This window comes from Columba livia, unplaced genomic scaffold (assembly GCF_036013475.1).
Source record: "Columba livia isolate bColLiv1 breed racing homer unplaced genomic scaffold, bColLiv1.pat.W.v2 Scaffold_102, whole genome shotgun sequence".
NCBI classification, from domain to species: domain Eukaryota; kingdom Metazoa; phylum Chordata; class Aves; order Columbiformes; family Columbidae; genus Columba; species Columba livia.
In genome coordinates this window covers 2,537,333-3,679,400 of record NW_027043007.1, presented here as the reverse complement: position 1 = coordinate 3,679,400, position 1,142,068 = coordinate 2,537,333, and positions in this window count along the sequence as shown.

Here is a 1,142,068-nt window from a genome sequence, read left to right as displayed (position 1 = left end):
ATCAGCTGGGTGTGGCAGCCAGACGCCCCCTAGGGGATGGGGAGCCTGTCAGCCCCAGGCCTGTCACTGCCTGGTGTCCCTGCTGCCACCAGCCAGGCCTCTGAAAACTTGTCAAACCATGCCCAGACTTGGGGCCAGTTAGGCCCAAAGTCTGCAAGAGACAAGTCGCGAAGAAAGATATGGGACAGAGGGAGAAAGCGAAGGGAGCAGGAGAAAGGGAAAGAAGAATAAAAAGTAGTGTTGGGCTGCAGGAGTGAGATGGAGGAATTGCAAGAAGAGGCAGGAAAAAGGAGAGTGAGAGAAAAGGAAAGAAGAGACATGCAGCCAGACGAGGGCTTAGTGAGAGAGGATGGGACAGAGAACAGGATGAGAAGGACATAAGGCAAGGCTAGGACAGGCAAGGACAGGCAAAGCAAGGCTAGGCTGCAGGACATATTTTTGCTTTATAGTTTCTAGCACATTCGTCTTCAGACTAGGAGGAAAGCCATAAGACCGTATGGATTAGGCCCAAGCAAAAACCCCAGCTACTTGAGACACTTAGACTAAGCCTAAAATACCAAGATCTCTCCATAAGGATGCTTTTTATACTGTACTTCCACAATCTGCTGGCAGTACAAAAAAATAAGCTGCAGATCTCCTTAGGCTGAGTCATGGTGCTTTGGGGCAGGGACCATGCATATCATGGGAATATTTCACAGTTTCTGCTCTGTTTTCAGTGTATGACACCAAAACACCCACCTGATGACATCCTTTCAAGAGCAAAGGCAGCAATTTGCAGAATTCCGCTTCTTAGGGGAAGTGAGAAATTGCTGAGCTGACTCCAAGTCCTGCAGTGTCCCTGTCACCTGCAGAGCCACCGCATCCTCGCCACGGTAGCGGGCATTGTGACAAAGGTTCTATGTCAGCTGGGTGTGGCAGCCAGGCGCCCCCTAGGGGATGGGGAGCCTGTCAGCCCCGTGCCTGTCACTGCCTGTTGTCCCTGCTGCCACCAGCCAGGCCTCTGAAAACTTGTCAAAACATGCCCTGACTTGGGGCCAGTTTGGCCCAAAGTCTGCAAGAGACAAGTTGGGAAGAAAGATATGGGACAGAGGGAGAAAGCAAAGGGAGCAGGAGAAAGGGAAGGAAGAATAAAAAGTAGTGTTGGGCTGCAGGAGTGAGATGGAGGAATTGCAAGAAAAGAGGCAGGAAGCAGGAGAGTGAGAGAAAAGGAAAGAAGAGACATGCAGCCAGACGAGGCGTTAGTGAGAGAGGATGGGACAGAGAACAGGATGAGAAGGACATAAGGCAAGGCTAGGACAGGCAAGGACAGGCAAGGCAAGGCTAGGCTGCAGGACATGTTTTCGCTTTATAGTTTCTAGCACATTCGTCTTCAGACTAGGAGGAAAGCCATAAGACCGTATGGATTAGGCCCAAGCAAAAACCCCAGCTACTTGAGACTCTTAGACTAAGCCTAAAATACCAAGATCTCTCCATAAGGATGGTTTTTATACTGTACTTCCACAATCTGCTGGCAGTACAAAAAAATAAGCTACAGATCTCCTTAGGCTGAGTCATGGTGCTTTGGGGCATGGACCGTGCATATCATGGGAGTATTTCACAGTTTCTGCTCTGTTTTCAGTGTATGACACCAAAACACCCACCTGATGACATACTTTCAAGAGCAAAGGCAGCAATTTGCAGAATTCCGCTTCTTAGGGGAAGTGAGAAATTGCTGAGCTGACACCAAGTCCTGCAGTGTCCCTGTCACCTGCAGAGCCACCGCATCCTCGCCACGGTAGCGGGCATTGTGACAAAGGTTCTATGTCAGCTGGGTGTGGCAGCCAGGTGCCCCCTAGGGGATGGGGAGCCTGTCAGCCCCGGGCCTGTCACTGCCTGGTGTCCCTGCTGCCACCAGCCAGGCCTCTGAAAACTTGTCAAACCATGCCCAGACTTGGGGCCAGATATGCCCAAAGTCTGCAAGAGACAAGTCGGGAAGAAAGATATGGGACAGAGGGAGAAAGCGAAGGGAGCAGGAGAAAGGGAAGGAAGAATAAGAAGTAGTGTTGGGCTGCAGGAGTGAGATGGAGGAATTGCAAGAAAAGAGGCAGGAAGCAGGAGAGTGAGAGAAAAGGAAAGAAGAGACATGCAGCCAGACGAGGGGTTAGTGAGAGAGGATGGGACAGAGAACAGGATGAGAAGGAAAGAAGGCAAGGCTAGGACAGGCAAGGACAGGCAAGGCAAGGCTAGGCTGCAGGACATTTTTTTGCTTTATAGTTTCTATCACATTCGTCTTCAGACTAGGAGGAAAGCCATAAGACCGTATGGATTAGGCCCAAGCAAAAACCCCAGCTACTTGAGACTCTTAGACTAAGCCTAAAATACCAAGATCTCTCCATAAGGATGGTTTTTATACTGTACTTCCACAATCTGCTGGCAGTACAAAAAAATAAGCTACAGATCTCCTTAGGCTGAGTCATGGTGCTTTGGGGCATGGACCGTGCATATCATGGGAGTATTTCACAGTTTCTGCTCTGTTTTCAGTGTATGACACCAAAACACCCACCTGATGACATCCTTTCAAGAGCAAAGGCAGCAATTTGCAGAATTCCGCTTCTTAGGGGAAGTGAGAAATTGCTGAGCTGACACCAAGTCCTGCAGTGTCCCTGTCACCTGCAGAGCCACCGCATCCTCGCCACGGTAGCGGGCATTGTGACAAAGTTTCTATATCAGCTGGGTGTGGCAGCCAGACGCCCCCTAGGGGATGGGGAGCCTGTCAGCCCCGGGCCTGTCACTGCCTGGTGTCCCTGCTGCCACCAGCCAGGCCTCTGAAAACTTGTCAAAACATGCCCAGACTTTGGGCCAGATATGCCCAAAGTCTCCAAGAGACAAGTCGGGAAGAAAGATATGGGACAGAGGGAGAAAGCGAAGGGAGCAGGAGAAAGGGAAGGAAGAATAAAAAGTAGTGTTGTGCTGCAGGAGTGAGATGGAGGAATTGCAAGAAAAGAGGCAGGAAGCAGGAGAGTGAGAGAAAAGGAAAGAAGAGACATGCAGCCAGACGAGGTGTTAGTGAGAGAGGATGGGACAGAGAACTGGATGAGAAGGAAAGAAGGCAAGGCTAGGACAGGCAAGGACAGGCAAGGCAAGGCTAGGCTGCAGGACATGTTTTTGCTTTATAGTTTCTAGCACATTCCTCTTCAGACTAGGAGGAAAGCCATAAGTCCGTATGGATTAGGCCCAAGCAAAAACCCCAGCTACTTGAGACACTTAGACTAAGCCTAAAATACCAAGATCTCTCCATAAGGATGGTTTTTATACTGTACTTCCACAATCTGCTGGCAGTACAAAAAAATAAGCTGCAGATCTCCTTAGGCTGAGTCATGGTGCTTTGGGGCAGGGACCATGCATATCATGGGAATATTTCACAGTTTCTGCTCTGTTTTCAGTGTATGACACCAAAACACCCACCTGATGACATCCTTTCAAGAGCAAAGGCAGCAATTTGCAGACTTCCGCTTCTTAGGGGAAGTGAGAAATTGCTGAGCTGACACCAAGTCCTGCAGTGTCCCTGTCACCTGCAGAGCCACCGCATCCTCGCCACGGTAGCGGGCATTGTGACAAAGGTTCTATGTCAGCTGGGTGTGGCAGCCAGGCGCCCCCTAGGGGATGGGGAGCCTGTCAGCCCCGGGCCTGTCACTGCCTGGTGTCCCTGCTGCCACCAGCCAGGCCTCTGAAAACTTGTCAAAACATGCCCAGACTTGGGGCCAGTTTGGCCCAAAGTCTGCAAGAGACAAGTCGGGAAGAAAGATATGGGACAGAGGGAGAAAGCGAAGGGAGCAGGAGAAAGGGAAGGAAGAATAAAAAGTAGTGTTGGGCTGCAGGAGTGAGATGGAGGAATGGCAAGAAAAGAGGCAGGAAGCAGGAGAGTGAGAGAAAAGGAAAGAAGAGACATGCAGCCAGACGAGGGCTTAGTGAGAGAGGATGGGACAGAGAACAGGATGAGAAGGACATAAGGCAAGGCTAGGACAGGCAAGGACAGGCAAGGCAAGGCTAGGCTGCAGGACATGTTTTTGCTTTATAGTTTCTAGCACATTCGTCTTCAGACTAGGAGGAAAGCCATAAGACCGTATGGATTAGGCCCAAGCAAAAACCCCAGCTACTTGAGACTCTTAGACTAAGCCTAAAATACCAAGATCTCTCCATAAGGATGGTTTTTATACTGTACTTCCACAATCTGCTGGCAGTACAAAAAAATAAGCTGCAGATCTCCTTAGGCTGAGTCATGGTGCTTTGGGGCATGGACCATGCATATCATGGGAATATTTCACAGTTTCTGCTCTGTTTTCAGTGTATGACACCAAAACACCCACCTGATGACATCCTTTCAAGAGCAAAGGCAGCAATTTGCAGAATTCCGCTTCTTAGGGGAAGTGAGAAATTGCTGAGCTGACTCCAAGTCCTGCAGTGTCCCTGTCACCTGCAGAGCCACCGCATCCTCGCCACGGTAGCGGGCATTGTGACAAAGGTTCTATGTCAGCTGGGTGTGGCAGCCAGGCGCCCCCTAGGGGATGGGGAGCCTGTCAGCCCCGTGCCTGTCACTGCCTGTTGTCCCTGCTGCCACCAGCCAGGCCTCTGAAAACTTGTCAAAACATGCCCAGACTTGGGGCCAGTTTGGCCCAAAGTCTCCAAGAGACAAGTCGGGAAGAAAGATATGGGACAGAGGGAGAAAGCAAAGGGAGCAGGAGAAAGGGAAGGAAGAATAAAAAGTAGTGTTGGGCTGCAGGAGTGAGATGGAGGAATTGCAAGAAAAGAGGCAGGAAGCAGGAGAGTGAGAGAAAAGGAAAGAAGAGACATGCAGCCAGACGAGGGCTTAGTGAGAGAGGATGGGACAGAGAACAGGATGAGAAGGATATAAGGCAAGGCTAGGACAGGCAAGGACAGGCAAGGCAAGGCTAGGCTGCAGGACATGTTTTCGCTTTATAGTTTCTAGCACATTCGTCTTCAGACTAGGAGGAAAGCCATAAGACCGTATGGATTAGGCCCAAGCAAAAACCCCAGCTACTTGAGACTCTTAGACTAAGCCTAAAATACCAAGATCTCTCCATAAGGATGGTTTTTATACTGTACTTCCACAATCTGCTGGCAGTACAAAAAAATAAGCTACAGATCTCCTTAGGCTGAGTCATGGTGCTTTGGGGCATGGACCGTGCATATCATGGGAGTATTTCACAGTTTCTGCTCTGTTTTCAGTGTATGACACCAAAACACCCACCTGATGACATCCTTTCAAGAGCAAAGGCAGCAATTTGCAGAATTCCGCTTCTTAGGGGAAGTGAGAAATTGCTGAGCTGACACCAAGTCCTGCAGTGTCCCTGTCACCTGCAGAGCCACCGCATCCTCGCCACGGTAGCGGGCATTGTGACAAAGGTTCTATGTCAGCTGGGTGTGGCAGCCAGGTGCCCCCTAGGGGATGGGGAGCCTGTCAGCCCCGGGCCTGTCACTGCCTGGTGTCCCTGCTGCCACCAGCCAGGCCTCTGAAAACTTGTCAAACCATGCCCAGACTTGGGGCCAGATATGCCCAAAGTCTCCAAGAGACAAGTCGGGAAGAAAGATATGGGACAGAGGGAGAAAGCGAAGGGAGCAGGAGAAAGGGAAGGAAGAATAAGAAGTAGTGTTGGGCTGCAGGAGTGAGATGGAGGAATTGCAAGAAAAGAGGCAGGAAGCAGGAGAGTGAGAGAAAAGGAAAGAAGAGACATGCAGCCAGACGAGGGCTTAGTGAGAGAGGATGGGACAGAGAACAGGATGAGAAGGAAAGAAGGCAAGGCTAGGACAGGCAAGGACAGGCAAGGCAAGGCTAGGCTGCAGGACATGTTTTTGCTTTATAGTTTCTAGCACATTCATCTTCAGACCAGGAGGAAAGCCATAAGACCGTATGGATTAGGCCCAAGCAAAAACCCCAGCTACTTGAGACTCTTAGACTAAGCCTAAAATACCAAGATCTCTCCATAAGGATGTTTTTTATACTGTACTTCCACGATCTGCTGGCAGTACAAAAAAATAAGCTACAGATCTCCTTAGGCTGAGTCATGGTGCTTTGGGGCATGGACCGTGCATATCATGGGAGTATTTCACAGTTTCTGCTCTGTTTTCAGTGTATGACACCAAAACACCCACCTGATGACATCCTTTCAAGAGCAAAGGCAGCAATTTGCAGAATTCCGCTTCTTAGGGGAAGTGAGAAATTGCTGAGCTGACACCAAGTCCTGCAGTGTCCCTGTCACCTGCAGAGCCACCGCATCCTCGCCACGGTAGCGGGCATTGTGACAAAGTTTCTATATCAGCTGGGTGTGGCAGCCAGACGCCCCCTAGGGGATGGGGAGCCTGTCAGCCCCAGGCCTGTCACTGCCTGGTGTCCCTGCTGCCACCAGCCAGGCCTCTGAAAACTTGTCAAAACATGCCCAGACTTTGGGCCAGATATGCCCAAAGTCTCCAAGAGACAAGTCGGGAAGAAAGATATGGGACAGAGGGAGAAAGCGAAGGGAGCAGGAGAAAGGGAAGGAAGAATAAGAAGTAGTGTTGGGCTGCAGGAGTGAGATGGAGGAATTGCAAGAAAAGAGGCAGGAAGCAGGAGAGTGAGAGAAAAGGAAAGAAGAGACATGCAGCCAGACGAGGGCTTAGTGAGAGAGGATGGGACAGAGAACAGGATGAGAAGGACAGAAGGCAAGGCTAGGACAGGCAAGGACAGGCAAGGCAAGGCTAGGCTGCAGGACATGTTTTTGCTTTATAGTTTCTAGCACATTTGTCTTCAGACTAGGAGGAAAGCCATAAGTCCGTATGGATTAGGCCCAAGGAAAAACCCCAGCTACTTGAGACTCTTAGACTAAGCCTAAAATACCAAGATCTCTCCATAAGGATGGTTTTTATACTGTACTTCCACAATCTGCTGGCAGTACAAAAAAATAAGCTGCAGATCTCCTTAGGCTGAGTCATGGTGCTTTGGGGCAGGGACCATGCATATCATGGGAATATTTCACAGTTTCTGCTCTGTTTTCAGTGTATGACACCAAAACACCCACCTGATGACATCCTTTCAAGAGCAAAGGCAGCAATTTGCAGACTTCCGCTTCTTAGGGGAAGTGAGAAATTGCTGAGCTGACACCAAGTCCTGCAGTGTCCCTGTCAACTGCAGAGCCACCGCATCCTCGCCACGGTAGCGGGCATTGTGACAAAGGTTCTATGTCAGCTGGGTGTGGCAGCCAGGAGCCCCCTAGGGGATGGGGAGCCTGTCAGCCCCGTGCCTGTCACTGCCTGGTGTCCCTGCTGCCACCAGCCAGGCCTCTGAAAACTTGTCAAAACATGCCCAGACTTGGGGCCAGTTTGGCCAAAGTCTCCAAGAGACAAGTCGGGAAGAAAGATATGGGACAGAGGGAGAAAGCAAAGGGAGCAGGAGAAAGGGAAGGAAGAATAAAAAGTAGTGTTGGGCTGCAGGAGTGAGATGGAGGAATTGCAAGAAAAGAGGCAGGAAGCAGGAGAGTGAGAGAAAAGGAAAGAAGAGACATGCAGCCAGACGAGGGCTTAGTGAGAGAGGATGGGACAGAGAACAGGATGAGAAGGACATAAGGCAAGGCTAGGACAGGCAAGGACAGGCAAGGCAAGGCTAGGCTGCAGGACATGTTTTTGCTTTATAGTTTCTAGCACATTTGTCTTCAGACTAGGAGGAAAGCCATAAGTCCGTATGGATTAGGCCCAAGGAAAAACCCCAGCTACTTGAGACTCTTAGACTAAGCCTAAAATACCAAGATCTCTCCATAAGGATGGTTTTTATACTGTACTTCCACAATCTGCTGGCAGTACAAAAAAATAAGCTGCAGATCTCCTTAGGCTGAGTCATGGTGCTTTGGGGCAGGGACCATGCATATCATGGGAATATTTCACAGTTTCTGTTCTGTTTTCAGTGTATGACACCAAAACACCCACCTGATGACATCCTTTCAAGAGCAAAGGCAGCAATTTGCAGACTTCCGCTTCTTAGGGGAAGTGAGAAATTGCTGAGCTGACACCAAGTCCTGCAGTGTCCCTGTCACCTGCAGAGCCACCGCATCCTCGCCACGGTAGCGGGCATTGTGACAAAGTTTCTATATCAGCTGGGTGTGGCAGCCAGACGCCCCCTAGGGGATGGGGAGCCTGTCAGCCCCGGGCCTGTCACTGCCTGGTGTCCCTGCTGCCACCAGCCAGGCCTCTGAAAACTTGTCAAAACATGCCCAGACTTTGGGCCAGATATGCCCAAAGTCTCCAAGAGACAAGTCGGGAAGAAAGATATGGGACAGAGGGAGAAAGCGAAGGGAGCAGGAGAAAGGGAAGGAAGAATAAAAAGTAGTGTTGGGCTGCAGGAGTGAGATGGAGGAATTGCAAGAAAAGAGGCAGGAAGCAGGAGAGTGAGAGAAAAGGAAAGAAGAGACATGCAGCCAGACGAGGGGTTAGTGAGAGAGGATGGGACAGAGAACAGGATGAGAAGGACAGAAGGCAAGGCTAGGACAGGCAAGGACAGGCAAGGCAAGGCTAGGCTGCAGGACATGTTTTTGCTTTATAGTTTCTAGCACATTTGTCTTCAGACTAGGAGGAAAGCCATAAGTCCGTATGGATTAGGCCCAAGGAAAAACCCCAGCTACTTGAGACTCTTAGACTAAGCCTAAAATACCAAGATCTCTCCATAAGGATGGTTTTTATACTGTACTTCCACAATCTGCTGGCAGTACAAAAAAATAAGCTGCAGATCTCCTTAGGCTGAGTCATGGTGCTTTGGGGCAGGGACCATGCATATCATGGGAATATTTCAGTTTCTGCTCTGTTTTCAGTGTATGACACCAAAACACCCACCTGATGACATCCTTTCAAGAGCAAAGGCAGCAATTTGCAGACTTCCGCTTCTTAGGGGAAGTGAGAAATTGCTGAGCTGACACCAAGTCCTGCAGTGTCCCTGTCACCTGCAGAGCCACCGCATCCTCGCCACGGTAGCGGGCATTGTGACAAAGGTTCTATGTCAGCTGGGTGTGGCAGCCAGGAGCCCCCTAGGGGATGGGGAGCCTGTCAGCCCCGGGCCTGTCACTGCCTGGTGTCCCTGCTGCCACCAGCCAGGCCTCTGAAAACTTGTCAAAACATGCCCAGACTTGGGGCCAGTTTGGCCAAAGTCTCCAAGAGACAAGTCGGGAAGAAAGATATGGGACAGAGGGAGAAAGCGAAGGGAGCAGGAGAAAGGGAAGGAAGAATAAAAAGTAGTGTTGGGCTGCAGGAGTGAGATGGAGGAATTGCAAGAAAAGAGGCAGGAAGCAGGAGAGTGAGAGAAAAGGAAAGAAGAGACATTCAGCCAGACTAGGGCTTAGTGAGAGAGGATGGGACAGAGAACAGGATGAGAAGGACATAAGGCAAGGCTAGGACAGGCAAGGACAGGCAAGGCAAGGCTAGGCTGCAGGACATGTTTTTGCTTTATAGTTTCTAGCACATTCGTCTTCAGACTAGGAGGAAAGCCATAAGACCGTATGGATTAGGCCCAAGCAAAAACCCCAGCTACTTGAGACTCTTAGACTAAGCCTAAAATACCAAGATCTCTCCATAAGGATGGTTTTTATACTGTACTTCCACAATCTGCTGGCAGTACAAAAAAATAAGCTGCAGATCTCCTTAGGCTGAGTCATGGTGCTTTGGGGCAGGGACCATGCATATCATCGGAATATTTCACAGTTTCTGCTCTGTTTTCAGTGTATGACACCAAAACACCCACCTGATGACATCCTTTCAAGAGCAAAGGCAGCAATTTGCAGAATTCCGCTTCTTAGGGGAAGTGAGAAATTGCTGAGCTGACTCCAAGTCCTGCAGTATCCCTGTCACCTGCAGAGCCACCGCATCCTCGCCACGGTAGCGGGCATTGTGACAAAGGTTCTATGTCAGCTGGGTGTGGCAGCCAGGCGCCCCCTAGGGGATGGGGAGCCTGTCAGCCCCGTGCCTGTCACTGCCTGTTGTCCCTGCTGCCACCAGCCAGGCCTCTGAAAACTTGTCAAAACATGCCCAGACTTTGGGCCAGATATGCCCAAAGTCTCCAAGAGACAAGTCGGGAAGAAAGATATGGGACAGAGGGAGAAAGCGAAGGGAGCAGGAGAAAGGGAAGGAAGAATAAGAAGTAGTGTTGGGCTGCAGGAGTGAGATGGAGGAATTGCAAGAAAAGAGGCAGGAAGCAGGAGAGTGAGAGAAAAGGAAAGAAGAGACATGCAGCCAGACGAGGGCTTAGTGAGAGAGGATGGGACAGAGAACAGGATGAGAAGGACATAAGGCAAGGCTAGGACAGGCAAGGACAGGCAAGGCAAGGCTAGGCTGCAGGACATGTTTTCGCTTTATAGTTTCTAGCACATTTGTCTTCAGACTAGGAGGAAAGCCATAAGTCCGTATGGATTAGGCCCAAGGAAAAACCCCAGCTACTTGAGACTCTTAGACTAAGCCTAAAATACCAAGATCTCTCCATAAGGATGGTTTTTATACTGTACTTCCACAATCTGCTGGCAGTACAAAAAAATAAGCTGCAGATCTCCTTAGGCTGAGTCATGGTGCTTTGGGGCAGGGACCATGCATATCATGGGAATATTTCACAGTTTCTGTTCTGTTTTCAGTGTATGACACCAAAACACCCACCTGATGACATCCTTTCAAGAGTAAAGGCAGCAATTTGCAGACTTCCGCTTCTTAGGGGAAGTGAGAAATTGCTGAGCTGACACCAAGTCCTGCAGTGTCCCTGTCACCTGCAGAGCCACCGCATCCTCGCCACGGTAGCGGGCATTGTGACAAAGGTTCTATGTCAGCTGGGTGTGGCAGCCAGGCGCCCCCTAGGGGATGGGGAGCCTGTCAGCCCCGTGCCTGTCACTGCCTGTTGTCCCTGCTGCCACCAGCCAGGCCTCTGAAAACTTGTCAAAACATGCCCAGACTTGGGGCCAGTTTGGCCCAAAGTCTCCAAGAGACAAGTCGGGAAGAAAGATATGGGACAGAGGGAGAAAGCGAAGGGAGCAGGAGAAAGGGAAGGAAGAATAAGAAGTAGTGTTGGGCTGCAGGAGTGAGATGGAGGAATTGCAAGAAAAGAGGCAGGAAGCAGGAGAGTGAGAGAAAAGGAAAGAAGAGACATGCAGCCAGACGAGGGGTTAGTGAGAGAGGATGGGACAGAGAAGAGGATGAGAAGGAAAGAAGGCAAGGCTAGGACAGGCAAGGACAGGCAAGGCAAGGCTAGGCTGCAGGACATTTTTTTGCTTTATAGTTTCTAGCACATTCGTCTTCAGACCAGGACGAAAGCCATAAGACCGTATGGATTAGGCCCAAGCAAAAACCCCAGATACTTGAGACTCTTAGACTAAGCCTAAAATACCAAGATCTCTCCATAAGGATGTTTTTTATACTGTACTTCCACGATCTGCTGGCAGTACAAAAAAATAAGCTACAGATCTCCTTAGGCTGAGTCATGGTGCTTTGGGGCATGGACCGTGCATATCATGGGAGTATTTCACAGTTTCTGCTCTGTTTTCAGTGTATGACACCAAAACACCCACCTGATGACATCCTTTCAAGAGCAAAGGCAGCAATTTGCAGAATTCCGCTTCTTAGGGGAAGTGAGAAATTGCTGAGCTGACACCAAGTCCTGCAGTGTCCCTGTCACCTGCAGAGCCACCGCATCCTCGCCACGGTAGCGGGCATTGTGACAAAGTTTCTATATCAGCTGGGTGTGGCAGCCAGACGCCCCCTAGGGGATGGGGAGCCTGTCAGCCCCGGGCCTGTCACTGCCTGGTGTCCCTGCTGCCACCAGCCAGGCCTCTGAAAACTTGTCAAAACATGCCCAGACTGGAGCCAGATATGCCCAAAGTCTCCAAGAGACAAGTCGGGAAGAAAGATATGGGACAGAGGGAGAAAGCGAAGGGAGCAGGAGAAAGGGAAGGAAGAATAAAAAGTAGTGTTGGGCTGCAGGAGTGAGATGGAGGAATTGCAAGAAAAGAGGCAGGAAGCAGGAGAGTGAGAGAAAAGGAAAGAAGAGACATGCAGCCAGACGAGGGGTTAGTGAGAGAGGATGGGACAGAGAACAGGATGAGAAGGACAGAAGGCAAGGCTAGGACAGGCAAGGACAGGCAAGGCAAGGCTAGGCTGCAGGACATGTTTTTGCTTTATAGTTTCTAGCACATTTGTCTTCAGACTAGGAGGAAAGCCATAAGTCCGTATGGATTAGGCCCAAGGAAAAACCCCAGCTACTTGAGACTCTTAGACTAAGCCTAAAATACCAAGATCTCTCCATAAGGATGGTTTTTATACTGTACTTCCACAATCTGCTGGCAGTACAAAAAAATAAGCTGCAGATCTCCTTAGGCTGAGTCATGGTGCTTTGGGGCAGGGACCATGCATATCATGGGAATATTTCAGTTTCTGCTCTGTTTTCAGTGTATGACACCAAAACACCCACCTGATGACATCCTTTCAAGAGCAAAGGCAGCAATTTGCAGACTTCCGCTTCTTAGGGGAAGTGAGAAATTGCTGAGCTGACACCAAGTCCTGCAGTGTCCCTGTCACCTGCAGAGCCACCGCATCCTCGCCACGGTAGCGGGCATTGTGACAAAGGTTCTATGTCAGCTGGGTGTGGCAGCCAGGTGCCCCCTAGGGGATGGGGAGCCTGTCAGCCCCGGGCCTGTCACTGCCTGGTGTCCCTGCTGCCACCAGCCAGGCCTCTGAAAACTTGTCAAAACATGCCCAGACTTGGGGCCAGTTTGGCCAAAGTCTCCAAGAGACAAGTCGGGAAGAAAGATATGGGACAGAGGGAGAAAGCGAAGGGAGCAGGAGAAAGGGAAGGAAGAATAAAAAGTAGTGTTGGGCTGCAGGAGTGAGATGGAGGAATTGCAAGAAAAGAGGCAGGAAGCAGGAGAGTGAGAGAAAAGGAAAGAAGAGACATGCAGCCAGACGAGGGCTTAGTGAGAGAGGATGGGACAGAGAACAGGATGAGAAGGACATAAGGCAAGGCTAGGACAGGCAAGGACAGGCAAGGCAAGGCTAGGCTGCAGGACATGTTTTTGCTTTATAGTTTCTAGCACATTCGTCTTCAGACTAGGAGGAAAGCCATAAGACCGTATGGATTAGGCCCAAGCAAAAACCCCAGCTACTTGAGACTCTTAGACTAAGCCTAAAATACCAAGATCTCTCCATAAGGATGGTTTTTATACTGTACTTCCACAATCTGCTGGCAGTACAAAAAAATAAGCTGCAGATCTCCTTAGGCTGAGTCATGGTGCTTTGGGGCAGGGACCATGCATATCATGGGAATATTTCACAGTTTCTGCTCTGTTTTCAGTGTATGACACCAAAACACCCACCTGATGACATCCTTTCAAGAGCAAAGGCAGCAATTTGCAGAATTCCGCTTCTTAGGGGAAGTGAGAAATTGCTGAGCTGACTCCAAGTCCTGCAGTATCCCTGTCACCTGCAGAGCCACCGCATCCTCGCCACGGTAGCGGGCATTGTGACAAAGGTTCTATGTCAGCTGGGTGTGGCAGCCAGGCGCCCCCTAGGGGATGGGGAGCCTGTCAGCCCCGTGCCTGTCACTGCCTGTTGTCCCTGCTGCCACCAGCCAGGCCTCTGAAAACTTGTCAAAACATGCCCAGACTTGGGGCCAGATATGCCCAAAGTCTCCAAGAGACAAGTCGGGAAGAAAGATATGGGACAGAGGGAGAAAGCAAAGGGAGCAGGAGAAAGGGAAGGAAGAATAAAAAGTAGTGTTGGGCTGCAGGAGTGAGATGGAGGAATTGCAAGAAAAGAGGCAGGAAGCAGGAGAGTGAGAGAAAAGGAAAGAAGAGACATGCAGCCAGACGAGGGGTTAGTGAGAGAGGATGGGACAGAGAACAGGATGAGAAGGACAGAAGGCAAGGCTAGGACAGGCAAGGACAGGCAAGGCAAGGCTAGGCTGCAGGACATGTTTTTGCTTTATAGTTTCTAGCACAATCGTCTTCAGACCAGGAGGAAAGCCATAAGACCGTATGGATTAGGCCCAAGCAAAAACCCCAGCTACTTGAGACTCTTAGACTAAGCCTAAAATACCAAGATCTCTCCATAAGGATGTTTTTTATACTGTACTTCCACGATCTGCTGGCAGTACAAAAAAATAAGCTACAGATCTCCTTAGGCTGAGTCATGGTGCTTTGGGGCATGGACCGTGCATATCATGGGAGTATTTCACAGTTTCTGCTCTGTTTTCAGTGTATGACACCAAAACACCCACCTGATGACATCCTTTCAAGAGCAAAGGCAGCAATTTGCAGAATTCCGCTTCTTAGGGGAAGTGAGAAATTGCTGAGCTGACACCAAGTCCTGCAGTGTCCCTGTCACCTGCAGAGCCACCGCATCCTCGCCACGGTAGCGGGCATTGTGACAAAGTTTCTATATCAGCTGGGTGTGGCAGCCAGACGCCCCCTAGGGGATGGGGAGCCTGTCAGCCCCGGGCCTGTCACTGCCTGGTGTCCCTGCTGCCACCAGCCAGGCCTCTGAAAACTTGTCAAAACATGCCCAGACTTTGGGCCACATATGCCCAAAGTCTCCAAGAGACAAGTCGGGAAGAAAGATATGGGACAGAGGGAGAAAGCGAAGGGAGCAGGAGAAAGGGAAGGAAGAATAAGAAGTAGTGTTGGGCTGCAGGAGTGAGATGGAGGAATTGCAAGAAAAGAGGCAGGAAGCAGGAGAGTGAGAGAAAAGGAAAGAAGAGACATGCAGCCAGACGAGGGCTTAGTGAGAGAGGATGGGACAGAGAACAGGATGAGAAGGAAAGAAGGCAAGGCTAGGACAGGCAAGGACAGGCAAGGCAAGGCTAGGCTGCAGGACATGTTTTTGCTTTATAGTTTCTAGCACATTCCTCTTCAGACTAGGAGGAAAGCCATAAGTCCGTATGGATTAGGCCCAAGGAAAAACCCCAGCTACTTGAGACTCTTAGACTAAGCCTAAAATACCAAGATCTCTCCATAAGGATGGTTTTTATACTGTACTTCCACAATCTGCTGGCAGTACAAAAAAATAAGCTGCAGATCTCCTTAGGCTGAGTCATGGTGCTTTGGGGCAGGGACCATGCATATCATGGGAATATTTCACAGTTTCTGTTCTGTTTTCAGTGTATGACACCAAAACACCCACCTGATGACATCCTTTCAAGAGCAAAGGCAGCAATTTGCAGACTTCCGCTTCTTAGGGGAAGTGAGAAATTGCTGAGCTGACACCAAGTCCTGCAGTGTCCCTGTCACCTGCAGAGCCACCGCATCCTCGCCACGGTAGCGGGCATTGTGACAAAGGTTCTATGTCAGCTGGGTGTGGCAGCCAGGCGCCCCCTAGGGGATGGGGAGCCTGTCAGCCCCGTGCCTGTCACTGCCTGTTGTCCCTGCTGCCACCAGCCAGGCCTCTGAAAACTTGTCAAAACATGCCCAGACTTGGGGCCAGTTTGGCCCAAAGTCTCCAAGAGACAAGTCGGGAAGAAAGATATGGGACAGAGGGAGAAAGCGAAGGGAGCAGGAGAAAGGGAAGGAAGAATAAGAAGTAGTGTTGGGCTGCAGGAGTGAGATGGAGGAATTGCAAGAAAAGAGGCAGGAAGCAGGAGAGTGAGAGAAAAGGAAAGAAGAGACATGCAGCCAGACGAGGGGTTAGTGAGAGAGGATGGGACAGAGAAGAGGATGAGAAGGAAAGAAGGCAAGGCTAGGACAGGCAAGGACAGGCAAGGCAAGGCTAGGCTGCAGGACATTTTTTTGCTTTATAGTTTCTAGCACATTCGTCTTCAGACCAGGAGGAAAGCCATAAGACCGTATGGATTAGGCCCAAGCAAAAACCCCAGCTACTTGAGACTCTTAGACTAAGCCTAAAATACCAAGATCTCTCCATAAGGATGTTTTTTATACTGTACTTCCACGATCTGCTGGCAGTACAAAAAAATAAGCTACAGATCTCCTTAGGCTGAGTCATGGTGCTTTGGGGCATGGACCGTGCATATCATGGGAGTATTTCACAGTTTCTGCTCTGTTTTCAGTGTATGACACCAAAACACCCACCTGATGACATCCTTTCAAGAGCAAAGGCAGCAATTTGCAGAATTCCGCTTCTTAGGGGAAGTGAGAAATTGCTGAGCTGACACCAAGTCCTGCAGTGTCCCTGTCACCTGCAGAGCCACCGCATCCTCGCCACGGTAGCGGGCATTGTGACAAAGTTTCTATATCAGCTGGGTGTGGCAGCCAGACGCCCCCTAGGGGATGGGGAGCCTGTCAGCCCCGGGCCTGTCACTGCCTGGTGTCCCTGCTGCCACCAGCCAGGCCTCTGAAAACTTGTCAAAACATGCCCAGACTGGAGCCAGATATGCCCAAAGTCTCCAAGAGACAAGTCGGGAAGAAAGATATGGGACAGAGGGAGAAAGCGAAGGGAGCAGGAGAAAGGGAAGGAAGAATAAAAAGTAGTGTTGGGCTGCAGGAGTGAGATGGAGGAATTGCAAGAAAAGAGGCAGGAAGCAGGAGAGTGAGAGAAAAGGAAAGAAGAGACATGCAGCCAGACGAGGGGTTAGTGAGAGAGGATGGGACAGAGAACAGGATGAGAAGGACAGAAGGCAAGGCTAGGACAGGCAAGGACAGGCAAGGAAAGGCTAGGCTGCAGGACATGTTTTTGCTTTATAGTTTCTAGCACATTTGTCTTCAGACTAGGAGGAAAGCCATAAGTCCGTATGGATTAGGCCCAAGTAAAAACACCAGCTACTTGAGACTCTTAGACTAAGCCTAAAATACCAAGATCTCTCCATAAGGATGGTTTTTATACTGTACTTCCACAATCTGCTGGCAGTACAAAAAAATAAGCTGCAGATCTCCTTAGGCTGAGTCATGGTGCTTTGGCGCAGGGACCATGCATATCATGGGAATATTTCACAGTTTCTGTTCTGTTTTCAGTGTATGATACCAAAACACCCACCTGATGACATCCTTTCAAGAGCAAAGGCAGCAATTTGCAGAATTCCGCTTCTTAGGGGAAGTGAGAAATTGCTGAGCTGACACCAAGTCCTGCAGTGTCCCTGTCACCTGCAGAGCCACCGTATCCTCGCCACGGTAGCGGGCATTGTGACAAAGGTTCTATGTCAGCTGGGTGTGGCAGCCAGGCGCCCCCTAGGGGATGGGGAGCCTGTCAGCCCCGGGCCTGTCACTGCCTGGTGTCCCTGCTGCCACCAGCCAGGCCTCTGAAAACTTGTCAAACCATGCCCAGACTTGGGGCCAGTTTGGCCCAAAGTCTGCAAGAGACAAGTCGGGAAGAAAGATATGGGAAAGAGGGAGAAAGCGAAGGGAGCAGGAGAAAGGGAAGGAAGAATAAAAAGTAGTGTTGGGCTGCAGGAGTGAGATGGAGGAATTGCAAGAAAAGAGGCAGGAAGCAGGAGAGTGAGAGAAAAGGAAAGAAGAGACATGCAGCCAATCGAGGGCTTAGTGAGAGAGGATGGGACAGAGAACAGGATGAGAAGGACATAAGGCAAGGCTAGGACAGGCAAGGACAGGCAAGGCAAGGCTAGGCTGCAGGACATGTTTTTGCTTTATAGTTTCTATCACATTCGTCTTCAGACTAGGAGGAAAGCCATAAGACCGTATGGATTAGGCCCAAGCAAAAACCCCAGCTACTTGAGACTCTTAGACTAAGCCTAAAATACCAAGATCTCTCCATAAGGATGGTTTTTATACTGTACTTCCACAACCTACTGGCAGTACAAAAAAATAAGCTGCAGATCTCCTTAGGCTGGGTCATGGTGCTTTGGGGCAGGGACTATGCATATCATGGGAATATTTCACAGTTTCTGCTCTGTTTTCAGTGTATGACACCAAAACACCCACCTGATGACATCCTTTCAAGAGCAAAGGCAGCAATTTGCAGAATTCCGCTTCTTAGGGGAAGTGAGAAATTGCTGAGCTGACACCAAGTCCTGCAGTGTCCCTGTCACCTGCAGAGCCACCGCATCCTCGCCACGGTAACGGGCATTGTGACAAAGGTTCTATGTCAGCTGGGTGTGGCAGCCAGGCGCCCCCTAGGGAATGGGGAGCCTGTCAGCCCCGGGCCTGTCACTGCCTGCTGTCCCTTCTGTCACCAGCCAGGCCTCTGAAAACTTGTCAAACCATGCCCAGACTTGGGGCCAGTTTGGCCCAAAGTCTCCAAGAGACAAGTCGGGAAGAAAGATATGGGACAGAGGGAGAAAGAGAAGAGAGCAGGAGAAAGGGAAGGAAGAATAAAAAGTAGTGTTGGGCTGCAGGAGTGAGATGGAGGAATTGCAAGAAAAGAGGCAGGAAGCAGGAGAGTGAGAGAAAAGGAAAGAAGAGACATGCAGCTAGACGAGGGGTTAGTGAGAGAGGATTGGACAGAGAACAGGATGAGAAGGACAGAAGGCAAGGCTAGGACAGGCAAGGACAGGCAAGGCAAGGCTAGGCTGCAGGACATGTTTTTGCTTTATAGTTTCTAGCACATTCGTCTTCAGACTAGGAGGAAAGCCATAAGACCGTATGGATTAGGCCCAAGCAAAAACCCCAGCTACTTGAGACTCTTAGACTAAGCCTAAAATACCAAGATCTCTCCATAAGGATGGTTTTTATACTGTACTTCCACAATCTGCTGGCAGTACAAAAAAAGAAGCTGCAGATCTCCTTAGGCTGAGTCATGGTGCTTTGGGGCAGGGACCATGCATATCATGGGAATATTTCACAGTTTCTGCTCTGTTTTCAGTGTATGACACCAAAACACCCACCTGATGACATCCTTTCAAGAGCAAAGGCAGCAATTTGCAGAATTCCGCTTCTTAGGGGAAGTGAGAAATTGCTGAGCTGACACCAAGTCCTGCAGTGTCCCTGTCACCTGCAGAGCAACCGCATCCTCGCCACGGTAGCAGGCATTGTGACAAAGGTTCTACGTCAGCTGGGTGTGGCAGCCAGGTGCCCCCTAGGCGATGGGGAGCCTGTCAGCCCCGGGCCTGTCACTGCCTGGTGTCCCTGCTGCCACCAGCCAGGCCTCTGAAAACTTGTCAAACCATGCCCAGACTTGGGGCCAGTTTGGCCCAAAGTCTCCAAGAGACAAGTCGGGAAGAAAGATATGGGACAGAGGGAGAAAGCGAAGGGAGCAGGAGAAAGGGAAGGAAGAATAAAAAGTAGTGTTGGGCTGCAGGAGTGAGATGGAGGAATTGCAAGAAAAGAGGCAGGAAGCAGGAGAGTGAGAGAAAAGGAAAGAAGAGACATGCAGCCAGACGAGGGGTTAGTGAGAGAGGATGGGACAGAGAACAGGATGAGAAGGACATAAGGCAAGGCTAGGACAGGCAAGGACAGGCAAGGCAAGGCTAGGCTGCAGGACATGTTTTTGCTTTATAGTTTCTAGCACATTCGTCTTCAGACTAGGAGGAAAGCCATAAGACCGTATGGATTAGGCCCAAGCAAAAACCCCAACTACTTGAGACTCTTAGACTAAGCCTAAAATACCAAGATCTCTCCATAAGGATGGTTTTTATACTGTACTTCCACAATCTGCTGGCAGTACAAAAAAATAAGCTGCAGATCTCCTTAGGCTGAGTCATGGTGCTTTGGGGCAGGGACCATGCATATCATGGGAATATTTCACAGTTTCTGCTCTGTTTTCAGTGTATGACACCAAAACACCCACCTGATGACATACTTTCAAGAGCAAAGGCAGCAATTTGCAGACTTCCGCTTCTTAGGGGAAGTGAGAAATTGCTGAGCTGACACCAAGTCCTGCAGTGTCCCTGTCACCTGCAGAGCCACCGCATCCTCGCCACGGTAGCGGGCATTGTGACAAAGGTTCTATGTCAGCTGGGTGTGGCAGCCAGGTGCCCCCTAGGCGATGGGGAGCCTGTCAGCCCCGGGCCTGTCACTGCCTGGTGTCCCTGCTGCCACCAGCCAGGCCTCTGAAAACTTGTCAAACCATGCCCAGACTTGGGGCCAGTTTGGCCCAAAGTCTCCAAGAGACAAGTCGGGAAGAAAGATATGGGACAGAGGGAGAAAGCGAAGGGAGCAGGAGAAAGGGAAGGAAGAATAAAAAGTAGTGTTGGGCTGCAGGAGTGAGATGGAGGAATTGCAAGAAAAGAGGCAGGAAGCAGGAGAGTGAGAGAAAAGGAAAGAAGAGACATGCAGCCAGACGAGGGGTTAGTGAGAGAGGATGGGACAGAGAACAGGATGAGAAGGACATAAGGCAAGGCTAGGACAGGCAAGGACAGGCAAGGCAAGGCTAGGCTGCAGGACATGTTTTTGCTTTATAGTTTCTAGCACATTCGTCTTCAGACTAGGAGGAAAGCCATAAGACCGTATGGATTAGGCCCAAGCAAAAACCCCAACTACTTGAGACTCTTAGACTAAGCCTAAAATACCAAGATCTCTCCATAAGGATGGTTTTTATACTGTACTTCCACAATCTGCTGGCAGTACAAAAAAATAAGCTGCAGATCTCCTTAGGCTGAGTCATGGTGCTTTGGGGCAGGGACCATGCATATCATGGGAATATTTCACAGTTTCTGCTCTGTTTTCAGTGTATGACACCAAAACACCCACCTGATGACATACTTTCAAGAGCAAAGGCAGCAATTTGCAGACTTCCGCTTCTTAGGGGAAGTGAGAAATTGCTGAGCTGACACCAAGTCCTGCAGTGTCCCTGTCACCTGCAGAGCCACCGCATCCTCGCCACGGTAGCGGGCATTGTGACAAAGGTTCTATGTCAGCTGGGTGTGGCAGCCAGGCGCCTCCTAGGGGATGGGGAGCCTGTCAGCCCCGGGCCTGTCACTGCCTGGTGTCCCTGCTGCCACCAGCCAGGCCTCTGAAAACTTGTCAAACCATGCCCAGACTTGGGTCCAGTTTGGCCCAAAGTCTCCAAGAGACAAGTCGGGAAGAAAGATATGGGACAGAGGGAGAAAGCGAAGGGAGCAGGAGAAAGGGAAGGAAGAATAAGAAGTAGTGTTGGGCTGCAGGAGTGAGATGGAGGAATTGCAAGAAAAGAGGCAGGAAGCAGGAGAGTGAGAGAAAAGGAAAGAAGAGACATGCAGCCAGACGAGGGGTTAGTGAGAGAGGATGGGACAGAGAAGAGGATGAGAAGGAAAGAAGGCAAGGCTAGGACAGGCAAGGACAGGCAAGGCAAGGCTAGGCTGCAGGACATTTTTTTGCTTTATAGTTTCTAGCACATTCGTCTTCAGACCAGGAGGAAAGCCATAAGACCGTATGGATTAGGCCCAAGCAAAAACCCCAGCTACTTGAGACTCTTAGACTAAGCCTAAAATACCAAGATCTCTCCATAAGGATGTTTTTTATACTGTACTTCCACGATCTGCTGGCAGTACAAAAAAATAAGCTACAGATCTCCTTAGGCTGAGTCATGGTGCTTTGGGGCATGGACCGTGCATATCATGGGAGTATTTCACAGTTTCTGCTCTGTTTTCAGTGTATGACACCAAAACACCCACCTGATGACATCCTTTCAAGAGCAAAGGCAGCAATTTGCAGAATTCCGCTTCTTAGGGGAAGTGAGAAATTGCTGAGCTGACACCAAGTCCTGCAGTGTCCCTGTCACCTGCAGAGCCACCGCATCCTCGCCACGGTAGCGGGCATTGTGACAAAGTTTCTATATCAGCTGGGTGTGGCAGCCAGACGCCCCCTAGGGGATGGGGAGCCTGTCAGCCCCGGGCCTGTCACTGCCTGGTGTCCCTGCTGCCACCAGCCAGGCCTCTGAAAACTTGTCAAAACATGCCCAGACTGGAGCCAGATATGCCCAAAGTCTCCAAGAGACAAGTCGGGAAGAAAGATATGGGACAGAGGGAGAAAGCGAAGGGAGCAGGAGAAAGGGAAGGAAGAATAAAAAGTAGTGTTGGGCTGCAGGAGTGAGATGGAGGAATTGCAAGAAAAGAGGCAGGAAGCAGGAGAGTGAGAGAAAAGGAAAGAAGAGACATGCAGCCAGACGAGGGCTTAGTGAGAGAGGATGGGACAGAGAACAGGATGAGAAGGACAGAAGGCAAGGCTAGGACAGGCAAGGACAGGCAAGGCAAGGCTAGGCTGCAGGACATGTTTTTGCTTTATAGTTTCTAGCACATTTGTCTTCAGACTAGGAGGAAAGCCATAAGTCCGTATGGATTAGGCCCAAGTAAAAACCCCAGCTACTTGAGACTCTTAGACTAAGCCTAAAATACCAAGATCTCTCCATAAGGATGGTTTTTATACTGTACTTCCACAATCTGCTGGCAGTACAAAAAAATAAGCTGCAGATCTCCTTAGGCTGAGTCATGGTGCTTTGGCGCAGGGACCATGCATATCATGGGAATATTTCACAGTTTCTGTTCTGTTTTCAGTGTATGATACCAAAACACCCACCTGATGACATCCTTTCAAGAGCAAAGGCAGCAATTTGCAGAATTCCGCTTCTTAGGGGAAGTGAGAAATTGCTGAGCTGACACCAAGTCCTGCAGTGTCCCTGTCACCTGCAGAGCCACCGTATCCTCGCCACGGTAGCGGGCATTGTGACAAAGGTTCTATGTCAGCTGGGTGTGGCAGCCAGGCGCCCCCTAGGGGATGGGGAGCCTGTCAGCCCCGGGCCTGTCACTGCCTGGTGTCCCTGCTGCCACCAGCCAGGCCTCTGAAAACTTGTCAAACCATGCCCAGACTTGGGGCCAGTTTGGCCCAAAGTCTGCAAGAGACAAGTCGGGAAGAAAGATATGGGAAAGAGGGAGAAAGCGAAGGGAGCAGGAGAAAGGGAAGGAAGAATAAAAAGTAGTGTTGGGCTGCAGGAGTGAGATGGAGGAATTGCAAGAAAAGAGGCAGGAAGCAGGAGAGTGAGAGAAAAGGAAAGAAGAGACATGCAGCCAGACGAGGGCTTAGTGAGAGAGGATGGGACAGAGAACAGGATGAGAAGGACATAAGGCAAGGCTAGGACAGGCAAGGACAGGCAAGGCAAGGCTAGGCTGCAGGACATGTTTTTGCTTTATAGTTTCTATCACATTCGTCTTCAGACTAGGAGGAAAGCCATAAGACCGTATGGATTAGGCCCAAGCAAAAACCCCAGCTACTTGAGACTCTTAGACTAAGCCTAAAATACCAAGATCTCTCCATAAGGATGGTTTTTATACTGTACTTCCACAATCTGCTGGCAGTACAAAAAAAGAAGCTGCAGATCTCCTTAGGCTGAGTCATGGTGCTTTGGGGCAGGGACCATGCATATCATGGGAATATTTCACAGTTTCTGCTCTGTTTTCAGTGTATGACACCAAAACACCCACCTGATGACATCCTTTCAAGAGCAAAGGCAGCAATTTGCAGAATTCCGCTTCTTAGGGGAAGTGAGAAATTGCTGAGCTGACACCAAGTCCTGCAGTGTCCCTGTCACCTGCAGAGCAACCGCATCCTCGCCACGGTAGCAGGCATTGTGACAAAGGTTCTACGTCAGCTGGGTGTGGCAGCCAGGTGCCCCCTAGGCGATGGGGAGCCTGTCAGCCCCGGGCCTGTCACTGCCTGGTGTCCCTGCTGCCACCAGCCAGGCCTCTGAAAACTTGTCAAACCATGCCCAGACTTGGGGCCAGTTTGGCCCAAAGTCTCCAAGAGACAAGTCGGGAAGAAAGATATGGGACAGAGGGAGAAAGCGAAGGGAGCAGGAGAAAGGGAAGGAAGAATAAAAAGTAGTGTTGGGCTGCAGGAGTGAGATGGAGGAATTGCAAGAAAAGAGGCAGGAAGCAGGAGAGTGAGAGAAAAGGAAAGAAGAGACATGCAGCCAGACGAGGGGTTAGTGAGACAGGATGGGACAGAGAACAGGATGAGAAGCACATAAGGCAAAACTAGGACAGGCAAGGACAGTCAAGGCAAGGCTAGGCTGCAGGACATGTATTTGCTTTATAGTTTCTAGCACATTCGTCTTCAGACTAGGAGGAAAGCCATAAGACCGTATGGATTAGGCCCAAGCAAAAACCCCAACTACTTGAGACTCTTAGACTAAGCCTAAAATACCAAGATCTCTCCATAAGGATGGTTTTTATACTGTACTTCCACAATCTGCTGGCAGTACAAAAAAATAAGCTGCAGATCTCCTTAGGCTGAGTCATGGTGCTTTGGGGCAGGGACCATGCATATCATGGGAATATTTCACAGTTTCTGCTCTGTTTTCAGTGTATGACACCAAAACACCCACCTGATGACATACTTTCAAGAGCAAAGGCAGCAATTTGCAGACTTCCGCTTCTTAGGGGAAGTGAGAAATTGCTGAGCTGACACCAAGTCCTGCAGTGTCCCTGTCACCTGCAGAGCCACCGCATCCTCGCCACGGTAGCGGGCATTGTGACAAAGGTTCTATGTCAGCTGGGTGTGGCAGCCAGGCGCCTCCTAGGGGATGGGGAGCCTGTCAGCCCCGGGCCTGTCACTGCCTGGTGTCCCTGCTGCCACCAGCCAGGCCTCTGAAAACTTGTCAAACCATGCCCAGACTTGGGTCCAGTTTGGCCCAAAGTCTCCAAGAGACAAGTCGGGAAGAAAGATATGGGACAGAGGGAGAAAGCGAAGGGAGCAGGAGAAAGGGAAGGAAGAATAAAAAGTAGTGTTGGGCTGCAGGAGTGAGATGGAGGAATTGCAAGAAAAGAGGCAGGAAGCAGGAGAGTGAGAGAAAAGGAAAGAAGAGACATGCAGCCAGACGAGGGGTTAGTGAGAGAGGATGGGACAGAGAACGGGATGAGAAGGAAAGAAGGCAAGGTTAGGACAGGCAAGGACAGGCAAGGCAAGGCAAGGCAAGGACAGGCAAGGACAGGCAAGGCAAGGCTAGGCTGCAGGACATGTTTTTGCTTTATAGTTTCTAGCACATTCATCTTCAGACTAGGAGGAAAGCCATAAGACCGTATGGATTAGGCCCAAGCAAAAACCCCAGCTACTTGAGACTCTTAGACTAAGCCTAAAATACCAAGATCTCCCCATAAGGATGGTTTTTATACTGTACTTCCACAATCTGCTGGCAGTACAAAAAAAATAAGCTGCAGATCTCCTCAGGCTGAGTCATGGTGCTTTGGGGCAGGGACCATGCATATCATGGGAATATTTCACAGTTTCTGCTCTGTTTTCAGTGTATGACACCAAAACACCCACCTGATGACATCCTTTCAAGAGCAAAGGCAGCAATTTGCAGACTTCCGCTTCTTAGGGGAAGTGAGAATTTGCTGAGCTGACACCAAGTCCTGCAGTGTCCCTGTCACCTGCAGAGCCACCGCATCCTCGCCACGGTAGCGGGCATTGTGACAAAGGTTCTACGTCAGCTGGGTGTGGCAGCCAGGCGCCCCCTAGGGGATGGGGAGCCTGTCAGCCCCGGGCCTGTCACTGCCTGCTGGCCCTGCTGCCACCAGCCAGGCCTCTGAAAACTTGTCAAACCATGCCCAGACTTGGGGCCAGTTTGGCCCAATGTCTGCAAGAGACAAGTCGCGAAGAAAGATATGGGACAGAGGGAGAAAGCGAAGGGAGCAGGAGAAAGGGAAGGAAGAATAAAAAGTAGTGTTGGGCTGCAGGAGTGAGATGGAGGAATTGCAAGAAAAGAGGCAGGAAGCAGGAGAGTGAGAGAAAAGGAAAGAAGAGACATGCAGCCAGACGAGGGGTTAGTGAGAGAGGATGGGACAGAGAACAGGATGAGAAGGACATAAGGCAAGGCTAGGACAGGCAAGGACAGGCAAGGCAAGGCTAGGCTGCAGGACATGTTTTTGCTTTATAGTTTCTAGCACATTCGTCTTCAGACTAGGAGGAAAGCCATAAGACCGTATGGATTAGGCCCAAGCAAAAACCCCAACTACTTGAGACTCCTAGACTAAGCCTAAAATACCAAGATCTCTCCATAAGGATGCTTTTTATACTGTACTTCCACAATCTGCTGGCAGTACAAAAAAATAAGCTGCAGATCTCCTTAGGCTGAGTCATGGTGCTTTGGGGCAGGGACCATGCATATCATGGGAGTATTTCACAGCTTCTGCTCTGTTTTCAGTGTATGACACCAAAACACCCACCTGATGACATCCTTTCAAGAGCAAAGGCAGCAGTTTGCAGACTTCCGCTTCTTAGGGGAAGTGAGAAATTGCTGAGCTGACACCAAGTCCTGCAGTGTCCCTGTCACCTGCAGAGCCACCGCATCCTCGCCACGGTAGCGGGCATTGTCACAAAGGTTCTATGTCAGCTGGGTGTGGCAGCCAGGCGCCCCCTAGGGGATGGGGAGCCTGTCAGCCCCGGGCCTGTCACTGCCTGGTGTCCCTGCTGCCACCAGCCAGGCCTCTGAAAACTTGTCAAACCATGCCCAGACTTGGGGCCAGTTTGGCCCAAAGTCTCCAAGAGACAAGTCGGGAAGAAAGATATGGGACAGAGGGAGAAAGCGAAGGGAGCAGGAGAAAGGGAAGGAAGAATAAAAAGTAGTGTTGGGCTGCAGGAGTGAGATGGAGGAATTGCAAGAAAAGAGGCAGGAAGCAGGAGAGTGAGAGAAAAGGAAAGAAGAGACATGCAGCCAGACGAGGGGTTAGTGAGAGAGGATGGGACAGAGAACAGGATGAGAAGGAAAGAAGGCAAGGTTAGGACAGGCAAGGACAGGCAAGGCAAGGCAAGGCAAGGACAGGCAAGGACAGGCAAGGCAAGGCTAGGCTGCAGGACATGTTTTTGCTTTATAGTTTCTAGCACATTCGTCTTCAGACGAGGAGGAAAGCCATAAGACCGTATGGATTAGGCCCAAGCAAAAACCCCAGCTACTTGAGACACTTAGACTAAGCCTAAAATACCAAGATCTCTCCATAAGGATGGTTTTTATACTGTACTTCCACAATCTGCTGGCAGTACAAAAAAATAAGCTGCAGATCTCCTTAGGCTGAGTCATGGTGCTTTGGGGCAGGGACCATGCATATCATGGGAATATTTCACAGTTTCTGCTCTGTTTTCAGTGTATGACACCAAAACACCCACCTGATGACATCCTTTCAAGAGCAAAGGCAGCAATTTGCAGAATTCCGCTTCTTAGGGGAAGTGAGAAATTGCTGAGCTGACTCCAAGTCCTGCAGTGTCCCTGTCACCTGCAGAGCCACCGCATCCTCGCCACGGTAGCGGGCATTGTGACAAAGGTTCTATGTCAGCTGGGTGTGGCAGCCAGGTGCCCCCTAGGGGATGGGGAGCCTGTCAGCCCCGGGCCTGTCACTGCCTGGTGTCCCTGCTGCCACCAGCCAGGCCTCTGAAAACTTGTCAAACCATGCCCAGACTTGGGGCCAGTTTGGCCCAAAGTCTCCAAGAGACAAGTCGGGAAGAAAGATATGGGACAGAGGGAGAAAGCGAAGGGAGCAGGAGAAAGGGAAGGAAGAATAAAAAGTAGTGTTGGGCTGCAGGAGTGAGATGGAGGAATTGCAAGAAAAGAGGCAGGAAGCAGGAGAGTGAGAGAAAAGGAAAGAAGAGACATGCAGCCAGACGAGGGGTTAGTGAGAGAGGATGGGACAGAGAACAGGATGAGAAGGAAAGAAGGCAAGGCTAGGACAGGCAAGGACAGGCAAGGCAAGGCTAGGCTGCAGGACATGTTTTTGCTTTATAGTTTGTAGCACATTCGTCTTCAGACTAGGAGGAAAGCCATAAGACCGTATGGATTAGGCCCAAGCAAAAACCCCAGCTACTTGAGACACTTAGACTAAGCCTAAAATACCAAGATGTCTCCATAAGGATGGTTTTTATATTGTACTTGCACAATCTGCTGGCAGTACAAAAAAAGAAGCTGCAGATCTCCTTAGGCTGAGTCATGGTGCTTTGGGGCAGGAACCATTCATATCATGGGAATATTTCACAGTTTCTGCTCTGTTTTCAGTGTATGACACCAAAACACCCACCTGATGACATCCTTTCAAGAGCAAAGGCAGCAATTTGCAGAATTCCGCTTCTTAGGGGAAGTGAGAAATTGCTGAGCTGACACCAAGTCCTGCAGTGTCCCTGTCACCTGCAGAGCCACCGCATTCTCGCCACGGTAGCGGGCATTGTGACAAAGGTTCTATGTCAGCTGGGTGTGGCAGCCAGGCGCGCCCTAGGGGATGGGGAGCCTGTCAGCCCCGGGCCTGTCACTGCCTGCTGGCCCTGCTGCCACCAGCCAGGCTTCTGAAAACTTGTCAAACCATGCCCAGACTTGGGGCCAGTTTGGCCCAAAGTCTCCAAGAGACAAGTCGGGAAGAAAGATATGGGAAAGAGGGAGAAAGCGAAGGGAGCAGGAGAAAGGGAAGGAAGAATAAAAAGTAGTGTTGGGCTGCAGGAGTGAGATGGAGGAATTGCAAGAAAAGAGGCAGGAAGCAGGAGAGTGAGAGAAAAGGAAAGAAGAGACATGCAGCCAGACGAGGGGTTATTGAGAGAGGATGGGACAGAGAAGAGGATGAGAAGCACATAAGGCAAGGCTAGGACAGGCAAGGCAAGGCTAGGTTGCAGGACATGTTTTTGCTTTATAGTTTCTAGCACATTCGTCTTCAGACTAGGAGGAAAGCCATAAGACCGTATGGATTAGGCCCAAGCAAAAACCCCAGCTACTTGAGACACTTAGACTAAGCCTAAAATACCAAGATCTGTCCATAAGGATGGTTTTTACACTGTACATCTACAACCTGCTGGCAGTACAAAAAAATAAGCTGCAGATCTCCTTAGGATGAGTCATGGTGCTTTGGGGCAGGGACCATTCATATCACGGGAATATTTCACAGTTTCTGCTCTGTTTTCAGTGTATGACACCAAAACACCCACCTGATGACATCCTTTCAAGAGCAAAGGCAGCAGTTTGCAGACTTCCGCTTCTCAGGGGAAGTGAGAAATTGCTGAGCTGACACCAAGTCCTGCAGTGTCCCTGTCACCTGCAGAGCCACCGCATCCTCGCCACGGTAGCGGGCATTGTGACAAAGGTTCTATGTCAGCTGGGTGTGGCAGCCAGGCACCCCCTAGGGGATGGGGAGCCTGTCAGCCCCGGTCCTGTCACTGCCTGGTGTCCCTGCTGCCACCAGCCAGGCCTCTGAAAACTTGTCAAACCATGCCCAGACTTGGGTCCAGTTTGGCCCAAAGTCTCCAAGAGACAAGTCGGGAAGAAAGATATGGGACAGAGGGAGAAAGCGAAGGGAGCAGGAGAAAGGGAAGGAAGAATAAAAAGTAGTGTTGGGCTGCAGGAGTGAGATGGAGGAATTGCAAGAATAGAGGCAGGAAGCAGGAGAGTGAGAGAAAAGGAAAGAAGAGACATGCAGCCAGACGAGGGGTTAGTGAGAGAGGATGGGACAGAGAAAAGGATGATAAGGACATAAGGCAAGGCTAGGACAGGCAAGGACAGGCAAGGCAAGGCTAGGCTGCAGGACATGTTTTTGCTTTATAGTTTCTAGCACATTCGTCTTCAGACTAGGAGGAAAGCCATAAGACCGTATGGATTAGGCCCAAGCAAAAACCCCAACTACTTGAGACTCCTAGACTAAGCCTAAAATACCAAGATCTCTCCATAAGGATGGTTTTTATACTGTACTTCCACAATCTGCTGGCAGTACAAAAATATAAGCTACAGATCTCCTTAGGCTGAGTCATGGTGGTTTGTGGCAGGGACCATGCATATCATGGGAATATTTCACAGTTTCTGCTCTGTTTTCAGTGTATGACACCAAAACACCCACCTGATGACATCCTTTCAAGAGCAAAGGCAGCAATTTGCAGAATTCCGCTTCTTAGGGGAAGTGAGAAATTGCTGAGCTGACACCAAGTCCTGCAGTGTCCCTGTCACCTGCAGAGCCACCGCATCCTCGCCACGGTAGCGGGCATTGTGACAAAGGTTCTATGTCAGCTGGGTGTGGCAGCCAGGCGCGCCCTAGGGGATGGGGAGCCTGTCAGCCCCGGGCCTGTCACTGCCTGCTGGCCCTGCTGCCACCAGCCAGGCTTCTGAAAACTTGTCAAACCATGCCCAGACTTGGGGCCAGTTTGGCCCAAAGTCTCCAAGAGACAAGTCGGGAAGAAAGATATGGGAAAGAGGGAGAAAGCGAAGGGAGCAGGAGAAAGGGAAGGAAGAATAAAAAGTAGTGTTGGGCTGCAGGAGTGAGATGGAGGAATTGCAAGAAAAGAGGCAGGAAGCAGGAGAGTGAGAGAAAAGGAAAGAAGAGACATGCAGCCAGACGAGGGGTTATTGAGAGAGGATGGGACAGAGAAGAGGATGAGAAGCACATAAGGCAAGGCTAGGACAGGCAAGGCAAGGCTAGGTTGCAGGACATGTTTTTGCTTTATAGTTTCTAGCACATTCGTCTTCAGACTAGGAGGAAAGCCATAAGACCGTATGGATTAGGCCGAAGTAAAAACCCCAGCTACTTGAGACACTTAGACTAAGCCTAAAATACCAAGATCTGTCCATAAGGATGGTTTTTACACAGTACATCTACAACCTGCTGGCAGTACAAAAAAATAAGCTGCAGATCTCCTTAGGATGAGTCATGGTGCTTTGGGGCAGGGACCATTCATATCACGGGAATATTTCACAGTTTCTGCTCTGTTTTCAGTGTATGACACCAAAACACCCACCTGATGACATCCTTTCAAGAGCAAAGGCAGCAGTTTGCAGACTTCCGCTTCTCAGGGGAAGTGAGAAATTGCTGAGCTGACACCAAGTCCTGCAGTGTCCCTGTCACCTGCAGAGCCACCGCATCCTCGCCACGGTAGCGGGCATTGTGACAAAGGTTCTATGTCAGCTGGGTGTGGCAGCCAGGCACCCCCTAGGGGATGGGGAGCCTGTCAGCCCCGGTCCTGTCACTGCCTGGTGTCCCCGCTGCCACCAGCCAGGCCTCTGAAAACTTGTCAAACCATGCCCAGACTTGGGTCCAGTTTGGCCCAAAGTCTCCAAGAGACAAGTCGGGAAGAAAGATATGGGACAGAGGGAGAAAGCGAAGGGAGCAGGAGAAAGGGAAGGAAGAATAAAAAGTAGTGTTGGGCTGCAGGAGTGAGATGGAGGAGTTGCAAGAATAGAGGCAGGAAGCAGGAGAGTGAGAGAAAAGGAAAGAAGAGACATGCAGCCAGACGAGGGGTTAGTGAGAGAGGATGGGACAGAGAACAGGATGAGAAGGACATAAGGCAAGGCTAGGACAGGCAAGGACAGGCAAGGCAAGGCTAGGCTGCAGGACATGTTTTTGCTTTATAGTTTCTAGCACATTCGTCTTCAGACTAGGAGGAAAGCCATAAGACCGTATGGATTAGGCCCAAGCAAAAACCCCAACTACTTGAGACTTCTAGACTAAGCCTAAAATACCAAGATCTCTCCATAAGGATGGTTTTTATACTGTACTTCCACAATCTGCTGGCAGTACAAAAATATAAGCTACAGATCTCCTTAGGCTGAGTCATGGTGGTTTGTGGCAGGGACCATGCATATCATGGGAATATTTCACAGTTTCTGCTCTGTTTTCAGTGTATGACACCAAAACACCCACCTGATGACATCCTTTCAAGAGCAAAGGCAGCAATTTGCAGAATTCCGCTTCTTAGGGGAAGTGAGAAATTGCTGAGCTGACACCAAGTCCTGCAGTGTCCCTGTCACCTGCAGAGCCACCGCATCCTCGCCACGGTAGCGGGCATTGTGACAAAGGTTCTATGTCAGCTGGGTGTGGCAGCCAGGCGCGCCCTAGGGGATGGGGAGCCTGTCAGCCCCGGTCCTGTCACTGCCTGCTGGCCCTGCTGCCACCAGCCAGGCTTCTGAAAACTTGTCAAACCATGCCCAGACTTGGGGCCAGTTTGGCCCAAAGTCTCCAAGAGACAAGTCGGGAAGAAAGATATGGGAAAGAGGGAGAAAGCGAAGGGAGCAGGAGAAAGGGAAGGAAGAATAAAAAGTAGTGTTGGGCTGCAGGAGTGAGATGGAGGAATTGCAAGAAAAGAGGCAGGAAGCAGGAGAGTGAGAGAAAAGGAAAGAAGAGACATGCAGCCAGACGAGGGGTTATTGAGAGAGGATGGGACAGAGAAGAGGATGAGAAGCACATAAGGCAAGGCTAGGACAGGCAAGGCAAGGCTAGGTTGCAGGACATGTTTTTGCTTTATAGTTTCTAGCACATTCGTCTTCAGACTAGGAGGAAAGCCATAAGACCGTATGGATTAGGCCGAAGTAAAAACCCCAGCTACTTGAGACACTTAGACTAAGCCTAAAATACCAAGATCTGTCCATAAGGATGGTTTTTACACTGTACATCTACAACCTGCTGGCAGTACAAAAAAATAAGCTGCAGATCTCCTTAGGATGAGTCATGGTGCTTTGGGGCAGGGACCATTCATATCACGGGAATATTTCACAGTTTCTGCTCTGTTTTCAGTGTATGACACCAAAACACCCACCTGATGACATCCTTTCAAGAGCAAAGGCAGCAGTTTGCAGACTTCCGCTTCTCAGGGGAAGTGAGAAATTGCTGAGCTGACACCAAGTCCTGCAGTGTCCCTGTCACCTGCAGAGCCACCGCATCCTCGCCACGGTAGCGGGCATTGTGACAAAGGTTCTATGTCAGCTGGGTGTGGCAGCCAGGCACCCCCTAGGGGATGGGGAGCCTGTCAGCCCTGGTCCTGTCACTGCCTGGTGTCCCTGCTGCCACCAGCCAGGCCTCTGAGAACTTGTCAAACCATGCCCAGACTTGGGTCCAGTTTGGCCCAAAGTCTCCAAGAGACAAGTCGGGAAGAAAGATATGGGACAGAGGGAGAAAGCGAAGGGAGCAGGAGAAAGGGAAGGAAGAATAAAAAGTAGTGTTGGGCTGCAGGAGTGAGATGGAGGAGTTGCAAGAATAGAGGCAGGAAGCAGGAGAGTGAGAGAAAAGGAAAGAAGAGACATGCAGCCAGACGAGGGGTTAGTGAGAGAGGATGGGACAGAGAACAGGATGAGAAGGACATAAGGCAAGGCTAGGACAGGCAAGGACAGGCAAGGCAAGGCTAGGCTGCAGGACATGTTTTTGCTTTATAGTTTCTAGCACATTCGTCTTCAGACTAGGAGGAAAGCCATAAGACCGTATGGATTAGGCCCAAGCAAAAACCCCAACTACTTGAGACTCCTAGACTAAGCCTAAAATACCAAGATCTCTCCATAAGGATGGTTTTTATACTGTACTTCCACAATCTGCTGGCAGTACAAAAATATAAGCTACAGATCTCCTTAGGCTGAGTCATGGTGGTTTGTGGCAGGGACCATTCATATCACGGGAATATTTCACAGTTTCTGCTCTGTTTTCAGTGTATGACACCAAAACACCCACCTGATGACATCCTTTCAAGAGCAAAGGCAGCAGTTTGCAGACTTCCGCTTCTCAGGGGAAGTGAGAAATTGCTGAGCTGACACCAAGTCCTGCAGTGTCCCTGTCACCTGCAGAGCCACCGCATCCTCGCCACGGTAGCGGGCATTGTGACAAAGGTTCTATGTCAGCTGGGTGTGGCAGCCAGGCACCCCCTAGGGGATGGGGAGCCTGTCAGCCCCGGGCCTGTCACTGCCTGGTGTCCCTGCTGCCACCAGCCAGGCCTCTGAAAACTTGTCAAACCATGCCCAGACTTGGGTCCAGTTTGGCCCAAAGTCTCCAAGAGACAAGTCGGGAAGAAAGATATGGGACAGAGGGAGAAAGCGAAGGGAGCAGGAGAAAGGGAAGGAAGAATAAAAAGTAGTGTTGGGCTGCAGGAGTGAGATGGAGGAATTGCAAGAAAAGAGGCAGGAAGCAGGAGAGTGAGAGAAAAGGAAAGAAGAGACATGCAGCCAGACGAGGGGTTAGTGAGAGAGGATGGGACAGAGAACAGGATGAGAAGGACATAAGGCAAGGCTAGGACAGGCAAGGACAGGCAAGGCAAGGCTAGGCTGCAGGACATGTTTTTGCTTTATAGTTTCTATCACATTCGTCTTCAGACTAGGAGGAAAGCCATAAGACCGTATGGATTAGGCCCAAGCAAAAACCCCAACTACTTGAGACTCCTAGACTAAGCCTAAAATACCAAGATCTCTCCATAAGGATGGTTTTTATACTGTACTTCCACAATCTGCTGGCAGTACAAAAATATAAGCTACAGATCTCCTTAGGCTGAGTCATGGTGGTTTGTGGCAGGGACCATGCATATCATGGGAATATTTCACAGTTTCTGCTCTGTTTTCAGTGTATGACACCAAAACACCCACCTGATGACATCCTTTCAAGAGCAAAGGCAGCAATTTGCAGAATTCCGCTTCTTAGGGGAAGTGAGAAATTGCTGAGCTGACACCAAGTCCTGCAGTGTCCCTGTCACCTGCAGAGCCACCGCATCCTCGCCACGGTAGCGGGCATTGTGACAAAGGTTCTATGTCAGCTGGGTGTGGCAGCCAGGCGCCCCCTAGGGGATGGGGAGCCTGTCAGCCCCGGGCCTGTCACTGCCTGGTGTCCCTGCTGCCACCAGCCAGGCCTCTGAAAACTTGTCAAACCATGCCCAGACTTGGGTCCAGTTTGGCCCAAAGTCTCCAAGAGACAAGTCGGGAAGAAAGATATGGGACAGAGGGAGAAAGCGAAGGGAGCAGGAGAAAGGGAAGGAAGAATAAAAAGTAGTGTTGGGCTGCAGGAGTGAGATGGAGGAATTGCAAGAAAAGAGGCAGGAAGCAGGAGAGTGAGAGAAAAGGAAAGAAGAGACATGCAGCCAGACGAGGGGTTATTGAGAGAGGATGGGACAGAGAAGAGGATGAGAAGCACATAAGGCAAGGCTAGGACAGGCAAGGCAAGGCTAGGTTGCAGGACATGTTTTTGCTTTATAGTTTCTAGCACATTCGTCTTCAGACTAGGAGGAAAGCCATAAGACCGTATGGATTAGGCCGAAGTAAAAACCCCAGCTACTTGAGACACTTAGACTAAGCCTAAAATACCAAGATCTGTCCATAAGGATGGTTTTTACACTGTACATCTACAACCTGCTGGCAGTACAAAAAAATAAGCTGCAGATCTCCTTAGGATGAGTCATGGTGCTTTGGGGCAGGGACCATTCATATCACGGGAATATTTCACAGTTTCTGCTCTGTTTTCAGTGTATGACACCAAAACACCCACCTGATGACATCCTTTCAAGAGCAAAGGCAGCAGTTTGCAGACTTCCGCTTCTCAGGGGAAGTGAGAAATTGCTGAGCTGACACCAAGTCCTGCAGTGTCCCTGTCACCTGCAGAGCCACCGCATCCTCGCCACGGTAGCGGGCATTGTGACAAAGGTTCTATGTCAGCTGGGTGTGGCAGCCAGGCACCCCCTAGGGGATGGGGATCCTGTCAGCCCCGGGCCTGTCACTGCCTGGTGTCCCTGCTGCCACCAGCCAGGCCTCTGAAAACTTGTCAAACCATGCCCAGACTTGGGTCCAGTTTGGCCCAAAGTCTCCAAGAGACAAGTCGGGAAGAAAGATATGGGACAGAGGGAGAAAGCGAAGGGAGCAGGATAAAGGGAAGGAAGAATAAAAAGTAGTGTTGGGCTGCAGGAGTGAGATGGAGGAATTGCAAGAATAGAGGCAGGAAGCAGGAGAGTGAGAGAAAAGGAAAGAAGAGACATGCAGCCAGACGAGGGGTTAGTGAGAGAGGATGGGACAGAGAACAGGATGAGAAGGACATAGGGCAAGGCTAGGACAGGCAAGGACAGGCAAGGCAAGGCTAGGCTGCAGGACATGTTTTTGCTTTATAGTTTCTATCACATTCGTCTTCAGACTAGGAGGAAAGCCATAAGACCGTATGGATTAGGCCCAAGCAAAAACCCCAACTACTTGAGACTCCTAGACTAAGCCTAAAATACCAAGATCTCTCCATAAAGATGGTTTTTATACTGTACTTCCACAATCTGCTGGCAGTACAAAAATATAAGCTACAGATCTCCTTAGGCTGAGTCATGGTGGTTTGTGGCAGGGACCATGCATATCATGGGAATATTTCACAGCTTCTGCTCTGTTTTCAGTGTATGACACCAAAACACCCACCTGATGACATCCTTTCAAGAGCAAAGGCAGCAATTTGCAGACTTCCGCTTCTTAGGGGAAGTGAGAAATTGCTGAGCTGACACCAAGTCCTGCAGTGTCCCTGTCACCTGCAGAGCCACCGCATCCTCGCCACGGTAGCGGGCATTGTGACAAAGGTTCTATGTCAGCTGGGTGTGGCAGCCAGGCGCCCCCTAGGGGATGGGGAGCCTGTCAGCCCCGGGCCTGTCACTGCCTGGTGTCCCTGCTGCCACCAGCCAGGCCTCTGAAAACTTGTCAAACCATGCCCAGACTTGGGGCCAGTTTGGCCCAAAGTCTCCATGAGACAAGTCGGGAAGAAAGATATGGGACAGAGGGAGAAAGCGAAGGGAGCAGGAGAAAGGGAAGGAAGAATAAAAAGTAGTGTTGGGCTGCAGGAGTGAGATGGAGGAATTGCAAGAAAAGAGGCAGGAAGCAGGAGAGTGAGAGAAAAGGAAAGAAGAGACATGCAGCCAGACGAGGGGTTATTGAGAGAGGATGGGACAGAGAAGAGGATGAGAAGCACATAAGGCAAGGCTAGGACAGGCAAGGCAAGGCTTGGTTGCAGGACATGTTTTTGCTTTATAGTTTCTAGCACATTCGTCTTCAGACTAGGAGGAAAGCCATAAGACCGTATGGATTAGGCCGAAGTAAAAACCCCAGCTACTTGAGACACTTAAACTAAGCCTAAAATACCAAGATCTGTCCATAAGGATGGTTTTTACACTGTACATCTACAACCTGCTGGCAGTACAAAAAAATAAGCTGCAGATCTCCTTAGGATGAGTCATGGTGCTTTGGGGCAGGGACCATTCATATCACGGGAATATTTCACAGTTTCTGCTCTGTTTTCAGTGTATGACACCAAAACACCCACCTGATGACATCCTTTCAAGAGCAAAGGCAGCAGTTTGCAGACTTCCGCTTCTCAGGGGAAGTGAGAAATTGCTGAGCTGACACCAAGTCCTGCAGTGTCCCTGTCACCTGCAGAGCCACCGCATCCTCGCCACGGTAGCGGGCATTGTGACAAAGGTTCTATGTCAGCTGGGTGTGGCAGCCAGGCACCCCCTAGGGGATGGGGATCCTGTCAGGCCCGGGCCTGTCACTGCCTGGTGTCCCTGCTGCCACCAGCCAGGCCTCTGAAAACTTGTCAAACCATGCCCAGACTTGGGTCCAGTTTGGCCCAAAGTCTCCAAGAGACAAGTCGGGAAGAAAGATATGGGACAGAGGGAGAAAGCGAAGGGAGCAGGATAAAGGGAAGGAAGAATAAAAAGTAGTGTTGGGCTGCAGGAGTGAGATGGAGGAATTGCAAGAATAGAGGCAGGAAGCAGGAGAGTGAGAGAAAAGGAAAGAAGAGACATGCAGCCAGACGAGGGGTTAGTGAGAGAGGATGGGACAGAGAACAGGATGAGAAGGACATAGGGCAAGGCTAGGACAGGCAAGGACAGGCAAGGCAAGGCTAGGCTGCAGGACATGTTTTTGCTTTATAGTTTCTATCACATTCGTCTTCAGACTAGGAGGAAAGCCATAAGACCGTATGGATTAGGCCCAAGCAAAAACCCCAACTACTTGAGACTCCTAGACTAAGCCTAAAATACCAAGATCTCTCCATAAGGATGGTTTTTATACTGTACTTCCACAATCTGCTGGCAGTACAAAAATATAAGCTACAGATCTCCTTAGGCTGAGTCATGGTGGTTTGTGGCAGGGACCATGCATATCATGGGAATATTTCACAGTTTCTGCTCTGTTTTCAGTGTATGACACCAAAACACCTACCTCATGACATCCTTTCAAGAGCAAAGGCAGCAATTTGCAGACTTCCGCTTCTTAGGGGAAGTGAGAAATTGCTGAGCTGACACCAAGTCCTGCAGTGTCCCTGTCACCTGCAGAGGCACCGCATCCTCGCCACGGTAGCGGGCATTGTGACAAAGGTTCTATGTCAGCTGGGTGTGGCAGCCAGGCGCCCCCTAGGGGATGGGGAGCCTGTCAGCCCCGGGCCTGTCACTGCCTGGTGTCCCTGCTGCCACCAGCCAGGCCTCTGGAAACTTGTCAAACCATGCCCAGACTTGGGGCCAGTTTGGCCCAAAGTCTCCATGAGACAAGTCGGGAAGAAAGATATGGGACAGAGGGAGAAAGTGAAGGGAGCAGGAGAAAGGGAAGGAAGAATAAAAAGTAGTGTTGGGCTGCAGGAGTGAGATGGAGGAATTGCAAGAAAAGAGGCAGGAAGCAGGAGAGTGAGAGAAAAGGAAAGAAGAGACATGCAGCCAGACGAGGGGTTATTGAGAGAGGATGGGACAGAGAAGAGGATGAGAAGCACATAAGGCAAGGCTAGGACAGGCAAGGCAAGGCTAGGCTGCAGGACATGTTTTTGCTTTATAGTTTCTAGCACATTCGTCTTCAGACTAGGAGGAAAGCCATAATACCGTATGGATTAGGCCCAAGCAAAAACCCCAGCTACTTGAGACTCTTAGACTAAGCCTAAAATACCAAGATCTCTCCATAAGGATGGTTTTTATACTGTACTTCCACAATCTGCTGGCAGTACAAAAAAATAAGCTGCAGATCTCCTTAGGCTGAGTCATGGTGCTTTGGGGCAGGGACCATGCATATCATGGGAATATTTCACAGTTTCTGCTCTGTTTTCAGTGTATGACACCAAAACACCCACCTCATGACATCCTTTCAAGACCAAAGGCAGCAATTTGCAGAATTCCGCTTCTTAGGGGAAGTGAGAAATTGCTGAGCTGACTCCAAGTCCTGCAGTGTCCCTGTCACCTGCAGAGCCACTGCATCCTCGCCACGGTAGCGGGCATTGTGACAAAGGTTCTATGTCAGCTGGGTGTGGCAGCCAGGCGCCCCCTAGGGGATGGGGAGCCTGTCAGCCCCGGGCCTGTCACTGCCTGCTGGCCCTGCTGCCACCAGCCAGGCCTCTGAAAACTTGTCAAACCATGCCCAGACTTGGGGCCAGTTTGGCCCAAAGTCTCCAAGAGACAAGTCGGGAAGAAAGATATGGGACAGAGGGAGAAAGCGAAGGGAGCAGGAGAAAGGGAAGGAAGAATAAAAAGTAGTGTTGGGCTGCAGGAGTGAGATGGAGGAATTGCAAGAAAAGAGGCAGGAAGCAGGAGAGTGAGAGAAAAGGAAAGAAGAGACATGCAGCCAGACGAGGGGTTATTGAGAGAGGATGGGACAGAGAAGAGGATGAGAAGCACATAAGGCAAGGCTAGGACAGGCAAGGCAAGGCTTGGTTGCAGGACATGTTTTTGCTTTATAGTTTCTAGCACATTCGTCTTCAGACTAGGAGGAAAGCCATAAGACCGTATGGATTAGGCCGAAGTAAAAACCCCAGCTACTTGAGACACTTAAACTAAGCCTAAAATACCAAGATCTGTCCATAAGGATGGTTTTTACACTGTACATCTACAACCTGCTGGCAGTACAAAAAAATAAGCTGCAGATCTCCTTAGGATGAGTCATGGTGCTTTGGGGCAGGGACCATTCATATCACGGGAATATTTCACAGTTTCTGCTCTGTTTTCAGTGTATGACACCAAAACACCCACCTGATGACATCCTTTCAAGAGCAAAGGCAGCAGTTTGCAGACTTCCGCTTCTCAGGGGAAGTGAGAAATTGCTGAGCTGACACCAAGTCCTGCAGTGTCCCTGTCACCTGCAGAGCCACCGCATCCTCGCCACGGTAGCGGGCATTGTGACAAAGGTTCTATGTCAGCTGGGTGTGGCAGCCAGGCACCCCCTAGGGGATGGGGATCCTGTCAGCCCCGGGCCTGTCACTGCCTGGTGTCCCTGCTGCCACCAGCCAGGCCTCTGAAAACTTGTCAAACCATGCCCAGACTTGGGTCCAGTTTGGCCCAAAGTCTCCAAGAGACAAGTCGGGAAGAAAGATATGGGACAGAGGGAGAAAGCGAAGGGAGCAGGATAAAGGGAAGGAAGAATAAAAAGTAGTGTTGGGCTGCAGGAGTGAGATGGAGGAATTGCAAGAATAGAGGCAGGAAGCAGGAGAGTGAGAGAAAAGGAAAGAAGAGACATGCAGCCAGACGAGGGGTTAGTGAGAGAGGATGGGACAGAGAACAGGATGAGAAGGACATAGGGCAAGGCTAGGACAGGCAAGGACAGGCAAGGCAAGGCTAGGCTGCAGGACATGTTTTTGCTTTATAGTTTCTAGCACATTCGTCTTCAGACTAGGAGGAAAGCCATAAGACCGTATGGATTAGGCCCAAGCAAAAACCCCAACTACTTGAGACTCCTAGACTAAGCCTAAAATACCAAGATCTCTCCATAAGGATGGTTTTTATACTGTACTTCCACAATCTGCTGGCAGTACAAAAATATAAGCTACAGATCTCCTTAGGCTGAGTCATGGTGCTTTGGGGCAGGGACCATGCATATCATGGGAATATTTCACAGCTTCTGCTCTGTTTTCAGTGTATGACACCAAAACACCCACCTGATGACATCCTTTCAAGAGCAAAGGCAGCAATTTGCAGACTTCCGCTTCTTAGGGGAAGTGAGAAATTGCTGAGCTGACACCAAGTCCTGCAGTGTCCCTGTCACCTGCAGAGGCACCGCATCCTCGCCACGGTAGCGGGCATTGTGACAAAGGTTCTATGTCAGCTGGGTGTGGCAGCCAGGCGCCCCCTAGGGGATGGGGAGCCTGTCAGCCCCGGGCCTGTCACTGCCTGCTGGCCCTGCTGCCACCAGCCAGGCCTCTGAAAACTTGTCAAACCATGCCCAGACTTGGGGCCAGTTTGGCCCAAAGTCTCCATGAGACAAGTCGGGAAGAAAGATATGGGACAGAGGGAGAAAGCGAAGGGAGCAGGAGAAAGGGAAGGAAGAATAAAAAGTAGTGTTGGGCTGCAGGAGTGAGATGGAGGAATTGCAAGAAAAGAGGCAGGAAGCAGGAGAGTGAGAGAAAATTAAAGAAGAGACATGCAGCCAGACGAGGGGTTAGTGAGAGAGGATGGGACAGAGAACAGGATGAGAAGGAAATAAGGCAAGGCTAGGACAGGCAAGGACAGGCAAGGCAAGGCTAGGCTGCAGGACATGTTTTTGCTTTATAGTTTCTAGCACGTTCGTCTTCAGACTAGGAGAAAGCCATAAGACCGTATGGATTCGGCCCAAGCAAAAACCCCAGCTACTTGGGACACTTAGACTAAGCCTAAAATACAAAGATCTCTCCATAAGGATGGTTTTTATACTGTACTTCCGCGATCTGCTGGCAGTACAAAAAAAGAAGCTGCAGATCTCCTTAGGCTGAGTCATGGTGCTTTGGGGCAGGGACCATTCATATCACGGGAATATTTCACAGTTTCTGCTCTGTTTTCAGTGTATGACACCAAAACACCCACCTGATGACATCCTTTCAAGAGCAAAGGCAGCAATTTGCAGAATTCCGCTTCTTAGGGGAAGTGAGAAATTGCTGAGCTGACACCAAGTCCTGCAGTGTCCCTGTCACCTGCAGAGCCACCGCATTCTCGCCACGGTAGCGGGCATTGTGACAAAGGTTCTATGTCAGCTGGGTGTGGCAGCCAGGCGCCCCCTAGGGGATGGGGAGCCTGTCAGCCCCGGGCCTGTCACTGCCTGGTGTCCCTGCTGCCACCAGCCAGGCCTCTGAAAACTTGTCAAACCATGCCCAGACTTGGGGCCAGTTTGGCCCAAAGTCTCCAAGAGACAAGTCGGGAAGAAAGATATGGGACAGAGGGAGAAAGCGAAGGGAGCAGGAGAAAGGGAAGGAAGAATAAAAAGTAGTGTTGGGCTGCAGGAGTGAGATGGAGGAATTGCAAGAAAAGAGGCAGGAAGCAGGAGAGTGAGAGAAAAGGAAAGAAGAGACATGCAGCCAGACGAGGGGTTATTGAGAGAGGATGGGACAGAGAAGAGGATGAGAAGCACATAAGGCAAGGCTAGGACAGGCAAGGCAAGGCTAGGCTGCAGGACATGTTTTTGCTTTATAGTTTCTAGCACATTCGTCTTCAGACTAGGAGGAAAGCCATAAGACCGTATGGATTAGGCCCAAGCAAAAACCCCAGCTACTTGAGACTCTTAGACTAAGCCTAAAATACCAAGATCTCTCCATAAGGATGGTTTTTATACTGTACTTCCACAATCTGCTGGCAGTACAAAAAAATAAGCTGCAGATCTCCTTAGGCTGAGTCATGGTGCTTTGGGGCAGGGACCATGCATATCATGGGAATATTTCACAGTTTCTGCTCTGTTTTCAGTGTATGACACCAAAACACCCACCTGATGACATCCTTTCAAGAGCAAAGGCAGCAATTTGCAGAATTCCGCTTCTTAGGGGAAGTGAGAAATTGCTGAGCTGACACCAAGTCCTGCAGTGTCCCTGTCACCTGCAGAGCCACCGCATCCTCGCCACGGTAGCGGGCATTGTGACAAAGGTTCTATGTCAGCTGGGTGTGGCAGCCAGGCGCCCCCTAGGGAATGGGGAGCCTGTCAGCCCCGGGCCTGTCAATGCCTTGTGTCCCTGCTGCCACCAGCCAGGCCTCTGAAAACTTGTCAAACCATGCCCAGACTTGGGGCCAATTTGGCCCAAAGTCTGCAAGAGACAAGTCGGGAAGAAAGATATGGGACAGAGGGAGAAAGCGAAGGGAGCAGGAGAAAGGGAAGGAAGAATAAAAAGTAGTGTTGGGCTGCAGGAGTGAGATGGAGGAATTGCAAGAAAAGAGGCAGGAAGCAGGAGAGTGAGAGAAAAGGAAAGAAGAGACATGCAGCCAGACGAGGGGTTAGTGAGAGAGGATGGGACAGAGAACAGGATGAGAAGGACATAAGGCAAGGCTAGGACAGGCAAGGACAGGCAAGGCAAGGCTAGGCTGCAGGACATGTTTTTGCTTTATAGTTTCTATCACATTCGTCTTCAGACTAGGAGGAAAGCCATAAGACCGTATGGATTAGGCCCAAGCAAAAACCCCAACTACTTGAGACTCCTAGACTAAGCCTAAAATACCAAGATCTCTCCATAAGGATGGTTTTTATACTGTACTTCCACAATCTGCTGGCAGTACAAAAATATAAGCTACAGATCTCCTTAGGCTGAGTCATGGTGGTTTGTGGCAGGGACCATGCATATCATGGGAATATTTCACAGTTTCTGCTCTGTTTTCAGTGTATGACACCAAAACACCTACCTCATGACATCCTTTCAAGAGCAAAGGCAGCAATTTGCAGAATTCCGCTTCTTAGGGGAAGTGAGAAATTGCTGAGCTGACACCAAGTCCTGCAGTGTCCCTGTCACCTGCAGAGCCACCGCATCCTCGCCACGGTAGCGGGCATTGTGACAAAGGTTCTATGTCAGCTGGGTGTGGCAGCCAGGCGCCCCCTAGGGGATGGGGAGCCTGTCAGCCCCGGGCCTGTCACTGCCTGGTGTCCCTGCTGCCACCAGCCAGGCCTCTGAAAACTTGTCAAACCATGCCCAGACTTGGGGCCAGTTTGGCCCAAAGTCTCCATGAGACAAGTCGGGAAGAAAGATATGGGACAGAGGGAGAAAGTGAAGGGAGCAGGAGAAAGGGAAGGAAGAATAAAAAGTAGTGTTGGGCTGCAGGAGTGAGATGGAGGAATTGCAAGAAAAGAGGCAGGAAGCAGGAGAGTGAGAGAAAAGGAAAGAAGAGACATGCAGCCAGACGAGGGGTTATTGAGAGAGGATGGGACAGAGAAGAGGATGAGAAGCACATAAGGCAAGGCTAGGACAGGCAAGGCAAGGCTAGGCTGCAGGACATGTTTTTGCTTTATAGTTTCTAGCACATTCGTCTTCAGACTAGGAGGAAAGCCATAATACCGTATGGATTAGGCCCAAGCAAAAACCCCAGCTACTTGAGACTCTTAGACTAAGCCTAAAATACCAAGATCTCTCCATAAGGATGGTTTTTATACTGTACTTCCACAATCTGCTGGCAGTACAAAAAAATAAGCTGCAGATCTCCTTAGGCTGAGTCATGGTGCTTTGGGGCAGGGACCATGCATATCATGGGAATATTTCACAGTTTCTGCTCTGTTTTCAGTGTATGACACCAAAACACCCACCTCATGACATCCTTTCAAGACCAAAGGCAGCAATTTGCAGAATTCCGCTTCTTAGGGGAAGTGAGAAATTGCTGAGCTGACTCCAAGTCCTGCAGTGTCCCTGTCACCTGCAGAGCCACTGCATCCTCGCCACGGTAGCGGGCATTGTGACAAAGGTTCTATGTCAGCTGGGTGTGGCAGCCAGGCGCCCCCTAGGGGATGGGGAGCCTGTCAGCCCCGGGCCTGTCACTGCCTGGTGTCCCTGCTGCCACCAGCCAGGCCTCTGAAAACTTGTCAAACCATGCCCAGACTTGGGGCCAGTTTGGCCCAAAGTCTCCAAGAGACAAGTCGGGAAGAAAGATATGGGACAGAGGGAGAAAGCGAAGGGAGCAGGAGAAAGGGAAGGAAGAATAAAAAGTAGTGTTGGGCTGCAGGAGTGAGATGGAGGAATTGCAAGAAAAGAGGCAGGAAGCAGGAGAGTGAGAGAAAAGGAAAGAAGAGACATGCAGCCAGACGAGGGGTTAGTGAGAGAGGATGGGACAGAGAACAGGATGAGAAGGAAAGAAGGCAAGGCTAGGACAGGCAAGGACAGGCAAGGCAAGACAAGGCAAGGACAGGCAAGGACAGGCAAGGCAAGGCTAGGCTGCAGGACATGTTTTTGCTTTATAGTTTCTAGCACATTCGTCTTCAGACTAGGAGGAAAGCCATAAGACCGTATGGATTAGGCCCAAGCAAAAACCCCAGCTACTTGAGACTCTTAGACTAAGCCTAAAATACCAAGATCTCTCCATAAGGATGGTTTTTATACTGTACTTCCACAATCTGCTGGCAGTACAAAAAAATAAGCTGCAGATCTCCTTAGGCTGAGTCATGGTGCTTTGGGGCAGGGACCATGCATATCATGGGAATATTTCACAGTTTCTGCTCTGTTTTCAGTGTATGACACCAAAACACCCACCTGATGACATCCTTTCAAGAGCAAAGGCAGCAATTTGCAGAATTCCGCTTCTTAGGGGAAGTGAGAAATTGCTGAGCTGACACCAAGTCCTGCAGTGTCCCTGTCACCTGCAGAGCCACCGCATCCTCGCCACGGTAGCGGGCATTGTGACAAAGGTTCTATGTCAGCTGGGTGTGGCAGCCAGGCGCCCCCTAGGGAATGGGGAGCCCTTCAGCCCCGGGCCTGTCAATGCCTGGTGTCCCTGCTGCCACCAGCCAGGCCTCTGAAAACTTGTCAAACCATGCCCAGACTTGGGGCCAGTTTGGCCCAAAGTCTCCAAGAGACAAGTCGCGAAGAAAGATATGGGACAGAGGGAGAAAGCGAAGGGAGCAGGAGAAAGGGAAGGAAGAATATAAAGTAGTGTTGGGCTGCAGGAGTGAGATGGAGGAATTGCAAGAAAAGAGGCAGGAAGCAGGAGAGTGAGAGAAAAGGAAAGAAGAGACATGCAGCCAGACGAGGGGTTAGTGAGAGAGGATGGGACAGAGAACAGGATGAGAAGGACAGAAGGCAAGGCTAGGACAGGCAAGGACAGGCAAGGCAAGGCTAGGCTGCAGGACATGTTTTTGCTTTATAGTTTCTAGCACATTCGTCTTCAGACTAGGAGGAAAGCCATAAGACCGTATGGATTAGGCCCAAGCAAAAACCCCAGCTACTTGAGACACTTAGACTAAGCCTAAAATACCAAGATCTCCCCATAAGGATGGTTTTTATACTGTACTTCCACAATCTGCTGGCAGTACAAAAAAATAAGCTGCAGATCTCCTTAGGCTGAGTCATGGTGCTTTGGGGCAGGGACCATGCATATCATGGCAATATTTCACAGTTTCTGCTCTGTTTTCAGTGTATGACACCAAACCACCCACCTCATGACATTCTTTCAAGAACAAAGGCAGCAGTTTGCAGACTTCCTCTTCTCAGGGGAAGTGAGAAATTGCTGAGCTGACACCAAGTCCTGCAGTGTCCCTGTCACCTGCAGAGGCACCGCATCCTCGCCACAGTAGCGGGCATTGTGACAAAGGTTCTATGTCAGCTGGGTGTGGCAGCCAGGCGCGCCCTAGGGGATGGGGAGCCTGTCAGCCCCGGGCCTGTCACTGCCTGCTGGCCCTGCTGCCACCAGCCAGGCCTCTGAAAACTTGTCAAACCATGCCCAGACTTGGGGCCATTTTGGCCCAAAGTCTCCAAGAGACAAGTCGGGAAGAAAGATATGGGACAGAGGGAGAAAGCGAAGGGAGCAGGAGAAAGGGAAGGAAGAATAAAAAGTAGTGTTGGGCTGCAGGACTGAGATGGAGGAATTGCAAGAAAAGAGGCAGGAAGCAGGAGAGTGAGAGAAAAGGAAAGAAGAGACATGCAGCCAGACGAGGGGTTATTGAGAGAGGATGGGACAGAGAAGAGGATGAGAAGCACATAAGGCAAGGCTAGGACAGTCAAGGTGTCCTGGTTTTGTTAAAAACAAGTTTCTCTTTCAGTGAATTTTGTCTGTCAGCTAAAGCCTTCATATTAACTGCATTTTCCTGGAGCACCAGACACATGTTTTGGTAAACCTATCAATGGAATGCAAACTTAATGATAAGCACAGATGGACATCTCGCGAGAGGGGCGACGAGAAGAAAGAGACCAAGAAACTGACCAACTGGGTATAACATTCCATTCACGTGAATACTTCATATATAAGTGGGAGATCACGAGGATCTCGTGTTGCTTTTCCCTTTTCCCTGCTGCTTATGGCCGACCTTAGGAGAGGACCTTGCTAGTCATCCCTGCGAACTGAGGCCTAGTGACAGACTGAATCCAGCTCCGGTTGGCTGCAGAGTCTAATCCAGGACTTTGGGTGCCAGCTCTGCAGTTGCTGAGACTTTCAAGATTGGTTTTGTATATTTTGTATTATTTTCTCTATTCTTATTAGTAGCATTAGTAAAACATCTTTAATTTTTTCCAACTCTCTTCACTCTGTGCTTCTTTGCCTTCCAATCGCCTCTCCTTAGTTAAAAAGGGGGAGAGGGAGGGGGAAGTGTGTGGGGGGAGAGGGGGTTAACAATACATCTGCCAGGGTTTTATTGTCACCCCGCAATTTTAACCCTCTACAGATAATTGGCGCCCAACGTGGGGCAAGAGAAAGGGGTAAATTTGAAGATTTTTTGGCTTTTCCAGTGCTCTGACGTACCTTTCAGTTTTCTTGGCACGGTGCCAACTCATAGAGTTGTGATACTCGCGCGTCCGTTTGCTTTGGATATTATTTAGTTGTATTAAGGCAAAGTGAATTACACTGATTTAAAGATGTTATGGCATAAGTTGTATCAGTTATTTTCTACATTGTGCTCACTGATTCCATATCTGTGTTGGGCTTTCTTTTTAAATCGAAGTATTCATTATATAACAACAAGGAACTGGACAATGATCATGATGATACTGTGTGGTTTGTCACTGGTTTATTTCATTATACTGCAGCCGCTAATGAATTTCTACTCGCTTCTGCTTTACCTTGAAAAGCCTCCAGGAGAGATTAAAGAGCAGTACGGCTCTGTGTTTGCTAATTGGTCGAGCGAATCTTTAGAAAGGCTGACTAACAATACTTTCGTTTTTTCGCTAGGACAGTTTGCAAATGTTTTAGAGAATTTTGAATATCCTTGGAGTTTTGATAGAACTGTGATGGTGTTATCTGGTTTGCTGAATGTGTGTCAGTTTCTGCTTCTGTTAAGAGAAATGGCGTTCAACAGGAGGTTTGCGTCTCTTTGTTGTCCTGAGATTTGCGGTGCGTCATCGGAAGCTTTAGCAAAAAGCACTCCGAGCCGCTCGAGAAAGAGCAAAACAGCCAAAGCTGCCGCTGCAGCCACTGCCCCCACAACGGCGGCTTCGCAGGCTGAAGCTACAGCTCCTCCGCAGAGTTCCTCTGCCAAGGTCGCTGCAGATAACATTACTTCTCCAGCCTCAAAGGCTAACAAGGCAGCCCCCCCTTCTTCACACACTGGGCACTGTTGCTGCTGTAATCACTGTGACAGTCATTTAGACTCTGGAAATAAATCAAATGATGGTAAACCCATATCAGCATCAGTTGCTGGTTGTAAGAAAGTCACTAGAAAGACTACCCGTGCAGCAGATGATGGCACAGGGCCAACATCAACCCAAGGTGCACCATCAGGACAGGGAGGAGATGAAGTGACCACCACTCGGTCCTTTTCTCCAGGTGAGCTGAGAGATATGAGAAAAGACTTTAGTCGCCGTGAAGGCGAGAATATTTTAACCTGGCTGCTCCGATGCTGGGACAATGGGGCAGAAACAATTGAATTGGAAGGTGGTGAAGCCAGGCAGCTGGGATCTCTGTCAAGAGATTCCACCATTGATAGGGCAATTTCAAGAGAGTCTAATGCCACTAGTCTCTGGACCCGACTCCTGACAGCTATGAAAGTAAGATTTCCCTACAAGGAAGATTGTATATCCAAGTTAGGGAAATGGAATACTATGGAGAGAGGTATTCAGTTCCTGAGAGAATTAGCTGTGCGAGAGATCATCTATTTTGGATCAGACAACCAAGAGGGGACAGACCCAGATAAAATCAATTGTACACGATCTCTGTGGCGCAGATTTGTACAAAGTGCACCCCCTGCATATGCTAGGTCATTGGCAGGAATGGTCTGGTCAGCTGGAGGTCAACAAGAGATTAATGAAATGATTGAGCAGCTTCGGAACTTTGAGGACAGCCTTGCTGGTTCTCTACGGGCTTGTGTCTCTGCTGTAGAGAAACTGTGTGAAAAATCTGGTGACCGGTTTGAAAAGATATTGCAAGAAATCAAAGAACTCAGAGAAGACACGTACCATTCACGACCTGCACAAACCTATGTTTCAGCTATTAGGAAAAGGCGTTTCCAATCTCGAGAGAGAGGACAGAGGCAGCCCACAAAAAGAGGTTCACTGTGGTTCTTCCTACATGAGCAGGGAGAAAACATGAATAAGTGGCATGGAAGACCTACCTCAGAACTTCAGGAACGAGTACGTGAGCTAAAAGGAAAAACTCCTAGGAAGGTGGCTGCTCCAGTTTACAAAAGGAGCAGAAGAGATTCTGATGCTCTTGAAGGAACCTCTAATTCACACCCAGAGACTGTGCAAAACAGAAATTAGAGGTGCCCTGCCTCCAACCAGGTGGAGGAAAGGGATAACAGAGTTTATTGGACTGTCCAAATACGATGGCCTGGTACAACACACCCCCAGGAGTACAAAGCTTTAGTGGACACTGGTGCACAGTGCACGATAATTCCTTCTAATTATAAAGGAACGCAATCTATCAACATTGTTGGAGTGACTGGGGGATCCCAGGAACTGACTGTTGTAGAGGCTGAAATGAGCCTAACTGGAAAAAACTGGCAAAAGCATCCTATTGTGACTGGTCCAGATGCTCCGTGCATCCTTGGCATAGACTACCTCAGGAGAGGGTATTTTAAGGACCCAAAAGGGTATAGGTGGGCATTTGGTATAGCAGCTGTGGACACTGAGAAAATTGAACAGCTGTCTGATTTGCCTGGTCTCTCAGATGATCCTTCTGTTGTAGGACTGCTGATGGTTGACGATCAGCAGGTGCCAATTGCTACCACGACAGTGCATCGCCGGCAATATCGCACCAACCGAGACTCTTTGATTCCTATCCAGAAGTTGATCCTTCAATTGGAAAGCCAGGGTGTGATCAGTAAGACTCGTTCACCTTTTAACAGCCCAATCTGGCCAGTGCGTAAGTCTAGTGACGAGTGGAGACTAACTGTAGACTATCGTGGCCTGAATGAAGTTACACCACCACTGAGTGCTGCTGTGCCTGACATGCTAGAACTGCAATTTGAACTGGAGTCAAAGGCAGCTAAGTGGTATGCTACAATTGACATTGCTAATGCATTTTTCTCTATTCCTGTAGCAGCAGAGTGCAGGCCGCAGTTTGCTTTCACCTGGAGAGGCATCCAGTACACTTGGAATCGCTTGCCCCAGGGGTGGAAACACAGTCCTACCATCTGCCATGGACTGATCCAGACCACGCTGGAGCAAGGTAAAGCTCCAGAACACTTGCAGTATATTGATGACATCATCGTATGGGGCGACACAGCGAAAGAAGTCTTCGAGAAAGGTGAGAGAATAATTCAGATTCTTTTGGATGCTAGTTTTGCCATAAAACGAAGCAAGGTCAAGGGACCTGCACGAGAGATACAGTTTTTAGGAATAAAATGGCAAGATGGCCGTCGTCAGATCCCAATGGATGTGATCAACAAAATTGCAGCAATGTCTCCACCTACTAATAAAAAGGAGACACAGACTTTCTTGGGCATTGTAGGTTTTTGGAGAATGCATATTCCTGACTACAGCCAGATTGTGAGCCCTCTCTATCGAGTGACTCGTAAAAAGAACCAATTTGAGTGGGGCCCTGAACAACGACAAGCCTTTGAACAAATTAAGCGTGAGATAACTCATGCGGTGGCCCTTGGACCAGTTCGGACTGGACTAGATGTTAAAAATGTGCTCTACACTGCAGCCGGAGATAATGGACTTACCTGGAGCCTCTGGCAGAAAGCACCAGGAGAAACCCGAGGTCGACCCTTAGGTTTTTGGAGTCGAGGATACAAAGGATCTGAGGCCAACTATACTCCAACTGAAAAAGAGATACTAGCAGCATACGAAGGAGTTCGAGCTGCTTCAGAAGTGATCGGTACTGAAGCACAGCTCCTCCTGGCACCTCGACTGCCAGTGCTGAGTTGGATGTTCAAAGGGACGGTTCCCTCTCCACATCATGCAACCGAAGTTACGTGGAGTAAATGGATTGCATTGATCACGCAACGAGCTCGAATTGGAAATCCCAATCGCCCAGGGATCTTAGAAGTGATTACAGACTGGCCAGAAAGCAAAGACTTTGGGATGTCTCCAGATGAGGAGGAAGTAAAACGTGCTGAAGAAGCACCACCATATAATACTCTTTCAGAGACTGATAAGCAGTATGCACTGTTCACAGATGGATCCTGTCGTCTTGTAGGAAAACATCGAAGGTGGAAAGCTGCTGTGTGGAGTCCCACACGACAAGTTACAGAAGCCACTGAAGGACAAGGTGAATCTAGTCAATTTGCAGAAGTGAAAGCCATCCAGCTGGCTTTGGACATTGCTGAACGAGAGAAGTGGCCAATACTTTATCTCTATACTGACTCATGGATGGTAGCAAATGCCTTGTGGGGATGGCTACAGCAATGGAAGAAAAGCAACTGGCAGCGCAGAGGTAAACCCATTTGGGCTGCCACACTGTGGCAAGACATTGCTGCTCAGCTAGAGAGCCTGCCTGTGAAAGTTCGGCATGTAGATGCTCATGTGCCTAAAAGTCGAGCCACCGAGGAACATCTAAACAACCAACAAGCGGACCAAGCTGCTAAGATTAAAGTAGCTGAGGTGGACTTGGACTGGCAACATAAAGGTGAACTTTTCCTAGCTCGGTGGGCCCATGATGCTTCAGGGCATCAAGGTAGAGATGCAACATATAAATGGGCTCGCGATCGAGGGGTGGATTTAACTATGGACACTATTTCACAGGTTATTCATGAATGTGAGACTTGCGCCGAAATCAAACAAGCAAAACGGTTAAAGCCTATATGGTATGGGGGGCGATGGTTAAAGTATAAGTATGGAGAAGCTTGGCAGATTGATTATATTACACTTCCACAAACACGTCAAGGTAAGCGTTATGTACTTACAATGGTGGAAGCAACCACTGGATGGTTGGAAACATATGCCGTACCTCATGCTACAGCCCGAAATACTATCTTGGGCCTTGAAAAGCAAGTCCTTTGGCGACACGGTACGCCAGAAAGAATTGAATCAGACAATGGTACTCATTTCAAAAACAGTCTTATAGACAATTGGGCCAAAGAACATGGTATTGAGTGGGTATATCATATTCCATATCATGCACCAGCCTCTGGGAAAATTGAAAGGTACAATGGTTTGCTAAAAACAACACTAAAGGCACTTGGTGGTGGAACCTTTAAAAATTGGGACTCACATTTAGCAAAAGCCACTTGGTTGGTCAACACCAGGGGATCAACCAATCGAGCCGGGCCTGCCCAATCAGAAATTCTATGGACTGTAGAAGGAGATAAAGTCCCTGTAGTACACATGAAAAACATGTTAGGAAAGGCAGTCTGGGTTACTCCTGCCTCAGGCAAAGGCAAGCCCATTCGTGGGATTGTTTTTGCCCAGGGACCTGGCAGCACCTGGTGGGTGATGCTTAAGGATGGAGAAGTTAGGTGTGTACCTCAAGGGGATTTGAGTTTAGGTGAAAATATGCAATACTGAACTGCATAATGTGAATTGCCATGCTAACAGTGTTTAATAAGTGTTTTTCAGATCAAAACAGTGATGATGAAACCAGAGCTAGCTTCTTCGAGTGGCGCCTGACAACTTCTTCGAAGTTGATGTCTTTAACCCACAAACAGTGGTCATGAGATGTACTTGTACCATTTTTCCTGCCCTGGGAGACTGTCGTGACAAAATGAACTTAATGAACTTTTCAAAGGATGGTCCACTGATTAATTACTCCTGTGTATATATGTGCATATGTGTATATATATAGTAGTAGTGATTAATTAGATTATATTGATAGATTGTATTGATAAGGTTTAAGCATTCAGTGAATGGCATATTATAAGGGGTGGAATGTCCTGGTTTTGTTAAAAACAAGTTTCTCTTTCAGTGAATTTTGTCTGTCAGCTAAAGCCTTCATATTAACTGCATTTTCCTGGAGCACCAGACACATGTTTTGGTAAACCTATCAATGGAATGCAAACTTAATGATAAGCACAGATGGACATCTCGCGAGAGGGGCGACGAGAAGAAAGAGACCAAGAAACTGACCAACTGGGTATAACATTCCATTCACGTGAATACTTCATATATAAGTGGGAGATCACGAGGATCTCGTGTTGCTTTTCCCTTTTCCCTGCTGCTTATGGCCGACCTTAGGAGAGGACCTTGCTAGTCATCCCTGCGAACTGAGGCCTAGTGACAGACTGAATCCAGCTCCGGTTGGCTGCAGAGTCTAATCCAGGACTTTGGGTGCCAGCTCTGCAGTTGCTGAGACTTTCAAGATTGGTTTTGTATATTTTGTATTATTTTCTCTATTCTTATTAGTAGCATTAGTAAAACATCTTTAATTTTTTCCAACTCTCTTCACTCTGTGCTTCTTTGCATTCCAATCGCCTCTCCTTAGTTAAAAAGGGGGAGAGGGAGGGGGAAGTGTGGGGGGGGAGAGGGGGTTAACAATACATCTGCCAGGGTTTTATTTTCACCCCGCAATTTTAACCCTCTACACAAGGCAAGGCTAGGTTGCAGGACATGTTTTTGCTTTATAGTTTCTAGCACATTCGTCTTCAGACTAGGAGGAAAGCCATAAGACCGTATGGATTAGGCCGAAGTAAAAACCCCAGCTACTTGAGACACTTAGACTAAGCCTAAAATACCAAGATCTGTCCATAAGGATGGTTTTTATACTGTACTTCTACAACCTGCTGGCAGTACAAAAAAATAAGCTGCAGATCTCCTTAGGCTGAGTCATGGTGCTTTGGGGCAGGGACCATTCATATCACGGGAATATTTCACAGTTTCTGCTCTGTTTTCAGTGTATGACACCAAAACACCTACCTCATGACATCCTTTCAAGAGCAAAGGCAGCAATTTGCAGAATTCCGCTTCTTAGGGGAAGTGAGAAATTGCTGAGCTGACACCAAGTCCTGCAGTGTCCCTGTCACCTGCAGAGCCACCGCATCCTCGCCACGGTAGCGGGCATTGTGACAAAGGTTCTATGTCAGCTGGGTGTGGCAGCCAGGCGCCCCCTAGGGGATGGGGAGCCTGTCAGCCCCGGGCCTGTCACTGCCTGGTGTCCCTGCTGCCACCAGCCAGGCCTCTGAAAACTTGTCAAACCATGCCCAGACTTGGGGCCAGTTTGGCCCAAAGTCTCCATGAGACAAGTCGGGAAGAAAGATATGGGACAGAGGGAGAAAGTGAAGGGAGCAGGAGAAAGGGAAGGAAGAATAAAAAGTAGTGTTGGGCTGCAGGAGTGAGATGGAGGAATTGCAAGAAAAGAGGCAGGAAGCAGGAGAGTGAGAGAAAAGGAAAGAAGAGACATGCAGCCAGACGAGGGGTTATTGAGAGAGGATGGGACAGAGAAGAGGATGAGAAGCACATAAGGCAAGGCTAGGACAGGCAAGGCAAGGCTAGGCTGCAGGACATGTTTTTGCTTTATAGTTTCTAGCACATTCGTCTTCAGACTAGGAGGAAAGCCATAATACCGTATGGATTAGGCCCAAGCAAAAACCCCAGCTACTTGAGACTCTTAGACTAAGCCTAAAATACCAAGATCTGTCCATAAGGATGGTTTTTATACTGTACTTCCACAATCTGCTGGCAGTACAAAAAAATAAGCTGCAGATCTCCTTAGGCTGAGTCATGGTGCTTTGGGGCAGGGACCATGCATATCATGGGAATATTTCACAGTTTCTGCTCTGTTTTCAGTGTATGACACCAAAACACCCACCTCATGACATCCTTTCAAGACCAAAGGCAGCAATTTGCAGAATTCCGCTTCTTAGGGGAAGTGAGAAATTGCTGAGCTGACTCCAAGTCCTGCAGTGTCCCTGTCACCTGCAGAGCCACTGCATCCTCGCCACGGTAGCGGGCATTGTGACAAAGGTTCTATGTCAGCTGGGTGTGGCAGCCAGGCGCCCCCTAGGGGATGGGGAGCCTGTCAGCCCCGGGCCTGTCACTGCCTGGTGTCCCTGCTGCCACCAGCCAGGCCTCTGAAAACTTGTCAAACCATGCCCAGACTTGGGGCCAGTTTGGCCCAAAGTCTCCAAGAGACAAGTCGGGAAGAAAGATATGGGACAGAGGGAGAAAGCGAAGGGAGCAGGAGAAAGGGAAGGAAGAATAAAAAGTAGTGTTGGGCTGCAGGAGTGAGATGGAGGAATTGCAAGAAAAGAGGCAGGAAGCAGGAGAGTGAGAGAAAAGGAAAGAAGAGACATGCAGCCAGACGAGGGGTTAGTGAGAGAGGATGGGACAGAGAACAGGATGAGAAGGAAAGAAGGCAAGGCTAGGACAGGCAAGGACAGGCAAGGCAAGACAAGGCAAGGACAGGCAAGGACAGGCAAGGCAAGGCTAGGCTGCAGGACATGTTTTTGCTTTATAGTTTCTAGCACATTCGTCTTCAGACTAGGAGGAAAGCCATAAGACCGTATGGATTAGGCCCAAGCAAAAACCCCAGCTACTTGAGACTCTTAGACTAAGCCTAAAATACCAAGATCTCTCCATAAGGATGGTTTTTATACTGTACTTCCACAATCTGCTGGCAGTACAAAAAAATAAGCTGCAGATCTCCTTAGGCTGAGTCATGGTGCTTTGGGGCAGGGACCATGCATATCATGGGAATATTTCACAGTTTCTGCTCTGTTTTCAGTGTATGACACCAAAACACCCACCTGATGACATCCTTTCAAGAGCAAAGGCAGCAATTTGCAGAATTCCGCTTCTTAGGGGAAGTGAGAAATTGCTGAGCTGACACCAAGTCCTGCAGTGTCCCTGTCACCTGCAGAGCCACCGCATCCTCGCCACGGTAGCGGGCATTGTGACAAAGGTTCTATGTCAGCTGGGTGTGGCAGCCAGGCGCCCCCTAGGGAATGGGGAGCCCTTCAGCCCCGGGCCTGTCAATGCCTGGTGTCCCTGCTGCCACCAGCCAGGCCTCTGAAAACTTGTCAAACCATGCCCAGACTTGGGGCCAGTTTGGCCCAAAGTCTCCAAGAGACAAGTCGCGAAGAAAGATATGGGACAGAGGGAGAAAGCGAAGGGAGCAGGAGAAAGGGAAGGAAGAATATAAAGTAGTGTTGGGCTGCAGGAGTGAGATGGAGGAATTGCAAGAAAAGAGGCAGGAAGCAGGAGAGTGAGAGAAAAGGAAAGAAGAGACATGCAGCCAGACGAGGGGTTAGTGAGAGAGGATGGGACAGAGAACAGGATGAGAAGGACATAAGGCAAGGCTAGGACAGGCAAGGACAGGCAAGGCAAGGCTAGGCTGCAGGACATGTTTTTGCTTTATAGTTTCTAGCACATTCGTCTTCAGACTAGGAGGAAAGCCATAAGACCGTATGGATTAGGCCCAAGCAAAAACCCCAGCTACTTGAGACACTTAGACTAAGCCTAAAATACCAAGATCTCCCCATAAGGATGGTTTTTATACTGTACTTCCACAATCTGCTGGCAGTACAAAAAAATAAGCTGCAGATCTCCTTAGGCTGAGTCATGGTGCTTTGGGGCAGGGACCATGCATATCATGGCAATATTTCACAGTTTCTGCTCTGTTTTCAGTGTATGACACCAAACCACCCACCTCATGACATTCTTTCAAGAACAAAGGCAGCAGTTTGCAGACTTCCTCTTCTCAGGGGAAGTGAGAAATTGCTGAGCTGACACCAAGTCCTGCAGTGTCCCTGTCACCTGCAGAGGCACCGCATCCTCGCCACAGTAGCGGGCATTGTGACAAAGGTTCTATGTCAGCTGGGTGTGGCAGCCAGGCGCGCCCTAGGGGATGGGGAGCCTGTCAGCCCCGGGCCTGTCACTGCCTGCTGGCCCTGCTGCCACCAGCCAGGCCTCTGAAAACTTGTCAAACCATGCCCAGACTTGGGGCCATTTTGGCCCAAAGTCTCCAAGAGACAAGTCGGGAAGAAAGATATGGGACAGAGGGAGAAAGCGAAGGGAGCAGGAGAAAGGGAAGGAAGAATAAAAAGTAGTGTTGGGCTGCAGGACTGAGATGGAGGAATTGCAAGAAAAGAGGCAGGAAGCAGGAGAGTGAGAGAAAAGGAAAGAAGAGACATGCAGCCAGACGAGGGGTTATTGAGAGAGGATGGGACAGAGAAGAGGATGAGAAGCACATAAGGCAAGGCTAGGACAGGCAAGGTGTCCTGGTTTTGTTAAAAACAAGTTTCTCTTTCAGTGAATTTTGTCTGTCAGCTAAAGCCTTCATATTAACTGCATTTTCCTGGAGCACCAGACACATGTTTTGGTAAACCTATCAATGGAATGCAAACTTAATGATAAGCACAGATGGACATCTCGCGAGAGGGGCGACGAGAAGAAAGAGACCAAGAAACTGACCAACTGGGTATAACATTCCATTCACGTGAATACTTCATATATAAGTGGGAGATCACGAGGATCTCGTGTTGCTTTTCCCTTTTCCCTGCTGCTTATGGCCGACCTTAGGAGAGGACCTTGCTAGTCATCCCTGCGAACTGAGGCCTAGTGACAGACTGAATCCAGCTCCGGTTGGCTGCAGAGTCTAATCCAGGACTTTGGGTGCCAGCTCTGCAGTTGCTGAGACTTTCAAGATTGGTTTTGTATATTTTGTATTATTTTCTCTATTCTTATTAGTAGCATTAGTAAAACATCTTTAATTTTTTCCAACTCTCTTCACTCTGTGCTTCTTTGCCTTCCAATCGCCTCTCCTTAGTTAAAAAGGGGGAGAGGGAGGGGGAAGTGTGTGGGGGGAGAGGGGGTTAACAATACATCTGCCAGGGTTTTATTGTCACCCCGCAATTTTAACCCTCTACAGATAATTGGCGCCCAACGTGGGGCAAGAGAAAGGGGTAAATTTGAAGATTTTTTGGCTTTTCCAGTGCTCTGACGTACCTTTCAGTTTTCTTGGCACGGTGCCAACTCATAGAGTTGTGATACTCGCGCGTCCGTTTGCTTTGGATATTATTTAGTTGTATTAAGGCAAAGTGAATTACACTGATTTAAAGATGTTATGGCATAAGTTGTATCAGTTATTTTCTACATTGTGCTCACTGATTCCATATCTGTGTTGGGCTTTCTTTTTAAATCGAAGTATTCATTATATAACAACAAGGAACTGGACAATGATCATGATGATACTGTGTGGTTTGTCACTGGTTTATTTCATTATACTGCAGCCGCTAATGAATTTCTACTCGCTTCTGCTTTACCTTGAAAAGCCTCCAGGAGAGATTAAAGAGCAGTACGGCTCTGTGTTTGCTAATTGGTCGAGCGAATCTTTAGAAAGGCTGACTAACAATACTTTCGTTTTTTCGCTAGGACAGTTTGCAAATGTTTTAGAGAATTTTGAATATCCTTGGAGTTTTGATAGAACTGTGATGGTGTTATCTGGTTTGCTGAATGTGTGTCAGTTTCTGCTTCTGTTAAGAGAAATGGCGTTCAACAGGAGGTTTGCGTCTCTTTGTTGTCCTGAGATTTGCGGTGCGTCATCGGAAGCTTTAGCAAAAAGCACTCCGAGCCGCTCGAGAAAGAGCAAAACAGCCAAAGCTGCCGCTGCAGCCACTGCCCCCACAACGGCGGCTTCGCAGGCTGAAGCTACAGCTCCTCCGCAGAGTTCCTCTGCCAAGGTCGCTGCAGATAACATTACTTCTCCAGCCTCAAAGGCTAACAAGGCAGCCCCCCCTTCTTCACACACTGGGCACTGTTGCTGCTGTAATCACTGTGACAGTCATTTAGACTCTGGAAATAAATCAAATGATGGTAAACCCATATCAGCATCAGTTGCTGGTTGTAAGAAAGTCACTAGAAAGACTACCCGTGCAGCAGATGATGGCACAGGGCCAACATCAACCCAAGGTGCACCATCAGGACAGGGAGGAGATGAAGTGACCACCACTCGGTCCTTTTCTCCAGGTGAGCTGAGAGATATGAGAAAAGACTTTAGTCGCCGTGAAGGCGAGAATATTTTAACCTGGCTGCTCCGATGCTGGGACAATGGGGCAGAAACAATTGAATTGGAAGGTGGTGAAGCCAGGCAGCTGGGATCTCTGTCAAGAGATTCCACCATTGATAGGGCAATTTCAAGAGAGTCTAATGCCACTAGTCTCTGGACCCGACTCCTGACAGCTATGAAAGTAAGATTTCCCTACAAGGAAGATTGTATATCCAAGTTAGGGAAATGGAATACTATGGAGAGAGGTATTCAGTTCCTGAGAGAATTAGCTGTGCGAGAGATCATCTATTTTGGATCAGACAACCAAGAGGGGACAGACCCAGATAAAATCAATTGTACACGATCTCTGTGGCGCAGATTTGTACAAAGTGCACCCCCTGCATATGCTAGGTCATTGGCAGGAATGGTCTGGTCAGCTGGAGGTCAACAAGAGATTAATGAAATGATTGAGCAGCTTCGGAACTTTGAGGACAGCCTTGCTGGTTCTCTACGGGCTTGTGTCTCTGCTGTAGAGAAACTGTGTGAAAAATCTGGTGACCGGTTTGAAAAGATATTGCAAGAAATCAAAGAACTCAGAGAAGACACGTACCATTCACGACCTGCACAAACCTATGTTTCAGCTATTAGGAAAAGGCGTTTCCAATCTCGAGAGAGAGGACAGAGGCAGCCCACAAAAAGAGGTTCACTGTGGTTCTTCCTACATGAGCAGGGAGAAAACATGAATAAGTGGCATGGAAGACCTACCTCAGAACTTCAGGAACGAGTACGTGAGCTAAAAGGAAAAACTCCTAGGAAGGTGGCTGCTCCAGTTTACAAAAGGAGCAGAAGAGATTCTGATGCTCTTGAAGGAACCTCTAATTCACACCCAGAGACTGTGCAAAACAGAAATTAGAGGTGCCCTGCCTCCAACCAGGTGGAGGAAAGGGATAACAGAGTTTATTGGACTGTCCAAATACGATGGCCTGGTACAACACACCCCCAGGAGTACAAAGCTTTAGTGGACACTGGTGCACAGTGCACGATAATTCCTTCTAATTATAAAGGAACGCAATCTATCAACATTGTTGGAGTGACTGGGGGATCCCAGGAACTGACTGTTGTAGAGGCTGAAATGAGCCTAACTGGAAAAAACTGGCAAAAGCATCCTATTGTGACTGGTCCAGATGCTCCGTGCATCCTTGGCATAGACTACCTCAGGAGAGGGTATTTTAAGGACCCAAAAGGGTATAGGTGGGCATTTGGTATAGCAGCTGTGGACACTGAGAAAATTGAACAGCTGTCTGATTTGCCTGGTCTCTCAGATGATCCTTCTGTTGTAGGACTGCTGATGGTTGACGATCAGCAGGTGCCAATTGCTACCACGACAGTGCATCGCCGGCAATATCGCACCAACCGAGACTCTTTGATTCCTATCCAGAAGTTGATCCTTCAATTGGAAAGCCAGGGTGTGATCAGTAAGACTCGTTCACCTTTTAACAGCCCAATCTGGCCAGTGCGTAAGTCTAGTGACGAGTGGAGACTAACTGTAGACTATCGTGGCCTGAATGAAGTTACACCACCACTGAGTGCTGCTGTGCCTGACATGCTAGAACTGCAATTTGAACTGGAGTCAAAGGCAGCTAAGTGGTATGCTACAATTGACATTGCTAATGCATTTTTCTCTATTCCTGTAGCAGCAGAGTGCAGGCCGCAGTTTGCTTTCACCTGGAGAGGCATCCAGTACACTTGGAATCGCTTGCCCCAGGGGTGGAAACACAGTCCTACCATCTGCCATGGACTGATCCAGACCACGCTGGAGCAAGGTAAAGCTCCAGAACACTTGCAGTATATTGATGACATCATCGTATGGGGCGACACAGCGAAAGAAGTCTTCGAGAAAGGTGAGAGAATAATTCAGATTCTTTTGGATGCTAGTTTTGCCATAAAACGAAGCAAGGTCAAGGGACCTGCACGAGAGATACAGTTTTTAGGAATAAAATGGCAAGATGGCCGTCGTCAGATCCCAATGGATGTGATCAACAAAATTGCAGCAATGTCTCCACCTACTAATAAAAAGGAGACACAGACTTTCTTGGGCATTGTAGGTTTTTGGAGAATGCATATTCCTGACTACAGCCAGATTGTGAGCCCTCTCTATCGAGTGACTCGTAAAAAGAACCAATTTGAGTGGGGCCCTGAACAACGACAAGCCTTTGAACAAATTAAGCGTGAGATAACTCATGCGGTGGCCCTTGGACCAGTTCGGACTGGACTAGATGTTAAAAATGTGCTCTACACTGCAGCCGGAGATAATGGACTTACCTGGAGCCTCTGGCAGAAAGCACCAGGAGAAACCCGAGGTCGACCCTTAGGTTTTTGGAGTCGAGGATACAAAGGATCTGAGGCCAACTATACTCCAACTGAAAAAGAGATACTAGCAGCATACGAAGGAGTTCGAGCTGCTTCAGAAGTGATCGGTACTGAAGCACAGCTCCTCCTGGCACCTCGACTGCCAGTGCTGAGTTGGATGTTCAAAGGGACGGTTCCCTCTCCACATCATGCAACCGAAGTTACGTGGAGTAAATGGATTGCATTGATCACGCAACGAGCTCGAATTGGAAATCCCAATCGCCCAGGGATCTTAGAAGTGATTACAGACTGGCCAGAAAGCAAAGACTTTGGGATGTCTCCAGATGAGGAGGAAGTAAAACGTGCTGAAGAAGCACCACCATATAATACTCTTTCAGAGACTGATAAGCAGTATGCACTGTTCACAGATGGATCCTGTCGTCTTGTAGGAAAACATCGAAGGTGGAAAGCTGCTGTGTGGAGTCCCACACGACAAGTTACAGAAGCCACTGAAGGACAAGGTGAATCTAGTCAATTTGCAGAAGTGAAAGCCATCCAGCTGGCTTTGGACATTGCTGAACGAGAGAAGTGGCCAATACTTTATCTCTATACTGACTCATGGATGGTAGCAAATGCCTTGTGGGGATGGCTACAGCAATGGAAGAAAAGCAACTGGCAGCGCAGAGGTAAACCCATTTGGGCTGCCACACTGTGGCAAGACATTGCTGCTCAGCTAGAGAGCCTGCCTGTGAAAGTTCGGCATGTAGATGCTCATGTGCCTAAAAGTCGAGCCACCGAGGAACATCTAAACAACCAACAAGCGGACCAAGCTGCTAAGATTAAAGTAGCTGAGGTGGACTTGGACTGGCAACATAAAGGTGAACTTTTCCTAGCTCGGTGGGCCCATGATGCTTCAGGGCATCAAGGTAGAGATGCAACATATAAATGGGCTCGCGATCGAGGGGTGGATTTAACTATGGACACTATTTCACAGGTTATTCATGAATGTGAGACTTGCGCCGAAATCAAACAAGCAAAACGGTTAAAGCCTATATGGTATGGGGGGCGATGGTTAAAGTATAAGTATGGAGAAGCTTGGCAGATTGATTATATTACACTTCCACAAACACGTCAAGGTAAGCGTTATGTACTTACAATGGTGGAAGCAACCACTGGATGGTTGGAAACATATGCCGTACCTCATGCTACAGCCCGAAATACTATCTTGGGCCTTGAAAAGCAAGTCCTTTGGCGACACGGTACGCCAGAAAGAATTGAATCAGACAATGGTACTCATTTCAAAAACAGTCTTATAGACAATTGGGCCAAAGAACATGGTATTGAGTGGGTATATCATATTCCATATCATGCACCAGCCTCTGGGAAAATTGAAAGGTACAATGGTTTGCTAAAAACAACACTAAAGGCACTTGGTGGTGGAACCTTTAAAAATTGGGACTCACATTTAGCAAAAGCCACTTGGTTGGTCAACACCAGGGGATCAACCAATCGAGCCGGGCCTGCCCAATCAGAAATTCTATGGACTGTAGAAGGAGATAAAGTCCCTGTAGTACACATGAAAAACATGTTAGGAAAGGCAGTCTGGGTTACTCCTGCCTCAGGCAAAGGCAAGCCCATTCGTGGGATTGTTTTTGCCCAGGGACCTGGCAGCACCTGGTGGGTGATGCTTAAGGATGGAGAAGTTAGGTGTGTACCTCAAGGGGATTTGAGTTTAGGTGAAAATATGCAATACTGAACTGCATAATGTGAATTGCCATGCTAACAGTGTTTAATAAGTGTTTTTCAGATCAAAACAGTGATGATGAAACCAGAGCTAGCTTCTTCGAGTGGCGCCTGACAACTTCTTCGAAGTTGATGTCTTTAACCCACAAACAGTGGTCATGAGATGTACTTGTACCATTTTTCCTGCCCTGGGAGACTGTCGTGACAAAATGAACTTAATGAACTTTTCAAAGGATGGTCCACTGATTAATTACTCCTGTGTATATATGTGCATATGTGTATATATATAGTAGTAGTGATTAATTAGATTATATTGATAGATTGTATTGATAAGGTTTAAGCATTCAGTGAATGGCATATTATAAGGGGTGGAATGTCCTGGTTTTGTTAAAAACAAGTTTCTCTTTCAGTGAATTTTGTCTGTCAGCTAAAGCCTTCATATTAACTGCATTTTCCTGGAGCACCAGACACATGTTTTGGTAAACCTATCAATGGAATGCAAACTTAATGATAAGCACAGATGGACATCTCGCGAGAGGGGCGACGAGAAGAAAGAGACCAAGAAACTGACCAACTGGGTATAACATTCCATTCACGTGAATACTTCATATATAAGTGGGAGATCACGAGGATCTCGTGTTGCTTTTCCCTTTTCCCTGCTGCTTATGGCCGACCTTAGGAGAGGACCTTGCTAGTCATCCCTGCGAACTGAGGCCTAGTGACAGACTGAATCCAGCTCCGGTTGGCTGCAGAGTCTAATCCAGGACTTTGGGTGCCAGCTCTGCAGTTGCTGAGACTTTCAAGATTGGTTTTGTATATTTTGTATTATTTTCTCTATTCTTATTAGTAGCATTAGTAAAACATCTTTAATTTTTTCCAACTCTCTTCACTCTGTGCTTCTTTGCATTCCAATCGCCTCTCCTTAGTTAAAAAGGGGGAGAGGGAGGGGGAAGTGTGGGGGGGGAGAGGGGGTTAACAATACATCTGCCAGGGTTTTATTTTCACCCCGCAATTTTAACCCTCTACACAAGGCAAGGCTAGGTTGCAGGACATGTTTTTGCTTTATAGTTTCTAGCACATTCGTCTTCAGACTAGGAGGAAAGCCATAAGACCGTATGGATTAGGCCGAAGTAAAAACCCCAGCTACTTGAGACACTTAGACTAAGCCTAAAATACCAAGATCTGTCCATAAGGATGGTTTTTATACTGTACTTCTACAACCTGCTGGCAGTACAAAAAAATAAGCTGCAGATCTCCTTAGGCTGAGTCATGGTGCTTTGGGGCAGGGACCATTCATATCACGGGAATATTTCACAGTTTCTGCTCTGTTTTCAGTGTATGACACCAAAACACCTACCTCATGACATCCTTTCAAGAGCCAAGGCAGCAATTTGCAGAATTCCGCTTCTTAGGGGAAGTGAGAAATTGCTGAGCTGACACCAAGTCCTGCAGTGTCCCTGTCACCTGCAGAGCCACCACATCCTCGCCACGGTAGCGGGCATTGTGACAAAGGTTCTATGCCAGCTGGGTGTGGCAGCCAGGTGCCCCCTAGGGGATGGGGAGCCTGTCAGCCTCGGGCCTGTCAATGCCTGGTGTCCCTGCTGCCACCAGCCAGGCCTCTGAAAACTTGTCAAAGCATGCCCAGACTTGGGGCCAGTTTGGCCCAAAGTCTCCAAGAGACAAGTCGCGAAAAAAGATATGGGACAGAGGGAGAAAGCGAAGGGAGCAGGAGAAAGGGAAGGAAGAATAAAAAGTAGTGTTGGGCTGCAGGAGTGAGATGGAGGAATTGCAAGAAAAGAGGCAGGAAGCAGGAGAGTGAGAGAAAAGGAAAGAAGAGACATGCAGCCAGACGAGGGCTTAGTGAGAGAGGATGGGACAGAGAACAGGATGAGAAGGAAAGAAGGCAAGGCTAGGACAGGCAAGGACAGGCAAGGCAAGGCTAGGCTGCAGGACATGTTTTTGCTTTATAGTTTGTAGCACATTCGTCTTCAGACTAGGAGGAAAGCCATAAGACCGTATGGATTAGGCCAAAGCAAAAACCCCACCTACTTGAGACACTTAGACTAAGCCTACAATACGAAGATCTCTCCATAAGGATGGTTTTTATACTGTACTTCCACGATCTGCTGGCAGTACAAAAAAATAAGCTGCAGATCTCCTTAGGCTGAGTCATGGTGCTTTGGGGCAGGGGCCATGCATATCATGGGAATATTTCACAGTTTCTGCTCTGTTTTCAGTGTATGACACCAAAACACCCACCTGATGACATCCTTTCAAGAGCAAAGGCAGCAATTTGCAGAATTCCGCTTCTTAGGGGAAGTGAGAAATTGCTGAGCTGACACCAAGTCCTGCAGTGTCTTTGTCACCTGCAGAGTCACCGCATCCTCGCTACGGTAGCGGGGATTGTGACAAAGGTTCCATGTCAGCTGTGTGTGGCAGCCAGGCGCCCCCTAGGGAATGGGGAGCCTGTCAGCCCCGGGCCTGTTACTGCCTGCTGGCCCTGCTGTCAGCAGCCAGGCCTCTGAAAACTTGTCAAACCATGCCCAGACGTGGGGCCAATTTGGCCCAAAGTCTCCAAGAGACAAGTCGGGAGGAAAGACATGGGACATAGGGAGAAAGCGAAGGGAGCAGGAGAAAGGGAAGGAAGAATAAAAAGTAGTGTTGGGCTGCAGGAGTGAGATGGAGGAATTGCAAGAAAAGAGGCAGGAGGCAGGAGAGTGAGAGAAAAGGAAAGAAGAGACATGCAGGCAGACGAGGGCTTAGTGAGAGAGGATGGGACAGAGAACAGGATGAGAAGGAAAGAAGGCAAGGCTAGGACAGGCAAGGACAGGCAAGGCAAGGCTAGGCTGCAGGACATGTTTTTGCTTTATAGTTTCTAGCACATTCGTCTTCAGACGAGGAGGAAAGCCATAAGACCGTATGGATTAGGCCCAAGCAAAAACCCCAGCTACTTGAGACACTTAGACTAAGCCTAAAATACCAAGATCTCTCCATAAGGATGGTTTTTATTCTGTACTTCCACAATCTGCTGGCAGTACAAAAAAATAAGCTGCAGATCTCCTTAGGCTGAGTCATGGTGCTTTGGGGCAGGGACCATGCATATCATGGGAATATTTCACAGTTTCTGCTCTGTTTTCAGTGTATGACACCAAAACACCCACCTGATGACATCCTTTCAAGAGCAAAGGCAGCAATTTGCAGAATTCCGCTTCTTAGGGGAAGTGAGAAATTGCTGAGCTGACACCAAGTCCTGCAGTGTCCCTGTCACCTGCAGAGCCACCGCATCCTCGCCACGGTAGCGGGCATTGTGACAAAGGTTCTATGTCAGCTGGGTGTGGCAGCCAGGCGCCCCCTAGGGGATGGGGAGCCTGTCAGCCCCGGGCCTGTCACTGCCTGCTGGCCCTGCTGTCAGCAGCCAGGCCTCTGAAAACTTGTCAAACCATGCCCAGACGTGGGGCCAATTTGGCCCAAAGTCTCCAAGAGACAAGTCGGGAGGAAAGACATGGGACATAGGGAGAAAGCGAAGGGAGCAGGAGAAAGGGAAGGAAGAATAAAAAGTAGTGTTGGGCTGCAGGAGTGAGATGGAGGAATTGCAAGAAAAGAGGCAGGAGGCAGGAGAGTGAGAGAAAAGGAAAGAAGAGACATGCAGGCAGACGAGGGCTTAGTGAGAGAGGATGGGACAGAGAACAGGATGAGAAGGAAAGAAGGCAAGGCTAGGACAGGCAAGGACAGGCAAGGCAAGGCTAGGCTGCAGGACATGTTTTTGCTTTATAGTTTCTAGCACATTCGTCTTCAGACGAGGAGGAAAGCCATAAGACCGTATGGATTAGGCCCAAGCAAAAACCCCAGCTACTTGAGACACTTAGACTAAGCCTAAAATACCAAGATCTCTCCATAAGGATGGTTTTTATTCTGTACTTCCACAATCTGCTGGCAGTACAAAAAAATAAGCTGCAGATCTCCTTAGGCTGAGTCATGGTGCTTTGGGGCAGGGGCCATGCATATCATGGGAATATTTCACAGTTTCTGCTCTGTTTTCAGTGTATGACACCAAAACACCCACCTGATGACATCCTTTCAAGAGCAAAGGCAGCAATTTGCAGAATTCCGCTTCTTAGGGGAAGTGAGAAATTGCTGAGCTGACACCAAGTCCTGCAGTGTCTTTGTCACCTGCAGAGTCACCGCATCCTCGCTACGGTAGCGGGCATTGTGACAAAGGTTCCATGTCAGCTGTGTGTGGCAGCCAGGCGCCCCCTAGGGAATGGGGAGCCTGTCAGCCCCGGGCCTGTTACTGCCTGCTGGCCCTGCTGTCAGCAGCCAGGCCTCTGAAAACTTGTCAAACCATGCCCAGACGTGGGGCCAATTTGGCCCAAAGTCTCCAAGAGACAAGTCGGGAGGAAAGACATGGGACATAGGGAGAAAGCGAAGGGAGCAGGAGAAAGGGAAGGAAGAATAAAAAGTAGTGTTGGGCTGCAGGAGTGAGATGGAGGAATTGCAAGAAAAGAGGCAGGAGGCAGGAGAGTGAGAGAAAAGGAAAGAAGAGACATGCAGGCAGACGAGGGCTTAGTGAGAGAGGATGGGACAGAGAACAGGATGAGAAGGAAAGAAGGCAAGGCTAGGACAGGCAAGGACAGGCAAGGCAAGGCTAGGCTGCAGGACATGTTTTTGCTTTATAGTTTCTAGCACATTCGTCTTCAGACGAGGAGGAAAGCCATAAGACCGTATGGATTAGGCCCAAGCAAAAACCCCAGCTACTTGAGACACTTAGACTAAGCCTAAAATACCAAGATCTCTCCATAAGGATGGTTTTTATTCTGTACTTCCACAATCTGCTGGCAGTACAAAAAAATAAGCTGCAGATCTCCTTAGGCTGAGTCATGGTGCTTTGGGGCAGGGACCATGCATATCATGGGAATATTTCACAGATTCTGCTCTGTTTTCAGTGTATGACACCAATACACCCACCTGATGACATCCTTTCAAGAGCAAAGGCAGCAATTTGCAGAATTCCGCTTCTTAGGGGAAGTGAGAAATTGCTGAGCTGACACCAAGTCCTGCAGTGTCCCTGTCACCTGCAGAGTCACCGCATCCTCGCCACGGTAGCGGGGATTGTGACAAAGGTTCCATGTTAGCTGTGTGTGGCAGCCAGGCGCCCCCTAGGGAATGGGGAGCCTGTCAACCCCGGGCCTGTTACTGCCTGCTGGCCCTGCTGTCAGCAGCCAGGCCTCTGAAAACTTGTCAAACCATGCCCAGACATGGGGCCAATTTGGCCCAAAGTCTCCAAGAGACAAGTCGGGAGGAAAGAAATGGGACATAGGGAGAAAGCGAAGGGAGCAGGAGAAAGGGAAGGAAGAATAAAAAGTAGTGTTGGGCTGCAGGAGTGAGATGGAGGAATTGCAAGAAAAGAGGCAGGAGGCAGGAGAGTGAGAGAAAAGGAAGGAAGAGACATGCAGCCAGACGAGGGCTTAGTGAGAGAGGATGGGACAGAGAACAGGATGAGAAGGAAATAAGGCAAGGCAAGGACAGGCAAGGACAGGCAAGGCAAGGCTAGGCTGCAGGACATTTTTTTGCTTTACAGTTTCTAGCACATTCGTCTTCAGACGAGGAGGAAAGCCATAAGACCGTATGGATTAGGCCCAAGCAAAAACCCCAGCTACTTGAGACACTTAGACTAAGCCTAAAATATGAAGATCTCTCCATAAGGATGGTTTTTATACTGTACTTCCACAATCTGCTGGCAGTACAAAAAAGTAAGCTGCAGATCTCCTTAGGCTGAGTCATGGTGCTTTGAGGCAGGGACAATGCATATCATGGGAATATTTCACAGTTTCTGCTCTGTTTTCAGTGTATGACACCAAAAAACCCACCTGATGACATCCTTTCAAGAGCAAAGGCAGCAATTTGCAGAATTCCGCTTCTTAGGGGAAGTGAGAAATTGCTGATCTGACACCAAGTCCTGCAGTGTCCCTGTCACCTGCAGAGTCACCGCATCCTCGCCACGGTAGCGGGCATTGCGACAAAGGTTCTATGTCAGCTGGGTGTGGCGGCCAGGCGCCCCCTAGGGGACGGGATGCCTTTCAGCCTCGGGCCTGTCACTGCCTGCTGGCCCTGCTGTCACCAGGCAGGCCTCGGAAAACTTGTCAAACCATGCCCAGACGTGGGGCCAATTTGGTCCAAAGTCTGCAAGAGACAAGTCGGGAAGAAAGATATCAGACAGAGAGAGAAAGCGAAGGGAGCAGGAGAAAGGGAAGGAAGAATAAAAAGTAGTGTTGGGCTGCAGGAGTGAGATGGAGGAATTGCAAGAATAGAGGCAGGAAGCAGGAGAGTGAGAGAAAAGAAAAGAAGAGACATGCAGCCAGATGAGGGCTTAGTGAGAGAGGATGGGACAGAGAACAGGATGAGAAGGAAATAAGGCAAGGCAAGGACAGGCAAGGACAGGCAAGGCAAGGCTAGGCTGCAGGACATTTTTTTGCTTTATAGTTTCTAGCACATTCGTCTTCAGACCAGGAGGAAAGCCATAAGGCCAAATGGATTAGGCCCTAGCAAAAACCCCAGCACCTTGAGACACTTAGACTAAGCTTAAAATACGAAGATCTCTCCATAAGGATGGCTTTTATACTGTACTTCCACAATCTGCTGGCAGTACCAAAAAATAAGCTGCAGATCTCCTTAGGCTGAGTCAAGGTGCTTTGGGGCAGGGACCATGCATGTCATGGGAATATTTCACAGTTTCTGCTCTGTTTTCAGTGTATGACACCAAAACACCCACCTGATGACATCCTTTCAAGAGCAAAGGCAGCAATTTGCAGAATTCCGCTTCTTAGGGGAAGTGAGAAATTGCTGAGCTGACACCAAGTCCTGCAGTGTCCCTGTCACCTGCAGAGCCACCGCATCCTCGCCACGGTAGCGGGCATTGTGACAAAGGTTCTATGTCAGCTGGGTGTGGCAGCCAGGCGCCCCCTAGGGGATGGGGAGCCTGTCAGCCCCGGGCCTGTCACTGCCTGCTGGCCCTGCTGTCACCAGCCAGGCCTCTGAAAACTTGTCAAACCATGCCCAGACGTGGGGCCAATTTGGCCCAAAGTCTCCAAGAGACAAGTCGGGAAGAGAGATATGGGACAGAGGGAGAAAGCGAAGGGAGCACAAGAAAGAGAAGGAAGAATAAAAATAGTGTTGGGCTGCAGGAGTGAGATGCAGGAATTGTAAGAAAAAAGGCAGGAAGTAGGAGAGTGAGAGAAAGGGAAAGAAGAGACATGCAGCCAGATGAGGGCTTAGTGAGAGAGGATGGGACAGAGAACAGGATGAGAAGGAAATAAGGCAAGGCAAGGACAGGCAAGGACAGGCAAGGCAAGGCTAGGCTGCAGGACATTTTTTTGCTTTATAGTTTCTAGCACATTCGTCTTCAGACCAGGAGGAAAGTCATGACCGTATGGATTAGGCCCTAGCAAAAACCCCAGCTACTTGAGACACTTAGACTAAGCCTAAAATACCAAGATCTCTCCATAAGGATGGCTTTTATACTGTACTTCCACAATCTGCTGGCAGTACCAAAAAATAAGCTGCAGATCTCCTTAGGCTGAGTCAAGGTGCTTTGGGGCAGGGACCATGCATGTCATGGGAATATTTCACAGTTTCTGCTCTGTTTTCAGTGTATGACACCAAAACACCCACCTGATGACATCCTTTCAAGAGCAAAGGCAGCAATTTGCAGAATTCCGCTTCTTAGGGGAAGTGAGAAATTGCTGAGCTGACACCAAGTCCTGCAGTGTCCCTGTCACCTGCAGAGCCACCGCATCCTCGCCACGGTAGCGGGCATTGTGACAAAGGTTCTATGTCAGCTGGGTGTGGCAGCCAGGCGCCCCCTAGGGGATGGGGAGCCTGTCAGTCCCGGGCCTGTCACTGCCTGCTGGCCCTGCTGCCACCAGCCAGGCCTCTGAAAACTTGTCAAACGATGCCCAGACTTGGGGCCAGTTTGGCCCAAAGTCTGCAAGAGACAAGTCGGGAAGAAAGATATGGGACAGAGGGAGAAAGCGAAGGGAGAAGGAGAAAGGGAAGGAAGAATAAAAAGTAGTGTTGGGCTGCAGGAGTGAGATGGAGGAATTGCAAGAAAAGAGGCAGGAAGCAGGAGAGTGAGAGAAAAGGAAAGAAGAGACATGCAGCCAGACGAGGGGTTAGTGAGAGAGGATGGGACAGAGAACAGGATGAGAAGGACATAAGGCAAGGCTAGGACAGGCAAGGACAGGCAAGGCAAGGCTAGGCTGCAGGACATGTTTTTGCTTTATAGTTTCTAGCACATTCGTCTTCAGACTAGGAGGAAAGCCATAAGACCGTATGGATTAGGCCCAAGCAAAAACCCCAGCTACTTGAGACACTTAGACTAAGCCTAAAATACCAAGATCTCTCCATAAGGATGGTTTTTATACTGTACTTCCACAATCTGCTTGCAGTACAAAAAAATAAGCTGCAGATCTCCTTTAGGCTGAGTCATGGTGCTTTGGGGCAGGGACCATGCATATCATGGGAATATTTCACAGTTTCTGCTCTGTTTTCAGTGTATGACACCAAAACACCCACCTGATGACATCCTTTCAAGAGCAAAGGCAGCAATTTGCAGAATTCCGCTTCTTAGGGGAAGTGAGAAATTGCTGAGCTGACACCAAGTCCTGCAGTGTCCCTGTCACCTGCAGAGCCACCGCATCCTCGCCACGGTAGCGGGCATTGTGACAAAGGTTCTATGTCAGCTGGGTGTGGCAGCCAGGCGCCCCCTAGGGGATGGGGAGCCTGTCAGCCCCGGGCCTGTCACTGCCTGCTGGCCCTGCTGCCACCAGCCAGGCCTCTGAAAACTTGTCAAACCATGCCCAGACTTGGGGCCAGTTTGGCCCAAAGTCTGCAAGAGACAAGTCGGGAAGAAAGATATGGGACAGAGGGAGAAAGCGAAGGGAGCAGGAGAAAGGGAAGGAAGAATAAAAAGTACTGTTGGGCTGCAGGAGTGAGATGGAGGAATTGCAAGAAAAGAGGCAGGAAGCAGGAGAGTGAGAGAAAAGGAAAGAAGAGACATGCAGCCAGACGAGGGCTTAGTGAGAGAGGATGGGACAGAGAACAGGATGAGAAGGACATAAGGCAAGGCTAGGACAGGCAAGGACAGGCAAGGCAAGGCTAGGCTGCAGGACATGTTTTTGCTTTATAGTTTCTAGCACATTCGTCTTCAGACTAGGAGGAAAGCCATAAGACCGTATGGATTAGGCCCAAGCAAAAACCCCAGCTACTTGAGACACTTAGACTAAGCCTAAAATACCAAGATCTCTCCATAAGGATGCTTTTTATACTGTACTTCCACAATCTGCTGGCAGTACAAAAAAATAAGCTGCAGATCTCCTTAGGCTGAGTCATGGTGATTTGGGGCAGGGACCATGCATATCATGGGAATATTTCACAGTTTCTGCTCTGTTTTCAGTGTATGACACCAAAACACCCACCTGATGACATCCTTTCAAGAGCAAAGGCAGCAATTTGCAGAATTCCGCTTCTTAGGGGAAGTGAGAAATTGCTGAGCTGACACCAAGTCCTGCAGTGTCCCTGTCACCTGCAGAGCCACCGCATCCTCGCCACGGTAGCGGGCATTGTGACAAAGGTTCTATGTCAGCTGGGTGTGGCAGCCAGGCGTCCCCTAGGGGATGGGGAGCCTGTCAGCCCCGGGCCTGTCACTGCCTGCTGGCCCTGCTGCCACCAGCCAGGCCTCTGAAAACTTGTCAAACCATGCCCAGACTTGGGGCCAGTTTGGCCCAAAGTCTGCAAGAGACAAGTCGGGAAGAAAGATATGGGACAGAGGGAGAAAGCGAAGGGAGCAGGAGAAAGGGAAGGAAGAATAAAAAGTAGTGTTGGGCTGCAGGAGTGAGATGGAGGAATTGCAAGAAAAGAGGCAGGAAGCAGGAGAGTGAGAGAAAAGGAAAGAAGAGACATGCAGCCAGACGAGGGCTTAGTGAGAGAGGATGGGACAGAGAACAGGATGAGAAGGACATAAGGCAAGGCTAGGACAGGCAAGGACAGGCAAGGCAAGGCTAGGCTGCAGGACATGTTTTTGCTTTATAGTTTCTAGCACATTCGTCTTCAGACGAGGAGGAAAGCCATAAGACCGTATGGATTAGGCCCAAGCAAAAACCCCAGCTACTTGAGACACTTAGACTAAGCCTAAAATACCAAGATCTCTCCATAAGGATGGTTTTTATACTGTACTTCCACAATCTGCTGGCAGTACAAAAAAATAAGCTGCAGATCTCCTTTAGGCTGAGTCATGGTGCTTTGGGGCAGGGACCATGCATATCATGGGAATATTTCACAGTTTCTGCTCTGTTTTCAGTGTATGACACCAAAACACCCACCTGATGACATCCTTTCAAGAGCAAAGGCAGCAATTTGCAGAATTCCGCTTCTTAGGGGAAGTGAGAAATTGCTGAGCTGACACCAAGTCCTGCAGTGTCCCTGTCACCTGCAGAGCCACCGCATCCTCGCCACGGTAGCGGGCATTGTGACAAAGGTTCTATGTCAGCTGGGTGTGGCAGCCAGGCGCCCCCTAGGGGATGGGGAGCCTGTCAGCCCCGGGCCTGTCACTGCCTGCTGGCCCTGCTGCCACCAGCCAGGCCTCTGAAAACTTGTCAAACCATGCCCAGACTTGGGGCCAGTTTGGCCCAAAGTCTGCAAGAGACAAGTCGGGAAGAAAGATATGGGACAGAGGGAGAAAGCGAAGGGAGCAGGAGAAAGGGAAGGAAGAATAAAAAGTAGTGTTGGGCTGCAGGAGTGAGATGGAGGAATTGCAAGAAAAGAGGCAGGAAGCAGGAGAGTGAGAGAAAAGGAAAGAAGAGACATGCAGCCAGACGAGGGCTTAGTGAGAGAGGATGGGACAGAGAACAGGATGAGAAGGACATAAGGCAAGGCTAGGACAGGCAAGGACAGGCAAGGCAAGGCTAGGCTGCAGGACATGTTTTTGCTTTATAGTTTCTAGCACATTCGTCTTCAGACTAGGAGGAAAGCCATAAGACCGTATGGATTAGGCCCAAGCAAAAACCCCAGCTACTTGAGACACTTAGACTAAGCCTAAAATACCAAGATCTCTCCATAAGGATGCTTTTTATACTGTACTTCCACAATCTGCTGGCAGTACAAAAAAATAAGCTGCAGATCTCCTTAGGCTGAGTCATGGTGATTTGGGGCAGGGACCATGCATATCATGGGAATATTTCACAGTTTCTGCTCTGTTTTCAGTGTATGACACCAAAACACCCACCTGATGACATCCTTTCAAGAGCAAAGGCAGCAATTTGCAGAATTCCGCTTCTTAGGGGAAGTGAGAAATTGCTGAGCTGACACCAAGTCCTGCAGTGTCCCTGTCACCTGCAGAGCCACCGCATCCTCGCCACGGTAGCGGGCATTGTGACAAAGGTTCTATGTCAGCTGGGTGTGGCAGCCACGCGCCCCCTATGGGATGGGGAGCCTGTCAGCCCCGGGCCTGTCACTGCCTGGTGTCCCTGCTGCCACCAGCCAGGCCTCTGAAAACTTGTCAAACCATGCCCAGACTTGGGGCCAGTTTGGCCCAAAGTCTGCAAGAGACAAGTCGGGAAGAAAGATATGGGACAGAGGGAGAAAGCGAAGGGAGCAGGAGAAAGGGAAGGAAGAATAAAAAGTAGTGTTGGGCTGCAGGAGTGAGATGGAGGAATTGCAAGAAAAGAGGCAGGAAGCAGGAGAGTGAGAGAAAAGGAAAGAAGAGACATGCAGCCAGACGAGGGCTTAGTGAGAGAGGATGGGACAGAGAACAGGATGAGAAGGACATAAGGCAAGGCTAGGACAGGCAAGGACAGGCAAGGCAAGGCTAGGCTGCAGGACATGTTTTTGCTTTATAGTTTCTAGCACATTCGTCTTCAGACGAGGAGGAAAGCCATAAGACCGTATGGATTAGGCCCAAGCAAAAACCCCAGCTACTTGAGACACTTAGACTAAGCCTAAAATACCAAGATCTCTCCATAAGGATGGTTTTTATACTGTACTTCCACAATCTGCTGGCAGTACAAAAAAATAAGCTGCAGATCTCCTTAGGCTGAGTCATGGTGCTTTGGGGCAGGGACCATGCATATCATTTGAATACTTCACAGTTTCTGCTCTGTTTTCAGTGTATGACACCAAAACACCCACCTGATGACATCCTTTCAAGAGCAAAGGCAGCAATTTGCAGAATTCCGCTTCTTAGGGGAAGTGAGAAATTGCTGAGCTGACACCAAGTCCTGCAGTGTCCCTGTCACCTGCAGAGCCACCGCATCCTCGCCACGGTAGCGGGCATTGTGACAAAGGTTCTATGACAGCTGGGTGTGGCAGCCAGGCGCCCCCTAGGGGATGGGGAGCCTGTCAGTCCCAGGCCTGTCACTGCCTGCTGGCCCTGCTGCCACCAGCCAGGCCTCTGAAAACTTGTCAAACCATGCCCAGACTTGGGGCCAGTTTGGCCCAAAGTTTGCAAGAGACAAGTCGGGAAGAAAGATATGGGACAGAGGGAGAAAGCGAAGGGAGCAGGAGAAAGGGAAGGAAGAATAAAAAGTAGTGTTGGGCTGCAGGAGTGAGATGGAGGAATTGCAAGAAAAGAGGCAGGAAGCAGGAGAGTGAGAGAAAAGGAAAGAAGAGACATGCAGCCAGACGAGGGCTTAGTGAGAGAGGATGGGACAGAGAACAGGATGAGAAGGACATAAGGCAAGGCTAGGACAGGCAAGGACAGGCAAGGCAAGGTTAGGCTGCAGGACATGTTTTTGCTTTATAGTTTCTAGCACATTCGTCTTCAGACTAGGAGGAAAGCCATAAGACCGTATGGATTAGGCCCAAGCAAAAACCCCAGCTACTTGAGACACTTAGACTAAGCCTAAAATACCAAGATCTCTCCATAAGGATGCTTTTTATACTGTACTTCCACAATCTGCTGGCAGTTTAAAAAAATAAGCTGCAGATCTCCTTAGGCTGAGTCATGGTGCTTTGGGGCAGGGACCATGCATATCATGGGAATATTTCACAGTTTCTGCTCTGTTTTCAGTGTATGACACCAAAACACCCACCTGATGACATCCTTTCAAGAGCAAAGGCAGCAATTTGCAGAATTCCGCTTCTTAGGGGAAGTGAGAAATTGCTGAGCTGACACCAAGTCCTGCAGTGTCCCTGTCACCTGCAGAGCCACCGCATCCTCGCCACGGTAGCGGGCATTGTGACAAAGGTTCTATGTCAGCTGGGTGTGGCAGCCAGGCGCCCCCTAGGGGATGGGGAGCCTGTCAGCCCCGGGCCTGTCACTGCCTGGTGTCCCTGCTGCCACCAGCCAGGCCTCTGAAAACTTGTCAAACCATGCCCAGACTTGGGGCCAGTTTGGCCCAAAGTTTGCAAGAGACAAGTCGGGAAGTAAGATATGGGACAGAGGGAGAAAGCGAAGGGAGCAGGAGAAAGGGAAGGAAGAATAAAAAGTAGTGTTGGGCTGCAGGAGTGAGATGGAGGAATTGCAAGAAAAGAGGCAGGAAGCAGGAGAGTGAGAGAAAAGGAAAGAAGAGTCATGCAGCCAGACGAGGGGTTAGTGAGAGAGGATGGGACAGAGAACAGGATGAGAAGGACATAAGGCAAGGCTAGGACAGGCAAGGACAGGCTAGGCTGCAGGACATGTTTTTGCTTTATAGTTTCTAGCACATTCGTCTTCAGACTAGGAGGAAAGCCATAAGACCGTATGGATTAGGCCCAAGCAAAAACCCCAGCTACTTGAGACACTTAGACTAAGCCTAAAATACCAAGATCTCTCCATAAGGATGGCTTTTATACTGTACTTCCACAATCTGCTGGCAGTACAAGAAAATAAGCTGCAGATCTCCTTAGGCTGAGTCATGGTGCTTTGGGGCAGGGACCATGCATATCATGGGAATATTTCACAGTTTCTGCTCTGTTTTCAGTGTATGACACCAAAACACCCACCTGATGACATCCTTTCAAGAGCAAAGGCAGCAATTTGCAGAATTCCGCTTCTTAGGGGAAGTGAGAAATTGCTGAGCTGACACCAAGTCCTGCAGTGTCCCTGTCACCTGCAGAGCCACCGCATCCTCGCCACGGTAGCGGGCATTGTGACAAAGGTTCTATGTCAGCTGGGTGTGGCAGCCAGGCGCCCCCTAGGGGATGGGGAGCCTGTCAGCCCCGGGCCTGTCACTGCCTGCTGGCCCTGCTGCCACCAGCCAGGCCTCTGAAAACTTGTCAAACCATGCCCAGACTTGGGGCCAGTTTGGCCCAAAGTCTGCAAGAGACAAGTCGGGAAGAAAGATATGGGACAGAGGGAGAAAGCGAAGGGAGCAGGAGAAAGGGAAGGAAGAATAAAAAGTAGTGTTGGGCTGCAGGAGTGAGATGGAGGAATTGCAAGAAAAGAGGCAGGAAGCAGGAGAGTGAGAGAAAAGGAAAGAAGAGACATGCAGCCAGACGAGGGGTTAGTGAGAGAGGATGGGACAGAGAACAGGATGAGAAGGACATAAGGCAAGGCTAGGACAGGCAAGGACAGGCAAGGCAAGGCTAGGCTGCAGGACATGTTTTTGCTTTATAGTTTCTAGCACATTCGTCTTCAGACTAGGAGGAAAGCCATAAGACCGTATGGATTAGGCCCAAGCAAAAACCCCAGCTACTTGAGACACTTAGACTAAGCCTAAAATACCAAGATCTCTCCATAAGGATGCTTTTTATACTGTACTTCCACAATCTGCTGGCAGTACAAAAAAATAAGCTGCAGATCTCCTTAGGCTGAGTCATGGTGATTTGGGGCAGGGACCATGCATATCATGGGAATATTTCACAGTTTCTGCTCTGTTTTCAGTGTATGACACCAAAACACCCACCTGATGACATCCTTTCAAGAGCAAAGGCAGCAATTTGCAGAATTCCGCTTCTTAGGGGAAGTGAGAAATTGCTGAGCTGACACCAAGTCCTGCAGTGTCCCTGTCACCTGCAGAGCCACCGCATCCTCGCCACGGTAGCGGGCATTGTGACAAAGGTTCTATGTCAGCTGGGTGTGGCAGCCACGCGCCCCCTATGGGATGGGGAGCCTGTCAGCCCCGGGCCTGTCATTGCCTGGTGTCCCTGCTGCCACCAGCCAGGCCTCTGAAAACTTGTCAAACCATGCCCAGACTTGGGGCCAGTTTGGCCCAAAGTCTGCAAGAGACAAGTCGGGAAGAAAGATATGGGACAGAGGGAGAAAGCGAAGGGAGCAGGAGAAAGGGAAGGAAGAATAAAAAGTAGTGTTGGGCTGCAGGAGTGAGATGGAGGAATTGCAAGAAAAGAGGCAGGAAGCAGGAGAGTGAGATAAAAGGAAAGAAGAGACATGCAGCCAGACGAGGGGTTAGTGAGAGAGGATGGGACAGAGAACAGGATGAGAAGGACATAAGGCAAGGCTAGGACAGGCAAGGACAGGCAAGGCAAGGTTAGGCTGCAGGACATGTTTTTGCATTATAGTTTCTAGCACATTCGTCTTCAGACTAGGAGGAAAGCCATAAGACCGTATGGATTAGGCCCAAGCAAAAACCCCAGCTACTTGAGACACTTAGACTAAGCCTAAAATACCAAGATCTCTCCATAAAGATGGTTTTTATACTGTACTTCCACAATCTGCTGGCAGTACAAAAAAATAAGCTGCAGATCTCCTTAGGCTGAGTCATGGTGCTTTGGGGCAGGGACCATGCATATCACGGGAATATTTCACAGTTTCTGCTCTGTTTTCAGTGTATGACACCAAAACACCCACCTGATGACATCCTTTCAAGAGCAAAGGCAGCAATTTGCAGAATTCCGCTTCTTAGGGGAAGTGAGAAATTGCTGAGCTGACACCAAGTCCTGCCGTGTCCCTGTCACCTGCAGAGCCACCGCATCCTCGCCACGGTAGCGGGCATTGTGACAAAGGTTCTATGTCAGCTGGGTGTGGCAGCCAGGCGCCCCCTAGGGGATGGGGAGCCTGTCAGCCCCGGGCCTGTCACTGCCTGCTGGCCCTGCTGTCAGCAGCCAGGCCTCTGAAAACTTGTCAAACCATGCCCAGACTTGGGGCCAGTTTGGCCCAAAGTCTGCAAGAGACAAGTCGGGAAGAAAGATATGGGACAGAGGGAGAAAGCGAAGGGAGCAGGAGAAAGGGAAGGAAGAATAAAAAGTAGTGTTGGGCTGCAGGAGTGAGATGGAGGAATTGCAAGAAAAGAGGCAGGAAGCAGGAGAGTGAGAGAAAAGGAAAGAAGAGACATGCAGCCAGACGAGGGCTTAGTGAGAGAGGATGGGACAGAGAACAGGATGAGAAGGACATAAGGCAAGGCTAGGACAGGCAAGGACAGGCAAGGCAAGGTTAGGCTGCAGGACATGTTTTTGCTTTATAGTTTCTAGCACATTCGTCTTCAGACTAGGAGGAAAGCCATAAGACCGTGTGGATTAGGCCCAAGCAAAAACCCCAGCTACTTGAGACACTTAGACTAAGCCTAAAATACCAAGATCTCTCCATAAGGATGGTTTTTATACTGTACTTCCACAATCTGCTGGCAGTACAAAAAAATAAGCTGCAGATCTCCTTAGGCTGAGTCATGGTGCTTTGGGGCAAGGACCATGCATATCACGGGAATATTTCACAGTTTCTGCTCTGTTTTCAGTGTATGACACCAAAACACCCACCTGATGACATCCTTTCAAGAGCAAAGGCAGCAATTTGCAGAATTCCGCTTCTTAGGGGAAGTGAGAAATTGCTGAGCTGACACCAAGTCCTGCCGTGTCCCTGTCACCTGCAGAGCCACCGCATCCTCGCCACGGTAGCGGGCATTGTGACAAAGGTTCTATGTCAGCTGGGTGTGGCAGCCAGGCGCCCCCTAGGGGATGGGGAGCCTGTCAGCCCCGGGCCTGTCACTGCCTGCTGGCCCTGCTGCCACCAGCCAGGCCTCTGAAAACTTGTCAAACCATGCCCAGACTTGGGGCCAGTTTGGCCCAAAGTCTGCAAGAGACAAGTCGGGAAGAAAGATATGGGACAGAGGGAGAAAGCGAAGGGAGCAGGAGAAAGGGAAGGAAGAATAAAAAGTAGTGTTGGGCTGCAGGAGTGAGATGGAGGAATTGCAAGAAAAGAGGCAGGAAGCAGGAGAGTGAGAGAAAAGGAAAGAAGAGTCATGCAGCCAGACGAGGGGTTAGTGAGAGAGGATGGGACAGAGAACAGGATGAGAAGGACATAAGGCAAGGCTAGGACAGGCAAGGACAGGCTAGGCTGCAGGACATGTTTTTGCTTTATAGTTTCTAGCACATTCGTCTTCAGACTAGGAGGAAAGCCATAAGACCGTATGGATTAGGCCCAAGCAAAAACCCCAGCTACTTGAGACACTTAGACTAAGCCTAAAATACCAAGATCTCTCCATAAGGATGGCTTTTATACTGTACTTCCACAATCTGCTGGCAGTACAAGAAAATAAGCTGCAGATCTCCTTAGGCTGAGTCATGGTGCTTTGGGGCAGGGACCATGCATATCATGGGAATATTTCACAGTTTCTGCTCTGTTTTCAGTGTATGACACCAAAACACCCACCTGATGACATCCTTTCAAGAGCAAAGGCAGCAATTTGCAGAATTCCGCTTCTTAGGGGAAGTGAGAAATTGCTGAGCTGACACCAAGTCCTGCAGTGTCCCTGTCACCTGCAGAGCCACCGCATCCTCGCCACGGTAGCGGGCATTGTGACAAAGGTTCTATGTCAGCTGGGTGTGGCAGCCAGGCGCCCCCTAGGGGATGGGGAGCCTGTCAGCCCCGGGCCTGTCACTGCCTGGTGTCCCTTCTGCCAACAGCCAGGCCTCTGAAAACTTGTCAAACCATGCCCAGACTTGGGGCCAGTTTGGCCCAAAGTCTGCAAGAGACAAGTCGGGAAGAAAGATATGGGACAGAGGGAGAAAGCGAAGGGAGCAGGAGAAAGGGAAGGAAGAATAAAATGTAGTGTTGGGCAGCAGGAGTGAGATGGAGGAATTGCAAGAAAAGAGGCAGGAAGCAGGAGAGTGAGAGAAGAGGAAAGAAGAGTCATGCAGCCAGACGAGGGGTTAGTGAGAGAGGATGGGACAGAGAACAGGATGAGAAGGACATAAGGCAAGGCTAGGACAGGCAAGGACAGGCTAGGCTGCAGGACATGTTTTTGCTTTATAGTTTCTAGCACATTCGTCTTCAGACTAGGAGGAAAGCCATAAGACCGTATGGATTAGGCCCAAGCAAAAACCCCAGCTACTTGAGACACTTAGACTAAGCCTAAAATACCAAGATCTCTCCATAAGGATGGTTTTTATACTGTACTTCCACAATCTGCTGGCAGTACAAAAAAATAAGCTGCAGATGTCCTTAGGCTGAGTCATGGTGCTTTGGGGCAGGGACCATGCATATCATGGGAATATTTCACAGTTTCTGCTCTGTTTTCAGTGTATGACACCAAAACACCCACCTGATGACATCCTTTCAAGAGCAAAGGCAGCAATTTGCAGAATTCCGCTTCTTAGGGGAAGTGAGAAATTGCTGAGCTGACACCAAGTCCTGCCGTGTCCCTGTCACCTGCAGAGCCACCGCATCCTCGCCACGGTAGCGGGCATTGTGACAAAGGTTCTATGTCAGCTGGGTGTTGCAGCCAGGCGCCCCCTAGGGGATGGGGAGCCTGTCAGCCCCGGGCCTGTCACTGCCTGCTGGCCCTGCTGTCAGCAGCCAGGCCTCTGAAAACTTGTCAAACCATGCCCAGACTTGGGGCCAGTTTGGCCCAAAGTCTGCAAGAGACAAGTCGGGAAGAAAGATATGGGACAGAGGGAGAAAGCGAAGGGAGCAGGAGAAAGGGAAGGAAGAATAAAAAGTAGTGTTGGGCTGCAGGAGTGAGATGGAGGAATTGCAAGAAAAGAGGCAGGAAGCAGGAGAGTGAGAGAAAAGGAAAGAAGAGACATGCAGCCAGACGAGGGCTTAGTGAGAGAGGATGGGACAGAGAACAGGATGAGAAGGACATAAGGCAAGGCTAGGACAGGCAAGGACAGGCAAGGCAAGGTTAGGCTGCAGGACATGTTTTTGCTTTATAGTTTCTAGCACATTCGTCTTCAGACTAGGAGGAAAGCCATAAGACCGTGTGGATTAGGCCCAAGCAAAAACCCCAGCTACTTGAGACACTTAGACTAAGCCTAAAATACCAAGATCTCTCCATAAGGATGGTTTTTATACTGTACTTCCACAATCTGCTGGCAGTACAAAAAAATAAGCTGCAGATCTCCTTAGGCTGAGTCATGGTGCTTTGGGGCAAGGACCATGCATATCACGGGAATATTTCACAGTTTCTGCTCTGTTTTCAGTGTATGACACCAAAACACCCACCTGATGACATCCTTTCAAGAGCAAAGGCAGCAATTTGCAGAATTCCGCTTCTTAGGGGAAGTGAGAAATTGCTGAGCTGACACCAAGTCCTGCCGTGTCCCTGTCACCTGCAGAGCCACCGCATCCTCGCCACGGTAGCGGGCATTGTGACAAAGGTTCTATGTCAGCTGGGTGTGGCAGCCAGGCGCCCCCTAGGGGATGGGGAGCCTGTCAGCCCCGGGCCTGTCACTGCCTGCTGGCCCTGCTGCCACCAGCCAGGCCTCTGAAAACTTGTCAAACCATGCCCAGACTTGGGGCCAGTTTGGCCCAAAGTCTGCAAGAGACAAGTCGGGAAGAAAGATATGGGACAGAGGGAGAAAGCGAAGGGAGCAGGAGAAAGGGAAGGAAGAATAAAAAGTAGTGTTGGGCTGCAGGAGTGAGATGGAGGAATTGCAAGAAAAGAGGCAGGAAGCAGGAGAGTGAGAGAAAAGGAAAGAAGAGTCATGCAGCCAGACGAGGGGTTAGTGAGAGAGGATGGGACAGAGAACAGGATGAGAAGGACATAAGGCAAGGCTAGGACAGGCAAGGACAGGCTAGGCTGCAGGACATGTTTTTGCTTTATAGTTTCTAGCACATTCGTCTTCAGACTAGGAGGAAAGCCATAAGACCGTATGGATTAGGCCCAAGCAAAAACCCCAGCTACTTGAGACACTTAGACTAAGCCTAAAATACCAAGATCTCTCCATAAGGATGGCTTTTATACTGTACTTCCACAATCTGCTGGCAGTACAAGAAAATAAGCTGCAGATCTCCTTAGGCTGAGTCATGGTGCTTTGGGGCAGGGACCATGCATATCATGGGAATATTTCACAGTTTCTGCTCTGTTTTCAGTGTATGACACCAAAACACCCACCTGATGACATCCTTTCAAGAGCAAAGGCAGCAATTTGCAGAATTCCGCTTCTTAGGGGAAGTGAGAAATTGCTGAGCTGACACCAAGTCCTGCAGTGTCCCTGTCACCTGCAGAGCCACCGCATCCTCGCCACGGTAGCGGGCATTGTGACAAAGGTTCTATGTCAGCTGGGTGTGGCAGCCAGGCGCCCCCTAGGGGATGGGGAGCCTGTCAGCCCCGGGCCTGTCACTGCCTGGTGTCCCTTCTGCCAACAGCCAGGCCTCTGAAAACTTGTCAAACCATGCCCAGACTTGGGGCCAGTTTGGCCCAAAGTCTGCAAGAGACAAGTCGGGAAGAAAGATATGGGACAGAGGGAGAAAGCGAAGGGAGCAGGAGAAAGGGAAGGAAGAATAAAATGTAGTGTTGGGCAGCAGGAGTGAGATGGAGGAATTGCAAGAAAAGAGGCAGGAAGCAGGAGAGTGAGAGAAGAGGAAAGAAGAGTCATGCAGCCAGACGAGGGGTTAGTGAGAGAGGATGGGACAGAGAACAGGATGAGAAGGACATAAGGCAAGGCTAGGACAGGCAAGGACAGGCTAGGCTGCAGGACATGTTTTTGCTTTATAGTTTCTAGCACATTCGTCTTCAGACTAGGAGGAAAGCCATAAGACCGTATGGATTAGGCCCAAGCAAAAACCCCAGCTACTTGAGACACTTAGACTAAGCCTAAAATACCAAGATCTCTCCATAAGGATGGTTTTTATACTGTACTTCCACAATCTGCTGGCAGTACAAAAAAATAAGCTGCAGATGTCCTTAGGCTGAGTCATGGTGCTTTGGGGCAGGGACCATGCATATCATGGGAATATTTCACAGTTTCTGCTCTGTTTTCAGTGTATGACACCAAAACACCCACCTGATGACATCCTTTCAAGAGCAAAGGCAGCAATTTGCAGAATTCCGCTTCTTAGGGGAAGTGAGAAATTGCTGAGCTGACACCAAGTCCTGCAGTGTCCCTGTCACCTGCAGAGCCACCGCATCCTCGCCACGGTAGCGGGCATTGTGACAAAGGTTCTATGTCAGCTGGGTGTTGCAGCCAGGCGCCCCCTAGGGGATGGGGAGCCTGTCAGTCCCGGGCCTGTCACTGCCTGCTGGCCCTGCTGCCACCAGCCAGGCCTCTGAAAACTTGTCAAACGATGCCCAGACTTGGGGCCAGTTTGGCCCAAAGTCTGCAAGAGACAAGTCGGGAAGAAAGATATGGGACAGAGGGAGAAAGCGAAGGGAGCAGGAGAAAGGGAAGGAAGAATAAAAAGTAGTGTTGGGCTGCAGGAGTGAGATGGAGGAATTGCAAGAAAAGAGGCAGGAAGCAGGAGAGTGAGAGAAAAGGAAAGAAGAGACATGCAGCCAGACGAGGGCTTAGTGAGAGAGGATGGGACAGAGAACAGGATGAGAAGGACATAAGGCAAGGCTAGGACAGGCAAGGCAAGGCTAGGCTGCAGGACATGTTTTTGCTTTATAGTTTCTAGCACATTCGTCTTCAGACTAGGAGGAAAGCCATAAGACCGTATGGATTAGGCCCAAGCAAAAACCCCAGCTACTTGAGACACTTAGACTAAGCCTAAAATACCAAGATCTCTCCATAAGGATGGTTTTTATACTGTACTTCCACAATCTGCTGGCAGTACAAAAAAATAAGCTGCAGATGTCCTTAGGCTGAGTCATGGTGCTTTGGGGCAGGGACCATGCATATCATGGGAATATTTCACAGTTTCTGCTCTGTTTTCAGTGTATGACACCAAAACACCCACCTGATGACATCCTTTCAAGAGCAAAGGCAGCAATTTGCAGAATTCCGCTTCTTAGGGGAAGTGAGAAATTGCTGAGCTGACACCAAGTCCTGCAGTGTCCCTGTCACCTGCAGAGCCACCGCATCCTCGCCACGGTAGCGGGCATTGTGACAAAGGTTCTATGTCAGCTGGGTGTGGCAGCCAGGCGCCCCCTAGGGGATGGGGAGCCTGTCAGCCCCGGGCCTGTCACTGCCTGCTGGCCCTGCTGCCACCAGCCAGGCCTCTGAAAACTTGTCAAACCATGCCCAGACTTGGGGCCAGTTTGGCCCAAAGTCTGCAAGAGACAAGTCGGGAAGAAAGATATGGGACAGAGGGAGAAAGCGAAGGGAGCAGGAGAAAGGGAAGGAAGAATAAAAAGTAGTGTTGGGCTGCAGGAGTGAGATGGAGGAATTGCAAGAAAAGAGGCAGGAAGCAGGAGAGTGAGAGAAAAGGAAAGAAGAGACATGCAGCCAGACGAGGGCTTAGTGAGAGAGGATGGGACAGAGAACAGGATGAGAAGGACATAAGGCAAGGCTAGGACAGGCAAGGACAGGCAAGGCAAGGCTAGGCTGCAGGACATGTTTTTGCTTTATAGTTTCTAACACATTCGTCTTCAGACTAGGAGGAAAGCCATAAGACCGTATGGATTAGGCCCAAGCAAAAACCCCAGCTACTTGAGACACTTAGACTAAGCCTAAAATACCAAGATCTCTCCATAAGGATGGTTTTTATACTGTACTTCCACAATCTGCTGGCAGTACAAAAAAATAAGCTGCAGATCTCCTTAGGCTGAGTCATGGTGCTTTGGGGCAGGGACCAAGCATATCATGGGAATACTTCACAGTTTCTGCTCTGTTTTCAGTGTATGACACCAAAACACCCACCTGATGACATCCTTTCAAGAGCAAAGGCAGCAATTTGCAGAATTCCGCTTCTTAGGGGAAGTGAGAAATTGCTGAGCTGACACCAAGTCCTGCAGTGTCCCTGTCACCTGCAGAGCCACCGCATCCTCGCCACGGTAGCGGGCATTGTGACAAAGGTTCTATGACAGCTGGGTGTGGCAGCCAGGCGCCCCCTAGGGGATGGGGAGCCTGTCAGTCCCGGGCCTGTCACTGCCTGCTGGCCCTGCTGCCACCAGCCAGGCCTCTGAAAACTTGTCAAACCATGCCCAGACTTGGGGCCAGTTTGGCCCAAAGTTTGCAAGAGACAAGTCGGGAAGAAAGATATGGGACAGAGGGAGAAAGCGAAGGGAGCAGGAGAAAGGGAAGGAAGAATAAAAAGTAGTGTTGGGCTGCAGGAGTGAGATGGAGGAATTGCAAGAAAAGAGGCAGGAAGCAGGAGAGTGAGAGAAAAGGAAAGAAGAGACATGCAGCCAGACGAGGGCTTAGTGAGAGAGGATGGGACAGAGAACAGGATGAGAAGGACATAAGGCAAGGCTAGGACAGGCAAGGACAGGCAAGGCAAGGTTAGGCTGCAGGACATGTTTTTGCTTTATAGTTTCTAGCACATTCGTCTTCAGACTAGGAGGAAAGCCATAAGACCGTATGGATTAGGCCCAAGCAAAAACCCCAGCTACTTGAGACACTTAGACTAAGCCTAAAATACCAAGATCTCTCCATAAGGATGCTTTTTATACTGTACTTCCACAATCTGCTGGCAGTTTAAAAAAATAAGCTGCAGATCTCCTTAGGCTGAGTCATGGTGCTTTGGGGCAGGGACCATGCATATCATGGGAATATTTCACAGTTTCTGCTCTGTTTTCAGTGTATGACACCAAAACACCCACCTGATGACATCCTTTCAAGAGCAAAGGCAGCAATTTGCAGAATTCCGCTTCTTAGGGGAAGTGAGAAATTGCTGAGCTGACACCAAGTCCTGCAGTGTCCCTGTCACCTGCAGAGCCACCGCATCCTCGCCACGGTAGCGGGCATTGTGACAAAGGTTCTATGTCAGCTGGGTGTGGCAGCCAGGCGCCCCCTAGGGGATGGGGAGCCTGTCAGCCCCGGGCCTGTCACTGCCTGCTGGCCCTGCTGCCACCAGCCAGGCCTCTGAAAACTTGTCAAACCATGCCCAGACTTGGGGCCAGTTTGGCCCAAAGTCTGCAAGAGACAAGTCGGGAAGAAAGATATGGGACAGAGGGAGAAAGCGAAGGGAGCAGGAGAAAGGGAAGGAAGAATAAAAAGTACTGTTGGGCTGCAGGAGTGAGATGGAGGAATTGCAAGAAAAGAGGCAGGAAGCAGGAGAGTGAGAGAAAAGGAAAGAAGAGACATGCAGCCAGACGAGGGCTTAGTGAGAGAGGATGGGACAGAGAACAGGATGAGAAGGACATAAGGCAAGGCTAGGACAGGCAAGGACAGGCAAGGCAAGGCTAGGCTGCAGGACATGTTTTTGCTTTATAGTTTCTAACACATTCGTCTTCAGACTAGGAGGAAAGCCATAAGACCGTATGGATTAGGCCCAAGCAAAAACCCCAGCTACTTGAGACACTTAGACTAAGCCTAAAATACCAAGATCTCTCCAAAAGGATGGTTTTTATACTGTACTTCCACAATCTGCTGGCAGTACAAAAAAATAAGCTGCAGATCTCCTTAGGCTGAGTCATGGTGCTTTGGGGCAGGGACCATGCATATCATGGGAATACTTCACAGTTTCTGCTCTGTTTTCAGTGTATGACACCAAAACACCCACCTGATGACATCCTTTCAAGAGCAAAGGCAGCAATTTGCAGAATTCCGCTTCTTAGGGGAAGTGAGAAATTGCTGAGCTGACACCAAGTCCTGCAGTGTCCCTGTCACCTGCAGAGCCACCGCATCCTCGCCACGGTAGCGGGCATTGTGACAAAGGTTCTATGTCAGCTGGGTGTGGCAGCCAGGCGCCCCCTAGGGGATGGGGAGCCTGTCAGTCCCGGGCCTGTCACTGCCTGCTGGCCCTGCTGCCACCAGCCAGGCCTCTGAAAACTTGTCAAACCATGCCCAGACTTGGGGCCAGTTTGGCCCAAAGTCTGCAAGAGACAAGTCGGGAAGAAAGATATGGGACAGAGGGAGAAAGCGAAGGGAGCAGGAGAAAGGGAAGGAAGAATAAAAAGTAGTGTTGGGCTGCAGGAGTGAGATGGAGGAATTGCAAGAAAAGAGGCAGGAAGCAGGAGAGTGAGAGAAAAGGAAAGAAGAGACATGCAGCCAGACGAGGGCTTAGTGAGAGAGGATGGGACAGAGAACAGGATGAGAAGGACATAAGGCAAGGCTAGGACAGGCAAGGACAGGCAAGGCAAGGCTAGGCTGCAGGACATGTTTTTGCTTTATAGTTTCTAGCACATTCGTCTTCAGACTAGGAGGAAAGCCATAAGACCGTATGGATTAGGCCCAAGCAAAAACCCCAGCTACTTGAGACACTTAGACTAAGCCTAAAATACCAAGATCTCTCCATAAGGATGGTTTTTATACTGTACTTCCACAATCTGCTGGCAGTACAAAAAAATAAGCTGCAGATCTCCTTAGGCTGAGTCATGGTGCTTTGGGGCAGGGACCATGCATATCATGGGAATATTTCACAGTTTCTGCTCTGTTTTCAGTGTATGACACCAAAACACCCACCTGATGACATCCTTTCAAGAGCAAAGGCAGCAATTTGCAGAATTCCGCTTCTTAGGGGAAGTGAGAAATTGCTGAGCTGACACCAAGTCCTGCAGTGTCCCTGTCACCTGCAGAGCCACCGCATCCTCGCCACGGTAGCGGGCATTGTGACAAAGGTTCTATGTCAGCTGGGTGTGGCAGCCAGGCGCCCCCTAGGGGATGGGGAGCCTGTCAGCCCCGGGCCTGTCACTGCCTGCTGGCCCTGCTGCCACCAGCCAGGCCTCTGAAAACTTGTCAAACCATGCCCAGACTTGGGGCCAGTTTGGCCCAAAGTCTGCAAGAGACAAGTCGGGAAGAAAGATATGGGACAGAGGGAGAAAGCGAAGGGAGCAGGAGAAAGGGAAGGAAGAATAAAAAGTACTGTTGGGCTGCAGGAGTGAGATGGAGGAATTGCAAGAAAAGAGGCAGGAAGCAGGAGAGTGAGAGAAAAGGAAAGAAGAGACATGCAGCCAGACGAGGGCTTAGTGAGAGAGGATGGGACAGAGAACAGGATGAGAAGGACATAAGGCAAGGCTAGGACAGGCAAGGACAGGCAAGGCAAGGTTAGGCTGCAGGACATGTTTTTGCATTATAGTTTCTAGCACATTCGTCTTCAGACTAGGAGGAAAGCCATAAGACCGTATGGATTAGGCCCAAGCAAAAACCCCAGCTACTTGAGACACTTAGACTAAGCCTAAAATACCAAGATCTCTCCATAAAGATGGTTTTTATACTGTACTTCCACAATCTGCTGGCAGTACAAAAAAATAAGCTGCAGATCTCCTTAGGCTGAGTCATGGTGCTTTGGGGCAGGGACCATGCATATCATGGGAATATTTCACAGTTTCTGCTCTGTTTTCAGTGTATGAGACCAAAACACCCACCTGATGACATCCTTTCAAGAGCAAAGGCAGCAATTTGCAGAATTCCGCTTCTTAGGGGAAGTGAGAAATTGCTGAGCTGACACCAAGTCCTGCCGTGTCCCTGTCACCTGCAGAGCCACCGCATCCTCGCCACGGTAGCGGGCATTGTGACAAAGGTTCTATGTCAGCTGGGTGTGGCAGCCAGGCGCCCCCTAGGGGATGGGGAGCCTGTCAGCCCCGGGCCTGTCACTGCCTGCTGGCCCTGCTGCCACCAGCCAGGCCTCTGAAAACTTGTCAAACCATGCCCAGACTTGGGGCCAGTTTGGCCCAAAGTCTGCAAGAGACAAGTCGGGAAGAAAGATATGGGACAGAGGGAGAAAGCGAAGGGAGCAGGAGAAAGGGAAGGAAGAATAAAAAGTAGTGTTGGGCTGCAGGAGTGAGATGGAGGAATTGCAAGAAAAGAGGCAGGAAGCAGGAGAGTGAGAGAAAAGGAAAGAAGAGACATGCAGCCAGACGAGGGGTTAGTGAGAGAGGATGGGACAGAGAACAGGATGAGAAGGACATAAGGCAAGGCTAGGACAGGCAAGGACAGGCAAGGCAAGGTTAGGCTGCAGGACATGTTTTTGCTTTATAGTTTCTAGCACATTCGTCTTCAGACTAGGAGGAAAGCCATAAGACCGTATGGATTAGGCCCAAGCAAAAACCCCAGCTACTTGAGACACTTAGGCTAAGCCTAAAATACCAAGATCTCTCCATAAGGATGCTTTTTATACTGTACTTCCACAATCTGCTGGCAGTTTAAAAAAATAAGCTGCAGATCTCCTTAGGCTGAGTCATGGTGCTTTGGGGCAGGGACCATGCATATCATGGGAATATTTCACAGTTTCTGCTCTGTTTTCAGTGTATGACACCAAAACACCCACCTGATGACATCCTTTCAAGAGCAAAGGTAGCAATTTGCAGAATTCCGCTTCTTAGGGGAAGTGAGAAATTGCTGAGCTGACACCAAGTCCTGCAGTGTCCCTGTCACCTGCAGAGCCACCGCATCCTCGCCACGGTAGCGGGCATTGTGACAAAGGTTCTATGTCAGCTGGGTGTGGCAGCCAGGCGCCCCCTAGGGGATGGGGAGCCTGTCAGCCCCGGGCCTGTCACTGCCTGCTGGCCCTGCTGCCACCAGCCAGGCCTCTGAAAACTTGTCAAACCATGCCCAGACTTGGGGCCAGTTTGGCCCAAAGTTTGCAAGAGACAAGTCGGAAAGAAAGATATGGGACAGAGGGAGAAAGCGAAGGGAGCAGGAGAAAGGGAAGGAAGAATAAAAAGTAGTGTTGGGCTGCAGGAGTGAGATGGAGGAATTGCAAGAAAAGAGGCAGGAAGCAGGAGAGTGAGATAAAAGGAAAGAAGAGACATGCAGCCAGACGAGGGCTTAGTGAGAGAGGATGGGACAGAGAACAGGATGAGAAGGACATAAGGCAAGGCTAGGACAGGCAAGGACAGGCAAGGCAAGGTTAGGCTGCAGGACATGTTTTTGCATTATAGTTTCTAGCACATTCGTCTTCAGACTAGGAGGAAAGCCATAAGACCGTATGGATTAGGCCCAAGCTAAAACCCCAGCTACTTGAGACACTTAGACTAAGCCTAAAATACCAAGATCTCTCCATAAAGATGGTTTTTATACTGTACTTCCACAATCTGCTGGCAGTACAAAAAAATAAGCTGCAGATCTCCTTAGGCTGAGTCATGGTGCTTTGGGGCAGGGACCATGCATATCATGGGAATATTTCACAGTTTCTGCTCTGTTTTCAGTGTATGACACCAAAACACCCACCTGATGACATCCTTTCAAGAGCAAAGGCAGCAATTTGCAGAATTCCGCTTCTTAGGGGAAGTGAGAAATTGCTGAGCTGACACCAAGTCCTGCAGTGTCCCTGTCACCTGCAGAGCCACCGCATCCTCGCCACGGTAGCGGGCATTGTGACAAAGGTTCTATGTCAGCTGGGTGTGGCAGCCAGGCGCCCCCTAGGGGATGGGGAGCCTGTCAGCCCCGGGCCTGTCACTGCCTGCTGGCCCTGCTGTCAGCAGCCAGGCCTCTGAAAACTTGTCAAACCATGCCCAGACTTGGGGCCAGTTTGGCCCAAAGTCTGCAAGAGACAAGTCGGGAAGAAAGATATGGGACAGAGGGAGAAAGCGAAGGGAGCAGGAGAAAGGGAAGGAAGAATAAAAAGTAGTGTTGGGCTGCAGGAGTGAGATGGAGGAATTGCAAGAAAAGAGGCAGGAAGCAGGAGAGTGAGAGAAAAGGAAAGAAGAGACATGCAGCCAGACGAGGGCTTAGTGAGAGAGGATGGGACAGAGAACAGGATGAGAAGGACATAAGGCAAGGCTAGGACAGGCAAGGACAGGCAAGGCAAGGCTAGGCTGCAGGACATGTTTTTGCTTTATAGTTTCTAGCACATTCGTCTTCAGACTAGGAGGAAAGCCATAAGACCGTGTGGATTAGGCCCAAGCAAAAACCCCAGCTACTTGAGACACTTAGACTAAGCCTAAAATACCAAGATCTCTCCATAAGGATGGTTTTTATACTGTACTTCCACAATCTGCTGGCAGTACAAAAAAATAAGCTGCAGATCTCCTTAGGCTGAGTCATGGTGCTTTGGGGCAAGGACCATGCATATCACGGGAATATTTCACAGTTTCTGCTCTGTTTTCAGTGTATGACACCAAAACACCCACCTGATGACATCCTTTCAAGAGCAAAGGCAGCAATTTGCAGAATTCCGCTTCTTAGGGGAAGTGAGAAATTGCTGAGCTGACACCAAGTCCTGCCGTGTCCCTGTCACCTGCAGAGCCACCGCATCCTCGCCACGGTAGCGGGCATTGTGACAAAGGTTCTATGTCAGCTGGGTGTGGCAGCCAGGCGCCCCCTAGGGGATGGGGAGCCTGTCAGCCCCGGGCCTGTCACTGCCTGCTGGCCCTGCTGCCACCAGCCAGGCCTCTGAAAACTTGTCAAACCATGCCCAGACTTGGGGCCAGTTTGGCCCAAAGTCTGCAAGAGACAAGTCGGGAAGAAAGATATGGGACAGAGGGAGAAAGCGAAGGGAGCAGGAGAAAGGGAAGGAAGAATAAAAAGTAGTGTTGGGCTGCAGGAGTGAGATGGAGGAATTGCAAGAAAAGAGGCAGGAAGCAGGAGAGTGAGAGAAAAGGAAAGAAGAGTCATGCAGCCAGACGAGGGGTTAGTGAGAGAGGATGGGACAGAGAACAGGATGAGAAGGACATAAGGCAAGGCTAGGACAGGCAAGGACAGGCTAGGCTGCAGGACATGTTTTTGCTTTATAGTTTCTAGCACATTCGTCTTCAGACTAGGAGGAAAGCCATAAGACCGTATGGATTAGGCCCAAGCAAAAACCCCAGCTACTTGAGACACTTAGACTAAGCCTAAAATACCAAGATCTCTCCATAAGGATGGTTTTTATACTGTACTTCCACAATCTGCTGGCAGTACAAAAAAATAAGCTGCAGATCTCCTTAGGCTGAGTCATGGTGCTTTGGGGCAGGGACCATGCATATCATGGGAATATTTCACAGTTTCTGCTCTGTTTTCAGTGTATGACACCAAAACACCCACCTGATGACATCCTTTCAAGAGCAAAGGCAGCAATTTGCAGAATTCCGCTTCTTAGGGGAAGTGAGAAATTGCTGAGCTGACACCAAGTCCTGCAGTGTCCCTGTCACCTGCAGAGCCACCGCATCCTCGCCACGGTAGCGGGCATTGTGACAAAGGTTCTATGTCAGCTGGGTGTGGCAGCCAGGCGCCCCCTAGGGGATGGGGACCCTGTCAGTCCCGGGCCTGTCACTGCCTGCTGGCCCTGCTGCCACCAGCCAGGCCTCTGAAAACTTGTCAAACCATGCCCAGACTTGGGGCCAGTTTGGCCCAAAGTCTGCAAGAGACAAGTCGGGAAGAAAGATATGGGACAGAGGGAGAAAGCGAAGGGAGCAGGAGAAAGGGAAGGAAGAATAAAAAGTAGTGTTGGGCTGCAGGAGTGAGATGGAGGAATTGCAAGAAAAGAGGCAGGAAGCAGGAGAGTGAGAGAAAAGGAAAGAAGAGACATGCAGCCAGACGAGGGGTTAGTGAGAGAGGATGGGACAGAGAACAGGATGAGAAGGACATAAGGCAAGGCTAGGACAGGCAAGGACAGGCAAGGCAAGGCTAGGCTGCAGGACATGTTTTTGCTTTATAGTTTCTAGCACATTCGTCTTCAGACTAGGAGGAAAGCCATAAGACCGTATGGATTAGGCCCAAGCAAAAACCCCAGCTACTTGAGACACTTAGACTAAGCCTAAAATACCAAGATCTCTCCATAAGGATGGTTTTTATACTGTACTTCCACAATCTGCTGGCAGTACAAAAAAATAAGCTGCAGATCTCCTTTAGGCTGAGTCATGGTGCTTTGGGGCAGGGACCATGCATATCATGGGAATATTTCACAGTTTCTGCTCTGTTTTCAGTGTATGACACCAAAACACCCACCTGATGACATCCTTTCAAGAGCAAAGGCAGCAATTTGCAGAATTCCGCTTCTTAGGGGAAGTGAGAAATTGCTGAGCTGACACCAAGTCCTGCAGTGTCCCTGTCACCTGCAGAGCCACCGCATCCTCGCCACGGTAGCGGGCATTGTGACAAAGGTTCTATGTCAGCTGGGTGTGGCAGCCAGGCGCCCCCTAGGGGATGGGGAGCCTGTCAGCCCCGGGCCTGTCACTGCCTGCTGGCCCTGCTGCCACCAGCCAGGCCTCTGAAAACTTGTCAAACCATGCCCAGACTTGGGGCCAGTTTGGCCCAAAGTCTGCAAGAGACAAGTCGGGAAGAAAGATATGGGACAGAGGGAGAAAGCGAAGGGAGCAGGAGAAAGGGAAGGAAGAATAAAAAGTACTGTTGGGCTGCAGGAGTGAGATGGAGGAATTGCAAGAAAAGAGGCAGGAAGCAGGAGAGTGAGAGAAAAGGAAAGAAGAGACATGCAGCCAGACGAGGGCTTAGTGAGAGAGGATGGGACAGAGAACAGGATGAGAAGGACATAAGGCAAGGCTAGGACAGGCAAGGACAGGCAAGGCAAGGCTAGGCTGCAGGACATGTTTTTGCTTTATAGTTTCTAGCACATTCGTCTTCAGACTAGGAGGAAAGCCATAAGACCGTATGGATTAGGCCCAAGCAAAAACCCCAGCTACTTGAGACACTTAGACTAAGCCTAAAATACCAAGATCTCTCCATAAAGATGGTTTTTATACTGTACTTCCACAATCTGCTGGCAGTACAAAAAAATAAGCTGCAGATCTCCTTAGGCTGAGTCATGGTGCTTTGGGGCAGGGACCATGCATATCATGGGAATATTTCACAGTTTCTGCTCTGTTTTCAGTGTATGACACCAAAACACCCACCTGATGACATCCTTTCAAGAGCAAAGGCAGCAATTTGCAGAATTCCGCTTCTTAGGGGAAGTGAGAAATTGCTGAGCTGACACCAAGTCCTGCCGTGTCCCTGTCACCTGCAGAGCCACCGCATCCTCGCCACGGTAGCGGGCATTGTGACAAAGGTTCTATGTCAGCTGGGTGTGGCAGCCAGGCGCCCCCTAGGGGATGGGGAGCCTGTCAGTCCCGGGCCTGTCACTGCCTGCTGGCCCTGCTGCCACCAGCCAGGCCTCTGAAAACTTGTCAAACCCTGCCCAGACTTGGGGCCAGTTTGGCCCAAAGTTTGCAAGAGACAAGTCGGGAAGAAAGATATGGGACAGAGGGAGAAAGCGAAGGGAGCAGGAGAAAGGGAAGGAAGAATAAAAAGTAGTGTTGGGCTGCAGGAGTGAGATGGAGGAATTGCAAGAAAAGAGGCAGGAAGCAGGAGAGTGAGAGAAAAGGAAAGAAGAGACATGCAGCCAGACGAGGGGTTAGTGAGAGAGGATGGGACAGAGAACAGGATGAGAAGGACATAAGGCAAGGCTAGGACAGGCAAGGACAGGCAAGGCAAGGTTAGGCTGCAGGACATGTTTTTGCTTTATAGTTTCTAGCACATTCGTCTTCAGACTAGGAGGAAAGCCATAAGACCGTATGGATTAGGCCCAAGCAAAAACCCCAGCTACTTGAGACACTTAGACTAAGCCTAAAATACCAAGATCTCTCCATAAGGATGCTTTTTATACTGTACTTCCACAATCTGCTGGCAGTTTAAAAAAATAAGCTGCAGATCTCCTTAGGCTGAGTCATGGTGCTTTGGGGCAGGGACCATGCATGTCATGGGAATATTTCACAGTTTCTGCTCTGTTTTCAGTGTATGACACCAAAACACCCACCTGATGACATCCTTTCAAGAGCAAAGGCAGCAATTTGCAGAATTCCGCTTCTTAGGGGAAGTGAGAAATTGCTGAGCTGACACCAAGTCCTGCAGTGTCCCTGTCACCTGCAGAGCCACCGCATCCTCGCCACGGTAGCGGGCATTGTGACAAAGGTTCTATGACAGCTGGGTGTGGCAGCCAGGCGCCCCCTAGGGGATGGGGAGCCTGTCAGCCCCGGGCCTGTCACTGCCTGCTGGCCCTGCTGCCACCAGCCAGGCCTCTGAAAACTTGTCAAACCATGCCCAGACTTGGGGCCAGTTTGGCCCAAAGTTTGCAAGAGACAAGTCGGGAAGAAAGATATGGGACAGAGGGAGAAAGCGAAGGGAGCAGGAGAAAGGGAAGGAAGAATAAAAAGTAGTGTTGGGCTGCAGGAGTGAGATGGAGGAATTGCAAGAAAAGAGGCAGGAAGCAGGAGAGTGAGATAAAAGGAAAGAAGAGACATGCAGCCAGACGAGGGGTTAGTGAGAGAGGATGGGACAGAGAACAGGATGAGAAGGACATAAGGCAAGGCTAGGACAGGCAAGGACAGGCAAGGCAAGGTTAGGCTGCAGGACATGTTTTTGCATTATAGTTTCTAGCACATTCGTCTTCAGACTAGGAGGAAAGCCATAAGACCGTATGGATTAGGCCCAAGCAAAAACCCCAGCTACTTGAGACACTTAGACTAAGCCTAAAATACCAAGATCTCTCCATAAGGATGGTTTTTATACTGTACTTCCACAATCTGCTGGCAGTACAAAAAAATAAGCTGCAGATCTCCTTAGGCTGAGTCATGGTGCTTTGGGGCAGGGACCATGCATATCATGGGAATATTTCACAGTTTCTGCTCTGTTTTCAGTGTATGACACCAAAACACCCACCTGATGACATCCTTTCAAGAGCAAAGGCAGCAATTTGCAGAATTCCGCTTCTTAGGGGAAGTGAGAAATTGCTGAGCTGACACCAAGTCCTGCCGTGTCCCTGTCACCTGCAGAGCCACCGCATCCTCGCCACGGTAGCGGGCATTGTGACAAAGGTTCTATGTCAGCTGGGTGTGGCAGCCAGGCGCCCCCTAGGGGATGGGGAGCCTGTCAGCCCCGGGCCTGTCACTGCCTGCTGGCCCTGCTGCCACCAGCCAAGCCTCTGAAAACTTGTCAAACGATGCCCAGACTTGGGGCCAGTTTGGCCCAAAGTCTGCAAGAGACAAGTCGGGAAGAAAGATATGGGACAGAGGGAGAAAGCGAAGGGAGCAGGAGAAAGGGAAGGAAGAATAAAAAGTAGTGTTGGGCTGCAGGAGTGAGATGGAGGAATTGCAAGAAAAGAGGCAGGAAGCAGGAGAGTGAGATAAAAGGAAAGAAGAGACATGCAGCCAGACGAGGGCTTAGTGAGAGAGGATGGGACAGAGAACAGGATGAGAAGGACATAAGGCAAGGCTAGGACAGGCAAGGACAGGCAAGGCAAGGCTAGGCTGCAGGACATGTTTTTGCTTTATAGTTGCTAGCACATTCGTCTTCAGACTAGGAGGAAAGCCATAAGACCGTGTGGATTAGGCCCAAGCAAAAACCCCAGCTACTTGAGACACTTAGACTAAGCCTAAAATACCAAGATCTCTCCATAAGGATGGTTTTTATACTGTACTTCCACAATCTGCTGGCAGTACAAAAAAATAAGCTGCAGATCTCCTTAGGCTGAGTCATGGTGCTTTGGGGCAGGGACCATGCATATCATGGGAATATTTCACAGTTTCTGCTCTGTTTTCAGTGTATGACACCAAAACACCCACCTGATGACATCCTTTCAAGAGCAAAGGCAGCAATTTGCAGAATTCCGCTTCTTAGGGGAAGTGAGAAATTGCTGAGCTGACACCAAGTCCTGCAGTGTCCCTGTCACCTGCAGAGCCACCGCATCCTCGCCACGGTAGCGGGCATTGTGACAAAGGTTCTATGTCAGCTGGGTGTGGCAGCCAGGCGCCCCCTAGGGGATGGGGAGCCTGTCAGCCCCGGGCCTGTCACTGCCTGCTGGCCCTGCTGCCACCAGCCAGGCCTCTGAAAACTTGTCAAACGATGCCCAGACTTGGGGCCAGTTTGGCCCAAAGTCTGCAAGAGACAAGTCGGGAAGAAAGATATGGGACAGAGGGAGAAAGCGAAGGGAGAAGGAGAAAGGGAAGGAAGAATAAAAAGTAGTGTTGGGCTGCAGGAGTGAGATGGAGGAATTGCAAGAAAAGAGGCAGGAAGCAGGAGAGTGAGAGAAAAGGAAAGAAGAGACATGCAGCCAGACGAGGGCTTAGTGAGAGAGGATGGGACAGAGAACAGGATGAGAAGGACATAAGGCAAGGCTAGGACAGGCAAGGACAGGCAAGGCAAGGCTAGGCTGCAGGACATGTTTTTGCTTTATAGTTTCTAGCACATTCGTCTTCAAACTAGGAGGAAAGCCATAAGACCGTATGGATTAGGCCCAAGCAAAAACCCCAGCTACTTGAGACACTTAGACTAAGCCTAAAATACCAAGATCTCTCCATAAGGATGGTTTTTATACTGTACTTCCACAATCTGCTGGCAGTACAAAAAAATAAGCTGCAGATCTCCTTTAGGCTGAGTCATGGTGCTTTGGGGCAGGGACCATGCATATCATGGGAATATTTCACAGTTTCTGCTCTGTTTTCAGTGTATGACACCAAAACACCCACCTGATGACATCCTTTCAAGAGCAAAGGCAGCAATTTGCAGAATTCCGCTTCTTAGGGGAAGTGAGAAATTGCTGAGCTGACACCAAGTCCTGCCGTGTCCCTGTCACCTGCAGAGCCACCGCATCCTCGCCACGGTAGCGGGCATTGTGACAAAGGTTCTATGTCAGCTGGGTGTGGCAGCCAGGCGCCCCCTAGGGGATGGGGAGCCTGTCAGCCCCGGGCCTGTCACTGCCTGCTGGCCCTGCTGTCAGCAGCCAGGCCTCTGAAAACTTGTCAAACCATGCCCAGACTTGGGGCCAGTTTGGCCCAAAGTCTGCAAGAGACAAGTCGGGAAGAAAGATATGGGACAGAGGGAGAAAGCGAAGGGAGCAGGAGAAAGGGAAGGAAGAATAAAAAGTACTGTTGGGCTGCAGGAGTGAGATGGAGGAATTGCAAGAAAAGAGGCAGGAAGCAGGAGAGTGAGAGAAAAGGAAAGAAGAGACATGCAGCCAGACGAGGGGTTAGTGAGAGAGGATGGGACAGAGAACAGGATGAGAAGGACATAAGGCAAGGCTAGGACAGGCAAGGACAGGCAAGGCAAGGTTAGGCTGCAGGACATGTTTTTGCATTATAGTTTCTAGCACATTCGTCTTCAGACTAGGAGGAAAGCCATAAGACCGTATGGATTAGGCCCAAGCAAAAACCCCAGCTACTTGAGACACTTAGACTAAGCCTAAAATACCAAGATCTCTCCATAAGGATGGTTTTTATACTGTACTTCCACAATCTGCTGGCAGTACAAAAAAATAAGCTGCAGATCTCCTTAGGCTGAGTCATGGTGCTTTGGGGCAGGGACCATGCATATCACGGGAATATTTCACAGTTTCTGCTCTGTTTTCAGTGTATGACACCAAAACACCCACCTGATGACATCCTTTCAAGAGCAAAGGCAGCAATTTGCAGAATTCCGCTTCTTAGGGGAAGTGAGAAATTGCTGAGCTGACACCAAGTCCTGCAGTGTCCCTGTCACCTGCAGAGCCACCGCATCCTCGCCACGGTAGCGGGCATTGTGACAAAGGTTCTATGTCAGCTGGGTGTGGCAGCCAGGCGCCCCCTAGGGGATGGGGAGCCTGTCAGCCCCGGGCCTGTCACTGCCTGCTGGCCCTGCTGCCACCAGCCAGGCCTCTGAAAACTTGTCAAACCATGCCCAGACTTGGGGCCAGTTTGGCCCAAAGTCTGCAAGAGACAAGTCGGGAAGAAAGATATGGGACAGAGGGAGAAAGCGAAGGGAGCAGGAGAAAGGGAAGGAAGAATAAAAAGTAGTGTTGGGCTGCAGGAGTGAGATGGAGGAATTGCAAGAAAAGAGGCAGGAAGCAGGAGAGTGAGAGAAAAGGAAAGAAGAGTCATGCAGCCAGACGAGGGCTTAGTGAGAGAGGATGGGACAGAGAACAGGATGAGAAGGACATAAGGCAAGGCTAGGACAGGCAAGGACAGGCAAGGCAAGGCTAGGCTGCAGGACATGTTTTTGCTTTATAGTTTCTAGCACATTCGTCTTCAGACTAGGAGGAAAGCCATAAGACCGTATGGATTAGGCCCAAGCAAAAACCCCAGCTACTTGAGACACTTAGACTAAGCCTAAAATACCAAGATCTCTTCATAAGGATGGTTTTTATACTGTACTTCCACAAACTGCTGGCAGTACAAAAAAATAAGCTGCAGATCTCCTTAGGCTGAGTCATGGTGCTTTGGGGCAGGGACCATGCATATCACGGGAATATTTCACAGTTTCTGCTCTGTTTTCAGTGTATGACACCAAAACACCCACCTGATGACATCCTTTCAAGAGCAAAGGCAGCAATTTGCAGAATTCCGCTTCTTAGGGGAAGTGAGAAATTGCTGAGCTGACACCAAGTCCTGCCGTGTCCCTGTCACCTGCAGAGCCACCGCATCCTCGCCACGGTAGCGGGCATTGTGACAAAGGTTCTATGTCAGCTGGGTATGGCAGCCAGGCGCCCCCTATGGGATGGGGAGCCTGTCAGCCCCGGGCCTGTCACTGCCTGCTGGCCCTGCTGCCACCAGCCAGGCCTCTGAAAACTTGTCAAACCATGCCCAGACTTGGGGCCAGTTTGGCCCAAAGTCTGCAAGAGACAAGTCGGGAAGAAAGATATGGGACAGAGGGAGAAAGCGAAGGGAGCAGGAGAAAGGTAAGGAAGAATAAAAAGTAGTGTTGGGCTGCAGGAGTGAGATGGAGGAATTGCAAGAAAAGAGGCAGGAAGCAGGAGAGTGAGAGAAAAGGAAAGAAGAGACATGCAGCCAGACGAGGGGTTAGTGAGAGAGGATGGGACAGAGAACAGGATGAGAAGGACATAAGGCAAGGCTAGGACAGGCAAGGACAGGCAAGGCAAGGCTAGGCTGCAGGACATGTTTTTGCTTTATAGTTTCTAGCACATTCGTCTTCAGACTAGGAGGAAAGCCATAAGACCGTATGGATTAGGCCCAAGCAAAAACCCCAGCTACTTGAGACTCTTAGACTAAGCCTAAAATACCAAGATCTCTCCATAAGGATGGTTTTTATACTGTACTTCCACAATCTGCTGGCAGTACAAAAAAATAAGCTGCAGATCTTCTTAGGCTGAGTCATGGTGCTTTGGGGCAGGGACCATGCATATCATGGGAATATTTCACAGTTTCTGCTCTGTTTTCGGTGTATGACACCAAAACACCCACCTGATGACATCCTTTCAAGAGCAAAGGCAACAATTTGCAGAACTCCGCTTCTTAGGGGAAGTGAGAAATTGCTGAGCTGACACCAAGTCCTGCAGTGTCCCTGTCACCTGCAGAGCCACCACATCCTCGCCACGGTAGCGGGCATTGTGACAAAGGTTCTATGTCAGCTGGGTGTGGCAGCCACGCGCCCCCTAGGGAATGGGGAGCCTGTCAGCCCCGGGCCTGTCACTGCCTGCTGGCCCTGCTGCCACCAGCCAGGCCTCTGAAAACTTGTCAAACCCTGCCCAGACTTGGGGCCAGTTTGGCCCAAGGTCTGCAAGAGACAAGTCGGGAAGAAAGATATGGGACAGAGGGAGAAAGCGAAGGGAGCAGGAGAAAGGGAAGGAAGAATAAAAAGTAGTGTTGGGCTGCAGGAGTGAGATGGAGGAATTGCAAGAAAAGAGGCAGGAAGCAGGAGAGTGAGAGAAAAGGAAAGAAGAGACATGCAGCCAGACGAGGGGTTAGTGAGAGAGGATGGGACAGAGAACAGGATGAGAAGGACATAAGGCAAGGCTAGGACAGGCAAGGACAGGCAAGGCAAGGTTAGGCTGCAGGACATGTTTTTGCTTTATAGTTTCTAGCACATTCGTCTTCAGACTAGGAGGAAAGCCATAAGACCGTATGGATTAGGCCCAAGCAAAAACCCCAGCTACTTGAGACACTTAGACTAAGCCTAAAATACCAAGATCTCTCCATAAGGATGCTTTTTATACTGTACTTCCACAATCTGCTGGCAGTACAAAAAAATAAGCTGCAGATCTCCTTAGGCTGAGTCATGGTGCTTTGGGGCAGGGACCATGCATATCACGGGAATATTTCACAGTTTCTGCTCTGTTTTCAGTGTATGACACCAAAACACCCACCTGATGACATCCTTTCAAGAGCAAAGGCAGCAATTTGCAGAATTCCGCTTCTTAGGGGAAGTGAGAAATTGCTGAGCTGACACCAAGTCCTGCCGTGTCCCTGTCACCTGCAGAGCCACCGCATCCTCGCCACGGTAGCGGGCATTGTGACAAAGGTTCTATGTCAGCTGGGTATGGCAGCCAGGCGCCCCCTATGGGATGGGGAGCCTGTCAGCCCCGGGCCTGTCACTGCCTGCTGGCCCTGCTGCCACCAGCCAGGCCTCTGAAAACTTGTCAAACCATGCCCAGACTTGGGGCCAGTTTGGCCCAAAGTCTGCAAGAGACAAGTCGGGAAGAAAGATATGGGACAGAGGGAGAAAGCAAAGGGAGCAGGAGAAAGGTAAGGAAGAATAAAAAGTAGTGTTGGGCTGCAGGAGTGAGATGGAGGAATTGCAAGAAAAGAGGCAGGAAGCAGGAGAGTGAGAGAAAAGGAAAGAAGAGACATGCAGCCAGACGAGGGGTTAGTGAGAGAGGATGGGACAGAGAACAGGATGAGAAGGACATAAGGCAAGGCTAGGACAGGCAAGGACAGGCAAGGCAAGGCTAGGCTGCAGGACATGTTTTTGCTTTATAGTTTCTAGCACATTCGTCTTCAGACTAGGAGGAAAGCCATAAGACCGTATGGATTAGGCCCAAGCAAAAACCCCAGCTACTTGAGACTCTTAGACTAAGCCTAAAATACCAAGATCTCTCCATAAGGATGGTTTTTATACTGTACTTCCACAATCTGCTGGCAGTACAAAAAAATAAGCTGCAGATCTTCTTAGGCTGAGTCATGGTGCTTTGGGGCAGGGACCATGCATATCATGGGAATATTTCACAGTTTCTGCTCTGTTTTCGGTGTATGACACCAAAACACCCACCTGATGACATCCTTTCAAGAGCAAAGGCAACAATTTGCAGAACTCCGCTTCTTAGGGGAAGTGAGAAATTGCTGAGCTGACACCAAGTCCTGCAGTGTCCCTGTCACCTGCAGAGCCACCACATCCTCGCCACGGTAGCGGGCATTGTGACAAAGGTTCTATGTCAGCTGGGTGTGGCAGCCACGCGCCCCCTAGGGAATGGGGAGCCTGTCAGCCCCGGGCCTGTCACTGCCTGCTGGCCCTGCTGCCACCAGCCAGGCCTCTGAAAACTTGTCAAACCCTGCCCAGACTTGGGGCCAGTTTGGCCCAAGGTCTGCAAGAGACAAGTCGGGAAGAAAGATATGGGACAGAGGGAGAAAGCGAAGGGAGCAGGAGAAAGGGAAGGAAGAATAAAAAGTAGTGTTGGGCTGCAGGAGTGAGATGGAGGAATTGCAAGAAAAGAGGCAGGAAGCAGGAGAGTGAGAGAAAAGGAAAGAAGAGACATGCAGCCAGACGAGGGGTTAGTGAGAGAGGATGGGACAGAGAACAGGATGAGAAGGACATAAGGCAAGGCTAGGACAGGCAAGGACAGGCAAGGCAAGGTTAGGCTGCAGGACATGTTTTTGCTTTATAGTTTCTAGCACATTCGTCTTCAGACTAGGAGGAAAGCCATAAGACCGTATGGATTAGGCCCAAGCAAAAACCCCAGCTACTTGAGACACTTAGACTAAGCCTAAAATACCAAGATCTCTCCATAAGGATGCTTTTTATACTGTACTTCCACAATCTGCTGGCAGTACAAAAAAATAAGCTGCAGATCTCCTTAGGCTGAGTCATGGTGCTTTGGGGCAGGGACCATGCATATCACGGGAATATTTCACAGTTTCTGCTCTGTTTTCAGTGTATGACACCAAAACACCCACCTGATGACATCCTTTCAAGAGCAAAGGCAGCAATTTGCAGAATTCCGCTTCTTAGGGGAAGTGAGAAATTGCTGAGCTGACACCAAGTCCTGCAGTGTCCCTGTCACCTGCAGAGCCACCGCATCCTCGCCACGGTAGCGGGCATTGTGACAAAGGTTCTATGTCAGCTGGGTGTGGCAGCCAGGCGCCCCCTAGGGGATGGGGAGCCTGTCAGCCCCGGGCCTGTCACTGCCTGCTGGCCCTGCTGCCACCAGCCAGGCCTCTGAAAACTTGTCAAACCATGCCCAGACTTGGGGCCAGTTTGGCCCAAAGTCTGCAAGAGACAAGTCGGGAAGAAAGATATGGGACAGAGGGAGAAAGCGAAGGGAGCAGGAGAAAGGGAAGGAAGAATAAAAAGTAGTGTTGGGCTGCAGGAGTGAGATGGAGGAATTGCAAGAAAAGAGGCAGGAAGCAGGAGAGTGAGAGAAAAGGAAAGAAGAGACATGCAGCCAGACGAGGGCTTAGTGAGAGAGGATGGGACAGAGAACAGGATGAGAAGGACATAAGGCAAGGCTAGGACAGGCAAGGACAGGCAAGGCAAGGTTAGGCTGCAGGACATGTTTTTGCATTATAGTTTCTAGCACATTCGTCTTCAGACTAGGAGGAAAGCCATAAGACCGTATGGATTAGGCCCAAGCAAAAACCCCAGCTACTTGAGACACTTAGACTAAGCCTAAAATACCAAGATCTCTCCATAAAGATGGTTTTTATACTGTACTTCCACAATCTGCTGGCAGTACAAAAAAATAAGCTGCAGATCTCCTTAGGCTGAGTCATGGTGCTTTGGGGCAGGGACCATGCATATCATGGGAATATTTCACAGTTTCTGCTCTGTTTTCAGTGTATGACACCAAAACACCCACCTGATGACATCCTTTCAAGAGCAAAGGCAGCAATTTGCAGAATTCCGCTTCTTAGGGGAAGTGAGAAATTGCTGAGCTGACACCAAGTCCTGCCGTGTCCCTGTCACCTGCAGAGCCACCGCATCCTCGCCACGGTAGCGGGCATTGTGACAAAGGTTCTATGTCAGCTGGGTGTGGCAGCCAGGCGCCCCCTAGGGGATGGGGAGCCTGTCAGACCCGGGCCTGTCACTGCCTGCTGGCCCTGCTGTCAGCAGCCAGGCCTCTGAAAACTTGTCAAACCATGCCCAGACTTGGGGCCAGTTTGGCCCAAAGTCTGCAAGAGACAAGTCGGGAAGAAAGATATGGGACAGAGGGAGAAAGCGAAGGGAGCAGGAGAAAGGGAAGGAAGAATAAAAAGTAGTGTTGGGCTGCAGGAGTGAGATGGAGGAATTGCAAGAAAAGAGGCAGGAAGCAGGAGAGTGAGAGAAAAGGAAAGAAGAGACATGCAGCCAGACGAGGGCTTAGTGAGAGAGGATGGGACAGAGAACAGGATGAGAAGGACATAAGGCAAGTCTAGGACAGGCAAGGACAGGCAAGGCAAGGCTAGGCTGCAGGACATGTTTTTGCTTTATAGTTTCTAGCACATTCGTCTTCAGACTAGGAGGAAAGCCATAAGACCGTGTGGATTAGGCCCAAGCAAAAACCCCAGCTACTTGAGACACTTAGACTAAGCCTAAAATACCAAGATCTCTCCATAAGGATGGTTTTTATACTGTACTTCCACAATCTGCTGGCAGTACAAAAAAATAAGCTGCAGATCTCCTTAGGCTGAGTCATGGTGCTTTGGGGCAGGGACCATGCATATCACGGGAATATTTCACAGTTTCTGCTCTGTTTTCAGTGTATGACACCAAAACACCCACCTGATGACATCCTTTCAAGAGCAAAGGCAGCAATTTGCAGAATTCCGCTTCTTAGGGGAAGTGAGAAATTGCTGAGCTGACACCAAGTCCTGCAGTGTCCCTGTCACCTGCAGAGCCACCGCATCCTCGCCACGGTAGCGGGCATTGTGACAAAGGTTCTATGTCAGCTGGGTGTGGCAGCCAGGCGCCCCCTAGGGGATGGGGAGCCTGTCAGCCCCGGGCCTGTCACTGCCTGCTGGCCCTGCTGCCACCAGCCAGGCCTCTGAAAACTTGTCAAACCATGCCCAGACTTGGGGCCAGTTTGGCCCAAAGTCTGCAAGAGACAAGTCGGGAAGAAAGATATGGGACAGAGGGAGAAAGCGAAGGGAGCAGGAGAAAGGGAAGGAAGAATAAAAAGTAGTGTTGGGCTGCAGGAGTGAGATGGAGGAATTGCAAGAAAAGAGGCAGGAAGCAGGAGAGTGAGAGAAAAGGAAAGAAGAGACATGCAGCCAGACGAGGGCTTAGTGAGAGAGGATGGGACAGAGAACAGGATGAGAAGGACATAAGGCAAGGCTAGGACAGGCAAGGACAGGCAAGGCAAGGTTAGGCTGCAGGACATGTTTTTGCATTATAGTTTCTAGCACATTCGTCTTCAGACTAGGAGGAAAGCCATAAGACCGTATGGATTAGGCCCAAGCAAAAACCCCAGCTACTTGAGACACTTAGACTAAGCCTAAAATACCAAGATCTCTCCATAAAGATGGTTTTTATACTGTACTTCCACAATCTGCTGGCAGTACAAAAAAATAAGCTGCAGATCTCCTTAGGCTGAGTCATGGTGCTTTGGGGCAGGGACCATGCATATCATGGGAATATTTCACAGTTTCTGCTCTGTTTTCAGTGTATGACACCAAAACACCCACCTGATGACATCCTTTCAAGAGCAAAGGCAGCAATTTGCAGAATTCCGCTTCTTAGGGGAAGTGAGAAATTGCTGAGCTGACACCAAGTCCTGCCGTGTCCCTGTCACCTGCAGAGCCACCGCATCCTCGCCACGGTAGCGGGCATTGTGACAAAGGTTCTATGTCAGCTGGGTGTGGCAGCCAGGCGCCCCCTAGGGGATGGGGAGCCTGTCAGACCCGGGCCTGTCACTGCCTGCTGGCCCTGCTGTCAGCAGCCAGGCCTCTGAAAACTTGTCAAACCATGCCCAGACTTGGGGCCAGTTTGGCCCAAAGTCTGCAAGAGACAAGTCGGGAAGAAAGATATGGGACAGAGGGAGAAAGCGAAGGGAGCAGGAGAAAGGGAAGGAAGAATAAAAAGTAGTGTTGGGCTGCAGGAGTGAGATGGAGGAATTGCAAGAAAAGAGGCAGGAAGCAGGAGAGTGAGAGAAAAGGAAAGAAGAGACATGCAGCCAGACGAGGGCTTAGTGAGAGAGGATGGGACAGAGAACAGGATGAGAAGGACATAAGGCAAGTCTAGGACAGGCAAGGACAGGCAAGGCAAGGCTAGGCTGCAGGACATGTTTTTGCTTTATAGTTTCTAGCACATTCGTCTTCAGACTAGGAGGAAAGCCATAAGACCGTGTGGATTAGGCCCAAGCAAAAACCCCAGCTACTTGAGACACTTAGACTAAGCCTAAAATACCAAGATCTCTCCATAAGGATGGTTTTTATACTGTACTTCCACAATCTGCTGGCAGTACAAAAAAATAAGCTGCAGATCTCCTTAGGCTGAGTCATGGTGCTTTGGGGCAAGGACCATGCATATCACGGGAATATTTCACAGTTTCTGCTCTGTTTTCAGTGTATGACACCAAAACACCCACCTGATGACATCCTTTCAAGAGCAAAGGCAGCAATTTGCAGAATTCCGCTTCTTAGGGGAAGTGAGAAATTGCTGAGCTGACACCAAGTCCTGCCGTGTCCCTGTCACCTGCAGAGCCACCGCATCCTCGCCACGGTAGCGGGCATTGTGACAAAGGTTCTATGTCAGCTGGGTGTGGCAGCCAGGCGCCCCCTAGGGGATGGGGAGCCTGTCAGCCCCGGGCCTGTCACTGCCTGCTGGCCCTGCTGCCACCAGCCAGGCCTCTGAAAACTTGTCAAACCATGCCCAGACTTGGGGCCAGTTTGGCCCAAAGTCTGCAAGAGACAAGTCGGGAAGAAAGATATGGGACAGAGGGAGAAAGCGAAGGGAGCAGGAGAAAGGGAAGGAAGAATAAAAAGTAGTGTTGGGCTGCAGGAGTGAGATGGAGGAATTGCAAAAAAAGAGGCAGGAAGCAGGAGAGTGAGAGAAAAGGAAAGAAGAGTCATGCAGCCAGACGAGGGGTTAGTGAGAGAGGATGGGACAGAGAACAGGATGAGAAGGACATAAGGCAAGGCTAGGACAGGCAAGGACAGGCTAGGCTGCAGGACATGTTTTTGCTTTATAGTTTCTAGCACATTCGTCTTCAGACTAGGAGGAAAGCCATAAGACCGTATGGATTAGGCCCAAGCAAAAACCCCAGCTACTTGAGACACTTAGACTAAGCCTAAAATACCAAGATCTCTCCATAAGGATGGTTTTTATACTGTACTTCCACAATCTGCTGGCAGTACAAAAAAATAAGCTGCAGATATCCTTAGGCTGAGTCATGGTGCTTTGGGGCAGGGACCATGCATATCATGGGAATATTTCACAGTTTCTGCTCTGTTTTCAGTGTATGACACCAAAACACCCACCTGATGACATCCTTTCAAGAGCAAAGGCAGCAATTTGCAGAATTCCGCTTCTTAGGGGAAGTGAGAAATTGCTGAGCTGACACCAAGTCCTGCAGTGTCCCTGTCACCTGCAGAGCCACCGCATCCTCGCCACGGTAGCGGGCATTGTGACAAAGGTTCTATGTCAGCTGGGTGTGGCAGCCAGGCGCCCCCTAGGGGATGGGGACCCTGTCAGTCCCGGGCCTGTCACTGCCTGCTGGCCCTGCTGCCACCAGCCAGGCCTCTGAAAACTTGTCAAACGATGCCCAGACTTGGGGCCAGTTTGGCCCAAAGTCTGCAAGAGACAAGTCGGGAAGAAAGATATGGGACAGAGGGAGAAAGCGAAGGGAGAAGGAGAAAGGGAAGGAAGAATAAAAAGTAGTGTTGGGCTGCAGGAGTGAGATGGAGGAATTGCAAGAAAAGAGGCAGGAAGCAGGAGAGTGAGAGAAAAGGAAAGAAGAGACATGCAGCCAGACGAGGGCTTAGTGAGAGAGGATGGGACAGAGAACAGGATGAGAAGGACATAAGGCAAGGCTAGGACAGGCAAGGACAGGCAAGGCAAGGCTAGGCTGCAGGACATGTTTTTGCTTTATAGTTTCTAGCACATTCGTCTTCAAACTAGGAGGAAAGCCATAAGACCGTATGGATTAGGCCCAAGCAAAAACCCCAGCTACTTGAGACACTTAGACTAAGCCTAAAATACCAAGATCTCTCCATAAGGATGGTTTTTATACTGTACTTCCACAATCTGCTGGCAGTACAAAAAAATAAGCTGCAGATCTCCTTTAGGCTGAGTCATGGTGCTTTGGGGCAGGGACCATGCATATCATGGGAATATTTCACAGTTTCTGCTCTGTTTTCAGTGTATGACACCAAAACACCCACCTGATGACATCCTTTCAAGAGCAAAGGCAGCAATTTGCAGAATTCCGCTTCTTAGGGGAAGTGAGAAATTGCTGAGCTGACACCAAGTCCTGCAGTGTCCCTGTCACCTGCAGAGCCACCGCATCCTCGCCACGGTAGCGGGCATTGTGACAAAGGTTCTATGTCAGCTGGGTGTGGCAGCCAGGCGCCCCCTAGGGGATGGGGAGCCTGTCAGCCCCGGGCCTGTCACTGCCTGCTGGCCCTGCTGCCACCAGCCAGGCCTCTGAAAACTTGTCAAACCATGCCCAGACTTGGGGCCAGTTTGGCCCAAAGTCTGCAAGAGACAAGTCGGGAAGAAAGATATGGGACAGAGGGAGAAAGCGAAGGGAGCAGGAGAAAGGGAAGGAAGAATAAAAAGTAGTGTTGGGCTGCAGGAGTGAGATGGAGGAATTGCAAGAAAAGAGGCAGGAAGCAGGAGAGTGAGAGAAAAGGAAAGAAGAGTCATGCAGCCAGACGAGGGGTTAGTGAGAGAGGATGGGACAGAGAACAGGATGAGAAGGACATAAGGCAAGGCTAGGACAGGCAAGGACAGGCAAGGCAAGGCTAGGCTGCAGGACATGTTTTTGCTTTATAGTTTCTAGCACATTCGTCTTCAGACTAGGAGGAAAGCCATAAGACCGTATGGATTAGGCCCAAGCAAAAACCCCAGCTACTTGAGACACTTAGACTAAGCCTAAAATACCAAGATCTCTCCATAAGGATGGTTTTTATACTGTACTTCCACAATCTGCTGGCAGTACAAAAAAATAAGCTGCAGATCTCCTTAGGCTGAGTCATGGTGCTTTGGGGCAGGGACCATGCATATCATGGGAATATTTCACAGTTTCTGCTCTGTTTTCAGTGTATGACACCAAAACACCCACCTGATGACATCCTTTCAAGAGCAAAGGCAGCAATTTGCAGAATTCCGCTTCTTAGGGGAAGTGAGAAATTGCTGAGCTGACACCAAGTCCTGCCGTGTCCCTGTCACCTGCAGAGCCACCGCATCCTCGCCACGGTAGCGGGCATTGTGACAAAGGTTCTATGACAGCTGGGTGTGGCAGCCAGGCGCCCCCTAGGGGATGGGGAGCCTGTCAGTCCCGGGCCTGTCACTGCCTGCTGGCCCTGCTGCCACCAGCCAGGCCTCTGAAAACTTGTCAAACCATGCCCAGACTTGGGGCCAGTTTGGCCCAAAGTCTGCAAGAGACAAGTCGGGAAGAAAGATATGGGACAGAGGGAGAAAGCGAAGGGAGCAGGAGAAAGGGAAGGAAGAATAAAAAGTAGTGTTGGGCTGCAGGAGTGAGATGGAGGAATTGCAAGAAAAGAGGCAGGAAGCAGGAGAGTGAGAGAAAAGGAAAGAAGAGACATGCAGCCAGACGAGGGCTTAGTGAGAGAGGATGGGACAGAGAACAGGATGAGAAGGACATAAGGCAAGGCTAGGACAGGCAAGGACAGGCAAGGCAAGGTTAGGCTGCAGGACATGTTTTTGCTTTATAGTTTCTAGCACATTCGTCTTCAGACTAGGAGGAAAGCCATAAGACCGTATGGATTAGGCCCAAGCAAAAACCCCAGCTACTTGAGACACTTAGACTAAGCCTAAAATACCAAGATCTCTCCATAAGGATGCTTTTTATACTGTACTTCCACAATCTGCTGGCAGTTTAAAAAAATAAGCTGCAGATCTCCTTAGGCTGAGTCATGGTGCTTTGGGGCAGGGACCATGCATATCATGGGAATATTTCACAGTTTCTGCTCTGTTTTCAGTGTATGACACCAAAACACCCACCTGATGACATCCTTTCAAGAGCAAAGGCAGCAATTTGCAGAATTCCGCTTCTTAGGGGAAGTGAGAAATTGCTGAGCTGACACCAAGTCCTGCAGTGTCCCTGTCACCTGCAGAGCCACCGCATCCTCGCCACGGTAGCGGGCATTGTGACAAAGGTTCTATGACAGCTGGGTGTGGCAGCCAGGCGCCCCCTAGGGGATGGGGAGCCTGTCAGCCCCGGGCCTGTCACTGCCTGCTGGCCCTGCTGCCACCAGCCAGGCCTCTGAAAACTTGTCAAACCATGCCCAGACTTGGGGCCAGTTTGGCCCAAAGTTTGCAAGAGACAAGTCGGGAAGAAAGATATGGGACAGAGGGAGAAAGCGAAGGGAGCAGGAGAAAGGGAAGGAAGAATAAAAAGTAGTGTTGGGCTGCAGGAGTGAGATGGAGGAATTGCAAGAAAAGAGGCAGGAAGCAGGAGAGTGAGATAAAAGGAAAGAAGAGACATGCAGCCAGACGAGGGGTTAGTGAGAGAGGATGGGACAGAGAACAGGATGAGAAGGACATAAGGCAAGGCTAGGACAGGCAAGGACAGGCAAGGCAAGGTTAGGCTGCAGGACATGTTTTTGCATTATAGTTTCTAGCACATTCGTCTTCAGACTAGGAGGAAAGCCATAAGACCGTATGGATTAGGCCCAAGCAAAAACCCCAGCTACTTGAGACACTTAGACTAAGCCTAAAATACCAAGATCTCTCCATAAGGATGGTTTTTATACTGTACTTCCACAATCTGCTGGCAGTACAAAAAAATAAGCTGCAGATCTCCTTAGGCTGAGTCATGGTGCTTTGGGGCAGGGACCATGCATATCATGGGAATATTTCACAGTTTCTGCTCTGTTTTCAGTGTATGACACCAAAACACCCACCTGATGACATCCTTTCAAGAGCAAAGGCAGCAATTTGCAGAATTCCGCTTCTTAGGGGAAGTGAGAAATTGCTGAGCTGACACCACGTCCTGCCGTGTCCCTGTCACCTGCAGAGCCACCGCATCCTCGCCACGGTAGCGGGCATTGTGACAAAGGTTCTATGTCAGCTGGGTGTGGCAGCCAGGCGCCCCCTAGGGGATGGGGAGCCTGTCAGCCCCGGGCCTGTCACTGCCTGCTGGCCCTGCTGTCAGCAGCCAGGCCTCTGAAAACTTGTCAAACCATGCCCAGACTTGGGGCCAGTTTGGCCCAAAGTCTGCAAGAGACAAGTCGGGAAGAAAGATATGGGACAGAGGGAGAAAGCGAAGGGAGCAGGAGAAAGGGAAGGAAGAATAAAAAGTACTGTTGGGCTGCAGGAGTGAGATGGAGGAATTGCAAGAAAAGAGGCAGGAAGCAGGAGAGTGAGAGAAAAGGAAAGAAGAGACATGCAGCCAGACGAGGGCTTAGTGAGAGAGGATGGGACAGAGAACAGGATGAGAAGGACATAAGGCAAGGCTAGGACAGGCAAGGACAGGCAAGGCAAGGCTAGGCTGCAGGACATGTTTTTGCTTTATAGTTTCTAGGACATTCGTCTTCAGACTAGGAGGAAAGCCATAAGACCGTATGGATTAGGCCCAAGCAAAAACCCCAGCTACTTGAGACACTTAGACTAAGCCTAAAATACCAAGATCTCTCCATAAGGATGGTTTTTATACTGTACTTCCACAATCTGCTGGCAGTACAAAAAAATAAGCTGCAGATCTCCTTAGGCTGAGTCATGGTGCTTTGGGGCAGGGACCATGCATATCACGGGAATATTTCACAGTTTCTGCTCTGTTTTCAGTGTATGACACCAAAACACCCACCTGATGACATCCTTTCAAGAGCAAAGGCAGCAATTTGCAGAATTCCGCTTCTTAGGGGAAGTGAGAAATTGCTGAGCTGACACCAAGTCCTGCCGTGTCCCTGTCACCTGCAGAGCCACCGCATCCTCGCCACGGTAGCGGGCATTGTGACAAAGGTTCTATGTCAGCTGGGTATGGCAGCCACGCGCCCCCTATGGGATGGGGAGCCAGTCAGCCCCGGGCCTGTCACTGCCTGCTGGCCCTGCTGCCACCAGCCAGGCCTCTGAAAACTTGTCAAACCATGCCCAGACTTGGGGCCAGTTTGGCCCAAAGTCTGCAAGAGACAAGTCGGGAAGAAAGATATGGGACAGAGGGAGAAAGCAAAGGGAGCAGGAGAAAGGTAAGGAAGAATAAAAAGTAGTGTTGGGCTGCAGGAGTGAGATGGAGGAATTGCAAGAAAAGAGGCAGGAAGCAGGAGAGTGAGAGAAAAGGAAAGAAGAGACATGCAGCCAGACGAGGGGTTAGTGAGAGAGGATGGGACAGAGAACAGGATGAGAAGGACATAAGGCAAGGCTAGGACAGGCAAGGACAGGCAAGGCAAGGCTAGGCTGCAGGACATGTTTTTGCTTTATAGTTTCTAGCACATTCGTCTTCAGACTAGGAGGAAAGCCATAAGACCGTATGGATTAGGCCCAAGCAAAAACCCCAGCTACTTGAGACTCTTAGACTAAGCCTAAAATACCAAGATCTCTCCATAAGGATGGTTTTTATACTGTACTTCCACAATCTGCTGGCAGTACAAAAAAATAAGCTGCAGATCTCCTTAGGCTGAGTCATGGTGCTTTGGGGCAGGGACCATGCATATCATGGGAATATTTCACAGTTTCTGCTCTGTTTTCAGTGTATGACACCAAAACACCCACCTGATGACATCCTTTCAAGAGCAAAGGCAGCAATTTGCAGAATTCCGCTTCTTAGGGGAAGTGAGAAATTGCTGAGCTGACACCAAGTCCTGCAGTGTCCCTGTCACCTGCAGAGCCACCGCATCCTCGCCACGGTAGCGGGCATTGTGACAAAGGTTCTATGTCAGCTGGGTGTGGCAGCCAGGCGCCCCCTAGGGGATGGGGACCCTGTCAGTCCCGGGCCTGTCACTGCCTGCTGGCCCTGCTGCCACCAGCCAGGCCTCTGAAAACTTGTCAAACGATGCCCAGACTTGGGGCCAGTTTGGCCCAAAGTCTGCAAGAGACAAGTCGGGAAGAAAGATATGGGACAGAGGGAGAAAGCGAAGGGAGAAGGAGAAAGGGAAGGAAGAATAAAAAGTAGTGTTGGGCTGCAGGAGTGAGATGGAGGAATTGCAAGAAAAGAGGCAGGAAGCAGGAGAGTGAGAGAAAAGGAAAGAAGAGACATGCAGCCAGACGAGGGCTTAGTGAGAGAGGATGGGACAGAGAACAGGATGAGAAGGACATAAGGCAAGGCTAGGACAGGCAAGGACAGGCAAGGCAAGGCTAGGCTGCAGGACATGTTTTTGCTTTATAGTTTCTAGCACATTCGTCTTCAAACTAGGAGGAAAGCCATAAGACCGTATGGATTAGGCCCAAGCAAAAACCCCAGCTACTTGAGACACTTAGACTAAGCCTAAAATACCAAGATCTCTCCATAAGGATGGTTTTTATACTGTACTTCCACAATCTGCTGGCAGTACAAAAAAATAAGCTGCAGATCTCCTTTAGGCTGAGTCATGGTGCTTTGGGGCAGGGACCATGCATATCATGGGAATATTTCACAGTTTCTGCTCTGTTTTCAGTGTATGACACCAAAACACCCACCTGATGACATCCTTTCAAGAGCAAAGGCAGCAATTTGCAGAATTCCGCTTCTTAGGGGAAGTGAGAAATTGCTGAGCTGACACCAAGTCCTGCAGTGTCCCTGTCACCTGCAGAGCCACCGCATCCTCGCCACGGTAGCGGGCATTGTGACAAAGGTTCTATGTCAGCTGGGTGTGGCAGCCAGGCGCCCCCTAGGGGATGGGGAGCCTGTCAGCCCCGGGCCTGTCACTGCCTGCTGGCCCTGCTGCCACCAGCCAGGCCTCTGAAAACTTGTCAAACCATGCCCAGACTTGGGGCCAGTTTGGCCCAAAGTCTGCAAGAGACAAGTCGGGAAGAAAGATATGGGACAGAGGGAGAAAGCGAAGGGAGCAGGAGAAAGGGAAGGAAGAATAAAAAGTAGTGTTGGGCTGCAGGAGTGAGATGGAGGAATTGCAAGAAAAGAGGCAGGAAGCAGGAGAGTGAGAGAAAAGGAAAGAAGAGTCATGCAGCCAGACGAGGGGTTAGTGAGAGAGGATGGGACAGAGAACAGGATGAGAAGGACATAAGGCAAGGCTAGGACAGGCAAGGACAGGCAAGGCAAGGCTAGGCTGCAGGACATGTTTTTGCTTTATAGTTTCTAGCACATTCGTCTTCAGACTAGGAGGAAAGCCATAAGACCGTATGGATTAGGCCCAAGCAAAAACCCCAGCTACTTGAGACACTTAGACTAAGCCTAAAATACCAAGATCTCTCCATAAGGATGGTTTTTATACTGTACTTCCACAATCTGCTGGCAGTACAAAAAAATAAGCTGCAGATCTCCTTAGGCTGAGTCATGGTGCTTTGGGGCAGGGACCATGCATATCATGGGAATATTTCACAGTTTCTGCTCTGTTTTCAGTGTATGACACCAAAACACCCACCTGATGACATCCTTTCAAGAGCAAAGGCAGCAATTTGCAGAATTCCGCTTCTTAGGGGAAGTGAGAAATTGCTGAGCTGACACCACGTCCTGCCGTGTCCCTGTCACCTGCAGAGCCACCGCATCCTCGCCACGGTAGCGGGCATTGTGACAAAGGTTCTATGTCAGCTGGGTGTGGCAGCCAGGCGCCCCCTAGGGGATGGGGAGCCTGTCAGTCCCGGGCCTGTCACTGCCTGCTGGCCCTGCTGCCACCAGCCAGGCCTCTGAAAACTTGTCAAACCATGCCCAGACTTGGGGCCAGTTTGGCCCAAAGTTTGCAAGAGACAAGTCGGGAAGAAAGATATGGGACAGAGGGAGAAAGCGAAGGGAGCAGGAGAAAGGGAAGGAAGAATAAAAAGTAGTGTTGGGCTGCAGGAGTGAGATGGAGGAATTGCAAGAAAAGAGGCAGGAAGCAGGAGAGTGAGAGAAAAGGAAAGAAGAGACATGCAGCCAGACGAGGGCTTAGTGAGAGAGGATGGGACAGAGAACAGGATGAGAAGGACATAAGGCAAGGCTAGGACAGGCAAGGACAGGCAAGGCAAGGTTAGGCTGCAGGACATGTTTTTGCTTTATAGTTTCTAGCACATTCGTCTTCAGACTAGGAGGAAAGCCATAAGACCGTATGGATTAGGCCCAAGCAAAAACCCCAGCTACTTGAGACACTTAGACTAAGCCTAAAATACCAAGATCTCTCCATAAGGATGCTTTTTATACTGTACTTCCACAATCTGCTGGCAGTTTAAAAAAATAAGCTGCAGATCTCCTTAGGCTGAGTCATGGTGCTTTGGGGCAGGGACCATGCATATCATGGGAATATTTCACAGTTTCTGCTCTGTTTTCAGTGTATGACACCAAAACACCCACCTGATGACATCCTTTCAAGAGCAAAGGCAGCAATTTGCAGAATTCCGCTTCTTAGGGGAAGTGAGAAATTGCTGAGCTGACACCAAGTCCTGCCGTGTCCCTGTCACCTGCAGAGCCACCGCATCCTCGCCACGGTAGCGGGCATTGTGACAAAGGTTCTATGTCAGCTGGGTGTGGCAGCCAGGCGCCCCCTAGGGGATGGGGAGCCTGTCAGCCCCGGGCCTGTCACTGCCTGCTGGCCCTGCTGTCAGCAGCCAGGCCTCTGAAAACTTGTCAAACCATGCCCAGACTTGGGGCCAGTTTGGCCCAAAGTCTGCAAGAGACAAGTCGGGAAGAAAGATATGGGACAGAGGGAGAAAGCGAAGGGAGCAGGAGAAAGGGAAGGAAGAATAAAAAGTACTGTTGGGCTGCAGGAGTGAGATGGAGGAATTGCAAGAAAAGAGGCAGGAAGCAGGAGAGTGAGAGAAAAGGAAAGAAGAGACATGCAGCCAGACGAGGGCTTAGTGAGAGAGGATGGGACAGAGAACAGGATGAGAAGGACATAAGGCAAGGCTAGGACAGGCAAGGACAGGCAAGGCAAGGCTAGGCTGCAGGACATGTTTTTGCTTTATAGTTTCTAGGACATTCGTCTTCAGACTAGGAGGAAAGCCATAAGACCGTATGGATTAGGCCCAAGCAAAAACCCCAGCTACTTGAGACACTTAGACTAAGCCTAAAATACCAAGATCTCTCCATAAGGATGGTTTTTATACTGTACTTCCACAATCTGCTGGCAGTACAAAAAAATAAGCTGCAGATCTCCTTAGGCTGAGTCATGGTGCTTTGGGGCAGGGACCATGCATATCACGGGAATATTTCACAGTTTCTGCTCTGTTTTCAGTGTATGACACCAAAACACCCACCTGATGACATCCTTTCAAGAGCAAAGGCAGCAATTTGCAGAATTCCGCTTCTTAGGGGAAGTGAGAAATTGCTGAGCTGACACCAAGTCCTGCCGTGTCCCTGTCACCTGCAGAGCCACCGCATCCTCGCCACGGTAGCGGGCATTGTGACAAAGGTTCTATGTCAGCTGGGTATGGCAGCCACGCGCCCCCTATGGGATGTGGAGCCTGTCAGCCCCGGGCCTGTCACTGCCTGCTGGCCCTGCTGCCACCAGCCAGGCCTCTGAAAACTTGTCAAACCATGCCCAGACTTGGGGCCAGTTTGGCCCAAAGTCTGCAAGAGACAAGTCGGGAAGAAAGATATGGGACAGAGGGAGAAAGCAAAGGGAGCAGGAGAAAGGTAAGGAAGAATAAAAAGTAGTGTTGGGCTGCAGGAGTGAGATGGAGGAATTGCAAGAAAAGAGGCAGGAAGCAGGAGAGTGAGAGAAAAGGAAAGAAGAGACATGCAGCCAGACGAGGGGTTAGTGAGAGAGGATGGGACAGAGAACAGGATGAGAAGGACATAAGGCAAGGCTAGGACAGGCAAGGACAGGCAAGGCAAGGCTAGGCTGCAGGACATGTTTTTGCTTCATAGTTTCTAGCACATTCGTCTTCAGACTAGGAGGAAAGCCATAAGACTGTATGGATTAGGCCCAAGCAAAAACCCCAGCTACTTGAGACTCTTAGACTAAGCCTAAAATACCAAGATCTCTCCATAAGGATGGTTTTTATACTGTACTTCCACAATCTGCTGGCAGTACAAAAAAATAAGCTGCAGATCTCCTTAGGCTGAGTCATGGTGCTTTGGGGCAGGGACCATGCATATCATGGGAATATTTCACAGTTTCTGCTCTGTTTTCGGTGTATGACACCAAAACACCCACCTGATGACATCCTTTCAAGAGCAAAGGCAACAATTTTCAGAACTCCGCTTCTTAGGGGAAGTGAGAAATTGCTGAGCTGACACCAAGTCCTGCAGTGTCCCTGTCACCTGCAGAGCCACCACATCCTCGCCACGGTAGCGGGCATTGTGACAAAGGTTCTATGTCAGCTGGGTGTGGCAGCCACGCGCCCCCTAGGGAATGGGGAGCCTGTCAGCCCCGGGCCTGTCACTGCCTGCTGGCCCTGCTGCCACCAGCCAGGCCTCTGAAAACTTGTCAAACCCTGCCCAGACTTGGGGCCAGTTTGGCCCAAGGTCTGCAAGAGACAAGTCGGGAAGAAAGATATGGGACAGAGGGAGAAAGCGAAGGGAGCAGGAGAAAGGGAAGGAAGAATAAAAAGTAGTGTTGGGCTGCAGGAGTGAGATGGAGGAATTGCAAGAAAAGAGGCAGGAAGCAGGAGAGTGAGAGAAAAGGAAAGAAGAGACATGCAGCCAGACGAGGGGTTAGTGAGAGAGGATGGGACAGAGAACAGGATGAGAAGGACATAAGGCAAGGCTAGGACAGGCAAGGACAGGCAAGGCAAGGCTAGGCTGCAGGACATGTTTTTGCTTTATAGTTTCTAGCACATTCGTCTTCAGACTAGGAGGAAAGCCATAAGACCGTATGGATTAGGCCCAAGCAAAAACCCCAGCTACTTGAGACACTTAGACTAAGCCTAAAATACCAAGATCTCTCCATAAGGATGCTTTTTATACTGTACTTCCACAATCTGCTGGCAGTACAAAAAAATAAGCTGCAGATCTCCTTAGGCTGAGTCATGGTGCTTTGGGGCAGGGACCATGCATATCATGGGAATACTTCACAGTTTCTGCTCTGTTTTCAGTGTATGACACCAAAACACCCACCTGATGACATCCTTTCAAGAGCAAAGGCAGCAATTTGCAGAATTCCGCTTCTTAGGGGAAGTGAGAAATTGCTGAGCTGACACCAAGTCCTGCAGTGTCCCTGTCACCTGCAGAGCCACCGCATCCTCGCCACGGTAGCGGGCATTGTGACAAAGGTTCTATGACAGCTGGGTGTGGCAGCCAGGCGCCCCCTAGGGGATGGGGAGCCTGTCAGCCCCGGGCCTGTCACTGCCTGCTGGCCCTGCTGCCACCAGCCAGGCCTCTGAAAACTTGTCAAACCATGCCCAGACTTGGGGCCAGTTTGGCCCAAAGTTTGCAAGAGACAAGTCGGGAAGAAAGATATGGGACAGAGGGAGAAAGCGAAGGGAGCAGGAGAAAGGGAAGGAAGAATAAAAAGTAGTGTTGGGCTGCAGGAGTGAGATGGAGGAATTGCAAGAAAAGAGGCAGGAAGCAGGAGAGTGAGATAAAAGGAAAGAAGAGACATGCAGCCAGACGAGGGGTTAGTGAGAGAGGATGGGACAGAGAACAGGATGAGAAGGACATAAGGCAAGGCTAGGACAGGCAAGGACAGGCAAGGCAAGGTTAGGCTGCAGGACATGTTTTTGCATTATAGTTTCTAGCACATTCGTCTTCAGACTAGGAGGAAAGCCATAAGACCGTATGGATTAGGCCCAAGCAAAAACCCCAGCTACTTGAGACACTTAGACTAAGCCTAAAATACCAAGATCCCTCCATAAGGATGGTTTTTATACTGTACTTCCACAATCTGCTGGCAGTACAAAAAAATAAGCTGCAGATCTCCTTAGGCTGAGTCATGGTGCTTTGGGGCAGGGACCATGCATATCATGGGAATATTTCACAGTTTCTGCTCTGTTTTCAGTGTATGACACCAAAACACCCACCTGATGACATCCTTTCAAGAGCAAAGGCAGCAATTTGCAGAATTCCGCTTCTTAGGGGAAGTGAGAAATTGCTGAGCTGACACCAAGTCCTGCCGTGTCCCTGTCACCTGCAGAGCCACCGCATCCTCGCCACGGTAGCGGGCATTGTGACAAAGGTTCTATGTCAGCTGGGTGTGGCAGCCAGGCGCCCCCTAGGGGATGGGGAGCCTGTCAGCCCCGGGCCTGTCACTGCCTGCTGGCCCTGCTGTCAGCAGCCAGGCCTCTGAAAACTTGTCAAACCATGCCCAGACTTGGGGCCAGTTTGGCCCAAAGTCTGCAAGAGACAAGTCGGGAAGAAAGATATGGGACAGAGGGAGAAAGCGAAGGGAGCAGGAGAAAGGGAAGGAAGAATAAAAAGTAGTGTTGGGCTGCAGGAGTGAGATGGAGGAATTGCAAGAAAAGAGGCAGGAAGCAGGAGAGTGAGATAAAAGGAAAGAAGAGACATGCAGCCAGATGAGGGCTTAGTGAGAGAGGATGGGACAGAGAACAGGATGAGAAGGACATAAGGCAAGGCTAGGACAGGCAAGGACAGGCAAGGCAAGGCTAGGCTGCAGGACATGTTTTTGCTTTATAGTTTCTAGCACATTCGTCTTCAGACTAGGAGGAAAGCCATAAGACCGTGTGGATTAGGCCCAAGCAAAAACCCCAGCTACTTGAGACACTTAGACTAAGCCTAAAATACCAAGATCTCTCCATAAGGATGGTTTTTATACTGTACTTCCACAATCTGCTGGCAGTACAAAAAAATAAGCTGCAGATCTCCTTAGGCTGAGTCATGGTGCTTTGGGGCAGGGACCATGCATATCACGGGAATATTTCACAGTTTCTGCTCTGTTTTCAGTGTATGACACCAAAACACCCACCTGATGACATCCTTTCAAGAGCAAAGGCAGCAATTTGCAGAATTCCGCTTCTTAGGGGAAGTGAGAAATTGCTGAGCTGACACCAAGTCCTGCAGTGTCCCTGTCACGTGCAGAGCCACCGCATCCTCGCCACGGTAGCGGGCATTGTGACAAAGGTTCTATGTCAGCTGGGTGTGGCAGCCACGCGCCCCCTAGGGGATGGGGAGCCTGTCAGCCCCGGGCCTGTCACTGCCTGCTGGCCCTGCTGCCACCAGCCAGGCCTCTGAAAACTTGTCAAACCATGCCCAGACTTGGGGCCAGTTTGGCCCAAAGTCTGCAAGAGACAAGTCGGGAAGAAAGATATGGGACAGAGGGAGAAAGCGAAGAGAGCAGGAGAAAGGGAAGGAAGAATAAAAAGTAGTGTTGGGCTGCAGGAGTGAGATGGAGGAATTGCAAGAAAAGAGGCAGGAAGCAGGAGAGTGAGAGAAAAGGAAAGAAGAGTCATGCAGCCAGACGAGGGGTTAGTGAGAGAGGATGGGACAGAGAACAGGATGAGAAGGACATAAGGCAAGGCTAGGACAGGCAAGGACAGGCAAGGCAAGGCTAGGCTGCAGGACATGTTTTTGCTTTATAGTTTCTAGCACATTCGTCTTCAGACTAGGAGGAAAGCCATAAGACCGTATGGATTAGGCCCAAGCAAAAACCCCAGCTACTTGAGACACTTAGACTAAGCCTAAAATACCAAGATCTCTCCATAAGGATGGTTTTTATACTGTACTTCCACAATCTGCTGGCAGTACAAAAAAATAAGCTGCAGATCTCCTTAGGCTGAGTCATGGTGCTTTGGGGCAGGGACCATGCATATCACGGGAATATTTCACAGTTTCTGCTCTGTTTTCAGTGTATGACACCAAAACACCCACCTGATGACATCCTTTCAAGAGCAAAGGCAGCAATTTGCAGAATTCCGCTTCTTAGGGGAAGTGAGAAATTGCTGAGCTGACACCAAGTCCTGCAGTGTCCCTGTCACCTGCAGAGCCACCGCATCCTCGCCACGGTAGCGGGCATTGTGACAAAGGTTCTATGTCAGCTGGGTGTGGCAGCCACGCGCCCCCTAGGGAATGGGGAGCCTGTCAGCCCCGGGCCTGTCACTGCCTGCTGGCCCTGCTGCCACCAGCCAGGCCTCTGAAAACTTGTCAAACCCTGCCCAGACTTGGGGCCAGTTTGGCCCAAGGTCTGCAAGAGACAAGTCGGGAAGAAAGATATGGGACAGAGGGAGAAAGCGAAGGGAGCAGGAGAAAGGGAAGGAAGAATAAAAAGTAGTGTTGGGCTGCAGGAGTGAGATGGAGGAATTGCAAGAAAAGAGGCAGGAAGCAGGAGAGTGAGAGAAAAGGAAAGAAGAGACATGCAGCCAGACGAGGGGTTAGTGAGAGAGGATGGGACAGAGAACAGGATGAGAAGGACATAAGGCAAGGCTAGGACAGGCAAGGACAGGCAAGGCAAGGCTAGGCTGCAGGACATGTTTTTGCTTTATAGTTTCTAGCACATTCGTCTTCAGACTAGGAGGAAAGCCATAAGACCGTATGGATTAGGCCCAAGCAAAAACCCCAGCTACTTGAGACACTTAGACTAAGCCTAAAATACCAAGATCTCTCCATAAGGATGGTTTTTATACTGTACTTCCACAATCTGCTGGCAGTACAAAAAAATAAGCTGCAGATCTCCTTAGGCTGAGTCATGGTGCTTTGGGGCAGGGACCATGCATATCATGGGAATACTTCACAGTTTCTGCTCTGTTTTCAGTGTATGACACCAAAACACCCACCTGATGACATCCTTTCAAGAGCAAAGGCAGCAATTTTCAGAATTCCGCTTCTTAGGGGAAGTGAGAAATTGCTGAGCTGACACCAAGTCCTGCAGTGTCCCTGTCACCTGCAGAGCCACCGCATCCTCGCCACGGTAGCGGGCATTGTGACAAAGGTTCTATGTCAGCTGGGTGTGGCAGCCAGGTGCCCCCTAGGGGATGGGGAGCCTGTCAGCCCCGGGCCTGTCACTGCCTGCTGGCCCTGCTGCCACCAGCCAGGCCTCTGAAAACTTGTCAAACCATGCCAAGACTTGGGGCCAGTTTGGCCCAAAGTCTGCAAGAGACAAGTCGGGAAGAAAGATATGGGACAGAGGGAGAAAGCAAAGGGAGCAGGAGAAAGGTAAGGAAGAATAAAAAGTAGTGTTGGGCTGCAGGAGTGAGATGGAGGAATTGCAAGAAAAGAGGCAGGAAGCAGGAGAGTGAGATAAAAGGAAAGAAGAGACATGCAGCCAGACGAGGGGTTAGTGAGAGAGGATGGGACAGAGAACAGGATGAGAAGGACATAAGGCAAGGCTAGGACAGGCAAGGACAGGCAAGGCAAGGCTAGGCTGCAGGACATGTTTTTGCTTTATAGTTTCTAGCACATTCGTCTTCAGACTAGGAGGAAAGCCATAAGACCGTATGGATTAGGCCCAAGCAAAAACCCCAGCTACTTGAGACTCTTAGACTAAGCCTAAAATACCAAGATCTCTCCATAAGGATGGTTTTTATACTGTACTTCCACAATCTGCTGGCAGTACAAAAAAATAAGCTGCAGATCTCCTTAGGCTGAGTCATGGTGCTTTGGGGCAGGGACCATGCATATCATGGGAATATTTCACAGTTTCTGCTCTGTTTTCAGTGTATGACACCAAAACACCCACCTGATGACATCCTTTCAAGAGCAAAGGCAGCAATTTGCAGAATTCCGCTTCTTAGGGGAAGTGAGAAATTGCTGAGCTGACACCAAGTCCTGCAGTGTCCCTGTCACCTGCAGAGCCACCGCATCCTCGCCACGGTAGCGGGCATTGTGACAAAGGTTCTATGACAGCTGGGTGTGGCAGCCAGGCGCCCCCTAGAGGATGGGGAGCCTGTCAGTCCCGGGCCTGTCACTGCCTGCTGGCCCTGCTGTCAGCAGCCAGGCCTCTGAAAACTTGTCAAACCATGCCCAGACTTGGGGCCAGTTTGGCCCAAAGTTTGCAAGAGACAAGTCGGGATGAAAGATATGGGACAGAGGGAGAAAGCGAAGGGAGCAGGAGAAAGGGAAGGAAGAATAAAAAGTAGTGTTGGGCTGCAGGAGTGAGATGGAGGAATTGCAAGTAAAGAGGCAGGAAGCAGGAGAGTGAGATAAAAGGAAAGAAGAGACATGCAGCCAGACGAGGGGTTAGTGAGAGAGGATGGGACAGAGAACAGGATGAGAAGGACATAAGGCAAGGCTAGGACAGGCAAGGACAGGCAAGGCAAGGCTAGGCTGCAGGACATGTTTTTGCATTATAGTTTCTAGCACATTCGTCTTCAGACTAGGAGGAAAGCCATAAGACCGTATGGATTAGGCCCAAGCAAAAACCCCAGCTACTTGAGACTCTTAGACTAAGCCTAAAATACCAAGATCTCTCCATAAGGATGGTTTTTATACTGTACTTCCACAATCTGCTGGCAGTACAAAAAAATAAGCTGCAGATCTCCTTAGGCTGAGTCATGGTGCTTTGGGGCAGGGACCATGCATATCATGGGAATATTTCACAGTTTCTGCTCTGTTTTCAGTGTATGACACCAAAACACCCACCTGATGACATCCTTTCAAGAGCAAAGGCAGCAATTTGCAGAATTCCGCTTCTTAGGGGAAGTGAGAAATTGCTGAGCTGACACCAAGTCCTGCAGTGTCCCTGTCACCTGCAGAGCCACCGCATCCTCGCCACGGTAGCGGGCATTGTGACAAAGGTTCTATGACAGCTGGGTGTGGCAGCCAGGCGCCCCCTAGAGGATGGGGAGCCTGTCAGTCCCGGGCCTGTCACTGCCTGCTGGCCCTGCTGTCAGCAGCCAGGCCTCTGAAAACTTGTCAAACCATGCCCAGACTTGGGGCCAGTTTGGCCCAAAGTTTGCAAGAGACAAGTCGGGATGAAAGATATGGGACAGAGGGAGAAAGCGAAGGGAGCAGGAGAAAGGGAAGGAAGAATAAAAAGTAGTGTTGGGCTGCAGGAGTGAGATGGAGGAATTGCAAGTAAAGAGGCAGGAAGCAGGAGAGTGAGAGAAAAGGAAAGAAGAGACATGCAGCCAGACGAGGGCTTAGTGAGAGAGGATGGGACAGAGAACAGGATGAGAAGGACATAAGGCAAGGCTAGGACAGGCAAGGACAGGCAAGGCAAGGCTAGGCTGCAGGACATGTTTTTGCTTTATAGTTTCTAGCACATTCGTCTTCAAACTATGAGGAAAGCCATAAGACCGTATGGATTAGGCCCAAGCAAAAACCCCAGCTACTTGAGACACTTAGACTAAGCCTAAAATACCAAGATCTCTCCATAAGGATGGTTTTTATACTGTACTTCCACAATCTGCTGGCAGTACAAAAAAATAAGCTGCAGATCTCCTTAGGCTGAGTCATGGTGCTTTGGGGCAGGGACCATGCATATCATGGGAATATTTCACAGTTTCTGCTCTGTTCTCAGTGTATGACACCAAAACACCCACCTGATGACATCCTTTCAAGAGCAAAGGCAACAATTTGCAGAACTCCGCTTCTTAGGGGAAGTGAGAAATTGCTGAGCTGACACCAAGTCCTGCAGTGTCCCTGTCACCTACAGAGCCACCACATCCTCGCCACGGTAGCGGGCATTGTGACAAAGGTTCTATGTCAGCTGGGTGTGGCAGCCACGCGCCCCCTAGGGAATGGGGAGCCTGTCAGCCCCGGGCCTGTCACTGCCTGCTGGCCCTGCTGCCACCAGCCAGGCCTCTGAAAACTTGTCAAACCATGCCCAGACTTCGGGCCAGTTTGGCCCAAAGTCTGCAAGAGACAAGTCGGGAAGAAAGATATGGGACAGAGGGAGAAAGCGAAGGGAGCAGGAGAAAGGGAAGGAAGAATAAAAAGTAGTGTTGGGCTGCAGGAGTGAGATGGAGGAATTGCAAGAAAAGAGGCAGGAAGCAGGAGAGTGAGAGAAAAGGAAAGAAGAGACATGCAGCCAGACGAGGGCTTAGTGAGAGAGGATGGGACAGAGAACAGGATGAGAAGGACATAAGGCAAGGCTAGGACAGGCAAGGACAGGCAAGGCAAGGCTAGGCTGCAGGACATGTTTTTGCTTTATAGTTTCTAGCACATTCGTCTTCAGACTAGGAGGAAAGCCATAAGACCGTATGGATTAGGCCCAAGCAAAAACCCCAGCTACTTGAGACACTTAGACTAAGCCTAAAATACCAAGATCTCTCCATAAGGATGGTTTTTATACTGTACTTCCACAATCTGCTGGCAGTACAAAAAAATAAGCTGCAGATCTCCTTAGGCTGAGTCATGGTGCTTTGGGGCAGGGACCATGCATATCATGGGAATACTTCACAGTTTCTGCTCTGTTTTCAGTGTATGACACCAAAACACCCACCTGATGACATCCTTTCAAGAGCAAAGGAAACAATTTGCAGAACTCCGCTTCTTAGGGGAAGTGAGAAATTGCTGAGCTGACACCAAGTCCTGCAGTGTCCCTGTCACCTGCAGAGCCACCACATCCTCGCCACGGTAGCGGGCATTGTGACAAAGGTTCTATGTCAGCTGGGTGTGGCAGCCACGCGCCCCCTAGGGAATGGGGAGCCTGTCAGCCCCGGGCCTGTCACTGCCTGCTGGCCCTGCTGCCACCAGCCAGGCCTCTGAAAACTTGTCAAACCATGCCCAGACTTGGGGCCAGTTTGGCCCAAAGTCTGCAAGAGACAAGTCGGGAAGAAAGATATGGGACAGAGGGAGAAAGCGAAGGGAGCAGGAGAAAGGGAAGGAAGAATAAAAAGTAGTGTTGGGCTGCAGGAGTGAGATGGAGGAATTGCAAGAAAAGAGGCAGGAAGCAGGAGAGTGAGAGAAAAGGAAAGAAGAGACATGCAGCCAGACGAGGGCTTAGTGAGAGAGGATGGGACAGAGAACAGGATGAGAAGGACATAAGGCAAGGCTAGGACAGGCAAGGACAGGCAAGGCAAGGCTAGGCTGCAGGACATGTTTTTGCTTTATAGTTTCTAGCACATTTGTCTTCAGACTAGGAGGAAAGCCATAAGACCGTATGGATTAGGCCCAAGCAAAAACCCCAGCTACTTGAGACACTTAGACTAAGCCTAAAATACCAAGATCTCTCCATAAGGATGGTTTTTATACTGTACTTCCACAATCTGCTGGCAGTACAAAAAAATAAGCTGCAGATCTCCTTAGGCTGAGTCATGGTGCTTTGGGGCAGGGACCATGCATATCATGGGAATACTTCACAGTTTCTGCTCTGTTTTCAGTGTATGACACCAAAACACCCACCTGATGACATCCTTTCAAGAGCAAAGGAAACAATTTGCAGAACTCCGCTTCTTAGGGGAAGTGAGAAATTGCTGAGCTGACACCAAGTCCTGCAGTGTCCCTGTCACCTGCAGAGCCACCACATCCTCGCCACGGTAGCGGGCATTGTGACAAAGGTTCTATGTCAGCTGGGTGTGGCAGCCAGGCGCCCCCTAGGGAATGGGGAGCCTGTCAGCCCCGGGCCTGTCACTGCCTGCTGGCCCTGCTGCCACCAGCCAGGCCTCTGAAAACTTGTCAAACCATGCCAAGACTTGGGGCCAGTTTGGCCCAAAGTCTGCAAGAGACAAGTCGGGAAGAAAGATATGGGACAGAGGGAGAAAGCAAAGGGAGCAGGAGAAAGGTAAGGAAGAATAAAAAGTAGTGTTGGGCTGCAGGAGTGAGATGGAGGAATTGCAAGAAAAGAGGCAGGAAGCAGGAGAGTGAGATAAAAGGAAAGAAGAGACATGCAGCCAGACGAGGGGTTAGTGAGAGAGGATGGGACAGAGAACAGGATGAGAAGGACATAAGGCAAGGCTAGGACAGGCAAGGACAGGCAAGGCAAGGCTAGGCTGCAGGACATGTTTTTGCTTTATAGTTTCTAGCACATTCGTCTTCAGACTAGGAGGAAAGCCATAAGACCGTATGGATTAGGCCCAAGCAAAAACCCCAGCTACTTGAGACTCTTAGACTAAGCCTAAAATACCAAGATCTCTCCATAAGGATGGTTTTTATACTGTACTTCCACAATCTGCTGGCAGTACAAAAAAATAAGCTGCAGATCTCCTTAGGCTGAGTCATGGTGCTTTGGGGCAGGGACCATGCATATCATGGGAATATTTCACAGTTTCTGCTCTGTTTTCAGTGTATGACACCAAAACACCCACCTGATGACATCCTTTCTAGAGCAAAGGCAGCAATTTGCAGAATTCCGCTTCTTAGGGGAAGTGAGAAATTGCTGAGCTGACACCAAGTCCTGCAGTGTCCCTGTCACCTGCAGAGCCACCGCATCCTCGCCACGGTAGCGGGCATTGTGACAAAGGTTCTATGACAGCTGGGTGTGGCAGCCAGGCGCCCCCTAGAGGATGGGGAGCCTGTCAGTCCCGGGCCTGTCACTGCCTGCTGGCCCTGCTGTCAGCAGCCAGGCCTCTGAAAACTTGTCAAACCATGCCCAGACTTGGGGCCAGTTTGGCCCAAAGTTTGCAAGAGACAAGTCGGGATGAAAGATATGGGACAGAGGGAGAAAGCGAAGGGAGCAGGAGAAAGGGAAGGAAGAATAAAAAGTAGTGTTGGGCTGCAGGAGTGAGATGGAGGAATTGCAAGTAAAGAGGCAGGAAGCAGGAGAGTGAGAGAAAAGGAAAGAAGAGACATGCAGCCAGACGAGGGGTTAGTGAGAGAGGATGGGACAGAGAACAGGATGAGAAGGACATAAGGCAAGGCTAGGACAGGCAAGGACAGGCAAGGCAAGGCTAGGCTGCAGGACATGTTTTTGCTTTATAGTTTCTAGCACATTCGTCTTCAGACTAGGAGGAAAGCCATAAGACCGTATGGATTAGGCCCAAGCAAAAACCCCAGCTACTTGAGACTCTTAGACTAAGCCTAAAATACCAAGATCTCTCCATAAGGATGGTTTTTATACTGTACTTCCACAATCTGCTGGCAGTACAAAAAAATAAGCTGCAGATCTCCTTAGGCTGAGTCATGGTGCTTTGGGGCAGGGACCATGCATATCATGGGAATATTTCACAGTTTCTGCTCTGTTTTCAGTGTATGACACCAAAACACCCACCTGATGACATCCTTTCTAGAGCAAAGGCAGCAATTTGCAGAATTCCGCTTCTTAGGGGAAGTGAGAAATTGCTGAGCTGACACCAAGTCCTGCAGTGTCCCTGTCACCTGCAGAGCCACCGCATCCTCGCCACGGTAGCGGGCATTGTGACAAAGGTTCTATGACAGCTGGGTGTGGCAGCCAGGCGCCCCCTAGAGGATGGGGAGCCTGTCAGTCCCGGGCCTGTCACTGCCTGCTGGCCCTGCTGTCAGCAGCCAGGCCTCTGAAAACTTGTCAAACCATGCCCAGACTTGGGGCCAGTTTGGCCCAAAGTTTGCAAGAGACAAGTCGGGATGAAAGATATGGGACAGAGGGAGAAAGCGAAGGGAGCAGGAGAAAGGGAAGGAAGAATAAAAAGTAGTGTTGGGCTGCAGGAGTGAGATGGAGGAATTGCAAGAAAAGAGGCAGGAAGCAGGAGAGTGAGAGAAAAGGAAAGAAGAGACATGCAGCCAGACGAGGGCTTAGTGAGAGAGGATGGGACAGAGAACAGGATGAGAAGGACATAAGGCAAGGCTAGGACAGGCAAGGACAGGCAAGGCAAGGCTAGGCTGCAGGACATGTTTTTGCTTTATAGTTTCTAGCACATTCGTCTTCAAACTATGAGGAAAGCCATAAGACCGTATGGATTAGGCCCAAGCAAAAACCCCAGCTACTTGAGACACTTAGACTAAGCCTAAAATACCAAGATCTCTCCATAAGGATGGTTTTTATACTGTACTTCCACAATCTGCTGGCAGTACAAAAAAATAAGCTGCAGATCTCCTTAGGCTGAGTCATGGTGCTTTGGGGCAGGGACCATGCATATCATGGGAATATTTCACAGTTTCTGCTCTGTTCTCAGTGTATGACACCAAAACACCCACCTGATGACATCCTTTCAAGAGCAAAGGCAACAATTTGCAGAACTCCGCTTCTTAGGGGAAGTGAGAAATTGCTGAGCTGACACCAAGTCCTGCAGTGTCCCTGTCACCTACAGAGCCACCACATCCTCGCCACGGTAGCGGGCATTGTGACAAAGGTTCTATGTCAGCTGGGTGTGGCAGCCACGCGCCCCCTAGGGAATGGGGAGCCTGTCAGCCCCGGGCCTGTCACTGCCTGCTGGCCCTGCTGCCACCAGCCAGGCCTCTGAAAACTTGTCAAACCATGCCCAGACTTCGGGCCAGTTTGGCCCAAAGTCTGCAAGAGACAAGTCGGGAAGAAAGATATGGGACAGAGGGAGAAAGCGAAGGGAGCAGGAGAAAGGGAAGGAAGAATAAAAAGTAGTGTTGGGCTGCAGGAGTGAGATGGAGGAATTGCAAGAAAAGAGGCAGGAAGCAGGAGAGTGAGAGAAAAGGAAAGAAGAGACATGCAGCCAGACGAGGGCTTAGTGAGAGAGGATGGGACAGAGAACAGGATGAGAAGGACATAAGGCAAGGCTAGGACAGGCAAGGACAGGCAAGGCAAGGCTAGGCTGCAGGACATGTTTTTGCTTTATAGTTTCTAGCACATTCGTCTTCAGACTAGGAGGAAAGCCATAAGACCGTATGGATTAGGCCCAAGCAAAAACCCCAGCTACTTGAGACACTTAGACTAAGCCTAAAATACCAAGATCTCTCCATAAGGATGGTTTTTATACTGTACTTCCACAATCTGCTGGCAGTACAAAAAAATAAGCTGCAGATCTCCTTAGGCTGAGTCATGGTGCTTTGGGGCAGGGACCATGCATATCATGGGAATACTTCACAGTTTCTGCTCTGTTTTCAGTGTATGACACCAAAACACCCACCTGATGACATCCTTTCAAGAGCAAAGGAAACAATTTGCAGAACTCCGCTTCTTAGGGGAAGTGAGAAATTGCTGAGCTGACACCAAGTCCTGCAGTGTCCCTGTCACCTGCAGAGCCACCACATCCTCGCCACGGTAGCGGGCATTGTGACAAAGGTTCTATGTCAGCTGGGTGTGGCAGCCACGCGCCCCCTAGGGAATGGGGAGCCTGTCAGCCCCGGGCCTGTCACTGCCTGCTGGCCCTGCTGCCACCAGCCAGGCCTCTGAAAACTTGTCAAACCATGCCCAGACTTGGGGCCAGTTTGGCCCAAAGTCTGCAAGAGACAAGTCGGGAAGAAAGATATGGGACAGAGGGAGAAAGCGAAGGGAGCAGGAGAAAGGGAAGGAAGAATAAAAAGTAGTGTTGGGCTGCAGGAGTGAGATGGAGGAATTGCAAGAAAAGAGGCAGGAAGCAGGAGAGTGAGAGAAAAGGAAAGAAGAGACATGCAGCCAGACGAGGGGTTAGTGGGAGAGGATGGGACAGAGAACAGGATGTGAAGGACATAAGGCAAGGCTAGGACAGGCAAGGACAGGCAAGGCAAGGCTAGGCTGCAGGACATGTTTTTGCTTTATAGTTTCTAGCACATTCGTCTTCAGACTAGGAGGAAAGCCATAAGACCGTATGGATTAGGCCCAAGCAAAAACCCCAGCTACTTGAGACACTTAGACTAAGCCTAAAATACCAAGATCTCTCCATAAGGATGGCTTTTATACTGTACTTCCACAATCTGCTGGCAGTACAAAAAAATAAGCTGCAGATCTCCTTAGGCTGAGTCATGGTGCTTTGGGGCAGGGACCATGCATATCATGGCAATATTTCACAGTTTCTGCTCTGTTCTCAGTGTATGACACCAAAACACCCACCTGATGACATCCTTTCAAGAGCAAAGGCAGCAATTTGCAGAATTCCGCTTCTTAGGGGAAGTGAGAAATTGCTGAGCTGACACCAAGTCCTGCAGTGTCCCTGTCACCTGCAGAGCCACCGCATCCTCGCCACGGTAGCGGGCATTGTGACAAAGGTTCTATGTCAGCTGGGTGTGGCAGCCAGGCGACCCCTAGGGGATGGGGAGCCTGTCAGTCCCGGGCCTGTCACTGCCTGCTGGCCCTGCTGCCACCAGCCAGGCCTCTGAAAACTTGTCAAACCATGCCCAGACTTGGGGCCAGTTTGGCCCAAAGTCTGCAAGAGACAAGTTGGGAAGAAAGATATGGGACAGAGGGAGAAAGCGAAGGGAGCAGGAGAAAGGGAAGGAAGAATAAAAAGTAGTGTTGGGCTGCAGGAGTGAGATGGAGGAATTGCAAGAAAAGAGGCAGGAAGCAGGAGAGTGAGAGAAAAGGAAAGAAGAGACATGCAGCCAGACGATGGGTTAGTGAGAGAGGATGGGACAGAGAACAGGATGAGAAGGACATAAGGCAAGGCTAGGACAGGCAAGGACAGGCAAGGCAAGGCTAGGCTGCAGGACATGTTTTTGCTTTATAGTTTCTAGCACATTCGTCTTCAGACTAGGAGGAAAGCCATAAGACCGTATGGATTAGGCCCAAGCAAAAACCCCAGCTACTTGAGACACTTAGACTAAGCCTAAAATACCAAGATCTCTCCATAAGGATGGTTTTTATACTGTACTTCCACAATCTGCTGGCAGTACAAAAAAATAAGCTGCAGATCTCCTTAGGCTGAGTCATGGTGCTTTGGGGCAGGGACCATGCATATCACGGGAATATTTCACAGTTTCTGCTCTGTTTTCAGTGTATGACACCAAAACACCCACCTGATGACATCCTTTCAAGAGCAAAGGCAGCAATTTGCAGAATTCCGCTTCTTAGGGGAAGTGCGAAATTGCTGAGCTGACACCAAGTCCTGCAGTGTCCCTGTCACCTGCAGAGCCACCGCATCCTCGCCACGGTAGCGGGCATTGTGACAAAGGTTCTATGTCAGCTGGGTGTGGCAGCCAGGCGCCCCCTAGGGGATGGGGAGCCTGTCAGCCCCGGGCCTGTCACTGCCTGCTGGCCCTGCTGCCACCAGCCAGGCCTCTGAAAACTTGTCAAACCATGCCCAGACTTGGGGCCAGTTTGGCCCAAAGTCTGCAAGAGACAAGTCGGGAAGAAAGATATGGGACAGAGGGAGAAAGCGAAGGGAGCAGGAGAAAGGGAAGGAAGAATAAAAAGTAGTGTTGGGCTGCAGGAGTGAGATGGAGGAATTGCAAGAAAAGAGGCAGGAAGCAGGAGAGTGAGAGAAAAGGAAAGAAGAGACATGCAGCCAGACGAGGGCTTAGTGAGAGAGGATGGGACAGAGAACAGGATGAGAAGGACATAAGGCAAGGCTAGGACAGGCAAGGACAGGCAAGGCAAGGCTAGGCTGCAGGACATGTTTTTGCTTTATAGTTTCTAGCACATTCGTCTTCAGACTAGGAGGAAAGCCATAAGACCGTATGGATTAGGCCCAAGCAAAAACCCCAGCTACTTGAGACACTTAGACTAAGCCTAAAATACCAAGATCTCTCCATAAGGATGGTTTTTATACTGTACTTCCACAATCTGCTGGCAGTACAAAAAAATAAGCTGCAGATCTCCTTAGGCTGAGTCATGGTGCTTTGGGGCAGGGACCATGCATATCATGGGAATACTTCACAGTTTCTGCTCTGTTTTCAGTGTATGACACCAAAACACCCACCTGATGACATCCTTTCAAGAGCAAAGGCAACAATTTGCAGAACTCCGCTTCTTAGGGGAAGTGAGAAATTGCTGAGCTGACACCAAGTCCTGCAGTGTCCCTGTCACCTGCAGAGCCACCGCATCCTCGCCACGGTAGCGGGCATTGTGACAAAGGTTCTATGTCAGCTGGGTGTGGCAGCCAGGCGCCCCCTAGGGGATGGGGAGCCTGTCAGCCCCGGGCCTGTCACTGCCTGCTGGCCCTGCTGCCACCAGCCAGGCCTCTGAAAACTTGTCAAACCATGCCCAGACTTGGGGCCAGTTTGGCCCAAAGTCTGCAAGAGACAAGTCGGGAAGAAAGATATGGGACAGAGGGAGAAAGCGAAGGGAGCAGGAGAAAGGGAAGGAAGAATAAAAAGTAGTGTTGGGCTGCAGGAGTGAGATGGAGGAATTGCAAGTAAAGAGGCAGGAAGCAGGAGAGTGAGAGAAAAGGAAAGAAGAGACATGCAGCCAGACGAGGGCTTAGTGAGAGAGGATGGGACAGAGAACAGGATGAGAAGGACATAAGGCAAGGCTAGGACAGGCAAGGACAGGCAAGGCAAGGCTAGGCTGCAGGACATGTTTTTGCTTTATAGTTTCTAGCACATTCGTCTTCAGACTAGGAGGAAAGCCATAAGACCGTATGGATTAGGCCCAAGCAAAAACCCCAGCTACTTGAGACACTTAGACTAAGCCTAAAATACCAAGATCTCTCCATAAGGATGGTTTTTATACTGTACTTCCACAATCTGCTGGCAGTACAAAAAAATAAGCTGCAGATCTCCTTCGGCTGAGTCATGGTGCTTTGGGGCAGGGACCATGCATATCATGGGAATACTTCACAGTTTCTGCTCTGTTTTCAGTGTATGACACCAAAACACCCACCTGATGACATCCTTTCAAGAGCAAAGGAAACAATTTGCAGAACTCCGCTTCTTAGGGGAAGTGAGAAATTGCTGAGCTGACACCAAGTCCTGCAGTGTCCCTGTCACCTGCAGAGCCACCACATCCTCGCCACGGTAGCGGGCATTGTGACAAAGGTTCTATGTCAGCTGGGTGTGGCAGCCAGGCGCCCCCTAGGGGATGGGGAGCCTGTCAGCCCCGGGCCTGTCACTGCCTGGTGTCCCTGCTGCCACCAGCCAGGCCTCTGAAAACTTTTCAAACCATGCCCAGAATTGGGGCCAGTTTGGCCCAAAGTCTCGAAGAGACAAGTCAGGAAGAAAGATATGGGACAGAGGGAGAAAGCGAAGGGAGCAGGAGAAAGGGAAGGAAGAATAAAAAGTAGTGTTGGGCTGCAGGAGTGAGATGGAGGAATTGCAAGTAAAGAGGCAGGAAGGAGGAGAGTGAGAGAAAAGGAAAGAAGAGACATGCAGCCAGACGAGGGCTTAGTGAGAGAGGATGGGACAGAGAACAGGATGAGAAGGACATAAGGCAAGGCTAGGACAGGCAAGGACAGGCAAGGCAAGGCTAGGCTGCAGGACATGTTTTTGCTTTATAGTTTCTAGCACATTCGTCTTCAGACTAGGAGGAAAGCCATAAGACCGTATGAATTAGGCCCAAGCAAAAACCCCAGCTACTTGAGACACTTAGACTAAGCCTAAAATACCAAGATCTCTCCATAAGGATGCTTTTTATACTGTACTTCCACAATCTGCTGGCAGTACAAAAAAATAAGCTGCAGATCTCCTTAGGCTGAGTCATGGTGCTTTGGGGCAGGGACCATGCATATCATGGCAATATTTCACAGTTTCTGCTCTGTTTTCAGTGTATGACACCAAAACACCCACCTGATGACATCCTTTCAAGAGCAAAGGCAGCAATTTGCAGAATTCCGCTTCTTAGGGGAAGTGAGAAATTGCTGAGCTGACACCAAGTCCTGCCGTGTCCCTGTCACCTGCAGAGCCACCGCATCCTCGCCACGGTAGCGGGCATTGTGACAAAGGTTCTATGTCAGCTGGGTGTGGCAGCCAGGCGCCCCCTAGGGGATGGGGAGCCTGTCAGCCCCGGGCCTGTCACTGCCTGCTGGCCCTGCTGCCACCAGCCAGGCCTCTGAAAACTTGTCAAACCATGCCCAGACCTGGGGCCAGTTTGGCCCAAAGTCTGCAAGAGACAAGTCGGGAAGAAAGATATGGGACAGAGGGAGAAAGCGAAGGGAGCAGGAGAAAGGGAAGGAAGAATAAAAAGTAGTGTTGGGCTGCAGGAGTGAGATGGAGGAATTGCAAGAAAAGAGGCAGGAAGCAGGAGAGTGAGAGAAAAGGAAAGAAGAGACATGCAGCCAGACGAGGGGTTAGTGGGAGAGGATGGGACAGAGAACAGGATGAGAAGGACATAAGGCAAGGCTAGGACAGGCAAGGACAGGCAAGGCAAGGCTAGGCTGCAGGACATGTTTTTGCTTTATAGTTTCTAGCACATTCGTCTTCAAACTAGGAGGAAAGCCATAAGACCGTATGGATTAGGCCCAAGCAAAAACCCCAGCTACTTGAGACACTTAGACTAAGCCTAAAATACCAAGATCTCTCCATAAGGATGCTTTTTATACTGTACTTCCACAATCTGCTGGCAGTACAAAAAAATAAGCTGCAGATCTCCTTAGGCTGAGTCATGGTGCTTTGGGGCAGGGACCATGCATATCATGGGAATATTTCACAGTTTCTGCTCTGTTTTCAGTGTATGACACCAAAACACCCACCTGATGACATCCTTTCAAGAGCAAAGGCAGCAATTTGCAGAATTCCGCTTCTTAGGGGAAGTGAGAAATTGCTGAGCTGACACCAAGTCCTGCCGTGTCCCTGTCACCTGCAGAGCCACCGCATCCTCGCCACGGTAGCGGGCATTGTGACAAAGGTTCTATGTCAGCTGGGTGTGGCAGCCAGGCGCCCCCTAGGGGATGGGGAGCCTGTCAGCCCCGGGCCTGTCACTGCCTGCTGGCCCTGCTGCCACCAGCCAGGCCTCTGAAAACTTGTCAAACCATGCCCAGACTTGGGGCCAGTTTGGCCCAAAGTCTGCAAGAGACAAGTCGGGAAGAAAGATATGGGACAGAGGGAGAAAGCGAAGGGAGCAGGAGAAAGGGAAGGAAGAATAAAAAGTAGTGTTGGGCTGCAGGAGTGAGATGGAGGAATTGCAAGAAAAGAGGCAGGAAGCAGGAGAGTGAGAGAAAAGGAAAGAAGAGACATGCAGCCAGACGAGGGGTTAGTGAGAGAGGATGGGACAGAGAACAGGATGAGAAGGACATAAGGCAAGGCTAGGACAGGCAAGGACAGGCAAGGCAAGGCTAGGCTGCAGGACATGTTTTTGCTTTATAGTTTCTAGCACATTCGTCTTCAGACTAGGAGGAAAGCCATAAGACCGTATGGATGAGGCCCAAGCAAAAACCCCAGCTACTTGAGACACTTAGACTAAGCCTAAAATACCAAGATCTCTCCATAAGGATGGTTTTTATACTGTACTTCCACAATCTGCTGGCAGTACAAAAAAATAAGCTGCAGATCTCCTTAGGCTGAGTCATGGTGCTTTGGGGCAGGGACCATGCATATCATGGCAATATTTCACAGTTTCTGCTCTGTTCTCAGTGTATGACACCAAAACACCCACCTGATGACATCCTTTCAAGAGCAAATGCAGCAATTTGCAGAATTCCGCTTCTTAGGGGAAGTGAGAAATTGCTGAGCTGACACCAAGTCCTGCAGTGTCCCTGTCACCTGCAGAGCCACCGCATCCTCGCCACGGTAGCGGGCATTGTGACAAAGGTTCTATGTCAGCTGGGTGTGGCAGCCAGGCGACCCCTAGGGGATGGGGAGCCTGTCAGCCCCGGGCCTGTCACTGCCTGCTGGCCCTGCTGCCACCAGCCAGGCCTCTGAAAACTTGTCAAACCATGCCCAGACTTGGGGCCAGTTTGGCCCAAAGTCTGCAAGAGACAAGTCGGGAAGAAAGATATGGGACAGAGGGAGAAAGCGAAGGGAGCAGGAGAAAGGGAAGGAAGAATAAAAAGTAGTGTTGGGCTGCAGGAGTGAGATGGAGGAATTGCAAGAAAAGAGGCAGGAAGCAGGAGAGTGAGAGAAAAGGAAAGAAGAGACATGCAGCCAGACGAGGGGTTAGTGAGAGAGGATGGGACAGAGAACAGGATGAGAAGGACATAAGGCAAGGCTAGGACAGGCAAGGACAGGCAAGGCAAGGCTAGGCTGCAGGACATGTTTTTGCTTTATAGTTTCTAGCACATTCGTCTTCAGACTAGGAGGAAAGCCATAAGACCGTATGGATGAGGCCCAAGCAAAAACCCCAGCTACTTGAGACACTTAGACTAAGCCTAAAATACCAAGATCTCTCCATAAGGATGGTTTTTATACTGTACTTCCACAATCTGCTGGCAGTACAAAAAAATAAGCTGCAGATCTCCTTAGGCTGAGTCATGGTGCTTTGGGGCAGGGACCATGCATATCATGGCAATATTTCACAGTTTCTGCTCTGTTCTCAGTGTATGACACCAAAACACCCACCTGATGACATCCTTTCAAGAGCAAATGCAGCAATTTGCAGAATTCCGCTTCTTAGGGGAAGTGAGAAATTGCTGAGCTGACACCAAGTCCTGCAGTGTCCCTGTCACCTGCAGAGCCACCGCATCCTCGCCACGGTAGCGGGCATTGTGACAAAGGTTCTATGTCAGCTGGGTGTGGCAGCCAGGCGACCCCTAGGGGATGGGGAGCCTGTCAGCCCCGGGCCTGTCACTGCCTGCTGGCCCTGCTGCCACCAGCCAGGCCTCTGAAAACTTGTCAAACCATGCCCAGACTTGGGGCCAGTTTGGCCCAAAGTCTGCAAGAGACAAGTCGGGAAGAAAGATATGGGACAGAGGGAGAAAGCGAAGGGAGCAGGAGAAAGGGAAGGAAGAATAAAAAGTAGTGTTGGGCTGCAGGAGTGAGATGGAGGAATTGCAAGAAAAGAGGCAGGAAGCAGGAGAGTGAGAGAAAAGGAAAGAAGAGACATGCAGCCAGACGAGGGCTTAGTGAGAGAGGATGGGACAGAGAACAGGATGAGAAGGACATAAGGCAAGGCTAGGACAGGCAAGGACAGGCAAGGCAAGGCTAGGCTGCAGGACATGTTTTTGCTTTATAGTTTCTAGCACATTCGTCTTCAGACTAGGAGGAAAGCCATAAGACCGTATGGATTAGGCCCAAGCAAAAACCCCAGCTACTTGAGACACTTAGACTAAGCCTAAAATACCAAGATCTCTCCATAAGGATGGTTTTTATACTGTACTTCCACAATCTGCTGGCAGTACAAAAAAATAAGCTGCAGATCTCCTCAGGCTGAGTCATGGTGCTTTGGGGCAGGGACCATGCATATCACGGGAATATTTCACAGTTTCTGCTCTGTTTTCAGTGTATGACACCAAAACACCCACCTGATGACATCCTTTCAAGAGCAAAGGCAGCAATTTGCAGAATTCCGCTTCTTAGGGGAAGTGAGAAATTGCTGAGCTGACACCAAGTCCTGCCGTGTCCCTGTCACCTGCAGAGCCACCGCATCCTCGCCACGGTAGCGGGCATTGTGACAAAGGTTCTATGTCAGCTGGGTGGGGCAGCCAGGCGTCCCCTAGGGGATGGGGAGCCTGTCAGCCCCGGGCCTGTCACTGCCTGCTGGCCCTGCTGCCACCAGCCAGGCCTCTGAAAACTTGTCAAACCATGCCCAGACTTGGGGCCAGTTTGGCCCAAAGTCTGCAAGAGACAAGTCGGGAAGAAAGATATGGGACAGAGGGAGAAAGCGAAGGGAGCAGGAGAAAGGGAAGGAAGAATAAAAAGTAGTGTTGGGCTGCAGGAGTGAGATGGAGGAATTGCAAGAAAAGAGGCAGGAAGCAGGAGAGTGAGAGAAAAGGAAAGAAGAGACATGCAGCCAGACGAGGGCTTAGTGAGAGAGGATGGGACAGAGAACAGGATGAGAAGGACATAAGGCAAGGCTAGGACAGGCAAGGACAGGCAAGGCAAGGCTAGGCTGCAGGACATGTTTTTGCTTTATAGTTTCTAGCACATTCGTCTTCAGACTAGGAGGAAAGCCATAAGACCGTATGGATTAGGCCCAAGCAAAAACCCCAGCTACTTGAGACACTTAGACTAAGCCTAAAATACCAAGATCTCTCCATAAGGATGGTTTTTATACTGTACTTCCACAATCTGCTGGCAGTACAAAAAAATAAGCTGCAGATCTCCTTAGGCTGAGTCATGGTGCTTTGGGGCAGGGACCATGCATATCATGGGAATATTTCACAGTTTCTGCTCTGTTTTCAGTGTATGACACCAAAACACCCACCTGATGACATCCTTTCAAGAGCAAAGGCAGCAATTTGCAGAATTCCGCTTCTTAGGGGAAGTGAGAAATTGCTGAGCTGACACCAAGTCCTGCAGTGTCCCTGTCACCTGCAGAGCCACCGCATCCTCGCCACGGTAGCGGGCATTGTGACAAAGGTTCTATGTCAGCTGGGTGTGGCAGCCAGGCGCCCCCTAGGGGATGGGGAGCCTGTCAGCCCCGGGCCTGTCACTGCCTGCTGGCCCTGCTGCCACCAGCCAGGCCTCTGAAAACTTGTCAAACCATGCCCAGACTTGGGGCCAGTTTGGCCCAAAGTCTGCAAGAGACAAGTCGGGAAGAAAGATATGGGACAGAGGGAGAAAGCGAAGGGAGCAGGAGAAAGGGAAGGAAGAATAAAAAGTAGTGTTGGGCTGCAGGAGTGAGATGGAGGAATTGCAAGAAAAGAGGCAGGAAGCAGGAGAGTGAGAGAAAAGGAAAGAAGAGACATGCAGCCAGACGAGGGGTTAGTGAGAGAGGATGGGACAGAGAACAGGATGAGAAGGACATAAGGCAAGGCTAGGACAGGCAAGGACAGGCAAGGCAAGGCTAGGCTGCAGGACATGTTTTTGCTTTACAGTTTCTAGCCCATTCGTCTTCAAACTATGAGGAAAGCCATGAGACCGTATGGATTAGGCCCAAGCAAAAACCCCAGCTACTTGAGACACTTAGACTAAGCCTAAAATACCAAGATCTCTCCATAAGGATGGTTTTTATACTGTACTTCCACAATCTGCTGGCAGTACAAAAAAATAAGCTGCAGATCTCCTTAGGCTGAGTCATGGTGCTTTGGGGCAGGGACCATGCATATCATGGGAATATTTCACAGTTTCTGCTCTGTTTTCAGTGTATGACACCAAAACACCCACCTGATGACATCCTTTCAAGAGCAAAGGCAACAATTTGCAGAACTCCGCTTCTTAGGGGAAGTGAGAAATTGCTGAGCTGACACCAAGTCCTGCAGTGTCCCTGTCACCTGCAGAGCCACCGCATCCTCGCCACGGTAGCGGGCATTGTGACAAAGGTTCTATGTCAGCTGGGTGTGGCAGCCAGGCGTCCCCTAGGGGATGGGGAGCCTGTCAGCCCCGGGCCTGTCACTGCCTGCTGGCCCTGCTGCCACCAGCCAGGCCTCTGAAAACTTGTCAAACCATGCCCAGACTTGGGGCCAGTTTGGCCCAAAGTCTGCAAGAGACAAGTCGGGAAGAAAGATATGGGACAGAGGGAGAAAGCGAAGGGAGCAGGAGAAAGGGAAGGAAGAATAAAAAGTAGTGTTGGGCTGCAGGAGTGAGATGGAGGAATTGCAAGAAAAGAGGCAGGAAGCAGGAGAGTGAGAGAAAAGGAAAGAAGAGACATGCAGCCAGACGAGGGGTTAGTGAGAGAGGATGGGACAGAGAACAGGATGAGAAGGACATAAGGCAAGGCTAGGACAGGCAAGGACAGGCAAGGCAAGGCTAGGCTGCAGGACATGTTTTTGCTTTATAGTTTCTAGCACATTCGTCTTCAGACTAGGAGGAAAGCCATAAGACCGTATGGATTAGGCCCAAGCAAAAACCCCAGCTACTTGAGACACTTAGACTAAGCCTAAAATACCAAGATCTCTCCATAAGGATGGCTTTTATACTGTACTTCCACAATCTGCTGGCAGTACAAAAAAATAAGCTGCAGATCTCCTTAGGCTGAGTCATGGTGCTTTGGGGCAGGGACCATGCATATCATGGCAATATTTCACAGTTTCTGCTCTGTTCTCAGTGTATGACACCAAAACACCCACCTGATGACATCCTTTCAAGAGCAAATGCAGCAATTTGCAGAATTCCGCTTCTTAGGGGAAGTGAGAAATTGCTGAGCTGACACCAAGTCCTGCAGTGTCCCTGTCACCTGCAGAGCCACCGCATCCTCGCCACGGTAGCGGGCATTGTGACAAAGGTTCTATGTCAGCTGGGTGTGGCAGCCAGGCGACCCCTAGGGGATGGGGAGCCTGTCAGCCCCGGGCCTGTCACTGCCTGCTGGCCCTGCTGCCACCAGCCAGGCCTCTGAAAACTTGTCAAACCATGCCCAGACTTGGGGCCAGTTTGGCCCAAAGTCTGCAAGAGACAAGTCGGGAAGAAAGATATGGGACAGAGGGAGAAAGCGAAGGGAGCAGGAGAAAGGGAAGGAAGAATAAAAAGTAGTGTTGGGCTGCAGGAGTGAGATGGAGGAATTGCAAGAAAAGAGGCAGGAAGCAGGAGAGTGAGAGAAAAGGAAAGAAGAGACATGCAGCCAGACGAGGGGTTAGTGAGAGAGGATGGGACAGAGAACAGGATGAGAAGGACATAAGGCAAGGCTAGGACAGGCAAGGACAGGCAAGGCAAGGCTAGGCTGCAGGACATGTTTTTGCTTTATAGTTTCTAGCACATTCGTCTTCAGACTAGGAGGAAAGCCATAAGACCGTATGGATTAGGCCCAAGCAAAAACCCCAGCTACTTGAGACACTTAGACTAAGCCTAAAATACCAAGATCTCTCCATAAGGATGGTTTTTATACTGTACTTCCACAATCTGCTGGCAGTACAAAAAAATAAGCTGCAGATCTCCTTAGGCTGAGTCATGGTGCTTTGGGGCAGGGACCATGCATATCATGGGAATATTTCACAGTTTCTGCTCTGTTTTCAGTGTATGACACCAAAACACCCACCTGATGACATCCTTTCAAGAGCAAAGGCAGCAATTTGCAGAATTCCGCTTCTTAGGGGAAGTGAGAAATTGCTGAGCTGACACCAAGTCCTGCCGTGTCCCTGTCACCTGCAGAGCCACCGCATCCTCGCCACGGTAGCGGGCATTGTGACAAAGGTTCTATGTCAGCTGGGTGTGGCAGCCAGGCGCCCCCTAGGGGATGGGGAGCCTGTCAGCCCCGGGCCTGTCACTGCCTGCTGGCCCTGCTGCCACCAGCCAGGCCTCTGAAAACTTGTCAAACCATGCCCAGACTTGGGGCCAGTTTGGCCCAAAGTCTGCAAGAGACAAGTCGGGAAGAAAGATATGGGACAGAGGGAGAAAGCGAAGGGAGCAGGAGAAAGGGAAGGAAGAATAAAAAGTAGTGTTGGGCTGCAGGAGTGAGATGGAGGAATTGCAAGAAAAGAGGCAGGAAGCAGGAGAGTGAGAGAAAAGGAAAGAAGAGACATGCAGCCAGACGAGGGCTTAGTGAGAGAGGATGGGACAGAGAACAGGATGAGAAGGACATAAGGCAAGGCTAGGACAGGCAAGGACAGGCAAGGCAAGGCTAGGCTGCAGGACATGTTTTTGCTTTATAGTTTCTAGCACATTCGTCTTCAGACTAGGAGGAAAGCCATAAGACCGTATGGATTAGGCCCAAGCAAAAACCCCAGCTACTTGAGACACTTAGACTAAGCCTAAAATACCAAGATCTCTCCATAAGGATGGTTTTTATACTGTACTTCCACAATCTGCTGGCAGTACAAAAAAATAAGCTGCAGATCTCCTTAGGCTGAGTCATGGTGCTTTGGGGCAGGGACCATGCATATCACGGGAATATTTCACAGTTTCTGCTCTGTTTTCAGTGTATGACACCAAAACACCCACCTGATGACATCCTTTCAAGAGCAAAGGCAGCAATTTGCAGAATTCCGCTTCTTAGGGGAAGTGAGAAATTGCTGAGCTGACACCAAGTCCTGCAGTGTCCCTGTCACCTGCAGAGCCACCGCATCCTCGCCACGGTAGCGGGCATTGTGACAAAGGTTCTATGACAGCTGGGTGTGGCAGCCAGGCGCCCCCTAGGGGATGGGGAGCCTGTCAGCCCCGGGCCTGTCACTGCCTGGTGTCCCAGCTGCCACCAGCCAGGCCTCTGAAAACTTGTCAAACCATGCCCAGACTTGGGGCCAGTTTGGCCCAAAGTCTGCAAGAGACAAGTCGGGAAGAAAGATATGGGACAGAGGGAGAAAGCGAAGGGAGCAGGAGAAAGGGAAGGAAGAATAAAAAGTAGTGTTGGGCTGCAGGAGTGAGATGGAGGAATTGCAAGAAAAGAGGCAGGAAGCAGGAGAGTGAGAGAAAAGGAAAGAAGAGACATGCAGCCAGACGAGGGGTTAGTGAGAGAGGATGGGACAGAGAACAGGATGAGAAGGACATAAGGCAAGGCTAGGACAGGCAAGGACAGGCAAGGCAAGGCTAGGCTGCAGGACATGTTTTTGCTTTATAGTTTCTAGCACATTCGTCTTCAGACTAGGAGGAAAGCCATAAGACCGTATGGATTAGGCCCAAGCAAAAACCCCAGCTACTTGAGACACTTAGACTAAGCCTAAAATACCAAGATCTCTCCATAAGGATGGTTTTTATACTGTACTTCCACAATCTGCTGGCAGTACAAAAAAATAAGCTGCAGATCTCCTTAGGCTGAGTCATGGTGCTTTGGGGCAGGGACCATGCATATCATGGGAATATTTCACAGTTTCTGCTCTGTTTTCAGTGTATGACACCAAAACACCCACCTGATGACATCCTTTCAAGAGCAAAGGCAGCAATTTGCAGAATTCCGCTTCTTAGGGGAAGTGAGAAATTGCTGAGCTGACACCAAGTCCTGCCGTGTCCCTGTCACCTGCAGAGCCACCGCATCCTCGCCACGGTAGCGGGCATTGTGACAAAGGTTCTATGTCAGCTGGGTGTGGCAGCCAGGCGCCCCCTAGGGGATGGGGAGCCTGTCAGCCCCGGGCCTGTCACTGCCTGCTGGCCCTGCTGCCACCAGCCAGGCCTCTGAAAACTTGTCAAACCATGCCCAGACTTGGGGCCAGTTTGGCCCAAAGTCTGCAAGAGACAAGTCGGGAAGAAAGATATGGGACAGAGGGAGAAAGCGAAGGGAGCAGGAGAAAGGGAAGGAAGAATAAAAAGTAGTGTTGGGCTGCAGGAGTGAGATGGAGGAATTGCAAGAAAAGAGGCAGGAAGCAGGAGAGTGAGAGAAAAGGAAAGAAGAGACATGCAGCCAGACGAGGGCTTAGTGAGAGAGGATGGGACAGAGAACAGGATGAGAAGGACATAAGGCAAGGCTAGGACAGGCAAGGACAGGCAAGGCAAGGCTAGGCTGCAGGACATGTTTTTGCTTTATAGTTTCTAGCACATTCGTCTTCAGACTAGGAGGAAAGCCATAAGACCGTATGGATTAGGCCCAAGCAAAAACCCCAGCTACTTGAGACACTTAGACTAAGCCTAAAATACCAAGATCTCTCCATAAGGATGGTTTTTATACTGTACTTCCACAATCTGCTGGCAGTACAAAAAAATAAGCTGCAGATCTCCTTAGGCTGAGTCATGGTGCTTTGGGGCAGGGACCATGCATATCACGGGAATATTTCACAGTTTCTGCTCTGTTTTCAGTGTATGACACCAAAACACCCACCTGATGACATCCTTTCAAGAGCAAAGGCAGCAATTTGCAGAATTCCGCTTCTTAGGGGAAGTGAGAAATTGCTGAGCTGACACCAAGTCCTGCAGTGTCCCTGTCACCTGCAGAGCCACCGCATCCTCGCCACGGTAGCGGGCATTGTGACAAAGGTTCTATGACAGCTGGGTGTGGCAGCCAGGCGCCCCCTAGGGGATGGGGAGCCTGTCAGCCCCGGGCCTGTCACTGCCTGGTGTCCCAGCTGCCACCAGCCAGGCCTCTGAAAACTTGTCAAACCATGCCCAGACTTGGGGCCAGTTTGGCCCAAAGTCTGCAAGAGACAAGTCGGGAAGAAAGATATGGGACAGAGGGAGAAAGCGAAGGGAGCAGGAGAAAGGGAAGGAAGAATAAAAAGTAGTGTTGGGCTGCAGGAGTGAGATGGAGGAATTGCAAGAAAAGAGGCAGGAAGCAGGAGAGTGAGAGAAAAGGAAAGAAGAGACATGCAGCCAGACGAGGGCTTAGTGAGAGAGGATGGGACAGAGAACAGGATGAGAAGGACATAAGGCAAGGCTAGGACAGGCAAGGACAGGCAAGGCAAGGCTAGGCTGTAGGACATGTTTTTGCTTTATAGTTTCTAGCACATTCGTCTTCAGACTAGGAGGAAAGCCATAAGACCGTATGGATTAGGCCCAAGCAAAAACCCCAGCTACTTGAGACACTTAGACTAAGCCTAAAATACCAAGATCTCTCCATAAGGATGGTTTTTATACTGTACTTCCACAATCTGCTGGCAGTACAAAAAAATAAGCTGCAGATCTCCTTAGGCTGAGTCATGGTGCTTTGGGGCAGGGACCATGCATATCATGGGAATATTTCACAGTTTCTGCTCTGTTTTCAGTGTATGACACCAAAACACCCACCTGATGACATCCTTTCAAGAGCAAAGGCAGCAATTTGCAGAATTCCGCTTCTTAGGGGAAGTGAGAAATTGCTGAGCTGACACCAAGTCCTGCCGTGTCCCTGTCACCTGCAGAGCCACCGCATCCTCGCCACGGTAGCGGGCATTGTGACAAAGGTTCTATGTCAGCTGGGTGTGGCAGCCAGGCGCCCCCTAGGGGATGGGGAGCCTGTCAGCCCCAGGCCTGTCACTGCCTGCTGGCCCTGCTGCCACCAGCCAGGCCTCTGAAAACTTGTCAAACCATGCCCAGACTTGGGGCCAGTTTGGCCCAAAGTCTGCAAGAGACAAGTCGGGAAGAAAGATATGGGACAGAGGGAGAAAGCGAAGGGAGCAGGAGAAAGGGAAGGAAGAATAAAAAGTAGTGTTGGGCTGCAGGAGTGAGATGGAGGAATTGCAAGAAAAGAGGCAGGAAGCAGGAGAGTGAGAGAAAAGGAAAGAAGAGACATGCAGCCAGACGAGGGCTTAGTGAGAGAGGATGGGACAGAGAACAGGATGAGAAGGACATAAGGCAAGGCTAGGACAGGCAAGGACAGGCAAGGCAAGGCTAGGCTGTAGGACATGTTTTTGCTTTATAGTTTCTAGCACATTCGTCTTCAGACTAGGAGGAAAGCCATAAGACCGTATGGATTAGGCCCAAGCAAAAACCCCAGCTACTTGAGACACTTAGACTAAGCCTAAAATACCAAGATCTCTCCATAAGGATGGTTTTTATACTGTACTTCCACAATCTGCTGGCAGTACAAAAAAATAAGCTGCAGATCTCCTTAGGCTGAGTCATGGTGCTTTGGGGCAGGGACCATGCATATCATGGGAATATTTCACAGTTTCTGCTCTGTTTTCAGTGTATGACACCAAAACACCCACCTGATGACATCCTTTCAAGAGCAAAGGCAGCAATTTGCAGAATTCCGCTTCTTAGGGGAAGTGAGAAATTGCTGAGCTGACACCAAGTCCTGCCGTGTCCCTGTCACCTGCAGAGCCACCGCATCCTCGCCACGGTAGCGGGCATTGTGACAAAGGTTCTATGTCAGCTGGGTGTGGCAGCCAGGCGCCCCCTAGGGGATGGGGAGCCTGTCAGCCCCGGGCCTGTCACTGCCTGCTGGCCCTGCTGTCAGCAGCCAGGCCTCTGAAAACTTGTCAAACCATGCCCAGACTTGGGGCCAGTTTGGCCCAAAGTCTCCAAGAGACAAGTCGGGAAGAAAGATATGGGACAGAGGGAGAAAGCGAAGGGAGCAGGAGAAAGGGAAGGAAGAATAAAAAGTAGTGTTGGGCTGCAGGAGTGAGATGGAGGAATTGCAAGAAAAGAGGCAGGAAGCAGGAGAGTGAGAGAAAAGGAAAGAAGAGACATGCAGCCAGACGAGGGCTTAGTGAGAGAGGATGGGACAGAGAACAGGATGAGAAGGACATAAGGCAAGGCTAGGACAGGCAAGGACAGGCAAGGCAAGGCTAGGCTGCAGGACATGTTTTTGCTTTATAGTTTCTAGCACATTCGTCTTCAGACTAGGAGGAAAGCCATAAGACCGTATGGATTAGGCCCAAGCAAAAACCCCAGCTACTTGAGACACTTAGACTAAGCCTAAAATACCAAGATCTCTCCATAAGGATGGTTTTTATACTGTACTTCCACAATCTGCTGGCAGTACAAAAAAATAAGCTGCAGATCTCCTTAGGCTGAGTCATGGTGCTTTGGGGCAGGGACCATGCATATCACGGGAATATTTCACAGTTTCTGCTCTGTTTTCAGTGTATGACACCAAAACACCCACCTGATGACATCCTTTCAAGAGCAAAGGCAGCAATTTGCAGAATTCCGCTTCTTAGGGGAAGTGAGAAATTGCTGAGCTGACACCAAGTCCTGCAGTGTCCCTGTCACCTGCAGAGCCACCGCATCCTCGCCACGGTAGCGGGCATTGTGACAAAGGTTCTATGACAGCTGGGTGTGGCAGCCAGGCGCCCCCTAGGGGATGGGGAGCCTGTCAGCCCCGGGCCTGTCACTGCCTGGTGTCCCAGCTGCCACCAGCCAGGCCTCTGAAAACTTGTCAAACCATGCCCAGACTTGGGGCCAGTTTGGCCCAAAGTCTGCAAGAGACAAGTCGGGAAGAAAGATATGGGACAGAGGGAGAAAGCGAAGGGAGCAGGAGAAAGGGAAGGAAGAATAAAAAGTAGTGTTGGGCTGCAGGAGTGAGATGGAGGAATTGCAAGAAAAGAGGCAGGAAGCAGGAGAGTGAGAGAAAAGGAAAGAAGAGACATGCAGCCAGACGAGGGCTTAGTGAGAGAGGATGGGACAGAGAACAGGATGAGAAGGACATAAGGCAAGGCTAGGACAGGCAAGGACAGGCAAGGCAAGGCTAGGCTGTAGGACATGTTTTTGCTTTATAGTTTCTAGCACATTCGTCTTCAGACTAGGAGGAAAGCCATAAGACCGTATGGATTAGGCCCAAGCAAAAACCCCAGCTACTTGAGACACTTAGACTAAGCCTAAAATACCAAGATCTCTCCATAAGGATGGTTTTTATACTGTACTTCCACAATCTGCTGGCAGTACAAAAAAATAAGCTGCAGATCTCCTTAGGCTGAGTCATGGTGCTTTGGGGCAGGGACCATGCATATCATGGGAATATTTCACAGTTTCTGCTCTGTTTTCAGTGTATGACACCAAAACACCCACCTGATGACATCCTTTCAAGAGCAAAGGCAGCAATTTGCAGAATTCCGCTTCTTAGGGGAAGTGAGAAATTGCTGAGCTGACACCAAGTCCTGCCGTGTCCCTGTCGCCTGCAGAGCCACCGCATCCTCGCCACGGTAGCGGGCATTGTGACAAAGGTTCTATGTCAGCTGGGTGTGGCAGCCAGGCGCCCCCTAGGGGATGGGGAGCCTGTCAGCCCCGGGCCTGTCACTGCCTGCTGGCCCTGCTGTCAGCAGCCAGGCCTCTGAAAACTTGTCAAACCATGCCCAGACTTGGGGCCAGTTTGGCCCAAAGTCTGCAAGAGACAAGTCGGGAAGAAAGATATGGGACAGAGGGAGAAAGCGAAGGGAGCAGGAGAAAGGGAAGGAAGAATAAAAAGTAGTGTTGGGCTGCAGGAGTGAGATGGAGGAATTGCAAGAAAAGAGGCAGGAAGCAGGAGAGTGAGAGAAAAGGAAAGAAGAGACATGCAGCCAGACGAGGGCTTAGTGAGAGAGGATGGGACAGAGAACAGGATGAGAAGGACATAAGGCAAGGCTAGGACAGGCAAGGACAGGCAAGGCAAGGCTAGGCTGTAGGACATGTTTTTGCTTTATAGTTTCTAGCACATTCGTCTTCAGACTAGGAGGAAAGCCATAAGACCGTATGGATTAGGCCCAAGCAAAAACCCCAGCTACTTGAGACACTTAGACTAAGCCTAAAATACCAAGATCTCTCCATAAGGATGGTTTTTATACTGTACTTCCACAATCTGCTGGCAGTACAAAAAAATAAGCTGCAGATCTCCTTAGGCTGAGTCATGGTGCTTTGGGGCAGGGACCATGCATATCATGGGAATATTTCACAGTTTCTGCTCTGTTTTCAGTGTATGACACCAAAACACCCACCTGATGACATCCTTTCAAGAGCAAAGGCAGCAATTTGCAGAATTCCGCTTCTTAGGGGAAGTGAGAAATTGCTGAGCTGACACCAAGTCCTGCAGTGTCCCTGTCGCCTGCAGAGCCACCGCATCCTCGCCACGGTAGCGGGCATTGTGACAAAGGTTCTATGTCAGCTGGGTGTGGCAGCCAGGCGCCCCCTAGGGGATGGGGAGCCTGTCAGCCCCGGGCCTGTCACTCCCTGCTGGCCCTGCTGTCAGCAGCCAGGCCTCTGAAAACTTGTCAAACCATGCCCAGACTTGGGGCCAGTTTGGCCCAAAGTCTGCAAGAGACAAGTCGGGAAGAAAGATATGGGACAGAGGGAGAAAGCGAAGGGAGCAGGAGAAAGGGAAGGAAGAATAAAAAGTAGTGTTGGGCTGCAGGAGTGAGATGGAGGAATTGCAAGAAAAGAGGCAGGAAGCAGGAGAGTGAGAGAAAAGGAAAGAAGAGACATGCAGCCAGACGAGGGCTTAGTGAGAGAGGATGGGACAGAGAACAGGATGAGAAGGACATAAGGCAAGGCTAGGACAGGCAAGGACAGGCAAGGCAAGGCTAGGCTGTAGGACATGTTTTTGCTTTATAGTTTCTAGCACATTCGTCTTCAGACTAGGAGGAAAGCCATAAGACCGTATGGATTAGGCCCAAGCAAAAACCCCAGCTACTTGAGACACTTAGACTAAGCCTAAAATACCAAGATCTCTCCATAAGGATGCTTTTTATACTGTACTTCCACAATCTGCTGGCAGTACAAAAAAATAAGCTGCAGATCTCCTTAGGCTGAGTCATGGTGCTTTGGGGCAGGGACCATGCATATCATGGGAATATTTCACAGTTTCTGCTCTGTTTTCAGTGTATGACACCAAAACACCCACCTGATGACATCCTTTCAAGAGCAAAGGCAGCAATTTGCAGAATTCCGCTTCTTAGGGGAAGTGAGAAATTGCTGAGCTGACACCAAGTCCTGCCGTGTCCCTGTCGCCTGCAGAGCCACCGCATCCTCGCCACGGTAGCGGGCATTGTGACAAAGGTTCTATGTCAGCTGGGTGTGGCAGCCAGGCGCCCCCTAGGGGATGGGGAGCCTGTCAGCCCCGGGCCTGTCACTGCCTGCTGGCCCTGCTGTCAGCAGCCAGGCCTCTGAAAACTTGTCAAACCATGCCCAGACTTGGGGCCAGTTTGGCCCAAAGTCTGCAAGAGACAAGTCGGGAAGAAAGATATGGGACAGAGGGAGAAAGCGAAGGGAGCAGGAGAAAGGGAAGGAAGAATAAAAAGTAGTGTTGGGCTGCAGGAGTGAGATGGAGGAATTGCAAGAAAAGAGGCAGGAAGCAGGAGAGTGAGAGAAAAGGAAAGAAGAGACATGCAGCCAGACGAGGGCTTAGTGAGAGAGGATGGGACAGAGAACAGGATGAGAAGGACATAAGGCAAGGCTAGGACAGGCAAGGACAGGCAAGGCAAGGCTAGGCTGCAGGACATGTTTTTGCTTTATAGTTTCTAGCACATTCGTCTTCAGACTAGGAGGAAAGCCATAAGACCGTATGGATTAGGCCCAAGCAAAAACCCCAGCTACTTGAGACACTTAGACTAAGCCTAAAATACCAAGATCTCTCCATAAGGATGGTTTTTATACTGTACTTCCACAATCTGCTGGCAGTACAAAAAAATAAGCTGCAGATCTCCTTAGGCTGAGTCATGGTGCTTTGGGGCAGGGACCATGCCTATCATGGGAATATTTCACAGTTTCTGCTCTGTTTTCAGTGTATGACACCAAAACACCCACCTGATGACATCCTTTCAAGAGCAAAGGCAGCAATTTGCAGAATTCCGCTTCTTAGGGGAAGTGAGAAATTGCTGAGCTGACACCAAGTCCTGCAGTGTCCCTGTCACCTGCAGAGCCACCGCATCCTCGCCACGGTAGCGGGCATTGTGACAAAGGTTCTATGTCAGCTGGGTGTGGCAGCCAGGCGCCCCCTAGGGGATGGGGAGCCTGTCAGCCCCGGGCCTGTCACTGCCTGCTGGCCCTGCTGCCACCAGCCAGGCCTCTGAAAACTTGTCAAACCATGCCCAGACTTGGGGCCAGTTTGGCCCAAAGTCTGTAAGAGACAAGTCGGGAAGAAAGATATGGGACAGAGGGAGAAAGCGAAGGGAGCAGGAGAAAGGGAAGGAAGAATAAAAAGTAGTGTTGGGCTGCAGGAGTGAGATGGAGGAATTGCAAGAAAAGAGGCAGGAAGCAGGAGAGTGAGAGAAAAGGAAAGAAGAGACATGCAGCCAGACGAGGGCTTAGTGAGAGAGGATGGGACAGAGAACAGGATGAGAAGGACATAAGGCAAGGCTAGGACAGGCAAGGACAGGCAAGGCAAGGCTAGGCTGCAGGACATGTTTTTGCTTTATAGTTTCTAGCACATTCGTCTTCAGACTAGGAGGAAAGCCATAAGACCGTATGGATTAGGCCCAAGCAAAAACCCCAGCTACTTGAGACACTTAGACTAAGCCTAAAATACCAAGATCTCTCCATAAGGATGGTTTTTATACTGTACTTCCACAATCTGCTGGCAGTACAAAAAATAAGCTGCAGATCTCCTTAGGCTGAGTCATGGTGCTTTGGGGCAGGGACCATGCATATCACGGGAATATTTCACAGTTTCTGCTCTGTTTTCAGTGTATGACACCAAAACACCCACCTGATGACATCCTTTCAAGAGCAAAGGCAGCAATTTGCAGAATTCCGCTTCTTAGGGGAAGTGAGAAATTGCTGAGCTGACACCAAGTCCTGCAGTGTCCCTGTCACCTGCAGAGCCACCGCATCCTCGCCACGGTAGCGGGCATTGTGACAAAGGTTCTATGTCAGCTGGGTGTGGCAGCCAGGCGCCCCCTAGGGGATGGGGAGCCTGTCAGCCCCGGGCCTGTCACTGCCTGCTGGCCCTGCTGCCACCAGCCAGGCCTCTGAAAACTTGTCAAACCATGCCCAGACTTGGGGCCAGTTTGGCCCAAAGTCTGCAAGAGACAAGTCGGGAAGAAAGATATGGGACAGAGGGAGAAAGCGAAGGGAGCAGGAGAAAGGGAAGGAAGAATAAAAAGTAGTGTTGGGCTGCAGGAGTGAGATGGAGGAATTGCAAGAAAAGAGGCAGGAAGCAGGAGAGTGAGAGAAAAGGAAAGAAGAGACATGCAGCCAGACGAGGGCTTAGTGAGAGAGGATGGGACAGAGAACAGGATGAGAAGGACATAAGGCAAGGCTAGGACAGGCAAGGACAGGCAAGGCAAGGCTAGGCTGTAGGACATGTTTTTGCTTTATAGTTTCTAGCACATTCGTCTTCAGACTAGGAGGAAAGCCATAAGACCGTATGGATTAGGCCCAAGCAAAAACCCCAGCTACTTGAGACACTTAGACTAAGCCTAAAATACCAAGATCTCTCCATAAGGATGGTTTTTATACTGTACTTCCACAATCTGCTGGCAGTACAAAAAAATAAGCTGCAGATCTCCTTAGGCTGAGTCATGGTGCTTTGGGGCAGGGACCATGCATATCATGGGAATATTTCACAGTTTCTGCTCTGTTCTCAGTGTATGACACCAAAACACCCACCTGATGACATCCTTTCAAGAGCAAATGCAGCAATTTGCAGAATTCCGCTTCTTAGGGGAAGTGAGAAATTGCTGAGCTGACACCAAGTCCTGCAGTGTCCCTGTCACCTGCAGAGCCACCGCATCCTCGCCACGGTAGCGGGCATTGTGACAAAGGTTCTATGTCAGCTGGGTGTGGCAGCCAGGCGCCCCCTAGGGAATGGGGAGCCTGTCAGCCCCGGGCCTGTCACTGCCTGCTGGCCCTGCTGCCACCAGCCAGGCCTCTGAAAACTTGTCAAACCATGCCCAGACTTGGGGCCAGTTTGGCCCAAAGTCTGCAAGAGACAAGTCGGGAAGAAAGATATGGGACAGAGGGAGAAAGCGAAGGGAGCAGGAGAAAGGGAAGGAAGAATAAAAAGTAGTGTTGGGCTGCAGGAGTGAGATGGAGGAATTGCAAGAAAAGAGGCAGGAAGCAGGAGAGTGAGAGAAAAGGAAAGAAGAGACATGCAGCCAGACGAGGGGTTAGTGAGAGAGGATGGGACAGAGAACAGGATGAGAAGGACATAAGGCAAGGCTAGGACAGGCAAGGACAGGCAAGGCAAGGCTAGGCTGCAGGACATGTTTTTGCTTTATAGTTTCTAGCACATTCGTCTTCAGACTAGGAGGAAAGCCATAAGACCGTATGGATTAGGCCCAAGCAAAAACCCCAGCTACTTGAGACACTTAGACTAAGCCTAAAATACCAAGATCTCTCCATAAGGATGCTTTTTATACTGTACTTCCACAATCTGCTGGCAGTACAAAAAAATAAGCTGCAGATCTCCTTAGGCTGAGTCATGGTGCTTTGGGGCAGGGACCATGCATATCACGGGAATATTTCACAGTTTCTGCTCTGTTTTCAGTGTATGACACCAAAACACCCACCTGATGACATCCTTTCAAGAGCAAAGGCAGCAATTTGCAGAATTCCGCTTCTTAGGGGAAGTGAGAAATTGCTGAGCTGACACCAAGTCCTGCAGTGTCCCTGTCACCTGCAGAGCCACCGCATCCTCGCCACGGTAGCGGGCATTGTGACAAAGGTTCTATGTCAGCTGGGTGTGGCAGCCAGGCGCCCCCTAGGGGATGGGGAGCCTGTCAGCTCCGCGCCTGTCACTGCCTGCTGGCTCTGTTGCCACCAGCCAGGCCTCTGAAAACTTGTCAAACCATGCCCAGACTTGGGGCCAGTTTGGCCCAAAGTCTGCAAGAGACAAGTCGGGAAGAAAGATATGGGACAGAGGGAGAAAGCGAAGGGAGCAGGAGAAAGGGAAGGAAGAATAAAAAGTAGTGTTGGGCTGCAGGAGTGAGATGGAGGAATTGCAAGAAAAGAGGCAGGAAGCAGGAGAGTGAGAGAAAAGGAAAGAAGAGACATGCAGCCAGACGAGGGCTTAGTGAGAGAGGATGGGACAGAGAACAGGATGAGAAGGACATAAGGCAAGGCTAGGACAGGCAAGGACAGGCAAGGCAAGGCTAGGCTGTAGGACATGTTTTTGCTTTATAGTTTCTAGCACATTCGTCTTCAGACTAGGAGGAAAGCCATAAGACCGTATGGATTAGGCCCAAGCAAAAACCCCAGCTACTTGAGACACTTAGACTAAGCCTAAAATACCAAGATCTCTCCATAAGGATGGTTTTTATACTGTACTTCCACAATCTGCTGGCAGTACAAAAAAATAAGCTGCAGATCTCCTTAGGCTGAGTCATGGTGCTTTGGGGCAGGGACCATGCATATCATGGGAATATTTCACAGTTTCTGCTCTGTTCTCAGTGTATGACACCAAAACACCCACCTGATGACATCCTTTCAAGAGCAAATGCAGCAATTTGCAGAATTCCGCTTCTTAGGGGAAGTGAGAAATTGCTGAGCTGACACCAAGTCCTGCAGTGTCCCTGTCACCTGCAGAGCCACCGCATCCTCGCCACGGTAGCGGGCATTGTGACAAAGGTTCTATGTCAGCTGGGTGTGGCAGCCAGGCGCCCCCTAGGGAATGGGGAGCCTGTCAGCCCCGGGCCTGTCACTGCCTGCTGGCCCTGCTGCCACCAGCCAGGCCTCTGAAAACTTGTCAAACCATGCCCAGACTTGGGGCCAGTTTGGCCCAAAGTCTGCAAGAGACAAGTCGGGAAGAAAGATATGGGACAGAGGGAGAAAGCGAAGGGAGCAGGAGAAAGGGAAGGAAGAATAAAAAGTAGTGTTGGGCTGCAGGAGTGAGATGGAGGAATTGCAAGAAAAGAGGCAGGAAGCAGGAGAGTGAGAGAAAAGGAAAGAAGAGACATGCAGCCAGACGAGGGGTTAGTGAGAGAGGATGGGACAGAGAACAGGATGAGAAGGACATAAGGCAAGGCTAGGACAGGCAAGGACAGGCAAGGCAAGGCTAGGCTGCAGGACATGTTTTTGCTTTATAGTTTCTAGCACATTCGTCTTCAGACTAGGAGGAAAGCCATAAGACCGTATGGATTAGGCCCAAGCAAAAACCCCAGCTACTTGAGACACTTAGACTAAGCCTAAAATACCAAGATCTCTCCATAAGGATGCTTTTTATACTGTACTTCCACAATCTGCTGGCAGTACAAAAAAATAAGCTGCAGATCTCCTTAGGCTGAGTCATGGTGCTTTGGGGCAGGGACCATGCATATCACGGGAATATTTCACAGTTTCTGCTCTGTTTTCAGTGTATGACACCAAAACACCCACCTGATGACATCCTTTCAAGAGCAAAGGCAGCAATTTGCAGAATTCCGCTTCTTAGGGGAAGTGAGAAATTGCTGAGCTGACACCAAGTCCTGCAGTGTCCCTGTCACCTGCAGAGCCACCGCATCCTCGCCACGGTAGCGGGCATTGTGACAAAGGTTCTATGTCAGCTGGGTGTGGCAGCCAGGCGCCCCCTAGGGGATGGGGAGTCTGTCAGCCCCGGGCCTGTCACTGCCTGGTGTCCCAGCTGCCACCAGCCAGGCCTCTGAAAACTTGTCAAACCATGCCCAGACTTGGGGCCAGTTTGGCCCAAAGTCTGCAAGAGACAAGTCGGGAAGAAAGATATGGGACAGAGGGAGAAAGCGAAGGGAGCAGGAGAAAGGGAAGGAAGAATAAAAAGTAGTGTTGGGCTGCAGGAGTGAGATGGAGGAATTGCAAGAAAAGAGGCAGGAAGCAGGAGAGTGAGAGAAAAGGAAAGAAGAGACATGCAGCCAGACGAGGGCTTAGTGAGAGAGGATGGGACAGAGAACAGGATGAGAAGGACATAAGGCAAGGCTAGGACAGGCAAGGACAGGCAAGGCAAGGCTAGGCTGCAGGACATGTATTTGCTTTACAGTTTCTAGCACATTCGTCTTCAGACTAGGAGGAAAGCCATAAGACCGTATGGATTAGGCCCAAGCAAAAATCCCAGCTACTTGAGACACTTAGACTAAGCCTAAAATACCAAGATCTCTCCATAAGGATGCTTTTTATACTGTACTTCCACAATCTGCTGGCAGTACAAAAAAATAAGCTGCAGATCTCCTTAGGCTGAGTCATGGTGCTTTGGGGCAGGGACCATGCATATCATGGGTATATTTCACAGTTTCTGCTCTGTTTTCAGTGTATGACACCAAAACACCCACCTGATGACATCCTTTCAAGAGCAAAGGCAACAATTTGCAGAACTCCGCTTCTTAGGGGAAGTGAGAAATTGCTGAGCTGACACCAAGTCCTGCAGTGTCCCTGTCACCTGCAGAGCCACCGCATCCTCGCCACGGTAGCGGGCATTGTGACAAAGGTTCTATGTCAGCTGGGTGTGGCAGCCAGGCGCCCCCTAGGGGATGGGGAGCCTGTCAGCTCCGCGCCTGTCACTGCCTGCTGGCTCTGCTGCCACCAGCCAGGCCTCTGAAAACTTGTCAAACCATGCCCAGACTTGGGGCCAGTTTGGCCCAAAGTCTGCAAGAGACAAGTCGGGAAGAAAGATATGGGACAGAGGGAGAAAGCGAAGGGAGCAGGAGAAAGGGAAGGAAGAATAAAAAGTAGTGTTGGGCTGCAGGAGTGAGATGGAGGAATTGCAAGAAAAGAGGCAGGAAGCAGGAGAGTGAGAGAAAAGGAAAGAAGAGACATGCAGCCAGACGAGGGCTTAGTGAGAGAGGATGGGACAGAGAACAGGATGAGAAGGACATAAGGCAAGGCTAGGACAGGCAAGGACAGGCAAGGCAAGGCTAGGCTGCAGGACATGTTTTTGCTTTATAGTTTCTAGCACATTCGTCTTCAGACGAGGAGGAAAGCCATAAGACCGTATGGATTAGGCCCAAGCAAAAACCCCAGCTACTTGAGACACTTAGACTAAGCCTAAAATACCAAGATCTCTCCATAAGGATGCTTTTTATACTGTACTTCCACAATCTGCTGGCAGTACAAAAAAATAAGCTGCAGATCTCCTTAGGCTGAGTCATGGTGCTTTGGGGCAGGGACCATGCATATCATGGGAATATTTCACAGTTTCTGCTCTGTTTTCAGTGTATGACACCAAAACACCCACCTGATGACATCCTTTCAAGAGCAAAGGCAGCAATTTGCAGAATTCCGCTTCTTAGGGGAAGTGAGAAATCGCTAAGCTGACACCAAGTCCTGCAGTGTCCCTGTCACCTGCAGAGCCACCGCATCCTCGCCACGGTAGCAGGCATTGTGACAAAGGTTCTATGTCAGCTGGGTGTGGCAGCCAGGCGCCCCCTAGGGGATGGGGAGCCTGTCAGCTCCGCGCCTGTCACTGCCTGCTGGCTCTGCTGCCACCAGCCAGGCCTCTGAAAACTTGTCAAACCATGCCCAGACTTGGGGCCAGTTTGGCCCAAAGTCTGCAAGAGACAAGTCGGGAAGAAAGATATGGGACAGAGGGAGAAAGCGAAGGGAGCAGGAGAAAGGGAAGGAAGAATAAAAAGTAGTGTTGGGCTGCAGGAGTGAGATGGAGGAATTGCAAGAAAAGAGGCAGGAAGCAGGAGAGTGAGAGAAAAGGAAAGAAGAGACATGCAGCCAGACGAGGGCTTAGTGAGAGAGGATGGGACAGAGAACAGGATGAGAAGGACATAAGGCAAGGCTAGGACAGGCAAGGACAGGCAAGGCAAGGCTAGGCTGCAGGACATGTTTTTGCTTTATAGTTTCTAGCACATTCGTCTTCAGACTAGGAGGAAAGCCATAAGACCGTATGGATTAGGCCCAAGCAAAAACCCCAGCTACTTGAGACACTTAGACTAAGCCTAAAATACCAAGATCTCTCCATAAGGATGGTTTTTATACTGTACTTCCACAATCTGCTGGCAGTACAAAAAAATAAGCTGCAGATCTCCTTAGGCTGAGTCATGGTGCTTTGGGGCAGGGACCATGCATATCATGGGAATATTTCACAGTTTCTGCTCTGTTTTCAGTGTATGACACCAAAACACCCACCTGATGACATCCTTTCAAGAGCAAAGGCAGCAATTTGCAGAATTCCGCTTCTTAGGGGAAGTGAGAAATTGCTGAGCTGACACCAAGTCCTGCCGTGTCCCTGTCACCTGCAGAGCCACCGCATCCTCGCCACGGTAGCGGGCATTGTGACAAAGGTTCTATGTCAGCTGGGTGTGGCAGCCAGGCGCCCCCTAGGGGATGGGGAGCCTGTCAGCCCCGGGCCTGTCACTGCCTGCTGGCCCTGCTGCCACCAGCCAGGCCTCTGAAAACTTGTCAAAGCATGCCCAGACTTGGGGCCAGTTTGGCCCAAAGTCTGCAAGAGACAAGTCGGGAAGAAAGATATGGGACAGAGGGAGAAAGCGAAGGGAGCAGGAGAAAGGGAAGGAAGAATAAAAAGTAGTGTTGGGCTGCAGGAGTGAGATGGAGGAATTGCAAGAAAAGAGGCAGGAAGCAGGAGAGTGAGAGAAAAGGAAAGAAGAGACATGCAGCCAGACGAGGGCTTAGTGAGAGAGGATGGGACAGAGAACAGGATGAGAAGGACATAAGGCAAGGTTAGGACAGGCAAGGACAGGCAAGGCAAGGCTAGGCTGCAGGACATGTTTTTGCTTTACAGTTTCTAGCCCATTCGTCTTCAAACTAGGAGGAAAGCCATAAGACCGTATGGATTAGGCCCAAGCAAAAACCCCAGCTACTTGAGACACTTAGACTAAGCCTAAAATACCAAGATCTCTCCATAAGGATGGTTTTTATACTGTACTTCCACAATCTGCTGGCAGTACAAAAAAATAAGCTGCAGATCTCCTTAGGCTGAGTCATGGTGCTTTGGGGCAGGGACCATGCATATCATGGGAATATTTCACAGTTTCTGCTCTGTTTTCAGTGTATGACACCAAAACACCCACCTGATGACATCCTTTCAAGAGCAAAGGCAACAATTTGCAGAACTCCGCTTCTTAGGGGAAGTGAGAAATTGCTGAGCTGACACCAAGTCCTGCAGTGTCCCTGTCACCTGCAGAGCCACCGCATCCTCGCCACGGTAGCGGGCATTGTGACAAAGGTTCTATGTCAGCTGGGTGTGGCAGCCAGGCGTCCCCTAGGGGATGGGGAGCCTGTCAGCCCCGGGCCTGTCACTGCCTGGTGTCCCTGCTGCCACCAGCCAGGCCTCTGAAAACTTGTCAAACCATGCCCAGACTTGGGGCCAGTTTGGCCCAAAGTCTGCAAGAGACAAGTCGGGAAGAAAGATATGGGACAGAGGGAGAAAGCGAAGGGAGCAGGAGAAAGGGAAGGAAGAATAAAAAGTAGTGTTGGGCTGCAGGAGTGAGATGGAGGAATTGCAAGAAAAGAGGCAGGAAGCAGGAGAGTGAGAGAAAAGGAAAGAAGAGACATGCAGCCAGACGAGGGGTTAGTGGGAGAGGATGGGACAGAGAACAGGATGAGAAGGACATAAGGCAAGGCTAGGACAGGCAAGGACAGGCAAGGCAAGGCTAGGCTGCAGGACATGTTTTTGCTTTATAGTTTCTAGCACATTCGTCTTCAGACTAGGAGGAAAGCCATAAGACCGTATGGATTAGGCCCAAGCAAAAACCCCAGCTACTTGAGACACTTAGACTAAGCCTAAAATACCAAGATCTCTCCATAAGGATGGTTTTTATACTGTACTTCCACAATCTGCTGGCAGTACAAAAAAGTAAGCTGCAGATCTCCTTAGGCTGAGTCATGGTGCTTTGGGGCAGGGACCATGCATATCATGGCAATATTTCACAGTTTCTGCTCTGTTTTCAGTGTATGACACCAAAACACCCACCTGATGACACCCTTTCAAGAGCAAAGGCAGCAATTTGCAGAATTCCGCTTCTTAGGGGAAGTGAGAAATTGCTGAGCTGACACCAAGTCCTGCAGTGTCCCTGTCACCTGCAGAGCCACCGCATCCTCGCCACGGTAGCGGGCATTGTGACAAAGGTTCTATGTCAGCTGGGTGTGGCAGCCAGGCGCCCCCTAGGGGATGGGGAGCCTGTCAGCCCCGGGCCTGTCACTGCCTGCTGGCCCTGCTGCCACCAGCCAGGCCTCTGAAAACTTGTCAAACCATGCCCAGACTTGGGGCCAGTTTGGCCCAAAGTCTGCAAGAGACAAGTCGGGAAGAAAGATATGGGACAGAGGGAGAAAGCGAAGGGAGCAGGAGAAAGGGAAGGAAGAATAAAAAGTAGTGTTGGGCTGCAGGAGTGAGATGGAGGAATTGCAAGAAAAGAGGCAGGAAGCAGGAGAGTGAGAGAAAAGGAAAGAAGAGACATGCAGCCAGACGAGGGGTTAGTGAGAGAGGATGGGACAGAGAACAGGATGAGAAGGACATAAGGCAAGGCTAGGACAGGCAAGGACAGTCAAGGCAAGGCTAGGCTGCAGGACATGTATTTGCTTTACAGTTTCTAGCACATTCGTCTTCAGACTAGGAGGAAAGCCATAAGACCGTATGGATTAGGCCCAAGCAAAAACCCCAGCTACTTGAGACACTTAGACTAAGCCTAAAATACCAAGATCTCTCCATAAGGATGGTTTTTATACTGTACTTCCACAATCTGCTGGCAGTACAAAAAAATAAGCTGCAGATCTCCTTAGGCTGAGTCATGGTGCTTTGGGGCAGGGACCATGCATATCATGGGAATATTTCACAGTTTCTGCTCTGTTTTCAGTGTATGACACCAAAACACCCACCTGATGACATCCTTTCAAGAGCAAAGGCAGCAATTTGCAGAATTCCGCTTCTTAGGGGAAGTGAGAAATTGCTGAGCTGACACCAAGTCCTGCCGTGTCCCTGTCACCTGCAGAGCCACCGCATCCTCGCCACGGTAGCGGGCATTGTGACAAAGGTTCTATGTCAGCTGGGTGTGGCAGCCAGGCGCCCCCTAGGGGATGGGGAGCCTGTCAGCCCCGGGCCTGTCACTGCCTGGTGTCCCTGCTGCCACCAGCCAGGCCTCTGAAAACTTGTCAAACCATGCCCAGACTTGGGGCCAGTTTGGCCCAAAGTCTGCAAGAGACAAGTCGGGAAGAAAGATATGGGACAGAGGGAGAAAGCGAAGGGAGCAGGAGAAAGGGAAGGAAGAATAAAAAGTAGTGTTGGGCTGCAGGAGTGAGATGGAGGAATTGCAAGAAAAGAGGCAGGAAGCAGGAGAGTGAGAGAAAAGGAAAGAAGAGACATGCAGCCAGACGAGGGCTTAGTGAGAGAGGATGGGACAGAGAACAGGATGAGAAGGACATAAGGCAAGGCTAGGACAGGCAAGGACAGGCAAGGCAAGGCTAGGCTGCAGGACATGTTTTTGCTTTATAGTTTCCAGCACATTCGTCTTCAGACTAGGAGGAAAGCCATAAGACCGTATGGATTAGGCCCAAGCAAAAACCCCAGCTACTTGAGACACTTAGACTAAGCCTAAAATACCAAGATCTCTCCATAAGGATGCTTTTTATACTGTACTTCCACAATCTGCTGGCAGTACAAAAAAATAAGCTGCAGATCTCCTTAGGCTGAGTCATGGTGCTTTGGGGCAGGGACCATGCATATCATGGGAATATTTCACAGTTTCTGCTCTGTTTTCAGTGTATGACACCAAAACACCAACCTGATGACATCCTTTCAAGAGCAAAGGCAGCAATTTGCAGAATTCCGCTTCTTAGGGGAAGTGAGAAATTGCTGAGCTGACACCAAGTCCTGCAGTGTCCCTGTCACCTGCAGAGCCACCGCATCCTCGCCACGGTAGCGGGCATTGTGACAAAGGTTCTATGTCAGCTGGGTGTGGCAGCCAGGCGCCCCCTAGGGAATGGGGAGCCTGTCAGCCCCGGGCTTGTCACTGCCTGCTGGCCCTGCTGCCACCAGCCAGGCCTCTGAAAACTTGTCAAACCATGCCCAGACTTGGGGCCAGTTTGGCCCAAAGTCTGCAAGAGACAAGTCGGGAAGAAAGATATGGGACAGAGGGAGAAAGCGAAGGGAGCAGGAGAAAGGGAAGGAAGAATAAAAAGTAGTGTTGGGCTGCAGGAGTGAGATGGAGGAATTGCAAGAAAAGAGGCAGGAAGCAGGAGAGTGAGAGAAAAGGAAAGAAGAGACATGCAGCCAGACGAGGGCTTAGTGAGAGAGGATGGGACAGAGAACAGGATGAGAAGGACATAAGGCAAGGTTAGGACAGGCAAGGACAGGCAAGGCAAGGCTAGGCTGCAGGACATGTTTTTGCTTTACAGTTTCTAGCCCATTCGTCTTCAAACTAGGAGGAAAGCCATAAGACCGTATGGATTAGGCCCAAGCAAAAACCCCAGCTACTTGAGACACTTAGACTAAGCCTAAAATACCAAGATCTCTCCATAAGGATGCTTTTTATACTGTACTTCCACAATCTGCTGGCAGTACAAAAAAATAAGCTGCAGATCTCCTTAGGCTGAGTCATGGTGCTTTGGGGCAGGGACCATGCATATCATGGGAATATTTCACAGTTTCTGCTCTGTTTTCAGTGTATGACACCAAAACACCCACCTGATGACATCCTTTCAAGAGCAAAGGCAACAATTTGCAGAACTCCGCTTCTTAGGGGAAGTGAGAAATTGCTGAGCTGACACCAAGTCCTGCAGTGTCCCTGTCACCTGCAGAGCCACCGCATCCTCGCCACGGTAGCGGGCATTGTGACAAAGGTTCTATGTCAGCTGGGTGTGGCAGCCAGGCGTCCCCTAGGGGATGGGGAGCCTGTCAGCCCCGGGCCTGTCACTGCCTGCTGGCCCTGCTGCCACCAGCCAGGCCTCTGAAAACTTGTCAAACCATGCCCAGACTTGGGGCCAGTTTGGCCCAAAGTCTGCAAGAGACAAGTCGGGAAGAAAGATATGGGACAGAGGGAGAAAGCGAAGGGAGCAGGAGAAAGGGAAGGAAGAATAAAAAGTAGTGTTGGGCTGCAGGAGTGAGATGGAGGAATTGCAAGAAAAGAGGCAGGAAGCAGGAGAGTGAGAGAAAAGGAAAGAAGAGACATGCAGCCAGACGAGGGGTTAGTGGGAGAGGATGGGACAGAGAACAGGATGAGAAGGACATAAGGCAAGGCTAGGACAGGCAAGGACAGGCAAGGCAAGGCTAGGCTGCAGGACATGTTTTTGCTTTATAGTTTCTAGCACATTCGTCTTCAAACTAGGAGGAAAGCCATAAGACCGTATGGATTAGGCCCAAGCAAAAACCCCAGCTACTTGAGACACTTAGACTAAGCCTAAAATACCAAGATCTCTCCATAAGGATGGTTTTTATACTGTACTTCCACAATCTGCTGGCAGTACAAAAAAATAAGCTGCAGATCTCCTTAGGCTGAGTCATGGTGCTTTGGGGCAGGGACCATGCATATCATGGCAATATTTCACAGTTTCTCCTCTGTTTTCAGTGTATGACACCAAAACACCCACCTGATGACACCCTTTCAAGAGCAAAGGCAGCAATTTGCAGGATTCTGCTTCTTAGGGGAAGTGAGAAATTGCTGAGCTGACACCAAGTCCTGCAGTGTCCCTGTCACCTGCAGAGCCACCGCATCCTCGCCACGGTAGCGGGCATTGTGACAAAGGTTCTATGTCAGCTGGGTGTGGCAGCCAGGCGCCCCCTAGGGGATGGGGAGCCTGTCAGCCCCGGGCCTGTCACTGCCTGCTGGCCCTGCTGCCACCAGCCAGGCCTCTGAAAACTTGTCAAACCATGCCCAGACTTGGGGCCAGTTTGGCCCAAAGTCTGCAAGAGACAAGTCGGGAAGAAAGATATGGGACAGAGGGAGAAAGCGAAGGGAGCAGGAGAAAGGGAAGGAAGAATAAAAAGTAGTGTTGGGCTGCAGGAGTGAGATGGAGGAATTGCAAGAAAAGAGGCAGGAAGCAGGAGAGTGAGAGAAAAGGAAAGAAGAGACATGCAGCCAGACGAGGGGTTAGTGGGAGAGGATGGGACAGAGAACAGGATGAGAAGGACATAAGGCAAGGCTAGGACAGGCAAGGACAGGCAAGGCAAGGCTAGGCTGCAGGACATGTTTTTGCTTTATAGTTTCTAGCACATTCGTCTTCAGACTAGGAGGAAAGCCATAAGACCGTATGGATTAGGCCCAAGCAAAAACCCCAGCTACTTGAGACACTTAGACTAAGCCTAAAATACCAAGATCTCTCCATAAGGATGGTTTTTATACTGTACTTCCACAATCTGCTGGCAGTACAAAAAAATAAGCTGCAGATCTCCTTAGGCTGAGTCATGGTGCTTTGGGGCAGGGACCATGCATATCATGGGAATATTTCACAGTTTCTGCTCTGTTTTCAGTGTATGACACCAAAACACCCACCTGATGACATCCTTTCAAGAGCAAAGGCAACAATTTGCAGAACTCCGCTTCTTAGGGGAAGTGAGAAATTGCTGAGCTGACACCAAATCCTGCAGTGTCCCTGTCACCTGCAGAGCCACCGCATCCTCGCCACGGTAGCGGGCATTGTGACAAAGGTTCTATGTCAGCTGGGTGTGGCAGCCAGGCGCCCCCTAGGGGATGGGGAGCCTGTCAGCCCCGGGCCTGTCACTGCCTGGTGTCCCTGCTGCCACCAGCCAGGCCTCTGAAAACTTGTCAAACCATGCCCAGACTTGGGGCCAGTTTGGCCCAAAGTCTGCAAGAGACAAGTCGGGAAGAAAGATATGGGACAGAGGGAGAAAGCGAAGGGAGCAGGAGAAAGGGAAGGAAGAATAAAAAGTAGTGTTGGGCTGCAGGAGTGAGATGGAGGAATTGCAAGAAAAGAGGCAGGAAGCAGGAGAGTGAGAGAAAAGGAAAGAAGAGACATGCAGCCAGACGAGGGCTTAGTGAGAGAGGATGGGACAGAGAACAGGATGAGAAGGACATAAGGCAAGGCTAGGACAGGCAAGGACAGGCAAGGCAAGGCTAGGCTGCAGGACATGTTTTTGCTTTATAGTTTCTAGCACATTCGTCTTCAGACTAGGAGGAAAGCCATAAGACCGTATGGATTAGGCCCAAGCAAAAACCCCAGCTACTTGAGACACTTAGACTAAGCCTAAAATACCAAGATCTCTCCATAAGGATGGTTTTTATACTGTACTTCCACAATCTGCTGGCAGTACAAAAAAATAAGCTGCAGATCTCCTTAGGCTGAGTCATGGTGCTTTGGGGCAGGGACCATGCATATCACGGGAATATTTCACAGTTTCTGCTCTGTTTTCAGTGTATGACACCAAAACACCCACCTGATGACATCCTTTCAAGAGCAAAGGCAGCAATTTGCAGAATTCCGCTTCTTAGGGGAAGTGAGAAATTGCTGAGCTGACACCAAGTCCTGCAGTGTCCCTGTCACCTGCAGAGCCACCGCATCCTCGCCACGGTAGCGGGCATTGTGACAAAGGTTCTATGTCAGCTGGGTGTGGCAGCCAGGCGCCCCCTAGGGGATGGGGAGCCTGTCAGCCCCGGGCCTGTCACTGCCTGGTGTCCCTGCTGCCACCAGCCAGGCCTCTGAAAACTTGTCAAACCATGCACAGACTTGGGGCCAGTTTGGCCCAAAGTCTGCAAGAGACAAGTCGGGAAGAAAGATATGGGACAGAGGGAGAAAGCGAAGGGAGCAGGAGAAAGGGAAGGAAGAATAAAAAGTAGTGTTGGGCTGCAGGAGTGAGATGGAGGAATTGCAAGAAAAGAGGCAGGAAGCAGGAGAGTGAGAGAAAAGGAAAGAAGAGACATGCAGCCAGACGAGGGCTTAGTGAGAGAGGATGGGACAGAGAACAGGATGAGAAGGACATAAGGCAAGGCTAGGACAGGCAAGGACAGGCAAGGCAAGGCTAGGCTGCAGGACATGTTTTTGCTTTATAGTTTCTAGCACATTCGTCTTCAGACTAGGAGGAAAGCCATAAGACCGTATGGATTAGGCCCAAGCAAAAACCCCAGCTACTTGAGACACTTAGACTAAGCCTAAAATACCAAGATCTCTCCATAAGGATGCTTTTTATACTGTACTTCCACAATCTGCTGGCAGTACAAAAAAATAAGCTGCAGATCTCCTTAGGCTGAGTCATGGTGCTTTGGGGCAGGGACCATGCCTATCATGGGAATATTTCACAGTTTCTGCTCTGTTTTCAGTGTATGACACCAAAACACCCACCTGATGACATCCTTTCAAGAGCAAAGGCAGCAATTTGCAGAATTCCGCTTCTTAGGGGAAGTGAGAAATTGCTGAGCTGACACCAAGTCCTGCAGTGTCCCTGTCACCTGCAGAGCCACCGCATCCTCGCCACGGTAGCGGGCATTGTGACAAAGGTTCTATGTCAGCTGGGTGTGGCAGCCAGGCGCCCCCTAGGGGATGGGGAGCCTGTCAGCCCCGGGCCTGTCACTGCCTGCTGGCCCTGCTGCCACCAGCCAGGCCTCTGAAAACTTGTCAAACCATGCCCAGACTTGGGGCCAGTTTGGCCCAAAGTCTGCAAGAGACAAGTCGGGAAGAAAGATATGGGACAGAGGGAGAAAGCGAAGGGAGCAGGAGAAAGGGAAGGAAGAATAAAAAGTAGTGTTGGGCTGCAGGAGTGAGATGGAGGAATTGCAAGAAAAGAGGCAGGAAGCAGGAGAGTGAGAGAAAAGGAAAGAAGAGACATGCAGCCAGACGAGGGCTTAGTGAGAGAGGATGGGACAGAGAACAGGATGAGAAGGACATAAGGCAAGGCTAGGACAGGCAAGGACAGGCAAGGCAAGGCTAGGCTGCAGGACATGTTTTTGCTTTATAGTTTCTAGCACATTCGTCTTCAGACTAGGAGGAAAGCCATAAGACCGTATGGATTAGGCCCAAGCAAAAACCCCAGCTACTTGAGACACTTAGACTAAGCCTAAAATACCAAGATCTCTCCATAAGGATGCTTTTTATACTGTACTTCCACAATCTGCTGGCAGTACAAAAAAATAAGCTGCAGATCTCCTTAGGCTGAGTCATGGTGCTTTGGGGCAGGGACCATGCCTATCATGGGAATATTGCACAGTTTCTGCTCTGTTTTCAGTGTATGACACCAAAACACCCACCTGATGACATCCTTTCAAGAGCAAAGGCAGCAATTTGCAGAATTCCGCTTCTTAGGGGAAGTGAGAAATTGCTGAGCTGACACCAAGTCCTGCAGTGTCCCTGTCACCTGCAGAGCCACCGCATCCTCGCCACGGTAGCGGGCATTGTGACAAAGGTTCTATGTCAGCTGGGTGTGGCAGCCAGGCGCCCCCTAGGGGATGGGGAGCCTGTCAGCCCCGGGCCTGTCACTGCCTGCTGGCCCTGCTGCCACCAGCCAGGCCTCTGAAAACTTGTCAAACCATGCCCAGACTTGGGGCCAGTTTGGCCCAAAGTCTGCAAGAGACAAGTCGGGAAGAAAGATATGGGACAGAGGGAGAAAGCGAAGGGAGCAGGAGAAAGGGAAGGAAGAATAAAAAGTAGTGTTGGGCTGCAGGAGTGAGATGGAGGAATTGCAAGAAAAGAGGCAGGAAGCAGGAGAGTGAGAGAAAAGGAAAGAAGAGACATGCAGCCAGACGAGGGCTTAGTGAGAGAGGATGGGACAGAGAACAGGATGAGAAGGACATAAGGCAAGGCTAGGACAGGCAAGGACAGGCAAGGCAAGGCTAGGCTGCAGGACATGTTTTTGCTTTATAGTTTCTAGCACATTCATCTTCAGACTAGGAGGAAAGCCATAAGACCGTATGGATTAGGCCCAAGCAAAAACCCCAGCTACTTGAGACACTTAGACTAAGCCTAAAATACCAAGATCTCTCCATAAGGATGCTTTTTATACTGTACTTCCACAATCTGCTGGCAGTACAAAAAAATAAGCTGCAGATCTCCTTAGGCTGAGTCATGGTGCTTTGGGGCAGGGACCATGCATATCACGGGAATATTTCACAGTTTCTGCTCTGTTTTCAGTGTATGACACCAAAACACCCACCTGATGACATCCTTTCAAGAGCAAAGGCAGCAATTTGCAGAATTCCGCTTCTTAGGGGAAGTGAGAAATTGCTGAGCTGACACCAAGTCCTGCAGTGTCCCTGTCACCTGCAGAGCCACCGCATCCTCGCCACGGTAGCGGGCATTGTGACAAAGGTTCTATGTCAGCTGGGTGTGGCAGCCAGGCGCCCCCTAGGGGATGGGGAGCCTGTCAGCCCCGGGCCTGTCACTGCCTGCTGGCCCTGCTGCCACCAGCCAGGCCTCTGAAAACTTGTCAAACCATGCCCAGACTTGGGGCCAGTTTGGCCCAAAGTCTGCAAGAGACAAGTCGGGAAGAAAGATATGGGACAGAGGGAGAAAGCGAAGGGAGCAGGAGAAAGGGAAGGAAGAATAAAAAGTAGTGTTGGGCTGCAGGAGTGAGATGGAGGAATTGCAAGAAAAGAGGCAGGAAGCAGGAGAGTGAGAGAAAAGGAAAGAAGAGACATGCAGCCAGACGAGGGCTTAGTGAGAGAGGATGGGACAGAGAACAGGATGAGAAGGACATAAGGCAAGGCTAGGACAGGCAAGGACAGGCAAGGCAAGGCTAGGCTGCAGGACATGTTTTTGCTTTATAGTTTCTAGCACATTCGTCTTCAGACTAGGAGGAAAGCCATAAGACCGTATGGATTAGGCCCAAGCAAAAACCCCAGCTACTTGAGACACTTAGACTAAGCCTAAAATACCAAGATCTCTCCATAAGGATGCTTTTTATACTGTACTTCCACAATCTGCTGGCAGTACAAAAAAATAAGCTGCAGATCTCCTTAGGCTGAGTCATGGTGCTTTGGGGCAGGGACCATGCCTATCATGGGAATATTTCACAGTTTCTGCTCTGTTTTCAGTGTATGACACCAAAACACCCACCTGATGACATTCTTTCAAGAGCAAAGGCAGCAATTTGCAGAATTCCGCTTCTTAGGGGAAGTGAGAAATTGCTGAGCTGACACCAAGTCCTGCAGTGTCCCTGTCACCTGCAGAGCCACCGCATCCTCGCCACGGTAGCGGGCATTGTGACAAAGGTTCTATGTCAGCTGGGTGTGGCAGCCAGGCGCCCCCTAGGGGATGGGGAGCCTGTCAGCCCCGGGCCTGTCACTGCCTGCTGGCCCTGCTGCCACCAGCCAGGCTTCTGAAAACTTGTCAAACCATGCCCAGACTTGGGGCCAGTTTGGCCCAAAGTCTGCAAGAGACAAGTCGGGAAGAAAGATATGGGACAGAGGGAGAAAGCGAAGGGAGCAGGAGAAAGGGAAGGAAGAATAAAAAGTAGTGTTGGGCTGCAGGAGTGAGATGGAGGAATTGCAAGAAAAGAGGCAGGAAGCAGGAGAGTGAGAGAAAAGGAAAGAAGAGACATGCAGCCAGACGAGGGCTTAGTGAGAGAGGATGGGACAGAGAACAGGATGAGAAGGACATAAGGCAAGGCTAGGACAGGCAAGGACAGGCAAGGCAAGGCTAGGCTGCAGGACATGTTTTTGCTTTATAGTTTCTAGCACATTCATCTTCAGACTAGGAGGAAAGCCATAAGACCGTATGGATTAGGCCCAAGCAAAAACCCCAGCTACTTGAGACACTTAGACTAAGCCTAAAATACCAAGATCTCTCCATAAGGATGCTTTTTATACTGTACTTCCACAATCTGCTGGCAGTACAAAAAAATAAGCTGCAGATCTCCTTAGGCTGAGTCATGGTGCTTTGGGGCAGGGACCATGCATATCACGGGAATATTTCACAGTTTCTGCTCTGTTTTCAGTGTATGACACCAAAACACCCACCTGATGACATCCTTTCAAGAGCAAAGGCAGCAATTTGCAGAATTCCGCTTCTTAGGGGAAGTGAGAAATTGCTGAGCTGACACCAAGTCCTGCAGTGTCCCTGTCACCTGCAGAGCCACCGCATCCTCGCCACGGTAGCGGGCATTGTGACAAAGGTTCTATGTCAGCTGGGTGTGGCAGCCAGGCGCCCCCTAGGGGATGGGGAGCCTGTCAGCCCCGGGCCTGTCACTGCCTGCTGGCCCTGCTGCCACCAGCCAGGCCTCTGAAAACTTGTCAAACCATGCCCAGACTTGGGGCCAGTTTGGCCCAAAGTCTGCAAGAGACAAGTCGGGAAGAAAGATATGGGACAGAGGGAGAAAGCGAAGGGAGCAGGAGAAAGGGAAGGAAGAATAAAAAGTAGTGTTGGGCTGCAGGAGTGAGATGGAGGAATTGCAAGAAAAGAGGCAGGAAGCAGGAGAGTGAGAGAAAAGGAAAGAAGAGACATGCAGCCAGACGAGGGCTTAGTGAGAGAGGATGGGACAGAGAACAGGATGAGAAGGACATAAGGCAAGGCTAGGACAGGCAAGGACAGGCAAGGCAAGGCTAGGCTGCAGGACATGTTTTTGCTTTATAGTTTCTAGCACATTCGTCTTCAGACTAGGAGGAAAGCCATAAGACCGTATGGATTAGGCCCAAGCAAAAACCCCAGCTACTTGAGACACTTAGACTAAGCCTAAAATACCAAGATCTCTCCATAAGGATGCTTTTTATACTGTACTTCCACAATCTGCTGGCAGTACAAAAAAATAAGCTGCAGATCTCCTTAGGCTGAGTCATGGTGCTTTGGGGCAGGGACCATGCATATCACGGGAATATTTCACAGTTTCTGCTCTGTTTTCAGTGTATGACACCAAAACACCCACCTGATGACATCCTTTCAAGAGCAAAGGCAGCAATTTGCAGAATTCCGCTTCTTAGGGGAAGTGAGAAATTGCTGAGCTGACACCAAGTCCTGCAGTGTCCCTGTCACCTGCAGAGCCACCGCATCCTCGCCACGGTAGCGGGCATTGTGACAAAGGTTCTATGTCAGCTGGGTGTGGCAGCCAGGCGCCCCCTAGGGGATGGGGAGCCTGTCAGCCCCGGGCCTGTCACTGCCTGCTGGCCCTGCTGCCACCAGCCAGGCCTCTGAAAACTTGTCAAACCATGCCCAGACTTGGGGCCAGTTTGGCCCAAAGTCTGCAAGAGACAAGTCGGGAAGAAAGATATGGGACAGAGGGAGAAAGCGAAGGGAGCAGGAGAAAGGGAAGGAAGAATAAAAAGTAGTGTTGGGCTGCAGGAGTGAGATGGAGGAATTGCAAGAAAAGAGGCAGGAAGCAGGAGAGTGAGAGAAAAGGAAAGAAGAGACATGCAGCCAGACGAGGGCTTAGTGAGAGAGGATGGGACAGAGAACAGGATGAGAAGGACATAAGGCAAGGCTAGGACAGGCAAGGACAGGCAAGGCAAGGCTAGGCTGCAGGACATGTTTTTGCTTTATAGTTTCTAGCACATTCGTCTTCAGACTAGGAGGAAAGCCATAAGACCGTATGGATTAGGCCCAAGCAAAAACCCCAGCTACTTGAGACACTTAGACTAAGCCTAAAATACCAAGATCTCTCCATAAGGATGCTTTTTATACTGTACTTCCACAATCTGCTGGCAGTACAAAAAAATAAGCTGCAGATCTCCTTAGGCTGAGTCATGGTGCTTTGGGGCAGGGACCATGCCTATCATGGGAATATTTCACAGTTTCTGCTCTGTTTTCAGTGTATGACACCAAAACACCCACCTGATGACATCCTTTCAAGAGCAAAGGCAGCAATTTGCAGAATTCCGCTTCTTAGGGGAAGTGAGAAATTGCTGAGCTGACACCAAGTCCTGCAGTGTCCCTGTCACCTGCAGAGCCACCGCATCCTCGCCACGGTAGCGGGCATTGTGACAAAGGTTCTATGTCAGCTGGGTGTGGCAGCCAGGCGCCCCCTAGGGGATGGGGAGCCTGTCAGCCCCGGGCCTGTCACTGCCTGCTGGCCCTGCTGCCACCAGCCAGGCCTCTGAAAACTTGTCAAACCATGCCCAGACTTGGGGCCAGTTTGGCCCAAAGTCTGCAAGAGACAAGTCGGGAAGAAAGATATGGGACAGAGGGAGAAAGCGAAGGGAGCAGGAGAAAGGGAAGGAAGAATAAAAAGTAGTGTTGGGCTGCAGGAGTGAGATGGAGGAATTGCAAGAAAAGAGGCAGGAAGCAGGAGAGTGAGAGAAAAGGAAAGAAGAGACATGCAGCCAGACGAGGGCTTAGTGAGAGAGGATGGGACAGAGAACAGGATGAGAAGGACATAAGGCAAGGCTAGGACAGGCAAGGACAGGCAAGGCAAGGCTAGGCTGCAGGACATGTTTTTGCTTTATAGTTTCTAGCACATTCGTCTTCAGACTAGGAGGAAAGCCATAAGACCGTATGGATTAGGCCCAAGCAAAAACCCCAGCTACTTGAGACACTTAGACTAAGCCTAAAATACCAAGATCTCTCCATAAGGATGCTTTTTATACTGTACTTCCACAATCTGCTGGCAGTACAAAAAAATAAGCTGCAGATCTCCTTAGGCTGAGTCATGGTGCTTTGGGGCAGGGACCATGCCTATCATGGGAATATTTCACAGTTTCTGCTCTGTTTTCAGTGTATGACACCAAAACACCCACCTGATGACATCCTTTCAAGAGCAAAGGCAGCAATTTGCAGAATTCCGCTTCTTAGGGGAAGTGAGAAATTGCTGAGCTGACACCAAGTCCTGCAGTGTCCCTGTCACCTGCAGAGCCACCGCATCCTCGCCACGGTAGCGGGCATTGTGACAAAGGTTCTATGTCAGCTGGGTGTGGCAGCCAGGCGCCCCCTAGGGGATGGGGAGCCTGTCAGCCCCGGGCCTGTCACTGCCTGCTGGCCCTGCTGCCACCAGCCAGGCCTCTGAAAACTTGTCAAACCATGCCCAGACTTGGGGCCAGTTTGGCCCAAAGTCTGCAAGAGACAAGTCGGGAAGAAAGATATGGGACAGAGGGAGAAAGCGAAGGGAGCAGGAGAAAGGGAAGGAAGAATAAAAAGTAGTGTTGGGCTGCAGGAGTGAGATGGAGGAATTGCAAGAAAAGAGGCAGGAAGCAGGAGAGTGAGAGAAAAGGAAAGAAGAGACATGCAGCCAGACGAGGGCTTAGTGAGAGAGGATGGGACAGAGAACAGGATGAGAAGGACATAAGGCAAGGCTAGGACAGGCAAGGACAGGCAAGGCAAGGCTAGGCTGCAGGACATGTTTTTGCTTTATAGTTTCTAGCACATTCATCTTCAGACTAGGAGGAAAGCCATAAGACCGTATGGATTAGGCCCAAGCAAAAACCCCAGCTACTTGAGACACTTAGACTAAGCCTAAAATACCAAGATCTCTCCATAAGGATGCTTTTTATACTGTACTTCCACAATCTGCTGGCAGTACAAAAAAATAAGCTGCAGATCTCCTTAGGCTGAGTCATGGTGCTTTGGGGCAGGGACCATGCATATCACGGGAATATTTCACAGTTTCTGCTCTGTTTTCAGTGTATGACACCAAAACACCCACCTGATGACATCCTTTCAAGAGCAAAGGCAGCAATTTGCAGAATTCCGCTTCTTAGGGGAAGTGAGAAATTGCTGAGCTGACACCAAGTCCTGCAGTGTCCCTGTCACCTGCAGAGCCACCGCATCCTCGCCACGGTAGCGGGCATTGTGACAAAGGTTCTATGTCAGCTGGGTGTGGCAGCCAGGCGCCCCCTAGGGGATGGGGAGCCTGTCAGCCCCGGGCCTGTCACTGCCTGCTGGCCCTGCTGCCACCAGCCAGGCCTCTGAAAACTTGTCAAACCATGCCCAGACTTGGGGCCAGTTTGGCCCAAAGTCTGCAAGAGACAAGTCGGGAAGAAAGATATGGGACAGAGGGAGAAAGCGAAGGGAGCAGGAGAAAGGGAAGGAAGAATAAAAAGTAGTGTTGGGCTGCAGGAGTGAGATGGAGGAATTGCAAGAAAAGAGGCAGGAAGCAGGAGAGTGAGAGAAAAGGAAAGAAGAGACATGCAGCCAGACGAGGGCTTAGTGAGAGAGGATGGGACAGAGAACAGGATGAGAAGGACATAAGGCAAGGCTAGGACAGGCAAGGACAGGCAAGGCAAGGCTAGGCTGCAGGACATGTTTTTGCTTTATAGTTTCTAGCACATTCGTCTTCAGACTAGGAGGAAAGCCATAAGACCGTATGGATTAGGCCCAAGCAAAAACCCCAGCTACTTGAGACACTTAGACTAAGCCTAAAATACCAAGATCTCTCCATAAGGATGCTTTTTATACTGTACTTCCACAATCTGCTGGCAGTACAAAAAAATAAGCTGCAGATCTCCTTAGGCTGAGTCATGGTGCTTTGGGGCAGGGACCATGCCTATCATGGGAATATTTCACAGTTTCTGCTCTGTTTTCAGTGTATGACACCAAAACACCCACCTGATGACATCCTTTCAAGAGCAAAGGCAGCAATTTGCAGAATTCCGCTTCTTAGGGGAAGTGAGAAATTGCTGAGCTGACACCAAGTCCTGCAGTGTCCCTGTCACCTGCAGAGCCACCGCATCCTCGCCACGGTAGCGGGCATTGTGACAAAGGTTCTATGTCAGCTGGGTGTGGCAGCCAGGCGCCCCCTAGGGGATGGGGAGCCTGTCAGCCCCGGGCCTGTCACTGCCTGCTGGCCCTGCTGCCACCAGCCAGGCCTCTGAAAACTTGTCAAACCATGCCCAGACTTGGGGCCAGTTTGGCCCAAAGTCTGCAAGAGACAAGTCGGGAAGAAAGATATGGGACAGAGGGAGAAAGCGAAGGGAGCAGGAGAAAGGGAAGGAAGAATAAAAAGTAGTGTTGGGCTGCAGGAGTGAGATGGAGGAATTGCAAGAAAAGAGGCAGGAAGCAGGAGAGTGAGAGAAAAGGAAAGAAGAGACATGCAGCCAGACGAGGGCTTAGTGAGAGAGGATGGGACAGAGAACAGGATGAGAAGGACATAAGGCAAGGCTAGGACAGGCAAGGACAGGCAAGGCAAGGCTAGGCTGCAGGACATGTTTTTGCTTTATAGTTTCTAGCACATTCGTCTTCAGACTAGGAGGAAAGCCATAAGACCGTATGGATTAGGCCCAAGCAAAAACCCCAGCTACTTGAGACACTTAGACTAAGCCTAAAATACCAAGATCTCTCCATAAGGATGCTTTTTATACTGTACTTCCACAATCTGCTGGCAGTACAAAAAAATAAGCTGCAGATCTCCTTAGGCTGAGTCATGGTGCTTTGGGGCAGGGACCATGCCTATCATGGGAATATTGCACAGTTTCTGCTCTGTTTTCAGTGTATGACACCAAAACACCCACCTGATGACATCCTTTCAAGAGCAAAGGCAGCAATTTGCAGAATTCCGCTTCTTAGGGGAAGTGAGAAATTGCTGAGCTGACACCAAGTCCTGCAGTGTCCCTGTCACCTGCAGAGCCACCGCATCCTCGCCACGGTAGCGGGCATTGTGACAAAGGTTCTATGTCAGCTGGGTGTGGCAGCCAGGCGCCCCCTAGGGGATGGGGAGCCTGTCAGCCCCGGGCCTGTCACTGCCTGCTGGCCCTGCTGCCACCAGCCAGGCCTCTGAAAACTTGTCAAACCATGCCCAGACTTGGGGCCAGTTTGGCCCAAAGTCTGCAAGAGACAAGTCGGGAAGAAAGATATGGGACAGAGGGAGAAAGCGAAGGGAGCAGGAGAAAGGGAAGGAAGAATAAAAAGTAGTGTTGGGCTGCAGGAGTGAGATGGAGGAATTGCAAGAAAAGAGGCAGGAAGCAGGAGAGTGAGAGAAAAGGAAAGAAGAGACATGCAGCCAGACGAGGGCTTAGTGAGAGAGGATGGGACAGAGAACAGGATGAGAAGGACATAAGGCAAGGCTAGGACAGGCAAGGACAGGCAAGGCAAGGCTAGGCTGCAGGACATGTTTTTGCTTTATAGTTTCTAGCACATTCGTCTTCAGACTAGGAGGAAAGCCATAAGACCGTATGGATTAGGCCCAAGCAAAAACCCCAGCTACTTGAGACACTTAGACTAAGCCTAAAATACCAAGATCTCTCCATAAGGATGCTTTTTATACTGTACTTCCACAATCTGCTGGCAGTACAAAAAAATAAGCTGCAGATCTCCTTAGGCTGAGTCATGGTGCTTTGGGGCAGGGACCATGCCTATCATGGGAATATTTCACAGTTTCTGCTCTGTTTTCAGTGTATGACACCAAAACACCCACCTGATGACATCCTTTCAAGAGCAAAGGCAGCAATTTGCAGAATTCCGCTTCTTAGGGGAAGTGAGAAATTGCTGAGCTGACACCAAGTCCTGCAGTGTCCCTGTCACCTGCAGAGCCACCGCATCCTCGCCACGGTAGCGGGCATTGTGACAAAGGTTCTATGTCAGCTGGGTGTGGCAGCCAGGCGCCCCCTAGGGGATGGGGAGCCTGTCAGCCCCGGGCCTGTCACTGCCTGCTGGCCCTGCTGCCACCAGCCAGGCCTCTGAAAACTTGTCAAACCATGCCCAGACTTGGGGCCAGTTTGGCCCAAAGTCTGCAAGAGACAAGTCGGGAAGAAAGATATGGGACAGAGGGAGAAAGCGAAGGGAGCAGGAGAAAGGGAAGGAAGAATAAAAAGTAGTGTTGGGCTGCAGGAGTGAGATGGAGGAATTGCAAGAAAAGAGGCAGGAAGCAGGAGAGTGAGAGAAAAGGAAAGAAGAGACATGCAGCCAGACGAGGGCTTAGTGAGAGAGGATGGGACAGAGAACAGGATGAGAAGGACATAAGGCAAGGCTAGGACAGGCAAGGACAGGCAAGGCAAGGCTAGGCTGCAGGACATGTTTTTGCTTTATAGTTTCTAGCACATTCGTCTTCAGACTAGGAGGAAAGCCATAAGACCGTATGGATTAGGCCCAAGCAAAAACCCCAGCTACTTGAGACACTTAGACTAAGCCTAAAATACCAAGATCTCTCCATAAGGATGCTTTTTATACTGTACTTCCACAATCTGCTGGCAGTACAAAAAAATAAGCTGCAGATCTCCTTAGGCTGAGTCATGGTGCTTTGGGGCAGGGACCATGCCTATCATGGGAATATTTCACAGTTTCTGCTCTGTTTTCAGTGTATGACACCAAAACACCCACCTGATGACATCCTTTCAAGAGCAAAGGCAGCAATTTGCAGAATTCCGCTTCTTAGGGGAAGTGAGAAATTGCTGAGCTGACACCAAGTCCTGCAGTGTCCCTGTCACCTGCAGAGCCACCGCATCCTCGCCACGGTAGCGGGCATTGTGACAAAGGTTCTATGTCAGCTGGGTGTGGCAGCCAGGCGCCCCCTAGGGGATGGGGAGCCTGTCAGCCCCGGGCCTGTCACTGCCTGCTGGCCCTGCTGCCACCAGCCAGGCCTCTGAAAACTTGTCAAACCATGCCCAGACTTGGGGCCAGTTTGGCCCAAAGTCTGCAAGAGACAAGTCGGGAAGAAAGATATGGGACAGAGGGAGAAAGCGAAGGGAGCAGGAGAAAGGGAAGGAAGAATAAAAAGTAGTGTTGGGCTGCAGGAGTGAGATGGAGGAATTGCAAGAAAAGAGGCAGGAAGCAGGAGAGTGAGAGAAAAGGAAAGAAGAGACATGCAGCCAGACGAGGGCTTAGTGAGAGAGGATGGGACAGAGAACAGGATGAGAAGGACATAAGGCAAGGCTAGGACAGGCAAGGACAGGCAAGGCAAGGCTAGGCTGCAGGACATGTTTTTGCTTTATAGTTTCTAGCACATTCATCTTCAGACTAGGAGGAAAGCCATAAGACCGTATGGATTAGGCCCAAGCAAAAACCCCAGCTACTTGAGACACTTAGACTAAGCCTAAAATACCAAGATCTCTCCATAAGGATGGTTTTTATACTGTACTTCCACAATCTGCTGGCAGTACAAAAAAATAAGCTGCAGATCTCCTTAGGCTGAGTCATGGTGCTTTGGGGCAGGGACCATGCATATCATGGGAATATTTCACAGTTTCTGCTCTGTTTTCAGTGTATGACACCAAAACACCCACCTGATGACATCCTTTCAAGAGCAAAGGCAGCAATTTGCAGAATTCCGCTTCTTAGGGGAAGTGAGAAATTGCTGAGCTGACACCAAGTCCTGCAGTGTCCCTGTCACCTGCAGAGCCACCGCATCCTCGCCACGGTAGCGGGCATTGTGACAAAGGTTCTATGTCAGCTGGGTGTGGCAGCCAGGCGCCCCCTAGGGGATGGGGAGCCTGTCAGCCCCGGGCCTGTCACTGCCTGCTGGCCCTGCTGCCACCAGCCAGGCCTCTGAAAACTTGTCAAACCATGCCCAGACTTGGGGCCAGTTTGGCCCAAAGTCTGCAAGAGACAAGTCGGGAAGAAAGATATGGGACAGAGGGAGAAAGCGAAGGGAGCAGGAGAAAGGGAAGGAAGAATAAAAAGTAGTGTTGGGCTGCAGGAGTGAGATGGAGGAATTGCAAGAAAAGAGGCAGGAAGCAGGAGAGTGAGAGAAAAGGAAAGAAGAGACATGCAGCCAGACGAGGGCTTAGTGAGAGAGGATGGGACAGAGAACAGGATGAGAAGGACATAAGGCAAGGCTAGGACAGGCAAGGACAGGCAAGGCAAGGCTAGGCTGCAGGACATGTTTTTGCTTTATAGTTTCTAGCACATTCATCTTCAGACTAGGAGGAAAGCCATAAGACCGTATGGATTAGGCCCAAGCAAAAACCCCAGCTACTTGAGACACTTAGACTAAGCCTAAAATACCAAGATCTCTCCATAAGGATGCTTTTTATACTGTACTTCCACAATCTGCTGGCAGTACAAAAAAATAAGCTGCAGATCTCCTTAGGCTGAGTCATGGTGCTTTGGGGCAGGGACCATGCATATCATGGGAATATTTCACAGTTTCTGCTCTGTTTTCAGTGTATGACACCAAAACACCCACCTGATGACATCCTTTCAAGAGCAAAGGCAGCAATTTGCAGAATTCCGCTTCTTAGGGGAAGTGAGAAATTGCTGAGCTGACACCAAGTCCTGCAGTGTCCCTGTCACCTGCAGAGCCACCGCATCCTCGCCACGGTAGCGGGCATTGTGACAAAGGTTCTATGACAGCTGGGTGTGGCAGCCAGGCGCCCCCTAGGGGATGGGGAGCCTGTCAGCCCCGGGCCTGTCACTGCCTGCTGGCCCTGCTGCCACCAGCCAGGCCTCTGAAAACTTGTCAAACCATGCCCAGACTTGGGGCCAGTTTGGCCCAAAGTCTGCAAGAGACAAGTCGGGAAGAAAGATATGGGACAGAGGGAGAAAGCGAAGGGAGCAGGAGAAAGGGAAGGAAGAATAAAAAGTAGTGTTGGGCTGCAGGAGTGAGATGGAGGAATTGCAAGAAAAGAGGCAGGAAGCAGGAGAGTGAGAGAAAAGGAAAGAAGAGACATGCAGCCAGACGAGGGCTTAGTGAGAGAGGATGGGACAGAGAACAGGATGAGAAGGACATAAGGCAAGGCTAGGACAGGCAAGGACAGGCAAGGCAAGGCTAGGCTGCAGGACATGTTTTTGCTTTATAGTTTCTAGCACATTCGTCTTCAGACTAGGAGGAAAGCCATAAGACCGTATGGATTAGGCCCAAGCAAAAACCCCAGCTACTTGAGACACTTAGACTAAGCCTAAAATACCAAGATCTCTCCATAAGGATGCTTTTTATACTGTACTTCCACAATCTGCTGGCAGTACAAAAAAATAAGCTGCAGATCTCCTTAGGCTGAGTCATGGTGCTTTGGGGCAGGGACCATGCCTATCATGGGAATATTTCACAGTTTCTGCTCTGTTTTCAGTGTATGACACCAAAACACCCACCTGATGACATCCTTTCAAGAGCAAAGGCAGCAATTTGCAGAATTCCGCTTCTTAGGGGAAGTGAGAAATTGCTGAGCTGACACCAAGTCCTGCAGTGTCCCTGTCACCTGCAGAGCCACCGCATCCTCGCCACGGTAGCGGGCATTGTGACAAAGGTTCTATGTCAGCTGGGTGTGGCAGCCAGGCGCCCCCTAGGGGATGGGGAGCCTGTCAGCCCCGGGCCTGTCACTGCCTGCTGGCCCTGCTGCCACCAGCCAGGCCTCTGAAAACTTGTCAAACCATGCCCAGACTTGGGGCCAGTTTGGCCCAAAGTCTGCAAGAGACAAGTCGGGAAGAAAGATATGGGACAGAGGGAGAAAGCGAAGGGAGCAGGAGAAAGGGAAGGAAGAATAAAAAGTAGTGTTGGGCTGCAGGAGTGAGATGGAGGAATTGCAAGAAAAGAGGCAGGAAGCAGGAGAGTGAGAGAAAAGGAAAGAAGAGACATGCAGCCAGACGAGGGCTTAGTGAGAGAGGATGGGACAGAGAACAGGATGAGAAGGACATAAGGCAAGGCTAGGACAGGCAAGGACAGGCAAGGCAAGGCTAGGCTGCAGGACATGTTTTTGCTTTATAGTTTCTAGCACATTCATCTTCAGACTAGGAGGAAAGCCATAAGACCGTATGGATTAGGCCCAAGCAAAAACCCCAGCTACTTGAGACACTTAGACTAAGCCTAAAATACCAAGATCTCTCCATAAGGATGCTTTTTATACTGTACTTCCACAATCTGCTGGCAGTACAAAAAAATAAGCTGCAGATCTCCTTAGGCTGAGTCATGGTGCTTTGGGGCAGGGACCATGCATATCACGGGAATATTTCACAGTTTCTGCTCTGTTTTCAGTGTATGACACCAAAACACCCACCTGATGACATCCTTTCAAGAGCAAAGGCAGCAATTTGCAGAATTCCGCTTCTTAGGGGAAGTGAGAAATTGCTGAGCTGACACCAAGTCCTGCAGTGTCCCTGTCACCTGCAGAGCCACCGCATCCTCGCCACGGTAGCGGGCATTGTGACAAAGGTTCTATGTCAGCTGGGTGTGGCAGCCAGGCGCCCCCTAGGGGATGGGGAGCCTGTCAGCCCCGGGCCTGTCACTGCCTGCTGGCCCTGCTGCCACCAGCCAGGCCTCTGAAAACTTGTCAAACCATGCCCAGACTTGGGGCCAGTTTGGCCCAAAGTCTGCAAGAGACAAGTCGGGAAGAAAGATATGGGACAGAGGGAGAAAGCGAAGGGAGCAGGAGAAAGGGAAGGAAGAATAAAAAGTAGTGTTGGGCTGCAGGAGTGAGATGGAGGAATTGCAAGAAAAGAGGCAGGAAGCAGGAGAGTGAGAGAAAAGGAAAGAAGAGACATGCAGCCAGACGAGGGCTTAGTGAGAGAGGATGGGACAGAGAACAGGATGAGAAGGACATAAGGCAAGGCTAGGACAGGCAAGGACAGGCAAGGCAAGGCTAGGCTGCAGGACATGTTTTTGCTTTATAGTTTCTAGCACATTCGTCTTCAGACTAGGAGGAAAGCCATAAGACCGTATGGATTAGGCCCAAGCAAAAACCCCAGCTACTTGAGACACTTAGACTAAGCCTAAAATACCAAGATCTCTCCATAAGGATGCTTTTTATACTGTACTTCCACAATCTGCTGGCAGTACAAAAAAATAAGCTGCAGATCTCCTTAGGCTGAGTCATGGTGCTTTGGGGCAGGGACCATGCCTATCATGGGAATATTTCACAGTTTCTGCTCTGTTTTCAGTGTATGACACCAAAACACCCACCTGATGACATCCTTTCAAGAGCAAAGGCAGCAATTTGCAGAATTCCGCTTCTTAGGGGAAGTGAGAAATTGCTGAGCTGACACCAAGTCCTGCAGTGTCCCTGTCACCTGCAGAGCCACCGCATCCTCGCCACGGTAGCGGGCATTGTGACAAAGGTTCTATGTCAGCTGGGTGTGGCAGCCAGGCGCCCCCTAGGGGATGGGGAGCCTGTCAGCCCCGGGCCTGTCACTGCCTGCTGGCCCTGCTGCCACCAGCCAGGCCTCTGAAAACTTGTCAAACCATGCCCAGACTTGGGGCCAGTTTGGCCCAAAGTCTGCAAGAGACAAGTCGGGAAGAAAGATATGGGACAGAGGGAGAAAGCGAAGGGAGCAGGAGAAAGGGAAGGAAGAATAAAAAGTAGTGTTGGGCTGCAGGAGTGAGATGGAGGAATTGCAAGAAAAGAGGCAGGAAGCAGGAGAGTGAGAGAAAAGGAAAGAAGAGACATGCAGCCAGACGAGGGCTTAGTGAGAGAGGATGGGACAGAGAACAGGATGAGAAGGACATAAGGCAAGGCTAGGACAGGCAAGGACAGGCAAGGCAAGGCTAGGCTGCAGGACATGTTTTTGCTTTATAGTTTCTAGCACATTCGTCTTCAGACTAGGAGGAAAGCCATAAGACCGTATGGATTAGGCCCAAGCAAAAACCCCAGCTACTTGAGACACTTAGACTAAGCCTAAAATACCAAGATCTCTCCATAAGGATGCTTTTTATACTGTACTTCCACAATCTGCTGGCAGTACAAAAAAATAAGCTGCAGATCTCCTTAGGCTGAGTCATGGTGCTTTGGGGCAGGGACCATGCCTATCATGGGAATATTTCACAGTTTCTGCTCTGTTTTCAGTGTATGACACCAAAACACCCACCTGATGACATCCTTTCAAGAGCAAAGGCAGCAATTTGCAGAATTCCGCTTCTTAGGGGAAGTGAGAAATTGCTGAGCTGACACCAAGTCCTGCAGTGTCCCTGTCACCTGCAGAGCCACCGCATCCTCGCCACGGTAGCGGGCATTGTGACAAAGGTTCTATGTCAGCTGGGTGTGGCAGCCAGGCGCCCCCTAGGGGATGGGGAGCCTGTCAGCCCCGGGCCTGTCACTGCCTGCTGGCCCTGCTGCCACCAGCCAGGCCTCTGAAAACTTGTCAAACCATGCCCAGACTTGGGGCCAGTTTGGCCCAAAGTCTGCAAGAGACAAGTCGGGAAGAAAGATATGGGACAGAGGGAGAAAGCGAAGGGAGCAGGAGAAAGGGAAGGAAGAATAAAAAGTAGTGTTGGGCTGCAGGAGTGAGATGGAGGAATTGCAAGAAAAGAGGCAGGAAGCAGGAGAGTGAGAGAAAAGGAAAGAAGAGACATGCAGCCAGACGAGGGCTTAGTGAGAGAGGATGGGACAGAGAACAGGATGAGAAGGACATAAGGCAAGGCTAGGACAGGCAAGGACAGGCAAGGCAAGGCTAGGCTGCAGGACATGTTTTTGCTTTATAGTTTCTAGCACATTCATCTTCAGACTAGGAGGAAAGCCATAAGACCGTATGGATTAGGCCCAAGCAAAAACCCCAGCTACTTGAGACACTTAGACTAAGCCTAAAATACCAAGATCTCTCCATAAGGATGCTTTTTATACTGTACTTCCACAATCTGCTGGCAGTACAAAAAAATAAGCTGCAGATCTCCTTAGGCTGAGTCATGGTGCTTTGGGGCAGGGACCATGCATATCACGGGAATATTTCACAGTTTCTGCTCTGTTTTCAGTGTATGACACCAAAACACCCACCTGATGACATCCTTTCAAGAGCAAAGGCAGCAATTTGCAGAATTCCGCTTCTTAGGGGAAGTGAGAAATTGCTGAGCTGACACCAAGTCCTGCAGTGTCCCTGTCACCTGCAGAGCCACCGCATCCTCGCCACGGTAGCGGGCATTGTGACAAAGGTTCTATGTCAGCTGGGTGTGGCAGCCAGGCGCCCCCTAGGGGATGGGGAGCCTGTCAGCCCCGGGCCTGTCACTGCCTGCTGGCCCTGCTGCCACCAGCCAGGCCTCTGAAAACTTGTCAAACCATGCCCAGACTTGGGGCCAGTTTGGCCCAAAGTCTGCAAGAGACAAGTCGGGAAGAAAGATATGGGACAGAGGGAGAAAGCGAAGGGAGCAGGAGAAAGGGAAGGAAGAATAAAAAGTAGTGTTGGGCTGCAGGAGTGAGATGGAGGAATTGCAAGAAAAGAGGCAGGAAGCAGGAGAGTGAGAGAAAAGGAAAGAAGAGACATGCAGCCAGACGAGGGCTTAGTGAGAGAGGATGGGACAGAGAACAGGATGAGAAGGACATAAGGCAAGGCTAGGACAGGCAAGGACAGGCAAGGCAAGGCTAGGCTGCAGGACATGTTTTTGCTTTATAGTTTCTAGCACATTCGTCTTCAGACTAGGAGGAAAGCCATAAGACCGTATGGATTAGGCCCAAGCAAAAACCCCAGCTACTTGAGACACTTAGACTAAGCCTAAAATACCAAGATCTCTCCATAAGGATGCTTTTTATACTGTACTTCCACAATCTGCTGGCAGTACAAAAAAATAAGCTGCAGATCTCCTTAGGCTGAGTCATGGTGCTTTGGGGCAGGGACCATGCCTATCATGGGAATATTTCACAGTTTCTGCTCTGTTTTCAGTGTATGACACCAAAACACCCACCTGATGACATCCTTTCAAGAGCAAAGGCAGCAATTTGCAGAATTCCGCTTCTTAGGGGAAGTGAGAAATTGCTGAGCTGACACCAAGTCCTGCCGTGTCCCTGTCACCTGCAGAGCCACCGCATCCTCGCCACGGTAGCGGGCATTGTGACAAAGGTTCTATGTCAGCTGGGTGTGGCAGCCAGGCGCCCCCTAGGGGATGGGGAGCCTGTCAGCCCCGGGCCTGTCACTGCCTGCTGGCCCTGCTGCCACCAGCCAGGCCTCTGAAAACTTGTCAAACCATGCCCAGACTTGGGGCCAGTTTGGCCCAAAGTCTGCAAGAGACAAGTCGGGAAGAAAGATATGGGACAGAGGGAGAAAGCGAAGGGAGCAGGAGAAAGGGAAGGAAGAATAAAAAGTAGTGTTGGGCTGCAGGAGTGAGATGGAGGAATTGCAAGAAAAGAGGCAGGAAGCAGGAGAGTGAGAGAAAAGGAAAGAAGAGACATGCAGCCAGACGAGGGCTTAGTGAGAGAGGATGGGACAGAGAACAGGATGAGAAGGACATAAGGCAAGGCTAGGACAGGCAAGGACAGGCAAGGCAAGGCTAGGCTGCAGGACATGTTTTTGCTTTATAGTTTCTAGCACATTCGTCTTCAGACTAGGAGGAAAGCCATAAGACCGTATGGATTAGGCCCAAGCAAAAACCCCAGCTACTTGAGACACTTAGACTAAGCCTAAAATACCAAGATCTCTCCATAAGGATGCTTTTTATACTGTACTTCCACAATCTGCTGGCAGTACAAAAAAATAAGCTGCAGATCTCCTTAGGCTGAGTCATGGTGCTTTGGGGCAGGGACCATGCCTATCATGGGAATATTTCACAGTTTCTGCTCTGTTTTCAGTGTATGACACCAAAACACCCACCTGATGACATCCTTTCAAGAGCAAAGGCAGCAATTTGCAGAATTCCGCTTCTTAGGGGAAGTGAGAAATTGCTGAGCTGACACCAAGTCCTGCAGTGTCCCTGTCACCTGCAGAGCCACCGCATCCTCGCCACGGTAGCGGGCATTGTGACAAAGGTTCTATGTCAGCTGGGTGTGGCAGCCAGGCGCCCCCTAGGGGATGGGGAGCCTGTCAGCCCCGGGCCTGTCACTGCCTGCTGGCCCTGCTGCCACCAGCCAGGCCTCTGAAAACTTGTCAAACCATGCCCAGACTTGGGGCCAGTTTGGCCCAAAGTCTGCAAGAGACAAGTCGGGAAGAAAGATATGGGACAGAGGGAGAAAGCGAAGGGAGCAGGAGAAAGGGAAGGAAGAATAAAAAGTAGTGTTGGGCTGCAGGAGTGAGATGGAGGAATTGCAAGAAAAGAGGCAGGAAGCAGGAGAGTGAGAGAAAAGGAAAGAAGAGACATGCAGCCAGACGAGGGCTTAGTGAGAGAGGATGGGACAGAGAACAGGATGAGAAGGACATAAGGCAAGGCTAGGACAGGCAAGGACAGGCAAGGCAAGGCTAGGCTGCAGGACATGTTTTTGCTTTATAGTTTCTAGCACATTCGTCTTCAGACTAGGAGGAAAGCCATAAGACCGTATGGATTAGGCCCAAGCAAAAACCCCAGCTACTTGAGACACTTAGACTAAGCCTAAAATACCAAGATCTCTCCATAAGGATGCTTTTTATACTGTACTTCCACAATCTGCTGGCAGTACAAAAAAATAAGCTGCAGATCTCCTTAGGCTGAGTCATGGTGCTTTGGGGCAGGGACCATGCATATCATGGGAATATTTCACAGTTTCTGCTCTGTTTTCAGTGTATGACACCAAAACACCCACCTGATGACATCCTTTCAAGAGCAAAGGCAGCAATTTGCAGAATTCCGCTTCTTAGGGGAAGTGAGAAATTGCTGAGCTGACACCAAGTCCTGCAGTGTCCCTGTCACCTGCAGAGCCACCGCATCCTCGCCACGGTAGCGGGCATTGTGACAAAGGTTCTATGTCAGCTGGGTGTGGCAGCCAGGCGCCCCCTAGGGGATGGGGAGCCTGTCAGCCCCGGGCCTGTCACTGCCTGCTGGCCCTGCTGCCACCAGCCAGGCCTCTGAAAACTTGTCAAACCATGCCCAGACTTGGGGCCAGTTTGGCCCAAAGTCTGCAAGAGACAAGTCGGGAAGAAAGATATGGGACAGAGGGAGAAAGCGAAGGGAGCAGGAGAAAGGGAAGGAAGAATAAAAAGTAGTGTTGGGCTGCAGGAGTGAGATGGAGGAATTGCAAGAAAAGAGGCAGGAAGCAGGAGAGTGAGAGAAAAGGAAAGAAGAGACATGCAGCCAGACGAGGGCTTAGTGAGAGAGGATGGGACAGAGAACAGGATGAGAAGGACATAAGGCAAGGCTAGGACAGGCAAGGACAGGCAAGGCAAGGCTAGGCTGCAGGACATGTTTTTGCTTTATAGTTTCTAGCACATTCGTCTTCAGACTAGGAGGAAAGCCATAAGACCGTATGGATTAGGCCCAAGCAAAAACCCCAGCTACTTGAGACACTTAGACTAAGCCTAAAATACCAAGATCTCTCCATAAGGATGCTTTTTATACTGTACTTCCACAATCTGCTGGCAGTACAAAAAAATAAGCTGCAGATCTCCTTAGGCTGAGTCATGGTGCTTTGGGGCAGGGACCATGCCTATCATGGGAATATTTCACAGTTTCTGCTCTGTTTTCAGTGTATGACACCAAAACACCCACCTGATGACATCCTTTCAAGAGCAAAGGCAGCAATTTGCAGAATTCCGCTTCTTAGGGGAAGTGAGAAATTGCTGAGCTGACACCAAGTCCTGCAGTGTCCCTGTCACCTGCAGAGCCACCGCATCCTCGCCACGGTAGCGGGCATTGTGACAAAGGTTCTATGTCAGCTGGGTGTGGCAGCCAGGCGCCCCCTAGGGGATGGGGAGCCTGTCAGCCCCGGGCCTGTCACTGCCTGCTGGCCCTGCTGCCACCAGCCAGGCCTCTGAAAACTTGTCAAACCATGCCCAGACTTGGGGCCAGTTTGGCCCAAAGTCTGCAAGAGACAAGTCGGGAAGAAAGATATGGGACAGAGGGAGAAAGCGAAGGGAGCAGGAGAAAGGGAAGGAAGAATAAAAAGTAGTGTTGGGCTGCAGGAGTGAGATGGAGGAATTGCAAGAAAAGAGGCAGGAAGCAGGAGAGTGAGAGAAAAGGAAAGAAGAGACATGCAGCCAGACGAGGGCTTAGTGAGAGAGGATGGGACAGAGAACAGGATGAGAAGGACATAAGGCAAGGCTAGGACAGGCAAGGACAGGCAAGGCAAGGCTAGGCTGCAGGACATGTTTTTGCTTTATAGTTTCTAGCACATTCGTCTTCAGACTAGGAGGAAAGCCATAAGACCGTATGGATTAGGCCCAAGCAAAAACCCCAGCTACTTGAGACACTTAGACTAAGCCTAAAATACCAAGATCTCTCCATAAGGATGCTTTTTATACTGTACTTCCACAATCTGCTGGCAGTACAAAAAAATAAGCTGCAGATCTCCTTAGGCTGAGTCATGGTGCTTTGGGGCAGGGACCATGCCTATCATGGGAATATTTCACAGTTTCTGCTCTGTTTTCAGTGTATGACACCAAAACACCCACCTGATGACATCCTTTCAAGAGCAAAGGCAGCAATTTGCAGAATTCCGCTTCTTAGGGGAAGTGAGAAATTGCTGAGCTGACACCAAGTCCTGCAGTGTCCCTGTCACCTGCAGAGCCACCGCATCCTCACCACGGTAGCGGGCATTGTGACAAAGGTTCTATGTCAGCTGGGTGTGGCAGCCAGGCGCCCCCTAGGGGATGGGGAGCCTGTCAGCCCCGGGCCTGTCACTGCCTGCTGGCCCTGCTGCCACCAGCCAGGCCTCTGAAAACTTGTCAAACCATGCCCAGACTTGGGGCCAGTTTGGCCCAAAGTCTGCAAGAGACAAGTCGGGAAGAAAGATATGGGACAGAGGGAGAAAGCGAAGGGAGCAGGAGAAAGGGAAGGAAGAATAAAAAGTAGTGTTGGGCTGCAGGAGTGAGATGGAGGAATTGCAAGAAAAGAGGCAGGAAGCAGGAGAGTGAGAGAAAAGGAAAGAAGAGACATGCAGCCAGACGAGGGCTTAGTGAGAGAGGATGGGACAGAGAACAGGATGAGAAGGACATAAGGCAAGGCTAGGACAGGCAAGGACAGGCAAGGCAAGGCTAGGCTGTAGGACATGTTTTTGCTTTATAGTTTCTAGCACATTCGTCTTCAGACTAGGAGGAAAGCCATAAGACCGTATGGATTAGGCCCAAGCAAAAACCCCAGCTACTTGAGACACTTAGACTAAGCCTAAAATACCAAGATCTCTCCATAAGGATGGTTTTTATACTGTACTTCCACAATCTGCTGGCAGTACAAAAAAATAAGCTGCAGATCTCCTTAGGCTGAGTCATGGTGCTTTGGGGCAGGGACCATGCATATCATGGGAATATTTCACAGTTTCTGCTCTGTTTTCAGTGTATGACACCAAAACACCCACCTGATGACATCCTTTCAAGAGCAAAGGCAGCAATTTGCAGAATTCCGCTTCTTAGGGGAAGTGAGAAATTGCTGAGCTGACACCAAGTCCTGCCGTGTCCCTGTCACCTGCAGAGCCACCGCATCCTCGCCACGGTAGCGGGCATTGTGACAAAGGTTCTATGTCAGCTGGGTGTGGCAGCCAGGCGCCCCCTAGGGGATGGGGAGCCTGTCAGCCCCGGGCCTGTCACTGCCTGCTGGCCCTGCTGCCACCAGCCAGGCCTCTGAAAACTTGTCAAACCATGCCCAGACTTGGGGCCAGTTTGGCCCAAAGTCTGCAAGAGACAAGTCGGGAAGAAAGATATGGGACAGAGGGAGAAAGCGAAGGGAGCAGGAGAAAGGGAAGGAAGAATAAAAAGTAGTGTTGGGCTGCAGGAGTGAGATGGAGGAATTGCAAGAAAAGAGGCAGGAAGCAGGAGAGTGAGAGAAAAATAAAGAAGAGACATGCAGCCAGACGAGGGCTTAGTGAGAGAGGATGGGACAGAGAACAGGATGAGAAGGACATAAGGCAAGGCTAGGACAGGCAAGGACAGGCAAGGCAAGGCTAGGCTGCAGGACATGTTTTTGCTTTATAGTTTCTAGCACATTCGTCTTCAGACTAGGAGGAAAGCCATAAGACCGTATGGATTAGGCCCAAGCAAAAACCCCAGCTACTTGAGACACTTAGACTAAGCCTAAAATACCAAGATCTCTCCATAAGGATGCTTTTTATACTGTACTTCCACAATCTGCTGGCAGTACAAAAAAATAAGCTGCAGATCTCCTTAGGCTGAGTCATGGTGCTTTGGGGCAGGGACCATGCATATCATGGGAATATTTCACAGTTTCTGCTCTGTTTTCAGTGTATGACACCAAAACACCAACCTGATGACATCCTTTCAAGAGCAAAGGCAGCAATTTGCAGAATTCCGCTTCTTAGGGGAAGTGAGAAATTGCTGAGCTGACACCAAGTCCTGCAGTGTCCCTGTCACCTGCAGAGCCACCGCATCCTCGCCACGGTAGCGGGCATTGTGACAAAGGTTCTATGTCAGCTGGGTGTGGCAGCCAGGCGCCCCCTAGGGAATGGGGAGCCTGTCAGCCCCGGGCTTGTCACTGCCTGCTGGCCCTGCTGCCACCAGCCAGGCCTCTGAAAACTTGTCAAACCATGCCCAGACTTGGGGCCAGTTTGGCCCAAAGTCTGCAAGAGACAAGTCGGGAAGAAAGATATGGGACAGAGGGAGAAAGCGAAGGGAGCAGGAGAAAGGGAAGGAAGAATAAAAAGTAGTGTTGGGCTGCAGGAGTGAGATGGAGGAATTGCAAGAAAAGAGGCAGGAAGCAGGAGAGTGAGAGAAAAGGAAAGAAGAGACATGCAGCCAGACGAGGGCTTAGTGAGAGAGGATGGGACAGAGAACAGGATGAGAAGGACATAAGGCAAGGTTAGGACAGGCAAGGACAGGCAAGGCAAGGCTAGGCTGCAGGACATGTTTTTGCTTTACAGTTTCTAGCCCATTCGTCTTCAAACTAGGAGGAAAGCCATAAGACCGTATGGATTAGGCCCAAGCAAAAACCCCAGCTACTTGAGACACTTAGACTAAGCCTAAAATACCAAGATCTCTCCATAAGGATGGTTTTTATACTGTACTTCCACAATCTGCTGGCAGTACAAAAAAATAAGCTGCAGATCTCCTTAGGCTGAGTCATGGTGCTTTGGGGCAGGGACCATGCATATCATGGGAATATTTCACAGTTTCTGCTCTGTTTTCAGTGTATGACACCAAAACACCCACCTGATGACATCCTTTCAAGAGCAAAGGCAACAATTTGCAGAACTCCGCTTCTTAGGGGAAGTGAGAAATTGCTGAGCTGACACCAAGTCCTGCAGTGTCCCTGTCACCTGCAGAGCCACCGCATCCTCGCCACGGTAGCGGGCATTGTGACAAAGGTTCTATGTCAGCTGGGTGTGGCAGCCAGGCGTCCCCTAGGGGATGGGGAGCCTGTCAGCCCCGGGCCTGTCACTGCCTGCTGGCCCTGCTGCCACCAGCCAGGCCTCTGAAAACTTGTCAAACCATGCCCAGACTTGGGGCCAGTTTGGCCCAAAGTCTGCAAGAGACAAGTCGGGAAGAAAGATATGGGACAGAGGGAGAAAGCGAAGGGAGCAGGAGAAAGGGAAGGAAGAATAAAAAGTAGTGTTGGGCTGCAGGAGTGAGATGGAGGAATTGCAAGAAAAGAGGCAGGAAGCAGGAGAGTGAGAGAAAAGGAAAGAAGAGACATGCAGCCAGACGAGGGGTTAGTGGGAGAGGATGGGACAGAGAACAGGATGAGAAGGACATAAGGCAAGGCTAGGACAGGCAAGGACAGGCAAGGCAAGGCTAGGCTGCAGGACATGTTTTTGCTTTATAGTTTCTAGCACATTCGTCTTCAAACTAGGAGGAAAGCCATAAGACCGTATGGATTAGGCCCAAGCAAAAACCCCAGCTACTTGAGACACTTAGACTAAGCCTAAAATACCAAGATCTCTCCATAAGGATGGTTTTTATACTGTACTTCCACAATCTGCTGGCAGTACAAAAAAATAAGCTGCAGATCTCCTTAGGCTGAGTCATGGTGCTTTGGGGCAGGGACCATGCATATCATGGCAATATTTCACAGTTTCTGCTCTGTTTTCAGTGTATGACACCAAAACACCCACCTGATGACACCCTTTCAAGAGCAAAGGCAGCAATTTGCAGAATTCCGCTTCTTAGGGGAAGTGAGAAATTGCTGAGCTGACACCAAGTCCTGCAGTGTCCCTGTCACCTGCAGAGCCACCGCATCCTCGCCACGGTAGCGGGCATTGTGACAAAGGTTCTATGTCAGCTGGGTGTGGCAGCCAGGCGCCCCCTAGGGGATGGGGAGCCTGTCAGCCCCGGGCCTGTCACTGCCTGCTGGCCCTGCTGCCACCAGCCAGGCCTCTGAAAACTTGTCAAACCATGCCCAGACTTGGGGCCAGTTTGGCCCAAAGTCTGCAAGAGACAAGTCGGGAAGAAAGATATGGGACAGAGGGAGAAAGCGAAGGGAGCAGGAGAAAGGGAAGGAAGAATAAAAAGTAGTGTTGGGCTGCAGGAGTGAGATGGAGGAATTGCAAGAAAAGAGGCAGGAAGCAGGAGAGTGAGAGAAAAGGAAAGAAGAGACATGCAGCCAGACGAGGGGTTAGTGAGAGAGGATGGGACAGAGAACAGGATGAGAAGGACATAAGGCAAGGCTAGGACAGGCAAGGACAGGCAAGGCAAGGCTAGGCTGCAGGACATGTATTTGCTTTACAGTTTCTAGCACATTCGTCTTCAGACTAGGAGGAAAGCCATAAGACCGTATGGATTAGGCCCAAGCAAAAACCCCAGCTACTTGAGACACTTAGACTAAGCCTAAAATACCAAGATCTCTCCATAAGGATGGTTTTTATACTGTACTTCCACAATCTGCTGGCAGTACAAAAAAATAAGCTGCAGATCTCCTTAGGCTGAGTCATGGTGCTTTGGGGCAGGGACCATGCATATCATGGGAATATTTCACAGTTTCTGCTCTGTTTTCAGTGTATGACACCAAAACACCAACCTGATGACATCCTTTCAAGAGCAAAGGCAGCAATTTGCAGAATTCCGCTTCTTAGGGGAAGTGAGAAATTGCTGAGCTGACACCAAGTCCTGCAGTGTCCCTGTCACCTGCAGAGCCACCGCATCCTCGCCACGGTAGCGGGCATTGTGACAAAGGTTCTATGTCAGCTGGGTGTGGCAGCCAGGCGCCCCCTAGGGAATGGGGAGCCTGTCAGCCCCGGGCTTGTCACTGCCTGCTGGCCCTGCTGCCACCAGCCAGGCCTCTGAAAACTTGTCAAACCATGCCCAGACTTGGGGCCAGTTTGGCCCAAAGTCTGCAAGAGACAAGTCGGGAAGAAAGATATGGGACAGAGGGAGAAAGCGAAGGGAGCAGGAGAAAGGGAAGGAAGAATAAAAAGTAGTGTTGGGCTGCAGGAGTGAGATGGAGGAATTGCAAGAAAAGAGGCAGGAAGCAGGAGAGTGAGAGAAAAGGAAAGAAGAGACATGCAGCCAGACGAGGGCTTAGTGAGAGAGGATGGGACAGAGAACAGGATGAGAAGGACATAAGGCAAGGTTAGGACAGGCAAGGACAGGCAAGGCAAGGCTAGGCTGCAGGACATGTTTTTGCTTTACAGTTTCTAGCCCATTCGTCTTCAAACTAGGAGGAAAGCCATAAGACCGTATGGATTAGGCCCAAGCAAAAACCCCAGCTACTTGAGACACTTAGACTAAGCCTAAAATACCAAGATCTCTCCATAAGGATGGTTTTTATACTGTACTTCCACAATCTGCTGGCAGTACAAAAAAATAAGCTGCAGATCTCCTTAGGCTGAGTCATGGTGCTTTGGGGCAGGGACCATGCATATCATGGGAATATTTCACAGTTTCTGCTCTGTTTTCAGTGTATGACACCAAAACACCCACCTGATGACATCCTTTCAAGAGCAAAAGCAACAATTTGCAGAACTCCGCTTCTTAGGGGAAGTGAGAAATTGCTGAGCTGACACCAAGTCCTGCAGTGTCCCTGTCACCTGCAGAGCCACCGCATCCTCGCCACGGTAGCGGGCATTGTGACAAAGGTTCTATGTCAGCTGGGTGTGGCAGCCAGGCGTCCCCTAGGGGATGGGGAGCCTGTCAGCCCCGGGCCTGTCACTGCCTGCTGGCCCTGCTGCCACCAGCCAGGCCTCTGAAAACTTGTCAAACCATGCCCAGACTTGGGGCCAGTTTGGCCCAAAGTCTGCAAGAGACAAGTCGGGAAGAAAGATATGGGACAGAGGGAGAAAGCGAAGGGAGCAGGAGAAAGGGAAGGAAGAATAAAAAGTAGTGTTGGGCTGCAGGAGTGAGATGGAGGAATTGCAAGAAAAGAGGCAGGAAGCAGGAGAGTGAGAGAAAAGGAAAGAAGAGACATGCAGCCAGACGAGGGGTTAGTGGGAGAGGATGGGACAGAGAACAGGATGAGAAGGACATAAGGCAAGGCTAGGACAGGCAAGGACAGGCAAGGCAAGGCTAGGCTGCAGGACATGTTTTTGCTTTATAGTTTCTAGCACATTCGTCTTCAAACTAGGAGGAAAGCCATAAGACCGTATGGATTAGGCCCAAGCAAAAACCCCAGCTACTTGAGACACTTAGACTAAGCCTAAAATACCAAGATCTCTCCATAAGGATGGTTTTTATACTGTACTTCCACAATCTGCTGGCAGTACAAAAAAATAAGCTGCAGATCTCCTTAGGCTGAGTCATGGTGCTTTGGGGCAGGGACCATGCATATCATGGCAATATTTCACAGTTTCTCCTCTGTTTTCAGTGTATGACACCAAAACACCCACCTGATGACACCCTTTCAAGAGCAAAGGCAGCAATTTGCAGAATTCTGCTTCTTAGGGGAAGTGAGAAATTGCTGAGCTGACACCAAGTCCTGCAGTGTCCCTGTCACCTGCAGAGCCACCGCATCCTCGCCACGGTAGCGGGCATTGTGACAAAGGTTCTATGTCAGCTGGGTGTGGCAGCCAGGCGCCCCCTAGGGGATGGGGAGCCTGTCAGCCCCGGGCCTGTCACTGCCTGCTGGCCCTGCTGCCACCAGCCAGGCCTCTGAAAACTTGTCAAACCATGCCCAGACTTGGGGCCAGTTTGGCCCAAAGTCTGCAAGAGACAAGTCGGGAAGAAAGATATGGGACAGAGGGAGAAAGCGAAGGGAGCAGGAGAAAGGGAAGGAAGAATAAAAAGTAGTGTTGGGCTGCAGGAGTGAGATGGAGGAATTGCAAGAAAAGAGGCAGGAAGCAGGAGACTGAGAGAAAAGGAAAGAAGAGACATGCAGCCAGACGAGGGCTTAGTGAGAGAGGATGGGACAGAGAACAGGATGAGAAGGACATAAGGCAAGGCTAGGACAGGCAAGGACAGGCAAGGCAAGGCTAGGCTGCAGGACATGTATTTGCTTTACAGTTTCTAGCACATTCGTCTTCAGACTAGGAGGAAAGCCATAAGACCGTATGGATTAGGCCCAAGCAAAAACCCCAGCTACTTGAGACACTTAGACTAAGCCTAAAATACCAAGATCTCTCCATAAGGATGGTTTTTATACTGTACTTCCACAATCTGCTGGCAGTACAAAAAAATAAGCTGCAGATCTCCTTAGGCTGAGTCATGGTGCTTTGGGGAGGGACCATGCATATCATGGGAATATTTCACAGTTTCTGCTCTGTTTTCAGTGTATGACACCAAAACACCCACCTGATGACATCCTTTCAAGAGCAAAGGCAACAATTTGCAGAACTCCGCTTCTTAGGGGAAGTGAGAAATTGCTGAGCTGACACCAAATCCTGCAGTGTCCCTGTCACCTGCAGAGCCACCGCATCCTCGCCACGGTAGCGGGCATTGTGACAAAGGTTCTATGTCAGCTGGGTGTGGCAGCCAGGCGCCCCCTAGGGGATGGGGAGCCTGTCAGCCCCGGGCCTGTCACTGCCTGCTGGCCCTGCTGCCACCAGCCAGGCCTCTGAAAACTTGTCAAACCATGCCCAGACTTGGGGCCAGTTTGGCCCAAAGTCTGCAAGAGACAAGTCGGGAAGAAAGATATGGGACAGAGGGAGAAAGCGAAGGGAGCAGGAGAAAGGGAAGGAAGAATAAAAAGTAGTGTTGGGCTGCAGGAGTGAGATGGAGGAATTGCAAGAAAAGAGGCAGGAAGCAGGAGACTGAGAGAAAAGGAAAGAAGAGACATGCAGCCAGACGAGGGCTTAGTGAGAGAGGATGGGACAGAGAACAGGATGAGAAGGACATAAGGCAAGGCTAGGACAGGCAAGGACAGGCAAGGCAAGGCTAGGCTGCAGGACATGTATTTGCTTTACAGTTTCTAGCACATTCGTCTTCAGACTAGGAGGAAAGCCATAAGACCGTATGGATTAGGCCCAAGCAAAAACCCCAGCTACTTGAGACACTTAGACTAAGCCTAAAATACCAAGATCTCTCCATAAGGATGGTTTTTATACTGTACTTCCACAATCTGCTGGCAGTACAAAAAAATAAGCTGCAGATCTCCTTAGGCTGAGTCATGGTGCTTTGGGGAGGGACCATGCATATCATGGGAATATTTCACAGTTTCTGCTCTGTTTTCAGTGTATGACACCAAAACACCCACCTGATGACATCCTTTCAAGAGCAAAGGCAACAATTTGCAGAACTCCGCTTCTTAGGGGAAGTGAGAAATTGCTGAGCTGACACCAAATCCTGCAGTGTCCCTGTCACCTGCAGAGCCACCGCATCCTCGCCACGGTAGCGGGCATTGTGACAAAGGTTCTATGTCAGCTGGGTGTGGCAGCCAGGCGCCCCCTAGGGGATGGGGAGCCTGTCAGCCCCGGGCCTGTCACTGCCTGCTGGCCCTGCTGCCACCAGCCAGGCCTCTGAAAACTTGTCAAACCATGCCCAGACTTGGGGCCAGTTTGGCCCAAAGTCTGCAAGAGACAAGTCGGGAAGAAAGATATGGGACAGAGGGAGAAAGCGAAGGGAGCAGGAGAAAGGGAAGGAAGAATAAAAAGTAGTGTTGGGCTGCAGGAGTGAGATGGAGGAATTGCAAGAAAAGAGGCAGGAAGCAGGAGAGTGAGAGAAAAGGAAAGAAGAGACATGCAGCCAGACGAGGGCTTAGTGAGAGAGGATGGGACAGAGAACAGGATGAGAAGGACATAAGGCAAGGCTAGGACAGGCAAGGACAGGCAAGGCAAGGCTAGGCTGCAGGACATGTTTTTGCTTTATAGTTTCTAGCACATTCGTCTTCAGACTAGGAGGAAAGCCATAAGACCGTATGGATTAGGCCCAAGCAAAAACCCCAGCTACTTGAGACACTTAGACTAAGCCTAAAATACCAAGATCTCTCCATAAGGATGCTTTTTATACTGTACTTCCACAATCTGCTGGCAGTACAAAAAAATAAGCTGCAGATCTCCTTAGGCTGAGTCATGGTGCTTTGGGGCAGGGACCATGCATATCATGGGAATATTTCACAGTTTCTGCTCTGTTTTCAGTGTATGACACCAAAACACCCACCTGATGACATCCTTTCAAGAGCAAAGGCAGCAATTTGCAGAATTCCGCTTCTTAGGGGAAGTGAGAAATTGCTGAGCTGACACCAAGTCCTGCAGTGTCCCTGTCACCTGCAGAGCCACCGCATCCTCGCCACGGTAGCGGGCATTGTGACAAAGGTTCTATGTCAGCTGGGTGTGGCAGCCAGGCGCCCCCTAGGGGATGGGGAGCCTGTCAGCCCCGGGCCTGTCACTGCCTGGTGTCCCTGCTGCCACCAGCCAGGCCTCTGAAAACTTGTCAAACCATGCACAGACTTGGGGCCAGTTTGGCCCAAAGTCTGCAAGAGACAAGTCGGGAAGAAAGATATGGGACAGAGGGAGAAAGCGAAGGGAGCAGGAGAAAGGGAAGGAAGAATAAAAAGTAGTGTTGGGCTGCAGGAGTGAGATGGAGGAATTGCAAGAAAAGAGGCAGGAAGCAGGAGAGTGAGAGAAAAGGAAAGAAGAGACATGCAGCCAGACGAGGGGTTAGTGAGAGAGGATGGGACAGAGAACAGGATGAGAAGGACATAAGGCAAGGCTAGGACAGGCAAGGACAGGCAAGGCAAGGCTAGGCTGCAGGACATGTTTTTGCTTTATAGTTTCTAGCACATTCGTCTTCAGACTAGGAGGAAAGCCATAAGACCGTATGGATTAGGCCCAAGCAAAAACCCCAGCTACTTGAGACACTTAGACTAAGCCTAAAATACCAAGATCTCTCCATAAGGATGCTTTTTATACTGTACTTCCACAATCTGCTGGCAGTACAAAAAAATAAGCTGCAGATCTCCTTAGGCTGAGTCATGGTGCTTTGGGGCAGGGACCATGCATATCATGGGAATATTTCACAGTTTCTGCTCTGTTTTCAGTGTATGACACCAAAACACCCACCTGATGACATCCTTTCAAGAGCAAAGGCAGCAATTTGCAGAATTCCGCTTCTTAGGGGAAGTGAGAAATTGCTGAGCTGACACCAAGTCCTGCAGTGTCCCTGTCACCTGCAGAGCCACCGCATCCTCGCCACGGTAGCGGGCATTGTGACAAAGGTTCTATGTCAGCTGGGTGTGGCAGCCAGGCGCCCCCTAGGGGATGGGGAGCCTGTCAGCCCCGGGCCTGTCACTGCCTGGTGTCCCTGCTGCCACCAGCCAGGCCTCTGAAAACTTGTCAAACCATGCCCAGACTTGGGGCCAGTTTGGCCCAAAGTCTGCAAGAGACAAGTCGGGAAGAAAGATATGGGACAGAGGGAGAAAGCGAAGGGAGCAGGAGAAAGGGAAGGAAGAATAAAAAGTAGTGTTGGGCTGCAGGAGTGAGATGGAGGAATTGCAAGAAAAGAGGCAGGAAGCAGGAGAGTGAGAGAAAAGGAAAGAAGAGACATGCAGCCAGACAAGGGGTTAGTGAGAGAGGATGGGACAGAGAACAGGATGAGAAGGACATAAGGCAAGGCTAGGACAGGCAAGGACAGGCAAGGCAAGGCTAGGCTGCAGGACATGTTTTTGCTTTATAGTTTCTAGCACATTCGTCTTCAGACGAGGAGGAAAGCCATAAGACCGTATGGATTAGGCCCAAGCAAAAACCCCAGCTACTTGAGACACTTAGACTAAGCCTAAAATACCAAGATCTCTCCATAAGGATGCTTTTTATTCTGTACTTCCACAATCTGCTGGCAGTACAAAAAAATAAGCTGCAGATCTCCTTAGGCTGAGTCATGGTGCTTTGGGGCAGGGACCATGCATATCATGGGAATATTTCACAGTTTCTGCTCTGTTTTCAGTGTATGACACCAAAACACCCACCTGATGACATCCTTTCAAGAGCAAAGGCAGCAATTTGCAGAATTCCGCTTCTTAGGGGAAGTGAGAAATTGCTGAGCTGACACCAAGTCCTGCAGTGTCCCTGTCACCTGCAGAGCCACCGCATCCTCGCCACGGTAGCGGGCATTGTGACAAAGGTTCTATGTCAGCTGGGTGTGGCAGCCAGGCGCCCCCTAGGGGATGGGGAGCCTGTCAGCCCCGGGCCTGTCACTGCCTGCTGGCCCTGCTGCCACCAGCCAGGCCTCTGAAAACTTGTCAAACCATGCCCAGACTTGGGGCCAGTTTGGCCCAAAGTCTGCAAGAGACAAGTCGGGAAGAAAGATATGGGACAGAGGGAGAAAGCGAAGGGAGCAGGAGAAAGGGAAGGAAGAATAAAAAGTAGTGTTGGGCTGCAGGAGTGAGATGGAGGAATTGCAAGAAAAGAGGCAGGAAGCAGGAGAGTGAGAGAAAAGGAAAGAAGAGACATGCAGCCAGACGAGGGGTTAGTGAGACAGGATGGGACAGAGAACAGGATGAGAAGGACATAAGGCAAGGCTAGGACAAGCAAGGACAGGCAAGGCAAGGCTAGGCTGCAGGACATGTTTTTGCTTTATAGTTTCTAGCACATTCGTCTTCAGACTAGGAGGAAAGCCATAAGACCGTATGGATTAGGCCCAAGCAGAAACCCCAGCTACTTGAGACACTTAGACTAAGCCTAAAATACCAAGATCTCTCCATAAGGATGGTTTTTATACTGTACTTCCACAATCTGCTGGCAGTACAAAAAAATAAGCTGCAGATCTCCTTAGGCTGAGTCATGGTGCTTTGGGGCAGGGACCATGCATATCATGGGAATACTTCACAGTTTCTGCTCTGTTTTCAGTGTATGACACCAAAACACCCACCTGATGACATCCTTTCAAGAGCAAAGGCAGCAATTTGCAGAATTCCGCTTCTTAGGGGAAGTGAGAAATTGCTGAGCTGACACCAAGTCCTGCAGTGTCCCTGTCACCTGCAGAGCCACCGCATCCTCGCCACGGTAGCAGGCATTGTGACAAAGGTTCTATGTCAGCTGGGTGTGGTAGCCAGGCGCCCCCTAGGGGATGGGGAGCCTGTCAGCTCCGCGCCTGTCACTGCCTGCTGGCTCTGCTGCCACCAGCCAGGCCTCTGAAAACTTGTCAAACCATGCCCAGACTTGGGGCCAGTTTGGCCCAAAGTCTGCAAGAGACAAGTCGGGAAGAAAGATATGGGACAGAGGGAGAAAGCGAAGGGAGCAGGAGAAAGGGAAGGAAGAATAAAAAGTAGTGTTGGGCTGCAGGAGTGAGATGGAGGAATTGCAAGAAAAGAGGCAGGAAGCAGGAGAGTGAGAGAAAAGGAAAGAAGAGACATGCAGCCAGACAAGGGGTTAGTGAGAGAGGATGGGACAGAGAACAGGATGAGAAGGACATAAGGCAAGGCTAGGACAGGCAAGGACAGGCAAGGCAAGGCTAGGCTGCAGGACATGTTTTTGCTTTATAGTTTCTAGCACATTCGTCTTCAGACGAGGAGGAAAGCCATAAGACCGTATGGATTAGGCCCAAGCAAAAACCCCAGCTACTTGAGACACTTAGACTAAGCCTAAAATACCAAGATCTCTCCATAAGGATGCTTTTTATACTGTACTTCCACAATCTGCTGGCAGTACAAAAAAATAAGCTGCAGATCTCCTTAGGCTGAGTCATGGTGCTTTGGGGCAGGGACCATGCCTATCATGGGAATATTTCACAGTTTCTGCTCTGTTTTCAGTGTATGACACCAAAACACCCACCTGATGACATCCTTTCAAGAGCAAAGGCAACAATTTGCAGAACTCCGCTTCTTAGGGGAAGTGAGAAATTGCTGAGCTGACACCAAGTCCTGCAGTGTCCCTGTCACCTGCAGAGCCACCGCATCCTCGCCACGGTAGCGGGCATTGTGACAAAGGTTCTATGTCAGCTGGGTGTGGCAGCCAGGCGCCCCCTAGGGGATGGGGAGCCTGTCAGCCCCGGGCCTGTCACTGCCTGCTGGCCCTGCTGCCACCAGCCAGGCCTCTGAAAACTTGTCAAACCATGCCCAGAATTGAGGCCAGTTTGGCCCAAAGTCTGCAAGAGACAAGTCGGGAAGAAAGATATGGGACAGAGGGAGAAAGCGAAGGGAGCAGGAGAAAGGGAAGGAAGAATAAAAAGTAGTGTTGGGCTGCAGGAGTGAGATGGAGGAATTGCAAGAAAAGAGGCAGGAAGCAGGAGACTGAGAGAAAAGGAAAGAAGAGACATGCAGCCAGACGAGGGCTTAGTGAGAGAGGATGGGACAGAGAACAGGATGAGAAGGACATAAGGCAAGGCTAGGACAGGCAAGGACAGGCAAGGCAAGGCTAGGCTGCAGGACATGTTTTTGCTTTATAGTTTCTAGCACATTCGTCTTCAGACTAGGAGGAAAGCCATAAGACCGTATGGATTAGGCCCAAGCAAAAACCCCAGCTACTTGAGACACTTAGACTAAGCCTAAAATACCAAGATCTCTCCATAAGGATGCTTTTTATACTGTACTTCCACAATCTGCTGGCAGTACAAAAAAATAAGCTGCAGATCTCCTTAGGCTGAGTCATGGTGCTTTGGGGCAGGGACCATGCATATCATGGGAATATTTCACAGTTTCTGCTCTGTTTTCAGTGTATGACACCAAAACACCCACCTGATGACATCCTTTCAAGAGCAAAGGCAGCAATTTGCAGAATTCCGCTTCTTAGGGGAAGTGAGAAATTGCTGAGCTGACACCAAGTCCTGCAGTGTCCCTGTCACCTGCAGAGCCACCGCATCCTCGCCACGGTAGCGGGCATTGTGACAAAGGTTCTATGTCAGCTGGGTGTGGCAGCCAGGCGCCCCCTAGGGGATGGGGAGCCTGTCAGCCCCGGGCCTGTCACTGCCTGCTGGCCCTGCTGCCACCAGCCAGGCCTCTGAAAACTTGTCAAACCATGCCCAGACTTGGGGCCAGTTTGGCCCAAAGTCTGCAAGAGACAAGTCGGGAAGAAAGATATGGGACAGAGGGAGAAAGCGAAGGGAGCAGGAGAAAGGGAAGGAAGAATAAAAAGTAGTGTTGGGCTGCAGGAGTGAGATGGAGGAATTGCAAGAAAAGAGGCAGGAAGCAGGAGACTGAGAGAAAAGGAAAGAAGAGACATGCAGCCAGACGAGGGCTTAGTGAGAGAGGATGGGACAGAGAACAGGATGAGAAGGACATAAGGCAAGGCTAGGACAGGCAAGGACAGGCAAGGCAAGGCTAGGCTGCAGGACATGTTTTTGCTTTATAGTTTCTAGCACATTCGTCTTCAGACTAGGAGGAAAGCCATAAGACCGTATGGATTAGGCCCAAGCAAAAACCCCAGCTACTTGAGACACTTAGACTAAGCCTAAAATACCAAGATCTCTCCATAAGGATGCTTTTTATACTGTACTTCCACAATCTGCTGGCAGTACAAAAAAATAAGCTGCAGATCTCCTTAGGCTGAGTCATGGTGCTTTGGGGCAGGGACCATGCATATCATGGGAATATTTCACAGTTTCTGCTCTGTTTTCAGTGTATGACACCAAAACACCCACCTGATGACATCCTTTCAAGAGCAAAGGCAGCAATTTGCAGAATTCCGCTTCTTAGGGGAAGTGAGAAATTGCTGAGCTGACACCAAGTCCTGCAGTGTCCCTGTCACCTGCAGAGCCACCGCATCCTCGCCACGGTAGCGGGCATTGTGACAAAGGTTCTATGTCAGCTGGGTGTGGCAGCCAGGCGCCCCCTAGGGGATGGGGAGCCTGTCAGCCCCGGGCCTGTCACTGCCTGCTGGCCCTGCTGCCACCAGCCAGGCCTCTGAAAACTTGTCAAACCATGCCCAGACTTGGGGCCAGTTTGGCCCAAAGTCTGCAAGAGACAAGTCGGGAAGAAAGATATGGGACAGAGGGAGAAAGCGAAGGGAGCAGGAGAAAGGGAAGGAAGAATAAAAAGTAGTGTTGGGCTGCAGGAGTGAGATGGAGGAATTGCAAGAAAAGAGGCAGGAAGCAGGAGAGTGAGAGAAAAGGAAAGAAGAGACATGCAGCCAGACGAGGGCTTAGTGAGAGAGGATGGGACAGAGAACAGGATGAGAAGGACATAAGGCAAGGCTAGGACAGGCAAGGACAGGCAAGGCAAGGCTAGGCTGCAGGACATGTTTTTGCTTTATAGTTTCTAGCACATTCGTCTTCAGACTAGGAGGAAAGCCATAAGACCGTATGGATTAGGCCCAAGCAAAAACCCCAGCTACTTGAGACACTTAGACTAAGCCTAAAATACCAAGATCTCTCCATAAGGATGCTTTTTATACTGTACTTCCACAATCTGCTGGCAGTACAAAAAAATAAGCTGCAGATCTCCTTAGGCTGAGTCATGGTGCTTTGGGGCAGGGACCATGCCTATCATGGGAATATTTCACAGTTTCTGCTCTGTTTTCAGTGTATGACACCAAAACACCCACCTGATGACATCCTTTCAAGAGCAAAGGCAGCAATTTGCAGAATTCCGCTTCTTAGGGGAAGTGAGAAATTGCTGAGCTGACACCAAGTCCTGCCGTGTCCCTGTCACCTGCAGAGCCACCGCATCCTCGCCACGGTAGCGGGCATTGTGACAAAGGTTCTATGTCAGCTGGGTGTGGCAGCCAGGCGCCCCCTAGGGGATGGGGAGCCTGTCAGCCCCGGGCCTGTCACTGCCTGGTGTCCCTGCTGCCACCAGCCAGGCCTCTGAAAACTTGTCAAACCATGCCCAGACTTGGGGCCAGTTTGGCCCAAAGTCTGCAAGAGACAAGTCGGGAAGAAAGATATGGGACAGAGGGAGAAAGCGAAGGGAGCAGGAGAAAGGGAAGGAAGAATAAAAAGTAGTGTTGGGCTGCAGGAGTGAGATGGAGGAATTGCAAGAAAAGAGGCAGGAAGCAGGAGAGTGAGAGAAAAGGAAAGAAGAGACATGCAGCCAGACGAGGGCTTAGTGAGAGAGGATGGGACAGAGAACAGGATGAGAAGGACATAAGGCAAGGCTAGGACAGGCAAGGACAGGCAAGGCAAGGCTAGGCTGCAGGACATGTTTTTGCTTTATAGTTTCTAGCACATTCATCTTCAGACTAGGAGGAAAGCCATAAGACCGTATGGATTAGGCCCAAGCAAAAACCCCAGCTACTTGAGACACTTAGACTAAGCCTAAAATACCAAGATCTCTCCATAAGGATGGTTTTTATACTGTACTTCCACAATCTGCTGGCAGTACAAAAAAATAAGCTGCAGATCTCCTTAGGCTGAGTCATGGTGCTTTGGGGCAGGGACCATGCCTATCATGGGAATATTTCACAGTTTCTGCTCTGTTTTCAGTGTATGACACCAAAACACCCACCTGATGACATCCTTTCAAGAGCAAAGGCAGCAATTTGCAGAATTCCGCTTCTTAGGGGAAGTGAGAAATTGCTGAGCTGACACCAAGTCCTGCAGTGTCCCTGTCACCTGCAGAGCCACCGCATCCTCGCCACGGTAGCGGGCATTGTGACAAAGGTTCTATGTCAGCTGGGTGTGGCAGCCAGGCGCCCCCTAGGGGATGGGGAGCCTGTCAGCCCCGGGCCTGTCACTGCCTGCTGGCCCTGCTGCCACCAGCCAGGCCTCTGAAAACTTGTCAAACCATGCCCAGACTTGGGGCCAGTTTGGCCCAAAGTCTGCAAGAGACAAGTCGGGAAGAAAGATATGGGACAGAGGGAGAAAGCGAAGGGAGCAGGAGAAAGGGAAGGAAGAATAAAAAGTAGTGTTGGGCTGCAGGAGTGAGATGGAGGAATTGCAAGAAAAGAGGCAGGAAGCAGGAGAGTGAGAGAAAAGGAAAGAAGAGACATGCAGCCAGACGAGGGCTTAGTGAGAGAGGATGGGACAGAGAACAGGATGAGAAGGACATAAGGCAAGGCTAGGACAGGCAAGGACAGGCAAGGCAAGGCTAGGCTGCAGGACATGTTTTTGCTTTATAGTTTCTAGCACATTCGTCTTCAGACGAGGAGGAAAGCCATAAGACCGTATGGATTAGGCCCAAGCAAAAACCCCAGCTACTTGAGACACTTAGACTAAGCCTAAAATACCAAGATCTCTCCATAAGGATGCTTTTTATACTGTACTTCCACAATCTGCTGGCAGTACAAAAAAATAAGCTGCAGATCTCCTTAGGCTGAGTCATGGTGCTTTGGGGCAGGGACCATGCATATCATGGGAATATTTCACAGTTTCTGCTCTGTTTTCAGTGTATGACACCAAAACACCCACCTGATGACATCCTTTCAAGAGCAAAGGCAGCAATTTGCAGAATTCCGCTTCTTAGGGGAAGTGAGAAATTGCTGAGCTGACACCAAGTCCTGCAGTGTCCCTGTCACCTGCAGAGCCACCGCATCCTCGCCACGGTAGCGGGCATTGTGACAAAGGTTCTATGTCAGCTGGGTGTGGCAGCCAGGCGCCCCCTAGGGGATGGGGAGCCTGTCAGCCCCGGGCCTGTCACTGCCTGCTGGCCCTGCTGCCACCAGCCAGGCCTCTGAAAACTTGTCAAACCATGCCCAGACTTGGGGCCAGTTTGGCCCAAAGTCTGCAAGAGACAAGTCGGGAAGAAAGATATGGGACAGAGGGAGAAAGCGAAGGGAGCAGGAGAAAGGGAAGGAAGAATAAAAAGTAGTGTTGGGCTGCAGGAGTGAGATGGAGGAATTGCAAGAAAAGAGGCAGGAAGCAGGAGAGTGAGAGAAAAGGAAAGAAGAGACATGCAGCCAGACGAGGGCTTAGTGAGAGAGGATGGGACAGAGAACAGGATGAGAAGGACATAAGGCAAGGCTAGGACAGGCAAGGACAGGCAAGGCAAGGCTAGGCTGCAGGACATGTTTTTGCTTTATAGTTTCTAGCACATTCGTCTTCAGACTAGGAGGAAAGCCATAAGACCGTATGGATTAGGCCCAAGCAAAAACCCCAGCTACTTGAGACACTTAGACTAAGCCTAAAATACCAAGATCTCTCCATAAGGATGCTTTTTATACTGTACTTCCACAATCTGCTGGCAGTACAAAAAAATAAGCTGCAGATCTCCTTAGGCTGAGTCACGGTGCTTTGGGGCAGGGACCATGCATATCATGGGAATATTTCACAGTTTCTGCTCTGTTTTCAGTGTATGACACCAAAACACCCACCTGATGACATCCTTTCAAGAGCAAAGGCAGCAATTTGCAGAATTCCGCTTCTTAGGGGAAGTGAGAAATTGCTGAGCTGACACCAAGTCCTGCAGTGTCCCTGTCACCTGCAGAGCCACCGCATCCTCGCCACGGTAGCGGGCATTGTGACAAAGGTTCTATGTCAGCTGGGTGTGGCAGCCAGGCGCCCCCTAGGGGATGGGGAGCCTGTCAGCCCCGGGCCTGTCACTGCCTGCTGGCCCTGCTGCCACCAGCCAGGCCTCTGAAAACTTGTCAAACCATGCCCAGACTTGGGGCCAGTTTGGCCCAAAGTCTGCAAGAGACAAGTCGGGAAGAAAGATATGGGACAGAGGGAGAAAGCGAAGGGAGCAGGAGAAAGGGAAGGAAGAATAAAAAGTAGTGTTGGGCTGCAGGAGTGAGATGGAGGAATTGCAAGAAAAGAGGCAGGAAGCAGGAGAGTGAGAGAAAAGGAAAGAAGAGACATGCAGCCAGACGAGGGCTTAGTGAGAGAGGATGGGACAGAGAACAGGATGAGAAGGACATAAGGCAAGGCTAGGACAGGCAAGGACAGGCAAGGCAAGGCTAGGCTGCAGGACATGTTTTTGCTTTATAGTTTCTAGCACATTCGTCTTCAGACGAGGAGGAAAGCCATAAGATCGTATGGATTAGGCCCAAGCAAAAACCCCAGCTACTTGAGACACTTAGACTAAGCCTAAAATACCAAGATCTCTCCATAAGGATGCTTTTTATACTGTACTTCCACAATCTGCTGGCAGTACAAAAAAATAAGCTGCAGATCTCCTTAGGCTGAGTCATGGTGCTTTGGGGCAGGGACCATGCCTATCATGGGAATATTTCACAGTTTCTGCTCTGTTTTCAGTGTATGACACCAAAACACCACCTGATGACATCCTTTCAAGAGCAAAGGCAGCAATTTGCAGAATTCCGCTTCTTAGGGGAAGTGAGAAATTGCTGAGCTGACACCAAGTCCTGCAGTGTCCCTGTCACCTGCAGAGCCACCGCATCCTCGCCACGGTAGCGGGCATTGTGACAAAGGTTCTATGTCAGCTGGGTGTGGCAGCCAGGCGCCCCCTAGGGGATGGGGAGCCTGTCAGCCCCGGGCCTGTCACTGCCTGGTGTCCCTGCTGCCACCAGCCAGGCCTCTGAAAACTTGTCAAACCATGCCCAGACTTGGGGCCAGTTTGGCCCAAAGTCTGCAAGAGACAAGTCGGGAAGAAAGATATGGGACAGAGGGAGAAAGCGAAGGGAGCAGGAGAAAGGGAAGGAAGAATAAAAAGTAGTGTTGGGCTGCAGGAGTGAGATGGAGGAATTGCAAGAAAAGAGGCAGGAAGCAGGAGAGTGAGAGAAAAGGAAAGAAGAGACATGCAGCCAGACAAGGGGTTAGTGAGAGAGGATGGGACAGAGAACAGGATGAGAAGGACATAAGGCAAGGCTAGGACAGGCAAGGACAGGCAAGGCAAGGCTAGGCTGCAGGACATGTTTTTGCTTTATAGTTTCTAGCACATTCGTCTTCAGACGAGGAGGAAAGCCATAAGACCGTATGGATTAGGCCCAAGCAAAAACCCCAGCTACTTGAGACACTTAGACTAAGCCTAAAATACCAAGATCTCTCCATAAGGATGCTTTTTATACTGTACTTCCACAATCTGCTGGCAGTACAAAAAAATAAGCTGCAGATCTCCTTAGGCTGAGTCATGGTGCTTTGGGGCAGGGACCATGCATATCATGGGAATATTTCACAGTTTCTGCTCTGTTTTCAGTGTATGACACCAAAACACCCACCTTATGACATCCTTTCAAGAGCAAAGGCAACAATTTGCAGAACTCCGCTTCTTAGGGGAAGTGAGAAATTGCTGAGCTGACACCAAGTCCTGCAGTGTCCCTGTCACCTGCAGAGCCACCGCATCCTCGCCACGGTAGCGGGCATTGTGACAAAGGTTCTATGTCAGCTGGGTGTGGCAGCCAGGCGCCCCCTAGGGGATGGGGAGCCTGTCAGCCCCGGGCCTGTCACTGCCTGCTGGCCCTGCTGCCACCAGCCAGGCCTCTGAAAACTTGTCAAACCATGCCCAGAATTGAGGCCAGTTTGGCCCAAAGTCTGCAAGAGACAAGTCGGGAAGAAAGATATGGGACAGAGGGAGAAAGCGAAGGGAGCAGGAGAAAGGGAAGGAAGAATAAAAAGTAGTGTTGGGCTGCAGGATTGAGATGGAGGAATTGCAAGAAAAGAGGCAGGAAGCAGGAGACTGAGAGAAAAGGAAAGAAGAGACATGCAGCCAGACGAGGGCTTAGTGAGAGAGGATGGGACAGAGAACAGGATGAGAAGGACATAAGGCAAGGCTAGGACAGGCAAGGACAGGCAAGGCAAGGCTAGGCTGCAGGACATGTTTTTGCTTTATAGTTTCTAGCACATTCGTCTTCAGACTAGGAGGAAAGCCATAAGACCGTATGGATTAGGCCCAAGCAAAAACCCCAGCTACTTGAGACACTTAGACTAAGCCTAAAATACCAAGATCTCTCCATAAGGATGCTTTTTATACTGTACTTCCACAATCTGCTGGCAGTACAAAAAAATAAGCTGCAGATCTCCTTAGGCTGAGTCATGGTGCTTTGGGGCAGGGACCATGCATATCATGGGAATATTTCACAGTTTCTGCTCTGTTTTCAGTGTATGACACCAAAACACCCACCTGATGACATCCTTTCAAGAGCAAAGGCAGCAATTTGCAGAATTCCGCTTCTTAGGGGAAGTGAGAAATTGCTGAGCTGACACCAAGTCCTGCAGTGTCCCTGTCACCTGCAGAGCCACCGCATCCTCGCCACGGTAGCGGGCATTGTGACAAAGGTTCTATGTCAGCTGGGTGTGGCAGCCAGGCGCCCCCTAGGGGATGGGGAGCCTGTCAGCCCCGGGCCTGTCACTGCCTGCTGGCCCTGCTGCCACCAGCCAGGCCTCTGAAAACTTGTCAAACCATGCCCAGACTTGGGGCCAGTTTGGCCCAAAGTCTGCAAGAGACAAGTCGGGAAGAAAGATATGGGACAGAGGGAGAAAGCGAAGGGAGCAGGAGAAAGGGAAGGAAGAATAAAAAGTAGTGTTGGGCTGCAGGAGTGAGATGGAGGAATTGCAAGAAAAGAGGCAGGAAGCAGGAGAGTGAGAGAAAAGGAAAGAAGAGACATGCAGCCAGACGAGGGCTTAGTGAGAGAGGATGGGACAGAGAACAGGATGAGAAGGACATAAGGCAAGGCTAGGACAGGCAAGGACAGGCAAGGCAAGGCTAGGCTGCAGGACATGTTTTTGCTTTATAGTTTCTAGCACATTCGTCTTCAGACGAGGAGGAAAGCCATAAGATCGTATGGATTAGGCCCAAGCAAAAACCCCAGCTACTTGAGACACTTAGACTAAGCCTAAAATACCAAGATCTCTCCATAAGGATGCTTTTTATACTGTACTTCCACAATCTGCTGGCAGTACAAAAAAATAAGCTGCAGATCTCCTTAGGCTGAGTCATGGTGCTTTGGGGCAGGGACCATGCCTATCATGGGAATATTTCACAGTTTCTGCTCTGTTTTCAGTGTATGACACCAAAACACCACCTGATGACATCCTTTCAAGAGCAAAGGCAGCAATTTGCAGAATTCCGCTTCTTAGGGGAAGTGAGAAATTGCTGAGCTGACACCAAGTCCTGCAGTGTCCCTGTCACCTGCAGAGCCACCGCATCCTCGCCACGGTAGCGGGCATTGTGACAAAGGTTCTATGTCAGCTGGGTGTGGCAGCCAGGCGCCCCCTAGGGGATGGGGAGCCTGTCAGCCCCGGGCCTGTCACTGCCTGGTGTCCCTGCTGCCACCAGCCAGGCCTCTGAAAACTTGTCAAACCATGCCCAGACTTGGGGCCAGTTTGGCCCAAAGTCTGCAAGAGACAAGTCGGGAAGAAAGATATGGGACAGAGGGAGAAAGCGAAGGGAGCAGGAGAAAGGGAAGGAAGAATAAAAAGTAGTGTTGGGCTGCAGGAGTGAGATGGAGGAATTGCAAGAAAAGAGGCAGGAAGCAGGAGAGTGAGAGAAAAGGAAAGAAGAGACATGCAGCCAGACGAGGGCTTAGTGAGAGAGGATGGGACAGAGAACAGGATGAGAAGGACATAAGGCAAGGCTAGGACAGGCAAGGACAGGCAAGGCAAGGCTAGGCTGCAGGACATGTTTTTGCTTTATAGTTTCTAGCACATTCGTCTTCAGACTAGGAGGAAAGCCATAAGACCGTATGGATTAGGCCCAAGCAAAAACCCCAGCTACTTGAGACACTTAGACTAAGCCTAAAATACCAAGATCTCTCCATAAGGATGCTTTTTATACTGTACTTCCACAATCTGCTGGCAGTACAAAAAAATAAGCTGCAGATCTCCTTAGGCTGAGTCATGGTGCTTTGGGGCAGGGACCATGCCTATCATGGGAATATTTCACAGTTTCTGCTCTGTTTTCAGTGTATGACACCAAAACACCCACCTGATGACATCCTTTCAAGAGCAAAGGCAGCAATTTGCAGAATTCCGCTTCTTAGGGGAAGTGAGAAATTGCTGAGCTGACACCAAGTCCTGCAGTGTCCCTGTCACCTGCAGAGCCACCGCATCCTCGCCACGGTAGCGGGCATTGTGACAAAGGTTCTATGTCAGCTGGGTGTGGCAGCCAGGCGCCCCCTAGGGGATGGGGAGCCTGTCAGCCCCGGGCCTGTCACTGCCTGCTGGCCCTGCTGCCACCAGCCAGGCCTCTGAAAACTTGTCAAACCATGCCCAGACTTGGGGCCAGTTTGGCCCAAAGTCTGCAAGAGACAAGTCGGGAAGAAAGATATGGGACAGAGGGAGAAAGCGAAGGGAGCAGGAGAAAGGGAAGGAAGAATAAAAAGTAGTGTTGGGCTGCAGGAGTGAGATGGAGGAATTGCAAGAAAAGAGGCAGGAAGCAGGAGAGTGAGAGAAAAGGAAAGAAGAGACATGCAGCCAGACGAGGGCTTAGTGAGAGAGGATGGGACAGAGAACAGGATGAGAAGGACATAAGGCCAGGCTAGGACAGGCAAGGACAGGCAAGGCAAGGCTAGGCTGCAGGACATGTTTTTGCTTTATAGTTTCTAGCACATTCGTCTTCAGACTAGGAGGAAAGCCATAAGACCGTATGGATTAGGCCCAAGCAAAAACCCCAGCTACTTGAGACACTTAGACTAAGCCTAAAATACCAAGATCTCTCCATAAGGATGCTTTTTATACTGTACTTCCACAATCTGCTGGCAGTACAAAAAAATAAGCTGCAGATCTCCTTAGGCTGAGTCATGGTGCTTTGGGGCAGGGACCATGCCTATCATGGGAATATTTCACAGTTTCTGCTCTGTTTTCAGTGTATGACACCAAAACACCCACCTGATGACATCCTTTCAAGAGCAAAGGCAGCAATTTGCAGAATTCCGCTTCTTAGGGGAAGTGAGAAATTGCTGAGCTGACACCAAGTCCTGCAGTGTCCCTGTCACCTGCAGAGCCACCGCATCCTCGCCACGGTAGCGGGCATTGTGACAAAGGTTCTATGTCAGCTGGGTGTGGCAGCCAGGCGCCCCCTAGGGGATGGGGAGCCTGTCAGCCCCGGGCCTGTCACTGCCTGCTGGCCCTGCTGCCACCAGCCAGGCCTCTGAAAACTTGTCAAACCATGCCCAGACTTGGGGCCAGTTTGGCCCAAAGTCTGCAAGAGACAAGTCGGGAAGAAAGATATGGGACAGAGGGAGAAAGCGAAGGGAGCAGGAGAAAGGGAAGGAAGAATAAAAAGTAGTGTTGGGCTGCAGGAGTGAGATGGAGGAATTGCAAGAAAAGAGGCAGGAAGCAGGAGAGTGAGAGAAAAGGAAAGAAGAGACATGCAGCCAGACGAGGGCTTAGTGAGAGAGGATGGGACAGAGAACAGGATGAGAAGGACATAAGGCAAGGCTAGGACAGGCAAGGACAGGCAAGGCAAGGCTAGGCTGCAGGACATGTTTTTGCTTTATAGTTTCTAGCACATTCGTCTTCAGACTAGGAGGAAAGCCATAAGACCGTATGGATTAGGCCCAAGCAAAAACCCCAGCTACTTGAGACACTTAGACTAAGCCTAAAATACCAAGATCTCTCCATAAGGATGCTTTTTATACTGTACTTCCACAATCTGCTGGCAGTACAAAAAAATAAGCTGCAGATCTCCTTAGGCTGAGTCATGGTGCTTTGGGGCAGGGACCATGCCTATCATGGGAATATTTCACAGTTTCTGCTCTGTTTTCAGTGTATGACACCAAAACACCCACCTGATGACATCCTTTCAAGAGCAAAGGCAGCAATTTGCAGAATTCCGCTTCTTAGGGGAAGTGAGAAATTGCTGAGCTGACACCAAGTCCTGCCGTGTCCCTGTCACCTGCAGAGCCACCGCATCCTCGCCACGGTAGCGGGCATTGTGACAAAGGTTCTATGTCAGCTGGGTGTGGCAGCCAGGCGCCCCCTAGGGGATGGGGAGCCTGTCAGCCCCGGGCCTGTCACTGCCTGGTGTCCCTGCTGCCACCAGCCAGGCCTCTGAAAACTTGTCAAACCATGCCCAGACTTGGGGCCAGTTTGGCCCAAAGTCTGCAAGAGACAAGTCGGGAAGAAAGATATGGGACAGAGGGAGAAAGCGAAGGGAGCAGGAGAAAGGGAAGGAAGAATAAAAAGTAGTGTTGGGCTGCAGGAGTGAGATGGAGGAATTGCAAGAAAAGAGGCAGGAAGCAGGAGAGTGAGAGAAAAGGAAAGAAGAGACATGCAGCCAGACGAGGGCTTAGTGAGAGAGGATGGGACAGAGAACAGGATGAGAAGGACATAAGGCAAGGCTAGGACAGGCAAGGACAGGCAAGGCAAGGCTAGGCTGCAGGACATGTTTTTGCTTTATAGTTTCTAGCACATTCGTCTTCAGACTAGGAGGAAAGCCATAAGACCGTATGGATTAGGCCCAAGCAAAAACCCCAGCTACTTGAGACACTTAGACTAAGCCTAAAATACCAAGATCTCTCCATAAGGATGCTTTTTATACTGTACTTCCACAATCTGCTGGCAGTACAAAAAAATAAGCTGCAGATCTCCTTAGGCTGAGTCATGGTGCTTTGGGGCAGGGACCATGCCTATCATGGGAATATTTCACAGTTTCTGCTCTGTTTTCAGTGTATGACACCAAAACACCCACCTGATGACATCCTTTCAAGAGCAAAGGCAGCAATTTGCAGAATTCCGCTTCTTAGGGGAAGTGAGAAATTGCTGAGCTGACACCAAGTCCTGCAGTGTCCCTGTCACCTGCAGAGCCACCGCATCCTCGCCACGGTAGCGGGCATTGTGACAAAGGTTCTATGTCAGCTGGGTGTGGCAGCCAGGCGCCCCCTAGGGGATGGGGAGCCTGTCAGCCCCGGGCCTGTCACTGCCTGCTGGCCCTGCTGCCACCAGCCAGGCCTCTGAAAACTTGTCAAACCATGCCCAGACTTGGGGCCAGTTTGGCCCAAAGTCTGCAAGAGACAAGTCGGGAAGAAAGATATGGGACAGAGGGAGAAAGCGAAGGGAGCAGGAGAAAGGGAAGGAAGAATAAAAAGTAGTGTTGGGCTGCAGGAGTGAGATGGAGGAATTGCAAGAAAAGAGGCAGGAAGCAGGAGAGTGAGAGAAAAGGAAAGAAGAGACATGCAGCCAGACGAGGGCTTAGTGAGAGAGGATGGGACAGAGAACAGGATGAGAAGGACATAAGGCAAGGCTAGGACAGGCAAGGACAGGCAAGGCAAGGCTAGGCTGCAGGACATGTTTTTGCTTTATAGTTTCTAGCACATTCATCTTCAGACTAGGAGGAAAGCCATAAGACCGTATGGATTAGGCCCAAGCAAAAACCCCAGCTACTTGAGACACTTAGACTAAGCCTAAAATACCAAGATCTCTCCATAAGGATGCTTTTTATACTGTACTTCCACAATCTGCTGGCAGTACAAAAAAATAAGCTGCAGATCTCCTTAGGCTGAGTCATGGTGCTTTGGGGCAGGGACCATGCCTATCATGGGAATATTTCACAGTTTCTGCTCTGTTTTCAGTGTATGACACCAAAACACCCACCTGATGACATCCTTTCAAGAGCAAAGGCAGCAATTTGCAGAATTCCGCTTCTTAGGGGAAGTGAGAAATTGCTGAGCTGACACCAAGTCCTGCAGTGTCCCTGTCACCTGCAGAGCCACCGCATCCTCGCCACGGTTGCGGGCATTGTGACAAAGGTTCTATGTCAGCTGGGTGTGGCAGCCAGGCGCCCCCTAGGGGATGGGGAGCCTGTCAGCCCCGGGCCTGTCACTGCCTGCTGGCCCTGCTGCCACCAGCCAGGCCTCTGAAAACTTGTCAAACCATGCCCAGACTTGGGGCCAGTTTGGCCCAAAGTCTGCAAGAGACAAGTCGGGAAGAAAGATATGGGACAGAGGGAGAAAGCGAAGGGAGCAGGAGAAAGGGAAGGAAGAATAAAAAGTAGTGTTGGGCTGCAGGAGTGAGATGGAGGAATTGCAAGAAAAGAGGCAGGAAGCAGGAGAGTGAGAGAAAAGGAAAGAAGAGACATGCAGCCAGACGAGGGCTTAGTGAGAGAGGATGGGACAGAGAACAGGATGAGAAGGACATAAGGCAAGGCTAGGACAGGCAAGGACAGGCAAGGCAAGGCTAGGCTGCAGGACATGTTTTTGCTTTATAGTTTCTAGCACATTCGTCTTCAGACGAGGAGGAAAGCCATAAGACCGTATGGATTAGGCCCAAGCAAAAACCCCAGCTACTTGAGACACTTAGACTAAGCCTAAAATACCAAGATCTCTCCATAAGGATGCTTTTTATACTGTACTTCCACAATCTGCTGGCAGTACAAAAAAATAAGCTGCAGATCTCCTTAGGCTGAGTCATGGTGCTTTGGGGCAGGGACCATGCCTATCATGGGAATATTTCACAGTTTCTGCTCTGTTTTCAGTGTATGACACCAAAACACCCACCTGATGACATCCTTTCAAGAGCAAAGGCAGCAATTTGCAGAATTCCGCTTCTTAGGGGAAGTGAGAAATTGCTGAGCTGACACCAAGTCCTGCAGTGTCCCTGTCACCTGCAGAGCCACCGCATCCTCGCCACGGTAGCGGGCATTGTGACAAAGGTTCTATGTCAGCTGGGTGTGGCAGCCAGGCGCCCCCTAGGGGATGGGGAGCCTGTCAGCCCCGGGCCTGTCACTGCCTGCTGGCCCTGCTGCCACCAGCCAGGCCTCTGAAAACTTGTCAAACCATGCCCAGACTTGGGGCCAGTTTGGCCCAAAGTCTGCAAGAGACAAGTCGGGAAGAAAGATATGGGACAGAGGGAGAAAGCGAAGGGAGCAGGAGAAAGGGAAGGAAGAATAAAAAGTAGTGTTGGGCTGCAGGAGTGAGATGGAGGAATTGCAAGAAAAGAGGCAGGAAGCAGGAGAGTGAGAGAAAAGGAAAGAAGAGACATGCAGCCAGACGAGGGCTTAGTGAGAGAGGATGGGACAGAGAACAGGATGAGAAGGACATAAGGCAAGGCTAGGACAGGCAAGGACAGGCAAGGCAAGGCTAGGCTGCAGGACATGTTTTTGCTTTATAGTTTCTAGCACATTCATCTTCAGACTAGGAGGAAAGCCATAAGACCGTATGGATTAGGCCCAAGCAAAAACCCCAGCTACTTGAGACACTTAGACTAAGCCTAAAATACCAAGATCTCTCCATAAGGATGCTTTTTATACTGTACTTCCACAATCTGCTGGCAGTACAAAAAAATAAGCTGCAGATCTCCTTAGGCTGAGTCATGGTGCTTTGGGGCAGGGACCATGCATATCATGGGAATATTTCACAGTTTCTGCTCTGTTTTCAGTGTATGACACCAAAACACCCACCTGATGACATCCTTTCAAGAGCAAAGGCAGCAATTTGCAGAATTCCGCTTCTTAGGGGAAGTGAGAAATTGCTGAGCTGACACCAAGTCCTGCAGTGTCCCTGTCACCTGCAGAGCCACCGCATCCTCGCCACGGTAGCGGGCATTGTGACAAAGGTTCTATGTCAGCTGGGTGTGGCAGCCAGGCGCCCCCTAGGGGATGGGGAGCCTGTCAGCCCCGGGCCTGTCACTGCCTGCTGGCCCTGCTGCCACCAGCCAGGCCTCTGAAAACTTGTCAAACCATGCCCAGACTTGGGGCCAGTTTGGCCCAAAGTCTGCAAGAGACAAGTCGGGAAGAAAGATATGGGACAGAGGGAGAAAGCGAAGGGAGCAGGAGAAAGGGAAGGAAGAATAAAAAGTAGTGTTGGGCTGCAGGAGTGAGATGGAGGAATTGCAAGAAAAGAGGCAGGAAGCAGGAGAGTGAGAGAAAAGGAAAGAAGAGACATGCAGCCAGACGAGGGCTTAGTGAGAGAGGATGGGACAGAGAACAGGATGAGAAGGACATAAGGCAAGGCTAGGACAGGCAAGGACAGGCAAGGCAAGGCTAGGCTGCAGGACATGTTTTTGCTTTATAGTTTCTAGCACATTCATCTTCAGACTAGGAGGAAAGCCATAAGACCGTATGGATTAGGCCCAAGCAAAAACCCCAGCTACTTGAGACACTTAGACTAAGCCTAAAATACCAAGATCTCTCCATAAGGATGGTTTTTATACTGTACTTCCACAATCTGCTGGCAGTACAAAAAAATAAGCTGCAGATCTCCTTAGGCTGAGTCATGGTGCTTTGGGGCAGGGACCATGCATATCATGGGAATATTTCACAGTTTCTGCTCTGTTTTCAGTGTATGACACCAAAACACCCACCTGATGACATCCTTTCAAGAGCAAAGGCAGCAATTTGCAGAATTCCGCTTCTTAGGGGAAGTGAGAAATTGCTGAGCTGACACCAAGTCCTGCAGTGTCCCTGTCACCTGCAGAGCCACCGCATCCTCGCCACGGTAGCGGGCATTGTGACAAAGGTTCTATGTCAGCTGGGTGTGGCAGCCAGGCGCCCCCTAGGGGATGGGGAGCCTGTCAGCCCCGGGCCTGTCACTGCCTGCTGGCCCTGCTGCCACCAGCCAGGCCTCTGAAAACTTGTCAAACCATGCCCAGACTTGGGGCCAGTTTGGCCCAAAGTCTGCAAGAGACAAGTCGGGAAGAAAGATATGGGACAGAGGGAGAAAGCGAAGGGAGCAGGAGAAAGGGAAGGAAGAATAAAAAGTAGTGTTGGGCTGCAGGAGTGAGATGGAGGAATTGCAAGAAAAGAGGCAGGAAGCAGGAGAGTGAGAGAAAAGGAAAGAAGAGACATGCAGCCAGACGAGGGCTTAGTGAGAGAGGATGGGACAGAGAACAGGATGAGAAGGACATAAGGCAAGGCTAGGACAGGCAAGGACAGGCAAGGCAAGGCTAGGCTGCAGGACATGTTTTTGCTTTATAGTTTCTAGCACATTCATCTTCAGACTAGGAGGAAAGCCATAAGACCGTATGGATTAGGCCCAAGCAAAAACCCCAGCTACTTGAGACACTTAGACTAAGCCTAAAATACCAAGATCTCTCCATAAGGATGCTTTTTATACTGTACTTCCACAATCTGCTGGCAGTACAAAAAAATAAGCTGCAGATCTCCTTAGGCTGAGTCATGGTGCTTTGGGGCAGGGACCATGCATATCATGGGAATATTTCACAGTTTCTGCTCTGTTTTCAGTGTATGACACCAAAACACCCACCTGATGACATCCTTTCAAGAGCAAAGGCAGCAATTTGCAGAATTCCGCTTCTTAGGGGAAGTGAGAAATTGCTGAGCTGACACCAAGTCCTGCAGTGTCCCTGTCACCTGCAGAGCCACCGCATCCTCGCCACGGTAGCGGGCATTGTGACAAAGGTTCTATGTCAGCTGGGTGTGGCAGCCAGGCGCCCCCTAGGGGATGGGGAGCCTGTCAGCCCCGGGCCTGTCACTGCCTGCTGGCCCTGCTGCCACCAGACAGGCCTCTGAAAACTTGTCAAACCATGCCCAGACTTGGGGCCAGTTTGGCCCAAAGTCTGCAAGAGACAAGTCGGGAAGAAAGATATGGGACAGAGGGAGAAAGCGAAGGGAGCAGGAGAAAGGGAAGGAAGAATAAAAAGTAGTGTTGGGCTGCAGGAGTGAGATGGAGGAATTGCAAGAAAAGAGGCAGGAAGCAGGAGAGTGAGAGAAAAGGAAAGAAGAGACATGCAGCCAGACGAGGGCTTAGTGAGAGAGGATGGGACAGAGAACAGGATGAGAAGGACATAAGGCAAGGCTAGGACAGGCAAGGACAGGCAAGGCAAGGCTAGGCTGCAGGACATGTTTTTGCTTTATAGTTTCTAGCACATTCATCTTCAGACTAGGAGGAAAGCCATAAGACCGTATGGATTAGGCCCAAGCAAAAACCCCAGCTACTTGAGACACTTAGACTAAGCCTAAAATACCAAGATCTCTCCATAAGGATGGTTTTTATACTGTACTTCCACAATCTGCTGGCAGTACAAAAAAATAAGCTGCAGATCTCCTTAGGCTGAGTCATGGTGCTTTGGGGCAGGGACCATGCATATCATGGGAATATTTCACAGTTTCTGCTCTGTTTTCAGTGTATGACACCAAAACACCCACCTGATGACATCCTTTCAAGAGCAAAGGCAGCAATTTGCAGAATTCCGCTTCTTAGGGGAAGTGAGAAATTGCTGAGCTGACACCAAGTCCTGCAGTGTCCCTGTCACCTGCAGAGCCACCGCATCCTCGCCACGGTAGCGGGCATTGTGACAAAGGTTCTATGTCAGCTGGGTGTGGCAGCCAGGCGCCCCCTAGGGGATGGGGAGCCTGTCAGCCCCGGGCCTGTCACTGCCTGCTGGCCCTGCTGCCACCAGCCAGGCCTCTGAAAACTTGTCAAACCATGCCCAGACTTGGGGCCAGTTTGGCCCAAAGTCTGCAAGAGACAAGTCGGGAAGAAAGATATGGGACAGAGGGAGAAAGCGAAGGGAGCAGGAGAAAGGGAAGGAAGAATAAAAAGTAGTGTTGGGCTGCAGGAGTGAGATGGAGGAATTGCAAGAAAAGAGGCAGGAAGCAGGAGAGTGAGAGAAAAGGAAAGAAGAGACATGCAGCCAGACGAGGGCTTAGTGAGAGAGGATGGGACAGAGAACAGGATGAGAAGGACATAAGGCAAGGCTAGGACAGGCAAGGACAGGCAAGGCAAGGCTAGGCTGCAGGACATGTTTTTGCTTTATAGTTTCTAGCACATTCGTCTTCAGACGAGGAGGAAAGCCATAAGACCGTATGGATTAGGCCCAAGCAAAAACCCCAGCTACTTGAGACACTTAGACTAAGCCTAAAATACCAAGATCTCTCCATAAGGATGCTTTTTATACTGTACTTCCACAATCTGCTGGCAGTACAAAAAAATAAGCTGCAGATCTCCTTAGGCTGAGTCATGGTGCTTTGGGGCAGGGACCATGCATATCATGGGAATATTTCACAGTTTCTGCTCTGTTTTCAGTGTATGACACCAAAACACCCACCTGATGACATCCTTTCAAGAGCAAAGGCAGCAATTTGCAGAATTCCGCTTCTTAGGGGAAGTGAGAAATTGCTGAGCTGACACCAAGTCCTGCAGTGTCCCTGTCACCTGCAGAGCCACCGCATCCTCGCCACGGTAGCGGGCATTGTGACAAAGGTTCTATGTCAGCTGGGTGTGGCAGCCAGGCGCCCCCTAGGGGATGGGGAGCCTGTCAGCCCCGGGCCTGTCACTGCCTGCTGGCCCTGCTGCCACCAGCCAGGCCTCTGAAAACTTGTCAAACCATGCCCAGACTTGGGGCCAGTTTGGCCCAAAGTCTGCAAGAGACAAGTCGGGAAGAAAGATATGGGACAGAGGGAGAAAGCGAAGGGAGCAGGAGAAAGGGAAGGAAGAATAAAAAGTAGTGTTGGGCTGCAGGAGTGAGATGGAGGAATTGCAAGAAAAGAGGCAGGAAGCAGGAGAGTGAGAGAAAAGGAAAGAAGAGACATGCAGCCAGACGAGGGCTTAGTGAGAGAGGATGGGACAGAGAACAGGATGAGAAGGACATAAGGCAAGGCTAGGACAGGCAAGGACAGGCAAGGCAAGGCTAGGCTGCAGGACATGTTTTTGCTTTATAGTTTCTAGCACATTCATCTTCAGACTAGGAGGAAAGCCATAAGACCGTATGGATTAGGCCCAAGCAAAAACCCCAGCTACTTGAGACACTTAGACTAAGCCTAAAATACCAAGATCTCTCCATAAGGATGGTTTTTATACTGTACTTCCACAATCTGCTGGCAGTACAAAAAAATAAGCTGCAGATCTCCTTAGGCTGAGTCATGGTGCTTTGGGGCAGGGACCATGCATATCATGGGAATATTTCACAGTTTCTGCTCTGTTTTCAGTGTATGACACCAAAACACCCACCTGATGACATCCTTTCAAGAGCAAAGGCAGCAATTTGCAGAATTCCGCTTCTTAGGGGAAGTGAGAAATTGCTGAGCTGACACCAAGTCCTGCAGTGTCCCTGTCACCTGCAGAGCCACCGCATCCTCGCCACGGTAGCGGGCATTGTGACAAAGGTTCTATGTCAGCTGGGTGTGGCAGCCAGGCGCCCCCTAGGGGATGGGGAGCCTGTCAGCCCCGGGCCTGTCACTGCCTGCTGGCCCTGCTGCCACCAGCCAGGCCTCTGAAAACTTGTCAAACCATGCCCAGACTTGGGGCCAGTTTGGCCCAAAGTCTGCAAGAGACAAGTCGGGAAGAAAGATATGGGACAGAGGGAGAAAGCGAAGGGAGCAGGAGAAAGGGAAGGAAGAATAAAAAGTAGTGTTGGGCTGCAGGAGTGAGATGGAGGAATTGCAAGAAAAGAGGCAGGAAGCAGGAGAGTGAGAGAAAAGGAAAGAAGAGACATGCAGCCAGACGAGGGCTTAGTGAGAGAGGATGGGACAGAGAACAGGATGAGAAGGACATAAGGCAAGGCTAGGACAGGCAAGGACAGGCAAGGCAAGGCTAGGCTGCAGGACATGTTTTTGCTTTATAGTTTCTAGCACATTCGTCTTCAGACGAGGAGGAAAGCCATAAGACCGTATGGATTAGGCCCAAGCAAAAACCCCAGCTACTTGAGACACTTAGACTAAGCCTAAAATACCAAGATCTCTCCATAAGGATGCTTTTTATACTGTACTTCCACAATCTGCTGGCAGTACAAAAAAATAAGCTGCAGATCTCCTTAGGCTGAGTCATGGTGCTTTGGGGCAGGGACCATGCATATCATGGGAATATTTCACAGTTTCTGCTCTGTTTTCAGTGTATGACACCAAAACACCCACCTGATGACATCCTTTCAAGAGCAAAGGCAGCAATTTGCAGAATTCCGCTTCTTAGGGGAAGTGAGAAATTGCTGAGCTGACACCAAGTCCTGCCGTGTCCCTGTCACCTGCAGAGCCACCGCATCCTCGCCACGGTAGCGGGCATTGTGACAAAGGTTCTATGTCAGCTGGGTGTGGCAGCCAGGCGCCCCCTAGGGGATGGGGAGCCTGTCAGCCCCGGGCCTGTCACTGCCTGCTGGCCCTGCTGCCACCAGCCAGGCCTCTGAAAACTTGTCAAACCATGCCCAGACATGGGGCCAGTTTGGCCCAAAGTCTGCAAGAGACAAGTCGGGAAGAAAGATATGGGACAGAGGGAGAAAGCGAAGGGAGCAGGAGAAAGGGAAGGAAGAATAAAAAGTAGTGTTGGGCTGCAGGAGTGAGATGGAGGAATTGCAAGAAAAGAGGCAGGAAGCAGGAGAGTGAGAGAAAAGGAAAGAAGAGACATGCAGCCAGACGAGGGCTTAGTGAGAGAGGATGGGACAGAGAACAGGATGAGAAGGACATAAGGCAAGGCTAGGACAGGCAAGGACAGGCAAGGCAAGGCTAGGCTGCAGGACATGTTTTTGCTTTATAGTTTCTAGCACATTCATCTTCAGACTAGGAGGAAAGCCATAAGACCGTATGGATTAGGCCCAAGCAAAAACCCCAGCTACTTGAGACACTTAGACTAAGCCTAAAATACCAAGATCTCTCCATAAGGATGCTTTTTATACTGTACTTCCACAATCTGCTGGCAGTACAAAAAAATAAGCTGCAGATCTCCTTAGGCTGAGTCATGGTGCTTTGGGGCAGGGACCATGCATATCATGGGAATATTTCACAGTTTCTGCTCTGTTTTCAGTGTATGACACCAAAACACCCACCTGATGACATCCTTTCAAGAGCAAAGGCAGCAATTTGCAGAATTCCGCTTCTTAGGGGAAGTGAGAAATTGCTGAGCTGACACCAAGTCCTGCAGTGTCCCTGTCACCTGCAGAGCCACCGCATCCTCGCCACGGTAGCGGGCATTGTGACAAAGGTTCTATGTCAGCTGGGTGTGGCAGCCAGGCGCCCCCTAGGGGATGGGGAGCCTGTCAGCCCCGGGCCTGTCACTGCCTGCTGGCCCTGCTGCCACCAGCCAGGCCTCTGAAAACTTGTCAAACCATGCCCAGACTTGGGGCCAGTTTGGCCCAAAGTCTGCAAGAGACAAGTCGGGAAGAAAGATATGGGACAGAGGGAGAAAGCGAAGGGAGCAGGAGAAAGGGAAGGAAGAATAAAAAGTAGTGTTGGGCTGCAGGAGTGAGATGGAGGAATTGCAAGAAAAGAGGCAGGAAGCAGGAGAGTGAGAGAAAAGGAAAGAAGAGACATGCAGCCAGACGAGGGCTTAGTGAGAGAGGATGGGACAGAGAACAGGATGAGAAGGACATAAGGCAAGGCTAGGACAGGCAAGGACAGGCAAGGCAAGGCTAGGCTGCAGGACATGTTTTTGCTTTATAGTTTCTAGCACATTCATCTTCAGACTAGGAGGAAAGCCATAAGACCGTATGGATTAGGCCCAAGCAAAAACCCCAGCTACTTGAGACACTTAGACTAAGCCTAAAATACCAAGATCTCTCCATAAGGATGCTTTTTATACTGTACTTCCACAATCTGCTGGCAGTACAAAAAAATAAGCTGCAGATCTCCTTAGGCTGAGTCATGGTGCTTTGGGGCAGGGACCATGCATATCATGGGAATATTTCACAGTTTCTGCTCTGTTTTCACTGTATGACACCAAAACACCCACCTGATGACATCCTTTCAAGAGCAAAGGCAGCAATTTGCAGAATTCCGCTTCTTAGGGGAAGTGAGAAATTGCTGAGCTGACACCAAGTCCTGCAGTGTCCCTGTCACCTGCAGAGCCACCGCATCCTCGCCACGGTAGCGGGCATTGTGACAAAGGTTCTATGTCAGCTGGGTGTGGCAGCCAGGCGCCCCCTAGGGGATGGGGAGCCTGTCAGCCCCGGGCCTGTCACTGCCTGCTGGCCCTGCTGCCACCAGCCAGGCCTCTGAAAACTTGTCAAACCATGCCCAGACTTGGGGCCAGTTTGGCCCAAAGTCTGCAAGAGACAAGTCGGGAAGAAAGATATGGGACAGAGGGAGAAAGCGAAGGGAGCAGGAGAAAGGGAAGGAAGAATAAAAAGTAGTGTTGGGCTGCAGGAGTGAGATGGAGGAATTGCAAGAAAAGAGGCAGGAAGCAGGAGAGTGAGAGAAAAGGAAAGAAGAGACATGCAGCCAGACGAGGGCTTAGTGAGAGAGGATGGGACAGAGAACAGGATGAGAAGGACATAAGGCAAGGCTAGGACAGGCAAGGACAGGCAAGGCAAGGCTAGGCTGCAGGACATGTTTTTGCTTTATAGTTTCTAGCACATTCGTCTTCAGACGAGGAGGAAAGCCATAAGACCGTATGGATTAGGCCCAAGCAAAAACCCCAGCTACTTGAGACACTTAGACTAAGCCTAAAATACCAAGATCTCTCCATAAGGATGGTTTTTATACTGTACTTCCACAATCTGCTGGCAGTACAAAAAAATAAGCTGCAGATCTCCTTAGGCTGAGTCATGGTGCTTTGGGGCAGGGACCATGCATATCATGGGAATATTTCACAGTTTCTGCTCTGTTTTCAGTGTATGACACCAAAACACCCACCTGATGACATCCTTTCAAGAGCAAAGGCAGCAATTTGCAGAATTCCGCTTCTTAGGGGAAGTGAGAAATTGCTGAGCTGACACCAAGTCCTGCCGTGTCCCTGTCACCTGCAGAGCCACCGCATCCTCGCCACGGTAGCGGGCATTGTGACAAAGGTTCTATGTCAGCTGGGTGTGGCAGCCAGGCGCCCCCTAGGGGATGGGGAGCCTGTCAGCCCCGGGCCTGTCACTGCCTGCTGGCCCTGCTGCCACCAGCCAGGCCTCTGAAAACTTGTCAAACCATGCCCAGACATGGGGCCAGTTTGGCCCAAAGTCTGCAAGAGACAAGTCGGGAAGAAAGATATGGGACAGAGGGAGAAAGCGAAGGGAGCAGGAGAAAGGGAAGGAAGAATAAAAAGTAGTGTTGGGCTGCAGGAGTGAGATGGAGGAATTGCAAGAAAAGAGGCAGGAAGCAGGAGAGTGAGAGAAAAGGAAAGAAGAGACATGCAGCCAGACGAGGGCTTAGTGAGAGAGGATGGGACAGAGAACAGGATGAGAAGGACATAAGGCAAGGCTAGGACAGGCAAGGACAGGCAAGGCAAGGCTAGGCTGCAGGACATGTTTTTGCTTTATAGTTTCTAGCACATTCGTCTTCAGACTAGGAGGAAAGCCATAAGACCGTATGGATTAGGCCCAAGCAAAAACCCCAGCTACTTGAGACACTTAGACTAAGCCTAAAATACCAAGATCTCTCCATAAGGATGCTTTTTATACTGTACTTCCACAATCTGCTGGCAGTACAAAAAAATAAGCTGCAGATCTCCTTAGGCTGAGTCATGGTGCTTTGGGGCAGGGACCATGCCTATCATGGGAATATTTCACAGTTTCTGCTCTGTTTTCAGTGTATGACACCAAAACACCCACCTGATGACATCCTTTCAAGAGCAAAGGCAGCAATTTGCAGAATTCCGCTTCTTAGGGGAAGTGAGAAATTGCTGAGCTGACACCAAGTCCTGCAGTGTCCCTGTCACCTGCAGAGCCACCGCATCCTCGCCACGGTAGCGGGCATTGTGACAAAGGTTCTATGTCAGCTGGGTGTGGCAGCCAGGCGCCCCCTAGGGGATGGGGAGCCTGTCAGCCCCGGGCCTGTCACTGCCTGCTGGCCCTGCTGCCACCAGCCAGGCCTCTGAAAACTTGTCAAACCATGCCCAGACTTGGGGCCAGTTTGGCCCAAAGTCTGCAAGAGACAAGTCGGGAAGAAAGATATGGGACAGAGGGAGAAAGCGAAGGGAGCAGGAGAAAGGGAAGGAAGAATAAAAAGTAGTGTTGGGCTGCAGGAGTGAGATGGAGGAATTGCAAGAAAAGAGGCAGGAAGCAGGAGAGTGAGAGAAAAGGAAAGAAGAGACATGCAGCCAGACGAGGGCTTAGTGAGAGAGGATGGGACAGAGAACAGGATGAGAAGGACATAAGGCAAGGCTAGGACAGGCAAGGACAGGCAAGGCAAGGCTAGGCTGCAGGACATGTTTTTGCTTTATAGTTTCTAGCACATTCGTCTTCAGACTAGGAGGAAAGCCATAAGACCGTATGGATTAGGCCCAAGCAAAAACCCCAGCTACTTGAGACACTTAGACTAAGCCTAAAATACCAAGATCTCTCCATAAGGATGCTTTTTATACTGTACTTCCACAATCTGCTGGCAGTACAAAAAAATAAGCTGCAGATCTCCTTAGGCTGAGTCATGGTGCTTTGGGGCAGGGACCATGCCTATCATGGGAATATTTCACAGTTTCTGCTCTGTTTTCAGTGTATGACACCAAAACACCCACCTGATGACATCCTTTCAAGAGCAAAGGCAGCAATTTGCAGAATTCCGCTTCTTAGGGGAAGTGAGAAATTGCTGAGCTGACACCAAGTCCTGCAGTGTCCCTGTCACCTGCAGAGCCACCGCATCCTCGCCACGGTAGCGGGCATTGTGACAAAGGTTCTATGTCAGCTGGGTGTGGCAGCCAGGCGCCCCCTAGGGGATGGGGAGCCTGTCAGCCCCGGGCCTGTCACTGCCTGCTGGCCCTGCTGCCACCAGCCAGGCCTCTGAAAACTTGTCAAACCATGCCCAGACTTGGGGCCAGTTTGGCCCAAAGTCTGCAAGAGACAAGTCGGGAAGAAAGATATGGGACAGAGGGAGAAAGCGAAGGGAGCAGGAGAAAGGGAAGGAAGAATAAAAAGTAGTGTTGGGCTGCAGGAGTGAGATGGAGGAATTGCAAGAAAAGAGGCAGGAAGCAGGAGAGTGAGAGAAAAGGAAAGAAGAGACATGCAGCCAGACGAGGGCTTAGTGAGAGAGGATGGGACAGAGAACAGGATGAGAAGGACATAAGGCAAGGCTAGGACAGGCAAGGACAGGCAAGGCAAGGCTAGGCTGCAGGACATGTTTTTGCTTTATAGTTTCTAGCACATTCGTCTTCAGACTAGGAGGAAAGCCATAAGACCGTATGGATTAGGCCCAAGCAAAAACCCCAGCTACTTGAGACACTTAGACTAAGCCTAAAATACCAAGATCTCTCCATAAGGATGGTTTTTATACTGTACTTCCACAATCTGCTGGCAGTACAAAAAAATAAGCTGCAGATCTCCTTAGGCTGAGTCATGGTGCTTTGGGGCAGGGACCATGCCTATCATGGGAATATTTCACAGTTTCTGCTCTGTTTTCAGTGTATGACACCAAAACACCCACCTGATGACATCCTTTCAAGAGCAAAGGCAGCAATTTGCAGAATTCCGCTTCTTAGGGGAAGTGAGAAATTGCTGAGCTGACACCAAGTCCTGCAGTGTCCCTGTCACCTGCAGAGCCACCGCATCCTCGCCACGGTAGCGGGCATTGTGACAAAGGTTCTATGTCAGCTGGGTGTGGCAGCCAGGCGCCCCCTAGGGGATGGGGAGCCTGTCAGCCCCGGGCCTGTCACTGCCTGCTGGCCCTGCTGCCACCAGCCAGGCCTCTGAAAACTTGTCAAACCATGCCCAGACTTGGGGCCAGTTTGGCCCAAAGTCTGCAAGAGACAAGTCGGGAAGAAAGATATGGGACAGAGGGAGAAAGCGAAGGGAGCAGGAGAAAGGGAAGGAAGAATAAAAAGTAGTGTTGGGCTGCAGGAGTGAGATGGAGGAATTGCAAGAAAAGAGGCAGGAAGCAGGAGAGTGAGAGAAAAGGAAAGAAGAGACATGCAGCCAGACGAGGGCTTAGTGAGAGAGGATGGGACAGAGAACAGGATGAGAAGGACATAAGGCAAGGCTAGGACAGGCAAGGACAGGCAAGGCAAGGCTAGGCTGCAGGACATGTTTTTGCTTTATAGTTTCTAGCACATTCGTCTTCAGACTAGGAGGAAAGCCATAAGACCGTATGGATTAGGCCCAAGCAAAAACCCCAGCTACTTGAGACACTTAGACTAAGCCTAAAATACCAAGATCTCTCCATAAGGATGCTTTTTATACTGTACTTCCACAATCTGCTGGCAGTACAAAAAAATAAGCTGCAGATCTCCTTAGGCTGAGTCATGGTGCTTTGGGGCAGGGACCATGCATATCATGGGAATATTTCACAGTTTCTGCTCTGTTTTCAGTGTATGACACCAAAACACCCACCTGATGACATCCTTTCAAGAGCAAAGGCAGCAATTTGCAGAATTCCGCTTCTTAGGGGAAGTGAGAAATTGCTGAGCTGACACCAAGTCCTGCAGTGTCCCTGTCACCTGCAGAGCCACCGCATCCTCACCACGGTAGCGGGCATTGTGACAAAGGTTCTATGTCAGCTGGGTGTGGCAGCCAGGCGCCCCCTAGGGGATGGGGAGCCTGTCAGCCCCGGGCCTGTCACTGCCTGCTGGCCCTGCTGCCACCAGCCAGGCCTCTGAAAACTTGTCAAACCATGCCCAGACTTGGGGCCAGTTTGGCCCAAAGTCTGCAAGAGACAAGTCGGGAAGAAAGATATGGGACAGAGGGAGAAAGCGAAGGGAGCAGGAGAAAGGGAAGGAAGAATAAAAAGTAGTGTTGGGCTGCAGGAGTGAGATGGAGGAATTGCAAGAAAAGAGGCAGGAAGCAGGAGAGTGAGAGAAAAGGAAAGAAGAGACATGCAGCCAGACGAGGGCTTAGTGAGAGAGGATGGGACAGAGAACAGGATGAGAAGGACATAAGGCAAGGCTAGGACAGGCAAGGACAGGCAAGGCAAGGCGAGGCTGCAGGACATGTTTTTGCTTTATAGTTTCTAGCACATTCGTCTTCAGACTAGGAGGAAAGCCATAAGACCGTATGGATTAGGCCCAAGCAAAAACCCCAGCTACTTGAGACACTTAGACTAAACCTAAAATACCAAGATCTCTCCATAAGGATGCTTTTTATACTGTACTTCCACAATCTGCTGGCAGTACAAAAAAATAAGCTGCAGATCTCCTTAGGCTGAGTCATGGTGCTTTGGGGCAGGGACCATGCCTATCATGGGAATATTTCACAGTTTCTGCTATGTTTTCAGTGTATGACACCAAAACACCCACCTGATGACATCCTTTCAAGAGCAAAGGCAGCAATTTGCAGAATTCCGCTTCTTAGGGGAAGTGAGAAATTGCTGAGCTGACACCAAGTCCTGCAGTGTCCCTGTCACCTGCAGAGCCACCGCATCCTCGCCACGGTAGCGGGCATTGTGACAAAGGTTCTATGTCAGCTGGGTGTGGCAGCCAGGCGCCCCCTAGGGGATGGGGAGCCTGTCAGCCCCGGGCCTGTCACTGCCTGCTGGCCCTGCTGCCACCAGCCAGGCCTCTGAAAACTTGTCAAACCATGCCCAGACTTGGGGCCAGTTTGGCCCAAAGTCTGCAAGAGACAAGTCGGGAAGAAAGATATGGGACAGAGGGAGAAAGCGAAGGGAGCAGGAGAAAGGGAAGGAAGAATAAAAAGTAGTGTTGGGCTGCAGGAGTGAGATGGAGGAATTGCAAGAAAAGAGGCAGGAAGCAGGAGAGTGAGAGAAAAGGAAAGAAGAGACATGCAGCCAGACGAGGGCTTAGTGAGAGAGGATGGGACAGAGAACAGGATGAGAAGGACATAAGGCAAGGCTAGGACAGGCAAGGACAGGCAAGGCAAGGCTAGGCTGCAGGACATGTTTTTGCTTTATAGTTTCTAGCACATTCGTCTTCAGACTAGGAGGAAAGCCATAAGACCGTATGGATTAGGCCCAAGCAAAAACCCCAGCTACTTGAGACACTTAGACTAAGCCTAAAATACCAAGATCTCTCCATAAGGATGCTTTTTATACTGTACTTCCACAATCTGCTGGCAGTACAAAAAAATAAGCTGCAGATCTCCTTAGGCTGAGTCATGGTGCTTTGGGGCAGGGACCATGCATATCATGGGAATATTTCACAGTTTCTGCTCTGTTTTCAGTGTATGACACCAAAACACCCACCTGATGACATCCTTTCAAGAGCAAAGGCAGCAATTTGCAGAATTCCGCTTCATAGGGGAAGTGAGAAATTGCTGAGCTGACACCAAGTCCTGCAGTATCCCTGTCACCTGCAGAGCCACCGCATCCTCGCCACGGTAGCGGGCATTGTGACAAAGGTTCTATGTCAGCTGGGTGTGGCAGCCAGGCGCCCCCTAGGGGATGGGGAGCCTGTCAGCCCCGGGCCTGTCACTGCCTGCTGGCCCTGCTGCCACCAGCCAGGCCTCTGAAAACTTGTCAAACCATGCCCAGACTTGGGGCCAGTTTGGCCCAAAGTCTGCAAGAGACAAGTCGGGAAGAAAGATATGGGACAGAGGGAGAAAGCGAAGGGAGCAGGAGAAAGGGAAGGAAGAATAAAAAGTAGTGTTGGGCTGCAGGAGTGAGATGGAGGAATTGCAAGAAAAGAGGCAGGAAGCAGGAGAGTGAGAGAAAAGGAAAGAAGAGACATGCAGCCAGACGAGGGCTTAGTGAGAGAGGATGGGACAGAGAACAGGATGAGAAGGACATAAGGCAAGGCTAGGACAGGCAAGGACAGGCAAGGCAAGGCTAGGCTGCAGGACATGTTTTTGCTTTATAGTTTCTAGCACATTCGTCTTCAGACGAGGAGGAAAGCCATAAGACCGTATGGATTAGGCCCAAGCAAAAACCCCAGCTACTTGAGACACTTAGACTAAGCCTAAAATACCAAGATCTCTCCATAAGGATGCTTTTTATACTGTACTTCCACAATCTGCTGGCAGTACAAAAAAATAAGCTGCAGATCTCCTTAGGCTGAGTCATGGTGCTTTGGGGCAGGGACCATGCCTATCATGGGAATATTTCACAGTTTCTGCTCTGTTTTCAGTGTATGACACCAAAACACCCACCTGATGACATCCTTTCAAGAGCAAAGGCAGCAATTTGCAGAATTCCGCTTCTTAGGGGGAGTGAGAAATTGCTGAGCTGACACCAAGTCCTGCAGTGTCCCTGTCACCTGCAGAGCCACCGCATCCTCGCCACGGTAGCGGGCATTGTGACAAAGGTTCTATGTCAGCTGGGTGTGGCAGCCAGGCGCCCCCTAGGGGATGGGGAGCCTGTCAGCCCCGGGCCTGTCACTGCCTGCTGGCCCTGCTGCCACCAGCCAGGCCTCTGAAAACTTGTCAAACCATGCCCAGACTTGGGGCCAGTTTGGCCCAAAGTCTGCAAGAGACAAGTCGGGAAGAAAGATATGGGACAGAGGGAGAAAGCGAAGGGAGCAGGAGAAAGGGAAGGAAGAATAAAAAGTAGTGTTGGGCTGCAGGAGTGAGATGGAGGAATTGCAAGAAAAGAGGCAGGAAGCAGGAGAGTGAGAGAAAAGGAAAGAAGAGACATGCAGCCAGACGAGGGCTTAGTGAGAGAGGATGGGACAGAGAACAGGATGAGAAGGACATAAGGCAAGGCTAGGACAGGCAAGGACAGGCAAGGCAAGGCTAGGCTGCAGGACATGTTTTTGCTTTATAGTTTCTAGCACATTCGTCTTCAGACTAGGAGGAAAGCCATAAGACCGTATGGATTAGGCCCAAGCAAAAACCCCAGCTACTTGAGACACTTAGACTAAGCCTAAAATACCAAGATCTATCCATAAGGATGCTTTTTAAACTGTACTTCCACAATCTGCTGGCAGTACAAAAAAATAAGCTGCAGATCTCCTTAGGCTGAGTCATGGTGCTTTGGGGCAGGGACCATGCATATCATGGCAATATTTCACAGTTTCTGCTCTGTTTTCAGTGTATGACACCAAAACACCCACCTGATGACATCCTTTCAAGAGCAAAGGCAGCAATTTGCAGAATTCCGCTTCTTAGGGGAAGTGAGAAATTGCTGAGCTGACACCAAGTCCTGCAGTGTCCCTGTCACCTGCAGAGCCACCGCATCCTCGCCACGGTAGCGGGCATTGTGACAAAGGTTCTATGTCAGTTGGGTGTGGCAGCCAGGTGCCCCCTAGGGGATGGGGAGCCTGTCAGCCCCGGGCCTGTCACTGCCTGCTGGCCCTGCTGCCACCAGCCAGGCCTCTGAAAACTTGTCAAACCATGCCCAGACTTGGGGCCAGTTTGGCCCAAAGTCTGCAAGAGACAAGTCGGGAAGAAAGATATGGGACAGAGGGAGAAAGCGAAGGGAGCAGGAGAAAGGGAAGGAAGAATAAAAAGTAGTGTTGGGCTGCAGGAGTGAGATGGAGGAATTGCAAGAAAAGAGGCAGGAAGCAGGAGAGTGAGAGAAAAGGAAAGAAGAGACATGCAGCCAGACGAGGGCTTAGTGAGAGAGGATGGGACAGAGAACAGGATGAGAAGGACATAAGGCAAGGCTAGGACAGGCAAGGACAGGCAAGGCAAGGCTAGGCTGCAGGACATGTTTTTGCTTTATAGTTTGTAGCACATTCGTCTTCAGACTAGGAGGAAAGCCATAAGACCGTATGGATTAGGCCCAAGCAAAAACCCCAGCTACTTGAGACACTTAGACTAAGCCTAAAATACCAAGATCTCTCCATAAGGATGCTTTTTATACTGTACTTCCACAATCTGCTGGCAGTACAAAAAAATAAGCTGCAGATCTCCTTAGGCTGAGTCATGGTGCTTTGGGGCAGGGACCATGCCTATCATGGGAATATTTCACAGTTTCTGCTCTGTTTTCAGTGTATGACACCAAAACACCCACCTGATGACATCCTTTCAAGAGCAAAGGCAGCAATTTGCAGAATTCCGCTTCTTAGGGGGAGTGAGAAATTGCTGAGCTGACACCAAGTCCTGCAGTGTCCCTGTCACCTGCAGAGCCACCGCATCCTCGCCACGGTAGCGGGCATTGTGACAAAGGTTCTATGTCAGCTGGGTGTGGCAGCCAGGCGCCCCCTAGGGGATGGGGAGCCTGTCAGCCCCGGGCCTGTCACTGCCTGCTGGCCCTGCTGCCACCAGCCAGGCCTCTGAAAACTTGTCAAACCATGCCCAGACTTGGGGCCAGTTTGGCCCAAAGTCTGCAAGAGACAAGTCGGGAAGAAAGATATGGGACAGAGGGAGAAAGCGAAGGGAGCAGGAGAAAGGGAAGGAAGAATAAAAAGTAGTGTTGGGCTGCAGGAGTGAGATGGAGGAATTGCAAGAAAAGAGGCAGGAAGCAGGAGAGTGAGAGAAAAGGAAAGAAGAGACATGCAGCCAGACGAGGGCTTAGTGAGAGAGGATGGGACAGAGAACAGGATGAGAAGGACATAAGGCAAGGCTAGGACAGGCAAGGACAGGCAAGGCAAGGCTAGGCTGCAGGACATGTTTTTGCTTTATAGTTTCTAGCACATTCGTCTTCAGACTAGGAGGAAAGCCATAAGACCGTATGGATTAGGCCCAAGCAAAAACCCCAGCTACTTGAGACACTTAGACTAAGCCTAAAATACCAAGATCTATCCATAAGGATGCTTTTTAAACTGTACTTCCACAATCTGCTGGCAGTACAAAAAAATAAGCTGCAGATCTCCTTAGGCTGAGTCATGGTGCTTTGGGGCAGGGACCATGCCTATCATGGGAATATTTCACAGTTTCTGCTCTGTTTTCAGTGTATGACACCAAAACACCCACCTGATGACATCCTTTCAAGAGCAAAGGCAGCAATTTGCAGAATTCCGCTTCTTAGGGGAAGTGAGAAATTGCTGAGCTGACACCAAGTCCTGCAGTGTCCCTGTCACCTGCAGAGCCACCGCATCCTCGCCACGGTAGCGGGCATTGTGACAAAGGTTCTATGTCAGTTGGGTGTGGCAGCCAGGCGCCCCCTAGGGGATGGGGAGCCTGTCAGCCCCGGGCCTGTCACTGCCTGCTGGCCCTGCTGCCACCAGCCAGGCCTCTGAAAACTTGTCAAACCATGCCCAGACTTGGGGCCAGTTTGGCCCAAAGTCTGCAAGAGACAAGTCGGGAAGAAAGATATGGGACAGAGGGAGAAAGCGAAGGGAGCAGGAGAAAGGGAAGGAAGAATAAAAAGTAGTGTTGGGCTGCAGGAGTGAGATGGAGGAATTGCAAGAAAAGAGGCAGGAAGCAGGAGAGTGAGAGAAAAGGAAAGAAGAGACATGCAGCCAGACGAGGGCTTAGTGAGAGAGGATGGGACAGAGAACAGGATGAGAAGGACATAAGGCAAGGCTAGGACAGGCAAGGACAGGCAAGGCAAGGCTAGGCTGCAGGACATGTTTTTGCTTTATAGTTTCTAGCACATTCGTCTTCAGACGAGGAGGAAAGCCATAAGACCGTATGGATTAGGCCCAAGCAAAAACCCCAGCTACTTGAGACACTTAGACTAAGCCTAAAATACCAAGATCTCTCCATAAGGATGCTTTTTATACTGTACTTCCACAATCTGCTGGCAGTACAAAAAAATAAGCTGCAGATCTCCTTAGGCTGAGTCATGGTGCTTTGGGGCAGGGACCATGCCTATCATGGGAATATTTCACAGTTTCTGCTCTGTTTTCAGTGTATGACACCAAAACACCCACCTGATGACATCCTTTCAAGAGCAAAGGCAGCAATTTGCAGAATTCCGCTTCTTAGGGGGAGTGAGAAATTGCTGAGCTGACACCAAGTCCTGCAGTGTCCCTGTCACCTGCAGAGCCACCGCATCCTCGCCACGGTAGCGGGCATTGTGACAAAGGTTCTATGTCAGCTGGGTGTGGCAGCCAGGCGCCCCCTAGGGGATGGGGAGCCTGTCAGCCCCGGGCCTGTCACTGCCTGCTGGCCCTGCTGCCACCAGCCAGGCCTCTGAAAACTTGTCAAACCATGCCCAGACTTGGGGCCAGTTTGGCCCAAAGTCTGCAAGAGACAAGTCGGGAAGAAAGATATGGGACAGAGGGAGAAAGCGAAGGGAGCAGGAGAAAGGGAAGGAAGAATAAAAAGTAGTGTTGGGCTGCAGGAGTGAGATGGAGGAATTGCAAGAAAAGAGGCAGGAAGCAGGAGAGTGAGAGAAAAGGAAAGAAGAGACATGCAGCCAGACGAGGGCTTAGTGAGAGAGGATGGGACAGAGAACAGGATGAGAAGGACATAAGGCAAGGCTAGGACAGGCAAGGACAGGCAAGGCAAGGCTAGGCTGCAGGACATGTTTTTGCTTTATAGTTTCTAGCACATTCGTCTTCAGACTAGGAGGAAAGCCATAAGACCGTATGGATTAGGCCCAAGCAAAAACCCCAGCTACTTGAGACACTTAGACTAAGCCTAAAATACCAAGATCTCTCCATAAGGATGGTTTTTATACTGTACTTCCACAATCTGCTGGCAGTACAAAAAAATAAGCTGCAGATCTCCTTAGGCTGAGTCATGGTGCTTTGGGGCAGGGACCATGCATATCATGGGAATATTTCACAGTTTCTGCTCTGTTTTCAGTGTATGACACCAAAACACCCACCTGATGACATCCTTTCAAGAGCAAAGGCAGCAATTTGCAGAATTCCGCTTCTTAGGGAAAGTGAGAAATTGCTGAGCTGACACCAAGTCCTGCAGTGTCCCTGTCACCTGCAGAGCCACCGCATCCTCGCCACGGTAGCGGGCATTGTGACAAAGGTTCTATGTCAGCTGGGTGTGGCAGCCAGGCGCCCCCTAGGGGATGGGGAGCCTGTCAGCCCCGGGCCTGTCACTGCCTGCTGGCCCTGCTGCCACCAGCCAGGCCTCTGAAAACTTGTCAAACCATGCCCAGACTTGGGGCCAGTTTGGCCCAAAGTCTGCAAGAGACAAGTCGGGAAGAAAGATATGGGACAGAGGGAGAAAGCGAAGGGAGCAGGAGAAAGGGAAGAAGGAATAAAAAGTAGTGTTGGGCTGCAGGAGTGAGATGGAGGAATTGCAAGAAAAGAGGCAGGAAGCAGGAGAGTGAGAGAAAAGGAAAGAAGAGACATGCAGCCAGACGAGGGCTTAGTGAGAGAGGATGGGACAGAGAACAGGATGAGAAGGACATAAGGCAAGGCTAGGACAGGCAAGGACAGGCAAGGCAAGGCTAGGCTGCAGGACATGTTTTTGCTTTATAGTTTCTAGCACATTCATCTTCAGACTAGGAGGAAAGCCATAAGACCGTATGGATTAGGCCCAAGCAAAAACCCCAGCTACTTGAGACACTTAGACTAAGCCTAAAATACCAAGATCTCTCCATAAGGATGCTTTTTATACTGTACTTCCACAATCTGCTGGCAGTACAAAAAAATAAGCTGCAGATCTCCTTAGGCTGAGTCATGGTGCTTTGGGGCAGGGACCATGCATATCATGGGAATATTTCACAGTTTCTGCTCTGTTTTCAGTGTATGACACCAAAACACCCACCTGATGACATCCTTTCAAGAGCAAAGGCAGCAATTTGCAGAATTCCGCTTCTTAGGGGAAGTGAGAAATTGCTGAGCTGACACCAAGTCCTGCAGTGTCCCTGTCACCTGCAGAGCCACCGCATCCTCGCCACGGTAGCGGGCATTGTGACAAAGGTTCTATGTCAGCTGGGTGTGGCAGCCAGGCGCCCCCTAGGGGATGGGGAGCCTGTCAGCCCCGGGCCTGTCACTGCCTGCTGGCCCTGCTGCCACCAGCCAGGCCTCTGAAAACTTGTCAAACCATGCCCAGACTTGGGGCCAGTTTGGCCCAAAGTCTGCAAGAGACAAGTCGGGAAGAAAGATATGGGACAGAGGGAGAAAGCGAAGGGAGCAGGAGAAAGGGAAGGAAGAATAAAAAGTAGTGTTGGGCTGCAGGAGTGAGATGGAGGAATTGCAAGAAAAGAGGCAGGAAGCAGGAGAGTGAGAGAAAAGGAAAGAAGAGACATGCAGCCAGACGAGGGCTTAGTGAGAGAGGATGGGACAGAGAACAGGATGAGAAGGACATAAGGCAAGGCTAGGACAGGCAAGGACAGGCAAGGCAAGGCTAGGCTGCAGGACATGTTTTTGCTTTATAGTTTCTAGCACATTCGTCTTCAGACTAGGAGGAAAGCCATAAGACCGTATGGATTAGGCCCAAGCAAAAACCCCAGCTACTTGAGACACTTAGACTAAGCCTAAAATACCAAGATCTCTCCATAAGGATGGTTTTTATACTGTACTTCCACAATCTGCTGGCAGTACAAAAAAATAAGCTGCAGATCTCCTTAGGCTGAGTCATGGTGCTTTGGGGCAGGGACCATGCCTATCATGGGAATATTTCACAGTTTCTGCTCTGTTTTCAGTGTATGACACCAAAACACCCACCTGATGACATCCTTTCAAGAGCAAAGGCAGCAATTTGCAGAATTCCGCTTCTTAGGGGAAGTGAGAAATTGCTGAGCTGACACCAAGTCCTGCAGTGTCCCTGTCACCTGCAGAGCCACCGCATCCTCGCCACGGTAGCGGGCATTGTGACAAAGGTTCTATGTCAGCTGGGTGTGGCAGCCAGGCGCCCCCTAGGGGATGGGGAGCCTGTCAGCCCCGGGCCTGTCACTGCCTTCTGGCCCTGCTGCCACCAGCCAGGCCTCTGAAAACTTGTCAAACCATGCCCAGACTTGGGGCCAGTTTGGCCCAAAGTCTGCAAGAGACAAGTCGGGAAGAAAGATATGGGACAGAGGGAGAAAGCGAAGGGAGCAGGAGAAAGGGAAGGAAGAATAAAAAGTAGTGTTGGGCTGCAAGAGTGAGATGGAGGAATTGCAAGAAAAGAGGCAGGAAGCAGGAGAGTGAGAGAAAAGGAAAGAAGAGACATGCAGCCAGACGAGGGCTTAGTGAGAGAGGATGGGACAGAGAACAGGATGAGAAGGACATAAGGCAAGGCTAGGACAGGCAAGGACAGGCAAGGCAAGGCTAGGCTGCAGGACATGTTTTTGCTTTATAGTTTGTAGCACATTCGTCTTCAGACTAGGAGGAAAGCCATAAGACCGTATGGATTAGGCCCAAGCAAAAACCCCAGCTACTTGAGACACTTAGACTAAGCCTAAAATACCAAGATCTCTCCATAAGGATGCTTTTTATACTGTACTTCCACAATCTGCTGGCAGTACAAAAAAATAAGCTGCAGATCTCCTTAGGCTGAGTCATGGTGCTTTGGGGCAGGGACCATGCATATCATGGGAATATTTCACAGTTTCTGCTCTGTTTTCAGTGTATGACACCAAAACACCCACCTGATGACATCCTTTCAAGATCAAAGGCAGCAATTTGCAGAATTCCGCTTCTTAGGGGAAGTGAGAAATTGCTGAGCTGACACCAAGTCCTGCAGTGTCCCTGTCACCTGCAGAGCCACCGCATCCTCGCCACGGTAGCGGGCATTGTGACAAAGGTTCTATGTCAGCTGGGTGTGGCAGCCAGGCGCCCCCTAGGGGATGGGGAGCCTGTCAGCCCCGGGCCTGTCACTGCCTGCTGGCCCTGCTGCCACCAGCCAGGCCTCTGAAAACTTGTCAAACCATGCCCAGACATGGGGCCAGTTTGGCCCAAAGTCTGCAAGAGACAAGTCGGGAAGAAAGATATGGGACAGAGGGAGAAAGCGAAGGGAGCAGGAGAAAGGGAAGGAAGAATAAAAAGTAGTGTTGGGCTGCAGGAGTGAGATGGAGGAATTGCAAGAAAAGAGGCAGGAAGCAGGAGAGTGAGAGAAAAGGAAAGAAGAGACATGCAGCCAGACGAGGGCTTAGTGAGAGAGGATGGGACAGAGAACAGGATGAGAAGGACATAAGGCAAGGCTAGGACAGGCAAGGACAGGCAAGGCAAGGCTAGGCTGCAGGACATGTTTTTGCTTTATAGTTTGTAGCACATTCGTCTTCAGACTAGGAGGAAAGCCATAAGACCGTATGGATTAGGCCCAAGCAAAAACCCCAGCTACTTGAGACACTTAGACTAAGCCTAAAATACCAAGATCTCTCCATAAGGATGGTTTTTATACTGTACTTCCACAATCTGCTGGCAGTACAAAAAAATAAGCTGCAGATCTCCTTAGGCTGAGTCATGGTGCTTTGGGGCAGGGACCATGCCTATCATGGGAATATTTCACAGTTTCTGCTCTGTTTTCAGTGTATGACACCAAAACACCCACCTGATGACATCCTTTCAAGAGCAAAGGCAGCAATTTGCAGAATTCCGCTTCTTAGGGGAAGTGAGAAATTGCTGAGCTGACACCAAGTCCTGCAGTGTCCCTGTCACCTGCAGAGCCACCGCATCCTCGCCACGGTAGCGGGCATTGTGACAAAGGTTCTATGTCAGCTGGGTGTGGCAGCCAGGCGCCCCCTAGGGGATGGGAGCCTGTCAGCCCCGGGCCTGTCACTGCCTGCTGGCCCTGCTGCCACCAGCCAGGCCTCTGAAAACTTGTCAAACCATGCCCAGACTTGGGGCCAGTTTGGCCCAAAGTCTGCAAGAGACAAGTAGGGAAGAAAGATATGGGACAGAGGGAGAAAGCGAAGGGAGCAGGAGAAAGGGAAGGAAGAATAAAAAGTAGTGTTGGGCTGCAAGAGTGAGATGGAGGAATTGCAAGAAAAGAGGCAGGAAGCAGGAGAGTGAGAGAAAAGGAAAGAAGAGACATGCAGCCAGACGAGGGCTTAGTGAGAGAGGATGGGACAGAGAACAGGATGAGAAGGACATAAGGCAAGGCTAGGACAGGCAAGGACAGGCAAGGCAAGGCTAGGCTGCAGGACATGTTTTTGCTTTATAGTTTGTAGCACATTCGTCTTCAGACTAGGAGGAAAGCCATAAGACCGTATGGATTAGGCCCAAGCAAAAACCCCAGCTACTTGAGACACTTAGACTAAGCCTAAAATACCAAGATCTCTCCATAAGGATGCTTTTTATACTGTACTTCCACAATCTGCTGGCAGTACAAAAAAATAAGCTGCAGATCTCCTTAGGCTGAGTCATGGTGCTTTGGGGCAGGGACCATGCATATCATGGGAATATTTCACAGTTTCTGCTCTGTTTTCAGTGTATGACACCAAAACACCCACCTGATGACATCCTTTCAAGATCAAAGGCAGCAATTTGCAGAATTCCGCTTCTTAGGGGAAGTGAGAAATTGCTGAGCTGACACCAAGTCCTGCAGTGTCCCTGTCACCTGCAGAGCCACCGCATCCTCGCCACGGTAGCGGGCATTGTGACAAAGGTTCTATGTCAGCTGGGTGTGGCAGCCAGGCGCCCCCTAGGGGATGGGGAGCCTGTCAGCCCCGGGCCTGTCACTGCCTGCTGGCCCTGCTGCCACCAGCCAGGCCACTGAAAACTTGTCAAACCATGCCCAGACATGGGGCCAGTTTGGCCCAAAGTCTGCAAGAGACAAGTAGGGAAGAAAGATATGGGACAGAGGGAGAAAGCGAAGGGAGCATGAGAAAGGGAAGGAAGAATAAAAAGTAGTGTTGGGCTGCAGGAGTGAGATGGAGGAATTGCAAGAAAAGAGGCAGGAAGCAGGAGAGTGAGAGAAAAGGAAAGAAGAGACATGCAGCCAGACGAGGGCTTAGTGAGAGAGGATGGGACAGAGAACAGGATGAGAAGGACATAAGGCAAGGCTAGGACAGGCAAGGACAGGCAAGGCAAGGCTAGGCTGCAGGACATGTTTTTGCTTTATAGTTTCTAGCACATTCGTCTTCAGACTAGGAGGAAAGCCATAAGACCGTATGGATTAGGCCCAAGCAAAAACCCCAGCTACTTGAGACACTTAGACTAAGCCTAAAATACCAAGATCTCTCCATAAGGATGCTTTTTATACTGTACTTCCACAATCTGCTGGCAGTACAAAAAAATAAGCTGCAGATCTCCTTAGGCTGAGTCATGGTGCTTTGGGGCAGGGACCATGCCTATCATGGGAATATTTCACAGTTTCTGCTCTGTTTTCAGTGTATGACACCAAAACACCCACCTGATGACATCCTTTCAAGAGCAAAGGCAGCAATTTGCAGAATTCCGCTTCTTAGGGGAAGTGAGAAATTGCTGAGCTGACACCAAGTCCTGCAGTGTCCCTGTCACCTGCAGAGCCACCGCATCCTCGCCACGGTAGCGGGCATTGTGACAAAGGTTCTATGTCAGCTGGGTGTGGCAGCCAGGCGCCCCCTAGGGGATGGGGAGCCTGTCAGCCCCGGGCCTGTCACTGCCTGCTGGCCCTGCTGCCACCAGCCAGGCCTCTGAAAACTTGTCAAACCATGCCCAGACTTGGGGCCAGTTTGGCCCAAAGTCTGCAAGAGACAAGTCGGGAAGAAAGATATGGGACAGAGGGAGAAAGCGAAGGGAGCAGGAGAAAGGGAAGGAAGAATAAAAAGTAGTGTTGGGCTGCAGGAGTGAGATGGAGGAATTGCAAGAAAAGAGGCAGGAAGCAGGAGAGTGAGAGAAAAGGAAAGAAGAGACATGCAGCCAGACGAGGGCTTAGTGAGAGAGGATGGGACAGAGAACAGGATGAGAAGGACATAAGGCAAGGCTAGGACAGGCAAGGACAGGCAAGGCAAGGCTAGGCTGCAGGACATGTTTTTGCTTTATAGTTTCTAGCACATTCGTCTTCAGACGAGGAGGAAAGCCATAAGACCGTATGGATTAGGCCCAAGCAAAAACCCCAGCTACTTGAGACACTTAGACTAAGCCTAAAATACCAAGATCTCTCCATAAGGATGCTTTTTATACTGTACTTCCACAATCTGCTGGCAGTACAAAAAAATAAGCTGCAGATCTCCTTAGGCTGAGTCATGGTGCTTTGGGGCAGGGACCATGCCTATCATGGGAATATTTCACAGTTTCTGCTCTGTTTTCAGTGTATGACACCAAAACACCCACCTGATGACATCCTTTCAAGAGCAAAGGCAGCAATTTGCAGAATTCCGCTTCTTAGGGGAAGTGAGAAATTGCTGAGCTGACACCAAGTCCTGCAGTGTCCCTGTCACCTGCAGAGCCACCGCATCCTCGCCACGGTAGCGGGCATTGTGACAAAGGTTCTATGTCAGCTGGGTGTGGCAGCCAGGCGCCCCCTAGGGGATGGGGAGCCTGTCAGCCCCAGGCCTGTCACTGCCTGCTGGCCCTGCTGCCACCAGCCAGGCCTCTGAAAACTTGTCAAACCATGCCCAGACATGGGGCCAGTTTGGCCCAAAGTCTGCAAGAGACAAGTCGGGAAGAAAGATATGGGACAGAGGGAGAAAGCGAAGGGAGCAGGAGAAAGGGAAGGAAGAATAAAAAGTAGTGTTGGGCTGCAGGAGTGAGATGGAGGAATTGCAAGAAAAGAGGCAGGAAGCAGGAGAGTGAGAGAAAAGGAAAGAAGAGACATGCAGCCAGACGAGGGCTTAGTGAGAGAGGATGGGACAGAGAACAGGATGAGAAGGACATAAGGCAAGGCTAGGACAGGCAAGGACAGGCAAGGCAAGGCTAGGCTGCAGGACATGTTTTTGCTTTATAGTTTCTAGCACATTCGTCTTCAGACTAGGAGGAAAGCCATAAGACCGTATGGATTAGGCCCAAGCAAAAACCCCAGCTACTTGAGACACTTAGACTAAGCCTAAAATACCAAGATCTCTCCATAAGGATGCTTTTTATACTGTACTTCCACAATCTGCTGGCAGTACAAAAAAATAAGCTGCAGATCTCCTTAGGCTGAGTCATGGTGCTTTGGGGCAGGGACCATGCCTATCATGGGAATATTTCACAGTTTCTGCTCTGTTTTCAGTGTATGACACCAAAACACCCACCTGATGACATCCTTTCAAGAGCAAAGGCAGCAATTTGCAGAATTCCGCTTCTTAGGGGGAGTGAGAAATTGCTGAGCTGACACCAAGTCCTGCAGTGTCCCTGTCACCTGCAGAGCCACCGCATCCTCGCCACGGTAGCGGGCATTGTGACAAAGGTTCTATGTCAGCTGGGTGTGGCAGCCAGGCGCCCCCTAGGGGATGGGGAGCCTGTCAGCCCCGGGCCTGTCACTGCCTGCTGGCCCTGCTGCCACCAGCCAGGCCTCTGAAAACTTGTCAAACCATGCCCAGACTTGGGGCCAGTTTGGCCCAAAGTCTGCAAGAGACAAGTCGGGAAGAAAGATATGGGACAGAGGGAGAAAGCGAAGGGAGCAGGAGAAAGGGAAGGAAGAATAAAAAGTAGTGTTTGGCTGCAGGAGTGAGATGGAGGAATTGCAAGAAAAGAGGCAGGAAGCAGGAGAGTGAGAGAAAAGGAAAGAAGAGACATGCAGCCAGACGAGGGCTTAGTGAGAGAGGATGGGACAGAGAACAGGATGAGAAGGACATAAGGCAAGGCTAGGACAGGCAAGGACAGGCAAGGCAAGGCTAGGCTGCAGGACATGTTTTTGCTTTATAGTTTCTAGCACATTCGTCTTCAGACGAGGAGGAAAGCCATAAGACCGTATGGATTAGGCCCAAGCAAAAACCCCAGCTACTTGAGACACTTAGACTAAGCCTAAAATACCAAGATCTCTCCATAAGGATGCTTTTTATACTGTACTTCCACAATCTGCTGGCAGTACAAAAAAATAAGCTGCAGATCTCCTTAGGCTGAGTCATGGTGCTTTGGGGCAGGGACCATGCCTATCATGGGAATATTTCACAGTTTCTGCTCTGTTTTCAGTGTATGACACCAAAACACCCACCTGATGACATCCTTTCAAGAGCAAAGGCAGCAATTTGCAGAATTCCGCTTCTTAGGGGGAGTGAGAAATTGCTGAGCTGACACCAAGTCCTGCAGTGTCCCTGTCACCTGCAGAGCCACCGCATCCTCGCCACGGTAGCGGGCATTGTGACAAAGGTTCTATGTCAGCTGGGTGTGGCAGCCAGGCGCCCCCTAGGGGATGGGGAGCCTGTCAGCCCCGGGCCTGTCACTGCCTGCTGGCCCTGCTGCCACCAGCCAGGCCTCTGAAAACTTGTCAAACCATGCCCAGACTTGGGGCCAGTTTGGCCCAAAGTCTGCAAGAGACAAGTCGGGAAGAAAGATATGGGACAGAGGGAGAAAGCGAAGGGAGCAGGAGAAAGGGAAGGAAGAATAAAAAGTAGTGTTGGGCTGCAGGAGTGAGATGGAGGAATTGCAAGAAAAGAGGCAGGAAGCAGGAGAGTGAGAGAAAAGGAAAGAAGAGACATGCAGCCAGACGAGGGCTTAGTGAGAGAGGATGGGACAGAGAACAGGATGAGAAGGACATAAGGCAAGGCTAGGACAGGCAAGGACAGGCAAGGCAAGGCTAGGCTGCAGGACATGTTTTTGCTTTATAGTTTCTAGCACATTCGTCTTCAGACGAGGAGGAAAGCCATAAGACCGTATGGATTAGGCCCAAGCAAAAACCCCAGCTACTTGAGACACTTAGACTAAGCCTAAAATACCAAGATCTCTCCATAAGGATGCTTTTTATACTGTACTTCCACAATCTGCTGGCAGTACAAAAAAATAAGCTGCAGATCTCCTTAGGCTGAGTCATGGTGCTTTGGGGCAGGGACCATGCCTATCATGGGAATATTTCACAGTTTCTGCTCTGTTTTCAGTGTATGACACCAAAACACCCACCTGATGACATCCTTTCAAGAGCAAAGGCAGCAATTTGCAGAATTCCGCTTCTTAGGGGAAGTGAGAAATTGCTGAGCTGACACCAAGTCCTGCAGTGTCCCTGTCACCTGCAGAGCCACCGCATCCTCGCCACGGTAGCGGGCATTGTGACAAAGGTTCTATGTCAGCTGGGTGTGGCAGCCAGGCGCCCCCTAGGGGATGGGGAGCCTGTCAGCCCCGGGCCTGTCACTGCCTGCTGGCCCTGCTGCCACCAGCCAGGCCTCTGAAAACTTGTCAAACCATGCCCAGACTTGGGGCCAGTTTGGCCCAAAGTCTGCAAGAGACAAGTCGGGAAGAAAGATATGGGACAGAGGGAGAAAACGAAGGGAGCAGGAGAAAGGGAAGGAAGAATAAAAAGTAGTGTTGGGCTGCAGGAGTGAGATGGAGGAATTGCAAGAAAAGAGGCAGGAAGCAGGAGAGTGAGAGAAAAGGAAAGAAGAGACATGCAGCCAGACGAGGGCTTAGTGAGAGAGGATGGGACAGAGAACAGGATGAGAAGGACATAAGGCAAGGCTAGGACAGGCAAGGACAGGCAAGGCAAGGCTAGGCTGCAGGACATGTTTTTGCTTTATAGTTTCTAGCACATTCGTCTTCAGACTAGGAGGAAAGCCATAAGACCGTATGGATTAGGCCCAAGCAAAAACCCCAGCTACTTGAGACACTTAGACTAAGCCTAAAATACCAAGATCTCTCCATAAGGATGGTTTTTATACTGTACTTCCACAATCTGCTGGCAGTACAAAAAAATAAGCTGCAGATCTCCTTAGGCTGAGTCATGGTGCTTTGGGGCAGGGACCATGCATATCATGGGAATATTTCACAGTTTCTGCTCTGTTTTCAGTGTATGACACCAAAACACCCACCTGATGACATCCTTTCAAGAGCAAAGGCAGCAATTTGCAGAATTCCGCTTCTTAGGGAAAGTGAGAAATTGCTGAGCTGACACCAAGTCCTGCAGTGTCCCTGTCACCTGCAGAGCCACCGCATCCTCGCCACGGTAGCGGGCATTGTGACAAAGGTTCTATGTCAGCTGGGTGTGGCAGCCAGGCGCCCCCTAGGGGATGGGGAGCCTGTCAGCCCCGGGCCTGTCACTGCCTGCTGGCCCTGCTGCCACCAGCCAGGCCTCTGAAAACTTGTCAAACCATGCCCAGACTTGGGGCCAGTTTGGCCCAAAGTCTGCAAGAGACAAGTCGGGAAGAAAGATATGGGACAGAGGGAGAAAGCGAAGGGAGCAGGAGAAAGGGAAGAAGGAATAAAAAGTAGTGTTGGGCTGCAGGAGTGAGATGGAGGAATTGCAAGAAAAGAGGCAGGAAGCAGGAGAGTGAGAGAAAAGGAAAGAAGAGACATGCAGCCAGACGAGGGCTTAGTGAGAGAGGATGGGACAGAGAACAGGATGAGAAGGACATAAGGCAAGGCTAGGACAGGCAAGGACAGGCAAGGCAAGGCTAGGCTGCAGGACATGTTTTTGCTTTATAGTTTCTAGCACATTCGTCTTCAGACGAGGAGGAAAGCCATAAGACCGTATGGATTAGGCCCAAGCAAAAACCCCAGCTACTTGAGACACTTAGACTAAGCCTAAAATACCAAGATCTCTCCATAAGGATGCTTTTTATACTGTACTTCCACAATCTGCTGGCAGTACAAAAAAATAAGCTGCAGATCTCCTTAGGCTGAGTCATGGTGCTTTGGGGCAGGGACCATACATATCATGGGAATATTTCACAGTTTCTGCTCTGTTTTCAGTGTATGACACCAAAACACCCACCTGATGACATCCTTTCAAGAGCAAAGGCAGCAATTTGCAGAATTCCGCTTCTTAGGGGAAGTGAGAAATTGCTGAGCTGACACCAAGTCCTGCAGTGTCCCTGTCACCTGCAGAGCCACCGCATCCTCGCCACGGTAGCGGGCATTGTGACAAAGGTTCTATGTCAGCTGGGTGTGGCAGCCAGGCGCCCCCTAGGGGATGGGGAGCCTGTCAGCCCCGGGCCTGTCACTGCCTGCTGGCCCTGCTGCCACCAGCCAGGCCTCTGAAAACTTGTCAAACCATGCCCAGACTTGGGGCCAGTTTGGCCCAAAGTCTGCAAGAGACAAGTCGGGAAGAAAGATATGGGACAGAGGGAGAAAGCGAAGGGAGCAGGAGAAAGGGAAGGAAGAATAAAAAGTAGTGTTGGGCTGCAGGAGTGAGATGGAGGAATTGCAAGAAAAGAGGCAGGAAGCAGGAGAGTGAGAGAAAAGGAAAGAAGAGACATGCAGCCAGACGAGGGCTTAGTGAGAGAGGATGGGACAGAGAACAGGATGAGAAGGACATAAGGCAAGGCTAGGACAGGCAAGGACAGGCAAGGCAAGGCTAGGCTGCAGGACATGTTTTTGCTTTATAGTTTCTAGCACATTCGTCTTCAGACTAGGAGGAAAGCCATAAGACCGTATGGATTAGGCCCAAGCAAAAACCCCAGCTACTTGAGACACTTAGACTAAGCCTAAAATACCAAGATCTCTCCATAAGGATGGTTTTTATACTGTACTTCCACAATCTGCTGGCAGTACAAAAAAATAAGCTGCAGATCTCCTTAGGCTGAGTCATGGTGCTTTGGGGCAGGGACCATGCATATCATGGGAATATTTCACAGTTTCTGCTCTGTTTTCAGTGTATGACACCAAAACACCCACCTGATGACATCCTTTCAAGAGCAAAGGCAGCAATTTGCAGAATTCCGCTTCTTAGGGAAAGTGAGAAATTGCTGAGCTGACACCAAGTCCTGCAGTGTCCCTGTCACCTGCAGAGCCACCGCATCCTCGCCACGGTAGCGGGCATTGTGACAAAGGTTCTATGTCAGCTGGGTGTGGCAGCCAGGCGCCCCCTAGGGGATGGGGAGCCTGTCAGCCCCGGGCCTGTCACTGCCTGCTGGCCCTGCTGCCACCAGCCAGGCCTCTGAAAACTTGTCAAACCATGCCCAGACTTGGGGCCAGTTTGGCCCAAAGTCTGCAAGAGACAAGTCGGGAAGAAAGATATGGGACAGAGGGAGAAAGCGAAGGGAGCAGGAGAAAGGGAAGAAGGAATAAAAAGTAGTGTTGGGCTGCAGGAGTGAGATGGAGGAATTGCAAGAAAAGAGGCAGGAAGCAGGAGAGTGAGAGAAAAGGAAAGAAGAGACATGCAGCCAGACGAGGGCTTAGTGAGAGAGGATGGGACAGAGAACAGGATGAGAAGGACATAAGGCAAGGCTAGGACAGGCAAGGACAGGCAAGGCAAGGCTAGGCTGCAGGACATGTTTTTGCTTTATAGTTTCTAGCACATTCGTCTTCAGACGAGGAGGAAAGCCATAAGACCGTATGGATTAGGCCCAAGCAAAAACCCCAGCTACTTGAGACACTTAGACTAAGCCTAAAATACCAAGATCTCTCCATAAGGATGCTTTTTATACTGTACTTCCACAATCTGCTGGCAGTACAAAAAAATAAGCTGCAGATCTCCTTAGGCTGAGTCATGGTGCTTTGGGGCAGGGACCATACATATCATGGGAATATTTCACAGTTTCTGCTCTGTTTTCAGTGTATGACACCAAAACACCCACCTGATGACATCCTTTCAAGAGCAAAGGCAGCAATTTGCAGAATTCCGCTTCTTAGGGGAAGTGAGAAATTGCTGAGCTGACACCAAGTCCTGCAGTGTCCCTGTCACCTGCAGAGCCACCGCATCCTCGCCACGGTAGCGGGCATTGTGACAAAGGTTCTATGTCAGCTGGGTGTGGCAGCCAGGCGCCCCCTAGGGGATGGGGAGCCTGTCAGCCCCGGGCCTGTCACTGCCTGCTGGCCCTGCTGCCACCAGCCAGGCCTCTGAAAACTTGTCAAACCATGCCCAGACTTGGGGCCAGTTTGGCCCAAAGTCTGCAAGAGACAAGTCGGGAAGAAAGATATGGGACAGAGGGAGAAAGCGAAGGGAGCAGGAGAAAGGGAAGGAAGAATAAAAAGTAGTGTTGGGCTGCAGGAGTGAGATGGAGGAATTGCAAGAAAAGAGGCAGGAAGCAGGAGAGTGAGAGAAAAGGAAAGAAGAGACATGCAGCCAGACGAGGGCTTAGTGAGAGAGGATGGGACAGAGAACAGGATGAGAAGGACATAAGGCAAGGCTAGGACAGGCAAGGACAGGCAAGGCAAGGCTAGGCTGCAGGACATGTTTTTGCTTTATAGTTTGTAGCACATTCGTCTTCAGACTAGGAGGAAAGCCATAAGACCGTATGGATTAGGCCCAAGCAAAAACCCCAGCTACTTGAGACACTAAGACTAAGCCTAAAATACCAAGATCTCTCCATAAGGATGCTTTTTATACTGTACTTCCACAATCTGCTGGCAGTACAAAAAAATAAGCTGCAGATCTCCTTAGGCTGAGTCATGGTGCTTTGGGGCAGGGACCATGCATATCATGGGAATATTTCACAGTTTCTGCTCTGTTTTCAGTGTATGACACCAAAACACCCACCTGATGACATCCTTTCAAGAGCAAAGGCAGCAATTTGCAGAATTCCGCTTCTTAGGGGAAGTGAGAAATTGCTGAGCTGACACCAAGTCCTGCAGTGTCCCTGTCACCTGCAGAGCCACCGCATCCTCGCCACGGTAGCGGGCATTGTGACAAAGGTTCTATGTCAGCTGGGTGTGGCAGCCAGGCGCCCCCTAGGGGATGGGGAGCCTGTCAGCCCCGGGCCTGTCACTGCCTTCTGGCCCTGCTGCCACCAGCCAGGCCTCTGAAAACTTGTCAAACCATGCCCAGACTTGGGGCCAGTTTGGCCCAAAGTCTGCAAGAGACAAGTCGGGAAGAAAGATATGGGACAGAGGGAGAAAGCGAAGGGAGCAGGAGAAAGGGAAGGAAGAATAAAAAGTAGTGTTGGGCTGCAAGAGTGAGATGGAGGAATTGCAAGAAAAGAGGCAGGAAGCAGGAGAGTGAGAGAAAAGGAAAGAAGAGACATGCAGCCAGACGAGGGCTTAGTGAGAGAGGATGGGACAGAGAACAGGATGAGAAGGACATAAGGCAAGGCTAGGACAGGCAAGGACAGGCAAGGCAAGGCTAGGCTGCAGGACATGTTTTTGCTTTATAGTTTGTAGCACATTCGTCTTCAGACTAGGAGGAAAGCCATAAGACCGTATGGATTAGGCCCAAGCAAAAACCCCAGCTACTTGAGACACTTAGACTAAGCCTAAAATACCAAGATCTCTCCATAAGGATGCTTTTTATACTGTACTTCCACAATCTGCTGGCAGTACAAAAAAATAAGCTGCAGATCTCCTTAGGCTGAGTCATGGTGCTTTGGGGCAGGGACCATGCATATCATGGGAATATTTCACAGTTTCTGCTCTGTTTTCAGTGTATGACACCAAAACACCCACCTGATGACATCCTTTCAAGATCAAAGGCAGCAATTTGCAGAATTCCGCTTCTTAGGGGAAGTGAGAAATTGCTGAGCTGACACCAAGTCCTGCAGTGTCCCTGTCACCTGCAGAGCCACCGCATCCTCGCCACGGTAGCGGGCATTGTGACAAAGGTTCTATGTCAGCTGGGTGTGGCAGCCAGGCGCCCCCTAGGGGATGGGGAGCCTGTCAGCCCCGGGCCTGTCACTGCCTGCTGGCCCTGCTGCCACCAGCCAGGCCACTGAAAACTTGTCAAACCATGCCCAGACATGGGGCCAGTTTGGCCCAAAGTCTGCAAGAGACAAGTCGGGAAGAAAGATATGGGACAGAGGGAGAAAGCGAAGGGAGCAGGAGAAAGGGAAGGAAGAATAAAAAGTAGTGTTGGGCTGCAGGAGTGAGATGGAGGAATTGCAAGAAAAGAGGCAGGAAGCAGGAGAGTGAGAGAAAAGGAAAGAAGAGACATGCAGCCAGACGAGGGCTTAGTGAGAGAGGATGGGACAGAGAACAGGATGAGAAGGACATAAGGCAAGGCTAGGACAGGCAAGGACAGGCAAGGCAAGGCTAGGCTGCAGGACATGTTTTTGCTTTATAGTTTCTAGCACATTCGTCTTCAGACTAGGAGGAAAGCCATAAGACCGTATGGATTAGGCCCAAGCAAAAACCCCAGCTACTTGAGACACTTAGACTAAGCCTAAAATACCAAGATCTCTCCATAAGGATGGTTTTTATACTGTACTTCCACAATCTGCTGGCAGTACAAAAAAATAAGCTGCAGATCTCCTTAGGCTGAGTCATGGTGCTTTGGGGCAGGGACCATGCCTATCATGGGAATATTTCACAGTTTCTGCTCTGTTTTCAGTGTATGACACCAAAACACCCACCTGATGACATCCTTTCAAGAGCAAAGGCAGCAATTTGCAGAATTCCGCTTCTTAGGGGAAGTGAGAAATTGCTGAGCTGACACCAAGTCCTGCAGTGTCCCTGTCACCTGCAGAGCCACCGCATCCTCGCCACGGTAGCGGGCATTGTGACAAAGGTTCTATGTCAGCTGGGTGTGGCAGCCAGGCGCCCCCTAGGGGATGGGAGCCTGTCAGCCCCGGGCCTGTCACTGCCTGCTGGCCCTGCTGCCACCAGCCAGGCCTCTGAAAACTTGTCAAACCATGCCCAGACATGGGGCCAGTTTGGCCCAAAGTCTGCAAGAGACAAGTAGGGAAGAAAGATATGGGACAGAGGGAGAAAGCGAAGGGAGCATGAGAAAGGGAAGGAAGAATAAAAAGTAGTGTTGGGCTGCAGGAGTGAGATGGAGGAATTGCAAGAAAAGAGGCAGGAAGCAGGAGAGTGAGAGAAAAGGAAAGAAGAGACATGCAGCCAGACGAGGGCTTAGTGAGAGAGGATGGGACAGAGAACAGGATGAGAAGGACATAAGGCAAGGCTAGGACAGGCAAGGACAGGCAAGGCAAGGCTAGGCTGCAGGACATGTTTTTGCTTTATAGTTTCTAGCACATTCGTCTTCAGACTAGGAGGAAAGCCATAAGACCGTATGGATTAGGCCCAAGCAAAAACCCCAGCTACTTGAGACACTTAGACTAAGCCTAAAATACCAAGATCTCTCCATAAGGATGGTTTTTATACTGTACTTCCACAATCTGCTGGCAGTACAAAAAAATAAGCTGCAGATCTCCTTAGGCTGAGTCATGGTGCTTTGGGGCAGGGACCATGCCTATCATGGGAATATTTCACAGTTTCTGCTCTGTTTTCAGTGTATGACACCAAAACACCCACCTGATGACATCCTTTCAAGAGCAAAGGCAGCAATTTGCAGAATTCCGCTTCTTAGGGGAAGTGAGAAATTGCTGAGCTGACACCAAGTCCTGCAGTGTCCCTGTCACCTGCAGAGCCACCGCATCCTCGCCACGGTAGCGGGCATTGTGACAAAGGTTCTATGTCAGCTGGGTGTGGCAGCCAGGCGCCCCCTAGGGGATGGGAGCCTGTCAGCCCCGGGCCTGTCACTGCCTGCTGGCCCTGCTGCCACCAGCCAGGCCTCTGAAAACTTGTCAAACCATGCCCAGACATGGGGCCAGTTTGGCCCAAAGTCTGCAAGAGACAAGTAGGGAAGAAAGATATGGGACAGAGGGAGAAAGCGAAGGGAGCATGAGAAAGGGAAGGAAGAATAAAAAGTAGTGTTGGGCTGCAGGAGTGAGATGGAGGAATTGCAAGAAAAGAGGCAGGAAGCAGGAGAGTGAGAGAAAAGGAAAGAAGAGACATGCAGCCAGACGAGGGCTTAGTGAGAGAGGATGGGACAGAGAACAGGATGAGAAGGACATAAGGCAAGGCTAGGACAGGCAAGGACAGGCAAGGCAAGGCTAGGCTGCAGGACATGTTTTTGCTTTATAGTTTCTAGCACATTCGTCTTCAGACTAGGAGGAAAGCCATAAGACCGTATGGATTAGGCCCAAGCAAAAACCCCAGCTACTTGAGACACTTAGACTAAGCCTAAAATACCAAGATCTCTCCATAAGGATGCTTTTTATACTGTACTTCCACAATCTGCTGGCAGTACAAAAAAATAAGCTGCAGATCTCCTTAGGCTGAGTCATGGTGCTTTGGGGCAGGGACCATGCCTATCATGGGAATATTTCACAGTTTCTGCTCTGTTTTCAGTGTATGACACCAAAACACCCACCTGATGACATCCTTTCAAGAGCAAAGGCAGCAATTTGCAGAATTCCGCTTCTTAGGGGAAGTGAGAAATTGCTGAGCTGACACCAAGTCCTGCAGTGTCCCTGTCACCTGCAGAGCCACCGCATCCTCGCCACGGTAGCGGGCATTGTGACAAAGGTTCTATGTCAGCTGGGTGTGGCAGCCAGGCGCCCCCTAGGGGATGGGGAGCCTGTCAGCCCCGGGCCTGTCACTGCCTGCTGGCCCTGCTGCCACCAGCCAGGCCTCTGAAAACTTGTCAAACCATGCCCAGACTTGGGGCCAGTTTGGCCCAAAGTCTGCAAGAGACAAGTCGGGAAGAAAGATATGGGACAGAGGGAGAAAGCGAAGGGAGCAGGAGAAAGGGAAGGAAGAATAAAAAGTAGTGTTGGGCTGCAGGAGTGAGATGGAGGAATTGCAAGAAAAGAGGCAGGAAGCAGGAGAGTGAGAGAAAAGGAAAGAAGAGACATGCAGCCAGACGAGGGCTTAGTGAGAGAGGATGGGACAGAGAACAGGATGAGAAGGACATAAGGCAAGGCTAGGACAGGCAAGGACAGGCAAGGCAAGGCTAGGCTGCAGGACATGTTTTTGCTTTATAGTTTCTAGCACATTCGTCTTCAGACGAGGAGGAAAGCCATAAGACCGTATGGATTAGGCCCAAGCAAAAACCCCAGCTACTTGAGACACTTAGACTAAGCCTAAAATACCAAGATCTCTCCATAAGGATGCTTTTTATACTGTACTTCCACAATCTGCTGGCAGTACAAAAAAATAAGCTGCAGATCTCCTTAGGCTGAGTCATGGTGCTTTGGGGCAGGGACCATGCCTATCATGGGAATATTTCACAGTTTCTGCTCTGTTTTCAGTGTATGACACCAAAACACCCAATGATGACATCCTTTCAAGAGCAAAGGCAGCAATTTGCAGAATTCCGCTTCTTAGGGGAAGTGAGAAATTGCTGAGCTGACACCAAGTCCTGCAGTGTCCCTGTCACCTGCAGAGCCACCGCATCCTCGCCACGGTAGCGGGCATTGTGACAAAGGTTCTATGTCAGCTGGGTGTGGCAGCCAGGCGCCCCCTAGGGGATGGGGAGCCTGTCAGCCCCGGGCCTGTCACTGCCTGCTGGCCCTGCTGCCACCAGCCAGGCCTCTGAAAACTTGTCAAACCATGCCCAGACATGGGGCCAGTTTGGCCCAAAGTCTGCAAGAGACAAGTCGGGAAGAAAGATATGGGACAGAGGGAGAAAGCGAAGGGAGCATGAGAAAGGGAAGGAAGAATAAAAAGTAGTGTTGGGCTGCAGGAGTGAGATGGAGGAATTGCAAGAAAAGAGGCAGGAAGCAGGAGAGTGAGAGAAAAGGAAAGAAGAGACATGCAGCCAGACGAGGGCTTAGTGAGAGAGGATGGGACAGAGAACAGGATGAGAAGGACATAAGGCAAGGCTAGGACAGGCAAGGACAGGCAAGGCAAGGCTAGGCTGCAGGACATGTTTTTGCTTTATAGTTTCTAGCACATTCGTCTTCAGACTAGGAGGAAAGCCATAAGACCGTATGGATTAGGCCCAAGCAAAAACCCCAGCTACTTGAGACACTTAGACTAAGCCTAAAATACCAAGATCTCTCCATAAGGATGGTTTTTATACTGTACTTCCACAATCTGCTGGCAGTACAAAAAAATAAGCTGCAGATCTCCTTAGGCTGAGTCATGGTGCTTTGGGGCAGGGACCATGCCTATCATGGGAATATTTCACAGTTTCTGCTCTGTTTTCAGTGTATGACACCAAAACACCCACCTGATGACATCCTTTCAAGAGCAAAGGCAGCAATTTGCAGAATTCCGCTTCTTAGGGGAAGTGAGAAATTGCTGAGCTGACACCAAGTCCTGCAGTGTCCCTGTCACCTGCAGAGCCACCGCATCCTCGCCACGGTAGCGGGCATTGTGACAAAGGTTCTATGTCAGCTGGGTGTGGCAGCCAGGCGCCCCCTAGGGGATGGGGAGCCTGTCAGCCCCGGGCCTGTCACTGCCTGCTGGCCCTGCTGCCACCAGCCAGGCCTCTGAAAACTTGTCAAACCATGCCCAGACTTGGGGCCAGTTTGGCCCAAAGTCTGCAAGAGACAAGTCGGGAAGAAAGATATGGGACAGAGGGAGAAAGCGAAGGGAGCAGGAGAAAGGGAAGGAAGAATAAAAAGTAGTGTTGGGCTGCAGGAGTGAGATGGAGGAATTGCAAGAAAAGAGGCAGGAAGCAGGAGAGTGAGAGAAAAGGAAAGAAGAGACATGCAGCCAGACGAGGGCTTAGTGAGAGAGGATGGGACAGAGAACAGGATGAGAAGGACATAAGGCAAGGCTAGGATAGGCAAGGACAGGCAAGGCAAGGCTAGGCTGCAGGACATGTTTTTGCTTTATAGTTTCTAGCACATTCGTCTTCAGACTAGGAGGAAAGCCATAAGACCGTATGGATTAGGCCCAAGCAAAAACCCCAGCTACTTGAGACACTTAGACTAAGCCTAAAATACCAAGATCTCTCCATAAGGATGCTTTTTATACTGTACTTCCACAATCTGCTGGCAGTACAAAAAAATAAGCTGCAGATCTCCTTAGGCTGAGTCATGGTGCTTTGGGGCAGGGACCATGCCTATCACCGGAATATTTCACAGTTTCTGCTCTGTTTTCAGTGTATGACACCAAAACACCCACCTGATGACATCCTTTCAAGAGCAAAGGCAGCAATTTGCAGAATTCCGCTTCTTAGGGGAAGTGAGAAATTGCTGAGCTGACACCAAGTCCTGCAGTGTCCCTGTCACCTGCAGAGCCACTGCATCCTCGCCACGGTAGCGGGCATTGTGACAAAGGTTCTATGTCAGCTGGGTGTGGCAGCCAGGCGCCCCCTAGGGGATGGGGAGCCTGTCAGCCCCGGGCCTGTCACTGCCTGCTGGCCCTGCTGCCACCAGCCAGGCCTCTGAAAACTTGTCAAACCATGCCCAGACTTGGGGCCAGTTTGGCCCAAAGTCTGCAAGAGACAAGTCGGGAAGAAAGATATGGGACAGAGGGAGAAAGCGAAGGGAGCAGGAGAAAGGGAAGGAAGAATAAAAAGTAGTGTTGGGCTGCAGGAGTGAGATGGAGGAATTGCAAGAAAAGAGGCAGGAAGCAGGAGAGTGAGAGAAAAGGAAAGAAGAGACATGCAGCCAGACGAGGGCCTAGTGAGAGAGGATGGGACAGAGAACAGGATGAGAAGGACATAAGGCAAGGCTAGGACAGGCAAGGACAGGCAAGGCAAGGCTAGGCTGCAGGACATGTTTTTGCTTTATAGTTTGTAGCACATTCGTCTTCAGACAAGGAGGAAAGCCATAAGAACGTATGGATTAGGCCCAAGCAAAAACCCCAGCTACTTGAGACACTTAGACTAAGCCTAAAATACCAAGATCTCTCCGTAAGGATGCTTTTTATACTGTACTTCCACAATCTGCTGGCAGTACAAAAAAATAAGCTGCAGATCTCCTTAGGCTGAGTCATGGTGCTTTGGGGCAGGGACCATGCATATCATGGGAATATTTCACAGTTTCTGCTCTGTTTTCAGTGTATGACACCAAAACACCCACCTGATGACATCCTTTCAAGAGCAAAGGCAGCAATTTGCAGAATTCCGCTTCTTAGGGGAAGTGAGAAATTGCTGAGCTGACACCAAGTCCTGCAGTGTCCCTGTCACCTGCAGAGCCACCGCATCCTCGCCACGGTAGCGGGCATTGTGACAAAGGTTCTATGTCAGCTGGGTGTGGCAGCCAGGCGCCCCCTAGGGGATGGGGAGCCCGTCAGCCCCGGGCCTGTCACTGCCTGCTGGCCCTGCTGCCACCAGCCAGGCCTCTGAAAACTTGTCAAACCATGCCCAGACTTGGGGCCAGTTTGGCCCAAAGTCTGCAAGAGACAAGTCGGGAAGAAAGATATGGGACAGAGGGAGAAAGCGAAGGGAGCAGGAGAAAGGGAAGGAAGAATAAAAAGTAGTGTTGGGCTGCAGGAGTGAGATGGAGGAATTGCAAGAAAAGAGGCAGGAAGCAGGAGAGTGAGAGAAAAGGAAAGAAGAGACATGCAGCCAGACGAGGGCTTAGTGAGAGAGGATGGGACAGAGAACAGGATGAGAAGGACATAAGGCAAGGCTAGGACAGGCAAGGACAGGCAAGGCAAGGCTAGGCTGCAGGACATGTTTTTGCTTTATAGTTTCTAGCACATTCGTCTTCAGACTAGGAGGAAAGCCATAAGACCGTATGGATTAGGCCCAAGCAAAAACCCCAGCTACTTGAGACACTTAGACTAAGCCTAAAATACCAAGATCTCTCCGTAAGGATGCTTTTTATACTGTACTTCCACAATCTGCTGGCAGTACAAAAAAATAAGCTGCAGATCTCCTTAGGCTGAGTCATGGTGCTTTGGGGCAGGGACCATGCATATCACCGGAATATTTCACAGTTTCTGCTCTGTTTTCAGTGTATGACACCAAAACACCCACCTGATGACATCCTTTCAAGAGCAAAGGCAGCAATTTGCAGAATTCCGCTTCTTAGGGGAAGTGAGAAATTGCTGAGCTGACACCAAGTCCTGCAGTGTCCCTGTCACCTGCAGAGCCACCGCATCCTCGCCACGGTAGCGGGCATTGTGACAAAGGTTCTATGTCAGCTGGGTGTGGCAGCCAGGCGCCCCCTAGGGGATGGGGAGCCTGTCAGCCCCGGGCCTGTCACTGCCTGCTGGCCCTGCTGCCACCAGCCAGGCCTCTGAAAACTTGTCAAACCATGCCCAGACTTGGGGCCAGTTTGGCCCAAAGTCTGCAAGAGACAAGTCGGGAAGAAAGATATGGGACAGAGGGAGAAAGCGAAGGGAGCAGGAGAAAGGGAAGGAAGAATAAAAAGTAGTGTTGGGCTGCAGGAGTGAGATGGAGGAATTGCAAGAAAAGAGGCAGGAAGCAGGAGAGTGAGAGAAAAGGAAAGAAGAGACATGCAGCCAGACGAGGGCTTAGTGAGAGAGGATGGGACAGAGAACAGGATGAGAAGGACATAAGGCAAGGCTAGGACAGGCAAGGACAGGCAAGGCAAGGCTAGGCTGCAGGACATGTTTTTGCTTTATAGTTTCTAGCACATTCGTCTTCAGACGAGGAGGAAAGCCATAAGACCGTATGGATTAGGCCCAAGCAAAAACCCCAGCTACTTGAGACACTTAGACTAAGCCTAAAATACCAAGATCTCTCCATAAGGATGCTTTTTATACTGTACATCCACAATCTGCTGGCAGTACAAAAAAATAAGCTGCAGATCTCCTTAGGCTGAGTCATGGTGCTTTGGGGCAGGGACCATGCATATCATGGGAATATTTCACAGTTTCTGCTCTGTTTTCAGTGTATGACACCAAAACACCCACCTGATGACATCCTTTCAAGAGCAAAGGCAGCAATTTGCAGAATTCCGCTTCTTAGGGTGTCGGGGATTGGCTCAAGGAGCACGGACATGAGTCCATCAAGCAACTGTACGAGCAGAGCCCATTTTAGTTGACATAAGTAGGCCTTAGTTAGCTTGTCTATTAGGCCGTGGGAAAGGGGGGAACGGAAAAGTACTAACTAAGGCAGGGTCAGGATATTTTTGAAGAGATAAGAGTCAGAAGAATGTGGGATGCGCATAGCTAGCTAAACCCAAGTAGGTGGAGTAAGTAAATGTGCTTAGCCTATTAGATAGAGACAAGTATGCATAATTATGGTATTTGGTATAAATGCACGCCATCTCGGGCAATAAAGTTGAGGTATGCTTATCACTCATATTGGGTCGACCGCATTCCTTCCTCCGTCCGCTCGGGTCTGGAACTCTGATGGAATTTTTCTCTCGGCAATTGGCGCCCGAACCGGCGATCCGAAGCGGCGGATAGAAGCAAAAGGCACCGGGAGAGCAGCGACCGGCGGGCAAGATCGACCGAACACTTTGCTGCGGTGTGTCGTCTCCGAAGCCTGAACCGACTGAAGTTCGCCAGTGCTGGGCTACAGGAAACAAGGGCTGCAAGAGGTCTCTTAATTTAGCAAGAGGTACCGTACTATAATGATGAATAACGGAGAAATAGATTAAAAATGATGAATAACGGAGAAATAGATTAAAAATGATGAATAACGGAGAAATAGATAACAGAGAAACGGATTAAAAGTGATAGATAATAGAGAAATGGATTAAAAGTGATAGATAACAGAGAAACGGATTAAAAGTGATAAATAACAGAGAAACGGGTTAAAAGTGATAAATAACAGAGAAACGGGTTAAAAGTGATAAATAACGGAGAAACGGATTAAAAGTGATGAATAACGGAGAAACGGGTTAAAATGATGAATAACAGAGAAATGGATTTAGAAGTAGCCCTAGATTTATTACAAAGCTTTTTAGAAAAGCGAGGGGTTAATCATAGTTGCGTTAAACAGCTAGCTGGTCTAGTAGCAACGGGGAAAACTAAGGGGTGTTTTCAGGATCCTGATTTATTGTTTGATGAAGGAGAATGGAGAAAATTGGGGGATGTGTTGTGGGATATGATCATAGACGAGGATAAAACAGCTAAGAAACTGATGAAACCGTGGAGGGAAGTAATTAATAATATTAAGCGTCATAAAGTGAAAAAGAATTTAGCCGCGGTAGCTTCACAGAAACTCGGCAAAATGGAGCCTTCCGCTCCGCCGATGGAAACGGGCATATTTGCGTTATCAGCGAAGAACCTTAAAAGACTATTAACTTGGTGCAGAGGCAATAGGTATCCTGCTGACCTGTCAGAAGTTTTTCAAATAGAGACTTGGAAAAAGATGGGAACTGTGTTGTGGAAGGCAATTAGTCACCGCGAAAAATATATTCTCGGCCTTGTAACCATCTGGAAACTGATAAATACTACAGTGAAGCAATTAAAACCTGAAAAGACTGTTACGAGCATTAGTGACTCAAAACTTGAACTTTGGGTGAGAACAGCAAGTCCAGAGGATTGGTGTCAGACAACTTACTCAAAGAACCTGTGAAAGCTGAGAATGCTAAAGTCGTAAACACGTGTACTATCAGTTCTTTTACCAATTTTACCAATCTGCTTTTCCTGCATTTTAACCCTCTAACTTCCACGAGAGAACAGAAGAAGTCACTGAAAATAGAACTGGACAACAGAACTGTGTGACAGATTAGATCAGTTAACAGCAAGTGAATCTGACAGTCGGCAATGTGGTCATGATAATCGTGACGGGAAAGGGGGTGCTTCTGGGGACTCAGGGTATAAAACTTAGAAGTTAAGGAAGCACTGGTGTTGAAATTAGCAGTAGAGAATTCTAAAGTTTGCTATCAACATGTTATTTGCGAGTTTTACAGTGCATATTATGTGCTGCTGTTTATTGCCTCTCTGAAAGTCAAGCAGCTTGTCAGGAATGTGAGTTAATTGTTTTACTGGTTGTTGTTAGAATTGTTTCTTTGTGGTATAAGTGCACCGTAAAACTTTCTCTCCACTTTTCCCACTCACGCTGCAAGCAGCCCTGTGCTTTTCTGTGGGGTCAGAAATTACTGTTTTCAGTCGTGTTCATAAAAAATCGGTTTTGGGAGGTGTTTCAAAACATAGGGAAGCACTTGGAAATATGAGGAAAGAAGATCTTGTAAAATATTGTAATTAATGGTGGCTGCTGTATAAGTTAAATGATTGGGAAAAGTGTCCGGGGAATAGAATCTTGAAGTATAACACCTTATTGCAATTAATGTTGTTTTTAGGGTGAGAAGAGTAAGACAAAATAAATCCCTACAAGAGATCATTAAATCATTTCAGACAGCTGAGAGAGAGTTAACTGATAACACGCAGGTCACAGTAAACTTGCCGAAGTCTGCACAATGTTTTCCTTATTAGCCTGTTTTCTTTGTGGGTATCTGTTTAAGCACGTTGCAATTTTGGTAGGTCTTTGTTATATGGTACATTAAGTTCACAGACTGTTAAATCATGAGAATCGGTTGACTCAAAAGGTGCGTTTTGTGATAGTACAAAAAGATCATGAGTAATTTAGTTCCTTACTGCGTGAACGTGATGTTAAGATTTTATGTGTAGTAGCTGTTTTATTTTTTTTTTTTTTCTAGCGTACTAGCTTTATTCCAATATCCAGACTTGCGCAACTCTGTGACAGGCTGTCTCTCATCTCGGTGCACTAAATTTGGCCTTTTTGTATGCACATCAAGTGAAGAATCATGGTTTTAGAATAACAGTTGTAGCGCACCAGATGAGACACTATAAAAAAAAAAAAAAAAAAAAAAAAAAAGGCCTTGCCCAGTCCAGCTTGCTGCGGGGGGGGCGGATGCCAAATGGGGCTCCAGCGCACACTGACCCATTTTGTCAGGGAGACCCAGAGGTATCTCCACCTGGCTGAGCAGTGAGCAGTTCAAGGTGCAATGCAAAAAATTGAGATATTGTCTTAAATTGGTGTAAGTGTGATCCATCTGCTTATTTGAACTTGGTATATGGTTTTCGTATCTGAGCTCAGTATTTTAGTTTGCATATTCATATTCGGTACCCAAAGAATCTTGTTTGGGGAGATAATTACAAAACGGGAACCGGTTCCACTGCTAAAATTCCACCTTGCTCCCCCTTAGGATGCATCCTTACACATTAAAGTAATCGCTTATATTGTTAGAAAAGCATTTAAATTGTTAAAATACTATGATAGATGTGAACTTGGGGTATTGTATGAAGTTATGAAGTTGTATTTAAAGGTTGCTGGAATGTGAACTGATTTGGATCTAGGACAATAGAATAATGGATTTATGTTTATCATACTGGTTTATACTGTTTTTTGACATCTCTAAATTGTAAAAGGTAAATGGAGCTAAGGAATGTGACTATTGCTGAGCTACTTGAAATTGCATATAAAGTGTATTATGGCTGGAATGAAATGGGAAAACAAAAGAGCAAAATATCCCAGGCCTATGTGCAGCTCATTGTAACTGAGAAGTTTCCCAGAGCCTCCTACTTCGTACCAGCCAGTATGCCAGCTGCGTGACCTTGGTTATATCTACACTGCACAGAAAGAAAAAACAACTGGAAAAACCTGGCTGCCTGCTTTTAAAGCAGAGAAAGGGGGGTTCTCTCTCCCCCCACTGCAGCGATGTAACACTGAATGGAGCAGTCCGAGGGTGAAGTTTAAAGGCATCCTGAGCAGACCCGTAGTTCTAATGAAACTGGACAATTAAACCAAAAATTTGTTGATGGACTTATCCTATGGTAATTAATTGTACGAGACTTCTTAGTAAATTCACCATGCTAGAGACAACGAAAGAAAGGCCGTTTTTTGAGACAAACGGAATGCCAGATTTGGAACAAAGTTTTAATACATGAATTCTTGTATTTGCCCAAAAGTCCTATACCTCTCTTGGGTCAGGATTTGTTAAGTAAATTGTAAGCTCAAATAACGTTTTCTGAGAATTCTGTTTAGTTGCATATCCTACAAGAAGGTGCTTGGATGGTGCAGATCTGCTTGTGCATGTGAGAAATCTTCAAGGAACTTAGCAGCCAATGTTTTTGATAAAGCAAATACTACACTGAGAAATCTGAAACAGGACTTCAATCCGGTAAGGGAAAACAATATCCAATAAATATGACAGCCAAAATGGAGTTAGAAACTTTGAGGAATGAATTTATAACAGCTTTACAGGATGACTGCATTTGATTGGACTTACAGATTTGTCTATGAAACAACCTGTGGCTATTGTGGGACAGTATGATGAGAATGCTAACAGACTAATATACCAATTGTCACTCTGATCAAGAAAATGCAGGGAATGAATTTAAGGCCATGATCCTTTTGTCATATATGTACCATTTGCGAAATTTAAGGAGCCTCTGAATTTGATTTGCGATTTTGAGTATGTAGTCAAGATCCAACACACGTATCTGATTCTGAACTGTGTTTTTGTTTTGTTTTGTTTGTTTTGTTTTGTTTTTTAAACAAAAAGGGGAATTGTCAAAAGGATTGTATGTGATGAATCACTTGTATCTAAGTGGTACAGCCTAAATTTGCCCTGTGATGAAACACTTTGTAACTATGACCCAAAACCATGCTAAATCAGAAAGAACCTGCATTAGTTATGGTCAAATCACTAGTTAACGTTCAATGGAAAAGTCCATACCAATTGATAACCTGGGGGAGAGGTTATGCTTATGTTTTTACAGATCAAGAGCTGCAATGGTTGCCAGCACGAAACGTGAAACCTGTGTTATCTTCCTGACAATGATTGTTGCAGCTGCTGTGTTTTGGATGCCTGCGCAGACAGGGACTAGCATGTGGATTACTTTGGCCAACATGACTGACCATCTGTGTGCCTGGCTGCGATGTCTCTGGAAAAAACGTTCCACACATGCTTGGTTGGTGTCTTCCTTGATGACTACAGCAGCATCACACGACTGTTTCAAATAGTGGTTGATGCAGAGGCATTGCAACGAACTGTAATAATACTAACACGGCACTTTGGATTAATTGCCACCTGGAAGCAGACATCGAACCACAGGAACTGGAATTGATGGCATCTATGCCCATGGACACTTGTATCCAGCCGGTTTGTGAAAAGTGTCAGAACAGTATACAAGAACATGAATGGACAAAACTACAAAATGTTAATGCTACCCTTGGTGACTACAGAAATGAAACTCGACGGTGTAATGCTTCACAGAAGAATGCAAGGGATGTCATTGACAGCGACCCTAAAACCTCCTGTATGGTGTATTCTTGATCTGTGAAGATAGAGCCTGACCAGGAATTCCTTCTAATGCTGTTGGAGGACTGTGTATTTTGGGACTATTAACTCTCTTAACGCCAAATGTATCTATGATAATAGATCACAGAAGAGCAAGACGAGAAAAACACCTTTTGCGTGTATATGAGTCAAAATGTGATGATAATGTAGATTATTGAGGATCAGGGTTAAGGGTTTTAGGATCTCTTGTATCTAGTGTTGGCACAACTAAAGCTTTAAATACTTTAGAAAAATTAGGATGCTGGCTAGTTAAGCAAATAAACAGAACTTCTAAGGCTTTAAGTGGACTTTTGTTAGATGTAGATTCTGTAAGACATGCTACACTGCAGAATACAGTCACAGGAGACTTTTGTTATTAGCCCATGGCCATGGATGTGAGGAATTTGACGGAATGTGCTGTATGGATTTACAGAATAAGTCGAGATCCATCCACGAGGAGATTAAACAACTTACGGACCACTCACAGAAGATCAGAGAGGATGTAGGCCTCTTTGGCTTAGAGGGCCTCATGAACTGGTTTGGACTAGGAGGATGGGTAAAAGGGCTTTTGCAGAGTGCTCTGGCTCTCTTAATCATAGTAGTAGTTGCATTAATATGCTTGAGTTGTGCTATATCATGTATTAAGAAGATTTTAGAGCAGACACTTGGGCAGGCTCTGCTCATTAATAAAAGAAAAGGGGGGAGATGTCGGGGATTGGCTCAAGGAGCACGGACATGAGTCCATCAAGCAACTGTACGAGCAGAGCCCATTTTAGTTGACATAAGTAGGCCTTAGTTAGCTTGTCTATTAGGCCGTGGGAAAGGGGGGAACGGAAAAGTACTAACTAAGGCAGGGTCAGGATATTTTTGAAGAGATAAGAGTCAGAAGAATGTGGGATGCGCATAGCTAGCTAAACCCAAGTAGGTGGAGTAAGTAAATGTGCTTAGCCTATTAGATAGAGACAAGTATGCATAATTATGGTATTTGGTATAAATGCACGCCATCTCGGGCAATAAAGTTGAGGTATGCTTATCACTCATATTGGGTCGACCGCATTCCTTCCTCCGTCCGCTCGGGTCTGGAACTCTGATGGAATTTTTCTCTCGGCATTAGGGGAAGTGAGAAATTGCTGAGCTGACACCAAGTCCTGCAGTGTCCCTGTCACCTGCAGAGCCACCGCATCCTCGCCACGGTAGCGGGCATTGTGACAAAGGTTCTATGTCAGCTGGGTGTGGCAGCCAGGCGCCCCCTAGGGGATGGGGAGCCTGTCAGCCCCGGGCCTGTCACTGCCTGCTGGCCCTGCTGCCACCAGCCAGGCCTCTGAAAACTTGTCAAACCATGCCCAGACTTGGGGCCAGTTTGGCCCAAAGTCTGCAAGAGTCAAGTCGGGAAGAAAGATATGGGACAGAGGGAGAAAGCGAAGGGAGCAGGAGAAAGGGAAGGAAGAATAAAAAGTAGTGTTGGGCTGCAGGAGTGAGATGGAGGAATTGCAAGAAAAGAGGCAGGAAGCAGGAGAGTGAGAGAAAAGGAAAGAAGAGACATGCAGCCAGACGAGGGCTTAGTGAGAGAGGATGGGACAGAGAACAGGATGAGAAGGACATAAGGCAAGGCTAGGACAGGCAAGGACAGGCAAGGCAAGGCTAGGCTGCAGGACATGTTTTTGCTTTTTAGTTTCTAGCACATTCGTCTTCAGACGAGGAGGAAAGCCATAAGACCGTATGGATTAGGCCCAAGCAAAAACCCCAGCTACTTGAGACACTTAGACTAAGCCTAAAATACCAAGATCTCTCCATAAGGATGCTTTTTATACTATACTTCCACAATCTGCTGGCAGTACAAAAAAATAAGTTGCAGATCTCCTTAGGCTGAGTCATGGTGCTTTGGGGCAGGGACCATGCATATCACGGGAATATTTCACAGTTTCTGCTCTGTTTTCAGTGTATGACACCAAAACACCCACCTGATGACATCCTTTCAAGAGCAAAGGCAGCAATTTGCAGAATTCCGCTTCTTAGGGGAAGTGAGAAATTGCTGAGCTGACACCAAGTCCTGCAGTGTCCCTGTCACCTGCAGAGCCACCGCATCCTCGCCACGGTAGCGGGCATTGTGACAAAGGTTCTATGTCAGCTGGGTGTGGCAGCCAGGCGCCCCCTAGGGGATGGGGAGCCTGTCAGCCCCGGGCCTGTCACTGCCTGCTGGCCCTGCTGCCACCAGCCAGGCCTCTGAAAACTTGTCAAACCATGCCCAGACTTGGGGCCAGTTTGGCCCAAAGTCTGCAAGAGACAAGTCGGGAAGAAAGATATGGGACAGAGGGAGAAAGCGAAGGGAGCAGGAGAAAGGGAAGGAAGAATAAAAAGTAGTGTTGGGCTGCAGGAGTGAGATGGAGGAATTGCAAGAAAAGAGGCAGGAAGCAGGAGAGTGAGAGAAAAGGAAAGAAGAGACATGCAGCCAGACGAGGGCTTAGTGAGAGAGGATGGGACAGAGAACAGGATGAGAAGGACATAAGGCAAGGCTAGGACAGGCAAGGACAGGCAAGGCAAGGCTAGGCTGCAGGACATGTTTTTGCTTTATAGTTTCTAGCACATTCGTCTTCAGACGAGGAGGAAAGCCATAAGACCGTATGGATTAGGCCCAAGCAAAAACCCCAGCTACTTGAGACACTTAGACTAAGCCTAAAATACCAAGATCTCTCCGTAAGGATGCTTTTTATACTGTACTTCCACAATCTGCTGGCAGTACAAAAAAATAAGCTGCAGATCTCCTTAGGCTGAGTCATGGTGCTTTGGGGCAGGGACCATGCCTATCATGGGAATATTTCACAGTTTCTGCTCTGTTTTCAGTGTATGACACCAAAACACCCACCTGATGACATCCTTTCAAGAGCAAAGGCAGCAATTTGCAGAATTCCGCTTCTTAGGGGAAGTGAGAAATTGCTGAGCTGACACCAAGTCCTGCAGTGTCCCTGTCACCTGCAGAGCCACCGCATCCTCGCCACGGTAGCGGGCATTGTGACAAAGGTTCTATGTCAGCTGGGTGTGGCAGCCAGGCGCCCCCTAGGGGATGGGGAGCCTGTCAGCCCCGGGCCTGTCACTGCCTGCTGGCCCTGCTGCCACCAGCCAGGCCTCTGAAAACTTGTCAAACCATGCCCAGACTTGGGGCCAGTTTGGCCCAAAGTCTGCAAGAGACAAGTCGGGAAGAAAGATATGGGACAGAGGGAGAAAGCGAAGGGAGCAGGAGAAAGGGAAGGAAGAATAAAAAGTAGTGTTGGGCTGCAGGAGTGAGATGGAGGAATTGCAAGAAAAGAGGCAGGAAGCAGGAGAGTGAGAGAAAAGGAAAGAAGAGACATGCAGCCAGACGAGGGCCTAGTGAGAGAGGATGGGACAGAGAACAGGATGAGAAGGACATAAGGCAAGGCTAGGACAGGCAAGGACAGGCAAGGCAAGGCTAGGCTGCAGGACATGTTTTTGCTTTATAGTTTCTAGCACATTCGTCTTCAGACGAGGAGGAAAGCCATAAGACCGTATGGATTAGGCCCAAGCAAAAACCCCAGCTACTTGAGACACTTAGACTAAGCCTAAAATACCAAGATCTCTCCATAAGGATGCTTTTTATACTGTACTTCCACAATCTGCTGGCAGTACAAAAAAATAAGCTGCAGATCTCCTTAGGCTGAGTCATGGTGCTTTGGGGCAGGGACCATGCCTATCATGGGAATATTTCACAGTTTCTGCTCTGTTTTCAGTGTATGACACCAAAACACCCACCTGATGACATCCTTTCAAGAGCAAAGGCAGCAATTTGCAGAATTCCGCTTCTTAGGGGAAGTGAGAAATTGCTGAGCTGACACCAAGTCCTGCAGTGTCCCTGTCACCTGCAGAGCCACCGCATCCTCGCCACGGTAGCGGGCATTGTGACAAAGGTTCTATGTCAGCTGGGTGTGGCAGCCAGGCGCCCCCTAGGGGATGGGGAGCCTGTCAGCCCCGGGCCTGTCACTGCCTGCTGGCCCTGCTGCCACCAGCCAGGCCTCTGAAAACTTGTCAAACCATGCCCAGACTTGGGGCCAGTTTGGCCCAAAGTCTGCAAGAGACAAGTCGGGAAGAAAGATATGGGACAGAGGGAGAAAGCGAAGGGAGCAGGAGAAAGGGAAGGAAGAATAAAAAGTAGTGTTGGGCTGCAGGAGTGAGATGGAGGAATTGCAAGAAAAGAGGCAGGAAGCAGGAGAGTGAGAGAAAAGGAAAGAAGAGACATGCAGCCAGACGAGGGGTTAGTGAGAGAGGATGGGACAGAGAACAGGATGAGAAGGACATAAGGCAAGGCTAGGACAGGCAAGGACAGGCAAGGCAAGGCTAGGCTGCAGGACATGTTTTTGCTTTATAGTTTCTAGCACATTCGTCTTCAGACGAGGAGGAAAGCCATAAGACCGTATGGATTAGGCCCAAGCAAAAACCCCAGCTACTTGAGATACTTAGACTAAGCCTAAAATACCAAGATCTCTCCATAAGGATGCTTTTTATACTGTACTTCCACAATCTGCTGGCAGTACAAAAAAATAAGCTGCAGATCTCCTTAGGCTGAGTCATGGTGCTTTGGGGCAGGGACCATGCATATCATGGGAATATTTCACAGTTTCTGCTCTGTTTTCAGTGTATGACACCAAAACACCCACCTGATGACATCCTTTCAAGAGCAAAGGCAGCAATTTGCAGAATTCCGCTTCTTAGGGGAAGTGAGAAATTGCTGAGCTGACACCAAGTCCTGCAGTGTCCCTGTCACCTGCAGAGCCACCGCATCCTCGCCACGGTAGCGGGCATTGTGACAAAGGTTCTATGTCAGCTGGGTGTGGCAGCCAGGCGCCCCCTAGGGGATGGGGAGCCCGTCAGCCCCGGGCCTGTCACTGCCTGCTGGCCCTGCTGCCACCAGCCAGGCCTCTGAAAACTTGTCAAACCATGCCCAGACTTGGGGCCAGTTTGGCCCAAAGTCTCCAAGAGACAAGTCGGGAAGAAAGATATGGGACAGAGGGAGAAAGCGAAGGGAGCAGGAGAAAGGGAAGGAAGAATAAAAAGTAGTGTTGGGCTGCAGGAGTGAGATGGAGGAATTGCAAGAAAAGAGGCAGGAAGCAGGAGAGTGAGAGAAAAGGAAAGAAGAGACATGCAGCCAGACGAGGGCTTAGTGAGAGAGGATGGGACAGAGAACAGGATGAGAAGGACATAAGGCAAGGCTAGGACAGGCAAGGACAGGCAAGGCAAGGCTAGGCTGCAGGACATGTTTTTGCTTTATAGTTTCTAGCACATTCGTCTTCAGACTAGGAGGAAAGCCATAAGACCGTATGGATTAGGCCCAAGCAAAAACCCCAGCTACTTGAGACACTTAGACTAAGCCTAAAATACCAAGATCTCTCCGTAAGGATGCTTTTTATACTGTACTTCCACAATCTGCTGGCAGTACAAAAAAATAAGCTGCAGATCTCCTTAGGCTGAGTCATGGTGCTTTGGGGCAGGGACCATGCCTATCATGGGAATATTTCACAGTTTCTGCTCTGTTTTCAGTGTATGACACCAAAACACCCACCTGATGACATCCTTTCAAGAGCAAAGGCAGCAATTTGCAGAATTCCGCTTCTTAGGGGAAGTGAGAAATTGCTGAGCTGACACCAAGTCCTGCAGTGTCCCTGTCACCTGCAGAGCCACCGCATCCTCGCCACGGTAGCGGGCATTGTGACAAAGGTTCTATGTCAGCTGGGTGTGGCAGCCAGGCGCCCCCTAGGGGATGGGGAGCCTGTCAGCCCCGGGCCTGTCACTGCCTGCTGGCCCTGCTGCCACCAGCCAGGCCTCTGAAAACTTGTCAAACCATGCCCAGACTTGGGGCCAGTTTGGCCCAAAGTCTGCAAGAGACAAGTCGGGAAGAAAGATATGGGACAGAGGGAGAAAGCGAAGGGAGCAGGAGAAAGGGAAGGAAGAATAAAAAGTAGTGTTGGGCTGCAGGAGTGAGATGGAGGAATTGCAAGAAAAGAGGCAGGAAGCAGGAGAGTGAGAGAAAAGGAAAGAAGAGACATGCAGCCAGACGAGGGCTTAGTGAGAGAGGATGGGACAGAGAACAGGATGAGAAGGACATAAGGCAAGGCTAGGACAGGCAAGGACAGGCAAGGCAAGGCTAGGCTGCAGGACATGTTTTTGCTTTATAGTTTCTAGCACATTCGTCTTCAGACGAGGAGGAAAGCCATAAGACCGTATGGATTAGGCCCAAGCAAAAACCCCAGCTACTTGAGACACTTAGACTAAGCCTAAAATACCAAGATCTCTCCATAAGGATGCTTTTTATACTGTACTTCCACAATCTGCTGGCAGTACAAAAAAATAAGCTGCAGATCTCCTTAGGCTGAGTCATGGTGCTTTGGGGCAGGGACCATGCATATCATGGGAATATTTCACAGTTTCTGCTCTGTTTTCAGTGTATGACACCAAAACACCCACCTGATGACATCCTTTCAAGAGCAAAGGCAGCAATTTGCAGAATTCCGCTTCTTAGGGGAAGTGAGAAATTGCTGAGCTGACACCAAGTCCTGCAGTGTCCCTGTCACCTGCAGAGCCACCGCATCCTCGCCACGGTAGCGGGCATTGTGACAAAGGTTCTATGTCAGCTGGGTGTGGCAGCCAGGCGCCCCCTAGGGGATGGGGAGCCTGTCAGCCCCGGGCCTGTCACTGCCTGCTGGCCCTGCTGCCACCAGCCAGGCCTCTGAAAACTTGTCAAACCATGCCCAGACTTGGGGCCAGTTTGGCCCAAAGTCTGCAAGAGACAAGTCGGGAAGAAAGATATGGGACAGAGGGAGAAAGCGAAGGGAGCAGGAGAAAGGGAAGGAAGAATAAAAAGTAGTGTTGGGCTGCAGGAGTGAGATGGAGGAATTGCAAGAAAAGAGGCAGGAAGCAGGAGAGTGAGAGAAAAGGAAAGAAGAGACATGCAGCCAGACGAGGGCCTAGTGAGAGAGGATGGGACAGAGAACAGGATGAGAAGGACATAAGGCAAGGCTAGGACAGGCAGGGACAGGCAAGGCAAGGCTAGGCTGCAGGACATGTTTTTGCTTTATAGTTTCTAGCACATTCGTCTTCAGACAAGGAGGAAAGCCATAAGAACGTATGGATTAGGCCCAAGCAAAAACCCCAGCTACTTGAGACACTTAGACTAAGCCTAAAATACCAAGATCTCTCCGTAAGGATGCTTTTTATACTGTACTTCCACAATCTGCTGGCAGTACAAAAAAATAAGCTGCAGATCTCCTTAGGCTGAGTCATGGTGCTTTGGGGCAGGGACCATGCATATCATGGGAATATTTCACAGTTTCTGCTCTGTTTTCAGTGTATGACACCAAAACACCCACCTGATGACATCCTTTCAAGAGCAAAGGCAGCAATTTGCAGAATTCCGCTTCTTAGGGGAAGTGAGAAATTGCTGAGCTGACACCAAGTCCTGCAGTGTCCCTGTCACCTGCAGAGCCACCGCATCCTCGCCACGGTAGCGGGCATTGTGACAAAGGTTCTATGTCAGCTGGGTGTGGCAGCCAGGCGCCCCCTAGGGGATGGGGAGCCCGTCAGCCCCGGGCCTGTCACTGCCTGCTGGCCCTGCTGCCACCAGCCAGGCCTCTGAAAACTTGTCAAACCATGCCCAGACTTGGGGCCAGTTTGGCCCAAAGTCTGCAAGAGACAAGTCGGGAAGAAAGATATGGGACAGAGGGAGAAAGCGAAGGGAGCAGGAGAAAGGGAAGGAAGAATAAAAAGTAGTGTTGGGCTGCAGGAGTGAGATGGAGGAATTGCAAGAAAAGAGGCAGGAAGCAGGAGAGTGAGAGAAAAGGAAAGAAGAGACATGCAGCCAGACGAGGGCCTAGTGAGAGAGGATGGGACAGAGAACAGGATGAGAAGGACATAAGGCAAGGCTAGGACAGGCAAGGACAGGCAAGGCAAGGCTAGGCTGCAGGACATGTTTTTGCTTTATAGTTTGTAGCACATTCGTCTTCAGACTAGGAGGAAAGCCATAAGACCGTATGGATTAGGCCCAAGCAAAAACCCCAGCTACTTGAGACACTTAGACTAAGACTAAAATACCAAGATCTCTCCATAAGGATGCTTTTTATACTGTACTTCCACAATCTGCTGGCAGTACAAAAAAATAAGCTGCAGATCTCCTTAGGCTGAGTCATGGTGCTTTGGGGCAGGGACCATGCATATCACCGGAATATTTCACAGTTTCTGCTCTGTTTTCAGTGTATGACACCAAAACACCCACCTGATGACATCCTTTCAAGAGCAAAGGCAGCAATTTGCAGAATTCCGCTTCTTAGGGGAAGTGAGAAATTGCTGAGCTGACACCAAGTCCTGCAGTGTCCCTGTCACCTGCAGAGCCACCGCATCCTCGCCACGGTAGCGGGCATTGTGACAAAGGTTCTATGTCAGCTGGGTGTGGCAGCCAGGCGCCCCCTAGGGGATGGGGAGCCTGTCAGCCCCGGGCCTGTCACTGCCTGCTGGCCCTGCTGCCACCAGCCAGGCCTCTGAAAACTTGTCAAACCATGCCCAGACTTGGGGCCAGTTTGGCCCAAAGTCTGCAAGAGACAAGTCGGGAAGAAAGATATGGGACAGAGGGAGAAAGCGAAGGGAGCAGGAGAAAGGGAAGGAAGAATAAAAAGTAGTGTTGGGCTGCAGGAGTGAGATGGAGGAATTGCAAGAAAAGAGGCAGGAAGCAGGAGAGTGAGAGAAAAGGAAAGAAGAGACATGCAGCCAGACGAGGGGTTAGTGAGAGAGGATGGGACAGAGAACAGGATGAGAAGGACATAAGGCAAGGCTAGGACAGGCAAGGACAGGCAAGGCAAGGCTAGGCTGCAGGACATGTTTTTGCTTTATAGTTTCTAGCACATTCGTCTTCAGACGAGGAGGAAAGCCATAAGACCGTATGGATTAGGCCCAAGCAAAAACCCCAGCTACTTGAGACACTTAGACTAAGCCTAAAATACCAAGATCTCTCCATAAGGATGCTTTTTATACTGTACATCCACAATCTGCTGGCAGTACAAAAAAATAAGCTGCAGATCTCCTTAGGCTGAGTCATGGTGCTTTGGGGCAGGGACCATGCATATCATGGGAATATTTCACAGTTTCTGCTCTGTTTTCAGTGTATGACACCAAAACACCCACCTGATGACATCCTTTCAAGAGCAAAGGCAGCAATTTGCAGAATTCCGCTTCTTAGGGGAAGTGAGAAATTGCTGAGCTGACACCAAGTCCTGCAGTGTCCCTGTCACCTGCAGAGCCACCGCATCCTCGCCACGGTAGCGGGCATTGTGACAAAGGTTCTATGTCAGCTGGGTGTGGCAGCCAGGCGCCCCCTAGGGGATGGGGAGCCTGTCAGCCCCGGGCCTGTCACTGCCTGCTGGCCCTGCTGCCACCAGCCAGGCCTCTGAAAACTTGTCAAACCATGCCCAGACTTGGGGCCAGTTTGGCCCAAAGTCTGCAAGAGACAAGTCGGGAAGAAAGATAGGGGACAGAGGGAGAAAGCGAAGGGAGCAGGAGAAAGGGAAGGAAGAATAAAAAGTAGTGTTGGGCTGCAGGAGTGAGATGGAGGAATTGCAAGAAAAGAGGCAGGAAGCAGGAGAGTGAGAGAAAAGGAAAGAAGAGACATGCAGCCAGACGAGGGCTTAGTGAGAGAGGATGGGACAGAGAACAGGATGAGAAGGACATAAGGCAAGGCTAGGACAGGCAAGGACAGGCAAGGCAAGGCTAGGCTGCAGGACATGTTTTTGCTTTTTAGTTTCTAGCACATTCGTCTTCAGACGAGGAGGAAAGCCATAAGACCGTATGGATTAGGCCCAAGCAAAAACCCCAGCTACTTGAGACACTTAGACTAAGCCTAAAATACCAAGATCTCTCCATAAGGATGCTTTTTATACTATACTTCCACAATCTGCTGGCAGTACAAAAAAATAAGTTGCAGATCTCCTTAGGCTGAGTCATGGTGCTTTGGGGCAGGGACCATGCATATCACGGGAATATTTCACAGTTTCTGCTCTGTTTTCAGTGTATGACACCAAAACACCCACCTGATGACATCCTTTCAAGAGCAAAGGCAGCAATTTGCAGAATTCCGCTTCTTAGGGGAAGTGAGAAATTGCTGAGCTGACACCAAGTCCTGCAGTGTCCCTGTCACCTGCAGAGCCACCGCATCCTCGCCACGGTAGCGGGCATTGTGACAAAGGTTCTATGTCAGCTGGGTGTGGCAGCCAGGCGCCCCCTAGGGGATGGGGAGCCTGTCAGCCCCGGGCCTGTCACTGCCTGCTGGCCCTGCTGCCACCAGCCAGGCCTCTGAAAACTTGTCAAACCATGCCCAGACTTGGGGCCAGTTTGGCCCAAAGTCTGCAAGAGACAAGTCGGGAAGAAAGATATGGGACAGAGGGAGAAAGCGAAGGGAGCAGGAGAAAGGGAAGGAAGAATAAAAAGTAGTGTTGGGCTGCAGGAGTGAGATGGAGGAATTGCAAGAAAAGAGGCAGGAAGCAGGAGAGTGAGAGAAAAGGAAAGAAGAGACATGCAGCCAGACGAGGGCCTAGTGAGAGAGGATGGGACAGAGAACAGGATGAGAAGGACATAAGGCAAGGCTAGGACAGGCAAGGACAGGCAAGGCAAGGCTAGGCTGCAGGACATGTTTTTGCTTTATAGTTTCTAGCACATTCGTCTTCAGACGAGGAGGAAAGCCATAAGACCGTATGGATTAGGCCCAAGCAAAAACCCCAGCTACTTGAGACACTTAGACTAAGCCTAAAATACCAAGATCTCTCCATAAGGATGCTTTTTATACTATACTTCCACAATCTGCTGGCAGTACAAAAAAATAAGTTGCAGATCTCCTTAGGCTGAGTCATGGTGCTTTGGGGCAGGGACCATGCATATCACGGGAATATTTCACAGTTTCTGCTCTGTTTTCAGTGTATGACACCAAAACACCCACCTGATGACATCCTTTCAAGAGCAAAGGCAGCAATTTGCAGAATTCCGCTTCTTAGGGGAAGTGAGAAATTGCTGAGCTGACACCAAGTCCTGCAGTGTCCCTGTCACCTGCAGAGCCACCGCATCCTCGCCACGGTAGCGGGCATTGTGACAAAGGTTCTATGTCAGCTGGGTGTGGCAGCCAGGCGCCCCCTAGGGGATGGGGAGCCTGTCAGCCCCGGGCCTGTCACTGCCTGCTGGCCCTGCTGCCACCAGCCAGGCCTCTGAAAAGTTGTCAAACCATGCCCAGACTTGGGGCCAGTTTGGCCCAAAGTCTGCAAGAGACAAGTCGGGAAGAAAGATATGGGACAGAGGGAGAAAGCGAAGGGAGCAGGAGAAAGGGAAGGAAGAATAAAAAGTAGTGTTGGGCTGCAGGAGTGAGATGGAGGAATTGCAAGAAAAGAGGCAGGAAGCAGGAGAGTGAGAGAAAAGGAAAGAAGAGACATGCAGCCAGACGAGGGCCTAGTGAGAGAGGATGGGACAGAGAACAGGATGAGAAGGACATAAGGCAAGGCTAGGACAGGCAAGGACAGGCAAGGCAAGGCTAGGCTGCAGGACATGTTTTTGCTTTATAGTTTCTAGCACATTCGTCTTCAGACGAGGAGGAAAGCCATAAGACCGTATGGATTAGGCCCAAGCAAAAACCCCAGCTACTTGAGACACTTAGACTAAGCCTAAAATACCAAGATCTCTCCATAAGGATGCTTTATATACTGTACTTCCACAATCTGCTGGCAGTACAAAAAAATAAGCTGCAGATCTCCTTAGGCTGAGTCATGGTGCTTTGGGGCAGGGACCATGCATATCATGGGAATATTTCACAGTTTCTGCTCTGTTTTCAGTGTATGACACCAAAACACCCACCTGATGACATCCTTTCAAGAGCAAAGGCAGCAATTTGCAGAATTCCGCTTCTTAGGGGAAGTGAGAAATTGCTGAGCTGACACCAAGTCCTGCAGTGTCCCTGTCACCTGCAGAGCCACCGCATCCTCGCCACGGTAGCGGGCATTGTGACAAAGGTTCTATGTCAGCTGGGTGTGGCAGCCAGGCGCCCCCTAGGGGATGGGGAGCCCGTCAGCCCCGGGCCTGTCACTGCCTGCTGGCCCTGCTGCCACCAGCCAGGCCTCTGAAAACTTGTCAAACCATGCCCAGACTTGGGGCCAGTTTGGCCCAAAGTCTGCAAGAGACAAGTCGGGAAGAAAGATATGGGACAGAGGGAGAAAGCGAAGGGAGCAGGAGAAAGGGAAGGAAGAATAAAAAGTAGTGTTGGGCTGCAGGAGTGAGATGGAGGAATTGCAAGAAAAGAGGCAGGAAGCAGGAGAGTGAGAGAAAAGGAAAGAAGAGACATGCAGCCAGACGAGGGCCTAGTGAGAGAGGATGGGACAGAGAACAGGATGAGAAGGACATAAGGCAAGGCTAGGACAGGCAAGGACAGGCAAGGCAAGGCTAGGCTGCAGGACATGTTTTTGCTTTATAGTTTCTAGCACATTCGTCTTCAGACGAGGAGGAAAGCCATAAGACCGTATGGATTAGGCCCAAGCAAAAACCCCAGCTACTTGAGATACTTAGACTAAGCCTAAAATACCAAGATCTCTCCATAAGGATGCTTTTTATACTGTACTTCCACAATCTGCTGGCAGTACAAAAAAATAAGCTGCAGATCTCCTTAGGCTGAGTCATGGTGCTTTGGGGCAGGGACCATGCCTATCATGGGAATATTTCACAGTTTCTGCTCTGTTTTCAGTGTATGACACCAAAACACCCACCTGATGACATCCTTTCAAGAGCAAAGGCAGCAATTTGCAGAATTCCGCTTCTTAGGGGAAGTGAGAAATTGCTGAGCTGACACCAAGTCCTGCAGTGTCCCTGTCACCTGCAGAGCCACCGCATCCTCGCCACGGTAGCGGGCATTGTGACAAAGGTTCTATGTCAGCTGGGTGTGGCAGCCAGGCGCCCCCTAGGGGATGGGGAGCCTGTCAGCCCCGGGCCTGTCACTGCCTGCTGGCCCTGCTGCCACCAGCCAGGCCTCTGAAAACTTGTCAAACCATGCCCAGACTTGGGGCCAGTTTGGCCCAAAGTCTGCAAGAGACAAGTCGGGAAGAAAGATATGGGACAGAGGGAGAAAGCGAAGGGAGCAGGAGAAAGGGAAGGAAGAATAAAAAGTAGTGTTGGGCTGCAGGAGTGAGATGGAGGAATTGCAAGAAAAGAGGCAGGAAGCAGGAGAGTGAGAGAAAAGGAAAGAAGAGACATGCAGCCAGACGAGGGCCTAGTGAGAGAGGATGGGACAGAGAACAGGATGAGAAGGACATAAGGCAAGGCTAGGACAGGCAAGGACAGGCAAGGCAAGGCTAGGCTGCAGGACATGTTTTTGCTTTATAGTTTGTAGCACATTCGTCTTCAGACTAGGAGGAAAGCCATAAGACCGTATGGATTAGGCCCAAGCAAAAACCCCAGCTACTTGAGACACTTAGACTAAGCCTAAAATACCAAGATCTCTCCATAAGGATGCTTTTTATACTGTACTTCCACAATCTGCTGGCAGTACAAAATAATAAGCTGCAGATCTCCTTAGGCTGAGTCATGGTGCTTTGGGGCAGGGACCATGCATATCACCGGAATATTTCACAGTTTCTGCTCTGTTTTCAGTGTATGACACCAAAACACCCACCTGATGACATCCTTTCAAGAGCAAAGGCAGCAATTTGCAGAATTCCGCTTCTTAGGGGAAGTGAGAAATTGCTGAGCTGACACCAAGTCCTGCCGTGTCCCTGTCACCTGCAGAGCCACCGCATCCTCGCCACGGTAGCGGGCATTGTGACAAAGGTTCTATGTCAGCTGGGTGTGGCAGCCAGGCGCCCCCTAGGGAATGGGGAGCCTGTCAGCCCCAGGCCTGTCACTGCCTGGTGTCCCTGCTGCCACCAGCCAGGCCTCTGAAAACTTGTCAAACCATGCCCAGACTTGGGGCCAGTTTGGCCCAAAGTCTGCAAGAGACAAGTCGGGAAGAAAGATATGGGACAGAGGGAGAAAGCGAAGGGAGCAGGAGAAAGGGAAGGAAGAATAAAAAGTAGTGTTGGGCTGCAGGAGTGAGATGGAGGAATTGCAAGAAAAGAGGCAGGAAGCAGGAGAGTGAGAGAAAAGGAAAGAAGAGACATGCAGCCAGACGAGGGCCTAGTGAGAGAGGATGGGACAGAGAACAGGATGAGAAGGACATAAGGCAAGGCTAGGACAGGCAAGGACAGGCAAGGCAAGGCTAGGCTGCAGGACATGTTTTTGCTTTATAGTTTCTAGCACATTCGTCTTCAGACGAGGAGGAAAGCCATAAGACCGTATGGATTAGGCCCAAGCAAAAACCCCAGCTACTTGAGATACTTAGACTAAGCCTAAAATACCAAGATCTCTCCATAAGGATGCTTTTTATACTGTACTTCCACAATCTGCTGGCAGTACAAAAAAATAAGCTGCAGATCTCCTTAGGCTGAGTCATGGTGCTTTGGGGCAGGGACCATGCCTATCATGGGAATATTTCACAGTTTCTGCTCTGTTTTCAGTGTATGACACCAAAACACCCACCTGATGACATCCTTTCAAGAGCAAAGGCAGCAATTTGCAGAATTCCGCTTCTTAGGGGAAGTGAGAAATTGCTGAGCTGACACCAAGTCCTGCAGTGTCCCTGTCACCTGCAGAGCCACCGCATCCTCGCCACGGTAGCGGGCATTGTGACAAAGGTTCTATGTCAGCTGGGTGTGGCAGCCAGGCGCCCCCTAGGGGATGGGGAGCCTGTCAGCCCCGGGCCTGTCACTGCCTGCTGGCCCTGCTGCCACCAGCCAGGCCTCTGAAAACTTGTCAAACCATGCCCAGACTTGGGGCCAGTTTGGCCCAAAGTCTGCAAGAGACAAGTCGGGAAGAAAGATAGGGGACAGAGGGAGAAAGCGAAGGGAGCAGGAGAAAGGGAAGGAAGAATAAAAAGTAGTGTTGGGCTGCAGGAGTGAGATGGAGGAATTGCAAGAAAAGAGGCAGGAAGCAGGAGAGTGAGAGAAAAGGAAAGAAGAGACATGCAGCCAGACGAGGGCCTAGTGAGAGAGGATGGGACAGAGAACAGGATGAGAAGGACATAAGGCAAGGCTAGGACAGGCAAGGACAGGCAAGGCAAGGCTAGGCTGCAGGACATGTTTTTGCTTTATAGTTTCTAGCACATTCGTCTTCAGACTAGGAGGAAAGCCATAAGACCGTATGGATTAGGCCCAAGCAAAAACCCCAGCTACTTGAGACACTTAGACTAAGCCTAAAATACCAAGATCTCTCCATAAGGATGCTTTTTATACTGTACTTCCACAATCTGCTGGCAGTACAAAAAAATAAGCTGCAGATCTCCTTAGGCTGAGTCATGGTGCTTTGGGGCAGGGACCATGCATATCATGGGAATATTTCACAGTTTCTGCTCTGTTTTCAGTGTATGACACCAAAACACCCACCTGATGACATCCTTTCAAGAGCAAAGGCAGCAATTTGCAGAATTCCGCTTCTTAGGGGAAGTGAGAAATTGCTGAGCTGACACCAAGTCCTGCAGTGTCCCTGTCACCTGCAGAGCCACCGCATCCTCGCCACGGTAGCGGGCATTGTGACAAAGGTTCTATGTCAGCTGGGTGTGGCAGCCAGGCGCCCCCTAGGGGATGGGGAGCCTGTCAGCCCCGGGCCTGTCACTGCCTGCTGGCCCTGCTGCCACCAGCCAGGCCTCTGAAAACTTGTCAAACCATGCCCAGACTTGGGGCCAGTTTGGCCCAAAGTCTGCAAGAGACAAGTCGGGAAGAAAGATAGGGGACAGAGGGAGAAAGCGAAGGGAGCAGGAGAAAGGGAAGGAAGAATAAAAAGTAGTGTTGGGCTGCAGGAGTGAGATGGAGGAATTGCAAGAAAAGAGGCAGGAAGCAGGAGAGTGAGAGAGAAGGAAAGCAGAGACATGCAGCCAGACGAGGGCTTAGTGAGAGAGGATGGGACAGAGAACAGGATGAGAAGGACATAAGGCAAGGCTAGGACAGGCAAGGACAGGCAAGGCAAGGCTAGGCTGCAGGACATGTTTTTGCTTTATAGTTTCTAGCACATTCGTCTTCAGACTAGGAGGAAAGCCATAAGACCGTATGGATTAGGCCCAAGCAAAAACCCTGCTACTTGAGACACTTAGACTAAGCCTAAAATACCAAGATCTCTCCATAAGGATGCTTTTTATACTGTACTTCCACAATCTGCTGGCAGTACAAAAAAATAAGCTGCAGATCTCCTTAGGCTGAGTCATGGTGCTTTGGGGCAGGGACCATGCCTATCATGGGAATATTTCACAGTTTCTGCTCTGTTTTCAGTGTATGACACCAAAACACCCACCTGATGACATCCTTTCAAGAGCAAAGGCAGCAATTTGCAGAATTCCGCTTCTTAGGGGAAGTGAGAAATTGCTGAGCTGACACCAAGTCCTGCAGTGTCCCTGTCACCTGCAGAGCCACCGCATCCTCGCCACGGTAGCGGGCATTGTGACAAAGGTTCTATGTCAGCTGGGTGTGGCAGCCAGGCGCCCCCTAGGGGATGGGGAGCCTGTCAGCCCCGGGCCTGTCACTGCCTGCTGGCCCTGCTGCCACCAGCCAGGCCTCTGAAAACTTGTCAAACCATGCCCAGACTTGGGGCCAGTTTGGCCCAAAGTCTGCAAGAGACAAGTCGGGAAGAAAGATATGGGACAGAGGGAGAAAGCGAAGGGAGCAGGAGAAAGGGAAGGAAGAATAAAAAGTAGTGTTGGGCTGCAGGAGTGAGATGGAGGAATTGCAAGAAAAGAGGCAGGAAGCAGGAGAGTGAGAGAAAAGGAAAGAAGAGACATGCAGCCAGACGAGGGGTTAGTGAGAGAGGATTCGACAGAGAACAGGATGAGAAGGACATAAGGCAAGGCTAGGACAGGCAAGGACAGGCAAGGCAAGGCTAGGCTGCAGGACATGTTTTTGCTTTATAGTTTGTAGCACATTCGTCTTCAGACTAGGAGGAAAGCCATAAGACCGTATGGATTAGGCCCAAGCAAAAACCCCAGCTACTTGAGACACTTAGACTAAGCCTAAAATACCAAGATCTCTCCATAAGGATGCTTTTTATACTGTACTTCCACAATCTGCTGGCAGTACAAAATAATAAGCTGCAGATCTCCTTAGGCTGAGTCATGGTGCTTTGGGGCAGGGACCATGCATATCACCGGAATATTTCACAGTTTCTGCTCTGTTTTCAGTGTATGACACCAAAACACCCACCTGATGACATCCTTTCAAGAGCAAAGGCAGCAATTTGCAGAATTCCGCTTCTTAGGGGAAGTGAGAAATTGCTGAGCTGACACCAAGTCCTGCCGTGTCCCTGTCACCTGCAGAGCCACCGCATCCTCGCCACGGTAGCGGGCATTGTGACAAAGGTTCTATGTCAGCTGGGTGTGGCAGCCAGGCGCCCCCTAGGGAATGGGGAGCCTGTCAGCCCCAGGCCTGTCACTGCCTGGTGTCCCTGCTGCCACCAGCCAGGCCTCTGAAAACTTGTCAAACCATGCCCAGACTTGGGGCCAGTTTGGCCCAAAGTCTGCAAGAGACAAGTCGGGAAGAAAGATATGGGACAGAGGGAGAAAGCGAAGGGAGCAGGAGAAAGGGAAGGAAGAATAAAAAGTAGTGTTGGGCTGCAGGAGTGAGATGGAGGAATTGCAAGAAAAGAGGCAGGAAGCAGGAGAGTGAGAGAAAAGGAAAGAAGAGACATGCAGCCAGACGAGGGCCTAGTGAGAGAGGATGGGACAGAGAACAGGATGAGAAGGACATAAGGCAAGGCTAGGACAGGCAAGGACAGGCAAGGCAAGGCTAGGCTGCAGGACATGTTTTTGCTTTATAGTTTCTAGCACATTCGTCTTCAGACGAGGAGGAAAGCCATAAGACCGTATGGATTAGGCCCAAGCAAAAACCCCAGCTACTTGAGATACTTAGACTAAGCCTAAAATACCAAGATCTCTCCATAAGGATGCTTTTTATACTGTACTTCCACAATCTGCTGGCAGTACAAAAAAATAAGCTGCAGATCTCCTTAGGCTGAGTCATGGTGCTTTGGGGCAGGGACCATGCCTATCATGGGAATATTTCACAGTTTCTGCTCTGTTTTCAGTGTATGACACCAAAACACCCACCTGATGACATCCTTTCAAGAGCAAAGGCAGCAATTTGCAGAATTCCGCTTCTTAGGGGAAGTGAGAAATTGCTGAGCTGACACCAAGTCCTGCAGTGTCCCTGTCACCTGCAGAGCCACCGCATCCTCGCCACGGTAGCGGGCATTGTGACAAAGGTTCTATGTCAGCTGGGTGTGGCAGCCAGGCGCCCCCTAGGGGATGGGGAGCCTGTCAGCCCCGGGCCTGTCACTGCCTGCTGGCCCTGCTGCCACCAGCCAGGCCTCTGAAAACTTGTCAAACCATGCCCAGACTTGGGGCCAGTTTGGCCCAAAGTCTGCAAGAGACAAGTCGGGAAGAAAGATAGGGGACAGAGGGAGAAAGCGAAGGGAGCAGGAGAAAGGGAAGGAAGAATAAAAAGTAGTGTTGGGCTGCAGGAGTGAGATGGAGGAATTGCAAGAAAAGAGGCAGGAAGCAGGAGAGTGAGAGAAAAGGAAAGAAGAGACATGCAGCCAGACGAGGGCTTAGTGAGAGAGGATGGGACAGAGAACAGGATGAGAAGGACATAAGGCAAGGCTAGGACAGGCAAGGACAGGCAAGGCAAGGCTAGGCTGCAGGACACGTTTTTGCTTTATAGTTTCTAGCACATTCGTCTTCAGACTAGGAGGAAAGCCATAAGACCGTATGGATTAGGCCCAAGCAAAAACCCCAGCTACTTGAGACACTTAGACTAAGCCTAAAATACCAAGATCTCTCCATAAGGATGCTTTTTATACTGTACTTCCACAATCTGCTGGCAGTACAAAAAAATAAGCTGCAGATCTCCTTAGGCTGAGTCATGGTGCTTTGGGGCAGGGACCATGCATATCATGGGAATATTTCACAGTTTCTGCTCTGTTTTCAGTGTATGACACCAAAACACCCACCTGATGACATCCTTTCAAGAGCAAAGGCAGCAATTTGCAGAATTCCGCTTCTTAGGGGAAGTGAGAAATTGCTGAGCTGACACCAAGTCCTGCAGTGTCCCTGTCACCTGCAGAGCCACCGCATCCTCGCCACGGTAGCGGGCATTGTGACAAAGGTTCTATGTCAGCTGGGTGTGGCAGCCAGGCGCCCCCTAGGGGATGGGGAGCCTGTCAGCCCCGGGCCTGTCACTGCCTGCTGGCCCTGCTGCCACCAGCCAGGCCTCTGAAAACTTGTCAAACCATGCCCAGACTTGGGGCCAGTTTGGCCCAAAGTCTGCAAGAGACAAGTCGGGAAGAAAGATATGGGACAGAGGGAGAAAGCGAAGGGAGCAGGAGAAAGGGAAGGAAGAATAAAAAGTAGTGTTGGGCTGCAGGAGTGAGATGGAGGAATTGCAAGAAAAGAGGCAGGAAGCAGGAGAGTGAGAGAAAAGGAAAGAAGAGACATGCAGCCAGACGAGGGCCTAGTGAGAGAGGATGGGACAGAGAACAGGATGAGAAGGACATAAGGCAAGGCTAGGACAGGCAAGGACAGGCAAGGCAAGGCTAGGCTGCAGGACATGTTTTTGCTTTATAGTTTCTAGCACATTCGTCTTCAGACTAGGAGGAAAGCCATAAGACCGTATGGATTAGGCCCAAGCAAAAACCCCAGCTACTTGAGACACTTAGACTAAGCCTAAAATACCAAGATCTCTCCATAAGGATGCTTTTTATACTGTACTTCCACAATCTGCTGGCAGTACAAAAAAATAAGCTGCAGATCTCCTTAGGCTGAGTCATGGTGCTTTGGGGCAGGGACCATGCATATCATGGGAATATTTCACAGTTTCTGCTCTGTTTTCAGTGTATGACACCAAAACACCCACCTGATGACATCCTTTCAAGAGCAAAGGCAGCAATTTGCAGAATTCCGCTTCTTAGGGGAAGTGAGAAATTGCTGAGCTGACACCAAGTCCTGCAGTGTCCCTGTCACCTGCAGAGCCACCGCATCCTCGCCACGGTAGCGGGCATTGTGACAAAGGTTCTATGTCAGCTGGGTGTGGCAGCCAGGCGCCCCCTAGGGGATGGGGAGCCCGTCAGCCCCGGGCCTGTCACTGCCTGCTGGCCCTGCTGCCACCAGCCAGGCCTCTGAAAACTTGTCAAACCATGCCCAGACTTGGGGCCAGTTTGGCCCAAAGTCTGCAAGAGACAAGTCGGGAAGAAAGATATGGGACAGAGGGAGAAAGCGAAGGGAGCAGGAGAAAGGGAAGGAAGAATAAAAAGTAGTGTTGGGCTGCAGGAGTGAGATGGAGGAATTGCAAGAAAAGAGGCAGGAAGCAGGAGAGTGAGAGAGAAGGAAAGCAGAGACATGCAGCCAGACGAGGGCTTAGTGAGAGAGGATGGGACAGAGAACAGGATGAGAAGGACATAAGGCAAGGCTAGGACAGGCAAGGACAGGCAAGGCAAGGCTAGGCTGCAGGACATGTTTTTGCTTTATAGTTTCTAGCACATTCGTCTTCAGACTAGGAGGAAAGCCATAAGACCGTATGGATTAGGCCCAAGCAAAAACCCTGCTACTTGAGACACTTAGACTAAGCCTAAAATACCAAGATCTCTCCATAAGGATGCTTTTTATACTGTACTTCCACAATCTGCTGGCAGTACAAAAAAATAAGCTGCAGATCTCCTTAGGCTGAGTCATGGTGCTTTGGGGCAGGGACCATGCCTATCATGGGAATATTTCACAGTTTCTGCTCTGTTTTCAGTGTATGACACCAAAACACCCACCTGATGACATCCTTTCAAGAGCAAAGGCAGCAATTTGCAGAATTCCGCTTCTTAGGGGAAGTGAGAAATTGCTGAGCTGACACCAAGTCCTGCAGTGTCCCTGTCACCTGCAGAGCCACCGCATCCTCGCCACGGTAGCGGGCATTGTGACAAAGGTTCTATGTCAGCTGGGTGTGGCAGCCAGGCGCCCCCTAGGGGATGGGGAGCCTGTCAGCCCCGGGCCTGTCACTGCCTGCTGGCCCTGCTGCCACCAGCCAGGCCTCTGAAAACTTGTCAAACCATGCCCAGACTTGGGGCCAGTTTGGCCCAAAGTCTGCAAGAGACAAGTCGGGAAGAAAGATATGGGACAGAGGGAGAAAGCGAAGGGAGCAGGAGAAAGGGAAGGAAGAATAAAAAGTAGTGTTGGGCTGCAGGAGTGAGATGGAGGAATTGCAAGAAAAGAGGCAGGAAGCAGGAGAGTGAGAGAAAAGGAAAGAAGAGACATGCAGCCAGACGAGGGGTTAGTGAGAGAGGATTCGACAGAGAACAGGATGAGAAGGACATAAGGCAAGGCTAGGACAGGCAAGGACAGGCAAGGCAAGGCTAGGCTGCAGGACATGTTTTTGCTTTATAGTTTGTAGCACATTCGTCTTCAGACTAGGAGGAAAGCCATAAGACCGTATGGATTAGGCCCAAGCAAAAACCCCAGCTACTTGAGACACTTAGACTAAGCCTAAAATACCAAGATCTCTCCATAAGGATGCTTTTTATACTGTACTTCCACAATCTGCTGGCAGTACAAAATAATAAGCTGCAGATCTCCTTAGGCTGAGTCATGGTGCTTTGGGGCAGGGACCATGCATATCACCGGAATATTTCACAGTTTCTGCTCTGTTTTCAGTGTATGACACCAAAACACCCACCTGATGACATCCTTTCAAGAGCAAAGGCAGCAATTTGCAGAATTCCGCTTCTTAGGGGAAGTGAGAAATTGCTGAGCTGACACCAAGTCCTGCCGTGTCCCTGTCACCTGCAGAGCCACCGCATCCTCGCCACGGTAGCGGGCATTGTGACAAAGGTTCTATGTCAGCTGGGTGTGGCAGCCAGGCGCGCCCTAGGGAATGGGGAGCCTGTCAGCCCCAGGCCTGTCACTGCCTGGTGTCCCTGCTGCCACCAGCCAGGCCTCTGAAAACTTGTCAAACCATGCCCAGACTTGGGGCCAGTTTGGCCCAAAGTCTGCAAGAGACAAGTCGGGAAGAAAGATATGGGACAGAGGGAGAAAGCGAAGGGAGCAGGAGAAAGGGAAGGAAGAATAAAAAGTAGTGTTGGGCTGCAGGAGTGAGATGGAGGAATTGCAAGAAAAGAGGCAGGAAGCAGGAGAGTGAGAGAAAAGGAAAGAAGAGACATGCAGCCAGACGAGGGCCTAGTGAGAGAGGATGGGACAGAGAACAGGATGAGAAGGACATAAGGCAAGGCTAGGACAGGCAAGGACAGGCAAGGCAAGGCTAGGCTGCAGGACATGTTTTTGCTTTATAGTTTCTAGCACATTCGTCTTCAGACGAGGAGGAAAGCCATAAGACCGTATGGATTAGGCCCAAGCAAAAACCCCAGCTACTTGAGATACTTAGACTAAGCCTAAAATACCAAGATCTCTCCATAAGGATGCTTTTTATACTGTACTTCCACAATCTGCTGGCAGTACAAAAAAATAAGCTGCAGATCTCCTTAGGCTGAGTCATGGTGCTTTGGGGCAGGGACCATGCCTATCATGGGAATATTTCACAGTTTCTGCTCTGTTTTCAGTGTATGACACCAAAACACCCACCTGATGACATCCTTTCAAGAGCAAAGGCAGCAATTTGCAGAATTCCGCTTCTTAGGGGAAGTGAGAAATTGCTGAGCTGACACCAAGTCCTGCAGTGTCCCTGTCACCTGCAGAGCCACCGCATCCTCGCCACGGTAGCGGGCATTGTGACAAAGGTTCTATGTCAGCTGGGTGTGGCAGCCAGGCGCCCCCTAGGGGATGGGGAGCCTGTCAGCCCCGGGCCTGTCACTGCCTGCTGGCCCTGCTGCCACCAGCCAGGCCTCTGAAAACTTGTCAAACCATGCCCAGACTTGGGGCCAGTTTGGCCCAAAGTCTGCAAGAGACAAGTCGGGAAGAAAGATAGGGGACAGAGGGAGAAAGCGAAGGGAGCAGGAGAAAGGGAAGGAAGAATAAAAAGTAGTGTTGGGCTGCAGGAGTGAGATGGAGGAATTGCAAGAAAAGAGGCAGGAAGCAGGAGAGTGAGAGAAAAGGAAAGAAGAGACATGCAGCCAGACGAGGGCTTAGTGAGAGAGGATGGGACAGAGAACAGGATGAGAAGGACATAAGGCAAGGCTAGGACAGGCAAGGACAGGCAAGGCAAGGCTAGGCTGCAGGACACGTTTTTGCTTTATAGTTTCTAGCACATTCGTCTTCAGACTAGGAGGAAAGCCATAAGACCGTATGGATTAGGCCCAAGCAAAAACCCCAGCTACTTGAGACACTTAGACTAAGCCTAAAATACCAAGATCTCTCCATAAGGATGCTTTTTATACTGTACTTCCACAATCTGCTGGCAGTACAAAAAAATAAGCTGCAGATCTCCTTAGGCTGAGTCATGGTGCTTTGGGGCAGGGACCATGCATATCATGGGAATATTTCACAGTTTCTGCTCTGTTTTCAGTGTATGACACCAAAACACCCACCTGATGACATCCTTTCAAGAGCAAAGGCAGCAATTTGCAGAATTCCGCTTCTTAGGGGAAGTGAGAAATTGCTGAGCTGACACCAAGTCCTGCAGTGTCCCTGTCACCTGCAGAGCCACCGCATCCTCGCCACGGTAGCGGGCATTGTGACAAAGGTTCTATGTCAGCTGGGTGTGGCAGCCAGGCGCCCCCTAGGGGATGGGGAGCCTGTCAGCCCCGGGCCTGTCACTGCCTGGTGTCCCTGCTGCCACCAGCCAGGCCTCTGAAAACTTGTCAAACCATGCCCAGACTTGGGGCCAGTTTGGCCCAAAGTCTGCAAGAGACAAGTCGGGAAGAAAGATATGGGACAGAGGGAGAAAGCGAAGGGAGCAGGAGAAAGGGAAGGAAGAATAAAAAGTAGTGTTGGGCTGCAGGAGTGAGATGGAGGAATTGCAAGAAAAGAGGCAGGAAGCAGGAGAGTGAGAGAAAAGGAAAGAAGAGACATGCAGCCAGACGAGGGCCTAGTGAGAGAGGATGGGACAGAGAACAGGATGAGAAGGACATAAGGCAAGGCTAGGACAGGCAAGGACAGGCAAGGCAAGGCTAGGCTGCAGGACATGTTTTTGCTTTATAGTTTCTAGCACATTCGTCTTCAGACTAGGAGGAAAGCCATAAGACCGTATGGATTAGGCCCAAGCAAAAACCCCAGCTACTTGAGACACTTAGACTAAGCCTAAAATACCAAGATCTCTCCATAAGGATGCTTTTTATACTGTACTTCCACAATCTGCTGGCAGTACAAAAAAATAAGCTGCAGATCTCCTTAGGCTGAGTCATGGTGCTTTGGGGCAGGGACCATGCATATCATGGGAATATTTCACAGTTTCTGCTCTGTTTTCAGTGTATGACACCAAAACACCCACCTGATGACATCCTTTCAAGAGCAAAGGCAGCAATTTGCAGAATTCCGCTTCTTAGGGGAAGTGAGAAATTGCTGAGCTGACACCAAGTCCTGCAGTGTCCCTGTCACCTGCAGAGCCACCGCATCCTCGCCACGGTAGCGGGCATTGTGACAAAGGTTCTATGTCAGCTGGGTGTGGCAGCCAGGCGCCCCCTAGGGGATGGCGAGCCTGTCAGCCCCGGGCCTGTCACTGCCTGCTGGCCCTGCTGCCACCAGCCAGGCCTCTGAAAACTTGTCAAACCATGCCCAGACTTGGGGCCAGTTTGGCCCAAAGTCTGCAAGAGACAAGTCGGGAAGAAAGATAGGGGACAGAGGGAGAAAGCGAAGGGAGCAGGAGAAAGGGAAGGAAGAATAAAAAGTAGTGTTGGGCTGCAGGAGTGAGATGGAGGAATTGCAAGAAAAGAGGCAGGAAGCAGGAGAGTGAGAGAGAAGGAAAGCAGAGACATGCAGCCAGACGAGGGCTTAGTGAGAGAGGATGGGACAGAGAACAGGATGAGAAGGACATAAGGCAAGGCTAGGACAGGCAAGGACAGGCAAGGCAAGGCTAGGCTGCAGGACATGTTTTTGCTTTATAGTTTCTAGCACATTCGTCTTCAGACTAGGAGGAAAGCCATAAGACCGTATGGATTAGGCCCAAGCAAAAACCCTGCTACTTGAGACACTTAGACTAAGCCTAAAATACCAAGATCTCTCCATAAGGATGCTTTTTATACTGTACTTCCACAATCTGCTGGCAGTACAAAAAAATAAGCTGCAGATCTCCTTAGGCTGAGTCATGGTGCTTTGGGGCAGGGACCATGCCTATCATGGGAATATTTCACAGTTTCTGCTCTGTTTTCAGTGTATGACACCAAAACACCCACCTGATGACATCCTTTCAAGAGCAAAGGCAGCAATTTGCAGAATTCCGCTTCTTAGGGGAAGTGAGAAATTGCTGAGCTGACACCAAGTCCTGCAGTGTCCCTGTCACCTGCAGAGCCACCGCATCCTCGCCACGGTAGCGGGCATTGTGACAAAGGTTCTATGTCAGCTGGGTGTGGCAGCCAGGCGCCCCCTAGGGGATGGGGAGCCTGTCAGCCCCGGGCCTGTCACTGCCTGCTGGCCCTGCTGCCACCAGCCAGGCCTCTGAAAACTTGTCAAACCATGCCCAGACTTGGGGCCAGTTTGGCCCAAAGTCTGCAAGAGACAAGTCGGGAAGAAAGATATGGGACAGAGGGAGAAAGCGAAGGGAGCAGGAGAAAGGGAAGGAAGAATAAAAAGTAGTGTTGGGCTGCAGGAGTGAGATGGAGGAATTGCAAGAAAAGAGGCAGGAAGCAGGAGAGTGAGAGAAAAGGAAAGAAGAGACATGCAGCCAGACGAGGGGTTAGTGAGAGAGGATTCGACAGAGAACAGGATGAGAAGGACATAAGGCAAGGCTAGGACAGGCAAGGACAGGCAAGGCAAGGCTAGGCTGCAGGACATGTTTTTGCTTTATAGTTTGTAGCACATTCGTCTTCAGACTAGGAGGAAAGCCATAAGACCGTATGGATTAGGCCCAAGCAAAAACCCCAGCTACTTGAGACACTTAGACTAAGCCTAAAATACCAAGATCTCTCCATAAGGATGCTTTTTATACTGTACTTCCACAATCTGCTGGCAGTACAAAATAATAAGCTGCAGATCTCCTTAGGCTGAGTCATGGTGCTTTGGGGCAGGGACCATGCATATCACCGGAATATTTCACAGTTTCTGCTCTGTTTTCAGTGTATGACACCAAAACACCCACCTGATGACATCCTTTCAAGAGCAAAGGCAGCAATTTGCAGAATTCCGCTTCTTAGGGGAAGTGAGAAATTGCTGAGCTGACACCAAGTCCTGCCGTGTCCCTGTCACCTGCAGAGCCACCGCATCCTCGCCACGGTAGCGGGCATTGTGACAAAGGTTCTATGTCAGCTGGGTGTGGCAGCCAGGCGCCCCCTAGGGAATGGGGAGCCTGTCAGCCCCAGGCCTGTCACTGCCTGGTGTCCCTGCTGCCACCAGCCAGGCCTCTGAAAACTTGTCAAACCATGCCCAGACTTGGGGCCAGTTTGGCCCAAAGTCTGCAAGAGACAAGTCGGGAAGAAAGATATGGGACAGAGGGAGAAAGCGAAGGGAGCAGGAGAAAGGGAAGGAAGAATAAAAAGTAGTGTTGGGCTGCAGGAGTGAGATGGAGGAATTGCAAGAAAAGAGGCAGGAAGCAGGAGAGTGAGAGAAAAGGAAAGAAGAGACATGCAGCCAGACGAGGGCCTAGTGAGAGAGGATGGGACAGAGAACAGGATGAGAAGGACATAAGGCAAGGCTAGGACAGGCAAGGACAGGCAAGGCAAGGCTAGGCTGCAGGACATGTTTTTGCTTTATAGTTTCTAGCACATTCGTCTTCAGACGAGGAGGAAAGCCATAAGACCGTATGGATTAGGCCCAAGCAAAAACCCCAGCTACTTGAGATACTTAGACTAAGCCTAAAATACCAAGATCTCTCCATAAGGATGCTTTTTATACTGTACTTCCACAATCTGCTGGCAGTACAAAAAAATAAGCTGCAGATCTCCTTAGGCTGAGTCATGGTGCTTTGGGGCAGGGACCATGCCTATCATGGGAATATTTCACAGTTTCTGCTCTGTTTTCAGTGTATGACACCAAAACACCCACCTGATGACATCCTTTCAAGAGCAAAGGCAGCAATTTGCAGAATTCCGCTTCTTAGGGGAAGTGAGAAATTGCTGAGCTGACACCAAGTCCTGCAGTGTCCCTGTCACCTGCAGAGCCACCGCATCCTCGCCACGGTAGCGGGCATTGTGACAAAGGTTCTATGTCAGCTGGGTGTGGCAGCCAGGCGCCCCCTAGGGGATGGGGAGCCTGTCAGCCCCGGGCCTGTCACTGCCTGCTGGCCCTGCTGCCACCAGCCAGGCCTCTGAAAACTTGTCAAACCATGCCCAGACTTGGGGCCAGTTTGGCCCAAAGTCTGCAAGAGACAAGTCGGGAAGAAAGATAGGGGACAGAGGGAGAAAGCGAAGGGAGCAGGAGAAAGGGAAGGAAGAATAAAAAGTAGTGTTGGGCTGCAGGAGTGAGATGGAGGAATTGCAAGAAAAGAGGCAGGAAGCAGGAGAGTGAGAGAAAAGGAAAGAAGAGACATGCAGCCAGACGAGGGCTTAGTGAGAGAGGATGGGACAGAGAACAGGATGAGAAGGACATAAGGCAAGGCTAGGACAGGCAAGGACAGGCAAGGCAAGGCTAGGCTGCAGGACACGTTTTTGCTTTATAGTTTCTAGCACATTCGTCTTCAGACTAGGAGGAAAGCCATAAGACCGTATGGATTAGGCCCAAGCAAAAACCCCAGCTACTTGAGACACTTAGACTAAGCCTAAAATACCAAGATCTCTCCATAAGGATGCTTTTTATACTGTACTTCCACAATCTGCTGGCAGTACAAAAAAATAAGCTGCAGATCTCCTTAGGCTGAGTCATGGTGCTTTGGGGCAGGGACCATGCATATCATGGGAATATTTCACAGTTTCTGCTCTGTTTTCAGTGTATGACACCAAAACACCCACCTGATGACATCCTTTCAAGAGCAAAGGCAGCAATTTGCAGAATTCCGCTTCTTAGGGGAAGTGAGAAATTGCTGAGCTGACACCAAGTCCTGCAGTGTCCCTGTCACCTGCAGAGCCACCGCATCCTCGCCACGGTAGCGGGCATTGTGACAAAGGTTCTATGTCAGCTGGGTGTGGCAGCCAGGCGCCCCCTAGGGGATGGGGAGCCTGTCAGCCCCGGGCCTGTCACTGCCTGCTGGCCCTGCTGCCACCAGCCAGGCCTCTGAAAACTTGTCAAACCATGCCCAGACTTGGGGCCAGTTTGGCCCAAAGTCTGCAAGAGACAAGTCGGGAAGAAAGATATGGGACAGAGGGAGAAAGCGAAGGGAGCAGGAGAAAGGGAAGGAAGAATAAAAAGTAGTGTTGGGCTGCAGGAGTGAGATGGAGGAATTGCAAGAAAAGAGGCAGGAAGCAGGAGAGTGAGAGAAAAGGAAAGAAGAGACATGCAGCCAGACGAGGGCCTAGTGAGAGAGGATGGGACAGAGAACAGGATGAGAAGGACATAAGGCAAGGCTAGGACAGGCAAGGACAGGCAAGGCAAGGCTAGGCTGCAGGACATGTTTTTGCTTTATAGTTTCTAGCACATTCGTCTTCAGACTAGGAGGAAAGCCATAAGACCGTATGGATTAGGCCCAAGCAAAAACCCCAGCTACTTGAGACACTTAGACTAAGCCTAAAATACCAAGATCTCTCCATAAGGATGCTTTTTATACTGTACTTCCACAATCTGCTGGCAGTACAAAAAAATAAGCTGCAGATCTCCTTAGGCTGAGTCATGGTGCTTTGGGGCAGGGACCATGCATATCATGGGAATATTTCACAGTTTCTGCTCTGTTTTCAGTGTATGACACCAAAACACCCACCTGATGACATCCTTTCAAGAGCAAAGGCAGCAATTTGCAGAATTCCGCTTCTTAGGGGAAGTGAGAAATTGCTGAGCTGACACCAAGTCCTGCAGTGTCCCTGTCACCTGCAGAGCCACCGCATCCTCGCCACGGTAGCGGGCATTGTGACAAAGGTTCTATGTCAGCTGGGTGTGGCAGCCAGGCGCCCCCTAGGGGATGGGGAGCCTGTCAGCCCCAGGCCTGTCACTGCCTGGTGTCCCTGCTGCCACCAGCCAGGCCTCTGAAAAGTTGTCAAACCATGCCCAGACTTGGGGCCAGTTTGGCCCAAAGTCTGCAAGAGACAAGTCGGGAAGAAAGATATGGGACAGAGGGAGAAAGCGAAGGGAGCAGGAGAAAGGGAAGGAAGAATAAAAAGTAGTGTTGGGCTGCAGGAGTGAGATGGAGGAATTGCAAGAAAAGAGGCAGGAAGCAGGAGAGTGAGAGAAAAGGAAAGAAGAGACATGCAGCCAGACGAGGGCCTAGTGAGAGAGGATGGGACAGAGAACAGGATGAGAAGGACATAAGGCAAGGCTAGGACAGGCAAGGACAGGCAAGGCAAGGCTAGGCTGCAGGACATGTTTTTGCTTTATAGTTTCTAGCACATTCGTCTTCAGACGAGGAGGAAAGCCATAAGACCGTATGGATTAGGCCCAAGCAAAAACCCCAGCTACTTGAGACACTTAGACTAAGCCTAAAATACCAAGATCTCTCCATAAGGATGCTTTATATACTGTACTTCCACAATCTGCTGGCAGTACAAAAAAATAAGCTGCAGATCTCCTTAGGCTGAGTCATGGTGCTTTGGGGCAGGGACCATGCATATCATGGGAATATTTCACAGTTTCTGCTCTGTTTTCAGTGTATGACACCAAAACACCCACCTGATGACATCCTTTCAAGAGCAAAGGCAGCAATTTGCAGAATTCCGCTTCTTAGGGGAAGTGAGAAATTGCTGAGCTGACACCAAGTCCTGCAGTGTCCCTGTCACCTGCAGAGCCACCGCATCCTCGCCACGGTAGCGGGCATTGTGACAAAGGTTCTATGTCAGCTGGGTGTGGCAGCCAGGCGCCCCCTAGGGGATGGGGAGCCCGTCAGCCCCGGGCCTGTCACTGCCTGCTGGCCCTGCTGCCACCAGCCAGGCCTCTGAAAACTTGTCAAACCATGCCCAGACTTGGGGCCAGTTTGGCCCAAAGTCTGCAAGAGACAAGTCGGGAAGAAAGATATGGGACAGAGGGAGAAAGCGAAGGGAGCAGGAGAAAGGGAAGGAAGAATAAAAAGTAGTGTTGGGCTGCAGGAGTGAGATGGAGGAATTGCAAGAAAAGAGGCAGGAAGCAGGAGAGTGAGAGAGAAGGAAAGCAGAGACATGCAGCCAGACGAGGGCTTAGTGAGAGAGGATGGGACAGAGAACAGGATGAGAAGGACATAAGGCAAGGCTAGGACAGGCAAGGACAGGCAAGGCAAGGCTAGGCTGCAGGACATGTTTTTGCTTTATAGTTTCTAGCACATTCGTCTTCAGACTAGGAGGAAAGCCATAAGACCGTATGGATTAGGCCCAAGCAAAAACCCTGCTACTTGAGACACTTAGACTAAGCCTAAAATACCAAGATCTCTCCATAAGGATGCTTTTTATACTGTACTTCCACAATCTGCTGGCAGTACAAAAAAATAAGCTGCAGATCTCCTTAGGCTGAGTCATGGTGCTTTGGGGCAGGGACCATGCCTATCATGGGAATATTTCACAGTTTCTGCTCTGTTTTCAGTGTATGACACCAAAACACCCACCTGATGACATCCTTTCAAGAGCAAAGGCAGCAATTTGCAGAATTCCGCTTCTTAGGGGAAGTGAGAAATTGCTGAGCTGACACCAAGTCCTGCAGTGTCCCTGTCACCTGCAGAGCCACCGCATCCTCGCCACGGTAGCGGGCATTGTGACAAAGGTTCTATGTCAGCTGGGTGTGGCAGCCAGGCGCCCCCTAGGGGATGGGGAGCCTGTCAGCCCCGGGCCTGTCACTGCCTGCTGGCCCTGCTGCCACCAGCCAGGCCTCTGAAAACTTGTCAAACCATGCCCAGACTTGGGGCCAGTTTGGCCCAAAGTCTGCAAGAGACAAGTCGGGAAGAAAGATATGGGACAGAGGGAGAAAGCGAAGGGAGCAGGAGAAAGGGAAGGAAGAATAAAAAGTAGTGTTGGGCTGCAGGAGTGAGATGGAGGAATTGCAAGAAAAGAGGCAGGAAGCAGGAGAGTGAGAGAAAAGGAAAGAAGAGACATGCAGCCAGACGAGGGGTTAGTGAGAGAGGATGGGACAGAGAACAGGATGAGAAGGACATAAGGCAAGGCTAGGACAGGCAAGGACAGGCAAGGCAAGGCTAGGCTGCAGGACATGTTTTTGCTTTATAGTTTGTAGCACATTCGTCTTCAGACTAGGAGGAAAGCCATAAGACCGTATGGATTAGGCCCAAGCAAAAACCCCAGCTACTTGAGACACTTAGACTAAGCCTAAAATACCAAGATCTCTCCATAAGGATGCTTTTTATACTGTACTTCCACAATCTGCTGGCAGTACAAAATAATAAGCTGCAGATCTCCTTAGGCTGAGTCATGGTGCTTTGGGGCAGGGACCATGCATATCACCGGAATATTTCACAGTTTCTGCTCTGTTTTCAGTGTATGACACCAAAACACCCACCTGATGACATCCTTTCAAGAGCAAAGGCAGCAATTTGCAGAATTCCGCTTCTTAGGGGAAGTGAGAAATTGCTGAGCTGACACCAAGTCCTGCCGTGTCCCTGTCACCTGCAGAGCCACCGCATCCTCGCCACGGTAGCGGGCATTGTGACAAAGGTTCTATGTCAGCTGGGTGTGGCAGCCAGGCGCCCCCTAGGGAATGGGGAGCCTGTCAGCCCCAGGCCTGTCACTGCCTGGTGTCCCTGCTGCCACCAGCCAGGCCTCTGAAAACTTGTCAAACCATGCCCAGACTTGGGGCCAGTTTGGCCCAAAGTCTGCAAGAGACAAGTCGGGAAGAAAGATATGGGACAGAGGGAGAAAGCGAAGGGAGCAGGAGAAAGGGAAGGAAGAATAAAAAGTAGTGTTGGGCTGCAGGAGTGAGATGGAGGAATTGCAAGAAAAGAGGCAGGAAGCAGGAGAGTGAGAGAAAAGGAAAGAAGAGACATGCAGCCAGACGAGGGCCTAGTGAGAGAGGATGGGACAGAGAACAGGATGAGAAGGACATAAGGCAAGGCTAGGACAGGCAAGGACAGGCAAGGCAAGGCTAGGCTGCAGGACATGTTTTTGCTTTATAGTTTCTAGCACATTCGTCTTCAGACGAGGAGGAAAGCCATAAGACCGTATGGATTAGGCCCAAGCAAAAACCCCAGCTACTTGAGATACTTAGACTAAGCCTAAAATACCAAGATCTCTCCATAAGGATGCTTTTTATACTGTACTTCCACAATCTGCTGGCAGTACAAAAAAATAAGCTGCAGATCTCCTTAGGCTGAGTCATGGTGCTTTGGGGCAGGGACCATGCCTATCATGGGAATATTTCACAGTTTCTGCTCTGTTTTCAGTGTATGACACCAAAACACCCACCTGATGACATCCTTTCAAGAGCAAAGGCAGCAATTTGCAGAATTCCGCTTCTTAGGGGAAGTGAGAAATTGCTGAGCTGACACCAAGTCCTGCAGTGTCCCTGTCACCTGCAGAGCCACCGCATCCTCGCCACGGTAGCGGGCATTGTGACAAAGGTTCTATGTCAGCTGGGTGTGGCAGCCAGGCGCCCCCTAGGGGATGGGGAGCCTGTCAGCCCCGGGCCTGTCACTGCCTGCTGGCCCTGCTGCCACCAGCCAGGCCTCTGAAAACTTGTCAAACCATGCCCAGACTTGGGGCCAGTTTGGCCCAAAGTCTGCAAGAGACAAGTCGGGAAGAAAGATAGGGGACAGAGGGAGAAAGCGAAGGGAGCAGGAGAAAGGGAAGGAAGAATAAAAAGTAGTGTTGGGCTGCAGGAGTGAGATGGAGGAATTGCAAGAAAAGAGGCAGGAAGCAGGAGAGTGAGAGAAAAGGAAAGAAGAGACATGCAGCCAGACGAGGGCTTAGTGAGAGAGGATGGGACAGAGAACAGGATGAGAAGGACATAAGGCAAGGCTAGGACAGGCAAGGACAGGCAAGGCAAGGCTAGGCTGCAGGACACGTTTTTGCTTTATAGTTTCTAGCACATTCGTCTTCAGACTAGGAGGAAAGCCATAAGACCGTATGGATTAGGCCCAAGCAAAAACCCCAGCTACTTGAGACACTTAGACTAAGCCTAAAATACCAAGATCTCTCCATAAGGATGCTTTTTATACTGTACTTCCACAATCTGCTGGCAGTACAAAAAAATAAGCTGCAGATCTCCTTAGGCTGAGTCATGGTGCTTTGGGGCAGGGACCATGCATATCATGGGAATATTTCACAGTTTCTGCTCTGTTTTCAGTGTATGACACCAAAACACCCACCTGATGACATCCTTTCAAGAGCAAAGGCAGCAATTTGCAGAATTCCGCTTCTTAGGGGAAGTGAGAAATTGCTGAGCTGACACCAAGTCCTGCAGTGTCCCTGTCACCTGCAGAGCCACCGCATCCTCGCCACGGTAGCGGGCATTGTGACAAAGGTTCTATGTCAGCTGGGTGTGGCAGCCAGGCGCCCCCTAGGGGATGGGGAGCCTGTCAGCCCCGGGCCTGTCACTGCCTGCTGGCCCTGCTGCCACCAGCCAGGCCTCTGAAAACTTGTCAAACCATGCCCAGACTTGGGGCCAGTTTGGCCCAAAGTCTGCAAGAGACAAGTCGGGAAGAAAGATATGGGACAGAGGGAGAAAGCGAAGGGAGCAGGAGAAAGGGAAGGAAGAATAAAAAGTAGTGTTGGGCTGCAGGAGTGAGATGGAGGAATTGCAAGAAAAGAGGCAGGAAGCAGGAGAGTGAGAGAAAAGGAAAGAAGAGACATGCAGCCAGACGAGGGCCTAGTGAGAGAGGATGGGACAGAGAACAGGATGAGAAGGACATAAGGCAAGGCTAGGACAGGCAAGGACAGGCAAGGCAAGGCTAGGCTGCAGGACATGTTTTTGCTTTATAGTTTCTAGCACATTCGTCTTCAGACTAGGAGGAAAGCCATAAGACCGTATGGATTAGGCCCAAGCAAAAACCCCAGCTACTTGAGACACTTAGACTAAGCCTAAAATACCAAGATCTCTCCATAAGGATGCTTTTTATACTGTACTTCCACAATCTGCTGGCAGTACAAAATAATAAGCTGCAGATCTCCTTAGGCTGAGTCATGGTGCTTTGGGGCAGGGACCATGCATATCACCGGAATATTTCACAGTTTCTGCTCTGTTTTCAGTGTATGACACCAAAACACCCACCTGATGACATCCTTTCAAGAGCAAAGGCAGCAATTTGCAGAATTCCGCTTCTTAGGGGAAGTGAGAAATTGCTGAGCTGACACCAAGTCCTGCCGTGTCCCTGTCACCTGCAGAGCCACCGCATCCTCGCCACGGTAGCGGGCATTGTGACAAAGGTTCTATGTCAGCTGGGTGTGGCAGCCAGGCGCCCCCTAGGGAATGGGGAGCCTGTCAGCCCCAGGCCTGTCACTGCCTGGTGTCCCTGCTGCCACCAGCCAGGCCTCTGAAAACTTGTCAAACCATGCCCAGACTTGGGGCCAGTTTGGCCCAAAGTCTGCAAGAGACAAGTCGGGAAGAAAGATATGGGACAGAGGGAGAAAGCGAAGGGAGCAGGAGAAAGGGAAGGAAGAATAAAAAGTAGTGTTGGGCTGCAGGAGTGAGATGGAGGAATTGCAAGAAAAGAGGCAGGAAGCAGGAGAGTGAGAGAAAAGGAAAGAAGAGACATGCAGCCAGACGAGGGCCTAGTGAGAGAGGATGGGACAGAGAACAGGATGAGAAGGACATAAGGCAAGGCTAGGACAGGCAAGGACAGGCAAGGCAAGGCTAGGCTGCAGGACATGTTTTTGCTTTATAGTTTCTAGCACATTCGTCTTCAGACGAGGAGGAAAGCCATAAGACCGTATGGATTAGGCCCAAGCAAAAACCCCAGCTACTTGAGATACTTAGACTAAGCCTAAAATACCAAGATCTCTCCATAAGGATGCTTTTTATACTGTACTTCCACAATCTGCTGGCAGTACAAAAAAATAAGCTGCAGATCTCCTTAGGCTGAGTCATGGTGCTTTGGGGCAGGGACCATGCCTATCATGGGAATATTTCACAGTTTCTGCTCTGTTTTCAGTGTATGACACCAAAACACCCACCTGATGACATCCTTTCAAGAGCAAAGGCAGCAATTTGCAGAATTCCGCTTCTTAGGGGAAGTGAGAAATTGCTGAGCTGACACCAAGTCCTGCAGTGTCCCTGTCACCTGCAGAGCCACCGCATCCTCGCCACGGTAGCGGGCATTGTGACAAAGGTTCTATGTCAGCTGGGTGTGGCAGCCAGGCGCCCCCTAGGGGATGGGGAGCCTGTCAGCCCCGGGCCTGTCACTGCCTGCTGGCCCTGCTGCCACCAGCCAGGCCTCTGAAAACTTGTCAAACCATGCCCAGACTTGGGGCCAGTTTGGCCCAAAGTCTGCAAGAGACAAGTCGGGAAGAAAGATAGGGGACAGAGGGAGAAAGCGAAGGGAGCAGGAGAAAGGGAAGGAAGAATAAAAAGTAGTGTTGGGCTGCAGGAGTGAGATGGAGGAATTGCAAGAAAAGAGGCAGGAAGCAGGAGAGTGAGAGAAAAGGAAAGAAGAGACATGCAGCCAGACGAGGGCTTAGTGAGAGAGGATGGGACAGAGAACAGGATGAGAAGGACATAAGGCAAGGCTAGGACAGGCAAGGACAGGCAAGGCAAGGCTAGGCTGCAGGACATGTTTTTGCTTTATAGTTTCTAGCACATTCGTCTTCAGACTAGGAGGAAAGCCATAAGACCGTATGGATTAGGCCCAAGCAAAAACCCCAGCTACTTGAGACACTTAGACTAAGCCTAAAATACCAAGATCTCTCCATAAGGATGCTTTTTATACTGTACTTCCACAATCTGCTGGCAGTACAAAAAAATAAGCTGCAGATCTCCTTAGGCTGAGTCATGGTGCTTTGGGGCAGGGACCATGCATATCATGGGAATATTTCACAGTTTCTGCTCTGTTTTCAGTGTATGACACCAAAACACCCACCTGATGACATCCTTTCAAGAGCAAAGGCAGCAATTTGCAGAATTCCGCTTCTTAGGGGAAGTGAGAAATTGCTGAGCTGACACCAAGTCCTGCCGTGTCCCTGTCACCTGCAGAGCCACCGCATCCTCGCCACGGTAGCGGGCATTGTGACAAAGGTTCTATGTCAGCTGGGTGTGGCAGCCAGGCGCCCCCTAGGGGATGGGGAGCCTGTCAGCCCCAGGCCTGTCACTGCCTGGTGTCCCTGCTGCCACCAGCCAGGCCTCTGAAAACTTGTCAAACCATGCCCAGACTTGGGGCCAGTTTGGCCCAAAGTCTGCAAGAGACAAGTCGGGAAGAAAGATATGGGACAGAGGGAGAAAGCGAAGGGAGCAGGAGAAAGGGAAGGAAGAATAAAAAGTAGTGTTGGGCTGCAGGAGTGAGATGGAGGAATTGCAAGAAAAGAGGCAGGAAGCAGGAGAGTGAGAGAAAAGGAAAGAAGAGACATGCAGCCAGACGAGGGCCTAGTGAGAGAGGATGGGACAGAGAACAGGATGAGAAGGACATAAGGCAAGGCTAGGACAGGCAAGGACAGGCAAGGCAAGGCTAGGCTGCAGGACATGTTTTTGCTTTATAGTTTCTAGCACATTCGTCTTCAGACGAGGAGGAAAGCCATAAGACCGTATGGATTAGGCCCAAGCAAAAACCCCAGCTACTTGAGACACTTAGACTAAGCCTAAAATACCAAGATCTCTCCATAAGGATGCTTTTTATACTGTACTTCCACAATCTGCTGGCAGTACAAAAAAATAAGCTGCAGATCTCCTTAGGCTGAGTCATGGTGCTTTGGGGCAGGGACCATGCATATCATGGGAATATTTCACAGTTTCTGCTCTGTTTTCAGTGTATGACACCAAAACACCCACCTGATGACATCCTTTCAAGAGCAAAGGCAGCAATTTGCAGAATTCCGCTTCTTAGGGGAAGTGAGAAATTGCTGAGCTGACACCAAGTCCTGCAGTGTCCCTGTCACCTGCAGAGCCACCGCATCCTCGCCACGGTAGCGGGCATTGTGACAAAGGTTCTATGTCAGCTGGGTGTGGCAGCCAGGCGCCCCCTAGGGGATGGGGAGCCTGTCAGCCCCGGGCCTGTCACTGCCTGCTGGCCCTGCTGCCACCAGCCAGGCCTCTGAAAACTTGTCAAACCATGCCCAGACTTGGGGCCAGTTTGGCCCAAAGTCTGCAAGAGACAAGTCGGGAAGAAAGATAGGGGACAGAGGGAGAAAGCGAAGGGAGCAGGAGAAAGGGAAGGAAGAATAAAAAGTAGTGTTGGGCTGCAGGAGTGAGATGGAGGAATTGCAAGAAAAGAGGCAGGAAGCAGGAGAGTGAGAGAAAAGGAAAGAAGAGACATGCAGCCAGACGAGGGCTTAGTGAGAGAGGATGGGACAGAGAACAGGATGAGAAGGACATAAGGCAAGGCTAGGACAGGCAAGGACAGGCAAGGCAAGGCTAGGCTGCAGGACATGTTTTTGCTTTATAGTTTCTAGCACATTCGTCTTCAGACTAGGAGGAAAGCCATAAGACCGTATGGATTAGGCCCAAGCAAAAACCCCAGCTACTTGAGACACTTAGACTAAGCCTAAAATACCAAGATCTCTCCGTAAGGATGCTTTTTATACTGTACTTCCACAATCTGCTGGCAGTACAAAAAAATAAGCTGCAGATCTCCTTAGGCTGAGTCATGGTGCTTTGGGGCAGGGACCATGCCTATCATGGGAATATTTCACAGTTTCTGCTCTGTTTTCAGTGTATGACACCAAAACACCCACCTGATGACATCCTTTCAAGAGCAAAGGCAGCAATTTGCAGAATTCCGCTTCTTAGGGGAAGTGAGAAATTGCTGAGCTGACACCAAGTCCTGCAGTGTCCCTGTCACCTGCAGAGCCACCGCATCCTCGCCACGGTAGCGGGCATTGTGACAAAGGTTCTATGTCAGCTGGGTGTGGCAGCCAGGCGCCCCCTAGGGGATGGGGAGCCCGTCAGCCCCGGGCCTGTCACTGCCTGCTGGCCCTGCTGCCACCAGCCAGGCCTCTGAAAACTTGTCAAACCATGCCCAGACTTGGGGCCAGTTTGGCCCAAAGTCTGCAAGAGACAAGTCGGGAAGAAAGATATGGGACAGAGGGAGAAAGCGAAGGGAGCAGGAGAAAGGGAAGGAAGAATAAAAAGTAGTGTTGGGCTGCAGGAGTGAGATGGAGGAATTGCAAGAAAAGAGGCAGGAAGCAGGAGAGTGAGAGAGAAGGAAAGCAGAGACATGCAGCCAGACGAGGGCTTAGTGAGAGAGGATGGGACAGAGAACAGGATGAGAAGGACATAAGGCAAGGCTAGGACAGGCAAGGACAGGCAAGGCAAGGCTAGGCTGCAGGACATGTTTTTGCTTTATAGTTTCTAGCACATTCGTCTTCAGACTAGGAGGAAAGCCATAAGACCGTATTGATTAGGCCCAAGCAAAAACCCTGCTACTTGAGACACTTAGACTAAGCCTAAAATACCAAGATCTCTCCATAAGGATGCTTTTTATACTGTACTTCCACAATCTGCTGGCAGTACAAAAAAATAAGCTGCAGATCTCCTTAGGCTGAGTCATGGTGCTTTGGGGCAGGGACCATGCCTATCATGGGAATATTTCACAGTTTCTGCTCTGTTTTCAGTGTATGACACCAAAACACCCACCTGATGACATCCTTTCAAGAGCAAAGGCAGCAATTTGCAGAATTCCGCTTCTTAGGGGAAGTGAGAAATTGCTGAGCTGACACCAAGTCCTGCAGTGTCCCTGTCACCTGCAGAGCCACCGCATCCTCGCCACGGTAGCGGGCATTGTGACAAAGGTTCTATGTCAGCTGGGTGTGGCAGCCAGGCGCCCCCTAGGGGATGGGGAGCCTGTCAGCCCCGGGCCTGTCACTGCCTGCTGGCCCTGCTGCCACCAGCCAGGCCTCTGAAAACTTGTCAAACCATGCCCAGACTTGGGGCCAGTTTGGCCCAAAGTCTGCAAGAGACAAGTCGGGAAGAAAGATATGGGACAGAGGGAGAAAGCGAAGGGAGCAGGAGAAAGGGAAGGAAGAATAAAAAGTAGTGTTGGGCTGCAGGAGTGAGATGGAGGAATTGCAAGAAAAGAGGCAGGAAGCAGGAGAGTGAGAGAAAAGGAAAGAAGAGACATGCAGCCAGACGAGGGCCTAGTGAGAGAGGATGGGACAGAGAACAGGATGAGAAGGACATAAGGCAAGGCTAGGACAGGCAAGGACAGGCAAGGCAAGGCTAGGCTGCAGGACATGTTTTTGCTTTATAGTTTCTAGCACATTCGTCTTCAGACGAGGAGGAAAGCCATAAGACCGTATGGATTAGGCCCAAGCAAAAACCCCAGCTACTTGAGACACTTAGACTAAGCCTAAAATACCAAGATCTCTCCATAAGGATGCTTTATATACTGTACTTCCACAATCTGCTGGCAGTACAAAAAAATAAGCTGCAGATCTCCTTAGGCTGAGTCATGGTGCTTTGGGGCAGGGACCATGCCTATCATGGGAATATTTCACAGTTTCTGCTCTGTTTTCAGTGTATGACACCAAAACACCCACCTGATGACATCCTTTCAAGAGCAAAGGCAGCAATTTGCAGAATTCCGCTTCTTAGGGGAAGTGAGAAATTGCTGAGCTGACACCAAGTCCTGCAGTGTCCCTGTCACCTGCAGAGCCACCGCATCCTCGCCACGGTAGCGGGCATTGTGACAAAGGTTCTATGTCAGCTGGGTGTGGCAGCCAGGCGCCCCCTAGGGGATGGGGAGCCTGTCAGCCCCGGGCCTGTCACTGCCTGGTGTCCCTGCTGCCACCAGCCAGGCCTCTGAAAACTTGTCAAACCATGCCCAGACTTGGGGCCAGTTTGGCCCAAAGTCTGCAAGAGACAAGTCGGGAAGAAAGATATGGGACAGAGGGAGAAAGCGAAGGGAGCAGGAGAAAGGGAAGGAAGAATAAAAAGTAGTGTTGGGCTGCAGGAGTGAGATGGAGGAATTGCAAGAAAAGAGGCAGGAAGCAGGAGAGTGAGAGAAAAGGAAAGAAGAGACATGCAGCCAGACGAGGGCTTAGTGAGAGAGGATGGGACAGAGAACAGGATGAGAAGGACATAAGGCAAGGCTAGGACAGGCAAGGACAGGCAAGGCAAGGCTAGGCTGCAGGACATGTTTTTGCTTTATAGTTTCTAGCACATTCGTCTTCAGACGAGGAGGAAAGCCATAAGACCGTATGGATTAGGCCCAAGCAAAAACCCCAGCTACTTGAGACACTTAGACTAAGCCTAAAATACCAAGATCTCTCCATAAGGATGCTTTTTATACTGTACTTCCACAATCTGCTGGCAGTACAAAAAAATAAGCTGCAGATCTCCTTAGGCTGAGTCATGGTGCTTTGGGGCAGGGACCATGCCTATCATGGGAATATTTCACAGTTTCTGCTCTGTTTTCAGTGTATGACACCAAAACACCCACCTGATGACATCCTTTCAAGAGCAAAGGCAGCAATTTGCAGAATTCCGCTTCTTAGGGGAAGTGAGAAATTGCTGAGCTGACACCAAGTCCTGCAGTGTCCCTGTCACCTGCAGAGCCACCGCATCCTCGCCACGGTAGCGGGCATTGTGACAAAGGTTCTATGTCAGCTGGGTGTGGCAGCCAGGCGCCCCCTAGGGGATGGGGAGCCTGTCAGCCCCGGGCCTGTCACTGCCTGCTGGCCCTGCTGCCACCAGCCAGGCCTCTGAAAACTTGTCAAACCATGCCCAGACTTGGGGCCAGTTTGGCCCAAAGTCTCCAAGAGACAAGTCGGGAAGAAAGATATGGGACAGAGGGAGAAAGCGAAGGGAGCAGGAGAAAGGGAAGGAAGAATAAAAAGTAGTGTTGGGCTGCAGGAGTGAGATGGAGGAATTGCAAGAAAAGAGGCAGGAAGCAGGAGAGTGAGAGAAAAGGAAAGAAGAGACATGCAGCCAGACGAGGGCTTAGTGAGAGAGGATGGGACAGAGAACAGGATGAGAAGGACATAAGGCAAGGCTAGGACAGGCAAGGACAGGCAAGGCAAGGCTAGGCTGCAGGACATGTTTTTGCTTTATAGTTTCTAGCACATTCGTCTTCAGACGAGGAGGAAAGCCATAAGACCGTATGGATTAGGCCCAAGCAAAAACCCCAGCTACTTGAGACACTTAGACTAAGCCTAAAATACCAAGATCTCTCCATAAGGATGCTTTTTATACTGTACTTCCACAATCTGCTGGCAGTACAAAAAAATAAGTTGCAGATCTCCTTAGGCTGAGTCATGGTGCTTTGGGGCAGGGACCATGCCTATCATGGGAATATTTCACAGTTTCTGCTCTGTTTTCAGTGTATGACACCAAAACACCCACCTGATGACATCCTTTCAAGAGCAAAGGCAGCAATTTGCAGAATTCCGCTTCTTAGGGGAAGTGAGAAATTGCTGAGCTGACACCAAGTCCTGCAGTGTCCCTGTCACCTGCAGAGCCACCGCATCCTCGCCACGGTAGCGGGCATTGTGACAAAGGTTCTATGTCAGCTGGGTGTGGCAGCCAGGCGCCCCCTAGGGGATGGGGAGCCTGTCAGCCCCGGGCCTGTCACTGCCTGGTGTCCCTGCTGCCACCAGCCAGACCTCTGAAAACTTGTCAAACCATGCCCAGACTTGGGGCCAGTTTGGCCCAAAGTCTGCAAGAGACAAGTCGGGAAGAAAGATATGGGACAGAGGGAGAAAGCGAAGGGAGCAGGAGAAAGGGAAGGAAGAATAAAAAGTAGTGTTGGGCTGCAGGAGTGAGATGGAGGAATTGCAAGAAAAGAGGCAGGAAGCAGGAGAGTGAGAGAAAAGGAAAGAAGAGACATGCAGCCAGACGAGGGCCTAGTGAGAGAGGATGGGACAGAGAACAGGATGAGAAGGACATAAGGCAAGGCTAGGACAGGCAAGGACAGGCAAGGCAAGGCTAGGCTGCAGGACATGTTTTTGCTTTATAGTTTCTAGCACATTCGTCTTCAGACGAGGAGGAAAGCCATAAGACCGTATGGATTAGGCCCAAGCAAAAACCCCAGCTACTTGAGACACTTAGACTAAGCCTAAAATACCAAGATCTCTCCATAAGGATGGTTTTTATACTGTACTTCCACAATCTGCTGGCAGTACAAAAAAATAAGCTGCAGATCTCCTTAGGCTGAGTCATGGTGCTTTGGGGCAGGGACCATGCCTATCATGGGAATATTTCACAGTTTCTGCTCTGTTTTCAGTGTATGACACCAAAACACCCACCTGATGACATCCTTTCAAGAGCAAAGGCAGCAATTTGCAGAATTCCGCTTCTTAGGGGAAGTGAGAAATTGCTGAGCTGACACCAAGTCCTGCAGTGTCCCTGTCACCTGCAGAGCCACCGCATCCTCGCCACGGTAGCGGGCATTGTGACAAAGGTTCTATGTCAGCTGGGTGTGGCAGCCAGGCGCCCCCTAGGGGATGGGGAGCCTGTCAGCCCCGGGCCTGTCACTGCCTGCTGGCCCTGCTGCCACCAGCCAGACCTCTGAAAACTTGTCAAACCATGCCCAGACTTGGGGCCAGTTTGGCCCGAAGTCTGCAAGAGACAAGTCGGGAAGAAAGATATGGGACAGAGGGAGAAAGCGAAGGGAGCAGGAGAAAGGGAAGGAAGAATAAAAAGTAGTGTTGGGCTGCAGGAGTGAGATGGAGGAATTGCAAGAAAAGAGGCAGGAAGCAGGAGAGTGAGAGAAAAGGAAAGAAGAGACATGCAGCCAGACGAGGGCTTAGTGAGAGAGGATGGGACAGAGAACAGGATGAGAAGGACATAAGGCAAGGCTAGGACAGGCAAGGACAGGCAAGGCAAGGCTAGGCTGCAGGACATGTTTTTGCTTTATAGTTTCTAGCACATTCGTCTTCAGACGAGGAGGAAAGCCATAAGACCGTATGGATTAGGCCCAAGCAAAAACCCCAGCTACTTGAGACACTTAGACTAAGCCTAAAATACCAAGATCTCTCCATAAGGATGCTTTTTATACTGTACTTCCACAATCTGCTGGCAGTACAAAAAAATAAGCTGCAGATCTCCTTAGGCTGAGTCATGGTGCTTTGGGGCAGGGACCATGCCTATCATGGGAATATTTCACAGTTTCTGCTCTGTTTTCAGTGTATGACACCAAAACACCCACCTGATGACATCCTTTCAAGAGCAAAGGCAGCAATTTGCAGAATTCCGCTTCTTAGGGGAAGTGAGAAATTGCTGAGCTGACACCAAGTCCTGCAGTGTCCCTGTCACCTGCAGAGCCACCGCATCCTCGCCACGGTAGCGGGCATTGTGACAAAGGTTCTATGTCAGCTGGGTGTGGCAGCCAGGCGCCCCCTAGGGGATGGGGAGCCTGTCAGCCCCGGGCCTGTCACTGCCTGCTGGCCCTGCTGCCACCAGCCAGGCCTCTGAAAACTTGTCAAACCATGCCCAGACTTGGGGCCAGTTTGGCCCAAAGTCTCCAAGAGACAAGTCGGGAAGAAAGATATGGGACAGAGGGAGAAAGCGAAGGGAGCAGGAGAAAGGGAAGGAAGAATAAAAAGTAGTGTTGGGCTGCAGGAGTGAGATGGAGGAATTGCAAGAAAAGAGGCAGGAAGCAGGAGAGTGAGAGAAAAGGAAAGAAGAGACATGCAGCCAGACGAGGGCTTAGTGAGAGAGGATGGGACAGAGAACAGGATGAGAAGGACATAAGGCAAGGCTAGGACAGGCAAGGACAGGCAAGGCAAGGCTAGGCTGCAGGACATGTTTTTGCTTTATAGTTTCTAGCACATTCGTCTTCAGACGAGGAGGAAAGCCATAAGACCGTATGGATTAGGCCCAAGCAAAAACCCCAGCTACTTGAGACACTTAGACTAAGCCTAAAATACCAAGATCTCTCCATAAGGATGGTTTTTATACTGTACTTCCACAATCTGCTGGCAGTACAAAAAAATAAGCTGCAGATCTCCTTAGGCTGAGTCATGGTGCTTTGGGGCAGGGACCATGCCTATCATGGGAATATTTCACAGTTTCTGCTCTGTTTTCAGTGTATGACACCAAAACACCCACCTGATGACATCCTTTCAAGAGCAAAGGCAGCAATTTGCAGAATTCCGCTTCTTAGGGGAAGTGAGAAATTGCTGAGCTGACACCAAGTCCTGCAGTGTCCCTGTCACCTGCAGAGCCACCGCATCCTCGCCACGGTAGCGGGCATTGTGACAAAGGTTCTATGTCAGCTGGGTGTGGCAGCCAGGCGCCCCCTAGGGGATGGGGAGCCTGTCAGCCCCGGGCCTGTCACTGCCTGCTGGCCCTGCTGCCACCAGCCAGGCCTCTGAAAACTTGTCAAACCATGCCCAGACTTGGGGCCAGTTTGGCCCAAAGTCTGCAAGAGACAAGTCGGGAAGAAAGATATGGGACAGAGGGAGAAAGCGAAGGGAGCAGGAGAAAGGGAAGGAAGAATAAAAAGTAGTGTTGGGCTGCAGGAGTGAGATGGAGGAATGGCAAGAAAAGAGGCAGGAAGCAGGAGAGTGAGAGAAAAGGAAAGAAGAGACATGCAGCCAGACGAGGGCTTAGTGAGAGAGGATGGGACAGAGAACAGGATGAGAAGGACATAAGGCAAGGCTAGGACAGGCAAGGACAGGCAAGGCAAGGCTAGGCTGCAGGACATGTTTTTGCTTTATAGTTTCTAGCACATTCGTCTTCAGACTAGGAGGAAAGCCATAAGACCGTATGGATTAGGCCCAAGCAAAAACCCCAGCTACTTGAGACACTTAGACTAAGCCTAAAATACCAAGATCTCTCCATAAGGATGCTTTTTATACTGTACTTCCACAATCTGCTGGCAGTACAAAAAAATAAGCTGCAGATCTCCTTAGGCTGAGTCATGGTGCTTTGGGGCAGGGACCATGCATATCATGGGAATATTTCACAGTTTCTGCTCTGTTTTCAGTGTATGACACCAAAACACCCACCTGATGACATCCTTTCAAGAGCAAAGGCAGCAATTTGCAGAATTCCGCTTCTTAGGGGAAGTGAGAAATTGCTGAGCTGACACCAAGTCCTGCAGTGTCCCTGTCACCTGCAGAGCCACCGCATCCTCGCCACGGTAGCGGGCATTGTGACAAAGGTTCTATGTCAGCTGGGTGTGGCAGCCAGGCGCCCCCTAGGGGATGGGGAGCCTGTCAGCCCCGGGCCTGTCACTGCCTGCTGGCCCTGCTGCCACCAGCCAGGCCTCTGAAAACTTGTCAAACCATGCCCAGACTTGGGGCCAGTTTGGCCCAAAGTCTCCAAGAGACAAGTCGGGAAGAAAGATATGGGACAGAGGGAGAAAGCGAAGGGAGCAGGAGAAAGGGAAGGAAGAATAAAAAGTAGTGTTGGGCTGCAGGAGTGAGATGGAGGAATTGCAAGAAAAGAGGCAGGAAGCAGGAGAGTGAGAGAAAAGGAAAGAAGAGACATGCAGCCAGACGAGGGCCTAGTGAGAGAGGATGGGACAGAGAACAGGATGAGAAGGACATAAGGCAAGGCTAGGACAGGCAAGGACAGGCAAGGCAAGGCTAGGCTGCAGGACATGTTTTTGCTTTATAGTTTCTAGCACATTCGTCTTCAGACGAGGAGGAAAGCCATAAGACCGTATGGATTAGGCCCAAGCAAAAACCCCATCTACTTGAGATACTTAGACTAAGCCTAAAATACCAAGATCTCTCCATAAGGATGCTTTATATACTGTACTTCCACAATCTGCTGGCAGTACAAAAAAATAAGCTGCAGATCTCCTTAGGCTGAGTCATGGTGCTTTGGGGCAGGGACCATGCATATCATGGGAATATTTCACAGTTTCTGCTCTGTTTTCAGTGTATGACACCAAAACACCCACCTGATGACATCCTTTCAAGAGCAAAGGCAGCAATTTGCAGAATTCCGCTTCTTAGGGGAAGTGAGAAATTGCTGAGCTGACACCAAGTCCTGCAGTGTCCCTGTCACCTGCAGAGCCACCGCATCCTCGCCACGGTAGCGGGCATTGTGACAAAGGTTCTATGTCAGCTGGGTGTGGCAGCCAGGCGCCCCCTAGGGGATGGGGAGCCCGTCAGCCCCGGGCCTGTCACTGCCTGCTGGCCCTGCTGCCACCAGCCAGGCCTCTGAAAACTTGTCAAACCATGCCCAGACTTGGGGCCAGTTTGGCCCAAAGTCTGCAAGAGACAAGTCGGGAAGAAAGGTATGGGACAGAGGGAGAAAGCGAAGGGAGCAGGAGAAAGGGAAGGAAGAATAAAAAGTAGTGTTGGGCTGCAGGAATGAGATGGAGGAATGGCAAGAAAAGAGGCAGGAAGCAGGAGAGTGAGAGAAAAGGAAAGAAGAGACATGCAGCCAGACGAGGGCTTAGTGAGAGAGGATGGGACAGAGAACAGGATGAGAAGGACATAAGGCAAGGCTAGGACAGGCAAGGACAGGCAAGGCAAGGCTAGGCTGCAGGACATGTTTTTGCGTTATAGTTTCTAGCACATTCGTCTTCAGACGAGGAGGAAAGCCATAAGACCGTATGGATTAGGCCCAAGCAAAAACCCCAGCTACTTGAGACACTTAGACTAAGCCTAAAATACCAAGATCTCTCCATAAGGATGCTTTTTATACTGTACTTCCACAAGCTGCTGGCAGTACAAAAAAATGAGCTGCAGATCTCCTTAGGCTGAGTCATGGTGCTTTGGGGCAGGGACCATGCCTATCATGGGAATATTTCACAGTTTCTGCTCTGTTTTCAGTGTATGACACCAAAACACCCACCTGATGACATCCTTTCAAGAGCAAAGGCAGCAATTTGCAGAATTCCGCTTCTTAGGGGAAGTGAGAAATTGCTGAGCTGACACCAAGTCCTGCAGTGTCCCTGTCACCTGCAGAGCCACCGCATCCTCGCCACGGTAGCGGGCATTGTGACAAAGGTTCTATGTCAGCTGGGTGTGGCAGCCAGGCGCCCCCTAGGGGATGGGGAGCCCGTCAGCCCCGGGCCTGTCACTGCCTGCTGGCCCTGCTGCCACCAGCCAGGCCTCTGAAAACTTGTCAAACCATGCCCAGACTTGGGGCCAGTTTGGCCCAAAGTCTGCAAGAGACAAGTCGGGAAGAAAGATATGGGACAGAGGGAGAAAGCGAAGGGAGCAGGAGAAAGGGAAGGAAGAATAAAAAGTAGTGTTGGGCTGCAGGAATGAGATGGAGGAATGGCAAGAAAAGAGGCAGGAAGCAGGAGAGTGAGAGAAAAGGAAAGAAGAGACATGCAGCCAGACGAGGGCCTAGTGAGAGAGGATGGGACAGAGAACAGGATGAGAAGGACATAAGGCAAGGCTAGGACAGGCAAGGACAGGCAAGGCAAGGCTAGGCTGCAGGACATGTTTTTGCGTTATAGTTTCTAGCACATTCGTCTTCAGACGAGGAGGAAAGCCATAAGACCGTATGGATTAGGCCCAAGCAAAAACCCCAGCTACTTGAGACACTTAGACTAAGCCTAAAATACCAAGATCTCTCCATAAGGATGCTTTTTATACTGTACTTCCACAATCTGCTGGCAGTACAAAAAAATAAGCTGCAGATCTCCTTAGGCTGAGTCATGGTGCTTTGGGGCAGGGACCATGCCTATCATGGGAATATTTCACAGTTTCTGCTCTGTTTTCAGTGTATGACACCAAAACACCCACCTGATGACATCCTTTCAAGAGCAAAGGCAGCAATTTGCAGAATTCCGCTTCTTAGGGGAAGTGAGAAATTGCTGAGCTGACACCAAGTCCTGCAGTGTCCCTGTCACCTGCAGAGCCACCGCATCCTCGCCACGGTAGCGGGCATTGTGACAAAGGTTCTATGTCAGCTGGGTGTGGCAGCCAGGCGCCCCCTAGGGGATGGGGAGCCCGTCAGCCCCGGGCCTGTCACTGCCTGCTGGCCCTGCTGCCACCAGCCAGGCCTCTGAAAACTTGTCAAACCATGCCCAGACTTGGGGCCAGTTTGGCCCAAAGTCTGCAAGAGACAAGTCGGGAAGAAAGATATGGGACAGAGGGAGAAAGCGAAGGGAGCAGGAGAAAGGGAAGGAAGAATAAAAAGTAGTGTTGGGCTGCAGGAGTGAGATGGAGGAATTGCAAGAAAAGAGGCAGGAAGCAGGAGAGTGAGAGAAAAGGAAAGAAGAGACATGCAGCCAGACGAGGGCTTAGTGAGAGAGGATGGGACAGAGAACAGGATGAGAAGGACATAAGGCAAGGCTAGGACAGGCAAGGACAGGCAAGGCAAGGCTAGGCTGCAGGACATGTTTTTGCGTTATAGTTTCTAGCACATTCGTCTTCAGACTAGGAGGAAAGCCATAAGACCGTATGGATTAGGCCCAAGCAAAAACCCCAGCTACTTGAGACACTTAGACTAAGCCTAAAATACCAAGATCTCTCCATAAGGATGCTTTTTATACTGTACTTCCACAATCTGCTGGCAGTACAAAAAAATAAGCTGCAGATCTCCTTAGGCTGAGTCATGGTGCTTTGGGGCAGGGACCATGCCTATCATGGGAATATTTCACAGTTTCTGCTCTGTTTTCAGTGTATGACACCAAAACACCCACCTGATGACATCCTTTCAAGAGCAAAGGCAGCAATTTGCAGAATTCCGCTTCTTAGGGGAAGTGAGAAATTGCTGAGCTGACACCAAGTCCTGCAGTGTCCCTGTCACCTGCAGAGCCACCGCATCCTCGCCACGGTAGCGGGCATTGTGACACAGGTTCTATGTCAGCTGGGTGTGGCAGCCAGGCGCCCCCTAGGGGATGGGGAGCCCGTCAGCCCCGGGCCTGTCACTGCCTGCTGGCCCTGCTGCCACCAGCCAGGCCTCTGAAAACTTGTCAAACCATGCCCAGACTTGGGGCCAGTTTGGCCCAAAGTCTGCAAGAGACAAGTCGGGAAGAAAGATATGGGACAGAGGGAGAAAGCGAAGGGAGCAGGAGAAAGGGAAGGAAGAATAAAAAGTAGTGTTGGGCTGCAGGAGTGAGATGGAGGAATGGCAAGAAAAGAGGCAGGAAGCAGGAGAGTGAGAGAAAAGGAAAGAAGAGACATGCAGCCAGACGAGGGCTTAGTGAGAGAGGATGGGACAGAGAACAGGATGAGAAGGACATAAGGCAAGGCTAGGACAGGCAAGGACAGGCAAGGCAAGGCTAGGCTGCAGGACATGTTTTTGCTTTATAGTTTCTAGCACATTCATCTTCAGACGAGGAGGAAAGCCATAAGACCGTATGGATTAGGCCCAAGCAAAAACCCCAGCTACTTGAGACACTTAGACTAAGCCTAAAATACCAAGATCTCTCCATAAGGATGCTTTTTATACTGTACTTCCACAATCTGCTGGCAGTACAAAAAAATAAGCTGCAGATCTCCTTAGGCTGAGTCATGGTGCTTTGGGGCAGGGACCATGCTTATCATGGGAATATTTCACAGTTTCTGCTCTGTTTTCAGTGTATGACACCAAAACACCCACCTGATGACATCCTTTCAAGAGCAAAGGCAGCAATTTGCAGAATTCCGCTTCTTAGGGGAAGTGAGAAATTGCTGAGCTGACACCAAGTCCTGCAGTGTCCCTGTCACCTGCAGAGCCACCGCATCCTCGCCACGGTAGCGGGCATTGTGACAAAGGTTCTATGTCAGCTGGGTGTGGCAGCCAGGCGCCCCCTAGGGGATGAGGAGCCCATCAGCCCCGGGCCTGTCACTGCCTGCTGGCCCTGCTGCCACCAGCCAGGCCTCTGAAAACTTGTCAAACCATGCCCAGACTTGGGGCCAGTTTGGCCCAAAGTCTGCAAGAGACAAGTCGGGAAGAAAGATATGGGACAGAGGGAGAAAGCGAAGGGAGCAGGAGAAAGGGAAGGAAGAATAAAAAGTAGTGTTGGGCTGCAGGAATGAGATGGAGGAATGGCAAGAAAAGAGGCAGGAAGCAGGAGAGTGAGAGAAAAGGAAAGAAGAGACATGCAGCCAGACGAGGGCTTAGTGAGAGAGGATGGGACAGAGAACAGGATGAGAAGGACATAAGGCAAGGCTAGGACAGGCAAGGACAGGCAAGGCAAGGCTAGGCTGCAGGACATGTTTTTGCGTTATAGTTTCTAGCACATTCGTCTTCAGACGAGGAGGAAAGCCATAAGACCGTATGGATTAGGCCCAAGCAAAAACCCCAGCTACTTGAGACACTTAGACTAAGCCTAAAATACCAAGATCTCTCCATAAGGATGCTTTTTATACTGTACTTCCACAATCTGCTGGCAGTACAAAAAAATAAGCTGCAGATCTCCTTAGGCTGAGTCATTGTGCTTTGGGGCAGGGACCATGCCTATCATGGGAATATTTCACAGTTTCTGCTCTGTTTTCAGTGTATGACACCAAAACACCCACCTGATGACATCCTTTCAAGAGCAAAGGCAGCAATTTGCAGAATTCCGCTTCTTAGGGGAAGTGAGAAATTGCTGAGCTGACACCAAGTCCTGCAGTGTCCCTGTCACCTGCAGAGCCACCGCATCCTCGCCACGGTAGCGGGCATTGTGACAAAGGTTCTATGTCAGCTGGGTGTGGCAGCCAGGCGCCCCCTAGGGGATGGGGAGCCCGTCAGCCCCGGGCCTGTCACTGCCTGCTGGCCCTGCTGCCACCAGCCAGGCCTCTGAAAACTTGTCAAACCATGCCCAGACTTGGGGCCAGTTTGGCCCAAAGTCTGCAAGAGACAAGTCGGGAAGAAAGATATGGGACAGAGGGAGAAAGCGAAGGGAGCAGGAGAAAGGGAAGGAAGAATAAAAAGTAGTGTTGGGCTGCAGGAGTGAGATGGAGGAATTGCAAGAAAAGAGGCAGGAAGCAGGAGAGTGAGAGAAAAGGAAAGAAGAGACATGCAGCCAGACGAGGGCTTAGTGAGAGAGGATGGGACAGAGAACAGGATGAGAAGGACATAAGGCAAGGCTAGGACAGGCAAGGACAGGCAAGGCAAGGCTAGGCTGCAGGACATGTTTTTGCTTTATAGTTTCTAGCACATTCATCTTCAGACGAGGAGGAAAGCCATAAGACCGTATGGATTAGGCCCAAGCAAAAACCCCAGCTACTTGAGACACTTAGACTAAGCCTAAAATACCAAGATCTCTCCATAAGGATGCTTTTTATACTGTACTTCCACAATCTGCTGGCAGTACAAAAAAATAAGCTGCAGATCTCCTTAGGCTGAGTCATGGTGCTTTGGGGCAGGGACCATGCCTATCATGGGAATATTTCACAGTTTCTGCTCTGTTTTCAGTGTATGACACCAAAACACCCACCTGATGACATCCTTTCAAGAGCAAAGGCAGCAATTTGCAGAATTCCGCTTCTTAGGGGAAGTGAGAAATTGCTGAGCTGACACCAAGTCCTGCAGTGTCCCTGTCACCTGCAGAGCCACCGCATCCTCGCCACGGTAGCGGGCATTGTGACAAAGGTTCTATGTCAGCTGGGTGTGGCAGCCAGGCGCCCCCTAGGGGATGGGGAGCCTGTCAGCCCCGGGCCTGTCACTGCCTGCTGGCCCTGCTGCCACCAGCCAGGCCTCTGAAAACTTGTCAAACCATGCCCAGACTTGGGGCCAGTTTGGCCCAAAGTCTGCAAGAGACAAGTCGGGAAGAAAGATATGGGACAGAGGGAGAAAGCGAAGGGAGCAGGAGAAAGGGAAGGAAGAATAAAAAGTAGTGTTGGGCTGCAGGAGTGAGATGGAGGAATTGCAAGAAAAGAGGCAGGAAGCAGGAGAGTGAGAGAAAAGGAAAGAAGAGACATGCAGCCAGACGAGGGCTTAGTGAGAGAGGATGGGACAGAGAACAGGATGAGAAGGACATAAGGCAAGGCTAGGACAGGCAAGGACAGGCAAGGCAAGGCTAGGCTGCAGGACATGTTTTTGCTTTATAGTTTCTAGCACATTCGTCTTCAGACTAGGAGGAAAGCCATAAGACCGTATGGATTAGGCCCAAGCAAAAACCCCAGCTACTTGAGACACTTAGACTAAGCCTAAAATACCAAGATCTCTCCATAAGGATGCTTTTTATACTGTACTTCCACAATCTGCTGGCAGTACAAAAAAATAAGCTGCAGATCTCCTTAGGCTGAGTCATGGTGCTTTGGGGCAGGGACCATGCATATCACCGGAATATTTCACAGTTTCTGCTCTGTTTTCAGTGTATGACACCAAAACACCCACCTGATGACATCCTTTCAAGAGCAAAGGCAGCAATTTGCAGAATTCCGCTTCTTAGGGGAAGTGAGAAATTGCTGAGCTGACACCAAGTCCTGCAGTGTCCCTGTCACCTGCAGAGCCACCGCATCCTCGCCACGGTAGCGGGCATTGTGACAAAGGTTCTATGTCAGCTGGGTGTGGCAGCCAGGCGCCCCTTAGGGGATGGGGAGCCTGTCAGCCCCGGGCCTGTCACTGCCTGCTGGCCCTGCTGCCACCAGCCAGGCCTCTGAAAACTTGTCAAACCATGCCCAGACTTGGGGCCAGTTTGGCCCAAAGTCTGCAAGAGACAAGTCGGGAAGAAAGATATGGGACAGAGGGAGAAAGCGAAGGGAGCAGGAGAAAGGGAAGGAAGAATAAAAAGTAGTGTTGGGCTGCAGGAGTGAGATGGAGGAATTGCAAGAAAAGAGGCAGGAAGCAGGAGAGTGAGAGAAAAGGAAAGAAGAGACATGCAGCCAGACGAGGGCTTAGTGAGAGAGGATGGGACAGAGAACAGGATGAGAAGGACATAAGGCAAGGCTAGGACAGGCAAGGACAGGCAAGGCAAGGCTAGGCTGCAGGACATGTTTTTGCTTTATAGTTTCTAGCACATTCGTCTTCAGACTAGGAGGAAAGCCATAAGACCGTATGGATTAGGCCCAAGCAAAAACCCCAGCTACTTGAGACACTTAGACTAAGCCTAAAATACCAAGATCTCTCCATAAGGATGCTTTTTATACTGTACTTCCACAATCTGCTGGCAGTACAAAAAAATAAGCTGCAGATCTCCTTAGGCTGAGTCATGGTGCTTTGGGGCAGGGACCATGCATATCATGGGAATATTTCACAGTTTCTGCTCTGTTTTCAGTGTATGACACCAAAACACCCACCTGATGACATCCTTTCAAGAGCAAAGGCAGCAATTTGCAGAATTCCGCTTCTTAGGGGAAGTGAGAAATTGCTGAGCTGACACCAAGTCCTGCAGTGTCCCTGTCACCTGCAGAGCCACCACATCCTCGCCACGGTAGCGGGCATTGTGACAAAGGTTCTATGTCAGCTGGGTGTGGCAGCCAGGCGCCCCCTAGGGGATGGGGAGCCCGTCAGCCCCGGGCCTGTCACTGCCTGCTGGCCCTGCTGCCACCAGCCAGGCCTCTGAAAACTTGTCAAACCATGCCCAGACTTGGGGCCAGTTTGGCCCAAAGTCTGCAAGAGACAAGTCGGGAAGAAAGATATGGGACAGAGGGAGAAAGCGAAGGGAGCAGGAGAAAGGGAAGGAAGAATAAAAAGTAGTGTTGGGCTGCAGGAGTGAGATGGAGGAATGGCAAGAAAAGAGGCAGGAAGCAGGAGAGTGAGAGAAAAGGAAAGAAGAGACATGCAGCCAGACGAGGGCTTAGTGAGAGAGGATGGGACAGAGAACAGGATGAGAAGGACATAAGGCAAGGCTAGGACAGGCAAGGACAGGCAAGGCAAGGCTAGGCTGCAGGACATGTTTTTGCGTTATAGTTTCTAGCACATTCGTCTTCAGACTAGGAGGAAAGCCATAAGACCGTATGGATTAGGCCCAAGCAAAAACCCCAGCTACTTGAGACACTTAGACTAAGCCTAAAATACCAAGATCTCTCCATAAGGATGCTTTTTATACTGTACTTCCACAATCTGCTGGCAGTACCAAAAAATAAGCTGCAGATCTCCTTAGGCTGAGTCATGGTGCTTTGGGGCAGGGACCATGCATATCACCGGAATATTTCACAGTTTCTGCTCTGTTTTCAGTGTATGACACCAAAACACCCACCTGATGACATCCTTTCAAGAGCAAAGGCAGCAATTTGCAGAATTCCGCTTCTTAGGGGAAGTGAGAAATTGCTGAGCTGACACCAAGTCCTGCAGTGTCCCTGTCACCTGCAGAGCCACCGCATCCTCGCCACGGTAGCGGGCATTGTGACAAAGGTTCTATGTCAGCTGGGTGTGGCAGCCAGGCGCCCCCTAGGGGATGGGGAGCCTGTCAGCCCCGGGCCTGTCACTGCCTGCTGGCCCTGCTGCCACCAGCCAGGCCTCTGAAAACTTGTCAAACCATGCCCAGACTTGGGGCCAGTTTGGCCCAAAGTCTGCAAGAGACAAGTCGGGAAGAAAGATATGGGACAGAGGGAGAAAGCGAAGGGAGCAGGAGAAAGGGAAGGAAGAATAAAAAGTAGTGTTGGGCTGCAGGAGTGAGATGGAGGAATGGCAAGAAAAGAGGCAGGAAGCAGGAGAGTGAGAGAAAAGGAAAGAAGAGACATGCAGCCAGACGAGGGCTTAGTGAGAGAGGATGGGACAGAGAACAGGATGAGAAGGACATAAGGCAAGGCTAGGACAGGCAAGGACAGGCAAGGCAAGGCTAGGCTGCAGGACATGTTTTTGCGTTATAGTTTCTAGCACATTCGTCTTCAGACTAGGAGGAAAGCCATAAGACCGTATGGATTAGGCCCAAGCAAAAACCCCAGCTACTTGAGACACTTAGACTAAGCCTAAAATACCAAGATCTCTCCATAAGGATGCTTTTTATACTGTACTTCCACAATCTGCTGGCAGTACCAAAAAATAAGCTGCAGATCTCCTTAGGCTGAGTCATGGTGCTTTGGGGCAGGGACCATGCCTATCATGGGAATATTTCACAGTTTCTGCTCTGTTTTCAGTGTATGACACCAAAACACCCACCTGATGACATCCTTTCAAGAGCAAAGGCAGCAATTTGCAGAATTCCGCTTCTTAGGGGAAGTGAGAAATTGCTGAGCTGACACCAAGTCCTGCAGTGTCCCTGTCACCTGCAGAGCCACCGCATCCTCGCCACGGTAGCGGGCATTGTGACAAAGGTTCTATGTCAGCTGGGTGTGGCAGCCAGGCGCCCCCTAGGGGATGGGGAGCCTGTCAGCCCCGGGCCTGTCACTGCCTGCTGGCCCTGCTGCCACCAGCCAGGCCTCTGAAAACTTGTCAAACCATGCCCAGACTTGGGGCCAGTTTGGCCCAAAGTCTGCAAGAGACAAGTCGGGAAGAAAGATATGGGACAGAGGGAGAAAGCGAAGGGAGCAGGAGAAAGGGAAGGAAGAATAAAAAGTAGTGTTGGGCTGCAGGAGTGAGATGGAGGAATGGCAAGAAAAGAGGCAGGAAGCAGGAGAGTGAGAGAAAAGGAAAGAAGAGACATGCAGCCAGACGAGGGCTTAGTGAGAGAGGATGGGACAGAGAACAGGATGAGAAGGACATAAGGCAAGGCTAGGACAGGCAAGGACAGGCAAGGCAAGGCTAGGCTGCAGGACATGTTTTTGCGTTATAGTTTCTAGCACATTCGTCTTCAGACTAGGAGGAAAGCCATAAGACCGTATGGATTAGGCCCAAGCAAAAACCCCAGCTACTTGAGACACTTAGACTAAGCCTAAAATACCAAGATCTCTCCATAAGGATGCTTTTTATACTGTACTTCCACAATCTGCTGGCAGTACCAAAAAATAAGCTGCAGATCTCCTTAGGCTGAGTCATGGTGCTTTGGGGCAGGGACCATGCCTATCATGGGAATATTTCACAGTTTCTGCTCTGTTTTCAGTGTATGACACCAAAACACCCACCTGATGACATCCTTTCAAGAGCAAAGGCAGCAATTTGCAGAATTCCGCTTCTTAGGGGAAGTGAGAAATTGCTGAGCTGACACCAAGTCCTGCAGTGTCCCTGTCACCTGCAGAGCCACCGCATCCTCGCCACGGTAGCGGGCATTGTGACAAAGGTTCTATGTCAGCTGGGTGTGGCAGCCAGGCGCCCCCTAGGGGATGGGGAGCCTGTCAGCCCCGGGCCTGTCACTGCCTGCTGGCCCTGCTGCCACCAGCCAGGCCTCTGAAAACTTGTCAAACCATGCCCAGACTTGGGGCCAGTTTGGCCCAAAGTCTGCAAGAGACAAGTCGGGAAGAAAGATATGGGACAGAGGGAGAAAGCGAAGGGAGCAGGAGAAAGGGAAGGAAGAATAAAAAGTAGTGTTGGGCTGCAGGAGTGAGATGGAGGAATTGCAAGAAAAGAGGCAGGAAGCAGGAGAGTGAGAGAAAAGGAAAGAAGAGACATGCAGCCAGACGAGGGCTTAGTGAGAGAGGATGGGACAGAGAACAGGATGAGAAGGACATAAGGCAAGGCTAGGACAGGCAAGGACAGGCAAGGCAAGGCTAGGCTGCAGGACATGTTTTTGCTTTATAGTTTCTAGCACATTCGTCTTCAGACTAGGAGGAAAGCCATAAGACCGTATGGATTAGGCCCAAGCAAAAACCCCAGCTACTTGAGACACTTAGACTAAGCCTAAAATACCAAGATCTCTCCATAAGGATGCTTTTTATACTGTACTTCCACAATCTGCTGGCAGTACAAAAAAATAAGCTGCAGATCTCCTTAGGCTGAGTCATGGTGCTTTGGGGCAGGGACCATGCATATCATGGGAATATTTCACAGTTTCTGCTCTGTTTTCAGTGTATGACACCAAAACACCCACCTGATGACATCCTTTCAAGAGCAAAGGCAGCAATTTGCAGAATTCCGCTTCTTAGGGGAAGTGAGAAATTGCTGAGCTGACACCAAGTCCTGCAGTGTCCCTGTCACCTGCAGAGCCACCGCATCCTCGCCACGGTAGCGGGCATTGTGACAAAGGTTCTATGTCAGCTGGGTGTGGCAGCCAGGCGCCCCCTAGGGGATGGGGAGCCTGTCAGCCCCGGGCCTGTCACTGCCTGCTGGCCCTGCTGCCACCAGCCAGGCCTCTGAAAACTTGTCAAACCATGCCCAGACTTGGGGCCAGTTTGGCCCAAAGTCTGCAAGAGACAAGTCGGGAAGAAAGATATGGGACAGAGGGAGAAAGCGAAGGGAGCAGGAGAAAGGGAAGGAAGAATAAAAAGTAGTGTTGGGCTGCAGGAGTGAGATGGAGGAATTGCAAGAAAAGAGGCAGGAAGCAGGAGAGTGAGAGAAAAGGAAAGAAGAGACATGCAGCCAGACGAGGGCTTAGTGAGAGAGGATGGGACAGAGAACAGGATGAGAAGGACATAAGGCAAGGCTAGGACAGGCAAGGACAGGCAAGGCAAGGCTAGGCTGCAGGACATGTTTTTGCTTTATAGTTTCTAGCACATTCGTCTTCAGACGAGGAGGAAAGCCATAAGACCGTATGGATTAGGCCCAAGCAAAAACCCCAGCTACTTGAGACACTTAGACTAAGCCTAAAATACCAAGATCTCTCCATAAGGATGCTTTTTATACTGTACTTCCACAATCTGCTGGCAGTACAAAAAAATAAGCTGCAGATCTCCTTAGGCTGAGTCATGGTGCTTTGGGGCAGGGACCATGCCTATCATGGGAATATTTCACAGTTTCTGCTCTGTTTTCAGTGTATGACACCAAAACACCCACCTGATGACATCCTTTCAAGAGCAAAGGCAGCAATTTGCAGAATTCCGCTTCTTAGGGGAAGTGAGAAATTGCTGAGCTGACACCAAGTCCTGCAGTGTCCCTGTCACCTGCAGAGCCACCGCATCCTCGCCACGGTAGCGGGCATTGTGACAAAGGTTCTATGTCAGCTGGGTGTGGCAGCCAGGCGCCCCCTAGGGGATGGGGAGCCCGTCAGCCCCGGGCCTGTCACTGCCTGGTGTCCCTGCTGCCACCAGCCAGGCCTCTGAAAACTTGTCAAACCATGCCCAGACTTGGGGACATTTTGGCCCAAAGTCTGCAAGAGACAAGTCGGGAAGAAAGATATGGGACAGAGGGAGAAAGCGAAGGGAGCAGGAGAAAGGGAAGGAAGAATAAAAAGTAGTGTTTGGCTGCAGGAGTGAGATGGAGGAATGGCAAGAAAAGAGGCAGGAAGCAGGAGAGTGAGAGAAAAGGAAAGAAGAGACATGCAGCCAGACGAGGGCTTAGTGAGAGAGGATGGGACAGAGAACAGGATGAGAAGGACATAAGGCAAGGCTAGGACAGGCAAGGACAGGCAAGGCAAGGCTAGGCTGCAGGACATGTTTTTGCGTTATAGTTTCTAGCACATTCGTCTTCAGACGAGGAGGAAAGCCATAAGACCGTATGGATTAGGCCCAAGCAAAAACCCCAGCTACTTGAGACACTTAGACTAAGCCTAAAATACCAAGATCTCTCCATAAGGATGCTTTTTATACTGTACTTCCACAATCTGCTGGCAGTACAAAAAAATAAGCTGCAGATCTCCTTAGGCTGAGTCATGGTGCTTTGGGGCAGGGACCATGCTTATCATGGGAATAGTTCACAGTTTCTGCTCTGTTTTCAGTGTATGACACCAAAACACCCACCTGATGACATCCTTTCAAGAGCAAAGGCAGCAATTTGCAGAATTCCGCTTCTTAGGGGAAGTGAGAAATTGCTGAGCTGACACCAAGTCCTGCAGTGTCCCTGTCACCTGCAGAGCCACCGCATCCTCGCCACGGTAGCGGGCATTGTGACAAAGGTTCTATGTCAGCTGGGTGTGGCAGCCAGGCGCCCCCTAGGGGATGGGGAGCCTGTCAGCCCCGGGCCTGTCACTGCCTGCTGGCCCTGCTGCCACCAGCCAGGCCTCTGAAAACTTGTCAAACCATGCCCAGACTTGGGGCCAGTTTGGCCCAAAGTCTGCAAGAGACAAGTCGGGAAGAAAGATATGGGACAGAGGGAGAAAGCGAAGGGAGCAGGAGAAAGGGAAGGAAGAATAAAAAGTAGTGTTGGGCTGCAGGAGTGAGATGGAGGAATTGCAAGAAAAGAGGCAGGAAGCAGGAGAGTGAGAGAAAAGGAAAGAAGAGACATGCAGCCAGACGAGGGCTTAGTGAGAGAGGATGGGACAGAGAACAGGATGAGAAGGACATAAGGCAAGGCTAGGACAGGCAAGGACAGGCAAGGCAAGGCTAGGCTGCAGGACATGTTTTTGCTTTATAGTTTCTAGCACATTCGTCTTCAGACTAGGAGGAAAGCCATAAGACCGTATGGATTAGGCCCAAGCAAAAACCCCAGCTACTTGAGACACTTAGACTAAGCCTAAAATACCAAGGTCTCTCCATAAGGATGCTTTTTATACTGTACTTCCACAATCTGCTGGCAGTACCAAAAAATAAGCTGCAGATCTCCTTAGGCTGAGTCATGGTGCTTTGGGGCAGGGACCATGCCTATCATGGGAATATTTCACAGTTTCTGCTCTGTTTTCAGTGTATGACACCAAAACACCCACCTGATGACATCCTTTCAAGAGCAAAGGCAGGTATTTGCAGAATTCCGCTTCTTAGGGGAAGTGAGAAATTGCTGAGCTGACACCAAGTCCTGCAGTGTCCCTGTCACCTGCAGAGCCACCGCATCCTCGCCACGGTAGCGGGCATTGTGACAAAGGTTCTATGTCAGCTGGGTGTGGCAGCCAGGCGCCCCCTAGGGGATGGGGAGCCTGTCAGCCCCGGGCCTGTCACTGCCTGCTGGCCCTGCTGCCACCAGCCAGGCCTCTGAAAACTTGTCAAACCATGCCCAGACGTGGGGCCCGTTTGGCCCAAAGTCTGCAAGAGACAAGTCGGGAAGAAAGATATGGGACAGAGGGAGAAAGCGAAGGGAGCAGGAGAAAGGGAAGGAAGAATAAAAAGTAGTGTTGGGCTGCAGGAGTGAGATGGAGGAATTGCAAGAAAAGAGGCAGGAAGCAGGAGAGTGAGAGAAAAGGAAAGAAGAGACATGCAGCCAGACGAGGGCTTAGTGAGAGAGGATGGGACAGAGAACAGGATGAGAAGGACATAAGGCAAGGCTAGGACAGGCAAGGACAGGCAAGGCAAGGCTGGGCTGCAGGACATGTTTTTGCGTTACAGTTTCTAGCACATTCGTCTTCAGACGAGGAGGAAAGCCATAAGACCGTATGGATTAGGCCCAAGCAAAAACCCCAGCTACTTGAGACACTTAGACTAAGCCTAAAATACCAAGATCTCTCCATAAGGATGCTTTTTATACTGTACTTCCACAATCTGCTGGCAGTACAAAAAAATAAGCTGCAGATCTCCTTAGGCTGAGTCATGGTGCTTTGGGGCAGGGACCATGCATATCATGGGAATATTTCACAGTTTCTGCTCTGTTTTCAGTGTATGACACCAAAACACCCACCTGATGACATCCTTTCAAGAGCAAAGGCAGCAATTTGCAGAATTCCGCTTCTTAGGGGAAGTGAGAAATTGCTGAGCTGACACCAAGTCCTGCAGTGTCCCTGTCACCTGCAGAGCCACCGCATCCTCGCCACGGTAGCGGGCATTGTGACAAAGGTTCTATGTCAGCTGGGTGTGGCAGCCAGGCGCCCCCTAGGGGATGGGGAGCCTGTCAGCCCCGGGCCTGTCACTGCCTGGTGTCCCTGCTGCCACCAGCCAGGCCTCTGAAAACTTGTCAAACCATGCCCAGACTTGGGGCCAGTTTGGCCCAAAGTCTGCAAGAGACAAGTCGGGAAGAAAGATATGGGACAGAGGGAGAAAGCGAAGGGAGCAGGAGAAAGGGAAGGAAGAATAAAAAGTAGTTTTGGGCTGCAGGAGTGAGATGGAGGAATTGCAAGAAAAGAGGCAGGAAGCAGGAGAGTGAGAGAAAAGGAAAGAAGAGACATGCAGCCAGACGAGGGCTTAGTGAGAGAGGATGGGACAGAGAACAGGATGAGAAGGACATAAGGCAAGGCTAGGACAGGTAAGGACAGGCAAGGCAAGGCTAGGCTGCAGGACATGTTTTTGCGTTATAGTTTCTAGCACATTCGTCTTCAGACGAGGAGGAAAGCCATAAGACCGTATGGATTAGGCCCAAGCAAAAACCCCAGCTACTTGAGACACTTAGACTAAGCCTAAAATACCAAGATCTCTCCATAAGGATGCTTTTATACTGTACTTCCACAATCTGCTGGCAGTACAAAAAAATAAGCTGCAGATCTCCTTAGGCTGAGTCATGGTGCTTTGGGGCAGGGACCATGCATATCATGGGAATATTTCACAGTTTTTGCTCTGTTTTCAGTGTATGACACCAAAACACCCACCTGATGACATCCTTTCAAGAGCAAAGGCAGCAATTTGCAGAATTCCGCTTCTCAGGGGAAGTGAGAAATTGCTGAGCTGACACCAAGTCCTGCAGTGTCCCTGTCACCTGCAGAGCCACCGCATCCTCGCCACGGTAGCGGGCATTGTGACAAAGGTTCTATGTCAGCTGGGTGTGGCAGCCAGGCGCCCCCTAGGGGATGGGGAGCCTGTCAGCCCCGGGCCTGTCACTGCCTGCTGGCCCTGCTGCCACCAGCCAGGCCTCTGAAAACTTGTCAAACCATGCCCAGACTTGGGGCCAGTTTGGCCCAAAGTCTGCAAGAGAAAAGTCGGGAAGAAAGATATGGGACAGAGGGAGAAAGCGAAGGGAGCAGGAGAAAGGGAAGGAAGAATAAAAAGTAGTGTTGGGCTGCAGGAGTGAGATGGAGGAATTGCAAGAAAAGAGGCAGGAAGCAGGAGAGTGAGAGAAAAGGAAAGAAGAGACATGCAGCCAGACGAGGGCTTAGTGAGAGAGGATGGGACAGAGAACAGGATGAGAAGGACATAAGGCAAGGCTAGGACAGGCAAGGACAGGCAAGGCAAGGCTAGGCTGCAGGACATGTTTTTGCTTTATAGTTTCTAGCACATTCGTCTTCAGACGAGGAGGAAAGCCATAAGACCGTATGGATTAGGCCCAAGCAAAAACCCCAGCTACTTGAGACACTTAGACTAAGCCTAAAATACCAAGATCTCTCCATAAGGATGCTTTTTATACTGTACTTCCACAATCTGCTGGCAGTACAAAAAAATAAGCTGCAGATCTCCTTAGGCTGAGTCATGGTGCTTTGGGGCAGGGACCATGCCTATCATGGGAATATTTCACAGTTTCTGCTCTGTTTTCAGTGTATGACACCAAAACACCCACCTGATGACATCCTTTCAAGAGCAAAGGCAGCAATTTGCAGAATTCCGCTTCTTAGGGGAAGTGAGAAATTGCTGAGCTGACACCAAGTCCTGCAGTGTCCCTGTCACCTGCAGAGCCACCGCATCCTCGCCACGGTAGCGGGCATTGTGACAAAGGTTCTATGTCAGCTGGGTGTGGCAGCCAGGCGCCCCCTAGGGGATGGGGAGCCTGTCAGCCCCGGGCCTGTCACTGCCTGCTGGCCCTGCTGCCACCAGCCAGGCCTCTGAAAACTTGTCAAACCATGCCCAGACTTGGGGCCAGTTTGGCCCAAAGTCTGCAAGAGACAAGTCGGGAAGAAAGATATGGGACAGAGGGAGAAAGCGAAGGGAGCAGGAGAAAGGGAAGGAAGAATAAAAAGTAGTGTTGGGCTGCAGGAGTGAGATGGAGGAATTGCAAGAAAAGAGGCAGGAAGCAGGAGAGTGAGAGAAAAGGAAAGAAGAGACATGCAGCCAGACAAGGGGTTAGTGAGAGAGGATGGGACAGAGAACAGGATGAGAAGGACATAAGGCAAGGCTAGGACAGGCAAGGACAGGCAAGGCAAGGCGAGGCTGCAGGACATGTTTTTGCTTTATAGTTTCTAGCACATTCGTCTTCAGACTAGGAGGAAAGCCATAAGACCGTATGGATTAGGCCCAAGCAAAAACCCCAGCTACTTGAGACACTTAGACTAAGCCTAAAATACCAAGATCTCTCCATAAGGATGCTTTTTATACTGTACTTCCACAATCTGCTGGCAGTACAAAAAAATAAGCTGCAGATCTCCTTAGGCTGAGTCATGGTGCTTTGGGGCAGGGACCATGCATATCATGGGAATATTTCACAGTTTCTGCTCTGTTTTCAGTGTATGACACCAAAACACCAACCTGATGACATCCTTTCAAGAGCAAAGGCAGTAATTTGCAGAATTCCGCTTCTTAGGGGAAGTGAGAAATTGCTGAGCTGACACCAAGTCCTGCAGTGTCCCTGTCACCTGCAGAGCCACCGCATCCTCGCCACGGTAGCGGGCATTGTGACAAAGGTTCTATGTCAGCTGGGTGTGGCAGCCAGGCGCCCCCTAGGGGATGGGGAGCCTGTCAGCCCCGGGCCTGTCACTGCCTGGTGTCCCTGCTGCCACCAGCCAGGCCTCTGAAAACTTGTCAAACCATGCCCAGACGTGGGGCCAGTTTGGCCCAAAGTCTGCAAGAGACAAGTTGGGAAGAAAGATATGGGACAGAGGGAGAAAGCGAAGGGAGCAGGAGAAAGGGAAGGAAGAATAAAAAGTAGTGTTGGGCTGCAGGAGTGAGATGGAGGAATTGCAAGAAAAGAGGCAGGAAGCAGGAGAGTGAGAGAAAAGGAAAGAAGAGACATGCAGCCAGACGAGGGCTTAGTGAGAGAGGATGGGACAGAGAACAGGATGAGAAGGACATAAGGCAAGGCTAGGACAGGCAAGGACAGGCAAGGCAAGGCTAGGCTGCAGGACATGTTTTTGCTTTATAGTTTCTAGCACATTCGTCTTCAGACGAGGAGGAAAGCCATAAGACCGTATGGATTAGGCCCAAGCAAAAACCCCAGCTACTTGAGACACTTAGACTAAGCCTAAAATACCAAGATCTCTCCATAAGGATGCTTTTTATACTGTACTTCCACAATCTGCTGGCAGTACAAAAAAATAAGCTGCAGATCTCCTTAGGCTGAGTCATGGTGCTTTGGGGCAGGGACCATGCCTATCATGGGAATATTTCACAGTTTCTGCTCTGTTTTCAGTGTATGACACCAAAACACCCACCTGATGACATCCTTTCAAGAGCAAAGGCAGCAATTTGCAGAATTCCGCTTCTTAGGGGAAGTGAGAAATTGCTGAGCTGACACCAAGTCCTGCAGTGTCCCTGTCACCTGCAGAGCCACCGCATCCTCGCCACGGTAGCGGGCATTGTGACAAAGGTTCTATGTCAGCTGGGTGTGGCAGCCAGGCGCCCCCTAGGGGATGGGGAGCCTGTCAGCCCCGGGCCTGTCACTGCCTGCTGGCCCTGCTGCCACCAGCCAGGCCTCTGAAAACTTGTCAAACCATGCCCAGACTTGGGGCCAGTTTGGCCCAAAGTCTGCAAGAGACAAGTCGGGAAGAAAGATATGGGACAGAGGGAGAAAGCGAAGGGAGCAGGAGAAAGGGAAGGAAGAATAAAAAGTAGTGTTGGGCTGCAGGAGTGAGATGGAGGAATTGCAAGAAAAGAGGCAGGAAGCAGGAGAGTGAGAGAAAAGGAAAGAAGAGACATGCAGCCAGACAAGGGGTTAGTGAGAGAGGATGGGACAGAGAACAGGATGAGAAGGACATAAGGCAAGGCTAGGACAGGCAAGGACAGGCAAGGCAAGGCGAGGCTGCAGGACATATTTTTGCTTTATAGTTTCTAGCACATTCGTCTTCAGACTAGGAGGAAAGCCATAAGACCGTATGGATTAGGCCCAAGCAAAAACCCCAGCTACTTGAGACACTTAGACTAAGCCTAAAATACCAAGATCTCTCCATAAGGATGCTTTTTATACTGTACTTCCACAATCTGCTGGCAGTACCAAAAAATAAGCTGCAGATCTCCTTAGGCTGAGTCATGGTGCTTTGGGGCAGGGACCATGCATATCATGGGAATATTTCACAGTTTCTGCTCTGTTTTCAGTGTATGACACCAAAACACCAACCTGATGACATCCTTTCAAGAGCAAAGGCAGTAATTTGCAGAATTCCGCTTCTTAGGGGAAGTGAGAAATTGCTGAGCTGACACCAAGTCCTGCAGTGTCCCTGTCACCTGCAGAGCCACCGCATCCTCGCCACGGTAGCGGGCATTGTGACAAAGGTTCTATGTCAGCTGGGTGTGGCAGCCAGGCGCCCCCTAGGGGATGGGGAGCCTGTCAGCCCCGGGCCTGTCACTGCCTGGTGTCCCTGCTGCCACCAGCCAGGCCTCTGAAAACTTGTCAAACCATGCCCAGACGTGGGGCCAGTTTGGCCCAAAGTCTGCAAGAGACAAGTTGGGAAGAAAGATATGGGACAGAGGGAGAAAGCGAAGGGAGCAGGAGAAAGGGAAGGAAGAATAAAAAGTAGTGTTGGGCTGCAGGAGTGAGATGGAGGAATTGCAAGAAAAGAGGCAGGAAGCAGGAGAGTGAGAGAAAAGGAAAGAAGAGACATGCAGCCAGACAAGGGCTTAGTGAGAGAGGATGGGACAGAGAACAGGATGAGAAGGACATAAGGCAAGGCTAGGACAGGCAAGGACAGGCAAGGCAAGGCTAGGCTGCAAGACATGTTTTTGCTTTATAGTTTCTAGCACATTCGTCTTCAGACTAGGAGGAAAGCCATAAGACCGTATGGATTAGGCCCAAGCAAAAACCCCAGCTACTTGAGACACTTAGACTAAGCCTAAAATACCAAGATCTCTCCATAAGGATGCTTTTTATACTGTACTTCCACAATCTGCTGGCAGTACAAAAAAATAAGCTGCAGATCTCCTTAGGCTGAGTCATGGTGCTTTGGGGCAGGGACCATGCATATCATGGGAATATTTCACAGTTTCTGCTCTGTTTTCAGTGTATGACACCAAAACACCCACCTGATGACATCCTTTCAAGAGCAAAGGCAGCAATTTGCAGAATTCCGCTTCTTAGGGGAAGTGAGAAATTGCTGAGCTGACACCAAGTCCTGCAGTGTCCCTGTCACCTGCAGAGCCACCGCATCCTCGCCACGGTAGCGGGCATTGTGACAAAGGTTCTATGTCAGCTGGGTGTGGCAGCCAGGCGCCCCCTAGGGGATGGGGAGCCTGTCAGCCCCGGGCCTGTCACTGCCTGGTGTCCCTGCTGCCACCAGCCAGGCCTCTGAAAACTTGTCAAACCATGCCCAGACTTGGGGCCAGTTTGGCCCAAAGTCTGCAAGAGACAAGTCGGGAAGAAAGATATGGGACAGAGGGAGAAAGCGAAGGGAGCAGGAGAAAGGGAAGGAAGAATAAAAAGTAGTGTTGGGCTGCAGGAGTGAGATGGAGGAATTGCAAGAAAAGAGGCAGGAAGCAGGAGAGTGAGAGAAAAGGAAAGAAGAGACATGCAGCCAGACGAGGGCTTAGTGAGAGAGGATGGGACAGAGAACAGGATGAGAAGGACATAAGGCAAGGCTAGGACAGGCAAGGACAGGCAAGGCAAGGCTAGGCTGCAGGACATGTTTTTGCTTTATAGTTTCTAGCACATTCGTCTTCAGACGAGGAGGAAAGCCATAAGACCGTATGGATTAGGCCCAAGCAAAAACCCCAGCTACTTGAGACACTTAGACTAAGCCTAAAATACCACGATCTCTCCATAAGGATGCTTTTTATACTGTACTTCCACAATCTGCTGGCAGTACCAAAAAATAAGCTGCAGATCTCCTTAGGCTGAGTCATGGTGCTTTGGGGCAGGGACCATGCCTATCATGGGAATATTTCACAGTTTCTGCTCTGTTTTCAGTGTATGACACCAAAACACCCACCTGATGACATCCTTTCAAGAGCAAAGGCAGCAATTTGCAGAATTCCGCTTCTTAGGGGAAGTGAGAAATTGCTGAGCTGACACCAAGTCCTGCAGTGTCCCTGTCACCTGCAGAGCCACCGCATCCTCGCCACAGTAGCGGGCATTGTGACAAAGGTTCTATGTCAGCTGGGTGTGGCAGCCAGGCGCCCCCTAGGGGATGGGGAGCCTGTCAGCCCCGGGCCTGTCACTGCCTGCTGGCCCTGCTGCCACCAGCCAGGCCTCTGAAAACTTGTCAAACCATGCCCAGACTTGGGGCCAGTTTGGCCCAAAGTCTGCAAGAGACAAGTCGGGAAGAAAGATATGGGACAGAGGGAGAAAGCGAAGGGAGCAGGAGAAAGGGAAGGAAGAATAAAAAGTAGTGTTGGGCTGCAGGAGTGAGATGGAGGAATTGCAAGAAAAGAGGCAGGAAGCAGGAGAGTGAGAGAAAAGGAAAGAAGAGACATGCAGCCAGACGAGGGCTTAGTGAGAGAGGATGGGACAGAGAACAGGATGAGAAGGACATAAGGCAAGGCTAGGACAGGCAAGGACAGGCAAGGCAAGGCTAGGCTGCAGGACATGTTTTTGCTTTATAGTTTCTAGCTCATTCGTCTTCAGACGAGGAGGAAAGCCATAAGACCGTATGGATTAGGCCCAAGCAAAAACCCAAGCTACTTGAGACACTTAGACTAAGCCTAAAATACCAAGATCTCTCCATAAGGATGCTTTTTATACTGTACTTCCACAATCTGCTGGCAGTACCAAAAAATAAGCTGCAGATCTCCTTAGGCTGTGTCATGGTGCTTTGGGGCAGGGACCATTCCTATCATGGGAATATTTCACAGTTTCTGCTCTGTTTTCAGTGTATGACACCAAAACACCCACCTGATGACATCCTTTCAAGAGCAAAGGCAGCAATTTGCAGAATTCCGCTTCTTAGGGGAAGTGAGAAATTGCTGAGCTGACACCAAGTCCTGCAGTGTCCCTGTCACCTGCAGAGCCACCGCATCCTCGCCACGGTAGCGGGCATTGTGACAAAGGTTCTATGTCAGCTGGGTGTGGCAGCCAGGCGCCCCCTAGGGGATGGGGAGCCCGTCAGCCCCGGGACTGTCACTGCCTGCTGGCCCTGCTGCCACCAGCCAGGCCTCTGAAAACTTGTCAAACCATGCCCAGACTTGGGGCCAGTTTGGCCCAAAGTCTGCAAGAGACAAGTCGGGAAGAAAGATATGGGACAGAGGGAGAAAGCGAAGGGAGCAGGAGAAAGGGAAGGAAGAATAAAAAGTAGTGTTGGGCTGCAGGAATGAGATGGAGGAATGGCAAGAAAAGAGGCAGGAAGCAGGAGAGTGAGAGAAAAGGAAAGAAGAGACATGCAGCCAGACGAGGGCTTAGTGAGAGAGGATGGGACAGAGAACAGGATGAGAAGGACATAAGGCAAGGCTAGGACAGGCAAGGACAGGCAAGGCAAGGCTAGGCTGCAGGACATGTTTTTGCGTTATAGTTTCTAGCACATTCGTCTTCAGACGAGGAGGAAAGCCATAAGACCGTATGGATTAGGCCCAAGCAAAAACCCCAGCTACTTGAGACACTTAGACTAAGCCTAAAATACCAAGATCTCTCCATAAGGATGCTTTTTATACTGTACTTCCACAATCTGCTGGCAGTACAAAAAAATAAGCTGCAGATCTCCTTAGGCTGAGTCATGGTGCTTTGGGGCAGGGACCATGCCTATCATGGGAATATTTCACAGTTTCTGCTCTGTTTTCAGTGTATGACACCAAAACACCCACCTGATGACATCCTTTCAAGAGCAAAGGCAGCAATTTGCAGAATTCCGCTTCTTAGGGGAAGTGAGAAATTGCTGAGCTGACACCAAGTCCTGCAGTGTCCCTGTCACCTGCAGAGCCACCGCATCCTCGCCACGGTAGCGGGCATTGTGACAAAGGTTCTATGTCAGCTGGGTGTGGCAGCCAGGCGCCCCCTAGGGGATGGGGAGCCCGTCAGCCCCGGGCCTGTCACTGCCTGCTGGCCCTGCTGCCACCAGCCAGGCCTCTGAAAACTTGTCAAACCATGCCCAGACGTGGGGCCAGTTTGGCCCAAAGTCTGCAAGAGACAAGTCGGGAAGAAAGATATGGGACAGAGGGAGAAAGCGAAGGGAGCAGGAGAAAGGGAAGGAAGAATAAAAAGTAGTGTTGGGCTGCAGGAGTGAGATGGAGGAATTGCAAGAAAAGAGGCAGGAAGCAGGAGAGTGAGAGAAAAGGAAAGAAGAGACATGCAGCCAGACGAGGGCTTAGTGAGAGAGGATGGGACAGAGAACAGGATGAGAAGGACATAAGGCAAGGCTAGGACAGGCAAGGACAGGCAAGGCAAGGCTAGGCTGCAGGACATGTTTTTGCTTTATAGTTTCTAGCACATTCGTCTTCAGACGAGGAGGAAAGCCATAAGACCGTATGGATTAGGCCCAAGCAAAAACCCCAGCTACTTGAGACACTTAGACTAAGCCTAAAATACCAAGATCTCTCCATAAGGATGCTTTTTATACTGTACTTCCACAATCTGCTGGCAGTACAAAAAAATAAGCTGCAGATCTCCTTAGGCTGAGTCATGGTGCTTTGGGGCAGGGACCATGCCTATCATGGGAATATTTCACAGTTTCTGCTCTGTTTTCAGTGTATGACACCAAAACACCCACCTGATGACATCCTTTCAAGAGCAAAGGCAGCAATTTGCAGAATTCCGCTTCTTAGGGGAAGTGAGAAATTGCTGAGCTGACACCAAGTCCTGCCGTGTCCCTGTCACCTGCAGAGCCACCGCATCCTCGCCACGGTAGCGGGCATTGTGACAAAGGTTCTATGTCAGCTGGGTGTGGCAGCCAGGCGCCCCCTAGGGGATGGGGAGCCTGTCAGCCCCGGGCCTGTCACTGCCTGCTGGCCCTGCTGCCACCAGCCAGGCCTCTGAAAACTTGTCAAACCATGCCCAGACTTGGGGCCAGTTTGGCCCAAAGTCTGCAAGAGACAAGTCGGGAAGAAAGATATGGGACAGAGGGAGAAAGCGAAGGGAGCAGGAGAAAGGGAAGGAAGAATAAAAAGTAGTGTTGGGCTGCAGGAGTGAGATGGAGGAATTGCAAGAAAAGAGGCAGGAAGCAGGAGAGTGAGAGAAAAGGAAAGAAGAGACATGCAGCCAGACGAGGGCTTAGTGAGAGAGGATGGGACAGAGAACAGGATGAGAAGGACATAAGGCAAGGCTAGGACAGGCAAGGACAGGCAAGGCAAGGCTAGGCTGCAGGACATGTTTTTGCTTTATAGTTTCTAGCACATTCGTCTTCAGACTAGGAGGAAAGCCATAAGACCGTATGGATTAGGCCCAAGCAAAAACCCCAGCTACTTGAGACACTTAGACTAAGCCTAAAATACCAAGATCTCTCCATAAGGATGCTTTTTATACTGTACTTCCACAATCTGCTGGCAGTACAAAAAAATAAGCTGCAGATCTCCTTAGGCTGAGTCATGGTGCTTTGGGGCAGGGACCATGCCTATCATGGGAATATTTCACAGTTTCTGCTCTGTTTTCAGTGTATGACACCAAAACACCCACCTGATGACATCCTTTCAAGAGCAAAGGCAGCAATTTGCAGAATTCCGCTTCTTAGGGGAAGTGAGAAATTGCTGAGCTGACACCAAGTCCTGCAGTGTCCCTGTCACCTGCAGAGCCACCGCATCCTCGCCACGGTAGCGGGCATTGTGACAAAGGTTCTATGTCAGCTGGGTGTGGCAGCCAGGCGCCCCCTAGGGGATGGGGAGCCTGTCAGCCCCGGGCCTGTCACTGCCTGCTGGCCCTGCTGCCACCAGCCAGGCCTCTGAAAACTTGTCAAACCATGCCCAGACTTGGGGCCAGTTTGGCCCAAAGTCTGCAAGAGACAAGTCGGGAAGAAAGATATGGGACAGAGGGAGAAAGCGAAGGGAGCAGGAGAAAGGGAAGGAAGAATAAAAAGTAGTGTTGGGCTGCAGGAGTGAGATGGAGGAATTGCAAGAAAAGAGGCAGGAAGCAGGAGAGTGAGAGAAAAGGAAAGAAGAGACATGCAGCCAGACGAGGGCTTAGTGAGAGAGGATGGGACAGAGAACAGGATGAGAAGGACATAAGGCAAGGCTAGGACAGGCAAGGACAGGCAAGGCAAGGCTAGGCTGCAGGACATGTTTTTGCTTTATAGTTTCTAGCACATTCGTCTTCAGACTAGGAGGAAAGCCATAAGACCGTATGGATTAGGCCCAAGCAAAAACCCCAGCTACTTGAGACACTTAGACTAAGCCTAAAATACCAAGATCTCTCCATAAGGATGCTTTTTATACTGTACTTCCACAATCTGCTGGCAGTACAAAAAAATAAGCTGCAGATCTCCTTAGGCTGAGTCATGGTGCTTTGGGGCAGGGACCATGCCTATCATGGGAATATTTCACAGTTTCTGCTCTGTTTTCAGTGTATGACACCAAAACACCCACCTGATGACATCCTTTCAAGAGCAAAGGCAGCAATTTGCAGAATTCCGCTTCTTAGGGGAAGTGAGAAATTGCTGAGCTGACACCAAGTCCTGCAGTGTCCCTGTCACCTGCAGAGCCACCGCATCCTCGCCACGGTAGCGGGCATTGTGACAAAGGTTCTATGTCAGCTGGGTGTGGCAGCCAGGCGCCCCCTAGGGGATGGGGAGCCCGTCAGCCCCGGGCCTGTCACTGCCTGCTGGCCCTGCTGCCACCAGCCAGGCCTCTGAAAACTTGTCAAACCATGCCCAGACTTGGGGCCAGTTTGGCCCAAAGTCTGCAAGAGACAAGTCGGGAAGAAAGATATGGGACAGAGGGAGAAAGCGAAGGGAGCAGGAGAAAGGGAAGGAAGAATAAAAAGTAGTGTTGGGCTGCAGGAGTGAGATGGAGGAATGGCAAGAAAAGAGGCAGGAAGCAGGAGAGTGAGAGAAAAGGAAAGAAGAGACATGCAGCCAGACGAGGGCTTAGTGAGAGAGGATGGGACAGAGAACAGGATGAGAAGGACATAAGGCAAGGCTAGGACAGGCAAGGACAGGCAAGGCAAGGCTAGGCTGCAGGACATGTTTTTGCGTTATAGTTTCTAGCACATTCGTCTTCAGACTAGGAGGAAAGCCATAAGACCGTATGGATTAGGCCCAAGCAAAAACCCCAGCTACTTGAGACACTTAGACTAAGCCTAAAATACCAAGATCTCTCCATAAGGATGCTTTTTATACTGTACTTCCACAATCTGCTGGCAGTACCAAAAAATAAGCTGCAGATCTCCTTAGGCTGAGTCATGGTGCTTTGGGGCAGGGACCATGCCTATCATGGGAATATTTCACAGTTTCTGCTCTGTTTTCAGTGTATGACACCAAAACACCCACCTGATGACATCCTTTCAAGAGCAAAGGCAGCAATTTGCAGAATTCCGCTTCTTAGGGGAAGTGAGAAATTGCTGAGCTGACACCAAGTCCTGCAGTGTCCCTGTCACCTGCAGAGCCACCGCATCCTCGCCACGGTAGCGGGCATTGTGACAAAGGTTCTATGTCAGCTGGGTGTGGCAGCCAGGCGCCCCCTAGGGGATGGGGAGCCTGTCAGCCCCGGGCCTGTCACTGCCTGCTGGCCCTGCTGCCACCAGCCAGGCCTCTGAAAACTTGTCAAACCATGCCCAGACTTGGGGCCAGTTTGGCCCAAAGTCTGCAAGAGACAAGTCGGGAAGAAAGATATGGGACAGAGGGAGAAAGCGAAGGGAGCAGGAGAAAGGGAAGGAAGAATAAAAAGTAGTGTTGGGCTGCAGGAGTGAGATGGAGGAATTGCAAGAAAAGAGGCAGGAAGCAGGAGAGTGAGAGAAAAGGAAAGAAGAGACATGCAGCCAGACGAGGGCTTAGTGAGAGAGGATGGGACAGAGAACAGGATGAGAAGGACATAAGGCAAGGCTAGGACAGGCAAGGACAGGCAAGGCAAGGCTAGGCTGCAGGACATGTTTTTGCTTTATAGTTTCTAGCACATTCGTCTTCAGACTAGGAGGAAAGCCATAAGACCGTATGGATTAGGCCCAAGCAAAAACCCCAGCTACTTGAGACACTTAGACTAAGCCTAAAATACCAAGATCTCTCCATAAGGATGCTTTTTATACTGTACTTCCACAATCTGCTGGCAGTACCAAAAAATAAGCTGCAGATCTCCTTAGGCTGAGTCATGGTGCTTTGGGGCAGGGACCATGCCTATCATGGGAATATTTCACAGTTTCTGCTCTGTTTTCAGTGTATGACACCAAAACACCCACCTGATGACATCCTTTCAAGAGCAAAGGCAGCAATTTGCAGAATTCCGCTTCTTAGGGGAAGTGAGAAATTGCTGAGCTGACACCAAGTCCTGCAGTGTCCCTGTCACCTGCAGAGCCACCGCATCCTCGCCACGGTAGCGGGCATTGTGACAAAGGTTCTATGTCAGCTGGGTGTGGCAGCCAGGCGCCCCCTAGGGGATGGGGAGCCTGTCAGCCCCGGGCCTGTCACTGCCTGCTGGCCCTGCTGCCACCAGCCAGGCCTCTGAAAACTTGTCAAACCATGCCCAGACGTGGGGCCCGTTTGGCCCAAAGTCTGCAAGAGACAAGTCGGGAAGAAAGATATGGGACAGAGGGAGAAAGCGAAGGGAGCAGGAGAAAGGGAAGGAAGAATAAAAAGTAGTGTTGGGCTGCAGGAGTGAGATGGAGGAATTGCAAGAAAAGAGGCAGGAAGCAGGAGAGTGAGAGAAAAGGAAAGAAGAGACATGCAGCCAGACGAGGGCTTAGTGAGAGAGGATGGGACAGAGAACAGGATGAGAAGGACATAAGGCAAGGCTAGGACAGGCAAGGACAGGCAAGGCAAGGCTAGGCTGCAGGACATGTTTTTGCTTTATAGTTTCTAGCACATTCGTCTTCAGACGAGGAGGAAAGCCATAAGACCGTATGGATTAGGCCCAAGCAAAAACCCCAGCTACTTGAGACACTTAGACTAAGCCTAAAATACCAAGATCTCTCCATAAGGATGCTTTTTATACTGTACTTCCACAATCTGCTGGCAGTACCAAAAAATAAGCTGCAGATCTCCTTAGGCTGAGTCATGGTGCTTTGGGGCAGGGACCATGCCTATCATGGGAATATTTCACAGTTTCTGCTCTGTTTTCAGTGTATGACACCAAAACACCCACCTGATGACATCCTTTCAAGAGCAAAGGCAGCAATTTGCAGAATTCCGCTTCTTAGGGGAAGTGAGAAATTGCTGAGCTGACACCAAGTCCTGCAGTGTCCCTGTCACCTGCAGAGCCACCGCATCCTCGCCACGGTAGCGGGCATTGTGACAAAGGTTCTATGTCAGCTGGGTGTGGCAGCCAGGCGCCCCCTAGGGGATGGGGAGCCTGTCAGCCCCGGGCCTGTCACTGCCTGCTGGCCCTGCTGCCACCAGCCAGGCCTCTGAAAACTTGTCAAACCATGCCCAGACTTGGGGCCAGTTTGGCCCAAAGTCTGCAAGAGACAAGTCGGGAAGAAAGATATGGGACAGAGGGAGAAAGCGAAGGGAGCAGGAGAAAGGGAAGGAAGAATAAAAAGTAGTGTTGGGCTGCAGGAGTGAGATGGAGGAATTGCAAGAAAAGAGGCAGGAAGCAGGAGAGTGAGAGAAAAGGAAAGAAGAGACATGCAGCCAGACGAGGGGTTAGTGAGAGAGGATGGGACAGAGAACAGGATGAGAAGGACATAAGGCAAGGCTAGGACAGGCAAGGACAGGCAAGGCAAGGCGAGGCTGCAGGACATGTTTTTGCTTTATAGTTTCTAGCACATTCGTCTTCAGACTAGGAGGAAAGCCATAAGACCGTATGGATTAGGCCCAAGCAAAAACCCCAGCTACTTGAGACACTTAGACTAAGCCTAAAATACCAAGATCTCTCCATAAGGATGCTTTTTATACTGTACTTCCACAATCTGCTGGCAGTACCAAAAAATAAGCTGCAGATCTCCTTAGGCTGAGTCATGGTGCTTTGGGGCAGGGACCATGCCTATCATGGGAATATTTCACAGTTTCTGCTCTGTTTTCAGTGTATGACACCAAAACACCCACCTGATGACATCCTTTCAAGAGCAAAGGCAGCAATTTGCAGAATTCCGCTTCTTAGGGGAAGTGAGAAATTGCTGAGCTGACACCAAGTCCTGCAGTGTCCCTGTCACCTGCAGAGCCACCGCATCCTCGCCACGGTAGCGGGCATTGTGACAAAGGTTCTATGTCAGCTGGGTGTGGCAGCCAGGCGCCCCCTAGGAGATGGGGAGCCTGTCAGCCCCGGGCCTGTCACTGCCTGCTGGCCCTGCTGCCACCAGCCAGGCCTCTGAAAACTTGTCAAACCATGCCCAGACTTGGGGCCAGTTTGGCCCAAAGTCTGCAAGAGACAAGTCGGGAAGAAAGATATGGGACAGAGGGAGAAAGCGAAGGGAGCAGGAGAAAGGGAAGGAAGAATAAAAAGTAGTGTTGGGCTGCAGGAGTGAGATGGAGGAATTGCAAGAAAAGAGGCAGGAAGCAGGAGAGTGAGAGAAAAGGAAAGAAGAGACATGCAGCCAGACGAGGGCTTAGTGAGAGAGGATGGGACAGAGAACAGGATGAGAAGGACATAAGGCAAGGCTAGGACAGGCAAGGACAGGCAAGGCAAGGCTAGGCTGCAGGACATGTTTTTGCTTTATAGTTTCTAGCACATTCGTCTTCAGACTAGGAGGAAAGCCATAAGACCGTATGGATTAGGCCCAAGCAAAAACCCCAGCTACTTGAGACACTTAGACTAAGCCTAAAATACCAAGATCTCTCCATAAGGATGCTTTTTATACTGTACTTCCACAATCTGCTGGCAGTACCAAAAAATAAGCTGCAGATCTCCTTAGGCTGAGTCATGGTGCTTTGGGGCAGGGACCATGCCTATCATGGGAATATTTCACAGTTTCTGCTCTGTTTTCAGTGTATGACACCAAAACACCCACCTGATGACATCCTTTCAAGAGCAAAGGCAGCAATTTGCAGAATTCCGCTTCTTAGGGGAAGTGAGAAATTGCTGAGCTGACACCAAGTCCTGCAGTGTCCCTGTCACCTGCAGAGCCACCGCATCCTCGCCACGGTAGCGGGCATTGTGACAAAGGTTCTATGTCAGCTGGGTGTGGCAGCCAGGCGCCCCCTAGGGGATGGGGAGCCTGTCAGCCCCGGGCCTGTCACTGCCTGCTGGCCCTGCTGCCACCAGCCAGGCCTCTGAAAACTTGTCAAACCATGCCCAGACGTGGGGCCCGTTTGGCCCAAAGTCTGCAAGAGACAAGTCGGGAAGAAAGATATGGGACAGAGGGAGAAAGCGAAGGGAGCAGGAGAAAGGGAAGGAAGAATAAAAAGTAGTGTTGGGCTGCAGGAGTGAGATGGAGGAATTGCAAGAAAAGAGGCAGGAAGCAGGAGAGTGAGAGAAAAGGAAAGAAGAGACATGCAGCCAGACGAGGGCTTAGTGAGAGAGGATGGGACAGAGAACAGGATGAGAAGGACATAAGGCAAGGCTAGGACAGGCAAGGACAGGCAAGGCAAGGCTAGGCTGCAGGACATGTTTTTGCTTTATAGTTTCTAGCACATTCGTCTTCAGACGAGGAGGAAAGCCATAAGACCGTATGGATTAGGCCCAAGCAAAAACCCCAGCTACTTGAGACACTTAGACTAAGCCTAAAATACCAAGATCTCTCCATAAGGATGCTTTTTATACTGTACTTCCACAATCTGCTGGCAGTACAAAAAAATAAGCTGCAGATCTCCTTAGGCTGAGTCATGGTGCTTTGGGGCAGGGACCATGCATATCATGGGAATATTTCACAGTTTCTGCTCTGTTTTCAGTGTATGACACCAAAACACCCACCTGATGACATCCTTTCAAGAGCAAAGGCAGCAATTTGCAGAATTCCGCTTCTTAGGGGAAGTGAGAAATTGCTGAGCTGACACCAAGTCCTGCAGTGTCCCTGTCACCTGCAGAGCCACCGCATCCTCGCCACGGTAGCGGGCATTGTGACAAAGGTTCTATGTCAGCTGGGTGTGGCAGCCAGGCGCCCCCTAGGGGATGGGGAGCCTGTCAGCCCCGGGCCTGTCACTGCCTGCTGGCCCTGCTGCCACCAGCCAGGCCTCTGAAAACTTGTCAAACCATGCCCAGACTTGGGGCCAGTTTGGCCCAAAGTCTGCAAGAGACAAGTCGGGAAGAAAGATATGGGACAGAGGGAGAAAGCGAAGGGAGCAGGAGAAAGGGAAGGAAGAATAAAAAGTAGTGTTGGGCTGCAGGAGTGAGATGGAGGAATTGCAAGAAAAGAGGCAGGAAGCAGGAGAGTGAGAGAAAAGGAAAGAAGAGACATGCAGCCAGACGAGGGCTTAGTGAGAGAGGATGGGACAGAGAACAGGATGAGAAGGACATAAGGCAAGGCTAGGACAGGTAAGGACAGGCAAGGCAAGGCTAGGCTGCAGGACATGTTTTTGCGTTATAGTTTCTAGCACATTCGTCTTCAGATGAGGAGGAAAGCCATAAGACCGTATGGATTAGGCCCAAGCAAAAACCCCAGCTACTTGAGACACTTAGACTAAGCCTAAAATACCAAGATCTCTCCATAAGGATGCTTTTATACTGTACTTCCACAATCTGCTGGCAGTACAAAAAAATAAGCTGCAGATCTCCTTAGGCTGAGTCATGGTGCTTTGGGGCAGGGACCATGCATATCATGGGAATATTTCACAGTTTTTGCTCTGTTTTCAGTGTATGACACCAAAACACCCACCTGATGACATCCTTTCAAGAGCAAAGGCAGCAATTTGCAGAATTCCGCTTCTCAGGGGAAGTGAGAAATTGCTGAGCTGACACCAAGTCCTGCAGTGTCCCTGTCACCTGCAGAGCCACCGCATCCTCGCCACGGTAGCGGGCATTGTGACAAAGGTTCTATGTCAGCTGGGTGTGGCAGCCAGGCGCCCCCTAGGGGATGGGGAGCCTGTCAGCCCCGGGCCTGTCACTGCCTGCTGGCCCTGCTGCCACCAGCCAGGCCTCTGAAAACTTGTCAAACCATGCCCAGACTTGGGGCCAGTTTGGCCCAAAGTCTGCAAGAGACAAGTCGGGAAGAAAGATATGGGACAGAGGGAGAAAGCGAAGGGAGCAGGAGAAAGGGAAGGAAGAATAAAAAGTAGTGTTGGGCTGCAGGAGTGAGATGGAGGAATTGCAAGAAAAGAGGCAGGAAGCAGGAGAGTGAGAGAAAAGGAAAGAAGAGACATGCAGCCAGACGAGGGGTTAGTGAGAGAGGATGGGACAGAGAACAGGATGAGAAGGACATAAGGCAAGGCTAGGACAGGCAAGGACAGGCAAGGCAAGGCGAGGCTGCAGGACATGTTTTTGCTTTATAGTTTCTAGCACATTCGTCTTCAGACTAGGAGGAAAGCCATAAGACCGTATGGATTAGGCCCAAGCAAAAACCCCAGCTACTTGAGACACTTAGACTAAGCCTAAAATACCAAGATCTCTCCATAAGGATGCTTTTTATACTGTACTTCCACAATCTGCTGGCAGTACCAAAAAATAAGCTGCAGATCTCCTTAGGCTGAGTCATGGTGCTTTGGGGCAGGGACCATGCCTATCATGGGAATATTTCACAGTTTCTGCTCTGTTTTCAGTGTATGACACCAAAACACCCACCTGATGACATCCTTTCAAGAGCAAAGGCAGCAATTTGCAGAATTCCGCTTCTTAGGGGAAGTGAGAAATTGCTGAGCTGACACCAAGTCCTGCAGTGTCCCTGTCACCTGCAGAGCCACCGCATCCTCGCCACGGTAGCGGGCATTGTGACAAAGGTTCTATGTCAGCTGGGTGTGGCAGCCAGGCGCCCCCTAGGAGATGGGGAGCCTGTCAGCCCCGGGCCTGTCACTGCCTGCTGGCCCTGCTGCCACCAGCCAGGCCTCTGAAAACTTGTCAAACCATGCCCAGACTTGGGGCCAGTTTGGCCCAAAGTCTGCAAGAGACAAGTCGGGAAGAAAGATATGGGACAGAGGGAGAAAGCGAAGGGAGCAGGAGAAAGGGAAGGAAGAATAAAAAGTAGTGTTGGGCTGCAGGAGTGAGATGGAGGAATTGCAAGAAAAGAGGCAGGAAGCAGGAGAGTGAGAGAAAAGGAAAGAAGAGACATGCAGCCAGACGAGGGCTTAGTGAGAGAGGATGGGACAGAGAACAGGATGAGAAGGACATAAGGCAAGGCTAGGACAGGCAAGGACAGGCAAGGCAAGGCTAGGCTGCAGGACATGTTTTTGCTTTATAGTTTCTAGCACATTCGTCTTCAGACTAGGAGGAAAGCCATAAGACCGTATGGATTAGGCCCAAGCAAAAACCCCAGCTACTTGAGACACTTAGACTAAGCCTAAAATACCAAGATCTCTCCATAAGGATGCTTTTTATACTGTACTTCCACAATCTGCTGGCAGTACCAAAAAATAAGCTGCAGATCTCCTTAGGCTGAGTCATGGTGCTTTGGGGCAGGGACCATGCCTATCATGGGAATATTTCACAGTTTCTGCTCTGTTTTCAGTGTATGACACCAAAACACCCACCTGATGACATCCTTTCAAGAGCAAAGGCAGCAATTTGCAGAATTCCGCTTCTTAGGGGAAGTGAGAAATTGCTGAGCTGACACCAAGTCCTGCAGTGTCCCTGTCACCTGCAGAGCCACCGCATCCTCGCCACGGTAGCGGGCATTGTGACAAAGGTTCTATGTCAGCTGGGTGTGGCAGCCAGGCGCCCCCTAGGGGATGGGGAGCCTGTCAGCCCCGGGCCTGTCACTGCCTGCTGGCCCTGCTGCCACCAGCCAGGCCTCTGAAAACTTGTCAAACCATGCCCAGACGTGGGGCCCGTTTGGCCCAAAGTCTGCAAGAGACAAGTCGGGAAGAAAGATATGGGACAGAGGGAGAAAGCGAAGGGAGCAGGAGAAAGGGAAGGAAGAATAAAAAGTAGTGTTGGGCTGCAGGAGTGAGATGGAGGAATTGCAAGAAAAGAGGCAGGAAGCAGGAGAGTGAGAGAAAAGGAAAGAAGAGACATGCAGCCAGACGAGGGCTTAGTGAGAGAGGATGGGACAGAGAACAGGATGAGAAGGACATAAGGCAAGGCTAGGACAGGCAAGGACAGGCAAGGCAAGGCTAGGCTGCAGGACATGTTTTTGCTTTATAGTTTCTAGCACATTCGTCTTCAGACGAGGAGGAAAGCCATAAGACCGTATGGATTAGGCCCAAGCAAAAACCCCAGCTACTTGAGACACTTAGACTAAGCCTAAAATACCAAGATCTCTCCATAAGGATGCTTTTTATACTGTACTTCCACAATCTGCTGGCAGTACAAAAAAATAAGCTGCAGATCTCCTTAGGCTGAGTCATGGTGCTTTGGGGCAGGGACCATGCATATCATGGGAATATTTCACAGTTTCTGCTCTGTTTTCAGTGTATGACACCAAAACACCCACCTGATGACATCCTTTCAAGAGCAAAGGCAGCAATTTGCAGAATTCCGCTTCTTAGGGGAAGTGAGAAATTGCTGAGCTGACACCAAGTCCTGCAGTGTCCCTGTCACCTGCAGAGCCACCGCATCCTCGCCACGGTAGCGGGCATTGTGACAAAGGTTCTATGTCAGCTGGGTGTGGCAGCCAGGCGCCCCCTAGGGGATGGGGAGCCTGTCAGCCCCGGGCCTGTCACTGCCTGCTGGCCCTGCTGCCACCAGCCAGGCCTCTGAAAACTTGTCAAACCATGCCCAGACTTGGGGCCAGTTTGGCCCAAAGTCTGCAAGAGACAAGTCGGGAAGAAAGATATGGGACAGAGGGAGAAAGCGAAGGGAGCAGGAGAAAGGGAAGGAAGAATAAAAAGTAGTGTTGGGCTGCAGGAGTGAGATGGAGGAATTGCAAGAAAAGAGGCAGGAAGCAGGAGAGTGAGAGAAAAGGAAAGAAGAGACATGCAGCCAGACGAGGGCTTAGTGAGAGAGGATGGGACAGAGAACAGGATGAGAAGGACATAAGGCAAGGCTAGGACAGGTAAGGACAGGCAAGGCAAGGCTAGGCTGCAGGACATGTTTTTGCGTTATAGTTTCTAGCACATTCGTCTTCAGATGAGGAGGAAAGCCATAAGACCGTATGGATTAGGCCCAAGCAAAAACCCCAGCTACTTGAGACACTTAGACTAAGCCTAAAATACCAAGATCTCTCCATAAGGATGCTTTTATACTGTACTTCCACAATCTGCTGGCAGTACAAAAAAATAAGCTGCAGATCTCCTTAGGCTGAGTCATGGTGCTTTGGGGCAGGGACCATGCATATCATGGGAATATTTCACAGTTTTTGCTCTGTTTTCAGTGTATGACACCAAAACACCCACCTGATGACATCCTTTCAAGAGCAAAGGCAGCAATTTGCAGAATTCCGCTTCTCAGGGGAAGTGAGAAATTGCTGAGCTGACACCAAGTCCTGCAGTGTCCCTGTCACCTGCAGAGCCACCGCATCCTCGCCACGGTAGCGGGCATTGTGACAAAGGTTCTATGTCAGCTGGGTGTGGCAGCCAGGCGCCCCCTAGGGGATGGGGAGCCTGTCAGCCCCGGGCCTGTCACTGCCTGCTGGCCCTGCTGCCACCAGCCAGGCCTCTGAAAACTTGTCAAACCATGCCCAGACTTGGGGCCAGTTTGGCCCAAAGTCTGCAAGAGACAAGTCGGGAAGAAAGATATGGGACAGAGGGAGAAAGCGAAGGGAGCAGGAGAAAGGGAAGGAAGAATAAAAAGTAGTGTTGGGCTGCAGGAGTGAGATGGAGGAATTGCAAGAAAAGAGGCAGGAAGCAGGAGAGTGAGAGAAAAGGAAAGAAGAGACATGCAGCCAGACGAGGGCTTAGTGAGAGAGGATGGGACAGAGAACAGGATGAGAAGGACATAAGGCAAGGCTAGGACAGGCAAGGACAGGCAAGGCAAGGCTAGGCTGCAGGACATGTTTTTGCTTTATAGTTTCTAGCACATTCGTCTTCAGACGAGGAGGAAAGCCATAAGACCGTATGGATTAGGCCCAAGCAAAAACCCCAGCTACTTGAGACACTTAGACTAAGCCTAAAATACCAAGATCTCTCCATAAGGATGCTTTTTATACTGTACTTCCACAATCTGCTGGCAGTACCAAAAAATAAGCTGCAGATCTCCTTAGGCTGAGTCATGGTGCTTTGGGGCAGGGACCATGCCTATCATGGGAATATTTCACAGTTTCTGCTCTGTTTTCAGTGTATGACACCAAAACACCCACCTGATGACATCCTTTCAAGAGCAAAGGCAGCAATTTGCAGAATTCCGCTTCTTAGGGGAAGTGAGAAATTGCTGAGCTGACACCAAGTCCTGCAGTGTCCCTGTCACCTGCAGAGCCACCGCATCCTCGCCACGGTAGCGGGCATTGTGACAAAGGTTCTATGTCAGCTGGGTGTGGCAGCCAGGCGCCCCCTAGGGGATGGGGAGCCTGTCAGCCCCGGGCCTGTCACTGCCTGCTGGCCCTGCTGCCACCAGCCAGGCCTCTGAAAACTTGTCAAACCATGCCCAGACTTGGGGCCAGTTTGGCCCAAAGTCTGCAAGAGACAAGTCGGGAAGAAAGATATGGGACAGAGGGAGAAAGCGAAGGGAGCAGGAGAAAGGGAAGGAAGAATAAAAAGTAGTGTTGGGCTGCAGGAGTGAGATGGAGGAATTGCAAGAAAAGAGGCAGGAAGCAGGAGAGTGAGAGAAAAGGAAAGAAGAGACATGCAGCCAGACGAGGGGTTAGTGAGAGAGGATGGGACAGAGAACAGGATGAGAAGGACATAAGGCAAGGCTAGGACAGGCAAGGACAGGCAAGGCAAGGCGAGGCTGCAGGACATGTTTTTGCTTTATAGTTTCTAGCACATTCGTCTTCAGACTAGGAGGAAAGCCATAAGACCGTATGGATTAGGCCCAAGCAAAAACCCCAGCTACTTGAGACACTTAGACTAAGCCTAAAATACCAAGATCTCTCCATAAGGATGCTTTTTATACTGTACTTCCACAATCTGCTGGCAGTACAAAAAAATAAGCTGCAGATCTCCTTAGGCTGAGTCATGGTGCTTTGGGGCAGGGACCATGCCTATCATGGGAATATTTCACAGTTTCTGCTCTGTTTTCAGTGTATGACACCAAAACACCCACCTGATGACATCCTTTCAAGAGCAAAGGCAGCAATTTGCAGAATTCCGCTTCTTAGGGGAAGTGAGAAATTGCTGAGCTGACACCAAGTCCTGCAGTGTCCCTGTCACCTGCAGAGCCACCGCATCCTCGCCACGGTAGCGGGCATTGTGACAAAGGTTCTATGTCAGCTGGGTGTGGCAGCCAGGCGCCCCCTAGGGGATGGGGAGCCTGTCAGCCCCGGGCCTGTCACTGCCTGCTGGCCCTGCTGCCACCAGCCAGGCCTCTGAAAACTTGTCAAACCATGCCCAGACTTGGGGCCAGTTTGGCCCAAAGTCTGCAAGAGACAAGTCGGGAAGAAAGATATGGGACAGAGGGAGAAAGCGAAGGGAGCAGGAGAAAGGGAAGGAAGAATAAAAAGTAGTGTTGGGCTGCAGGAGTGAGATGGAGGAATTGCAAGAAAAGAGGCAGGAAGCAGGAGAGTGAGAGAAAAGGAAAGAAGAGACATGCAGCCAGACGAGGGCTTAGTGAGAGAGGATGGGACAGAGAACAGGATGAGAAGGACATAAGGCAAGGATAGGACAGGCAAGGACAGGCAAGGCAAGGCTAGGCTGCAGGACATGTTTTTGCTTTATAGTTTCTAGCACATTCGTCTTCAGACGAGGAGGAAAGCCATAAGACCGTATGGATTAGGCCCAAGCAAAAACCCCAGCTACTTGAGACACTTAGACTAAGCCTAAAATACCACGATCTCTCCATAAGGATGCTTTTTATACTGTACTTCCACAATCTGCTGGCAGTACCAAAAAATAAGCTGCAGATCTCCTTAGGCTGAGTCATGGTGCTTTGGGGCAGGGACCATGCCTATCATGGGAATATTTCACAGTTTCTGCTCTGTTTTCAGTGTATGACACCAAAACACCCACCTGATGACATCCTTTCAAGAGCAAAGGCAGCAATTTGCAGAATTCCGCTTCTTAGGGGAAGTGAGAAATTGCTGAGCTGACACCAAGTCCTGCAGTGTCCCTGTCACCTGCAGAGCCACCGCATCCTCGCCACGGTAGCGGGCATTGTGACAAAGGTTCTATGTCAGCTGGGTGTGGCAGCCAGGCGCCCCCTAGGGGATGGGGAGCCTGTCAGCCCCGGGCCTGTCACTGCCTGGTGTCCCTGCTGCCACCAGCCAGGCCTCTGAAAACTTGTCAAACCATGCCCAGACTTGGGGCCAGTTTGGCCCAAAGTCTGCAAGAGACAAGTCGGGAAGAAAGATATGGGACAGAGGGAGAAAGCGAAGGGAGCAGGAGAAAGGGAAGGAAGAATAAAAAGTAGTGTTGGGCTGCAGGAGTGAGATGGAGGAATTGCAAGAAAAGAGGCAGGAAGCAGGAGAGTGAGAGAAAAGGAAAGAAGAGACATGCAGCCAGACGAGGGCTTAGTGAGAGAGGATGGGACAGAGAACAGGATGAGAAGGACATAAGGAAAGGCTAGGACAGGCAAGGACAGGCAAGGCAAGGCTAGGCTGCAGGACATGTTTTTGCTTTATAGTTTCTAGCTCATTCGTCTTCAGACGAGGAGGAAAGCCATAAGACCGTATGGATTAGGCCCAAGCAAAAACCCCAGCTACTTGAGACACTTAGACTAAGCCTAAAATACCACGATCTCTCCATAAGGATGCTTTTTATACTGTACTTCCACAATCTGCTGGCAGTACAAAAAAATAAGCTGCAGATCTCCTTAGGCTGAGTCATGGTGCTTTGGGGCAGGGACCATGCCTATCATGGGAATATTTCACAGTTTCTGCTCTGTTTTCAGTGTATGACACCAAAACACCCACCTGATGACATCCTTTCAAGAGCAAAGGCAGCAATTTGCAGAATTCCGCTTCTTAGGGGAAGTGAGAAATTGCTGAGCTGACACCAAGTCCTGCAGTGTCCCTGTCACCTGCAGAGCCACCGCATCCTCGCCACGGTAGCGGGCATTGTGACAAAGGTTCTATGTCAGCTGGGTGTGGCAGCCAGGCGCCCCCTAGGGGATGGGGAGCCTGTCAGCCCCGGGCCTGTCACTGCCTGCTGGCCCTGCTGCCACCAGCCAGGCCTCTGAAAACTTGTCAAACCATGCCCAGACGTGGGGCCCGTTTGGCCCAAAGTCTGCAAGAGACAAGTCGGGAAGAAAGATATGGGACAGAGGGAGAAAGCGAAGGGAGCAGGAGAAAGGGAAGGAAGAATAAAAAGTAGTGTTGGGCTGCAGGAGTGAGATGGAGGAATTGCAAGAAAAGAGGCAGGAAGCAGGAGAGTGAGAGAAAAGGAAAGAAGAGACATGCAGCCAGACGAGGGCTTAGTGAGAGAGGATGGGACAGAGAACAGGATGAGAAGGACATAAGGCAAGGCTAGGACAGGCAAGGACAGGCAAGGCAAGGCTAGGCTGCAGGACATGTTTTTGCTTTATAGTTTCTAGCACATTCGTCTTCAGACGAGGAGGAAAGCCATAAGACCGTATGGATTAGGCCCAAGCAAAAACCCCAGCTACTTGAGACACTTAGACTAAGCCTAAAATACCAAGATCTCTCCATAAGGATGCTTTTTATACTGTACTTCCACAATCTGCTGGCAGTACAAAAAAATAAGCTGCAGATCTCCTTAGGCTGAGTCATGGTGCTTTGGGGCAGGGACCATGCATATCATGGGAATATTTCACAGTTTCTGCTCTGTTTTCAGTGTATGACACCAAAACACCCACCTGATGACATCCTTTCAAGAGCAAAGGCAGCAATTTGCAGAATTCCGCTTCTTAGGGGAAGTGAGAAATTGCTGAGCTGACACCAAGTCCTGCAGTGTCCCTGTCACCTGCAGAGCCACCGCATCCTCGCCACGGTAGCGGGCATTGTGACAAAGGTTCTATGTCAGCTGGGTGTGGCAGCCAGGCGCCCCCTAGGGGATGGGGAGCCTGTCAGCCCCGGGCCTGTCACTGCCTGCTGGCCCTGCTGCCACCAGCCAGGCCTCTGAAAACTTGTCAAACCATGCCCAGACTTGGGGCCAGTTTGGCCCAAAGTCTGCAAGAGACAAGTCGGGAAGAAAGATATGGGACAGAGGGAGAAAGCGAAGGGAGCAGGAGAAAGGGAAGGAAGAATAAAAAGTAGTGTTGGGCTGCAGGAGTGAGATGGAGGAATTGCAAGAAAAGAGGCAGGAAGCAGGAGAGTGAGAGAAAAGGAAAGAAGAGACATGCAGCCAGACGAGGGCTTAGTGAGAGAGGATGGGACAGAGAACAGGATGAGAAGGACATAAGGCAAGGCTAGGACAGGCAAGGACAGGCAAGGCAAGGCTAGGCTGCAGGACATGTTTTTGCTTTATAGTTTCTAGCACATTCGTCTTCAGACGAGGAGGAAAGCCATAAGACCGTATGGATTAGGCCCAAGCAAAAACCCCAGCTACTTGAGACACTTAGACTAAGCCTAAAATACCAAGATCTCTCCATAAGGATGCTTTTTATACTGTACTTCCACAATCTGCTGGCAGTACAAAAAAATAAGCTGCAGATCTCCTTAGGCTGAGTCATGGTGCTTTGGGGCAGGGACCATGCATATCATGGGAATATTTCACAGTTTCTGCTCTGTTTTCAGTGTATGACACCAAAACACCCACCTGATGACATCCTTTCAAGAGCAAAGGCAGCAATTTGCAGAATTCCGCTTCTTAGGGGAAGTGAGAAATTGCTGAGCTGACACCAAGTCCTGCAGTGTCCCTGTCACCTGCAGAGCCACCGCATCCTCGCCACGGTAGCGGGCATTGTGACAAAGGTTCTATGTCAGCTGGGTGTGGCAGCCAGGCGCCCCCTAGGGGATGGGGAGCCTGTCAGCCCCGGGCCTGTCACTGCCTGCTGGCCCTGCTGCCACCAGCCAGGCCTCTGAAAACTTGTCAAACCATGCCCAGACTTGGGGCCAGTTTGGCCCAAAGTCTGCAAGAGACAAGTCGGGAAGAAAGATATGGGACAGAGGGAGAAAGCGAAGGGAGCAGGAGAAAGGGAAGGAAGAATAAAAAGTAGTGTTGGGCTGCAGGAGTGAGATGGAGGAATTGCAAGAAAAGAGGCAGGAAGCAGGAGAGTGAGAGAAAAGGAAAGAAGAGACATGCAGCCAGACGAGGGCTTAGTGAGAGAGGATGGGACAGAGAACAGGATGAGAAGGACATAAGGCAAGGCTAGGACAGGCAAGGACAGGCAAGGCAAGGCTAGGCTGCAGGACATGTTTTTGCTTTATAGTTTCTAGCACATTCGTCTTCAGACGAGGAGGAAAGCCATAAGACCGTATGGATTAGGCCCAAGCAAAAACCCCAGCTACTTGAGACACTTAGACTAAGCCTAAAATACCACGATCTCTCCATAAGGATGCTTTTTATACTGTACTTCCACAATCTGCTGGCAGTACCAAAAAATAAGCTGCAGATCTCCTTAGGCTGAGTCATGGTGCTTTGGGGCAGGGACCATGCCTATCATGGGAATATTTCACAGTTTCTGCTCTGTTTTCAGTGTATGACACCAAAACACCCACCTGATGACATCCTTTCAAGAGCAAAGGCAGCAATTTGCAGAATTCCGCTTCTTAGGGGAAGTGAGAAATTGCTGAGCTGACACCAAGTCCTGCAGTGTCCCTGTCACCTGCAGAGCCACCGCATCCTCGCCACGGTAGCGGGCATTGTGACAAAGGTTCTATGTCAGCTGGGTGTGGCAGCCAGGCGCCCCCTAGGGGATGGGGAGCCTGTCAGCCCCGGGCCTGTCACTGCCTGCTGGCCCTGCTGCCACCAGCCAGGCCTCTGAAAACTTGTCAAACCATGCCCAGACTTGGGGCCAGTTTGGCCCAAAGTCTGCAAGAGACAAGTCGGGAAGAAAGATATGGGACAGAGGGAGAAAGCGAAGGGAGCAGGAGAAAGGGAAGGAAGAATAAAAAGTAGTGTTGGGCTGCAGGAGTGAGATGGAGGAATTGCAAGAAAAGAGGCAGGAAGCAGGAGAGTGAGAGAAAAGGAAAGAAGAGACATGCAGCCAGACGAGGGGTTAGTGAGAGAGGATGGGACAGAGAACAGGATGAGAAGGACATAAGGCAAGGCTAGGACAGGCAAGGACAGGCAAGGCAAGGCGAGGCTGCAGGACATGTTTTTGCTTTATAGTTTCTAGCACATTCGTCTTCAGACTAGGAGGAAAGCCATAAGACCGTATGGATTAGGCCCAAGCAAAAACCCCAGCTACTTGAGACACTTAGACTAAGCCTAAAATACCACGATCTCTCCATAAGGATGCTTTTTATACTGTACTTCCACAATCTGCTGGCAGTACAAAAAAATAAGCTGCAGATCTCCTTAGGCTGAGTCATGGTGCTTTGGGGCAGGGACCATGCCTATCATGGGAATATTTCACAGTTTCTGCTCTGTTTTCAGTGTATGACACCAAAACACCCACCTGATGACATCCTTTCAAGAGCAAAGGCAGCAATTTGCAGAATTCCGCTTCTTAGGGGAAGTGAGAAATTGCTGAGCTGACACCAAGTCCTGCAGTGTCCCTGTCACCTGCAGAGCCACCGCATCCTCGCCACGGTAGCGGGCATTGTGACAAAGGTTCTATGTCAGCTGGGTGTGGCAGCCAGGCGCCCCCTAGGGGATGGGGAGCCTGTCAGCCCCGGGCCTGTCACTGCCTGCTGGCCCTGCTGCCACCAGCCAGGCCTCTGAAAACTTGTCAAACCATGCCCAGACTTGGGGCCAGTTTGGCCCAAAGTCTGCAAGAGACAAGTCGGGAAGAAAGATATGGGACAGAGGGAGAAAGCGAAGGGAGCAGGAGAAAGGGAAGGAAGAATAAAAAGTAGTGTTGGGCTGCAGGAGTGAGATGGAGGAATTGCAAGAAAAGAGGCAGGAAGCAGGAGAGTGAGAGAAAAGGAAAGAAGAGACATGCAGCCAGACGAGGGCTTAGTGAGAGAGGATGGGACAGAGAACAGGATGAGAAGGACATAAGGCAAGGATAGGACAGGCAAGGACAGGCAAGGCAAGGCTAGGCTGCAGGACATGTTTTTGCTTTATAGTTTCTAGCACATTCGTCTTCAGACGAGGAGGAAAGCCATAAGACCGTATGGATTAGGCCCAAGCAAAAACCCCAGCTACTTGAGACACTTAGACTAAGCCTAAAATACCACGATCTCTCCATAAGGATGCTTTTTATACTGTACTTCCACAATCTGCTGGCAGTACCAAAAAATAAGCTGCAGATCTCCTTAGGCTGAGTCATGGTGCTTTGGGGCAGGGACCATGCCTATCATGGGAATATTTCACAGTTTCTGCTCTGTTTTCAGTGTATGACACCAAAACACCCACCTGATGACATCCTTTCAAGAGCAAAGGCAGCAATTTGCAGAATTCCGCTTCTTAGGGGAAGTGAGAAATTGCTGAGCTGACACCAAGTCCTGCAGTGTCCCTGTCACCTGCAGAGCCACCGCATCCTCGCCACGGTAGCGGGCATTGTGACAAAGGTTCTATGTCAGCTGGGTGTGGCAGCCAGGCGCCCCCTAGGGGATGGGGAGCCTGTCAGCCCCGGGCCTGTCACTGCCTGCTGGCCCTGCTGCCACCAGCCAGGCCTCTGAAAACTTGTCAAACCATGCCCAGACTTGGGGCCAGTTTGGCCCAAAGTCTGCAAGAGACAAGTCGGGAAGAAAGATATGGGACAGAGGGAGAAAGCGAAGGGAGCAGGAGAAAGGGAAGGAAGAATAAAAAGTAGTGTTGGGCTGCAGGAGTGAGATGGAGGAATTGCAAGAAAAGAGGCAGGAAGCAGGAGAGTGAGAGAAAAGGAAAGAAGAGACATGCAGCCAGACGAGGGCTTAGTGAGAGAGGATGGGACAGAGAACAGGATGAGAAGGACATAAGGAAAGGCTAGGACAGGCAAGGACAGGCAAGGCAAGGCTAGGCTGCAGGACATGTTTTTGCTTTATAGTTTCTAGCTCATTCGTCTTCAGACGAGGAGGAAAGCCATAAGACCGTATGGATTAGGCCCAAGCAAAAACCCAAGCTACTTGAGACACTTAGACTAAGCCTAAAATACCAAGATCTCTCCATAAGGATGCTTTTTATACTGTACTTCCACAATCTGCTGGCAGTACCAAAAAATAAGCTGCAGATCTCCTTAGGCTGTGTCATGGTGCTTTGGGGCAGGGACCATGCCTATCATGGGAATATTTCACAGTTTCTGCTCTGTTTTCAGTGTATGACACCAAAACACCCACCTGATGACATCCTTTCAAGAGCAAAGGCAGCAATTTGCAGAATTCCGCTTCTTAGGGGAAGTGAGAAATTGCTGAGCTGGCACCAAGTCCTGCAGTGTCCCTGTCACCTGCAGAGCCACCGCATCCTCGCCACGGTAGCGGGCATTGTGACAAAGGTTCTATGTCAGCTGGGTGTGGCAGCCAGGCGCCCCCTAGGGGATGGGGAGCCTGTCAGCCCCGGGCCTGTCACTGCCTGGTGTCCCTGCTGCCACCAGCCAGGCCTCTGAAAACTTGTCAAACCATGCCCAGACTTGGGGCCAGTTTGGCCCAAAGTCTGCAAGAGACAAGTCGGGAAGAAAGATATGGGACAGAGGGAGAAAGCGAAGGGAGCAGGAGAAAGGGAAGGAAGAATAAAAAGTAGTGTTGGGCTGCAGGAGTGAGATGGAGGAATTGCAAGAAAAGAGGCAGGAAGCAGGAGAGTGAGAGAAAAGGAAAGAAGAGACATGCAGCCAGACGAGGGCTTAGTGAGAGAGGATGGGACAGAGAACAGGATGAGAAGGACATAAGGCAAGGCTAGGACAGGCAAGGACAGGCAAGGCAAGGCTAGGCTGCAGGACATGTTTTTGCTTTATAGTTTCTAGCACATTCGTCTTCAGACGAGGAGGAAAGCCATAAGACCGTATGGATTAGGCCCAAGCAAAAACCCCAGCTACTTGAGACACTTAGACTAAGCCTAAAATACCAAGATCTCTCCATAAGGATGCTTTTTATACTGTACTTCCACAATCTGCTGGCAGTACAAAAAAATAAGCTGCAGATCTCCTTAGGCTGAGTCATGGTGCTTTGGGGCAGGGACCATGCATATCATGGGAATATTTCACAGTTTCTGCTCTGTTTTCAGTGTATGACACCAAAACACCCACCTGATGACATCCTTTCAAGAGCAAAGGCAGCAATTTGCAGAATTCCGCTTCTTAGGGGAAGTGAGAAATTGCTGAGCTGACACCAAGTCCTGCAGTGTCCCTGTCACCTGCAGAGCCACCGCATCCTCGCCACGGTAGCGGGCATTGTGACAAAGGTTCTATGTCAGCTGGGTGTGGCAGCCAGGCGCCCCCTAGGGGATGGGGAGCCTGTCAGCCCCGGGCCTGTCACTGCCTGCTGGCCCTGCTGCCACCAGCCAGGCCTCTGAAAACTTGTCAAACCATGCCCAGACTTGGGGCCAGTTTGGCCCAAAGTCTGCAAGAGACAAGTCGGGAAGAAAGATATGGGACAGAGGGAGAAAGCGAAGGGAGCAGGAGAAAGGGAAGGAAGAATAAAAAGTAGTGTTGGGCTGCAGGAGTGAGATGGAGGAATTGCAAGAAAAGAGGCAGGAAGCAGGAGAGTGAGAGAAAAGGAAAGAAGAGACATGCAGCCAGACGAGGGCTTAGTGAGAGAGGATGGGACAGAGAACAGGATGAGAAGGACATAAGGCAAGGCTAGGACAGGCAAGGACAGGCAAGGCAAGGCTAGGCTGCAGGACATGTTTTTGCTTTATAGTTTCTAGCACATTCGTCTTCAGACGAGGAGGAAAGCCATAAGACCGTATGGATTAGGCCCAAGCAAAAACCCCAGCTACTTGAGACACTTAGACTAAGCCTAAAATACCAAGATCTCTCCATAAGGATGCTTTTTATACTGTACTTCCACAATCTGCTGGCAGTACCAAAAAATAAGCTGCAGATCTCCTTAGGCTGAGTCATGGTGCTTTGGGGCAGGGACCATGCCTATCATGGGAATATTTCACAGTTTCTGCTCTGTTTTCAGTGTATGACACCAAAACACCCACCTGATGACATCCTTTCAAGAGCAAAGGCAGCAATTTGCAGAATTCCGCTTCTTAGGGGAAGTGAGAAATTGCTGAGCTGACACCAAGTCCTGCAGTGTCCCTGTCACCTGCAGAGCCACCGCATCCTCGCCACGGTAGCGGGCATTGTGACAAAGGTTCTATGTCAGCTGGGTGTGGCAGCCAGGCGCCCCCTAGGGGATGGGGAGCCTGTCAGCCCCGGGCCTGTCACTGCCTGCTGGCCCTGCTGCCACCAGCCAGGCCTCTGAAAACTTGTCAAACCATGCCCAGACTTGGGGCCAGTTTGGCCCAAAGTCTGCAAGAGACAAGTCGGGAAGAAAGATATGGGACAGAGGGAGAAAGCGAAGGGAGCAGGAGAAAGGGAAGGAAGAATAAAAAGTAGTGTTGGGCTGCAGGAGTGAGATGGAGGAATTGCAAGAAAAGAGGCAGGAAGCAGGAGAGTGAGAGAAAAGGAAAGAAGAGACATGCAGCCAGACGAGGGGTTAGTGAGAGAGGATGGGACAGAGAACAGGATGAGAAGGACATAAGGCAAGGCTAGGACAGGCAAGGACAGGCAAGGCAAGGCGAGGCTGCAGGACATGTTTTTGCTTTATAGTTTCTAGCACATTCGTCTTCAGACTAGGAGGAAAGCCATAAGACCGTATGGATTAGGCCCAAGCAAAAACCCCAGCTACTTGAGACACTTAGACTAAGCCTAAAATACCAAGATCTCTCCATAAGGATGCTTTTTATACTGTACTTCCACAATCTGCTGGCAGTACAAAAAAATAAGCTGCAGATCTCCTTAGGCTGAGTCATGGTGCTTTGGGGCAGGGACCATGCCTATCATGGGAATATTTCACAGTTTCTGCTCTGTTTTCAGTGTATGACACCAAAACACCCACCTGATGACATCCTTTCAAGAGCAAAGGCAGCAATTTGCAGAATTCCGCTTCTTAGGGGAAGTGAGAAATTGCTGAGCTGACACCAAGTCCTGCAGTGTCCCTGTCACCTGCAGAGCCACCGCATCCTCGCCACGGTAGCGGGCATTGTGACAAAGGTTCTATGTCAGCTGGGTGTGGCAGCCAGGCGCCCCCTAGGGGATGGGGAGCCTGTCAGCCCCGGGCCTGTCACTGCCTGCTGGCCCTGCTGCCACCAGCCAGGCCTCTGAAAACTTGTCAAACCATGCCCAGACTTGGGGCCAGTTTGGCCCAAAGTCTGCAAGAGACAAGTCGGGAAGAAAGATATGGGACAGAGGGAGAAAGCGAAGGGAGCAGGAGAAAGGGAAGGAAGAATAAAAAGTAGTGTTGGGCTGCAGGAGTGAGATGGAGGAATTGCAAGAAAAGAGGCAGGAAGCAGGAGAGTGAGAGAAAAGGAAAGAAGAGACATGCAGCCAGACGAGGGCTTAGTGAGAGAGGATGGGACAGAGAACAGGATGAGAAGGACATAAGGCAAGGATAGGACAGGCAAGGACAGGCAAGGCAAGGCTAGGCTGCAGGACATGTTTTTGCTTTATAGTTTCTAGCACATTCGTCTTCAGACGAGGAGGAAAGCCATAAGACCGTATGGATTAGGCCCAAGCAAAAACCCCAGCTACTTGAGTCACTTAGACTAAGCCTAAAATACCACGATCTCTCCATAAGGATGCTTTTTATACTGTACTTCCACAATCTGCTGGCAGTACCAAAAAATAAGCTGCAGATCTCCTTAGGCTGAGTCATGGTGCTTTGGGGCAGGGACCATGCCTATCATGGGAATATTTCACAGTTTCTGCTCTGTTTTCAGTGTATGACACCAAAACACCCACCTGATGACATCCTTTCAAGAGCAAAGGCAGCAATTTGCAGAATTCCGCTTCTTAGGGGAAGTGAGAAATTGCTGAGCTGACACCAAGTCCTGCAGTGTCCCTGTCACCTGCAGAGCCACCGCATCCTCGCCACGGTAGCGGGCATTGTGACAAAGGTTCTATGTCAGCTGGGTGTGGCAGCCAGGCGCCCCCTAGGGGATGGGGAGCCTGTCAGCCCCGGGCCTGTCACTGCCTGCTGGCCCTGCTGCCACCAGCCAGGCCTCTGAAAACTTGTCAAACCATGCCCAGACTTGGGGCCAGTTTGGCCCAAAGTCTGCAAGAGACAAGTCGGGAAGAAAGATATGGGACAGAGGGAGAAAGCGAAGGGAGCAGGAGAAAGGGAAGGAAGAATAAAAAGTAGTGTTGGGCTGCAGGAGTGAGATGGAGGAATTGCAAGAAAAGAGGCAGGAAGCAGGAGAGTGAGAGAAAAGGAAAGAAGAGACATGCAGCCAGACGAGGGCTTAGTGAGAGAGGATGGGACAGAGAACAGGATGAGAAGGACATAAGGAAAGGCTAGGACAGGCAAGGACAGGCAAGGCAAGGCTAGGCTGCAGGACATGTTTTTGCTTTATAGTTTCTAGCTCATTCGTCTTCAGACGAGGAGGAAAGCCATAAGACCGTATGGATTAGGCCCAAGCAAAAACCCAAGCTACTTGAGACACTTAGACTAAGCCTAAAATACCAAGATCTCTCCATAAGGATGCTTTTTATACTGTACTTCCACAATCTGCTGGCAGTACCAAAAAATAAGCTGCAGATCTCCTTAGGCTGTGTCATGGTGCTTTGGGGCAGGGACCATGCCTATCATGGGAATATTTCACAGTTTCTGCTCTGTTTTCAGTGTATGACACCAAAACACCCACCTGATGACATCCTTTCAAGAGCAAAGGCAGCAATTTGCAGAATTCCGCTTCTTAGGGGAAGTGAGAAATTGCTGAGCTGGCACCAAGTCCTGCAGTGTCCCTGTCACCTGCAGAGCCACCGCATCCTCGCCACGGTAGCGGGCATTGTGACAAAGGTTCTATGTCAGCTGGGTGTGGCAGCCAGGCGCCCCCTAGGGGATGGGGAGCCTGTCAGCCCCGGGCCTGTCACTGCCTGGTGTCCCTGCTGCCACCAGCCAGGCCTCTGAAAACTTGTCAAACCATGCCCAGACTTGGGGCCAGTTTGGCCCAAAGTCTGCAAGAGACAAGTCGGGAAGAAAGATATGGGACAGAGGGAGAAAGCGAAGGGAGCAGGAGAAAGGGAAGGAAGAATAAAAAGTAGTGTTGGGCTGCAGGAGTGAGATGGAGGAATTGCAAGAAAAGAGGCAGGAAGCAGGAGAGTGAGAGAAAAGGAAAGAAGAGACATGCAGCCAGACGAGGGCTTAGTGAGAGAGGATGGGACAGAGAACAGGATGAGAAGGACATAAGGCAAGGCTAGGACAGGCAAGGACAGGCAAGGCAAGGCTAGGCTGCAGGACATGTTTTTGCTTTATAGTTTCTAGCACATTCGTCTTCAGACGAGGAGGAAAGCCATAAGACCGTATGGATTAGGCCCAAGCAAAAACCCCAGCTACTTGAGACACTTAGACTAAGCCTAAAATACCACGATCTCTCCATAAGGATGCTTTTTATACTGTACTTCCACAATCTGCTGGCAGTACCAAAAAATAAGCTGCAGATCTCCTTAGGCTGAGTCATGGTGCTTTGGGGCAGGGACCATGCCTATCATGGGAATATTTCACAGTTTCTGCTCTGTTTTCAGTGTATGACACCAAAACACCCACCTGATGACATCCTTTCAAGAGCAAAGGCAGCAATTTGCAGAATTCCGCTTCTTAGGGGAAGTGAGAAATTGCTGAGCTGACACCAAGTCCTGCAGTGTCCCTGTCACCTGCAGAGCCACCGCATCCTCGCCACGGTAGCGGGCATTGTGACAAAGGTTCTATGTCAGCTGGGTGTGGCAGCCAGGCGCCCCCTAGGGGATGGGGAGCCTGTCAGCCCCGGGCCTGTCACTGCCTGGTGCCCCTGCTGCCACCAGCCAGGCCTCTGAAAACTTGTCAAACCATGCCCAGACTTGGGGCCAGTTTGGCCCAAAGTCTGCAAGAGACAAGTCGGGAAGAAAGATATGGGACAGAGGGAGAAAGCGAAGGGAGCAGGAGAAAGGGAAGGAAGAATAAAAAGTAGTGTTGGGCTGCAGGAGTGAGATGGAGGAATTGCAAGAAAAGAGGCAGGAAGCAGGAGAGTGAGAGAAAAGGAAAGAAGAGACATGCAGCCAGACGAGGGCTTAGTGAGAGAGGATGGGACAGAGAACAGGATGAGAAGGACATAAGGAAAGGCTAGGACAGGCAAGGACAGGCAAGGCAAGGCTAGGCTGCAGGACATGTTTTTGCTTTATAGTTTCTAGCTCATTCGTCTTCAGACGAGGAGGAAAGCCATAAGACCGTATGGATTAGGCCCAAGCAAAAACCCCAGCTACTTGAGACACTTAGACTAAGCCTAAAATACCAAGATCTCTCCATAAGGATGCTTTTTATACTGTACTTCCACAATCTGCTGGCAGTACCAAAAAATAAGCTGCAGATCTCCTTAGGCTGTGTCATGGTGCTTTGGGGCAGGGACCATGCCTATCATGGGAATATTTCACAGTTTCTGCTCTGTTTTCAGTGTATGACACCAAAACACCCACCTGATGACATCCTTTCAAGAGCAAAGGCAGCAATTTGCAGAATTCCGCTTCTTAGGGGAAGTGAGAAATTGCTGAGCTGACACCAAGTCCTGCAGTGTCCCTGTCACCTGCAGAGCCACCGCATCCTCGCCACGGTAGCGGGCATTGTGACAAAGGTTCTATGTCAGCTGGGTGTGGCAGCCAGGCGCCCCCTAGGGGATGGGGAGCCTGTCAGCCCCGGGCCTGTCACTGCCTGGTGTCCCTGCTGCCACCAGCCAGGCCTCTGAAAACTTGTCAAACCATGCCCAGACTTGGGGCCAGTTTGGCCCAAAGTCTGCAAGAGACAAGTCGGGAAGAAAGATATGGGACAGAGGGAGAAAGCGAAGGGAGCAGGAGAAAGGGAAGGAAGAATAAAAAGTAGTGTTGGGCTGCAGGAGTGAGATGGAGGAATTGCAAGAAAAGAGGCAGGAAGCAGGAGAGTGAGAGAAAAGGAAAGAAGAGACATGCAGCCAGACGAGGGCTTAGTGAGAGAGGATGGGACAGAGAACAGGATGAGAAGGACATAAGGCAAGGCTAGGACAGGCAAGGACAGGCAAGGCAAGGCTAGGCTGCAGGACAGGTTTTTGCTTTATAGTTTCTAGCACATTCATCTTCAGACGAGGAGGAAAGCCATAAGACCGTATGGATTAGGCCCAAGCAAAAACCCCAGCTACTTGAGACACTTAGACTAAGCCTAAAATACCAAGATCTCTCCATAAGGATGCTTTTTATACTGTACTTCCACAATCTGCTGGCAGTACAAAAAAATAAGCTGCAGATCTCCTTAGGCTGAGTCATGGTGCTTTGGGGCAGGGACCATGCTTATCATGGGAATATTTCACAGTTTCTGCTCTGTTTTCAGTGTATGACACCAAAACACCCACCTGATGACATCCTTTCAAGAGCAAAGGCAGCAATTTGCAGAATTCCGCTTCTTAGGGGAAGTGAGAAATTGCTGAGCTGACACCAAGTCCTGCAGTGTCCCTGTCACCTGCAGAGCCACCGCATCCTCGCCACGGTAGCGGGCATTGTGACAAAGGTTCTATGTCAGCTGGGTGTGGCAGCCAGGCACCCCCTAGGGGATGGGGAGCCTGTCAGCCCCGGGCCTGTCACTGCCTGCTGGCCCTGCTGCCACCAGCCAGGCCTCTGAAAACTTGTCAAACCATGCCCAGACTTGGGGCCAGTTTGGCCCAAAGTCTGCAAGAGACAAGTCGGGAAGAAAGATATGGGACAGAGGGAGAAAGCGAAGGGAGCAGGAGAAAGGGAAGGAAGAATAAAAAGTAGTGTTGGGCTGCAGGAGTGAGATGGAGGAATTGCAAGAAAAGAGGCAGGAAGCAGGAGAGTGAGAGAAAAGGAAAGAAGAGACATGCAGCCAGACGAGGGCTTAGTGAGAGAGGATGGGACAGAGAACAGGATGAGAAGGACATAAGGCAAGGCTAGGACAGGCAAGGACAGGCAAGGCAAGGCTAGGCTGCAGGACATGTTTTTGCTTTATAGTTTCTAGCACATTCGTCTTCAGACTAGGAGGAAAGCCATAAGACCGTATGGATTAGGCCCAAGCAAAAACCCCAGCTACTTGAGACACTTAGACTAAGCCTAAAATACCAAGATCTCTCCATAAGGATGGTTTTTATACTGTACTTCCACAATCTGCTGGCAGTACAAAAAAATAAGCTGCAGATCTCCTTAGGCTGAGTCATGGTGCTTTGGGGCAGGGACCATGCCTATCATGGGAATATTTCACAGTTTCTGCTCTGTTTTCAGTGTATGACACCAAAACACCCACCTGATGACATCCTTTCAAGAGCAAAGGCAGCAATTTGCAGAATTCCGCTTCTTAGGGGAAGTGAGAAATTGCTGAGCTGACACCAAGTCCTGCAGTGTCCCTGTCACCTGCAGAGCCACCGCATCCTCGCCACGGTAGCGGGCATTGTGACAAAGGTTCTATGTCAGCTGGGTGTGGCAGCCAGGCGCCCCCTAGGGGATGGGGAGCCTGTCAGCCCCGGGCCTGTCACTGCCTGCTGGCCCTGCTGCCACCAGCCAGGCCTCTGAAAACTTGTCAAACCATGCCCAGACTTGGGGCCAGTTTGGCCCAAAGTCTGCAAGAGACAAGTCGGGAAGAAAGATATGGGACAGAGGGAGAAAGCGAAGGGAGCAGGAGAAAGGGAAGGAAGAATAAAAAGTAGTGTTGGGCTGCAGGAGTGAGATGGAGGAATTGCAAGAAAAGAGGCAGGAAGCAGGAGAGTGAGAGAAAAGGAAAGAAGAGACATGCAGCCAGACGAGGGCTTAGTGAGAGAGGATGGGACAGAGAACAGGATGAGAAGGACATAAGGCAAGGCTAGGACAGGCAAGGACAGGCAAGGCAAGGCTAGGCTGCAGGACATGTTTTTGCTTTATAGTTTCTAGCACATTCGTCTTCAGACGAGGAGGAAAGCCATAAGACCGTATGGATTAGGCCCAAGCAAAAACCCCAGCTACTTGAGACACTTAGACTAAGCCTAAAATACCAAGATCTCTCCATAAGGATGCTTTTTATACTGTACTTCCACAATCTGCTGGCAGTACCAAAAAATAAGCTGCAGATCTCCTTAGGCTGAGTCATGGTGCTTTGGGGCAGGGACCATGCATATCATGGGAATATTTCACAGTTTCTGCTCTGTTTTCAGTGTATGACACCAAAACACCCACCTGATGACATCCTTTCAAGAGCAAAGGCAGCAATTTGCAGAATTCCGCTTCTTAGGGGAAGTGAGAAATTGCTGAGCTGACACCAAGTCCTGCAGTGTCCCTGTCACCTGCAGAGCCACCGCATCCTCGCCACGGTAGCGGGCATTGTGACAAAGGTTCTATGTCAGCTGGGTGTGGCAGCCAGGCGCCCCCTAGGGGATGGGGAGCCTGTCAGCCCCGGGCCTGTCACTGCCTGCTGGCCCTGCTGCCACCAGCCAGGCCTCTGAAAACTTGTCAAACCATGCCCAGACTTGGGGCCAGTTTGGCCCAAAGTGTGCAAGAGACAAGTCGGGAAGAAAGATATGGGACAGAGGGAGAAAGCGAAGGGAGCAGGAGAAAGGGAAGGAAGAATAAAAAGTAGTGTTGGGCTGCAGGAGTGAGATGGAGGAATTGCAAGAAAAGAGGCAGGAAGCAGGAGAGTGAGAGAAAAGGAAAGAAGAGACATGCAGCCAGACGAGGGCTTAGTGAGAGAGGATGGGACAGAGAACAGGATGAGAAGGACATAAGGCAAGGCTAGGACAGGCAAGGACAGGCAAGGCAAGGCTAGGCTGCAGGACATGTTTTTGCTTTATAGTTTCTAGCACATTCGTCTTCAGACTAGGAGGAAAGCCATAAGACCGTATGGATTAGGCCCAAGCAAAAACCCCAGCTACTTGAGACACTTAGACTAAGCCTAAAATACCAAGATCTCTCCATAAGGATGCTTTTTATACTGTACTTCCACAATCTGCTGGCAGTACAAAAAAATAAGCTGCAGATCTCCTTAGGCTGAGTCATGGTGCTTTGGGGCAGGGACCATGCCTATCATGGGAATATTTCACAGTTTCTGCTCTGTTTTCAGTGTATGACACCAAAACACCCACCTGATGACATCCTTTCAAGAGCAAAGGCAGCAATTTGCAGAATTCCGCTTCTTAGGGGAAGTGAGAAATTGCTGAGCTGACACCAAGTCCTGCAGTGTCCCTGTCACCTGCAGAGCCACCGCATCCTCGCCACGGTAGCGGGCATTGTGACAAAGGTTCTATGTCAGCTGGGTGTGGCAGCCAGGCGCCCCCTAGGGGATGGGGAGCCTGTCAGCCCCGGGCCTGTCACTGCCTGCTGGCTCTGCTGCCACCAGCCAGGCCTCTGAAAACTTGTCAAACCATGCCCAGACTTGGGGCCAGTTTGGCCCAAAGTCTGCAAGAGAAAAGTCGGGAAGAAAGATATGGGACAGAGGGAGAAAGCGAAGGGAGCAGGAGAAAGGGAAGGAAGAATAAAAAGTAGTGTTGGGCTGCAGGAGTGAGATGGAGGAATTGCAAGAAAAGAGGCAGGAAGCAGGAGAGTGAGAGAAAAGGAAAGAAGAGACATGCAGCCAGACGAGGGCTTAGTGAGAGAGGATGGGACAGAGAACAGGATGAGAAGGACATAAGGCAAGGCTAGGACAGGCAAGGACAGGCAAGGCAAGGCTAGGCTGCAGGACATGTTTTTGCTTTATAGTTTCTAGCACATTCGTCTTCAGACGAGGAGGAAAGCCATAAGACCGTATGGATTAGGCCCAAGCAAAAACCCCAGCTACTTGAGACACTTAGACTAAGCCTAAAATACCACGATCTCTCCATAAGGATGCTTTTTATACTGTACTTCCACAATCTGCTGGCAGTACCAAAAAATAAGCTGCAGATCTCCTTAGGCTGAGTCATGGTGCTTTGGGGCAGGGACCATGCCTATCATGGGAATATTTCACAGTTTCTGCTCTGTTTTCAGTGTATGACACCAAAACACCCACCTGATGACATCCTTTCAAGAGCAAAGGCAGCAATTTGCAGAATTCCGCTTCTTAGGGGAAGTGAGAAATTGCTGAGCTGACACCAAGTCCTGCAGTGTCCCTGTCACCTGCAGAGCCACCGCATCCTCGCCACGGTAGCGGGCATTGTGACAAAGGTTCTATGTCAGCTGGGTGTGGCAGCCAGGCGCCCCCTAGGGGATGGGGAGCCTGTCAGCCCCGGGCCTGTCACTGCCTGCTGGCCCTGCTGCCACCAGCCAGGCCTCTGAAAACTTGTCAAACCATGCCCAGACTTGGGGCCAGTTTGGCCCAAAGTCTGCAAGAGACAAGTCGGGAAGAAAGATATGGGACAGAGGGAGAAAGCGAAGGGAGCAGGAGAAAGGGAAGGAAGAATAAAAAGTAGTGTTGGGCTGCAGGAGTGAGATGGAGGAATTGCAAGAAAAGAGGCAGGAAGCAGGAGAGTGAGAGAAAAGGAAAGAAGAGACATGCAGCCAGACGAGGGCTTAGTGAGAGAGGATGGGACAGAGAACAGGATGAGAAGGACATAAGGAAAGGCTAGGACAGGCAAGGACAGGCAAGGCAAGGCTAGGCTGCAGGACATGTTTTTGCTTTATAGTTTCTAGCTCATTCGTCTTCAGACGAGGAGGAAAGCCATAAGACCGTATGGATTAGGCCCAAGCAAAAACCCAAGCTACTTGAGACACTTAGACTAAGCCTAAAATACCAAGATCTCTCCATAAGGATGCTTTTTATACTGTACTTCCACAATCTGCTGGCAGTACCAAAAAATAAGCTGCAGATCTCCTTAGGCTGTGTCATGGTGCTTTGGGGCAGGGACCATGCCTATCATGGGAATATTTCACAGTTTCTGCTCTGTTTTCAGTGTATGACACCAAAACACCCACCTGATGACATCCTTTCAAGAGCAAAGGCAGCAATTTGCAGAATTCCGCTTCTTAGGGGAAGTGAGAAATTGCTGAGCTGGCACCAAGTCCTGCAGTGTCCCTGTCACCTGCAGAGCCACCGCATCCTCGCCACGGTAGCGGGCATTGTGACAAAGGTTCTATGTCAGCTGGGTGTGGCAGCCAGGCGCCCCCTAGGGGATGGGGAGCCTGTCAGCCCCGGGCCTGTCACTGCCTGGTGTCCCTGCTGCCACCAGCCAGGCCTCTGAAAACTTGTCAAACCATGCCCAGACTTGGGGCCAGTTTGGCCCAAAGTCTGCAAGAGACAAGTCGGGAAGAAAGATATGGGACAGAGGGAGAAAGCGAAGGGAGCAGGAGAAAGGGAAGGAAGAATAAAAAGTAGTGTTGGGCTGCAGGAGTGAGATGGAGGAATTGCAAGAAAAGAGGCAGGAAGCAGGAGAGTGAGAGAAAAGGAAAGAAGAGACATGCAGCCAGACGAGGGCTTAGTGAGAGAGGATGGGACAGAGAACAGGATGAGAAGGACATAAGGCAAGGCTAGGACAGGCAAGGACAGGCAAGGCAAGGCTAGGCTGCAGGACATGTTTTTGCTTTATAGTTTCTAGCACATTCGTCTTCAGACGAGGAGGAAAGCCATAAGACCGTATGGATTAGGCCCAAGCAAAAACCCCAGCTACTTGAGACACTTAGACTAAGCCTAAAATACCACGATCTCTCCATAAGGATGCTTTTTATACTGTACTTCCACAATCTGCTGGCAGTACCAAAAAATAAGCTGCAGATCTCCTTAGGCTGAGTCATGGTGCTTTGGGGCAGGGACCATGCCTATCATGGGAATATTTCACAGTTTCTGCTCTGTTTTCAGTGTATGACACCAAAACACCCACCTGATGACATCCTTTCAAGAGCAAAGGCAGCAATTTGCAGAATTCCGCTTCTTAGGGGAAGTGAGAAATTGCTGAGCTGACACCAAGTCCTGCAGTGTCCCTGTCACCTGCAGAGCCACCGCATCCTCGCCACGGTAGCGGGCATTGTGACAAAGGTTCTATGTCAGCTGGGTGTGGCAGCCAGGCGCCCCCTAGGGGATGGGGAGCCTGTCAGCCCCGGGCCTGTCACTGCCTGGTGCCCCTGCTGCCACCAGCCAGGCCTCTGAAAACTTGTCAAACCATGCCCAGACTTGGGGCCAGTTTGGCCCAAAGTCTGCAAGAGACAAGTCGGGAAGAAAGATATGGGACAGAGGGAGAAAGCGAAGGGAGCAGGAGAAAGGGAAGGAAGAATAAAAAGTAGTGTCGGGCTGCAGGAGTGAGATGGAGGAATTGCAAGAAAAGAGGCAGGAAGCAGGAGAGTGAGAGAAAAGGAAAGAAGAGACATGCAGCCAGACGAGGGCTTAGTGAGAGAGGATGGGACAGAGAACATGATGAGAAGGACATAAGGAAAGGCTAGGACAGGCAAGGACAGGCAAGGCAAGGCTAGGCTGCAGGACATGTTTTTGCTTTATAGTTTCTAGCTCATTCGTCTTCAGACGAGGAGGAAAGCCATAAGACCGTATGGATTAGGCCCAAGCAAAAACCCCAGCTACTTGAGACACTTAGACTAAGCCTAAAATACCAAGATCTCTCCATAAGGATGCTTTTTATACTGTACTTCCACAATCTGCTGGCAGTACCAAAAAATAAGCTGCAGATCTCCTTAGGCTGTGTCATGGTGCTTTGGGGCAGGGACCATGCCTATCATGGGAATATTTCACAGTTTCTGCTCTGTTTTCAGTGTATGACACCAAAACACCCACCTGATGACATCCTTTCAAGAGCAAAGGCAGCAATTTGCAGAATTCCGCTTCTTAGGGGAAGTGAGAAATTGCTGAGCTGACACCAAGTCCTGCAGTGTCCCTGTCACCTGCAGAGCCACCGCATCCTCGCCACGGTAGCGGGCATTGTGACAAAGGTTCTATGTCAGCTGGGTGTGGCAGCCAGGCGCCCCCTAGGGGATGGGGAGCCTGTCAGCCCCGGGCCTGTCACTGCCTGGTGTCCCTGCTGCCACCAGCCAGGCCTCTGAAAACTTGTCAAACCATGCCCAGACTTGGGGCCAGTTTGGCCCAAAGTCTGCAAGAGACAAGTCGGGAAGAAAGATATGGGACAGAGGGAGAAAGCGAAGGGAGCAGGAGAAAGGGAAGGAAGAATAAAAAGTAGTGTTGGGCTGCAGGAGTGAGATGGAGGAATTGCAAGAAAAGAGGCAGGAAGCAGGAGAGTGAGAGAAAAGGAAAGAAGAGACATGCAGCCAGACGAGGGCTTAGTGAGAGAGGATGGGACAGAGAACAGGATGAGAAGGACATAAGGCAAGGCTAGGACAGGCAAGGACAGGCAAGGCAAGGCTAGGCTGCAGGACAGGTTTTTGCTTTATAGTTTCTAGCACATTCATCTTCAGACGAGGAGGAAAGCCATAAGACCGTATGGATTAGGCCCAAGCAAAAACCCCAGCTACTTGAGACACTTAGACTAAGCCTAAAATACCAAGATCTCTCCATAAGGATGCTTTTTATACTGTACTTCCACAATCTGCTGGCAGTACCAAAAAATAAGCTGCAGATCTCCTTAGGCTGAGTCATGGTGCTTTGGGGCAGGGACCATGCTTATCATGGGAATATTTCACAGTTTCTGCTCTGTTTTCAGTGTATGACACCAAAACACCCACCTGATGACATCCTTTCAAGAGCAAAGGCAGCAATTTGCAGAATTCCGCTTCTTAGGGGAAGTGAGAAATTGCTGAGCTGACACCAAGTCCTGCAGTGTCCCTGTCACCTGCAGAGCCACCGCATCCTCGCCACGGTAGCGGGCATTGTGACAAAGGTTCTATGTCAGCTGGGTGTGGCAGCCAGGCACCCCCTAGGGGATGGGGAGCCTGTCAGCCCCGGGCCTGTCACTGCCTGCTGGCCCTGCTGCCACCAGCCAGGCCTCTGAAAACTTGTCAAACCATGCCCAGACTTGGGGCCAGTTTGGCCCAAAGTCTGCAAGAGACAAGTCGGGAAGAAAGATATGGGACAGAGGGAGAAAGCGAAGGGAGCAGGAGAAAGGGAAGGAAGAATAAAAAGTAGTGTTGGGCTGCAGGAGTGAGATGGAGGAATTGCAAGAAAAGAGGCAGGAAGCAGGAGAGTGAGAGAAAAGGAAAGAAGAGACATGCAGCCAGACGAGGGCTTAGTGAGAGAGGATGGGACAGAGAACAGGATGAGAAGGACATAAGGCAAGGCTAGGACAGGCAAGGACAGGCAAGGCAAGGCTAGGCTGCAGGACATGTTTTTGCTTTATAGTTTCTAGCACATTCGTCTTCAGACTAGGAGGAAAGCCATAAGACCGTATGGATTAGGCCCAAGCAAAAACCCCAGCTACTTGAGACACTTAGACTAAGCCTAAAATACCAAGATCTCTCCATAAGGATGGTTTTTATACTGTACTTCCACAATCTGCTGGCAGTACAAAAAAATAAGCTGCAGATCTCCTTAGGCTGAGTCATGGTGCTTTGGGGCAGGGACCATGCCTATCATGGGAATATTTCACAGTTTCTGCTCTGTTTTCAGTGTATGACACCAAAACACCCACCTGATGACATCCTTTCAAGAGCAAAGGCAGCAATTTGCAGAATTCCGCTTCTTAGGGGAAGTGAGAAATTGCTGAGCTGACACCAAGTCCTGCAGTGTCCCTGTCACCTGCAGAGCCACCGCATCCTCGCCACGGTAGCGGGCATTGTGACAAAGGTTCTATGTCAGCTGGGTGTGGCAGCCAGGCGCCCCCTAGGGGATGGGGAGCCTGTCAGCCCCGGGCCTGTCACTGCCTGCTGGCCCTGCTGCCACCAGCCAGGCCTCTGAAAACTTGTCAAACCATGCCCAGACTTGGGGCCAGTTTGGCCCAAAGTCTGCAAGAGACAAGTCGGGAAGAAAGATATGGGACAGAGGGAGAAAGCGAAGGGAGCAGGAGAAAGGGAAGGAAGAATAAAAAGTAGTGTTGGGCTGCAGGAGTGAGATGGAGGAATTGCAAGAAAAGAGGCAGGAAGCAGGAGAGTGAGAGAAAAGGAAAGAAGAGACATGCAGCCAGACGAGGGCTTAGTGAGAGAGGATGGGACAGAGAACAGGATGAGAAGGACATAAGGCAAGGCTAGGACAGGCAAGGACAGGCAAGGCAAGGCTAGGCTGCAGGACATGTTTTTGCTTTATAGTTTCTAGCACATTCGTCTTCAGACGAGGAGGAAAGCCATAAGACCGTATGGATTAGGCCCAAGCAAAAACCACCCCAGCTACTTGAGACACTTAGACTAAGCCTAAAATACCAAGATCTCTCCATAAGGATGCTTTTTATACTGTACTTCCACAATCTGCTGGCAGTACCAAAAAATAAGCTGCAGATCTCCTTAGGCTGAGTCATGGTGCTTTGGGGCAGGGACCATGCATATCATGGGAATATTTCACAGTTTCTGCTCTGTTTTCAGTGTATGACACCAAAACACCCACCTGATGACATCCTTTCAAGAGCAAAGGCAGCAATTTGCAGAATTCCGCTTCTTAGGGGAAGTGAGAAATTGCTGAGCTGACACCAAGTCCTGCAGTGTCCCTGTCACCTGCAGAGCCACCGCATCCTCGCCACGGTAGCGGGCATTGTGACAAAGGTTCTATGTCAGCTGGGTGTGGCAGCCAGGCGCCCCCTAGGGGATGGGGAGCCTGTCAGCCCCGGGCCTGTCACTGCCTGCTGGCCCTGCTGCCACCAGCCAGGCCTCTGAAAACTTGTCAAACCATGCCCAGACTTGGGGCCAGTTTGGCCCAAAGTGTGCAAGAGACAAGTCGGGAAGAAAGATATGGGACAGAGGGAGAAAGCGAAGGGAGCAGGAGAAAGGGAAGGAAGAATAAAAAGTAGTGTTGGGCTGCAGGAGTGAGATGGAGGAATTGCAAGAAAAGAGGCAGGAAGCAGGAGAGTGAGAGAAAAGGAAAGAAGAGACATGCAGCCAGACGAGGGCTTAGTGAGAGAGGATGGGACAGAGAACAGGATGAGAAGGACATAAGGCAAGGCTAGGACAGGCAAGGACAGGCAAGGCAAGGCTAGGCTGCAGGACATGTTTTTGCTTTATAGTTTCTAGCACATTCGTCTTCAGACTAGGAGGAAAGCCATAAGACCGTATGGATTAGGCCCAAGCAAAAACCCCAGCTACTTGAGACACTTAGACTAAGCCTAAAATACCAAGATCTCTCCATAAGGATGCTTTTTATACTGTACTTCCACAATCTGCTGGCAGTACAAAAAAATAAGCTGCAGATCTCCTTAGGCTGAGTCATGGTGCTTTGGGGCAGGGACCATGCCTATCATGGGAATATTTCACAGTTTCTGCTCTGTTTTCAGTGTATGACACCAAAACACCCACCTGATGACATCCTTTCAAGAGCAAAGGCAGCAATTTGCAGAATTCCGCTTCTTAGGGGAAGTGAGAAATTGCTGAGCTGACACCAAGTCCTGCAGTGTCCCTGTCACCTGCAGAGCCACCGCATCCTCGCCACGGTAGCGGGCATTGTGACAAAGGTTCTATGTCAGCTGGGTGTGGCAGCCAGGCGCCCCCTAGGGGATGGGGAGCCTGTCAGCCCCGGGCCTGTCACTGCCTGCTGGCTCTGCTGCCACCAGCCAGGCCTCTGAAAACTTGTCAAACCATGCCCAGACTTGGGGCCAGTTTGGCCCAAAGTCTGCAAGAGAAAAGTCGGGAAGAAAGATATGGGACAGAGGGAGAAAGCGAAGGGAGCAGGAGAAAGGGAAGGAAGAATAAAAAGTAGTGTTGGGCTGCAGGAGTGAGATGGAGGAATTGCAAGAAAAGAGGCAGGAAGCAGGAGAGTGAGAGAAAAGGAAAGAAGAGACATGCAGCCAGACGAGGGCTTAGTGAGAGAGGATGGGACAGAGAACAGGATGAGAAGGACATAAGGCAAGGCTAGGACAGGCAAGGACAGGCAAGGCAAGGCTAGGCTGCAGGACATGTTTTTGCTTTATAGTTTCTAGCACATTCGTCTTCAGACGAGGAGGAAAGCCATAAGACCGTATGGATTAGGCCCAAGCAAAAACCCCAGCTACTTGAGACACTTAGACTAAGCCTAAAATACCAAGATCTCTCCATAAGGATGCTTTTTATACTGTACTTCCACAATCTGCTGGCAGTACCAAAAAATAAGCTGCAGATCTCCTTAGGCTGAGTCATGGTGCTTTGGGGCAGGGACCATGCCTATCATGGGAATATTTCACAGTTTCTGCTCTGTTTTCAGTGTATGACACCAAAACACCCACCTGATGACATCCTTTCAAGAGCAAAGGCAGCAATTTGCAGAATTCCGCTTCTTAGGGGAAGTGAGAAATTGCTGAGCTGACACCAAGTCCTGCAGTGTCCCTGTCACCTGCAGAGCCACCGCATCCTCGCCACGGTAGCGGGCATTGTGACAAAGGTTTTATGTCAGCTGGGTGTGGCAGCCAGGCGCCCCCTAGGGGATGGGGAGCCTGTCAGCCCCGGGCCTGTCACTGCCTGCTGGCCCTGCTGCCACCAGCCAGGCCTCTGAAAACTTGTCAAACCATGCCCAGACTTGGGGCCAGTTTGGCCCAAAGTCTGCAAGAGACAAGTCGGGAAGAAAGATATGGGACAGAGGGAGAAAGCGAAGGGAGCAGGAGAAAGGGAAGGAAGAATAAAAAGTAGTGTTGGGCTGCAGGAGTGAGATGGAGGAATTGCAAGAAAAGAGGCAGGAAGCAGGAGAGTGAGAGAAAAGGAAAGAAGAGACATGCAGCCAGACAAGGGGTTAGTGAGAGAGGATGGGACAGAGAACAGGATGAGAAGGACATAAGGCAAGGCTAGGACAGGCAAGGACAGGCAAGGCAAGGCGAGGCTGCAGGACATGTTTTTGCTTTATAGTTTCTAGCACATTCGTCTTCAGACTAGGAGGAAAGCCATAAGACCGTATGGATTAGGCCCAAGCAAAAACCCCAGCTACTTGAGACACTTAGACTAAGCCTAAAATACCAAGATCTCTCCATAAGGATGCTTTTTATACTGTACTTCCACAATCTGCTGGCAGTACAAAAAAATAAGCTGCAGATCTCCTTAGGCTGAGTCATGGTGCTTTGGGGCAGGGACCATGCATATCATGGGAATATTTCACAGTTTCTGCTCTGTTTTCAGTGTATGACACCAAAACACCAACCTGATGACATCCTTTCAAGAGCAAAGGCAGTAATTTGCAGAATTCCGCTTCTTAGGGGAAGTGAGAAATTGCTGAGCTGACACCAAGTCCTGCAGTGTCCCTGTCACCTGCAGAGCCACCGCATCCTCGCCACGGTAGCGGGCATTGTGACAAAGGTTCTATGTCAGCTGGGTGTGGCAGCCAGGCGCCCCCTAGGGGATGGGGAGCCTGTCAGCCCCGGGCCTGTCACTGCCTGCTGGCCCTGCTGCCACCAGCCAGGCCTCTGAAAACTTGTCAAACCATGCCCAGACGTGGGGCCAGTTTGGCCCAAAGTCTGCAAGAGACAAGTCGGGAAGAAAGATATGGGACAGAGGGAGAAAGCGAAGGGAGCAGGAGAAAGGGAAGGAAGAATAAAAAGTAGTGTTGGGCTGCAGGAGTGAGATGGAGGAATTGCAAGAAAAGAGGCAGGAAGCAGGAGAGTGAGAGAAAAGGAAAGAAGAGACATGCAGCCAGACAAGGGCTTAGTGAGAGAGGATGGGACAGAGAACAGGATGAGAAGGACATAAGGCAAGGCTAGGACAGGCAAGGACAGGCAAGGCAAGGCTAGGCTGCAGGACATGTTTTTGCTTTATAGTTTCTAGCACATTCGTCTTCAGACTAGGAGGAAAGCCATAAGACCGTATGGATTAGGCCCAAGCAAAAACCCCAGCTACTTGAGACACTTAGACTAAGCCTAAAATACCAAGATCTCTCCATAAGGATGCTTTTTATACTGTACTTCCACAATCTGCTGGCAGTACAAAAAAATAAGCTGCAGATCTCCTTAGGCTGAGTCATGGTGCTTTGGGGCAGGGACCATGCCTATCATGGGAATATTTCACAGTTTCTGCTCTGTTTTCAGTGTATGACACCAAAACACCCACCTGATGACATCCTTTCAAGAGCAAAGGCAGGTATTTGCAGAATTCCGCTTCTTAGGGGAAGTGAGAAATTGCTGAGCTGACACCAAGTCCTGCAGTGTCCCTGTCACCTGCAGAGCCACCGCATCCTCGCCACGGTAGCGGGCATTGTGACAAAGGTTCTATGTCAGCTGGGTGTGGCAGCCAGGCGCCCCCTAGGGGATGGGGAGCCTGTCAGCCCCGGGCCTGTCACTGCCTGCTGGCCCTGCTGCCACCAGCCAGGCCTCTGAAAACTTGTCAAACCATGCCCAGACTTGGGGCCAGTTTGGCCCAAAGTCTGCAAGAGACAAGTCGGGAAGAAAGATATGGGACAGAGGGAGAAAGCGAAGGGAGCAGGAGAAAGGGAAGGAAGAATAAAAAGTAGTGTTGGGCTGCAGGAGTGAGATGGAGGAATTGCAAGAAAAGAGGCAGGAAGCAGGAGAGTGAGAGAAAAGGAAAGAAGAGACATGCAGCCAGACGAGGGCTTAGTGAGAGAGGATGGGACAGAGAACAGGATGAGAAGGACATAAGGCAAGGCTAGGACAGGCAAGGACAGGCAAGGCAAGGCTAGGCTGCAGGACATGTTTTTGCTTTATAGTTTCTAGCACATTCGTCTTCAGACTAGGAGGAAAGCCATAAGACCGTATGGATTAGGCCCAAGCAAAAACCCCAGCTACTTGAGACACTTAGACTAAGCCTAAAATACCAAGATCTCTCCATAAGGATGCTTTTTATACTGTACTTCCACAATCTGCTGGCAGTACAAAAAAATAAGCTGCAGATCTCCTTAGGCTGAGTCATGGTGCTTTGGGGCAGGGACCATGCCTATCATGGGAATATTTCACAGTTTCTGCTCTGTTTTCAGTGTATGACACCAAAACACCCACCTGATGACATCCTTTCAAGAGCAAAGGCAGCAATTTGCAGAATTCCGCTTCTTAGGGGAAGTGAGAAATTGCTGAGCTGACACCAAGTCCTGCAGTGTCCCTGTCACCTGCAGAGCCACCGCATCCTCGCCACGGTAGCGGGCATTGTGACAAAGGTTCTATGTCAGCTGGGTGTGGCAGCCAGGCGCCCCCTAGGGGATGGGGAGCCTGTCAGCCCCGGGCCTGTCACTGCCTGCTGGCTCTGCTGCCACCAGCCAGGCCTCTGAAAACTTGTCAAACCATGCCCAGACGTGGGGCCAGTTTGGCCCAAAGTCTGCAAGAGAAAAGTCGGGAAGAAAGATATGGGACAGAGGGAGAAAGCGAAGGGAGCAGGAGAAAGGGAAGGAAGAATAAAAAGTAGTGTTGGGCTGCAGGAGTGAGATGGAGGAATTGCAAGAAAAGAGGCAGGAAGCAGGAGAGTGAGAGAAAAGGAAAGAAGAGACATGCAGCCAGACGAGGGCTTAGTGAGAGAGGATGGGACAGAGAAAGGATGAGAAGGACATAAGGCAAGGCTAGGACAGGCAAGGACAGGCAAGGCAAGGCTAGGCTGCAGGACATGTTTTTGCTTTATAGTTTCTAGCACATTCGTCTTCAGACGAGGAGGAAAGCCATAAGACCGTATGGATTAGGCCCAAGCAAAAACCCCAGCTACTTGAGACACTTAGACTAAGCCTAAAATACCAAGATCTCTCCATAAGGATGCTTTTTATACTGTACTTCCACAATCTGCTGGCAGTACCAAAAAATAAGCTGCAGATCTCCTTAGGCTGAGTCATGGTGCTTTGGGGCAGGCACCATGCCTATCATGGGAATATTTCACAGTTTCTGCTCTGTTTTCAGTGTATGACACCAAAACACCCACCTGATGACATCCTTTCAAGAGCAAAGGCAGCAATTTGCAGAATTCCGCTTCTTAGGGGAAGTGAGAAATTGCTGAGCTGACACCAAGTCCTGCAGTGTCCCTGTCACCTGCAGAGCCACCGCATCCTCGCCACGGTAGCGGGCATTGTGACAAAGGTTCTATGTCAGCTGGGTGTGGCAGCCAGGCGCCCCCTAGGGGATGGGGAGCCTGTCAGCCCCGGGCCTGTCACTGCCTGCTGGCCCTGCTGCCACCAGCCAGGCCTCTGAAAACTTGTCAAACCATGCCCAGACTTGGGGCCAGTTTGGCCCAAAGTCTGCAAGAGACAAGTCGGGAAGAAAGATATGGGACAGAGGGAGAAAGCGAAGGGAGCAGGAGAAAGGGAAGGAAGAATAAAAAGTAGTGTTGGGCTGCAGGAGTGAGATGGAGGAATTGCAAGAAAAGAGGCAGGAAGCAGGAGAGTGAGAGAAAAGGAAAGAAGAGACATGCAGCCAGACAAGGGGTTAGTGAGAGAGGATGGGACAGAGAACAGGATGAGAAGGACATAAGGCAAGGCTAGGACAGGCAAGGACAGGCAAGGCAAGGCGAGGCTGCAGGACATGTTTTTGCTTTATAGTTTCTAGCACATTCGTCTTCAGACTAGGAGGAAAGCCATAAGACCGTATGGATTAGGCCCAAGCAAAAACCCCAGCTACTTGAGACACTTAGACTAAGCCTAAAATACCAAGATCTCTCCATAAGGATGCTTTTTATACTGTACTTCCACAATCTGCTGGCAGTACCAAAAAATAAGCTGCAGATCTCCTTAGGCTGAGTCATGGTGCTTTGGGGCAGGGACCATGCCTATCATGGGAATATTTCACAGTTTCTGCTCTGTTTTCAGTGTATGACACCAAAACACCCACCTGATGACATCCTTTCAAGAGCAAAGGCAGCAATTTGCAGAATTCCGCTTCTTAGGGGAAGTGAGAAATTGCTGAGCTGACACCAAGTCCTGCAGTGTCCCTGTCACCTGCAGAGCCACCGCATCCTCGCCACGGTAGCGGGCATTGTGACAAAGGTTCTATGTCAGCTGGGTGTGGCAGCCAGGCGCCCCCTAGGGGATGGGGAGCCTGTCAGCCCCGGGCCTGTCACTGCCTGCTGGCCCTGCTGCCACCAGCCAGGCCTCTGAAAACTTGTCAAACCATGCCCAGACTTGGGGCCAGTTTGGCCCAAAGTCTGCAAGAGACAAGTCGGGAAGAAAGATATGGGACAGAGGGAGAAAGCGAAGGGAGCAGGAGAAAGGGAAGGAAGAATAAAAAGTAGTGTTGGGCTGCAGGAGTGAGATGGAGGAATTGCAAGAAAAGAGGCAGGAAGCAGGAGAGTGAGAGAAAAGGAAAGAAGAGACATGCAGCCAGACAAGGGGTTAGTGAGAGAGGATGGGACAGAGAACAGGATGAGAAGGACATAAGGCAAGGCTAGGACAGGCAAGGACAGGCAAGGCAAGGCGAGGCTGCAGGACATGTTTTTGCTTTATAGTTTCTAGCACATTCGTCTTCAGACTAGGAGGAAAGCCATAAGACCGTATGGATTAGGCCCAAGCAAAAACCCCAGCTACTTGAGACACTTAGACTAAGCCTAAAATACCAAGATCTCTCCATAAGGATGCTTTTTATACTGTACTTCCACAATCTGCTGGCAGTACAAAAAAATAAGCTGCAGATCTCCTTAGGCTGAGTCATGGTGCTTTGGGGCAGGGACCATGCATATCATGGGAATATTTCACAGTTTCTGCTCTGTTTTCAGTGTATGACACCAAAACACCAACCTGATGACATCCTTTCAAGAGCAAAGGCAGTAATTTGCAGAATTCCGCTTCTTAGGGGAAGTGAGAAATTGCTGAGCTGACACCAAGTCCTGCAGTGTCCCTGTCACCTGCAGAGCCACCGCATCCTCGCCACGGTAGCGGGCATTGTGACAAAGGTTCTATGTCAGCTGGGTGTGGCAGCCAGGCGCCCCCTAGGGGATGGGGAGCCTGTCAGCCCCGGGCCTGTCACTGCCTGCTGGCCCTGCTGCCACCAGCCAGGCCTCTGAAAACTTGTCAAACCATGCCCAGACGTGGGGCCAGTTTGGCCCAAAGTCTGCAAGAGACAAGTCGGGAAGAAAGATATGGGACAGAGGGAGAAAGCGAAGGGAGCAGGAGAAAGGGAAGGAAGAATAAAAAGTAGTGTTGGGCTGCAGGAGTGAGATGGAGGAATTGCAAGAAAAGAGGCAGGAAGCAGGAGAGTGAGAGAAAAGGAAAGAAGAGACATGCAGCCAGACAAGGGGTTAGTGAGAGAGGATGGGACAGAGAACAGGATGAGAAGGACATAAGGCAAGGCTAGGACAGGCAAGGACAGGCAAGGCAAGGCGAGGCTGCAGGACATGTTTTTGCTTTATAGTTTCTAGCACATTCGTCTTCAGACTAGGAGGAAAGCCATAAGACCGTATGGATTAGGCCCAAGCAAAAACCCCAGCTACTTGAGACACTTAGACTAAGCCTAAAATACCAAGATCTCTCCATAAGGATGCTTTTTATACTGTACTTCCACAATCTGCTGGCAGTACAAAAAAATAAGCTGCAGATCTCCTTAGGCTGAGTCATGGTGCTTTGGGGCAGGGACCATGCATATCATGGGAATATTTCACAGTTTCTGCTCTGTTTTCAGTGTATGACACCAAAACACCAACCTGATGACATCCTTTCAAGAGCAAAGGCAGTAATTTGCAGAATTCCGCTTCTTAGGGGAAGTGAGAAATTGCTGAGCTGACACCAAGTCCTGCAGTGTCCCTGTCACCTGCAGAGCCACCGCATCCTCGCCACGGTAGCGGGCATTGTGACAAAGGTTCTATGTCAGCTGGGTGTGGCAGCCAGGCGCCCCCTAGGGGATGGGGAGCCTGTCAGCCCCGGGCCTGTCACTGCCTGCTGGCCCTGCTGCCACCAGCCAGGCCTCTGAAAACTTGTCAAACCATGCCCAGACGTGGGGCCAGTTTGGCCCAAAGTCTGCAAGAGACAAGTCGGGAAGAAAGATATGGGACAGAGGGAGAAAGCGAAGGGAGCAGGAGAAAGGGAAGGAAGAATAAAAAGTAGTGTTGGGCTGCAGGAGTGAGATGGAGGAATTGCAAGAAAAGAGGCAGGAAGCAGGAGAGTGAGAGAAAAGGAAAGAAGAGACATGCAGCCAGACAAGGGCTTAGTGAGAGAGGATGGGACAGAGAACAGGATGAGAAGGACATAAGGCAAGGCTAGGACAGGCAAGGACAGGCAAGGCAAGGCTAGGCTGCAGGACATGTTTTTGCTTTATAGTTTCTAGCACATTCGTCTTCAGACTAGGAGGAAAGCCATAAGACCGTATGGATTAGGCCCAAGCAAAAACCCCAGCTACTTGAGACACTTAGACTAAGCCTAAAATACCAAGATCTCTCCATAAGGATGCTTTTTATACTGTACTTCCACAATCTGCTGGCAGTACAAAAAAATAAGCTGCAGATCTCCTTAGGCTGAGTCATGGTGCTTTGGGGCAGGGACCATGCCTATCATGGGAATATTTCACAGTTTCTGCTCTGTTTTCAGTGTATGACACCAAAACACCCACCTGATGACATCCTTTCAAGAGCAAAGGCAGCAATTTGCAGAATTCCGCTTCTTAGGGGAAGTGAGAAATTGCTGAGCTGACACCAAGTCCTGCAGTGTCCCTGTCACCTGCAGAGCCACCGCATCCTCGCCACGGTAGCGGGCATTGTGACAAAGGTTCTATGTCAGCTGGGTGTGGCAGCCAGGCGCCCCCTAGGGGATGGGGAGCCTGTCAGCCCCGGGCCTGTCACTGCCTGGTGTCCCTGCTGCCACCAGCCAGGCCTCTGAAAACTTGTCAAACCATGCCCAGACTTGGGGCCAGTTTGGCCCAAAGTCTGCAAGAGACAAGTCGGGAAGAAAGATATGGGACAGAGGGAGAAAGCGAAGGGAGCAGGAGAAAGGGAAGGAAGAATAAAAAGTAGTGTTGGGCTGCAGGAGTGAGATGGAGGAATTGCAAGAAAAGAGGCAGGAAGCAGGAGAGTGAGAGAAAAGGAAAGAAGAGACATGCAGCCAGACGAGGGCTTAGTGAGAGAGGATGGGACAGAGAACAGGATGAGAAGGACATAAGGCAAGGATAGGACAGGCAAGGACAGGCAAGGCAAGGCTAGGCTGCAGGACATGTTTTTGCTTTATAGTTTCTAGCACATTCGTCTTCAGACGAGGAGGAAAGCCATAAGACCGTATGGATTAGGCCCAAGCAAAAACCCCAGCTACTTGAGACACTTAGACTAAGCCTAAAATACCACGATCTCTCCATAAGGATGCTTTTTATACTGTACTTCCACAATCTGCTGGCAGTACCAAAAAATAAGCTGCAGATCTCCTTAGGCTGAGTCATGGTGCTTTGGGGCAGGGACCATGCCTATCATGGGAATATTTCACAGTTTCTGCTCTGTTTTCAGTGTATGACACCAAAACACCCACCTGATGACATCCTTTCAAGAGCAAAGGCAGCAATTTGCAGAATTCCGCTTCTTAGGGGAAGTGAGAAATTGCTGAGCTGACACCAAGTCCTGCAGTGTCCCTGTCACCTGCAGAGCCACCGCATCCTCGCCACGGTAGCGGGCATTGTGACAAAGGTTCTATGTCAGCTGGGTGTGGCAGCCAGGCGCCCCCTAGGGGATGGGGAGCCTGTCAGCCCCGGGCCTGTCACTGCCTGCTGGCCCTGCTGCCACCAGCCAGGCCTCTGAAAACTTGTCAAACCATGCCCAGACTTGGGGCCAGTTTGGCCCAAAGTCTGCAAGAGACAAGTCGGGAAGAAAGATATGGGACAGAGGGAGAAAGCGAAGGGAGCAGGAGAAAGGGAAGGAAGAATAAAAAGTAGTGTTGGGCTGCAGGAGTGAGATGGAGGAATTGCAAGAAAAGAGGCAGGAAGCAGGAGAGTGAGAGAAAAGGAAAGAAGAGACATGCAGCCAGACGAGGGCTTAGTGAGAGAGGATGGGACAGAGAACAGGATGAGAAGGACATAAGGCAAGGCTAGGACAGGCAAGGACAGGCAAGGCAAGGCTAGGCTGCAGGACATGTTTTTGCTTTATAGTTTCTAGCTCATTCGTCTTCAGACGAGGAGGAAAGCCATAAGACCGTATGGATTAGGCCCAAGCAAAAACCCAAGCTACTTGAGACACTTAGACTAAGCCTAAAATACCAAGATCTCTCCATAAGGATGCTTTTTATACTGTACTTCCACAATCTGCTGGCAGTACCAAAAAATAAGCTGCAGATCTCCTTAGGCTGTGTCATGGTGCTTTGGGGCAGGGACCATGCCTATCATGGGAATATTTCACAGTTTCTGCTCTGTTTTCAGTGTATGACACCAAAACACCCACCTGATGACATCCTTTCAAGAGCAAAGGCAGCAATTTGCAGAATTCCGCTTCTTAGGGGAAGTGAGAAATTGCTGAGCTGACACCAAGTCCTGCAGTGTCCCTGTCACCTGCAGAGCCACCGCATCCTCGCCACGGTAGCGGGCATTGTGACAAAGGTTCTATGTCAGCTGGGTGTGGCAGCCAGGCGCCCCCTAGGGGATGGGGAGCCTGTCAGCCCCGGGCCTGTCACTGCCTGGTGTCCCTGCTGCCACCAGCCAGGCCTCTGAAAACTTGTCAAACCATGCCCAGACTTGGGGCCAGTTTGGCCCAAAGTCTGCAAGAGACAAGTCGGGAAGAAAGATATGGGACAGAGGGAGAAAGCGAAGGGAGCAGGAGAAAGGGAAGGAAGAATAAAAAGTAGTGTTGGGCTGCAGGAGTGAGATGGAGGAATTGCAAGAAAAGAGGCAGGAAGCAGGAGAGTGAGAGAAAAGGAAAGAAGAGACATGCAGCCAGACGAGGGCTTAGTGAGAGAGGATGGGACAGAGAACAGGATGAGAAGGACATAAGGCAAGGCTAGGACAGGCAAGGACAGGCAAGGCAAGGCTAGGCTGCAGGACAGGTTTTTGCTTTATAGTTTCTAGCACATTCATCTTCAGACGAGGAGGAAAGCCATAAGACCGTATGGATTAGGCCCAAGCAAAAACCCCAGCTACTTGAGACACTTAGACTAAGCCTAAAATACCAAGATCTCTCCATAAGGATGCTTTTTATACTGTACTTCCACAATCTGCTGGCAGTACAAAAAAATAAGCTGCAGATCTCCTTAGGCTGAGTCATGGTGCTTTGGGGCAGGGACCATGCTTATCATGGGAATATTTCACAGTTTCTGCTCTGTTTTCAGTGTATGACACCAAAACACCCACCTGATGACATCCTTTCAAGAGCAAAGGCAGCAATTTGCAGAATTCCGCTTCTTAGGGGAAGTGAGAAATTGCTGAGCTGACACCAAGTCCTGCAGTGTCCCTGTCACCTGCAGAGCCACCGCATCCTCGCCACGGTAGCGGGCATTGTGACAAAGGTTCTATGTCAGCTGGGTGTGGCAGCCAGGCACCCCCTAGGGGATGGGGAGCCTGTCAGCCCCGGGCCTGTCACTGCCTGCTGGCCCTGCTGCCACCAGCCAGGCCTCTGAAAACTTGTCAAACCATGCCCAGACTTGGGGCCAGTTTGGCCCAAAGTCTGCAAGAGACAAGTCGGGAAGAAAGATATGGGACAGAGGGAGAAAGCGAAGGGAGCAGGAGAAAGGGAAGGAAGAATAAAAAGTAGTGTTGGGCTGCAGGAGTGAGATGGAGGAATTGCAAGAAAAGAGGCAGGAAGCAGGAGAGTGAGAGAAAAGGAAAGAAGAGACATGCAGCCAGACGAGGGCTTAGTGAGAGAGGATGGGACAGAGAACAGGATGAGAAGGACATAAGGCAAGGCTAGGACAGGCAAGGACAGGCAAGGCAAGGCGAGGCTGCAGGACATGTTTTTGCTTTATAGTTTCTAGCACATTCGTCTTCAGACTAGGAGGAAAGCCATAAGACCGTATGGATTAGGCCCAAGCAAAAACCCCAGCTACTTGAGACACTTAGACTAAGCCTAAAATACCAAGATCTCTCCATAAGGATGGTTTTTATACTGTACTTCCACAATCTGCTGGCAGTACAAAAAAATAAGCTGCAGATCTCCTTAGGCTGAGTCATGGTGCTTTGGGGCAGGGACCATGCCTATCATGGGAATATTTCACAGTTTCTGCTCTGTTTTCAGTGTATGACACCAAAACACCCACCTGATGACATCCTTTCAAGAGCAAAGGCAGCAATTTGCAGAATTCCGCTTCTTAGGGGAAGTGAGAAATTGCTGAGCTGACACCAAGTCCTGCAGTGTCCCTGTCACCTGCAGAGCCACCGCATCCTCGCCACGGTAGCGGGCATTGTGACAAAGGTTCTATGTCAGCTGGGTGTGGCAGCCAGGCGCCCCCTAGGGGATGGGGAGCCTGTCAGCCCCGGGCCTGTCACTGCCTGCTGGCCCTGCTGCCACCAGCCAGGCCTCTGAAAACTTGTCAAACCATGCCCAGACTTGGGGCCAGTTTGGCCCAAAGTCTGCAAGAGACAAGTCGGGAAGAAAGATATGGGACAGAGGGAGAAAGCGAAGGGAGCAGGAGAAAGGGAAGGAAGAATAAAAAGTAGTGTTGGGCTGCAGGAGTGAGATGGAGGAATTGCAAGAAAAGAGGCAGGAAGCAGGAGAGTGAGAGAAAAGGAAAGAAGAGACATGCAGCCAGACGAGGGCTTAGTGAGAGAGGATGGGACAGAGAACAGGATGAGAAGGACATAAGGCAAGGCTAGGACAGGCAAGGACAGGCAAGGCAAGGCTAGGCTGCAGGACATGTTTTTGCTTTATAGTTTCTAGCACATTCGTCTTCAGACGAGGAGGAAAGCCATAAGACCGTATGGATTAGGCCCAAGCAAAAACCCCAGCTACTTGAGACACTTAGACTAAGCCTAAAATACCAAGATCTCTCCATAAGGATGCTTTTTATACTGTACTTCCACAATCTGCTGGCAGTACAAAAAAATAAGCTGCAGATCTCCTTAGGCTGAGTCATGGTGCTTTGGGGCAGGGACCATGCCTATCATGGGAATATTTCACAGTTTCTGCTCTGTTTTCAGTGTATGACACCAAAACACCCACCTGATGACATCCTTTCAAGAGCAAAGGCAGCAATTTGCAGAATTCCGCTTCTTAGGGGAAGTGAGAAATTGCTGAGCTGACACCAAGTCCTGCAGTGTCCCTGTCACCTGCAGAGCCACCGCATCCTCGCCACGGTAGCGGGCATTGTGACAAAGGTTCTATGTCAGCTGGGTGTGGCAGCCAGGCGCCCCCTAGGGGATGGGGAGCCTGTCAGCCCCGGGCCTGTCACTGCCTGCTGGCCCTGCTGCCACCAGCCAGGCCTCTGAAAACTTGTCAAACCATGCCCAGACTTGGGGCCAGTTTGGCCCAAAGTCTGCAAGAGACAAGTCGGGAAGAAAGATATGGGACAGAGGGAGAAAGCGAAGGGAGCAGGAGAAAGGGAAGGAAGAATAAAAAGTAGTGTTGGGCTGCAGGAGTGAGATGGAGGAATTGCAAGAAAAGAGGCAGGAAGCAGGAGAGTGAGAGAAAAGGAAAGAAGAGACATGCAGCCAGACGAGGGCTTAGTGAGAGAGGATGGGACAGAGAACAGGATGAGAAGGACATAAGGCAAGGCTAGGACAGGCAAGGACAGGCAAGGCAAGGCTAGGCTGCAGGACATGTTTTTGCTTTATAGTTTCTAGCACATTCGTCTTCAGACGAGGAGGAAAGCCATAAGACCGTATGGATTAGGCCCAAGCAAAAACCCCAGCTACTTGAGACACTTAGACTAAGCCTAAAATACCAAGATCTCTCCATAAGGATGCTTTTTATACTGTACTTCCACAATCTGCTGGCAGTACAAAAAAATAAGCTGCAGATCTCCTTAGGCTGAGTCATGGTGCTTTGGGGCAGGGACCATGCATATCATGGGAATATTTCACAGTTTCTGCTCTGTTTTCAGTGTATGACACCAAAACACCCACCTGATGACATCCTTTCAAGAGCAAAGGCAGGTATTTGCAGAATTCCGCTTCTTAGGGGAAGTGAGAAATTGCTGAGCTGACACCAAGTCCTGCAGTGTCCCTGTCACCTGCAGAGCCACCGCATCCTCGCCACGGTAGCGGGCATTGTGACAAAGGTTCTATGTCAGCTGGGTGTGGCAGCCAGGCGCCCCCTAGGGGATGGGGAGCCTGTCAGCCCCGGGCCTGTCACTGCCTGCTGGCCCTGCTGCCACCAGCCAGGCCTCTGAAAACTTGTCAAACCATGCCCAGACTTGGGGCCAGTTTGGCCCAAAGTGTGCAAGAGACAAGTCGGGAAGAAAGATATGGGACAGAGGGAGAAAGCGAAGGGAGCAGGAGAAAGGGAAGGAAGAATAAAAAGTAGTGTTGGGCTGCAGGAGTGAGATGGAGGAATTGCAAGAAAAGAGGCAGGAAGCAGGAGAGTGAGAGAAAAGGAAAGAAGAGACATGCAGCCAGACGAGGGCTTAGTGAGAGAGGATGGGACAGAGAACAGGATGAGAAGGACATAAGGCAAGGCTAGGACAGGCAAGGACAGGCAAGGCAAGGCTAGGCTGCAGGACATGTTTTTGCTTTATAGTTTCTAGCACATTCGTCTTCAGACTAGGAGGAAAGCCATAAGACCGTATGGATTAGGCCCAAGCAAAAACCCCAGCTACTTGAGACACTTAGACTAAGCCTAAAATACCAAGATCTCTCCATAAGGATGCTTTTTATACTGTACTTCCACAATCTGCTGGCAGTACAAAAAAATAAGCTGCAGATCTCCTTAGGCTGAGTCATGGTGCTTTGGGGCAGGGACCATGCCTATCATGGGAATATTTCACAGTTTCTGCTCTGTTTTCAGTGTATGACACCAAAACACCCACCTGATGACATCCTTTCAAGAGCAAAGGCAGCAATTTGCAGAATTCCGCTTCTTAGGGGAAGTGAGAAATTGCTGAGCTGACACCAAGTCCTGCAGTGTCCCTGTCACCTGCAGAGCCACCGCATCCTCGCCACGGTAGCGGGCATTGTGACAAAGGTTCTATGTCAGCTGGGTGTGGCAGCCAGGCGCCCCCTAGGGGATGGGGAGCCTGTCAGCCCCGGGCCTGTCACTGCCTGCTGGCCCTGCTGCCACCAGCCAGGCCTCTGAAAACTTGTCAAACCATGCCCAGACTTGGGGCCAGTTTGGCCCAAAGTGTGCAAGAGACAAGTCGGGAAGAAAGATATGGGACAGAGGGAGAAAGCGAAGGGAGCAGGAGAAAGGGAAGGAAGAATAAAAAGTAGTGTTGGGCTGCAGGAGTGAGATGGAGGAATTGCAAGAAAAGAGGCAGGAAGCAGGAGAGTGAGAGAAAAGGAAAGAAGAGACATGCAGCCAGACGAGGGCTTAGTGAGAGAGGATGGGACAGAGAACAGGATGAGAAGAACATAAGGCAAGGCTAGGACAGGCAAGGACAGGCAAGGCAAGGCTAGGCTGCAGGACATGTTTTTGCTTTATAGTTTCTAGCACATTCGTCTTCAGACGAGGAGGAAAGCCATAAGACCGTATGGATTAGGCCCAAGCAAAAACCCCAGCTACTTGAGACACTTAGACTAAGCCTAAAATACCAAGATCTCTCCATAAGGATGGTTTTTATACTGTACTTCCACAATCTGCTGGCAGTACAAAAAAATAAGCTGCAGATCTCCTTAGGCTGAGTCATGGTGCTTTGGGGCAGGGACCATGCCTATCATGGGAATATTTCACAGTTTCTGCTCTGTTTTCAGTGTATGACACCAAAACACCCACCTGATGACATCCTTTCAAGAGCAAAGGCAGCAATTTGCAGAATTCCGCTTCTTAGGGGAAGTGAGAAATTGCTGAGCTGACACCAAGTCCTGCAGTGTCCCTGTCACCTGCAGAGCCACCGCATCCTCGCCACGGTAGCGGGCATTGTGACAAAGGTTCTATGTCAGCTGGGTGTGGCAGCCAGGCGCCCCCTAGGGGATGGGGAGCCTGTCAGCCCCGGGCCTGTCACTGCCTGCTGGCCCTGCTGCCACCAGCCAGGCCTCTGAAAACTTGTCAAACCATGCCCAGACTTGGGGCCAGTTTGGCCCAAAGTCTGCAAGAGACAAGTCGGGAAGAAAGATATGGGACAGAGGGAGAAAGCGAAGGGAGCAGGAGAAAGGGAAGGAAGAATAAAAAGTAGTGTTGGGCTGCAGGAGTGAGATGGAGGAATTGCAAGAAAAGAGGCAGGAAGCAGGAGAGTGAGAGAAAAGGAAAGAAGAGACATGCAGCCAGACGAGGGCTTAGTGAGAGAGGATGGGACAGAGAACAGGATGAGAAGGACATAAGGCAAGGCTAGGACAGGCAAGGACAGGCAAGGCAAGGCTAGGCTGCAGGACATGTTTTTGCTTTATAGTTTCTAGCACATTCGTCTTCAGACTAGGAGGAAAGCCATAAGACCGTATGGATTAGGCCCAAGCAAAAACCCCAGCTACTTGAGACACTTAGACTAAGCCTAAAATACCAAGATCTCTCCATAAGGATGCTTTTTATACTGTACTTCCACAATCTGCTGGCAGTACAAAAAAATAAGCTGCAGATCTCCTTAGGCTGAGTCATGGTGCTTTGGGGCAGGGACCATGCCTATCATGGGAATATTTCACAGTTTCTGCTCTGTTTTCAGTGTATGACACCAAAACACCCACCTGATGACATCCTTTCAAGAGCAAAGGCAGCAATTTGCAGAATTCCGCTTCTTAGGGGAAGTGAGAAATTGCTGAGCTGACACCAAGTCCTGCAGTGTCCCTGTCACCTGCAGAGCCACCGCATCCTCGCCACGGTAGCGGGCATTGTGACAAAGGTTCTATGTCAGCTGGGTGTGGCAGCCAGGCGCCCCCTAGGGGATGGGGAGCCTGTCAGCCCCGGGCCTGTCACTGCCTGCTGGCCCTGCTGCCACCAGCCAGGCCTCTGAAAACTTGTCAAACCATGCCCAGACTTGGGGCCAGTTTGGCCCAAAGTCTGCAAGAGACAAGTCGGGAAGAAAGATATGGGACAGAGGGAGAAAGCGAAGGGAGCAGGAGAAAGGGAAGGAAGAATAAAAAGTAGTGTTGGGCTGCAGGAGTGAGATGGAGGAATTGCAAGAAAAGAGGCAGGAAGCAGGAGAGTGAGAGAAAAGGAAAGAAGAGACATGCAGCCAGACGAGGGCTTAGTGAGAGAGGATGGGACAGAGAACAGGATGAGAAGGACATAAGGCAAGGCTAGGACAGGCAAGGACAGGCAAGGCAAGGCTAGGCTGCAGGACATGTTTTTGCTTTATAGTTTCTAGCACATTCGTCTTCAGACGAGGAGGAAAGCCATAAGACCGTATGGATTAGGCCCAAGCAAAAACCCCAGCTACTTGAGACACTTAGACTAAGCCTAAAATACCAAGATCTCTCCATAAGGATGCTTTTTATACTGTACTTCCACAATCTGCTGGCAGTACAAAAAAATAAGCTGCAGATCTCCTTAGGCTGAGTCATGGTGCTTTGGGGCAGGGACCATGCATATCATGGGAATATTTCACAGTTTCTGCTCTGTTTTCAGTGTATGACACCAAAACACCCACCTGATGACATCCTTTCAAGAGCAAAGGCAGGTATTTGCAGAATTCCGCTTCTTAGGGGAAGTGAGAAATTGCTGAGCTGACACCAAGTCCTGCAGTGTCCCTGTCACCTGCAGAGCCACCGCATCCTCGCCACGGTAGCGGGCATTGTGACAAAGGTTCTATGTCAGCTGGGTGTGGCAGCCAGGCGCCCCCTAGGGGATGGGGAGCCTGTCAGCCCCGGGCCTGTCACTGCCTGCTGGCCCTGCTGCCACCAGCCAGGCCTCTGAAAACTTGTCAAACCATGCCCAGACTTGGGGCCAGTTTGGCCCAAAGTGTGCAAGAGACAAGTCGGGAAGAAAGATATGGGACAGAGGGAGAAAGCGAAGGGAGCAGGAGAAAGGGAAGGAAGAATAAAAAGTAGTGTTGGGCTGCAGGAGTGAGATGGAGGAATTGCAAGAAAAGAGGCAGGAAGCAGGAGAGTGAGAGAAAAGGAAAGAAGAGACATGCAGCCAGACGAGGGCTTAGTGAGAGAGGATGGGACAGAGAACAGGATGAGAAGGACATAAGGCAAGGCTAGGACAGGCAAGGACAGGCAAGGCAAGGCTAGGCTGCAGGACATGTTTTTGCTTTATAGTTTCTAGCACATTCGTCTTCAGACTAGGAGGAAAGCCATAAGACCGTATGGATTAGGCCCAAGCAAAAACCCCAGCTACTTGAGACACTTAGACTAAGCCTAAAATACCAAGATCTCTCCATAAGGATGCTTTTTATACTGTACTTCCACAATCTGCTGGCAGTACAAAAAAATAAGCTGCAGATCTCCTTAGGCTGAGTCATGGTGCTTTGGGGCAGGGACCATGCCTATCATGGGAATATTTCACAGTTTCTGCTCTGTTTTCAGTGTATGACACCAAAACACCCACCTGATGACATCCTTTCAAGAGCAAAGGCAGCAATTTGCAGAATTCCGCTTCTTAGGGGAAGTGAGAAATTGCTGAGCTGACACCAAGTCCTGCAGTGTCCCTGTCACCTGCAGAGCCACCGCATCCTCGCCACGGTAGCGGGCATTGTGACAAAGGTTCTATGTCAGCTGGGTGTGGCAGCCAGGCGCCCCCTAGGGGATGGGGAGCCTGTCAGCCCCGGGCCTGTCACTGCCTGCTGGCCCTGCTGCCACCAGCCAGGCCTCTGAAAACTTGTCAAACCATGCCCAGACTTGGGGCCAGTTTGGCCCAAAGTGTGCAAGAGACAAGTCGGGAAGAAAGATATGGGACAGAGGGAGAAAGCGAAGGGAGCAGGAGAAAGGGAAGGAAGAATAAAAAGTAGTGTTGGGCTGCAGGAGTGAGATGGAGGAATTGCAAGAAAAGAGGCAGGAAGCAGGAGAGTGAGAGAAAAGGAAAGAAGAGACATGCAGCCAGACGAGGGCTTAGTGAGAGAGGATGGGACAGAGAACAGGATGAGAAGAACATAAGGCAAGGCTAGGACAGGCAAGGACAGGCAAGGCAAGGCTAGGCTGCAGGACATGTTTTTGCTTTATAGTTTCTAGCACATTCGTCTTCAGACGAGGAGGAAAGCCATAAGACCGTATGGATTAGGCCCAAGCAAAAACCCCAGCTACTTGAGACACTTAGACTAAGCCTAAAATACCAAGATCTCTCCATAAAGATGGTTTTTATACTGTACTTCCACAATCTGCTGGCAGTACAAAAAAATAAGCTGCAGATCTCCTTAGGCTGAGTCATGGTGCTTTGGGGCAGGGACCATGCCTATCATGGGAATATTTCACAGTTTCTGCTCTGTTTTCAGTGTATGACACCAAAACACCCACCTGATGACATCCTTTCAAGAGCAAAGGCAGCAATTTGCAGAATTCCGCTTCTTAGGGGAAGTGAGAAATTGCTGAGCTGACACCAAGTCCTGCAGTGTCCCTGTCACCTGCAGAGCCACCGCATCCTCGCCACGGTAGCGGGCATTGTGACAAAGGTTCTATGTCAGCTGGGTGTGGCAGCCAGGCGCCCCCTAGGGGATGGGGAGCCTGTCAGCCCCGGGCCTGTCACTGCCTGCTGGCCCTGCTGCCACCAGCCAGGCCTCTGAAAACTTGTCAAACCATGCCCAGACTTGGGGCCAGTTTGGCCCAAAGTCTGCAAGAGACAAGTCGGGAAGAAAGATATGGGACAGAGGGAGAAAGCGAAGGGAGCAGGAGAAAGGGAAGGAAGAATAAAAAGTAGTGTTGGGCTGCAGGAGTGAGATGGAGGAATTGCAAGAAAAGAGGCAGGAAGCAGGAGAGTGAGAGAAAAGGAAAGAAGAGACATGCAGCCAGACGAGGGCCTAGTGAGAGAGGATGGGACAGAGAACAGGATGAGAAGGACATAAGGCAAGGCTAGGACAGGCAGGGACAGGCAAGGCAAGGCGAGGCTGCAGGACATGTTTTTGCTTTATAGTTTCTAGCACATTCGTCTTCAGACTAGGAGGAAAGCCATAAGACCGTATGGATTAGGCCCAAGCAAAAACCCCAGCTACTTGAGACACTTAGACTAAGCCTAAAATACCAAGATCTCTCCATAAGGATGCTTTTTATACTGTACTTCCACAATCTGCTGGCAGTACAAAAAAATAAGCTGCAGATCTCCTTAGGCTGAGTCATGGTGCTTTGGGGCAGGGACCATGCATATCATGGGAATATTTCACAGTTTCTGCTCTGTTTTCAGTGTATGACACCAAAACACCCACCTGATGACATCCTTTCAAGAGCAAAGGCAGCAATTTGCAGAATTCCGCTTCTTAGGGGAAGTGAGAAATTGCTGAGCTGACACCAAGTCCTGCAGTGTCCCTGTCACCTGCAGAGCCACCGCATCCTCGCCACGGTAGCGGGCATTGTGACAAAGGTTCTATGTCAGCTGGGTGTGGCAGCCAGGCGCCCCCTAGGGGATGGGGAGCCTGTCAGCCCCGGGCCTGTCACTGCCTGCTGGCCCTGCTGCCACCAGCCAGGCCTCTGAAAACTTGTCAAACCATGCCCAGACTTGGGGCCAGTTTGGCCCAAAGTCTGCAAGAGACAAGTCGGGAAGAAAGATATGGGACAGAGGGAGAAAGCGAAGGGAGCAGGAGAAAGGGAAGGAAGAATAAAAAGTAGTGTTGGGCTGCAGGAGTGAGATGGAGGAATTGCAAGAAAAGAGGCAGGAAGCAGGAGAGTGAGAGAAAAGGAAAGAAGAGACATGCAGCCAGACGAGGGCTTAGTGAGAGAGGATGGGACAGAGAACAGGATGAGAAGGACATAAGGCAAGGCTAGGACAGGCAAGGACAGGCAAGGCAAGGCTAGGCTGCAGGACATGTTTTTGCTTTATAGTTTCTAGCACATTCGTCTTCAGACGAGGAGGAAAGCCATAAGACTGTATGGATTAGGCCCAAGCAAAAACCCCAGCTACTTGAGACACTTAGACTAAGCCTAAAATACCAAGATCTCTCCATAAGGATGCTTTTTATACTGTACTTCCACAATCTGCTGGCAGTACAAAAAAATAAGCTGCAGATCTCCTTAGGCTGAGTCATGGTGCTTTGGGGCAGGGACCATGCATATCATGGGAATATTTCACAGTTTCTGCTCTGTTTTCAGTGTATGACACCAAAACACCCACCTGATGACATCCTTTCAAGAGCAAAGGCAGGTATTTGCAGAATTCCGCTTCTTAGGGGAAGTGAGAAATTGCTGAGCTGACACCAAGTCCTGCAGTGTCCCTGTCACCTGCAGAGCCACCGCATCCTCGCCACGGTAGCGGGCATTGTGACAAAGGTTCTATGTCAGCTGGGTGTGGCAGCCAGGCGCCCCCTAGGGGATGGGGAGCCTGTCAGCCCCGGGCCTGTCACTGCCTGCTGGCCCTGCTGCCACCAGCCAGGCCTCTGAAAACTTGTCAAACCATGCCCAGACTTGGGGCCAGTTTGGCCCAAAGTGTGCAAGAGACAAGTCGGGAAGAAAGATATGGGACAGAGGGAGAAAGCGAAGGGAGCAGGAGAAAGGGAAGGAAGAATAAAAAGTAGTGTTGGGCTGCAGGAGTGAGATGGAGGAATTGCAAGAAAAGAGGCAGGAAGCAGGAGAGTGAGAGAAAAGGAAAGAAGAGACATGCAGCCAGACGAGGGCTTAGTGAGAGAGGATGGGACAGAGAACAGGATGAGAAGGACATAAGGCAAGGCTAGGACAGGCAAGGACAGGCAAGGCAAGGCTAGGCTGCAGGACATGTTTTTGCTTTATAGTTTCTAGCACATTCGTCTTCAGACGAGGAGGAAAGCCATAAGACCGTATGGATTAGGCCCAAGCAAAAACCCCAGCTACTTGAGACACTTAGACTAAGCCTAAAATACCAAGATCTCTCCATAAGGATGCTTTTTATACTGTACTTCCACAATCTGCTGGCAGTACAAAAAAATAAGCTGCAGATCTCCTTAGGCTGAGTCATGGTGCTTTGGGGCAGGGACCATGCATATCATGGGAATATTTCACAGTTTCTGCTCTGTTTTCAGTGTATGACACCAAAACACCCACCTGATGACATCCTTTCAAGAGCAAAGGCAGGTATTTGCAGAATTCCGCTTCTTAGGGGAAGTGAGAAATTGCTGAGCTGACACCAAGTCCTGCAGTGTCCCTGTCACCTGCAGAGCCACCGCATCCTCGCCACGGTAGCGGGCATTGTGACAAAGGTTCTATGTCAGCTGGGTGTGGCAGCCAGGCGCCCCCTAGGGGATGGGGAGCCTGTCAGCCCCGGGCCTGTCACTGCCTGCTGGCCCTGCTGCCACCAGCCAGGCCTCTGAAAACTTGTCAAACCATGCCCAGACTTGGGGCCAGTTTGGCCCAAAGTCTGCAAGAGACAAGTCGGGAAGAAAGATATGGGACAGAGGGAGAAAGCGAAGGGAGCAGGAGAAAGGGAAGGAAGAATAAAAAGTAGTGTTGGGCTGCAGGAGTGAGATGGAGGAATTGCAAGAAAAGAGGCAGGAAGCAGGAGAGTGAGAGAAAAGGAAAGAAGAGACATGCAGCCAGACGAGGGCTTAGTGAGAGAGGATGGGACAGAGAACAGGATGAGAAGGACATAAGGCAAGGCTAGGACAGGCAAGGACAGGCAAGGCAAGGCTAGGCTGCAGGACAGGTTTTTGCTTTATAGTTTCTAGCACATTCATCTTCAGACGAGGAGGAAAGCCATAAGACCGTATGGATTAGGCCCAAGCAAAAACCCCAGCTACTTGAGACACTTAGACTAAGCCTAAAATACCAAGATCTCTCCATAAGGATGCTTTTTATACTGTACTTCCACAATCTGCTGGCAGTACAAAAAAATAAGCTGCAGATCTCCTTAGGCTGAGTCATGGTGCTTTGGGGCAGGGACCATGCATATCATGGGAATATTTCACAGTTTCTGCTCTGTTTTCAGTGTATGACACCAAAACACCCACCTGATGACATCCTTTCAAGAGCAAAGGCAGGTATTTGCAGAATTCCGCTTCTTAGGGGAAGTGAGAAATTGCTGAGCTGACACCAAGTCCTGCAGTGTCCCTGTCACCTGCAGAGCCACCGCATCCTCGCCACGGTAGCGGGCATTGTGACAAAGGTTCTATGTCAGCTGGGTGTGGCAGCCAGGCGCCCCCTAGGGGATGGGGAGCCTGTCAGCCCCGGGCCTGTCACTGCCTGCTGGCCCTGCTGCCACCAGCCAGGCCTCTGAAAACTTGTCAAACCATGCCCAGACTTGGGGCCAGTTTGGCCCAAAGTCTGCAAGAGACAAGTCGGGAAGAAAGATATGGGACAGAGGGAGAAAGCGAAGGGAGCAGGAGAAAGGGAAGGAAGAATAAAAAGTAGTGTTGGGCTGCAGGAGTGAGATGGAGGAATTGCAAGAAAAGAGGCAGGAAGCAGGAGAGTGAGAGAAAAGGAAAGAAGAGACATGCAGCCAGACGAGGGCTTAGTGAGAGAGGATGGGACAGAGAACAGGATGAGAAGGACATAAGGCAAGGCTAGGACAGGCAAGGACAGGCAAGGCAAGGCTAGGCTGCAGGACATGTTTTTGCTTTATAGTTTCTAGCACATTCGTCTTCAGACGAGGAGGAAAGCCATAACACCGTATGGATTAGGCCCAAGCAAAAACCCCAGCTACTTGAGACACTTAGACTAAGCCTAAAATACCAAGATCTCTCCATAAGGATGCTTTTTATACTGTACTTCCACAATCTGCTGGCAGTACAAAAAAATAAACTGCAGATCTCCTTAGGCTGAGTCATGGTGCTTTGGGGCAGGGACCATGCTTATCATGGGAATATTTCACAGTTTCTGCTCTGTTTTCAGTGTATGACACCAAAACACCCACCTGATGACATCCTTTCAAGAGCAAAGGCAGCAATTTGCAGAATTCCGCTTCTTAGGGGAAGTGAGAAATTGCTGAGCTGACACCAAGTCCTGCAGTGTCCCTGTCACCTGCAGAGCCACCGCATCCTCGCCACGGTAGCGGGCATTGTGACAAAGGTTCTATGTCAGCTGGGTGTGGCAGCCAGGCGCCCCCTAGGGGATGGGGAGCCTGTCAGCCCCGGGCCTGTCACTGCCTGCTGGCCCTGCTGCCACCAGCCAGGCCTCTGAAAACTTGTCAAACCATGCCCAGACTTGGGGCCAGTTTGGCCCAAAGTCTGCAAGAGACAAGTCGGGAAGAAAGATATGGGACAGAGGGAGAAAGCGAAGGGAGCAGGAGAAAGGGAAGGAAGAATAAAAAGTAGTGTTGGGCTGCAGGAGTGAGATGGAGGAATTGCAAGAAAAGAGGCAGGAAGCAGGAGAGTGAGAGAAAAGGAAAGAAGAGACATGCAGCCAGACGAGGGCTTAGTGAGAGAGGATGGGACAGAGAACAGGATGAGAAGGACATAAGGCAAGGCTAGGACAGGCAAGGACAGGCAAGGCAAGGCTAGGCTGCAGGACATGTTTTTGCTTTTTAGTTTCTAGCACATTCGTCTTCAGACGAGGAGGAAAGCCATAAGACCGTATGGATTAGGCCCAAGCAAAAACCCCAGCTACTTGAGACACTTAGACTAAGCCTAAAATACCAAGATCTCTCCATAAGGATGCTTTTTATACTATACTTCCACAATCTGCTGGCAGTACAAAAAAATAAGTTGCAGATCTCCTTAGGCTGAGTCATGGTGCTTTGGGGCAGGGACCATGCATATCACGGGAATATTTCACAGTTTCTGCTCTGTTTTCAGTGTATGACACCAAAACACCCACCTGATGACATCCTTTCAAGAGCAAAGGCAGCAATTTGCAGAATTCCGCTTCTTAGGGGAAGTGAGAAATTGCTGAGCTGACACCAAGTCCTGCAGTGTCCCTGTCACCTGCAGAGCCACCGCATCCTCGCCACGGTAGCGGGCATTGTGACAAAGGTTCTATGTCAGCTGGGTGTGGCAGCCAGGCGCCCCCTAGGGGATGGGGAGCCTGTCAGCCTCGGGCCTGTCGCTGCCTGCTGGCCCTGCTGCCACCAGCCAGGCCTCTGAAAACTTGTCAAACCATGCCCAGACTTGGGGCCAGTTTGGCCCAAAGTCTGCAAGAGACAAGTCGGGAAGAAAGATATGGGACAGAGGGAGAAAGCGAAGGGAGCAGGAGAAAGGGAAGGAAGAATAAAAAGTAGTGTTGGGCTGCAGGAGTGAGATGGAGGAATTGCAAGAAAAGAGGCAGGAAGCAGGAGAGTGAGAGAAAAGGAAAGAAGAGACATGCAGCCAGACGAGGGCTTAGTGAGAGAGGATGGGACAGAGAACAGGATGAGAAGGACATAAGGCAAGGCTAGGACAGGCAAGGACAGGCAAGGCAAGGCTAGGCTGCAGGACATGTTTTTGCTTTATAGTTTCTAGCACATTCGTCTTCAGACGAGGAGGAAAGCCATAAGACCGTATGGATTAGGCCCAAGCAAAAACCCCAGCTACTTGAGACACTTAGACTAAGCCTAAAATACCAAGATCTCTCCATAAGGATGCTTTTTATACTGTACTTCCACAATCTGCTGGCAGTACAAAAAAATAAGCTGCAGATCTCCTTAGGCTGAGTCATGGTGCTTTGGGGCAGGGACCATGCTTATCATGGGAATATTTCACAGTTTCTGCTCTGTTTTCAGTGTATGACACCAAAACACCCACCTGATGACATCCTTTCAAGAGCAAAGGCAGGTATTTGCAGAATTCCGCTTCTTAGGGGAAGTGAGAAATTGCTGAGCTGACACCAAGTCCTGCAGTGTCCCTGTCACCTGCAGAGCCACCGCATCCTCGCCACGGTAGCGGGCATTGTGACAAAGGTTCTATGTCAGCTGGGTGTGGCAGCCAGGCGCCCCCTAGGGGATGGGGAGCCTGTCAGCCCCGGGCCTGTCACTGCCTGCTGGCCCTGCTGCCACCAGCCAGGCCTCTGAAAACTTGTCAAACCATGCCCAGACTTGGGGCCAGTTTGGCCCAAAGTCTGCAAGAGACAAGTCGGGAAGAAAGATATGGGACAGAGGGAGAAAGCGAAGGGAGCAGGAGAAAGGGAAGGAAGAATAAAAAGTAGTGTTGGGCTGCAGGAGTGAGATGGAGGAATTGCAAGAAAAGAGGCAGGAAGCAGGAGAGTGAGAGAAAAGGAAAGAAGAGACATGCAGCCAGACGAGGGCTTAGTGAGAGAGGATGGGACAGAGAACAGGATGAGAAGGACATAAGGCAAGGCTAGGACAGGCAAGGACAGGCAAGGCAAGGCTAGGCTGCAGGACATGTTTTTGCTTTATAGTTTCTAGCACATTCGTCTTCAGACGAGGAGGAAAGCCATAACACCGTATGGATTAGGCCCAAGCAAAAACCCCAGTTACTTGAGACACTTAGACTAAGCCTAAAATACCAAGATCTCTCCATAAGGATGGTTTTTATACTGTACTTCCACAATCTGCTGGCAGTACAAAAAAATAAGCTGCAGATCTCCTTAGGCTGAGTCATGGTGCTTTGGGGCAGGGACCATGCCTATCATGGGAATATTTCACAGTTTCTGCTCTGTTTTCAGTGTATGACACCAAAACACCCACCTGATGACATCCTTTCAAGAGCAAAGGCAGGTATTTGCAGAATTCCGCTTCTTAGGGGAAGTGAGAAATTGCTGAGCTGACACCAAGTCCTGCAGTGTCCCTGTCACCTGCAGAGCCACCGCATCCTCGCCACGGTAGCGGGCATTGTGACAAAGGTTCTATGTCAGCTGGGTGTGGCAGCCAGGCGCCCCCTAGGGGATGGGGAGCCTGTCAGCCCCGGGCCTGTCACTGCCTGCTGGCCCTGCTGCCACCAGCCAGGCCTCTGAAAACTTGTCAAACCATGCCCAGACTTGGGGCCAGTTTGGCCCAAAGTCTGCAAGAGACAAGTCGGGAAGAAAGATATGGGACAGAGGGAGAAAGCGAAGGGAGCAGGAGAAAGGGAAGGAAGAATAAAAAGTAGTGTTGGGCTGCAGGAGTGAGATGGAGGAATTGCAAGAAAAGAGGCAGGAAGCAGGAGAGTGAGAGAAAAGGAAAGAAGAGACATGCAGCCAGACGAGGGCTTAGTGAGAGAGGATGGGACAGAGAACAGGATGAGAAGGACATAAGGCAAGGCTAGGACAGGCAAGGACAGGCAAGGCAAGGCTAGGCTGCAGGACATGTTTTTGCTTTATAGTTTCTAGCACATTCGTCTTCAGACGAGGAGGAAAGCCATAAGACCGTATGGATTAGGCCCAAGCAAAAACCCCAGCTACTTGAGACACTTAGACTAAGCCTAAAATACCAAGATCTCTCCATAAGGATGCTTTTTATACTGTACTTCCACAATCTGCTGGCAGTACAAAAAAATAAGCTGCAGATCTCCTTAGGCTGAGTCATGGTGCTTTGGGGCAGGGACCATGCATATCATGGGAATATTTCACAGTTTCTGCTCTGTTTTCAGTGTATGACACCAAAACACCCACCTGATGACATCCTTTCAAGAGCAAAGGCAGCAATTTGCAGAATTCCGCTTCTTAGGGGAAGTGAGAAATTGCTGAGCTGACACCAAGTCCTGCAGTGTCCCTGTCACCTGCAGAGCCACCGCATCCTCGCCACGGTAGCGGGCATTGTGACAAAGGTTCTATGTCAGCTGGGTGTGGCAGCCAGGCGCCCCCTAGGGGATGGGGAGCCTGTCAGCCCCGGGCCTGTCACTGCCTGCTGGCCCTGCTGCCACCAGCCAGGCCTCTGAAAACTTGTCAAACCATGCCCAGACTTGGGGCCAGTTTGGCCCAAAGTCTGCAAGAGACAAGTCGGGAAGAAAGATATGGGACAGAGGGAGAAAGCGAAGGGAGCAGGAGAAAGGGAAGGAAGAATAAAAAGTAGTGTTGGGCTGCAGGAGTGAGATGGAGGAATTGCAAGAAAAGAGGCAGGAAGCAGGAGAGTGAGAGAAAAGGAAAGAAGAGACATGCAGCCAGACGAGGGCTTAGTGAGAGAGGATGGGACAGAGAACAGGATGAGAAGGACATAAGGCAAGGCTAGGACAGGCAAGGACAGGCAAGGCAAGGCTAGGCTGCAGGACATGTTTTTGCTTTATAGTTTCTAGCACATTCGTCTTCAGACGAGGAGGAAAGCCATAACACCGTATGGATTAGGCCCAAGCAAAAACCCCAGCTACTTGAGACACTTAGACTAAGCCTAAAATACCAAGATCTCTCCATAAGGATGCTTTTTATACTGTACTTCCACAATCTGCTGGCAGTACAAAAAAATAAGCTGCAGATCTCCTTAGGCTGAGTCATGGTGCTTTGGGGCAGGGACCATGCTTATCATGGGAATATTTCACAGTTTCTGCTCTGTTTTCAGTGTATGACACCAAAACACCCACCTGATGACATCCTTTCAAGAGCAAAGGCAGGTATTTGCAGAATTCCGCTTCTTAGGGGAAGTGAGAAATTGCTGAGCTGACACCAAGTCCTGCAGTGTCCCTGTCACCTGCAGAGCCACCGCATCCTCGCCACGGTAGCGGGCATTGTGACAAAGGTTCTATGTCAGCTGGGTGTGGCAGCCAGGCGCCCCCTAGGGGATGGGGAGCCTGTCAGCCTCGGGCCTGTCACTGCCTGGTGTCCCTGCTGACACCAGCCAGGCCTCTGAAAACTTGTCAAACCATGCCCAGACTTGGGGCCAGTTTGGCCCAAAGTCTGCAAGAGACAAGTCGGGAAGAAAGATATGGGACAGAGGGAGAAAGCGAAGGGAGCAGGAGAAAGGGAAGGAAGAATAAAAAGTAGTGTTGGGCTGCAGGAGTGAGATGGAGGAATTGCAAGAAAAGAGGCAGGAAGCAGGAGAGTGAGAGAAAAGGAAAGAAGAGACATGCAGCCAGACGAGGGCTTAGTGAGAGAGGATGGGACAGAGAACAGGATGAGAAGGACATAAGGCAAGGCTAGGACAGGCAAGGACAGGCAAGGCAAGGCGAGGCTGCAGGACATGTTTTTGCTTTATAGTTTCTAGCACATTCATCTTCAGACTAGGAGGAAAGCCATAAGACCGTATGGATTAGGCCCAAGCAAAAACCCCAGCTACTTGAGACACTTAGACTAAGCCTAAAATACCAAGATCTCTCCATAAGGATGCTTTTTGTACTGTACTTCCACAATCTGCTGGCAGTACCAAAAAATAAGCTGCAGATCTCCTTAGGCTGAGTCATGGTGCTTTGGGGCAGGGACCATGCCTATCATGGGAATATTTCACAGTTTCTGCTCTGTTTTCAGTGTATGACACCAAAACACCCACCTGATGACATCATTTCAAGAGCAAAGGCAGCAATTTGCAGAATTCCGCTTCTTAGGGGAAGTGAGAAATTGCTGAGCTGACACCAAGTCCTGCAGTGTCCCTGTCACCTGCAGAGCCACCGCATCCTCGCCACGGTAGCGGGCATTGTGACAAAGGTTCTATGTCAGCTGGGTGTGGCAGCCAGGCGCCCCCTAGGGGATGGGGAGCCTGTCAGCCCCGGGCCTGTCACTGCCTGCTGGCCCTGCTGCCACCAGCCAGGCCTCTGAAAACTTGTCAAACCATGCCCAGACTTGGGGCCAGTTTGGCCCAAAGTCTGCAAGAGACAAGTCGGGAAGAAAGATATGGGACAGAGGGAGAAAGCGAAGGGAGCAGGAGAAAGGGAAGGAAGAATAAAAAGTAGTGTTGGGCTGCAGGAGTGAGATGGAGGAATTGCAAGAAAAGAGGCAGGAAGCAGGAGAGTGAGAGAAAAGGAAAGAAGAGACATGCAGCCAGACGAGGGCCTAGTGAGAGAGGATGGGACAGAGAACAGGATGAGAAGGACATAAGGCAAGGCTAGGACAGGCAGGGACAGGCAAGGCAAGGCGAGGCTGCAGGACATGTTTTTGCTTTATAGTTTCTAGCACATTCGTCTTCAGACGAGGAGGAAAGCCATAAGACCGTATGGATTAGGCCCAAGCAAAAACCCCAGCTACTTGAGACACTTAGACTAAGCCTAAAATACCAAGATCTCTCCATAAGGATGCTTTTTATACTGTACTTCCACAATCTGCTGGCAGTACAAAAAAATAAGCTGCAGATCTCCTTAGGCTGAGTCATGGTGCTTTGGGGCAGGGACCATGCATATCATGGGAATATTTCACAGTTTCTGCTCTGTTTTCAGTGTATGACACCAAAACACCCACCTGATGACATCCTTTCAAGAGCAAAGGCAGCAATTTGCAGAATTCCGCTTCTTAGGGGAAGTGAGAAATTGCTGAGCTGACACCAAGTCCTGCAGTGTCCCTGTCACCTGCAGAGCCACCGCATCCTCGCCACGGTAGCGGGCATTGTGACAAAGGTTCTATGTCAGCTGGGTGTGGCAGCCAGGCGCCCCCTAGGGGATGGGGAGCCTGTCAGCCCCGGGCCTGTCACTGCCTGCTGGCCCTGCTGCCACCAGCCAGGCCTCTGAAAACTTGTCAAACCATGCCCAGACTTGGGGCCAGTTTGGCCCAAAGTCTGCAAGAGACAAGTCGGGAAGAAAGATATGGGACAAAGGGAGAAAGCGAAGGGAGCAGGAGAAAGGGAAGGAAGAATAAAAAGTAGTGTTGGGCTGCAGGAGTGAGATGGAGGAATTGCAAGAAAAGAGGCAGGAAGCAGGAGAGTGAGAGAAAAGGAAAGAAGAGACATGCAGCCAGACGAGGGCTTAGTGAGAGAGGATGGGACAGAGAACAGGATGTGGCAGGACATAAGGCAAGGCTAGGACAGGCAAGGACAGGCAAGGCAAGGCGAGGCTGCAGGACATGTTTTTGCTTTATAGTTTCTAGCACATTCGTCTTCAGACGAGGAGGAAAGCCGTAAGACCGTATGGATTAGGCCCAAGCAAAAACCCCAGCTACTTGAGACACTTAGACTAAGCCTAAAATACCAAGATCTCTCCATAAGGATGCTTTTTATACTGTACTTCCACAATCTGCTGGCAGTACAAAAAAATAAGCTGCAGATCTCCTTAGGCTGAGTCATGGTGCTTTGGGGCAGGGACCATGCCTATCATGGGAATATTTCACAGTTTCTGCTCTGTTTTCAGTGTATGACACCAAAACACCCACCTGATGACATCCTTTCAAGAGCAAAGGCAGCAATTTGCAGAATTCCGCTTCTTAGGGGAAGTGAGAAATTGCTGAGCTGACACCAAGTCCTGCAGTGTCCCTGTCACCTGCAGAGCCACCGCATCCTCGCCACGGTAGCGGGCATTGTGACAAAGGTTCTATGTCAGCTGGGTGTGGCAGCCAGGCGCCCCCTAGGGGATGGGGAGCCTGTCAGCCCCGGGCCTGTCACTGCCTGCTGGCCCTGCTGCCACCAGCCAGGCCTCTGAAAACTTGTCAAACCATGCCCAGACTTGGGGCCAGTTTGGCCCAAAGTCTGCAAGAGACAAGTCGGGAAGAAAGATATGGGACAGAGGGAGAAAGCGAAGGGAGCAGGAGAAAGGGAAGGAAGAATAAAAAGTAGTGTTGGGCTGCAGGAGTGAGATGGAGGAATTGCAAGAAAAGAGGCAGGAAGCAGGAGAGTGAGAGAAAAGGAAAGAAGAGACATGCAGCCAGACGAGGGCTTAGTGAGAGAGGATGGGACAGAGAACAGGATGAGAAGGACATAAGGCAAGGCTAGGACAGGCAGGGACAGGCAAGGCAAGGCGAGGCTGCAGGACATGTTTTTGCTTTATAGTTTCTAGCACATTCGTCTTCAGACGAGGAGGAAAGCCATAAGACCGTATGGATTAGGCCCAAGCAAAAACCCCAGCTACTTGAGACACTTAGACTAAGCCTAAAATACCAAGATCTCTCCATAAGGATGCTTTTTATACTGTACTTCCACAATCTGCTGGCAGTACAAAAAAATAAGCTGCAGATCTCCTTAGGCTGAGTCATGGTGCTTTGGGGCAGGGACCATGCTTATCATGGGAATATTTCACAGTTTCTGCTCTGTTTTCAGTGTATGACACCAAAACACCTACCTGATGACATCCTTTCAAGAGCAAAGGCAGCAATTTGCAAAATTCCGCTTCTTAGGGGAAGTGAGAAATTGCTGAGCTGACACCAAGTCCTGCAGTGTCCCTGTCACCTGCAGAGCCACCGCATCCTCGCCACGGTAGCGGGCATTGTGACAAAGGTTCTATGTCAGCTGGGTGTGGCAGCCAGGCGCCCCCTAGGGGATGGGGAGCCTGTCAGCCCCGGGCCTGTCACTGCCTGCTGGCCCTGCTGCCACCAGCCAGGCCTCTGAAAACTTGTCAAACCATGCCCAGACTTGGGGCCAGTTTGGCCCAAAGTCTGCAAGAGACAAGTCGGGAAGAAAGATATGGGACAGAGGGAGAAAGCGAAGGGAGCAGGAGAAAGGGAAGGAAGAATAAAAAGTAGTGTTGGGCTGCAGGAGTGAGATGGAGGAATTGCAAGAAAAGAGGCAGGAAGCAGGAGAGTGAGAGAAAAGGAAAGAAGAGACATGCAGCCAGACGAGGGCTTAGTGAGAGAGGATGGGACAGAGAACAGGATGAGAAGGACATAAGGCAAGGCTAGGACAGGCAAGGACAGGCAAGGCAAGGCGAGGCTGCAGGACATGTTTTTGCTTTATAGTTTCTAGCACATTCGTCTTCAGACGAGGAGGAAAGCCATAAGACCGTATGGATTAGGCCCAAGCAAAAACCCCAGCTACTTGAGACACTTAGACTAAGCCTAAAATACCAAGATCTCTCCATAAGGATGCTTTTTATACTGTACTTCCACAATCTGCTGGCAGTACCAAAAAATAAGCTGCAGATCTCCTTAGGCTGAGTCATGGTGCTTTGGGGCAGGGACCATGCCTATCATGGGAATATTTCACAGTTTCTGCTCTGTTTTCAGTGTATGACACCAAAACACCCACCTGATGACATCCTTTCAAGAGCAAAGGCAGCAATTTGCAGAATTCCGCTTCTTAGGGGAAGTGAGAAATTGCTGAGCTGACACCAAGTCCTGCAGTGTCCCTGTCACCTGCAGAGCCACCGCATCCTCGCCACGGTAGCGGGCATTGTGACAAAGGTTCTATGTCAGCTGGGTGTGGCAGCCAGGCACCCCCTAGGGGATGGGGAGCCTGTCAGCCCCGGGCCTGTCACTGCCTGCTGGCCCTGCTGCCACCAGCCAGGCCTCTGAAAACTTGTCAAACCATGCCCAGACTTGGGGCCAGTTTGGCCCAAAGTCTGCAAGAGACAAGTCGGGAAGAAAGATATGGGACAGAGGGAGAAAGCTAAGGGAGCAGGAGAAAGGGAAGGAAGAATAAAAAGTAGTGTTGGGCTGCAGGAGTGAGATGGAGGAATTGCAAGAAAAGAGGCAGGAAGCAGGAGAGTGAGAGAAAAGGAAAGAAGAGACATGCAGCCAGACGAGGGCCTAGTGAGAGAGGATGGGACAGAGAACAGGATGAGAAGGACATAAGGCAAGGCTAGGACAGGCAGGGACAGGCAAGGCAAGGCGAGGCTGCAGGACATGTTTTTGCTTTATAGTTTCTAGCACATTCGTCTTCAGACGAGGAGGAAAGCCATAAGACCGTATGGATTAGGCCCAAGCAAAAACCCCAGCTACTTGAGACACTTAGACTAAGCCTAAAATACCAAGATCTCTCCATAAGGATGCTTTTTATACTGTACTTCCACAATCTGCTGGCAGTACCAAAAAATAAGCTGCAGATCTCCTTAGGCTGAGTCATGGTGCTTTGGGGCAGGGACCATGCCTATCATGGGAATATTTCACAGTTTCTGCTCTGTTTTCAGTGTATGACACCAAAACACCCACCTGATGACATCCTTTCAAGAGCAAAGGCAGCAATTTGCAGAATTCCGCTTCTTAGGGGAAGTGAGAAATTGCTGAGCTGACACCAAGTCCTGCAGTGTCCCTGTCACCTGCAGAGCCACCGCATCCTCGCCACGGTAGCGGGCATTGTGACAAAGGTTCTATGTCAGCTGGGTGTGGCAGCCAGGCGCCCCCTAGGGGATGGGGAGCCTGTCAGCCCCGGGCCTGTCACTGCCTGCTGGCCCTGCTGCCACCAGCCAGGCCTCTGAAAACTTGTCAAACCATGCCCAGACTTGGGGCCAGTTTGGCCCAAAGTCTGCAAGAGACAAGTCGGGAAGAAAGATATGGGACAGAGGGAGAAAGCGAAGGGAGCAGGAGAAAGGGAAGGAAGAATAAAAAGTAGTGTTGGGCTGCAGGAGTGAGATGGAGGAATTGCAAGAAAAGAGGCAGGAAGCAGGAGAGTGAGAGAAAAGGAAAGAAGAGACATGCAGCCAGACGAGGGCTTAGTGAGAGAGGATGGGACAGAGAACAGGATGAGAAGGACATAAGGCAAGGCTAGGACAGGTAAGGACAGGCAAGGCAAGGCTAGGCTGCAGGACATGTTTTTGCTTTATAGTTTCTAGCACATTCGTCTTCAGACGAGGAGGAAAGCCATAAGACCGTATGGATTAGGCCCAAGCAAAAACCCCAGCTACTTGAGACACTTAGACTAAGCCTAAAATACCAAGATCTCTCCATAAGGATGCTTTTTATACTGTACTTCCACAATCTGCTGGCAGTACCAAAAAATAAGCTGCAGATCTCCTTAGGCTGAGTCATGGTGCTTTGGGGCAGGGACCATGCCTATCATGGGAATATTTCACAGTTTCTGCTCTGTTTTCAGTGTATGACACCAAAACACCCACCTGATGACATCCTTTCAAGAGCAAAGGCAGCAATTTGCAGAATTCCGCTTCTTAGGGGAAGTGAGAAATTGCTGAGCTGACACCAAGTCCTGCAGTGTCCCTGTCACCTGCAGAGCCACCGCATCCTCGCCACGGTAGCGGGCATTGTGACAAAGGTTCTATGTCAGCTGGGTGTGGCAGCCAGGCGCCCCCTAGGGGATGGGGAGCCTGTCAGCCCCGGGCCTGTCACTGCCTGCTGGCCCTGCTGCCACCAGCCAGGCCTCTGAAAACTTGTCAAACCATGCCCAGACTTGGGGCCAGTTTGGCCCAAAGTCTGCAAGAGACAAGTCGGGAAGAAAGATATGGGACAGAGGGAGAAAGCGAAGGGAGCAGGAGAAAGGGAAGGAAGAATAAAAAGTAGTGTTGGGCTGCAGGAGTGAGATGGAGGAATTGCAAGAAAAGAGGCAGGAAGCAGGAGAGTGAGAGAAAAGGAAAGAAGAGACATGCAGCCAGACGAGGGCTTAGTGAGAGAGGACGGGACAGAGAACAGGATGAGAAGGACATAAGGCAAGGCTAGGACAGGCAGGGACAGGCAAGGCAAGGCGAGGCTGCAGGACATGTTTTTGCATTATAGTTTCTAGCACATTCGTCTTCAGACTAGGAGGAAAGCCATAAGACCGTATGGATTAGGCCCAAGCAAAAACCCCAGCTACTTGAGACACTTAGACTAAGCCTAAAATACCAAGATCTCTCCTTAAGGATGGTTTTTATACTGTACTTCCACAATCTGCTGGCAGTACCAAAAAATAAGCTGCAGATCTCCTTAGGCTGAGTCATGGTGCTTTGGGGCAGGGACCATGCCTATCATGGGAATATTTCACAGTTTCTGCTCTGTTTTCAGTGTATGACACCAAAACACCCACCTGATGACATCCTTTCAAGAGCAAAGGCAGCAATTTGCAGAATTCCGCTTCTTAGGGGAAGTGAGAAATTGCTGAGCTGACACCAAGTCCTGCAGTGTCCCTGTCACCTGCAGAGCCACCGCATCCTCGCCACGGTAGCGGGCATTGTGACAAAGGTTCTATGTCAGCTGGGTGTGGCAGCCAGGCGCCCCCTAGGGGATGGGGAGCCTGTCAGCCCCGGGCCTGTCACTGCCTGCTGGCCCTGCTGCCACCAGCCAGGCCTCTGAAAACTTGTCAAACCATGCCCAGACTTGGGGCCAGTTTGGCCCAAAGTCTGCAAGAGACAAGTCGGGAAGAAAGATATGGGACAGAGGGAGAAAGCGAAGGGAGCAGGAGAAAGGGAAGGAAGAATAAAAAGTAGTGTTGGGCTGCAGGAGTGAGATGGAGGAATTGCAAGAAAAGAGGCAGGAAGCAGGAGAGTGAGAGAAAAGGAAAGAAGAGACATGCAGCCAGACGAGGGCTTAGTGAGAGAGGATGGGACAGAGAACAGGATGAGAAGGACATAAGGCAAGGCTAGGACAGGCAGGGACAGGCAAGGCAAGGCGAGGCTGCAGGACATGTTTTTGCTTTATAGTTTCTAGCACATTCGTCTTCAGACTAGGAGGAAAGCCATAAGACCGTATGGATTAGGCCCAAGCAAAAACCCCAGCTACTTGAGACACTTAGACTAAGCCTAAAATACCAAGATCTCTCCATAAGGATGCTTTTTATACTGTACTTCCACAATCTGCTGGCAGTACAAAAAAATAAGCTGCAGATCTCCTTAGGCTGAGTCATGGTGCTTTGGGGCAGGGACCATGCCTATCATGGGAATATTTCACAGTTTCTGCTCTGTTTTCAGTGTATGACACCAAAACACCCACCTGATGACATCCTTTCAAGAGCAAAGGCAGCAATTTGCAGAATTCCGCTTCTTAGGGGAAGTGAGAAATTGCTGAGCTGACACCAAGTCCTGCAGTGTCCCTGTCACCTGCAGAGCCACCGCATCCTCGCCACGGTAGCGGGCATTGTGACAAAGGTTCTATGTCAGCTGGGTGTGGCAGCCAGGCGCCCCCTAGGGGATGGGGAGCCTGTCAGCCCCGGGCCTGTCACTGCCTGCTGGCCCTGCTGCCACCAGCCAGGCCTCTGAAAACTTGTCAAACCATGCCCAGACTTGGGGCCAGTTTGGCCCAAAGTCTGCAAGAGACAAGTCGGGAAGAAAGATATGGGACAGAGGGAGAAAGCGAAGGGAGCAGGAGAAAGGGAAGGAAGAATAAAAAGTAGTGTTGGGCTGCAGGAGTGAGATGGAGGAATTGCAAGAAAAGAGGCAGGAAGCAGGAGAGTGAGAGAAAAGGAAAGAAGAGACATGCAGCCAGACGAGGGCCTAGTGAGAGAGGATGGGACAGAGAACAGGATGAGAAGGACATAAGGCAAGGCTAGGACAGGCAGGGACAGGCAAGGCAAGGCGAGGCTGCAGGACATGTTTTTGCTTTATAGTTTCTAGCACATTCGTCTTCAGACTAGGAGGAAAGCCATAAGACCGTATGGATTAGGCCCAAGCAAAAAACCCAGCTACTTGAGACACTTAGACTAAGCCTAAAATACCAAGATCTCTCCATAAGGATGCTTTTTATACTGTACTTCCACAATCTGCTGGCAGTACCAAAAAATAAGCTGCAGATCTCCTTAGGCTGAGTCATGGTGCTTTGGGGCAGGGACCATGCCTATCATGGGAATATTTCACAGTTTCTGCTCTGTTTTCAGTGTATGACACCAAAACACCCACCTGATGACATCCTTTCAAGAGCAAAGGCAGCAATTTGCAGAATTCCGCTTCTTAGGGGAAGTGAGAAATTGCTGAGCTGACACCAAGTCCTGCAGTGTCCCTGTCACCTGCAGAGCCACCGCATCCTCGCCACGGTAGCGGGCATTGTGACAAAGGTTCTATGTCAGCTGGGTGTGGCAGCCAGGCGCCCCCTAGGGGATGGGGAGCCTGTCAGCCCCGGGCCTGTCACTGCCTGCTGGCCCTGCTGCCACCAGCCAGGCCTCTGAAAACTTGTCAAACCATGCCCAGACTTGGGGCCAGTTTGGCCCAAAGTCTGCAAGAGACAAGTCGGGAAGAAAGATATGGGACAGAGGGAGAAAGCGAAGGGAGCAGGAGAAAGGGAAGGAAGAATAAAAAGTAGTGTTGGGCTGCAGGAGTGAGATGGAGGAATTGCAAGAAAAGAGGCAGGAAGCAGGAGAGTGAGAGAAAAGGAAAGAAGAGACATGCAGCCAGACGAGGGCTTAGTGAGAGAGGATGGGACAGAGAACAGGATGAGAAGAACATAAGGCAAGGCTAGGACAGGCAAGGACAGGCAAGGCAAGGCTAGGCTGCAGGACATGTTTTTGCTTTATAGTTTCTAGCACATTCGTCTTCAGACGAGGAGGAAAGCCATAACACCGTATGGATTAGGCCCAAGCAAAAACCCCAGCTACTTGAGACACTTAGACTAAGCCTAAAATACCAAGATCTCTCCATAAGGATGCTTTTTATACTGTACTTCCACAATCTGCTGGCAGTACCAAAAAATAAGCTGCAGATCTCCTTAGGCTGAGTCATGGTGCTTTGGGGCAGGGACCATGCCTATCATGGGAATATTTCACAGTTTCTGCTCTGTTTTCAGTGTATGACACCAAAACACCCACCTGATGACATCCTTTCAAGAGCAAAGGCAGCAATTTGCAGAATTCCGCTTCTTAGGGGAAGTGAGAAATTGCTGAGCTGACACCAAGTCCTGCAGTGTCCCTGTCACCTGCAGAGCCACCGCATCCTCGCCACGGTAGCGGGCATTGTGACAAAGGTTCTATGTCAGCTGGGTGTGGCAGCCAGGCGCCCCCTAGGGGATGGGGAGCCTGTCAGCCCCGGGCCTGTCACTGCCTGCTGGCCCTGCTGCCACCAGCCAGGCCTCTGAAAACTTGTCAAACCATGCCCAGACTTGGGGCCAGTTTGGCCCAAAGTCTGCAAGAGACAAGTCGGGAAGAAAGATATGGGACAGAGGGAGAAAGCGAAGGGAGCAGGAGAAAGGGAAGGAAGAATAAAAAGTAGTGTTGGGCTGCAGGAGTGAGATGGAGGAATTGCAAGAAAAGAGGCAGGAAGCAGGAGAGTGAGAGAAAAGGAAAGAAGAGACATGCAGCCAGACGAGGGCCTAGTGAGAGAGGATGGGACAGAGAACAGGATGAGAAGGACATAAGGCAAGGCTAGGACAGGCAGGGACAGGCAAGGCAAGGCGAGGCTGCAGGACATGTTTTTGCTTTATAGTTTCTAGCACATTCGTCTTCAGACGAGGAGGAAAGCCATAAGACCGTATGGATTAGGCCCAAGCAAAAACCCCAGCTACTTGAGACACTTAGACTAAGCCTAAAATACCAAGATCTCTCCATAAGGATGCTTTTTATACTGTACTTCCACAATCTGCTGGCAGTACCAAAAAATAAGCTGCAGATCTCCTTAGGCTGAGTCATGGTGCTTTGGGGCAGGGACCATGCCTATCATGGGAATATTTCACAGTTTCTGCTCTGTTTTCAGTGTATGACACCAAAACACCCACCTGATGACATCCTTTCAAGAGCAAAGGCAGCAATTTGCAGAATTCCGCTTCTTAGGGGAAGTGAGAAATTGCTGAGCTGACACCAAGTCCTGCAGTGTCCCTGTCACCTGCAGAGCCACCGCATCCTCGCCACGGTAGCGGGCATTGTGACAAAGGTTCTATGTCAGCTGGGTGTGGCAGCCAGGCGCCCCCTAGGGGATGGGGAGCCTGTCAGCCCCGGGCCTGTCACTGCCTGCTGGCCCTGCTGCCACCAGCCAGGCCTCTGAAAACTTGTCAAACCATGCCCAGACTTGGGGCCAGTTTGGCCCAAAGTCTGCAAGAGACAAGTCGGGAAGAAAGATATGGGACAGAGGGAGAAAGCAAAGGGAGCAGGAGAAAGGGAAGGAAGAATAAAAAGTAGTGTTGGGCTGCAGGAGTGAGATGGAGGAATTGCAAGAAAAGAGGCAGGAAGCAGGAGAGTGAGAGAAAAGGAAAGAAGAGACATGCAGCCAGACGAGGGCCTAGTGAGAGAGGATGGGACAGAGAACAGGATGAGAAGGACATAAGGCAAGGCTAGGACAGGCAGGGACAGGCAAGGCAAGGCGAGGCTGCAGGACATGTTTTTGCTTTATAGTTTCTAGCACATTCGTCTTCAGACTAGGAGGAAAGCCATAAGACCGTATGGATTAGGCCCAAGCAAAAACCCCAGCTACTTGAGACACTTAGACTAAGCCTAAAATACCAAGATCTCTCCATAAGGATGCTTTTTATACTGTACTTCCACAATCTGCTGGCAGTACCAAAAAATAAGCTGCAGATCTCCTTAGGCTGAGTCATGGTGCTTTGGGGCAGGGACCATGCATATCATGGGAATATTTCACAGTTTCTGCTCTGTTTTCAGTGTATGACACCAAAACACCCACCTGATGACATCCTTTCAAGAGCAAAGGCAGGTATTTGCAGAATTCCGCTTCTTAGGGGAAGTGAGAAATTGCTGAGCTGACACCAAGTCCTGCAGTGTCCCTGTCACCTGCAGAGCCACCGCATCCTCGCCACGGTAGCGGGCATTGTGACAAAGGTTCTATGTCAGCTGGGTGTGGCAGCCAGGCGCCCCCTAGGGGATGGGGAGCCTGTCAGCCCCGGGCCTGTCACTGCCTGCTGGCCCTGCTGCCACCAGCCAGGCCTCTGAAAACTTGTCAAACCATGCCCAGACTTGGGGCCAGTTTGGCCCAAAGTCTGCAAGAGACAAGTCGGGAAGAAAGATATGGGACAGAGGGAGAAAGCGAAGGGAGCAGGAGAAAGGGAAGGAAGAATAAAAAGTAGTGTTGGGCTGCAGGAGTGAGATGGAGGAATTGCAAGAAAAGAGGCAGGAAGCAGGAGAGTGAGAGAAAAGGAAAGAAGAGACATGCAGCCAGACGAGGGCTTAGTGAGAGAGGATGGGACAGAGAACAGGATGAGAAGGACATAAGGCAAGGCTAGGACAGGCAAGGACAGGCAAGGCAAGGCTAGGCTGCAGGACATGTTTTTGCTTTATAGTTTCTAGCACATTCGTCTTCAGACGAGGAGGAAAGCCATAAGACCGTATGGATTAGGCCCAAGCAAAAACCCCAGCTACTTGAGACACTTAGACTAAGCCTAAAATACCAAGATCTCTCCATAAGGATGCTTTTTATACTGTACTTCCACAATCTGCTGGCAGTACAAAAAAATAAGCTGCAGATCTCCTTAGGCTGAGTCATGGTGCTTTGGGGCAGGGACCATGCTTATCATGGGAATATTTCACAGTTTCTGCTCTGTTTTCAGTGTATGACACCAAAACACCCACCTGATGACATCCTTTCAAGAGCAAAGGCAGCAATTTGCAGAATTCCGCTTCTTAGGGGAAGTGAGAAATTGCTGAGCTGACACCAAGTCCTGCAGTGTCCCTGTCACCTGCAGAGCCACCGCATCCTCGCCACGGTAGCGGGCATTGTGACAAAGGTTCTATGTCAGCTGGGTGTGGCAGCCAGGCGCCCCCTAGGGGATGGGGAGCCTATCAGCCCCGGGCCTGTCACTGCCTGCTGGCCCTGCTGCCACCAGCCAGGCCTCTGAAAACTTGTCAAACCATGCCCAGACTTGGGGCCAGTTTGGCCCAAAGTCTGCAAGAGACAAGTCGGGAAGAAAGATATGGGACAGAGGGAGAAAGCGAAGGGAGCAGGAGAAAGGGAAGGAAGAATAAAAAGTAGTGTTGGGCTGCAGGAGTGAGATGGAGGAATTGCAAGAAAAGAGGCAGGAAGCAGGAGAGTGAGAGAAAAGGAAAGAAGAGACATGCAGCCAGACGAGGGCTTAGTGAGAGAGGATGGGACAGAGAACAGGATGAGAAGGACATAAGGCAAGGCTAGGACAGGCAAGGACAGGCAAGGCAAGGCTAGGCTGCAGGACATGTTTTTGCTTTATAGTTTCTAGCACATTCGTCTTCAGACGAGGAGGAAAGCCATAAGACCGTATGGATTAGGCCCAAGCAAAAACCCCAGCTACTTGAGACACTTAGACTAAGCCTAAAATACCAAGATCTCTCCATAAGGATGCTTTTTATACTGTACTTCCACAATCTGCTGGCAGTACCAAAAAATAAGCTGCAGATCTCCTTAGGCTGAGTCATGGTGCTTTGGGGCAGGGACCATGCCTATCATGGGAATATTTCACAGTTTCTGCTCTGTTTTCAGTGTATGACACCAAAACACCCACCTGATGACATCCTTTCAAGAGCAAAGGCAGCAATTTGCAGAATTCCGCTTCTTAGGGGAAGTGAGAAATTGCTGAGCTGACACCAAGTCCTGCAGTGTCCCTGTCACCTGCAGAGCCACCGCATCCTCGCCACGGTAGCGGGCATTGTGACAAAGGTTCTATGTCAGCTGGGTGTGGCAGCCAGGCGCCCCCTAGGGGATGGGGAGCCTGTCAGCCCCGGGCCTGTCACTGCCTGCTGGCCCTGCTGCCACCAGCCAGGCCTCTGAAAACTTGTCAAACCATGCCCAGACTTGGGGCCAGTTTGGCCCAAAGTCTGCAAGAGACAAGTCGGGAAGAAAGATATGGGACAGAGGGAGAAAGCGAAGGGAGCAGGAGAAAGGGAAGGAAGAATAAAAAGTAGTGTTGGGCTGCAGGAGTGAGATGGAGGAATTGCAAGAAAAGAGGCAGGAAGCAGGAGAGTGAGAGAAAAGGAAAGAAGAGACATGCAGCCAGACGAGGGCTTAGTGAGAGAGGATGGGACAGAGAACAGGATGAGAAGGACATAAGGCAAGGCTAGGACAGGCAAGGACAGGCAAGGCAAGGCTAGGCTGCAGGACATGTTTTTGCTTTATAGTTTCTAGCACATTCGTCTTCAGACGAGGAGGAAAGCCATAACACCGTATGGATTAGGCCCAAGCAAAAACCCCAGCTACTTGAGACACTTAGACTAAGCCTAAAATACCAAGATCTCTCCATAAGGATGCTTTTTATACTGTACTTCCACAATCTGCTGGCAGTACCAAAAAATAAGCTGCAGATCTCCTTAGGCTGAGTCATGGTGCTTTGGGGCAGGGACCATGCCTATCATGGGAATATTTCACAGTTTCTGCTCTGTTTTCAGTGTATGACACCAAAACACCCACCTGATGACATCCTTTCAAGAGCAAAGGCAGCAATTTGCAGAATTCCGCTTCTTAGGGGAAGTGAGAAATTGCTGAGCTGACACCAAGTCCTGCAGTGTCCCTGTCACCTGCAGAGCCACCGCATCCTCGCCACGGTAGCGGGCATTGTGACAAAGGTTCTATGTCAGCTGGGTGTGGCAGCCAGGCGCCCCCTAGGGGATGGGGAGCCTGTCAGCCCCGGGCCTGTCACTGCCTGGTGTCCCTGCTGCCACCAGCCAGGCCTCTGAAAACTTGTCAAACCATGCCCAGACTTGGGGCCAGTTTGGCCCAAAGTCTGCAAGAGACAAGTCGGGAAGAAAGATATGGGACAGAGGGAGAAAGCGAAGGGAGCAGGAGAAAGGAAAGGAAGAATAAAAAGTAGTGTTGGGCTGCAGGAGTGAGATGGAGGAATTGCAAGAAAAGAGGCAGGAAGCAGGAGAGTGAGAGAAAAGGAAAGAAGAGACATGCAGCCAGACGAGGGCTTAGTGAGAGAGGATGGGACAGAGAACAGGATGAGAAGGACATAAGGCAAGGCTAGGACAGGCAAGGACAGGCAAGGCAAGGCTAGGCTGCAGGACATGTTTTTGCTTTATAGTTTCTAGCACATTCGTCTTCAGACTAGGAGGAAAGCCATAAGACCGTATGGATTAGGCCCAAGCAAAAACCCCAGCTACTTGAGACACTTAGACTAAGCCTAAAATACCAAGATCTCTCCATAAGGATGCTTTTTATACTGTACTTCCACAATCTGCTGGCAGTACCAAAAAATAAGCTGCAGATCTCCTTAGGCTGAGTCATGGTGCTTTGGGGCAGGGACCATGCCTATCATGGGAATATTTCACAGTTTCTGCTCTGTTTTCAGTGTATGACACCAAAACACCCACCTGATGACATCCTTTCAAGAGCAAAGGCAGCAATTTGCAGAATTCCGCTTCTTAGGGGAAGTGAGAAATTGCTGAGCTGACACCAAGTCCTGCAGTGTCCCTGTCACCTGCAGAGCCACCGCATCCTCGCCACGGTAGCGGGCATTGTGACAAAGGTTCTATGTCAGCTGGGTGTGGCAGCCAGGCGCCCCCTAGGGGATGGGGAGCCTGTCAGCCTCGGGCCTGTCACTGCCTGGTGTCCCTGCTGCCACCAGCCAGGCCTCTGAAAACTTGTCAAACCATGCCCAGACTTGGGGCCAGTTTGGCCCAAAGTCTGCAAGAGACAAGTCGGGAAGAAAGATATGGGACAGAGGGAGAAAGCGAAGGGAGCAGGAGAAAGGGAAGGAAGAATAAAAAGTAGTGTTGGGCTGCAGGAGTGAGATGGAGGAATTGCAAGAAAAGAGGCAGGAAGCAGGAGAGTGAGAGAAAAGGAAAGAAGAGACATGCAGCCAGACGAGGGCTTAGTGAGAGAGGATGGGACAGAGAACAGGATGAGAAGGACATAAGGCAAGGCTAGGACAGGCAAGGACAGGCAAGGCAAGGCGAGGCTGCAGGACATGTTTTTGCTTTATAGTTTCTAGCACATTCGTCTTCAGACTAGGAGGAAAGCCATAAGACCGTATGGATTAGGCCCAAGCAAAAACCCCAGCTACTTGAGACACTTAGACTAAGCCTAAAATACCAAGATCTCTCCATAAGGATGCTTTTTATACTGTACTTCCACAATCTGCTGGCAGTACCAAAAAATAAGCTGCAGATCTCCTTAGGCTGAGTCATGGTGCTTTGGGGCAGGGACCATGCCTATCATGGGAATATTTCACAGTTTCTGCTCTGTTTTCAGTGTATGACACCAAAACACCCACCTGATGACATCCTTTCAAGAGCAAAGGCAGCAATTTGCAGAATTCCGCTTCTTAGGGGAAGTGAGAAATTGCTGAGCTGACACCAAGTCCTGCAGTGTCCCTGTCACCTGCAGAGCCACCGCATCCTCGCCACGGTAGCGGGCATTGTGACAAAGGTTCTATGTCAGCTGGGTGTGGCAGCCAGGCGCCCCCTAGGGGATGGGGAGCCTGTCAGCCCCGGGCCTGTCACTGCCTGCTGGCCCTGCTGCCACCAGCCAGGCCTCTGAAAACTTGTCAAACCATGCCCAGACTTGGGGCCAGTTTGGCCCAAAGTCTGCAAGAGACAAGTCGGGAAGAAAGATATGGGACAGAGGGAGAAAGCGAAGGGAGCAGGAGAAAGGGAAGGAAGAATAAAAAGTAGTGTTGGGCTGCAGGAGTGAGATGGAGGAATTGCAAGAAAAGAGGCAGGAAGCAGGAGAGTGAGAGAAAAGGAAAGAAGAGACATGCAGCCAGACGAGGGCTTAGTGAGAGAGGATGGGACAGAGAACAGGATGAGAAGGACATAAGGCAAGGCTAGGACAGGCAAGGACAGGCAAGGCAAGGCGAGGCTGCAGGACATGTTTTTGCTTTATAGTTTCTAGCACATTCGTCTTCAGACGAGGAGGAAAGCCATAACACCGTATGGATTAGGCCCAAGCAAAAACCCCAGCTACTTGAGACACTTAGACTAAGCCTAAAATACCAAGATCTCTCCATAAGGATGCTTTTTATACTGTACTTCCACAATCTGCTGGCAGTACCAAAAAATAAGCTGCAGATCTCCTTAGGCTGAGTCATGGTGCTTTGGGGCAGGGACCATGCCTATCATGGGAATATTTCACAGTTTCTGCTCTGTTTTCAGTGTATGACACCAAAACACCCACCTGATGACATCCTTTCAAGAGCAAAGGCAGGTATTTGCAGAATTCCGCTTCTTAGGGGAAGTGAGAAATTGCTGAGCTGACACCAAGTCCTGCAGTGTCCCTGTCACCTGCAGAGCCACCGCATCCTCGCCACGGTAGCGGGCATTGTGACAAAGGTTCTATGTCAGCTGGGTGTGGCAGCCAGGCGCCCCCTAGGGGATGGGGAGCCTGTCAGCCCCGGGCCTGTCACTGCCTGGTGTCCCTGCTGCCACCAGCCAGGCCTCTGAAAACTTGTCAAACCATGCCCAGACTTGGGGCCAGTTTGGCCCAAAGTCTGCAAGAGACAAGTCGGGAAGAAAGATATGGGACAGAGGGAGAAAGCTAAGGGAGCAGGAGAAAGGGAAGGAAGAATAAAAAGTAGTGTTGGGCTGCAGGAGTGAGATGGAGGAATTGCAAGAAAAGAGGCAGGAAGCAGGAGAGTGAGAGAAAAGGAAAGAAGAGACATGCAGCCAGACGAGGGCTTAGTGAGAGAGGATGGGACAGAGAACAGGATGAGAAGGACATAAGGCAAGGCTAGGACAGGCAAGGACAGGCAAGGCAAGGCTAGGCTGCAGGACATGTTTTTGCTTTATAGTTTCTAGCACATTCGTCTTCAGACTAGGAGGAAAGCCATAAGACCGTATGGATTAGGCCCAAGCAAAAACCCCAGCTACTTGAGACACTTAGACTAAGCCTAAAATACCAAGATCTCTCCATAAGGATGCTTTTTATACTGTACTTCCACAATCTGCTGGCAGTACCAAAAAATAAGCTGCAGATCTCCTTAGGCTGAGTCATGGTGCTTTGGGGCAGGGACCATGCCTATCATGGGAATATTTCACAGTTTCTGCTCTGTTTTCAGTGTATGACACCAAAACACCCACCTGATGACATCCTTTCAAGAGCAAAGGCAGCAATTTGCAGAATTCCGCTTCTTAGGGGAAGTGAGAAATTGCTGAGCTGACACCAAGTCCTGCAGTGTCCCTGTCACCTGCAGAGCCACCGCATCCTCGCCACGGTAGCGGGCATTGTGACAAAGGTTCTATGTCAGCTGGGTGTGGCAGCCAGGCGCCCCCTAGGGGATGGGGAGCCTGTCAGCCCCGGGCCTGTCACTGCCTGCTGGCCCTGCTGCCACCAGCCAGGCCTCTGAAAACTTGTCAAACCATGCCCAGACTTGGGGCCAGTTTGGCCCAAAGTCTGCAAGAGACAAGTCGGGAAGAAAGATATGGGACAGAGGGAGAAAGCTAAGGGAGCAGGAGAAAGGGAAGGAAGAATAAAAAGTAGTGTTGGGCTGCAGGAGTGAGATGGAGGAATTGCAAGAAAAGAGGCAGGAAGCAGGAGAGTGAGAGAAAAGGAAAGAAGAGACATGCAGCCAGACGAGGGCTTAGTGAGAGAGGATGGGACAGAGAACAGGATGAGAAGGACATAAGGCAAGGCTAGGACAGGCAAGGACAGGCAAGGCAAGGCGAGGCTGCAGGACATGTTTTTGCTTTATAGTTTCTAGCACATTCGTCTTCAGACTAGGAGGAAAGCCATAAGACCGTATGGATTAGGCCCAAGCAAAAACCCCAGCTACTTGAGACACTTAGACTAAGCCTAAAATACCAAGATCTCTCCATAAGGATGCTTTTTATACTGTACTTCCACAATCTGCTGGCAGTACCAAAAAATAAGCTGCAGATCTCCTTAGGCTGAGTCATGGTGCTTTGGGGCAGGGACCATGCATATCATGGGAATATTTCACAGTTTCTGCTCTGTTTTCAGTGTATGACACCAAAACACCCACCTGATGACATCCTTTCAAGAGCAAAGGCAGCAATTTGCAGAATTCCGCTTCTTAGGGGAAGTGAGAAATTGCTGAGCTGACACCAAGTCCTGCAGTGTCCCTGTCACCTGCAGAGCCACCGCATCCTCGCCACGGTAGCGGGCATTGTGACAAAGGTTCTATGTCAGCTGGGTGTGGCAGCCAGGCGCCCCCTAGGGGATGGGGAGCCTGTCAGCCCCGGGCCTGTCACTGCCTGCTGGCCCTGCTGCCACCAGCCAGGCCTCTGAAAACTTGTCAAACCATGCCCAGACTTGGGGCCAGTTTGGCCCAAAGTCTGCAAGAGACAAGTCGGGAAGAAAGATATGGGACAGAGGGAGAAAGCGAAGGGAGCAGGAGAAAGGGAAGGAAGAATAAAAAGTAGTGTTGGGCTGCAGGAGTGAGATGGAGGAATTGCAAGAAAAGAGGCAGGAAGCAGGAGAGTGAGAGAAAAGGAAAGAAGAGACATGCAGCCAGACGAGGGCTTAGTGAGAGAGGATGGGACAGAGAACAGGATGAGAAGGACATAAGGCAAGGCTAGGACAGGCAAGGACAGGCAAGGCAAGGCTAGGCTGCAGGACATGTTTTTGCTTTATAGTTTCTAGCACATTCGTCTTCAGACGAGGAGGAAAGCCATAACACCGTATGGATTAGGCCCAAGCAAAAACCCCAGCTACTTGAGACACTTAGACTAAGCCTAAAATACCAAGATCTCTCCATAAGGATGGTTTTTATACTGTACTTCCACAATCTGCTGGCAGTACCAAAAAATAAGCTGCAGATCTCCTTAGGCTGAGTCATGGTGCTTTGGGGCAGGGACCATGCCTATCATGGGAATATTTCACAGTTTCTGCTCTGTTTTCAGTGTATGACACCAAAACACCCACCTGATGACATCCTTTCAAGAGCAAAGGCAGCAATTTGCAGAATTCCGCTTCTTAGGGGAAGTGAGAAATTGCTGAGCTGACACCAAGTCCTGCAGTGTCCCTGTCACCTGCAGAGCCACCGCATCCTCGCCACGGTAGCGGGCATTGTGACAAAGGTTCTATGTCAGCTGGGTGTGGCAGCCAGGCGCCCCCTAGGGGATGGGGAGCCTGTCAGCCCCGGGCCTGTCACTGCCTGGTGTCCCTGCTGCCACCAGCCAGGCCTCTGAAAACTTGTCAAACCATGCCCAGACTTGGGGCCAGTTTGGCCCAAAGTCTGCAAGAGACAAGTCAGGAAGAAAGATATGGGACAGAGGGAGAAAGCGAAGGGAGCAGGAGAAAGGGAAGGAAGAATAAAAAGTAGTGTTGGGCTGCAGGAGTGAGATGGAGGAATTGCAAGAAAAGAGGCAGGAAGCAGGAGAGTGAGAGAAAAGGAAAGAAGAGACATGCAGCCAGACGAGGGCTTAGTGAGAGAGGATGGGACAGAGAACAGGATGAGAAGGACATAAGGCAAGGCTAGGACAGGCAAGGACAGGCAAGGCAAGGCTAGGCTGCAGGACATGTTTTTGCTTTATAGTTTCTAGCACATTCGTCTTCAGACGAGGAGGAAAGCCATAAGACCGTATGGATTAGGCCCAAGCAAAAACCCCAGCTACTTGAGACACTTAGACTAAGCCTAAAATACCAAGATCTCTCCATAAGGATGCTTTTTATACTGTACTTCCACAATCTGCTGGCAGTACCAAAAAATAAGCTGCAGATCTCCTTAGGCTGAGTCATGGTGCTTTGGGGCAGGGACCATGCCTATCATGGGAATATTTCACAGTTTCTGCTCTGTTTTCAGTGTATGACACCAAAACACCCACCTGATGACATCCTTTCAAGAGCAAAGGCAGCAATTTGCAGAATTCCGCTTCTTAGGGGAAGTGAGAAATTGCTGAGCTGACACCAAGTCCTGCAGTGTCCCTGTCACCTGCAGAGCCACCGCATCCTCGCCACGGTAGCGGGCATTGTGACAAAGGTTCTATGTCAGCTGGGTGTGGCAGCCAGGCGCCCCCTAGGGGATGGGGAGCCTGTCAGCCCCGGGCCTGTCACTGCCTGGTGTCCCTGCTGCCACCAGCCAGGCCTCTGAAAACTTGTCAAACCATGCCCAGACTTGGGGCCAGTTTGGCCCAAAGTCTGCAAGAGACAAGTCAGGAAGAAAGATATGGGACAGAGGGAGAAAGCGAAGGGAGCAGGAGAAAGGGAAGGAAGAATAAAAAGTAGTGTTGGGCTGCAGGAGTGAGATGGAGGAATTGCAAGAAAAGAGGCAGGAAGCAGGAGAGTGAGAGAAAAGGAAAGAAGAGACATGCAGCCAGACGAGGGCTTAGTGAGAGAGGATGGGACAGAGAACAGGATGAGAAGGACATAAGGCAAGGCTAGGACAGGCAAGGACAGGCAAGGCAAGGCTAGGCTGCAGGACATGTTTTTGCTTTATAGTTTCTAGCACATTCGTCTTCAGACGAGGAGGAAAGCCATAAGACCGTATGGATTAGGCCCAAGCAAAAACCCCAGCTACTTGAGACACTTAGACTAAGCCTAAAATACCAAGATCTCTCCATAAGGATGCTTTTTATACTGTACTTCCACAATCTGCTGGCAGTACCAAAAAATAAGCTGCAGATCTCCTTAGGCTGAGTCATGGTGCTTTGGGGCAGGGACCATGCCTATCATGGGAATATTTCACAGTTTCTGCTCTGTTTTCAGTGTATGACACCAAAACACCCACCTGATGACATCCTTTCAAGAGCAAAGGCAGGTATTTGCAGAATTCCGCTTCTTAGGGGAAGTGAGAAATTGCTGAGCTGACACCAAGTCCTGCAGTGTCCCTGTCACCTGCAGAGCCACCGCATCCTCGCCACGGTAGCGGGCATTGTGACAAAGGTTCTATGTCAGCTGGGTGTGGCAGCCAGGCGCCCCCTAGGGGATGGGGAGCCTGTCAGCCCCGGGCCTGTCACTGCCTGCTGGCCCTGCTGCCACCAGCCAGGCCTCTGAAAACTTGTCAAACCATGCCCAGACTTGGGGCCAGTTTGGCCCAAAGTCTGCAAGAGACAAGTCGGGAAGAAAGATATGGGACAGAGGGAGAAAGCGAAGGGAGCAGGAGAAAGGGAAGGAAGAATAAAAAGTAGTGTTGGGCTGCAGGAGTGAGATGGAGGAATTGCAAGAAAAGAGGCAGGAAGCAGGAGAGTGAGAGAAAAGGAAAGAAGAGACATGCAGCCAGACGAGGGCTTAGTGAGAGAGGATGGGACAGAGAACAGGATGAGAAGGACATAAGGCAAGGCTAGGACAGGCAAGGACAGGCAAGGCAAGGCTAGGCTGCAGGACATGTTTTTGCTTTATAGTTTCTAGCACATTCGTCTTCAGACGAGGAGGAAAGCCATAAGACCGTATGGATTAGGCCCAAGCAAAAACCCCAGCTACTTGAGACACTTAGACTAAGCCTAAAATACCAAGATCTCTCCATAAGGATGCTTTTTATACTGTACTTCCACAATCTGCTGGCAGTACAAAAAAATAAGCTGCAGATCTCCTTAGGCTGAGTCATGGTGCTTTGGGGCAGGGACCATGCTTATCATGGGAATATTTCACAGTTTCTGCTCTGTTTTCAGTGTATGACACCAAAACACCCACCTGATGACATCCTTTCAAGAGCAAAGGCAGCAATTTGCAGAATTCCGCTTCTTAGGGGAAGTGAGAAATTGCTGAGCTGACACCAAGTCCTGCAGTGTCCCTGTCACCTGCAGAGCCACCGCATCCTCGCCACGGTAGCGGGCATTGTGACAAAGGTTCTATGTCAGCTGGGTGTGGCAGCCAGGCGCCCCCTAGGGGATGGGGAGCCTATCAGCCCCGGGCCTGTCACTGCCTGCTGGCCCTGCTGCCACCAGCCAGGCCTCTGAAAACTTGTCAAACCATGCCCAGACTTGGGGCCAGTTTGGCCCAAAGTCTGCAAGAGACAAGTCGGGAAGAAAGATATGGGACAGAGGGAGAAAGCGAAGGGAGCAGGAGAAAGGGAAGGAAGAATAAAAAGTAGTGTTGGGCTGCAGGAGTGAGATGGAGGAATTGCAAGAAAAGAGGCAGGAAGCAGGAGAGTGAGAGAAAAGGAAAGAAGAGACATGCAGCCAGACGAGGGCTTAGTGAGAGAGGATGGGACAGAGAACAGGATGAGAAGGACATAAGGCAAGGCTAGGACAGGCAAGGACAGGCAAGGCAAGGCTAGGCTGCAGGACATGTTTTTGCTTTATAGTTTCTAGCACATTCGTCTTCAGACGAGGAGGAAAGCCATAAGACCGTATGGATTAGGCCCAAGCAAAAACCCCAGCTACTTGAGACACTTAGACTAAGCCTAAAATACCAAGATCTCTCCATAAGGATGCTTTTTATACTGTACTTCCACAATCTGCTGGCAGTACCAAAAAATAAGCTGCAGATCTCCTTAGGCTGAGTCATGGTGCTTTGGGGCAGGGACCATGCCTATCATGGGAATATTTCACAGTTTCTGCTCTGTTTTCAGTGTATGACACCAAAACACCCACCTGATGACATCCTTTCAAGAGCAAAGGCAGGTATTTGCAGAATTCCGCTTCTTAGGGGAAATGAGAAATTGCTGAGCTGACACCAAGTCCTGCAGTGTCCCTGTCACCTGCAGAGCCACCGCATCCTCGCCACGGTAGCGGGCATTGTGACAAAGGTTCTATGTCAGCTGGGTGTGGCAGCCAGGCGCCCCCTAGGGGATGGGGAGCCTGTCAGCCCCGGGCCTGTCACTGCCTGCTGGCCCTGCTGCCACCAGCCAGGCCTCTGAAAACTTGTCAAACCATGCCCAGACTTGGGGCCAGTTTGGCCCAAAGTCTGCAAGAGACAAGTCGGGAAGAAAGATATGGGACAGAGGGAGAAAGCGAAGGGAGCAGGAGAAAGGGAAGGAAGAATAAAAAGTAGTGTTGGGCTGCAGGAGTGAGATGGAGGAATTGCAAGAAAAGAGGCAGGAAGCAGGAGAGTGAGAGAAAAGGAAAGAAGAGACATGCAGCCAGACGAGGGCTTAGTGAGAGAGGATGGGACAGAGAACAGGATGAGAAGGACATAAGGCAAGGCTAGGACAGGCAAGGACAGGCAAGGCAAGGCTAGGCTGCAGGACATGTTTTTGCTTTATAGTTTCTAGCACATTCGTCTTCAGACGAGGAGGAAAGCCATAACACCGTATGGATTAGGCCCAAGCAAAAACCCCAGCTACTTGAGACACTTAGACTAAGCCTAAAATACCAAGATCTCTCCATAAGGATGCTTTTTATGCTGTACTTCCACAATCTGCTGGCAGTACCAAAAAATAAGCTGCAGATCTCCTTAGGCTGAGTCATGGTGCTTTGGGGCAGGGACCATGCCTATCATGGGAATATTTCACAGTTTCTGCTCTGTTTTCAGTGTATGACACCAAAACACCCACCTGATGACATCCTTTCAAGAGCAAAGGCAGCAATTTGCAGAATTCCGCTTCTTAGGGGAAGTGAGAAATTGCTGAGCTGACACCAAGTCCTGCAGTGTCCCTGTCACCTGCAGAGCCACCGCATCCTCGCCACGGTAGCGGGCATTGTGACAAAGGTTCTATGTCAGCTGGGTGTGGCAGCCAGGCGCCCCCTAGGGGATGGGGAGCCTGTCAGCCCCGGGCCTGTCACTGCCTGGTGTCCCTGCTGCCACCAGCCAGGCCTCTGAAAACTTGTCAAACCATGCCCAGACTTGGGGCCAGTTTGGCCCAAAGTCTGCAAGAGACAAGTCGGGAAGAAAGATATGGGACAGAGGGAGAAAGCGAAGGGAGCAGGAGAAAGGAAAGGAAGAATAAAAAGTAGTGTTGGGCTGCAGGAGTGAGATGGAGGAATTGCAAGAAAAGAGGCAGGAAGCAGGAGAGTGAGAGAAAAGGAAAGAAGAGACATGCAGCCAGACGAGGGCTTAGTGAGAGAGGATGGGACAGAGAACAGGATGAGAAGGACATAAGGCAAGGCTAGGACAGGCAAGGACAGGCAAGGCAAGGCTAGGCTGCAGGACATGTTTTTGCTTTATAGTTTCTAGCACATTCGTCTTCAGACTAGGAGGAAAGCCATAAGACCGTATGGATTAGGCCCAAGCAAAAACCCCAGCTACTTGAGACACTTAGACTAAGCCTAAAATACCAAGATCTCTCCATAAGGATGCTTTTTATACTGTACTTCCACAATCTGCTGGCAGTACCAAAAAATAAGCTGCAGATCTCCTTAGGCTGAGTCATGGTGCTTTGGGGCAGGGACCATGCCTATCATGGGAATATTTCACAGTTTCTGCTCTGTTTTCAGTGTATGACACCAAAACACCCACCTGATGACATCCTTTCAAGAGCAAAGGCAGCAATTTGCAGAATTCCGCTTCTTAGGGGAAGTGAGAAATTGCTGAGCTGACACCAAGTCCTGCAGTGTCCCTGTCACCTGCAGAGCCACCGCATCCTCGCCACGGTAGCGGGCATTGTGACAAAGGTTCTATGTCAGCTGGGTGTGGCAGCCAGGCGCCCCCTAGGGGATGGGGAGCCTGTCAGCCTCGGGCCTGTCACTGCCTGCTGGCCCTGCTGCCACCAGCCAGGCCTCTGAAAACTTGTCAAACCATGCCCAGACTTGGGGCCAGTTTGGCCCAAAGTCTGCAAGAGACAAGTCGGGAAGAAAGATATGGGACAGAGGGAGAAAGCGAAGGGAGCAGGAGAAAGGGAAGGAAGAATAAAAAGTAGTGTTGGGCTGCAGGAGTGAGATGGAGGAATTGCAAGAAAAGAGGCAGGAAGCAGGAGAGTGAGAGAAAAGGAAAGAAGAGACATGCAGCCAGACGAGGGCTTAGTGAGAGAGGATGGGACAGAGAACAGGATGAGAAGGACATAAGGCAAGGCTAGGACAGGCAAGGACAGGCAAGGCAAGGCGAGGCTGCAGGACATGTTTTTGCTTTATAGTTTCTAGCACATTCGTCTTCAGACTAGGAGGAAAGCCATAAGACCGTATGGATTAGGCCCAAGCAAAAACCCCAGCTACTTGAGACACTTAGACTAAGCCTAAAATACCAAGATCTCTCCGTAAGGATGCTTTTTATACTGTACTTCCACAATCTGCTGGCAGTACCAAAAAATAAGCTGCAGATCTCCTTAGGCTGAGTCATGGTGCTTTGGGGCAGGGACCATGCCTATCATGGGAATATTTCACAGTTTCTGCTCTGTTTTCAGTGTATGACACCAAAACACCCACCTGATGACATCCTTTCAAGAGCAAAGGCAGCAATTTGCAGAATTCCGCTTCTTAGGGGAAGTGAGAAATTGCTGAGCTGACACCAAGTCCTGCAGTGTCCCTGTCACCTGCAGAGCCACCGCATCCTCGCCACGGTAGCGGGCATTGTGACAAAGGTTCTATGTCAGCTGGGTGTGGCAGCCAGGCGCCCCCTAGGGGATGGGGAGCCTGTCAGCCCCGGGCCTGTCACTGCCTGCTGGCCCTGCTGCCACCAGCCAGGCCTCTGAAAACTTGTCAAACCATGCCCAGACTTGGGGCCAGTTTGGCCCAAAGTCTGCAAGAGACAAGGCGGGAAGAAAGATATGGGACAGAGGGAGAAAGCGAAGGGAGCAGGAGAAAGGGAAGGAAGAATAAAAAGTAGTGTTGGGCTGCAGGAGTGAGATGGAGGAATTGCAAGAAAAGAGGCAGGAAGCAGGAGAGTGAGAGAAAAGGAAAGAAGAGACATGCAGCCAGACGAGGGCCTAGTGAGAGAGGATGGGACAGAGAACAGGATGAGAAGGACATAAGGCAAGGCTAGGACAGGCAAGGACAGGCAAGGCAAGGCGAGGCTGCAGGACATGTTTTTGCTTTATAGTTTCTAGCACATTCGTCTTCAGACTAGGAGGAAAGCCATAAGACCGTATGGATTAGGCCCAAGCAAAAACCCCAGCTACTTGAGACACTTAGACTAAGCCTAAAATACCAAGATCTCTCCGTAAGGATGCTTTTTATACTGTACTTCCACAATCTGCTGGCAGTACCAAAAAATAAGCTGCAGATCTCCTTAGGCTGAGTCATGGTGCTTTGGGGCAGGGACCATGCCTATCATGGGAATATTTCACAGTTTCTGCTCTGTTTTCAGTGTATGACACCAAAACACCCACCTGATGACATCCTTTCAAGAGCAAAGGCAGCAATTTGCAGAATTCCGCTTCTTAGGGGAAGTGAGAAATTGCTGAGCTGACACCAAGTCCTGCAGTGTCCCTGTCACCTGCAGAGCCACCGCATCCTCGCCACGGTAGCGGGCATTGTGACAAAGGTTCTATGTCAGCTGGGTGTGGCAGCCAGGCGCCCCCTAGGGGATGGGGAGCCTGTCAGCCCCGGGCCTGTCACTGCCTGCTGGCCCTGCTGCCACCAGCCAGGCCTCTGAAAACTTGTCAAACCATGCCCAGACTTGGGGCCAGTTTGGCCCAAAGTCTGCAAGAGACAAGTCGGGAAGAAAGATATGGGACAGAGGGAGAAAGCGAAGGGAGCAGGAGAAAGGGAAGGAAGAATAAAAAGTAGTGTTGGGCTGCAGGAGTGAGATGGAGGAATTGCAAGAAAAGAGGCAGGAAGCAGGAGAGTGAGAGAAAAGGAAAGAAGAGACATGCAGCCAGACGAGGGCCTAGTGAGAGAGGATGGGACAGAGAACAGGATGAGAAGGACATAAGGCAAGGCTAGGACAGGCAAGGACAGGCAAGGCAAGGCGAGGCTGCAGGACATGTTTTTGCTTTATAGTTTCTAGCACATTCGTCTTCAGACTAGGAGGAAAGCCATAAGACCGTATGGATTAGGCCCAAGCAAAAACCCCAGCTACTTGAGACACTTAGACTAAGCCTAAAATACCAAGATCTCTCCGTAAGGATGCTTTTTATACTGTACTTCCACAATCTGCTGGCAGTACCAAAAAATAAGCTGCAGATCTCCTTAGGCTGAGTCATGGTGCTTTGGGGCAGGGACCATGCCTATCATGGGAATATTTCACAGTTTCTGCTCTGTTTTCAGTGTATGACACCAAAACACCCACCTGATGACATCCTTTCAAGAGCAAAGGCAGCAATTTGCAGAATTCCGCTTCTTAGGGGAAGTGAGAAATTGCTGAGCTGACACCAAGTCCTGCAGTGTCCCTGTCACCTGCAGAGCCACCGCATCCTCGCCACGGTAGCGGGCATTGTGACAAAGGTTCTATGTCAGCTGGGTGTGGCAGCCAGGCGCCCCCTAGGGGATGGGGAGCCTGTCAGCCCCGGGCCTGTCACTGCCTGCTGGCCCTGCTGCCACCAGCCAGGCCTCTGAAAACTTGTCAAACCATGCCCAGACTTGGGGCCAGTTTGGCCCAAAGTCTGCAAGAGACAAGGCGGGAAGAAAGATATGGGACAGAGGGAGAAAGCGAAGGGAGCAGGAGAAAGGGAAGGAAGAATAAAAAGTAGTGTTGGGCTGCAGGAGTGAGATGGAGGAATTGCAAGAAAAGAGGCAGGAAGCAGGAGAGTGAGAGAAAAGGAAAGAAGAGACATGCAGCCAGACGAGGGCCTAGTGAGAGAGGATGGGACAGAGAACAGGATGAGAAGGACATAAGGCAAGGCTAGGACAGGCAAGGACAGGCAAGGCAAGGCGAGGCTGCAGGACATGTTTTTGCTTTATAGTTTCTAGCACATTCGTCTTCAGACGAGGAGGAAAGCCATAACACCGTATGGATTAGGCCCAAGCAAAAACCCCAGCTACTTGAGACACTTAGACTAAGCCTAAAATACCAAGATCTCTCCATAAGGATGCTTTTTATACTGTACTTCCACAATCTGCTGGCAGTACAAAAAAATAAGCTGCAGATCTCCTTAGGCTGAGTCATGGTGCTTTGGGGCAGGGACCATGCCTATCATGGGAATATTTCACAGTTTCTGCTCTGTTTTCAGTGTATGACACCAAAACACCCACCTGATGACATCCTTTCAAGAGCAAAGGCAGCAATTTGCAGAATTCCGCTTCTTAGGGGAAGTGAGAAATTGCTGAGCTGACACCAAGTCCTGCAGTGTCCCTGTCACCTGCAGAGCCACCGCATCCTCGCCACGGTAGCGGGCATTGTGACAAAGGTTCTATGTCAGCTGGGTGTGGCAGCCAGGCGCCCCCTAGGGGATGGGGAGCCTGTCAGCCCCGGGCCTGTCACTGCCTGGTGTCCCTGCTGCCACCAGCCAGGCCTCTGAAAACTTGTCAAACCATGCCCAGACTTGGGGCCAGTTTGGCCCAAAGTCTGCAAGAGACAAGTCGGGAAGAAAGATATGGGACAGAGGGAGAAAGCGAAGGGAGCAGGAGAAAGGGAAGGAAGAATAAAAAGTAGTGTTGGGCTGCAGGAGTGAGATGGAGGAATTGCAAGAAAAGAGGCAGGAAGCAGGAGAGTGAGAGAAAAGGAAAGAAGAGACATGCAGCCAGACGAGGGCTTAGTGAGAGAGGATGGGACAGAGAACAGGATGAGAAGGACATAAGGCAAGGCTAGGACAGGCAAGGACAGGCAAGGCAAGGCTAGGCTGCAGGACATGTTTTTGCTTTATAGTTTCTAGCACATTCGTCTTCAGACTAGGAGGAAAGCCATAAGACCGTATGGATTAGGCCCAAGCAAAAACCCCAGCTACTTGAGACACTTAGACTAAGCCTAAAATACCAAGATCTCTCCATAAGGATGCTTTTTATACTGTACTTCCACAATCTGCTGGCAGTACCAAAAAATAAGCTGCAGATCTCCTTAGGCTGAGTCATGGTGCTTTGGGGCAGGGACCATGCCTATCATGGGAATATTTCACAGTTTCTGCTCTGTTTTCAGTGTATGACACCAAAACACCCACCTGATGACATCCTTTCAAGAGCAAAGGCAACAATTTGCAGAACTCCGCTTCTTAGGGGAAGTGAGAAATTGCTGAGCTGACACCAAGTCCTGCAGTGTCCCTGTCACCTGCAGAGCCACCGCATCCTCGCCACGGTAGCGGGCATTGTGACAAAGGTTCTATGTCAGCTGGGTGTGGCAGCCAGGCGCCCCGTAGGGGATGGGGAGCCTGTCAGCCCCGGGCCTGTCACTGCCTGCTGGCCCTGCTGCCACCAGCCAGGCCTCTGAAAACTTGTCAAACCATGCCCAGACTTGGGGCCAGTTTGGCCCAAAGTCTGCAAGAGACAAGTCGGGAAGAAAGATATGGGACAGAGGGAGAAAGCGAAGGGAGCAAGAGAAAGGGAAGGAAGAATAAAAAGTAGTGTTGGGCTGCAGGAGTGAGATGGAGGAATTGCAAGAAAAGAGGCAGGAAGCAGGAGAGTGAGAGAAAAGGAAAGAAGAGACATGCAGCCAGACGAGGGCTTAGTGAGAGAGGATGGGACAGAGAACAGGATGAGAAGGACATAAGGCAAGGCTAGGACAGGAAAGGACAGGCAAGGCAAGGCTAGGCTGCAGGACATGTTTTTGCTTTATAGTTTCTAGCACATTCGTCTTCAGACGAGGAGGAAAGCCATAAGACCGTATGGATTAGGCCCAAGCAAAAACCCCAGCTACTTGAGACGCTTAGACTAAGCCTAAAATACCAAGATCTCTCCATAAGGATGGTTTTTATACTGTACTTCCACAATCTGCTGGCAGTACAAAAAAATAAGCTGCAGATCTCCTTAGGCTGAGTCATGGTGCTTTGGGACAGGGACCATGCATATCATGGGAATATTTCACAGTTTCTGCTCTGTTTTCAGTGTATGACACCAAAACACCCACCTGATGACATCCTTTCAAGAGCAAAGGCAACAATTTGCAGAACTCCGCTTCTTAGGGGAAGTGAGAAATTGCTGAGCTGACACCAAGTCCTGCAGTGTCCCTGTCACCTGCAGAGCCACCGCATCCTCGCCACGGTAGCGGGCATTGTGCCAAAGGTTCTATGTCAGCTGGGTGTGGCAGCCAGGCGCCCCCTAGGGGATGGGGAGCCTGTCAGCCCCGGGCCTGTCACTGCCTGCTGGCCCTGCTGCCACCAGCCAGGCCTCTGAAAACTTGTCAAACCATGCCCAGACTTGGGGCCAGTTTGGCCCAAAGTCTGCAAGAGACAAGTCGGGAAGAAAGATATGGGACAGAGGGAGAAAGCGAAGGGAGCAGGAGAAAGGGAAGGAAGAATAAAAAGTAGTGTTGGGCTGCAGGAGTGAGATGGAGGAATTGCAAGAAAAGAGGCAGGAAGCAGGAGAGTGAGAGAAAAGGAAAGAAGAGACATGCAGCCAGACGAGGGCTTAGTGAGAGAGGATGGGACAGAGAACAGGATGAGAAGGACATAAGGCAAGGCTAGGACAGGCAAGGACAGGCAAGGCAAGGCTAGGCTGCAGGACATGTTTTTGCTTTATAGTTTCTAGCACATTCGTCTTCAGACGAGGAGGAAAGCCATAAGACCGTATGGATTAGGCCCAAGCAAAAACCCCAGCTACTTGAGACGCTTAGACTAAGCCTAAAATACCAAGATCTCTCCATAAGGATGGTTTTTATACTGTACTTCCACAATCTGCTGGCAGTACAAAAAAATAAGCTGCAGATCTCCTTAGGCTGAGTCATGGTGCTTTGGGGCAGGGACCATGCATATCATGGGAATATTTCACAGTTTCTGCTCTGTTTTCAGTGTATGACACCAAAACACCCACCTGATGACATCCTTTCAAGAGCAAAGGCAACAATTTGCAGAACTCCGCTTCTTAGGGGAAGTGAGAAATTGCTGAGCTGACACCAAGTCCTGCAGTGTCCCTGTCACCTGCAGAGCCACCGCATCCTCGCCACGGTAGCGGGCATTGTGACAAAGGTTCTATGTCAGCTGGGTGTGGCAGCCAGGCGCCCCCTAGGGGATGGGGAGCCTGTCAGCCCCGGGCCTGTCACTGCCTGCTGGCCCTGCTGCCACCAGCCAGGCCTCTGAAAACTTGTCAAACCATGCCCAGACTTGGGGCCAGTTTGGCCCAAAGTCTGCAAGAGACAAGTCGGGAAGAAAGATACGGGACAGAGGGAGAAAGCGAAGGGAGCAGGAGAAAGGGAAGGAAGAATAAAAAGTAGTGTTGGGCTGCAGGAGTGAGATGGAGGAATTGCAAGAAAAGAGGCAGGAAGCAGGAGAGTGAGAGAAAAGGAAAGAAGAGACATGCAGCCAGACGAGGGCTTAGTGAGAGAGGATGGGACAGAGAACAGGATGAGAAGGACATAAGGCAAGGCTAGGACAGGCAAGGACAGGCAAGGCAAGGCTAGGCTGCAGGACATGTTTTTGCTTTATAGTTTCTAGCACATTCGTCTTCAGACGAGGAGGAAAGCCATAAGACCGTATGGATTAGGCCCAAGCAAAAACCCCAGCTACTTGAGACACTTAGACTAAGCCTAAAATACCAAGATCTCTCCATAAGGATGCTTTTTATACTGTACTTCCACAATCTGCTGGCAGTACCAAAAAATAAGCTGCAGATCTCCTTAGGCTGAGTCATGGTGCTTTGGGGCAGGGACCATGCATATCATGGGAATATTTCACAGTTTCTGCTCTGTTTTCAGTGTATGACACCAAAACACCCACCTGATGACATCCTTTCAAGAGCAAAGGCAGCAATTTGCAGAACTCCGCTTCTTAGGGGAAGTGAGAAATTGCTGAGCTGACACCAAGTCCTGCAGTGTCCCTGTCACCTGCAGAGCCACCGCATCCTCGCCACGGTAGCGGGCATTGTGACAAAGGTTCTATGTCAGCTGGGTGTGGCAGCCAGGCGCCCCCTAGGGGATGGGGAGCCTGTCAGCCCCGGGCCTGTCACTGCCTGCTGGCCCTGCTGCCACCAGCCAGGCCTCTGAAAACTTGTCAAACCATGCCCAGACTTGGGGCCAGTTTGGCCCAAAGTCTGCAAGAGACAAGTCGGGAAGAAAGATATGGGACAGAGGGAGAAAGCGAAGGGAGCAGGAGAAAGGGAAGGAAGAATAAAAAGTAGTGTTGGGCTGCAGGAGTGAGATGGAGGAATGGCAAGAAAAGAGGCAGGAAGCAGGAGAGTGAGAGAAAAGGAAAGAAGAGACATGCAGCCAGACGAGGGCTTAGTGAGAGAGGATGGGACAGAGAACAGGATGAGAAGGACATAAGGCAAGGCTAGGACAGGCAAGGACAGGCAAGGCAAGGCTAGGCTGCAGGACATGTTTTTGCTTTATAGTTTCTAGCACATTCGTCTTCAGACGAGGAGGAAAGCCATAAGACCGTATGGATTAGGCCCAAGCAAAAACCCCAGCTACTTGAGACACTTAGACTAAGCCTAAAATACCAAGATCTCTCCATAAGGATGGTTTTTATACTGTACTTCCACAATCTGCTGGCAGTACAAAAACATAAGCTGCAGATCTCCTTAGGCTGAGTCATGGTGCTTTGGGGCAGGGACCATGCATATCATGGGAATATTTCACAGTTTCTGCTCTGTTTTCAGTGTATGACACCAAAACACCCACCTGATGACATCCTTTCAAGAGCAAAGGCAACAATTTGCAGAACTCCGCTTCTTAGGGGAAGTGAGAAATTGCTGAGCTGACACCAAGTCCTGCAGTGTCCCTGTCACCTGCAGAGCCACCGCATCCTCGCCACGGTAGCGGGCATTGTGACAAAGGTTCTATGTCAGCTGGGTGTGGCAGCCAGGCGCCCCCTAGGGGATGGGGAGCCTGTCAGCCCCGGGCCTGTCACTGCCTGCTGGCCCTGCTGCCACCAGCCAGGCCTCTGAAAACTTGTCAAACCATGCCCAGACTTGGGGCCAGTTTGGCCCAAAGTCTGCAAGAGACAAGTCGGGAAGAAAGATATGGGACAGAGGGAGAAAGCGAAGGGAGCAGGAGAAAGGGAAGGAAGAATAAAAAGTAGTGTTGGGCTGCAGGAGTGAGATGGAGGAATGGCAAGAAAAGAGGCAGGAAGCAGGAGAGTGAGAGAAAAGGAAAGAAGAGACATGCAGCCAGACGAGGGCTTAGTGAGAGAGGATGGGACAGAGAACAGGATGAGAAGGACATAAGGCAAGGCTAGGACAGGCAAGGACAGGCAAGGCAAGGCTAGGCTGCAGGACATGTTTTTGCTTTATAGTTTCTAGCACATTCGTCTTCAGACTAGGAGGAAAGCCATAAGACCGTATGGATTAGGCCCAAGCAAAAACCCCAGCTACTTGAGACACTTAGACTAAGCCTAAAATACCAAGATCTCTCCATAAGGATGGTTTTTATACTGTACTTCCACAATCTGCTGGCAGTACCAAAAAATAAGCTGCAGATCTCCTTAGGCTGAGTCATGGTGCTTTGGGGCAGGGACCATGCATATCATGGGAATATTTCACAGTTTCTGCTCTGTTTTCAGTGTATGACACCAAAACACCCACCTGATGACATCCTTTCAAGAGCAAAGGCAACAATTTGCAGAACTCCGCTTCTTAGGGGAAGTGAGAAATTGCTGAGCTGACACCAAGTCCTGCAGTGTCCCTGTCACCTGCAGAGCCACCGCATCCTCGCCACGGTAGCGGGCATTGTGACAAAGGTTCTATGTCAGCTGGGTGTGGCAGCCAGGCGCCCCCTAGGGGATGGGGAGCCTGTCAGCCCCGGGCCTGTCACTGCCTGCTGGCCCTGCTGCCACCAGCCAGGCCTCTGAAAACTTGTCAAACCATGCCCAGACTTGGGGCCAGTTTGGCCCAAAGTCTGCAAGAGACAAGGCGGGAAGAAAGATATGGGACAGAGGGAGAAAGCGAAGGGAGCAGGAGAAAGGGAAGGAAGAATAAAAAGTAGTGTTGGGCTGCAGGAGTGAGATGGAGGAATTGCAAGAAAAGAGGCAGGAAGCAGGAGAGTGAGAGAAAAGGAAAGAAGAGACATGCAGCCAGACGAGGGCCTAGTGAGAGAGGATGGGACAGAGAACAGGATGAGAAGGACATAAGGCAAGGCTAGGACAGGCAAGGACAGGCAAGGCAAGGCTAGGCTGCAGGACATGTTTTTGCTTTATAGTTTCTAGCACATTCGTCTTCAGACGAGGAGGAAAGCCATAACACCGTATGGATTAGGCCCAAGCAAAAACCCCAGCTACTTGAGACACTTAGACTAAGCCTAAAATACCAAGATCTCTCCATAAGGATGCTTTTTATACTGTACTTCCACAATCTGCTGGCAGTACCAAAAAATAAGCTGCAGATCTCCTTAGGCTGAGTCATGGTGCTTTGGGGCAGGGACCATGCCTATCATGGGAATATTTCACAGTTTCTGCTCTGTTTTCAGTGTATGACACCAAAACACCCACCTGATGACATCCTTTCAAGAGCAAAGGCAACAATTTGCAGAACTCCGCTTCTTAGGGGAAGTGAGAAATTGCTGAGCTGACACCAAGTCCTGCAGTGTCCCTGTCACCTGCAGAGCCACCGCATCCTCGCCACGGTAGCGGGCATTGTGACAAAGGTTCTATGTCAGCTGGGTGTGGCAGCCAGGCGCCCCCTAGGGAATGGGGAGCCTGTCAGCCCCGGGCCTGTCACTGCCTGGTGTCCCTGCTGCCACCAGCCAGGCCTCTGAAAACTTGTCAAACCATGCCCAGACTTGGGGCCAGTTTGGCCCAAAGTCTGCAAGAGACAAGTCGGGAAGAAAGATATGGGACAGAGGGAGAAAGCGAAGGGAGCAGGAGAAAGGGAAGGAAGAATAAAAAGTAGTGTTGGGCTGCAGGAGTGAGATGGAGGAATTGCAAGAAAAGAGGCAGGAAGCAGGAGAGTGAGAGAAAAGGAAAGAAGAGACATGCAGCCAGACGAGGGCTTAGTGAGAGAGGATGGGACAGAGAACAGGATGAGAAGGACATAAGGCAAGGCTAGGACAGGCAAGGACAGGCAAGGCAAGGCTAGGCTGCAGGACATGTTTTTGCTTTATAGTTTCTAGCACATTCGTCTTCAGACGAGGAGGAAAGCCATAAGACCGTATGGATTAGGCTCAAGCAAAAACCCCAGCTACTTGAGACACTTAGACTAAGCCTAAAATACCAAGATCTCTCCATAAGGATGGTTTTTATACTGTACTTCCACAATCTGCTGGCAGTACCAAAAAATAAGCTGCAGATCTCCTTAGGCTGAGTCATGGTGCTTTGGGGCAGGGACCATGCATATCATGGGAATATTTCACAGTTTCTGCTCTGTTTTCAGTGTATGACACCAAAACACCCACCTGATGACATCCTTTCAAGAGCAAAGGCAACAATTTGCAGAACTCCGCTTCTTAGGGGAAGTGAGAAATTGCTGAGTTGACACCAAGTCCTGCAGTGTCCCTGTCACCTGCAGAGCCACCGCATCCTCGCCACGGTAGCGGGCATTGTGACAAAGGTTCTATGTCAGCTGGGTGTGGCAGCCAGGCGCCCCCTAGGGGATGGGGAGCCTGTCAGCCCCGGGCCTGTCACTGCCTGGTGTCCCTGCTGCCACCAGCCAGGCCTCTGAAAACTTGTCAAACCATGCCCAGACTTGGGGCCAGTTTGGCCCAAAGTCTGCAAGAGACAAGTCGGGAAGAAAGATATGGGACAGAGGGAGAAAGCGAAGGGAGCAGGAGAAAGGGAAGGAAGAATAAAAAGTAGTGTTGGGCTGCAGGAGTGAGATGGAGGAATTGCAAGAAAAGAGGCAGGAAGCAGGAGAGTGAGAGAAAAGGAAAGAAGAGACATGCAGCCAGACGAGGGCTTAGTGAGAGAGGATGGGACAGAGAACAGGATGAGAAGGACATAAGGCAAGGCTAGGACAGGCAAGGACAGGCAAGGCAAGGCTAGGCTGCAGGACATGTTTTTGCTTTATAGTTTCTAGCACATTCGTCTTCAGACGAGGAGGAAAGCCATAAGACCGTATGGATTAGGCTCAAGCAAAAACCCCAGCTACTTGAGACACTTAGACTAAGCCTAAAATACCAAGATCTCTCCATAAGGATGGTTTTTATACTGTACTTCCACAATCTGCTGGCAGTACCAAAAAATAAGCTGCAGATCTCCTTAGGCTGAGTCATGGTGCTTTGGGGCAGGGACCATGCATATCATGGGAATATTTCACAGTTTCTGCTCTGTTTTCAGTGTATGACACCAAAACACCCACCTGATGACATCCTTTCAAGAGCAAAGGCAACAATTTGCAGAACTCCGCTTCTTAGGGGAAGTGAGAAATTGCTGAGTTGACACCAAGTCCTGCAGTGTCCCTGTCACCTGCAGAGCCACCGCATCCTCGCCACGGTAGCGGGCATTGTGACAAAGGTTCTATGTCAGCTGGGTGTGGCAGCCAGGCGCCCCCTAGGGGATGGGGAGCCTGTCAGCCCCGGGCCTGTCACTGCCTGGTGTCCCTGCTGCCACCAGCCAGGCCTCTGAAAACTTGTCAAACCATGCCCAGACTTGGGGCCAGTTTGGCCCAAAGTCTGCAAGAGACAAGTCGGGAAGAAAGATATGGGACAGAGGGAGAAAGCGAAGGGAGCAGGAGAAAGGGAAGGAAGAATAAAAAGTAGTGTTGGGCTGCAGGAGTGAGATGGAGGAATTGCAAGAAAAGAGGCAGGAAGCAGGAGAGTGAGAGAAAAGGAAAGAAGAGACATGCAGCCAGACGAGGGCTTAGTGAGAGAGGATGGGACAGAGAACAGGATGAGAAGGACATAAGGCAAGGCTAGGACAGGCAAGGACAGGCAAGGCAAGGCTAGGCTGCAGGACAGGTTTTTGCTTTATAGTTTCTAGCACATTCGTCTTCAGACGAGGAGGAAAGCCATAAGACCGTATGGATTAGGCCCAAGCAAAAACCCCAGCTACTTGAGACACTTAGACTAAGCCTAAAATACCAAGATCTCTCCATAAGGATGGTTTTTATACTGTACTTCCACAATCTTCTGGCAGTACAAAAATATAAGCTGCAGATCTCCTTAGGCTGAGTCATGGTGCTTTGGGGCAGGGACCATGCATATCATGGGAATATTTCACAGTTTCTGCTCTGTTTTCAGTGTATGACACCAAAACACCCACCTGATGACATCCTTTCAAGAGCAAAGGCAACAATTTGCAGAACTCCGCTTCTTAGGGGAAGTGAGAAATTGCTGAGCTGACACCAAGTCCTGCAGTGTCCCTGTCACCTGCAGAGCCACCGCATCCTCGCCACGGTAGCGGGCATTGTGACAAAGGTTCTATGTCAGCTGGGTGTGGCAGCCAGACGCCCCCTAGGGGATGGGGAGCCTGTTAGCCCCGGGCCTGTCACTGCCTGCTGGCCCTGCTGCCACCAGCCAGGCCTCTGAAAACTTGTCAAACCATGCCCAGACTTGGGGCCAGTTTGGCCCAAAGTCTGCAAGAGACAAGTCGGGAAGAAAGATATGGGACAGAGGGAGAAAGCGAAGGGAGCAGGAGAAAGGGAAGGAAGAATAAAAAGTAGTGTTGGGCTGCAGGAGTGAGATGGAGGAATTGCAAGAAAAGAGGCAGGAAGCAGGAGAGTGAGAGAAAAGGAAAGAAGAGACATGCAGCCAGAGGAGGGGTTAGTGAGAGAGGATGGGACAGAGAACAGGATGAGAAGGACATAAGGCAAGGCTAGGACAGGCAAGGACAGGCAAGGCAAGGCTAGGCTGCAGGACATGTTTTTGCTTTATAGTTTCTAGCACATTCGTCTTCAGACGAGGAGGAAAGCCATAACACCGTATGGATTAGGCCCAAGCAAAAACCCCAGCTACTTGAGACACTTAGACTAAGCCTAAAATACCAAGATCTCTCCATAAGGATGGCTTTTATACTGTACTTCCACGATCTGCTGGCAGTACAAAAAAATAAGCTGCAGATCTCCTTAGGCTGAGTCATGGTGCTTTGGGGCAGGGACCATGCATATCATGGGAATATTTCACAGTTTCTGCTCTGTTTTCAGTGTATGACACCAAAACACCCACCTGATGACATCCTTTCAAGAGCAAAGGCAACAATTTGCAGAACTCCGCTTCTTAGGGGAAGTGAGAAATTGCTGAGCTGACACCAAGTCCTGCAGTGTCCCTGTCACCTGCAGAGCCACCGCATCCTCGCCACGGTAGCGGGCATTGTGAGAAAGGTTCTATGTCAGCTGGGTGTGGCAGCCAGGCGCCCCCTAGGGGATGGGGAGCCTGTCAGCCCCGGGCCTGTCACTGCCTGCTGGCCCTGCTGCCACCAGCCAGGCCTCTGAAAACTTGTCAAACCATGCCCAGACTTGGGGCCAGTTTGGCCCAAAGTCTGCAAGAGACAAGTCGGGAAGAAAGATATGGGACAGAGGGAGAAAGCGAAGGGAGCAGGAGAAAGGGAAGGAAGAATAAAAAGTAGTGTTGGGCTGCAGGAGTGAGATGGAGGAATTGCAAGAAAAGAGGCAGGAAGCAGGAGAGTGAGAGAAAAGGAAAGAAGAGACATGCAGCCAGACGAGGGCTTAGTGAGAGAGGATGGGACAGAGAACAGGATGAGAAGGACATAAGGCAAGGCTAGGACAGGCAAGGACAGGCAAGGCAAGGCTAGGCTGCAGGACATGTTTTTGCTTTATAGTTTCTAGCACATTCGTCTTCAGACGAGGAGGAAAGCCATAAGACCGTATGGATTAGGCCCAAGCAAAAACCCCAGCTACTTGAGACACTTAGACTAAGCCTAAAATACCAAGATCTCTCCATAAGGATGCTTTTTATACTGTACTTCCACAATCTGCTGGCAGTACAAAAAAATAAGCTGCAGATCTCCTTAGGCTGAGTCATGGTGCTTTGGGGCAGGGACCATGCATATCATGGGAATATTTCACAGTTTCTGCTCTGTTTTCAGTGTATGACACCAAAACACCCACCTGATGACATCCTTTCAAGAGCAAAGGCAACAATTTGCAGAACTCCGCTTCTTAGGGGAAGTGAGAAATTGCTGAGCTGACACCAAGTCCTGCAGTGTCCCTGTCACCTGCAGAGCCACCGCATCCTCGCCACGGTAGCGGGCATTGTGACAAAGGTTCTATGTCAGCTGGGTGTGGCAGCCAGGCGCCCCGTAGGGGATGGGGAGCCTGTCAGCCCCGGGCCTGTCACTGCCTGCTGGCCCTGCTGCCACCAGCCAGGCCTCTGAAAACTTGTCAAACCATGCCCAGACTTGGGGCCAGTTTGGCCCAAAGTCTGCAAGAGACAAGTCGGGAAGAAAGATATGGGACAGAGGGAGAAAGCGAAGGGAGCAGGAGAAAGGGAAGGAAGAATAAAAAGTAGTGTTGGGCTGCAGGAGTGAGATGGAGGAATGGCAAGAAAAGAGGCAGGAAGCAGGAGAGTGAGAGAAAAGGAAAGAAGAGACATGCAGCCAGACGAGGGCTTAGTGAGAGAGGATGGGACAGAGAACAGGATGAGAAGGACATAAGGCAAGGCTAGGACAGGCAAGGACAGGCAAGGCAAGGCTAGGCTGCAGGACATGTTTTTGCTTTATAGTTTCTAGCACATTCGTCTTCAGACTAGGAGGAAAGCCGTAAGACCGTATGGATTAGGCCCAAGCAAAAACCCCAGCTACTTGAGACACTTAGACTAAGCCTAAAATACCAAGATCTCTCCATAAGGATGGTTTTTATACTGTACTTCCACAATCTGCTGGCAGTACAAAAAAATAAGCTGCAGATCTCCTTAGGCTGAGTCATGGTGCTTTGGGGCAGGGACCATGCATATCATGGGAATATTTCACAATTTCTGCTCTGTTTTCAGTGTATGACACCAAAACACCCACCTGATGACATCCTTTCAAGAGCAAAGGCAACAATTTCAAGAATTCCGCTTCTTAGGGGAAGTGAGAAATTGCTGAGCTGACACCAAGTCCTGCAGTGTCCCTGTCACCTGCAGAGCCACCGCATCCTCGCCACGGTAGCGGGCATTGTGACAAAGGTTCTATGTCAGCTGGGTGTGGCAGCCAGGCGCCCCCTAGGGGATGGGGAGCCTGTCAGCCCCGGGCCTGTCACTGCCTGCTGGCCCTGCTGCCACCAGCCAGGCCTCTGAAAACTTGTCAAACCATGCCCAGACTTGGGGCCAGTTTGGCCCAAAGTCTGCAAGAGACAAGTCGGGAAGAAAGATATGGGACAGAGGGAGAAAGCGAAGGGAGCAGGAGAAAGGGAAGGAAGAATAAAAAGTAGTGTTGGGCTGCAGGAGTGAGATGGAGGAATGGCAAGAAAAGAGGCAGGAAGCAGGAGAGTGAGAGAAAAGGAAAGAAGAGACATGCAGCCAGACGAGGGCTTAGTGAGAGAGGATGGGACAGAGAACAGGATGAGAAGGACATAAGGCAAGGCTAGGACAGGCAAGGACAGGCAAGGCAAGGCTAGGCTGCAGGACATGTTTTTGCTTTATAGTTTCTAGCACATTCGTCTTCAGACTAGGAGGAAATCCATAAGACCGTATGGATTAGGCCCAAGCAAAAACCCCAGCTACTTGAGACACTTAGACTAAGCCTAAAATACCAAGATCTCTCCATAAGGATGGTTTTTATACTGTACTTCCACAATCTGCTGGCAGTACAAAAAAATAAGCTGCAGATCTCCTTAGGCTGAGTCATGGTGCTTTGGGGCAGGGACCATGCATATCATGGGAATATTTCACAATTTCTGCTCTGTTTTCAGTGTATGACACCAAAACACCCACCTGATGACATCCTTTCAAGAGCAAAGGCAACAATTTCAAGAATTCCGCTTCTTAGGGGAAGTGAGAAATTGCTGAGCTGACACCAAGTCCTGCAGTGTCCCTGTCACCTGCAGAGCCACCGCATCCTCGCCACGGTAGCGGGCATTGTGACAAAGGTTCTATGTCAGCTGGGTGTGGCAGCCAGGCGCCCCCTAGGGGATGGGGAGCCTGTCAGCCCCGGGCCTGTCACTGCCTGCTGGCCCTGCTGCCACCAGCCAGGCCTCTGAAAACTTGTCAAACCATGCCCTGACTTGGGGCCAGTTTGGCCCAAAGTCTGCAAGAGACAAGTCGGGAAGAAAGATATGGGACAGAGGGAGAAAGCGAAGGGAGCAGGAGAAAGGGAAGGAAGAATAAAAAGTAGTGTTGGGCTGCAGGAGTGAGATGGAGGAATGGCAAGAAAAGAGGCAGGAAGCAGGAGAGTGAGAGAAAAGGAAAGAAGAGACATGCAGCCAGACGAGGGCTTAGTGAGAGAGGATGGGACAGAGAACAGGATGAGAAGGACATAAGGCAAGGCTAGGACAGGCAAGGACAGGCAAGGCAAGGCTAGGCTGCAGGACATGTTTTTGCTTTATAGTTTCTAGCACATTCGTCTTCAGACTAGGAGGAAATCCATAAGACCGTATGGATTAGGCCCAAGCAAAAACCCCAGCTACTTGAGACACTTAGACTAAGCCTAAAATACCAAGATCTCTCCATAAGGATGGTTTTTATACTGTACTTCCACAATCTGCTGGCAGTACAAAAAAATAAGCTGCAGATCTCCTTAGGCTGAGTCATGGTGCTTTGGGGCAGGGACCATGCATATCATGGGAATATTTCACAATTTCTGCTCTGTTTTCAGTGTATGACACCAAAACACCCACCTGATGACATCCTTTCAAGAGCAAAGGCAACAATTTCAAGAATTCCGCTTCTTAGGGGAAGTGAGAAATTGCTGAGCTGACACCAAGTCCTGCAGTGTCCCTGTCACCTGCAGAGCCACCGCATCCTCGCCACGGTAGCGGGCATTGTGACAAAGGTTCTATGTCAGCTGGGTGTGGCAGCCAGGCGCCCCCTAGGGGATGGGGAGCCTGTCAGCCCCGGGCCTGTCACTGCCTGCTGGCCCTGCTGCCACCAGCCAGGCCTCTGAAAACTTGTCAAACCATGCCCAGACTTGGGGCCAGTTTGGCCCAAAGTCTGCAAGAGACAAGTCGGGAAGAAAGATATGGGACAGAGGGAGAAAGCGAAGGGAGCAGGAGAAAGGGAAGGAAGAATAAAAAGTAGTGTTGGGCTGCAGGAGTGAGATGGAGGAATTGCAAGAAAAGAGGCAGGAAGCAGGAGAGTGAAAGAAAAGGAAAGAAGAGACATGCAGCCAGACGAGGGCTTAGTGAGAGAGGATGGGACAGAGAACAGGATGAGAAGGACATAAGGCAAGGCTAGGACAGGCAAGGACAGGCAAGGCAAGGCTAGGCTGCAGGACATGTTTTTGCTTTATAGTTTCTAGCACATTCGTCTTCAGACTAGGAGGAAAGCCATAAGACCGTATGGATTAGGCCCAAGCAAAAACCCCAGCTACTTGAGACACTTAGACTAAGCCTAAAATACCAAGATCTCTCCATAAGGATGCTTTTTATACTGTACTTCCACAATCTGCTGGCAGTACCAAAAAATAAGCTGCAGATCTCCTTAGGCTGAGTCATGGTGCTTTGGGGCAGGGACCATGCATATCATGGGAATATTTCACAGTTTCTGCTCTGTTTTCAGTGTATGACACCAAAACACCCACCTGATGACATCCTTTCAAGAGCAAAGGCAGCAATTTGCAGAATTCCGCTTCTTAGGGGAAGTGAGAAATTGCTGAGCTGACACCAAGTCCTGCAGTGTCCCTGTCACCTGCAGAGCCACCGCATCCTCGCCACGGTAGCGGGCATTGTGACAAAGGTTCTATGTCAGCTGGGTGTGGCAGCCAGGCGCCCCCTAGGGGATGGGGAGCCTGTCAGCCCCGGGCCTGTCACTGCCTGGTGTCCCTGCTGCCACCAGCCAGGCCTCTGAAAACTTGTCAAACCATGCCCAGACTTGGGGCCAGTTTGGCCCAAAGTCTGCAAGAGACAAGTCGGGAAGAAAGATATGGGACAGAGGGAGAAAGCGAAGGGAGCAGGAGAAAGGGAAGGAAGAATAAAAAGTAGTGTTGGGCTGCAGGAGTGAGATGGAGGAATTGCAAGAAAAGAGGCAGGAAGCAGGAGAGTGAGAGAAAAGGAAAGAAGAGACATGCAGCCAGACGAGGGCTTAGTGAGAGAGGATGGGACAGAGAACAGGATGAGAAGGACATAAGGCAAGGCTAGGACAGGCAAGGACAGGCAAGGCAAGGCTAGGCTGCAGGACATGTTTTTGCTTTATAGTTTCTAGCACATTCGTCTTCAGACGAGGAGGAAAGCCATAAGACCGTATGGATTAGGCCCAAGCAAAAACCCCAGCTACTTGAGACACTTAGACTAAGCCTAAAATACCAAGATCTCTCCATAAGGATGGTTTTTATACTGTACTTCCACAATCTGCTGGCAGTACAAAAAAATAAGCTGCAGATCTCCTTAGGCTGAGTCATGGTGCTTTGGGGCAGGGACCATGCATATCATGGGAATATTTCACAGTTTCTGCTCTGTTTTCAGTGTATGACACCAAAACACCCACCTGATGACATCCTTTCAAGAGCAAAGGCAGCAATTTGCAGAATTCCGCTTCTTAGGGGAAGTGAGAAATTGCTGAGCTGACACCAAGTCCTGCAGTGTCCCTGTCACCTGCAGAGCCACCGCATCCTCGCCACGGTAGCGGGCATTGTGACAAAGGTTCTATGTCAGCTGGGTGTGGCAGCCAGGCGCCCCCTAGGGGATGGGGAGCCTGTCAGCCCCGGGCCTGTCACTGCCTGCTGGCCCTGCTGCCACCAGCCAGGCCTCTGAAAACTTGTCAAACCATGCCCAGACTTATGGCCAGTTTGGCCCAAAGTCTGCAAGAGACAAGTCGGGAAGAAAGATATGGGACAGAGGGAGAAAGCGAAGGGAGCAGGAGAAAGGGAAGGAAGAATAAAAAGTAGTGTTGGGCTGCAGGAGTGAGATGGAGGAATTGCAAGAAAAGAGGCAGGAAGCAGGAGAGTGAGAGAAAAGGAAAGAAGAGACATGCAGCCAGACGAGGGCTTAGTGAGAGAGGATGGGACAGAGAACAGGATGAGAAGGACATAAGGCAAGGCTAGGACAGGCAAGGACAGGCAAGGCAAGGCTAGGCTGCAGGACATGTTTTTGCTTTATAGTTTCTAGCACATTCGTCTTCAGACGAGGAGGAAAGCCATAAGACCGTATGGATTAGGCCCTAGCAAAAACCCCAGCTACTTGAGACACTTAGACTAAGCCTAAAATACCAAGATCTCTCCATAAGGATGGCTTTTATACTGTACTTCCACAATCTGCTGGCAGTACAAAAAAATAAGCTGCAGATCTCCTTAGGCTGAGTCATGGTGCTTTGGGGCAGGGACCATGCATATCATGGGAATATTTCACAGTTTCTGCTCTGTTTTCAGTGTATGACACCAAAACACCCACCTGATGACATCCTTTCAAGAGCAAAGGCAGCAATTTGCAGAATTCCGCTTCTTAGGGGAAGTGAGAAATTGCTGAGCTGACACCAAGTCCTGCAGTGTCCCTGTCACCTGCAGAGCCACCGCATCCTCGCCACGGTAGCGGGCATTGTGACAAAGGTTCTATGTCAGCTGGGTGTGGCAGCCAGGCGCCCCCTAGGGGATGGGGAGCCTGTCAGCCCCGGGCCTGTCACTGCCTGCTGGCCCTGCTGCCACCAGCCAGGCCTCTGAAAACTTGTCAAACCATGCCCAGACTTGGGGCCAGTTTGGCCCAAAGTCTGCAAGAGACAAGTCGGGAAGAAAGATATGGGACAGAGGGAGAAAGCGAAGGGAGCAGGAGAAAGGGAAGGAAGAATAAAAAGTAGTGTTGGGCTGCAGGAGTGAGATGGAGGAATTGCAAGAAAAGAGGCAGGAAGCAGGAGAGTGAGAGAAAAGGAAAGAAGAGACATGCAGCCAGACGAGGGCTTAGTGAGAGAGGATGGGACAGAGAACAGGATGAGAAGGACATAAGGCAAGGCTAGGACAGGCAAGGACAGGCAAGGCAAGGCTAGGCTGCAGGACATGTTTTTGCTTTATAGTTTGTAGCACATTCGTCTTCAGACTAGGAGGAAAGCCATAAGACCGTATGGATTAGGCCCAAGCAAAAACCCCAGCTACTTGAGACACTTAGACTAAGCCTAAAATACCAAGATCTCTCCATAAGGATGCTTTTTATACTGTACTTCCACAATCTGCTGGCAGTACCAAAAAATAAGCTGCAGATCTCCTTAGGCTGAGTCATGGTGCTTTGGGGCAGGGACCATGCATATCATGGGAATATTTCACAGTTTCTGCTCTGTTTTCAGTGTATGACACCAAAACACCCACCTGATGACATCCTTTCAAGAGCAAAGGCAACAATTTGCAGAACTCCGCTTCTTAGGGGAAGTGAGAAATTGCTGAGCTGACACCAAGTCCTGCAGTGTCCCTGTCACCTGCAGAGCCACCGCATCCTCGCCACGGTAGCGGGCATTGTGACAAAGGTTCTATGTCAGCTGGGTGTGGCAGCCAGGCGCCCCCTAGGGGATGGGGAGCCTGTCAGCCCCGGGCCTGTCACTGCCTGCTGGCCCTGCTGCCACCAGCCAGGCCTCTGAAAACTTGTCAAACCATGCCCAGACTTGGGGCCAGTTTGGCCCAAAGTCTGCAAGAGACAAGTCGGGAAGAAAGATATGGGACAGAGGGAGAAAGCGAAGGGAGCAGGAGAAAGGGAAGGAAGAATAAAAAGTAGTGTTGGGCTGCAGGAGTGAGATGGAGGAATGGCAAGAAAAGAGGCAGGAAGCAGGAGAGTGAGAGAAAAGGAAAGAAGAGACATGCAGCCAGACGAGGGCTTAGTGAGAGAGGATGGGACAGAGAACAGGATGAGAAGGACATAAGGCAAGGCTAGGACAGGCAAGGACAGGCAAGGCAAGGCTAGGCTGCAGGACATGTTTTTGCTTTATAGTTTCTAGCACATTCGTCTTCAGACTAGGAGGAAAGCCATAAGACCGTATGGATTAGGCCCAAGCAAAAACCCCAGCTACTTGAGACACTTAGACTAAGCCTAAAATACCAAGATCTCTCCATAAGGATGGTTTTTATACTGTACTTCCACAATCTGCTGGCAGTACAAAAAAATAAGCTGCAGATCTCCTTAGGCTGAGTCATGGTGCTTTGGGGCAGGGACCATGCATATCATGGGAATATTTCACAGTTTCTGCTCTGTTTTCAGTGTATGACACCAAAACACCCACCTGATGACATCCTTTCAAGAGCAAAGGCAGCAATTTGCAGAATTCCGCTTCTTAGGGGAAGTGAGAAATTGCTGAGCTGACACCAAGTCCTGCAGTGTCCCTGTCACCTGCAGAGCCACCGCATCCTCGCCACGGTAGCGGGCATTGTGACAAAGGTTCTATGTCAGCTGGGTGTGGCAGCCAGGCGCCCCCTAGGGGATGGGGAGCCTGTCAGCCCCGGGCCTGTCACTGCCTGGTGTCCCTGCTGCCACCAGCCAGGCCTCTGAAAACTTGTCAAACCATGCCCAGACTTGGGGCCAGTTTGGCCCAAAGTCTGCAAGAGACAAGTCGGGAAGAAAGATATGGGACAGAGGGAGAAAGCGAAGGGAGCAGGAGAAAGGGAAGGAAGAATAAAAAGTAGTGTTGGGCTGCAGGAGTGAGATGGAGGAATTGCAAGAAAAGAGGCAGGAAGCAGGAGAGTGAGAGAAAAGGAAAGAAGAGACATGCAGCCAGACGAGGGCTTAGTGAGAGAGGATGGGACAGAGAACAGGATGAGAAGGACATAAGGCAAGGCTAGGACAGGCAAGGACAGGCAAGGCAAGGCTAGGCTGCAGGACATGTTTTTGCTTTATAGTTTCTAGCACATTCGTCTTCAGACGAGGAGGAAAGCCATAACACCGTATGGATTAGGCCCAAGCAAAAACCCCAGCTACTTGAGACACTTAGACTAAGCCTAAAATACCAAGATCTCTCCATAAGGATGGCTTTTATACTGTACTTCCACAATCTGCTGGCAGTACAAAAAAATAAGCTGCAGATCTCCTTAGGCTGAGTCATGGTGCTTTGGGGCAGGGACCATGCATATCATGGGAATATTTCACAGTTTCTGCTCTGTTTTCAGTGTATGACACCAAAACACCCACCTGATGACATCCTTTCAAGAGCAAAGGCAACAATTTGCAGAACTCCGCTTCTTAGGGGAAGTGAGAAATTGCTGAGCTGACACCAAGTCCTGCAGTGTCCCTGTCACCTGCAGAGCCACCGCATCCTCGCCACGGTAGCGGGCATTGTGACAAAGGTTCTATGTCAGCTGGGTGTGGCAGCCAGGCGCCCCCTAGGGGATGGGGAGCCTGTCAGCCCCGGGCCTGTCACTGCCTGCTGGCCCTGCTGCCACCAGCCAGGCCTCTGAAAACTTGTCAAACCATGCCCAGACTTGGGGCCAGTTTGGCCCAAAGTCTGCAAGAGACAAGTCGGGAAGAAAGATATGGGACAGAGGGAGAAAGCGAAGGGAGCAGGAGAAAGGGAAGGAAGAATAAAAAGTAGTGTTGGGCTGCAGGAGTGAGATGGAGGAATTGCAAGAAAAGAGGCAGGAAGCAGGAGAGTGAGAGAAAAGGAAAGAAGAGACATGCAGCCAGACGAGGGCTTAGTGAGAGAGGATGGGACAGAGAACAGGATGAGAAGGACATAAGGCAAGGCTAGGACAGGCAAGGACAGGCAAGGCAAGGCTAGGCTGCAGGACATGTTTTTGCTTTATAGTTTGTAGCACATTCGTCTTCAGACTAGGAGGAAAGCCATAAGACCGTATGGATTAGGCCCAAGCAAAAACCCCAGCTACTTGAGACACTTAGACTAAGCCTAAAATACCAAGATCTCTCCATAAGGATGCTTTTTATACTGTACTTCCACAATCTGCTGGCAGTACAAAAAAATAAGCTGCAGATCTCCTTAGGCTGAGTCATGGTGCTTTGGGGCAGGGACCATGCATATCATGGGAATATTTCACAGTTTCTGCTCTGTTTTCAGTGTATGACACCAAAACACCCACCTGATGACATCCTTTCAAGAGCAAAGGCAACAATTTGCAGAACTCCGCTTCTTAGGGGAAGTGAGAAATTGCTGAGCTGACACCAAGTCCTGCAGTGTCCCTGTCACCTGCAGAGCCACCGCATCCTCGCCACGGTAGCGGGCATTGTGACAAAGGTTCTATGTCAGCTGGGTGTGGCAGCCAGGCGCCCCCTAGGGGATGGGGAGCCTGTCAGCCCCGGGCCTGTCACTGCCTGCTGGCCCTGCTGCCACCAGCCAGGCCTCTGAAAACTTGTCAAACCATGCCCAGACTTGGGGCCAGTTTGGCCCAAAGTCTGCAAGAGACAAGTCGGGAAGAAAGATATGGGACAGAGGGAGAAAGCGAAGGGAGCAGGAGAAAGGGAAGGAAGAATAAAAAGTAGTGTTGGGCTGCAGGAGTGAGATGGAGGAATTGCAAGAAAAGAGGCAGGAAGCAGGAGAGTGAGAGAAAAGGAAAGAAGAGACATGCAGCCAGACGAGGGCTTAGTGAGAGAGGATGGGACAGAGAACAGGATGAGAAGGACATAAGGCAAGGCTAGGACAGGCAAGGACAGGCAAGGCAAGGCTACGCTGCAGGACATGTTTTTGCTTTATAGTTTCTAGCACATTCGTCTTCAGACGAGGAGGAAAGCCATAACACCGTATGGATTAGGCCCAAGCAAAAACCCCAGCTACTTGAGACACTTAGACTAAGCCTAAAATACCAAGATCTCTCCATAAGGATGGCTTTTATACTGTACTTCCACAATCTGCTGGCAGTACAAAAAAATAAGCTGCAGATCTCCTTAGGCTGAGTCATGGTGCTTTGGGGCAGGGACCATGCATATCATGGGAATATTTCACAGTTTCTGCTCTGTTTTCAGTGTATGACACCAAAACACCCACCTGATGACATCCTTTCAAGAGCAAAGGCAGCAATTTGCAGAATTCCGCTTCTTAGGGGAAGTGAGAAATTGCTGAGCTGACACCAAGTCCTGCAGTGTCCCTGTCACCTGCAGAGCCACCGCATCCTCGCCACGGTAGCGGGCATTGTGACAAAGGTTCTATGTCAGCTGGGTGTGGCAGCCAGGCGCCCCCTAGGGGATGGGGAGCCTGTCAGCCCCGGGCCTGTCACTGCCTGCTGGCCCTGCTGCCACCAGCCAGGCCTCTGAAAACTTGTCAAACCATGCCCAGACTTATGGCCAGTTTGGCCCAAAGTCTTCAAGAGACAAGTCGGGAAGAAAGATATGGGACAGAGGGAGAAAGCGAAGGGAGCAGGAGAAAGGGAAGGAAGAATAAAAAGTAGTGTTGGGCTGCAGGAGTGAGATGGAGGAATTGCAAGAAAAGAGGCAGGAAGCAGGAGAGTGAGAGAAAAGGAAAGAAGAGACATGCAGCCAGACGAGGGCTTAGTGAGAGAGGATGGGACAGAGAACAGGATGAGAAGGACATAAGGCAAGGCTAGGACAGGCAAGGACAGGCAAGGCAAGGCTAGGCTGCAGGACATGTTTTTGCTTTATAGTTTCTAGCACATTCGTCTTCAGACGAGGAGGAAAGCCATAAGACCGTATGGATTAGGCCCAAGCAAAAACCCCAGCTACTTGAGACACTTAGACTAAGCCTAAAATACCAAGATCTCTCCATAAGGATGGCTTTTATACTGTACTTCCACAATCTGCTGGCAGTACAAAAAAATAAGCTGCAGATCTCCTTAGGCTGAGTCATGGTGCTTTGGGGCAGGGACCATGCATATCATGGGAATATTTCACAGTTTCTGCTCTGTTTTCAGTGTATGACACCAAAACACCCACCTGATGACATCCTTTCAAGAGCAAAGGCAGCAATTTGCAGAATTCCGCTTCTTAGGGGAAGTGAGAAATTGCTGAGCTGACACCAAGTCCTGCAGTGTCCCTGTCACCTGCAGAGCCACCGCATCCTCGCCACGGTAGCGGGCATTGTGACAAAGGTTCTATGTCAGCTGGGTGTGGCAGCCAGGCGCCCCCTAGGGGATGGGGAGCCTGTCAGCCCCGGGCCTGTCACTGCCTGCTGGCCCTGCTGCCACCAGCCAGGCCTCTGAAAACTTGTCAAACCATGCCCAGACTTGGGGCCAGTTTGGCCCAAAGTCTGCAAGAGACAAGTCGGGAAGAAAGATATGGGACAGAGGGAGAAAGCGAAGGGAGCAGGAGAAAGGGAAGGAAGAATAAAAAGTAGTGTTGGGCTGCAGGAGTGAGATGGAGGAATGGCAAGAAAAGAGGCAGGAAGCAGGAGAGTGAGAGAAAAGGAAAGAAGAGACATGCAGCCAGACGAGGGCTTAGTGAGAGAGGATGGGACAGAGAACAGGATGAGAAGGACATAAGGCAAGGCTAGGACAGGCAAGGACAGGCAAGGCAAGGCTAGGCTGCAGGACATGTTTTTGCTTTATAGTTTCTAGCACATTCGTCTTCAGACTAGGAGGAAAGCCATAAGACCATATGGATTAGGCCCAAGCAAAAACCCCAGCTACTTGAGACACTTAGACTAAGCCTAAAATACCAAGATCTCTCCATAAGGATGCTTTTTATACTGTACTTCCACAATCTGCTGGCAGTACCAAAAAATAAGCTGCAGATCTCCTTAGGCTGAGTCATGGTGCTTTGGGGCAGGGACCATGCCTATCATGGGAATATTTCACAGTTTCTGCTCTGTTTTCAGTGTATGACACCAAAACACCCACCTGATGACATCCTTTCAAGAGCAAAGGCAACAATTTGCAGAACTCCGCTTCTTAGGGGAAGTGAGAAATTGCTGAGCTGACACCAAGTCCTGCAGTGTCCCTGTCACCTGCAGAGCCACCGCATCCTCGCCACGGTAGCGGGCATTGTGACAAAGGTTCTATGTCAGCTGGGTGTGGCAGCCAGGCGCCCCCTAGGGGATGGGGAGCCTGTCAGCCCCGGGCCTGTCACTGCCTGCTGGCCCTGCTGCCACCAGCCAGGCCTCTGAAAACTTGTCAAACCATGCCCAGACTTGGGGCCAGTTTGGCCCAAAGTCTGCAAGAGACAAGTCGGGAAGAAAGATATGGGACAGAGGGAGAAAGCGAAGGGAGCAGGAGAAAGGGAAGGAAGAATAAAAAGTAGTGTTGGGCTGCAGGAGTGAGATGGAGGAATTGCAAGAAAAGAGGCAGGAAGCAGGAGAGTGAGAGAAAAGGAAAGAAGAGACATGCAGCCAGACGAGGGCTTAGTGAGAGAGGATGGGACAGAGAACAGGATGAGAAGGACATAAGGCAAGGCTAGGACAGGCAAGGACAGGCAAGGCAAGGCTAGGCTGCAGGACATGTTTTTGCTTTATAGTTTGTAGCACATTCGTCTTCAGACTAGGAGGAAAGCCATAAGACCGTATGGATTAGGCCCAAGCAAAAACCCCAGCTACTTGAGACACTTAGACTAAGCCTAAAATACCAAGATCTCTCCATAAGGATGCTTTTTATACTGTACTTCCACAATCTGCTGGCAGTACAAAAAAATAAGCTGCAGATCTCCTTAGGCTGAGTCATGGTGCTTTGGGGCAGGGACCATGCATATCATGGGAATATTTCACAGTTTCTGCTCTGTTTTCAGTGTATGACACCAAAACACCCACCTGATGACATCCTTTCAAGAGCAAAGGCAACAATTTGCAGAACTCCGCTTCTTAGGGGAAGTGAGAAATTGCTGAGCTGACACCAAGTCCTGCAGTGTCCCTGTCACCTGCAGAGCCACCGCATCCTCGCCACGGTAGCGGGCATTGTGACAAAGGTTCTATGTCAGCTGGGTGTGGCAGCCAGGCGCCCCCTAGGGGATGGGGAGCCTGTCAGCCCCGGGCCTGTCACTGCCTGCTGGCCCTGCTGCCACCAGCCAGGCCTCTGAAAACTTGTCAAACCATGCCCAGACTTGGGGCCAGTTTGGCCCAAAGTCTGCAAGAGACAAGTCGGGAAGAAAGATATGGGACAGAGGGAGAAAGCGAAGGGAGCAGGAGAAAGGGAAGGAAGAATAAAAAGTAGTGTTGGGCTGCAGGAGTGAGATGGAGGAATTGCAAGAAAAGAGGCAGGAAGCAGGAGAGTGAGAGAAAAGGAAAGAAGAGACATGCAGCCAGACGAGGGCTTAGTGAGAGAGGATGGGACAGAGAACAGGATGAGAAGGACATAAGGCAAGGCTAGGACAGGCAAGGACAGGCAAGGCAAGGCTACGCTGCAGGACATGTTTTTGCTTTATAGTTTCTAGCACATTCGTCTTCAGACGAGGAGGAAAGCCATAACACCGTATGGATTAGGCCCAAGCAAAAACCCCAGCTACTTGAGACACTTAGACTAAGCCTAAAATACCAAGATCTCTCCATAAGGATGGCTTTTATACTGTACTTCCACAATCTGCTGGCAGTACAAAAAAATAAGCTGCAGATCTCCTTAGGCTGAGTCATGGTGCTTTGGGGCAGGGACCATGCATATCATGGGAATATTTCACAGTTTCTGCTCTGTTTTCAGTGTATGACACCAAAACACCCACCTGATGACATCCTTTCAAGAGCAAAGGCAGCAATTTGCAGAATTCCGCTTCTTAGGGGAAGTGAGAAATTGCTGAGCTGACACCAAGTCCTGCAGTGTCCCTGTCACCTGCAGAGCCACCGCATCCTCGCCACGGTAGCGGGCATTGTGACAAAGGTTCTATGTCAGCTGGGTGTGGCAGCCAGGCGCCCCCTAGGGGATGGGGAGCCTGTCAGCCCCGGGCCTGTCACTGCCTGCTGGCCCTGCTGCCACCAGCCAGGCCTCTGAAAACTTGTCAAACCATGCCCAGACTTATGGCCAGTTTGGCCCAAAGTCTTCAAGAGACAAGTCGGGAAGAAAGATATGGGACAGAGGGAGAAAGCGAAGGGAGCAGGAGAAAGGGAAGGAAGAATAAAAAGTAGTGTTGGGCTGCAGGAGTGAGATGGAGGAATTGCAAGAAAAGAGGCAGGAAGCAGGAGAGTGAGAGAAAAGGAAAGAAGAGACATGCAGCCAGACGAGGGCTTAGTGAGAGAGGATGGGACAGAGAACAGGATGAGAAGGACATAAGGCAAGGCTAGGACAGGCAAGGACAGGCAAGGCAAGGCGAGGCTGCAGGACATGTTTTTGCTTTATAGTTTCTAGCACATTCGTCTTCAGACGAGGAGGAAAGCCATAAGACCGTATGGATTAGGCCCAAGCAAAAACCCCAGCTACTTGAGACACTTAGACTAAGCCTAAAATACCAAGATCTCTCCATAAGGATGGCTTTTATACTGTACTTCCACAATCTGCTGGCAGTACAAAAAAATAAGCTGCAGATCTCCTTAGGCTGAGTCATGGTGCTTTGGGGCAGGGACCATGCATATCATGGGAATATTTCACAGTTTCTGCTCTGTTTTCAGTGTATGACACCAAAACACCCACCTGATGACATCCTTTCAAGAGCAAAGGCAGCAATTTGCAGAATTCCGCTTCTTAGGGGAAGTGAGAAATTGCTGAGCTGACACCAAGTCCTGCAGTGTCCCTGTCACCTGCAGAGCCACCGCATCCTCGCCACGGTAGCGGGCATTGTGACAAAGGTTCTATGTCAGCTGGGTGTGGCAGCCAGGCGCCCCCTAGGGGATGGGGAGCCTGTCAGCCCCGGGCCTGTCACTGCCTGCTGGCCCTGCTGCCACCAGCCAGGCCTCTGAAAACTTGTCAAACCATGCCCAGACTTGGGGCCAGTTTGGCCCAAAGTCTGCAAGAGACAAGTCGGGAAGAAAGATATGGGACAGAGGGAGAAAGCGAAGGGAGCAGGAGAAAGGGAAGGAAGAATAAAAAGTAGTGTTGGGCTGCAGGAGTGAGATGGAGGAATGGCAAGAAAAGAGGCAGGAAGCAGGAGAGTGAGAGAAAAGGAAAGAAGAGACATGCAGCCAGACGAGGGCTTAGTGAGAGAGGATGGGACAGAGAACAGGATGAGAAGGACATAAGGCAAGGCTAGGACAGGCAAGGACAGGCAAGGCAAGGCTAGGCTGCAGGACATGTTTTTGCTTTATAGTTTCTAGCACATTCGTCTTCAGACTAGGAGGAAAGCCATAAGACCATATGGATTAGGCCCAAGCAAAAACCCCAGCTACTTGAGACACTTAGACTAAGCCTAAAATACCAAGATCTCTCCATAAGGATGCTTTTTATACTGTACTTCCACAATCTGCTGGCAGTACCAAAAAATAAGCTGCAGATCTCCTTAGGCTGAGTCATGGTGCTTTGGGGCAGGGACCATGCATATCATGGGAATATTTCACAGTTTCTGCTCTGTTTTCAGTGTATGACACCAAAACACCCACCTGATGACATCCTTTCAAGAGCAAAGGCAACAATTTGCAGAACTCCGCTTCTTAGGGGAAGTGAGAAATTGCTGAGCTGACACCAAGTCCTGCAGTGTCCCTGTCACCTGCAGAGCCACCGCATCCTCGCCACGGTAGCGGGCATTGTGACAAAGGTTCTATGTCAGCTGGGTGTGGCAGCCAGGCGCCCCCTAGGGGATGGGGAGCCTGTCAGCCCCGGGCCTGTCACTGCCTGCTGGCCCTGCTGCCACCAGCCAGGCCTCTGAAAACTTGTCAAACCATGCCCAGACTTGGGGCCAGTTTGGCCCAAAGTCTGCAAGAGACAAGTCGGGAAGAAAGATATGGGACAGAGGGAGAAAGCGAAGGGAGCAGGAGAAAGGGAAGGAAGAATAAAAAGTAGTGTTGGGCTGCAGGAGTGAGATGGAGGAATTGCAAGAAAAGAGGCAGGAAGCAGGAGAGTGAGAGAAAAGGAAAGAAGAGACATGCAGCCAGACGAGGGGTTAGTGAGAGAGGATGGGACAGAGAACAGGATGAGAAGGACATAAGGCAAGGCTAGGACAGGCAAGGACAGGCAAGGCAAGGCTAGGCTGCAGGACATGTTTTTGCTTTATAGTTTCTAGCACATTCGTCTTCAGACGAGGAGGAAAGCCATAACACCGTATGGATTAGGCCCAAGCAAAAACCCCAGCTACTTGAGACACTTAGACTAAGCCTAAAATACCAAGATCTCTCCATAAGGATGGCTTTTATACTGTACTTCCACAATCTGCTGGCAGTACAAAAAAATAAGCTGCAGATCTCCTTAGGCTGAGTCATGGTGCTTTGGGGCAGGGACCATGCATATCATGGGAATATTTCACAGTTTCTGCTCTGTTTTCAGTGTATGACACCAAAACACCCACCTGATGACATCCTTTCAAGAGCAAAGGCAACAATTTGCAGAACTCCGCTTCTTAGGGGAAGTGAGAAATTGCTGAGCTGACACCAAGTCCTGCAGTGTCCCTGTCACCTGCAGAGCCACCGCATCCTCGCCACGGTAGCGGGCATTGTGACAAAGGTTCTATGTCAGCTGGGTGTGGCAGCCAGGCGCCCCCTAGGGGATGGGGAGCCTGTCAGCCCCGGGCCTGTCACTGCCTGCTGGCCCTGCTGCCACCAGCCAGGCCTCTGAAAACTTGTCAAACCATGCCCAGACTTGGGGCCAGTTTGGCCCAAAGTCTGCAAGAGACAAGTCGGGAAGAAAGATATGGGACAGAGGGAGAAAGCGAAGGGAGCAGGAGAAAGGGAAGGAAGAATAAAAAGTAGTGTTGGGCTGCAGGAGTGAGATGGAGGAATTGCAAGAAAAGAGGCAGGAAGCAGGAGAGTGAGAGAAAAGGAAAGAAGAGACATGCAGCCAGACGAGGGCTTAGTGAGAGAGGATGGGACAGAGAACAGGATGAGAAGGACATAAGGCAAGGCTAGGACAGGCAAGGACAGGCAAGGCAAGGCTAGGCTGCAGGACATGTTTTTGCTTTATAGTTTGTAGCACATTCGTCTTCAGACTAGGAGGAAAGCCATAAGACCGTATGGATTAGGCCCAAGCAAAAACCCCAGCTACTTGAGACACTTAGACTAAGCCTAAAATACCAAGATCTCTCCATAAGGATGCTTTTTATACTGTACTTCCACAATCTGCTGGCAGTACAAAAAAATAAGCTGCAGATCTCCTTAGGCTGAGTCATGGTGCTTTGGGGCAGGGACCATGCATATCATGGGAATATTTCACAGTTTCTGCTCTGTTTTCAGTGTATGACACCAAAACACCCACCTGATGACATCCTTTCAAGAGCAAAGGCAACAATTTGCAGAACTCCGCTTCTTAGGGGAAGTGAGAAATTGCTGAGCTGACACCAAGTCCTGCAGTGTCCCTGTCACCTGCAGAGCCACCGCATCCTCGCCACGGTAGCGGGCATTGTGACAAAGGTTCTATGTCAGCTGGGTGTGGCAGCCAGGCGCCCCCTAGGGGATGGGGAGCCTGTCAGCCCCGGGCCTGTCACTGCCTGCTGGCCCTGCTGCCACCAGCCAGGCCTCTGAAAACTTGTCAAACCATGCCCAGACTTGGGGCCAGTTTGGCCCAAAGTCTGCAAGAGACAAGTCGGGAAGAAAGATATGGGACAGAGGGAGAAAGCGAAGGGAGCAGGAGAAAGGGAAGGAAGAATAAAAAGTAGTGTTGGGCTGCAGGAGTGAGATGGAGGAATTGCAAGAAAAGAGGCAGGAAGCAGGAGAGTGAGAGAAAAGGAAAGAAGAGACATGCAGCCAGACGAGGGCTTAGTGAGAGAGGATGGGACAGAGAACAGGATGAGAAGGACATAAGGCAAGGCTAGGACAGGCAAGGACAGGCAAGGCAAGGCTACGCTGCAGGACATGTTTTTGCTTTATAGTTTCTAGCACATTCGTCTTCAGACGAGGAGGAAAGCCATAACACCGTATGGATTAGGCCCAAGCAAAAACCCCAGCTACTTGAGACACTTAGACTAAGCCTAAAATACCAAGATCTCTCCATAAGGATGGCTTTTATACTGTACTTCCACAATCTGCTGGCAGTACAAAAAAATAAGCTGCAGATCTCCTTAGGCTGAGTCATGGTGCTTTGGGGCAGGGACCATGCATATCATGGGAATATTTCACAGTTTCTGCTCTGTTTTCAGTGTATGACACCAAAACACCCACCTGATGACATCCTTTCAAGAGCAAAGGCAACAATTTGCAGAACTCCGCTTCTTAGGGGAAGTGAGAAATTGCTGAGCTGACACCAAGTCCTGCAGTGTCCCTGTCACCTGCAGAGCCACCGCATCCTCGCCACGGTAGCGGGCATTGTGACAAAGGTTCTATGTCAGCTGGGTGTGGCAGCCAGGCGCCCCCTAGGGGATGGGGAGCCTGTCAGCCCCGGGCCTGTCACTGCCTGCTGGCCCTGCTGCCACCAGCCAGGCCTCTGAAAACTTGTCAAACCATGCCCAGACTTGGGGCCAGTTTGGCCCAAAGTCTGCAAGAGACAAGTCGGGAAGAAAGATATGGGACAGAGGGAGAAAGCGAAGGGAGCAGGAGAAAGGGAAGGAAGAATATAAAGTAGTGTTGGGCTGCAGGAGTGAGATGGAGGAATTGCAAGAAAAGAGGCAGGAAGCAGGAGAGTGAGAGAAAAGGAAAGAAGAGACATGCAGCCAGACGAGGGCTTAGTGAGAGAGGATGGGACAGAGAACAGGATGAGAAGGACATAAGGCAAGGCTAGGACAGGCAAGGACAGGCAAGGCAAGGCTAGGCTGCAGGACATGTTTTTGCTTTATAGTTTCTAGCACATTCGTCTTCAGACGAGGAGGAAAGCCATAAGACCGTATGGATTAGGCCCAAGCAAAAACCCCAGCTACTTGAGACACTTAGACTAAGCCTAAAATACCAAGATCTCTCCATAAGGATGGTTTTTATACTGTACTTCCACAATCTGCTGGCAGTACAAAAAAATAAGCTGCAGATCTCCTTAGGCTGAGTCATGGTGCTTTGGGGCAGGGACCATGCATATCATGGGAATATTTCACAGTTTCTGCTCTGTTTTCAGTGTATGACACCAAAACACCCACCTGATGACATCCTTTCAAGAGCAAAGGCAGCAATTTGCAGAATTCCGCTTCTTAGGGGAAGTGAGAAATTGCTGAGCTGACACCAAGTCCTGCAGTGTCCCTGTCACCTGCAGAGCCACCGCATCCTCGCCACGGTAGCGGGCATTGTGACAAAGGTTCTATGTCAGCTGGGTGTGGCAGCCAGGCGCCCCCTAGGGGATGGGGAGCCTGTCAGCCCCGGGCCTGTCACTGCCTGCTGGCCCTGCTGCCACCAGCCAGGCCTCTGAAAACTTGTCAAACCATGCCCAGACTTGGGGCCAGTTTGGCCCAAAGTCTGCAAGAGACAAGTCGGGAAGAAAGATATGGGACAGAGGGAGAAAGCGAAGGGAGCAGGAGAAAGGGAAGGAAGAATAAAAAGTAGTGTTGGGCTGCAGGAGTGAGATGGAGGAATTGCAAGAAAAGAGGCAGGAAGCAGGAGAGTGAGAGAAAAGGAAAGAAGAGACATGCAGCCAGACGAGGGCTTAGTGAGAGAGGATGGGACAGAGAACAGGATGAGAAGGACATAAGGCAAGGCTAGGACAGGCAAGGACAGGCAAGGCAAGGCTAGGCTGCAGGACATGTTTTTGCTTTATAGTTTCTAGCACATTCGTCTTCAGACGAGGAGGAAAGCCATAAGACCGTATGGATTAGGCCCAAGCAAAAACCCCAGCTACTTGAGACACTTAGACTAAGCCTAAAATACCAAGATCTCTCCATAAGGATGGTTTTTATACTGTACTTCCACAATCTGCTGGCAGTACAAAAAAATAAGCTGCAGATCTCCTTAGGCTGAGTCATGGTGCTTTGGGGCAGGGACCATGCATATCATGGGAATATTTCACAGTTTCTGCTCTGTTTTCAGTGTATGACACCAAAACACCCACCTGATGACATCCTTTCAAGAGCAAAGGCAACAATTTGCAGAACTCCGCTTCTTAGGGGAAGTGAGAAATTGCTGAGCTGACACCAAGTCCTGCAGTGTCCCTGTCACCTGCAGAGCCACCGCATCCTCGCCACGGTAGCAGGCATTGTGACAAAGGTTCTATGTCAGCTGGGTGTGGCAGCCAGGCGCCCCCTAGGGGATGGGGAGCCTGTCAGCCCCGGGCCTGTCACTGCCTGCTGGCCCTGCTGCCACCAGCCAGGCCTCTGAAAACTTTTCAAACCATGCCCAGACTTGGGGCCAGTTTGGCCCAAAGTCTGCAAGAGACAAGTCGGGAAGAAAGATATGGGACAGAGGGAGAAAGCGAAGGGAGCAGGAGAAAGGGAAGGAAGAATAAAAAGTAGTGTTGGGCTGCAGGAGTGAGATGGAGGAATGGCAAGAAAAGAGGCAGGAAGCAGGAGAGTGAGAGAAAAGGAAAGAAGAGACATGCAGCCAGACGAGGGCTTAGTGAGAGAGGATGGGACAGAGAACAGGATGAGAAGGACATAAGGCAAGGCTAGGACAGGCAAGGACAGGCAAGGCAAGGCTAGGCTGCAGGACATGTTTTTGCTTTATAGTTTCTAGCACATTCGTCTTCAGACGAGGAGGAAAGCCATAAGACCGTATGGATTAGGCCCAAGCAAAAACCCCAGCTACTTGAGACACTTAGACTAAGCCTAAAATACCAAGATCTCTCCATAAGGATGGTTTTTATACTGTACTTCCACAATCTGCTGGCAGTACAAAAAAATAAGCTGCAGATCTCCTTAGGCTGAGTCATGGTGCTTTGGGGCAGGGACCATGCATATCATGGGAATATTTCACAGTTTCTGCTCTGTTTTCAGTGTATGACACCAAAACACCCACCTGATGACATCCTTTCAAGAGCAAAGGCAGCAATTTGCAGAATTCCGCTTCTTAGGGGAAGTGAGAAATTGCTGAGCTGACACCAAGTCCTGCAGTGTCCCTGTCACCTGCAGAGCCACCGCATCCTCGCCACGGTAGCGGGCATTGTGACAAAGGTTCTATGTCAGCTGGGTGTGGCAGCCAGGCGCCCCCTAGGGGATGGGGAGCCTGTCAGCCCCGGGCCTGTCACTGCCTGGTGTCCCTGCTGCCACCAGCCAGGCCTCTGAAAACTTGTCAAACCATGCCCAGACTTGGGGCCAGTTTGGCCCAAAGTCTGCAAGAGACAAGTCGGGAAGAAAGATATGGGACAGAGGGAGAAAGCGAAGGGAGCAGGAGAAAGGGAAGGAAGAATAAAAAGTAGTGTTGGGCTGCAGGAGTGAGATGGAGGAATTGCAAGAAAAGAGGCAGGAAGCAGGAGAGTGAGAGAAAAGGAAAGAAGAGACATGCAGCCAGACGAGGGCTTAGTGAGAGAGGATGGGACAGAGAACAGGATGAGAAGGACATAAGGCAAGGCTAGGACAGGCAAGGACAGGCAAGGCAAGGCTAGGCTGCAGGACATGTTTTTGCTTTATAGTTTCTAGCACATTCGTCTTCAGACGAGGAGGAAAGCCATAACACCGTATGGATTAGGCCCAAGCAAAAACCCCAGCTACTTGAGACACTTAGACTAAGCCTAAAATACCAAGATCTCTCCATAAGGATGGCTTTTATACTGTACTTCCACAATCTGCTGGCAGTACAAAAAAATAAGCTGCAGATCTCCTTAGGCTGAGTCATGGTGCTTTGGGGCAGGGACCATGCATATCATGGGAATATTTCACAGTTTCTGCTCTGTTTTCAGTGTATGACACCAAAACACCCACCTGATGACATCCTTTCAAGAGCAAAGGCAACAATTTGCAGAACTCCGCTTCTTAGGGGAAGTGAGAAATTGCTGAGCTGACACCAAGTCCTGCAGTGTCCCTGTCACCTGCAGAGCCACCGCATCCTCGCGACGGTAGCGGGCATTGTGACAAAGGTTCTATGTCAGCTGGGTGTGGCAGCCAGGCGCCCCCTAGGGGATGGGGAGCCTGTCAGCCCCGGGCCTGTCACTGCCTGCTGGCCCTGCTGCCACCAGCCAGGCCTCTGAAAACTTGTCAAACCATGCCCAGACTTGGGGCCAGTTTGGCCCAAAGTCTGCAAGAGACAAGTCGGGAAGAAAGATATGGGACAGAGGGAGAAAGCGAAGGGAGCAGGAGAAAGGGAAGGAAGAATAAAAAGTAGTGTTGGGCTGCAGGAGTGAGATGGAGGAATTGCAAGAAAAGAGGCAGGAAGCAGGAGAGTGAGAGAAAAGGAAAGAAGAGACATGCAGCCAGACGAGGGCTTAGTGAGAGAGGATGGGACAGAGAACAGGATGAGATGGACATAAGGCAAGGCTAGGACAGGCAAGGACAGGCAAGGCAAGGCTAGGCTGCAGGACATGTTTTTGCTTTATAGTTTCTAGCACATTCGTCTTCAGACGAGGAGGAAAGCCATAACACCGTATGGATTAGGCCCAAGCAAAAACCCCAGCTACTTGAGACACTTAGACTAAGCCTAAAATACCAAGATCTCTCCATAAGGATGGTTTTTATACTGTACTTCCACAATCTGCTGGCAGTACAAAAAAATAAGCTGCAGATCTCCTTAGGCTGAGTCATGGTGCTTTGGGGCAGGGACCATGCATATCATGGGAATATTTCACAGTTTCTGCTCTGTTTTCAGTGTATGACACCAAAACACCCACCTGATGACATCCTTTCAAGAGCAAAGGCAGCAATTTGCAGAATTCCGCTTCTTAGGGGAAGTGAGAAATTGCTGAGCTGACACCAAGTCCTGCAGTGTCCCTGTCACCTGCAGAGCCACCGCATCCTCGCCACGGTAGCGGGCATTGTGACAAAGGTTCTATGTCAGCTGGGTGTGGCAGCCAGGCGCCCCCTAGGGGATGGGGAGCCTGTCAGCCCCGGGCCTGTCACTGCCTGCTGGCCCTGCTGCCACCAGCCAGGCCTCTGAAAACTTGTCAAACCATGCCCAGACTTGGGGCCAGTTTGGCCCAAAGTCTGCAAGAGACAAGTCGGGAAGAAAGATATGGGACAGAGGGAGAAAGCGAAGGGAGCAGGAGAAAGGGAAGGAAGAATAAAAAGTAGTGTTGGGCTGCAGGAGTGAGATGGAGGAATTGCAAGAAAAGAGGCAGGAAGCAGGAGAGTGAGAGAAAAGGAAAGAAGAGACATGCAGCCAGACGAGGGCTTAGTGAGAGAGGATGGGACAGAGAACAGGATGAGAAGGACATAAGGCAAGGCTAGGACAGGCAAGGACAGGCAAGGCAAGGCTAGGCTGCAGGACATGTTTTTGCTTTATAGTTTCTAGCACATTCGTCTTCAGACTAGGAGGAAAGCCATAAGACCGTATGGATTAGGCCCAAGCAAAAACCCCAGCTACTTGAGACACTTAGACTAAGCCTAAAATACCAAGATCTCTCCATAAGGATGGTTTTTATACTGTACTTCCACAATCTGCTGGCAGTACAAAAAAATAAGCTGCAGATCTCCTTAGGCTGAGTCATGGTGCTTTGGGGCAGGGACCATGCATATCATGGGAATATTTCACAGTTTCTGCTCTGTTTTCAGTGTATGACACCAAAACACCCACCTGATGACATCCTTTCAAGAGCAAAGGCAGCAATTTGCAGAATTCCGCTTCTTAGGGGAAGTGAGAAATTGCTGAGCTGACACCAAGTCCTGCAGTGTCCCTGTCACCTGCAGAGCCACCGCATCCTCGCCACGGTAGCGGGCATTGTGACAAAGGTTCTATGTCAGCTGGGTGTGGCAGCCAGGCGCCCCCTAGGGGATGGGGAGCCTGTCAGCCCCGGGCCTGTCACTGCCTGCTGGCCCTGCTGCCACCAGACAGGCCTCTGAAAACTTGTCAAACCATGCCCAGACTTGGGGCCAGTTTGGCCCAAAGTCTGCAAGAGACAAGTCGGGAAGAAAGATATGGGACAGAGGGAGAAAGCGAAGGGAGCAGGAGAAAGGGAAGGAAGAATAAAAAGTAGTGTTGGGCTGCAGGAGTGAGATGGAGGAATTGCAAGAAAAGAGGCAGGAAGCAGGAGAGTGAGAGAAAAGGAAAGAAGAGACATGCAGCCAGACGAGGGCTTAGTGAGAGAGGATGGGACAGAGAACAGGATGAGAAGGACATAAGGCAAGGCTAGGACAGGCAAGGACAGGCAAGGCAAGGCTAGGCTGCAGGACATGTTTTTGCTTTATAGTTTCTAGCACATTCGTCTTCAGACGAGGAGGAAAGCCATAACACCGTATGGATTAGGCCCAAGCAAAAACCCCAGCTACTTGAGACACTTAGACTAAGCCTAAAATACCAAGATCTCTCCATAAGGATGGCTTTTATACTGTACTTCCACAATCTGCTGGCAGTACAAAAAAATAAGCTGCAGATCTCCTTAGGCTGAGTCATGGTGCTTTGGGGCAGGGACCATGCATATCATGGGAATATTTCACAGTTTCTGCTCTGTTTTCAGTGTATGACACCAAAACACCCACCTGATGACATCCTTTCAAGAGCAAAGGCAACAATTTGCAGAACTCCGCTTCTTAGGGGAAGTGAGAAATTGCTGAGCTGACACCAAGTCCTGCAGTGTCCCTGTCACCTGCAGAGCCACCGCATCCTCGCCACGGTAGCGGGCATTGTGACAAAGGTTCTATGTCAGCTGGGTGTGGCAGCCAGGCGCCCCCTAGGGGATGGGGAGCCTGTCAGCCCCGGGCCTGTCACTGCCTGCTGGCCCTGCTGCCACCAGCCAGGCCTCTGAAAACTTGTCAAACCATGCCCAGACTTGGGGCCAGTTTGGCCCAAAGTCTGCAAGAGACAAGTCGGGAAGAAAGATATGGGACAGAGGGAGAAAGCGAAGGGAGCAGGAGAAAGGGAAGGAAGAATAAAAAGTAGTGTTGGGCTGCAGGAGTGAGATGGAGGAATTGCAAGAAAAGAGGCAGGAAGCAGGAGAGTGAGAGAAAAGGAAAGAAGAGACATGCAGCCAGACGAGGGCTTAGTGAGAGAGGATGGGACAGAGAACAGGATGAGAAGGACATAAGGCAAGGCTAGGACAGGCAAGGACAGGCAAGGCAAGGCTAGGCTGCAGGACATGTTTTTGCTTTATAGTTTCTAGCACATTCGTCTTCAGACGAGGAGGAAAGCCATAACACCGTATGGATTAGGCCCAAGCAAAAACCCCAGCTACTTGAGACACTTAGACTAAGCCTAAAATACCAAGATCTCTCCATAAGGATGGTTTTTATACTGTACTTCCACAATCTGCTGGCAGTACAAAAAAATAAGCTGCAGATCTCCTTAGGCTGAGTCATGGTGCTTTGGGGCAGGGACCATGCATATCATGGGAATATTTCACAGTTTCTGCTCTGTTTTCAGTGTATGACACCAAAACACCCACCTGATGACATCCTTTCAAGAGCAAAGGCAACAATTTGCAGAACTCCGCTTCTTAGGGGAAGTGAGAAATTGCTGAGCTGACACCAAGTCCTGCAGTGTCCCTGTCACCTGCAGAGCCACCGCATCCTCGCCACGGTAGCGGGCATTGTGACAAAGGTTCTATGTCAGCTGGGTGTGGCAGCCAGGCGCCCCCTAGGGGATGGGGAGCCTGTCAGCCCCGGGCCTGTCACTGCCTGCTGGCCCTGCTGCCACCAGCCAGGCCTCTGAAAACTTGTCAAACCATGCCCAGACTTGGGGCCAGTTTGGCCCAAAGTCTGCAAGAGACAAGTCGGGAAGAAAGATATGGGACAGAGGGAGAAAGCGAAGGGAGCAGGAGAAAGGGAAGGAAGAATATAAAGTAGTGTTGGGCTGCAGGAGTGAGATGGAGGAATTGCAAGAAAAGAGGCAGGAAGCAGGAGAGTGAGAGAAAAGGAAAGAAGAGACATGCAGCCAGACGAGGGCTTAGTGAGAGAGGATGGGACAGAGAACAGGATGAGAAGGACATAAGGCAAGGCTAGGACAGGCAAGGACAGGCAAGGCAAGGCTAGGCTGCAGGACATGTTTTTGCTTTATAGTTTCTAGCACATTCGTCTTCAGACGAGGAGGAAAGCCATAAGACCGTATGGATTAGGCCCAAGCAAAAACCCCAGCTACTTGAGACACTTAGACTAAGCCTAAAATACCAAGATCTCTCCATAAGGATGGTTTTTATACTGTACTTCCACAATCTGCTGGCAGTACAAAAAAATAAGCTGCAGATCTCCTTAGGCTGAGTCATGGTGCTTTGGGGCAGGGACCATGCATATCATGGGAATATTTCACAGTTTCTGCTCTGTTTTCAGTGTATGACACCAAAACACCCACCTGATGACATCCTTTCAAGAGCAAAGGCAGCAATTTGCAGAATTCCGCTTCTTAGGGGAAGTGAGAAATTGCTGAGCTGACACCAAGTCCTGCAGTGTCCCTGTCACCTGCAGAGCCACCGCATCCTCGCCACGGTAGCGGGCATTGTGACAAAGGTTCTATGTCAGCTGGGTGTGGCAGCCAGGCGCCCCCTAGGGGATGGGGAGCCTGTCAGCCCCGGGCCTGTCACTGCCTGGTGTCCCTGCTGCCACCAGCCAGGCCTCTGAAAACTTGTCAAACCATGCCCAGACTTGGGGCCAGTTTGGCCCAAAGTCTGCAAGAGACAAGTCGGGAAGAAAGATATGGGACAGAGGGAGAAAGCGAAGGGAGCAGGAGAAAGGGAAGGAAGAATAAAAAGTAGTGTTGGGCTGCAGGAGTGAGATGGAGGAATTGCAAGAAAAGAGGCAGGAAGCAGGAGAGTGAGAGAAAAGGAAAGAAGAGACATGCAGCCAGACGAGGGCTTAGTGAGAGAGGATGGGACAGAGAACAGGATGAGAAGGACATAAGGCAAGGCTAGGACAGGCAAGGACAGGCAAGGCAAGGCTAGGCTGCAGGACATGTTTTGGCTTTATAGTTTCTAGCACATTCGTCTTCAGACGAGGAGGAAAGCCATAACACCGTATGGATTAGGCCCAAGCAAAAACCCCAGCTACTTGAGACACTTAGACTAAGCCTAAAATACCAAGATCTCTCCATAAGGATGGTTTTTATACTGTACTTCCACAATCTGCTGGCAGTACAAAAAAATAAGCTGCAGATCTCCTTAGGCTGAGTCATGGTGCTTTGGGGCAGGGACCATGCATATCATGGGAATATTTCACAGTTTCTGCTCTGTTTTCAGTGTATGACACCAAAACACCCACCTGATGACATCCTTTCAAGAGCAAAGGCAGCAATTTGCAGAATTCCGCTTCTTAGGGGAAGTGAGAAATTGCTGAGCTGACACCAAGTCCTGCAGTGTCCCTGTCACCTGCAGAGCCACCGCATCCTCGCCACGGTAGCGGGCATTGTGACAAAGGTTCTATGTCAGCTGGGTGTGGCAGCCAGGCGCCCCCTAGGGGATGGGGAGCCTGTCAGCCCCGGGCCTGTCACTGCCTGCTGGCCCTGCTGCCACCAGACAGGCCTCTGAAAACTTGTCAAACCATGCCCAGACTTGGGGCCAGTTTGGCCCAAAGTCTGCAAGAGACAAGTCGGGAAGAAAGATATGGGACAGAGGGAGAAAGCGAAGGGAGCAGGAGAAAGGGAAGGAAGAATAAAAAGTAGTGTTGGGCTGCAGGAGTGAGATGGAGGAATTGCAAGAAAAGAGGCAGGAAGCAGGAGAGTGAGAGAAAAGGAAAGAAGAGACATGCAGCCAGACGAGGGCTTAGTGAGAGAGGATGGGACAGAGAACAGGATGAGAAGGACATAAGGCAAGGCTAGGACAGGCAAGGACAGGCAAGGCAAGGCTAGGCTGCAGGACATGTTTTTGCTTTATAGTTTCTAGCACATTCGTCTTCAGACGAGGAGGAAAGCCATAAGACCGTATGGATTAGGCCCAAGCAAAAACCCCAGCTACTTGAGACACTTAGACTAAGCCTAAAATACCAAGATCTCTCCATAAGGATGGTTTTTATACTGTACTTCCACAATCTGCTGGCAGTACAAAAAAATAAGCTGCAGATCTCCTTAGGCTGAGTCATGGTGCTTTGGGGCAGGGACCATGCATATCATGGGAATATTTCACAGTTTCTGCTCTGTTTTCAGTGTATGACACCAAAACACCCACCTGATGACATCCTTTCAAGAGCAAAGGCAGCAATTTGCAGAATTCCGCTTCTTAGGGGAAGTGAGAAATTGCTGAGCTGACACCAAGTCCTGCAGTGTCCCTGTCACCTGCAGAGCCACCGCATCCTCGCCACGGTAGCGGGCATTGTGACAAAGGTTCTATGTCAGCTGGGTGTGGCAGCCAGGCGCCCCCTAGGGGATGGGGAGCCTGTCAGCCCCGGGCCTGTCACTGCCTGGTGTCCCTGCTGCCACCAGCCAGGCCTCTGAAAACTTGTCAAACCATGCCCAGACTTGGGGCCAGTTTGGCCCAAAGTCTGCAAGAGACAAGTCGGGAAGAAAGATATGGGACAGAGGGAGAAAGCGAAGGGAGCAGGAGAAAGGGAAGGAAGAATAAAAAGTAGTGTTGGGCTGCAGGAGTGAGATGGAGGAATTGCAAGAAAAGAGGCAGGAAGCAGGAGAGTGAGAGAAAAGGAAAGAAGAGACATGCAGCCAGACGAGGGCTTAGTGAGAGAGGATGGGACAGAGAACAGGATGAGAAGGACATAAGGCAAGGCTAGGACAGGCAAGGACAGGCAAGGCAAGGCTAGGCTGCAGGACATGTTTTGGCTTTATAGTTTCTAGCACATTCGTCTTCAGACGAGGAGGAAAGCCATAAGACCGTATGGATTAGGCCCAAGCAAAAACCCCAGCTACTTGAGACACTTAGACTAAGCCTAAAATACCAAGATCTCTCCATAAGGATGGTTTTTATACTGTACTTCCACAATCTGCTGGCAGTACAAAAAAATAAGCTGCAGATCTCCTTAGGCTGAGTCATGGTGCTTTGGGGCAGGGACCATGCATATCATGGGAATATTTCACAGTTTCTGCTCTGTTTTCAGTGTATGACACCAAAACACCCACCTGATGACATCCTTTCAAGAGCAAAGGCAACAATTTGCAGAACTCCGCTTCTTAGGGGAAGTGAGAAATTGCTGAGCTGACACCAAGTCCTGCAGTGTCCCTGTCACCTGCAGAGCCACTGCATCCTCGCCACGGTAGCGGGCATTGTGACAAAGGTTCTATGTCAGCTGGGTGTGGCAGCCAGGCGCCCCCTAGGGGATGGGGAGCCTGTCAGCCCCGGGCCTGTCACTGCCTGCTGGCCCTGCTGCCACCAGCCAGGCCTCTGGAAACTTGTCAAACCATGCCCAGACTTGGGGCCAGTTTGGCCCAAAGTCTGCAAGAGACAAGTCGGGAAGAAAGATATGGGACAGAGGGAGAAAGCGAAGGGAGCAGGAGAAAGGGAAGGAAGAATATAAAGTAGTGTTGGGCTGCAGGAGTGAGATGGAGGAATGGCAAGAAAAGAGGCAGGAAGCAGGAGAGTGAGAGAAAAGGAAAGAAGAGACATGCAGCCAGACGAGGGCTTAGTGAGAGAGGATGGGACAGAGAACAGGATGAGAAGGACATAAGGCAAGGCTAGGACAGGCAAGGACAGGCAAGGCAAGGCTAGGCTGCAGGACATGTTTTTGCTATATAGTTTCTAGCACATTCGTCTTCAGACGAGGAGGAAAGCCATAAGACCGTATGGATTAGGCCCAAGCAAAAACCCCAGCTACTTGAGACACTTAGACTAAGCCTAAAATACCAAGATCTCTCCATAAGGATGGTTTTTATACTGTACTTCCACAATCTGCTGGCAGTACAAAAAAATAAGCTGCAGATCTCCTTAGGCTGAGTCATGGTGCTTTGGGGCAGGGACCATGCATATCATGGGAATATTTCACAGTTTCTGCTCTGTTTTCAGTGTATGACACCAAAACACCCACCTGATGACATCCTTTCAAGAGCAAAGGCAGCAATTTGCAGAATTCCGCTTCTTAGGGGAAGTGAGAAATTGCTGAGCTGACACCAAGTCCTGCAGTGTCCCTGTCACCTGCAGAGCCACCGCATCCTCGCCACGGTAGCGGGCATTGTGACAAAGGTTCTATGTCAGCTGGGTGTGGCAGCCAGGCGCCCCCTAGGGGATGGGGAGCCTGTCAGCCCCGGGACTGTCACTGCCTGCTGGCCCTGCTGCCACCAGCCAGGCCTCTGAAAACTTGTCAAACCATGCCCAGACTTGGGGCCAGTTTGGCCCAAAGTCTGCAAGAGACAAGTCGGGAAGAAAGATATGGGACAGAGGGAGAAAGCGAAGGGAGCAGGAGAAAGGGAAGGAAGAATAAAAAGTAGTGTTGGGCTGCAGGAGTGAGATGGAGGAATTGCAAGAAAAGAGGCAGGAAGCAGGAGAGTGAGAGAAAAGGAAAGAAGAGACATGCAGCCAGACGAGGGCTTAGTGAGAGAGGATGGGACAGAGAACAGGATGAGAAGGACATAAGGCAAGGCTAGGACAGGCAAGGACAGGCAAGGCAAGGCTAGGCTGCAGGACATGTTTTTGCTTTATAGTTTCTAGCACATTCGTCTTCAGACGAGGAGGAAAGCCATAAGACCGTATGGATTAGGCCCAAGCAAAAACCCCAGCTACTTGAGACACTTAGACTAAGCCTAAAATACCAAGATCTCTCCATAAGGATGGTTTTTATACTGTACTTCCACAATCTGCTGGCAGTACAAAAAAATAAGCTGCAGATCTCCTTAGGCTGAGTCATGGTGCTTTGGGGCAGGGACCATGCATATCATGGGAATATTTCACAGTTTCTGCTCTGTTTTCAGTGTATGACACCAAAACACCCACCTGATGACATCCTTTCAAGAGCAAAGGCAGCAATTTGCAGAATTCCGCTTCTTAGGGGAAGTGAGAAATTGCTGAGCTGACACCAAGTCCTGCAGTGTCCCTGTCACCTGCAGAGCCACCGCATCCTCGCCACGGTAGCGGGCATTGTGACAAAGGTTCTATGTCAGCTGGGTGTGGCAGCCAGGCGCCCCCTAGGGGATGGGGAGCCTGTCAGCCCCGGGCCTGTCACTGCCTGGTGTCCCTGCTGCCACCAGCCAGGCCTCTGAAAACTTGTCAAACCATGCCCAGACTTGGGCCCAGTTTGGCCCAAAGTCTGCAAGAGACAAGTCGGGAAGAAAGATATGGGACAGAGGGAGAAAGCGAAGGGAGCAGGAGAAAGGGAAGGAAGAATAAAAAGTAGTGTTGGGCTGCAGGAGTGAGATGGAGGAATTGCAAGAAAAGAGGCAGGAAGCAGGAGAGTGAGAGAAAAGGAAAGAAGAGACATGCAGCCAGACGAGGGCTTAGTGAGAGAGGATGGGACAGAGAACAGGATGAGAAGGACATAAGGCAAGGCTAGGACAGGCAAGGACAGGCAAGGCAAGGCTAGGCTGCAGGACATGTTTTGGCTTTATAGTTTCTAGCACATTCGTCTTCAGACTAGGAGGAAAGCCATAAGACCGTATGGATTAGGCCCAAGCAAAAACCCCAGCTACTTGAGACACTTAGACTAAGCCTAAAATACCAAGATCTCTCCATAAGGATGGTTTTTATACTGTACTTCCACAATCTGCTGGCAGTACAAAAAAATAAGCTGCAGATCTCCTTAGGCTGAGTCATGGTGCTTTGGGGCAGGGACCATGCATATCATGGGAATATTTCACAGTTTCTGCTCTGTTTTCAGTGTATGACACCAAAACACCCACCTGATGACATCCTTTCAAGAGCAAAGGCAACAATTTGCAGAACTCCGCTTCTTAGGGGAAGTGAGAAATTGCTGAGCTGACACCAAGTCCTGCAGTGTCCCTGTCACCTGCAGAGCCACTGCATCCTCGCCACGGTAGCGGGCATTGTGACAAAGGTTCTATGTCAGCTGGGTGTGGCAGCCAGGCGCCCCCTAGGGGATGGGGAGCCTGTCAGCCCCGGGCCTGTCACTGCCTGCTGGCCCTGCTGCCACCAGCCAGGCCTCTGAAAACTTGTCAAACCATGCCCAGACTTGGGGCCAGTTTGGCCCAAAGTCTGCAAGAGACAAGTCGGGAAGAAAGATATGGGACAGAGGGAGAAAGCGAAGGGAGCAGGAGAAAGGGAAGGAAGAATATAAAGTAGTGTTGGGCTGCAGGAGTGAGATGGAGGAATTGCAAGAAAAGAGGCAGGAAGCAGGAGAGTGAGAGAAAAGGAAAGAAGAGACATGCAGCCAGACGAGGGCTTAGTGAGAGAGGATGGGACAGAGAACAGGATGAGAAGGACATAAGGCAAGGCTAGGACAGGCAAGGACAGGCAAGGCAAGGCTAGGCTGCAGGACATGTTTTTGCTATATAGTTTCTAGCACATTCGTCTTCAGACGAGGAGGAAAGCCATAAGACCGTATGGATTAGGCCCAAGCAAAAACCCCAGCTACTTGAGACACTTAGACTAAGCCTAAAATACCAAGATCTCTCCATAAGGATGGTTTTTATACTGTACTTCCACAATCTGCTGGCAGTACAAAAAAATAAGCTGCAGATCTCCTTAGGCTGAGTCATGGTGCTTTGGGGCAGGGACCATGCCTATCATGGGAATATTTCACAGTTTCTGCTCTGTTTTCAGTGTATGACACCAAAACACCCACCTGATGACATCCTTTCAAGAGCAAAGGCAGCAATTTGCAGAATTCCGCTTCTTAGGGGAAGTGAGAAATTGCTGAGCTGACACCAAGTCCTGCAGTGTCCCTGTCACCTGCAGAGCCACCGCATCCTCGCCACGGTAGCGGGCATTGTGACAAAGGTTCTATGTCAGCTGGGTGTGGCAGCCAGGCGCCCCCTAGGGGATGGGGAGCCTGTCAGCCCCGGGCCTGTCACTGCCTGCTGGCCCTGCTGCCACCAGCCAGGCCTCTGAAAACTTGTCAAACCATGCCCAGACTTGGGGCCAGTTTGGCCCAAAGTCTGCAAGAGACAAGTCGGCAAGAAAGATATGGGACAGAGGGAGAAAGCGAAGGGAGCAGGAGAAAGGGAAGGAAGAATAAAAAGTAGTGTTGGGCTGCAGGAGTGAGATGGAGGAATTGCAAGAAAAGAGGCAGGAAGCAGGAGAGTGAGAGAAAAGGAAAGAAGAGACATGCAGCTAGACGAGTGCTTAGTGAGAGAGGATGGGACAGAGAACAGGATGAGAAGGACATAAGGCAAGGCTAGGACAGGCAAGGACAGGCAAGGCAAGGCTAGGCTGCAGGACATGTTTTTGCTTTATAGTTTCTTACACATTCCTCTTCAGACTAGGAGGAAAGCCATAAGACCGTATGGATTAGGCCCAAGCAAAAACCCCCAGCTACTTGAGACACTTAGACTTAGCCTACAATACGAAGATCTCTCCATAAGGATGGTTTTTATACTGTACTTCCACAATCTGCTGGCAGTACAAAAAAATAAGCTGCAGATCTCCTTAGGCTGAGTCATGGTGCTTTGGGGCAGGGACCATGCATATCATGGGAATATTTCACAGTTTCTGCTCTGTTTTCAGTGTATGACACCAAAACACCCACCTGATGACATCCTTTCAAGAGCAAAGGCAGCAATTTGCAGAATTCTGCTTCTTAGGGGAAGTGAGAAATTGCTGAGCTGACACCAAGTCCTGCAGTGTCCCTGTCACCTGCAGAGCCACCGCATGCTCGCCACGGTAGCGGGCATTGTGACAAAGGTTCTATGTCAGCTGGGGGTGGCAGCCAGGCGCCCCCTAGGGGATGGGGAGCCTGTCAGCCCCGGGCCTGTCTCTGCCTGGTGTCCCAGCTGCCACCAGCCAGGCCTCTGAAAACTTGTCAAACCATGCCCAGACTTGGGGCCAGTTTGGCCCAAAGTCTCCAAGAGACAAGTCGGCAAGAAAGATATGGGACAGAGGGAGAAAGCGAAGGGAGTAGGAGAAAGGGAACGAAGAATAAAAAGTAGTGTTGGGCTACAGGAGTGAGATGGAGGAATTGCAAGAAAAGAGGCAGGAAGCAGGAGAGTGAGAGAAAAGGAAAGAAGAGACATGCAGCCAGATGAGGGCTTAGTGAGAGAGGATGGGACAGAGAACAGGATGAGAAGGACATAAGGCAAGGCTAGGACAGGCAAGGACAGGCAAGGCAAGGCTAGGCTGCAGGACATGTTTTTGCTTTACAGTTTCTAGCACATTCGTCTTCAGACTAGGAGGAAAGCCATAAGACCGTATGGATTAGGCCCAAGCAAAAACCCCAGCTACTTGAGACACTTAGACTAAGCCTAAAATACCGAGATCTCTCCATAAGGATGGTTTTTATACTGTACTTCCACAATCTGCTGGCAGTACAAAAAAATAAGCTGCAGATCTCCTTAGGCTGAGTCATGGTGCTTTGGGGCAGGGACCATGCATATCATGGGAATATTTCACAGTTTCTGCTCTGTTTTCAGTGTATGACACCAAAACACCCACCTGATGACATCCTTTCAGGAGCAAAGGCAGCAATTTGCAGAATTCCGCTTCTTAGGGGAAGTGAGAAATTGCTGAGCTGACACCAAGTCCTGCAGTGTCCCTGTCACCTGCAGAGCCACCGCATCCCCGCCACGGTAGCGGGCATTGTGACAAAGGTTCTATGTCAGCTGGGTGTGGCAGCCAGGCGCCCCCTAGGGGATGGGGAGCCTGTCAGCCCCGGGCCTGTCACTGCCTGGTGTCCCTGCTGCCACCAGCCAGGCCTCTGAAAACTTGTCAAACCATGCCCAGACTTGGGGCCAGTTTGGCCCAAAGTCTCCAAGAGACAAGTCGGGAAGAAAGATATGGGACAGAGGGAGAAAGCGAAGGGAGCAGGAGAAAGGGAAGGAAGAATAAAAAGTAGTGTTGGGCTGCAGGAGTGAGATGGAGGAATTGCAAGAAAAGAGGCAGGAAGCAGGAGAGTGAGAGAAAAGGAAAGAAGAGACATGCAGCTAGACGAGTGCTTAGTGAGAGAGGATGGGACAGAGAACAGGATGAGAAGGACATAAGGCAAGGCTAGGACAGGCAAGGACAGGCAAGGCAAGGCTAGGCTGCAGGACATGTTTTGGCTTTACAGTTTCTAGCACATTCGTCTTCAGACTAGGAGGAAAGCCATAAGACCGTATGGATTAGGCCCAAGCAAAAACCCCAGCTACTTGAGACACTTAGACTAAGCCTAAAATACCAAGATCTCTCCATAAGGATGGTTTTTATACTGTACTTCCACAATCTGCTGGCAGTACAAAAAAATAAGCTGCACATCTCCTTAGGCTGAGTCATGGTGCTTTGGGGCAGGGACCATGCATATCATGGGAATATTTCACAGTTTCTGCTCTGTTTTCAGTGTATGACACCAAAACACCCACCTGATGACATCCTTTCAAGAGCAAAGGCAGCAATTTGCAGAATTCCGCTTCTTAGGGGAAGTGAGAAATTGCTGAGCTGACACCAAGTCCTGCAGTGTCCCTGTCACCTGCAGAGCCACCGCATCCTCGCCACGGTAGCGGGCATTGTGACAAAGGTTCTATGTCAGCTGGGGGTGGCAGCCAGGCGCCCCCTAGGGGATGGGGAGCCTGTCAGCCCCGGGCCTGTCACTGCCTGGTGTCCCTGCTGCCACCAGCCAGGCCTCTGAAAACTTGTCAAACCATGCCCAGACTTGGGGCCCGTTTGGCCCAAAGTCTCCAAGAGACAAGTCGGGAAGAAAGATATGGGACAGAGGGAGAAAGCGAAGGGAGCAGGAGAAAGTGAATGAAGAATAAAAAGTAGTGTTGGGCTGCAGGAGTGAGATGGAGGAATTGCAAGAAAAGAGGCAGGAAGCAGGAGAGTGAGAGAAAAGGAAAGAAGAGACATGCAGCCAGACGAGGGCTTAGTGAGAGAGGATGGGACAGAGAACAGGATGAGAAGGACATAAGGCAAGGCTAGGACAGGCAAGGACAGGCAAGGCAAGGCTAGGCTGCAGGACATGTTTTGGCTTTACAGTTTCTAGCACATTCGTCTTCAGACTAGGAGGAAAGCCATAAGACCGTATGGATTAGGCCCAAGCAAAAACCCCAGCTACTTGAGACACTTAGACTAAGCCTAAAATACCAAGATCTCTCCATAAGGATGGTTTTTATACTGTACTTCCACAATCTGCTGGCAGTACAAAAAAATAAGCTGCACATCTCCTTAGGCTGAGTCATGGTGCTTTGGGGCAGGGACCATGCATATCATGGGAATATTTCACAGTTTCTGCTCTGTTTTCAGTGTATGACACCAAAACACCCACCTGATGACATCCTTTCAGGAGCAAAGGCAGCAATTTGCAGAATTCCGCTTCTTAGGGGAAGTGAGAAATTGCTGAGCTGACACCAAGTCCTGCAGTGTCCCTGTCACCTGCAGAGCCACCGCATCCTCGCCACGGTAGCGGGCATTGTGACAAAGGTTCTATGTCAGCTGGGGGTGGCAGCCAGGCGCCCCCTAGGGGATGGGGAGCCTGTCAGCCCCGGGCCTGTCACTGCCTGGTGTCCCTGCTGCCACCAGCCAGGCCTCTGAAAACTTGTCAAACCATGCCCAGACTTGGGGCCCGTTTGGCCCAAAGTCTCCAAGAGACAAGTCGGGAAGAAAGATATGGGACAGAGGGAGAAAGCGAAGGGAGCAGGAGAAAGTGAAGGAAGAATAAAAAGTAGTGTTGGGCTGCAGGAGTGAGATGGAGGAATTGCAAGAAAAGAGGCAGGAAGCAGGAGAGTGAGAGAAAAGGAAAGAAGAGACATGCAGCCAGACGAGGGCTTAGTGAGAGAGGATGGGACAGAGAACAGGATGAGAAGGACATAAGGCAAGGCTAGGACAGGCAAGGACAGGCAAGGCAAGGCTAGGCTGCAGGACATGTTTTTGCTTTACAGTTTCTAGCACATTCGTCTTCAGACTAGGAGGAAAGCCATAAGACCGTATGGATTAGGCCCAAGCAAAAACCCCAGCTACTTGAGACACTTAGACTAAGCCTAAAATACCAAGATCTCTCCATAAGGATGGTTTTTATACTGTACTTCCACAATCTGCTGGCAGTACAAAAAAATAAGCTGCAGATCTCCTTAGGCTGAGTCATGGTGCTTTGGGGCAGGGACCATGCATATCATGGGAATATTTCACAGTTTCTGCTCTGTTTTCAGTGTATGACACCAAAACACCCACCTGATGACATCCTTTCAGGAGCAAAGGCAGCAATTTGCAGAATTCCGCTTCTTAGGGGAAGTGAGAAATTGCTGAGCTGACACCAAGTCCTGCAGTGTCCCTGTCACCTGCAGAGCCACCGCATCCCCGCCACGGTAGCGGGCATTGTGACAAAGGTTCTATGTCAGCTGGGTGTGGCAGCCAGGCGCCCCCTAGGGGATGGGGAGCCTGTCAGCCCCGGGCCTGTCACTGCCTGGTGTCCCTGCTGCCACCAGCCAGGCCTCTGAAAACTTGTCAAAGCATGCCCAGACTTGGGGCCAGTTTGGCCCAAAGTCTCCAAGAGACAAGTCGGGAAGAAAGATATGGGACAGAGGGAGAAAGCGAAGGGAGCAGGAGAAAGGGAAGGAAGAATAAAAAGTAGTGTTGGGCTGCAGGAGTGAGATGGAGGAATTGCAAGAAAAGAGGCAGGAAGCAGGAGAGTGAGAGAAAAGGAAAGAAGAGACATGCAGCTAGACGAGTGCTTAGTGAGAGAGGATGGGACAGAGAACAGGATGAGAAGGACATAAGGCAAGGCTAGGACAGGCAAGGACAGGCAAGGCAAGGCTAGGCTGCAGGACATGTTTTTGCTTTATAGTTTCTTACACATTCCTCTTCAGACTAGGAGGAAAGCCATAAGACCGTATGGATTAGGCCCAAGCAAAAACCCCCAGCTACTTGAGACACTTAGACTTAGCCTACAATACGAAGATCTCTCCATAAGGATGGTTTTTATACTGTACTTCCACAATCTGCTGGCAGTACAAAAAAATAAGCTGCAGATCTCCTTAGGCTGAGTCATGGTGCTTTGGGGCAGGGACCATGCATATCATGGGAATGTTTCACAGTTTCTTCTCTGTTTTCAGTGTATGACACCAAAACACCCACCTGATGACATCCTTTCAAGAGCAAAGGCAGCAATTTGCAGAATTCCGCTTCTTAGGGGAAGTGAGAAATTGCTGAGCTGACACCAAGTCCTGCAGTGTCCCTGTCACCTGCAGAGCCACCGCATCCTCGCCGCGGTAGCGGGCATTGTGAGAAAGGTTCTATGTCAGCTGGGTGTGGCAGCCAGGCGCCCCCTAGGGGATGGGGAGCCTGTCAGCCCCGGGCCTGTCACTGCCTGGTGTCCCTGCTGCCACCAGCCAGGCCTCTGAAAACTTGTCAAACCATGCCCAGACTTGGGGCCAGTTTGGCCGAAAGTCTGCAAGAGACAAGTCGGGAAGAAAGATATGGGACAGAGGGAGAAAGCGAAGGGAGCAGGAGAAAGTGAAGGAAGAATAAAAAGTAGTGTTGGGCTGCAGGAGTGAGATGGTGGAATTGCAAGAAAAGAGGCAGGAAGCAGGAGAGTGAGAGAAAAGGAAAGAAGAGACATGCAGCCAGACGAGGGCTTAGTGAGAGAGGATGGGACAGAGAACAGGATGAGAAGGACATAAGGCAAGGCTAGGACAGGCAAGGACAGGCAAGGCAAGGCTAGGCTGCAGGACATGTTTTTGCTTTATAGTTTCTAGCACATTCCTCTTCAGACTAGGAGGAAAGCCATAAGACCGTATGGATTAGGCCCAAGCAAAAACCCCAGCTACTTGAGACACTTAGACTAAGCCTAAAATACCAAGATCTCTCCATAAGGATGGTTTTTATACTGTACTTCCACAATCTGCTGGCAGTACAAAAAAATAAGCTGCAGATCTCCTTAGGCTGAGTCATGGTGCTTTGGGGCAGGGACAATGCATATCATGGGAATGTTTCACAGTTTCTTCTCTGTTTTCAGTGTATGACACCAAAACACCCACCTGATGACATCCTTTCAAGAGCAAAGGCAGCAATTTGCACAATTCCGCTTCTTAGGGGAAGTGAGAAATTGCTGAGCTGACACCAAGTCCTGCAGTGTCCCTGTCACCTGCAGAGCCACCGCATCCTCGCCACGGTAGCGGGCATTGTGACAAAGGTTCTATGTCAGCTGGGTGTGGCAGCCAGGCGCCCCCTAGGGGATGGGGAGCCTGTCAGCCCCGGGCCTGTCACTGCCTGCTGGCCCTGCTGCCACCAGCCAGGCCTCTGAAAACTTGTCAAACCATGCCCAGACTTGGGGCCAGTTTGGCCCAAAGTCTGCAAGAGACAAGTCGGGAAGAAAGATATGGGACAGAGGGAGAAAGCGAAGGGAGCAGGAGAAAGGGAAGGAAGAATAAAAAGTAGTGTTGGGCTGCAGGAGTGAGATGGAGGAATTGCAAGAAAAGAGGCAGGAAGCAGGAGAATGAGAGAAAAGGAAAGAAGAGACATGCAGCCAGACGAGGGCTTAGTGAGAGAGGATGGGACAGAGAACAGGATGAGAAGGACATAAGGCAAGGCTAGGACAGGCAAGGACAGGCAAGGCAAGGCTAGGCTGCAGGACATGTTTTTGCTTTATAGTTTCTAGCACATTCCTCTTCAGACTAGGAGGAAAGCCATAAGACCGTATGGATTAGGCCCAAGCAAAAACCCCAGCTACTTGAGACACTTAGACTAAGCCTACAATACGAAGATCTCTCCATAAGGATGGTTTTTATACTGTACTTCCACAATCTGCTGGCAGTACAAAAAAATAAGCTGCAGATCTCCTTAGGCTGAGTCATGGTGCTTTGGGGCAGGGACAATGCATATCATGGGAATGTTTCACAGTTTCTTCTCTGTTTTCAGTGTATGACACCAAAACACCCACCTGATGACATCCTTTCAAGAGCAAAGGCAGCAATTTGCAGAATTCCGCTTCTTAGGGGAAGTGAGAAATTGCTGAGCTGACACCAAGTCCTGCACTGTCCCTGTCACCTGCAGAGCCACCGCATCCTCGCCACGGTAGCGGGCATTGTGACAAAGGTTCTATGTCAGCTGGGTGTGGCAGCCAGGCGCCACCTAGGGGATGGGGAGCCTGTCAGCCCTGGGCCTGTCACTGCCTGGTGTCCCTGCTGCCACCAGCCAGGCCTCTGAAAACTTGTCAAACCATGCCCAGACTTGGGGCCAGTTTGGCCCAAAGTCTCCAAGAGACAAGTCGGGAAGAAAGATATGGGACAGAGGGAGAAAGCGAAGGGAGCAGGAGAAAGGGAAGGAAGAATAAAAAGTAGTGTTGGGCTGCAGGAGTGAGATGGAGGAATTGCAAGAAAAGAGGCAGGACGCAGGAGAGTGAGAGAAAAGGAAAGAAGAGACATGCAGCCAGACGAGGGGTTAGTGAGAGAGGATGGGACAGAGAACAGGATGAGAAGGACATAAGGCAAGTCTAGGACAGGCAAGGACAGGCAAGGCAAGGCTAGGCTGCAGGATATGTTTTTGCTTTATAGTTTCTAGCACATTCCTCTTCAGACTAGGAGGAAAGCCATAAGACCGTATGGATTAGGCCCAAGCAAAAACCCCAGCTACTTGAGACACTTAGACTAAGCCTAAAATACCAAGATCTCTCCATAAGGATGGTTTTTATACTGTACTTCCACAATCTGCTGGCAGTACAAAAAAATAAGCTGCACATCTCCTTAGGCTGAGTCATGGTGCTTTGGGGCAGGGACAATGCATATCATGGGAACGTTTCACAGTTTCTGCTCTGTTTTCAGTGTATGACACCAAAACACCCACCTGATGACATCCTTTCAAGAGCAAAGGCAGCAATTTGCAGAATTCCGCTTCTTAGGGGAAGTGAGAAATTGCTGAGCTGGCACCAAGTCCTGCAGTATCCCTGTCACCTGCAGAGCCACTGCATCCTCGCCACGGTAGCGGGCATTGTGACAAAGGTTCTATGTCAGCTGGGTGTGGCAGCCAGGCGCCCCCTAGGGGATGGGGAGCCTGTCAGCCCCGGGCCTGCCACTGCCTGGTGTCCCTGCTGCCACCAGCCAGGCCTCTGAAAACTTGTCAAACCATGCCCAGACTTGGGGCCAGTTTGGCCCAAAGTCTGCAAGAGACAAGTCGGGAAGAAAGATATGGGACAGAGGGAGAAAGCGAAGGGAGCAGGAGAAAGTGAAGGAAGAATAAAAAGTAGTGTTGGGCTGCAGGAGTGAGATGGAGGAATTGCAAGAAAAGAGGCAGGAAGCAGGAGAGTGAGAGAAAAGGAAAGAAGAGACATGCAGCCAGACGAGGGCTTAGTGAGAGAGGATGGGACAGAGAACAGGATGAGAAGGACATAAGGCAAGGCTAGGACAGGCAAGGACAGGCAAGGCAAGGCTAGGCTGCAGGACATGATTTTGCTTTATAGTTTCTAGCACATTCCTCTTCAGACTAGGAGGAAAGCCATAAGACCGTATGGATTAGGCCCAAGCAAAAACCCCAGCTACTTGAGACACTTAGACTAAGCCTAAAATACCAAGATCTCTCCATAAGGATGGTTTTTATACTGTACTTCCACAATCTGCTGGCAGTACAAAAAAATAAGCCGCACATCTCCTTAGGCTGAGTCATGGTGCTTTGGGGCAGGGACCATGCATATCATGGGAACGTTTCACAGTTTCTGCTCTGTTTTCAGTGTATGACACCAAAACACCCACCTGATGACATCCTTTCAAGAGCAAAGGCAGCAATTTGCAGAATTCCGCTTCTCAGGGGAAGTGAGAAATTGCTGAGCTGACACCAAGTCCTGCAGTGTCCCTGTCACCTGCAGAGCCACCGCATCCTCGCCACGGTAGCGGGCATTGTGACAAAGGTTCTATGTCAGCTGGGTGTGGCAGCCAGGCGCCCCCTAGGGGATGGGGAGCCTGTCAGCCCCGGGCCTGTCACTGCCTGGTGTCCCTGCTGCCACCAGCCAGGCCTCTGAAAACTTGACAAACCATGCCCAGACTTGGGGCCAGTTTGGCCCAAAGTCTCCAAGAGACAAGTCGGGAAGAAAGATATGGGACAGAGGGAGAAACGAAGGGAGCAGGAGAAAGGGAAGGAAGAATAAAAAGTAGTGTTGGGCGCAGGAGTGAGATGGAGGAATTGCAAGAAAAGAGGCAGGAAGCAGGAGAGTGAGAGAAAAGGAAAGAAGAGACATGCAGCCAGACGAGGGGTTAGTGAGAGAGGATGGGACAGAGAACAGGATGAGAAGGACATAAGGCAAGGCTAGGACAGGCAAGGACAGGCAAGGCAAGGCTAGGCTGCAGGACATGTTTTTGCTTTATAGTTTCTAGCACATTCCTCTTCAGACTAGGAGGAAAGCCATAAGACCGTATGGATTAGGCCCAAGCAAAAACCCCAGCTACTTGAGACACTTAGACTAAGCCTAAAATACCAAGATCTCGCCATAAGGATGGTTTTTATACTGTACTTCCACAATCTGCTGGCAGTACAAAAAAAGAAGCTGCAGATCTCCTTAGGCTGAGTCATGGTGCTTTGGGGCAGGGACAATGCATATCATGGGAATGTTTCACAGTTTCTTCTCTGTTTTCAGTGTATGACACCAAAACACCCACCTGATGACATCCTTTCAAGAGCAAAGGCAGCAATTTGCAGAATTCCGCTTCTTAGGGGAAGTGAGAAATTGCTGAGCTGACACCAAGTCCTGCAGTGTCCCTGTCACCTGCAGAGCCACCGCATCCTCGCCACGGTAGCGGGCATTGTGACAAAGGTTCTATGTCAGCTGGGTGTGGCAGCCAGGCGCCACCTAGGGGATGGGGAGCCTGTCAGCCCTGGGCCTGTCACTGCCTGGTGTCCCTGCTGCCACCAGCCAGGCCTCTGAAAACTTGTCAAACCATGCCCAGACTTGGGGCCAGTTTGGCCCAAAGTCTCCAAGAGACAAGTCGGGAAGAAAGATATGGGACAGAGGGAGAAAGCGAAGGGAGCAGGAGAAAGGGAAGGAAGAATAAAAAGTAGTGTTGGGCTGCAGGAGTGAGATGGAGGAATTGCAAGAAAAGAGGCAGGACGCAGGAGAGTGAGAGAAAAGGAAAGAAGAGACATGCAGCCAGACGAGGGGTTAGTGAGAGAGGATGGGACAGAGAACAGGATGAGAAGGACATAAGGCAAGTCTAGGACAGGCAAGGACAGGCAAGGCAAGGCTAGGCTGCAGGACATGTTTTTGCTTTATAGTTTCTAGCACATTCCTCTTCAGACTAGGAGGAAAGCCATAAGACCGTATGGATTAGGCCCAAGCAAAAACCCCAGCTACTTGAGACACTTAGACTAAGCCTAAAATACCAAGATCTCTCCATAAGGATGGTTTTTATACTGTACTTCCTCAATCTGCTGGCAGTACAAAAAAATAAGCTGCACATCTCCTTAGGCTGAGTCATGGTGCTTTGGGGCAGGGACAATGCATATCATGGGAACGTTTCACAGTTTCTGCTCTGTTTTCAGTGTATGACACCAAAACACCCACCTGATGACATCCTTTCAAGAGCAAAGGCAGCAATTTGCAGAATTCCGCTTCTTAGGGGAAGTGAGAAATTGCTGAGCTGGCACCAAGTCCTGCAGTATCCCTGTCACCTGCAGAGCCACTGCATCCTCGCCACGGTAGCGGGCATTGTGACAAAGGTTCTATGTCAGCTGGGTGTGGCAGCCAGGCGCCCCCTAGGGGATGGGGAGCCTGTCAGCCCCGGGCCTGCCACTGCCTGGTGTCCCTGCTGCCACCAGCCAGGCCTCTGAAAACTTGTCAAACCATGCCCAGACTTGGGGCCAGTTTGGCCCAAAGTCTGCAAGAGACAAGTCGGGAAGAAAGATATGGGACAGAGGGAGAAAGCGAAGGGAGCAGGAGAAAGTGAAGGAAGAATAAAAAGTAGTGTTGGGCTGCAGGAGTGAGATGGAGGAATTGCAAGAAAAGAGGCAGGAAGCAGGAGAGTGAGAGAAAAGGAAAGAAGAGACATGCAGCCAGACGAGGGCTTAGTGAGAGAGGATGGGACAGAGAACAGGATGAGAAGGACATAAGGCAAGGCTAGGACAGGCAAGGACAGGCAAGGCAAGGCTAGGCTGCAGGACATGATTTTGCTTTATAGTTTCTAGCACATTCCTCTTCAGACTAGGAGGAAAGCCATAAGACCGTATGGATTAGGCCCAAGCAAAAACCCCAGCTACTTGAGACACTTAGACTAAGCCTAAAATACCAAGATCTCTCCATAAGGATGGTTTTTATACTGTACTTCCACAATCTGCTGGCAGTACAAAAAAATAAGCTGCACATCTCCTTAGGCTGAGTCATGGTGCTTTGGGGCAGGGACCATGCATATCATGGGAACGTTTCACAGTTTCTGCTCTGTTTTCAGTGTATGACACCAAAACACCCACCTGATGACATCCTTTCAAGAGCAAAGGCAGCAATTTGCAGAATTCCGCTTCTCAGGGGAAGTGAGAAATTGCTGAGCTGACACCAAGTCCTGCAGTGTCCCTGTCACCTGCAGAGCCACCGCATCCTCGCCACGGTAGCGGGCATTGTGACAAAGGTTCTATGTCAGCTGGGTGTGGCAGCCAGGCGCCCCCTAGGGGATGGGGAGCCTGTCAGCCCCGGGCCTGTCACTGCCTGGTGTCCCTGCTGCCACCAGCCAGGCCTCTGAAAACTTGACAAACCATGCCCAGACTTGGGGCCAGTTTGGCCCAAAGTCTCCAAGAGACAAGTCGGGAAGAAAGATATGGGACAGAGGGAGAAACGAAGGGAGCAGGAGAAAGGGAAGGAAGAATAAAAAGTAGTGTTGGGCGCAGGAGTGAGATGGAGGAATTGCAAGAAAAGAGGCAGGAAGCAGGAGAGTGAGAGAAAAGGAAAGAAGAGACATGCAGCCAGACGAGGGGTTAGTGAGAGAGGATGGGACAGAGAACAGGATGAGAAGGACATAAGGCAAGGCTAGGACAGGCAAGGACAGGCAAGGCAAGGCTAGGCTGCAGGACATGTTTTTGCTTTATAGTTTCTAGCACATTCCTCTTCAGACTAGGAGGAAAGCCATAAGACCGTATGGATTAGGCCCAAGCAAAAACCCCAGCTACTTGAGACACTTAGACTAAGCCTAAAATACCAAGATCTCGCCATAAGGATGGTTTTTATACTGTACTTCCACAATCTGCTGGCAGTACAAAAAAAGAAGCTGCAGATCTCCTTAGGCTGAGTCATGGTGCTTTGGGGCAGGGACAATGCATATCATGGGAACGTTTCACAGTTTCTGCTCTGTTTTCAGTGTATGACACCAAAACACCCACCTGATGACATCCTTTCAAGAGCAAAGGCAGCAATTTGCAGAATTCCGCTTCTTAGGGGAAGTGAGAAATTGCTGAGCTGGCACCAAGTCCTGCAGTATCCCTGTCACCTGCAGAGCCACTGCATCCTCGCCACGGTAGCGGGCATTGTGACAAAGGTTCTATGTCAGCTGGGTGTGGCAGCCAGGCGCCCCCTAGGGGATGGGGAGCCTGTCAGCCCCGGGCCTGCCACTGCCTGGTGTCCCTGCTGCCACCAGCCAGGCCTCTGAAAACTTGTCAAACCATGCCCAGACTTGGGGCCAGTTTGGCCCAAAGTCTGCAAGAGACAAGTCGGGAAGAAAGATATGGGACAGAGGGAGAAAGCGAAGGGAGCAGGAGAAAGGGAAGGAAGAATAAAAAGTAGTGTTGGGCTGCAGGAGTGAGATGGAGGAATTGCAAGAAAAGAGGCAGGAAGCAGGAGAGTGAGAGAAAAGGAAAGAAGAGACATGCAGCCAGACGAGGGGTTAGTGAGAGAGGATGGGACAGAGAACAGGATGAGAAGGACATAAGGCAAGTCTAGGACAGGCAAGAACAGGCAAGGCAAGGCTAGGCTGCAGGACATGTTTTTGCTTTATAGTTTCTAGCACATTCCTCTTCAGACTAGGAGGAAAGCCATAAGACCGTATGGATTAGGCCCAAGCAAAAACCCCAGCTACTTGAGACACTTAGACTAAGCCTAAAATACCAAGATCTCTCCATAAGGATGGTTTTTATACTGTACTTCCACAATCTGCTGGCAGTACAAAAAAATAAGCTGCACATCTCCTTAGGCTGAGTCATGGTGCTTTGGGGCAGGGACCATGCATATCATGGGAACGTTTCACAGTTTCTGCTCTGTTTTCAGTGTATGACACCAAAACACCCACCTGATGACATCCTTTCAAGAGCAAAGGCAGCAATTTGCAGAATTCCGCTTCTTAGGGGAAGTGAGAAATTGCTGAGCTGACACCAAGTCCTGCAGTGTCCCTGTCACCTGCAGAGCCACCGCATCCTCGCCACGGTAGCGGGCATTGTGACAAAGGTTCTATGTCAGCTGGGTGTGGCAGCCAGGCGCCCCCTAGGGGATGGGGAGCCTGTCAGCCCCGGGCCTGTCACTGCCTGGTGTCCCTGCTGCCACCAGCCAGGCCTCTGAAAACTTGACAAACCATGCCCAGACTTGGGGCCAGTTTGGCCCAAAGTCTCCAAGAGACAAGTCGGGAAGAAAGATATGGGACAGAGGGAGAAACGAAGGGAGCAGGAGAAAGGGAAGGAAGAATAAAAAGTAGTGTTGGGCGCAGGAGTGAGATGGAGGAATTGCAAGAAAAGAGGCAGGAAGCAGGAGAGTGAGAGAAAAGGAAAGAAGAGACATGCAGCCAGACGAGGGCTTAGTGAGAGAGGATGGGACAGAGAACAGGATGAGAAGGACATAAGGCAAGGCTAGGACAGGCAAGGACAGGCAAGGCAAGGCTAGGCTGCAGGACATGTTTTTGCTTTATAGTTTCTAGCACATTCCTCTTCAGACTAGGAGGAAAGCCATAAGACCGTATGGATTAGGCCCAAGCAAAAACCCCAGCTACTTGAGACACTTAGACTAAGCCTAAAATACCAAGATCTCTCCATAAGGATGGTTTTTATACTGTACTTCCACAATCTGCTGGCAGTACCAAAAAATAAGCTGCAGATCTCCTTAGGCTGAGTCATGGTGCTTTGGGGCAGGGACCATGCATATCATGGGAACGTTTCACAGTTTCTGCTCTGTTTTCAGTGTATGACACCAAAACACCCACCTGATGACATCCTTTCAAGAGCAAAGGCAGCAATTTGCAGAATTCCGCTTCTCAGGGGAAGTGAGAAATTGCTGAGCTGACACCAAGTCCTGCAGTGTCCCTGTCACCTGCAGAGCCACCGCATCCTCGCCACGGTAGCGGGCATTGTGACAAAGGTTCTATGTCAGCTGGGGGTGGCAGCCAGGCGCCCCCTAGGGGATGGGGAGCCTGTCAGCCCCGGGCCTGTCACTGCCTGGTGTCCCTGCTGCCACCAGCCAGGCATCTGAAAACTTGACAAACCATGCCCAGACTTGGGGCCAGTTTGGCCCAAAGTCTCCAAGAGACAAGTCGGGAAGAAAGATATGGGACAGAGGGAGAAACGAAGGGAGCAGGAGAAAGGGAAGGAAGAATAAAAAGTAGTGTTGGGCGCAGGAGTGAGATGGAGGAATTGCAAGAAAAGAGGCAGGAAGCAGGAGAGTGAGAGAAAAGGAAAGAAGAGACATGCAGCCAGACGAGGGGTTAGTGAGAGAGGATGGGACAGAGAACAGGATGAGAAGGACATAAGGCAAGGCTAGGACAGGCAAGGACAGGCAAGGCAAGGCTAGGCTGCAGGACATGTTTTTGCTTTATAGTTTCTAGCACATTCCTCTTCAGACTAGGAGGAAATCCATAAGACCGTATGGATTAGGCCCAAGCAAAAACCCCAGCTACTTGAGACACTTAGACTAAGCCTAAAATACCAAGATCTCTCCATAAGGATGGTTTTTATACTGTACTTCCACAATCTGCTGGCAGTACAAAAAAATAAGCTGCAGATCTCCTTAGGCTGAGTCATGGTGCTTTGGGGCAGGGACAATGCATATCATGGGAACGTTTCACAGTTTCTTCTCTGTTTTCAGTGTATGACACCAAAACACCCACCTGATGACATCCTTTCAAGAGCAAAGGCAGCAATTTGCAGAATTCCGCTTCTTAGGGGAAGTGAGAAATTGCTGAGCTGGCACCAAGTCCTGCAGTATCCCTGTCACCTGCAGAGCCACTGCATCCTCGCCACGGTAGCGGGCATTGTGACAAAGGTTCTATGTCAGCTGGGTGTGGCAGCCAGGCGCCCCCTAGGGGATGGGGAGCCTGTCAGCCCCGGGCCTGCCACTGCCTGGTGTCCCTGCTGCCACCAGCCAGGCCTCTGAAAACTTGTCAAACCATGCCCAGACTTGGGGCCAGTTTGGCCAAAAGTCTGCAAGAGACAAGTCGGGAAGAAAGATATGGGACAGAGGGAGAAAGCGAAGGGAGCAGGAGAAAGGGAAGGAACAATAAAAAGTAGTGTTGGGCTGCAGGAGTGAGATGGAGGAATTGCAAGAAAAGAGGCAGGACGCAGGAGAGTGAGAGAAAAGGAAAGAAGAGACATGCAGCCAGACGAGGGGTTAGTGAGAGAGGATGGGACAGAGAACAGGATGAGAAGGACATAAGGCAAGGCTAGGACAGGCAAGGACAGGCAAGGCAAGGCTAGGCTGCAGGACATGTTTTTGCTTTATAGTTTCCAGCACATTCGTCTTCAGACGAGGAGGAAAGCCATAAGACCGTATGGATTAGGCCCAAGCAAAAACCCCAGCTACTTGAGACACTTAGACTAAGCCTAAAATACCAAGATCTCTCCATTAGGATGGTTTTTATACTGTACTTCCACAATCTGCTGGCAGTACAAAAAAAGAAGCTGCAGATCTCCTTAGGCTGAGTCATGGTGCTTTGGGGCAAGGACAATGCATATCATGGGAATGTTTCACAGTTTCTTCTCTGTTTTCAGTGTATGACACCAAAACACCCACCTGATGACATCCTTTCAAGAGCAAAGGCAGCAATTTGCAGAATTCCGCTTCTTAGGGGAAGTGAGAAATTGCTGAGCTGACACCAAGTCCTGCAGTGTCCCTGTCACCTGCAGAGACACCGCATCCTCGCCACGGTAGCGGGCATTGTGACAAAGGTTCTATGTCAGCTGGGTGTGGCAGCCAGGCGCCCCCTAGGGGATGGGGAGCCTGTCAGCCCCGGGCCTGTCACTGCCTGGTGTCCCTGCTGCCACCAGCCAGGCCTCTGAAAACTTGTCAAACCATGCCCAGTCTTGGGGCCAGTTTGGCCCAAAGTCTCCAAGAGACAAGTCGGGAAGAAAGATATGGGACAGAGGGAGAAAGCGAAGGGAGCAGGAGAAAGGGAAGGAAGAATAAAAAGTAGTGTTGGGCTGCAGGAGTGAGATGGAGGAATTGTGCAGAGAAAAGTCCCATCAGAGTTCCAGACCCGAGCGGACGGAGGAAGAAATGCGGCCGACCCAATATGAGTGATAAAGCATACTTCAACTTTATTGCCCGAGATAGCGTGCATTTATACCAAATACCATAATTATGCATACTTGTCTCTATCTAATAGGCTAAGCACATTTACTTACTCCACCTACTTGGGTTTAGCTAGCTATGCGCATCCCACATTCTTCTGACTCTTATCTCTTCAAAAATATCCTGACCCTGCCTTAGTCAGTACTTTTCCGTTCCCCCCTTTCCCACGGCCTAATAGACAAGCTAACTAAGGCCTACTTATGTCAACTAAAATGGGCTCTGCTCATACAGTTGCTTGGTGGACTCATGTCTGTGCTCCTTGAGCCAATCCCCGACAGAATTGCAAGAAAAGAGGCAGGAAGCAGGAGAGTGAGAGAAAAGGAAAGAAGAGACATGCAGCCAGACGAGGGCTTAGTGAGAGAGGATGGGACAGAGAACAGGATGAGAAGGACATAAGGCAAGGCTAGGACAGGCAAGGACAGGCAAGGCAAGGCTAGGCTGCAGGACATGTTTTTGCTTTATAGTTTCTAGCACATTCCTCTTCAGACTAGGAGGAAAGCCATAAGACCGTATGGATTAGGCCCAAGCAAAAACCCCAGCTACTTGAGACACTTAGACTAAGCCTAAAATACCAAGATCTCTCCATAAGGATGGTTTTTATACTGTACTTCCACAATCTGCTGGCAGTACAAAAAAATAAGCTGCAGATCTCCTTAGGCTGAGTCATGGTGCTTTGGGGCAGGGACAATGCATATCATGGGAACGTTTCACAGTTTCTTCTCTGTTTTCAGTGTATGACACCAAAACACCCACCTGATGACATCCTTTCAAGAGCAAAGGCAGCAATTTGCAGAATTCCGCTTCTTAGGGGAAGTGAGAAATTGCTGAGCTGGCACCAAGTCCTGCAGTATCCCTGTCACCTGCAGAGCCACTGCATCCTCGCCACGGTAGCGGGCATTGTGACAAAGGTTCTATGTCAGCTGGGTGTGGCAGCCAGGCGCCCCCTAGGGGATGGGGAGCCTGTCAGCCCCGGGCCTGCCACTGCCTGGTGTCCCTGCTGCCACCAGCCAGGCCTCTGAAAACTTGTCAAACCATGCCCAGACTTGGGGCCAGTTTGGCCAAAAGTCTGCAAGAGACAAGTCGGGAAGAAAGATATGGGACAGAGGGAGAAAGCGAAGGGAGCAGGAGAAAGGGAAGGAAGAATAAAAAGTAGTGTTGGGCTGCAGGAGTGAGATGGAGGAATTGTGCAGAGAAAAGTCCCATCAGAGTTCCAGACCCGAGCGGACGGAGGAAGAAATGCGGCCGACCCAATATGAGTGATAAAGCATACTTCAACTTTATTGCCCGAGATAGCGTGCATCTATACCAAATACCATAATTATGCATACTTGTCTCTATCTAATAGGCTAAGCACATTTACTTACTCCACCTACTTGGGTTTAGCTAGCTATGCGCATCCCACATTCTTCTGACTCTTATCTCTTCAAAAATATCCTGACCCTGCCTTAGTCAGTACTTTTCCGTTCCCCCCTTTCCCACGGCCTAATAGACAAGCTAACTAAGGCCTACTTATGTCAACTAAAATGGGCTCTGCTCATACAGTTGCTTGGTGGACTCATGTCTGTGCTCCTTGAGCCAATCCCCGACAGAATTGCAAGAAAAGAGGCAGGAAGCAGGAGAGTGAGAGAAAAGGAAAGAAGAGACATGCAGCCAGACGAGGGGTTAGTGAGAGAGGATGGGACAGAGAACAGGATGAGAAGGACATAAGGCAAGGCTAGGACAGGCAAGGACAGGCAAGGCAAGGCTAGGCTGCAGGACATGTTTTTGCTTTATAGTTTCTAGCACATTCCTCTTCAGACTAGGAGGAAAGCCATAAGACCGTATGGATTAGGCCCAAGCAAAAACCCCAGCTACTTGAGACACTTAGACTAAGCCTAAAATACCAAGATCTCGCCATAAGGATGGTTTTTATACTGTACTTCCACAATCTGCTGGCAGTACAAAAAAATAAGCTGCAGATCTCCTTAGGCTGAGTCATGGTGCTTTGGGACAGGGACCATACATATCATGGGAATATTTCACAGTTTCTGCTCTGTTTTCAGTGTATGACACCAAAACACCCACCTGATGACATCCTTTCAAGAGCAAAGGCAGCAATTTGCACAATTCCGCTTCTTAGGGGAAGTGAGAAATTGCTGAGCTGACACCAAGTCCTGCAGTGTCCCTGTCACCTGCAGAGCCACCGCATCCTCGCCACGGTAGCGGGCATTGTGACAAAGGTTCTATGTCAGCTGGGTGTGGCAGCCAGGCGCCCCCTAGGGGATGGGGAGCCTGTCAGCCCCAGGCCTGTCACTGCCTGGTGTCCCTGCTGCCACCAGCCAGGCCTCTGAAAACTTGTCAAACCATGCCCAGACTTGGGGCCAGTTTGGCCCAAAGTCTCCAAGAGACAAGTCGGGAAGAAAGATACGGGACAGAGGGAGAAAGCGAAGGGAGCAGGAGAAAGGGAAGGAAGAATAAAAAGTAGTGTTGGGCTGCAGGAGTGAGATGGAGGAATTGCAAGAAAAGAGGCAGGAAGCAGGAGAGTGAGAGAAAAGGAAAGAAGAGACATGCAGCCAGACGAGGGGTTAGTGAGAGAGGATGGGACAGAGAACAGGATGAGAAGGACATAAGGCAAGGCTAGGACAGGCAAGGACAGGCAAGGCAAGGCTAGGCTGCAGGACATGTTTTTGTTTTATAGTTTCTAGCACATTCCTCTTCAGACTAGGAGGAAAGCCATAAGACCGTATGGATTAGGCCCAAGCAAAAACCCCAGCTACTTGAGACACTTAGACTAAGCCTAAAATACCAAGATCTCTCCATAAGGATGGTTTTTATACTGTACTTCCACAATCTGCTGGCAGTACAAAAAAAGAAGCTGCAGATCTCCTTAGGCTGAGTCATGGTGCTTTGGGGCAAGGACAATGCATATCATGGGAATGTTTCACATTTTCTTCTCTGTTTTCAGTGTATGACACCAAAACACCCACCTGATGACATCCTTTCAAGAGCAAAGGCAGCAATTTGCAGAATTCCGCTTCTTAGGGGAAGTGAGAAATTGCTGAGCTGACACCAAGTCCTGCAGTGTCCCTGTCACCTGCAGAGCCACCGCATCCTCGCCACGGTAGCGGGCATTGTGACAAAGGTTCTATGTCAGCTGGGTGTGGCAGCCAGGCGCCCCCTAGGGGATGGGGAGCCTGTCAGCCCCGGGCCTGTCACTGCCTGGTGTCCCTGCTGCCACCAGCCAGGCCTCTGAAAACTTGTCAAACCATGCCCAGACTTGGGGCCAGTTTGGCCCAAAGTCTCCAAGAGACAAGTCGGGAAGAAAGATATGGGACAGAGGGAGAAAGCGAAGGGAGCAGGAGAAAGGGAAGGAAGAATAAAAAGTAGTGTTGGGCGCAGGAGTGAGATGGAGGAATTGCAAGAAAAGAGGCAGGAAGCAGGAGAGTGAGAGAAAAGGAAAGAAGAGACATGCAGCCAGACGAGGGGTTAGTGAGAGAGGATGGGACAGAGAACAGGATGAGAAGGACATAAGGCAAGGCTAGGACAGGCAAGGACAGGCAAGGCAAGGCTAGGCTGCAGGACATGTTTTTGCTTTATAGTTTCTAGCACATTCCTCTTCAGACTAGGAGGAAAGCCATAAGACCGTATGGATTAGGCCCAAGCAAAAACCCCAGCTACTTGAGACACTTAGACTAAGCCTAAAATACCAAGATCTCTCCATAAGGATGGTTTTTATACTGTACTTCCACAATCTGCTGGCAGTACAAAAAAATAAGCTGCAGATCTCCTTAGGCTGAGTCATGGTGCTTTGGGGCAGGGACAATGCATATCATGGGAACGTTTCACAGTTTCTTCTCTGTTTTCAGTGTATGACACCAAAACACCCACCTGATGACATCCTTTCAAGAGCAAAGGCAGCAATTTGCAGAATTCCGCTTCTTAGGGGAAGTGAGAAATTGCTGAGCTGGCACCAAGTCCTGCAGTATCCCTGTCACCTGCAGAGCCACTGCATCCTCGCCACGGTAGCGGGCATTGTGACAAAGGTTCTATGTCAGCTGGGTGTGGCAGCCAGGCGCCCCCTAGGGGATGGGGAGCCTGTCAGCCCCGGGCCTGCCACTGCCTGGTGTCCCTGCTGCCACCAGCCAGGCCTCTGAAAACTTGTCAAACCATGCCCAGACTTGGGGCCAGTTTGGCCAAAAGTCTGCAAGAGACAAGTCGGGAAGAAAGATATGGGACAGAGGGAGAAAGCGAAGGGAGCAGGAGAAAGGGAAGGAAGAATAAAAAGTAGTGTTGGGCTGCAGGAGTGAGATGGAGGAATTGTGCAGAGAAAAGTCCCATCAGAGTTCCAGACCCGAGCGGACGGAGGAAGAAATGCGGCCGACCCAATATGAGTGATAAAGCATACTTCAACTTTATTGCCCGAGATAGCGTGCATCTATACCAAATACCATAATTATGCATACTTGTCTCTATCTAATAGGCTAAGCACATTTACTTACTCCACCTACTTGGGTTTAGCTAGCTATGCGCATCCCACATTCTTCTGACTCTTATCTCTTCAAAAATATCCTGACCCTGCCTTAGTCAGTACTTTTCCGTTCCCCCCTTTCCCACGGCCTAATAGACAAGCTAACTAAGGCCTACTTATGTCAACTAAAATGGGCTCTGCTCATACAGTTGCTTGGTGGACTCATGTCTGTGCTCCTTGAGCCAATCCCCGACAGAATTGCAAGAAAAGAGGCAGGAAGCAGGAGAGTGAGAGAAAAGGAAAGAAGAGACATGCAGCCAGACGAGGGGTTAGTGAGAGAGGATGGGACAGAGAACAGGATGAGAAGGACATAAGGCAAGGCTAGGACAGGCAAGGACAGGCAAGGCAAGGCTAGGCTGCAGGACATGTTTTTGCTTTATAGTTTCTAGCACATTCCTCTTCAGACTAGGAGGAAAGCCATAAGACCGTATGGATTAGGCCCAAGCAAAAACCCCAGCTACTTGAGACACTTAGACTAAGCCTAAAATACCAAGATCTCGCCATAAGGATGGTTTTTATACTGTACTTCCACAATCTGCTGGCAGTACAAAAAAATAAGCTGCAGATCTCCTTAGGCTGAGTCATGGTGCTTTGGGACAGGGACCATGCATATCATGGGAATATTTCACAGTTTCTGCTCTGTTTTCAGTGTATGACACCAAAACACCCACCTGATGACATCCTTTCAAGAGCAAAGGCAGCAATTTGCACAATTCCGCTTCTTAGGGGAAGTGAGAAATTGCTGAGCTGACACCAAGTCCTGCAGTGTCCCTGTCACCTGCAGAGCCACCGCATCCTCGCCACGGTAGCGGGCATTGTGACAAAGGTTCTATGTCAGCTGGGTGTGGCAGCCAGGCGCCCCCTAGGGGATGGGGAGCCTGTCAGCCCCAGGCCTGTCACTGCCTGGTGTCCCTGCTGCCACCAGCCAGGCCTCTGAAAACTTGTCAAACCATGCCCAGACTTGGGGCCAGTTTGGCCCAAAGTCTCCAAGAGACAAGTCGGGAAGAAAGATACGGGACAGAGGGAGAAAGCGAAGGGAGCAGGAGAAAGGGAAGGAAGAATAAAAAGTAGTGTTGGGCTGCAGGAGTGAGATGGAGGAATTGCAAGAAAAGAGGCAGGAAGCAGGAGAGTGAGAGAAAAGGAAAGAAGAGACATGCAGCCAGACGAGGGGTTAGTGAGAGAGGATGGGACAGAGAACAGGATGAGAAGGACATAAGGCAAGGCTAGGACAGGCAAGGACAGGCAAGGCAAGGCTAGGCTGCAGGACATGTTTTTGCTTTATAGTTTCTAGCACATTCCTCTTCAGACGAGGAGGAAAGCCATAAGACCGTATGGATTAGGCCCAAGCAAAAACCCCAGCTACTTGAGACACTTAGACTAAGCCTAAAATACCAAGATCTCTCCATAAGGATGGTTTTTATACTGTACTTCCACAATCTGCTGGCAGTACAAAAAAAGAAGCTGCAGATCTCCTTAGGCTGAGTCATGGTGCTTTGGGGCAAGGACAATGCATATCATGGGAATGTTTCACATTTTCTTCTCTGTTTTCAGTGTATGACACCAAAACACCCACCTGATGACATCCTTTCAAGAGCAAAGGCAGCAATTTGCAGAATTCCGCTTCTTAGGGGAAGTGAGAAATTGCTGAGCTGACACCAAGTCCTGCAGTGTCCCTGTCACCTGCAGAGCCACCGCATCCTCGCCACGGTAGCGGGCATTGTGACAAAGGTTCTATGTCAGCTGGGTGTGGCAGCCAGGCGCCCCCTAGGGGATGGGGAGCCTGTCAGCCCCGGGCCTGTCACTGCCTGGTGTCCCTGCTGCCACCAGCCAGGCCTCTGAAAACTTGTCAAACCATGCCCAGACTTGGGGCCAGTTTGGCCCAAAGTCTCCAAGAGACAAGTCGGGAAGAAAGATATGGGACAGAGGGAGAAAGCGAAGGGAGCAGGAGAAAGGGAAGGAAGAATAAAAAGTAGTGTTGGGCGCAGGAGTGAGATGGAGGAATTGCAAGAAAAGAGGCAGGAAGCAGGAGAGTGAGAGAAAAGGAAAGAAGAGACATGCAGCCAGACGAGGGGTTAGTGAGAGAGGATGGGACAGAGAACAGGATGAGAAGGACATAAGGCAAGGCTAGGACAGGCAAGGACAGGCAAGGCAAGGCTAGGCTGCAGGACATGTTTTTGCTTTATAGTTTCTAGCACATTCGTCTTCAGACTAGGAGGAAAGCCATAAGACCGTATGGATTAGGCCCAAGCAAAAACCCCAGCTACTTGAGACACTTAGACTAAGCCTAAAATACCAAGATCTCTCCATTAGGATGGTTTTTATACTGTACTTCCACAATCTGCTGGCAGTACAAAAAAAGAAGCTGCAGATCTCCTTAGGCTGAGTCATGGTGCTTTGGGGCAAGGACAATGCATATCATGGGAATGTTTCACAGTTTCTTCTCTGTTTTCAGTGTATGACACCAAAACACCCACCTGATGACATCCTTTCAAGAGCAAAGGCAGCAATTTGCAGAATTCCGCTTCTTAGGGGAAGTGAGAAATTGCTGAGCTGACACCAAGTCCTGCAGTGTCCCTGTCACCTGCAGAGCCACCGCATCCTCGCCACGGTAGCGGGCATTGTGACAAAGGTTCTATGTCAGCTGGGTGTGGCAGCCAGGCGCCCCCTAGGGGATGGGGAGCCTGTCAGCCCCGGGCCTGTCACTGCCTGGTGTCCCTGCTGCCACCAGCCAGGCCTCTGAAAACTTGTCAAACCATGCCCAGACTTGGGGCCAGTTTGGCCCAAAGTCTCCAAGAGACAAGTCGGGAAGAAAGATATGGGACAGAGGGAGAAAGCGAAGGGAGCAGGAGAAAGGGAAGGAAGAATAAAAAGTAGTGTTGGGCTGCAGGAGTGAGATGGAGGAATTGCAAGAAAAGAGGCAGGAAGCAGGAGAGTGAGAGAAAAGGAAAGAAGAGACATGCAGCCAGACGAGGGCTTAGTGAGAGAGGATGGGACAGAGAACAGGATGAGAAGGACATAAGGCAAGGCTAGGACAGGCAAGGACAGGCAAGGCAAGGCTAGGCTGCAGGACATGTTTTTGCTTTATAGTTTCTAGCACATTCCTCTTCAGACTAGGAGGAAAGCCATAAGACCGCATGGATTAGGCCCAAGCAAAAACCCCAGCTACTTGAGACACTTAGACTAAGCCTAAGATACCAAGATCTCTCCATAAGGATGGTTTTTATACTGTACTTCCACAATCTGCTGGCAGTACAAAAAAATAAGCTGCAGATCTCCTTAGGCTGAGTCATGGTGCTTTGGGACAGGGACCATGCATATCATGGGAATATTTCACAGTTTCTGCTCTGTTTTCAGTGTATGACACCAAAACACCCACCTGATGACATCCTTTCAAGAGCAAAGGCAGCAATTTGCAGAATTCCGCTTCTTAGGGGAAGTGAGAAATTGCTGAGCTGACACCAAGTCCTGCAGTGTCCCTGTCACCTGCAGAGCCACCGCATCCTCGCCACGGTAGCGGGTATTGTGACAAAGGTTCTATGTCAGCTGGGTGTGGCAGCCAGGCGCCCCCTAGGGGATGGGGAGCCTGGCAGCCCCGGGCCTGTCACTGCCTGGTGTCCCTGCTGCCACCAGCCAGGCCTCTGAAAACTTGTCAAACCATGCCCAGACTTGGGGCCAGTTTGGCCCAAAGTCTCCAAGAGACAAGTCGGGAAGAAAGATAGGGGACAGAGGGAGAAAGCGAAGGGAGCAGGAGAAAGGGAAGGAAGAATGAAAAGTAGTGTTGGGCTGCAGGAGTGAGATGGAGGAATTGCAAGAAAAGAGGCAGGACGCAGCAGAGTGAGAGAAAAGGAAAGAGACATGCAGCCAGACGAGGGGTTAGTTAGAGAGGATGGGACAGAGAACAGGATGAGAAGGACATAAGGCAAGGCTAGGACAGGCAAGGACAGGCAAGGCAAGGCTAGGCTGCAGGACATGTTTTTGCTTTATAGTTTCTAGCACATTCCTCTTCAGACTAGGAGGAAAGCCATAAGACCGTATGGATTAGGCCCAAGCAAAAACCCCAGCTACTTGAGACACTTAGACTAAGCCTAAAATACCAAGATCTCTCCATAAGGATTGTTTTTATACTGTACTTCCACAATCTTCTGGCAGATTACAAAAAAATAAGCTGCAGAACTCCTTAGCTGAGTCATGGTGCTTTGGGGCAGGGACCATGCATATCATGGGAATATTTCACAGTTTCTGCTCTGTTTTCAGTGTATGACACCAAAACACCCACCTGATGAAATCCTTTCAAGAGCAAAGGCAGCAATTTGCAGAATTCCGCTTCTTAGGGGAAGTGAGAAATTGCTGAGCTGACACCAAGTCCTGCAGTGTCTCTGTCACCTGCAGAGCCACCGCATCCTCGCCACGGTAGCGGGCATTGTGACAAAGGTTCTATGTCAGCTGGGTGTGGCAGCCAGGCGCCCCCTAGGGGATGGGGAGCCTGTCAGCCCCGGGCCTGTCACTACCTGGTGTCCCTGCTGCCACGAGCCAGGCCTCTGAAAACTTGTCAAACCATGCCCAGACTTGGGGCCAGTTTGGCCCAAAGTCTCCAAGAGACAAGTCGGGAAGAAAGATATGGGACAGAGGGAGAAAGCGAAGGGAGCAGGAGAAAGGGAAGGAAGAATAAAAAGTAGTGTTGGGCTGCAGGAGTGAGATGGAGGAATTGCAAGAAAAGAGGCAGGAAGCAGGAGATTGAGAGAAAAGGAAAGAAGAGACATGCAGCCAGACGAGGGGTTAGTGAGAGAGGATGGGACAGAGAACAGGATGAGAAGGACATAAGGCAAGGCTAGGACAGGCAAGGACAGGCAAGGCAAGGCTAGGCTGCAGGACATGTTTTTGCTTTATAGTTTCTAGCACATTCCTCTTCAGACTAGGAGGAAAGCCATAAGACCGTATGGATTAGGCCCAAGCAAAAACCCCAGCTACTTGAGACACTTAGACTAAGCCTAAGATACCAAGATCTCTCCATTAGGATGGTTTTTATACTGTACTTCCACAATCTGCTGGCAGTACAAAAAAATAAGCTGCAGATCTCCTTAGGCTGAGTCATGGTGCTTTGGGGCAGGGACCATGCATATCATGGGAATATTTCACAGTTTCTGCTCTGTTTTCAGTGTATGACACCAAAACACCCACCTGATGACATCCTTTCAACAGAAAAGGCAGCAATTTGCAGAATTCCGCTTCTTAGGGGAAGTGAGAAATTGCTGAGCTGACACCAAGTCCTGCAGTGTCCCTGTCACCTGCAGAGCCACCGCATCCTCGCCACGGTAGCGGGCATTGTGACAAAGATTCTATGTCAGCTGGGTGTGGCAGCCAGGCGCCCCCTAGGGGATGGGGAGCCTGTCAGCCCCGGGCCTGTCACTACCTGGTGTCCCTGCTGCCACCAGCCAGGCCTCTGAAAACTTGTCAAACCATGCCCAGACTTGGGGCCAGTTTGGCCCAAAGTCTCCAAGAGACAAGTCGGGAAGAAAGATAGGGGACAGAGGGAGAAAGCGAAGGGAGCAGGAGAAAGGGAAGGAAGAATAAAAAGTAGTGTTGGGCTGCAGGAGTGAGATGGAGGAATTGCAAGAAAAGAGGCAGGAAGCAGGAGAGTGAGAGAAAAGGAAAGAAGAGACATGCAGCCAGACGAGGGGTTAGTGAGAGAGGATGGGACAGAGAACAGGATGAGAAGGACATAAGGCAAGGCTAGGACAGGCAAGGACAGGCAAGGCAAGGCTAGGCTGCAGGACATGTTTTTGCTTTATAGTTTCTAGCACATTCGTCTTCAGACTAGGAGGAAAGCCATAAGACCGTATGGATTAGGCCCAAGCAAAAACCCCAGCTACTTGAGACACTTAGACTAAGCCTAAAATACCAAGATCTCTCCATAAGGATGGTTTTTATACTGTACTTCCACAATCTGCTGGCAGTACAAAAAAATAAGCTGCAGATCTCCTTAGGCTGAGTCATGGTGCTTTGGGGCAGGGACCATGCATATCATGGGAATGTTTCACAGTTTCTTCTCTGTTTTCAGTGTATGACACCAAAACACCCACCTGATGACCTCCTTTCAAGAGCAAAGGCAGCAATTTGCAGAATTCCGCTTCTTAGGGGAAGTGAGAAATTGCTGAGCTGACACCAAGTCCTGCAGTGTCCCTGTCACCTGCAGAGCCACCGCATCCTCGCCACGGTAGCGGGCATTGTGACAAAGGTTCTATGTCAGCTGGGTGTGGCAGCCAGGCGCCCCCTAGGGGATGGGGAGCCTGTCAGCCCCGGGCCTGTCACTGCCTGGTGTCCCTGCGGCCACCAGCCAGGCCTCTGAAAACTTGTCAAACCATGCCCAGACTTGGGGCCAGTTTGGCCCAAAGTCTCCAGGAGACAAGTCGGGAAGAAAGATAGGGGACAGAGGGAGAAAGCGAAGGGAGCAGGAGAAAGGGAAGGAAGAATAAAAAGTAGTGTTGGGCTGCAGGAGTGAGATGGAGGAATTGCAAGAAAAGAGGCAGGAAGCAGGAGAGTGAGAGAAAAGGAAAGAAGAGACATGCAGCCAGACGAGGGGTTAGTGAGAGAGGATGGGACAGAGAACAGGATGAGAAGGACATAAGGCAAGGCTAGGACAGGCAAGGACAGGCAAGGCAAGGCTAGGCTGCAGGACATGTTTTTGCTTTATAGTTTCTAGCACATTCGTCTTCAGACTAGGAGGAAAGCCATAACACCGTATGGATTAGGCCCAAGCAAAAACCCCAGCTACTTGAGACACTTAGACTAAGCCTAAAATACCAAGATCTCTCCATAAGGATGGTTTTTATACTGTACTTCCACAATCTGCTGGCAGTACAAAAAAATAAGCTGCAGATCTCCTTAGGCTGAGTCATGGTGCTTTGGGGCAGGGATCATGCATATCATGGGAATGTTTCACAGTTTCTTCTCTGTTTTCAGTGTATGACACCAAAACACCCACCTGATGACATCCTTTCAAGAGCAAAGGCAGCAATTTGCACAATTCCGCTTCTTAGGGGAAGTGAGAAATTGCTGAGCTGACACCAAGTCCTGCAGTGTCTCTGTCACCTGCAGAGCCACCGCATCCTCGCCACGGTAGCGGGCATTGTGACAAAGGTTCTATGTCAGCTGGGTGTGGCAGCCAGGCGCCCCCTAGGGGATGGGGAGCCTGTCAGCCCCGGGCCTGTCACTACCTGGTGTCCCTGCTGCCACCAGCCAGGCCTCTGAAAACTTGTCAAACCATGCCCAGACTTGGGGCCAGTTTGGCCCAAAGTCTCCAAGAGACAAGTCGGGAAGAAAGATATGGGACAGAGGGAGAAAGCGAAGGGAGCAGGAGAAAGGGAAGGAAGAATAAAAAGTAGTGTTGGGCTGCAGGACTGAGATGGAGGAATTGCAAGAAAAGAGGCAGGAAGCAGGAGAGTGAGAGAAAAGGAAAGAAGAGACATGCAGCCAGACGAGGGGTTAGTGAGAGAGGATGGGACAGAGAACAGGATGAGAAGGACATAAGGCAAGGCTAGGACAGGCAAGGACAGGCAAGGCAAGGCAGGCTGCAGGACATGTTTTTGCTTTATAGTTTCTAGCACATTCGTCTTCAGACTAGGAGGAAAGCCATAAGACCGTATGGATTAGGCCCAAGCAAAAACCCCAGCTACTTGAGACACTTAGACTAAGCCTAAAATACCAAGATCTCTCCATAAGGATGGTTTTTATACTGTACTTCCACAATCTGCTGGCAGTACAAAAAAAGAAGCTGCAGATCTCCTTAGGCTGAGTCATGGTGCTTTGGGGCAGGGACCATGCATATCATGGGAATGTTTCACAGTTTCTTCTCTGTTTTCAGTGTATGACACCAAAACACCCACCTGATGACATCCTTTCAAGAGCAAAGGCAGCAATTTGCACAATTCCGCTTCTTAGGGGAAGTGAGAAATTGCTGAGCTGACACCAAGTCCTGCAGTGTCTCTGTCACCTACAGAGCCACCGCATTCTCGCCACGGTAGCGGGCATTGTGACAAAGGTTCTATGTCAGCTGGGTGTGGCAGCCAGGCGCCCCCTAGGGGATGGGGAGCCTGTCAGCCCCGGGCCTGTCACTACCTGGTGTCCCTGCTGCCACCAGCCAGGCCTCTGAAAACTTGTCAAACCATGCCCAGACTTGGGGCCAGTTTGGCCCAAAGTCTCCAAGAGACAAGTCGGGAAGAAAGATATGGGACAGAGGGAGAAAGCGAAGGGAGCAGGAGAAAGGGAAGGAAGAATAAAAAGTAGTGTTGGGCTGCAGGAGTGAGATGGAGGAATTGCAAGAAAAGAGGCAGGACGCAGGAGAGTGAGAGAAAAGGAAAGAAGAGACATGCAGCCAGACGAGGGGTTAGTGAGAGAGGATGGGACAGAGAACAGGATGAGAAGGACATAAGGCAAGGCTAGGACAGGCAAGGACAGGCAAGGCAAGGCTAGGCTGCAGGACATGTTTTTGCTTTATAGTTTCTAGCACATTCCTCTTCAGACTAGGAGGAAAGCCATAAGACCGTATGGATTAGGCCCAAGCAAAAACCCCAGCTACTTGAGACACTTAGACTAAGCCTAAAATACCAAGATCTCTCCATAAGGATGGTTGTTATACTGTACTTCCACAATCTGCTGGCAGTACAAAAAAATAAGCTGCAGATCTCCTTAGGCTGAGTCATGGTGCTTTGGGGCAGGGACCATGCATATCATGGGAATGTTTCACAGTTTCTTCTCTGTTTTCAGTGTATGACACCAAAACACCCACCTGATGACCTCCTTTCAAGACCAAAGGCAGCAATTTGCAGAATTCCGCTTCTTAGGGGAAGTGAGAAATTGCTGAGCTGACACCAAGTCCTGCAGTGTCCCTGTCACCTGCAGAGCCACCGCATCCTCGCCACGGTAGCGGGCATTGTGACAAAGGTTCTATGTCAGCTGGGTGTGGCAGCCAGGCGCCCCCTAGGGGATGGGGAGCCTGTCAGCCCCGGGCCTGTCACTGCCTGGTGTCCCTGCTGCCACCAGCCAGGCCTCTGAAAACTTGTCAAACCATGCCCAGACTTGGGGCCAGTTTGGCCCAAAGTCTCCAAGAGACAAGTCGGGAAGAAAGATACGGGACAGAGGGAGAAAGCGAAGGGAGCAGGAGAAAGGGAAGGAAGAATAAAAAGTAGTGTTGGGCTGCAGGAGTGAGATGGAGGAATTGCAAGAAAAGAGGCAGGAAGCAGGAGAGTGAGAGAAAAGGAAAGAAGAGACATGCAGCCAGACGAGGGGTTAGTGAGAGAGGATGGGACAGAGAACAGGATGAGAAGGACATAAGGCAAGGCTAGGACAGGCAAGGACAGGCAAGGCAAGGCTAGGCTGCAGGACATGTTTTTGCTTTATAGTTTCTAGCACATTCGTCTTCAGACTAGGAGGAAAGCCATAAGACCGTATGGATTAGGCCCAAGCAAAAACCCCAGCTACTTGAGACACTTAGACTAAGCCTAAAATACCAAGATCTCTCCATTAGGATGGTTTTTATACTGTACTTCCACAATCTGCTGGCAGTACAAAAAAATAAGCTGCAGATCTCCTTAGGCTGAGTCATGGTGCTTTGGGACAGGGACCATGCATATCATGGGAATATTTCACAGTTTCTGCTCTGTTTTCAGTGTATGACACCAAAACACCCACCTCATGACACCCTTTCAAGAGCAAAGGCAGCAATTTGCAGAATTCCGCTTCTTAGGGGAAGTGAGAAATTGCTGAGCTGACACCAAGTCCTGCAGTGTCCCTGTCACCTGCAGAGCCACCGCATCCTCGCCACGGTAGCGGGCATTGTGACAAAGGTTCTATGTCAGCTGGATGTGGCAGCCAGGCGCCCCCTAGGGGATGGGGAGCCTGTCAGCCCCGGGCCTGTCACTGCCTGGTGTCCCTGCTGCCACCAGCCAGGCCTCTGAAAACTTGTCAAATCATGCCCAGACTTGGGGCCAGTTTGGCCCAAAGTCTCCAAGAGACAAGTCGGGAAGAAAGATATGGGACAGAGGGAGAAAGCGAAGGGAGCAGGAGAAAGGGAAGGAAGAATAAAAAGTAGTGTTGGGCTGCAGGAGTGAGATGGAGGAATTGCAAGAAAAGAGGCAGGAAGCAGGAGAGTGAGAGAAAAGGAAAGAAGAGACATGCAGCCAGACGAGGGGTTAGTGAGAGAGGATGGGACAGAGAACAGGATGAGAAGGACATAAGGCAAGGCTAGGACAGGAAAGGACAGGCAAGGCAAGGCTAGGCTGCAGGACATGTTTTTGCTTTATAGTTTCTAGCACATTCCTCTTCAGACAAGGAGGAAAGCCATAAGACCGTATGGATTAGGCCCAAGCAAAAACCCCAGCTACTTGAGACACTTAGACTAAGCCTAAGATACCAAGATCTCTCCATTAGGATGGTTTTTATACTGTACTTCCACAATCTGCTGGCAGTACAAAAAAATAAGCTGCAGATCTCCTTAGGCTGAGTCATGGTGCTTTGGGGCAGGGACCATGCATATCATGGGAATATTTCACAGTTTCTGCTCTGTTTTCAGTGTATGACACCAAAACACCCACCTGATGACATCCTTTCAAGAGCAAAGGCAGCAATTTGCAGAATTCCGCTTCTTAGGGGAAGTGAGAAATTGCTGAGCTGACACCAAGTCCTGCAGTGTCCCTGTCACCTGCAGAGCCACCGCATCCTCGCCACGGTAGCAGGCATTGTGACAAAGATTCTATGTCAGCTGGGTGTGGCAGCCAGGCGCCCCCTAGGGGATGGGGAGCCTGTCAGCCCCGGGCCTGTCACTGCCTGGTGTCCCTGCTGCCACCAGCCAGGCCTCTGAAAACTTGTCAAACCATGCCCAGACTTGGGGCCCTTTTGGCCCAAAGTCTGCAAGAGACAAGTCGGGAAGAAAGATATGGGACAGAGGGAGAAAGCGAAGGGAGCAGGAGAAAGGGAAGGAAGAATAAAAAGTAGTGTTGGGCTGCAGGAGTGAGATGGAGGAATTGCAAGAAAAGAGGCAGGACGCAGGAGAGTGAGAGAAAAGGAAAGAAGAGACATGCAGCCAGACCAGGGGTTAGAGAGAGAGGATGGGACAGAGAACAGGATGAGAAGGACATAAGGCAAGGCTAGGACAGGCAAGGACAAGCAAGGCAAGGCTAGGCTGCAGGACATGTTTTTGCTTTATAGTTTCTAGCACATTCCTCTTCAGACTAGGAGGAAAGCCATAAGACCGTATGGATTAGGCCCAAGCAAAAACCCCAGCTACTTGAGACACTTAGACTAAGCCTAAAATACCAAGATCTCTCCATAAGGATGGTTTTTATACTGTACTTCCACAATCTGCTGGCAGTACAAAAAAATAAGCTGCAGATCTCCTTAGGCTGAGTCATGGTGCTTTGGGGCAGGGACCATGCATATCATGGGAATGTTTCACAGTTTCTTCTCTGTTTTCAGTGTATGACACCAAAACACCCACCTGATGACCTCCTTTCAAGAGCAAAGGCAGCAATTTGCAGAATTCCGCTTCTTAGGGGAAGTGAGAAATTGCTGAGCTGACACCAAGTCCTGCAGTGTCCCTGTCACCTGCAGAGCCACCGCATCCTCGCCACGGTAGCGGGCATTGTGACAAAGGTTCTATGTCAGCTGGGTGTGGCAGCCAGGCGCCCCCTAGGGGACGGAGAGCCTGTCAGCCCCGGGCCTGTCACTGCCTGGTGTCCCTGCTGCCACCAGCCAGGCCTCTGAAAACTTGTCAAAGCATGCCCAGACTTGGGGCCAGTTTGGCCCAAAGTCTCCAAGAGACAAGTCGGGAAGAAAGATAGGGGACAGAGGGAGAAAGCGAAGGGAGCAGGAGAAAGGGAAGGAAGAATAAATAGTAGTGTTGGGCTGCAGGAGTGAGATGGAGGAATTGCAAGAAAAGAGGCAGGAAGCAGGAGAGTGAGAGAAAAGGAAAGAAGAGACATGCAGCCAGATGAGGGTTTAGTGAGAGAGGACAGGACAGAGAACAGGATGAGAAGGACATAAGGCAAGGCTAGGACAGGCAAGGACAGGCAAGGCAAGTCTAGGCTGGAGGACATGTTTTTGCTTTATAGTTCCTAGCACATTCCTCTTCAGACTAGGAGGAAAGCCATAAGACCGTATGGATTAGGCCCAAGCAAAAACCCCAGCTACTTGAGACACTTAGACTAAGCCTAAAATACCAAGATCTCTCCATAAGGATGGTTTTTATACTGTACTTCCACAATCTGCTGGCAGTACAAAAAAAGAAGCTGCAGATCTCCTTAGGCTGAGTCATGGTGCTTTGGGGCAGGGACCATGCATATCATGGGAATGTTTCACAGTTTCTGCTCTGTTTTCAGTGTATGACACCAAAACACCCACCTCATGACACCCTTTCAAGAGCAAAGGCAGCAATTTGCAGAATTCCGCTTCTTAGGGGAAGTGAGAAATTGCTGAGCTGACACCAAGTCCTGCAGTGTCCCTGTCACCTGCAGAGCCACCGCATCCTCGCCACGGTAGCGGGCATTGTGACAAAGGTTCTATGTCAGCTGGGTGTGGCAGCCAGGCGCCCCCTAGGGGATGGGGAGCCTGTCAGCCCCGGGCCTGTCACTGCCTGGTGTCCCTGCTGCCACCAGCCAGGCCTCTGAAAACTTGTCAAATCATGCCAAGACTTGGGGCCAGTTTGGCCCAAAGTCTCCAAGAGACAAGTCGGGAAGAAAGATATGGGACAGAGGGAGAAAGCGAAGGGAGCAGGAGAAAGGGAAGGAAGAATAAAAAGTAGTGTTGGGCTGCAGGACTGAGATGGAGGAATTGCAAGAAAAGAGGCAGGAAGCAGGAGAGTGAGAGAAAAGTAAAGAAGAGACATGCAGCCAGACGAGGGGTTAGTGAGAGAGGATGGGACAGAGAACAGGATGAGAAGGACTTAAGGCAAGGCTAGGACAGGCAAGGACAGGCAAGGCAAGGCAGGCTGCAGGACATGTTTTTGCTTTATAGTTTCTAGCACATTCGTCTTCAGACTAGGAGGAAAGCCATAACACCGTATGGATTAGGCCCAAGCAAAAACCCCAGCTACTTGAGACACTTAGACTAAGCCTAAAATACCAAGATCTCTCCATAAGGATGGTTTTTATACTGTACTTCCACAATCTGCTGGCAGTACAAAAAAATAAGCTGCAGATCTCCTTAGGCTGAGTCATGGTGCTTTGGGGCAGGGACCATGCATATCATGGGAATGTTTCACAGTTTCTTCTCTGTTTTCAGTGTATGACACCAAAACACCCACCTGATGACATCCTTTCAAGAGCAAAGGCAGCAATTTGCACAATTCCGCTTCTTAGGGGAAGTGAGAAATTGCTGAGCTGACACCAAGTCCTGCAGTGTCTCTGTCACCTGCAGAGCCACCGCATCCTCGCCACGGTAGCGGGCATTGTGACAAAGGTTCTATGTCAGCTGGGTGTGGCAGCCAGGCCCCCCTAGGGGATGGGGAGCCTGTCAGCCCCGGGCCTGTCACTACCTGGTGTCCCTGCTGCCACCAGCCAGGCCTCTGAAAACTTGTCAAACCATGCCCAGACTTGGGGCCAGTTTGGCCCAAAGTCTCCAAGAGACAAGTCGGGAAGAAAGATATGGGACAGAGGGAGAAAGCGAAGGGAGCAGGAGAAAGGGAAGGAAGAATAAAAAGTAGTGTTGGGCTGCAGGAGTGAGATGGAGGAATTGCAAGAAAAGAGGCAGGAAGCAGGAGAGTGAGAGAAAAGGAAAGAAGAGACATGCAGCCAGACGAGGGGTTAGTGAGAGAGGATGGGACAGAGAACAGGATGAGAAGGACATAAGGCAAGGCTAGGACAGGAAAGGACAGGCAAGGCAAGGCTAGGCTGCAGGACATGTTTTTGCTTTATAGTTTCTAGCACATTCCTCTTCAGACAAGGAGGAAAGCCATAAGACCGTATGGATTAGGCCCAAGCAAAAACCCCAGCTACTTGAGACACTTAGACTAAGCCTAAGATACCAAGATCTCTCCATTAGGATGGTTTTTATACTGTACTTCCACAATCTGCTGGCAGTACAAAAAAATAAGCTGCAGATCTCCTTAGGCTGAGTCATGGTGCTTTGGGGCAGGGACCATGCATATCATGGGAATATTTCACAGTTTCTGCTCTGTTTTCAGTGTATGACACCAAAACACCCACCTGATGACATCCTTTCAAGAGCAAAGGCAGCAATTTGCAGAATTCCGCTTCTTAGGGGAAGTGAGAAATTGCTGAGCTGACACCAAGTCCTGCAGTGTCCCTGTCACCTGCAGAGCCACCGCATCCTCGCCACGGTAGCAGGCATTGTGACAAAGATTCTATGTCAGCTGGGTGTGGCAGCCAGGCGCCCCCTAGGGGATGGGGAGCCTGTCAGCCCCGGGCCTGTCACTGCCTGGTGTCCCTGCTGCCACCAGCCAGGCCTCTGAAAACTTGTCAAACCATGCCCAGACTTGGGGCCCTTTTGGCCCAAAGTCTGCAAGAGACAAGTCGGGAAGAAAGATATGGGACAGAGGGAGAAAGCGAAGGGAGCAGGAGAAAGGGAAGGAAGAATAAAAAGTAGTGTTGGGCTGCAGGAGTGAGATGGAGGAATTGCAAGAAAAGAGGCAGGACGCAGGAGAGTGAGAGAAAAGGAAAGAAGAGACATGCAGCCAGACCAGGGGTTAGAGAGAGAGGATGGGACAGAGAACAGGATGAGAAGGACATAAGGCAAGGCTAGGACAGGCAAGGACAAGCAAGGCAAGGCTAGGCTGCAGGACATGTTTTTGCTTTATAGTTTCTAGCACATTCCTCTTCAGACTAGGAGGAAAGCCATAAGACCGTATGGATTAGGCCCAAGCAAAAACCCCAGCTACTTGAGACACTTAGACTAAGCCTAAAATACCAAGATCTCTCCATAAGGATGGTTTTTATACTGTACTTCCACAATCTGCTGGCAGTACAAAAAAATAAGCTGCAGATCTCCTTAGGCTGAGTCATGGTGCTTTGGGGCAGGGACCATGCATATCATGGGAATGTTTCACAGTTTCTTCTCTGTTTTCAGTGTATGACACCAAAACACCCACCTGATGACCTCCTTTCAAGAGCAAAGGCAGCAATTTGCAGAATTCCGCTTCTTAGGGGAAGTGAGAAATTGCTGAGCTGACACCAAGTCCTGCAGTGTCCCTGTCACCTGCAGAGCCACCGCATCCTCGCCACGGTAGCGGGCATTGTGACAAAGGTTCTATGTCAGCTGGGTGTGGCAGCCAGGCGCCCCCTAGGGGACGGAGAGCCTGTCAGCCCCGGGCCTGTCACTGCCTGGTGTCCCTGCTGCCACCAGCCAGGCCTCTGAAAACTTGTCAAAGCATGCCCAGACTTGGGGCCAGTTTGGCCCAAAGTCTCCAAGAGACAAGTCGGGAAGAAAGATAGGGGACAGAGGGAGAAAGCGAAGGGAGCAGGAGAAAGGGAAGGAAGAATAAATAGTAGTGTTGGGCTGCAGGAGTGAGATGGAGGAATTGCAAGAAAAGAGGCAGGAAGCAGGAGAGTGAGAGAAAAGGAAAGAAGAGACATGCAGCCAGATGAGGGTTTAGTGAGAGAGGACAGGACAGAGAACAGGATGAGAAGGACATAAGGCAAGGCTAGGACAGGCAAGGACAGGCAAGGCAAGTCTAGGCTGGAGGACATGTTTTTGCTTTATAGTTCCTAGCACATTCCTCTTCAGACTAGGAGGAAAGCCATAAGACCGTATGGATTAGGCCCAAGCAAAAACCCCAGCTACTTGAGACACTTAGACTAAGCCTAAAATACCAAGATCTCTCCATAAGGATGGTTTTTATACTGTACTTCCACAATCTGCTGGCAGTACAAAAAAAGAAGCTGCAGATCTCCTTAGGCTGAGTCATGGTGCTTTGGGGCAGGGACCATGCATATCATGGGAATGTTTCACAGTTTCTGCTCTGTTTTCAGTGTATGACACCAAAACACCCACCTCATGACACCCTTTCAAGAGCAAAGGCAGCAATTTGCAGAATTCCGCTTCTTAGGGGAAGTGAGAAATTGCTGAGCTGACACCAAGTCCTGCAGTGTCCCTGTCACCTGCAGAGCCACCGCATCCTCGCCACGGTAGCGGGCATTGTGACAAAGGTTCTATGTCAGCTGGGTGTGGCAGCCAGGCGCCCCCTAGGGGATGGGGAGCCTGTCAGCCCCGGGCCTGTCACTGCCTGGTGTCCCTGCTGCCACCAGCCAGGCCTCTGAAAACTTGTCAAATCATGCCAAGACTTGGGGCCAGTTTGGCCCAAAGTCTCCAAGAGACAAGTCGGGAAGAAAGATATGGGACAGAGGGAGAAAGCGAAGGGAGCAGGAGAAAGGGAAGGAAGAATAAAAAGTAGTGTTGGGCTGCAGGACTGAGATGGAGGAATTGCAAGAAAAGAGGCAGGAAGCAGGAGAGTGAGAGAAAAGTAAAGAAGAGACATGCAGCCAGACGAGGGGTTAGTGAGAGAGGATGGGACAGAGAACAGGATGAGAAGGACTTAAGGCAAGGCTAGGACAGGCAAGGACAGGCAAGGCAAGGCAGGCTGCAGGACATGTTTTTGCTTTATAGTTTCTAGCACATTCGTCTTCAGACTAGGAGGAAAGCCATAACACCGTATGGATTAGGCCCAAGCAAAAACCCCAGCTACTTGAGACACTTAGACTAAGCCTAAAATACCAAGATCTCTCCATAAGGATGGTTTTTATACTGTACTTCCACAATCTGCTGGCAGTACAAAAAAATAAGCTGCAGATCTCCTTAGGCTGAGTCATGGTGCTTTGGGGCAGGGACCATGCATATCATGGGAATGTTTCACAGTTTCTTCTCTGTTTTCAGTGTATGACACCAAAACACCCACCTGATGACATCCTTTCAAGAGCAAAGGCAGCAATTTGCACAATTCCGCTTCTTAGGGGAAGTGAGAAATTGCTGAGCTGACACCAAGTCCTGCAGTGTCTCTGTCACCTGCAGAGCCACCGCATCCTCGCCACGGTAGCGGGCATTGTGACAAAGGTTCTATGTCAGCTGGGTGTGGCAGCCAGGCCCCCCTAGGGGATGGGGAGCCTGTCAGCCCCGGGCCTGTCACTACCTGGTGTCCCTGCTGCCACCAGCCAGGCCTCTGAAAACTTGTCAAACCATGCCCAGACTTGGGGCCAGTTTGGCCCAAAGTCTCCAAGAGACAAGTCGGGAAGAAAGATAGGGGACAGAGGGAGAAAGCGAAGGGAGCAGGAGAAAGGGAAGGAAGAATAAAAAGTAGTGTTGGGCTGCAGGACTGAGATGGAGGAATTGCAAGAAAAGAGGCAGGAAGCAGGAGAGTGAGAGAAAAGGAAAGAAGAGACATGCAGCCAGACGAGGGGTTAGTGAGAGAGGATGGGACAGAGAACAGGATGAGAAGGACATAAGGCAAGGCTAGGACAGGCAAGGACAGGCAAGGCAAGGCTAGGCTGCAGGACATGTTTTTGCTTTATAGTTTCTAGCACATTCCTCTTCAGACTAGGAGGAAAGCCATAAGACCGTATGGATTAGGCCCAAGCAAAAACCCCAGCTACTTGAGACACTTAGACTAAGCCTAAAATACCAAGATCTCTCCATAAGGATGGTTTTTATACTGTACTTCCACAATCTTCTGGCAGATTACAAAAAAATAAGCTGCAGAACTCCTTAGCTGAGTCATGGTGCTTTGGGGCAGGGACCATGCATATCATGGGAATATTTCACAGTTTCTGCTCTGTTTTCAGTGTATGACACCAAAACACCCACCTGATGACATCCTTTCAAGAGCAAAGGCAGCAATTTGCAGTATTCCGCTTCTTAGGGGAAGTGAGAAATTGCTGAGCTGACACCAAGTCCTGCAGTGTCCCTGTCACCTGCAGAGCCACCGCATCCTCGCCACAGTAGCGGGCATTGTGACAAAGGTTCTATGTCAGCTGGGTGTGGCAGCCAGGCGCCCCCTAGGGGATGGGGAGCCTGTCAGCCCCGGGCCTGTCACTGCCTGGTGTCCCTGCTGCCACCAGCCAGGCCTCTGAAAACTAGTCAAACCATGCCCAGACTTGGGGCCAGTTTGGCCCAAAGTCTCCAAGAGACAAGTCGGGAAGAAAGATAGGGGACAGAGGGAGAAAGCGAAGGGAGCAGGAGAAAGGGAAGGAAGAATAAAAAGTAGTGTTGGGCTGCAGGAGTGAGATGGAGGAATTGCAAGAAAAGAGGCAGGAAGCAGGAGAGTGAGAGAAAAGGAAAGAAGAGACATGCAGCCAGACGAGGGGTTAGTGAGAGAGGATGGGACAGAGAACAGGATGAGAAGGACATAAGGCAAGGCTAGGACAGGCAAGGACAGGCAATGCAAGGCTAGGCTGCAGGACATGTTTTTGCTTTATAGTTTCTAGCACATTCGTCTTCAGACTAGGAGGAAAGCCATAAGACCGTATGGATTAGGCCCAAGCAAAAACCCCAGCTACTTGAGACACTTAGACTAAGCCTAAAATACCAAGATCTCTCCATAAGGATGGTTTTTATACTGTACTTCCACAATCTGCTGGCAGTACAAAAAAAGAAGCTGCAGATCTCCTTAGGCTGAGTCATGGTGCTTTGGGGCAGGGACCATGCATATCATGGGAATGTTTCACAGTTTCTGCTCTGTTTTCAGTGTATGACACCAAAACACCCACCTGATGACATCCTTTCAAGAGCAAAGGCAGCAATTTGCAGAATTCCGCTTCTTAGGGGAAGTGAGAAATTGCTGAGCTGACACCAAGTCCTGCAGTGTCCCTGTCACCTGCAGAGCCACCGCATCCTCGCCACGGTAGCGGGCATTGTGACAAAGGTTCTATGTCAGCTGGGTGTGGCAGCCAGGCGCCCCCTAGGGGATGGGGAGCCTGTCAGCCCCGGGCCTGTCACTGCCTGGTGTCCCTGCTGCCACCAGCCAGACCTCTGAAAACTTGTCAAACCATGCCCAGACTTGGGGCCAGTTTGGCCCAAAGTCTCCAAGAGACAAGTCGGGAAGAAAGATATGGGACAGAGGGAGAAAGCGAAGGGAGCAGGAGAAAGGGAAGGAAGAATAAAAAGTAGTGTTGGGCTGCAGGAGTGAGATGGAGGAATTGCAAGAAAAGAGGCAGGAAGCAGGAGAGTGAGAGAAAAGGAAAGAAGAGACATGCAGCCAGACGAGGGCTTAGTGAGAGAGGATGGGACAGAGAACAGGATGAGAAGGACATAAGGCAAGGCTAGGACAGGCAAGGACAGGCAAGGCAAGGCTAGGCTGCAGGACATGTTTTTGCTTTATAGTTTCTAGCACATTCCTCTTCAGACTAGGAGGAAAGCCATAAGACCGTATGGATTAGGCCCAAGCAAAAACCCCAGCTACTTGAGACACTTAGACTAAGCCTAAGATACCAAGATCTCTCCATTAGGATGGTTTTTATACTGTACTTCCACAATCTGCTGGCAGTACAAAAAAATAAGCTGCAGATCTCCTTAGGCTGAGTCATGGTGCTTTGGGGCAGGGACCATGCATACCATGGGAATATTTCACAGTTTCTGCTCTGTTTTCAGTGTATGACACCAAAACACCCACCTGATGACATCCTTTCAAGAGAAAAGGCAGCAATTTGCAGAATTCCGCTTCTTAGGGGAAGTGAGAAATTGCTGAGCTGACACCAAGTCCTGCAGTGTCCCTGTCACCTGCAGAGCCACCGCATCCTCGCCACGGTAGCAGGCATTGTGAAAAAGATTCTATGTCAGCTGGGTGTGGCAGCCAGGCGCCCCCTAGGGGATGGGGAGCCTGTCAGCCCCGGGCCTGTCACTGCCTGGTGTCCCTGCTGCCACCAGCCAGGCCCCTGAAAACTTGTCAAACCATGCCCAGACTTGGGGCCCGTTTGGCCCAAAGTCTGCAAGAGACAAGTCGGGAAGAAAGATATGGGACAGAGGGAGAAAGCGAAGGGAGCAGGAGAAAGGGAAGGAAGAATAAAAAGTAGTGTTGGGCTGCAGGACTGAGATGGAGGAATTGCAAGAAAAGAGGCAGGAAGCAGGAGAGTGAGAGAAAAGTAAAGAAGAGACATGCAGCCAGACGAGGGGTTAGTGAGAGAGGATGGGACAGAGAACAGGATGAGAAGGACTTAAGGCAAGGCTAGGACAGGCAAGGACAGGCAAGGCAAGGCAGGCTGCAGGACATGTTTTTGCTTTATAGTTTCTAGCACATTCGTCTTCAGACTAGGAGGAAAGCCATAACACCGTATGGATTAGGCCCAAGCAAAAACCCCAGCTACTTGAGACACTTAGACTAAGCCTAAAATACCAAGATCTCTCCATAAGGATGGTTTTTATACTGTACTTCCACAATCTGCTGGCAGTACAAAAAAATAAGCTGCAGATCTCCTTAGGCTGAGTCATGGTGCTTTGGGGCAGGGACCATGCATATCATGGGAATGTTTCACAGTTTCTTCTCTGTTTTCAGTGTATGACACCAAAACACCCACCTGATGACATCCTTTCAAGAGCAAAGGCAGCAATTTGCACAATTCCGCTTCTTAGGGGAAGTGAGAAATTGCTGAGCTGACACCAAGTCCTGCAGTGTCTCTGTCACCTGCAGAGCCACCGCATCCTCGCCACGGTAGCGGGCATTGTGACAAAGGTTCTATGTCAGCTGGGTGTGGCAGCCAGGCCCCCCTAGGGGATGGGGAGCCTGTCAGCCCCGGGCCTGTCACTACCTGGTGTCCCTGCTGCCACCAGCCAGGCCTCTGAAAACTTGTCAAACCATGCCCAGACTTGGGGCCAGTTTGGCCCAAAGTCTCCAAGAGACAAGTCGGGAAGAAAGATAGGGGACAGAGGGAGAAAGCGAAGGGAGCAGGAGAAAGGGAAGGAAGAATAAAAAGTAGTGTTGGGCTGCAGGACTGAGATGGAGGAATTGCAAGAAAAGAGGCAGGAAGCAGGAGAGTGAGAGAAAAGGAAAGAAGAGACATGCAGCCAGACGAGGGGTTAGTGAGAGAGGATGGGACAGAGAACAGGATGAGAAGGACATAAGGCAAGGCTAGGACAGGCAAGGACAGGCAAGGCAAGGCTAGGCTGCAGGACATGTTTTTGCTTTATAGTTTCTAGCACATTCCTCTTCAGACTAGGAGGAAAGCCATAAGACCGTATGGATTAGGCCCAAGCAAAAACCCCAGCTACTTGAGACACTTAGACTAAGCCTAAAATACCAAGATCTCTCCATAAGGATGGTTTTTATACTGTACTTCCACAATCTTCTGGCAGATTACAAAAAAATAAGCTGCAGAACTCCTTAGCTGAGTCATGGTGCTTTGGGGCAGGGACCATGCATATCATGGGAATATTTCACAGTTTCTGCTCTGTTTTCAGTGTATGACACCAAAACACCCACCTGATGACATCCTTTCAAGAGCAAAGGCAGCAATTTGCAGTATTCCGCTTCTTAGGGGAAGTGAGAAATTGCTGAGCTGACACCAAGTCCTGCAGTGTCCCTGTCACCTGCAGAGCCACCGCATCCTCGCCACAGTAGCGGGCATTGTGACAAAGGTTCTATGTCAGCTGGGTGTGGCAGCCAGGCGCCCCCTAGGGGATGGGGAGCCTGGCAGCCCCGGGCCTGTCACTGCCTGGTGTCCCTGCTGCCACCAGCCAGGCCTCTGAAAACTAGTCAAACCATGCCCAGACTTGGGGCCAGTTTGGCCCAAAGTCTCCAAGAGACAAGTCGGGAAGAAAGATAGGGGACAGAGGGAGAAAGCGAAGGGAGCAGGAGAAAGGGAAGGAAGAATAAAAAGTAGTGTTGGGCTGCAGGAGTGAGATGGAGGAATTGCAAGAAAAGAGGCAGGAAGCAGGAGAGTGAGAGAAAAGGAAAGAAGAGACATCCAGCCAGACGAGGGGTTAGTGAGAGAGGATGGGACAGAGAACAGGATGAGAAGGACATAAGGCAAGGCTAGGACAGGCAAGGACAGGCAATGCAAGGCTAGGCTGCAGGACATGTTTTTGCTTTATAGTTTCTAGCACATTCGTCTTCAGACTAGGAGGAAAGCCATAAGACCGTATGGATTAGGCCCAAGCAAAAACCCCAGCTACTTGAGACACTTAGACTAAGCCTAAAATACCAAGATCTCTCCATAAGGATGGTTTTTATACTGTACTTCCACAATCTGCTGGCAGTACAAAAAAAGAAGCTGCAGATCTCCTTAGGCTGAGTCATGGTGCTTTGGGGCAGGGACCATGCATATCATGGGAATGTTTCACAGTTTCTGCTCTGTTTTCAGTGTATGACACCAAAACACCCACCTGATGACATCCTTTCAAGAGCAAAGGCAGCAATTTGCAGAATTCCGCTTCTTAGGGGAAGTGAGAAATTGCTGAGCTGACACCAAGTCCTGCAGTGTCCCTGTCACCTGCAGAGCCACCGCATCCTCGCCACGGTAGCGGGCATTGTGACAAAGGTTCTATGTCAGCTGGGTGTGGCAGCCAGGCGCCCCCTAGGGGATGGGGAGCCTGTCAGCCCCGGGCCTGTCACTGCCTGGTGTCCCTGCTGCCACCAGCCAGACCTCTGAAAACTTGTCAAACCATGCCCAGACTTGGGGCCAGTTTGGCCCAAAGTCTCCAAGAGACAAGTCGGGAAGAAAGATATGGGACAGAGGGAGAAAGCGAAGGGAGCAGGAGAAAGGGAAGGAAGAATAAAAAGTAGTGTTGGGCTGCAGGAGTGAGATGGAGGAATTGCAAGAAAAGAGGCAGGAAGCAGGAGAGTGAGAGAAAAGGAAAGAAGAGACATGCAGCCAGACGAGGGCTTAGTGAGAGAGGATGGGACAGAGAACAGGATGAGAAGGACATAAGGCAAGGCTAGGACAGGCAAGGACAGGCAAGGCAAGGCTAGGCTGCAGGACATGTTTTTGCTTTATAGTTTCTAGCACATTCCTCTTCAGACTAGGAGGAAAGCCATAAGACCGTATGGATTAGGCCCAAGCAAAAACCCCAGCTACTTGAGACACTTAGACTAAGCCTAAAATACCAAGATCTCTCCATAAGGATGGTTTTTATACTGTACTTCCACAATCTGCTGGCAGTACAAAAAAAGAAGCTGCAGATCTCCTTAGGCTGAGTCATGGTGCTTTGGGACAGGGACCATGCATATCATGGGAATATTTCACAGTTTCTGCTCTGTTTTCAGTGTATGACACCAAAACACCCACCTGATGACATCCTTTCAAGAGCAAAGGCAGCAATTTGCAGAATTCCGCTTCTTAGGGGAAGTGAGAAATTGCTGAGCTGACACCAAGTCCTGCAGTGTCCCTGTCACCTGCAGAGCCACCGCATCCTCGCCACGGTAGCGGGTATTGTGACAAAGGTTCTATGTCAGCTGGGTGTGGCAGCCAGGCGCCCCCTAGGGGATGGGGAGCCTGGCAGCCCCGGGCCTGTCACTGCCTGGTGTCCCTGCTGCCACCAGCCAGGCCTCTGAAAACTTGTCAAACCATGCCCAGACTTGGGGCCAGTTTGGCCCAAAGTCTCCAAGAGACAAGTCGGGAAGAAAGATAGGGGACAGAGGGAGAAAGCGAAGGGAGCAGGAGAAAGGGAAGGAAGAATAAAAAGTAGTGTTGGGCTGCAGGAGTGAGATGGAGGAATTGCAAGAAAAGAGGCAGGACGCAGCAGAGTGAGAGAAAAGGAAAGAGACATGCAGCCAGACGAGGGCTTAGTGAGAGAGGATGGGACAGAGAACAGGATGAGAAGGACATAAGGCAAGGCTAGGACAGGCAAGGACAGGCAAGGCAAGGCTAGGCTGCAGGACATGTTTTTGCTTTATAGTTTCTAGCACATTCCTCTTCAGACTAGGAGGAAAGCCATAAGACCGTATGGATTAGGCCCAAGCAAAAACCCCAGCTACTTGAGACACTTAGACTAAGCCTAAAATACCAAGATCTCTCCATAAGGATGGTTTTTATACTGTACTTCCACAATCTTCTGGCAGATTACAAAAAAATAAGCTGCAGAACTCCTTAGCTGAGTCATGGTGCTTTGGGGCAGGGACCATGCATATCATGGGAATATTTCACAGTTTCTGCTCTGTTTTCAGTGTATGACACCAAAACACCCACCTGATGACATCCTTTCAAGAGCAAAGGCAGCAATTTGCAGTATTCCGCTTCTTAGGGGAAGTGAGAAATTGCTGAGCTGACACCAAGTCCTGCAGTGTCCCTGTCACCTGCAGAGGCACCGCATCCTCGCCACAGTAGCGGGCATTGTGACAAAGGTTCTATGTCAGCTGGGTGTGGCAGCCAGGCGCCCCCTAGGGGATGGGGAGCCTGGCAGCCCCGGGCCTGTCACTGCCTGGTGTCCCTGCTGCCACCAGCCAGGCCTCTGAAAACTTGTCAAACCATGCCCAGACTTGGGGCCAGTTTGGCCCAAAGTCTCCAAGAGACAAGTCGGGAAGAAAGATAGGGGACAGAGGGAGAAAGCGAAGGGAGCAGGAGAAAGGGAAGGAAGAATAAAAAGTAGTGTTGGGCTGCAGGAGTGAGATGGAGGAATTGCAAGAAAAGAGGCAGGACGCAGCAGAGTGAGAGAAAAGGAAAGAGACATGCAGCCAGACGAGGGGTTAGTGAGAGAGGATGGGACAGAGAACAGGATGAGAAGGACATAAGGCAAGGCTAGGACAGGCAAGGACAGGCAAGGCAAGGCTAGGCTGCAGGACATGTTTTTGCTTTATAGTTTCTAGCACATTCCTCTTCAGACTAGGAGGAAAGCCATAAGACCGTATGGATTAGGCCCAAGCAAAAACCCCAGCTACTTGAGACACTTAGACTAAGCCTAAAATACCAAGATCTCTCCATAAGGATGGTTTTTATACTGTACTTCCACAATCTTCTGGCAGATTACAAAAAAATAAGCTGCAGAACTCCTTAGCTGAGTCATGGTGCTTTGGGGCAGGGACCATGCATATCATGGGAATATTTCACAGTTTCTGCTCTGTTTTCAGTGTATGACACCAAAACACCCACCTGATGACATCCTTTCAAGAGCAAAGGCAGCAATTTGCAGTATTCCGCTTCTTAGGGGAAGTGAGAAATTGCTGAGCTGACACCAAGTCCTGCAGTGTCCCTGTCACCTGCAGAGGCACCGCATCCTCGCCACAGTAGCGGGCATTGTGACAAAGGTTCTATGTCAGCTGGGTGTGGCAGCCAGGCGCCCCCTAGGGGATGGGGAGCCTGGCAGCCCTGGACCTGTCACTGCCTGGTGTCCCTGCTGCCACCAGCCAGGCCTCTGAAAACTTGTCAAAGCATGCCCAGACTTGGGGCCAGTTTGGCCCAAAGTCTCCAAGTGACAAGTCGGGAAGAATGATATGGGACAGAGGGAGAAAGCGAAGGGAGCAGGAGAAAGGGAAGGAAGAATAAAAAGTAGTGTTGGGCTGCAGGAGTGAGATGGAGGAATTGCAAGAAAAGAGGCAGGAAGCAGGAGAGTGAGAGAAAAGGAAAGAAGAGACATGCAGCCAGACGAGGGCTTAGTGAGAGAGGATGGGACAGAGAACAGGATGAGAAGGACATAAGGCAAGGCTAGGACAGGCAAGGACAGGCAAGGCAAGGCTAGGCTGCAGGACATGTTTTTGCTTTATAGTTTCTAGCACATTCGTCTTCAGACTAGGAGGAAAGCCATAAGACCGTATGGATTAGGCCCAAGCAAAAACCCCAGCTACTTGAGACACTTAGACTAAGCCTAAAATACCAAGATCTCTCCATAAGGATGGTTTTTATACTGTACTTCCACAATCTGCTGGCAGTACAAAAAAATAAGCTGCAGATCTCCTTAGGCTGAGTCATGGTGCTTTGGGGCAGGGACCATGCATATCATGGGAATGTTTCACAGTTTCTTCTCTGTTTTCAGTGTATGACACCAAAACACCCACCTGATGACATCCTTTCAAGACCAAAGGCAGCAATTTGCACAATTCCGCTTCTTAGGGGAAGTGAGAAATTGCTGAGCTGACACCAAGTCCTGCAGTGTCTCTGTCACCTGCAGAGCCACCGCATCCTCGCCACGGTAGCGGGCATTGTGACAAAGGTTCTATGTCAGCTGGGTGTGGCAGCCAGGCGCCCCCTAGGGGATGGGGAGCCTGTCAGCCCCGGGCCTGTCACTACCTGGTGTCCCTGCTGCCACCAGCCAGGCCTCTGAAAACTTGTCAAAGCATGCCCAGACTTGGGGCCCGTTTGGCCCAAAGTCTGCAAGAGACAAGTCGGGAAGAAAGATATGGGACAGAGGGAGAAAGCGAAGGGAGCAGGAGAAAGGGAAGGAAGAATAAAAAGTAGTGTTGGGCTGCAGGAGTGAGATGGAGGAATTGCAAGAAAAGAGGCAGGAAGCAGGAGAGTGAGAGAAAAGGAAAGAAGAGACATGCAGCCAGACGAGGGGTTAGTGAGAGAGGATGGGACAGAGAACAGGATGAGAAGGACATAAGGCAAGGCTAGGACAGGCAAGGACAGGCAAGGCAAGGCAGGCTGCAGGACATGTTTTTGCTTTATAGTTTCTAGCACATTCGTCTTCAGACTAGGAGGAAAGCCATAAGACCGTATGGATTAGGCCCAAGCAAAAACCCCAGCTACTTGAGACACTTAGACTAAGCCTAAAATACCAAGATCTCTCCATAAGGATGGTTTTTATACTGTACTTCCACAATCTGCTGGCAGTACAAAAAAATAAGCTGCAGATCTCCTTAGGCTGAGTCATGGTGCTTTGGGGCATGGACCATGCATATCATGGGAATGTTTCACAGTTTCTTCTCTGTTTTCAGTGTATGACACCAAAACACCCACCTGATGACATCCTTTCAAGAGCAAAGGCAGCAATTTGCACAATTCCGCTTCTTAGGGGAAGTGAGAAATTGCTGAGCTGACACCAAGTCCTGCAGTGTCTCTGTCACCTGCAGAGCCACCGCATTCTCGCCACGGTAGCGGGCATTGTGACAAAGGTTCTATGTCAGCTGGGTGTGGCAGCCAGGCGCCCCCTAGGGGATGGGGAGCCTGTCAGCCCCGGGCCTGTCACTACCTGGTGTCCCTGCTGCCACCAGCCAGGCCTCTGAAAACTTGTCAAACCATGCCCAGACTTGGGGCCAGTTTGGCCCAAAGTCTCCAAGAGACAAGTCGGGAAGAAAGATATGGGACAGAGGGAGAAAGCGAAGGGAGCAGGAGAAAGGGAAGGAAGAATAAAAAGTAGTGTTGGGCTGCAGGAGTGAGATGGAGGAATTGCAAGAAAAGAGGCAGGACGCAGGAGAGTGAGAGAAAAGGAAAGAAGAGACATGCAGCCAGACGAGGGGTTAGTGAGAGAGGATGGGACAGAGAACAGGATGAGAAGGACATAAGGCAAGGCTAGGACAGGCAAGGACAGGCAAGGCAAGGCTAGGCTGCAGGACATGTTTTTGCTTTATAGTTTCTAGCACATTCCTCTTCAGACTAGGAGGAAAGCCATAAGACCGTATGGATTAGGCCCAAGCAAAAACCCCAGCTACTTGAGACACTTAGACTAAGCCTAACATACCAAGATCTCTCCATAAGGATTGTTTTTATACTGTACTTCCACAATCTGCTGGCAGTACAAAAAAATAAGCTGCAGATCTCCTTAGGCTGAGTCATGGTGCTTTGGGGCAGGGACCATGCATATCATGGGAATGTTTCACAGTTTCTTCTCTGTTTTCAGTGTATGACACCAAAACACCCACCTGATGACCTCCTTTCAAGACCAAAGGCAGCAATTTGCAGAATTCCGCTTCTTAGGGGAAGTGAGAAATTGCTGAGCTGACACCAAGTCCTGCAGTGTCCCTGTCACCTGCAGAGCCACCGCATCCTCGCCACGGTAGCGGGCATTGTGACAAAGGTTCTATGTCAGCTGGGTGTGGCAGCCAGGCGCCCCCTAGGGGATGGGGAGCCTGTCAGCCCCGGGCCTGTCACTGCCTGGTGTCCCTGCTGCCACCAGCCAGGCCTCTGAAAACTTGTCAAACCATGCCCAGACTTGGGGCCAGTTTGGCCCAAAGTCTCCAAGAGACAAGTCGGGAAGAAAGATACGGGACAGAGGGAGAAAGCGAAGGGAGCAGGAGAAAGGGAAGGAAGAATAAAAAGTAGTGTTGGGCTGCAGGAGTGAGATGGAGGAATTGCAAGAAAAGAGGCAGGAAGCAGGAGAGTGAGAGAAAAGGAAAGAAGAGACATGCAGCCAGACGAGGGCTTAGTGAGAGAGGATGGGACAGAGAACAGGATGAGAAGGACATAAGGCAAGGCTAGGACAGGCAAGGACAGGCAAGGCAAGGCTAGGCTGCAGGACATGTTTTTGCTTTATAGTTTCTAGCACATTCCTCTTCAGACTAGGAGGAAAGCCATAAGACCGTATGGATTAGGCCCAAGCAAAAACCCCAGCTACTTGAGACACTTAGACTAAGCCTAAAATACCAAGATCTCTCCATAAGGATGGTTTTTATACTGTACTTCCACAATCTGCTGGCAGTACAAAAAAATAAGCTGCAGATCTCCTTAGGCTGAGTCATGGTGCTTTGGGACAGGGACCATGCATATCATGGGAATGTTTCACAGTTTCTTCTCTGTTTTCAGTGTATGACACCAAAACACCCACCTGATGACCTCCTTTCAAGAGCAAAGGCAGCAATTTGCAGAATTCCGCTTCTTAGGGGAAGTGAGAAATTGCTGAGCTGACACCAAGTCCTGCAGTGTCCCTGTCACCTGCAGAGCCACCGCATCCTCGCCACGGTAGCGGGCATTGTGAGAAAGGTTCTATGTCAGCTGGGTGTGGCAGCCAGGCGCCCCCTAGGGGATGGGGAGCCTGTCAGCCCCGGGCCTGTCACTGCCTGGTGTCCCTGCTGCCACCAGCCAGGCCTCTGAAAACTTGTCAAACCATGCCCAGACTTGGGGCCAGTTTGGCCCAAAGTCTCCAAGAGACAAGTCGGGAAGAAAGATAGGGGACAGAGGGAGAAAGCGAAGGGAGCAGGAGAAAGGGAAGGAAGAATAAAAAGTAGTGTTGGGCTGCAGGAGTGAGATGGAGGAATTGCAAGAAAAGAGGCAGGAAGCAGGAGAGTGAGAGAAAAGGAAAGAAGAGACATGCAGCCAGACGAGGGGTTAGTGAGAGAGGATGGGACAGAGAACAGGATGAGAAGGACATAAGGCAAGGCTAGGACAGGAAAGGACAGGCAAGGCAAGGCTAGGCTGCAGGACATGTTTTTGCTTTATAGTTTCTAGCACATTCCTCTTCAGACTAGGAGGAAAGCCATAAGACCGTATGGATTAGGCCCAAGCAAAAACCCCAGCTACTTGAGACACTTAGACTAAGCCTAAAATACCAAGATCTCTCCATAAGGATGGTTTTTATACTGTACTTCCACAATCTGCTGGCAGTACAAAAAAATAAGCTGCAGATCTCCTTAGGCTGAGTCATGGTGCTTTGGGACAGGGACCATGCATATCATGGGAATATTTCACAGTTTCTGCTCTGTTTTCAGTGTATGACACCAAAACACCCACCTGATGACATCCTTTCAAGAGAAAAGGCAGCAATTTGCAGAATTCCGCTTCTTAGGGGAAGTGAGAAATTGCTGAGCTGACACCAAGTCCTGCAGTGTCCCTGTCACCTGCAGAGCCACCGCATCTTCGCCATGGTAGCGGGCATTGTGACAAAGGTTCTATGTCAGCTGGGTGTGGCAGCCAGGCGCCTCCTAGGGGATGGGGAGCCTGTCAGCCCCGGGCCTGTCACTGCCTGGTGTCCCTGCTGCCACCAGCCAGGCCTCTGAAAACTTGTCAAAGCATGCCCAGACTTGGGGCCCGTTTGGCCCAAAGTCTGCAAGAGACAAGTCGGGAAGAAAGATATGGGACAGAGGGAGAAAGCGAAGGGAGCAGGAGAAAGGGAAGGAAGAATAAAAAGTAGTGTTGGGCTGCAGGAGTGAGATGGAGGAATTGCAAGAAAAGAGGCAGGAAGCAGGAGAGTGAGAGAAAAGTAAAGAAGAGACATGCAGCCAGACGAGGGGTTAGTGAGAGAGGATGGGACAGAGAACAGGATGAGAAGGACATAAGGCAAGGCTAGGACAGGCAAGGACAGACAAGGCAAGGCAGGCTGCAGGACATGTTTTTGCTTTATAGTTTCTAGCACATTCGTCTTCAGACTAGGAGGAAAGCCATAAGACCGTATGGATTAGGCCCAAGCAAAAACCCCAGCTACTTGAGACACTTAGACTAAGCCTAAAATACCAAGATCTCTCCATAAGGATGGTTGTTATACTGTACTTCCACAATCTGCTGGCAGTACAAAAAAATAAGCTGCAGATCTCCTTAGGCTGAGTCATGGTGCTTTGGGGCAGGGACCATGCATATCATGGGAATGTTTCACAGTTTCTTCTCTGTTTTCAGTGTATGACACCAAAACACCCACCTGATGACATCCTTTCAAGAGCAAAGGCAGCAATTTGCACAATTCCGCTTCTTAGGGGAAGTGAGAAATTGCTGAGCTGACACCAAGTCCTGCAGTGTCTCTGTCACCTGCAGAGCCACCGCATCCTCGCCACGGTAGCGGGCATTGTGACAAAGGTTCTATGTCAGCTGGGTGTGGCAGCCAGGCGCCCCCTAGGGGATGGGGAGCCTGTCAGCCCCGGGCCTGTCACTACCTGGTGTCCCTGCTGCCACCAGCCAGGCCTCTGAAAACTTGTCAAACCATGCCCAGACTTGGGGCCAGTTTGGCCCAAAGTCTCCAAGAGACAAGTCGGGAAGAAAGATATGGGACAGAGGGAGAAAGCGAAGGGAGCAGGAGAAAGGGAAGGAAGAATAAAAAGTAGTGTTGGGCTGCAGGAGTGAGATGGAGGAATTGCAAGAAAAGAGGCAGGACGCAGGAGAGTGAGAGAAAAGGAAAGAAGAGACATGCAGCCAGACGAGGGGTTAGTGAGAGAGGATGGGACAGAGAACAGGATGAGAAGGACATAAGGCAAGGCTAGGACAGGCAAGGCAAGGCTAGGCTGCAGGACATGTTTTTGCTTTATAGTTTCTAGCACATTCCTCTTCAGACTAGGAGGAAAGCCATAAGACCGTATGGATTAGGCCCAAGCAAAAACCCCAGCTACTTGAGACACTTAGACTAAGCCTAAAATACCAAGATCTCTCCATAAGGATGGTTTTTATACTGTACTTCCACAATCTGCTGGCAGTACAAAAAAATAAGCTGCAGATCTCCTTAGGCTGAGTCATGGTGCTTTGGGGCAGGGACCATGCATATCATGGGAATGTTTCACAGTTTCTTCTCTGTTTTCAGTGTATGACACCAAAACACCCACCTGATGACCTCCTTTCAAGAGCAAAGGCAGCAATTTGCAGAATTCCGCTTCTTAGGGGAAGTGAGAAATTGCTGAGCTGACACCAAGTCCTGCAGTGTCCCTGTCACCTGCAGAGCCACCGCATCCTCGCCACGGTAGCGGGCATTGTGAGAAAGGTTCTATGTCAGCTGGGTGTGGCAGCCAGGCGCCCCCTAGGGGATGGGGAGCCTGTCAGCCCCGGGCCTGTCACTGCCTGGTGTCCCTGCTGCCACCAGCCAGGCCTCTGAAAACTTGTCAAACCATGCCCAGACTTGGGGCCAGTTTGGCCCAAAGTCTCCAAGAGACAAGTCGGGAAGAAAGATAGGGGACAGAGGGAGAAAGCGAAGGGAGCAGGAGAAAGGGAAGGAAGAATAAAAAGTAGTGTTGGGCTGCAGGAGTGAGATGGAGGAATTGCAAGAAAAGAGGCAGGAAGCAGGAGAGTGAGAGAAAAGGAAAGAAGAGACATGCAGCCAGACGAGGGCTTAGTGAGAGAGGATGGGACAGAGAACAGGATGAGAAGGACATAAGGCAAGGCTAGGACAGGCAAGGACAGGCAAGGCAAGGCTAGGCTGCAGGACATGTTTTTGCTTTATAGTTTCTAGCACATTCGTCTTCAGACTAGGAGGAAAGCCATAAGACCGTATGGATTAGGCCCAAGCAAAAACCCCAGCTACTTGAGACTCTTAGACTAAGCCTAAAATACCAAGATCTCTCCATAAGGATGGTTTTTATACTGTACTTCCACAATCTGCTGGCAGTACAAAAAAATAAGCTGCAGATCTCCTTAGGCTGAGTCATGGTGCTTTGGGGCAGGGACCATGCATATCATGGGAATATTTCACAGTTTCTGCTCTGTTTTCAGTGTATGACACCAAAACACCCACCTGATGACATCCTTTCAAGAGCAAAGGCAGCAATTTGCAGAATTCCGCTTCTTAGGGGAAGTGAGAAATTGCTGAGCTGACACCAAGTCCTGCAGTGTCCCTGTCACCTGCAGAGCCACCGCATCCTCGCCACGGTAGCGGGCATTGTGACAAAGGTTCTATGTCAGCTGGGTGTGGCAGCCAGGCGCCCCCTAGGGAATGGGGAGCCCTTCAGCCCCGGGCCTGTCAATGCCTGGTGTCCCTGCTGCCACCAGCCAGGCCTCTGAAAACTTGTCAAACCATGCCCAGACTTGGGGCCAGTTTGGCCCAAAGTCTCCAAGAGACAAGTCGGGAAGAAAGATAGGGGACAGAGGGAGAAAGCGAAGGGAGCAGGAGAAAGGGAAGGAAGAATAAAAAGTAGTGTTGGGCTGCAGGAGTGAGATGGAGGAATTGCAAGAAAAGAGGCAGGAAGCAGGAGAGTGAGAGAAAAGGAAAGAAGAGACATGCAGCCAGATGAGGGGTTAGTGAGAGAGGATGGGACAGAGAACAGGATGAGAAGGACATAAGGCAAGGCTAGGACAGGCAAGGACAGGCAAGGCAAGGCTAGGCTGCAGGACATGTTTTTGCTTTATAGTTTCTAGCACATTCGTCTTCAGACTAGGAGGAAAGCCATAAGACCGTATGGATTAGGCCCAAGCAAAAACCCCAGCTACTTGAGACACTTAGACTAAGCCTAAAATACCAAGATCTCTCCATAAGGATGGTTTTTATACTGTACTTCCACAATCTGCTGGCAGTACAAAAAAATAAGCTGCAGATCTCCTTAGGCTGAGTCATGGTGCTTTGGGGCAGGGACCATGCATATCATGGGAATGTTTCACAGTTTCTTCTCTGTTTTCAGTGTATGACACCAAAACACCCACCTGATGACCTCCTTTCAAGAGCAAAGGCAGCAATTTGCAGAATTCCGCTTCTTAGGGGAAGTGAGAAATTGCTGAGCTGACACCAAGTCCTGCAGTGTCCCTGTCACCTGCAGAGCCACCGCATCCTCGCCACGGTAGCGGGCATTGTGACAAAGGTTCTATGTCAGCTGGGTGTGGCAGCCAGGCGCCCCCTAGGGGATGGGGAGCCTGTCAGCCCCGGGCCTGTCACTGCCTGGTGTCCCTGCTGCCACCAGCCAGGCCTCTGAAAACTTGTCAAACCATGTCCAGACTTGGGGCCAGTTTGGCCCAAAGTCTCCAGGAGACAAGTCGGGAAGAAAGATAGGGGACAGAGGGAGAAAGCGAAGGGAGCAGGAGAAAGGGAAGGAAGAATAAAAAGTAGTGTTGGGCTGCAGGAGTGAGATGGAGGAATTGCAAGAAAAGAGGCAGGAAGCAGGAGAGTGAGAGAAAAGGAAAGAAGAGACATGCAGCCAGACGAGGGGTTAGTGAGAGAGGATGGGACAGAGAACAGGATGAGAAGGACATAAGGCAAGGCTAGGACAGGCAAGGACAGGCAAGGCAAGGCTAGGCTGCAGGACATGTTTTTGCTTTATAGTTTCTAGCACATTCGTCTTCAGACTAGGAGGAAAGCCATAACACCGTATGGATTAGGCCCAAGCAAAAACCCCAGCTACTTGAGACACTTAGACTAAGCCTAAAATACCAAGATCTCTCCATAAGGATGGTTTTTATACTGTACTTCCACAATCTGCTGGCAGTACAAAAAAATAAGCTGCAGATCTCCTTAGGCTGAGTCATGGTGCTTTGGGGCAGGGATCATGCATATCATGGGAATGTTTCACAGTTTCTTCTCTGTTTTCAGTGTATGACACCAAAACACCCACCTGATGACATCCTTTCAAGAACAAAGGCAGCAATTTGCACAATTCCGCTTCTTAGGGGAAGTGAGAAATTGCTGAGCTGACACCAAGTCCTGCAGTGTCTCTGTCACCTGCAGAGCCACCGCATCCTCGCCACGGTAGCGGGCATTGTGACAAAGGTTCTATGTCAGCTGGGTGTGGCAGCCAGGCGCCCCCTAGGGGATGGGGAGCCTGTCAGCCCCGGGCCTGTCACTGCCTGGTGTCCCTGCTGCCACCAGCCAGGCCTCTGAAAACTTGTCAAACCATGCCCAGACTTGGGGCCAGTTTGGCCCAAAGTCTCCAAGAGACAAGTCGGGAAGAAAGATAGGGGACAGAGGGAGAAAGCGAAGGGAGCAGGAGAAAGGGAAGGAAGAATAAAAAGTAGTGTTGGGCTGCAGGAGTGAGATGGAGGAATTGCAAGAAAAGAGGCAGGAAGCAGGAGAGTGAGAGAAAAGGAAAGAAGAGACATGCAGCCAGACGAGGGGTTAGTGAGAGAGGATGGGACAGAGAACAGGATGAGAAGGACATAAGGCAAGGCTAGGACAGGAAAGGACAGGCAAGGCAAGGCTAGGCTGCAGGACATGTTTTTGCTTTATAGTTTCTAGCACATTCGTCTTCAGACTAGGAGGAAAGCCATAAGACCGTATGGATTAGGCCCAAGCAAAAACCCCAGCTACTTGAGACACTTAGACTAAGCCTAAAATACCAAGATCTCTCCATAAGGATGGTTTTTATACTGTACTTCCACAATCTGCTGGCAGTACAAAAAAATAAGCTGCAGATCTCCTTAGGCTGAGTCATGGTGCTTTGGGGCAGGGACCATGCATATCATGGGAATGTTTCACAGTTTCTGCTCTGTTTTCAGTGTATGACACCAAAACACCCACCTGATGACATCCTTTCAAGAGCAAAGGCAGCAATTTGCAGAATTCCGCTTCTTAGGGGAAGTGAGAAATTGCTGAGCTGACACCAAGTCCTGCAGTGTCCCTGTCACCTGCAGAGCCACCGCATCCTCGCCACGGTAGCGGGCATTGTGACAAAGGTTCTATGTCAGCTGGGTGTGGCAGCCAGGCGCCCCCTAGGGGATGGGGAGCCTGTCAGCCCCGGGCCTGTCACTGCCTGGTGTCCCTGCTGCCACCAGCCAGACCTCTGAAAACTTGTCAAACCATGCCCAGACTTGGGGCCAGTTTGGCCCAAAGTCTCCAAGAGACAAGTCGGGAAGAAAGATATGGGACAGAGGGAGAAAGCGAAGGGAGCAGGAGAAAGGGAAGGAAGAATAAAAAGTAGTGTTGGGCTGCAGGAGTGAGATGGAGGAATTGCAAGAAAAGAGGCAGGAAGCAGGAGAGTGAGAGAAAAGGAAAGAAGAGACATGCAGCCAGACGAGGGCTTAGTGAGAGAGGATGGGACAGAGAACAGGATGAGAAGGACATAAGGCAAGGCTAGGACAGGAAAGGACAGGCAAGGCAAGGCTAGGCTGCAGGACATGTTTTTGCTTTATAGTTTCTAGCACATTCCTCTTCAGACTAGGAGGAAAGCCATAAGACCGTATGGATTAGGCCCAAGCAAAAACCCCAGCTACTTGAGACACTTAGACTAAGCCTAAAATACCAAGATCTCTCCATAAGGATGGTTTTTATACTGTACTTCCACAATCTGCTGGCAGTACAAAAAAATAAGCTGCAGATCTCCTTAGGCTGAGTCATGGTGCTTTGGGACAGGGACCATGCATATCATGGGAATATTTCACAGTTTCTGCTCTGTTTTCAGTGTATGACACCAAAACACCCACCTGATGACATCCTTTCAAGAGAAAAGGCAGCAATTTGCAGAATTCCGCTTCTTAGGGGAAGTGAGAAATTGCTGAGCTGACACCAAGTCCTGCAGTGTCCCTGTCACCTGCAGAGCCACCGCATCCTCGCCACGGTAGCGGGCATTGTGACAAAGGTTCTATGTCAGCTGGGTGTGGCAGCCAGGCGCCTCCTAGGGGATGGGGAGCCTGTCAGCCCCGGGCCTGTCACTGCCTGGTGTCCCTGCTGCCACCAGCCAGGCCTCTGAAAACTTGTCAAAGCATGCCCAGACTTGGGGCCAGTTTGGCCCAAAGTCTGCAAGAGACAAGTCGGGAAGAAAGATATGGGACAGAGGGAGAAAGCGAAGGGAGCAGGAGAAAGGGAAGGAAGAATGAAAAGTAGTGTTGGGCTGCAGGAGTGAGATGGAGGAATTGCAAGAAAAGAGGCAGGAAGCAGGAGAGTGAGAGAAAAGGAAAGAGACATGCAGCCAGACGAGGGGTTAGTGAGAGAGGATGGGACAGAGAACAGGATGAGAAGGACATAAGGCAAGGCTAGGACAGGCAAGGACAGGCAAGGCAAGGCTAGGCTGCAGGACATGTTTTTGCTTGATAGTTTCTAGCACATTCCTCTTCAGACTAGGAGGAAAGCCATAAGACCGTATGGATTAGGCCCAAGCAAAAACCCCAGCTACTTGAGACACTTAGACTAAGCCTAAAATACCAAGATCTCTCCATTAGGATGGTTTTTATACTGTACTTCCACAATCTGCTGGCAGTACAAAAAAATAAGCTGCAGATCTCCTTAGGCTGAGTCATGGTGCTTTGGGACAGGGACCATGCATATCATGGGAATATTTCACAGTTTCTGCTCTGTTTTCAGTGTATGACACCAAAACACCCACCTCATGACACCCTTTCAAGAGCAAAGGCAGCAATTTGCAGAATTCCGCTTCTTAGGGGAAGTGAGAAATTGCTGAGCTGACACCAAGTCCTGCAGTGTCCCTGTCACCTGCAGAGCCACCGCATCCTCGCCACGGTAGCAGGCATTGTGACAAAGATTCTATGTCAGCTGGGTGTGGCAGCCAGGCGCCCCCTAGGGGATGGGGAGCCTGTCAGCCCCGGGCCTGTCACTGCCTGGTGTCCCTGCTGCCACCAGCCAGGCCTCTGAAAACTTGTCAAACCATGCCCAGACTTGGGGCCCGTTTGGCCCAAAGTCTGCAAGAGACAAGTCGGGAAGAAAGATATGGGACAGAGGGAGAAAGCGAAGGGAGCAGGAGAAAGGGAAGGAAGAATAAAAAGTAGTGTTGGGCTGCAGGAGTGAGATGGAGGAATTGCAAGAAAAGAGGCAGGAAGCAGGAGAGTGAGAGAAAAGGAAAGAAGAGACATGCAGCCAGACGAGGGCTTAGTGAGAGAGGATGGGACAGAGAACAGGATGAGAAGGACATAAGGCAAGGCTAGGACAGGAAAGGACAGGCAAGGCAAGGCTAGGCTGCAGGACATGTTTTTGCTTTATAGTTTCTAGCACATTCCTCTTCAGACTAGGAGGAAAGCCATAAGACCGTATGGATTAGGCCCAAGCAAAAACCCCAGCTACTTGAGACACTTAGACTAAGCCTAAAATACCAAGATCTCTCCATAAGGATGGTTTTTATACTGTACTTCCACAATCTGCTGGCAGTACAAAAAAATAAGCTGCAGATCTCCTTAGGCTGAGTCATGGTGCTTTGGGACAGGGACCATGCATATCATGGGAATATTTCACAGTTTCTGCTCTGTTTTCAGTGTATGACACCAAAACACCCACCTGATGACATCCTTTCAAGAGAAAAGGCAGCAATTTGCAGAATTCCGCTTCTTAGGGGAAGTGAGAAATTGCTGAGCTGACACCAAGTCCTGCAGTGTCCCTGTCACCTGCAGAGCCACCGCATCCTCGCCACGGTAGCGGGCATTGTGACAAAGGTTCTATGTCAGCTGGGTGTGGCAGCCAGGCGCCCCCTAGGGGATGGGGAGCCTGTCAGCCCCGGGCCTGTCACTGCCTGGTGTCCCTGCTGCCACCAGCCAGGCCTCTGAAAACTTGTCAAACCATGCCCAGACTTGGGGCCAGTTTGGCCCAAAGTCTGCAAGAGACAAGTCGGGAAGAAAGATATGGGACAGAGGGAGAAAGCGAAGGGAGCAGGAGAAAGGGAAGGAAGAATGAAAAGTAGTGTTGGGCTGCAGGAGTGAGATGGAGGAATTGCAAGAAAAGAGGCAGGAAGCAGGAGAGTGAGAGAAAAGGAAAGAGACATGCAGCCAGACGAGGGGTTAGTGAGAGAGGATGGGACAGAGAACAGGATGAGAAGGACATAAGGCAAGGCTAGGACAGGCAAGGACAGGCAAGGCAAGGCTAGGCTGCAGGACATGTTTTTGCTTGATAGTTTCTAGCACATTCCTCTTCAGACTAGGAGGAAAGCCATAAGACCGTATGGATTAGGCCCAAGCAAAAACCCCAGCTACTTGAGACACTTAGACTAAGCCTAAAATACCAAGATCTCTCCATTAGGATGGTTTTTATACTGTACTTCCACAATCTGCTGGCAGTACAAAAAAATAAGCTGCAGATCTCCTTAGGCTGAGTCATGGTGCTTTGGGACAGGGACCATGCATATCATGGGAATATTTCACAGTTTCTGCTCTGTTTTCAGTGTATGACACCAAAACACCCACCTCATGACACCCTTTCAAGAGCAAAGGCAGCAATTTGCAGAATTCCGCTTCTTAGGGGAAGTGAGAAATTGCTGAGCTGACACCAAGTCCTGCAGTGTCCCTGTCACCTGCAGAGCCACCGCATCCTCGCCACGGTAGCAGGCATTGTGACAAAGATTCTATGTCAGCTGGGTGTGGCAGCCAGGCGCCCCCTAGGGGATGGGGAGCCTGTCAGCCCCGGGCCTGTCACTGCCTGGTGTCCCTGCTGCCACCAGCCAGGCCTCTGAAAACTTGTCAAACCATGCCCAGACTTGGGGCCCGTTTGGCCCAAAGTCTGCAAGAGACAAGTCGGGAAGAAAGATATGGGACAGAGGGAGAAAGCGAAGGGAGCAGGAGAAAGGGAAGGAAGAATAAAAAGTAGTGTTGGGCTGCAGGAGTGAGATGGAGGAATTGCAAGAAAAGAGGCAGGAAGCAGGAGAGTGAGAGAAAAGGAAAGAAGAGACATGCAGCCAGACGAGGGGTTAGTGAGAGAGGATGGGACAGAGAACAGGATGAGAAGGACATAAGGCAAGGCTAGGACAGGAAAGGACAGGCAAGGCAAGGCTAGGCTGCAGGACATGTTTTTGCTTTATAGTTTCTAGCACATTCCTCTTCAGACTAGGAGGAAAGCCATAAGACCGTATGGATTAGGCCCAAGCAAAAACCCCAGCTACTTGAGACACTTAGACTAAGCCTAAAATACCAAGATCTCTCCATAAGGATGGTTTTTATACTGTACTTCCACAATCTGCTGGCAGTACAAAAAAATAAGCTGCAGATCTCCTTAGGCTGAGTCATGGTGCTTTGGGACAGGGACCATGCATATCATGGGAATATTTCACAGTTTCTGCTCTGTTTTCAGTGTATGACACCAAAACACCCACCTGATGACATCCTTTCAAGAGCAAAGGCAGCAATTTGCAGAATTCCGCTTCTTAGGGGAAGTGAGAAATTGCTGAGCTGACACCAAGTCCTGCAGTGTCCCTGTCACCTGCAGAGCCACCGCATCCTCGCCACGGTAGCAGGCATTGTGACAAAGATTCTATGTCAGCTGGGTGTGGCAGCCAGGCGCCCCCTAGGGGATGGGGAGCCTGTCAGCCCCGGGCCTGTCACTGCCTGGTGTCCCTGCTGCCAGCAGCCAGGCCTCTGAAAACTTGTCAAAGCATGCCCAGACTTGGGGCCCGTTTGGCCCAAAGTCTGCAAGAGACAAGTCGGGAAGAAAGATATGGGACAGAGGGAGAAAGCGAAGGGAGCAGGAGAAAGGGAAGGAAGAATAAAAAGTAGTGTTGGGCTGCAGGACTGAGATGGAGGAATTGCAAGAAAAGAGGCAGGAAGCAGGAGAGTGAGAGAAAAGTAAAGAAGAGACATGCAGCCAGACGAGGGGTTAGTGAGAGAGGATGGGACAGAGAACAGGATGAGAAGGACATAAGGCAAGGCTAGGACAGGCAAGGACAGGCAAGGCAAGGCAGGCTGCAGGACATGTTTTTGCTTTATAGTTTCTAGCACATTCGTCTTCAGACTAGGAGGAAAGCCATAAGACCGTATGGATTAGGCCCAAGCAAAAACCCCAGCTACTTGAGACACTTAGACTAAGCCTAAAATACCAAGATCTCTCCATAAGGATGGTTGTTATACTGTACTTCCACAATCTGCTGGCAGTACAAAAAAATAAGCTGCAGATCTCCTTAGGCTGAGTCATGGTGCTTTGGGGCAGGGACCATGCATATCATGGGAATGTTTCACAGTTTCTTCTCTGTTTTCAGTGTATGACACCAAAACACCCACCTGATGACATCCTTTCAAGAGCAAAGGCAGCAATTTGCACAATTCCGCTTCTTAGGGGAAGTGAGAAATTGCTGAGCTGACACCAAGTCCTGCAGTGTCCCAGTCACCTGCAGAGCCACCGCATCCTCGCCACGGTAGCGGGCATTGTGACAAAGGTTCTATGTCAGCTGGGTGTGGCAGCCAGGCGCCCCCTAGGGGATGGGGAGCCTGTCAGCCCCGGGCCTGTCACTGCCTGGTGTCCCTGCTGCCACCAGCCAGGCCTCTGAAAACTTGTCAAACCATGCCCAGACTTGGGGCCAGTTTGGCCCAAAGTCTCCAAGAGACAAGTCGGGAAGAAAGATACGGGACAGAGGGAGAAAGCGAAGGGAGCAGGAGAAAGGGAAGGAAGAATAAAAAGTAGTGTTGGGCTGCAGGAGTGAGATGGAGGAATTGCAAGAAAAGAGGCAGGACGCAGGAGAGTGAGAGAAAAGGAAAGAAGAGACATGCAGCCAGACGAGGGGTTAGTGAGAGAGGATGGGACAGAGAACAGGATGAGAAGGACATAAGGCAAGGCTAGGACAGGCAAGGACAGGCAAGGCAAGGCTAGGCTGCAGGACATGTTTTTGCTTTATAGTTTCTAGCACATTCGTCTTCAGACTAGGAGGAAAGCCATAAGACCGTATGGATTAGGCCCAAGCAAAAACCCCAGCTACTTGAGACACTTAGACTAAGCCTAAAATACCAAGATCTCTCCATAAGGATGGTTTTTATACTGTACTTCCACAATCTGCTGGCAGTACAAAAAAATAAGCTGCAGATCTCCTTAGGCTGAGTCATGGTGCTTTGGGACAGGGACCATGCATATCATGGGAATATTTCACAGTTTCTGCTCTGTTTTCAGTGTATGACACCAAAACACCCACCTGATGACATCCTTTCAAGAGCAAAGGCAGCAATTTGCAGAATTCCGCTTCTTAGGGGAAGTGAGAAATTGCTGAGCTGACACCAAGTCCTGCAGTGTCCCTGTCACCTGCAGAGCCACCGCATCCTCGCCACGGTAGCAGGCATTGTGACAAAGATTCTATGTCAGCTGGGTGTGGCAGCCAGGCGCCCCCTAGGGGATGGGGAGCCTGTCAGCCCCGGGCCTGTCACTGCCTGGTGTCCCTGCTGCCAGCAGCCAGGCCTCTGAAAACTTGTCAAAGCATGCCCAGACTTGGGGCCCGTTTGGCCCAAAGTCTGCAAGAGACAAGTCGGGAAGAAAGATATGGGACAGAGGGAGAAAGCGAAGGGAGCAGGAGAAAGGGAAGGAAGAATAAAAAGTAGTGTTGGGCTGCAGGACTGAGATGGAGGAATTGCAAGAAAAGAGGCAGGAAGCAGGAGAGTGAGAGAAAAGTAAAGAAGAGACATGCAGCCAGACGAGGGGTTAGTGAGAGAGGATGGGACAGAGAACAGGATGAGAAGGACATAAGGCAAGGCTAGGACAGGCAAGGACAGGCAAGGCAAGGCAGGCTGCAGGACATGTTTTTGCTTTATAGTTTCTAGCACATTCGTCTTCAGACTAGGAGGAAAGCCATAAGACCGTATGGATTAGGCCCAAGCAAAAACCCCAGCTACTTGAGACACTTAGACTAAGCCTAAAATACCAAGATCTCTCCATAAGGATGGTTGTTATACTGTACTTCCACAATCTGCTGGCAGTACAAAAAAATAAGCTGCAGATCTCCTTAGGCTGAGTCATGGTGCTTTGGGGCAGGGACCATGCATATCATGGGAATGTTTCACAGTTTCTTCTCTGTTTTCAGTGTATGACACCAAAACACCCACCTGATGACATCCTTTCAAGAGCAAAGGCAGCAATTTGCACAATTCCGCTTCTTAGGGGAAGTGAGAAATTGCTGAGCTGACACCAAGTCCTGCAGTGTCCCTGTCACCTGCAGAGCCACCGCATCCTCGCCACGGTAGCGGGCATTGTGACAAAGGTTCTATGTCAGCTGGGTGTGGCAGCCAGGCGCCCCCTAGGGGATGGGGAGCCTGTCAGCCCCGGGCCTGTCACTACCTGGTGTCCCTGCTGCCACCAGCCAGGCCTCTGAAAACTTGTCAAACCATGCCCAGACTTGGGGCCAGTTTGGCCCAAAGTCTCCAAGAGACAAGTCGGGAAGAAAGATATGGGACAGAGGGAGAAAGCGAAGGGAGCAGGAGAAAGGGAAGGAAGAATAAAAAGTAGTGTTGGGCTGCAGGAGTGAGATGGAGGAATTGCAAGAAAAGAGGCAGGACGCAGGAGAGTGAGAGAAAAGGAAAGAAGAGACATGCAGCCAGACGAGGGGTTAGTGAGAGAGGATGGGACAGAGAACAGGATGAGAAGGACATAAGGCAAGGCTAGGACAGGCAAGGACAGGCAAGGCAAGGCTAGGCTGCAGGACATGTTTTTGCTTTATAGTTTCTAGCACATTCGTCTTCAGACTAGGAGGAAAGCCATAAGACTGTATGGATTAGGCCCAAGCAAAAACCCCAGCTACTTGAGACACTTAGACTAAGCCTAAAATACCAAGATCTCTCCATAAGGATGGTTTTTATACTGTACTTCCACAATCTGCTGGCAGTACAAAAAAAGAAGCTGCAGATCTCCTTAGGCTGAGTCATGGTGCTTTGGGGCAGGGACCATGCATATCATGGGAATGTTTCACAGTTTCTGCTCTGTTTTCAGTGTATGACACCAAAACACCCACCTGATGACATCCTTTCAAGAGCAAAGGCAGCAATTTGCAGAATTCCGCTTCTTAGGGGAAGTGAGAAATTGCTGAGCTGACACCAAGTCCTGCAGTGTCCCTGTCACCTGCAGAGCCACCGCATCCTCGCCACGGTAGCGGGCATTGTGACAAAGGTTCTATGTCAGCTGGGTGTGGCAGCCAGGCGCCCCCTAGGGGATGGGGAGCCTGTCAGCCCCGGGCCTGTCACTGCCTGGTGTCCCTGCTGCCACCAGCCAGGCCTCTGAAAACTTGTCAAACCATGCCCAGACTTGGGGCCAGTTTGGCCCAAAGTCTGCAAGAGACAAGTCGGGAAGAAAGATAGGGGACAGAGGGAGAAAGCGAAGGGAGCAGGAGAAAGGGAAGGAAGAATAAAAAGTAGTGTTGGGCTGCAGGAGTGAGATGGAGGAATTGCAAGAAAAGAGGCAGGAAGCAGGAGAGTGAGAGAAAAGGAAAGAAGAGACATGCAGCCAGACGAGGGCTTAGTGAGAGAGGATGGGACAGAGAACAGGATGAGAAGGACATAAGGCAAGGCTAGGACAGGAAAGGACAGGCAAGGCAAGGCTAGGCTGCAGGACATGTTTTTGCTTTATAGTTTCTAGCACATTCCTCTTCAGACTAGGAGGAAAGCCATAAGACCGTATGGATTAGGCCCAAGCAAAAACCCCAGCTACTTGAGACACTTAGACTAAGCCTAAAATACCAAGATCTCTCCATTAGGATGGTTTTTATACTGTACTTCCACAATCTGCTGGCAGTACAAAAAAATAAGCTGCAGATCTCCTTAGGCTGAGTCATGGTGCTTTGGGACAGGGACCATGCATATCATGGGAATATTTCACAGTTTCTGCTCTGTTTTCAGTGTATGACACCAAAACACCCACCTGATGACATCCTTTCAAGAGCAAAGGCAGCAATTTGCAGAATTCCGCTTCTTAGGGGAAGTGAGAAATTGCTGAGCTGACACCAAGTCCTGCAGTGTCCCTGTCACCTGCAGAGCCACCGCATCCTCGCCACGGTAGCGGGCATTGTGAGAAAGGTTCTATGTCAGCTGGGTGTGGCAGCCAGGCGCCCCCTAGGGGATGGGGAGCCTGGCAGCCCTGGACCTGTCACTGCCTGGTGTCCCTGCTGCCACCAGCCAGGCCTCTGAAAACTTGTCAAAGCATGCCCAGACTTGGGGCCAGTTTGGCCCAAAGTCTCCAAGTGACAAGTCGGGAAGAATGATATGGGACAGAGGGAGAAAGCGAAGGGAGCAGGAGAAAGGGAAGGAAGAATAAAAAGTAGTGTTGGGCTGCAGGAGTGAGATGGAGGAATTGCAAGAAAAGAGGCAGGAAGCAGGAGAGTGAGAGAAAAGGAAAGAGACATGCAGCCAGACGAGGGGTTAGTGAGAGAGGATGGGACAGAGAACAGGATGAGAAGGACATAAGGCAAGGCTAGGACAGGCAAGGACAGGCAAGGCAAGGCTAGGCTGCAGGACATGTTTTTGCTTTATAGTTTCTAGCACATTCCTCTTCAGACTAGGAGGAAAGCCATAAGACCGTATGGATTAGGCCCAAGCAAAAACCCCAGCTACTTGAGACACTTAGACTAAGCCTAAAATACCAAGATCTCTCCATAAGGATGGTTTTTATACTGTACTTCCACAATCTTCTGGCAGATTACAAAAAAATAAGCTGCAGAACTCCTTAGCTGAGTCATGGTGCTTTGGGGCAGGGACCATGCATATCATGGGAATATTTCACAGTTTCTGCTCTGTTTTCAGTGTATGACACCAAAACACCCACCTGATGACATCCTTTCAAGAGCAAAGGCAGCAATTTGCAGTATTCCGCTTCTTAGGGGAAGTGAGAAATTGCTGAGCTGACACCAAGTCCTGCAGTGTCCCTGTCACCTGCAGAGCCACCGCATCCTCGCCACAGTAGCGGGCATTGTGACAAAGGTTCTATGTCAGCTGGGTGTGGCAGCCAGGCGCCCCCTAGGGGATGGGGAGCCTGGCAGCCCTGGACCTGTCACTGCCTGGTGTCCCTGCTGCCACCAGCCAGGCCTCTGAAAACTTGTCAAAGCATGCCCAGACTTGGGGCCAGTTTGGCCCAAAGTCTCCAAGTGACAAGTCGGGAAGAATGATATGGGACAGAGGGAGAAAGCGAAGGGAGCAGGAGAAAGGGAAGGAAGAATAAAAAGTAGTGTTGGGCTGCAGGAGTGAGATGGAGGAATTGCAAGAAAAGAGGCAGGACGCAGGAGAGTGAGAGAAAAGGAAAGAAGAGACATGCAGCCAGACGAGGGGTTAGTGAGAGAGGATGGGACAGAGAACAGGATGAGAAGGACATAAGGCAAGGCTAGGACAGGCAAGGACAGGCAAGGCAAGGCAGGCTGCAGGACATGTTTTTGCTTTATAGTTTCTAGCACATTCCTCTTCAGACTAGGAGGAAAGCCATAAGACCGTATGGATTAGGCCCAAGCAAAAACCCCAGCTACTTGAGACACTTAGACTAAGCCTAAAATACCAAGATCTCTCCATTAGGATGGTTTTTATACTGTACTTCCACAATCTGCTGGCAGTACAAAAAAATAAGCTGCAGATCTCCTTAGGCTGAGTCATGGTGCTTTGGGACAGGGACCATGCATATCATGGGAATATTTCACAGTTTCTGCTCTGTTTTCAGTGTATGACACCAAAACACCCACCTCATGACACCCTTTCAAGAGCAAAGGCAGCAATTTGCAGAATTCCGCTTCTTAGGGGAAGTGAGAAATTGCTGAGCTGACACCAAGTCCTGCAGTGTCCCTGTCACCTGCAGAGCCACCGCATCCTCGCCACGGTAGCGGGCATTGTGACAAAGGTTCTATGTCAGCTGGGTGTGGCAGCCAGGCGCCCCCTAGGGGATGGGGAGTCTGTCAGCCCCGGGCCTGTCACTGCCTGGTGTCCCTGCTGCCACCAGCCAGGCCTCTGAAAACTTGTCAAATGATGCCCAGACTTGGGGCCAGTTTGGCCCAAAGTCTCCAAGAGACAATTCGGGAAGAAAGATATGGGACAGAGGGAGAAAGCGAAGGGAGCAGAAGAAAGGGAAGGAAGAATAAAAAGTAGTGTTGGGCTGCAGGAGTGAGATGGAGGAATTGCAAGAAAAGAGGCAGGAAGCAGGAGAGTGAGAGAAAAGGAAAGAGGAGACATGCAGCCAGACGAGGGGTTAGTGAGAGAGGATGGGACAGAGAACAGGATGAGAAGGACATAAGGCAAGGCTAGGACAGGAAAGGACAGGCAAGGCAAGGCTAGGCTGCAGGACATGTTTTTGCTTTATAGTTTCTAGCACATTCCTCTTCAGACTAGGAGGAAAGCCATAAGACCGTATGGATTAGGCCCAAGCAAAAACCCCAGCTACTTGAGACACTTAGACTAAGCCTAAAATACCAAGATCTCTCCATTAGGATGGTTTTTATACTGTACTTCCACAATCTGCTGGCAGTACAAAAAAATAAGCTGCAGATCTCCTTAGGCTGAGTCATGGTGCTTTGGGACAGGGACCATGCATATCATGGGAATATTTCACAGTTTCTGCTCTGTTTTCAGTGTATGACACCAAAACACCCACCTGATGACATCCTTTCAAGAGAAAAGGCAGCAATTTGCAGAATTCCGCTTCTTAGGGGAAGTGAGAAATTGCTGAGCTGACACCAAGTCCTGCAGTGTCCCTGTCACCTGCAGAGCCACCGCATCCTCGCCACGGTAGCGGGCATTGTGACAAAGGTTCTATGTCAGCTGGGTGTGGCAGCCAGGCGCCCCCTAGGGGATGGGGAGCCTGTCAGCCCCGGGCCTGTCACTGCCTGGTGTCCCTGCTGCCACCAGCCAGGCCTCTGAAAACTTGTCAAACCATGCCCAGACTTGGGGCCAGTTTGGCCCAAAGTCTGCAAGAGACAAGTCGGGAAGAAAGATATGGGACAGAGGGAGAAAGCGAAGGGAGCAGGAGAAAGGGAAGGAAGAATGAAAAGTAGTGTTGGGCTGCAGGAGTGAGATGGAGGAATTGCAAGAAAAGAGGCAGGAAGCAGGAGAGTGAGAGAAAAGGAAAGAGACATGCAGCCAGACGAGGGGTTAGTGAGAGAGGATGGGACAGAGAACAGGATGAGAAGGACATAAGGCAAGGCTAGGACAGGCAAGGACAGGCAAGGCAAGGCTAGGCTGCAGGACATGTTTTTGCTTTATAGTTTCTAGCAGATTCCTCTTCAGACTAGGAGGAAAGCCATAAGACCGTATGGATTAGGCCCAAGCAAAAACCCCAGCTACTTGAGACACTTAGACTAAGCCTAAAATACCAAGATCTCTCCATTAGGATGGTTTTTATACTGTACTTCCACAATCTGCTGGCAGTACAAAAAAATAAGCTGCAGATCTCCTTAGGCTGAGTCATGGTGCTTTGGGACAGGGACCATGCATATCATGGGAATATTTCACAGTTTCTGCTCTGTTTTCAGTGTATGACACCAAAACACCCACCTGATGACATCCTTTCAAGAGAAAAGGCAGCAATTTGCAGAATTCCGCTTCTTAGGGGAAGTGAGAAATTGCTGAGCTGACACCAAGTCCTGCAGTGTCCCTGTCACCTGCAGAGCCACCGCATCCTCGCCACGGTAGCGGGCATTGTGACAAAGGTTCTATGTCAGCTGGGTGTGGCAGCCAGGCGCCCCCTAGGGGATGGGGAGCCTGGCAGCCCTGGACCTGTCACTGCCTGGTGTCCCTGCTGCCACCAGCCAGGCCTCTGAAAACTTGTCAAAGCATGCCCAGACTTGGGGCCAGTTTGGCCCAAAGTCTCCAAGTGACAAGTCGGGAAGAATGATATGGGACAGAGGGAGAAAGCGAAGGGAGCAGGAGAAAGGGAAGGAAGAATAAAAAGTAGTGTTGGGCTGCAGGAGTGAGATGGAGGAATTGCAAGAAAAGAGGCAGGAAGCAGGAGAGTGAGAGAAAAGGAAAGAAGAGACATGCAGCCAGACGAGGGGTTAGTGAGAGAGGATGGGACAGAGAACAGGATGAGAAGGACATAAGGCAAGGCTAGGACAGGCAAGGACAGGCAAGGCAAGGCAGGCTGCAGGACATGTTTTTGCTTTATAGTTTCTAGCACATTCCTCTTCAGACTAGGAGGAAAGCCATAAGACCGTATGGATTAGGCCCAAGCAAAAACCCCAGCTACTTGAGACACTTAGACTAAGCCTAAAATACCAAGATCTCTCCATAAGGATGGTTTTTATACTGTACTTCCACAATCTGCTGGCAGTACAAAAAAATAAGCTGCAGATCTCCTTAGGCTGAGTCATGGTGCTTTGGGGCAGGGACCATGCATATCATGGGAATATTTCACAGTTTCTGCTCTGTTTTCAGTGTATGACACCAAAACACCCACCTGATGACATCCTTTCAAGAGAAAAGGCAGCAATTTGCAGAATTCCGCTTCTTAGGGGAAGTGAGAAATTGCTGAGCTGACACCAAGTCCTGCAGTGTCCCTGTCACCTGCAGAGCCACCGCATCCTCGCCACGGTAGCAGGCATTGTGACAAAGATTCTACGTCAGCTGGGTGTGGCAGCCAGGCGCCCCCTAGGGGATGGGGAGCCTGTCAGCCCCGGGCCTGTCACTGCCTGGTGTCCCTGCTGCCACCAGCCAGGCCTCTGAAAACTTGTCAAACCATGCCCAGACTTGGGGCCCGTTTGGCCCAAAGTCTGCAAGAGACAAGTCGGGAAGAAAGATATGGGACAGAGGGAGAAAGCGAAGGGAGCAGGAGAAAGGGAAGGAAGAATAAAAAGTAGTGTTGGGCTGCAGGACTGAGATGGAGGAATTGCAAGAAAAGAGGCAGGAAGCAGGAGAGTGAGAGAAAAGTAAAGAAGAGACATGCAGCCAGACGAGGGGTTAGTGAGAGAGGATGGGACAGAGAACAGGATGAGAAGGACATAAGGCAAGGCTAGGACAGGCAAGGACAGGCAAGGCAAGGCAGGCTGCAGGACATGTTTTTGCTTTATAGTATCTAGCACATTCGTCTTCAGACTAGGAGGAAAGCCATAAGACCGTATGGATTAGGCCCAAGCAAAAACCCCAGCTACTTGAGACACTTAGACTAAGCCTAAAATACCAAGATCTCTCCATAAGGATGGTTTTTATACTGTACTTCCACAATCTGCTGGCAGTACAAAAAAATAAGCTGCAGATCTCCTTAGGCTGAGTCATGGTGCTTTGGGACAGGGACCATGCATATCATGGGAATATTTCACAGTTTCTGCTCTGTTTTCAGTGTATGACACCAAAACACCCACCTGATGACATCCTTTCAAGAGAAAAGGCAGCAATTTGCAGAATTCCGCTTCTTAGGGGAAGTGAGAAATTGCTGAGCTGACACCAAGTCCTGCAGTGTCCCTGTCACCTGCAGAGCCACCGCATCCTCGCCACGGTAGCAGGCATTGTGACAAAGATTCTACGTCAGCTGGGTGTGGCAGCCAGGCGCCCCCTAGGGGATGGGGAGCCTGTCAGCCCCGGGCCTGTCACTGCCTGGTGTCCCTGCTGCCACCAGCCAGGCCTCTGAAAACTTGTCAAACCATGCCCAGACTTGGGGCCCGTTTGGCCCAAAGTCTGCAAGAGTCAAGTCGGGAAGAAAGATATGGGACAGAGGGAGAAAGCGAAGGGAGCAGGAGAAAGGGAAGGAAGAATAAAAAGTAGTGTTGGGCTGCAGGACTGAGATGGAGGAATTGCAAGAAAAGAGGCAGGAAGCAGGAGAGTGAGAGAAAAGTAAAGAAGAGACATGCAGCCAGACGAGGGGTTAGTGAGAGAGGATGGGACAGAGAACAGGATGAGAAGGACATAAGGCAAGGCTAGGACAGGCAAGGACAGGCAAGGCAAGGCAGGCTGCAGGACATGTTTTTGCTTTATAGTTTCTAGCACATTCCTCTTCAGACTAGGAGGAAAGCCATAAGACCGTATGGATTAGGCCCAAGCAAAAACCCCAGCTACTTGAGACACTTAGACTAAGCCTAAAATACCAAGATCTCTCCATAAGGATGGTTTTTATACTGTACTTCCACAATCTGCTGGCAGTACAAAAAAATAAGCTGCAGATCTCCTTAGGCTGAGTCATGGTGCTTTGGGGCAGGGACCATGCATATCATGGGAATGTTTCACAGTTTCTTCTCTGTTTTCAGTGTATGACACCAAAACACCCACCTGATGACATCCTTTCAAGAGCAAAGGCAGCAATTTGCACAATTCCGCTTCTTAGGGGAAGTGAGAAATTGCTGAGCTGACACCAAGTCCTGCAGTGTCTCTGTCACCTGCAGAGCCACCGCATCCTCGCCACGGTAGCGGGCATTGTGACAAAGGTTCTATGTCAGCTGGGTGTGGCAGCCAGGCGCCCCCTAGGGGATGGGGAGCCTGTCAGCCCCGGGCCTGTCACTACCTGGTGTCCCTGCTGCCACCAGCCAGGCCTCTGAAAACTTGTCAAAGCATGCCCAGACTTGGGGCCAGTTTGGCCCAAAGTCTCCAAGAGACAAGTCGGGAAGAAAGATATGGGACAGAGGGAGAAAGCGAAGGGAGCAGGAGAAAGGGAAGGAAGAATAAAAAGTAGTGTTGGGCTGCAGGAGTGAGATGGAGGAATTGCAAGAAAAGAGGCAGGACGCAGGAGAGTGAGAGAAAAGGAAAGAAGAGACATGCAGCCAGACGAGGGGTTAGTGAGAGAGGATGGGACAGAGAACAGGATGAGAAGGACATAAGGCAAGGCTAGGACAGGCAAGGACAGGCAAGGCAAGGCTAGGCTGCAGGACATGTTTTTGCTTTATAGTTTCTAGCACATTCGTCTTCAGACTAGGAGGAAAGCCATAAGACCGTATGGATTAGGCCCAAGCAAAAACCCCAGCTACTTGAGACACTTAGACTAAGCCTAAAATACCAAGATCTCTCCATAAGGATGGTTGTTATACTGTACTTCCACAATCTGCTGGCAGTACAAAAAAAGAAGCTGCAGATCTCCTTAGGCTGAGTCATGGTGCTTTGGGGCAGGGACCATGCATATCATGGGAATATTTCACAGTTTCTGCTCTGTTTTCAGTGTATGACACCAAAACACCCACCTGATGACATCCTTTCAAGAGCAAAGGCAGCAATTTGCAGAATTCCGCTTCTTAGGGGAAGTGAGAAATTGCTGAGCTGACACCAAGTCCTGCAGTGTCCCTGTCACCTGCAGAGCCACCGCATCCTCGCCACGGTAGCGGGCATTGTGACAAAGGTTCTATGTCAGCTGGGTGTGGCAGCCAGGCGCCCCCTAGGGGATGGGGAGCCTGTCAGCCCCGGGCCTGTCACTGCCTGGTGTCCCTGCTGCCACCAGCCAGGCCTCTGAAAACTTGTCAAAGCATGCCCAGACTTGGGGCCAGTTTGGCCCAAAGTCTCCAAGAGACAAGTCGGGAAGAAAGATATGGGACAGAGGGAGAAAGCGAAGGGAGCAGGAGAAAGGGAAGGAAGAATAAAAAGTAGTGTTGGGCTGCAGGAGTGAGATGGAGGAATTGCAAGAAAAGAGGCAGGAAGCAGGAGAGTGAGAGAAAAGGAAAGAAGAGACATGCAGCCAGACGAGGGGTTAGTGAGAGAGGATGGGACAGAGAACAGGATGAGGAGGACATAAGGCAAGGCAAGGACAGGCAAGGACAGGCAAGGCAAGGCTAGGCTGCAGGACATGTTTTTGCTTTATAGTTTCTAGCACATTCGTCTTCAGACTAGGAGGAAAGCCGTAAGACCATATGGATTAGGCCCAAGCAAAAACCCCAGCTACTTGAGACACTTAGACTAAGCCTAAAATACCAAGATCTCTCCATAAGGATGGTTTTTATACTGTACTTCCACAATCTGCTGGCAGTACAAAAAAAGAAGCTGCAGATCTCCTTAGGCTGAGTCATGGTGCTTTGGGGCAGGGACCATGCATATCATGGGAATATTTCACAGTTTCTGCTCTGTTTTCAGTGTATGACACCAAAACACCCACCTGATGACATCCTTTCAAGAGCAAAGGCAGCAATTTGCACAATTCCGCTTCTTAGGGGAAGTGAGAAATTGCTGAGCTGACACCAAGTCCTGCAGTGTCCCTGTCACCTGCAGAGCCACCGCATCCTCGCCACGGTAGCGGGCATTGTGACAAAGGTTCTATGTCAGCTGGGTGTGGCAGCCAGGCGCCCCCTAGGGGATGGGGAGCCTTTCAGCCCCGGGCCTGTCACTACCTGGTGTCCCTGCTGCCACCAGCCAGGCCTCTGAAAACTTGACAAACCATGCCCAGACATGGGGCCAGTTTGGCCCAAAGTCTCCAAGAGACAAGTCGGGAAGAAAGATATGGGACAGAGGGAGAAAGCGAAGGGAGCAGGAGAAAGGGAAGGAAGAATAAAAAGTAGTGTTGGGCTGCAGGAGTGAGATGGAGGAATTGCAAGAAAAGAGGCAGGAAGCAGGAGAGTGAGAGAAAAGGAAAGAAGAGACATGCAGCCAGACGAGGGGTTAGTGAGAGAGGATGGGACAGAGAACAGGATGAGAAGGACATAAGGCAAGGCAAGGACAGGCAAGGACAGGCAAGGCAAGGCTAGGCTGCAGGACATGTTTTTGCTTTATAGTTTCTAGCACATTCGTCTTCAGACTAGGAGGAAAGCCGTAAGACCATATGGATTAGGCCCAAGCAAAAACCCCAGCTACTTGAGACACTTAGACTAAGCCTAAAATACCAAGATCTCTCCATAAGGATGGTTTTTATACTGTACTTCCACAATCTGCTGGCAGTACAAAAAAAGAAGCTGCAGATCTCCTTAGGCTGAGTCATGGTGCTTTGGGGCAGGGACCATGCATATCATGGGAATATTTCACAGTTTCTGTTCTGTTTTCAGTGTATGACACCAAAACACCCACCTGATGACATCCTTTCAAGAGCAAAGGCAGCAATTTGCACAATTCCGCTTCTTAGGGGAAGTGAGAAATTGCTGAGCTGACACCAAGTCCTGCAGTGTCCCTGTCACCTGCAGAGCCACCGCATCCTCGCCACGGTAGCGGGCATTGTGACAAAGGTTCTATGTCAGCTGGGTGTGGCAGCCAGGCGCCCCCTAGGGGATGGGGAGCCTGTCAGCCCCGGGCCTGTCACTGCCTGGTGTCCCTGCTGCCACCAGCCAGGCCTCTGAAAACTTGTCAAACCATGCCCAGACTTGGGGCCAGTTTGGCCCAAAGTCTCCAAGAGACAAGTCGGGAAGAAAGATATGGGACAGAGGGAGAAAGCGAAGGGAGCAGGAGAAAGGGAAGGAAGAATATAAAGTAGTGTTGGGCTGCAGGAGTGAGATGGAGGAATTGCAAGAAAAGAGGCAGGAAGCAGGAGAGTGAGAGAAAAGGAAAGAAGAGACATGCAGCCAGACGAGGTCTTAGTGAGAGAGGATGGGACAGAGAACAGGATGAGAAGGAAAGAAGGCAAGGCTAGGACAGGCAAGGACAGGCAAGGCAAGGCTAGGCTGCAGGACATGTTTTTGCTTTATAGTTTCTAGCACATTCGTCTTCAGACTAGGAGGAAAGCCGTAAGACCATATGGATTAGGCCCAAGCAAAAACCCCAGCTACTTGAGACACTTAGACTAAGCCTAAAATACCAAGATCTCTCCATAAGGATGCTTTTTATACTGTACTTCCACAATCTGCTGGCAGTACAAAAAAAGAAGCTGCAGATCTCCTTAGGCTGAGTCATGGTGCTTTGGGTCAGGGACCATGCATATCATGGGAATATTTCAGAGTTTCTGCTCTGTTTTCAGTGTATGACACCAAAACACCCACCTGATGACATCCTTTCAAGAGCAAAGGCAGCAATTTGCACAATTCCGCTTCTTAGGGGAAGTGAGAAATTGCTGAGCTGACACCAAGTCCTGCAGTGTCCCTGTCACCTGCAGAGCCACCGCATCCTCGCCTCGGTAGTGGGCATTGTGACAAAGGTTCTATGTCAGCTGGGTGTGGCAGCCAGGCGCCCCCTAGGGGATGGGGAGCCTGTCAGCCCCGGGCCTGTCACTGCCTGGTGTCCCTGCTGCCACCAGCCAGGCCTCTGAAAACTTGTCAAAGCATGCCCAGACTTGGGGCCAGTTTGGCCCAAAGTCTCCAAGAGACAAGTCGGGAAGAAAGATATGGGACAGAGGGAGAAAGCGAAGGGAGCAGGAGAAAGGGAAGGAAGAATAAAAAGTAGTGTTGGGCTGCAGGAGTGAGATGGAGGAATTGCAAGAAAAGAGGCAGGAAGCAGGAGAGTGAGAGAAAAGGAAAGAAGAGACATGCAGCCAGACGAGGGGTTAGTGAGAGAGGATGGGACAGAGAACAGGATGAGAAGGACATAAGGCAAGGCTAGGACAGGCAAGGACAGGCAAGGCAAGGCTAGGCTGCAGGACATGTTTTTGCTTTATAGTTTCTAGCACATTCGTCTTCAGACTAGGAGGAAAGCCATAAGACCGTATGGATTAGGCCCAAGCAAAAACCCCAGCTACTTGAGACACTCAGACTAAGCCTAAAATACCAAGATCTCTCCATAAGAATGGTTTTTATACTGTACTTCCACAATCTGCTGGCAGTACAAAAAAATAAGCTGCAGATCTCCTTAGGCTGAGTCATGGTGCTTTGGGGCAGGGACCATGCATATCATGGGAATATTTCACAGTTTCTGCTCTGTTTTCAGTGTATGACACCAAAACACCCACCTGATGACCTCCTTTCAAGAGCAAAGGCAGCAATTTGCAGAATTCCGCTTCTTAGGGGAAGTGAGAAATTGCTGAGCTGACTCTAAGACCTGCAGTGTCCCTGTCACCTGCAGAGCCACCGCATCCTCGCCACGGTAGCGGGCATTGTGACAAAGGTTCTATGTCAGCTGGGTGTGGCAGCCAGGCGCCCCCTACGAAATGGGGAGCCTGTCAGCCCCAGGCCTGTCACTGCCTGGTGTCCCTGCTGCCACCAGCCAGGCCTCTGAAAACTTGTCAAACCATGCCCAGACTTGGGGCCAGTTTGGCCCAAAGTCTCCAAGAGACAAGTCGGGAAGAAAGATATGGGACAGAGGGAGAAAGCGAAGGGAGCAGGAGAAAGGGAAGGAAGAATAAAAAGTAGTGTTGGGCTGCAGGAGTGAGATGGAGGAATTGCAAGAAAAGAGGCAGGACGCAGGAGAGTGAGAGAAAAGGAAAGAAGAGACATGCAGCCAGACGAGGGGTTAGTGAGAGAGGATGGGACAGAGAACAGGATGAGAAGGACATAAGGCAAGGCTAGGACAGGCAAGGACAGGCAAGGCAAGGCTAGGCTGCAGGACATGTTTTTGCTTTATAGTTTCTAGCACATTCGTGTTCAGACTAGGAGGAAAGCCATAAGACCGTATGGATTAGGCCCAAGCAAAAACCCCAGCTACTTGAGACACTTAGACTAAGCCTAAAATACCAAGATCTCTCCATAAGGATGGTTTTTATACTGTACTTCCACAATCTGCTGGCAGTACAAAAAAAGAAGCTGCAGATCTCCTTAGGCTGAGTCATGGTGCTTTGGGTCAGGGACCATGCATATCATGGGAATATTTCAGAGTTTCTGCTCTGTTTTCAGTGTATGACACCAAAACACCCACCTGATGACATCCTTTCAAGAGCAAAGGCAGCAATTTGCACAATTCCGCTTCTTAGGGGAAGTGAGAAATTGCTGAGCTGACACCAAGTCCTGCAGTGTCCCTGTCACCTGCAGAGCCACCGCATCCTCGCCTCGGTAGTGGGCATTGTGACAAAGGTTCTATGTCAGCTGGGTGTGGCAGCCAGGCGCCCCCTAGGGGATGGGGAGCCTGTCAGCCCCGGGCCTGTCACTGCCTGGTGTCCCTGCTGCCACCAGCCAGGCCTCTGAAAACTTGTCAAAGCATGCCCAGACTTGGGGCCAGTTTGGCCCAAAGTCTCCAAGAGACAAGTCGGGAAGAAAGATATGGGACAGAGGGAGAAAGCGAAGGGAGCAGGAGAAAGGGAAGGAAGAATAAAAAGTAGTGTTGGGCTGCAGGAGTGAGATGGAGGAATTGCAAGAAAAGAGGCAGGAAGCAGGAGAGTGAGAGAAAAGTAAAGAAGAGACATGCAGCCAGACGAGGGGTTAGTGAGAGAGGATGGGACAGAGAACAGGATGAGAAGGACATAAGGCAAGGCTAGGACAGGCAAGGACAGGCAAGGCAAGGCTAGGCTGCAGGACATGTTTTTGCTTTATAGTTTCTAGCACATTCGTCTTCAGACTAGGAGGAAAGCCATAAGACCGTATGGATTAGGCCCAAGCAAAAACCCCAGCTACTTGAGACACTCAGACTAAGCCTAAAATACCAAGATCTCTCCATAAGAATGGTTTTTATACTGTACTTCCACAATCTGCTGGCAGTACAAAAAAATAAGCTGCAGATCTCCTTAGGCTGAGTCATGGTGCTTTGGGGCAGGGACCATGCATATCATGGGAATATTTCACAGTTTCTGCTCTGTTTTCAGTGTATGACACCAAAACACCCACCTGATGACACCCTTTCAAGAGCAAAGGCAGCAATTTGCAGAATTCCGCTTCTTAGGGGAAGTGAGAAATTGCTGAGCTGACTCTAAGACCTGCAGTGTCCCTGTCACCTGCAGAGCCACCGCATCCTCGCCACGGTAGCGGGCATTGTGACAAAGGTTCTATGTCAGCTGGGTGTGGCAGCCAGGCGCCCCCTACGGGATGGGGAGCCTGTCAGCCCCAGGCCTGTCACTGCCTGGTGTCCCTGCTGCCACCAGCCAGGCCTCTGAAAACTTGTCAAAGCATGCCCAGACTTGGGGCCAGTTTGGCCCAAAGTCTCCAAGAGACAAGTCGGGAAGAAAGATATGGGACAGAGGGAGAAAGCGAAGGGAGCAGGAGAAAGGGAAGGAAGAATAAAAAGTAGTGTTGGGCTGCAGGAGTGAGATGGAGGAATTGCAAGAAAAGAGGCAGGACGCAGGAGAGTGAGAGAAAAGGAAAGAAGAGACATGCAGCCAGACGAGGGGTTAGTGAGAGAGGATGGGACAGAGAACAGGATGAGAAGGACATAAGGCAAGGCTAGGACAGGCAAGGACAGGCAAGGCAAGGCTAGGCTGCAGGACATGTTTTTGCTTTATAGTTTCTAGCACATTCGTCTTCAGACTAGGAGGAAAGCCATAAGACCGTATGGATTAGGCCCAAGCAAAAACCCCAGCTACTTGAGACACTTAGACTAAGCCTAAAATACCAAGATCTCTCCATAAGGATGGTTTTTATACTGTACTTCCACAATCTGCTGGCAGTACAAAAAAATAAGCTGCAGATCTCCTTAGGCTGAGTCATGGTGCTTTGGGGCAGGGACCATGCATATCATGGGAATATTTCACAGTTTCTGCTCTGTTTTCAGTGTATGACACCAAAACACCCACCTGATGACACCCTTTCAAGAGCAAAGGCAGCAATTTGCACAATTCCGCTTCTAAGGGGAAGTGAGAAATTGCTGAGCTGACACCAAGTCCTGCAGTGTCCCTGTCACCTGCAAAGCCACCGCATCCTAGCCACGGTAGTGGGCATTGTGAGAAAGGTTCTATGTCAGCTGGGTGTGGCAGCCAGGCGCCCCCTAGGGGATGGGGAGCCTCTCAGCCCCGGGCCTGTCACTACCTGGTGTCCCTGCTGCCACCAGCCAGGCCTCTGAAAACTTGTCAAACCATGCCCAGACATGGGGCCAGTTTGGCCCAAAGTCTCCAAGAGACAAGTCGGGAAGAAAGATATGGGACAGAGGGAGAAAGCGAAGGGAGCAGGAGAAAGGGAAGGAAGAATAAAAAGTAGTGTTGGGCTGCAGGAGTGAGATGGAGGAATTGCAAGAAAAGAGGCAGGAAGCAGGAGAGTGAGAGAAAAGGAAAGAAGAGACATGCAGCCAGACGAGGGGTTAGTGAGAGAGGATGGGACAGAGAACAGGATGAGAAGGACATAAGGCAAGGCAAGGACAGGCAAGGACAGGCAAGGCAAGGCTAGGCTGCAGGACATGTTTTTGCTTTATAGTTTCTAGCACATTCGTCTTCAGACTAGGAGGAAAGCCGTAAGACCATATGGATTAGGCCCAAGCAAAAACCCCAGCTACTTGAGACACTCAGACTAAGCCTAAAATACCAAGATCTCTCCATAAGGATGGTTTTTATACTGTACTTCCACAATCTGCTGGCAGTACAAAAAAATAAGCTGCAGATCTCCTTAGGCTGAGTCATGGTGCTTTGGGGCAGGGACCATGCATATCATGGGAATATTTCACAGTTTCTGCTCTGTTTTCAGTGTATGACACCAAAACACCCACCTGATGACATCCTTTCAAGAGCAAAGGCAGCAATTTGCACAATTCCGCTTCTTAGGGGAAGTGAGAAATTGCTGAGCTGACACCAAGTCCTGCAGTGTCCCTGTCACCTGCAGAGCCACCGCATCCTCGCCACGGTAGCGGGCATTGTGAGAAAGGTTCTATGTCAGCTGGGTGTGGCAGCCAGGCGCCCCCTAGGGGATGGGGAGCCTGTCAGCCCCGGGCCTGTCACTGCCTGGTGTCCCTGCTGCCACCAGCCAGGCCTCTGAAAACTTGTCAAAGCATGCCCAGACTTGGGGCCAGTTTGGCCCAAAGTCTCCAAGAGACAAGTCGGGAAGAAAGATATGGGACAGAGGGAGAAAGCGAAGGGAGCAGGAGAAAGGGAAGGAAGAATAAAAAGTAGTGTTGGGCTGCAGGAGTGAGATGGAGGAATTGCAAGAAAAGAGGCAGGAAGCAGGAGAGTGAGAGAAAAGGAAAGAAGAGACATGCAGCCAGACGAGGGCTTAGTGAGAGAGGATGGGACAGAGAACAGGATGAGAAGGACATAAGGCAAGGCTAGGACAGGCAAGGACAGGCAAGGCAAGGCTAGGCTGCAGGACATGTTTTTGCTTTATAGTTTCTAGCACATTCCTCTTCAGACTAGGAGGAAAGCCATAAGACCGTATGGATTAGGCCCAAGCAAAAACCCCAGCTACTTGAGACACTTAGACTAAGCCTAAAATACCAAGATCTCTCCATAAGGATGGTTTTTATACTGTACTTCCACAATCTGCTGGCAGTACAAAAAAATAAGCTGCAGATCTCCTTAGGCTGAGTCATGGTGCTTTGGGGCAGGGACCATGCATATCATGGGAATATTTCACAGTTTCTGCTCTGTTTTCAGTGTATGACACCAAAACACCCACCTGATGACATCCTTTCAAGAGCAAAGGCAGCAATTTGCAGAATTCCGCTTCTTAGGGGAAGTGAGAAATTGCTGAGCTGACACCAAGTCCTGCAGTGTCCCTGTCACCTGCAAAGCCACCGCATCCTAGCCACGGTAGTGGGCATTGTGAGAAAGGTTCTATGTCAGCTGGGTGTGGCAGCCAGGCGCCCCCTAGGGGATGGGGAGCCTCTCAGCCCCGGGCCTGTCACTACCTGGTGTCCCTGCTGCCACCAGCCAGGCCTCTGAAAACTTGTCAAACCATGCCCAGACATGGGGCCAGTTTGGCCCAAAGTCTCCAAGAGACAAGTCGGGAAGAAAGATATGGGACAGAGGGAGAAAGCGAAGGGAGCAGGAGAAAGGGAAGGAAGAATAAAAAGTAGTGTTGGGCTGCAGGAGTGAGATGGAGGAATTGCAAGAAAAGAGGCAGGAAGCAGGAGAGTGAGAGAAAAGGAAAGAAGAGACATGCAGCCAGACGAGGGGTTAGTGAGAGAGGATGGGACAGAGAACAGGATGAGAAGGACATAAGGCAAGGCAAGGACAGGCAAGGACAGGCAAGGCAAGGCTAGGCTGCAGGACATGTTTTTGCTTTATAGTTTCTAGCACATTCGTCTTCAGACTAGGAGGAAAGCCGTAAGACCATATGGATTAGGCCCAAGCAAAAACCCCAGCTACTTGAGACACTTAGACTAAGCCTAAAATACCAAGATCTCTCCATAAGGATGGTTTTTATACTGTACTTCCACAATCTGCTGGCAGTACAAAAAAAGAAGCTGCAGATCTCCTTAGGCTGAGTCATGGTGCTTTGGGGCAGGGACCGTGCATATCATGGGAATATTTCACAGTTTCTGCTCTGTTTTCAGTGTATGACACCAAAACACCCACCTGATGACATCCTTTCAAGAGCAAAGGCAGCAATTTGCAGAATTCCGCTACTTAGGGGAAGTGAGAAATTGCTGAGCTGTACCAAGTCCTGCAGTGTCCCTGTCACCTGCAGAGCCACCGCATCCTTGCCACGGTAGCGGGCATTCTGACAAAGGTTCTATGTCAGCTGGGTGTGGCAGCCAGGCGCCCCCTACGGGATGGGGAGCCTGTCAGCCCCAGGCCTGTCACTGCCTGGTGTCCCTGCTGCCACCAGCCAGGCCTCTGAAAACTTGTCAAAGCATGCCCAGACTTGGGGCCAGTTTGGCCCAAAGTCTCCAAGAGACAAGTCGGGAAGAAAGATATGGGACAGAGGGAGAAAGCGAAGGGAGCAGGAGAAAGGGAAGGAAGAATAAAAAGTCGTGTTGGGCTGCAGGAGTGAGATGGAGGAATTGCAAGAAAAGAGGCAGGAAGCAGGAGAGTGAGAGAAAAGGAAAGAAGAGACATGCAGCCAGACGAGGGCTTAGCGAGAGAGGATGGGACAGAGAACAGGATGAGAAGGACATAAGGCAAGGCAAGGACAGGCAAGGACAGGCAAGGCAAGGCTAGGCTGCAGGACATGTTTTTGCTTTATAGTTTCTAGCACATTCGTCTTCAGACTAGGAGGAAAGCCATAAGACCGTATGGATTAGGCCCAAGCAAAAACCCCAGCTACTTGAGACACTCAGACTAAGCCTAAAATACCAAGATCTCTCCATAAGGATGGTTTTTATACTGTACTTCCACAATCTGCTGGCAGTACAAAAAAAGAAGCTGCAGATCTCCTTAGGCTGAGTCATGGTGCTTTGGGGCAGGGACCATGCATATCATGGGAATATTTCACAGTTTCTGCTCTGTTTTCAGTGTATGACACCAAAACACCCACCTGATGACATCCTTTCAAGAGCAAAGGCAGCAATTTGCAGAATTCCGCTTCTTAGGGGAAGTGAGAAATTGCTGAGCTGACACCAAGTCCTGCAGTGTCCCTGTCACCTGCAAAGCCACCGCATCCTCGCCACGGTAGCGGGCATTGTGACAAAGGTTCTATGTCAGCTGGGTGTGGCAGCCAGGCGCCCCCTAGGGGATGGGGAGCCTGTCAGCCCCGGGCCTGTCACTACCTGGTGTCCCTGCTGCCACCAGCCAGGCCTCTGAAAACTTGTCAAAGCATGCCCAGACTTGGGGCCAGTTTGGCCCAAAGTCTCCAAGAGACAAGTCGGGAAGAAAGATATGGGACAGAGGGAGAAAGCGAAGGGAGCAGGAGAAAGGGAAGGAAGAATAAAAAGTAGTGTTGGGCTGCAGGAGTGAGATGGAGGAATTGCAAGAAAAGAGGCAGGAAGCAGGAGAGTGAGAGAAAAGGAAAGAAGAGACATGCAGCCAGACGAGGGCTTAGCGAGAGAGGATGGGACAGAGAACAGGATGAGAAGGACATAAGGCAAGGCAAGGACAGGCAAGGACAGGCAAGGCAAGGCTAGGCTGCAGGACATGTTTTTGCTTTATAGTTTCTAGCACATTCGTCTTCAGACTAGGAGGAAAGCCATAAGACCGTATGGATTAGGCCCAAGCAAAAACCCCAGCTACTTGAGACACTCAGACTAAGCCTAAAATACCAAGATCTCTCCATAAGGATGGTTTTTATACTGTACTTCCACAATCTGCTGGCAGTACAGAAAAAGAAGCTGCAGATCTCCTTAGGCTGAGTCATGGTGCTTTGGGGCAGGGACCATGCATATCATGGGAATATTTCACAGTTTCTGCTCTGTTTTCAGTGTATGACACCAAAACACCCACCTGATGACATCCTTTCAAGAGCAAAGGCAGCAATTTGCACAATTCCGCTTCTTAGGGGAAGTGAGAAATTGCTGAGCTGACACCAAGTCCTGCAGTGTCCCTGTCACCTGCAGAGCCACCGCATCCTCGCCACGGTAGCGGGCATTCTGACAAAGGTTCTATGTCAGCTGGGTGTGGCAGCCAGGCGCCCCCTAGGGGTTGGGGAGCCTGTCAGCCCCGGGCCTGTCACTGCCTGGTGTCCCTGCTGCCACCAGCCAGGCCTCTGAAAACTTGTCAAAGCATGCCCAGACTTGGGGCCAGTTTGGCCCAAAGTCTCCAAGAGACAAGTCGGGAAGAAAGATATGGGACAGAGGGAGAAAGCGAAGGGAGCAGGAGAAAGGGAAGGAAGAATAAAAAGTAGTGTTGGGCTGCAGGAGTGAGATGGAGGAATTGCAAGAAAAGAGGCAGGAAGCAGGAGAGTGAGAGAAAAGGAAAGAAGAGACATGCAGCCAGACGAGGGCTTAGTGAGAGAGGATGGGACAGAGAACAGGATGAGAAGGACATAAGGCAAGGCTAGGACAGGCAAGGACAGGCAAGGCAAGGCTAGGCTGCAGGACATGTTTTTGCTTTATAGTTTCTAGCACATTCCTCTTCAGACTAGGAGGAAAGCCATAAGACCGTATGGATTAGGCCCAAGCAAAAACCCCAGCTACTTGAGACACTTAGACTAAGCCTAAAATACCAAGATCTCTCCATAAGGATGGTTTTTATACTGTACTTCCACAATCTGCTGGCAGTACAAAAAAAGAAGCTGCAGATCTCCTTAGGCTGAGTCATGGTGCTTTGGGGCAGGGACCATGCATATCATGGGAATATTTCACAGTTTCTGCTCTGTTTTCAGTGTATGACACCAAAACACCCACCTGATGACATCCTTTCAAGCGCAAAGGCAGCAATTTGCAGAATTCCGCTTCTTAGGGGAAGTGAGAAATTGCTGAGCTGACACCAAGTCCTGCAGTGTCCCTGTCACCTGCAGAGCCACCGCATCCTCGCCACGGTAGCGGGCATTCTGACAAAGGTTCTATGTCAGCTGGGTGTGGCAGCCAGGCGCCCCCTAGGGGATGGGGAGCCTGTCAGCCCCGGGCCTGTCACTGCCTGGTGTCCCTGCTGCCACCAGCCAGGCCTCTGAAAACTTGTCAAAGCATGCCCAGACTTGGGGCCAGTTTGGCCCAAAGTCTCCAAGAGACAAGTCGGGAAGAAAGATATGGGACAGAGGGAGAAAGCGAAGGGAGCAGGAGAAAGGGAAGGAAGAATAAAAAGTAGTGTTGGGCTGCAGGAGTGAGATGGAGGAATTGCAAGAAAAGAGGCAGGAAGCAGGAGAGTGAGAGAAAAGGAAAGAAGACACATGCAGCCAGACGAGGGGTTAGTGAGAGAGGATGGGACAGAGAACAGGATGAGAAGGACATAAGGCAAGGCAAGGACAGGCAAGGACAGGCAAGGCAAGGCTAGGCTGCAGGACATGTTTTTGCTTTATAGTTTCTAGCACATTCGTGTTCAGACTAGGAGGAAAGCCATAAGACCGTATGGATTAGGCCCAAGCAAAAACCCCAGCTACTTGAGACACTCAGACTAAGCCTAAAATACCAAGATCTCTCCATAAGGATGGTTTTTATACTGTACTTCCACAATCTGCTGGCAGTACAAAAAAAGAAGCTGCAGATCTCCTTAGGCTGAGTCATGGTGCTTTGGGGCAGGGACCATGCATATCATGGGAATATTTCACAGTTTCTGCTCTGTTTTCAGTGTATGACACCAAAACACCCACCTGATGACATCCTTTCAAGCGCAAAGGCAGCAATTTGCAGAATTCCGCTTCTTAGGGGAAGTGAGAAATTGCTGAGCTGACACCAAGTCCTGCAGTGTCCCTGTCACCTGCAGAGCCACCGCATCCTCGCCACGGTAGCGGGCATTCTGACAAAGGTTCTATGTCAGCTGGGTGTGGCAGCCAGGCGCCCCCTAGGGGATGGGGAGCCTGTCAGCCCCGGGCCTGTCACTGCCTGGTGTCCCTGCTGCCACCAGCCAGGCCTCTGAAAACTTGTCAAAGCATGCCCAGACTTGGGGCCAGTTTGGCCCAAAGTCTCCAAGAGACAAGTCGGGAAGAAAGATATGGGACAGAGGGAGAAAGCGAAGGGAGCAGGAGAAAGGGAAGGAAGAATAAAAAGTAGTGTTGGGCTGCAGGAGTGAGATGGAGGAATTGCAAGAAAAGAGGCAGGAAGCAGGAGAGTGAGAGAAAAGGAAAGAAGAGACATGCAGCCAGACGAGGGCTTAGCGAGAGAGGATGGGACAGAGAACAGGATGAGAAGGACATAAGGCAAGGCAAGGACAGGCAAGGACAGGCAAGGCAAGGCTAGGCTGCAGGACATGTTTTTGCTTTATAGTTTCTAGCACATTCGTCTTCAGACTAGGAGGAAAGCCATAAGACCGTATGGATTAGGCCCAAGCAAAAACCCCAGCTACTTGAGACACTCAGACTAAGCCTAAAATACCAAGATCTCTCCATAAGGATGGTTTTTATACTGTACTTCCACAATCTGCTGGCAGTACAAAAAAAGAAGCTGCAGATCTCCTTAGGCTGAGTCATGGTGCTTTGGGGCAGGGACCATGCATATCATGGGAATATTTCACAGTTTCTGCTCTGTTTTCAGTGTATGACACCAAAACACCCACCTGATGACATCCTTTCAAGCGCAAAGGCAGCAATTTGCACAATTCCGCTTCTTAGGGGAAGTGAGAAATTGCTGAGCTGACACCAAGTCCTGCAGTGTCCCTGTCACCTGCAGAGCCACCGCATCCTCGCCACGGTAGCGGGCATTCTGACAAAGGTTCTATGTCAGCTGGGTGTGGCAGCCAGGCGCCCCCTAGGGGATGGGGAGCCTGTCAGCCCCGGGCCTGTCACTGCCTGGTGTCCCTGCTGCCACCAGCCAGGCCTCTGAAAACTTGTCAAAGCATGCCCAGACTTGGGGCCAGTTTGGCCCAAAGTCTCCAAGAGACAAGTCGGGAAGAAAGATATGGGACAGAGGGAGAAAGCGAAGGGAGCAGGAGAAAGGGAAGGAAGAATAAAAAGTAGTGTTGGGCTGCAGGAGTGAGATGGAGGAATTGCAAGAAAAGAGGCAGGAAGCAGGAGAGTGAGAGAAAAGGAAAGAAGAGACATGCAGCCAGACGAGGGCCTAGTGAGAGAGGATGGGACAGAGAACAGGATGAGAAGGACATAAGGCAAGGCTAGGACAGGCAAGGACAGGCAAGGCAAGGCTAGGCTGCAGGACATGTTTTTGCTTTATAGTTTCTAGCACATTCGTGTTCAGACTAGGAGGAAAGCCATAAGACCGTATGGATTAGGCCCAAGCAAAAACCCCAGCTACTTGAGACACTTAGACTAAGCCTAAAATACCAAGATCTCTCCATAAGGATGGTTTTTATACTGTACTTCCACAATCTGCTGGCAGTACAAAAAAAGAAGCTGCAGATCTCCTTAGGCTGAGTCATGGTGCTTTGGGGCAGGGACCATGCATATCATGGGAATATTTCACAGTTTCTGCTCTGTTTTCAGTGTATGACACCAAAACACCCACCTGATGACATCCTTTCAAGAGCAAAGGCAGCAATTTGCACAATTCCGCTACTTAGGGGAAGTGAGAAATTGCTGAGCTGACACCAAGTCCTGCAGTGTCCCTGTCACCTGCAGAGCCACCGCATCCTCGCCACGGTAGCGGGCATTGTGAGAAAGGTTCTATGTCAGCTGGGTGTGGCAGCCAGGCGCCCCCTAGGGGATGGGGAGCCTGTCAGCCCCGGGCCTGTCACTGCCTGGTGTCCCTGCTGCCACCAGCCGGGCCTCTGAAAACTTGTCAAAGCATGCCCAGACTTGGGGCCCGTTTGGCCCAAAGTCTCCAAGAGACAAGTCGGGAAGAAAGATATGGGACAGAGGGAGAAAGCGAAGGGAGCAGGAGAAAGGGAAGGAAGAATAAAAAGTAGTGTTGGGCTGCAGGAGTGAGATGGAGGAATTGCAAGAAAAGAGGCAGGAAGCAGGAGAGTGAGAGAAAAGGAAAGAAGACACATGCAGCCAGACGAGGGGTTAGTGAGAGAGGATGGGACAGAGAACAGGATGAGAAGGACATAAGGCAAGGCAAGGACAGGCAAGGACAGGCAAGGCAAGGCTAGGCTGCAGGACATGTTTTTGCTTTATAGTTTCTAGCACATTCGTGTTCAGACTAGGAGGAAAGCCATAAGACCGTATGGATTAGGCCCAAGCAAAAACCCCAGCTACTTGAGACACTCAGACTAAGCCTAAAATACCAAGATCTCTCCATAAGGATGGTTTCTATACTGTACTTCCACAATCTGCTGGCAGTACAAAAAAAGAAGCTGCAGATCTCCTTAGGCTGAGTCATGGTGCTTTGGGGCAGGGACCATGCATATCATGGGAATATTTCACAGTTTCTGCTCTGTTTTCAGTGTATGACACCAAAACACCCACCTGATGACATCCTTTCAAGCGCAAAGGCAGCAATTTGCAGAATTCCGCTTCTTAGGGGAAGTGAGAAATTGCTGAGCTGACACCAAGTCCTGCAGTGTCCCTGTCACCTGCAGAGCCACCGCATCCTCGCCACGGTAGCGGGCATTGTGAGAAAGGTTCTATGTCAGCTGGGTGTGGCAGCCAGGCGCCCCCTAGGGGATGGGGAGCCTGTCAGCCCCGGGCCTGTCACTGCCTGGTGTCCCTGCTGCCACCAGCCAGGCCTCTGAAAACTTGTCAAAGCATGCCCAGACTTGGGGCCAGTTTGGCCCAAAGTCTCCAAGAGACAAGTCGGGAAGAAAGATATGGGACAGAGGGAGAAAGCGAAGGGAGCAGGAGAAAGGGAAGGAAGAATAAAAAGTAGTGTTGGGCTGCAGGAGTGAGATGGAGGAATTGCAAGAAAAGAGGCAGGAAGCAGGAGAGTGAGAGAAAAGGAAAGAAGAGACATGCAGCCAGACAAGGGCTTAGTGAGAGAGGATGGGACAGAGAACAGGATGAGAAGGACATAAGGCAAGGCAAGGACAGGCAAGGACAGGCAAGGCAAGGCTAGGCTGCAGGACATGTTTTTGCTTTATAGTTTCTAGCACATTCGTGTTCAGACTAGGAGGAAAGCCATAAGACCGTATGGATTAGGCCCAAGCAAAAACCCCAGCTACTTGAGACACTTAGACTAAGCCTAAAATACCAAGATCTCTCCATAAGGATGGTTTTTATACTGTACTTCCACAATCTGCTGGCAGTACAAAAAAAGAAGCTGCAGATCTCCTTAGGCTGAGTCATGGTGCTTTGGGGCAGGGACCATGCATATCATGGGAATATTTCACAGTTTCTGCTCTGTTTTCAGTGTATGACACCAAAACACCCACCTGATGACATCCTTTCAAGCGCAAAGGCAGCAATTTGCACAATTCCGCTTCTTAGGGGAAGTGAGAAATTGCTGAGCTGACACCAAGTCCTGCAGTGTCCCTGTCACCTGCAGAGCCACCGCATCCTCGCCACGGTAGCGGGCATTCTGACAAAGGTTCTATGTCAGCTGGGTGTGGCAGCCAGGCGCCCCCTAGGGGATGGGGAGCCTGTCAGCCCCGGGCCTGTCACTGCCTGGTGTCCCTGCTGCCACCAGCCAGGCCTCTGAAAACTTGTCAAAGCATGCCCAGACTTGGGGCCAGTTTGGCCCAAAGTCTCCAAGAGACAAGTCGGGAAGAAAGATATGGGACAGAGGGAGAAAGCGAAGGGAGCAGGAGAAAGGGAAGGAAGAATAAAAAGTAGTGTTGGGCTGCAGGAGTGAGATGGAGGAATTGCAAGAAAAGAGGCAGGAAGCAGGAGAGTGAGAGAAAAGGAAAGAAGAGACATGCAGCCAGACGAGGGCTTAGTGAGAGAGGATGGGACAGAGAACAGGATGAGAAGGACATAAGGCAAGGCTAGGACAGGCAAGGACAGGCAAGGCAAGGCTAGGCTGCAGGACATGTTTTTGCTTTATAGTTTCTAGCACATTCCTCTTCAGACTAGGAGGAAAGCCATAAGACCGTATGGATTAGGCCCAAGCAAAAACCCCAGCTACTTGAGACACTTAGACTAAGCCTAAAATACCAAGATCTCTCCATAAGGATGGTTTTTATACTGTACTTCCACAATCTGCTGGCAGTACAAAAAAAGAAGCTGCAGATCTCCTTAGGCTGAGTCATGGTGCTTTGGGGCAGGGACCATGCATATCATGGGAATATTTCACAGTTTCTGCTCTGTTTTCAGTGTATGACACCAAAACACCCACCTGATGACATCCTTTCAAGAGCAAAGGCAGCAATTTGCACAATTCCGCTACTTAGGGGAAGTGAGAAATTGCTGAGCTGACACCAAGTCCTGCAGTGTCCCTGTCACCTGCAGAGCCACCGCATCCTCGCCACGGTAGCGGGCATTGTGAGAAAGGTTCTATGTCAGCTGGGTGTGGCAGCCAGGCGCCCCCTAGGGGATGGGGAGCCTGTCAGCCCCGGGCCTGTCACTGCCTGGTGTCCCTGCTGCCACCAGCCAGGCCTCTGAAAACTTGTCAAAGCATGCCCAGACTTGGGGCCAGTTTGGCCCAAAGTCTCCAAGAGACAAGTCGGGAAGAAAGATATGGGACAGAGGGAGAAAGCGAAGGGAGCAGGAGAAAGGGAAGGAAGAATAAAAAGTAGTGTTGGGCTGCAGGAGTGAGATGGAGGAATTGCAAGAAAAGAGGCAGGAAGCAGGAGAGTGAGAGAAAAGGAAAGAAGACACATGCAGCCAGACGAGGGGTTAGTGAGAGAGGATGGGACAGAGAACAGGATGAGAAGGACATAAGGCAAGGCAAGGACAGGCAAGGACAGGCAAGGCAAGGCTAGGCTGCAGGACATGTTTTTGCTTTATAGTTTCTAGCACATTCGTGTTCAGACTAGGAGGAAAGCCATAAGACCGTATGGATTAGGCCCAAGCAAAAACCCCAGCTACTTGAGACACTCAGACTAAGCCTAAAATACCAAGATCTCTCCATAAGGATGGTTTCTATACTGTACTTCCACAATCTGCTGGCAGTACAAAAAAAGAAGCTGCAGATCTCCTTAGGCTGAGTCATGGTGCTTTGGGGCAGGGACCATGCATATCATGGGAATATTTCACAGTTTCTGCTCTGTTTTCAGTGTATGACACCAAAACACCCACCTGATGACATCCTTTCAAGCGCAAAGGCAGCAATTTGCACAATTCCGCTTCTTAGGGGAAGTGAGAAATTGCTGAGCTGACACCAAGTCCTGCAGTGTCCCTGTCACCTGCAGAGCCACCGCATCCTCGCCACGGTAGCGGGCATTCTGAGAAAGGTTCTATGTCAGCTGGGTGTGGCAGCCAGGCGCCCCCTAGGGGATGGGGAGCCTGTCAGCCCCGGGCCTGTCACTGCCTGGTGTCCCTGCTGCCACCAGCCAGGCCTCTGAAAACTTGTCAAAGCATGCCCAGACTTGGGGCCAGTTTGGCCCAAAGTCTCCAAGAGACAAGTCGGGAAGAAAGATATGGGACAGAGGGAGAAAGCGAAGGGAGCAGGAGAAAGGGAAGGAAGAATAAAAAGTAGTGTTGGGCTGCAGGAGTGAGATGGAGGAATTGCAAGAAAAGAGGCAGGAAGCAGGAGAGTGAGAGAAAAGGAAAGAAGAGACATGCAGCCAGACGAGGGCTTAGTGAGAGAGGATGGGACAGAGAACAGGATGAGAAGGACATAAGGCAAGGCAAGGACAGGCAAGGACAGGCAAGGCAAGGCTAGGCTGCAGGACATGTTTTTGCTTTATAGTTTCTAGCACATTCGTGTTCAGACTAGGAGGAAAGCCATAAGACCGTATGGATTAGGCCCAAGCAAAAACCCCAGCTACTTGAGACACTTAGACTAAGCCTAAAATACCAAGATCTCTCCATAAGGATGGTTTTTATACTGTACTTCCACAATCTGCTGGCAGTACAAAAAAAGAAGCTGCAGATCTCCTTAGGCTGAGTCATGGTGCTTTGGGGCAGGGACCATGCATATCATGGGAATATTTCACAGTTTCTGCTCTGTTTTCAGTGTATGACACCAAAACACCCACCTGATGACATCCTTTCAAGAGCAAAGGCAGCAATTTGCACAATTCCGCTACTTAGGGGAAGTGAGAAATTGCTGAGCTGACACCAAGTCCTGCAGTGTCCCTGTCACCTGCAGAGCCACCGCATCCTCGCCACGGTAGCGGGCATTGTGAGAAAGGTTCTATGTCAGCTGGGTGTGGCAGCCAGGCGCCCCCTAGGGGATGGGGAGCCTGTCAGCCCCGGGCCTGTCACTGCCTGGTGTCCCTGCTGCCACCAGCCAGGCCTCTGAAAACTTGTCAAAGCATGCCCAGACTTGGGGCCAGTTTGGCCCAAAGTCTCCAAGAGACAAGTCGGGAAGAAAGATATGGGACAGAGGGAGAAAGCGAAGGGAGCAGGAGAAAGGGAAGGAAGAATAAAAAGTAGTGTTGGGCTGCAGGAGTGAGATGGAGGAATTGCAAGAAAAGAGGCAGGAAGCAGGAGAGTGAGAGAAAAGGAAAGAAGACACATGCAGCCAGACGAGGGGTTAGTGAGAGAGGATGGGACAGAGAACAGGATGAGAAGGACATAAGGCAAGGCAAGGACAGGCAAGGACAGGCAAGGCAAGGCTAGGCTGCAGGACATGTTTTTGCTTTATAGTTTCTAGCACATTCGTGTTCAGACTAGGAGGAAAGCCATAAGACCGTATGGATTAGGCCCAAGCAAAAACCCCAGCTACTTGAGACACTCAGACTAAGCCTAAAATACCAAGATCTCTCCATAAGGATGGTTTCTATACTGTACTTTCACAATCTGCTGGCAGTACAAAAAAAGAAGCTGCAGATCTCCTTAGGCTGAGTCATGGTGCTTTGGGACAGGGACCATGCATATCATGGGAATATTTCACAGTTTCTGCTCTGTTTTCAGTGTATGACACCAAAACACCCACCTGATGACATCCTTTCAAGCGCAAAGGCAGCAATTTGCACAATTCCGCTTCTTAGGGGAAGTGAGAAATTGCTGAGCTGACACCAAGTCCTGCAGTGTCCCTGTCACCTGCAGAGCCACCGCATCCTCGCCACGGTAGCGGGCATTCTGAGAAAGGTTCTATGTCAGCTGGGTGTGGCAGCCAGGCGCCCCCTAGGGGATGGGGAGCCTGTCAGCCCCGGGCCTGTCACTGCCTGGTGTCCCTGCTGCCACCAGCCAGGCCTCTGAAAACTTGTCAAACCATGCCCAGACTTGGGGCCAGTTTGGCCCAAAGTCTCCAAGAGACAAGTCGGGAAGAAAGATATGGGACAGAGGGAGAAAGCGAAGGGAGCAGGAGAAAGGGAAGGAAGAATAAAAAGTAGTGTTGGGCTGCAGGAGTGAGATGGAGGAATTGCAAGAAAAGAGGCAGGAAGCAGGAGAGTGAGAGAAAAGGAAAGAAGAGACATGCAGCCAGACGAGGGCCTAGTGAGAGAGGATGGGACAGAGAACAGGATGAGAAGGACATAAGGCAAGGCTAGGACAGGCAAGGACAGGCAAGGCAAGGCTAGGCTGCAGGACATGTTTTTGCTTTATAGTTTCTAGCACATTTGTGTTCAGACTAGGAGGAAAGCCATAAGACCGTATGGATTAGGCCCAAGCAAAAACCCCAGCTACTTGAGACACTTAGACTAAGCCTAAAATACCAAGATCTCTCCATAAGGATGGTTTTTATACTGTACTTCCACAATCTGCTGGCAGTACAAAAAAAGAAGCTGCAGATCTCCTTAGGCTGAGTCATGGTGCTTTGGGGCAGGGACCATGCATATCATGGGAATATTTCACAGTTTCTGCTCTGTTTTCAGTGTGTGACACCAAAACACCCACCTGATGACATCCTTTCAAGAGCAAAGGCAGCAATTTGCAGAATTCCGCTTCTTAGGGGAAGTGAGAAATTGCTGAGCTGACACCAAGTCCTGCAGTGTCCCTGTCACCTGCAGAGCCACCGCATCCTCACCACGGTAGCGGGCATTGTGAGAAAGGTTCTATGTCAGCTGGGTGTGGCAGCCAGGCGCCCCCTAGGGGATGGGGAGCCTGTCAGCCCCGGGCCTGTCACTGCCTGGTGTCCCTGCTGCCACCAGCCAGGCCTCTGAAAACTTGTCAAAGCATGCCCAGACTTGGGGCCAGTTTGGCCCAAAGTCTCCAAGAGACAAGTCGGGAAGAAAGATATGGGACAGAGGGAGAAAGTGAAGGGAGCAGGAGAAAAGGAAGGAAGAATAAAAAGTAGTGTTGGGCTGCAGGAGTGAGATGGAGGAATTGCAAGAAAAGAGGCAGGAAGCAGGAGAGTGAGAGAAAAGTAAAGAAGAGACATGCAGCCAGACGAGGGTTTAGTGAGAGAGGATGGGACAGAGAACAGGATGAGAAGGACATAAGGCAAGGCTAGGACAGGCAAGGACAGGCAAGGCAAGGCTAGGCTGCAGGACATGTTTTTGCTTTATAGTTTCTAGCACATTCGTCTTCAGACTAGGAGGAAAGCCGTAAGACCGTATGGATTAGGCCCAAGCAAAAACCCCAGCTACTTGAGACACTCAGACTAAGCCTAAAATACCAAGATCTCTCCATAAGGATGGTTTTTATACTGTACTTCCACAATCTGCTGGCAGTACAGAAAAAGAAGCTGCAGATCTCCTTAGGCTGAGTCATGGTGCTTTGGGGCAGGGACCATGCATATCATGGGAATATTTCACAGTTTCTGCTCTGTTTTCAGTGTATGACACCAAAACACCCACCTGATGACATCCTTTCAAGCGCAAAGGCAGCAATTTGCACAATTCCGCTTCTTAGGGGAAGTGAGAAATTGCTGAGCTGACACCAAGTCCTGCAGTGTCCCTGTCACCTGCAGAGCCACCGCATCCTTGCCACGGTAGCGGGCATTCTGACAAAGGTTCTATGTCAGCTGGGTGTGGCAGCCAGGCGCCCCCTACGGGATGGGGAGCCTGTCAGCCCCAGGCCTGTCACTGCCTGGTGTCCCTGCTGCCACCAGCCAGGCCTCTGAAAACTTGTCAAACCATGCCCAGACATGGGGCCTGTTTGGCCCAAAGTCTCCAAGAGACAAGTCGGGAAGAAAGATATGGGACAGAGGGAGAAAGCGAAGGGAGCAGGAGAAAGGGAAGGAAGAATAAAAAGTAGTGTTGGGCTGCAGGAGTGAGATGGAGGAATTGCAAGAAAAGAGGCAGGAAGCAGGAGAGTGAGAGAAAAGGAAAGAAGAGACATGCAGCCAGACGAGGGCTTAGCGAGAGAGGATGGGACAGAGAACAGGATGAGAAGGACATAAGGCAAGGCTAGGACAGGCAAGGACAGGCAAGGCAAGGCTAGGCTGCAGGACATGTTTTTGCTTTATAGTTTCTAGCACATTCGTGTTCAGACTAGGAGGAAAGCCATAAGACCGTATGGATTAGGCCCAAGCAAAAACCCCAGCTACTTGAGACACTCAGACTAAGCCTAAAATACCAAGATCTCTCCATAAGGATGGTTTTTATACTGTACTTCCACAATCTGCTGGCAGTACAAAAAAAGAAGCTGCAGATCTCCTTAGGCTGAGTCATGGTGCTTTGGGGCAGGGACCATGCATATCATGGGAATATTTCACAGTTTCTGCTCTGTTTTCAGTGTATGACACCAAAACACCCACCTGATGACATCCTTTCAAGAGCAAAGGCAGCAATTTGCAGAATTCCGCTTCTTAGGGGAAGTGAGAAATTGCTGAGCTGACACCAAGTCCTGCAGTGTCCCTGTCACCTGCAGAGCCACCGCATCCTCGCCACGGTAGCGGGCATTGTGAGAAAGGTTCTATGTCAGCTGGGTGTGGCAGCCAGGCGCCCCCTAGGGGATGGGGAGCCTGTCAGCCCCGGGCCTGTCACTGCCTGGTGTCCCTGCTGCCACCAGCCAGGCCTCTGAAAACTTGTCAAAGCATGCCCAGACTTGGGGCCAGTTTGGCCCAAAGTCTCCAAGAGACAAGTCGGGAAGAAAGATATGGGACAGAGGGAGAAAGCGAAGGGAGCAGGAGAAAGGGAAGGAAGAATAAAAAGTAGTGTTGGGCTGCAGGAGTGAGATGGAGGAATTGCAAGAAAAGAGGCAGGAAGCAGGAGAGTGAGAGAAAAGGAAAGAAGAGACATGCAGCCAGACAAGGGCTTAGTGAGAGAGGATGGGACAGAGAACAGGATGAGAAGGACATAAGGCAAGGCAAGGACAGGCAAGGACAGGCAAGGCAAGGCTAGGCTGCAGGACATGTTTTTGCTTTATAGTTTCTAGCACATTCGTGTTCAGACTAGGAGGAAAGCCATAAGACCGTATGGATTAGGCCCAAGCAAAAACCCCAGCTACTTGAGACACTTAGACTAAGCCTAAAATACCAAGATCTCTCCATAAGGATGGTTTTTATACTGTACTTCCACAATCTGCTGGCAGTACAGAAAAAGAAGCTGCAGATCTCCTTAGGCTGAGTCATGGTGCTTTGGGGCAGGGACCATGCATATCATGGGAATATTTCACAGTTTCTGCTCTGTTTTCAGTGTATGACACCAAAACACCCACCTGATGACATCCTTTCAAGAGCAAAGGCAGCAATTTGCAGAATTCCGCTTCTTAGGGGAAGTGAGAAATTGCTGAGCTGACACCAAGTCCTGCAGTGTCCCTGTCACCTGCAGAGCCACCGCATCCTCGCCACGGTAGCGGGCATTGTGACAAAGGTTCTATGTCAGCTGGGTGTGGCAGCCAGGCGCCCCCTAGGGGATAGGGAGCCTGTCAGCCCCGGGCCTGTCACTGCCTGGTGTCCCTGCTGCCACCAGCCAGGCCTCTGAAAACTTGTCAAAGCATGCCCAGACTTGGGGCCAGTTTGGCCCAAAGTCTCCAAGAGACAAGTCGGGAAGAAAGATATGGGACAGAGGGAGAAAGCGAAGGGAGCAGGAGAAAGGGAAGGAAGAATAAAAAGTAGTGTTGGGCTGCAGGAGTGAGATGGAGGAATTGCAAGAAAAGAGGCAGGAAGCAGGAGAGTGAGAGAAAAGGAAAGAAGACACATGCAGCCAGACGAGGGGTTAGTGAGAGAGGATGGGACAGAGAACAGGATGAGAAGGACATAAGGCAAGGCAAGGACAGGCAAGGACAGGCAAGGCAAGGCTAGGCTGCAGGACATGTTTTTGCTTTATAGTTTCTAGCACATTCGTCTTCAGACTAGGAGGAAAGCCGTAAGACCATATGGATTAGGCCCAAGCAAAAACCCCAGCTACTTGAGACACTTAGACTAAGCCTAAAATACCAAGATCTCTCCATAAGGATGGTTTTTATACTGTACTTCCACAATCTGCTGGCAGTACAAAAAAAGAAGCTGCAGATCTCCTTAGGCTGAGTCATGGTGCTTTGGGGCAGGGACCATGCATATCATGGGAATATTTCACAGTTTCTGCTCTGTTTGCAGTGTATGACACCAAAACACCCACCTGATGACATCCTTTCAAGAGCAAAGGCAGCAATTTGCAGAATTCCGCTTCTTAGGGGAAGTGAGAAATTGCTGAGCTGACACCAAGTCCTGCAGTGTCCCTGTCACCTGCAGAGCCACCGCACCCTCGCCACGGTAGCGGGCATTGTGACAAAGGTTCTATGTCAGCTGGGTGTGGCAGCCAGGTGCCCCCTAGGGGATGGGGAGCCTGTCAGCCCCGGGCCTGTCACTGCCTGGTGTCCCTGCTGCCACCAGCCAGGCCTCTGAAAACTTGTCAAACCATGCCCAGACTTGGGGCCAGTTTGGCCCAAAGTCTCCAAGAGACAAGTCGGGAAGAAAGATATGGGACAGAGGGAGAAAGCGAAGTGAGCAGGAGAAAGGGAAGGAAGAATAAAAAGTAGTGTTGGGCTGCAGGAGTGAGATGGAGGAATTGCAAGAAAAGAGGCAGGAAGCAGGAGAGTGAGAGAAAAGGAAAGAAGAGACATGCAGCCAGACGAGGGCTTAGTGAGAGAGGATGGGACAGAGAACAGGATGAGAAGGACATAAGGCAAGGCTAGGACAGGCAAGGACAGGCAAGGCAAGGCTAGGCTGCAGGACATGTTTTTGCTTTATAGTTTCTAGCACATTCGTCTTCAGACTAGGAGTAAAGCCATAAGACCGTATGGATTAGGCCCAAGCAAAAACCCCAGCTACTTGAGACACTTAGACTAAGCCTAAAATACCAAGATCTCTCCATAAGGATGGTTTTTATACTGTACTTCCACAATCTGCTGGCAGTACAAAAAAAGAAGCTGCAGATCTCCTTAGGCTGAGTCATGGTGCTTTGGGGCAGGGACCATGCATATCATGGGAATATTTCACAGTTTCTGCTCTGTTTTCAGTGTATGACACCAAAACACCCACCTGATGACATCCTTTCAAGAGCAAAGGCAGCAATTTGCAGAATTCCGCTTCTTAGGGGAAGTGAGAAATTGCTGAGCTGACACCAAGTCCTGCAGTGTCCCTGTCACCTGCAGAGCCACCGCATCCTCGCCACGGTAGCGGGCATTGTGAGAAAGGTTCTATGTCAGCTGGGTGTGGCAGCCAGGCGCCCCCTAGGGGATGGGGAGCCTGTCAGCCCCGGGCCTGTCACTGCCTGGTGTCCCTGCTGCCACCAGCCAGGCCTCTGAAAACTTGTCAAAGCATGCCCAGACTTGGGGCCAGTTTGGCCCAAAGTCTCCAAGAGACAAGTCGGGAAGAAAGATATGGGACAGAGGGAGAAAGCGAAGGGAGCAGGAGAAAGGGAAGGAAGAATAAAAAGTAGTGTTGGGCTGCAGGAGTGAGATGGAGGAATTGCAAGAAAAGAGGCAGGAAGCAGGAGAGTGAGAGAAAAGGAAAGAAGAGACATGCAGCCAGACAAGGGCTTAGTGAGAGAGGATGGGACAGAGAACAGGATGAGAAGGACATAAGGCAAGGCAAGGACAGGCAAGGACAGGCAAGGCAAGGCTAGGCTGCAGGACATGTTTTTGCTTTATAGTTTCTAGCACATTCGTGTTCAGACTAGGAGGAAAGCCATAAGACCGTATGGATTAGGCCCAAGCAAAAACCCCAGCTACTTGAGACACTTAGACTAAGCCTAAAATACCAAGATCTCTCCATAAGGATGGTTTTTATACTGTACTTCCACAATCTGCTGGCAGTACAGAAAAAGAAGCTGCAGATCTCCTTAGGCTGAGTCATGGTGCTTTGGGGCAGGGACCATGCATATCATGGGAATATTTCACAGTTTCTGCTCTGTTTTCAGTGTATGACACCAAAACACCCACCTGATGACATCCTTTCAAGAGCAAAGGCAGCAATTTGCAGAATTCCGCTTCTTAGGGGAAGTGAGAAATTGCTGAGCTGACACCAAGTCCTGCAGTGTCCCTGTCACCTGCAGAGCCACCGCATCCTCGCCACGGTAGCGGGCATTGTGACAAAGGTTCTATGTCAGCTGGGTGTGGCAGCCAGGCGCCCCCTAGGGGATAGGGAGCCTGTCAGCCCCGGGCCTGTCACTGCCTGGTGTCCCTGCTGCCACCAGCCAGGCCTCTGAAAACTTGTCAAAGCATGCCCAGACTTGGGGCCAGTTTGGCCCAAAGTCTCCAAGAGACAAGTCGGGAAGAAAGATATGGGACAGAGGGAGAAAGCGAAGGGAGCAGGAGAAAGGGAAGGAAGAATAAAAAGTAGTGTTGGGCTGCAGGAGTGAGATGGAGGAATTGCAAGAAAAGAGGCAGGAAGCAGGAGAGTGAGAGAAAAGGAAAGAAGACACATGCAGCCAGACGAGGGGTTAGTGAGAGAGGATGGGACAGAGAACAGGATGAGAAGGACATAAGGCAAGGCAAGGACAGGCAAGGACAGGCAAGGCAAGGCTAGGCTGCAGGACATGTTTTTGCTTTATAGTTTCTAGCACATTCGTCTTCAGACTAGGAGGAAAGCCGTAAGACCATATGGATTAGGCCCAAGCAAAAACCCCAGCTACTTGAGACACTTAGACTAAGCCTAAAATACCAAGATCTCTCCATAAGGATGGTTTTTATACTGTACTTCCACAATCTGCTGGCAGTACAAAAAAAGAAGCTGCAGATCTCCTTAGGCTGAGTCATGGTGCTTTGGGGCAGGGACCATGCATATCATGGGAATATTTCACAGTTTCTGCTCTGTTTGCAGTGTATGACACCAAAACACCCACCTGATGACATCCTTTCAAGAGCAAAGGCAGCAATTTGCAGAATTCCGCTTCTTAGGGGAAGTGAGAAATTGCTGAGCTGACACCAAGTCCTGCAGTGTCCCTGTCACCTGCAGAGCCACCGCACCCTCGCCACGGTAGCGGGCATTGTGACAAAGGTTCTATGTCAGCTGGGTGTGGCAGCCAGGTGCCCCCTAGGGGATGGGGAGCCTGTCAGCCCCGGGCCTGTCACTGCCTGGTGTCCCTGCTGCCACCAGCCAGGCCTCTGAAAACTTGTCAAACCATGCCCAGACTTGGGGCCAGTTTGGCCCAAAGTCTCCAAGAGACAAGTCGGGAAGAAAGATATGGGACAGAGGGAGAAAGCGAAGTGAGCAGGAGAAAGGGAAGGAAGAATAAAAAGTAGTGTTGGGCTGCAGGAGTGAGATGGAGGAATTGCAAGAAAAGAGGCAGGAAGCAGGAGAGTGAGAGAAAAGGAAAGAAGAGACATGCAGCCAGACGAGGGCTTAGTGAGAGAGGATGGGACAGAGAACAGGATGAGAAGGACATAAGGCAAGGCTAGGACAGGCAAGGACAGGCAAGGCAAGGCTAGGCTGCAGGACATGTTTTTGCTTTATAGTTTCTAGCACATTCGTCTTCAGACTAGGAGTAAAGCCATAAGACCGTATGGATTAGGCCCAAGCAAAAACCCCAGCTACTTGAGACACTTAGACTAAGCCTAAAATACCAAGATCTCTCCATAAGGATGGTTTTTATACTGTACTTCCACAATCTGCTGGCAGTACAAAAAAAGAAGCTGCAGATCTCCTTAGGCTGAGTCATGGTGCTTTGGGGCAGGGACCATGCATATCATGGGAATATTTCACAGTTTCTGCTCTGTTTTCAGTGTATGACACCAAAACACCCACCTGATGACATCCTTTCAAGAGCAAAGGCAGCAATTTGCACAATTCCGCTTCTTAGGGGAAGTGAGAAATTGCTGAGCTGACACCAAGTCCTGCAGTGTCCCTGTCACCTGCAAAGCCACCGCATCCTAGACACGGTAGTGGGCATTGTGACAAAGGTTCTATGTCAGCTGGGTGTGGCAGCCAGGCGCCCCCTAGGGGATGGGGAGCCTGTCAGCCCCGGGCCTGTCACTACCTGGTGTCCCTGCTGCCACCAGCCAGGCCTCTGAAAACTTGTCAAACCATGCCCAGACATGTGGCCAGTTTGGCCCAAAGTCTCCAAGAGACAAGTCGGGAAGAAAGATATGGGACAGAGGGAGAAAGTGAAGGGAGCAGGAGAAAGGGAAGGAAGAATAAAAAGTAGTGTTGGGCTGCAGGAGTGAGATGGAGGAATTGCAAGAAAAGAGGCAGGAAGCAGGAGAGTGAGAGAAAAGGAAAGAAGACACATGCAGCCAGACGAGGGGTTAGTGAGAGAGGATGGGACAGAGAACAGGATGAGAAGGACATAAGGCAAGGCAAGGACAGGCAAGGACAGGCAAGGCAAGGCTAGGCTGCAGGACATGTTTTTGCTTTATAGTTTCTAGCACATTCGTCTTCAGACTAGGAGGAAAGCCGTAAGACCATATGGATTAGGCCCAAGCAAAAACCCCAGCTACTTGAGACACTTAGACTAAGCCTAAAATACCAAGATCTCTCCATAAGGATGGTTTTTATACTGTACTTCCACAATCTGCTGGCAGTACAAAAAAAGAAGCTGCAGATCTCCTTAGGCTGAGTCATGGTGCTTTGGGGCAGGGACCATGCATATCATGGGAATATTTCACAGTTTCTGCTCTGTTTTCAGTGTATGACACCAAAACACCCACCTGATGACATCCTTTCAAGAGCAAAGGCAGCAATTTGCAGAATTCCGCTTCTTAGGGGAAGTGAGAAATTGCTGAGCTGACACCAAGTCCTGCAGTGTCCCTGTCACCTGCAGAGCCACCGCACCCTCGCCACGGTAGCGGGCATTGTGACAAAGGTTCTATGTCAGCTGGGTGTGGCAGCCAGGTGCCCCCTAGGGGATGGGGAGCCTGTCAGCCCCGGGCCTGTCACTGCCTGGTGTCCCTGCTGCCACCAGCCAGGCCTCTGAAAACTTGTCAAACCATGCCCAGACTTGGGGCCAGTTTGGCCCAAAGTCTCCAAGAGACAAGTCGGGAAGAAAGATATGGGACAGAGGGAGAAAGCGAAGTGAGCAGGAGAAAGGGAAGGAAGAATAAAAAGTAGTGTTGGGCTGCAGGAGTGAGATGGAGGAATTGCAAGAAAAGAGGCAGGAAGCAGGAGAGTGAGAGAAAAGGAAAGAAGAGACATGCAGCCAGACGAGGGGTTAGTGAGAGAGGATGGGACAGAGAACAGGATGAGAAGGACATAAGGCAAGGCTAGGACAGGCAAGGACAGGCAAGGCAAGGCTAGGCTGCAGGACATGTTTTTGCTTTATAGTTTGTAGCACATTCGTCTTCAGACTAGGAGGAAAGCCATAAGACCGTATGGATTAGGCCCAAGCAAAAACCCCAGCTACTTGAGACACTCAGACTAAGCCTTAAAATACCAAGATCTCTCCATAAGGATGGTTTTTATACTGTACTTCCACAATCTGCTGGCAGTACAAAAAAAGAAGCTGCAGATCTCCTTAGGCTGAGTCATGGTGCTTTGGGGCAGGGACCATGCATATCATGGGAATATTTCACAGTTTCTGCTCTGTTTTCAGTGTATGACACCAAAACACCCACCTGATGACATCCTTTCAAGAGCAAAGGCAGCAATTTGCACAATTCCGCTTCTTAGGGGAAGTGAGAAATTGCTGAGCTGACACCAAGTCCTGCAGTGTCCCTGTCACCTGCAAAGCCACCGCATCCTAGCCACGGTAGTGGGCATTGTGACAAAGGTTCTATGTCAGCTGGGTGTGGCAGCCAGGCGCCCCCTAGGGGATGGGGAGCCTGTCAGCCCCGGGCCTGTCACTACCTGGTGTCCCTGCTGCCACCAGCCAGGCCTCTGAAAACTTGTCAAACCATGCCCAGACATGGGGCCAGTTTGGCCCAAAGTCTCCAAGAGACAAGTCGGGAAGAAAGATATGGGACAGAGGGAGAAAGTGAAGGGAGCAGGAGAAAGGGAAGGAAGAATAAAAAGTAGTGTTGGGCTGCAGGAGTGAGATGGAGGAATTGCAAGAAAAGAGGCAGGAAGCAGGAGAGTGAGAGAAAAGGAAAGAAGACACATGCAGCCAGACGAGGGGTTAGTGAGAGAGGATGGGACAGAGAACAGGATGAGAAGGAGATAAGGCAAGGCAAGGACAGGCAAGGACAGGCAAGGCAAGGCTAGGCTGCAGGACATGTTTTTGCTTTATAGTTTCTAGCACATTCGTCTTCAGACTAGGAGGAAAGCCGTAAGACCATATGGATTAGGCCCAAGCAAAATCCCCAGCTACTTGAGACACTTAGACTAAGCCTAAAATACCAAGATCTCTCCATAAGGATGGTTTTTATACTGTACTTCCACAATCTGCTGGCAGTACAAAAAAAGAAGCTGCAGATCTCCTTAGGCTGAGTCATGGTGCTTTGGGGCAGGGACCATGCATATCATGGGAATATTTCACAGTTTCTGCTCTGTTTTCAGTGTATGACACCAAAACACCCACCTGATGACATCCTTTCAAGAGCAAAGGCAGCAATTTGCAGAATTCCGCTTCTTAGGGGAAGTGAGAAATTGCTGAGCTGACACCAAGTCCTGCAGTGTCCCTGTCACCTGCAGAGCCACCGCACCCTCGCCACGGTAGCGGGCATTGTGACAAAGGTTCTATGTCAGCTGGGTGTGGCAGCCAGGTGCCCCCTAGGGGATGGGGAGCCTGTCAGCCCCGGGCCTGTCACTGCCTGGTGTCCCTGCTGCCACCAGCCAGGCCTCTGAAAACTTGTCAAAGCATGCCCAGACATGGGGCCAGTTTGGCCCAAAGTCTCCAAGAGACAAGTCGGGAAGAAAGATATGGGACAGAGGGAGAAAGCGAAGGGAGCAGGAGAAAGGGAAGGAAGAATAAAAAGTAGTGTTGGGCTGCAGGAGTGAGATGGAGGAATTGCAAGAAAAGAGGCAGGAAGCAGGAGAGTGAGAGAAAAGGAAAGAAGACACATGCAGCCAGACGAGGGGTTAGTGAGAGAGGATGGGACAGAGAACAGGATGAGAAGGACATAAGGCAAGGCAAGGACAGGCAAGGACAGGCAAGGCAAGGCTAGGCTGCAGGACATGTTTTTGCTTTATAGTTTCTAGCACATTCGTCTTCAGACTAGGAGGAAAGCCGTAAGACCATATGGATTAGGCCCAAGCAAAAACCCCAGCTACTTGAGACACTTAGACTAAGCCTAAAATACCAAGATCTCTCCATAAGGATGGTTTTTATACTGTACTTCCACAATCTGCTGGCAGTACAAAAAAAGAAGCTGCAGATCTCCTTAGGCTGAGTCATGGTGCTTTGGGGCAGGGACCATGCATATCATGGGAATATTTCACAGTTTCTGCTCTGTTTTCAGTGTATGACACCAAAACACCCACCTGATGACATCCTTTCAAGAGCAAAGGCAGCAATTTGCAGAATTCCGCTTCTTAGGGGAAGTGAGAAATTGCTGAGCTGACACCAAGTCCTGCAGTGTCCCTGTCACCTGCAGAGCCACCGCACCCTCGCCACGGTAGCGGGCATTGTGACAAAGGTTCTATGTCAGCTGGGTGTGGCAGCCAGGTGCCCCCTAGGGGATGGGGAGCCTGTCAGCCCCGGGCCTGTCACTGCCTGGTGTCCCTGCTGCCACCAGCCAGGCCTCTGAAAACTTGTCAAACCATGCCCAGACTTGGGGCCAGTTTGGCCCAAAGTCTCCAAGAGACAAGTCGGGAAGAAAGATATGGGACAGAGGGAGAAAGCGAAGTGAGCAGGAGAAAGGGAAGGAAGAATAAAAAGTAGTGTTGGGCTGCAGGAGTGAGATGGAGGAATTGCAAGAAAAGAGGCAGGAAGCAGGAGAGTGAGAGAAAAGGAAAGAAGAGACATGCAGCCAGACGAGGGGTTAGTGAGAGAGGATGGGACAGAGAACAGGATGAGAAGGACATAAGGCAAGGCTAGGACAGGCAAGGACAGGCAAGGCAAGGCTAGGCTGCAGGACATGTTTTTGCTTTATAGTTTGTAGCACATTCGTCTTCAGACTAGGAGGAAAGCCATAAGACCGTATGGATTAGGCCCAAGCAAAAACCCCAGCTACTTGAGACACTCAGACTAAGCCTTAAAATACCAAGATCTCTCCATAAGGATGGTTTTTATACTGTACTTCCACAATCTGCTGGCAGTACAAAAAAAGAAGCTGCAGATCTCCTTAGGCTGAGTCATGGTGCTTTGGGGCAGGGACCATGCATATCATGGGAATATTTCACAGTTTCTGCTCTGTTTTCAGTGTATGACACCAAAACACCCACCTGATGACATCCTTTCAAGAGCAAAGGCAGCAATTTGCACAATTCCGCTTCTTAGGGGAAGTGAGAAATTGCTGAGCTGACACCAAGTCCTGCAGTGTCCCTGTCACCTGCAAAGCCACCGCATCCTAGCCACGGTAGTGGGCATTGTGACAAAGGTTCTATGTCAGCTGGGTGTGGCAGCCAGGCGCCCCCTAGGGGATGGGGAGCCTGTCAGCCCCGGGCCTGTCACTACCTGGTGTCCCTGCTGCCACCAGCCAGGCCTCTGAAAACTTGTCAAACCATGCCCAGACATGGGGCCAGTTTGGCCCAAAGTCTCCAAGAGACAAGTCGGGAAGAAAGATATGGGACAGAGGGAGAAAGTGAAGGGAGCAGGAGAAAGGGAAGGAAGAATAAAAAGTAGTGTTGGGCTGCAGGAGTGAGATGGAGGAATTGCAAGAAAAGAGGCAGGAAGCAGGAGAGTGAGAGAAAAGGAAAGAAGACACATGCAGCCAGACGAGGGGTTAGTGAGAGAGGATGGGACAGAGAACAGGATGAGAAGGAGATAAGGCAAGGCAAGGACAGGCAAGGACAGGCAAGGCAAGGCTAGGCTGCAGGACATGTTTTTGCTTTATAGTTTCTAGCACATTCGTCTTCAGACTAGGAGGAAAGCCGTAAGACCATATGGATTAGGCCCAAGCAAAATCCCCAGCTACTTGAGACACTTAGACTAAGCCTAAAATACCAAGATCTCTCCATAAGGATGGTTTTTATACTGTACTTCCACAATCTGCTGGCAGTACAAAAAAAGAAGCTGCAGATCTCCTTAGGCTGAGTCATGGTGCTTTGGGGCAGGGACCATGCATATCATGGGAATATTTCACAGTTTCTGCTCTGTTTTCAGTGTATGACACCAAAACACCCACCTGATGACATCCTTTCAAGAGCAAAGGCAGCAATTTGCAGAATTCCGCTTCTTAGGGGAAGTGAGAAATTGCTGAGCTGACACCAAGTCCTGCAGTGTCCCTGTCACCTGCAGAGCCACCGCACCCTCGCCACGGTAGCGGGCATTGTGACAAAGGTTCTATGTCAGCTGGGTGTGGCAGCCAGGTGCCCCCTAGGGGATGGGGAGCCTGTCAGCCCCGGGCCTGTCACTGCCTGGTGTCCCTGCTGCCACCAGCCAGGCCTCTGAAAACTTGTCAAAGCATGCCCAGACATGGGGCCAGTTTGGCCCAAAGTCTCCAAGAGACAAGTCGGGAAGAAAGATATGGGACAGAGGGAGAAAGCGAAGGGAGCAGGAGAAAGGGAAGGAAGAATAAAAAGTAGTGTTGGGCTGCAGGAGTGAGATGGAGGAATTGCAAGAAAAGAGGCAGGAAGCAGGAGAGTGAGAGAAAAGGAAAGAAGAGACATGCAGCCAGACGAGGGGTTAGTGAGAGAGGATGGGACAGAGAACAGGATGAGAAGGACATAAGGCAAGGCTAGGACAGGCAAGGACAGGCAAGGCAAGGCTAGGCTGCAGGACATGTTTTTGCTTTATAGTTTCTAGCACATTCCTCTTCAGACTAGGAGGAAAGCCATAAGACCGTATGGATTAGGCCCAAGCAAAAACCCCAGCTACTTGAGACACTCAGACTAAGCCTAAAATACCAAGATCTCTCCATAAGGATGGTTTTTATACTGTACTTCCACAATCTGCTGGCAGTACAAAAAAAGAAGCTGCAGATCTCCTTAGGCTGAGTCATGGTGCTTTGGGGCAGGGACCATGCATATCATGGGAATATTTCACAGTTTCTGCTCTGTTTTCAGTGTATGACACCAAAACACCCACCTGATGACATCCTTTCAAGAGCAAAGGCAGCAATTTGCAGAATTCCGCTTCTTAGGGGAAGTGAGAAATTGCTGAGCTGACACCAAGTCCTGCAGTGTCCCTGTCACCTGCAGAGCCACCGCATCCTCGCAACGGTAGCAGGCATTGTGACAAAGGTTCTATGTCAGCTGGGTGTGGCAGCCAGGCGCCCCCTAGGGGATGGGGAGCCTGTCAGCCCCGGGCCTGTCACTGCCTGGTGTCCCTGCTGCCACCAGCCAGGCCTCTGAAAACTTGTCAAACCATGCCCAGATTTGGGGCCAGTTTGGCCCAAAGTCTGCAAGAGACAAGTCGGGAAGAAAGATATGGGACAGAGGGAGAAAGGAAAGGGAGCAGGAGAAAGGGAAGGAAGAATAAAAAGTAGTGTTGGGCTGCAGGAGTGAGATGGAGGAATTGCAAGAAAAGAGGCAGGAAGCAGGAGAGTGAGAGAAAAGGAAAGAAGAGACATGCAGCCAGACGAGGGCTTAGTGAGAGAGGATGGGACAGAGAACAGGATGAGAAGGACATAAGGCAAGGCTAGGACAGGCAAGGACAGGCAAGGCAAGGCTAGGCTGCAGGACATGTTTTTGCTTTATAGTTTCTAGCACATTCGTCTTCAGACAAGGAGGAAAGCCATAAGACCGTATGGATTAGGCCCAAGCAAAAACCCCAGCTACTTGAGACACTCAGACTAAGCCTAAAATACCAAGATCTCTCCATAAGGATGGTTTTTATACTGTACTTCCACAATCTGCTGGCAGTACAAAAAAAGAAGCTGCAGATCTCCTTAGGCTGAGTCATGGTGCTTTGGGGCAGGGACCATGCATATCATGGGAATATTTCACAGTTTCTGCTCTGTTTTCAGTGTATGACACCAAAACACCCACCTGATGACATCCTTTCAAGAGCAAAGGCAGCAATTTGCAGAATTCCGCTTCTTAGGGGAAGTGAGAAATTGCTGAGCTGACACCAAGTCCTGCAGTGTCCCTGTCACCTGCAGAGCCACCGCACCCTCGCCACGGTAGCGGGCATTGTGACAAAGGTTCTATGTCAGCTGGGTGTGGCAGCCAGGCGCCCCCTAGGGGATGGGGAGCCTGTCAGCCCCGGGCCTGTCACTGCCTGGTGTCCCTGCTGCCACCAGCCAGGCCTCTGAAAACTTGTCAAAGCATGCCCAGACTTGGGGCCAGTTTGGCCCAAAGTCTCCAAGAGACAAGTCGGGAAGAAAGATATGGGACAGAGGGAGAAAGCGAAGGGAGCAGGAGAAAGGGAAGGAAGAATAAAAAGTAGTGTTGGGCTGCAGGAGTGAGATGGAGGAATTGCAAGAAAAGAGGCAGGAAGCGGGAGAGTGAGAGAAAAGGAAAGAAGAGACATGCAGCCAGACGAGGGGTTAGTGAGAGAGGATGGGACAGAGAACAGGATGAGAAGGACATAAGGCAAGGCTAGGACAGGCAAGGACAGGCAAGGCAAGGCTAGGCTGCAGGACATGTTTTTGCTTTATAGTTTCTAGCACATTCCTCTTCAGACTAGGAGGAAAGCCATAAGACCGTATGGATTAGGCCCAAGCAAAAACCCGAACTACTTGAGACACTTAGACTAAGCCTAAAATACCAAGATCTCTCCATAAGGATGGTTTTTATACTGTACTTCCACAATCTGCTGGCAGTACAAAAAAAGAAGCTGCAGATATCATTAGGCTGAGTCATGGTGCTTTGGGGCAGGGACCATGCATATCATGGTAATATTTCACAGTTTCTGCTCTGTTTTCAGTGTATGACACCAAAACACCCACCTGATGACATCCTTTCAAGAGCAAAGGCAGCAATTTGCAGAATTCCGCTTCTTAGGGGAAGTGAGAAATTGCTGAGCTGACACCAAGTCCTGCAGTGTCCCTGTCACCTGCAGAGCCACCGCACCCTCGCCACGGTAGCGGGCATTGTGACAGAGGTTCTATGTCAGCTGGGTGTGGCAGCCAGGCGCCCCCTAGGGGATGGGGATCTTGTCAGCCCCGGGCCTGTCACTGCCTGGTGTCCCTGCTGCCACCAGCCAGGCCTCTGAAAACTTGTCAAAGCATGCCCAGACTTGGGGCCAGTTTGGCCCAAAGTCTCCAAGAGACAAGTCGGGAAGAAAGATATGGGACAGAGGGAGAAAGCGAAGGGAGCAGGAGAAAGGGAAGGAAGAATAAAAAGTAGTGTTGGGCTGCAGGAGTGAGATGGAGGAATTGCAAGAAAAGAGGCAGGAAGCAGGAGAGTGAGAGAAAAGGAAAGAAGAGACATGCAGCCAGACGAGGGCTTAGTGAGAGAGGATGGGACAGAGAACAGGATGAGAAGGACATAAGGCAAGGCTAGGACAGGCAAGGACAGGCAAGGCAAGGCTAGGCTGCAGGACATGTTTTTGCTTTATAGTTTCTAGCACATTCCTCTTCAGACTAGGAGGAAAGCCATAAGACCGTATGGATTAGGCCCAAGCAAACACCCCAGCTACTTGAGACACTTAGACTAAGCCTAAAATACCAAGATCTCTCCATAAGGATGGTTTTTATACTGTACTTCCACAATCTGCTGGCAGTACAAAAAAAGAAGTTGCAGATCTCCTTAGGCTGAGTCATGGTGCTTTGGGGCAGGGACCATGCATATCATGGGAATATTTCACAGTTTCTGCTCTGTTTTCAGTGTATGACACCAAAACACCCACCTGATGACATCCTTTCAGGAGCAAAGGCAGCAATTTGCACAATTCCGCTTCTTAGGGGAAGTGAGAAATTGCTGAGCTGACACCAAGTCCTGCAGTGTCCCTGTCACCTGCAGAGACACCGCATCCTCGCCACGGTAGCGGGCATTGTGAGAAAGGTTCTATGTCAGCTGGGTGTGGCAGCCAGGCGCCCCCTAGGGGATGGGGAGCCTGTCAGCCCCAGGCCTGTCACTGCCTGGTGTCCCTGCTGCCACCAGCCAGGCCTCTGAAAACTTGTCAAACCATGCCCAGACTTGGGGCCAGTTTGGCCCAAAGTCTGCAAGAGACAAGTCGGGAAGAAAGATATGGGACAGAGGGAGAAAGCGAAGGGAGCAGGAGAAAGGGAAGGAAGAATAAAAAGTAGTGTTGTGCTGCAGGAGTGAGATGGAGGAATTGCAAGAAAAGAGGCAGGAAGCAGGAGAGTGAGAGAAAAGGAAAGAAGAGACATGCAGCCAGACGTGGGCTTAGTGAGAGAGGATGGGACAGAGAACAGGATGAGAAGGACATAAGGCAAGGCTAGGACAGGCAAGGACAGGCAAGGCAAGGCTAGGCTGCAGGACATGTTTTTGCTTTATAGTTTCTAGCACATTCCTCTTCAGACTAGGAGGAAAGCCATAAGACCGTATGGATTAGGCCCAAGCAAAAACCCGAACTACTTGAGACACTTAGACTAAGCCTAAAATACCAAGATCTCTCCATAAGGATGGTTTTTATACTGTACTTCCACAATCTGCTGGCAGTACAAAAAAAGAAGCTGCAGATATCATTAGGCTGAGTCATGGTGCTTTGGGGCAGGGACCATGCATATCATGGTAATATTTCACAGTTTCTGCTCTGTTTTCAGTGTATGACACCAAAACACCCACCTGATGACATCCTTTCAAGAGCAAAGGCAGCAATTTGCAGAATTCCGCTTCTTAGGGGAAGTGAGAAATTGCTGAGCTGACACCAAGTCCTGCAGTGTCCCTGTCACCTGCAGAGCCACCGCACCCTCGCCACGGTAGCGGGCATTGTGACAAAGGTTCTATGTCAGCTGGGTGTGGCAGCCAGGCGCCCCCTAGGGGATGGGGATCCTGTCAGCCCCGGGCCTGTCACTGCCTGGTGTCCCTGCTGCCACCAGCCAGGCCTCTGAAAACTTGTCAAAGCATGCCCAGACTTGGGGCCAGTTTGGCCCAAAGTCTCCAAGAGACAAGTCGGGAAGAAAGATATGGGACAGAGGGAGAAAGCGAAGGGAGCAGGAGAAAGGGAAGGAAGAATAAAAAGTAGTGTTGGGCTGCAGGAGTGAGATGGAGGAATTGCAAGAAAAGAGGCAGGAAGCAGGAGAGTGAGAGAAAAGGAAAGAAGAGACATGCAGCCAGACGAGGGCTTAGTGAGAGAGGATGGGACAGAGAACAGGATGAGAAGGACATAAGGCAAGGCTAGGACAGGCAAGGACAGGCAAGGCAAGGCTAGGCTGCAGGACATGTTTTTGCTTTATAGTTTCTAGCACATTCCTCTTCAGACTAGGAGGAAAGCCATAAGACCGTATGGATTAGGCCCAAGCAAAAACCCCAGCTACTTGAGACACTTAGACTAAGCCTAAAATACCAAGATCTCTCCATAAGGATGGTTTTTATACTGTACTTCCACAATCTGCTGGCAGTACAAAAAAAGAAGCTGCAGATCTCCTTAGGCTGAGTCATGGTGCTTTGGGGCAGGGACCATGCATATCATGGGAATATTTCACAGTTTCTGCTCTGTTTTCAGTGTATGACACCAAAACACCCACCTGATGACATCCTTTCAGGAGCAAAGGCAGCAATTTGCACAATTCCGCTTCTTAGGGGAAGTGAGAAATTGCTGAGCTGACACCAAGTCCTGCAGTGTCCCTGTCACCTGCAGAGACACCGCATCCTCGCCACGGTAGCGGGCATTGTGAGAAAGGTTCTATGTCAGCTGGGTGTGGCAGCCAGGCGCCCCCTAGGGGATGGGGAGCCTGTCAGCCCCAGGCCTGTCACTGCCTGGTGTCCCTGCTGCCACCAGCCAGGCCTCTGAAAACTTGTCAAAGCATGCCCAGACTTGGGGCCAGTTTGGCCCAAAGTCTGCAAGAGACAAGTCGGGAAGAAAGATATGGGACAGAGGGAGAAAGCGAAGGGAGCAGGAGAAAGGGAAGGAAGAATAAAAAGTAGTGTTGGGCTGCAGGAGTGAGATGGAGGAATTGCAAGAAAAGAGGCAGGAAGCAGGAGAGTGAGAGAAAAGGAAAGAAGAGACATGCAGCCAGACGAGGGGTTAGTGAGAGAGGATGGGACAGAGAACAGGATGAGAAGGACATAAGGCAAGGCAAGGACAGGCAAGGACAGGCAAGGCAAGGCTAGGCTGCAGGACATGTTTTTGCTTTATAGTTTCTAGCACATTCCTCTTCAGACTAGGAGGAAAGCCATAAGACCGTATGGATTAGGCCCAAGCAAAAACCCCAGCTACTTGAGACACTTAGACTAAGCCTAAAATACCAAGATCTCTCCATAAGGATGGTTTTTATACTGTACTTCCACAATCTGCTGGAGTACAAAAAAATAAGCTGCAGATCTCCTTAGGCTGAGTCATGGTGCTTTGGGGCAGGGACCATGCATATCATGGGAATATTTCACAGTTTCTGCTCTGTTTTCAGTGTATGACACCAAAACACCCACCTGATGACATCCTTTCAAGAGCAAAGGCAGCAATTTGAACAATTCCGCTTCTTAGGGGAAGTGAGAAATTGCTGAGCTGACACCAAGTCCTGCAGTGTCCCTGTCACCTGCAGAGCCACCGCATCCTCGCCACGGTAGCGGGCATTGTGACAAAGGTTCTATGTCAGCTGGGTGTGGCAGCCAGGCGCCCCCTAGGGGATGGGGAGCCTGTCAGCCCCGGGCCTGTCACTGCCTGGTGTCCCTGCTGCCACCAGCCAGGCCTCTGAAAACTTGTCAAACCATGCCCAGACTTGGGGCCAGTTTGGCCCAAAGTCTGCAAGAGACAAGTCGGGAAGAAAGATATGGGACAGAGGGAGAAAGGAAAGGGAGCAGGAGAAAGGGAAGGAAGAATAAAAAGTAGTGTTGGGCTGCAGGAGTGAGATGGAGGAATTGCAAGAAAAGAGGCAGGAAGCAGGAGAGTGAGAGAAAAGGAAAGAAGAGACATGCAGCCAGACGAGGGGTTAGTGAGAGAGGATGGGACAGAGAACAGGATGAGAAGGACATAAGGCAAGGCAAGGACAGGCAAGGACAGGCAAGGCAAGGCTAGGCTGCAGGACATGTTTTTGCTTTATAGTTTGTAGCACATTCGTCTTCAGACTAGGAGGAAAGCAATAAGACCGTATGGATTAGGCCCAAGCAAAAACCCCAGCTACTTGAGACACTTAGACTAAGCCTAAAATACCAAGATCTCTCCATAAGGATGGTTTTTATACTGTACTTCCACAATCTGCTGGCAGTACAAAAAAAGAAGCTGCAGATCTCCTTAGGCTGAGTCATGGTGCTTTGGGGCAGGGACCATGCATATCATGGGAATGTTTCACAGTTTCTGCTCTGTTTAGAGTGTATGACACCAAAACACCCACCTGATGACATCCTTTCAAGAGCAAAGGCAGCAATTTGCAGAATTCCGCTTCTTAGGGGAAGTGAGAAATTGCTGAGCTGACACCAAGTCCTGCAGTGTCCCTGTCACCTGCAGAGCCACCGCATCCTCGCAACGGTAGCAGGCATTGTGACAAAGGTTCTATGTCAGCTGGGTGTGGCAGCCAGGCGCCCCCTAGGGGATGGGGAGCCTGTCAGCCCCGGGCCTGTCACTGCCTGGTGTCCCTGCTGCCACCAGCCAGGCCTCTGAAAACTTGTCAAACCATGCCCAGACTTGGGGCCAGTTTGGCCCAAAGTCTCCAAGAGACAAGTCGGGAAGAAAGATATGGGACAGAGGGAGAAAGCGAAGGGAGCAGGAGAAAGGGAAGGAAGAATAAAAAGTAGTGTTGGGCTGCAGGAGTCAGATGGAGGAATTGCAAGAATAGAGGCAGGAAGCAGAAGAGTGAGAGAAAAGGAAAGAAGAGACATGCAGCCAGACGAGGGGTTAGTGAGAGAGGATGGGACAGAGAACAGGATGAGAAGGACATAAGGCAAGGCAAGGACAGGCAAGGACAGGCAAGGCAAGGCTAGGCTGCAGGACATGTTTTTGCTTTATAGTTTCTAGCACATTCGTCTTCAGACTAGGAGGAAAGCCATAAGACCGTATGGATTAGGCCCAAACAAAAACCCCAGCAACTTGAGACACTTAGACTAAGCCTAAAATACCAAGATCTCTCCATAAGGATGGTTGTTATACTGTACTTCCACAATCTGCTGGCAGTACAAAAAAATAAGCTGCAGATCTCCTTAGGCTGAGTCATGGTGCTTTGGGGCAGGGACCATGCATATCATGGGAATGTTTCACAGTTTCTTCTCTGTTTTGAGTGTATGACACCAAAACACCCACCTGATGACATCCTTTCAAGAGCAAAGGCAGCAATTTGCAGAATTCCGCTTCTTAGGGGAAGTGAGAAATTGCTGAGCTGACACCAAGTCCTGCAGTGTCCCTGTCACCTGCAGAGCCACCGCATCCTCGCCACGGTAGTGGGCATTGTGAGAAAGGTTCTATGTCAGCTGGGTGTGGCAGCCAGGCACCCCCTACGGGATGGGGAGCCTGTCAGCCCCAGGCCTGTCACTGCGTGGTGTCCCTGCTGCCACCAGCCAGGCCTCTGAAAACTTGTCAAAGCATGCCCAGACTTGGGGCCAGTTTGGCCCAAAGTCTCCAAGAGACAAGTCGGGAAGAAAGATATGGGACAGAGGGAGAAAGCGAAGGGAGCAGGAGAAAGGGAAGGAAGAATAAAAAGTAGTGTTGGGCTGCAGGAGTGAGATGGAGGAATTGCAAGAAAAGAGGCAGGAAGCAGGAGAGTGAGAGAAAAGGAAAGAAGAGACATGCAGCCAGACGAGGGCTTAGTGAGAGAGGATGGGACAGAGAACAGGATGAGAAGGACATAAGGCAAGGCTAGGACAGGCAAGGACAGGCAAGGCAAGGCTAGGCTGCAGGACATGTTTTTGCTTTATAGTTTCTAGCACATTCCTCTTCAGACTAGGAGGAAAGCCATAAGACCGTATGGATTAGGCCCAAGCAAAAACCCCAGCTACTTGAGACACTTAGACTAAGCCTAAAATACCAAGATCTCTCCATAAGGATGGTTTTTATACTGTACTTCCACAATCTGCTGGCAGTACAAAAAAAGAAGCTGCAGATCTCCTTAGCCTGAGTCATGGTGCTTTGGGTCAGGGACCATGCATATCATGGGAATATTTCACAGTTTCTGCTCTGTTTTCAGTGTATGACACCAAAACACCCACCTGATGACATCCTTTCAGGAGCAAAGGCAGCAATTTGCACAATTCCGCTTCTTAGGGGAAGTGAGAAATTGCTGAGCTGACACCAAGTCCTGCAGTGTCCCTGTCACCTGCAGAGCCACCGCATCCTCGCCACGGTAGCGGGCATTGTGAGAAAGGTTCTATGTCAGCTGGGTGTGGCAGCCAGGCGCCCCCTAGGGGATGGGGAGCCTGTCAGCCCCAGGCCTGTCACTACCTGGTGTCCCTGCTGCCACCAGCCAGGCCTCTGAAAACTTGTCAAACCATGCCCAGACTTGGGGCCAGTTTGGCCCAAAGTCTGCAAGAGACAAGTTGGGATGAAAGATATGGGACAAAGGGAGAAAGCGAAGGGAGCAGGAGAAAGGGAATGAAGAATAAAAAGTAGTGTTGGGCTGCAGGAGTGAGATGGAGGAAGTGCAAGAAAAGAGGCAGGAAGCAGGAGAGTGAGAGAAAAGGAAAGAAGAGACATGCAGCCAGACGAGGGCTTAGTGAGAGTGGATGGGACAGAGAACAGGATGAGAAGGACATAAGGCAAGGCTAGGACAGGCAAGGACAGGCAAGGCAAGGCTAGGCTGCAGGACATGTTTTTGCTTTATAGTTTCTAGCACATTCGTCTTCAGACTAGGAGGAAAGCCATAAGACCGTATGGATTAGGCCCAAGCAAAAACCCCAGCTACTTGAGACACTTAGACTAAGCCTAAAATACCAAGATCTCTCCATAAGGATGGTTTTTATACTGTACTTCCACAATCTGCTGGCAGTACAAAAAAAGAAGCTGCAGATCTCCTTAGGCTGAGTCATGGTGCTTTGGGGCAGGGACCATGCATATCATGGGAATGTTTCACAGTTTCTGCTCTGTTTAGAGTGTATGACACCAAAACACCCACCTGATGACATCCTTTCAAGAGCAAAGGCAGCAATTTGCAGAATTCCGCTTCTTAGGGGAAGTGAGAAATTGCTGAGCTGACACCAAGTCCTGCAGTGTCCCTGTCACCTGCAGAGCCACCGCATCCTCGCCACGGTAGCAGGCATTGTGACAAAGGTTCTATGTCAGCTGGGTGTGGCAGCCAGGCGCCCCCTAGGGGATGGGGAGCCTGTCAGCCCCGGGCCTGTCACTGCCTGGTGTCCCTGCTGCCACCAGCCAGGCCTCTGAAAACTTGTCAAACCATGCCCAGACTTGGGGCCCGTTTGGCCCAAAGTCTCCAAGAGACAAGTCGGGAAGAAAGATATGGGACAGAGGGAGAAAGCGAAGGGAGCAGGAGAAAGGGAAGGAAGAATAAAAAGTAGTGTTGGGCTGCAGGAGTCAGATGGAGGAATTGCAAGAATAGAGGCAGGAAGCAGAAGAGTGAGAGAAAAGGAAAGAAGAGACATGCAGCCAGACGAGGGGTTAGTGAGAGAGGATGGGACAGAGAACAGGATGAGAAGGACATAAGGCAAGGCAAGGACAGGCAAGGACAGGCAAGGCAAGGCTAGGCTGCAGGACATGTTTTTGCTTTATAGTTTCTAGCACATTCGTCTTCAGACTAGGAGGAAAGCCATAAGACCGTATGGATTAGGCCCAAACAAAAACCCCAGCAACTTGAGACACTTAGACTAAGCCTAAAATACCAAGATCTCTCCATAAGGATGGTTGTTATACTGTACTTCCACAATCTGCTGGCAGTACAAAAAAATAAGCTGCAGATCTCCTTAGGCTGAGTCATGGTGCTTTGGGGCAGGGACCATGCATATCATGGGAATGTTTCACAGTTTCTTCTCTGTTTTGAGTGTATGACACCAAAACACCCACCTGATGACATCCTTTCAAGAGCAAAGGCAGCAATTTGCAGAATTCCGCTTCTTAGGGGAAGTGAGAAATTGCTGAGCTGACACCAAGTCCTGCAGTGTCCCTGTCACCTGCAGAGCCACCGCATCCTCCCCACGGTAGCGGGCATTGTGAGAAAGGTTCTATGTCAGCTGGGTGTGGCAGCCAGGCGCCCCCTAGGGGATGGGGAGCCTGTCAGCCCCGGGCCTGTCACTGCCTGGTGTCCCTGCTGCCACCAGCCAGGCCTCTGAAAACTTGTCAAACCATGCCCAGACTTGGGGCCAGTTTGGCCCAAAGTCTGCAAGAGACAAGTCGGGAAGAAAGATATGGGACAGAGGGAGAAAGCGAAGGGAGCAGGAGAAAGGGAAGGAAGAATAAAAAGTAGTGTTGGGCTGCAGGAGTGAGATGGAGGAATTGCAAGAAAAGAGGCAGGAAGCAGGAGAGTGAGAGAAAAGGAAAGAAGAGACATGCAGCCAGACGAGGGCTTAGTGAGAGAGGATGGGACAGAGAACAGGATGAGAAGGACATAAGGCAAGGCTAGGACAGGCAAGGACAGGCAAGGCAAGGCTAGGCTGCAGGACATGTTTTTGCTTTATAGTTTCTAGCACATTCCTCTTTAGACTAGGAGGAAAGCCATAAGACCGTATGGATTAGGCCCAAGCAAAAACCCCAGCTACTTGAGACACTTAGACTAAGCCTAAAATACCAAGATCTCTCCATAAGGATGGTTTTTATACTGTACTTCCACAATCTGCTGGCAGTACAAAAAAATAAGCTGCAGATCTCCTTAGGCTGAGTCATGGTGCTTTGGGTCAGGGACCATGCATATCATGGGAATATTTCACAGTTTCTGCTCTGTTTTCAGTGTATGACACCAAAACACCCACCTGATGACATCCTTTCAAGAGCAAAGGCAGCAATTTGCAGAATTCCGCTTCTTAGGGGAAGTGAGAAATTGCTGAGCTGACACCAAGTCCTGCAGTGTCCCTGTCACCTGCAGAGCCACCGCATCCTCGCCACGGTAGCAGGCATTGTGACAAAGGTTCTATGTCAGCTGGGTGTGGCAGCCAGGCGCCCCCTAGGGGATGGGGAGCCTGTCAGCCCCGGGCCTGTCACTGCCTGGTGTCCCTGCTGCCACCAGCCAGGCCTCTGAAAACTTGTCAAACCATGCCCAGACTTGGGGCCAGTTTGGCCCAAAGTCTCCAAGAGACAAGTCGGGAAGAAAGATATGGGACAGAGGGAGAAAGCGAAGGGAGCAGGAGAAAGGGAAGGAAGAATAAAAAGTAGTGTTGGGCTGCAGGAGTGAGATGGAGGAATTGCAAGAAAAGAGGCAGGAAGCGGAAGAGTGAGAGAAAAGGAAAGAAGAGACATGCAGCCAGACGAGGGGTTAGTGAGAGAGGATGGGACAGAGAACAGGATGAGAAGGAGATAAGGCAAGGCAAGGACAGGCAAGGACAGGCAAGGCAAGGCTAGGCTGCAGGACATGTTTTTGCTTTATAGTTTCTAGCACATTCGTCTTCAGACTAGGAGGAAAGCCATAAGACCGTATGGATTAGGCCCAAGCAAAAACCCCAGCTACTTGAGACACTTAGACTAAGCCTAAAATACCAAGATCTCTCCATAAGGATGGTTGTTATACTGTACTTCCACAATCTGCTGGCAGTACAAAAAAATAAGCTGCAGATCTCCTTAGGCTGAGTCATGGTGCTTTGGGGCAGGGACCATGCATATCATGGGAATGTTTCACAGTTTCTGCTCTGTTTTCAGTGTATGACACCAAAACACCCACCTGATGACATCCTTTCAAGAGCAAAGGCAGCAATTTGCAGAATTCCGCTTCTTAGGGGAAGTGAGAAATTGCTGAGCTGACACCAAGTCCTGCAGTGTCCCTGTCACCTGCAGAGCCACCGCATCCTCCCCACGGTAGCGGGCATTGTGAGAAAGGTTCTATGTCAGCTGGGTGTGGCAGCCAGGCGCCCCCTAGGGGATGGGGAGCCTGTCAGCCCCGGGCCTGTCACTGCCTGGTGTCCCTGCTGCCACCAGCCAGGCCTCTGAAAACTTGTCAAACCATGCCCAGACTTGGGGCCAGTTTGGCCCAAAGTCTGCAAGAGACAAGTCGGGAAGAAAGATATGGGACAGAGGGAGAAAGCGAAGGGAGCAGGAGAAAGGGAAGGAAGAATAAAAAGTAGTGTTGGGCTGCAGGAGTGAGATGGAGGAATTGCAAGAAAAGAGGCAGGAAGCAGGAGAGTGAGAGAAAAGGAAAGAAGAGACATGCAGCCAGACGAGGGCTTAGTGAGAGAGGATGGGACAGAGAACAGGATGAGAAGGACATAAGGCAAGGCTAGGACAGGCAAGGACAGGCAAGGCAAGGCTAGGCTGCAGGACATGTTTTTGCTTTATAGTTTCTAGCACATTCCTCTTCAGACTAGTTGGAAAGCCATAACACCGTATGGATTAGGCCCAAGCAAAAACCCCAGCTACTTGAGACACTTAGACTAAGCCTAAAATACCAAGATCTCTCCATAAGGATGGTTTTTATACTGTACTTCCACAATCTGCTGGCAGTACAAAAAAAGAAGCTGCAGATCTCCTTAGGCTGAGTCATGGTGCTTTGGGTCAGGGACCATGCATATCATGGGAATATTTCACAGTTTCTGCTCTGTTTTCAGTGTATGACACCAAAACACCCACCTGATGACATCCTTTCAAGAGCAAAGGCAGCAATTTGCAGAATTCCGCTTCTTAGGGGAAGTGAGAAATTGCTGAGCTGACACCAAGTCCTGCAGTGTCCCTGTCACCTGCAGAGCCACCGCATCCTCCCCACGGTAGCGGGCATTGTGAGAAAGGTTCTATGTCAGCTGGGTGTGGCAGCCAGGCGCCCCCTAGGGGATGGGGAGCCTGTCAGCCCCGGGCCTGTCACTGCCTGGTGTCCCTGCTGCCACCAGCCAGGCATCTGAACACTTGTAAAAACCATGCCCAGACTTGCGGCCAGTTTGGCCCAAAGTCTGCAAGAGACAAGTCGGGAAGAAATATATGGGACAGAGGGAGAAAGCGAAGGGAGCAGGAGAAAGGGAATGAAGAATAAAAAGTAGTGTTGGGCTGCAGGAGTGAGATGGAGGAAGTGCAAGAAAAGAGGCAGGAAGCAGGAGAGTGAGAGAAAAGGAAAGAAGAGACATGCAGCCAGACGAGGGCTTAGTGAGAGAGGATGGGACAGAGAACAGGATGAGAAGGACATAAGGCAAGGCAAGGACAGGCAAGGACAGGCAAGGCAAGGCTAGGCTGCAGGACATGTTTTTGCTTTATAGTTTCTAGCACATTCGTCTTCAGACTAGGAGGAAAGCCATAAGACCGTATGGATTAGGCCCAAGCAACCCCAGCTACTTGAGACACTTAGACTAAGCCTAAAATACCAAGATCTCTCCATAAGGATGGTTGTTATACTGTACTTCCACAATCTGCTGGCAGTACAAAAAAATAAGCTGCAGATCTCCTTAGGCTGAGTCATGGTGCTTTGGGTCAGGGACCATGCATATCATGGGAATATTTCACAGTTTCTGCTCTGTTTTCAGTGTATGACACCAAAACACCCACCTGATGACATCCTTTCAAGAGCAAAGGCAGCAATTTGCACAATTCCGCTTCTTAGGGGAAGTGAGAAATTGCTGAGCTGACACCAAGTCCTGCAGTGTCCCTGTCACCTGCAGAGCCACCGCATCCTCGCCACGGTAGCGGGCATTGTGACAAAGGTTCTATGTCAGCTGGGTGTGGCAGCCAGGCGCCCCCTAGGGGATGGGGAGCCTGTCAGCCCCGGGCCTGTCACTGCCTGGTGTCCCTGCTGCCACCAGCCAGGCCTCTGAAAACTTGTCAAACCATGCCCAGACTTGGGGCCAGTTTGGCCCAAAGTCTGCAAGAGACAAGTCGGGAAGAAAGATATGGGACAGAGGGAGAAAGCGAAGGGAGCAGGAGAAAGGGAAGGAAGAATAAAAAGTAGTGTTGGGCTGCAGGAGTGAGATGGAGGAATTGCAAGAAAAGAGGCAGGAAGCAGGAGAGTGAGAGAAAAGGAAAGAAGAGACATGCAGCCAGACGAGGGCTTAGTGAGAGAGGATGGGACAGAGAACAGGATGAGAAGGACATAAGGCAAGGCTAGGACAGGCAAGGCAAGGCTAGGCTGCAGGACATGTTTTTGCTTTATAGTTTCTAGCACATTCGTCTTCAGACTAGGAGGAAAGCCATAAGACCGTATGGATTAGGCCCAAGCAAAAACCCCAGCTACTTGAGACACTTAGACTAAGCCTAAAATACCAAGATCTCTCCATAAGGATGGTTTTTATACTGTACTTCCACAATCTGCTGGCAGTACAAAAAAAGAAGCTGCAGATCTCCTTAGGCTGAGTCATGGTGCTTTGGGTCAGGGACCATGCATATCATGGGAATATTTCACAGTTTCTGCTCTGTTTTCAGTGTATGACACCAAAACACCCACCTGATGACATCCTTTCAAGAGCAAAGGCAGCAATTTGCAGAATTCCGCTTCTTAGGGGAAGTGAGAAATTGCTGAGCTGACACCAAGTCCTGCAGTGTCCCTGTCACCTGCAGAGCCACCGCATCCTCGCCACGGTAGCGGGCATTGTGACAAAGGTTCTATGTCAGCTGGGTGTGGCAGCCAGGCGCCCCCTAGGGGATGGGGAGCCTGTCAGCCCCGGGCCTGTCACTGCCTGGTGTCCCTGCTGCCACCAGCCAGGCCTCTGAAAACTTGTCAAACCATGCCCAGACTTGGGGCCAGTTTGGCCCAAAGTCTCCAAGAGACAAGTCGGGAAGAAAGATATGGGACAGAGGGAGAAAGCGAAGGGAGCAGGAGAAAGGGAAGGAAGAATAAAAAGTAGTGTTGGGCTGCAGGAGTGAGATGGAGGAATTGCAAGAAAAGAGGCAGGAAGCAGGAGAGTGAGAGAAAAGGAAAGAAGAGACATGCAGCCAGACGAGGGCTTAGTGAGAGAGGATGGGACAGAGAACAGGATGAGAAGGACATAAGGCAAGGCAAGGACAGGCAAGGACAGGAAAGGCAAGGCTAGGCTGCAGGACATGTTTTTGCTTTATAGTTTCTAGCACATTCGCCTTCAGACTAGGAGGAAAGCCATAAGACCGTATGGATTAGGCCCAAGCAAAAACCCCAGCTACTTGAGACACTTAGACTAAGCCCAAAATACCAAGATCTCTCCATAAGGATGGTTGTTATACTGTACTTCCACAATCTGCTGGCAGTACAAAAAAAGAAGCTGCAGATCTCCTTAGGCTGAGTCATGGTGCTTTGGGTCAGGGACCATGCATATCATGGGAATGTTTCACAGTTTCTGCTCTGTTTTCAGTGTATGACACCAAAACACCCACCTGATGACATCCTTTCAAGAGCAAAGGCAGCAATTTGCAGAATTCCGCTTCTTAGGGGAAGTGAGAAATTGCTGAGCTGACACCAAGTCCTGCAGTGTCCCTGTCACCTGCAGAGCCACCGCATCCTCGCCACGGTAGCGGGCATTGTGAGAAAGGTTCTATGTCAGCTGGGTGTGGCAGCCAGGCGCCCCCTAGGGGATGGGGAGCCTGTCAGCCCCGGGCCTGTCACTGCCTGGTGTCCCTGCTGCCACCAGCCAGGCCTCTGAAAACTTGTCAAACCATGCCCAGACTTGGGGCCAGTTTGGCCCAAAGTCTCCAAGAGACAAGTCGGGAAGAAAGATATGGGACAGAGGGAGAAAGCGAAGGGAGCAGGAGAAAGGGAAGGAAGAATAAAAAGTAGTGTTGGGCTGCAGGAGTGAGATGGAGGAATTGCAAGAAAAGAGGCAGGAAGCAGGAGAGTGAGAGAAAAGGAAAGAAGAGACATGCAGCCAGACGAGGGGTTAGTGAGAGAGGATGGGACAGAGAACAGGATGAGAAGGAGATAAGGCAAGGCAAGGACAGGCAAGGACAGGCAAGGCAAGGCTAGGCTGCAGGACATGTTTTTGCTTTATAGTTTCTAGCACATTCGTCTTCAGACTAGGAGGAAAGCCATAAGACCGTATGGATTAGGCCCAAGCAAAAACCCCAGCTACTTGAGACACTTAGGCTAAGCCCAAAATACCAAGATCTCTCCATAAGGATGGTTGTTATACTGTACTTCCACAATCTGCTGGCAGTAAAAAAAAAGAAGCTGCAGATCTCCTTAGGCTGAGTCATGGTGCTTTGGGTCAGGGACCATGCATATCATGGGAATATTTCACAGTTTCTGCTCTGTTTTCAGTGTATGACACCAAAACACCCACCTGATGACATCCTTTCAAGAGCAAAGGCAGCAATTTGTAGAATTCCGCTTCTTAGGGGAAGTGAGAAATTGCTGAGCTGACACCAAGTCCTGCAGTGTCCCTGTCACCTGCAGAGCCACCGCATCCTCGCCACGGTAGCGGGCATTGTGACAAAGGTTCTATGTCAGCTGGGTGTGGCAGCCAGGCGCCCCCTAGGGGATGGGGAGCCTGTCAGCCCCGGGCCTGTCACTGCCTGGTGTCCCTGCTGCCACCAGCCAGGCCTCTGAAAACTTGTCAAACCATGCCCAGACTTGGGGCCAGTTTGGCCCAAAGTCTCCAAGAGACAAGTCGGGAAGAAAGATATGGGACAGAGGGAGAAAGCGAAGGGAGCAGGAGAAAGGGAAGGAAGAATAAAAAGTAGTGTTGGGCTGCAGGAGTGAGATGGAGGAATTGCAAGAAAAGAGGCAGGAAGAAGGAGAGTGAGAGAAAAGGAAAGAAGAGACATGCAGCCAGACGAGGGGTTAGTGAGAGAGGATGGGACAGAGAACAGGATGAGAAGGAGATAAGGCAAGGCAAGGACAGGCAAGGGCAGGCAAGGCAAGGCTAGGCTGCAGGACATGTTTTTGCTTTATAGTTTCTAGCACATTCGTCTTCAGACTAGGAGGAAAGCCATAAGACCGTATGGATTAGGCCCAAGCAAAAACCCCAGCTACTTGAGACACTTAGGCTAAGCCCAAAATACCAAGATCTCTCCATAAGGATGGTTGTTATACTGTACTTCCACAATCTGCTGGCAGTAAAAAAAAAGAAGCTGCAGATCTCCTTAGGCTGAGTCATGGTGCTTTGGGTCAGGGACCATGCATATCATGGGAATATTTCACAGTTTCTGCTCTGTTTTCAGTGTATGACACCAAAACACCCACCTGATGACATCCTTTCAAGAGCAAAGGCAGCAATTTGCAGAATTCCGCTTCTTAGGGGAAGTGAGAAATTGCTGAGCTGACACCAAGTCCTGCAGTGTCCCTGTCACCTGCAGAGCCACCGCATCCTCGCCACGGTAGCGGGCATTGTGACAAAGGTTCTATGTCAGCTGGGTGTGGCAGCCAGGCGCCCCCTAGGGGATGGGGAGCCTGTCAGCCCCGGGCCTGTCACTGCCTGGTGTCCCTGCTGCCACCAGCCAGGCCTCTGAAAACTTGTCAAACCATGCCCAGACTTGGGGCCAGTTTGGCCCAAAGTCTGCAAGAGACAAGTCGGGAAGAAATATATGGGACAGAGGGAGAAAGCGAAGGGAGCAGGAGAAAGGGAATGAAGAATAAAAAGTAGTGTTGGGCTGCAGGAGTGAGATGGAGGAATTGCAAGAAAAGAGGCAGGAAGCAGGAGAGTGAGAGAAAAGGAAAGAAGAGACATGCAGCCAGACGAGGGGTTAGTGAGAGAGGATGGGACAGAGAACAGGATGAGAAGGACATAAGGCAAGGCAAGGACAGGCAAGGACAGGCAAGGCAAGGCTAGGCTGCAGGACATGTTTTTGCTTTATAGTTTCTAGCACATTCGTCTTCAGACTAGGAGGAAAGCCATAAGACCGTATGGATTAGGCCCAAGCAAAAACCCCAGCTACTTGAGATACTTAGACTAAGCCTAAAATACCAAGATCTCTCCATAAGGATGGTTTTTATACTGTACTTCCACAATCTGCTGGCAGTACAAAAAAATAAGCTGCAGATCTCCTTAGGCTGAGTCATGGTGCTTTGGGTCAGGGACCATGCATATCATGGGAATATTTCACAGTTTCTGCTCTGTTTTCAGTGTATGACACCAAAACACCCACCTGATGACATCCTTTCAAGAGCAAAGGCAGCAATTTGCACAATTCCGCTTCTTAGGGGAAGTGAGAAATTGCTGAGCTGACACCAAGTCCTGCAGTGTCCCTGTCACCTGCAGAGCCACCGCATCCTCGCCACGGTAGCGGGCATTGTGAGAAAGGTTCTATGTCAGCTGGGTGTGGCAGCCAGGCGCCCCCTAGGGGATGGGGAGCCTGTCAGCCCCAGGCCTGTCACTGCCTGGTGTCCCTGCTGCCACCAGCCAGGCCTCTGAAAACTTGTCAAACCATGCCCAGACTTGGGGCCAGTTTGGCCCAAAGTCTGCAAGAGACAAGTCGGGAAGAAAGATATGGGACAGAGGGAGAAAGCGAAGGGAGCAGGAGAAAGGGAAGGAAGAATAAAAAGTAGTGTTGTGCTGCAGGAGTGAGATGGAGGAATTGCAAGAAAAGAGGCAGGAAGCAGGAGAGTGAGAGAAAAGGAAAGAAGAGACATGCAGCCAGACGTGGGCTTAGTGAGAGAGGATGGGACAGAGAACAGGATGAGAAGGACATAAGGCAAGGCTAGGACAGGCAAGGACAGGCAAGGCAAGGCTAGGCTGCAGGACATGTTTTTGCTTTATAGTTTCTAGCACATTCCTCTTCAGACTAGGAGGAAAGCCATAAGACCGTATGGATTAGGCCCAAGCAAAAACCCGAACTACTTGAGACACTTAGACTAAGCCTAAAATACCAAGATCTCTCCATAAGGATGGTTTTTATACTGTACTTCCACAATCTGCTGGCAGTACAAAAAAAGAAGCTGCAGATATCATTAGGCTGAGTCATGGTGCTTTGGGGCAGGGACCATGCATATCATGGTAATATTTCACAGTTTCTGCTCTGTTTTCAGTGTATGACACCAAAACACCCACCTGATGACATCCTTTCAAGAGCAAAGGCAGCAATTTGCAGAATTCCGCTTCTTAGGGGAAGTGAGAAATTGCTGAGCTGACACCAAGTCCTGCAGTGTCCCTGTCACCTGCAGAGCCACCGCACCCTCGCCACGGTAGCGGGCATTGTGACAAAGGTTCTATGTCAGCTGGGTGTGGCAGCCAGGCGCCCCCTAGGGGATGGGGATCCTGTCAGCCCCGGGCCTGTCACTGCCTGGTGTCCCTGCTGCCACCAGCCAGGCCTCTGAAAACTTGTCAAAGCATGCCCAGACTTGGGGCCAGTTTGGCCCAAAGTCTCCAAGAGACAAGTCGGGAAGAAAGATATGGGACAGAGGGAGAAAGCGAAGGGAGCAGGAGAAAGGGAAGGAAGAATAAAAAGTAGTGTTGGGCTGCAGGAGTGAGATGGAGGAATTGCAAGAAAAGAGGCAGGAAGCAGGAGAGTGAGAGAAAAGGAAAGAAGAGACATGCAGCCAGACGAGGGCTTAGTGAGAGAGGATGGGACAGAGAACAGGATGAGAAGGACATAAGGCAAGGCTAGGACAGGCAAGGACAGGCAAGGCAAGGCTAGGCTGCAGGACATGTTTTTGCTTTATAGTTTCTAGCACATTCCTCTTCAGACTAGGAGGAAAGCCATAAGACCGTATGGATTAGGCCCAAGCAAAAACCCCAGCTACTTGAGACACTTAGACTAAGCCTAAAATACCAAGATCTCTCCATAAGGATGGTTTTTATACTGTACTTCCACAATCTGCTGGCAGTACAAAAAAAGAAGCTGCAGATCTCCTTAGGCTGAGTCATGGTGCTTTGGGGCAGGGACCATGCATATCATGGGAATATTTCACAGTTTCTGCTCTGTTTTCAGTGTATGACACCAAAACACCCACCTGATGACATCCTTTCAGGAGCAAAGGCAGCAATTTGCACAATTCCGCTTCTTAGGGGAAGTGAGAAATTGCTGAGCTGACACCAAGTCCTGCAGTGTCCCTGTCACCTGCAGAGACACCGCATCCTCGCCACGGTAGCGGGCATTGTGAGAAAGGTTCTATGTCAGCTGGGTGTGGCAGCCAGGCGCCCCCTAGGGGATGGGGAGCCTGTCAGCCCCAGGCCTGTCACTGCCTGGTGTCCCTGCTGCCACCAGCCAGGCCTCTGAAAACTTGTCAAAGCATGCCCAGACTTGGGGCCAGTTTGGCCCAAAGTCTGCAAGAGACAAGTCGGGAAGAAAGATATGGGACAGAGGGAGAAAGCGAAGGGAGCAGGAGAAAGGGAAGGAAGAATAAAAAGTAGTGTTGGGCTGCAGGAGTGAGATGGAGGAATTGCAAGAAAAGAGGCAGGAAGCAGGAGAGTGAGAGAAAAGGAAAGAAGAGACATGCAGCCAGACGAGGGGTTAGTGAGAGAGGATGGGACAGAGAACAGGATGAGAAGGACATAAGGCAAGGCAAGGACAGGCAAGGACAGGCAAGGCAAGGCTAGGCTGCAGGACATGTTTTTGCTTTATAGTTTCTAGCACATTCCTCTTCAGACTAGGAGGAAAGCCATAAGACCGTATGGATTAGGCCCAAGCAAAAACCCCAGCTACTTGAGACACTTAGACTAAGCCTAAAATACCAAGATCTCTCCATAAGGATGGTTTTTATACTGTACTTCCACAATCTGCTGGAGTACAAAAAAATAAGCTGCAGATCTCCTTAGGCTGAGTCATGGTGCTTTGGGGCAGGGACCATGCATATCATGGGAATATTTCACAGTTTCTGCTCTGTTTTCAGTGTATGACACCAAAACACCCACCTGATGACATCCTTTCAAGAGCAAAGGCAGCAATTTGAACAATTCCGCTTCTTAGGGGAAGTGAGAAATTGCTGAGCTGACACCAAGTCCTGCAGTGTCCCTGTCACCTGCAGAGCCACCGCATCCTCGCCACGGTAGCGGGCATTGTGACAAAGGTTCTATGTCAGCTGGGTGTGGCAGCCAGGCGCCCCCTAGGGGATGGGGAGCCTGTCAGCCCCGGGCCTGTCACTGCCTGGTGTCCCTGCTGCCACCAGCCAGGCCTCTGAAAACTTGTCAAACCATGCCCAGACTTGGGGCCAGTTTGGCCCAAAGTCTGCAAGAGACAAGTCGGGAAGAAAGATATGGGACAGAGGGAGAAAGGAAAGGGAGCAGGAGAAAGGGAAGGAAGAATAAAAAGTAGTGTTGGGCTGCAGGAGTGAGATGGAGGAATTGCAAGAAAAGAGGCAGGAAGCAGGAGAGTGAGAGAAAAGGAAAGAAGAGACATGCAGCCAGACGAGGGGTTAGTGAGAGAGGATGGGACAGAGAACAGGATGAGAAGGACATAAGGCAAGGCAAGGACAGGCAAGGACAGGCAAGGCAAGGCTAGGCTGCAGGACATGTTTTTGCTTTATAGTTTGTAGCACATTCGTCTTCAGACTAGGAGGAAAGCAATAAGACCGTATGGATTAGGCCCAAGCAAAAACCCCAGCTACTTGAGACACTTAGACTAAGCTTAAAATACCAAGATCTCTCCATAAGGATGGTTTTTATACTGTACTTCCACAATCTGCTGGCAGTACAAAAAAAGAAGCTGCAGATCTCCTTAGGCTGAGTCATGGTGCTTTGGGGCAGGGACCATGCATATCATGGGAATGTTTCACAGTTTCTGCTCTGTTTAGAGTGTATGACACCAAAACACCCACCTGATGACATCCTTTCAAGAGCAAAGGCAGCAATTTGCAGAATTCCGCTTCTTAGGGGAAGTGAGAAATTGCTGAGCTGACACCAAGTCCTGCAGTGTCCCTGTCACCTGCAGAGCCACCGCATCCTCGCCACGGTAGCAGGCATTGTGACAAAGGTTCTATGTCAGCTGGGTGTGGCAGCCAGGCGCCCCCTAGGGGATGGGGAGCCTGTCAGCCCCGGGCCTGTCACTGCCTGGTGTCCCTGCTGCCACCAGCCAGGCCTCTGAAAACTTGTCAAACCATGCCCAGACTTGGGGCCAGTTTGGCCCAAAGTCTCCAAGAGACAAGTCGGGAAGAAAGATATGGGACAGAGGGAGAAAGCGAAGGGAGCAGGAGAAAGGGAAGGAAGAATAAAAAGTAGTGTTGGGCTGCAGGAGTCAGATGGAGGAATTGCAAGAATAGAGGCAGGAAGCAGAAGAGTGAGAGAAAAGGAAAGAAGAGACATGCAGCCAGACGAGGGGTTAGTGAGAGAGGATGGGACAGAGAACAGGATGAGAAGGACATAAGGCAAGGCAAGGACAGGCAAGGACAGGCAAGGCAAGGCTAGGCTGCAGGACATGTTTTTGCTTTATAGTTTCTAGCACATTCGTCTTCAGACTAGGAGGAAAGCCATAAGACCGTATGGATTAGGCCCAAACAAAAACCCCAGCAACTTGAGACACTTAGACTAAGCCTAAAATACCAAGATCTCTCCATAAGGATGGTTGTTATACTGTACTTCCACAATCTGCTGGCAGTACAAAAAAAGAAGCTGCAGATCTCCTTAGCCTGAGTCATGGTGCTTTGGGTCAGGGACCATGCATATCATGGGAATATTTCACAGTTTCTGCTCTGTTTTCAGTGTATGACACCAAAACACCCACCTGATGACATCCTTTCAGGAGCAAAGGCAGCAATTTGCAGAATTCCGCTTCTTAGGGGAAGTGAGAAATTGCTGAGCTGACACCAAGTCCTGCAGTGTCCCTGTCACCTGCAGAGCCACCGCATCCTCCCCACGGTAGCGGGCATTGTGAGAAAGGTTCTATGTCAGCTGGGTGTGGCAGCCAGGCGCCCCCTAGGGGATGGGGAGCCTGTCAGCCCCGGGCCTGTCACTGCCTGGTGTCCCTGCTGCCACCAGCCAGGCCTCTGAAAACTTGTCAAACCATGCCCAGACTTGGGGCCAGTTTGGCCCAAAGTCTGCAAGAGACAAGTCGGGAAGAAAGATATGGGACAGAGGGAGAAAGCGAAGGGAGCAGGAGAAAGGGAAGGAAGAATAAAAAGTAGTGTTGGGCTGCAGGAGTGAGATGGAGGAATTGCAAGAAAAGAGGCAGGAAGCAGGAGAGTGAGAGAAAAGGAAAGAAGAGACATGCAGCCAGACGAGGGCTTAGTGAGAGAGGATGGGACAGAGAACAGGATGAGAAGGACATAAGGCAAGGCTAGGACAGGCAAGGACAGGCAAGGCAAGGCTAGGCTGCAGGACATGTTTTTGCTTTATAGTTTCTAGCACATTCCTCTTTAGACTAGGAGGAAAGCCATAAAACCGTATGGATTAGGCCCAAGCAAAAACCCCAGCTACTTGAGACACTTAGACTAAGCCTAAAATACCAAGATCTCTCCATAAGGATGATTTTTATACTGTACTTCCACAATCTGCTGGCAGTACAAAAAAATAAGCTGCAGATCTCCTTAGGCTGAGTCATGGTGCTTTGGGTCAGGGACCATGCATATCATGGGAATATTTCACAGTTTCTGCTCTGTTTTCAGTGTATGACACCAAAACACCCACCTGATGACATCCTTTCAAGAGCAAAGGCAGCAATTTGCAGAATTCCGCTTCTTAGGGGAAGTGAGAAATTGCTGAGCTGACACCAAGTCCTGCAGTGTCCCTGTCACCTGCAGAGCCACCGCATCCTCGCCACGGTAGCAGGCATTGTGACAAAGGTTCTATGTCAGCTGGGTGTGGCAGCCAGGCGCCCCCTAGGGGATGGGGAGCCTGTCAGCCCCGGGCCTGTCACTGCCTGGTGTCCCTGCTGCCACCAGCCAGGCCTCTGAAAACTTGTCAAACCATGCCCAGACTTGGGGCCAGTTTGGCCCAAAGTCTCCAAGAGACAAGTCGGGAAGAAAGATATGGGACAGAGGGAGAAAGCGAAGGGAGCAGGAGAAAGGGAAGGAAGAATAAAAAGTAGTGTTGGGCTGCAGGAGTGAGATGGAGGAATTGCAAGAAAAGAGGCAGGAAGCAGAAGAGTGAGAGAAAAGGAAAGAAGAGACATGCAGCCAGACGAGGGGTTAGTGAGAGAGGATGGGACAGAGAACAGGATGAGAAGGACATAAGGCAAGGCAAGGACAGGCAAGGACAGGCAAGGCAAGGCTAGGCTGCAGGACATGTTTTTGCTTTATAGTTTCTAGCACATTCGTCTTCAGACTAGGAGGAAAGCCATAAGACCGTATGGATTAGGCCCAAGCAAAAACCCCAGCTACTTGAGACACTTAGACTAAGCCTAAAATACCAAGATCTCTCCATAAGGATGGTTGTTATACTGTACTTCCACAATCTGCTGGCAGTACAAAAAAATAAGCTGCAGATCTCCTTAGGCTGAGTCATGGTGCTTTGGGGCAGGGACCATGCATATCATGGGAATGTTTCACAGTTTCTGCTCTGTTTTCAGTGTATGACACCAAAACACCCACCTGATGACATCCTTTCAAGAGCAAAGGCAGCAATTTGCAGAATTCCGCTTCTTAGGGGAAGTGAGAAATTGCTGAGCTGACACCAAGTCCTGCAGTGTCCCTGTCACCTGCAGAGCCACCGCATCCTCCCCACGGTAGCGGGCATTGTGAGAAAGGTTCTATGTCAGCTGGGTGTGGCAGCCAGGCGCCCCCTAGGGGATGGGGAGCCTGTCAGCCCCGGGCCTGTCACTGCCTGGTGTCCCTGCTGCCACCAGCCAGGCCTCTGAAAACTTGTCAAACCATGCCCAGACTTGGGGCCAGTTTGGCCCAAAGTCTGCAAGAGACAAGTCGGGAAGAAAGATATGGGACAGAGGGAGAAAGCGAAGGGAGCAGGAGAAAGGGAAGGAAGAATAAAAAGTAGTGTTGGGCTGCAGGAGTGAGATGGAGGAATTGCAAGAAAAGAGGCAGGAAGCAGGAGAGTGAGAGAAAAGGAAAGAAGAGACATGCAGCCAGACGAGGGCTTAGTGAGAGAGGATGGGACAGAGAACAGGATGAGAAGGACATAAGGCAAGGCTAGGACAGGCAAGGACAGGCAAGGCAAGGCTAGGCTGCAGGACATGTTTTTGCTTTATAGTTTCTAGCACATTCCTCTTCAGACTAGGAGGAAAGCCATAAGACCGTATGGATTAGGCCCAAGCAAAAACCCCAGCTACTTGAGACACTTAGACTAAGCCTAAAATACCAAGATCTCTCCATAAGGATGGTTTTTATACTGTACTTCCACAATCTGCTGGCAGTACAAAAAAAGAAGCTGCAGATCTCCTTAGGCTGAGTCATGGTGCTTTGGGTCAGGGACCATGCATATCATGGGAATATTTCACAGTTTCTGCTCTGTTTTCAGTGTATGACACCAAAACACCCACCTGATGACATCCTTTCAAGAGCAAAGGCAGCAATTTGCAGAATTCCGCTTCTTAGGGGAAGTGAGAAATTGCTGAGCTGACACCAAGTCCTGCAGTGTCCCTGTCACCTGCAGAGCCACCGCATCCTCCCCACGGTAGCGGGCATTGTGAGAAAGGTTCTATGTCAGCTGGGTGTGGCAGCCAGGCGCCCCCTAGGGGATGGGGAGCCTGTCAGCCCCGGGCCTGTCACTGCCTGGTGTCCCTGCTGCCACCAGCCAGGCATCTGAACACTTGTAAAAACCATGCCCAGACTTGCGGCCAGTTTGGCCCAAAGTCTGCAAGAGACAAGTCGGGAAGAAATATATGGGACAGAGGGAGAAAGCGAAGGGAGCAGGAGAAAGGGAATGAAGAATAAAAAGTAGTGTTGGGCTGCAGGAGTGAGATGGAGGAAGTGCAAGAAAAGAGGCAGGAAGCAGGAGAGTGAGAGAAAAGGAAAGAAGAGACATGCAGCCAGACGAGGGCTTAGTGAGAGAGGATGGGACAGAGAACAGGATGAGAAGGACATAAGGCAAGGCAAGGACAGGCAAGGACAGGCAAGGCAAGGCTAGGCTGCAGGACATGTTTTTGCTTTATAGTTTCTAGCACATTCGTCTTCAGACTAGGAGGAAAGCCATAAGACCGTATGGATTAGGCCCAAGCAACCCCAGCTACTTGAGACACTTAGACTAAGCCTAAAATACCAAGATCTCTCCATAAGGATGGTTGTTATACTGTACTTCCACAATCTGCTGGCAGTACAAAAAAATAAGCTGCAGATCTCCTTAGGCTGAGTCATGGTGCTTTGGGGCAGGGACCATGCATATCATGGGAATATTTCACAGTTTCTGCTCTGTTTTCAGTGTATGACACCAAAACACCCACCTGATGACATCCTTTCAAGAGCAAAGGCAGCAATTTGCACAATTCCGCTTCTTAGGGGAAGTGAGAAATTGCTGAGCTGACACCAAGTCCTGCAGTGTCCCTGTCACCTGCAGAGCCACCGCATCCTCGCCACGGTAGCGGGCATTGTGACAAAGGTTCTATGTCAGCTGGGTGTGGCAGCCAGGCGCCCCCTAGGGGATGGGGAGCCTGTCAGCCCCGGGCCTGTCACTGCCTGGTGTCCCTGCTGCCACCAGCCAGGCCTCTGAAAACTTGTCAAACCATGCCCAGACTTGGGGCCAGTTTGGCCCAAAGTCTCCAAGAGACAAGTCGGGAAGAAAGATATGGGACAGAGGGAGAAAGCGAAGGGAGCAGGAGAAAGGGAAGGAAGAATAAAAAGTAGTGTTGGGCTGCAGGAGTGAGATGGAGGAATTGCAAGAAAAGAGGCAGGAAGCAGGAGAGTGAGAGAAAAGGAAAGAAGAGACATGCAGCCAGACGAGGGGTTAGTGAGAGAGGATGGGACAGAGAACAGGATGAGAAGGACATAAGGCAAGGCAAGGACAGGCAAGGCAAGGCTAGGCTGCAGGACATGTTTTTGCTTTATAGTTTCTAGCACATTCGTCTTCAGACTAGGAGGAAAGCCATAAGACCGTATGGATTAGGCCCAAGCAAAAACCCCAGCTACTTGAGACACTTAGACTAAGCCTAAAATACCAAGATCTCTCCATAAGGATGGTTTTTATACTGTACTTCCACAATCTGCTGGCAGTACAAAAAAAGAAGCTGCAGATCTCCTTAGGCTGAGTCATGGTGCTTTGGGTCAGGGACCATGCATATCATGGGAATATTTCACAGTTTCTGCTCTGTTTTCAGTGTATGACACCAAAACACCCACCTGATGACATCCTTTCAAGAGCAAAGGCAGCAATTTGCAGAATTCCGCTTCTTAGGGGAAGTGAGAAATTGCTGAGCTGACACCAAGTCCTGCAGTGTCCCTGTCACCTGCAGAGCCACCGCATCCTCGCCACGGTAGCGGGCATTGTGACAAAGGTTCTATGTCAGCTGGGTGTGGCAGCCAGGCGCCCCCTAGGGGATGGGGAGCCTGTCAGCCCCGGGCCTGTCACTGCCTGGTGTCCCTGCTGCCACCAGCCAGGCCTCTGAAAACTTGTCAAACCATGCCCAGACTTGGGGCCAGTTTGGCCCAAAGTCTCCAAGAGACAAGTCGGGAAGAAAGATATGGGACAGAGGGAGAAAGCGAAGGGAGCAGGAGAAAGGGAAGGAAGAATAAAAAGTAGTGTTGGGCTGCAGGAGTGAGATGGAGGAATTGCAAGAAAAGAGGCAGGAAGCAGGAGAGTGAGAGAAAAGGAAAGAAGAGACATGCAGCCAGACGAGGGCTTAGTGAGAGAGGATGGGACAGAGAACAGGATGAGAAGGACATAAGGCAAGGCAAGGACAGGCAAGGACAGGAAAGGCAAGGCTAGGCTGCAGGACATGTTTTTGCTTTATAGTTTCTAGCACATTCGCCTTCAGACTAGGAGGAAAGCCATAAGACCGTATGGATTAGGCCCAAGCAAAAACCCCAGCTACTTGAGACACTTAGACTAAGCCCAAAATACCAAGATCTCTCCATAAGGATGGTTGTTATACTGTACTTCCACAATCTGCTGGCAGTACAAAAAAAGAAGCTGCAGATCTCCTTAGGCTGAGTCATGGTGCTTTGGGTCAGGGACCATGCATATCATGGGAATATTTCACAGTTTCTGCTCTGTTTTCAGTGTATGACACCAAAACACCCACCTGATGACATCCTTTCAAGAGCAAAGGCAGCAATTTGCAGAATTCCGCTTCTTAGGGGAAGTGAGAAATTGCTGAGCTGACACCAAGTCCTGCAGTGTCCCTGTCACCTGCAGAGCCACCGCATCCTCGCCACGGTAGCGGGCATTGTGAGAAAGGTTCTATGTCAGCTGGGTGTGGCAGCCAGGCGCCCCCTAGGGGATGGGGAGCCTGTCAGCCCCGGGCCTGTCACTGCCTGGTGTCCCTGCTGCCACCAGCCAGGCCTCTGAAAACTTGTCAAACCATGCCCAGACTTGGGGCCAGTTTGGCCCAAAGTCTCCAAGAGACAAGTCGGGAAGAAAGATATGGGACAGAGGGAGAAAGCGAAGGGAGCAGGAGAAAGGGAAGGAAGAATAAAAAGTAGTGTTGGGCTGCAGGAGTGAGATGGAGGAATTGCAAGAAAAGAGGCAGGAAGCAGGAGAGTGAGAGAAAAGGAAAGAAGAGACATGCAGCCAGACGAGGGGTTAGTGAGAGAGGATGGGACAGAGAACAGGATGAGAAGGAGATAAGGCAAGGCAAGGACAGGCAAGGACAGGCAAGGCAAGGCTAGGCTGCAGGACATGTTTTTGCTTTATAGTTTCTAGCACATTCGTCTTCAGACTAGGAGGAAAGCCATAAGACCGTATGGATTAGGCCCAAGCAAAAACCCCAGCTACTTGAGACACTTAGGCTAAGCCCAAAATACCAAGATCTCTCCATAAGGATGGTTGTTATACTGTACTTCCACAATCTGCTGGCAGTAAAAAAAAAGAAGCTGCAGATCTCCTTAGGCTGAGTCATGGTGCTTTGGGTCAGGGACCATGCATATCATGGGAATATTTCACAGTTTCTGCTCTGTTTTCAGTGTATGACACCAAAACACCCACCTGATGACATCCTTTCAAGAGCAAAGGCAGCAATTTGTAGAATTCCGCTTCTTAGGGGAAGTGAGAAATTGCTGAGCTGACACCAAGTCCTGCAGTGTCCCTGTCACCTGCAGAGCCACCGCATCCTCGCCACGGTAGCGGGCATTGTGACAAAGGTTCTATGTCAGCTGGGTGTGGCAGCCAGGCGCCCCCTAGGGGATGGGGAGCCTGTCAGCCCCGGGCCTGTCACTGCCTGGTGTCCCTGCTGCCACCAGCCAGGCCTCTGAAAACTTGTCAAACCATGCCCAGACTTGGGGCCAGTTTGGCCCAAAGTCTCCAAGAGACAAGTCGGGAAGAAAGATATGGGACAGAGGGAGAAAGCGAAGGGAGCAGGAGAAAGGGAAGGAAGAATAAAAAGTAGTGTTGGGCTGCAGGAGTGAGATGGAGGAATTGCAAGAAAAGAGGCAGGAAGCAGGAGAGTGAGAGAAAAGGAAAGAAGAGACATGCAGCCAGACGAGGGGTTAGTGAGAGAGGATGGGACAGAGAACAGGATGAGAAGGAGATAAGGCAAGGCAAGGACAGGCAAGGGCAGGCAAGGCAAGGCTAGGCTGCAGGACATGTTTTTGCTTTATAGTTTCTAGCACATTCGTCTTCAGACTAGGAGGAAAGCCATAAGACCGTATGGATTAGGCCCAAGCAAAAACCCCAGCTACTTGAGACACTTAGGCTAAGCCCAAAATACCAAGATCTCTCCATAAGGATGGTTGTTATACTGTACTTCCACAATCTGCTGGCAGTAAAAAAAAAGAAGCTGCAGATCTCCTTAGGCTGAGTCATGGTGCTTTGGGTCAGGGACCATGCATATCATGGGAATATTTCACAGTTTCTGCTCTGTTTTCAGTGTATGACACCAAAACACCCACCTGATGACATCCTTTCAAGAGCAAAGGCAGCAATTTGCAGAATTCCGCTTCTTAGGGGAAGTGAGAAATTGCTGAGCTGACACCAAGTCCTGCAGTGTCCCTGTCACCTGCAGAGCCACCGCATCCTCGCCACGGTAGCGGGCATTGTGACAAAGGTTCTATGTCAGCTGGGTGTGGCAGCCAGGCGCCCCCTAGGGGATGGGGAGCCTGTCAGCCCCGGGCCTGTCACTGCCTGGTGTCCCTGCTGCCACCAGCCAGGCCTCTGAAAACTTGTCAAACCATGCCCAGACTTGGGGCCAGTTTGGCCCAAAGTCTGCAAGAGACAAGTCGGGAAGAAATATATGGGACAGAGGGAGAAAGCGAAGGGAGCAGGAGAAAGGGAATGAAGAATAAAAAGTAGTGTTGGGCTGCAGGAGTGAGATGGAGGAATTGCAAGAAAAGAGGCAGGAAGCAGGAGAGTGAGAGAAAAGGAAAGAAGAGACATGCAGCCAGACGAGGGGTTAGTGAGAGAGGATGGGACAGAGAACAGGATGAGAAGGACATAAGGCAAGGCAAGGACAGGCAAGGACAGGCAAGGCAAGGCTAGGCTGCAGGACATGTTTTTGCTTTATAGTTTCTAGCACATTCGTCTTCAGACTAGGAGGAAAGCCATAAGACCGTATGGATTAGGCCCAAGCAAAAACCCCAGCTACTTGAGATACTTAGACTAAGCCTAAAATACCAAGATCTCTCCATAAGGATGGTTTTTATACTGTACTTCCACAATCTGCTGGCAGTACAAAAAAATAAGCTGCAGATCTCCTTAGGCTGAGTCATGGTGCTTTGGGTCAGGGACCATGCATATCATGGGAATATTTCACAGTTTCTGCTCTGTTTTCAGTGTATGACACCAAAACACCCACCTGATGACATCCTTTCAAGAGCAAAGGCAGCAATTTGCACAATTCCGCTTCTTAGGGGAAGTGAGAAATTGCTGAGCTGACACCAAGTCCTGCAGTGTCCCTGTCACCTGCAGAGCCACCGCATCCTCGCCACGGTAGCGGGCATTGTGACAAAGGTTCTATGTCAGCTGGGTGTGGCAGCCAGGCGCCCCCTAGGGGATGGGGAGCCTGTCAGCCCCGGGCCTGTCACTGCCTGGTGTCCCTGCTGCCACCAGCCAGGCATCTGAACACTTGTAAAAACCATGCCCAGACTTGGGGCCAGTTTGGCCCAAAGTCTGCAAGAGACAAGTCGGGAAGAAATATATGGGACAGAGGGAGAAAGCGAAGGGAGCAGGAGAAAGGGAATGAAGAATAAAAAGTAGTGTTGGGCTGCAGGAGTGAGATGGAGGAAGTGCAAGAAAAGAGGCAGGAAGCAGGAGAGTGAGAGAAAAGGAAAGAAGAGACATGCAGCCAGACGAGGGGTTAGTGAGAGAGCATGGGACAGAGAACAGGATGAGAAGGACATAAGGCAAGGCAAGGACAGGCAAGGACAGGCAAGGCAAGGCTAGGCTGCAGGACATGTTTTTGCTTTATAGTTTCTAGCACATTCGTCTTCAGACTAGGAGGAAAGCCATAAGACCGTATGGATTAGGCCCAAGCAAAAACCCCAGCTACTTGAGACACTTAGGCTAAGCCCAAAATACCAAGATCTCTCCATAAGGATGGTTGTTATACTGTACTTCCACAACCTGCTGGCAGTACAAAAAAATAAGCTGCAGATCTCCTTAGGCTGAGTCATGGTGCTTTGGGTCAGGGACCATGCATATCATGGGAATATTTCACAGTTTCTGCTCTGTTTTCAGTGTATGACACCAAAACACCCACCTGATGACATCCTTTCAAGAGCAAAGGCAGCAATTTGCAGAATTCCGCTTCTTAGGGGAAGTGAGAAATTGCTGAGCTGACACCAAGTCCTGCAGTGTCCCTGTCACCTGCAGAGCCACCGCATCCTCGCCACGGTAGCGGGCATTGTGAGAAAGGTTCTATGTCAGCTGGGTGTGGCAGCCAGGCGCCCCCTAGGGGATGGGGAGCCTGTCAGCCCCGGGCCTGTCACTGCCTGGTGTCCCTGCTGCCACCAGCCAGGCCTCTGAAAACTTGTCAAACCATGCCCAGACTTGGGGCCAGTTTGGCCCAAAGTCTCCAAGAGACAAGTCGGGAAGAAAGATATGGGACAGAGGGAGAAAGCGAAGGGAGCAGGAGAAAGGGAAGGAAGAATAAAAAGTAGTGTTGGGCTGCAGGAGTGAGATGGAGGAATTGCAAGAAAAGAGGCAGGAAGCAGGAGAGTGAGAGAAAAGGAAAGAAGAGACATGCAGCCAGACGAGGGGTTAGTGAGAGAGGATGGGACAGAGAACAGGATGAGAAGGACATAAGGCAAGGCAAGGACAGGCAAGGACAGGCAAGGCAAGGCTAGGCTGCAGGACATGTTTTTGCTTTATAGTTTCTAGCACATTCGTCTTCAGACTAGGAGGAAAGCCATAAGACCGTATGGATTAGGCCCAAGCAAAAACCCCAGCTACTTGAGACACTTAGACTAAGCCTAAAATACCAAGATCTCTCCATAAGGATGGTTTTTATACTGTACTTCCACAATCTGCTAGCAGTACAAAAAAATAAGCTGCAGATCTCCTTAGGCTGAGTCATGGTGCTTTGGGGCAGGGACCGTGCATATCATGGGAATATTTCACAGTTTCTGCTCTGTTTTGAGTGTATGACACCAAAACACCCACCTGATGACATCCTTTCAAGAGCAAAGGCAGCAATTTGCAGAATTCCGCTTCTTAGGGGAAGTGAGAAATTGCTGAGCTGACACCAAGTCCTGCAGTGTCCCTGTCACCTGCAGAGCCACCGCATCCTCCCCACGGTAGCAGGCATTGTGACAAAGGTTCTATGTCAGCTGGGTGTGGCAGCCAGGCGCCCCCTAGGGGATGGGGAGCCTGTCAGCCCCGGGCCTGTCACTGCCTGGTGTCCCTGCTGCCACCAGCCAGGCCTCTGAAAACTTGTCAAACCATGCCCAGACTTGGGGCCAGTTTGGCCCAAAGTCTCCAAGAGAGAAGTCGGGAAGAAAGATATGGGACAGAGGGAGAAAGCGAAGGGAGCAGGAGAAAGGGAAGGAAGAATAAAAAGTAGTGTTGGGCTGCAGGAGTGAGATGGAGGAATTGCAAGAAAAGAGGCAGGAAGCAGGAGAGTGAGAGAAAAGGAAAGAAGAGACATGCAGCCAGACGAGGGCTTAGTGAGAGAGGATGGGACAGAGAACAGGATGAGAAGGACATAAGGCAAGGCAAGGACAGGCAAGGACAGGCAAGGCAAGGCTAGGCTGCAGGACATGTTTTTGCTTTATAGTTTCTAGCACATTCGTCTTCAGACTAGGAGGAAAGCCATAAGACCGTATGGATTAGGCCCAAGCAAAAACCCCAGCTACTTGAGACACTTAGACTAAGCCTAAAATACCAAGATCTCTCCATAAGGATGGTTGTTATACTGTACTTCCACAATCTGCTGGCAGTACAAAAAAAGAAGCTGCAGATCTCCTTAGGCTGAGTCATGGTGCTTTGGGTCAGGGACCATGCATATCATGGGAATATTTCACAGTTTCTGCTCTGTTTTCAGTGTATGACACCAAAACACCCACCTGATGACATCCTTTCAAGAGCAAAGGCAGCAATTTGCAGAATTCCGCTTCTTAGGGGAAGTGAGAAATTGCTGAGCTGACACCAAGTCCTGCAGTGTCCCTGTCACCTGCAGAGCCACCGCATCCTCGCCACGGTAGCGGGCATTGTGACAAAGGTTCTATGTCAGCTGGGTGTGGCAGCCAGGCGCCCCCTAGGGGATGGGGAGCCTGTCAGCCCCGGGCCTGTAACTGCCTGGTGTCCCTGCTGCCACCAGCCAGGCCTCTGAAAACTTGTCAAACCATGCCCAGACTTGGGGCCAGTTTGGCCCAAAGTCTCCAAGAGAGAAGTCGGGAAGAAAGATATGGGACAGAGGGAGAAAGCGAAGGGAGCAGGAGAAAGGGAAGGAAGAATAAAAAGTAGTGTTGGGCTGCAGGAGTGAGATGGAGGAAGTGCAAGAAAAGAGGCAGGAAGCAGGAGAGTGAGAGAAAAGGAAAGAAGAGACATGCAGCCAGACGAGGGGTTAGTGAGAGAGGATGGGACAGAGAACAGGATGAGAAGGACATAAGGCAAGGCAAGGACAGGCAAGGACAGGCAAGGCAAGGCTAGGCTGCAGGACATGTTTTTGCTTTATAGTTTCTAGCACATTCGTCTTCAGACTAGGAGGAAAGCCATAAGACCGTATGGATTAGGCCCAAGCAAAAACCCCAGCTACTTGAGACACTTAGGCTAAGCCCAAAATACCAAGATCTCTCCATAAGGATGGTTGTTATACTGTACTTCCACAATCTGCTGGCAGTACAAAAAAATAAGCTGCAGATCTCCTTAGGCTGAGTCATGGTGCTTTGGGTCAGGGACCATGCATATCATGGGAATATTTCACAGTTTCTGCTCTGTTTTCAGTGTATGACACCAAAACACCCACCTGATGACATCCTTTCAAGAGCAAAGGCAGCAATTTGCAGAATTCCGCTTCTTAGGGGAAGTGAGAAATTGCTGAGCTGACACCAAGTCCTGCAGTGTCCCTGTCACCTGCAGAGCCACCGCATCCTCCCCATGGTAGCGGGCATTGTGACAAAGGTTCTATGTCAGCTGGGTGTGGCAGCCAGGCGCCCCCTAGGGGATGGGGAGCCTGTCAGCCCCGGGCCTGTCACTGCCTGGTGTCCCTGCTGCCACCAGCCAGGCCTCTGAAAACTTGTCAAACCATGCCCAGACTTGGGGCCAGTTTGGCCCAAAGTCTCCAAGAGACAAGTCGGGAAGAAAGATATGGGACAGAGGGAGAAAGCGAAGGGAGCAGGAGAAAGGGAAGGAAGAATAAAAAGTAGTGTTGGGCTGCAGGAGTGAGATGGAGGAATTGCAAGAAAAGAGGCAGGAAGCAGGAGAGTGAGAGAAAAGGAAAGAAGAGACATGCAGCCAGACGAGGGGTTAGTGAGAGAGGATGGGACAGAGAACAGGATGAGAAGGACATAAGGCAAGGCAAGGACAGGCAAGGACAGGCAAGGCAAGGCTAGGCTGCAGGACATGTTTTTGCTTTATAGTTTCTAGCACATTCGTCTTCAGACTAGGAGGAAAGCCATAAGACCGTATGGATTAGGCCCAAGCAAAAACCCCAGCTACTTGAGACACTTAGACTAAGCCCAAAATACCAAGATCTCTCCATAAGGATGGTTGTTATACTGTACTTCCACAATCTGCTGGCAGTAAAAAAAAAGAAGCTGCAGATCTCCTTAGGCTGAGTCATGGTGCTTTGGGGCAGGGACCATGCATATCATGGGAATATTTCACAGTTTCTGCTCTGTTTTCAGTGTATGACACCAAAACACCCACCTGATGACATCCTTTCAAGAGCAAAGGCAGCAATTTGCACAATTCCGCTTCTTAGGGGAAGTGAGAAATTGCTGAGCTGACACCAAGTCCTGCAGTGTCCCTGTCACCTGCAGAGCCACCGCATCCTCGCCACGGTAGCGGGCATTGTGACAAAGGTTCTATGTCAGCTGGGTGTGGCAGCCAGGCGCCCCCTAGGGGATGGGGAGCCTGTCAGCCCCGGGCCTGTCACTGCCTGGTGTCCCTGCTGCCACCAGCCAGGCATCTGAACACTTGTAAAAACCATGCCCAGACTTGGGGCCAGTTTGGCCCAAAGTCTGCAAGAGACAAGTCGGGAAGAAATATATGGGACAGAGGGAGAAAGCGAAGGGAGCAGGAGAAAGGGAATGAAGAATAAAAAGTAGTGTTGGGCTGCAGGAGTGAGATGGAGGAAGTGCAAGAAAAGAGGCAGGAAGCAGGAGAGTGAGAGAAAAGGAAAGAAGAGACATGCAGCCAGACGAGGGCTTAGTGAGAGAGGATGGGACAGAGAACAGGATGAGAAGGACATAAGGCAAGGCAAGGACAGGCAAGGACAGGCAAGGCAAGGCTAGGCTGCAGGACATGTTTTTGCTTTATAGTTTCTAGCACATTCGTCTTCAGACTAGGAGGAAAGCCATAAGACCGTATGGATTAGGCCCAAGCAAAAACCCCAGCTACTTGAGACACTTAGGCTAAGCCCAAAATACCAAGATCTCTCCATAAGGATGGTTGTTATACTGTACTTCCACAATCTGCTGGCAGTACAAAAAAATAAGCTGCAGATCTCCTTAGGCTGAGTCATGGTGCTTTGGGTCAGGGACCATGCATATCATGGGAATATTTCACAGTTTCTGCTCTGTTTTCAGTGTATGACACCAAAACACCCACCTGATGACATCCTTTCAAGAGCAAAGGCAGCAATTTGCAGAATTCCGCTTCTTAGGGGAAGTGAGAAATTGCTGAGCTGACACCAAGTCCTGCAGTGTCCCTGTCACCTGCAGAGCCACCGCATCCTCGCCACGGTAGCGGGCATTGTGACAAAGGTTCTATGTCAGCTGGGTGTGGCAGCCAGGCGCCCCCTAGGGGATGGGGAGCCTGTCAGCCCCGGGCCTGTCACTGCCTGGTGTCCCTGCTGCCACCAGCCAGGCATCTGAACACTTGTAAAAACCATGCCCAGACTTGGGGCCAGTTTGGCCCAAAGTCTGCAAGAGACAAGTCGGGAAGAAATATATGGGACAGAGGGAGAAAGCGAAGGGAGCAGGAGAAAGGGAATGAAGAATAAAAAGTAGTGTTGGGCTGCAGGAGTGAGATGGAGGAAGTGCAAGAAAAGAGGCAGGAAGCAGGAGAGTGAGAGAAAAGGAAAGAAGAGACATGCAGCCAGACGAGGGCTTAGTGAGAGAGGATGGGACAGAGAACAGGATGAGAAGGACATAAGGCAAGGCAAGGACAGGCAAGGACAGGCAAGGCAAGGCTAGGCTGCAGGACATGTTTTTGCTTTATAGTTTCTAGCACATTCGTCTTCAGACTAGGAGGAAAGCCATAAGACCGTATGGATTAGGCCCAAGCAAAAACCCCAGCTACTTGAGACACTTAGGCTAAGCCCAAAATACCAAGATCTCTCCATAAGGATGGTTGTTATACTGTACTTCCACAATCTGCTGGCAGTACAAAAAAATAAGCTGCAGATCTCCTTAGGCTGAGTCATGGTGCTTTGGGTCAGGGACCATGCATATCATGGGAATATTTCACAGTTTCTGCTCTGTTTTCAGTGTATGACACCAAAACACCCACCTGATGACATCCTTTCAAGAGCAAAGGCAGCAATTTGCAGAATTCCGCTTCTTAGGGGAAGTGAGAAATTGCTGAGCTGACACCAAGTCCTGCAGTGTCCCTGTCACCTGCAGAGCCACCGCATCCTCCCCACGGTAGCGGGCATTGTGACAAAGGTTCTATGTCAGCTGGGTGTGGCAGCCAGGCGCCCCCTAGGGGATGGGGAGCCTGTCAGCCCCGGGCCTGTCACTGCCTGGTGTCCCTGCTGCCACCAGCCAGGCCTCTGAAAACTTGTCAAACCATGCCCAGACTTGGGGCCAGTTTGGCCCAAAGTCTCCAAGAGACAAGTCGGGAAGAAAGATATGGGACAGAGGGAGAAAGCGAAGGGAGCAGGAGAAAGGGAAGGAAGAATAAAAAGTAGTGTTGGGCTGCAGGAGTGAGATGGAGGAATTGCAAGAAAAGAGGCAGGAAGCAGGAGAGTGAGAGAAAAGGAAAGAAGAGACATGCAGCCAGACGAGGGGTTAGTGAGAGAGGATGGGACAGAGAACAGGATGAGAAGGACATAAGGCAAGGCAAGGACAGGCAAGGACAGGCAAGGCAAGGCTAGGCTGCAGGACATGTTTTTGCTTTATAGTTTCTAGCACATTCGTCTTCAGACTAGGAGGAAAGCCATAAGACCGTATGGATTAGGCCCAAGCAAAAACCCCAGCTACTTGAGACACTTAGACTAAGCCTAAAATACCAAGATCTCTCCATAAGGATGGTTTTTATACTGTACTTCCACAATCTGCTGGCAGTACAAAAAAATAAGCTGCAGATCTCCTTAGGCTGAGTCATGGTGCTTTGGGGCAGGGACCGTGCATATCATGGGAATATTTCACAGTTTCTGCTCTGTTTTGAGTGTATGACACCAAAACACCCACCTGATGACATCCTTTCAAGAGCAAAGGCAGCAATTTGCAGAATTCCGCTTCTTAGGGGAAGTGAGAAATTGCTGAGCTGACACCAAGTCCTGCAGTGTCCCTGTCACCTGCAGAGCCACCGCATCCTCCCCACGGTAGCAGGCATTGTGACAAAGGTTCTATGTCAGCTGGGTGTGGCAGCCAGGCGCCCCCTAGGGGATGGGGAGCCTGTCAGCCCCGGGCCTGTCACTGCCTGGTGTCCCTGCTGCCACCAGCCAGGCCTCTGAAAACTTGTCAAACCATGCCCAGACTTGGGGCCAGTTTGGCCCAAAGTCTCCAAGAGACAAGTCGGGAAGAAAGATATGGGACAGAGGGAGAAAGCGAAGGGAGCAGGAGAAAGGGAAGGAAGAATAAAAAGTAGTGTTGGGCTGCAGGAGTGAGATGGAGGAATTGCAAGAAAAGAGGCAGGAAGCAGGAGAGTGAGAGAAAAGGAAAGAAGAGACATGCAGCCAGACGAGGGGTTAGTGAGAGAGGATGGGACAGAGAACAGGATGAGAAGGACATAAGGCAAGGCAAGGACAGGCAAGGACAGGCAAGGCAAGGCTAGGCTGCAGGACATGTTTTTGCTTTATAGTTTCTAGCACATTCGTCTTCAGACTAGGAGGAAAGCCATAAGACCGTATGGATTAGGCCCAAGCAAAAACCCCAGCTACTTGAGACACTTAGACTAAGCCCAAAATACCAAGATCTCTCCATAAGGATGGTTGTTATACTGTACTTCCACAATCTGCTGGCAGTAAAAAAAAAGAAGCTGCAGATCTCCTTAGGCTGAGTCATGGTGCTTTGGGGCAGGGACCATGCATATCATGGGAATATTTCACAGTTTCTGCTCTGTTTTCAGTGTATGACACCAAAACACCCACCTGATGACATCCTTTCAAGAGCAAAGGCAGCAATTTGCACAATTCCGCTTCTTAGGGGAAGTGAGAAATTGCTGAGCTGACACCAAGTCCTGCAGTGTCCCTGTCACCTGCAGAGCCACCGCATCCTCGCCACGGTAGCGGGCATTGTGACAAAGGTTCTATGTCAGCTGGGTGTGGCAGCCAGGCGCCCCCTAGGGGATGGGGAGCCTGTCAGCCCCGGGCCTGTCACTGCCTGGTGTCCCTCCTGCCACCAGCCAGGCATCTGAACACTTGTAAAAACCATGCCCAGACTTGGGGCCAGTTTGGCCCAAAGTCTGCAAGAGACAAGTCGGGAAGAAATATATGGGACAGAGGGAGAAAGCGAAGGGAGCAGGAGAAAGGGAATGAAGAATAAAAAGTAGTGTTGGGCTGCAGGAGTGAGATGGAGGAAGTGCAAGAAAAGAGGCAGGAAGCAGGAGAGTGAGAGAAAAGGAAAGAAGAGACATGCAGCCAGACGAGGGCTTAGTGAGAGAGGATGGGACAGAGAACAGGATGAGAAGGACATAAGGCAAGGCAAGGACAGGCAAGGACAGGCAAGGCAAGGCTAGGCTGCAGGACATGTTTTTGCTTTATAGTTTCTAGCACATTCGTCTTCAGACTAGGAGGAAAGCCATAAGACCGTATGGATTAGGCCCAAGCAAAAACCCCAGCTACTTGAGACACTTAGGCTAAGCCCAAAATACCAAGATCTCTCCATAAGGATGGTTGTTATACTGTACTTCCACAATCTGCTGGCAGTACAAAAAAATAAGCTGCAGATCTCCTTAGGCTGAGTCATGGTGCTTTGGGTCAGGGACCATGCATATCATGGGAATATTTCACAGTTTCTGCTCTGTTTTCAGTGTATGACACCAAAACACCCACCTGATGACATCCTTTCAAGAGCAAAGGCAGCAATTTGCAGAATTCCGCTTCTTAGGGGAAGTGAGAAATTGCTGAGCTGACACCAAGTCCTGCAGTGTCCCTGTCACCTGCAGAGCCACCGCATCCTCCCCACGGTAGCGGGCATTGTGACAAAGGTTCTATGTCAGCTGGGTGTGGCAGCCAGGCGCCCCCTAGGGGATGGGGAGCCTGTCAGCCCCGGGCCTGTCACTGCCTGGTGTCCCTGCTGCCACCAGCCAGGCCTCTGAAAACTTGTCAAACCATGCCCAGACTTGGGGCCAGTTTGGCCCAAAGTCTGCAAGAGACAAGTCGGGAAGAAAGATATGGGACAGAGGGAGAAAGCGAAGGGAGCAGGAGAAAGGGAAGGAAGAATAAAAAGTAGTGTTGGGCTGCAGGAGTGAGATGGAGGAAGTGCAAGAAAAGAGGCAGGAAGCAGGAGAGTGAGAGAAAAGGAAAGAAGAGACATGCAGCCAGACGAGGGCTTAGTGAGAGAGGATGGGACAGAGAACAGGATGAGAAGGACATAAGGCAAGGCAAGGACAGGCAAGGACAGGCAAGGCAAGGCTAGGCTGCAGGACATGTTTTTGCTTTATAGTTTCTAGCACATTCGTCTTCAGACTAGGAGGAAAGCCATAAGACCGTATGGATTAGGCCCAAGCAAAAACCCCAGCTACTTGAGACACTTAGACTAAGCCTAAAATACCAAGATCTCTCCATAAGGATGGTTTTTATACTGTACTTCCACAATCTGCTGGCAGTACAAAAAAATAAGCTGCAGATCTCCTTAGGCTGAGTCATGGTGCTTTGGGGCAGGGACCGTGCATATCATGGGAATATTTCACAGTTTCTGCTCTGTTTTGAGTGTATGACACCAAAACACCCACCTGATGACATCCTTTCAAGAGCAAAGGCAGCAATTTGCAGAATTCCGCTTCTTAGGGGAAGTGAGAAATTGCTGAGCTGACACCAAGTCCTGCAGTGTCCCTGTCACCTGCAGAGCCACCGCATCCTCCCCACGGTAGCAGGCATTGTGACAAAGGTTCTATGTCAGCTGGGTGTGGCAGCCAGGCGCCCCCTAGGGGATGGGGAGCCTGTCAGCCCCGGGCCTGTCACTGCCTGGTGTCCCTGCTGCCACCAGCCAGGCCTCTGAAAACTTGTCAAACCATGCCCAGACTTGGGGCCAGTTTGGCCCAAAGTCTCCAAGAGACAAGTCGGGAAGAAAGATATGGGACAGAGGGAGAAAGCGAAGGGAGCAGGAGAAAGGGAAGGAAGAATAAAAAGTAGTGTTGGGCTGCAGGAGTGAGATGGAGGAATTGCAAGAAAAGAGGCAGGAAGCAGGAGAGTGAGAGAAAAGGAAAGAAGAGACATGCAGCCAGACGAGGGCTTAGTGAGAGAGGATGGGGACAGAGAACAGGATGAGAAGGACATAAGGCAAGGCAAGGACAGGCAAGGACAGGCAAGGCAAGGCTAGGCTGCAGGACATGTTTTTGCTTTATAGTTTCTAGCACATTCGTCTTCAGACTAGGAGGAAAGCCATAAGACCGTATGGATTAGGCCCAAGCAAAAACCCCAGCTACTTGAGACACTTAGACTAAGCCTAAAATACCAAGATCTCTCCATAAGGATGGTTGTTATACTGTACTTCCACAATCTGCTGGCAGTACAAAAAAAGAAGCTGCAGATCTCCTTAGGCTGAGTCATGGTGCTTTGGGTCAGGGACCATGCATATCATGGGAATATTTCACAGTTTCTGCTCTGTTTTCAGTGTATGACACCAAAACACCCACCTGATGACATCCTTTCAAGAGCAAAGGCAGCAATTTGCAGAATTCCGCTTCTTAGGGGAAGTGAGAAATTGCTGAGCTGACACCAAGTCCTGCAGTGTCCCTGTCACCTGCAGAGCCACCGCATCCTCCCCACGGTAGCGGGCATTGTGACAAAGGTTCTATGTCAGCTGGGTGTGGCAGCCAGGCGCCCCCTAGGGGATGGGGAGCCTGTCAGCCCCGGGCCTGTCACTGCCTGGTGTCCCTGCTGCCACCAGCCAGGCCTCTGAAAACTTGTCAAACCATGCCCAGACTTGGGGCCAGTTTGGCCCAAAGTCTCCAAGAGACAAGTCGGGAAGAAAGATATGGGACAGAGGGAGAAAGCGAAGGGAGCAGGAGAAAGGGAAGGAAGAATAAAAAGTAGTGTTGGGCTGCAGGAGTGAGATGGAGGAAGTGCAAGAAAAGAGGCAGGAAGCAGGAGAGTGAGAGAAAAGGAAAGAAGAGACATGCAGCCAGACGAGGGGTTAGTGAGAGAGGATGGGACAGAGAACAGGATGAGAAGGACATAAGGCAAGGCTAGGACAGGCAAGGACAGGCAAGGCAAGGCTAGGCTGCAGGACATGTTTTTGCTTTATAGTTTCTAGCACATTCGTCTTCAGACTAGGAGGAAAGCCATAAGACCGTATGGATTAGGCCCAAGCAAAAACCCCAGCTACTTGAGACACTTAGACTAAGCCCAAAATACCAAGATCTCTCCATAAGGATGGTTGTTATACTGTACTTCCACAATCTGCTGGCAGTAAAAAAAAAGAAGCTGCAGATCTCCTTAGGCTGAGTCATGGTGCTTTGGGGCAGGGACCATGCATATCATGGGAATATTTCACAGTTTCTGCTCTGTTTTCAGTGTATGACACCAAAACACCCACCTGATGACATCCTTTCAAGAGCAAAGGCAGCAATTTGCACAATTCCGCTTCTTAGGGGAAGTGAGAAATTGCTGAGCTGACACCAAGTCCTGCAGTGTCCCTGTCACCTGCAGAGCCACCGCATCCTCGCCACGGTAGCGGGCATTGTGAGAAAGGTTCTATGTCAGCTGGGTGTGGCAGCCAGGCGCCCCCTAGGGGATGGGGAGCCTGTCAGCCCCGGGCCTGTCACTGCCTGGTGTCCCTGCTGCCACCAGCCAGGCCTCTGAAAACTTGTCAAACCATGCCCAGACTTGGGGCCAGTTTGGCCCAAAGTCTCCAAGAGACAAGTCGGGAAGAAAGATATGGGACAGAGGGAGAAAGCGAAGGGAGCAGGAGAAAGGGAAGGAAGAATAAAAAGTAGTGTTGGGCTGCAGGAGTGAGATGGAGGAATTGCAAGAAAAGAGGCAGGAAGCAGGAGAGTGAGAGAAAAGGAAAGAAGAGACATGCAGCCAGACGAGGGCTTAGTGAGAGAGGATGGGACAGAGAACAGGATGAGAAGGACATAAGGCAAGGCAAGGACAGGCAAGGACAGGCAAGGCAAGGCTAGGCTGCAGGACATGTTTTTGCTTTATAGTTTCTAGCACATTCGTGTTCAGACTAGGAGGAAAGCCATAAGACCGTATGGATTAGGCCCAAGCAAAAACCCCAGCTACTTGAGACACTTAGACTAAGCCCAAAATACCAAGATCTCTCCATAAGGATGGTTGTTATACTGTACTTCCACAATCTGCTGGCAGTACAAAAAAATAAGCTGCAGATCTCCTTAGGCTGAGTCATGGTGCTTTGGGTCAGGGACCATGCATATCATGGGAATATTTCACAGTTTCTGCTCTGTTTTCAGTGTATGACACCAAAACACCCACCTGATGACACCCTTTCAAGAGCAAAGGCAGCAATTTGCACAATTCCGCTTCTTAGGGGAAGTGAGAAATTGCTGAGCTGACACCAAGTCCTGCAGTGTCCCTGTCACCTGCAGAGCCACCGCATCCTCGCCACGGTAGCAGGCATTGTGACAAAGGTTCTATGTCAGCTGGGTGTGGCAGCCAGGCGCCCCCTAGGGGATGGGGAGCCTGTCAGCCCCGGGCCTGTCACTGCCTGGTGTCCCTGCTGCCACCAGCCAGGCCTCTGAAAACTTGTCAAACCATGCCCAGACTTGGGGCCAGTTTGGCCCAAAGTCTCCAAGAGACAAGTCGGGAAGAAAGATATGGGACAGAGGGAGAAAGCGAAGGGAGCAGGAGAAAGGGAAGGAAGAATAAAAAGTAGTGTTGGGCTGCAGGAGTGAGATGGAGGAAGTGCAAGAAAAGAGGCAGGAAGCAGGAGAGTGAGAGAAAAGGAAAGAAGAGACATGCAGCCAGACGAGGGGTTAGTGAGAGAGGATGGGACAGAGAACAGGATGAGAAGGACATAAGGCAAGGCAAGGACAGGCAAGGACAGGCAAGGCAAGGCTAGGCTGCAGGACATGTTTTTGCTTTATAGTTTCTAGCACATTCGTCTTCAGACTAGGAGGAAAGCCATAAGACCGTATGGATTAGGCCCAAGCAAAAACCCCAGCTACTTGAGACACTTAGACTAAGCCTAAAATACCAAGATCTCTCCATAAGGATGGTTTTTATACTGTACTTCCACAATCTGCTGGCAGTACAAAAAAATAAGCTGCAGATCTCCTTAGGCTGAGTCATGGTGCTTTGGGTCAGGGACCATGCATATCATGGGAATATTTCACAGTTTCTGCTCTGTTTTCAGTGTATGACACCAAAACACCCACCTGATGACATCCTTTCAAGAGCAAAGGCAGCAAGTGGCAGAATTCCGCTTCTTAGGGGAAGTGAGAAATTGCTGAGCTGACACCAAGTCCTGCAGTGTCCCTGTCACCTGCAGAGCCACCGCATCCTCGCCACGGTAGCGGGCATTGTGAGAAAGGTTCTATGTCAGCTGGGTGTGGCAGCCAGGCGCCCCCTAGGGGATGGGGAGCCTGTCAGCCCCGGGCCTGTCACTGCCTGGTGTCCCTGCTGCCACCAGCCAGGCCTCTGAAAACTTGTCAAACCATGCCCAGACTTGGGGCCAGTTTGGCCCAAAGTCTCCAAGAGACAAGTCGGGAAGAAAGATATGGGACAGAGGGAGAAAGCGAAGGGAGCAGGAGAAAGGGAAGGAAGAATAAAAAGTAGTGTTGGGCTGCAGGAGTGAGATGGAGGAATTGCAAGAAAAGAGGCAGGAAGCAGGAGAGTGAGAGAAAAGGAAAGAAGAGACATGCAGCCAGACGAGGGGTTAGTGAGAGAGGATGGGACAGAGAACAGGATGAGAAGGACATAAGGCAAGGCTAGGACAGGCAAGGACAGGCAAGGCAAGGCTAGGCTGCAGGACATGTTTTTGCTTTATAGTTTCTAGCACATTCGTCTTCAGACTAGGAGAAAAGCCATAAGACCGTATGGATTAGGCCCAAGCAAAAACCCCAGCTACTTGAGACACTTAGACTAAGCCCAAAATACCAAGATCTCTCCATAAGGATGGTTGTTATACTGTACTTCCACAATCTGCTGGCAGTACAAAAAAATAAGCTGCAGATCTCCTTAGGCTGAGTCATGGTGCTTTGGGGCAGGGACCATGCATATCATGGGAATGTTTCACAGTTTCTTCTCTGTTTTCAGTGTATGACACCAAAACACCCACCTGATGACATCCTTTCAAGAGCAAAGGCAGCAATTTGCAGAATTCCGCTTCTTAGGAGAAGAGAGAAATTGCTGAGCTGACACCAAGTCCTGCAGTGTCCCTGTCACCTGCAGAGCCACTGCATCCTACCCACGATAGCGGGCATTGTGAGAAAGGTTCTATGTCAGCTGGGTGTGGCAGCCAGGCGCCCCCTAGGGGATGGGGAGCCTGTCAGCCCCGGGCCTGTCACTGCCTGGTGTCCCTGCTGCCACCAGCCAGGCCTCTGAAAACTTGTCAAACCATGCCCAGACTTGGGGCCAGTTTGGCCCAAAGTCTGCAAGAGACAAGTCGGGAAGAAAGATATGGGACAGAGGGAGAAAGCGAAGGGAGCAGGAGAAAGGGAAGGAAGAATAAAAAGTAGTGTTGGGCTGCAGGAGTGAGATGGAGGAATTGCAAGAAAAGAGGCAGGAAGCAGGAGAGTGAGAGAAAAGGAAAGAAGAGACATGCAGCCAGACGAGGGCTTAGTGAGAGAGGATGGGACAGAGAACAGGATGAGAAGGACATAAGGCAAGGCAAGGACAGGCAAGGACAGGCAAGGCAAGGCTAGGCTGCAGGACATGTTTTTGCTTTATAGTTTCTAGAACATTCGTCTTCAGACTAGGAGGAAAGCCATAAGACCGTATGGATTAGGCCCAAGCAAAAACCCCAGCTACTTGAGACACTTAGACTAAGCCTAAAATACCAAGATCTCTCCATAAGGATGGTTGTTATACTGTACTTCCACAATCTGCTGGCAGTACAAAAAAATAAGCTGCAGATCTCCTTAGGCTGAGTCATGGTGCTTTGGGTCAGGGACCATGCATATCATGGGAATATTTCACAGTTTCTGCTCTGTTTTCAGGCTGCAGGACATGTTTTTGCTTTATAGTTTCTAGCACATTCGTCTTCAGACTAGGAGGAAAGCCATAAGACCGTATGGATTAGGCCCAAGCAAAAACCCCAGCTACTTGAGACACTTAGACTAAGCCCAAAATACCAAGATCTCTCCATAAGGATGGTTGTTATACTGTACTTCCACAATCTGCTGGCAGTAAAAAAAAAGAAGCTGCAGATCTCCTTAGGCTGAGTCATGGTGCTTTGGGTCAGGGACCATGCATATCATGGGAATATTTCACAGTTTCTGCTCTGTTTTCAGTGTATGACACCAAAACACTCACCTGATGACATCCTTTCAAGAGCAAAGGCAGCAAGTGGCAGAATTCCGCTTCTTAGGGGAAGTGAGAAATTGCTGAGCTGACACCAAGTCCTGCAGTGTCCCTGTCACCTGCAGAGCCACCGCATCCTCGCCACGGTAGCGGGCATTGTGAGAAAGGTTCTATGTCAGCTGGGTGTGGCAGCCAGGCGCCCCCTAGTGGATGGGGAGCCTGTCAGCCCCGGGCCTGTCACTGCCTGGTGTCCCTGCTGCCACCAGCCAGGCCTCTGAAAACTTGTCAAACCATGCCCAGACTTGGGGCCAGTTTGGCCCAAAGTCTGCAAGAGACAAGTCGGGAAGAAAGATATGGGACAGAGGGAGAAAGCGAAGGGAGCAGGAGAAAGGGAAGGAAGAATAAAAAGTAGTGTTGGGCTGCAGGAGTGAGATGGAGGAATTGCAAGAAAAGAGGCAGGAAGCAGGAGAGTGAGAGAAAAGGAAAGAAGAGACATGCAGCCAGACGAGGGCTTAGTGAGAGAGGATGGGACAGAGAACAGGATGAGAAGGACATAAGGCAAGGCAAGGACAGGCAAGGACAGGCAAGGCAAGGCTAGGCTGCAGGACATGTTTTTGCTTTATAGTTTCTAGAACATTCGTCTTCAGACTAGGAGGAAAGCCATAAGACCGTATGGATTAGGCCCAAGCAAAAACCCCAGCTACTTGAGACACTTAGACTAAGCCTAAAATACCAAGATCTCTCCATAAGGATGGTTGTTATACTGTACTTCCACAATCTGCTGGCAGTACAAAAAAATAAGCTGCAGATCTCCTTAGGCTGAGTCATGGTGCTTTGGGGCAGGGACCATGCATATCATGGGAATGTTTCACAGTTTCTTCTCTGTTTTCAGTGTATGACACCAAAACACCCACCTGATGACATCCTTTCAAGAGCAAAGGCAGCAATTTGCAGAATTCCGCTTCTTAGGGGAAGTGAGAAATTGCTGAGCTGACACCAAGTCCTGCAGTGTCCCTGTCACCTGCAGAGCCACCACATCCTCGCCACGGTAGCAGGCATTGTGACAAAGGTTCTATGTCAGCTGGGTGTGGCAGCCAGGCGCCCCCTAGGGGATGGGGAGCCTGTCAGCCCCGGGCCTGTCACTGCCTGGTGTCCCTGCTGCCACCAGCCAGGCCTCTGAAAACTTGTCAAACCATGCCCAGACTTGGGGCCAGTTTGGCCCAAAGTCTGCAAGAGACAAGTCGGGAAGAAAGATATGGGACAGAGGGAGAAAGCGAAGGGAGCAGGAGAAAGGGAAGGAAGAATAAAAAGTAGTGTTGGGCTGCAGGAGTGAGATGGAGGAATTGCAAGAAAAGAGGCAGGAAGCAGGAGAGTGAGAGAAAAGGAAAGAAGAGACATGCAGCCAGACGAGGGGTTAGTGAGAGAGGATGGGACAGAGAACAGGATGAGAATGACATAAGGCAAGGCAAGGACAGGCAAGGACAGGCAAGGCAAGGCTAGGCTGCAGGACATGTTTTTGCTTTATAGTTTCTAGCACATTCGTCTTCAGACTAGGAGGAAAGCCATAAGACCGTATGGATTAGGCCCAAGCAAAAACCCCAGCTACTTGAGACACTTAGACTAAGCCTAAAATACCAAGATCTCTCCATAAGGATGGTTGTTATACTGTACTTCCACAATCTGCTGGCAGTACAAAAAAATAAGCTGCAGATCTCCTTAGGCTGAGTCATGGTGCTTTGGGTCAGGGACCATGCATATCATGGGAATATTTCACAGTTTCTGCTCTGTTTTCAGGCTGCAGGACATGTTTTTGCTTTATAGTTTCTAGCACATTCGTCTTCAGACTAGGAGGAAAGCCATAAGACCGTATGGATTAGGCCCAAGCAAAAACCCCAGCTACTTGAGACACTTAGACTAAGCCCAAAATACCAAGATCTCTCCATAAGGATGGTTGTTATACTGTACTTCCACAATCTGCTGGCAGTAAAAAAAAAGAAGCTGCAGATCTCCTTAGGCTGAGTCATGGTGCTTTGGGTCAGGGACCATGCATATCATGGGAATATTTCACAGTTTCTGCTCTGTTTTCAGTGTATGACACCAAAACACTCACCTGATGACATCCTTTCAAGAGCAAAGGCAGCAATTTGCAGAATTCCGCTTCTTAGGGGAAGTGAGAAATTGCTGAGCTGACACCAAGTCCTGCAGTGTCCCTGTCACCTGCAGAGCCACCGCATCCTCGCCACGGTAGCGGGCATTGTGACAAAGGTTCTATGTCAGCTGGGTGTGGCATCCAGGCGCCCCCTAGGGGATAGGGAGCCTGTCAGCCCCGGGCCTGTCACTGCCTGGTGTCCCTGCTGCCACCAGCCAGGCCTCTGAAAACTTGTCAAACCATGCCCAGACTTGGGGCCAGTTTGGCCCAAAGTCTCCAAGAGACAAGTCGGGAAGAAAGATATGGGACAGAGGGAGAAAGCGAAGGGAGCAGGAGAAAGGGAAGGAAGAATAAAAAGTAGTGTTGGGCTGCAGGAGTGAGATGGAGGTATTGCAAGAAAAGAGGCAGGACGCAGGAGAGTGAGAGAAAAGGAAAGAAGAGACATGCAGCCAGACGAGGGGTTAGTGAGAGAGGATGGGACAGAGAACAGGATGAGAAGGACATAAGGCAAGGCAAGGACAGGCAAGGACAGGCAAGGCAAGGCTAGGCTGCAGGACATGTTTTTGCTTTATAGTTTCTAGCACATTCGTCTTCAGACTAGGAGGAAAGCCATAAGACCGTATGGATTAGGCCCAAGCAAAAACCCCAGCTACTTGAGACACTTAGACTAAGCCCAAAATACCAAGATCTCTCCATAAGGATGGTTGTTATACTGTACTTCCACAATCTGCTGGCAGTACAAAAAAAGAAGCTGCAGATCTCCTTAGGCTGAGTCATGGTGCTTTGGGTCAGGGACCATGCATATCATGGGAATATTTCACAGTTTCTGCTCTGTTTTCAGTGTATGACACCAAAACACCCACCTGATGACATCCTTTCAAGAGCAAAGGCAGCAAGTGGCAGAATTCCGCTTCTTAGGGGAAGTGAGAAATTGCTGAGCTGACACCAAGTCCTGCAGTGTCCCTGTCACCTGCAGAGCCACCGCATCCTCGCCACGGTAGAGGGCATTCTGAGAAAGGTTCTATGTCAGCTGGGTGTGGCAGCCAGGCGCCCCCTAGGGGATGGGGAGCCTGTCAGCCCCGGGCCTGTCACTGCCTGGTGTCCCTGCTGCCACCAGCCAGGCCTCTGAAAACTTGTCAAACCATGCCCAGACTTGGGGCCAGTTTGGCCCAAAGTCTCCAAGAGACAAGCCGGGAAGAAAGATATGGGACAGAGGGAGAAAGCGAAGGGAGCAGGAGAAAGGGAAGGAAGAATAAAAAGTAGTGTTGGGCTGCAGGAGTGAGATGGAGGAATTGCAAGAAAAGAGGCAGGAAGCAGGAGAGTGAGAGAAAAGGAAAGAAGAGACATGCAGCCAGACGAGGGGTTAGTGAGAGAGGATGGGACAGAGAACAGGATGAGAAGGACATAAGGCAAGGCTAGGACAGGCAAGGACAGGCAAGGCAAGGCTAGGCTGCAGGACATGTTTTTGCTTTATAGTTTCTAGCACATTCGTCTTCAGACTAGGAGGAAAGCCATAAGACCGTATGGATTAGGCCCAAGCAAAAACCCCAGCTACTTGAGACACTTAGACTAAGCCTAAAATACCAAGATCTCTCCATAAGGATGGTTGTTATACTGTACTTGCACAATCTGCTGGCAGTACAAAAAAAGTAGCTGCAGATCTCCTTAGGCTGAGTCATGGTGCTTTGGGTCAGGGACCATGCATATCATGGGAATATTTCACAGTTTCTGCTCTGTTTTCAGTGTATGACACCAAAACACCCACCTGATGACACCCTTTCCAGAGCAAAGGCAGCAATTTGCAGAATTCCGCTTCTTAGGGGAAGTGAGAAATTGCTGAGCTGACAGCAAGTCCTGCAGTGTCCCTGTCACCTGCAGAGCCACCGCATCCTCGCACGGTAGCGGGCATTGTGACAAAGGTTCTATGTCAGCTGGGTGTGGCAGCCAGGCGCCCCCTAGGGGATGGGGAGCCTGTCAGCCCCGGGCCTGTCACTGCCTGGTGTCCCTGCTGCCACCAGCCAGGCCTCTGAAAACTTGTCAAAGCATGCCCAGACTTGGGGCCAGTTTGGCCCAAAGTCTCCAAGAGACAAGTCGGGAAGAAAGATATGGGACAGAGGGAGAAAGCGAAGGGAGCAGGAGAAAGGGAAGGAAGAATAAAAAGTAGTGTTGGGCTACAGGAGTGAGATGGAGGAAGTGCAAGAAAAGAGGCAGGAAGCAGGAGAGTGAGAGAAAAGGAAAGAAGAGACATGCAGCCAGACGAGGGGTTAGTGAGAGAGGATGGGACAGAGAACAGGATGAGAAGGACATAAGGCAAGGCAAGGACAGGCAAGGACAGGCAAGGCAAGGCTAGGCTGCAGGACATGTTTTTGCTTTATAGTTTCTAGCACATTCGTCTTCAGACTAGGAGGAAAGCCATAAGACCGTATGGATTAGGCCCAAGCAAAAACCCCAGCTACTTGAGACACTTAGACTAAGCCTAAAATACCAAGATATCTCCATAAGGATGGTTTTTATACTGTACTTCCACAATCTGCTGGCAGTACAAAAAAATAAGCTGCAGATCTCCTTAGGCTGAGTCATGGTGCTTTGGGGCAGGGACCATGCATATCATGGGAATATTTCACAGTTTCTGCTCTGTTTTCAGTGTATGACACCAAAACACTCACCTGATGACATCCTTTCAAGAGCAAAGGCAGCAATTTGCAGAATTCCGCTTCTTAGGGGAAGTGAGAAATTGCTGAGCTGACACCAAGTCCTGCAGTGTCCCTGTCACCTGCAGAGCCACCGCATCCTCGCCACGGTAGCGGGCATTGTGAGAAAGGTTCTATGTCAGCTGGGTGTGGCAGCCAGGCGCCCCCTAGGGGATGGGGAGCCTGTCAGCCCCGGGCCTGTCACTGCCTGGTGTCCCTGCTGCCACCAGCCAGGCCTCTGAAAACTTGTCAAACCATGCCCAGACTTGGGGCCAGTTTGGCCCAAAGTCTCCAAGAGACAAGTCGGGAAGAAAGATATGGGACAGAGGGAGAAAGCGAAGGGAGCAGGAGAAAGGGAAGGAAGAATAAAAAGTAGTGTTGGGCTGCAGGAGTGAGATGGAGGAATTGCAAGAAAAGAGGCAGGAAGCAGGAGAGTGAGAGAAAAGGAAAGAAGAGACATGCAGCCAGACGAGGGGTTAGTGAGAGAGGATGGGACAGAGAGCAGGATGAGAAGGACATAAGGCAAGGCAAGGACAGGCAAGGACAGGCAAGGCAAGGCTAGGCTGCAGGACATGTTTTTGCTTTATAGTTTCTAGCACATTCGTCTTCAGACTAGAAGGAAAGCCATAAGACCGTATGGATTAGGCCCAAGCAAAAACCCCAGCTACTTGAGACACTTAGACTAAGCCTAAAATACCAAGATCTCTCCGTAAGGATGGTTTTTATACTGTACTTCCACAATCTGCTGGCAGTACAAAAAAATAAGCTGCAGATCTCCTTAGGCTGAGTCATGGTGCTTTGGGGCAGGGACCATGCATATCATGGGAATATTTCACAGTTTCTGCTCTGTTTTCAGTGTATGACACCAAAACACCCACCTGATGACATCCTTTCAAGAGCAAAGGCAGCAATTTGCAGAATTCCGCTTCTTAGGGGAAGTGAGAAATTGCTGAGCTGACACCAAGTCCTGCAGTGTCCCTGTCACCTGCAGAGCCACCGCATCCTCGCCACGGTAGCGGGCATTGTGAGAAAGGTTCTATGTCAGCTGGGTGTGGCAGCCAGGCGCCCCCTAGGGGATGGGGAGCCTGTCAGCCCCGGGCCTGTCACTGCCTGCTGGCCCTGCTGCCACCAGCCAGGCCTCTGAAAACTTGTCAAACCATGCCCAGACTTGGGGCCAGTTTGGCCCAAAGTCTCCAAGAGACAAGTCGGGAAGAAAGATATGGGACAGAGGGAGAAAGCGAAGGGAGCAGGAGAAAGGGAAGGAAGAATAAAAAGTAGTGTTGGGCTGCAGGAGTGAGATGGAGGAATTGCAAGAAAAGAGGCAGGAAGCAGGAGAGTGAGAGAAAAGGAAAGAAGAGACATGCAGCCAGACGAGGGGTTAGTGAGAGAGGATGGGACAGAGAACAGGATGAGAAGGAGATAAGGCAAGGCAAGGACAGGCAAGGACAGGCAAGGCAAGGCTAGGCTGCAGGACATGTTTTTGCTTTATAGTTTCTAGCACATTCGTCTTCAGACTAGGAGGAAAGCCATAAGACCGTATGGATTAGGCCCAAGCAAAAACCCCAGCTACTTGAGACACTTAGACTAAGCCCAAAATACCAAGATCTCTCCATAAGGATGGTTGTTATACTGTACTTCCACAATCTGCTGGCAGTACAAAAAAAGAAGCTGCAGATCTCCTTAGGCTGAGTCATGGTGCTTTGGGTCAGGGACCATGCATATCATGGGAATATTTCACAGTTTCTGCTCTGTTTTCAGTGTATGACACCAAAACACCCACCTGATGACATCCTTTCAAGAGCAAAGGCAGCAAGTGGCAGAATTCCGCTTCTTAGGGGAAGTGAGAAATTGCTGAGCTGACACCAAGTCCTGCAGTGTCCCTGTCACCTGCAGAGCCACCGCATCCTCGCCACGGTAGCGGGCATTGTGAGAAAGGTTCTATGTCAGCTGGGTGTGGCAGCCAGGCGCCCCCTAGGGGATGGGGAGCCTGTCAGCCCCGGGCCTGTCACTGCCTGGTGTCCCTGCTGCCACCAGCCAGGCCTCTGAAAACTTGTCAAACCATGCCCAGACTTGGGGCCAGTTTGGCCCAAAGTCTCCAAGAGACAAGCCGGGAAGAAAGATATGGGACAGAGGGAGAAAGCGAAGGGAGCAGGAGAAAGGGAAGGAAGAATAAAAAGTAGTGTTGGGCTGCAGGAGTGAGATGGAGGAATTGCAAGAAAAGAGGCAGGAAGCAGGAGAGTGAGAGAAAAGGAAAGAAGAGACATGCAGCCAGACGAGGGGTTAGTGAGAGAGGATGGGACAGAGAACAGGATGAGAAGGACATAAGGCAAGGCTAGGACAGGCAAGGACAGGCAAGGCAAGGCTAGGCTGCAGGACATGTTTTTGCTTTATAGTTTCTAGCACATTCGTCTTCAGACTAGGAGGAAAGCCATAAGACCGTATGGATTAGGCCCAAGCAAAAACCCCAGCTACTTGAGACACTTAGACTAAGCCTAAAATACCAAGATCTCTCCATAAGGATGGTTGTTATACTGTACTTCCACAATCTGCTGGCAGTACAAAAAAAGAAGCTGCAGATCTCCTTAGGCTGAGTCATGGTGCTTTGGGGCAGGGACCATGCATATCATGGGAATATTTCACAGTTTCTGCTCTGTTTTCAGTGTATGACACCAAAACACCCACCTGATGACACCCTTTCCAGAGCAAAGGCAGCAATTTGCAGAATTCCGCTTCTTAGGGGAAGTGAGAAATTGCTGAGCTGACAGCAAGTCCTGCAGTGTCCCTGTCACCTGCAGAGCCACCGCATCCTCGCCACGGTAGCGGGCATTGTGACAAAGGTTCTATGTCAGCTGGGTGTGGCAGCCAGGCGCCCCCTAGGGGATGGGGAGCCTGTCAGCCCCGGGCCTGTCACTGCCTGGTGTCCCTGCTGCCACCAGCCAGGCCTCTGAAAACTTGTCAAACCATGCCCAGACTTGGGGCCAGTTTGGCCCAAAGTCTCCAAGAGACAAGTCGGGAAGAAAGATATGGGACAGAGGGAGAAAGCGAAGGGAGCAGGAGAAAGGGAAGGAAGAATAAAAAGTAGTGTTGGGCTACAGGAGTGAGATGGAGGAAGTGCAAGAACAGAGGCAGGAAGCAGGAGAGTGAGAGAAAAGGAAAGAAGAGACATGCAGCCAGACGAGGGGTTAGTGAGAGAGGATGGGACAGAGAACAGGATGAGAAGGACATAAGGCAAGGCAAGGACAGGCAAGGACAGGCAAGGCAAGGCTAGGCTGCAGGACATGTTTTTGCTTTATAGTTTCTAGCACATTCGTCTTCAGACTAGGAGGAAAGCCATAAGACCGTATGGATTAGGCCCAAGCAAAAACCCCAGCTACTTGAGACACTTAGACTAAGCCTAAAATACCAAGATATCTCCATAAGGATGGTTTTTATACTGTACTTCCACAATCTGCTGGCAGTACAAAAAAATAAGCTGCAGATCTCCTTAGGCTGAGTCATGGTGCTTTGGGGCAGGGACCATGCATATCATGGGAATATTTCACAGTTTCTGCTCTGCTTTCAGTGTATGACACCAAAACACCCACCTGATGACATCCTTTCAAGAGCAAAGGCAGCAATTTGCAGAATTCCGCTTCTTAGGGGAAGTGAGAAATTGCTGAGCTGACACCAAGTCCTGCAGTGTCCCTGTCACCTGCAGAGCCACCGCATCCTCGCCACGGTAGCGGGCATTGTGAGAAAGGTTCTATGTCAGCTGGGTGTGGCAGCCAGGCGCCCCCTAGGGGATGGGGAGCCTGTCAGCCCCGGGCCTGTCACTGCCTGGTGTCCCTGCTGCCACCAGCCAGGCCTCTGAAAACTTGTCAAACCATGCCCAGACTTGGGGCCAGTTTGGCCCAAAGTCTCCAAGAGACAAGTCGGGAAGAAAGATATGGGACAGAGGGAGAAAGCGAAGGGAGCAGGAGAAAGGGAAGGAAGAATAAAAAGTAGTGTTGGGCTGCAGGAGTGAGATGGAGGAATTGCAAGAAAAGAGGCAGGAAGCAGGAGAGTGAGAGAAAAGGAAAGAAGAGACATGCAGCCAGACGAGGGGTTAGTGAGAGAGGATGGGACAGAGAGCAGGATGAGAAGGACATAAGGCAAGGCAAGGACAGGCAAGGACAGGCAAGGCAAGGCTAGGCTGCAGGACATGTTTTTGCTTTATAGTTTCTAGCACATTCGTCTTCAGACTAGGAGGAAAGCCATAAGACCGTATGGATTAGGCCCAAGCAAAAACCCCAGCTACTTGAGACACTTAGACTAAGCCTAAAATACCAAGATCTCTCCGTAAGGATGGTTTTTATACTGTACTTCCACAATCTGCTGGCAGTACAAAAAAATAAGCTGCAGATCTCCTTAGGCTGAGTCATGGTGCTTTGGGACAGGGACCATGCATATCATGGGAATATTTCACAGTTTCTGCTCTGTTTTCAGTGTATGACACCAAAACACCCACCTGATGACATCCTTTCAAGAGCAAAGGCAGCAATTTGCAGAATTCCGCTTCTTAGGGGAAGTGAGAAATTGCTGAGCTGACACCAAGTCCTGCAGTGTCCCTGTCACCTGCAGAGCCACCGCATCCTCGCCACGGTAGCGGGCATTGTGACAAAGGTTCTATGTCAGCTGGGTGTGGCAGCCAGGCGCCCCCTAGGGGATGGGGAGCCTGTCAGCCCCGGGCCTGTCACTGCCTGCTGGCCCTGCTGCCACCAGCCAGGCCTCTGAAAACTTGTCAAACCATGCCCAGACTTGGGGCCAGTTTGGCCCAAAGTCTCCAAGAGACAAGTCGGGAAGAAAGATATGGGACAGAGGGAGAAAGCGAAGGGAGCAGGAGAAAGGGAAGGAAGAATAAAAAGTAGTGTTGGGCTGCAGGAGTGAGATGGAGGAATTGCAAGAAAAGAGGCAGGAAGCAGGAGAGTGAGAGAAAAGGAAAGAAGAGACATGCAGCCAGACGAGGGGTTAGTGAGAGAGGATGGGACAGAGAGCAGGATGAGAAGGACATAAGGCAAGGCAAGGACAGGCAAGGACAGGCAAGGCAAGGCTAGGCTGCAGGACATGTTTTTGCTTTATAGTTTCTAGCACATTCGTCTTCAGACTAGGAGGAAAGCCATAAGACCGTATGGATTAGGCCCAAGCAAAAACTCCAGCTACTTGAGACACTTAGACTAAGCCCAAAATACCAAGATCTCTCCATAAGGATGGTTGTTATACTGTACTTCCACAATCTGCTGGCAGTAAAAAAAAAGAAGCTGCAGATCTCCTTAGGCTGAGTCATGGTGCTTTGGGTCAGGGACCATGCATATCATGGGAATATTTCACAGTTTCTGCTCTGTTTTCAGTGTATGACACCAAAACACCCACCTGATGACATCCTTTCAAGAGCAAAGGCAGCAAGTGGCAGAATTCCGCTTCTTAGGGGAAGTGAGAAATTGCTGAGCTGACACCAAGTCCTGCAGTGTCCCTGTCACCTGCAGAGCCACCGCATCCTCGCCACGGTAGCGGGCATTGTGACAAAGGTTCTATGTCAGCTGGGTGTGGCAGCCAGGCGCCCCCTAGGGGATGGGGAGCCTGTCAGCCCCGGGCCTGTCACTGCCTGGTGTCCCTGCTGCCACCAGCCAGGCCTCTGAAAACTTGTCAAACCATGCCCAGACTTGGGGCCAGTTTGGCCCAAAGTCTCCAAGAGACAAGTCGGGAAGAAAGATATGGGACAGAGGGAGAAAGCGAAGGGAGCAGGAGAAAGGGAAGGAAGAATAAAAAGTAGTGTTGGGCTGCAGGAGTGAGATGGAGGAATTGCAAGAAAAGAGGCAGGAAGCAGGAGAGTGAGAGAAAAGGAAAGAAGAGACATGCAGCCAGACGAGGGGTTAGTGAGAGAGGATGGGACAGAGAACAGGATGAGAAGGAGATAAGGCAAGGCAAGGACAGGCAAGGACAGGCAAGGCAAGGCTAGGCTGCAGGACATGTTTTTGCTTTATAGTTTCTAGCACATTCGTCTTCAGACTAGGAGGAAAGCCATAAGACCGTATGGATTAGGCCCAAGCAAAAACCCCAGCTACTTGAGACACTTAGACTAAGCCCAAAATACCAAGATCTCTCCATAAGGATGGTTGTTATACTGTACTTCCACAATCTGCTGGCAGTAAAAAAAAAGAAGCTGCAGATCTCGTTAGGCTGAGTCATGGTGCTTTGGGGCAGGGACCATGCATATCATGGGAATATTTCACAGTTTCTGCTCTGTTTTCAGTGTATGACACCAAAACACCCACCTGATGACATCCTTTCAAGAGCAAAGGCAGCAATTTGCACAATTCCGCTTCTTAGGGGAAGTGAGAAATTGCTGAGCTGACACCAAGTCCTGCAGTGTCCCTGTCACCTGCAGAGCCACCGCATCCTCGCCACGGTAGCGGGCATTGTGAGAAAGGTTCTATGTCAGCTGGGTGTGGCAGCCAGGCGCCCCCTAGGGGATGGGGAGCCTGTCAGCCCCGGGCCTGTCACTGCCTGGTGTCCCTGCTGCCACCAGCCAGGCCTCTGAAAACTTGTCAAACCATGCCCAGACTTGGGGCCAGTTTGGCCCAAAGTCTCCAAGAGACAAGTCGGGAAGAAAGATATGGGACAGAGGGAGAAAGCGAAGGGAGCAGGAGAAAGGGAAGGAAGAATAAAAAGTAGTGTTGGGCTGCAGGAGTGAGATGGAGGAATTGCAAGAAAAGAGGCAGGAAGCAGGAGAGTGAGAGAAAAGGAAAGAAGAGACATGCAGCCAGACGAGGGCTTAGTGAGAGAGGATGGGACAGAGAACAGGATGAGAAGGACATAAGGCAAGGCAAGGACAGGCAAGGACAGGCAAGGCAAGGCTAGGCTGCAGGACATGTTTTTGCTTTATAGTTTCTAGCACATTCGTCTTCAGACTAGGAGGAAAGCCATAAGACCGTATGGATTAGGCCCAAGCAAAAACCCCAGCTACTTGAGACACTTAGACTAAGCCCAAAATACCAAGATCTCTCCATAAGGATGGTTGTTATACTGTACTTCCACAATCTGCTGGCAGTACAAAAAAAGAAGCTGTAGATCTCCTTAGGCTGAGTCATGGTGCTTTGGGTCAGGGACCATGCATATCATGGGAATATTTCACAGTTTCTGCTCTGTTTTCAGTGTATGACACCAAAACACCCACCTGATGACACCCTTTCAAGAGCAAAGGCAGCAATTTGCAGAATTCCGCTTCTTAGGGGAAGTGAGAAATTGCTGAGCTGACACCAAGTCCTGCAGTGTCCCTGTCACCTGCAGAGCCACCGCATCCTCCCCACGGTAGCAGGCATTGTGACAAAGGTTCTATGTCAGCTGGGTGTGGCAGCCAGGCGCCCCCTAGGGGATGGGGAGCCTGTCAGCCCCGGGCCTGTCACTGCCTGGTGTCCCTTTTGCCACCAGCCAGGCCTCTGAAAACTTGTCAAACCATGCCCAGACTTGGGGCCAGTTTGGCCCAAAGTCTCCAAGAGACAAGTCGGGAAGAAAGATATGGGACAGAGGGAGAAAGCGAAGGGAGCAGGAGAAAGGGAAGGAAGAATAAAAAGTAGTGTTGGGCTGCAGGAGTGAGATGGAGGAAGTGCAAGAAAAGAGGCAGGAAGCAGGAGAGTGAGAGAAAAGGAAAGAAGAGACATGCAGCCAGACGAGGGGTTAGTGAGAGAGGATGGGACAGAGAACAGGATGAGAAGGACATAAGGCAAGGCAAGGACAGGCAAGGACAGGCAAGGCAAGGCTAGGCTGCAGGACATGTTTTTGCTTTATAGTTTCTAGCACATTCGTCTTCAGACTAGGAGGAAAGCCATAAGACCGTATGGATTAGGCCCAAGCAAAAACCCCAGCTACTTGAGACACTTAGACTAAGCCTAAAATACCAAGATCTCTCCATAAGGATGGTTTTTATACTGTACTTCCACAATCTGCTGGCAGTACAAAAAAAGAAGCTGCAGATCTCCTTAGGCTGAGTCATGGTGCTTTGGGGCAGGGACCATGCATATCATGGGAATGTTTCACAGTTTCTGCTCTGTTTAGATTGTATGACACCAAAACACCCACCTGATGACATCCTTTCAAGAGCAAAGGCAGCAATTTGCAGAATTCCGCTTCTTAGGGGAAGTGAGAAATTGCTGAGCTGACACCAAGTCCTGCAGTGTCCCTGTCACCTGCAGAGCCACCGCATCCTCGCCACGGTAGCGGGCATTGTGAGAAAGGTTCTATGTCAGCTGGGTGTGGCAGCCAGGCGCCCCCTAGGGGATGGGGAGCCTGTCAGCCCCGGGCCTGCCACTGCCTGGTGTCCCTGCTGCCACCAGCCAGGCCTCTGAAAACTTGTCAAACCATGCCCAGACTTGGGGCCAGTTTGGCCCAAAGTCTGCAAGAGACAAGTCGGGAAGAAAGATATGGGACAGAGGGAGAAAGCGAAGGGAGCAGGAGAAAGGGAATGAAGAATAAAAAGTAGTGTTGGGCTGCAGGAGTGAGATGGAGGAAGTGCAAGAAAAGAGGCAGGAAGCAGGAGAGTGAGAGAAAAGGAAAGAAGAGACATGCAGCCAGACGAGGGGTTAGTGAGAGTGGATGGGACAGAGAACAGGATGAGAAGGACATAAGGCAAGGCTAGGACAGGCAAGGACAGGCAAGGCAAGGCTAGGCTGCAGGACATGTTTTTGCTTTATAGTTTCTAGCACATTCGTCTTCAGACTAGGAGGAAAGCCATAAGACCGTATGGATTAGGCCCAAGCAAAAACCCCAGCTACTTGAGACACTTAGACTAAGCCTAAAATACCAAGATCTCTCCATAAGGATGCTTTTTATACTGTACTTCCACAATCTGCTGGCAGTACAAAAAAAGAAGCTGCAGATCTCCTTAGGCTGAGTCATGGTGCTTTGGGGCAGGGACCATGCATATCATGGGAATGTTTCACAGTTTCTGCTCTGTTTAGAGTGTATGACACCAAAACACCCACCTGATGACATCCTTTCAAGAGCAAAGGCAGCAATTTGCAGAATTCCGCTTCTTAGGGGAAGTGAGAAATTGCTGAGCTGACACCAAGTCCTGCAGTGTCCCTGTCACCTGCAGAGCCACCGCATCCTCGCCACGGTAGCAGGCATTGTGACAAAGGTTCTATGTCAGCTGGGTGTGGCAGCCAGGCGCCCCCTAGGGGATGGGGAGCCTGTCAGCCCCGGGCCTGTCACTGCCTGGTGTCCCTGCTGCCACCAGCCAGGCCTCTGAAAACTTGTCAAACCATGCCCAGACTTGGGGCCAGTTTGGCCCAAAGTCTCCAAGAGACAAGTCGGGAAGAAAGATATGGGACAGAGGGAGAAAGCGAAGGGAGCAGGAGAAAGGGAAGGAAGAATAAAAAGTAGTGTTGGGCTGCAGGAGTCAGATGGAGGAATTGCAAGAAAAGAGGCAGGAAGCAGAAGAGTGAGAGAAAAGGAAAGATGAGACATGCAGCCAGACGAGGGGTTAGTGAGAGAGGATGGGACAGAGAACAGGATGAGAAGGACATAAGGCAAGGCAAGGACAGGCAAGGGCAGGCAAGGCAAGGCTAGGCTGCAGGACATGTTTTTGCTTTATAGTTTCTAGCACATTCGTCTTCAGACTAGGAGGAAAGCCATAAGACCGTATGGATTAGGCCCAAGCAAAAACCCCAGCTACTTGAGACACTTAGACTAAGCCTAAAATACCAAGATCTCTCCATAAGGATGGTTGTTATACTGTACTTCCACAATCTGCTGGCAGTACAAAAAAAGAAGCTGCAGATCTCCTTAGGCTGAGTCATGGTGCTTTGGGGCAGGGACCATGCATATCATGGGAATATTTCACAGTTTCTGCTCTGTTTTCAGTGTATGACACCAAAACACCCACCTGATGACATCCTTTCAAGAGCAAAGGCAGCAAGTGGCAGAATTCCGCTTCTTAGGGGAAGTGAGAAATTGCTGAGCTGACACCAAGTCCTGCAGTGTCCCTGTCACCTGCAGAGCCACCGCATCCTCGCCACGGTAGCGGGCATTGTGAGAAAGGTTCTATGTCAGCTGGGTGTGGCAGCCAGGCGCCCCCTAGGGGATGGGGAGCCTGTCAGCCCCGGGCCTGTCACTGCCTGGTGTCCCTGCTGCCACCAGCCAGGCCTCTGAAAACTTGTCAAACCATGCCCAGACTTGGGGCCAGTTTGGCCCAAAGTCTGCAAGAGACAAGTCGGGAAGAAAGATATGGGACAGAGGGAGAAAGCGAAGGGAGCAGGAGAAAGGGAAGGAAGAATAAAAAGTAGTGTTGGGCTGCAGGAGTGAGATGGAGGAATTGCAAGAAAAGAGGCAGGAAGCAGGAGAGTGAGAGAAAAGGAAAGAAGAGACATGCAGCCAGACGAGGGGTTAGTGAGAGAGGATGGGACAGAGAACAGGATGAGAAGGACATAAGGCAAGGCTAGGACAGGCAAGGACAGGCAAGGCAAGGCTAGGCTGCAGGACATGTTTTTGCTTTATAGTTTCTAGCACATTCGTCTTCAGACTAGGAGAAAAGCCATAAGACCGTATGGATTAGGCCCAAGCAAAAACCCCAGCTACTTGAGACACTTAGACTAAGCCCAAAATACCAAGATCTCTCCATAAGGATGGTTGTTATACTGTACTTCCACAATCTGCTGGCAGTACAAAAAAATAAGCTGCAGATCTCCTTAGGCTGAGTCATGGTGCTTTGGGGCAGGGACCATGCATATCATGGGAATGTTTCACAGTTTCTTCTCTGTTTTCAGTGTATGACACCAAAACACCCACCTGATGACATCCTTTCAAGAGCAAAGGCAGCAATTTGCAGAATTCCGCTTCTTAGGGGAAGAGAGAAATTGCTGAGCTGACACCAAGTCCTGCAGTGTCCCTGTCACCTGCAGAGCCACTGCATCCTACCCACGATAGCGGGCATTGTGAGAAAGGTTCTATGTCAGCTGGGTGTGGCAGCCAGGCGCCCCCTAGTGGATGGGGAGCCTGTCAGCCCCGGGCCTGTCACTGCCTGGTGTCCCTGCTGCCACCAGCCAGGCCTCCGAAAACTTGTCAAACCATGCCCAGACTTGGGGCCAGTTTGGCCCAAAGTCTGCAAGAGACAAGTCGGGAAGAAAGATATGGGACAGAGGGAGAAAGCGAAGGGAGCAGGAGAAAGGGAAGGAAGAATAAAAAGTAGTGTTGGGCTGCAGGAGTGAGATGGAGGAATTGCAAGAAAAGAGGCAGGAAGCAGGAGAGTGAGAGAAAAGGAAAGAAGAGACATGCAGCCAGACGAGGGCTTAGTGAGAGAGGATGGGACAGAGAACAGGATGAGAAGGACATAAGGCAAGGCAAGGACAGGCAAGGACAGGCAAGGCAAGGCTAGGCTGCAGGACATGTTTTTGCTTTATAGTTTCTAGAACATTTGTCTTCAGACTAGGAGGAAAGCCATAAGACCGTATGGATTAGGCCCAAGCAAAAACCCCAGCTACTTGAGACACTTAGACTAAGCCTAAAATACCAAGATCTCTCCATAAGGATGGTTGTTATACTGTACTTCCACAATCTGCTGGCAGTACAAAAAAATAAGCTGCAGATCTCCTTAGGCTGAGTCATGGTGCTTTGGGGCAGGGACCATGCATATCATGGGAATGTTTCACAGTTTCTTCTCTGTTTTCAGTGTATGACACCAAAACACCCACCTGATGACATCCTTTCAAGAGCAAAGGCAGCAATTTGCAGAATTCCGCTTCTTAGGGGAAGTGAGAAATTGCTGAGCTGACACCAAGTCCTGCAGTGTCCCTGTCACCTGCAGAGCCACCACATCCTCGCCACGGTAGCAGGCATTGTGACAAAGGTTCTATGTCAGCTGGGTGTGGCAGCCAGGCGCCCCCTAGGGGATGGGGAGCCTGTCAGCCCCGGGCCTGTCACTGCCTGGTGTCCCTGCTGCCACCAGCCAGGCCTCTGAAAACTTGTCAAACCATGCCCAGACTTGGGGCCAGTTTGGCCCAAAGTCTCCAAGAGACAAGTCGGGAAGAAAGATATGGGACAGAGGGAGAAAGCGAAGGGAGCAGGAGAAAGGGAAGGAAGAATAAAAAGTAGTGTTGGGCTGCAGGAGTGAGATGGAGGAATTGCAAGAAAAGAGGCAGGAAGCAGGAGAGTGAGAGAAAAGGAAAGAAGAGACATGCAGCCAGACGAGGGGTTAGTGAGAGAGGATGGGACAGAGAACAGGATGAGAATGACATAAGGCAAGGCAAGGACAGGCAAGGACAGGCAAGGCAAGGCTAGGCTGCAGGACATGTTTTTGCTTTATAGTTTCTAGCACATTCGTCTTCAGACTAGGAGGAAAGCCATAAGACCGTATGGATTAGGCCCAAGCAAAAACCCCAGATACTTGAGACACTTAGACTAAGCCTAAAATACCAAGATCTCTCCATAAGGATGGTTGTTATACTGTACTTCCACAATCTGCTGGCAGTACAAAAAAATAAGCTGCAGATCTCCTTAGGCTGAGTCATGGTGCTTTGGGTCAGGGACCATGCATATCATGGGAATATTTCACAGTTTCTGCTCTGTTTTCAGGCTGCAGGACATGTTTTTGCTTTATAGTTTCTAGCACATTCGTCTTCAGACTAGGAGGAAAGCCATAAGACCGTATGGATTAGGCCCAAGCAAAAACCCCAGCTACTTGAGACACTTAGACTAAGCCCAAAATACCAAGATCTCTCCATAAGGATGGTTGTTATACTGTACTTCCACAATCTGCTGGCAGTAAAAAAAAAGAAGCTGCAGATCTCCTTAGGCTGAGTCATGGTGCTTTGGGTCAGGGACCATGCATATCATGGGAATATTTCACAGTTTCTGCTCTGTTTTCAGTGTATGACACCAAAACACTCACCTGATGACATCCTTTCAAGAGCAAAGGCAGCAATTTGCAGAATTCCGCTTCTTAGGGGAAGTGAGAAATTGCTGAGCTGACACCAAGTCCTGCAGTGTCCCTGTCACCTGCAGAGCCACCGCATCCTCGCCACGGTAGCGGGCATTGTGACAAAGGTTCTATGTCAGCTGGGTGTGGCATCCAGGCGCCCCCTAGGGGATAGGGAGCCTGTCAGCTCCGGGCCTGTCACTGCCTGGTGTCCCTGCTGCCACCAGCCAGGCCTCTGAAAACTTGTCAAACCATGCCCAGACTTGGGGCCAGTTTGGCCCAAAGTCTCCAAGAGACAAGTCGGGAAGAAAGATATGGGACAGAGGGAGAAAGCGAAGGGAGCAGGAGAAAGGGAAGGAAGAATAAAAAGTAGTGTTGGGCTGCAGGAGTGAGATGGAGGTATTGCAAGAAAAGAGGCAGGACGCAGGAGAGTGAGAGAAAAGGAAAGAAGAGACATGCAGCCAGACGAGGGGTTAGTGAGAGAGGATGGGACAGAGAACAGGATGAGAAGGACATAAGGCAAGGCAAGGACAGGCAAGGACAGGCAAGGCAAGGCTAGGCTGCAGGACATGTTTTTGCTTTATAGTTTCTAGCACATTCGTCTTCAGACTAGGAGGAAAGCCATAAGACCGTATGGATTAGGCCCAAGCAAAAACCCCAGCTACTTGAGACACTTAGACTAAGCCCAAAATACCAAGATCTCTCCATAAGGATGGTTGTTATACTGTACTTCCACAATCTGCTGGCAGTACAAAAAAATAAGCTGCAGATCTCCTTAGGCTGAGTCATGGTGCTTTGGGTCAGGGACCATGCATATCATGGGAATATTTCACAGTTTCTGCTCTGTTTTCAGGCTGCAGGACATGTTTTTGCTTTATAGTTTCTAGCACATTCGTCTTCAGACTAGGAGGAAAGCCATAAGACCGTATGGATTAGGCCCAAGCAAAAACCCCAGCTACTTGAGACACTTAGACTAAGCCCAAAATACCAAGATCTCTCCATAAGGATGGTTGTTATACTGTACTTCCACAATCTGCTGGCAGTAAAAAAAAAGAAGCTGCAGATCTCCTTAGGCTGAGTCATGGTGCTTTGGGTCAGGGACCATGCATATCATGGGAATATTTCACAGTTTCTGCTCTGTTTTCAGTGTATGACACCAAAACACTCACCTGATGACATCCTTTCAAGAGCAAAGGCAGCAATTTGCAGAATTCCGCTTCTTAGGGGAAGTGAGAAATTGCTGAGCTGACACCAAGTCCTGCAGTGTCCCTGTCACCTGCAGAGCCACCGCATCCTCGCCACGGTAGCGGGCATTGTGACAAAGGTTCTATGTCAGCTGGGTGTGGCATCCAGGCGCCCCCTAGGGGATAGGGAGCCTGTCAGCCCCGGGCCTGTCACTGCCTGGTGTCCCTGCTGCCACCAGCCAGGCCTCTGAAAACTTGTCAAACCATGCCCAGACTTGGGGCCAGTTTGGCCCAAAGTCTCCAAGAGACAAGTCGGGAAGAAAGATATGGGACAGAGGGAGAAAGCGAAGGGAGCAGGAGAAAGGGAAGGAAGAATAAAAAGTAGTGTTGGGCTGCAGGAGTGAGATGGAGGAATTGCAAGAAAAGAGGCAGGAAGCAGGAGAGTGAGAGAAAAGGAAAGAAGAGACATGCAGCCAGACGAGGGCTTAGTGAGAGAGGATGGGACAGAGAACAGGATGAGAAGGACATAAGGCAAGGCAAGGACAGGCAAGGACAGGCAAGGCAAGGCTAGGCTGCAGGACATGTTTTTGCTTTATAGTTTCTAGAACATTCGTCTTCAGACTAGGAGGAAAGCCATAAGACCGTATGGATTAGGCCCAAGCAAAAACCCCAGCTACTTGAGACACTTAGACTAAGCCTAAAATACCAAGATCTCTCCATAAGGATGGTTGTTATACTGTACTTCCACAATCTGCTGGCAGTACAAAAAAATAAGCTGCAGATCTCCTTAGGCTGAGTCATGGTGCTTTGGGGCAGGGACCATGCATATCATGGGAATGTTTCACCGTTTCTTCTCTGTTTTCAGTGTATGACACCAAAACACCCACCTGATGACATCCTTTCAAGAGCAAAGGCAGCAATTTGCAGAATTCCGCTTCTTAGGGGAAGTGAGAAATTGCTGAGCTGACACCAAGTCCTGCAGTGTCCCTGTCACCTGCAGAGCCACCACATCCTCGCCACGGTAGCAGGCATTGTGACAAAGGTTCTATGTCAGCTGGGTGTGGCAGCCAGGCGCCCCCTAGGGGATGGGGAGCCTGTCAGCCCCGGGCCTGTCACTGCCTGGTGTCCCTGCTGCCACCAGCCAGGCCTCTGAAAACTTGTCAAACCATGCCCAGACTTGGGGCCAGTTTGGCCCAAAGTCTCCAAGAGACAAGTCGGGAAGAAAGATATGGGACAGAGGGAGAAAGCGAAGGGAGCAGGAGAAAGGGAAGGAAGAATAAAAAGTAGTGTTGGGCTGCAGGAGTGAGATGGAGGAATTGCAAGAAAAGAGGCAGGAAGCAGGAGAGTGAGAGAAAAGGAAAGAAGAGACATGCAGCCAGACGAGGGGTTAGTGAGAGAGGATGGGACAGAGAACAGGATGAGAATGACATAAGGCAAGGCAAGGACAGGCAAGGACAGGCAAGGCAAGGCTAGGCTGCAGGACATGTTTTTGCTTTATAGTTTCTAGCACATTCGTCTTCAGACTAGGAGGAAAGCCATAAGACCGTATGGATTAGGCCCAAGCAAAAACCCCAGATACTTGAGACACTTAGACTAAGCCTAAAATACCAAGATCTCTCCATAAGGATGGTTGTTATACTGTACTTCCACAATCTGCTGGCAGTACAAAAAAATAAGCTGCAGATCTCCTTAGGCTGAGTCATGGTGCTTTGGGTCAGGGACCATGCATATCATGGGAATATTTCACAGTTTCTGCTCTGTTTTCAGGCTGCAGGACATGTTTTTGCTTTATAGTTTCTAGCACATTCGTCTTCAGACTAGGAGGAAAGCCATAAGACCGTATGGATTAGGCCCAAGCAAAAACCCCAGCTACTTGAGACACTTAGACTAAGCCCAAAATACCAAGATCTCTCCATAAGGATGGTTGTTATACTGTACTTCCACAATCTGCTGGCAGTAAAAAAAAAGAAGCTGCAGATCTCCTTAGGCTGAGTCATGGTGCTTTGGGTCAGGGACCATGCATATCATGGGAATATTTCACAGTTTCTGCTCTGTTTTCAGTGTATGACACCAAAACACTCACCTGATGACATCCTTTCAAGAGCAAAGGCAGCAATTTGCAGAATTCCGCTTCTTAGGGGAAGTGAGAAATTGCTGAGCTGACACCAAGTCCTGCAGTGTCCCTGTCACCTGCAGAGCCACCGCATCCTCGCCACGGTAGCGGGCATTGTGACAAAGGTTCTATGTCAGCTGGGTGTGGCATCCAGGCGCCCCCTAGGGGATAGGGAGCCTGTCAGCCCCGGGCCTGTCACTGCCTGGTGTCCCTGCTGCCACCAGCCAGGCCTCTGAAAACTTGTCAAACCATGCCCAGACTTGGGGCCAGTTTGGCCCAAAGTCTCCAAGAGACAAGTCGGGAAGAAAGATATGGGACAGAGGGAGAAAGCGAAGGGAGCAGGAGAAAGGGAAGGAAGAATAAAAAGTAGTGTTGGGCTGCAGGAGTGAGATGGAGGTATTGCAAGAAAAGAGGCAGGACGCAGGAGAGTGAGAGAAAAGGAAAGAAGAGACATGCAGCCAGACGAGGGGTTAGTGAGAGAGGATGGGACAGAGAACAGGATGAGAAGGACATAAGGCAAGGCAAGGACAGGCAAGGACAGGCAAGGCAAGGCTAGGCTGCAGGACATGTTTTTGCTTTATAGTTTCTAGCACATTCGTCTTCAGACTAGGAGGAAAGCCATAAGACCGTATGGATTAGGCCCAAGCAAAAACCCCAGCTACTTGAGACACTTAGACTAAGCCCAAAATACCAAGATCTCTCCATAAGGATGGTTGTTATACTGTACTTCCACAATCTGCTGGCAGTACAAAAAAATAAGCTGCAGATCTCCTTAGGCTGAGTCATGGTGCTTTGGGTCAGGGACCATGCATATCATGGGAATATTTCACAGTTTCTGCTCTGTTTTCAGGCTGCAGGACATGTTTTTGCTTTATAGTTTCTAGCACATTCGTCTTCAGACTAGGAGGAAAGCCATAAGACCGTATGGATTAGGCCCAAGCAAAAACCCCAGCTACTTGAGACACTTAGACTAAGCCCAAAATACCAAGATCTCTCCATAAGGATGGTTGTTATACTGTACTTCCACAATCTGCTGGCAGTAAAAAAAAAGAAGCTGCAGATCTCCTTAGGCTGAGTCATGGTGCTTTGGGTCAGGGACCATGCATATCATGGGAATATTTCACAGTTTCTGCTCTGTTTTCAGTGTATGACACCAAAACACTCACCTGATGACATCCTTTCAAGAGCAAAGGCAGCAATTTGCAGAATTCCGCTTCTTAGGGGAAGTGAGAAATTGCTGAGCTGACACCAAGTCCTGCAGTGTCCCTGTCACCTGCAGAGCCACCGCATCCTCGCCACGGTAGCGGGCATTGTGACAAAGGTTCTATGTCAGCTGGGTGTGGCATCCAGGCGCCCCCTAGGGGATAGGGAGCCTGTCAGCCCCGGGCCTGTCACTGCCTGGTGTCCCTGCTGCCACCAGCCAGGCCTCTGAAAACTTGTCAAACCATGCCCAGACTTGGGGCCAGTTTGGCCCAAAGTCTCCAAGAGACAAGTCGGGAAGAAAGATATGGGACAGAGGGAGAAAGCGAAGGGAGCAGGAGAAAGGGAAGGAAGAATAAAAAGTAGTGTTGGGCTGCAGGAGTGAGATGGAGGTATTGCAAGAAAAGAGGCAGGACGCAGGAGAGTGAGAGAAAAGGAAAGAAGAGACATGCAGCCAGACGAGGGGTTAGTGAGAGAGGATGGGACAGAGAACAGGATGAGAAGGACATAAGGCAAGGCAAGGACAGGCAAGGACAGGCAAGGCAAGGCTAGGCTGCAGGACATGTTTTTGCTTTATAGTTTCTAGCACATTCGTCTTCAGACTAGGAGGAAAGCCATAAGACCGTATGGATTAGGCCCAAGCAAAAACCCCAGCTACTTGAGACACTTAGACTAAGCCCAAAATACCAAGATCTCTCCATAAGGATGGTTGTTATACTGTACTTCCACAATCTGCTGGCAGTACAAAAAAATAAGCTGCAGATCTCCTTAGGCTGAGTCATGGTGCTTTGGGTCAGGGACCATGCATATCATGGGAATATTTCACAGTTTCTGCTCTGTTTTCAGGCTGCAGGACATGTTTTTGCTTTATAGTTTCTAGCACATTCGTCTTCAGACTAGGAGGAAAGCCATAAGACCGTATGGATTAGGCCCAAGCAAAAACCCCAGCTACTTGAGACACTTAGACTAAGCCCAAAATACCAAGATCTCTCCATAAGGATGGTTGTTATACTGTACTTCCACAATCTGCTGGCAGTAAAAAAAAAGAAGCTGCAGATCTCCTTAGGCTGAGTCATGGTGCTTTGGGTCAGGGACCATGCATATCATGGGAATATTTCACAGTTTCTGCTCTGTTTTCAGTGTATGACACCAAAACACTCACCTGATGACATCCTTTCAAGAGCAAAGGCAGCAATTTGCAGAATTCCGCTTCTTAGGGGAAGTGAGAAATTGCTGAGCTGACACCAAGTCCTGCAGTGTCCCTGTCACCTGCAGAGCCACCGCATCCTCGCCACGGTAGCGGGCATTGTGACAAAGGTTCTATGTCAGCTGGGTGTGGCATCCAGGCGCCCCCTAGGGGATAGGGAGCCTGTCAGCCCCGGGCCTGTCACTGCCTGGTGTCCCTGCTGCCACCAGCCAGGCCTCTGAAAACTTGTCAAACCATGCCCAGACTTGGGGCCAGTTTGGCCCAAAGTCTCCAAGAGACAAGTCGGGAAGAAAGATATGGGACAGAGGGAGAAAGCGAAGGGAGCAGGAGAAAGGGAAGGAAGAATAAAAAGTAGTGTTGGGCTGCAGGAGTGAGATGGAGGTATTGCAAGAAAAGAGGCAGGACGCAGGAGAGTGAGAGAAAAGGAAAGAAGAGACATGCAGCCAGACGAGGGGTTAGTGAGAGAGGATGGGACAGAGAACAGGATGAGAAGGACATAAGGCAAGGCAAGGACAGGCAAGGACAGGCAAGGCAAGGCTAGGCTGCAGGACATGTTTTTGCTTTATAGTTTCTAGCACATTCGTCTTCAGACTAGGAGGAAAGCCATAAGACCGTATGGATTAGGCCCAAGCAAAAACCCCAGCTACTTGAGACACTTAGACTAAGCCCAAAATACCAAGATCTCTCCATAAGGATGGTTGTTATACTGTACTTCCACAATCTGCTGGCAGTACAAAAAAATAAGCTGCAGATCTCCTTAGGCTGAGTCATGGTGCTTTGGGTCAGGGACCATGCATATCATGGGAATATTTCACAGTTTCTGCTCTGTTTTCAGGCTGCAGGACATGTTTTTGCTTTATAGTTTCTAGCACATTCGTCTTCAGACTAGGAGGAAAGCCATAAGACCGTATGGATTAGGCCCAAGCAAAAACCCCAGCTACTTGAGACACTTAGACTAAGCCCAAAATACCAAGATCTCTCCATAAGGATGGTTGTTATACTGTACTTCCACAATCTGCTGGCAGTAAAAAAAAAGAAGCTGCAGATCTCCTTAGGCTGAGTCATGGTGCTTTGGGTCAGGGACCATGCATATCATGGGAATATTTCACAGTTTCTGCTCTGTTTTCAGTGTATGACACCAAAACACTCACCTGATGACATCCTTTCAAGAGCAAAGGCAGCAATTTGCAGAATTCCGCTTCTTAGGGGAAGTGAGAAATTGCTGAGCTGACACCAAGTCCTGCAGTGTCCCTGTCACCTGCAGAGCCACCGCATCCTCGCCACGGTAGCGGGCATTGTGACAAAGGTTCTATGTCAGCTGGGTGTGGCATCCAGGCGCCCCCTAGGGGATAGGGAGCCTGTCAGCCCCGGGCCTGTCACTGCCTGGTGTCCCTGCTGCCACCAGCCAGGCCTCTGAAAACTTGTCAAACCATGCCCAGACTTGGGGCCAGTTTGGCCCAAAGTCTCCAAGAGACAAGTCGGGAAGAAAGATATGGGACAGAGGGAGAAAGCGAAGGGAGCAGGAGAAAGGGAAGGAAGAATAAAAAGTAGTGTTGGGCTGCAGGAGTGAGATGGAGGTATTGCAAGAAAAGAGGCAGGACGCAGGAGAGTGAGAGAAAAGGAAAGAAGAGACATGCAGCCAGACGAGGGGTTAGTGAGAGAGGATGGGACAGAGAACAGGATGAGAAGGACATAAGGCAAGGCAAGGACAGGCAAGGACAGGCAAGGCAAGGCTAGGCTGCAGGACATGTTTTTGCTTTATAGTTTCTAGCACATTCGTCTTCAGACTAGGAGGAAAGCCATAAGACCGTATGGATTAGGCCCAAGCAAAAACCCCAGCTACTTGAGACACTTAGACTAAGCCCAAAATACCAAGATCTCTCCATAAGGATGGTTGTTATACTGTACTTCCACAATCTGCTGGCAGTACAAAAAAATAAGCTGCAGATCTCCTTAGGCTGAGTCATGGTGCTTTGGGTCAGGGACCATGCATATCATGGGAATATTTCACAGTTTCTGCTCTGTTTTCAGGCTGCAGGACATGTTTTTGCTTTATAGTTTCTAGCACATTCGTCTTCAGACTAGGAGGAAAGCCATAAGACCGTATGGATTAGGCCCAAGCAAAAACCCCAGCTACTTGAGACACTTAGACTAAGCCCAAAATACCAAGATCTCTCCATAAGGATGGTTGTTATACTGTACTTCCACAATCTGCTGGCAGTAAAAAAAAAGAAGCTGCAGATCTCCTTAGGCTGAGTCATGGTGCTTTGGGTCAGGGACCATGCATATCATGGGAATATTTCACAGTTTCTGCTCTGTTTTCAGTGTATGACACCAAAACACTCACCTGATGACATCCTTTCAAGAGCAAAGGCAGCAATTTGCAGAATTCCGCTTCTTAGGGGAAGTGAGAAATTGCTGAGCTGACACCAAGTCCTGCAGTGTCCCTGTCACCTGCAGAGCCACCGCATCCTCGCCACGGTAGCGGGCATTGTGACAAAGGTTCTATGTCAGCTGGGTGTGGCATCCAGGCGCCCCCTAGGGGATAGGGAGCCTGTCAGCCCCGGGCCTGTCACTGCCTGGTGTCCCTGCTGCCACCAGCCAGGCCTCTGAAAACTTGTCAAACCATGCCCAGACTTGGGGCCAGTTTGGCCCAAAGTCTCCAAGAGACAAGTCGGGAAGAAAGATATGGGACAGAGGGAGAAAGCGAAGGGAGCAGGAGAAAGGGAAGGAAGAATAAAAAGTAGTGTTGGGCTGCAGGAGTGAGATGGAGGTATTGCAAGAAAAGAGGCAGGACGCAGGAGAGTGAGAGAAAAGGAAAGAAGAGACATGCAGCCAGACGAGGGGTTAGTGAGAGAGGATGGGACAGAGAACAGGATGAGAAGGACATAAGGCAAGGCAAGGACAGGCAAGGACAGGCAAGGCAAGGCTAGGCTGCAGGACATGTTTTTGCTTTATAGTTTCTAGCACATTCGTCTTCAGACTAGGAGGAAAGCCATAAGACCGTATGGATTAGGCCCAAGCAAAAACCCCAGCTACTTGAGACACTTAGACTAAGCCCAAAATACCAAGATCTCTCCATAAGGATGGTTGTTATACTGTACTTCCACAATCTGCTGGCAGTACAAAAAAATAAGCTGCAGATCTCCTTAGGCTGAGTCATGGTGCTTTGGGTCAGGGACCATGCATATCATGGGAATATTTCACAGTTTCTGCTCTGTTTTCAGTGTATGACACCAAAACACCCACCTGATGACATCCTTTCAAGAGCAAAGGCAGCAATTTGCAGAATTCCGCTTCTTAGGGGAAGTGAGAAATTGCTGAGCTGACACCAAGTCCTGCAGTGTCCCTGTCACCTGCAGAGCCACCGCATCCTCGCCACGGTAGCGGGCATTGTGAGAAAGGTTCTATGTCAGCTGGGTGTGGCAGCCAGGCGCCCCCTAGGGGATGGGGAGCCTGTCAGCCCCGGGCCTGTCACTGCCTGGTGTCCCTGCTGCCACCAGCCAGGCCTCTGAAAACTTGTCAAACCATGCCCAGACTTGGGGCCAGTTTGGCCCAAAGTCTCCAAGAGACAAGCCGGGAAGAAAGATATGGGACAGAGGGAGAAAGCGAAGGGAGCAGGAGAAAGGGAAGGAAGAATAAAAAGTAGTGTTGGGCTGCAGGAGTGAGATGGAGGAATTGCAAGAAAAGAGGCAGGAAGCAGGAGAGTGAGAGAAAAGGAAAGAAGAGACATGCAGCCAGACGAGGGGTTAGTGAGAGAGGATGGGACAGAGAGCAGGATGAGAAGGACATAAGGCAAGGCAAGGACAGGCAAGGACAGGCAAGGCAAGGCTAGGCTGCAGGACATGTTTTTGCTTTATAGTTTCTAGCACATTCGTCTTCAGACTAGGAGGAAAGCCATAAGACCGTATGGATTAGGCCCAAGCAAAAACCCCAGCTACTTGAGACACTTAGACTAAGCCTAAAATACCAAGATCTCTCCGTAAGGATGGTTTTTATACTGTACTTCCACAATCTGCTGGCAGTACAAAAAAATAAGCTGCAGATCTCCTTAGGCTGAGTCATGGTGCTTTGGGGCAGGGACCATGCATATCATGGGAATATTTCACAGTTTCTGCTCTGTTTTCAGTGTATGACACCAAAACACCCACCTGATGACATCCTTTCAAGAGCAAAGGCAGCAAGTGGCAGAATTCCGCTTCTTAGGGGAAGTGAGAAATTGCTGAGCTGACACCAAGTCCTGCAGTGTCCCTGTCACCTGCAGAGCCACCGCATCCTCGCCACGGTAGCGGGCATTGTGAGAAAGGTTCTATGTCAGCTGGGTGTGGCAGCCAGGCGCCCCCTAGGGGATGGGGAGCCTGTCAGCCCCGGGCCTGTCACTGCCTGCTGGCCCTGCTGCCACCAGCCAGGCCTATGAAAACTTGTCAAACCATGCCCAGACTTGGGGCCAGTTTGGCCCAAAGTCTCCAAGAGACAAGTCGGGAAGAAAGATATGGGACAGAGGGAGAAAGCGAAGGGAGCAGGAGAAAGGGAAGGAAGAATAAAAAGTAGTGTTGGGCTGCAGGAGTGAGATGGAGGAATTGCAAGAAAAGAGGCAGGAAGCAGGAGAGTGAGAGAAAAGGAAAGAAGAGACATGCAGCCAGACGAGGGGTTAGTGAGAGAGGATGGGACAGAGAACAGGATGAGAAGGAGATAAGGCAAGGCAAGGACAGGCAAGGACAGGCAAGGCAAGGCTAGGCTGCAGGACATGTTTTTGCTTTATAGTTTCTAGCACATTCGTCTTCAGACTAGGAGGAAAGCCATAAGACCGTATGGATTAGGCCCAAGCAAAAACCCCAGCTACTTGAGACACTTAGACTAAGCCCAAAATACCAAGATCTCTCCATAAGGATGGTTGTTATACTGTACTTCCACAATCTGCTGGCAGTACAAAAAAAGAAGCTGCAGATCTCCTTAGGCTGAGTCATGGTGCTTTGGGTCAGGGACCATGCATATCATGGGAATATTTCACAGTTTCTGCTCTGTTTTCAGTGTATGACACCAAAACACCCACCTGATGACATCCTTTCAAGAGCAAAGGCAGCAAGTGGCAGAATTCCGCTTCTTAGGGGAAGTGAGAAATTGCTGAGCTGACACCAAGTCCTGCAGTGTCCCTGTCACCTGCAGAGCCACCGCATCCTCGACACGGTAGCGGGCATTGTGAGAAAGGTTCTATGTCAGCTGGGTGTGGCAGCCAGGCGCCCCCTAGGGGATGGGGAGCCTGTCAGCCGCGGGCCTGTCACTGACTGGTGTCCCTGCTGCCACCAGCCAGGCCTCTGAAAACTTGTCAAACCATGCCCAGACTTGGGGCCAGTTTGGCCCAAAGTCTCCAAGAGACAAGCCGGGAAGAAAGATATGGGACAGAGGGAGAAAGCGAAGGGAGCAGGAGAAAGGGAAGGAAGAATAAAAAGTAGTGTTGGGCTGCAGGAGTGAGATGGAGGAATTGCAAGAAAAGAGGCAGGAAGCAGGAGAGTGAGAGAAAAGGAAAGAAGAGACATGCAGCCAGACGAGGGGTTAGTGAGAGAGGATGGGACAGAGAACAGGATGAGAAGGACATAAGGCAAGGCTAGGACAGGCAAGGACAGGCAAGGCAAGGCTAGGCTGCAGGACATGTTTTTGCTTTATAGTTTCTAGCACATTCGTCTTCAGACTAGGAGGAAAGCCATAAGACCGTATGGATTAGGCCCAAGCAAAAACCCCAGCTACTTGAGACACTTAGACTAAGCCTAAAATACCAAGATCTCTCCATAAGGATGGTTGTTATACTGTACTTCCACAATCTGCTGGCAGTACAAAAAAATAAGCTGCAGATCTCCTTAGGCTGAGTCATGGTGCTTTGGGTCAGGGACCATGCATATCATGGGAATATTTCACAGTTTCTGCTCTGTTTTCAGTGTATGACACCAAAACACCCACCTGATGACACCCTTTCCAGAGCAAAGGCAGCAATTTGCAGAATTCCGCTTCTTAGGGGAAGTGAGAAATTGCTGAGCTGACAGCAAGTCCTGCAGTGTCCCTGTCACCTGCAGAGCCACCGCATCCTCGCCACGGTAGCGGGCATTGTGACAAAGGTTCTATGTCAGCTGGGTGTGGCAGCCAGGCGCCCCCTAGGGGATGGGGAGCCTGTCAGCCCCGGGCCTGTCACTGCCTGGTGTCCCTGCTGCCACCAGCCAGGCCTCTGAAAACTTGTCAAACCATGCCCAGACTTGGGGCCAGTTTGGCCCAAAGTCTCCAAGAGACAAGTCGGGAAGAAAGATATGGGACAGAGGGAGAAAGCGAAGGGAGCAGGAGAAAGGGAAGGAAGAATAAAAAGTAGTGTTGGGCTACAGGAGTGAGATGGAGGAAGTGCAAGAAAAGAGGCAGGAAGCAGGAGAGTGAGAGAAAAGGAAAGAAGAGACATGCAGCCAGACGAGGGGTTAGTGAGAGAGGATGGGACAGAGAACAGGATGAGAAGGACATAAGGCAAGGCAAGGACAGGCAAGGACAGGCAAGGCAAGGCTAGGCTGCAGGACATGTTTTTGCTTTATAGTTTCTAGCACATTCGTCTTCAGACTAGGAGGAAAGCCATAAGACCGTATGGATTAGGCCCAAGCAAAAACCCCAGCTACTTGAGACACTTAGACTAAGCCTAAAATACCAAGATCTCTCCATAAGGATGGTTTTTATACTGTACTTCCACAATCTGCTGGCAGTACAAAAAAATAAGCTGCAGATCTCCTTAGGCTGAGTCATGGTGCTTTGGGGCAGGGACCATGCATATCATGGGAATATTTCACAGTTTCTGCTCTGCTTTCAGTGTATGACACCAAAACACCCACCTGATGACATCCTTTCAAGAGCAAAGGCAGCAATTTGCAGAATTCCGCTTCTTAGGGGAAGTGAGAAATTGCTGAGCTGACACCAAGTCCTGCAGTGTCCCTGTCACCTGCAGAGCCACCGCATCCTCGCCACGGTAGCGGGCATTGTGAGAAAGGTTCTATGTCAGCTGGGTGTGGCAGCCAGGCGCCCCCTAGGGGATGGGGAGCCTGTCAGCCCCGGGCCTGTCACTGCCTGCTGGCCCTGCTGCCACCAGCCAGGCCTATGAAAACTTGTCAAACCATGCCCAGACTTGGGGCCAGTTTGGCCCAAAGTCTCCAAGAGACAAGTCGGGAAGAAAGATATGGGACAGAGGGAGAAAGCGAAGGGAGCAGGAGAAAGGGAAGGAAGAATAAAAAGTAGTGTTGGGCTGCAGGAGTGAGATGGAGGAATTGCAAGAAAAGAGGCAGGAAGCAGGAGAGTGAGAGAAAAGGAAAGAAGAGACATGCAGCCAGACGAGGGGTTAGTGAGAGAGGATGGGACAGAGAACAGGATGAGAATGACATAAGGCAAGGCAAGGACAGGCAAGGACAGGCAAGGCAAGGCTAGGCTGCAGGACATGTTTTTGCTTTATAGTTTCTAGCACATTCGTCTTCAGACTAGGAGGAAAGCCATAAGACCGTATGGATTAGGCCCAAGCAAAAACCCCAGCTACTTGAGACACTTAGACTAAGCCTAAAATACCAAGATCTCTCCATAAGGATGGTTGTTATACTGTACTTCCACAATCTGCTGGCAGTACAAAAAAATAAGCTGCAGATCTCCTTAGGCTGAGTCATGGTGCTTTGGGTCAGGGACCATGCATATCATGGGAATATTTCACAGTTTCTGCTCTGTTTTCAGGCTGCAGGACATGTTTTTGCTTTATAGTTTCTAGCACATTCGTCTTCAGACTAGGAGGAAAGCCATAAGACCGTATGGATTAGGCCCAAGCAAAAACCCCAGCTACTTGAGACACTTAGACTAAGCCCAAAATACCAAGATCTCTCCATAAGGATGGTTGTTATACTGTACTTCCACAATCTGCTGGCAGTAAAAAAAAAGAAGCTGCAGATCTCCTTAGGCTGAGTCATGGTGCTTTGGGTCAGGGACCATGCATATCATGGGAATATTTCACAGTTTCTGCTCTGTTTTCAGTGTATGACACCAAAACACTCACCTGATGACATCCTTTCAAGAGCAAAGGCAGCAATTTGCAGAATTCCGCTTCTTAGGGGAAGTGAGAAATTGCTGAGCTGACAGCAAGTCCTGCAGTGTCCCTGTCACCTGCAGAGCCACCGCATCCTCGCCACGGTAGCGGGCATTGTGACAAAGGTTCTATGTCAGCTGGGTGTGGCATCCAGGCGCCCCCTAGGGGATAGGGAGCCTGTCAGCCCCGGGCCTGTCACTGCCTGGTGTCCCTGCTGCCACCAGCCAGGCCTCTGAAAACTTGTCAAACCATGCCCAGACTTGGGGCCAGTTTGGCCCAAAGTCTCCAAGAGACAAGTCGGGAAGAAAGATATGGGACAGAGGGAGAAAGCGAAGGGAGCAGGAGAAAGGGAAGGAAGAATAAAAAGTAGTGTTGGGCTGCAGGAGTGAGATGGAGGTATTGCAAGAAAAGAGGCAGGACGCAGGAGAGTGAGAGAAAAGGAAAGAAGAGACATGCAGCCAGACGAGGGGTTAGTGAGAGAGGATGGGACAGAGAACAGGATGAGAAGGACATAAGGCAAGGCAAGGACAGGCAAGGACAGGCAAGGCAAGGCTAGGCTGCAGGACATGTTTTTGCTTTATAGTTTCTAGCACATTCGTCTTCAGACTAGGAGGAAAGCCATAAGACCGTATGGATTAGGCCCAAGCAAAAACCCCAGCTACTTGAGACACTTAGACTAAGCCCAAAATACCAAGATCTCTCCATAAGGATGGTTGTTATACTGTACTTCCACAATCTGCTGGCAGTACAAAAAAATAAGCTGCAGATCTCCTTAGGCTGAGTCATGGTGCTTTGGGTCAGGGACCATGCATATCATGGGAATATTTCACAGTTTCTGCTCTGTTTTCAGGCTGCAGGACATGTTTTTGCTTTATAGTTTCTAGCACATTCGTCTTCAGACTAGGAGGAAAGCCATAAGACCGTATGGATTAGGCCCAAGCAAAAACCCCAGCTACTTGAGACACTTAGACTAAGCCCAAAATACCAAGATCTCTCCATAAGGATGGTTGTTATACTGTACTTCCACAATCTGCTGGCAGTAAAAAAAAAGAAGCTGCAGATCTCCTTAGGCTGAGTCATGGTGCTTTGGGTCAGGGACCATGCATATCATGGGAATATTTCACAGTTTCTGCTCTGTTTTCAGTGTATGACACCAAAACACTCACCTGATGACATCCTTTCAAGAGCAAAGGCAGCAATTTGCAGAATTCCGCTTCTTAGGGGAAGTGAGAAATTGCTGAGCTGACACCAAGTCCTGCAGTGTCCCTGTCACCTGCAGAGCCACCGCATCCTCGCCACGGTAGCGGGCATTGTGACAAAGGTTCTATGTCAGCTGGGTGTGGCATCCAGGCGCCCCCTAGGGGATAGGGAGCCTGTCAGCCCCGGGCCTGTCACTGCCTGGTGTCCCTGCTGCCACCAGCCAGGCCTCTGAAAACTTGTCAAACCATGCCCAGACTTGGGGCCAGTTTGGCCCAAAGTCTCCAAGAGACAAGTCGGGAAGAAAGATATGGGACAGAGGGAGAAAGCGAAGGGAGCAGGAGAAAGGGAAGGAAGAATAAAAAGTAGTGTTGGGCTGCAGGAGTGAGATGGAGGTATTGCAAGAAAAGAGGCAGGACGCAGGAGAGTGAGAGAAAAGGAAAGAAGAGACATGCAGCCAGACGAGGGGTTAGTGAGAGAGGATGGGACAGAGAACAGGATGAGAAGGACATAAGGCAAGGCAAGGACAGGCAAGGACAGGCAAGGCAAGGCTAGGCTGCAGGACATGTTTTTGCTTTATAGTTTCTAGCACATTCGTCTTCAGACTAGGAGGAAAGCCATAAGACCGTATGGATTAGGCCCAAGCAAAAACCCCAGCTACTTGAGACACTTAGACTAAGCCCAAAATACCAAGATCTCTCCATAAGGATGGTTGTTATACTGTACTTCCACAATCTGCTGGCAGTACAAAAAAAGAAGCTGCAGATCTCCTTAGGCTGAGTCATGGTGCTTTGGGTCAGGGACCATGCATATCATGGGAATATTTCACAGTTTCTGCTCTGTTTTCAGGCTGCAGGACATGTTTTTGCTTTATAGTTTCTAGCACATTCGTCTTCAGACTAGGAGGAAAGCCATAAGACCGTATGGATTAGGCCCAAGCAAAAACCCCAGCTACTTGAGACACTTAGACTAAGCCCAAAATACCAAGATCTCTCCATAAGGATGGTTGTTATACTGTACTTCCACAATCTGCTGGCAGTAAAAAAAAAGAAGCTGCAGATCTCCTTAGGCTGAGTCATGGTGCTTTGGGTCAGGGACCATGCATATCATGGGAATATTTCACAGTTTCTGCTCTGTTTTCAGTGTATGACACCAAAACACTCACCTGATGACATCCTTTCAAGAGCAAAGGCAGCAATTTGCAGAATTCCGCTTCTTAGGGGAAGTGAGAAATTGCTGAGCTGACACCAAGTCCTGCAGTGTCCCTGTCACCTGCAGAGCCACCGCATCCTCGCCACGGTAGCGGGCATTGTGACAAAGGTTCTATGTCAGCTGGGTGTGGCATCCAGGCGCCCCCTAGGGGATAGGGAGCCTGTCAGCCCCGGGCCTGTCACTGCCTGGTGTCCCTGCTGCCACCAGCCAGGCCTCTGAAAACTTGTCAAACCATGCCCAGACTTGGGGCCAGTTTGGCCCAAAGTCTCCAAGAGACAAGTCGGGAAGAAAGATATGGGACAGAGGGAGAAAGCGAAGGGAGCAGGAGAAAGGGAAGGAAGAATAAAAAGTAGTGTTGGGCTGCAGGAGTGAGATGGAGGTATTGCAAGAAAAGAGGCAGGACGCAGGAGAGTGAGAGAAAAGGAAAGAAGAGACATGCAGCCAGACGAGGGGTTAGTGAGAGAGGATGGGACAGAGAACAGGATGAGAAGGACATAAGGCAAGGCAAGGACAGGCAAGGACAGGCAAGGCAAGGCTAGGCTGCAGGACATGTTTTTGCTTTATAGTTTCTAGCACATTCGTCTTCAGACTAGGAGGAAAGCCATAAGACCGTATGGATTAGGCCCAAGCAAAAACCCCAGCTACTTGAGACACTTAGACTAAGCCCAAAATACCAAGATCTCTCCATAAGGATGGTTGTTATACTGTACTTCCACAATCTGCTGGCAGTACAAAAAAAGAAGCTGCAGATCTCCTTAGGCTGAGTCATGGTGCTTTGGGTCAGGGACCATGCATATCATGGGAATATTTCACAGTTTCTGCTCTGTTTTCAGTGTATGACACCAAAACACCCACCTGATGACATCCTTTCAAGAGCAAAGGCAGCAATTTGCAGAATTCCGCTTCTTAGGGGAAGTGAGAAATTGCTGAGCTGACACCAAGTCCTGCAGTGTCCCTGTCACCTGCAGAGCCACCGCATCCTCGCCACGGTAGCGGGCATTGTGAGAAAGGTTCTATGTCAGCTGGGTGTGGCAGCCAGGCGCCCCCTAGGGGATGGGGAGCCTGTCAGCCCCGGGCCTGTCACTGCCTGGTGTCCCTGCTGCCACCAGCCAGGCCTCTGAAAACTTGTCAAACCATGCCCAGACTTGGGGCCAGTTTGGCCCAAAGTCTCCAAGAGACAAGCCGGGAAGAAAGATATGGGACAGAGGGAGAAAGCGAAGGGAGCAGGAGAAAGGGAAGGAAGAATAAAAAGTAGTGTTGGGCTGCAGGAGTGAGATGGAGGAATTGCAAGAAAAGAGGCAGGAAGCAGGAGAGTGAGAGAAAAGGAAAGAAGAGACATGCAGCCAGACGAGGGGTTAGTGAGAGAGGATGGGACAGAGAGCAGGATGAGAAGGACATAAGGCAAGGCAAGGACAGGCAAGGACAGGCAAGGCAAGGCTAGGCTGCAGGACATGTTTTTGCTTTATAGTTTCTAGCACATTCGTCTTCAGACTAGGAGGAAAGCCATAAGACCGTATGGATTAGGCCCAAGCAAAAACCCCAGCTACTTGAGACACTTAGACTAAGCCTAAAATACCAAGATCTCTCCGTAAGGATGGTTTTTATACTGTACTTCCACAATCTGCTGGCAGTACAAAAAAATAAGCTGCAGATCTCCTTAGGCTGAGTCATGGTGCTTTGGGGCAGGGACCATGCATATCATGGGAATATTTCACAGTTTCTGCTCTGTTTTCAGTGTATGACACCAAAACACCCACCTGATGACATCCTTTCAAGAGCAAAGGCAGCAAGTGGCAGAATTCCGCTTCTTAGGGGAAGTGAGAAATTGCTGAGCTGACACCAAGTCCTGCAGTGTCCCTGTCACCTGCAGAGCCACCGCATCCTCGCCACGGTAGCGGGCATTGTGAGAAAGGTTCTATGTCAGCTGGGTGTGGCAGCCAGGCGCCCCCTAGGGGATGGGGAGCCTGTCAGCCCCGGGCCTGTCACTGCCTGCTGGCCCTGCTGCCACCAGCCAGGCCTATGAAAACTTGTCAAACCATGCCCAGACTTGGGGCCAGTTTGGCCCAAAGTCTCCAAGAGACAAGTCGGGAAGAAAGATATGGGACAGAGGGAGAAAGCGAAGGGAGCAGGAGAAAGGGAAGGAAGAATAAAAAGTAGTGTTGGGCTGCAGGAGTGAGATGGAGGAATTGCAAGAAAAGAGGCAGGAAGCAGGAGAGTGAGAGAAAAGGAAAGAAGAGACATGCAGCCAGACGAGGGGTTAGTGAGAGAGGATGGGACAGAGAACAGGATGAGAAGGAGATAAGGCAAGGCAAGGACAGGCAAGGACAGGCAAGGCAAGGCTAGGCTGCAGGACATGTTTTTGCTTTATAGTTTCTAGCACATTCGTCTTCAGACTAGAAGGAAAGCCATAAGACCGTATGGATTAGGCCCAAGCAAAAACCCCAGCTACTTGAGACACTTAGACTAATCCCAAAATACCAAGATCTCTCCATAAGGATGGTTGTTATACTGTACTTCCACAATCTGCTGGCAGTACAAAAAAAGAAGCTGCAGATCTCCTTAGGCTGAGTCATGGTGCTTTGGGTCAGGGACCATGCATATCATGGGAATATTTCACAGTTTCTGCTCTGTTTTCAGTGTATGACACCAAAACACCCACCTGATGACATCCTTTCAAGAGCAAAGGCAGCAAGTGGCAGAATTCCGCTTCTTAGGGGAAGTGAGAAATTGCTGAGCTGACACCAAGTCCTGCAGTGTCCCTGTCACCTGCAGAGCCACCGCATCCTCGACACGGTAGCGGGCATTGTGAGAAAGGTTCTATGTCAGCTGGGTGTGGCAGCCAGGCGCCCCCTAGGGGATGGGGAGCCTGTCAGCCGCGGGCCTGTCACTGCCTGGTGTCCCTGCTGCCACCAGCCAGGCCTCTGAAAACTTGTCAAACCATGCCCAGACTTGGGGCCAGTTTGGCCCAAAGTCTCCAAGAGACAAGCCGGGAAGAAAGATATGGGACAGAGGGAGAAAGCGAAGGGAGCAGGAGAAAGGGAAGGAAGAATAAAAAGTAGTGTTGGGCTGCAGGAGTGAGATGGAGGAATTGCAAGAAAAGAGGCAGGAAGCAGGAGAGTGAGAGAAAAGGAAAGAAGAGACATGCAGCCAGACGAGGGGTTAGTGAGAGAGGATGGGACAGAGAACAGGATGAGAAGGACATAAGGCAAGGCTAGGACAGGCAAGGACAGGCAAGGCAAGGCTAGGCTGCAGGACATGTTTTTGCTTTATAGTTTCTAGCACATTCGTCTTCAGACTAGGAGGAAAGCCATAAGACCGTATGGATTAGGCCCAAGCAAAAACCCCAGCTACTTGAGACACTTAGACTAAGCCTAAAATACCAAGATCTCTCCATAAGGATGGTTGTTATACTGTACTTCCACAATCTGCTGGCAGTACAAAAAAAGAAGCTGCAGATCTCCTTAGGCTGAGTCATGGTGCTTTGGGTCAGGGACCATGCATATCATGGGAATATTTCACAGTTTCTGCTCTGTTTTCAGTGTATGACACCAAAACACCCACCTGATGACACCCTTTCCAGAGCAAAGGCAGCAATTTGCAGAATTCCGCTTCTTAGGGGAAGTGAGAAATTGCTGAGCTGACAGCAAGTCCTGCAGTGTCCCTGTCACCTGCAGAGCCACCGCATCCTCGCCACGGTAGCGGGCATTGTGACAAAGGTTCTATGTCAGCTGGGTGTGGCAGCCAGGCGCCCCCTAGGGGATGGGGAGCCTGTCAGCCCCAGGCCTGTCACTGCCTGGTGTCCCTGCTGCCACCAGCCAGGCCTCTGAAAACTTGTCAAACCATGCCCAGACTTGGGGCCAGTTTGGCCCAAAGTCTCCAAGAGACAAGTCGGGAAGAAAGATATGGGACAGAGGGAGAAAGCGAAGGGAGCAGGAGAAAGGGAAGGAAGAATAAAAAGTAGTGTTGGGCTACAGGAGTGAGATGGAGGAAGTGCAAGAAAAGAGGCAGGAAGCAGGAGAGTGAGAGAAAAGGAAAGAAGAGACATGCAGCCAGACGAGGGGTTAGTGAGAGAGGATGGGACAGAGAACAGGATGAGAAGGACATAAGGCAAGGCAAGGACAGGCAAGGACAGGCAAGGCAAGGCTAGGCTGCAGGACATGTTTTTGCTTTATAGTTTCTAGCACATTCGTCTTCAGACTAGGAGGAAAGCCATAAGACCGTATGGATTAGGCCCAAGCAAAAACCCCAGCTACTTGAGACACTTAGACTAAGCCTAAAATACCAAGATATCTCCATAAGGATGGTTTTTATACTGTACTTCCACAATCTGCTGGCAGTACAAAAAAATAAGCTGCAGATCTCCTTAGGCTGAGTCATGGTGCTTTGGGGCAGGGACCATGCATATCATGGGAATATTTCACAGTTTCTGCTCTGCTTTCAGTGTATGACACCAAAACACCCACCTGATGACATCCTTTCAAGAGCAAAGGCAGCAATTTGCAGAATTCCGCTTCTTAGGGGAAGTGAGAAATTGCTGAGCTGACACCAAGTCCTGCAGTGTCCCTGTCACCTGCAGAGCCACCGCATCCTCGCCACGGTAGCGGGCATTGTGAGAAAGGTTCTATGTCAGCTGGGTGTGGCAGCCAGGCGCCCCCTAGGGGATGGGGAGCCTGTCAGCCCCGGGCCTGTCACTGCCTGCTGGCCCTGCTGCCACCAGCCAGGCCTATGAAAACTTGTCAAACCATGCCCAGACTTGGGGCCAGTTTGGCCCAAAGTCTCCAAGAGACAAGTCGGGAAGAAAGATATGGGACAGAGGGAGAAAGCGAAGGGAGCAGGAGAAAGGGAAGGAAGAATAAAAAGTAGTGTTGGGCTGCAGGAGTGAGATGGAGGAATTGCAAGAAAAGAGGCAGGAAGCAGGAGAGTGAGAGAAAAGGAAAGAAGAGACATGCAGCCAGACGAGGGGTTAGTGAGAGAGGATGGGACAGAGAACAGGATGAGAATGACATAAGGCAAGGCAAGGACAGGCAAGGACAGGCAAGGCAAGGCTAGGCTGCAGGACATGTTTTTGCTTTATAGTTTCTAGCACATTCGTCTTCAGACTAGGAGGAAAGCCATAAGACCGTATGGATTAGGCCCAAGCAAAAACCCCAGCTACTTGAGACACTTAGACTAAGCCTAAAATACCAAGATCTCTCCATAAGGATGGTTGTTATACTGTACTTCCACAATCTGCTGGCAGTACAAAAAAATAAGCTGCAGATCTCCTTAGGCTGAGTCATGGTGCTTTGGGTCAGGGACCATGCATATCATGGGAATATTTCACAGTTTCTGCTCTGTTTTCAGGCTGCAGGACATGTTTTTGCTTTATAGTTTCTAGCACATTCGTCTTCAGACTAGGAGGAAAGCCATAAGACCGTATGGATTAGGCCCAAGCAAAAACCCCAGCTACTTGAGACACTTAGACTAAGCCCAAAATACCAAGATCTCTCCATAAGGATGGTTGTTATACTGTACTTCCACAATCTGCTGGCAGTAAAAAAAAAGAAGCTGCAGATCTCCTTAGGCTGAGTCATGGTGCTTTGGGTCAGGGACCATGCATATCATGGGAATATTTCACAGTTTCTGCTCTGTTTTCAGTGTATGACACCAAAACACTCACCTGATGACATCCTTTCAAGAGCAAAGGCAGCAATTTGCAGAATTCCGCTTCTTAGGGGAAGTGAGAAATTGCTGAGCTGACACCAAGTCCTGCAGTGTCCCTGTCACCTGCAGAGCCACCGCATCCTCGCCACGGTAGCGGGCATTGTGACAAAGGTTCTATGTCAGCTGGGTGTGGCATCCAGGCGCCCCCTAGGGGATAGGGAGCCTGTCAGCCCCGGGCCTGTCACTGCCTGGTGTCCCTGCTGCCACCAGCCAGGCCTCTGAAAACTTGTCAAACCATGCCCAGACTTGGGGCCAGTTTGGCCCAAAGTCTCCAAGAGACAAGTCGGGAAGAAAGATATGGGACAGAGGGAGAAAGCGAAGGGAGCAGGAGAAAGGGAAGGAAGAATAAAAAGTAGTGTTGGGCTGCAGGAGTGAGATGGAGGTATTGCAAGAAAAGAGGCAGGACGCAGGAGAGTGAGAGAAAAGGAAAGAAGAGACATGCAGCCAGACGAGGGGTTAGTGAGAGAGGATGGGACAGAGAACAGGATGAGAAGGACATAAGGCAAGGCAAGGACAGGCAAGGACAGGCAAGGCAAGGCTAGGCTGCAGGACATGTTTTTGCTTTATAGTTTCTAGCACATTCGTCTTCAGACTAGGAGGAAAGCCATAAGACCGTATGGATTAGGCCCAAGCAAAAACCCCAGCTACTTGAGACACTTAGACTAAGCCCAAAATACCAAGATCTCTCCATAAGGATGGTTGTTATACTGTACTTCCACAATCTGCTGGCAGTACAAAAAAATAAGCTGCAGATCTCCTTAGGCTGAGTCATGGTGCTTTGGGTCAGGGACCATGCATATCATGGGAATATTTCACAGTTTCTGCTCTGTTTTCAGGCTGCAGGACATGTTTTTGCTTTATAGTTTCTAGCACATTCGTCTTCAGACTAGGAGGAAAGCCATAAGACCGTATGGATTAGGCCCAAGCAAAAACCCCAGCTACTTGAGACATTTAGACTAAGCCCAAAATACCAAGATCTCTCCATAAGGATGGTTGTTATACTGTACTTCCACAATCTGCTGGCAGTAAAAAAAAAGAAGCTGCAGATCTCCTTAGGCTGAGTCATGGTGCTTTGGGTCAGGGACCATGCATATCATGGGAATATTTCACAGTTTCTGCTCTGTTTTCAGTGTATGACACCAAAACACTCACCTGATGACATCCTTTCAAGAGCAAAGGCAGCAATTTGCAGAATTCCGCTTCTTAGGGGAAGTGAGAAATTGCTGAGCTGACACCAAGTCCTGCAGTGTCCCTGTCACCTGCAGAGCCACCGCATCCTCGCCACGGTAGCGGGCATTGTGACAAAGGTTCTATGTCAGCTGGGTGTGGCATCCAGGCGCCCCCTAGGGGATAGGGAGCCTGTCAGCCCCGGGCCTGTCACTGCCTGGTGTCCCTGCTGCCACCAGCCAGGCCTCTGAAAACTTGTCAAACCATGCCCAGACTTGGGGCCAGTTTGGCCCAAAGTCTCCAAGAGACAAGTCGGGAAGAAAGATATGGGACAGAGGGAGAAAGCGAAGGGAGCAGGAGAAAGGGAAGGAAGAATAAAAAGTAGTGTTGGGCTGCAGGAGTGAGATGGAGGTATTGCAAGAAAAGAGGCAGGACGCAGGAGAGTGAGAGAAAAGGAAAGAAGAGACATGCAGCCAGACGAGGGGTTAGTGAGAGAGGATGGGACAGAGAACAGGATGAGAAGGACATAAGGCAAGGCAAGGACAGGCAAGGACAGGCAAGGCAAGGCTAGGCTGCAGGACATGTTTTTGCTTTATAGTTTCTAGCACATTCGTCTTCAGACTAGGAGGAAAGCCATAAGACCGTATGGATTAGGCCCAAGCAAAAACCCCAGCTACTTGAGACACTTAGACTAAGCCCAAAATACCAAGATCTCTCCATAAGGATGGTTGTTATACTGTACTTCCACAATCTGCTGGCAGTACAAAAAAAGAAGCTGCAGATCTCCTTAGGCTGAGTCATGGTGCTTTGGGTCAGGGACCATGCATATCATGGGAATATTTCACAGTTTCTGCTCTGTTTTCAGTGTATGACACCAAAACACCCACCTGATGGCATCCTTTCAAGAGCAAAGGCAGCAAGTGGCAGAATTCCGCTTCTTAGGGGAAGTGAGAAATTGCTGAGCTGACACCAAGTCCTGCAGTGTCCCTGTCACCTGCAGAGCCACCGCATCCTCGCCACGGTAGCGGGCATTGTGAGAAAGGTTCTATGTCAGCTGGGTGTGGCAGCCAGGCGCCCCCTAGGGGATGGGGAGCCTGTCAGCCCCGGGCCTGTCACTGCCTGGTGTCCCTGCTGCCACCAGCCAGGCCTCTGAAAACTTGTCAAACCATGCCCAGACTTGGGGCCAGTTTGGCCCAAAGTCTCCAAGAGACAAGCCGGGAAGAAAGATATGGGACAGAGGGAGAAAGCGAAGGGAGCAGGAGAAAGGGAAGGAAGAATAAAAAGTAGTGTTGGGCTGCAGGAGTGAGATGGAGGAATTGCAAGAAAAGAGGCAGGAAGCAGGAGAGTGAGAGAAAAGGAAAGAAGAGACATGCAGCCAGACGAGGGGTTAGTGAGAGAGGATGGGACAGAGAACAGGATGAGAAGGACATAAGGCAAGGCTAGGACAGGCAAGGACAGGCAAGGCAAGGCTAGGCTGCAGGACATGTTTTTGCTTTATAGTTTCTAGCACATTCGTCTTCAGACTAGGAGGAAAGCCATAAGACCGTATGGATTAGGCCCAAGCAAAAACCCCAGCTACTTGAGACACTTAGACTAAGCCTAAAATACCAAGATCTCTCCATAAGGATGGTTGTTATACTGTACTTCCACAATCTGCTGGCAGTACAAAAAAAGAAGCTGCAGATCTCCTTAGGCTGAGTCATGGTGCTTTGGGTCAGGGACCATGCATATCATGGGAATATTTCACAGTTTCTGCTCTGTTTTCAGTGTATGACACCAAAACACCCACCTGATGACACCCTTTCCAGAGCAAAGGCAGCAATTTGCAGAATTCCGCTTCTTAGGGGAAGTGAGAAATTGCTGAGCTGACAGCAAGTCCTGCAGTGTCCCTGTCACCTGCAGAGCCACCGCATCCTCGCACGGTAGCGGGCATTGTGACAAAGGTTCTATGTCAGCTGGGTGTGGCAGCCAGGCGCCCCCTAGGGGATGGGGAGCCTGTCAGCCCCGGGCCTGTCACTGCCTGGTGTCCCTGCTGCCACCAGCCAGGCCTCTGAAAACTTGTCAAACCATGCCCAGACTTGGGGCCAGTTTGGCCCAAAGTCTCCAAGAGACAAGTCGGGAAGAAAGATATGGGACAGAGGGAGAAAGCGAAGGGAGCAGGAGAAAGGGAAGGAAGAATAAAAAGTAGTGTTGGGCTACAGGAGTGAGATGGAGGAAGTGCAAGAAAAGAGGCAGGAAGCAGGAGAGTGAGAGAAAAGGAAAGAAGAGACATGCAGCCAGACGAGGGGTTAGTGAGAGAGGATGGGACAGAGAACAGGATGAGAAGGACATAAGGCAAGGCAAGGACAGGCAAGGACAGGCAAGGCAAGGCTAGGCTGCAGGACATGTTTTTGCTTTATAGTTTCTAGCACATTCGTCTTCAGACTAGGAGGAAAGCCATAAGACCGTATGGATTAGGCCCAAGCAAAAACCCCAGCTACTTGAGACACTTAGACTAAGCCTAAAATACCAAGATATCTCCATAAGGATGGTTTTTATACTGTACTTCCACAATCTGCTGGCAGTACAAAAAAATAAGCTGCAGATCTCCTTAGGCTGAGTCATGGTGCTTTGGGGCAGGGACCATGCATATCATGGGAATATTTCACAGTTTCTGCTCTGTTTTCAGTGTATGACACCAAAACACCCACCTGATGACATCCTTTCAAGAGCAAAGGCAGCAAGTGGCAGAATTCCGCTTCTTAGGGGAAGTGAGAAATTGCTGAGCTGACACCAAGTCCTGCAGTGTCCCTGTCACCTGCAGAGCCACCGCATCCTCGCCACGGTAGCGGGCATTGTGAGAAAGGTTCTATGTCAGCTGGGTGTGGCAGCCAGGCGCCCCCTAGGGGATGGGGAGCCTGTCAGCCCCGGGCCTGTCACTGCCTGGTGTCCCTGCTGCCACCAGCCAGGCCTCTGAAAACTTCTCAAACCATGCCCAGACTTGGGGCCCGTTTGGCCCAAAGTCTCCAAGAGACAAGTCGGGAAGAAAGATATGGGACAGAGGGAGAAAGCGAAGGGAGCAGGAGAAAGGGAAGGAAGAATAAAAAGTAGTGTTGGGCTGCAGGAGTGAGATGGAGGAATTGCAAGAAAAGAGGCAGGAAGCAGGAGAGTGAGAGAAAAGGAAAGAAGAGACATGCAGCCAGACGAGGGGTTAGTGAGAGAGGATGGGACAGAGAGCAGGATGAGAAGGACATAAGGCAAGGCAAGGACAGGCAAGGACAGGCAAGGCAAGGCTAGGCTGCAGGACATGTTTTTGCTTTATAGTTTCTAGCACATTCGTCTTCAGACTAGGAGGAAAGCCATAAGACCGTATGGATTAGGCCCAAGCAAAAACCCCAGCTACTTGAGACACTTAGACTAAGCCTAAAATACCAAGATCTCTCCGTAAGGATGGTTTTTATACTGTACTTCCACAATCTGCTGGCAGTACAAAAAAATAAGCTGCAGATCTCCTTAGGCTGAGTCATGGTGCTTTGGGGCAGGGACCATGCATATCATGGGAATATTTCACAGTTTCTGCTCTGTTTTCAGTGTATGACACCAAAACACCCACCTGATGACATCCTTTCAAGAGCAAAGGCAGCAAGTGGCAGAATTCCGCTTCTTAGGGGAAGTGAGAAATTGCTGAGCTGACACCAAGTCCTGCAGTGTCCCTGTCACCTGCAGAGCCACCGCATCCTCGCCACGGTAGCGGGCATTGTGAGAAAGGTTCTATGTCAGCTGGGTGTGGCAGCCAGGCGCCCCCTAGGGGATGGGGAGCCTGTCAGCCCCGGGCCTGTCACTGCCTGGTGTCCCTGCTGCCACCAGCCAGGCCTCTGAAAACTTGTCAAACCATGCCCAGACTTGGGGCCAGTTTGGCCCAAAGTCTCCAAGAGACAAGTCGGGAAGAAAGATATGGGACAGAGGGAGAAAGCGAAGGGAGCAGGAGAAAGGGAAGGAAGAATAAAAAGTAGTGTTGGGCTGCAGGAGTGAGATGGAGGAATTGCAAGAAAAGAGGCAGGAAGCAGGAGAGTGAGAGAAAAGGAAAGAAGAGACATGCAGCCAGACGAGGGGTTAGTGAGAGAGGATGGGACAGAGAACAGGATGAGAAGGAGATAAGGCAAGGCAAGGACAGGCAAGGACAGGCAAGGCAAGGCTAGGCTGCAGGACATGTTTTTGCTTTATAGTTTCTAGCACATTCGTCTTCAGACTAGGAGGAAAGCCATAAGACCGTATGGATTAGGCCCAAGCAAAAACCCCAGCTACTTGAGACACTTAGACTAAGCCCAAAATACCAAGATCTCTCCATAAGGATGGTTGTTATACTGTACTTCCACAATCTGCTGGCAGTACAAAAAAAGAAGCTGCAGATCTCCTTAGGCTGAGTCATGGTGCTTTGGGTCAGGGACCATGCATATCATGGGAATATTTCACAGTTTCTGCTCTGTTTTCAGTGTATGACACCAAAACACCCACCTGATGACATCCTTTCAAGAGCAAAGGCAGCAAGTGGCAGAATTCCGCTTCTTAGGGGAAGTGAGAAATTGCTGAGCTGACACCAAGTCCTGCAGTGTCCCTGTCACCTGCAGAGCCACCGCATCCTCGCCACGGTAGCGGGCATTGTGAGAAAGGTTCTATGTCAGCTGGGTGTGGCAGCCAGGCGCCCCCTAGGGGATGGGGAGCCTGTCAGCCCCGGGCCTGTCACTGCCTGGTGTCCCTGCTGCCACCAGCCAGGCCTCTGAAAACTTCTCAAACCATGCCCAGACTTGGGGCCCGTTTGGCCCAAAGTCTCCAAGAGACAAGTCGGGAAGAAAGATATGGGACAGAGGGAGAAAGCGAAGGGAGCAGGAGAAAGGGAAGGAAGAATAAAAAGTAGTGTTGGGCTGCAGGAGTGAGATGGAGGAATTGCAAGAAAAGAGGCAGGAAGCAGGAGAGTGAGAGAAAAGGAAAGAAGAGACATGCAGCCAGACGAGGGGTTAGTGAGAGAGGATGGGACAGAGAGCAGGATGAGAAGGACATAAGGCAAGGCAAGGACAGGCAAGGACAGGCAAGGCAAGGCTAGGCTGCAGGACATGTTTTTGCTTTATAGTTTCTAGCACATTCGTCTTCAGACTAGGAGGAAAGCCATAAGACCGTATGGATTAGGCCCAAGCAAAAACCCCAGCTACTTGAGACACTTAGACTAAGCCTAAAATACCAAGATCTCTCCGTAAGGATGGTTTTTATACTGTACTTCCACAATCTGCTGGCAGTACAAAAAAATAAGCTGCAGATCTCCTTAGGCTGAGTCATGGTGCTTTGGGGCAGGGACCATGCATATCATGGGAATATTTCACAGTTTCTGCTCTGTTTTCAGTGTATGACACCAAAACACCCACCTGATGACATCCTTTCAAGAGCAAAGGCAGCAATTTGCAGAATTCCGCTTCTTAGGGGAAGTGAGAAATTGCTGAGCTGACACCAAGTCCTGCAGTGTCCCTGTCACCTGCAGAGCCACCGCATCCTCGCCACGGTAGCGGGCATTGTGAGAAAGGTTCTATGTCAGCTGGGTGTGGCAGCCAGGCGCCCCCTAGGGGATGGGGAGCCTGTCAGCCCCGGGCCTGTCACTGCCTGGTGTCCCTGCTGCCACCAGCCAGGCCTCTGAAAACTTGTCAAACCATGCCCAGACTTGGGGCCAGTTTGGCCCAAAGTCTCCAAGAGACAAGTCGGGAAGAAAGATATGGGACAGAGGGAGAAAGCGAAGGGAGCAGGAGAAAGGGAAGGAAGAATAAAAAGTAGTGTTGGGCTGCAGGAGTGAGATGGAGGAATTGCAAGAAAAGAGGCAGGAAGCAGGAGAGTGAGAGAAAAGGAAAGAAGAGACATGCAGCCAGACGAGGGGTTAGTGAGAGAGGATGGGACAGAGAACAGGATGAGAAGGAGATAAGGCAAGGCAAGGACAGGCAAGGACAGGCAAGGCAAGGCTAGGCTGCAGGACATGTTTTTGCTTTATAGTTTCTAGCACATTCGTCTTCAGACTAGGAGGAAAGCCATAAGACCGTATGGATTAGGCCCAAGCAAAAACCCCAGCTACTTGAGACACTTAGACTAAGCCCAAAATACCAAGATCTCTCCATAAGGATGGTTGTTATACTGTACTTCCACAATCTGCTGGCAGTACAAAAAAAGAAGCTGCAGATCTCCTTAGGCTGAGTCATGGTGCTTTGGGTCAGGGACCATGCATATCATGGGAATATTTCACAGTTTCTGCTCTGTTTTCAGTGTATGACACCAAAACACCCACCTGATGACATCCTTTCAAGAGCAAAGGCAGCAAGTGGCAGAATTCCGCTTCTTAGGGGAAGTGAGAAATTGCTGAGCTGACACCAAGTCCTGCAGTGTCCCTGTCACCTGCAGAGCCACCGCATCCTCGCCACGGTAGCGGGCATTGTGAGAAAGGTTCTATGTCAGCTGGGTGTGGCAGCCAGGCGCCCCCTAGGGGATGGGGAGCCTGTCAGCCGCGGGCCTGTCACTGCCTGGTGTCCCTGCTGCCACCAGCCAGGCCTCTGAAAACTTGTCAAACCATGCCCAGACTTGGGGCCAGTTTGGCCCAAAGTCTCCAAGAGACAAGCCGGGAAGAAAGATATGGGACAGAGGGAGAAAGCGAAGGGAGCAGGAGAAAGGGAAGGAAGAATAAAAAGTAGTGTTGGGCTGCAGGAGTGAGATGGAGGAATTGCAAGAAAAGAGGCAGGAAGCAGGAGAGTGAGAGAAAAGGAAAGAAGAGACATGCAGCCAGACGAGGGTTTAGTGAGAGAGGATGGGACAGAGAACAGGATGAGAAGGACATAAGGCAAGGCTAGGACAGGCAAGGACAGGCAAGGCAAGGCTAGGCTGCAGGACATGTTTTTGCTTTATAGTTTCTAGCACATTCGTCTTCAGACTAGGAGGAAAGCCATAAGACCGTATGGATTAGGCCCAAGCAAAAACCCCAGCTACTTGAGACACTTAGACTAAGCCTAAAATACCAAGATCTCTCCATAAGGATGGTTGTTATACTGTACTTCCACAATCTGCTGGCAGTACAAAAAAAGAAGCTGCAGATCTCCTTAGGCTGAGTCATGGTGCTTTGGGTCAGGGACCATGCATATCATGGGAATATTTCACAGTTTCTGCTCTGTTTTCAGTGTATGACACCAAAACACCCACCTGATGACACCCTTTCCAGAGCAAAGGCAGCAATTTGCAGAATTCCGCTTCTTAGGGGAAGTGAGAAATTGCTGAGCTGACAGCAAGTCCTGCAGTGTCCCTGTCACCTGCAGAGCCACCGCATCCTCGCCACGGTAGCGGGCATTGTGACAAAGGTTCTATGTCAGCTGGGTGTGGCAGCCAGGCGCCCCCTAGGGGATGGGGAGCCTGTCAGCCCCGGGCCTGTCACTGCCTGGTGTCCCTGCTGCCACCAGCCAGGCCTCTGAAAACTTGTCAAACCATGCCCAGACTTGGGGCCAGTTTGGCCCAAAGTCTCCAAGAGACAAGTCGGGAAGAAAGATATGGGACAGAGGGAGAAAGCGAAGGGAGCAGGAGAAAGGGAAGGAAGAATAAAAAGTAGTGTTGGGCTACAGGAGTGAGATGGAGGAAGTGCAAGAAAAGAGGCAGGAAGCAGGAGAGTGAGAGAAAAGGAAAGAAGAGACATGCAGCCAGACGAGGGGTTAGTGAGAGAGGATGGGACAGAGAACAGGATGAGAAGGACATAAGGCAAGGCAAGGACAGGCAAGGACAGGCAAGGCAAGGCTAGGCTGCAGGACATGTTTTTGCTTTATAGTTTCTAGCACATTCGTCTTCAGACTAGGAGGAAAGCCATAAGACCGTATGGATTAGGCCCAAGCAAAAACCCCAGCTACTTGAGACACTTAGACTAAGCCTAAAATACCAAGATATCTCCATAAGGATGGTTTTTATACTGTACTTCCACAATCTGCTGGCAGTACAAAAAAAGAAGCTGCAGATCTCCTTAGGCTGAGTCATGGTGCTTTGGGGCAGGGACCATGCATATCATGGGAATATTTCACAGTTTCTGCTCTGCTTTCAGTGTATGACACCAAAACACCCACCTGATGACATCCTTTCAAGAGCAAAGGCAGCAATTTGCAGAATTCCGCTTCTTAGGGGAAGTGAGAAATTGCTGAGCTGACAGCAAGTCCTGCAGTGTCCCTGTCACCTGCAGAGCCACCGCATCCTCGCCACGGTAGCGGGCATTGTGAGAAAGGTTCTATGTCAGCTGGGTGTGGCAGCCAGGCGCCCCCTAGGGGATGGGGAGCCTGTCAGCCCCGGGCCTGTCACTGCCTGGTGTCCCTGCTGCCACCAGCCAGGCCTCTGAAAACTTGTCAAACCATGCCCAGACTTGGGGCCAGTTTGGCCCAAAGTCTCCAAGAGACAAGTCGGGAAGAAAGATATGGGACAGAGGGAGAAAGCGAAGGGAGCAGGAGAAAGGGAAGGAAGAATAAAAAGTAGTGTTGGGCTGCAGGAGTGAGATGGAGGAATTGCAAGAAAAGAGGCAGGAAGCAGGAGAGTGAGAGAAAAGGAAAGAAGAGACATGCAGCCAGACGAGGGGTTAGTGAGAGAGGATGGGACAGAGAGCAGGATGAGAAGGACATAAGGCAAGGCAAGGACAGGCAAGGACAGGCAAGGCAAGGCTAGGCTGCAGGACATGTTTTTGCTTTATAGTTTCTAGCACATTCGTCTTCAGACTAGGAGGAAAGCCATAAGACCGTATGGATTAGGCCCAAGCAAAAACCCCAGCTACTTGAGACACTTAGACTAAGCCTAAAATACCGAGATCTCTCCGTAAGGATGGTTTTTATACTGTACTTCCACAATCTGCTGGCAGTACAAAAAAATAAGCTGCAGATCTCCTTAGGCTGAGTCATGGTGCTTTGGGGCAGGGACCATGCATATCATGGGAATATTTCACAGTTTCTGCTCTGTTTTCAGTGTATGACACCAAAACACCCACCTGATGACATCCTTTCAAGAGCAAAGGCAGCAATTTGCAGAATTCCGCTTCTTAGGGGAAGTGAGAAATTGCTGAGCTGACACCAAGTCCTGCAGTGTCCCTGTCACCTGCAGAGCCACCGCATCCTCGCCACGGTAGCGGGCATTGTGACAAAGGTTCTATGTCAGCTGGGTGTGGCAGCCAGGCGCCCCCTAGGGGATGGGGAGCCTGTCAGCCCCGGGCCTGTCACTGCCTGCTGGCCCTGCTGCCACCAGCCAGGCCTCTGAAAACTTGTCAAACCATGCCCAGACTTGGGGCCAGTTTGGCCCAAAGTCTCCAAGAGACAAGTCGGGAAGAAAGATATGGGACAGAGGGAGAAAGCGAAGGGAGCAGGAGAAAGGGAAGGAAGAATAAAAAGTAGTGTTGGGCTGCAGGAGTGAGATGGAGGAATTGCAAGAAAAGAGGCAGGAAGCAGGAGAGTGAGAGAAAAGGAAAGAAGAGACATGCAGCCAGACGAGGGGTTAGTGAGAGAGGATGGGACAGAGAGCAGGATGAGAAGGACATAAGGCAAGGCAAGGACAGGCAAGGACAGGCAAGGCAAGGCTAGGCTGCAGGACATGTTTTTGCTTTATAGTTTCTAGCACATTCGTCTTCAGACTAGGAGGAAAGCCATAAGACCGTATGGATTAGGCCCAAGCAAAAACCCCAGCTACTTGAGACACTTAGACTAAGCCCAAAATACCAAGATCTCTCCATAAGGATGGTTGTTATACTGTACTTCCACAATCTGCTGGCAGTAAAAAAAAAGAAGCTGCAGATCTCCTTAGGCTGAGTCATGGTGCTTTGGGTCAGGGACCATGCATATCATGGGAATATTTCACAGTTTCTGCTCTGTTTTCAGTGTATGACACCAAAACACCCACCTGATGACATCCTTTCAAGAGCAAAGGCAGCAATTTGCAGAATTCCGCTTCTTAGGGGAAGTGAGAAATTGCTGAGCTGACACCAAGTCCTGCAGTGTCCCTGTCACCTGCAGAGCCACCGCATCCTCGCCACGGTAGCGGGCATTGTGAGAAAGGTTCTATGTCAGCTGGGTGTGGCAGCCAGGCGCCCCCTAGGGGATGGGGAGCCTGTCAGCCCCGGGCCTGTCACTGCCTGGTGTCCCTGCTGCCACCAGCCAGGCCTCTGAAAACTTGTCAAACCATGCCCAGACTTGGGGCCAGATATGCCCAAAGTCTCCAAGAGACAAGTCAGGAAGAAAGATATGGGACAGAGGGAGAAAGCGAAGGGAGCAGGAGAAAGGGAAGGAAGAATAAAAAGTAGTGTTGGGCTGCAGGAGTGAGATGGAGGAAGTGCAAGAACAGAGGCAGGAAGCAGGAGAGTGAGAGAAAAGGAAAGAAGAGACATGCAGCCAGACGAGGGGTTAGTGAGAGAGGATGGGACAGAGAACAGGATGAGAAGGACATAAGGCAAGGCAAGGACAGGCAAGGACAGGCAAGGCAAGGCTAGGCTGCAGGACATGTTTTTGCTTTATAGTTTCTAGCACATTCGTCTTCAGACTAGGAGGAAAGCCATAAGACCGTATGGATTAGGCCCAAGCAAAAACCCCAGCTACTTGAGACACTTAGACTAAGCCTAAAATACCAAGATCTCTCCATAAGGATGGTTTTTATACTGTACTTCCACAATCTGCTGGCAGTACAAAAAAATAAGCTGCAGATCTCCTTAGGCTGAGTCATGGTGCTTTGGGTCAGGGACCATGCATATCATGGGAATATTTCACAGTTTCTGCTCTGTTTTCAGGCTGCAGGACATGTTTTTGCTTTATAGTTTCTAGCACATTCGTCTTCAGACTAGGAGGAAAGCCATAAGACCGTATGGATTAGGCCCAAGCAAAAACCCCAGCTACTTGAGACACTTAGACTAAGCCTAAAATACCAAGATCTCTCCATAAGGATGGTTTTTATACTGTACTTCCACAATCTGCTGGCAGTACAAAAAAATAAGCTGCAGATCTCCTTAGGCTGAGTCATGGTGCTTTGGGGCAGGGACCATGCATATCATGGGAATATTTCACAGTTTCTGCTCTTTTTTCAGTGTATGACACCAAAACACCCACCTGATGACATCCTTTCAAGAGCAAAGGCAGCAATTTGCAGAATTCCGCTTCTTAGGGGAAGTGAGAAATTGCTGAGCTGACACCAAGTCCTGCAGTGTCCCTGTCACCTGCAGAGCCACCGCATCCTCGCCACGGTAGCGGGCATTGTGAGAAAGGTTCTATGTCAGCTGGGTGTGGCAGCCAGGCGCCCCCTAGGGGATGGGGTGCCTGTCAGCCCCGGGCCTGTCACTGCCTGGTGTCCCTGCTGCCACCAGCCAGGCCTCTGAAAACTTGTCAAACCATGCCCAGACTTGGGGCCAGTTTGGCCCAAAGTCTGCAAGAGACAAGTCGGGAAGAAAGATATGGGACAGAGGGAGAAAGCGAAGGGAGCAGGAGAAAGGGAATGAAGAATAAAAAGTAGTGTTGGGCTGCAGGAGTGAGATGGAGGAAGTGCAAGAACAGAGGCAGGAAGCAGGAGAGTGAGAGAAAAGGAAAGAAGAGACATGCAGCCAGACGAGGGGTTAGTGAGAGAGGATGGGACAGAGAACAGGATGAGAAGGACATAAGGCAAGGCAAGGACAGGCAAGGACAGGCAAGGCAAGGCTAGGCTGCAGGACATGTTTTTGCTTTATAGTTTCTAGCACATTCGTCTTCAGACTAGGAGGAAAGCCATAAGACCGTATGGATTAGGCCCAAGCAAAAACCCCAGCTACTTGAGACACTTAGACTAAGCCTAAAATACCAAGATCACTCCATAAGGATGGTTTTTATACTGTACTTCCACAATCTGCTGGCAGTACAAAAAAATAAGCTGCAGATCTCCTTAGGCTGAGTCATGGTGCTTTGGGTCAGGGACCATGCATATCATGGGAATATTTCACAGTTTCTGCTCTGTTTTCAGGCTGCAGGACATCTTTTTGCTTTATAGTTTCTAGCACATTCGTCTTCAGACTAGGAGGAAAGCCATAAGACCGTATGGATTAGGCCCAAGCAAAAACCCCAGCTACTTGAGACACTTAGACTAAGCCCAAAATACCAAGATCTCTCCATAAGGATGGTTGTTATACTGTACTTCCACAATCTGCTGGCAGTACAAAAAAATAAGCTGCAGATCTCCTTAGGCTGAGTCATGGTGCTTTGGGGCAGGGACCATGCATATCATGGGAATATTTCACAGTTTCTGCTCTGTTTTCAGTGTATGACACCAAAACACCCACCTGATGACATCCTTTCAAGAGCAAAGGCAGCAATTTGCAGAATTCCGCTTCTTAGGGGAAGTGAGAAATTGCTGAGCTGACACCAAGTCCTGCAGTGTCCCTGTCACCTGCAGAGCCACCGCATCCTCGCCACGGTAGCGGGCATTGTGACAAAGGTTCTATGTCAGCTGGGTGTGGCAGCCAGGCGCCCCCTAGGGGATGGGGAGCCTGTCAGCCCCGGGCCTGTCACTGCCTGGTGTCCCTGCTGCCACCAGCCAGGCCTCTGAAAACTTGTCAAACCATGCCCAGACTTGGGGCCAGTTTGGCCCAAAGTCTCCAAGAGACAAGTCGGGAAGAAAGATATGGGACAGAGGGAGAAAGCGAAGGGAGCAGGAGAAAGGGAAGGAAGAATAAAAAGTAGTGTTGGGCTGCAGGAGTGAGATGGAGGAATTGCAAGAAAAGAGGCAGGAAGCAGGAGAGTGAGAGAAAAGGAAAGAAGAGACATGCAGCCAGACGAGGGGTTAGTGAGAGTGGATGGGACAGAGAACAGGATGAGAAGGACATAAGGCAAGGCAAGGACAGGCAAGGACAGGCAAGGCAAGGCTAGGCTGCAGGACATGTTTTTGCTTTATAGTTTCTAGCACATTCGTCTTCAGACTAGGAGGAAAGCCATAAGACCGTATGGATTAGGCCCAAGCAAAAACCCCAGCTACTTGAGACACTTAGACTAAGCCCAAAATACCAAGATCTCTCCATAAGGATGGTTGTTATACTGTACTTCCACAATCTGCTGGCAGTACAAAAAAAGAAGCTGCAGATCTCCTTAGGCTGAGTCATGGTGCTTTGGGTCAGGGACCATGCATATCATGGGAATATTTCACAGTTTCTGCTCTGTTTTCAGTGTATGACACCAAAACACCCACCTGATGACACCCTTTCCAGAGCAAAGGCAGCAATTTGCAGAATTCCGCTTCTTAGGGGAAGTGAGAAATTGCTGAGCTGACACCAAGTCCTGCAGTGTCCCTGTCACCTGCAGAGCCACCGCATCCTCGCCACGGTAGCGGGCATTGTGAGAAAGGTTCTATGTCAGCTGGGTGTGGCAGCCAGGCGCCCCCTAGGGGATGGGGAGCCTGTCAGCCCCGGGCCTGTCACTGCCTGGTGTCCCTGCTGCCACCAGCCAGGCCTCTGAAAACTTGTCAAACCATGCCCAGACTTGGGGCCAGTTTGGCCCAAAGTCTCCAAGAGACAAGTCGGGAAGAAAGATATGGGACAGAGGGAGAAAGCGAAGGGAGCAGGAGAAAGGGAAGGAAGAATAAAAAGTAGTGTTGGGCTGCAGGAGTGAGATGGAGGAATTGCAAGAAAAGAGGCAGGAAGCAGGAGAGTGGGAGAAAAGGAAAGAAGAGACATGCAGCCAGACGAGGGCTTAGTGAGAGAGGATGGGACAGAGAACAGGATGAGAAGGACATAAGGCAAGGCAAGGACAGGCAAGGACAGGCAAGGCAAGGCTAGGCTGCAGGACATGTTTTTGCTTTATAGTTTCTAGCACATTCGTCTTCAGACTAGGAGGAAAGCCATAAGACCGTATGGATTAGGCCCAAGCAAAAACCCCAGCTACTTGAGACACTTAGACTAAGCCTAAAATACCAAGATCTCTCCATAAGGATGGTTTTTATACTGTACTTCCACAATCTGCTGGCAGTACAAAAAAATAAGCTGCAGATCTCCTTAGGCTGAGTCATGGTGCTTTGGGGCAGGGACCATGCATATCATGGGAATATTTCACAGTTTCTGCTCTGTTTTCAGTGTATGACACCAAAACACCCACCTGATGACATCCTTTCAAGAGCAAAGGCAGCAATTTGCAGAATTCCACTTCTTAGGGGAAGTGAGAAATTGCTGAGCTGACACCAAGTCCTGCAGTGTCCCTGTCACCTGCAGAGCCACCGCATCCTCGCCACGGTAGCGGGCATTGTGACAAAGGTTCTATGTCAGCTGGGTGTGGCAGCCAGGCGCCCCCTAGGGGATGGGGAGCCTGTCAGCCCCGGGCCTGTCACTGCCTGGTGTCCCTGCTGCCACCAGCCAGGCCTCTGAAAACTTGTCAAACCATGCCCAGACTTGGGGCCAGTTTGGCCCAAAGTCTCCAAGAGACAAGTCGGGAAGAAAGATATGGGACAGAGGGAGAAAGTGAAGGGAGCAGGAGAAAGGGAAGGAAGAATAAAAAGTAGTGTTGGGCTGCAGGAGTGAGATGGAGGAATTGCAAGAAAAGAGGCAGGAAGCAGGAGAATGAGAGAAAAGGAAAGAAGAGACATGCAGCCAGACGAGGGCTTAGTGAGAGTGGATGGGACAGAGAACAGGATGAGAAGGACATAAGGCAAGGCAAGGACAGGCAAGGACAGGCAAGGCAAGGCTAGGCTGCAGGACATGTTTTTGCTTTATAGTTTCTAGCACATTCCTCTTCAGACTAGGAGGAAAGCCATAAGACCGTATGGATTAGGCCCAAGCAAAAACCCCAGCTACTTGAGACACTTAGACTAAGCCTAAAATACCAAGATCTCTCCATAAGGATGGTTTTTATACTGTACTTCCACAATCTGCTGGCAGTACAAAAAAATAAGCTGCAGATCTCCTTAGGCTGAGTCATGGTGCTTTGGGGCAGGGACCATGCATATCATGGGAATATTTCACAGTTTCTGCTCTGTTTTCAGTGTATGACACCAAAACACCCACCTGATGACATCCTTTCAAGAGCAAAGGCAGCAATTTGCAGAATTCCGCTTCTTAGGGGAAGTGAGAAATTGCTGAGCTGACACCAAGTCCTGCAGTGTCCCTGTCACCTGCAGAGCCACCGCATCCTCGCCACGGTAGCGGGCATTGTGACCAAGTTTCTATGTCAGCTGGGTGTGGCAGCCAGGCGCCCCCTAGGGGATGGGGAGCCTGTCAGCCCCGGGCCTGTGTCTGCCTGCTGGCCCTGCTGTCAACAGCCAGGCGTCTGAAAACTTGTCAAACCATGCCCAGACTTGGGGCCACTTTGGCCCAAAGTCTCCAAGAGACAAGTCGGGAAGAAAGATATGGGACAGAGGGAGAAAGCGAAGGGAGCAGGAGAAAGGGAAGGAAGAATAAAAAGTAGTGTTGGGCTGCAGGAGTGAGATGGAGGAATTGCAAGAAAAGAGGCAGGAAGCAGGAGAGTGAGAGAAAAGGAAAGAAGAGACATGCAGCCAGACGAGGGCTTAGTGAGAGAGGATGGGACAGAGAACAGGATGAGAAGGACATAAGGCAAGGCAAGGACAGGCAAGGACAGGCAAGGCAAGGCTAGGCTGCAGGACATGTTTTTGCTTTATAGTTTCTAGCACATTCGTCTTCAGACTTGGAGGAAAGCCATAAGACCGTATGGATTAGGCCCAAGCAAAAACCCCAGCTACTTGAGACACTTAGACTAAGCCTAAAATACCAAGATCTCTCCATAAGGATGGTTTTTATACTGTACTTCCCCAATCTGCTGGCAGTACAAAAAAATAAGCTGCAGATCTCCTTAGGCTGAGTCATGGTGCTTTGGGGCAGGGACCATGCATATCATGGGAATATTTCACAGTTTCTGCTCTGTTTTCAGTGTATGACACCAAAACACCCACCTGATGACACCCTTTCAAGAGCAAAGGCAGCAATTGGCAGAATTCCGCTTCTTAGGGGAAGTGAGAAATTGCTGAGCTGACACCAAGTCCTGCAGTGTCCCTGTCACCTGCAGAGCCACCGCATCCTCGCCACGGTAGCGGGCATTGTGACAAAGGTTCTATGTCAGCTGGGTGTGGCAGCCAGGCGCCCCCTAGGGGATGGGGAGCCTGTCAGCCCCGGGCCTGTCACTGCCTGGTGTCCCTGCTGCCACCAGCCAGGCCTCTGAAAACTTGTCAAACCATGCCCAGACTTGGGGCCAGTTTGGCCCAAAGTCTCCAAGAGACAAGTCGGGAAGAAAGATATGGGACAGAGGGAGAAAGCGAAGGGAGCAGGAGAAAGGGAAGGAAGAATAAAAAGTAGTGTTGGGCTGCAGGAGTGAGATGGAGGAATTGCAAGAAAAGAGGCAGGAAGCAGGAGAGTGAGAGAAAAGGAAAGAAGAGACATGCAGCCAGACGAGGGGTTAGTGAGAGAGGATGGGACAGAGAACAGGATGAGAAGGACATAAGGGATGGCTAGGACAGGCAAGGACAGGTAAGGCAAGGCTAGGCTGCAGGACATGTTTTTGCTTTATAGTTTCTAGCACATTCGTCTTCAGACTAGGAGGAAAGCCATAAGACCGTATGGATTAGGCCCAAGCAAAAACCCCAGCTACTTGAGACACTTAGACTAAGCCTAAAATACCAAGATCTCTCCATAAGGATGATTTTTATACTCTACTTCCACAATCTGCTGGCAGTACAAAAAAATAAGCTGCAGATCTCCTTAGGCTGAGTCATGGTGCTTTGGGGCAGGGACCATGCATATCATGGGAATATTTCACAGTTTCTGCTCTGTTTTCAGTGTATGACACCAAAACACCCACCTGATGACATCCTTTCAAGAGCAAAGGCAGCAATTTGCAGAATTCCGCTTCTTAGGGGAAGTGAGAAATTGCTGAGCTGACACCAAGTCCTGCAGTGTCCCTGTCACCTGCAGAGCCACCGCATCCTCGCCACGGTAGCGGGCATTGTGACAAAGGTTCTATGTCAGCTGGGTGTGGCAGCCAGGCGCCCCCTAGGGGATGGGGAGCCTGTCAGCCCCGGGCCTGTCACTGCCTGGTGTCCCTGCTGCCACCAGCCAGGCCTCTGAAAACTTGTCAAACCATGCCCAGACTTGGGGCCAGTTTGGCCCAAAGTCTCCAAGAGACTAGTCGGGAAGAAAGATATGGGACAGAGGGAGAAAGCGAAGGGAGCAGGAGAAAGGGAAGGAAGAATAAAAAGTAGTGTTGGGCTGCAGGAGTGAGATGGAGGAATTGCAAGAAAAGAGGCAGGAAGCAGGAGAGTGAGAGAAAAGGAAAGAAGAGACATGCAGCCAGACGAGGGGTTAGTGAGAGAGGATGGGACAGAGAACAGGATGAGAAGGACATAAGGCAAGGCAAGGACAGGCAAGGACAGGCAAGGCAAGGCTAGGCTGCAGGACATGTTTTTGCTTTATAGTTTCTAGCACATTCGTCTTCAGACTAGGAGGAAAGCCATAAGACCGTATGGATTAGGCCCAAGCAAAAACCCCAGCTACTTGAGACACTTAGGCTAAGCCCAAAATACCAAGATCTCTCCATAAGGATGGTTGTTATACTGTACTTCCACAATCTGCTGGCAGTACAAAAAAATAAGCTGCAGATCTCCTTAGGCTGAGTCATGGTGCTTTGGGTCAGGGACCATGCATATCATGGGAATATTTCACAGTTTCTGCTCTGTTTTCAGTGTATGACACCAAAACACCCACCTGATGACATCCTTTCAAGAGCAAAGGCAGCAATTTGCAGAATTCCGCTTCTTAGGGGAAGTGAGAAATTGCTGAGCTGACACCAAGTCCTGCAGTGTCCCTGTCACCTGCAGAGCCACCGCATCCTCGCCACGGTAGCGGGCATTGTGAGAAAGGTTCTATGTCAGCTGGGTGTGGCAGCCAGGCGCCCCCTAGGGGATGGGGAGCCTGTCAGCCCCGGGCCTGTCACTGCCTGGTGTCCCTGCTGCCACCAGCCAGGCCTCTGAAAACTTGTCAAACCATGCCCAGACTTGGGGCCAGTTTGGCCCAAAGTCTCCAAGAGACAAGTCGGGAAGAAAGATATGGGACAGAGGGAGAAAGCGAAGGGAGCAGGAGAAAGGGAAGGAAGAATAAAAAGTAGTGTTGGGCTGCAGGAGTGAGATGGAGGAATTGCAAGAAAAGAGGCAGGGAGCAGGAGAGTGAGAGAAAAGGAAAGAAGAGACATGCAGCCAGACGAGGGGTTAGTGAGAGAGGATGGGACAGAGAACAGGATGAGAAGGACATAAGGCAAGGCAAGGACAGGCAAGGACAGGCAAGGCAAGGCTAGGCTGCAGGACATGTTTTTGCTTTATAGTTTCTAGCACATTCATCTTCAGACTAGGAGGAAAGCCATAAGACCGTATGGATTAGGCCCAAGCAAAAACCCCAGCTACTTGAGACACTTAGGCTAAGCCCAAAATACCAAGATCTCTCCATAAGGATGGTTGTTATACTGTACTTCCACAATCTGCTGGCAGTACAAAAAAATAAGCTGCAGATCTCCTTAGGCTGAGTCATGGTGCTTTGGGTCAGGGACCATGCATATCATGGGAATATTTCACAGTTTCTGCTCTGTTTTCAGTGTATGACACCAAAACACCCACCTGATGACATCCTTTCAAGAGCAAAGGCAGCAATTTGCAGAATTCCGCTTCTTAGGGGAAGTGAGAAATTGCTGAGCTGACACCAAGTCCTGCAGTGTCCCTGTCACCTGCAGAGCCACCGCATCCTCGCCACGGTAGCGGGCATTGTGAGAAAGGTTCTATGTCAGCTGGGTGTGGCAGCCAGGCGCCCCCTAGGGGATGGGGAGCCTGTCAGCCCCGGGCCTGTCACTGCCTGGTGTCCCTGCTGCCACCAGCCAGGCCTCTGAAAACTTGTCAAACCATGCCCAGACTTGGGGCCAGTTTGGCCCAAAGTCTCCAAGAGACAAGTCGGGAAGAAAGATATGGGACAGAGGGAGAAAGCGAAGGGAGCAGGAGAAAGGGAAGGAAGAATAAAAAGTAGTGTTGGGCTGCAGGAGTGAGATGGAGGAATTGCAAGAAAAGAGGCAGGGAGCAGGAGAGTGAGAGAAAAGGAAAGAAGAGACATGCAGCCAGACGAGGGGTTAGTGAGAGAGGATGGGACAGAGAACAGGATGAGAAGGACATAAGGCAAGGCAAGGACAGGCAAGGACAGGCAAGGCAAGGCTAGGCTGCAGGACATGTTTTTGCTTTATAGTTTCTAGCACATTCGTCTTCAGACTAGGAGGAAAGCCATAAGACCGTATGGATTAGGCCCAAGCAAAAACCCCAGCTACTTGAGACACTTAGACTAAGCCCAAAATACCAAGATCTCTCCATAAGGATGGTTTTTATACTGTACTTCCACAATCTGCTGGCAGTACAAAAAAATAAGCTGCAGATCTCCTTAGGCTGAGTCATGGTGCTTTGGGGCAGGGACCATGCATATCATGGGAATATTTCACAGTTTCTGCTCTGTTTTCAGTGTATGACACCAAAACACCCACCTGATGACACCCTTTCAAGAGCAAAGGCAGCAATTTGCAGAATTCCGCTTCTTAGGGGAAGTGAGAAATTGCTGAGCTGACACCAAGTCCTGCAGTGTCCCTGTCACCTGCAGAGCCACCGCATCCTCGCCATGGTAGCGGGCATTGTGACAAAGGTTCTATGTCAGCTGGGTGTGGCAGCCAGGCGCCCCCTAGGGGATGGGGAGCCTGTCAGCCCCGGGCCTGTCACTGCCTGGTGTCCCTGCTGCCACCAGCCAGGCCTCTGAAAACTTGTCAAACCATGCCCAGACTTGGGGCCAGTTTGGCCCAAAGTCTCCAAGAGACAAGTCGGGAAGAAAGATATGGGACAGAGGGAGAAAGCGAAGGGAGCAGGAGAAAGGGAAGGAAGAATAAAAAGTAGTGTTGGGCTGCAGGAGTGAGATGGAGGAATTGCAAGAAAAGAGGCAGGAAGCAGGAGAGTGAGAGAAAAGGAAAGAAGAGACATGCAGCCAGACGAGGGCTTAGTGAGAGAGGATGGGACAGAGAACAGGATGAGAAGGACATAAGGCAAGGCAAGGACAGGCAAGGACAGGCAAGGCAAGGCTAGGCTGCAGGACATGTTTTTGCTTTATAGTTTCTAGCACATTCATCTTCAGACTAGGAGGAAAGCCATAAGACCGTATGGATTAGGCCCAAGCAAAAACCCCAGCTACTTGAGACACTTAGGCTAAGCCCAAAATACCAAGATCTCTCCATAAGGATGGTTTTTATACTGTACTTCCACAATCTGCTGGCAGTACAAAAAAATAAGCTGCAGATCTCCTTAGGCTGAGTCATGGTGCTTTGGGGCAGGGACCATGCATATCATGGGAATATTTCACAGTTTCTGCTCTGTTTTCAGTGTATAACACCAAAACACCCACCTGATGACATCCTTTCAAGAGCAAAGGCAGCAATTTTCAGAATTCCGCTTCTTAGGGGAAGTGAGAAATTGCTCAGCTGACACCAAGTCCTGCAGTGTCCCTGTCACCTGCAGAGCCACCGCATCCTCGCCACGGTAGCGGGCATTGTGACAAAGGTTCTATGTCAGCTGGGTGTGGCAGCCAGGCGCCCCCTAGGGGATGGGGAGCCTGTCAGCCCCGGGCCTGTCACTGCCTGCTGGCCCTGCTGCCACCACCCAGGCCTCTGAAAACTTGTCAAACCATGCCCAGACTTGGGGCCAGTTTGGCCCAAAGTCTCCAAGAGACTAGTCGGGAAGAAAGATATGGGACAGAGGGAGAAAGCGAAGGGAGCAGGAGAAAGGGAAGGAAGAATAAAAAGTAGTGTTGGGCTGCAGGAGTGAGATGGAGGAATTGCAAGAAAAGAGGCAGGACGCAGGAGAGTGAGAGAAAAGGAAAGAAGAGACATGCAGCCAGACGAGGGGTTAGTGAGAGAGGATGGGACAGAGAACAGGATGAGAAGGACATAAGGCAAGGCAAGGACAGGCAAGGACAGGCAAGGCAAGGCTAGGCTGCAGGACATGTTTTTGCTTTATAGTTTCTAGCACATTCGTCTTCAGACTAGGAGGAAAGCCATAAGACCGTATGGATTATGCCCAAGCAAAAACCCCAGCTACTTGAGACACTTAGACTAAGCCTAAAATACCAAGATCTATCCATAAGGATGGTTTTTATACTGTACTTCCACAATCTGCTGGCAGTACAAAAAAATAAGCTGCAGATCTCCTTAGGCTGAGTCATGGTGCTTTGGGGCAGGGACCGTGCATATCATGGGAATATTTCACAGTTTCTGCTCTGTTTTCAGTGTATGACACCAAAACACCCACCTGATGACATCCTTTCAAGAGAAAAGGCAGCAATTTGCAGAATTCCGCTTCTTAGGGGAAGTGAGAAATTGCTGAGCTGACACCAAGTCCTGCAGTGTCCCTGTCACCTGCAGAGCCACCGCATCCTCGCCACGGTAGCGGGCATTGTGAGAAAGGTTCTATGTCAGCTGGGTGTGGCAGCCAGGCGCCCCCTAGGGGATGGAGAGCCTGTCAGCCCCGGGCCTGTCACTGCCTGGTGTCCCTGCTGCCACCAGCCAGGCCTCTGAAAACTTGTCAAACCATGCCCAGACTTGGGGCCAGTTTGGCCCAAAGTCTCCAAGAGACAAGTCGGGAAGAAAGATATGGGACAGAGGGAGAAAGCGAAGGGAGCAGGAGAAAGGGAAGGAAGAATAAAAAGTAGTGTTGGGCTGCAGGAGTGAGATGGAGGAATTGCAAGAAAAGAGGCAGGAAGCAGGAGAGTGAGAGAAAAGGAAAGAAGAGACATGCAGCCAGACGAGGGCTTAGTGAGAGAGGATGGGACAGAGAACAGGATGAGAAGGACATAAGGCAAGGCAAGGACAGGCAAGGACAGGCAAGGCAAGGCTAGGCTGCAGGACATGTTTTTGCTTTATAGTTTCTAGCACATTCGTCTTCAGACTAGGAGGAAAGCCATAAGACCGTATGGATTAGGCCCAAGCAAAAACCCCAGCTACTTGAGACACTTAGACTAAGCCCAAAATACCAAGATCTCTCCATAAGGATGGTTTTTATACTGTACTTCCACAATCTGCTGGCAGTACAAAAAAATAAGCTGCAGATCTCCTTAGGCTGAGTCATGGTGCTTTGGGGCAGGGACCATGCATATCATGGGAATATTTCACAGTTTCTGCTCTGTTTTCAGTGTATGACACCAAAACACCCACCTGATGACACCCTTTCAAGAGCAAAGGCAGCAATTTGCAGAATTCCGCTTCTTAGGGGAAGTGAGAAATTGCTGAGCTGACACCAAGTCCTGCAGTGTCCCTGTCACCTGCAGAGCCACCGCATCCTCGCCACGGTAGCGGGCATTGTGACAAAGGTTCTATGTCAGCTGGGTGTGGCAGCCAGGCGCCCCCCAGGGGATGGGGAGCCTGTCAGCCCCGGGCCTGTCACTGCCTGGTGTCCCTGCTGCCACCAGCCAGGCCTCTGAAAACTTGTCAAACCATGCCCAGACTTGGGGCCAGTTTGGCCCAAAGTCTCCAAGAGACAAGTCGGGAAGAAAGATATGGGACAGAGGGAGAAAGCGAAGGGAGCAGTAGAAAGGGAAGGAAGAATAAAAAGTAGTGTTGGGCTGCAGGAGTGAGATGGAGGAAGTGCAAGAAAAGAGGCAGGAAGCAGGAGAGTGAGAGAAAAGGAAAGAAGAGACATGCAGCCAGACGAGGGGTTAGTGAGAGAGGATGGGACAGAGAACAGGATGAGAAGGACATAAGGCAAGGCAAGGACAGGCAAGGACAGGCAAGGCAAGGCTAGGCTGCAGGACATGTTTTTGCTTTATAGTTTCTAGCACATTCGTCTTCAGTCTAGGAGGAAAGCCATAAGACCGTATGGATTAGGCCCAAGCAAAAACCCCAGCTACTTGAGACACTTAGACTAAGCCTAAAATACCAAGATCTATCCATAAGGATGGTTTTTATACTGTACTTCCACAATCTGCTGGCAGTACAAAAAAATAAGCTGCAGATCTCCTTAGGCTGAGTCATGGTGCTTTGGGGCAGGGACCGTGCATATCATGGGAATATTTCACAGTTTCTGCTCTGTTTTCAGTGTATGACACCAAAACACCCACCTGATGACATCCTTTCAAGAGAAAAGGCAGCAATTTGCAGAATTCCGCTTCTTAGGGGAAGTGAGAAATTGCTGAGCTGACACCAAGTCCTGCAGTGTCCCTGTCACCTGCAGAGCCACCGCATCCTCGCCACGGTAGCGGGCATTGTGACAAAGGTTCTATGTCAGCTGGGTGTGGCAGCCAGGCGCCCCCTAGGGGATGGGGAGCCTGTCAGCCCCGGGCCTGTCACTGCCTGGTGTCCCTGCTGCCACCAGCCAGGCCTCTGAAAACTTGTCAAACCATGCCCAGACTTGGGGCCAGTTTGGCCCAAAGTCTCCAAGAGACAAGTCGGGAAGAAAGATATGGGACAGAGGGAGAAAGCGAAGGGAGCAGGAGAAAGGGAAGGAAGAATAAAAAGTAGTGTTGGGCTGCAGGAGTGAGATGGAGGAATTGCAAGAAAAGAGGCAGGAAGCAGGAGAGTGAGAGAAAAGGAAAGAAGAGACATGCAGCCAGACGAGGGGTTAGTGAGAGAGGATGGGACAGAGAACAGGATGAGAAGGACATAAGGCAAGGCAAGGACAGGCAAGGCAAGGCTAGGCTGCAGGACATGTTTTTGCTTTATAGTTTCTAGCACATTCGTCTTCAGACTAGGAGGAAAGCCATAAGACCGTATGGATTAGGCCCAAGCAAAAACCCCAGCTACTTGAGACACTTAGACTAAGCCTAAAATACCAAGATCTCTCCATAAGGATGGTTTTTATACTGTACTTCCACAATCTGCTGGCAGTACAAAAAAATAAGCTGCAGATCTCCTTAGGCTGAGTCATGGTGCTTTGGGGCAGGGACCGTGCATATCATGGGAATATTTCACAGTTTCTGCTCTGTTTTCAGTGTATGACACCAAAACACCCACCTGATGACATCCTTTCAAGAGCAAAGGCAGCAATTTGCAGAATTCCGCTTCTTAGGGGAAGTGAGAAATTGCTGAGCTGACACCAAGTCCTGCAGTGTCCCTGTCACCTGCAGAGCCACCGCATCCTCGCCACGGTAGCGGGCATTGTGACAAAGGTTCTATGTCAGCTGGGTGTGGCAGCCAGGCGCCCCCTAGGGGATGGGGAGCCTGTCAGCCCCGGGCCTGTCACTGCCTGGTGTCCCTGCTGCCACCAGCCAGGCCTCTGAAAACTTGTCAAACCATGCCCAGACTTGGGGCCAGTTTGGCCCAAAGTCTCCAAGAGACAAGTCGGGAAGAAAGATATGGGACAGAGGGAGAAAGCGAAGGGAGCAGGAGAAAGGGAAGGAAGAATAAAAAGTAGTGTTGGGCTGCAGGAGTGAGATGGAGGAATTGCAAGAAAAGAGGCAGGAAGCAGGAGAGTGAGAGAAAAGGAAAGAAGAGACATGCAGCCAGACGAGGTGTTAGTGAGAGAGGATGGGACAGAGAACAGGATGAGAAGGACATAAGGCAAGGCTAGGACAGGCAAGGACAGGCAAGGCAAGGCTAGGCTGCAGGACATGTTTTTGCTTTATAGTTTCTAGCACATTAGTCTTCAGACTAGGAGGAAAGCCATAAGACCGTATGGATTAGGCCCAAGCAAAAACCCCAGCTACTTGAGACACTTAGACTAAGCCCAAAATACCAAGATCTCTCCATAAGGATGGTTTTTATACTGTACTTCCACAATCTGCTGGCAGTACAAAAAAATAAGCTGCAGATCTCCTTAGGCTGAGTCATGGTGCTTTGGGGCAGGGACCATGCATATCAGGGGAATATTTCACAGTTTCTGCTCTGTTTTCAGTGTATGACACCAAAACACCCACCTGATGACACCCTTTCAAGAGCAAAGGCAGCAATTTGCAGAATTCCGCTTCTTAGGGGAAGTGAGAAATTGCTGAGCTGACACCAAGTCCTGCAGTGTCCCTGTCACCTGCAGAGCCACCGCATCCTCGCCACGGTAGCGGGCATTGTGACAAAGGTTCTATGTCATCTGGGTGTGGCAGCCAGGCGCCCCCTAGGGGATGGGCAGCCTGTCAGCCCCGGGCCTGTCACTGCCTGGTGTCCCTGCTGCCACCAGCCAGGCCTCTGAAAACTTGTCAAACCATGCCCAGACTTGGGGCCAGTTTGGCCCAAAGTCTCCAAGAGACAAGTCGGGAAGAAAGATATGGGACAGAGGGAGAAAGCGAAGGGAGCAGGAGAAAGGGAAGGAAGAATAAAAAGTAGTGTTGGGCTGCAGGAGTGAGATGGAGGAAGTGCAAGAAAAGAGGCAGGAAGCAGGAGAGTGAGAGAAAAGGAAAGAAGAGACATGCAGCCAGACGAGGTGTTAGTGAGAGAGGATGGGACAGAGAACAGGATGAGAAGGACATAAGGCAAGGCAAGGACAGGCAAGGACAGGCAAGGCAAGGCTAGGCTGCAGGACATGTTTTTGCTTTATAGTTTCTAGCACATTCGTCTTCAGTCTAGGAGGAAAGCCATAAGACCGTATGGATTAGGCCCAAGCAAAAACCCCAGCTACTTGAGACACTTAGACTAAGCCTAAAATACCAAGATCTATCCATAAGGATGGTTTTTATACTGTACTTCCACAATCTGCTGGCAGTACAAAAAAATAAGCTGCAGATCTCCTTAGGCTGAGTCATGGTGCTTTGGGGCAGGGACCGTGCATATCATGGGAATATTTCACAGTTTCTGCTCTGTTTTCAGTGTATGACACCAAAACACCCACCTGATGACATCCTTTCAAGAGAAAAGGCAGCAATTTGCAGAATTCCGCTTCTTAGGGGAAGTGAGAAATTGCTGAGCTGACACCAAGTCCTGCAGTGTCCCTGTCACCTGCGGAGCCACCGCATCCTCGCCACGGTAGCGGGCATTGTGACAAAGGTTCTATGTCAGCTGGGTGTGGCAGCCAGGCGCCCCCTAGGGGATGGGGAGCCTGTCAGCCCCGGGCCTGTCACTGCCTGGTGTCCCTGCTGCCACCAGCCAGGCCTCTGAAAACTTGTCAAACCATGCCCAGACTTGGGGCCAGTTTGGCCCAAAGTCTCCAAGAGACAAGTCGGGAAGAAAGATATGGGACAGAGGGAGAAAGCGAAGGGAGCAGGAGAAAGGGAAGGAAGAATAAAAAGTAGTGTTGGGCTGCAGGAGTGAGATGGAGGAAGTGCAAGAAAAGAGGCAGGAAGCAGGAGAGTGAGAGAAAAGGAAAGAAGAGACATGCAGCCAGACGAGGTGTTAGTGAGAGAGGATGGGACAGAGAACAGGATGAGAAGGACATAAGGCAAGGCAAGGACAGGCAAGGACAGGCAAGGCAAGGCTAGGCTGCAGGACATGTTTTTGCTTTATAGTTTCTAGCACATTCCTCTTCAGACTAGGAGGAAAGCCATAAGACCGTATGGATTAGGCCCAAGCAAAAACCCCAGCTACTTGAGACACTTAGACTAAGCCTAAAATACCAAGATCTATCCATAAGGATGGTTTTTATACTGTACTTCCACAATCTGCTGGCAGTACAAAAAAATAAGCTGCAGATCTCCTTAGGCTGAGTCATGGTGCTTTGGGGCAGGGACCGTGCATATCATGGGAATATTTCACAGTTTCTGCTCTGTTTTCAGTGTATGACACCAAAACACCCACCTGATGACATCCTTTCAAGAGAAAAGGCAGCAATTTGCAGAATTCCGCTTCTTAGGGGAAGTGAGAAATTGCTGAGCTGACACCAAGTCCTGCAGTGTCCCTGTCACCTGCAGAGCCACCGCATCCTCGCCACGGTAGCGGGCATTGTGACAAAGGTTCTATGTCAGCTGGGTGTGGCAGCCAGGCGCCCCCTAGGGGATGGGGAGCCTGTCAGCCCCGGGCCTGTCACTGCCTGGTGTCCCTGCTGCCACCAGCCAGGCCTCTGAAAACTTGTCAAACCATGCCCAGACTTGGGGCCAGTTTGGCCCAAAGTCTCCAAGAGACAAGTCGGGAAGAAAGATATGGGACAGAGGGAGAAAGCGAAGGGAGCAGGAGAAAGGGAAGGAAGAATAAAAAGTAGTGTTGGGCTGCAGGAGTGAGATGGAGGAAGTGCAAGAAAAGAGGCAGGAAGCAGGAGAGTGAGAGAAAAGGAAAGAAGAGACATGCAGCCAGACGAGGGGTTAGTGAGAGAGGATGGGACAGAGAACAGGATGAGAATGACATAAGGCAAGGCAAGGACAGGCAAGGACAGGCAAGGCAAGGCTAGGCTGCAGGACATGTTTTTGCTTTATAGTTTCTAGCACATTTGTCTTCAGACGAGGAGGAAAGCCATAAGACCGTATGGATTAGGCCCAAGCAAAAACCCCAGCTACTTGAGACACTTAGACTAAGCCTAAAATACCAAGATCTCTCCATAAGGATGGTTTTTATACTGTACTTCCACAATCTGCTGGCAGTACAAAAAAATAAGCTGCAGATCTCCTTAGGCTGAGTCATGGTGCTTTGGGGCAGGGACCATGCATATCATGGGAATATTTCACAGTTTCTGCTCTGTTTTCAGTGTATGACACCAAAACACCCACCTGATGACACCCTTTCAAGAGCAAAGGCAGCAATTTGCACAATTCCGCTTCTCAGGGGAAGTGAGAAATTGCTGAGCTGACACCAAGTCCTGCAGTGTCCCTGTCACCTGCAGAGCCACCGCATCCTCGCCACGGTAGCGGGCATTGTGACAAAGGTTCTATGTCAGCTGGGTGTGGCAGCCAGGCGCCCCCTAGGGGATGGGGAGCCTGTCAGCCCCGGGCCTGTCACTGCCTGCTGGCCCTGCTGCCACCAGCCAGGCCTCTGAAAACTTGTCAAACCATGCCCAGACTTGGGGCCAGATATGCCCAAAGTCTCCAAGAGACAAGTCGGGAAGAAAGATATGGGACAGAGGGAGAAAGCGAAGGGAGCAGGAGAAAGGGAAGGAAGAATAAAAAGTAGTGTTGGGCTGCAGGAGTGAGATGGAGGAAGTGCAAGAAAAGAGGCAGGAAGCAGGAGAGTGAGAGAAAAGGAAAGAAGAGACATGCAGCCAGACGAGGTGTTAGTGAGAGAGGATGGGACAGAGAACAGGATGAGAAGGACATAAGGCAAGGCAAGGACAGGCAAGGACAGGCAAGGCAAGGCTAGGCTGCAGGACATGTTTTTGCTTTATAGTTTCTAGCACATTCCTCTTCAGACTAGGAGGAAAGCCATAAGACCGTATGGATTAGGCCCAAGCAAAAACCCCAGCTACTTGAGACACTTAGACTAAGCCTAAAATACCAAGATCTATCCATAAGGATGGTTTTTATACTGTACTTCCACAATCTGCTGGCAGTACAAAAAAATAAGCTGCAGATCTCCTTAGGCTGAGTCATGGTGCTTTGGGGCAGGGACCGTGCATATCATGGGAATATTTCACAGTTTCTGCTCTGTTTTCAGTGTATGACACCAAAACACCCACCTGATGACATCCTTTCAAGAGAAAAGGCAGCAATTTGCAGAATTCCGCTTCTTAGGGGAAGTGAGAAATTGCTGAGCTGACACCAAGTCCTGCAGTGTCCCTGTCACCTGCAGAGCCACCGCATCCTCGCCACGGTAGCGGGCATTGTGACAAAGGTTCTATGTCAGCTGGGTGTGGCAGCCAGGCGCCCCCTAGGGGATGGGGAGCCTGTCAGCCCCGGGCCTGTCACTGCCTGGTGTCCCTGCTGCCACCAGCCAGGCCTCTGAAAACTTGTCAAACCATGCCCAGACTTGGGGCCAGTTTGGCCCAAAGTCTCCAAGAGACAAGTCGGGAAGAAAGATATGGGACAGAGGGAGAAAGCGAAGGGAGCAGGAGAAAGGGAAGGAAGAATAAAAAGTAGTGTTGGGCTGCAGGAGTGAGATGGAGGAAGTGCAAGAAAAGAGGCAGGAAGCAGGAGAGTGAGAGAAAAGGAAAGAAGAGACATGCAGCCAGACGAGGGGTTAGTGAGAGAGGATGGGACAGAGAACAGGATGAGAATGACATAAGGCAAGGCAAGGACAGGCAAGGACAGGCAAGGCAAGGCTAGGCTGCAGGACATGTTTTTGCTTTATAGTTTCTAGCACATTTGTCTTCAGACGAGGAGGAAAGCCATAAGACCGTATGGATTAGGCCCAAGCAAAAACCCCAGCTACTTGAGACACTTAGACTAAGCCTAAAATACCAAGATCTCTCCATAAGGATGGTTTTTATACTGTACTTCCACAATCTGCTGGCAGTACAAAAAAATAAGCTGCAGATCTCCTTAGGCTGAGTCATGGTGCTTTGGGGCAGGGACCATGCATATCATGGGAATATTTCACAGTTTCTGCTCTGTTTTCAGTGTATGACACCAAAACACCCACCTGATGACACCCTTTCAAGAGCAAAGGCAGCAATTTGCACAATTCCGCTTCTCAGGGGAAGTGAGAAATTGCTGAGCTGACACCAAGTCCTGCAGTGTCCCTGTCACCTGCAGAGCCACCGCATCCTCGCCACGGTAGCGGGCATTGTGACAAAGGTTCTATGTCAGCTGGGTGTGGCAGCCAGGCGCCCCCTAGGGGATGGGGAGCCTGTCAGCCCCGGGCCTGTCACTGCCTGCTGGCCCTGCTGCCACCAGCCAGGCCTCTGAAAACTTGTCAAACCATGCCCAGACTTGGGGCCAGATATGCCCAAAGTCTCCAAGAGACAAGTCGGGAAGAAAGATATGGGACAGAGGGAGAAAGCGAAGGGAGCAGGAGAAAGGGAAGGAAGAATAAAAAGTAGTGTTGGGCTGCAGGAGTGAGATGGAGGAATTGCAAGAAAAGAGGCAGGAAGCAGGAGAGTGAGAGAAAAGGAAAGAAGAGACATGCAGCCAGACGAGGGGTTAAAGAGAGAGGATGGGACAGAGAACAGGATGAGAAGGACATAAGGCAAGGCTAGGACAGGCAAGGACAGGCAAGGCAAGGCTAGGCTGCAGGACATGTTTTTGCTTTATAGTTTCTAGCACATTCGTCTTCAGACTAGGAGGAAAGCCATAAGACCGTATGGATTAGGCCCAAGCAAAAACCCCAGCTACTTGAGACACTTAGACTAAGCCTAAAATACCAAGATCTCTCCATAAGGATGGTTTTTATACTGTACTTGCACAATCTGCTGGCAGTACAAAAAAAGAAGCTGCAGATCTCCTTAGGCTGAGTCATGGTGCTTTGGGGCAGGGACCATGCATATCATGGGAATATTTCACAGTTTCTGCTCTGTTTTCAGTGTATGACACCAAAACACCCACCTGATGACACCCTTTCAAAAGCAAAGGCAGCAATTTGCAGAATTCCGCTTCTTAGGGGAAGTGAGAAATTGCTGAGCTGACACCAATTCCTGCAGTGTCCCTGTCACCTGCAGAGCCACCGCATCCTCGCCACGGTAGCGGGCATTGTGACAAAGGTTCTATGTCAGCTGGGTGTGGCAGCCAGGCGCCCCCTAGGGGATGGGGAGCCTGTCAGCCCCGGGCCTGTCACTGCCTGCTGGCCCTGCTGCCACCAGCCAGGCCTCTGAAAACTTGTCAAACCATGCCCAGACTTGGGGCCAGTTTGGCCCAAAGTCTCCAAGAGACAAGTCGGGAAGAAAGATATGGGACAGAGGGAGAAAGCGAAGGGAGCAGGAGAAAGGGAAGGAAGAATAAAAAGTAGTGTTGGGCTGCAGGAGTGAGATGGAGGAATTGCAAGAAAAGAGGCAGGAAGCAGGAGAGTGAGAGAAAAGGAAAGAAGAGACATGCAGCCAGACGAGGGGTTAGTGAGAGAGGATGGGACAGAGAACAGGATGAGAAGGACCTAAGGCAAGGCAAGGACAGGCAAGGACAGGCAAGGGAAGGCTAGGCTGCAGGACATGTTTTTGCTTTATAGTTTCTAGCACATTCCTCTTCAGACTAGGAGGAAAGCCATAAGACCGTATGGATTAGGCCCAAGCAAAAAGCCCAGCTACTTGAGACACTTAGACTAAGCCTAAAATACCAAGATCTCTCCATAAGGATGGTTTTTATACTGTACTTCCACAGTCTGCTGGCAGTACAAAAAAATAAGCTGCAGATCTCCTTAGGCTGAGTCATGGTGCTTTGGGGCAGGGACCGTGCATATCATGGGAATATTTCACAGTTTCTGCTCTGTTTTCAGTGTATGACACCAAAACACCCACCTGATGACATCCTTTCAAGAGCAAAGGCAGCAATTTGCAGAATTCCGCTTCTTAGGGGAAGTGAGAAATTGCTGAGCTGACACCAAGTCCTGCAGTGTCCCTGTCACCTGCAGAGCCACCGCATCCTCGCCACGGTAGCGGGCATTGTGACAAAGGTTCTATGTCAGCTGGGTGTGGCAGCCAGGCGCCCCCTAGGGGATGGGGAGCCTGTCAGCCCCGGGCCTGTCACTGCCTGGTGTCCCTGCTGCCACCAGCCAGGCCTCTGAAAACTTGTCAAACCATGCCCAGACTTGGGGCCAGTTTGGCCCAAAGTCTCCAAGAGACAAGTCGGGAAGAAAGATATGGGACAGAGGGAGAAAGCGAAGGGAGCAGGAGAAAGGGAAGGAAGAATAAAAAGTAGTGTTGGGCTGCAGGAGTGAGATGGAGGAATTGCAAGAAAAGAGGCAGGAAGCAGGAGAGTGAGAGAAAAGGAAAGAAGAGACATGCAGCCAGACGAGGGCTTAGTGAGAGAGGATGGGACAGAGAACAGGATGAGAAGGACATAAGGCAAGGCTGGGACAGGCAAGGACAGGCCAGGCAAGGCTAGGCTGCAGGACATGTTTTTGCTTTATAGTTTCTAGCACATTCGTCTTCAGACTAGGAGGAAAGCCATAAGACCGTATGGATTAGGCCCAAGCAAAAACCCCAGCTACTTGAGACACTTAGACTAAGCCCAAAATACCAAGATCTCTCCATAAGGATGGTTTTTATACTGTACTTCCACAATCTGCTGGCAGTACAAAAAAATAAGCTGCAGATCTCCTTAGGCTGAGTCATGGTGCTTTGGGGCAGGGACCATGCATATCATGGGAATATTTCACAGTTTCTGCTCTGTTTTCAGTGTATGACACCAAAACACCCACCTGATGACACCCTTTCAAGAGCAAAGGCAGCAATTTGCAGAATTCCGCTTCTTAGGGGAAGTGAGAAATTGCTGAGCTGACACCAAGTCCTGCAGTGTCCCTGTCACCTGCAGAGCCACCGCATCCTCGCCACGGTAGCGGGCATTGTGACAAAGGTTCTATGTCAGCTGGGTGTGGCAGCCAGGCGCCCCCTAGGGGATGGGGAGCCTGTCAGCCCCGGGCCTGTCACTGCCTGGTGTCCCTGCTGCCACCAGCCAGGCCTCTGAAAACTTGTCAAAGCATGCCCAGACTTGGGGCCAGTTTGGCCCAAAGTCTGCAAGAGACAAGTCGGGAAGAAAGATATGGGACAGAGGGAGAAAGCGAAGGGAGCAGGAGAAAGGGAAGGAAGAATAAAAAGTAGTGTTGGACTGCAGGAGTGAGATGGAGGAAGTGCAAGAAAAGAGGCAGGAAGCAGTAGAGTGAGAGAAAAGGAAAGAAGAGACATGCAGTGTGGGTTATCTTGGCTGTATTTATAGGCAATGTGCTGATTTTAGTTATTGGACCTGCTGTGTTAGCATGGGAAGTTACTGGGGGGTTGTGGAAAATTACAGCCGATGGGTGTAAGAACAAAGCACAGGAGCTGGTGGTTTGGCAACAGTATCTTGTTATAGTCGCGCGAAGCTTTCCTAACACGAAAGGCATGTAGTTACAAGGACCTAAGATAAGATATGCATGCTTTCTTACTAACCTATCATGAGCTCAGCTTTTGTAATATGTATGAGCTAATTAGTTGGTATACCAATCAGTATAATCCACGATAGTAGTTGTAATGTATGTAACAGTATAAAAGGATTGTGTAGAGAACAATAAAGTGGACACTTTGCTTGCATCAAGTTGCGTCCCCGTCTCTTCATCGCGGCAAATGGTGCCCCCCGACGTGATCTTTGGTGAAGACTCCGCCGGAGGCTGATAATCACCTATCTGGTGGCGTGCTGCGAGTCCCGCAGAACTGGGAACGCTGCTACAAGGAGCAGGGAAAAGCCGGCTACTGAAGTCATCACCCCCGTCTGGAACGAGAGGTGAGCTGCGGGAAACTAGCAAAATGGGGAATCAGACGAGTTCCCCTGAAAGAGACGTTTATGAGCTAATGAAAGCTTTGCTTCAGAAGCATGGGGGAAAAACCCTTTCGGGTCAGGACCTCAAGCTGATCCTTAAATGGGTCCAGGTTAAGATCCCTACAGTTACTGCTTCTTCGATTTTTACCCGGGAACTTTGGGACGATGTACGGGTGAAATTATGGGATGCAGCTACCTCTGGAAATGAGGAAGCGCAACGTATGCTCCCACGATGGAGAAAAATTTTTGAGGCTGTGAAAGCGCAAGAGCAGAGCCAACGAGGTTCAGAAGGGGAGACAAAGCCCTCTGCACCATCATTACCGTTACCACCCCCCTTGGCCTGTGCAGCGGGGTATCCCCCGGAGGATGATCCCTTTGATCCCGGACCTGTTGATCCCGAAAAAGAACCCGATCTTTTCCCTCCTGATCCTCATAATGCCTGGGGAGAGATCAAACGCCAAGCCTTAAAGGAGGGGGAGTTAGAGATAGCAAGGACTATAGTAGCGCCTGTTATATATCAAGGAAGGGGGGGGGCGGCTCAATGGGAAGCATTATCCTTCTCAGTGATTAAGGAGTTGCGTCGTACGGTTACCGAGCACGGGTTGTCTTCTCCTTATTTTGCAAGCCTTTTATCTTCTGTATTCGATACATATGTCATGACCCCACATGATTTAAAATCTCTCGCGCGATTGTTATTAACCCCGACGCAATATACAATGTGGGAGTCTCAATGGAGAACGGGGCTGCAGACAATTTTGTTGGGGTATGCGGGACATGCGAATGCTGCCCTAGCTGCCTTAACCATAGAACATCTTACTGGGACTGGGCAACATGCAGACCCGGTCGGACAGGCAAGGGATATCCCCCGAGAAGCCTTAGAAGCAGTCCGGGAGGAAGCGAAAAAGGCTTTATTGAAAGTTCCTGATTCTCAAAAGCCTCAGAAAGCGTTTACTAATATCACCCAAGAGCCCCGAGAGCCGTATATGCAATTTGTAGACCGCTTGAAACAAGCCTTAGATCGGCAAGTAGATAATACCGAGGCTCGAGATATCCTATTACTTAAATTAGCAGTGGAAAATGCCAACGCTGATTGCAAAAAACTTTTAAAATCGCTTCCAAACCAAAATCCTACTTTGATTGAGATGATTGAGGCGTGTAACAGAATTGGCACTATGGATTATAAATATGAAGCGATGGCTGCTGCCTTTGCGGCCATGCGCGGACCTGTGGGAAACAGTAAGCAACAGAACTGTTTCGGTTGTGGGAAGCCAGGTCACTTTAAAAGAGATTGTCGCAGCGCCGGGGGGAAGAGACCTCCAGCACCTGGTATTTGTCCCAGATGCCAGAAGGGACGGCATTTTGCAAACCAATGTAAATCTAAATATGATGTGAATGGGCATCCCATACCGGGAAACCGGCAGTGGAGCGCGAACCCGCGGCGCGTGCAGACACAAGTTCCGCGGCCAGCCTCAACGCCCCTGCAAGCGCGGGGGGAGGAGCGGGGGACCGGAGGGTTTCCAGTCTCTCTCCCGCAACAGCAGGGAGTGCCGGCCTGGACCTGGCAACCGCCCACACAGTAACGCTGCTTGATTCCTCTGTTCACTTACTGCCTACCAAAGTTGCAGGCCCTTTGCCTCCTCAAACGCAGGCTTTATTATTGGGAAGATCATCCACCACCCTGTCAGGGCTTTTTGTATTGCCTGGAGTAATTGATCCTGACAGTAATTCCGAAATCAAAATTATGGCTTGGACCCCATTTCCTCCTTGCACAGTACCAGAGGGAAGTCGTATTGCTCAATTGATACTGATCCCTAAGGAGGACTATGTCTCAATCCCTGACCAAATGCTCCCGCGGAGACAGGGAAGCTTTGGGTCTACGGGAGAACCACTAATTTTATGGGCTCAAGCCATCTCACAAAAGCGTCCTATATGTCAATGTACCCTCATTTGCAGAGGTCAGCAAGTCGTGTTGAGTGGAATCATTGATACAGGTGCAGATGTTACCGTTATTTCTCAAGCGAAGTGGCCTTCTAGGTGGCCTTTAGCTGATATCTCTCAGACGTTAGCAGGGATTGGGGGGTGCGGAGCTAGCCGCCAAAGCGCAGAAATGATACAAGTTCAAAATTCAGAAGGACAAGTTGCCTCAGTCAAACCGTTTATCTTACCAGTACCTATGGTCTTGTGGGGACGTGATGTGTTGTCTCAGTGGGGGGTGTCTATCCAGACACATTTTTAGGTGGGGCCATTGAGGGGCGTGAAACCCTAAAGTTAACCTGGAAGACAGACACTCCTATTTGGATTGATCAATGGCCCCTGCCACTGGAAAAACTTCACGCCCTCCAAGAAATAGTTAACGAACAACTATCTATGGGACATATTGTACCCTCAACGAGTCCTTGGAACTCGCCTATCTTTGTTATTAAAAAACTGACTGGCAAGTGGCGCCTGCTCCATGACCTCAGAAAAATTAATGACGCTATGGAAGATATGGGGGCCCTGCAGCCTGGGCTTCCATCACCTACCATGATCCCTCGAGATTGGCATTTAACTATCATAGACCTCAAAGATTGTTTTTTCAACATTCCATTGCATCCAGATGATGCCCCTAAATTTGCCTTTTCTGTGCCAAGCGTCAACATGCAAGCTCCTTTGCAAAGATACCAGTGGGTTGTGCTACCGCAGGGAATGAAAAATAGCCCTACAATATGCCAATGGTATGTAGCAAAGATACTTAGTCCTGTTAGAACTGCAGTGCCTGCTGCATTGTTATATCATTATATGGATGACATTCTAGTGGCAGCACAGCACCATGAAGTCATGGAGGAAGCTGTAGCCCTTGTCGTGGCTGCTGTAAAATCAGCAGACCTCTGTATTGCACCAGAAAAAATTCAAAGAATGCCACCTTGGAAATACTTAGGATGGCGTATAAGGGCTCAGACTATTACCCCGCAACCCTTACAGATACAGGCAAATGTAAAGAACTTACATGATGTACAAAAACTGCTGGGTACAATCAATTGGGTCAGACCATTGTTAGGAATCAGTAATGCGGACCTTCGTCCCTTATTCGAATTGCTTAAAGGAAGCTCGGATTTAAACGCTCCGCGAACTCTTAGTCCTGAAGCCATAGCTTCCTTGCATAAAGCTGCAACAGCAATTGCCTCCAGACAAGCGCATCGATGGGAACCAGAATTGCCTTTTCAATTAATCATCCTTAATCCTGCTAGACAGCCTTATGCGCTTATCTTTCAATGGGACTGCCAGAAAACTGACCCTTTACTAATCATTGAATGGATTTTTCTGCCTAACCAAGCCACAAAGACGATTTCTACCCAACATGAGATGTTTGCATCTTTAATCATCAGGGCCAGACAGCGATTACTTACCCTGGCAGGCACGGACTTTGCCCTCATATGTATGCCAGTAACAACTGTTTACCTGCAATGGCTACAACAACAATCAGATGCACTAGGTATAGCCCTGACTGGTTATGCAGGCCAACTCACTTCTCATCCGCCTTCTCACAAGCTGTTAAGCATTGATTTTCACCTTTTACCTGTTCCAAAGCGGAGTGACCAGCCTTTACAAGCCCTCACTGTATTCACAGATGGGTCTGGCAAATCTCACAAGTCTGTTATCCTTTGGTGGGATGAACATCGGGAACGGTGGAGCTCAGATGTAGAGACTGTACAGGGTTCTCCTCAAATAGTAGAATTATCTGCAGTTGTTCGAGTGTTTCGAAAATGGTCTGCCCCTCTCAATATAATCACTGATTCTGCTTATGTTGCAGGAATTGTTAGCCGAGCAGAAGCTTCTGTGCTACGGGATATTTCTCATGCGGCACTGTTCAATCTGTTACAAGAACTCATTTTCCTGTTAGATTCCCGCCTTCACCCTTATTTTATTATGCATGTCCGATCTCACACTTCTCTACCTGGTTTTATTGCAGAAGGGAACCGACAAGCGGATTTGCTTACGCTACCGGTGCAGGTGTTACCAGATCGATTAGCGCAAGCTCGACTCAGCCACTCCTTTTTTCATCAAAATGCTGCAGGCCTTACGTTTGTTATTAAAACAAAAAGGGGGAATAGGGGCTGCTACACCAGAGGAGCGCTTACAGAAAGCCTTGTATGTTTTTAATTTTTTGAATTGTTCCCTGTTAGACAGCAATCCTCCAGTAGTTCGTCATTTTAGCACAAACACCCTTTTTGAACCCAAGATTAAGCCGCCAGTATTGATCCGGGACCCCGAAACAGGTAAAGTGATGGGACCCTATCCCCTTGTTACATGGGGTAGAGGTTATGCTTGTGTTTCCACAGAGAGAGGTCCTCGCTGGATCCCGGCAAAGAACGTGAGACCCTTCCGAGAAACATTGCAACGACAGTCTTCTGATAACGCTCCAGAACCTGCGTTCGATGAGGAGAACGTTGCTCCCGAATGAATTCCGTCTCAGAAACAGATAAGCGAGAGCTTCAATGTCCAGACTGCGAAGTGTGCAATTTCTGGATCCTTAGAATTTGTGCTGACTGCGAAAGACCACAGTGGGTAAATAGGTGCCGCGTAAGACGGTGGTGTGACTATTGTTTGCAGGATTATCAAGGGCTCTTACAGAGGCTGTCAGTGGAAACTGGAATTGAGGGCGATAGAACTCGCTCCTATCAGGAAAAATTAGAAAAATGGCATAGGTATATTTTTGAGCAATCAAATATTGTCCTTTGGAAAGCCATTGAATGTGATAAATCTGTTCCAGTACCACAGACCTGGGAAGTAAACCCCGATAAGTGGGAGGAAACAAAAAGGAGGTGTCGGAAAAAGAGAAACAGAAGGAAGACTAAGAGCCTGCAGGAATGGGCCAAGTATTAATCTTTTTGTTAAGTACTATAAGCTTAGGTCTTAGCTTTGATTTACATCATGTTGACCCTCGTACTAATGTGTGGCTCACGTGGGCAAATCGTACTGGGACCACAGACTTTTGTCTGTCCCTGGCGCAAGTAAGCGATCCGTTTAGAACATGTTTAATTGGGTACCCATATGTACACCTAGACGATTTTCGAGGTTACGTTAACACCCCTGATTTGTCGAATGTACTCAATCCCTCATATTGGCAATGGAGGAGAAATAACAGTGACGGATGGTGTATAAAAAGTAGCGACTGGCCAGTAGAGCAGGGAGCCATGCTCCAGCAAGGCTTAATTCAAAGGCTCAATTTCTCTAATCACTTACCGTTTCAGGAACTGACACTTTGGGGCTCCTTCCCTCCACAGGGGGAATGGGAGAACATCTCAAATCGCGAAAATTGCTCTAATATGAGTCCGGAGATTCTTCCTGTTAACGGGACTGGAGTGGTCTATTTTGGTGATAGCTGGACTGGGTATTTGATTCGAGATGGTCACAAAGAGACATTAGATTCACTGATTCATTATCAAAACGTGTCAGGTAACTCTGGCCATTGGAACATTTCGATGAATACAGGGACTAGAGATGTGGCCGATATCACTGGACAGGTAAGGTTGCCAAAAGGCTATTTCTTGATTTGTGGAGATAGAGCATGGCCCGGAATTCCTTTTAAACCTGTGGGAGGACCTTGTTATATTGGGAGACTTACGCTGTTCGCACCCCATATGAGGGACGTGCTTAATCGTTCCCTGAGCAATAGTACCAGATCAAAAAGGTCATTGCGACAATTACAACCAGATTGCGATGATCACGTCAATTTAGGGTCTTTAGGATCTACTATAGCTCTGTCCCTATTTTTGCCTGGTGGAATGGCCGCAAGCAATTGGAATAAAATAAAACAATTGGCATGCTGGGCTGTCAAAGAATTTAACACGACCTCTGACATTTTGTCAGGATTAGCTCAAGATGTAGATAGCTTACGACATGTAGTCTTACAGAATCGTGCCGCCATAGATTTCCTTTTACTAGCCCACGGACATGGATGTCAAGAATTTGAAGGAATGTGTTGCATGAATCTATCTGACCACTCTGTGAGCATTCATAAACAGATTGCAGAACTACGAGAAAGGATTCACAATGTGCAGGAAGGAATGGATGGACTCGATGGGTGGCTAGCTTCTTGGGGAATTACAGGGTGGATAAAAGATTTACTTAAACAGGGAATTTTGATCCTTTTAGTAATTTGTGTATTATTACTAACGATTCCATGTATTTTGCAGTGCTTACAAAAGTCGATAACCGCTTCAGTAAATAAGATTTTTCTTGTACAAGCACAAGACCTCCCGAAAACTCCCAGTACAGAAGCAAGACGTCCTCGAACTGGTTGGGCGCCGACCTTGGGAAGAAGCAAATGTTTGAAAAAAAAAAGGGGGAGATGTGGGTTATCTTGGCTGTATTTATAGGCAATGTGCTGATTTTAGTTATTGGACCTGCTGTGTTAGCATGGGAAGTTACTGGGGGGTTGTGGAAAATTACAGCCGATGGGTGTAAGAACAAAGCACAGGAGCTGGTGGTTTGGCAACAGTATCTTGTTATAGTCGCGCGAAGCTTTCCTAACACGAAAGGCATGTAGTTACAAGGACCTAAGATAAGATATGCATGCTTTCTTACTAACCTATCATGAGCTCAGCTTTTGTAATATGTATGAGCTAATTAGTTGGTATACCAATCAGTATAATCCACGATAGTAGTTGTAATGTATGTAACAGTATAAAAGGATTGTGTAGAGAACAATAAAGTGGACACTTTGCTTGCATCAAGTTGCGTCCCCGTCTCTTCATCGCGGCAATGCAGCCAGACGAGGGGTTAGTGAGAGAGGATGGGACAGAGAACAGGATGAGAAGGACATAAGGCAAGGCAAGGACAGGCAAGGACAGGCAAGGCAAGGCTAGGCTGCAGGACATGTTTTTGCTTTATAGTTTCTAGCACATTCGTCTTCAGACTAGGAGGAAAGCCATAAGACCGTATGGATTAGGCCCAAGCAAAAACCCCAGCTACTTGAGACACTTAGACTAAGCCTAAAATACCAAGATCTCTCCATAAGGATGGTTTTTATACTGTACTTCCACAATCTGCTGGCAGTACAAAAAAATAAGCTGCAGATCTCCTTAGGCTGAGTCATGGTGCTTTGGGTCAGGGACCATGCATATCATGGGAATATTTCACAGTTTCTGCTCTGTTTTCAGTGTATGACACCAAAACACCCACCTGATGACACCCTTTCAAGAGCAAAGGCAGCAATTTGCAGAATTCCGCTTCTTAGGGGAAGTGAGAAATTGCTGAGCTGACACCAAGTCCTGCAGTGTCCCTGTCACCTGCAGAGCCACCGCATCCTCGCCACGGTAGCGGGCATTGTGACAAAGGTTCTATGTCAGCTGGGTGTGGCAGCCAGGCGCCCCCTAGGGGATGGGGAGCCTGTCAGCCCCGGGCCTGTCACTGCCTGGTGTCCCTGCTGCCACCAGCCAGGCCTCTGAAAACTTGTCAAACCATGCCCAGACTTGGGGCCAGTTTGGCCCAAAGTCTCCAAGAGACAAGTCGGGAAGAAAGATATGGGACAGAGGGAGAAAGCGAAGGGAGCAGGAGAAAGGGAAGGAAGAATAAAAAGTAGTGTTGGGCTGCAGGAGTGAGATGGAGGAAGTGCAAGAAAAGAGGCAGGAAGCAGGAGAGTGAGAGAAAAGGAAAGAAGAGACATGCAGCCAGACGAGGGGTTAGTGAGAGAGGATGGGACAGAGAACAGGATGAGAAGGACATAAGGCAAGGCTAGGACAGGCAAGGACAGGCAAGGCAAGGCTAGGCTGCAGGACATGTTTTTGCTTTATAGTTTGTAGCACATTCGTCTTCAGACTAGGAGGAAAGCCATAAGACCGTATGGATTAGGCCCAAGCAAAAACCCCAGCTACTTGAGACACTTAGACTAAGCCTAAAATACCAAGATCTCTCCATAAGGATGGTTTTTATACTGTACTTCCACAATCTGCTGGCAGTACAAAAAAATAAGCTGCAGATCTCCTTAGGCTGAGTCATGGTGCTTTGGGTCAGGGACCATGCATATCATGGGAATATTTCACAGTTTCTGCTCTGTTTTCAGTGTATGACACCAAAACACCCACCTGATGACACCCTTTCAAAAGCAAAGGCAGCAATTTGCAGAATTCCGCTTCTTAGGGGAAGTGAGAAATTGCTGAGCTGACACCAAGTCCTGCAGTGTCCCTGTCACCTGCAGAGCCACCGCATCCTCGCCACGGTAGCGGGCATTGTGACAAAGGTTCTATGTCAGCTGGGTGTGGCAGCCAGGAGCCCCCTAGGGGATGGGGAGCCTGTCAGACCCGGGCCTGTCACTGCCTGCTGGCCCTGCTGCCACCAGCCAGGCCTCTGAAAACTTGTCAAACCATGCCCAGACTTGGGGACAGTTTGGCCCAAAGTCTGCAAGAGACAAGTCGGGAAGAAAGATATGGGACAGAGGGAGAAAGCGAAGGGAGCAGGAGAAAGGGAAGGAAGAATAAAACGTAGTGTTGGGCTGCAGGAGTGAGATGGAGGAATTGCAAGAAAAGAGGCAGGAAGCAGGAGAGTGAGAGAAAAGGAAAGAAGAGACATGCAGCCAGACGAGGGGTTAGTGAGAGAGGATGGGACAGAGAACAGGATGAGAAGGACATAAGGCAAGGCTAGGACAGGCAAGGACAGGCAAGGCAAGGCTAGGCTGCAGGACATGTTTTTGCTTTAGAGTTTCTAGCACATTCGTCTTCAGACTAGGAGGAAAGCCATAAGACCGTATGGATTAGGCCCAAGCAAAAAGCCCAGCTACTTGAGACACTTAGACTAAGCCTAAAATACCAAGATCTCTCCATAAGGATGGTTTTTATACTGTACTTCCACAATCTGCTGGCAGTACAAAAAAATAAGCTGCAGATCTCCTTAGGCTGAGTCATGGTGCTTTGGGGCAGGGACTGTGCATATCATGGGAATATTTCACAGTTTCTGCTCTGTTTTCAGTGTATGACACCAAAACACCCACCTGATGACACCCTTTCAAGAGCAAAGGCAGCAATTTGCAGAATTCCGCTTCTTAGGGGAAGTGAGAAATTGCTGAGCTGACACCAAGTCCTGCAGTGTCCCTGTCACCTGCAGAGCCACCGCATCCTCGCCACGGTAGCGGGCATTGTGACAAAGGTTCTATGTCAGCTGGGTGTGGCAGCCAGGCGCCCCCTAGGGGATGGGGAGCCTGTCAGCCCCGGGCCTGTCACTGCCTGGTGTCCCTGCTGCCACCAGCCAGGCCTCTGAAAACTTGTCAAACCATGCCCAGACTTGGGGCCAGTTTGGCCCAAAGTCTCCAAGAGACAAGTCGGGAAGAAAGATATGGGACAGAGGGAGAAAGCGAAGGGAGCAGGAGAAAGGGAAGGAAGAATAAAAAGTAGTGTTGGGCTGCAGGAGTGAGATGGAGGAAGTGCAAGAAAAGAGGCAGGAAGCAGGAGAGTGAGAGAAAAGGAAAGAAGAGACATGCAGCCAGACGAGGGGTTAGTGAGAGAGGATGGGACAGAGAACAGGATGAGAAGGACATAAGGCAAGGCAAGGACAGGCAAGGACAGGCAAGGCAAGGCTAGGCTGCAGGACATGTTTTTGCTTTATAGTTTCTAGCACATTCGTCTTCAGACTAGGAGGAAAGCCATAAGACCGTATGGATTAGGCCCAAGCAAAAACCCCAGCTACTTGAGACACTTAGACTAAGCCTAAAATACCAAGATCTCTCCATAAGGATGGTTTTTATACTGTACTTCCACAATCTGCTGGCAGTACAAAAAAATAAGCTGCAGATCTCCTTAGGCTGAGTCATGGTGCTTTGGGGCAGGGACCGTGCATATCATGGGAATATTTCACAGTTTCTGCTCTGTTTTCAGTGTATGACACCAAAACACCCACCTGATGACATCCTTTCAAGAGAAAAGGCAGCAATTTGCAGAATTCCGCTTCTTAGGGGAAGTGAGAAATTGCTGAGCTGACACCAAGTCCTGCAGTGTCCCTGTCACCTGCAGAGCCACCGCATCCTCGCCACAGTAGCGGGCATTGTGACAAAGGTTCTATGTCAGCTGGGTGTGGCAGCCAGGCGCCCCCTAGGGGATGGGGAGCCTGTCAGCCCCGGGCCTGTCACTGCCTGGTGTCCCTGCTGCCACCAGCCAGGCCTCTGAAAACTTGTCAAACCATGCCCAGACTTGGGGCCAGTTTGGCCCAAAGTCTCCAAGAGACAAGTCGGGAAGAAAGATATGGGACCGAGGGAGAAAGCGAAGGGAGCAGGAGAAAGGGAAGGAAGAATAAAAAGTAGTGTTGGGCTGCAGGAGTGAGATGGAGGAATTGCAAGAAAAGAGGCAGGAAGCGGGAGAGTGAGAGAAAAGGAAAGAAGAGACATGCAGCCAGACGAGGGGTTAGTGAGAGAGGATGGGACAGAGAACAGGATGAGAAGGACATAAGGCAAGGCTAGGACAGGCAAGGACAGGCAAGGCAAGGCTAGGCTGCAGGACATGTTTTTGCTTTATAGTTTCTAGCACATTCGTCTTCAGACTAGGAGGAAAGCCATAAGACCGTATGGATTAGGCCCAAGCAAAAACCCCAGCTACTTGAGACACTTAGACTAAGCCTAAAATACCAAGATCTCTCCATAAGGATGGTTTTTATACTGTACTTCCACAATCTGCTGGCAGTACAAAAAAATAAGCTGCAGATCTCCTTAGGCTGAGTCATGGTGCTTTGGGTCAGGGACCATGCATATCATGGGAATATTTCACAGTTTCTGCTCTGTTTTCAGTGTATGACACCAAAACACCCACCTGATGACACCCTTTCAAGAGCAAAGGCAGCAATTTGCAGAATTCCGCTTCTTAGGGGAAGTGAGAAATTGCTGAGCTGACACCAAGTCCTGCAGTGTCCCTGTCACCTGCAGAGCCACCGCATCCTCGCCACGGTAGCGGGCATTGTGACAAAGGTTCTATGTCAGCTGGGTGTGGCAGCCAGGCGCCCCCTAGGGGATGGGGAGCCTGTCAGCCCCGGGCCTGTCACTGCCTGGTGTCCCTGCTGCCACCAGCCAGGCCTCTGAAAACTTGTCAAACCATGCCCAGACTTGGGGCCAGTTTGGCCCAAAGTCTGCAAGAGACAAGTCGGGAAGAAAGATATGGGACAGAGGGAGAAAGCGAAGGGAGCAGGAGAAAGGGAAGGAAGAATAAAAAGTAGTGTTGGGCTGCAGGAGTGAGATGGAGGAATTGCAAGAAAAGAGGCAGGAAGCAGGAGAGTGAGAGAAAAGGAAAGAAGAGACATGCAGCCAGACGAGGGGTTAGTGAGAGAGGATGGGACAGAGAACAGGATGAGAAGGACATAAGGCAAGGCTAGGACAGGCAAGGACAGGCAAGGCAAGGCTAGGCTGCAGGACATGTTTTTGCTTTATAGTTTGTAGCACATTCGTCTTCAGACTAGGAGGAAAGCCATAAGACCGTATGGATTAGGCCCAAGCAAAAACCCCAGCTACTTGAGACACTTAGACTAAGCCTAAAATACCAAGATCTCTCCATAAGGATGGTTTTTATACTGTACTTCCACAATCTGCTGGCAGTACAAAAAAATAAGCTGCAGATCTCCTTAGGCTGAGTCATGGTGCTTTGGGGCAGGGACCGTGCATATCATGGGAATATTTCACAGTTTCTGCTCTGTTTTCAGTGTATGACACCAAAACACCCACCTGATGACATCCTTTCAAGAGAAAAGGCAGCAATTTGCAGAATTCCGCTTCTTAGGGGAAGTGAGAAATTGCTGAGCTGACACCAAGTCCTGCAGTGTCCCTGTCACCTGCAGAGCCACCGCATCCTCGCCACGGTAGCGGGCATTGTGAGAAAGGTTCTATGTCAGCTGGGTGTGGCAGCCAGGCGCCCCCTAGGGGATGGGGAGCCTGTCAGCCCCGGGCCTGTCACTGCCTGGTGTCCCTGCTGCCACCAGCCAGGCCTCTGAAAACTTGTCAAACCATGCCCAGACTTGGGGCCAGTTTGGCCCAAAGTCTCCAAGAGACAAGTCGGGAAGAAAGATATGGGACAGAGGGAGAAAGCGAAGGGAGCAGGAGAAAGGGAAGGAAGAATAAAAAGTAGTGTTGGGCTGCAGGAGCGAGATGGAGGAAGTGCAAGAAAAGAGGCAGGAAGCAGGAGAGTGAGAGAAAAGGAAAGAAGAGACATGCAGCCAGACGAGGGGTTAGTGAGAGAGGATGGGACAGAGAACAGGATGAGAAGGACATAAGGCAAGGCAAGGACAGGCAAGGACAGGCAAGGCAAGGCTAGGCTGCAGGACATGTTTTTGCTTTATAGTTTCTAGCACATTCGTCTTCAGACTAGGAGGAAAGCCATAAGACTGTATGGATTAGGCCCAAGCAAAAAGCCCAGCTACTTGAGACACTTAGACTAAGCCTAAAATACCAAGATCTCTCCATAAGGATGGTTTTTATACTGTACTTCCACAATCTGCTGGCAGTACAAAAAAATAAGCTGCAGATCTCCTTAGGCTGAGTCATGGTGCTTTGGGTCAGGGACCATGCATATCATGGGAATATTTCACAGTTTCTGCTCTGTTTTCAGTGTATGACACCAAAACACCCACCTGATGACACCCTTTCAAGAGCAAAGGCAGCAATTTGCAGAATTCCGCTTCTTAGGGCAAGTGAGAAATTGCTGAGCTGACACCAAGTCCTGCAGTGTCCCTGTCACCTGCAGAGCCACCGCATCCTCGCCACGGTAGCGGGCATTGTGACAAAGGTTCTATGTCAGCTGGGTGTGGCAGCCAGGCGCCCCCTAGGGGATGGGGAGCCTGTCAGCCCCGGGCCTGTCACTGCCTGGTGTCCCTGCTGCCACCAGCCAGGCCTCTGAAAACTTGTCAAACCATGCCCAGACTTGGGGCCAGTTTGGCCCAAAGTCTGCAAGAGACAAGTCGGGAAGAAAGATATGGGACAGAGGGAGAAAGCGAAGGGAGCAGGAGAAAGGGAAGGAAGAATAAAAAGTAGTGTTGGGCTGCAGGAGTGAGATGGAGGAAGTGCAAGAAAAGAGGCAGGAAGCAGGAGAGTGAGAGAAAAGGAAAGAAGAGACATGCAGCCAGACGAGGGGTTAGTGAGAGAGGATGGGACAGAGAACAGGATGAGAAGGACATAAGGCAAGGCAAGGACAGGCAAGGACAGGCAAGGCAAGGCTAGGCTGCAGGACATGTTTTTGCTTTATAGTTTCTAGCACATTTGTCTTCAGACGAGGAGGAAAGCCATAAGACCGTATGGATTAGGCCCAAGCAAAAACCCCAGCTACTTGAGACACTTAGACTAAGCCTAAAATACCAAGATCTCTCCATAAGGATGGTTTTTATACTGTACTTCCACAATCTGCTGGCAGTACAAAAAAATAAGCTGCAGATCTCCTTAGGCTGAGTCATGGTGCTTTGGGGCAGGGACCATGCATATCATGGGAATATTTCACAGTTTCTGCTCTGTTTTCAGTGTATGACACCAAAACACCCACCTGATGACACCCTTTCAAGAGCAAAGGCAGCAATTTGCACAATTCCGCTTCTCAGGGGAAGTGAGAAATTGCTGAGCTGACACCAAGTCCTGCAGTGTCCCTGTCACCTGCAGAGCCACCGCATCCTCGCCACGGTAGCGGGCATTGTGAGAAAGGTTCTATGTCAGCTGGGTGTGGCAGCCAGGCGCCCCCTAGGGGATGGGGAGCCTGTCAGCCCCGGGCCTGTCACTGCCTGGTGTCCCTGCTGCCACCAGCCAGGCCTCTGAAAACTTGTCAAACCATGCCCAGACTTGGGGCCAGTTTGGCCCAAAGTCTCCAAGAGACAAGTCGGGAAGAAAGATATGGGACAGAGGGAGAAAGCGAAGGGAGCAGGAGAAAGGGAAGGAAGAATAAAAAGTAGTGTTGGGCTGCAGGAGTGAGATGGAGGAATTGCAAGAAAAGAGGCAGGAAGCAGGAGAGTGAGAGAAAAGGAAAGAAGAGACATGCAGCCAGACGAGGGGTTAGTGAGAGAGGATGGGACAGAGAACAGGATGAGAAGGACATAAGGCAAGGCTAGGACAGGCAAGGACAGGCAAGGCAAGGCTAGGCTGCAGGACATGTTTTTGCTTTATAGTTTCTAGCACATTCGTCTTCAGACTAGGAGGAAAGCCATAAGACCGTATGGATTAGGCCCAAGCAAAAACCCCAGCTACTTGAGACACTTAGACTAAGCCTAAAATACCAAGATCTCTCCATAAGGATGGTTTTTATACTGTACTTCCACAATCTGCTGGCAGTACAAAAAAAGAAGCTGCAGATCTCCTTAGGCTGAGTCATGGTGCTTTGGGGCAGGGACCATGCATATCATGGGAATATTTCACAGTTTCTGCTCTGTTTTCAGTGCATGACACCAAAACACCCACCTGATGACATCCTTTCAAGAGCAAAGGCAGCAATTTGCAGAATTCCGCTTCTTAGGGGAAGTGAGAAATTGCTGAGCTGACACCAAGTCCTGCAGTGTCCCTGTCACCTGCAGAGCCACCGCATCCTCGCCACGGTAGCGGGCATTGTGACAAAGGTTCTATGTCAGCTGGGTGTGGCAGCCAGGTGCCCCCTAGGGGATGGGGAGCCTGTCAGCCCCGGGCCTGTCACTGCCTGGTGTCCCTGCTGCCACCAGCCAGGCCTCTGAAAACTTGTCAAACCATGCCCAGACTTGGGGCCAGTTTGGCCCAAAGTCTCCAAGAGACAAGTCGGGAAGAAAGATATGGGACAGAGGGAGAAAGCGAAGGGAGCAGGAGAAAGGGAAGGAAGAATAAAACGTAGTGTTGGGCTGCAGGAGTGAGATGGAGGAATTGCAAGAAAAGAGGCAGGAAGCAGGAGAGTGAGAGAAAAGGAAAGAAGAGACATGCAGCCAGACGAGGGGTTAGTGAGAGAGGATGGGACAGAGAACAGGATGAGAAGGACATAAGGCAAGGCTAGGACAGGCAAGGACAGGCAAGGCAAGGCTAGGCTGCAGGACATGTTTTTGCTTTATAGTTTCTAGCACATTCGTCTTCAGACTAGGAGGAAAGCCATAAGACCGTATGGATTAGGCCCAAGCAAAAAGCCCAGCTACTTGAGACACTTAGACTAAGCCTAAAATACCAAGATCTCTCCATAAGGATGGTTTTTATACTGTACTTCCACAATCTGCTGGCAGTACAAAAAAATAAGCTGCAGATCTCCTTAGGCTGAGTCATGGTGCTTTGGGGCAGGGACTGTGCATATCATGGGAATATTTCACAGTTTCTGCTCTGTTTTCAGTGTATGACACCAAAACACCCACCTGATGACACCCTTTCAAGAGCAAAGGCAGCAATTTGCAGAATTCCGCTTCTTAGGGGAAGTGAGAAATTGCTGAGCTGACACCAAGTCCTGCAGTGTCCCTGTCACCTGCAGAGCCACCGCATCCTCGCCACGGTAGCGGGCATTGTGACAAAGGTTCTATGTCAGCTGGGTGTGGCAGCCAGGCGCCCCCTAGGGGATGGGGAGCCTGTCAGCCCCGGGCCTGTCACTGCCTGGTGTCCCTGCTGCCACCAGCCAGGCCTCTGAAAACTTGTCAAACCATGCCCAGACTTGGGGCCAGTTTGGCCCAAAGTCTCCAAGAGACAAGTCGGGAAGAAAGATATGGGACAGAGGGAGAAAGCGAAGGGAGCAGGAGAAAGGGAAGGAAGAATAAAAAGTAGTGTTGGGCTGCAGGAGTGAGATGGAGGAATTGCAAGAAAAGAGGCAGGAAGCAGGAGAATGAGAGAAAAGGAAAGAAGAGACATGCAGCCAGACGAGGGGTTAGTGAGAGAGGATGGGACAGAGAACAGGATGAGAAGGACATAAGGCAAGGCTAGGACAGGCAAGGACAGGCAAGGCAAGTCTAGGCTCAGGACATGTTTTTGCTTTATAGTTTCTAGCACATTCGTCTTCAGACTAGGAGGAAAGCCATAAGACCGTATGGATTAGGCCCAAGCAAAAACCCCAGCTACTTGAGACACTTAGACTAAGCCTAAAATACCAAGATCTCTCCATAAGGATGGTTTTTATACTGTACTTCCACAATCTGCTGGCAGTACAAAAAAATAAGCTGCAGATCTCCTTAGGCTGAGTCATGGTGCTTTGGGGCAGGGACTGTGCATATCATGGGAATATTTCACAGTTTCTGCTCTGTTTTCAGTGTATGACACCAAAACACCCACCTGATGACACCCTTTCAAGAGCAAAGGCAGCAATTTGCAGAATTCCGCTTCTTAGGGGAAGTGAGAAATTGCTGAGCTGACACCAAGTCCTGCAGTGTCCCTGTCACCTGCAGAGCCACCGCATCCTCGCCACGGTAGCGGGCATTGTGACAAAGGTTCTATGTCAGCTGGGTGTGGCAGCCAGGCGCCCCCTAGGGGATGGGGAGCCTGTCAGCCCCGGGCCTGTCACTGCCTGGTGTCCCTGCTGCCACCAGCCAGGCCTCTGAAAACTTGTCAAACCATGCCCAGACTTGGGGCCAGTTTGGCCCAAAGTCTCCAAGAGACAAGTCGGGAAGAAAGATATGGGACAGAGGGAGAAAGCGAAGGGAGCAGGAGAAAGGGAAGGAAGAATAAAAAGTAGTGTTGGGCTGCAGGAGTGAGATGGAGGAATTGCAAGAAAAGAGGCAGGAAGCAGGAGAATGAGAGAAAAGGAAAGAAGAGACATGCAGCCAGACGAGGGGTTAGTGAGAGAGGATGGGACAGAGAACAGGATGAGAAGGACATAAGGCAAGGCTAGGACAGGCAAGGACAGGCAAGGCAAGTCTAGGCTCAGGACATGTTTTTGCTTTATAGTTTCTAGCACATTCGTCTTCAGACTAGGAGGAAAGCCATAAGACCGTATGGATTAGGCCCAAGCAAAAACCCCAGCTACTTGAGACACTTAGACTAAGCCTAAAATACCAAGATCTCTCCATAAGGATGGTTTTTATACTGTGCTTCAACAATCTGCTGGCAGTACAAAAAAATAAGCTGCAGATCTCCTTAGGCTGAGTCATGGTGCTTTGGGGCAGGGACCATGCATATCATGGGAATATTTCACAGTTTCTGCTCTGTTTTCAGTGCATGACACCAAAACACCCACCTGATGACATCCTTTCAAGAGCAAAGGCAGCAATTTGCAGAATTCCGCTTCTTAGGGGAAGTGAGAAATTGCTGAGCTGACACCAAGTCCTGCAGTGTCCCTGTCACCTGCAGAGCCACCGCATCCTCGCCACGGTAGCGGGCATTGTGACAAAGGTTCTATGTCAGCTGGGTGTGGCAGCCAGGCGCCCCCTAGGGGATGGGGAGCCTGTCAGCCCCGGACCTGTCACTGCCTGGTGTCCCTGCTGCCACCAGCCAGGCCTCTGAAAACTTGTCAAACCATGCCCAGACTTGGGGCCAGTTTGGCCCAAAGTCTGCAAGAGACAAGTCGGGAAGAAAGATATGGGACAGAGGGAGAAAGCGAAGGGAGCAGGAGAAAGGGAAGGAAGAAGAAAAAGTAGTGTTGGGCTGCAGGAGTGAGATGGAGGAATTGCAAGAAAAGAGGAAGGAAGCAGGAGAGTGAGAGAAAAGGAAAGAAGAGACATGCAGCCAGACAAGGGGTTAGTGAGAGAGGATGGGACAGAGAACAGGATGAGAAGGACATAAGGCAAGGCTAAGACAGGCAAGGACAGGCAAGGCAAGGCTAGGCTGCAGGACATGTTTTTGCTTTATAGTTTCTAGCACATTTGTCTTCAGACGAGGAGGAAAGCCATAAGACCGTATGGATTAGGCCCAAGCAAAAACCCCAGCTACTTGAGACACTTAGACTAAGCCTAAAATACCAAGATCTCTCCATAAGGATGGTTTTTATACTGTGCTTCCACAATCTGCTGGCAGTACAAAAATAGAAGCTGCAGAACTCCTTAGGCTGAGTCATGGTGCTTTGGGGCAGGGACCATGCATATCATGGGAATATTTCACAGTTTCTGCTCTGTTTTCAGTGTATGACACCAAAACACCCACCTGATGACATCCTTTCAAGAGCAAAGGCAGCAATTTGCAGAATTCCGCTTCTTAGGGGAAGTGAGAAATTGCTGAGCTGACACCAAGTCCTGCAGTGTCCCTGTCACCTGCAGAGCCACCGCATCCTCGCCACGGTAGCGGGCATTGTGACAAAGGTTCTATGTCAGCTGGGTGTGGCAGCCAGGTGCCCCCTAGGGGATGGGGAGCCTGTCAGCCCCGGGCCTGTCACTGCCTGGTGTCCCTGCTGCCACCAGCCAGGCCTCTGAAAACTTGTCAAACCATGCCCAGACATGGGGCCAGTTTGGCCCAAAGTCTGCAAGAGACAAGTCGGGAAGAAAGATATGGGACAGAGGGAGAAAGCGAAGGGAGCAGGAGAAAGGGATGGAAGAATAAAAAGTAGTGTTGGGCTGCAGGAGTGAGATGGAGGAATTGCAAGAAAAGAGGAAGGAAGCAGGAGAGTGAGAGAAAAGGAAAGAAGAGACATGCAGCCAGACAAGGGGTTAGTGAGAGAGGATGGGACAGAGAACAGGATGAGAAGGAAATAAGGCAAGGCTAGGACAGGCAAGGACAGGCAAGGCAAGGGTAGGCTGCAGGACATGTTTTTGCTTTATAGTTTCTAGCACATTCGTCTTCAGACTAGGAGGAAAGAAATAAGACCGTATGGATTAGGCCCAAGCAAAAACCCCAGCTACTTGAGACACTTAGACTAAGCCTAAAATACCAAGATCTCTCCATAAGGATGGTTTTTATACTGTGCTTCCACAATCTGCTGGCAGTACAAAAATAGAAGCTGCAGATCTCCTTAGGCTGAGTCATGGTGCTTTGGGGCAGGGACCATGCATATCATGGGAATATTTCACAGTTTCTGCTCTGTTTTCAGTGTATGACACCAAAACACCCACCTGATGACATCCTTTCAAGAGCAAAGGCAGCAATTTGCAGAATTCCGCTTCTTAGGGGAAGTGAGAAATTGCTGAGCTGACACCAAGTCCTGCAGTGTCCCTGACACCTGCAGAGCCACCGCATCCTCGCCACGGTAGCGGGCATTGTGACAAAGGTTCTATGTCAGCTGGGTGTGGCAGCCAGGCGCCCCCTAGGGGATGGGGAGCCTGTCAGCCCCGGACCTGTCACTGCCTGGTGTCCCTGCTGCCACCAGCCAGGCCTCTGAAAACTTGTCAAAGCATGCCCAGACTTGGGGCCAGTTTGGCCCAAAGTCTCCAAGAGACAAGTCGGGAAGAAAGATATGGGACAGAGGGAGAAAGCGAAGGGAGCAGGAGAAAGGGAAGGAAGAATAAAAAGTAGTGTTGGGCTGCAGGAGTGAGATGGAGGAATTGCAAGAAAAGAGGCAGGAAGCAGGAGAGTGAGAGAAAAGGAAAGAAGAGACATGCAGCCAGACGAGGGGTTAGTGAGAGAGGATGGGACAGAGAACAGGATGAGAAGGACATAAGGCAAGGCTAAGACAGGCAAGGACAGGCAAGGCAAGGCTAGGCTGCAGGACATGTTTTTGCTTTATAGTTTCTAGCACATTTGTCTTCAGACGAGGAGGAAAGCCATAAGACCGTATGGATTAGGCCCAAGCAAAAACCCCAGCTACTTGAGACACTTAGACTAAGCCTAAAATACCAAGATCTCTCCATAAGGATGGGTTTTATACTGTGCTTCCACAATCTGCTGGCAGTACAAAAATAGAAGCTGCAGAACTCCTTAGGCTGAGTCATGGTGCTTTGGGGCAGGGACCATGCATATCATGGGAATATTTCACAGTTTCTGCTCTGTTTTCAGTGTATGACACCAAAACACCCACCTGATGACATCCTTTCAAGAGCAAAGGCAGCAATTTGCAGAATTCCGCTTCTTAGGGGAAGTGAGAAATTGCTGAGCTGACACCAAGTCCTGCAGTGTCCCTGTCACCTGCAGAGCCACCGCATCCTCGCCACGGTAGCGGGCATTGTGACAAAGGTTCTATGTCAGCTGGGTGTGGCAGCCAGGCGCCCCCTAGGGGATGGGGAGCCTGTCAGCCCCGGGCCTGTCACTGCCTGGTGTCCCTGCTGCCACCAGCCAGGCCTCTGAAAACTTGTCAAACCATGCCCAGACATGGGGCCAGTTTGGCCCAAAGTCTGCAAGAGACAAGTCGGGAAGAAAGATATGGGACAGAGGGAGAAAGCGAAGGGAGCAGGAGAAAGGGATGGAAGAATAAAAAGTAGTGTTGGGCTGCAGGAGTGAGATGGAGGAATTGCAAGAAAAGAGGCAGGAAGCAGGAGAGTGAGAGAAAAGGAAAGAAGAGACATGCAGCCAGACGAGGGGTTAGTGAGAGAGGATGGGACAGAGAACAGGATGAGAAGGAAATAAGGCAAGGCTAGGACAGGCAAGGACAGGCAAGGCAAGGCTATGCTGCAGGACATGTTTTTGCTTTATAGTTTCTAGCACATTCGTCTTCAGACTAGGAGGAAAGAAATAAGACCGTATGGATTAGGCCCAAGCAAAAACCCCAGCTACTTGAGACACTTAGACTAAGCCTAAAATACCAAGATCTCTCCATAAGGATGGTTTTTATACTGTGCTTCCACAATCTGCTGGCAGTACAAAAATAGAAGCTGCAGATCTCCTTAGGCTGAGTCATGGTGCTTTGGGGCAGGGACCATGCATATCATGGGAATATTTCACAGTTTCTGCTCTGTTTTCAGTGTATGACACCAAAACACCCACCTGATGACATCCTTTCAAGAGCAAAGGCAGCAATTTGCAGAATTCCGCTTCTTAGGGGAAGTGAGAAATTGCTGAGCTGACACCAAGTCCTGCAGTGTCCCTGTCACCTGCAGAGCCACCGCATCCTCGCCACGGTAGCGGGCATTGTGACAAAGGTTCTATGTCAGCTGGGTGTGGCAGCCAGGCGCCCCCTAGGGGATGGGGAGCCTGTCAGCCCCGGGCCTGTCACTGCCTGGTGTCCCTGCTGCCACCAGCCAGGCCTCTGAAAACTTGTCAAACCATGCCCAGACATGGGGCCAGTTTGGCCCAAAGTCTGCAAGAGACAAGTCGGGAAGAAAGATATGGGACAGAGGGAGAAAGCGAAGGGAGCAGGAGAAAGGGATGGAAGAATAAAAAGTAGTGTTGGGCTGCAGGAGTGAGATGGAGGAATTGCAAGAAAAGAGGCAGGAAGCAGGAGAGTGAGAGAAAAGGAAAGAAGAGACATGCAGCCAGACGAGGGGTTAGTGAGAGAGGATGGGACAGAGAACAGGATGAGAAGGAAATAAGGCAAGGCTAGGACAGGCAAGGACAGGCAAGGCAAGGCTATGCTGCAGGACATGTTTTTGCTTTATAGTTTCTAGCACATTCGTCTTCAGACTAGGAGGAAAGAAATAAGACCGTATGGATTAGGCCCAAGCAAAAACCCCAGCTACTTGAGACACTTAGACTAAGCCTAAAATACCAAGATCTCTCCATAAGGATGGTTTTTATACTGTGCTTCCACAATCTGCTGGCAGTACAAAAATAGAAGCTGCAGATCTCCTTAGGCTGAGTCATGGTGCTTTGGGGCAGGGACCATGCATATCATGGGAATATTTCACAGTTTCTGCTCTGTTTTCAGTGTATGACACCAAAACACCCACCTGATGACATCCTTTCAAGAGAAAAGGCAGCAATTTGCAGAATTCCGCTTCTTAGGGGAAGTGAGAAATTGCTGAGCTGACACCAAGTCCTGCAGTGTCCCTGACACCTGCAGAGCCACCGCATCCTCGCCACGGTAGCGGGCATTGTGACAAAGGTTCTATGTCAGCTGGGTGTGGCAGCCACGCGCCCCCTAGGGGATGGGGAGCCTGTCAGCCCCGGGCCTGTCACTGCCTGGTGTCCCTGCTGCCACCAGCCAGGCCTCTGAAAACTTGTCAAAGCATGCCCAGACTTGGGGCCAGTTTGGCCCAAAGTCTGCAAGAGACAAGTCGGGAAGAAAGATATGGGACAGAGGGAGAAAGCGAAGGGAGCAGGAGAAAGGGAAGGAAGAATAAAAAGTAGTGTTGGGCTGGAGGAGTGAGATGGAGGAATTGCAAGAAAAGATGCAGGAAGCAGGAGAGTGAGAGAAAAGGAAAGAAGAGACATGCAGCCAGACGAGGGGTTAGTGAGAGAGGATGGGACAGAGAACAGGATGAGAAGGACATAAGGCAAGGCTAGGACAGGCAAGGACAGGCAAGGCAAGTCTAGGCTCAGGACATGTTTTTGCTTTATAGTTTCTAGCACATTCGTCTTCAGACTAGGAGGAAAGCCATAAGACCGTATGGATTAGGCCCAAGCAAAAACCCCAGTTACTTGAGAAACTTATACTAAGCCTAAAATACCAAGATCTCTCCATAAGGATGGTTTTTATACTGTACTTCCACAATCTGCTGGCAGTACAAAAAAAGAAGCTGCAGATCTCCTTAGGCTGAGTCATGGTGCTTTGGGGCAGGGACCATGCACATCATGGGAATATTTCACAGTTTCTGCTCTGTTTTCAGTGCATGACACCAAAACACCCACCTGATGACATCCTTTCAAGAGCAAAGGCAGCAATTTGCAGAATTCCGCTTCTTAGGGGAAGTGAGAAATTGCTGAGCTGACACCAAGTCCTGCAGTGTCCCTGTCACCTGCAGAGCCACCGCATCCTCGCCACGGTAGCGGGCATTGTGACAAAGGTTCTATGTCAGCTGGGTGTGGCAGCCAGGCGACGCCTAGGGGATGGGGAGCCTGTCAGCCCCGGGCCTGTCACTGCCTGGTGTCCCTGCTGCCACCAGCCAGGCCTCTGAAAACTTGTCAAACCATGCCCAGACTTGGGGCCTGTTTGGCCCAAAGTCTGCAAGAGACAAGTCGGGAAGAAAGATATGGGACAGAGGGAGAAAGCGAAGGGAGCAGGAGAAAGGGAAGGAAGAATAAAAAGTAGAGTTGGGCTGCAGGAGTGAGATGGAGGAATTGCAAGAAAAGAGGCAGGAAGCAGGAGAGTGAGAGAAAAGGAAAGAAGAGACATGCAGCCAGACGAGGGGTTAGTGAGAGAGGATGACACAGAGAAGAGGATGAGAAGGAAATAAGGCAAGGCTAGGACAGGCAAGGACAGGCAAGGCAAGGCTAGGCTGCAGGACGTGTTTTTGCTTTATAGTTTCTAGCACATTCGTCTTCAGACTAGGAGGAAAGCCATAAGACCGTATGGATTAGGCCCAAGCAAAAACCCCCGCTTTTTGAGACACTTAGACTAAGCCTAAAATACCAAGATCTCTCCATAAGGATGGTTTTTATACTGTACTTCCACAATCTGCTGGCAGTACAAAAAAATAAGCTGCAGATCTCCTTAGGCTGAGTCATGGTGCTTTGGGGCAGGGACCATGCATATCATGGGAATATTTCACAGTTTCTGCTCTGTTTTCAGTGCATGACACCAAAACACCCACCTAATGACATCCTTTCAAGAGCAAAGGCAGCAATTTGCAGAATTCCGCTTCTTAGGGGAAGTGAGAAATTGCTGAGCTGACACCAAGTCCTGCAGTATCCCTGTCACCTGCAGAGCCACCGCATCCTCGCCACGGTAGCGGGCATTGTGACAAAGGTTCTATGTCAGCTGGGTGTGGCAGCCAGGCGCCCCCTAGGGGATGGGGAGCCTGTCAGCCCCGGGCCTGTCACTGCCTGGTGTCCCTGCTGCCACCAGCCAGGCCTCTGAAAACTTGTCAAAGCATGCCCAGACTTGGGGCCAGTTTGGCCCAAAGTCTCCAAGAGACAAGTCGGGAAGAAAGATATGGGACAGAGGGAGAAAGCGAAGGGAGCAGGAGAAAGGGAAGGAAGAATAAAAAGTAGTGTTGGGCTGCAGGAGTGAGATGGAGGAATTGCAAGAAAAGAGGCAGGAAGCAGGAGAGTGAGAGAAAAGGAAAGAAGAGACATGCAGCCAGACGAGGGGTTAGTGAGAGAGGATGGGACAGAGAACAGGATGAGAAGGACATAAGGCAAGGCTAAGACAGGCAAGGACATGCAAGGCAAGGCTAGGCTGCAGGACATGTTTTTGCTTTATAGTTTCTAGCACATTTGTCTTCAGACGAGGAGGAAAGCCATAAGACCGTATGGATTAGGCCCAAGCAAAAACCCCAGCTACTTGAGACACTTAGACTAAGCCTAAAATACCAAGATCTCTCCATAAGGATGGTTTTTATACTGTGCTTCCACAATCTGCTGGCAGTACAAAAATAGAAGCTGCAGAACTCTTTAGGCTGAGTCATGGTGCTTTGGGGCAGGGACCATGCATATCATGGGAATATTTCACAGTTTCTGCTCTGTTTTCAGTGTATGACACCAAAACACCCACCTGATGACATCCTTTCAAGAGCAAAGGCAGCAATTTGCAGAATTCCGCTTCTTAGGGGAAGTGAGAAATTGCTGAGCTGACACCAAGTCCTGCAGTGTCCCTGTCACCTGCAGAGCCACCGCATCCTCGCCACGGTAGCGGGCATTGTGACAAAGGTTCTATGTCAGCTGGGTGTGGCAGCCAGGCGCCCCCTAGGGGATGGGGAGCCTGTCAGCCCCGGGCCTGTCACTGCCTGGTGTCCCTGCTGCCACCAGCCAGGCCTCTGAAAACTTGTCAAACCATGCCCAGACATGGGGCCAGTTTGGCCCAAAGTCTGCAAGAGACAAGTCGGGAAGAAAGATATGGGACAGAGGGAGAAAGCGAAGGGAGCAGGAGAAAGGGATGGAAGAATAAAAAGTAGTGTTGGGCTGCAGGAGTGAGATGGAGGAATTGCAAGAAAAGAGGCAGGAAGCAGGAGAGTGAGAGAAAAGGAAAGAAGAGACATGCAGCCAGACGAGGGTTAGTGAGAGAGGATGGGACAGAGAACAGGATGAGAAGGAAATAAGGCAAGGCTAGGACAGGCAAGGACAGGCAAGGCAAGGCTATGCTGCAGGACATGTTTTTGCTTTATAGTTTCTAGCACATTCGTCTTCAGACTAGGAGGAAAGAAATAAGACCGTATGGATTAGGCCCAAGCAAAAACCCCAGCTACTTGAGACACTTAGACTAAGCCTAAAATACCAAGATCTCTCCATAAGGATGGTTTTTATACTGTGCTTCCACAATCTGCTGGCAGTACAAAAATAGAAGCTGCAGATCTCCTTAGGCTGAGTCATGGTGCTTTGGGGCAGGGACCATGCATATCATGGGAATATTTCACAGTTTCTGCTCTGTTTTCAGTGTATGACACCAAAACACCCACCTGATGACATCCTTTCAAGAGCAAAGGCAGCAATTTGCAGAATTCCGCTTCTTAGGGGAAGTGAGAAATTGCTGAGCTGACACCAAGTCCTGCAGTGTCCCTGACACCTGCAGAGCCACCGCATCCTCGCCACGGTAGCGGGCATTGTGACAAAGGTTCTATGTCAGCTGGGTGTGGCAGCCAGGCGCCCCCTAGGGGATGGGGAGCCTGTCAGCCCCGGGCCTGTCACTGCCTGGTGTCCCTGCTGCCACCAGCCAGGCCTCTGAAAACTTGTCAAAGCATGCCCAGACTTGGGGCCAGTTTGGCCCAAAGTCTCCAAGAGACAAGTTGGGAAGAAAGATATGGGACAGAGGGAGAAAGCGAAGGGAGCAGGAGAAAGGGAAGGAAGAATAAAAAGTAGTGTTGGGCTGCAGGAGTGAGATGGAGGAATTGCAAGAAAAGAGGCAGGAAGCAGGAGAGTGAGAGAAAAGGAAAGAAGAGACATGCAGCCAGACGAGGGGTTAGTGAGAGAGGATGACACAGAGAAGAGGATGAGAAGGAAATAAGGCAAGGCTAGGTCAGGCAAGGACAGGCAAGGCAAGGCTAGGCTGCAGGACGTGTTTTTGCTTTATAGTTTCTAGCACATTCGTCTTCAGACTAGGAGGAAAGAAATAAGACCGTATGGATTAGGCCCAAGCAAAAACCCCAGCTACTTGAGACTCTTAGACTAAGCCTAAAATACCAAGATCTCTCCATAAGGATGGTTTTTATACTGTACTTCCACAATCTGCTGGCAGTACAAAAAAATAAGCTGCAGATCTCCTTAGGCTGAGTCATGGTGCTTTGGGGCAGGGACCATGCATATCATGGGAATATTTCACAGTTTCTGCTCTGTTTTCAGTGCATGACACCAAAACACCCACCTGATGACATCCTTTCAAGAGCAAAGGCAGCAATTTGCAGAATTCCGCTTCTTAGGGGAAGTGAGAAATTGCTGAGCTGACACCAAGTCCTGCAGTGTCCCTGTCAACTGCAGAGCCACCGCATCCTCGCCACGGTAGCGGGCATTGTGACAAAGGTTCTATGTCAGCTGGGTGTGGCAGCCAGGCGCCCCCTAGGGGATGGGGAGCCTGTCAGCACTGGGCCTGTCACTGCCTGGTGTCCCTGCTGCCACAAGCCATGCCTCTGAAAACTTGTCAAACCATGCCCAGACTTGGGGCCAGTTTGGCCCAAAGTCTCCAAGAGACAAGTCGGGAAGAATGATATGGGACAGAGGGAGAAAGCGAAGGGAGCAGGAGAAAGGGAAGGAAGAATAAAAAGTAGTGTTGGGCTGCAGGAGTGAGATGGAGGAATTGCAAGAAAAGAGGCAGGAAGCAGGAGAGTGAGAGAAAAGGAAAGAAGAGACATGCAGCCAGACGAGGGCTTAGTGAGAGAGGATGGGACAGAGAACAGGATGAGAAGGACATAAGGCAAGGCTAGGACAGGCAAGGACAGGCAAGGCAAAGCTAGGCTGCAGGACATGTTTTTGCTTTATAGTTTGTAGCACATTCGTCTTCAGACTAGGAGGAAAGAAATAAGACCGTATGGATTAGGCCCAAGCAAAAACCCCAGCTACTTGAGACACTTAGACTAAGCCTAAAATACCAAGATCTCTCCATAAGGATGGTTTTTATACTGTACTTCCACAATCTGCTGGCAGTATCAAAAAAATAAGCTGCAGATCTCCTTAGGCTGAGTCATGGTGCTTTAGGGCAGGGACCATGCATATCATGGGAATATTTCACAGTTTCTGCTCTGTTTTCAGTGTATGACACCAAAACACCCACCTGATGACATCCTTTCAAGAGCAAAGGCAGCAATTTGCAGAATTCCGCTTCTTAGGGGAAGTGAGAAATTGCTGAGCTGACACCAAGTCCTGCAGTGTCCCTGTCACCTGCAGAGCCACCGCATCCTCGCCACGGTAGCGGGCATTGTGACAAAGGTTCTATGTCAGCTGTGTGTGGCAGCCAGGCGCCCCCTAGGGGATGGGGAGCCTGTCAGCCCCGGGCCTGTCACTGCCTGGTGTCCCTGCTGCCACCAGCCAGGCCTCTGAAAACTTGTCAAACCATGCCCAGACTTGGGGCCAGTTTGGCCCAAAGTCTGCAAGAGACAAGTCGGGAAGAAAGATATGGGACAGAGGGAGAAAGCGAAGGGAGCAGGAGAAAGGGAAGGAAGAATAAAAAGTAGTGTTGGGCTGCAGGAGTGAGATGGAGGAATTGCAAGAAAAGAGGCAGGAAGCAGGAGAGTGAGAGAAAAGGAAAGAAGAGACATGCAGCCAGACGAGGCGTTAGTGAGAGAGGATGACACAGAGAAGAGGATGAGAAGGAAAGAAGGCAAGGCTAGGACAGGCAAGGACAGGCAAGGCAAGGCTAGGCTGCAGGACATGTTTTTGCTTTATAGTTTCTAGCACATTCGTCTTCAGACTAGGAGGAAAGAAATAAGACCGTATGGATTAGGCCCAAGCAAAAACCCCAGCTACTTGAGACTCTTAGACTAAGCCTAAAATACCAAGATCTCTCCATAAGGATTGTTTTTATACTGTACTTCCACAATCTGCTGGCAGTACAAAAAAATAAGCTGCAGATCTCCTTAGGCTGAGTCATGGTGCTTTGGGGCAGGGACCATGCATATCATGGGAATATTTCACAGTTTCTGCTCTGTTTTCAGTGTATGACACCAAAACACCCACCTGATGACATCCTTTCAAGAGCAAAGGCAGCAATTTGCAGAATTCCGCTTCTTAGGGGAAGTGAGAAATTGCTGAGCTGACACCAAGTCCTGCAGTGTCCCTGTCACCTGCAGAGCCACCGCATCCTCGCCACGGTAGCGGGCATTGTGACAAAGGTTCTATGTCAGCTGGGTGTGGCAGCCAGGCGCCCCCTAGGGGATGGGGAGCCTGTCAGCCCCGGGCCTGTCACTGCCTGGTGTCCCTGCTGCCACCAGCCAGGCCTCTGAAAACTTGTCAAACCATGCCCAGACTTGGGGCCAGTTTGGCCCAAAGTCTCCAAGAGACAAGTCGGGAAGAAAGATATGGGACAGAGGGAGAAAGCGAAAGGAGCAGGAGAAAGGGAAGGAAGAATAAAAAGTAGTGTTGGGCTGCAGGAGTGAGATGGAGGAATTGCAAGAAAAGAGGCAGGAAGCAGGAGAGTGAGAGAAAAGGAAAGAAGAGACATGCAGCCAGACGAGGCGTTAGTGAGAGAGGATGACACAGAGAAGAGGATGAGAAGGAAAGAAGGCAAGGCTAGGACAGGCAAGGACAGGCAAGGCAAGGCTAGGCTGCAGGACATGTTTTTGCTTTATAGTTTCTAGCACATTCGTCTTCAGACTAGGAGGAAAGCCATAAGACCGTATGGATTAGGCCCAAGCAAAAACCCCAGCTACTTGAGACTCTTAGACTAAGCCTAAAATACCAAGATCTCTCCATAAGGATGGTTTTTATACTGTACTTCCACAATCTGCTGGCAGTACAAAAAAATAAGCTGCAGATCTCCTTAGGCTGAGTCATGGTGCTTTGGGGCAGGGACCATGCATATCATGGGAATATTTCACAGTTTCTGCTCTGTTTTCAGTGCATGACACCAAAACACCCACCTGATGACATCCTTTCAAGAGCAAAGGCAGCAATTTGCAGAATTCCGCTTCTAAGGGGAAGTGAGAAATTGCTGATCTGACACCAAGTCCTGCAGTGTCCCTGTCACCTGCAGAGCCACCGCATCCTCGCCACGGTAGCGGGCATTGTGACAAAGGTTCTATGTCAGCTGTGTGTGGCAGCCAGGCGCCCCCTAGGGGATGGGGAGCCTGTCAGCCCCGGGCCTGTCACTGCCTGGTGTCCCTGCTGCCACCAGCCAGGCCTCTGAAAACTTGTCAAACCATGCCCAGACTTGGGGCCAGTTTGGCCCAAAGTCTGCAAGAGACAAGTCGGGAAGAAAGATATGGGACAGAGGGAGAAAGCGAAGGGAGCAGGAGAAAGGGAAGGAAGAATAAAAAGTAGTGTTGGGCTGCAGGAGTGAGATGGAGGAATTGCAAGAAAAGAGGCAGGAAGCAGGAGAGTGAGAGAAAAGGAAAGAAGAGACATGCAGCCAGATGAGGCGTTAGTGAGAGAGGATGACACAGAGAAGAGGATGAGAAGGAAAGAAGGCAAGGCTAGGACAGGCAAGGACAGGCAAGGCAAGGCTAGGCTGCAGGACATGTTTTTGCTTTATAGTTTCTAGCACATTCGTCTTCAGACTAGGAGGAAAGAAATAAGACCGTATGGATTAGGCCCAAGCAAAAACCCCAGCTACTTGAGACTCTTAGACTAAGCCTAAAATACCAAGATCTCTCCATAAGGATGGTTTTTATACTGTACTTCCCCAATCTGCTGGCAGTACAAAAAAATAAGCTGCAGATCTCCTTAGGCTGAGTCATGGTGCTTTGGGGCAGGGACCATGCATATCATGGGAATATTTCACAGTTTCTGCTCTGTTTTCAGTGTATGACACCAAAACACTCACCTGATGACATCCTTTCAAGAGCAAAGGCAGCATTTTGCAGAATTCCGCTTCTAAGGGGAAGTGAGAAATTGCTGAGCTGACACCAAGTCCTGCAGTGTCCCTGTCACCTGCAGAGCCACCGCATCCTCGCCACGGTAGCGGGCATTGTGACAAAGGTTCTATGTCAGCTGGGTGTGGCAGCCAGGCGCCCCCTAGGGGATGGGGAGCCTGTCAGCCCCGGGCCTGTCACTGCCTGGTGTCCCTGCTGCCACCAGCCAGGCCTCTGAAAACTTGTCAAACCATGCCCAGACTTGGGGCCAGTTTGGCCCAAAGTCTGCAAGAGACAAGTCGGGAAGAAAGATATGGGACAGAGGGAGAACGCGAAGGGAGCAGGAGAAAGGGAAGGAAGAATAAAAAGTAGTGTTGGGCTGCAGGAGTGAGATGGAGGTATTGCAAGAAAAGAGGCAGGAAGCAGGAGAGTGAGAGAAAAGGAAAGAAGAGACATGCAGCCAGACGAGGCGTTAGTGAGAGAGGATGACACAGAGAAGAGGATGAGAAGGAAAGAAGGCAAGGCTAGGACAGGCAAGGACAGGCAAGGCAAGGCTAGGCTGCAGGACATGTTTTTGCTTTATAGTTTCTAGCACATTCGTCTTCAGACTAGGAGGAAAGCCATAAGACCGTATGGATTAGGCCCAAGCAAAAACCCCAGCTACTTGAGACTCTTAGACTAAGCCTAAAATACCAAGATCTCTCCATAAGGATGGTTTTTATACTGTACTTCCACAATCTGCTGGCAGTACAAAAAAATAAGCTGCAGATCTCCTTAGGCTGAGTCATGGTGCTTTGGGGCAGGGACCATGCATATCATGGGAATATTTCACAGTTTCTGCTCTGTTTTCAGTGTATGACACCAAAACACCCACCTGATGACATCCTTTCAAGAGCAAAGGCAGCAATTTGCAGAATTCCGCTTCTTAGGGGAAGTGAGAAATTGCTGAGCTGACACCAAGTCCTGCAGTGTCCCTGTCACCTGCAGAGCCACCGCATCCTCGCCACGGTAGCGGGCATTGTGACAAAGGTTCTATGTCAGCTGGGTGTGGCAGCCAGGCGCCCCCTAGGGGATGGGGAGCCTGTCAGCCCCGGGCCTGTCACTGCCTGGTGTCCCTGCTGCCACCAGCCAGGCCTCTGAAAACTTGTCAAACCATGCCCAGACTTGGGGCCAGTTTGGCCCAAAGTCTGCAAGAGACAAGTCGGTAAGAAAAATATGGGACAGAGGGAGAAAGCGAAGGGAGCAGGAGAAAGGGAAGGAAGAATAAAAAGTAGTGTTGGGCTGCAGGAGTGAGATGGAGGATTTGCAAGAAAAGAGGCAGGAAGCAGGAGAGTGAGAGAAAAGGAAAGAAGAGACATGCAGCCAGACGAGGCGTTAGTGAGAGAGGATGACACAGAGAAGAGGATGAGAAGGAAAGAAGGCAAGGCTAGGACAGGCAAGGACAGGCAAGGCAAGGCTAGGCTGCAGGACATGTTTTTGCTTTATAGTTTCTAGCACATTCGTCTTCAGACTAGGAGGAAAGCAATAAGACCGTATGGATTAGGCCCAAGCAAAAACCCCAGCTACTTGAGACTCTTAGACTAAGCCTAAAATACCAAGATCTCTCCATAAGGATGGTTTTTATACTGTACTTCCACAATCTGCTGGCAGTACAAAAAAATAAGCTGCAGATCTCCTTAGGCTGAGTCATGGTGCTTTGGGGCAGGGACCATGCATATCATGGGAATATTTCACAGTTTCTGCTCTGTTTTCAGTGTATGACACCAAAACACCCACCTGATGACATCCTTTCAAGAGCAAAGGCAGCAATTTGCAGAATTCCGCTTCTTAGGGGAAGTGAGAAATTGCTGAGCTGACACCAAGTCCTGCAGTGTCCCTGTCACCTGCAGAGCCACCACATCCTCGCCACGGTAGCGGGCATTGTGACAAAGGTTCTATGTCAGCTGGGTGTGGCAGCCAGGCGCCTCCTAGGGGATGGGGAGCCTGTCAGCCCCGGGCCTGTCACTGCCTGGTGTCCCTGCTGCCACCAGCCAGGCCTCTGAAAACTTGTCAAACCATGCCCAGACTTGGGGCCAGTTTGGCCCAAAGTCTCCAAGAGACAAGTCGGGAAGAAAGATATGGGACAGAGGGAGAAAGCGAAGGGAGCAGGAGAAAGGGAAGGAAGAATAAAAAGTAGTGTTGGGCTGCAGGAGTGAGATGGAGGAATTGCAAGAAAAGAGGCAGGAAGCAGGAGAGTGAGAGAAAAGGAAAGAAGAGACATGCAGCCAGACGAGGGGTTAGTGAGAGAGGATGGGACAGAGAACAGGATGAGAAGGACATAAGGCAAGTCTAGGACAGGCAAGGACAGGCAAGGCAAGGCTAGGCTGCAGGACATGTTTTTGCTTTATAGTTTGTAGCACATTTGTCTTCAGACTAGGAGGAAAGCCATAAGACCGTATGGATTAGGCCCAAGCAAAAACCCCAGCTACTTGAGACACTTAGACTAAGCCTAAAATACCAAGATCTCTCCATAAGGATGGTTTTTATACTGTACTTCCACAATCTGCTGGCAGTACAAAAAAATAAGCTGCAGATCTCCTTAGGCTGAGTCATGGTGCTTTGGGGCAGGGACCATGCATATCATGGGAATATTTCACAGTTTCTGCTCTGTTTTCAGTGTATGACACCAAAACACCCACCTGATGACATCCTTTCAAGAGCAAAGGCAGCAATTTGCAGAATTCCGCTTCTTAGGGTAAGTGAGAAATTGCTGAGCTGACACCAAGTCCTGCAGTGTCCCTGTCACCTGCAGAGCCACCGCATCCTTGCCACGGTAGCGGGCATTGTGACAAAGGTTCTATGTCAGCTGGATGTGGCAGCCAGGCGCCCCCTAGGGGATGGGGAGCCTGTCAGCCCCGGGCCTGTCACTGCCTGGTGTCCCTGCTGCCACCAGCCAGGCCTCTGAAAACTTGTCTAACCATGCCCAGACTTGGGGCCAGTTTGGCCCAAAGTCTGCAAGAGACAAGTCGGGAAGAAAGATATGGGACAGAGGGAGAAAGCGAAGGGAGCAGGAGAAAGGGAAGGAAGAATAAAAAGTAGTGTTGGGCTGCAGGAGTGAGATGGAGGAATTGCAAGAAAAGAGGCAGGAAGCAGGAGAGTGAGAGAAAAGGAAAGAAGAGACATGCAGCCAGACGAGGGGTTAGTGAGAGAGGATGGGACAGAGAACAGGATGAGAAGGACATAAGGGATGGCTAGGACAGGCAAGGACAGGCAAGGCAAGGCTAGGCTGCAGGACATGTTTTTGCTTTATAGTTTCTAGCACATTCGTCTTCAGACTAGGAGGAAAGCCATAAGACCGTATGGATTAGGCCCAAGCAAAAACCCCAGCTACTTGAGACTCTTAGACTAAGCCTAAAATACCAAGATCTCTCCATAAGGATGGTTTTTATACTGTACTTCCACAATCTGCTGGCAGTACAAAAAAATAAGCTGCAGATCTCCTTAGGCTGAGTCATGGTGCTTTGGGGCAGGGACCATGCATATCATGGGAATATTTCACAGTTTCTGCTCTGTTTTCAGTGCATGACACCAAAACACCCACCTGATGACATCCTTTCAAGAGCAAAGGCAGCAATCTGCAGAATTCCGCTTCTAAGGGGAAGTGAGAAATTGCTGAGCTGACACCAAGTCCTGCAGTGTCCCTGTCACCTGCAGAGCCACCACATCCTCGCCACGGTAGCGGGCATTGTGACAAAGGTTCTATGTCAGCTGGGTGTGGCAGCCAGGCGCCTCCTAGGGGATGGGGAGCCTGTCAGCCCCGGGCCTGTCACTGCCTGGTGTCCCTGCTGCCACCAGCCAGGCCTCTGAAAACTTGTCAAACCATGCCCAGACTTGGGGCCAGTTTGGCCCAAAGTCTCCAAGAGACAAGTCGGGAAGAAAGATATGGGACAGAGGGAGAAAGCGAAGGGAGCAGGAGAAAGGGAAGGAAGAATAAAAAGTAGTGTTGGGCTGCAGGAGTGAGATGGAGGAATTGCAAGAAAAGAGGCAGGAAGCAGGAGAGTGAGAGAAAAGGAAAGAAGAGACATGCAGCCAGACGAGGGGTTAGTGAGAGAGGATGGGACAGAGAACAGGATGAGAAGGACATAAGGCAAGTCTAGGACAGGCAAGGACAGGCAAGGCAAGGCTAGGCTGCAGGACATGTTTTTGCTTTATAGTTTCTAGCACATTTGTCTTCAGACTAGGAGGAAAGCCATAAGACCGTATGGATTAGGCCCAAGCAAAAACCCCAGCTACTTGAGACACTTAGACTAAGCCTAAAATACCAAGATCTCTCCATAAGGATGGTTTTTATACTGTACTTCCACAATCTGCTGGCAGTACAAAAAAATAAGCTGCAGATCTCCTTAGGCTGAGTCATGGTGCTTTGGGGCAGGGACCATGCATATAATGGGAATATTTCACAGTTTCTGCTCTGTTTTCAGTGTATGACACCAAAACACCCACCTGATGACATCCTTTCAAGAGCAAAGGCAGCAATTTGCAGAATTCCGCTTCTTAGGGGAAGTGAGAAATTGCTGAGCTGACACCAAGTCCTGCAGTGTCCCTGTCACCTGCAGAGCCACCGCATCCTCGCCACGGTAGCGGGCATTGTGACAAAGGTTCTATGTCAGCTGGGTGTGGCAGCCAGGCGCCCCCTAGGGGATGGGGAGCCTGTCAGCCCCGGGCCTGTCACTGCCTGGTGTCCCTGCTGCCACCAGCCAGGCCTCTGAAAACTTGTCTAACCATGCCCAGACTTGGGGCCAGTTTGGCCCAAAGTCTGCAAGAGACAAGTCGGGAAGAAAGATATGGGACAGAGGGAGAAAGCGAAGGGAGCAGGAGAAAGGGAAGGAAGAATAAAAAGTAGTGTTGGGCTGCAGGAGTGAGATGGAGGAATTGCAAGAAAAGAGGCAGGAAGCAGGAGAGTGAGAGAAAAGGAAAGAAGAGACATGCAGCCAGACGAGGCGTTAGTGAGAGAGGATGACACAGAGAAGAGGATGAGAAGGAAATAAGGCAAGGCTAGGACAGGCAAGGACAGGCAAGGCAAGGCTAGGCTGCAGGACATGTTTTTGCTTTATAGTTTCTAGCACATTCGTCTTCAGACTAGGAGGAAAGCCATAAGACCGTATGGATTAGGCCCAAGCAAAAACCCCAGCTACTTGAGACTCTTAGACTAAGCCTAAAATACCAAGATCTCTCCATAAGGATGGTTTTTATACTGTACTTCCACACTCTGCTGGCAGTACAAAAAAATAAGCTGCAGATCTCCTTAGGCTGAGTCATGGTGCTTTGGGGCAGGGACCATGCATATCATGGGAATATTTCACAGTTTCTGCTCTGTTTTCAGTGCATGACACCAAAACACCCACCTGATGACATCCTTTCAAGAGCAAAGGCAGCAATCTGCAGAATTCCGCTTCTAAGGGGAAGTGAGAAATTGCTGAGCTGACACCAAGTCCTGCAGTGTCCCTGTCACCTGCAGAGCCACCGCATCCTCGCCACGGTAGCGGGCATTGTGACAAAGGTTCTATGTCAGCTGGGTGTGGCAGCCAGGCGCCCCCTAGGGGATGGGGAGCCTGTCAGCCCTGGGCCTGTCACTGCCTGGTGTCCCTGCTGCCACCAGCCAGGCCTCTGAAAACTTGTCAAACCATGCCCAGACTTGGGGCCAGTTTGGCCCAAAGTCTGCAAGAGACAAGTCGGGAAGAAGGATATGGGACAGAGGGAGAAAGCGAAGGGAGCAGGAGAAAGGGATGGAAGAATAAAAAGTAGTGTTGGGCTGCAGGAGTGAGACAGAGGAATTGCAAGAAAAGAGGCAGGAAGCAGGAGAGTGAGAGAAAAGGAAAGAAGAGACATGCAGCCAGACGAGGGGTTAGTGAGAGAGGATGGGACAGAGAACAGGATGAGAAGGAAAGAAGGCAAGGCTAGGACAGGCAAGGACAGGCAAGGCAAGGCTAGGCTGCAAGACATGTTTTTGCTTTATAGTTTCTAGCACATTCGTCTTCAGACTAGGAGGAAAGCCATAAGACCGTATGGATTAGGCCCAAGCAAAAACCCCAGCTACTTGAGACTCTTAGACTAAGCCTAAAATACCAAGATCTCTCCATAAGGATGGTTTTTATACTGTACTTCAACAATCTGCTGGCAGTACAAAAAATAAGCTGCAGATCTCCTTAGGCTGAGTCATGGTGGTTTGGGTAGGGACCATGCATATCATGGGAATATTTCACAGATTCTGCTCTGTTTTCAGTGTATGACACCAAAACACCCACCTGATGACATCCTTTCAAGAGCAAAGGCAGCAATCTGCAGAATTCCGCTTCTTAGGGGAAGTGAGAAATTGCTGAGCTGACACCAAGTCCTGCAGTGTCTCTGTCAGCTGCAGATCCACCGCATCCTCGCCACGGTAGCGGGCATTGTGACAAAGGTTCTATGTCAGCTGGGTGTGGCAGCCAGGTGCCCCCTAGGGGATGGGGAGCCTGTCAACCCCGGGCATGTCACTGCCTCGTGTCCCTGCTGCCACCAGCCAGGCCTCTGAAAACTTGTCAAACCATGCCCAGACTTGGGGCCAGTTTGGCCCAAAGTCTGCAAGAGACAAGTCGGGAAGAAAGATATGGGACAGAGGGAGAAAGCGAAGGGAGCAGGAGAAAGGGAAGGAAGAATAAAAAGTAGTGTTCAGCTGCAGGAGTGAGATGGAGGAATTGCAAGAAAAGAGGCAGGAAGCAGGAGAGTGAGAGAAAAGGAAAGAAGAGACATGCAGCCAGACGAGGGGTTAGTGAGAGAGGATGGGACAGAGAACAGGATGAGAAGCACATAAGGCAAAACTAGGACAGGCAAGGACAGGCAAGGCAAGGCTAGGCTGCAGGACATTTTTTTGCTTTATAGTTTGTAGCACATTCGTCTTCAGACTAGGAGGAAAGCCATAAGACCGTATGGATTAGGCCCAAGCAAAAACCCCAGCTACTTGAGACTCTTAGACTAAGCCTAAAATACCAAGATCTCTCCATAAGGATGGTTTTTATACTGTACTTCCACAATCTGCTGGCAGTACAAAAAAATAAGCTGCAGATCTCCTTAGGCTGAGTCATGGTGCTTTGGGGCAGGGACCATGCATATCATGGGAATATTTCACAGTTTCTGCTCTGTTTTCAGTGTATGACACCAAAACACCCACCTGATGACATCCTTTCAAGAGCAAAGGCAGCAATTTGCAGAATTCCGCTTCTTAGGGGAAGTGAGAAATTGCTGAGCTGACACCAAGTCCTGCAGTGTCCCTGTCACCTGCAGAGCCACCGCATCCTCGCCACGGTAGCGGGCATTGTGACTAAGGTTCTATGTCAGCTGGGCGTGGCAGCCAGGCGCCCCCCAGGGGATGGGGAGCCTGTCAGCCCCAGGCCTGTCACTGCCTGGTGTCCCTGCTGCCACCAGCCAGGCCTCTGAAAACTTGTCAAACCATGCCCAGACTTGGGGCCAGTTTGGCCCAAAGTCTGCAAGAGACAAGTCGGGAAGAAAGATATGGGACAGAGGGAGAAAGCGAAGGGAGCAGGAGAAAGGGAAGGAAGAATAAAAAGTAGTGTTGGGCTGCAGGAGTGAGATGGAGGAATTGCAAGAAAAGAGGCAGGAAGCAGTAGAGTGAGAGAAAAGGAAAGAAGAGACATGCAGCCAGACGAGGGGTTAGTGAGAGAGGATGGGACAGAGAACAGGATGAGAAGGAAAGAAGGCAAGGCTAGGACAGGCAAGGACAGGCAAGGCAAGGCTAGGCTGCAGGACATGTATTTGCTTTATAGTTTCTAGCACATTCGTCTTCAGACTAGGAGGAAAGCCATAAGACCGTATGGATTAGGCCCAAGCAAAAACCCCAGCTTCTTGAGACGCTTAGACTAAGCCTAAAATACCAAGATCTCTCCATAAGGATGGTTTTTATACTGTACTTCCACAATCTGCTGGCAGTACAAAAAATAAGCTGCAGATCTCCTTAGGCTGAGTCATGGTGGTTTGGGTAGGGACCATGCATATCATGGGAATATTTCACAGATTCTGCTCTGTTTTCAGTGTATGACACCAAAACACCCACCTGATGACATCCTTTCAAGAGCAAAGGCAGCAATCTGCAGAATTCCGCTTCTTAGGGGAAGTGAGAAATTGCTGAGCTGACACCAAGTCCTGCAGTGTCTCTGTCAGCTGCAGATCCACCGCATCCTCGCCACGGTAGCGGGCATTGTGACAAAGGTTCTATGTCAGCTGGGTGGGCAGCCAGGCGCCCCCTAGGGGATGGGTAGCCTGTCAGCCCCGGGCCTGTCACTGCCTGTTGTCCCTGCTGCCACCAGCCAGGCCTCTGAAAACTTGTCAAACCATGCCCAGACTTGGGGCCAGTTTGGCCCAAAGTCTGCAAGAGACAAGTCGGGAAGAAAGATATGGGACAGAGGGAGAAAGCGAAGGGAGCAGGAGAAAGGGAAGGAAGAATAAAAAGTAGTGTTGGGCTGCAGGAGTGAGATGGAGGAATTGCAAGAAAAGAGGCAGGAAGCAGGAGAGTGAGAGAAAAGGAAAGAAGAGACATGCAGCCAGACGAGGGCTTAGTGAGAGAGGATGGAACAGAGAACAGGATGAGAAAGAAAGAAGGCAAGGCTAGGACAGGCAAGGACAGGCAAGGACAGGCAAGGCAAGGCTAGGCTGCAGGACATGTTTTTGCTTTATAGTTTGTAGCACATTCGTCTTCAGACTAGGAGGAAAGCCATAAGACCGTATGGATTAGGCCCAAGCAAAAACCCCAGCTACTTGAGACTCTTAGACTAAGCCTAAAATACCAAGATCTCTCCATAAGGATGGTTTTTATACTGTACTACCACACTCTGCTGGCAGTACAAAAAAATAAGCTGCAGATCTCCTTAGGCTGAGTCATGGTGCTTTGGGGCAGGGACCATGCATATCATGGGAATATTTCACAGTTTCTGCTCTGTTTTCAGTGTATGACACCAAAACACCCACCTGATGACATCCTTTCAAGAGCAAAGGCAGCAATTTGCAGAATTCCGCTTCTTAGGGGAAGTGAGAAATTGCTGAGCTGACACCAAGTCCTGCAGTGTCCCTGTCACCTGCAGAGCCACCGCATCCTCGCCACGGTAGCGGGCATTGTGACAAAGGTTCTATGTCAGCTGGGTGTGGCAGCCAGGTGCCCCCTAGGGGATGGGGAGCCTGTCAACCCCGGGCATGTCACTGCCTCGTGTCCCTGCTGCCACCAGCCAGGCCTCTGAAAACTTGTCAAACCATGCCCAGACTTGGGGCCAGTTTGGCCCAAAGTCTGCAAGAGACAAGTCGGGAAGAAAGATATGGGACAGAGGGAGAAAGCGAAGGGAGCAGGAGAAAGGGAAGGAAGAATAAAAAGTAGTGTTCAGCTGCAGGAGTGAGATGGAGGAATTGCAAGAAAAGAGGCAGGAAGCAGGAGAGTGAGAGAAAAGGAAAGAAGAGACATGCAGCCAGACAAGGGGTTAGTGAGAGAGGATGGGACAGAGAACAGGATGAGAAGCACATAAGGCAAAACTAGGACAGGCAAGGACAGGCAAGGCAAGGCTAGGCTGCAGGACATTTTTTTGCTTTATAGTTTGTAGCACATTCGTCTTCAGACTAGGAGGAAAGCCATAAGACCGTATGGATTAGGCCCAAGCAAAAACCCCAGCTACTTGAGACTCTTAGACTAAGCCTAAAATACCAAGATCTCTCCATAAGGATGGTTTTTATACTGTACTTCCACAATCTGCTGGCAGTACAAAAAAATAAGCTGCAGATCTCCTTAGGCTGAGTCATGGTGCTTTGGGGCAGGGACCATGCATATCATGGGAATATTTCACAGTTTCTGCTCTGTTTTCAGTGTATGACACCAAAACACCCACCTGATGACATCCTTTCAAGAGCAAAGGCAGCAATTTGCAGAATTCCGCTTCTTAGGGGAAGTGAGAAATTGCTGAGCTGACACCAAGTCCTGCAGTGTCCCTGTCACCTGCAGAGCCACCGCATCCTCGCCACGGTAGCGGGCATTGTGACTAAGGTTCTATGTCAGCTGGGCGTGGCAGCCAGGCGCCCCCCAGGGGATGGGGAGCCTGTCAGCCCCAGGCCTGTCACTGCCTGGTGTCCCTGCTGCCACCAGCCAGGCCTCTGAAAACTTGTCTAACCATGCCCAGACTTGGGGCCAGTTTGGCCAAAAGTCTCCAAGAGACAAGTCGGGAAGAAAGATATGGGACAGAGGGAGAAAGCGAAGGGAGCAGGAGAAAGGGAAGGAAGAATAAAAAGTAGTGTTGGGCTGCAGGAGTGAGATGGAGGAATTGCAAGAAAAGAGGCAGGAAGCAGTAGAGTGAGAGAAAAGGAAAGAAGAGACATGCAGCCAGACGAGGGCTTAGTGAGAGAGGATGGAGCAGAGAACAGGATGAGAAGGAAAGAAGGCAAGGCTAGGACAGGCAAGGACAGGCAAGGCAAGGCTAGGCTGCAGGACATGTTTTTGCTTTATAGTTTGTAGCACATTCTTCTTCAGACTAGGAGGAAAGCCATAAGACCGTATGGATTAGGCCCAAGCAAAAACCCCAGCTACCTGAGACTCTTAGACTAAGCCTAAAATACCAAGATCTCTCCATAAGGATGGTTTTTATACTGTACTTCCACAATCTGCTGGCAGTACAAAAAAATAAGCTGCAGATCTCCTTAGGCTGAGTCATGGTGCTTTGGGGCAGGGACCATGCATATCATGGGAATATTTCACAGTTTCTGCTCTGTTTTCAGTGTATGACACCAAAACACCCACCTGATGACATCCTTTCAAGAGCAAAGGCAGCAATTTGCAGAATTCCGCTTCTTAGGGGAAGTGAGAAATTGCTGAGCTGACACCAAGTCCTGCAGTGTCCCTGCCACCTGCAGAGACACCGCATCCTCGCCACGGTAGCGGGCATTGTGACAAAGGTTCTATGTCAGCTGGGTGTGGCAGCCAGGCGCCCCCTAGGGGATGGGGAGCCTGTCAGCCCCAGGCCTGTCACTGCCTGGTGTCCCTGCTGCCACCAGCCAGGCCTCTGAAAACTTGTCAAACCATGCCCAGACTTGGGGCCAGTTTGGCCCAAAGTCTGCAAGAGACAAGTCGGGAAGAAAGATATGGGACAGAGGGAGAAAGCGAAGGGAGCAGGAGAAAGGGAAGGAAGAATAAAAAGTAGTGTTGGGCTGCAGGAGTGAGATGGAGGAATTGCAAGAAAAGAGGCAGGAAGCAGTAGAGTGAGAGAAAAGGAAAGAAGAGACATGCAGCCAGACGAGGGGTTAGTGAGAGAGGATGGGACAGAGAACAGGATGAGAAGGAAAGAAGGCAAGGCTAGGACAGGCAAGGACAGGCAAGGCAAGGCTAGGCTGCAGGACATGTTTTTGCTTTATAGTTTCTAGCACATTTGTCTTCAGACCAGGAGGAAAGCCATAAGACCGTATGGATTAGGCCCAAGCAAAAACCCCAGCTTCTTGAGACGCTTAGACTAAGCCTAAAATACCAAGATCTCTCCATAAGGATGCTTTTTATACTGTACTTCCACAATCTGCTGGCAGTACAAAAAAATAAGCTGCAGATCTCCTTAGGCTGAGTCATGGTGGTTTGGGGCAGGGACCATGCATATCATGGGAATATTTCACAGTTTCTGCTCTGTTTTCAGTGTATGACACCAAAACACCCACCTGATGACATCCTTTCAAGAGCAAAGGCAGCAATTTGCAGAATTCCGCTTCTTAGGGGAAGTGAGAAATTGCTGAGCTGACACCAAGTCCTGCAGTGTCCCTGTCACCTGCAGAGCCACCGCATCCTCGCCACGGTAGCGGGTATTGTGACAAAGGTTCTATGTCAGCTGGGTGTGGCAGCCAGGCGCCCCCTAGGGGATGGGGAGCCTGTCAGCCCCGGGCCTGTCACTGCCTGCTGCCCCTGCTGCCACCAGCCAGGCCTCTGAAAACTTGTCAAAACATGCCCAGACTTGGGGCCAGTTTGGCCCAAAGTCTCCAAGAGACGAGTCGGGAAGAAAGATATGGGACAGAGGGAGAAAGCGAAGGGAGCAGGAGAAAGGGAAGGAAGAATAAAAAGTAGTGTTGGGCTGCAGGAGTGAGATGGAGGAATTGCAAGAAAAGAGGCAGGAAGCAGGAGAGTGAGAGAAAAGGAAAGAAGAGACATGCAGCCAGACGAGGGCTTAGTGAGAGAGGATGGAGCAGAGAACAGGATGACAAAGAAAGAAGGCAAGGCTAGGACAGGCAAGGACAGGCAAGGCAAGGCTAGGCTGCAGGACATGTTTTTGCTTTATAGTTTGTAGCACATTCGTCTTCAGACTAGGAGGAAAGCCATAAGACCGTATGGATTAGGCCCAAGCAAAAACCCCAGCTACTTGAGACTCTTAGACTAAGCCTAAAATACCAAGATCTCTCCATAAGGATGGTTTTTATACTGTACTTCCACACTCTGCTGGCAGTACAAAAAAATAAGCTGCAGATCTCCTTAGGCTGAGTCATGGTGCTTTGGGGCAGGGACCATGCATATCATGGGAATATTTCACAGATTCTGCTCTGTTTTCAGTGTATGACACCAAAACACCCACCTGATGACATCCTTTCAAGAGCAAAGGCAGCAATCTGCAGAATTCCGCTTCTTAGGGGAAGTGAGAAATTGCTGAGCTGACACCAAGTCCTGCAGTGTCTCTGTCAGCTGCAGATCCACCGCATCCTCGCCACGGTAGCGGGCATTGTGACAAAGGTTCTATGTCAGCTGGGTGGGCAGCCAGGCGCCCCCTAGGGGATGGGTAGCCTGTCAGACCCGGGCCTGTCACTGCCTGGTGTCCCTGCTGCCACCAGCCAGGCCTCTGAAAACTTGTCAAACCATGCCCAGACTTGGGGCCAGTTTGGCCCAAAGTCTGCAAGAGACAAGTCGGGAAGAAAGATATGGGACAGAGGGAGAAAGCGAAGGGAGCAGGAGAAAGGGAAGGAAGAATAAAAAGTAGTGTTGGGCTGCAGGAGTGAGATGGAGGAATTGCAAGAAAAGAGGCAGGACGCAGGAGAGTGAGAGAAAAGGAAAGAAGAGACATGCAGCCAGACGAGGGCTTAGTGAGAGAGGATGGGACAGAGAACTGGATGAGAAGGACATAAGGCAAGGCTAGGACAGGCAAGGACAGGCAAGGCAAGGCTAGGCTGCAGGACATGTTTTTGCTTTATAGTTTCTAGCACATTCGTCTTCAGACTAGGAGGAAAGCCATAAGACCATATGGATTAGGCCCAAGCAAAAACCCCAGCTACTTGAGACTCTTAGACTAAGCCTAAAATACCAAGATCTCTCCATAAGGATGGTTTTTATACTGTACTTCCACACTCTGCTGGCAGTACAAAAAAATAAGCTGCAGATCTCCTTAGGCTGAGTCATGGTGCTTTGGGGCAGGGACCATGCATATCATGGGAATATTTCACAGTTTCTGCTCTGTTTTCAGTGTATGACACCAAAACACCCACCTGATGACATCCTTTCAAGAGCAAAGGCAGCAATCTGCAGAATTCCGCTTCTTAGGGGAAGGGACAAATTGCTGAGCTGACACCAAGTCCTGCAGTGTCCCTGTCACCTGCAGAGCCACCGCATCCTCGCCACGGTAGCGGGCATTGTGACAAAGGTTCTATGTCAGCTGGGTGTGGCAGCCAGGCGCCCCCTAGGGGATGGGGAGCCTGTCAGCTCCGGGCCTGTCACTGCCTGGTGTCCCTGCTGCCACCAGCCAGGCCTCTGAAAACTTGTCAAACCATGCCCAGACTTGGGGCCAGTTTGGCCCAAAGTCTCCAAGAGACAAGTCGGGAAGAAAGATATGGGACAGAGGGAGAAAGCGAAGGGAGCAGGAGAAAGGGAAGGAAGAATAAAAAGTAGTGTTCAGCTGCAGGAGTAGAGATGGAGGAATTGCAAGAAAAGAGGCAGGAAGCAGGAGAGTGAGAGAAAAGGAAAGAAGAGACATGCAGCCAGACGAGGGGTTAGTGAGAGAGGATGGGACAGAGAACAGGATGAGAAGGACATAAGGCAAGGCTAGGACAGGCAAGGACAGGCAAGGCAAGGCTAGGCTGCAAGACATGTTTTTGCTTTATAGTTTCTAGCACATTCGTCTTCAGACTAGGAGGAAAGCCATAAGACCGTATGGATTAGGCCCAAGCAAAAACCCCAGCTACTTGAGACTCTTAGCCTAAGCCTAAAATACCAAGATCTCTCCATAAGGATGGTTTTTATACTGTACTTCCACACTCTGCTGGCAGTACAAAAAAATAAGCTGCAGATCTCCTTAGGCTGAGTCATGGTGCTTTGGGGCAGGGACCATGCATATCATGGGAATATTTCACAGTTTCTGCTCTGTTTTCAGTGTATGACACCAAAACACCCACCTGATGACATCCTTTCAAGAGCAAAGGCAGCAATTTGCAGAATTCCGCTTCTTAGGGGAAGTGAGAAATTGCTGAGCTGACACCAAGTCCTGCAGTGTCCCTGTCACCTGCAGAGCCACCGCATCCTCGCCACGGTAGCGGGCATTGTGACAAAGGTTCTATGTCAGCTGGGTGTGGCAGCCAGGCGCCCCCTAGGGGATGGGGAGCCTGTCAGCTCCGGGCCTGTCACTGCCTGGTGTCCCTGCTGCCACCAGCCAGGCCTCTGAAAACTTGTCAAACCATGCCCAGACTTGGGGCCAGTTTGGCCCAAAGTCTGCAAGAGACAAGTCGGGAAGAAAGATATGGGACAGAGGGAGAAAGCGAAGGGAGCAGGAGAAAGGGAAGGAAGAATAAAAAGTAGTGTTGGGCTGCAGGAGTGAGATGGAGGAATTGCAAGAAAAGAGGCAGGAAGCAGGAGAGTGAGAGAAAAGGAAAGAAGAGACATGCAGCCAGACGAGGGCTTAGTGAGAGAGGATGGAACAGAGAACAGGATGAGAAAGAAAGAAGGCAAGGCTAGGACAGGCAAGGACAGGCAAGGCAAGGCTAGGCTGCAGGACATGTTTTTGCTTTATAGTTTGTAGCACATTCGTCTTCAGACTAGGAGGAAAGCCATAAGACCGTATGGATTAGGCCCAAGCAAAAACCCCAGCTACTTGAGACACTTAGACTAAGCCTAAAATACCAAGATCTCTCCATAAGGATGGTTTTTATACTGTACTTCCACAATCTGCTGGCAGTACAAAAAAATAAGCTGCAGATCTCCTTAGGCTGAGTCATGGTGCTTTGGGGCAGGGACCATGCATATCATGGGAATATTTCACAGTTTCTGCTCTGTTTTCAGTGTATGACACCAAAACACCCACCTGATGACATCCTTTCAAGAGCAAAGGCAGCAATTTGCAGAATTCCGCTTCTTAGGGGAAGTGAGAAATTGCTGAGCTGACACCAAGTCCTGCAGTGTCCCTGTCACCTGCAGAGACACCGCATCCTCGCCACGGTAGCGGGCATTGTGACAAAGGTTCTATGTCAGCTGGGTGTGGCAGCCAGGTGCCCCCTAGGGGATGGGGAGCCTGTCAACCCCGGGCATGTCACTGCCTGGTGTCCCTGCTGCCACCAGCCAGGCCTCTGAAAACTTGTCAAACCATGCCCAGACTTGGGGCCAGTTTGGCCCAAAGTCTGCAAGAGACAAGTCGGGAAGAAAGATATGGGACAGAGGGAGAAAGCGAAGGGAGCAGGAGAAAGGGAAGGAAGAATAAAAAGTAGTGTTCAGCTGCAGGAGTGAGATGGAGGAATTGCAAGAAAAGAGGCAGGAAGCAGGAGAGTGAGAGAAAAGGAAAGAAGAGACATGCAGCCAGACGAGGGGTTAGTGAGAGAGGATGGGACAGAGAACAGGATGAGAAGCACATAAGGCAAAACTAGGACAGGCAAGGACAGGCAAGGCAAGGCTAGGCTGCAGGACATTTTTTTGCTTTATAGTTTCTAGCACATTCGTCTTCAGACTAGGAGGAAAGCCATAAGACCGTATGGATTAGGCCCAAGCAAAAACCCCAGCTACTTGAGACTCTTAGACTAAGCCTAAAATACCAAGATCTCTCCATAAGGATGGTTTTTATACTGTACTTCCACACTCTGCTGGCAGTACAAAAAAATAAGCTGCAGATCTCCTTAGGCTGAGTCATGGTGCTTTGGGGCAGGGACCATGCATATCATGGGAATATTTCACAGTTTCTGCTCTGTTTTCAGTGTATGACACCAAAACACCCACCTGATGACATCCTTTCAAGAGCAAAGGCAGCAATTTGCAGAATTCCGCTTCTTAGGGGAAGTGAGAAATTGCTGAGCTGACACCAAGTCCTGCAGTGTCCCTGTCACCTGCAGAGCCACCGCATCCTCGCCACGGTAGCGGGCATTGTGAAAAAACGTTCTATGTCAGTTGGGTGTGGCAGCCAGGCGCCCCCTAGGGGATGGGGAGCCTGTCAGCCCCGGGCCTGTCACTGCCTGGTGTCCCTGCTGCCACCAGCCAGGCCTCTGAAAACTTGTCAAACCATGCCCAGACTTGGGGCCAGTTTGGCCCAAAGTCTGCAAGAGACAAGTCGGGAAGAAAGATATGGGACAGAGGGAGAAAGCGAAGGGAGCAGGAGAAAGGGATGGAAGAATAAAAAGTAGTGTTGGGCTGCAGGAGTGAGATGGAGGAATTGCAAGAAAAGAGGCAGGAAGCAGGAGAGTGAGAGAAAAGGAAAGAAGAGACATGCAGCCAGACGAGGCGTTAGTGAGAGAGGATGGGACAGAGAACAGGATGAGAAGGACATAAGGCAAGGCTAGGACAGGCAAGGACAGGCAAGGCAAGGCTAGGCTGCAGGACATGTTTTTGCTTTATAGTTTGTAGCACATTCTTCTTCAGACTAGGAGGAAAGCCATAAGACCGTATGGATTAGGCCCAAGCAAAAACCCCAGCTACCTGAGACTCTTAGACTAAGCCTAAAATACCAAGATCTCTCCATAAGAATGGTTTTTATACTGTACTTCCACAATCTGCTGGCAGTACAAAAAAATAAGCTGCAGATCTCCTTAGGCTGAGTCATGGTGCTTTGGGGCAGGGACCATGCATATCATGGGAATATTTCACAGTTTCTGCTCTGTTTTCAGTGTATGACACCAAAACACCCACCTGATGACATCCTTTCAAGAGCAAAGGCAGCAATCTGCAGAATTCCACTTCTTAGGGGAAGGGACAAATTGCTGAGCTGACACCAAGTCCTGCAGTGTCCCTGCCACCTGCAGAGCCACCGCATCCTCGCCACGGTAGCGGGCATTGTGACAAAGGTTCTATGTCAGCTGGGTGTGGCAGCCAGGCGCCCCCTAGGGGATGGGGAGCCTGTCAGCCCCAGGCCTGTCACTGCCTGGTGTCCCTGCTGCCACCAGCCAGGCCTCTGAAAACTTGTCAAACCATGCCCAGACTTGGGGCCAGTTTGGCCCAAAGTCTGCAAGAGACAAGTCGGGAAGAAAGATATGGGACAGAGGGAGAAAGCGAAGGGAGCAGGAGAAAGGGAAGGAAGAATAAAAAGTAGTGTTGGGCTGCAGGAGTGAGATGGAGGAATTGCAAGAAAAGAGGCAGGAAGCAGGAGAGTGAGAGAAAAGGAAAGAAGAGACATGCAGCCAGACGAGGGGTTAGTGAGACAGGATGGGACAGAGAACAGGATGATAAGGACATAAGGCAAGGCTAGGACAGGCAAGGACAGGCAAGGCAAGGCTAGGCTGCAGGACATGTATTTGCTTTATAGTTTCTAGCACATTCGTCTTCAGACTAGGAGGAAAGCCATAAGACCGTATGGATTAGGCCCAAGCAAAAACCCCAGCTTCTTGAGACGCTTAGACTAAGCCTAAAACACCAAGATCTCTCCATAAGGATGCTTTTTATACTGTACTTCCACAATCTGCTGGCAGTACAAAAAAATAAGCTGCAGATCTCCTTAGGCTGAGTCATGGTGCTTTGGGGCAGGGACCATGCATATCATGGGAATATTTCACAGTTTCTGCTCTGTTTTCAGTGTATGACACCAAAACACCCACCTGATGACATCCTTTCAAGAGCAAAGGCAGCAATTTGCAGAATTCCGCTTCTTAGGGGAAGTGAGAAATTGCTGAGCTGACACCAAGTCCTGCAGTGTCCCTGTCACCTGCAGAGCCACCGCATCCTCGCCACGGTAGCGGGTATTGTGACAAAGGTTCTATGTCAGCTGGGTGTGGCAGCCAGGCGCCCCCTAGGGGATGGGGAGCCTGTCAGCCCCGGGCCTGTCACTGCCTGCTGCCCCTGCTGCCACCAGCCAGGCCTCTGAAAACTTGTCAAAACATGCCCAGACTTGGGGCCAGTTTGGCCCAAAGTCTCCAAGAGACAAGTCGGGAAGAAAGATATGGGACAGAGGGAGAAAGCGAAGGGAGCAGGAGAAAGGGAAGGAAGAATAAAAAGTAGTGTTGGGCTGCAGGAGTGAGATGGAGGAATTGCAAGAAAAGAGGCAGGAAGCAGGAGAGTGAGAGAAAAGGAAAGAAGAGACATGCAGCCAGACGAGGGCTTAGTGAGAGAGGATGGAACAGAGAACAGGATGAGAAAGAAAGAAGGCAAGGCTAGGACAGGCAAGGACAGGCAAGGCAAGGCTAGGCTGCAGGACATGTTTTTGCTTTATAGTTTGTAGCACATTCGTCTTCAGACTAGGAGGAAAGCCATAAGACCGTATGGATTAGGCCCAAGCAAAAACCCCAGCTACTTGAGACACTTAGACTAAGCCTAAAATACCAAGATCTCTCCATAAGGATGGTTTTTATACTGTACTTCCACAATCTGCTGGCAGTACAAAAAAATAAGCTGCAGATCTCCTTAGGCTGAGTCATGGTGCTTTGGGGCAGGGACCATGCATATCATGGGAATATTTCACAGTTTCTGCTCTGTTTTCAGTGTATGACACCAAAACACCCACCTGATGACATCCTTTCAAGAGCAAAGGCAGCAATTTGCAGAATTCCGCTTCTTAGGGGAAGTGAGAAATTGCTGAGCTGACACCAAGTCCTGCAGTGTCCCTGTCACCTGCAGAGCCACCGCATCCTCGCCACGGTAGCGGGCATTGTGACAAAGGTTCTATGTCAGCTGGGTGTGGCAGCCAGGTGCCCCCTAGGGGATGGGGAGCCTGTCAACCCCGGGCATGTCACTGCCTGGTGTCCCTGCTGCCACCAGCCAGGCCTCTGAAAACTTGTCAAACCATGCCCAGACTTGGGGCCAGTTTGGCCCAAAGTCTGCAAGAGACAAGTCGGGAAGAAAGATATGGGACAGAGGGAGAAAGCGAAGGGAGCAGGAGAAAGGGAAGGAAGAATAAAAAGTAGTGTTCAGCTGCAGGAGTGAGATGGAGGAATTGCAAGAAAAGAGGCAGGAAGCAGGAGAGTGAGAGAAAAGGAAAGAAGAGACATGCAGCCAGACGAGGGGTTAGTGAGAGAGGATGGGACAGAGAACAGGATGAGAAGCACATAAGGCAAAACTAGGACAGGCAAGGACAGGCAAGGCAAGGCTAGGCTGCAGGACATTTTTTTGCTTTATAGTTTCTAGCACATTCGTCTTCAGACTAGGAGGAAAGCCATAAGACCGTATGGATTAGGCCCAAGCAAAAACCCCAGCTACTTGAGACTCTTAGACTAAGCCTAAAATACCAAGATCTCTCCATAAGGATGGTTTTTATACTGTACTTCCACAATCTGCTGGCAGTACAAAAAAATAAGCTGCAGATCTCCTTAGGCTGAGTCATGGTGCTTTGGGGCAGGGACCATGCATATCATGGGAATATTTCACAGTTTCTGCTCTGTTTTCAGTGTATGACACCAAAACACCCACCTGATGACATCCTTTCAAGAGCAAAGGCAGCAATTTGCAGAATTCCGCTTCTTAGGGGAAGTGAGAAATTGCTGAGCTGACACCAAGTCCTGCAGTGTCCCTGTCACCTGCAGAGCCACCGCATCCTCGCCACGGTAGCGGGCATTGTGACAAACGTTCTATGTCAGTTGGGTGTGGCAGCCAGGCGCCCCCTAGGGGATGGGGAGCCTGTCAGCCCCGGGCCTGTCACTGCCTGGTGTCCCTGCTGCCACCAGCCAGGCCTCTGAAAACTTGTCAAACCATGCCCAGACTTGGGGCCAGTTTGGCCCAAAGTCTGCAAGAGACAAGTCGGGAAGAAAGATATGGGACAGAGGGAGAAAGCGAAGGGAGCAGGAGAAAGGGATGGAAGAATAAAAAGTAGTGTTGGGCTGCAGGAGTGAGATGGAGGAATTGCAAGAAAAGAGGCAGGAAGCAGGAGAGTGAGAGAAAAGGAAAGAAGAGACATGCAGCCAGACGAGGCGTTAGTGAGAGAGGATGGGACAGAGAACAGGATGAGAAGGACATAAGGCAAGGCTAGGACAGGCAAGGACAGGCAAGGCAAGGCTAGGCTGCAGGACATGTTTTTGCTTTATAGTTTGTAGCACATTCTTCTTCAGACTAGGAGGAAAGCCATAAGACCGTATGGATTAGGCCCAAGCAAAAACCCCAGCTACCTGAGACTCTTAGACTAAGCCTAAAATACCAAGATCTCTCCATAAGAATGGTTTTTATACTGTACTTCCACAATCTGCTGGCAGTACAAAAAAATAAGCTGCAGATCTCCTTAGGCTGAGTCATGGTGCTTTGGGGCAGGGACCATGCATATCATGGGAATATTTCACAGTTTCTGCTCTGTTTTCAGTGTATGACACCAAAACACCCACCTGATGACATCCTTTCAAGAGCAAAGGCAGCAATCTGCAGAATTCCACTTCTTAGGGGAAGGGACAAATTGCTGAGCTGACACCAAGTCCTGCAGTGTCCCTGCCACCTGCAGAGCCACCGCATCCTCGCCACGGTAGCGGGCATTGTGACAAAGGTTCTATGTCAGCTGGGTGTGGCAGCCAGGCGCCCCCTAGGGGATGGGGAGCCTGTCAGCCCCAGGCCTGTCACTGCCTGGTGTCCCTGCTGCCACCAGCCAGGCCTCTGAAAACTTGTCAAACCATGCCCAGACTTGGGGCCAGTTTGGCCCAAAGTCTGCAAGAGACAAGTCGGGAAGAAAGATATGGGACAGAGGGAGAAAGCGAAGGGAGCAGGAGAAAGGGAAGGAAGAATAAAAAGTAGTGTTGGGCTGCAGGAGTGAGATGGAGGAATTGCAAGAAAAGAGGCAGGAAGCAGGAGAGTGAGAGAAAAGGAAAGAAGAGACATGCAGCCAGACGAGGGGTTAGTGAGACAGGATGGGACAGAGAACAGGATGATAAGGACATAAGGCAAGGCTAGGACAGGCAAGGACAGGCAAGGCAAGGCTAGGCTGCAGGACATGTATTTGCTTTATAGTTTCTAGCACATTCGTCTTCAGACTAGGAGGAAAGCCATAAGACCGTATGGATTAGGCCCAAGCAAAAACCCCAGCTTCTTGAGACGCTTAGACTAAGCCTAAAACACCAAGATCTCTCCATAAGGATGCTTTTTATACTGTACTTCCACAATCTGCTGGCAGTACAAAAAAATAAGCTGCAGATCTCCTTAGGCTGAGTCATGGTGCTTTGGGGCAGGGACCATGCATATCATGGGAATATTTCACAGTTTCTGCTCTGTTTTCAGTGTATGACACCAAAACACCCACCTGATGACATCCTTTCAAGAGCAAAGGCAGCAATTTGCAGAATTCCGCTTCTTAGGGGAAGTGAGAAATTGCTGAGCTGACACCAAGTCCTGCAGTGTCCCTGTCACCTGCAGAGCCACCGCATCCTCGCCACGGTAGCGGGTATTGTGACAAAGGTTCTATGTCAGCTGGGTGTGGCAGCCAGGCGCCCCCTAGGGGATGGGGAGCCTGTCAGCCCCGGGCCTGTCACTGCCTGCTGCCCCTGCTGCCACCAGCCAGGCCTCTGAAAACTTGTCAAACCATGCCCAGACTTGGGGCCAGTTTGGCCCAAAGTCTCCAAGAGACAAGTCGGGAAGAAAGATATGGGACAGAGGGAGAAAGCGAAGGGAGCAGGAGAAAGGGAAGGAAGAATAAAAAGTAGTGTTGGGCTGCAGGAGTGAGATGGAGGAATTGCAAGAAAAGAGGCAGGAAGCAGGAGAGTGAGAGAAAAGGAAAGAAGAGACATGCAGCCAGACGAGGCGTTAGTGAGAGAGGATGACACAGAGAAGAGGATGAGAAGGAAAGAAGGCAAGGCTAGGACAGGCAAGGACAGGCAAGGCAAGGCTAGGCTGCAGGACATGTTTTTGCTTTATAGTTTCTAGCACATTCGTCTTCAGACTAGGAGGAAAGCCATAAGACCGTATGGATTAGGCCCAAGCAAAAACCCCAGCTACTTGAGACTCTTAGACTAAGCCTAAAATACCAAGATCTCTCCATAAGGATGGTTTTTATACTGTACTTCCACAATCTGCTGGCAGTACAAAAAAATAAGCTGCAGATCTCCTTAGGCTGAGTCATGGTGCTTTGGGGCAGGGACCATGCATATCATGGGAATATTTCACAGTTTCTGCTCTGTTTTCAGTGCATGACACCAAAACACCCACCTGATGACATCCTTTCAAGAGCAAAGGCAGCAATCTGCAGAATTCCGCTTCTAAGGGGAAGTGAGAAATTGCTGAGCTGACACCAAGTCCTGCAGTGTCCCTGTCACCTGCAGAGACACCGCATCCTCGCCACGGTAGCGGGCATTGTGACAAAGGTTCTATGTCAGCTGGGTGTGGCAGCCAGGCGCCCCCTAGGGGATGGGGAGCCTGTCAGCCCCGGGCCTGTCACTGCCTGGTGTACCTGCTGCCACCAGCCAGGCCTCTGAAAACTTGTCTAACCATGCCCAGACTTGGGGCCAGTTTGGCCCAAAGTCTGCAAGAGACAAGTCGGGAAGAAGGATATGGGACAGAGGGAGAAAGCGAAGGGAGCAGGAGAAAGGGAAGGAAGAATAAAAAGTAGTGTTGGGCTGCAGGAGTGAGACGGAGGAATTGCAAGAAAAGAGGCAGGAAGCAGGAGAGTGAGAGAAAAGGAAAGAAGAGACATGCAGCCAGACGAGGGGTTAGTGAGAGAGGATGGGACAGAGAACTGGATGAGAAGGACATAAGGCAAGGCTAGGACAGGCAAGGACAGGCAAGGCAAGGCTAGGCTGCAGGACATGTTTTTGCTTTATAGTTTGTAGCACATTCGTCTTCAGACTAGGAGGAAAGCCATAAGACCGTATGGATTAGGCCCAAGCAAAAACCCCAGCTACTTGAGACACTTAGACTAAGCCTAAAATACCAAGATCTCTCCATAAGGATGGTTTTTATACTGTACTTCCACAATCTGCTGGCAGTACAAAAAAATAAGCTGCAGATCTCCTTAGGCTGAGTCATGGTGCTTTGGGGCAGGGACCATGCATATCATGGGAATATTTCACAGTTTCTGCTCTGTTTTCAGTGTATGACACCAAAACACCCACCTGATGACATCCTTTCAAGAGCAAAGGCAGCAATTTGCAGAATTCCGCTTCTTAGGGGAAGTGAGAAATTGCTGAGCTGACACCAAGTCCTGCAGTGTCCCTGTCACCTGCAGAGCCACCGCATCCTCGCCACGGTAGCGGGCATTGTGACAAAGGTTCTATGTCAGCTGGGTGTGGCAGCCAGGTGCCCCCTAGGGGATGGGGAGCCTGTCAACCCCGGGCATGTCACTGCCTGGTGTCCCTGCTGCCACCAGCCAGGCCTCTGAAAACTTGTCAAACCATGCCCAGACTTGGGGCCAGTTTGGCCCAAAGTCTGCAAGAGACAAGTCGGGAAGAAAGATATGGGACAGAGGGAGAAAGCGAAGGGAGCAGGAGAAAGGGAAGGAAGAATAAAAAGTAGTGTTGGGCTGCAGGAGTGAGATGGAGGAATTGCAAGAAAAGAGGCAGGAAGCAGGAGAGTGAGAGAAAAGGAAAGAAGAGACATGCAGCCAGACGAGGGGTTAGTGAGAGAGGATGGGACAGAGAACAGGATGAGAAGCACATAAGGCAAAACCAGGACAGGCAAGGACAGGCAAGGCAAGGCTAGGCTGCAGGACATTTTTTTGCTTTATAGTTTCTAGCACATTCGTCTTCAGACTAGGAGGAAAGCCATAAGACCGTATGGATTAGGCCCAAGCAAAAACCCCGGCTACTTGAGACTCTTAGACTAAGCCTAAAATACCAAGATCTCTCCATAAGGATGGTTTTTATACTGTACTTCCACACTCTGCTGGCAGTACAAAAAAATAAGCTGCAGATCTCCTTAGGCTGAGTCATGGTGCTTTGGGGCAGGGACCATGCATATCATGGGAATATTTCACAGTTTCTGCTCTGTTTTCAGTGTATGACACCAAAACACCCACCTGATGACATCCTTTCAAGAGCAAAGGCAGCAATTTGCAGAATTCCGCTTCTTAGGGGAAGTGAGAAATTGCTGAGCTGACACCAAGTCCTGCAGTGTCCCTGTCACCTGCAGAGCCACCGCATCCTCGCCACGGTAGCGGGCATTGTGACAAACGTTCTATGTCAGTTGGGTGTGGCAGCCAGGCGCCCCCTAGGGGATGGGGAGCCTGTCAGTCCCGGGCCTGTCACTGCCTGGTGTCCCTGCTGCCACCAGCCAGGCCTCTGAAAACTTGTCAAACCATGCCCAGACTTGGGGCCAGTTTGGCCCAAAGTCTGCAAGAGACAAGTCGGGAAGAAAGATATGGGACAGAGGGAGAAAGCGAAGGGAGCAGGAGAAAGGAATGGAAGAATAAAAAGTAGTGTTGGGCTGCAGGAGTGAGATGGAGGAATTGCAAGAAAAGAGGCAGGAAGCAGGAGAGTGAGAGAAAAGGAAAGAAGAGACATGCAGCCAGACGAGGCGTTAGTGAGAGAGGATGGGACAGAGAACAGGATGAGAAGGACATAAGGCAAGGCTAGGACAGGCAAGGACAGGCAAGGCAAGGCTAGGCTGCAGGACATGTTTTTGCTTTATAGTTTGTAGCACATTCTTCTTCAGACTAGGAGGAAAGCCATAAGACCGTATGGATTAGGCCCAAGCAAAAACCCCAGCTACCTGAGACTCTTAGACTAAGCCTAAAATACCAAGATCTCTCCATAAGGATGGTTTTTATACTGTACTTCCACACTCTGCTGGCAGTACAAAAAAATAAGCTGCAGATCTCCTTAGGCTGAGTCATGGTGCTTTGGGGCAGGGACCATGCATATCATGGGAATATTTCACAGTTTCTGCTCTGTTTTCAGTGTATGACACCAAAACACCCACCTGATGACATCCTTTCAAGAGCAAAGGCAGCAATTTGCAGAATTCCGCTTCTTAGGGGAAGTGAGAAATTGCTGAGCTGACACCAAGTCCTGCAGTGTCCCTGTCACCTGCAGAGCCACCGCATCCTCGCCACGGTAGCGGGCATTGTGACAAAGGTTCTATGTCAGCTGGGTGTGGCAGCCAGGCGCCCCCTAGGGGATGGGGAGCCTGTCAGCCCCAGGCCTGTCACTGCCTGGTGTCCCTGCTGCCACCAGCCAGGCCTCTGAAAACTTGTCAAACCATGCCCAGACTTGGGGCCAGTTTGGCCCAAAGTCTGCAAGAGACAAGTCGGGAAGAAAGATATGGGACAGAGGGAGAAAGCGAAGGGAGCAGGAGAAAGGGAAGGAAGAATAAAAAGTAGTGTTGGGCTGCAGGAGTGAGATGGAGGAATTGCAAGAAAAGAGGCAGGAAGCAGGAGAGTGAGAGAAAAGGAAAGAAGAGACATGCAGCCAGACGAGGGGTTAGTGAGACAGGATGGGACAGAGAACAGGATGATAAGGACATAAGGCAAGGCTAGGACAGGCAAGGACAGGCAAGGCAAGGCTAGGCTGCAGGACATGTATTTGCTTTATAGTTTCTAGCACATTCGTCTTCAGACTAGGAGGAAAGCCATAAGACCGTATGGATTAGGCCCAAGCAAAAACCCCAGCTTCTTGAGACGCTTAGACTAAGCCTAAAACACCAAGATCTCTCCATAAGGATGCTTTTTATACTGTACTTCCACAATCTGCTGGCAGTACAAAAAAATAAGCTGCAGATCTCCTTAGGCTGAGTCATGGTGCTTTGGGGCAGGGACCATGCATATCATGGGAATATTTCACAGTTTCTGCTCTGTTTTCAGTGTATGACACCAAAACACCCACCTGATGACATCCTTTCAAGAGCAAAGGCAGCAATTTGCAGAATTCCGCTTCTTAGGGGAAGTGAGAAATTGCTGAGCTGACACCAAGTCCTGCAGTGTCCCTGTCACCTGCAGAGCCACCGCATCCTCGCCACGGTAGCGGGTATTGTGACAAAGGTTCTATGTCAGCTGGGTGTGGCAGCCAGGCGCCCCCTAGGGGATGGGGAGCCTGTCAGCCCCGGGCCTGTCACTGCCTGCTGCCCCTGCTGCCACCAGCCAGGCCTCTGAAAACTTGTCAAAACATGCCCAGACTTGGGGCCAGTTTGGCCCAAAGTCTCCAAGAGACAAGTCGGGAAGAAAGATATGGGACAGAGGGAGAAAGCGAAGGGAGCAGGAGAAAGGGAAGGAAGAATAAAAAGTAGTGTTGGGCTGCAGGAGTGAGATGGAGGAATTGCAAGAAAAGAGGCAGGACGCAGGAGAGTGAGAGAAAAGGAAAGAAGAGACATGCAGCCAGACGAGGGGTTAGTGAGAGAGGATGGGACAGAGAACAGGATGAGAAGCACATAAGGCAAAACTAGGACAGGCAAGGACAGGCAAGGCAAGGCTAGGCTGCAGGATATGTTTTTGCTTTATAGTTTCTAGCACATTCGTCTTCAGACTAGGAGGAAAGCCATAAGACCGTATGGATTAGGCCCAAGCAAAAACCCCAGCTACTTGAGACTCTTAGACTAAGCCTAAAATACCAAGATCTCTCCATAAGGATGGTTTTTATACTGTACTTCCACACTCTGCTGGCAGTACAAAAAAATAAGCTGCAGATCTCCTTAGGCTGAGTCATGGTGCTTTGGGGCAGGGACCATGCATATCATGGGAATATTTCACAGTTTCTGCTCTGTTTTCAGTGTATGACACCAAAACACCCACCTGATGACATCCTTTCAAGAGCAAAGGCAGCAATTTGCAGAATTCTGCTTCTTAGGGGAAGTGAGAAATTGCTGAGCTGACACCAAGTCCTGCAGTGTCCCTGTCACCTGCAGAGCCACCGCATCCTCGCCACGGTAGCGGGCATTGTGACTAAGGTTCTATGTCAGCTGGGCGTGGCAGCCAGGCGCCCCCCAGGGGATGGGGAGCCTGGCAGCCCCGGGCCTGTCACTGCCTGGTGTCCCTGCTGCCACCAGCCAGGCCTCTGAAAACTTGTCTAACCATGCCCAGACTTGGGGCCAGTTTGGCCAAAAGTCTCCAAGAGACAAGTCGGGAAGAAAGATATGGGACAGAGGGAGAAAGCGAAGGGAGCAGGAGAAAGGGAAGGAAGAATAAAAAGTAGTGTTGGGCTGCAGGAGTGAGATGGAGGAATTGCAAGAAAAGAGGCAGGAAGCAGTAGAGTGAGAGAAAAGGAAAGAAGAGACATGCAGCCAGACGAGGGCTTAGTGAGAGAGGATGGGACAGAGAACAGGATGAGAAGGAAAGAAGGCAAGGCTAGGACAGGCAAGGACAGGCAAGGCAAGGCTAGGCTGCAGGATATGTTTTTGCTTTATAGTTTCTAGCACATTCGTCTTCAGACTAGGAGGAAAGCCATAAGACCGTATGGATTAGGCCCAAGCAAAAACCCCAGCTACTTGAGACTCTTAGACTAAGCCTAAAATACCAAGATGTCTCCATAAGGATGGTTTTTATACTGTACTTCCACAATCTGCTGGCAGTACAAAAAAATAAGCTGCAGATCTCCTTAGGCTGAGTCATGGTGCTTTGGGGCAGGGACCATGCATATCATGGGAATATTTCACAGTTTCTGCTCTGTTTTCAGTGTATGACACCAAAACACCCACCTGATGACACCCTTTCAAGAGCAAAGGCAGCAATTTGCAGAATTCCACTTCTTAGGGGAAGTGCGAAATTGCTGAGCTGACACCAAGTCCTGCAGTGTCCCTGTCACCTGCAGAGCCACCGCATCCTCGCCACGGTAGCGGGCATTGTGACAAACGTTCTATGTCAGTTGGGTGTGGCAGCCAGGCGCCCCCTAGGGGATGGGGAGCCTGTCAGCCCCGGGCCTGTCACTGCCTGGTGTCCCTGCTGCCACCAGCCAGGCCTCTGAAAACTTGTCAAACCATGCCCAGACTTGGGGCCAGTTTGGCCCGAAGTCTGCAAGAGACAAGTCGGGAAGAAAGATATGGGACAGAGGGAGAAAGCGAAGGGAGCAGGAGAAAGGGATGGAAGAATAAAAAGTAGTGTTGGGCTGCAGGAGTGAGATGGAGGAATTGCAAGAAAAGAGGCAGGAAGCAGGAGAGTGAGAGAAAAGGAAAGAAGAGACATGCAGCCAGACGAGGCGTTAGTGAGAGAGGATGGGACAGAGAACAGGATGAGAAGGACATAAGGCAAGGCTAGGACAGGCAAGGACAGGCAAGGCAAGGCTAGGCTGCAGGACATGTTTTTGCTTTATAGTTTGTAGCACATTCTTCTTCAGACTAGGAGGAAAGCCATAAGACCGTATGGATTAGGCCCAAGCAAAAACCCCAGCTACCTGAGACTCTTAGACTAAGCCTAAAATACCAAGATCTCTCCATAAGGATGGTTTTTATACTGTACTTCCACAATCTGCTGGCAGTACAAAAAAATAAGCTGCAGATCTCCTTAGGCTGAGTCATGGTGCTTTGGGGCAGGGACCATGCATATCATGGGAATATTTCACAGTTTCTGCTCTGTTTTCAGTGTATGACACCAAAACACCCACCTGATGACATCCTTTCAAGAGCAAAGGCAGCAATTTGCAGAATTCCGCTTCTTAGGGGAAGTGAGAAATTGCTGAGCTGACACCAAGTCCTGCAGTGTCCCTGCCACCTGCAGAGCCACCGCATCCTCGCCACGGTAGCGGGCATTGTGACAAAGGTTCTATGTCAGCTGGGTGTGGCAGCCAGGCGCCCCCTAGGGGATGGGGAGCCTGTCAGCCCCAGGCCTGTCACTGCCTGGTGTCCCTGCTGCCACCAGCCAGGCCTCTGAAAACTTGTCAAACCATGCCCAGACTTGGGGCCAGTTTGGCCCAAAGTCTGCAAGAGACAAGTCGGGAAGAAAGATATGGGACAGAGGGAGAAAGCGAAGGGAGCAGGAGAAAGGGAAGGAAGAATAAAAAGTAGTGTTGGGCTGCAGGAGTGAGATGGAGGAATTGCAAGAAAAGAGGCAGGAAGCAGGAAAGTGAGAGAAAAGGAAAGAAGAGACATGCAGCCAGACGAGGGGTTAGTGAGACAGGATGGGACAGAGAACAGGATGATAAGGACATAAGGCAAGGCTAGGACAGGCAAGGACAGGCAAGGCAAGGCTAGGCTGCAGGACATGTATTTGCTTTATAGTTTCTAGCACATTCGTCTTCAGACTAGGAGGAAAGCCATAAGACCGTATGGATTAGGCCCAAGCAAAAACCCCAGCTTCTTGAGACGCTTAGACTAAGCCTAAAATACCAAGATCTCTCCATAAGGATGCTTTTTATACTGTACTTCCACAATCTGCTGGCAGTACAAAAAAATAAGCTGCAGATCTCCTTAGGCTGAGTCATGGTGCTTTGGGGCAGGGACCATGCATATCATGGGAATATTTCACAGTTTCTGCTCTGTTTTCAGTGTATGACACCAAAACACCCACCTGATGACATCCTTTCAAGAGCAAAGGCAGCAATTTGCAGAATTCCGCTTCTTAGGGGAAGTGAGAAATTGCTGAGCTGACACCAAGTCCTGCAGTGTCCCTGTCACCTGCAGAGCCACCGCATCCTCGCCACGGTAGCGGGCATTGTGACAAAGGTTCTATGTCAGCTGGGTGTGGCAGCCAGGCGCCCCCTAGGGGATGGGGAGCCTGTCAGCCCCGGGCCTGTCACTGCCTGGTGTCCCTGCTGCCACCAGCCAGGCCTCTGAAAACTTGTCAAAACATGCCCAGACTTGGGGCCAGTTTGGCCCAAAGTCTCCAAGAGACAAGTCGGGAAGAAAGATATGGGACAGAGGGAGAAAGCGAAGGGAGCAGGAGAAAGGGAAGGAAGAATAAAAAGTAGTGTTGGGCTGCAGGAGTGAGATGGAGGAATTGCAAGAAAAGAGGCAGGAAGCAGGAGAGTGAGAGAAAAGGAAAGAAGAGACATGCAGCCAGACGAGGGGTTAGTGAGACAGGATGGGACAGAGAACAGGATGATAAGGACATAAGGCAAGGCTAGGACAGGCAAGGACAGGCAAGGCAAGGCTAGGCTGCAGGACATGTATTTGCTTTATAGTTTCTAGCACATTCGTCTTCAGACTAGGAGGAAAGCCATAAGACCGTATGGATTAGGCCCAAGCAAAAACCCCAGCTTCTTGAGACGCTTAGACTAAGCCTAAAATACCAAGATCTCTCCATAAGGATGCTTTTTATACTGTACTTCCACAATCTGCTGGCAGTACAAAAAAATAAGCTGCAGATCTCCTTAGGCTGAGTCATGGTGCTTTGGGGCAGGGACCATGCATATCATGGGAATATTTCACAGTTTCTGCTCTGTTTTCAGTGTATGACACCAAAACACCCACCTGATGACATCCTTTCAAGAGCAAAGGCAGCAATTTGCAGAATTCCGCTTCTTAGGGGAAGTGAGAAATTGCTGAGCTGACACCAAGTCCTGCAGTGTCCCTGTCACCTGCAGAGCCACCGCATCCTCGCCACGGTAGCGGGCATTGTGACAAAGGTTCTATGTCAGCTGGGTGTGGCAGCCAGGCGCCCCCTAGGGGATGGGGAGCCTGTCAGCCCCGGGCCTGTCACTGCCTGGTGTCCCTGCTGCCACCAGCCAGGCCTCTGAAAACTTGTCAAAACATGCCCAGACTTGGGGCCAGTTTGGCCCAAAGTCTCCAAGAGACAAGTCGGGAAGAAAGATATGGGACAGAGGGAGAAAGCGAAGGGAGCAGGAGAAAGGGAAGGAAGAATAAAAAGTAGTGTTGGGCTGCAGGAGTGAGATGGAGGAATTGCAAGAAAAGAGGCAGGAAGCAGGAGAGTGAGAGAAAAGGAAAGAAGAGACATGCAGCCAGACGAGGGGTTAGTGAGAGTGGATGGGACAGAGAACAGGATGATAAGGACATAAGGCAAGGCTAGGACAGGCAAGGACAGGCAAGGCAAGGCTAGGCTGCAGGACATGTTTTTGCTTTATAGTTTCTAGCACATTCATTTTCAGACGAGGAGGAAAGCCATAAGACCGTATGGATTAGGCCCAAGCAAAAACCCCAGCTTCTTGAGACGCTTAGACTAAGCCTAAAATACCAAGATCTCTCCATAAGGATGCTTTTTATACTGTACTTCCACAATCTGCTGGCAGTACAAAAAAATAAGCTGCAGATCTCCTTAGGCTGAGTCATGGTGCTTTGGGGCAGGGACCATGCATATCATGGGAATATTTCACAGTTTCTGCTCTGTTTTCAGTGTATGACACCAAAACACCCACCTGATGACATCCTTTCAAGAGCAAAGGCAGCAATTTGCAGAATTCCGCTTCTTAGGGGAAGTGAGAAATTGCTGAGCTGACACCAAGTCCTGCAGTGTCCCTGTCACCTGCAGAGCCACCGCATCCTCGCCACGGTAGCGGGTATTGTGACAAAGGTTCTATGTCAGCTGAGTGTGGCAGCCAGGCGCCCCCTAGGGGATGGGGAGCCTGTCAGCCCCGGGCCTGTCACTGCCTGCTGCCCCTGCTGCCACCAGCCAGGCCTCTGAAAACTTGTCAAAACATGCCCAGACTTGGGGCCAGTTTGGCCCAAAGTCTCCAAGAGACAAGTCGGGAAGAAAGATATGGGACAGAGGGAGAAAGCGAAGGGAGCAGGAGAAAGGGAAGGAAGAATAAAAAGTAGTGTTGGGCTGCAGGAGTGAGATGGAGGAATTGCAAGAAAAGAGGCAGGAAGCAGTAGAGTGAGAGAAAAGGAAAGAAGAGACCTGCAGCCAGACGAGGGGTTAGTGAGAAAGGATGGGACAGAGAACTGGATGAGAAGGACATAAGGCAAGGCTAGGACAGGCAAGGACAGGCAAGGCAAGGCTAGGCTGCAGGACATGTTTTTGCTTTATAGTTTCTAGCACATTCGTTTTCAGACTAGGAGGAAAGCCATAAGACCGTATGGATTAGGCCCAAGCAAAAACCCCAGCTACTTGAGACTCTTAGACTAAGCCTAAAATACCAAGATCTCTCCATAAGGATGGTTTTTATACTGTACTTCCACAATCTGCTGGCAGTACAAAAAAATAAGCTACAGATCTCCTTAGGCTGAGTCATGGTGCTTTGGGGCAGGGACCATGCATATCATGGGAATATTTCACAGTTTCTGCTCTGTTTTCAGTGTATGACACCAAAACACCCACCTGATGACATCCTTTCAAGAGCAAAGGCAGCAATTTGCAGAATTCCGCTTCTTAGGGGAAGTGAGAAATTGCTGAGCTGACACCAAGTCCTGCAGTGTCCCTGTCACCTGCAGAGCCACCGCATCCTCGCCACGGTAGCGGGCATTGTGACAAAGGTTCTATGTCAGCTGGGTGTGGCAGCCAGGCGCCCCCTAGGGGATGGGGAGCCTGTCAGCCCCGGGCCTGTCAATGCCTGGTGTCCCTGCTGCCACCAGCCAGGCCTCTGAAAACTTGTCAAACCATGCCCAGACTTGGGGCCAGTTTGGCCCAGAGTCTGCAAGAGACAAGTCGGGAAGAAAGATATGGGACAGAGGGAGAAAGCGAAGGGAGCAGGAGAAAGGGAAGGAAGAATAAAAAGTAGTGTTGGGCTGCAGGAGTGAGATGGAGGAATTGCAAGAAAAGAGGCAGGAAGCAGGAGAGTGAGAGAAAAGGATAGAAGAGACATGCAGCCAGACGAGGCCTTAGTGAGAGAGGATGGGACAGAGAACAGGTTGAGAAGGAAAGAAGGCAAGGCTAGGACAGGCAAGGACAGGCAAGGCAAGGCTAGGCTGCAGGACATGTTTTTGCTTTATAGTTTCTAGCACATTTGTCTTCAGACTAGGAGGAAAGCCATAAGACCGTATGGATTAGGCCCAAGCAAAAACCCCAGCTACTTGAGACTCTTAGACTAAGCCTAAAATACCAAGATCTCTCCATAAGGATGGTTTTTATACTGTACTTCCACAATCTGCTGGCAGTACAAAAAAATAAGCTGCAGATCTCCTTAGGCTGAGTCATGGTGCTTTGGGGCATGGACCGTGAATATCATGGGAGTATTTCACAGTTTCTGCTCTGTTTTCAGTGTATGACACCAAAACACCCACCTGATGACATCCTTTCAAGAGCAAAGGCAGCAATTTGCAGAATTCCGCTTCTTAGGGGAAGTGAGAAATTGCTGAGCTGACACCAAGTCCTGCAGTGTCTCTGTCAGCTGCAGATCCACCGCATCCTCGCCACGGTAGCGGGCATTGTGACAAAGGTTCTATGTCAGCTGGGTGGGCAGCCAGGCGCCCCCTAGGGGATGGGTAGCCTGTCAGCCCCGGGCCTGTCACTGCCTGGTGTCCGTGCTGCCACCAGCCAGGCCTCTGAAAACTTGTCAAACCATGCCCAGACTTGGGGCCAGTTTGGCCCAAAGTCTGCAAGAGACAAGTCAGGAAGAAAGATATGGGACAGAGGGAGAAAGCGAAGGGAGCAGGAGAAAGGGAAGGAAGAATAAAAAGTAGTGTTGGGCTGCAGGAGTGAGATGGAGGAATTGCAAGAAAAGAGGCAGGAAGCAGGAGAGTGAGAGAAAAGGAAAGAAGAGACATGCAGCCAGACGAGGGGTTAGTGAGAGAGGATGGGACAGAGAACTGGATGAGAAGGACATAAGGCAAGGCTAGGACAGGCAAGGACAGGCAAGGCAAGGCTAGGCTGCAGGACATGTTTTTGCTTTATAGTTTCTAGCACATTCGTTTTCAGACTAGGAGGAAAGCCATAAGACCGTATGGATTAGGCCCAAGCAAAAACCCCAGCTACTTGAGACTCTTAGACTAAGCCTAAAATACCAAGATCTCTCCATAAGGATGGTTTTTATACTGTACTTCCACAATCTGCTGGCAGTACAAAAAAATAAGCTGCAGATCTCCTTAGGCTGAGTCATGGTGCTTTGGGGCAGGGACCATGCATATCATGGGAATATTTCACAGTTTCTGCTCTGTTTTCAGTGTATGACACCAAAACACCCACCTGATGACATCCTTTCAAGAGCAAAGGCAGCAATTTGCAGAATTCCGCTTCTTAGGAGATTGAGAAATTGCTGAGCTGACACCAAGTCCTGGAGTGTCCCTGTCACCTGCAGAGCCACCGCATCCTCGCCACAGTAGCGGGCATTGTGACAAAGGTTCTATGTCAGCTGGGTGTGGCAGCCAGGCGCCCCCTAGGGGATGGGGAGCCTGTCAGCTCCGGGCCTGTCACTGCCTGGTGTCCCTGCTGCCACCAGCCAGGCCTCTGAAAACTTGTCAAACCATGCCCAGACTTGGGGCCAGTTTGGCCCAAAATCTGCAAGAGACAAGTCGGGAAGAAAGATATGGGACAGAGGGAGAAAGCGAAGGGAGCAGGAGAAAGGGAAGGAAGAATAAAAAGTAGTGTTGGGCTGCAGGAGTGAGATGGAGGAATTGCAAGAAAAGAGGCAGGAAGCAGGAGAGTGAGAGAAAAGGAAAGAAGAGACATGCAGCCAGACGAGGGGTTAGTGAGAGTGGATGGGACAGAGAACAGGATGATAAGGACATAAGGCAAGGCTAGGACAGGCAAGGACAGGCAAGGCAAGGCTAGGCTGCAGGACATGTTTTTGCTTTATAGTTTCTAGCACATTCATTTTCAGACGAGGAGGAAAGCCATAAGACCGTATGGATTAGGCCCAAGCAAAAACCCCAGCTACTTGAGACTCTTAGACTAAGCCTAAAATACCAAGATCTCTCCATAAGGATGGTTTTTATACTGTACTTCCACAATCTGCTGGCAGTACAAAAAAATAAGCTACAGATCTCCTTAGGCTGAGTCATGGTGCTTTGGGGCAGGGACCATGCATATCATGGGAATATTTCACAGTTTCTGCTCTGTTTTCAGTGTATGACACCAAAACACCCACCTGATGACATCCTTTCAAGAGCAAAGGCAGCAATTTGCAGAATTCCGCTTCTTAGGGGAAGTGAGAAATTGCTGAGCTGACACCAAGTCCTGCAGTGTCCCTGTCACCTGCAGAGCCACCGCATCCTCGCCACGGTAGCGGGCATTGTGACAAAGGTTCTATGTCAGCTGGGTGTGGCAGCCAGGCGCCCCCTAGGGGATGGGGAGCCTGTCAGCCCCGGGCCTGTCAATGCCTGGTGTCCCTGCTGCCACCAGCCAGGCCTCTGAAAACTTGTCAAACCATGCCCAGACTTGGGGCCAGTTTGGCCCAGAGTCTGCAAGAGACAAGTCGGGAAGAAAGATATGGGACAGAGGGAGAAAGCGAAGGGAGCAGGAGAAAGGGAAGGAAGAATAAAAAGTAGTGTTGGGCTGCAGGAGTGAGATGGAGGAATTGCAAGAAAAGAGGCAGGAAGCAGGAGAGTGAGAGAAAAGGATAGAAGAGACATGCAGCCAGACGAGGCCTTAGTGAGAGAGGATGGGACAGAGAACAGGTTGAGAAGGAAAGAAGGCAAGGCTAGGACAGGCAAGGACAGGCAAGGCAAGGCTAGGCTGCAGGACATGTTTTTGCTTTATAGTTTCTAGCACATTTGTCTTCAGACTAGGAGGAAAGCCATAAGACCGTATGGATTAGGCCCAAGCAAAAACCCCAGCTACTTGAGACTCTTAGACTAAGCCTAAAATACCAATATCTCTCCATAAGGATGGTTTTTATACTGTACTTCCACACTCTGCTGGCAGTACAAAAAAATAAGCTGCAGATCTCCTTAGGCTGAGTCATGGTGCTTTGGGGCAGGGACCATGCATATCATGGGCATATTTCACAGATTCTGCTCTGTTTTCAGTGTATGACACCAAAACACCCACCTGATGACATCCTTTCAAGAGCAAAGGCAGCAATCTGCAGAATTCCGCTCCTTAGGGGAAGTGAGAAATTGCTGAGCTGACACCAAGTCCTGCAGTGTCTCTGTCAGCTGCAGATCCACCGCATCGTCGCCACGGTAGCGGGCATTGTGACAAAGGTTCTATGTCAGCTGGGTGGGCAGCCAGGCGCCCCCTAGGGGATGGGGAGCCTGTCAGCTCCGGGCCTGTCACTGCCTGGTGTCACTGCTGCCACCAGCCAGGCCTCTGAAAACTTGTCAAACCATGCCCAGACTTGGGGCCAGTTTGGCCCAAAGTCTCCAAGAGACAAGTCGGGAAGAAAGATATGGGACAGAGGGAGAAAGCGAAGGGAGCAGGAGAAAGGGAAGGAAGAATAAAAAGTAGTGTTGGGCTGCAGGAGTGAGATGGAGGAATTGCAAGAAAAGAGGCAGGAAGCAGGAGAGTGAGAGAAAAGGAAAGAAGAGACATGCAGCCAGACGAGGGCTTAGTGAGAGAGGATGGAACAGAGAACAGGATGAGAAAGAAAGAAGGCAAGGCTAGGACAGGCAAGGACAGGCAAGGCAAGGCTAGGCTGCAGGACATGTTTTTGCTTTATAGTTTGTAGCACATTCGTCTTCAGACTAGGAGGAAAGCCATAAGACCGTATGGATTAGGCCCAAGCAAAAACCCCAGCTACTTGAGACACTTAGACTAAGCCTAAAATACCAAGATCTCTCCATAAGGATGGTTTTTATACTGTACTTCCACAATCTGCTGGCAGTACAAAAAAATAAGCTGCAGATCTCCTTAGGCTGAGTCATGGTGCTTTGGGGCAGGGACCATGCATATCATGGGAATATTTCACAGTTTCTGCTCTGTTTTCAGTGTATGACACCAAAACACCCACCTGATGACATCCTTTCAAGAGCAAAGGCAGCAATTTGCAGAATTCCGCTTCTTAGGGGAAGTGAGAAATTGCTGAGCTGACACCAAGTCCTGCAGTGTCCCTGTCACCTGCAGAGCCACCGCATCCTCGCCACGGTAGCGGGCATTGTGACTAAGGTTCTATGTCAGCTGGGCGTGGCAGCCAGGCGCCCCCCAGGGGATGGGGAGCCTGGCAGCCCCAGGCCTGTCACTGCCTGGTGTCCCTGCTGCCACCAGCCAGGCCTCTGAAAACTTGTCTAACCATGCCCAGACTTGGGGCCAGTTTGGCCCAAAGTCTCCAAGAGACAAGTCGGGAAGAAAGATATGGGACAGAGGGAGAAAGCGAAGGGAGCAGGAGAAAGGGAAGGAAGAATAAAAAGTAGTGTTGGGCTGCAGGAGTGAGATGGAGGAATTGCAAGAAAAGAGGCAGGAAGCAGTAGAGTGAGAGAAAAGGAAAGAAGAGACATGCAGCCAGACGAGGGGTTAGTGAGAGAGGATGGGACAGAGAACAGGATGAGAAGGAAAGAAGGCAAGGCTAGGACAGGCAAGGACAGGCAAGGCAAGGCTAGGCTGCAGGACATGTATTTGCTTTATAGTTTCTAGCACATTCGTCTTCAGACTAGGAGGAAAGCCATAAGACCGTACGGATTAGGCCCAAGCAAAAACCCCAGCTTCTTGAGACGCTTAGACTAAGCCTAAAATACCAAGATGTCTCCATAAGGATGGTTTTTATACTGTACTTCCACAATCTGCTGGCAGTACAAAAAAATAAGCTGCAGATCTCCTTAGGCTGAGTCATGGTGCTTTGGGGCAGGGACCATGCATATCATGGGAATATTTCACAGTTTCTGCTCTGTTTTCAGTGTATGACACCAAAACACCCACCTGATGACATCCTTTCAAGAGCAAATGCAGCAATCTGCAGAATTCCGCTTCTTAGGGGAAGTGAGAAATTGCTGAGCTGACACCAAGTCCTGCAGTGTCCCTGTCACCTGCAGAGCCACCGCATCCTCGCCACGGTAGCGGGCATTGTGACAAAGGTTCTATGTCAGTTGGGTGTGGCAGCCAGGCGCCCCCTAGGGGATGGAGAGCCTGTCAGCCCCGGGCCTGTCACTGCCTGGTGTCCCTGCTGCCACCAGCCAGGCCTCTGAAAACTTGTCAAACCGTGCCCAGACTTGGGGCCAGTTTGGCCCAAAGTCTGCAAGAGACAAGTCGGGAAGAAAGATATGGGACAGAGGGAGAAAGCGAAGGGAGCAGGAGAAAGGGATGGAAGAATAAAAAGTAGTGTTGGGCTGCAGGAGTGAGATGGAGGAATTGCAAGAAAAGAGGCAGGAAGCAGGAGAGTGAGAGAAAAGGAAAGAAGAGACATGCAGCCAGACGAGGCGTTAGTGAGAGAGGATGGGACACAGAACAGGATGAGAAGGAAAGAAGGCAAGGCTAGGACAGGCAAGGACAGGCAAGGCAAGGCTAGGCTGCAGGACATGTTTTTGCTTTATAGTTTGTAGCACATTCTTCTTCAGACTAGGAGGAAAGCCATAAGACCGTATGGATTAGGCCCAAGCAAAAACCCCAGCTACCTGAGACTCTTAGACTAAGCCTAAAATACCAAGATCTCTCCATAAGGATGGTTTTTATACTGTACTTCCACAATCTGCTGGCAGTACAAAAAAATAAGCTGCAGATCTCCTTAGGCTGAGTCATGGTGCTTTGGGGCAGGGACCATGCATATCATGGGAATATTTCACAGTTTCTGCTCTGTTTTCAGTGTATGACACCAAAACACCCACCTGATGACATCCTTTCAAGAGCAAAGGCAGCAATCTGCAGAATTCCGCTTCTTAGGGGAAGGGACAAATTGCTGAGCTGACACCAAGTCCTGCAGTGTCCCTGTCACCTGCAGAGCCACTGCATCCTTGCCACGGTAGCGGGCATTGTGACAAAGGTTCTATGTCAGCTGGATGTGGCAGCCAGGCGCCCCCTAGGGGATGGGGAGCCGGTCAGCCCCAGGCCTGTCACTGCCTGGTGTCCCTGCTGCCACCAGCCAGGCCTCTGAAAACTTGACAAACCATGCCCAGACTTGGGGCCAGTTTGGCCCAAAGTCTGCAAGAGACAAGTCGGGAAGAAAGATATGGGACAGAGGGAGAAAGCGAAGGGAGCAGGAGAAAGGGAAGGAAGAATAAAAAGTAGTGTTGGGCTGCAGGAGTGAGATGGAGGAATTGCAAGAAAAGAGGCAGGAAGCAGTAGAGTGAGAGAAAAGGAAAGAAGAGACATGCAGCCAGACGAGGGGTTAGTGAGAGAGGATGGGACAGAGAACAGGATGAGAAGGACATAAGGCAAGGCTAGGACAGGCAAGGACAGGCAAGGCAAGGCTAGGCTGCAGGACATGTTTTTGCTTTATAGTTTCTAGCACATTTGTCTTCAGACCAGGAGGAAAGCCATAAGACCGTATGGATTAGGCCCAAGCAAAAACCCCAGCTACTTGAGACTCTTAGACTAAGCCTAAAATACCAAGATCTCTCCATAAGGATGGTTTTTATACTGTACTTCCACGATCTGCTGGCAGTACAAAAAAATTAGCTGCAGATCTCCTTAGGCTGAGTCATGGTGCTTTGGGGCAGGGACCATGCATATCATGGGAATATTTCACAGTTTCTGCTCTGTTTTCAGTGTATGACACCAAAACACCCACCTGATGACATCCTTTCAAGAGCAAAGGCAGCAATCTGCAGAATTCCGCTTCTTAGGGGAAGTGAGAAATTGCTGACCTGACACCAAATCCTGCAGTGTCCCTGTCACCTGCAGAGCCACCGCATCCTCACCACGGTAGCGGGCATTGTGACAAAGGTTCTATGTCAGCTGGGTGTGGCAGCCAGGCGCCCCCTAGGGGATGGGGAGCCTGTCAGCCCCGGGCCAGTCACTGCCTGGTGTCCCTGCTGCCACCAGCCAGGCCTCTGAAAACTTGTCAAACCATGCCCAGACTTGGGGCCAGTTTGGCCCAAAGTCTCCAAGAGACAAGTCGGGAAGAAAGATATGGGACAGAGGGAGAAAGCGAAGGGAGCAGGAGAAAGGGAAGGAAGAATAAAAAGTAGTGTTGGGCTGCAGGAGTGAGATGGAGGAATTGCAAGAAAAGAGGCAGGAAGCAGGAAAGTGAGAGAAAAGGAAAGAAGAGACATGCAGCCAGACGAGGGGTTAGTGAGACAGGATGGGACAGAGAACAGAATGAGAAGGAAAGAAGGCAAGGCTAGGACAGGCAAGGACAGGCAAGGCAAGGCTAGGCTGCAAGACATGATTTTGCTTTATAGTTTCTAGCACATTTGTCTTCAGACTAGGAGGAAAGCCATAAGACCGTATGGATTAGGCCCAAGCAAAAACCCCAGCTACTTGAGACTCTTAGACTAAGCCTAAAATACCAAGATCTCTCCATAAGGATGGTTTTTATACTGTACTTCCACAATCTGCTGGCAGTACAAAAAAATAAGCTGCAGATCTCCTTAGGCTGAGTCATGGTGCTTTGGGGCAGGGACCATGCATATCATGGGAATATTTCACAGTTTCTGCTCTGTTTTCAGTGTATGACACCAAAACACCCACCTGATGACATCCTTTCAAGAGCAAAGGCAGCAATTTGCAGAATTCCGCTTCTTAGGGGAAGTGAGAAATTGCTGAGCTGACACCAAGTCCTGCAGTGTCCCTGTCACCTGCAGAGCCACCGCATCCTCGCCACGGTAGCGGGCATTGTGACAAAGGTTCTATGTCAGCTGGGTGTGGCAGCCAGGCGCCCCCTAGGGGATGGGGAGCCTGTCAGCCCCGGGCCTGTCAATGCCTGGTGTCCCTGCTGCCACCAGCCAGGCCTCTGAAAACTTGTCAAACCATGCCCAGACTTGGGGCCAGTTTGGCCCAGAGTCTCCAAGAGACAAGTCGGGCAGAAAGATATGGGACAGAGGGAGAAAGCGAAGGGAGCAGGAGAAAGGGAAGGAAGAATAAAAAGTAGTGTTGGGCTGCAGGAGTGAGATGGAGGAATTGCAAGAAAAGAGGCAGGAAGCAGGAGAGTGAGAGAAAAGGATAGAAGAGACATGCAGCCAGACGAGGCCTTAGTGAGAGAGGATGGGACAGAGAACAGGTTGAGAAGGAAAGAAGGCAAGGCTAGGACAGGCAAGGACAGGCAAGGCAAGGCTAGGCTGCAGGACATGTTTTTGCTTTATAGTTTCTAGCACATTTGTCTTCAGACTAGGAGGAAAGCCATAAGACCGTATGGATTAGGCCCAAGCAAAAACCCCAGCTACTTGAGACTCTTAGACTAAGCCTAAAATACCAAGATCTCTCCATAAGGATGGTTTTTATACTGTACTTCCACAATCTGCTGGCAGTACAAAAAAATAAGCTGCAGATCTCCTTAGGCTGAGTCATGGTGCTTTGGGGCAGGGACCGTGCATATCATGGGAATATTTCACAGTTTCTGCTCTGTTTTCAGTGCATGACACCAAAACACCCACCTGATGACATCCTTTCAAGAGCAAAGGCAGCAATTTGCAGAATTCCGCTTCTTAGGGGAAGTGAGAAATTGCTGAGCTGACACCAAGTCCTGCAGTGTCCCTGTCACCTGCAGAGCCACCGCATCCTCGCCACGGTAGCGGGCATTGTGACAAAGGTTCTATGTCAGCTGGGTGTGGCAGCCACGCGCCCCCTAGGGGATGGGGAGCCTGTCAGCCCCGGGCCTGTCACTGCCTGGTGTCCCTGCTGCCACCAGCCAGGCCTCTGAAAACTTGACAAACCATGCCCAGACTTGGGGCCAGATATGCCCAAAGTCTGCAAGAGACAAGTCGGGAAGAAAGATATGGGACAGAGGGAGAAAGCGAAGGGAGCAGGAGAAAGGGAAGGAAGAATAAAAAGTAGTGTTGGGCTGCAGGAGTGAGATGGAGGAATTGCAAGAAAAGAGGCAGGAAGCAGGAGAGTGAGAGAAAAGGAAAGAAGAGACATGCAGCCAGACGAGGGGTTAGTGAGAGAGGATGGGACAGAGAACAGGATGAGAAGGAAAGAAGGCAAGGCTAGGACAGGCAAGGACAGGCAAGGCAAGGCTAGGCTGCAGGACATGTTTTTGCTTTATAGTTTGTAGCACATTCTTCTTCAGACTAGGAGGAAAGCCATAAGACCGTATGGATTAGGCCCAAGCAAAAACCCCAGCTACCTGAGACTCTTAGACTAAGCCTAAAATACCAAGATCTCTCCATAAGGATGGTTTTTATACTGTACTTCCACAATCTGCTGGCAGTACAAAAAAATAAGCTGCAGATCTCCTTAGGCTGAGTCACGGTGCTTTGGGGCAGGGACCATGCATATCATGGGAATATTTCACAGATTCTGCTCTGTTTTCAGTGTATGACACCAAAACACCCACCTGATGACATCCTTTCAAGAGCAAAGGCAGCAATTTGCAGAATTCCGCTTCTTAGGGGAAGTGCGAAATTGCTGAGCTGACACCAAGTCCTGCAGTGTCCCTGTCACCTGCAGAGCCACCGCATCCTCGCCACGGTAGCGGGCATTGTGACAAAGGTTCTATGTCAGCTGGGTGGGCAGCCAGGCGCCCCCTAGGGGATGGGGAGCCTGTCAGCTCCGGGCCTGTCACTGCCTGGTGTCCCTGCTGCCACCAGCCAGGCCTCTGAAAACTTGTCAAACCATGCCCAGACTTGGGGCCAGTTTGGCCCAAAGTCTGCAAGAGACAAGTCGGGAAGAAAGATATGGGACAGAGGGAGAAAGCGAAGGGAGCAGGAGAAAGGGAAGGAAGAATAAAAAGTAGTGTTGGGCTGCAGGAGTGAGATGGAGGAATTGCAAGAAAAGAGGCAGGAAGCAGGAGAGTGAGAGAAAAGGAAAGAAGAGACATGCAGCCAGACGAGGGCTTAGTGAGAGAGGATGGAACAGAGAACAGGATGACAAAGAAAGAAGGCAAGGCTAGGACAGGCAAGGACAGGCAAGGCAAGGCTAGGCTGCAGGACATGTTTTTGCTTTATAGTTTGTAGCACATTCGTCTTCAGACTAGGAGGAAAGCCATAAGACCGTATGGATTAGGCCCAAGCAAAAACCCCAGCTACTTGAGACTCTTAGACTAAGCCTAAAATACCAAGATCTCTCCATAAGGATGGTTTTTATACTGTACTTCCACAATCTGCTGGCAGTACAAAAAAATAAGCTGCAGATCTCCTTAGGCTGAGTCATGGTGGTTTGGGGCAGGGACCATGCATATCATGGGAATATTTCACAGATTCTGCTCTGTTTTCAGTGTATGACACCAAAACACCCACCTGATGACATCCTTTCAAGAGCAAAGGCAGCAATCTGCAGAATTCCGCTTCTAAGGGGAAGTGCGAAATTGCTGAGCTGACACCAAGTCCTGCAGTGTCTCTGTCAGCTGCAGATCCACCGCATCCTCGCCACGGTAGCGGGCATTGTGACAAAGGTTCTATGTCAGCTGGGTGGGCAGCCAGGCGCCCCCTAGGGGATGGGGAGCCTGTCAGCCCCGGGCCTGTCACTGCCTGGTGTCCCTGCTGCCACCAGCCAGGCCTCTGAAAACTTGTCAAACCATGCCCAGACTTGGGGCCAGTTTGGCCCAAAGTCTCCAAGAGACAAGTCGGGAAGAAAGATATGGGACAGAGGGAGAAAGCGAAGGGAGCAGGAGAAAGGGAAGGAAGAATAAAAAGTAGTGTTGGGCTGCAGGAGTGAGATGGAGGAATTGCAAGAAAAGAGGCAGGACGCAGGAGAGTGAGAGAAAAGGAAAGAAGAGACATGCAGTCTGACGAGGCGTTAGTGAGAGAGGATGACACAGAGAAGAGGATGAGAAGGAAAGAAGGTAAGGCTAGGACAGGCAAGGACAGGCAAGGCAAGGCTAGGCTGCAGGACATGTTTTTGCTTTATAGTTTCTAGCACATTCGTCTTCAGACTAGGAGGAAAGCCATAAGACCGTATGGATTAGGCCCAAGCAAAAACCCCAGCTACTTGAGACTCTTAGACTAAGCCTAAAATACCAAGATCTCTCCATAAGGATGGTTTTTATACTGTACTTCCACAATCTGCTGGCAGTACAAAAAAATAAGCTGCAGATCTCCTTAGGCTGAGTCATGGTGCTTTGGGGCAGGGACCATTCATATCATGGGAATATTTCACAGTTTCTGCTCTGTTTTCAGTGCATGACACCAAAACACCCACCTGATGACATCCTTTCAAGAGCAAAGGCAGCAATCTGCAGAATTCCGCTTCTAAGGGGAAGTGCGAAATTGCTGAGCTGACACCAAGTCCTGCAGTGTCCCTGTCACCTGCAGAGCCACCGCATCCTCGCCACGGTAGCGGGCATTGTGACAAAGGTTCTATGTCAGCTGGGTGTGGCAGCCAGGCGCCCCCTAGGGGATGGGGAGCCTGTCAGCCCCGGGCCTGTCACTGCCTGGTGTCCCTGCTGCCACCAGCCAGGCCTCTGAAAACTTGTCAAACCATGCCCAGATTTGGGGCCAGTTTGGCCCAAAGTCTGCAAGAGACAAGTCGGGAAGAAAGATATGGGACAGAGGGAGAAAGCGAAGGGAGCAGGAGAAAGGGATGGAAGAATAAAAAGTAGTGTTGGGCTGCAGGAGTGAGATGGAGGAATTGCAAGAAAAGAGGCAGGAAGCAGGAGAGTGAGAGAAAAGGAAAGAAGAGACATGCAGCCAGACGAGGCGTTAGTGAGAGAGGATGGGACACAGAACAGGATGAGAAGGAAAGAAGGCAAGGCTAGGACAGGCAAGGACAGGCAAGGCAAGGCTAGGCTGCAGGACATGTTTTTGCTTTATAGTTTGTAGCACATTCTTCTTCAGACTAGGAGGAAAGACATAAGACCGTATGGATTAGGCCCAAGCAAAAACCCCAGCTATCTGAGACTCTTAGACTAAGCCTAAAATACCAAGATCTCTCCATAAGGATGGTTTTTATACTGTACTTCCACAATCTGCTGGCAGTACAAAAAAATAAGCTGCAGATCTCCTTAGGCTGAGTCACAGTGCTTTGGGGCAGGGACCATGCATATCATGGGAATATTTCACAGATTCTGCTCTGTTTTCAGTGTATGACACCAAAACACCCACCTGATGACATCCTTTCAAGAGCAAAGGCAGCAATTTGCAGAATTCCGCTTCTTAGGGGAAGTGCGAAATTGCTGAGCTGACACCAAGTCCTGCAGTGTCCCTGTCACCTGCAGAGCCACCGCATCCTCGCCACGGTAGCGGGCATTGTGACAAAGGTTCTATGTCAGCTGGGTGGGCAGCCAGGCGCCCCCTAGGGGATGGGGAGCCTGTCAGCTCCGGGCCTGTCACTGCCTGGTGTCCCTGCTGCCACCAGCCAGGCCTCTGAAAACTTGTCAAACCATGCCCAGACTTGGGGCCAGTTTGGCCCAAAGTCTGCAAGAGACAAGTCGGGAAGAAAGATATGGGACAGAGGGAGAAAGCGAAGGGAGCAGGAGAAAGGGAAGGAAGAATAAAAAGTAGTGTTGGGCTGCAGGAGTGAGATGGAGGAATTGCAAGAAAAGAGGCAGGAAGCAGGAGAGTGAGAGAAAAGGAAAGAAGAGACATGCAGCCAGACGAGGGCTTAGTGAGAGAGGATGGAACAGAGAACAGGATGACAAAGAAAGAAGGCAAGGCTAGGACAGGCAAGGACAGGCAAGGCAAGGCTAGGCTGCAGGACATGTTTTTGCTTTATAGTTTGTAGCACATTCGTCTTCAGACTAGGAGGAAAGCCATAAGACCGTATGGATTAGGCCCAAGCAAAAACCCCAGCTACTTGAGACTCTTAGACTAAGCCTAAAATACCAAGATCTCTCCATAAGGATGGTTTTTATACTGTACTTCCACAATCTGCTGGCAGTACAAAAAAATAAGCTGCAGATCTCCTTAGGCTGAGTCATGGTGGTTTGGGGCAGGGACCATGCATATCATGGGAATATTTCACAGATTCTGCTCTGTTTTCAGTGTATGACACCAAAACACCCACCTGATGACATCCTTTCAAGAGCAAAGGCAGCAATCTGCAGAATTCCGCTTCTAAGGGGAAGTGCGAAATTGCTGAGCTGACACCAAGTCCTGCAGTGTCTCTGTCAGCTGCAGATCCACCGCATCCTCGCCACGGTAGCGGGCATTGTGACAAAGGTTCTATGTCAGCTGGGTGGGCAGCCAGGCGCCCCCTAGGGGATGGGGAGCCTGTCAGCCCCGGGCCTGTCACTGCCTGGTGTCCCTGCTGCCACCAGCCAGGCCTCTGAAAACTTGTCAAACCATGCCCAGACTTGGGGCCAGTTTGGCCCAAAGTCTCCAAGAGACAAGTCGGGAAGAAAGATATGGGACAGAGGGAGAAAGCGAAGGGAGCAGGAGAAAGGGAAGGAAGAATAAAAAGTAGTGTTGGGCTGCAGGAGTGAGATGGAGGAATTGCAAGAAAAGAGGCAGGACGCAGGAGAGTGAGAGAAAAGGAAAGAAGAGACATGCAGTCTGACGAGGCGTTAGTGAGAGAGGATGACACAGAGAAGAGGATGAGAAGCAAAGAAGGTAAGGCTAGGACAGGCAAGGACAGGCAAGGCAAGGCTAGGCTGCAGGACATGTTTTTGCTTTATAGTTTCTAGCACATTCGTCTTCAGACTAGGAGGAAAGCCATAAGACCGTATGGATTAGGCCCAAGCAAAAACCCCAGCTACTTGAGACTCTTAGACTAAGCCTAAAATACCAAGATCTCTCCATAAGGATGGTTTTTATACTGTACTTCCACAATCTGCTGGCAGTACAAAAAAATAAGCTGCAGATCTCCTTAGGCTGAGTCATGGTGCTTTGGGGCAGGGACCATTCATATCATGGGAATATTTCACAGTTTCTGCTCTGTTTTCAGTGCATGACACCAAAACACCCACCTGATGACATCCTTTCAAGAGCAAAGGCAGCAATCTGCAGAATTCCGCTTCTAAGGGGAAGTGCGAAATTGCTGAGCTGACACCAAGTCCTGCAGTGTCCCTGTCACCTGCAGAGCCACCGCATCCTCGCCACGGTAGCGGGCATTGTGACAAAGGTTCTATGTCAGCTGGGTGTGGCAGCCAGGCGCCCCCTAGGGGATGGGGAGCCTGTCAGCCCCGGGCCTGTCACTGCCTGGTGTCCCTGCTGCCACCAGCCAGGCCTCTGAAAACTTGTCAAACCATGCCCAGACTTGGGGCCAGTTTGGCCCAAAGTCTGCAAGAGACAAGTCGGGAAGAAAGATATGGGACAGAGGGAGAAAGCGAAGGGAGCAGGAGAAAGGGATGGAAGAATAAAAAGTAGTGTTGGGCTGCAGGAGTGAGATGGAGGAATTGCAAGAAAAGAGGCAGGAAGCAGGAGAGTGAGAGAAAAGGAAAGAAGAGACATGCAGCCAGACGAGGCGTTAGTGAGAGAGGATGGGACACAGAACAGGATGAGAAGGAAAGAAGGCAAGGCTAGGACAGGCAAGGACAGGCAAGGCAAGGCTAGGCTGCAGGACATGTTTTTGCTTTATAGTTTGTAGCACATTCTTCTTCAGACTAGGAGGAAAGACATAAGACCGTATGGATTAGGCCCAAGCAAAAACCCCAGCTACTTGAGACACTTAGACTAAGCCTAAAATACCAAGATCTCTCCATAAGGATGGTTTTTATACTGTACTTCCACAATCTGCTGGCAGTACAAAAAAATAAGCTGCAGATCTCCTTAGGCTGAGTCATGGTGCTTTGGGGCAGGGACCATGCATATCATGGGAATATTTCACAGTTTCTGCTCTGTTTTCAGTGTATGACACCAAAACACCCACCTGATGACATCCTTTCAAGAGCAAAGGCAGCAATTTGCAGAATTCCGCTTCTTAGGGGAAGTGAGAAATTGCTGAGCTGACACCAAGTCCTGCAGTGTCCCTGCCACCTGCAGAGCCACCGCATCCTCGCCACGGTAGCGTTCATTGTGACAAAGGTTCTATGTCAGCTGGGTGTGGCAGCCAGGCGCCCCCTAGGGGATGGGGAGCCGGTCAGCCCCAGGCCTGTCACTGCCTGGTGTCCCTGCTGCCACCAGCCAGGCCTCTGAAAACTTGTCAAACCATGCCCAGACTTGGGGCCAGTTTGGCCCAAAGTCTGCAAGAGACAAGTCGGGAAGAAAGATATGGGACAGAGGGAGAAAGCGAAGGGAGCAGGAGAAAGGGAAGGAAGAATAAAAAGTAGTGTTGGGCTGCAGGAGTGAGATGGAGGAATTGCAAGAAAAGAGGCAGGAAGCAGGAGAGTGAGAGAAAAGGAAAGAAGAGACATGCAGCCAGACGAGGGGTTAGTGAGAGAGGATGGGACAGAGAACAGGATGAGAAGGAAAGAAGGCAAGGCTAGGACAGGCAAGGACAGGCAAGGCAAGGCTAGGCTGCAGGACATGTTTTTGCTTTATAGTTTCTAGCACATTCGTCTTCAGACTAGGAGGAAAGCCATAAGACCGTATGGATTAGGCCCAAGCAAAAACCCCAGCTACTTGAGACTCTTAGACTAAGCCTAAAATACCAAGATCTCTCCATAAGGATGGTTTTTATACTGTACTTCCACAATCTGCTGGCAGTACAAAAAAATAAGCTGCAGATCTCCTTAGGCTGAGTCATGGTGCTTTGGGGCAGGGACCATGCATATCATGGGAATATTTCACAGTTTCTGCTCTGTTTTCAGTGTATGACACCAAAACACCCACCTGATGACATCCTTTCAAGAGCAAAGGCAGCAATCTGCAGAATTCCGCTTCTTAGGGGAAGTGCGAAATTGCTGAGCTGACACCAAGTCCTGCAGTGTCCCTGTCACCTGCAGAGCCACCGCATCCTCGCCACGGTAGCGGGCATTGTGACAAAGGTTCTATGTCAGCTGGGTGTGGCAGCCAGGCGCCCCCTAGGGGATGGGGAGCCTGTCAGCCCCGGGCCTGTCACTGCCTGGTGTCCCTGCTGCCACCAGCCAGGCCTCTGAAAACTTGTCTAACCATGCCCATACTTGGGGCCATTTTGGCCAAAAGTCTCCAAGAGACAAGTCGGGAAGAAAGATATGGGACAGAGGGAGAAAGCGAAGGGAGCAGGAGAAAGGGAAGGAAGAATAAAAAGTAGTGTTGGGCTGCAGGAGTGAGATGGAGGAATTGCAAGAAAAGAGGCAGGAAGCAGGAGAGTGAGAGAAAAGGAAAGAAGAGACATGCAGCCAGACGAGGGGTTAGTGAGAGAGGATGGGACAGAGAACAGGATGAGAAGGACATAAGGCAAGGCTAGGACAGGCAAGGACAGGCAAGGCAAGGCTAGGCTGCAGGACATGTTTTTGCTTTATAGTTTCTAGCACATTCATCTTCAGACTAGGAGGAAAGCCATAAGACCGTATGGATTAGGCCCAAGCAAAAACCCCAGCTACTTGAGACTCTTAGACTAAGCCTAAAATACCAAGATCTCTCCATAAGGATGGTTTTTATACTGTACTACCACAAACTGCTGGCAGTACAAAAAAATAAGCTGCAGATCTCCTTAGGCTGAGTCATGGTGCTTTGGGGCAGGGACCATGCATATCATGGGAATATTTCACAGTTTCTGCTCTGTTTTCAGTGTATGACACCAAAACACCCACCTGATGACATCCTTTCAAGAGCAAAGGCAGCAATCTGCAGAATTCCGCTTCTTAGGAGAAGTGAGAAATTGCTGAGCTGACACCAAATCCTGCAGTGTCCCTGTCACCTGCAGAGCCACCGCATCCTCACCACGGTAGCGGGCATTGTGACAAAGGTTCTATGTCAGCTGGGTGGGCAGCCAGGCGCCCCCTAGGGGATGGGGAGCCTGTCAGCCCCGGGCCAGTCACTGCCTGGTGTCCCTGCTGCCACCAGCCAGGCCTCTGAAAACTTGTCAAACCATGCCCAGACTTGGGGCCAGTTTGGCCCAAAGTCTCCAAGAGACAAGTCGGGAAGAAAGATATGGGACAGAGGGAGAAAGCGAAGGGAGCAGGAGAAAGGGAAGGAAGAATAAAAAGTAGTGTTGGGCTGCAGGAGTGAGATGGAGGAATTGCAAGAAAAGAGGCAGGAAGCTGGAGAGTGAGAGAAAAGGAAAGAAGAGACATGCAGCCAGACGAGGGGTTAGTGAGAGAGGATGGGACAGAGAACAGGATGAGAAGGACATAAGGCAAGGCTAGGACAGGCAAGGACAGGCAAGGCAAGGCTAGGCTGCAGGACATGTTTTTGCTTTATAGTTTCTAGCACATTCGTCTTCAGACTAGGAGGAAAGCCATAAGACCGTATGGATTAGGCCCAAGCAAAAACCCCAGCTTCTTGAGACGCTTAGACTAAGCCTAAAATACCAAGATCTCTCCATAAGGATGCTTTTTATACTGTACTTCCACAATCTGCTGGCAGTACAAAAAAATAAGCTGCAGATCTCCTTAGGCTGAGTCATGGTGCTTTGGGGCAGGGACCATGCATATCATGGGAATATTTCACAGTTTCTGCTCTGTTTTCAGTGTATGACACCAAAACACCCACCTGATGACATCCTTTCAAGAGCAAAGGCAGCAATTTGCAGAATTCCGCTTCTTAGGGGAAGTGAGAAATTGCTGAGCTGACACCAAGTCCTGCAGTGTCCCTGTCACCTGCAGAGCCACCGCATCCTCGCCACGGTAGCGGGTATTGTGACAAAGGTTCTATGTCAGCTGGGTGTGGCAGCCAGGCGCCCCCTAGGGGATGGGGAGCCTGTCAGCCCCGGGCCTGTCACTGCCTGCTGCCCCTGCTGCCACCAGCCAGGCCTCTGAAAACTTGTCAAACCATGCCCAGACTTGGGGCCAGTTTGGCCCAAAGTCTCCAAGAGACAAGTCGGGAAGAAAGATATGGGACAGAGGGAGAAAGCGAAGGGAGCAGGAGAAAGGGAAGGAAGAATAAAAAGTAGTGTTGGGCTGCAGGAGTGAGATGGAGGAATTGCAAGAAAAGAGGCAGGACGCAGGAGAGTGAGAGAAAAGGAAAGAAGAGACATGCAGCCAGACGAGGGGTTAGTGAGAGAGGATGGGACAGAGAACTGGATGAGAAGGACATAAGGCAAGGCTAGGACAGGCAAGGACAGGCAAGGCAAGGCTAGGCTGCAGGACATGTTTTTGCTTTATATTTTCTAGCACATTCGTCTTCAGACTAGGAGGAAAGCCATAAGACCGTATGGATTAGGCCCAAGCAAAAACCCCAGCTACTTGAGACTCTTAGACTAAGCCTAAAATACCAATATCTCTCCATAAGGATGGTTTTTATACTGTACTTCCACACTCTGCTGGCAGTACAAAAAAATAAGCTGCAGATCTCCTTAGGCTGAGTCATGGTGCTTTGGGGCAGGGACCATGCATATCATGGGAATATTTCACAGTTTCTGCTCTGTTTTCAGTGTATGACACCAAAACACCCACCTGATGACATCCTTTCAAGAGCAAAGGCAGCAATGTGCAGAATTCCACTTCTTAGGGGAAGGGACAAATTGCTGAGCTGACACCAAGTCCTGCAGTGTCCCTGTCACCTGCAGAGCCACCGCATCCTCGCCACGGTAGCGGGCATTGTGACAAAGGTTCTATGTCAGCTGGGTGTGGCAGCCAGGCGCCCCCTAGGGGATGGGGAGCCTGTCAGCTCCGGGCCTGTCACTGCCTGGTGTCCCTGCTGCCACCAGCCAGGCCTCTGAAAACTTGTCAAACCATGCCCAGACTTGGGGCCAGTTTGGCCCAAAGTCTCCAAGAGACAAGTCGGGAAGAAAGATATGGGACAGAGGGAGAAAGCGAAGGGAGCAGGAGAAAGGGAAGGAAGAATAAAAAGTAGTGTTGGGCTGCAGGAGTGAGATGGAGGAATTGCAAGAAAAGAGGCAGGAAGCTGGAGAGTGAGAGAAAAGGAAAGAAGAGACATGCAGCCAGACGAGGGCTTAGTGAGAGAGGATGGAACAGAGAACAGGATGACAAAGAAAGAAGGCAAGGCTAGGACAGGCAAGGACAGGCAAGGCAAGGCTGGGCTGCAGGACATGTTTTTGCTTTATAGTTTGTAGCACATTCGTCTTCAGACTAGGAGGAAAGCCATAAGACCGTATGGATTAGGCCCAAGCAAAAACCCCAGCTACTTGAGACTCTTAGACTAAGCCTAAAATACCAAGATCTCTCCATAAGGATGGTTTTTATACTGTACTACCAGAAACTGCTGGCAGTACAAAAAAATAAGCTGCAGATCTCCTTAGGCTGAGTCATGGTGCTTTGGGGCAGAGACCATGCATATCATGGGAATATTTCACAGTTTCTGCTCTGTTTTCAGTGTATGACACCAAAACACCCACCTGATGACATCCTTTCAAGATTAAAGGCAGCAATTTGCAGAATTCCGCTTCTTAGGGGAAGTGAGAAATTGCTGAGCTGACACCAAATCCTGCAGTGTCCCTGTCACCTGCAGAGCCACTGCATCCTTGCCACGGTAGCGGGCATTGTGACAAAGGTTCTATGTCAGCTGGATGTGGCAGCCAGGCGCCCCCTAGGGGATGGGGAGCCGGTCAGCCCCAGGCCTGTCACTGCCTGGTGTCCCTGCTGCCACCAGCCAGGCCTCTGAAAACTTGACAAACCATGCCCAGACTTGGGGCCAGTTTGGCCCAAAGTCTGCAAGAGACAAGTCGGGAAGAAAGATATGGGACAGAGGGGGAAAGCGAAGGGAGCAGGAGAAAGGGAAGGAAGAATAAAAAGTAGTGTTGTGCTGCAGGAGTGAGATGGAGGAATTGCAAGAAAAGAGGCAGGAAGCAGTAGAGTGAGAGAAAAGGAAAGAAGAGACATGCAGCCAGACGAGGGGTTAGTGAGAGAGGATGGGACAGAGAACAGGATGAGAAGGACATAAGGCAAGGCTAGGACAGGCAAGGACAGGCAAGGCAAGGCTAGGCTGCAGGACATGTTTTTGCTTTATAGTTTCTAGCACATTTGTCTTCAGACCAGGAGGAAAGCCATAAGACCGTATGGATTAGGCCCAAGCAAAAACCCCAGCTACTTGAGACTCTTAGACAAAGCCTAAAATACCAAGATCTCTCCATAAGGATGGTTTTTATACTGTACTTCCACGATCTGCTGGCAGTACAAAAAAATTAGCTGCAGATCTCCTTAGGCTGAGTCATGGTGCTTTGGGGCAGGGACCATGCATATCATGGGAATATTTCACAGTTTCTGCTCTGTTTTCAGTGTATGACACCAAAACACCCACCTGATGACATCCTTTCAAGAGCAAAGGCAGCAATCTGCAGAATTCCGCTTCTTAGGGGAAGTGAGAAATTGCTGACCTGACACCAAATCCTGCAGTGTCCCTGTCACCTGCAGAGCCACCGCATCCTCACCACGGTAGCGGGCATTGTGACAAAGGTTCTATGTCAGCTGGGTGGGCAGCCAGGCGCCCCCTAGGGGATGGGGAGCCTGTCAGCCCCGGGCCAGTCACTGCCTGGTGTCCCTGCTGCCACCAGCCAGGCCTCTGAAAACTTGTCAAACCATGCCCAGACTTGGGGCCAGTTTGGCCCAAAGTCTCCAAGAGACAAGTCGGGAAGAAAGATATGGGACAGAGGGAGAAAGCGAAGGGAGCAGGAGAAAGGGAAGGAAGAATAAAAAGTAGTGTTGGGCTGCAGGAGTGAGATGGAGGAATTGCAAGAAAAGAGGCAGGACGCAGGAGAGTGAGAGAAAAGGAAAGAAGAGACATGCAGCCAGACGAGGGGTTAGTGAGAGAGGATGGGACAGAGAACTGGATGAGAAGGACATAAGGCAAGGCTAGGACAGGCAAGGACAGGCAAGGCAAGGCTAGGCTGCAGGACATGTTTTTGCTTTATAGTTTCTAGCACATTCGTCTTCAGACTAGGAGGAAAGCCATAAGACCGTATGGATTAGGCCCAAGCAAAAACCCCAGCTACTTGAGACTCTTAGACTAAGCCTAAAATACCAAGATCTCTCCATAAGGATTGTTTTTATACTGTACTTCCACACTCTGCTGGCAGTACAAAAAAATAAGCTGCAGATCTCCTTAGGCTGAGTCATGGTGCTTTGGGGCAGGGACCATGCATATCATGGGAATATTTCACAGTTTCTGCTCTGTTTTCAGTGTATGACACCAAAACACCCACCTGATGACATCCTTTCAAGAGCAAAGGCAGCAATCTGCAGAATTCCGCTTCTTAGGGGAAGGGACAAATTGCTGAGCTGACACCAAGTCCTGCAGTGTCCCTGTCACCTGCAGAGCCACCGCATCCTCGCCACGGTAGCGGGCATTGTGACAAAGGTTCTATGTCAGCTGGGTGTGGCAGCCAGGCGCCCCCTAGGGGATGGGGAGCCTGTCAGCCCCGGGCCTGTCACTGCCTGGTGTCCCTGCTGCCACCAGCCAGGCCTCTGAAAACTTGTCTAACCATGCCCAGACTTGGGGCCATTTTGGCCAAAAGTCTCCAAGAGACAAGTCGGGAAGAAAGATATGGGACAGAGGGAGAAAGCGAAGGGAGCAGGAGAAAGGGAAGGAAGAATAAAAAGTAGTGTTGGGCTGCAGGAGTGAGATGGAGGAATTGCAAGAAAAGAGGCAGGAAGCAGGAGAGTGAGAGAAAAGGAAAGAAGAGACATGCAGCCAGACGAGGGGTTAGTGAGAGAGGATGGGACAGAGAACAGGATGAGAAGGACATAAGGCAAGGCTAGGACAGGCAAGGACAGGCAAGGCAAGGCTAGGCTGCAGGACATGTATTTGCTTTATAGTTTCTAGCACATTCATCTTCAGACTAGGAGGAAAGCCATAAGACCGTATGGATTAGGCCCAAGCAAAAACCCCAGCTACTTGAGACTCTTAGACTAAGCCTAAAATACCAAGATCTCTCCATAAGGATGGTTTTTATACTGTACTACCAGAAACTGCTGGCAGTACAAAAAAATAAGCTGCAGATCTCCTTAGGCTGAGTCATGGGGCTTTGGGGCAGAGACCATGCATATCATGGGAATATTTCACAGTTTCTGCTCTGTTTTCAGTGTATGACACCAAAACACCCACCTGATGACATCCTTTCAAGATTAAAGGCAGCAATTTGCAGAATTCCGCTTCTTAGGGGAAGTGAGAAATTGCTGAGCTGACACCAAATCCTGCAGTGTCCCTGTCACCTGCAGAGCCACTGCATCCTTGCCACGGTAGCGGGCATTGTGACAAAGGTTCTATGTCAGCTGGATGTGGCAGCCAGGCGCCCCCTAGGGGATGGGGAGCCGGTCAGCCCCAGGCCTGTCACTGCCTGGTGTCCCTGCTGCCACCAGCCAGGCCTCTGAAAACTTGACAAACCATGCCCAGACTTGGGGCCAGTTTGGCCCAAAGTCTGCAAGAGACAAGTCGGGAAGAAAGATATGGGACAGAGGGAGAAAGCGAAGGGAGCAGGAGAAAGGGAAGGAAGAATAAAAAGTAGTGTTGTGCTGCAGGAGTGAGATGGAGGAATTGCAAGAAAAGAGGCAGGAAGCAGTAGAGTGAGAGAAAAGGAAAGAAGAGACATGCAGCCAGACGAGGGGTTAGTGAGAGAGGATGGGACAGAGAACAGGATGAGAAGGACATAAGGCAAGGCTAGGACAGGCAAGGACAGGCAAGGCAAGGCTAGGCTGCAGGACATGTTTTTGCTTTATAGTTTCTAGCACATTTGTCTTCAGACCAGGAGGAAAGCCATAAGACCGTATGGATTAGGCCCAAGCAAAAACCCCAGCTACTTGAGACTCTTAGACTAAGCCTAAAATACCAAGATCTCTCCATAAGGATGGTTTTTATACTGTACTTCCACGATCTGCTGGCAGTACAAAAAAATTAGCTGCAGATCTCCTTAGGCTGAGTCATGGTGCTTTGGGGCAGGGACCATGCATATCATGGGAATATTTCACAGTTTCTGCTCTGTTTTCAGTGTATGACACCAAAACACCCACCTGATGACATCCTTTCAAGAGCAAAGGCAGCAATCTGCAGAATTCCGCTTCTTAGGGGAAGTGAGAAATTGCTGACCTGACACCAAATCCTGCAGTGTCCCTGTCACCTGCAGAGCCACCGCATCCTCACCACGGTAGCGGGCATTGTGACAAAGGTTCTATGTCAGCTGGGTGGGCAGCCAGGCGCCCCCTAGGGGATGGGGAGCCTGTCAGCCCCGGGCCAGTCACTGCCTGGTGTCCCTGCTGCCACCAGCCAGGCCTCTGAAAACTTGTCAAACCATTCCCAGACTTGGGGCCAGTTTGGCCCAAAGTCTCCAAGAGACAAGTCGGGAAGAAAGATATGGGACAGAGGGAGAAAGCGAAGGGAGCAGGAGAAAGGGAAGGAAGAATAAAAAGTAGTGTTGGGCTGCAGGAGTGAGATGGAGGAATTGCAAGAAAAGAGGCAGGAAGCTGGAGAGTGAGAGAAAAGGAAAGAAGAGACATGCAGCCAGACGAGGGGTTAGTGAGAGAGGATGGGACAGAGAACAGGATGAGAAGGACATAAGGCAAGGCTAGGACAGGCAAGGACAGGCAAGGCAAGGCTAGGCTGCAGGACATGTTTTTGCTTTATAGTTTCTAGCACATTCGTCTTCAGACTAGGAGGAAAGCCATAAGACCGTATGGATTAGGCCCAAGCAAAAACCCCAGCTTCTTCAGACGCTTAGACTAAGCCTAAAATACCAAGATCTCTCCATAAGGATGCTTTTTATACTGTACTTCCACAATCTGCTGGCAGTACAAAAAAATAAGCTGCAGATCTCCTTAGGCTGAGTCATGGTGCTTTGGGGCAGGGACCATGCATATCATGGGAATATTTCACAGTTTCTGCTCTGTTTTCAGTGTATGACACCAAAACACCCACCTGATGACATCCTTTCAAGAGCAAAGGCAGCAATTTGCAGAATTCCGCTTCTTAGGGGAAGTGAGAAATTGCTGAGCTGACACCAAGTCCTGCAGTGTCCCTGTCACCTGCAGAGCCACCGCATCCTCGCCACGGTAGCGGGTATTGTGACAAAGGTTCTATGTCAGCTGGGTGTGGCAGCCAGGCGCCCCCTAGGGGATAGGGAGCCTGTCAGCCCCGGGCCTGTCACTGCCTGCTGCCCCTGCTGCCACCAGCCAGGCCTCTGAAAACTTGTCAAAACATGCCCAGACTTGGGGCCAGTTTGGCCCAAAGTCTGCAAGAGACAAGTCGGGAAGAAAGATATGGGACAGAGGGAGAAAGCGAAGGGAGCAGGAGAAAGGGAAGGAAGAATAAAAAGTAGTGTTGGGCTGCAGGAGTGAGATGGAGGAATTGCAAGAAAAGAGGCAGGACGCAGGAGAGTGAGAGAAAAGGAAAGAAGAGACATGCAGCCAGACGAGGGGTTAGTGAGAGAGGATGGGACAGAGAACTGGATGAGAAGGACATAAGGCAAGGCTAGGACAGGCAAGGACAGGCAAGGCAAGGCTAGGCTGCAGGACATGTTTTTGCTTTATATTTTCTAGCACATTCGTCTTCAGACTAGGAGGAAAGCCATAAGACCGTATGGATTAGGCCCAAGCAAAAACCCCAGCTACTTGAGACTCTTAGACTAAGCCTAAAATACCAATATCTCTCCATAAGGATGGTTTTTATACTGTACTTCCACACTCTGCTGGCAGTACAAAAAAATAAGCTGCAGATCTCCTTAGGCTGAGTCATGGTGCTTTGGGGCAGGGACCATGCATATCATGGGAATATTTCACAGTTTCTGCTCTGTTTTCAGTGTATGACACCAAAACACCCACCTGATGACATCCTTTCAAGAGCAAAGGCAGCAATCTGCAGAATTCCACTTCTTAGGGGAAGGGACAAATTGCTGAGCTGACACCAAGTCCTGCAGTGTCCCTGTCACCTGCAGAGCCACCGCATCCTCGCCACGGTAGCGGGCATTGTGACAAAGGTTCTATGTCAGCTGGGTGTGGCAGCCAGGCGCCCCCTAGGGGATGGGGAGCCTGTCAGCTCCGGGCCTGTCACTGCCTGGTGTCCCTGCTGCCACCAGCCAGGCCTCTGAAAACTTGTCAAACCATGCCCAGACTTGGGGCCAGTTTGGCCCAAAGTCTGCAAGAGACAAGTCGGGAAGAAAGATATGGGACAGAGGGAGAAAGCGAAGGGAGCAGGAGAAAGGGAAGGAAGAATAAAAAGTAGTGTTGGGCTGCAGGAGTGAGATGGAGGAATTGCAAGAAAAGAGGCAGGAAGCAGGAGAGTGAGAGAAAAGGAAAGAAGAGACATGCAGCCAGACGAGGGCTTAGTGAGAGAGGATGGAACAGAGAACAGGATGACAAAGAAAGAAGGCAAGGCTAGGACAGGCAAGGACAGGCAAGGCAAGGCTAGGCTGCAGGACATGTTTTTGCTTTATAGTTTCTAGCACATTCGTCTTCAGACTAGGAGGAAAGCCATAAGACCGTATGGATTAGGCCCAAGCAAAAACCCCAGCTACTTGAGACTCTTAGACTAAGCCTAAAATACCAAGATCTCTCCATAAGGATGGTTTTTATACTGTACTTCCACAATCTGCTGGCAGTACAAAAAAATAAGCTGCAGATCTCCTTAGGCTGAGTCATGGTGGTTTGGGGCAGGGACCATGCATATCATGGGAATATTTCACAGATTCTGCTCTGTTTTCAGTGTATGACACCAAAACACCCACCTGATGACATCCTTTCAAGAGCAAAGGCAGCAATCTGCAGAATTCCGCTTCTTAGGGGAAGTGAGAAATTGCTGAGCTGACACCAAGTCCTGCAGTGTCTCTGTCAGCTGCAGATCCACCGCATCCTCGCCACGGTAGCGGGCATTGTGACAAAGGTTCTATGTCAGCTGGGTGGGCAGCCAGGCGCCCCCTAGGGGATGGGTAGCCTGTCAGCCCCGGGCCTGTCACTGCCTGGTGTCCCTGCTGCCACCAGCCAGGCCTCTGAAAACTTGTCAAACCATGCCCAGACTTGGGGCAAGTTTGGCCCAAAGTCTCCAAGAGACAAGTCGGGAAGAAAGATATGGGACAGAGGGAGAAAGCGAAGGGAGCAGGAGAAAGGGAAGGAAGAATAAAAAGTAGTGTTGGGCTGCAGGAGTGAGATGGAGGAATTGCAAGAAAAGAGGCAGGACGCAGGAGAGTGAGAGAAAAGGAAAGAAGAGACATGCAGCCAGACGAGGGGTTAGTGAGAGAGGATGGGACAGAGAACTGGATGAGAAGGACATAAGGCAAGGCTAGGACAGGCAAGGACAGGCAAGGCAAGGCTAGGCTGCAGGACATGTTTTTGCTTTATAGTTTCTAGCACATTCGTCTTCAGACTAGGAGGAAAGCCATAAGACCGTATGGATTAGGCCCAAGCAAAAACCCCAGCTACTTGAGACTCTTAGACTAAGCCTAAAATACCAAGATCTCTCCATAAGGATGGTTTTTATACTGTACTTCCACAATCTGCTGGCAGTACAAAAAAATAAGCTGCAGATCTCCTTAGGCTGAGTCATGGTGCTTTGGGGCAGGGACCATGCATATCATGGGAATATTTCACAGTTTCTGCTCTGTTTTCAGTGTATGACACCAAAACACCCACCTGATGACATCCTTTCAAGAGCAAAGGCAGCAATCTGCAGAATTCCGCTTCTTAGGGGAAGGGACAAATTGCTGAGCTGACACCAAGTCCTGCAGTGTCCCTGTCACCTGCAGAGCCACCGCATCCTCGCCACGGTAGCGGGCATTGTGACAAAGGTTCTATGTCAGCTGGGTGTGGCAGCCAGGCGCCCCCTAGGGGATGGGGAGCCGGTCAGCCCCAGGCCTGTCACTGCCTGGTGTCCCTGCTGCCACCAGCCAGGCCTCTGAAAACTTGTCAAACCATGCCCAGACTTGGGGCCAGTTTGGCCCAAAGTCTCCAAGAGACAAGTCGGGAAGAAAGATATGGGACAGAGGGAGAAAGCGAAGGGAGCAGGAGAAAGGGAAGGAAGAATAAAAAGTAGTGTTGGGCTGCAGGAGTGAGATGGAGGAATTGCAAGAAAAGAGGCAGGAAGCAGGAGAGTGAGAGAAAAGGAAAGAAGAGACATGCAGCCAGACAAGGGCTTAGTGAGAGAGGATGGGACAGAGAACAGGATGAGAAGGAAAGAAGGCAAGGCTAGGACAGGCAAGGACAGGCAAGGCAAGGCTAGGCTGCAGGACATGTATTTGCTTTATAGTTTCTAGCACATTCGTCTTCAGACTAGGAGGAAAGCCATAAGACCGTATGGATAAGGCCCAAGCAAAAACCCCAGCTACTTGAGACACTTAGACTAAGCCTAAAATACCAAGATGTCTCCATAAGGATGGTTTTTATACTGTACTTCCACAATCTGCTGGCAGTACAAAAAAATAAGCTGCAGATCTCCTTAGGCTGAGTCATGGTGCTTTGGGGCAGGGACCATGCATATCATGGGAATATTTCACAGTTTCTGCTCTGTTTTCAGTGTATGACACCAAAACACCCACCTGATGACATCCTTTCAAGAGCAAAGGCAGCAATCTGCAGAATTCCGCTTCTTAGGGGAAGTGCGAAATTGCTGAGCTGACACCAAGTCCTGCAGTGTCCCTGTCACCTGCAGAGCCACCGCATCCTCGCCACGGTAGCGGGCATTGTGACAAAGGTTCTATGTCAGTTGGGTGTGGCAGCCAGGCGCCCCCTAGGGGATGGGGAGCCTGTCAGCCCCGGGCCTGTCACTGCCTGGTGTCCCTGCTGCCACCAGCCAGGCCTCTGAAAACTTGTCAAACCATGCCCAGACTTGGGGCCAGTTTGGCCCAAAGTCTGCAAGAGACAAGTCGGGAAGAAAGATATGGGACAGAGGGAGAAAGCGAAGGGAGCAGGAGAAAGGGATGGAAGAATAAAAAGTAGTGTTGGGCTGCAGGAGTGAGATGGAGGAATTGCAAGAAAAGAGGCAGGAAGCAGGAGAGTGAGAGAAAAGGAAAGAAGAGACATGCAGCCAGACGAGGCGTTAGTGAGAGAGGATGGGACAGAGAACAGGATGAGAAGGACATAAGGCAAGGCTAGGACAGGCAAGGACAGGCAAGGCAAGGCTAGGCTGCAGGACATGTTTTTGCTTTATAGTTTCTAGCACATTCGTCTTCAGACTAGGAGGAAAGCCATAAGACCGTATGGATTAGGCCCAAGCAAAAACCCCAGCTACTTGAGACTCTTAGACTAAGCCTAAAATACCAAGATCTCTCCATAAGGATGGTTTTTATACTGTACTTCCACACTCTGCTGGCAGTACAAAAAAATAAGCTGCAGATCTCCTTAGGCTGAGTCATGGTGCTTTGGGGCAGGGACCATGCATATCATGGGAATATTTCACAGTTTCTGCTCTGTTTTCAGTGTATGACACCAAAACACCCACCTGATGACATCCTTTCAAGAGCAAAGGCAGCAATTTGCAGAATTCCGCTTCTTAGGGGAAGTGAGAAATTGCTGAGCTGACACCAAGTCCTGCAGTGTCCCTGTCACCTGCAGAGCCACCGCATCCTCGCCACAGTAGCGGGCATTGTGACTAAGGTTCTATGTCAGCTGGGCGTGGCAGCCAGGCGCCCCCCAGGGGATGGGGAGCCTGTCAGCCCCGGGCCTGTCACTGCCTGGTGTCCCTGCTGCCACCAGCCAGGCCTCTGAAAACTTGTCAAAACATGCCCAGACTTGGGGCCAGTTTGGCCCAAAGTCTGCAAGAGACAAGTCGGGAAGAAAGATATGGGACAGAGGGAGAAAGCGAAGGGAGCAGGAGAAAGGGAAGGAAGAATAAAAAGTAGTGTTGGGCTGCAGGAGTGAGATGGAGGAATTGCAAGAAAAGAGGCAGGAAGCAGGAGAGTGAGAGAAAAGGAAAGAAGAGACATGCAGCCAGACGAGGGCTTAGTGAGAGAGGATGGAACAGAGAACAGGATGAGAAGGACATAAGACAAGGCTAGGACAGGCAAGGACAGGCAAGGCAAGGCTAGGCTGCAGGACATGTTTTTGCTTTATAGTTTCTAGCACATTCATCTTCAGACTAGGAGGAAAGCCATAAGACCGTATGGATTAGGCCCAAGCAAAAACCCCAGCTACTTGAGACTCTTAGACTAAGCCTAAAATACCAAGATCTCTCCATAAGGATGGTTTTTATACTGTACTACCACAAACTGCTGGCAGTACAAAAAAATAAGCTGCAGATCTCCTTAGGCTGAGTCATGGTGCTTTGGGGCAGAGACCATGCATATCATGGGAATATTTCACAGTTTCTGCTCTGTTTTCAGTGTATGACACCAAAACACCCACCTGATGACATCCTTTCAAGAGCAAAGGCAGCAATTTGCAGAATTCCGCTTCTTAGGGGAAGTGAGAAATTGCTGAGCTGACACCAAATCCTGCAGTGTCCCTGTCACCTGCAGAGCCACTGCATCCTTGCCACGGTAGCGGGCATTGTGACAAAGGTTCTATGTCAGCTGGATGTGGCAGCCAGGCGCCCCCTAGGGGATGGGGAGCCGGTCAGCCCCAGGCCTGTCACTGCCTGGTGTCCCTGCTGCCACCAGCCAGGCCTCTGAAAACTTGTCAAACCATGCCCAGACTTGGGGCCAGTTTGGCCCAAAGTCTGCAAGAGACAAGTCGGGAAGAAAGATATGGGACAGAGGGAGAAAGCGAAGGGAGCAGGAGAAAGGGAAGGAAGAATAAAAAGTAGTGTTGGGCTGCAGGAGTGAGATGGAGGAATTGCAAGAAAAGAGGCAGGAAGCAGGAAAGTGAGAGAAAAGGAAAGAAGAGACATGCAGCCAGACGAGGGGTTAGTGAGACAGGATGGGACAGAGAACAGGATGAGAAGGAAAGAAGGCAAGGCTAGGACAGGCAAGGACAGGCAAGGCAAGGCTAGGCTGCAGGACATGTTTTTGCTTTATAGTTTCTAGCACATTCGTCTTCAGACTAGGAGGAAAGCCATAAGACCGTATGGATTAGGCCCAAGCAAAAACCCCAGCTTCTTGAGACGCTTAGACTAAGCCTAAAATACCAAGATCTCTCCATAAGGATGCTTTTTATACTGTACTTCCACAATCTGCTGGCAGTACAAAAAAATAAGCTGCAGATCTCCTTAGGCTGAGTCATGGTGCTTTGGGGCAGGGACCATGCATATCATGGGAATACTTCACAGTTTCTGCTCTGTTTTCAGTGTATGACACCAAAACACCCACCTGATGACATCCTTTCAAGAGCAAAGGCAGCAATCTGCAGAATTCCGCTTCTTAGGGGAAGTGAGAAATTGCTGAGCTGACACCAAGTCCTGCAGTGTCCCTGTCACCTGCAGAGCCACCGCATCCTCACCACGGTAGCGGGCATTGTGACAAAGGTTCTATGTCAGCTGGGTGTGGCAGCCAGGCGCCCCCTAGGGGATGGGGAGCCTGTCAGCCCCGGGCCTGTCACTGCCTGCTGTCCCTTGTGTCACCAGCCAGGCCTCTGAAAACTTGTCAAACCATGCCCAGACTTGGGGCCAGTTTGGCCCAAAGTCTGCAAGAGACAAGTCGGGAAGAAAGATATGGGACAGAGGGAGAAAGCGAAGGGAGCAGGAGAAAGGGAAGGAAGAATAAAAAGTAGTGTTGGGCTGCAGGAGTGAGATGGAGGAATTGCAAGAAAAGAGGCAGGAAGCAGGAGAGTGAGAGAAAAGGAAAGAAGAGACATGCAGCCAGACGAGGGGTTAGTGAGAGAGGATGGGACAGAGAACAGGATGAGAAGGACATAAGGCAAGGCTAGGACAGGCAAGGACAGGCAAGGCAAGGCTAGGCTGCAGGACATGTTTTTGCTTTATAGTTTCTAGCACATTCTTCTTCAGACTAGGAGGAAAGCCATAAGACCGTATGGATTAGGCCCAAGCAAAAACCCCAGCTACCTGAGACTCTTAGACTAAGCCTAAAATACCAAGATCTCTCCATAAGGATGGTTTTTATACTGTACTTCCACAATCTGCTGGCAGTACAAAAAAATAAGCTGCAGATCTCCTTAGGCTGAGTCACGGTGCTTTGGGGCAGGGACCATTCATATCATGGGAATATTTCACAGTTTCTGCTCTGTTTTCAGTGTATGACACCAAAACACCCACCTGATGACATCCTTTCAAGAGCAAAGGCAGCAATCTGCAGAATTCCGCTTCTTAGGGGAAGTGAGAAATTGCTGAGCTGACTCCAAGTCCTGCAGTGTCCCTGTCACCTGCAGAGCCACCGCATCCTCGCCACGGTAGCGGGCATTGTGACAAAGGTTCTATGTCAGCTGGGTGTGGCAGCCAGGCGCCCCCTAGGGGATGGGGAGCCTGTGAGCCCCGGTCCTGTCACTGCCTGCTGTTCCTGCTGCCACCAGCCAGGCCTCTGAAAACTTGTCAAACCATGCCCAGACTTGGGGCCAGATATGCCCAAAGTCTGCAAGAGACAAGTCGGGAAGAAAGATATGGGACAGAGGGAGAAAGCGAAGGGAGCAGGAGAAAGGGAAGGAAGAATAAAAAGTAGTGTTGGGCTGCAGGAGTGAGATGGAGGAATTGCAAGAAAAGAGGCAGGAAGCAGGAGAGTGAGAGAAAAGGAAAGAAGAGACATGCAGCCAGACGAGGGGTTAGTGAGAGAGGATGGGACAGAGAACAGGATGAGAAGGAAAGAAGGCAAGGCTAGGACAGGCAAGGACAGGCAAGGCAAGGCTAGCCTGCAGGACATGTTTTTGCTTTATAGTTTCTAGCACATTCGTCTTCAGACTAGGAGGAAAGCCATAAGACCGTATGGATTAGGCCCAAGCAAAAACCCCAGCTACTTGAGACTCTTAGACTAAGCCTAAAATACCAAGATCTCTCCATAAGGATGGTTTTTATACTGTACTTCCACAATCTGCTGGCAGTACAAAAAAATAAGCTGTAGATCTCCTTAGGCTGAGTCATGGTGCTTTGGGGCATGGACCGTGCATATCATGGGAGTATTTCACAGTTTCTGCTCTGTTTTCAGTGTATGACACCAAAACACCCACCTGATGACATCCTTTCAAGAGCAAAGGCAGCAATTTGCAGAATTCCGCTTCTTAGGGGAAGTGAGAAATTGCTGAGCTGACTCCAAGTCCTGCAGTGTCCCTGTCACCTGCAGAGCCACCGCATCCTCGCCACGGTAGCGGGCATTGTGACAAAGGTTCTATGTCAGCTGGGTGTGGCAGCCAGGCGCCCCCTAGGGGATGGGGAGCCTGTCAGCCCCGGGCCTGTCACTGCCTGGTGTCCCTGCTGCCACCAGCCAGGCCTCTGAAAACTTGTCAAACCATGCCCAGACTTGGGGCCAGTTTGGCCCAAAGTCTCCAAGAGACAAGTCGGGAAGAAAGATATGGGACAGAGGGAGAAAGCGAAGGGAGCAGGAGAAAGGGAAGGAAGAATAAAAAGTAGTGTTGGGCTGCAGGAGTGAGATGGAGGAATTGCAAGAAAAGAGGCAGGAAGCAGGAGAGTGAGAGAAAAGGAAAGAAGAGACATGCAGCCAGACGAGGGCTTAGTGAGAGAGGATGGGACAGAGAACAGGATGAGAAGGAAATAAGGCAAGGCTAGGACAGGCAAGGACAGGCAAGGGAAGGCTAGGCTGCAGGACATGTTTTTGCTTTATAGTTTCTAGCACATTTGTCTTCAGACTAGGAGGAAAGCCATAAGACCGTATGGATTAGGCCCAAGCAAAAACCCCAGCTACTTGAGACTCTTAGACTAAGCCTAAAATACCAAGATCTCTCCATAAGGATGTTTTTTATACTGTACTTCCACAATCTGCTGGCAGTACAAAAAAATAAGCTACAGATCTCCTTAGGCTGAGTCATGGTGCTTTGGGGCATGGACCGTGCATATCATGGGAGTATTTCACAGTTTCTGCTCTGTTTTCAGTGTATGACACCAAAACACCCACCTGATGACATCCTTTCAAGAGCAAAGGCAGCAATTTGCAGAATTCCGCTTCTTAGGGGAAGTGAGAAATTGCTGAGCTGACACCAAGTCCTGCAGTGTCCCTGTCACCTGCAGAGCCACCGCATCCTCGCCACGGTAGCGGGCATTGTGACAAAGGTTCTATGTCAGCTGGGTGTGGCAGCCAGGTGCCCCCTAGGGGATGGGGAGCCTCTCAGCCCCGGGCCTGTCACTGCCTGGTGTCCCTGCTGCCACCAGCCAGGCCTCTGAAAACTTGTCAAACCATGCCCAGACATGGGGCCAGATATGCCCAAAGTCTGCAAGAGACAAGTCGCGAAGAAAGATATGGGACAGAGGGAGAAAGCGAAGGGAGCAGGAGAAAGGGAAGGAAGAATAAAAAGTAGTGTTGGGCTGCAGGAGTGAGATGGAGGAATTGCAAGAAAAGAGGCAGGAAGCAGGAGAGTGAAAGAAAAGGAAAGAAGAGACATGCAGCCAGACGAGGGCTTAGTGAGAGAGGATGGGACAGAGAACAGGATGAGAAGGACATAAGGCAAGGCTAGGACAGGCAAGGACAGGCAAGGCAAGGCTAGGCTGCAGGACATGTTTTTGCTTTATAGTTTCTAGCACATTCGTCTTCAGACTAGGAGGAAAGCCATAAGACCGTATGGATTAGGCCCAAGCAAAAACCCCAGCTACTTGAGACTCTTAGACTAAGCCTAAAATACCAAGATCTCTCCATAAGGATGGTTTTTATACTGTACTTCCACAACCTGCTGGCAGTACAAAAAAATAAGCTGCAGATCTCCTTAGGCTGAGTCATGGTGCTTTGGGGCAGGGACCATGCATATCATGGGAATATTTCACAGTTTCTGCTCTGTTTTCAGTGTATGACACCAAAACACCCACCTGATGACATCCTTTCAAGAGCAAAGGCAGCAATTTGCACAATTCCGCTTCTTAGGGGAAGTGAGAAATTGCTGAGCTGACACCAAGTCCTGCAGTGTCCCTGTCACCTGCAGAGCCACCGCATCCTCGCCACAGTAGCGGGCATTGTGACTAAGGTTCTATGTCAGCTGGGCGTGGCAGCCAGGCGCCCCCCAGGGGATGGGGAGCCTGTCAGCCCCGGGCCTGTCACTGCCTGGTGTCCCTGCTGCCACCAGCCAGGCCTCTGAAAACTTGTCAAACCATGCCCAGACTTGGGGCCAGTTTGGCCCAAAGTCTGCAAGAGACAAGTCGGGAAGAAAGATATGGGACAGAGGGAGAAAGCGAAGGGAGCAGGAGAAAGGGAAGGAAGAATAAAAAGTAGTGTTGGGCTGCAGGAGTGAGATGGAGGAATTGCAAGAAAAGAGGCAGGAAGCAGGAAAGTGAGAGAAAAGGAAAGAAGAGACATGCAGCCAGACGAGGGGTTAGTGAGACAGGATGGGACAGAGAACAGGATGAGAAGGAAAGAAGGCAAGGCTAGGACAGGCAAGGACAGGCAAGGCAAGGCTAGGCTGCAGGACATGTTTTTGCTTTATAGTTTCTAGCACATTCGTCTTCAGACTAGGAGGAAAGCCATAAGACCGTATGGATTAGGCCCAAGCAAAAACCCCAGCTTCTTGAGACGCTTAGACTAAGCCTAAAATACCAAGATCTCTCCATAAGGATGCTTTTTATACTGTACTTCCACAATCTGCTGGCAGTACAAAAAAATAAGCTGCAGATCTCCTTAGGCTGAGTCATGGTGCTTTGGGGCAGGGACCATGCATATCATGGGAATATTTCACAGTTTCTGCTCTGTTTTCAGTGTATGACACCAAAACACCCACCTGATGACATCCTTTCAAGAGCAAAGGCAGCAATCTGCAGAATTCCGCTTCTTAGGGGAAGTGAGAAATTGCTGAGCTGACACCAAGTCCTGCAGTGTCCCTGTCACCTGCAGAGCCACCGCATCCTCGCCACGGTAGCGGGTATTGTGACAAAGGTTCTATGTCAGCTGGGTGTGGCAGCCAGGCGCCCCCTAGGGGATGGGGAGCCTGTCAGCCCCGGGCCTGTCACTGCCTGCTGCCCCTGCTGCCACCAGCCAGGCCTCTGAAAACTTGTCAAAACATGCCCAGACTTGGGGCCAGTTTGGCCCAAAGTCTCCAAGAGACAAGTCGGGAAGAAAGATATGGGACAGAGGGAGAAAGCGAAGGGAGCAGGAGAAAGGGAAGGAAGAATAAAAAGTAGTGTTGGGCTGCAGGAGTGAGATGGAGGAATTGCAAGAAAAGAGGCAGGAAGCAGGAGAGTGAGAGAAAAGGATAGAAGAGACATGCAGCCAGACGAGGCCTTAGTGAGAGAGGATGGGACAGAGAACAGGTTGAGAAGGAAAGAAGGCAAGGCTAGGACAGGCAAGGACAGGCAAGGCAAGGCTAGGCTGCAGGACATGTTTTTGCTTTATAGTTTCTAGCACATTTGTCTTCAGACTAGGAGGAAAGCCATAAGACCGTATGGATTAGGCCCAAGCAAAAACCCCAGCTACTTGAGACTCTTAGACTAAGCCTAAAATACCAAGATCTCTCCATAAGGATGTTTTTTATACTGTACTTCCACAATCTGCTGGCAGTACAAAAAAATAAGCTACAGATCTCCTTAGGCTGAGTCATGGTGCTTTGGGGCATGGACCGTGCATATCATGGGAGTATTTCACAGTTTCTGCTCTGTTTTCAGTGTATGACACCAAAACACCCACCTGATGACATCCTTTCAAGAGCAAAGGCAGCAATTTGCAGAATTCCGCTTCTTAGGGGAAGTGAGAAATTGCTGAGCTGACACCAAGTCCTGCAGTGTCCCTGTCACCTGCAGAGCCACCGCATCCTCACCACGGTAGCGGGCATTGTGACAAAGGTTCTATGTCAGCTGGGTGTGGCAGCCAGGCGCCCCCTAGGGGATGGGGAGCCTGTCAGCCCCGGGCCTGTCACTGCCTGCTGTCCCTTGTGTCACCAGCCAGGCCTCTGAAAACTTGTCAAACCATGCCCAGACTTGGGGCCAGTTTGGCCCAAAGTCTGCAAGAGACAAGTCGGGAAGAAAGATATGGGACAGAGGGAGAAAGCGAAGGGAGCAGGAGAAAGGGAAGGAAGAATAAAAAGTAGTGTTGGGCTGCAGGAGTGAGATGGAGGAATTGCAAGAAAAGAGGCAGGAAGCAGGAGAGTGAGAGAAAAGGAAAGAAGAGACATGCAGCCAGACGAGGGGTTAGTGAGAGAGGATGGGACAGAGAACAGGATGAGAAGGAAAGAAGGCAAGGCTAGGACAGGCAAGGACAGGCAAGGCAAGGCTAGGCTGCAGGACATGTTTTTGCTTTATAGTTTCTAGCACATTCTTCTTCAGACTAGGAGGAAAGCCATAAGACCGTATGGATTAGGCCCAAGCAAAAACCCCAGCTACCTGAGACTCTTAGACTAAGCCTAAAATACCAAGATCTCTCCATAAGGATGGTTTTTATACTGTACTTCCACAATCTGCTGGCAGTACAAAAAAATAAGCTGCAGATCTCCTTAGGCTGAGTCACGGTGCTTTGGGGCAGGGACCATTCATATCATGGGAATATTTCACAGTTTCTGCTCTGTTTTCAGTGTATGACACCAAAACACCCACCTGATGACATCCTTTCAAGAGCAAAGGCAGCAATCTGCAGAATTCCGCTTTTTAGGGGAAGTGAGAAATTGCTGAGCTGACACCAAGTCCTGCAGTGTCCCTGTCACCTGCAGAGCCACCGCATCCTCGCCACGGTAGCGGGCATTGTGACAAAGGTTCTATGTCAGCTGGGTGTGGCAGCCAGGCGCCCCCTAGGGGATGGGGAGCCTGTGAGCCCCGGTCCTGTCACTGCCTGCTGTTCCTGCTGCCACCAGCCAGGCCTCTGAAAACTTGTCAAACCATGCCCAGACTTGGGGCCAGATATGCCCAAAGTCTGCAAGAGACAAGTCGGGAAGAAAGATATGGGACAGAGGGAGAAAGCGAAGGGAGCAGGAGAAAGGGAAGGAAGAATAAAAAGTAGTGTTGGGCTGCAGGAGTGAGATGGAGGAATTGCAAGAAAAGAGGCAGGAAGCAGGAGAGTGAGAGAAAAGGAAAGAAGAGACATGCAGCCAGACGAGGGGTTAGTGAGAGAGGATGGGACAGAGAACAGGATGAGAAGGAAAGAAGGCAAGGCTAGGACAGGCAAGGACAGGCAAGGCAAGGCTAGGCTGCAGGACATGTTTTTGCTTTATAGTTTCTAGCACATTCGTCTTCAGACTAGGAGGAAAGCCATAAGACCGTATGGATTAGGCCCAAGCAAAAACCCCAGCTACTTGAGACTCTTAGACTAAGCCTAAAATACCAAGATCTCTCCATAAGGATGGTTTTTATACTGTACTTCCACAATCTGCTGGCAGTACAAAAAAATAAGCTGCAGATCTCCTTAGGCTGAGTCATGGTGCTTTGGGGCATGGACCGTGCGTATCATGGGAGTATTTCACAGTTTCTGCTCTGTTTTCAGTGTATGACACCAAAACACCCACCTGATGACATCCTTTCAAGAGCAAAGGCAGCAATTTGCAGAATTCCGCTTCTTAGGGGAAGTGAGAAATTGCTGAGCTGACTCCAAGTCCTGCAGTGTCCCTGTCACCTGCAGAGCCACCGCATCCTCGCCACGGTAGCGGGCATTGTGACAAAGGTTCTATGTCAGCTGGGTGTGGCAGCCAGGCGCCCCCTAGGGGATGGGGAGCCTGTCAGCCCCGGGCCTGTCACTGCCTGGTGTCCCTGCTGCCACCAGCCAGGCCTCTGAAAACTTGTCAAACCATGCCCAGACTTGGGGCCAGTTTGGCCCAAAGTCTCCAAGAGACAAGTCGGGAAGAAAGATATGGGACAGAGGGAGAAAGCGAAGGGAGCAGGAGAAAGGGAAGGAAGAATAAAAAGTAGTGTTGGGCTGCAGGAGTGAGATGGAGGAATTGCAAGAAAAGAGGCAGGAAGCAGGAGAGTGAGAGAAAAGGAAAGAAGAGACATGCAGCCAGACGAGGGCTTAGTGAGAGAGGATGGGACAGAGAACAGGATGAGAAGGAAATAAGGCAAGGCTAGGACAGGCAAGGACAGGCAAGGGAAGGCTAGGCTGCAGGACATGTTTTTGCTTTATAGTTTCTAGCACATTTGTCTTCAGACTAGGAGGAAAGCCATAAGACCGTATGGATTAGGCCCAAGCAAAAACCCCAGCTACTTGAGACTCTTAGACTAAGCCTAAAATACCAAGATCTCTCCATAAGGATGTTTTTTATACTGTACTTCCACAATCTGCTGGCAGTACAAAAAAATAAGCTACAGATCTCCTTAGGCTGAGTCATGGTGCTTTGGGGCATGGACCGTGCATATCATGGGAGTATTTCACAGTTTCTGCTCTGTTTTCAGTGTATGACACCAAAACACCCACCTGATGACATCCTTTCAAGAGCAAAGGCAGCAATTTGCAGAATTCCGCTTCTTAGGGGAAGTGAGAAATTGCTGAGCTGACACCAAGTCCTGCAGTGTCCCTGTCACCTGCAGAGCCACCGCATCCTCGCCACGGTAGCGGGCATTGTGACAAAGGTTCTATGTCAGCTGGGTGTGGCAGCCAGGTGCCCCCTAGGGGATGGGGAGCCTCTCAGCCCCGGGCCTGTCACTGCCTGGTGTCCCTGCTGCCACCAGCCAGGCCTCTGAAAACTTGTCAAACCATGCCCAGACATGGGGCCAGATATGCCCAAAGTCTGCAAGAGACAAGTCGCGAAGAAAGATATGGGACAGAGGGAGAAAGCGAAGGGAGCAGGAGAAAGGGAAGGAAGAATAAAAAGTAGTGTTGGGCTGCAGGAGTGAGATGGAGGAATTGCAAGAAAAGAGGCAGGAAGCAGGAGAGTGAAAGAAAAGGAAAGAAGAGACATGCAGCCAGACGAGGGCTTAGTGAGAGAGGATGGGACAGAGAACAGGATGAGAAGGACATAAGGCAAGGCTAGGACAGGCAAGGACAGGCAAGGCAAGGCTAGGCTGCAGGACATGTTTTTGCTTTATAGTTTCTAGCACATTCGTCTTCAGACTAGGAGGAAAGCCATAAGACCGTATGGATTAGGCCCAAGCAAAAACCCCAGCTACTTGAGACTCTTAGACTAAGTCTAAAATACCAAGATCTCTCCATAAGGATGTTTTTTATACTGTACTTCCACAATCTGCTGGCAGTACAAAAAAATAAGCTACAGATCTCCTTAGGCTGAGTCATGGTGCTTTGGGGCATGGACCGTGCATATCATGGGAGTATTTCACAGTTTCTGCTCTGTTTTCAGTGTATGACACCAAAACACCCACCTGATGACATCCTTTCAAGAGCAAAGGCAGCAATTTGCAGAATTCCGCTTCTTAGGGGAAGTGAGAAATTGCTGAGCTGACACCAAGTCCTGCAGTGTCCCTGTCACCTGCAGAGCCACCGCATCCTCGCCACGGTAGCGGGCATTGTGACAAAGGTTCTATGTCAGCTGGGTGTGGCAGCCAGGTGCCCCCTAGGGGATGGGGAGCCTCTCAGCCCCGGGCCTGTCACTGCCTGGTGTCCCTGCTGCCACCAGCCAGGCCTCTGAAAACTTGTCAAACCATGCCCAGACATGGGGCCAGATATGCCCAAAGTCTGCAAGAGACAAGTCGCGAAGAAAGATATGGGACAGAGGGAGAAAGCGAAGGGAGCAGGAGAAAGGGAAGGAAGAATAAAAAGTAGTGTTGGGCTGCAGGAGTGAGATGGAGGAATTGCAAGAAAAGAGGCAGGAAGCAGGAGAGTGAAAGAAAAGGAAAGAAGAGACATGCAGCCAGACGAGGGCTTAGTGAGAGAGGATGGGACAGAGAACAGGATGAGAAGGACATAAGGCAAGGCTAGGACAGGCAAGGACAGGCAAGGCAAGGCTAGGCTGCAGGACATGTTTTTGCTTTATAGTTTCTAGCACATTCGTCTTCAGACTAGGAGGAAAGCCATAAGACCGTATGGATTAGGCCCAAGCAAAAACCCCAGCTACTTGAGACTCTTAGACTAAGCCTAAAATACCAAGATCTCTCCATAAGGATGGTTTTTATACTGTACTTCCACACTCTGCTGGCAGTACAAAAAAATAAGCTGCAGATCTCCTTAGGCTGAGTCATGGTGCTTTGGGGCAGGGACCATGCATATCATGGGAATATTTCACAGTTTCTGCTCTGTTTTCAGTGTATGACACCAAAACACCCACCTGATGACATCCTTTCAAGAGCAAAGGCAGCAATTTGCAGAATTCCGCTTCTTAGGGGAAGTGAGAAATTGCTGAGCTGACACCAAGTCCTGCAGTGTCCCTGTCACCTGCAGAGCCACCGCATCCTCGCCACAGTAGCGGGCATTGTGACTAAGGTTCTATGTCAGCTGGGCGTGGCAGCCAGGCGCCCCCCAGGGGATGGGGAGCCTGTCAGCCCCGGGCCTGTCACTGCCTGGTGTCCCTGCTGCCACCAGCCAGGCCTCTGAAAACTTGTCAAAACATGCCCAGACTTGGGGCCAGTTTGGCCCAAAGTCTGCAAGAGACAAGTCGGGAAGAAAGATATGGGACAGAGGGAGAAAGCGAAGGGAGCAGGAGAAAGGGAAGGAAGAATAAAAAGTAGTGTTGGGCTGCAGGAGTGAGATGGAGGAATTGCAAGAAAAGAGGCAGGAAGCAGGAGAGTGAGAGAAAAGGAAAGAAGAGACATGCAGCCAGACGAGGGGTTAGTGAGAGAGGATGGGACAGAGAACAGGATGAGAAGGACATAAGACAAGGCTAGGACAGGCAAGGACAGGCAAGGCAAGGCTAGGCTGCAGGACATGTTTTTGCTTTATAGTTTCTAGCACATTCATCTTCAGACTAGGAGGAAAGCCATAAGACCGTATGGATTAGGCCCAAGCAAAAACCCCAGCTACTTGAGACTCTTAGACTAAGCCTAAAATACCAAGATCTCTCCATAAGGATGGTTTTTATACTGTACTACCACAAACTGCTGGCAGTACAAAAAAATAAGCTGCAGATCTCCTTAGGCTGAGTCATGGTGCTTTGGGGCAGAGACCATGCATATCATGGGAATATTTCACAGTTTCTGCTCTGTTTTCAGTGTATGACACCAAAACACCCACCTGATGACATCCTTTCAAGAGCAAAGGCAGCAATTTGCAGAATTCCGCTTCTTAGGGGAAGTGAGAAATTGCTGAGCTGACACCAAATCCTGCAGTGTCCCTGTCACCTGCAGAGCCACTGCATCCTTGCCACGGTAGCGGGCATTGTGACAAAGGTTCTATGTCAGCTGGATGTGGCAGCCAGGCGCCCCCTAGGGGATGGGGAGCCGGTCAGCCCCAGGCCTGTCACTGCCTGGTGTCCCTGCTGCCACCAGCCAGGCCTCTGAAAACTTGTCAAACCATGCCCAGACTTGGGGCCAGTTTGGCCCAAAGTCTGCAAGAGACAAGTCGGGAAGAAAGATATGGGACAGAGGGAGAAAGCGAAGGGAGCAGGAGAAAGGGAAGGAAGAATAAAAAGTAGTGTTGGGCTGCAGGAGTGAGATGGAGGAATTGCAAGAAAAGAGGCAGGAAGCAGGAAAGTGAGAGAAAAGGAAAGAAGAGACATGCAGCCAGACGAGGGGTTAGTGAGACAGGATGGGACAGAGAACAGGATGAGAAGGAAAGAAGGCAAGGCTAGGACAGGCAAGGACAGGCAAGGCAAGGCTAGGCTGCAGGACATGTTTTTGCTTTATAGTTTCTAGCACATTCGTCTTCAGACTAGGAGGAAAGCCATAAGACCGTATGGATTAGGCCCAAGCAAAAACCCCAGCTTCTTGAGACGCTTAGACTAAGCCTAAAATACCAAGATCTCTCCATAAGGATGCTTTTTATACTGTACTTCCACAATCTGCTGGCAGTACAAAAAAATAAGCTGCAGATCTCCTTAGGCTGAGTCAGGGTGCTTTGGGGCAGGGACCATGCATATCATGGGAATATTTCACAGTTTCTGCTCTGTTTTCAGTGTATGACACCAAAACACCCACCTGATGACATCCTTTCAAGAGCAAAGGCAGCAATCTGCAGAATTCCGCTTCTTAGGGGAAGTGAGAAATTGCTGAGCTGACACCAAGTCCTGCAGTGTCCCTGTCACCTGCAGAGCCACCGCATCCTCGCCACGGTAGCGGGTATTGTGACAAAGGTTCTATGTCAGCTGGGTGTGGCAGCCAGGCGCCCCCTAGGGGATGGGGAGCCTGTCAGCCCCGGGCCTGTCACTGCCTGGTGTCCCTGCTGCCACCAGCCAGGCCTCTGAAAACTTGTCAAAACATGCCCAGACTTGGGGCCAGTTTGGCCCAAAGTCTCCAAGAGACAAGTCGGGAAGAAAGATATGGGACAGAGGGAGAAAGCGAAGGGAGCAGGAGAAAGGGAAGGAAGAATAAAAAGTAGTGTTGGGCTGCAGGAGTGAGATGGAGGAATTGCAAGAAAAGAGGCAGGAAGCTGGAGAGTGAGAGAAAAGGAAAGAAGAGACATGCAGCCAGACGAGGGGTTAGTGAGAGAGGATGGGACAGAGAACAGGATGAGAAGGACATAAGGCAAGGCTAGGACAGGCAAGGACAGGCAAGGCAAGGCTAGGCTGCAGGACATGTTTTTGCTTTATAGTTTCTAGCACATTCGTTTTCAGACTAGGAGGAAAGCCATAAGACCGTATGGATTAGGCCCAAGCAAAAACCCCAGCTACTTGAGACTCTTAGACTAAGCCTAAAATACCAAGATCTCTCCATAAGGATGGTTTTTATACTGTACTTCCACAATCTGCTGGCAGTACAAAAAAATAAGCTACAGATCTCCTTAGGCTGAGTCATGGTGCTTTGGGGCAGGGACCATGCATATCATGGGAATATTTCACAGTTTCTGCTCTGTTTTCAGTGTATGACACCAAAACACCCACCTGATGACATCCTTTCAAGAGCAAAGGCAGCAATTTGCAGAATTCCGCTTCTTAGGGGAAGTGCGAAATTGCTGAGCTGACACCAAGTCCTGCAGTGTCCCTGTCACCTGCAGAGCCACCGCATCCTCGCCACGGTAGCGGGCATTGTGACAAAGGTTCTATGTCAGCTGGGTGTGGCAGCCAGGCGCCCCCTAGGGGATGGGGAGCCTGTCAGCCCCGGGCCTGTCAATGCCTGGTGTCCCTGCTGCCACCAGCCAGGCCTCTGAAAACTTGTCAAACCATGCCCAGACTTGGGGCCAGTTTGGCCCAGAGTCTGCAAGAGACAAGTCGGGAAGAAAGATATGGGACAGAGGGAGAAAGCGAAGGGAGCAGGAGAAAGGGAAGGAAGAATAAAAAGTAGTGTTGGGCTGCAGGAGTGAGATGGAGGAATTGCAAGAAAAGAGGCAGGAAGCAGGAGAGTGAGAGAAAAGGATAGAAGAGACATGCAGCCAGACGAGGCCTTAGTGAGAGAGGATGGGACAGAGAACAGGTTGAGAAGGAAAGAAGGCAAGGCTAGGACAGGCAAGGACAGGCAAGGCAAGGCTAGGCTGCAGGACATGTTTTTGCTTTATAGTTTCTAGCACATTTGTCTTCAGACTAGGAGGAAAGCCATAAGACCGTATGGATTAGGCCCAAGCAAAAACCCCAGCTACTTGAGACTCTTAGACTAAGCCTAAAATACCAAGATCTCTCCATAAGGATGGTTTTTATACTGTACTTCCACAATCTGCTGGCAGTACAAAAAAATAAGCTGCAGATCTCCTTAGTCTGAGTCATGGTGCTTTGGGGCATGGACCGTGCATATCATGGGAGTATTTCACAGTTTCTGCTCTGTTTTCAGTGTATGACACCAAAACACCCACCTGATGACATCCTTTCAAGAGCAAAGGCAGCAATTTGCAGAATTCCGCTTCTTAGGGGAAGTGAGAAATTGCTGAGCTGACACCAAGTCCTGCAGTGTCCCTGTCACCTGCAGAGCCACCGCATCCTCGCCACGGTAGCGGGCATTGTGACAAAGGTTCTATGTCAGCTGGGTGTGGCAGCCAGGCGCCCCCTAGGGGATGGGGAGCCTGTAAGCGCCGGGCCTGTCACTGCCTGCTGTCCCTTGTGTCACCAGCCAGGCCTCTGAAAACTTGTCAAACCATGCCCAGACTTGGGGCCAGTTTGGCCCAAAGTCTGCAAGAGACAAGTCGGGAAGAAAGATATGGGACAGAGGGAGAAAGCGAAGGGAGCAGGAGAAAGGGAAGGAAGAATAAAAAGTAGTGTTGGGCTGCAGGAGTGAGATGGAGGAATTGCAAGAAAAGAGGCAGGAAGCAGGAGAGTGAGAGAAAAGGAAAGAAGAGACATGCAGCCAGACGAGGGGTTAGTGAGAGAGGATGGGACAGAGAACAGGATGAGAAGGAAAGAAGGCAAGGCTAGGACAGGCAAGGACAGGCAAGGCAAGGCTAGGCTGCAGGACATGTTTTTGCTTTATAGTTTCTAGCACATTCTTCTTCAGACTAGGAGGAAAGCCATAAGACCGTATGGATTAGGCCCAAGCAAAAACCCCAGCTACCTGAGACTCTTAGACTAAGCCTAAAATACCAAGATCTCTCCATAAGGATGGTTTTTATACTGTACTTCCACAATCTGCTGGCAGTACAAAAAAATAAGCTGCAGATCTCCTTAGGCTGAGTCACGGTGCTTTGGGGCAGGGACCATTCATATCATGGGAATATTTCACAGTTTCTGCTCTGTTTTCAGTGTATGACACCAAAACACCCACCTGATGACATCCTTTCAAGAGCAAAGGCAGCAATCTGCAGAATTCCGCTTCTTAGGGGAAGTGAGAAATTGCTGAGCTGACACCAAGTCCTGCAGTGTCCCTGTCACCTGCAGAGCCACCGCATCCTCGCCACGGTAGCGGGCATTGTGACAAAGGTTCTATGTCAGCTGGGTGTGGCAGCCAGGCGCCCCCTAGGGGATGGGGAGCCTGTGAGCCCCGGTCCTGTCACTGCCTGCTGGCCCTGCTGCCACCAGCCAGGCCTCTGAAAACTTGTCAAACCATGCCCAGACTTGGGGCCAGATATGCCCAAAGTCTGCAAGAGACAAGTCGGGAAGAAAGATATGGGACAGAGGGAGAAAGCGAAGGGAGCAGGAGAAAGGGAAGGAAGAATAAGAAGTAGTGTTGGGCTGCAGGAGTGAGATGGAGGAATTGCAAGAAAAGAGGCAGGAAGCAGGAGAGTGAGAGAAAAGGAAAGAAGAGACATGCAGCCAGACGAGGGGTTAGTGAGAGAGGATGGGACAGAGAACAGGATGAGAAGGAAAGAAGGCAAGGCTAGGACAGGCAAGGACAGGCAAGGCAAGGCTAGGCTGCAGGACATGTTTTTGCTTTATAGTTTCTAGCACATTTGTCTTCAGACTAGGAGGAAAGCCATAAGTCCGTATGGATTAGGCCCAAGGAAAAACCCCAGCTACTTGAGACTCTTAGACTAAGCCTAAAATACCAAGATCTCTCCATAAGGATGGTTTTTATACTGTACTTCCACAATCTGCTGGCAGTACAAAAAAAGAAGCTGCAGATCTCCTTAGGCTGAGTCATGGTGCTTTGGGGCAGGGACCATGCATATCATGGGAATATTTCACAGTTTCTGTTCTGTTTTCAGTGTATGACACCAAAACACCCACCTGATGACATCCTTTCAAGAGCAAAGGCAGCAATTTGCAGAATTCCGCTTCTTAGGGGAAGTGAGAAATTGCTGAGCTGACACCAAGTCCTGCAGTGTCCCTGTCACCTGCAGAGCCACCGCATCCTCGCCACGGTAGCGGGCATTGTGACAAAGGTTCTATGTCAGCTGGGTGTGGCAGCCAGGCGCCCCCTAGGGGATGGGGAGCCTGTCAGCCCCGGGCCTGTCACTGCCTGGTGTCCCTGCTGCCACCAGCCAGGCCTCTGAAAACTTGTCAAAACATGCCCAGACTTGGGGCCAGTTTGGCCCAAAGTCTGCAAGAGACAAGTCGGGAAGAAAGATATGGGACAGAGGGAGAAAGCGAAGGGAGCAGGAGAAAGGGAAGGAAGAATAAAAAGTAGTGTTGGGCTGCAGGAGTGAGATGGAGGAATTGCAAGAAAAGAGGCAGGAAGCAGGAGAGTGAGAGAAAAGGAAAGAAGAGACATGCAGCCAGACGAGGGCTTAGTGAGAGAGGATGGGACAGAGAACAGGATGAGAAGGATATAAGGCAAGGCTAGGACAGGCAAGGAGAGGCAAGGCAAGGCTAGGCTGCAGGACATGTTTTCGCTTTATAGTTTCTAGCACATTCATCTTCAGACCAGGAGGAAAGCCATAAGACCGTATGGATTAGGCCCAAGCAAAAACCCCAGCTACTTGAGACTCTTAGACTAAGCCTAAAATACCAAGATCTCTCCATAAGGATGTTTTTTATACTGTACTTCCACGATCTGCTGGCAGTACAAAAAAATAAGCTACAGATCTCCTTAGGCTGAGTCATGGTGCTTTGGGGCATGGACCGTGCATATCATGGGAGTATTTCACAGTTTCTGCTCTGTTTTCAGTGTATGACACCAAAACACCCACCTGATGACATCCTTTCAAGAGCAAAGGCAGCAATTTGCAGAATTCCGCTTCTTAGGGGAAGTGAGAAATTGCTGAGCTGACACCAAGTCCTGCAGTGTCCCTGTCACCTGCAGAGCCACCGCATCCTCGCCACGGTAGCGGGCATTGTGACAAAGTTTCTATATCGGCTGGGTGTGGCAGCCAGACGCCCCCTAGGGGATGGGGAGCCTGTCAGCCCCGGGCCTGTCACTGCCTGGTGTCCCTGCTGCCACCAGCCAGGCCTCTGAAAACTTGTCAAACCATGCCCAGACTTGGGGCCAGATATGCCCAAAGTCTCCAAGAGACAAGTCGGGAAGAAAGATATGGGACAGAGGGAGAAAGCGAAGGGAGCAGGAGAAAGGGAAGGAAGAATAAAAAGTAGTGTTGGGCTGCAGGAGTGAGATGGAGGAATTGCAAGAAAAGAGGCAGGAAGCAGGAGAGTGAGAGAAAAGGAAAGAAGAGACATGCAGCCAGACGAGGGCTTAGTGAGAGAGGATGGGACAGAGAACAAGATGAGAAGGAAAGAAGGCAAGGCTAGGACAGGCAGGGACAGGCAAGGCAAGGCTAGGCTGCAGGACATGTTTTTGCTTTATAGTTTCTAGCACATTCGTCTTCAGACTAGGAGGAAAGCCATAAGACCGTATGGATTAGGCCCAAGCAAAAACCCCAGCTACTTGAGACTCTTAGACTAAGCCTAAAATACCAAGATCTCTCCATAAGGATGGTTTTTATACTGTACTTCCACAACCTGCTGGCAGTACAAAAAAATAAGCTGCAGATCTCCTTAGGCTGGGTCATGGTGCTTTGGGGCAGGGACTATGCATATCATGGGAATATTTCACAGTTTCTGCTCTGTTTTCAGTGTATGACACCAAAACACCCACCTGATGACATCCTTTCAAGAGCAAAGGCAGCAATTTGCAGAATTCCGCTTCTTAGGGGAAGTGAGAAATTGCTGAGCTGACACCAAGTCCTGCAGTGTCCCTGTCACCTGCAGAGCCACCGCATCCTCGCCACGGTAACGGGCATTGTGACAAAGGTTCTATGTCAGCTGGGTGTGGCAGCCAGGCGCCCCCTAGGGAATGGGGAGCCTGTCAGCCCCGGGCCTGTCACTGCCTGGTGTCCCTGCTGTCACCAGCCAGGCCTCTGAAAACTTGTCAAACCATGCCCAGACTTGGGGCCAGATATGCCCAAAGTCTCCAAGAGACAAGTCGGGAAGAAAGATATGGGACAGAGGGAGAAAGCGAAGAGAGCAGGAGAAAGGGAAGGAAGAATAAAAAGTAGTGTTGGGCTGCAGGAGTGAGATGGAGGAATTGCAAGAAAAGAGGCAGGAAGCAGGAGAGTGAGAGAAAAGGAAAGAAGAGACATGCAGCCAGACGAGGGCTTAGTGAGAGAGGATGGGACAGAGAACAGGATGAGAAGGAAAGAAGGCAAGGCTAGGACAGGCAAGGACAGGCAAGGCAAGGCTAGGCTGCAGGACATGTTTTTGCTTTATAGTTTCTAGCACATTCGTCTTCAGACTAGGAGGAAAGCCATAAGACCGTATGGATTAGGCCCAAGCAAAAACCCCAGCTACTTGAGACTCTTAGACTAAGCCTAAAATACCAAGATCTCTCCATAAGTATGGTTTTCATACTGTACTTCCACGATCTGCTGGCAGTACAAAAAAATAAGCTGCAGATCTCCTTAGGCTGAGTCATGGTGCTTTGGGGCAGGGACCATGCATATCATGTGAATATTTCACAGTTTCTGCTCTGTTTTCAGTGTATGACACCAAAACACCCACCTGATGACATCCTTTCAAGAGCAAAGGCAGCAATTTGCAGAATTCCGCTTCTTAGGAGAAGTGAGAAATTGCTGAGCTGACTCCAAGTCCTGCAGTGTCCCTGTCACCTGCAGAGCCACCGCATCCTCGCCACGGTAGCGGGCATTGTGACAAAGGTTCTATGTCAGCTGGGTGTGGCAGCCAGGCGCCCCCTAGGGGATGGGGAGCCTGTCAGCCCCGGGCCTGTCAATGCCTGTTGTCCCTGCTGCCACCAGCCAGGCCTCTGAAAACTTGTCAAACCATGCCCAGACTTGGGGCCAGATATGCCTAAAGTCTCCAAGAGACAAGTCGGGAAGAAAGATATGGGACAGAGGGAGAAAGCGAAGGGAGCAGGAGAAAGGGAAGGAAGAATAAGAAGTAGTGTTGGGCTGCAGGAGTGAGATGGAGGAATTGCAAGAAAAGAGGCAGGAAGCAGGAGAGTGAGAGAAAAGGAAAGAAGAGACATGCAGCCAGACGAGGGCTTAGTGAGAGAGGATGGGACAGAGAACAGGATGAGAAGGACAGAAGGCAAGGCTAGGACAGGCAAGGACAGGCAAGGCAAGGCTAGGCTGCAGGACATGTTTTTGCTTTATAGTTTCTAGCACATTCGTCTTCAGACTAGGAGGAAAGCCATAAGTCCGTATGGATTAGGCCCAAGCAAAAACCCCAGCTACTTGAGACTCTTAGACTAAGCCTAAAATACCAAGATCTCTCCATAAGGATGGTTTTTATACTGTACTTCCACAATCTGCTGGCAGTACAAAAAAATAAGCTGCAGATCTCCTTAGGCTGAGTCATGGTGCTTTGGGGCAGGGACCATGCATATCATGGGAATATTTCACAGTTTCTGTTCTGTTTTCAGTGTATGACACCAAAACACCCACCTGATGACATCCTTTCAAGATCAAAGGCAGCAATTTGCAGAATTCCGCTTCTTAGGGGAAGTGAGAAATTGCTGAGCTGACACCAAGTCCTGCAGTGTCCCTGTCACCTGCAGAGCCACCGCATCCTCGCCACGGTAGCGGGCATTGTGACAAAGGCTCTACGTCAGCTGGGTGTGGCAGCCAGGCGCCCCCTAGGGGATGGGGAGCCTGTCAGCCCCGGGCCTGTCACTGCCTGGTGTCCCTGCTGCCACCAGCCAGGCCTCTGAAAACTTGTCAAACCATGCCCAGACTTGGGGCCAGTTTGGCCCAAAGTCTCCAAGAGACAAGTCGGGAAGAAAGATATGGGACAGAGGGAGAAAGAAAGGGGAGCAGGAGAAAGGGAAGGAAGAATAAAAAGTAGTGTTGGGCTGCAGGAGTGAGATGGAGGAATTGCAAGAAAAGAGGCAGGAAGCAGGATAGTGAGAGAAAAGGAAAGAAGAGACATGCAGCCAGACGAGGGCTTAGTGAGAGAGGATGGGACAGAGAACAGGATGAGAAGGATATAAGGCAAGGCTAGGACAGGCAAGGACAGGCAAGGCAAGGCTAGGCTGCAGGACATGTTTTTGCTTTATAGTTTCTAGCACATTCGTCTTCAGACTAGGAGGAAAGCCATAAGACCGTATGGATTAGGCCCAAGCAAAAACCCCAGCTACTTGAGACTCTTAGACTAAGCCTAAAATACCAAGATCTCTCCATAAGGATGGTTTTTATACTGTACTTCCACAATCTGCTGGCAGTACAAAAAAATAAGCTACAGATCTCCTTAGGCTGAGTCATGGTGCTTTGGGGCATGGACCGTGCATATCATGGGAGTATTTCACAGTTTCTGCTCTGTTTTCAGTGTATGACACCAAAACACCCACCTGATGACATCCTTTCAAGAGCAAAGGCAGCAATTTGCAGAATTCCGCTTCTTAGGGGAAGTGAGAAATTGCTGAGCTGACACCAAGTCCTGCAGTGTCCCTGTCACCTGCAGAGCCACCGTATCCTCGCCACGGTAGCGGGCATTGTGACAAAGGTTCTATGTCAGCTGGGTGTGGCAGCCAGGTGCCCCCTAGGGGATGGGGAGCCTGTCAGCCCCGGGCCTGTCACTGCCTGCTGGCCCTGCTGCCACCAGCCAGGCCTCTGAAAACTTGTCAAACCATGCCCAGACTTGGGGCCAGATATGCCCAAAGTCTGCAAGAGACAAGTCGGGAAGAAAGATATGGGACAGAGGGAGAAAGCGAAGGGAGGAGGAGAAAGGGAAGGAAGAATAAGAAGTAGTGTTGGGCTACAGGAGTGAGATGGAGGAATTGCAAGAAAAGAGGCAGGAAGCAGGAGAGTGAGAGAAAAGGAAAGAAGAGACATGCAGCCAGACGAGGGGTTAGTGAGAGAGGATGGGACAGAGAACAGGATGAGAAGGAAAGAAGGCAAGGCTAGGACAGGCAAGGACAGGCAAGGCAAGGCTAGGCTGCAGGACATGTTTTTGCTTTATAGTTTCTAGCACATTTGTCTTCAGACTAGGAGGAAAGCCATAAGTCCGTATGGATTAGGCCCAAGGAAAAACCCCAGCTACTTGAGACTCTTAGACTAAGCCTAAAATACCAAGATCTCTCCATAAGGATGGTTTTTATACTGTACTTCCACAATCTGCTGGCAGTACAAAAAAAGAAGCTGCAGATCTCCTTAGGCTGAGTCATGGTGCTTTGGGGCAGGGACCATGCATATCATGGGAATATTTCACAGTTTCTGTTCTGTTTTCAGTGTATGACACCAAAACACCCACCTGATGACATCCTTTCAAGAGCAAAGGCAGCAATTTGCAGAATTCCGCTTCTTAGGGGAAGTGAGAAATTGCTGAGCTGACACCAAGTCCTGCAGTGTCCCTGTCACCTGCAGAGCCACCGCATCCTCGCCACGGTAGCGGGCATTGTGACAAAGGTTCTATGTCAGCTGGGTGTGGCAGCCAGGCGCCCCCTAGGGGATGGGGAGCCTGTCAGCCCCGGGCCTGTCACTGCCTGGTGTCCCTGCTGCCACCAGCCAGGCCTCTGAAAACTTGTCAAACCATGCCCAGACTTGGGGCCAGTTTGGCCCAAAGTCTGCAAGAGACAAGTCGGGAAGAAAGATATGGGACAGAGGGAGAAAGCGAAGGGAGCAGGAGAAAGGGAAGGAAGAATAAAAAGTAGTGTTGGGCTGCAGGAGTGAGATGGAGGAATTGCAAGAAAAGAGGCAGGAAGCAGGAGAGTGAGAGAAAAGGAAAGAAGAGACATGCAGCCAGACGAGGGCTTAGTGAGAGAGGATGGGACAGAGAACAGGATGAGAAGGATATAAGGCAAGGCTAGGACAGGCAAGGACAGGCAAGGCAAGGCTAGGCTGCAGGACATGTTTTCGCTTTATAGTTTCTAGCACATTCGTCTTCAGACCAGGAGGAAAGCCATAAGACCGTATGGATTAGGCCCAAGCAAAAACCCCAGCTACTTGAGACTCTTAGACTAAGCCTAAAATACCAAGATCTCTCCATAAGGATGTTTTTTATACTGTACTTCCACGATCTGCTGGCAGTACAAAAAAATAAGCTACAGATCTCCTTAGGCTGAGTCATGGTGCTTTGGGGCATGGACCGTGCATATCATGGGAGTATTTCACAGTTTCTGCTCTGTTTTCAGTGTATGACACCAAAACACCCACCTGATGACATCCTTTCAAGAGCAAAGGCAGCAATTTGCAGAATTCCGCTTCTTAGGGGAAGTGAGAAATTGCTGAGCTGACACCAAGTCCTGCAGTGTCCCTGTCACCTGCCGAGCCACCGCATCCTCGCCACGGTAGCGGGCATTGTGACAAAGTTTCTATATCAGCTGGGTGTGGCAGCCAGACGCCCCCTAGGGGATGGGGAGCCTGTCAGCCCCGGGCCTGTCACTGCCTGGTGTCCCTGCTGCCACCAGCCAGGCCTCTGAAAACTTGTCAAACCATGCCCAGACTTGGGGCCAGATATGCCCAAAGTCTCCAAGAGACAAGTCGGGAAGAAAGATATGGGACAGAGGGAGAAAGCGAAGGGAGCAGGAGAAAGGGAAGGAAGAATAAAAAGTAGTGTTGGGCTGCAGGAGTGAGATGGAGGAATTGCAAGAAAAGAGGCAGGAAGCAGGAGAGTGAGAGAAAAGGAAAGAAGAGACATGCAGCCAGACGAGGGCTTAGTGAGAGAGGATGGGACAGAGAACAAGATGAGAAGGAAAGAAGGCAAGGCTAGGACAGGCAGGGACAGGCAAGGCAAGGCTAGGCTGCAGGACATGTTTTTGCTTTATAGTTTCTAGCACATTCGTCTTCAGACTAGGAGGAAAGCCATAAGACCGTATGGATTAGGCCCAAGCAAAAACCCCAGCTACTTGAGACTCTTAGACTAAGCCTAAAATACCAAGATCTCTCCATAAGGATGGTTTTTATACTGTACTTCCACAACCTGCTGGCAGTACAAAAAAATAAGCTGCAGATCTCCTTAGGCTGGGTCATGGTGCTTTGGGGCAGGGACTATGCATATCATGGGAATATTTCACAGTTTCTGCTCTGTTTTCAGTGTATGACACCAAAACACCCACCTGATGACATCCTTTCAAGAGCAAAGGCAGCAATTTGCAGAATTCCGCTTCTTAGGGGAAGTGAGAAATTGCTGAGCTGACACCAAGTCCTGCAGTGTCCCTGTCACCTGCAGAGCCACCGCATCCTCGCCACGGTAACGGGCATTGTGACAAAGGTTCTATGTCAGCTGGGTGTGGCAGCCAGGCGCCCCCTAGGGAATGGGGAGCCTGTCAGCCCCGGGCCTGTCACTGCCTGGTGTCCCTGCTGTCACCAGCCAGGCCTCTGAAAACTTGTCAAACCATGCCCAGACTTGGGGCCAGATATGCCCAAAGTCTCCAAGAGACAAGTCGGGAAGAAAGATATGGGACAGAGGGAGAAAGCGAAGAGAGCAGGAGAAAGGGAAGGAAGAATAAAAAGTAGTGTTGGGCTGCAGGAGTGAGATGGAGGAATTGCAAGAAAAGAGGCAGGAAGCAGGAGAGTGAGAGAAAAGGAAAGAAGAGACATGCAGCCAGACGAGGGCTTAGTGAGAGAGGATGGGACAGAGAACAGGATGAGAAGGAAAGAAGGCAAGGCTAGGACAGGCAAGGACAGGCAAGGCAAGGCTAGGCTGCAGGACATGTTTTTGCTTTATAGTTTCTAGCACATTCGTCTTCAGACTAGGAGGAAAGCCATAAGACCGTATGGATTAGGCCCAAGCAAAAACCCCAGCTACTTGAGACTCTTAGACTAAGCCTAAAATACCAAGATCTCTCCATAAGTATGGTTTTCATACTGTACTTCCACGATCTGCTGGCAGTACAAAAAAATAAGCTGCAGATCTCCTTAGGCTGAGTCATGGTGCTTTGGGGCAGGGACCATGCATATCATGGGAATATTTCACAGTTTCTGCTCTGTTTTCAGTGTATGACACCAAAACACCCACCTGATGACATCCTTTCAAGAGCAAAGGCAGCAATTTGCAGAATTCCGCTTCTTAGGAGAAGTGAGAAATTGCTGAGCTGACTCCAAGTCCTGCAGTGTCCCTGTCACCTGCAGAGCCACCGCATCCTCGCCACGGTAGCGGGCATTGTGACAAAGGTTCTATGTCAGCTGGGTGTGGCAGCCAGGCGCCCCCTAGGGGATGGGGAGCCTGTCAGCCCCGTGCCTGTCACTGCCTGTTGTCCCTGCTGCCACCAGCCAGGCCTCTGAAAACTTGTCAAACCATGCCCAGACTTGGGGCCAGTTTGGCCCAAAGTCTCCAAGAGACAAGTCGGGAAGAAAGATATGGGACAGAGGGAGAAAGCAAAGGGAGCAGGAGAAAGGGAAGGAAGAATAAAAAGTAGTGTTGGGCTGCAGGAGTGAGATGGAGGAATTGCAAGAAAAGAGGCAGGAAGCAGGAGAGTGAGAGAAAAGGAAAGAAGAGACATGCAGCCAGACGAGGGCTTAGTGAGAGAGGATGGGACAGAGAACAGGATGAGAAGGACAGAAGGCAAGGCTAGGACAGGCAAGGACAGGCAAGGCAAGGCTAGGCTGCAGGACATGTTTTTGCTTTATAGTTTCTAGCACATTCGTCTTCAGACTAGGAGGAAAGCCATAAGACCATATGGATTAGGCCCAAGCAAAAACCCCAGCTACTTGAGACTCTTAGACTAAGCCTAAAATACCAAGATCTCTCCATAAGGATGGTTTTTATACTGTACTTCCACAATCTGCTGGCAGTACAAAAAAATAAGCTGCAGATCTCCTTAGGCTGAGTCATGGTGCTTTGGGGCAGGGACCATGCATATCATGGGAGTATTTCACAGTTTCTGCTCTGTTTTCAGTGTATGACACCAAAACACCCACCTGATGACATCCTTTCAAGAGCAAAGGCAGCAATTTGCAGAATTCCGCTTCTTAGGGGAAGTGAGAAATTGCTGAGCTGACACCAAGTCCTGCAGTGTCCCTGTCACCTGCAGAGCCACCGTATCCTCGCCACGGTAGCGGGCATTGTGACAAAGGTTCTATGTCAGCTGGGTGTGGCAGCCAGGCGCCCCCTAGGGGATGGGGAGCCTGTCAGCCCCGGGCCTGTCACTGCCTGGTGGCCCTGCTGCCACCAGCCAGGCCTCTGAAAACTTGTCAAACCATGCCCAGACTTGGGGCCAGTTTGGCCCAAAGTCTGCAAGAGAGAAGTCGGGAAGAAAGATATGGGACAGAGGGAGAAAGCGAAGGGAGCAGGAGAAAGGGAAGGAAGAATAAAAAGTAGTGTTGGGCTGCAGGAGTGAGATGGAGGAATTGCAAGAAAAGAGGCAGGAAGCAGGAGAGTGAGGGAAAAGGAAAGAAGAGACATGCAGCCAGACGAGGGCTTAGTGAGAGAGGATGGGACAGAGAACAGGATGAGAAGGAAAGAAGGCAAGGCTAGGACAGGCAGGGACAGGCAAGGCAAGGCTAGGCTGCAGGACATGTTTTTGCTTTATAGTTTCTAGCACATTCGTCTTCAGACTAGGAGGAAAGCCATAAGACCGTATGGATTAGGCCCAAGCAAAAACCCCAGCTACTTGAGACTCTTAGACTAAGCCTAAAATACCAAGGTCTCTCCATAAGGATGGTTTTTATACTGTACTTCCACAACCTACTGGCAGTACAAAAAAATAAGCTGCAGATCTCCTTAGGCTGGGTCATGGTGCTTTGGGGCAGGGACCATGCATATCATGGGAATATTTCACAGTTTCTGCTCTGTTTTCAGTGTATGACACCAAAACACCCACCTGATGACATCCTTTCAAGAGCAAAGGCAGCAATTTGCAGAATTCCGCTTCTTAGGGGAAGTGAGAAATTGCTGAGCTGACACCAAGTCCTGCAGTGTCCCTGTCACCTGCAGAGCCACCGCATCCTCGCCACGGTAACGGGCATTGTGACAAAGGTTCTATGTCAGCTGGGTGTGGCAGCCAGGCGCCCCCTAGGGAATGGGGAGCCTGTCAGCCCCGGGCCTGTCACTGCCTGCTGCCCCTGCTGCCACCAGCCAGGCCTCTGAAAACTTGTCAAACCATGCCCAGACTTGGGGCCAGTTTGGCCCAAAGTCTCCAAGAGACAAGTCGGGAAGAAAGATATGGGACAGAGGGAGAAAGCGAAGAGAGCAGGAGAAAGGGAAGGAAGAATAAAAAGTAGTGTTGGGCTGCAGGAGTGAGATGGAGGAATTGCAAGAAAAGAGGCAGGAAGCAGGAGAGTGAGAGAAAAGGAAAGAAGAGACATGCAGCCAGACGAGGGGTTAGTGAGAGAGGATTGGACAGAGAACAGGATGAGAAGGACAGAAGGCAAGGCTAGGACAGGCAAGGACAGGCAAGGCAAGGCTAGGCTGCAGGACATGTTTTTGCTTTATAGTTTCTAGCACATTCGTCTTCAGACTAGGAGGAAAGCCATAAGACCGTATGGATTAGGCCCAAGCAAAAACCCCAGCTACTTGAGACTCTTAGACTAAGCCTAAAATACCAAGATCTCTCCATAAGGATGGTTTTTATACTGTACGTCCACAATCTGCTGGCAGTACAAAAAAATAAGCTGCAGATCTCCTTAGGCTGAGTCATGGTGCTTTGGGGCAGGGACCATGCATATCATGGGAATATTTCACAGTTTCTGCTCTGTTTTCAGTGTATGACACCAAAACACCCACCTGATGACATCCTTTCAAGAGCAAAGGCAGCAATTTGCAGAATTCCGCTTCTTAGGGGAAGTGAGAAATTGCTGAGCTGACACCAAGTCCTGCAGTGTCCCTGTCACCTGCAGAGCCACCGCATCCTCGCCACGGTAGCGGGCATTGTGACAAAGGTTCTATGTCAGCTGGGTGTGGCAGCCAGGCGCCCCCTAGGGGATGGGGAGCCTGTCAGCCCCGGGCCTGTCACTGCCTGGTGTCCCTGCTGCCACCAGCCAGGCCTCTGAAAACTTGTCAAACCATGCCCAGACTTGGGGCCAGTTTGGCCCAAAGTCTGCAAGAGACAAGTCGGGAAGAAAGATATGGGACAGAGGGAGAAAGCGAAGGGAGCAGGAGAAAGGGAAGGAAGAATAAAAAGTAGTGTTGGGCTGCAGGAGTGAGATGGAGGAATTGCAAGAAAAGAGGCAGGAAGCAGGAGAGTGAGAGAAAAGGAAAGAAGAGACATGCAGCCAGACGAGGGCTTAGTGAGAGAGGATGGGACAGAGAAGAGGATGAGAAGGAAATAAGGCAAGGCTAGGACAGGCAAGGACAGGCAAGGCAAGGCTAGCCTGCAGGACATGTTTTTGCTTTATAGTTTCTAGCACATTCGTCTTCAGACTAGGAGGAAAGCCATAAGACCGTAGGGATTAGGCCCAAGCAAAAACCCCAGCTACTTGAGACTCTTAGACTAAGCCTAAAATACCAAGATCTCTCCATAAGGATGGTTTTTATACTGTACTTCCACAATCTGCTGGCAGTACAAAAAAATAAGCTGCAGATCTCCTTAGGCTGAGTCATGGTGCTTTGGGGCAGGGACCATGCATATCATGGGAATATTTCACAGTTTCTGCTCTGTTTTCAGTGTATGACACCAAAACACCCACCTGATGACATCCTTTCAAGAGCAAAGGCAGCAATTTGCAGACTTCCGCTTCTTAGGGGAAGTGAGAAATTGCTGAGCTGACACCAAGTCCTGCAGTGTCCCTGTCACCTGCAGAGCCACCGCATCCTCGCCACGGTAGCGGGCATTGTGACAAAGGTTCTATGTCAGCTGGGTGTGGCAGCCAGGCACCCCCTAGGGGATGGGGAGCCTGTCAGCCCCGGGCCTGTCACTGCCTGGTGTCCCTGCTGCCACCAGCCAGGCCTCTGAAAACTTGTCAAACCATGCCCAGACTTGGGTCCAGTTTGGCCCAAAGTCTCCAAGAGACAAGTCGGGAAGAAAGATATGGGACAGAGGGAGAAAGCGAAGGGAGCAGGAGAAAGGGAAGGAAGAATAAAAAGTAGTGTTGGGCTGCAGGCGTGAGATGGAGGAATTGCAAGAAAAGAGGCAGGAAGCAGGAGAGTGAGAGAAAAGGAAAGAAGAGACATGCAGCCAGACGAGGGGTTAGTGAGAGAGGATGGGACAGAGAACAGGATGAGAAGGAAAGAAGGCAAGGTTAGGACAGGCAAGGACAGGCAAGGCAAGGCAAGGCAAGGACAGGCAAGGACAGGCAAGGCAAGGCTAGGCTGCAGGACATGTTTTTGCTTTATAGTTTCTAGCACATTCGTCTTCAGACTAGGAGGAAAGCCATAAGACCGTATGGATTAGGCCCAAGCAAAAACCCCAGCTACTTGAGACTCTTAGACTAAGCCTAAAATACCAAGATCTCTCCATAAGGATGGTTTTTATACTGTACTTCCACAATCTGCTGGCAGTACAAAAAAATAAGCTGCAGATCTCCTTAGGCTGAGTCATGGTGCTTTGGGGCAGGGACCATGCATATCATGGGAATATTTCACAGTTTCTGCTCTGTTTTCAGTGTATGACACCAAAACACCCACCTGATGACATCCTTTCAAGAGCAAAGGCAGCAATTTGCAGAATTCCGCTTCTTAGGGGAAGTGAGAAATTGCTGAGCTGACACCAAGTCCTGCAGTGTCCCTGTCACCTGCAGAGCCACCGCATCCTCGCCACGGTAGCGGGCATTGTGACAAAGGTTCTATGTCAGCTGGGTGTGGCAGCCAGGCGCCCCCTAGGGGATGGGGAGCCTGTCAGCCCCGGGCCTGTCACTGCCTGGTGTCCCTGCTGCCACCAGCCAGGCCTCTGAAAACTTGTAAAACCATGCCCAGACTTGGGGCCAGTTTGGCCCAAAGTCTGCAAGAGACAAGTCGCGAAGAAAGATATGGGACAGAGGGAGAAAGCGAAGGGAGCAGGAGAAAGGGAAGGAAGAATAAAAAGTAGTGTTGGGCTGCAGGAGTGAGATGGAGGAATTGCAAGAAAAGAGGCAGGAAGCAGGAGAGTGAGAGAAAAGGAAAGAAGAGACATGCAGCCAGACGAGGGCTTAGTGAGAGAGGATGGGACAGAGAACAGGATGAGAAGGACATAAGGCAAGGCTAGGACAGGCAAGGACAGGCAAGGCAAGGCTAGGCTGCAGGACATGTTTTTGCTTTATAGTTTCTATCACATTCGTCTTCAGACTAGTAGGAAAGCCATAAGACCGTATGGATTAGGCCCAAGCAAAAACCCCAACTACTTGAGACTCCTAGACTAAGCCTAAAATACCAAGATCTCTCCATAAGGATGGTTTTTATACTGTACTTCCACAATCTGCTGGCAGTACAAAAATATAAGCTACAGATCTCCTTAGGCTGAGTCATGGTGGTTTGTGGCAGGGACCATGCATATCATGGGAATATTTCACAGTTTCTGCTCTGTTTTCAGTGTATGACACCAAAACACCCACCTGATGACATCCTTTCAAGAGCAAAGGCAGCAATTTGCAGAATTCCGCTTCTTAGGGGAAGTGAGAAATTGCTGAGCTGACACCAAGTCCTGCAGTGTCCCTGTCACCTGCAGAGCCACCGCATCCTCGCCACGGTAGCGGGCATTGTGACAAAGGTTCTATGTCAGCTGGGTGTGGCAGCCAGGCGCGCCCTAGGGGATGGGGAGCCTGTCAGCCCCGGGCCTGTCACTGCCTGCTGGCCCTGCTGCCACCAGCCAGGCTTCTGAAAACTTGTCAAACCATGCCCAGACTTGGGGCCAGTTTGGCCCAAAGTCTCCAAGAGACAAGTCGGGAAGAAAGATATGGGAAAGAGGGAGAAAGCGAAGGGAGCAGGAGAAAGGGAAGGAAGAATAAAAAGTAGTGTTGGGCTGCAGGAGTGAGATGGAGGAATTGCAAGAAAAGAGGCAGGAAGCAGGAGAGTGAGAGAAAAGGAAAGAAGAGACATGCAGCCAGACGAGGGGTTATTGAGAGAGGATGGGACAGAGAAGAGGATGAGAAGCACATAAGGCAAGGCTAGGACAGGCAAGGCAAGTCTAGGTTGCAGGACATGTTTTTGCTTTATAGTTTCTAGCACATTCGTCTTCAGACTAGGAGGAAAGCCATAAGACCGTATGGATTAGGCCCAAGCAAAAACCCCAGCTACTTGAGACACTTAGACTAAGCCTAAAATACCAAGATCTGTCCATAAGGATGGTTTTTACACTGTACATCTACAACCTGCTGGCAGTACAAAAAAATAAGCTGCAGATCTCCTTAGGATGAGTCATGGTGCTTTGGGGCAGGGACCATTCATATCACGGGAATATTTCACAGTTTCTGCTCTGTTTTCAGTGTATGACACCAAAACACCCACCTGATGACATCCTTTCAAGAGCAAAGGCAGCAGTTTGCAGACTTCCGCTTCTCAGGGGAAGTGAGAAATTGCTGAGCTGACACCAAGTCCTGCAGTGTCCCTGTCACCTGCAGAGGCACCGCATCCTCGCCACGGTAGCGGGCATTGTGACAAAGGTTCTATGTCAGCTGGGTGTGGCAGCCAGGCACCCCCTAGGGGATGGGGAGCCTGTCAGCCCCGGGCCTGTCACTGCCTGGTGTCCCTGCTGCCACCAGCCAGGCCTCTGAAAACTTGTCAAACCATGCCCAGACTTGGGTCCAGTTTGGCCCAAAGTCTCCAAGAGACAAGTCGGGAAGAAAGATATGGGACAGAGGGAGAAAGCGAAGGGAGCAGGAGAAAGGGAAGGAAGAATAAAAAGTAGTGTTGGGCTGCAGGCGTGAGATGGAGGAATTGCAAGAAAAGAGGCAGGAAGCAGGAGAGTGAGAGAAAAGGAAAGAAGAGACATGCAGCCAGACGAGGGGTTAGTGAGAGAGGATGGGACAGAGAACAGGATGAGAAGGACATAAGGCAAGGCTAGGACAGGCAAGGACAGGCAAGGCAAGGCTAGGCTGCAGGACATGTTTTTGCTTTATAGTTTCTAGCACATTCGTCTTCAGACTAGGAGGAAAGCCATAAGACCGTAGGGATTAGGCCCAAGCAAAAACCCCAGCTACTTGAGACTCCTAGACTAAGCCTAAAATACCAAGATCTCTCCATAAGGATGGTTTTTATACTGTACTTCCACAATCTGCTGGCAGTACAAAAATATAAGCTACAGATCTCCTTAGGCTGAGTCATGGTGGTTTGTGGCAGGGACCATGCATATCATGGGAATATTTCAGTTTCTGCTCTGTTTTCAGTGTATGACAACAAAACACCCACCTGATGACATCCTTTCAAGAGCAAAGGCAGCAATTTGCAGAATTCCGCTTCTTAGGGGAAGTGAGAAATTGCTGAGCTGACACCAAGTCCTGCAGTGTCCCTGTCACCTGCAGAGCCACCGCATCCTCGCCACGGTAGCGGGCATTGTGACAAAGGTTCTATGTCAGCTGGGTGTGGCAGCCAGGCGCGCCCTAGGGGATGGGGAGCCTGTCAGCCCCGGGCCTGTCACTGCCTGCTGGCCCTGCTGCCACCAGCCAGGCTTCTGAAAACTTGTCAAACCATGCCCAGACTTGGGGCCAGTTTGGCCCAAAGTCTCCAAGAGACAAGTCGGGAAGAAAGATATGGGAAAGAGGGAGAAAGCGAAGGGAGCAGGAGAAAGGGAAGGAAGAATAAAAAGTAGTGTTGGGCTGCAGGAGTGAGATGGAGGAATTGCAAGAAAAGAGGCAGGAAGCAGGAGAGTGAGAGAAAAGGAAAGAAGAGACATGCAGCCAGACGAGGGGTTATTGAGAGAGGATGGGACAGAGAAGAGGATGAGAAGCACATAAGGCAAGGCTAGGACAGGCAAGGCAAGTCTAGGTTGCAGGACATGTTTTTGCTTTATAGTTTCTAGCACATTCGTCTTCAGACTAGGAGGAAAGCCATAAGACCGTAGGGATTAGGCCGAAGTAAAAACCCCAGCTACTTGAGACACTTAGACTAAGCCTAAAATACCAAGATCTGTCCATAAGGATTGTTTTTACACTGTACATCTACAACCTGCTGGCAGTACAAAAAAATAAGCTGCAGATCTCCTTAGGATGAGTCATGGTGCTTTGGGGCAGGGACCATTCATATCACGGGAATATTTCACAGTTTCTGCTCTGTTTTCAGTGTATGACACCAAAACACCCACCTGATGACATCCTTTCAAGAGCAAAGGCAGCAGTTTGCAGACTTCCGCTTCTCAGGGGAAGTGAGAAATTGCTGAGCTGACACCAAGTCCTGCAGTGTCCCTGTCACCTGCAGAGGCACCGCATCCTCGCCACGGTAGCGGGCATTGTGACAAAGGTTCTATGTCAGCTGGGTGTGGCAGCCAGGCACCCCCTAGGGGATGGGGAGCCTGTCAGCCCCGGGCCTGTCACTGCCTGGTGTCCCTGCTGCCACCAGCCAGGCCTCTGAAAACTTGTCAAACCATGCCCAGACTTGGGTCCAGTTTGGCCCAAAGTCTCCAAGAGACAAGTCGGGAAGAAAGATATGGGACAGAGGGAGAAAGCGAAGGGAGCAGGAGAAAGGGAAGGAAGAATAAAAAGTAGTGTTGGGCTGCAGGAGTGAGATGGAGGAATTGCAAGAATAGAGGCAGGAAGCAGGAGAGTGAGAGAAAAGGAAAGAAGAGACATGCAGCCAGACGAGGGCTTAGTGAGAGAGGATGGGACAGAGAACAGGATGAGAAGGACATAAGGCAAGGCTAGGACAGGCAAGGACAGGCAAGGCAAGGCTAGGCTGCAGGACATGTTTTTGCTTTATAGTTTCTATCACATTCGTCTTCAGACTAGGAGGAAAGCCATAAGACCGTATGGATTAGGCCCAAGCAAAAACCCCAGCTACTTGAGACTCCTAGACTAAGCCTAAAATACCAAGATCTCTCCATAAGGATGGTTTTTATACTGTACTTCCACAATCTGCTGGCAGTACAAAAATATAAGCTACAGATCTCCTTAGGCTGAGTCATGGTGGTTTGTGGCAGGGACCATGCATATCATGGGAATATTTCACAGTTTCTGCTCTGTTTTCAGTGTATGACACCAAAACACCCACCTGATGACATCCTTTCAAGAGCAAAGGCAGCAGTTTGCAGACTTCCGCTTCTCAGGGGAAGTGAGAAATTGCTGAGCTGACACCAAGTCCTGCAGTGTCCCTGTCACCTGCAGAGGCACCGCATCCTCGCCACGGTAGCGGGCATTGTGACAAAGGTTCTATGTCAGCTGGGTGTGGCAGCCAGGCACCCCCTTGGGGATGGGGAGCCTGTCAGCCCCGGGCCTGTCACTGCCTGGTGTCCCTGCTGCCACCAGCCAGGCCTCTGAAAACTTGTCAAACCATGCCCAGACTTGGGTCCAGTTTGGCCCAAAGTCTCCAAGAGACAAGTCGGGAAGAAAGATATGGGACAGAGGGAGAAAGCGAAGGGAGCAGGAGAAAGGGAAGGAAGAATAAAAAGTAGTGTTGGGCTGCAGGAGTGAGATGGAGGAATTGCAAGAATAGAGGCAGGAAGCAGGAGAGTGAGAGAAAAGGAAAGAAGAGACATGCAGCCAGACGAGGGGTTAGTGAGAGAGGATGGGACAGAGAACAGGATGAGAAGGACATAAGGCAAAGCTAGGACAGGCAAGGACAGGCAAGGCAAGGCTAGGCTGCAGGACATGTTTTTGCTTTATAGTTTCTAGTACATTCGTCTTCAGACTAGGAGGAAAGCCATAAGACCGTAGGGATTAGGCCCAAGCAAAAACCCCAGCTACTTGAGACTCCTAGACTAAGCCTAAAATACCAAGATCTCTCCATAAGGATGGTTTTTATACTGTACTTCCACAATCTGCTGGCAGTACAAAAATATAAGCTACAGATCTCCTTAGGCTGAGTCATGGTGGTTTGTGGCAGGGACCATGCATATCATGGGAATATTTCAGTTTCTGCTCTGTTTTCAGTGTATGACACCAAAACACCCACCTGATGACATCCTTTCAAGAGCAAAGGCAGCAATTTGCAGAATTCCGCTTCTTAGGGGAAGTGAGAAATTGCTGAGCTGACACCAAGTCCTGCAGTGTCCCTGTCACCTGCAGAGCCACCGCATCCTCGCCACGGTAGCGGGCATTGTGACAAAGGTTCTATGTCAGCTGGGTGTGGCAGCCAGGCGCGCCCTAGGGGATGGGGAGCCTGTCAGCCCCGGGCCTGTCACTGCCTGCTGGCCCTGCTGCCACCAGCCAGGCTTCTGAAAACTTGTCAAACCATGCCCAGACTTGGGGCCAGTTTGGCCCAAAGTCTCCAAGAGACAAGTCGGGAAGAAAGATATGGGAAAGAGGGAGAAAGCGAAGGGAGCAGGAGAAAGGGAAGGAAGAATAAAAAGTAGTGTTGGGCTGCAGGAGTGAGATGGAGGAATTGCAAGAAAAGAGGCAGGAAGCAGGAGAGTGAGAGAAAAGGAAAGAAGAGACATGCAGCCAGACGAGGGGTTATTGAGAGAGGATGGGACAGAGAAGAGGATGAGAAGCACATAAGGCAAGGCTAGGACAGGCAAGGCAAGTCTAGGTTGCAGGACATGTTTTTGCTTTATAGTTTCTAGCACATTCGTCTTCAGACTAGGAGGAAAGCCATAAGACCGTATGGATTAGGCCGAAGTAAAAACCCCAGCTACTTGAGATACTTAGACTAAGCCTAAAATACCAAGATCTGTCCATAAGGATGGTTTTTACACTGTACATCTACAACCTGCTGGCAGTACAAAAAAATAAGCTGCAGATCTCCTTAGGATGAGTCATGGTGCTTTGGGGCAGGGACCATTCATATCACGGGAATATTTCACAGTTTCTGCTCTGTTTTCAGTGTATGACACCAAAACACCCACCTGATGACATCCTTTCAAGAGCAAAGGCAGCAGTTTGCAGACTTCCGCTTCTCAGGGGAAGTGAGAAATTGCTGAGCTGACACCAAGTCCTGCAGTGTCCCTGTCACCTGCAGAGGCACCGCATCCTCGCCACGGTAGCGGGCATTGTGACAAAGGTTCTATGTCAGCTGGGTGTGGCAGCCAGGCACCCCCTAGGGGATGGGGAGCCTGTCAGCCCCGGGCCTGTCACTGCCTGGTGTCCCTGCTGCCACCAGCCAGGCCTCTGAAAACTTGTCAAACCATGCCCAGACTTGGGTCCAGTTTGGCCCAAAGTCTCCAAGAGACAAGTCGGGAAGAAAGATATGGGACAGAGGGAGAAAGCGAAGGGAGCAGGAGAAAGGGAAGGAAGAATAAAAAGTAGTGTTGGGCTGCAGGCGTGAGATGGAGGAATTGCAAGAATAGAGGCAGGAAGCAGGAGAGTGAGAGAAAAGGAAAGAAGAGACATGCAGCCAGACGAGGGGTTAGTGAGAGAGGATGGGACAGAGAACAGGATGAGAAGGACATAAGGCAAGGCTAGGACAGGCAAGGACAGGCAAGGCAAGGCTAGGCTGCAGGACATGTTTTTGCTTTATAGTTTCTATCACATTCGTCTTCAGACTAGGAGGAAAGCCATAAGACCGTATGGATTAGGCCCAAGCAAAAACCCCAGCTACTTGAGACTCCTAGACTAAGCCTAAAATACCAAGATCTCTCCATAAGGATGGTTTTTATACTGTACTTCCACAATCTGCTGGCAGTACGAAAATATAAGCTACAGATCTCCTTAGGCTGAGTCATGGTGGTTTGTGGCAGGGACCATGCATATCATGGGAATATTTCACAGTTTCTGCTCTGTTTTCAGTGTATGACAACAAAACACCCACCTGATGACATCCTTTCAAGAGCAAAGGCAGCAATTTGCAGAATTCCGCTTCTTAGGGGAAGTGAGAAATTGCTGAGCTGACACCAAGTCCTGCAGTGTCCCTGTCACCTGCAGAGCCACCGCATCCTCGCCACGGTAGCGGGCATTGTGACAAAGGTTCTATGTCAGCTGGGTGTGGCAGCCAGGCGCGCCCTAGGGGATGGGGAGCCTGTCAGCCCCGGGCCTGTCACTGCCTGCTGGCCCTGCTGCCACCAGCCAGGCCTCTGAAAACTTGTCAAACCATGCCCAGACTTGGGGCCAGTTTGGCCCAAAAGTCTCCAAGAGACAAGTCGGGAAGAAAGATATGGGACAGAGGGAGAAAGCGAAGGGAGCAGGAGAAAGGGAAGGAAGAATAAAAAGTAGTGTTGGGCTGCAGGAGTGAGATGGAGGAATTGCAAGAAAAGAGGCAGGAAGCAGGAGAGTGAGAGAAAAGGAAAGAAGAGACATGCAGCCAGACGAGGGGTTATTGAGAGAGGATGGGACAGAGAACAGGATGAGAAGGACATAAGGCAAGGCTAGGACAGGCAAGGCAAGGCTATGCTGCAGGTCATGTTTTTGCTTTATAGTTTCTAGCACATTCGTCTTCAGACTAGGAGGAAAGCCATAAGACCGTATGGATTAGGCCCAAGCAAAAACCCCAGCTACTTGAGACACTTAGACTAAGCCTAAAATACCAAGATCTCTCCATAAGGATGGTTTTTATACTGTACTTCCACAATCTGCTGGCAGTACAAAAAAATAAGCTGCAGATCTCCTTAGGCTGAGTCATGGTGCTTTGGGGCAGGGACCATGCATATCATGGGAATATTTCACAGTTTCTGCTCTGTTTTCAGTGTATGACACCAAACCACCCACCTCATGACATTCTTTCAAGAACAAAGGCAGCAGTTTGCAGACTTCCTCTTCTCAGGGGAAGTGAGAAATTGCTGAGCTGACACCAAGTCCTGCAGTGTCCCTGTCACCTGCAGAGCCACCGCATCCTCGCCACGGTAGCGGGCATTGTGACAAAGGTTCTATGTCAGCTGGGTGTGGCAGCCAGGCGCGCCCTAGGGGATGGGGAGCCTGTCAGCCCCGGGCCTGTCACTGCCTGCTGGCCCTGCTGCCACCAGCCAGGCCTCTGAAAACTTGTCAAACCATGCCCAGACTTGGGGCCATTTTGGCCCAAAGTCTCCAAGAGACAAGTCGGGAAGAAAGATATGGGACAGAGGGAGAAAGCGAAGGGAGCAGGAGAAAGGGAAGGAAGAATAAAAAGTAGTGTTGGGCTGCAGGAGTGAGATGGAGGAATTGCAAGAAAAGAGGCAGGAAGCAGGAGAGTGAGAGAAAAGGAAAGAAGAGACATGCAGCCTGACGAGGGATTATTGAGAGAGGATGGGACAGAGAAGAGGATGAGAAGCACATAAGGCAAGGCTAGGACAGGCAAGGTGTCCTGGTTTTGTTAAAAACAAGTTTCTCTTTCAGTGAATTTTGTCTGTCAGCTAAAGCCTTCATATTAACTGCATTTTCCTGGAGCACCAGACACATGTTTTGGTAAACCTATCAATGGAATGCAAACTTAATGATAAGCACAGATGGACATCTCGCGAGAGGGGCGACGAGAAGAAAGAGACCAAGAAACTGACCAACTGGGTATAACATTCCATTCACGTGAATACTTCATATATAAGTGGGAGATCACGAGGATCTCGTGTTGCTTTTCCCTTTTCCCTGCTGCTTATGGCCGACCTTAGGAGAGGACCTTGCTAGTCATCCCTGCGAACTGAGGCCTAGTGACAGACTGAATCCAGCTCCGGTTGGCTGCAGAGTCTAATCCAGGACTTTGGGTGCCAGCTCTGCAGTTGCTGAGACTTTCAAGATTGGTTTTGTATATTTTGTATTATTTTCTCTATTCTTATTAGTAGCATTAGTAAAACATCTTTAATTTTTTCCAACTCTCTTCACTCTGTGCTTCTTTGCCTTCCAATCGCCTCTCCTTAGTTAAAAAGGGGGAGAGGGAGGGGGAAGTGTGGGGGGGGGAGAGGGGGTTAACAATACATCTGCCAGGGTTTTATTGTCACCCCGCAATTTTAACCCTCTACAGATAATTGGCGCCCAACGTGGGGCAAGAGAAAGGGGTAAATTTGAAGATTTTTTGGCTTTTCCAGTGCTCTGACGTACCTTTCATTTTTCTTGGCACGGTGCCAACTCATAGAGTTGTGATACTCGCGCGTCCGTTTGCTTTGGATATTATTTAGTTGTATTAAGGCAAAGTGAATTACACTGATTTAAAGATGTTATGGCATAAGTTGTATCAGTTATTTTCTACATTGTGCTCACTGATTCCATATCTGTGTTGGGCTTTCTTTTTAAATCGAAGTATTCATTATATAACAACAAGGAACTGGACAATGATCATGATGATACTGTGTGGTTTGTCACTGGTTTATTTCATTATACTGCAGCCGCTAATGAATTTCTACTCGCTTCTGCTTTACCTTGAAAAGCCTCCAGGAGAGATTAAAGAGCAGTACGGCTCTGTGTTTGCTAATTGGTCGAGCGAATCTTTAGAAAGGCTGACTAACAATACTTTCGTTTTTTCGCTAGGACAGTTTGCAAATGTTTTAGAGAATTTTGAATATCCTTGGAGTTTTGATAGAACTGTGATGGTGTTATCTGGTTTGCTGAATGTGTGTCAGTTTGTGCTTCTGTTAAGAGAAATGGCGTTCAACAGGAGGTTTGCGTCTCTTTGTTGTCCTGAGATTTGCGGTGCGTCTTCGGAAGCTTTAGCAAAAAGCACTCCGAGCCGCTCGAGAAAGAGCAAAACAGCCAAAGCTGCCGCTGCAGCTACTGCCCCCACAACGGCGGCTTCGCAGGCTGAAGCTACAGCTCCTCCGCAGAGTTCCTCTGCCAAGGTCACTGCAGATAACATTACTTCTCCAGCCTCAAAGGCTAACAAGGCAGCCCCCCCTTCTTCACACACTGGGCACTGTTGCTGCTGTAATCACTGTGACAGTCATTTAGACTCTGGAAATAAATCAAATGATGGTAAACCCATATCAGCATCAGTTGCTGGTTGTAAGAAAGTCACTAGAAAGACTACCCGTGCAGCAGATGATGGCACAGGGCCAACATCAACCCAAGGTGCACCATCAGGACAGGGAGGAGATGAAGTGACCACCACTCGGTCCTTTTCTCCAGGTGAGCTGAGAGATATGAGAAAAGACTTTAGTCGCCGTGAAGGCGAGAATATTTTAACCTGGCTGCTCCGATGCTGGGACAATGGGGCAGAAACAATTGAATTGGAAGGTGGTGAAGCCAGGCAGCTGGGATCTCTGTCAAGAGATTCCACCATTGATAGGGCAATTTCAAGAGAGTCTAATGCCACTAGTCTCTGGACCCGACTCCTGACAGCTATGAAAGTAAGATTTCCCTACAAGGAAGATTGTATATCCAAGTTAGGGAAATGGAATACTATGGAGAGAGGTATTCAGTTCCTGAGAGAATTAGCTGTGCGAGAGATCATCTATTTTGGATCAGACAACCAAGAGGGGACAGACCCAGATAAAATCAATTGTACACGATCTCTGTGGCGCAGATTTGTACAAAGTGCACCCCCTGCATATGCTAGGTCATTGGCAGGAATGGTCTGGTCAGCTGGAGGTCAACAAGAGATTAATGAAATGATTGAGCAGCTTCGGAACTTTGAGGACAGCCTTGCTGGTTCTCTACGGGCTTGTGTCTCTGCTGTAGAGAAACTGTGTGAAAAATCTGGTGACCGGTTTGAAAAGATATTGCAAGAAATCAAAGAACTCAGAGAAGACACGTACCATTCACGACCTGCACAAACCTATGTTTCAGCTATTAGGAAAAGGCGTTTCCAATCTCGAGAGAGAGGACAGAGGCAGCCCACAAAAAGAGGTTCACTGTGGTTCTTCCTACATGAGCAGGGAGAAAACATGAATAAGTGGCATGGAAGACCTACCTCAGAACTTCAGGAACGAGTACGTGAGCTAAAAGGAAAAACTCCTAGGAAGGTGGCTGCTCCAGTTTACAAAAGGAGCAGAAGAGATTCTGATGCTCTTGAAGGAACCTCTAATTCACACCCAGAGACTGTGCAAAACAGAAATTAGAGGTGCCCTGCCTCCAACCAGGTGGAGGAAAGGGATAACAGAGTTTATTGGACTGTCCAAATACGATGGCCTGGTACAACACACCCCCAGGAGTACAAAGCTTTAGTGGACACTGGTGCACAGTGCACGATAATTCCTTCTAATTATAAAGGAACGCAATCTATCAACATTGTTGGAGTGACTGGGGGATCCCAGGAACTGACTGTTGTAGAGGCTGAAATGAGCCTAACTGGAAAAAACTGGCAAAAGCATCCTATTGTGACTGGTCCAGATGCTCCGTGCATCCTTGGCATAGACTACCTCAGGAGAGGGTATTTTAAGGACCCAAAAGGGTATAGGTGGGCATTTGGTATAGCAGCTGTGGACACTGAGAAAATTGAACAGCTGTCTGATTTGCCTGGTCTCTCAGATGATCCTTCTGTTGTAGGACTGCTGATGGTTGACGATCAGCAGGTGCCAATTGCTACCACGACAGTGCATCGCCGGCAATATCGCACCAACCGAGACTCTTTGATTCCTATCCAGAAGTTGATCCTTCAATTGGAAAGCCAGGGTGTGATCAGTAAGACTCGTTCACCTTTTAACAGCCCAATCTGGCCAGTGCGTAAGTCTAGTGACGAGTGGAGACTAACTGTAGATAATCGTGGCCTGAATGAAGTTACACCACCACTGAGTGCTGCTGTGCCTGACATGCTAGAACTGCAATTTGAACTGGAGTCAAAGGCAGCTAAGTGGTATGCTACAATTGACATTGCTAATGCATTTTTCTCTATTCCTGTAGCAGCAGAGTGCAGGCCGCAGTTTGCTTTCACCTGGAGAGGCATCCAGTACACTTGGAATCGCTTGCCCCAGGGGTGGAAACACAGTCCTACCATCTGCCATGGACTGATCCAGACCACGCTGGAGCAAGGTAAAGCTCCAGAACACTTGCAGTATATTGATGACATCATCGTATGGGGCGACACAGCGAAAGAAGTCTTCGAGAAAGGTGAGAGAATAATTCAGATTCTTTTGGATGCTGGTTTTGCCATAAAACGAAGCAAGGTCAAGGGACCTGCACGAGAGATACAGTTTTTAGGAATAAAATGGCAAGATGGCCGTCGTCAGATCCCAATGGATGTGATCAACAAAATTGCAGCAATGTCTCCACCTACTAATAAAAAGGAGACACAGACTTTCTTGGGCATTGTAGGTTTTTGGAGAATGCATATTCCTGACTACAGCCAGATTGTGAGCCCTCTCTATCGAGTGACTCGTAAAAAGAACCAATTTGAGTGGGGCCCTGAACAACGACAAGCCTTTGAACAAATTAAGCGTGAGATAACTCATGCGGTGGCCCTTGGACCAGTTCGGACTGGACTAGATGTTAAAAATGTGCTCTACACTGCAGCCGGAGATAATGGACTTACCTGGAGCCTCTGGCAGAAAGCACCAGGAGAAACCCGAGGTCGACCCTTAGGTTTTTGGAGTCGAGGATACAAAGGATCTGAGGCCAACTATACTCCAACTGAAAAAGAGATACTAGCAGCATACGAAGGAGTTCGAGCTGCTTCAGAAGTGATCGGTACTGAAGCACAGCTCCTCCTGGCACCTCGACTGCCAGTGCTGAGTTGGATGTTCAAAGGGACGGTTCCCTCTCCACATCATGCAACCGAAGTTACGTGGAGTAAATGGATTGCATTGATCACGCAACGAGCTCGAATTGGAAATCCCAATCGCCCAGGGATCTTAGAAGTGATTACAGACTGGCCAGAAAGCAAAGACTTTGGGATGTCTCCCGATGAGGAGGAAGTAAAACGTGCTGAAGAAGCACCACCATATAATACTCTTTCAGAGACTGATAAGCAGTATGCACTGTTCACAGATGGATCCTGTCGTCTTGTAGGAAAACATCGAAGGTGGAAAGCTGCTGTGTGGAGTCCCACACGACAAGTTACAGAAGCCACTGAAGGACAAGGTGAATCTAGTCAATTTGCAGAAGTGAAAGCCATCCAGCTGGCTTTGGACATTGCTGAACGAGAGAAGTGGCCAATACTTTATCTCTATACTGACTCATGGATGGTAGCAAATGCCTTGTGGGGATGGCTACAGCAATGGAAGAAAAGCAACTGGCAGCGCAGAGGTAAACCCATTTGGGCTGCCACACTGTGGCAAGACATTGCTGCTCGGCTAGAGAGCCTGCCTGTGAAAGTTCGGCATGTAGATGCTCATGTGCCTAAAAGTCGAGCCACCGAGGAACATCTAAACAACCAACAAGCGGACCAAGCTGCTAAGATTAAAGTAGCTGAGGTGGACTTGGACTGGCAACATAAAGGTGAACTTTTCCTAGCTCGGTGGGCCCATGATGCTTCAGGGCATCAAGGTAGAGATGCAACATATAAATGGGCTCGCGATCGAGGGGTGGATTTAACTATGGACACTATTTCACAGGTTATTCATGAATGTGAGACTTGCGCCGAAATCAAACAAGCAAAACGGTTAAAGCCTATATGGTATGGGGGGCGATGGTTAAAGTATAAGTATGGAGAAGCTTGGCAGATTGATTATATTACACTTCCACAAACACGTCAAGGTAAGCGTTATGTACTTACAATGGTGGAAGCAACCACTGGATGGTTGGAAACATATGCCGTACCTCATGCTACAGCCCGAAATACTATCTTGGGCCTTGAAAAGCAAGTCCTTTGGCGACACGGTACGCCAGAAAGAATTGAATCAGACAATGGTACTCATTTCAAAAACAGTCTTATAGACAATTGGGCCAAAGAACATGGTATTGAGTGGGTATATCATATTCCATATCATGCACCAGCCTCTGGGAAAATTGAAAGGTACAATGGTTTGCTAAAAACAACACTAAAGGCACTTGGTGGTGGAACCTTTAAAAATTGGGACTCACATTTAGCAAAAGCCACTTGGTTGGTCAACACCAGGGGATCAACCAATCGAGCCGGGCCTGCCCAATCAGAAATTCTATGGACTGTAGAAGGAGATAAAGTCCCTGTAGTACACATGAAAAACATGTTAGGAAAGGCAGTCTGGGTTACTCCTGCCTCAGGCAAAGGCAAGCCCATTTGTGGGATTGTTTTTGCCCAGGGACCTGGCAGCACCTGGTGGGTGATGCTTAAGGATGGAGAAGTTAGGTGTGTACCTCAAGGGGATTTGAGTTTAGGTGAAAATATGCAATACTGAACTGCATAATGTGAATTGCCATGCTAACAGTGTTTAATAAGTGTTTTTCAGATCAAAACAGTGATGATGAAACCAGAGCTAGCTTCTTCGAGTGGCGCCTGACAACTTCTTCGAAGTTGATGTCTTTAACCCACAAACAGTGGTCATGAGATGTACTTGTACCATTTTTCCTGCCCTGGGAGACTGTCGTGACAAAATGAACTTAATGAACTTTTCAAAGGATGGTCCACTGATTAATTACTCCTGTGTATATATGTGCATATGTGTATATATATAGTAGTAGTGATTAATTAGATTATATTGATAGATTGTATTGATAAGGTTTAAGCATTCAGTGAATGGCATATTATAAGGGGTGGAATGTCCTGGTTTTGTTAAAAACAAGTTTCTCTTTCAGTGAATTTTGTCTGTCAGCTAAAGCCTTCATATTAACTGCATTTTCCTGGAGCACCAGACACATGTTTTGGTAAACCTATCAATGGAATGCAAACTTAATGATAAGCACAGATGGACATCTCGCGAGAGGGGCGACGAGAAGAAAGAGACCAAGAAACTGACCAACTGGGTATAACATTCCATTCACGTGAATACTTCATATATAAGTGGGAGATCACGAGGATCTCGTGTTGCTTTTCCCTTTTCCCTGCTGCTTATGGCCGACCTTAGGAGAGGACCTTGCTAGTCATCCCTGCGAACTGAGGCCTAGTGACAGACTGAATCCAGCTCCGGTTGGCTGCAGAGTCTAATCCAGGACTTTGGGTGCCAGCTCTGCAGTTGCTGAGACTTTCAAGATTGGTTTTGTATATTTTGTATTATTTTCTCTATTCTTATTAGTAGCATTAGTAAAACATCTTTAATTTTTTCCAACTCTCTTCACTCTGTGCTTCTTTGCCTTCCAATCGCCTCTCCTTAGTTAAAAAGGGGGAGAGGGAGGGGGAAGAGTGGGGGGGGAGAGGGGGTTAACAATACATCTGCCAGGGTTTTATTGTCACCCCGCAATTTTAACCCTCTACACAAGGCAAGGCTAGGTTGCAGGACATGTTTTTGCTTTATAGTTTCCAGCACATTCGTCTTCAGACTAGGAGGAAAGCCATAAGACCGTATGGATTAGGCCGAAGTAAAAACCCCAGCTACTTGAGACACTTAGACTAAGCCTAAAATAAAAAGATCTGTCCATAAGGATGGTTTTTATACTGTACTTCTACAACCTGCTGGCAGTACAAAAAAATAAGCTGCAGATCTCCTTAGGCTGAGTCATGGTGCTTTGGGGCAGGGACCATTCATATCACGGGAATATTTCACAGTTTCTGCTCTGTTTTCAGTGTATGACACCAAAACACCTACCTCATGACATCCTTTCAAGAGCCAAGGCAGCAATTTGCAGAATTCCGCTTCTTAGGGGAAGTGAGAAATTGCTGAGCTGACACCAAGTCCTGCAGTGTCCCTGTCACCTGCAGAGCCACCGCATCCTCGCCACGGTAGCGGGCATTGTGACAAAGGTTCTATGCCAGCTGGGTGTGGCAGCCAGGCGCCCTCTAGGGGATGGGGAGCCTGTCAGCCTCGGGCCTGTCACTGCCTGGTGTCCCTGCTGCCACCAGCCAGGCCTCTGAAAACTTGTCAAAGCATGCCCAGACTTGGGGCCAGTTTGGCCCAAAGTCTCCAAGAGACAAGTCGCGAAAAAAGATATGGGACAGAGGGAGAAAGCGAAGGGAGCAGGAGAAAGGGAAGGAAGAATAAAAAGTAGTGTTGGGCTGCAGGAGTGAGATGGAGGAATTGCAAGAAAAGAGGCAGGAAGCAGGAGAGTGAGAGAAAAGGAAAGAACAGACATGCAGCCAGACGAGGGCTTAGTGAGAGAGGATGGGACAGAGAACAGGATGAGAAGGAAAGAAGGCAAGGCTAGGACAGGCAAGGACAGGCAAGGCAAGGCTAGGCTGCAGGACATGTTTTTGCTTTATAGTTTGTAGCACATTCGTCTTCAGACTAGGAGGAAAGCCATAAGACCGTATGGATTAGGCCAAAGCAAAAACCCCACCTACTTGAGACACTTAGACTAAGCCTAAAATACGAAGATCTGTCCATAAGGATGATTTTTTTACTGTACTTCTACAATCTGCTGGCAGTACAAAAAAATAAGCTGCAGATCTCCTTAGGCTGAGTCATGGTGCTTTGGGGCAGGGACCATGCATATCATGGGAATATTTCACAGTTTCTGCTCTGTTTTCAGTGTATGACACCAAAACACCCACCTGATGACATCCTTTCAAGAGCAAAGGCAGCAATTTGCAGAATTCCGCTTCTTAGGGGAAGTGAGAAATTGCTGAGCTGACACCAAGTCCTGCAGTGTCCCTGTCACCTGCAGAGCCACCGCATCCTCGCCACGGTAGCGGGCATTGTGACAAAGGTTCTATGTCAGCTGGGTGTGGCAGCCAGGCGCCCCCTAGGGGATGGGGAGCCTGTCAGCCCCGGGCCTGTCACTGCCTGCTGGCCCTGCTGCCACCAGCCAGGCCTCTGAAAACTTGTCAAACCATGCCCAGACTTGGGGCAAGTTTGGCCCAAAGTCTCCAAGAGACAAGTCAGGAAGAACGATATGGGACAGAGGGAGAAAGCGAAGGGAGCAGGAGAAAGGGAAGGAAGAATAAAAAGTAGTGTTGGGCTGCAGGAGTGAGATGGAGGAATTGCAAGAAAAGAGGCAGGAAGCAGGAGAGTGAGAGAAAAGGAAAGAACAGACATGCAGCCAGACGAGGGCTTAGTGAGAGAGGATGGGACAGAGAACAGGATGAGAAGGAAAGAAGGCAAGGCTAGGACAGGCAAGGACAGGCAAGGCAAGGCTAGGCTGCAGGACATGTTTTTGCTTTATAGTTTGTAGCACATTCGTCTTCAGACTAGGAGGAAAGCCATAAGACCGTATGGATTAGGCCAAAGCAAAAACCCCACCTACTTGAGACACTTAGACTAAGCCTAAAATACGAAGATCTGTCCATAAGGATGATTTTTTTACTGTACTTCTACAATCTGCTGGCAGTACAAAAAAATAAGCTGCAGATCTCCTTAGGCTGAGTCATGGTGCTTTGGGGCAGGGACCATGCATATCATGGGAATATTTCACAGTTTCTGCTCTGTTTTCAGTGTATGACACCAAAACACCCACCTGATGACATCCTTTCAAGAGCAAAGGCAGCAATTTGCAGAATTCCGCTTCTTAGGGGAAGTGAGAAATTGCTGAGCTGACACCAAGTCCTGCAGTGTCCCTGTCACCTGCAGAGCCACCGCATCCTCGCCACGGTAGCGGGCATTGTGACAAAGGTTCTATGTCAGCTGGGTGTGGCAGCCAGGCGCCCCCTAGGGGATGGGGAGCCTGTCAGCCCCGGGCCTGTCACTGCCTGCTGCCCCTGCTGCCACCAGCCAGGCCTCTGAAAACTTGTCAAACCATGCCCAGACTTGGGGCAAGTTTGGCCCAAAGTCTCCAAGAGACAAGTCAGGAAGAACGATATGGGACAGAGGGAGAAAGCGAAGGGAGCAGGAGAAAGGGAAGGAAGAATAAAAAGTAGTGTTGGGCTGCAGGAGTGAGACGGAGATATTGCAAGAAAAGAGGCAGGAAGCAGGAGAGTGAGAGAAAAGGAAAGAAGAGACATGCAGCCAGACGAGGGCTTAGTGAGAGAGGATGGGACAGAGAAGAGGATGAGAAGGAAATAAGGCAAGGCTAGGACAGGCAAGGCAAGGCTAGGCTGCAGGACATGTTTTTGCTTTATAGTTTCTAGCACATTCGTCTTCAGACTAGGAGGAAAGCCATAAGACCGTATGGATTAGGCCCAAGCAAAAACCCCAGCTACTTGAGACACTTAGACTAAGCCTAAAATATGAAGATCTCTCCATAAGGATGGTTTTTATACTGTACTTCCACAATCTGCTGGCAGTACAAAAAAATAAGCTGCAGATCTCCTTAGGCTGAGTCATGGTGCTTTGGGGCAGGGACAATGCATATCATGGGAATATTTCACAGTTTCTGCTCTGTTTTCAGTGTATGACACCAAAACACCCACCTGATGGCATCCTTTCAAGAGCAAAGGCAGCAATTTGCAGAATTCCGCTTCTTAGGGGAAGTGAGAAATTGCTGAGCTGACACCAAGTCCTGCAGTGTCCCTGTCACCTGCAGAGTCACCGCATCCTCGCCACGGTAGCGGGCATTGTGAGAAAGGTTCTATGTCAGCTGGGTGTGGCAGCCAGGCGCCCCCTAGGGGATGGGGAGCCTGTCAGCCCCGGGCCTGTCACTGCCTGCTGGCCCTGCTGCCACCAGCCAGGCCTCTGAAAACTTGTCAAACCATGCCCAGACGTGGGGCCAATTTGGCCCAAAGTCTCCAAGAGACAAGTCGGGAAGAAAGAAATGGGACAGCGGGAGAAAGCGAAGGGAGCAGGAGAAAGGGAAGGAAGAATAAAAAGTAGTGTTGGGCTGCAGGAGTGAGATGGAGGAATTGCAAGAAAAGAGGCAGGAAGCAGGAGAGTGAGAGAAAAGGAAAGAAGAGACATGCAGCCAGACGAGGGGTTAGTGAGAGAGGATGGGACAGAGAACAGGATGAGAAGGACGTAAGGCAAGGCTAGGACAGGCAAGGACAGGCAAGGCAAGGCTAGGCTGCAGGACATGTTTTTGCGTTATAGTTTCTAGCACATTCGTCTTTAGACGAGGAGGAAAGCCATAAGACCGTATGGATTAGGCCCAAGCAAAAACCCCAGCTACTTGAGACACTTAGACTAAGCCTAAATACCAGGATCTCTCCATAAGGATGGCTTTTATACTGTACTTCCACAATCTGCTGGCAGTACCAAAAAATAAGCTGCAGATCTCCTTAGGCTGAGTCAAGGTGCTTTGGGGCAGGGACCATGCATGTCATGGGAATATTTCACAGTTTCTGCTCTGTTTTCAGTGTATGACACCAAAACACCCACCTGATGACATCCTTTCAAGAGCAAAGGCAGCAATTTGCAGAATTCCGCTTCTTAGGGGAAGTGAGAAATTGCTGAGCTGACACCAAGTCCTGCAGTGTCCCTGTCACCTGCAGAGTCACCGCATCCTCGCCACGGTAGCGGGGATTGTGACAAAGGTTCTATGTCAGCTGTGTGTGGCAGCCAGGCGCCCCCTAGGGAATGGGGAGCCTGTCAACCCCGGGCCTGTTACTGCCTGCTGGCCCTACTGTCACCAGCCAGGCCTCTGAAAACTTGTCAAACCACGCCCAGACATGGGGCCAGTTTGGCCGAAAGTCTCCAAGAGACAAGTCGGGAAGAAAGATATGGGACAGAGGGAGAAAGCGAAGGGAGCAGGAGAAAGCGAAGGAAGAATAAAAAGTAGTGTTGGGCTGCAGGAGTGAGGTGGAGGAATTGCAAGAAAAGAGGCAGGAAGCAGGAGAGTGAGAGAAAAGGAAAGAAGAGACATGCAGCCAGACGAGGGCTTACTGAGAGACGATGGGATGGAGAAGAGGATGAGAAGGACATAAGGCAAGGCAAGGACAGGCAAGGACAGGCAAGGCAAGGCTAGGCTGCAGGACATGTTTTTGCTTTATAGTTTCTAGCACATTCGTCTTCAGACTAGGAGGAAAGCCATAAGACCATATGGATTAGGCCCAAGCAAAAACCCCAGCTACTTGAGACACTTAGACTAAGCCTAAAATACCAAGATCTCTCCATAAGGATGGCTTTTATACTGTACTTCCACAATTTGCTGGCAGTACCAAAAAATAAGCTGCAGATCTCCTTAGGCTGAGTCAAGGTGCTTTGGGGCAGGGACCATGCATGTCATGGGAATATTTCACAGTTTCTGCTCTGTTTTCAGTGTATGACACCAAAACACCCACCTGATGACATCCTTTCAAGAGCAAAGGCAGCAATTTGCAGAATTCCGCTTCTTAGGGGAAGTGAGAAATTGCTGAGCTGACACCAAGTCCTGCAGTGTCCCTGTCACCTGCAGAGCCACCGCATCCTCGCCACGGTAGCGGGCATTGTGACAAAGGTTCTATGTCAGCTGGGTGTGGCAGCCAGGCACCCCCTAGGGGATGGGGAGCCTGTCAGCCCCGGGCCTGTGTCTGCCTGCTGGCCCTGCTGTCAACAGCCAGGCGTCTGAAAACTTGTCAAACCATGCCCAGACGTGGGGCCAATTTGGCCCAAAGTCTCCAAGAGACAAGTCGGGAGGAAAGAAATGGGAGAGAGGGAGAAAGCGAAGGGAGCAGGAGAAAGGGAAGGAAGAATAAAAAGTAGTGTTGGGCTGCAGGAGTAAGATGGAGGAATTGCAAGAAAAGAGGCAGGAAGCAGGAGAGTGAGAGAAAAGGAAAGAAGAGACATGCAGCCAGACGAGGGCTTAGTGAGAGAGGATGGGACAGAGAAGAGGATGAGAAGGAAATAAGGCAAGGCAAGGACAGGCAAGGACAGGCAAGGCAAGGCTAGGCTGCAGGACATGTTTTTGCTTTATAGTTTCTAGCACATTCGTCTTCAGACTAGGAGGAAAGCCATAAGACCGTATGGATTAGGCCCAAGCAAAAACCCCAGCTACTTGAGACACTTAGACAAAGCCTAAAATACCAAGATCTCTCCATAAGGATGGTTTTTATACTGTACTTCCACAATCTGCTGGCAGTACAAAAAAATAAGCTGCAGATCTCCTTAGGCTGAATCATGGTGCTTTGGGGCAGGGACCATGCATATCATGGCAATATTTCACAGTTTCTGCTCTGTTTTCAGTGTATGACACCAAAACACCCACCTGATGACATCCTTTCAAGAGCAAAGGCAGCAATTTGCAGAATTCCGCTTCTTAGGGGAAGTGAGAAATTGCTGAGCTGACACCAAGTCCTGCAGTGTCCCTGTCACCTGCAGAGCCACCGCATCCTCGCCACGGTAGCGGGCATTGTGACAAAGGTTCTATGTCAGCTGGGTGTGGCAGCCAGGCGCCCCCTAAGGGATGGGGAGCCGGTCAGTCCCGGGCCTGTCACTGCCTGCTGGCCCTGCTGCCACCAGCCAGGCCTCTGAAAACTTGTCAAATCATGCCCAGACTTGGGGCCAGTTTGGCCCAAAGTCTGCAAGAGACAAGTCGGGAAGAAAGATATGGGACAGAGGGAGAAAGCGAAGGGAGCAGGAGAAAGGGAAGGAAGAGTAAAAAGTAGTGTTGGGCTGCAGGAGTGAGATGGAGGAATTGCAAGAAAAGAGGCAAGAAGCAGGAGAGTGAGAGAAAAGGAAAGAAGAGACATGCAGCCAGACGAGGGGTTAGTGAGAGAGGATGGGACAGAGAACAGAATGAAAAGGAAATAAGGCAAGTCTAGGACAAGCAAGGACAGGCAAGGCAAGGCTAGGCTGCAGGACATGTTTTTGCTTTATAGTTTCTAGCACATTCGTCTTCAGACTATGAGGAAAGCCATAAGACCGTATGGATTAGGCCCAAGCAAAAACCCCAGCTACTTGAGACTCTTAGACTAAGCCTAAAATACGAAGATCTCTCCATAAGAATGGTTTTCATACTGTACTTCCACAATCTGCTGGCAGTACAAAAAAATAAGCTGCAGATCTCCTTAGGCTGAGTCATGGTGCTTTGGGGCAGAGAGCATGCATATCATGGGAATATTTCACCATTTCTGCTCTGGTTTTTAGTGTATGACACCAAAACACCTACCTGAAGACATCCTTTCAAGAGCAAAGGCAGCAATTTGCAGAATTCTGCTTCTTAGGGGAAGTGAGAAATTGCTGAGCTGACACCAAGTCCTGCAGTGTCCCTGTCACCTGCAGAGCCACCGCATCCTCGCCACGGTAGCGGGCATTGTGACAAAGGTTCTATGTCAGCTGGGTGTGGCAGCCAGGCGCCCCCTAGGGGATGGGGAGCCTGTCAGCCCCGGGCCTGTCACTGCCTGGTGTCCCAGCTGCCACCAGCCAGGCCTCTGAAAACTTGTCAAACCATGCCCAGACTTGGGGCCAGTTTGGCCCAAAGTCTGCAAGAGACAAGTCGGGAAGAAAGATATGGGACAGAGGGAGAAAGCGAAGGGAGCAGGAGAAAGGGAAGGAAGAATAAAAAGTAGTGTTGGGCTGCAGGAGTGAGATGGAGGAATTGCAAGAAAAGAGGCAGGAAGCAGGAGAGTGAGAGAAAAGGAAAGAAGAGACATGCAGCCAGACGAGGGGTTAGTGAGAGAGGATGGGACAGAGAACAGGATGAGAAGGACATAAGGCAAGGCTAGGACAGGCAATGACAGGCAAGGCAAGGTTAGGCTGCAGGACATGTTTTTGCTTTATAGTTTGTAGCACATTCGTCTTCAGACTAGGAGGAAAGCCATAAGACTGTATGGATTAGGCCCAAGCAAAAACCCCAGCTACTTGAGACACTTAGACTAAGCCTAAAATACCAAGATCTCTCCATAAGGATGGCTTTTATACTGTACTTCCACAATCTGCTGGCAGTACAAAAAAATAAGCTGCAGATGTCCTTAGGCTGAGTCATGGTGCTTTGGGGCAGGGACCATGCATATCATGGGAATATTTCACAGTTTCTGCTCTGTTTTCAGTGTATGACACCAAAACACGCACCTGATGACATCCTTTCAAGAGCAAAGGCAGCAATTTGCAGAATTCCGCTTCTTAGGGGAAGTGAGAAATTACTGAGCTGACACCAAGTCCTGCAGTGTCCCTGTCACCTGCAGAGCCACCGCATCCTCGCCACGGTAGCGGGCATTGTGACAAAGGTTCTATGTCAGCTGGGTGTGGCAGCCAGGCGCCCCCTAGGGGATGGGGAGCCTGTCAGCCCCGGGCCTGTTACTGCCTGCTGGCCCTGGTGTCACCAGCCAGGCCTCTGAAAACTTGTCAAACCATGCCCAGACGTGGGGCCAGTTTGGCCCAAAGTCTCCAAGAGACAAGTCGGGAGGAAAGAAATGGGACAGAGGGAGAAAGCGAAGGGAGCAGGAGAAAGGGAAGGAAGAATAAAAAGTAGTGTTGGGCTGCAGGAGTGAGATGGAGGAATTGCAAGAAAAGAGGCAGGAAGCAGGAGAGTGAGAGAAAAGGATAGAAGAGACATGCAGCCAGACGAGGCCTTAGTGAGAGAGGATGGGACAGAGAACAGGTTGAGAAGGAAAGAAGGCAAGGCAAGGACAGGCAAGGACAGGCAAGGCAAGGCTAGGCTGCAGGACATGTTTTTGCTTTATAGTTTCTAGCACATTCGTCTTCAGACCAGGAGGAAAGTCATAAGACGGTATGGATTAGGCCCAAGCAAAAACCCCAGCTACTTGAGACACTTAGACTAAGCCTAAAATACCAAGATCTCTCCATAAGGATGGCTTTTTACTGTACTTCCACAATCTGCTGGCAGTACCAAAAAATAAGCTGCAGATCTCCTTAGGCTGAGTCAAGGTGCTTTGGGGGAGGGACCATGCATGTCATGGGAATATTTCACAGTTTCTGCTCTGTTTTCAGTGTATGACACCAAAACACCCACCTGATGACATCCTTTCAAGAGCAAAGGCAGCAATTTTCAGAATTCCGCTTCTTAGGGGAAGTGAGAAATTGCTGAGCTGACACCAAGTCCTGCAGTGACCCTGACACCTGCAGAGCCACCGCATCCTCGCCACGGTAGCGGGCATTGTGACAAAGGTTCTATGTCAGCTGGGTGTGGCAGCCAGGTGCCCCCTAGGGGATGGGGAGCCTGTCAGCCACGGGCCTGTCACTGCCTGGTGTCCCTGCTGCCACCAGCCAGGCCTCTGAAAACTTGTCAAACCATGCCCAGACGTGGGGACAATTTGGCCCAAAGTCTCCAAGAGACAAGTCGGGAAGAAAGATATGGGACAGAGGGAGAAAGCGAAGGGAGCAGGAGAAAGGGAAGGAAGAATAAAAAGTAGTGTTGGGCTGCAGGAGTGAGATGGAGGAATTGCAAGAAAAGAGGCAGGAAGCAGGAGAGTGAGAGAAAAGGAAAGAAGAGACATGCAGCCAGACGAGGGCTTAGTGAGAGAGGATGGGACAGAGAGGAGGATGAGAAGGAAATGAGGCAAGGCTAGGACAGGCAAGGACAGGCAAGGCAAGGCTAGGCTGCAGGACATGTTTTTGCTTTATAGTTTCTAGCACATTCGTCTTCAGACTAGGAGGAAAGCCATAAGACCATATGGATTAGGCCCAAGCAAAAACCCCAGCTACTTGAGACACTTAGACTAAGCCTAAAATACCAAGATCTCTCCATAAGGATGGTTTTCATACTGTACTTCCACAATCTGCTGGCAGTACAAAAAAATAAGCTGCAGATCTCCTTAGGCTGAGTCATGGTGCTTTGGGGCAGGGACCATGCATATCATGGCAATATTTCACAGTTTCTGCTCTGTTTTCAGTGTATGACACCAAAACACCCACCTGATGACATCCTTTCAAGAGCAAAGGCAGCAATTTGCAGAATTCCGCTTCTTAGGGGAAGTGAGAAATTGCTGAGCTGACACCAAGTCCTGCAGTGTCCCTGTCACCTGCAGAGCCACCGCATCCTCGCCACGGTAGCGGGCATTGTGACAAAGGTTCTATGTCAGCTGGGTGTGGCAGCCAGGCGCCCCCTAGGGGATGGGGAGCCTGTCAGCCCCGGGCCTGTCACTGCCTGCTGGCCCTGCTGCCACCAGCCAGGCCTCTGAAAACTTGTCAAACCATGCCCAGACTTGGGGCAAGTTTGGCCCAAAGTCTCCAGGAGACAAGTCAGGAAGAACGATATGGGACAGAGGGAGAAAGCGAAGGGAGCAGGAGAAAGGGAAGGAAGAATAAAAAGTAGTGTTGGGCTGCAGGAGTGAGACGGAGATATTGCAAGAAAAGAGGCAGGAAGCAGGAGAGTGAGAGAAAAGGAAAGAAGAGACATGCAGCCAGACGAGGGCTTAGTGAGAGAGGATGGGACAGAGAAGAGGATGAGAAGGAAATAAGGCAAGGCTAGGACAGGCAAGGCAAGGCTAGGCTGCAGGACATGTTTTTGCTTTATAGTTTCTAGCACATTCGTCTTCAGACTAGGAGGAAAGCCATAAGACCGTATGGATTAGGCCCAAGCAAAAACCCCAGCTACTTGAGACACTTAGACTAAGCCTAAAATATGAAGATCTCTCCATAAGGATGGTTTTTATACTGTACTTCCACAATCTGCTGGCAGTACAAAAAAATAAGCTGCAGATCTCCTTAGGCTGAGTCATGGTGCTTTGGGGCAGGGACAATGCATATCATGGGAATATTTCACAGTTTCTGCTCTGTTTTCAGTGTATGACACCAAAACACCCACCTGATGGCATCCTTTCAAGAGCAAAGGCAGCAATTTGCAGAATTCCGCTTCTTAGGGGAAGTGAGAAATTGCTGAGCTGACACCAAGTCCTGCAGTGTCCCTGTCACCTGCAGAGTCACCGCATCCTCGCCACGGTAGCGGGCATTGTGACAAAGGTTCAATGTCAGCTGTGTGTGGCAGCCAGGCGCCCCCTAGGGGATGGGGAGCCTGTCAGCCCCGGGCCTGTCACTGCCTGCTGGCCCTGCTGCCACCAGCCAGGCCTCTGAAAACTTGTCAAACCATGCCCAGACGTGGGGCCAATTTGGCCCAAAGTCTCCAAGAGACAAGTCGGGAAGAAAGAAATGGGACAGCGGGAGAAAGCGAAGGGAGCAGGAGAAAGGGAAGGAAGAATAAAAAGTAGTGTTGGGCTGCAGGAGTGAGATGGAGGAATTGCAAGAAAAGAGGCAGGAAGCAGGAGAGTGAGAGAAAAGGAAAGAAGAGACATGCAGCCAGACGAGGGCTTACTGAGAGAGGATGGGACAGAGAACAGGATGAGAAGGACGTAAGGCAAGGCTAGGACAGGCAAGGACAGGCAAGGCAAGGCTAGGCTGCAGGACATGTTTTTGCGTTATAGTTTCTAGCACATTCGTCTTTAGACGAGGAGGAAAGCCATAAGACCGTATGGATTAGGCCCAAGCAAAAACCCCAGCTACTTGAGACACTTAGACTAAGCCTAAATACCAGGATCTCTCCATAAGGATGGCTTTTATACTGTACTTCCACAATCTGCTGGCAGTACCAAAAAATAAGCTGCAGATCTCCTTAGGCTGAGTCAAGGTGCTTTGGGGCAGGGACCATGCATGTCATGGGAATATTTCACAGTTTCTGCTCTGTTTTCAGTGTATGACACCAAAACACCCACCTGATGACATCCTTTCAAGAGCAAAGGCAGCAATTTGCAGAATTCCGCTTCTTAGGGGAAGTGAGAAATTGCTGAGCTGACACCAAGTCCTGCAGTGTCCCTGTCACCTGCAGAGTCACCGCATCCTCGCCACGGTAGCGGGGATTGTGACAAAGGTTCTATGTCAGCTGTGTGTGGCAGCCAGGCGCCCCCTAGGGAATGGGGAGCCTGTCAACCCCGGGCCTGTTACTGCCTGCTGGCCCTACTGTCACCAGCCAGGCCTCTGAAAACTTGTCAAACCACGCCCAGACATGGGGCCAGTTTGGCCAAAAGTCTCCAAGAGACAAGTCGGGAAGAAAGATATGGGACAGAGGGAGAAAGCGAAGGGAGCAGGAGAAAGGGAAGGAAGAATAAAAAGTAGTGTTGGGCTGCAGGAGTGAGGTGGAGGAATTGCAAGAAAAGAGGCAGGAAGCAGGAGAGTGAGAGAAAAGGAAAGAAGAGACATGCAGCCAGACGAGGGCTTACTGAGAGACGATGGGATGGAGAAGAGGATGAGAAGGACATAAGGCAAGGCAAGGACAGGCAAGGACAGGCAAGGCAAGGCTAGGCTGCAGGACATGTTTTTGCTTTATAGTTTCTAGCACATTCGTCTTCAGACCAGGAGGAAAGTCATAAGACGGTATGGATTAGGCCCAAGCAAAAACCCCAGCTACTTGAGACACTTAGACTAAGCCTAAAATACCAAGATCTCTCCATAAGGATGGCTTTTATACTGTACTTCCACAATTTGCTGGCAGTACCAAAAAATAAGCTGCAGATCTCCTTAGGCTGAGTCAAGGTGCTTTGGGGCAGGGACCATGCATGTCATGGGAATATTTCACAGTTTCTGCTCTGTTTTCAGTGTATGACACCAAAACACCCACCTGATGACATCCTTTCAAGAGCAAAGGCAGCAATTTGCAGAATTCCGCTTCTTAGGGGAAGTGAGAAATTGCTGAGCTGACACCAAGTCCTGCAGTGTCCCTGTCACCTGCAGAGCCACCGCATCCTCGCCACGGTAGCGGGCATTGTGACAAAGGTTCTATGTCAGCTGGGTGTGGCAGCCAGGCACCCCCTAGGGGATGGGGAGCCTGTCAGCCCCGGGCCTGTGTCTGCCTGCTGGCCCTGCTGTCAACAGCCAGGCGTCTGAAAACTTGTCAAACCATGCCCAGACGTGGGGCCAATTTGGCCCAAAGTCTCCAAGAGACAAGTCGGGAGGAAAGAAATGGGAGAGAGGGAGAAAGCGAAGGGAGCAGGAGAAAGGGAAGGAAGAATAAAAAGTAGTGTTGGGCTGCAGGAGTGAGATGGAGGAATTGCAAGAAAAGAGGCAGGAAGCAGGAGAGTGAGAGAAAAGGAAAGAAGAGACATGCAGCCAGACGAGGGCTTAGTGAGAGAGGATGGGACAGAGAAGAGGATGAGAAGGAAATAAGGCAAGGCAAGGACAGGCAAGGACAGGCAAGGCAAGGCTAGGCTGCAGGACATGTTTTTGCTTTATAGTTTCTAGCACATTCGTCTTCAGACTAGGAGGAAAGCCATAAGACCGTATGGATTAGGCCCAAGCAAAAACCCCAGCTACTTGAGACACTTAGACAAAGCCTAAAATACCAAGATCTCTCCATAAGGATGGTTTTTATACTGTACTTCCACAATCTGCTGGCAGTACAAAAAAATAAGCTGCAGATCTCCTTAGGCTGAGTCATGGTGCTTTGGGGCAGGGACCATGCATATCATGGGAATATTTCACAGTTTCTGCTCTGTTTTCAGTGTATGACACCAAAACACCCACCTGATGACATCCTTTCAAGAGCAAAGGCAGCAATTTGCAGAATTCCGCTTCTTAGGGGAAGTGAGAAATTGCTGAGCTGACACCAAGTCCTGCAGTGTCCCTGTCACCTGCAGAGCCACCGCATCCTCGCCACGGTAGCGGGCATTGTGACAAAGGTTCTATGTCAGCTGGGTGTGGCAGCCAGGCGCCCCCTAAGGGATGGGGAGCCGGTCAGTCCCGGGCCTGTCACTGCCTGCTGGCCCTGCTGCCACCAGCCAGGCCTCTGAAAACTTGTCAAATCATGCCCAGACTTGGGGCCAGTTTGGCCCAAAGTCTGCAAGAGACAAGTCGGGAAGAAAGATATGGGACAGAGGGAGAAAGCGAAGGGAGCAGGAGAAAGGGAAGGAAGAGTAAAAAGTAGTGTTGGGCTGCAGGAGTGAGATGGAGGAATTGCAAGAAAAGAGGCAAGAAGCAGGAGAGTGAGAGAAAAGGAAAGAAGAGACATGCAGCCAGACGAGGGGTTAGTGAGAGAGGATGGGACAGAGAACAGAATGAAAAGGAAATAAGGCAAGTCTAGGACAAGCAAGGACAGGCAAGGCAAGGCTAGGCTGCAGGACATGTTTTTGCTTTATAGTTTCTAGCACATTCGTCTTCAGACTATGAGGAAAGCCATAAGACCGTATGGATTAGGCCCAAGCAAAAACCCCAGCTACTTCAGACACTTTGACTAAGCCTAAAATACGAAGATCTCTCCATAAGAATGGTTTTCATACTGTACTTCCACAATCTGCTGGCAGTACAAAAAAATAAGCTGCAGATCTCCTTAGGCTGAGTCATGGTGCTTTGGGGCAGAGAGCATGCATATCATGGGAATATTTCACCATTTCTGCTCTGGTTTTTAGTGTATGACACCAAAACACCTACCTGAAGACATCCTTTCAAGAGCAAAGGCAGCAATTTGCAGAATTCTGCTTCTTAGGGGAAGTGAGAAATTGCTGAGCTGACACCAAGTCCTGCAGTGTCCCTGTCACCTGCAGAGCCACCGCATCCTCGCCACGGTAGCGGGCATTGTGACAAAGGTTCTATGTCAGCTGGGTGTGGCAGCCAGGCGCCCCCTAGGGGATGGGGAGCCTGTCAGCCCCGGGCCTGTCACTGCCTGGTGTCCCAGCTGCCACCAGCCAGGCCTCTGAAAACTTGTCAAACCATGCCCAGACTTGGGGCCAGTTTGGCCCAAAGTCTGCAAGAGACAAGTCGGGAAGAAAGATATGGGACAGAGGGAGAAAGCGAAGGGAGCAGGAGAAAGGGAAGGAAGAATAAAAAGTAGTGTTGGGCTGCAGGAGTGAGATGGAGGAATTGCAAGAAAAGAGGCAGGAAGCAGGAGAGTGAGAGAAAAGGAAAGAAGAGACATGCAGCCAGACGAGGGGTTAGTGAGAGAGGATGGGACAGAGAACAGGATGAGAAGGACATAAGGCAAGGCTAGGACAGGCAAGGACAGGCAAGGCAAGGTTAGGCTGCAGGACATGTTTTTGCTTTATAGTTTGTAGCACATTCGTCTTCAGACTAGGAGGAAAGCCATAAGACTGTATGGATTAGGCCCAAGCAAAAACCCCAGCTACTTGAGACACTTAGACTAAGCCTAAAATACCAAGATCTCTCCATAAGGATGGTTTTTATACTGTACTTCCACAATCTGCTGGCAGTACAAAAAAATAAGCTGCAGATGTCCTTAGGCTGAGTCATGGTGCTTTGGGGCAGGGACCATGCATATCATGGGAATATTTCACAGTTTCTGCTCTGTTTTCAGTGTATGACACCAAAACACGCACCTGATGACATCCTTTCAAGAGCAAAGGCAGCAATTTGCAGAATTCCGCTTCTTAGGGGAAGTGAGAAATTACTGAGCTGACACCAAGTCCTGCAGTGTCCCTGTCACCTGCAGAGCCACCGCATCCTCGCCACGGTAGCGGGCATTGTGACAAAGGTTCTATGTCAGCTGGGTGTGGCAGCCAGGCGCCCCCTAGGGGATGGGGAGCCTGTCAGCCCCGGGCCTGTTACTGCCTGCTGGCCCTGGTGTCACCAGCCAGGCCTCTGAAAACTTGTCAAACCATGCCCAGACGTGGGGCCAGTTTGGCCCAAAGTCTCCAAGAGACAAGTCGGGAGGAAAGAAATGGGACAGAGGGAGAAAGCGAAGGGAGCAGGAGAAAGGGAAGGAAGAATAAAAAGTAGTGTTGGGCTGCAGGAGTGAGATGGAGGAATTGCAAGAAAAGAGGCAGGAAGCAGGAGAGTGAGAGAAAAGGATAGAAGAGACATGCAGCCAGACGAGGCCTTAGTGAGAGAGGATGGGACAGAGAACAGGTTGAGAAGGAAAGAAGGCAAGGCAAGGACAGGCAAGGACAGGCAAGGCAAGGCTAGGCTGCAGGACATGTTTTTGCTTTATAGTTTCTAGCACATTCGTCTTCAGACCAGGAGGAAAGTCATAAGACGGTATGGATTAGGCCCAAGCAAAAACCCCAGCTACTTGAGACACTTAGACTAAGCCTAAAATACCAAGATCTCTCCATAAGGATGGCTTTTTACTGTACTTCCACAATCTGCTGGCAGTACCAAAAAATAAGCTGCAGATCTCCTTAGGCTGAGTCAAGGTGCTTTGGGGGAGGGACCATGCATGTCATGGGAATATTTCACAGTTTCTGCTCTGTTTTCAGTGTATGACACCAAAACACCCACCTGATGACATCCTTTCAAGAGCAAAGGCAGCAATTTTCAGAATTCCGCTTCTTAGGGGAAGTGAGAAATTGCTGAGCTGACACCAAGTCCTGCAGTGACCCTGACACCTGCAGAGCCACCGCATCCTCGCCACGGTAGCGGGCATTGTGACAAAGGTTCTATGTCAGCTGGGTGTGGCAGCCAGGTGCCCCCTAGGGGATGGGGAGCCTGTCAGCCACGGGCCTGTCACTGCCTGGTGTCCCTGCTGCCACCAGCCAGGCCTCTGAAAACTTGTCAAACCATGCCCAGACGTGGGGACAATTTGGCCCAAAGTCTCCAAGAGACAAGTCGGGAAGAAAGATATGGGACAGAGGGAGAAAGCGAAGGGAGCAGGAGAAAGGGAAGGAAGAATAAAAAGTAGTGTTGGGCTGCAGGAGTGAGATGGAGGAATTGCAAGAAAAGAGGCAGGAAGCAGGAGAGTGAGAGAAAAGGAAAGAAGAGACATGCAGCCAGACGAGGGCTTAGTGAGAGAGGATGGGACAGAGAACAGGATGAGGAGGACATAAGGCAAGGCTTGGACAGGCAAGGACAGGCAAGGCAAGGTTAGGCTGCAGGACATGTTTTTGCTTTATAGTTTGTAGCACATTCGTCTTCAGACTAGGAGGAAAGCCATAAGACCGTATGGATTAGGCCCAAGCAAAAACCCCAGCTACTTGAGACACTTAGACTAAGCCTAAAATACCAAGATCTCTCCATAAGGATGGTTTTTATACTGTACTTCCACAATCTGCTGGCAGTACAAAAAAATAAGCTGCAGATCTCCTTAGGCTGAGTCATGGTGCTTTGGGGCAGGGACCATGCATATCATGGGAATATTTCACAGTTTCTGCTCTGTTTTCAGTGTATGACACCAAAACACCCACCTGATGACATCCTTTCAAGAGCAAAGGCAGCAATTTGCAGAATTCCGCTTCTTAGGGGAAGTGAGAAATTGCTGAGCTGACACCAAGTCCTGCAGTGTCCCTGTCACCTGCAGAGCCACCGCATCCTCGCCACGGTAGCGGGCATTGTGACAAAGGTTCTATGTCAGCTGGGTGTGGCAGCCAGGCGCCCCCTAGGGGATGGGGAGCCTGTCAGCCCCGGGCCTGTCACTGCCTGCTGGCCCTGCTGCCACCAGCCAGGCCTCTGAAAACTTGTCAAACCATGCCCAGACTTGGGGCCAGTTTGGCCCAAAGTCTGCAAGAGACAAGTTCGGGAGGAAAGATATGGGACAGAGGGAGAAAGCAAAGGGAGCAGGAGAAAGGGAAGGAAGAATAAAAAGTAGTGTTGGGCTGCAGGAGTGAGATGGAGGAATTGCAAGAAAAGAGGCAGGAAGCAGGAGAGTGAGAGAAAAGGAAAGAAGAGACATGCAGCCAGACGAGGGGTTAGTGAGAGAGGATGGGACAGAGAACAGGACGAGAAGGACATAAGGCAAGGCTAGGACAGGCAAGGACAGGCAAGGCAAGGTTAGGCTGCAGGACATGTTTTTGCTTTACAGTTTGTAGCACATTCGTCTTCAGACTAGGAGGAAAGCCATAAGACCGTATGGATTAGGCCCAAGCAAAAACCCCAGCTACTTGAGACACTTAGACTAAGCCTAAAATACCAAGATCTCTCCATAAGGATGGTTTTTATACTGTACTTCCACAATCTGCTGGCAGTACAAAAAAATAAGCTGCAGATCTCCTTAGGCTGAGTCATGGTGCTTTGGGGCAGGGACCATGCATATCATGGCAATATTTCACAGTTTCTGCTCTGTTTTCAGTGTATGACACCAAAACACCCACCTGATGACATCCTTTCAAGAGCAAAGGCAGCAATTTGCAGAATTCCGCTTCTTAGGGGAAGTGAGAAATTGCTGACCTGACACCAAGTCCTGCAGTGTCCCTGTCACCTGCAGAGCCACCGCATCCTCGCCACGGTAGCGGGCATTGTGACAAAGGTTCTATGTCAGCTGGGTGTGGCAGCCAGGCGCCCCCTAGGGGATGGGGAGCCTGTCAGTCCCGGGCCTGTCACTGCCTGCTGGCCCTGCTGCCACCAGCCAGGCCTCTGAAAACTTGTCAAACCAGGCCCAGACCTGGGGCCAGTTTGGCCCAAAGTCTGCAAGAGACAAGTCGGGAAGAAAGATATGGGACAGAGGGAGAAAGCGAAGGGAGCAGGAGAAAGGGAAGGAAGAATAAAAAGTAGTGTTGGGCTGCAGGAGTGAGATGGAGGAATTGCAAGAAAAGAGGCAGGAAGCAGGAGAGTGAGAGAAAAGGAAAGAAGAGACATGCAGCCAGACGAGGGCTTAGTGAGAGAGGATGGGACAGAGAACAGGATGAGAAGGACATAAGGCAAGGCTAGGACAGGCAAGGACAGGCAAGGCAAGGCTAGGCTGTAGGACATGTTTTTGCTTTATAGTTTCTAGCACATTCGTCTTCAAACTAGGAGGAAAGCCATAAGACCGTATGGATTAGGCCCAAGCAAAAACCCCAGCTACTTGAGACACTTAGACTAAGCCTAAAATACCAAGATCTCTCCATAAGGATGGTTTTTATACTGTACTTCCACAATCTGCTGGCAGTACAAAAAAATAAGCTGCAGATCTCCTTAGGCTGAGTCATGGTGCTTTGGGGCAGGGACCATGCATATCATGGGAATATTTCACAGTTTCTGCTCTGTTTTCAGTGTATGACACCAAAACACCCACCTGATGACATCCTTTCAAGAGCAAAGGCAGCAATTTGCAGAATTCCGAATCTTAGGGGAAGTGAGAAATTGCTGAGCTGACACCAAGTCCTGCCGTGTCCCTGTCACCTGCAGAGCCACCGCATCCTCGCCACGGTAGCGGGCATTGTGACAAAGGTTCTATGTCAGCTGGGTGTGGCAGCCAGGCGCCCCCTAGGGGATGGGGAGCCTGTCAGCCCCGGGCCTGTCACTGCCTGCTGGCCCTGCTGCCACCAGCCAGGCCTCTGAAAACTTGTCAAACCATGCCCAGACTTGGGGCCAGTTTGGCCCAAAGTCTGCAAGAGACAAGTCGGGAAGAAAGATATGGGACAGAGGGAGAAAGCGAAGGGAGCAGGAGAAAGGGAAGGAAGAATAAAAAGTAGTGTTGGGCTGCAGGAGTGAGATGGAGGAATTGCAAGAAAAGAGGCAGGAAGCAGGAGAGTGAGAGAAAAGGAAAGAAGAGACATGCAGCCAGACGAGGGCTTAGTGAGAGAGGATGGGACAGAGAACAGGATGAGAAGGACATAAGGCAAGGCTAGGACAGGCAAGGACAGGCAAGGCAAGGCTAGGCTGCAGGACATGTTTTTGCTTTATAGTTTCTAGCACATTCGTCTTCAGACTAGGAGGAAAGCCATAAGACCGTATGGATTAGGCCCAAGCAAAAACCCCAGCTACTTGAGACACTTAGACTAAGCCTAAAATACCAAGATCTCTCCATAAGGATGGTTTTTATACTGTACTTCCACAATCTGCTGGCAGTACAAAAAAATAAGCTGCAGATCTCCTTAGGCTGAGTCATGGTGCTTTGGGGCAGGGACCATGCATATCATGGCAATATTTCACAGTTTCTGCTCTGTTCTCAGTGTATGACACCAAAACACCCACCTGATGACATCCTTTCAAGAGCAAATGCAGCAATTTGCAGAATTCCGCTTCTTAGGGGAAGTGAGAAATTGCTGAGCTGACACCAAGTCCTGCAGTGTCCCTGTCACCTGCAGAGCCACCGCATCCTCGCCACGGTAGCGGGCATTGTGACAAAGGTTCTATGTCAGCTGGGTGTGGCAGCCAGGCGCCCCCTAGGGGATGGGGAGCCTGTCAGTCCCGGGCCTGTCACTGCCTGCTGGCCCTGCTGCCACCAGCCAGGCCTCTGAAAACTTGTCAAACCATGCCCAGACTTGGGGCCAGTTTGGCCCAAAGTCTGCAAGAGACAAGTCGGAAAGAAAGATATGGGACAGAGGGAGAAAGCGAAGGGAGCAGGAGAAAGGGAAGGAAGAATAAAAAGTAGTGTTGGGATGCAGGAGTGAGATGGAGGAATTGCAAGAAAAGAGGCAGGAAGCAGGAGAGTGAGAGAAAAGGAAAGAAGAGACATGCAGCCAGACGAGGGCTTAGTGAGAGAGGATGGGACAGAGAACAGGATGAGAAGGAAAGAAGGCAAGGTTAGGACAGGCAAGGACAGGCAAGGCAAGGCTAGGCTGCAGGACATGTTTTTGCTTTATAGTTTCTAGCACATTCGTCTTCAGACTAGGAGGAAAGCCATAAGACCGTATGGATTAGGCCCAAGCAAAAACCCCATCTACTTGAGACACTTAGACTAAGCCTAAAATACCAAGATCTCTCCATAAGGATGGTTTTTATACTGTACTTCCACAATCTGCTGGCAGTACAAAAAAATAAGCTGCAGATCTCCTTAGGCTGAGTCATGGTGCTTTGGGGCAGGGACCATGCATATCATGGGAATATTTCACAGTTTCTGCTCTGTTTTCAGTGTATGACACCAAAACACCCACCTGATGACATCCTTTCAAGAGCAAAGGCAGCAATTTGCAGAATTCCGCTTCTTAGGGGAAGTGAGAAATTGCTGAGCTGACACCAAGTCCTGCCGTGTCCCTGTCACCTGCAGAGCCACCGCATCCTCGCCACGGTAGCGGGCATTGTGACAAAGGTTCTATGTCAGCTGGGTGTGGCAGCCAGGCGCCCCCTAGGGGATGGGGAGCCTGTCAGCCCCGGGCCTGTCACTGCCTGCTGGCCCTGCTGCCACCAGCCAGGCCTCTGAAAACTTGTCAAACCATGCCCAGACTTGGGGCCAGTTTGGCCCAAAGTCTGCAAGAGACAAGTCGGGAAGAAAGATATGGGACAGAGGGAGAAAGCGAAGGGAGCAGGAGAAAGGGAAGGAAGAATAAAAAGTAGTGTTGGGCTGCAGGAGTGAGATGGAGGAATTGCAAGAAAAGAGGCAGGAAGCAGGAGAGTGAGAGAAAAGGAAAGAAGAGACATGCAGCCAGACGAGGGCTTAGTGAGAGAGGATGGGACAGAGAACAGGATGAGAAGGACATAAGGCAAGGCTAGGACAGGCAAGGACAGGCAAGGCAATGCTAGGCTGCAAGACATGTTTTTGCTTTATAGTTTCTAGCACATTCGTCTTCAGACTAGGAGGAAAGCCATAAGACCGTATGGATTAGGCCCAAGCAAAAACCCCAGCTACTTGAGACACTTAGACTAAGCCTAAAATACCAAGATCTCTCCATAAGGATGGTTTTTATACTGTACTTCCACAATCTGCTGGCAGTACAAAAAAATAAGCTGCAGATCTCCTTAGGCTGAGTCATGGTGCTTTGGGGCAGGGACCATGCATATCACGGGAATATTTCACAGTTTCTGCTCTGTTTTCAGTGTATGACACCAAAACACCCACCTGATGACATCCTTTCAAGAGCAAAGGCAGCAATTTGCAGAATTCCGCTTCTTAGGGGAAGTGAGAAATTGCTGAGCTGACACCAAGTCCTGCAGTGCCCCTGTCACCTGCAGAGCCACCGCATCCTCGCCACGGTAGCGGGCATTGTGACAAAGGTTCTATGTCAGCTGGGTGTGGCAGCCAGGCGCCCCCTAGGGAATGGGGAGCCTGTCAGCCCCGGGCCTGTCACTGCCTGGTGTCCCTGCTGCCACCAGCCAGGCCTCTGAAAACTTGTCAAACCATGCCCAGACTTGGGGCCAGTTTGGCCCAAAGTCTGCAAGAGACAAGTCGGGAAGAAAGATATGGGACAGAGGGAGAAAGCGAAGGGAGCAGGAGAAAGGGAAGGAAGAATAAAAAGTAGTGTTGGGCTGCAGGAGTGAGATGGAGGAATTGCAAGAAAAGAGGCAGGAAGCAGGAGAGTGAGAGAAAAGGAAAGAAGAGACATGCAGCCAGACGAGGGCTTAGTGAGAGAGGATGGGACAGAGAACAGGATGAGAAGGACATAAGGCAAGGCTAGGACAGGCAAGGACAGGCAAGGCAAGGCTAGGCTGCAGGACATGTTTTTGCTTTATAGTTTCTAGCACATTCGTCTTCAGACTAGGAGGAAAGCCATAAGACCGTATGGATTAGGCCCAAGCAAAAACCCCAGCTACTTGAGACACTTAGACTAAGCCTAAAATACCAAGATCTCTCCATAAGGATGGTTTTTATACTGTACTTCCACAATCTGCTGGCAGTACAAAAAAATAAGCTGCAGATCTCCTTAGGCTGAGTCATGGTGCTTTGGGGCAGGGACCATGCATATCATGGGAATATTTCACAGTTTCTGCTCTGTTTTCAGTGTATGACACCAAAACACCCACCTGATGACATCCTTTCAAGAGCAAAGGCAGCAATTTGCAGAATTCCGCTTCTTAGGGGAAGTGAGAAATTGCTGAGCTGACACCAAGTCCTGCCGTGTCCCTGTCACCTGCAGAGCCACCGCATCCTCGCCACGGTAGCGGGCATTGTGACAAAGGTTCTATGTCAGCTGGGTGTGGCAGCCAGGCGCCCCCTAGGGGATGGGGAGCCTGTCAGCCCCGGGCCTGTCACTGCCTGCTGGCCCTGCTGCCACCAGCCAGGCCTCTGAAAACTTGTCAAACCATGCCCAGACTTGGGGCCAGTTTGGCCCAAAGTCTGCAAGAGACAAGTCGGGAAGAAAGATATGGGACAGAGGGAGAAAGCGAAGGGAGCAGGAGAAAGGGAAGGAAGAATAAAAAGTAGTGTTGGGCTGCAGGAGTGAGATGGAGGAATTGCAAGAAAAGAGGCAGGAAGCAGGAGAGTGAGAGAAAAGGAAAGAAGAGACATGCAGCCAGACGAGGGCTTAGTGAGAGAGGATGGGACAGAGAACAGGATGAGAAGGACATAAGGCAAGGCTAGGACAGGCAAGGACAGGCAAGGCAAGGCTAGGCTGCAGGACATGTTTTTGCTTTATAGTTTCTAGCACATTCGTCTTCAGACTAGGAGGAAAGCCATAAGACCGTATGGATTAGGCCCAAGCAAAAACCCCAGCTACTTGAGACACTTAGACTAAGCCTAAAATACCAAGATCTCTCCATAAGGATGGTTTTTATACTGTACTTCCACAAACTGCTGGCAGTACAAAAAAATAAGCTGCAGATCTCCTTAGGCTGAGTCATGGTGCTTTGGGGCAGGGACCATGCATATCATGGGAATATTTCACAGTTTCTGCTCTGTTTTCAGTGTATGACACCAAAACACCCACCTGATGACATCCTTTCAAGAGCAAAGGCAACAATTTGCAGAACTCCGCTTCTTAGGGGAAGTGAGAAATTGCTGAGCTGACACCAAGTCCTGCAGTGTCCCTGTCACCTGCAGAGCCACCGCATCCTCGCCACGGTAGCGGGCATTGTGACAAAGGTTCTATGTCAGCTGGGTGTGGCAGCCAGGCGCCCCCTAGGGGATGGGGAGCCTGTCAGCCCCGGGCCTGTCACTGCCTGCTGGCCCTGCTGCCACCAGCCAGGCCTCTGAAAACTTGTCAAACCATGCCCAGACTTGGGGCCAGTTTGGCCCAAAGTCTGCAAGAGACAAGTCGGGAAGAAAGATATGGGACAGAGGGAGAAAGCGAAGGGAGCAGGAGAAAGGGAAGGAAGAATAAAAAGTAGTGTTGGGCTGCAGGAGTGAGATGGAGGAATTGCAAGAAAAGAGGCAGGAAGCAGGAGAGTGAGAGAAAAGGAAAGAAGAGACATGCAGCCAGACAAGGGGTTAGTGAGAGAGGATGGGACAGAGAACAGGATGAGAAGGACATAAGGCAAGGCTAGGACAGGCAAGGACAGGCAAGGCAAGGCTAGGCTGCAGGACATGTTTTTGCTTTATAGTTTCTAGCACATTCGTCTTCAGACTAGGAGGAAAGCCATAAGACCGTATGGATTAGGCCCAAGCAAAAACCCCAGCTACTTGAGACACTTAGACTAAGCCTAAAATACCAAGATCTCTCCATAAGGATGGTTTTTATACTGTACTTCCACAATCTGCTGGCAGTACAAAAAAATAAGCTGCAGATCTCCTTAGGCTGAGTCATGGTGCTTTGGGGCAGGGACCATGCATATCACGGGAATATTTCACAGTTTCTGCTCTGTTTTCAGTGTATGACACCAAAACACCCACCTGATGACATCCTTTCAAGAGCAAAGGCAGCAATTTGCAGAATTCCGCTTCTTAGGGGAAGTGAGAAATTGCTGAGCTGACACCAAGTCCTGCAGTGCCCCTGTCACCTGCAGAGCCACCGCATCCTCGCCACGGTAGCGGGCATTGTGACAAAGGTTCTATGTCAGCTGGGTGTGGCAGCCAGGTGCCCCCTAGGGAATGGGGAGCCTGTCAGCCCCGGGCCTGTCACTGCCTGGTGTCCCTGCTGCCACCAGCCAGGCCTCTGAAAACTTGTCAAACCATGCCCAGACTTGGGGCCAGTTTGGCCCAAAGTCTGCAAGAGACAAGTCGGGAAGAAAGATATGGGACAGAGGGAGAAAGCGAAGGGAGCAGGAGAAAGGGAAGGAAGAATAAAAAGTAGTGTTGGGCTGCAGGAGTGAGATGGAGGAATTGCAAGAAAAGAGGCAGGAAGCAGGAGAGTGAGAGAAAAGGAAAGAAGAGACATGCAGCCAGACGAGGGCTTAGTGAGAGAGGATGGGACAGAGAACAGGATGAGAAGGACATAAGGCAAGGCTAGGACAGGCAAGGACAGGCAAGGCAAGGCTAGGCTGCAGGACATGTTTTTGCTTTATAGTTTCTAGCACATTCGTCTTCAGACTAGGAGGAAAGCCATAAGACCGTATGGATTAGGCCCAAGCAAAAACCCCAGCTACTTGAGACACTTAGACTAAGCCTAAAATACCAAGATCTCTCCATAAGGATGGTTTTTATACTGTACTTCCACAATCTGCTGGCAGTACAAAAAAATAAGCTGCAGATCTCCTTAGGCTGAGTCATGGTGCTTTGGGGCAGGGACCATGCATATCATGGGAATATTTCACAGTTTCTGCTCTGTTTTCAGTGTATGACACCAAAACACCCACCTGATGACATCCTTTCAAGAGCAAAGGCAGCAATTTGCAGAATTCCGCTTCTTAGGGGAAGTGAGAAATTGCTGAGCTGACACCAAGTCCTGCCGTGTCCCTGTCACCTGCAGAGCCACCGCATCCTCGCCACGGTAGCGGGCATTGTGACAAAGGTTCTATGTCAGCTGGGTGTGGCAGCCAGGCGCCCCCTAGGGGATGGGGAGCCTGTCAGCCCCGGGCCTGTCACTGCCTGCTGGCCCTGCTGCCACCAGCCAGGCCTCTGAAAACTTGTCAAACCATGCCCAGACTTGGGGCCAGTTTGGCCCAAAGTCTGCAAGAGACAAGTCGGGAAGAAAGATATGGGACAGAGGGAGAAAGCGAAGGGAGCAGGAGAAAGGGAAGGAAGAATAAAAAGTAGTGTTGGGCTGCAGGAGTGAGATGGAGGAATTGCAAGAAAAGAGGCAGGAAGCAGGAGAGTGAGAGAAAAGGAAAGAAGAGACATGCAGCCAGACGAGGGCTTAGTGAGAGAGGATGGGACAGAGAACAGGATGAGAAGGACATAAGGCAAGGCTAGGACAGGCAAGGACAGGCAAGGCAAGGCTAGGCTGCAGGACATGTTTTTGCTTTATAGTTTCTAGCACATTCGTCTTCAGACTAGGAGGAAAGCCATAAGACCGTATGGATTAGGCCCAAGCAAAAACCCCAGCTACTTGAGACACTTAGACTAAGCCTAAAATACCAAGATCTCTCCATAAGGATGGTTTTTATACTGTACTTCCACAATCTGCTGGCAGTACAAAAAAATAAGCTGCAGATCTCCTTAGGCTGAGTCATGGTGCTTTGGGGCAGGGACCATGCATATCATGGGAATATTTCACAGTTTCTGCTCTGTTTTCAGTGTATGACACCAAAACACCCACCTGATGACATCCTTTCAAGAGCAAAGGCAGCAATTTGCACAATTCCGCTTCTTAGGGGAAGTGAGAAATTGCTGAGCTGACACCAAGTCCTGCAGTGTCCCTGTCACCTGCAGAGCCACCGCATCCTCGCCACGGTAGCGGGCATTGTGACAAAGGTTCTATGTCAGCTGGGTGTGGCAGCCAGGCGCCCCCTAGGGAATGGGGAGCCTGTCAGTCCCGGGCCTGTCACTGCCTGCTGGCCCTGCTGCCACCAGCCAGGCCTCTGAAAACTTGTCAAACCAGGCCCAGACCTGGGGCCAGTTTGGCCCAAAGTCTGCAAGAGACAAGTCGGGAAGAAAGATATGGGACAGAGGGAGAAAGCGAAGGGAGCAGGAGAAAGGGAAGGAAGAATAAAAAGTAGTGTTGGGCTGCAGGAGTGAGATGGAGGAATTGCAAGAAAAGAGGCAGGAAGCAGGAGAGTGAGAGAAAAGGAAAGAAGAGACATGCAGCCAGACGAGGGGTTAGTGGGAGAGGATGGGACAGAGAACAGGATGAGAAGGACATAAGGCAAGGCTAGGACAGGCAAGGACAGGCAAGGCAAGGCTAGGATGCAGGACATGTTTTTGCTTTATAGTTTCTAGCACATTCGTCTTCAAAATAGGAGGAAAGCCATAAGACCGTATGGATTAGGCCCAAGCAAAAACCCCAGCTACTTGAGACACTTAGACTAAGCCTAAAATACCAAGATCTCTCCATAAGGATGGTTTTTATACTGTACTTCCACAATCTGCTGGCAGTACAAAAAAATAAGCTGCAGATCTCCTTAGGCTGAGTCATGGTGCTTTGGGGCAGGGACCATGCATATCATGGGAATATTTCACAGTTTCTGCTCTGTTTTCAGTGTATGACACCAAAACACCCACCTGATGACATCCTTTCAAGAGCAAAGGCAGCAATTTGCAGAATTCCGCTTCTTAGGGGAAGTGAGAAATTGCTGAGCTGACACCAAGTCCTGCCGTGTCCCTGTCACCTGCAGAGCCACCGCATCCTCGCCACGGTAGCGGGCATTGTGACAAAGGTTCTATGTCAGCTGGGTGTGGCAGCCAGGCGCCCCCTAGGGGATGGGGAGCCTGTCAGCCCCGGGCCTGTCACTGCCTGCTGGCCCTGCTGCCACCAGCCAGGCCTCTGAAAACTTGTCAAACCATGCCCAGACTTGGGGCCAGTTTGGCCCAAAGTCTGCAAGAGACAAGTCGGGAAGAAAGATATGGGACAGAGGGAGAAAGCGAAGGGAGCAGGAGAAAGGGAAGGAAGAATAAAAAGTAGTGTTGGGCTGCAGGAGTGAGATGGAGGAATTGCAAGAAAAGAGGCAGGAAGCAGGAGAGTGAGAGAAAAGGAAAGAAGAGACATGCAGCCAGACGAGGGGTTAGTGGGAGAGGATGGGACAGAGAACAGGATGAGAAGGACATAAGGCAAGGCTAGGACAGGCAAGGACAGGCAAGGCAAGGCTAGGATGCAGGACATGTTTTTGCTTTATAGTTTCTAGCACATTCGTCTTCAAAATAGGAGGAAAGCCATAAGACCGTATGGATTAGGCCCAAGCAAAAACCCCAGCTACTTGAGACACTTAGACTAAGCCTAAAATACCAAGATCTCTCCATAAGGATGGTTTTTATACTGTACTTCCACAATCTGCTGGCAGTACAAAAAAATAAGCTGCAGATCTCCTTAGGCTGAGTCATGGTGCTTTGGGGCAGGGACCATGCATATCATGGGAATATTTCACAGTTTCTGCTCTGTTTTCAGTGTATGACACCAAAACACCCACCTGATGACATCCTTTCAAGAGCAAAGGCAGCAATTTGCAGAATTCCGCTTCTTAGGGGAAGTGAGAAATTGCTGAGCTGACACCAAGTCCTGCCGTGTCCCTGTCACCTGCAGAGCCACCGCATCCTCGCCACGGTAGCGGGCATTGTGACAAAGGTTCTATGTCAGCTGGGTGTGGCAGCCAGGCGCCCCCTAGGGGATGGGGAGCCTGTCAGCCCCGGGCCTGTCACTGCCTGCTGGCCCTGCTGCCACCAGCCAGGCCTCTGAAAACTTGTCAAACCATGCCCAGACTTGGGGCCAGTTTGGCCCAAAGTCTGCAAGAGACAAGTCGGGAAGAAAGATATGGGACAGAGGGAGAAAGCGAAGGGAGCAGGAGAAAGGGAAGGAAGAATAAAAAGTAGTGTTGGGCTGCAGGAGTGAGATGGAGGAATTGCAAGAAAAGAGGCAGGAAGCAGGAGAGTGAGAGAAAAGGAAAGAAGAGACATGCAGCCAGACGAGGGCTTAGTGAGAGAGGATGGGACAGAGAACAGGATGAGAAGGACATAAGGCAAGGCTAGGACAGGCAAGGCAAGGCTAGGCTGTAGGACATGTTTTTGCTTTATAGTTTCTAGCACATTCGTCTTCAGACTAGGAGGAAAGCCATAAGACCGTATGGATTAGGCCCAAGCAAAAACCCCAGCTACTTGAGACACTTAGACTAAGCCTAAAATACCAAGATCTCTCCATAAGGATGGTTTTTATACTGTACTTCCACAATCTGCTGGCAGTACAAAAAAATAAGCTGCAGATCTCCTTAGGCTGAGTCATGGTGCTTTGGGGCAGGGACCATGCATATCATGGGAATATTTCACAGTTTCTGCTCTGTTTTCAGTGTATGACACCAAAACACCCACCTGATGACATCCTTTCAAGAGCAAAGGCAGCAATTTGCAGAATTCCGCTTCTTAGGGGAAGTGAGAAATTGCTGAGCTGACACCAAGTCCTGCCGTGTCCCTGTCACCTGCAGAGCCACCGCATCCTCGCCACGGTAGCGGGCATTGTGACAAAGGTTCTATGTCAGCTGGGTGTGGCAGCCAGGCGCCCCCTAGGGGATGGGGAGCCTGTCAGCCCCGGGCCTGTCACTGCCTGCTGGCCCTGCTGCCACCAGCCAGGCCTCTGAAAACTTGTCAAACCATGCCCAGACTTGGGGCCAGTTTGGCCCAAAGTCTGCAAGAGACAAGTCGGGAAGAAAGATATGGGACAGAGGGAGAAAGCGAAGGGAGCAGGAGAAAGGGAAGGAAGAATAAAAAGTAGTGTTGGGCTGCAGGAGTGAGATGGAGGAATTGCAAGAAAAGAGGCAGGAAGCAGGAGAGTGTGAGAAAAGGAAAGAAGAGACATGCAGCCAGACGAGGGCTTAGTGAGAGAGGATGGGACAGAGAACAGGATGAGAAGGACATAAGGCAAGGCTAGGACAGGCAAGGACAGGCAAGGCAATGCTAGGCTGCAAGACATGTTTTTGCTTTATAGTTTCTAGCACATTCGTCTTCAGACTAGGAGGAAAGCCATAAGACCGTATGGATTAGGCCCAAGCAAAAACCCCAGCTACTTGAGACTCTTAGACTAAGCCTAAAATACCAAGATCTCTCCATAAGGATGGTTTTTATACTGTACTTCCACAATCTGCTGGCAGTACAAAAAAATAAGCTGCAGATCTCCTTAGGCTGAGTCATGGTGCTTTGGGGCAGGGACCATGCATATCATGGGAATATTTCACAGTTTCTGCTCTGTTTTCAGTGTATGACACCAAAACACCCACCTGATGACATCCTTTCAAGAGCAAAGGCAGCAATTTGCAGAATTCCGCTTCTTAGGGGAAGTGAGAAATTGCTGAGCTGACACCAAGTCCTGCAGTGTCCCTGTCACCTGCAGAGGCACCGCATCCTCGCCACGGTAGCGGGCATTGTGACAAAGGTTCTATGTCAGCTGGGTGTGGCAGCCAGGCGCCCCCTAGGGAATGGGGAGCCTGTCAGTCCCGGGCCTGTCACTGCCTGCTGGCCCTGCTGCCACCAGCCAGGCCTCTGAAAACTTGTCAAACCAGGCCCAGACCTGGGGCCAGTTTGGCCCAAAGTCTGCAAGAGACAAGTCGGGAAGAAAGATATGGGACAGAGGGAGAAAGCGAAGGGAGCAGGAGAAAGGGAAGGAAGAATAAAAAGTAGTGTTGGGCTGCAGGAGTGAGATGGAGGAATTGCAAGAAAAGAGGCAGGAAGCAGGAGAGTGAGAGAAAAGGAAAGAAGAGACATGCAGCCAGACGAGGGGTTAGTGGGAGAGGATGGGACAGAGAACAGGATGAGAAGGACATAAGGCAAGGCTAGGACAGGCAAGGACAGGCAAGGCAAGGCTAGGATGCAGGACATGTTTTTGCTTTATAGTTTCTAGCACATTCGTCTTCAAACTAGGAGGAAAGCCATAAGACCGTATGGATTAGGCCCAAGCAAAAACCCCAGCTACTTGAGACACTTAGACTAAGCCTAAAATACCAAGATCTCTCCATAAGGATGGTTTTTATACTGTACTTCCACAATCTGCTGGCAGTACAAAAAAATAAGCTGCAGATCTCCTTAGGCTGAGTCATGGTGCTTTGGGGCAGGGACCATGCATATCATGGGAATATTTCACAGTTTCTGCTCTGTTTTCAGTGTATGACACCAAAACACCCACCTGATGACATCCTTTCAAGAGCAAAGGCAGCAATTTGCAGAATTCCGCTTCTTAGGGGAAGTGAGAAATTGCTGAGCTGACACCAAGTCCTGCCGTGTCCCTGTCACCTGCAGAGCCACCGCATCCTCGCCACGGTAGCGGGCATTGTGACAAAGGTTCTATGTCAGCTGGGTGTGGCAGCCAGGCGCCCCCTAGGGGATGGGGAGCCTGTCAGCCCCGGGCCTGTCACTGCCTGCTGGCCCTGCTGCCACCAGCCAGGCCTCTGAAAACTTGTCAAACCATGCCCAGACTTGGGGCCAGTTTGGCCCAAAGTCTGCAAGAGACAAGTCGGGAAGAAAGATATGGGACAGAGGGAGAAAGCGAAGGGAGCAGGAGAAAGGGAAGGAAGAATAAAAAGTAGTGTTGGGCTGCAGGAGTGAGATGGAGGAATTGCAAGAAAAGAGGCAGGAAGCAGGAGAGTGAGAGAAAAGGAAAGAAGAGACATGCAGCCAGACGAGGGCTTAGTGAGAGAGGATGGGACAGAGAACAGGATGAGAAGGACATAAGGCAAGGCTAGGACAGGCAAGGCAAGGCTAGGCTGTAGGACATGTTTTTGCTTTATAGTTTCTAGCACATTCGTCTTCAGACTAGGAGGAAAGCCATAAGACCGTATGGATTAGGCCCAAGCAAAAACCCCAGCTACTTGAGACACTTAGACTAAGCCTAAAATACCAAGATCTCTCCATAAGGATGGTTTTTATACTGTACTTCCACAATCTGCTGGCAGTACAAAAAAATAAGCTGCAGATCTCCTTAGGCTGAGTCATGGTGCTTTGGGGCAGGGACCATGCATATCATGGGAATATTTCACAGTTTCTGCTCTGTTTTCAGTGTATGACACCAAAACACCCACCTGATGACATCCTTTCAAGAGCAAAGGCAGCAATTTGCAGAATTCCGCTTCTTAGGGGAAGTGAGAAATTGCTGAGCTGACACCAAGTCCTGCCGTGTCCCTGTCACCTGCAGAGCCACCGCATCCTCGCCACGGTAGCGGGCATTGTGACAAAGGTTCTATGTCAGCTGGGTGTGGCAGCCAGGCGCCCCCTAGGGGATGGGGAGCCTGTCAGCCCCGGGCCTGTCACTGCCTGCTGGCCCTGCTGCCACCAGCCAGGCCTCTGAAAACTTGTCAAACCATGCCCAGACTTGGGGCCAGTTTGGCCCAAAGTCTGCAAGAGACAAGTCGGGAAGAAAGATATGGGACAGAGGGAGAAAGCGAAGGGAGCAGGAGAAAGGGAAGGAAGAATAAAAAGTAGTGTTGGGCTGCAGGAGTGAGATGGAGGAATTGCAAGAAAAGAGGCAGGAAGCAGGAGAGTGTGAGAAAAGGAAAGAAGAGACATGCAGCCAGACGAGGGCTTAGTGAGAGAGGATGGGACAGAGAACAGGATGAGAAGGACATAAGGCAAGGCTAGGACAGGCAAGGACAGGCAAGGCAATGCTAGGCTGCAAGACATGTTTTTGCTTTATAGTTTCTAGCACATTCGTCTTCAGACTAGGAGGAAAGCCATAAGACCGTATGGATTAGGCCCAAGCAAAAACCCCAGCTACTTGAGACTCTTAGACTAAGCCTAAAATACCAAGATCTCTCCATAAGGATGGTTTTTATACTGTACTTCCACAAACTGCTGGCAGTACAAAAAAATAAGCTGCAGATCTCCTTAGGCTGAGTCATGGTGCTTTGGGGCAGGGACCATGCATATCATGGGAATATTTCACAGTTTCTGCTCTGTTTTCAGTGTATGACAACAAAACACCCACCTGATGACATCCTTTCAAGAGCAAAGGCAGCAATTTGCAGAATTCCGCTTCTTAGGGGAAGTGCGAAATTGCTGAGCTGACACCAAGTCCTGCAGTGTCCCTGTCACCTGCAGAGCCACCGCATCCTCGCCACGGTAGCGGGCATTGTGACAAAGGTTCTATGACAGCTGGGTGTGGCAGCCAGGCGCCCCCTAGGGGATGGGGAGCCTGTCAGCCCCGGGCCTGTCACTGCCTGGTGTCCCAGCTGCCACCAGCCAGGCCTCTGAAAACTTGTCAAACCATGCCCAGACTTGGGGCCAGTTTGGCCCAAAGTCTGCAAGAGACAAGTCGGGAAGAAAGATATGGGACAGAGGGAGAAAGCGAAGGGAGCAGGAGAAAGGGAAGGAAGAATAAAAAGTAGTGTTGGGCTGCAGGAGTGAGATGGAGGAATTGCAAGAAAAGAGGCAGGAAGCAGGAGAGTGAGAGAAAAGGAAAGAAGAGACATGCAGCCAGACGAGGGCTTAGTGAGAGAGGATGGGACAGAGAACAGGATGAGAAGGACATAAGGCAAGGCTAGGACAGGCAAGGACAGGCAAGGCAATGCTAGGCTGCAAGACATGTTTTTGCTTTATAGTTTCTAGCACATTCGTCTTCAGACTAGGAGGAAAGCCATAAGACCGTATGGATTAGGCCCAAGCAAAAACCCCAGCTACTTGAGACACTTAGACTAAGCCTAAAATACCAAGATCTCTCCATAAGGATGGTTTTTATACTGTACTTCCACAATCTGCTGGCAGTACAAAAAAATAAGCTGCAGATCTCCTTAGGCTGAGTCATGGTGCTTTGGGGCAGGGACCATGCATATCATGGGAATATTTCACAGTTTCTGCTCTGTTTTCAGTGTATGACACCAAAACACCCACCTGATGACATCCTTTCAAGAGCAAAGGCAGCAATTTGCAGAATTCCGCTTCTTAGGGGAAGTGAGAAATTGCTGAGCTGACACCAAGTCCTGCAGTGTCCCTGTCACCTGCAGAGCCACCGCATCCTCGCCACGGTAGCGGGCATTGTGACAAAGGTTCTATGTCAGCTGGGTGTGGCAGCCAGGCGCCCCCTAGGGAATGGGGAGCCTGTCAGCCCCGGGCCTGTCACTACCTGCTGGCCCTGCTGCCACCAGCCAGGCCTCTGAAAACTTGTCAAACCATGCCCAGACTTGGGGCCAGTTTGGCCCAAAGTCTGCAAGAGACAAGTCGGGAAGAAAGATATGGGACAGAGGGAGAAAGCGAAGGGAGCAGGAGAAAGGGAAGGAAGAATAAAAAGTAGTGTTGGGCTGCAGGAGTGAGATGGAGGAATTGCAAGAAAAGAGGCAGGAAGCAGGAGAGTGAGAGAAAAGGAAAGAAGAGACATGCAGCCAGACGAGGGGTTAGTGAGAGAGGATGGGACAGAGAACAGGATGAGAAGGAAAGAAGGCAAGGTTAGGACAGGCAAGGACAGGCAAGGCAAGGCTAGGCTGTAGGACATGTTTTTGCTTTATAGTTTCTAGCACATTCGTCTTCAGACTAGGAGGAAAGCCATAAGACCGTATGGATTAGGCCCAAGCAAAAACCCCAGCTACTTGAGACACTTAGACTAAGCCTAAAATACCAAGATCTCTCCATAAGGATGGTTTTTATACTGTACTTCCACAATCTGCTGGCAGTACAAAAAAATAAGCTGCAGATATCCTTAGGCTGAGTCATGGTGCTTTGGGGCAGGGACCATGCATATCACGGGAATATTTCACAGTTTCTGCTCTGTTTTCAGTGTATGACACCAAAACACCCACCTGATGACATCCTTTCAAGAGCAAAGGCAGCAATTTGCAGAATTCCGCTTCTTAGGGGAAGTGAGAAATTGCTGAGCTGACACCAAGTCCTGCAGTGTCCCTGTCACCTGCAGAGCCACCGCATCCTCGCCACGGTAGCGGGCATTGTGACAAAGGTTCTATGTCAGCTGGGTGTGGCAGCCAGGCGCCCCCTAGGGGATGGGGAGCCTGTCAGCCCCGGGCCTGTCACTGCCTGCTGGCCCTGCTGCCACCAGCCAGGCCTCTGAAAACTTGTCAAACCATGCCCAGACTTGGGGCCAGTTTGGCCCAAAGTCTGCAAGAGACAAGTCGGGAAGAAAGATATGGGACAGAGGGAGAAAGCGAAGGGAGCAGGAGAAAGGGAAGGAAGAATAAAAAGTAGTGTTGGGCTGCAGGAGTGAGATGGAGGAATTGCAAGAAAAGAGGCAGGAAGCAGGAGAGTGAGAGAAAAGGAAAGAAGAGACATGCAGCCAGACGAGGGCTTAGTGAGAGAGGATGGGACAGAGAACAGGATGAGAAGGACATAAGGCAAGGCTAGGACAGGCAAGGACAGGCAAGGCAAGGCTAGGCTGCAGGACATGTTTTTGCTTTATAGTTTCTAGCACATTCGTCTTCAGACTAGGAGGAAAGCCATAAGACCGTATGGATTAGGCCCAAGCAAAAACCCCAGCTACTTGAGACACTTAGACTAAGCCTAAAATACCAAGATCTCTCCATAAGGATGGTTTTTATACTGTACTTCCACAATCTGCTGGCAGTACAAAAAAATAAGCTGCAGATCTCCTTAGGCTGAGTCATGGTGCTTTGGGGCAGGGACCATGCATATCATGGGAATATTTCACAGTTTCTGCTCTGTTTTCAGTGTATGACACCAAAACACCCACCTGATGACATCCTTTCAAGAGCAAAGGCAGCAATTTGCAGAATTCCGCTTCTTAGGGGAAGTGAGAAATTGCTGAGCTGACACCAAGTCCTGCAGTGTCCCTGTCACCTGCAGAGCCACCGCATCCTCGCCACGGTAGCGGGCATTGTGACAAAGGTTCTATGTCAGCTGGGTGTGGCAGCCAGGCGCCCCCTAGGGGATGGGGAGCCTGTCAGCCCCGGGCCTGTCACTGCCTGCTGGCCCTGCTGCCACCAGCCAGGCCTCTGAAAACTTGTCAAACCATGCCCAGACTTGGGGCCAGTTTGGCCCAAAGTCTGCAAGAGACAAGTCGGGAAGAAAGATATGGGACAGAGGGAGAAAGCGAAGGGAGCAGGAGAAAGGGAAGGAAGAATAAAAAGTAGTGTTGGGCTGCAGGAGTGAGATGGAGGAATTGCAAGAAAAGAGGCAGGAAGCAGGAGAGTGAGAGAAAAGGAAAGAAGAGACATGCAGCCAGACGAGGGGTTAGTGAGAGAGGATGGGACAGAGAACAGGATGAGAAGGACATAAGGCAAGGCTAGGACAGGCAAGGACAGGCAAGGCAAGGCTAGGCTGCAGGACATGTTTTTGCTTTATAGTTTCTAGCACATTCGTCTTCAGACTAGGAGGAAAGCCATAAGACCGTATGGATTAGGCCCAAGCAAAAACCCCAGCTACTTGAGACACTTAGACTAAGCCTAAAATACCAAGATCTCTCCATAAGGATGGTTTTTATACTGTACTTCCACAATCTGCTGGCAGTACAAAAAAATAAGCTGCAGATCTCCTTAGGCTGAGTCATGGTGCTTTGGGGCAGGGACCATGCATATCATGGGAATATTTCACAGTTTCTGCTCTGTTTTCAGTGTATGACACCAAAACACCCACCTGATGACATCCTTTCAAGAGCAAAGGCAGCAATTTGCAGAACTCCGCTTCTTAGGGGAAGTGAGAAATTGCTGAGCTGACACCAAGTCCTGCAGTGTCCCTGTCACCTGCAGAGCCACCGCATCCTCGCCACGGTAGCGGGCATTGTGACAAAGGTTCTATGTCAGCTGGGTGTGGCAGCCAGGCGCCCCCTAGGGGATGGGGAGCCTGTCAGCCCCGGGCCTGTCACTGCCTGCTGGCCCTGCTGCCACCAGCCAGGCCTCTGAAAACTTGTCAAACCATGCCCAGACTTGGGGCCAGTTTGGCCCAAAGTCTGCAAGAGACAAGTCGGGAAGAAAGATATGGGACAGAGGGAGAAAGCGAAGGGAGCAGGAGAAAGGGAAGGAAGAATAAAAAGTAGTGTTGGGCTGCAGGAGTGAGATGGAGGAATTGCAAGAAAAGAGGCAGGAAGCAGGAGAGTGAGAGAAAAGGAAAGAAGAGACATGCAGCCAGACGAGGGGTTAGTGAGAGAGGATGGGACAGAGAACAGGATGAGAAGGACATAAGGCAAGGCTAGGACAGGCAAGGACAGGCAAGGCAAGGCTAGGCTGCAGGACATGTTTTTGCTTTATAGTTTCTAGCACATTCGTCTTCAGACTAGGAGGAAAGCCATAAGACCGTATGGATTAGGCCCAAGCAAAAACCCCAGCTACTTGAGACACTTAGACTAAGCCTAAAATACCAAGATCTCTCCATAAGGATGGTTTTTATACTGTACTTCCACAATCTGCTGGCAGTACAAAAAAATAAGCTGCAGATCTCCTTAGGCTGAGTCATGGTGCTTTGGGGCAGGGACCATGCATATCACGGGAATATTTCACAGTTTCTGCTCTGTTTTCAGTGTATGACACCAAAACACCCACCTGATGACATCCTTTCAAGAGCAAAGGCAGCAATTTGCAGAATTCCGCTTCTTAGGGGAAGTGAGAAATTGCTGAGCTGACACCAAGTCCTGCAGTGTCCCTGTCACCTGCAGAGCCACCGCATCCTCGCCACGGTAGCGGGCATTGTGACAAAGGTTCTATGTCAGCTGGGTGTGGCAGCCAGGCGCCCCCTAGGGGATGGGGAGCCTGTCAGCCCCGGGCCTGTCACTGCCTGCTGGCCCTGCTGCCACCAGCCAGGCCTCTGAAAACTTGTCAAACCATGCCCAGACTTGGGGCCAGTTTGGCCCAAAGTCTGCAAGAGACAAGTCGGGAAGAAAGATATGGGACAGAGGGAGAAAGCGAAGGGAGCAGGAGAAAGGGAAGGAAGAATAAAAAGTAGTGTTGGGCTGCAGGAGTGAGATGGAGGAATTGCAAGAAAAGAGGCAGGAAGCAGGAGAGTGAGAGAAAAGGAAAGAAGAGACATGCAGCCAGACGAGGGCTTAGTGAGAGAGGATGGGACAGAGAACAGGATGAGAAGGACATAAGGCAAGGCTAGGACAGGCAAGGACAGGCAAGGCAAGGCTAGGCTGCAGGACATGTTTTTGCTTTATAGTTTCTAGCACATTCGTCTTCAGACTAGGAGGAAAGCCATAAGACCGTATGGATTAGGCCCAAGCAAAAACCCCAGCTACTTGAGACACTTAGACTAAGCCTAAAATACCAAGATCTCTCCATAAGGATGGTTTTTATACTGTACTTCCACAATCTGCTGGCAGTACAAAAAAATAAGCTGCAGATCTCCTTAGGCTGAGTCATGGTGCTTTGGGGCAGGGACCATGCATATCATGGGAATATTTCACAGTTTCTGCTCTGTTTTCAGTGTATGACACCAAAACACCCACCTGATGACATCCTTTCAAGAGCAAAGGCAGCAATTTGCAGAATTCCGCTTCTTAGGGGAAGTGAGAAATTGCTGAGCTGACACCAAGTCCTGCAGTGTCCCTGTCACCTGCAGAGCCACCGCATCCTCGCCACGGTAGCGGGCATTGTGACAAAGGTTCTATGTCAGCTGGGTGTGGCAGCCAGGCGTCCCCTAGGGATTGGGGAGCCTGTCAGCCCCGGGCCTGTCACTGCCTGCTGGCCCTGCTGCCACCAGCCAGGCCTCTGAAAACTTGTCAAACCATGCCCAGACTTGGGGCCAGTTTGGCCCAAAGTCTGCAAGAGACAAGTCGGGAAGAAAGATATGGGACAGAGGGAGAAAGCGAAGGGAGCAGGAGAAAGGGAAGGAAGAATAAAAAGTAGTGTTGGGCTGCAGGAGTGAGATGGAGGAATTGCAAGAAAAGAGGCAGGAAGCAGGAGAGTGAGAGAAAAGGAAAGAAGAGACATGCAGCCAGACGAGGGGTTAGTGAGAGAGGATGGGACAGAGAACAGGATGAGAAGGACATAAGGCAAGGCTAGGACAGGCAAGGACAGGCAAGGCAAGGCTAGGCTGCAGGACATGTTTTTGCTTTATAGTTTCTAGCACATTCGTCTTCAGACTAGGAGGAAAGCCATAAGACCGTATGGATTAGGCCCAAGCAAAAACCCCAGGTACTTGAGACACTTAGACTAAGCCTAAAATACCAAGATCTCTCCATAAGGATGGTTTTTATACTGTACTTCCACAATCTGCTGGCAGTACAAAAAAATAAGCTGCAGATCTCCTTAGGCTGAGTCATGGTGCTTTGGGGCAGGGACCATGCATATCATGGGAATATTTCACAGTTTCTGCTCTGTTTTCAGTGTATGACACCAAAACACCCACCTGATGACATCCTTTCAAGAGCAAAGGCAGCAATTTGCAGAACTCCGCTTCTTAGGGGAAGTGAGAAATTGCTGAGCTGACACCAAGTCCTGCAGTGTCCCTGTCACCTGCAGAGCCACCGCATCCTCGCCACGGTAGCGGGCATTGTGACAAAGGTTCTATGTCAGCTGGGTGTGGCAGCCAGGCGCCCCCTAGGGGATGGGGAGCCTGTCAGCCCCGGGCCTGTCACTGCCTGCTGGCCCTGCTGCCACCAGCCAGGCCTCTGAAAACTTGTCAAACCATGCCCAGACTTGGGGCCAGTTTGGCCCAAAGTCTGCAAGAGACAAGTCGGGAAGAAAGATATGGGACAGAGGGAGAAAGCGAAGGGAGCAGGAGAAAGGGAAGGAAGAATAAAAAGTAGTGTTGGGCTGCAGGAGTGAGATGGAGGAATTGCAAGAAAAGAGGCAGGAAGCAGGAGAGTGAGAGAAAAGGAAAGAAGAGACATGCAGCCAGACGAGGGGTTAGTGAGAGAGGATGGGACAGAGAACAGGATGAGAAGGACATAAGGCAAGGCTAGGACAGGCAAGGACAGGCAAGGCAAGGCTAGGCTGCAGGACATGTTTTTGCTTTATAGTTTCTAGCACATTCGTCTTCAGACTAGGAGGAAAGCCATAAGACCGTATGGATTAGGCCCAAGCAAAAACCCCAGCTACTTGAGACACTTAGACTAAGCCTAAAATACCAAGATCTCTCCATAAGGATGGTTTTTATACTGTACTTCCACAATCTGCTGGCAGTACAAAAAAATAAGCTGCAGATCTCCTTAGGCTGAGTCATGGTGCTTTGGGGCAGGGACCATGCATATCATGGGAATATTTCACAGTTTCTGCTCTGTTCTCAGTGTATGACACCAAAACACCCACCTGATGACATCCTTTCAAGAGCAAATGCAGCAATTTGCAGAATTCCGCTTCTTAGGGGAAGTGAGAAATTGCTGAGCTGACACCAAGTCCTGCAGTGTCCCTGTCACCTGCAGAGCCACCGCATCCTCGCCACGGTAGCGGGCATTGTGACAAAGGTTCTATGTCAGCTGGGTGTGGCAGCCAGGCGCCCCCTAGGGGATGGGGAGCCTGTCAGTCCCGGGCCTGTCACTGCCTGCTGGCCCTGCTGCCACCAGCCAGGCCTCTGAAAACTTGTCAAACCATGCCCAGACTTGGGGCCAGTTTGGCCCAAAGTCTGCAAGAGACAAGTCGGGAAGAAAGATATGGGACAGAGGGAGAAAGCGAAGGGAGCAGGAGAAAGGGAAGGAAGAATAAAAAGTAGTGTTGGGCTGCAGGAGTGAGATGGAGGAATTGCAAGAAAAGAGGCAGGAAGCAGGAGAGTGAGAGAAAAGGAAAGAAGAGACATGCAGCCAGACGAGGGGTTAGTGGGAGAGGATGGGACAGAGAACAGGATGAGAAGGACATAAGGCAAGGCTAGGACAGGCAAGGACAGGCAAGGCAAGGCTAGGCTGTAGGACATGTTTTTGCTTTATAGTTTCTAGCACATTCGTCTTCAGACTAGGAGGAAAGCCATAAGACCGTATGGATTAGGCCCAAGCAAAAACCCCAGCTACTTGAGACACTTAGACTAAGCCTAAAATACCAAGATCTCTCCATAAGGATGGTTTTTATACTGTACTTCCACAATCTGCTGGCAGTACAAAAAAATAAGCTGCAGATCTCCTTAGGCTGAGTCATGGTGCTTTGGGGCAGGGACCATGCATATCATGGGAATATTTCACAGTTTCTGCTCTGTTTTCAGTGTATGACACCAAAACACCCACCTGATGACATCCTTTCAAGAGCAAAGGCAGCAATTTGCAGAATTCCGCTTCTTAGGGGAAGTGCGAAATTGCTGAGCTGACACCAAGTCCTGCAGTGTCCCTGTCACCTGCAGAGCCACCGCATCCTCGCCACGGTAGCGGGCATTGTGACAAAGGTTCTATGACAGCTGGGTGTGGCAGCCAGGCGCCCCCTAGGGGATGGGGAGCCTGTCAGCCCCGGGCCTGTCACTGCCTGGTGTCCCAGCTGCCACCAGCCAGGCCTCTGAAAACTTGTCAAACCATGCCCAGACTTGGGGCCAGTTTGGCCCAAAGTCTGCAAGAGACAAGTCGGGAAGAAAGATATGGGACAGAGGGAGAAAGCGAAGGGAGCAGGAGAAAGGGAAGGAAGAATAAAAAGTAGTGTTGGGCTGCAGGAGTGAGATGGAGGAATTGCAAGAAAAGAGGCAGGAAGCAGGAGAGTGAGAGAAAAGGAAAGAAGAGACATGCAGCCAGACGAGGGCTTAGTGAGAGAGGATGGGACAGAGAACAGGATGAGAAGGACATAAGGCAAGGCTAGGACAGGCAAGGCAAGGCTAGGCTGTAGGACATGTTTTTGCTTTATAGTTTCTAGCACATTCGTCTTCAGACTAGGAGGAAAGCCATAAGACCGTATGGATTAGGCCCAAGCAAAAACCCCAGCTACTTGAGACACTTAGACTAAGCCTAAAATACCAAGATCTCTCCATAAGGATGGTTTTTATACTGTACTTCCACAATCTGCTGGCAGTACAAAAAAATAAGCTGCAGATCTCCTTAGGCTGAGTCATGGTGCTTTGGGGCAGGGACCATGCATATCATGGGAATATTTCACAGTTTCTGCTCTGTTTTCAGTGTATGGCACCAAAACACCCACCTGATGACATCCTTTCAAGAGCAAAGGCAGCAATTTGCAGAATTCCGCTTCTTAGGGGAAGTGAGAAATTGCTGAGCTGACACCAAGTCCTGCCGTGTCCCTGTCACCTGCAGAGCCACCGCATCCTCGCCACGGTAGCGGGCATTGTGACAAAGGTTCTATGTCAGCTGGGTGTGGCAGCCAGGCACCCCCTAGGGGATGGGGAGCCTGTCAGCCCCGGGCCTGTCACTGCCTGCTGGCCCTGCTGCCACCAGCCAGGCCTCTGAAAACTTGTCAAACCATGCCCAGACTTGGGGCCAGTTTGGCCCAAAGTCTGCAAGAGACAAGTCGGGAAGAAAGATATGGGACAGAGGGAGAAAGCGAAGGGAGCAGGAGAAAGGGAAGGAAGAATAAAAAGTAGTGTTGGGCTGCAGGAGTGAGATGGAGGAATTGCAAGAAAAGAGGCAGGAAGCAGGAGAGTGTGAGAAAAGGAAAGAAGAGACATGCAGCCAGACGAGGGCTTAGTGAGAGAGGATGGGACAGAGAACAGGATGAGAAGGACATAAGGCAAGGCTAGGACAGGCAAGGACAGGCAAGGCAATGCTAGGCTGCAAGACATGTTTTTGCTTTATAGTTTCTAGCACATTCGTCTTCAGACTAGGAGGAAAGCCATAAGACCGTATGGATTAGGCCCAAGCAAAAACCCCAGCTACTTGAGACACTTAGACTAAGCCTAAAATACCAAGATCTCTCCATAAGGATGCTTTTCATACTGTACTTCCACAATCTGCTGGCAGTACAAAAAAATAAGCTGCAGATCTCCTTAGGCTGAGTCATGGTGCTTTGGGGCAGGGACCATGCATATCACGGGAATATTTCACAGTTTCTGCTCTGTTTTCAGTGTATGACACCAAAACACCCACCTGATGACATCCTTTCAAGAGCAAAGGCAGCAATTTGCAGAATTCCGCTTCTTAGGGGAAGTGAGAAATTGCTGAGCTGACACCAAGTCCTGCAGTGTCCCTGTCACCTGCAGAGCCACCGCATCCTCGCCACGGTAGCGGGCATTGTGACAAAGGTTCTATGTCAGCTGGGTGTGGCAGCCAGGCGCCCCCTAGGGGATGGGGAGCCTGTCAGTCCCGGGCCTGTCACTGCCTGCTGGCCCTGCTGCCACCAGCCAGGCCTCTGAAAACTTGTCAAACCATGCCCAGACTTGGGGCCAGTTTGGCCCAAAGTCTGCAAGAGACAAGTCGGGAAGAAAGATATGGGACAGAGGGAGAAAGCGAAGGGAGCAGGAGAAAGGGAAGGAAGAATAAAAAGTAGTGTTGGGCTGCAGGAGTGAGATGGAGGAATTGCAAGAAAAGAGGCAGGAAGCAGGAGAGTGAGAGAAAAGGAAAGAAGAGACATGCAGCCAGACGAGGGGTTAGTGGGAGAGGATGGGACAGAGAACAGGATGAGAAGGACATAAGGCAAGGCTAGGACAGGCAAGGACAGGCAAGGCAAGGCTAGGCTGCAGGACATGTTTTTGCTTTATAGTTTCTAGCACATTCGTCTTCAGACTATGAGGAAAGCCATAAGACCGTATGGATTAGGCCCAAGCAAAAACCCCAGCTACTTGAGACACTTAGACTAAGCCTAAAATACCAAGATCTCTCCATAAGGATGGTTTTTATACTGTACTTCCACAATCTGCTGGCAGTACAAAAAAATAAGCTGCAGATCTCCTTAGGCTGAGTCATGGTGCTTTGGGGCAGGGACCATGCATATCATGGGAATATTTCACAGTTTCTGCTCTGTTTTCAGTGTATGACAACAAAACACCCACCTGATGACATCCTTTCAAGAGCAAAGGCAGCAATTTGCAGAATTCCGCTTCTTAGGGGAAGTGCGAAATTGCTGAGCTGACACCAAGTCCTGCAGTGTCCCTGTCACCTGCAGAGCCACCGCATCCTCGCCACGGTAGCGGGCATTGTGACAAAGGTTCTATGACAGCTGGGTGTGGCAGCCAGGCGCCCCCTAGGGGATGGGGAGCCTGTCAGCCCCGGGCCTGTCACTGCCTGGTGTCCCAGCTGCCACCAGCCAGGCCTCTGAAAACTTGTCAAACCATGCCCAGACTTGGGGCCAGTTTGGCCCAAAGTCTGCAAGAGACAAGTCGGGAAGAAAGATATGGGACAGAGGGAGAAAGCGAAGGGAGCAGGAGAAAGGGAAGGAAGAATAAAAAGTAGTGTTGGGCTGCAGGAGTGAGATGGAGGAATTGCAAGAAAAGAGGCAGGAAGCAGGAGAGTGAGAGAAAAGGAAAGAAGAGACATGCAGCCAGACGAGGGCTTAGTGAGAGAGGATGGGACAGAGAACAGGATGAGAAGGACATAAGGCAAGGCTAGGACAGGCAAGGCAAGGCTAGGCTGTAGGACATGTTTTTGCTTTATAGTTTCTAGCACATTCGTCTTCAGACTAGGAGGAAAGCCATAAGACCGTATGGATTAGGCCCAAGCAAAAACCCCAGCTACTTGAGACACTTAGACTAAGCCTAAAATACCAAGATCTCTCCATAAGGATGGTTTTTATACTGTACTTCCACAATCTGCTGGCAGTACAAAAAAATAAGCTGCAGATCTCCTTAGGCTGAGTCATGGTGCTTTGGGGCAGGGACCATGCATATCATGGGAATATTTCACAGTTTCTGCTCTGTTTTCAGTGTATGACACCAAAACACCCACCTGATGACATCCTTTCAAGAGCAAAGGCAGCAATTTGCAGAATTCCGCTTCTTAGGGGAAGTGAGAAATTGCTGAGCTGACACCAAGTCCTGCCGTGTCCCTGTCACCTGCAGAGCCACCGCATCCTCGCCACGGTAGCGGGCATTGTGACAAAGGTTCTATGTCAGCTGGGTGTGGCAGCCAGGCACCCCCTAGGGGATGGGGAGCCTGTCAGCCCCGGGCCTGTCACTGCCTGCTGGCCCTGCTGCCACCAGCCAGGCCTCTGAAAACTTGTCAAACCATGCCCAGACTTGGGGCCAGTTTGGCCCAAAGTCTGCAAGAGACAAGTCGGGAAGAAAGATATGGGACAGAGGGAGAAAGCGAAGGGAGCAGGAGAAAGGGAAGGAAGAATAAAAAGTAGTGTTGGGCTGCAGGAGTGAGATGGAGGAATTGCAAGAAAAGAGGCAGGAAGCAGGAGAGTGTGAGAAAAGGAAAGAAGAGACATGCAGCCAGACGAGGGCTTAGTGAGAGAGGATGGGACAGAGAACAGGATGAGAAGGACATAAGGCAAGGCTAGGACAGGCAAGGACAGGCAAGGCAATGCTAGGCTGCAAGACATGTTTTTGCTTTATAGTTTCTAGCACATTCGTCTTCAGACTAGGAGGAAAGCCATAAGACCGTATGGATTAGGCCCAAGCAAAAACCCCAGCTACTTGAGACACTTAGACTAAGCCTAAAATACCAAGATCTCTCCATAAGGATGGTTTTTATACTGTACTTCCACAATCTGCTGGCAGTACAAAAAAATAAGCTGCAGATCTCCTTAGGCTGAGTCATGGTGCTTTGGGGCAGGGACCATGCATATCACGGGAATATTTCACAGTTTCTGCTCTGTTTTCAGTGTATGACACCAAAACACCCACCTGATGACATCCTTTCAAGAGCAAAGGCAGCAATTTGCAGAATTCCGCTTCTTAGGGGAAGTGAGAAATTGCTGAGCTGACACCAAGTCCTGCAGTGTCCCTGTCACCTGCAGAGCCACCGCATCCTCGCCACGGTAGCGGGCATTGTGACAAAGGTTCTATGTCAGCTGGGTGTGGCAGCCAGGCGCCCCCTAGGGGATGGGGAGCCTGTCAGTCCCGGGCCTGTCACTGCCTGCTGGCCCTGCTGCCACCAGCCAGGCCTCTGAAAACTTGTCAAACCATGCCCAGACTTGGGGCCAGTTTGGCCCAAAGTCTGCAAGAGACAAGTCGGGAAGAAAGATATGGGACAGAGGGAGAAAGCGAAGGGAGCAGGAGAAAGGGAAGGAAGAATAAAAAGTAGTGTTGGGCTGCAGGAGTGAGATGGAGGAATTGCAAGAAAAGAGGCAGGAAGCAGGAGAGTGAGAGAAAAGGAAAGAAGAGACATGCAGCCAGACGAGGGGTTAGTGGGAGAGGATGGGACAGACAACAGGATGAGAAGGACATAAGGCAAGGCTAGGACAGGCAAGGACAGGCAAGGCAAGGCTAGGCTGCAGGACATGTTTTTGCTTTATAGTTTCTAGCACATTCGTCTTCAGACTATGAGGAAAGCCATAAGACCGTATGGATTAGGCCCAAGCAAAAACCCCAGCTACTTGAGACACTTAGACTAAGCCTAAAATACCAAGATCTCTCCATAAGGATGGTTTTTATACTGTACTTCCACAATCTGCTGGCAGTACAAAAAAATAAGCTGCAGATCTCCTTAGGCTGAGTCATGGTGCTTTGGGGCAGGGACCATGCATATCATGGGAATATTTCACAGTTTCTGCTCTGTTTTCAGTGTATGACAACAAAACACCCACCTGATGACATCCTTTCAAGAGCAAAGGCAGCAATTTGCAGAATTCCGCTTCTTAGGGGAAGTGCGAAATTGCTGAGCTGACACCAAGTCCTGCAGTGTCCCTGTCACCTGCAGAGCCACCGCATCCTCGCCACGGTAGCGGGCATTGTGACAAAGGTTCTATGACAGCTGGGTGTGGCAGCCAGGCGCCCCCTAGGGGATGGGGAGCCTGTCAGCCCCGGGCCTGTCACTGCCTGGTGTCCCAGCTGCCACCAGCCAGGCCTCTGAAAACTTGTCAAACCATGCCCAGACTTGGGGCCAGTTTGGCCCAAAGTCTGCAAGAGACAAGTCGGGAAGAAAGATATGGGACAGAGGGAGAAAGCGAAGGGAGCAGGAGAAAGGGAAGGAAGAATAAAAAGTAGTGTTGGGCTGCAGGAGTGAGATGGAGGAATTGCAAGAAAAGAGGCAGGAAGCAGGAGAGTGAGAGAAAAGGAAAGAAGAGACATGCAGCCAGACGAGGGCTTAGTGAGAGAGGATGGGACAGAGAACAGGATGAGAAGGACATAAGGCAAGGCTAGGACAGGCAAGGCAAGGCTAGGCTGTAGGACATGTTTTTGCTTTATAGTTTCTAGCACATTCGTCTTCAGACTAGGAGGAAAGCCATAAGACCGTATGGATTAGGCCCAAGCAAAAACCCCAGCTACTTGAGACACTTAGACTAAGCCTAAAATACCAAGATCTCTCCATAAGGATGGTTTTTATACTGTACTTCCACAATCTGCTGGCAGTACAAAAAAATAAGCTGCAGATCTCCTTAGGCTGAGTCATGGTGCTTTGGGGCAGGGACCATGCATATCATGGGAATATTTCACAGTTTCTGCTCTGTTTTCAGTGTATGACACCAAAACACCCACCTGATGACATCCTTTCAAGAGCAAAGGCAGCAATTTGCAGAATTCCGCTTCTTAGGGGAAGTGAGAAATTGCTGAGCTGACACCAAGTCCTGCCGTGTCCCTGTCACCTGCAGAGCCACCGCATCCTCGCCACGGTAGCGGGCATTGTGACAAAGGTTCTATGTCAGCTGGGTGTGGCAGCCAGGCACCCCCTAGGGGATGGGGAGCCTGTCAGCCCCGGGCCTGTCACTGCCTGCTGGCCCTGCTGCCACCAGCCAGGCCTCTGAAAACTTGTCAAACCATGCCCAGACTTGGGGCCAGTTTGGCCCAAAGTCTGCAAGAGACAAGTCGGGAAGAAAGATATGGGACAGAGGGAGAAAGCGAAGGGAGCAGGAGAAAGGGAAGGAAGAATAAAAAGTAGTGTTGGGCTGCAGGAGTGAGATGGAGGAATTGCAAGAAAAGAGGCAGGAAGCAGGAGAGTGTGAGAAAAGGAAAGAAGAGACATGCAGCCAGACGAGGGCTTAGTGAGAGAGGATGGGACAGAGAACAGGATGAGAAGGACATAAGGCAAGGCTAGGACAGGCAAGGACAGGCAAGGCAATGCTAGGCTGCAAGACATGTTTTTGCTTTATAGTTTCTAGCACATTCGTCTTCAGACTAGGAGGAAAGCCATAAGACCGTATGGATTAGGCCCAAGCAAAAACCCCAGCTACTTGAGACACTTAGACTAAGCCTAAAATACCAAGATCTCTCCATAAGGATGGTTTTTATACTGTACTTCCACAATCTGCTGGCAGTACAAAAAAATAAGCTGCAGATCTCCTTAGGCTGAGTCATGGTGCTTTGGGGCAGGGACCATGCATATCACGGGAATATTTCACAGTTTCTGCTCTGTTTTCAGTGTATGACACCAAAACACCCACCTGATGACATCCTTTCAAGAGCAAAGGCAGCAATTTGCAGAATTCCGCTTCTTAGGGGAAGTGAGAAATTGCTGAGCTGACACCAAGTCCTGCAGTGTCCCTGTCACCTGCAGAGCCACCGCATCCTCGCCACGGTAGCGGGCATTGTGACAAAGGTTCTATGTCAGCTGGGTGTGGCAGCCAGGCGCCCCCTAGGGGATGGGGAGCCTGTCAGTCCCGGGCCTGTCACTGCCTGCTGGCCCTGCTGCCACCAGCCAGGCCTCTGAAAACTTGTCAAACCATGCCCAGACTTGGGGCCAGTTTGGCCCAAAGTCTGCAAGAGACAAGTCGGGAAGAAAGATATGGGACAGAGGGAGAAAGCGAAGGGAGCAGGAGAAAGGGAAGGAAGAATAAAAAGTAGTGTTGGGCTGCAGGAGTGAGATGGAGGAATTGCAAGAAAAGAGGCAGGAAGCAGGAGAGTGAGAGAAAAGGAAAGAAGAGACATGCAGCCAGACGAGGGGTTAGTGGGAGAGGATGGGACAGAGAACAGGATGAGAAGGACATAAGGCAAGGCTAGGACAGGCAAGGACAGGCAAGGCAAGGCTAGGCTGCAGGACATGTTTTTGCTTTATAGTTTCTAGCACATTCGTCTTCAGACTATGAGGAAAGCCATAAGACCGTATGGATTAGGCCCAAGCAAAAACCCCAGCTACTTGAGACACTTAGACTAAGCCTAAAATACCAAGATCTCTCCATAAGGATGGTTTTTATACTGTACTTCCACAATCTGCTGGCAGTACAAAAAAATAAGCTGCAGATCTCCTTAGGCTGAGTCATGGTGCTTTGGGGCAGGGACCATGCATATCATGGGAATATTTCACAGTTTCTGCTCTGTTTTCAGTGTATGACAACAAAACACCCACCTGATGACATCCTTTCAAGAGCAAAGGCAGCAATTTGCAGAATTCCGCTTCTTAGGGGAAGTGCGAAATTGCTGAGCTGACACCAAGTCCTGCAGTGTCCCTGTCACCTGCAGAGCCACCGCATCCTCGCCACGGTAGCGGGCATTGTGACAAAGGTTCTATGACAGCTGGGTGTGGCAGCCAGGCGCCCCCTAGGGGATGGGGAGCCTGTCAGCCCCGGGCCTGTCACTGCCTGGTGTCCCAGCTGCCACCAGCCAGGCCTCTGAAAACTTGTCAAACCATGCCCAGACTTGGGGCCAGTTTGGCCCAAAGTCTGCAAGAGACAAGTCGGGAAGAAAGATATGGGACAGAGGGAGAAAGCGAAGGGAGCAGGAGAAAGGGAAGGAAGAATAAAAAGTAGTGTTGGGCTGCAGGAGTGAGATGGAGGAATTGCAAGAAAAGAGGCAGGAAGCAGGAGAGTGAGAGAAAAGGAAAGAAGAGACATGCAGCCAGACGAGGGCTTAGTGAGAGAGGATGGGACAGAGAACAGGATGAGAAGGACATAAGGCAAGGCTAGGACAGGCAAGGCAAGGCTAGGCTGTAGGACATGTTTTTGCTTTATAGTTTCTAGCACATTCGTCTTCAGACTAGGAGGAAAGCCATAAGACCGTATGGATTAGGCCCAAGCAAAAACCCCAGCTACTTGAGACACTTAGACTAAGCCTAAAATACCAAGATCTCTCCATAAGGATGGTTTTTATACTGTACTTCCACAATCTGCTGGCAGTACAAAAAAATAAGCTGCAGATCTCCTTAGGCTGAGTCATGGTGCTTTGGGGCAGGGACCATGCATATCATGGGAATATTTCACAGTTTCTGCTCTGTTTTCAGTGTATGACACCAAAACACCCACCTGATGACATCCTTTCAAGAGCAAAGGCAGCAATTTGCAGAATTCCGCTTCTTAGGGGAAGTGAGAAATTGCTGAGCTGACACCAAGTCCTGCCGTGTCCCTGTCACCTGCAGAGCCACCGCATCCTCGCCACGGTAGCGGGCATTGTGACAAAGGTTCTATGTCAGCTGGGTGTGGCAGCCAGGCACCCCCTAGGGGATGGGGAGCCTGTCAGCCCCGGGCCTGTCACTGCCTGCTGGCCCTGCTGCCACCAGCCAGGCCTCTGAAAACTTGTCAAACCATGCCCAGACTTGGGGCCAGTTTGGCCCAAAGTCTGCAAGAGACAAGTCGGGAAGAAAGATATGGGACAGAGGGAGAAAGCGAAGGGAGCAGGAGAAAGGGAAGGAAGAATAAAAAGTAGTGTTGGGCTGCAGGAGTGAGATGGAGGAATTGCAAGAAAAGAGGCAGGAAGCAGGAGAGTGTGAGAAAAGGAAAGAAGAGACATGCAGCCAGACGAGGGCTTAGTGAGAGAGGATGGGACAGAGAACAGGATGAGAAGGACATAAGGCAAGGCTAGGACAGGCAAGGACAGGCAAGGCAATGCTAGGCTGCAAGACATGTTTTTGCTTTATAGTTTCTAGCACATTCGTCTTCAGACTAGGAGGAAAGCCATAAGACCGTATGGATTAGGCCCAAGCAAAAACCCCAGCTACTTGAGACACTTAGACTAAGCCTAAAATACCAAGATCTCTCCATAAGGATGGTTTTTATACTGTACTTCCACAATCTGCTGGCAGTACAAAAAAATAAGCTGCAGATCTCCTTAGGCTGAGTCATGGTGCTTTGGGGCAGGGACCATGCATATCACGGGAATATTTCACAGTTTCTGCTCTGTTTTCAGTGTATGACACCAAAACACCCACCTGATGACATCCTTTCAAGAGCAAAGGCAGCAATTTGCAGAATTCCGCTTCTTAGGGGAAGTGAGAAATTGCTGAGCTGACACCAAGTCCTGCAGTGTCCCTGTCACCTGCAGAGCCACCGCATCCTCGCCACGGTAGCGGGCATTGTGACAAAGGTTCTATGTCAGCTGGGTGTGGCAGCCAGGCGCCCCCTAGGGGATGGGGAGCCTGTCAGTCCCGGGCCTGTCACTGCCTGCTGGCCCTGCTGCCACCAGCCAGGCCTCTGAAAACTTGTCAAACCATGCCCAGACTTGGGGCCAGTTTGGCCCAAAGTCTGCAAGAGACAAGTCGGGAAGAAAGATATGGGACAGAGGGAGAAAGCGAAGGGAGCAGGAGAAAGGGAAGGAAGAATAAAAAGTAGTGTTGGGCTGCAGGAGTGAGATGGAGGAATTGCAAGAAAAGAGGCAGGAAGCAGGAGAGTGAGAGAAAAGGAAAGAAGAGACATGCAGCCAGACGAGGGGTTAGTGGGAGAGGATGGGACAGACAACAGGATGAGAAGGACATAAGGCAAGGCTAGGACAGGCAAGGACAGGCAAGGCAAGGCTAGGCTGCAGGACATGTTTTTGCTTTATAGTTTCTAGCACATTCGTCTTCAGACTAGGAGGAAAGCCATAAGACCGTATGGATTAGGCCCAAGCAAAAACCCCAGCTACTTGAGACACTTAGACTAAGCCTAAAATACCAAGATATCTCCATAAGGATGGTTTTTATACTGTACTTCCACAATCTGCTGGCAGTACAAAAAAATAAGCTGCAGATCTCCTTAGGCTGAGTCATGGTGCTTTGGGGCAGGGACCATGCATATCATGGGAATATTTCACAGTTTCTGCTCTGTTTTCAGTGTATGACAACAAAACACCCACCTGATGACATCCTTTCAAGAGCAAAGGCAGCAATTTGCAGAATTCCTCTTCTTAGGGGAAGTGCGAAATTGCTGAGCTGACACCAAGTCCTGCAGTGTCCCTGTCACCTGCAGAGCCACCGCATCCTCGCCACGGTAGCGGGCATTGTGACAAAGGTTCTATGACAGCTGGGTGTGGCAGCCAGGCGCCCCCTAGGGGATGGGGAGCCTGTCAGCCCCGGGCCTGTCACTGCCTGGTGTCCCAGCTGCCACCAGCCAGGCCTCTGAAAACTTGTCAAACCATGCCCAGACTTGGGGCCAGTTTGGCCCAAAGTCTGCAAGAGACAAGTCGGGAAGAAAGATATGGGACAGAGGGAGAAAGCGAAGGGAGCAGGAGAAAGGGAAGGAAGAATAAAAAGTAGTGTTGGGCTGCAGGAGTGAGATGGAGGAATTGCAAGAAAAGAGGCAGGAAGCAGGAGAGTGAGAGAAAAGGAAAGAAGAGACATGCAGCCAGACGAGGGCTTAGTGAGAGAGGATGGGACAGAGAACAGGATGAGAAGGACATAAGGCAAGGCTAGGACAGGCAAGGCAAGGCTAGGCTGTAGGACATGTTTTTGCTTTATAGTTTCTAGCACATTCGTCTTCAGACTAGGAGGAAAGCCATAAGACCGTATGGATTAGGCCCAAGCAAAAACCCCAGCTACTTGAGACACTTAGACTAAGCCTAAAATACCAAGATCTCTCCATAAGGATGGTTTTTATACTGTACTTCCACAATCTGCTGGCAGTACAAAAAAATAAGCTGCAGATCTCCTTAGGCTGAGTCATGGTGCTTTGGGGCAGGGACCATGCATATCATGGGAATATTTCACAGTTTCTGCTCTGTTTTCAGTGTATGACACCAAAACACCCACCTGATGACATCCTTTCAAGAGCAAAGGCAGCAATTTGCAGAATTCCGCTTCTTAGGGGAAGTGAGAAATTGCTGAGCTGACACCAAGTCCTGCCGTGTCCCTGTCACCTGCAGAGCCACCGCATCCTCGCCACGGTAGCAGGCATTGTGACAAAGGTTCTATGTCAGCTGGGTGTGGCAGCCAGGCACCCCCTAGGGGATGGGGAGCCTGTCAGCCCCGGGCCTGTCACTGCCTGCTGGCCCTGCTGCCACCAGCCAGGCCTCTGAAAACTTGTCAAACCATGCCCAGACTTGGGGCCAGTTTGGCCCAAAGTCTGCAAGAGACAAGTCGGGAAGAAAGATATGGGACAGAGGGAGAAAGCGAAGGGAGCAGGAGAAAGGGAAGGAAGAATAAAAAGTAGTGTTGGGCTGCAGGAGTGAGATGGAGGAATTGCAAGAAAAGAGGCAGGAAGCAGGAGAGTGTGAGAAAAGGAAAGAAGAGACATGCAGCCAGACGAGGGCTTAGTGAGAGAGGATGGGACAGAGAACAGGATGAGAAGGACATAAGGCAAGGCTAGGACAGGCAAGGACAGGCAAGGCAATGCTAGGCTGCAAGACATGTTTTTGCTTTATAGTTTCTAGCACATTCGTCTTCAGACTAGGAGGAAAGCCATAAGACCGTATGGATTAGGCCCAAGCAAAAACCCCAGCTACTTGAGACACTTAGACTAAGCCTAAAATACCAAGATCTCTCCATAAGGATGGTTTTTATACTGTACTTCCACAATCTGCTGGCAGTACAAAAAAATAAGCTGCAGATCTCCTTAGGCTGAGTCATGGTGCTTTGGGGCAGGGACCATGCATATCACGGGAATATTTCACAGTTTCTGCTCTGTTTTCAGTGTATGACACCAAAACACCCACCTGATGACATCCTTTCAAGAGCAAAGGCAGCAATTTGCAGAATTCCGCTTCTTAGGGGAAGTGAGAAATTGCTGAGCTGACACCAAGTCCTGCAGTGTCCCTGTCACCTGCAGAGCCACCGCATCCTCGCCACGGTAGCGGGCATTGTGACAAAGGTTATATGTCAGCTGGGTGTGGCAGCCAGGCGCCCCCTAGGGGATGGGGAGCCTGTCAGCCCCGGGCCTGTCACTGCCTGCTGGCCCTGCTGCCACCAGCCAGGCCTCTGAAAACTTGTCAAACCATGCCCAGACTTGGGGCCAGTTTGGCCCAAAGTCTGCAAGAGACAAGTCGGGAAGAAAGATATGGGACAGAGGGAGAAAGCGAAGGGAGCAGGAGAAAGGGAAGGAAGAATAAAAAGTAGTGTTGGGCTGCAGGAGTGAGATGGAGGAATTGCAAGAAAAGAGGCAGGAAGCAGGAGAGTGAGAGAAAAGGAAAGAAGAGACATGCAGCCAGACGAGGGGTTAGTGAGAGAGGATGGGACAGAGAACAGGATGAGAAGGAAAGAAGGCAAGGTTAGGACAGGCAAGGACAGGCAAGGCAAGGCTAGGCTGCAGGACATGTTTTTGCTTTACAGTTTCTAGCCCATTCGTCTTCAAACTATGAGGAAAGCCATAAGACCGTATGGATTAGGCCCAAGCAAAAACCCCAGGTACTTGAGACACTTAGACTAAGCCTAAAATACCAAGATCTCTCCATAAGGATGGTTTTTATACTGTACTTCCACAATCTGCTGGCAGTACAAAAAAATAAGCTGCAGATCTCCTTAGGCTGAGTCATGGTGCTTTGGGGCAGGGACCATGCATATCATGGGAATATTTCACAGTTTCTGCTCTGTTTTTAGTGTATGACACCAAAACACCCACCTGATGACATCCTTTCAAGAGCAAAAGCAACAATTTGCAGAACTCCGCTTCTTAGGGGAAGTGAGAAATTGCTGAGCTGACACCAAGTCCTGCAGTGTCCCTGTCACCTGCAGAGCCACCGCATCCTCGCCACGGTAGCGGGCATTGTGACAAAGGTTCTATGTCAGCTGGGTGTGGCAGCCAGGCGTCCCCTAGGGGATGGGGAGCCTGTCAGCCCCGGGCCTGTCACTGCCTGCTGGCCCTGCTGCCACCAGCCAGGCCTCTGAAAACTTGTCAAACCATGCCCAGACTTGGGGCCAGTTTGGCCCAAAGTCTGCAAGAGACAAGTCGGGAAGAAAGATATGGGACAGAGGGAGAAAGCGAAGGGAGCAGGAGAAAGGGAAGGAAGAATAAAAAGTAGTGTTGGGCTGCAGGAGTGAGATGGAGGAATTGCAAGAAAAGAGGCAGGAAGCAGGAGAGTGAGAGAAAAGGAAAGAAGAGACATGCAGCCAGACGAGGGGTTAGTGGGAGAGGATGGGACAGAGAACAGGATGAGAAGGACATAAGGCAAGGCTAGGACAGGCAAGGACAGGCAAGGCAAGGCTAGGCTGCAGGACATGTTTTTGCTTTATAGTTTCTAGCACATTCGTCTTCAGACTAGGAGGAAAGCCATAAGACCGTATGGATTAGGCCCAAGCAAAAACCCCAGCTACTTGAGACACTTAGACTAAGCCTAAAATACCAAGATCTCTCCATAAGGATGGTTTTTATACTGTACTTCCACAATCTGCTGGCAGTACAAAAAAATAAGCTGCAGATCTCCTTAGGCTGAGTCATGGTGCTTTGGGGCAGGGACCATGCATATCACGGGAATATTTCACAGTTTCTGCTCTGTTTTCAGTGTATGACACCAAAACACCCACCTGATGACATCCTTTCAAGAGCAAAGGCAGCAATTTGCAGAATTCCGCTTCTTAGGGGAAGTGAGAAATTGCTGAGCTGACACCAAGTCCTGCAGTGTCCCTGTCACCTGCAGAGCCACCGCATCCTCGCCACGGTAGCGGGCATTGTGACAAAGGTTCTATGTCAGCTGGGTGTGGCAGCCAGGCGCCCCCTAGGGGATGGGGAGCCTGTCAGCCCCGGGCCTGTCACTGCCTGCTGGCCCTGCTGCCACCAGCCAGGCCTCTGAAAACTTGTCAAACCATGCCCAGACTTGGGGCCAGTTTGGCCCAAAGTCTGCAAGAGACAAGTCGGGAAGAAAGATATGGGACAGAGGGAGAAAGCGAAGGGAGCAGGAGAAAGGGAAGGAAGAATAAAAAGTAGTGTTGGGCTGCAGGAGTGAGATGGAGGAATTGCAAGAAAAGAGGCAGGAAGCTGGAGAGTGAGAGAAAAGGAAAGAAGAGACATGCAGCCAGATGAGGGGTTAGTGAGAGAGGATGGGACAGAGAACAGGATGAGAAGGAAAGAAGGCAAGGTTAGGACAGGCAAGGACAGGCAAGGCAAGGCTAGGCTGCAGGACATGTTTTTGCTTTACAGTTTCTAGCCCATTCGTCTTCAAACTATGAGGAAAGCCATAAGACCGTATGGATTAGGCCCAAGCAAAAACCCCAGGTACTTGAGACACTTAGACTAAGCCTAAAATACCAAGATCTCTCCATAAGGATGGTTTTTATACTGTACTTCCACAATCTGCTGGCAGTACAAAAAAATAAGCTGCAGATATCCTTAGGCTGAGTCATGGTGCTTTGGGGCAGGGACCATGCATATCATGGGAATATTTCACAGTTTCTGCTCTGTTTTCAGTGTATGACACCAAAACACCCACCTGATGACATCCTTTCAAGAGCAAAAGCAACAATTTGCAGAACTCCGCTTCTTAGGGGAAGTGAGAAATTGCTGAGCTGACACCAAGTCCTGCAATGTCCCTGTCACCTGCAGAGCCACCGCATCCTCGCCACGGTAGCGGGCATTGTGACAAAGGTTCTATGTCAGCTGGGTGTGGCAGCCAGGCGCCCCCTAGGGGATGGGGAGCCTGTCAGCCCCGGGCCTGTCACTGCCTGCTGGCCCTGCTGCCACCAGCCAGGCCTCTGAAAACTTGTCAAACCATGCCCAGACTTGGGGCCAGTTTGGCCCAAAGTCTGCAAGAGACAAGTCGGGAAGAAAGATATGGGACAGAGGGAGAAAGCGAAGGGAGCAGGAGAAAGGGAAGGAAGAATAAAAAGTAGTGTTGGGCTGCAGGAGTGAGATGGAGGAATTGCAAGAAAAGAGGCAGGAAGCAGGAGAGTGAGAGAAAAGGAAAGAAGAGACATGCAGCCAGACGAGGGGTTAGTGGGAGAGGATGGGACAGAGAACAGGATGAGAAGGACATAAGGCAAGGCTAGGACAGGCAAGGACAGGCAAGGCAAGGCTAGGCTGCAGGACATGTTTTTGCTTTATAGTTTCTAGCACATTCGTCTTCAGACTAGGAGGAAAGCCATAAGACCGTATGGATTAGGCCCAAGCAAAAACCCCAGCTACTTGAGACACTTAGACTAAGCCTAAAATACCAAGATCTCTCCATAAGGATGGTTTTTATACTGTACTTCCACAATCTGCTGGCAGTACAAAAAAATAAGCTGCAGATCTCCTTAGGCTGAGTCATGGTGCTTTGGGGCAGGGACCATGCATATCACGGGAATATTTCACAGTTTCTGCTCTGTTTTCAGTGTATGACACCAAAACACCCACCTGATGACATCCTTTCAAGAGCAAAGGCAGCAATTTGCAGAATTCCGCTTCTTAGGGGAAGTGAGAAATTGCTGAGCTGACACCAAGTCCTGCAGTGTCCCTGTCACCTGCAGAGCCACCGCATCCTCGCCACGGTAGCGGGCATTGTGACAAAGGTTCTATGTCAGCTGGGTGTGGCAGCCAGGCGCCCCCTAGGGGATGGGGAGCCTGTCAGCCCCGGGCCTGTCACTGCCTGCTGGCCCTGCTGCCACCAGCCAGGCCTCTGAAAACTTGTCAAACCATGCCCAGACTTGGGGCCAGTTTGGCCCAAAGTCTGCAAGAGACAAGTCGGGAAGAAAGATATGGGACAGAGGGAGAAAGCGAAGGGAGCAGGAGAAAGGGAAGGAAGAATAAAAAGTAGTGTTGGGCTGCAGGAGTGAGATGGAGGAATTGCAAGAAAAGAGGCAGGAAGCAGGAGAGTGAGAGAAAAGGAAAGAAGAGACATGCAGCCAGACGAGGGGTTAGTGAGAGAGGATGGGACAGAGAACAGGATGAGAAGGAAAGAAGGCAAGGTTAGGACAGGCAAGGACAGGCAAGGCAAGGCTAGGCTGCAGGACATGTTTTTGCTTTACAGTTTCTAGCCCATTCGTCTTCAAACTATGAGGAAAGCCATAAGACCGTATGGATTAGGCCCAAGCAAAAACCCCAGGTACTTGAGACACTTAGACTAAGCCTAAAATACCAAGATCTCTCCATAAGGATGGTTTTTATACTGTACTTCCACAATCTGCTGGCAGTACAAAAAAATAAGCTGCAGATCTCCTTAGGCTGAGTCATGGTGCTTTGGGGCAGGGACCATGCATATCATGGGAATATTTCACAGTTTCTGCTCTGTTTTCAGTGTATGACACCAAAACACCCACCTGATGACATCCTTTCAAGAGCAAAGGCAACAATTTGCAGAACTCCGCTTCTTAGGGGAAGTGAGAAATTGCTGAGCTGACACCAAGTCCTGCAGTGTCCCTGTCACCTGCAGAGCCACCGCATCCTCGCCACGGTAGCGGGCATTGTGACAAAGGTTCTATGTCAGCTGGGTGTGGCAGCCAGGCGCCCCCTAGGGGATGGGGAGCCTGTCAGCCCCGGGCCTGTCACTGCCTGCTGGCCCTGCTGCCACCAGCCAGGCCTCTGAAAACTTGTCAAACCATGCCCAGACTTGGGGCCAGTTTGGCCCAAAGTCTGCAAGAGACAAGTCGGGAAGAAAGATATGGGACAGAGGGAGAAAGCGAAGGGAGCAGGAGAAAGGGAAGGAAGAATAAAAAGTAGTGTTGGGCTGCAGGAGTGAGATGGAGGAATTGCAAGAAAAGAGGCAGGAAGCAGGAGAGTGAGAGAAAAGGAAAGAAGAGACATGCAGCCAGACGAGGGGTTAGTGGGAGAGGATGGGACAGAGAACAGGATGAGAAGGACATAAGGCAAGGCTAGGACAGGCAAGGACAGGCAAGGCAAGGCTAGGCTGCAGGACATGTTTTTGCTTTATAGTTTCTAGCACATTCGTCTTCAAACTAGGAGGAAAGCCATAAGACCGTATGGATTAGGCCCAAGCAAAAACCCCAGCTACTTGAGACACTTAGACTAAGCCTAAAATGACAAGATCTCTCCATAAGGATGGGTTTTATACTGTACTTCCACAATCTGCTGGCAGTACAAAAAAATAAGCTGCAGATCTCCTTAGGCTGAGTCATGGTGCTTTGGGGCAGGGACCATGCATATCATGGCAATATTTCACAGTTTCTGCTCTGTTTTCAGTGTATGACACCAAAACACCCACCTGATGACATCCTTTCAAGAGCAAAGGCAGCAATTTGCAGAATTCCGCTTCTTAGGGGAAGTGAGAAATTGCTAAGCTGACACCAAGTCCTGCAGTGTCCCTGTCACCTGCAGAGCCACCGCATCCTCGCCACGGTAGCAGGCATTGTGACAAAGGTTCTATGTCAGCTGGGTGTGGCAGCCAGGCGCCCCCTAGGGGATGGGGAGCCTGTCAGCTCCGCGCCTGTCACTGCCTGCTGGCTCTGCTGCCACCAGCCAGGCCTCTGAAAACTTGTCAAACCATGCCCAGACTTGAGGCCAGTTTGGCCCAAAGTCTGCAAGAGACAAGTCGGGAAGAAAGATATGGGACAGAGGGAGAAAGCGAAGGGAGCAGGAGAAAGGGAAGGAAGAATAAAAAGTAGTGTTGGGCTGCAGGAGTGAGATGGAGGAATTGCAAGAAAAGAGGCGGGAAGCAGGAGAGTGAGAGAAAAGGAAAGAAGAGACATGCAGCCAGACAAGGGGTTAGTGAGAGAGGATGGGACAGAGAACAGGATGAGAAGGACATAAGGCAAGGCTAGGACAGGCAAGGACAGGCAAGGCAAGGCTAGGCTGCAGGACATGTTTTTGCTTTATAGTTTCTAGCACATTCGTCTTCAGACTAGGAGGAAAGCCATAAGACCGTATGGATTAGGCCCAAGCAAAAACCCCAGCTACTTGAGACACTTAGACTAAGCCTAAAATACCAAGATCTCTCCATAAGGATGGTTTTTATACTGTACTTCCACAATCTGCTGGCAGTACAAAAAAATAAGCTGCAGATCTCCTTAGGCTGAGTCATGGTGCTTTGGGGCAGGGACCATGCATATCATGGGAATATTTCACAGTTTCTGCTCTGTTTTCAGTGTATGACACCAAAACACCCACCTGATGACATCCTTTCAAGAGCAAAGGCAGCAATTTGCAGAATTCCGCTTCTTAGGGGAAGTGAGAAATTGCTGAGCTGACACCAAGTCCTGCAGTGTCCCTGTCACCTGCAGAGCCACCGCATCCTCGCCACGGTAGCGGGCATTGTGACAAAGGTTCTATGTCAGCTGGGTGTGGCAGCCAGGCGCCCCCTAGGGGATGGGGAGCCTGTCAGCCCCGGGCCTGTCACTGCCTGCTGGCCCTGCTGCCACCAGCCAGGCCTCTGAAAACTTGTCAAACCATGCCCAGACTTGGGGCCAGTTTGGCCCAAAGTCTGCAAGAGACAAGTCGGCAAGAAAGATATGGGACAGAGGGAGAAAGCGAAGGGAGCAGGAGAAAGGGAAGGAAGAATAAAAAGTAGTGTTGGGCTGCAGGAGTGAGATGGAGGAATTGCAAGAAAAGAGGCAGGAAGCAGGAGAGTGAGAGAAAAGGAAAGAAGAGACATGCAGCCAGACGAGGGGTTAGTGAGAGAGGATGGGACAGAGAACAGGATGAGAAGGACATAAGGCAAGGCTAGGACAGGCAAGGACAGGCAAGGCAAGGCTAGGCTGCAGGACATGTTTTTGCTTTATAGTTTCTAGCACATTCGTCTTCAGACTAGGAGGAAAGCCATAAGACCGTATGGATTAGGCCCAAGCAAAAACCCCAGCTACTTGAGACACTTAGACTAAGCCTAAAATACCAAGATCTCTCCATAAGGATGTTTTTTATACTGTACTTCCACAATCTGCTGGCAGTACAAAAAAATAAGCTGCAGATCTCCTTAGGCTGAGTCATGGTGCTTTGGGGCAGGGACCATGCATATCATGGGAATATTTCACAGTTTCTGCTCTGTTTTCAGTGTATGACACCAAAACACCCACCTGATGACATCCTTTCAAGAGCAAAGGCAGCAATTTGCAGAATTCCGCTTCTTAGGGGAAGTGAGAAATTGCTGAGCTGACACCAAGTCCTGCAGTGTCCCTGTCACCTGCAGAGCCACCGCATCCTCGCCACGGTAGCGGGCATTGTGACAAAGGTTCTATGTCAGCTGGGTGTGGCAGCCAGGCGTCCCCTAGGGATTGGGGAGCCTGTCAGCCCCGGGCCTGTCACTGCCTGGTGTCCCTGCTGCCACCAGCCAGGCCTCTGAAAACTTGTCAAACCATGCCCAGACTTGGGGCCAGTTTGGCCCAAAGTCTGCAAGAGACAAGTCGGGAAGAAAGATATGGGACAGAGGGAGAAAGCGAAGGGAGCAGGAGAAAGGGAAGGAAGAATAAAAAGTAGTGTTGGGCTGCAGGAGTGAGATGGAGGAATTGCAAGAAAAGAGGCAGGAAGCAGGAGAGTGAGAGAAAAGGAAAGAAGAGACATGCAGCCAGACGAGGGGTTAGTGGGAGAGGATGGGACAGAGAACAGGATGAGAAGGACATAAGGCAAGGCTAGGACAGGCAAGGACAGGCAAGGCAAGGCTAGGCTGCAGGACATGTTTTTGCTTTATAGTTTCTAGCACATTCGTCTTCAGACGAGGAGGAAAGCCATAAGACCGTATGGATTAGGCCCAAGCAAAAACCCCAGCTACTTGAGACACTTAGACTAAGCCTAAAATGACAAGATCTCTCCATAAGGATGGGTTTTATACTGTACTTCCACAATCTGCTGGCAGTACAAAAAAATAAGCTGCAGATCTCCTTAGGCTGAGTCATGGTGCTTTGGGGCAGGGACCATGCATATCATGGCAATATTTCACAGTTTCTGCTCTGTTTTCAGTGTATGACACCAAAACACCCACCTGATGACATCCTTTCAAGAGCAAAGGCAGCAATTTGCAGAATTCCGCTTCTTAGGGGAAGTGAGAAATTGCTAAGCTGACACCAAGTCCTGCAGTGTCCCTGTCACCTGCAGAGCCACCGCATCCTCGCCACGGTAGCAGGCATTGTGACAAAGGTTCTATGTCAGCTGGGTGTGGCAGCCAGGCGCCCCCTAGGGGATGGGGAGCCTGTCAGCTCCGCGCCTGTCACTGCCTGCTGGCTCTGCTGCCACCAGCCAGGCCTCTGAAAACTTGTCAAACCATGCCCAGACTTGAGGCCAGTTTGGCCCAAAGTCTGCAAGAGACAAGTCGGGAAGAAAGATATGGGACAGAGGGAGAAAGCGAAGGGAGCAGGAGAAAGGGAAGGAAGAATAAAAAGTAGTGTTGGGCTGCAGGAGTGAGATGGAGGAATTGCAAGAAAAGAGGCGGGAAGCAGGAGAGTGAGAGAAAAGGAAAGAAGAGACATGCAGCCAGACAAGGGGTTAGTGAGAGAGGATGGGACAGAGAACAGGATGAGAAGGACATAAGGCAAGGCTAGGACAGGCAAGGACAGGCAAGGCAAGGCTAGGCTGCAGGACATGTTTTTGCTTTATAGTTTCTAGCACATTCGTCTTCAGACTAGGAGGAAAGCCATAAGACCGTATGGATTAGGCCCAAGCAAAAACCCCAGCTACTTGAGACACTTAGACTAAGCCTAAAATACCAAGATCTCTCCATAAGGATGGTTTTTATACTGTACTTCCACAATCTGCTGGCAGTACAAAAAAATAAGCTGCAGATCTCCTTAGGCTGAGTCATGGTGCTTTGGGGCAGGGACCATGCATATCATGGGAATATTTCACAGTTTCTGCTCTGTTTTCAGTGTATGACACCAAAACACCCACCTGATGACATCCTTTCAAGAGCAAAGGCAGCAATTTGCAGAATTCCGCTTCTTAGGGGAAGTGAGAAATTGCTGAGCTGACACCAAGTCCTGCAGTGTCCCTGTCACCTGCAGAGCCACCGCATCCTCGCCACGGTAGCGGGCATTGTGACAAAGGTTCTATGTCAGCTGGGTGTGGCAGCCAGGCGCCCCCTAGGGGATGGGGAGCCTGTCAGCCCCGGGCCTGTCACTGCCTGCTGGCCCTGCTGCCACCAGCCAGGCCTCTGAAAACTTGTCAAACCATGCCCAGACTTGGGGCCAGTTTGGCCCAAAGTCTGCAAGAGACAAGTCGGCAAGAAAGATATGGGACAGAGGGAGAAAGCGAAGGGAGCAGGAGAAAGGGAAGGAAGAATAAAAAGTAGTGTTGGGCTGCAGGAGTGAGATGGAGGAATTGCAAGAAAAGAGGCAGGAAGCAGGAGAGTGAGAGAAAAGGAAAGAAGAGACATGCAGCCAGACGAGGGGTTAGTGAGAGAGGATGGGACAGAGAACAGGATGAGAAGGACATAAGGCAAGGCTAGGACAGGCAAGGACAGGCAAGGCAAGGCTAGGCTGCAGGACATGTTTTTGCTTTATAGTTTCTAGCACATTCGTCTTCAGACTAGGAGGAAAGCCATAAGACCGTATGGATTAGGCCCAAGCAAAAACCCCAGCTACTTGAGACACTTAGACTAAGCCTAAAATACCAAGATCTCTCCATAAGGATGTTTTTTATACTGTACTTCCACAATCTGCTGGCAGTACAAAAAAATAAGCTGCAGATCTCCTTAGGCTGAGTCATGGTGCTTTGGGGCAGGGACCATGCATATCATGGGAATATTTCACAGTTTCTGCTCTGTTTTCAGTGTATGACACCAAAACACCCACCTGATGACATCCTTTCAAGAGCAAAGGCAGCAATTTGCAGAATTCCGCTTCTTAGGGGAAGTGAGAAATTGCTGAGCTGACACCAAGTCCTGCAGTGTCCCTGTCACCTGCAGAGCCACCGCATCCTCGCCACGGTAGCGGGCATTGTGACAAAGGTTCTATGTCAGCTGGGTGTGGCAGCCAGGCGCCCCCTAGGGGATGGGGAGCCTGTCAGCCCCGGGCCTGTCACTGCCTGCTGGCCCTGCTGCCACCAGCCAGGCCTCTGAAAACTTGTCAAACCATGCCCAGACTTGGGGCCAGTTTGGCCCAAAGTCTGCAAGAGACAAGTCGGGAAGAAAGATATGGGACAGAGGGAGAAAGCGAAGGGAGCAGGAGAAAGGGAAGGAAGAATAAAAAGTAGTGTTGGGCTGCAGGAGTGAGATGGAGGAATTGCAAGAAAAGAGGCAGGAAGCAGGAGCGTGAGAGAAAAGGAAAGAAGAGACATGCAGCCAGACGAGGGGTTAGTGAGACAGGATGGGACAGAGAACAGGATGAGAAGGACATAAGGCAAGGCTAGGACAGGCAAGGACAGGCAAGGCAAGGCTAGGCTGCAGGACATGTTTTTGCTTTACAGTTTCTAGCACATTCGTCTTCAGACTAGGAGGAAAGCCATAAGACCGTATGGATTAGGCCCAAGCAAAAACCCCAGCTACTTGAGACACTTAGACTAAGCATAAAATACCAAGATCTCTCCATAAGGATGCTTTTTATTCTGTACTTCCACAATCTGCTGGCAGTACAAAAAAATAAGCTGCAGATCTCCTTAGGCTGAGTCATGGTGCTTTGGGGCAGGGACCATGCATATCATGGGAATATTTCACAGTTTCTGCTCTGTTTTCAGTGTATGACACCAAAACACCCACCTGATGACATCCTTTCAAGAGCAAAGGCAGCAATTTGCAGAATTCCACTTCTTAGGGGAAGTGAGAAATTGCTGAGCTGACACCAAGTCCTGCAGTGTCCCTGTCACCTGCAGAGCCACCGCATCCTCGCCACGGTAGCGGGCATTGTGACAAAGGTTCTATGTCAGCTGGGTGTGGCAGCCAGGCGCACCCTAGGGGATGGGGAGCCTGTCAGCCCCGGGCCTGTCACTGCCTGCTGGCCCTGCTGCCACCAGCCAGGCCTCTGAAAACTTGTCAAACCATGCCCAGACTTGGGGCCAGTTTGGCCCAAAGTCTGCAAGAGACAAGTCGGGAAGAAAGATATGGGACAGAGGGAGAAAGCGAAGGGAGCAGGTGAAAGGGAAGGAAGAATAAAAAGTAGTGTTGGGCTGCAGGAGTGAGATGGAGGAATTGCAAGAAAAGAGGCAGGAAGCAGGAGAGTGAGAGAAAAGGAAAGAAGAGACATGCAGCCAGACGAGGGGTTAGTGAGACAGGATGGGACAGAGAACAGGATGAGAAGGACATAAGGCAAGGCTAGGACAAGCAAGGACAGGCAAGGCAAGGCTAGGCTGCAGGACATGTTTTTGCTTTATAGTTTCTAGCACATTCGTCTTCAGACTAGGAGGAAAGCCATAAGACCGTATGGATTAGGCCCAAGCAAAAACCCCAGCTACTTGAGACACTTAGACTAAGCATAAAATACCAAGATCTCTCCATAAGGATGGTTTTTATACTGTACTTCCACAATCTGCTGGCAGTACAAAAAAATAAGCTGCAGATCTCCTTAGGCTGAGTCATGGTGCTTTGGGGCAGGGACCATGCATATCATGGGAATATTTCACAGTTTCTGCTCTGTTTTCAGTGTATGACACCAAAACACCCACCTGATGACATCCTTTCAAGAGCAAAGGCAGCAATTTGCAGAATTCCGCTTCTTAGGGGAAGTGAGAAATTGCTGAGCTGACACCAAGTCCTGCAGTGTCCCTGTCACCTGCAGAGCCACCGCATCCTCGCCACGGTAGCGGGCATTGTGACAAAGGTTCTATGTCAGCTGGGTGTGGCAGCCAGGCGCCCCCTAGGGGATGGGGAGCCTGTCAGCCCCGGGCCTGTCACTGCCTGGTGTCCCTGCTGCCACCAGCCAGGCCTCTGAAAACTTGTCAAACCATGCCCAGACTTGGGGCCAGTTTGGCCCAAAGTCTGCAAGAGACAAGTCGGGAAGAAAGATATGGGACAGAGGGAGAAAGTGAAGGGAGCAGGAGAAAGGGAAGGAAGAATAAAAAGTAGTGTTGGGCTGCAGGAGTGAGATGGAGGAATTGCAAGAAAAGAGGCAGGAAGCAGGAGCGTGAGAGAAAAGGAAAGAAGAGACATGCAGCCAGACGAGGGGTTAGTGAGACAGGATGGGACAGAGAACAGGATGAGAAGGACATAAGGCAAGGCTAGGACAAGCAAGGACAGGCAAGGCAAGGCTAGGCTGCAGGACATGTTTTTGCTTTATAGTTTCTAGCACATTCGTCTTCAGACTAGGAGGAAAGCCATAAGACCGTATGGATTAGGCCCAAGCAAAAACCCCAGCTACTTGAGACACTTAGACTAAGCCTAAAATACCAAGATCTCTCCATAAGGATGCTTTTTATACTGTACTTCCACGATCTGCTGGCAGTACAAAAAAATAAGCTGCAGATCTCCTTAGGCTGAGTCATGGTGCTTTGGGGCAGGGACCATGCATATCATGGCAATATTTCACAGTTTCTGCTCTGTTTTCAGTGTATGACACCAAAACACCCACCTGATGACATCCTTTCAAGAGCAAAGGCAGCAATTTGCAGAATTCCGCTTCTTAGGGGAAGTGAGAAATTGCTGAGCTGACACCAAGTCCTGCAGTGTCCCTGTCACCTGCAGAGCCACCGCATCCTCGCCACGGTAGCGGGCATTGTGACAAAGGTTCTATGTCAGCTGGGTGTGGCAGCCAGGCGTCCCCTAGGGATTGGGGAGCCTGTCAGCCCCGGGCCTGTCACTGCCTGGTGTCCCTGCTGCCACCAGCCAGGCCTCTGAAAACTTGTCAAACCATGCCCAGACTTGGGGCCAGTTTGGCCCAAAGTCTGCAAGAGACAAGTCGGGAAGAAAGATATGGGACAGAGGGAGAAAGCGAAGGGAGCAGGAGAAAGGGAAGGAAGAATAAAAAGTAGTGTTGGGCTGCAGGAGTGAGATGGAGGAATTGCAAGAAAAGAGGCAGGAAGCAGGAGAGTGAGAGAAAAGGAAAGAAGAGACATGCAGCCAGACGAGGGGTTAGTGGGAGAGGATGGGACAGAGAACAGGATGAGAAGGACATAAGGCAAGGCTAGGACAGGCAAGGACAGGCAAGGCAAGGCTAGGCTGCAGGACATGTTTTTGCTTTATAGTTTCTAGCACATTCGTCTTCAGACTAGGAGGAAAGCCATAAGACCGTATGGATTAGGCCCAAGCAAAAACCCCAGCTACTTGAGACACTTAGACTAAGCCTAAAATACCAAGATCTCTCCATAAGGATGGTTTTTATACTGTACTTCCACAATCTGCTGGCAGTACAAAAAAATAAGCTGCAGATCTCCTTAGGCTGAGTCATGGTGCTTTGGGGCAGGGACCATGCATATCATGGGAATATTTCACAGTTTCTGCTCTGTTTTCAGTGTATGACACCAAAACACCCACCTGATGACATCCTTTCAAGAGCAAAGGCAGCAATTTGCAGAATTCCGCTTCTTAGGGGAAGTGAGAAATTGCTGAGCTGACACCAAGTCCTGCAGTGTCCCTGTCACCTGCAGAGCCACCGCATCCTCGCCACGGTAGCGGGCATTGTGACAAAGGTTCTATGTCAGCTGGGTGTGGCAGCCAGGCGCCCCCTAGGGGATGGGGAGCCTGTCAGCCCCGGGCCTGTCACTGCCTGCTGGCCCTGCTGCCACCAGCCAGGCCTCTGAAAACTTGTCAAACCATGCCCAGACTTGGGGCCAGTTTGGCCCAAAGTCTGCAAGAGACAAGTCGGGAAGAAAGATATGGGACAGAGGGAGAAAGCGAAGGGAGCAGGAGAAAGGGAAGGAAGAATAAAAAGTAGTGTTGGGCTGCAGGAGTGAGATGGAGGAATTGCAAGAAAAGAGGCAGGAAGCAGGAGAGTGAGAGAAAAGGAAAGAAGAGACATGCAGCCAGACGAGGGCTTAGTGAGAGAGGATGGGACAGAGAACAGGATGAGAAGGACATAAGGCAAGGCTAGGACAGGCAAGGACAGGCAAGGCAAGGCTAGGCTGCAGGACATGTTTTTGCTTTATAGTTTCTAGCACATTCGTCTTCAGACTAGGAGGAAAGCCATAAGACCGTATGGATTAGGCCCAAGCAAAAACCCCAGCTACTTGAGACACTTAGACTAAGCATAAAATACCAAGATCTCTCCATAAGGATGGTTTTTATACTGTACTTCCACAATCTGCTGGCAGTACAAAAAAATAAGCTGCAGATCTCCTTAGGCTGAGTCATGGTGCTTTGGGGCAGGGACCATGCATATCATGGGAATATTTCACAGTTTCTGCTCTGTTTTCAGTGTGTGACACCAAAACACCCACCTGATGACATCCTTTCAAGAGCAAAGGCAGCAATTTGCAGAATTCCGCTTCTTAGGGGAAGTGAGAAATTGCTGAGCTGACACCAAGTCCTGCAGTGTCCCTGTCACCTGCAGAGCCACCGCATCCTCGCCACGGTAGCGGGCATTGTGACAAAGGTTCTATGTCAGCTGGGTGTGGCAGCCAGGCGCCCCCTAGGGGATGGGGAGCCTGTCAGCCCCGGGCCTGTCACTGCCTGCTGGCCCTGCTGCCACCAGCCAGGCCTCTGAAAACTTGTCAAACCATGCCCAGACTTGGGGCCAGTTTGGCCCAAAGTCTGCAAGAGACAAGTCGGGAAGAAAGATATGGGACAGAGGGAGAAAGCGAAGGGAGCAGGAGAAAGGGAAGGAAGAATAAAAAGTAGTGTTGGGCTGCAGGAGTGAGATGGAGGAATTGCAAGAAAAGAGGCAGGAAGCAGGAGAGTGAGAGAAAAGGAAAGAAGAGACATGCAGCCAGACGAGGGATTAGTGAGAGAGGATGGGACAGAGAACAGGATGAGAAGGACATAAGGCAAGGCTAGGACAGGCAAGGACAGGCAAGGCAAGGCTAGGCTGCAGGACATGTTTTTGCTTTATAGTTTCTAGCACATTCGTCTTCAGACTAGGAGGAAAGCCATAAGACCGTATGGATTAGGCCCAAGCAAAAACCCCAGCTACTTGAGACACTTAGACTAAGCCTAAAATACCAAGATCTCTCCATAAGGATGGTTTTTATACTGTACTTCCACGATCTGCTGGCAGTACAAAAAAATAAGCTGCAGATCTCCTTAGGCTGAGTCATGGTGCTTTGGGGCAGGGACCATGCATATCATGGGAATATTTCACAGTTTCTGCTCTGTTTTCAGTGTATGACACCAAAACACCCACCTGATGACATCCTTTCAAGAGCAAAGGCAGCAATTTGCAGAATTCCGCTTCTTAGGGGAAGTGAGAAATTGCTGAGCTGACACCAAGTCCTGCAGTGTCCCTGTCACCTGCAGAGGCACCGCATCCTCGCCACGGTAGCGGGCATTGTGACAAAGGTTCTATGTCAGCTGGGTGTGGCAGCCAGGCGCCCCCTAGGGGATGGGGAGCCTGTCAGCCCCGGGCCTGTCACTGCCTGGTGTCCCTGCTGCCACCAGCCACGCCTCTGAAAACTTGTCAAACCATGCCCAGACTTGGGGCCAGTTTGGCCCAAAGTCTGCAAGAGACAAGTCGGGAAGAAAGATATGGGACAGAGGGAGAAAGCGAAGGGAGCAGGAGAAAGGGAAGGAAGAATAAAAAGTAGTGTTGGGCTGCAGGAGTGAGATGGAGGAATTGCAAGAAAAGAGGCAGGAAGCAGGAGAGTGAGAGAAAAGGAAAGAAGAGACATGCAGCCAGACGAGGGGTTAGTGAGACAGGATGGGACAGAGAACAGGATGAGAAGGACATAAGGCAAGGCTAGGACAAGCAAGGACAGGCAAGGCAAGGCTAGGCTGCAGGACATGTTTTTGCTTTATAGTTTCTAGCACATTCGTCTTCAGACTAGGAGGAAAGCCATAAGACCGTATGGATTAGGCCCAAGCAAAAACCCCAGCTACTTGAGACACTTAGACTAAGCCTAAAATACCAAGATCTCTCCATAAGGATGCTTTTTATACTGTACTTCCACGATCTGCTGGCAGTACAAAAAAATAAGCTGCAGATCTCCTTAGGCTGAGTCATGGTGCTTTGGGGCAGGGACCATGCATATCATGGGAATATTTCACAGTTTCTGCTCTGTTTTCAGTGTATGACACCAAAACACCCACCTGATGACATCCTTTCAAGAGCAAAGGCAGCAATTTGCAGAATTCCGCTTCTTAGGGGAAGTGAGAAATTGCTGAGCTGACACCAAGTCCTGCAGTGTCCCTGTCACCTGCAGAGCCACCGCATCCTCGCCACGGTAGCGGGCATTGTGACAAAGGTTCTATGTCAGCTGGGTGTGGCAGCCAGGCGCCCCCTAGGGGATGGGGAGCCTGTCAGCCCCGGGCCTGTCACTGCCTGGTGTCCCTGCTGCCACCAGCCAGGCCTCTGAAAACTTGTCAAACCATGCCCAGACTTGGGGCCAGTTTGGCCCAAAGTCTGCAAGAGACAAGTCGGGAAGAAAGATATGGGACAGAGGGAGAAAGCGAAGGGAGCAGGAGAAAGGGAAGGAAGAATAAAAAGTAGTGTTGGGCTGCAGGAGTGAGATGGAGGAATTGCAAGAAAAGAGGCAGGAAGCAGGAGAGTGAGAGAAAAGGAAAGAAGAGACATGCAGCCAGACGAGGGGTTAGTGAGACAGGATGGGACAGAGAACAGGATGGAGAAGGACATAAGGCAAGGCTAGGACAGGCAAGGACAGGCAAGGCAAGGCTAGGCTGCAGGACATGTTTTTGCTTTACAGTTTCTAGCACATTCGTCTTCAGACTAGGAGGAAAGCCATAAGACCGTATGGATTACGCCCAAGCAAAAACCCCAGCTACTTGAGACACTTAGACTAAGCCTAAAATACCAAGATCTCTCCATAAGGATGGTTTTTATACTGTACTTCCACAATCTGCTGGCAGTACAAAAAAATAAGCTGCAGATCTCCTTAGGCTGAGTCATGGTGCTTTGGGGCAGGGACCATGCATATCATGGGAATATTTCACAGTTTCTGCTCTGTTTTCAGTGTATGACACCAAAACACCCACCTGATGACATCCTTTCAAGAGCAAAGGCAGCAATTTGCAGAATTCCGCTTCTTAGGGGAAGTGAGAAATTGCTGAGCTGACACCAAGTCCTGCAGTGTCCCTGTCACCTGCAGAGCCACTGCATCCTCGCCACGGTAGCGGGCATTGTGACAAAGGTTCTATGTCAGCTGGGTGTGGCAGCCAGGCGCCCCCTAGGGGATGGGGAGCCTGTCAGCCCCGGGCCTGTCACTGCCTGGTGTCCCTGCTGCCACCAGCCAGGCCTCTGAAAACTTGTCAAACCATGCCCAGACTTGGGGCCAGTTTGGCCCAAAGTCTGCAAGAGACAAGTCGGGAAGAAAGATATGGGACAGAGGGAGAAAGCGAAGGGAGCAGGAGAAAGGGAAGGAAGAATAAAAAGTAGTGTTGGGCTGCAGGAATGAGATGGAGGAATTGCAAGAAAAGAGGCAGGAAGCAGGAGAGTGAGAGAAAAGGAAAGAAGAGACATGCAGCCAGACGAGGGGTTAGTGAGAGAGGATGGGACAGAGAACAGGATGAGAAGGACATAAGGCAAGGCTAGGACAGGCAAGGACAGGCAAGGCAAGGCTAGGCTGCAGGACATGTTTTTGCTTTATAGTTTCTAGCACATTCGTCTTCAGACTAGGAGGAAAGCCATAAGACCGTATGGATTAGGCCCAAGCAAAAACCCCAGCTACTTGAGACACTTAGACTAAGCATAAAATACCAAGATCTCTCCATAAGGATGCTTTTTATTCTGTACTTCCACAATCTGCTGGCAGTACAAAAAAATAAGCTGCAGATCTCCTTAGGCTGAGTCATGGTGCTTTGGGGCAGGGACCATGCATATCATGGGAATATTTCACAGTTTCTGCTCTGTTTTCAGTGTATGACACCAAAACACCCACCTGATGACATCCTTTCAAGAGCAAAGGCAGCAATTTGCAGAATTCCGCTTCTTAGGGGAAGTGAGAAATTGCTGAGCTGACACCAAGTCCTGCAGTGTCCCTGTCACCTGCAGAGCCACCGCATCCTCGCCACGGTAGCGGGCATTGTGACAAAGGTTCTATGTCAGCTGGGTGTGGCAGCCAGGCGCCCCCTAGGGGATGGGGAGCCTGTCAGCCCCGGGCCTGTCACTGCCTGCTGGCCCTGCTGCCACCAGCCAGGCCTCTGAAAACTTGTCAAACCATGCCCAGACTTGGGGCCAGTTTGGCCCAAAGTCTGCAAGAGACAAGTCGGGAAGAAAGATATGGGACAGAGGGAGAAAGTGAAGGGAGCAGGAGAAAGGGAAGGAAGAATAAAAAGTAGTGTTGGGCTGCAGGAGTGAGATGGAGGAATTGCAAGAAAAGAGGCAGGAAGCAGGAGAGTGAGAGAAAAGGAAAGAAGAGACATGCAGCCAGACGAGGGGTTAGTGAGACAGGATGGGACAGAGAACAGGATGAGAAGGACATAAGGCAAGGCTAGGACAAGCAAGGACAGGCAAGGCAAGGCTAGGCTGCAGGACATGTTTTTGCTTTATAGTTTCTAGCACATTCGTCTTCAGACTAGGAGGAAAGCCATAAGACCGTATGGATTAGGCCCAAGCAAAAACCCCAGCTACTTGAGACACTTAGACTAAGCATAAAATACCAAGATCTCTCCATAAGGATGCTTTTTATACTGTACTTCCACAATCTGCTGGCAGTACAAAAAAATAAGCTGCAGATCTCCTTAGGCTGAGTCATGGTGCTTTGGGGCAGGGACCATGCATATCATGGGAATATTTCACAGTTTCTGCTCTGTTTTCAGTGTATGACACCAAAACACCCACCTGATGACATCCTTTCAAGAGCAAAGGCAGCAATTTGCAGAATTCCGCTTCTTAGGGGAAGTGAGAAATTGCTGAGCTGACACCAAGTCCTGCAGTGTCCCTGTCACCTGCAGAGCCACCGCATCCTCGCCACGGTAGCGGGCATTGTGACAAAGGTTCTATGTCAGCTGGGTGTGGCAGCCAGGCGCCCCCTAGGGGATGGGGAGCCTGGCAGCCCCGGGCCTGTCACTGCCTGCTGGCCCTGCTGCCACCAGCCAGGCCTCTGAAAACTTGTCAAACCATGCCCAGACTTGGGGCCAGTTTGGCCCAAAGTCTGCAAGAGACAAGTCGGGAAGAAAGATATGGGACAGAGGGAGAAAGCGAAGGGAGCAGGAGAAAGGGAAGGAAGAATAAAAAGTAGTGTTGGGCTGCAGGAGTGAGATGGAGGAATTGCAAGAAAAGAGGCAGGAAGCAGGAGAGTGAGAGAAAAGGAAAGAGGAGACATGCAGCCAGACGAGGGATTAGTGAGAGAGGATGGGACAGAGAACAGGATGAGAAGGACATAAGGCAAGGCTAGGACAGGCAAGGACAGGCAAGGCAAGGCTAGGCTGCAGGACATGTTTTTGCTTTATAGTTTCTAGCACATTCGTCTTCAGACTAGGAGGAAAGCCATAAGACCGTATGGATTAGGCCCAAGCAAAAACCCCAGCTACTTGAGACACTTAGACTAAGCCTAAAATACCAAGATCTCTCCATAAGGATGGTTTTTATACTGTACTTCCACGATCTGCTGGCAGTACAAAAAAATAAGCTGCAGATCTCCTTAGGCTGAGTCATGGTGCTTTGGGGCAGGGACCATGCATATCATGGGAATATTTCACAGTTTCTGCTCTGTTTTCAGTGTATGACACCAAAACACCCACCTGATGACATCCTTTCAAGAGCAAAGGCAGCAATTTGCAGAATTCCGCTTCTTAGGGGAAGTGAGAAATTGCTGAGCTGACACCAAGTCCTGCAGTGTCCCTGTCACCTGCAGAGCCACCGCATCCTCGCCACGGTAGCGGGCATTGTGACAAAGGTTCTATGTCAGCTGGGTGTGGCAGCCAGGCGCCCCCTAGGGGATGGGGAGCCTGTCAGCCCCGGGCCTGTCACTGCCTGGTGTCCCTGCTGCCACCAGCCAGGCCTCTGAAAACTTGTCAAACCATGCCCAGACTTGGGGCCAGTTTGGCCCAAAGTCTGCAAGAGACAAGTCGGGAAGAAAGATATGGGACAGAGGGAGAAAGCGAAGGGAGCAGGAGAAAGGGAAGGAAGAATAAAAAGTAGTGTTGGGCTGCAGGAGTGAGATGGAGGAATTGCAAGAAAAGAGGCAGGAAGCAGGAGAGTGAGAGAAAAGGAAAGAAGAGACATGCAGCCAGACGAGGGCTTAGTGAGAGAGGATGGGACAGAGAACAGGATGAGAAGGACATAAGGCAAGGCTAGGACAGGCAAGGACAGGCAAGGCAAGGCTAGGCTGCAGGACATGTTTGTGCTTTGTAGTTTGTAGCACATTCGTCTTCAGACTAGGAGGAAAGCCATAAGACCGTATGGATTAGGCCCAAGCAAAAACCCCAGCTACTTGAGACACTTAGACTAAGCCTAAAATACCAAGATCTCTCCATAAGGATGGTTTTTATACTGTACTTCCACAATCTGCTGGCAGTACAAAAAAATAAGCTGCAGATCTCCTTAGGCTGAGTCATGGTGCTTTGGGGCAGGGACCATGCATATCATGGGAATATTTCACAGTTTCTGCTCTGTTTTCAGTGTATGACACCAAAACACCCACCTGATGACATCCTTTCAAGAGCAAAGGCAGCAATTTGCAGAATTCCGCTTCTTAGGGGAAGTGAGAAATTGCTGAGCTGACACCAAGTCCTGCAGTGTCCCTGTCACCTGCAGAGCCACTGCATCCTCGCCACGGTAGCGGGCATTGTGACAAAGGTTCTATGTCAGCTGGGTGTGGCAGCCAGGCGCCCCCTAGGGGATGGGGAGCCTGTCAGCCCCGGGCCTGTCACTGCCTGCTGGCCCTGCTGCCACCAGCCAGGCCTCTGAAAACTTGTCAAACCATGCCCAGACTTGGGGCCAGTTTGGCCCAAAGTCTGCAAGAGACAAGTCGGGAAGAAAGATATGGGACAGAGGGAGAAAGCGAAGGGAGCAGGAGAAAGGGAAGGAAGAATAAAAAGTAGTGTTGGGCTGCAGGAGTGAGATGGAGGAATTGCAAGAAAAGAGGCAGGAAGCAGGAGAGTGAGAGAAAAGGAAAGAAGAGACATGCAGCCAGACGAGGGGTTAGTGAGAGAGGATGGGACAGAGAACAGGATGAGAAGGACATAAGGCAAGGCTAGGACAGGCAAGGACAGGCAAGGCAAGGCTAGGCTGCAGGACATGTTTTTGCTTTACAGTTTCTAGCACATTCGTCTTCAGACTAGGAGGAAAGCCATAAGACCGTATGGATTACGCCCAAGCAAAAACCCCAGCTACTTGAGACACTTAGACTAAGCCTAAAATACCAAGATCTCTCCATAAGGATGGTTTTTATACTGTACTTCCACAATCTGCTGGCAGTACAAAAAAATAAGCTGCAGATATCCTTAGGCTGAGTCATGGTGCTTTGGGGCAGGGACCATGCATATCATGGGAATATTTCACAGTTTCTGCTCTGTTTTCAGTGTATGACACCAAAACACCCACCTGATGACATCCTTTCAAGAGCAAAGGCAGCAATTTGCAGAATTCCGCTTCTTAGGGGAAGTGAGAAATTGCTGAGCTGACACCAAGTCCTGCAGTGTCCCTGTCACCTGCAGAGCCACTGCATCCTCGCCACGGTAGCGGGCATTGTGACAAAGGTTCTATGTCAGCTGGGTGTGGCAGCCAGGCGCCCCCTAGGGGATGGGGAGCCTGTCAGCCCCGGGCCTGTCACTGCCTGGTGTCCCTGCTGCCACCAGCCAGGCCTCTGAAAACTTGTCAAACCATGCCCAGACTTGGGGCCAGTTTGGCCCAAAGTCTGCAAGAGACAAGTCGGGAAGAAAGATATGGGACAGAGGGAGAAAGCGAAGGGAGCAGGAGAAAGGGAAGGAAGAATAAAAAGTAGTGTTGGGCTGCAGGAGTGAGATGGAGGAATTGCAAGAAAAGAGGCAGGAAGCAGGAGAGTGAGAGAAAAGGAAAGAAGAGACATGCAGCCAGACGAGGGCTTAGTGAGAGAGGATGGGACAGAGAACAGGATGAGAAGGACATAAGGCAAGGCTAGGACAGGCAAGGACAGGCAAGGCAAGGCTAGGCTGCAGGACATGTTTTTGCTTTATAGTTTCTAGCACATTCGTCTTCAGACTAGGAGGAAAGCCATAAGACCGTATGGATTAGGCCCAAGCAAAAACCCCAGCTACTTGAGACACTTAGACTAAGCATAAAATACCAAGATCTCTCCATAAGGATGCTTTTTATTCTGTACTTCCACAATCTGCTGGCAGTACAGAAAAATAAGCTGCAGATCTCCTTAGGCTGAGTCATGGTGCTTTGGGGCAGGGACCATGCATATCATGGGAATATTTCACAGTTTCTGCTCTGTTTTCAGTGTATGACACCAAAACACCCACCTGATGACATCCTTTCAAGAGCAAAGGCAGCAATTTGCAGAATTCCGCTTCTTAGGGGAAGTGAGAAATTGCTGAGCTGACACCAAGTCCTGCAGTGTCCCTGTCACCTGCAGAGCCACCGCATCCTCGCCACGGTAGCGGGCATTGTGACAAAGGTTCTATGTCAGCTGGGTGTGGCAGCCAGGCGCCCCCTAGGGGATGGGGAGCCTGTCAGCCCCGGGCCTGTCACTGCCTGCTGGCCCTGCTGCCACCAGCCAGGCCTCTGAAAACTTGTCAAACCATGCCCAGACTTGGGGCCAGTTTGGCCCAAAGTCTGCAAGAGACAAGTCGGGAAGAAAGATATGGGACAGAGGGAGAAAGTGAAGGGAGCAGGAGAAAGGGAAGGAAGAATAAAAAGTAGTGTTGGGCTGCAGGAGTGAGATGGAGGAATTGCAAGAAAAGAGGCAGGAAGCAGGAGAGTGAGAGAAAAGGAAAGAAGAGACATGCAGCCAGACGAGGGGTTAGTGAGACAGGATGGAACAGAGAACAGGATGAGAAGGACATAAGGCAAGGCTAGGACAAGCAAGGACAGGCAAGGCAAGGCTAGGCTGCAGGACATGTTTTTGCTTTCTAGTTTCTAGCACATTCGTCTTCAGACTAGGAGGAAAGCCATAAGACCGTATGGATTAGGCCCAAGCAAAAACCCCAGCTACTTGAGACACTTAGACTAAGCCTAAAATACCAAGATCTCTCCATAAGGATGCTTTTTATACTGTACTTCCACAATCTGCTGGCAGTACAAAAAAATAAGCTGCAGATCTCCTTAGGCTGAGTCATGGTGCTTTGGGGCAGGGACCATGCATATCATGGGAATATTTCACAGTTTCTGCTCTGTTTTCAGTGTATGACACCAAAACACCCACCTGATGACATCCTTTCAAGAGCAAAGGCAGCAATTTGCAGAATTCCGCTTCTTAGGGGAAGTGAGAAATTGCTGAGCTGACACCAAGTCCTGCAGTGTCCCTGTCACCTGCAGAGCCACCGCATCCTCGCCACGGTAGCGGGCATTGTGACAAAGGTTCTATGTCAGCTGGGTGTGGCAGCCAGGCGCCCCCTAGGGGATGGGGAGCCTGTCAGCCCCGGGCCTGTCACTGCCTGCTGGCCCTGCTGCCACCAGCCAGGCCTCTGAAAACTTGTCAAACCATGCCCAGACTTGGGGCCAGTTTGGCCCAAAGTCTGCAAGAGACAAGTCGGGAAGAAAGATATGGGACAGAGGGAGAAAGTGAAGGGAGCAGGAGAAAGGGAAGGAAGAATAAAAAGTAGTGTTGGGCTGCAGGAGTGAGATGGAGGAATTGCAAGAAAAGAGGCAGGAAGCAGGAGAGTGAGAGAAAAGGAAAGAAGAGACATGCAGCCAGACGAGGGGTTAGTGAGACAGGATGGGACAGAGAACAGGATGAGAAGGACATAAGGCAAGGCTAGGACAAGCAAGGACAGGCAAGGCAAGGCTAGGCTGCAGGACATGTTTTTGCTTTATAGTTTCTAGCACATTCGTCTTCAGACTAGGAGGAAAGCCATAAGACCGTATGGATTAGGCCCAAGCAAAAACCCCAGCTACTTGAGACACTTAGACTAAGCATAAAATACCAAGATCTCTCCATAAGGATGCTTTTTATACTGTACTTCCACAATCTGCTGGCAGTACAAAAAAATAAGCTGCAGATCTCCTTAGGCTGAGTCATGGTGCTTTGGGGCAGGGACCATGCATATCATGGGAATATTTCACAGTTTCTGCTCTGTTTTCAGTGTATGACACCAAAACACCCACCTGATGACATCCTTTCAAGAGCAAAGGCAGCAATTTGCAGAATTCCGCTTCTTAGGGGAAGTGAGAAATTGCTGAGCTGACACCAAGTCCTGCAGTGTCCCTGTCACCTGCAGAGCCACCGCATCCTCGCCACGGTAGCGGGCATTGTGACAAAGGTTCTATGTCAGCTGGGTGTGGCAGCCAGGCGCCCCCTAGGGGATGGGGAGCCTGTCAGCCCCGGGCCTGTCACTGCCTGCTGGCCCTGCTGCCACCAGCCAGGCCTCTGAAAACTTGTCAAACCATGCCCAGACTTGGGGCCAGTTTGGCCCAAAGTCTGCAAGAGACAAGTCGGGAAGAAAGATATGGGACAGAGGGAGAAAGCGAAGGGAGCAGGAGAAAGGGAAGGAAGAATAAAAAGTAGTGTTGGGCTGCAGGAGTGAGATGGAGGAATTGCAAGAAAAGAGGCAGGGAGCAGGAGAGTGAGAGAAAAGGAAAGAGGAGACATGCAGCCAGACGAGGGATTAGTGAGAGAGGATGGGACAGAGAACAGGATGAGAAGGACATAAGGCAAGGCTAGGACAGGCAAGGACAGGCAAGGCAAGGCTAGGCTGCAGGACATGTTTTTGCTTTATAGTTTCTAGCACATTCGTCTTCAGACTAGGAGGAAAGCCATAAGACCGTATGGATTAGGCCCAAGCAAAAACCCCAGCTACTTGAGACACTTAGACTAAGCCTAAAATACCAAGATCTCTCCATAAGGATGGTTTTTATACTGTACTTCCACAATCTGCTGGCAGTACAAAAAAATAAGCTGCAGATCTCCTTAGGCTGAGTCATGGTGCTTTGGGGCAGGGACCATGCATATCATGGGAATATTTCACAGTTTCTGCTCTGTTTTCAGTGTATGACACCAAAACACCCACCTGATGACATCCTTTCAAGAGCAAAGGCAGCAATTTGCAGAATTCCGCTTCTTAGGGGAAGTGAGAAATTGCTAAGCTGACACCAAGTCCTGCAGTGTCCCTGTCACCTGCAGAGCCACCGCATCCTCGCCACGGTAGCGGGCATTGTGACAAAGGTTCTATGTCAGCTGGGTGTGGCAGCCAGGCGCCCCCTAGGGGATGGGGAGCCTGTCAGCCCCGGGCCTGTCACTACCTGCTGGCCCTGCTGCCACCAGCCAGGCCTCTGAAAACTTGTCAAACCATGCCCAGACTTGAGGCCAGTTTGGCCCAAAGTCTGCAAGAGACAAGTCGGGAAGAAAGATATGGGACAGAGGGAGAAAGCGAAGGGAGCAGGAGAAAGGGAAGGAAGAATAAAAAGTAGTGTTGGGCTGCAGGAGTGAGATGGAGGAATTGCAAGAAAAGAGGCAGGAAGCAGGAGAGTGAGAGAAAAGGAAAGAAGAGACATGCAGCCAGACGAGGGCTTAGTGAGAGAGGATGGGACAGAGAACAGGATGAGAAGGACATAAGGCAAGGCTAGGACAGGCAAGGACAGGCAAGGCAAGGCTAGGCTGCAGGACATGTTTTTGCTTTATAGTTTCTAGCACATTCGTCTTCAGACTAGGAGGAAAGCCATAAGACCGTATGGATTACGCCCAAGCAAAAACCCCAGCTACTTGAGACACTTAGACTAAGCCTAAAATACCAAGATCTCTCCATAAGGATGCTTTTTATACTGTACTTCCACAATCTGCTGGCAGTACAAAAAAATAAGCTGCAGATCTCCTTAGGCTGAGTCATGGTGCTTTGGGGCAGGGACCATGCCTATCATGGGAATATTTCACAGTTTCTGCTCTGTTTTCAGTGTATGACACCAAAACACCCACCTGATGACATCCTTTCAAGAGCAAAGGCAGCAATTTGCAGAATTCCGCTTCTTAGGGGAAGTGAGAAATTGCTGAGCTGACACCAAGTCCTGCAGTGTCCCTGTCACCTGCAGAGCCACCGCATCCTCGCCACGGTAGCGGGCATTGTGACAAAGGTTCTATGTCAGCTGGGTGTGGCAGCCAGGCGCCCCCTAGGGGATGGGGAGCCTGTCAGCCCCGGGCCTGTCACTGCCTGCTGGCCCTGCTGCCACCAGCCAGGCCTCTGAAAACTTGTCAAACCATGCCCAGACTTGGGGCCAGTTTGGCCCAAAGTCTGCAAGAGACAAGTCGGGAAGAAAGATATGGGACAGAGGGAGAAAGCGAAGGGAGCAGGAGAAAGGGAAGGAAGAATAAAAAGTAGTGTTGGGCTGCAGGAGTGAGATGGAGGAATTGCAAGAAAAGAGGCAGGAAGCAGGAGAGTGAGAGAAAAGGAAAGAAGAGACATGCAGCCCGACGAGGGGTTAATGAGAGAGGATGGGACAGAGAACAGGATGAGAAGGACATAAGGCAAGGCTAGGACAGGCAAGGACAGGCAAGGCAAGGCTAGGCTGCAGGACATGTTTTTGCTTTATAGTTTCTAGCACATTCGTCTTCAGACGAGGAGGAAAGCCATAAGACCGTATGGATTAGGCCCAAGCAAAAACCCCAGCTACTTGAGACACTTAGACTAAGCCTAAAATACCAAGATCTCTCCATAAGGATGGTTTTTATACTGTACTTCCACGATCTGCTGGCAGTACAAAAAACTAAGCTGCAGATCTCCTTAGGCTGAGTCATGGTGCTTTGGGGCAGGGACCATGCATATCATGGGAATATTTCACAGTTTCTGCTCTGTTTTCAGTGTATGACACCAAAACACCCACCTGATGACATCCTTTCAAGAGCAAAGGCAGCAATTTGCAGAATTCCGCTTCTTAGGGGAAGTGAGAAATTGCTGAGCTGACACCAAGTCCTGCAGTGTCCCTGTCACCTGCAGAGGCACCGCATCCTCGCCACGGTAGCGGGCATTGTGACAAAGGTTCTATGTCAGCTGGGTGTGGCAGCCAGGCGCCCCCTAGGGGATGGGGAGCCTGTCAGCCCCGGGCCTGTCACTGCCTGGTGTCCCTGCTGCCACCAGCCAGGCCTCTGAAAACTTGTCAAACCATGCCCAGACTTGGGGCCAGTTTGGCCCAAAGTCTGCAAGAGACAAGCCGGGAAGAAAGATATGGGACAGAGGGAGAAAGCGAAGGGAGCAGGAGAAAGGGAAGGAAGAATAAAAAGTAGTGTTGGGCTGCAGGAGTGAGATGGAGGAATTGCAAGAAAAGAGGCAGGAAGCAGGAGAGTGAGAGAAAAGGAAAGAAGAGACATGCAGCCAGACGAGGGGTTAGTGAGACAGGATGGGACAGAGAACAGGATGAGAAGGACATAAGGCAAGGCTAGGACAGGCAAGGACAGGCAAGGCAAGGCTAGGCTGCAGGACATGTTTGTGCTTTGTAGTTTGTAGCACATTCGTCTTCAGACTAGGAGGAAAGCCATAAGACCGTATGGATTAGGCCCAAGCAAAAACCCCAGCTACTTGAGACACTTAGACTAAGCCTAAAATACCAAGATCTCTCCATAAGGATGGTTTTTATACTGTACTTCCACAATCTGCTGGCAGTACAAAAAAATAAGCTGCAGATCTCCTTAGGCTGAGTCATGGTGCTTTGGGGCAGGGACCATGCATATCATGGGAATATTTCACAGTTTCTGCTCTGTTTTCAGTGTATGACACCAAAACACCCACCTGATGACATCCTTTCAAGAGCAAAGGCAGCAATTTGCAGAATTCCGCTTCTTAGGGGAAGTGAGAAATTGCTAAGCTGACACCAAGTCCTGCAGTGTCCCTGTCACCTGCAGAGCCACCACATCCTCGCCACGGTAGCAGGCATTGTGACAAAGGTTCTATGTCAGCTGGGTGTGGCAGCCAGGCGCCCCCTAGGGGATGGGGAGCCTGTCAGCTCCGCGCCTGTCACTGCCTGCTGGCTCTGCTGCCACCAGCCAGGCCTCTGAAAACTTGTCAAACCATGCCCAGACTTGAGGCCAGTTTGGCCCAAAGTCTCCAAGAGACAAGTCGGGAAGAAAGATATGGGACAGAGGGAGAAAGCGAAGGGAGCAGGAGAAAGGGAAGGAAGAATAAAAAGTAGTGTTGGGCTGCAGGAGTGAGATGGAGGAATTGCAAGAAAAGAGGCAGGAAGCAGGAGAGTGAGAGAAAAGGAAAGAAGAGACATGCAGCCAGACGAGGGCTTAGTGAGAGAGGATGGGACAGAGAACAGGATGAGAAGGACATAAGGCAAGGCTAGGACAGGCAAGGACAGGCAAGGCAAGGCTAGGCTGCAGGACATGTTTTTGCTTTATAGTTTCTAGCACATTCGTCTTCAGACTAGGAGGAAAGCCATAAGACCGTATGGATTAGGCCCAAGCAAAAACCCCAGCTACTTGAGACACTTAGACTAAGCCTAAAATACCAAGATCTCTCCATAAGGATGCTTTTTATACTGTACTTCCACGATCTGCTGGCAGTACAAAAAAATAAGCTGCAGATCTCCTTAGGCTGAGTCATGGTGCTTTGGGGCAGGGACCATGCATATCATGGCAATATTTCACAGTTTCTGCTCTGTTTTCAGTGTATGACACCAAAACACCCACCTGATGACATCCTTTCAAGAGCAAAGGCAGCAATTTGCAGAATTCCGCTTCTTAGGGGAAGTGAGAAATTGCTGAGCTGACACCAAGTCCTGCAGTGTCCCTGTCACCTGCAGAGCCACCGCATCCTCGCCACGGTAGCGGGCATTGTGACAAAGGTTCTATGTCAGCTGGGTGTGGCAGCCAGGCGCCCCCTAGGGGATGGGGAGCCTGTCAGCCCCGGGCCTGTCACTGCCTGCTGGCCCTGCTGCCACCAGCCAGGCCTCTGAAAACTTGTCAAACCATGCCCAGACTTGGGGCCAGTTTGGCCCAAAGTCTGCAAGAGACAAGTCGGGAAGAAAGATATGGGACAGAGGGAGAAAGCGAAGGGAGCAGGAGAAAGGGAAGGAAGAATAAAAAGTAGTGTTGGGCTGCAGGAGTGAGATGGAGGAATTGCAAGAAAAGAGGCAGGAAGCAGGAGAGTGAGAGAAAAGGAAAGAAGAGACATGCAGCCAGACGAGGGCTTAGTGAGAGAGGATGGGACAGAGAACAGGATGAGAAGGACATAAGGCAAGGCTAGGACAGGCAAGGACAGGCAAGGCAAGGCTAGGCTGCAGGACATGTTTTTGCTTTATAGTTTCTAGCACATTCGTCTTCAGACTAGGAGGAAAGCCATAAGACCGTATGGATTAGGCCCAAGCAAAAACCCCAGCTACTTGAGACACTTAGACTAAGCCTAAAATACCAAGATCTCTCCATAAGGATGGTTTTTATACTGTACTTCCATGATCTGCTGGCAGTACTAAAAAAATAAGCTACAGATGTCCTTAGGCTGAGTCATGGTGCTTTGGGGAAGGGACCATGCATATCATGGGAATATTTCACAGTTTCTGCTCTGTTTTCAGTGTATGACACCAAAACACCCACCTGATGACATCCTTTCAAGAGCAAAGGCAGCAATTTGCAGAATTCCGCTTCTTAGGGGAAGTGAGAAATTGCTGAGCTGACACCAAGTCCTGCAGTGTCCCTGTCACCTGCAGAGCCACCGCATCCTCGCCACGGTAGCGGGCATTGTGACAAAGGTTCTATGTCAGCTGGGTGTGGCAGCCAGGCGCCCCCTAGGGGATGGGGAGCCTGTCAGCCCCGGGCCTGTCACTGCCTGCTGGCCCTGCTGCCACCAGCCAGGCCTCTGAAAACTTGTCAAACCATGCCCAGACTTGAGGCCAGTATGGCCCAAAGTCTGCAAGAGACAAGTCGGGAAGAAAGATATGGGACAGAGGGAGAAAGCGAAGGGAGCAGGAGAAAGGGAAGGAAGAATAAAAAGTAGTGTTGGGCTGCAGGAGTGAGATGGAGGAATTGCAAGAAAAGAGGCAGGGAGCAGGAGAGTGAGAGAAAAGGAAAGAAGAGACATGCAGCCAGACGAGGGCTTAGTGAGAGAGGATGGGACAGAGAACAGGATGAGAAGGACATAAGGCAAGGCTAGGACAGGCAAGGACAGGCAAGGCAAGGCTAGGCTGCAGGACATGTTTTTGCTTTATAGTTTCTAGCACATTCGTCTTCAGACGAGTAGGAAAGCCATAAGACCGTATGGATTAGGCCCAAGCAAAAACCCCAGCTACTTGAGACACTTAGACTAAGCCTAAAATACCAAGATCTCTCCATAAGGATGGTTTTTATACTGTACTTCCACGATCTGCTGGCAGTACAAAAAAATAAGCTGCAGATCTCCTTAGGCTGAGTCATGGTGCTTTGGGGCAGGGACCATGCATATCATGGGAATATTTCACAGTTTCTGCTCTGTTTTCAGTGTATGACACCAAAACACCCACCTGATGACATCCTTTCAAGAGCAAAGGCAGCAATTTGCAGAATTCCGCTTCTTAGGGGAAGTGAGAAATTGCTGAGCTGACACCAAGTCCTGCAGTGTCCCTGTCACCTGCAGAGCCACCGCATCCTCGCCACGGTAGCGGGCATTGTGACAAAGGTTCTATGTCAGCTGGGTGTGGCAGCCAGGCGCCCCCTAGGGGATGGGGAGCCTGTCAGCCCCGGGCCTGTCACTGCCTGCTGGCCCTGCTGCCACCAGCCAGGCCTCTGAAAACTTGTCAAACCATGCCCAGACTTGGGGCCAGTTTGGCCCAAAGTCTGCAAGAGACAAGTCGGGAAGAAAGATATGGGACAGAGGGAGAAAGCGAAGGGAGCAGGAGAAAGGGAAGGAAGAATAAAAAGTAGTGTTGGGCTGCAGGAGTGAGATGGAGGAATTGCAAGAAAAGAGGCAGGAAGCAGGAGAGTGAGAGAAAAGGAAAGAAGAGACATGCAGCCAGACGAGGGCTTAGTGAGAGAGGATGGGACAGAGAACAGGATGAGAAGGACATAAGGCAAGGCTAGGACAGGCAAGGACAGGCAAGGCAAGGCTAGGCTGCAGGACATGTTTTTGCTTTATAGTTTCTAGCACATTCGTCTTCAGACTAGGAGGAAAGCCATAAGACCGTATGGATTAGGCCCAAGCAAAAACCCCAGCTACTTGAGACACTTAGACTAAGCCTAAAATACCAAGATCTCTCCATAAGGATGGTTTTTATACTGTACTTCCATGATCTGCTGGCAGTACTAAAAAAATAAGCTGCAGATGTCCTTAGGCTGAGTCATGGTGCTTTGGGGAAGGGACCATGCATATCATGGGAATATTTCACAGTTTCTGCTCTGTTTTCAGTGTATGACACCAAAACACCCACCTGATGACATCCTTTCAAGAGCAAAGGCAGCAATTTGCAGAATTCCGCTTCTTAGGGGAAGTGAGAAATTGCTGAGCTGACACCAAGTCCTGCAGTGTCCCTGTCACCTGCAGAGCCACCGCATCCTCGCCACGGTAGCGGGCATTGTGACAAAGGTTCTATGTCAGCTGGGTGTGGCAGCCAGGCGCCCCCTAGGGGATGGGGAGCCTGTCAGCCCCGGGCCTGTCACTGCCTGCTGGCCCTGCTGCCACCAGCCAGGCCTCTGAAAACTTGTCAAACCATGCCCAGACTTGAGGCCAGTATGGCCCAAAGTCTGCAAGAGACAAGTCGGGAAGAAAGATATGGGACAGAGGGAGAAAGCGAAGGGAGCAGGAGAAAGGGAAGGAAGAATAAAAAGTAGTGTTGGGCTGCAGGAGTGAGATGGAGGAATTGCAAGAAAAGAGGCAGGGAGCAGGAGAGTGAGAGAAAAGGAAAGAAGAGACATGCAGCCAGACGAGGGCTTAGTGAGAGAGGATGGGACAGAGAACAGGATGAGAAGGACATAAGGCAAGGCTAGGACAGGCAAGGACAGGCAAGGCAAGGCTAGGCTGCAGGACATGTTTTTGCTTTATAGTTTCTAGCACATTCGTCTTCAGACGAGTAGGAAAGCCATAAGACCGTATGGATTAGGCCCAAGCAAAAACCCCAGCTACTTGAGACACTTAGACTAAGCCTAAAATACCAAGATCTCTCCATAAGGATGGTTTTTATACTGTACTTCCACGATCTGCTGGCAGTACAAAAAAATAAGCTGCAGATCTCCTTAGGCTGAGTCATGGTGCTTTGGGGCAGGGACCATGCATATCATGGGAATATTTCACAGTTTCTGCTCTGTTTTCAGTGTATGACACCAAAACACCCACCTGATGACATCCTTTCAAGAGCAAAGGCAGCAATTTGCAGAATTCCGCTTCTTAGGGGAAGTGAGAAATTGCTGAGCTGACACCAAGTCCTGCAGTGTCCCTGTCACCTGCAGAGCCACCGCATCCTCGCCACGGTAGCGGGCATTGTGACAAAGGTTCTATGTCAGCTGGGTGTGGCAGCCAGGCGCCCCCTAGGGGATGGGGAGCCTGTCAGCCCCGGGCCTGTCACTGCCTGCTGGCCCTGCTGCCACCAGCCAGGCCTCTGAAAACTTGTCAAACCATGCCCAGACTTGGGGCCAGTTTGGCCCAAAGTCTGCAAGAGACAAGTCGGGAAGAAAGATATGGGACAGAGGGAGAAAGCGAAGGGAGCAGGAGAAAGGGAAGGAAGAATAAAAAGTAGTGTTGGGCTGCAGGAGTGAGATGGAGGAATTGCAAGAAAAGAGGCAGGAAGCAGGAGAGTGAGAGAAAAGGAAAGAAGAGACATGCAGCCAGACGAGGGCTTAGTGAGAGAGGATGGGACAGAGAACAGGATGAGAAGGACATAAGGCAAGGCTAGGACAGGCAAGGACAGGCAAGGCAAGGCTAGGCTGCAGGACATGTTTTTGCTTTATAGTTTCTAGCACATTCGTCTTCAGACTAGGAGGAAAGCCATAAGACCGTATGGATTAGGCCCAAGCAAAAACCCCAGCTACTTGAGACACTTAGACTAAGCCTAAAATACCAAGATCTCTCCATAAGGATGGTTTTTATACTGTACTTCCATGATCTGCTGGCAGTACTAAAAAAATAAGCTGCAGATGTCCTTAGGCTGAGTCATGGTGCTTTGGGGAAGGGACCATGCATATCATGGGAATATTTCACAGTTTCTGCTCTGTTTTCAGTGTATGACACCAAAACACCCACCTGATGACATCCTTTCAAGAGCAAAGGCAGCAATTTGCAGAATTCCGCTTCTTAGGGGAAGTGAGAAATTGCTGAGCTGACACCAAGTCCTGCAGTGTCCCTGTCACCTGCAGAGCCACCGCATCCTCGCCACGGTAGCGGGCATTGTGACAAAGGTTCTATGTCAGCTGGGTGTGGCAGCCAGGCGCCCCCTAGGGGATGGGGAGCCTGTCAGCCCCGGGCCTGTCACTGCCTGCTGGCCCTGCTGCCACCAGCCAGGCCTCTGAAAACTTGTCAAACCATGCCCAGACTTGAGGCCAGTTTGGCCCAAAGTCTGCAAGAGACAAGTCGGGAAGAAAGATATGGGACAGAGGGAGAAAGCGAAGGGAGCAGGAGAAAGGGAAGGAAGAATAAAAAGTAGTGTTGGGCTGCAGGAGTGAGATGGAGGAATTGCAAGAAAAGAGGCAGGGAGCAGGAGAGTGAGAGAAAAGGAAAGAAGAGACATGCAGCCAGACGAGGGCTTAGTGAGAGAGGATGGGACAGAGAACAGGATGAGAAGGACATAAGGCAAGGCTAGGACAGGCAAGGACAGGCAAGGCAAGGCTAGGCTGCAGGACATGTTTTTGCTTTATAGTTTCTAGCACATTCGTCTTCAGACTAGGAGGAAAGCCATAAGACCGTATGGATTACGCCCAAGCAAAAACCCCAGCTACTTGAGACACTTAGACTAAGCCTAAAATACCAAGATCTCTCCATAAGGATGCTTTTTATACTGTACTTCCACAATCTGCTGGCAGTACAAAAAAATAAGCTGCAGATCTCCTTAGGCTGAGTCATGGTGCTTTGGGGCAGGGACCATGCATATCATGGGAATATTTCACAGTTTCTGCTCTGTTTTCAGTGTATGACACCAAAACACCCACCTGATGACATCCTTTCAAGAGCAAAGGCAGCAATTTGCAGAATTCCGCTTCTTAGGGGAAGTGAGAAATTGCTGAGCTGACACCAAGTCCTGCAGTGTCCCTGTCACCTGCAGAGCCACCGCATCCTCGCCACGGTAGCGGGCATTGTGACAAAGGTTCTATGTCAGCTGGGTGTGGCAGCCAGGCGCCCCCTAGGGGATGGGGAGCCTGTCAGCCCCGGGCCTGTCACTGCCTGGTGTCCCTGCTGCCACCAGCCAGGCCTCTGAAAACTTGTCAAACCATGCCCAGACTTGGGGCCAGTTTGGCCCAAAGTCTGCAAGAGACAAGTCGGGAAGAAAGATATGGGACAGAGGGAGAAAGCGAAGGGAGCAGGAGAAAGGGAAGGAAGAATAAAAAGTAGTGTTGGGCTGCAGGAGTGAGATGGAGGAATTGCAAGAAAAGAGGCAGGAAGCAGGAGAGTGAGAGAAAAGGAAAGAAGAGACATGCAGCCAGACGAGGGGTTAGTGAGAGAGGATGGGACAGAGAACAGGATGAGAAGGACATAAGGCAAGGCTAGGACAGGCAAGGACAGGCAAGGCAAGGCTAGGCTGCAGGACATGTTTTTGCTTTATAGTTTCTAGCACATTCGTCTTCAGACTAGGAGGAAAGCCATAAGACCGTATGGATTAGGCCCAAGCAAAAACCCCAGCTACTTGAGACACTTAGACTAAGCCTAAAATACCAAGATCTCTCCATAAGGATGCTTTTTATACTGTACTTCCACAATCTGCTGGCAGTACAAAAAAATAAGCTGCAGATCTCCTTAGGCTGAGTCATGGTGCTTTGGGGAAGGGACCATGCATATCATGGGAATATTTCACAGTTTCTGCTCTGTTTTCAGTGTATGACACCAAAACACCCACCTGATGACATCCTTTCAAGAGCAAAGGCAGCAATTTGCAGAATTCCGCTTCTTAGGGGAAGTGAGAAATTGCTGAGCTGACACCAAGTCCTGCAGTGTCCCTGTCACCTGCAGAGCCACCGCATCCTCGCCACGGTAGCGGGCATTGTGACAAAGGTTCTATGTCAGCTGGGTGTGGCAGCCAGGCGCCCCCTAGGGGATGGGGAGCCTGTCAGCCCCGGGCCTGTCACTGCCTGCTGGCCCTGCTGCCACCAGCCAGGCCTCTGAAAACTTGTCAAACCATGCCCAGACTTGAGGCCAGTTTGGCCCAAAGTCTGCAAGAGACAAGTCGGGAAGAAAGATATGGGACAGAGGGAGAAAGCGAAGGGAGCAGGAGAAAGGGAAGGAAGAATAAAAAGTAGTGTTGGGCTGCAGGAGTGAGATGGAGGAATTGCAAGAAAAGAGGCAGGAAGCAGGAGAGTGAGAGAAAAGGAAAGAAGAGACATGCAGCCAGACGAGGGCTTAGTGAGAGAGGATGGGACAGAGAACAGGATGAGAAGGACATAAGGCAAGGCTAGGACAGGCAAGGACAGGCAAGGCAAGGCTAGGCTGCAGGACATGTTTTTGCTTTATAGTTTCTAGCACATTCGTCTTCAGACTAGGAGGAAAGCCATAAGACCGTATGGATTAGGCCCAAGCAAAAACCCCAGCTACTTGAGACACTTAGACTAAGCCTAAAATACCAAGATCTCTCCATAAGGATGCTTTTTATACTGTACTTCCACAATCTGCTGGCAGTACAAAAAAATAAGCTGCAGATCTCCTTAGGCTGAGTCATGGTGCTTTGGGGCAGGGACCATGCATATCATGGGAATATTTCACAGTTTCTGCTCTGTTTTCAGTGTATGACACCAAAACACCCACCTGATGACATCCTTTCAAGAGCAAAGGCAACAATTTGCAGAACTCCGCTTCTTAGGGGAAGTGAGAAATTGCTGAGCTGACACCAAGTCCTGCAGTGTCCCTGTCACCTGCAGAGCCACCGCATCCTCGCCACGGTAGCGGGCATTGTGACAAAGGTTCTATGTCAGCTGGGTGTGGCAGCCAGGCACCCCCTAGGGGATGGGGAGCCTGTCAGCCCCGGGCCTGTCACTGCCTGGTGTCCCTGCTGCCACCAGCCAGGCCTCTGAAAACTTGTCAAACCATGCCCAGACTTGAGGCCAGTTTGGCCCAAAGTCTGCAAGAGACAAGTCGGGAAGAAAGATATGGGACAGAGGGAGAAAGCGAAGGGAGCAGGAGAAAGGGAAGGAAGAATAAAAAGTAGTGTTGGGCTGCAGGAGTGAGATGGAGGAATTGCAAGAAAAGAGGCAGGAAGCAGGAGAGTGAGAGAAAAGGAAAGAAGAGACATGCAGCCAGACGAGGGCTTAGTGAGAGAGGATGGGACAGAGAACAGGATGAGAAGGACATAAGGCAAGGCTAGGACAGGCAAGGACAGGCAAGGCAAGGCTAGGCTGCAGGACATGTTTTTGCTTTATAGTTTCTAGCACATTCGTCTTCAGACTAGGAGGAAAGCCATAAGACCGTATGGATTAGGCCCAAGCAAAAACCCCGGCTACTTGAGACACTTAGACTAAGCCTAAAATACCAAGATCTCTCCATAAGGATGGTTTTTATACTGTACTTCCACGATCTGCTGGCAGTACAAAAAAATAAGCTGCAGATCTCCTTAGGCTGAGTCATGGTGCTTTGGGGAAGGGACCATGCATATCATGGGAATATTTCACAGTTTCTGCTCTGTTTTCAGTGTATGACACCAAAACACCCACCTGATGACATCCTTTCAAGAGCAAAGGCAGCAATTTGCAGAATTCCGCTTCTTAGGGGAAGTGAGAAATTGCTGAGCTGACACCAAGTCCTGCAGTGTCCCTGTCACCTGCAGAGCCACCGCATCCTCGCCACGGTAGCGGGCATTGTGACAAAGGTTCTATGTCAGCTGGGTGTGGCAGCCAGGCGCCCCCTAGGGGATGGGGAGCCTGTCAGCCCCGGGCCTGTCACTGCCTGGTGTCCCTGCTGCCACCAGCCAGGCCTCTGAAAACTTGTCAAACCATGCCCAGACTTGAGGCCAGTTTGGCCCAAAGTCTGCAAGAGACAAGTCGGGAAGAAAGATATGGGACAGAGGGAGAAAGCGAAGGGAGCAGGAGAAAGGGAAGGAAGAATAAAAAGTAGTGTTGGGCTGCAGGAGTGAGATGGAGGAATTGCAAGAAAAGAGGCAGGAAGCAGGAGAGTGAGAGAAAAGGAAAGAAGAGACATGCAGCCAGACGAGGGCTTAGTGAGAGAGGATGGGACAGAGAACAGGATGAGAAGGACATAAGGCAAGGCTAGGACAGGCAAGGACAGGCAAGGCAAGGCTAGGCTGCAGGACATGTTTTTGCTTTATAGTTTCTAGCACATTCGTCTTCAGACTAGGAGGAAAGCCATAAGACCGTATGGATTAGGCCCAAGCAAAAACCCCGGCTACTTGAGACACTTAGACTAAGCCTAAAATACCAAGATCTCTCCATAAGGATGGTTTTTATACTGTACTTCCACGATCTGCTGGCAGTACAAAAAAATAAGCTGCAGATCTCCTTAGGCTGAGTCATGGTGCTTTGGGGCAGGGACCATGCATATCATGGGAATATTTCACAGTTTCTGCTCTGTTTTCAGTGTATGACACCAAAACACCCACCTGATGACATCCTTTCAAGAGCAAAGGCAGCAATTTGCAGAATTCCGCTTCTTAGGGGAAGTGAGAAATTGCTGAGCTGACACCAAGTCCTGCAGTGTCCCTGTCACCTGCAGAGCCACCGCATCCTCGCCACGGTAGCGGGCATTGTGACAAAGGTTCTATGTCAGCTGGGTGTGGCAGCCAGGCGCCCCCTAGGGGATGGGGAGCCTGTCAGCCCCGGGCCTGTCACTGCCTGCTGGCCCTGCTGCCACCAGCCAGGCCTCTGAAAACTTGTCAAACCATGCCCAGACTTGGGGCCAGTTTGGCCCAAAGTCTGCAAGAGACAAGTCGGGAAGAAAGATATGGGACAGAGGGAGAAAGCGAAGGGAGCAGGAGAAAGGGAAGGAAGAATAAAAAGTAGTGTTGGGCTGCAGGAGTGAGATGGAGGAATTGCAAGAAAAGAGGCAGGAAGCAGGAGAGTGAGAGAAAAGGAAAGAAGAGACATGCAGCCAGACGACGGGTTAATGAGAGAGGATGGGACAGAGAACAGGATGAGAAGGACATAAGGCAAGGCTAGGACAGGCAAGGACAGGCAAGGCAAGGCTAGGCTGCAGGACATGTTTTTGCTTTATAGTTTCTAGCACATTCGTCTTCAGACTAGGAGGAAAGCCATAAGACCGTATGGATTAGGCCCAAGCAAAAACCCCAGCTACTTGAGACACTTAGACTAAGCCTAAAATACCAAGATCTCTCCATAAGGATGGTTTTTATACTGTACTTCCACAATCTGCTGGCAGTACAAAAAAATAAGCTGCAGATCTCCTTAGGCTGAGTCATGGTGCTTTGGGGCAGGGACCATGCATATCATGGGAATATTTCACAGTTTCTGCTCTGTTTTCAGTGTATGACACCAAAACACCCACCTGATGACATCCTTTCAAGAGCAAAGGCAGCAATTTGCAGAATTCCGCTTCTTAGGGGAAGTGAGAAATTGCTGAGCTGACACCAAGTCCTGCAGTGTCCCTGTCACCTGCAGAGCCACCGCATCCTCGCCACGGTAGCGGGCATTGTGACAAAGGTTCTATGTCAGCTGGGTGTGGCAGCCAGGCGCCCCCTAGGGGATGGGGAGCCTGTCAGCCCCGGGCCTGTCACTGCCTGCTGGCCCTGCTGCCACCAGCCAGGCCTCTGAAAACTTGTCAAACCATGCCCAGACTTGGGGCCAGTTTGGCCCAAAGTCTGCAAGAGACAAGTCGGGAAGAAAGATATGGGACAGAGGGAGAAAGCGAAGGGAGCAGGAGAAAGGGAAGGAAGAATAAAAAGTAGTGTTGGGCTGCAGGAGTGAGATGGAGGAATTGCAAGAAAAGAGGCAGGAAGCAGGAGAGTGAGAGAAAAGGAAAGAAGAGACATGCAGCCAGACGAGGGGTTAGTGAGACAGGATGGGACAGAGAACAGGATGAGAAGGACATAAGGCAAGGCTAGGACAAGCAAGGACAGGCAAGGCAAGGCTAGGCTGCAGGACATGTTTTTGCTTTATAGTTTCTAGCACATTCGTCTTCAGACTAGGAGGAAAGCCATAAGACCGTATGGATTAGGCCCAAGCAAAAACCCCAGCTACTTGAGACACTTAGACTAAGCCTAAAATACCAAGATCTCTCCATAAGGATGCTTTTTATACTGTACTTCCACAATCTGCTGGCAGTACAAAAAAATAAGCTGCAGATCTCCTTAGGCTGAGTCATGGTGCTTTGGGGCAGGGACCATGCATATCATGGGAATATTTCACAGTTTCTGCTCTGTTTTCAGTGTATGACACCAAAACACCCACCTGATGACATCCTTTCAAGAGCAAAGGCAGCAATTTGCAGAATTCCGCTTCTTAGGGGAAGTGAGAAATTGCTGAGCTGACACCAAGTCCTGCAGTGTCCCTGTCACCTGCAGAGCCACCGCATCCTCGCCACGGTAGCGGGCATTGTGAGAAAGGTTCTATGTCAGCTGGGTGTGGCAGCCAGGCGCCCCCTAGGGGATGGGGAGCCTGTCAGCCCCGGGCCTGTCACTGCCTGGTGTCCCTGCTGCCACCAGCCAGGCCTCTGAAAACTTGTCAAACCATGCCCAGACTTGGGGCCAGTTTGGCCCAAAGTCTGCAAGAGACAAGTCGGGAAGAAAGATATGGGACAGAGGGAGAAAGCGAAGGGAGCAGGAGAAAGGGAAGGAAGAATAAAAAGTAGTGTTGGGCTGCAGGAGTGAGATGGAGGAATTGCAAGAAAAGAGGCAGGAAGCAGGAGAGTGAGAGAAAAGGAAAGAAGAGACATGCAGCCAGACGAGGGCTTAGTGAGAGAGGATGGGACAGAGAACAGGATGAGAAGGACATAAGGCAAGGCTAGGACAGGCAAGGACAGGCAAGGCAAGGCTAGGCTGCAGGACATGTTTGTGCTTTGTAGTTTGTAGCACATTCGTCTTCAGACTAGGAGGAAAGCCATAAGACCGTATGGATTAGGCCCAAGCAAAAACCCAAGCTACTTGAGACACTTAGACTAAGCCTAAAATACCAAGATCTCTCCATAAGGATGGTTTTTATACTGTACTTCCACAATCTGCTGGCAGTACAAAAAAATAAGCTGCAGATCTCCTTAGGCTGAGTCATGGTGCTTTGGGGCAGGGACCATGCATATCATGGGAATATTTCACAGTTTCTGCTCTGTTTTCAGTGTATGACACCAAAACACCCACCTGATGACATCCTTTCAAGAGCAAAGGCAACAATTTGCAGAACTCCGCTTCTTAGGGGAAGTGAGAAATTGCTGAGCTGACACCAAGTCCTGCAGTGTCCCTGTCACCTGCAGAGCCACCGCATCCTCGCCACGGTAGCGGGCATTGTGACAAAGGTTCTATGTCAGCTGGGTGTGGCAGCCAGGCGCCCCCTAGGGGATGGGGAGCCTGTCAGCCCCGGGCCTGTCACTGCCTGCTGGCCCTGCTGCCACCAGCCAGGCCTCTGAAAACTTGTCAAACCATGCCCAGACTTGAGGCCAGTTTGGCCCAAAGTCTGCAAGAGACAAGTCGGGAAGAAAGATATGGGACAGAGGGAGAAAGCGAAGGGAGCAGGAGAAAGGGAAGGAAGAATAAAAAGTAGTGTTGGGCTGCAGGAGTGAGATGGAGGAATTGCAAGAAAAGAGGCAGGAAGCAGGAGAGTGAGAGAAAAGGAAAGAAGAGACATGCAGCCAGACGAGGGCTTAGTGAGAGAGGATGGGACAGAGAACAGGATGAGAAGGACATAAGGCAAGGCTAGGACAGGCAAGGACAGGCAAGGCAAGGCTAGGCTGCAGGACGTGTTTTTGCTTTATAGTTTCTAGCACATTCGTCTTCAGACTAGGAGGAAAGCCATAAGACCGTATGGATTAGGCCCAAGCAAAAACCCCAGCTACTTGAGACACTTAGACTAAGCCTAAAATACCAAGATCTCTCCATAAGGATGCTTCTTATACTGTATTTCCACAATCTGCTGGCAGTACAAAAAAATAAGCTGCAGATCTCCTTAGGCTGAGTCATGGTGCTTTGGGGCAGGGACCATGCCTATCATGGGAATATTTCACAGTTTCTGCTCTGTTTTCAGTGTATGACACCAAAACACCCACCTGATGACATCCTTTCAAGAGCAAAGGCAACAATTTGCAGAACTCCGCTTCTTAGGGGAAGTGAGAAATTGCTGAGCTGACACCAAGTCCTGCAGTGTCCCTGTCACCTGCAGAGCCACCGCATCCTCGCCACGGTAGCGGGCATTGTGACAAAGGTTCTATGTCAGCTGGGTGTGGCAGCCAGGCGCCCCCTAGGGGATGGGGAGCCTGTCAGCTCTGGGCCTGTCACTGCCTGCTGGCCCTGCTGCCACCAGCCAGGCCTCTGAAAACTTGTCAAACCATGCCCAGACTTGGGGCCAGTTTGGCCCAAAGTCTGCAAGAGACAAGTCGGGAAGAAAGATATGGGACAGAGGGAGAAAGCGAAGGGAGCAGGAGAAAGGGAAGGAAGAATAAAAAGTAGTGTTGGGCTGCAGGAGTGAGATGGAGGAATTGCAAGAAAAGAGGCAGGAAGCAGGAGAGTGAGAGAAAAGGAAAGAAGAGACATGCAGCCAGACGAGGGCTTAGTGAGAGAGGATGGGACAGAGAACAGGATGAGAAGGACATAAGGCAAGGCTAGGACAGGCAAGGACAGGCAAGGCAAGGCTAGGCTGCAGGACGTGTTTTTGCTTTATAGTTTCTAGCACATTCGTCTTCAGACTAGGAGGAAAGCCATAAGACCGTATGGATTAGGCCCAAACAAAAACCCCAGCTACTTGAGACACTTAGACTAAGCCTAAAATACCAAGATCTCTCCATAAGGATGCTTTTTATACTGTACTTCCACAATCTGCTGGCAGTACAAAAAAATAAGCTGCAGATCTCCTTAGGCTGAGTCATGGTGCTTTGGGGCAGGGACCATGCATATCATGGGAATATTTCACAGTTTCTGCTCTGTTTTCAGTGTATGACACCAAAACACCCACCTGATGACATCCTTTCAAGAGCAAAGGCAGCAATTTGCAGAATTCCGCTTCTTAGGGGAAGTGAGAAATTGCTGAGCTGACACCAAGTCCTGCAGTGTCCCTGTCACCTGCAGAGCCACCGCATCCTCGCCACGGTAGCGGGCATTGTGACAAAGGTTCTATGTCAGCTGGGTGTGGCAGCCAGGCGCCCCCTAGGGGATGGGGGCCTGTCAGCCCCGGGCCTGTCACTGCCTGCTGGCCCTGCTGCCACCAGCCAGGCCTCTGGAAACTTGTAAAACCATGCCCAGACTTGGGGCCAGTTTGGCCCAAAGTCTGCAAGAGACAAGTCGGGAAGAAAGATATGGGACAGAGGGAGAAAGCGAAGGGAGCAGGAGAAAGGGAAGGAAGAATAAAAAGTAGTGTTGGGCTGCAGGAGTGAGATGGAGGAATTGCAAGAAAAGAGGCAGGAAGCAGGAGACTGAGAGAAAAGGAAAGAAGAGACATGCAGCCAGACGAGGGGTTAATGAGAGAGGATGGGACAGAGAACAGGATGAGAAGGACATAAGGCAAGGCTAGGACAAGCAAGGACAGGCAAGGCAAGGCTAGGCTGCAGGACATGTTTTTGCTTTATAGTTTCTAGCACATTCGTCTTCAGACTAGGAGGAAAGCCATAAGACCATATGGATTAGGCCCAAGCAAAAACCCCAGCTACTTGAGACACTTAGACTAAGCCTAAAATACCAAGATCTCTCCATAAGGATGCTTTTTATACTGTACTTCCACAATCTGCTGGCAGTACAAAAAAATAAGCTGCAGATCTCCTTAGGCTGAGTCATGGTGCTTTGGGGCAGGGACCATGCATATCATGGGAATATTTCACAGTTTCTGCTCTGTTTTCAGTGTATGACACCAAAACACCCACCTGATGACATCCTTTCAAGAGCAAAGGCAGCAATTTGCAGAATTCCGCTTCTTAGGGGAAGTGAGAAATTGCTGAGCTGACACCAAGTCCTGCAGTGTCCCTGTCACCTGCAGAGCCACCGCATCCTCGCCACGGTAGCGGGCATTGTGACAAAGGTTCTATGTCAGCTGGGTGTGGCAGCCAGGCGCCCCCTAGGGGATGGGGGCCTGTCAGCCCCGGGCCTGTCACTGCCTGCTGGCCCTGCTGCCACCAGCCAGGCCTCTGGAAAGTTGTAAAACCATGCCCAGACTTGGGGCCAGTTTGGCCCAAAGTCTGCAAGAGACAAGTCGGGAAGAAAGATATGGGACAGAGGGAGAAAGCGAAGGGAGCAGGAGAAAGGGAAGGAAGAATAAAAAGTAGTGTTGGGCTGCAGGAGTGAGATGGAGGAATTGCAAGAAAAGAGGCAGGAAGCAGGAGACTGAGAGAAAAGGAAAGAAGAGACATGCAGCCAGACGAGGGGTTAATGAGAGAGGATGGGACAGAGAACAGGATGAGAAGGACATAAGGCAAGGCTAGGACAAGCAAGGACAGGCAAGGCAAGGCTAGGCTGCAGGACATGTTTTTGCTTTATAGTTTCTAGCACATTCGTCTTCAGACTAGGAGGAAAGCCATAAGACCGTATGGATTAGGCCCAAGCAAAAACCCCAGCTACTTGAGACACTTAGACTAAGCCTAAAATACCAAGATCTCTCCATAAGGATGCTTTTTATACTGTACTTCCACAATCTGCTGGCAGTACAAAAAAATAAGCTGCAGATCTCCTTAGGCTGAGTCATGGTGCTTTGGGGCAGGGACCATGCCTATCATGGGAATATTTCACAGTTTCTGCTCTGTTTTCAGTGTATGACACCAAAACACCCACCTGATGACATCCTTTCAAGAGCAAAGGCAGCAATTTGCAGAATTCCGCTTCTTAGGGGAAGTGAGAAATTGCTGAGCTGACACCAAGTCCTGCAGTGTCCCTGTCACCTGCAGAGCCACCGCATCCTCGCCACGGTAGCGGGCATTGTGACAAAGGTTCTATGTCAGCTGGGTGTGGCAGCCAGGCGCCCCCTAGGGGATGGGGGCCTGTCAGCCCCGGGCCTGTCACTGCCTGCTGGCCCTGCTGCCACCAGCCAGGCCTCTGGAAACTTGTAAAACCATGCCCAGACTTGGGGCCAGTTTGGCCCAAAGTCTGCAAGAGACAAGTCGGGAAGAAAGATATGGGACAGAGGGAGAAAGCGAAGGGAGCAGGAGAAAGGGAAGGAAGAATAAAAAGTAGTGTTGGGCTGCAGGAGTGAGATGGAGGAATTGCAAGAAAAGAGGCAGGAAGCAGGAGACTGAGAGAAAAGGAAAGAAGAGACATGCAGCCAGACGAGGGGTTAATGAGAGAGGATGGGACAGAGAACAGGATGAGAAGGACATAAGGCAAGGCTAGGACAAGCAAGGACAGGCAAGGCAAGGCTAGGCTGCAGGACATGTTTTTGCTTTATAGTTTCTAGCACATTCGTCTTCAGACTAGGAGGAAAGCCATAAGACCATATGGATTAGGCCCAAGCAAAAACCCCAGCTACTTGAGACACTTAGACTAAGCCTAAAATACCAAGATCTCTCCATAAGGATGCTTTTTATACTGTACTTCCACAATCTGCTGGCAGTACAAAAAAATAAGCTGCAGATCTCCTTAGGCTGAGTCATGGTGCTTTGGGGCAGGGACCATGCATATCATGGGAATATTTCACAGTTTCTGCTCTGTTTTCAGTGTATGACACCAAAACACCCACCTGATGACATCCTTTCAAGAGCAAAGGCAGCAATTTGCAGAATTCCGCTTCTTAGGGGAAGTGAGAAATTGCTGAGCTGACACCAAGTCCTGCAGTGTCCCTGTCACCTGCAGAGCCACCGCATCCTCGCCACGGTAGCGGGCATTGTGACAAAGGTTCTATGTCAGCTGGGTGTGGCAGCCAGGCGCCCCCTAGGGGATGGGGGCCTGTCAGCCCCGGGCCTGTCACTGCCTGCTGGCCCTGCTGCCACCAGCCAGGCCTCTGGAAAGTTGTAAAACCATGCCCAGACTTGGGGCCAGTTTGGCCCAAAGTCTGCAAGAGACAAGTCGGGAAGAAAGATATGGGACAGAGGGAGAAAGCGAAGGGAGCAGGAGAAAGGGAAGGAAGAATAAAAAGTAGTGTTGGGCTGCAGGAGTGAGATGGAGGAATTGCAAGAAAAGAGGCAGGAAGCAGGAGACTGAGAGAAAAGGAAAGAAGAGACATGCAGCCAGACGAGGGGTTAATGAGAGAGGATGGGACAGAGAACAGGATGAGAAGGACATAAGGCAAGGCTAGGACAAGCAAGGACAGGCAAGGCAAGGCTAGGCTGCAGGACATGTTTTTGCTTTATAGTTTCTAGCACATTCGTCTTCAGACTAGGAGGAAAGCCATAAGACCATATGGATTAGGCCCAAGCAAAAACCCCAGCTACTTGAGACACTTAGACTAAGCCTAAAATACCAAGATCTCTCCATAAGGATGCTTTTTATACTGTACTTCCACAATCTGCTGGCAGTACAAAAAAATAAGCTGCAGATCTCCTTAGGCTGAGTCATGGTGCTTTGGGGCAGGGACCATGCATATCATGGGAATATTTCACAGTTTCTGCTCTGTTTTCAGTGTATGACACCAAAACACCCACCTGATGACATCCTTTCAAGAGCAAAGGCAGCAATTTGCAGAATTCCGCTTCTTAGGGGAAGTGAGAAATTGCTGAGCTGACACCAAGTCCTGCAGTGTCCCTGTCACCTGCAGAGCCACCGCATCCTCGCCACGGTAGCGGACATTGTGACAAAGGTTCTATGTCAGCTGGGTGTGGCAGCCAGGCGCCCCCTAGGGGATGGGGGCCTGTCAGCCCCGGGCCTGTCACTGCCTGCTGGCCCTGCTGCCACCAGCCAGGCCTCTGGAAACTTGTAAAACCATGCCCAGACTTGGGGCCAGTTTGGCCCAAAGTCTGCAAGAGACAAGTCGGGAAGAAAGATATGGGACAGAGGGAGAAAGCGAAGGGAGCAGGAGAAAGGGAAGGAAGAATAAAAAGTAGTGTTGGGCTGCAGGAGTGAGATGGAGGAATTGCAAGAAAAGAGGCAGGAAGCAGGAGACTGAGAGAAAAGGAAAGAAGAGACATGCAGCCAGACGAGGGGTTAATGAGAGAGGATGGGACAGAGAACAGGATGAGAAGGACATAAGGCAAGGCTAGGACAAGCAAGGACAGGCAAGGCAAGGCTAGGCTGCAGGACATGTTTTTGCTTTATAGTTTCTAGCACATTCGTCTTCAGACTAGGAGGAAAGCCATAAGACCATATGGATTAGGCCCAAGCAAAAACCCCAGCTACTTGAGACACTTAGACTAAGCCTAAAATACCAAGATCTCTCCATAAGGATGCTTTTTATACTGTACTTCCACAATCTGCTGGCAGTACAAAAAAATAAGCTGCAGATCTCCTTAGGCTGAGTCATGGTGCTTTGGGGCAGGGACCATGCATATCATGGGAATATTTCACAGTTTCTGCTCTGTTTTCAGTGTATGACACCAAAACACCCACCTGATGACATCCTTTCAAGAGCAAAGGCAGCAATTTGCAGAATTCCGCTTCTTAGGGGAAGTGAGAAATTGCTGAGCTGACACCAAGTCCTGCAGTGTCCCTGTCACCTGCAGAGCCACCGCATCCTCGCCACGGTAGCGGGCATTGTGACAAAGGTTCTATGTCAGCTGGGTGTGGCAGCCAGGCGCCCCCTAGGGGATGGGGGCCTGTCAGCCCCGGGCCTGTCACTGCCTGCTGGCCCTGCTGCCACCAGCCAGGCCTCTGGAAACTTGTAAAACCATGCCCAGACTTGGGGCCAGTTTGGCCCAAAGTCTGCAAGAGACAAGTCGGGAAGAAAGATATGGGACAGAGGGAGAAAGCGAAGGGAGCAGGAGAAAGGGAAGGAAGAATAAAAAGTAGTGTTGGGCTGCAGGAGTGAGATGGAGGAATTGCAAGAAAAGAGGCAGGAAGCAGGAGACTGAGAGAAAAGGAAAGAAGAGACATGCAGCCAGACGAGGGGTTAATGAGAGAGGATGGGACAGAGAACAGGATGAGAAGGACATAAGGCAAGGCTAGGACAAGCAAGGACAGGCAAGGCAAGGCTAGGCTGCAGGACATGTTTTTGCTTTATAGTTTCTAGCACATTCGTCTTCAGACTAGGAGGAAAGCCATAAGACCATATGGATTAGGCCCAAGCAAAAACCCCAGCTACTTGAGACACTTAGACTAAGCCTAAAATACCAAGATCTCTCCATAAGGATGCTTTTTATACTGTACTTCCACAATCTGCTGGCAGTACAAAAAAATAAGCTGCAGATCTCCTTAGGCTGAGTCATGGTGCTTTGGGGCAGGGACCATGCATATCATGGGAATATTTCACAGTTTCTGCTCTGTTTTCAGTGTATGACACCAAAACACCCACCTGATGACATCCTTTCAAGAGCAAAGGCAGCAATTTGCAGAATTCCGCTTCTTAGGGGAAGTGAGAAATTGCTGAGCTGACACCAAGTCCTGCAGTGTCCCTGTCACCTGCAGAGCCACCGCATCCTCGCCACGGTAGCGGGCATTGTGACAAAGGTTCTATGTCAGCTGGGTGTGGCAGCCAGGCGCCCCCTAGGGGATGGGGGCCTGTCAGCCCCGGGCCTGTCACTGCCTGCTGGCCCTGCTGCCACCAGCCAGGCCTCTGGAAAGTTGTAAAACCATGCCCAGACTTGGGGCCAGTTTGGCCCAAAGTCTGCAAGAGACAAGTCGGGAAGAAAGATATGGGACAGAGGGAGAAAGCGAAGGGAGCAGGAGAAAGGGAAGGAAGAATAAAAAGTAGTGTTGGGCTGCAGGAGTGAGATGGAGGAATTGCAAGAAAAGAGGCAGGAAGCAGGAGACTGAGAGAAAAGGAAAGAAGAGACATGCAGCCAGACGAGGGGTTAATGAGAGAGGATGGGACAGAGAACAGGATGAGAAGGACATAAGGCAAGGCTAGGACAAGCAAGGACAGGCAAGGCAAGGCTAGGCTGCAGGACATGTTTTTGCTTTATAGTTTCTAGCACATTCGTCTTCAGACTAGGAGGAAAGCCATAAGACCATATGGATTAGGCCCAAGCAAAAACCCCAGCTACTTGAGACACTTAGACTAAGCCTAAAATACCAAGATCTCTCCATAAGGATGCTTTTTATACTGTACTTCCACAATCTGCTGGCAGTACAAAAAAATAAGCTGCAGATCTCCTTAGGCTGAGTCATGGTGCTTTGGGGCAGGGACCATGCATATCATGGGAATATTTCACAGTTTCTGCTCTGTTTTCAGTGTATGACACCAAAACACCCACCTGATGACATCCTTTCAAGAGCAAAGGCAGCAATTTGCAGAATTCCGCTTCTTAGGGGAAGTGAGAAATTGCTGAGCTGACACCAAGTCCTGCAGTGTCCCTGTCACCTGCAGAGCCACCGCATCCTCGCCACGGTAGCGGGCATTGTGACAAAGGTTCTATGTCAGCTGGGTGTGGCAGCCAGGCGCCCCCTAGGGGATGGGGGCCTGTCAGCCCCGGGCCTGTCACTGCCTGCTGGCCCTGCTGCCACCAGCCAGGCCTCTGGAAACTTGTAAAACCATGCCCAGACTTGGGGCCAGTTTGGCCCAAAGTCTGCAAGAGACAAGTCGGGAAGAAAGATATGGGACAGAGGGAGAAAGCGAAGGGAGCAGGAGAAAGGGAAGGAAGAATAAAAAGTAGTGTTGGGCTGCAGGAGTGAGATGGAGGAATTGCAAGAAAAGAGGCAGGAAGCAGGAGAGTGAGAGAAAAGGAAAGAAGAGACATGCAGCCAGATGAGGGGTTAGTGAGAGAGGATGGGACAGAGAACAGGATGAGAAGGACATAAGGCAAGGCTAGGACAGGCAAGGACAGGCAAGGCAAGGCTAGGCTGCAGGACATGTTTTTGCTTTATAGTTTCTAGCACATTCGTCTTCAGACGAGGAGGAAAGCCATAAGACCGTATGGATTAGGCCCAAGCAAAAACCCCAGCTACTTGAGACACTTAGACTAAGCCTAAAATACCAAGATCTCTCCATAAGGATGCTTTTTATACTGTACTTCCACAATCTGCTGGCAGTACAAAAAAATAAGCTGCAGATCTCCTTAGGCTGAGTCATGGTGCTTTGGGGCAGGGACCATGCATATCATGGGAATATTTCACAGTTTCTGCTCTGTTTTCAGTGTATGACACCAAAACACCCACCTGATGACATCCTTTCAAGAGCAAAGGCAGCAATTTGCAGAATTCCGCTTCTTAGGGGAAGTGAGAAATTGCTGAGCTGACACCAAGTCCTGCAGTGTCCCTGTCACCTGCAGAGCCACCGCATCCTCGCCACGGTAGCGGGCATTGTGACAAAGGTTCTATGTCAGCTGGGTGTGGCAGCCAGGCGCCCCCTAGGGGATGGGGAGCCTGTCAGCCCCGGGCCTGTCACTGCCTGGTGTCCCTGCTGCCACCAGCCAGGCCTCTGAAAACTTGTCAAACCATGCCCAGACTTGGGGCCAGTTTGGCCCAAAGTCTGCAAGAGACAAGTCGGGAAGAAAGATATGGGACAGAGGGAGAAAGCGAAGGGAGCAGGAGAAAGGGAAGGAAGAATAAAAAGTAGTGTTGGGCTGCAGGAGTGAGATGGAGGAATTGCAAGAAAAGAGGCAGGAAGCAGGAGAGTGAGAGAAAAGGAAAGAAGAGACATGCAGCCAGACGAGGGGTTAGTGAGACAGGATGGGACAGAGAACAGGATGAGAAGGACATAAGGCAAGGCTAGGACAGGCAAGGACAGGCAAGGCAAGGCTAGGCTGCAGGACATGTTTTTGCTTTATAGTTTCTAGCACATTCGTCTTCAGACTAGGAGGAAAGCCATAAGACCGTATGGATTAGGCCCAAGCAAAAACCCCAGCTACTTGAGACACTTAGACTAAGCCTAAAATACCAAGATCTCTCCATAAGGATGCTTTTTATACTGTACTTCCACAATCTGCTGGCAGTACAAAAAAATAAGCTGCAGATCTCCTTAGGCTGAGTCATGGTGCTTTGGGGCAGGGACCATGCATATCATGGGAATATTTCACAGTTTCTGCTCTGTTTTCAGTGTATGACACCAAAACACCCACCTGATGACATCCTTTCAAGAGCAAAGGCAGCAATTTGCAGAATTCCGCTTCTTAGGGGAAGTGAGAAATTGCTGAGCTGACACCAAGTCCTGCAGTGTCCCTGTCACCTGCAGAGCCACCGCATCCTCGCCACGGTAACGGGCATTGTGACAAAGGTTCTATGTCAGCTGGGTGTGGCAGCCAGGCGCCCCCTAGGGGATGGGGAGCCTGTCAGCCCCGGGCCTGTCACTGCCTGCTGGCCCTGCTGCCACCAGCCATGCCTCTGAAAACTTGTCAAACCATGCCCAGACTTGGGGCCAGTTTGGCCCAAAGTCTGCAAGAGACAAGTCGGGAAGAAAGATATGGGACAGAGGGAGAAAGCGAAGGGAGCAGGAGAAAGGGAAGGAAAAATAAAAAGTAGTGTTGGGCTGCAGGAGTGAGATGGAGGAATTGCAAGAAAAGAGGCAGGAAGCAGGAGAGTGAGAGAAAAGGAAAGAAGAGACATGCAGCCAGACGAGGGCTTAGTGAGAGAGGATGGGACAGAGAACAGGATGAGAAGGACATAAGGCAAGGCTAGGACAGGCAAGGACAGGCAAGGCAAGGCTAGGCTGCAGGACATGTTTTTGCTTTATAGTTTCTAGCACATTCGTCTTCAGACGAGGAGGAAAGCCATAAGACCGTATGGATTAGGCCCAAGCAAAAACCCCAGCTACTTGAGACACTTAGACTAAGCCTAAAATACCAAGATCTCTCCATAAGGATGCTTTTTATACTGTACTTCCACAATCTGCTGGCAGTACAAAAAAATAAGCTGCAGATCTCCTTAGGCTGAGTCATGGTGCTTTGGGGCAGGGACCATGCATATCATGGGAATATTTCACAGTTTCTGCTCTGTTTTCAGTGTATGACACCAAAACACCCACCTGATGACATCCTTTCAAGAGCAAAGGCAGCAATTTGCAGAATTCCGCTTCTTAGGGGAAGTGAGAAATTGCTGAGCTGACACCAAGTCCTGCAGTGTCCCTGTCACCTGCAGAGCCACCGCATCCTCGCCACGGTAGCGGGCATTGTGAGAAAGGTTCTATGTCAGCTGGGTGTGGCAGCCAGGCGCCCCCTAGGGGATGGGGAGCCTGTCAGCCCCGGGCCTGTCACTGCCTGGTGTCCCTGCTGCCACCAGCCAGGCCTCTGAAAACTTGTCAAACCATGCCCAGACTTGGGGCCAGTTTGGCCCAAAGTCTGCAAGAGACAAGTCGGGAAGAAAGATATGGGACAGAGGGAGAAAGCGAAGGGAGCAGGAGAAAGGGAAGGAAGAATAAAAAGTAGTGTTGGGCTGCAGGAGTGAGATGGAGGAATTGCAAGAAAAGAGGCAGGAAGCAGGAGAGTGAGAGAAAAGGAAAGAAGAGACATGCAGCCAGACGAGGGGTTAGTGAGACAGGATGGGACAGAGAACAGGATGAGAAGGACATAAGGCAAGGCTAGGACAGGCAAGGACAGGCAAGGCAAGGCTAGGCTGCAGGACATGTTTTTGCTTTATAGTTTCTAGCACATTCGTCTTCAGACTAGGAGGAAAGCCATAAGACCGTATGGATTAGGCCCAAGCAAAAACCCCAGCTACTTGAGACACTTAGACTAAGCCTAAAATACCAAGATCTCTCCATAAGGATGCTTTTTATACTGTACTTCCACAATCTGCTGGCAGTACAAAAAAATAAGCTGCAGATCTCCTTAGGCTGAGTCATGGTGCTTTGGGGCAGGGACCATGCATATCATGGGAATATTTCACAGTTTCTGCTCTGTTTTCAGTGTATGACACCAAAACACCCACCTGATGACATCCTTTCAAGAGCAAAGGCAGCAATTTGCAGAATTCCGCTTCTTAGGGGAAGTGAGAAATTGCTGAGCTGACACCAAGTCCTGCAGTGTCCCTGTCACCTGCAGAGCCACCGCATCCTCGCCACGGTAACGGGCATTGTGACAAAGGTTCTATGTCAGCTGGGTGTGGCAGCCAGGCGCCCCCTAGGGGATGGGGAGCCTGTCAGCCCCGGGCCTGTCACTGCCTGCTGGCCCTGCTGCCACCAGCCATGCCTCTGAAAACTTGTCAAACCATGCCCAGACTTGGGGCCAGTTTGGCCCAAAGTCTGCAAGAGACAAGTCGGGAAGAAAGATATGGGACAGAGGGAGAAAGCGAAGGGAGCAGGAGAAAGGGAAGGAAGAATAAAAAGTAGTGTTGGGCTGCAGGAGTGAGATGGAGGAATTGCAAGAAAAGAGGCAGGAAGCAGGAGAGTGAGAGAAAAGGAAAGAAGAGACATGCAGCCAGACGAGGGCTTAGTGAGAGAGGATGGGACAGAGAACAGGATGAGAAGGACATAAGGCAAGGCTAGGACAGGCAAGGACAGGCAAGGCAAGGCTAGGCTGCAGGACATGTTTTTGCTTTATAGTTTCTAGCACATTCGTCTTCAGACGAGGAGGAAAGCCATAAGACCGTATGGATTAGGCCCAAGCAAAAACCCCAGCTACTTGAGACACTTAGACTAAGCCTAAAATACCAAGATCTCTCCATAAGGATGCTTTTTATACTGTACTTCCACAATCTGCTGGCAGTACAAAAAAATAAGCTGCAGATCTCCTTAGGCTGAGTCATGGTGCTTTGGGGCAGGGACCATGCATATCATGGGAATATTTCACAGTTTCTGCTCTGTTTTCAGTGTATGACACCAAAACACCCACCTGATGACATCCTTTCAAGAGCAAAGGCAGCAATTTGCAGAATTCCGCTTCTTAGGGGAAGTGAGAAATTGCTGAGCTGACACCAAGTCCTGCAGTGTCCCTGTCACCTGCAGAGCCACCGCATCCTCGCCACGGTAGCGGGCATTGTGAGAAAGGTTCTATGTCAGCTGGGTGTGGCAGCCAGGCGCCCCCTAGGGGATGGGGAGCCTGTCAGCCCCGGGCCTGTCACTGCCTGGTGTCCCTGCTGCCACCAGCCAGGCCTCTGAAAACTTGTCAAACCATGCCCAGACTTGGGGCCAGTTTGGCCCAAAGTCTGCAAGAGACAAGTCGGGAAGAAAGATATGGGACAGAGGGAGAAAGCGAAGGGAGCAGGAGAAAGGGAAGGAAGAATAAAAAGTAGTGTTGGGCTGCAGGAGTGAGATGGAGGAATTGCAAGAAAAGAGGCAGGAAGCAGGAGAGTGAGAGAAAAGGAAAGAAGAGACATGCAGCCAGACGAGGGGTTAGTGAGACAGGATGGGACAGAGAACAGGATGAGAAGGACATAAGGCAAGGCTAGGACAGGCAAGGACAGGCAAGGCAAGGCTAGGCTGCAGGACATGTTTTTGCTTTATAGTTTCTAGCACATTCGTCTTCAGACTAGGAGGAAAGCCATAAGACCGTATGGATTAGGCCCAAGCAAAAACCCCAGCTACTTGAGACACTTAGACTAAGCCTAAAATACCAAGATCTCTCCATAAGGATGCTTTTTATACTGTACTTCCACAATCTGCTGGCAGTACAAAAAAATAAGCTGCAGATCTCCTTAGGCTGAGTCATGGTGCTTTGGGGCAGGGACCATGCATATCATGGGAATATTTCACAGTTTCTGCTCTGTTTTCAGTGTATGACACCAAAACACCCACCTGATGACATCCTTTCAAGAGCAAAGGCAGCAATTTGCAGAATTCCGCTTCTTAGGGGAAGTGAGAAATTGCTGAGCTGACACCAAGTCCTGCAGTGTCCCTGTCACCTGCAGAGCCACCGCATCCTCGCCACGGTAGCGGGCATTGTGACAAAGGTTCTATGTCAGCTGGGTGTGGCAGCCAGGCGCCCCCTAGGGGATGGGGAGCCTGTCAGCCCCGGGCCTGTCACTGCCTGCTGGCCCTGCTGCCACCAGCCAGGCCTCTGAAAACTTGTCAAACCATGCCCAGACTTGGGGCCAGTTTGGCCCAAAGTCTGCAAGAGACAAGTCGGGAAGAAAGATATGGGACAGAGGGAGAAAGCGAAGGGAGCAGGAGAAAGGGAAGGAAGAATAAAAAGTAGTGTTGGGCTGCAGGAGTGAGATGGAGGAATTGCAAGAAAAGAGGCAGGAAGCAGGAGAGTGAGAGAAAAGGAAAGAAGAGACATGCAGCCAGACGAGGGCTTAGTGAGAGAGGATGGGACAGAGAACAGGATGAGAAGGACATAAGGCAAGGCTAGGACAGGCAAGGACAGGCAAGGCAAGGCTAGGCTGCAGGACATGTTTTTGCTTTATAGTTTCTAGCACATTCGTCTTCAGACTAGGAGGAAAGCCGTAAGACCGTATGGATTAGGCCCAAGCAAAAACCCCGGCTACTTGAGACACTTAGACTAAGCCTAAAATACCAAGATCTCTCCATAAGGATGCTTTTTATACTGTACTTCCACAATCTGCTGGCAGTACAAAAAAATAAGCTGCAGATCTCCTTAGGCTGAGTCATGGTGCTTTGGGGCAGGGACCATGCATATCATGGGAATATTTCACAGTTTCTGCTCTGTTTTCAGTGTATGACACCAAAACACCCACCTGATGACATCCTTTCAAGAGCAAAGGCAGCAATTTGCAGAATTCTGCTTCTTAGGGGAAGTGAGAAATTGCTGAGCTGACACCAAGTCCTGCAGTGTCCCTGTCACCTGCAGAGCCACCGCATCCTCGCCACGGTAGCGGGCATTGTGAGAAAGGTTCTATGTCAGCTGGGTGTGGCAGCCAGGCGCCCCCTAGGGGATGGGGAGCCTGTCAGCCCCGGGCCTGTCACTGCCTGGTGTCCCTGCTGCCACCAGCCAGGCCTCTGAAAACTTGTCAAACCATGCCCAGACTTGGGGCCAGTTTGGCCCAAAGTCTGCAAGAGACAAGTCGGGAAGAAAGATATGGGACAGAGGGAGAAAGCGAAGGGAGCAGGAGAAAGGGAAGGAAGAATAAAAAGTAGTGTTGGGCTGCAGGAGTGAGATGGAGGAATTGCAAGAAAAGAGGCAGGAAGCAGGAGAGTGAGAGAAAAGGAAAGAAGAGACATGCAGCCAGACGAGGGCTTAGTGAGAGAGGATGGGACAGAGAACAGGATGAGAAGGACATAAGGCAAGGCTAGGACAGGCAAGGACAGGCAAGGCAAGGCTAGGCTGCAGGACATGTTTTTGCTTTATAGTTTCTAGCACATTCGTCTTCAGACTAGGAGGAAAGCCATAAGACCGTATGGATTACGCCCAAGCAAAAACCCCAGCTACTTGAGACACTTAGACTAAGCCTAAAATACCAAGATCTCTCCATAAGGATGCTTTTTATACTGTACTTCCACAATCTGCTGGCAGTACAAAAAAATAAGCTGCAGATCTCCTTAGGCTGAGTCATGGTGCTTTGGGGCAGGGACCATGCATATCATGGGAATATTTCACAGTTTCTGCTCTGTTTTCAGTGTATGACACCAAAACACCCACCTGATGACATCCTTTCAAGAGCAAAGGCAGCAATTTGCAGAATTCCGCTTCTTAGGGGAAGTGAGAAATTGCTGAGCTGACACCAAGTCCTGCAGTGTCCCTGTCACCTGCAGAGCCACCGCATCCTCGCCACGGTAGCGGGCATTGTGACAAAGGTTCTATGTCAGCTGGGTGTGGCAGCCAGGCGCCCCCTAGGGGATGGGGGCCTGTCAGCCCCGGGCCTGTCACTGCCTGCTGGCCCTGCTGCCACCAGCCAGGCCTCTGGAAAGTTGTAAAACCATGCCCAGACTTGGGGCCAGTTTGGCCCAAAGTCTGCAAGAGACAAGTCGGGAAGAAAGATATGGGACAGAGGGAGAAAGCGAAGGGAGCAGGAGAAAGGGAAGGAAGAATAAAAAGTAGTGTTGGGCTGCAGGAGTGAGATGGAGGAATTGCAAGAAAAGAGGCAGGAAGCAGGAGACTGAGAGAAAAGGAAAGAAGAGACATGCAGCCAGACGAGGGGTTAATGAGAGAGGATGGGACAGAGAACAGGATGAGAAGGACATAAGGCAAGGCTAGGACAAGCAAGGACAGGCAAGGCAAGGCTAGGCTGCAGGACATGTTTTTGCTTTATAGTTTCTAGCACATTCGTCTTCAGACTAGGAGGAAAGCCATAAGACCATATGGATTAGGCCCAAGCAAAAACCCCAGCTACTTGAGACACTTAGACTAAGCCTAAAATACCAAGATCTCTCCATAAGGATGCTTTTTATACTGTACTTCCACAATCTGCTGGCAGTACAAAAAAATAAGCTGCAGATCTCCTTAGGCTGAGTCATGGTGCTTTGGGGCAGGGACCATGCCTATCATGGGAATATTTCACAGTTTCTGCTCTGTTTTCAGTGTATGACACCAAAACACCCACCTGATGACATCCTTTCAAGAGCAAAGGCAGCAATTTGCAGAATTCCGCTTCTTAGGGGAAGTGAGAAATTGCTGAGCTGACACCAAGTCCTGCAGTGTCCCTGTCACCTGCAGAGCCACCGCATCCTCGCCACGGTAGCGGGCATTGTGACAAAGGTTCTATGTCAGCTGGGTGTGGCAGCCAGGCGCCCCCTAGGGGATGGGGGCCTGTCAGCCCCGGGCCTGTCACTGCCTGCTGGCCCTGCTGCCACCAGCCAGGCCTCTGGAAACTTGTAAAACCATGCCCAGACTTGGGGCCAGTTTGGCCCAAAGTCTGCAAGAGACAAGTCGGGAAGAAAGATATGGGACAGAGGGAGAAAGCGAAGGGAGCAGGAGAAAGGGAAGGAAGAATAAAAAGTAGTGTTGGGCTGCAGGAGTGAGATGGAGGAATTGCAAGAAAAGAGGCAGGAAGCAGGAGACTGAGAGAAAAGGAAAGAAGAGACATGCAGCCAGACGAGGGGTTAATGAGAGAGGATGGGACAGAGAACAGGATGAGAAGGACATAAGGCAAGGCTAGGACAAGCAAGGACAGGCAAGGCAAGGCTAGGCTGCAGGACATGTTTTTGCTTTATAGTTTCTAGCACATTCGTCTTCAGACTAGGAGGAAAGCCATAAGACCATATGGATTAGGCCCAAGCAAAAACCCCAGCTACTTGAGACACTTAGACTAAGCCTAAAATACCAAGATCTCTCCATAAGGATGCTTTTTATACTGTACTTCCACAATCTGCTGGCAGTACAAAAAAATAAGCTGCAGATCTCCTTAGGCTGAGTCATGGTGCTTTGGGGCAGGGACCATGCATATCATGGGAATATTTCACAGTTTCTGCTCTGTTTTCAGTGTATGACACCAAAACACCCACCTGATGACATCCTTTCAAGAGCAAAGGCAGCAATTTGCAGAATTCCGCTTCTTAGGGGAAGTGAGAAATTGCTGAGCTGACACCAAGTCCTGCAGTGTCCCTGTCACCTGCAGAGCCACCGCATCCTCGCCACGGTAGCGGGCATTGTGACAAAGGTTCTATGTCAGCTGGGTGTGGCAGCCAGGCGCCCCCTAGGGGATGGGGGCCTGTCAGCCCCGGGCCTGTCACTGCCTGCTGGCCCTGCTGCCACCAGCCAGGCCTCTGGAAACTTGTAAAACCATGCCCAGACTTGGGGCCAGTTTGGCCCAAAGTCTGCAAGAGACAAGTCGGGAAGAAAGATATGGGACAGAGGGAGAAAGCGAAGGGAGCAGGAGAAAGGGAAGGAAGAATAAAAAGTAGTGTTGGGCTGCAGGAGTGAGATGGAGGAATTGCAAGAAAAGAGGCAGGAAGCAGGAGACTGAGAGAAAAGGAAAGAAGAGACATGCAGCCAGACGAGGGGTTAATGAGAGAGGATGGGACAGAGAACAGGATGAGAAGGACATAAGGCAAGGCTAGGACAAGCAAGGACAGGCAAGGCAAGGCTAGGCTGCAGGACATGTTTTTGCTTTATAGTTTCTAGCACATTCGTCTTCAGACTAGGAGGAAAGCCATAAGACCATATGGATTAGGCCCAAGCAAAAACCCCAGCTACTTGAGACACTTAGACTAAGCCTAAAATACCAAGATCTCTCCATAAGGATGCTTTTTATACTGTACTTCCACAATCTGCTGGCAGTACAAAAAAATAAGCTGCAGATCTCCTTAGGCTGAGTCATGGTGCTTTGGGGCAGGGACCATGCATATCATGGGAATATTTCACAGTTTCTGCTCTGTTTTCAGTGTATGACACCAAAACACCCACCTGATGACATCCTTTCAAGAGCAAAGGCAGCAATTTGCAGAATTCCGCTTCTTAGGGGAAGTGAGAAATTGCTGAGCTGACACCAAGTCCTGCAGTGTCCCTGTCACCTGCAGAGCCACCGCATCCTCGCCACGGTAGCGGGCATTGTGACAAAGGTTCTATGTCAGCTGGGTGTGGCAGCCAGGCGCCCCCTAGGGGATGGGGGCCTGTCAGCCCCGGGCCTGTCACTGCCTGCTGGCCCTGCTGCCACCAGCCAGGCCTCTGGAAACTTGTAAAACCATGCCCAGACTTGGGGCCAGTTTGGCCCAAAGTCTGCAAGAGACAAGTCGGGAAGAAAGATATGGGACAGAGGGAGAAAGCGAAGGGAGCAGGAGAAAGGGAAGGAAGAATAAAAAGTAGTGTTGGGCTGCAGGAGTGAGATGGAGGAATTGCAAGAAAAGAGGCAGGAAGCAGGAGACTGAGAGAAAAGGAAAGAAGAGACATGCAGCCAGACGAGGGGTTAATGAGAGAGGATGGGACAGAGAACAGGATGAGAAGGACATAAGGCAAGGCTAGGACAAGCAAGGACAGGCAAGGCAAGGCTAGGCTGCAGGACATGTTTTTGCTTTATAGTTTCTAGCACATTCGTCTTCAGACTAGGAGGAAAGCCATAAGACCATATGGATTAGGCCCAAGCAAAAACCCCAGCTACTTGAGACACTTAGACTAAGCCTAAAATACCAAGATCTCTCCATAAGGATGCTTTTTATACTGTACTTCCACAATCTGCTGGCAGTACAAAAAAATAAGCTGCAGATCTCCTTAGGCTGAGTCATGGTGCTTTGGGGCAGGGACCATGCATATCATGGGAATATTTCACAGTTTCTGCTCTGTTTTCAGTGTATGACACCAAAACACCCACCTGATGACATCCTTTCAAGAGCAAAGGCAGCAATTTGCAGAATTCCGCTTCTTAGGGGAAGTGAGAAATTGCTGAGCTGACACCAAGTCCTGCAGTGTCCCTGTCACCTGCAGAGCCACCGCATCCTCGCCACGGTAGCGGGCATTGTGACAAAGGTTCTATGTCAGCTGGGTGTGGCAGCCAGGCGCCCCCTAGGGGATGGGGGCCTGTCAGCCCCGGGCCTGTCACTGCCTGCTGGCCCTGCTGCCACCAGCCAGGCCTCTGGAAACTTGTAAAACCATGCCCAGACTTGGGGCCAGTTTGGCCCAAAGTCTGCAAGAGACAAGTCGGGAAGAAAGATATGGGACAGAGGGAGAAAGCGAAGGGAGCAGGAGAAAGGGAAGGAAGAATAAAAAGTAGTGTTGGGCTGCAGGAGTGAGATGGAGGAATTGCAAGAAAAGAGGCAGGAAGCAGGAGAGTGAGAGAAAAGGAAAGAAGAGACATGCAGCCAGATGAGGGGTTAGTGAGAGAGGATGGGACAGAGAACAGGATGAGAAGGACATAAGGCAAGGCTAGGACAGGCAAGGACAGGCAAGGCAAGGCTAGGCTGCAGGACATGTTTTTGCTTTATAGTTTCTAGCACATTCGTCTTCAGACGAGGAGGAAAGCCATAAGACCGTATGGATTAGGCCCAAGCAAAAACCCCAGCTACTTGAGACACTTAGACTAAGCCTAAAATACCAAGATCTCTCCATAAGGATGCTTTTTATACTGTACTTCCACAATCTGCTGGCAGTACAAAAAAATAAGCTGCAGATCTCCTTAGGCTGAGTCATGGTGCTTTGGGGCAGGGACCATGCATATCATGGGAATATTTCACAGTTTCTGCTCTGTTTTCAGTGTATGACACCAAAACACCCACCTGATGACATCCTTTCAAGAGCAAAGACAGCAATTTGCAGAATTCCGCTTCTTAGGGGAAGTGAGAAATTGCTGAGCTGACACCAAGTCCTGCAGTGTCCCTGTCACCTGCAGAGCCACCGCATCCTCGCCACGGTAGCGGGCATTGTGACAAAGGTTCTATGTCAGCTGGGTGTGGCAGCCAGGCGCCCCCTAGGGAATGGGGAGCCTGTCAGCCCCGGGCCTGTCACTGCCTGCTGGCCCTGCTGCCACCAGCCATGCCTCTGAAAACTTGTCAAACCATGCCCAGACTTGGGGCCAGTTTGGCCCAAAGTCTGCAAGAGACAAGTCGGGAAGAAAGATATGGGACAGAGGGAGAAAGCGAAGGGAGCAGGAGAAAGGGAAGGAAGAATAAAAAGTAGTGTTGGGCTGCAGGAGTGAGATGGAGGAATTGCAAGAAAAGAGGCAGGAAGCAGGAGAGTGAGAGAAAAGGAAAGAAGAGACATGCAGCCAGACGAGGGCTTAGTGAGAGAGGATGGGACAGAGAACAGGATGAGAAGGACATAAGGCAAGGCTAGGACAGGCAAGGACAGGCAAGGCAAGGCTAGGCTGCAGGACATGTTTTTGCTTTATAGTTTCTAGCACATTCGTCTTCAGACTAGGAGGAAAGCCATAAGACCGTATGGATTACGCCCAAGCAAAAACCCCAGCTACTTGAGACACTTAGACTAAGCCTAAAATACCAAGATCTCTCCATAAGGATGCTTTTTATACTGTACTTCCACAATCTGCTGGCAGTACAAAAAAATAAGCTGCAGATCTCCTTAGGCTGAGTCATGGTGCTTTGGGGCAGGGACCATGCATATCATGGGAATATTTCACAGTTTCTGCTCTGTTTTCAGTGTATGACACCAAAACACCCACCTGATGACATCCTTTCAAGAGCAAAGGCAGCAATTTGCAGAATTCCGCTTCTTAGGGGAAGTGAGAAATTGCTGAGCTGACACCAAGTCCTGCAGTGTCCCTGTCACCTGCAGAGCCACCGCATCCTCGCCACGGTAGCGTGCATTGTGAGAAAGGTTCTATGTCAGCTGGGTGTGGCAGCCAGGCGCCCCCTAGGGGATGGGGAGCCTGTCAGCCCCGGGCCTGTCACTGCCTGCTGGCCCTGCTGCCACCAGCCAGGCCTCTGAAAACTTGTCAAACCATGCCCAGACTTGGGGCCAGTTTGGCCCAAAGTCTGCAAGAGACAAGTCGGGAAGAAAGATATGGGACAGAGGGAGAAAGCGAAGGGAGCAGGAGAAAGGGAAGGAAGAATAAAAAGTAGTGTTGGGCTGCAGGAGTGAGATGGAGGAATTGCAAGAAAAGAGGCAGGAAGCAGGAGAGTGAGAGAAAAGGAAAGAAGAGACATGCAGCCAGACGAGGGCTTAGTGAGAGAGGATGGGACAGAGAACAGGATGAGAAGGACATAAGGCAAGGCTAGGACAGGCAAGGACAGGCAAGGCAAGGCTAGGCTGCAGGACATGTTTTTGCTTTATAGTTTCTAGCACATTCGTCTTCAGACTAGGAGGAAAGCCGTAAGACCGTATGGATTACGCCCAAGCAAAAACCCCAGCTACTTGAGACACTTAGACTAAGCCTAAAATACCAAGATCTCTCCATAAGGATGCTTTTTATACTGTACTTCCACAATCTGCTGGCAGTACAAAAAAATAAGCTGCAGATCTCCTTAGGCTGAGTCATGGTGCTTTGGGGCAGGGACCATGCATATCATGGGAATATTTCACAGTTTCTGCTCTGTTTTCAGTGTATGACACCAAAACACCCACCTGATGACATCCTTTCAAGAGCAAAGGCAGCAATTTGCAGAATTCCGCTTCTTAGGGGAAGTGAGAAATTGCTGAGCTGACACCAAGTCCTGCAGTGTCCCTGTCACCTGCAGAGCCACCGCATCCTCGCCACGGTAGCGGGCATTGTGACAAAGGTTCTATGTCAGCTGGGTGTGGCAGCCAGGCGCCCCCTAGGGGATGGGGAGCCTGTCAGCCCCGGGCCTGTCACTGCCTGGTGTCCCTGCTGCCACCAGCCAGGCCTCTGAAAACTTGTCAAACCATGCCCAGACTTGGGGCCAGTTTGGCCCAAAGTCTGCAAGAGACAAGTCGGGAAGAAAGATATGGGACAGAGGGAGAAAGCGAAGGGAGCAGGAGAAAGGGAAGGAAGAATAAAAAGTAGTGTTGGGCTGCAGGAGTGAGATGGAGGAATTGCAAGAAAAGAGGCAGGAAGCAGGAGAGTGAGAGAAAAGGAAAGAAGAGACATGCAGCCAGATGAGAGGTTAGTGAGAGAGGATGGGACAGAGAACAGGATGAGAAGGACATAAGGCAAGGCTAGGACAGGCAAGGACAGGCAAGGCAAGGCTAGGCTGCAGGACATGTTTTTGCTTTATAGTTTCTAGCACATTCGTCTTCAGACTAGGAGGAAAGCCATAAGACCGTATGGATTACGCCCAAGCAAAAACCCCAGCTACTTGAGACACTTAGACTAAGCCTAAAATACCAAGATCTCTCCATAAGGATGCTTTTTATACTGTACTTCCACAATCTGCTGGCAGTACAAAAAAATAAGCTGCAGATCTCCTTAGGCTGAGTCATGGTGCTTTGGGGCAGGGACCATGCATATCATGGGAATATTTCACAGTTTCTGCTCTGTTTTCAGTGTATGACACCAAAACACCCACCTGATGACATCCTTTCAAGAGCAAAGGCAGCAATTTGCAGAATTCCGCTTCTTAGGGGAAGTGAGAAATTGCTGAGCTGACACCAAGTCCTGCAGTGTCCCTGTCACCTGCAGAGCCACCGCATCCTCGCCACGGTAGCGGGCATTGTGAGAAAGGTTCTATGTCAGCTGGGTGTGGCAGCCAGGCGCCCCCTAGGGGATGGGGAGCCTGTCAGCCCCAGGCCTGTCACTGCCTGCTGGCCCTGCTGCCACCAGCCAGGCCTCTGAAAACTTGTCAAACCATGCCCAGACTTGGGGCCAGTTTGGCCCAAAGTCTGCAAGAGACAAGTCGGGAAGAAAGATATGGGACAGAGGGAGAAAGCGAAGGGAGCAGGAGAAAGGGAAGGAAGAATAAAAAGTAGTGTTGGGCTGCAGGAGTGAGATGGAGGAATTGCAAGAAAAGAGGCAGGAAGCAGGAGAGTGAGAGAAAAGGAAAGAAGAGACATGCAGCCAGACGAGGGCTTAGTGAGAGAGGATGGGACAGAGAACAGGATGAGAAGGAGATAAGGCAAGGCTAGGACAGGCAAGGACAGGCAAGGCAAGGCTAGGCTGCAGGACATGTTTTTGCTTTATAGTTTCTAGCACATTCGTCTTCAGACTAGGAGGAAAGCCGTAAGACCGTATGGATTAGGCCCAAGCAAAAACCCCAGCTACTTGAGACACTTAGACTAAGCCTAAAATACCAAGATCTCTCCATAAGGATGCTTTTTATACTGTACTTCCACAATCTGCTGGCAGTACAAAAAAATAAGCTGCAGATCTCCTTAGGCTGAGTCATGGTGCTTTGGGGCAGGGACCATGCATATCATGGGAATATTTCACAGTTTCTGCTCTGTTTTCAGTGTATGACACCAAAACACCCACCTGATGACATCCTTTCAAGAGCAAAGGCAGCAATTTGCAGAATTCCGCTTCTTAGGGGAAGTGAGAAATTGCTGAGCTGACACCAAGTCCTGCAGTGTCCCTGTCACCTGCAGAGCCACCGCATCCTCGCCACGGTAGCGTGCATTGTGAGAAAGGTTCTATGTCAGCTGGGTGTGGCAGCCAGGCGCCCCCTAGGGGATGGGGAGCCTGTCAGCCCCGGGCCTGTCACTGCCTGCTGGCCCTGCTGCCACCAGCCAGGCCTCTGAAAACTTGTCAAACCATGCCCAGACTTGGGGCCAGTTTGGCCCAAAGTCTGCAAGAGACAAGTCGGGAAGAAAGATATGGGACAGAGGGAGAAAGCGAAGGGAGCAGGAGAAAGGGAAGGAAGAATAAAAAGTAGTGTTGGGCTGCAGGAGTGAGATGGAGGAATTGCAAGAAAAGAGGCAGGAAGCAGGAGAGTGAGAGAAAAGGAAAGAAGAGACATGCAGCCAGACGAGGGCTTAGTGAGAGAGGATGGGACAGAGAACAGGATGAGAAGGACATAAGGCAAGGCTAGGACAGGCAAGGACAGGCAAGGCAAGGCTAGGCTGCAGGACATGTTTTTGCTTTATAGTTTCTAGCACATTCGTCTTCAGACTAGGAGGAAAGCCGTAAGACCGTATGGATTAGGCCCAAGCAAAAACCCCGGCTACTTGAGACACTTAGACTAAGCCTAAAATACCAAGATCTCTCCATAAGGATGGTTTTTATACTGTACTTCCACAATCTGCTGGCAGTACAAAAAAATAAGCTGCAGATCTCCTTAGGCTGAGTCATGGTGCTTTGGGGCAGGGACCATGCATATCATGGGAATATTTCACAGTTTCTGCTCTGTTTTCAGTGTATGACACCAAAACACCCACCTGATGACATCCTTTCAAGAGCAAAGGCAGCAATTTGCAGAATTCCGCTTCTTAGGGGAAGTGAGAAATTGCTGAGCTGACACCAAGTCCTGCAGTGTCCCTGTCACCTGCAGAGCCACCGCATCCTCGCCACGGTAGCGGGCATTGTGAGAAAGGTTCTATGTCAGCTGGGTGTGGCAGCCAGGCGCCCCCTAGGGGATGGGGAGCCTGTCAGCCCCGGGCCTGTCACTGCCTGGTGTCCCTGCTGCCACCAGCCAGGCCTCTGAAAACTTGTCAAACCATGCCCAGACTTGGGGCCAGTTTGGCCCAAAGTCTGCAAGAGACAAGTCGGGAAGAAAGATATGGGACAGAGGGAGAAAGCGAAGGGAGCAGGAGAAAGGGAAGGAAGAATAAAAAGTAGTGTTGGGCTGCAGGAGTGAGATGGAGGAATTGCAAGAAAAGAGGCAGGAAGCAGGAGAGTGAGAGAAAAGGAAAGAAGAGACATGCAGCCAGACGAGGGCTTAGTGAGAGAGGATGGGACAGAGAACAGGATGAGAAGGACATAAGGCAAGGCTAGGACAGGCAAGGACAGGCAAGGCAAGGCTAGGCTGCAGGACATGTTTTTGCTTTATAGTTTCTAGCACATTCGTCTTCAGACTAGGAGGAAAGCCATAAGACCGTATGGATTACGCCCAAGCAAAAACCCCAGCTACTTGAGACACTTAGACTAAGCCTAAAATACCAAGATCTCTCCATAAGGATGCTTTTTATACTGTACTTCCACAATCTGCTGGCAGTACAAAAAAATAAGCTGCAGATCTCCTTAGGCTGAGTCATGGTGCTTTGGGGCAGGGACCATGCATATCATGGGAATATTTCACAGTTTCTGCTCTGTTTTCAGTGTATGACACCAAAACACCCACCTGATGACATCCTTTCAAGAGCAAAGGCAGCAATTTGCAGAATTCCGCTTCTTAGGGGAAGTGAGAAATTGCTGAGCTGACACCAAGTCCTGCAGTGTCCCTGTCACCTGCAGAGCCACCGCATCCTCGCCACGGTAGCGGGCATTGTGAGAAAGGTTCTATGTCAGCTGGGTGTGGCAGCCAGGCGCCCCCTAGGGGATGGGGAGCCTGTCAGCCCCGGGCCTGTCACTGCCTGGTGTCCCTGCTGCCACCAGCCAGGCCTCTGAAAACTTGTCAAACCATGCCCAGACTTGGGGCCAGTTTGGCCCAAAGTCTGCAAGAGACAAGTCGGGAAGAAAGATATGGGACAGAGGGAGAAAGCGAAGGGAGCAGGAGAAAGGGAAGGAAGAATAAAAAGTAGTGTTGGGCTGCAGGAGTGAGATGGAGGAATTGCAAGAAAAGAGGCAGGAAGCAGGAGAGTGAGAGAAAAGGAAAGAAGAGACATGCAGCCAGACGAGGGCTTAGTGAGAGAGGATGGGACAGAGAACAGGATGAGAAGGACATAAGGCAAGGCTAGGACAGGCAAGGACAGGCAAGGCAAGGCTAGGCTGCAGGACATGTTTTTGCTTTATAGTTTCTAGCACATTCGTCTTCAGACTAGGAGGAAAGCCGTAAGACCGTATGGATTACGCCCAAGCAAAAACCCCAGCTACTTGAGACACTTAGACTAAGCCTAAAATACCAAGATCTCTCCATAAGGATGCTTTTTATACTGTACTTCCACAATCTGCTGGCAGTACAAAAAAATAAGCTGCAGATCTCCTTAGGCTGAGTCATGGTGCTTTGGGGCAGGGACCATGCATATCATGGGAATATTTCACAGTTTCTGCTCTGTTTTCAGTGTATGACACCAAAACACCCACCTGATGACATCCTTTCAAGAGCAAAGGCAGCAATTTGCAGAATTCCGCTTCTTAGGGGAAGTGAGAAATTGCTGAGCTGACACCAAGTCCTGCAGTGTCCCTGTCACCTGCAGAGCCACCGCATCCTCGCCACGGTAGCGGGCATTGTGACAAAGGTTCTATGTCAGCTGGGTGTGGCAGCCAGGCGCCCCCTAGGGGATGGGGAGCCTGTCAGCCCCGGGCCTGTCACTGCCTGCTGGCCCTGCTGCCACCAGCCAGGCCTCTGAAAACTTGTCAAACCATGCCCAGACTTGGGGCCAGTTTGGCCCAAAGTCTGCAAGAGACAAGTCGGGAAGAAAGATATGGGACAGAGGGAGAAAGCGAAGGGAGCAGGAGAAAGGGAAGGAAGAATAAAAAGTAGTGTTGGGCTGCAGGAGTGAGATGGAGGAATTGCAAGAAAAGAGGCAGGAAGCAGGAGAGTGAGAGAAAAGGAAAGAAGAGACATGCAGCCAGACGAGGGCTTAGTGAGAGAGGATGGGACAGAGAACAGGATGAGAACGAGATAAGGCAAGGCTAGGACAGGCAAGGACAGGCAAGGCAAGGCTAGGCTGCAGGACATGTTTTTGCTTTATAGTTTCTAGCACATTCGTCTTCAGACTAGGAGGAAAGCCGTAAGACCGTATGGATTAGGCCCAAGCAAAAACCCCAGCTACTTGAGACACTTAGACTAAGCCTAAAATACCAAGATCTCTCCATAAGGATGCTTTTTATACTGTACTTCCACAATCTGCTGGCAGTACAAAAAAATAAGCTGCAGATCTCCTTAGGCTGAGTCATGGTGCTTTGGGGCAGGGACCATGCATATCATGGGAATATTTCACAGTTTCTGCTCTGTTTTCAGTGTATGACACCAAAACACCCACCTGATGACATCCTTTCAAGAGCAAAGGCAGCAATTTGCAGAATTCCGCTTCTTAGGGGAAGTGAGAAATTGCTGAGCTGACACCAAGTCCTGCAGTGTCCCTGTCACCTGCAGAGCCACCGCATCCTCGCCACGGTAGCGGGCATTGTGACAAAGGTTCTATGTCAGCTGGGTGTGGCAGCCAGGCGCCCCCTAGGGGATGGGGGCCTGTCAGCCCCGGGCCTGTCACTGCCTGCTGGCCCTGCTGCCACCAGCCAGGCCTCTGAAAACTTGTCAAACCATGCCCAGACTTGGGGCCAGTTTGGCCCAAAGTCTGCAAGAGACAAGTCGGGAAGAAAGATATGGGACAGAGGGAGAAAGCGAAGGGAGCAGGAGAAAGGGAAGGAAGAATAAAAAGTAGTGTTGGGCTGCAGGAGTGAGATGGAGGAATTGCAAGAAAAGAGGCAGGAAGCAGGAGAGTGAGAGAAAAGGAAAGAAGAGACATGCAGCCAGATGAGAGGTTAGTGAGAGAGGATGGGACAGAGAACAGGATGAGAAGGACATAAGGCAAGGCTAGGACAGGCAAGGACAGGCAAGGCAAGGCTAGGCTGCAGGACATGTTTTTGCTTTATAGTTTCTAGCACATTCGTCTTCAGACTAGGAGGAAAGCCATAAGACCGTATGGATTACGCCCAAGCAAAAACCCCAGCTACTTGAGACACTTAGACTAAGCCTAAAATACCAAGATCTCTCCATAAGGATGCTTTTTATACTGTACTTCCACAATCTGCTGGCAGTACAAAAAAATAAGCTGCAGATCTCCTTAGGCTGAGTCATGGTGCTTTGGGGCAGGGACCATGCATATCATGGGAATATTTCACAGTTTCTGCTCTGTTTTCAGTGTATGACACCAAAACACCCACCTGATGACATCCTTTCAAGAGCAAAGGCAGCAATTTGCAGAATTCTGCTTCTTAGGGGAAGTGAGAAATTGCTGAGCTGACACCAAGTCCTGCAGTGTCCCTGTCACCTGCAGAGCCACCGCATCCTCGCCACGGTAGCGGGCATTGTGAGAAAGGTTCTATGTCAGCTGGGTGTGGCAGCCAGGCGCCCCCTAGGGGATGGGGAGCCTGTCAGCCCCGGGCCTGTCACTGCCTGGTGTCCCTGCTGCCACCAGCCAGGCCTCTGAAAACTTGTCAAACCATGCCCAGACTTGGGGCCAGTTTGGCCCAAAGTCTGCAAGAGACAAGTCGGGAAGAAAGATATGGGACAGAGGGAGAAAGCGAAGGGAGCAGGAGAAAGGGAAGGAAGAATAAAAAGTAGTGTTGGGCTGCAGGAGTGAGATGGAGGAATTGCAAGAAAAGAGGCAGGAAGCAGGAGAGTGAGAGAAAAGGAAAGAAGAGACATGCAGCCAGACGAGGGCTTAGTGAGAGAGGATGGGACAGAGAACAGGATGAGAAGGACATAAGGCAAGGCTAGGACAGGCAAGGACAGGCAAGGCAAGGCTAGGCTGCAGGACATGTTTTTGCTTTATAGTTTCTAGCACATTCGTCTTCAGACTAGGAGGAAAGCCATAAGACCGTATGGATTACGCCCAAGCAAAAACCCCAGCTACTTGAGACACTTAGACTAAGCCTAAAATACCAAGATCTCTCCATAAGGATGCTTTTTATACTGTACTTCCACAATCTGCTGGCAGTACAAAAAAATAAGCTGCAGATCTCCTTAGGCTGAGTCATGGTGCTTTGGGGCAGGGACCATGCATATCATGGGAATATTTCACAGTTTCTGCTCTGTTTTCAGTGTATGACACCAAAACACCCACCTGATGACATCCTTTCAAGAGCAAAGGCAACAATTTGCAGAACTCCGCTTCTTAGGGGAAGTGAGAAATTGCTGAGCTGACACCAAGTCCTGCAGTGTCCCTGTCACCTGCAGAGCCACCGCATCCTCGCCACGGTAGCGGGCATTGTGACAAAGGTTCTATGTCAGCTGGGTGTGGCAGCCAGGCGCCCCCTAGGGGATGGGGAGCCTGTCAGCCCCGGGCCTGTCACTGCCTGGTGTCCCTGCTGCCACCAGCCAGGCCTCTGAAAACTTGTCAAACCATGCCCAGACTTGAGGCCAGTTTGGCCCAAAGTCTGCAAGAGACAAGTCGGGAAGAAAGATATGGGACAGAGGGAGAAAGCGAAGGGAGCAGGAGAAAGGGAAGGAAGAATAAAAAGTAGTGTTGGGCTGCAGGAGTGAGATGGAGGAATTGCAAGAAAAGAGGCAGGAAGCAGGAGAGTGAGAGAAAAGGAAAGAAGAGACATGCAGCCAGACGAGGGCTTAGTGAGAGAGGATGGGACAGAGAACAGGATGAGAAGGACATAAGGCAAGGCTAGGACAGGCAAGGACAGGCAAGGCAAGGCTAGGCTGCAGGACATGTTTTTGCTTTATAGTTTCTAGCACATTCGTCTTCAGACTAGGAGGAAAGCCATAAGACCGTATGGATTAGGCCCAAGCAAAAACCCCAGCTACTTGAGACACTTAGACTAAGCCTAAAATACCAAGATCTCTCCATAAGGATGCTTTTTATACTGTACTTCCACAATCTGCTGGCAGTACAAAAAAATAAGCTGCAGATCTCCTTAGGCTGAGTCATGGTGCTTTGGGGCAGGGACCATGCCTATCATGGGAATATTTCACAGTTTCTGCTCTGTTTTCAGTGTATGACACCAAAACACCCACCTGATGACATCCTTTCAAGAGCAAAGGCAGCAATTTGCAGAATTCCGCTTCTTAGGGGAAGTGAGAAATTGCTGAGCTGACACCAAGTCCTGCAGTGTCCCTGTCACCTGCAGAGCCACCGCATCCTCGCCACGGTAGCGGGCATTGTGACAAAGGTTCTATGTCAGCTGGGTGTGGCAGCCAGGCGCCCCCTAGGGGATGGGGAGCCTGTCAGCCCCGGGCCTGTCACTGCCTGCTGGCCCTGCTGCCACCAGCCAGGCCTCTGAAAACTTGTCAAACCATGCCCAGACTTGGGGCCAGTTTGGCCCAAAGTCTGCAAGAGACAAGTCGGGAAGAAAGATATGGGACAGAGGGAGAAAGCGAAGGGAGCAGGAGAAAGGGAAGGAAGAATAAAAAGTAGTGTTGGGCTGCAGGAGTGAGATGGAGGAATTGCAAGAAAAGAGGCAGGAAGCAGGAGAGTGAGAGAAAAGGAAAGAAGAGACATGCAGCCAGACGAGGGCTTAGTGAGAGAGGATGGGACAGAGAACAGGATGAGAAGGACATAAGGCAAGGCTAGGACAGGCAAGGACAGGCAAGGCAAGGCTAGGCTGCAGGACATGTTTTTGCTTTATAGTTTCTAGCACATTCGTCTTCAGACTAGGAGGAAAGCCGTAAGACCGTATGGATTAGGCCCAAGCAAAAACCCCAGCTACTTGAGACACTTAGACTAAGCCTAAAATACCAAGATCTCTCCATAAGGATGCTTTTTATACTGTACTTCCACAATCTGCTGGCAGTACAAAAAAATAAGCTGCAGATCTCCTTAGGCTGAGTCATGGTGCTTTGGGGCAGGGACCATGCCTATCATGGGAATATTTCACAGTTTCTGCTCTGTTTTCAGTGTATGACACCAAAACACCCACCTGATGACATCCTTTCAAGAGCAAAGGCAGCAATTTGCAGAATTCCGCTTCTTAGGGGAAGTGAGAAATTGCTGAGCTGACACCAAGTCCTGCAGTGTCCCTGTCACCTGCAGAGCCACCGCATCCTCGCCACGGTAGCGGGCATTGTGACAAAGGTTCTATGTCAGCTGGGTGTGGCAGCCAGGCGCCCCCTAGGGGATGGGGAGCCTGTCAGCCCCGGGCCTGTCACTGCCTGGTGTCCCTGCTGCCACCAGCCAGGCCTCTGAAAACTTGTCAAACCATGCCCAGACTTGGGGCCAGTTTGGCCCAAAGTCTGCAAGAGACAAGTCGGGAAGAAAGATATGGGACAGAGGGAGAAAGCGAAGGGAGCAGGAGAAAGGGAAGGAAGAATAAAAAGTAGTGTTGGGCTGCAGGAGTGAGATGGAGGAATTGCAAGAAAAGAGGCAGGAAGCAGGAGAGTGAGAGAAAAGGAAAGAAGAGACATGCAGCCAGACGAGGGCTTAGTGAGAGAGGATGGGACAGAGAACAGGATGAGAAGGACATAAGGCAAGGCTAGGACAGGCAAGGACAGGCAAGGCAAGGCTAGGCTGCAGGACATGTTTTTGCTTTATAGTTTCTAGCACATTCGTCTTCAGACGAGGAGGAAAGCCATAAGACCGTATGGATTAGGCCCAAGCAAAAACCCCAGCTACTTGAGACACTTAGACTAAGCCTAAAATACCAAGATCTCTCCATAAGGATGCTTTTTATACTGTACTTCCACAATCTGCTGGCAGTACAAAAAAATAAGCTGCAGATCTCCTTAGGCTGAGTCATGGTGCTTTGGGGCAGGGACCATGCATATCATGGGAATATTTCACAGTTTCTGCTCTGTTTTCAGTGTATGACACCAAAACACCCACCTGATGACATCCTTTCAAGAGCAAAGGCAACAATTTGCAGAACTCCGCTTCTTAGGGGAAGTGAGAAATTGCTGAGCTGACACCAAGTCCTGCAGTGTCCCTGTCACCTGCAGAGCCACCGCATCCTCGCCACGGTAGCGGGCATTGTGACAAAGGTTCTATGTCAGCTGGGTGTGGCAGCCAGGCGCCCCCTAGGGGATGGGGAGCCTGTCAGCCCCGGGCCTGTCACTGCCTGCTGGCCCTGCTGCCACCAGCCAGGCCTCTGAAAACTTGTCAAACCATGCCCAGACTTGGGGCCAGTTTGGCCCAAAGTCTTCAAGAGACAAGTCGGGAAGAAAGATATGGGACAGAGGGAGAAAGCGAAGGGAGCAGGAGAAAGGGAAGGAAGAATAAAAAGTAGTGTTGGGCTGCAGGAGTGAGATGGAGGAATTGCAAGAAAAGAGGCAGGAAGCAGGAGAGTGAGAGAAAAGGAAAGAAGAGACATGCAGCCAGACGAGGGCTTAGTGAGAGAGGATGGGACAGAGAACAGGATGAGAAGGACATAAGGCAAGGCTAGGACAGGCAAGGACAGGCAAGGCAAGGCTAGGCTGCAGGACATGTTTTTGCTTTATAGTTTCTAGCACATTCGTCTTCAGACGAGGAGGAAAGCCATAAGACCGTATGGATTAGGCCCAAGCAAAAACCCCAGCTACTTGAGACACTTAGACTAAGCCTAAAATACCAAGATCTCTCCATAAGGATGCTTTTTATACTGTACTTCCACAATCTGCTGGCAGTACAAAAAAATAAGCTGCAGATCTCCTTAGGCTGAGTCATGGTGCTTTGGGGCAGGGACCATGCATATCATGGGAATATTTCACAGTTTCTGCTCTGTTTTCAGTGTATGACACCAAAACACCCACCTGATGACATCCTTTCAAGAGCAAAGGCAGCAATTTGCAGAATTCCGCTTCTTAGGGGAAGTGAGAAATTGCTGAGCTGACACCAAGTCCTGCAGTGTCCCTGTCACCTGCAGAGCCACCGCATCCTCGCCACGGTAGCGGGCATTGTGACAAAGGTTCTATGTCAGCTGGGTGTGGCAGCCAGGCGCCCCCTAGGGGATGGGGAGCCTGTCAGCCCCGGGCCTGTCACTGCCTGCTGGCCCTGCTGCCACCAGCCAGGCCTCTGAAAACTTGTCAAACCATGCCCAGACTTGGGGCCAGTGTGGCCCAAAGTCTGCAAGAGACAAGTCGGGAAGAAAGATATGGGACAGAGGGAGAAAGCGAAGGGAGCAGGAGAAAGGGAAGGAAGAATAAAAAGTAGTGTTGGGCTGCAGGAGTGAGATGGAGGAATTGCAAGAAAAGAGGCAGGAAGCAGGAGAGTGAGAGAAAAGGAAAGAAGAGACATGCAGCCAGACGAGGGCTTAGTGAGAGAGGATGGGACAGAGAACAGGATGAGAAGGACATAAGGCAAGGCTAGGACAGGCAAGGACAGGCAAGGCAAGGCTAGGCTGCAGGACATGTTTTTGCTTTATAGTTTCTAGCACATTCGTCTTCAGACTAGGAGGAAAGCCATAAGACCGTATGGATTAGGCCCAAACAAAAACCCCAGCTACTTGAGACACTTAGACTAAGCCTAAAATACCAAGATCTCTCCATAAGGATGCTTTTTATACTGTACTTCCACAATCTGCTGGCAGTACAAAAAAATAAGCTGCAGATCTCCTTAGGCTGAGTCATGGTGCTTTGGGGCAGGGACCATGCATATCATGGGAATATTTCACAGTTTCTGCTCTGTTTTCAGTGTATGACACCAAAACACCCACCTGATGACATCCTTTCAAGAGCAAAGGCAGCAATTTGCAGAATTCCGCTTCTTAGGGGAAGTGAGAAATTGCTGAGCTGACACCAAGTCCTGCAGTGTCCCTGTCACCTGCAGAGCCACCGCATCCTCGCCACGGTAGCGGGCATTGTGACAAAGGTTCTATGTCAGCTGGGTGTGGCAGCCAGGCGCCCCCTAGGGGATGGGGAGCCTGTCAGCCCCGGGCCTGTCACTGCCTGCTGGCCCTGCTGCCACCAGCCAGGCCTCTGAAAACTTGTCAAACCATGCCCAGACTTGGGGCCAGTTTGGCCCAAAGTCTGCAAGAGACAAGTCGGGAAGAAAGATATGGGACAGAGGGAGAAAGCGAAGGGAGCAGGAGAAAGGGAAGGAAGAATAAAAAGTAGTGTTGGGCTGCAGGAGTGAGATGGAGGAATTGCAAGAAAAGAGGCAGGAAGCAGGAGAGTGAGAGAAAAGGAAAGAAGAGACATGCAGCCAGACGAGGGCTTAGTGAGAGAGGATGGGACAGAGAACAGGATGAGAAGGAGATAAGGCAAGGCTAGGACAGGCAAGGACAGGCAAGGCAAGGCTAGGCTGCAGGACATGTTTTTGCTTTATAGTTTCTAGCACATTCGTCTTCAGACTAGGAGGAAAGCCGTAAGACCGTATGGATTAGGCCCAAGCAAAAACCCCAGCTACTTGAGACACTTAGACTAAGCCTAAAATACCAAGATCTCTCCATAAGGATGCTTTTTATACTGTACTTCCACAATCTGCTGGCAGTACAAAAAAATAAGCTGCAGATCTCCTTAGGCTGAGTCATGGTGCTTTGGGGCAGGGACCATGCATATCATGGGAATATTTCACAGTTTCTGCTCTGTTTTCAGTGTATGACACCAAAACACCCACCTGATGACATCCTTTCAAGAGCAAAGGCAGCAATTTGCAGAATTCCGCTTCTTAGGGGAAGTGAGAAATTGCTGAGCTGACACCAAGTCCTGCAGTGTCCCTGTCACCTGCAGAGCCACCGCATCCTCGCCACGGTAGCGGGCATTGTGACAAAGGTTCTATGTCAGCTGGGTGTGGCAGCCAGGCGCCCCCTAGGGGATGGGGGCCTGTCAGCCCCGGGCCTGTCACTGCCTGCTGGCCCTGCTGCCACCAGCCAGGCCTCTGAAAACTTGTCAAACCATGCCCAGACTTGGGGCCAGTTTGGCCCAAAGTCTGCAAGAGACAAGTCGGGAAGAAAGATATGGGACAGAGGGAGAAAGCGAAGGGAGCAGGAGAAAGGGAAGGAAGAATAAAAAGTAGTGTTGGGCTGCAGGAGTGAGATGGAGGAATTGCAAGAAAAGAGGCAGGAAGCAGGAGAGTGAGAGAAAAGGAAAGAAGAGACATGCAGCCAGATGAGAGGTTAGTGAGAGAGGATGGGACAGAGAACAGGATGAGAAGGACATAAGGCAAGGCTAGGACAGGCAAGGACAGGCAAGGCAAGGCTAGGCTGCAGGACATGTTTTTGCTTTATAGTTTCTAGCACATTCGTCTTCAGACTAGGAGGAAAGCCATAAGACCGTATGGATTACGCCCAAGCAAAAACCCCAGCTACTTGAGACACTTAGACTAAGCCTAAAATACCAAGATCTCTCCATAAGGATGCTTTTTATACTGTACTTCCACAATCTGCTGGCAGTACAAAAAAATAAGCTGCAGATCTCCTTAGGCTGAGTCATGGTGCTTTGGGGCAGGGACCATGCATATCATGGGAATATTTCACAGTTTCTGCTCTGTTTTCAGTGTATGACACCAAAACACCCACCTGATGACATCCTTTCAAGAGCAAAGGCAGCAATTTGCAGAATTCTGCTTCTTAGGGGAAGTGAGAAATTGCTGAGCTGACACCAAGTCCTGCAGTGTCCCTGTCACCTGCAGAGCCACCGCATCCTCGCCACGGTAGCGGGCATTGTGAGAAAGGTTCTATGTCAGCTGGGTGTGGCAGCCAGGCGCCCCCTAGGGGATGGGGAGCCTGTCAGCCCCGGGCCTGTCACTGCCTGGTGTCCCTGCTGCCACCAGCCAGGCCTCTGAAAACTTGTCAAACCATGCCCAGACTTGGGGCCAGTTTGGCCCAAAGTCTGCAAGAGACAAGTCGGGAAGAAAGATATGGGACAGAGGGAGAAAGCGAAGGGAGCAGGAGAAAGGGAAGGAAGAATAAAAAGTAGTGTTGGGCTGCAGGAGTGAGATGGAGGAATTGCAAGAAAAGAGGCAGGAAGCAGGAGAGTGAGAGAAAAGGAAAGAAGAGACATGCAGCCAGACGAGGGCTTAGTGAGAGAGGATGGGACAGAGAACAGGATGAGAAGGACATAAGGCAAGGCTAGGACAGGCAAGGACAGGCAAGGCAAGGCTAGGCTGCAGGACATGTTTTTGCTTTATAGTTTCTAGCACATTCGTCTTCAGACTAGGAGGAAAGCCATAAGACCGTATGGATTACGCCCAAGCAAAAACCCCAGCTACTTGAGACACTTAGACTAAGCCTAAAATACCAAGATCTCTCCATAAGGATGCTTTTTATACTGTACTTCCACAATCTGCTGGCAGTACAAAAAAATAAGCTGCAGATCTCCTTAGGCTGAGTCATGGTGCTTTGGGGCAGGGACCATGCATATCATGGGAATATTTCACAGTTTCTGCTCTGTTTTCAGTGTATGACACCAAAACACCCACCTGATGACATCCTTTCAAGAGCAAAGGCAACAATTTGCAGAACTCCGCTTCTTAGGGGAAGTGAGAAATTGCTGAGCTGACACCAAGTCCTGCAGTGTCCCTGTCACCTGCAGAGCCACCGCATCCTCGCCACGGTAGCGGGCATTGTGACAAAGGTTCTATGTCAGCTGGGTGTGGCAGCCAGGCGCCCCCTAGGGGATGGGGAGCCTGTCAGCCCCGGGCCTGTCACTGCCTGGTGTCCCTGCTGCCACCAGCCAGGCCTCTGAAAACTTGTCAAACCATGCCCAGACTTGAGGCCAGTTTGGCCCAAAGTCTGCAAGAGACAAGTCGGGAAGAAAGATATGGGACAGAGGGAGAAAGCGAAGGGAGCAGGAGAAAGGGAAGGAAGAATAAAAAGTAGTGTTGGGCTGCAGGAGTGAGATGGAGGAATTGCAAGAAAAGAGGCAGGAAGCAGGAGAGTGAGAGAAAAGGAAAGAAGAGACATGCAGCCAGACGAGGGCTTAGTGAGAGAGGATGGGACAGAGAACAGGATGAGAAGGACATAAGGCAAGGCTAGGACAGGCAAGGACAGGCAAGGCAAGGCTAGGCTGCAGGACATGTTTTTGCTTTATAGTTTCTAGCACATTCGTCTTCAGACTAGGAGGAAAGCCATAAGACCGTATGGATTAGGCCCAAGCAAAAACCCCAGCTACTTGAGACACTTAGACTAAGCCTAAAATACCAAGATCTCTCCATAAGGATGCTTTTTATACTGTACTTCCACAATCTGCTGGCAGTACAAAAAAATAAGCTGCAGATCTCCTTAGGCTGAGTCATGGTGCTTTGGGGCAGGGACCATGCCTATCATGGGAATATTTCACAGTTTCTGCTCTGTTTTCAGTGTATGACACCAAAACACCCACCTGATGACATCCTTTCAAGAGCAAAGGCAGCAATTTGCAGAATTCCGCTTCTTAGGGGAAGTGAGAAATTGCTGAGCTGACACCAAGTCCTGCAGTGTCCCTGTCACCTGCAGAGCCACCGCATCCTCGCCACGGTAGCGGGCATTGTGACAAAGGTTCTATGTCAGCTGGGTGTGGCAGCCAGGCGCCCCCTAGGGGATGGGGAGCCTGTCAGCCCCGGGCCTGTCACTGCCTGCTGGCCCTGCTGCCACCAGCCAGGCCTCTGAAAACTTGTCAAACCATGCCCAGACTTGGGGCCAGTTTGGCCCAAAGTCTGCAAGAGACAAGTCGGGAAGAAAGATATGGGACAGAGGGAGAAAGCGAAGGGAGCAGGAGAAAGGGAAGGAAGAATAAAAAGTAGTGTTGGGCTGCAGGAGTGAGATGGAGGAATTGCAAGAAAAGAGGCAGGAAGCAGGAGAGTGAGAGAAAAGGAAAGAAGAGACATGCAGCCAGACGAGGGCTTAGTGAGAGAGGATGGGACAGAGAACAGGATGAGAAGGACATAAGGCAAGGCTAGGACAGGCAAGGACAGGCAAGGCAAGGCTAGGCTGCAGGACATGTTTTTGCTTTATAGTTTCTAGCACATTCGTCTTCAGACTAGGAGGAAAGCCGTAAGACCGTATGGATTAGGCCCAAGCAAAAACCCCAGCTACTTGAGACACTTAGACTAAGCCTAAAATACCAAGATCTCTCCATAAGGATGCTTTTTATACTGTACTTCCACAATCTGCTGGCAGTACAAAAAAATAAGCTGCAGATCTCCTTAGGCTGAGTCATGGTGCTTTGGGGCAGGGACCATGCCTATCATGGGAATATTTCACAGTTTCTGCTCTGTTTTCAGTGTATGACACCAAAACACCCACCTGATGACATCCTTTCAAGAGCAAAGGCAGCAATTTGCAGAATTCCGCTTCTTAGGGGAAGTGAGAAATTGCTGAGCTGACACCAAGTCCTGCAGTGTCCCTGTCACCTGCAGAGCCACCGCATCCTCGCCACGGTAGCGGGCATTGTGACAAAGGTTCTATGTCAGCTGGGTGTGGCAGCCAGGCGCCCCCTAGGGGATGGGGAGCCTGTCAGCCCCGGGCCTGTCACTGCCTGGTGTCCCTGCTGCCACCAGCCAGGCCTCTGAAAACTTGTCAAACCATGCCCAGACTTGGGGCCAGTTTGGCCCAAAGTCTGCAAGAGACAAGTCGGGAAGAAAGATATGGGACAGAGGGAGAAAGCGAAGGGAGCAGGAGAAAGGGAAGGAAGAATAAAAAGTAGTGTTGGGCTGCAGGAGTGAGATGGAGGAATTGCAAGAAAAGAGGCAGGAAGCAGGAGAGTGAGAGAAAAGGAAAGAAGAGACATGCAGCCAGACGAGGGCTTAGTGAGAGAGGATGGGACAGAGAACAGGATGAGAAGGACATAAGGCAAGGCTAGGACAGGCAAGGACAGGCAAGGCAAGGCTAGGCTGCAGGACATGTTTTTGCTTTATAGTTTCTAGCACATTCGTCTTCAGACGAGGAGGAAAGCCATAAGACCGTATGGATTAGGCCCAAGCAAAAACCCCAGCTACTTGAGACACTTAGACTAAGCCTAAAATACCAAGATCTCTCCATAAGGATGCTTTTTATACTGTACTTCCACAATCTGCTGGCAGTACAAAAAAATAAGCTGCAGATCTCCTTAGGCTGAGTCATGGTGCTTTGGGGCAGGGACCATGCATATCATGGGAATATTTCACAGTTTCTGCTCTGTTTTCAGTGTATGACACCAAAACACCCACCTGATGACATCCTTTCAAGAGCAAAGGCAACAATTTGCAGAACTCCGCTTCTTAGGGGAAGTGAGAAATTGCTGAGCTGACACCAAGTCCTGCAGTGTCCCTGTCACCTGCAGAGCCACCGCATCCTCGCCACGGTAGCGGGCATTGTGACAAAGGTTCTATGTCAGCTGGGTGTGGCAGCCAGGCGCCCCCTAGGGGATGGGGAGCCTGTCAGCCCCGGGCCTGTCACTGCCTGGTGTCCCTGCTGCCACCAGCCAGGCCTCTGAAAACTTGTCAAACCATGCCCAGACTTGGGGCCAGTTTGGCCCAAAGTCTTCAAGAGACAAGTCGGGAAGAAAGATATGGGACAGAGGGAGAAAGCGAAGGGAGCAGGAGAAAGGGAAGGAAGAATAAAAAGTAGTGTTGGGCTGCAGGAGTGAGATGGAGGAATTGCAAGAAAAGAGGCAGGAAGCAGGAGAGTGAGAGAAAAGGAAAGAAGAGACATGCAGCCAGACGAGGGCTTAGTGAGAGAGGATGGGACAGAGAACAGGATGAGAAGGACATAAGGCAAGGCTAGGACAGGCAAGGACAGGCAAGGCAAGGCTAGGCTGCAGGACATGTTTTTGCTTTATAGTTTCTAGCACATTCGTCTTCAGACGAGGAGGAAAGCCATAAGACCGTATGGATTAGGCCCAAGCAAAAACCCCAGCTACTTGAGACACTTAGACTAAGCCTAAAATACCAAGATCTCTCCATAAGGATGCTTTTTATACTGTACTTCCACAATCTGCTGGCAGTACAAAAAAATAAGCTGCAGATCTCCTTAGGCTGAGTCATGGTGCTTTGGGGCAGGGACCATGCATATCATGGGAATATTTCACAGTTTCTGCTCTGTTTTCAGTGTATGACACCAAAACACCCACCTGATGACATCCTTTCAAGAGCAAAGGCAGCAATTTGCAGAATTCCGCTTCTTAGGGGAAGTGAGAAATTGCTGAGCTGACACCAAGTCCTGCAGTGTCCCTGTCACCTGCAGAGCCACCGCATCCTCGCCACGGTAGCGGGCATTGTGACAAAGGTTCTATGTCAGCTGGGTGTGGCAGCCAGGCGCCCCCTAGGGGATGGGGAGCCTGTCAGCCCCGGGCCTGTCACTGCCTGCTGGCCCTGCTGCCACCAGCCAGGCCTCTGAAAACTTGTCAAACCATGCCCAGACTTGGGGCCAGTGTGGCCCAAAGTCTGCAAGAGACAAGTCGGGAAGAAAGATATGGGACAGAGGGAGAAAGCGAAGGGAGCAGGAGAAAGGGAAGGAAGAATAAAAAGTAGTGTTGGGCTGCAGGAGTGAGATGGAGGAATTGCAAGAAAAGAGGCAGGAAGCAGGAGAGTGAGAGAAAAGGAAAGAAGAGACATGCAGCCAGACGAGGGCTTAGTGAGAGAGGATGGGACAGAGAACAGGATGAGAAGGACATAAGGCAAGGCTAGGACAGGCAAGGACAGGCAAGGCAAGGCTAGGCTGCAGGACATGTTTTTGCTTTATAGTTTCTAGCACATTCGTCTTCAGACTAGGAGGAAAGCCATAAGACCGTATGGATTAGGCCCAAACAAAAACCCCAGCTACTTGAGACACTTAGACTAAGCCTAAAATACCAAGATCTCTCCATAAGGATGCTTTTTATACTGTACTTCCACAATCTGCTGGCAGTACAAAAAAATAAGCTGCAGATCTCCTTAGGCTGAGTCATGGTGCTTTGGGGCAGGGACCATGCATATCATGGGAATATTTCACAGTTTCTGCTCTGTTTTCAGTGTATGACACCAAAACACCCACCTGATGACATCCTTTCAAGAGCAAAGGCAGCAATTTGCAGAATTTCGCTTCTTAGGGGAAGTGAGAAATTGCTGAGCTGACACCAAGTCCTGCCGTGTCCCTGTCACCTGCAGAGCCACCGCATCCTCGCCACGGTAGCGGGCATTGTGACAAAGGTTCTATGTCAGCTGGGTGTGGCAGCCAGGCGCCCCCTAGGGGATGGGGAGCCTGTCAGCCCCGGGCCTGTCACTGCCTGGTGTCCCTGCTGCCACCAGCCAGGCCTCTGAAAACTTGTCAAACCATGCCCAGACTTGGGGCCAGTTTGGCCCAAAGTCTGCAAGAGACAAGTCGGGAAGAAAGATATGGGACAGAGGGAGAAAGCGAAGGGAGCAGGAGAAAGGGAAGGAAGAATAAAAAGTAGTGTTGGGCTGCAGGAGTGAGATGGAGGAATTGCAAGAAAAGAGGCAGGAAGCAGGAGAGTGAGAGAAAAGGAAAGAAGAGACATGCAGCCAGACGAGGGCTTAGTGAGAGAGGATGGGACAGAGAACAGGATGAGAAGGACATAAGGCAAGGCTAGGACAGGCAAGGACAGGCAAGGCAAGGCTAGGCTGCAGGACATGTTTTTGCTTTATAGTTTCTAGCACATTCGTCTTCAGACGAGGAGGAAAGCCATAAGACCGTATGGATTAGGCCCAAACAAAAACCCCAGCTACTTGAGACACTTAGACTAAGCCTAAAATACCAAGATCTCTCCATAAGGATGCTTTTTATACTGTACTTCCACAATCTGCTGGCAGTACAAAGAAATAAGCTGCAGATCTCCTTAGGCTGAGTCATGGTGCTTTGGGGCAGGGACCATGCCTATCATGGGAATATTTCACAGTTTCTGCTCTGTTTTCAGTGTATGACACCAAAACACCCACCTGATGACATCCTTTCAAGAGCAAAGGCAGCAATTTGCAGAATTCCGCTTCTTAGGGGAAGTGAGAAATTGCTGAGCTGACACCAAGTCCTGCCGTGTCCCTGTCACCTGCAGAGCCACCGCATCCTCGCCACGGTAGCGGGCATTGTGACAAAGGTTCTATGTCAGCTGGGTGTGGCAGCCAGGCGCCCCCTAGGGGATGGGGAGCCTGTCAGCCCCGGGCCTGTCACTGCCTGGTGTCCCTGCTGCCACCAGCCAGGCCTCTGAAAACTTGTCAAACCATGCCCAGACTTGGGGCCAGTTTGGCCCAAAGTCTGCAAGAGACAAGTCGGGAAGAAAGATATGGGACAGAGGGAGAAAGCGAAGGGAGCAGGAGAAAGGGAAGGAAGAATAAAAAGTAGTGTTGGGCTGCAGGAGTGAGATGGAGGAATTGCAAGAAAAGAGGCAGGAAGCAGGAGAGTGAGAGAAAAGGAAAGAAGAGACATGCAGCCAGACGAGGGCTTAGTGAGAGAGGATGGGACAGAGAACAGGATGAGAAGGACATAAGGCAAGGCTAGGACAGGCAAGGACAGGCAAGGCAAGGCTAGGCTGCAGGACATGTTTTTGCTTTATAGTTTCTAGCACATTCGTCTTCAGACGAGGAGGAAAGCCATAAGACCGTATGGATTAGGCCCAAACAAAAACCCCAGCTACTTGAGACACTTAGACTAAGCCTAAAATACCAAGATCTCTCCATAAGGATGCTTTTTATACTGTACTTCCACAATCTGCTGGCAGTACAAAGAAATAAGCTGCAGATCTCCTTAGGCTGAGTCATGGTGCTTTGGGGCAGGGACCATGCCTATCATGGGAATATTTCACAGTTTCTGCTCTGTTTTCAGTGTATGACACCAAAACACCCACCTGATGACATCCTTTCAAGAGCAAAGGCAGCAATTTGCAGAATTCCGCTTCTTAGGGGAAGTGAGAAATTGCTGAGCTGACACCAAGTCCTGCCGTGTCCCTGTCACCTGCAGAGCCACCGCATCCTCGCCACGGTAGCGGGCATTGTGACAAAGGTTCTATGTCAGCTGGGTGTGGCAGCCAGGCGCCCCCTAGGGGATGGGGAGCCTGTCAGCCCCGGGCCTGTCACTGCCTGGTGTCCCTGCTGCCACCAGCCAGGCCTCTGAAAACTTGTCAAACCATGCCCAGACTTGGGGCCAGTTTGGCCCAAAGTCTGCAAGAGACAAGTCGGGAAGAAAGATATGGGACAGAGGGAGAAAGCGAAGGGAGCAGGAGAAAGGGAAGGAAGAATAAAAAGTAGTGTTGGGCTGCAGGAGTGAGATGGAGGAATTGCAAGAAAAGAGGCAGGAAGCAGGAGAGTGAGAGAAAAGGAAAGAAGAGACATGCAGCCAGACGAGGGCTTAGTGAGAGAGGATGGGACAGAGAACAGGATGAGAAGGACATAAGGCAAGGCTAGGACAGGCAAGGACAGGCAAGGCAAGGCTAGGCTGCAGGACATGTTTTTGCTTTATAGTTTCTAGCACATTCGTCTTCAGACTAGGAGGAAAGCCATAAGACCGTATGGATTAGGCCCAAGCAAAAAGCCTAGCTACTTGAGACAATTAGACTAAGCCTAAAATACCAAGATCTCTCCATAAGGATGCTTTTTATACTGTACTTCCACAATCTGCTGGCAGTACAAAAAAATAAGCTGCAGATCTCCTTAGGCTGAGTCATGGTGCTTTGGGGCAGGGACCATGCCTATCATGGGAATATTTCACAGTTTCTGCTCTGTTTTCAGTGTATGACACCAAAACACCCACCTGATGACATCCTTTCAAGAGCAAAGGCAGCAATTTGCAGAATTTCGCTTCTTAGGGGAAGTGAGAAATTGCTGAGCTGACACCAAGTCCTGCCGTGTCCCTGTCACCTGCAGAGCCACCGCATCCTCGCCACGGTAGCGGGCATTGTGACAAAGGTTCTATGTCAGCTGGGTGTGGCAGCCAGGCGCCCCCTAGGGGATGGGGAGCCTGTCAGCCCCGGGCCTGTCACTGCCTGGTGTCCCTGCTGCCACCAGCCAGGCCTCTGAAAACTTGTCAAACCATGCCCAGACTTGGGGCCAGTTTGGCCCAAAGTCTGCAAGAGACAAGTCGGGAAGAAAGATATGGGACAGAGGGAGAAAGCGAAGGGAGCAGGAGAAAGGGAAGGAAGAATAAAAAGTAGTGTTGGGCTGCAGGAGTGAGATGGAGGAATTGCAAGAAAAGAGGCAGGAAGCAGGAGAGTGAGAGAAAAGGAAAGAAGAGACATGCAGCCAGACGAGGGCTTAGTGAGAGAGGATGGGACAGAGAACAGGATGAGAAGGACATAAGGCAAGGCTAGGACAGGCAAGGACAGGCAAGGCAAGGCTAGGCTGCAGGACATGTTTTTGCTTTATAGTTTCTAGCACATTCGTCTTCAGACTAGGAGGAAAGCCATAAGACCGTATGGATTAGGCCCAAGCAAAAACCCTAGCTACTTGAGACACTTAGACTAAGCCTAAAATACCAAGATCTCTCCATAAGGATGCTTTTTATACTGTACTTCCACAATCTGCTGGCAGTACAAAAAAATAAGCTGCAGATCTCCTTAGGCTGAGTCATGGTGCTTTGGGGCAGGGACCATGCCTATCATGGGAATATTTCACAGTTTCTGCTCTGTTTTCAGTGTATGACACCAAAACACCCACCTGATGACATCCTTTCAAGAGCAAAGGCAGCAATTTGCAGAATTCCGCTTCTTAGGGGAAGTGAGAAATTGCTGAGCTGACACCAAGTCCTGCAGTGTCCCTGTCACTTGCAGAGCCACCGCATCCTCGCCATGGTAGCGGGCATTGTGACAAAGGTTCTATGTCAGCTGGGTGTGGCAGCCAGGCGCCCCCTAGGGGATGATGAGCCTGTCAGCCCCGGGCCTGTCACTGCCTGCTGGCCCTGCTGCCACCAGCCAGGCCTCTGAAAACTTGTCAAACCATGCCCAGACTTGGGGCCAGTTTGGCCCAAAGTCTGCAAGAGACAAGTCGGGAAGAAAGATATGGGACAGAGGGAGAAAGCGAAGGGAGCAGGAGAAAGGGAAGGAAGAATAAAAAGTAGTGTTGGGCTGCAGGAGTGAGATGGAGGAATTGCAAGAAAAGAGGCAGGAAGCAGGAGAGTGAGAGAAAAGGAAAGAAGAGACATGCAGCCAGACGAGGGCTTAGTGAGAGAGGATGGGACAGAGAACAGGATGAGAAGGACATAAGGCAAGGCTAGGACAGGCAAGGACAGGCAAGGCAAGGCTAGGCTGCAGGACATGTTTTTGCTTTATAGTTTCTAGCACATTCGTCTTCAGACTAGGAGGAAAGCCATAAGACCGTATGGATTAGGCCCAAGCAAAAACCCCAGCTACTTGAGACACTTAGACTAAGCCTAAAATACCAAGATCTCTCCATAAGGATGCTTTTTATACTGTACTTCCACAATCTGCTGGCAGTACAAAAAAATAAGCTGCAGATCTCCTTAGGCTGAGTCATGGTGCTTTGGGGCAGGGACCATGCATATCATGGGAATATTTCACAGTTTCTGCTCTGTTTTCAGTGTATGACACCAAAACACCCACCTGATGACATCCTTTCAAGAGCAAAGGCAGCAATTTGCAGAATTCCGCTTCTTAGGGGAAGTGAGAAATTGCTGAGCTGACACCAAGTCCTGCAGTGTCCCTGTCACCTGCAGAGCCACCGCATCCTCGCCACGGTAGCGGGCATTGTGACAAAGGTTCTATGTCAGCTGGGTGTGGCAGCCAGGCGCCCCCTAGGGGATGGGGAGCCTGTCAGCCCCGGGCCTGTCACTGCCTGCTGGCCCTGCTGCCACCAGCCAGGCCTCTGAAAACTTGTCAAACCATGCCCAGACTTGGGGCCAGTGTGGCCCAAAGTCTGCAAGAGACAAGTCGGGAAGAAAGATATGGGACAGAGGGAGAAAGCGAAGGGAGCAGGAGAAAGGGAAGGAAGAATAAAAAGTAGTGTTGGGCTGCAGGAGTGAGATGGAGGAATTGCAAGAAAAGAGGCAGGAAGCAGGAGAGTGAGAGAAAAGGAAAGAAGAGACATGCAGCCAGACGAGGGCTTAGTGAGAGAGGATGGGACAGAGAACAGGATGAGAAGGACATAAGGCAAGGCTAGGACAGGCAAGGACAGGCAAGGCAAGGCTAGGCTGCAGGACATGTTTTTGCTTTATAGTTTCTAGCACATTCGTCTTCAGACTAGGAGGAAAGCCGTAAGACCGTATGGATTAGGCCCAAACAAAAACCCCAGCTACTTGAGACACTTAGACTAAGCCTAAAATACCAAGATCTCTCCATAAGGATGCTTTTTATACTGTACTTCCACAATCTGCTGGCAGTACAAAAAAATAAGCTGCAGATCTCCTTAGGCTGAGTCATGGTGCTTTGGGGCAGGGACCATGCATATCATGGGAATATTTCACAGTTTCTGCTCTGTTTTCAGTGTATGACACCAAAACACCCACCTGATGACATCCTTTCAAGAGCAAAGGCAGCAATTTGCAGAATTTCGCTTCTTAGGGGAAGTGAGAAATTGCTGAGCTGACACCAAGTCCTGCCGTGTCCCTGTCACCTGCAGAGCCACCGCATCCTCGCCACGGTAGCGGGCATTGTGACAAAGGTTCTATGTCAGCTGGGTGTGGCAGCCAGGCGCCCCCTAGGGGATGGGGAGCCTGTCAGCCCCGGGCCTGTCACTGCCTGGTGTCCCTGCTGCCACCAGCCAGGCCTCTGAAAACTTGTCAAACCATGCCCAGACTTGGGGCCAGTTTGGCCCAAAGTCTGCAAGAGACAAGTCGGGAAGAAAGATATGGGACAGAGGGAGAAAGCGAAGGGAGCAGGAGAAAGGGAAGGAAGAATAAAAAGTAGTGTTGGGCTGCAGGAGTGAGATGGAGGAATTGCAAGAAAAGAGGCAGGAAGCAGGAGAGTGAGAGAAAAGGAAAGAAGAGACATGCAGCCAGACGAGGGGTTAGTGAGAGAGGATGGGACAGAGAACAGGATGAGAAGGACATAAGGCAAGGCTAGGACAGGCAAGGACAGGCAAGGCAAGGCTAGGCTGCAGGACATGTTTTTGCTTTATAGTTTCTAGCACATTCGTCTTCAGACTAGGAGGAAAGCCATAAGACCGTATGGATTAGGCCCAAGCAAAAACCCCAGCTACTTGAGACACTTAGACTAAGCCTAAAATACCAAGATCTCTCCATAAGGATGCTTTTTATACTGTACTTCCACAATCTGCTGGCAGTACAAAAAAATAAGCTGCAGATCTCCTTAGGCTGAGTCATGGTGCTTTGGGGCAGGGACCATGCATATCATGGGAATATTTCACAGTTTCTGCTCTGTTTTCAGTGTATGACACCAAAACACCCACCTGATGACATCCTTTCAAGAGCAAAGGCAGCAATTTGCAGAATTTCGCTTCTTAGGGGAAGTGAGAAATTGCTGAGCTGACACCAAGTCCTGCCGTGTCCCTGTCACCTGCAGAGCCACCGCATCCTCGCCACGGTAGCGGGCATTGTGACAAAGGTTCTATGTCAGCTGGGTGTGGCAGCCAGGCGCCCCCTAGGGGATGGGGAGCCTGTCAGCCCCGGGCCTGTCACTGCCTGGTGTCCCTGCTGCCACCAGCCAGGCCTCTGAAAACTTGTCAAACCATGCCCAGACTTGGGGCCAGTTTGGCCCAAAGTCTGCAAGAGACAAGTCGGGAAGAAAGATATGGGACAGAGGGAGAAAGCGAAGGGAGCAGGAGAAAGGGAAGGAAGAATAAAAAGTAGTGTTGGGCTGCAGGAGTGAGATGGAGGAATTGCAAGAAAAGAGGCAGGAAGCAGGAGAGTGAGAGAAAAGGAAAGAAGAGACATGCAGCCAGACGAGGGCTTAGTGAGAGAGGATGGGACAGAGAACAGGATGAGAAGGACATAAGGCAAGGCTAGGACAGGCAAGGACAGGCAAGGCAAGGCTAGGCTGCAGGACATGTTTTTGCTTTATAGTTTCTAGCACATTCGTCTTCAGACTAGGAGGAAAGCCGTAAGACCGTATGGATTAGGCCCAAACAAAAACCCCAGCTACTTGAGACACTTAGACTAAGCCTAAAATACCAAGATCTCTCCATAAGGATGCTTTTTATACTGTACTTCCACAATCTGCTGGCAGTACAAAAAAATAAGCTGCAGATCTCCTTAGGCTGAGTCATGGTGCTTTGGGGCAGGGACCATGCATATCATGGGAATATTTCACAGTTTCTGCTCTGTTTTCAGTGTATGACACCAAAACACCCACCTGATGACATCCTTTCAAGAGCAAAGGCAGCAATTTGCAGAATTTCGCTTCTTAGGGGAAGTGAGAAATTGCTGAGCTGACACCAAGTCCTGCCGTGTCCCTGTCACCTGCAGAGCCACCGCATCCTCGCCACGGTAGCGGGCATTGTGACAAAGGTTCTATGTCAGCTGGGTGTGGCAGCCAGGCGCCCCCTAGGGGATGGGGAGCCTGTCAGCCCCGGGCCTGTCACTGCCTGGTGTCCCTGCTGCCACCAGCCAGGCCTCTGAAAACTTGTCAAACCATGCCCAGACTTGGGGCCAGTTTGGCCCAAAGTCTGCAAGAGACAAGTCGGGAAGAAAGATATGGGACAGAGGGAGAAAGCGAAGGGAGCAGGAGAAAGGGAAGGAAGAATAAAAAGTAGTGTTGGGCTGCAGGAGTGAGATGGAGGAATTGCAAGAAAAGAGGCAGGAAGCAGGAGAGTGAGAGAAAAGGAAAGAAGAGACATGCAGCCAGACGAGGGCTTAGTGAGAGAGGATGGGACAGAGAACAGGATGAGAAGGACATAAGGCAAGGCTAGGACAGGCAAGGACAGGCAAGGCAAGGCTAGGCTGCAGGACATGTTTTTGCTTTATAGTTTCTAGCACATTCGTCTTCAGACTAGGAGGAAAGCCATAAGACCGTATGGATTAGGCCCAAACAAAAACCCCAGCTACTTGAGACACTTAGACTAAGCCTAAAATACCAAGATCTCTCCATAAGGATGCTTTTTATACTGTACTACCACAATCTGCTGGCAGTACAAAAAAATAAGCTGCAGATCTCCTTAGGCTGAGTCATGGTGCTTTGGGGCAGGGACCATGCATATCATGGGAATATTTCACAGTTTCTGCTCTGTTTTCAGTGTATGACACCAAAACACCCACCTGATGACATCCTTTCAAGAGCAAAGGCAGCAATTTGCAGAATTTTGCTTCTTAGGGGAAGTGAGAAATTGCTGAGCTGACACCAAGTCCTGCCGTGTCCCTGTCACCTGCAGAGCCACCGCATCCTCGCCACGGTAGCGGGCATTGTGACAAAGGTTCTATGTCAGCTGGGTGTGGCAGCCAGGCGCCCCCTAGGGGATGGGGAGCCTGTCAGCCCCGGGCCTGTCACTGCCTGGTGTCCCTGCTGCCACCAGCCAGGCCTCTGAAAACTTGTCAAACCATGCCCAGACTTGGGGCCAGTTTGGCCCAAAGTCTGCAAGAGACAAGTCGGGAAGAAAGATATGGGACAGAGGGAGAAAGCGAAGGGAGCAGGAGAAAGGGAAGGAAGAATAAAAAGTAGTGTTGGGCTGCAGGAGTGAGATGGAGGAATTGCAAGAAAAGAGGCAGGAAGCAGGAGAGTGAGAGAAAAGGAAAGAAGAGACATGCAGCCAGACGAGGGGTTAGTGAGAGAGGATGGGACAGAGAACAGGATGAGAAGGACATAAGGCAAGGCTAGGACAGGCAAGGACAGGCAAGGCAAGGCTAGGCTGCAGGACATGTTTTTCCTTTATAGTTTCTAGCACATTCGTCTTCAGACGAGGAGGAAAGCCATAAGACCGTATGGATTAGGCCCAAGCAAAAACCCTAGCTACTTGAGACACTTAGACTAAGCCTAAAATACCAAGATCTCTCCATAAGGATGCTTTTTATACTGTACTTCCACAATCTGCTGGCAGTACAAAAAAATAAGCTGCAGATCTCCTTAGGCTGAGTCATGGTGCTTTGGGGCAGGGACCATGCCTATCATGGGAATATTTCACAGTTTCTGCTCTGTTTTCAGTGTATGACACCAAAACACCCACCTGATGACATCCTTTCAAGAGCAAAGGCAGCAATTTGCAGAATTCCGCTTCTTAGGGGAAGTGAGAAATTGCTGAGCTGACACCAAGTCCTGCAGTGTCCCTGTCACCTGCAGAGCCACCGCATCCTCGCCATGGTAGCGGGCATTGTGACAAAGGTTCTATGTCAGCTGGGTGTGGCAGCCAGGCGCCCCCTAGGGGATGGGGAGCCTGTCAGCCCCGGGCCTGTCACTGCCTGCTGGCCCTGCTGCCACCAGCCATGCCTCTGAAAACTTGTCAAACCATGCCCAGACTTGGGGCCAGTTTGGCCCAAAGTCTGCAAGAGACAAGTCGGGAAGAAAGATATGGGACAGAGGGAGAAAGCGAAGGGAGCAGGAGAAAGGGAAGGAAGAATAAAAAGTAGTGTTGGGCTGCAGGAGTGAGATGGAGGAATTGCAAGAAAAGAGGCAGGAAGCAGGAGAGTGAGAGAAAAGGAAAGAAGAGACATGCAGCCAGACGAGGGGTTAGTGAGAGAGGATGGGACAGAGAACAGGATGAGAAGGACATAAGGCAAGGCTAGGACAGGCAAGGACAGGCAAGGCAAGGCTAGGCTGCAGGACATGTTTTTGCTTTATAGTTTCTAGCACATTCGTCTTCAGACTAGGAGGAAAGCCATAAGACCGTATGGATTAGGCCCAAACAAAAACCCCAGCTACTTGAGACACTTAGACTAAGCCTAAAATACCAAGATCTCTCCATAAGGATGCTTTTTATACTGTACTTCCACAATCTGCTGGCAGTACAAAAAAATAAGCTGCAGATCTCCTTAGGCTGAGTCATGGTGCTTTGGGGCAGGGACCATGCCTATCATGGGAATATTTCACAGTTTCTGCTCTGTTTTCAGTGTATGACACCAAAACACCCACCTGATGACATCCTTTCAAGAGCAAAGGCAGCAATTTGCAGAATTCCGCTTCTTAGGGGAAGTGAGAAATTGCTGAGCTGACACCAAGTCCTGCCGTGTCCCTGTCACCTGCAGAGCCACCGCATCCTCGCCACGGTAGCGGGCATTGTGACAAAGGTTCTATGTCAGCTGGGTGTGGCAGCCAGGCGCCCCCTAGGGGATGGGGAGCCTGTCAGCCCCGGGCCTGTCACTGCCTGGTGTCCCTGCTGCCACCAGCCAGGCCTCTGAAAACTTGTCAAACCATGCCCAGACTTGGGGCCAGTTTGGCCCAAAGTCTGCAAGAGACAAGTCGGGAAGAAAGATATGGGACAGAGGGAGAAAGCGAAGGGAGCAGGAGAAAGGGAAGGAAGAATAAAAAGTAGTGTTGGGCTGCAGGAGTGAGATGGAGGAATTGCAAGAAAAGAGGCAGGAAGCAGGAGAGTGAGAGAAAAGGAAAGAAGAGACATGCAGCCAGACGAGGGCTTAGTGAGAGAGGATGGGACAGAGAACAGGATGAGAAGGACATAAGGCAAGGCTAGGACAGGCAAGGACAGGCAAGGCAAGGCTAGGCTGCAGGACATGTTTTTGCTTTATAGTTTCTAGCACATTCGTCTTCAGACTAGGAGGAAAGCCATAAGACCGTATGGATTAGGCCCAAGCAAAAACCCCAGCTACTTGAGACACTTAGACTAAGCCTAAAATACCAAGATCTCTCCATAAGGATGCTTTTTATACTGTACTTCCACAATCTGCTGGCAGTACAAAAAAATAAGCTGCAGATCTCCTTAGGCTGAGTCATGGTGCTTTGGGGCAGGGACCATGCCTATCATGGGAATATTTCACAGTTTCTGCTCTGTTTTCAGTGTATGACACCAAAACACCCACCTGATGACATCCTTTCAAGAGCAAAGGCAGCAATTTGCAGAATTCCGCTTCTTAGGGGAAGTGAGAAATTGCTGAGCTGACACCAAGTCCTGCCGTGTCCCTGTCACCTGCAGAGCCACCGCATCCTCGCCACGGTAGCGGGCATTGTGACAAAGGTTCTATGTCAGCTGGGTGTGGCAGCCAGGCGCCCCCTAGGGGATGGGGAGCCTGTCAGCCCCGGGCCTGTCACTGCCTGGTGTCCCTGCTGCCACCAGCCAGGCCTCTGAAAACTTGTCAAACCATGCCCAGACTTGGGGCCAGTTTGGCCCAAAGTCTGCAAGAGACAAGTCGGGAAGAAAGATATGGGACAGAGGGAGAAAGCGAAGGGAGCAGGAGAAAGGGAAGGAAGAATAAAAAGTAGTGTTGGGCTGCAGGAGTGAGATGGAGGAATTGCAAGAAAAGAGGCAGGAAGCAGGAGAGTGAGAGAAAAGGAAAGAAGAGACATGCAGCCAGACGAGGGCTTAGTGAGAGAGGATGGGACAGAGAACAGGATGAGAAGGACATAAGGCAAGGCTAGGACAGGCAAGGACAGGCAAGGCAAGGCTAGGCTGCAGGACATGTTTTTGCTTTATAGTTTCTAGCACATTCGTCTTCAGACTAGGAGGAAAGCCATAAGACCGTATGGATTAGGCCCAAGCAAAAACCCTAGCTACTTGAGACACTTAGACTAAGCCTAAAATACCAAGATCTCTCCATAAGGATGCTTTTTATACTGTACTTCCACAATCTGCTGGCAGTACAAAAAAATAAGCTGCAGATCTCCTTAGGCTGAGTCATGGTGCTTTGGGGCAGGGACCATGCCTATCATGGGAATATTTCACAGTTTCTGCTCTGTTTTCAGTGTATGACACCAAAACACCCACCTGATGACATCCTTTCAAGAGCAAAGGCAGCAATTTGCAGAATTCCGCTTCTTAGGGGAAGTGAGAAATTGCTGAGCTGACACCAAGTCCTGCAGTGTCCCTGTCACCTGCAGAGCCACCGCATCCTCGCCACGGTAGCGGGCATTGTGACAAAGGTTCTATGTCAGCTGGGTGTGGCAGCCAGGCGCCCCCTAGGGGATGGGGAGCCTGTCAGCCCCGGGCCTGTCACTGCCTGCTGGCCCTGCTGCCACCAGCCAGGCCTCTGAAAACTTGTCAAACCATGCCCAGACTTGGGGCCAGTTTGGCCCAAAGTCTGCAAGAGACAAGTCGGGAAGAAAGATATGGGACAGAGGGAGAAAGCGAAGGGAGCAGGAGAAAGGGAAGGAAGAATAAAAAGTAGTGTTGGGCTGCAGGAGTGAGATGGAGGAATTGCAAGAAAAGAGGCAGGAAGCAGGAGAGTGAGAGAAAAGGAAAGAAGAGACATGCAGCCAGACGAGGGCTTAGTGAGAGAGGATGGGACAGAGAACAGGATGAGAAGGACATAAGGCAAGGCTAGGACAGGCAAGGACAGGCAAGGCAAGGCTAGGCTGCAGGACATGTTTTTGCTTTATAGTTTCTAGCACATTCATCTTCAGACTAGGAGGAAAGCCATAAGACCGTATGGATTAGGCCCAAACAAAAACCCCAGCTACTTGAGACACTTAGACTAAGCCTAAAATACCAAGATCTCTCCATAAGGATGCTTTTTATACTGTACTTCCACAATCTGCTGGCAGTACAAAAAAATAAGCTGCAGATCTCCTTAGGCTGAGTCATGGTGCTTTGGGGCAGGGACCATGCCTATCATGGGAATATTTCACAGTTTCTGCTCTGTTTTCAGTGTATGACACCAAAACACCCACCTGATGACATCCTTTCAAGAGCAAAGGCAGCAATTTGCAGAATTCCGCTTCTTAGGGGAAGTGAGAAATTGCTGAGCTGACACCAAGTCCTGCAGTGTCCCTGTCACCTGCAGAGCCACCGCATCCTCGCCACGGTAGCGGGCATTGTGACAAAGGTTCTATGTCAGCTGGGTGTGGCAGCCAGGCGCCCCCTAGGGGATGGGGAGCCTGTCAGCCCCGGGCCTGTCACTGCCTGCTGGCCCTGCTGCCACCAGCCAGGCCTCTGAAAACTTGTCAAACCATGCCCAGACTTGGGGCCAGTTTGGCCCAAAGTCTGCAAGAGACAAGTCGGGAAGAAAGATATGGGACAGAGGGAGAAAGCGAAGGGAGCAGGAGAAAGGGAAGGAAGAATAAAAAGTAGTGTTGGGCTGCAGGAGTGAGATGGAGGAATTGCAAGAAAAGAGGCAGGAAGCAGGAGAGTGAGAGAAAAGGAAAGAAGAGACATGCAGCCAGACGAGGGCTTAGTGAGAGAGGATGGGACAGAGAACAGGATGAGAAGGACATAAGGCAAGGCTAGGACAGGCAAGGACAGGCAAGGCAAGGCTAGGCTGCAGGACATGTTTTTGCTTTATAGTTTCTAGCACATTCGTCTTCAGACTAGGAGGAAAGCCATAAGACCGTATGGATTAGGCCCAAGCAAAAACCCCAGCTACTTGAGACACTTAGACTAAGCCTAAAATACCAAGATCTCTCCATAAGGATGCTTTTTATACTGTACTTCCACAATCTGCTGGCAGTACAAAAAAATAAGCTGCAGATCTCCTTAGGCTGAGTCATGGTGCTTTGGGGCAGGGACCATGCCTATCATGGGAATATTTCACAGTTTCTGCTCTGTTTTCAGTGTATGACACCAAAACACCCACCTGATGACATCCTTTCAAGAGCAAAGGCAGCAATTTGCAGAATTCCGCTTCTTAGGGGAAGTGAGAAATTGCTGAGCTGACACCAAGTCCTGCAGTGTCCCTGTCACCTGCAGAGCCACCGCATCCTCGCCACGGTAGCGGGCATTGTGACAAAGGTTCTATGTCAGCTGGGTGTGGCAGCCAGGCGCCCCCTAGGGGATGGGGAGCCTGTCAGCCCCGGGCCTGTCACTGCCTGCTGGCCCTGCTGCCACCAGCCAGGCCTCTGAAAACTTGTCAAACCATGCCCAGACTTGGGGCCAGTTTGGCCCAAAGTCTGCAAGAGACAAGTCGGGAAGAAAGATATGGGACAGAGGGAGAAAGCGAAGGGAGCAGGAGAAAGGGAAGGAAGAATAAAAAGTAGTGTTGGGCTGCAGGAGTGAGATGGAGGAATTGCAAGAAAAGAGGCAGGAAGCAGGAGAGTGAGAGAAAAGGAAAGAAGAGACATGCAGCCAGACGAGGGCTTAGTGAGAGAGGATGGGACAGAGAACAGGATGAGAAGGACATAAGGCAAGGCTAGGACAGGCAAGGACAGGCAAGGCAAGGCTAGGCTGCAGGACATGTTTTTGCTTTATAGTTTCTAGCACATTCGTCTTCAGACTAGGAGGAAAGCCATAAGACCGTATGGATTAGGCCCAAGCAAAAACCCCAGCTACTTGAGACACTTAGACTAAGCCTAAAATACCAAGATCTCTCCATAAGGATGCTTTTTATACTGTACTTCCACAATCTGCTGGCAGTACAAAAAAATAAGCTGCAGATCTCCTTAGGCTGAGTCATGGTGCTTTGGGGCAGGGACCATGCATATCATGGGAATATTTCACAGTTTCTGCTCTGTTTTCAGTGTATGACACCAAAACACCCACCTGATGACATCCTTTCAAGAGCAAAGGCAGCAATTTGCAGAATTCCGCTTCTTAGGGGAAGTGAGAAATTGCTGAGCTGACACCAAGTCCTGCAGTGTCCCTGTCACCTGCAGAGCCACCGCATCCTCGCCACGGTAGCGGGCATTGTGACAAAGGTTCTATGTCAGCTGGGTGTGGCAGCCAGGCGCCCCCTAGGGGATGGGGAGCCTGTCAGCCCCGGGCCTGTCACTGCCTGCTGGCCCTGCTGCCACCAGCCAGGCCTCTGAAAACTTGTCAAACCATGCCCAGACTTGGGGCCAGTTTGGCCCAAAGTCTGCAAGAGACAAGTCGGGAAGAAAGATATGGGACAGAGGGAGAAAGCGAAGGGAGCAGGAGAAAGGGAAGGAAGAATAAAAAGTAGTGTTGGGCTGCAGGAGTGAGATGGAGGAATTGCAAGAAAAGAGGCAGGAAGCAGGAGAGTGAGAGAAAAGGAAAGAAGAGACATGCAGCCAGATGAGGGGTTAGTGAGAGAGGATGGGACAGAGAACAGGATGAGAAGGACATAAGGCAAGGCTAGGACAGGCAAGGACAGGCAAGGCAAGGCTAGGCTGCAGGACATGTTTTTGCTTTATAGTTTCTAGCACATTCGTCTTCAGACTAGGAGGAAAGCCATAAGACCGTATGGATTAGGCCCAAGCAAAAACCCCAGCTACTTGAGACACTTAGACTAAGCCTAAAATACCAAGATCTCTCCATAAGGATGCTTTTTATACTGTACTTCCACAATCTGCTGGCAGTACAAAAAAATAAGCTGCAGATCTCCTTAGGCTGAGTCATGGTGCTTTGGGGTAGGGACCATGCATATCATGGGAATATTTCACAGTTTCTGCTCTGTTTTCAGTGTATGACACCAAAACACTCACCTGATGACATCCTTTCAAGAGCAAAGGCAGCAATTTGCAGAATTCCGCTTCTTAGGGGAAGTGAGAAATTGCTGAGCTGACACCAAGTCCTGCAGTGTCCCTGTCACCTGCAGAGCCACCGCATCCTCGCCACGGTAGCGGGCATTGTGACAAAGGTTCTATGTCAGCTGGGTGTGGCAGCCAGGCGCCCCCTAGGGGATGGGGAGCCTGTCAGCCCCGGGCCTGTCACTGCCTGCTGGCCCTGCTGCCACCAGCCAGGCCTCTGAAAACTTGTCAAACCATGCCCAGACTTGGGGCCAGTTTGGCCCAAAGTCTGCAAGAGACAAGTCGGGAAGAAAGATATGGGACAGAGGGAGAAAGCGAAGGGAGCAGGAGAAAGGGAAGGAAGAATAAAAAGTAGTGTTGGGCTGCAGGAATGAGATGGAGGAATTGCAAGAAAAGAGGCAGGAAGCAGGAGAGTGAGAGAAAAGGAAAGAAGAGACATGCAGCCAGACGAGGGCTTAGTGAGAGAGGATGGGACAGAGAACAGGATGAGAAGGACATAAGGCAAGGCTAGGACAGGCAAGGACAGGCAAGGCAAGGCTAGGCTGCAGGACATGTTTTTGCTTTATAGTTTCTAGCACATTCATCTTCAGACGAGGAGGAAAGCCATAAGACCGTATGGATTAGGCCCAAGCAAAAACCCCAGCTACTTGAGACACTTAGACTAAGCCTAAAATACCAAGATCTCTCCATAAGGATGCTTTTTATACTGTACTTCCACAATCTGCTGGCAGTACAAAAAAATAAGCTGCAGATCTCCTTAGGCTGAGTCATGGTGCTTTGGGGCAGGGACCATGCATATCATGGGAATATTTCACAGTTTCTGCTCTGTTTTCAGTGTATGACACCAAAACACCCACCTGATGACATCCTTTCAAGAGCAAAGGCAGCAATTTGCAGAATTCCGCTTCTTAGGGGAAGTGAGAAATTGCTGAGCTGACACCAAGTCCTGCAGTGTCCCTGTCACCTGCAGAGCCACCGCATCCTCGCCACGGTAGCGGGCATTGTGACAAAGGTTCTATGTCAGCTGGGTGTGGCAGCCAGGCGCCCTCTAGGGGATGGGGAGCCTGTCAGCCCCGGGCCTGTCACTGCCTGCTGGCCCTGCTGCCACCAGCCAGGCCTCTGAAAACTTGTCAAACCATGCCCAGACTTGGGGCCAGTTTGGCCCAAAGTCTGCAAGAGACAAGTCGGGAAGAAAGATATGGGACAGAGGGAGAAAGCGAAGGGAGCAGGAGAAAGGGAAGGAAGAATAAAAAGTAGTGTTGGGCTGCAGGAGTGAGATGGAGGAATTGCAAGAAAAGAGGCAGGAAGCAGGAGAGTGAGAGAAAAGGAAAGAAGAGACATGCAGCCAGACGAGGGCTTAGTGAGAGAGGATGGGACAGAGAACAGGATGAGAAGGACATAAGGCAAGGCTAGGACAGGCAAGGACAGGCAAGGCAAGGCTAGGCTGCAGGACATGTTTTTGCTTTATAGTTTCTAGCACATTCGTCTTCAGACTAGGAGGAAAGCCATAAGACCGTATGGATTAGGCCCAAGCAAAAACCCCAGCTACTTGAGACACTTAGACTAAGCCTAAAATACCAAGATCTCTCCATAAGGATGCTTTTTATACTGTACTTCCACAATCTGCTGGCAGTACAAAAAAATAAGCTGCAGATCTCCTTAGGCTGAGTCATGGTGCTTTGGGGCAGGGACCATGCCTATCATGGGAATATTTCACAGTTTCTGCTCTGTTTTCAGTGTATGACACCAAAACACCCACCTGATGACATCCTTTCAAGAGCAAAGGCAGCAATTTGCAAAATTCCGCTTCTTAGGGGAAGTGAGAAATTGCTGAGCTGACACCACGTCCTGCAGTGTCCCTGTCACCTGCAGAGCCACCGCATCCTCGCCACGGTAGCGGGCATTGTGACAAAGGTTCTATGTCAGCTGGGTGTGGCAGCCAGGCGCCCCCTAGGGGATGGGGAGCCTGTCAGCCCCGGGCCTGTCACTGCCTGCTGGCCCTGCTGCCACCAGCCAGGCCTCTGAAAACTTGTCAAACCATGCCCAGACTTGGGGCCAGTTTGGCCCAAAGTCTGCAAGAGACAAGTCGGGAAGAAAGATATGGGACAGAGGGAGAAAGCGAAGGGAGCAGGAGAAAGGGAAGGAAGAATAAAAAGTAGTGTTGGGCTGCAGGAGTGAGATGGAGGAATTGCAAGAAAAGAGGCAGGAAGCAGGAGAGTGAGAGAAAAGGAAAGAAGAGACATGCAGCCAGACGAGGGCTTAGTGAGAGAGGATGGGACAGAGAACAGGATGAGAAGGACATAAGGCAAGGCTAGGACAGGCAAGGACAGGCAAGGCAAGGCTAGGCTGCAGGACATGTTTTTGCTTTATAGTTTCTAGCACATTCGTCTTCAGACTAGGAGGAAAGCCATAAGACCGTATGGATTACGCCCAAGCAAAAACCCCAGCTACTTGAGACACTTAGACTAAGCCTAAAATACCAAGATCTCTCCATAAGGATGCTTTTTATACTGTACTTCCACAATCTGCTGGCAGTACAAAAAAATAAGCTGCAGATCTCCTTAGGCTGAGTCATGGTGCTTTGGGGCAGGGACCATGCCTATCATGGGAATATTTCACAGTTTCTGCTCTGTTTTCAGTGTATGACACCAAAACACCCACCTGATGACATCCTTTCAAGAGCAAAGGCAGCAATTTGCAGAATTCCGCTTCTTAGGGGAAGTGAGAAATTGCTGAGCTGACACCACGTCCTGCAGTGTCCCTGTCACCTGCAGAGCCACCGCATCCTCGCCACGGTAGCGGGCATTGTGACAAAGGTTCTATGTCAGCTGGGTGTGGCAGCCAGGCGCCCCCTAGGGGATGGGGAGCCTGTCAGCCCCGGGCCTGTCACTGCCTGCTGGCCCTGCTGCCACCAGCCAGGCCTCTGAAAACTTGTCAAACCATGCCCAGACTTGGGGCCAGTTTGGCCCAAAGTCTGCAAGAGACAAGTCGGGAAGAAAGATATGGGACAGAGGGAGAAAGCGAAGGGAGCAGGAGAAAGGGAAGGAAGAATAAAAAGTAGTGTTGGGCTGCAGGAGTGAGATGGAGGAATTGCAAGAAAAGAGGCAGGAAGCAGGAGAGTGAGAGAAAAGGAAAGAAGAGACATGCAGCCAGACGAGGGGTTAGTGAGAGAGGATGGGACAGAGAACAGGATGAGAAGGACATAAGGCAAGGCAAGGACAGGCAAGGACAGGCAAGGCAAGGCTAGGCTGCAGGACATGTTTTTGCTTTATAGTTTCTAGCACATTCGTCTTCAGACTAGGAGGAAAGCCATAAGACCGTATGGATTAGGCCCAAGCAAAAACCCCAGCTACTTGAGACACTTAGACTAAGCCTAAAATACCAAGATCTCTCCATAAGGATGCTTTTTATACTGTACTTCCACAATCTGCTGGCAGTACAAAAAAATAAGCTGCAGATCTCCTTAGGCTGAGTCATGGTGCTTTGGGGCAGGGACCATGCCTATCATGGGAATATTTCACAGTTTCTGCTCTGTTTTCAGTGTATGACACCAAAACACCCACCTGATGACATCCTTTCAAGAGCAAAGGCAGCAATTTGCAGAATTCCGCTTCTTAGGGGAAGTGAGAAATTGCTGAGCTGACACCAAGTCCTGCAGTGTCCCTGTCACCTGCAGAGCCACCGCATCCTCGCCACGGTAGCGGGCATTGTGACAAAGGTTCTATGTCAGCTGGGTGTGGCAGCCAGGCGCCCCCTAGGGGATGGGGAGCCTGTCAGCCCCGGGCCTGTCACTGCCTGCTGGCCCTGCTGCCACCAGCCAGGCCTCTGAAAACTTGTCAAACCATGCCCAGACTTGGGGCCAGTTTGGCCCAAAGTCTGCAAGAGACAAGTCGGGAAGAAAGATATGGGACAGAGGGAGAAAGCGAAGGGAGCAGGAGAAAGGGAAGGAAGAATAAAAAGTAGTGTTGGGCTGCAGGAGTGAGATGGAGGAATTACAAGAAAAGAGGCAGGAAGCAGGAGAGTGAGAGAAAAGGAAAGAAGAGACATGCAGCCAGACGAGGGCTTAGTGAGAGAGGATGGGACAGAGAACAGGATGAGAAGGACATAAGGCAAGGCTAGGACAGGCAAGGACAGGCAAGGCAAGGCTAGGCTGCAGGACATGTTTTTGCTTTATAGTTTCTAGCACATTCGTCTTCAGACTAGGAGGAAAGCCATAAGACCGTATGGATTAGGCCCAAGCAAAAACCCCAGCTACTTGAGACACTTAGACTAAGCCTAAAATACCAAGATCTCTCCATAAGGATGCTTTTTATACTGTACTTCCACAATCTGCTGGCAGTACAAAAAAATAAGCTGCAGATCTCCTTAGGCTGAGTCATGGTGCTTTGGGGCAGGGACCATGCCTATCATGGGAATATTTCACAGTTTCTGCTCTGTTTTCAGTGTATGACACCAAAACACCCACCTGATGACATCCTTTCAAGAGCAAAGGCAGCAATTTGCAGAATTCCGCTTCTTAGGGGAAGTGAGAAATTGCTGAGCTGACACCAAGTCCTGCAGTGTCCCTGTCACCTGCAGAGCCACCGCATCCTCGCCACGGTAGCGGGCATTGTGACAAAGGTTCTATGTCAGCTGGGTGTGGCAGCCAGGCGCCCCCTAGGGGATGGGGAGCCTGTCAGCCCCGGGCCTGTCACTGACTGCTGCCCCTGCTGCCACCAGCCAGGCCTCTGAAAACTTGTCAAACCATGCCCAGACTTGGGGCCAGTTTGGCCCAAAGTCTGCAAGAGACAAGTCGGGAAGAAAGATATGGGACAGAGGGAGAAAGCGAAGGGAGCAGGAGAAAGGGAAGGAAGAATAAAAAGTAGTGTTGGGCTGCAGGAGTGAGATGGAGGAATTGCAAGAAAAGAGGCAGGAAGCAGGAGAGTGAGAGAAAAGGAAAGAAGAGACATGCAGCCAGACGAGGGCTTAGTGAGAGAGGATGGGACAGAGAACAGGATGAGAAGGACATAAGGCAAGGCTAGGACAGGCAAGGACAGGCAAGGCAAGGCTAGGCTGCAGGACATGTTTTTGCTTTATAGTTTCTAGCACATTCGTCTTCAGACTAGGAGGAAAGCCATAAGACCGTATGGATTAGGCCCAAGCAAAAACCCCAGCTACTTGAGACACTTAGACTAAGCCTAAAATACCAAGATCTCTCCATAAGGATGCTTTTTATACTGTACTTCCACAATCTGCTGGCAGTACAAAAAAATAAGCTGCAGATCTCCTTAGGCTGAGTCATGGTGCTTTGGGGCAGGGACCATGCATATCATGGGAATATTTCACAGTTTCTGCTCTGTTTTCAGTGTATGACACCAAAACACCCACCTGATGACATCCTTTCAAGAGCAAAGGCAGCAATTTGCAGAATTCCGCTTCTTAGGGGAAGTGAGAAATTGCTGAGCTGACACCAAGTCCTGCAGTGTCCCTGTCACCTGCAGAGCCACCGCATCCTCGCCACGGTAGCGGGCATTGTGACAAAGGTTCTATGTCAGCTGGGTGTGGCAGCCAGGCGCCCCCTAGGGGATGGGGAGCCTGTCAGCCCCGGGCCTGTCACTGCCTGCTGGCCCTGCTGCCACCAGCCAGGCCTCTGAAAACTTGTCAAACCATGCCCAGACTTGGGGCCAGTTTGGCCCAAAGTCTGCAAGAGACAAGTCGGGAAGAAAGATATGGGACAGAGGGAGAAAGCGAAGGGAGCAGGAGAAAGGGAAGGAAGAATAAAAAGTAGTGTTGGGCTGCAGGAGTGAGATGGAGGAATTGCAAGAAAAGAGGCAGGAAGCAGGAGAGTGAGAGAAAAGGAAAGAAGAGACATGCAGCCAGATGAGGGGTTAGTGAGAGAGGATGGGACAGAGAACAGGATGAGAAGGACATAAGGCAAGGCTAGGACAGGCAAGGACAGGCAAGGCAAGGCTAGGCTGCAGGACATGTTTTTGCTTTATAGTTTCTAGCACATTCGTCTTCAGACTAGGAGGAAAGCCATAAGACCGTATGGATTAGGCCCAAGCAAAAACCCCAGCTACTTGAGACACTTAGACTAAGCCTAAAATACCAAGATCTCTCCATAAGGATGCTTTTTATACTGTACTTCCACAATCTGCTGGCAGTACAAAAAAATAAGCTGCAGATCTCCTTAGGCTGAGTCATGGTGCTTTGGGGTAGGGACCATGCATATCATGGGAATATTTCACAGTTTCTGCTCTGTTTTCAGTGTATGACACCAAAACACTCACCTGATGACATCCTTTCAAGAGCAAAGGCAGCAATTTGCAGAATTCCGCTTCTTAGGGGAAGTGAGAAATTGCTGAGCTGACACCAAGTCCTGCAGTGTCCCTGTCACCTGCAGAGCCACCGCATCCTCGCCACGGTAGCGGGCATTGTGACAAAGGTTCTATGTCAGCTGGGTGTGGCAGCCAGGCGCCCCCTAGGGGATGGGGAGCCTGTCAGCCCCGGGCCTGTCACTGCCTGCTGGCCCTGCTGCCACCAGCCAGGCCTCTGAAAACTTGTCAAACCATGCCCAGACTTGGGGCCAGTTTGGCCCAAAGTCTGCAAGAGACAAGTCGGGAAGAAAGATATGGGACAGAGGGAGAAAGCGAAGGGAGCAGGAGAAAGGGAAGGAAGAATAAAAAGTAGTGTTGGGCTGCAGGAATGAGATGGAGGAATTGCAAGAAAAGAGGCAGGAAGCAGGAGAGTGAGAGAAAAGGAAAGAAGAGACATGCAGCCAGACGAGGGCTTAGTGAGAGAGGATGGGACAGAGAACAGGATGAGAAGGACATAAGGCAAGGCTAGGACAGGCAAGGACAGGCAAGGCAAGGCTAGGCTGCAGGACATGTTTTTGCTTTATAGTTTCTAGCACATTCATCTTCAGACGAGGAGGAAAGCCATAAGACCGTATGGATTAGGCCCAAGCAAAAACCCCAGCTACTTGAGACACTTAGACTAAGCCTAAAATACCAAGATCTCTCCATAAGGATGCTTTTTATACTGTACTTCCACAATCTGCTGGCAGTACAAAAAAATAAGCTGCAGATCTCCTTAGGCTGAGTCATGGTGCTTTGGGGCAGGGACCATGCATATCATGGGAATATTTCACAGTTTCTGCTCTGTTTTCAGTGTATGACACCAAAACACCCACCTGATGACATCCTTTCAAGAGCAAAGGCAGCAATTTGCAGAATTCCGCTTCTTAGGGGAAGTGAGAAATTGCTGAGCTGACACCAAGTCCTGCAGTGTCCCTGTCACCTGCAGAGCCACCGCATCCTCGCCACGGTAGCGGGCATTGTGACAAAGGTTCTATGTCAGCTGGGTGTGGCAGCCAGGCGCCCTCTAGGGGATGGGGAGCCTGTCAGCCCCGGGCCTGTCACTGCCTGCTGGCCCTGCTGCCACCAGCCAGGCCTCTGAAAACTTGTCAAACCATGCCCAGACTTGGGGCCAGTTTGGCCCAAAGTCTGCAAGAGACAAGTCGGGAAGAAAGATATGGGACAGAGGGAGAAAGCGAAGGGAGCAGGAGAAAGGGAAGGAAGAATAAAAAGTAGTGTTGGGCTGCAGGAGTGAGATGGAGGAATTGCAAGAAAAGAGGCAGGAAGCAGGAGAGTGAGAGAAAAGGAAAGAAGAGACATGCAGCCAGACGAGGGCTTAGTGAGAGAGGATGGGACAGAGAACAGGATGAGAAGGACATAAGGCAAGGCTAGGACAGGCAAGGACAGGCAAGGCAAGGCTAGGCTGCAGGACATGTTTTTGCTTTATAGTTTCTAGCACATTCGTCTTCAGACTAGGAGGAAAGCCATAAGACCGTATGGATTAGGCCCAAGCAAAAACCCCAGCTACTTGAGACACTTAGACTAAGCCTAAAATACCAAGATCTCTCCATAAGGATGCTTTTTATACTGTACTTCCACAATCTGCTGGCAGTACAAAAAAATAAGCTGCAGATCTCCTTAGGCTGAGTCATGGTGCTTTGGGGCAGGGACCATGCCTATCATGGGAATATTTCACAGTTTCTGCTCTGTTTTCAGTGTATGACACCAAAACACCCACCTGATGACATCCTTTCAAGAGCAAAGGCAGCAATTTGCAAAATTCCGCTTCTTAGGGGAAGTGAGAAATTGCTGAGCTGACACCACGTCCTGCAGTGTCCCTGTCACCTGCAGAGCCACCGCATCCTCGCCACGGTAGCGGGCATTGTGACAAAGGTTCTATGTCAGCTGGGTGTGGCAGCCAGGCGCCCCCTAGGGGATGGGGAGCCTGTCAGCCCCGGGCCTGTCACTGCCTGCTGGCCCTGCTGCCACCAGCCAGGCCTCTGAAAACTTGTCAAACCATGCCCAGACTTGGGGCCAGTTTGGCCCAAAGTCTGCAAGAGACAAGTCGGGAAGAAAGATATGGGACAGAGGGAGAAAGCGAAGGGAGCAGGAGAAAGGGAAGGAAGAATAAAAAGTAGTGTTGGGCTGCAGGAGTGAGATGGAGGAATTGCAAGAAAAGAGGCAGGAAGCAGGAGAGTGAGAGAAAAGGAAAGAAGAGACATGCAGCCAGACGAGGGCTTAGTGAGAGAGGATGGGACAGAGAACAGGATGAGAAGGACATAAGGCAAGGCTAGGACAGGCAAGGACAGGCAAGGCAAGGCTAGGCTGCAGGACATGTTTTTGCTTTATAGTTTCTAGCACATTCGTCTTCAGACTAGGAGGAAAGCCATAAGACCGTATGGATTACGCCCAAGCAAAAACCCCAGCTACTTGAGACACTTAGACTAAGCCTAAAATACCAAGATCTCTCCATAAGGATGCTTTTTATACTGTACTTCCACAATCTGCTGGCAGTACAAAAAAATAAGCTGCAGATCTCCTTAGGCTGAGTCATGGTGCTTTGGGGCAGGGACCATGCCTATCATGGGAATATTTCACAGTTTCTGCTCTGTTTTCAGTGTATGACACCAAAACACCCACCTGATGACATCCTTTCAAGAGCAAAGGCAGCAATTTGCAGAATTCCGCTTCTTAGGGGAAGTGAGAAATTGCTGAGCTGACACCACGTCCTGCAGTGTCCCTGTCACCTGCAGAGCCACCGCATCCTCGCCACGGTAGCGGGCATTGTGACAAAGGTTCTATGTCAGCTGGGTGTGGCAGCCAGGCGCCCCCTAGGGGATGGGGAGCCTGTCAGCCCCGGGCCTGTCACTGCCTGCTGGCCCTGCTGCCACCAGCCAGGCCTCTGAAAACTTGTCAAACCATGCCCAGACTTGGGGCCAGTTTGGCCCAAAGTCTGCAAGAGACAAGTCGGGAAGAAAGATATGGGACAGAGGGAGAAAGCGAAGGGAGCAGGAGAAAGGGAAGGAAGAATAAAAAGTAGTGTTGGGCTGCAGGAGTGAGATGGAGGAATTGCAAGAAAAGAGGCAGGAAGCAGGAGAGTGAGAGAAAAGGAAAGAAGAGACATGCAGCCAGACGAGGGGTTAGTGAGAGAGGATGGGACAGAGAACAGGATGAGAAGGACATAAGGCAAGGCAAGGACAGGCAAGGACAGGCAAGGCAAGGCTAGGCTGCAGGACATGTTTTTGCTTTATAGTTTCTAGCACATTCGTCTTCAGACTAGGAGGAAAGCCATAAGACCGTATGGATTAGGCCCAAGCAAAAACCCCAGCTACTTGAGACACTTAGACTAAGCCTAAAATACCAAGATCTCTCCATAAGGATGCTTTTTATACTGTACTTCCACAATCTGCTGGCAGTACAAAAAAATAAGCTGCAGATCTCCTTAGGCTGAGTCATGGTGCTTTGGGGCAGGGACCATGCCTATCATGGGAATATTTCACAGTTTCTGCTCTGTTTTCAGTGTATGACACCAAAACACCCACCTGATGACATCCTTTCAAGAGCAAAGGCAGCAATTTGCAGAATTCCGCTTCTTAGGGGAAGTGAGAAATTGCTGAGCTGACACCAAGTCCTGCAGTGTCCCTGTCACCTGCAGAGCCACCGCATCCTCGCCACGGTAGCGGGCATTGTGACAAAGGTTCTATGTCAGCTGGGTGTGGCAGCCAGGCGCCCCCTAGGGGATGGGGAGCCTGTCAGCCCCGGGCCTGTCACTGCCTGCTGGCCCTGCTGCCACCAGCCAGGCCTCTGAAAACTTGTCAAACCATGCCCAGACTTGGGGCCAGTTTGGCCCAAAGTCTGCAAGAGACAAGTCGGGAAGAAAGATATGGGACAGAGGGAGAAAGCGAAGGGAGCAGGAGAAAGGGAAGGAAGAATAAAAAGTAGTGTTGGGCTGCAGGAGTGAGATGGAGGAATTACAAGAAAAGAGGCAGGAAGCAGGAGAGTGAGAGAAAAGGAAAGAAGAGACATGCAGCCAGACGAGGGCTTAGTGAGAGAGGATGGGACAGAGAACAGGATGAGAAGGACATAAGGCAAGGCTAGGACAGGCAAGGACAGGCAAGGCAAGGCTAGGCTGCAGGACATGTTTTTGCTTTATAGTTTCTAGCACATTCGTCTTCAGACTAGGAGGAAAGCCATAAGACCGTATGGATTAGGCCCAAGCAAAAACCCCAGCTACTTGAGACACTTAGACTAAGCCTAAAATACCAAGATCTCTCCATAAGGATGCTTTTTATACTGTACTTCCACAATCTGCTGGCAGTACAAAAAAATAAGCTGCAGATCTCCTTAGGCTGAGTCATGGTGCTTTGGGGCAGGGACCATGCCTATCATGGGAATATTTCACAGTTTCTGCTCTGTTTTCAGTGTATGACACCAAAACACCCACCTGATGACATCCTTTCAAGAGCAAAGGCAGCAATTTGCAGAATTCCGCTTCTTAGGGGAAGTGAGAAATTGCTGAGCTGACACCAAGTCCTGCAGTGTCCCTGTCACCTGCAGAGCCACCGCATCCTCGCCACGGTAGCGGGCATTGTGACAAAGGTTCTATGTCAGCTGGGTGTGGCAGCCAGGCGCCCCCTAGGGGATGGGGAGCCTGTCAGCCCCGGGCCTGTCACTGACTGCTGCCCCTGCTGCCACCAGCCAGGCCTCTGAAAACTTGTCAAACCATGCCCAGACTTGGGGCCAGTTTGGCCCAAAGTCTGCAAGAGACAAGTCGGGAAGAAAGATATGGGACAGAGGGAGAAAGCGAAGGGAGCAGGAGAAAGGGAAGGAAGAATAAAAAGTAGTGTTGGGCTGCAGGAGTGAGATGGAGGAATTGCAAGAAAAGAGGCAGGAAGCAGGAGAGTGAGAGAAAAGGAAAGAAGAGACATGCAGCCAGACGAGGGCTTAGTGAGAGAGGATGGGACAGAGAACAGGATGAGAAGGACATAAGGCAAGGCTAGGACAGGCAAGGACAGGCAAGGCAAGGCTAGGCTGCAGGACATGTTTTTGCTTTATAGTTTCTAGCACATTCGTCTTCAGACGAGGAGGAAAGCCATAAGACCGTATGGATTAGGCCCAAGCAAAAACCCCAGCTACTTGAGACACTTAGACTAAGCCTAAAATACCAAGATCTCTCCATAAGGATGCTTTTTATACTGTACTTCCACAATCTGCTGGCAGTACAAAAAAATAAGCTGCAGATCTCCTTAGGCTGAGTCATGGTGCTTTGGGGCAGGGACCATGCATATCATGGGAATATTTCACAGTTTCTGCTCTGTTTTCAGTGTATGACACCAAAACACCCACCTGATGACATCCTTTCAAGAGCAAAGGCAGCAATTTGCAGAATTCCGCTTCTTAGGGGAAGTGAGAAATTGCTGAGCTGACACCAAGTCCTGCAGTGTCCCTGTCACCTGCAGAGCCACCGCATCCTCGCCACGGTAGCGGGCATTGTGACAAAGGTTCTATGTCAGCTGGGTGTGGCAGCCAGGCGCCCCCTAGGGGATGGGGAGCCTGTCAGCCCCGGGCCTGTCACTGCCTGCTGGCCCTGCTGCCACCAGCCAGGCCTCTGAAAACTTGTCAAACCATGCCCAGACTTGGGGCCAGTTTGGCCCAAAGTCTGCAAGAGACAAGTCGGGAAGAAAGATATGGGACAGAGGGAGAAAGCGAAGGGAGCAGGAGAAAGGGAAGGAAGAATAAAAAGTAGTGTTGGGCTGCAGGAGTGAGATGGAGGAATTGCAAGAAAAGAGGCAGGAAGCAGGAGAGTGAGAGAAAAGGAAAGAAGAGACATGCAGCCAGACGAGGGGTTAGTGAGAGAGGATGGGACAGAGAACAGGATGAGAAGGAGATAAGGCAAGGCTAGGACAGGCAAGGACAGGCAAGGCAAGGCTAGGCTGCAGGACATGTTTTTGCTTTATAGTTTCTAGCACATTCGTCTTCAGACGAGGAGGAAAGCCATAAGACCGTATGGATTAGGCCCAAGCAAAAACCCCAGCTACTTGAGACACTTAGACTAAGCCTAAAATACCAAGATCTCTCCATAAGGATGCTTTTTATACTGTACTTCCACAATCTGCTGGCAGTACAAAAAAATAAGCTGCAGATCTCCTTAGGCTGAGTCATGGTGCTTTGGGGCAGGGACCATGCCTATCATGGGAATATTTCACAGTTTCTGCTCTGTTTTCAGTGTATGACACCAAAACACCCACCTGATGACATCCTTTCAAGAGCAAAGGCAGCAATTTGCAGAATTCCGCTTCTTAGGGGAAGTGAGAAATTGCTGAGCTGACACCAAGTCCTGCAGTGTCCCTGTCACCTGCAGAGCCACCGCATCCTCGCCACGGTAGCGGGCATTGTGACAAAGGTTCTATGTCAGCTGGGTGTGGCAGCCAGGCGCCCCCTAGGGGATGGGGAGCCTGTCAGCCCCGGGCCTGTCACTGCCTGCTGGCCCTGCTGCCACCAGCCAGGCCTCTGAAAACTTGTCAAACCATGCCCAGACATGGGGCCAGTTTAGCCCAAAGTCTGCAAGAGACAAGTCGGGAAGAAAGATATGGGACAGAGGGAGAAAGCGAAGGGAGCAGGAGAAAGGGAAGGAAGAATAAAAAGTAGTGTTGGGCTGCAGGAGTGAGATGGAGGAATTACAAGAAAAGAGGCAGGAAGCAGGAGAGTGAGAGAAAAGGAAAGAAGAGACATGCAGCCAGACGAGGGCTTAGTGAGAGAGGATGGGACAGAGAACAGGATGAGAAGGACATAAGGCAAGGCTAGGACAGGCAAGGACAGGCAAGGCAAGGCTAGGCTGCAGGACATGTTTTTGCTTTATAGTTTCTAGCACATTCGTCTTCAGACTAGGAGGAAAGCCATAAGACCGTATGGATTAGGCCCAAGCAAAAACCCCAGCTACTTGAGACACTTAGACTAAGCCTAAAATACCAAGATCTCTCCATAAGGATGCTTTTTATACTGTACTTCCACAATCTGCTGGCAGTACAAAAAAATAAGCTGCAGATCTCCTTAGGCTGAGTCATGGTGCTTTGGGGCAGGGACCATGCCTATCATGGGAATATTTCACAGTTTCTGCTCTGTTTTCAGTGTATGACACCAAAACACCCACCTGATGACATCCTTTCAAGAGCAAAGGCAGCAATTTGCAGAATTCCGCTTCTTAGGGGAAGTGAGAAATTGCTGAGCTGACACCAAGTCCTGCAGTGTCCCTGTCACCTGCAGAGCCACCGCATCCTCGCCACGGTAGCGGGCATTGTGACAAAGGTTCTATGTCAGCTGGGTGTGGCAGCCAGGCGCCCCCTAGGGGATGGGGAGCCTGTCAGCCCCGGGCCTGTCACTGCCTGCTGGCCCTGCTGCCACCAGCCAGGCCTCTGAAAACTTGTCAAACCATGCCCAGACTTGGGGCCAGTTTGGCCCAAAGTCTGCAAGAGACAAGTCGGGAAGAAAGATATGGGACAGAGGGAGAAAGCGAAGGGAGCAGGAGAAAGGGAAGGAAGAATAAAAAGTAGTGTTGGGCTGCAGGAGTGAGATGGAGGAATTGCAAGAAAAGAGGCAGGAAGCAGGAGAGTGAGAGAAAAGGAAAGAAGAGACATGCAGCCAGACGAGGGCTTAGTGAGAGAGGATGGGACAGAGAACAGGATGAGAAGGACATAAGGCAAGGCTAGGACAGGCAAGGACAGGCAAGGCAAGGCTAGGCTGCAGGACATGTTTTTGCTTTATAGTTTCTAGCACATTCGTCTTCAGACGAGGAGGAAAGCCATAAGACCGTATGGATTAGGCCCAAGCAAAAACCCCAGCTACTTGAGACACTTAGACTAAGCCTAAAATACCAAGATCTCTCCATAAGGATGCTTTTTATACTGTACTTCCACAATCTGCTGGCAGTACAAAAAAATAAGCTGCAGATCTCCTTAGGCTGAGTCATGGTGCTTTGGGGCAGGGACCATGCATATCATGGGAATATTTCACAGTTTCTGCTCTGTTTTCAGTGTATGACACCTAAACACCCACCTGATGACATCCTTTCAAGAGCAAAGGCAGCAATTTGCAGAATTCCGCTTCTTAGGGGAAGTGAGAAATTGCTGAGCTGACACCAAGTCCTGCAGTGTCCCTGTCACCTGCAGAGCCACCGCATCCTCGCCACGGTAGCGGGCATTGTGACAAAGGTTCTATGTCAGCTGGGTGTGGCAGCCAGGCGCCCCCTAGGGGATGGGGAGCCTGTCAGCCCCGGGCCTGTCACTGCCTGCTGGCCCTGCTGCCACCAGCCAGGCCTCTGAAAACTTGTCAAACCATGCCCAGACTTGGGGCCAGTTTGGCCCAAAGTCTGCAAGAGACAAGTCGGGAAGAAAGATATGGGACAGAGGGAGAAAGCGAAGGGAGCAGGAGAAAGGGAAGGAAGAATAAAAAGTAGTGTTGGGCTGCAGGAGTGAGATGGAGGAATTGCAAGAAAAGAGGCAGGAAGCAGGAGAGTGAGAGAAAAGGAAAGAAGAGACATGCAGCCAGACGAGGGCTTAGTGAGAGAGGATGGGACAGAGAACAGGATGAGAAGGACATAAGGCAAGGCTAGGACAGGCAAGGACAGGCAAGGCAAGGCTAGGCTGCAGGACATGTTTTTGCTTTATAGTTTCTAGCACATTCGTCTTCAGACGAGGAGGAAAGCCATAAGACCGTATGGATTAGGCCCAAGCAAAAACCCCAGCTACTTGAGACACTTAGACTAAGCCTAAAATACCAAGATCTCTCCATAAGGATGCTTTTTATACTGTACTTCCACAATCTGCTGGCAGTACAAAAAAATAAGCTGCAGATCTCCTTAGGCTGAGTCATGGTGCTTTGGGGCAGGGACCATGCATATCACGGGAATATTTCACAGTTTCTGCTCTGTTTTCAGTGTATGACACCAAAACACCCACCTGATGACATCCTTTCAAGAGCAAAGGCAGCAATTTGCAGAATTCCGCTTCTTAGGGGAAGTGAGAAATTGCTGAGCTGACACCAAGTCCTGCAGTGTCCCTGTCACCTGCAGAGCCACCGCATCCTCGCCACGGTAGCGGGCATTGTGACAAAGGTTCTATGTCAGCTGGGTGTGGCAGCCAGGCGCCCCCTAGGGGATGGGGAGCCTGTCAGCCCCGGGCCTGTCACTGCCTGCTGGCCCTGCTGCCACCAGCCAGGCCTCTGAAAACTTGTCAAACCATGCCCAGACTTGGGGCCAGTTTGGCCCAAAGTCTGCAAGAGACAAGTCGGGAAGAAAGATATGGGACAGAGGGAGAAAGCGAAGGGAGCAGGAGAAAGGGAAGGAAGAATAAAAAGTAGTGTTGGGCTGCAGGAGTGAGATGGAGGAATTGCAAGAAAAGAGGCAGGAAGCAGGAGAGTGAGAGAAAAGGAAAGAAGAGACATGCAGCCAGACGAGGGCTTAGTGAGAGAGGATGGGACAGAGAACAGGATGAGAAGGACATAAGGCAAGGCTAGGACAGGCAAGGACAGGCAAGGCAAGGCTAGGCTGCAGGACATGTTTTTGCTTTATAGTTTCTAGCACATTCGTCTTCAGACGAGGAGGAAAGCCATAAGACCGTATGGATTAGGCCCAAGCAAAAACCCCAGCTACTTGAGACACTTAGACTAAGCCTAAAATACCAAGATCTCTCCATAAGGATGCTTTTTATACTGTACTTCCACAATCTGCTGGCAGTACAAAAAAATAAGCTGCAGATCTCCTTAGGCTGAGTCATGGTGCTTTGGGGCAGGGACCATGCCTATCATGGGAATATTTCACAGTTTCTGCTCTGTTTTCAGTGTATGACACCAAAACACCCACCTGATGACATCCTTTCAAGAGCAAAGGCAGCAATTTGCAGAATTCCGCTTCTTAGGGGAAGTGAGAAATTGCTGAGCTGACACCAAGTCCTGCAGTGTCCCTGTCACCTGCAGAGCCACCGCATCCTCGCCACGGTAGCGGGCATTGTGACAAAGGTTCTATGTCAGCTGGGTGTGGCAGCCAGGCGCCCCCTAGGGGATGGGGAGCCTGTCAGCCCCGGGCCTGTCACTGCCTGCTGGCCCTGCTGCCACCAGCCAGGCCTCTGAAAACTTGTCAAACCATGCCCAGACTTGGGGCCAGTTTGGCCCAAAGTCTGCAAGAGACAAGTCGGGATGAAAGATATGGGACAGAAGGAGAAAGCGAAGGGAGCAGGAGAAAGGGAAGGAAGAATAAAAAGTAGTGTTGGGCTGCAGGAGTGAGATGGAGGAATTGCAAGAAAAGAGGCAGGAAGCAGGAGAGTGAGAGAAAAGGAAAGAAGAGACATGCAGCCAGACGAGGGGTTAGTGAGAGAGGATGGGACAGAGAACAGGATGAGAAGGAGATAAGGCAAGGCTAGGACAGGCAAGGACAGGCAAGGCAAGGCTAGGCTGCAGGACATGTTTTTGCTTTATAGTTTCTAGCACATTCGTCTTCAGACGAGGAGGAAAGCCATAAGACCGTATGGATTAGGCCCAAGCAAAAACCCCAGCTACTTGAGACACTTAGACTAAGCCTAAAATACCAAGATCTCTCCATAAGGATGCTTTTTATACTGTACTTCCACAATCTGCTGGCAGTACAAAAAAATAAGCTGCAGATCTCCTTAGGCTGAGTCATGGTGCTTTGGGGCAGGGACCATGCATATCATGGGAATATTTCACAGTTTCTGCTCTGTTTTCAGTGTATGACACCTAAACACCCACCTGATGACATCCTTTCAAGAGCAAAGGCAGCAATTTGCAGAATTCCGCTTCTTAGGGGAAGTGAGAAATTGCTGAGCTGACACCAAGTCCTGCAGTGTCCCTGTCACCTGCAGAGCCACCGCATCCTCGCCACGGTAGCGGGCATTGTGACAAAGGTTCTATGTCAGCTGGGTGTGGCAGCCAGGCGCCCCCTAGGGGATGGGGAGCCTGTCAGCCCCGGGCCTGTCACTGCCTGCTGGCCCTGCTGCCACCAGCCAGGCCTCTGAAAACTTGTCAAACCATGCCCAGACTTGGGGCCAGTTTGGCCCAAAGTCTGCAAGAGACAAGTCGGGAAGAAAGATATGGGACAGAGGGAGAAAGCGAAGGGAGCAGGAGAAAGGGAAGGAAGAATAAAAAGTAGTGTTGGGCTGCAGGAGTGAGATGGAGGAATTGCAAGAAAAGAGGCAGGAAGCAGGAGAGTGAGAGAAAAGGAAAGAAGAGACATGCAGCCAGACGAGGGCTTAGTGAGAGAGGATGGGACAGAGAACAGGATGAGAAGGACATAAGGCAAGGCTAGGACAGGCAAGGACAGGCAAGGCAAGGCTAGGCTGCAGGACATGTTTTTGCTTTATAGTTTCTAGCACATTCGTCTTCAGACTAGGAGGAAAGCCATAAGACCGTATGGATTAGGCCCAAGCAAAAACCCCAGCTACTTGAGACACTTAGACTAAGCCTAAAATACCAAGATCTCTCCATAAGGATGCTTTTTATACTGTACTTCCACAATCTGCTGGCAGTACAAAAAAATAAGCTGCAGATCTCCTTAGGCTGAGTCATGGTGCTTTGGGGCAGGGACCATGCCTATCATGGGAATATTTCACAGTTTCTGCTCTGTTTTCAGTGTATGACACCAAAACACCCACCTGATGACATCCTTTCAAGAGCAAAGGCAGCAATTTGCAGAATTCCGCTTCTTAGGGGAAGTGAGAAATTGCTGAGCTGACACCAAGTCCTGCAGTGTCCCTGTCACCTGCAGAGCCACCGCATCCTCGCCACGGTAGCGGGCATTGTGACAAAGGTTCTATGTCAGCTGGGTGTGGCAGCCAGGCGCCCCCTAGGGGATGGGGAGCCTGTCAGCCCCGGGCCTGTCACTGCCTGCTGGCCCTGCTGCCACCAGCCAGGCCTCTGAAAACTTGTCAAACCATGCCCAGACATGGGGCCAGTTTAGCCCAAAGTCTGCAAGAGACAAGTCGGGAAGAAAGATATGGGACAGAGGGAGAAAGCGAAGGGAGCAGGAGAAAGGGAAGGAAGAATAAAAAGTAGTGTTGGGCTGCAGGAGTGAGATGGAGGAATTGCAAGAAAAGAGGCAGGAAGCAGGAGAGTGAGAGAAAAGGAAAGAAGAGACATGCAGCCAGACGAGGGCTTAGTGAGAGAGGATGGGACAGAGAACAGGATGAGAAGGACATAAGGCAAGGCTAGGACAGGCAAGGACAGGCAAGGCAAGGCTAGGCTGCAGGACATGTTTTTGCTTTATAGTTTCTAGCACATTCGTCTTCAGACGAGGAGGAAAGCCATAAGACCGTATGGATTAGGCCCAAGCAAAAACCCCAGCTACTTGAGACACTTAGACTAAGCCTAAAATACCAAGATCTCTCCATAAGGATGCTTTTTATACTGTACTTCCACAATCTGCTGGCAGTACAAAAAAATAAGCTGCAGATCTCCTTAGGCTGAGTCATGGTGCTTTGGGGCAGGGACCATGCATATCACGGGAATATTTCACAGTTTCTGCTCTGTTTTCAGTGTATGACACCAAAACACCCACCTGATGACATCCTTTCAAGAGCAAAGGCAGCAATTTGCAGAATTCCGCTTCTTAGGGGAAGTGAGAAATTGCTGAGCTGACACCAAGTCCTGCAGTGTCCCTGTCACCTGCAGAGCCACCGCATCCTCGCCACGGTAGCGGGCATTGTGACAAAGGTTCTATGTCAGCTGGGTGTGGCAGCCAGGCGCCCCCTAGGGGATGGGGAGCCTGTCAGCCCCGGGCCTGTCACTGCCTGCTGGCCCTGCTGCCACCAGCCAGGCCTCTGAAAACTTGTCAAACCATGCCCAGACTTGGGGCCAGTTTGGCCCAAAGTCTGCAAGAGACAAGTCGGGAAGAAAGATATGGGACAGAGGGAGAAAGCGAAGGGAGCAGGAGAAAGGGAAGGAAGAATAAAAAGTAGTGTTGGGCTGCAGGAGTGAGATGGAGGAATTGCAAGAAAAGAGGCAGGAAGCAGGAGAGTGAGAGAAAAGGAAAGAAGAGACATGCAGCCAGACGAGGGCTTAGTGAGAGAGGATGGGACAGAGAACAGGATGAGAAGGACATAAGGCAAGGCTAGGACAGGCAAGGACAGGCAAGGCAAGGCTAGGCTGCAGGACATGTTTTTGCTTTATAGTTTCTAGCACATTCGTCTTCAGACTAGGAGGAAAGCCATAAGACCGTATGGATTAGGCCCAAGCAAAAACCCCAGCTACTTGAGACACTTAGACTAAGCCTAAAATACCAAGATCTCTCCATAAGGATGCTTTTTATACTGTACTTCCACAATCTGCTGGCAGTACAAAAAAATAAGCTGCAGATCTCCTTAGGCTGAGTCATGGTGCTTTGGGGCAGGGACCATGCCTATCATGGGAATATTTCACAGTTTCTGCTCTGTTTTCAGTGTATGACACCAAAACACCCACCTGATGACATCCTTTCAAGAGCAAAGGCAGCAATTTGCAGAATTCCGCTTCTTAGGGGAAGTGAGAAATTGCTGAGCTGACACCAAGTCCTGCAGTGTCCCTGTCACCTGCAGAGCCACCGCATCCTCGCCACGGTAGCGGGCATTGTGACAAAGGTTCTATGTCAGCTGGGTGTGGCAGCCAGGCGCCCCCTAGGGGATGGGGAGCCTGTCAGCCCCGGGCCTGTCACTGCCTGCTGGCCCTGCTGCCACCAGCCAGGCCTCTGAAAACTTGTCAAACCATGCCCAGACATGGGGCCAGTTTGGCCCAAAGTCTGCAAGAGACAAGTCGGGAAGAAAGATATGGGACAGAGGGAGAAAGCGAAGGGAGCAGGAGAAAGGGAAGGAAGAATAAAAAGTAGTGTTGGGCTGCAGGAGTGAGATGGAGGAATTGCAAGAAAAGAGGCAGGAAGCAGGAGAGTGAGAGAAAAGGAAAGAAGAGACATGCAGCCAGACGAGGGCTTAGTGAGAGAGGATGGGACAGAGAACAGGATGAGAAGGACATAAGGCAAGGCTAGGACAGGCAAGGACAGGCAAGGCAAGGCTAGGCTGCAGGACATGTTTTTGCTTTATAGTTTCTAGCACATTCGTCTTCAGACGAGGAGGAAAGCCATAAGACCGTATGGATTAGGCCCAAGCAAAAACCCCAGCTACTTGAGACACTTAGACTAAGCCTAAAATACCAAGATCTCTCCATAAGGATGCTTTTTATACTGTACTTCCACAATCTGCTGGCAGTACAAAAAAATAAGCTGCAGATCTCCTTAGGCTGAGTCATGGTGCTTTGGGGCAGGGACCATGCATATCACGGGAATATTTCACAGTTTCTGCTCTGTTTTCAGTGTATGACACCAAAACACCCACCTGATGACATCCTTTCAAGAGCAAAGGCAGCAATTTGCAGAATTCCGCTTCTTAGGGGAAGTGAGAAATTGCTGAGCTGACACCAAGTCCTGCAGTGTCCCTGTCACCTGCAGAGCCACCGCATCCTCGCCACGGTAGCGGGCATTGTGACAAAGGTTCTATGTCAGCTGGGTGTGGCAGCCAGGCGCCCCCTAGGGGATGGGGAGCCTGTCAGCCCCGGGCCTGTCACTGCCTGCTGGCCCTGCTGCCACCAGCCAGGCCTCTGAAAACTTGTCAAACCATGCCCAGACTTGGGGCCAGTTTGGCCCAAAGTCTGCAAGAGACAAGTCGGGAAGAAAGATATGGGACAGAGGGAGAAAGCGAAGGGAGCAGGAGAAAGGGAAGGAAGAATAAAAAGTAGTGTTGGGCTGCAGGAGTGAGATGGAGGAATTGCAAGAAAAGAGGCAGGAAGCAGGAGAGTGAGAGAAAAGGAAAGAAGAGACATGCAGCCAGACGACGGCTTAGTGAGAGAGGATGGGACAGAGAACAGGATGAGAAGGACATAAGGCAAGGCTAGGACAGGCAAGGACAGGCAAGGCAAGGCTAGGCTGCAGGACATGTTTTTGCTTTATAGTTTCTAGCACATTCGTCTTCAGACGAGGAGGAAAGCCATAAGACCGTATGGATTAGGCCCAAGCAAAAACCCCAGCTACTTGAGACACTTAGACTAAGCCTAAAATACCAAGATCTCTCCATAAGGATGCTTTTTATACTGTACTTCCACAATCTGCTGGCAGTACAAAAAAATAAGCTGCAGATCTCCTTAGGCTGAGTCATGGTGCTTTGGGGCAGGGACCATGCATATCACGGGAATATTTCACAGTTTCTGCTCTGTTTTCAGTGTATGACACCAAAACACCCACCTGATGACATCCTTTCAAGAGCAAAGGCAGCAATTTGCAGAATTCCGCTTCTTAGGGGAAGTGAGAAATTGCTGAGCTGACACCAAGTCCTGCAGTGTCCCTGTCACCTGCAGAGCCACCGCATCCTCGCCACGGTAGCGGGCATTGTGACAAAGGTTCTATGTCAGCTGGGTGTGGCAGCCAGGCGCCCCCTAGGGGATGGGGAGCCTGTCAGCCCCGGGCCTGTCACTGCCTGCTGGCCCTGCTGCCACCAGCCAGGCCTCTGAAAACTTGTCAAACCATGCCCAGACTTGGGGCCAGTTTGGCCCAAAGTCTGCAAGAGACAAGTCGGGAAGAAAGATATGGGACAGAGGGAGAAAGCGAAGGGAGCAGGAGAAAGGGAAGGAAGAATAAAAAGTAGTGTTGGGCTGCAGGAGTGAGATGGAGGAATTGCAAGAAAAGAGGCAGGAAGCAGGAGAGTGAGAGAAAAGGAAAGAAGAGACATGCAGCCAGACGAGGGCTTAGTGAGAGAGGATGGGACAGAGAACAGGATGAGAAGGACATAAGGCAAGGCTAGGACAGGCAAGGACAGGCAAGGCAAGGCTAGGCTGCAGGACATGTTTTTGCTTTATAGTTTCTAGCACATTCGTCTTCAGACGAGGAGGAAAGCCATAAGACCGTATGGATTAGGCCCAAGCAAAAACCCCAGCTACTTGAGACACTTAGACTAAGCCTAAAATACCAAGATCTCTCCATAAGGATGCTTTTTATACTGTACTTCCACAATCTGCTGGCAGTACAAAAAAATAAGCTGCAGATCTCCTTAGGCTGAGTCATGGTGCTTTGGGGCAGGGACCATGCCTATCATGGGAATATTTCACAGTTTCTGCTCTGTTTTCAGTGTATGACACCAAAACACCCACCTGATGACATCCTTTCAAGAGCAAAGGCAGCAATTTGCAGAATTCCGCTTCTTAGGGGAAGTGAGAAATTGCTGAGCTGACACCAAGTCCTGCAGTGTCCCTGTCACCTGCAGAGCCACCGCATCCTCGCCACGGTAGCGGGCATTGTGACAAAGGTTCTATGTCAGCTGGGTGTGGCAGCCAGGCGCCCCCTAGGGGATGGGGAGCCTGTCAGCCCCGGGCCTGTCACTGCCTGCTGGCCCTGCTGCCACCAGCCAGGCCTCTGAAAACTTGTCAAACCATGCCCAGACTTGGGGCCAGTTTGGCCCAAAGTCTGCAAGAGACAAGTCGGGAAGAAAGATATGGGACAGAGGGAGAAAGCGAAGGGAGCAGGAGAAAGGGAAGGAAGAATAAAAAGTAGTGTTGGGCTGCAGGAGTGAGATGGAGGAATTGCAAGAAAAGAGGCAGGAAGCAGGAGAGTGAGAGAAAAGGAAAGAAGAGACATGCAGCCAGACGAGGGCTTAGTGAGAGAGGATGGGACAGAGAACAGGATGAGAAGGACATAAGGCAAGGCTAGGACAGGCAAGGACAGGCAAGGCAAGGCTAGGCTGCAGGACATGTTTTTGCTTTATAGTTTCTAGCACATTCGTCTTCAGACTAGGAGGAAAGCCATAAGACCGTATGGATTAGGCCCAAGCAAAAACCCCAGCTACTTGAGACACTTAGACTAAGCCTAAAATACCAAGATCTCTCCATAAGGATGCTTTTTATACTGTACTTCCACAATCTGCTGGCAGTACAAAAAAATAAGCTGCAGATCTCCTTAGGCTGAGTCATGGTGCTTTGGGGCAGGGACCATGCCTATCATGGGAATATTTCACAGTTTCTGCTCTGTTTTCAGTGTATGACACCTAAACACCCACCTGATGACATCCTTTCAAGAGCAAAGGCAGCAATTTGCAGAATTCCGCTTCTTAGGGGAAGTGAGAAATTGCTGAGCTGACACCAAGTCCTGCAGTGTCCCTGTCACCTGCAGAGCCACCGCATCCTCGCCACGGTAGCGGGCATTGTGACAAAGGTTCTATGTCAGCTGGGTGTGGCAGCCAGGCGACCCTAGGGGATGGGGAGCCTGTCAGCCCCGGGCCTGTCACTGCCTGCTGGCCCTGCTGCCACCAGCCAGGCCTCTGAAAACTTGTCAAACCATGCCCAGACATGGGGCCAGTTTAGCCCAAAGTCTGCAAGAGACAAGTCGGGAAGAAAGATATGGGACAGAGGGAGAAAGCGAAGGGAGCAGGAGAAAGGGAAGGAAGAATAAAAAGTAGTGTTGGGCTGCAGGAGTGAGATGGAGGAATTGCAAGAAAAGAGGCAGGAAGCAGGAGAGTGAGAGAAAAGGAAAGAAGAGACATGCAGCCAGACGAGGGCTTAGTGAGAGAGGATGGGACAGAGAACAGGATGAGAAGGACATAAGGCAAGGCTAGGACAGGCAAGGACAGGCAAGGCAAGGCTAGGCTGCAGGACATGTTTTTGCTTTATAGTTTCTAGCACATTCGTCTTCAGACGAGGAGGAAAGCCATAAGACCGTATGGATTAGGCCCAAGCAAAAACCCCAGCTACTTGAGACACTTAGACTAAGCCTAAAATACCAAGATCTCTCCATAAGGATGCTTTTTATACTGTACTTCCACAATCTGCTGGCAGTACAAAAAAATAAGCTGCAGATCTCCTTAGGCTGAGTCATGGTGCTTTGGGGCAGGGACCATGCATATCATGGGAATATTTCACAGTTTCTGCTCTGTTTTCAGTGTATGACACCTAAACACCCACCTGATGACATCCTTTCAAGAGCAAAGGCAGCAATTTGCAGAATTCCGCTTCTTAGGGGAAGTGAGAAATTGCTGAGCTGACACCAAGTCCTGCAGTGTCCCTGTCACCTGCAGAGCCACCGCATCCTCGCCACGGTAGCGGGCATTGTGACAAAGGTTCTATGTCAGCTGGGTGTGGCAGCCAGGCGCCCCCTAGGGGATGGGGAGCCTGTCAGCCCCGGGCCTGTCACTGCCTGCTGGCCCTGCTGCCACCAGCCAGGCCTCTGAAAACTTGTCAAACCATGCCCAGACTTGGGGCCAGTTTGGCCCAAAGTCTGCAAGAGACAAGTCGGGAAGAAAGATATGGGACAGAGGGAGAAAGCGAAGGGAGCAGGAGAAAGGGAAGGAAGAATAAAAAGTAGTGTTGGGCTGCAGGAGTGAGATGGAGGAATTGCAAGAAAAGAGGCAGGAAGCAGGAGAGTGAGAGAAAAGGAAAGAAGAGACATGCAGCCAGACGAGGGCTTAGTGAGAGAGGATGGGACAGAGAACAGGATGAGAAGGACATAAGGCAAGGCTAGGACAGGCAAGGACAGGCAAGGCAAGGCTAGGCTGCAGGACATGTTTTTGCTTTATAGTTTCTAGCACATTCGTCTTCAGACTAGGAGGAAAGCCATAAGACCGTATGGATTAGGCCCAAGCAAAAACCCCAGCTACTTGAGACACTTAGACTAAGCCTAAAATACCAAGATCTCTCCATAAGGATGCTTTTTATACTGTACTTCCACAATCTGCTGGCAGTACAAAAAAATAAGCTGCAGATCTCCTTAGGCTGAGTCATGGTGCTTTGGGGCAGGGACCATGCCTATCATGGGAATATTTCACAGTTTCTGCTCTGTTTTCAGTGTATGACACCTAAACACCCACCTGATGACATCCTTTCAAGAGCAAAGGCAGCAATTTGCAGAATTCCGCTTCTTAGGGGAAGTGAGAAATTGCTGAGCTGACACCAAGTCCTGCAGTGTCCCTGTCACCTGCAGAGCCACCGCATCCTCGCCACGGTAGCGGGCATTGTGACAAAGGTTCTATGTCAGCTGGGTGTGGCAGCCAGGCGCCCCCTAGGGGATGGGGAGCCTGTCAGCCCCGGGCCTGTCACTGCCTGCTGGCCCTGCTGCCACCAGCCAGGCCTCTGAAAACTTGTCAAACCATGCCCAGACATGGGGCCAGTTTAGCCCAAAGTCTGCAAGAGACAAGTCGGGAAGAAAGATATGGGACAGAGGGAGAAAGCGAAGGGAGCAGGAGAAAGGGAAGGAAGAATAAAAAGTAGTGTTGGGCTGCAGGAGTGAGATGGAGGAATTGCAAGAAAAGAGGCAGGAAGCAGGAGAGTGAGAGAAAAGGAAAGAAGAGACATGCAGCCAGACGAGGGCTTAGTGAGAGAGGATGGGACAGAGAACAGGATGAGAAGGACATAAGGCAAGGCTAGGACAGGCAAGGACAGGCAAGGCAAGGCTAGGCTGCAGGACATGTTTTTGCTTTATAGTTTCTAGCACATTCGTCTTCAGACGAGGAGGAAAGCCATAAGACCGTATGGATTAGGCCCAAGCAAAAACCCCAGCTACTTGAGACACTTAGACTAAGCCTAAAATACCAAGATCTCTCCATAAGGATGCTTTTTATACTGTACTTCCACAATCTGCTGGCAGTACAAAAAAATAAGCTGCAGATCTCCTTAGGCTGAGTCATGGTGCTTTGGGGCAGGGACCATGCCTATCATGGGAATATTTCACAGTTTCTGCTCTGTTTTCAGTGTATGACACCAAAACACCCACCTGATGACATCCTTTCAAGAGCAAAGGCAGCAATTTGCAGAATTCCGCTTCTTAGGGGAAGTGAGAAATTGCTGAGCTGACACCAAGTCCTGCAGTGTCCCTGTCACCTGCAGAGCCACCGCATCCTCGCCACGGTAGCGGGCATTGTGACAAAGGTTCTATGTCAGCTGGGTGTGGCAGCCAGGCGCCCCCTAGGGGATGGGGAGCCTGTCAGCCCCGGGCCTGTCACTGCCTGCTGGCCCTGCTGCCACCAGCCAGGCCTCTGAAAACTTGTCAAACCATGCCCAGACATGGGGCCAGTTTGGCCCAAAGTCTGCAAGAGACAAGTCGGGAAGAAAGATATGGGACAGAGGGAGAAAGCGAAGGGAGCAGGAGAAAGGGAAGGAAGAATAAAAAGTAGTGTTGGGCTGCAGGAGTGAGATGGAGGAATTGCAAGAAAAGAGGCAGGAAGCAGGAGAGTGAGAGAAAAGGAAAGAAGAGACATGCAGCCAGACGAGGGCTTAGTGAGAGAGGATGGGACAGAGAACAGGATGAGAAGGACATAAGGCAAGGCTAGGACAGGCAAGGACAGGCAAGGCAAGGCTAGGCTGCAGGACATGTTTTTGCTTTATAGTTTCTAGCACATTCGTCTTCAGACGAGGAGGAAAGCCATAAGACCGTATGGATTAGGCCCAAGCAAAAACCCCAGCTACTTGAGACACTTAGACTAAGCCTAAAATACCAAGATCTCTCCATAAGGATGCTTTTTATACTGTACTTCCACAATCTGCTGGCAGTACAAAAAAATAAGCTGCAGATCTCCTTAGGCTGAGTCATGGTGCTTTGGGGCAGGGACCATGCCTATCATGGGAATATTTCACAGTTTCTGCTCTGTTTTCAGTGTATGACACCAAAACACCCACCTGATGACATCCTTTCAAGAGCAAAGGCAGCAATTTGCAGAATTCCGCTTCTTAGGGGAAGTGAGAAATTGCTGAGCTGACACCAAGTCCTGCAGTGTCCCTGTCACCTGCAGAGCCACCGCATCCTCGCCACGGTAGCGGGCATTGTGACAAAGGTTCTATGTCAGCTGGGTGTGGCAGCCAGGCGCCCCCTAGGGGATGGGGAGCCTGTCAGCCCCGGGCCTGTCACTGCCTGCTGGCCCTGCTGCCACCAGCCAGGCCTCTGAAAACTTGTCAAACCATGCCCAGACTTGGGGCCAGTTTGGCCCAAAGTCTGCAAGAGACAAGTCGGGATGAAAGATATGGGACAGAAGGAGAAAGCGAAGGGAGCAGGAGAAAGGGAAGGAAGAATAAAAAGTAGTGTTGGGCTGCAGGAGTGAGATGGAGGAATTGCAAGAAAAGAGGCAGGAAGCAGGAGAGTGAGAGAAAAGGAAAGAAGAGACATGCAGCCAGACGAGGGCTTAGTGAGAGAGGATGGGACAGAGAACAGGATGAGAAGGACATAAGGCAAGGCTAGGACAGGCAAGGACAGGCAAGGCAAGGCTAGGCTGCAGGACATGTTTTTGCTTTATAGTTTCTAGCACATTCGTCTTCAGACGAGGAGGAAAGCCATAAGACCGTATGGATTAGGCCCAAGCAAAAACCCCAGCTACTTGAGACACTTAGACTAAGCCTAAAATACCAAGATCTCTCCATAAGGATGCTTTTTATACTGTACTTCCACAATCTGCTGGCAGTACAAAAAAATAAGCTGCAGATCTCCTTAGGCTGAGTCATGGTGCTTTGGGGCAGGGACCATGCATATCACGGGAATATTTCACAGTTTCTGCTCTGTTTTCAGTGTATGACACCAAAACACCCACCTGATGACATCCTTTCAAGAGCAAAGGCAGCAATTTGCAGAATTCCGCTTCTTAGGGGAAGTGAGAAATTGCTGAGCTGACACCAAGTCCTGCAGTGTCCCTGTCACCTGCAGAGCCACCGCATCCTCGCCACGGTAGCGGGCATTGTGACAAAGGTTCTATGTCAGCTGGGTGTGGCAGCCAGGCGCCCCCTAGGGGATGGGGAGCCTGTCAGCCCCGGGCCTGTCACTGCCTGCTGGCCCTGCTGCCACCAGCCAGGCCTCTGAAAACTTGTCAAACCATGCCCAGACTTGGGGCCAGTTTGGCCCAAAGTCTGCAAGAGACAAGTCGGGAAGAAAGATATGGGACAGAGGGAGAAAGCGAAGGGAGCAGGAGAAAGGGAAGGAAGAATAAAAAGTAGTGTTGGGCTGCAGGAGTGAGATGGAGGAATTGCAAGAAAAGAGGCAGGAAGCAGGAGAGTGAGAGAAAAGGAAAGAAGAGACATGCAGCCAGACGAGGGCTTAGTGAGAGAGGATGGGACAGAGAACAGGATAAGAAGGACATAAGGCAAGGCTAGGACAGGCAAGGACAGGCAAGGCAAGGCTAGGCTGCAGGACATGTTTTTGCTTTATAGTTTCTAGCACATTCGTCTTCAGACGAGGAGGAAAGCCATAAGACCGTATGGATTAGGCCCAAGCAAAAACCCCAGCTACTTGAGACACTTAGACTAAGCCTAAAATACCAAGATCTCTCCATAAGGATGCTTTTTATACTGTACTTCCACAATCTGCTGGCAGTACAAAAAAATAAGCTGCAGATCTCCTTAGGCTGAGTCATGGTGCTTTGGGGCAGGGACCATGCATATCACGGGAATATTTCACAGTTTCTGCTCTGTTTTCAGTGTATGACACCAAAACACCCACCTGATGACATCCTTTCAAGAGCAAAGGCAGCAATTTGCAGAATTCCGCTTCTTAGGGGAAGTGAGAAATTGCTGAGCTGACACCAAGTCCTGCAGTGTCCCTATCACCTGCAGAGCCACCGCATCCTCGCCACGGTAGCGGGCATTGTGACAAAGGTTCTATGTCAGCTGGGTGTGGCAGCCAGGCGCCCCCTAGGGGATGGGGAGCCTGTCAGCCCCGGGCCTGTCACTGCCTGCTGGCCCTGCTGCCACCAGCCAGGCCTCTGAAAACTTGTCAAACCATGCCCAGACTTGGGGCCAGTTTGGCCCAAAGTCTGCAAGAGACAAGTCGGGAAGAAAGATATGGGACAGAGGGAGAAAGCGAAGGGAGCAGGAGAAAGGGAAGGAAGAATAAAAAGTAGTGTTGGGCTGCAGGAGTGAGATGGAGGAATTGCAAGAAAAGAGGCAGGAAGCAGGAGAGTGAGAGAAAAGGAAAGAAGAGACATGCAGCCAGACGAGGGCTTAGTGAGAGAGGATGGGACAGAGAACAGGATGAGAAGGACATAAGGCAAGGCTAGGACAGGCAAGGACAGGCAAGGCAAGGCTAGGCTGCAGGACATGTTTTTGCTTTATAGTTTCTAGCACATTCGTCTTCAGACGAGGAGGAAAGCCATAAGACCGTATGGATTAGGCCCAAGCAAAAACCCCAGCTACTTGAGACACTTAGACTAAGCCTAAAATACCAAGATCTCTCCATAAGGATGCTTTTTATACTGTACTTCCACAATCTGCTGGCAGTACAAAAAAATAAGCTGCAGATCTCCTTAGGCTGAGTCATGGTGCTTTGGGGCAGGGACCATGCATATCACGGGAATATTTCACAGTTTCTGCTCTGTTTTCAGTGTATGACACCAAAACACCCACCTGATGACATCCTTTCAAGAGCAAAGGCAGCAATTTGCAGAATTCCGCTTCTTAGGGGAAGTGAGAAATTGCTGAGCTGACACCAAGTCCTGCAGTGTCCCTGTCACCTGCAGAGCCACCGCATCCTCGCCACGGTAGCGGGCATTGTGACAAAGGTTCTATGTCAGCTGGGTGTGGCAGCCAGGCGCCCCCTAGGGGATGGGGAGCCTGTCAGCCCCGGGCCTGTCACTGCCTGCTGGCCCTGCTGCCACCAGCCAGGCCTCTGAAAACTTGTCAAACCATGCCCAGACTTGGGGCCAGTTTGGCCCAAAGTCTGCAAGAGACAAGTCGGGAAGAAAGATATGGGACAGAGGGAGAAAGCGAAGGGAGCAGGAGAAAGGGAAGGAAGAATAAAAAGTAGTGTTGGGCTGCAGGAGTGAGATGGAGGAATTGCAAGAAAAGAGGCAGGAAGCAGGAGAGTGAGAGAAAAGGAAAGAAGAGACATGCAGCCAGACGAGGGCTTAGTGAGAGAGGATGGGACAGAGAACAGGATGAGAAGGACATAAGGCAAGGCTAGGACAGGCAAGGACAGGCAAGGCAAGGCTAGGCTGCAGGACATGTTTTTGCTTTATAGTTTCTAGCACATTCGTCTTCAGACGAGGAGGAAAGCCATAAGACCGTATGGATTAGGCCCAAGCAAAAACCCCAGCTACTTGAGACACTTAGACTAAGCCTAAAATACCAAGATCTCTCCATAAGGATGCTTTTTATACTGTACTTCCACAATCTGCTGGCAGTACAAAAAAATAAGCTGCAGATCTCCTTAGGCTGAGTCATGGTGCTTTGGGGCAGGGACCATGCCTATCATGGGAATATTTCACAGTTTCTGCTCTGTTTTCAGTGTATGACACCAAAACACCCACCTGATGACATCCTTTCAAGAGCAAAGGCAGCAATTTGCAGAATTCCGCTTCTTAGGGGAAGTGAGAAATTGCTGAGCTGACACCAAGTCCTGCAGTGTCCCTGTCACCTGCAGAGCCACCGCATCCTCGCCACGGTAGCGGGCATTGTGACAAAGGTTCTATGTCAGCTGGGTGTGGCAGCCAGGCGCCCCCTAGGGGATGGGGAGCCTGTCAGCCCCGGGCCTGTCACTGCCTGCTGGCCCTGCTGCCACCAGCCAGGCCTCTGAAAACTTGTCAAACCATGCCCAGACATGGGGCCAGTTTAGCCCAAAGTCTGCAAGAGACAAGTCGGGAAGAAAGATATGGGACAGAGGGAGAAAGCGAAGGGAGCAGGAGAAAGGGAAGGAAGAATAAAAAGTAGTGTTGGGCTGCAGGAGTGAGATGGAGGAATTGCAAGAAAAGAGGCAGGAAGCAGGAGAGTGAGAGAAAAGGAAAGAAGAGACATGCAGCCAGACGAGGGCTTAGTGAGAGAGGATGGGACAGAGAACAGGATGAGAAGGACATAAGGCAAGGCTAGGACAGGCAAGGACAGGCAAGGCAAGGCTAGGCTGCAGGACATGTTTTTGCTTTATAGTTTCTAGCACATTCGTCTTCAGACGAGGAGGAAAGCCATAAGACCGTATGGATTAGGCCCAAGCAAAAACCCCAGCTACTTGAGACACTTAGACTAAGCCTAAAATACCAAGATCTCTCCATAAGGATGCTTTATATACTGTACTTCCACAATCTGCTGGCAGTACAAAAAAATAAGCTGCAGATCTCCTTAGGCTGAGTCATGGTGCTTTGGGGCAGGGACCATGCATATCATGGGAATATTTCACAGTTTCTGCTCTGTTTTCAGTGTATGACACCAAAACACCCACCTGATGACATCCTTTCAAGAGCAAAGGCAGCAATTTGCAGAATTCCGCTTCTTAGGGGAAGTGAGAAATTGCTGAGCTGACACCAAGTCCTGCAGTGTCCCTGTCACCTGCAGAGCCACCGCATCCTCGCCACGGTAGCGGGCATTGTGACAAAGGTTCTATATCAGCTGGGTGTGGCAGCCAGGCGCCCCCTAGGGGATGGGGAGCCTGTCAGCCCCGGGCCTGTCACTGCCTGCTGGCCCTGCTGCCACCAGCCAGGCCTCTGAAAACTTGTCAAACCATGCCCAGACTTGGGGCCAGTTTGGCCCAAAGTCTGCAAGAGACAAGTCGGGAAGAAAGATATGGGACAGAGGGAGAAAGCGAAGGGAGCAGGAGAAAGGGAAGGAAGAATAAAAAGTAGTGTTGGGCTGCAGGAGTGAGATGGAGGAATTGCAAGAAAAGAGGCAGGAAGCAGGAGACTGAGAGAAAAGGAAAGAAGAGACATGCAGCCAGACGAGGGCTTAGTGAGAGAGGATGGGACAGAGAACAGGATGAGAAGGACATAAGGCAAGGCTAGGACAGGCAAGGACAGGCAAGGCAAGGCTAGGCTGCAGGACATGTTTTTGCTTTATAGTTTCTAGCACATTCGTCTTCAGACTAGGAGGAAAGCCATAAGACCGTATGGATTAGGCCCAAGCAAAAACCCCAGCTACTTGAGACACTTAGACTAAGCCTAAAATACCAAGATCTCTCCATAAGGATGCTTTTTATACTGTACTTCCACAATCTGCTGGCAGTACTAAAAAAATAAGCTGCAGATGTCCTTAGGCTGAGTCATGGTGCTTTGGGGAAGGGACCATGCATATCATGGGAATATTTCACAGTTTCTGCTCTGTTTTCAGTGTATGACACCAAAACACCCACCTGATGACATCCTTTCAAGAGCAAAGGCAGCAATTTGCAGAACTCCGCTTCTTAGGGGAAGTGAGAAATTGCTGAGCTGACACCAAGTCCTGCAGTGTCCCTGTCACCTGCAGAGCCACCGCATCATCGCCATGGTAGCGGGCATTGTGACAAAGGTTCTATGTCAGCTGGGTGTGGCAGCCAGGCGCCCCCTAGGGGATGGGGAGCCTGTCAGCCCCGGGCCTGTCACTGCCTGCTGGCCCTGCTGCCACCAGCCAGGCCTCTGAAAACTTGTCAAACCATGCCCAGACTTGAGGCCAGTTTGGCCCAAAGTCTGCAAGAGACAAGTCGGGAAGAAAGATACGGGACAGAGGGAGAAAGCGAAGGGAGCAGGAGAAAGGGAAGGAAGCATAAAAAGTAGTGTTGGGCTGCAGGAGTGAGATGGAGGAATTGCAAGAAAAGAGGCAGGAAGCAGGAGACTGAGAGAAAAGGAAAGAAGAGACATGCAGCCAGACGAGGGCTTAGTGAGAGAGGATGGGACAGAGAACAGGATGAGAAGGACATAAGGCAAGGCTAGGACAGGCAAGGACAGGCAAGGCAAGGCTAGGCTGCAGGACATGTTTTTGCTTTATAGTTTCTAGCACATTCGTCTTCAGACTAGGAGGAAAGCCATAAGACCGTATGGATTAGGCCCAAGCAAAAACCCCAGCTACTTGAGACACTTAGACTAAGCCTAAAATACCAAGATCTCTCCATAAGGATGCTTTTTATACTGTACTTCCACAATCTGCTGGCAGTACAAAAAAATAAGCTGCAGATCTCCTTAGGCTGAGTCATGGTGCTTTGGGGCAGGGACCATGCATATCATGGGAATATTTCACAGTTTCTGCTCTGTTTTCAGTGTATGACACCAAAACACCCACCTGATGACATCCTTTCAAGAGCAAAGGCAACAATTTGCAGAACTCCGCTTCTTAGGGGAAGTGAGAAATTGCTGAGCTGACACCAAGTCCTGCAGTGTCCCTGTCACCTGCAGAGCCACCGCATCCTCGCCACGGTAGCGGGCATTGTGACAAAGGTTCTATGTCAGCTGGGTGTGGCAGCCAGGCGCCCCCTAGGGGATGGGGAGCCTGTCAGCCCCGGGCCTGTCACTGCCTGCTGGCCCTGCTGCCACCAGCCAGGCCTCTGAAAACTTGTCAAACCATGCCCAGAATTGAGGCCAGTTTGGCCCAAAGTCTGCAAGAGACAAGTCGGGAAGAAAGATATGGGACAGAGGGAGAAAGCGAAGGGAGCAGGAGAAAGGGAAGGAAGAATAAAAAGTAGTGTTGGGCTGCAGGATTGAGATGGAGGAATTGCAAGAAAAGAGGCAGGAAGCAGGAGAGTGAGAGAAAAGGAAAGAAGCGACATGCAGCCAGATGAGGGGTTAGTGAGAGAGGATGGGACAGAGAACAGGATGAGAAGGACATAAGGCAAGGCTAGGACAGGCAAGGACAGGCAAGGCAAGGCTAGGCTGCAGGACATGTTTTTGCTTTATAGTTTCTAGCACATTCGTCTTCAGACTAGGAGGAAAGCCATAAGACCGTATGGATTAGGCCCAAGCAAAAACCCCAGCTACTTGAGACACTTAGACTAAGCCTAAAATACCAAGATCTCTCCATAAGGATGCTTTTTATACTGTACTTCCACAATCTGCTGGCAGTACAAAAAAATAAGCTGCAGATCTCCTTAGGCTGAGTCATGGTGCTTTGGGGCAGGGACCATGCATATCATGGGAATATTTCACAGTTTCTGCTCTGTTTTCAGTGTATGACACCAAAACACCCACCTGATGACATCCTTTCAAGAGCAAAGGCAGCAATTTGCAGAATTCCGCTTTTAGGGGAAGTGAGAAATTGCTGAGCTGACACCAAGTCCTGCAGTGTCCCTGTCACCTGCAGAGCCACCGCATCCTCGCCACGGTAGCGGGCATTGTGACAAAGGTTCTATGTCAGCTGGGTGTGGCAGCCAGGCGCCCCCTAGGGGATGGGGGCCTGTCAGCCCCGGGCCTGTCACTGCCTGCTGGCCCTGCTGCCACCAGCCAGGCCTCTGGAATCTTGTAAAACCATGCCCAGACTTGGGGCCAGTTTGGCCCAAAGTCTGCAAGAGACAAGTCGGAAAGAAAGATATGGGACAGAGGGAGAAAGCGAAGGGAGCAGGAGAAAGGGAAGGAAGAATAAAAAGTAGTGTTGGGCTGCAGGAGTGAGATGGAGGAATTGCAAGAAAAGAGGCAGGAAGCAGGAGACTGAGAGAAAAGGAAAGAAGAGACATGCAGCCAGACGAGGGGTTAATGAGAGAGGATGGGACAGAGAACAGGATGAGAAGGACATAAGGCAAGGCTAGGACAAGCAAGGACAGGCAAGGCAAGGCTAGGCTGCAGGACATGTTTTTGCTTTATAGTTTCTAGCACATTCGTCTTCAGACTAGGAGGAAAGCCATAAGACCGTATGGATTAGGCCCAAGCAAAAACCCCAGCTACTTGAGACACTTAGACTAAGCCTCAAATACCAAGATCTCTCCATAAGGATGCTTTTTATACTGTACTTCGACAATCTTCTGGCAGTACTAAAAAAATAAGCTGCAGATGTCCTTAGGCTGAGTCATGGTGCTTTGGGGAAGGGACCATGCATATCATGGGAATATTTCACAGTTTCTGCTCTGTTTTCAGTGTATGACACCAAAACACCCACCTGATGACATCCTTTCAAGAGCAAAGGCAGCAATTTGCAGAACTCCGCTTCTTAGGGGAAGTGAGAAATTGCTGAGCTGACACCAAGTCCTGCAGTGTCCCTGTCACCTGCAGAGCCACCGCATCATCGCCATGGTAGCGGGCATTGTGACAAAGGTTCTATGTCAGCTGGGTGTGGCAGCCAGGCGCCCCCTAGGGGATGGGGAGCCTGTCAGCCCCGGGCCTGTCACTGCCTGCTGGCCCTGCTGCCACCAGCCAGGCCTCTGAAAACTTGTCAAACCATGCCCAGACTTGAGGCCAGTTTGGCCCAAAGTCTGCAAGAGACAAGTCGGGAAGAAAGATACGGGACAGAGGGAGAAAGCGAAGGGAGCAGGAGAAAGGGAAGGAAGAATAAAAAGTAGTGTTGGGCTGCAGGAGTGAGATGGAGGAATTGCAAGAAAAGAGGCAGGAAGCAGGAGAGTGAGAGAAAAGGAAAGAAGAGACATGCAGCCAGACGAGGGCTTAGTGAGAGAGGATGGGACAGAGAACAGGATGAGAAGGACATAAGGCAAGGCTAGGACAGGCAAGGACAGGCAAGGCAAGGCTAGGCTGCAGGACATGTTTTTGCTTTATAGTTTCTAGCACATTCGTCTTCAGACTAGGAGGAAAGCCATAAGACCGTATGGATTAGGCCCAAGCAAAAACCCCAGCTACTTGAGACACTTAGACTAAGCCTAAAATACCAAGATCTCTCCATAAGGATGCTTTTTATACTGTACTTCCACAATCTGCTGGCAGTACAAAAAAATAAGCTGCAGATCTCCTTAGGCTGAGTCATGGTGCTTTGGGGCAGGGACCATGCATATCATGGGAATATTTCACAGTTTCTGCTCTGTTTTCAGTGTATGACACCAAAACACCCACCTGATGACATCCTTTCAAGAGCAAAGGCAGCAATTTGCAGAATTCCGCTTCTTAGGGGAAGTGAGAAATTGCTGAGCTGACACCAAGTCCTGCAGTGTCCCTGTCACCTGCAGAGCCACCGCATCCTCGCCACGGTAGCGGGCATTGTGACAAAGGTTCTATGTCAGCTGGGTGTGGCAGCCAGGCGCCCCCTAGGGGATGGGGGCCTGTCAGCCCCGGGCCTGTCACTGCCTGCTGGCCCTGCTGCCACCAGCCAGGCCTCTGGAAACTTGAAAAACCATGCCCAGACTTGGGGCCAATTTGGCCCAAAGTCTGCAAGAGACAAGTCGGGAAGAAAGATATGGGACAGAGGGAGAAAGCGAAGGGAGCAGGAGAAAGGGAAGGAAGAATAAAAAGTAGTGTTGGGCTGCAGGAGTGAGATGGAGGAATTGCAAGAAAAGAGGCAGGAAGCAGGAGACTGAGAGAAAAGGAAAGAAGAGACATGCAGCCAGACGAGGGGTTAATGAGAGAGGATGGGACAGAGAACAGGATGAGAAGGACATAAGGCAAGGCTAGGACAAGCAAGGACAGGCAAGGCAAGGCTAGGCTGCAGGACATGTTTTTTCTTTATAGTTTCTAGCACATTCGTCTTCAGACTAGGAGGAAAGCCATAAGACCGTATGGATTAGGCCCAAGCAAAAACCCCAGCTACTTGAGACACTTAGACTAAGCCTAAAATACCAAGATCTCTCCATAAGGATGCTTTTTATACTGTACTTCCACAATCTGCTGGCAGTACAAAAAAATAAGCTGCAGATCTCCTTAGGCTGAGTCATGGTGCTTTGGGGCAGGGACCATGCATATCATGGGAATATTTCACAGTTTCTGCTCTGTTTTCAGTGTATGACACCAAAACACCCACCTGATGACATCCTTTCAAGAGCAAAGGCAGCAATTTGCAGAATTCCGCTTCTTAGGGGAAGTGAGAAATTGCTGAGCTGACACCAAGTCCTGCAGTGTCCCTGTCACCTGCAGAGCCACCGCATCCTCGCCACGGTAGCGGGCATTGTGACAAAGGTTCTATGTCAGCTGGGTGTGGCAGCCAGGCGCCCCCTAGGGGATGGGGAGCCTGTCAGCCCCGGGCCTGTCACTGCCTGCTGGCCCTGCTGCCACCAGCCAGGCCTCTGAAAACTTGTCAAACCATGCCCAGAATTGAGGCCAGTTTGGCCCAAAGTCTGCAAGAGACAAGTCGGGAAGAAAGATATGGGACAGAGGGAGAAAGCGAAGGGAGCAGGAGAAAGGGAAGGAAGAATAAAAAGTAGTGTTGGGCTGCAGGAGTGAGATGGAGGAATTGCAAGAAAAGAGGCAGGAAGCAGGAGAATGAGAGAAAAGGAAAGAAGAGACATGCAGCCAGACGAGGGGTTAGTGAGAGAGGATGGGACAGAGAACAGGATGAGAAGGACATAAGGCAAGGCTAGGACAGGCAAGGACAGGCAAGGCAAGGCTAGGCTGCAGGACATGTTTTTGCTTTATAGTTTCTAGCACATTCGTCTTCAGACTAGGAGGAAAGCCATAAGACCGTATGGATTAGGCCCAAGCAAAAACCCCAGCTACTTGAGACACTTAGACTAAGCCTAAAATACCAAGATCTCTCCATAAGGATGCTTTTTATACTGTACTTCCACAATCTGCTGGCAGTACAAAAAAATAAGCTGCAGATCTCCTTAGGCTGAGTCATGGTGCTTTGGGGCAGGGACCATGCATATCATGGGAATATTTCACAGTTTCTGCTCTGTTTTCAGTGTATGACACCAAAACACCCACCTGATGACATCCTTTCAAGAGCAAAGGCAGCAATTTGCAGAATTCCGCTTCTTAGGGGAAGTGAGAAATTGCTGAGCTGACACCAAGTCCTGCAGTGTCCCTGTCACCTGCAGAGCCACCGCATCCTCGCCACGGTAGCGGGCATTGTGACAAAGGTTCTATGTCAGCTGGGTGTGGCAGCCAGGCGCCCCCTAGGGGATGGGGAGCCTGTCAGCCCCGGGCCTGTCACTGCCTGGTGTCCCTGCTGCCACCAGCCAGGCCTCTGAAAACTTGTCAAACCATGCCCAGACTTGGGGCCAGTTTGGCCCAAAGTCTCCAAGAGACAAGCCGGGAAGAAAGATATGGGACAGAGGGAGAAAGCGAAGGGAGCAGGAGAAAGGGAAGGAAGAATAAAAAGTAGTGTTGGGCTGCAGGAGTGAGATGGAGGAATTGCAAGAAAAGAGGCAGGAAGCAGGAGAGTGAGAGAAAAGGAAAGAAGAGACATGCAGCCAGACGAGGGGTTAGTGAGAGAGGATGGGACAGAGAACAGGATGAGAAGGACATAAGGCAAGGCTAGGACAGGCAAGGACAGGCAAGGCAAGGCTAGGCTGCAGGACATGTTTTTGCTTTATAGTTTCTAGCACATTCGTCTTCAGACTAGGAGGAAAGCCATAAGACCGTATGGATTAGGCCCAAGCAAAAACCCCAGCTACTTGAGACACTTAGACTAAGCCTAAAATACCAAGATCTCTCCATAAGGATGCTTTTTATACTGTACTTCCACAATCTGCTGGCAGTACAAAAAAATAAGCTGCAGATCTCCTTAGGCTGAGTCATGGTGCTTTGGGGCAGGGACCATGCATATCACGGGAATCTTTCACAGTTTCTGCTCTGTTTTCAGTGTATGACACCAAAACACCCACCTGATGACATCCTTTCAAGAGCAAAGGCAGCAATTTGCAGAATTCCGCTTCTTAGGGGAAGTGAGAAATTGCTGAGCTGACACCAAGTCCTGCAGTGTCCCTGTCACCTGCAGAGCCACCGCATCCTCGCCACGGTAGCGGGCATTGTGACAAAGGTTCTATGTCAGCTGGGTGTGGCAGCCAGGCGCCCCCTAGGGGATGGGGAGCCTGTCAGCCCCGGGCCTGTCACTGCCTGCTGGCCCTGCTGCCACCAGCCAGGCCTCTGAAAACTTGTCAAACCATGCCCAGACTTGGGGCCAGTTTGGCCCAAAGTCTGCAAGAGACAAGTCGGGAAGAAAGATATGGGACAGAGGGAGAAAGCGAAGGGAGCAGGAGAAAGGGAAGGAAGAATAAAAAGTAGTGTTGGGCTGCAGGAGTGAGATGGAGGAATTGCAAGAAAAGAGGCAGGAAGCAGGAGAGTGAGAGAAAAGGAAAGAAGAGACATGCAGCCAGATGAGGGGTTAGTGAGAGAGGATGGGACAGAGAACAGGATGAGAAGGACATTAGGCAAGGCTAGGACAGGCAAGGACAGGCAAGGCAAGGCTAGGCTGCAGGACATGTTTTTGCTTTATAGTTTCTAGCACATTCGTCTTCAGACTAGGAGGAAAGCCATAAGACCGTATGGATTAGGCCCAAGCAAAAACCCCAGCTACTTGAGACACTTAGACTAAGCCTAAAATACCAAGATCTCTCCATAAGGATGGTTTTTATACTGTACTTCCACAATCTGCTGGCAGTACAAAAAAATAAGCTGCAGATCTCCTTAGGCTGAGTCATGGTGCTTTGGGGTAGGGACCATGCATATCATGGGAATATTTCACAGTTTCTGCTCTGTTTTCAGTGTATGACACCAAAACACTCACCTGATGACATCCTTTCGAGAGCAAAGGCAGCAATTTGCAGAATTCCGCTTCTTAGGGGAAGTGAGAAATTGCTGAGCTGACACCAAGTCCTGCAGTGTCCCTGTCACCTGCAGAGCCACCGCATCCTCGCCACGGTAGCGGGCATTGTGACAAAGGTTCTATGTCAGCTGGGTGTGGCAGCCAGGCGCCCCCTAGGGGATGGGGAGCCTGTCAGCCCCGGGCCTGTCACTGCCTGGTGTCCCTGCTGCCACCAGCCATGCCTCTGAAAACTTGTCAAACCATGCCCAGACTTGGGGCCAGTTTGGCCCAAAGTCTGCAAGAGACAAGTCGGGAAGAAAGATATGGGACAGAGGGAGAAAGCGAAGGGAGCAGGAGAAAGGGAAGGAAGAATAAAAAGTAGTGTTGGGCTGCAGGAGTGAGATGGAGGAATTGCAAGAAAAGAGGCAGGAAGCAGGAGAGTGAGAGAAAAGGAAAGAAGAGACATGCAGCCAGACGAGGGCTTAGTGAGAGAGGATGGGACAGAGAACAGGATGAGAAGGACATAAGGCAAGGCTAGGACAGGCAAGGACAGGCAAGGCAAGGCTAGGCTGCAGGACATGTTTTTGCTTTATAGTTTCTAGCACATTCGTCTTCAGACTAGGAGGAAAGCCATAAGACCGTATGGATTAGGCCCAAGCAAAAACCCCAGCTACTTGAGACACTTAGACTAAGCCTAAAATACCAAGATGTCTCCATAAGGATGGTTTTTATACTGTACTTCCACAATCTGCTGGCAGTACAAAAAAATAAGCTGCAGATCTCCTTAGGCTGAGTCATGGTGCTTTGGGGCAGGGACCATGCCTATCATGGGAATATTTCACAGTTTCTGCTCTGTTTTCAGTGTATGACACCAAAACACCCACCTGATGACATCCTTTCAAGAGCAAAGGCAGCAATTTGCAGAATTCCGCTTCTTAGGGGAAGTGAGAAATTGCTGAGCTGACACCAAGTCCTGCCGTGTCCCTGTCACCTGCAGAGCCCCCGCATCCTCGCCACGGTAGCGGGCATTGTGAGAAAGGTTCTATGTCAGCTGGGTGTGGCAGCCAGGCGCCCCCTAGGGGATGGGGAGCCTGTCAGCCCCGGGCCTGTCACTGCCTGGTGTCCCTGCTGCCACCAGCCAGGCCTCTGAAAACTTGTCAAACCATGCCCAGACTTGGGGCCAGTTTGGCCCAAAGTCTGCAAGAGACAAGTCGGGAAGAAAGATATGGGACAGAGGGAGAAAGCGAAGGGAGCAGGAGAAAGGGAAGGAAGAATAAAAAGTAGTGTTGGGCTGCAGGAGTGAGATGGAGGAATTGCAAGAAAAGAGGCAGGAAGCAGGAGAGTGAGAGAAAAGGAAAGAAGAGACATGCAGCCAGATGAGGGGTTAGTGAGAGAGGATGGGACAGAGAACAGGATGAGAAGGAGATAAGGCAAGGCTAGGACAGGCAAGGACAGGCAAGGCAAGGCTAGGCTGCAGGACATGTTTTTGCTTTATAGTTTCTAGCACATTCGTCTTCAGACTAGGAGGAAAGCCGTAAGACCGTATGGATTAGGCCCAAGCAAAAACCCCAGCTACTTGAGACACTTAGACTAAGCCTAAAATACCAAGATCTCTCCATAAGGATGCTTTTTATACTGTACTTCGACAATCTTCTGGCAGTACTAAAAAAATAAGCTGCAGATGTCCTTAGGCTGAGTCATGGTGCTTTGGGGAAGGGACCATGCATATCATGGGAATATTTCACAGTTTCTGCTCTGTTTTCAGTGTATGACACCAAAACACCCACCTGATGACATCCTTTCAAGAGCAAAGGCAGCAATTTGCAGAACTCCGCTTCTTAGGGGAAGTGAGAAATTGCTGAGCTGACACCAAGTCCTGCAGTGTCCCTGTCACCTGCAGAGCCACCGCATCATCGCCATGGTAGCGGGCATTGTGACAAAGGTTCTATGTCAGCTGGGTGTGGCAGCCAGGCGCCCCCTAGGGGATGGGGAGCCTGTCAGCCCCGGGCCTGTCACTGCCTGCTGGCCCTGCTGCCACCAGCCAGGCCTCTGAAAACTTGTCAAACCATGCCCAGACTTGAGGCCAGTTTGGCCCAAAGTCTGCAAGAGACAAGTCGGGAAGAAAGATACGGGACAGAGGGAGAAAGCGAAGGGAGCAGGAGAAAGGGAAGGAAGAATAAAAAGTAGTGTTGGGCTGCAGGAGTGAGATGGAGGAATTGCAAGAAAAGAGGCAGGAAGCAGGAGAGTGAGAGAAAAGGAAAGAAGAGACATGCAGCCAGACGAGGGCTTAGTGAGAGAGGATGGGACAGAGAACAGGATGAGAAGGACATAAGGCAAGGCTAGGACAGGCAAGGACAGGCAAGGCAAGGCTAGGCTGCAGGACATGTTTTTGCTTTATAGTTTCTAGCACATTCGTCTTCAGACTAGGAGGAAAGCCATAAGACCGTATGGATTAGGCCCAAACAAAAACCCCAGCTACTTGAGACACTTAGACTAAGCCTAAAATACCAAGATCTCTCCATAAGGATGCTTTTTATACTGTACTTCCACAATCTGCTGGCAGTACAAAAAAATAAGCTGCAGATCTCCTTAGGCTGAGTCATGGTGCTTTGGGGCAGGGACCATGCATATCATGGGAATATTTCACAGTTTCTGCTCTGTTTTCAGTGTATGACACCAAAACACCCACCTGATGACATCCTTTCAAGAGCAAAGGCAACAATTTGCAGAACTCCGCTTCTTAGGGGAAGTGAGAAATTGCTGAGCTGACACCAAGTCCTGCAGTGTCCCTGTCACCTGCAGAGCCACCGCATCCTCGCCACGGTAGCGGGCATTGTGACAAAGGTTCTATGTCAGCTGGGTGTGGCAGCCAGGCGCCCCCTAGGGGATGGGGAGCCTGTCAGCCCCGGGCCTGTCACTGCCTGTTGGCCCTGCTGCCACCAGCCAGGCCTCTGAAAACTTGTCAAACCATGCCCAGAATTGAGGCCAGTTTGGCCCAAAGTCTGCAAGAGACAAGTCGGGAAGAAAGATATGGGACAGAGGGAGAAAGCGAAGGGAGCAGGAGAAAGGGAAGGAAGAATAAAAAGTAGTGTTGGGCTGCAGGAGTGAGATGGAGGAATTGCAAGAAAAGAGGCAGGAAGCAGGAGAGTGAGAGAAAAGGAAAGAAGAGACATGCAGCCAGATGAGGGGTTAGTGAGAGAGGATGGGACAGAGAACAGGATGAGAAGGACATAAGGCAAGGCTAGGACAGGCAAGGACAGGCAAGGCAAGGCTAGGCTGCAGGACATGTTTTTGCTTTATAGTTTCTAGCACATTCGTCTTCAGACTAGGAGGAAAGCCATAAGACCGTATGGATTAGGCCCAAGCAAAAACCCCAGCTACTTGAGACACTTAGACTAAGCCTAAAATACCAAGATCTCTCCATAAGGATGCTTTTTATACTGTACTTCCACAATCTGCTGGCAGTACAAAAAAATAAGCTGCAGATCTCCTTAGGCTGAGTCATGGTGCTTTGGGGCAGGGACCATGCATATCATGGGAATATTTCACAGTTTCTGCTCTGTTTTCAGTGTATGACACCAAAACACCCACCTGATGACATCCTTTCAAGAGCAAAGGCAGCAATTTGCAGAATTCCGCTTCTTAGGGGAAGTGAGAAATTGCTGAGCTGACACCAAGTCCTGCAGTGTCCCTGTCACCTGCAGAGCCACCGCATCCTCGCCACGGTAGCGGGCATTGTGACAAAGGTTCTATGTCAGCTGGGTGTGGCAGCCAGGCGCCCCCTAGGGGATGGGGGCCTGTCAGCCCCGGGCCTGTCACTGCCTGCTGGCCCTGCTGCCACCAGCCAGGTCTCTGAAAACTTGTCAAGCCATGCCCAGACTTGGGGCCAGTTTGGCCCAAAGTCTGCAAGAGACAAGTCGGGAAGAAAGATATGGGACAGAGGGAGAAAGCGAAGGGAGCAGGAGAAAGGGAAGGAAGAATAAAAAGTAGTGTTGGGCTGCAGGAGTGAGATGGAGGAATTGCAAGAAAAGAGGCAGGAAGCAGGAGACTGAGAGAAAAGGAAAGAAGAGACATGCAGCCAGACGAGGGGTTAATGAGAGAGGATGGGACAGAGAACAGGATGAGAAGGACATAAGGCAAGGCTAGGACAAGCAAGGACAGAAAAGGCAAGGCTAGGCTGCAGGACATGTTTTTGCTTTATAGTTTCTAGCACATTCGTCTTCAGACTAGGAGGAAAGCCATAAGACCGTATGGATTAGGCCCAAGCAAAAACCCCAGCTACTTGAGACACTTAGACTAAGCCTAAAATACCAAGATCTCTCCATAAGGATGCTTTTTATACTGTACTTCCACAATCTGCTGGCAGTACAAAAAAATAAGCTGCAGATCTCCTTAGGCTGAGTCATGGTGCTTTGGGGCAGGGACCATGCATATCATGGGAATATTTCACAGTTTCTGCTCTGTTTTCAGTGTATGACACCAAAACACCCACCTGATGACATCCTTTCAAGAGCAAAGGCAGCAATTTGCAGAATTCCGCTTCTTAGGGGAAGTGAGAAATTGCTGAGCTGACACCAAGTCCTGCAGTGTCCCTGTCACCTGCAGAGCCACCGCATCCTCGCCACGGTAGCGGGCATTGTGACAAAGGTTCTATGTCAGCTGGGTGTGGCAGCCAGGCGCCCCCTAGGGGATGGGGAGCCTGTCAGCCCCGGGCCTGTCACTGCCTGCTGGCCCTGCTGCCACCAGCCAGGCCTCTGAAAACTTGTCAAACCATGCCCAGAATTGAGGCCAGTTTGGCCCAAAGTCTGCAAGAGACAAGTCGGGAAGAAAGATATGGGACAGAGGGAGAAAGCGAAGGGAGCAGGAGAAAGGGAAGGAAGAATAAAAAGTAGTGTTGGGCTGCAGGAGTGAGATGGAGGAATTGCAAGAAAAGAGGCAGGAAGCAGGAGAGTGAGAGAAAAGGAAAGAAGAGACATGCAGCCAGACGAGGGCTTAGTGAGAGAGGATGGGACAGAGAACAGGATGAGAAGGACATAAGGCAAGGCTAGGACAGGCAAGGACAGGCAAGGCAAGGCTAGGCTGCAGGACATGTTTTTGCTTTATAGTTTCTAGCACATTCGTCTTCAGACTAGGAGGAAAGCCATAAGACCGTATGGATTAGGCCCAAGCAAAAACCCCAGCTACTTGAGACACTTAGACTAAGCCTAAAATACCAAGATCTCTCCATAAGGATGCTTTTTATACTGTACTTCCACAATCTGCTGGCAGTACAAAAAAATAAGCTGCAGATCTCCTTAGGCTGAGTCATGGTGCTTTGGGGCAGGGACCATGCATATCACGGGAATCTTTCACAGTTTCTGCTCTGTTTTCAGTGTATGACACCAAAACACCCACCTGATGACATCCTTTCAAGAGCAAAGGCAGCAATTTGCAGAATTCCGCTTCTTAGGGGAAGTGAGAAATTGCTGAGCTGACACCAAGTCCTGCAGTGTCCCTGTCACCTGCAGAGCCACCGCATCCTCGCCACGGTAGCGGGCATTGTGACAAAGGTTCTATGTCAGCTGGGTGTGGCAGCCAGGCGCCCCCTAGGGGATGGGGAGCCTGTCAGCCCCGGGCCTGTCACTGCCTGCTGGCCCTGCTGCCACCAGCCAGGCCTCTGAAAACTTGTCAAACCATGCCCAGACTTGGGGCCAGTTTGGCCCAAAGTCTGCAAGAGACAAGTCGGGAAGAAAGATATGGGACAGAGGGAGAAAGCGAAGGGAGCAGGAGAAAGGGAAGGAAGAATAAAAAGTAGTGTTGGGCTGCAGGAGTGAGATGGAGGAATTGCAAGAAAAGAGGCAGGAAGCAGGAGAGTGAGAGAAAAGGAAAGAAGAGACATGCAGCCAGATGAGGGGTTAGTGAGAGAGGATGGGACAGAGAACAGGATGAGAAGGACATTAGGCAAGGCTAGGACAGGCAAGGACAGGCAAGGCAAGGCTAGGCTGCAGGACATGTTTTTGCTTTATAGTTTCTAGCACATTCGTCTTCAGACTAGGAGGAAAGCCATAAGACCGTATGGATTAGGCCCAAGCAAAAACCCCAGCTACTTGAGACACTTAGACTAAGCCTAAAATACCAAGATCTCTCCATAAGGATGGTTTTTATACTGTACTTCCACAATCTGCTGGCAGTACAAAAAAATAAGCTGCAGATCTCCTTAGGCTGAGTCATGGTGCTTTGGGGTAGGGACCATGCATATCATGGGAATATTTCACAGTTTCTGCTCTGTTTTCAGTGTATGACACCAAAACACTCACCTGATGACATCCTTTCGAGAGCAAAGGCAGCAATTTGCAGAATTCCGCTTCTTAGGGGAAGTGAGAAATTGCTGAGCTGACACCAAGTCCTGCAGTGTCCCTGTCACCTGCAGAGCCACCGCATCCTCGCCACGGTAGCGGGCATTGTGACAAAGGTTCTATGTCAGCTGGGTGTGGCAGCCAGGCGCCCCCTAGGGGATGGGGAGCCTGTCAGCCCCGGGCCTGTCACTGCCTGGTGTCCCTGCTGCCACCAGCCATGCCTCTGAAAACTTGTCAAACCATGCCCAGACTTGGGGCCAGTTTGGCCCAAAGTCTGCAAGAGACAAGTCGGGAAGAAAGATATGGGACAGAGGGAGAAAGCGAAGGGAGCAGGAGAAAGGGAAGGAAGAATAAAAAGTAGTGTTGGGCTGCAGGAGTGAGATGGAGGAATTGCAAGAAAAGAGGCAGGAAGCAGGAGACTGAGAGAAAAGGAAAGAAGAGACATGCAGCCAGACGAGGGCTTAGTGAGAGAGGATGGGACAGAGAACAGGATGAGAAGGACATAAGGCAAGGCTAGGACAGGCAAGGACAGGCAAGGCAAGGCTAGGCTGCAGGACATGTTTTTGCTTTATAGTTTCTAGCACATTCGTCTTCAGACTAGGAGGAAAGCCATAAGACCGTATGGATTAGGCCCAAGCAAAAGCCCCAGCTACTTGAGACACTTAGACTAAGCCTAAAATACCAAGATCTCTCCATAAGGATGCTTTTTATACTGTACTTCCACAATCTGCTGGCAGTACAAAAAAATAAGCTGCAGATCTCCTTAGGCTGAGTCATGGTGCTTTGGGGCAGGGACCATGCATATCATGGGAATATTTCACAGTTTCTGCTCTGTTTTCAGTGTATGACACCAAAACACCCACCTGATGACATCCTTTCAAGAGCAAAGGCAGCAATTTGCAGAATTCCGCTTCTTAGGGGAAGTGAGAAATTGCTGAGCTGACACCAAGTCCTGCCGTGTCCCTGTCACCTGCAGAGCCACCGCATCCTCGCCACGGTAGCGGGCATTGTGACAAAGGTTCTATGTCAGCTGGGTGTGGCAGCCAGGCGCCCCCTAGGGGATGGGGAGCCTGTCAGCCCCGGGCCTGTCACTGCCTGGTGTCCCTGCTGCCACCAGCCAGGCCTCTGAAAACTTGTCAAACCATGCCCAGACTTGGGGCCAGTTTGGCCCAAAGTCTGCAAGAGACAAGTCGGGAAGAAAGATATGGGACAGAGGGAGAAAGCGAAGGGAGCAGGAGAAAGGGAAGGAAGAATAAAAAGTAGTGTTGGGCTGCAGGAGTGAGATGGAGGAATTGCAAGAAAAGAGGCAGGAAGCAGGAGAGTGAGAGAAAAGGAAAGAAGAGACATGCAGCCAGATGAGGGGTTAGTGAGAGAGGATGGGACAGAGAACAGGATGAGAAGGAGATAAGGCAAGGCTAGGACAGGCAAGGACAGGCAAGGCAAGGCTAGGCTGCAGGACATGTTTTTGCTTTATAGTTTCTAGCACATTCGTCTTCAGACTAGGAGGAAAGCCGTAAGACCGTATGGATTAGGCCCAAGCAAAAACCCCAGCTACTTGAGACACTTAGACTAAGCCTAAAATACCAAGATCTCTCCATAAGGATGCTTTTTATACTGTACTTCCACAATCTGCTGGCAGTACAAAAAAATAAGCTGCAGATCTCCTTAGGCTGAGTCATGGTGCTTTGGGGCAGGGACCATGCATATCATGGGAATATTTCACAGTTTCTGCTCTGTTTTCAGTGTATGACACCAAAACACCCACCTGATGACATCCTTTCAAGAGCAAAGGCAGCAATTTGCAGAATTCCGCTTCTTAGGGGAAGTGAGAAATTGCTGAGCTGACACCAAGTCCTGCCGTGTCCCTGTCACCTGCAGAGCCACCGCATCCTCGCCACGGTAGCGGGCATTGTGACAAAGGTTCTATGTCAGCTGGGTGTGGCAGCCAGGCGCCCCCTAGGGGATGGGGAGCCTGTCAGCCCCGGGCCTGTCACTGCCTGGTGTCCCTGCTGCCACCAGCCAGGCCTCTGAAAACTTGTCAAACCATGCCCAGACTTGGGGCCAGTTTGGCCCAAAGTCTGCAAGAGACAAGTCGGGAAGAAAGATATGGGACAGAGGGAGAAAGCGAAGGGAGCAGGAGAAAGGGAAGGAAGAATAAAAAGTAGTGTTGGGCTGCAGGAGTGAGATGGAGGAATTGCAAGAAAAGAGGCAGGAAGCAGGAGACTGAGAGAAAAGGAAAGAAGAGACATGCAGCCAGACGAGGGCTTAGTGAGAGAGGATGGGACAGAGAACAGGATGAGAAGGACATAAGGCAAGGCTAGGACAGGCAAGGACAGGCAAGGCAAGGCTAGGCTGCAGGACATGTTTTTGCTTTATAGTTTCTAGCACATTCGTCTTCAGACTAGGAGGAAAGCCATAAGACCGTATGGATTAGGCCCAAGCAAAAACCCCAGCTACTTGAGACACTTAGACTAAGCCTAAAATACCAAGATCTCTCCATAAGGATGCTTTTTATACTGTACTTCGACAATCTTCTGGCAGTACTAAAAAAATAAGCTGCAGATGTCCTTAGGCTGAGTCATGGTGCTTTGGGGAAGGGACCATGCATATCATGGGAATATTTCACAGTTTCTGCTCTGTTTTCAGTGTATGACACCAAAACACCCACCTGATGACATCCTTTCAAGAGCAAAGGCAGCAATTTGCAGAACTCCGCTTCTTAGGGGAAGTGAGAAATTGCTGAGCTGACACCAAGTCCTGCAGTGTCCCTGTCACCTGCAGAGCCACCGCATCCTCGCCACGGTAGCGGGCATTGTGACAAAGGTTCTATGTCAGCTGGGTGTGGCAGCCAGGCGCCCCCTAGGGGATGGGGAGCCTGTCAGCCCCGGGCCTGTCACTGCCTGGTGTCCCTGCTGCCACCAGCCAGGCCTCTGAAAACTTGTCAAACCATGCCCAGACTTGGGGCCAGTTTGGCCCAAAGTCTGCAAGAGACAAGTCGGGAAGAAAGATATGGGACAGAGGGAGAAAGCGAAGGGAGCAGGAGAAAGGGAAGGAAGAATAAAAAGTAGTGTTGGGCTGCAGGAGTGAGATGGAGGAATTGCAAGAAAAGAGGCAGGAAGCAGGAGAGTGAGAGAAAAGGAAAGAAGAGACATGCAGCCAGACGAGGGCTTAGTGAGAGAGGATGGGACAGAGAACAGGATGAGAAGGAGATAAGGCAAGGCTAGGACAGGCAAGGACAGGCAAGGCAAGGCTAGGCTGCAGGACATGTTTTTGCTTTATAGTTTCTAGCACATTCGTCTTCAGACTAGGAGGAAAGCCGTAAGACCGTATGGATTAGGCCCAAGCAAAAACCCCAGCTACTTGAGACACTTAGACTAAGCCTAAAATACCAAGATCTCTCCATAAGGATGCTTTTTATACTGTACTTCCACAATCTGCTGGCAGTACAAAAAAATAAGCTGCAGATCTCCTTAGGCTGAGTCATGGTGCTTTGGGGCAGGGACCATGCATATCATGGGAATATTTCACAGTTTCTGCTCTGTTTTCAGTGTATGACACCAAAACACCCACCTGATGACATCCTTTCAAGAGCAAAGGCAGCAATTTGCAGAATTCCGCTTCTTAGGGGAAGTGAGAAATTGCTGAGCTGACACCAAGTCCTGCCGTGTCCCTGTCACCTGCAGAGCCACCGCATCCTCGCCACGGTAGCGGGCATTGTGACAAAGGTTCTATGTCAGCTGGGTGTGGCAGCCAGGCGCCCCCTAGGGGATGGGGAGCCTGTCAGCCCCGGGCCTGTCACTGCCTGCTGGCCCTGCTGCCACCAGCCAGGCCTCTGAAAACTTGTCAAACCATGCCCAGACTTGGGGCCAGTTTGGCCCAAAGTCTGCAAGAGACAAGTCGGGAAGAAAGATATGGGACAGAGGGAGAAAGCGAAGGGAGCAGGAGAAAGGGAAGGAAGAATAAAAAGTAGTGTTGGGCTGCAGGAGTGAGATGGAGGAATTGCAAGAAAAGAGGCAGGAAGCAGGAGAGTGAGAGAAAAGGAAAGAAGAGACATGCAGCCAGACGAGGGCTTAGTGAGAGAGGATGGGACAGAGAACAGGATGAGAAGGACATAAGGCAAGGCTAGGACAGGCAAGGACAGGCAAGGCAAGGCTAGGCTGCAGGACATGTTTTTGCTTTATAGTTTCTAGCACATTCGTCTTCAGACTAGGAGGAAAGCCATAAGACCGTATGGATTAGGCCCAAGCAAAAACCCCAGCTACTTGAGACACTTAGACTAAGCCTAAAATACCAAGATCTCTCCATAAGGATGCTTTTTATACTGTACTTCGACAATCTTCTGGCAGTACTAAAAAAATAAGCTGCAGATGTCCTTAGGCTGAGTCATGGTGCTTTGGGGAAGGGACCATGCATATCATGGGAATATTTCACAGTTTCTGCTCTGTTTTCAGTGTATGACACCAAAACACCCACCTGATGACATCCTTTCAAGAGCAAAGGCAGCAATTTGCAGAACTCCGCTTCTTAGGGGAAGTGAGAAATTGCTGAGCTGACACCAAGTCCTGCAGTGTCCCTGTCACCTGCAGAGCCACCGCATCATCGCCATGGTAGCGGGCATTGTGACAAAGGTTCTATGTCAGCTGGGTGTGGCAGCCAGGCGCCCCCTAGGGGATGGGGAGCCTGTCAGCCCCGGGCCTGTCACTGCCTGCTGGCCCTGCTGCCACCAGCCAGGCCTCTGAAAACTTGTCAAACCATGCCCAGACTTGAGGCCAGTTTGGCCCAAAGTCTGCAAGAGACAAGTCGGGAAGAAAGATATGGGACAGAGGGAGAAAGCGAAGGGAGCAGGAGAAAGGGAAGGAAGAATAAAAAGTAGTGTTGGGCTGCAGGAGTGAGATGGAGGAATTGCAAGAAAAGAGGCAGGAAGCAGGAGAGTGAGAGAAAAGGAAAGAAGAGACATGCAGCCAGACGAGGGCTTAGTGAGAGAGGATGGGACAGAGAACAGGATGAGAAGGACATAAGGCAAGGCTAGGACAGGCAAGGACAGGCAAGGCAAGGCTAGGCTGCAGGACATGTTTTTGCTTTATAGTTTCTAGCACATTCGTCTTCAGACTAGGAGGAAAGCCATAAGACCGTATGGATTAGGCCCAAGCAAAAACCCCAGCTACTTGAGACACTTAGACTAAGCCTAAAATACCAAGATCTCTCCATAAGGATGCTTTTTATACTGTACTTCGACAATCTTCTGGCAGTACTAAAAAAATAAGCTGCAGATGTCCTTAGGCTGAGTCATGGTGCTTTGGGGAAGGGACCATGCATATCATGGGAATATTTCACAGTTTCTGCTCTGTTTTCAGTGTATGACACCAAAACACCCACCTGATGACATCCTTTCAAGAGCAAAGGCAGCAATTTGCAGAACTCCGCTTCTTAGGGGAAGTGAGAAATTGCTGAGCTGACACCAAGTCCTGCAGTGTCCCTGTCACCTGCAGAGCCACCGCATCATCGCCATGGTAGCGGGCATTGTGACAAAGGTTCTATGTCAGCTGGGTGTGGCAGCCAGGCGCCCCCTAGGGGATGGGGAGCCTGTCAGCCCCGGGCCTGTCACTGCCTGCTGGCCCTGCTGCCACCAGCCAGGCCTCTGAAAACTTGTCAAACCATGCCCAGACTTGAGGCCAGTTTGGCCCAAAGTCTGCAAGAGACAAGTCGGGAAGAAAGATACGGGACAGAGGGAGAAAGCGAAGGGAGCAGGAGAAAGGGAAGGAAGAATAAAAAGTAGTGTTGGGCTGCAGGAGTGAGATGGAGGAATTGCAAGAAAAGAGGCAGGAAGCAGGAGAGTGAGAGAAAAGGAAAGAAGAGACATGCAGCCAGACGAGGGCTTAGTGAGAGAGGATGGGACAGAGAACAGGATGAGAAGGACATAAGGCAAGGCTAGGACAGGCAAGGACAGGCAAGGCAAGGCTAGGCTGCAGGACATGTTTTTGCTTTATAGTTTCTAGCACATTCGTCTTCAGACTAGGAGGAAAGCCATAAGACCGTATGGATTAGGCCCAAGCAAAAACCCCAGCTACTTGAGACACTTAGACTAAGCCTAAAATACCAAGATCTCTCCATAAGGATGCTTTTTATACTGTACTTCCACAATCTGCTGGCAGTACAAAAAAATAAGCTGCAGATCTCCTTAGGCTGAGTCATGGTGCTTTGGGGCAGGGACCATGCATATCATGGGAATATTTCACAGTTTCTGCTCTGTTTTCAGTGTATGACACCAAAACACCCACCTGATGACATCCTTTCAAGAGCAAAGGCAGCAATTTGCAGAATTCCGCTTCTTAGGGGAAGTGAGAAATTGCTGAGCTGACACCAAGTCCTGCAGTGTCCCTGTCACCTGCAGAGCCACCGCATCCTCGCCACGGTAGCGAGCATTGTGAGAAAGGTTCTATGTCAGCTGGGTGTGGCAGCCAGGCGCCCCCTAGGGGATGGGGAGCCTGTCAGCCCCGGGCCTGTCACTGCCTGCTGGCCCTGCTGCCACCAGCCAGGCCTCTGAAAACTTGTCAAACCATGCCCAGACTTGGGGCCAGTTTGGCCCAAAGTCTGCAAGAGACAAGTCGGGAAGAAAGATATGGGACAGAGGGAGAAAGCGAAGGGAGCAGGAGAAAGGGAAGGAAGAATAAAAAGTAGTGTTGGGCTGCAGGAGTGAGATGGAGGAATTGCAAGAAAAGAGGCAGGAAGCAGGAGAGTGAGAGAAAAGGAAAGAAGAGACATGCAGCCAGACGAGGGCTTAGTGAGAGAGGATGGGACAGAGAACAGGATGAGAAGGACATAAGGCAAGGCTAGGACAGGCAAGGACAGGCAAGGCAAGGCTAGGCTGCAGGACATGTTTTTGCTTTATAGTTTCTAGCACATTCGTCTTCAGACTAGGAGGAAAGCCATAAGACCGTATGGATTAGGCCCAAACAAAAACCCCAGCTACTTGAGACACTTAGACTAAGCCTAAAATACCAAGATCTCTCCATAAGGATGCTTTTTGTACTGTACTTCCACAATCTGCTGGCAGTACAAAAAAATAAGCTGCAGATCTCCTTAGGCTGAGTCATGGTGCTTTGGGGCAGGGACCATGCATATCATGGGAATATTTCACAGTTTCTGCTCTGTTTTCAGTGTATGACACCAAAACACCCACCTGATGACATCCTTTCAAGAGCAAAGGCAGCAATTTGCAGAATTTCGCTTCTTAGGGGAAGTGAGAAATTGCTGAGCTGACACCAAGTCCTGCCGTGTCCCTGTCACCTGCAGAGCCACCGCATCCTCGCCACGGTAGCGGGCATTGTGACAAAGGTTCTATGTCAGCTGGGTGTGGCAGCCAGGCGCCCCCTAGGGGATGGGGAGCCTGTCAGCCCCGGGCCTGTCACTGCCTGCTGGCCCTGCTGCCACCAGCCAGGTCTCTGAAAACTTGTCAAACCATGCCCAGACTTGGGGCCAGTTTGGCCCAAAGTCTGCAAGAGACAAGTCAGGAAGAAAGATATGGGACAGAGGGAGAAAGCGAAGGGAGCAGGAGAAAGGGAAGGAAGAATAAAAAGTAGTGTTGGGCTGCAGGAGTGAGATGGAGGAATTGCAAGAAAAGAGGCAGGAAGCAGGAGAGTGAGAGAAAAGGAAAGAAGAGACATGCAGCCAGACGAGGGCTTAGTGAGAGAGGATGGGACAGAGAACAGGATGAGAAGGACATAAGGCAAGGCTAGGACAGGCAAGGACAGGCAAGGCAAGGCTAGGCTGCAGGACATGTTTTTGCTTTATAGTTTCTAGCACATTCGTCTTCAGACTAGGAGGAAAGCCATAAGACCGTATGGATTAGGCCCAAGCAAAAACCCTAGCTACTTGAGACACTTAGACTAAGCCTAAAATACCAAGATCTCTCCATAAGGATGCTTTTTATACTGTACTTCCACAATGTGCTGGCAGTACAAAAAAATAAGCTGCAGATCTCCTTAGGCTGAGTCATGGTGCTTTGGGGCAGGGACCATGCCTATCATGGGAATATTTCACAGTTTCTGCTCTGTTTTCAGTGTATGACACCAAAACACCCACCTGATGACATCCTTTCAAGAGCAAAGGCAGCAATTTGCAGAATTCCGCTTCTTAGGGGAAGTGAGAAATTGCTGAGCTGACACCAAGTCCTGCAGTGTCCCTGTCACCTGCAGAGCCACCGCATCCTCGCCACGGTAGCGGGCATTGTGACAAAGGTTCTATGTCAGCTGGGTGTGGCAGCCAGGCGCCCCCTAGGGGATGGGGAGCCTGTCAGCCCCGGGCCTGTCACTGCCTGCTGGCCCTGCTGCCACCAGCCATGCCTCTGAAAACTTGTCAAACCATGCCCAGACTTGGGGCCAGTTTGGCCCAAAGTCTGCAAGAGACAAGTCGGGAAGAAAGATATGGGACAGAGGGAGAAAGCGAAGGGAGCAGGAGAAAGGGAAGGAAGAATAAAAAGTAGTGTTGGGCTGCAGGAGTGAGATGGAGGAATTGCAAGAAAAGAGGCAGGAAGCAGGAGAGTGAGAGAAAAGGAAAGAAGAGACATGCAGCCAGACGAGGGCTTAGTGAGAGAGGATGGGACAGAGAACAGGATGAGAAGGACATAAGGCAAGGCTAGGACAGGCAAGGACAGGCAAGGCAAGGCTAGGCTGCAGGACATGTTTTTGCTTTATAGTTTCTAGCACATTCGTCTTCAGACTAGGAGGAAAGCCATAAGACCGTATGGATTAGGCCCAAACAAAAACCCCAGCTACTTGAGACACTTAGACTAAGCCTAAAATACCAAGATCTCTCCATAAGGATGCTTTTTATACTGTACTTCCACAATCTGCTGGCAGTACAAAAAAATAAGCTGCAGATCTCCTTAGGCTGAGTCATGGTGCTTTGGGGCAGGGACCATGCATATCATGGGAATATTTCACAGTTTCTGCTCTGTTTTCAGTGTATGACACCAAAACACCCACCTGATGACATCCTTTCAAGAGCAAAGGCAGCAATTTGCAGAATTCCGCTTCTTAGGGGAAGTGAGAAATTGCTGAGCTGACACCAAGTCCTGCCGTGTCCCTGTCACCTGCAGAGCCACCGCATCCTCGCCACGGTAGCGGGCATTGTGACAAAGGTTCTATGTCAGCTGGGTGTGGCAGCCAGGCGCCCCCTAGGGGATGGGGAGCCTGTCAGCCCCGGGCCTGTCACTGCCTGCTGGCCCTGCTGCCACCAGCCAGGCCTCTGAAAACTTGTCAAACCATGCCCAGACTTGGGGCCAGTTTGGCCCAAAGTCTGCAAGAGACAAGTCGGGAAGAAAGATATGGGACAGAGGGAGAAAGCGAAGGGAGCAGGAGAAAGGGAAGGAAGAATAAAAAGTAGTGTTGGGCTGCAGGAGTGAGATGGAGGAATTGCAAGAAAAGAGGCAGGAAGCAGGAGAGTGAGAGAAAAGGAAAGAAGAGACATGCAGCCAGACGAGGGCTTAGTGAGAGAGGATGGGACAGAGAACAGGATGAGAAGGACATAAGGCAAGGCTAGGACAGGCAAGGACAGGCAAGGCAAGGCTAGGCTGCAGGACATGTTTTTGCTTTATAGTTTCTAGCACATTCGTCTTCAGACTAGGAGGAAAGCCATAAGTCCGTATGGATTAGGCCCAAACAAAAACCCCAGCTACTTGAGACACTTAGACTAAGCCTAAAATACCAAGATCTCTCCATAAGGATGCTTTTTATACTGTACTTCCACAATCTGCTGGCAGTACAAAAAAATAAGCTGCAGATCTCCTTAGGCTGAGTCATGGTGCTTTGGGGCAGGGACCATGCATATCATGGGAATATTTCACAGTTTCTGCTCTGTTTTCAGTGTATGACACCAAAACACCCACCTGATGACATCCTTTCAAGAGCAAAGGCAGCAATTTGCAGAATTTCGCTTCTTAGGGGAAGTGAGAAATTGCTGAGCTGACACCAAGTCCTGCCGTGTCCCTGTCACCTGCAGAGCCACCGCATCCTCGCCACGGTAGCGGGCATTGTGACAAAGGTTCTATGTCAGCTGGGTGTGGCAGCCAGGCGCCCCCTAGGGGATGGGGAGCCTGTCAGCCCCGGGCCTGTCACTGCCTGCTGGCCCTGCTGCCACCAGCCAGGCCTCTGAAAACTTGTCAAACCATGCCCAGACTTGGGGCCAGTTTGGCCCAAAGTCTGCAAGAGACAAGTCGGGAAGAAAGATATGGGACAGAGGGAGAAAGCGAAGGGAGCAGGAGAAAGGGAAGGAAGAATAAAAAGTAGTGTTGGGCTGCAGGAGTGAGATGGAGGAATTGCAAGAAAAGAGGCAGGAAGCAGGAGAGTGAGAGAAAAGGAAAGAAGAGACATGCAGCCAGACGAGGGCTTAGTGAGAGAGGATGGGACAGAGAACAGGATGAGAAGGACATAAGGCAAGGCTAGGACAGGCAAGGACAGGCAAGGCAAGGCTAGGCTGCAGGACATGTTTTTGCTTTATAGTTTCTAGCACATTCGTCTTCAGACTAGGAGGAAAGCCATAAGACCGTATGGATTAGGCCCAAGCAAAAACCCTAGCTACTTGAGACACTTAGACTAAGCCTAAAATACCAAGATCTCTCCATAAGGATGCTTTTTATACTGTACTTCCACAATGTGCTGGCAGTACAAAAAAATAAGCTGCAGATCTCCTTAGGCTGAGTCATGGTGCTTTGGGGCAGGGACCATGCCTATCATGGGAATATTTCACAGTTTCTGCTCTGTTTTCAGTGTATGACACCAAAACACCCACCTGATGACATCCTTTCAAGAGCAAAGGCAGCAATTTGCAGAATTCCGCTTCTTAGGGGAAGTGAGAAATTGCTGAGCTGACACCAAGTCCTGCAGTGTCCCTGTCACCTGCAGAGCCACCGCATCCTCGCCACGGTAGCGGGCATTGTGACAAAGGTTCTATGTCAGCTGGGTGTGGCAGCCAGGCGCCCCCTAGGGGATGGGGAGCCTGTCAGCCCCGGGCCTGTCACTGCCTGCTGGCCCTGCTGCCACCAGCCATGCCTCTGAAAACTTGTCAAACCATGCCCAGACTTGGGGCCAGTTTGGCCCAAAGTCTGCAAGAGACAAGTCGGGAAGAAAGATATGGGACAGAGGGAGAAAGCGAAGGGAGCAGGAGAAAGGGAAGGAAGAATAAAAAGTAGTGTTGGGCTGCAGGAGTGAGATGGAGGAATTGCAAGAAAAGAGGCAGGAAGCAGGAGAGTGAGAGAAAAGGAAAGAAGAGACATGCAGCCAGACGAGGGCTTAGTGAGAGAGGATGGGACAGAGAACAGGATGAGAAGGACATAAGGCAAGGCTAGGACAGGCAAGGACAGGCAAGGCAAGGCTAGGCTGCAGGACATGTTTTTGCTTTATAGTTTCTAGCACATTCGTCTTCAGACTAGGAGGAAAGCCATAAGACCGTATGGATTAGGCCCAAACAAAAACCCCAGCTACTTGAGACACTTAGACTAAGCCTAAAATACCAAGATCTCTCCATAAGGATGCTTTTTATACTGTACTTCCACAATCTGCTGGCAGTACAAAAAAATAAGCTGCAGATCTCCTTAGGCTGAGTCATGGTGCTTTGGGGCAGGGACCATGCATATCATGGGAATATTTCACAGTTTCTGCTCTGTTTTCAGTGTATGACACCAAAACACCCACCTGATGACATCCTTTCAAGAGCAAAGGCAGCAATTTGCAGAATTTCGCTTCTTAGGGGAAGTGAGAAATTGCTGAGCTGACACCAAGTCCTGCCGTGTCCCTGTCACCTGCAGAGCCACCGCATCCTCGCCACGGTAGCGGGCATTGTGACAAAGGTTCTATGTCAGCTGGGTGTGGCAGCCAGGCGCCCCCTAGGGGATGGGGAGCCTGTCAGCCCCGGGCCTGTCACTGCCTGCTGGCCCTGCTGCCACCAGCCAGGTCTCTGAAAACTTGTCAAACCATGCCCAGACTTGGGGCCAGTTTGGCCCAAAGTCTGCAAGAGACAAGTCGGGAAGAAAGATATGGGACAGAGGGAGAAAGCGAAGGGAGCAGGAGAAAGGGAAGGAAGAATAAAAAGTAGTGTTGGGCTGCAGGAGTGAGATGGAGGAATTGCAAGAAAAGAGGCAGGAAGCAGGAGAGTGAGAGAAAAGGAAAGAAGAGACATGCAGCCAGACGAGGGCTTAGTGAGAGAGGATGGGACAGAGAACAGGATGAGAAGGACATAAGGCAAGGCTAGGACAGGCAAGGACAGGCAAGGCAAGGCTAGGCTGCAGGACATGTTTTTGCTTTATAGTTTCTAGCACATTCGTCTTCAGACTAGGAGGAAAGCCATAAGACCGTATGGATTAGGCCCAAGCAAAAACCCTAGCTACTTGAGACACTTAGACTAAGCCTAAAATACCAAGATCTCTCCATAAGGATGCTTTTTATACTGTACTTCCACAATGTGCTGGCAGTACAAAAAAATAAGCTGCAGATCTCCTTAGGCTGAGTCATGGTGCTTTGGGGCAGGGACCATGCCTATCATGGGAATATTTCACAGTTTCTGCTCTGTTTTCAGTGTATGACACCAAAACACCCACCTGATGACATCCTTTCAAGAGCAAAGGCAGCAATTTGCAGAATTCCGCTTCTTAGGGGAAGTGAGAAATTGCTGAGCTGACACCAAGTCCTGCAGTGTCCCTGTCACCTGCAGAGCCACCGCATCCTCGCCACGGTAGCGGGCATTGTGACAAAGGTTCTATGTCAGCTGGGTGTGGCAGCCAGGCGCCCCCTAGGGGATGGGGAGCCTGTCAGCCCCGGGCCTGTCACTGCCTGCTGGCCCTGCTGCCACCAGCCATGCCTCTGAAAACTTGTCAAACCATGCCCAGACTTGGGGCCAGTTTGGCCCAAAGTCTGCAAGAGACAAGTCGGGAAGAAAGATATGGGACAGAGGGAGAAAGCGAAGGGAGCAGGAGAAAGGGAAGGAAGAATAAAAAGTAGTGTTGGGCTGCAGGAGTGAGATGGAGGAATTGCAAGAAAAGAGGCAGGAAGCAGGAGAGTGAGAGAAAAGGAAAGAAGAGACATGCAGCCAGACGAGGGCTTAGTGAGAGAGGATGGGACAGAGAACAGGATGAGAAGGACATAAGGCAAGGCTAGGACAGGCAAGGACAGGCAAGGCAAGGCTAGGCTGCAGGACATGTTTTTGCTTTATAGTTTCTAGCACATTCGTCTTCAGACTAGGAGGAAAGCCATAAGACCGTATGGATTAGGCCCAAACAAAAACCCCAGCTACTTGAGACACTTAGACTAAGCCTAAAATACCAAGATCTCTCCATAAGGATGCTTTTTATACTGTACTTCCACAATCTGCTGGCAGTACAAAAAAATAAGCTGCAGATCTCCTTAGGCTGAGTCATGGTGCTTTGGGGCAGGGACCATGCATATCATGGGAATATTTCACAGTTTCTGCTCTGTTTTCAGTGTATGACACCAAAACACCCACCTGATGACATCCTTTCAAGAGCAAAGGCAGCAATTTGCAGAATTTCGCTTCTTAGGGGAAGTGAGAAATTGCTGAGCTGACACCAAGTCCTGCCGTGTCCCTGTCACCTGCAGAGCCACCGCATCCTCGCCACGGTAGCGGGCATTGTGACAAAGGTTCTATGTCAGCTGGGTGTGGCAGCCAGGCGCCCCCTAGGGGATGGGGAGCCTGTCAGCCCCGGGCCTGTCACTGCCTGCTGGCCCTGCTGCCACCAGCCATGCCTCTGAAAACTTGTCAAACCATGCCCAGACTTGGGGCCAGTTTGGCCCAAAGTCTGCAAGAGACAAGTCGGGAAGAAAGATATGGGACAGAGGGAGAAAGCGAAGGGAGCAGGAGAAAGGGAAGGAAGAATAAAAAGTAGTGTTGGGCTGCAGGAGTGAGATGGAGGAATTGCAAGAAAAGAGGCAGGAAGCAGGAGAGTGAGAGAAAAGGAAAGAAGAGACATGCAGCCAGACGAGGGCTTAGTGAGAGAGGATGGGACAGAGAACAGGATGAGAAGGACATAAGGCAAGGCTAGGACAGGCAAGGACAGGCAAGGCAAGGCTAGGCTGCAGGACATGTTTTTGCTTTATAGTTTCTAGCACATTCGTCTTCAGACTAGGAGGAAAGCCATAAGACCGTATGGATTAGGCCCAAACAAAAACCCCAGCTACTTGAGACACTTAGACTAAGCCTAAAATACCAAGATCTCTCCATAAGGATGCTTTTTATACTGTACTTCCACAATCTGCTGGCAGTACAAAAAAATAAGCTGCAGATCTCCTTAGGCTGAGTCATGGTGCTTTGGGGCAGGGACCATGCATATCATGGGAATATTTCACAGTTTCTGCTCTGTTTTCAGTGTATGACACCAAAACACCCACCTGATGACATCCTTTCAAGAGCAAAGGCAGCAATTTGCAGAATTTCGCTTCTTAGGGGAAGTGAGAAATTGCTGAGCTGACACCAAGTCCTGCCGTGTCCCTGTCACCTGCAGAGCCACCGCATCCTCGCCACGGTAGCGGGCATTGTGACAAAGGTTCTATGTCAGCTGGGTGTGGCAGCCAGGCGCCCCCTAGGGGATGGGGAGCCTGTCAGCCCCGGGCCTGTCACTGCCTGCTGGCCCTGCTGCCACCAGCCAGGCCTCTGAAAACTTGTCAAACCATGCCCAGACTTGGGGCCAGTTTGGCCCAAAGTCTGCAAGAGACAAGTCGGGAAGAAAGATATGGGACAGAGGGAGAAAGCGAAGGGAGCAGGAGAAAGGGAAGGAAGAATAAAAACTAGTGTTGGGCTGCAGGAGTGAGATGGAGGAATTGCAAGAAAAGAGGCAGGAAGCAGGAGAGTGAGAGAAAAGGAAAGAAGAGACATGCAGCCAGACGAGGGCTTAGTGAGAGAGGATGGGACAGAGAACAGGATGAGAAGGACATAAGGCAAGGCTAGGACAGGCAAGGACAGGCAAGGCAAGGCTAGGCTGCAGGACATGTTTTTGCTTTATAGTTTCTAGCACATTCGTCTTCAGACTAGGAGGAAAGCCATAAGACCGTATGGATTAGGCCCAAACAAAAACCCCAGCTACTTGAGACACTTAGACTAAGCCTAAAATACCAAGATCTCTCCATAAGGATGCTTTTTATACTGTACTTCCACAATCTGCTGGCAGTACAAAAAAATAAGCTGCAGATCTCCTTAGGCTGAGTCATGGTGCTTTGGGGCAGGGACCATGCATATCATGGGAATATTTCACAGTTTCTGCTCTGTTTTCAGTGTATGACACCAAAACACCCACCTGATGACATCCTTTCAAGAGCAAAGGCAGCAATTTGCAGAATTTCGCTTCTTAGGGGAAGTGAGAAATTGCTGAGCTGACACCAAGTCCTGCCGTGTCCCTGTCACCTGCAGAGCCACCGCATCCTCGCCACGGTAGCGGGCATTGTGACAAAGGTTCTATGTCAGCTGGGTGTGGCAGCCAGGCGCCCCCTAGGGGATGGGGAGCCTGTCAGCCCCGGGCCTGTCACTGCCTGCTGGCCCTGCTGCCACCAGCCAGGCCTCTGAAAACTTGTCAAACCATGCCCAGACTTGGGGCCAGTTTGGCCCAAAGTCTGCAAGAGACAAGTCGGGAAGAAAGATATGGGACAGAGGGAGAAAGCGAAGGGAGCAGGAGAAAGGGAAGGAAGAATAAAAAGTAGTGTTGGGCTGCAGGAGTGAGATGGAGGAATTGCAAGAAAAGAGGCAGGAAGCAGGAGAGTGAGAGAAAAGGAAAGAAGAGACATGCAGCCAGACGAGGGCTTAGTGAGAGAGGATGGGACAGAGAACAGGATGAGAAGGACATAAGGCAAGGCTAGGACAGGCAAGGACAGGCAAGGCAAGGCTAGGCTGCAGGACATGTTTTTGCTTTATAGTTTCTAGCACATTCGTCTTCAGACTAGGAGGAAAGCCATAAGACCGTATGGATTAGGCCCAAGCAAAAACCCTAGCTACTTGAGACACTTAGACTAAGCCTAAAATACCAAGATCTCTCCATAAGGATGCTTTTTATACTGTACTTCCACAATGTGCTGGCAGTACAAAAAAATAAGCTGCAGATCTCCTTAGGCTGAGTCATGGTGCTTTGGGGCAGGGACCATGCCTATCATGGGAATATTTCACAGTTTCTGCTCTGTTTTCAGTGTATGACACCAAAACACCCACCTGATGACATCCTTTCAAGAGCAAAGGCAGCAATTTGCAGAATTCCGCTTCTTAGGGGAAGTGAGAAATTGCTGAGCTGACACCAAGTCCTGCAGTGTCCCTGTCACCTGCAGAGCCACCGCATCCTCGCCACGGTAGCGGGCATTGTGACAAAGGTTCTATGTCAGCTGGGTGTGGCAGCCAGGCGCCCCCTAGGGGATGGGGAGCCTGTCAGCCCTGGGCCTGTCACTGCCTGCTGGCCCTGCTGCCACCAGCCAGGCCTCTGAAAACTTGTCAAACCATGCCCAGACTTGGGGCCAGTTTGGCCCAAAGTCTGCAAGAGACAAGTCGGGAAGAAAGATATGGGACAGAGGGAGAAAGCGAAGGGAGCAGGAGAAAGGGAAGGAAGAATAAAAAGTAGTGTTGGGCTGCAGGAGTGAGATGGAGGAATTGCAAGAAAAGAGGCAGGAAGCAGGAGAGTGAGAGAAAAGGAAAGAAGAGACATGCAGCCAGACGAGGGCTTAGTGAGAGAGGATGGGACAGAGAACAGGATGAGAAGGACATAAGGCAAGGCTAGGACAGGCAAGGACAGGCAAGGCAAGGCTAGGCTGCAGGACATGTTTTTGCTTTATAGTTTCTAGCACATTCGTCTTCAGACTAGGAGGAAAGCCATAAGACCGTATGGATTAGGCCCAAGCAAAAACCCCAGCTACTTGAGACACTTAGACTAAGCCTAAAATACCAAGATCTCTCCATAAGGATGCTTTTTATACTGTACTTCCACAATCTGCTGGCAGTACAAAAAAATAAGCTGCAGATCTCCTTAGGCTGAGTCATGGTGCTTTGGGGCAGGGACCATGCCTATCATGGGAATATTTCACAGTTTCTGCTCTGTTTTCAGTGTATGACACCAAAACACCCACCTGATGACATCCTTTCAAGAGCAAAGGCAGCAATTTGCAGAATTCCGCTTCTTAGGGGAAGTGAGAAATTGCTGAGCTGACACCAAGTCCTGCAGTGTCCCTGTCACCTGCAGAGCCACCGCATCCTCGCCACGGTAGCGGGCATTGTGACAAAGGTTCTATGTCAGCTGGGTGTGGCAGCCAGGCGCCCCCTAGGGGATGGGGAGCCTGTCAGCCCCGGGCCTGTCACTGCCTGCTGGCCCTGCTGCCACCAGCCAGGCCTCTGAAAACTTGTCAAACCATGCCCAGACTTGGGGCCAGTTTGGCCCAAAGTCTGCAAGAGACAAGTCGGGAAGAAAGATATGGGACAGAGGGAGAAAGCGAAGGGAGCAGGAGAAAGGGAAGGAAGAATAAAAAGTAGTGTTGGGCTGCAGGAGTGAGATGGAGGAATTGCAAGAAAAGAGGCAGGAAGCAGGAGAGTGAGAGAAAAGGAAAGAAGAGACATGCAGCCAGACGAGGGCTTAGTGAGAGAGGATGGGACAGAGAACAGGATGAGAAGGACATAAGGCAAGGCTAGGACAGGCAAGGACAGGCAAGGCAAGGCTAGGCTGCAGGACATGTTTTTGCTTTATAGTTTCTAGCACATTCGTCTTCAGACTAGGAGGAAAGCCATAAGACCGTATGGATTAGGCCCAAGCAAAAACCCCAGCTACTTGAGACACTTAGACTAAGCCTAAAATACCAAGATCTCTCCATAAGGATGCTTTTTATACTGTACTTCCACAATCTGCTGGCAGTACAAAAAAATAAGCTGCAGATCTCCTTAGGCTGAGTCATGGTGCTTTGGGGCAGGGACCATGCCTATCATGGGAATATTTCACAGTTTCTGCTCTGTTTTCAGTGTATGACACCAAAACACCCACCTGATGACATCCTTTCAAGAGCAAAGGCAGCAATTTGCAGAATTCCGCTTCTTAGGGGAAGTGAGAAATTGCTGAGCTGACACCAAGTCCTGCAGTGTCCCTGTCACCTGCAGAGCCACCGCATCCTCGCCACGGTAGCGGGCATTGTGACAAAGGTTCTATGTCAGCTGGGTGTGGCAGCCAGGCGCCCCCTAGGGGATGGGGAGCCTGTCAGCCCCGGGCCTGTCACTGCCTGCTGGCCCTGCTGCCACCAGCCAGGCCTCTGAAAACTTGTCAAACCATGCCCAGACTTGGGGCCAGTTTGGCCCAAAGTCTGCAAGAGACAAGTCGGGAAGAAAGATATGGGACAGAGGGAGAAAGCGAAGGGAGCAGGAGAAAGGGAAGGAAGAATAAAAAGTAGTGTTGGGCTGCAGGAGTGAGATGGAGGAATTGCAAGAAAAGAGGCAGGAAGCAGGAGAGTGAGAGAAAAGGAAAGAAGAGACATGCAGCCAGACGAGGGCTTAGTGAGAGAGGATGGGACAGAGAACAGGATGAGAAGGACATAAGGCAAGGCTAGGACAGGCAAGGACAGGCAAGGCAAGGCTAGGCTGCAGGACATGTTTTTGCTTTATAGTTTCTAGCACATTCGTCTTCAGACTAGGAGGAAAGCCATAAGACCGTATGGATTAGGCCCAAGCAAAAACCCCAGCTACTTGAGACACTTAGACTAAGCCTAAAATACCAAGATGTCTCCATAAGGATGGTTTTTATACTGTACTTCCACAATCTGCTGGCAGTACAAAAAAATAAGCTGCAGATCTCCTTAGGCTGAGTCATGGTGCTTTGGGGCAGGGACCATGCATATCATGGGAATATTTCACAGTTTCTGCTCTGTTTTCAGTGTATGACACCAAAACACCCACCTGATGACATCCTTTCAAGAGCAAAGGCAGCAATTTGCAGAATTCCGCTTCTTAGGGGAAGTGAGAAATTGCTGAGCTGACACCAAGTCCTGCAGTGTCCCTGTCACCTGCAGAGCCACCGCATCCTCGCCACGGTAGCGGGCATTGTGAGAAAGGTTCTATGTCAGCTGGGTGTGGCAGCCAGGCGCCCCCTAGGGGATGGGGAGCCTGTCAGCCCCGGGCCTGTCACTGCCTGCTGGCCCTGCTGCCACCAGCCAGGCCTCTGAAAACTTGTCAAACCATGCCCAGACTTGGGGCCAGTTTGGCCCAAAGTCTGCAAGAGACAAGTCGGGAAGAAAGATATGGGACAGAGGGAGAAAGCGAAGGGAGCAGGAGAAAGGGAAGGAAGAATAAAAAGTAGTGTTGGGCTGCAGGAGTGAGATGGAGGAATTGCAAGAAAAGAGGCAGGAAGCAGGAGAGTGAGAGAAAAGGAAAGAAGAGACATGCAGCCAGACGAGGGCTTAGTGAGAGAGGATGGGACAGAGAACAGGATGAGAAGGACATAAGGCAAGGCTAGGACAGGCAAGGACAGGCAAGGCAAGGCTAGGCTGCAGGACATGTTTTTGCTTTATAGTTTCTAGCACATTCGTCTTCAGACTAGGAGGAAAGCCATAAGACCGTATGGATTAGGCCCAAGCAAAAACCCCAGCTACTTGAGACACTTAGACTAAGCCTAAAATACCAAGATCTCTCCATAAGGATGCTTTTTATACTGTACTTCCACAATCTGCTGGCAGTACAAAAAAATAAGCTGCAGATCTCCTTAGGCTGAGTCATGGTGCTTTGGGGCAGGGACCATGCCTATCATGGGAATATTTCACAGTTTCTGCTCTGTTTTCAGTGTATGACACCAAAACACCCACCTGATGACATCCTTTCAAGAGCAAAGGCAGCAATTTGCAGAATTCCGCTTCTTAGGGGAAGTGAGAAATTGCTGAGCTGACACCAAGTCCTGCAGTGTCCCTGTCACCTGCAGAGCCACCGCATCCTCGCCACGGTAGCGGGCATTGTGAGAAAGGTTCTATGTCAGCTGGGTGTGGCAGCCAGGCGCCCCCTAGGGGATGGGGAGCCTGTCAGCCCCGGGCCTGTCACTGCCTGCTGGCCCTGCTGCCACCAGCCAGGTCTCTGAAAACTTGTCAAACCATGCCCAGACTTGGGGCCAGTTTGGCCCAAAGTCTGCAAGAGACAAGTCGGGAAGAAAGATATGGGACAGAGGGAGAAAGCGAAGGGAGCAGGAGAAAGGGAAGGAAGAATAAAAAGTAGTGTTGGGCTGCAGGAGTGAGATGGAGGAATTGCAAGAAAAGAGGCAGGAAGCAGGAGAGTGAGAGAAAAGGAAAGAAGAGACATGCAGCCAGACGAGGGCTTAGTGAGAGAGGATGGGACAGAGAACAGGATGAGAAGGACATAAGGCAAGGCTAGGACAGGCAAGGACAGGCAAGGCAAGGCTAGGCTGCAGGACATGTTTTTGCTTTATAGTTTCTAGCACATTCGTCTTCAGACTAGGAGGAAAGCCATAAGACCGTATGGATTAGGGCCAAGCAAAAACCCCAGCTACTTGAGACACTTAGACTAAGCCTAAAATACCAAGATCTCTCCATAAGGATGCTTTTTATACTGTACTTCCACAATCTGCTGGCAGTACAAAAAAATAAGCTGCAGATCTCCTTAGGCTGAGTCATGGTGCTTTGGGGCAGGGACCATGCCTATCATGGGAATATTTCACAGTTTCTGCTCTGTTTTCAGTGTATGACACCAAAACACCCACCTGATGACATCCTTTCAAGAGCAAAGGCAGCAATTTGCAGAATTCCGCTTCTTAGGGGAAGTGAGAAATTGCTGAGCTGACACCAAGTCCTGCAGTGTCCCTGTCACCTGCAGAGCCACCGCATCCTCGCCACGGTAGCGGGCATTGTGAGAAAGGTTCTATGTCAGCTGGGTGTGGCAGCCAGGCGCCCCCTAGGGGATGGGGAGCCTGTCAGCCCCGGGCCTGTCACTGCCTGCTGGCCCTGCTGCCACCAGCCAGGCCTCTGAAAACTTGTCAAACCATGCCCAGACTTGGGGCCAGTTTGGCCCAAAGTCTGCAAGAGACAAGTCGGGAAGAAAGATATGGGACAGAGGGAGAAAGCGAAGGGAGCAGGAGAAAGGGAAGGAAGAATAAAAAGTAGTGTTGGGCTGCAGGAGTGAGATGGAGGAATTGCAAGAAAAGAGGCAGGAAGCAGGAGAGTGAGAGAAAAGGAAAGAAGAGACATGCAGTCAGACGAGGGCTTAGTGAGAGAGGATGGGACAGAGAACAGGATGAGAAGGAGATAAGGCAAGGCAAGGACAGGCAAGGACAGGCAAGGCAAGGCTAGGCTGCAGGACATGTTTTTGCTTTATAGTTTCTAGCACATTCGTCTTCAGACTAGGAGGAAAGCCATAAGACCGTATGGATTAGGCCCAAGCAAAAACCCCAGCTACTTGAGACACTTAGACTAAGCCTAAAATACCAAGATCTCTCCATAAGGATGCTTTTTATACTGTACTTGACAATCTGCTGGCAGTACAAAAAAATAAGCTGCAGATCTCCTTAGGCTGAGTCATGGTGCTTTGGGGCAGGGACCATGCATATCATGGGAATATTTCACAGTTTCTGCTCTGTTTTCAGTGTATGACACCAAAACACCCACCTGATGACATCCTTTCAAGAGCAAAGGCAGCAATTTGCAGAATTCCGCTTCTTAGGGGAAGTGAGAAATTGCTGAGCTGACACCAAGTCCTGCAGTGTCCCTGTCACCTGCAGAGCCACCGCATCCTCGCCACGGTAGCGGGCATTGTGAGAAAGGTTCTATGTCAGCTGGGTGTGGCAGCCAGGCGCCCCCTAGGGGATGGGGAGCCTGTCAGCCCCGGGCCTGTCACTGCCTGCTGGCCCTGCTGCCACCAGCCAGGTCTCTGAAAACTTGTCAAACCATGCCCAGACTTGGGGCCAGTTTGGCCCAAAGTCTGCAAGAGACAAGTCGGGAAGAAAGATATGGGACAGAGGGAGAAAGCGAAGGGAGCAGGAGAAAGGGAAGGAAGAATAAAAAGTAGTGTTGGGCTGCAGGAGTGAGATGGAGGAATTGCAAGAAAAGAGGCAGGAAGCAGGAGAGTGAGAGAAAAGGAAAGAAGAGACATGCAGCCAGACGAGGGCTTAGTGAGAGAGGATGGGACAGAGAACAGGATGAGAAGGACATAAGGCAAGGCTAGGACAGGCAAGGACAGGCAAGGCAAGGCTAGGCTGCAGGACATGTTTTTGCTTTATAGTTTCTAGCACATTCGTCTTCAGACTAGGAGGAAAGCCATAAGACCGTATGGATTAGGGCCAAGCAAAAACCCCAGCTACTTGAGACACTTAGACTAAGCCTAAAATACCAAGATGTCTCCATAAGGATGCTTTTTATACTGTACTTCCACAATCTGCTGGCAGTACAAAAAAATAAGCTGCAGATCTCCTTAGGCTGAGTCATGGTGCTTTGGGGCAGGGACCATGCCTATCATGGGAATATTTCACAGTTTCTGCTCTGTTTTCAGTGTATGACACCAAAACACCCACCTGATGACATCCTTTCAAGAGCAAAGGCAGCAATTTGCAGAATTCCGCTTCTTAGGGGAAGTGAGAAATTGCTGAGCTGACACCAAGTCCTGCAGTGTCCCTGTCACCTGCAGAGCCACCGCATCCTCGCCACGGTAGCGGGCATTGTGAGAAAGGTTCTATGTCAGCTGGGTGTGGCAGCCAGGCGCCCCCTAGGGGATGGGGAGCCTGTCAGCCCCGGGCCTGTCACTGCCTGCTGGCCCTGCTGCCACCAGCCAGGTCTCTGAAAACTTGTCAAACCATGCCCAGACTTGGGGCCAGTTTGGCCCAAAGTCTGCAAGAGACAAGTCGGGAAGAAAGATATGGGACAGAGGGAGAAAGCGAAGGGAGCAGGAGAAAGGGAAGGAAGAATAAAAAGTAGTGTTGGGCTGCAGGAGTGAGATGGAGGAATTGCAAGAAAAGAGGCAGGAAGCAGGAGACTGAGAGAAAAGGAAAGAAGAGACATGCAGCCAGACGAGGGCTTAGTGAGAGAGGATGGGACAGAGAACAGGATGAGAAGGAGATAAGGCAAGGCAAGGACAGGCAAGGACAGGCAAGGCAAGGCTAGGCTGCAGGACATGTTTTTGCTTTATAGTTTCTAGCACATTCGTCTTCAGACTAGGAGGAAAGCCATAAGACCGTATGGATTAGGCCCAAGCAAAAACCCCAGCTACTTGAGACACTTAGACTAAGCCTAAAATACCAAGATCTCTCCATAAGGATGCTTTTTATACTGTACTTGACAATCTGCTGGCAGTACAAAAAAATAAGCTGCAGATCTCCTTAGGCTGAGTCATGGTGCTTTGGGGCAGGGACCATGCCTATCATGGGAATATTTCACAGTTTCTGCTCTGTTTTCAGTGTATGACACCAAAACACCCACCTGATGACATCCTTTCAAGAGCAAAGGCAGCAATTTGCAGAATTCCGCTTCTTAGGGGAAGTGAGAAATTGCTGAGCTGACACCAAGTCCTGCAGTGTCCCTGTCACCTGCAGAGCCACCGCATCCTCGCCACGGTAGCGGGCATTGTGACAAAGGTTCTATGTCAGCTGGGTGTGGCAGCCAGGCGCCCCCTAGGGGATGGGGAGCCTGTCAGCCCCGGGCCTGTCACTGCCTGCTGGCCCTGCTGCCACCAGCCAGGCCTCTGAAAACTTGTCAAACCATGCCCAGACTTGGGGCCAGTTTGGCCCAAAGTCTGCAAGAGACAAGTCGGGAAGAAAGATATGGGACAGAGGGAGAAAGCGAAGGGAGCAGGAGAAAGGGAAGGAAGAATAAAAAGTAGTGTTGGGCTGCAGGAGTGAGATGGAGGAATTGCAAGAAAAGAGGCAGGAAGCAGGAGAGTGAGAGAAAAGGAAAGAAGAGACATGCAGCCAGACGAGGGCTTAGTGAGAGAGGATGGGACAGAGAACAGGATGAGAAGGAGATAAGGCAAGGCAAGGACAGGCAAGGACAGGCAAGGCAAGGCTAGGCTGCAGGACATGTTTTTGCTTTATAGTTTCTAGCACATTCGTCTTCAGACTAGGAGGAAAGCCATAAGACCGTATGGATTAGGCCCAAGCAAAAACCCCAGCTACTTGAGACACTTAGACTAAGCCTAAAATACCAAGATCTCTCCATAAGGATGCTTTTTATACTGTACTTGACAATCTGCTGGCAGTACAAAAAAATAAGCTGCAGATCTCCTTAGGCTGAGTCATGGTGCTTTGGGGCAGGGACCATGCATATCACGGGAATATTTCACAGTTTCTGCTCTGTTTTCAGTGTATGACACCAAAACACCCACCTGATGACATCCTTTCAAGAGCAAAGGCAGCAATTTGCAGAATTCCGCTTCTTAGGGGAAGTGAGAAATTGCTGAGCTGACACCAAGTCCTGCAGTGTCCCTGTCACCTGCAGAGCCACCGCATCCTCGCCACGGTAGCGGGCATTGTGAGAAAGGTTCTATGTCAGCTGGGTGTGGCAGCCAGGCGCCCCCTAGGGGATGGGGAGCCTGTCAGCCCCGGGCCTGTCACTGCCTGCTGGCCCTGCTGCCACCAGCCAGGCCTCTGAAAACTTGTCAAACCATGCCCAGACTTGGGGCCAGTTTGGCCCAAAGTCTGCAAGAGACAAGTCGGGAAGAAAGATATGGGACAGAGGGAGAAAGCGAAGGGAGCAGGAGAAAGGGAAGGAAGAATAAAAAGTAGTGTTGGGCTGCAGGAGTGAGATGGAGGAATTGCAAGAAAAGAGGCAGGAAGCAGGAGAGTGAGAGAAAAGGAAAGAAGAGACATGCAGCCAGACGAGGGGTTAGTGAGAGAGGATGGGACAGAGAGCAGGATGAGAAGGACATAAGGCAAGGCAAGGACAGGCAAGGACAGGCAAGGCAAGGCTAGGCTGCAGGACATGTTTTTGCTTTATAGTTTCTAGCACATTCGTCTTCAGACTAGGAGGAAAGCCATAAGACCGTATGGATTAGGCCCAAGCAAAAACCCCAGCTACTTGAGACACTTAGACTAAGCCTAAAATACCAAGATCTCTCCATAAGGATGCTTTTTATACTGTACTTGACAATCTGCTGGCAGTACAAAAAAATAAGCTGCAGATCTCCTTAGGCTGAGTCATGGTGCTTTGGGGCAGGGACCATGCCTATCATGGGAATATTTCACAGTTTCTGCTCTGTTTTCAGTGTATGACACCAAAACACCCACCTGATGACATCCTTTCAAGAGCAAAGGCAGCAATTTGCAGAATTCCGCTTCTTAGGGGAAGTGAGAAATTGCTGAGCTGACACCAAGTCCTGCAGTGTCCCTGTCACCTGCAGAGCCACCGCATCCTCGCCACGGTAGCGGGCATTGTGACAAAGGTTCTATGTCAGCTGGGTGTGGCAGCCAGGCGCCCCCTAGGGGATGGGGAGCCTGTCAGCCCCGGGCCTGTCACTGCCTGCTGGCCCTGCTGCCACCAGCCAGGCCTCTGAAAACTTGTCAAACCATGCCCAGACTTGGGGCCAGTTTGGCCCAAAGTCTGCAAGAGACAAGTCGGGAAGAAAGATATGGGACAGAGGGAGAAAGCGAAGGGAGCAGGAGAAAGGGAAGGAAGAATAAAAAGTAGTGTTGGGCTGCAGGAGTGAGATGGAGGAATTGCAAGAAAAGAGGCAGGAAGCAGGAGAGTGAGAGAAAAGGAAAGAAGAGACATGCAGCCAGACGAGGGCTTAGTGAGAGAGGATGGGACAGAGAACAGGATGAGAAGGAGATAAGGCAAGGCAAGGACAGGCAAGGACAGGCAAGGCAAGGCTAGGCTGCAGGACATGTTTTTGCTTTATAGTTTCTAGCACATTCGTCTTCAGACTAGGAGGAAAGCCATAAGACCGTATGGATTAGGCCCAAGCAAAAACCCCAGCTACTTGAGACACTTAGACTAAGCCTAAAATACCAAGATCTCTCCATAAGGATGCTTTTTATACTGTACTTGACAATCTGCTGGCAGTACAAAAAAATAAGCTGCAGATCTCCTTAGGCTGAGTCATGGTGCTTTGGGGCAGGGACCATGCATATCACGGGAATATTTCACAGTTTCTGCTCTGTTTTCAGTGCATGACACCAAAACACCCACCTGATGACATCCTTTCAAGAGCAAAGGCAGCAATTTGCAGAATTCCGCTTCTTAGGGGAAGTGAGAAATTGCTGAGCTGACACCAAGTCCTGCAGTGTCCCTGTCACCTGCAGAGCCACCGCATCCTCGCCACGGTAGCGGGCATTGTGACAAAGGTTCTATGTCAGCTGGGTGTGGCAGCCAGGCGCCCCCTAGGGGATGGGGAGCCTGTCAGCCCCGGGCCTGTCACTGCCTGCTGGCCCTGCTGCCACCAGCCAGGCCTCTGAAAACTTGTCAAACCATGCCCAGACTTGGGGCCAGTTTGGCCCAAAGTCTGCAAGAGACAAGTCGGGAAGAAAGATATGGGACAGAGGGAGAAAGCGAAGGGAGCAGGAGAAAGGGAAGGAAGAATAAAAAGTAGTGTTGGGCTGCAGGAGTGAGATGGAGGAATTGCAAGAAAAGAGGCAGGAAGCAGGAGAGTGAGAGAAAAGGAAAGAAGAGACATGCAGCCAGACGAGGGGTTAGTGAGAGAGGATGGGACAGAGAGCAGGATGAGAAGGACATAAGGCAAGGCAAGGACAGGCAAGGACAGGCAAGGCAAGGCTAGGCTGCAGGACATGTTTTTGCTTTATAGTTTCTAGCACATTCGTCTTCAGACTAGGAGGAAAGCCATAAGACCGTATGGATTAGGCCCAAGCAAAAACCCCAGCTACTTGAGACACTTAGACTAAGCCTAAAATACCAAGATCTCTCCATAAGGATGCTTTTTATACTGTACTTGACAATCTGCTGGCAGTACAAAAAAATAAGCTGCAGATCTCCTTAGGCTGAGTCATGGTGCTTTGGGGCAGGGACCATGCCTATCATGGGAATATTTCACAGTTTCTGCTCTGTTTTCAGTGTATGACACCAAAACACCCACCTGATGACATCCTTTCAAGAGCAAAGGCAGCAATTTGCAGAATTCCGCTTCTTAGGGGAAGTGAGAAATTGCTGAGCTGACACCAAGTCCTGCAGTGTCCCTGTCACCTGCAGAGCCACCGCATCCTCGCCACGGTAGCGGGCATTGTGAGAAAGGTTCTATGTCAGCTGGGTGTGGCAGCCAGGCGCCCCCTAGGGGATGGGGAGCCTGTCAGCCCCGGGCCTGTCACTGCCTGCTGGCCCTGCTGCCACCAGCCAGGCCTCTGAAAACTTGTCAAACCATGCCCAGACTTGGGGCCAGTTTGGCCCAAAGTCTGCAAGAGACAAGTCGGGAAGAAAGATATGGGACAGAGGGAGAAAGCGAAGGGAGCAGGAGAAAGGGAAGGAAGAATAAAAAGTAGTGTTGGGCTGCAGGAGTGAGATGGAGGAATTGCAAGAAAAGAGGCAGGAAGCAGGAGAGTGAGAGAAAAGGAAAGAAGAGACATGCAGCCAGACGAGGGGTTAGTGAGAGAGGATGGGACAGAGAACAGGATGAGAAGGAGATAAGGCAAGGCAAGGACAGGCAAGGACAGGCAAGGCAAGGCTAGGCTGCAGGACATGTTTTTGCTTTATAGTTTCTAGCACATTCGTCTTCAGACTAGGAGGAAAGCCATAAGACCGTATGGATTAGGCCCAAGCAAAAACCCCAGCTACTTGAGACACTTAGACTAAGCCTAAAATACCAAGATCTCTCCATAAGGATGCTTTTCATACTGTACTTGACAATCTGCTGGCAGTACAAAAAAATAAGCTGCAGATCTCCTTAGGCTGAGTCATGGTGCTTTGGGGCAGGGACCATGCCTATCATGGGAATATTTCACAGTTTCTGCTCTGTTTTCAGTGTATGACACCAAAACACCCACCTGATGACATCCTTTCAAGAGCAAAGGCAGCAATTTGCAGAATTCCGCTTCTTAGGGGAAGTGAGAAATTGCTGAGCTGACACCAAGTCCTGCAGTGTCCCTGTCACCTGCAGAGCCACCGCATCCTCGCCACGGTAGCGGGCATTGTGAGAAAGGTTCTATGTCAGCTGGGTGTGGCAGCCAGGCGCCCCCTAGGGGATGGGGAGCCTGTCAGCCCCGGGCCTGTCACTGCCTGCTGGCCCTGCTGCCACCAGCCAGGTCTCTGAAAACTTGTCAAACCATGCCCAGACTTGGGGCCAGTTTGGCCCAAAGTCTGCAAGAGACAAGTCGGGAAGAAAGATATGGGACAGAGGGAGAAAGCGAAGGGAGCAGGAGAAAGGGAAGGAAGAATAAAAAGTAGTGTTGGGCTGCAGGAGTGAGATGGAGGAATTGCAAGAAAAGAGGCAGGAAGCAGGAGAGTGAGAGAAAAGGAAAGAAGAGACATGCAGCCAGACGAGGGCTTAGTGAGAGAGGATGGGACAGAGAACAGGATGAGAAGGACATAAGGCAAGGCTAGGACAGGCAAGGACAGGCAAGGCAAGGCTAGGCTGCAGGACATGTTTTTGCTTTATAGTTTCTAGCACATTCGTCTTCAGACTAGGAGGAAAGCCATAAGACCGTATGGATTAGGGCCAAGCAAAAACCCCAGCTACTTGAGACACTTAGACTAAGCCTAAAATACCAAGATGTCTCCATAAGGATGCTTTTTATACTGTACTTCCACAATCTGCTGGCAGTACAAAAAAATAAGCTGCAGATCTCCTTAGGCTGAGTCATGGTGCTTTGGGGCAGGGACCATGCCTATCATGGGAATATTTCACAGTTTCTGCTCTGTTTTCAGTGTATGACACCAAAACACCCACCTGATGACATCCTTTCAAGAGCAAAGGCAGCAATTTGCAGAATTCCGCTTCTTAGGGGAAGTGAGAAATTGCTGAGCTGACACCAAGTCCTGCAGTGTCCCTGTCACCTGCAGAGCCACCGCATCCTCGCCACGGTAGCGGGCATTGTGAGAAAGGTTCTATGTCAGCTGGGTGTGGCAGCCAGGCGCCCCCTAGGGGATGGGGAGCCTGTCAGCCCCGGGCCTGTCACTGCCTGCTGGCCCTGCTGCCACCAGCCAGGTCTCTGAAAACTTGTCAAGCCATGCCCAGACTTGGGGCCAGTTTGGCCCAAAGTCTGCAAGAGACAAGTCGGGAAGAAAGATATGGGACAGAGGGAGAAAGCGAAGGGAGCAGGAGAAAGGGAAGGAAGAATAAAAAGTAGTGTTGGGCTGCAGGAGTGAGATGGAGGAATTGCAAGAAAAGAGGCAGGAAGCAGGAGACTGAGAGAAAAGGAAAGAAGAGACATGCAGCCAGACGAGGGCTTAGTGAGAGAGGATGGGACAGAGAACAGGATGAGAAGGACATAAGGCAAGGCTAGGACAGGCAAGGACAGGCAAGGCAAGGCTAGGCTGCAGGACATGTTTTTGCTTTATAGTTTCTAGCACATTCGTCTTCAGACTAGGAGGAAAGCCATAAGACCGTATGGATTAGGCCCAAGCAAAAACCCCAGCTACTTGAGACACTTAGACTAAGCCTAAAATACCAAGATGTCTCCATAAGGATGGTTTTTATACTGTACTTCCACAATCTGCTGGCAGTACAAAAAAATAAGCTGCAGATCTCCTTAGGCTGAGTCATGGTGCTTTGGGGCAGGGACCATGCCTATCATGGGAATATTTCACAGTTTCTGCTCTGTTTTCAGTGTATGACACCAAAACACCCACCTGATGACATCCTTTCAAGAGCAAAGGCAGCAATTTGCAGAATTCCGCTTCTTAGGGGAAGTGAGAAATTGCTGAGCTGACACCAAGTCCTGCAGTGTCCCTGTCACCTGCAGAGCCACCGCATCCTCGCCACGGTAGCGGGCATTGTGAGAAAGGTTCTATGTCAGCTGGGTGTGGCAGCCACGCGCCCCCTAGGGGATGGGGAGCCTGTCAGCCCCGGGCCTGTCACTGCCTGCTGGCCCTGCTGCCACCAGCCAGGTCTCTGAAAACTTGTCAAACCATGCCCAGACTTGGGGCCAGTTTGGCCCAAAGTCTGCAAGAGACAAGTCGGGAAGAAAGATATGGGACAGAGGGAGAAAGCGAAGGGAGCAGGAGAAAGGGAAGGAAGAATAAAAAGTAGTGTTGGGCTGCAGGAGTGAGATGGAGGAATTGCAAGAAAAGAGGCAGGAAGCAGGAGAGAGAGAGAAAAGGAAAGAAGAGACATGCAGCCAGACGAGGGGTTAGTGAGAGAGGATGGGACAGAGAACAGGATGAGAAGGACATAAGGCAAGGCTAGGACAGGCAAGGACAGGCAAGGCAAGGCTAGGCTGCAGGACATGTTTTTGCTTTATAGTTTCTAGCACATTCGTCTTCAGACTAGGAGGAAAGCCATAAGACCGTATGGATTAGGCCCAAGCAAAAACCCCAGCTACTTGAGACACTTAGACTAAGCCTAAAATACCAAGATGTCTCCATAAGGATGGTTTTTATACTGTACTTCCACAATCTGCTGGCAGTACAAAAAAATAAGCTGCAGATCTCCTTAGGCTGAGTCATGGTGCTTTGGGGCAGGGACCATGCCTATCATGGGAATATTTCACAGTTTCTGCTCTGTTTTCAGTGTATGACACCAAAACACCCACCTGATGACATCCTTTCAAGAGCAAAGGCAGCAATTTGCAGAATTCCGCTTCTTAGGGGAAGTGAGAAATTGCTGAGCTGACACCAAGTCCTGCAGTGTCCCTGTCACCTGCAGAGCCACCGCATCCTCGCCACGGTAGCGGGCATTGTGACAAAGGTTCTATGTCAGCTGGGTGTGGCAGCCAGGCGCCCCCTAGGGGATGGGGAGCCTGTCAGCCCCGGGCCTGTCACTGCCTGCTGGCCCTGCTGCCACCAGCCAGGCCTCTGAAAACTTGTCAAACCATGCCCAGACTTGGGGCCAGTTTGGCCCAAAGTCTGCAAGAGACAAGTCGGGAAGAAAGATATGGGACAGAGGGAGAAAGCGAAGGGAGCAGGAGAAAGGGAAGGAAGAATAAAAAGTAGTGTTGGGCTGCAGGAGTGAGATGGAGGAATTGCAAGAAAAGAGGCAGGAAGCAGGAGAGTGAGAGAAAAGGAAAGAAGAGACATGCAGCCAGACGAGGGCTTAGTGAGAGAGGATGGGACAGAGAACAGGATGAGAAGGACATAAGGCAAGGCTAGGACAGGCAAGGACAGGCAAGGCAAGGCTAGGCTGCAGGACATGTTTTTGCTTTATAGTTTCTAGCACATTCCTCTTTAGACTAGGAGGAAAGCCATAAGACCGTATGGATTAGGCCCAAGCAAAAACCCCAGCTACTTGAGACACTAAGACTAAGCCTAAAATACCAAGATCTGTCCATAAGGATGCTTTTTATACTGTACTTCCACAATCTGCTGGCAGTACAAAAAAATAAGCTGCAGATGTCCTTAGGCTGAGTCATGGTGCTTTGGGGCAGGGACCATGCATATCATGGGAATATTTCACAGTTTCTGCTCTGTTTTCAGTGTATGACACCAAAACACCCACCTGATGACATCCTTTCAAGAGCAAAGGCAGCAATTTGCAGAATTCCGCTTCTTAGGGGAAGTGAGAAATTGCTGAGCTGACACCAAGTCCTGCGGTGTCCCTGTCACCTGCAGAGCCACCGCATCCTCGCCACAGTAGCGGGCATTGTGACAAAGGTTCTATGTCAGCTGGGTGTGGCAGCCAGGCGCCCCCTAGGGGATGGGGAGCCTGTCAGCCCCGGGCCTGTCACTGCCTGCTGGCCCTGCTGCCACCAGCCAGGTCTCTGAAAACTTGTCAAACCATGCCCAGACTTGGGGCCAGTTTGGCCCAAAGTCTGCAAGAGACAAGTCGGGAAGAAAGATATGGGACAGAGGGAGAAAGCGAAGGGAGCAGGAGAAAGGGAAGGAAGAATAAAAAGTAGTGTTGGGCTGCAGGAGTGAGATGGAGGAATTGCAAGAAAAGAGGCAGGAAGCAGGAGAGTGAGAGAAAAGGAAAGAAGAGACATGCAGCCAGACGAGGGCTTAGTGAGAGAGGATGGGACAGAGAACAGGATGAGAAGGACATAAGGCAAGGCTAGGACAGGCAAGGACAGGCAAGGCAAGGCTAGGCTGCAGGACATGTTTTTGCTTTATAGTTTCTAGCACATTCGTCTTCAGACTAGGAGGAAAGCCATAAGACCGTATGGATTAGGCCCAAGCAAAAACCCCAGCTACTTGAGACACTTAGACTAAGCCTAAAATACCAAGATCTCTCCATAAGGATGCTTTTTATACTGTACTTCCACAATCTGCTGGCAGTACAAAAAAATAAGCTGCAGATCTCCTTAGGCTGAGTCAAGGTGCTTTGGGGCAGGGACCATGCATATCAGGGGAATATTTCACAGTTTCTGCTCTGTTTTCAGTGTATGACACCAAAACACCCACCTGATGACATCCTTTCAAGAGCAAAGGCAGCAATTTGCAGAATTCCGCTTCTTAGGGGAAGTGAGAAATTGCTGAGCTGACACCAAGTCCTGCAGTGTCCCTGTCACCTGCAGAGCCACCGCATCCTCGCCACGGTAGCGGGCATTGTGACAAAGGTTCTATGTCAGCTGGGTGTGGCAGCCAGGCGCCCCCTAGGGGATGGGGAGCCTGTCAGCCCCGGGCCTGTCACTGCCTGGTGTCCCTGCTGCCACCAGCCAGGCCTCTGAAAACTTGTCAAACCATGCCCAGACTTGGGGCCAGTTTGGCCCAAAGTCTGCAAGAGACAAGTCGGGAAGAAAGATATGGGACAGAGGGAGAAAGCGAAGGGAGCAGGAGAAAGGGAAGGAAGAATAAAAAGTAGTGTTGGGCTGCAGGAGTGAGATGGAGGAATTGCAAGAAAAGAGGCAGGAAGCAGGAGAGTGAGAGAAAAGGAAAGAAGAGACATGCAGCCAGACGAGGGCTTAGTGAGAGAGGATGGGACAGAGAACAGGATGAGAAGGACATAAGGCAAGGCTAGGACAGGCAAGGACAGGCAAGGCAAGGCTAGGCTGCAGGACATGTTTTTGCTTTATAGTTTCTAGCACATTCGTCTTCAGACTACGAGGAAAGCCATAAGACCGTATGGATTAGGCCCAAGCAAAAACCCCAGCTACTTGAGACACTTAGACTAAGCCTAAAATACCAAGATCTCTCCATAAGGATGCTTTTTATACTGTACTTCCACAATCTGCTGGCAGTACAAAAAAATAAGCTGCAGATCTCCTTAGGCTGAGTCATGGTGCTTTGGGGCAGGGACCATGCATATCACGGGAATATTTCACAGTTTCTGCTCTGTTTTCAGTGTATGACACCAAAACACCCACCTGATGACATCCTTTCAAGAGCAAAGGCAGCAATTTGCAGAATTCCGCTTCTTAGGGGAAGTGAGAAATTGCTGAGCTGACACCAAGTCCTGCAGTGTCCCTGTCACCTGCAGAGCCACCGCATCCTCGCCACGGTAGCGGGCATTGTGACAAAGGTTCTATGTCAGCTGGGTGTGGCAGCCAGGCGCCCCCTAGGGGATGGGGAGCCTGTCAGCCCCGGGCCTGTCACTGCCTGCTGGCCCTGCTGCCACCAGCCAGGCCTCTGAAAACTTGTCAAACCATGCCCAGACTTGGGGCCAGTTTGGCCCAAAGTCTGCAAGAGACAAGTCGGGAAGAAAGATATGGGACAGAGGGAGAAAGCGAAGGGAGCAGGAGAAAGGGAAGGAAGAATAAAAAGTAGTGTTGGGCTGCAGGAGTGAGATGGAGGAATTGCAAGAAAAGAGGCAGGAAGCAGGAGAGTGAGAGAAAAGGAAAGAAGAGACATGCAGCCAGACGAGGGCTTAGTGAGAGAGGATGGGACAGAGAACAGGATGAGAAGGACATAAGGCAAGGCTAGGACAGGCAAGGACAGGCAAGGCAAGGCTAGGCTGCAGGACATGTTTTTGCTTTATAGTTTCTAGCACATTCGTCTTCAGACGAGGAGGAAAGCCATAAGACCGTATGGATTAGGCCCAAGCAAAAACCCCAGCTACTTGAGACACTTAGACTAAGCCTAAAATACCAAGATCTCTCCATAAGGATGCTTTTTATACTGTACTTCCACAATCTGCTGGCAGTACAAAAAAATAAGCTGCAGATCTCCTTAGGCTGAGTCATGGTGCTTTGGGGCAGGGACCATGCCTATCACGGGAATATTTCACAGTTTCTGCTCTGTTTTCAGTGTATGACACCAAAACACCCACCTGATGACATCCTTTCAAGAGCAAAGGCAGCAATTTGCAGAATTCCGCTTCTTAGGGGAAGTGAGAAATTGCTGAGCTGACACCAAGTCCTGCAGTGTCCCTGTCACCTGCAGAGCCACCGCATCCTCGCCACGGTAGCGGGCATTGTGACAAAGGTTCTATGTCAGCTGGGTGTGGCAGCCAGGCGCCCCCTAGGGGATGGGGAGCCTGTCAGCCCCGGGCCTGTCACTGCCTGCTGGCCCTGCTGCCACCAGCCAGGCCTCTGAAAACTTGTCAAACCATGCCCAGACTTGGGGCCAGTTTGGCCCAAAGTCTGCAAGAGACAAGTCGGGAAGAAAGATATGGGACAGAGGGAGAAAGCGAAGGGAGCAGGAGAAAGGGAAGGAAGAATAAAAAGTAGTGTTGGGCTGCAGGAGTGAGATGGAGGAATTGCAAGAAAAGAGGCAGGAAGCAGGAGAGTGAGAGAAAAGGAAAGAAGAGACATGCAGCCAGACGAGGGCTTAGTGAGAGAGGATGGGACAGAGAACAGGATGAGAAGGACATAAGGCAAGGCTAGGACAGGCAAGGACAGGCAAGGCAAGGCTAGGCTGCAGGACATGTTTTTGCTTTATAGTTTCTAGCACATTCGTCTTCAGACTAGGAGGAAAGCCATAAGACCGTATGGATTAGGCCCAAGCAAAAACCCCAGCAACTTGAGACACTAAGACTAAGCCTAAAATACCAAGATCTCTCCATAAGGATGCTTTTTATACTGTACTTCCACAATCTGCTGGCAGTACAAAAAAATAAGCTGCAGATCTCCTTAGGCTGAGTCATGGTGCTTTGGGTAAGGGACCATGCATATCATGGGAATATTTCACAGTTTCTGCTCTGTTTTCAGTGTATGACACCAAAACACCCACCTGATGACATCCTTTCAAGAGCAAAGGCAGCAATTTGCAGAATTCCGCTTCTTAGGGGAAGTGAGAAATTGCTGATCTGACACCAAGTCCTGCAGTGTCCCTGTCACCTGCAGAGCCACCGCATCCTCGCCACGGTAGCGGGCATTGTGAGAAAGGTTCTATGTCAGCTGGGTGTGGCAGCCAGGCGCCCCCTAGGGGATGGGGAGCCTGTCAGCCCCGGGCCTGTCACTGCCTGCTGGCCCTGCTGCCACCAGCCAGGCCTCTGAAAACTTGTCAAACCATGCCCAGACTTGGGGCCAGTTTGGCCCAAAGTCTGCAAGAGACAAGTCAGGAAGAAAGATATGGGACAGAGGGAGAAAGCGAAGGGAGCAGGAGAAAGGGAAGGAAGAATAAAAAGTAGTGTTGGGCTGCAAGAGTGAGATGGAGGAATTGCAAGAAAAGAGGCAGGAAGCAGGAGAGTGAGAGAAAAGGAAAGAAGAGACATGCAGCCAGACGAGGGCTTAGTGAGAGAGGATGGGACAGAGAACAGGATGAGAAGGACATAAGGCAAGGCAAGGACAGGCAAGGACAGGCAAGGCAAGGCTAGGCTGCAGGACATGTTTTTGCTTTATAGTTTCTAGCACATTCGTCTTCAGACTAGGAGGAAAGCCATAAGACCGTATGGATTAGGCCCAAGCAAAAACCCCAGCTACTTGAGACACTAAGACTAAGCCTAAAATACCAAGATCTCTCCATAAGGATGCTTTTTATACTGTACTTCCACAATCTGCTGGCAGTACAAAAAAATAAGCTGCAGATCTCCTTAGGCTGAGTCATGGTGCTTTGGGGCAGGGACCATGCATATCATGGGAATATTTCACAGTTTCTGCTCTGTTTTCAGTGTATGACACCAAAACACCCACCTGATGACATCCTTTCAAGAGCAAAGGCAGCAATTTGCAGAATTCCGCTTCTTAGGGGAAGTGAGAAATTGCTGAGCTGACACCAAGTCCTGCAGTGTCCCTGTCACCTGCAGAGCCACCGCATCCTCGTCACGGTAGCGGGCATTGTGACAAAGGTTCTATGTCAGCTGGGTGTGGCAGCCAGGCGCCCCCTAGGGGATGGGGAGCCTGTCAGCCCCGGGCCTGTCACTGCCTGCTGGCCCTGCTGCCACCAGCCAGGCCTCTGAAAACTTGTCAAACCATGCCCAGACTTGGGGCCAGTTTGGCCCAAAGTCTGCAAGAGACAAGTCGGGAAGAAAGATATGGGACAGAGGGAGAAAGCGAAGGGAGCAGGAGAAAGGGAAGGAAGAATAAAAAGTAGTGTTGGGCTGCAGGAGTGAGATGGAGGAATTGCAAGAAAAGAGGCAGGAAGCAGGAGAGTGAGAGAAAAGGAAAGAAGAGACATGCAGCCAGACGAGGGCTTAGTGAGAGAGGATGGGACAGAGAACAGGATGAGAAGGACATAAGGCAAGGCAAGGACAGGCAAGGACAGGCAAGGCAAGGCTAGGCTGCAGGACATGTTTTTGCTTTATAGTTTCTAGCACATTCGTCTTCAGACTAGGAGGAAAGCCATAAGACCGTATGGGTTAGGCTCAAGCAAAAACCCCAGCTACTTGAGACACTTAGACTAAGCCTAAAATACCAAGATCTCTCCATAAGGATGGTTGTTATACTGTACTTCCACAATCTGCTGGCAGTACAAAAAAATAAGCTGCAGATCTCCTTAGGCTGAGTCATGGTGCTTTGGGGCAGGGACCATGCATATCATGGGAATGTTTCACAGTTTCTTCTCTGTTTTCAGTGTATGACACCAAAACACCCACCTGATGACATCCTTTCAAGAGCAAAGGCAGCAATTTGCAGAATTCCGCTTCTTAGGGGAAGTGAGAAATTGCTGAGCTGACACCAAGTCCTGCAGTGTCCCTGTCACCTGCAGAGCCACCGCATCCTCCCCACAGTAGCGGGCATTGTGAGAAAGGTTCGATGTCAGCTGGGTGTGGCAGCCAGGCGCCCCCTAGTGGATGGGGAGCCTGTCAGCCCCGGGCCTGTCACTGCCTGGTGTCCCTGCTGCCACCAGCCAGGCCTCTGAAAACTTGTCAAACCATGCCCAGACTTGGGGCCAGTTTGGCCCAAAGTCTGCAAGAGACAAGTCGGGAAGAAAGATATGGGACAGAGGGAGAAAGCGAAGGGAGCAGGAGAAAGGGAAGGAAGAATAAAAAGTAGTGTTGGGCTGCAGGAGTGAGATGGAGGAATTGCAAGAAAAGAGGCAGGAAGCAGGAGAGTCAGAGAAAAGGAAAGAAGAGACATGCAGCCAGACGAGGGGTTAGTGAGAGAGGATGGGACAGAGAACAGGATGAGAAGGACATAAGGCAAGGCTAGGACAGGCAAGGACAGGCAAGGCAAGGCTAGGCTGCAGGACATGTTTTTGCTTTATAGTTTCTAGCACATTCCTCTTTAGACTAGGAGGAAAGCCATAAGACCGTATGGATTAGGCCCAAGCAAAAACCCCAGCTACTTGAGACACTTAGACTAAGCCTAAAATACCAAGATCTCTCCATAAGGATGATTTTTATACTGTACTTCCACAATCTGCTGGCAGTACAAAAAAATAAGCTGCAGATCTCCTTAGGCTGAGTCATGGTGCTTTGGGTCAGGGACCATGCATATCATGGGAATATTTCACAGTTTCTGCTCTGTTTTCAGTGTATGACACCAAAACACCCACCTGATGACATCCTTTCAAGAGCAAAGGCAGCAATTTGCAGAATTCCGCTTCTTAGGGGAAGTGAGAAATTGCTGAGCTGACACCAAGTCCTGCAGTGTCCCTGTCACCTGCAGAGCCACCGCATCCTCGCCACGGTAGCGGGCATTGTGAGAAAGGTTCTATGTCAGCTGGGTGTGGCAGCCAGGCGCCCCCTAGGGGATGGGGAGCCTGTCAGCCCCGGGCCTGTCACTGCCTGCTGGCCCTGCTGCCACCAGCCAGGCCTCTGAAAACTTGTCAAACCATGCCCAGACTTGGGGCCAGTTTGGCCCAAAGTCTGCAAGAGACAAGTCGGGAAGAAAGATATGGGACAGAGGGAGAAAGCGAAGGGAGCAGGAGAAAGGGAAGGAAGAATAAAAAGTAGTGTTGGGCTGCAGGAGTGAGATGGAGGAATTGCAAGAAAAGAGGCAGGAAGCAGGAGAGTGAGAGAAAAGGAAAGAAGAGACATGCAGCCAGATGAGGGGTTAGTGAGAGAGGATGGGACAGAGAACAGGATGAGAAGGAGATAAGGCAAGGCAAGGACAGGCAAGGACAGGCAAGGCAAGGCTAGGCTGCAGGACATGTTTTTGCTTTATAGTTTCTAGCACATTCGTCTTCAGACTAGGAGGAAAGCCATAAGACCGTATGGATTAGGCTCAAGCAAAAACCCCAGCTACTTGAGACACTTAGACTAAGCCTAAAATACCAAGATCTCTCCATAAGGATGGTTGTTATACTGTACTTCCATAATCTGCTGGCAGTAAAAAAAAAGAAGCTGCAGATCTCCTTAGGCTGAGTCATGGTGCTTTGGGGCAGGGACCATGCATATCATGGGAATATTTCACAGTTTCTGCTCTGTTTTCAGTGTATGACACCAAAACACCCACCTGATGACATCCTTTCAAGAGCAAAGGCAGCAATTTGCAGAATTCCGCTTCTTAGGGGAAGTGAGAAATTGCTGAGCTGACACCAAGTCCTGCAGTGTCCCTGTCACCTGCAGAGCCATCGCATCCTCGCCACGGTAGCGGGCATTGTGACAAAGGTTCTATGTCAGCTGGGTGTGGCAGCCAGGCGCCCCCTAGGGGATGGGGAGCCTGTCAGCCCCGGGCCTGTCACTGCCTGGTGTCCCTGCTGCCACCAGCCAGGCATCTGAACACTTGTAAAAACCATGCCCAGACTTGGGGCCAGTTTGGCCCAAAGTCTGCAAGAGACAAGTCGGGAAGAAATATATGGGACAGAGGGAGAAAGCGAAGGGAGCAGGAGAAAGGGAATGAAGAATAAAAAGTAGTGTTGGGCTGCAGGAGTGAGATGGAGGAAGTGCAAGAAAAGAGGCAGGAAGCAGGAGAGTGAGAGAAAAGGAAAGAAGAGACATGCAGCCAGACGAGGGGTTAGTGAGAGAGGATGGGACAGAGAACAGGATGAGAAGGACATAAGGCAAGGCAAGGACAGGCAAGGACAGGCAAGGCAAGGCTAGGCTGCAGGACATGTTTTTGCTTTATAGTTTCTAGCACATTCGTCTTCAGACTAGGAGGAAAGCCATAAGACCGTATGGATTAGGCCCAAGCAAAAACCCCAGCTACTTGAGACACTTAGACTAAGCCTAAAATACCAAGATCTCTCCATAAGGATGGTTGTTATACTGTACTTCCACAATCTGCTGGCACTACAAAAAAATAAGCTGCAGATCTCCTTAGGCTGAGTCATGGTGCTTTGGGGCAGGGACCATGCATATCATGGGAATATTTCACAGTTTCTGCTCTGTTTTCAGTGTATGACACCAAAACACCCACCTGATGACATCCTTTCAAGAGCAAAGGCAGCAATTTGCAGAATTCCGCTTCTTAGGGGAAGTGAGAAATTGCTGAGCTGACACCAAGTCCTGCAGTGTCCCTGTCACCTGCAGAGCCACCGCATCCTCGCCACGGTAGCGGGCATTGTGACAAAGGTTCTATGTCAGCTGGGGGTGGCAGCCAGGCGCCCCCTAGGGGATGGGGAGCCTGTCAGCCCCGGGCCTGTCACTGCCTGCTGGCCCTGCTGCCACCAGCCAGGCCTCTGAAAACTTGTCAAACCATGCCCAGACTTGGGGCCAGTTTGGCCCAAAGTCTCCAAGAGACAAGTCGGGAAGAAAGATATGGGACAGAGGGAGAAAGCGAAGGGAGCAGGAGAAAGGGAAGGAAGAATAAAAAGTAGTGTTGGGCTGCAGGAGTGAGATGGAGGAAGTGCAAGAAAAGAGGCAGGAAGCAGGAGAGTGAGAGAAAAGGAAAGAAGAGACATGCAGCCAGACGAGGGCTTAGTGAGAGAGGATGGGACAGAGAACAGGATGAGAAGGACATAAGGCAAGGCAAGGACAGGCAAGGACAGGCAAGGCAAGGCTAGGCTGCAGGACATGTTTTTGCTTTATAGTTTCTAGCACATTCGTCTTCAGACTAGGAGGAAAGCCATAAGACCGTATGGATTAGGCCCAAGCAAAAACCCCAGCTACTTGAGACACTTAGACTAAGCCTAAAATACCAAGATCTCTCCATAAGGATGGTTGTTATACTGTACTTCCACAATCTGCTGGCAGTACAAAAAAATAAGCTGCAGATCTCCTTAGGCTGAGTCATGGTGCTTTGGGGCAGGGACCATGCCTATCATGGGAATATTTCACAGTTTCTGCTCTGTTTTCAGTGTATGACACCAAAACACCCACCTGATGACATCCTTTCAAGAGCAAAGGCAGCAATTTGCAGAATTCTGCTTCTTAGGGGAAGTGAGAAATTGCTGAGCTGACACCAAGTCCTGCAGTGTCCCTGTCACCTGCAGAGCCACCGCATCCTCGCCACGGTAGCGGGCATTGTGACAAAGGTTCGATGTCAGCTGGGTGTGGCAGCCAGGCGCCCCCTAGGGGATGGGGAGCCTGTCAGCCCCGGGCCTGTCACTGCCTGGTGTCCCTGCTGCCACCAGCCAGGCCTCTGAAAACTTGTCAAACCATGCCCAGACTTGGGGCCAGTTTGGCCCAAAGTCTCCAAGAGACAAGTCGGGAAGAAAGATATGGGACAGAGGGAGAAAGCGAAGGGAGCAGGAGAAAGGGAAGAAAGAATAAAAAGTAGTGTTGGGCTGCAGGAGTGAGATGGAGGAATTGCAAGAAAAGAGGCAGGAAGCAGGAGAGTGAGAGAAAAGGAAAGAAGAGACATGCAGCCAGACGAGGGGTTAGTGAGAGAGGATGGGACAGAGAACAGGATGAGAAGGACATAAGGCAAGGCAAGGACAGGCAAGGACAGGCAAGGCAAGGCTAGGCTGCAGGACATGTTTTTGCTTTATAGTTTCTAGCACATTCGTCTTCAGACTAGGAGGAAAGCCATAAGACCGTATGGATTAGGCCCAAGCAAAAACCCCAGCTACTTGAGACACTTAGGCTAAGCCCAAAATACCAAGATCTCTCCATAAGGATGGTTGTTATACTGTACTTCCACAATCCGCTGGCAGTAAAAAAAAAGAAGCTGCAGATCTCCTTAGGCTGAGTCATGGTGCTTTGGGTCAGGGACCATGCATATCATGGGAATATTTCACAGTTTCTGCTCTGTTTTCAGTGTATGACACCAAAACACCCACCTGATGACATCCTTTCAAGAGCAAAGGCAGCAATTTGCAGAATTCCGCTTCTTAGGGGAAGTGAGAAATTGCTGAGCTGACACCAAGTCCTGCAGTGTCCCTGTCACCTGCAGAGCCACCGCATCCTCGCCACGGTAGCGGGCATTGTGACAAAGGTTCTATGTCAGCTGGGTGTGGCAGCCAGGCGCCCCCTAGGGGATGGGGAGCCTGTCAGCCCCGGGCCTGTCACTGCCTGGTGTCCCTGCTGCCACCAGCCAGGCATCTGAACACTTGTAAAAACCATGCCCTGACTTGGGGCCAGTTTGGCCCAAAGTCTGCAAGAGACAAGTCGGGAAGAAAGATATGGGACAGAGGGAGAAAGCGAAGGGAGCAGGAGAAAGGGAATGAAGAATAAAAAGTAGTGTTGGGCTGCAGGAGTGAGATGGAGGAAGTGCAAGAAAAGAGGCAGGAAGCAGGAGAGTGAGAGAAAAGGAAAGAAGAGACATGCAGCCAGACGAGGGGTTAGTGAGAGAGGATGGGACAGAGAACAGGATGAGAAGGACATAAGGCAAGGCAAGGACAGGCAAGGACAGGCAAGGCAAGGCTAGGCTGCAGGACATGTTTTTGCTTTATAGTTTCTAGCACATTCGTCTTCAGACTAGGAGGAAAGCCATAAGACCGTATGGATTAGGCCCAAGCAAAAACCCCAGCTACTTGAGACACTTAGACTAAGCCTAAAATACCAAGATCTCTCCATAAGGATGGTTGTTATACTGTACTTCCACAATCTGCTGGCAGTAAAAAAAAAGAAGCTGCAGATCTCCTTAGGCTGAGTCATGGTGCTTTGGGGCAGGGACCATGCATATCATGGGAATATTTCACAGTTTCTGCTCTGTTTTCAGTGTATGACACCAAAACACCCACCTGATGACATCCTTTCAAGAGCAAAGGCAGCAATTTGCAGAATTCCGCTTCTTAGGGGAAGTGAGAAATTGCTGAGCTGACACCAAGTCCTGCAGTGTCCCTGTCACCTGCAGAGCCACCGCATCCTCGCCACGGTAGCGGGCATTGTGACAAAGGTTCTATGTCAGCTGGGTGTGGCAGCCAGGCGCCCCCTAGGGGATGGGGAGCCTGTCAGCCCTGGGCCTGTCACTGCCTGGTGTCCCTGCTGCCACCAGCCAGGCCTCTGAAAACTTGTCAAACCATGCCCAGACTTGGGGCCAGTTTGGCCCAAAGTCTGCAAGAGACAAGTCGGGAAGAAAGATATGGGACAGAGGGAGAAAGCGAAGGGAGCAGGAGAAAGGGAAGGAAGAATAAAAAGTAGTGTTGGGCTGCAGGAGTGAGATGGAGGAATTGCAAGAAAAGAGGCAGGAAGCAGGAGAGTGAGAGAAAAGGAAAGAAGAGACATGCAGCCAGACGAGGGGTTAGTGAGAGAGGATGGGACAGAGAACAGGATGAGAAGGAGATAAGGCAAGGCAAGGACAGGCAAGGACAGGCAAGGCAAGCCTAGGCTGCAGGACATGTTTTTGCTTTATAGTTTCTAGCACATTCCTCTTCAGACTAGGAGGAAAGCCATAAGACCGTATGGATTAGGCCCAAGCAAAAACCCCAGCTACTTGAGACACTTAGACTAAGCCCAAAATACCAAGATCTCTCCATAAGGATGGTTGTTATACTGTACTTCCACAATCTGCTGGCAGTACAAAAAAAGAAGCTGCAGATCTCCTTAGGCTGAGTCATGGTGCTTTGGGTCAGGGACCATGCATATCATGGGAATATTTCACAGTTTCTGCTCTGTTTTCAGTGTATGACACCAAAACACCCACCTGATGACATCCTTTCAAGAGCAAAGGCAGCAATTTGCAGAATTCCGCTTCTTAGGGGAAGTGAGAAATTGCTGAGCTGACACCAAGTCCTGCAGTGTCCCTGTCACCTGCAGAGCCACCGCATCCTCGCCACGGTAGCGGGCATTGTGAGAAAGGTTCTATGTCAGCTGGGTGTGGCAGCCAGGCGCCCCCTAGGGGATGGGGAGCCTGTCAGCCCCGGGCCTGTCACTGCCTGGTGTCCCTGCTGCCACCAGCCAGGCCTCTGAAAACTTGTCAAACCATGCCCAGACTTGGGGCCAGTTTGGCCCAAAGTCTCCAAGAGACAAGTCGGGAAGAAAGATATGGGACAGAGGGAGAAAGCGAAGGGAGCAGGAGAAAGGGAAGGAAGAATAAAAAGTAGTGTTGGGCTGCAGGAGTGAGATGGAGGAATTGCAAGAAAAGAGGCAGGAAGCAGGAGAGTGAGAGAAAAGGAAAGAAGAGACATGCAGCCAGACGAGGGGTTAGTGAGAGAGGATGGGACAGAGAACAGGATGAGAAGGAGATAAGGCAAGGCAAGGACAGGCAAGGACAGGCAAGGCAAGGCTAGGCTGCAGGACATGTTTTTGCTTTATAGTTTCTAGCACATTCGTCTTCAGACTAGGAGGAAAGCCATAAGACCGTATGGATTAGGCCCAAGCAAAAACCCCAGCTACTTGAGACACTTAGGCTAAGCCCAAAATACCAAGATCTCTCCATAAGGATGGTTGTTATACTGTACTTCCACAATCCGCTGGCAGTAAAAAAAAAGAAGCTGCAGATCTCCTTAGGCTGAGTCATGGTGCTTTGGGTCAGGGACCATGCATATCATGGGAATATTTCACAGTTTCTGCTCTGTTTTCAGTGTATGACACCAAAACACCCACCTGATGACATCCTTTCAAGAGCAAAGGCAGCAATTTGCAGAATTCCGCTTCTTAGGGGAAGTGAGAAATTGCTGAGCTGACACCAAGTCCTGCAGTGTCCCTGTCACCTGCAGAGCCACCGCATCCTCGCCACGGTAGCGGGCATTGTGACAAAGGTTCTATGTCAGCTGGGTGTGGCAGCCAGGCGCCCCCTAGGGGATGGGGAGCCTGTCAGCCCCGGGCCTGTCACTGCCTGGTGTCCCTGCTGCCACCAGCCAGGCATCTGAACTCTTGTAAAAACCATGCCCAGACTTGGGGCCAGTTTGGCCCAAAGTCTGCAAGAGACAAGTCGGGAAGAAAGATATGGGACAGAGGGAGAAAGCGAAGGGAGCAGGAGAAAGGGAATGAAGAATAAAAAGTAGTGTTGGGCTGCAGGAGTGAGATGGAGGAAGTGCAAGAAAAGAGGCAGGAAGCAGGAGAGTGAGAGAAAAGGAAAGAAGAGACATGCAGCCAGACGAGGGGTTAGTGAGAGAGGATGGGACAGAGAACAGGATGAGAAGGACATAAGGCAAGGCAAGGACAGGCAAGGACAGGCAAGGCAAGGCTAGGCTGCAGGACATGTTTTTGCTTTATAGTTTCTAGCACATTCGTCTTCAGACGAGGAGGAAAGCCATAAGACCGTATGGATTAGGCCCAAGCAAAAACCCCAGCTACTTGAGATACTTAGACTAAGCCTAAAATACCAAGATCTCTCCATAAGGATGCTTTTTATACTGTACTTCCACAATCTGCTGGCAGTACAAAAAAATAAGCTGCAGATCTCCTTAGGCTGAGTCATGGTGCTTTGGGGCAGGGACCATGCATATCATGGGAATATTTCACAGTTTCTGCTCTGTTTTCAGTGTATGACACCAAAACACCCACCTGATGACATCCTTTCAAGAGCAAAGGCAGCAATTTGCAGAATTCCGCTTCTTAGGGGAAGTGAGAAATTGCTGAGCTGACACCAAGTCCTGCAGTGTCCCTGTCACCTGCAGAGCCACCGCATCCTCGCCACGGTAGCGGGCATTGTGAGAAAGGTTCTATGTCAGCTGGGTGTGGCAGCCAGGCGCCCCCTAGGGGATGGGGAGCCTGTCAGCCCCGGGCCTGTCACTGCCTGGTGTCCCTGCTGCCACCAGCCAGGCCTCTGAAAACTTGTCAAACCATGCCCAGACTTGGGGCCAGTTTGGCCCAAAGTCTCCAAGAGACAAGTCGGGAAGAAAGATATGGGACAGAGGGAGAAAGCGAAGGGAGCAGGAGAAAGGGAAGGAAGAATAAAAAGTAGTGTTGGGCTGCAGGAGTGAGATGGAGGAATTGCAAGAAAAGAGGCAGGAAGCAGGAGAGTGAGAGAAAAGGAAAGAAGAGACATGCAGCCAGACGAGGGGTTAGTGAGAGAGGATGGGACAGAGAACAGGATGAGAAGGAGATAAGGCAAGGCAAGGACAGGCAAGGACAGGCAAGGCAAGGCTAGGCTGCAGGACATGTTTTTGCTTTATAGTTTCTAGCACATTCGTCTTCAGACTAGGAGGAAAGCCATAAGACCGTATGGATTAGGCCCAAGCAAAAACCCCAGCTACTTGAGACACTTAGGCTAAGCCCAAAATACCAAGATCTCTCCATAAGGATGGTTGTTATACTGTACTTCCACAATCCGCTGGCAGTAAAAAAAAAGAAGCTGCAGATCTCCTTAGGCTGAGTCATGGTGCTTTGGGGCAGGGACCATGCATATCATGGGAATATTTCACAGTTTCTGCTCTGTTTTCAGTGTATGACACCAAAACACCCACCTGATGACATCCTTTCAAGAGCAAAGGCAGCAATTTGCAGAATTCCGCTTCTTAGGGGAAGTGAGAAATTGCTGAGCTGACACCAAGTCCTGCAGTGTCCCTGTCACCTGCATAGCCACCGCATCCTCGCCACGGTAGCGGGCATTGTGACAAAGGTTCTATGTCAGCTGGGTGTGGCAGCCAGGCGCCCCCTAGGGGATGGGGAGCCTGTCAGCCCCGGGCCTGTCACTGCCTGGTGTCCCTGCTGCCACCAGCCAGGCATCTGAACTCTTGTAAAAACCATGCCCAGACTTGGGGCCAGTTTGGCCCAAAGTCTGCAAGAGACAAGTCGGGAAGAAAGATATGGGACAGAGGGAGAAAGCGAAGGGAGCAGGAGAAAGGGAATGAAGAATAAAAAGTAGTGTTGGGCTGCAGGAGTGAGATGGAGGAAGTGCAAGAAAAGAGGCAGGAAGCAGGAGAGTGAGAGAAAAGGAAAGAAGAGACATGCAGCCAGACGAGGGGTTAGTGAGAGAGGATGGGACAGAGAACAGGATGAGAAGGACATAAGGCAAGGCAAGGACAGGCAAGGACAGGCAAGGCAAGGCTAGGCTGCAGGACATGTTTTTGCTTTATAGTTTCTAGCACATTCGTCTTCAGACTAGGAGGAAAGCCATAAGACCGTATGGATTAGGCCCAAGCAAAAACCCCAGCTACTTGAGACACTTAGACTAAGCCTAAAATACCAAGATCTCTCCATAAGGATGGTTGTTATACTGTACTTCCACAATCTGCTGGCAGTACAAAAAAATAAGCTGCAGATCTCCTTAGGCTGAGTCATGGTGCTTTGGGTCAGGGACCATGCATATCATGGGAATATTTCACAGTTTCTGCTCTGTTTTCAGTGTATGACACCAAAACACCCACCTGATGACATCCTTTCAAGAGCAAAGGCAGCAATTTGCAGAATTCCGCTTCTTAGGGGAAGTGAGAAATTGCTGAGCTGACACCAAGTCCTGCAGTGTCCCTGTCACCTGCAGAGCCACCGCATCCTCGCCACGGTAGAGGGCATTGTGACAAAGGTTCTATGTCAGCTGGGTGTGGCAGCCAGGCGCCCCCTAGTGGATGGGGAGCCTGTCAGCCCCGGGCCTGTCACTGCCTGCTGGCCCTGCTGCCACCAGCCAGGCCTCTGAAAACTTGTCAAACCATGCCCAGACTTGGGGCCAGTTTGGCCCAAAGTCTCCAAGAGACAAGTCGGGAAGAAAGATATGGGACAGAGGGAGAAAGCGAAGGGAGCAGGAGAAAGGGAAGGAAGAATAAAAAGTAGTGTTGGGCTGCAGGAGTGAGATGGAGGAATTGCAAGAAAAGAGGCAGGAAGCAGGAGAGTGAGAGAAAAGGAAAGAAGAGACATGCAGCCAGACGAGGGGTTAGTGAGAGAGGATGGGACAGAGAACAGGATGAGAAGGACATAAGGCAAGGCAAGGACAGGCAAGGACAGGCAAGGCAAGGCTAGGCTGCAGGACATGTTTTTGCTTTATAGTTTCTAGCACATTCGTCTTCAGACTAGGAGGAAAGCCATAAGACCGTATGGATTAGGCCCAAGCAAAAACCCCAGCTACTTGAGACACTTAGACTAAGCCTAAAATACCAAGATCTCTCCATAAGGATGGTTTTTATACTGTACTTCCACAATCTGCTGGCAGTACAAAAAAATAAGCTGCAGATCTCCTTAGGCTGAGTCATGGTGCTTTGGGGCAGGGACCCTGCATATCATGGGAATATTTCACAGTTTCTGCTCTGTTTTCAGTGTATGACACCAAAACACCCACCTAATGACATCCTTTCAAGAGCAAAGGCAGCAATTTGCAGAATTCCGCTTCTTAGGGGAAGTGAGAAATTGCTGAGCTGACACCAAGTCCTGCAGTGTCCCTGTCACCTGCAGAGCCACCGCATCCTCGCCACGGTAGCGGGCATTGTGACAAAGGTTCTATGTCAGCTGGGTGTGGCAGCCAGGCGCCCCCTAGGGGATGGGGAGCCTGTCAGCCCCGGGCCTGTCACTGCCTGCTGGCCCTGCTGCCACCAGCCAGGCCTCTGAAAACTTGTCAAACCATGCCCAGACTTGGGGCCAGTTTGGCCCAAAGTCTCCAAGAGACAAGTCGGGAAGAAAGATATGGGACAGAGGGAGAAAGCGAAGGGAGCAGGAGAAAGGGAAGGAAGAATAAAAAGTAGTGTTGGGCTGCAGGAGTGAGATGGAGGAATTGCAAGAAAAGAGGCAGGAAGCAGGAGAGTGAGAGAAAAGGAAAGAAGAGACATGCAGCCAGACGAGGGGTTAGTGAGAGAGGATGGGACAGAGAACAGGATGAGAAGGAGATAAGGCAAGGCAAGGACAGGCAAGGACAGGCAAGGCAAGCCTAGGCTGCAGGACATGTTTTTGCTTTATAGTTTCTAGCACATTCCTCTTCAGACTAGGAGGAAAGCCATAAGACCGTATGGATTAGGCCCAAGCAAAAACCCCAGCTACTTGAGACACTTAGGCTAAGCCCAAAATACCAAGATCTCTCCATAAGGATGGTTGTTATACTGTACTTCCACAATCTGCTGGCAGTACAAAAAAAGAAGCTGCAGATCTCCTTAGGCTGAGTCATGGTGCTTTGGGTCAGGGACCATGCATATCATGGGAATATTTCACAGTTTCTGCTCTGTTTTCAGTGTATGACACCAAAACACCCACCTGATGACATCCTTTCAAGAGCAAAGGCAGCAATTTGCAGAATTCCGCTTCTTAGGGGAAGTGAGAAATTGCTGAGCTGACACCAAGTCCTGCAGTGTCCCTGTCACCTGCAGAGCCACCGCATCCTCGCCACGGTAGCGGGCATTGTGAGAAAGGTTCTATGTCAGCTGGGTGTGGCAGCCAGGCGCCCCCTAGGGGATGGGGAGCCTGTCAGCCCCGGGCCTGTCACTGCCTGCTGGCCCTGCTGCCACCAGCCAGGCCTCTGAAAACTTGTCAAACCATGCCCAGACTTGGGGCCAGTTTGGCCCAAAGTCTCCAAGAGACAAGTCGGGAAGAAAGATATGGGACAGAGGGAGAAAGCGAAGGGAGCAGGAGAAAGGGAAGGAAGAATAAAAAGTAGTGTTGGGCTGCAGGAGTGAGATGGAGGTATTGCGAGAAAAGAGGCAGGAAGCAGGAGAGTGAGAGAAAAGGAAAGAAGAGACATGCAGCCAGACGAGGGGTTAGTGAGAGAGGATGGGACAGAGAACAGGATGAGAAGGAGATAAGGCAAGGCAAGGACAGGCAAGGACAGGCAAGGCAAGGCTAGGCTGCAGGACATGTTTTTGCTTTATAGTTTCTAGCACATTCGTCTTCAGACTAGGAGGAAAGCCATAAGACCGTATGGATTAGGCCCAAGCAAAAACCCCAGCTACTTGAGACACTTAGGCTAAGCCCAAAATACCAAGATCTCTCCATAAGGATGGTTGTTATACTGTACTTCCACAATCCGCTGGAAGTAAAAAAAAAGAAGCTGCAGATCTCCTTAGGCTGAGTCATGGTGCTTTGGGTCAGGGACCATGCATATCATGGGAATATTTCACAGTTTCTGCTCTGTTTTCAGTGTATGACACCAAAACACCCACCTGATGACATCCTTTCAAGAGCAAAGGCAGCAATTTGCAGAATTCCGCTTCTTAGGGGAAGTGAGAAATTGCTGAGCTGACACCAAGTCCTGCAGTGTCCCTGTCACCTGCAGAGCCACCGCATCCTCGCCACGGTAGCGGGCATTGTGAGAAAGGTTCTATGTCAGCTGGGTGTGGCAGCCAGGCGCCCCCTAGGGGATGGGGAGCCTGTCAGCCCCGGGCCTGTCACTGCCTGGTGTCCCTGCTGCCACCAGCCAGGCATCTGAACACTTGTAAAAACCATGCCCAGACTTGGGGCCAGTTTGGCCCAAAGTATGCAAGAGACAAGTCGGGAAGAAAGATATGGGACAGAGGGAGAAAGCGAAGGGAGCAGGAGAAAGGGAATGAAGAATAAAAAGTAGTGTTGGGCTGCAGGAGTGAGATGGAGGAAGTGCAAGAAAAGAGGCAGGAAGCAGGAGAGTGAGAGAAAAGGAAAGAAGAGACATGCAGCCAGACGAGGGGTTAGTGAGAGAGGATGGGACAGAGAACAGGATGAGAAGGACATAAGGCAAGGCAAGGACAGGCAAGGACAGGCAAGGCAAGGCTAGGCTGCAGGACATGTTTTTGCTTTATAGTTTCTAGCACATTCGTCTTCAGACTAGGAGGAAAGCCATAAGACCGTATGGATTAGGCCCAAGGAAAAACCCCAGCTACTTGAGACACTTAGGCTAAGCCCAAAATACCAAGATCTCTCCATAAGGATGGTTGTTATACTGTACTTCCACAATCTGCTGGCAGTACAAAAAAATAAGCTGCAGATCTCCTTAGGCTGAGTCATGGTGCTTTGGGGCAGGGACCGTGCATATCATGGGAATATTTCACAGTTTCTGCTCTGTTTTCAGTGTATGACACCAAAACACCCACCTAATGACATCCTTTCAAGAGAAAAGGCAGCAATTTGCAGAATTCCGCTTCTTAGGGGAAGTGAGAAATTGCTGAGCTGACACCAAGTCCTGCAGTGTCCCTGTCACCTGCAGAGCCACCGCATCCTCGCCACGGTAGCGGGCATTGTGACAAAGGTTCTATGTCAGCTGGGTGTGGCAGCCAGGCGCCCCCTAGGGGATGGGGAGCCTGTCAGCCCCGGGACTGTCACTGCCTGGTGTCCCTGCTGCCACCAGCCAGGCCTCTGAAAACTTGTCAAACCATGCCCAGACTTGGGGCCAGTTTGGCCCAAAGTCTCCAAGAGACAAGTCGGGAAGAAAGACATGGGACAGAGGGAGAAAGCGAAGGGAGCAGGAGAAAGGGAAGGAAGAATAAAAAGTAGTGTTGGGCTGCAGGAGTGAGATGGAGGAATTGCAAGAAAAGAGGCAGGAAGCAGGAGAGTGAGAGAAAAGGAAAGAAGAGACATGCAGCCAGACGAGGGCTTAGTGAGAGAGGATGGGACAGAGAACAGGATGAGAAGGAGATAAGGCAAGGCAAGGACAGGCAAGGACAGGCAAGGCAAGGCTAGGCTGCAGGACATGTTTTTGCTTTATAGTTTCTAGCACATTCGTCTTCAGACTAGGAGGAAAGCCATAAGACCGTATGGATTAGGCCCAAGCAAAAACCCCAGCTACTTGAGACACTTAGGCTAAGCCCAAAATACCAAGATCTCTCCATAAGGATGGTTGTTATACTGTACTTCCACAATCTGCTGGCAGTAAAAAAAAAGAAGCTGCAGATCTCCTTAGGCTGAGTCATGGTGCTTTGGGTCAGGGACCATGCATATCATGGGAATATTTCACAGTTTCTGCTCTGTTTTCAGTGTATGACACCAAAACACCCACCTGATGACATCCTTTCAAGAGCAAAGGCAGCAATTTGCAGAATTCTGCTTCTTAGGGGAAGTGAGAAATTGCTGAGCTGACACCAAGTCCTGCAGTGTCCCTGTCACCTGCAGAGCCACCGCATCCTCGCCACGGTAGCGGGCATTGTGACAAAGGTTCTATGTCAGCTGGGTGTGGCAGCCAGGCGCCCCCTAGGGGATGGGGAGCCTGTCAGCCCCGGGCCTGTCACTGCCTGGTGTCCCTGCTGCCACCAGCCAGGCATCTGAACACTTGTAAAAACCATGCCCAGACTTGGGGCCAGTTTGGCCCAAAGTCTGCAAGAGACAAGTCGGGAAGAAAGATATGGGACAGAGGGAGAAAGCGAAGGGAGCAGGAGAAAGGGAATGAAGAATAAAAAGTAGTGTTGGGCTGCAGGAGTGAGATGGAGGAAGTGCAAGAAAAGAGGCAGGAAGCAGGAGAGTGAGAGAAAAGGAAAGAAGAGACATGCAGCCAGACGAGGGGTTAGTGAGAGAGGATGGGACAGAGAACAGGATGAGAAGGACATAAGGCAAGGCAAGGACAGGCAAGGACAGGCAAGGCAAGGCTAGGCTGCAGGACATGTTTTTGCTTTATAGTTTCTAGCACATTCGTCTTCAGACTAGGAGGAAAGCCATAAGACCGTATGGATTAGGCCCAAGCAAAAACCCCAGCTACTTGAGACACTTAGACTAAGCCCAAAATACCAAGATCTCTGCATAAGGATGGTTGTTATACTGTACTTCCACAATCTGCTGGCAGTACAAAAAAAGAAGCTGCAGATCTCCTTAGGCTGAGTCATGGTGCTTTGGGGCAGGGACCATGCATATCATGGGAATATTTCACAGTTTCTGCTCTGTTTTCAGTGTATGACACCAAAACACCCACCTGATGACATCCTTTCAAGAGCAAAGGCAGCAATTTGCAGAATTCCGCTTCTTAGGGGAAGTGAGAAATTGCTGAGCTGACACCAAGTCCTGCAGTGTCCCTGTCACCTGCAGAGCCACCGCATCCTCGCCACGGTAGCGGGCATTGTGACAAAGGTTCTATGTCAGCTGGGTGTGGCAGCCAGGCGCCCCCTAGGGGATGGGGAGCCTGTCAGCCCCGGTCCTGTCACTGCCTGCTGGCCCTGCTGCCACCAGCCAGGCCTCTGAAAACTTGTCAAACCATGCCCAGACTTGGGGCCAGTTTGGCCCAAAGTCTCCAAGAGACAAGTCGGGAAGAAAGATATGGGACAGAGGGAGAAAGCGAAGGGAGCAGGAGAAAGGGAAGGAAGAATAAAAAGTAGTGTTGGGCTGCAGGAGTGAGATGGAGGAATTGCAAGAAAAGAGGCAGGAAGCAGGAGAGTGAGAGAAAAGGAAAGAAGAGACATGCAGCCAGACGAGGGCTTAGTGAGAGAGGATGGGACAGAGAACAGGATGAGAAGGACATAAGGCAAGGCAAGGACAGGCAAGGACAGGCAAGGCAAGGCTAGGCTGCAGGACATGTTTTTGCTTTATAGTTTCTAGCACATTCGTCTTCAGACTATGAGGAAAGCCATAAGACCGTATGGATTAGGCCCAAGCAAAAACCCCAGCTACTTGAGACACTTAGACTAAGCCTAAAATACCAAGATCTCTCCATAAGGATGGTTTTTATACTGTACTTCCACAATCTGCTGGCAGTACAAAAAAATAAGCTGCAGATCTCCTTAGGCTGAGTCATGGTGCTTTGGGGCAGGGACCGTGCATATCATGGGAATATTTCACAGTTTCTGCTCTGTTTTCAGTGTATGACACCAAAACACCCACCTAATGACATCCTTTCAAGAGAAAAGGCAGCAATTTGCAGAATTCCGCTTCTTAGGGGAAGTGAGAAATTGCTGAGCTGACACCAAGTCCTGCAGTGTCCCTGTCACCTGCAGAGCCACCGCATCCTCGCCACGGTAGCGGGCATTGTGACAAAGGTTCTATGTCAGCTGGGTGTGGCAGCCAGGCGCCCCCTAGGGGATGGGGAGCCTGTCAGCCCCGGTCCTGTCACTGCCTGCTGGCCCTGCTGCCACCAGCCAGGCCTCTGAAAACTTGTCAAACCATGCCCAGACTTGGGGCCAGTTTGGCCCAAAGTCTCCAAGAGACAAGTCGGGAAGAAAGATATGGGACAGAGGGAGAAAGCGAAGGGAGCAGGAGAAAGGGAAGGAAGAATAAAAAGTAGTGTTGGGCTGCAGGAGTGAGATGGAGGAATTGCAAGAAAAGAGGCAGGAAGCAGGAGAGTGAGAGAAAAGGAAAGAAGAGACATGCAGCCAGACGAGGGCTTAGTGAGAGAGGATGGGACAGAGAACAGGATGAGAAGGACATAAGGCAAGGCAAGGACAGGCAAGGACAGGCAAGGCAAGGCTAGGCTGCAGGACATGTTTTTGCTTTATAGTTTCTAGCACATTCGTCTTCAGACTATGAGGAAAGCCATAAGACCGTATGGATTAGGCCCAAGCAAAAACCCCAGCTACTTGAGACACTTAGACTAAGCCTAAAATACCAAGATCTCTCCATAAGGATGGTTTTTATACTGTACTTCCACAATCTGCTGGCAGTACAAAAAAATAAGCTGCAGATCTCCTTAGGCTGAGTCATGGTGCTTTGGGGCAGGGACCGTGCATATCATGGGAATATTTCACAGTTTCTGCTCTGTTTTCAGTGTATGACACCAAAACACCCACCTAATGACATCCTTTCAAGAGAAAAGGCAGCAATTTGCAGAATTCCGCTTCTTAGGGGAAGTGAGAAATTGCTGAGCTGACACCAAGTCCTGCAGTGTCCCTGTCACCTGCAGAGCCACCGCATCCTCGCCACGGTAGCGGGCATTGTGACAAAGGTTCTATGTCAGCTGGGTGTGGCAGCCAGGCGCCCCCTAGGGGATGGGGAGCCTGTCAGCCCCGGGCCTGTCACTGCCTGGTGGCCCTGCTGCCACCAGCCAGGCCTCTGAAAACTTGTCAAACCATGCCCAGACTTGGGGCCAGTTTGGCCCAAAGTCTCCAAGAGACAAGTCGGGAAGAAAGATATGGGACAGAGGGAGAAAGCGAAGGGAGCAGGAGAAAGGGAAGGAAGAATAAAAAGTAGTGTTGGGCTGCAGGAGTGAGATGGAGGAATTGCAAGAAAAGAGGCAGGAAGCAGGAGAGTGAGAGAAAAGGAAAGAAGAGACATGCAGCCAGACGAGGGGTTAGTGAGAGAGGATGGGACAGAGAACAGGATGAGAAGGAGATAAGGCAAGGCAAGGACAGGCAAGGACAGGCAAGGCAAGGCTAGGCTGCAGGACATGTTTTTGCTTTATAGTTTCTAGCACATTCGTCTTCAGACTAGGAGGAAAGCCATAAGACCGTATGGATTAGGCCCAAGCAAAAACCCCAGCTACTTGAGACACTTAGGCTAAGCCCAAAATACCAAGATCTCTCCATAAGGATGGTTGTTATACTGTACTTCCACAATCTGCTGGCAGTAAAAAAAAAGAAGCTGCAGATCTCCTTAGGCTGAGTCATGGTGCTTTGGGTCAGGGACCATGCATATCATGGGAATATTTCACAGTTTCTGCTCTGTTTTCAGTGTATGACACCAAAACACCCACCTGATGACATCCTTTCAAGAGCAAAGGCAGCAATTTGCAGAATTCTGCTTCTTAGGGGAAGTGAGAAATTGCTGAGCTGACACCAAGTCCTGCAGTGTCCCTGTCACCTGCAGAGCCACCGCATCCTCGCCACGGTAGCGGGCATTGTGACAAAGGTTCTATGTCAGCTGGGTGTGGCAGCCAGGCGCCCCCTAGGGGATGGGGAGCCTGTCAGCCCCGGGCCTGTCACTGCCTGGTGTCCCTGCTGCCACCAGCCAGGCATCTGAACACTTGTAAAAACCATGCCCAGACTTGGGGCCAGTTTGGCCCAAAGTCTGCAAGAGACAAGTCGGGAAGAAAGATATGGGACAGAGGGAGAAAGCGAAGGGAGCAGGAGAAAGGGAATGAAGAATAAAAAGTAGTGTTGGGCTGCAGGAGTGAGATGGAGGAAGTGCAAGAAAAGAGGCAGGAAGCAGGAGAGTGAGAGAAAAGGAAAGAAGGGACATGCAGCCAGACGAGGGCTTAGTGAGAGAGGATGGGACAGAGAACAGGATGAGAAGGACATAAGGCAAGGCAAGGACAGGCAAGGACAGGCAAGGCAAGGCTAGGCTGCAGGACATGTTTTTGCTTTATAGTTTCTAGCACATTCGTCTTCAGACTAGGAGGAAAGCCATAAGACCGTATGGATTAGGCCCAAGCAAAAACCCCAGCTACTTGAGACACTTAGGCTAAGCCCAAAATACCAAGATCTCTCCATAAGGATGGTTGTTATACTGTACTTCCACAATCTGCTGGCAGTACAAAAAAATAAGCTGCAGATCTCCTTAGGCTGAGTCATGGTGCTTTGGGGCAGGGACCATGCATATCATGGGAATATTTCACAGTTTCTGCTCTGTTTTCAGTGTATGACACCAAAACACCCACCTGATGACATCCTTTCAAGAGCAAAGGCAGCAATTTGCAGAATTCCGCTTCTTAGGGGAAGTGAGAAATTGCTGAGCTGACACCAAGTCCTGCAGTGTCCCTGTCACCTGCAGAGCCACCGCATCCTCGCCACGGTAGCGGGCATTGTGACAAAGGTTCTATGTCAGCTGGGTGTGGCAGCCAGGCGCCCCCTAGGGGATGGGGAGCCTGTCAGCCCCGGGCCTGTCACTGCCTGGTGTCCCTGCTGCCACCAGCCAGGCCTCTGAAAACTTGTCAAACCATGCCCAGACTTGGGGCCAGTTTGGCCCAAAGTCTGCAAGAGACAAGTCGGGAAGAAAGATATGGGACAGAGGGAGAAAGCGAAGGGAGCAGGAGAAAGGGAAGGAAGAATAAAAAGTAGTGTTGGGCTGCAGGAGTGAGATGGAGGAATTGCAAGAAAAGAGGCAGGAAGCAGGAGAGTGAGAGAAAAGGAAAGAAGAGACATGCAGCCAGACGAGGGGTTAGTGAGAGAGGATGGGACAGAGAACAGGATGAGAAGGACATAAGGCAAGGCAAGGACAGGCAAGGACAGGCAAGGCAAGGCTAGGCTGCAGGACATGTTTTTGCTTTATAGTTTCTAGCACATTCGTCTTCAGACTAGGAGGAAAGCCATAAGACCGTATGGATTAGGCCCAAGCAAAAACCCCAGCTACTTGAGACACTTAGGCTAAGCCCAAAATACCAAGATCTCTCCATAAGGATGGTTGTTATACTGTACTTCCACAATCTGCTGGCAGTACAAAAAAATAAGCTGCAGATCTCCTTAGGCTGAGTCATGGTGCTTTGGGGCAGGGACCACGCATATCATGGGAATATTTCACAGTTTCTGCTCTGTTTTCAGTGTATGACACCAAAACACCCACCTGATGACATCCTTTCAAGAGCAAAGGCAGCAATTTGCAGAATTCCGCTTCTTAGGGGAAGTGAGAAATTGCTGAGCTGACACCAAGTCCTGCAGTGTCCCTGTCACCTGCAGAGCCACCGCATCCTCGCCACGGTAGCGGGCATTGTGACAAAGGTTCTATGTCAGCTGGGTGTGGCAGCCAGGCGCCCCCTAGGGGATGGGGAGCCTGTCAGCCCCGGGCCTGTCACTGCCTGGTGTCCCTGCTGCCACCAGCCAGGCCTCTGAAAACTTGTCAAACCATGCCCAGACTTGGGGCCAGTTTGGCCCAAAGTCTGCAAGAGACAAGTCGGGAAGAAAGATATGGGACAGAGGGAGAAAGCGAAGGGAGCAGGAGAAAGGGAAGGAAGAATAAAAAGTAGTGTTGGGCTGCAGGAGTGAGATGGAGGAATTGCAAGAAAAGAGGCAGGAAGCAGGAGAGTGAGAGAAAAGGAAAGAAGAGACATGCAGCCAGACGAGGGGTTAGTGAGAGAGGATGGGACAGAGAACAGGATGAGAAGGACATAAGGCAAGGCAAGGACAGGCAAGGACAGGCAAGGCAAGGCTAGGCTGCAGGACATGTTTTTGCTTTATAGTTTCTAGCACATTCGTCTTCAGACTAGGAGGAAAGCCATAAGACCATATGGATTAGGCCCAAGCAAAAACCCCAGCTACTTGAGACACTTAGACTAAGCCTAAAATACCAAGATCTCTCCATAAGGATGGTTTTTATACTGTACTTCCACAATCTGCTGGCAGTACAAAAAAATAAGCTGCAGATCTCCTTAGGCTGAGTCATGGTGCTTTGGGGCAGGGACCATGCATTTCATGGGAATATTTCACAGTTTCTGCTTTGTTTTCAGTGTATGAGACCAAAACACCCACCTGATGACATCCTTTCAAGAGCAAAAGCAGCAATTTGCAGAATTCCGCTTCTTAGGGGAAGTGAGAAATTGCTGAGCTGACACCAAGTCCTGCAGTGTCCCTGTCACCTGCAGAGCCACCGCATCCTCGCCACGGTAGCGGGCATTGTGAGAAAGGTTCTATGTCAGCTGGGTGTGGCAGCCAGGCGCCCCCTAGGGGATGGGGAGCCTGTCAGCCCCGGGCCTGTCACTGCCTGGTGTCCCTGCTGCCACCAGCCAGGCCTCTGAAAACTTGTCAAACCATGCCCAGACTTGGGGCCAGTTTGGCCCAAAGTCTCCAAGAGACAAGTCGGGAAGAAAGATATGGGACAGAGGGAGAAAGCGAAGGGAGCAGGAGAAAGGGAAGGAAGAATAAAAAGTAGTGTTGGGCTGCAGGAGTGAGATGGAGGTATTGCGAGAAAAGAGGCAGGAAGCAGGAGAGTGAGAGAAAAGGAAAGAAGAGACATGCAGCCAGACGAGGGGTTAGTGAGAGAGGATGGGACAGAGAACAGGATGAGAAGGAGATAAGGCAAGGCAAGGACAGGCAAGGACAGGCAAGGCAAGGCTAGGCTGCAGGACATGTTTTTGCTTTATAGTTTCTAGCACATTCGTCTTCAGACTAGGAGGAAAGCCATAAGACCGTATGGATTAGGCCCAAGCAAAAACCGCAGCTACTTGAGACACTTAGACTAAGCCTAAAATACCAAGATCTCTCCATAAGGATGGTTTTTATACTGTACTTCCACAATCTGCTGGCAGTACAAAAAAATAAGCTGCAGATCTCCTTAGGCTGAGTCATGGTGCTTTGGGGCAGGGACCATGCATATCATGGGAATATTTCACAGTTTCTGCTCTGTTTTCAGTGTATGACACCAAAACACCCACCTGATGACATCCTTTCAAGAGCAAAGGCAGCAATTTGCAGAATTCCGCTTCTTAGGGGAAGTGAGAAATTGCTGAGCTGACACCAAGTCCTGCAGTGTCCCTGTCACCTGCAGAGCCACCGCATCCTCGCCACGGTAGCGGGCATTGTGACAAAGGTTCTATGTCAGCTGGGTGTGGCAGCCAGGCGCCCCCTAGGGGATGGGGAGCCTGTCAGTCCCGGGCCTGTCACTGCCTGGTGTCCCTGCTGCCACCAGCCAGGCCTCTGAAAACTTGTCAAACCATGCCCAGACTTGGGGCCAGTTTGGCCCAAAGTCTGCAAGAGACAAGTCGGGAAGAAAGATATGGGACAGAGGGAGAAAGCGAAGGGAGCAGGAGAAAGGGAAGGAAGAATAAAAAGTAGTGTTGGGCTGCAGGAGTGAGATGGAGGAATTGCAAGAAAAGAGGCAGGAAGCAGGAGAGTGAGAGAAAAGGAAAGAAGAGACATGCAGCCAGACGAGGGGTTAGTGAGAGAGGATGGGACAGAGAACAGGATGAGAAGGACATAAGGCAAGGCAAGGACAGGCAAGGACAGGCAAGGCAAGGCTAGGCTGCAGGACATGTTTTTGCTTTATAGTTTCTAGCACATTCGTCTTCAGACGAGGAGGAAAGCCATAAGACCGTATGGATTAGGCCCAAGCAAAAACCCCAGCTACTTGAGACACTTAGACTAAGCCTAAAATACCAAGATCTCTCCATAAGGATGGTTTTTATACTGTACTTCCACAATCTGCTGGCAGTACAAAAAAATAAGCTGCAGATCTCCTTAGGCTGAGTCATGGTGCTTTGGGGCAGGGACCATGCATATCATGGGAATATTTCACAGTTTCTGCTCTGTTTTCAGTGTATGACACCAAAACACCCACCTGATGACATCCTTTCAAGAGCAAAGGCAGCAATTTGCAGAATTCCGCTTCTTAGGGGAAGTGAGAAATTGCTGAGCTGACACCAAGTCCTGCAGTGTCTCTGTCACCTGCAGAGCCACCGCATCCTCGCCACGGTAGCGGGCATTGTGACAAAGGTTCTATGTCAGCTGGGTGTGGCAGCCAGGCGCCCCCTAGGGGATGGGGAGCCTGTCAGTCCCGGGCCTGTCACTGCCTGGTGTCCCTGCTGCCACCAGCCAGGCCTCTGAAAACTTGTCAAACCATGCCCAGACTTGGGGCCAGTTTGGCCCAAAGTCTCCAAGAGACAAGTCGGGAAGAAAGATATGGGACAGAGGGAGAAAGCGAAGGGAGCAGGAGAAAGGGAAGGAAGAATAAAAAGTAGTGTTGGGCTGCAGGAGTGAGATGGAGGAATTGCAAGAAAAGAGGCAGGAAGCAGGAGAGTGAGAGAAAAGGAAAGAAGAGACATGCAGCCAGACGAGGGGTTAGTGAGAGAGGATGGGACAGAGAACAGGATGAGAAGGACATAAGGCAAGGCTAGGACAGGCAAGGACAGGCAAGGCAAGGCTAGGCTGCAGGACATGTTTTTGCTTTATAGTTTCTAGCACATTCGTCTTCAGACTAGGAGGAAAGCCATAAGACCGTATGGATTAGGCCCAAGCAAAAACCCCAGCTACTTGAGACACTTAGACTAAGCCTAAAATACCAAGATCTCTCCATAAGGATGGTTTTTATACTGTACTTCCACAATCTGCTGGCAGTACAAAAAAATAAGCTGCAGATCTCCTTAGGCTGAGTCATGGTGCTTTGGGGCAGGGACCATGCATATCATGGGAATATTTCACAGTTTCTGCTCTGTTTTCAGTGTATGACACCAAAACACCCACCTGATGACACCCTTTCAAGAGCAAAGGCAGCAATTTGCACAATTCCGCTTCTTAGGGGAAGTGAGAAATTGCTGAGCTGACACCAAGTCCTGCAGTGTCCCTGTCACCTGCAGAGCCACCGCATCCTCGCCACGGTAGCGGGCATTGTGACAAAGGTTCTATGTCAGCTGGGTGTGGCAGCCAGGCGCCCCCTAGGGGATGGGGAGCCTGTCAGCCCCGGGCCTGTCACTGCCTGGTGTCCCTGCTGCCACCAGCCAGGCCTCTGAAAACTTGTCAAACCATGCCCAGACTTGGGGCCAGTTTGGCCCAAAGTCTCCAAGAGACAAGTCGGGAAGAAAGATATGGGACAGAGGGAGAAAGCGAAGGGAGCAGGAGAAAGGGAAGGAAGAATAAAAAGTAGTGTTGGGCTGCAGGAGTGAGATGGAGGAATTGCAAGAAAAGAGGCAGGAAGCAGGAGAGTGAGAGAAAAGGAAAGAAGAGACATGCAGCCAGACGAGGGGTTAGTGAGAGAGGATGGGACAGAGAACAGGATGAGAAGGAGATAAGGCAAGGCAAGGACAGGCAAGGACAGGCAAGGCAAGGCTAGGCTGCAGGACATGTTTTTGCTTTATAGTTTCTAGCACATTCGTCTTCAGACTAGGAGGAAAGCCATAAGACCGTATGGATTAGGCCCAAGCAAAAACCCCAGCTACTTGAGACACTTAGACTAAGCCTAAAATACCAAGATCTCTCCATAAGGATGGTTTTTATACTGTACTTCCACAATCTGCTGGCAGTACAAAAAAATAAGCTGCAGATCTCCTTAGGCTGAGTCATGGTGCTTTGGGGCAGGGACCATGCATATCATGGGAATATTTCACAGTTTCTGCTCTGTTTTCAGTGTATGACACCAAAACACCCACCTGATGACATCCTTTCAAGAGCAAAGGCAGCAATTTGCAGAATTCCGCTTCTTAGGGGAAGTGAGAAATTGCTGAGCTGACACCAAGTCCTGCAGTGTCTCTGTCACCTGCAGAGCCACCGCATCCTCGCCACGGTAGCGGGCATTGTGACAAAGGTTCTATGTCAGCTGGGTGTGGCAGCCAGGCGCCCCCTAGGGGATGGGGAGCCTGTCAGTCCCGGGCCTGTCACTGCCTGGTGTCCCTGCTGCCACCAGCCAGGCCTCTGAAAACTTGTCAAACCATGCCCAGACTTGGGGCCAGTTTGGCCCAAAGTCTCCAAGAGACAAGTCGGGAAGAAAGATATGGGACAGAGGGAGAAAGCGAAGGGAGCAGGAGAAAGGGAAGGAAGAATAAAAAGTAGTGTTGGGCTGCAGGAGTGAGATGGAGGAATTGCAAGAAAAGAGGCAGGAAGCAGGAGAGTGAGAGAAAAGGAAAGAAGAGACATGCAGCCAGACGAGGGGTTAGTGAGAGAGGATGGGACAGAGAACAGGATGAGAAGGACATAAGGCAAGGCTAGGACAGGCAAGGACAGGCAAGGCAAGGCTAGGCTGCAGGACATGTTTTTGCTTTATAGTTTCTAGCACATTCGTCTTCAGACGAGGAGGAAAGCCATAAGACCGTATGGATTAGGCCCAAGCAAAAACCCCAGCTACTTGAGACACTTAGACTAAGCCTAAAATACCAAGATCTCTCCATAAGGATGGTTTTTATACTGTACTTCCACAATCTGCTGGCAGTACAAAAAAATAAGCTGCAGATCTCCTTAGGCTGAGTCATGGTGCTTTGGGGCAGGGACCATGCATATCATGGGAATATTTCACAGTTTCTGCTCTGTTTTCAGTGTATGACACCAAAACACCCACCTGATGACACCCTTTCAAGAGCAAAGGCAGCAATTTGCACAATTCCGCTTCTTAGGGGAAGTGAGAAATTGCTGAGCTGACACCAAGTCCTGCAGTGTCCCTGTCACCTGCAGAGCCACCGCATCCTCGCCACGGTAGCGGGCATTGTGACAAAGGTTCTATGTCAGCTGGGTGTGGCAGCCAGGCGCCCCCTAGGGGATGGGGAGCCTGTCAGCCCCGGGCCTGTCACTGCCTGGTGTCCCTGCTGCCACCAGCCAGGCCTCTGAAAACTTGTCAAACCATGCCCAGACTTGGGGCCAGTTTGGCCCAAAGTATGCAAGAGACAAGTCGGGAAGAAAGATATGGGACAGAGGGAGAAAGCGAAGGGAGCAGGAGAAAGGGAAGGAAGAATAAAAAGTAGTGTTGGGCTGCAGGAGTGAGATGGAGGAATTGCAAGAAAAGAGGCAGGAAGCAGGAGAGTGAGAGAAAAGGAAAGAAGAGACATGCAGCCAGACGAGGGGTTAGTGAGAGAGGATGGGACAGAGAACAGGATGAGAAGGACATAAGGCAAGGCAAGGACAGGCAAGGACAGGCAAGGCAAGGCTAGGCTGCAGGACATGTTTTTGCTTTATAGTTTCTAGCACATTCGTCTTCAGACGAGGAGGAAAGCCATAAGACCGTATGGATTAGGCCCAAGCAAAAACCCCAGCTACTTGAGACACTTAGACTAAGCCTAAAATACCAAGATCTCTCCATAAGGATGGTTGTTATACTGTACTTCCACAATCTGCTGGCAGTACAAAAAAATAAGCTGCAGATCTCCTTAGGCTGAGTCATGGTGCTTTGGGGCAGGGACCATGCATTCATGGGAATATTTCACAGTTTCTGCTCTGTTTTCAGTGTATGACACCAAAACACCCACCTGATGACACCCTTTCAAGAGCAAAGGCAGCAATTTGCACAATTCCGCTTCTTAGGGGAAGTGAGAAATTGCTGAGCTGACACCAAGTCCTGCAGTGTCCCTGTCACCTGCAGAGCCACCGCATCCTCGCCACGGTAGCGGGCATTGTGACAAAGGTTCTATGTCAGCTGGGTGTGGCAGCCAGGCGCCCCCTAGGGGATGGGGAGCCTGTCAGCCCCGGGCCTGTCACTGCCTGGTGTCCCTGCTGCCACCAGCCAGGCCTCTGAAAACTTGTCAAACCATGCCCAGACTTGGGGCCAGTTTGGCCCAAAGTCTGCAAGAGACAAGTCGGGAAGAAAGATATGGGACAGAGGGAGAAAGCGAAGGGAGCAGGAGAAAGGGAATGAAGAATAAAAAGTAGTGTTGGGCTGCAGGAGTGAGATGGAGGAAGTGCAAGAAAAGAGGCAGGAAGCAGGAGAGTGAGAGAAAAGGAAAGAAGAGACATGCAGCCAGACGAGGGGTTAGTGAGAGAGGATGGGACAGAGAACAGGATGAGAAGGACATAAGGCAAGGCAAGGACAGGCAAGGACAGGCAAGGCAAGGCTAGGCTGCAGGACATGTTTTTGCTTTATAGTTTCTAGCACATTCGTCTTCAGACTAGGAGGAAAGCCATAAGACCGTATGGATTAGGCCCAAGCAAAAACCCCAGCTACTTGAGACACTTAGACTAAGCCTAAAATACCAAGATCTCTCCATAAGGATGGTTTTTATACTGTACTTCCACAATCTGCTGGCAGTACAAAAAAAGAAGCTGCAGATCTCCTTAGGCTGAGTCATGGTGCTTTGGGGCAGGGACCATGCATATCATGGGAATGTTTCACAGTTTCTGCTCTGTTTAGAGTGTATGACACCAAAACACCCACCTGATGACATCCTTTCAAGAGCAAAGGCAGCAATTTGCAGAATTCCGCTTCTTAGGGGAAGTGAGAAATTGCTGAGCTGACACCAAGTCCTGCAGTGTCCCTGTCACCTGCAGAGCCACCGCATCCTCGCCACGGTAGCGGGCATTGTGACAAAGGTTCTATGTCAGCTGGGTGTGGCAGCCAGGCGCCCCCTAGGGGATGGGGAGCCTGTCAGCCACGGGCCTGTCACTGCCTGGTGTCCCTGCTGCCACCAGCCAGGCCTCTGAAAACTTGTCAAACCATGCCCAGACTTGGGGCCAGTTTGGCCCAAAGTCTCCAAGAGACAAGTCGGGAAGAAAGATATGGGACAGAGGGAGAAAGCGAAGGGAGCAGGAGAAAGGGAATGAAGAATAAAAAGTAGTGTTGGGCTGCAGGAGTGAGATGGAGGAAGTGCAAGAAAAGACGCAGGAAGCAGGAGAGTGAGAGAAAAGGAAAGAAGAGACATGCAGCCAGACGAGGGGTTAGTGAGAGTGGATGGGACAGAGAACAGGATGAGAAGGACATAAGGCAAGGCTAGGACAGGCAAGGACAGGCAAGGCAAGGCTAGGCTGCAGGACATGTTTTTGCTTTATAGTTTCTAGCACATTCGTCTTCAGACTAGGAGGAAAGCCATAAGACCGTATGGATTAGGCCCAAGCAAAAACCCCAGCTACTTGAGACACTTAGACTAAGCCTAAAATACCAAGATCTCTCCATAAGGATGGTTTTTATACTGTACTTCCACAATCTGCTGGCAGTACAAAAAAAGAAGCTGCAGATCTCCTTAGGCTGAGTCATGGTGCTTTGGGGCAGGGACCATGCATATCATGGGAATGTTTTACAGTTTCTGCTCTGTTTAGAGTGTATGACACCAAAACACCCACCTGATGACATCCTTTCAAGAGCAAAGGCAGCAATTTGCAGAATTCCGCTTCTTAGGGGAAGTGAGAAATTGCTGAGCTGACACCAAGTCCTGCAGTGTCCCTGTCACCTGCAGAGCCACCGCATCCACGCCACGGTAGCAGGCATTGTGACAAAGGTTCTATGTCAGCTGGGTGTGGCAGCCAGGCGCCCCCTAGGGAATGGGGAGCCTGTCAGCCCCGGGCCTGTCACTGCCTGGTGTCCCTGCTGCCACCAGCCAGGCCTCTGAAAACTTGTCAAACCATGCCCAGACTTGGGGCCAGTTTGGCCCAAAGTCTCCAAGAGACAAGTCGGGAAGAAAGATATGGGACAGAGGGAGAAAGCGAAGGGAGCAGGAGAAAGGGAAGGAAGAATAAAAAGTAGTGTTGGGCTGCAGGAGTGAGATGGAGGAATTGCAAGAAAAGAGGCAGGAAGCAGAAGAGTGAGAGAAAAGGAAAGAAGAGACATGCAGCCAGACGAGGGGTTAGTGAGAGAGGATGGGACAGAGAACAGGATGAGAAGGAGATAAGGCAAGGCAAGGACAGGCAAGGACAGGCAAGGCAAGGCTAGGCTGCAGGACATGTTTTTGCTTTATAGTTTCTAGCACATTCGTCTTCAGACTAGGAGGAAAGCCATAAGACCGTATGGATTAGGCCCAAGCAAAAACCCCAGCTACTTGAGACACTTAGACTAAGCCTAAAATACCAAGATCTCTCCATAAGGATGGTTGTTATACTGTACTTCCACAATCTGCTGGCAGTACAAAAAAATAAGCTGCAGATCTCCTTAGGCTGAGTCATGGTGCTTTGGGGCAGGGACCATGCATATCATGGGAATATTTCACAGTTTCTGCTCTGTTTTCAGTGTATGACACCAAAACACCCACCTGATGACACCCTTTCAAGAGCAAAGGCAGCAATTTGCACAATTCCGCTTCTTAGGGGAAGTGAGAAATTGCTGAGCTGACACCAAGTCCTGCAGTGTCCCTGTCACCTGCAGAGCCACCGCATCCTCGCCACGGTAGCGGGCATTGTGAGAAAGGTTCTATGTCAGCTGGGTGTGGCAGCCAGGCGCCCCCTAGGGTATGGGGAGCCTGTCAGCCCCGGGCCTGTCACTGCCTGGTGTCCCTGCTGCCACCAGCCAGGCCTCTGAAAACTTGTCAAACCATGCCCAGACTTGGGGCCAGTTTGGCCCAAAGTCTGCAAGAGACAAGTCGGGAAGAAAGATATGGGACAGAGGGAGAAAGCGAAGGGAGCAGGAGAAAGGGAAGGAAGAATAAAAAGTAGTGTTGGGCTGCAGGAGTGAGATGGAGGAATTGCAAGAAAAGAGGCAGGAAGCAGGAGAGTGAGAGAAAAGGAAAGAAGAGACATGCAGCCAGACGAGGGGTTAGTGAGAGAGGATGGGACAGAGAACAGGATGAGAAGGACATAAGGCAAGGCTAGGACAGGCAAGGACAGGCAAGGCAAGGCTAGGCTGCAGGACATGTTTTTGCTTTATAGTTTCTAGCACATTCGTCTTCAGACTAGGAGGAAAGCCATAAGACCGTATGGATTAGGCCCAAGCAAAAACCCCAGCTACTTGAGACACTTAGACTAAGCCTAAAATACCAAGATCTCTCCATAAGGATGCTTTTTATACTGTACTTCCACAATCTGCTGGCAGTACAAAAAAATAAGCTGCAGATCTCCTTAGGCTGAGTCATGGTGCTTTGGGGCAGGGACCATGCATATCATGGGAATGTTTCACAGTTTCTGCTCTGTTTAGAGTGTATGACACCAAAACACCCACCTGATGACATCCTTTCAAGAGCAAAGGCAGCAATTTGCAGAATTCCGCTTCTTAGGGGAAGTGAGAAATTGCTGAGCTGACACCAAGTCCTGCAGTGTCCCTGTCACCTGCAGAGCCACCGCATCCTCGCCACGGTAGCAGGCATTGTGACAAAGGTTCTATGTCAGCTGGGTGTGGCAGCCAGGCGCCCCCTAGGGGATGGGGAGCCTGTCAGCCCCGGGCCTGTCACTGCCTGGTGTCCCTGCTGCCACCAGCCAGGCCTCTGAAAACTTGTCAAACCATGCCCAGACTTGGGGCCAGTTTGGCCCAAAGTCTCCAAGAGACAAGTCGGGAAGAAAGATATGGGACAGAGGGAGAAAGCGAAGGGAGCAGGAGAAAGGGAAGGAAGAATAAAAAGTAGTGTTGGGCTGCAGGAGTGAGATGGAGGAATTGCAAGAAAAGAGGCAGGAAGCAGAAGAGTGAGAGAAAAGGAAAGAAGAGACATGCAGCCAGACGAGGGGTTAGTGAGAGAGGATGGGACAGAGAACAGGATGAGAAGGAGATAAGGCAAGGCAAGGACAGGCAAGGACAGGCAAGGCAAGGCTAGGCTGCAGGACATGTTTTTGCTTTATAGTTTCTAGCACATTCGTCTTCAGACTAGGAGGAAAGCCATAAGACCGTATGGATTAGGCCCAAGCAAAAACCCCAGCTACTTGAGACACTTAGACGAAGCCTAAAATACCAAGATCTCTCCATAAGGATGGTTGTTATACTGTACTTCCACAATCTGCTGGCAGTACAAAAAAATAAGCTGCAGATCTCCTTAGTCTGAGTCATGGTGCTTTGGGGCAGGGACCATGCATATCATGGGAATATTTCACAGTTTCTGCTCTGTTTTCAGTGTATGACACCAAAACACCCACCTGATGACACCCTTGCAAGAGCAAAGGCAGCAATTTGCACAATTCCGCTTCTTAGGGGAAGTGAGAAATTGCTGAGCTGACACCAAGTCCTGCAGTGTCCCTGTCACCTGCAGAGCCACCGCATCCTCGCCACGGTAGCGGGCATTGTGACAAAGGTTCTATGTCAGCTGGGTGTGGCAGCCAGGCGCCCCCTAGGGGATGGGGAGCCTGTCAGCCCCGGGCCTGTCACTGCCTGCTGGCCCTGCTGCCACCAGCCAGGCCTCTGAAAACTTGTCAAACCATGCCCAGACTTGGGGCCAGTTTGGCCCAAAGTCTGCAAGAGACAAGTCGGGAAGAAAGATATGGGACAGAGGGAGAAAGCGAAGGGAGCAGGAGAAAGGGAAGGAAGAATAAAAAGTAGTGTTGGGCTGCAGGAGTGAGATGGAGGAATTGCAAGAAAAGAGGCAGGAAGCAGGAGAGTGAGAGAAAAGGAAAGAAGAGACATGCAGCCAGACGAGGGGTTAGTGAGAGAGGATGGGACAGAGAACAGGATGAGAAGGACATAAGGCAAGGCTAGGACAGGCAAGGACAGGCAAGGCAAGGCTAGGCTGCAGGACATGTTTTTGCTTTATAGTTTCTAGCACATTCGTCTTCAGACTAGGAGGAAAGCCATAAGACCGTATGGATTAGGCCCAAGCAAAAACCCCAGCTACTTGAGACACTTAGACTAAGCCCAAAATACCAAGATCTCTCCATAAGGATGGTTGTTATACTGTACTTCCGCAATCTGCTGGCAGTACAAAAAAATAAGCTGCAGATCTCCTTAGGCTGAGTCATGGTGCTTTGGGGCAGGGACCATGCATATCATGGGAATGTTTCACAGTTTCTTCTCTGTTTTCAGTGTATGACACCAAAACACCCACCTGATGACATCCTTTCAAGAGCAAAGGCAGCAATTTGCAGAATTCCGCTTCTTAGGAGAAGAGAGAAATTGCTGAGCTGACACCAAGTCCTGCAGTGTCCCTGTCACCTGCAGAGCCACCGCATCCTACCCACGATAGCGGGCATTGTTAGAAAGGTTCTATGTCAGCTGGGTGTGGCAGCCAGGCGCCCCCTAGTGGATGGGGAGCCTGTCAGCCCCGGGCCTGTCACTGCCTGGTGTCCCTGCTGCCACCAGCCAGGCCTCTGAAAACTTGTCAAACCATGCCCAGACTTGGGGCCAGTTTGGCCCAAAGTCTCCAAGAGACAAGTCGGGAAGAAAGATATGGGACAGAGGGAGAAAGCGAAGGGAGCAGGAGAAAGGGAAGGAAGAATAAAAAGTAGTGTTGGGCTGCAGGAGTGAGATGGAGGAAGTGCAAGAAAAGAGGCAGGAAGCAGGAGAGTGAGAGAAAAGGAAAGAAGAGACATGCAGCCAGACGAGGGCTTAGTGAGAGAGGATGGGACAGAGAACAGGATGAGAAGGACATAAGGCAAGGCTAGGACAGGCAAGGACAGGCAAGGCAAGGCTAGGCTGCAGGACATGTTTTTGCTTTATAGTTTCTAGCACATTCGTCTTCAGACTAGGAGGAAAGCCATAAGACCGTATGGATTAGGCCCAAGCAAAAACCCCAGCTACTTGAGACACTTAGACTAAGCCTAAAATACCAAGATCTCTCCATAAGGATGGTTTTTATACTGTACTTCCACAATCTGCTGGCAGTACAAAAAAATAAGCTGCAGATCTCCTTAGGCTGAGTCATGGTGCTTTGGGGCAGGGACCATGCATATCATGGGAATATTTCACAGTTTCTGCTCTGTTTTCAGTGTATGACACCAAAACACCCACCTGATGACATCCTTTCAAGAGCAAAGGCAGCAATTTGCAGAATTCCGCTTCTTAGGGGAAGTGAGAAATTGCTGAGCTGACACCAAGTCCTGCAGTGTCCCTGTCACCTGCAGAGCCACCGCATCCTCGCCACGGTAGCGGGCATTGTGACAAAGGTTCTATGTCAGCTGGGTGTGGCAGCCAGGCGCCCCCTAGGGGATGGGGAGCCTGTCAGCCCCGGGCCTGTCACTGCCTGGTGTCCCTGCTGCCACCAGCCAGGCCTCTGAAAACTTGTCAAACCATGCCCAGACTTGGGGCCAGTTTGGCCCAAAGTCTCCAAGAGACAAGTCGGGAAGAAAGATATGGGACAGAGGGAGAAAGCGAAGGGAGCAGGAGAAAGGGAAGGAAGAATAAAAAGTAGTGTTGGGCTGCAGGAGTGAGATGGAGGAATTGCAAGAAAAGAGGCAGGAAGCAGGAGAGTGAGAGAAAAGGAAAGAAGAGACATGCAGCCAGACGAGGGCTTAGTGAGAGAGGATGGGACAGAGAACAGGATGAGAAGGACATAAGGCAAGGCAAGGACAGGCAAGGACAGCAAGGCAAGGCTAGGCTGCAGGACATGTTTTTGCTTTATAGTTTCTAGCACATTCGTCTTCAGACTAGGAGGAAAGCCATAAGACCGTATGGATTAGGCCCAAGCAAAAACCACAGCTACTTGAGACACTTAGACTAAGCCTAAAATACCAAGATCTCTCCATAAGGATGGTTTTTATACTGTACTTCCACAATCTGCTGGCAGTACAAAAAAATAAGCTGCAGATCTCCTTAGGCTGAGTCATGGTGCTTTGGGGCAGGGACCATGCATATCATGGGAATATTTCACAGTTTCTGCTCTGTTTTCAGTGTATGACACCAAAACACCCACCTGATGACATCCTTTCAAGAGCAAAGGCAGCAATTTGCAGAATTCCGCTTCTTAGGGGAAGTGAGAAATTGCTGAGCTGACACCAAGTCCTGCAGTGTCCCTGTCACCTGCAGAGCCACCGCATCCTCGCCACGGTAGCGGGCATTGTGACAAAGGTTCTATGTCAGCTGGGTGTGGCAGCCAGGCGCCCCCTAGGGGATGGGGAGCCTGTCAGCCCCGGGCCTGTCACTGCCTGGTGTCCCTGCTGCCACCAGCCAGGCCTCTGAAAACTTGTCAAACCATGCCCAGACTTGGGGCCAGTTTGGCCCAAAGTCTCCAAGAGACAAGTCGGGAAGAAAGATATGGGACAGAGGGAGAAAGCGAAGGGAGCAGGAGAAAGGGAAGGAAGAATAAAAAGTAGTGTTGGGCTGCAGGAGTGAGATGGAGGAAGTGCAAGAAAAGAGGCAGGAAGCAGGAGAGTGAGAGAAAAGGAAAGAAGAGACATGCAGCCAGACGAGGGGTTAGTGAGAGAGGATGGGACAGAGAACAGGATGAGAAGGACATAAGGCAAGGCAAGGACAGGCAAGGACAGGCAAGGCAAGGCTAGGCTGCAGGACATGTTTTTGCTTTATAGTTTCTAGCACATTCGTCTTCAGACTAGGAGGAAAGCCATAAGACCGTATGGATTAGGCCCAAGCAAAAACCCCAGCTACTTGAGACTCTTAGACTAAGCCTAAAATACCAAGATCTCTCCATAAGGATGGTTTTTATACTGTACTTCCACAATCTGCTGGCAGTACAAAAAAATAAGCTGCAGATCTCCTTAGGCTGAGTCATGGTGCTTTGGGTCAGGGACCATGCATATCATGGGAATATTTCACAGTTTCTGCTCTGTTTTCAGTGTATGACACCAAAACACCCACCTGATGACATCCTTTCAAGAGCAAAGGCAGCAATTTGCAGAATTCCGCTTCTTAGGGGAAGTGAGAAATTGCTGAGCTGACACCAAGTCCTGCAGTGTCCCTGTCACCTGCAGAGCCACCGCATCCTCGCCACGGTAGCGGGCATTGTGACAAAGGTTCTATGTCAGCTGGGTGTGGCAGCCAGGCGCCCCCTAGGGGATGGGGAGCCTGTCAGCCCCGGGCCTGTCACTGCCTGGTGTCCCTGCTGCCACCAGCCAGGCCTCTGAAAACTTGTCAAACCATGCCCAGACTTGGGGCCAGTTTGGCCCAAAGTCTCCAAGAGACAAGTCGGGAAGAAAGATATGGGACAGAGGGAGAAAGCGAAGGGAGCAGGAGAAAGGGAAGGAAGAATAAAAAGTAGTGTTGGGCTGCAGGAGTGAGATGGAGGAATTGCAAGAAAAGAGGCAGGAAGCAGGAGAGTGAGAGAAAAGGAAAGAAGAGACATGCAGCCAGACGAGGGCTTAGTGAGAGAGGATGGGACAGAGAACAGGATGAGAAGGACAGAAGGCAAGGCAAGGACAGGCAAGGACAGGCAAGGCAAGGCTAGGCTGCAGGACATGTTTTTGCTTTATAGTTTCTAGCACATTCGTCTTCAGACTAGGAGGAAAGCCATAAGACCGTATGGATTAGGCCCAAGCAAAAACCCCAGCTACTTGAGACACTTAGACTAAGCCTAAAATACCAAGATCTCTCCATAAGGATGCTTTTTATACTGTACTTCCACAATCTGCTGGCAGTACAAAAAAATAAGCTGCAGATCTCCTTAGGCTGAGTCATGGTGCTTTGGGGCAGGGACCATGCATATCATGGGAATATTTCACAGTTTCTGCTCTGTTTTCAGTGTATGACACCAAAACACCCACCTGATGACATCCTTTCAAGAGCAAAGGCAGCAATTTGCAGAATTCCGCTTCTTAGGGGAAGTGAGAAATTGCTGAGCTGACACCAAGTCCTGCAGTGTCCCTGTCACCTGCAGAGCCACCGCATCCTCGCCACGGTAGCGGGCATTGTGAGAAAGGTTCTATGTCAGCTGGGTGTGGCAGCCAGGCGCCCCCTAGGGGATGGGGAGCCTGTCAGCCCCGGGCCTGTCACTGCCTGGTGTCCCTGCTGCCACCAGCCAGGCCTCTGAAAACTTGTCAAACCATGCCCAGACTTGGGGCCAGTTTGGCCCAAAGTCTCCAAGAGACAAGTCGGGAAGAAAGATATGGGACAGAGGGAGAAAGCGAAGGGAGCAGGAGAAAGGGAAGGAAGAATAAAAAGTAGTGTTGGGCTGCAGGAGTGAGATGGAGGAATTGCAAGAAAAGAGGCAGGAAGCAGGAGAGTGAGAGAAAAGGAAAGAAGAGACATGCAGCCAGACGAGGGCTTAGTGAGAGAGGATGGGACAGAGAACAGGATGAGAAGGAGATAAGGCAAGGCAAGGACAGGCAAGGACAGGCAAGGCAAGGCTAGGCTGCAGGACATGTTTTTGCTTTATAGTTTCTAGCACATTCGTCTTCAGACTAGGAGGAAAGCCATAAGACCGTATGGATTAGGCCCAAGCAAAAACCCCAGCTACTTGAGACACTTAGACTAAGCCCAAAATACCAAGATCTCTCCATAAGGATGGTTTTTATACTGTACTTCCACAATCTGCTGGCAGTACAAAAAAATAAGCTGCAGATCTCCTTAGGCTGAGTCATGGTGCTTTGGGGCAGGGACCATGCATATCATGGGAATATTTCACAGTTTCTGCTCTGTTTTCAGTGTATGACACCAAAACACCCACCTGATGACATCCTTTCAAGAGCAAAGGCAGCAATTTGCAGAATTCCGCTTCTTAGGGGAAGTGAGAAATTGCTGAGCTGACACCAAGTCCTGCAGTGTCCCTGTCACCTGCAGAGCCACCGCATCCTCGCCACGGTAGCGGGCATTGTGACAAAGGTTCTATGTCAGCTGGGTGTGGCAGCCAGGCGCCCCCTAGGGGATGGGGAGCCTGTCAGCCCCGGGCCTGTCACTGCCTGGTGTCCCTGCTGCCACCAGCCAGGCCTCTGAAAACTTGTCAAACCATGCCCAGACTTGGGGCCAGTTTGGCCCAAAGTCTCCAAGAGACAAGTCGGGAAGAAAGATATGGGACAGAGGGAGAAAGCGAAGGGAGCAGGAGAAAGGGAAGGAAGAATAAAAAGTAGTGTTGGGCTGCAGGAGTGAGATGGAGGAATTGCAAGAAAAGAGGCAGGAAGCAGGAGAGTGAGAGAAAAGGAAAGAAGAGACATGCAGCCAGACGAGGGGTTAGTGAGAGAGGATGGGACAGAGAACAGGATGAGAAGGACATAAGGCAAGGCAAGGACAGGCAAGGACAGGCAAGGCAAGGCTAGGCTGCAGGACATGTTTTTGCTTTATAGTTTCTAGCACATTCGTCTTCAGACTAGGAGGAAAGCCATAAGACCGTATGGATTAGGCCCAAGCAAAAACCCCAGCTACTTGAGACACTTAGACTAAGCCTAAAATACCAAGATCTCTCCATAAGGATGGTTTTTATACTGTACTTCCACAATCTGCTGGCAGTACAAAAAAATAAGCTGCAGATCTCCTTAGGCTGAGTCATGGTGCTTTGGGGCAGGGACCATGCATATCATGGGAATATTTCACAGTTTCTGCTCTGTTTTCAGTGTATGACACCAAAACACCCACCTGATGACATCCTTTCAAGAGCAAAGGCAGCAATTTGCAGAATTCCGCTTCTTAGGGGAAGTGAGAAATTGCTGAGCTGACACCAAGTCCTGCAGTGTCCCTGTCACCTGCAGAGCCACCGCATCCTCGCCACGGTAGCGGGCATTGTGACAAAGGTTCTATGTCAGCTGGGTGTGGCAGCCAGGCGCCCCCTAGGGGATGGGGAGCCTGTCAGCCCCGGGCCTGTCACTGCCTGGTGTCCCTGCTGCCACCAGCCAGGCCTCTGAAAACTTGTCAAACCATGCCCAGACTTGGGGCCAGTTTGGCCCAAAGTCTGCAAGAGACAAGTCGGGAAGAAAGATATGGGACAGAGGGAGAAAGCGAAGGGAGCAGGAGAAAGGGAAGGAAGAATAAAAAGTAGTGTTGGGCTGCAGGAGTGAGATGGAGGAATTGCAAGAAAAGAGGCAGGAAGCAGGAGAGTGAGAGAAAAGGAAAGAAGAGACATGCAGCCAGACGAGGGGTTAGTGAGAGAGGATGGGACAGAGAACAGGATGAGAAGGACATAAGGCAAGGCAAGGACAGGCAAGGACAGGCAAGGCAAGGCTAGGCTGCAGGACTTGTTTTTGCTTTATAGTTTCTAGCACATTCGTCTTCAGACTAGGAGGAAAGCCATAAGACCGTATGGATTAGGCCCAAGCAAAAACCCCAGCTACTTGAGACACTTAGACTAAGCCTAAAATACCAAGATCTCTCCATAAGGATGGTTTTTATACTGTACTTCCACAATCTGCTGGCAGTACAAAAAAATAAGCTGCAGATCTCCTTAGGCTGAGTCATGGTGCTTTGGGGCAGGGACCGTGCATATCATGGGAATATTTCACAGTTTCTGCTCTGTTTTCAGTGTATGACACCAAAACACCCACCTGATGACATCCTTTCAAGAGCAAAGGCAGCAATTTGCAGAATTCCGCTTCTTAGGGGAAGTGAGAAATTGCTGAGCTGACACCAAGTCCTGCAGTGTCCCTGTCACCTGCAGAGCCACCGCATCCTCGCCACGGTAGCGGGCATTGTGACAAAGGTTCTATGTCAGCTGGGTGTGGCAGCGAGGCGCCCCCTAGGGGATGGGGAGCCTGTCAGCCCCGGGCCTGTCACTGCCTGGTGTCCCTGCTGCCACCAGCCAGGCCTCTGAAAACTTGTCAAACCATGCCCAGACTTGGGGCCAGTTTGGCCCAAAGTCTCCAAGAGACAAGTCGGGAAGAAAGATATGGGACAGAGGGAGAAAGCGAAGGGAGCAGGAGAAAGGGAAGGAAGAATAAAAAGTAGTGTTGGGCTGCAGGAGTGAGATGGAGGAATTGCAAGAAAAGAGGCAGGAAGCAGGAGAGTGAGAGAAAAGGAAAGAAGAGACATGCAGCCAGACGAGGGGTTAGTGAGAGAGGATGGGACAGAGAACAGGATGAGAAGGACATAAGGCAAGGCAAGGACAGGCAAGGACAGGCAAGGCAAGGCTAGGCTGCAGGACATGTTTTTGCTTTATAGTTTCTAGCACATTCGTCTTCAGACTAGGAGGAAAGCCATAAGACCGTATGGATTAGGCCCAAGCAAAAACCCCAGCTACTTGAGACACTTAGACTAAGCCTAAAATACCAAGATCTCTCCATAAGGTTGGTTTTATACTGTACTTCCACAATCTGCTGGCAGTACAAAATAATAAGCTGCAGATCTCCTTAGGCTGAGTCATGGTGCTTTGGGGCAGGGACCATGCATATCATGGGAATATTTCACAGTTTCTGCTCTGTTTTCAGTGTATGACACCAAAACACCCACCTGATGACATCCTTTCAAGAGCAAAGGCAGCAATTTGCAGAATTCCGCTTCTTAGGGGAAGTGAGAAATTGCTGAGCTGACACCAAGTCCTGCAGTGTCCCTGTCACCTGCAGAGCCACCGCATCCTCGCCACGGTAGCGGGCATTGTGACAAAGGTTCTATGTCAGCTGGGTGTGGCAGCCAGGCGCCCCCTAGGGGATGGGGAGCCTGTCAGCCCCGGGCCTGTCACTGCCTGGTGTCCCTGCTGCCACCAGCCAGGCCTCTGAAAACTTGTCAAACCATGCCCAGACTTGGGGCCAGTTTGGCCCAAAGTCTGCAAGAGACAAGTCGGGAAGAAAGATATGGGACAGAGGGAGAAAGCGAAGGGAGCAGGAGAAAGGGAAGGAAGAATAAAAAGTAGTGTTGGGCTGCAGGAGTGAGATGGAGGAATTGCAAGAAAAGAGGCAGGAAGCAGGAGAGTGAGAGAAAAGGAAAGAAGAGACATGCAGCCAGACGAGGGCTTACTGAGAGAGGATGGGACAGAGAACAGGATGAGAAGGACATAAGGCAAGGCAAGGACAGGCAAGGACAGGCAAGGCAAGGCTAGGCTGCAGGACATGTTTTTGCTTTATAGTTTCTAGCACATTCGTCTTCAGACTAGGAGGAAAGCCATAAGACCGTATGGATTAGGCCCAAGCAAAAACCCCAGCTACTTGAGACACTTAGACTAAGCCCAAAATACCAAGATCTCTCCATAAGGATGGTTGTTATACTGTACTTCCACAATCTGCTGGCAGTAAAAAAAAAGAAGCTGCAGATCTCCTTAGGCTAAGTCATGGTGCTTTGGGTCAGGGACCATGCATATCATGGGAATATTTCACAGTTTCTGCTCTGTTTTCAGTGTATGACACCAAAACACCCACCTGATGACATCCTTTCAAGAGCAAAGGCAGCAATTTGCAGAATTCCGCTTCTTAGGGGAAGTGAGAAATTGCTGAGCTGACACCAAGTCCTGCAGTGTCCCTGTCACCTGCAGAGCCACCGCATCCTCGCCACGGTAGCGGGCATTGTGACAAAGGTTCTATGTCAGCTGGGTGTGGCAGCCAGGCGCCCCCTAGGGGATGGGGAGCCTGTCAGCCACGGGCCTGTCACTGCCTGGTGTCCCTGCTGCCACCAGCCAGGCATCTGAACACTTGTAAAAACCATGCCCAGACTTGGGGCCAGTTTGGCCCAAAGTCTCCAAGAGACAAGTTGGGAAGAAATATATGGGACAGAGGGAGAAAGTGAAGGGAGCAGGAGAAAGGGAATGAAGAATAAAAAGTAGTGTTGGGCTGCAGGAGTGAGATGGAGGAAGTGCAAGAAAAGAGGCAGGACGCAGGAGAGTGAGAGAAAAGGAAAGAAGAGACATGCAGCCAGACGAGGGGTTAGTGAGAGAGGATGGGACAGAGAACAGGATGAGAAGGACAGAAGGCAAGGCAAGGACAGGCAAGGACAGGCAAGGCAAGGCTAGGCTGCAGGACATGTTTTTGCTTTATAGTTTCTAGCACATTCTTCTTCAGACTAGGAGGAAAGCCATAAGACCGTATGGATTAGGCCCAAGCAAAAACCGCAGCTACTTGAGACACTTAGACTAAGCCTAAAATACCAAGATCTCTCCATAAGGATGGTTTTTATACTGTACTTCCACAATCTGCTGGCAGTACAAAAAAATAAGCTGCAGATCTCCTTAGGCTGAGTCATGGTGCTTTGGGGCAGGGACCATGCATATCATGGGAATATTTCACAGTTTCTGCTCTGTTTTCAGTGTATGACACCAAAACACCCACCTGATGACATCCTTTCAAGAGCAAAGGCAGCAATTTGCAGAATTCCGCTTCTTAGGGGAAGTGAGAAATTGCTGAGCTGACACCAAGTCCTGCAGTGTCCCTGTCACCTGCAGAGCCACCGCATCCTCGCCACGGTAGCGGGCATTGTGACAAAGGTTCTATGTCAGCTGGGTGTGGCAGCCAGGCGCCCCCTAGGGGATGGGGAGCCTGTCAGCCCCGGGCCTGTCACTGCCTGGTGTCCCTGCTGCCACCAGCCAGGCCTCTGAAAACTTGTCAAACCATGCCCAGACTTGGGGCCAGTTTGGCCCAAAGTCTCCAAGAGACAAGTCGGGAAGAAAGATATGGGACAGAGGGAGAAAGCGAAGGGAGCAGGAGAAAGGGAAGGAAGAATAAAAAGTAGTGTTGGGCTGCAGGAGTGAGATGGAGGAATTGCAAGAAAAGAGGCAGGAAGCAGGAGAGTGAGAGAAAAGGAAAGAAGAGACATGCAGCCAGACGAGGGCTTAGTGAGAGAGGATGGGACAGAGAACAGGATGAGAAGGACATAAGGCAAGGCAAGGACAGGCAAGGACAGGCAAGGCAAGGCTAGGCTGCAGGACATGTTTTTGCTTTATAGTTTCTAGCACATTCGTCTTCAGACTAGGAGGAAAGCCATAAGACCGTATGGATTAGGCCCAAGCAAAAACCCCAGCTACTTGAGACACTTAGACTAAGCCCAAAATACCAAGATCTCTCCATAAGGATGGTTGTTATACTGTACTTCCACAATCTGCTGGCAGTACAAAAAAAGAAGCTGCAGATCTCCTTAGGCTGAGTCATGGTGCTTTGGGTCAGGGACCATGCATATCATGGGAATATTTCACAGTTTCTGCTCTGTTTTCAGTGTATGACACCAAAACACCCACCTGATGACACCCTTTCCAGAGCAAAGGCAGCAATTTGCAGAATTCCGCTTCTTAGGGGAAGTGAGAAATTGCTGAGCTGACACCAAGTCCTGCAGTGTCCCTGTCACCTGCAGAGCCACCGCATCCTCGCCACGGTAGCGGGCATTGTGACAAAGGTTCTATGTCAGCTGGGTGTGGCAGCCAGGCGCCCCCTAGGGGATGGGGAGCCTGTCAGCCCCGGGCCTGTCACTGCCTGGTGTCCCTGCTGCCACCAGCCAGGCCTCTGAAAACTTGTCAAACCATGCCCAGACTTGGGGCCAGTTTGGCCCAAAGTCTCCAAGAGACAAGTCGGGAAGAAAGATATGGGACAGAGGGAGAAAGCGAAGGGAGCAGGAGAAAGGGAAGGAAGAATAAAAAGTAGTGTTGGGCTGCAGGAGTGAGATGGAGGAATTGCAAGAAAAGAGGCAGGAAGCAGGAGAGTGAGAGAAAAGGAAAGAAGAGACATGCAGCCAGACGAGGGGTTAGTGAGAGAGGATGGGACAGAGAACAGGATGAGAAGGACATAAGGCAAGGCAAGGACAGGCAAGGACAGGCAAGGCAAGGCTAGGCTGCAGGACATGTTTTTGCTTTATAGTTTCTAGCACATTCGTCTTCAGACTAGGAGGAAAGCCATAAGACCGTATGGATTAGGCCCAAGCAAAAACCCCAGCTACTTGAGACACTTAGACTAAGCCTAAAATACCAAGATCTCTCCATAAGGTTGGTTTTATACTGTACTTCCACAATCTGCTGGCAGTACAAAATAATAAGCTGCAGATCTCCTTAGGCTGAGTCATGGTGCTTTGGGGCAGGGACCATGCATATCATGGGAATATTTCACAGTTTCTGCTCTGTTTTCAGTGTATGACACCAAAACACCCACCTGATGACATCCTTTCAAGAGCAAAGGCAGCAATTTGCAGAATTCCGCTTCTTAGGGGAAGTGAGAAATTGCTGAGCTGACACCAAGTCCTGCAGTGTCCCTGTCACCTGCAGAGCCACCGCATCCTCGCCACGGTAGCGGGCATTGTGACAAAGGTTCTATGTCAGCTGGGTGTGGCAGCCAGGCGCCCCCTAGGGGATGGGGAGCCTGTCAGCCCCGGGCCTGTCACTGCCTGGTGTCCCTGCTGCCACCAGCCAGGCCTCTGAAAACTTGTCAAACCATGCCCAGACTTGGGGCCAGTTTGGCCCAAAGTCTCCAAGAGACAAGTCGGGAAGAAAGATATGGGACAGAGGGAGAAAGCGAAGGGAGCAGGAGAAAGGGAAGGAAGAATAAAAAGTAGTGTTGGGCTGCAGGAGTGAGATGGAGGAATTGCAAGAAAAGAGGCAGGAAGCAGGAGAGTGAGAGAAAAGGAAAGAAGAGACATGCAGCCAGACGAGGGCTTACTGAGAGAGGATGGGACAGAGAACAGGATGAGAAGGACATAAGGCAAGGCAAGGACAGGCAAGGACAGGCAAGGCAAGGCTAGGCTGCAGGACATGTTTTTGCTTTATAGTTTCTAGCACATTCGTCTTCAGACTAGGAGGAAAGCCATAAGACCGTATGGATTAGGCCCAAGCAAAAACCCCAGCTACTTGAGACACTTAGACTAAGCCCAAAATACCAAGATCTCTCCATAAGGATGGTTGTTATACTGTACTTCCACAATCTGCTGGCAGTACAAAAAAAGAAGCTGCAGATCTCCTTAGGCTGAGTCATGGTGCTTTGGGTCAGGGACCATGCATATCATGGGAATATTTCACAGTTTCTGCTCTGTTTTCAGTGTATGACACCAAAACACCCACCTGATGACACCCTTTCCAGAGCAAAGGCAGCAATTTGCAGAATTCCGCTTCTTAGGGGAAGTGAGAAATTGCTGAGCTGACACCAAGTCCTGCAGTGTCCCTGTCACCTGCAGAGCCACCGCATCCTCGCCACGGTAGCGGGCATTGTGACAAAGGTTCTATGTCAGCTGGGTGTGGCAGCCAGGCGCCCCCTAGGGGATGGGGAGCCTGTCAGCCCCGGGCCTGTCACTGCCTGGTGTCCCTGCTGCCACCAGCCAGGCCTCTGAAAACTTGTCAAACCATGCCCAGACTTGGGGCCAGTTTGGCCCAAAGTCTCCAAGAGACAAGTCGGGAAGAAAGATATGGGACAGAGGGAGAAAGCGAAGGGAGCAGGAGAAAGGGAAGGAAGAATAAAAAGTAGTGTTGGGCTGCAGGAGTGAGATGGAGGAATTGCAAGAAAAGAGGCAGGAAGCAGGAGAGTGAGAGAAAAGGAAAGAAGAGACATGCAGCCAGACGAGGGGTTAGTGAGAGAGGATGGGACAGAGAACAGGATGAGAAGGACATAAGGCAAGGCAAGGACAGGCAAGGACAGGCAAGGCAAGGCTAGGCTGCAGGACATGTTTTTGCTTTATAGTTTCTAGCACATTCGTCTTCAGACTAGGAGGAAAGCCATAAGACCGTATGGATTAGGCCCAAGCAAAAACCCCAGCTACTTGAGACACTTAGGCTAAGCCCAAAATACCAAGATCTCTCCATAAGGATGGTTGTTATACTGTACTTCCACAATCTGCTGGCAGTAAAAAAAAAGAAGCTGCAGATCTCCTTAGGCTGAGTCATGGTGCTTTGGGTCAGGGACCATGCATATCATGGGAATATTTCACAGTTTCTGCTCTGTTTTCAGTGTATGACACCAAAACACCCACCTGATGACATCCTTTCAAGAGCAAAGGCAGCAATTTGCAGAATTCCGCTTCTTAGGGGAAGTGAGAAATTGCTGAGCTGACACCAAGTCCTGCAGTGTCCCTGTCACCTGCAGAGCCACCGCATCCTCGCCACGGTAGCGGGCATTGTGACAAAGGTTCTATGTCAGCTGGGTGTGGCAGCCAGGCGCCCCCTAGGGGATGGGGAGCCTGTCAGCCACGGGCCTGTCACTGCCTGGTGTCCCTGCTGCCACCAGCCAGGCATCTGAACACTTGTAAAAACCATGCCCAGACTTGGGGCCAGTTTGGCCCAAAGTCTCCAAGAGACAAGTTGGGAAGAAATATATGGGACAGAGGGAGAAAGTGAAGGGAGCAGGAGAAAGGGAATGAAGAATAAAAAGTAGTGTTGGGCTGCAGGAGTGAGATGGAGGAAGTGCAAGAAAAGAGGCAGGACGCAGGAGAGTGAGAGAAAAGGAAAGAAGAGACATGCAGCCAGACGAGGGGTTAGTGAGAGAGGATGGGACAGAGAACAGGATGAGAAGGACAGAAGGCAAGGCAAGGACAGGCAAGGACAGGCAAGGCAAGGCTAGGCTGCAGGACATGTTTTTGCTTTATAGTTTCTAGCACATTCTTCTTCAGACTAGGAGGAAAGCCATAAGACCGTATGGATTAGGCCCAAGCAAAAACCCCAGCTACTTGAGACACTTAGACTAAGCCTAAAATACCAAGATCTCTCCATAAGGATGGTTTTTATACTGTACTTCCACAATCTGCTGGCAGTACAAAAAAATAAGCTGCAGATCTCCTTAGGCTGAGTCATGGTGCTTTGGGGCAGGGACCATGCATATCATGGGAATATTTCACAGTTTCTGCTCTGTTTTCAGTGTATGACACCAAAACACCCACCTGATGACATCCTTTCAAGAGCAAAGGCAGCAATTTGCAGAATTCCGCTTCTTAGGGGAAGTGAGAAATTGCTGAGCTGACACCAAGTCCTGCAGTGTCCCTGTCACCTGCAGAGCCACCGCATCCTCGCCACGGTAGCGGGCATTGTGACAAAGGTTCTATGTCAGCTGGGTGTGGCAGCCAGGCGCCCCCTAGGGGATGGGGAGCCTGTCAGCCCCGGGCCTGTCACTGCCTGGTGTCCCTGCTGCCACCAGCCAGGCCTCTGAAAACTTGTCAAACCATGCCCAGACTTGGGGCCAGTTTGGCCCAAAGTCTCCAAGAGACAAGTCGGGAAGAAAGATATGGGACAGAGGGAGAAAGCGAAGGGAGCAGGAGAAAGGGAAGGAAGAATAAAAAGTAGTGTTGGGCTGCAGGAGTGAGATGGAGGAATTGCAAGAAAAGAGGCAGGAAGCAGGAGAGTGAGAGAAAAGGAAAGAAGAGACATGCAGCCAGACGAGGGCTTAGTGAGAGAGGATGGGACAGAGAACAGGATGAGAAGGACATAAGGCAAGGCAAGGACAGGCAAGGACAGGCAAGGCAAGGCTAGGCTGCAGGACATGTTTTTGCTTTATAGTTTCTAGCACATTCGTCTTCAGACTAGGAGGAAAGCCATAAGACCGTATGGATTAGGCCCAAGCAAAAACCCCAGCTACTTGAGACACTTAGACTAAGCCCAAAATACCAAGATCTCTCCATAAGGATGGTTGTTATACTGTACTTCCACAATCTGCTGGCAGTACAAAAAAAGAAGCTGCAGATCTCCTTAGGCTGAGTCATGGTGCTTTGGGTCAGGGACCATGCATATCATGGGAATATTTCACAGTTTCTGCTCTGTTTTCAGTGTATGACACCAAAACACCCACCTGATGACACCCTTTCCAGAGCAAAGGCAGCAATTTGCAGAATTCCGCTTCTTAGGGGAAGTGAGAAATTGCTGAGCTGACACCAAGTCCTGCAGTGTCCCTGTCACCTGCAGAGCCACCGCATCCTCGCCACGGTAGCGGGCATTGTGACAAAGGTTCTATGTCAGCTGGGTGTGGCAGCCAGGCGCCCCCTAGGGGATGGGGAGCCTGTCAGCCCCGGGCCTGTCACTGCCTGGTGTCCCTGCTGCCACCAGCCAGGCCTCTGAAAACTTGTCAAACCATGCCCAGACTTGGGGCCAGTTTGGCCCAAAGTCTCCAAGAGACAAGTCGGGAAGAAAGATATGGGACAGAGGGAGAAAGCGAAGGGAGCAGGAGAAAGGGAAGGAAGAATAAAAAGTAGTGTTGGGCTGCAGGAGTGAGATGGAGGAATTGCAAGAAAAGAGGCAGGAAGCAGGAGAGTGAGAGAAAAGGAAAGAAGACACATGCAGCCAGACGAGGGGTTAGTGAGAGAGGATGGGACAGAGAACAGGATGAGAAGGACATAAGGCAAGGCAAGGACAGGCAAGGACAGGCAAGGCAAGGCTAGGCTGCAGGACATGTTTTTGCTTTATAGTTTCTAGCACATTCGTCTTCAGACTAGGAGGAAAGCCATAAGACCGTATGGATTAGGCCCAAGCAAAAACCCCAGCTACTTGAGACACTTAGGCTAAGCCCAAAATACCAAGATCTCTCCATAAGGATGGTTGTTATACTGTACTTCCACAATCTGCTGGCAGTAAAAAAAAAGAAGCTGCAGATCTCCTTAGGCTGAGTCATGGTGCTTTGGGTCAGGGACCATGCATATCATGGGAATATTTCACAGTTTCTGCTCTGTTTTCAGTGTATGACACCAAAACACCCACCTGATGACATCCTTTCAAGAGCAAAGGCAGCAATTTGCAGAATTCCGCTTCTTAGGGGAAGTGAGAAATTGCTGAGCTGACACCAAGTCCTGCAGTGTCCCTGTCACCTGCAGAGCCACCGCATCCTCGCCACGGTAGCGGGCATTGTGACAAAGGTTCTATGTCAGCTGGGTGTGGCAGCCAGGCGCCCCCTAGTGGATGGGGAGCCTGTCAGCCACGGGCCTGTCACTGCCTGGTGTCCCTGCTGCCACCAGCCAGGCATCTGAACACTTGTAAAAACCATGCCCAGACTTGGGGCCAGTTTGGCCCAAAGTCTCCAAGAGACAAGTTGGGAAGAAATATATGGGACAGAGGGAGAAAGTGAAGGGAGCAGGAGAAAGGGAATGAAGAATAAAAAGTAGTGTTGGGCTGCAGGAGTGAGATGGAGGAAGTGCAAGAAAAGAGGCAGGACGCAGGAGAGTGAGAGAAAAGGAAAGAAGAGACATGCAGCCAGACGAGGGGTTAGTGAGAGAGGATGGGACAGAGAACAGGATGAGAAGGACAGAAGGCAAGGCAAGGACAGGCAAGGACAGGCAAGGCAAGGCTAGGCTGCAGGACATGTTTTTGCTTTATAGTTTCTAGCACATTCTTCTTCAGACTAGGAGGAAAGCCATAAGACCGTATGGATTAGGCCCAAGCAAAAACCCCAGCTACTTGAGACACTTAGACTAAGCCTAAAATACCAAGATCTCTCCATAAGGATGGTTTTTATACTGTACTTCCACAATCTGCTGGCAGTACAAAAAAATAAGCTGCAGATCTCCTTAGGCTGAGTCATGGTGCTTTGGGGCAGGGACCATGCATATCATGGGAATATTTCACAGTTTCTGCTCTGTTTTCAGTGTATGACACCAAAACACCCACCTGATGACATCCTTTCAAGAGCAAAGGCAGCAATTTGCAGAATTCCGCTTCTTAGGGGAAGTGAGAAATTGCTGAGCTGACACCAAGTCCTGCAGTGTCCCTGTCACCTGCAGAGCCACCGCATCCTCGCCACGGTAGCGGGCATTGTGACAAAGGTTCTATGTCAGCTGGGTGTGGCAGCCAGGCGCCCCCTAGGGGATGGGGAGCCTGTCAGCCCCGGGCCTGTCACTGCCTGGTGTCCCTGCTGCCACCAGCCAGGCCTCTGAAAACTTGTCAAACCATGCCCAGACTTGGGGCCAGTTTGGCCCAAAGTCTCCAAGAGACAAGTCGGGAAGAAAGATATGGGACAGAGGGAGAAAGCGAAGGGAGCAGGAGAAAGGGAAGGAAGAATAAAAAGTAGTGTTGGGCTGCAGGAGTGAGATGGAGGAATTGCAAGAAAAGAGGCAGGAAGCAGGAGAGTGAGAGAAAAGGAAAGAAGAGACATGCAGCCAGACGAGGGCTTAGTGAGAGAGGATGGGACAGAGAACAGGATGAGAAGGACATAAGGCAAGGCAAGGACAGGCAAGGACAGGCAAGGCAAGGCTAGGCTGCAGGACATGTTTTTGCTTTATAGTTTCTAGCACATTCGTCTTCAGACTAGGAGGAAAGCCATAAGACCGTATGGATTAGGCCCAAGCAAAAACCCCAGCTACTTGAGACACTTAGACTAAGCCCAAAATACCAAGATCTCTCCATAAGGATGGTTGTTATACTGTACTTCCACAATCTGCTGGCAGTACAAAAAAAGAAGCTGCAGATCTCCTTAGGCTGAGTCATGGTGCTTTGGGTCAGGGACCATGCATATCATGGGAATATTTCACAGTTTCTGCTCTGTTTTCAGTGTATGACACCAAAACACCCACCTGATGACACCCTTTCCAGAGCAAAGGCAGCAATTTGCAGAATTCCGCTTCTTAGGGGAAGTGAGAAATTGCTGAGCTGACACCAAGTCCTGCAGTGTCCCTGTCACCTGCAGAGCCACCGCATCCTCGCCACGGTAGCGGGCATTGTGACAAAGGTTCTATGTCAGCTGGGTGTGGCAGCCAGGCGCCCCCTAGGGGATGGGGAGCCTGTCAGCCCCGGGCCTGTCACTGCCTGGTGTCCCTGCTGCCACCAGCCAGGCCTCTGAAAACTTGTCAAACCATGCCCAGACTTGGGGCCAGTTTGGCCCAAAGTCTCCAAGAGACAAGTCGGGAAGAAAGATATGGGACAGAGGGAGAAAGCGAAGGGAGCAGGAGAAAGGGAAGGAAGAATAAAAAGTAGTGTTGGGCTGCAGGAGTGAGATGGAGGAATTGCAAGAAAAGAGGCAGGAAGCAGGAGAGTGAGAGAAAAGGAAAGAAGAGACATGCAGCCAGACGAGGGGTTAGTGAGAGAGGATGGGACAGAGAACAGGATGAGAAGGACAGAAGGCAAGGCAAGGACAGGCAAGGACAGGCAAGGCAAGGCTAGGCTGCAGGACATGTTTTTGCTTTATAGTTTCTAGCACATTCTTCTTCAGACTAGGAGGAAAGCCATAAGACCGTATGGATTAGGCCCAAGCAAAAACCCCAGCTACTTGAGACACTTAGACTAAGCCTAAAATACCAAGATCTCTCCATAAGGATGGTTTTTATACTGTACTTCCCCAATCTGCTGGCAGTACAAAAAAATAAGCTGCAGATATCCTTAGGCTGAGTCATGGTGCTTTGGGGCAGGGACCATGCATATCATGGGAATATTTCACAGTTTCTGCTCTGTTTTCAGTGTATGACACCAAAACACCCACCTGATGACATCCTTTCAAGAGCAAAGGCAGCAATTTGCAGAATTCCGCTTCTTAGGGGAAGTGAGAAATTGCTGAGCTGACACCAAGTCCTGCAGTGTCCCTGTCACCTGCAGAGCCACCGCATCCTCGCCACGGTAGCGGGCATTGTGACAAAGGTTCTATGTCAGCTGGGTGTGGCAGCGAGGCGCCCCCTAGGGGATGGGGAGCCTGTCAGCCCCGGGCCTGTCACTGCCTGGTGTCCCTGCTGCCACCAGCCAGGCCTCTGAAAACTTGTCAAACCATGCCCAGACTTGGGGCCAGTTTGGCCCAAAGTCTCCAAGAGACAAGTCGGGAAGAAAGATATGGGACAGAGGGAGAAAGTGAAGGGAGCAAGAGAAAGGGAATGAAGAATAAAAAGTAGTGTTGGGCTGCAGGAGTGAGATGGAGGAAGTGCAAGAAAAGAGGCAGGAAGCAGGAGAGTGAGAGAAAAGGAAAGAAGAGACATGCAGCCAGATGAGGGGTTAGTGAGAAAGGATGGGACAGAGAACAGGATGAGAAGGACATAAGGCAAGGCAAGGACAGGCAAGGACAGGCAAGGCAAGGCTAGGCTGCAGGACATGTTTTTGCTTTATAGTTTCTAGCACATTCATCTTCAGACTAGGAGGAAAGCCATAAGACCGTATGGATTAGGCCCAAGCAAAAAGCCCAGCTACTTGAGACACTTAGACTAAGCCTAAAATACCAAGATCTCTCCATAAGGATGGTTTTTATACTGTACTTCCACAATCTGCTGGCAGTACAAAAAAATAAGCTGCAGATCTCCTTAGGCTGAGTCATGGTGCTTTGGGGCAGGGACCATGCATATCATGGGAATATTTCACAGTTTCTGCTCTGTTTTCAGTGTATGACACCAAAACACCCACCTGATGACATCCTTTCAAGAGCAAAGGCAGCAATTTGCAGAATTCCGCTTCTTAGGGGAAGTGAGAAATTGCTGAGCTGACACCAAGTCCTGCAGTGTCCCTGTCACCTGCAGAGCCACCGCATCCTCGCCACGGTAGCGGGCATTGTGACAAAGGTTCTATGTCAGCTGGGTGTGGCAGCCAGGCGCCCCCTAGGGGATGGGGAGCCTGTCAGCCACGGGCCTGTCACTGCCTGGTGTCCCTGCTGCCACCAGCCAGGCATCTGAACACTTGTAAAAACCATGCCCAGACTTGGGGCCAGTTTGGCCCAAAGTCTCCAAGAGACAAGTTGGGAAGAAATATATGGGACAGAGGGAGAAAGCGAAGGGAGCAGGAGAAAGGGAATGAAGAATAAAAAGTAGTGTTGGGCTGCAGGAGTGAGATGGAGGAAGTGCAAGAAAAGAGGCAGGACGCAGGAGAGTGAGAGAAAAGGAAAGAAGAGACATGCAGCCAGACGAGGGGTTAGTGAGAGAGGATGGGACAGAGAACAGGATGAGAAGGACAGAAGGCAAGGCAAGGACAGGCAAGGACAGGCAAGGCAAGGCTAGGCTGCAGGACATGTTTTTGCTTTATAGTTTCTAGCACATTCTTCTTCAGACTAGGAGGAAAGCCATAAGACCGTATGGATTAGGCCCAAGCAAAAACCCCAGCTACTTGAGACACTTAGACTAAGCCTAAAATACCAAGATCTCTCCATAAGGATGGTTTTTATACTGTACTTCCACAATCTGCTGGCAGTACAAAAAAATAAGCTGCAGATCTCCTTAGGCTGAGTCATGGTGCTTTGGGGCAGGGACCATGCATATCATGGGAATATTTCACAGTTTCTGCTCTGTTTTCAGTGTATGACACCAAAACACCCACCTGATGACATCCTTTCAAGAGCAAAGGCAGCAATTTGCAGAATTCCGCTTCTTAGGGGAAGTGAGAAATTGCTGAGCTGACACCAAGTCCTGCAGTGTCCCTGTCACCTGCAGAGCCACCGCATCCTCGCCACGGTAGCGGGCATTGTGACAAAGGTTCTATGTCAGCTGGGTGTGGCAGCCAGGCGCCCCCTAGGGGATGGGGAGCCTGTCAGCCCCGGGCCTGTCACTGCCTGGTGTCCCTGCTGCCACCAGCCAGGCCTCTGAAAACTTGTCAAACCATGCCCAGACTTGGGGCCAGTTTGGCCCAAAGTCTCCAAGAGACAAGTCGGGAAGAAAGATATGGGACAGAGGGAGAAAGCGAAGGGAGCAGGAGAAAGGGAAGGAAGAATAAAAAGTAGTGTTGGGCTGCAGGAGTGAGATGGAGGAATTGCAAGAAAAGAGGCAGGAAGCAGGAGAGTGAGAGAAAAGGAAAGAAGAGACATGCAGCCAGACGAGGGCTTAGTGAGAGAGGATGGGACAGAGAACAGGATGAGAAGGACATAAGGCAAGGCAAGGACAGGCAAGGACAGGCAAGGCAAGGCTAGGCTGCAGGACATGTTTTTGCTTTATAGTTTCTAGCACATTCGTCTTCAGACTAGGAGGAAAGCCATAAGACCGTATGGATTAGGCCCAAGCAAAAACCCCAGCTACTTGAGACACTTAGACTAAGCCCAAAATACCAAGATCTCTCCATAAGGATGGTTGTTATACTGTACTTCCACAATCTGCTGGCAGTACAAAAAAAGAAGCTGCAGATCTCCTTAGGCTGAGTCATGGTGCTTTGGGTCAGGGACCATGCATATCATGGGAATATTTCACAGTTTCTGCTCTGTTTTCAGTGTATGACACCAAAACACCCACCTGATGACACCCTTTCCAGAGCAAAGGCAGCAATTTGCAGAATTCCGCTTCTTAGGGGAAGTGAGAAATTGCTGAGCTGACACCAAGTCCTGCAGTGTCCCTGTCACCTGCAGAGCCACCGCATCCTCGCCACGGTAGCGGGCATTGTGACAAAGGTTCTATGTCAGCTGGGTGTGGCAGCCAGGCGCCCCCTAGGGGATGGGGAGCCTGTCAGCCCCGGGCCTGTCACTGCCTGGTGTCCCTGCTGCCACCAGCCAGGCCTCTGAAAACTTGTCAAACCATGCCCAGACTTGGGGCCAGTTTGGCCCAAAGTCTCCAAGAGACAAGTCGGGAAGAAAGATATGGGACAGAGGGAGAAAGCGAAGGGAGCAGGAGAAAGGGAAGGAAGAATAAAAAGTAGTGTTGGGCTGCAGGAGTGAGATGGAGGAATTGCAAGAAAAGAGGCAGGAAGCAGGAGAGTGAGAGAAAAGGAAAGAAGAGACATGCAGCCAGACGAGGGGTTAGTGAGAGAGGATGGGACAGAGAACAGGATGAGAAGGACATAAGGCAAGGCAAGGACAGGCAAGGACAGGCAAGGCAAGGCTAGGCTGCAGGACATGTTTTTGCTTTATAGTTTCTAGCACATTCGTCTTCAGACTAGGAGGAAAGCCATAAGACCGTATGGATTAGGCCCAAGCAAAAACCCCAGCTACTTGAGACACTTAGGCTAAGCCCAAAATACCAAGATCTCTCCATAAGGATGGTTGTTATACTGTACTTCCACAATCTGCTGGCAGTAAAAAAAAAGAAGCTGCAGATCTCCTTAGGCTGAGTCATGGTGCTTTGGGTCAGGGACCATGCATATCATGGGAATATTTCACAGTTTCTGCTCTGTTTTCAGTGTATGACACCAAAACACCCACCTGATGACATCCTTTCAAGAGCAAAGGCAGCAATTTGCAGAATTCCGCTTCTTAGGGGAAGTGAGAAATTGCTGAGCTGACACCAAGTCCTGCAGTGTCCCTGTCACCTGCAGAGCCACCGCATCCTCGCCACGGTAGCGGGCATTGTGACAAAGGTTCTATGTCAGCTGGGTGTGGCAGCCAGGCGCCCCCTAGTGGATGGGGAGCCTGTCAGCCACGGGCCTGTCACTGCCTGGTGTCCCTGCTGCCACCAGCCAGGCATCTGAACACTTGTAAAAACCATGCCCAGACTTGGGGCCAGTTTGGCCCAAAGTCTCCAAGAGACAAGTTGGGAAGAAATATATGGGACAGAGGGAGAAAGTGAAGGGAGCAGGAGAAAGGGAATGAAGAATAAAAAGTAGTGTTGGGCTGCAGGAGTGAGATGGAGGAAGTGCAAGAAAAGAGGCAGGACGCAGGAGAGTGAGAGAAAAGGAAAGAAGAGACATGCAGCCAGACGAGGGGTTAGTGAGAGAGGATGGGACAGAGAACAGGATGAGAAGGACAGAAGGCAAGGCAAGGACAGGCAAGGACAGGCAAGGCAAGGCTAGGCTGCAGGACATGTTTTTGCTTTATAGTTTCTAGCACATTCTTCTTCAGACTAGGAGGAAAGCCATAAGACCGTATGGATTAGGCCCAAGCAAAAACCCCAGCTACTTGAGACACTTAGACTAAGCCTAAAATACCAAGATCTCTCCATAAGGATGGTTTTTATACTGTACTTCCACAATCTGCTGGCAGTACAAAAAAATAAGCTGCAGATCTCCTTAGGCTGAGTCATGGTGCTTTGGGGCAGGGACCATGCATATCATGGGAATATTTCACAGTTTCTGCTCTGTTTTCAGTGTATGACACCAAAACACCCACCTGATGACATCCTTTCAAGAGCAAAGGCAGCAATTTGCAGAATTCCGCTTCTTAGGGGAAGTGAGAAATTGCTGAGCTGACACCAAGTCCTGCAGTGTCCCTGTCACCTGCAGAGCCACCGCATCCTCGCCACGGTAGCGGGCATTGTGACAAAGGTTCTATGTCAGCTGGGTGTGGCAGCCAGGCGCCCCCTAGGGGATGGGGAGCCTGTCAGCCCCGGGCCTGTCACTGCCTGGTGTCCCTGCTGCCACCAGCCAGGCCTCTGAAAACTTGTCAAACCATGCCCAGACTTGGGGCCAGTTTGGCCCAAAGTCTCCAAGAGACAAGTCGGGAAGAAAGATATGGGACAGAGGGAGAAAGCGAAGGGAGCAGGAGAAAGGGAAGGAAGAATAAAAAGTAGTGTTGGGCTGCAGGAGTGAGATGGAGGAATTGCAAGAAAAGAGGCAGGAAGCAGGAGAGTGAGAGAAAAGGAAAGAAGAGACATGCAGCCAGACGAGGGCTTAGTGAGAGAGGATGGGACAGAGAACAGGATGAGAAGGACATAAGGCAAGGCAAGGACAGGCAAGGACAGGCAAGGCAAGGCTAGGCTGCAGGACATGTTTTTGCTTTATAGTTTCTAGCACATTCGTCTTCAGACTAGGAGGAAAGCCATAAGACCGTATGGATTAGGCCCAAGCAAAAACCCCAGCTACTTGAGACACTTAGACTAAGCCCAAAATACCAAGATCTCTCCATAAGGATGGTTGTTATACTGTACTTCCACAATCTGCTGGCAGTACAAAAAAAGAAGCTGCAGATCTCCTTAGGCTGAGTCATGGTGCTTTGGGTCAGGGACCATGCATATCATGGGAATATTTCACAGTTTCTGCTCTGTTTTCAGTGTATGACACCAAAACACCCACCTGATGACACCCTTTCCAGAGCAAAGGCAGCAATTTGCACAATTCCGCTTCTTAGGGGAAGTGAGAAATTGCTGAGCTGACACCAAGTCCTGCAGTGTCCCTGTCACCTGCAGAGCCACCGCATCCTCGCCACGGTAGCGGGCATTGTGACAAAGGTTCTATGTCAGCTGGGTGTGGCAGCCAGGCGCCCCCTAGGGGATGGGGAGCCTGTCAGCCCCGGGCCTGTCACTGCCTGGTGTCCCTGCTGCCACCAGCCAGGCCTCTGAAAACTTGTCAAACCATGCCCAGACTTGGGGCCAGTTTGGCCCAAAGTCTGCAAGAGACAAGTCGGGAAGAAAGATATGGGACAGAGGGAGAAAGCGAAGGGAGCAGGAGAAAGGGAAGGAAGAATAAAAAGTAGTGTTGGGCTGCAGGAGTGAGATGGAGGAATTGCAAGAAAAGAGGCAGGAAGCAGGAGAGTGAGAGAAAAGGAAAGAAGAGACATGCAGCCAGACGAGGGGTTAGTGAGAGAGGATGGGACAGAGAACAGGATGAGAAGGACAGAAGGCAAGGCAAGGACAGGCAAGGACAGGCAAGGCAAGGCTAGGCTGCAGGACATGTTTTTGCTTTATAGTTTCTAGCGCATTCGTCTTCAGACTAGGAGGAAAGCCATAAGACCGTATGGATTAGGCCCAAGCAAAAACCCCAGCTACTTGAGACACTTAGACTAAGCCCAAAATACCAAGATCTCTCCATAAGGATGGTTGTTATACTGTACTTCCACAATCTGCTGGCAGTACAAAAAAAGAAGCTGCAGATCTCCTTAGGCTGAGTCATGGTGCTTTGGGTCAGGGACCATGCATATCATGGGAATATTTCACAGTTTCTGCTCTGTTTTCAGTGTATGACACCAAAACACCCACCTGATGACACCCTTTCCAGAGCAAAGGCAGCAATTTGCAGAATTCCGCTTCTTAGGGGAAGTGAGAAATTGCTGAGCTGACACCAAGTCCTGCAGTGTCCCTGTCACCTGCAGAGCCACCGCATCCTCGCCACGGTAGCGGGCATTGTGACAAAGGTTCTATGTCAGCTGGGTGTGGCAGCCAGGCGCCCCCTAGGGGATGGGGAGCCTGTCAGCCCCGGGCCTGTCACTGCCTGGTGTCCCTGCTGCCACCAGCCAGGCCTCTGAAAACTTGTCAAACCATGCCCAGACTTGGGGCCAGTTTGGCCCAAAGTCTCCAAGAGACAAGTCGGGAAGAAAGATATGGGACAGAGAGAGAAAGCGAAGGGAGCAGGAGAAAGGGAAGGAAGAATAAAAAGTAGTGTTGGGCTGCAGGAGTGAGATGGAGGAATTGCAAGAAAAGAGGCAGGAAGCAGGAGAGTGAGAGAAAAGGAAAGAAGAGACATGCAGCCAGACGAGGGGTTAGTGAGAGAGGATGGGACAGAGAACAGGATGAGAAGGACATAAGGCAAGGCAAGGACAGGCAAGGACAGGCAAGGCAAGGCTAGGCTGCAGGACATGTTTTTGCTTTATAGTTTCTAGCACATTCGTCTTCAGACTAGGAGGAAAGCCATAAGACCGTATGGATTAGGCCCAAGCAAAAACCCCAGCTACTTGAGACACTTAGGCTAAGCCCAAAATACCAAGATCTCTCCATAAGGATGGTTGTTATACTGTACTTCCACAATCTGCTGGCAGTAAAAAAAAAGAAGCTGCAGATCTCCTTAGGCTGAGTCATGGTGCTTTGGGTCAGGGACCATGCATATCATGGGAATATTTCACAGTTTCTGCTCTGTTTTCAGTGTATGACACCAAAACACCCACCTGATGACATCCTTTCAAGAGCAAAGGCAGCAATTTGCAGAATTCCGCTTCTTAGGGGAAGTGAGAAATTGCTGAGCTGACACCAAGTCCTGCAGTGTCCCTGTCACCTGCAGAGCCACCGCATCCTCGCCACGGTAGCGGGCATTGTGACAAAGGTTCTATGTCAGCTGGGTGTGGCAGCCAGGCGCCCCCTAGGGGATGGGGAGCCTGTCAGCCCCGGGCCTGTCACTGCCTGGTGTCCCTGCTGCCACCAGCCAGGCCTCTGAAAACTTGTCAAACCATGCCCAGACTTGGGGCCAGTTTGGCCCAAAGTCTCCAAGAGACAAGTCGGGAAGAAAGATATGGGACAGAGGGAGAAAGCGAAGGGAGCAGGAGAAAGGGAAGGAAGAATAAAAAGTAGTGTTGGGCTGCAGGAGTGAGATGGAGGAATTGCAAGAAAAGAGGCAGGAAGCAGGAGAGTGAGAGAAAAGGAAAGAAGAGACATGCAGCCAGACGAGGGCTTAGTGAGAGAGGATGGGACAGAGAACAGGATGAGAAGGACATAAGGCAAGGCAAGGACAGGCAAGGACAGGCAAGGCAAGGCTAGGCTGCAGGACATGTTTTTGCTTTATAGTTTCTAGCACATTCGTCTTCAGACTAGGAGGAAAGCCATAAGACCGTATGGATTAGGCCCAAGCAAAAACCCCAGCTACTTGAGACACTTAGACTAAGCCCAAAATACCAAGATCTCTCCATAAGGATGGTTGTTATACTGTACTTCCACAATCTGCTGGCAGTACAAAAAAAGAAGCTGCAGATCTCCTTAGGCTGAGTCATGGTGCTTTGGGTCAGGGACCATGCATATCATGGGAATATTTCACAGTTTCTGCTCTGTTTTCAGTGTATGACACCAAAACACCCACCTGATGACACCCTTTCCAGAGCAAAGGCAGCAATTTGCAGAATTCCGCTTCTTAGGGGAAGTGAGAAATTGCTGAGCTGACACCAAGTCCTGCAGTGTCCCTGTCACCTGCAGAGCCACCGCATCCTCGCCACGGTAGCGGGCATTGTGACAAAGGTTCTATGTCAGCTGGGTGTGGCAGCCAGGCGCCCCCTAGGGGATGGGGAGCCTGTCAGCCCCGGGCCTGTCACTGCCTGGTGTCCCTGCTGCCACCAGCCAGGCCTCTGAAAACTTGTCAAACCATGCCCAGACTTGGGGCCAGTTTGGCCCAAAGTCTCCAAGAGACAAGTCGGGAAGAAAGATATGGGACAGAGGGAGAAAGCGAAGGGAGCAGGAGAAAGGGAAGGAAGAATAAAAAGTAGTGTTGGGCTGCAGGAGTGAGATGGAGGAATTGCAAGAAAAGAGGCAGGAAGCAGGAGAGTGAGAGAAAAGGAAAGAAGAGACATGCAGCCAGACGAGGGGTTAGTGAGAGAGGATGGGACAGAGAACAGGATGAGAAGGACAGAAGGCAAGGCAAGGACAGGCAAGGACAGGCAAGGCAAGGCTAGGCTGCAGGACATGTTTTTGCTTTATAGTTTCTAGCACATTCTTCTTCAGACTAGGAGGAAAGCCATAAGACCGTATGGATTAGGCCCAAGCAAAAACCCCAGCTACTTGAGACACTTAGACTAAGCCTAAAATACCAAGATCTCTCCATAAGGATGGTTTTTATACTGTACTTCCCCAATCTGCTGGCAGTACAAAAAAATAAGCTGCAGATCTCCTTAGGCTGAGTCATGGTGCTTTGGGGCAGGGACCATGCATATCATGGGAATATTTCACAGTTTCTGCTCTGTTTTCAGTGTATGACACCAAAACACCCACCTGATGACATCCTTTCAAGAGCAAAGGCAGCAATTTGCAGAATTCCGCTTCTTAGGGGAAGTGAGAAATTGCTGAGCTGACACCAAGTCCTGCAGTGTCCCTGTCACCTGCAGAGCCACCGCATCCTCGCCACGGTAGCGGGCATTGTGACAAAGGTTCTATGTCAGCTGGGTGTGGCAGCGAGGCGCCCCCTAGGGGATGGGGAGCCTGTCAGCCCCGGGCCTGTCACTGCCTGGTGTCCCTGCTGCCACCAGCCAGGCCTCTGAAAACTTGTCAAACCATGCCCAGACTTGGGGCCAGTTTGGCCCAAAGTCTCCAAGAGACAAGTCGGGAAGAAAGATATGGGACAGAGGGAGAAAGTGAAGGGAGCAAGAGAAAGGGAATGAAGAATAAAAAGTAGTGTTGGGCTGCAGGAGTGAGATGGAGGAAGTGCAAGAAAAGAGGCAGGAAGCAGGAGAGTGAGAGAAAAGGAAAGAAGAGACATGCAGCCAGATGAGGGGTTAGTGAGAAAGGATGGGACAGAGAACAGGATGAGAAGGACATAAGGCAAGGCTAGGACAGGCAAGGACAGGCAAGGCAAGGCTAGGCTGCAGGACATGTTTTTGCTTTATAGTTTCTAGCACATTCATCTTCAGACTAGGAGGAAAGCCATAAGACCGTATGGATTAGGCCCAAGCAAAAAGCCCAGCTACTTGAGACACTTAGACTAAGCCTAAAATACCAAGATCTCTCCATAAGGATGGTTTTTATACTGTACTTCCACAATCTGCTGGCAGTACAAAAAAATAAGCTGCAGATCTCCTTAGGCTGAGTCATGGTGCTTTGGGTCAGGGACCATGCATATCATGGGAATATTTCACAGTTTCTGCTCTGTTTTCAGTGTATGACACCAAAACACCCACCTGATGACATCCTTTCAAGAGCAAAGGCAGCAATTTGCAGAATTCCGCTTCTTAGGGGAAGTGAGAAATTGCTGAGCTGACACCAAGTCCTGCAGTGTCCCAGTCACCTGCAGAGCCACCGCATCCTCGCCACGGTAGCGGGCATTGTGACAAAGGTTCTATGTCAGCTGGGTGTGGCAGCCAGGCGCCCCCTAGGGGATGGGGAGCCTGTCAGCCCCGGGCCTGTCACTGCCTGGTGTCCCTGCTGCCACCAGCCAGGCCTCTGAAAACTTGTCAAAGCATGCCCAGACTTGGGGCCAGTTTGGCCCAAAGTCTCCAAGAGACAAGTCGGGAAGAAAGATATGGGACAGAGGGAGAAAGCGAAGGGAGCAGGAGAAAGGGAAGGAAGAATAAAAAGTAGTGTTGGGCTGCAGGAGTGAGATGGAGGAATTGCAAGAAAAGAGGCAGGACGCAGGAGAGTGAGAGAAAAGGAAAGAAGAGACATGCAGCCAGACGAGGGGTTAGTGAGAGAGGATGGGACAGAGAACAGGATGAGAAGGACATAAGGCAAGGCTAGGACAGGCAAGGACAGGCAAGGCAAGGCTAGGCTGCAGGACATGTTTTTGCTTTATAGTTTCTAGCACATTCGTCTTCAGACTAGGAGGAAAGCCATAAGACCGTATGGATTAGGCCCAAGCAAAAAGCCCAGCTACTTGAGACACTTAGACTAAGCCTAAAATACCAAGATCTCTCCATAAGGATGGTTTTTATACTGTACTTCCACAATCTGCTGGCAGTACAAAAAAATAAGCTGCAGATCTCCTTAGGCTGAGTCATGGTGCTTTGGGGCAGGGACCATGCATATCATGGGAATATTTCACAGTTTCTGCTCTGTTTTCAGTGTATGACACCAAAACACCCACCTGATGACACCCTTTCAAGAGCAAAGGCAGCAATTTGCACAATTCCGCTTCTTAGGGGAAGTGAGAAATTGCTGAGCTGACACCAAGTCCTGCAGTGTCCCTGTCACCTGCAGAGCCACCGCATCCTCGCCACGGTAGCGGGCATTGTGACAAAGGTTCTATGTCAGCTGGGTGTGGCAGCCACGCGCCCCCTAGGGGATGGGGAGCCTGTCAGCCCCGGGCCTGTCACTGCCTGGTGTCCCTGCTGCCACCAGCTAGGCCTCTGAAAACTTGTCAAACCATGCCCAGACTTGGGGCCAGTTTGGCCCAAAGTCTCCAAGAGACAAGTCGGGAAGAAAGATATGGGACAGAGGGAGAAAGCGAAGGGAGCAGGAGAAAGGGAAGGAAGAATAAAAAGTAGTGTTGGGCTGCAGGAGTGAGATGGAGGAATTGCAAGAAAAGAGGCAGGAAGCAGGAGAGTGAGAGAAAAGGAAAGAAGAGACATGCAGCCAGACGAGGGGTTAGTGAGAGAGGATGGGACAGAGAACAGGATGAGAAGGACATAAGGCAAGGCTAGGACAGGCAAGGACAGGCAAGGCAAGGCTAGGCTGCAGGACATGTTTTTGCTTTATAGTTTCTAGCACATTCGTCTTCAGACTAGGAGGAAAGCCATAAGACCGTATGGATTAGGCCCAAGCAAAAACCCCAGCTACTTGAGACACTTAGACTAAGCCTAAAATACCAAGATCTCTCCATAAGGATGGTTTTTATACTGTACTTCCACAATCTGCTGGCAGTACAAAAAAATAAGCTGCAGATCTCCTTAGGCTGAGTCATGGTGCTTTGGGGCAGGGACCATGCATATCATGGGAATATTTCACAGTTTCTACTCTGTTTTCAGTGTATGACACCAAAACACCCACCTGATGACACCCTTTCAAGAGCAAAGGCAGCAATTTGCACAATTCCGCTTCTTAGGGGAAGTGAGAAATTGCTGAGCTGACACCAAGTCCTGCAGTGTCCCTGTCACCTGCAGAGCCACTGCATCCTCGCCACGGTAGCGGGCATTGTGACAAAGGTTCTATGTCAGCTGGGTGTGGCAGCCACGCGCCCCCTAGGGGATGGGGAGCCTGTCAGCCCCGGGCCTGTCACTGCCTGGTGTCCCTGCTGCCACCAGCCAGGCCTCTGAAAACTTGTCAAACCATGCCCAGACTTGGGGCCAGTTTGGCCCAAAGTCTGCAAGAGACAAGTCGGGAAGAAAGATATGGGACAGAGGGAGAAAGCGAAGGGAGCAGGAGAAAGGGAAGGAAGAATAAAAAGTAGTGTTGGGCTGCAGGAGTGAGATGGAGGAATTGCAAGAAAAGAGGCAGGAAGCAGGAGAGTGAGAGAAAAGGAAAGAAGAGACATGCAGCCAGACGAGGGGTTAGTGAGAGAGGATGGGACAGAGAACAGGATGAGAAGGACATAAGGCAAGGCTAGGACAGGCAAGGACAGGCAAGGCAAGGCTAGGCTGCAGGACATGTTTTTGCTTTATAGTTTCTGGCACATTCGTCTTCAGACTAGGAGGAAAGCCATAAGACCGTATGGATTAGGCCCAAGCAAAAACCCCAGCTACTTGAGACACTTAGACTAAGCCTAAAATACCAAGATCTCTCCATAAGGATGGTTTTTATACTGTACTTCCACAATCTGCTGGCAGTTCAAAAAAATAAGCTGCAGATCTCCTTAGGCTGAGTCATGGTGCTTTGGGGCAGGGACCATGCATATCATGGGAATATTTCACAGTTTCTGCTCTGTTTTCAGTGCATGACACCAAAACACCCACCTGATGACATCCTTTCAAGAGCAAAGGCAGCAATTTGCAGAATTCCGCTTCTTAGGGGAAGTGAGAAATTGCTGAGCTGACACCAAGTCCTGCAGTGTCCCTGTCACCTGCAGAGCCACCGCATCCTCGCCACGGTAGCGGGCATTGTGACAAAGGTTCTATGTCAGCTGGGTGTGGCAGCCAGGCGCCCCCTAGGGGATGGGGAGCCTGTCAGCCCCGGGCCTGTCACTGCCTGGTGTCCCTGCTGCCACCAGCCAGGCCTCTGAAAACTTGTCAAACCATGCCCAGACTTGGGGCCAGTTTGGCCCAAAGTCTCCAAGAGACAAGTCGGGAAGAAAGATATGGGACAGAGGGAGAAAGCGAAGGGAGCAGGAGAAAGGGAAGGAAGAATAAAACGTAGTGTTGGGCTGCAGGAGTGAGATGGAGGAATTGCAAGAAAAGAGGCAGGAAGCAGCAGAGTGAGAGAAAAGGAAAGAAGAGACATGCAGCCAGACGAGGGGTTAGTGAGAGAGGATGGGACAGAGAACAGGATGAGAAGGACATAAGGCAAGGCTAGGACAGGCAAGGACAGGCAAGGCAAGGCTAGGCTGCAGGACATGTTTTTGCTTTATAGTTTCTAGCACATTCGTCTTCAGACTAGGAGGAAAGCCATAAGACCGTATGGATTAGGCCCAAGCAAAAAGCCCAGCTACTTGAGACACTTAGACTAAGCCTAAAATACCAAGATCTCTCCATAAGGATGGTTTTTATACTGTACTTCCACAATCTGCTGGCAGTACAAAAAAATAAGCTGCAGATCTCCTTAGGCTGAGTCATGGTGCTTTGGGGCAGGGACCATGCATATCATGGGAATATTTCACAGTTTCTGCTCTGTTTTCAGTGCATGACACCAAAACACCCACCTGAAGACATCCTTTCAAGAGCAAAGGCAGCAATTTGCACAATTCTGCTTCTTAGGGGAAGTGAGAAATTGCTGAGCTGACACCAAGTCCTGCAGTATCCCTGTCACCTGCAGAGCCACCGCATCCTCGCCACGGTAGCGGGCATTGTGACAAAGGTTCTATGTCAGCTGGGTGTGGCAGCCACGCGCCCCCTAGGGGATGGGGAGCCTGTCAGCCCCGGGCCTGTCACTGCCTGGTGTCCCTGCTGCCACCAGCCAGGCCTCTGAAAACTTGTCAAACCATGCCCAGACTTGGGGCCAGTTTGGCCCAAAGTCTCCAAGAGACAAGTCGGAAAGAAAGATATGGGACAGAGGGAGAAAGCGAAGGGAGCAGGAGAAAGGGAAGGAAGAATAAAAAGTAGTGTTGGGCTGCAGGAGTGAGATGGAGGAATTGCAAGAAAAGAGGCAGGAAGCAGGAGAGTGAGAGAAAAGGAAAGAAGAGACATGCAGCCAGACGAGGGGTTAGTGAGAGAGGATGGGACAGAGAACAGGATGAGAAGGACATAAGGCAAGGCTAGGACAGGCAAGGACAGGCAAGGCAAGGCTAGGCTGCAGGACATGTTTTTGCTTTATAGTTTCTAGCACATTCGTCTTCAGACTAGGAGAAAAGCCATAAGACCGTATGGATTAGGCCCAAGCAAAAACCCCAGCTACTTGAGACACTTAGACTAAGCCTAAAATACCAAGATCTCTCCATAAGGATGGTTTTTATACTGTGCTTCAACAATCTGCTGGCAGTACAAAAAAATAAGCTGCAGATCTCCTTAGGCTGAGTCATGGTGCTTTGGGGCAGGGACCATGCATATCATGGGAATATTTCACAGTTTCTGCTCTGTTTTCAGTGCATGACACCAAAACACCCACCTGATGACATCCTTTCAAGAGCAAAGGCAGCAATTTGCAGAATTCCGCTTCTTAGGGGAAGTGAGAAATTGCTGAGCTGACACCAAGTCCTGCAGTGTCCCTGTCACCTGCAGAGCCACCGCATCCTCGCCACGGTAGCGGGCATTGTGACAAAGGTTCTATGTCAGCTGGGTGTGGCAGCCAGGCGCCCCCTAGGGGATGGGGAGCCTGTCAGCCCCGGACCTGTCACTGCCTGGTGTCCCTGCTGCCACCAGCCAGGCCTCTGAAAACTTGTCAAAGCATGCCCAGACTTGGGGCCAGTTTGGCCCAAAGTCTCCAAGAGACAAGTCGGGAAGAAAGATATGGGACAGAGGGAGAAAGCGAAGGGAGCAGGAGAAAGGGAAGGAAGAATAAAAAGTAGTGTTGGGCTGCAGGAGTGAGATGGAGGAATAGCAAGAAAAGAGGCAGGAAGCAGGAGAGTGAGAGAAAAGGAAAGAAGAGACATGCAGCCAGACGAGGGGTTAGTGAGAGAGGATGGGACAGAGAACAGGATGAGAAGGACATAAGGCAAGGCTAAGACAGGCAAGGACAGGCAAGGCAAGGCTAGGCTGCAGGACATGTTTTTGCTTTATAGTTTCTAGCACATTTGTCTTCAGACTAGGAGGAAAGCCATAAGACCGTATGGATTAGGCCCAAGCAAAAACCCCAGCTACTTGAGACACTTAGACTAAGCCTAAAATACCAAGATCTCTCCATAAGGATGGTTTTTATACTGTGCTTCCACAATCTCCTGGCAGTACAAAAATAGAAGCTGCAGAACTCCTTAGGCTGAGTCATGGTGCTTTGGGGCAGGGACCATGCATATAATAGGAATATTTCACAGTTTCTGCTCTGTTTTCAGTGTATGACACCAAAACACCCACCTGATGACATCCTTTCAAGAGCAAAGGCAGCAATTTGCAGAATTCCGCTTCTTAGGGGAAGTGAGAAATTGCTAAGCTGACACCAAGTCCTGCAGTGTCCCTGTCACCTGCAGAGCCACCGCATCCTCGCCACGGTAGCGGGCATTGTGACAAAGGTTCTATGTCAGCTGGGTGTGGCAGCCAGGCGCCCCCTAGGGGATGGGGAGCCTGTCAGCCCCGGGCCTGTCACTGCCTGGTGTCCCTGCTGCCACCAGCCAGGCCTCTGAAAACTTGTCAAAGCATGCCCAGACTTGGGGCCAGTTTGGCCCAAAGTCTCCAAGAGACAAGTCGGGAAGAAAGATATGGGACAGAGGGAGAATGCGAAGGGAGCAGGAGAAAGGGAAGGAAGAATAAAAAGTAGTGTTGGGCTGCAGGAGTGAGATGGAGGAATTGCAAGAAAAGAGGCAGGAAGCAGGAGAGTGAGAGAAAAGGAAAGAAGAGACATGCAGCCAGACGAGGGGTTAGTGAGAGAGGATGGGACAGAGAACAGGATGAGAAGGACATAAGGCAAGGCTAAGACAGGCAAGGACAGGCAAGGCAAGGCTAGGCTGCAGGACATGTTTTTGCTTTATAGTTTCTAGCACATTTGTCTTCAGACGAGGAGGAAAGCCATAAGACCGTATGGATTAGGCCCAAGCAAAAACCCCAGCTACTTGAGACACTTAGACTAAGCCTAAAATACCAAGATCTCTCCATAAGGATGGTTTTTATACTGTGCTTCCACAATCTGCTGGCAGTACAAAAATAGAAGCTGCAGAACTCCTTAGGCTGAGTCATGGTGCTTTGGGGCAGGGACCATGCATATCATGGGAATATTTCACAGTTTCTGCTCTGTTTTCAGTGCATGACACCAAAACACCCACCTGATGACATCCTTTCAAGAGCAAAGGCAGCAATTTGCAGAATTCCGCTTCTTAGGGGAAGTGAGAAATTGCTGAGCTGACACCAAGTCCTGCAGTGTCCCTGTCACCTGCAGAGCCACCGCATCCTCGCCACGGTAGCGGGCATTGTGACAAAGGTTCTATGTCAGCTGGGTGTGGCAGCCAGGCGCCCCCTAGGGGATGGGGAGCCTGTCAGCCCCGGACCTGTCACTGCCTGGTGTCCCTGCTGCCACCAGCCAGGCCTCTGAAAACTTGTCAAAGCATGCCCAGACTTGGGGCCAGTTTGGCCCAAAGTCTCCAAGAGACAAGTCGGAAAGAAAGATATGGGACAGAGGGAGAAAGCGAAGGGAGCAGGAGAAAGGGAAGGAAGAATAAAAAGTAGTGTTGGGCTGCAGGAGTGAGATGGAGGAATTGCAAGAAAAGAGGCAGGAAGCAGGAGAGTGAGAGAAAAGGAAAGAAGAGACATGCAGCCAGACGAGGGGTTAGTGAGAGAGGATGGGACAGAGAACAGGATGAGAAGGAAATAAGGCAAGGCTAGGACAGGCAAGGACAGGCAAGGCAAGGCTATGCTGCAGGACATGTTTTTGCTTTATAGTTTCTAGCACATTCGTCTTCAGACTAGGAGGAAAGAAATAAGACCGTATGGATTAGGCCCAAGCAAAAACCCCAGCTACTTGAGACTCTTAGACTAAGCCTAAAATACCAAGATCTCTCCATAAGGATGGTTTTTATACTGTACTTCCACAATCTGCTGGCAGTACAAAAAAATAAGCTGCAGATCTCCTTACGCTGAGTCATGGTGCTTTGGGGCAGGGACCATGCATATCATGGGAATATTTCACAGTTTCTGCTCTGTTTTCAGTGCATGACACCAAAACACCCACCTGATGACATCCTTTCAAGAGCAAAGGCAGCAATTTGCAGAATTCCGCTTCTTAGGGGAAGTGAGAAATTGCTGAGCTGACACCAAGTCCTGCAGTGTCCCTGTCAACTGCAGAGCCACCGCATCCTCGCCACGGTAGCGGGCATTGTGACAAAGGTTCTATGTCAGCTGGGTGTGGCAGCCAGGCGCCGCCTAGGGGATGGGGAGCCTGTCAGCACTGGGCCTGTCACTGCCTGGTGTCCCTGCTGCCACCAGCCATGCCTCTGAAAACTTGTCAAACCATGCCCAGACTTGGGGCCAGTTTGGCCCAAAGTCTCCAAGAGAGAAGTCGGGAAGAAAGATATGGGACAGAGGGAGAAAGCGAAGGGAGCAGGAGAAAGGGAAGGAAGAATAAAAAGTAGTGTTGTGCTGCAGGAGTGAGATGGAAGAATTGCAAGAAAAGAGGCAGGAAGCAGGAGAGTGAGAGAAAAGGAAAGAAGAGACATGCAGCCAGACGAGGGGTTAGTGAGAGAGGATGGGACAGAGAACAGGATGAGAAGGACATAAGGCAAGGCTAGGACAGGCAAGGACAGGCAAGGCAAGGCTAGGCTGCAGGATATGTTTTTGCTTTATACCTTCTATCACATTTGTCTTCAGACTAGGAGGAAAGCCATAAGACCGTATGGATTAGGCCCAAGCAAAAACCCCAGCTACTTGAGACACTTAGACTAAGCCTAAAATACCAAGATCTCTCCATAAGGATGGTTTTTATACTGTACTTCCACAATCTGCTGGCAGTACAAAAAAATAAGCTGCAGATCTCCTTAGGCTGAGTCATGGTGCTTTGGGGCAGGGACCATGCATATCATGGGAATATTTCACAGTTTCTGCTCTGTTTTCAGTGTATGACACTAAAACACCCACCTGATGACATCCTTTCAAGAGCAAAGGCAGCAATTTGCAGAATTCCGCTTCTTAGGGGAAGTGAGAAATTGCTGAGCTGACACCAAGTCCTGCAGTGTCCCTGTCACCTGCAGAGCCACCGCATCCTCGCCACGGTAGCGGGCATTGTGACAAAGGTTCTATGTCAGCTGGGTGTGGCAGCCAGGCGCCCCCTAGGGGATGGAGAGCCTGTCAGCCCCGGGCCTGTCACTGCCTGGTGTCCCTGCTGCCACCAGCCAGGCCTCTGAAAACTTGTCAAACCATGCCCAGACTTGGGGCCAGTTTGGCCCAAAGTCTCCAAGAGACAAGTCGGGAAGAAAGATATGGGACAGAGGGAGAAAGCGAAGGGAGCAGGAGAAAGGGAAGGAAGAATAAAAAGTAGTGTTGGGCTGCAGGAGTGAGATGGAGGAATTGCAAGAAAAGAGGCAGTAGGCAGGAGAGTGAGAGAAAAGAAAAGAAGAGACATGCAGCCAGACGAGGGCTTAGTGAGAGAGGATGGGACAGAGAACAGGATGAGAAGGACATAAGGCAAGGCTAGGACAGGCAAGGACAGGCAAGGCAAGGCTAGGCTGCAGGACATGTTTTTGCTTTATAGTTTCTAGCACATTTGTCTTCAGACTAGGAGGAAAGCCATAAGACCGTATGGATTAGGCCCAAGCAAAAACCCCAGCTACTTGAGACACTTAGACTAAGCCTAAAATACCAAGATCTCTCCATAAGGATGGTTTTTATACTGTACTTCCACAATCTGCTGGCAGTACAAAAAAATAAGCTGCAGATCTCCTTAGGCTGAGTCATGGTGCTTTGGGGCAGGGACCATGCATATCATGGGAATATTTCACAGTTTCTGCTCTGTTTTCAGTGCATGACACCAAAACACCCACCTGATGACATCCTTTCAAGAGCAAAGGCAGCAATTTGCAGAATTCCGCTTCTTAGGGGAAGTGAGAAATTGCTGAGCTGACACCAAGTCCTGCAGTGTCCCTGTCATCTGCAGAGCCACCGCATCCTCGCCACGGTAGCGGGCATTGTGACAAAGGTTCTATGTCAGCTGGGTGTGGCAGCCAGGCGCCCCCTAGGGGATGAGGAGCCTGTCAGCCGCGGGCCTGTCGCTGCCTGGTGTCCCTGCTGCCACCAGCCAGGCCTCTGAAAACTTGTCAAACCATGCCCAGACTTGGGGCCAGTTTGGCCCAAAGTCTGCAAGAGACAAGTCGGTAAGAAAGATATGGGACAGAGGAAGAAAGCTAAGGGAGCAGGAGAAAGGGAAGGAAGAATAAAAAGTAGTGTTGGGCTGCAGGAGTGAGATGGAGGAATTGCAAGAAAAGAGGCAGGAAGCAGGAGAGTGAGAGAAAAGGAAAGAAGAGACATGCAGCCAGACGAGGGCTTAGTGAGAGAGGATGGGACAGAGAACAGGATGAGAAGGACATAAGGCAAGGCTAGGACAGGCAAGGACAGGCAAGGCAAGGCTAGGCTGCAGGACATGTTTTTGCTTTATAGTTTCTAGCACATTTGTCTTCAGACTAGGAGGAAAGCCATAAGACCGTATGGATTAGGCCCAAGCAAAAACCCCAGCTACTTGAGACACTTAGACTAAGCCTAAAATACCAAGATCTCTCCATAAGGATGGTTTTTATACTGTACTTCCACAATCTGCTGGCAGTACAAAAAAATAAGCTGCAGATCTCCTTAGGCTGAGTCATGGTGCTTTGGGGCAGGGACCATGCATATCATGGGAATATTTCACAGTTTCTGCTCTGTTTTCAGTGTATGACACCAAAACACCCACCTGATGACATCCTTTCAAGAGCAAAGGCAGCAATTTGCAGAATTCCGCTTCTTAGGGGAAGTGAGAAATTGCTGAGCTGACACCAAGTCCTGCAGTGTCCCTGTCACCTGCAGAGCCACCGCATCCTCGCCACGGTAGCGGGCATTGTGACAAAGGTTCTATGTCAGCTGGGTGTGGCAGCCAGGCGCCTCCTAGGGGATGGGGAGCCTGTCAGCCCCGGGCCTGTCACTGCCTGGTGTCCCTGCTGCCACCAGCCAGGCCTCTGAAAACTTGTCAAACCATGCCCAGACTTGGGGCCAGTTTGGCCCAAAGTCTGCAAGAGACAAGTCGGGAAGAAAGATATGGGACAGAGGGAGAAAGCGAAGGGAGCAGAAGAAAGGGAAGGAAGAATAAAAAGTAGTGTTGGGCTGCAGGAGTGAGATGGAGGAATTGCAAGAAAAGAGGCAGGAAGCAGGAGAGTGAGAGAAAAGGAAAGAAGAGACATGCAGCCAGACGAGGGCTTAGTGAGAGAGGATGGGGCAGAGAACAGGATGAGAAGGACATAAGGTAAGGCTAGGACAGGCAAGGACAGGCAAGGCAAAGCTAGGCTGCAGGACATGTTTTTGCTTTATAGTTTCTAGCACATTCGTCTTCAGACTAGGAGGAAAGCCATAAGACCGTATGGATTAGGCCCAAGCAAAAACCCCAGCTACTTGAGACACTTAGACTAAGCCTAAAATACCAAGATCTCTCCATAAGGATGGTTTTTATACTGTACTTCCACAATCTGCTGGCAGTACAAAAAAATAAGCTGCAGATCTCCTTAGGCTGAGTCATGGTGCTTTGGGGCAGGGACCATGCATATCATGGGAATATTTCACAGTTTCTGCTCTGTTTTCAGTGTATGACACCAAAACACCCACCTGATGACATCCTTTCAAGAGCAAAGGCAGCAATTTGGAGAATTCCGCTTCTTAGGGGAAGTGAGAAATTGCTGAGCTGACACCAAGTCCTGCAGTGTCCCTGTCACCTGCAGAGCCACCGCATCCTCGCCACGTTAGCGGGCATTGTGACAAAGGTTCTATGTCAGCTGGGTGTGGCAGCCAGGCGCCCCCTAGGGGATGGGGAGCCTGTCAGCCCCGGGCCTGTCACTGCCTGGTGTCCCTGCTGCCACCAGCCAGGCCTCTGAAAACTTGTCAAACCATGCCCAGACTTGGGGCCAGTTTGGCCCAAAGTCTCCAAGAGACAAGTCGGGAAGAAAGATATGGGACAGAGGGAGAAAGCGAAGGGAGCAGGAGAAAGGGAAGGAAGAATAAAAAGTAGTGTTGGGCTGCAGGAGTGAGATGGAGGAATTGCAAGAAAAGAGGCAGGGAGCAGGAGAGTGAGAGAAAAGGAAAGAAGAGACATGCAGCCAGACGAGGGGTTAGTGAGAGAGGATGGGACAGAGAACAGGATGAGAAGGAAAGAAGGCAAGGCAAGGACAGGCAAGGACAGGCAAGGCAAGGCTAGGCTGCAGGACATGTTTTTGCTTTATAGTTTCTAGCACATTCGTCTTCAGACTAGGAGGAAAGCCATAAGACCGTACGGATTAGGCCCAAGCAAAAACCCCAGCTACTTGAGACACTTAGACTAAGCCTAAAATACCAAGATCTCTCCATAAGGATGGTTTTTATACTGTGCTTCCACAATCTGCTGGCAGTACAAAAAAATAAGCTGCAGATCTCCTTAGGCTGAGTCATGGTGCTTTGGGGCAGGGACCATGCATATCATGGGAATATTTCACAGTTTCTGCTCTGTTTTCAGTGTATGACACCAAAACACCCACCTGATGACATCCTTTCAAGAGCAAAGGCAGCAATTTGCAGAATTTCGCTTCTTAGGGAAAGTGAGAAATTGCTGAGCTGACACCAAGTCCTGCAGTGTCCCTGTCACCTGCAGAGCCACCGCATCCTCGCCACGGTAGCGGGCATTGTGACAAAGGTTCTATGTCAGCTGGGTGTGGCAGCCAGGCGCCCCCTAGGGGATGGGGAGCCTGTCAGCCCCGGGACTGTCACTGCCTGGTGGCCCTGCTGCCACCAGCCAGGCCTCTGAAAACTTGTCAAACCATGCCCAGACTTGGGGCCAGTTTGGCCCAAAGTCTCCAAGAGACAAGTCGGGAAGAAAGATATGGGACAGAGGGAGAAAGCGAAGGGAGCAGGAGAAAGGGAAGGAAGAATAAAAAGTAGTGTTGGGCTGCAGGAGTGAGATGGAGGAATTGCAAGAAAAGAGGCAGGAAGCAGGAGAGTGAGAGAAAAGGAAAGAAGAGACATGCAGCCTGACGAGGGCTTAGTGAGAGAGGATGGAACAGAGAACAGGATGAGAAAGAAAGAAGGCAAGGCTAGGAAAGGCAAGGACAGGCAAGGCAAGGCTAGGCTGCAGGACATGTTTTTGCTTTATAGTTTCTAGCACATTCGTCTTCAGACTAGGAGGAAAGAAATAAGACCGTATGGATTAGGCCCAAGCAAAAACCCCAGCTACTTGAGACACTTAGACTAAGCCTAAAATACCAAGATCTCTCCATAAGGATGCTTTTTATACTGTACTTCCACAATCTGCTGGCAGTACAAAAAAATAAGCTGCAGATCTCCTTAGGCTGAGTCATGGTGCTTTGGGGCAGGGACCATGCATATCATGGGAATATTTCACAGTTTCTGCTCTGTTTTCAGTGTATGACACCAAAACACCCACCTGATGACATCCTTTCAAGAGCAAAGGCAGCAATTTGCAGAATTCCGCTTCTTAGGGGAAGTGAGAAATTGCTGAGCTGACACCAAGTCCTGCAGTGTCCCTGTCACCTGCAGAGCCACCGCATCCTCGCCACGGTAGCGGGCATTGTGACAAAGGTTCTATGTCAGCTGGGTGTGGCAGCCAGGCGCCCCCTAGGGGATGTGGAATCTGTCAGCCCCGGGACTGTCACTGCCTGGTGGCCCTGCTGCCACCAGCCAGGCCTCTGAAAACTTGTCAAACCATGCCCAGACTTGGGGCCAGTTTGGCCCAAAGTCTGCAAGAGACAAGTCGGGAAGAAAGATATGGGACAGAGGGAGAAAGCGAAGGGAGCAGGAGAAAGGGAAGGAAGAATAAAAAGTAGTGTTGGGCTGCAGGAGTGAGATGGAGGAATTGCAAGAAAAGAGGCAGGAAGCAGGAGAGTGAGAGAAAAGGAAAGAAGAGACATGCAGCCTGACGAGGGCTTAGTGAGAGAGGATGGAACAGAGAACAGGATGAGAAAGAAAGAAGGCAAGGCTAGGAAAGGCAAGGACAGGCAAGGCAAGGCTAGGCTGCAGGACATGTTTTTGCTTTATAGTTTCTAGCACATTCGTCTTCAGACTAGGAGGAAAGAAATAAGACCGTATGGATTAGGCCCAAGCAAAAACCCCAGCTACTTGAGACACTTAGACTAAGCCTAAAATACCAAGATCTCTCCATAAGGATGCTTTTTATACTGTACTTCCACAATCTGCTGGCAGTACAAAAAAATAAGCTGCAGATCTCCTTAGGCTGAGTCATGGTGCTTTGGGGCAGGGACCATGCATATCATGGGAATATTTCACAGTTTCTGCTCTGTTTTCAGTGTATGACACCAAAACACCCACCTGATGACATCCTTTCAAGAGCAAAGGCAGCAATTTGCAGAATTACGCTTCTTAGGGGAAGTGAGAAATTGCTGAGCTGACACCAAGTCCTGCAGTGTCCCTGTCACCTGCAGAGCCACCGCATCCTCGCCACGGTAGCGGGCATTGTGACAAAGGTTCTATGTCAGCTGGGTGTGGCAGCCAGGCGCCCCCTAGGGGATGTGGAATCTGTCAGCCCTGGGCCTGTCACTGCCTGCTGGCCCTGCTGCCACCAGCCAGGCCTCTGAAAACTTGTCAAACCATGCCCAGACTTGGGGCCAGTTTGGCCCAAAGTCTGCAAGAGACAAGTCGGGAAGAAAGATATGGGACAGAGGGAGAAAGCGAAGGGAGCAGGAGAAAGGGAAGGAAGAATAAAAAGTAGTGTTGGGCTGCAGGAGTGAGATGGAGGAATTGCAAGAAAAGAGGCAGGAAGCAGGAGAGTGAGAGAAAAGGAAAGAAGAGACATGCAGCCAGACGAGGCGTTAGTGAGAGAGGATGACACAGAGAAGAGGATGAGAAGGAAAGAAGGCAAGGCTAGGACAGGCAAGGACAGGCAAGGCAAGGCTAGGCTGCAGGACATGTTTTTGCTTTATAGTTTCTAGCACATTCGTCTTCAGACTAGGAGGAAAGCCATAAGACCGTATGGATTAGGCCCAAGCAAAAACCCCAGCTACTTGAGACTCTTAGACTAAGCCTAAAATACCAAGATCTCTCCATAAGGATGGTTTTTATACTGTACTTCCACAATCTGCTGGCAGTACAAAAAAATAAGCTGCAGATCTCCTTAGGCTGAGTCATGGTGCTTTGGGGCAGGGACCATGCATATCATGGGAATATTTCACAGTTTCTGCTCTGTTTTCAGTGTATGACACCAAAACACCCACCTGATGACATCCTTTCAAGAGCAAAGGCAGCAATTTGCAGAATTCCGCTTCTAAGGGGAAGTGAGAAATTGCTGAGCTGACGTCAAGTCCTGCAGTGTCCCTGTCACCTGCAGAGCCACCGCATCCTCGCCACGGTAGCGGGCATTGTGACAAAGGTTCTATGTCAGCTGGGTGTGGCAGCCAGGCGCCCCCTAGGGGATGGGGAGCCTGTCAGCCCCGGGCCTGTCACTGCCTGGTGTCCCTGCTGCCACCAGCCAGGCCTCTGAAAACTTGTCAAACCATGCCCAGACTTGGGGCCAGTTTGGCCCAAAGTCTGCAAGAGACAAGTCAGGAAGAAAGATATGGGACAGAGGGAGAAAGCGAAGGGAGCAGGAGAAAGGGAAGGAAGAATAAAAAGTAGTGTTGGGCTGCAGGAGTGAGATGGAGGAATTGCAAGAAAAGAGGCAGGAAGCAGGAGAGTGAGAGAAAAGGAAAGAAGAGACATGCAGCCAGACGAGGCGTTAGTGAGAGAGGATGACACAGAGAAGAGGATGAGAAGGAAAGAAGGCAAGGCTAGGACAGGCAAGGACAGGCAAGGCAAGGCTAGGCTGCAGGACATGTTTTTGCTTTATAGTTTCTAGCACATTCGTCTTCAGACTAGGAGGAAAGCCATAAGATCGTATGGATTAGGCCCAAGCAAAAACCCCAGCTACTTGAGACTCTTAGACTAAGCCTAAAATACCAAGATTTCTCCGTAAGGATGGTTTTTATACTGTACTTCCACAATCTGCTGGCAGTACAAAAAAATAAGCTGCAGATCTCCTTAGGCTGAGTCATGGTGCTTTGGGGCAGGGACCATGCATATCATGGGAATATTTCACAGTTTCTGCTCTGTTTTCAGTGTATGACACCAAAACACCCACCTGATGACATCCTTTCAAGAGCAAAGGCAGCAATTTGCAGAATTCCGCTTCTTAGGGGAAGTGAGAAATTGCTGAGCTGACACCAAGTCCTGCAGTGTCCCTGTCACCTGCAGAGCCACCGCATCCTCGCCACGGTAGCGGGCATTGTGACAAAGGTTCTATGTCAGCTGGGTGTGGCAGCCAGGCGCCCCCTAGGGGATGGGGAGCCTGTCAGCCCCGGGACTGTCACTGCCTGGTGGCCCTGCTGCCACCAGCCAGGCCTCTGAAAACTTGTCAAACCATGCCCAGACTTGGGGCCAGTTTGGCCCAAAGTCTCCAAGAGACAAGTCGGGAAGAAAGATATGGGACAGAGGGAGAAAGCGAAGGGAGCAGGAGAAAGGGAAGGAAGAATAAAAAGTAGTGTTGGGCTGCAGGAGTGAGATGGAGGAATTGCAAGAAAAGAGGCAGGGAGCAGGAGAGTGAGAGAAAAGGAAAGAAGAGACATGCAGCCAGACGAGGGGTTAGTGAGAGAGGATGGGACAGAGAACAGGATGAGAAGAAAAGAAGGCAAGGCAAGGACAGGCAAGGACAGGCAAGGCAAGGCTAGGCTGCAGGACATGTTTTTGCTTTATAGTTTCTAGCACATTCGTCTTCAGACTAGGAGGAAAGCCATAAGACCGTATGGATTAGGCCCAAGCAAAAACCCCAGCTACTTGAGACACTTAGACTAAGCCTAAAATACCAAGATCTCTCCATAAGGATGCTTTTTATACTGTACTTCCACAATCTGCTGGCAGTACAAAAAAATAAGCTGCAGATCTCCT